Here is a 1,053,588-nt window from a genome sequence, read left to right on the forward strand (position 1 = left end):
CTAAAATTGTTAAAGTGTTGTAGTCATGTATATCTTGATGGGCTACGAAAGGCTGATAATATTTTTAATATAAGGAATGGTCTCCAGGATGTATGGCATAATTAGAACATTAAGCCGCCAAAAGCAGCCCTACAATACTTCAGCCCAGCCAAGACTCTAATAACTTTCCTTTGAAGTGCAAAGATTCTTTTGGCATCGGCTGCATGGCCCCATGCTAATATTGCATAGGTTGCATGTGAATGGAAAACATAGAAATAGGCAGCCTTAAGAATTGATGAAAAGACCATATTATTACGGGTACAAAGGAGATATAGCCTCTTGATGAGTTTAGAGAACGGCTGGTCAATGTGTGAGGCCCATTGCAAGCGTTGACCCATATGGACCCCGAGGAACCTAATGATCTTCGCCGACTCAATGTGGCTGAGCCTCTCATAGTGAACACTATCCTAACGGTTTTATTTGCATTCATAATAAGCCCATTGCTGAAGAACCACTGTGGCGCCTTCTCCTGTGCCGTCCAAAGAAGCAAGCAGAGAGTCTGCACGAAACGACGCTGTCGTATTGGGACGAGAAACAAGCTTCCTTAATACATAAGCTTGCTTATTAGGCTGGTCAGTGAAGAAGTGATTTCATTTTTCATAGACTTTAAAATTTTGACATTTAGCCCAAAAATGTCCTCGCTATTTTTATTTTTTAAATTGGAAATCAGGAATCAGGAAAAAACTCGATCAGTATTTGACTTTAGCAACTGTGAAACAATTCTATATGACCCACCGTTAATAAAAAACTATTGAAGTCATTAGCAGTTAAAGTACATTCTGAATTTTGTTTTAATTTTTTTGCACGACAGTTTTTATTACCACATAGCCCTGTTAGTATTTTCCGCGGACTAAATGAAATGGTCATTATTTTGGATTTTAGCAAAATAATTGCGTTATTGTAGTGATAAGTCAACACGCAAGTTACTTTGTAAAAACTTCCTACTCTGTAAGTGGACATATGTCTGTAGAATGTGTAAATAAATAAATAAATCAATAATAACTATTTAAATTAATTAATCTCAGCATTCCCGTGGTAATATTGTTAAATAAAATCGATGTGATTTTAAATAACGAACGAGAAAATATGGTAGCGACCTCTATTATCTATTCTTTGCTATTCTGTAGTTATTTGTCGCGTGTAGCAACCGAAAGCTGTGACTAACTTCAGAGCAATCGTCTATTTTCCTTTTCTTTTCGTGCGTCAACGCTTTTCAAAAAGGCAGGTTAGATTTAACTCTCTCTAATTTTCCCTGATTTTCTCCTAAAATAGCAGGTATTTTATGCAAAAACATATTAATTTTGGTAAACTGGGTTGGTAATTAGGCTAGGACTGCATAAAATCTCTCACAATTACCTCAATATTAATTTATACCTATTTTATGATCAACTAACCACAGCGTGCATGCTGTCCGCCATTTGTTGAATTGTACCCACAAATCTAATATAGCTGTTGTTTCAGAAAATGCCTTCCGTAACCCTCAAGGACGTGGACCAACACAAGTTTGTCAAAGCATTCTCCCAGTTTTTAAAAAAGTAAGCATATCTAATAAATAAACTTCAAGGACTTTCATCTTAACCTTATGATCAGGAAACAAGTGATTTCCCCCACATGTTATTCATTGCAAGACTAATTCATATTCGTTTTCAGAACTGGTAAGCTCCGTGTGCCAGAATGGGTAGATCTGGTAAAGACATCCAGAGCTAAGGAATTGGCTCCTTACGATGCTGACTGGTACTATGTACGTTGTGCTGCAGTTCTCAGACACATCTACATCCGGTCTCCAATTGGTGTCGGCTCTGTGACCAAAATCTTTGGTACCCGTAAACGCAATGGAACTAAACCTTCCCACTTCTGCAGGTCAGCTGGAAATATTGCCCGCAAAACTTTACAGAGTTTAGAAGGTATGTGAGTTCATTTTGTGTTCTTGCACCATTTAAGTCCCAATTATTTTTGAAAATTCCTTTTTCTTATAAAGGGTATATATGGATCTTGTTGACTTAACTGAGTGTATTTCTCATTTTGCAATATCTTAAAATTTTAGCAGGAGTACTTTGAAGAGAAGTGATTAAAAGAAAAAAATAAGGATTATTCATATAGGACACTAAAAAAGATTTAATTTTTTTTTTAAATAGGCTTAAATATGAGTCTAATTTAATTTAGGTTTTTTGTGATATCATTGTCTCTATGATTTAATTTCATTAAATATAATTACTATGCTAAAGCCCAATGTAAATATATAAGAGAAAACAGAAAAATATAAATTTATGAATTGCCTTCATTAATTGTACACAAGCCAATACAAGGTTTGTAGACTCCACATTATAATTCTATAAATTTTTTATACCACTAGGTATAAAAAGTGTATAGAGATCTCATAAATGTCACACACATGTCCCAACTCTCACAATGCATCCCAATCAAATCCAACCCAACCTCTAGTAACAGTATAATAGGCTTAGGTATAAGAAAATGTAAAAACAGATTTTTTGAATATTATATAACCAAATTAATGGCCTTATTCTAGTCCTTTTTAGAGCATTCTTATTCACCACATTTTTATGCATAATTTTATTAAAATGAAGACATTTGAAAACTACAAAATATCTACTAAATTGCAAAAAAATAAAATAGATCTTGTTGAAAACTGAACTCTGGCTCCCCAGCTCATAATTTACTTTCAACACCAAGTCCTTATGATACATTTTCAAAAGTATGTTTATATCATACAAATGTATAGATTTTCAGATTTTTTTCTTTTTATTATTTTTTTAAAGAAAAAATTATTTCAAAGAAAGAGTTGGCTTACTATTTCATATTACAAAATGTTAAAAATCAAAGAAACCTTAAGTTGACTAGAACCAGAATATTTTGAAATATTTACAATTTTTTTTACTAAATAATGAAAAACCTATTAAAGGACATAATTTTCAAAATATTGCAATGTGAAAATCCTTGAATTTGTCAATTCTCTACAAGGATGCAGCCAGGTTGCAATACTTGATCAAATTACATAAGATTTAGGTAAAAGTCGGTAGTTATTAACATAAATCAATGATAGATTCTGGTCTGCTCTAGAATTAGTTTTTAATTTGTTAATTTGCTCTAGTCCGCTATAAAACTTGAAAATAAAATAGATGCTTTAACCTGAAACTTTCATTTGTCAAAATTAGATATTATTTTAGGAATGAAACCTAGGCAAATGTTATGTTGATAAAATTTGACAGTAAATTATAAATATCAATGTTTCAAATTTAAACAAGAGAATTTCATAAACAATTTTAAAAATGTGTTTTTATTTTATTTTAAAACTTAACAAATTTGAGTCACACCAAGTTTTACTTTGTGAACACCAGCAGTTATTTTTTTGCTTAATTGGGATTGATCTGCATCATGCCACAAGATACAAATATTGTCTGCAAATACACTGAATTTCTCTTTAATTAAAATTTTGGGAGAGGTCATTGACATAAAAGAAACAATAGTGTCCTCAAAACTGTATATTGGAGAACAGCACCTTAAATTGCTCATTCCCCAAATAAACATTTCATGGTTTATATAAAATCTCACAAATCAATAGTTAAATGAATATAAAAATTCAAATATAAATTTTTTTTTCAATAATTAGTAAAGTGTATATAGTATAATTATTATTGTGTTTATTTTGTCTATTTAATCTTGCTTGTCTTTGATTTTGAATTCATTTATGTTAATGGTTTGTAGGTATGTGGTTTGTATTTTTTTGTTATTGAACTGTACTCTTTAGTATTCTACATATAATGTTCAAACTTAATTTGAATTTTATGATTTGTATAAAACTGTTACTAGCACCTATAAAGTAGGAGAGTAATCCCAGAAGCACCTGACCCAACAAACAGAATACAAAAATTTTGGGACAAAATGTTTTTATTTTTTAACATAATCTCATTTCAGCTCTATATGTTTTTCCCATTGGTGTTTACTAAGTTCAATACCCTTTTTATAATAAGAACCTTCTTAATAAGAATCTTATAACATTGACTGCTGACATCACTTCTTCATCATTGAAAAATGTTTGACCACTAACAGAAAATAATCTGAAGAAACTAAATCAGGTGAATAGGCCGAATGAGGTAGCAATTAAAGGTTTATTAATTTTGGCTGGTGCATTGGGTTAATGAAACAACATTTTCTTATATAAAAGGTAAATAAAAAACAGAAAATCTACAGCATTACAGAAACATTTAATAAAATGACAAAGTTTACATGTTTTGCTCAACTAGAGCATCATCAGACCTATAATAATTAAGATGATGTAACCCGAAAAAAGGAAAATTCAACAAAAACTTACACAAAACACCTAACATATAAATAAACAAAGCTTACAATAAAGTGGCACTATCTATGTACAAAGAACGTAACTAAACGATCAAATCACCTTATACATTTCAGAAATCTAACCATCATTTGAGAGTCTAGAATTATTCAGGATTACTAAAAACTAGGTGGCCATCAAATTCAAACCTTTAATTAACACAGGACAGATCTGGGCTTTTAAAAGCTTTACTAATTTCCATTGTCTCCAGCAAGTCTAGTTTTTTACTTTTATTGCACTTATGAAATATTTTTATATTTTGGCTGTCAGGAAAATTATGTTTGGAGTCGAGGAGGTGATTAGCAAAAGTCGATCTGGTGACTGTGATATCGGTATTTTTAAATTTATTATATTGGGCCTTGTATTCACTAATCCTAGTAGAAATCTTCCTACCAGACTGGCCGACGTACACTGCAGGGCACTCTTTACACCTAATCTCATAAACTCCCAGAGAAGATAGCGGGGGTAGTTTATCTTTAGTTTTAATTAGATGTGTTTTTAATGTATTATTGGTTTTATAAGCTGGGGTTATGCCAAAGGGAGAAAAAAAGCGGGATAGTTATGACGAGATTTATCCAGAATAAGTAAACGAGCTAAAAGTTTTGATATAGTTTGTTTGCTGTTTGATAGAATTAAATGATAATTTATACTTGTTCACATACTGAAAATACATTTTATATATCGGTTTAAGAGGCTAAAGATTGCTAATTGTTTAATGGTAAGGAATTATTTTTTAAAAGCTTCATGAGAAAGTGGGATGTTAAAAAGTCTGTAAAACAAGGAATGGAGAGCAACAAATTTATGTGAGGATGGTAATGTTGAATTATATTGTATAATATTATCTGTTGTTGCTTGTTTACGAAATATTTTCAAGGATATCTTATTTCTTTCCCTCTTAGGTAATAAATCTAAGAATGGTAAGATGTTGTTCTGTTCCCGTTCGGTTGTGATCTCAATTTTAGAGTGAAGAGGGTTTTTATTGAATTATGGAAATTTGTAAGCTCTACCTCACTTCCATTCCAAATCATACATATATCATCCGCATACCGTTTATAAAAGATGATGTTATTTTTAAAATTACTGCTCTGCTCATTATTTTTGTTTCTAAGTTACTAAGAAATACTTCACTAAGAAATGGCGATAAACAAGAGCCCATTGCTAGTCCCTCTTTTTGTTTAAAAAAACGGTTGTTAAATTGGAAAATAAATTGATCTAACACAGTAGAAAGAAGCAAAAGTAGATTTTCCAACAAGAGTGAATCAAGTTTCTCCCTGAGAAGCTCTTTGACTAAGACCAGACAATCAGCGGGTGGAATGCTTGGAAATAAGTTTTTCACGTCTAGCGATATAAGCTGGGCTGTATCTGGAACGTGAACATTCTGAATACTCTTGGCAAAAATCACTGAATTTGTTACAGAATATGGCGCTTTGAAGTTTGAGACATTTCTAAAAACATTAAGCCAAGATGATAACTGGTAACAAGGGGAGTCAACAAAGGCCCTAATTGGCATGCATTGGACTTTTGGTAACCCATATAATAGAAGTGTTTTATGGTTCATGGGATATATTTTTTGTTTTGTTGAATTAAAATATTCTAAGGTTACCAAGGTCATGTCTAAGACTGTGGGATCTCTGTCAACCCTTTCAAAGTCATCTGTGTTTAGAAAATCCATTACTTTATTTATGTAATCGTCCCTTTTCAAGGCAAGTAAGCATGACCCCTTATTGGCTTTTGTGAAAACTATATCATTGTCCATTAAAAAGACATCTGATTAAAACTAAAGATAAACTACCTCCGCTATCTTCTCCGGGAGTTTATGAGATTAGGTGTAAAGAGTGCCCTGCAGTGTATGTTGGCCAGTCTGGTAGAAAGATTTCTACTAGAATTAGTGAACACAAGGCCCAATATAATAAATTTAAAAATACTGCTATCACAGTCACCAGATCCGCTTTTGCTAATCACCTCCTTGACTCCAAACATAATTTTCCTTACAGCCAAAATATAAAAATACTTCATTAGTGCAATAAATGTAAAAAATTAGACTTGCTGGAGACAATGGAAATTAGTAAAGCTTTTAATAACCCTAAATAATTCTAGACTCTCAAATAATAATGTTAAGATTTCTGAAATGTATAAGGTGATTTGATTGTTTAGTTGAGTTCTTTGTACATAGATAGAGCCACTTTATTGTAAGCTTTGTTTATTTATATGTTAGGTGTTTTGCGTATGTTATGGTAAGTTTTTGTTGAATTTTCCTTTTTTCAGGTTACATCATCTTAATTAGTATAGGTCTGATGATGCTCTAGTCAAGCAAAACATGTAACCTTTGTCATTTTATTGAATGTTTCTGTGATGCTGTAGATTTTATGTTTTTTATTTTTTTATAAAAGTATATGTCCAGCATCTTTGGGATATATAGATACTTGCCATTGATACTTTTCTCTTTTGGAAGATAGTCAATGAAAATTATCTTATGTGCATCCCAAAAAGCCGACGCCATGGTTTTGGCTGCAGATAAAACAGTCTTCGCCTTCTTTGGAACCACAAAAAGGAGAGCCCTTTTGAAGCCATTGAGGAGGTTAAGTTTTGATTGTTCTTTTGTTTTGGGTGTGAAGTAATGGTTTCCACGTTTCATGCATGGTTATGAAATAACGCAAAAATTCTGCTTTGTTATTGTGAAACTTCGTTAAACACTCAATTAAAACATTCTTCACGGCACTGTTTTTGCTCTATTGTGAGCAATGGCGGCACTTACGCACACACCTTTCTCATGTCCAAACTCTCATGTTTTTGAACTTTTGCCTCTTGGCAGCTCATATGGCCCGTTTAAGCCCTGCTACCCAATATTTTACTGTTGTTAACGACGAAGCAGACTCACTGAGAATCGAATTCTGTTCAGCTTTTATATTGGTTGGGCCAAAGCCTTTGTAGGTTGTAGTAAAAATATTGTATCACATAACAATGAGCAATTTTCACAAATTCACTGAAAATTATTGATGACACAAACAAATACTAAGCAATGTCTTTAAACATGAAACGTATTGTGCTTTATGGATTGTATCCTATCTAATACAGTGACTTTTTCTCTAACTACCACTACCTCTAGGTCAGGCCGAATGGACCATTTTTCCTACTTATCTATATACATTTTTTGTTTGAAAAGAATTGCAAACTTATTGTATAAGAACAGCATTATAACAGGATGTTGATTTGGATAATTGGCAAGAAAAGGTTAAAAGTCCTTATTTTTTTGAAATGTTTCCTTGATAGAGTTATAAGCCTCTAAAGGATATCTCTGAAAATTAATGTTTTTTTTTAAATATTTTGTTTAATTTCGTTAAGTACAGTGATCAATAGAATCAGGCATCATATGGATTTCACAAATTAAGAAAATTTTACCAATATGCCTAACTGTACAGGAAATAATAAAAAGTCTACCCTTAAGAAAAGGTGATTCAAATCTAAGAATTGCATCAATTATTTTTCATAAAGTTATCACACATAAAGGTTTGTTGTTATAACTTTATAAACTTTGTTATTAGCCTCTTTATATTCGAAATGCCCAGTTATAAATCTGATAAATTAAGATGGTCTTGGGTTATTTGACCACATGCAGGAGTTTTTATGAAGACTCATATTTCTTTTCATAAATCCATAAATCAAAAAGTTTTCCCTGTTTGGAAGGCAGTCTGTGGACACACTGTATATTTGATAAAAAAAAAAGCATACTGGATTAAAAAATCATCTTTTAAACCCTTAAGGTTCAGTAGAGTAGCTATTTAAAAGCTTGACTGCACCAGATGGAAGTGCTGAGCATTAAAATAAAATTATCTATCAATGTATTAAAAAATACTTTATAATCCTTTTTATTTCTTCCTATACTACTTTTTTTTAATGCTATACTTCATTGAAATCAATATATTTTTTTAGCTCTTAAGTTGATTGAAAAGTCAGCTGATGGTGGAAGAAAACTCACCCAGCAAGGCAGGAGGGATGTTGACAGAATTGCTGCCCAAGTTAAGGCTAAAGAAAGAAAAGCACTAAGAGCTAGTGCAGTTTTGACTTTGTAATAAGATTATTTTTATGTTTTAATTTAATAAAATATTCAAAAATCTATATTAAATGTGTTTTGTTTATTAGACTAATAATACCGTCTACTAAAATATGCGACAGTAAAATTTTCACCCATATTTTGAATAACAAGAAACATCTTTAAAAAATATTAGATAGTATGTTAGAACACATACTGGGAGGTCAATATATTTTAACACCCTTATACAGGGTGATTTTTAAGTTAATACTTTTTTTAACTGTGTATAGAACTCTGTAAAATATACATTTTTTCAAATAACTTCGATACACTCAAAAACAAGGGACATACAGAATAAAAAAAGTGAATATGGGTTTGTTTTTCATCGTCTGTTTATGTTTAGTTTTTTGCTCGAATTTTTGTATTATCGATCACGCATTATACCGATCAGTTAGTCGTAGACACTTTTGGTTTATTGTTGTTAATTTTAAATTTGCAAATCCTAAAAATGGCACATCGTTATGAAAACAATGAACTTGTGGATATGTTGCTTATTTATGGAGAGTGTCTTCAAAGTGCTGCTGCTGCTGCTTCGGTACTATACGCAGACCGCTTTCCTTTGCGGAATCATCCTACACCTACAGAAGTTTCATAAATCTTATTCAACGGGCTAGGGATACTGGCGATTTACGGGAACATCGTGGAGGGCATGCAGGAAAAGGAAGAAGACCTGAAAATATTCATAGGGAAGAACAAATTTTAAATCTCATCGAAGAAGATCCAACAACAAGTACTCGAGTTGTTGCAGGGCAGGTCGGATTAAGTCAAACAAAAGTATGAACATTGCGCGAGAATCAATTTAATCCCTTTCACGTTCAACGTGTCCAAGCGCTACTGCCTGAAGACTTCCCCCGCAGAGTTCAGTTTTGTGAATGGTTCCTACAACATGAAAATGATTAACATTTTTCGAACAAAATTTTAGCCATGGACGAGGCAACATTCACCCGAAAGAGAATTAACAATTTTCGAAATACGCATGTTTGGTCTGTTGATAATCCCCATGCAATTCGCAGAACCAATTTTCAACACCGCTTTTCTGCTAATGTGTGGACAGGAATTGTGAATGGGATACTTGTTGGACCATTTATCTTACCAGACCGTTTGACGGGCGATGTTTATTTGGACTTTTTGCAAAATAATCTGCCTGTTCTGTTAGAAGACGTGCCACTGAATATAAGGCAAACTATGTGGCCCCTGCAGGATGGAGCACCTGCCCATTTTAGACGAGAAGTGAGCGAATTTTTAAATATAAGTTACCCAAATCGGTGGATTGGCCGAAATGGACCAGTTGCATGGCCACCAAGGTCGCCAGACCTAAATCCATGTGACTTTTTTTTGTAGGGTTATATGAAAAGTTTAGTTTTCAAGACGCCCATCGACACACAAGAAGAACTAATAGCACGTATTGAGCAGGCTGCGGCAACAGTTAGACAAAAACCGATTTCTCCATTGCGTGCCGTTACGGAACAGTGGTTACATCGAGCAAATCGTTGTGTTGAAGTTAATGGTGACAACTTTGAACAATTTATTTAAATTAAAGAGGACCGTATTGGACTCATTTTATAACATTTTGGCAATGCAATTTTTTTATTTTTCGGTTTTTTGAATAAAGTTATTTGAAAAAAATGTTTATAGATTTATAAAAATCACCAGGCATTTTAATAAGGTAAATTTGCAGCAAGTTACTATGAAAAAATAATTTTGTCTTGTGGTAAGTAAATTACCACTCATGTTTACACCATACCACGTACAGGGTCTTTCTCCATATACAGGGTGTTTCAAATTTGACCCTCAACATGAGGTTCTTGGAATCTAAAAAAAGATATGAAAATGGTTAAATTAGAACAAAGTTGAGAATTTTTGAGGTTAGAAATGTGCCGTTTAAAAAAATTAAAAGTTACGAATGGTCCCGAAGATATTCAAAAAAATACCAAATTTTTAGAAATCAATTTTATTTTTTTCTTATTTCTTGTCCTATTTTAAAATAATTTGCACTTTTGCTTTGCCATTTTTTTCGTGCTACATGATGGTCTTTTTAAATTTTTCACACGACGTTTCGATTTTGCCAACGATCATTAACTCTATTTTCTTTTATAGGCACGATATTGGATTTTTACACTTTTAAAATGTCTGCGAAATTACCTTTTTAATGATGTATCACGAAAAATATATTTTTTTTTGTAAAAACCCGAATTTCCGGAAAAAAACTAGATTTGCCTCAGTAGGCTGTAACTGGGGGGTAGGACGATATTGCGAAGCGATAGTAATAGGATGCGTCCTAAAATGCAAATCTTTTTATGGGTTGTGGCTTGTTTCTACTCTAGGACTGTATTAAGAAAATTGAAATTGAATCTATTTATGGGTGATTTTATAGGGGTTGAAAGATTTTTGATAAGGTAGATATAAATTTATGTAATTTTTAAAATTACTTGATTGCACAATATTGAAAGATGTCCAGCAGAAAGTTAGAAGTTTAGTTCTGATTAATTCTCGAACATTGTTACTATCACTTTTCGGCAAATGAACTTTAGCATTATTAATAAAATAATTAATTCTGGTGATGTATCTTAATTTACTTTTAGTCAATTTTTGCAAAAGCGGTCAAATTTAGAAATTTATGCGGATGGCACGTTCTTTATGCAAAAGTCATAGGAGTATCATAATCTGATATTCAAATGCCTAATGGGCAGAAATTGAAGACTTGAAATTAAAGAACAAAGATTATCTTAATATAACAAGTGATTATATAGACTAAATAATGCAAATGAAGCATGAAATACAATATAACTAAGTAAGCATGTATATAAGCAAAATATTATATATAAAGTGGCATAATTGTGTACAGAACTATCCTTTGACATTATTTTTATAGCTAAACTAACGAAAACTAATGGAAGTCCATTATAATATATAAATAAGCATTTTCTGACATATCTACTTATTTATCAGGGGCTTGTGATTAAACCGAAGATTATATGACCTATCTTATCTTAAATTTCATAAGTCTTTGATTGAGTTTTTTTGAAAGAATCGAGGAGACATAAGAAAAGATGAAAAATATTATATATTTAAGTTAAGTTTAATAGATTTGGTGGTTTGTCGATTCCCCGCTTGAATGTTTAGGGTATATTTAATTAATTGTGATACACATCAGGACGTTTTGTCTGATGTATAACAGTTTAAAATAACTGAGTTTCATACTTTTCTTAATCAAAAGTGTCACATATTAAGTTTTGCCTAAATAAACATTGATAAATTACCCGAAGTAGACACTAGTGTTCTAAGCCTTAATAGTTTATTCAACCCTTTTTGCCATCATTATTGTGTCTGACGTTCCTCCAAGTATTCCATTGGTTCGTTCGTCGTGTCTTATGCAAATCTATACGAGTTTTCTTTGTTAAATTATTTCAAGTAAATCAATGAAATTTTGGATTACTTATTTATTGTAAGAAGAGAAAATAGTTTATGCTTATGAAATTTAAGTATTTTGAAAAAAAATAACACTTAGGACGTTTTAACTATGTAACACTGGAAAAAAATAATACAAATGGGTGTTTTTATCATGACCGCACTGAAAATATTTTACATAAAAAATCTTTAGATCAACATCAGCACAATTTACAATAAAAATAAAAAAAGATAAAAGCGACCAATTCTTATTTTGAGCCGCACAATTGTCAAGCCAAATTGTTATATATGGTGTGTCCCTGTTATTTAATAAAAAGGCATAAAACGTTGAGATTAAATCTTCTTTTTTTCGGCCGCTTATGGCTTCGTGCCAAATAACTGCCATTGCTTTCAAAGCTTTGGAATATGCACCAACTGGAACAAATGACTCATTAAAAGCAATCAACCTTGGAGTGAATATCATTTCCTTAAACATTTCGGCCCGTGGTAGCATTATCACCTAAAAAAGTTTAAACACATTGAATAAGAGGCTGTAGATAGGTAACAAAAAAAAATTACGTTTTGCAAGTCAGCTGAAATAATTAATTTCTCGGGTTCTCTTTCCTTCTTATCTTTTTCATATTCCTCTCTGGCAGCGACATAGTTTTCTTTGTGCCCTTTCCATACCCCACATTCTTTACAGTCAATACTTGAATCTTCTTTCTTGTGTAGCGAACTTTTTAAATGTAAGTTAAATTTCTCACACTCAAAGCATTCCTCGTTTCCTAAATTAGCAAATGAAATATTCATGCTGGCGACCGCCTGCCTATACAACTCATAAGACGCTTTAACCATTGGATTCTTTTCTACGAAATCCTTATACATCAAAGTAACTGAAATGTCACTTGACAAATAGAGCCGGTTAGGGGCATGCTCTCTTCTATAATGCGAAACAACTGGTTGAAATGTTTTAATGTGGTCTACAAGCAAATTTCTGTCAACTTTTGCAGAGTTAGGATGGCGACCACGCATATCCTTTCTTGGCAAAGCAGCTGTAGGTTCAGTGTCCCTAACAGATTTTAAAAACCTATCATTTGCTGGGTGGAACCCCAAAGTTGCGAGCAGGAAAGTTTTGCAAACATAATTTTCTGTGCCATTCAAATCTTTTAGAACATACTTGAAACTATTTTCTTTCCTTGAGTTATTAGCCACCATTTTACTTTCTTTTGCAAATCGTTTTATACAACTAAATACAAAAGTTCTTTGTTCATTATTATTCATTTGCCAAAATTCTTTATTAATTTATTTTTGCTTTTCAACATTGAAAGTTTTTGGACATTTTAACCTACACTTTTCATTATAAAAAGATCTCTCAGAAGTATTTGATCCAATGTCACAATATATTTTAAGTTTAAAAACTGATCAATTACACTGACATTAGCCTTGATGCAGTTTTTAATTACCTATTTATATACAGGGTGTCCCATTAATAATAACAAAAAACAACTGCTAAAGTTATAGACAAAATTCAAAAAAAATACTTAATGTTTATCACCCTGTATCTTGGTTGCATTTCATTTTCGGACTAGGAAAATTTAACTTAACCTCATCATTTTTGTGAGAGGAATCTGCTATTAAAATATTTACCATTATTAATGGAACACCCTGTATATCCTATATAAAATCTCCGCGATTAGGGAATATTTGTCAATATTACTCGTAAATTATTTATTATACTGTTCTATAAAAGTTTCATTTCCTACTAAATTCATTTAAAAAAAAATTATCTGTTGCGATATCAGGGTTTTGACTGCTTCCAGAAAATCGTATTTTCATATGATTAACAATACTGTCAAGCATGTGATAATATCTATGGATTAGCCAGAATTGTTTCATTTCAATAAGACTTGTGGATGTACAAGGTGTTCCTAAGACGTACTAATATTTAAGGGAGTGATTCCTGGACTCATTAAAAAAGTTCTAATGAACAGATGTTCTAAACGTCTTAACTTTTGAGATACAGTTGGTGTTGAAGTTTTCAAAAAAAATCAGTTTTTTAATAATAACTTAAACAATATTGTAGACATTTTCATGAAATTTGTTACATGTATTCTATGCATTAAGATGCATTTTTTGATGTGCAAAAAAATATATTTTCTCTGCTAAAGTACAAAAAAGAAGAAAAAAGTAAGAAAAGTAAAAAGTTTAAATAAATGAATATTTATAACGTTCCATTTGTTATTTTTGAGGATGCTCCTAACGTATTTTAATAACGCTTAAAATATGGACAATTGTCAATCAAAATTTCTGTTAGTAAAAACAGATTTACTAAAAACTTGATAAGAAACCAAGCGCCTCTACAATTTTTCTATTTGAATTTTTTTCAATGTCAGATTATCTTGGGTTCTAATTAACTAATAACCTAATTCATGTTCTTTTCTATCCAACTTTGCCAACATCGAAATATTATTAGGTGCCTATATATTTCTCAATTTTTTTTGGGGTGCATTTATATTTTCGGGGTGCTAAGCACCCCCAAGCCCGCTCCCAATTTCGCCACTGGATCTTGATGCCATACTTTTTGCTTGTATTTCCTTACGCGTAGATTTTCAAGTCTCGTTTTAATTGGGTAAGTAAGCAGCTCTATAGTGAATTTCTTATCCGATAACTTTCCGTTATAAAAGATACGTCCTTTGACTTGATCATTTAAAATGCTACTCCATACATGTAAAGAATGCCGCCCTTGAAACTTAATTTGTCTTGTTATTCAAGGGTTGATCCTTAACCAAAAGCAAACATTCTTCCAATTATAAATGTCTACGGTGGTAAAGGTGCATTCATCGGTCCACAAATTTAAAAAAAAACGCTATTATCGTTACCTTTTAGTTCTAATATCTCTTGACAAAATGCCACCCGATCATTTCTTTGCGTTACACTTAAAGTTTGAACAGGTAATATTTTATAAGAATAATACTTAAACTTTTTTAAAGTTGAATGAATTTGTTTGGCCGACCGACCAAAGTAACTTTTGGCATCTTCTATGAAATGATTTGAGTGTTGTCTAAAAAGAAATTAAACATTTTTCATAGGCTATCTAACAGAGGCAAAGGCCTGAATACGATAGTGTAAATTTAAATGTGTTCAAAATTAGTTAAAATTTACCTACCTTCGAAACATAGCAAAATATATAATTCTCCTTCTTGATCGACGAGAACTGTCCGACGTTTTCTTCGCAAAGTTTTTCATATGCGAAATGCTCGTTCTACATTTTTCCCGGAATGGCACGGAAAGAAAACGTTCGACGAATGCTTTCACGGAATTTGCTTATTAATTGTAAAATATACTGTCAAATTTGACATTTCGTCAGATTTTTATGACAGGAAAAAAAATTTAACATCAGATTCAAAAAATTAAAGTACTAACTAACTACTATAACTCCAAAAGTCATATTTTTTTTAAAGTTTTCACCTAACCTCTGCAGAGGAGGGGTCAATATATCCTGCATGTACTAAATATTTAAGACGCGATTTAAATGACGGCATGCTTTTTTTTACACTCATGGGTCAATTTTTTACCAAAAAGTCCATCACCAATCCAATGAGTTATCAAAGATAATATAAAAAAGTAGACAAGAATGATAAATTGTACTTAGTTTTTGGAAATAAAAGAATTAATATAATACATAGACAATAAAACAAGTACTTCATCACAGTAATCTATAATCTTTATAAAATTCATAAATTAAAGCTATAATAAGCTGTATAAAAATGTTAACTAATTTACTAAACCGCTTATTGCTACAAATATTCTCATATTCTAAAGGCACGTGATTGTAAATTTTGATGCCCTCATAAAATGATTGATTTTTTTATAAGGGCACTCTTGAGGGTGCATTAGTTATTAGAATTAAATCTTGTTGTATGTTCATTTGTGTGAGAGTTATTAACCCCTCTGTATTTAATAAAAAATGGCTTACAGTGGTCCCTAAAACCTGCCCCATATAAAAATCTTATAGCCGGCTTGTGCAATACAAAAAAACGACCTCAAGAGAGACGACTTGCAAAACCCCAAAACTAGTTACCATACCTCAGACCCAACTAGTGTAAAATAATTTTTTTTCCGAATCTGTCTAGTTCATTGCGAACCAATTTGAAGGTATAACAGGCAGAGGCCAACCTCTTTTTTAGCGTCGCAACATGGAAATAAAACTTGAAGGCAACATCAATAGAAATACCTAAAAATTTGGTGCAATCTTTATTTGCGATTGGTTCCCCATATAATAAAGGACCTGCAATATCTCCTCTTCCGATGTTAAATGTAAGCCTATTTGCATCATACCATCTTTTAATATTACTTATATCATTTTGAACTGCCTCAATACGATAGAAAATATTTCAATTCTCTTATATAGTCAACTGATGTATAACTGCACATTTTTTCACATCATCTGGCTACCTACGAGAGCAGAAGAACTATAGAGCACATGCCAAGGGTCTAAAAGGAACAAAAAAAACTTGATTTATGATTTTTATATGTTCATGCCTAAGCAAAACACTCTTCACAAGTGGACCGGCTAATTCTAAGAACCAATAAATAAGAGTCTGTTTGTTTGTAGATATCATAATACAGTGATATCCCGTTGAGTCTTTTAAATAGGCATAGTATAGGTAGTTTTTTAGGCAGTTATTTTTTAATCAACCTACCGGGTGTTTTTCTTACAGAACCATTCATGCTGATAAAAGCTAGGTCCTTTACGTAAATAGTAATCCCGGAATCAATGCTGTGCATGAAACCCCGTGTCGCCCACTAACTACTTGTTTTCTTATCAATAGATATGATTCAAGCCATTCAATAGCACATCCTCTAAATCCATAATAAGAAAACTTCTACAACAGTATTCCGCGATCTACATAGTCAAATGCCTTAGAAAAATCGCAAAACACTGCCGCAGCCATCTGTCTCTAATTAAGACCCAAGTAGAGTCTTTCCAAAAGATTAAAAATGGCATCATTAGTACTGCTCTTATCCCTAAAGCCAGTTTATTTAAAAGATTATGTTTTTCTTTTTAAAAATTTTAACAATTTTTCCGACAATTTATGAGAGTGTTAGCAATATTGAGATGGGTCGAAAACGATCTGTAGAGTTTCCCTCTTTAAAAATTGGTTAATATAAAAATTGATCACTTTCTCTACTGTTTAAAGGCTACCACATCAAACTTGAGAGTGGCGTCCGAGATAATCTTTAAATAATCAACTACAAACTTTATAAACAACCTAAATGATCGAAAGAGGTTCAAAAAAATAGTAAGTGCCAATAATAATAATAATAATAATAATAATGTATATTTATTAAGCAAAAAAATGTGCTACATATATGAATAAAATATGATATTTTCTACAAAGACATTATACAATTAAATTGTTATTCGTTGCGCTCCATTTCATTTTTGAAATATCAACAATCGATGTTATTGCTGATGTTGCATCACAAGGTCGGCTCGTATTTATTTTTCGAGCATGTCACGACCCATGCTAAACAGGGCATCTCGGCATCATAAGACCAGTTATTGTCCCTTACAAAAACAGGCGCCCGAGCAGAGACGGATTTTAATAAATTTGTGTGAAACGAGAAACAATTGCCAAGATAACTTCAAGGACAAATCAAGTTGAGTTAACGCGCCTGGAGACTGGACCGTTTTTCCGTCAACATAACCGTTTATATTGTTGAAGATTTTGTTATTTTCACCCGGTTTGGCATGTAACCTGAATGACCATTTTTTAATTTTGAGGCCGTAACAAAGTTTCAGGCAGTATGCTCCTGGAATACCGCTTCTACACAGATAGCATATGTTGAGGGTTCAAAAAAAAACTCCAATTATAGGAAACATACTGTTTGGATCACCGTGCTTAGTGTCTGCGCAAATTACACACCTTATTTTCTGCAAAAGCAATATTAGTTACCCGGTAGTTAAGTGCGAGTCAATAATAGAGATGAGAGGAACATGCGCAAAAGGAAATACTCTTCTTTTATTCCGTTGAAGAGAGCAGAGTGGGGCAGTGTAATACCGACCTCAGTACCATTCACATCGATTGCAATATACTACCAACCTCAAGGACATTCACATCGGGGATAGTCCAATACCGACTTCGAGACCATTTACATCGAGAGCCGTCTAAAACCGATCTCAGTACTATTAACATCGACATTCTAATACCCACGTCGAGACCATTCATATCGAGGGCAGTGCACTACCGACGTCAAGATCGTTTGCATAAAAAAAGACAGTCAAATACCGAGATCAGTATCATTTACACTGGAAGGAGTCGACTACCGACCTCAATATTGTTCGCATCGACAGGTTTTTACTACCGAACGCATGGAAGAGATTTTAATACTGACTTGCAGACGGATCAACACAAGGTAGTAAATTACATCCGGAGACAGCACGTCAAAAGCTACGGATGTAGGCGTTGGCTGAATATATCTCCTAAAGGAGGAAAAATTAGTTGATGAGCTAGAAGAGTTTGGACGTCTGGCACCATAGACCTATTAAGAAAACGACTGACTAACTACATACAATCTGGAAAGCTCTGAACCACCAGACTTTTATATTGCCGACCGTATATTCACCAACCTCCGTATCACTACCAACGGTTAGCTCTTACTTCTCAGTCAACTATGCCGCCGACCTAGAAATTGAAATTAGTCGCCGCTTATAGCGCCGTGATAAACGAAGTTATCAATATATCTTAGAACTACGAACGCTGATCCGAAGGAATAGAAATTTTACCGCCGATCAAGAAGTATAATGGCTATATGGATACTTCTTTCAGAATATATGCGAGCAACTGAAGATTTGTTACCAGAATTACCAACTGAATTCAGTTTTACGAACCTAGCACAGACCGGCGCTGCTGTAACCAATGAATCCAAATATCTTGACCTATAATCATAGGCTACCAAGGATCAATGGCATCAATACTTTTCACAATCGCCATGCCATCCAAATTTCAACCGTACAGCCCTTATAATCATTTACTCAAAAAGGGAATCGGTTGAGCCAGGACCGAAGCCGAACAAACGGCGTTTATTGGATTAAAAAATCACCAAAAGTGAACAACCTAACCAAAGCCTCCATTTTAGCATGTTCAGGTTTTTCAAGGCCCTTTGTACTTCCGAAACCGACGCATCTGACCATGAGTTGGGAGCAGCCTTGATCTAGCATAGCTTTGATAGTGACCACGTTATTGCCTACGCCAGTCGCAGTCTCACTGCAGCCGAAAAGAAGTACTCTCTCACAGAGAACGAATGGTTGCCAATAGTATGTGGAGTTGAAAAATTACAACAACAGTTTGACTTTGAGATCAAATACCGTAACGGGGTGCTCAACAAAGTTGCCGATGCTCTATCAAGGGGCCGTTTGAAAGTGCCATAGATAACCCTGAACCGATGTCAATTCTGAGTGACTTTAATCCCCGTTCCTGGTCCAAAGTCAAAAAGGTAGCATTAGAAAGTAATCGCAGAAAGTAGAGAACTATCATTCTTCTGTTGCAGAACACTGAAGTATTGTCAAGACTACAGCCCGAATATGTAATAAATATTATTGGCCGATGATGATGCGAGACATCGCCCGTTATGTCAAGACATGTCAAAGGTATAAGTCGTTACAGCAGAAAACAACAGGACTAATGCAACCATTTTGAAACCAATAACCGTAAGAGATCGTCCCGACTGACTTGGGGGGCCATTACCGAGATCTTCCAAAGATTACAATTACCTGCTCGTATTTTAAGACGTATCACGAAATGGTATAGTGCCGACCGATCATCAATGGGGCGTATACTTACCAGAGTTAGTAATTGCCTTGAACAGCTCCCGACAAGATGCTCTCGGGTTTCCCTCAGCATTTCTAAATTTTGGTAGATTAAATGGTTCTCCGAAGACTCTATACCGACAGTCTGAAGAGACACCTAACTATCACACAGACCGTTTAAAAAGGCTGAAGGAAACTTTTGAGCTGGTGACAACTTATCTTAGTGAAGCCATTACCGCCAGCCGTTGTCACAGGCGACAAAGTAATGAAAAAAGCAAAACTCTTGTCTTCCGCAGTAATTAATATTAGTTAGCACCGAAATATTCCGAATCATATACGGTAACTAGTTATTTCTTCGGTAGTTTATGATTTAAAGAGTAGTGCCGGTAAAATTCTTCATCGCGTTCATATCAAAGACGTTAAGCCTGCTGCCTGGGGTTGGGGAGGTGGTCTGGGCTCTAAGACTGAACGGTCCCTAGCACACCTCTCGGGTAGTTTGTTGGCCCTGCACGAAGACCATTTTGTTTTTTTTTGGCTAGCACCTCCATAGTCATCAAATCTCCAAGACTACAGTATACTCTCGTCATTGATCGGGAGTATGCAGGCCTAACCTGCATCCTACACGCGGTAACCCTGTTGAAACTAAATTCTGTGGATCTAGACTGGGCGTCGATAAATTCCCCGGCAATAACACTTGGGATTGTTGGACTAAAGTCACACCTTTCTTCCGCTATTCTTGGGTGTGCCTCTGCTTTCTCTTCTTTCTGCTTACCCTCAGCCGCCCTCGACCTGCTGTTCTTCTTTCTTAGTGTTCGTCTTTTCCTGCGTGTCTTCTTCTCTTCTTTCGCCCAATCCAAGGTCTGTAGGCAACGTGCCGAGGGATGAATGACCGTGGGGCAAAACACGGTCGCTGACGTTGTCTCTGGAATACTGGGCGACCTTCCAGAGTATCCAGCCTTACCCAGGCAAACGGCTCTCCGTGGGTGTACCGCTATTTCCGATATACTCGTAGCACCAACATAGACCATCAAACAGAAAAAACAAAAAAAACTCTCCCTCCCTTCCGTGCTCCCTCCACTATAGCGGACTCGGAAAACATAAGAGCTCACCTTTCCTTCAGCTCCTGTAGCGGGCCCTTCCTCTGATAGGCCCACACATTCTCCCACCCCCGAGGGCTCTGCCTCAGCAGGACCCGGTAATCCCCGACATCAACATCGACGATCTAGCTGGAACTATCAACATGGCACAGCTGAAAATAAAGAACCCCTGCAGTTCGGAGAAAAGAAGGAGAAGAAAGGCTAGGGCTGCAGAAAAGGCCAAGGGCTCCCTGGGCTCGGCTTCAGCGACGGCCTTGGGACCTAATCTCACAGAGGTTTGCAAGCCTGGGGCTTCTACTAAGGAGGGACCAGGCACCAAAAAGTAGTAATAAGTAAAAGTAATAAAGGTGCTTGTGTGCCAAAGCCGCATTGTATAAGTTTCGTAATATTTTGTACCGGTATCTTTTTCTTAGTTTTTGAAAAAAACGTAATTCAATTTTTTTTTACCGAAGAGAAGGAGATGTATAACAAAGTTACTAAATTATTTAAAGAAAAAAAAAATTAAAATAGAAATTATGCCTACGGTGTTAATGGCTGCTGCAAGTATGGAACCTATCGCCGCTCTGCCTTTTTCCACCCTCTCTAATGCCTCTGGATTTATTAGTATCTCAGGATACTGCTGCTGATTCTGCAACAGTAACACCCATCGTTTTCCGGTGGTGACCTAATTAATCATTAAGAATTGCCTTCTGCCTTTCAGTTCTCTCTCTTCCTTTTTTCCTCTCTCTCACTCTTTTTCTTATCTTCTTCTTTTTTGCACATAAAATTAAGATCAATCACTGGTATTTTGCTTAATGCGTTAGCTTCAGGCTCCCAAAATCAACCTTTCAAGTCTCAAACCCAACTTTTTAAGTCACAACACCTAAATCATTAACTTCCAAACTCTCATCTCCAATTTCCATGTTCTAGCCCAGCTTCCTCTTCTACTATTAATAACTAATAACTTTCACTATTACTTTTATTTTGCCCCTCTTGTAATAGAATGTTAACCCCTATTGTATGTGTAAATGTAAAATAGTTCTTATAAAATTTTTAATTGACATATGGATAAAAATTTAATTAAAAAAAACATCATACAAAGTTGCAAGTAATTTAATGTGCAGCTAAAATATATAAATATCTGGAAAAAAAATTAAAAATAAGAAAGTAAATCACAATGTAAGGATGCAGATCAGTTTTATTAAATTAATACTAAATTAAAGTTATACCCTCTACCCTAATTTTTACGTAAACATAATACACATGAGGATAAAAGAAACTTAAAATTAATTAAACAGTTACAATTGAATAAAAACGTGCGCACTAACAATTAAAAAGTGCGGTAAAATTTTTGACAAAAATTTTCACGAAACCGTTTAAAAATATTTCACGGAAACTCAACTACAAGCTTGTCAAAAATATATACAGTAGTGGCTATAATTGTATCATCAGTTTCTCAAAAAAAAAACTCGATGAAAAAATCAGAGAAAAAATATTGAAAATAACAATGTTTTTCAGTTGCTTTTACAATAGCCAGACATTGTTCCCGTCGATAACCTGCAACGTCGATTACAAAATAAGTAGACAATTATAAAGTTAAATTATATTTTAATTTTTTGTAGAATATCCTCTTTTACAGGGATTTGGGCAGATTCGACTTAATGAAATTAAACAGTTGTTATTGATGTTTTGTATAGGAATGGATTAAACATTCGTATACGGCAATCTCAGAGGTCCAAAAAGGTTTGGGTCTGGGGATTAGTTCAACTTCAATTATATGTTTTTATACTATATTGACACATGTTTCGGATCATTTTTCTGTTGAAATATCTTTCGCAATGGCATATCATCTTCTGCAAATGGTAGCATTATATTTTTAAATGCCTCTTTGTATCAAAATCGATCTATTTTACTCTCTACTTAAACTCCATGTTTCACAGTGTCAATTTGTCACTTTGTTTTGAACCGAGTACCAATGAGTCTTCTGAAATATTTACTGTTATTAGAAATAATTAATGCCAATTGTTTTTCACTACTCCACAGAATAGTATTCCAGATTTTTTGAGACCAACAAAAGTGTTATAGTAAACCATGCCCTTATATTCTTTAAGAGAGCATTGGTTTATTGAATAAATAGTGAATACTTTAGAATCAAGAATATAAATAAGTCATTTACATACTTATCAAAAAAACAAACATTTCTTTTTAAGTTGTCAAGCACGATTATTAAATATTCCGATTTTTTTATATTTCCTAAACTTTTGCCACTACTGTATGATATTTTTAACAAGAAGTAGTCAAAAGAAAAAAGTAATACATTTTCATGTATTACTTTAATTGTACTTACGGGTGTTTCTTTAAGAATAAAAGTTCGACAAAAAAATCACTAAAAAATTATGTTATTGTATTTTATGCAGTTGGGATATTTATCTATACAACTAGCTAAATATATTGGCACCAATGTACTTCAATTAGAAAGGAAAGTTAGGTAAAATTAGAGATCATAATGTAAATAGAATCTTTTTCAAGGTAGTTTTCGAAAAAACTGATGGCTAGGGCTAGTTTTAAATTACTTACCAATGCTTTTCACAATGATTCTAACAACTATATTTCATGCACGTAGATTATACATGCATAATGGTTAGACACCAATGTTATTATTAATATAGTATTTAATTAATAATAATTGTAACTCTTAGCACTAGAAGTTAAGATTTTTGATTATATTCCTGTTTAGTATATATTTGCCAAAAATCTCTTTGTTCTGCCAAGAAATGATTGTTCATATTAACATACATACAAGATACATAGTAAAATCTATAACATTAAATATTTTAATGTAGATTGTAATGAAATAACCATTCTTAGACCATAAGTGAATGTAAACAATATGAAGATTGACGTTTGCAAAAATTTTATCCAAATATTCGATCAACGATATTACTATAAGTACAGTCTGTCTCAGGCATAATGTATAAAATAAAACCTTCAGCTGATTTTATATTATTAACAATTGAAAACTTCTGTTACCCTACTAATTATACTCACTGAAAATAAAACTTCAACACAGACATTAATGTGTTTATAATTAAGGTTGTTATTTAATTGTTAAGTTTGTTAATGTTTGCAGATTAAATTGCAGGGCTAAATTTTGCACAATCGGACAAACTTATTAAACAGATTTGCCGACATCAGCAGAGCTTTAAAATTATGAGTGTTCGTATCTGATACAAGTTTTCCAATATTCAGTTTGGCATCTAAGTTACAAGTTTGTGCCGCAATAATTAACATTCGTAGAAATTTTTAAATGTGGAAGTTATTCAATCCTCATAGAATGAGACCGCTGAGAGCTGCCAATAAAAAAGTAAACACATCTCCAAAAGTCTTGGGTCCCCAGCACATTAAAAAAAAAATAGGAAATTAACTTTGTGAAATATATTTTATTTTATTCTTTATTCGAATATCATAAGATAAAAAATGTTTTCCAAAAAATAATCTTTTAATTTGTTGTTTGAAAATAAAAATTTGGTAGGCACGAAAAACATAACTTTGGTAGCCTGTCTTATTGTGTCTTCTCTCAATAAATAAACCAACACGTCTCGCTATTTCAAGAGTCAAATTATTGATGAACTTCTCTGGCATATTGCTCCACTCTTCTTAAGCAGGTTCCCTTAAGTTCTCAAGCGTCAAAGGAGGATTGTCTCGATTGGATATTGTTATATCAACAGAATCCCATACATGCTCAATGGGATTCATGTCTGGTGAGTTCGCTGGCAATTTCATTCTCTTGATATTGCCTTCCCATAAAAAGTTCCCAACAACCCTTTGCGTTGCGATGTGGTCTGGCATTGTCCTCTTGAAAAATGAAATTATTCTCAAATTCGTTACGCAAAGGTTCAATGATTGCTTCAATAATGTTATCAACGTATATGGTACCTGTCAATGGTACGGTGACCATACATTGTAGCCCCCCCCAAATATCAGTGATCCGCCTGGATAAGGAACAACTTCCATTGCAAAAGAAGGTCGCTTCAATCTACCTGAATCGCCTTTATACTCTTTTCCATTAACTAGCACTGTATCGGCCAAATCGTGGCTCGTCCGAGAATAACGCGATCCGAAAATAACAACTTAAAGGCATTATCACAGATGTAAATAGCTCCGCACGGAGCTATTTACCGTTTATCCGTGTGGAGCTATTTACACCTGTGGCATTATATTTCAGCCTTGTCTCGTAAATAAGTAGAACAGGTAGTATCTCCGATGGCATCGAGACTCACACAAATTCAAAGCAAATAAAAAACCCTCCCGGTCCTGCACACCAAATCTATTGCATACCTTCAGGCTTCGTTTGTGTGTCGAGTCGACCATATCATAGTATGCCATAACAACATTGTTATATAGTTGTTATAGTATAATATGTTATGTATATTAGTATATTATGTTATATAATAATATAATGTTATATTATGTTATAGTATATTATGTTATATAACATTGTTGTTATAGTATACTGTGACCATATTATGTACCGCTCCGCTTTTCGAAATTATCGATTTTATTTTGTACCGTGTTACCATGATACTATTACTGGAGTATTAGTATCTAGTATCTTGAGTATTAGTATCATGCCGTGTTACCGTGTTGTTCATTGTTCATTAAATAAATAGTTTAATATGCCTAAGCACAGCCGTAAACGACAACATTCTCGTAGTCGATCTAGAGAACGGAAAAATCGGCGTTTAGAAAAACGATTGGCCGAAATGCAACGACAATTAGATGAAATTAATAGTCGGGAAAAAAGGCGACGTTTGGAGAGTATGGGGAGCTCTAGAAACGGTGATGCCGGAGAACCCAGTGCATATTCTTCACCGTATGATAGTGATTTGTCGCCTCGCCACTCTGTTCGTGAAACAGTTAGGGTGGATGTCCACCAGTTAAACAGTAAGTACCAAATTGTACGTTTTTGGTGACGTACATTTTAAATTGTATGGTTTTGGCAACATACATACTTGTTGTTTTTGGTGACAACATAATATTTTGAGTGTTTTTGGTAACATACTTACCTATATTAATTTGTTGTTTTTGGTGACAACATAATTTAATGTTTAAAGTACCTATGTTTTTGGTAACATAAGTACATAATGTATGTATATATATTTGTTGTTTTTGGTGGCAACAGAATATTTTTAGTGTGTTTTTGGGGACATGCCTGTACCTTTGATTATCTTTAGTGAAAAAATAAACTTAATTTTAAAATTATGTTTTTGGCAACATATTTTTTGTACAACCTACATGTATTTGTTGTTCGAGACATGATATTATGTGTTTTTGATAACACTTTAATATGCTTATTGTTCTGATTCTGTTTCAATACAAATTAGAAATTAACATGTCTCTTTTATTGCTTCAGGTGATTCTGAACAGCAAGAAAATAATCCTCAGCCCCCGATCGTGCAATCAGAGGAAGCAAAAGAAAAATCTTTGAGTTCTGAGGTTTTGCAGATACTTGGCGATGAGCCAATAAATAAGATCGTCTTAGGACCTCCAATTTATGAGGCAGTAGTCCCTCGCTCGAGTAATATTTTACAGAATGGTTTAAGTGAGAAGAATATTTAAGTTCTTCTCCAAAAACATATAATACCCGAAAATTTTAAGTCTCTGGAAGTACCTCAGTTAAATCCCGAGGTTAAGGCAGCCTTAACTGCTCAAATACTCCGCAGAGATGAGCGCCTAGTACGAAAACAGCAGTTTGTGGCTACAAGCATATCAGCAATTTCCCAAACCTTAACTTTGATGCTAGCTGAAGAAGGGGGGGGAGCAACAACGTATATATGCAATACCTAAGTAATGCTGGCCGCCTATTGTGTCATCTACACCATCTTGACACCATGACACGAAAAGATCTTATAAATTATTTAGAGCTAAAAGCTGTTTATTTGGTTTTAAAACATTTTGCTGAAAATGCTTCAGATTGCAATATATTATTCCGAGTTGACAATACAACTGCCATGGCTTATATTAATAAGATGGGAAGTGTACAGCACCAATCCCTAAATAAATTATCTCGTATTATTTGGCAATGGTGCGAGGGTAAAAATATCTATTTATATGCCAGTTATATAAAGTCTAAAGACAATTTTGAATCAGATGCACAATCCAGATTTAAATTATCCAAAGAAACCGAATAGGAAATAAGCAACTTGGTGTTTAAAGATATAATATCCACTTTTGGGAAACCAGAAGTTGATCTCTTTGCTTCAAAAATGAACGCTAAATGTAAAAAGCTTGTATCATGGTTGGGAGGTTCAAAATGCATAGCAGTGGACGCCTTTACGATAAAATGGAACAAGTTTTTCTTTTATGCTTTTCCACCATTTTCTGTTATTCTTCCTGCTTTGCACAAAAAAAGAGGAAAAAGCTAGAGGAATTGTCGTTGTGCCCTTCTGGACATCCCAGCCACGGTACCCACTTTTTACATCATTATTAGAATCAACATCTTTAGTTTTCGAGGCTGACGAACGTTTACTTTCTTTTAGGAACGTGCCTCATCCACTTTGGCGGAAAATTTCCCTGGTGACAGGAGTGTTATCCTCCAAGCCCTGAGAGCTGGTTTAGTACCTGAAGAAGCTTTAGAAATTTGCTTGGCCTCCATTACTACCTCTACAATTCAACAATATAATTCAGGTCCTAAACTGCGGTGGCAATTTAGAAAATCTCGAAACATGAATGTTTATTCAGCCTCTGTCCCAGATATTTTAAAATTTTTTACTACTCAATTTAAAAATGGAGCTACTTATACGTCTTTAAATTCATTTAGAGCAGCTCTTACTTAAATTTTGGGGCCAGAATTAACTTCGGATTTTAGAATTAAGAGGTTTTTTAAAGAGGTCCATAGTTTAAGACCTACTGCTCCCAGATACAATTACACAGGGGACCCCTGTATTGTTTTGACATATGTTAAATCTATGTCTAATGAAACATTAAGCCTTCAAGACCTCACATATAAATTAGCAATCCTTATTGCCTTGGCTACTGGTTAAAGAGTACAGCCTTTAGCCAACATAGAAGTTGAAAATATTATTATAGATGAAAACGGAGTTGAGGTTAAAATACCTAAAAAACTAAAACTTCAGCCAAAGGTCGCATTCGACCTACTCTTCTTTTGCCTTTCTTTAATCAAGATAAGAAAATTTGTCCAGCTAGAACTACATACCTTAATTGAGTATTTAAATAAAACCAAGAATTTAAGACAGACGTCAAAAATCTTTTTATTACCGTTAAGAAACCTCAAAGAGATGTCACTTCTCAAACAATTTCTAGATGATTAAAGGTGATTCTAAAGAAGAGTGGGTTGGACACGAACCAATTCACAGCTCATAGTACTCGCCATGCTGCGACGTCTGCAGCTGCGTGAAAGGGAGTATCTTATGACTCTATTCGGCTTGCAGCTGGCTGGTCGGAGAAATCCTCTGTTTTTGCCAATCATTATAACAGACCTTTGCTTCAAAAAGACAATTTTGCAACGACTGTTCTTAGTTGTTGGTATTATGATGAGTTTTTATCTTTAAGTTTCTTGTTTCTAATGTTAGTATAGGAAAATATTTTCCAGATTTGTTATTTGTCATATTAAGTAGGTAGATTTTTATTAAGATATAAGTTATCTTGAAAAATAAATGTATAACCATATTAGGTTGTTGCCATCCTTAGAATTAATGTTTTATGTACATACCAATTCTAAGTGTGTGCCTAATATTATTAATGTGACATGTTTCCAATGAAAATTGTTGCAACTTGCTTTAAATAGCTACCTGTTCTACTTATTTACGAGACAAGGCTGAAATATAATTAACAGATCAAACGAACTTACCTAAGTGAAGTTCGATCTGGATTATATGAAGCCTTGTCGAAGTAAATAAGTCCCTTCCCTACCCTATTATTTATTTCCCTTGGTTGCAACAATGTAGCTTTGAAGAAGACTGAAGGTATGCAATGGATTTAGGTATGCAGGACCGGGGGGGTTTTTTATTTGCTTTGAATTTGTGTGAGACTCGATGCCATCGGAGTTACTACCTGTTCTACTTATTTACTTCGACAATGCTTCATATAATCCAGATCGAACTTCACTTAGGTAAGTTCGTTTGATCTGTTAATTTTTGATTGACACCTTTAGATTTGAAGAATGCAACCTTTTTCTTATGGTACATAGTTGTCGAAACAATCCTTCGGTATGTACGCAAAAATTACTTCGAAGAGCTGTTACCGTTATCGTTCGGTTTCTCCGGGTGAAATTAGCCACATAATGATCATTCCTCTCTGATATCTAGGTCAACCAGTGACCGGGCTTTGAACAACGCTATCAGTTTGCCGGAAAAGGACTACTATGCGCCTTATCGAAGTCGTGGAATGTTCAAACGACCTTGAATTAGATGCCCGCATATCGTCGACCCAAAACAATGTTTTTCCAAATATTGTTTCTATGCTAAGATAAAAAGTATATATATACAAAACATTAAATTAAATACGGCATAATTAGGCAAGGGGAGCCTGACTTTTGGAGATGTGTTTAGTTAGTAATTAAAAAAACCAATACTTGTGCTACATGCCATACATAATTTTAAAGCTAAAAGACAAAGCATTTAAAACGTATAAACAACTCGATCGCAGTATTCCTATTTTTGTAAAAAAAATATTTGCGCCAAAATTTAACTTTTTTTTATTTACGAAAAATTGATAAAAAAGGGCGTTTGCTACATAAAGCTCTTTCAAGAAATACATGTGTGGTGTGCAATATAGTGAAAAATAAAAACAGGTCCATTTTCCTTTCACTATACCAGACAAGTTCATAACAAATATCTCTTTTTAATTAGTTTCAGTATTAATGAATTTATTTTCGAATCTATTAAGTCCAGATTCTCTTGACGAAGAAGTGCTATGGTTCAACCATCTATACAACTTGAGAGCTAACAGTGCCTGTCATAACCCTAAAAAAGTCAGTTTCAGTAAAAAAAGGCGTTTTCAATGCAATATAGATTTAAGCTTCCCTGTCTTATTAATGAATTAGCACTAAAAACTGCATTAAAAATACAAAATGACAGCTCCAGATTAACTCAATTTCGGAACGCACTTTCCAAACGTAAGGACTCCTTTGAAAATACAAAAAAATGAATTCGCCAAACTAAAGTTACAAAAAATTAGACAGGCTGCCCCAAAAAAAAAAAACGTAAAAAGGAAGATTTGTCGAAAAAGTATTATTTATATAGCAATTATAAAATATATACTGGTAACCATTGATATAAAAAATTTGGAACAGTTGGATATTTAGATACCCCAGAGTACACAACTTCATGGTAACCAAAATAGCTTGGAAAGGATGAGTCATCTTACGATAAGCTTAAGTAAAGAGATCTTTTTAAAATACAAGTAAACAATTTCTTTTTTATAAGTAAAGACAAGGTTTAGGCGATAGATAAATTCAAGTCACGAAGAAAAAATTAAAACGCAAAGAATTTCAACTTGAATGCGTACAGAATATCGCGAATAAATTTAACGTAATTATGCCAGTAAAAAAGTCCTCAATAAGGCAGCAGGAAAAGTATCTTTTGACATCAAAATATCCGTTCCTAGTTTCAAAATAGCGGATATGTGCGACTAAAAGTAAGCTTCAGTTATACGAGTATTATTTCTACCTAAAAGTTCTTTCTTTCTCGTCGTTTATCATAGTTGAGGCAACAAAAAAACATAAACTTGAGGTTGTCCAACGTCGAAAAAAACACCCAGAAATAGACGGGTCAACTTAAATTTGACCTTGCGAAAGGGTTAATTTTTAAGGTAATTTGAAAGTCACGGTATTTTTTTCGAAACTCCCTATTTTTGGTGCCGGATTCAGAAAGAGAGAAAAATTTTTATGTTTTTTAGTGACTTGGACACTAGGTCAATTGCTTACACTTTAATGTTGTTTTTGGTGAAATAACTGTTGAGTGAATATACTTTTGCTAGGAATCATTTTTTTTGAGTGAATTTTCAAGGTCATTCTTCAGTCATTGGCCATATTTCAAATCCACCATCCAAATAACTCTGTACAAACGGGTGGTATCAACAAATGTTAGAAGGTACGACGGGCGGTAGCTAACGGTAACCTTGAAATTAGTAGTTCAACAAGTTCATAACATTTTGCGTTTTCGTTTCTAAAAAATATTTTTTAAGTAAACTTAAAGGCCATATTTCTATTAAAGTAAGGCAAAATTAATATTGATGCCCAAAGAATGGGCAGCAGAAAATAGGGTCAGAGCCGTGGAGGCAGTGAGGACTAAGAAAATGGATTAAGAATACGGGATATTAAGAGAATGGCTTTTAAACTGGCAATTAGAAATAATATACCACACCCATTTAATGTGGGAAAAAATGTTGCTGGAAAAAATATGGTTAAAACTGTTCTTAAAACGACACCCAAAACTTTCCACGAGAAAACCGCAGGGAGTATCAGCAACCAGAGTCCAGTTTTTTTACACGCAAAAAAGTTTAATCTTTTTTCATATTTATCAACCCCAATATGAGAAAATTAGAAAGCCGTTTTATAGAATTTTTAATTTTATATGGATTTTTTATATTTTGCTGTTTATCCTGCTCTGTATTCTTTTTAGTGGGTAGAAAAAAGCACCGTGGAGCTAAAAGAAGAGCACTTATTGTGCAGCTCAAAAATGATGGACTCACAGTTTCAAAATTGCCCAAAATCTAAAATGTTATAGAAAGCTAGTATATAATGTTCTTAAGCTATATGATTCTTCACAAAGCACACAAAATAAGAAAAGAGCTCCTAGAAAGAGAAAAACTTCCCAACATTTTGATAAACTCATAGTGAGAATATCTAAAGCTAATCCTTTTTTCAACGCATCTCAAATAATAAGGGAAATCTTGGATCGTTATGACATACAACTATCAGTGAGAACTGTTATGGATCAGTTTTTACACAAGATGATCCTAGAAAATATAATGGAGCCATATCCTGACGAATTTCTTCCAGTAAACTATAAGTTTATGCATGATAATGACCCAAAACATTCATCCAGGCTGGTAAAAAACTGGCTTAAAGATAATGTGGTGGATGTTTTGGAGTAGCCACCTCAAAGTCCCGACCTGAATCCTATCGAGAATCTGTGGGACCGAGTAAAACGGGATCTTCAAAAAAGGTCGAAACCTTTCAAACAGAAAAATTGTGGGTGAATGTAAAAGAAGTTTGGTCCTGTAACCCAAATAGCTATTGCCAAGCGGAGATACTTAGAGGAATTTAGATATTTAGAGAAAAATACCTTAGAGGATTGTTATGTTTATAAATTTTCTATATTTTCAGTTTTTTTTTTAATAAAGTGGTATTTATACGCCCTGCAGTTTAAAAATATTTGTCTATTAGTTTATTATACTTATTTAAGGATCATTAATTTTTAGTTAAAATAAACTATTATTATAAACTGTATAGTAAAAAATATAATTCTAAAAAATGTCTTGTTTTGTTTAAAAAAAAAATTAAATAATAAAAATGTGCTACTTATATAACCGCGAATGAATATGAAACAACATTACAGTTGTCCAACAGAAGCACAGTAAACTACTTGCCTTTAAAGCGAAAAAACAGATTTTAGCATTGACATCTGCGGAAAGGGGGAAACTAATGACAGTTATACCTTGCATGGCTTCTTCAAGTGTGTATATATCCCTCCTGATTTTTCCGAGAAAAAATATGAGATCCAAATTAATGTTGGGAGCATCTGAGGGATCTATTGGAGGAAGTTATACCTCCGGTTGCGTACAAGCGGATATTTTACCAGATGGCTTCCACATTTTATAAAATATACAAGGCAAATGCGGAGGATCCAGTTCTTCTGCTGTTAGATGGCCACTATTTTCACACCAGAAATATTTCACTTATAGACTTGGCCAAAGAAGTTCATGCCATTATAGTTTGCCCTACTCCATATTGCACTAATAAGATGCAACCGTTGGATGTTGCGTTCATGTCTCCTTTAGAAAAGACGTAAAAAATTGGCTCAAAGAGAATGAATTAAGTAAACTACACTTAATTGATTCTTCTTGAGGAACTCCTTACGCTGTGGCTTCTATTTGTTGTAAGCGTAATAATGAAAGTTGCTAAATTTGAAAAGGCTTTCAAAAAACTGGTTTGGTGCCTCTTAATCGTCAATTTTGTCAAGACTATACTGTTCAGAATAAAGTAAATATTGATATCAATAAGCAGAATTAGAATAAAGATAAATAACACAAAAATGACGGAGATATTCAAAAATGAAGCAACCCAAGTAGTGGCAGAGAATAAAAATGCTATAAATATTTTAAATAAATATTTAAGTATAGAAAGAGAAAGACCACCAAGCTTAGTGAACCATAATGAGAGAGCACCCTGCCCACTGGTTATGTTACATAGAGAAAATGAAAGAACACCCAGCCAACCTACTTTAACAAATATTTATCATCTTCCGATAATCAACTAAAAATCGTAAAAATATTAGAGCTGAAAAAGCAGCAGTAGTCACTTCCACACTATACAAGAAAGACCGTGAAGAAAGTGTATCGAAAAAGCAAAAAAAAAACAAAAAAAAGATGCAAGTAAAAGAAAAAGATCAGCAAATGAGAAAAAAAGTTAACTCAAAAAAAGGTAAACAAGCCCAAGGCATCCAGTCTTAAGAAATAATAAAAGAAAATTAGAATAGTCAAAATCGTAAGAAAGTGAATAAGCAAGAAGACATAAGAAAGTGATGACAGTGAAGCCGAATCTCTTTTTTGTAGGGACAAATTTTCTGAGGATTGACAGGGCGAAAAGTGGGCCAAATGCGTAGAATGTACTAGATGGGCCCATCAAGATTGTGGAGAACTTACATCTGGCATGTTTTTGTGTTCTTTTTGTGAAGGAAAGTTTTTTTTAATAAACTTAAGTGCTGTCTCAAATTAGAATCCTATCTCTTAATAGGATACTATAGTGACTCAAATAAGGACCCTTATTTTAAAATATCGAATTTGATAATTCGCAAAACCTTTAATTTTTGCTCATTACTTTTGAGATGTTTAGTTTCTTTTACATGTATTTTCTTACTGTAGCTAATATTCGTTAAACTTTAATAAAAATATGTTTTTTTTCTCTAATAATAGTATTTTATTGTTGATTATAAACAAAAGCATCTCAAATGCGTCTCAAATGGCGACGAAAAATAAAGGGTCAAGTTGATATATAAAGTTATCGTTATTTATCCTCCATCGGATTTAAAAATGTTTGAGATTACTCGTTTTAACAGTGTTATTTTTGTCATTCCTGCAAAGGCATCTTCATTCAAGGTTTCCAACAAGGTTCCAATTAACAAGGAATAAAAACACAGATATTTTGCAGTATTTTAATGTTTTGACCTTGGGACGGCCAACACATTTTTCTAAATACCATTTTGAAGCTAACATTTTTTGCTTTTTCTGAATGTAGCAAAAAGTAAGAGGTTCCATTTAAGAATATGAGCTCAGGTCAAATAGAAGGTCACCGTTATTTTTACCCCATCGTACCCTTAACTTGTAAAGGCCATTTTTTTGATCACTTATTTAAACAGTTATTCTTGTGGGGGATTAAAATGAAATATGAGATATGAACAAGTGATAGGTTTTGCTTTTTAAATTTGTGTCACAAATATAAAAATTACACATCTTAAAAGGTAAAAGAATGGCTATTTCCGGTAAAGTTATTTGAAAGACTAACACTAAATTTTTTCAAGTTTTAACAATTAATAAATATCTTTTTTCCACCCTTAAGTTGGAAAAATAATGAGAAATTATCGAACACATTTTACTTATATGAAAGAAAATCACAATAAGGCGGTATATAGTATAGTAAATATCTAATTTATAAATATAAATCTAAAAATCAGAGACTCAGATCTATCACATAATACATAATCAGTCTGGGGAGATGACACACTAAAAAATTTAATTAATAAGGGATGTTTTATATATAACAGGATATATGCAAGGTGGCCTAAATAAAATATCATTAATTTTGATAGGTAACAGAACAAAAAAAATATGCTTATAAAAAAACTTTGATAAAAATTTTTTCCAACCAACAAAAAGACTAGTGTAAAAGTTGTAAGACAACAACCGGTTTTCTTAGGGGATAGTCGAGGTTGTCATCTGGATAGTTTTTTAAACAATTATATTACTGCAAAAATACGTTCTAGAAACAAAACGGGAAAATTTTAGCTGTCATAAAATAAAAAATAGGAAAAATCCGCGAGCGCGGACAATAATTGTATACCTCTATAATATTCAGCAAAAAAATAAATTTAAATATGCAATTTCTGACATAGGATCATCTAAAAATTATAAATAAAAATATACTATCACTTTGGCACAACTTTTCGGTTAAATCTATACAGGTATTTTGCAAAATTATTCTAAAATTATCTAAATAGTGTATTTAAATTAACCGCCATAGAAATGACATAGTTATCTTTTAATTATTCTCTACATCCACTTAAAAGCAATTTAACTATGTAGTCTGGATCAGTTCAAGTGAAATTAAATCAGATGAAATCTTTATTAGGTAATAAATAAAAAAAATATATATAAGGAACAATTGTATACAGCGATCTCGATTTCGTTCCGGTAGAAAATCAAAACACCTCAGTAGTTTAAACTCCTCCGAAAATCGCTCTTAAAACAGGTATAAAAATAATTTTCCTATTGGTAACCGAAGGAGTAGAATTATTTCATCTTTGTCCTCAACTGAAGAAGACATATTTGAGTCACAATCTGTCAGAGTTAGCGAAATAGACCGAAACCGGCACATGTCGCTGGTGAAGAGTTACAACTCCATTACCTTACTTCTACTCAATAAATAATAAGAAATTATTATTATTGCTGAAAATACTTTTCAGATACCCAGTATATCCGAAGATATTTTAGACATTTTTGGTGAATCCACATTACAAAAATTCTAAATCCTTCAATTTACACAATATTATGACTATGCCGCATAAAAATAAGAATATGAGCCTGGTAAATTTCTAAAAACAGATTACACTAGCTCTATCATCCTTAGGACAGGGTCTTGGAGAGCTTATTAATACTCAAAATATCAATAGCAAAATAGTTAAACCCCTCTATATGGGGTTCGACTCGGGTGTAACAGTTTATTTTGCCATTGGTTAATTATAACATAAAGAAGTCCTGGGCAGAAAGTACAAATGCACTTTTATTTGGAAAAAATTTGGCTAACAAAATCAAAGCTGCCAGATCCATAGAGAATCTACGACTAAAAACTGAAAGACCTTTAGTATTAAGAGATTTACCCCACATATTCCTCGAAAAGAGAAAAACGAAGGCGCTATCGAACATGGCACCGTCGCATGGTACCAGTGACTGCAAAAAACAAGTCTAATGCAAACCCAGTCTTCGAAAGAGCATTATCGACGTAGGTATTAGAAGATGACTTGGATGATTTGCAACATGCAGGTGGACTTAAAATGTTTTTGGAAAACGGTATTTTTAAAAAACATTGTTCACAAGAAAAAGAAGAATTTCAAGCTTATATATCAGAGCTTCTAAAAATAAATAGCACAAAAAAAATTACCAACAACTATATAATAACTTTCACCAATATTCTTTTTCTTCTTCCTCAAATACAATGGACTCACGTCGTATTTCGACGGCCGCCCAATCTTGTTGTTTATGGACCTACAGTTTAACGTGGGTTCCGAACCACGTGTGTTTTGTTTTTGTAAGACAAACACAAACAACCATGCCTATGCCAGGATTCGAACCTGAGACCACACGATCGCATCGTGAACACTTTGCCCACGGTGCTACCGGGTTCCAATATTGTTAACTCCAAAACCTAAAAGCTCTAAAAAATGTATATAAAAAAAATACGAATTTATAATTGCGCCTCACTTAAAGTTGGAAGATATCAGAACCGTGTTAAGATTAATTTAGAATGACTGGTTTATCCAAGCAAATTACAGAACATTTTAAAGATTTTCTTTATCAATTTTCTGTATGAATTTACATGGCTTTGCTTCGGTTTAGCATCTGCGCCATATGTATGTTTTGACAAAAATTTAAAAACTTTTTACTGCAATATTTTAGAAAAAAAATGAAAATTAAAAAAAATGCACCTTTCATTGGGTCATTGGTTTCCTAATGTCCTGCCGTAAAATACGGTTGGTTATATCCAAAAAAAATTAGAACGGAAAAAATGAAAAAATTTAAACGATTAACTACAAAAACAATCAAGGTACCATGATAATTTATAAGGACATCATGCTCGATGTTTCCTGGTGTGGTGGTTAAAAAATATTGACTACACATATAATGATATAAAATATGATATTTATGATCTAGAAATATTTACGGCTGGCTCTAAAACAGGCTATAGTGCCTGTGCTCAGGATAAACGAAGTCACGAGTGGTGAACGGAAAGAGAGACCAAAATCATATTTTACTCTTAGAGTTTAAAACAGAGAGAGAGTAGAGCAATTTTTAGGGTTTAAAACATTTAAATCATATGGCAAAGGTCTGGTAAAGCATATGTGTCTAAATGGAAAGACAGAAGAGAAGTATTAATAGAGAAGCTTATAACCGTAAAAAATAGATACGAGAAAGAAAAAATTAAGCCAGAAGTAATATCAGAAGTTGATAAGGATCAGATGATAAGCTATTACTCTCCTCCAAGAAAAAGCATGAAATGATATAAAAAAGTAATGTTCCACCTACTGGACATCACTCTATGGAATTCCTTTTATTAAAATTTTTTTCTTATAAAAGAGTATTTCCGTATTGACAAAAATATGAAGGCAGAGCTATTGCATGGGAGTAAAAGAAGTAGGATTGTAAGAGATTGTAAGAGAGATATTCATCAGCAACAAGAAATGCATTTTCTCGATAATATTTGAAATCCAAACGATTCAAAGAAAAGCCACCTAAGGTACAAAAATTGTGCTTCCAAATCCATTCGGAAAGAAACCCAGTTTCTATGCAAGACTTGTCTAGACAAGCCTGCTAGCTGTGTGGTACCTTGCTTTGAGGAGTGCCATTATGTATATTGCATTTTTTAATTATGACGGCATAAGTCGTCGTTGTCCCAGAGGACAATAAATTATTGGTTTGGGACGTCATTTGCATTCTTAGTATACCGTCATGCGTATAGTAACAGACTGGCTATGGCAGTCATTTTGAAATTTGCTGGACGGCTATAGCCGGCCTAAATTACATGTTATTCTTATGGCGGTGAGTCAACTGTGTCCCAGTAAACAGAGAAAATTAACATTCGTTAGTTAGTTGATACGATATTTACGGTAATTCTGCAGTTTAGCGGCTTTTATCAAAATTAACGAAAAATAGTCGGGTTTTTTGCAAAATGGGTATATATTATGAGTATATATATGGGATTTGGATATATATTTTTCACTAAGAGTGGCGGAAAACCAAATGTTATCAAGACGAGGGTGTTATCACGCTCTAAGTCACTCACTATGGGACGTGATAAATCATTAGAATAACCGTATATTCGATTAGTTTTGTCAACAATTAGGTGACAACCTGAGGTGAGGTTCGGTGTGGTGGCTTCGGTGTTAGCGTTGTAGCCTCTCAGTGTGATGTAGGAAGCGTCTTCGAAAGCAAAATTCGGCAAGATAACCCGGGAAAAGTTCTTCTCTTCTTCCGTAGTTCGGGATCTTTTCTTTCATCTCTCACTATGTTCGTTCTATATTTTGTGTATGAGCTCCAGTTGCAGAGTCCACGAAATTGCATATAGTCTGGTGTTTGTAATATTCTGCATTAAGTTCCGTGTAAGCTTTCCAACAGTCAGACATTATGGTGGTGCCAGGAAACATTTTTTCTTTAATGATTTCGAATAGCGTTTCTTTGGTCGGGTTTTCAACGGGAACTACAAACATTCTCTTGCTACCACGTTCAAAACCGCCAAGAAGCCATTGACCCTTGATTATTCTCCCACAATTGTACTTGCGTTTGCCTATTTTCGTCTCGTCAATCTCAACAACTACCCCCTCTCCGCCCAATTTTCCATCATTAATTACAAGAGACCAATCAATCAAAACTTCTCTACAAAAACTCTTCCAATCAACTACACTATGGTCCGATAAATCAAATTCATGCATTAAAAAATCATGCTTTGGAGGATTAATGTTAAGCGTGTAGGCTGCAAATTGAGTGATATCATAAATGGACAAATGCGATTTATCCAAAAATATTCCTGCTCTGAAACTTTTTTTGAAATTACATTTAACAATTTTTATTTTTTTATTCCTTTTGATAACGCTTGGCATCTCCAAAATAAATTTTTACTGAAAGTACATTGTTGCAAGCATTTCGGGCATTTTTTTGATTATAGAAGTACACCGTAATTGTACAAATACTCAAAAGTTTGATCTTCAGACATACTCAAAAATGTACGCAATTTCACCGTGCATTTCGAACAACTTTCTGGTAATTCGGCGATTTGGGACATGGCAAAGTACCGAAATTCGCAAAAATTATTTTTCAAACAGTGGATTCAAAATAAGGAAAGTATTAAAGAAATTGTATTGTTTAAATAAAATCAGTGTATATGTAGCTTTCAAATTCTGATAATTACTAAACATTTGAAAACAATTAAGCGAAAAGGTAAAAAATTCGCTCCGACTTTTCCTCGCAAAATAAAGTAACCTTGACAAAAGGTTAGGGTGGCTTCTTTAGTGATGCACAGGACATGAGCTGCCCTCTGCCGCTTCTGTGCGCAGCGCCTTATGTTCCCCGCGCAGTGATAGAGGAACGGAACGAACCGAAATACTGCACACACACTCTTAGAGTCTACAACCCATTTGACAGATAGGGACTGTCGTTCAATTTATGCCGAAAAAAACAGCAAAAATATTAAAGAAATCAGTTTACCTCCATTTGTGAGTACTTCACATTGTTTATAAAGAAACTATTTGCAAAATGCACTTTCCGCCACTTTAATAATTTTTTTCAGGTAAAATTAAGCCATTAAAAAACAAAAACGGTGAAAATATGCTAAATCTGACGAAAGCGGCTAAACTGCAGAATCATATTATTTTTAATTCGGACCAAAATCTAAAATATAATATACAATACCAACTACTATACTATATAATATACAATACCAAAATAATAATACATTATGGGTGTCTTTGGTATGTTTGTTGCACGAAAATAATAGATTTAGTTGCAAGAAAAGGTAAAAACAGTTTTTGTGAAATTAAATTACTTTATTTTACGCATAATACCTAACATTTCACGTGACTAAAAAAATACAGAGTGAATTCTCCACTTTAGAGAAGGCACTCATGAGTCAGCCATACTGGCGATAAGGCTTCAGCTGCAGAGTGACAAAACGCAGTTGATGACAGAACTGGCAACACCACATCCAACCTCACCTCAGTTGTCATCTATTTGTTGACAAAACTAATCGAATATAGGGTTATTCTAACGATTAATCACGTCCCATAGTGAGTGATTTAGTGCGTGATAACACCCTCGTCGTGAGAAAAATTTGGCGTTTCGCCACTCTTTGTGAAAAATATATATCCGAATCTACCCATTGTGCAAAAAATCACACCATTTTTCGTTAGTTTAAACAAAAGCCGCTAAACTGCAGAATTACCGTTTTTACGTTTTAGTCGCTTTTGTAAAAACGGTTGCTATATTTACTTTTTGTTTGCTATATTTAGTTTTTGTGTGGCACATTTGTATTTGTTGTGTGTGTTCCAAGAGTGGCATTCTCTAGGTATGTATAGGTTTTGTTCTATTATAAATCTTGTTTCAATTATTGCGATTATTTAGGACTGGTGGTAAATACGGAATCCAGGAAACAGTCGCGGTTGTTAAAGCTGTTTAATGAAGTGTTGACCGGTAAGGAATCGTGCCCATTCGGCTCTGGAAGTAGTAGCTATAATCCTAAAAATGAGATGACCGACTCCTCAGATTCTGAACAACAAGTAAATGTGTCTCCTCAGACTAGTAGATTATTATCCCCTCTGTTTCTGAACCACTTGTTTCTCCCACGACTAGAAGTTCACAACAACATTTTCAATCCGATTCAGATGACCAAATGGATCCATTGCCAGTCCAAAATGATTCGGACGACTCTGACAGGTGTAATAACACGACTGGAATCGATGACTTTACCATAAATGGAAATGGAATAGCAGAAGAAATCTGTCTTAGTTTAGATTCATTTGATACGCCATTAGATGTATTTCTTCAATTAGGGGATGAAAGGATTATGTCCTTGTTAGTCGATTCGAGTAACATTTATGAATACCACTTGACTCGCTGCGCTCGTCCTAAGACCCGCCACTCCCGAATTATGAATATTAAGCTTCTCCCAAAAGATGAGGTAAGCAAGTTTATGGGACTGTCTTTACTTCAGGCCCAAATAAAAAGCCTATAAGCCAACAAAAGAGTTATCTTTTGATGAATCAATGCTGTTGTTTAGAGGACGTCTTTCCTTTAGAACTTACATGAAAAACAAGAAGACCAAGTATAGTATTAAATTCTATGAACTTTGCAGTCCCGAAGATTACGTTTTGAACATGGAAATTTACAAAGGGCAAGGAACTGAATCACCATGCATTGCAGCCATATCTCAATTGCCGGCATTGAGATATGGCTGCAATGCATGGTGATTCATCATGTCTTCATGGACAATTATTACAACAGTTTTTTTTTGGCCAAAAAACTTCGGGAAACCCATGTCAAACTATGAGGTAGCAACAGAAAAGGAAATTCTGTTTTGATCACAAACAAAACAATATTCTGGAGAGGCGTTTGGTTGCGAAAAGAAAAAGTCTATGTGACGAAGTGAAAGGACAAGCGCGAGGTGCTTACTCTTACTACTGCGCATCATCATGCCCTAATGAATACTGTTAACAGAAAAGGTAAAAGGATATCGTATTATTCTTCTAATCCCAGTTCCTGATAATATTATGTGAAGAAGCAATATTTCTTACAATACAGGAATGTTCAACATTTATAAAGAGAAATGAATTCAAATATGAAGGCTGCCCTGAAAGACCAGCATTGTGTGTTAAGTGCTTTGCACCTTGGCACAGTACTTAAGGGTTCCTTTTTTTCTAATGTTTTCTGGTATACTTTACCAAAGAATTTTGTGCTTTAGTTTCATTTATCAAAGAATTTTGTAATGTTTTTTTTATTTATATCTGTTTTTAATTAGATAAAAAAACGTGTTTATGTTCAACAATGTGTTAAAAGAAATTTTTTCCTCCTTTTTTATTGTGACAGTATGTCATACCCGTCTTCGATTTTTAGAGAAAAAATATACCAAAAAATCACTCTTAGATTATTTTTTTTAACTTGTTTACGTGTCTATTGGAATTAATACTTAACATTCTTATTTTATTGCTCTGCTTAAACCAACAAGTTTGGAGAGCTGAATTTATTTGAGTTTTAATGGTAATCTACAAGTCAACGTGTTCTCAGATTTGGAGATTTTTTGGGAATGTGCCAAATTGTTATTTTGCTCTATATCATGGCTTGCGGAAGGTGTGGTGCAAGCCTAACAGATAAGGAGATAAAATATAGGAGTTTTTGTGATTTTTGTAATGTCATGCATTACTTAGCCTGTTCAAAATTTATTAGATCAGAGGCTCAAATCACTCAAATGAAGAGTAGAGTTATGTGTTTTGTATGTTCTGTGTGCAAACCTAGCTTACGGATAACTAGTAAGGAAAACAACTCCCCAACAAGTGCTGCTATTCTTCTAGAAGCCCAAATAAAGGAGGCTCTCCAATCCTTTCAGAACACAATTACCAACTAAATATCTTGTGGTTTTCATGGACATGATTGCATTCCAGGAGGGATTTAAGAGATTAGTCGAGAATGGTGTCGGAGAAAATGGCGTTTCCGCTATAGGGATTAACAGCGATTCTGAACTAATAAAGCTACTAAAAGCAAAAAGCATAACACTAAGGCCAGGTTGATAATACTGTAAATGAATTTAAACTTGCTCAAGGACCTTATCCCAACAACGACATCCAGCCTCCCAACTAACAAAACCTCTCAAACACCTCCAGATAATACTGTTTCTTTGCATATAGAAACAGAAATAGTAGCCCATACCTATGCAAAAAGAGTTGACCCAATTAGATCCAGGCCTAGTAGTTTTTCAATGGCTGAGGCCAATTATGAAGCAAAATCACAGGCCAGCACCACATTCTATTTATCGAGCTAACCCTAGCAGGCACACTGTCATCATTGGGACTTCTTCTGAAGCTTCTTCACTATCTGCAGCTGTCTGGACCCGGCAGTCAACGACAATGAATTCCTTAGTTCCAACTACTACGTGTATAGAAGGGACCGCAACACTAGCAACAGCTCGATAAAGAAAAACCTTATTAAAACTTAAAAACCTTATGTAACACATTCACTTTTTTAGGTTTAATGCAGCTCAATGCAGTGGTTAATGATCATGGAACAATTCTTGACCTTTATTTTACAACCTACCCCCCATGATTTTCGAAAGAATTAATAAGTCTCGAATTCAGAAAAAAAATAGCACACAGAAGGTACAGACAATCGGCATCAAATACTGATTACTCAAATTTTAGTGCTTTACGCTCTGAGTGCTGTAGATTATCTAGTGAATGCTACAGACATTACATTGAGAAAGCCGAAAATGCAATAGAAAACGACAGCAAAACTTTTTGGAAATTTGTAAAGCTTCATTCCAACCAAGGCGCTTCTACTGTTCCAAATGATATGTTCCTTCATAAACTTAGGGCTGATACCGGTATTTCTATTGCAAACCTCTTTGCCACCCACTTTTCATCTGTATTTAACAAGGTACCTTGCCGACGGTAATGAAAACATTGAGATGCTCATGTGTGGAAATGCTGATGGTGACGAGTTACTACATCTTAGAGTGTTTAAGGGCAAGAACATTTGGGAACAATGGATTCCACCCAAAAATCAAGTGTTCCACAACATGAGAGTTGTTTCATCAGGACTGGTCCTGTATCTATTTCGGTGACCATTTTTTATGAAACTGTGTTCCACAGCGTCCCATTCTGTTGATTTTTGATAAAAATACTACTTATTGTGACATGAAATTTGTTGAATCTGCCATAGCGAACAAAGTAGCTCTTCTTAAGCTTCCACCCACAGCAGCTATTTAATCTGAATGGGACAGGAAGCTTGTTAAATGGCAAAGGAATCACATAGGTCAAAAGCTTCCCAAGAAGGATTTTTTCATTTTTATTTCGATCATTTAGACAGAGGGCCAGGAGGAAAATTTAAAAAGTGGTTTCCAAAAGCTGCTATTGTTCAGAGTGCTTACGAGATGCAAGCAGGGTAAAATCTAAATGCAGAAATAAATCCTACTGAAAATATGAATTTCGAGATAAATCCTATTGAATATAATTATGGATGCTGATGTCGGTTCTATTGAACATATTAGTCAGATTTCTCAAAATTCAATTAAATGCTTCATAAGAAGCATTAAATTCAAAAAACATCGTCAACTCAGTCTTTTAAAAAGATCACTCTCATTCAAACTCATTTCTCAACTCATTAAGCAAGACTGAATATAAAAAGTCCATCTCTTGTGCTTTTTGCAAAGAGCTTCACTTTATTTACTATTGCAATAAATTAAAAAAAATATCGATCAAAACGAATTTTGGAGGTTAAAAGAATGGCTTTGTGTTCTAATTATTTAACATTTCATCAGAGGCTATAGAGTTGTCCTATTCCAGTGGATGTAAGATATGTCAAAATAAACACTCAAGTTTACTTCACAATGAGGTGCCTCAGCGAAATGAGAGAAAAACTGAAAACGCAAATCAGAGTAATGAGACAAAAAACAATGGTAACGACAACTTTCAGTCGCATCATACAGTACTCTCAAGTAATTGTGGTAATTCTCCTAATAATTTTATTTTATATTAATATTAATTTACAGCGAATCGTTTTGAGAAATTCTCCTAAAAAGGAACTCAAATATTTTCAATACTTGAACACAGACTTGTGTTTCAGAATTCCTTGAAAAGGAAATAGAAAAACATAAGGCTAATTCGGTGGTTATTATAAGCAGTGTTTGTACATATCAAAACAGAAATACTGTTTTAGGAAACACACTGCTTAAATTTGCGATCGAGAAAAAAATCACAATTACTAAGCATTATCTGGAAAAAGGCGGCCATACCCAAATGGAGGTCGACAGTGTACAAAACACTATTGGGGATAAATTGAGAAATAGAGGAATTTACCTTCCATCTGGTTACGCCAGAATTTGTAAAGAAGTTAGATCAAAGCAATCTTACGGCGCAAACTACCTGGATTACATCTTTTTTAAGGACTTTTCGGCTATCCACTATGTCTCATCAGTCTAATCCCAGGAAAATCCTCGACAAAATTCAAGGCATATTAGAAAACGAAAACCCTAACAATCCAACATGATCTTTCAAAATTACTACAGGAAAATCATTTTGGCGGCCAAAATAGTCAAAGAATTCAGCGAAAAAGAAAACGCATCCATATAGAACCGGGAAAAAGTGTTGCTTCTATTGATAGCAGCAGTTCAGGAGAACCCAAGGAAGCTTTTCACATGCTGGAGCCAGAAAATATTTCTACCAATGGCGATGGTTCAGTTATAAATCTGGGTAAAATTCAAGAATACTTTTCAGAAACTGAATATACAGTCGTTAGCTTTAAGTCGACAAACAAAAAAAACAACTTTTAAGCTTGTGCCAAAAGATATACGTTTGTGCATTTTGTTGATGGAGCCTCTGAGATAAAATTTGAGAAAAAATTGATGTGCAAAAAATTAAAAAAAAATTGAATTTTTAAATAGGTTTTAGTTCTATTTTTAAGTATTTGTTTTTATTCTTGTAGGGCGGTATGTCTTTTGTAAACGTGGTTTTGTGTGTATTTTATAATTCGGTGTGTTATTTTTATTAATAAAAATGCTAAAAAGTAAAATGTAGTAGTGAAGTCATATGGCCACCAAAACAAAATATCCTATATCAAAAAAACTATAACGCCGATTTTAAAACATCACTTAATACATGTTAAGTTCATTTTAAACGTATTTCCAGAGGATATCAAAGACGCCCTTTATTTTTATTTTTATTTTTTTATATTTAATTTTTTTTAATTTTTATTTTTTAAGAAAAAGTTCATACTTTTTGAATTTAAAATGCATAAAAAAACAAACCCGGTATTGACAATATTTTTTAAAATGATCAAAGCCGCCCCATTTTGCAGCAAAAAATTGTATTTTATATTGTTTTACACTATATTGCTTAATAGGACAATTGCGACAAATTCATTGTTATAATATAAGAGGCCATTGACACCTTCAAGCCATACCAAATTATAATACTCCAAAATTGCAATAATAACATATTAGGAAATAAGTAGATCTATACGTGTATGCATTACTTATCGGTTCAATGTACTTAAATTATTGATGACCATGACGGTGTATTATTACGCCGAAGTATAATATTTCGGCGACTGTACTTTTGATGAACGTTAATTGAATATATACAGGGTGATTCAAAAGTAAGCGGCATCCTTTCAGGGGCGTAATCCTTGTATGAAAATAAGGCAAAAAGTTCATATTAATATGGGTTCGAAATTGCTTCCTAAGGGAGCTACGCCCCTTTGAATAGGACCCTTTGAAGACAATTTTTTCTCTATAACTTTAAAACCCTTTAGAAATAAATTTTGAAAATTGGTGTACTGCATAAACATTTCGTTGTGAATAAGATTCTAAATTCAAATTTTTTAAATTTTATTCAGGTGCGTCACATGCGGGGGTTGGTAAGGGTAAAACATCCCTTTTTCTTTTACTCTTTTGGTTATTGTGATTTTGTTTGAAAATTATAAAATTTTAGAGTCTTATACGTAGAAAAGGTACTCTTAGTTCAATTCGATAGAGCGTCCCATTTACGAGAAAATCGACTTTGAAAATTTTCTGATTGCGTATGTTTAATACATAATAAAATTACTGGATACGCATTTAAAACGAAGTTGGCGGTTGTTTTTTGGTTTTCGGCATTTAAATGACTGATAAATGTTATTGTAAAATACAATTTACTTTGTCAAAGTAAAATTAGTTTCATAGAGTGTTTTACAAATTACTATTTATTATTAATAAGAAGGGCATTGCCTTTATTGAGTTTGATACTTTGTGTTTCTAAGTTTAAAAAGCAAACATGGATTTTACGTATCAAGAAAAAGCTGATATTCACATTATGTTTGGAAGAGCATTTGGTAATTGTGTTGAAGCAAGACGATTGCATCATGAGGCATTTCCTAATCGACGAGTGCCACACCGTACGGTTTTCGCAAGAGTAGATCGTAATTTAAGGGAAACAGGTAAATTCAAAAATGTGCAAATTTTGCTTAAGGAACATTTCAAAGACAGGAAGTTGTTGGGCAACCAAGAAATGCCAGAACCCTAGCATTAGAAGAACGCGTACTAGATCGTATTGAAGAAGATCCATCTTTGAGCACTCGCATCATCGCAAATCAAGAAGGGTCCTCTCAGTCAACCGTATGGAGAATTTTGCACGATATTTTACTCTACCCTTATCATATTCAACGGGTTCAGGCTTTGGAAGAGCGAGATTTCCTTCCTCGTGTACACTTCTGTAATTGGCTAGAAGAAAACCGCGTTGCCTTTGAAAATGTTGAGAAGACAATTTTATTTACTGACGAGGCCGGCTTCACAAGAAACGGAATTTTCAATTTCCACAACAACCACCTATGCACGGATGAGAATTCCCATGCTACGGTACAGAAGGCACATCAGCAGCAGTTTAGTTTAAATGTGTGGGCGGGAATAATCGATGGGCATTTTAGAGGACCTGTATTTATGCCGCAACGACTTAATGAATAAATTGACACAATTTTTTTACAGAATGAATTACCACAAATATTAGAAAATCTACCACTTCAATTACGAGGACAAATGTGGTTTATGCACGATGGTGCTCCCCCACATTTTAGCATTCTCGCTAGAGAACATTTAAATAATGCTTATCAAAACCGCTGGGTAGGTCGTGGGGGTCCAGTGTTATGGCCACCACGGTCTCCTGACCTAAACCCCCTTGATTTTTATTTATGGGGACACCTAAAACAACTAGTTTATTTTCGCCCTATACCCAATATTGATGTTCTCGGACAAAGAATAGAGGAAGGATTTCAGATAATTAAAAACAATCCAAGAATTCTACCACGTGTGCACCATAATCTAATAAAAAGATTAAGAGCTTGCCGTGACGCGAATGGTAATAATTTTGAACACTTTCTATAAATTGTTAAATAAAATGTGAGTAAAAAGTGTCTTTTTTGTCGATCGTAATGCGAATTAATTTTCATCAATAAACATACGCAATCAGAACATTTTCAAAGTCGCTTTTCTCGTAAATGGTACGCTCTATCGAATTGAACTAAGAGTACCTTTTTTACGTATAAGACTCTAAAATTTTATAATTTTTAAACAAAATCACAATAACCTAAAGAGTAAAAGAAAAAGGGATGTTTTACCCTTACCAACCCCCGCATGTGACGCACCTGAATAAAATTTAAAAAATTTGAATTTAGAATCTTATTCACAACGAAATGTTTATGCAGTACACCAATTTTCAAAATTTAATTCTAAAGGGTTTTAAAGAGTTAAAGTTATAGAGAAAAAATTGTCTTCTTCAAGGGGTCCTATTCAAAGGGGCGTAGCTCCCTTAGGAAGCAATTTCGGACCCATATTAATATGAACTTTTTGCCTTATTTTCATACAAGGATTACGTCAATGAAAGGATGCCGCTTACTTTTGAATCACCCTGTATATTCCGAGCTATGAACAGAACAAGCTGTGTCTAATTAATAAGGGCACGTAGTGCTACCCCCGAACCTGTTCTGATGGGAATAACCCAACATTACAACAATTTTTGTTTTTAAAATCATACTAGAAATGTAAAAAAATTAATATCAGTGGTGCCGAAGATTGGCACACATAAGAAAGTTGGTCATTGCAAATTTTTTTTAAATAATAATCTTTACTTTTTTTGTTTGTCACCTATTAAAATTAATATTGTTTTACCTGGGCCACCCTGTATACTTATTTATATGAGCTAAATTGTTAAAATGTCATTTTAATACTTTCAAGTTTAAGCCATATCAAAAAATATAATTAACGCGATGTTAAAGTTACTGGTTATAATATAACTTTATACGAATAAGAATCTTAAAAAGTGCAAATCCTACTTTGTTAATTAGACTGATAGTTGAGTTGCATTACCTAATTTTCTTAGCTTCATATAACATAATAAATTTTCATTGGCTCGTATCAACTGCACCAAGCTCATATTTAATTCTCAATATTTGTTGGTAGCCTTAACTTAAAACATATAAAGAAACATTTCAAAGATTTGTCTGCGAAGGATTTCCTTCAACACTAGGCTCAGTACCGTTTTGCCTAAGCCAATGCCTTAGATTTCTGGTTCGTTCAATTAGAGTTGTTGTCGCTCCCTAAAAAAAGTAACACTTAAAGAAATATAGGGTATAATCACAAGTACAAATATGGGCTTCATAAGGTAATTATTTAGAATAAGGCATATCGTCAAAACAGTTAATTTTCTGAAATCTGAATAGCGTGAATTAATAAGTCTATACTTTTTTTTAGCCGAGTTTTAAAAAGAAATCAGGTTCTAATTTGACAATTTTTTAAGAGCACTCCGAAGCGTATTGCGTTTACAGCTTTTGTGATATTGACTTTGCGACTATCTCGAGGCCTGCGGACGATGCCTGTGCAGTAGAAGAAGCAATGTAATTACATTAATTACAATTAGTAATAGTAAATATTTAACATAAATTGTGAATAACTTTTGAAGGAATGATTTTATGTAAAAACGTTAAGAGACATTTTTTAGACTATTAAATTCTCTTTAAGAATGTACAGGGTGTCCGTGCCAAAACAGTCTACCCTGAAAATATTAAGGAGGACATTTATTGACAAAAATTGCGTTTCTCTGACTCAACCCCCAGAGGTCAATTTTTTTAAATGGGAATAGGGGTCGAGTGATACCTTAAATTAAAGGTAATTTCATTATTTACATAGCCCTATTTTTATTTTTTTATTCTTATCAACGCAGTATGCATATCATAGAGGTTCAAGAAGGGGGAAGGGTTAAAGGAAACTTTCAAAAACACTTACCGAAGTCGTAGTTCTCTCTCGTGAAATTAAAAGAACACATATCATAGGGATAAAAACGTAGATAACATTAGAAGGCGTTTACGTAGAGGGGGGATTACAATTAAAATCTGATAAAATATATAAAATGGAACAGACCGGTAGACCAGAGAAATTCACTATTAGGGTAAAAACTACAGGAGAGAAATGTGTGTTTATGTACGTATACATAATATGTATATAAAAAAATGATAATAGTTATGGTTTAATACTTTAGGAATAGAGTGTTGTTGCTTGAATGCAGTATTTAAGTAGGTAATTTATAAATTAAATTTGAGTATGCAGAACTTCAGTTTTCAGGGTCGCGTCTAAAGTTGACAGTATTATGTTTTTTAATATGTAGCATTTCACTTATGTTGCGTTTAATTAAGAATTTTTGTAGATCCAGAATATGTATGTTATTAAAATCAAAAGAATGTTTTTGTTTAGCACATTTCTTTTGTGTTCTTTAAGATATCTACCAGTTTGTCCTACATAGCTCTTGCCACAGTTGTTACAAGGAATTTTGTATATAACACCTGACTGCAATTGTATAGGAGTTTTACCTTTTTTTTTACTAAGTACTCTGTATCCTATAGTGTTGATATTACTGAAAGCGATTTTTATTTTTTCGCAGTTAGGAGGATGAGCTAACCGTTCCGATAAACCTTTGACATACGAAATCTTAAAGTACGCTTGGTTTGCGGCTCTAGTAATGGTTGACGGATGTGTAGTAGGGTCACTATATAGTATCTTTTTAATAAGGGAAACTGGGTAATTATTTTAAATTCAAAATTGAAATTGTTGGCTTGAGCGAGATTTTTTGTTTGAGTTGATGGTTCGAAAGATAGTTTATTAATCTGTCTGATAATATGGGTTTCTGATACCAATCTACGAGGAGTCTATTGTTGTTATTTATGACTCTAGTATCTAAAAATGAGATAGAGTGATTGTCTTCAAGTTCTATAGTAAACTGTACTCTTGGATGAAACGAATTAAAAACTTAAAGAATCTCGCCCTCACACCCTGTAGGTATGAAGATCAGAATATCATCGACATAGCTCTTAAAAATGGCACATAAAAAGATAGTTTACTGAGGCAAGTATTTTGTAATTCTGACATCACTATATCTGAGCAAATGGGTGACATACAATTACTGATACCAAGTCCAAAAGTTTGTTGATACAAATTTCTGTTGAATTCGAAATAGCTACTCTCAATACAAAAATCAAACAAGCTCAAAAAGTCACTTAAGTTTAGTGTGGTTTTGGGTGAAATTACTGACCATCGTTTGAAAATAATATCACTAGTTAGATCAATTGACAAGGGATATTTGTAAATAGAGATACCACGTTCAAAGATATCAATATATAATTTTTAGGGAGAGTTATGGACTGGATGAAATTAGAAAATTCAAAAGAGTTGCGCACACAATAATGGTCTCTTTGGAAAGCATCGTCCAAAATCTCAGAAATCCATTTGAAGATATGATAAATAGGAGAACCGATAAAACTTACTATAGGTCTAAGGAGGTTTCCTAGATATTATATATATAGGTATTATATAGGTCTAAGTCATTTTTATTTTATCAATTCGTTCTCAAGAAATATGAATAAATGTGAGTAAATAAATAAACCTTATTTTAAATAAAAAAGAAGTATCTAACATATATTTTATTAAATGTTGAAAATGATTTCCGCTGACCTCCATACAAAAATACAATTGTTGTTCAAAACGTCTGCGCACATTAGTGAACATTTCGAGCGTTATTTACTGACATTCGTTAACAATTCTATTTTGAAGATCTTCAAGGGAGTCCGGCCTTGTGGCAAAGACTTTGGTTTTTAGGTGACCCCATCAAACAAAATCCAAAGAGGTAAAATCGGGGGATCAAGCAGGAGATTCTACAGTACCTCTGCGGCCAATCCATTGTCCAGAAAATACGTCTTTCAAAAAATGACGAACGGCAGCAGTATAATGTGTTGATGCCCCATCTTAGTGAAACATAAGTTCCTTTTCCAGTAGGTTATCATCTTGTTCAAGTAACTCAGTTATTCTAGGATTGATGGCGTCTTGCAATAGTTTAAAGTAATTTTCAGTCCTAAGATTTGTATTAATAAAAAAAATTCAACAATATGATCTCCCAAGATATTAGCCTATACATTAAGTTTTTGAGTCGCTGCGTATGTGTTTCTCGCAATAAATGAGGATTTTCGCTCCAGTATCGGCAGTTGTGTCTATTGATTTCTCCATGTAAATAAAAAGAGCATTCGTCCGAGAAATAGACAACAAAACTCTCTCACGATTTAACCTATCACTAAAGTACTCACAAAATTGTACACGACAATCAAAATCATTTTTATTTAGCTCATATACTAGTTTCATTTTGTAGGCATGGTATTCCTATAATTTTAACATTTTGTAAGCAGTACTTTTAGACACGCCAGATGCGGAAGACATTTTTTTAAGCAGATGTATTAGGTTCCATCTCAACATGACTCAACACTGCAATTTCTACAACTTCATTTCTCACCAGATGCTAAAATCCATTACATAAGGATCATTTACCCTTTTATCCGGATGATTACCAATAAAAGCACGTGCTGTTGCTCTAGCATACTTATTTTGTTGATAATAAAAACCCACCAACTCAATTATTTCTTGCGGCTAGCCATTGTTATCAATATTATCAATATCACCAGGACTAGATTAAACAAATACTTCGTGCTACTGTTGTTATTGCTCACTTCAACACACAACACCGATAAAAACAACTAAATTATTAAAAGTATGTACATAGTATTTCCTGCAAAATAACTGGAATTTTCGGAATGTATTTTTTTTTTTATCAGAGAGTACAACTGGATAATACAAAAAAAAAAGAAAATTTATGCAGGCAACAAAATTGCAACAAGATTTAAACTTTTGAAGGTGAAAAATTTTGAACATCTACGTTTACGAACTTCTACGTTAGCTACGTTTATTCGTATTTCTTCAAAACGAATTTATAAAATAAAAATAGTGCTATGTAGAGAATAAAATTACCTTTAATTAAGGTATCAACAACAAGATACATTCTTATAAATACGGTGATCCGTGATCGGAGCGAATACTGCAATCAGCGAATTGGCGTCAACAACAGAATTCAATGACCACCGAAAATATAATATAATATCATTATTTAAAAATATATGATGAAAAATGGTGATTTATGCTGATAAAGTATTAATATACATAATACATATAATAAACCTCGTTTGTAGGTTTCGACCCCATACCGATTGAGGACAAACGTGCCGCTTTTCTTTGATAATTTTATTGTTTTTTTGAATTAAGAATATTTCAATAAATTTGGTCAACGCAGATAAGTAAAACGGCTTTTAATTTTAGATTTTAACAAATAAGGTAAACAAATAAGGGAGCATGTATTTTTTCTATTTCTAGTATTTTTTTGTGTGAATTCTAGCAATTTTAGTTAATTCAGCGCTAGTTGTGACATTTTAATTGTACATTCTCTAATCGGGAAATTAAATTTTTTAATATTTTAAATATTTAAATAAATACATATGAATGAATTGATAAATTGGCATGACAAAGTAAATATGTCTTTTTAAAAAAACCAGGGGATGATGGGAAAAAAATCGGTTTTATGAGTCAATTTGTCCAGTTTTATTTTAAAAAAGTTAAAATAACGGTTTGTCTATTTAGACCATGTGTATATATAATAGTTATTTATACAGGGTGTTCCGTTGATCATGTTACAAACTTTTAGGGCAGATAGAAAACGTCAAAAGAAAAACAAAAGTTCATATAAACATGGGTCCGGAAAAGCTTCCTCAGGGAGCTAGAGCTCTTTGAAAATAACCTTTAAAAACTAGTTTTTTTTAATAGTTCCGGAACTACTTTAGCTACCGCAACCAATTTTGGGAGGTAAATTATTGTTAGTACGTTTCTTCTTTTGAACCTACTAAATAAAAAAAATATTTACCAGGGGCTTCAGAATCAGGGGGGTATTTGGTAAATTTAGGCCCATTTCTTGAAGACTTTAATTTCTGCCCGTTTGGGCATTAGATTATGATGTTCCTATGCTTTTTATATAAAAAAGGTGCTCTTAGTAAAAGTAGGTAAATGGTAAATATCACCGTTTTTGTGAAAATTGACGAAAAGCAAGTTATGAGATACAAAAATTAATTACCTATTATTATTAATAAACAATTAAAAAAAAAATCTGGCGTAAATAAAAAATAAATGTTTAAAAAAAGTTAAGGTAGCCACTTTATTAAATTGGTACTCAAATTAATTAACTGTCACTTTAATTACCTTGAGGCATAAAATGTTTAAATGATTTTAAGTGTAATAAAAAACCAACAAATTAACAATTTTAGAAACGTAAACAAATTTTATTAAAGATTGGTATTACAAAAATAAACTTAAAATATGAATTGCTCAAAATGCCGGCCGCCACGATCGATACATTTATCATATCTACGCACCATATTAAGGTTGATGTGGTTAAAAATATCAGGGTGGTTTGGATTACTTCAGCAGCTGCGGAAATTCTGGCCACCAGGTCTTCTTCTGACTTGACTGGAGTTTCATATACGAGACTTTTCATCCCCCAAGAGAAAAAAATCTAAGGGTGTCAAATCTGGTGAGCGCACTGGCCAGGTGACAGGGCCTTCGCGGCCAATCCAGCGCCTTCCAAAATTTTCATTTATAAACTTGCGGCCAATAAGTGAAAAATGAGCTGGCGCTCCATCGTGTTGTAGCCATAAGTTCTGTCGTATATTTAGGGACAGATCATATTATAGTTCTGGCAGTACATTTCTTAAAAAATTTAAATAAATATTTCCCGTTAAACGAGGAGGCAACATAATTGGACCAATTAAGCGTTCTCCAACAATGCCGGCCCACATATTGACCGAAAACTTATGTTGATAACTCCTAAAATGAATCCCATAAGGGTTTTCCTCACTCCACACATGATTATTCTTAGAATTTAAAAATGCCTTCTTTTGTAAATAAAGCCTCGTCCGTAAAAAGGACATATTTTGGAAATTGAGGTTCTTCTGTACACCGGTCAAGAAACCACTGGCAAAAATTCACGCGGGGCATAAAATCATTGGGTCCTAATGATTGCACCTTTTGCAGGTGGTAGGGCCGAAGAAGCTGTTCATTAACAACATTCCATACCCTAACATGATTTACATGCATCGCATCAGCTACTGCTCGAGTACTTACTGATGGGTTATCTTCAAATCGCTGAAGCACTTCTTCCTCAAAATCCGGGATTCGGATGTTCCTTCGCGTGCCATTATCTTGGCGTTTTATTTTAACGGAGCCAGTCTCCCTGAGCCGTTGATTGACCCTTTCAAAAAGTGTGTGAGCTGGGATTCGCCTTTCGGGAAACCGCTCTTCATATAGTCGAGAAGCAGCTCTACCATTACATCGAACTTCTCATTCATTCCCATAAATTAAAAGCATATCGGCGTATTCAGTAAAAGTATAAAAGTATAATATATAAAGCATTACTTAACCGTAATAAAAAGGGAATTAATATCATGTAAAAAATACTGACAGTGACAAATTTAAAAAATACTGACAGTGGCAATGAATTAGCATTATTATTATTATTAAAATAATTAATTCAGGTGCTGTATTTTAGTTTGGTTTTAGTCAATTTCCACAAAAACGGTGATATTTACCGACTTTTACTAAGAGCACCTTTTTTATGTAAAAAGCATAGGAACATCATAATCTAATGCCCAAACGGGCAGAAATTAAAGTCTTAAAGGAATGGGCCTAAATTTACCAAATACCCCCCTGATTCTGAAGCGCCTGGTAAAATTTTTTTTTATTTAGTAGGTTCAAAAGAATAAACGTACTAACAATAATTTACCTCCCAAAATTGGTTGCGGTAGCTATTAAAAAAAACTAGTTTTTAAAGGTTATTTTCAAAGAGCTCTAGCTCCCTGAGGAAGCTTTTCCGGAGCCATGTTTATATGAACTTTTGTTTATCGTTTGACGTTTTCTATCTGCCCTAGAAGTTTGTAACATGATCAACGAAACACCCTGTATAACAAATATGTAAAAGATCCTTTTTTATGAATGGGAAATTTGAAATTTTTTAGCAAATTATAAATTAAATGTCAACTAAACGTCAAATTACTTACACATACACACAAATTACTTACGCACTAGTGCGTAAAAAGATTTTTAATTTTTTTTTAATTTTCATTTTAGAACATGTCTAAAAAAGAGGTTATATGTAATTATTATGTGCAATAAAAGACTTTCCTATAAAACGATTAACTCAAATCTAACACAACATATTACCTCTAAATATCCCTCAGTGTCTTTATCTACATTAAATCACCGCCAAATAGCGAAGTAAAAAATCCTATCAGCATTACATATGAAAATATGGGTAGTACTAGTACCAACATACCATCACCATTTGTCGTTGCAAAAAAGCCAAACTTTAGTTGCAACAATAAACCAAATTATATCAGATTGGAATCTGTTACAAACTTACTGTAAATAATTTTGGTAATTTCTGATATCGCTTTCAAGATTAAAAACGCTATCATCAAAGAATTAGGGTGGAAACATTTTGGATGTTTTGCCCACACTTTACAACTTCAAAACTTTGTTAATATTAAGTGACCATAGGAACAAATTAAGTTCAAACAAATCTGAACTAGCTTTGCTTAATGCTAATTCTTTATTGGGAAGAAAGTTCTACTTTAAGTAAGTCACTAGAGAGACTTACTTAAAGTAAACTAGCGTAAACTAGAAAAGTTTATATTTTTATTTTTTTTAAATAAATATCCGATAAGAGCTGCATAAATAATGTGTTTCCTATTAATACTCAGTCACTAAGTAACACAAATCACTGTTATAATTAACACCGGTGACCGAAAAATCACCGTACCTATGTAACACTAATAAATATATGTGCACATACATTTTTTTCCTTCATAGTTTGCAACTAATGATTAGTTACATCATTAGTATATACAGAGATTTGTATGTAGTTTTAGTTTAGATTCAATCCTCTCCCGAAGATGCTAACATTGTTAGCGAAACACGCGTCGAGAGTAAAAGTAAAGAGTTTTGGTTAGTGGTAAAACTGTTTCGTAATTTGAGCGTCACACCAAAGGTTCTAACCATAGGGCCTTCATGATATATTTTTTTGTCATCTTGAACAATATTTTCGAAAAAAAAGTCAATTTTTTTGGCCCAGTAATGAATATACATGATGTCCATGGGGATATTGGATACCGTGGAAGATACAGGGTAAGTAGAAAAGATACAGGGTATGCAATGTTATAACTAAATGAAGAAAAAATTGCACAATGAAGTGCCTCTAAATAATCTGTCATCCACATCCTTGCACTCGGAATAGCAACGGATATACAGGGAAAAAAAAGAAAAAAGTGACTAGCAGAACCTAAAAACTAGCACAATCTCCCACATTTGGAAACCTGATAAAATCTGTTTACACCCTTACCAACAACTTTATTTTATTTTAAATACGGATCCAATAACAAAAACCATTAGTGCGGGTATACACGATCCGGTTTCAACGGCAACGGATGACGGGATGGTCATAATGAGTTACTTATACAGGGTGTTCATTTGAAAACTTCCCACCACGCATTTATCGAAAAACACTGTTAAAAAAAAACGCCGAAATACGTCAAAAGGTTTGTCAAGGGGGACAACTTTCTAACTTAAAATTACTTCACCCCCTTTCACCCATTGCCCCCCCAGGATCATCACCTAAAAAATTTTAAATGGCAAGGGGTATCGAGTAATAGCTTGTTTAAAAGGTCTTTCGAAGTCTTTTATTTTGTCGCTTAATTTTTTAAATCGGTCGATTCGTTTTCGAGAAAATTAGAAAAATCTTTGTTTATCTTAATTTGTTCAGATAGAAAACAAAAACATGAAAATATTCGTTTTTATTTCAATAACTGTTCAAAATGTTGCCCGTTTTTGGCCAAACAATGATATAGGCGATGTTCAAATTCCTGACGGACATTTTCAAAAACATGTTGTGGGATATCATGGCAGCTGTCGATGATGCGTTGATGAAGTTCATCCAAAGTTTCAGGTTGGGGAGTAAACACAATAGATTTCAAATGACCCCATAGAAAAAAGTCTAACGGCGTTATATCAGGAGATCTAGCAGGCCATTCTATAGGCCCTCTTCGCCCTATCCATTTATCTGGAAACTCGTCGTCTAGCCATTGCCGAACGGGAAGAACATAGTGAGGAGGAGCGCCGTCTTGCTGGAAATATATTTCAGCCTCATCAAGTATAGGATTTCCATCATCATCGATTTGGTTTTCAATGGATTTAGTGATAAGCGGATTGATGGTATTTTCCAACATATCCAAATAAATGTCTCAATTTAAATTTCCGTTAATAAATAATGGCCCAATCACTTTATTTCCTAAAATGCCTGCCCATACAATAGTTTTTTGAGGGTACTGGGTATGCCCTTCTACAAATGCATGAGGATTTCCATTGCTCCAATATCTACTTATGTTATCTAGTTACTCTAGTTACTCTACGTACTCCCTTATCTAGTTATACTTATTAACAAATTCATTTAGATAAAATGTGCATTCATCGCTGAAGCAGATATTCTTTACATGAATAGTATTATCATTAATCGCTTCAGTCATTTTTTCACAAAACTCAACTCGCCTATCGAAATCATCTTCGGTTAACTCTTGCAATATTTTCATTTTGAATGGATGAAATTTGGTAACTGTATGAACAGAGCCTAATGAAATACCAGTGGCAGCAACAATTTTGCGTAATGAAGTATTAGGATTTATTCCAAAATGACCCAAAACTTCAACTTGAGCGGCTTCATCCAAAATTCGCCGATGATCACGTTTTTTATTTGCAACAGATCCAGTTTTAGTAAACTTAGTAACAAGGTCCAAAACATACCTATGACGGCAGTTTACCGAGCACATTGATTTTGGGCACCATAAATTAGAATAATTTCCACTCTTTCGGCTAGCGTGTAAACCATTTTGGAAGTAAAATATTCAATTCAACAACTATATTTTCACTATTCCAAGACTGTCACAAATGTAACTGGCGGCAAAATAAATTTTTTATTTTCCTTAGCAACTATAAATAACTAAGCAGATATAACAATAAATACAGTTCGCCCAGGACATCTGTGTTGATGAAAAGAATGCGGAAAAAAATTCAAGTTCTTATTTAGTTTTTTCCACGTCTAATTTTCGGAATTGCTGTTTATGTTGGTAGTTTCCGTTTTAAAATATAAACGAATTGTAGATTTGGCAAACCCTAACGGGCAACATTTCGAACACTTATTGAAATAAAAACTGATATTTTCATGTTTTTGTTTTCTATCTGAACAAATTAAGATAAACAAAGATTTTTCTAATTTTCTCGAAAACGAATCGACCGATTTAAAAAAATCAAACGTCAAAATAAAAGACCTTTTAAACAAGCTATTACTCGATACCCCTTGCCATTTAAAATTTTTAAGGGGATGACACTGGGTGGCAGAGGGTGAAAGGAAGTGAAGTAATTTTAGGTTAGAAAGTTGCCCAACCTTGACAAACCTTTTGACATATTTCGGCGTTTTTTTTTAAATAGTGGTTTTCGATAAATCCGTGCTGGGGAGTTTTCAAATGAACACCCTTGATTGAAATGATTGAAATCATTTTGTTTAACTAAATTAAAGAAGTTATTTTTTTAATTCTTGTATTTCATTATTTAAATTAATTTTATTATATCTATGAAATTGAATTCTAATTCGTCACAGCAATAAGGATAGTCATAGCCAATACACGTACTCAAATATATTGCGAGACACGTTCCGGTTGTAACGCGCGTTTTTAGTAATTTTCACCTAAATTATTACATTAAATATCTTATTTTAGCACAGTTAACAATTTGCCCAATGATTTTTTAGACATTCTGTAATATATTGAAAAACTTATCATTATACTGCCGAATATTTGTATAAAATTTGTCGATTTTTTTTTCTACACCACTTTCAAAATATGGATGCCTTCAATGTTTACGTTATACTGACTCTCGAAAAAAATCTTATGCTTCAAGACCTACAAATAATTCTTAGCAATAAAGACATTATTTCTCGATTAAAGTCTCAAAGAAATTAAATTTTGGAATTTTTCTTAGTGCATATCCGTTTACACTGCGTTAGTCTGTATCGCGTATACACTACCGCTCAAAAGTATTTGCCCATCATGTATTCTTTTTAATATTTTAAATTAGATACAAAAATCTTATCTTTATACCTATATTTAGATTGTATGTTTAAACATATATTAAATACATATATTATTGTATGCTTAAACAGCATATCTATCAACTATGGTTCGTTGAAAAACACTGAGTATTTGAAAATAGTCTTGCAAATAATAAACGATGTAGTGAAAATATGCACTTCTTCTAAAAAACTAATCTGTTTACAGCTCGTTTCCGATGAAATTTGAAACATTTAAAGGTGCTTAGTCTTCAAGAATTGATTTTGTGTAACATTGGTAAATAATTTCGTTTGCTTATTGACGATTGTCACGGTTTCTTTGCTGGTTTTTCAACATTCTTTAAAATGGCTAAAACAAAAGAGTTATCGGTAGAAACAAAAGGTATTATCATTGGACTTCATAAGGCTAGAAAGACTAACCGTCAAATTTCAACGGATTTGGGAATTCCAAGGCGGACTGTCGATTATAATGTTAGGAAATTCCCCAGAGAAGGGACTATTAGCAACAAACCTCGATCGGAAAGGCCAAAGGCAATAAGTTCAAAGGAGGATTTAAATATTATAATTACAATTAAATGCAATAAACGCCTTACCGCCCCTGAAATCACAGCAAAAATCAACAAGGAGCGTAAAAAAGCGGTCAGTGTTAAAGGACGTTTAGCTGTATCAAAACCGTTACTGAAGGATGTTAATAAGAAGAAAAGACTTGAAAGGGCTCAATCACACAAAGAATGGACCATTGATGACTGGAAGAAAGTTCTCTGGAGTGACGAGTCGAAATTCGAGGTTTTTGGAACGAAGAGGCGAGTTTTTGTTCGCCGTTATGCCAATGAAAGGGTGGCTGAGAACTGTACGGTGGCCTCAGTTAAATACGGCGGTGGTTCGGTGATGGTGTGCGGTTGCTTCGGAGGATCTGCAGTGGGCGATCTAATTAGAATAGAGGAAATTCTTCGAAAAGAGGGTTACAAAACAATTTTAAGTGACAATGTACTTCCTTCTGGTACTCGAATAATTGGGGAAAACTTCATCTTTCAACATGACAATGACCCCAAGCACACGTCGAAATTGTGCAAACAATATTTAGGTTAATTACAAAGGCAACATCTTCTGAAAGTTATGGTATGGACCCCACAATCACCGGACCTCAATCCTGTCGAATTACTGTGGGATGAACTGGATAGACAAGTGCGTAAATCATACCCCACATCAAAAGAAGACTTGTGGAGGATCATCCAAGAGTGGCACAACATACCTCAGGAAACTTTGGACAAATTAATTAGAAGACAACCGAAACTCTGTGAAGCTCTTATTAAAAATCGAGACGGACATGTAGATGAATCCAAAATTTGATTTTCTTAAATTTAATTAATTGAAAAATGAATTGTTTATATTCATTTTGTTATAAATAAACCGTTTTATAAGAATAACTGATCGGTTTATTATTTTTAGTTATAACTTTAAAACAGTCATATGTGGGCAAATACTTTTGTGCGGTAGTGTATCTCATGCGGTAGAAACGCATCCGTTTCTACTGCATCCTTTAAAACCGGATCGTGTATACCCGCACTAAGGCCCGAAGGTTTTCTCACCATTTTAATCCGTCAGAAAGTCAACATCACGAAAGCTGTAAACGTGGGTCGGTCCGGGGTCCTCTTAAAAATAGAATTATAGCACTTTTATAATTTTAACTAATTTTACTATTTAAAAGATAACCTTTAACAAACTTACATTTATTTTTAAAGTACGAAAAAATTATAAAAACTATAAGAATTAGTTTTGGCAATTTTTTCAATTATATTTTTTACACCTCTTTTTTAATCACTCTGTATTACTACGTAATAAGTAAAATATTTCAAGAATAAGACATTGAGAAAACACGATGTAAGAACTTTTTCTTTTTTGTAGGAACGAAATTTTCCTAGGTTTTGTCACATTTAGGATAACCATGAATCTGTGATATACAGGGTGACAATTTCAAGAGTAGCTATGGCTTATAATTTTTAAACCGTAAAAGATATAAAAAAATGCTTAAAACCGTTTCTATAGTAACAAGGGGGAACCAAAATGATGAATTTTTTAGGGATATACTATCATCCCCCTAACCCCCAGAGCCACCCCCTTAAAAATTTTAAATTGGAAGGGTAGTCGAGTGATACCTTGTTTGAAAGGTCTATTAATTCCCTATATTATGCGATCCTACTTATAATAATCAATGCATTTATTTTAGAGTTATGCCAATTTTATTATTTTATTAAAGGTTATTTAAGTGTTTTTTAATTTCTTATAAAATTAACATATTTTGAAAATGTCATAAAATATTTAACATTTGAACATTAGTACAAATGGTTAAGAACTAGGAAAACACTCTGCAATATTGCGTTTATTCTATTTTTAAAACAATAAAAATCTGCATTGAACTTTAATTATTTTATTAAATGCTCAAAGTGGCTTCCATTATTTTGCAAGCAAAAGTACAATCTGTTTTCAAACTCTTGACGAACATTTCTAAAAACTTCAGTTGTTAATAATCGGCACTCTTGTGTAATTCTTTGTTTTAGCTCCTCAATGGTGGCAGGCTGCGTTTTGAAAACGACCGATTTTAGGTTACCCCAAAGAAAAAAATCGAGAGGGGTGAGATCTGGCGATCTTGGCGGCCACTCAATAGGTCCTCTTCTACCAATCCATTGGTCTGGATAATGATTATCTAGCCACTCTCTAACAGGCAATACATAATGTGGTGGGGCCCCATCTTGTTGAAAATGCAATAAATTTTCATCAAGAACAAGACCTCCATTTTCATCCCTTTGGTTTTCCAATTCCGTTATTACTAAAGGCTCAACAGTTGTTTCTAACATTTCAGCATAAATTTCTCCATTTAGATTATCATCAATAAACAATGGCCCAATTATATTATTCCCTAAAATTCCGGCCCACACATTTATTTTTTGGGGATATTGGGTGTGCCCTTCCCTAAAAATATGGGGAATCTCATCACTCCAGTAACGGCAGTTTTGCTTATTAACGTTACCGTTTAAATAAAAAGTGCACTCGTCACTGAAACAAATGTTTTTTATAAAACGTGGCTCATTTATTATTTTTTGGGTCATTACTTCACAAAATTCGATCCGCCTGTCTGGATCGTCATCACCAATTTCTTGAACAATCTGTAGCTTGTAAGGGTGTAATTTATTAATTTTTAATATCTTTCGTACTGATTCACGAGACACTCCTGTGGCAGCTGCTGCTTGACGAGTCGACATACCAGGATCCATAGCAAAATGCCCAAGAACCTCAATCTGAGTTGCTTCATCCAGTATTCTTGGCTGATTTTTCTTTATATCACCTACAAACCCAGTTTCTTCAAATTTTCTTACCAAGTTCTGGATGTAATAATGCCCAACCTGCTTATCTGGGTGCCTCTCATTAAATATTGTGGCACTTCTACGAAAACAGCGATTTTGAGAACCATAAATAAATATCATTTCAACTCTTTCGGCGATCGTATAAACCATTGTAAAAATAAAACTAGAGCAGTGAGAGAACTTTAAATCACAAAAAGAACCACGATATTACTAACCAAACCAAAAATTGAACATTTTAAGGCAAAATTTAAATAAACAAAAAACAACAAATATTTCGAGAATGGCAGGCATCGAAAATTTTCCTTTTTTTTACATCGCCAAATACCATTCCGACAATTCAATAATTTCAGTACAAGTGTAGTATTTATTGGAGTTTTGTTTTGGCTTTTAACAATTCATTTTAGTATCAGAATAAATATTTTTATTCTGATAGTAAAATGAATTGACTAACATTTAAATAGACATACATATCTCGGAAATGGTTGCATTGATTTTAATGAGTAAGACGGCAAAATATAGGGAATTAATAGACCTTTCAAACAAGGTATCACTCGACTACCCTTCCAATTTAAAATTTTTAAGGGGGTGGCTCTGGGGGTTAGGGGGATGATAGTATATCCCTAAAAAATTCATCATTTTGGTTCCCCCTTGTTACTATAGAAACGGTTTTAAGCATTTTTTTATATCTTTTACGGTTTAAAAATTATAAGCCATGGCTACTCTTGAAATTGTCACCCTGTATATTCTTTTACAGGCTACTTAGGTTTTAGAGGAGATGCTTCTGGATTTTTTCTGCTTTGGATCACTACGAAAGGGACGATAGTGATTCAGAACAAGAAATACCCCCTGGCATGTTCTCTACAACAGTCAAGGTGATAATCATACCTGAGAGGCGTGTGTAACAACGGTACTCTGTGCATTGGCCAGGGCAACATGCTGTCTATAGTTGTGCAGTCTGTCAGCCAAAGTGGGGATGGAAGGGGGCGCCGGAACGCTGGCTGTTCCTGCCAAAACCGGCCACCCCAGATCGGGGTAAACCAAGGGAGGAATTACTGTAAGGAGAATTGTTGTACAGGATGTAAATTAAAAAAAACACACTTTTTTATATCTATAATACAAAGTAACTAAATTTAAAAAAGTGTACTCTACTAGTAAAAAAAAAGAAGCTAGGATAGAATGCGTAAGGTAAAACCCAAGAAATAAAGTAAATTCTACAAAATAAAATATACAGGGTATCAACTTAAAATCTTCCCACCTTTAGTGTAGGCTTGAAAGAAACTAAAGTTAAATTTTACAACTTAAATCTATACAGGGAGCCTGCGAAAGGTTCGAGAGAAGAAGAAATCTCGAAATTGGAGATACTATAGACCAAAATATGTGAATTTACTTAAACATACCTTAGTCAAAAAGTTGATAGTTGGCAAGATGCAGGGTGTCAAAGTTACCATTTTATTTTCTATTTTTCGATTTTGGCATAAAACTCGGTACAGGAAGATTTTCTATATTGTATGGGAAGCAACGCTCTGTTACTTTTTATGGCCAAACTTCTGGAGGGCGCCACTTACAGAACTCTTTCGGCAAATACTAATTAACCAAACTGTCTTGGCCTCTGAGAGTTGGGTGCGCGGTGGTAAGACCGATAGGAGCTCATTTAAAGCGTTGCTTTCGTGGTCTTCACATTGTTTACATCGCAATTTTATAATAGGTCGATAGATTAAGGGATTGATATATCGTGCGTTTTTTCTTATAGAGTTTTCTATTTTAAAATGTCGTTTGAAACTAAATTAACAAATAAAGTATTAGGCGCCCAAAGTCGTCGTAACTAATTCTAGCGATTTAGTTAATTTTGTGGTTATTTACATACATTTGAAAAATTGCTTTAATGCAACTGCTATCTTAACTAATATAATAAAACTTATAAAGTTTGACAGATTTATAAAAACCCTTATTCCTTAGGTTCAAGAACGTGTTGCAGCAGCAACAGGTGTATCGCTTAGAAGTATTCGGCGAGTTAAAAAGGAAGCAAAACGAGTTAAAACATGCCCAATCAACATCATTTTCAACCCCCACAAGAACAAAGGAAAACACAAAACTTAAAATTCGCCTTGACGACGCAGATCGAAGAATTTTGCGAAGAACGATCATTAATTACCATTTTACAGAAAAGACGGTTCCGACATTAAAAGCAGTACATAAAAAAATCGTACAAGATACTGGATATCAAGGATGTAGAGAGACTTTGCGAAAGGTCCAAGTCCGAAAAAGTCCATAAAATTGGTTTTTGTTGGAAGAAATTTAGCACCAATAAAAAAATATTAATGGAACGTCAACCTATAAGACTGTTGAGAATTGAGTTTCTTAGAAGGATGCGTCAATATAGGGAAGAAGAGCGTGATATTAATATACATGGACGAGACATACATTCACTCATCACATACTCATTTAAAAGGATAGAGCGGTGACTCTTTTAAAAAAACCAACAGGCAAGGGACCACGCCTTATTATAGTGCATGCAGGTGGCAAAAATGGGTTTGTTCCTAATCCCTATATTAGATGGAAATCGAACAGCACAAGTGGCGACTACCATCATGACATGAATTATGAGAACTACAAAAAGTGGGTTTCTTAGAATCTCATTCCCAATTTAAAACCAAGGTCTGTTGTGGTAATTGATAACCCACCGTACCATAATAAACAACTCGAAAAATCACCCACATCGTTAACAAAGAAAGCGGAAATGCAACAATGGTTACGGGGAAGAGGTATATCTTATGATGATAAGTTATTAAAGCCACAACTTTATAATATAATAAAGGTTCATAAACCAAAATTCAAAAGGTATGAAATAGACGAACTTTTTAATGCAAAAGGTCATGGCGTACTACGGCTACCTCCATATCACCCAGATCTCAATCCCATTGAGTTAGTTCGGGCCGAGTTAAAAGAATATGTTGCCAAGAAGAATGTTAATTTTAATTTGAATGAGGTCATTACATTTTGTGATAATTTCTTTAAAGAATTCTCTGCTGAGAAATGGAAATCTTGGTGTTTACGAGCTGGGCGGTTTGAAAAAGAATTCATTTTAACACTGATGAGTCCGAGGATGAGTCAGATGTACAAGAGAGTGACTTATATGGAATAGAGGAATTAGACGAGGATGTTGGAGCACAAACTGTTGAAAGTCATAACATTACTGTTGAAGATAATAAAGCGTATGTTAAATTGTATTTTTTTTAAAATAGATTTATTTTAAATATTATATTGTGTCTTGTTTATCATTTCTTCATTCTAAAATTTAATAAGTAGGATATGTATCTATATATAAAATAATAATTGTGTATAAATGTTTTCTATAAAAATTCTATTGCGTCTTATTTACAGTTACGTTCATTCGTAAATTTTATTATGTAGCAAAAAGTGTGCAATAATAATTATATTATAATATATTTTAGAATAATTATTAATCTCTTACCGTTTCTTAGATCCAAAAAATAAAATAATGAGCTTTTTACAAAGGCTCTCCTAAAGATGGTATTATAATAAATCACTTTTTAATAATATTTCGGTTCGTTTTATTCAAAACAGTTATCTTTTATCGGTGCTAAGCCATGAATTAAGCAACTTTCACATGTAAAAAAAATTATCGTGGTAATAGTTTTGAAAATTCTGAGACCAATTGTGCGAAAAAAGTTAATATTAAAATGGAAAAAAACAACAATTTCAACTTTATTACATTTTTTAAATTCAGCAAAAATTTTTAAGTAATTAGACTAAATTAGTTATCGTAATTAGATGTTAGATATCAACTTTTATTTATATTTTTAGTCCTGGAATGAAACGGCTAATAGTATAATATTGGGACTTAATTTTTGGGACATCCTGTATACTGGTAAATATAATATTTCTTCGTTAGCGTTGCTCAGAGGCCAAGACAGTTTGGTTGACTAGTAAGCTATCATAACTTTTTTGTGCTACCCTGTATACAAGAAATCTTAACGAACGAACTATCTTATTTTCTCGTATTTAAGCAACAAAAAAGGTCCACTTGTTAGAAGTTCCAATACATTATTTGTACAATAAAATAATAATAATAATTAATAACATTAATAAATTCATTCATTTTGATAATTGTGTATTTGGGATGAGTGAATATTCCCTTCTGAAGGACTGCGAGCCATTTTGGCTGAAAATAATAATAATAATAACGTTTATTAATTCCCAATACAATTAATTTAATATTTACATTGCTGTAAAAGAAATAATAATAATATAATTATGCGGGATTAAATTGCCTATTTTTCGGCATCCTAACAATTAAGTAGGGGCTGTCGAAGCCAAGAAGTACGCTGTTTATTAATTATTATTTATTTTTGAATCATATATAAGAATCTATGTACGAAATTAAGAGGGAAAAAGCGAAATAGATATCGCGAGAAAAGGGCGTAAAGAAGAGAAAGAGAAGGGTTGACACTATAAATGCAGGGTTACGTCACATATTGTGTAGTTAAATAGGTCACATGTTAAAGAAACATTTTTTTTTACATAATACTAAAAATATGATGGCGCTAAGAATTCAAAACTACTGGATACTGGTAACTTTATCATAGAATAAAAATATAAAAAAATATTAGTAGTAAATTTTAAAATTAGTAGTAACTTAATGTGTATTATTAGTAGTAACTTAAAAGTAAGGTGTCTCTTAGATTGACGCCACTGTTGTGTGGCCAAATTATATTTTGTATGATATATTTAAAATCAATAAAATAATTTTTTTTTATTTCTTGGAGTCCAAGACATAGACTAAAAATTTCTTTTTTTAGATCACGATTATAAAAAACTGACTACTGAGCAGCAGCTGACAACAAAATATTCTGGATTAATGGATTAAAAGTTAAAAACTGCACCCAGGCATTTAGTATTACTATAAGATCTTATTTTTTTTTGAATGATTTTCAAAAAACTATTACTTTAACATATGCTTTCTATTTTTAGACATCGTCTTCCAAAATAAATTACCAATTTATAGCAATTAACAATTAAATTAAAATTTATTACAAATAAATTAGCAATTTAGGATCCTATACAAATCTTGTCTGAACTCCTGTAAATTTTACTTTTAACACATTTACTTATTGCCTTTTTCATTACTAATTTGGTGGTAGTTATTTAATTTATAATATTTACTAAGAAACACTAGTGAATTGAGTAGGGGGTAATTCCTTGGCGATTTTATAAAAAATGTATTATCTTTATACATTTACTGTAACCTTTTGCCACACCCTGTATGAATTCTATTTTGCTCTTCATACAACAAAGGTTCTCATTTTGAAGAATTTTGAAGAATTTTTATATTTTATCTAATATTTTAACAAGCATGTATAACTGTTAATTTTGATTGTATGTTTTTATCTTTTATTCCTGCTGCTATAATGTTTACTCGCTGCCTCTTTCATTGCTAATTTGTTAATAGTTATTTAGTTTACAATATCTACTAGGAAACATTACTGGTGAATAGAGTATGTAGTAGTTTCTTGGTAATTTTATTAAATCTTTATTGACCTTTATACATTTACTATAACTTTTTGTAATACCCTGAATAAATCCTAACTTACAAAGTTTATTCTCCATATAACAAAGTTCCTTATTAAATTAAGGGTATTATTCACCTACAAATTCCTGTTTCCTGGATAACTTTGTTATTTTATAATATTTTTTAATGCGGTTTTCACTAATAAAATGTACAAATTTTTTTTAAGAGTTGATAGGTGCTAGTTTTTTCAATTTCTCAAATTTTGATTTTTTATTTAAAAACAAAAAAGATAAATAAAAAAAGGCTTCCATACGTCTCTAGATACGTCGATTTTAGAAACATTATATCGAAAAACCATTTCAAAAAAATTAATAATAAACCTTTGAGAATGGAAATACAAAATTCAGGCATTTTTTTACAATTTCTTGAACCGCTGATACGTTTAGTATCATTTGGCAACAACGTACGGCCGAACTAGCATGAATCAAATCAAGAAACGCGCGACGCTTGTTCAGCCCGATTTGCGCCCGATCTCGACGGTATTGGCTACTGGTCAACATGAATTCAATATTATGTAAAATTGAAATGTTTAATTTTGATTTTTATATTGAGAGTAATTGATCGGGAGTTCACTAAGAAATATTTTATTGCGAAGGTGTTCCAATTTTGTGCGCGTCGTTCTTTATACTATTGATTTTTTTACGTTTATTTTTACGTATACGTTTATGGGAAAAAGAAGAGACGGAAAGTCAAAAGTTTATTTATTCTAAATGAAAAAAAAAGGAAACCAAAAAAGGATCGGTTTTACTATTTATATATAAATAAAAATAAATGATTTATTTTGAAAAGAAAAAATTATAAAAAAGTTAAAGATTTTTTATTTTAAATGTCTACTGCCTGAAATCATAGATCCTAGGCATAAAAGATGTATGGAGATTCGAAACCCATCTAGAACTTAAGCTATAAATGACAATTTTTGCATTACATTTGTTTGGTTTTCACCACTTAATTTTCATTTTTGTATACTTACTTACATAACTGTGTAATATTGTCTTATATATTATACAGCTTGTTCGAAAACATGTACCTACATCATTATAAGTAGGTAAGTCCATAAACACAAAACAAAACTAAGTAATCTAATGTAACGAGTGATTTTGCATCCCCACATTCTAAAAAAACATGTGTCTCTGAGACATGTTATTTTGTTTATTTTCTCTTTACACATCAATTTTCAAGCTATAGCATGTTAAATTTAAAAGTGAGACACACATTTTTTAAAAATTAATTGAACTTCGGGGTTTAATATACTTTGTTTTGTCCTCTTTATTAGATTTTTATTAGGCTGTACATTCTAAATTAATTTGTAATATTGATGTAGTATTATTGTAATTAAAGTACATTACTATTATATTTTTTTTTGCATTTTGATTGCAAACTGTGTTAGGCATATTTAAAAGTGAGACAAATTATAAAAAAAATTATATTTCATTCCTTCACTCCCTAAATTTGTGATAGTAATACCCTCCTATATAAAAGCTTTTTTATAAATAAATTAAATCCGTCAATTTGAATAGTGAATAAACTATAAAGTTACCATAAGAACATGAGGATATTTTGATCTAATACAAAAATATAATTTTTACTGAATCAAACCTCGTGAAAATTTAAATTTAATTAAACACGCGTATTTTGGTAACGCGTGCGACTTGTATGTAAACGCAAAAAAGTCCAACCACTTGCAAACTAAAAAATGCACGAATCGGTTCCTTCCGACGAATCTCGGGTGTCATTGACCCGTCTGCTATGAGACGAACAGACTTCTGCTGCGTTGTTGCCAAATGCTCACGTTCTCGATAAAGCGCGTTAAATCCATTTTGGGCAGTCACGTGCTGATGATTGCTCTAGTTTAAATATTATAGAATTAGGAAGAATTTTTATATTCCATTTAATGTTTTTTAACCATGTATAACTGTTAATTTTTATTGTATAATTTATGAATTTTTGCGATAATCTGTTCTTATGATAAAGTAATACATTTTGTGAATATTTATTGTTTAATTTCTGAAATGCAGACCTATGTATCTAGTAGGAAATGTACGGGTCTTTCAGAAATTATAGTACGCAAATAGAAAAACTGACAAATCGAGGACTTTATTTAATATGGGTCAAAGAAAATGCCAATTTAACATTTTTTTAATCTGGCTACTATAATTTCCGAAAGAACCACATATTTCTCACTAATTTCATAATCAAATTTTAAATTACCCGCTATTATGACGTTACAAACCCATTTTCACTTCCGGTTAGTACTACTCGTCGACATTCCGAGGCCGCAACAGTCAATCGGCATTCAGTAAATTTATTTTATTGGCTCTTATGGGAGTTTCCTATCTAATAAGTAATAATTTATGAATATGCTCACTCGAGAAATCACGCGACCTCACGTCCTGTAAAACTTGAATGCTTAGGTGGGTTTCTTCCTGTGGCGTTACATATGTATAACATAATAATTAACTTGCTTTGGATAATATTTAAGTAGTGTTGCTATGATTTCTAACAATAACAAATAAAGTCGTCATGCACAAACTACATATTCATGCGTGTTTGTCATGGAAGATCTTCCAGCAGAAAAGGCAATTGTTCTTTAAGAAATTGTAAATACCTTTGGCCATTTAGGTTGTTACTCAACGGGTCCTATTTATTTGTCCAATTATTCCTGCCCATAAGTTAATTTGAAATTGTATTTGATGGCGGGTTTGTCTTATTGATGTCTATTTATGCAGACGAAAATCCTCATTCGTACTCTTTTGCACGTGGTATGGATGGAGCTCTTAAAAAACTGTATTTCTTGAAAAATTCTCTAAAAACTTGAAATTCTCGAGCTACATTCCTAACCACAACATTAAATGCATATCAGAATATTCAACAAACGTATAGTCCATGATGGTAATATTAATACCTATGATATTATTCTAAATTATGACAAACATTGGAAACCATAGCATTACAATTCAGATATTCTACAGTGTGTCCCAGGATGAGCGAATTTATACGTAAAAATGACAAACAAATTTGTAGTTGAAATTTGACCGTTTGGCATCCAGCCCTGCTTGGTTAAAAAATAAAATTAAGCATATTTTTATTTTTTTTTAAATCAAACATGCCTTGATAGGAGCATTTTTAAAATTTTATAAGTAGTATTTCTAAGCAAGATAGAAGAGAAAAAAAGTTTATAAGAAAAAGTTATTTAGAATGCAAAATTATGCCCGACTACCGAATTTCATAATCATAGGCCTACTTTGATTTTTACGTTTAAATTATTAATTAACAAAAACCAAATAAATATTTTACCTTTTACGATCAGTAGGAATTTATTGCTCGTGGAATGCATGCCGCTTAGTATATTGAGTTATTTTTTTGCTGCATTTACGAGTTTTTGTCGAACTTTTTAAAATGTAAACATTTTCCATTAAATGTGGCAGCTACTTTAAAATATTGTCACTGTCAAAATTATGCACAAAAAAACGTACTCATGTCATTATCTTATTGTAAAGTTTATAAAAGGTATTAATAATATTATCAGAATTTAAAGAAAAATGTTAAATTTGGGGCAGAAAATTTTCATTGTGCAATTGTATGGTAGTGGAAATAGTATGTCGTTAAAGTACGCTTTGAATCTTTTCGTGAAAAATATCCGCAAGTCGAAGTAACAGTATCTTCTGCGAGACGACTAATTAAACTTTTTGAGGCCACGGATAGTGTTGAGATGAAAAAACAAAGCAGAAAAAAAGAAAAAGAGATACAATGACAACGATGCTGCTACAATCCTTGCTTTGGAGTCAATTGCTGAGAACCCTCGGATAATTTCATCTCAAAATTGTCGGTTTTGGTCCAATCCAATGAAACGCCAAACTTTGTAATCCATGGCAAGAGGCAATATTTGCAAAAAGTCAACGTATGGTGCCCCATATCTTATCATTTAGGTATTATTGGACCATACTTTATTGAAGGATCTTTTAATCAAGAAACGTATCTTCAAATTTTGGAAAGATTTTTTGAAGAATACTTAGAACCTTTACTAGTGGATCAAAGAATAAATCTTTATTTTCAACACGACGGCTGTCCAGCACCACTATTCGAGTAGCAAAATGGTTAAATACAACTTTTCCAAATCAATGGATTGGAAGACGCGGCTCAATTGAGTGGCCGCCAAGGTCACCTGATTTAACCATTTCTGATTCCTATTTATGGGGCCATCTAAAGCAAATTGTTTATTCTGAGCCATTACCAAATGACAGGAAATTACTAAAACAAAGAATTAGAGATGCTTGTAATTCAATTTCCATTAAAAAAATTAGAAATTCTTTTAAAATGTTTAGGAAAGATATTGAAAAATGTTTCGATAATGGAGGTAGGTACATTGAATACATTTAAAATAAGTAAATAAAATACATTTTCTTGTTAAATTAGACGTACTATATACATTTTATTACAAACATATTTTTAAGGATAGTTTGTAATTCTTAGATTAAAGTCTGCCCGACCAATCTGTAGCTAAGCGGTATCGGTGCGGGGAACGTGGTTGTAGACTAGACCCGCCTCATTTCATTCATAAAATGGCCAGTGACGTGCGAAATTTTATAAACCGATTACACAGATTTGAATGTATTAAATATTAAAAAATATGGTTTGGTTTTAATTTTAAAATAGGTATTTGTAGGTAAGATATTATCAAATTATATATCTTATTTGTAGTAAGATATATAATTTGGAAATTAAGGTCTTCTAAAATATTTTATTTGTAAATATGTAATAAAAAAATGACAGACAAGATTAGGGAAGTTTGAGATAAAAGTAAAGTAAAGAAAACACAAAATTTGTAATACACCTACTTAGTTTATTCACTTAAAATAAGAGTGCCGTACTCGATGCCTGGATATCGCGAGGGAAAGAGCACGGCAGATAATCCGAATTATGCTGTTTAAACATTGAATTTACTACATAATATGTATAATTTAAATTATTATTTAAATAAGTATACTCAATTTGTACGTGTTGAAGAATATATTGCTAACCACTCCAGTAACAGTCTCACTCTGCCAGTATTTTTTAAACATTAGGTCATTGTCTATCCAAGTTTCATCTAAATAGACAATATTGCGACCTTCGGCTCGGTGTTTTTTTATTTCTCTTAGGTATGTATACCTTAAAGATGTTACTTTTGGAAAATTTTTTTCTTCTGGCAATTTTTGCAACAGCTTTCTGCTAGTAGGCACAACTTTAAACCCATATAAATTCGATTTATTAGGTGTTTAACTATTTGAAAATGAAAGTTGTCGTCTTGTTCCACCTTCATCATTCGCGGTCTTTTTTTGCCGGGACTAGAAAGCATTTTGTTGGGGTCCGTCCGCATTCTTTCTTCATCTTCTTTGTGAATTTTTTTCACCATTGAAATGCTTACGCCAGTATATTGAGATACTCTTTCAAGTTTGCGCTTTACCGGCTAGATTAACGAAGTTATTAGTAGCTTCTTCATTGCAAACCCTAAGAATTTGTACAAGAAGTATATAATCCTGATATTCGATTTTTTTTAGTCGTCGTTCCAATTCATATTACTTATATTTATACATTTTATATTCAAAATAACCAACATTAACTTTAAATCTTTTTTGTTTGTAAAGCAATCGAGCTTGGTTTTATTTCATTGAATATGATTTTTATTTATTACAACATTAGGTACATAATTTTTGAAATTTAGTGTCGCATAAATTATGATTTTATTTTAATGTTTTTTTTTCATAACTGTGCTTAGGCTTTATAATTCTCTTATTATCATTTTACTTACCTATAAACATTCGCAATCACTTCCCTTGCCTGGCTATGAATAAAGTTATTCATTTTAACGCAAATAACACAAAAACTGTTAAAAATTATGAACTTTAACAACAAAGAAACAAATAACACAAAACAAGAACAAAACAGCAACAACAATAATAGCAAATAAACTAAACTATACTACACTACTCAAAAGTCATAGGTCAGAAATTAAGTAGGTACCTAAAAATACAGCAATAAAAACAGTTTAATAGCTCAAAAGTATTAAGATACGCCGCCGCCACTGAATCCGCAAGAAATCGATATTATTCCGAAAATTACACAAAACCTGGTAGGATGCGATCCAATAAGATAGAGAAAGACAGAGAGCTGCATAAAAATAATAAATTAATGGCCGCGATGTCATCAACCAATCACCTGTCCCCAAACAGCGAGATGCTTCCGCGAAAGCACGACGTTGCCGGCTTTGTAAGTTTTATTAGGAATTTCGGATAAATGTTAGTCAATATTGGATTTTATAATATGCAAAACATTAGCAAATAGAACTAGAAAATATGGTTTAAACTGCATTACATTATTTATTATCTTTTTTATGTTTAAATAGCTTAATTTTATCATTATATTTACTTTTTATTCAATACTATTTCATTTTTGCAGTAAGACGTGACAACGCTTCAAAATTTCGCCCGCATTTTTTTCGTAGACACAGATCCGATGGTCAAACTGTAGTAATTTAACTATTAGATAAATAAATTAGTTAGTTTTTCTCTAATAATTAATTATAAATAAAAAAATTATTTGGTACACAAAACGTAAAAATCAAAATAGGACTATGGTTATGAAATTCGGTATTCGGGCATAATTTTGCATGACCAAAGGAGGGAAAAAAGTAAACTCAAAGTCCAAGTCTCATAAATCAGCATCTATTAAAGGTTACGCGTTTCGCCGCATTAGGGCATCATCAGACCTAAATAAAATTATTATAATTAAATGATACGGAACAGAACGCTAATTAACAGAAAAGACATACCTATCTAAATACAAAAACCACACACTGACTCACACTAACATAATAAAAGTCTTTTCTGTTAATTAGCCTTCTGTTCCGTATCATTTAATTTTGATAATTTTATTTAGGTCTGATGATGCCCTAATGCGGCGAAACGCATAACCTTTAATAGACGCTGATTTATGGGACTTGAACTTTGAGTTTACTTTTTTCCCTCCTTTGGTCATATACTTAAGTCTCTTTGAGAGTAATGGATGATTATTTTAAATAATTTTGCATTCTAAGCAACTTTTTCTTATAAACTTTTTTTATATCTTGCCTAGAAATACTATTATAGCTTCATTTAAAAAAAATAAAAATATGCTAATTTTATTTTTTAATCAAGCAAGGCTGGATGCCAAACGGTCAAATTTCAACTACAAACTTTGTTGTAATTTTTATGTATAAATTCGCTCATCCTGGGACACACTGTATATCCAAGGCAAATGATTAGTATGCGATAAAAATGTTTTGAAAAATGTATTGGAAATTTTAAAAACAAATATATCTCTAAAACTATTTACTTTAGGCACTTCTAACAAGTGAACCTTTTTTGTTGCGGAAATACGAGAAAAGAAATATTTTCGGTTGTTTTATATGGGGAACCACTTGTTGTATATAGGGCAGAAAAGCACAAAAAAGTTATATACCGAAACAGTGCTGTAAGTGGCGCCCTCTACAAGTTTGGCCATAAAAAATAACAAACTCTTGTTTTTCATACTAGAAAACTTTCTTATGCCAAATTTTTTCTTGTCAAAATCTGAAATAATTCTAAAGTAACTTATTTAGAAGTATAGAAAATAAAATTGTAACTTTGACACCCTTTATCGTAAAGCTCAACTTTTGGACTAATGTATGTTTGGGTCAATCCACATATTTTAGCCTGTGGTCGCTCCAGTTTCAATATTTCTCAGATCTTTCGCAGGCGCCCTGTATAAAGCAAAGCCAAAGTTAATAAAATATAAAATATAAATAAAACAAAGAATAAAATATAAGTTGCTTCACTCGGCTCCACGCGCCGAATTACCTATTCACCGCCCCTCACTTCATTTGCCGGGCGACGCTCCTACAATCGAATCTGTTGGGTTACACAGTGAGTAGAGTTTAAATCGTTTTGATGTGCAAGCGTTTTATTACTAGTTGTACCGGGTGGACTCAGTGGACTGCCAAATTATTATAATCTATTATATTAAAATGTCGACTTATTGTCCGGTAGACAGTTGTTTTACAAAGCGTGGAAGTGGTTTTATTTTTTTTTTAGATGTCCGAAAATTGAAAATATATATATAAAATATATATTTATATATATATAATAAAATAATAATAAAATAACAAATAAGAAATAAGGGTAACCAATTACATGCCAGGTTATAGTACCTCTCTGTCTTGAGAGGGTGTGTTGTGACCAAAATAACGTGCGCAGTTTCGTTTTCACATAAAATAAAATATGAATGTTGGATTTTGGTCAACTTCTTATTTTATTCTTATATTATTTTGCTATATAAATGCGTTATGGAACTTTTGTACATTTAACTCTTATTTTATTTTTATTTTACTTTATTTGACTGTATAAATCCAGCTTAAGAGACTACATTGTTTACATTTTAAAATGGCAAAATATATTTTCCTCTCCATCTTTTGTCCTTCTTTTACAATATTGCACTTTTGCCAGAGTTATTTATCCGCTTTTTAGGTATTAAAAAATGTAATACCTTTTAAAGGTTATTTGAGTCGGAAACATAACTGAGCTTATAATGGAAAAAAAAAATCGAAAATTAATAAAATTTATAGAAAAATCGACTTAATTTAAAAGCAAAAATATTAATAAAGGCAGCAGTCAAAACAAAAATATCTTGGAGCATTAAAAAATTTAGTCACTTCGGCAACGTTGCGCTACAGTATTACGCACGTTTTACTATTTTTCGAGTTCTGTCAAAAATTATTAATGAATGAATCCCGAGCGATGTTGCCAAGGAATTAAAACAAATAAACGCTTTAAATTATTGAGTCTAAGGGCGTATTTTGTGTTTAGAGTGTGTTTTATCAGTTTTTTGTTGTTTTCGTACTTTTTTGGAGAAAATTAATGCCAAAATAAACGATCATGGTGCATTCTTGTGTAGTAAAGAGAGTAGAGCATTAAAATCCAAATTTAACGTTTCATCGGTAAGTTTATTTGTTTACGTTTAAACAGCAAAAGACTTTTGTATTTTTACCACCAGCATCGTCACATCTTTTACCAGAATTCCCCTTTACATTTTTTGCTAGTTCCCAGTCGGCGAGGAGCTCGGCGGCCTGCCTTTGAGATCGAAAGATAAAAGGTTTTTCGCCGAGTGAAGCAACTTGTATTTTATTCAGTAAACTTTGACAAAGCCAAGGAAGTTATTGCTACTTGTTAAACGGATTGATAAGATACATGTGAGTCTTAAACGATGATCATACTAAAAAACCGGCCCGACGACCGTCGTCTTCTCTCTCACATAACCCACGAGGTGCGACGAAGAGAAAGTATAATCGTACACTGTATATCAATATGTCTAAAAACAGTTGCATAATATAAATTAAATTATATCATTGGAAAATAATACAAAACTTAACACTTAATATCTTTCTTGCAGTTAAAAATATCAAAAATTGGAATGGCATGTCAATTTCTTTGTAAGGGAGACGTTTTAAATGCATATTTTTATCCTTCTTGTTTCAACCGCCTAGCAGCGGTAGATATTAACCTGAGAATCTTAAATGGGATTGGGGGTCAAGTCAAGTGGCCGCAGTATCCTACTTTGTTGCTTTTTGTCTAGAGGCTTCCTAGTAATCGCGTTTTAAAGTCGCAGAAATAATTAAACTTGTCAGCATTGAGACATTGGTTTCAGGTTAAGTAATGTACAACATCATAAGTTTTTTTCTCAAATTCCAATATGCGGCACTTGTACAACAAAAAGTAACATAATGACATTGGATCGATGGTACTTCGACTACCTAGTTTGCTTTCATTCGATGTCTTATTACTTAAATTCTAGCCTGGCTATTTTATCAAAAACTTCTAAAAATACGTTTTCTTTAACCAAAACAGGAATATTATTGTTAAATTGCTTTTGCTTGTTGACCTGTTCAGATAAGTTTTATTAAGTGCATAAAGTTTGAGAATGGTTTATATTTTCTTCAAGTAAAAACTGAAATTATTTTCATTTATGGAGAGGTTGGAAGGTGCGCACGACGGAAGGCATTAATTTTTAATGAAAGAAATCGAAATCCTGAAGTAAGTTACACGTATGTGTTGGATCTGATGGCTTGGAAGTTCACCGAAACTGGCTCAGTGAGTAATAATAAATAAAATAACCCACGAGTGATAAATGAAGGAGCTTAAATTTAGGTTTTGGGAATATTTGCTGCAGAGCCCAGCTCTTTGCGGATAGTAGCAGAACGCATAGGAATATCATACGAGACAGAGCACTCACAAAGCATAAACCCCATTAACATATTGTAGCGCTTCATTTTTTCAGACTAGTTTTTCTAAATTTATTCATTTATTTTTAGATTTAAATATTTTACAGCCTTACTACTATGTCAACATCCAAACTCTCACTCTAACCCGTACTGCTGACCCAGTTTTGCGTCTCTTCCACTTAATGAAAATCAATTGTGATATACTTGCAAAGCAAATAGGTTGTGACATACTTTTTACTGATTATCGTCATGATCACTGACTGTAGCCACTATCCCTTATAGGCACACATGCCTTGTCATTTGTCATTCGGCTGAACGACGTTTTAACTTGAATGGCTTTGGTTCGTTTTCACTTCAGGGCGCAGGTGAAAGGCACGTCTTGGGTGACCCTTTTGGGTGTTTTCTCTGAAATGGTTCAATTTTGGCGCTATTTTAAATTAATTGCGTCTTAAACAAGTATCATCAACATTTATTAACACCGCCGAGTGATTGTTTCTTAAAAATCTTTGAAATGCAGTTATAAAAAGTAAAATTGTATAATTACGTGTCACGTGTTCTCTGTTGTAACTTCTTTTGTACAAAGACCTTGTGGTTGAGCTTGTGGAAGTTTTTTTAAATCTATTTTTGTTTAAAAACCTCTTTTGTACACCCAGTGTAGTAATACTGGTGATTATAAGAAGGCTTTTAGCTTTCCAGGGTTTTTTTTCATTGCAAGAATTTTGAGACTGGAATGTTAACCTAAACTCAACTGATTTTTCTTTAACTTCAACTTTTGCTACTCCCTAAATTACGCGTTGACTGGATATTGTCCTGGATTACTGACCGCTGATAACTGTAACCCGGTTTAGCTCATGTAACGTACTAGAACTCAGCTACAGCTTTTAAAGCGGCCACATGATAATCACCTGGTTCCAGTCAATAGATTTTGGAGGCCAGCTATCATTTTTTATAGTAATGATAGAAGTTAACATTTTGTTTAAAACCAATATTCACCCATTTATAACTTTTCTATTAATCCATTCATTTTTTGAATATATAATAACTGTTTAGTAATAGCATTAGCATTACTTGCAGTAATTATTTAAATACTTATATTAATCTCACTTCTCTAAGTAAATTTTAAATGACCCCTATATCTAAAAATATGTCTGCTCGCTAACACCAAAATTCCTCATTTCCCTCCTAAAAATGAACAAGGAACCAGACGTGAGAGGAGTGGACAAGCACTTAAAAGGGAACCATTTTCATGTATTCGAGGCATTTGAATGTATACTTCGCTAGTACTCAAATTAAGTAACTAATCCCGTAAAACCTTGCCGATTATCGAAAATACCGGCCGGGAGTGACGGGCAGCTCAAGTATATAGAAGAAAGGAATCAACAGCCTATGGTAAGTTCATTTTTATTATCCTTTTTCTTTCATAAATTTATTGCTCTCACCCCCACAATACCTAACCTTCTATGATTTTATTACCTGTCTTCTATTTAAACTTTGGCCAAAGATAATTAATAAAATAAAATAAAAAAACGTTTTCCAATGCGTATTTAATTTGGTTCTTATTACGGTTAATTATAGCTAACTTATTATAATACTTCTTATTTTGGTTAATTGTCGCTATTCAACGATTTTAATAATGCAACCTACGCATCTAATCATTTGTATACTGCAAGAAGACGCAATGCAATAGTTTTTGTTTAAGCACTAACCTGAAAACCATTGCAATCAAGTTTAATCGTTTCTGCAACTTTGAAACGAGATTATTCGGAAACCTCTAGACTTTTGCAATAAAGTAAAATACCACTGAAAAATCAAATTGAATGCCCTTTAATACGGTGTGCCCCTTGACCCCCATTCCCATTTAAGATCCTAAGGATGATGATCTATCCTTATAAACAAAATTGGTGTGTCTTTTCGATTTTTCATATTTTTAACTGCAAAAAAGGTATTAAGGGTGCGAAGTTTTCAAATTGACTCCAAATTAAAATCATTCTATAAAGAAAAAGAAAAAAAAATACATTAAAGCTAAGCTTAGGATCTAATCATTTACAACAGTAGTAAATGATTAGATCCATTACATTAAAATGTTACAAACAAATAACAAATTCATACAGGTATCTACAGGTCAATGATTTGATGAGATCACAGTAAAGTAAGTCTGACGTATCCCGTGTAGGACCTTGGAGCGCAACATGATTTTTAAAGATAAGGGATTATATCTTCGACATAAAAGGGAAATAAGAGTTAGTATTAACTGAGTCACAAAATGTGGCGTACAGGGTTCCCTTTAAAATATGTTGGAAATGAAGCGAACTGCTTTTTTTTTCGAAGACGGAAATTACATTTAGTAGGTACTGAATAGCAACACCCCCAATTGGTATTTTCTAACTAAAATGCTAATTAACACACAGCAAAACATGATAAAAGTTTTCTAGCTAATGTTAATATAATATTGTAACGATCTTGAAAACGCTGTGAATCAGCTGTTTTTCGTCATTGCGAAATCATCGTGGTGGCGCAAGCGGCACACCGCACGACATCTTTGGAGAAAGTTAGCGAATCTTTCTGAACCATGGTCTAATGAGTATATAAGGAGCGCACGCCGACGACGCGCCGCGCCGCCAGGAGTTGGGTTAAGTCTGTATATTGCCACAATCTTTCAATAAAATTCTTCACTGGAGAAGCGGATTCGTTCCTTGGTTTTCGTGTAGAACAGCATCCAAGATGTTCAAAACAAAATCGCAACACTGTATATCAACACTATCGATGAGCTGCAGCAGTGAGTATAGAACTTCAGCAGTGGGTAAGACGCAATTTATACCAATAACAAATCTGTTGGGCTGATGCACCTCAAATCGCCTTAATTTAATGGTACTACTCCTGAATATTTATCCTGAATATTTATTAGTATCAGTTTAAAGCGGCCGCAAAAGGTTGGTCATTCAGGGAAAAGGCAACTGCCCTTAGGTTGAGTTTGACTGAAGATGCTGCTACCATCCTACAAAGAGTAAAAAGTCTACGACCACCTGGTGAGGCATTATGGCCAGTCACACCTGGAACATGTCTACCACACGCAGTTGAAAAATTGGTGCCAAAAGTAAGAAGAGTTCTTGCAAGAAATTGAGAGCGAGTTGGGAAGGGCGGCAATTCTGCACAATTTCCACACATTCCATTTGTGGAGAAAAGTCTTCCCGCCCTTTTCAAACCCGCAATATTATTGCCACCCCACTTCAAGAATGGACTTCTACTTACAAAGAATTTGATGCTGATTGCACGTTTGTAATAAGACACAACTGTCATATCCAGATGTCCAGTAAAGGATCATGGAACACTTGGCAGTTCAAGCATATCTCGATGGACTCAGAGATAATAAAATAAAGCAGGCCTTAATACTAGTACATTCACCTAAGCTAGTAGATGCAATAAGGGCCCGTGCCTTGAATTCGAGGCTGCCAAGCTCCAATAAGGGCCAGACTTGTGTCTGGCAAGCTATTCCAAGAGAGAACGAGTTAAAAAAATTGCTCAAGCGGATAGTTAGGGAGGAAATCAACAGACGTAGCCGGATTTCTAGGACCGGAAATTGGAGTGTTGAAAATGTGACAAAGCAGGAAGTTATATAAAAAGACCTACACTCCATAAGGCGCTAGGAGTTCAACTCTCGCCAAACTAAAGAAGGTCGTTGGGAAGAGGAAATTCTCTCCTCAACCTCTATTCAGCAAGCCGTAGCAAGAAGGCCCTGTCTGTAGGTAAAACCCTGGGAAAAGTAAAGAAAATATTTTGCTGGGTCAATAGCAAGGCACACGTAAGAAACCGGTGCAGGAAATGCATTGTATTTGCGGCAAGTAATGGGCCGCAAAGGCAGCAGGAGGCTTTGATGCGTCAGTACAACGTAAGAAGTCCCTTTGAAAAGATTGCTATTGACGTTGCCGGTCCGTTTCTCAAATCAGAACCACGGAATAAGTATACATCGTGGTCCTGATGATATGGACTATTTCAGCAAATGGTTGAGGTTTACCCTCTACCAAACCAGGAAGCCTCTACTGTTACCGACGCTTTAATTAAATAATGCTAGAACGCTACATCCACACCAAGGAGGAGTTGTTGAATCCAACTTGTTCCAGAACATTTGTATAATGCTTGAAATCAACAAAACGAAGGCTACTGCATTACACTCGCAGTCAGATGACATGGTAGAACACATGAATAGAACCATTAATTGGTATTTGGCCAAAGTAGTCTCTAGTAACCAAAGAGACTTGGATACATTTCTTCATTGGTTCCTGCTGGCTATCGATCGGCCATCTATGAAAACACAAAAGAGTATTCGGCTTGAATAGCGATCGGAAGAAAATTTCGCCTTCCATACGATCTGAAGTTGGGTTGCCAGCCAGGAACCGATGTTGCCGGGGAAGACTACGTCAGTGAACTGGATAGTAAAATGGATGACACATTCAAGTATGTATTTCGATTTAGGATGCCAGTGATCGGAGGAAGGACGCATATGATGTCAATGCCAAAGACCAGAGGTACAACAACGGTGACTTGGTTTGGCTTTACGACCCTAAGTTTGTCACCGAAACTTCAAATATGCTGACATGGCCCATCCTAAGTTCTGAAAGTCATCAATGACTTTCTTTAAAAAATACAAAAGTCGTCGCGGGGTAAAGCTGGAGTTATTCACTTTAACCGACTAGCTCCTTATTATGAAAACTGTGAAAATGCTGTGTTTACTGCTCCAGGTGAGTATGCTCTGACACATTTGGCCAACCTTGCGACGTTTAAGATATTTTGTGACTCTAAAGGAGGAGTTGCTTTTCGAAGATCTGAAAAGGCTAACAATTCTCAATATGTATAGTATGCGGGTGGGGGAGGGGGGACTCGATATTTTGGACTGGAGGATGTTTCATAGTATGTAAGAGATGGTCTTTAGGTTGACAGGTGTTCAAATTCTGGTGTGCTCATACAAAAATCATCGCGGTGATGCATCGCGCATATTGGCGTGACTTTTAAATCATATAACATAAATAGTAGTGAATAAATACAGTGTAAATAAATATTTCTAGTAGTCTCAAGTGATCGTGTGTAATTGTCATGTTTAAAATAAATCAGTTGACTATTTCTATTTGGAACCATGGTCTAATGATTCTTTCCTCTTTGCCGTCGTGATTCACTATTTTCTGTCAGCGGTGCCGATTCATAACATATAATTATCTTTTTCCTGTCCGCTGACAAGGTTTCCAGTTCTCTGGTCAAAGTCTTCTTGATAGGGCACCTGACTTTCTATAGATTGACCCTAGTCGGTATTTAGTATCAAAGTTAAACTCCTGTAGCCTCTCGATCCACCTTGCCACTTGACCCTACGGATTTTTAAACTGAAAGCGGTATTAAAACGCTCTGCATGGTTAGTTCGTAGCACGAACCATAAAGGCACTTGTTTCTCGCATAGAGCACGTCTAGCTCCATCGCTTTGACAACAGCTAGTAACTTTCGACTGGTGACGCAATAGTTACGCTAGTTGGCTCGTACAGTCTTAATACGTAGTACGTCTTAATAAAATAGCCAATAACTTTTTCTTCTTCTGTCACATTGCTAGTGTCGGTGTACAGTAAATGGTCCTTCAGATAAGAGATAGCCCAGAATAGGTGCACGTCAGAGCCTTTTTTAGGTGATCAAAACATTCTGACAGTCTTGGGACGATTGGAATTTTCGTTCTTATTCTATCAGCCTGGACAAGGGTTTTAAGATGTTTGTAAGTCCTTATACATTGTCTTTGGGAACCGGCCAATTTTTGACAGTCTGAACCATTGCCTTGTCCGCAATTTCTTGACTCAAAACGGCGTGACCCAGATACTGCACGGGCCTTTGAGACCAATGATATTTTTTTGGACTCAACTTTAGTCCAGAACTCATAGTCTCAGGAACACTTCCTCTAGGTTTCTGATGTGGTCTTTCATTTTTCTATTACAATAATGTAATCAAGGTAAAAAATGCCAAGTAAAAGCCTGATCTTGTCAAAGCATTGCTGACATGCAGAGTCGATTCATTTTTGTTCAGTAAAAAAATACATTAAATATTATAAAAAGTCCTATTTAAAAAACACCTGTATCTCGATAAAGCATCTGTCGACTTGAAAAAAATATTAGACCAAGGAAAGTTGAGGGAAATTATTTTCTGTTTTTTAGTCCTTTTCTTAATAATTATCCTACAAAAAACTAAAAATGTATAAATCCGCACAAAAACCTATATTCCCGAAAAATTCAAGTAAACAATTAAAAAAAAAATTAACTGTACCAACAACGCACAAACCTTGAGCAATACTGGTTTGGTGATGCTGAGTCCTTAAAACATCCCAAATCTCCCGAATTTCCAAATTTAGGTTTTCCAAACTTTGAATAATTTCTGAAGGTTCCTGAAAGTCAGTCTTCGATATCGCCTTGTACGCACCACCCTCAGCTGCGGCAAATTCGGTTGAGCTGATACCAGAACTTGCGCTATAAAAAAAACATTATTTGAAAGAAATAAGAAATAAATTTATAATTTTGTAACTATTATAAAACAAAAATACCTATGAGAAGATATGTCGCTTAGGGTAGCATCATCAAGTTTACTCTGGTCGTTTTGAGCATTTGCCCTGTGAAGCGATTGTTCTAAATGACGCAGTCTTATAACTTTTTCCCCTAAAAGACTTCTAGTGCGGTGTAAGTTTACTTCCATATCAGTCAACTCCTTTTCTTCCTAAAATAACGAAAGCATATTTTTCTCATAAAAAAAAATAAAGAGGTGGGAATTTTTCATTAAAAAAATTATTATAAAAACCACTACTTGACAAAGTTGCTGTAAAGTGTGTCTAGCCATCGAACCATGTTTTAATTTAAGTTCTTTTTGCCTCTGTTGAAAAAGCGCTTTCTGGCTTCTTAGGCTTTCTTTTGCCCTTTTAATCGAATCTCTTTCTAGATGAATCCTGTGGCGAAAAAACTCTAATTCGGAACTACCTTCGAACTTTTGGCCGTCAGAAAATGGGTATCTATAAAATATTAGTTTTAAAAGTTACATAGATACGTACAAAGTGTCTCACTAAGAATAGCTCTCGGAAGGCATTAGTCGTATGACCTGCGGAGAAAAATGTTTATTTTCGATAATAGAAGGCGCTAAGATAAATGGCATGTTTTCAATTAATAAAATATGAGAAAGAAACGATTCATTTACTTTTATCTCCATAAATCCTCAGAACAATGTTTAATAACCAATAATTAAAATATCAGCACAGTAATTGACGAACTACTATTATATACTAAGTAATTTATTTTTCCTAAGGAGGCAGTTTAAGTATCACATAAGCAGATTTATTACAATTATTTACCCTTCCCTCTTCCCTTATCCGCAAAAGTAAGCAAAGCTCTTACCCCTCTTCCCATGCTTACGTAAACATTGATACATAATATGCATTTTTCGTTTAATATTTTCTGTTTTTCTTATTGATCATGACCAGTAGTTAGAAAATAGGCTTAAGATAGAGGACTTAAACGCACATATTTTTTATTTAAACAAACTTTATTGACACAGTATTCAACATAGAGTAAGGTAAAAGTATTATAATCTTATTAAGTAATATTGCGAACAAAACAAACTTCTTTTCAAGTTTTTATATACAGTGCGGCTCTTAATTGTCCCCCTCTCCCTCTTATCTTTTGAATGCGTTTATATAAAAATTTGAAACTTTTGGCACACATCATTAACAACCTAAATACTACCTTTTTTTTCAAGTAGCCCCATAAAAAAAGTCCAGAGCTGTAAGATAGGATGAACTGGCCGACGACCAATCCACCTATTAAAGTAAGTATTAGTTAAATATTCTCTAAAATTTCTGCTTAAATGAGGCGGTGCCCCATCTTATTGAAAACATGTTTCCAACTCAAATTCATGAGGATTGTCTTCAATATTTTCAAGGATTAGTGGTTCTACTACATTTTCCAATAAGTTTAAGTAAAGGTCTCTTCAAATTTTGCCCACACATTTATTTTTTCTGGGTATTGTGTGTGTGTTTCACGAAATATGTCGGGATTTACGTCGTTCCAATAACGGACATTTTGTCTATGAACATTACCATTAAAAAAAAACCTAAATTCACCACTGAAACAAATGTCCTTCACATAACCAGGCGGGCGTCCTATTTTCTCGGTGATTATTTCGCAGAATTCCATACAGCGATCAGGATCAACTTTTGTCAATTGATGAACCATTTGAATTTTATACGGACAAAATGTATGTTTTTTAAGTACCCTTTTCACAGTAGCAGAAGATTTATCACACGTGTCACCAACTGTGGAAGTAGACTATAGCTGCTCTTAGATCTCTTACTATAGCTGCTATAATATCCTGTTTTTCTTCTGGATAGCTGGGATGCCCTGGATTCTTCCTACTGGCAACACTGCCCGTCTCGTGTAAATTTCTGAATTAGTTCGCGAATATACTTTTGACAGACTGGACGGTCAGGAAAGCAAACATTAAAAATTCTTTCCGGGGTCTTGTCGACTTTAAGTATCTCCGATTTTGCAATATTTTAAAATTTGAGCATAAAGAGTACTTTCAAAAGAATAGATTAACTTAAACTTAGAAACTACTTAAATTAAGAAAACTACAAAATTCTTAGTCGCAAAAAAATAAAAAAAGTAAAACTGGCACAGTTGAAATCTGAACCCAGGCCGACTGGCTCATAGTTCACTCTCATTATCATTAAACCATGAAGCGCTTGCGGCAAATGTTCGAATACGAGTTTATATCGTACATAGGTACACATGGTCATGATTTTTTTGTTTTTATTATTTTATTAAAGAAAATGTTATTCATCCTCCAATTTTTTTTGCTTAAAATAGTCCAAAGAAGATTAGCTTACTATTTCATATTCAAAAATGTTAAAATTCGGAGATACCTAAAGTCGACTAGAACCTTCTTTCCGTCTCATGTACATTACGATTTCCACCGTAAATGAAAATAATTTTAATTTTTTCAGCAAGGGGACGTGGATCAAGCATTCTCGTTTAAATCAAAGTACAAATTAAATTGCACTGAACGAAATAGCAAAAATATTCGCTGCTTTCGGTATTATTCGCTTATAAAGGTATTGATAAACCAAATAAGTTTTTGTGTGGAGCAGTAACTTTTATGATAATAATGTGACATGACAAAAAATACAAACTAGGACTATAAAGCATTCAGTGGGAGCTTCCTGCCGCCATTTTGAAGTTTTACAAAATGACGCATTCAAAAGATACGTCATTGCAGAGGGGGGAGGGCAATTAGGAGCCGCACTGTATCTATATATTCTTTCCAATTAGCAGTCTTCAGTCCGCATCCATGATTGATTGAAATGTCTACCTCGTTCTCATCGAGCTATTCAACATCTTGGTTTTTTAACTTTTCAATAATGCACATCGGTTCATAAGCACGACGAGGATCGCCTTAAAGGGCTAACGTTCATATAAGTGTGCGTGATTACTGTTTTATGGATCTTCTCGATGTGAATATTTAATGACTTGACGAAGACCACAGGTTTTGCATGTTCGACAAAAATAATCGTAGGGCATTTGCAGGAAATCTTTAAGTCAAAAATTTAAGCGTATAGCTAAATTGACTGTAGGATTGAGAAACTTCCCTCCATTATCCAAAATCAAGTCATCAACTGTTTTTTTTTACTTTTACTGGTGGCGGAAGAAACCTGTTGTCTAGCAATTTAAATAGGCCATTCCTTGATTGACAGCATTCAGTTATTCTACACTTTACAATTTAAAGCAAGTATTGGTTTTTACGCACATGTTCTGGATCCCATTTAATGTGTCGAAAATCAGGAAGAATTTGTTCGCCCGGTCCAACATATTTTGCAGTAACACGATGGCCATCAATTTCCACTAAACTCCATATCTCAGCTAACACATTTCCTGAAAACTGAAAACTCGGAATTGGATCTTTCTAAATATTCATTAATTGTAACAATATTAAAAAGTTCAATTCAAAAAGTTAAAATGAGACCCAAAATGCTTACGGGCAATATCGAACCAGTCAGTTCCCGACTAAGAGGAGCCATTCTGCGCATTTCTGCCACGACCATTAGTAGCTAAAAACAATGCATCGAGATCATGTCGCTTAAAGTGTTATATAGCAAACCCTATAAGTTTTTTATAACGCGGATTTTTATCTGGCCCTCCATCAACCGTCATGATTACCACGGGTTTTACTAATCCATGGTTAGTTTTAGCTAATGCTTGAAACCTTTTAGAAACGTCTGCAAATACTGAGCATGAGTTTTAGCAGTAGATGAACTATGCCTTCCACTTCGGATAGCGATGTACATATTTTGGTCCAGATTATCTAACGGCTTGCGGTTGTTGCGGAAGTGATTTTGATACTGATGTTATTAACGTATGCCGCTCAGCGATTATGCAATGGTGTCAGGCATTTGATTCTATATTCCAGGTGCATTAAAAGAGGCCCTTGCTTATTTGCCACAGTTATATCAATAAAGACCCGAGCTTTATTTTAAGATATGAAAAATCAGGTCCAAGTGTAAATGCTGTAGTCTCCAAATAATGAATTCATGTTTTAGCCAAATTGCTATCTAAATGAGTTTTGTGGTGATCAGTCTAACTGACTGAGCTTAACAAGGACTGTCGGTACATGTCTTTGTCCTTCTGCACAATCAGATTTTCTGGGATTCAAACAAAGATATGTCCCACTTCGACTAATGTCAACTCCTGTTTTACGTAATTCTTGTGTAAGTTCAAGACTGAGGTCCTACTGAATCCCTTAGGGATAGTTTTTCACGACAGATATCTTTTAACTTTCTTTTAATATTATGTCTATGTTTCTCCTAGGCAACTGCGTTTTAAATCTTCCTGTTTAAAGACTGTTTAGCTGTTTTTAATTCTTCGCGTAACTTAATGATTTGTTCTTTAGAATTTGAATCTAGCTGTATAATTTGGGTTTTTCTACAGGTTTATAGGCTGCCTAAAAATTAAAATATTCTATAGACTGCTAATGATTTTCTTCTGAACCTTCGTAAACCAGCGTCAAATAATGTAACACGTATACCCGAGCATGGTGTGTAAGACCAAGATTCCTAGGTCCATTTTAGAATGGTTTAGATAACATATTACACAATTATGTTTATTTATAGTTGAAAATGTGTTAAAACATATCAAGCAGAGTTTAAAAGAAAATATATATTTCCATTCTGAGGTTACTTATTTATTTATACACTTCATTACGAAAACACAATTACTAACAACTACTAGAGATATTTATTTTTACTGTATTTATTTACAATTTTAAATCTCGCGCCAATATTCGATATGCGATATCTACGATACGACGAGTATACGATTCTCGCTAACCTTTGAGCCTAAATCCACATTGGTACGTAATTACGGATACGTGAGGCTTAAGTCAAGCCTATCGGTGACTTTTATTCCATCCACTAGAGACAAGCGTTTCCGTAAAATGACGCTATATTTTTACTCGAGTTTTTGGTGTTCACAGCTTTGACCTTCCACAATTGCTTCAACCTATTTTTATGCCTTGATTGTAAAGGGGTTCTCAAATCCCATAGAGACCATTAAAGTTAAAAGCTAAAGTTAAAATATTGTCCTCATTGGCGCAAAGCTCGAAGCTAAAATCCTGGTTCTCCTCCATATATAATAGAAAATCTTGGTGTTCCAAATAATTTTGGCACTGACTATAGTCAAGTGACGCAATAGTCACGTTTAAAACATGTGAAACCCGAGGTCGAACCTAAACTCATACATAGACATTCTATTAAGAATGGTACAAAATAAGTAGTAAAAACAAAATTGATAAAAATTCAAAAATAACAATAACAAACAAATAGTACAACGGACCAAAAATACGGAATGAAGTTTGAATTAACCAACTTCTATCCGTGTTTTCCTTCACGTAGCTACGTGAAACCTTTTGGGTCTCTTATTGGCTGATAGCAATCACATGGTCCCAACAGATCCGTAATTACGTATCAATGTGGATTCAGGCTGAGACGTCGTGCGATGTGTCACTTATCATTCCGGTATGACGGAGAATCAGCTGATTTCTCGGTGTTTACAATATCGTTACAATATACGTTGAAAACTAAATAACAAAAAAAAATAAAAGCTACCTATAGATTGTACATATAAATTGCTTAGCGAAAGTTGTGACTCCTATAGTGGCGTCAGACTAAAGGCCGGTCTACACGTAACCATTTACTTGATCAATTTAAACGGATCAGGCAAAACGTTGCATGTAGACAACAAAACGTACATTTTACCTAAACTGAATACGGATCTGTTGAACTGATCGGCAGAAGCATTGTTTCCAGTAAAACGTCAGGCAAGACTGAACGTATATACGTTAAACTGTCCGTGTTGGCTGCATTTTTTTCTGTTATCATATAGAATTTGTTCCTTTTTCTTGAGTGCTTTTGTGCTGAAGTACAAAAAATTCAGAAGTCTTGCCGTTCTGGAGCGGGCGAAGATGATGATGTTTATAAACCAACTCTGTGGTACTTTAATCTTTTAGGGTTTCTGGACGATCAGGGAACATCAAGAGAAACACTTAGTAATGTCGATGATGAGATGAAGAGGTAAAAAATTTATACTGGCTGCAACATATGAACGATGTTATGGCAACATAAAAATACTTTTCTGGGCCTTTACATTTGAAAATGTAATTAGTTAGGTTAGCTAGAATGGAGTTTGTAAATTGATACTAGGCTCTTCATTTTTTCGGTGCCAGTATCGCTATCCCTGCATTTACATGCTGCCGTAATTTTATCTATAGTTCAAAAAATATCAAATTGGGCAGCTATTCTTCTTTTGCGTTTTTTTATATGTAAATAGGACACTAAATGATTTTTTGTTATTGTTGTATTTCCTTAAATATTCTTTTACATTATTACTAACTGATCCAATTAAAAATTGTTATAAGTAATTGCTTTGTCTTGCCAGGAAATAGCCTTCTGTTACAAAATATGATTTGAATGTATTTCGTATTGCTTTTGCATCTTGATTTACAAGTCTACGAGATCCGTGTTATGCAGAGTAGATGGATCGCATCTTCCTGCATGTTCTACAGAGCCATCCTCTAGGTTTTTTATAATCTAAATCCTCCAGATGTGTATGCAGTATGGAACAGGTTCTTCTTATAGTGGGCTGGGAAGGGCGAGAAGACTTTTCTCCACAAATGAAAATGCCAATCTTTTTGTCAATTATTTCAGTTATGCATTTCGATGAGTTTACCCATCATCATCAGACTCTTACACTACATAGCTGTGATTTTTAGTAAACATGTTTAATAAGTATTCTTATTAATTGTGATTTCAATCTTAAGTATGATGTTTATTTTTATGATTTTGTTGCCATTAATAATTACCTTGCTAGCATGAATTGGGATACTGCTTTTAATCAGAAAGATATTATTATAACGCTTTCCAGGAAATTAATACCATTAACGATATAAACTATGGTAATCCTTACAAAAAAAATTAATGTGAATATATCCCACTTTCTTAATTAATTATCTTATTAAACTCTCACCTTCAAATAATCCTTGTGTAAAGTTTTGTATATTGCCCAGTAGGTTTCTGGAATAATGATGCTCAAAGATGGCTTTGCTATTATGGTGGTAAATTCGAGGTCCTTGTAACTGCCTGTAGTAAGAAATCTAAGCGTTGCAGTTAAACGCTCATGCGGTGAAATTGCCTTTACATGATAGTCTCTTTTTTTGGTATGTATGGAGTTACTAATTTCAATAAATTTTCAAAACTAGGCATGTCTATGCGCAAATAATTTCGTCAGTCTTTAGCCTTAGAAGCTAATGGACGTAACAAATTTACATGTGAAAATTTTCCTGGTTTGAGAAGCCATCTTCTGAACCACCGTTCTCGTGATCGAAATATTTTTTTTATGTTTTTTTGATATTTATACACAAAGTGTGAGTACTTCGGCCATATTTGCTTAAAGAACTGAAGAGCGAGTGGCAAAAATTCGACGATCGTGTAGACACCGATTCGCCATCAGTTTTACCTGACAGGTAAAACGTCGGGTAAAATGTTACGTGTAGAATCTTCTTAGGCGCGATTCTCACTATACGTACCGTCACCGCCACGTTAACCGACACACCGTTAACGACACGTAAAAACGATGTCGGAACAGAACACAGTCACGGTGGCGTGGCTGTGTTCTGAAACTATAATGAATAGTTAGTTAGTAGTAACAATAGAGTAGAACCGCTGGTTTCACACCGAAATAAAGTGAACTGAAATGAGTCATATAGTTAGCAGTGATCCCGAAGCGCTGACGACTTTTTTTTTAAATAATAAGCCAAACGCAATTCGTTCGTCTTAGAGGCCAATGCGCGAGTATTGGAAGGTTGAGCTACAAAAATATAAAGGATGCAAAAGGGTCGTTACACACACACACCATAATGAGTACATTTTCAATGTTAAATTTACTTTAACTTAACACCACTCACCTTTGAAAAAAAAAATTAGTAGATATGATTTGTTCTTAGCCGCTGCTTGCAATTCGTCTTCAATTTTATTAGAGACAATAATATATTGCTTGTTGGACTTTGCTTGTAACTTATAATTACGCCATACTTCGTTAACTAACTTCTGTACATTTTGTACTTTGATCTTAAACCATTAAAAGGCTATAATTAGCATTGCCGTGGAACTATGGGCAGTTTGCTTGCTTGCAATATCTCTGATTCAATGATGTTAAATGCTGCTCAGATAGAAATAGACAAAAAAACACACATTCATTTTGACAGGTGCAAAAATAAAATATGATAAGAGACTCTAAAGAAGTCAACATTCAAAGTTAAATGAATGTAGATAACGTCCCTATATTAGACAAAAATGCAACAATATAGCAACGCCGCTCGATCGCATTGTTGATTCCACCGACACAAGTAATCTTTACCAGTGACGTCGTAAAAAAATATTTACATGATAAATATTTATAATTAATAGATTATGTTATAAATTATAAAGAATTATACTGTTTATGAACTCTTTATGCATTTTTTTAACGTACTTCATTAGAGTAAAAGAACTTATCTAATAAAAAGCATTTTTAAGGAAATATTTTATAATTATTATAGATTTCTTACTATTCTACGTTTATGACGATAGTTGTCCCTTGATATGATGTTGATTGATATGAGAATATCAGTATTTACTTGTGAAAAGATCGGCATAAATCGCGTTTTTTCCATGGTGCGGCACAAACGCAAGTTTTTACTATCCTAACACTTCACAAAAACACTGATATGACAACCTTTTTCCTTTTTTAACCAAAAACTAAAGAAAAAATACTGAACTTCACCTTAGAACATTGAAAGACTTTCAATGTTCTAAGAACTTCACAAATGCCAAATGTAAACACAAAGCCGTTTGTCAAGATGACATTTCGCAAGATGACATCAGCTTTTGCCTGCGGTGTTACCATTTCAAATTTTATAGAAGCGGTTTCAGGAATAAGAATGTAAATAATTTTGTTTTTGCTTTGAAGATGTAATTTTTTCCCTTTGAATCACATATATCTATTTCTACTTTATATTTTTGATCCAAAATCTTACATCAATACGTTAAATTAGCGTTATTATATGAGTTGATATATAGCTGAAAATTTCCTCTTTTGAAAATGCGTGTAAACTTGACATCAGAGTATCGATGAATATGTTTGTAAACAAAAGAACCACCATGTGCACATGTTGAGCTTAAACAAAGTTGTTGTTTACTAATTTTAGCCTTTCAATGTTCTAAGACTTTGATAGGATATGTATGAGATTTTCTTAAACTTTCGAAGAATTTTTGGTATAACTTGGATTAATCTATTTGAAACGACATCTTATATTATTTATATATTACAAATAATTCAACTTGGGAAAAATAGGATCAACGATAACACAAGCATTAACTTGGTTTGCTTACAACACGTCAAATCGTCGATCGTACCGAAACGAAACAATACATTGACGGAAGAAATTTAGACGAATAGCGCAAGGTAATTCCCAGACTCGCTTCTAGGTGAGTAGTTTAATGTATTCATTAATTGTGGGAATGCTTGAATGTGTATTTTGTGTTCAACCCTATACCAAGTTTGTACGGGCAATTAAACCAGTTTAGCGGCTAAACCGGTTTAGAGATAATTTAGTTTGGCTAGTGTTTACATAAAAAAGATTATTAAGCGATTCCCCATAAGATTAAACATATAACAAAATGATTTAGCAAAAAAATTAACATTTAACCTTAAAATATCTGTTTATTTTTTTAAAACATGTGCACATTTACGTTGCACTGGGAGTTAAATAGGTTGAGTGATGACAGGTGTTAACACGGTAATTTAAAGCGGTTTCAAACAGGATCATCCACTTATTTAAATCGATTTAAGCTAAACTGGTTTACGATAGCTAAAGCGGTTTATGGGTATTTATACATGCGAATTATGTTAAACCGATTTCCACTAAACCACTTTAAGGTGCTGGCACAGATGTAAATAGCTCCGCACTGTGCGGAGCTATTTACATCTGTGGTGCTGGTATAAACTTGGTAATTGATAATGTGTGGGTTGCCATATGTGTAAAAAAGTAGATAACTACTGCTGAAGTAATCACCATTTTGATCCCTTCGCCCTCCTATAGTGCTTACGTAATATTTGAACAGCCCCTAATATAACTTAACCTAATATAACTAGCGTCGTTTCTCCTTCGTAGTCCAAGCAATCATATTTGACATACTTTCGAAAATTATCCATATAACAGTAAATTAATCGTTTCTTTTATCTACATATATAAAAGAGTTTGTCCTGACTGACTGACTTATCATCGCAGAGCCCAAACTACAATAGCTAGAAACGTGAAATTTTGCCAACGGGTTCCTTTTATAATGTAAGCACCGGATAAGAACGGATTTTTCGAAATTCCACCGATAAGGGGTGTTAGCGATATGATAAATATCGCATAGCGGCATAAAACTTATTAATAAATACGATTGAAAAAGTGCTTCTGTATTATTTATATTTTGGTAGATGTAACAACAAGGCGGGTCTATGCGAGACTGATACCCGAGAGGTATCAGTCAGAGAGGTGACTCGACTCAGTCTTACCGCTCGCTCTGCATCTAACGAATCATTTTTAAGATTATTTGTCTTGGTTTTATAATAATTATATTATATTAATCGCGCCCCTTGACCTCAAGAAAAACTGCGTGGCAATTGTGGGTTGCATGTACTATCAATGAGGCGAGGCTTCGGATTTTATTTTTGTGTATTGTGGGTTGCATTTACTATTATTGCAGGCCTTCTTCGACTTTTCTTTTATTTTCACGCGAGCATTCAGCTAGTTTCTCATATTTTATTAATATGGTCATGTTCAAGAGCGCTACTGATGCCGTATTTTAAAAATGATGTTAAATTGTAATACGGGAGTCTAGTGTCAATAGTATATTCTTTATCAGATAGAATATCCAGTAAAAAACAGTTTTAAATGAGACTTATCTCATTTCATTTCGATCACCTTCCGATTGATTTAACCTTTCCCCACCACTATATTTTGAAGATAAAGCAAAATGATTCAAACGAAAAAAGTAATTTATTGTGATGTGTTGTTATTGTTTGAGATCAAATGGGTATTTCTTGGGGATTGTTAATGTAAAACTATCTCAATTATCATGGAAAATGTATTTTGTTGTACTTTCTAAATTAACAAATTAATTAAAGAAAAATACTAGAGATTATGGCGCCATAATTTGCAATAGCTCTTATCTAGGAACATTTTTTAGAAATTCCATTTTTTTATCCGATATAAAAATTCCGCTATCTAGCGCCAGTTCTAAGAACTTTCGGCAATATTTTGTGTCCTTTTTAATCGCAAATTTTTCCACATACCTAATATACGACTATATATATAAATATATTCCCGAGATACAACCGACAGCCATTCTTAGTGGGACTCCCGGTATATTAAATTTTCTAGATTACCTCAAGTGATATGTATCACACTGTGAGTTTTGAGGAAACTGATCCTCCAAGTCTTCAAGTTTTTGTAATTGTTTTCGCAAATTTTCGACCGGAGAACACGATCTTTGCTGATTCTTTCTTGACTTTGAGTTTAAGTTGATTCTTGAAGTTGAGGAGCTTTTAAGCCTAAAAACAATTTAAACATATAGTTATTTTTATGTTTTTAGTGAAGTACTCTTTCATCTTAGTTTCAAATTTAATTCATAAGTCTGTATTGATTGCGGTTTAGACACGAGCAACAGAGGTAAGTACTGCGGTCAGACAGCTGTACACTCAGCCCAAAAAAATAAATTCGATATCTCTCTAATAGCAAAAGACTGGACGAATATTTCTTTAGAAGCTACTATAAATACAAGTCTTAAAATTTTCTGACTACCTTTAATTATCATTTTTACCATGATATATCCTAAAAAAAAACAACAATACAAAAAGACAAAAAAGTCAGTACACGACTAATGAAAATGTGAATGTTGTAACGAAGTTACTAAATTTTCTGTAATTCTCTTATTTATCTATAGAATTACTCGGTTCTTTTTCCAACTTAAATTAATAATTTTCAAGATTCATATTGGCAACTAAGCTTTGCCCACTAAAGTTAGGAAAGTTTCTATTTTGTTAATAAACGCGCGACCGCGATAATTATTAATTTATCACCGCGTTAATACCTCAACACCGTTCGTGTCCGTACCTCTACTACTGTTACCGCGTTTACTAAGTACCGCGCATGCCCGTGCTCTATATAACGCGACGCACTGACCGACAATGGTCAAACTACTAAAATCCCTATCCCAAACACCCATTTCCTGGTTTTCCCAATGAGAATAAAAAATTTAATTAAAACAAGAAATAGATTAAACAAACAGGCAAGGTTATATAAAGACCCAGAAACAAAAAGAATAGCAAACAGTCTAACTAAAAGAATAAAAAATGAAATATTTGATTTTAGTAATGAAAGGTGGAACGATTTTTTAGAAGAATTAAACAATGATGATGAAAATCACAAAAAATACTGGAGAGTCTCTAAGATACTGAGAGGGAAGACAAAAACAAACTACCCGCCCATACAAATAGAAGATGGAAGTCTAGTGTACTCGGACTTAGAAAAAGTCGAGGCATTTAATGACTCACTAGAAAAACAATTTAACATTAATGCAGGTCCTGAAAATCAAATATTAGAAGAAGAAATAAAAAATGTAAACAAAGCAATAGAAGAAATACCACCACAAAACATCAGAGCCCCTAAAAAAATCAAATTGCAAGAAATAAGAGACCTCATAACATTACAATTAAATAGAAAAGCACCAGGTTATGATAACATAAATAATAAAATGCTAAAAATGCTACCAGATAACATTTTAATGGATCTATTGATAATTTACAACCAATGTCTAAACCTGTGCTACTTCCCTGAAGCATGGAAAAGGACAATAGTGGTATTGATACCGAAACAGGGGAAAAATTTTGCAAAGCCAGAGAGCTACAGACCTATCAGCCTGTTACCAACAATAGGCAAAATATTTGAAAAAGCGGTACTAAACAGGTTGATAGAGGAAATAGAAGAACTCAAAATTATCCCTAAAGAACAATACGGCTTTGTAAGGGGTCTCTCCACAGAAATGCAGCTGGCAAGAATTCAACAAAATTTAATTGATTCTTTTAATTCGAGAAATTCAACCGCCATGATCACGCTCGATATCGAGAAAGCTTTCGATCGAGTGTGGCATGGCGGCTTAATATTTAAAATGTCAAAATTTGGTATGTCCACTGGTATGATAAAATTAATACAAAACTTCATAAAGGGCAGATCCTTCACAGCAAGGATAGAAAACAAAACCCTACCATACAGGGAAATAAAAGCGGGAGTCCCGCAGGGATCCCCACTTTCACCCACGCTTTTTAATATCTACCAGGCGGATGTACCAAAGAATGACCATTATTCTCAACTGGCGCTATTCGCAGATGATACCTGCGTCTTCGCCAGCTGCAGATACCTGGATTAGTTAAAAGCCTATCTACAAAGCCATTTAGAAAAAATCTGTGCATGGGCACTAAAATGGAAAATAAAGATCAATGAAAACAAGACGGAGGAAATTTTAATTACCAAAAAAGTAGACCGCGACATTCCAAACCTGGTGATGTTGGGCACTGAAATCCCCTGGAAGAGCGAGGTACGCTACCTGGGAGTCTTTTTTGACGAAAAAAATAACTTTAATTATCATATTAAAAGGCAGCTCAATCAGTGCAATGGCCTCATACAGGGATTGTATTCATTCTTGGGCCCAAAAAATAAAATGTCAATAGAAAATAAACTGCTTCTATATAAACAAATAATCAGACCTAAACTAAATATAACAAAAACAAATTTAATAAAACTGGAACGTTTTCAAAATAAAACATTAAGATTAATTACGAACTCGCCCAGATATGTAAGAAATATAGATATCAGGGACAATTGTCGTATAGAGACCATAGAGGAGTTTATGAAACGAAAACACACGAAATTCAAAGAGCGCGTCAGGGCCCTCGAGAATAATGATCTCAAAAAGTTCCTACTTAAATGGAGGGAAAACCGCCCATGGAAGGGCGTTTTTTCTTAATAAAAAACCCAAAAAATTATGAAAAATCCTACTCTCTTCCACACACAAACATTCAAAAATAAGTTTATTTAAATAATTAAAACATAGCCTTTATTTAAACATATTTTAAAATAAATCAAAACTCAAGTTCACTCCGAAAAAGATCCATGGTCAACGGATCAATCTCTCGCTTTTGGGGGCGTGTCTACCACGCCGCCAACTGACCAATCTCAGAAACACCGAAACCTATAAATATAACCAACCTTTCCACGTCCCGGCAGTCAATCCTATGCTCCGAGCCTCAACAGCCAAAGCACTCCGATGCGACCAGAAGAAAAAAAGATAGGCGCCTAGACCCAACAAACGAGTCAGAAAACCGGCAAGAGCGATCAGCTAGACCGGAAACAACCAGTGCAAGACATCACATCACAATGGTCAGTCAGGCGCCAAAAACGTAAACAAATAGCATCAAGAAACCGGCAAGAGTCATCGATGCTACGCCGGAGTACTCAGTGTATAACAACAATGGTCAGTCCGTTGAGTAGCAGTCCGACCGAAGCGCCAACAGTAACCGACCGAGGTAAGCCCCACAGTACCGTACATCGCTCCGCCGCCGCCAGCTCCTTCACTCCGCCGCTGTTGTCAGCATGTAAGTATAATAGGTAAGAAGGTAGGCAAATTCCTTTTTCCTATTCCTAGTGTCTACAGGATACACGGGGTTGCGTGCCGGACCGTTACGGGGTAACACTGTGTATTCCTTAAAAAGTGCTAGGGGGCTACGTGTCGGACCGTTACGAGGTATCACCCTGCATTATTAAAACCGCGTCTACCGACATTTTAAACAGAGTTGGCCAAAGTTACGAGCGACCACATTTATTTTCCATATTAGACCAGTTAATTATCCTGTGGGTGACTTACCGTTTACCATTCCGATTAATACCGACCGTTTCATGCTTTATTTTCTCTGGGCTGTATCTGATCTGTTTATTCACTGCCATAAATTACCGTACCGCTTCTACATTTTGCTTACCGATGTGCGTTCTCTTTATTGCGCCCCTCCTCTTCCCGCACCGTACCGTATTGAATTTGGCCGTACGTAAGGCTTATTGAGAAGTGTTAGCAAAGAGATGACATGTTGGGTTTGGGGATGAATAAATATGATTTTGTTACAATGTTGCCTATTGTTTTACTCACACAGAAGAACTGGATTACTTTCTCCACTGTTTAAAGGCTACCCGATAGGCCGTGGTCCCTCATCCACATTAAACTTGAGGGTGGCGACCGAGATAATGGTTGGACAACCAACTACAAACTTTATAAATAACTCAGAAGATCGAGAGGGAATTAAAAAAATTAGTAAGCGCCAGTAAATACCATTACAATGTTTCAAATCGAATTAAATAGATTCATTAGCTATCATATGTTACTGAAGATCCTAACACTAAATTTTAATATAAACTTCTAGAAAACCAAAGAAAAACAAAGAATATCTCAGAGGTAAAAAATATAACATTATACAAAAAATAAATCAACTGGTAGCGATAAAATCCCATACTTCATTCTCAATTATGTGGTCTGTCTATTATCGCACCTTTCGAAAAGATAATAAATGCTTCCTTTAATAAGGATATTTTTCCGTTTATATTAAAAATGAACAAAGTAACTCTTTTACACAAACCAAAGTGAACGAAGCATCATAACTAAATACCCGCCTCTCTCAAATCTTTCGCCGTTTTTGAATATTTTTGAGAGACTCTTTTATAACAGATTTGTGAAAAAACTTAGAAACTCTTTTCACCTTATCAACATGATTTACTTCGATGTTTTAAATGTTGGAGCTATGGACATAAGGCGTCCGGTAGACCTCCGGTTGTAGCTAGGAATCATAAGAGAGAGGACTGTAAAAACTGTATTTGTTATCACAGGGCGCAAAAAAAATTAAAAGCTGGCATACAATACACATAGCAATTTAGAATTTTTAGAAACGACAGTAATAGGGGAGACCGGTGTGATATTGTACGGGAATATACAAGGCCTAACATCACATAATTGAACTAAGGTAAGTAATCTTCGAAAAAAAGCGCTTAGTTGATTGTATTAGTGAAACATATGTGACATCTGATATAAATGAGATTGAAGTAAATATTCCCGGATACAACACAGTTATATGTTTTTTAAATAGTAGACATCTGAGTGGAACCATTATGTAAATACAGTTTTGTCTAAAGTATAATGTGTTGAGTAGAGATTTGATGGATTATAATTGTTAGCACCTATTTTTGTAAACAAAGAAATGCAAAATGCGATTCATTTTTGGAATATTGGGAAAATAAATTAAATGATGCTATCTGTAAATAAATAAGCATAGAATAGTCTTATTTGGGGACATAAATATTGATCTATTTAAAAATGAATCAAATGCGAAAAACTTATAGAGGCAGCAAGGCATCGTCAGATCGTCATGGTTAACTGGTTTTTTAATTTCTTATTGGGAACATAAGATAGGGGTCATCAGAAGGGTAAGCTGCCCTGAATTCTTCCCTAAAATTGAAAAATGAAGAGCACAGAAAAATACAGTCACCGTTCAAAATTATCGATTTTCTTCCAGCAATTTACCTGGGCTATAGCTCTACAAGCCTAAAGATGGTAAATTCACACTTTTCTCAGATAATCCTACTATATTATAGAATCATAAAAGTGATAACTAAAGCTCTGTATTATAAATAAAAACATACAGTATCGACAAAAGTAGACAACACTTTGATAAAATTTACAATCCCGATTTTATATTACTAAATGTAAGATATCCCTTTAAAATAGACTGTGTTTTAAAGTACCAAAGAAGGCTGCTGTCATCGGCGGCAACAGCGCTTTCGATGATCAAGCCATATCATGAGATTTTGTTACAATGTTTTAAATTCACATTAGCAAAGCGTCAAAATTTAAGCAACATTTTAATTCATTAGTCAAATGATGAAAAGTTTTTGGTAAAAGTAAAGGAAAAAAAATGTATGATTTTTTTTTTAATTTTGAATATTTTTGTGACGAATTAATTATGACATGAGGTATTCCATTTCAAATGACATAAAGCAGAAAATTGAGTGCATTTAGGGAAGGTAAATAACAAGCCGACATATCAAGAAAATTTAAGTTGTCCAAATACAATGCATCGAAGATAGTTTCATCTTATAATGTAAGGAGACATTTAGAGAATCTACCAAAATCGAGAAAACCAAGAAAAACAGCAATATGGTCCCACAGACGCTTTAAAAGAGTTTCTTAAAAAGACGCCCCGCTAAAAAGCTCATAGTTTTGGAAAGAAATAGAGCAGCAAGACATGCATTTTTACATCGGCCTTTAAATTAGAAAGGAGACCATTGCAAAAAAGTGACAACATTCATGTTAGGAACAAAAGGCGATGTAAAAGAAATTTAATGCCGATGGAATAAAACGAATGCATTGACCAATAAATGGCAGGTTTAACCTTAAATACGTTACAACAACAAGGTCAAGGCAGTGTTTTTTATGGGGTTCTTTCTGATGGCAAGATGAATAGGAAGAAGAGCAATAGAAATATAATGGAAAATGTCATGCTTCCTTATGCAGAGTGGGATATGCCACTGCGTTTGACGTTCCAACAGGATAACGATCCAAAACACTCTTCGTGAATTGCTCGAGAGTGGATTCAAGAAAAAAACGCTAGAGTTTTAGAGTGGCCGCCACAAACCCCCGACCTGAACCTAATTGAGAACTTTTAAGAAGAAGCAGAACATCGTACGAACACAAATGTTTGTGAAAAAAAATCATTGATAGATAAAATCAGTCCAGTTTGGACAAATCTTCCGGAAAAACATCATTCAAAATTTGATTGCCTTAATGCCGCGACGTTACTAGCAAGTAATAAATAATAAATAGTATAAATATTCAATTAACTACTAATAAATTAAACTTCAACTCAGTAATTGTTATAAACAAATGTGTCAAATGTTCTTTGTTGTCATATCTACTAATCTCAAATTTCATCTAAAGTTTATCATAAAGTTGTAAAATATTGCTTTAATCTTACGAATAATACTTATTCATTAACCGTATCCAGAAATCACCTAACACTTGATTGTTGCTCTACTTATGTCCTATTGTGTATGCAAGGTAAAAAAATGGATTGACTATGAATCTGCTAACCCTAAATAATAATAAGTCTTGAATCATAACCTTTAAAAGTTCTATTAAAATGGTTTATCATAACTTAAAATGACAATCTTTTTAAGAATTTCAAGAATATACATTCCTAGTCGTTTCATTAAATTAGTTGTTCTAATAATAGTTGTATGTTCTAATAATTACTTACAATACAGTCAAAAATTGTACCTGAATGCTATAAATTGCAATTTTTACGAACTGGAATTGGTATTTTGTGAAAATACCAATTCCATTGGAATCTGTCAACGCCCCAGAGCTGCTGACGAGGAAAAGCGAAGAACATTTTGTGGATGGTATATCAGGAAGTGTCAGAAAGATGAAACATTTTCCCATAGGATTATCTCGTCAGACGAAAGTATGGTTGCAAATAATGAAACTTTTAACTGAAGAAATACCCATTATTGGGTATCCCCGGAGGGACAATCCCCGAGTACGCCGAAGGGCTAGTCATCAGCACCGTTTTGGTTTTAATATGTAAGTTGTGATTTTAGGCCCATATAATAGGCTCTTTTTTTCATTTCCTTACCTCGGAGCATTATCGCAACTTATTGGAACGCGATTTGGAAGAATCCTTAGACAACTTACCGGTTGCAAAGGTTAGAAACTGTTGGTTTCAGCAGGATGGTGCGCTCGCACAATGAGACAAAATGCCCTATTCGTGCGCGAGTATCTATTGAACAGATTTCTGGGAAAATAAATAGGTACCTACACATTAAACAGTTCCGTGGCCCCTTCGTTCGCCATGGTGATATGAATAAATATGAATATAGTTTTTAAATTCTCAATAACAAGATTTTAATTTGATATTTCAAAACATGAGTAATAATAGCCTTCTACACCATACTCAGCGCCATCATATCACCGTAGATAATGAATAACATAATATAATGAATTTCCAAATAATGAATAACGTCAGAAAAAAATAAAAACGAAATTGGCAAATTTCGGCTTTTTAGGTATATCTCCGACTATGCAAAATTTTAAATCTTTCCGAACAGCGTATTGTTATGGTGGAAGATGCGCAACTTTTGTCAATTCAACTTTTTTCTCTAATTTGACTATCTTCGGATCTCTTTTGTTTTCCAAGATCCTTATGATAAAAATCCTTATCGCGCAAGTGTTATTTATTAAATTATTGTTTTTTTAGACCTTTCAGTCAACAACCTTTGGATTATAACCATTATTATTCGCAAATTGTTTAATAGTGTTGATTCTTCGTTATAGTTAAAAGGGGTTAAAGGAATATTGAGAGCTTGTAAACTTCACAATTAAGAGCTGATATTTTTTGAGAGTAAGGATAATTTGCGTTAGATGGAATAATGTGGTTAGTTTGAGTCGGTTTTCGATTTTTCGATAAATTTTAAATTTCAAAAGTACCAGTTTCAGTTTTTGAAATATTTAAGTCAAGAAAATTAATGCAATTATTTACTTCTATTTCGATAGGGAATTTAATATTAGGGTGTAAGTTAAGGGTAAGTTAAGAAGATCTAATAAAATATTTGGTTGGAAATTTTTATTATTAATTATGGCTAGGCAATCATCCACGTATCAGACCCAGTACATTTTTTACCGTATTTTCAGCTAATAAGGGAGGTACCAAGATGATCTTGCTAAGCCCATTGTTTGGGAATAAAATATCTTATTGAAAATAAAGAAATGTTGAGAAAGGCAAAATCATTTTAACTAAGTTTGCCCTTGCCTGTATGTGAAAGTAAATAAGACAGTATGACCATTTTTTTCTTGCTGAGGAACTGATGTAAATAGGTTTGTGACATCGAATAAAACTAGAAAGTCATTTTTGTGTTAATATTTTTAAGAGGTTTCTAAAAAATAAAAAAACATAAATACAAACCTAACTTTAAACTGAATAAAAGGGTTTTTATCTAAGTTAAAAAAAATAGTAATCTGGTAATTTCCAAAGCAAACAAAGGTAATTGTCACAGTAATATTAAATCAGAAGGCATACAATAACATAGCTATTAGATTTCAAATAAAATTCAAATAAATTTAATAAGATTAACAAAAACCAATAGTATTGGTATAGTACAATATTATTAGTATATTGCTTCTTACGCTAAATACGTGTTTTTTTGTTTCATTTGACTTTCTCGTTAGTCAATTACAGCGTACAACTGACGAAATCTATTATGGTAATGCAACTTATATTGGCAAGTGAAAATCTTAACTCTGGGTTCAGGAAAGGTGACATCGCAACTTTTCGTCAGCTCTGTATGACACTTGTACACACTAATACATTTATTATAACAATGACAATTAGCTTTCAACATCTAAAAATATAGTGCATATTACCTGGAAAATAATTTTTTTCTACTCCTTCCCGGATTAACGCTATCGGACGAGTCATTCTGGTTGGCCTTTTCATCGCTCTGATAACAATTATCACTAACAGACGTGTCCAAGTCTTGAATTTTCGCCAGCTTTGATTCAATTTTACCCGACTGACCAGGAGTCGGTGGCTTTTCAGCAAATTTTCTCGATGGCGAATTTAAAGGGGTCCTATAAAGGAAAATGTTTGTTAACGAAATTTGTAGTATTTTCTGTACAGGATGTTTCATTAAGTGTGGTGAGGTACCATATCTCAGCGAGTAATAAAAATATTTTGTTGAAGTACTAATTCTACCGTAGGGGGGCGTAATAGCTATCGTCAAAATATAAAGGCGATTTTTTGCCTATAGTGAACGAGTACAGAGCCACTGCACCGGGAGCCGGCGCCCTAAAGATCATGTGGAAAGCGTCCACCTCTAATAAAGACATGGTGCTTAATATCACCCCTCTGGTAATGGTCTAGAATATCAGTTCTACACATTACCGCACCACCACAATACTTACGACAGAGGCAGCTATACCACATGTAAATACTACACAGCAGGGCGATTTCGGTAACATTATTTTAATTATTCGTTTTATTTAGACAACTCCACAGAAAAACTTACTGGCGCATATCGTGCAACTTTAGAGTGGAGCCCCTTAAGGCTTGCGAATTCCCAAATTTTTTTTTTAAATTTTCTGCCGAGAAGTTTTAAGAAAGGACAAAATGGCATAAAAAGTATAATAAATTTGCAATAATAATAAAATTTATAAGATTTATTAAAATATCTTTATACAGGGTAATTTTCAACCTATGCGCATAAACTTGGGAAATGGTAGATGAAGATCAAAAATGAGTAATAATGAGAAAAAAATGTAGTAAAATATTTTTGGTTTCCGAAATAAAGTTAAACAAATGTCAACAGAACGTGTATCAGACGAACTTGTTTTGTTTATTAATAACTGATAGTAAACAAGTCATAATATTTGGAATTTGTTGTTTGGAATCTTTAGCAGTACTTAGTTTGTTGGTGGCTGTGATCGTTTTCGTTATTTTCACACGAACAAAATAAAAGCGTCAAATGTAATGGCGCACATTTTTACAAACGAAGATCTTGTCGACATGATTTTGGTTTACGGAGAAACGCATCAGAATGCAGTGGCAGCAGCTGATCTGTATGCCCAAAGATTTCCCCGAAGATATCACCCGAGACGTGGGGCTTTCTTACGTGTTATTCAGCGGGGTAGAGAAACTGGCAATTCGCGGCCGCGGCCTGGACAAGATGGAGGAGCTATTAGACCTAGGCACATTCTAAATTTGAAGAACAACCTGGAATTAGCACTAGGACAATTGCAGCGCGATTTGGAATATCGCAATCTACAAGTTGGCAAATTTTAAGGCACGAGTTGCTGTACCCCTTTTCATGTGCAGAGGGTACAAGCCCTACTTCCAAGAGATTTGCCGCTTCGAGTACACTTTTGTGAGTGGTTGTTATACATCACCAGCAGTTAAGCCCAAACTTTACCATGAACATTTTAGTTACGGATGAGGCAAATTTTACGCGCAATGGAATTTTCAACTTTCATAACACTCATTACTGGGCTTTGGAAAATCCGCATATTACACGGAGAACATACTTTCAACAACGTTTTTCTGTAAATGTATGGGCTGGAATTCTGAACAGGATGCTCATCGGACCTTTTATTCTGGAAAATTGTTTGAGAGATTATATCTAAATAATAATATGATAATCTATCTATTATCTAAATACCGAGCACCAGGCTCGGTATTTAGAATTTTTGCGCAACAATTTACCAGTGCTCCTTGAAAATGTGAATCTCAACGTTAGGCAGAACATGTGGTTTCTTCATGATGGTGCTCCACCACATTTTTCACGACCAGTGATACAACATTTAGATCGTGTGTTTCCCCGACGATGGATAGGCCGTGATGGTCCAGTTGGGTGGCTTCTTCGCTCGCCTGACCTTAATCCATTAGACTTTTATTTGTGGGGTCATATGAAAACAATGGTGTATGTAAATGAAGTTGATACTGAGCAAGAGCTACGGCATCGCATAAACGCTGCCAGTAATGCAATTCGCCTACAGCCTGGTTTGGCCCGTGCATGTACGTCTTCATGGACTCGACGAGCTCAAGTCTGTATCGAAAATAATGGAAACAACTTCGAACAGTTGCTTTAAATTAGTTTAAATTAAACACGTTAAAAAATGCACGTTTTTTATTTAAAAAAATATGGATATCTCCAACTAAAAATATTTTACTACATTTTTTTTCATTATTACTCATCAGCTATCATTTCCTAAGTTTATGCGCGTAGGTTAATATTCAGCCTGTAAGTAAACAATTATTAACTATCGTAAGCAATTGTTCTAAAAGATCCGCAACTAAGCAGAAATTAAATATATTTAAACTTTTTTAAGCGCTTTAAATTTTACATCATTTGGGCCAGTTGCAAGTCTGAATAAAGTTTAAAAGAAAGTATACGAAAACAATACAATAACTTCCAAAGAATTTTTTTCACTATAACTCCAAAAAAAAATAAAGAAAAAAGTCCTCTAGAATGTAGTCATTATTTCCTTTTAACCACCAAACCTTCTGTTCTTGAAGTTGGGGTGTCCAGTTAGGGTGTCCCATTAGTGCGATAATGGACGATAGCTCCTTATACAGTGATACAAAAAAAAATTTTATACAAAGTTACTTTACTGTCTAAGGTGCATAACATACACAACTTTTTTAATTTAAGTGGAACACGCTATATTTTATTGCATTTTTGGATTGCTTTAAAAATTCTGCATACCTTTTATCAAGCATCGTCTATACCAAAACTTACCCGTTTGTGAGATATTTAATATTTTATCAAAAAATCGACGTTTGCACGTCTCCACAAAAATAAAAATAATTCAGTCATTTGGGATCCTACAAGCCAAATCTTTTGTAAGTTGTTAGTGCATACTTACACTTACTTTATGGTCCTATGAGAATTTGATAATATTCTACAGGGTGTTTGCAATACTCTATCCAAAACCAAAAAATGTAAACAACCATATCTTATTTTTTTCAAACGGAACCCATATTTTGTATCTTAAAATGTTCACAATGTGATAAGCATTCTTTTTTGTTAAGCATGTCCTATACCTATCTGTAATAGTTATCGAGTTTTTTATACTTTTTCCTAATTTCGCCCTTAAAATCCACAATAGTCGCGTTTTAAATTAAAAGAAGTTTGCTTAGTTGGCCATGGAAATAACAATTGCACAAAAATCAAGCAATTACTTTGACAGAAGATTTAGTGTTGTCAGTTTATCACTAAAGCGAAACATTTTTGCATTAAAAATGAATTTTTCGAAAAAGGATATGGTGAAAATGATTTACTGTTTCAACTGTTTGGATGCAATTGAGGTAACTTTACTGTTTATTGGCAAGCACAGTTAGATAATTCAAAAATCCACTGTTAACAGAATCACATGTTTTTATGTAGGTACCTACAGATTATGCAAGAATTATCTGATAAAGATTTTGCTAAACGTTTAAAGACGTTTGAAAAAAACAATTTATTAAACCTTAAACTTTAAAAATAGTAAACGGAACGGATTGAAAAGCATTTTTAAATTTGGCATTTTATTAAATTACAACAAATTTAATGATACCAAAATGTACAGAAAAGAAATTTTCTTTAAAATTTACCAAATAATAAAATCTTAAAACTAATCGAAAAATCAACAAAAAAATATTCCTTAAATAAAAAAAATTAAAAATTGTGAACAATAACAACAACAAATGACTAAACCAAAAAGGTATGTACATTAAACTATAAGTAATGTTCTACATGTCCACCCTGGTGTTGATCACACAAACGAATTCGTTTAGCGAAAGAACTGCTTACTTTCTGTAACATTTCTCTAGTTACTTCTTGAAAATGCTTCATGTCGTTTTTGGTGGTAACAGGCCTTTGATAAACCCGATTTTTCACAAACCCCCACAAGAAAAAATCGAGTTTTGTGAGGTCAGGAGATCTGGCTGGCCAAGCAACTGGTCCTCTCCTGCCAATCCATTTATTTCGAAAATGGTCATTTAGATGGGTCCTCACAACACGGCTAAAATGAGGAGGCGCTCCATCTAATTGTAGCCACATTCGTCTTACTGTTTGTAACGGTAAATCATCCAGCTCTTCTTCGAATTCATTTTGCAAAAAATGTAGAAAGTTCTGACCGTTCACTGCCCCATCAAAGAAATATGGTCCAAGAAGCTTTGTCCCAATGATACCAGCCCATACATTAAGTGACCATCTATGTTGATGATGCAGTGGTATCACATGCCTTGGATTTATATCGTTGTAATAATGGAAGTTGTGTCGGTTTACAAATTCATTTTTATGGAATGTCGCTTCATCAGTGAACAACACAAAGTCAAAAAAGTCATGTTGCAGTTGGATTTGATGCAAAGCCCAGCGGCAAAAGTTTCGGCGATTAGCAAAATCTTGATCGCTTAATTCTTGTACAAGCTGTACGTGATATAGATGAAATTTATGTTTCCGGGTGATTTTTTAATGTCCAACTGCCTTTCAATTTGCCTACAAGAGACATGCGGATTTTCTACTAGGGCTTGCATAACAAGCATTTCATTTTGTGGATTTGCCCCTGTTATTTGTCTTTGTGACACTTCATAATTTAAATTTCCAGTTCTTTCAAATCTCTCCTTTAGTCTTTCAAATGCCAATCGATTTGGATGTCGTTCCGCATCCGGATATCTCTGTGCATAAACTCTGCTTGCCAGTAAACAATTTTTCTAACTTGCACCCAAACAGTAAATCATTTTCACCATATCCTTTTTCGAAAAATTAATTTTTAATGCAAAAATGTTTCGCTTTAGTGATAAACTGACAACACTAAATCTTCTGTCAAAGTAATTGCTTGATTTTTGTGCAATTGTTATTTCCATGGCCAACTAAGCAAACTTCTTTTAAATTAAAACGCGACTATTGTGGATTTTAAGGGCGAAATTAGGAAAGAGTGTAAAAAACTCGATAACTATTACAGATAGGTATAGGACATGCTTAACAAAAAAGAAAGCTTATCACATTGTGAACATTTTAAGATAAAAAAATATGGATTATTTCATTTGAAAAAAATAAGATATGGTTGTTTACATTTTTTGGTTTTGGATAGAGTATTGCGAACACCCTGTAGAATATTATCAAATTCTCATAGAACCATAAAGTAAGTGTAAGTATGCACTAACAACTTACAAAAGATTTGGCTTGTAGGATCCCAAATGAGTAAATTATTTTTATTTTTGTGGAGACGTGCAAACGTCGATTTTTTGATAAAATATTAAATATCTCACAAACGGTTAAGTTTTGGTATAGACGATGCTTGATAAAAGGTATACAGAATTTTTAAAGCAATCCAAAAATGCAATAAAATATAGGGTGTTCCATTTAAATTAAAAAAGTTGTGTATCATATCACATTTATGAATCACCCTGTATATCCAAAAATATTTTTATGTTATGCACCTTGGACAGTAAAGTAACTTTATATAAATTTTTTTTTGTATCACTGTATAAGGAGCTATCGTCCGTTATCGCACTAATGGGACACCCTGTATATGCTTTTATTAATGAGAATTTCCTTCTCCATAATTTGACAGTTTATAGCAAAAAGTGTTAAACCAAAAGGATGTAGAATTAGAGTGAAATTATTGACGTATGTTTTTTGCTAAGGTTATGGGGATGTTTAAAAAAAACGCTTTTAGTACTTGATATGATCAAGAACTAGCAATTATGCTACGAATGTAACTCTGCCTCAGAAGCAGAGTTAGGAAATAAGTGTAATACAATTTTTTCAGAAATTTCTTTTGACTACTTTCATCATCCAATTTTGTTTCGCAAAGCTCCTGGATTATTCATTGCTGAGATATGGTACCTCACCACCCTTATTGAAAACATCCTGCATAAACCAGTTAATTTTTCGTTAAGGGTGTCCCATAACTTATTAGACATAACAATATAACTAACATATAAACATAACTAATAATTAAACATACACACAAAAAATAAGCGAAATGTCATCTTGTCAAAGTCAAATGGCTTTGTGTTTACAGTCGGCATTTGTGAGGTTCTTTGTTTTTTATTTAGTTTCTGGCGTCACATTTGAGGGTTTTTGTGAACTGTTACGATGGTAAAAACTTGTACCGTTTGTGCCACACCATTAAAAAAAGGTAATTAAAACCGACATTTTCACAAGTAAATATCGATAGTTTTATAACTTCACATCATGGGGAAATCGTCTCCATAAACGTAGAACAGGGGATCTTAGAAATATGCCTAAATAAAAACTTGAATATGAATGTGTGTGTGAAATACGAGTATAAGTGAAATAAAAAAATATTTTTTTTTTTATATTTATTGACCTTGTGCTGAGCACATTTAGTCACGAAAAACCTCTATATAATTTTTTAGTACTTAAACTAAATCGGACATCACAAACGACCATGCCAAGTCTGGGACCCACGACTGCTAGGCAGGTATATACCCACCGCGCTGCCGGGGCCGGCTCAAATTTTCAAAAAGGTGTCATTTAGTAAAATTGGCTCTGTAAAAAAAAATAATAGATTCAAGACAATTTATAAATTTTCGGAAAGGGGATTTAACAGGTTTCCATGTGAAATTAACAAGTACAGGGTGATGAAATTGAAAATCATCAATTTTTTTTCCTTCTATTTCAGGTAAATTTTGAAACTTGGCAACACTGTCAAAAAAAACTTTAAAAGTATTGATGAAGTTCTGTGAAAACCGCACATTGTTGTCATTTTCCGTTCTCGACTTATAAGCAGTTAAAATGTGTCAGGTTATAGATGGAAACCCTGTATAGGGATTTATACATGTTATCTGGTACCAACTATTTATTTTATTTTTTGTGAGTTTGATGAAGTGTTATTTCAATTTGGGATTAACTTTAACTGGGTAATTTAATAATAGTACCTAATCGCATTTCATTTGTATTTACCACACACCTTTTTAGTAATTTTAAATAATATTTCACTGAAATTAATTATCTCTGATTTTTATTTTTAAGTTCAGAATGCCGTTCGCTAATGGCACAGCGAAGGTCTCTAGGAAAAGAGAAGGTTTAGGGATGTATAGTGATGTATTAGCAGTTTTTATGCAACAACTTAATTGAAACAATGAGTGATGAAATATCACAGCAATAATGTTAAATTAATAGTGTCCATCTATTTGGATAACGGGTTAATCAATAAAGAGAGGTAAAACGAGACAAAAATGTTTGATTTCTAGTTTACGAAAGTACCGAAATGTCGCTAACACTCTTTAGGATGTACATAAAAATTACCATTGAATTCGAATTTCTCGCCCCCAAAAACTCCCTACAAAATTCTACTCACTATAAAATTTTATGCTGATATGGTACTCTTTGAAGAACTTATTAAAAAATAATGAAAATAGAATAAAAACTTAAACAATGTTGCTGTTAATCTGTATCTTGGTTATTATCAGTTTTCGGACTAAAATTTGTTCAAATCGTAATATTTTTGAGCGAAGAATATGCTGTTGCTCTATGTCCACTAAGTTATAGAATACCATGATAAAAAACTTATAATTCTTTAGGAAATACCAGCTAGATTTAGTTTCAAGCACCTACCAATCTTAATAAACTAATCTTATCGACCAAAATTACATTGTAATACAAACTCAAACTTCAACCAAAAAATTATTAATGATACAGACCAAACTTTTTTTTGCAATTTTTAACAACCTTTATCATGAAAAAAAAAGAGTGTGAAAAAACCGATAAATTGCCTCCTTAAAAGACAATAATTTACCTTTCTTTATTATTCGAATTGGTCTGCTCAGTGGAGTCCGTTGTTGTAGTATTGGTCGTATTGGTACTCGTTTGATCCTTTTTCCCTCGTCTCTTTTCTAATGACAATTTAACTTCGGTCTTTAATCTATAATAAATTAACACTCTTTCTAATAAACAATACATATTATTAATCCATATACCTTATATATTTCTCCTTAAGGCACCTATACTTGTCTTCCAGCAAACGCTTCTCGCATCGCAATTTTTCAAATTGCTTCTCGTCACACGGTTGTTTGCCCTTCATTTGCTCCAAATCCTCTTCCAATTTCTGCCTTAGTTCAGTCATTGTTTTTTGATGTTCTTGTTTAAGTATTTGCTCCTGCAGAAAAATTATTAAATAAAAGTATTTAATATAGCTAGACTAACTTTACCTCAACTTTGAACTCTCTTTTAAGTTCCTCGATCAAAATTAGATGGTTTTGTTTCAGCTGTTCGACATCTGCGTTATGATTAAAAATGAGCTCGTCCTTTTGCTTTTCAACTTTTTCTGCTAAATCCTTTTCGATTTCCACAAGTTTATCCTCGTAATATTTTTCTAACTCTTCTTTCTTAGCCTAAAATAATGCACAATTAGAAATTAAATAAATAATTATTTCCCAGATTTACCTCAAAATGGTTAATTATGGTGTGCTTCTCATCTTTGAGCTTCTCTTCTATGTCTTCTGTTAACTTCTTAACTTCCTTATCAATATTCAGTCTTTCCTCTTTGGTCCTATTTTCCAGTTCGGCTTTAAGGTTATCTAATTCAGTCTTTGTAGTTTTTTCATGCCTTGATTTTTCATCCTTTAAAAAACAAATCAGACTAACAGTTTCGACCAGAAACACAGGTTTTACCTCCAAGATCCTATCTAACTCGGTTCTATGTGATTCGTCTAGTTTAGTTTTAAAATTGATCAGCTCTTCATTTTTTTCTTCCCATAACCTCTGTTTAATATCGGCAATTTTTTTGTCAGCTCTCCTTTCCAGTTTCGCCTTGGCGTTTACATCTGGCCTATCGTCACTATCACTATCGAACATATCTTCCAATGTTTTTAGTTCTAATTTTTCTAAACTCTTTGTGTCTTCATCAGAGTCAGATCCTGTAGAAAATGACAGTACGGTAATATATACCGCCTCTTCCTATCAATCTTGTCAACCGCTTTTTACATCGATAAAATAAATTTAGAAATAGGCATCTTTCATAAATGCAATTGATGACTGGATTTTCATAGTTTTGACCATTAATTTTCTTTTTCAAATTTTACTTAATTATTAAATTTTTAGAAATTAAATAGAAAGAAAGAAAGAAATAAAATGTGCTATATGACGTAAGAATAATCTTGTGTACAAGCATCCTACAAGCTAAAAAAAAAACAAAACAAAAATACAATTTCAAAAACTGACAAAACAATGAACAAAATTAAACACAAGACAAAACTTTTTGAACATACTTGAATTAAAGATAACTAAATAAAACAATGAATTACTAAATAAAGGTAAACTTGTTGACAAAACTAGAGAAGAAAAAAGGAAAAAAAAACTTTCCAACATGTCCAAGGTTAAAACCTATGATTAAAATCAAATCAGTCAAATGGCCAGTGTCATAGGGTAGTTTGGGAATTTTGTGAATAAGAGCAGCTGTTTCTAAGATAAAGGGTGAAAAAAAAGTTAGGATTTTTTCAGAAATGAAGAGGGGTTTGCAAGAATCTCTTAACTTAACAGAACACAGGTATCTAACTGCTTTTTTTTGAATAACAAAGACAATGTTAAGTAGCCCCTTATTGGTTAAACCCCAAAAAGGCAAGCAATACCGAATATGAGATTCAATAAGTGAAAAGTACACTGAACGTGCAACCACCCCTCCCAGCTCTTGTTTTGTCATTCTTACTGCAAAACATCCAGAAGATAATTTCCCAGCTAAATGTAAAATATGATCTTCAAACCGAAGGCGACCATCAATGGTAATTCCTAGGAACTTGCAGCACTCTTTATTCTGCAAGAGGGAATTTTCGTCAAACATCAGACCCTGAACATCGCACTTAAACCCTATAATAGACGTCTTTCTTACATTAAACACGAGCCTGTTGGAAGCACACCACCCTGATAAAATCTGAAGGTCTTCAAGGATACAAGTCTTAAAATAGTCAGAATTTTTATGGCTCCATAGTATGGTGGTATCATTAGCAAACTGAACCACCTTGCCCTGCAGTTTCTATGAGCTCAAGTCATCCACATACAGTAAAAATAACAGTGGTCCCAACACTGTTAGATAAAGCTAGTAAAGTAATAAGTAAGTGAGTGAGCAATTATGAAATGGACTTTCTGGAATAGCTGATCCATGCTTCCGAATTAACAAACGGATGTTTGCATCCGTTTGAATTTATGAATGTTTGAATTTTTGAATTTATGAATAAGGAAGAAAGAGCTAATCTAGGATACTAAGGATAAGGCAGGTTCCTTATCCTAACTTTAATAGTAACTGAAATACAAGGTGTCAAAGTATTATTTGTTTTATCGTTTTTTTTCTCATAGGTCCTGAACCAAATGACATGAATTAGAACATACGAGTCTTTTAAAAAGAAAAATAAAATTTCGTATACAGTTTTCTTGTTTTCTGTAGAGGGCGCTCGTTGCGTTAGTTTTTACTTTTTTAAATCTCCCACAAACCAACAAACTTTTTTGCAGCTCCGTATATTGGTTTAAAAAGTAACAAAATAATTTCCTTTTTTAATTTTACATAAAAAATGTATACCTTATTAAAGACGCTAGGAGCAACCATTTTCGAAATAATCGCACTTTTAGGTTTTCATAATATGTGAATGACTTAAATTTACTAGATTTTTAGCAACGCAATCCTGAATCAGATAAAATTAATACTTAAGATTATTGATATTTATGTCAAAATAGAATTGTTACTAAATAAAAAAAAATATTACGACTTTTTTGTTAATTCTTACATCATAACCAATGTAAATGATATTTATTTATTTTTTTATATTTTATTTTCAAACAAATATACCAAAAACAATAATAAACAAAGAAACACACATACAAATAACGCTACTATAACAACTGTTCAAAATGCCGTCCATTAACTTCAATGCATTTTGAAATACGTTTAACAAATGACTGCCGTATTTTAAAAAGGATATCCTCATTATTTTTTAACATATTTACAGAATCTACAATTTTTACATTTAGTTCATTTGGATTAAAAAATATCCCCAAATACAGAAGTCCATGGGATTTAAGTCTGGACTACTCCCAGGCCAAAACAAAGGTCCTCCACGGCCAATCCAGCGTTCGGGATATTGTTCGTCAAGGTAATTGCCTACCTATCGAGAAAAATGCGCTGGTGCCCCTTCTTGCATAAAATACATGTTCTGTCTAACATTTAATGGTATATCTTCTAAAGAACCTCCAAGTTCATATCGTAAGAAATTTAAGTACGAGTGTCCGTTCAAGGTGGTAGTTCATGGGGGCCTATTATACAGGGTGTTTCCTAACTACGGTACAAAACTATACAGGGTGAATCGTTAGGTCGTTTTATGAAAAAAAGTTCCTATGGACGTATGTCGGGAGTTGCTTTGTTTCTGAGATACAGGGCGATGAAGGTTCAAAAAAATAACGGTATTTTAAAAATACTATAACTATCCTTAACCCGATTTGGTTGAAATTTGGTGCAGTTATTTGAAGTTATAAGACGCTTATTTAGCTGCAACTAGATTGAAATTATTACGTCCAGTGGCGTGTCAGTGGGCACCACATGCTTATTGTTGAGAAAAAACAAGGCCAATAATTATTTTGCAGCTTTTTATTTATTTTTGTATTTAAGCAACTAAAAATACAACTTTTTCGTATCTTATCTTATTATCTTCATATCTGGCTTTGTTCGGCTCTGTCGAAAAAAAAAATTTCTCTCTCAAAAACTCATTCTAAAAATTATCCATGGACGACAACATGAAATAACAACCAATTAATTCGATAAACAATTTCGACCTTAAAGTAAATGAGCAAAGTGCCCACCTTCTGATAAAATACACGACTGCAAACGATTTGTCATTGAGTGTCTGACACGCTCAAAAATACCTGGAGTATCCCTCATGATATTGCAATTGACAATTATCCGATTCCTCAAGTCATTCACATCTAGAACAGGAGTTTTATAAACAAGAGCCTTCAGTAATCCAGGGGAATAGTAATCCAGGGGATTCATATCAGGACTGCGAGCCGGCCAATTTTGAGGTCCTGCACGTCCAATCCAGCAATTAGCGTAGATGACGTCGAGATGCTGACGACCAAGAACACTGAAATGAGCTGGAGCCCCGTCGTGCATAAACCACATGTTGACTCTTACTTGTACTAATACTTCTAAAGTACTTCTTCTAATAAAGTGGGTAAATGGTGTTGCAAGAAATCCGTGTAGGATTCACCTGTTAATCATGCCGGTAAAAAAAATGGGCCAATTAGGTAGTCACCAATAATTCCTATCCAAACGTTCAACGAAAATTGTTGCCGAAAATGAGTTTCTCTAATAACGTGGGGATTTTCGTCGGCCCAAAAATGTTCATGTAAATCATTGTGGAAGTTCATAATAGCATCTCTTGAAAAATTTGCCTCGTCCGTAAATAAAATATTTGGTAGGAAATTATTATTGTGTGCCATCGTATGAATCAACCACCTACAAAACATTAATCTTGGATGAAAATCCCGAGGCAATAGAGCTTGTACACGCTGTATGTGATATGGATGCAGGAGGTTTCTTTTTAGAACTTTCCAAACGGTTTTTGAACTGACTTCAAGCTGCAGTGCAATCTTCCTGATATTATTGGAAGGATCTTCTTCTATCGCATCAAGTATAGCTTCTTCCAGTTCAGGGATGGTTATAGTTTCTGGTCTTCCACCACCCATATTTTTATTAAAACTCCCAGTTTCACATAATCTTGCATGTAGTTTTCTAAATGTTTTTGCACATGGAATTACTCTGTTAGGATATCTGTCCTGATAAATTATTCGTGCTTCTTCCGCATTTCCATTTGCTAATCCATAAATAAAGTGCATGTCGGTCATTTCATGGTTAGTAAAATTATTCATGATGGAGTAATGAATCACTGCTAATTGACAGCTGAATTTTACTTATAGCAATTCTATCACTGTCAGCTGGTCTCCAAAGCAGGTAGGTACAAAGGAGGTACTTGAATGGACTTGGCCAATTATTTGTCATAAGAAGCAATGTATTTGCTATTTTGTTGTATTTCAAAAATCTGATAATAAAAATCGTAGAAGTTGTCACCAAACCAAAAAGTCGTGCATTGGAGGGTGGACATTTTGCTCATGTACTTTAAGGTCGAAATTGTTTATCGAATTAATTGGTTTTTATTTCATGTTGTCGTCCATGGATAATTTTTAGAATGAGTTAAAGATACTTTAAATTTTTTTTCTCGAAAACAAAGCGAGATATGAAGATAATAAGATAAGATACGAAAAAGTTGTATTTTTAGTTGCTTAAATACAAAAATAAATAAAAAGCTGCAAAACAATTAATTATTGGCCTTGTTTTTTTTCTCAACAATAAGCATGTGGTGGACACTGACACGCACTGGACCTAATAATTTCAATCTAGTTACAGCTAAATAAGCGTCTATTAACTTCAAATAACTGCACCAAATTTCAACCAAATCGGTTTAAGGATAGTTATAGTATTTTTAAAATACCGGTATTTTTTTGAACCTTCATCGCCCTACGTATCTCAGAAACAAACTCCCGACATACGTTCATAGGATCTTTTTTTCATAAAACGACCTAACGATTCACCCTGTATAGTTTCGTACCGTAGTTAGGAAACACCCTGTATAGTTCCCAATTATACCACACCAAATGTTAATTTTAAATTCATGCTGGAAATGACGACTGACAACTAAATGGGGGTTTTCAGTATCCGACATATGAGCCTTTCTAAAGTTAAATACGCCGCGTCTAGTAAAGTAGCCTCGTCTGTAAATAACCTTCTTTCTGAAGTACTTTACCAACACATGATTTTCTTGCACCCGTAGCTGCCGCTATTCGCCTAGTACTTAACCCGAGATTTTCTGCTATGCGGACTAAAATTTCTTCTTCCTGTTCTTGGGAAATATTTTTTGGGCGGCCCAAAACAGGCATTTTTGGCCTAAATGATCCAGTTTTTCCTAGTCGGCTATAAATTCTTTGAAATAATTAATGGTTTGGCTATTGTCTATCTGGAAATATTCCCTGACACCTGCGTCTTGCAAGTTTGACATAAATAATACAAAAACTTGTCTCCAACTGCCAAACGCCAACTGCCTAAGACGCGATTTAAATAAAGTAATAAATATTATTACAATTTTTTTTAAAATATTGTGATTATGTCGAAACTAGTTGCTCCTAACGACTTTAACAAGGTATACATTTTTTATGTAAAATTAAAAAAGGAATTTATTTTGATACTTTTTAAACCGATAAAAAAGTTAGGGGTTTTAAAAAAGTAAAAACTAACGCAACGAGCGCCCTCTACCGAAAACTGTATATGAAATTTTATTTTTCATTTTAAAAGCCTCGTATGTTTTAAACTTCATGTCATTATGTCAATCAAAAACCAATAAATCAAATAATACTTTGACATAATATTAATAGTATAATAGTAGGTAAATAATAGTAACTGAAATACCCTGTATTTCAGTTACTATTAAAGTTAGGATAAGGCAAGTTGACCTCAATCACATTATTTTGAAGTAAGGAATCTACTGTTGTTCTATGTCTCATTACTTTCGGGACACCCACTGTAGAATTCTCGACAGGAAGTCCTACTACTTATTTTCAGCGAATGACGAACAGTTCTCTTTTGAGGTATTGTAAAAGTATGCTCAAATTGACTCTTACAACATGCACCTAAGCTTTTTCTTAGACGTTTCACCATTTATCGCCAAGTGAAACTTTTCTGTTGTTTATTTAGTGTTCTTTGAATGTAAACCTGCTAAATTTATTGAAAAAGTTCCATTACAATAATATGTATACTAACAGCTAGAAGGAAATTCAAAAATGAAGTCCGACGCAGTAAAAGAGACTGCTGGCGCCAATTCTGTGGAGAGATGGCATGTCTCTCAGACACAGCTCGTCTTCTGAAGCTATTAGGCTCTGACAGGAAAACCGAAATAGGATGCGTGAAGAAAGGTGAAGTATGAACCTCAAACAAAGAAGAGACCATCGAGCTTCTCCTTAAAACTCACTGCTGCACCTGGTGGCGAGGAACCAGACCCGCAGCCAAACTGGAGTCTCGCCAAAAATATAGTAACAAACGAAGCCATAGCTTGGGCAGTGGGTGAGTTTAGTCCCTATAAGGCTGCGGGACCTGATGGAATCATACCCATCATTTTGCAGGTCTCGAAATTACACACTCTTACTTAAAGAGAGTTTTTGAGGGCAGCATTGCAATGGAGCATGTTCCACTAAGGAAGATCCTGGGGCGGCAGATGTGGTCTTTATCCCAAAACCGGACAAGAAAGACTACCGCCAATCAAAGTCCTTTATAGCAATACGCCTGACTTAATTCCTAATGAAGACTATAGAAAGGCTTATAGACAGGTATATAACACAGGAGATTCTAACAGAATCGCCACTACATAGAAATCAGCATGCCTACATGAAAGGGAAGTCGACGCAAACGGCACTTCACTCTATACTAAGCAAGGCTGAAAAACTGAAAATGCTATAGAGAACAAGGACTTAGCACTTGCTCTTTTCTTTGACGTAGAAGGATCATTTGATATGGATAAAACACATACTATCTGCCAAGCCTTTTTCACCAGAGGTACTTCGGTTCACCTGGTCAAAACGGCGCTGGAAGACTGGAATATTAGTGCTACACTAGGAGACTGTCGTGTCAAGGCCAGGGTGAAGGACTGCCCGCAAGGGAGTTGCCTTTCGCCACACATTTGGTGTCTGGTGATGGACAGTCTTCTCAGGAAGTTAGAACTTAAAGGATTCTATGCACAGGCACACGCGTAAGCGGATGCAAGCCGCATGCGGGATGGTGGAATAGTGGTATCAGGAGACAGGGCTGTCGGTCAACCCAGAAAAGACCGAGCTCATTCTCTTTACTAAGAGGCGGAATTTGACAGGCGCAAGGTTCGCCTAACTTTGGGGTAGCAGGTCAACTACTTGGGAGTGCGTATTGGACAGCAAGCTCACGTTTAAAATTCACGTAGGGCAGGTAGTAAATAAGGCAACAGCTCACATATGGCAATTACGGCGAACAATAGGTACAAAATTTAGGGTTAATCGTTGATAGCAGCTTAAGCTTCTTAGCCAATATAAATAAAAAATTAAGCATTGCTTATATGCGTCTAAGGAATCTGCATAATCTAAAGCGTCACATTCCAGCCAAAATATTTCTTATATATACTTATATATAAATATATATTTATATACAGGGTGTCCGGAAAGTCAACGATAATACTGAGGGGCTGATGGAGCAACTCATAAGTACCCAGAAAAACATAAAATGACCTTAGTAAAAAATCGATGGTTTTCGAGATATTGGCACTTTAGTGGAAGTCACCAAAATCCTACTCTTGGATCAGATTTTCGATTGTCACGCCTTAAAAATAGATATTTTTTAGAATCTCTTTTTAGCTATGCAACACTGAATAGCCATTTTACTGATCAAAGATAAACATTAAACTAAGCGGCCAAAAAATTTAATAAGAAATCTATTCTAAAATAAAGTATTACTTATTTTTATTTTTTAAACTTTGAATTTGACCGCTCATACTGGACCAAAAAAATTGTACGGCAACCTGGCTAATACCTTAAAACCTTTGCTCATTTAATCTACTTTTTAAAATTACCTAAATGTTTTTTTTATCAGTTTACTATTATTATGTTATAGTAAAAAATAACCCTAATTCACCTTATGATATCATTGTAAAAAAATTAAACAAATTTTTAAGTTTCAGTGTTCTTTGAGCTGTTTGTTTTATTGGTTAATCATTTATTATGCCCTTGCCGTATACCGCCCAAGAATATGCAAATATGCATCTCATTTATGGTGAATGCAGAGGAAATGCTCTAGCAGCATCTAATCTTTATCAAGAAAGATATCCGAATTTGGCCCGATATCCTGACTATCGTGTATTTATTAATGTTCACCGCTCACATTCCGAAGGCAGAATGCCTCATGCTCCTGTTCGAGAGGGAAGACCTCGTATTGATTATGTTAATCAAGTTTTAGAAGAAATTGAAAATGATCCGACTACTTCGGCACGAGCAATCGAAAGAAGAACAGGGATACCGAAATCGGTAGTAAACGACATCACTAGGCGATTTCAATACCACCCTTATCATGTTCAACGAATGCAAAGCCTACTGCCTCGAGACTACGAACCACGCCTACAATTTTGCCGCAGAATGTTGCAAAAAAATCAAGAGGATCCGAATTTTTTAAATAATATACTGTTGTCCGATGAAAGTACATTCAAAAAGGATGGCTTTATGAACATGCACAATTTGCACACTTATGCGTTGGAAAATCCCCACTATATTTGAGAAAAAAGGTCACAGTACCGATTTAAAGTAAACTTGTGGACCGGTATCTTGAACGAACGTGTAATTGGCCCATTCGAATTACCAAAAAGTTTGAATTGGCAGGGTTATTTAGATTTTTGTCGAAACAATCTACCAATTCTTTTAGAAAATGTTCCTTTGGCCAGTCGACGAATAATGTGGTTCCAAAGTGATGGTTGCTCGGCACATTATGCCCATGAAGTTCATCGGTCTTTAAACCAAACATACCCCAACAAATGGATCGGCCGACTTGGTCCAATTTTATGGCCTCCCAGGTCTCCAGACCTAAACCCCCTCGATTTGTTTTACTGGGGCTGCATAAAAGAAAAGGTTTATGCAAGACCAATAAATAATATTGCTGAATTACGGCAGCGAATAAATGATGCAGCCCAAGATCTTAACGCTGCCAGGAATGCAAGATGGATCAATAGGTCATTTATTAAAAGATGCCATGCCTGCATTCGCGTTGGTGGTAGACAGTTCGAACATATTATTTGATTTTTTTTTTTTAACTTAAATAAAAATATTTTTTAACATAACATAATTATAAATTTGTTTTATTTTTTTCATAAGGTAGTTTAGCTATATCTTTCACGTTATTGATATCTCTGTTTTGTCGATGTAAGTGGGAAATTTAATTTAATTTAACTTGAATTGTATATCCTGAAATAGTATTAAATATATTAGTTTTGTTTGCTTCTAGGAAGAAGCAAACAAAACTAAACAACAAGAGGCAGGAGCCCCTTGTTCTTCTGTTCGTCGCCCGCCCTTGCCTTTAGCTCAAATTAAAACATATTATCTAAGGGTGCCTTACAAAGTCCTTTTTAAGTTTTATGTATAGGTTCTTTTAAAATCGAGATGCATACCTATTTGCTAGGAAATTAACATTTTTTTTTCTTTGGCAAATAAATGTTTTTTGAATTTGAAAATGGGGTCTAAAACCCCATATTCTCCAATGGTTTTATACTGTACTCATACGACCGAGGATCTCATACTGATCCGTTGCATGATGGCCAGCGTCATTGAAGGTCATCAACACCCAAAAACTGACTAGGCTGCAAAGACTAGTGTATTTGGGAATCACTGGAGCCATGAGAACAACACCGTGCCGCAGGTGTTGTTCTAAATATTGTTCTTGGGCTACCGGAGTTCTCAGTCTGGATTGAGAAGGAGGTCATGGAGGCGCATAAGAGAATAAAAGATAGCGGAGAGTGGCGAAATGTTCGCGTAGGATAAGGCCACATGACGATTGCTCTCAGGATGTGTAAGAACATACCAATTCTGACATACAGATGCACTACGGCGAGTGGCAAACTAAGGTTAAAGAAGGTCGAAATCCCGACAAAGGAAGAATGGTCGACGAACCAAATTAAACAGCCAAATAGCTTTCAAGCCTGGTACACAGATGGGTCATGGATGAAAAGCACCGATTGTACAGGATGGAAACGAACACAGGGGAATCCTTTCCGCTAGAGGAATACACCACAGTTTTCCAAGCGGAGGTGTTTGCTATACCTAAAGTAGCAAACAAACGAGAAGCATTGGAAGTTAACGAGGGGATTTGCACCTACTCTAATAATCAAGCTGCCCTCAAGACGATTCAGAAACCCAGGGCCAGCTCAGCACTGGTCCAGGAAAGCAGAGACGCATTGGAAAGACTTACAGCACACAGGGAAGTGAGACTGAGATGGGTCGCAAGACAGGTCCCAAAGTGTCGAGGGCAATGAGCGAGCCGACGAACTGGCAAGACAAGGTTCCGTTCGTAAGCCTCGTGTCTCGGTCGCAGTAAAAAATAAATATCCCAGGCAATTAATAATTGAGCCTGGGAAAAAAACGAGGATCAATTGGAGAAGGACAGAAGGATGTAGACAGGCCAAGGAGATGATGCCAGATCATGACCGCTCTAAAGCAAGGTGACTGCTAGTAAAGACCCGATAGGGTCGCAAAGACTTGGTGGAAATCCTGACTGGGCATAACTGTCTAAACAGGCATCTACACCTTTTTGGTATAAGAGAAAGCCCGCTCTGTCCGAATCGCAGTATGGGGGAGGAAACTCCATACCACATCTAGGTGTCTATGATAGGTGAAGTCGCCTGAGAAGTAAAACTTTTGGAGCAACGACACTCCAACAGAAAGATCTTAAAGATCTGGACTGGGGTTGGCGAAAAGGGACTCTTTAGGCCTACTTGCCGAGCTCTAGCTTTCCCATCCTTACTACTACTACTATTACAAAAGTTATGTTAGTGTTATTAAAATATGTCCACAAGATCCAATAAAATATTCAAAATGTTATGCTTGCAAATTAACAAACGGATCAAATATGAATACGGAAGAAAGAGTTAATATTTTATATAGAATTTTTGACAGGAAGTCCTACTACTTATTTTCATCGAATAACGAACAGTTCTCTTATGTTGTAGTTTAAAAGTATAATCAAATTGAGTCTTATGCATCCCTGAATGGCAGGGCGTATCGGAGATGAGACTCAAAAAGGGCGTAATAGACTGAACTACGTTACCTATTTTAACTCCGATAAGACATCGATGTGCCCATTTTGAAAACTTGTCTACAATAAGTCCCAAAAAATTTACAGATTCAACGACGGCTAAACTGGTGTTATGAAGTACAAAAGGTTATAACGTATTTTTGTGTGACAAGACATTCGTTTTAGAAACGTTAACGCACAGAGGATTTAAATCGCACCAAGATTTAATGGTGACTAGGTCATTTCATACGGTTCTCTGTAGTTGCTTAATATCCAGGTTGCTCCAAGTAAGACTTTGATAGTCTGCAAAGAGACAGGGTCTAGATTAGCGATGTTATTTATTAAAAAAAAGAAACAAAATAGACTAGAGAACTAAACATTGAGGTATCCCACATTCTATCGGCCTAAAAGAAGATGTCATCATTAACCCTTACAAAGTGACTTCTGTTATTAATATATGACTTAAACCATTCGAAAGGCGGTCCTCTGAACCCGTAGTACTGCAACTTATTAATTAAGATATTATGACTTACACAGTCAAAAGCTTTAAAGCACTCCAGAAAATTGTTAATGTCCAGTGATCCTTGTTTAGAGAGTAGTACACTCTAAAAGAGGAACACAGCATTGTTGGTACATTTGTTACTCAAGAATCCAAAAAGTTTCAACGTTTATCCAAGTGAAACTTTTCTGTTGTTTATTTAGTGTTCTTTGAATACAGACATGCTAAAATTATTGAAAAGGTTTTATTACAATAGTTGTGTTAGTGTTATGAAAGTTATTAAAACATGTCCACAAGATCCAATTCAATATTTAAAATGTTAAATGTTGAAGTGCCACTAACTATTTCGACTAAATAGTAAAAAATATAGGTCGCTAATTTGAAATATGAAAATTTAATTTTTAACTTAAATTTCATTTACAAATTTCACAGGTTACATAAAAGACAAATAATTATGTAAATTATTTTATTGTTATAGATAATCATGAGGTAGGTAGAAAATGTTGAAACAAAAAACAATTTTTAGATCAGGAAATAATTTTTATACATAATAATTAATTATTTTAAGCAGCCAATAATTTACCTTTTAAAAGCTCGTCACAGGGAATAGCATAAGTATTTGTGCTTTTATTTACAGTGTGCCTTTCTTTAGTCAGTTTATGCAAGAAATTGTGTAAAAATGTTTACAAAACTTCAGAGTTAGATTGATATTTCAAAATATTGATCTTAAATGTGGCATACTGTACTCTCATGTGGCATTAAAAAAGCACTGATTTCTAGATATTTTAGAAAAATTACTTTTATTTTGCAAAAATCATTTTACGTTGCAAGAAATGGGTAACTGGATTTGCGAAGCAGCGTCAATTTTAGAAAAAATAAATCTCAGTACAAACTTTGATATTATCATAACTGAATTTGACTAGATTTGTCCAAATACGTCAGAAAAATTTCATCCTTATTATTTCTTAGATCATGGAGCAAATATTCTTATATTAGAATCTTTAGAGGGTTCAGATAATCCTTTTAAAGATCTCAACGTTGAATTTGATAATGCACAGAGGTGGTGTGTCCACTGAAGAAAATGAATATGCAGAAAATGAAGAAGGGAACAACAATGATGAACCAAATGAAAGGCGCAAAAAAAGAAAAAAAAAAAAATCCCGATACTTATAAAAAAGACGGTTCGAGAAACCAATCGACCACTTTCTGAAGAGTATAGGGATACTCCAGGTCAACTTCAGGTTAAAAAAATTCTTCAAGTTAGGAAAGTTGCAGCTGTATTTTAAAATTCATGAGAGACTTAATGACTTAGTTAGAAATACTATTTGTTCAAATTTCTGGAGTTTAGGAAATCTAGAGAGGCAATACGATTTTCATCAGATCAGTAATAAAAAATAGCCGCTGCATGCTCAAGAACAGAATGTTCTAGACGAAAATTTACTTTAAAATACACACTTCCATTCGAAGCATCTTTGCAAAATAATGAGTTTGAATAAATTAAATATTTCAGGAAAAAAAGTTGCTCTGATGAAAAGCAGTAGCTCAATTATTAGAGTACAGTCCGGTTGAAAGAGGTCCAGATGAACGAGGTCGACATGTTCCTTCCAATAAGCTTCCAAATGATGACATTGTGGCTATGAATAATCACATTGACTCGTTTCCCAGGGTACCTTCTCTCTGGTGTGGACGAGATATTAATAAAGAATACTAGGAATTAAATAAAGAGATAATGTATAAATTATACCTAGAACATTGTCAAGAAAGGCAGAATAAATCCGTTCTAAAAACAACATACAAGGAAAACAGCATAAAGAAAAATATTGATTTCTATGATCCAAAAAAGGCCCAGTGCTGGTGCTATAATTTTAAGATAGGCGACACGGACGAAAGTAATGATACAGGAAACACAAAAGAAGAGTATGAACTTCACACTAAAAGAAAGAATGCAGCAAATTAACACCGGTCAGATTCCATGCATCCGAGACGTTTTGCTGGAGACGTATGCTCAGAATTCCTTCGAGAGCTCGCAGAACAAATGTGTTAATATACGAACAATTGAATATTAAGAAAAGACTGAGACAACAGGCAGCAGACCAAATAATAGGCTATTTTGGACATGTCTTTCGAAGAAACGGTCTTGAGAAGCTTACGATACAGGAGGCGTGAAAGAAGTCTCCCACAAGATACACCGATCACATTGTTGCAACAATTGGCATTCCACTATCAGAGTGTGCAAGATTGACGCAAGACCAAAGAAAATAGAGAAGCATCGGGCAAAATGAATTCATGATTTCACGATACCTGTCAGGTAAGCGACTAAGTAAAGAAAAATAATACAATACATATACTTAAAGTGTATTTTTAATGTAAACTACACAATAATCCTTATTTATATTTTTTGACAAGTTCATACATTACATTACTTGATTTCCGTTAATGAAAAGAACCATAATATCACAGTTGTGGACGACAGTCAAATATGTTATGGGTTGATCGCACTAGATTCAAATCAATCCTTTTTTAGAATTTTTTAATAGAACTTTTAGATTATCAACCTAAGAATGCGTAATTTATTTTCGTTTTCGTATATCATGTACACTAGTTAGTCAAAACTAGTGTACATGATTATTGCTAGATACCTAGTCCTATTATTATGAAAGATTATTTAAATAGCCGATTCTAACTTTAACTTGTGTTCGTATTCTTACATGTTATTATATGTATTATTAGGACAAGAACAAAAAATCAATGGTCTTCATCTATTAATTTGTTGATGATTTGTTGATGATGAGAGAAGCGAAAAAAAATGAAATCAACTTGAAAATTAGATAAATCAAATCAGACTTCAACTTAAATGCTGTATCCAAGACCATTTATTACAGTTTTCTAAGGAAATAGGTTGTTGCTTTTTTACTAATTTATAAGAAAAATCTCAATAAATCAGGGCCGGATTCAGACAAAAATTTTGATGGGAATTCAGTAATAAAAAATATATACTGATTAAATAAGAAAAAAAGAATTATTGTTGCCTTAAATGATATTTTATATTGTTACCACTTCTATAAACGGAATAAAAATACATAAGTGTTTTACCTGTATTAATGGTCAGCTTAGGCTTAACAAATTCAGGCGGTAACTTAATTAGCTTCAAGGTTGGCGTAGGTTTTTCTATTACTGCTGTCACAGAAAATCTATTCTTGGTGGGTGTGCTCTTTGCAAATGTCATTTCATCTTTTGGCTGTTTATCACTAATATTTAGATCTTCATCACTAGAGCTTTTGTCAGAAAAGGTGATTCCTACGTCGGTAGTGTTATTATCCAGATTAAAACGAACACTTTTTTTGTCTTCGTCATCTTTGTCAGATTTATCATTCAGAGAAACCTAAACAGCGAATATAAAAAAGTAGCTGAAGTAATAATACTCGTGTAATATAATAGTACCTTATCAAAGTCCATACTTTTTGAATGCTCAATGCTACGGTCTCGTAAAATACTTTTAGGCAAATCTAGCCCTTCGCTTCTTTGGCCCGGACTAGAAATAGGTTCGACTTTTCTAGTGTTTGATTTAAGAAACATTGCACCACCACCTGTGACCTAAAATATTATGAGGTAAAATAAAATATTACATAAACCATATTTTTTAATTGTGTATCAATTCGCAAAGGACTTTCTTACCTTAAGTTCCATTTTTTCCAATGCCCTTGGGTGTTTATCGAACATGCCAATATCTTTACTATTGTCTTCATCAAAACTGCTAAACTTGTGAAGAAATTTGTTACTTCCAATAAGGATATCCTCAGAGCGCTGTTTGAGTAATTTAGATTCATGTTTTGGACTATGGGCGGGACTTAGTTTTAAAGGAGAAAGTCTAACATCTTTTTTCTTTGTACCTAGAGGAATAAAATTATACAACTTATAAGTACTCGCTTATCATAATATACCTAAAGATAATGGCTGCAATTTTTGAGGAATAGTCACGTGTATACTCTCTTCATAACTTTTCAACTCATCTTCTTTGGCATATGTTGCGTCTTCTGCCTGGTCATTTAGCGATAAAGACTGACTTTCTGCTCTAACTTTTTTAACTATACCTCGGTACACATCATCTAAGGGATGTTCCCATTGCGTCTTTTTGATTACTTGATTGTAGTAATAGTATGATTTCGTTTTATCGTCATAGCTAAAAATACAAGTATAAATTTTTATTTTCAATAAAATATACGAGTATTTACTATTTATTAAATAACAAAATTTGTTTATATCATCAATTTAAGAGTAGTTTAATCAGTCAATAGTAGAGATTAATATTAATATATATACAAATATAAAAAACTATTTACACAAGATGCCGTGACGCAGCTCGTGAGTTAGAAATATGAAAGGTCTGCACAACAGCACAAAATTTTTATTAAGCAAACCCTACGGATTTATCTTCACTAAAAAATAGAGAAGGAATACAGAACAACTATTATTTTTCTTATTTCGTCTACATATCCTTTAGTTTTGTACAAGTACTCTTTGAGATTACATTGTCCTTTATATTCTTTTCACGATTTGCACCACATAGGTGTAACTAGACATTGGACCCGACGCACATTGGGGCAGAATCATCAATTTTCATACAAGAAGTTAAAATAAAAAATATTTTAACCTAATTCTGCAAAGACTAGTGCCAGTTTGTTGGACAAATACGGCTAAATAAAAATCCGATAAGTAGACGCTGAATCGCCAATCGTTTCTTGGTAACAGAGTTTCTTTTTGCGCGTGTCAGTATAATTCTTAATTTATTCGAGTTATGTTGCTTTATTTTTCAACTTCTTATAATAGATTGTGTGATATCAGTTGTTTATATTTAATGAAGTGACTTTGCTGTTTTAACGCGTAAGTAAGTATTAATATTTCTATTATTTTGGAACATATTAAGCAATTATTCAAGAATGAAATATTATTTTAAAGCTGCATGTCAAAAATTTGCAATTACTCTATAATATTTTTAGAACATCCAGTTAATTTTATTACATTTTATTTTTCATTAATTAATACTCTAATACAATTTTTTCCGATTGCCCCCATTTTTAAATATGTGACCTTTGGTGAAACTATGAACTGGTCAAAACCACTATACTAATTAAATGTATTGCAAAAATGATGATAATTAAAAAAGGCGCTTATTTTTTGACGCGTCACATTCTTGAGAATTGTTACTAAAAAAATAGAAAAGGTTTTCTAAGCATTTTATTGTTTTTAAATTTGTTACATGGTGTTTCACTAACTAACTTTATTGAAAATCTAATCAATAAATATTAAATGTTTTATTTAAAAATAAAGTTAATTTCTTGCCTGGATGATAAAGGAAGTAATATAGATTTTTTACGAATAATAGAGTAAGGGCGACAAATATGGAATATTTTTTAAAACTGCAAAATTATAAGAACTTTTTTTATTTTTTTAACACAAAAATATTAAAAGTAATTAATAAACATGTTATATTAAGCTATAATAACTTGTATTTGTAAAAAATAAAAACGTTTCAAAAATCGTAATAAAAAAACTAAAATATTAATATTTCCCTTTTTTAAAAATAGGGTCACAAATATGGAATACTTAGAAAACTAAACTTAAAACTAAATCTATTGGCAGAAATCGCAAATATAAATGCCAGATACATATGAGGTACATTGCAAATGACACCATGAGTTGCAGGATTTGCACTACATCCACTGTTTCTCGGATTTTTTGCCTTCCAAAAACTTTCCACCACAAAACAAGCACTCTGGATTATCAGAAACATCCTGAACTTTTTCACCATTTTCGCCAGTGCATAATGAATCATCTGAGTCATCATCTGCCACAAAGTCTTCAAAAGAGCTACTTGATTTTTCTGAACTGTATCCCAAATTTTTTGTCTTACGCTTAGCTTGACTTCTTGATGAGATGGCTGTTGACGTGCTGGGAGTATCGGAATCAGTCAAGCTTGTTTTACTCTGCCCAATTTGTTTTTTAACTTGAAGTTTTGATGTAGTTGAAAGAGATGCTTTTGCGGATGATGCCAATTCAGACCATCTCAGGAGTTACAATATTTGTTGGTGGCGTCGAATTTTCACTATCTTGAGGTACTGGAAGAGGGACAACAGCATCAACTTCATCTTTTTCGATAGTTTCGGAGGCAAGAAAGTCAGATTCACGAAAGACATTTGGATTAAGGGGAAAAATTCCTGTGGCTTTAAAACCAGTAACAGCAATCTCACCACGCTGAACTCTTAAATAAGCCTTGCCGAAAATTTCCATCACATCAAATGCAGTTACTGGTCTGGCATTTTATCGTACCCACGTTCTTATCTCCTCACTGTAGTGAGCTTTGAATGGTCTCATAAAAGATTTGTCAAGGGGCTGAAATTTATGTGTTGAATGTAGCGGTAAGCACAGAATCGTAACATTATTTTCTCTGGCTATATTAATGACATCAATATTGCGAGTATGCGAGTTATGACCTTCTAATACGAGCATAACTGGAGATTTAGGTGTAGGCCTTACTGTCGCTACAAAGTGTTCAAGCCATTTTGTAAAAATGTTATTTTGTATCCACCCTGATGGATGACATTCGAACTTTGTTCCAGGTGGAGCCCTCTTTGTAAGCTGCGGGCTTAATTTTTTTCTGAGGAATATAACTAAGGGTGGAACAAAATTGCCCCCTGCACTCATACAAAATACTACTGTAATTAGTGAGCCTCGTTCTGCGGAAGTCATGCTACCAATTTGTCGTTTACCTTTATGCGCAATTACTTCTGGTATCTTTAAAGGCACTATAGAGAGACCGCTCTCGTCAACGTTGAAAACGCGGTCTGCTGAATAGTTATGTTTTTCATATTCATTCGTTAAGATAGTAAAAAATAACTGAACGTTTTCTTTGGAAAAGCCCTTGGCTCTAGCAAAAGATGTGCCTGTAGGTCTTCTAAATGACAAAGTATCTGAGTGCCGTCTCATAAACAGCCTAAGCCAGCCTTTTCCAGTTGTTTCTTTTCCCAAAGGGATTTGGCAGATTATTTTTAACAGCAAGCTGATATGCCATATTCCTTATGTCGTTTCTAGTTATACTCTATTTCAGAAGTGTATAGAGCAATAAACTGGGGAATTCCGTTCTGTTTGGCTACATTTCGTGGTAGTTCATAGGCGCAGGTACTTATAATATTTATGAATTTAATTTTCACGGATTAAATGCCTTTATTTTGAAAGAGATTAAATACTAAATAAATACTTTTAATCCTTTTGTATAGGTACCTATTTTTTAACGCTTTGTAACATGCAAAAATGGGATCAGGTAATATATACAGACTATAAATACTTTTAAATCATATTTTAAACGTTAGTAGTCACTGCTACGCTGTAGTGTAATCACAATATTATTATCCCAATATTTAAAAACTGGAGGTATTCAGTCCAACAAAAAGATGTACTAAAAATTCTCCACTATCGCTGAGTGAAAAAGTTATTATTTTAAATGTACATGATTGCATAAAACACGATTACCCTAGTTTTACTGTGCAAGAAATTGTTGAAAAATATTCTCGAATGAGTGGAATTGGAAAGTCCACCATTTTCAAATTGTTGCGGGAAAGAAAAGTAGCAGGTCAAGTGGAATCTCCCAAGCAAAAGCCAGGACGACCTACAAAAGTCCTTGATGAAAATGCTAAATGTATAATTCGAAGAAAAGTTCACTCTTTTTATTTTAAAAAGGAAATACCCACCCTAGACAAAATTTTAATGGAGCTTGGCCGAGATGACAGTATTCCGTTGATAAGTAGAAAACTTTTATGGAAAACTTTAAAAAATATGGATTTTGCCTGGGAAAAGCATAACCGCAAAGCACTTTTACTAGAGAGCGACAAACTTGTTTGTTGGAGACGACAATACTTGAGAAGTATCAAGCAGTACCGCAGGGAGCAAAAAAAAGTTTTTTATCTTGATGAGACGTGGATTAACGAAGGTTATATAGTCCAAAAAATGTGGCAAGACAAAAATATAACCAGTGCTCGCCAAGCTTTCATAGAAGGCCTGTCTACGGGTATTAAAGTACCTTCGGGAAAAGGAAAAAGACTTATCACACATATTGGAAGCGAAGAGGGATTTTTAAAAGAAGGTCTGCTAACCTTTGAGTCGACTCGCACAGGAGATTACCATGAAGACATGAACTCAGACGTTTTCGAGGACTATTTTGGTGAAATGATAAAATTTCTTCCGGCTAATTCGGTGGTGGTTATGGATAACGCAAGCTATCATTCACGGCGAATAGAGAAGACGCTATCTTCAAGTTGGAGAAAGCAAGAAATTATCGATTGGCTGACTGCAAAAGGTATTGCGTTTGAAGCAAATTTGATAAAAAAAGAACTGCTGGCAATAGCAAACTTACACAAAACTCGTTTCATGAAATACGCCGTGGAAGATATAGCCGAAAAATATAATATAACTGTACTGCGCTTACCGCCATATCATTGCGAACTAAATCCTATAGAACTGATATGGGCGCAGGTAAAAGGATTTGTAGCAAGACAAAACACGACTTTTAAAATGAAAGATGTTAAGCTACTGTTTGATCAAGCCATTACGGAAGCGACACCAGAGAATTGGCGAAAAGCAGTCCAGCATGTAATTAAGCAAGAGGACAAAATGTGGGATCTTGACAACCTCATCGATCAGACAGTCGATCCTTTAATTATAATGTCAAGAGGTGATGACAGTTCGTCAGATGACGAAGAAGACTACAATCTATTATAATTTAAAATTGTTATACACTGTTCAAAAAGTGCCAGATCCAAAAGTGACATTTTCAACTGTTTTACTCTACATATTATGTTCAATAAATTTGTGAAAAAAGTATATTATTCCATTTAAACAAAAGTAACTTTCTAAAATAAAATAGCATTTAAGTACATTAATTATAAGGTAAAAAACAAGTCCCAGTTGCACGCCTTTGGCGAACCGTTTTCAATGTTTATCAGTGGGTAGATTAGATTAGATTAAAATAAGGGTGAAGTTTCACTGCGACCTAAAAGATCTATTGTGTGCCCCTTTCTAATTACTGCTTGATGTTATTCTCAAGTCAAATTACTTCGTACAATCCTATGGCTTTAATAAAGGCTAATAGTTGTGACGGTTCCAGTAATGAGATATTTCCTTCTGGAATTTCATAATTACCGAGGTGCATGGCACGACTTTCGGCAACTGTTTCGCATGCAGTTACTAGGTGTTCTGGGGTCTCTTCCTCTTCCCCACAGAATCTGCATTCACCTGTCTGTTCTAGTTTTAGTTTCCTGCGGTGTTCTCGAAGGTGACAGTGCCCTGTTAGGAATCCTGTTACAATCCGTAGTTTAGTTTTAGTTAAACTTACTAGAGCTTTAGATTTTTTTGGGTCGAGGGTTCCAAGGAACATCTTGGAGTGTCTCAACCCTGGATGATCATCCCAGAGGCTTTCTCTGAGTTGATCCTCCATTTTTGTAAGCTCATATAGGTAAGTATTCTTTCCTATGCCGCAGAAAGGTTCCGGTCCTACAAATTGAGAACCAGATCCCTTTTTTGCCAGAATATTGGCTTCTTCGTTACCTTGCACGCCTGTATGTCCAGGTACCCACAATATTGTGACTTTGTTTCTCTTTCCTACCTCATTAAGTTTGCCCAAACAGTCTCTTACCATTTTAGAACTGATGACATGTGAACTCAGTGCTGCTATGGCTGCTTGACTGTCGGTGAAGATTGCGATGTCCTGCTTGAGGTAGTCTTTGTTCAGGATTAATTGAGCGCATCTTTCTATAGCGTGTATTTCCGCTTGAAAGACACTGGTGTATTTTCCCAGTGGCTCTGAGTATTTGGTGCCAGGCCCAAATACTCCAGCTCCTGTTCCTTTTTCGGTTTTAGAACCATCTGTGTACCATTTGATAGTATTCTGCTTAAGTGAGCGGGCGACAGATCCATTTTCCCAGTCACTTTTGCTGTCAATTTTTGTACTGAAATTCCTAACAAAGTGATATTCCCGAGTTATATCGTCCTTGGGAAGATCGAACAGGGGAATGGATCTTGTTTGAGATACCCAGGCTCTCTGATCAATGTCCCTACTGTTCGTTCTATCCCTTGCTAATCTGAACATGGCCCTTTTAGCAGCTCCCTCTACTGCCAGGTGAAGAGGTGCCAGGTCAACTATGACCTCCAGTGCTGCTGTGGGGCATGTTTTCATAGCTCCTGTAATGCATACGCATGCAAGTCTTTGAACCTTGTCAAGTTTACGCCTTACTGTACTTAACTTTGTAGTGTCATGCCACACCACTGCCCCATATGTGATTATGGGTTTAACCATCATGGTGTACATCCATCGCAGTATTTTTGGGGAGCATCCCCAGTTTTTACCCGCTAGGTTCCTACAGATCATAATGGCTTTAGTGGCCTTGTTTACTGTGAATTCTAGATGCTTGTTCCAACTAAGCTTACTATCCAGTATCACTCCTAGATATTTTACTTCATCCGATGTATGTACAACTTGTCCGCCCAGGTGGATGTCCCTGGTGGGTTGCATTTTCCTTTTACGAGTGAATGGTACGATAGTAGTTTTCGCTGAATTTATGCTCAGCCCCACTGATGTGCACCATTCTTCCGTGATGCTTAGGCTTCTTTGTATGAGGTCGTATAAAGTGCCCTTATACCTGCCTTTGACTATAATAACGATATCATCAGCATATCCTATGCAGGTGAAACCGAGATTTGTCAATATCTCAAGTAGTTCATCGACTACTAGACTCCATAGTAAGGGTGAAGTTACCCCTCCTTGAGGCGTGCCACGAGTAGTTTTGATGCCTGTGGTCTGTTCGCCCACAGTAGTCTCAGCCGTACGCGTGGCAAGCATTTGACAAATCCATCGGATTATGGTTTTGTTCAAATTTCTTTTTTCCAGGGCATTTTTTACCGCTACATGTGACGTGTTATCAAATGCCCCAGATATATCTAGAAAGGCGCAGATGGCTGTTTCTTTCTCATTCAGGCTTTTCTGGATGATTTGTGTCAGTTGATATAGTGCGGTTTCTGTGGATCTGCCCGCTCTATAAGCATGTTGACACTGATGTAGAGGTGCTCTCTCCAGAATGTCATTCCTGATATGGTTGTCTACAATTTTTTCTATTGTTTTCAGAATGAAAGACGTAAGGCTGATAGGTCTGAAAGATTTGGGGTCAGTCCCATCTTTTTTTCCTATTTTCGGTATGAAGGTGACTTTTGCCCTTCGCCAGCTACTGGGAATGTATCCCGACGCTAAGCTCGTCCTTGCTATTCTACTCAGGTGAGGAAGGATTTTCTCTTGTCCGTTTTGTAGGAGAGCAGGAAAAATTCCATCCACTCCCGGTGACTTGTACGGTCGAAAGGTGTTTATTGCCCATTTCAACCTTTCTGTCGTAAAGACGGTCCTTGCAACTTCCCAGTCCTCTTTTTTAGGATTGGTGTACTTTATTGGGACCGTTTCTATAGGTTCGCACCCTGGAAAGTGTGTTTGAAGTAATAGGATGGCTTGCTCCTCTTCTCCCTTCGTGTAGGTGCCATCTGGCTTTTTGAGGGCCATTATTGGGTATGTGCCTCCCTTAGCCATTGCTTTGTGCAGTCTAGCCGCAGTCGGAGTGTTAGCGATTTCCGCACAGAAAGTTCTGAAGTGCTGTCTTTTGGTTTTTCTTATCTCTTTGTTATAAAGAGTAAGCACTTCGGCATATACCTGCCAGTTACCGTCTCTTTTCGCTCTATTGAAAAGATGACGCACTTTTGACCTTAGTTTTGACAGGTGTGTATTCCACCACGGGGCGTCTTTAACGGGTCTCTCACTGGTCACTGGGCAACTTGAGTCGAACGCCTCATTTATTGCACGTGTGACAGCTTGTGAGTCCTGCTCTAAGTCTAGATGGTGCGGTTTCCCATTTAAGCTTAGATAATTTAAGTTGTTTTCCAGATTGGTGTTGTATAATTCCCAGTCTGTTTTTCCTGGGACCCTCCTTTCGGGTCGATTGTATTTAATGCTGTCCAGCTTGAATTCGATAATCCTGTGGTCGGACAGTGATGGTTCAGCTGATACTCTCCATTCCTTGATGTGGTCTCTGAGACTGGAGCTGACTAAAGTAATATCTAATACTTCCGATCTCGATTTAGTTACGAATGTTGGTGTAGTTCCCACATTCAGAACCTCGAGATCGGTTGTCGTTAGATATTCAAGCAGACACTCACCTCTAAAGTTAATATCTGTGCTTCCCCATGTGATATGGTGAGCATTTGCGTCGCAGCCTAGGAGGAGTGGTAGACGCAATCTGCTACAGTATTGAATCAGCTCTTGCACTTCTGCTGGTGGTGTCATAGGCCCATCTCCAGCAAAATATGCTGACGCAATTACTATGGTCCTGTTTGTGTCCCCAATGTCGAGATTTACGACAATAGGTGTTAGGTCCCGTGTCATGAGTTCTGAAATACATATGTAATTGATGTTATTTCTTATAAGAATGCAGGCTCTGGGTGATTCCTGCCTGGTATCATATATTACTTTTGACGTTTTGCTTGACAGACCCTTGATCTGCCCCCGATTGATCCAGGGTTCTTGGATCAAGACTAGTCCCAGATCTTGCTTGACAAACATCCGTGCAATCACATCGGAGGATGCTCGTTTGTGTTGCAGGTTTATTTGTGCTAATTTGCTGAATTTAAAGGCTTCCGGTTTGGCAGAGTGAAGTCCTCTTATGATTTGTCAGGGCCATCCGGTCCGTCCCCCTGATGGTCTACATTAGGTCCCAGAAGCCTATCTTCTTCTTCGCTGCTGATGACATTCTCCTCAGCGGAAGTGGTCGGGTTGACATTGAGATCGAGGTCCATGCCCTCGGTCTCTTGTGTTTCAGTCGCCGTAGAGGTGTTCTCATTGGCGACTGGCTCGGAGGAGGTAGAGGCTGAAGTGGATGGATCAAGCTCCATCTTTTCGTTCTTTGCCTTCTCCTGCTTTCTGAGGCCAGATACGGGGATTTGCCCAAACCTGTAGTGGATAGTGTATCCCTTTGCCTGGATGCTATCCGCAGATTTGGTGTCGATTCCAACAGAAAGCACTTGACCGTGGCCATTTCCTTTGGCGCTTATTACTTTCCAGGTCTCGGTGGAGATCTCTGGATTCTGTACTCCAATGAGTTTCAAGAGAGCTGTGGTGTCTTGCCCTTTGCTCCGTGGAAGAAAAAGGCTGATGGTATGCGCTTTTGGGATGTCCTCTCCTCTTTTCGCTACCAGCGCTGGCCCTTTCCATTCCTTCAACCTAGGTGCCATCTGAGCCAGCCATTCTGCTGTCTGCTCCGACTCGCAGTCCACAAGTATCATTCCCGAGCGAAAATGAATACCTGAGAACTGCAGGCCCTTTGTTGTGCTGTTGATCATTTCTGATACGATTGCTTCCTCCACATCTGTGAGTTGTTCGGAGGTTAGAGTTGCCTCAGGGTAGTCCTCCGGCAATACTCCGATTCTGATGAGCTTTGCCGCTTTTGCATAGCAGTGGGTAACAATGGGCAAAACTCATAAATTGACCCAAAACCGGGTGGCACTACCTGCAATCAACGAAAAGAAAGAATTTTACATTGAAACTAATACCCAACTAAGGTAGTGGCATAAAATATTGGTGGATCACCAGGTACCACTTTTGCATACCTAATGAGGTTTTATTGCTCTACACACTTCTGAAATAGAGTATAGGAACGGGAATTTTTATGTTTTTTTTTATGCGAAATCTTCACTCTTTTTGGTATTTCCGAAAAAATAAGGTAATTTGAGAAAAATATAAGGTAAATAACTTACCTAATTTTTCGTTTACTGTTATTTATGTTAATGTTTTTTTTAAGTCTCACACAAACATGCAATTGTCAAATAAAGTAAATAATAAAACGTTTGATTTTAAAAATACCCGCAGCGCAGAGGGAAGCGCACAGAGGGATCCCTTGCCCCCCTCTCCAACCCCCGCTGGGTTTGCCCCCCGGCGTGGTGTGGAGACTGAGGATGAGGGCCCCTCAACTTCTTTCCCCCCCGGGACTGAAGTCAACCACCCACCCCAAAATCCCACCCCTATTTTTCACCCCCAAAACCCACCCCCAACACAAATGGAGACAGACTTTCCCCCTCTAAAACAACCACCAAAAACCCTCCCCTTAAATCCACCCCCCTCACAAAGCCACCCCTCTACTTCTCGTCCTCAACCCTCCAAACCCACCCGTCCAGACACCCGTTCAATCCCACCCGTAATCCTACACACCACCACCAACTGGGTGCGAACGCATTCTTGGTTAATGCAAGAAAAAATCACTTTTGATAAGATCACTAACCACCGTCTCGGACTGGCCCTGTACCCTCGTACCTCCCTGGACCACCGCAAAACCACCAGGACCCTTAGGGACCACAACCTAGAATATCACTCTTATTTCCTAGAAGAAGATAGGAAACTGATTGTGGTTGCTAAGGGTTTGGACAATAGAATGACCCTTGAAGAGATCACGGAAGACCTGAGGGCAAAAGGGTTCGATCCGGAAGAGGTGGGATGGCTCAGGGCCGGGCCCAGAAGAAACATCATCACCAACATCCTAAGATTCCTCGTCCCAAACTCCCAATCCCACATCTATACAGTCCAAGAAATAAACTGTATCAGAGTCAAAATTGAACAGTTGGACACTTCCAAAAACAAACAAATTTCGCAGTGCCAGAGATGTCTCGAATGGGGGCATTCCCTGCAGAATTGTGCTGCAAAGCCAAAATGCAGGAAGTGCGGGGGAGAGCACATCTCCAGCACATGCGAAAATCCTATCCCAGAATCCCAAGAACGCCCTAAATGTTGTAATTGCGGTGGAGAGCACTCACCCAAGTACTTCCGATGTCCCAAAAATCCCAACTTTATCAATTATCAAAAACAGTCCTACGCTCAAGCGATAAATTCTCGCCAAAATCCCATCCCTCCAGCTCATCCCAACTCTATCCAAAATCCCCAAGTCACCCAAAAAACTGCACCCCAAACACAACCTAGAACCCTCAATCCTTTATTGCAATTAATCCCTTTAACTGAAAATCCTGAAATCCTAAACCAAAAAATAGACATAATCCTAAACACCCTTATTAATAAAATTTCTGCCAACCCTCTCCTAAAAACCCTTTTTACCTAAACCCTTTCCCTAACTCAAAAGATGCAGGACCAAAACTCGGACACAAACATCCACCAACTGTCTATTCTGTCATGGAACGCCAACTCGGTCTTTCCTAAAAGATTTGAGTTGGCTGATTTCATGACAGAAAATGACATTGACATAGTTCTTCTGCAAGAAACTATGCTCAGACCCCACACAAACTGGACTATAACTAACTATAACATTTACAGAACAGACAGACCCTCGGACAGACAAGGGGGCGGCACAGCCATCCTAATTAAATCCAAAATTCCTCACCAAATCGCACAAAATCCTGATACCTTCCCCTATATTGAAAACACCTCCATTTCAATCAAATTTGCCAACAAAACACTAAAAATCATTTCCGTTTATAGACCACCCAAACAACCTTTCTCCGCAGAAATCCTTGATTCTCTCCTTCATCATCCCTCTAATCCTATCCTACTGGCCGGTGATTTCAATGCAAAATCCACATCGTGGGGTTGCAGAAGAAATAACCAGGCCGGTAAAACCCTCCTCGAATACTCCCAGTCCAATCTTATAACTATCCATGCACCTCCAGAACCCACCCATGACCATTATAACGGTCAAGATATCCTTGATCTAGCCATTACCAAAAACCTTCCCCACAATATTCAAATCAAAAACTGTGATGACCTATCTACCTCCGATCATTCCCCCATAATTATTACCCTTTCCAACCTGCTTATTCCCATTTCTCTCCCCACAAAAAGAATCACTAATTGGACCCGTTTTAATAATATTCTTAAAGAAATCCCCCCCATAAACAACCCTCTGAGCCCCTCCCAGATAAACAAAAGTATCCTTTCTTTGTCAAATAACATCCTTTCTGCACTAGAAAGCTCATCCTCAATAATCCCCATCCCACAAAAAAATCCCCACGCCCTCCCCCACAACATCAAGTCCCTCATTAAAAAAAGAAACCGTTTAATGAAAATGTACCGAGAATTCCTAGACCCATCCAAAAAAACAGAAGCCAAACTCCTATCTAAAACTATCCTTTCCCTTATCCTGGAGCATAGAAATCAAAACTGGACCCAATTCCTCTCTGAAGTCGATGTTGAAAAATCCCATTCCCAATACTGGCGCCTCACAAAGTCCCTCCGGGGTAAAACAAAAACCCTCATCCCCCCCATTCACAGTCCCCATCATGGAATTGTGTACACGACGGAAGAAAAGGCACTAGCCTTTGCAGACTCCCTCGAGTCACAATTCCAGCTAAACCCCATCCCCCCATCCCTTTATGATCATGAACTGACCATAGAGAAAACACACCGTCAAATTTCCCGTACACCAATAGATCCCAACTGCCCCATAAACCCAGCTACCTTAGAAGACCTAAAAAACATCATTCACAACCTAAAACCTAAAAAATCCCCCGGCATCGACTCCATTTCCAATAAAATGATTAAAAACCTTCCCGATAACATCCTTCTCTCCCTCCTAAATATTTATAACAACTCCCTAAAACACTGTTATTTCCCATCTCCCTGGAAATCGGCATCGGTAATTGTTATTCCCAAACCCGGCAAAAACCTAACTTTTCCTCAAAACTGGCGCCCCATAAGCCTTCTGCCCACAATGGGCAAAATCCTTGAAAAAATAATCCTATCCCATATTGAATCCTTTTTAACTTCCCATCCAATTATCCCGGTAGAGCAATGTGGCTTTGTAAAAGGGCTCTCCACGGTTCACCAACTGTGCAGAGTCCAGCAAAGCCTCATTGACTCCCTAAATCGGACCCATTCCACCCTCATGCTAGCGCTGGACGTTGAAAAAGCGTTCGACCGTGTCTGGCATGAGGGCCTAATCCACAAAATGCACTCCTTTAAATTCCCTTTAAACATCACCAAAATTATCCTCTCCTTCCTAAAAAATCGGTCCTTTCAGGTTAAAATAAACAATATTCACTCCCCCACCCGCAATATTAATGCAGGGGTTCCTCAAGGTTCACCACTGTCCCCTATCCTATATAACATTTACCAAGCCGATTTACCAAAAACTCCCCAAACACAATTAGCCCTATACGCCGATGACACCTTGATCTATGCATCCTCAAAAAATCTTAAAACAATCCACTCCTATATCCAATCCCATATGAATCTTATCGCTGAGTGGTCTTGCCGATGGAGGATCAAAGTCAACGCAGATAAAACTGAAGCGATTTTGGTCTCCCGGAGGCGAGACCGCTCAATCCCTCCTATAAAAATCCATAACTCCCCGGTCCCATATAAAAATCAAATCAAATATTTGGGCTTCTACCTCGACCACAAAATATCCCTAAAACCCCATATAACAAAAACCCTCTCCATCGTTAACAGTTCCTTTAATGAACTTTATCCCCTATTAAACAAAAAAAGCCCCTTCTCCCTTAAAAATAAATTACTCCTTTATACCCAAATTATAAGACCTAAACTCCTTTACGCCGCCCCATTGTTCATAAACTGCCCCAAGACCCACCTACAAAGCTTCAAGTTTTTCAAAACAAAATATTAAGAATAATTACTGACGCCCCATGGTTCATTAGAACCGCCGACCTACACGTAGACCTAAACTTAGACACGATAAAACAACACCTAATAAAGACCCATACGAAATTCAAAGACAAACTCACAATCAACAGTGATAGTTCTATAACGAACTTCCTAATAAAACCCAGACCAGACAAAGCATCTTTTGAGAATCTTTTTCAATACCAATGCCCACTACAAGCTCCTCCCATCCATCTTCCATCCTAAACTCCGCCCCTCACCATCAGCACCTCAGTCCCGGATACAATCGACGCGCTAATTTACCTACCGCGCTTAACGGTCCGAACAGCCATCGCACCGCATAAAACAAATGCACAGTTTGCCGCGGATATGAATTGAGCTCTCTCAACGTAAACACCACAGACGCATGAATCTTTTTGCTTATTCTAATAAAAGCCGTTAATAAATAGTATTGTTAACTAAATAAATATAATAGATCATAAATTAATATAAAATAATATAAAATAAAAATAAAATAAAATAATATAAAATAAAATTTTTAAAATAAAACAAAATAAAATAAAAAGTATTGCTCTCTTGCCCTTAAACAGCTGCGAAGGCAGTAACCCGGCCTTCGCACCCCAATCCTTCCACACACACACCTCTCCCGCCCTCTCCATTGTCATTCCTGTCTCTCCCCCTATCCCCCTTTGCTCAGGAAGCAGAGCCATAAACAAAAAGATGCCTGCCTAAAGTCCATTAGCTGACATGTGACAGCAAGCCACGAAAAGGGCAACACCCATGCCAGGGTACGCCCGGTTGCAATGCCATGAAGAAGAAGAAGTCTCACACACTTCACTTAAACATGTTTTTATTTTCACTGGTGAAATAAGCGAGCTCGTTTTCTTTACCTTCAGCCTCGTCTTCACTACTACTGCCATTATTGTCACTGTCCTCATTTCCTATTGTGATGACAAGGGGCTCGATTTCTTCCATGATGTAACTTATACACACTGTTTTGTATTGTATGCTTACCCGTTGAACTAATATTTTTTAAAACACCAGTAACCGTATCGCTCTGCCAACATTTCTTGAATGTCAACTCGTTATCCACCCAAGTTTCGTCCAAGTAAATAATGTTTCGGCCTTCTTCACGATATTTTCGTATTTCGCGAAGATATTTGTATCTCCAGGAAAGAATATTGGGCCTCTCCATTAAGATTTTCCTCTTATTTTGACACTTACGCCAAAAAAAGCCATTTGACTTTAATAAAAGACGAAGCGTTTCCCTGGAATAAGAAAAATTTGCCTCTTCTTTTAATTTTCTTCTTTCTAGTTGTAACAACTTTCTAGTTGTCGGAACCACTTTATATTACAGGTAAAATCTGGTGATACAATGTCTAACTATTTGAAAATGAAAACTGTCATCTTTTTCGACGACAGTTTTCCGTGGCCGTTTTTTCCCTGGACTGACTAACATTTCATCAGGGTTATTTTGTTGCCTTTCTTCATCTTCCTTGTGAATTTTTCTCACAGATGATACGGAGACTCCGGTATAAAGGGAAACGCAATCAAGCTTACGCTTAAGAGGCAATTTCATCGAATTATTTGCAGCTTCTTCATCGCAAATCCTAATAACAACATTTTGAATGCATAGTTGGTATACAAAAAGCAATAAAATATAATATAAACTACTGTTTTTTTAAGAGGCACAATGTATTTCACTTTTTTTAAATAAATTATTATAACTTACCTGTACGTTTGCTATCACTTCCCTCGTTTGACTATGAAGGACCTTACCCTCAGTGAATTTATTCATTACAATAAATGCTATTTTTCGTATATATGTAGACAAAACAAACTAAAAAATTAAATATTAGGTATTTCATGTAAGTAATAAAACAGTGAAACTCCAAACCTAAGAAAATTACACTACCTACTTAGGTATACACAACACTAATATTAGTTTTTTTAATTAATAGCCACAAATAAAACAAAATAATAAATAACATATAAAATAAACGGAATCCAAAAATCAACGATAAAACCTACGCCACTGTCCCTTCAATAGTAATCAATGTTTTGAAACGGCAGCAAGCATTGTAAACAGGTGACAAAGACCCTGTCCAATGAACTGTAGAAATAATTCATAACAAAAACACGTGCGGCGAGGGAAACCAATCACAAGCGTTCAGGTTCATAATGGCTGACCCCTATTATACAAGAAGTAGAGGAGTAGACGTAGGAATGTAGAGATGTAACGTAATGTTGCCAGATTTACTAAACATGATCCATTTTTTGGACAAACATTTAATTGTATCATATTTAATGGTAAAACAATTGCGTATTAAAGCCAAAATGGAATAACTATTTAGATTATAATTCTTAACATTTTACCCTCTATATCTTGTTATTGTAAAAAATCTTATATTGCATATTATTAGAAAGTAAGTCCCGCACAATTTCGTTTTGAGGTTAAACGTGGCAACGTCGAATATTTTGGCCCACATTCCTGCCGCTGTTTCAGATCCAGTTGCCAGACTATACTTAAAGGGTCGATACCAAATGCTTTCGATGGAATGGGTTATCCTAAAATATTTATTACAGATGACAGTGACACGGAAAGAAAAGCATTAAAAAATGTTTGGCCAGTATCACAAACACTTTTATGCCGTTTTCATATATGCCAATCTATTTGGCGCTGGCTCTGTGAAAAAAAGAATGGAATACTCCAAGACGAACGACAATTTTTATTTAAGACATTCCAAACTATATTATTAGCATCGACTATTGAGAAAGCCACAGAATCATTTAAGATTATGCTTGAAAACCAACGATTTCCGCAATGGAAAAAATATATAACTAGTGAAATAACATTAAGGCCTTTTAAGGACATAGTTCTACTTAGACGTCAGCTGTACTACCTTAGAGGAATATTATAGAAGACAACTTCAAAATTTTGTAAACAGTAGATATGCAGCTCCAAGATTACTCTTTAAAAGGCAATTAGAAAAAATGAAATATTTAAAAAGGGAAGATATAATAAAATTATCAGAAAATGTATACAAAGTCCCTAGTGAGCGAAATTGTTATGTGCTTTACGAAGTCGACATAGCCACTGGATTTTGCAGCTGTGAAATTGGGAGATTGGGTGCATTTTGCAAGCACCAAGCTGCGATTCCACACATTTTTAATATATCTGTCAGCAACGTTCCAGCTACTAATCCTGAAGATCGATACGAAATAGCTAAATTAGCTTTTGGCGAAAAAGTTCAACCTTTCTCATTTTATAGCGGGCTTATAGGATCCAGTGTATGTATTACAGAAAAGTATACTAATAACAACTTTAATAACATGGATGAAAATAATGTTAGAGAAGATATTTCTATAAATAACAATGAAATAGCTAAATAACAACAAATCTCATTTGCAGATTTTATTAATACAAGATAAAAATGTTACATTTGAAACTGATTCATCAACGTTAAAAATATTGAATGAGAGATTAACCCATATTAAAACCAAAACGGCTTGGGAAAGTTTTTTAAAGACTGCAGGAAGCTCCTCGGCAAGACGATTTGGACACAAGGCCAGTATAAGAGTACAACCAACTTCAATCAGCCGAAGAAAGTTAGGAGTTACTATAGAGGGTCAAAAAGTTTTCCATTTGGGCGACCACCTAAGGATGAACCTTCTAAAAAAAGATTAAAAAGGCGCCACAATCTTTCTGCCAACATCGCAGAAAATCAAAGAAATGCAACTAAACATGGCGAAGGACATGAATTTCGCATAATTATTAATTATTCTGGTTTAAAAGATTTATTTTTTTTTTAATATTAATTTGAATAAATGTTGTTTACTTCCTAATATTATTGTTTTAGTTTTCTTTAATAATGCATTAATAAATATTTTAAAATCAGTCTCCTTGTAACTGATTTGCTTACGTCCGCGCCCGCATAATATTATGTAACATTCCGCTTATGAATTTTGCACTGAATCACATTCCATATACGTGTTTGGCACCTCGCTGTCTATTGGTTGAATCATGACCGCGTGCAGCAAAGAATCAATGGTAAAGCCCTAGATGCCAAATACATATACCGAATGTTTAGATGCTTCCGGGACCCGGGAGTGAATAGGCGTGCTGGGTGCCCGTGGGTGGGTTAAATTAAATATAAAATAGTGTGTAACAGCAACTGTACTACATACCTAAATATAAAAAGCAGCTACAGGGTGTTTTTGAACAAAATAAAGATCAAGAAACCCTAAAAAAACAAAATCTTCTGCACTTTTTTCAAATACATACAATGCAAAAACTCCACAACAAATTAAACGTGTTTTCTGCTTATTCACTGCCTTAAGGCGATGTTGCCATATTGACATACAAATAAGGAAAAAAATTGAGAATAATTATTTTTATATGGAAAAAAGGGTTGAAATATACTTACAAGGGCTTTTAGTTAAATCCCACTTTTGGCACAATCGGATTATTGGACGCATTGAACAATATCATATAATATTTTACAAATTTTCGTTTAACTTTTATATATATTTTTTTGAACTGAATAGAGACCTGGAGAGTCTTATCGACTTTAAGTATCTCCGATTTATTTATTTAACATATGCTAAGATAGAGGTCTAATCTAGATTATTTGATGATGATTTGATGTTGCCATTGATAATTACATTGTCGAACTTGGGGGGCCTAAGCCCTCCGATGTGCTCGACGTTCCAAACCAACCCAATACACCCCATTACGTTGCCCCGAACGTTTGTTCAGGTGTTACAGTTGGTAGATCCTCTCAACACTCCATGGTTCAGTAAAAAATCCACCAGTTTTCGGCGGTGAATAGAATTATTTAGCCATGTAATCTAGGACATACGTAATTAGATCTTTATAAGAAAAGAGATAGATAGAAACAGAACGAACGTTTTTCAAATTTTGCCGATTTTATTGACACTATTGGTATTTTTCTACATTTTTTTAGAATATTTGTAAAAGTAGTACCTAACATTTTAGGAAAAACCGTGAAAATATGTCGTAATTTAGTGAATTAGTGCCCAAAAATGTTATTTTAAGCCACCCAACAGTGCCATCTGCTTTAAATGTCGTATAAGTTTGTTTTTTGCATTAAAAAAAAAATAGGATTTCATTTACAAAAAGGCAAATTCGTGTTTCCGTCAGCTCATCTATCAACTTTATAATCAACACAAAGTGCCTAAACAAGAAATACCTCGTTTATTGGTAAAAAAGCTGAAAACCGTTTTGTAAATAATTACCCACATTTAAATAAAAATGCCATTAGAACGTAAAATAATGCTCGTTTTTTTGGATTTAAAAAAAATGGTCCATAACAAAATAATCGGCCAATTATGTTCACAAAAACATGTGACCGCGTTCATAAGATTTCCGTATCCAACTTTTAGTTGAACTGGAGCCACTCCCCAGCATTTGGAAAAATGGCGGATGACAAGAAAGTAAGTAGGGTTAGCGAGTCCGGCTCGCCACCACATAACCTCAACCGAGGAACGTTTTTAACTTTAAAACATTTAGAGAATTCATTTGAATTTGTTTATTGAGTAAAACATTACTTTCTTTAATAATAATACATGAAAATGTTATATTGTCGTATTAAAACCATAGGGACGGAATAATTTGCTAAATAAAGTTTTTGCAAACAGCTGGGCAATGTTAGTGTAAATAAAGGTCTTGTACAGATGAAGTTTTTTATTCAAAACTTAGTAAAACGAACTTCTAGAATATTTTTAGATCTTATACCACCTATCAGGGCTACAACCTTAATAGTACACAATACAATGAGTGAAGTAAAAGTGACCCGTAAACCTAAATATGATGGTAGAACTAAAAAAAGGCAATGGGAGGATCGAAGGTCAGATAAAGGGGCTGGACTTGACCCAACTCTGCCCAAACTTGTTAAAATTGATGAGATGACAACTGCTCCAGTCTCAGCTGACAAAATCAAAAGAAGAAAATTTGCACTTTTGATGGGTTATTCAGGTGCCCACTACTATGGCATGCAGAGAAACCCAAATACAAAAACTATAGAAGAGGACTTATTTAAGGCACTTTTTGATGCTGGATTTATTAATGAAGATTGCTATACTATGGTACAAAATATGCAATTTCAGAGAGCAGCAAGGACAGATAAAGGTGTAAGTGCTGCTCGACAAGTTGTTTCATTAAAACTAGGTGAGAATTTTAATTTGGCTAAAGTTAATGAACTACTATGTGATGAAATTAGAATATTTGGTTTCAAAAGGGTCACAAAAGGCTTTAATTCAAAATCTCAGTGTGATGGTAGAACATATGTTTATATCCTTCCAACAGTGTCCTTTGTGAACAATAATGATTTACAACAAAAGGGCTTTAGACTACCCGAGGAGATACATAAAAAAGTCAATGAAATATTACAGATGTATGTGGGAACAAAAAATTTTCACAATTTTACTGTTAAAAAAAAACCAAATGACCCTAGTGCCAAAAGATTTATAAAGTCTTTTGAATGTGAAACTCCATTTGTTAAAGATGATGTTGAATTTTGTGTTCTTAAAATTTATGGACAAAGTTTTATGATGCATCAAATTAGGAAAATGATTGGATTAGTATTAGCAGTAATGAGGGGTCTTACTGGTCCAGAAACAATTGAAAAAGCTCTTAGCTCTGATGAAAAAGTGAATGTGCCAAGAGCCCCAGGTAAATAAATAATTGTACTTATGACATTATTATACTTATATTATTAAATACAAAACCTCCCATTTACCAAATACTTTAAATTCATTTTATGTCATTCTTAATTTATTTTCTGGAAAAGCAAATTGTTGATAGACGTATTCAATTGGTTATTTAATTTTTATTGCTATCCAACTATTAATTAATTTGGAATAAACATGTTCTTCAATATGTCACTAAAACTAACATTCTCTAAAAAATAAATGAATACAATAATTTCTAGGCCAGAATTCTTAATTCAGGGTGCATACACAGACTTTGGTTCATTGTGGTCCAGAACTGTACTATAAGATGTTAATTGATTTGTACTTTTTGGGAAATAAATATTTTCTGTTTTGATTTGATTTGGTCAATCAGCAAGTTTCACCTAAAAACCCAAGAGAACAGCTCTTTAACAAATTTATAAGAACATATCTTGTGGCAATAAGTTTTTATTAGTAAATATTGTGGACTAACCTAGCTAGTTTTTATCTTATACTTTTTCATTATCAGTGGAAGAGTTTAAACTTTTAATAAAATTTAGCCTGCTTTCTTAATAAAATTGGGGAATAAATAAGTTGTCCTAAGAAATGAATACTTGAAGATATTATGCAAAATCAGACATTGATAACGTTAAAAGAAGTAAAAACCAAACTAGTTATTTTTATAACTTAGGTTATTTTATTAATATACACTGTTATGTTTTGTGAAAAATAAACAAAAAACTTTTATACAAAACTCGATTTTACTTGAAATTTTTGAATCTGATGTTAAGAAATTTTTTTCTCTTTTAGAAATTTCAAATTTTGACATGGTCAGTTTTTTTTTATGGAACCCCTCTATATCACTTTATAGTTAGATTTCAAATATCTATGATTTAACTACTTTTTATTGAACTGATTTAGAAATATTGGCCTCCAAACTTTAAAAAAATTAAATATTGAAGATCTTAATAGGCGTTGCATTATTGTTTGACGTATAATAGGAAACAAATAATTCTATTATAAATGATATTTACCAAAATCATAGACAATTGTTGCCAAAAAAAAAGTAAATATTGCTTAATAAATAATAGATCTTAAGGTTTTATTGTTTCTACTTAATTCATTTATCTTACAAAACAGGAAAAACTAAAAATGAACAAACCTACCAAGATCTTTAATATGTTATTTTTTTAAAGTTTGCAAGCCTATATTTCTAAAACGGTTTAATCAAAAGTAGTTAAACCATATATATTTGAAATCAGAAAATTCCTCTCTTTTTATCTATGAAGTCATGTACAGGGTGTTCCATAAGAAAATACTAGCCATTCGTCAAAATTTCACATTTCTAAAAGAAAAAAAAATTGACACCAGATTCAAAAATTAAAAGTCAAACCCCAAAAGTTTTGTATACATTTTTTTTTTTTAGTTTAGTTAGGGAGAGTCAATATATTACGAAAGACCCTGTACACTAAGTTCATTATATTATTTAGCCTTTATTAGGAAGTGTTTTGAAGCCATGGTTTAAAATTAATTTTAAATATAATACAGCTCGAGTTTCATTTTCATTCAATTGAATTTATGTAATAAAATTATTTACAGAAAAATAGTAAATCCAATTACAAAGTAAACTTTTTAAAAATTCATGAAGTTTTATTTATTTAGTACCTACCAGTACCTACCTCTCTTAAAGAGACACAGTAAAAGTTTCCTTTTGGCCGCAGAAAATTTACCACTTTTGTATTAAATTATTGCCAATTTTTAAACTGAAATTAAATTTATACAATCATACTTTAAATGAAAGATTAAAAATCCCACTATTTACGTCCACCGAAAAAAAACACTAAAAACATCCATTTTTTCTTCTAACAAAAACAATGTTTTTTTGTGAAAATCACAAAAATAAAAATTACTTGAAGGCCATATGAACTTTTTTATCAAAAAATACCTTCTCGATCACATCCTTTAGTTTGACCGTTAATGACACCTTTGATACCCAATGTAGATTTTAACTGTGGTTGAAATGATAAGCCCAAATGTATTTTTAGGTCTAGGATTACTTTTAGATTATGTTCATTATGTAAGATATAACCACAGGTATGGAACAGATGGAATGCATGACAAATTGACATGGGAAGATGTTGAGAAGGATGTTGAGGAATTCAAAGAAAAAATGATTTTACCTATCATTATAAATACAGAGATCAATGAAACATCTATGGTAATATTGAAATTATTACATTAAGGTTTTTTCTTACATAAATTTTTTATTTAGTTGAATTGGTTGGAAAATAAACTATCTAGACACTCTTATGATGATGAGGAAAAAGATGAAAGTGATGATGAGGGAGGAGCAGCAGATGATGATGAGGATGATCAAGTTGTTACTTCCAATCAGGACATTACTAAGGACATAAAAAATAATATCTCAAAAGAAAAAATTGACAAAGAAAAAGCTACTGAATGAATATTATGTCTTTTTAGAACATTAGAATAAATGCTAGTATTTTAGAACTGTTTGTTTTTAATATATGTTTTAAGACTTTGCCATTTAAAGTAAATACTACCACATTATACAAGGTATTAATTAGCATTAACTAATAACACGTTATTGGACATTTCATTGAATCAACTACAATTTCATCTTTCAGGACTTTTTTTGGAGCACTCTGTGTGAATTCAGGCGTGAAATTTGAACTATCTAATCCTTTCATTAGAATTCTGTTATCTTGCATTATTCTCGTATCTGTCACCATTTTTTATTTATTAGTAAAAATATCTATGATTATTAAGTATAGGCAAAATACCAAAATAATAAATATAAGAAAAAAATAGTGGGCTGGAGCAGGCAACTGTTAATTCTATCTTGTCATTTAGACTTTTGTCACAAATATTTTTTTTGTTCGACGTTGAATTCACAAATCAAGAATATGCATAGGTAGCCAGACGATGGTATGCACAAAGGTATCCAATCCGAATACTGCCTGACCTTGACGGATGCTCGCAAAGGTACCTAATGTATTTCAGTTACTATTAAAGTCAGGATAAGGCAAGTTGACAATCACATTATTTTGATGTAAGGAATCTACTGTTGTTCTATGTCCCATTACTTTCGGGACACCCTGTATTACTTATCTTGAAATATTTATAACGAAAACTTAAAAAATCTTTGTTTTGTTTACATTATCTAAACACCTTAAAAATTAAAGCCTAGAACTAAAATATTATTCATTATTGTTACTTACGCACCAACAGGTACATATTCCTCAACAACAAATAAACCAAATACATTCATGAAACCACTATGCTCTACTTATCCCAATTAAACGAAGAGCTTTGATGTTTCTGTTGTAAGTATATCTAAATGTTCCCATTTAAGTTTTTTAATTTTAATATACTTATTTAATTTGTTTTTAATGTATTGTAATTGTTCATAATTATTTTTTTGACCACTGTATAACATACCGTTTTGACTTGTCTATAAATGTTTTTACTATTTTTTTTAAATTTTGTAGTGCCCTGAAGAAGGGCTAATATAGGCCGAAACGTTGGAAATTAAAGAAAAATTTGAAAATCTTGGATCCTTTTTTGACCATTTATTCAACTAAACCCTTAAAAATTAAAAAAAAATTGGACTGGGTCACTAAAACAACACACAAAATAAAATATAAATGTTGGGAATATATAATGTTTCATTCGTGCCGGGGTTCAAAATGGGTTTCTAATAAAATTTTGATCAAGAAAATTGTTCAGGAAGAACACTAAATGTCATTAAAATTGCTAGTTCAGACATACAAATAAAAACTGTTTCACCAGTAGTTGTGAAACGTTGAATTGCGTTTTACACAACTTGGAATCAAAAATGGAATCTCATCGTTTTTCCACTGGACCCCTTCAAATGAGGGAAACTTAAGGCTTGTGACTGCGGTCTGTAAGCAATACAATAGGGCAAATTATTGTCTGTATTATAATGATCTTAAATAAAAAAACAGTATAAAATTGTTATAAAAGAGGCAAAGAAAGTTTCAAATGATAAGATTAATGTGGAATATTATTAATTAAAAAGTACAATAAGCTGTGAGACGTTTAATTTTTTTTTCACAGGTATTGCAGAGAACCTACTTAAGAGATCTCCCTGTGAATGATCATGATCCACTTTTTAATCTTTCTAGATCAGGTATCAACCGTAATAATTTTAATGAAGTTTTAATGTTATGTTATATGATAGTGATATAGTAAATAATCTTAAAAGGAAAAAAGAGCTGTGATATTTATGGCTTCATTGTAAACACCAATCAATCAATCATGAACTTAAAATTATAATTCCATTAACGAAATTTAAAAAAATGTGCATACATGAACAAGTTTTTCCCACAAGCCTTAAAAAGCCCCAATTTCTCCAATTTTTTAAAAAGGACATATTCTGCTAATAACTACAGGCCCATCTCTGTGTTCCCGAATATTTCCAACATCTTTGAAAAAGTATTAGCCCCCCAAATAGTGCACTCTCTGAAACAAATAATCTCTTTTCAGACTGTCAATTTGGATTTAGGCAGAACAGAAGCACCATACATGCTATGCTCGAGCTCTTGTGTAGCATCATGGAAGGACCCACTCTATCTTTTGGCCTTGTTCTGTGATCTTAGCAAGGCTTTTGATTGTATGTCTCATAAGCTACTACTTCAGCTGAAATATAGATTTCATAAAAACAGCATAAGATATATTTCAAGTTATTTGATGGATCTGCTCCTTGTCTTCTGCTCCAGTACATATGTGTGTTGTATCTAGTTAGGATTATCAGAAAGAGGATGATTAATGATCTGCCTCTTGGAAATCAATCGGGAAAATTGGTACTTTTTGCTGATGACACTACAGTCTTTTCGACTGGAGAGTCAACAAGTTGAGGACTGGTTTATTTTAAACAGACTTTTGTTGAGCCAGGAAAAGACGCAGAAGCTAAAATTTACCCTAAGAAATACATTAGTCACTATTAACATCTACATTGGATGAAATATTAAAGTGGGATGCCCATGTTTAAAGTGTTCGCGGAAGGATAGTAGAGTATCTGCCTTACGTAACCTGCATGAATGTGTATCAACTTTGCAATTTTAAAATATAAGTAGTATTTTACTATTTGCGTTGCACTTCATTACCGTATATATTGTTTTAAATGTTTTATTTTGTAATTTTAGATGTTTCAGACTTATATTATAGCTTAAGGATATTTTGGTTTTAAGTTAGTGTTTTAGGTTGGATTTTAGAAATTGCTGATAATTGTGGTAAGTTTTTTGCTTTTAGAATTAACCAGTTTTTTGTATTTGGCGGGTATAAACTACATCTTACGTATGTAAAACAATAAACTATTTGTATTTGTAATATTGCTTTTTATATCTTTTTTGCTGAAAAATAATATTTGTTAAAGTACTTCTTTCTTCTAAATTCTTCCATTTTTATTGTTTATACGTTTAAAAAAAAAATTAAAATTTTAAAAATTAATAAACTATCAATTGTGTGATATAGTAACCATCAATTTTAGACCTTGAAAAGATGAGGAGGACTGTTAGAAAAGAATTTAACAAAGACAAATACAGTGGAAGATGGGAAACCAATAGGACATCTCTAACTGACTACAATAAGCCGCTAAGGCAGGCAAAAAAGGACTCTTGCAAGGCTGCACGATTAGCTCCCTACGCAATGGCAATCATTCCAGCAATGATGCAAGAAGGACCAGATGTATTAATAAATAAACAGATTGAGAAATTAAAGGCCAGTCTAGCTTATGGATATATCCCTTTGAGATGGCGGCCGGTACTGGTTGCTTTTATAGCCAAGCCCAGAAAAACTATCCTCAAGCCAAATCTTTCAAACCAAGAAGTCTTATGTCTTTTCTTCTAAAGACACTAGAAAAACTGTTTGACTGACACCTAAGGGACAGAGCATTGATTGGATACTTCACTGCAAGACTAATGTGCCTACACCGCAGGCTAATCTACAGAGACGGCGCTGCAGACGCGAGAGCTGTAGGTCATTAGACTTCATGCTCAGAAGCAGACAGTAAGATGCGAACTGCTGAATGAAACTCTGGAAGCCTCTGTAACTGCGGGATGTCCACAGGGAGATGTTCTGTCGCCTATCCTGTGGTGCATGGTGATGAACGGGCAGCTATTAATACTAAGGGAAAAATGCTTTAGAACTTTACGATATGCAGATGACTTGGTGATGCTAGTCCAAGGAAAATTGAATACAACGGTAAGAGATGATACAGAATGCAAACTACTCTGAAGATTATGAACAACTGGACAGACAGGGAAGGTCTTAAGATCAGTTCCCTTAAATCCGCAATTGTATCATTTATCAAAAGACGAAAGCTTGAGGACCTTGGGCCACTATTCTTGCATGGTAAAGAAATTCCTATGTTGGGAGAGATAAAATATCTGCGGGTTATCGTGGACTCCAAATTAAGCTGGAACCAACATCTCAACAAAGTAACCAATCGATCGGAATCAATTTTATTGATCATCACACACACAACACCCAAAATGGCACACTGGATCTATACCAGACTAGTAGTGCACCCTATAATTTATGTTGCACTAATGTGGTAGCCAAAAACCCTGCAAGTAGTAGTAAGGTTTAGCAAGTTAAACAAAATACAAAGGCTGGCATGTCTAGGCATAACAGAAGCCTATGAAATCTACACCAACCTACCACCATTACACCTGGGGATTCAAACAGAAGCAAAGCTGGGACTGGAGCGAATAGAAAATAATAACAGTCAAGCTAACTTGACAAAACCCCAAACAATATCAAGAATCTGTGAGGCAATCAAATCAGAAATGGTTTCGGATTACATGATTCCAATGTATTGCTTCTGCACACCATTTAAAGTAGACCAACAAGAAAAGAATAGATATGACAGCAACCGCAGACCAGACGGAGATCTTAGTTGATACACAGATGGATCCAAGACCGACAAGGGAACGGGAGCTGGAATATTTGGAGAAAAACCTAAGCATAAAACGTCCCATCCGCTTGAAAGAAATACCACAGTTTTTCGGACAGAAATATTTGCGATACTAGAATGTGCTAGAAAAAATATTAGGAGAGCATACACTAATAAGCAGATCGTAATACTAACAGATAACCCAGCCGCCTTAAGGCCCTTTGCGAACCCTAGGGTTACATCAAAGCTGCTTTGGGAATGCCTCAAAGAACTGAAAACATTAGGAGACCGCAACTCAGTTAGGCTTATATGGGTTCCGGGACATATAGGTATTCCAGGAAATGAAAAAGCCGATAAACTTGCAAGAAAAGGCTATACGGCGCCTTACTTCGTACCGGAACCTGCACTGGGAGACCTCCTTACATTTCGGAGGAACAAACTCAGAACACTTATTAGGTATCAGAAAGGAAAATATGGCCGTTAAAAAATACTGAACAGAATTGGAGTATATAATAGTGACCTTAATTGCTGATTATGCGAAAAGGAACCAGAAACAGTCCAACATGTAATTTGCAATTGCAAGGCCTTGTGCCGCAAAAGGCAACAAATATTTGGGAGAGACATACTGGACCCAAAAGCACTAGGTACCACAGTAGCAAAAGACCTGTACAGAGCAGCGAGGTGCTAGGCTGGGTAGTAAAGAGGTGTATCGGGGTGGGCACAATAAGCGTTTAGGCTGAGGTGAATTAGGGCACAATGGACGTAATCTAAAAGAGGAAAAAAACAATCAATATTGAGATTTTCCCAATCATTGCAATTATTATTGGGTAAGTATTTGTCCTCTGAGTTGTACACTGAGTACCTGATGCCTTGCGATGCTTTTACAACATTTTCGTTTTTGATTCGGCATGTTAATCACGGTTGTATTTCAAAATATTAGCCTTAAGTCATAAGTTGAAAATAAAAACTTGAACTTTAGAAATGTATAAACATCTATCTATCTAAACTCTATCTCCACATTTGATGGTATCATTGGTGTCACGGAGACAAGTATTGCATATTTTTTCATACATTCTCGCCAGTCTGATCTCTACATTCAATGTGGGTTGAACTCTAGTTAGTAGAAAACGAAGTAGGAGAAACGCTATCGTTCTCTTTTTGTATGTGACTGAGACATGTTGTTTCAAGGTATTATGATTTTAGCACCACAGACCTCCGCTTGCCGAGCCGGTATAAGAAAGACATATAAGACAGTTTAAAATAGACTTAAACAATATTAATAGTATTTTGTGTATTTGTTTTTCTTCTCTATAAGAAGCCTTTTTTTCTGTTTTTTAAGTTAATATACTTCAAACACGATCGTAGTTATACCAAAATTACAAGTAGTTATACCAAAAGTACACCAAAATTGTGGATAGGTATAGTTCGCTCTTATCGTGCGGGTTCAAAGGTCACCACGTAATATGAATCAAATTGAAAAATCAGTGGCTGCCAAAATGTTATTTCCTTGAGAGTTTGACAATACATTGAACGCCGTCATGTGACATATTAAAGCCGCGTATACACCTTAGATCATAATTATTAACTGACGTGATGCCTTTAACGCCGTAAAAATGTCTGCGGAATACTACGTATCCGAGATTCGACATGTAAAACATACGTTGGTTATTTCATTTCATGACGTGAAAAAGCCCATAAGTATAAAGCTTATTATGAGAAGCATGTGGGTGCTGAGATCTGACCAGGTTGAAGCTGTTTGGAATGAGTCATTGAATCACATCACAAAGGAGTATTGGCGGAAATCAGTGGATCACACAGAAAACATTATTAGAATCTGGTGGAAGAGAGAAAAAGTACTCGATATCCAAGTTGAACCATTGATCATTGCTCCATTTGAAGAAGATTCGGAAAATGACGAAGAGTTTTCCGACTCTGTTAGTGATAATGATAGTTATAATTAGTTTCTTTTTTTAGTCAAATTTGTCACTTCATTTTTACACATTCACTTAAATCTTCAGTCTTCGGCTTCTTCCTTTTACACTTTTTTTCCTTCTTGGGAATAAGATTGTTCTTGTTTTCATATACAACCTTTTGCACCATTCTTAAACTAATTCCAAGCGCTTTAGCTACTTCTTCTTGTACATTCTTAGGCAATCCTTTATTTTCTTTTTCGTTCTCGAAGTAATTAATAACATTAAGTACCATTTTTTTGGCTTGAGAATTTAGAAATCCACAAAAAGGCTTTTTCTTTTCCATAATTTGAAATTTAAATTATCTTGTGACAAATAATGTCATCCGTCAATGTTGTTTGTTATGAAAGTAATTGTTTTAGAACCACTGACATTTATCATTTTATCTTCTTTTGATACATTCACGCTGCATATATCTGTTTCGTTTATCTGACGCGTTGTAGTTAAAAAACGTTGTTACGCAAATTCAAATGAAACGTAACTACAAAAGTTTGTCGTTGATAATCCGATACACCCGCACGATAAGAGCGATTTTGACTATATTTAAGGTACATATAGGCTTGATCTATTTAAAATACCTATTTCAGAATAAATTTTTACATTAGAATAAAAACATTAAATGCAAATAATGAAAACAGCTTCATATTTTAAGTTAATTTAAGAAAAACATAAAAATAGTTCATATTTGTTGGAGTTGCCAACAGTTTAGTCAGTTATACGCTTTAATTAATTATACTAAGAAACGCATAAGATACGTGTTTTATTATGTTTTGACTTTCCCGATAAAAATATTTTAGAATAAAAACAACCTTAACCACTTTTAAAACTTTGTTTACAAAATCCCATTAGTCTCAAGTTGTTTAGTATACAAGCCCATCAGGTCGTTATTTAACAACTAGGATAACGAAATACAAAAGAAGCGTTAGACCTGTAAAATTATTACGGTCAAAAAACAAAACAGCTCTGGTAGAACATGCTGACTCAGAACTAGACCTAGTAATTTAATTTTGAGGAGGTTAAAATCATTGATATCCAAAATAATTATAAGGAAAGACACTTAACACTAGACACTTAATGGAATCATCAAAAGATACACCAATGTTCTACTTTATACTCTCAAACGAAAAGCCTTGATTTTTTTCTGTTGTAAGTAAATTTGAATGTTCCCATTTAATCTTAATTTTAGATATAACTTTCAACTTTTATTGTTAATTTTCATCTCTATATTTCAAATATGTTTTTAAATAATTTAATTGGTTATTTAAATATCAGAATAGTTTTTAATCAATATTTTAAAGAAAAGAAAAAAATTGTATACCATGAATGCTTTTAACTATGTTTTTTTTAATTTATAGCGCCCTGACGAAGGCCTCATATAGGCCGAAATGTTGGCAATAAAGCAATAAAGAAAAAAGGATTTAAACGGCTTGGATTTTACTTGACGCCACATCCAACTTAACCCTTAAAACTAAAAAAAGAAACTCTAATTATCCTACATAAAAAAAATTACTTTATGTATACCACCCTTCATTTGGCACTTTAAAATACACTGGAAAATAAAACGAAAATCTATAAATGAACAAAAAATATACTTTTTAGCAAAAATATTAGGGCTATATCTGCCACATAATACAGTTTATGGGGCACTTGGCTTATCCATTTAATAATAATTAAGTAATAATTGTTATTGACTGATTTTATCTAACTACATGTTAATCTCTACAAAAAAATATTATTTACCAAGGTTTCCATCCTGCAGGCAATGCTTTCATTAAACCCTCAGTAGCAAGTGGAAGAAGCTGTGGCTCAGAATCAGGATCAATACCAATTTTAATCGCATAGTCCCTAATTTCTGAAAGAAAAAACAACAACATTTATTTACTATCATAATTATTGAAGTATTCATTATTGTCACTATGCAAGTACAATTTGCTTATGTTGGAAGTATAGTACAGCTATTGGGTTTTATCTCGTTTTGGTCAAGAGGAACAGGATTGTGCACACGATGTTTAAAATCCAAAAAATCAAATTATAGTGACGGCCAATTAATTAGAATTTGAAAAAATGGATCAAAAATTATAATATTTATTATTTCACCGAACTAAATTTAAATTTTTACTTTTAATAACTCATAAAATCTCTGACAAATCGGGTAGCGGAGACTGTATAAACAACTTAAAAAATAGATATCGGTTGGGGAGAACAAGGATCCCCTGTCACTGTTGAAGGAATATACATTTTAGCACCATTGATTTCTCGCGTATTTAACCTATTTTGCACTGAAAATTCTCCCAGATACCCTGAAAAGGAAAACTGTCGATGTTAAAACGAAAATGTTTCAAAAACTGAAATGGAAAAAATATAGGCCAATATCACTCAATTAAAAAAAAAGACCAAAAAGTCTACAATTGGAGCAATTTATCAGGCGCCTTTCAAGGGTTCAATTCATTTAACAATAATTTTACTTTTTATACGACGTTTTTATTGTAAACAAAATAATGTGATATTTACGTATATAACAGCGACTGCAATTTTGATAAAACACAGCAATGAAGCTACGGGTAAATATGACTTAATTCAGATGGACATTATATATAGTATTCTTCTATTCACTGAAATTTACATAATATCATATTGCAGATTTACAATGCTTTGCCTCAGAACGTACTATATTTGTCTAATCAAATATTTAATCACACAATTTTACGTGTGCTCTAACATCATTTTCATATTTTGCAATACCTTTTGTTTTGTTCTATTATTGTTTATTTTACCTCCTCTAACTTCTGTTTTTGGCAGCAGTTTTACTTATTTTTAAGCCTGTTTTGTTATTTTTTGATAATATGTTTTTGAAAAAAGTTGTTTTTGTAGTTTAGAAATAGGTGTTGGTTCTTCCTTGAAGTTGTAGGATATTTTCTTTCAATACTTTCTGCTGCACTGCTGTTATGTATTGGCAAATCTTAGCAATTTTTCAAACCTCTGGAAAAGGAGTTCTTATAGAAATATAAAACATGAGAAGCAGGGAAGTTGTAGAATATTGTGAACAATCCTGATGAATAAAAGGAGTCATAATCATCCTGTGTTTGTTTTTCATATTCAAATGTTTATTGGTAAAAAAATATGCAAAGCATGCATTTTTACACGTCAAAAGTAAAAGTCATAACAAGAGAAAACTTAAAATTATAATTAAAATTGGATACTACACAATTAAATTACTGTTTAACTTTTTCTGTTAAATGAACATTTAAAACATAATAACCAAAAGAGATAAAAGATGTTACTATCCTTATAACTATTATTACTACTATTTTTTAATTCTTTCTTTGAAACTGCTATACCTGAGATTCTTAACACTTGGAGTGTTAAAAAATTTGGTTCAATTCCTAGCTTCGGAAAGTCTCACGAACTGTGGAGCCAAGTTAGCACTCTTGCGGGTCAGGTATTAATGAATAGATCCATGGGTAGAAAAAAGATTAGGGTTTATCCTTACATGGAATAGACACCTTAGCATGAAAAAACAGGTAATGTCAGTAACCTCAGATGTACAAAAATCTGACAGCAATCATCCCTGTAGCACATACTTCCTAGAATTTTGACACATTTCCTGGGTAAGCCAAAGATCTTGTGCATGGGTCATTTTCAAGGAGAAATAACTATGATAGGCTATAAATAGGGACCTTAAGGAAACACAGTTGACAAATCCCAAATAAGATAAATTGATTTTGATAACTTTTTTACTTAGCTCTGATCAAACTTTTAATGGCCAGAAGATCCACCTTCACCAACCATCTTTCACAGTTGGTGTAGTTTAGAGCTCTGGAATTTGATTGTTATGAAGAAAAAAAATATTTAAGAATTGCAATAATCAGATGGACTATATCTATTTTTCAAACTTGACAAAGCAATGCGGGCCTTGCAAAAAACTTGCCATAAACATAATGTTTGGGTCATACATTAATAGCAAAACGAATGGTTATGGAATTGCTCAAAGATTCTTTTACAATCAGAAGACTTCTAAGACTGGAGGATGTCACTGATTTATTTTAAGAATTTTTTCTCTGTATATTCTGATGAACAGGTGGATAAAGCTACCTTCGTTTTAGTTAATGGACTCAGTGAGTATCAGCAAATTTAGTTTTCTTCTGTGTAAATGTATTATTTCATAAAGTACTGGAAAAATAGGTTGAGTGCAGAACCCAATGAAATACGAGTTTTTTTTTCAAAAGAATGCATTTGTGTGGTGATCCTGAATAGTTTTGTTATATCAAGGGTAGATGATGCAAAGTGTCTTTAATAGTAAATAGAGATAAGTGGTGAATGCGATTTGCCTTCATGATAAGATTTGATTTACAAGGAATATAGAATCCTATTGACTTTATATAGACAATTGACAATATACCTCTCAACTTTCGCCAGTCACACCTATGCTATGTGGCAATGCCGTATTGTGCATTTATCAAAGTATTTAACATCTTCTTTGCCGTTTGTTAACTCATTTACAATTTTGGTTGAAAGACTGAGAATGGTCAAGATACAATTTAATGCGACCGTGATCAGGCAAACCTCGGCCCCTCCGTGGTAGACTCTTTAACCAAAATCACTATATTATTAACTATAGAAAACAGCCAAGTATACTCTCAAGAACGAGATGGGACCCAAAATTCTAAATAAAACATGACTGATAACATTCATGAAAAGCTCATAGACAAATGCAATTTTATATACAGTGTATAGGTATTTCTTTAATTTTACATTTTATCATCATTTTTTCGTTCAAAATTGCTTACGTAACCACTATTCATTTGTACCATATCTTTTGGAAAAAAATGCGTTCTTTTTGATTCTACATTAAAAAAAGGTGGTTTCCATTTAAAAAACTTATTGATGACGTCATATCTTTTTTTTAGCTACCCTGTATATTTAATTTCCATGAAGAAAAACCCTAAACCCAATATTAAAATCGACGGGTTGGGACATTTTTTTCAGAAACGGTTCATTTCATTTTTATTGAATTTATTCGCTACTTGCTGGATGCACTTTATGCAGGATCATAGAACACTAAATATACAAAATTAAAAGAACAATAAACAAAACGGAAACTCGCGCCACTAAATACTTGTATGTACTTCATCTGGATCAAAAAGTGTTAACAGAAAGTTTTCAGGATTCCCATGTCGTCATATTTAGATACCTTAAGAGGTTATAGATAGATATTTATATATCTCGAAAAATTAATAGCCTTAAGGAATAAGAATATAATAAAATACATAATACTTATAAACATATGTGTCAATAATACGAAAGTAAATAATTTGTTTCTACATAGAGAAATTATTTTTTAACTTAATTTATAAAAAGGCTTCATAATAAAGATAATCCCTAAGAGTTCTGTAAAAATGCTTTGCATATTTTTTAGCAATAAACATTTGAATATTAAAAACAAATACAGGGCTGGATGTGATATGATTCCCTGTTTTATTCATAAGGATTGTTCACAATATTCTACAGCTTCCCTGCTTCTCATGCTTTAAATTTCTGTAAGAACTTCTCCTTTCCAGAGATTTGAAAAATTGCCAACACATAAGAGCAGTGCAGCAGAAAATATTGAAAGAAAGAAAATGTGCTCGATTACGTAAGACAAAATCTTGTATAAAACATCCTACAACTTCAAAGAAGAATCAATACATATTTCTAAACTATAAAAACAACGTTTTTCAAAAACATATTATCAAGAAACAACAAAACAGGCTTAAAAATAAGGAATAATGCTACCAAAAACAGAAGTTAGAGGAGGTAAATTAAACAATAATAGAACAAAACAAAAGCCATTGCAAAATATGAAAATTATGTTAGAGCACACGTAAAATTGTGTGCAAATATTTCAAATCCAGGGGGCGCCTTTCTTGATCTTTGTTTTCCTAACATAAAAACTGCCTCATCTGATATTGCAAATGATGATTTATTGCCAGCAAATATATAAATCTGATATAAATATTACCATGAACAAGTTTTATAACATATTATATTAAGGCATTAACTTCAGAGGTTGCTTGTATTGTTTTTCAGGGAATAGTTATTAGCAAAAAAAATGCTGATGAAGAGTTTAGGAAATCTAATCCATATAGTGACTTCCTTGCATTCTCACCTTAGAGATAAATGTAAAAAATTGAGTGAGCAGTGTTACTGGGAATACATTAGATTCAATGAAAGTAATTTATTAGTTAACCCCAAGTTATTGTGGAAACACATTAGTAATATCAGAAAGAGTAGTGTCATTCTTAAAGGTATGTACCATCGTGCCGAAAAAAAACTGGGACAATAAAATTTAGGTAGGGAATTGTCTCCTAGTCTATTATAGTAAATCGCATTCCTTGGGTATGGTATGCATATTTACGCATTATGAATTTTTGAAGTCTTAATCTTATATATATCCTGACTGATAATCAACGTGCAGCCCAAACGGTAAAACTTACAAATATGAAATTTGGGGACAACATTCCTATGGTTATGTAGACGTCCACTAAGAAAGGATTTCTTGAAATTCCATTTATGTATCATAGCTTCAAAACTAAGTACTTTTTTGAAAAACAGTGAAACACGTCATTTTTACTTTATTTTTTTACTCAATTTCTACTTTTTTATTTTTTTTAGGGGGTTAAAACCACCCTTTAAGATTTTAACATCTTTTTTTATCATTAAATTGATTGCTTTTCGGAAAAAAACTGCAAAACACTTAACTGCACACAATTTAATTTCATTTTAATGAAAACAAACAACAGATTCTCCAAAATTCCGCCATCCTGAAGGGGTGAAAACTTCTACGAAAATTCTTTCTTTTTAAACTTATAGCGCTAAAAATTGATATTTTTACATATTAGTAAGTATACCTAGGTAGTATTGTTATTTAAATTTTGTTTATGCCAGGGGTGTATTAAGGTAAACGGGGTTAAAATATACAATTATTTAAAAAATATTTGATTTTAAAATTACCCATAAAATAAAACCAACATAAAAAAAAAATTATGTTGGCCAGAAAGAGGCAAGGTGAAAAAAAAAGGGGAAAAATTATAAGGAAACTTTATATATTTTAACTTTAAAAAGCGGTATTTTGGATTGATTTAAGACAGGATTGCTTTACGCATGGACAATTCTAGGTAGCCTGTTCTACAAAAAAAAAAAAATAATTCTGGCACAAGAAGGCAAAACATAAAATGTTGTTTACAAAGAAGTTCTACAGTAGAACTTTTCTTTTATTTTCAAATTCCACGCGGGCGAGCAACGCCGCGGGCATTCGGCTAGTAATTACATATTTAAATAATAAATATTTAAATAATATTGATACAAAACATTTTTATTTTTCGATATTTATTTTTATTTGGAACACATTTTATAATTAAACCAAAACTAACTAATATCTTTTTTAATAATATGGAATAAAAAGTTATTAATACTTAGTAATTATATTATATTATATTAGACAATATATATTATATATATATATATATTATATTAACAATTACAGCTTGCAAACGTCGTGGCATACTTAAAATTAAGTTTGTGGTATATTCTGCGGTTATTTGGTCCCATGCGTCAACTATCTTTAGGCGTAATTCATTCTGATTTCTAGGCCTTAAGTTATCTTTATACATATATTTTGCCATTTTACCCAAACGTTTTCAATTGGGTTGATATCAGGGCTTTTCGAGGGCCACGGTAAAGCTTAAATTCGTGTTTCCTCTAGATGGTTTTGAACTATACGGGCTGCATGTATAGGAGCATTATCATGTTGGAAGATAAAATCTTGCCCATAGACTACAGCAACAAATGGCATCATAAGATCGTTCAGGATATTGCAATATTCTAAGGCATCAAGCCTTCCCTGCACTATTTGACAAACATCTGGTCCTCTAAAACTAATCCAGGCCCAAACATTTATACTAAAACGTCCACACTAAAAGGCCTGTAAACGCGGATTTTGCCATTATTGCACGATTGAAAGGTTTTTTTCATCCGAAAATATTACCGTTCCCCATATGTTGTTTTGGTGTGCATATTGATTTTCAAATTCTAATCTCTCTTCTTTGTTTGCTTCAGTCAACAATATTTTATTTGTTGCACAATAACTTGTAATTTCCGAATTTCTTATCCTACTACGAGCTGTATTAGCAGAACCAGGAAATTGAAATGAATTTCTTACAATAGCTCCATATTCTGGAATTTTTGCCTTAGCTAAGAAAACGGTATTTTTACTAATGCCCAATTCTTCTGCGTTTCTTCCTACAGGAACTCCATCCATGAGACGAGTGTATATTATCCCTTTTTGTTGAGAAGATAATGGAGGCATTTTAAAAGAATGATTTTGTTGACGCGGCTGTCACAAAATTAAATGAAGTTTGACAACATCAAAACATATTATTCTAATAGACCAAGAGATTTAGGAGATTTTGCTGTCCCAGTTTTTTTTCGGCACGATAGTACCTGGGTGATGAAACTAGTGACGATGGGGGTGATACAGTTAATGTGCTTGCTAAATATCTTTCTAGTGTCTACTCTAACAAGTCATACAAAATTCTTCAATAATATGCCAATCTTAAAGAACAAGAATAACATAAATTTTTAATGAAATTCTTAATTTTAAAGTCAACACCTCCGTTGGCCCTCATGGCATACCTGCATTACTATTTAATAAGTGCGTTTGTACCTTGGTAGAACCTGTGTTCAATTTACTTAATTTGTCTTTGAAAACGGGTACTTTTCCTACTTTTTGAAAAAACTCGTATGTAACGCCCATATATAAAGCTGGCGATACAAGCGATGTCAGCAATTATCGGGGAGTCTGTCTTCAGCCAAGTCTGCCTAAACTTTTAAATAAAATGGTTACAAAAGAATTGTTTTGGTAGTGTAAAGGCCAAGTTATTGATAACCAACACAGCTTTCAACCGGGTCATCCGACTGTTACCAAACTTATTTCACACGGCATATGCGGACTTCTCGAAGGCCTTTGACTGAATAACTTTGCTCTTATGTTTGCTAAATTAGCACGGTTGGGTTTTGGCTTAGGAATAATTGCTAGCTGGAGAGCTATTTGCTTGAGGGATTTCAGTAAAGAATTTTTTGTCTGAATCTTTCCTGGGCCCTCTGGCCTCCATCAGGGATCCAATTTGGGTCCGTTACTCTTTAACCTTTTGTAATAATGCATTTTGGTGTCCATCTTTTCTCGCAGTCAGTATAATCATGGTGGAACACTGATAATGTGCAGAAATGACTTTTATAATGACTTGCGTTTTGTTAATGTTGATACATTTAATTCTTTTTTGGATGAAAAGGTTGGCGAATTTTCGATTGTATACTGCAAGAAAATTAACTTGTACATCCTAAGCTTCTACAGGTCTCCTTCTGCAAATGTTAGGGTATTTATTGACAAGTTAGAATGTATTTTGAGTGAAATATCAATCAACGCCTCAATAGTTCTCACTGGTGATCTAAATGTGGACTCTGGTTTTTCTGAGACTAGTTTAGCTTTGAGTGGAATTTTTAAATCTTCTAATCTCACTATGCACGTGAATCGGCCTACCCGTGTAACAGCTCAGTCAGAAACAGTTTTAGCAAACACTTTTGTTTGCTTAACTTATGGTAACACAAAGATTTTTTGTAATGTGGCAAATCCTGGGCTGTCCGACTACTATGCTGTGTTGTGCTCCTTTCTGCAAAACACCAATCATTCTGTGGTTACAGATAGGGTAGGAAGATTGTACAATAGAAAAAAACTTTCATAAATTTAAAGAACTTTGTAATGCAGCAAACAGGTAATAAGAAAAAAAAAAGAAAACCCTGGTACACTAAAGGGCTGCTAACTTCAGCTAAAAATCTCAGATCATTGCATTACATTACAACAGTTGCAATTGGTAATGCAGATTTTTGGTCTTATGTTAATAAGCGATGCGAACGGTACGCATAAGTATTGTTAACAACATTAGGTTGGCGTACAATGTGATCCTGTTTCTGAACACTTATTATCAGAATATTTCCTTGTATCTCTCTGAGAGTTTGCCCCAGTGTAATGTCGATCATTTAAGTCCCTGAGACATTTTTCCTTGGACCTACAGATCCGAATGACATTGAAGCTGTCCTACATGATATAAAGAGTAAGAATTCTGGTGGATGGGATGGAGTTTCGGTGAGAGTACTTGCTGCATTGCCACAAACCTCACTTTCTGCACTGTCTAAAGTAATCAATATTTCTTTTTCATCTGGATCTTTTCCTTATTCTCTTAAAGAGGCTTTGGTGATTCTACTGTACAAGGGAGGTGACCACAACAGTCATGCAAATTTTAGGCCAATAGCTCTGCTTCCCACTCTTGGCAGACTGATTGAGAGACTGGTTAAAACTCGTGTGATGGACTTTCTTAAAAGGCATGGACTTCTTAGAGTCTCATCAGTTTGGTTTTCGGGAGAGAGTCGGCACGGGCGATGCTATTTTCAAACTTTTGGAGAGCCTCTACTTGAAGTTGAATTCTGGTGGATGTGCGGCAGCGGTTTTCTGTGACTTATCCAAGGCTTTTGTTTGTGTGAGTCACAGAATTCTGCTTAGGAAACTCGAGATCTATGGTTTGAGGGGAGTTGCTCTTAACTGGTTTTGGTCCTATCTTTCGGGTAGGACTCAAAGAGTGCTCTTTGGTGTTCCCCAGGGCTCTGTCCTCGGTCCCATTTTGTTCTTGTTATACGTCAATGATCTGCCTTTGATCCCTGTTTCTGGAAACTTAACACATTTTGCCGACGATACCACTATACTTTGGCATGATACAGATCCTGAAAGAATGAGAGTTGCCATTGACAGGTAAGCTGTGGTGTGATGCTAACAAGTTAGCTTTTAACATCTCTAAAACTAAAATTCTATCCTTTAGATGTGATCTAGAGGCAGTTACTTTGCATAATAATTCATTCAGTCCATTTGCCGCAAGCAAATTTTTGGGTGTGACGATCGATAAGCTTTTAAAATTTAAAGACCACATCTCTTACTTGCAAAAAAAATTGTCATCTAACTGTTATGCTATTAGAGTAATTGCTAATTCCCTTAACTTTGTTGTAGCCAAAAATGCTTACCATGCTTTCATTGAATCCCATCTTAGGTATGGAATTGTCTTCTGGGGGGTTTCTTCCCAGTATCTGTTTTACTTGTTATGCAGAAGAAGGCAATTTGCTATATGTGCCGTGTCCCTTTTCGCACTTCTTGTCAGGATCTTTTTCTGAGGCATTCCATCCTAACCTTGCCCTCCTTATTTATAATGGAAACAGCTTGTATTGTTCATAAGAAATACAAATATGAACTTAATTCTCCATCTGAGTACAATCTTCGCATATTTCTTACTTAACATATTTCTCTCTGCCTCTTCCTATTCCAAGAACTGAGAGGGTAAGGGCCTCGTTTGTATATGGCGGCAGGAAGCTTTTTAATCATTTACCTCTTAATTTGAGGAATACTGAATGCCACCTTAAATTTAGGAAAAAATTACAGACATTTTTACGAAGTGAAGCTTTTTACTCATTGGATGAATTTTACGCCAGACACTTTTAGTCATATTGCTTGTTATTATTACTATTTGCTATGTTATTTTTATTATTGTTATTTACTGACTAGTTTTGATACATGTATTTTATAAGTGTTAAAACCTTGACCTGTAATGTTTCCTTATTTTGTTTTATAAATATTTCCACTATTTTCTCTTTTTTACAGCTTTGTTAACAACTTTTAAGTTTATAACAATAAGGGATTTTTGATTTTTTTTAAATTTTGAATGATATACCAATGTTCATAAATAACTGTAATTTTTTGTTGTTGTGAATGGTCTAATCTAAATAGTTAAGTAAATAAATAGAAGTGTAATTCAATTTTGTTTTCTAGGTCACACAACCAATTTTAGTTGATTATGTCATTGATTCTATGGTGTTAAAGAGAGTAACAGAAGTAAAAGATCTCGGGATTATTTTAGACAACAAGCATCACATTGTGAACATTTTAAGATAAAAAAATATGGGTCATTTCATTTGAAAAAAATAAGATATTGTTGTTTACATTTTTTGGTTTTGGATAGAGTATTGCGAACACCCTGTAGAATATTATCAAATTCTTATAGGACCATAAAGTAAGTGTAAGTATGCACTAACGACCTACAAAAGATTTGGCTTGTAGGATCCCAAATGAGTGAATTATTCTTGTTTTTGTGGAGACGTGCAAACGTCGATTTTTTGATAAAATATTAAATATCTCACAAACGGGTAAGTTTTGGTATAGACGATGCTTGATAAAAGGTATGCAGAATTTTTAAAGCAATCCAAAATGCAATAAAATATAGGGTGTTCCATTTAAATTAAAAAAGTTGTGTATCATATCACATTTATGAATCACCCTGTATACCCAAAAATATTTTTATGTTATGCACCTTAGACAGTAAAGTAACTTTGTTTAAAAAATTTTTTTTTTGTATCACTGTATAAGGAGCTATCGTCCGTTATGGCACTAATGGGACACCCTGTATAAAGGGGTAGATGGTTAAAAAGCCTTCTGCTCCCGTACACAATAGAGGACTTAATCTGCTTACTTTTTGGGATAGGCAGAGGTAAAGAGAAAGTTGTTCAGAGATTGTAACCCGAGGAGGGGGGACCAAGATGATGGTGATATATTTTGTGGATAAGACAAACAGTCTCTAAAATAAAAAGGCATGGTAATGTCATGATAGAGTTTTCTAAAAATAATGGCCTACAGGGGCTACTAAAGGGAGCTACACACATGTAGCACATGGCTCTTTTTTGCAAGATAAATAGAGAGCTGAACAAATACTGAGAGCACACACTCCAAAACACAACACCATATCTCAGATAAGACTCTAAAGAGCATGGTAGGCAATTTTAGTCACATCAAGTCCCAGAGAATGTGCAATTACTCTAATACCATAACAGTTGGATGATAGCTTTCCTATTAAAAAGGAGATATGATTTTCAAATTTTAATTGCTTATCAATTGTCAGACCTAAAAATTTGCATGTCTCAGAAGGACTTATTGTTTCATTTTGCAAAGTGACAGTTCCGAAGTTACATTTAAAAGATAAAATATTAGTTTTAGAAATATTAAAAATTAATCTATTAGATTCACACCATGACTTTACAAGAAGTAAATTTTCATCAACAATATTCTTTAACCTTTTGGGGTCAGTGTCATGCCAAAGTATTGTTGTATCATCCGCAAAGATAGTAAATTACATAATTTACTTCTACCCAGATTTAATTTTCTATCTTTAAGGCATTGCCCTATTCTAAGTAGCAAATTTTTGTTATCTAAACAATGCAATTTATAAAATTGATTTATTATCATCTTTAAGGGGACTTTTTTGTACCCCTCATGCACATTAAAAAACACCTTTATATTAAGCTTATTTATGATTTAATATTTTAGCCAGCAATAATATTGACCTGTTTAATGGCACTATAGCTACTTTTAAAAGGTTTAAATTACTCCAATGATTATGACCTTATAATCATCAAATCTCTCTTTCTATAAAACCCATCATTTAATTTTATTTTTCCTGTAGTATACTCTGGAGTTATGAGATTGGGATTTTGGATGTTTTTGAATAATTTCCAAATGTTTTAGACTGTTAAGTTTTTGAATTCTGTTCACTTAAGCTACTAAAAGCATTTGGTTTTAGTTTATTTGTTTTGTAATCTGTTTTATACAATTGAATATAGTTGTTTCATAAGCTTCTTGACCTGGCAAGCAATACTTATTATTAGGAATTTTCTGTCAGACAATGTTTAGGAAATAAATAAATGTACAGTATCTTTTACATTCACAATTCCAAGACATAAAAAAGAAATATTTAAGTGGTCCTTTTCACATAGTCAAGTCAAAGTCAAAATATACTTTATTTGCTAAGTTTACAAACTTGTGCTAAAAGCTTCCTAATCCTAGAATTTATAATACAAGTAATTATTTGGTTATACAGGATACAGGACAAAAACAGAATACAGAATCGATTTTGATTGTACATAGAAGCATATTTTATATAATCAAAGAAAAAACCATAAAAGAAGAAAAGAAAGGGCGAGAACCAACATAAAACAAGAATAATAAAAAACAAAATAAATAAAATAAATCTGATCAACAGATATATAATTAATTTTAAATATTAAAATGGGTCGTTAAAATACTCTTCAATGCTTTAGTAAGCTTTTGGTAAGATTAATTTCTTTAGTTCTTTCCTAAACTTTTTAAGGTCTGTAACAGTCCTAATAGAAAAAGGAACATGATTAAATATTTTACGACTAATAAATATAAGAGAGTTTCTCATAAGTGAGGAGGTGGGGATTGGAAGAGATAATTTGCCCACTTGACGAGTATTATGAATGGTGCAGGATGGTGGACTTACGGACTTATGTATGAGTGTTGCAGTTTCCAATATAAAGAGTGAGAAAACTGTTAAAATTCTTTCAGCTACAAAAAGAGGTTTACAAGAGACTCTCAGACCAACATACACAGATACCTTAATGCTTTTTTCTAAATAGTAAAAATTATGTTAAGGAGTCCCTTTGAGCACAAACCCCAAAATGGAAACCCATAACGGATATGAGAGTCTATTAAGGCGAAATAAACTGAACGAGCAAATAACCCCCCCAACTCATGCCTGGCAACCCTGACTGCAAAACAACCAGAAGAAAGTTTAGCAGCGAGGCCCAAAACGTGGTTGTCAAACCTTAAACTCTCATCAATGAAGAGGCCGAGAAATCAACAATAATCCCTACCTGTAGTGGGCTCTGCTCATCAAACAAAAAACCCTCTACATTACACTTAAAACACAGAACAAAAGTCTTATCAACATTGAATACAAGCTGATTGCAGATGCACCACTCTTTAATTTTGTGAAGGTCCTCTACATGAGAGATCTGACTACTTTTTGATCAGGTATCATTCGAATTAAGAGAGGAACACATCCTTTTTTTAAAAACATATTCAGTGCTGCTAAAGATGTCGACATCTATAGCATTCATCTGATTATACCATGTACAAGCACGGCACAGTGGAGCTTTACTGGACAGATTTGTTAAGTTAAGAGAGGGATAAAATATATGGTGCCTCCTTGTATTGGCAGGAGGAACAAATAGAGGTAGCCTCTCTAAGAGCTCAGAACAATCAATTTTATTATTGCAAAGTTTATATAAAAATATCTGACTAGAGAGAATAGTATTTTGCTTTAGTGACAAATAGTTGAATCTATTCAGCAGGTACTCCTGTTCCACACCTCTTACTGGATATACTCCATCCAACTTAACAGAAAGTAACTTTAAGAATCTGCGCTGTACATACTCCAGTCTGTTAACATGAACATCATAGATGGGGAACCACAACATAAAGCCATACATTAATTTATACTTTACTAATGAATTGTATAATACAGTCAAGCTGGATATATTCTTAAATTGAGAAGTGGACCTTACTATAAACCCGAGGGATTTTAAGGCTGAACCAGTGACCTGTGCTACATGCTGGTTGAATGTGAGCCTCTTATCTACTTCAATGCCCAAATCCTTCACTGAAGAACAGTCTAGCAACTGAGAACCACTCAATATATATGGATATAAAATCTCTTCATGAAGAATGGAAATTGTCCATTGTGTAAGATACTGCAATGGATCGCCGTCACTGGAAACTGCTTCCAGTAACTTCTCAGCAATATTAGAAAAATAGTCATTGAAATAATCGGGCCCCAAGTCCGATTCAACCAACCGCCGACGAAAAGACTTCCTACATTCATTAATGATTAACCAACTTTCCTTGTGTATGTTACCGGACGAATCTAAGCGCTCATTGTAATACAGTTCCTTTCTTACTTTTATCAGATGCCTATAAATTTTCCGATAGTCCTGAAAATAAGACCTGATGAATTGATTGTCAATAGATTTGCGAAGTCTTGCTAAGCATCGCAAATGTTGGGCAGATCCCGCGGTGATCCATGGTTTTTCGTCTCTTGGATTTAAGTCTAACCAAGGGAAAGCAGATATTTATTTTATCACGTAATGTATAACAAAAGGAAGAAAATGGTTGTGGAGCAGCCCAAATTGCATTCCAGTTAACAGACGAAATGGATTGAGAAAATAAATTCAAATTGTTTCCACTAAACACTCTCCCAATAAGGCAGCCAGATTTGTTTTTAAAGTCACCAGGGAATTGGACATACACCCCCTCGTGATCCAATATACCCACTGAGTGCACTGAACAGGTGACACCGTCCAAATTACTGCAGAAATAATCAATAGTAGTCAATGAAGAGGACGAAATACGAGTGGCTGCGTTAACATGCATGGTGAGTGCAAATGATTTGAAGATTCCATCAAGAGAAATTCTTTGCGGTAAGGAAACCTCTGAATAATTAATATTAAAATCCTGTCAAGAAACACACTGATATCCCCAGAGGGCAGGCGGTATATACAAATAATGTACATATTAAACAATTTACAAAAACACACCGAACACTCAAAAACCCGTTCAACTGAGACATCACCAAACTTATCAACAGTACAGAAAAAGTTTTGAAAATGTCTCCTAATTAGAACAGCAGTCCCTCCATGCAGAGGTTTTGTCTATAATAAACTGACAGTGGTACATACTCATCAATACAAAAACATTCATTAGGTCTAAGCCAATGTTCTGTTAATATAACAATGTCAGTTTGTGTGTATTGCGTGAATCAAAACTACTCGTGGCACGCCTCAAGGAGGGGTAACTTCACCCTTACTATGGAGTCTAGTAGTCGATGAACTACTTGAGATATTGACAAATCTCGGTTTCACCTGCATAGGATATGCTGATGATATCGTTATTATAGTCAAAGGCAGGTATAAGGGCACTTTATACTACCTCATACAAAGAAGCCTAAGCATCACGGAAGAATGGTGCACATCAGTGGGGCTGAGCATAAATTCAGCGAAAACTACTATCGTACCATTCACTCGTAAAAGGAAAATGCAACCCACCAGGGACATCCACCTGGGCGGACAAGTTGTACATACATCGGATGAAGTAAAATATCTAGGAGTGACACTGGATAGTAAGCTTTGTTGGAACAAGCATCTAGAACTCACAGTAAACAAGGCCACTAAAGCCATTATGATCTGTAGGAACCTAGCGGGTAAAAACTGGGGATGCTCCTCAAAAATACTGCGATGGATGTACACCATGATGGTTAAACCCATAATCACATATGGGGCAGTGGTGTGGCATGACACTACAAAGTTAAGTACAGTAAGGCGTAAACTTGACAAGGTTCAAAGACTTGCATGCGTATGCATCACAGGAGCTATGAAAACATGCCCCACAGCAGCACTGGAGGTCATAGTTGACCTGGCATCTCTTCACCTGGCAGTAGAGGGAGCTGCTAAAAGGGCCATGTTCAGATTAGCAAGGGATAAAACGAACAGTAGGGACATTGATCAGAGAGCCTGGGTATCTCAAACAAGATCCATTCCCCTGTTCGATCTTCCCAAGGACGATATAACTCGGGAATATCACTTTGTTAGGAATTTCAGTACAAAAATTGACAGCAAAAGTGACTGGGAAAATGGATCTGTCGCCCGCTCACTTAAACAGAATACTATCAAATGGTACACAGATGGTTCTAAAACCGAAAAAGGAACAGGAGCTGGAGTATTTGGGCCTGGCACCAAATACTCAGAGCCACTGGGAAAATACACCAGTGTCTTTCAAGCGGAAATACACGCTATAGAAAGATGCGCTCAATTAATCCTGAACAAAGACTACCTCAAGCAGGACATCGCAATCTTCACCGACAGTCAAGCAGCCATAGCAGCACTGAGTTCACATGTCATCAGTTCTAAAATGGTAAGAGACTGTTTGGGCAAACTTAATGAGGTAGGAAAGAGAAATAAAGTCACAATATTGTGGGTACCTGGACATACAGGCGTGCAAGGTAACGAAGAAGCCAATATTCTGGCAAAAAAGGGATCTGGTTCTCAATTTGTAGGACCGGAACCTTTCTGCGGCATAGGAAAGAATACTTACCTATATGAGCTTACAAAAATGGAGGATCAACTCAGAGAAAGCCTCTGGGATGATCATCCAGGGTTGAGACACTCCAAGATGTTCCTTGGAACCCTCGACCCAAAAAAATCTAAAGCTCTAGTAAGTTTAACTAAAACTAAACTACGGATTGTAACAGGATTCCTAACAGGGCACTGTCACTTTCGAGAACACCGCAAAAAACTAAAACTAGAACAGACAGGTGAATGCAGATTCTGTGGGGAAGAGGAAGAGACCCCAGAACACCTAGTAACTCATGCGAAACAGTTGCCGAAAGTCGTGCCATGCACCTCGGTAATTATGAAATTCCAGAAGGAAATATCTCATTACTGGAACCGTCACAACTACTAGCCTTTATTAAAGCCATAGGATTGTACGAAGTAATTTGACTTGAGAATAACATCAAGCAGTAATTAGAAAGGGGCACACAATAGATCTTTTAGGTCGCAGTGAAACTTCACCCTTATTTTAATCTAATCTAATCTAATCTAATGCTAATACAGGTGGTATGAGAACTAAAATAAAAGATTTTCAGCAGGCACTTAGTTGCTGCTGCTATGATATTGTTATGATTGCAGAGACTTGGTTAACATCTGAATATTCAGATGCTGAAATTGGTGTATCAAACTATGATTTATATAGATATGATCGTCAAATGGGTACAAATACTACCAAGGCTCGTGGAGGTGGTGTATTGATTGCGGCTAAAAAGAGTTTATGTACACATAGAATTGGTATCCCACTTGTTGATGTGGATATTTATCAGATCTATTTGACTTTTACAATAGACAATCAAAGCTTTGTTGTTGGTTGCATTTATATACCATCTCCATCTCCACTTCAAGCCTATTTAAGCCATTGTGAATCCGTTGAATATGTATATAGTAGATATTCAAGTAGTTTGTTTGTCTTGGCAGGTGACTACAATTTACCACATGCTAGATGGGAGAATGATGATCTTGGTTTGGTGGTTGGTGGTTGTCTGGAGAGTGACAGAGAGTCTGTGCTTTCTCTGGCCAACTGCTTTAGCTTCTATAACTTTTTCCAGGTAAATGGGGTTCTAAATACCAACGGGGTTGCTTTGGATCTCGTATTTAGTAGCTCAGATTTAATTAGTGTTGAACGTGCAATAGACAAAATTTTTGAGAATAGCTTACACCATACAGCAATTAGTTTCGACCTTTGTTGTGCAGAAAATTCTGATGACATGATATATGAGGAATATTTTTATGATTTTGGTAAGGGAGATTACATAGCAATTAACGATTGTCTTGCTGGGATAGACTGGAATCAATTGTTTTTGGGAGAGACATCTATTGATGTCATAGTTTCAATTTTCTATAATGTGATCTACTCCTCAATGGAAAGGTTTATTCCTCTAAAGAGGTACAAAAGTTCTTCTTTTCCATCTTGGTTTTCTTCAGAGCTTCGCAGTTTGATCATAAGAAAGAAACAAATTCACAAAAAGTTTAAAATTAGTGGTCAACAGCAGGATTATGATGAATTTGTATTGTTGAGACAACAATGTGAGTACTTAAGAGAGTTGTGCTATCAACAATACATTAATAAGGTGGAAATGAATCTCGCTGGCAATCCAAGGTACTTCTGGTCATATATTCAAAATAAAAGAACTGGTTTTAGTCTTCCCTCCAGAATGACATACAATAACAGGATTAGTATGAATATCTCGGATACTGCGGATATGTTTGCAGAATACTTTTCATCCGTCTATTCGGATGAGCAAGTCAATGACATACCATCTTTTGATTTTAATAAATCAATTTGTCTGACCACTTTAACTCTGTCAACACAGGATGTTTATGAGGTTATTACTTCCTCTAAGAATAAGCTCTGCTCTGGACCAGATGGGATTCCGGCATTCTTCCTAAAGAAATGTGTTTGTGTTCTTACGAAACCAATACTGTTCATTTTTAACAAATCTCTAGGTACTGGTTCTTATCCCACTCTCTGGAAGAGAAGTTTTCTAAAACCCATTTTTAAATCTGGTAGTAGAAATGAAATTTCCAATTATCGGGCTGTGTGTAACCAATCTGAGTTGCCAAAGCTGCTTGACTGCCTGGTCAGTCATAGGATTGCCTGGAGTTTTAAATCTTTATTTAATCCTGAGCAATTTGGATTTATAAAAGGCAGATCTACTGATGCTAATTTGTCTGTATGATGCTGTATGTCAACTACCTCTACCTCTGCTTGGAGAAGGGACTTCAGGTTGACTCAATATATACAGATTTTTCCAAGGCTTTTGATCGAGTTAACCATGGGGTACTCTTGCAGAAGCTTAGGGCTTTAGGTATTGTGGGGCCTCTTCTTCAGTGGATCTCGGGATTCATCAGAGGTAGAACCCAGATTATTAATCTTGGAGGTACATGTTCCTCTGAAATTTTGGTACCATCTGGGGTGCCACAGGGCTCTCACTCGGGCCGTGTTTTGTTTTGCCTCTTTTTGATTGATTTAGTTTGGAAACTTGAAAATTGTTGTGTGCTAATGTTTGCTGATGATGTGAAGCTATTTAGGCTTATCACATCCCTTTCTGATGCTGTGCTCCTGCAAAAAGACCTCAATTTATTCTTTGATTGGTGCCACTTGAATAGAATGTCCCTTAATATCAATAAGTGCCATAAGATTACTTTTTCTAAGCAAAGAAACCCTATTGCTTTTCTTTATAAAATAAATAATGTAGCAATTGGTGTCAAAACAGAGGTTTCTGACTTAGGAATATTTATTGACTCCAGGTTGTCTTTTAAAAGTCACATCAATCAGGTGACTGGTAGGGCAATGAAACTGCTGGGTTTTATCCAACGGTCTACAACTGATTTGTCTTTGTTTACTTCTAGATTACTTTATTGCTCTCTTGTTAGGCCCATCTTGGAGTATGGCTCAATTGTGTGGTCCCCGTCATATAACTGCTACATTGAGCAGATTGAAAAAACTGAAAATAAATTTTTAAGGGTGGCGGCTTTTAGATGTGGTTACAGGAGACAGGAGTATTACTATCAGTGGGTCAGGGATAACCTGAACTTACCCACATTGGAGTCACGAAGAACATTACTCAACTTATGTTTTATGCATAAGGTTTTAAATGCTACTATAGATTGTCCCGAGTTATTGTCTCTTTTTAAACTTAGGGTGCCTTCCAGATTGAATAGACAATCAGAAATATTTTCAGTCGCATTCCACCATACCAATTATGGCATTAATGAGCCAATTACACGAATGGCTCGAAGTGCTAATAATCTGTCAGGACAGATAAACTTTTTTGACTCTAGGATAACATCTTTTAAGGGGCAGTTAAAGAATATTATTTCATAGGGGCTTTAATTAATTAACTCATCTACACCTTACACTGATTTATAGATAGTTTTGTATATAATGTTTCTGAATATATATGTTTGTATGGGTATGCTATGTAATACTTTTGTAAATGGATTCCATTAATAAATAAATAAAATTAAAATTAGCAAGCAGAAGTTGACGCTTTCAACAAAATTAGGTGATATTGCTGCTATATGGTATCAATGAAAATGATTTATCTTATTAGCAACATATATAAACTTTAAATATAATATAAACTGGAAAATAAACTGTAAATTATTTTTTTGATTTAGGGAACAGGTAAAATTGAGAATAAAATAGAATATCCTGTCAAGATATTTTCTATCTATCTATTTTTATCCAGATAAATGTTTGTTACCCAAAATATATAGTAAAATATATCAAAAACCTATTACAGCCCTAATGTTTTGCTTAGAAGTTAAATAAACTATGAATAAAATAAATTAGATGTAATTTTATGTTTAATATAAATAAACTCAAAAACATAAATAAAAATAGTGTAAACAAACAGAGAATTACCTTCTAAAGAAGGGTGACTAGTCTCATCAAAAATCTCCTCACAAATTATAGACATGATTCTTTTTATTAGGCCGGCTCAGTGTTGAATGCTGATTGAGCTTAACCCTTAGCCATGAAGCGGTTTTTAATAAAATGCAGCCAAGATCACTTCACTACGTTTTCTTTGCAAATTTCCAATTTTTTTTTGTTATTTTATTTTGATTTGATCCAATCGAACATTGGGGGTTAACGGGGGTGGTGACATCTACCTGCGGTAACCTTAACTGGATTGAGGGTGGTTAATGTCTAATGTTCGTATCACGGAACTTTACTTATTACTAGACTGTGTGGCGGCTAACGTTATGCGGTTATAGCAACCAAAAAAATTAATTTTTAGCTGAAAACTATTTACGGTCAAAAAAACAATGTTTTTAAATTTCTTAAAAATAATTTTATGTCATTTGAAAAAAAATATGTCAACTTGAGTTTTATATATACAGGGTGTCTCACGACGAATAGACGCGATCGATATTTCGGAAACTAATTTTTCAAAAATTTTGAAAATTTGGCAACATGGCACAGTCGATGGGGGCTACACAACTAAAATATTTTGACAGTTGTGACGTTTCCGGTTATACCGGAAGTAGGTGTCAACTTCGTTATTTTAAATGGAACATCCTGTATATTTTTACTTTTTTGGCTTTTACGTGAAATTCTAAGTATATTTTGTGTATAATGTCCTATACCTAAGTGTAACCGTTTTTGACATATTTTTAATTTCATGTGAAAAACTATGTTTATAAGCCCTAACATAATTACCGATTACTCCCTTTTAGTAGCTTTTATTTATTGGTTAGTTTTGGTTTTATTTTAGAGGAAGGACCACTTTAAAAGACTATTTTAAAATTTGGCTAAAAAAAAGATACAGGGTGGTCAAAAACTAGCATTAAAAATTAAAATGAAAAAATCATTAAAAGTCAATTTTTTTAAATGGAAACCCCCTATTTTTATAATTTTTTCATAAAGATAATTAAAAATAAGGTTAACTTTGTATAAGGTTATCTAGTCCAAAAATTGATAGTTTCCGAAATATTGGCAGTTTAAATTTGGCCTAATATTAAAAGCCGTATAATAACACGGCTCAAGGATTGTTGATTAGTTGGGCATGACGGTTGTCATAGTAACCGCTAGAAGCGGCAGTAAGATAATGGATTATAACAGAAATGTACACTTTTTAATTAAATTACACTTTTACGAAGAAAACTTAAATAGCAAGTAACTTATAAATTTAATGCATATAATCCATTGTCTTACTGCCGCTTCTAGCGGTTACTATGACAACCGTCATGCCCAACTAATCAACAATCCTTGAGCCGTGTTATTATACGGCTTTTAATATTAGGCCAAATTTAAACTGCCAATATTTCGGAAACTATCAATTTTTGGACTAGATAACCTTATACAAAGTTAACCTTATTTTTAATTATCTTTATGAAAAAATTATAAAAATAGGGGGTTTCCATTTAAAAAAATTGACTTTTAATGATTTTTTCATTTTAATTTTTAATGCTAGTTTTTGACCACCCTGTATCTTTTTTTTAGCCAAATTTTAAAATAGTCTTTTAAAGTGGTCCTTCCTCTAAAATAAAACCAAAACTAACCAATAAATAAAGGCTACTAAAAGGGAGTAATCGGTAATTATGTTAGAGCTTATAAACATAGTTTTTCACATGAAATTAAAAATATGTCAAAAACGGTTACACTTAGGTATAGGACATTATACACAAAATATACTTAGAATTTCACGTAAAAGCCAAAAAAGTAAAAATATACAGGGTGTTCTATTTAAAATAACGAAGTTGACACCTACTTCCGGTATAACCGGAAACGTCACAACTGTCAAAATATTTTAGTTGTGTAGCCCCCCTCGACAGTGCCATGTGGCCAAATTTTCAAAATTTTTGAAAAATTAGTTTCCGAAATATCGATCGCGTCTATTCGTCGTGAGACACCCTGTATATTTTATAACAAAAATTCCAACTAATATGAAACGAAAATAATAGAGTAAAAATGTTTTAATATAAATTTTAAACTGAGTTGCAATTGTGTGCATTATAATCTTTTTTAAAAATTAGATAAAAACAAAAAGTTAACCAATAGGAACTAGTTTGTTGTTCTGTTCAATTGATGGCTCTGCTACTTTGCGTGATTGTGTCCTTTCGATGTTGGCCACTCTGATAAATTTCAATTGAACTACTTGATTCGATGATTTACTTTTTTACACCAAACTCTGCTATGGCCTTATAATAGCCGGGGGGAACGTCTGTTTTGACAATTCTTAGATCTAAGATATTATTTCCAAAACATTGAAAGTTTATGTCATTTTTATTTAAAAAATCTTCAATAAGCTCCCTAAGATCATCACTTAAATCTTGTTTGCAATTAGAACATGGAGAATGGCTGAATATAAAATTGTTGGTAACATAACTGCTTTAAATGATGTTTGGAAATGTGAAACACCAGGCATATCTAAAGGATCTTGTTGAAAAGCCCTTGGTATTATATATTTATTTTCCTTAGAGCCTATGTTAAAGGTGTCAAACACAAAAAGTCACAATGAGTTTCGGCCAATAAATACAGTACCCATTTATGAATGATACTGTGAATGATTATACCTACCATTAATAATGAATTATACCCATTTATGCTAGAATTGTGTGTAGCAGCTTCTTGATTATTGCACTAAGAATCAATTGATAATACGGGTTTTCCGAAATCTCACTTCTGTGAGTTAGTTATTGTTAGTTTGAGTGATGATTTTCTCGGAGCGATTGATACTGGTGAAATGGTTTTGGAGATATTTCTAGATTTCAAAAGAGTCTTTGAACCTATAGATAAGAACCGTAGAATGGGGCTATTTGAGATTTTTTTTGAGGTTTTTGAGCGATATCTATAAGACAAAAGTAAGCTTGATCAATTTTGTAATGGCGTTGGAAAGACCTATGATAGAGATATCTATTTCTTATATTTGACTAACGGCTTCCTCTTCTGGGAGCCATAAAAAAAAATGTTTAGGGCCTTCTCAAATTGCCCCATAGGGTGAGGCTTTTTGAGAATATGGCTTAAAATTGCATAAATCATCATTTATCCACTGAAGGGGATATTTGGAAAACAAAAAAACATTTTTAAAAAAATAAAAAACATGTGAACATATAAAAAAATATACAAAACAAAAAATATTTCTTGCAACATTGCAAATTACAATTAAAATATGTAAACAAAAAAACATAAAGTAGATAACTCTAAAAAATGATCAAACAAAAAAAAACAACTTAAAAATTACTCTGGTTTGAAGGTAACAAAGGTTTCTTGAAGGTTACAAACAGTGGTGGTTACGAAAAGGTAAAAAATTGCCTGGTCCCTGAACCTTCAATCTTAGGAGGGCTAAGTATCTTGATAATCATTTCGGTTGTTACCTCGTCTTCATCTAACTTAGGAGGAGATAAACATCTTTCCGTTTTGGAGGATTTTTTTAAAAACGATGTTTTGAAAACCCGTTCCCCAGATTAGCAGGGTAACGGATTTTATTTGTCCTATATAACATTGGCTTGAAATTGTTGCCGTGTATCGAACAACTACCCAATCATTGACCTTAAGATTACTAAAGTTTATAAGAGGATGGTCATCTTCGTCACTTATTTCTTGCTGATTTTCATCATCATGTTCTTCTGGTTGGATTTCTTTATCAGGTTTTCAAATTAAAAGAGGAAAGGTCTTCATCATCAATATTTTGTAGCTGGTCTTCTTCATCATCTGATGATTCGCATGAACTTATTTCAGAAACATTTCTAATAGTAGACGAGTACAAATCAGATGTAGAAACACTTTTTCCTGCTTCTACAGTAAGCTTCTTGCGATGCGGTGCTTTACACTGCTCACAACTACCCATACGCATTTCTTTTAGGACATCCAAAACTGAGCTTGAAATGCTTGAATCTAAAATATTAGAATCTGTACCTATGGTGGACGATGCAGGTAATCTTTCCTTTGGTTGCGCAGGATTTAGAGGGCGCAATCCAGTTTTGGCAAATCCGGAGATTAAATTTTGTCTTCCTTTGCCATTCTCTTCAATGTTGTTATGGAGCTGTGCAAGCAATCTAGGGAATACATCTTTTGAGAGTGTAGTCATTTTCCGCCCTTGGCCTTTCTTCCACGTTGTCAGAATTTCGCGCCAATATTTCTTAAGTGGAGAATAAAATGCGACGTCTAATGGCTGCATGACATGGGTCGCATTGCTGGGCAAACAAATAAATGCAATATCCATTTTCTCGCACGTTTTAAGGACGTCTTCGGAAAAGTGAGAAGATAAGTTGTCCCCAATGAGAGCCTAAAATGAAAATTAAATATGGGTAAAATGACTTAAACCTCTCTGTTATACCTACTCACCTTTTTTCCAGGTTTATTTTTAAAAAATGGAACTACCACAGTAAAAAACCAATTTCGAAAACAAGCGGAATCGAACCACCCGCTTTTAGACCTATTATATCTGGCACCTTTAGGGCCTCCCTTAGTCCATGAGTCCCAAAGATGCTCACCTTTATACACTACATAAACTGGTTACTTCTTTATCTGGCCATCAGCAGTACCAGCATACATTAAGCTTATGGCTGTTTTTGTCGAATTTATCACTCTTTCTGGGTACCTTGATCCTCTTTTATAAATATATTTCTTAGTGCCTGGGTTGTCGGTAAGGTTTGTTTCATCATAATTTATCATTAAACTAGGATTTACCGCTAATAGTATCTCGGGCATTATCAAAAAAATTATCGATAACTCCTGGTGAAAGTGAAGCTCTTTTAGTTGAAATATTGGATGATAGACGATTTGATATGAGCTTTTCGTGTCGTTTAAGAAAAGCTAATGCCCAACCTCTACCAGGAAAGTTATCCTTCAAACGAACCTCCTGTACACCTTTTTTATCCAGGTAATTCTTCGCAAAAAGTCTTAGATCCAATATGTCAAAGGGAAATCCCCAAGCTGCCACAATATTTAGGTATTTCACAAACTGTTCCTCTTCTTCCTTGGAAAATATTGAAGGTCTTCCCGGTTTTTCAAATATATTGGTCCCCTTAGCACGTCTGCTTATGGTGGCGATGGGCACTTTGAAATGCTCGGAGGCCTTAGCCAAAGTTAACCGCCCTTTTTTTACTTCTTCTATTGCTCTGGCTAAGGCTTTCTCTGAGTAATGCCTATATGGCACGTAATTTTTGCCATTTCTGACATGGCTAAATGTTTTTTTATAAGTGCGCACCATTATCTCATAGCATTCTAAAAAAGCCAATTTCATTTGAAAGCAATTTCTAACAATTTTCAAATAGCCCCCAGTCACTTCTCAAATTACCCCACTCCAGAAAATACTGAATAAAAAAAAACAAAAGTCCTAAAATGTTTATGTTACCAATACACCTTCCTAAAACCCCATACTTTTATTTGGATTAAGTGCCAATATCATACAATTAATCGGTTTAGATTTACAGAGTAAAGTTAACCACTTACCGTTCTTTCACCAAAAAACACGTGTTTTTCCTAATATTTTTACGCGCCAAAATAAAACAGCTACCTTTCGTCGATCTGCGCTCGAGTACGCGGTTGCATGTGTACTAATGGCCTTGCGCGGCGTTTGCGTATTGTTATTAACTCTGTGGGCGTTGTTGCCGCTTTTAACATTTTTCGGATGAATTCTCAAATTACCCCTGATTTCCAGAATAGCCCCATTCTACGGAATATTTTTATTAACAACCTGAAACAATTAGGAATTAAGTGTTTTAAAGTGGTAAAACTAATATTTGTCTAATAGAATCCAACGAGTAAAATATAAAAATGTTATGTCAGAAATTCTTAATGTTATATATGGTGCTCCTCAGGGAACGGTCTTAGGTCCGTTATTGCTTCTTCTTTTTATCAACGATATGGTACATGAAAATTTTTTTTAAATAAGTGTATTTGCAGATGTTGTTTATAATAGGAAGGAATTTATATGAAATGCAGGCATATATGAACGGCAATCTTCGAAATTTATTCGAATGGCTCTGTATAAATAAATTAAGCTTAAATACAAACAACTTTAAATTTTGCGTGTTTGCAAAAAAAATCAAAAACTTGTCAAGCAAACATCATTATTAATGTCAAATGCAGATTATTGTGAATGAGGAAAAAATTTTATATGAAAAAGACATTAAATATTTAGAAGGAATTTTAGATGCTAACCTGAATTTCCACACTCATGCAGACTGTATTGTAAAAAAATCCAAAAAAAATAGGATTTCTGACACGAATCTGTAAAAAAATCTGTCTACGTAAACAGCTTTACAACGTTTGCACTTCTCCATTTACAATTCTGTTCGGCGCTGCTGTTTGGTTTGCCCCAATATAAAATAGACAAAAGAGAAATAATACAAAACAGAGCAATTAGATTAGTTATGAAATGTGATCGCTATACTCCTGTTACGTCTATGTTAAATATCCTAAATATAAATATTACCTGTAAAACAGAGAATTATGTTTAATATGTACTTGTTTATTTTTAAAACAAAAAAACGTCTACTACCTACATATATTTGTCACAAATTAAGACTGTTTGTAGATGTACATAAATACAAAACAAGAAATCGTACAGATTTTATTTGGGTAGATAGATGTCAAACTAGTCAAATGCTCAAATGCTCAATGACACTGTCTCCCATCCAGTATTCCTTTAAATTTTGGAACAGTATGGGTTCAGGGGGATAGTGTTGGATGTCTTTAGAATTATTTACTGAACCGTACACAGCGTGTCAGGATAGAAAACACATTAAGTTATCCTCTTGTCGTGCAGTATGGGGTTTTGCAGGGAACTGTGATAGGCCCTCTGCTTTTTAATATCTATGCATAATTATTTGTTTGATGCTGAAATTGATGGACCAATTATTGTCCATGCAGACGACACGGTGGCTACTTTTTCTGGAGAGTCGTGGGACGCTGTAAAAGAAAAAGTTAAGTTGAGTTTTATAAAGATAAAAAACATTTTGGATAGTCTTAAACTTACAGTTAATATGAAAAAATCAATGTATGTTCCGCTTTCAATTATTAAAGCCAACAAGCCAGAGTGTCATGAAATAGTTTTTAATGAAGGTGGAGAAATTTTAAAACAAACAATGTCAATAAAATATTTGGGGGTAATAATTGACTCACATCTTAAATGGGATCTTCATGTGCAATATATAACCAAAAAAATGCGACATCTAATTTATAAATTTTACATCTTGAAAGAGATATTAAATAAAAAAAATTTGATAATGGTTTATAAAACTCTGGTTGAGTCCATCTTAAGTTATGGTATTTTGATATGGGATGTATAGAAGTAACCTTCAGCCACTTCAAATAGTTCAAAATATATAGTTAAAATACTCTAAATAAACCTAGACTATATTCGGCTTCCCTACTCTACTCACCAGAGATTTGTGATATAAGATCTTTGTAAACAGGGTGTTCATTTGAAAACTTCCAACCACGGATTTATCGAAAACCACTGTTTTAAAAAATAAACGCCGAAATACGTCAAAAGGTTTGTCAAGGGGGACAACTTTATAACCTAAATTACTTCACCCCCTTTGACCCTCGGCCCCCCAGGGACATCCCCTTAAAAATTTTAAATGGCAAGGGGTATCGAGTAATAGCGAGCTTGTTTAAAAGGTCTTTCGAAGTCTTTTATTTTGACGTTTGATTTTTTTTAAATCGGTAGATTCGTTTTCGAGAAAATTAGAAAAATCTTTGTTTATCTTAATTTGTTCAGATAAAAAACAAAAACATGAAAATAGCAGTTTTTATTTCAATAAGTGTTCAAAATGTCGCCCGTTAGGGTTTGCCAAATCTACAATTCGTTTATAATTTAAAATGAAAACTACCAACATAAACAGCAATTCCGAAGATTAGACGTGGAAAAAACTAAATAGCAACCTGAATTTTTTTCCGCATTCTTTTCATTAACACAGATATCCTGGGCGAACTGTATTTATTGTTATACCTGCTTAGTTATTTATAGTTGCTAAGGAAAATAAAGAATTTATTTTGCTGTCAGTTACATTTGTAACAGTCTTGGAATAGTGAAAATTAATTTGTTGAATTGAAGATTTTACTTCCAAAATGGTTTACACACTAGCCGAAAGAGTGGAAATTATTCTAATTTATGGTGCCCAAAATCAATGTGCTCGGCAAACTGCCATCACGTTTAACGCCAAACATCCGGAGAAGATAATTTCGCATAGGTATGTTTTGGACCTTGTTACTAAGTTTACTGAAACTGGATCTGTTGCAAATAAAAAACGTGGTCATCGGCGAATTTTGGATAAAGCCGCTCAAGTTGAAGTTTTGAGTCATTTTGGAATAAATTCTAATACTTCATTACGCAAAATTGTTGGTGCCACTGGTATTTTATTAGGATCTGTTTACACAGTTACCAAACTTCATAAATTTTATCCATTCAAAATGAAAATATTGCAAGAGTTAACCGAAGACGATTTCGATAGGCTAGTTGGGATTTGTGAAAAAATTACTGAAGCGATTAATGATAATACTATTCATGTAAAGAATATCTGCTTTAGCCATGAATGCACATTTTATCTAAATGGATTTGTTAATAAGCATAACTGTAGATATTGGAGCAATGAAAATCCTCATGCATTTGTAGGAGGTCATACCCAGTACCCTCAAAAAATTAATATATGGGCAAGCATTTTAGGAAATAAAGTGATTGGGTCATTATTTATTAAGGGAAATTTATTTGGATATGTTGGAAAATACCATCAATCCGCTTATCACTGAATCCATTGAAAACCATATCGATGATGATGGAAAGCCTATACTTCATGCGGCTGAAATATATTTCCAGCAAGACGGCGCTCCTCCTTCCTATGTTCTTCCCGTTCGGCAATGGCTAGGCGACGAGTTTCCAGATAAATGGATAGGGCGAAAGGGGCTTATAGAATGGCCTGCTAAATCTCCTGATATAACGCCGTTAGACTTTTTTCTATGGGGGTCATTTGAAATCTATTGTGTTTACTCCCCAACCTAAAAGTTTGGATGAACTTCGTCAATGCATCATCGACAGCTGCCATGATATCCCACAACATGTTTTTTAAAATTTCCGTCAGGAATTTGAACATCGCCTATATCATTGTTTGGCCAAAAACGGCCAACATTTTGAACACTGATTGAAATAAAAACTGATATTTTCATGTTTTTATTTTCTATCTGAACAAATTAAGATAAACAAAGATTTTTGTAATTTTCTCGAAAACGAATCGATCGATTTAAAAAAATCAAACGTCAAAATAAAAGACTTTGAAAGACCTTTTAAACAAGCTATTACTCGATACCCCTTGCCATTTAAAATTTGTAAGGGGATGACCCTGGTGGGCAATGGGTAAAAGGGGGTGAAGTAATTTTTGGGCTAGAAAGTTGTCCCCCTTGAAAAACCTTTTGACGTATTTCGGCGTTTTTTTCTTAAACAGTGGTTTTCGATAAATCCGTGGTGGGAAGTTTTCAAATGAACACCCTGTATAATGGAGGTATGCATCTTTATATTCTCAACTCCAAAAATAAAAAGTAATATTGTAAGACATAACTACCAGACCAGAATGTTAACGAGCCAAATGCTGAACATACCTCCGTTAAAGCCCTAGCGGGGGTGACAAGGGGCCCCAAAATTTTAAATGGAACGGGGGGTCGAGTGATACCTTATTTTGAAGGTATTTTTATGTGGATTATAACTCTTAAGTTTTAAATCGTTACTATTTGCCTAGTCGATACAGGGGCTAATAAAAGTTACAAAAACAAGTCAACATTTTTTATGAAAAAAAAATGCTTGTAAATTTAGCAGTTAAATAAATATAAAAAATTTTGTTCTCCTACATTGTGAACCGTACTTTCTGTTGTTTTTTTTTTTAATACCCGTAGGTATCTATGCCAATTCTGCAAGGGAACTCTTGGTTATTGTTGAGACTGTTATTATAGCAACATTTTGAAGTTTAATAATCAATTACTGCTAACAGATCATAGTGTGTCAAGCAACTAGCTCTTTATTCACTTGCTGAAAGAGTTGAAATAATTTCTCTTTTCTTTGCGAACAATGAAAATGCTAATAGAACTGCCCAGCTCTTTAACACACTACAACACCCTAATCGACAGGTCCATCGGAAGTACATTTTGGAATTGGTTCAAAAATTTAGGGAAACTGGATCTGTGGCTAATAAAAAGAGCGAAATGGATAATCCAGTGGTGAATGAAGCTTCAGAAGTAGCTATTTTAAGCCATATTGTGCAAGATCCTACACTGAGCACAAGGAAGTTCTGCTTCTCTTAATATCAACCGTGTCTGGTATTAAGAGAAGCAGCATTCAGAAGATATTAAAAAAACAAGTTTTATCCGTACAAAATGCATCCCGTACAAAAACTAAACGAAGACGATTTTGATAGGCGAGTACAATTTTGTGAAACAATATCTGAACAAGCCGCCAATGATCCACACTTTCTATTTAATGTATGTTTTTCTGACGAATGCTCCTTTTTCCTAAACGGTACTGTGAATCGTCACAACTGTCGCTATTGGGGTGATTCAAATCCCAGAATATTTCGTGAGGTGCATACACAACATCCTGAAAAATTAAATGTTTGGGCTGGCATTTTTGGTAAACATATCGTAAGCCCCTTTTTTTACCTGGCAATTTAACAGGAGAGATGTACCTGGAGTTATTAGAAAATACAATTCATCCAGCATTAGTGGAGATACTAGAAAATAACAACGAGTACTTGGAAAATCGTCTAGTATTTCCGCAAGATGAGGCGCCACCCCACTATGCTGCAAGGGTTCGTCAATATTTGAACCAAACGTTTCCAGAACAATGGATTGGAAGAAGAGGAGCTATTGAATGGCCTCCTCGTTCCCCGGACTTAAGCCCGTTAGATTTTTTTTATGGAGCCATTTAAAAACTAAAATTTATGCTAGTCAGCCAACATCGCTAGACCATTTGCGACAAAGAATAATTGATGAATGTCGTCAAATCACCCCAGAAATTTTGCAAAATGTACGGGAAAGGTTTGAACAAAACCTGTATTATTGTATGGAAGTCGAAGGCCAACATTTTGAACATTTACTTGATTGATTTTATCTTTAAGCCCTTTATTTAAAATTATACTTTTTAACATTTTTTTGTAACTTTTATTAGCCCCTGTATCGACTAGGCAAATAGTAACGATTTAAAACTTATAATCCTTATAAAAATACCTTCTTTAGAATTTAGGGTTATAATCCACATATAAATACCTTCAAAATAAGGTATCACTCGACCCCCCGTTCCATTTAAAATTTTGGGGGCCTTCCTTGTCACCCCCGCCCGGGGGGCGAAACTAGCAAAAAAATGTTTCCCCCTTGAATCAAAAATTGACGGGTCGGAGGATTTTTTCGCAAATATTCTGAGGGACCCAAAATAGGCTATGTTTCGTTTTCAAATTGCCACCCTGTATGGTGTGGGTATGATAAAAAATATTATAACTTGTGTTATGTGTTATGTAGAGGCATTATCAATTATGTGTTTTTTTTTTGCAAAGAGCTATAGAATGGCTCCATTGTCTTAAAAATAAGTATATTTATTTTTTTTTAGAGTAAAAAGAATTAAAATATAGGTACTACATTTATTTGAGTAGATAAGGATTTATTTGCATAAACATGCATAATACAGGTGCGTTGTACCTAAGTGCATGTACAGTTAAAATTGTAGGGATAGTGTTAAAATATTTATATTATATTTTGTTATTATGTACATATATCTATACTTGTTGAATAACTTGAAATTGAAATTATTTTATAAAATGGCGAAAAGTCCATTTTTTTATATGGAAACCTCTATATTATATTTTATTTTAATAGACAGTTAGTTAAAATAACTTTAATTTAATATAAAAAATTCCTATATCTCAGTAGCCACATTTTAGAAGTAAATACTTAGTTTCCTGAAATCTGATAATTTTAAACATTTTTATTTTGTGAATTACTTAATTTTCATAGCTAACTAGGTAACTAAAATGTCACCATGCTTTAATAAATGAGAATAAAAGCTTTAGTTACTATTATGATTTATAATACACTTAATTTAAGAAAACGGAACAATATTATTAACTACTCAAATGACACTATGTTTTGATGGGACTCTTTATTTTCCCCGGACAATTTCCTCAAATAATAGCAAGAACATGTAGAACATTAAACACATTGTATCTAGATTTACAACTAATGGATAAAAAAAAACTTATTTATACTACTAAATACTTTGTTAGTTATACGCAAAAGTAACTAAAGAGAAAAGTATTATATAGAGGTTTTTGAAATGACTACCAGTATGCTCTAAACATTTTTTATAAAATCGTTTTCTGGTGAATATTCGTCTTCTAGTTTCGCTTTCATCCAGCTCCTGAAAACAGGTAATAAATAACTCGATGACATAGCTATTCTTCATCTTGTTTACTGGTGTTGCGTACACCCTTTCCCTTATATTACTTCACAAATAAAAATCAAAGGGTGTCAGATCTGGTGATCCGGCCAATCCCATGGTCCCATGCTTAAATCACGTATCACCCAATGACGTGCAGTACTCTTGTTGCACTGTCTCCACAGTGAGGCTTTCATGTTAAAACCAACAAGTAGGAAAATCTTGCATTGGCAGATTTTCCAGAAAATTACTTACTTCACTTAAATTAGTTAACACGTCTTAAAATTTGGCGGAATTTAGTGGTTTATCATAAATTAAAAATTTGACTTGATTATCTTTTAAAAGGCAAAATACATTAAAACCTAATTTTTCTTGAAAACTAATTTTTTTTGTCGCGTGTGGATTTAAATCAGTTCAAAAATATTTTTTCTATTGAAAATTCCCTCCCTGGGAAATTTTGCTTTGTCGGTCCAAATTATTTTTCTCAAAAAGTCAGCATCTTCATCAATATTAAATATTTTCACAGAATTCTACCCGTTTCAAAGCCTGCACTTTGGTGAACATTTTAGGATTGGCGAATATTTTTTTACCCATTTAGATACCCTAGTTTATCTAATTGAAGCTTGTGGATATGCAGTAAAATATGCCATTACATTTATAATACAGTCGTAATAAGCAAAATTATTTTGTAACCTTGCAAACTTCCGTCGATTTATTGATGGTAGATTATTTGATAACAATATCCATGGAAAATAAATAGCATCAAAACCTGATTTGAAAGGTTTTTAATTAAGTTAATCATAAAACATAATGTTAAAATTTTAATTTAATATGTCACTGTTATTTATTAAACCATTGTGCCATTTTCATGGCTATGTATTTTTATGACTTAGGTATAGGTAGTATTATGTACATTAAATTAAAGGTATTTTAACTGTCCATTGGAATATCAAATAAAAGATAAGGTATTCCATTTAAAAACAATAAACCTTTCGCCATTTTCGTAAATAAAAGATTAGTTATGTCTTGGTTTTTAACAAAAAACACGCAAAATAATTTTATTTCTCGAAAAGCGCTAGAGATAGGTATATAGGAAGTATGATTAAAGAAGACTCAAAACTCTTGAGTTTGTCGATAAACATTTTTCACACTATAAATTTATTTTAATGTGAATTAGAAACATCATCCATGCGTTTTTAAAAATTATTTCTTTTTTACACCAAACGGCGTCCAAAGCCAAAACAGTAATATGCTCTTTCAGTTACTAATAACTGACTTGTACTTGGTAAAATCATTCATGGTTTTGATTAATTTCATCGTTTTCTTTCCTTTCTTAGGAGTGAGGTTTCTGGCACTAAATGCACCTTTTATTCCCACTTTTCTCCAATAAGGCATCTGCTGTCAAATGGGTCATTCTTGTCAAAACCAAAACATTTTACTTTTTTTTTCATAATACATACATGTATCTTTTTTACATATATTTTTATAGTATTAGATAGAGTAATATGTCGTTTAATAATTTTGATATGTTTACCAGCTTCCAAATAACAATTTCATACAAAAACAGAAAATTTTAATTTTTGGACTTAACGGAGTGGAGGTTCGATGTAACGGAGTAGAGAATTAAGGTAACGGAGGTAAGAAGGATGGTAACGGAGGAAACTGTGAAAGAAATTACACATTTTTTTATGTATGTTATAAATGTATTAAAACAAAACAAACTTTATTTTTCATGAACACAAGATTCAGTTCCTAAAGAAAATGTTAAGAACAAAAATTTTAAAAAATTAATGGAAATTAAGCCCTCTATAACTTAATATAAATTATCAAAACCTTTTATAATATCATTTTAAAAAGAGTAAGTATCTTTAAATTAATTAATATTCCACTTAGTTAAAATTCTCATAATGTCATTTTAATCGATTGTAGAAATGTCAGGTTTATCAGGAAATTCAAAAAGATTTTTACCGACTTTTTTCATAAACGAGACTGTGTATTCGTTATCTTGATCCACTAAAATTATTTTACCTACATAATGCCTAATTATTTTTTTCCACAAAGTTTCACCACAACAAAAGTCTTGCCTAATGAGTTCTACAAGCATTTTATTTTTGTAATACTGTTGCAGAGGTATATCTTCATCGCTTGAACCATCGTAGTCTTCTTTTGCTGCAGGAACTTCCTCATCAGAAGATGAGTAGATGGCTTCATATCTTAGCTGATCTCTGTACCTGTACCTAAAAATGAAAGTCATAAATAATATGACTTAATTTTATTATGATTATCATGTCCTTACCATCGCTAGATGAAAGTAGAATTTGACCAAGATTGTAGTGTGAGCAGGTTTCGTCTGGGCTACATATCAAACAGGACACGAATCTCGCAGAAATGACGTTTGGAGATGATTGACACCAACATATTTCGTGACATTTTATTGTTCCTTTAAATGTAGGAAGAGTTATAGGCAGAAGAGTTTCGGTTTTCAATATAGCATTCTTGTCCAGTCCCAACACTTTTACTTTTGAAGATCCATTAAAAACCTCTACCATTGCCGTGAAATTTAAAATATCTTGCCCTTGGGCAACTAGTCGATCAGCGTGTCTTTTTAGATAACCCCCAATTCCATCGGGCGCCCCTTTTCCATGTCCACTTTCGCTGTAATGCCATCTCAAGATATCTACGTTCACAATCACACATGTGCAAGTGTTACGATCTTTAACGTTGGGTTGCAGTACCCAAAAGGGTCGAAATTTACAAAACGTTGCATATAAAATTTTATTTGCAGGATAATTTCGCTTGAACTTCAAATATAGGTTTTTCAGGGTATCACTAAGGTATCTTTTTTGTTTTTTTATTATTTTTTTTTTAAGGTAATTGTGTCTCGTTTTCCGGGACAAAGTCGGCTATTATCATCTTGCGTCAAAAAGTCACTCACAAGTCTTTTAACACGTAGAACTTTGTCAATAATGGATTTATTTTTTATTTTCTGTTTGCTATACAATATATTGGTAGAAGCAATTTTACAAAGGTATCTGGTGTATCCATATTGACGTATTATATCACCAGAAATATTAAGTAAAAATTTCCTTTTGTCTTTTGTTTTACCTTGTTGCTTAAAGTTTTCTTTAAGCTGGGAAGTAAGTATTTCTCCAAATAAAAGCCTTTTTTTTATTTTTTTGTCAACTTTTAATGAATCGACCAACTTCATGACTCGTTTTTTTTTTCAGAACTTCCGTTTTCACTTTTATTTTTAGACTTTAATCTATAATAACGCTTTCTATATTTCCTAGCATGCTTTTCAGACTCTTCTAGTTTTTACCACAAAATTAGCTACTCCCGCCTTTTATTATTAAATAATTAAATTTTAAAACCACAATCGAAAAAAGCGACAACTTATTTCAGAGATTACTATACTTCGCAGAACCCAGACCTATAAAAAATGTAAAAAATAAAAGGTAGGTATTTTATTAACTCAATTGCCTTATTTGCTAACAGACATCTATTATTAAAATCGTAAAGTGGAATATGAATGCGAAATTACGAGTTAAAGCATCGCCACCAACGGTAATTAAAATCGCCCATGCCGAGCCCTAGTTTCCTACTTGTACAGCTCCGCATTACTGCCTATGACAAGCGATAAAATTTAGCCGCCAATTATTTCAAAACAACAATTATTTGGCGGTGCAGTATAAAAACAATTGGCGGTATAAATTGGTGATGTTAGAAAGTTTAGAATTATAGGTTTACTTTAAAATTACAGTAAGTTTGGTGTTTAGTTTAATCGGTGATATTATTCGGATAAGGGTTTTTAAATGATTTAACGGCAATTAAATACGGTAAGTTATGATTTTAGTTGTTTTTTTTTCTTAATATCAAAAAAAAAAAAAGTATAGAAATGCATTCAAATGTATTTATTTGTAGATGCAAAAACAGACGATTGGACCGAATTTAAGGATCCAGCACTTTGGAAGGATGGTCAAAATTTTGTGCAAATTCTTTTGGATAACTGGACCGAATAAATTCTTAATAAAATTGACTTTTCAATGTCTAAAAGAAAACATGGGGACCAAAATAGGTATGCTACCAAGCAAATTTCTTATAAGAAGCTAGTTAACGGTGAAGTAGTTCGAAGAGATTGGGCAATTTATTCAGAAAGTACTGGAAATGTGTTTTGTTTATATTGTTGTTTATTTGGTAACAAACAAAACCAATTTAAAACCGGATTTTCCTCGTGGAATAAATGCATTGAGAGATTCGACGAACATGAGAGTTTCATTGGTCATCTAGATAGTTTAAATGTTTACACAAGCCGCCAATTAAAGCGAGGAAAAATTAACGATGAGTTGGAAAAACAAATAAGTTGCAAAAAGGATTATTGGGTCGAAGTATTAAGAAGAATTATAAGCGTGATTAAGTTTTTGGCCTCTAGAGAATTGGCATTTAGAGGAACTGATGAACGTTTTGGTGAAAAGCGCAATGGGAATTATTTGGGTTTATTGGAACTATTAGCAGAATATGATCCGTTTTTAAAAGACCATATAAATCGAATGGCAAATTTGGGCAAGGGTAAAACGTCATACCTATCCAAGGATATCTGTAATGAAGTCCTCACTATCATGGCGAATCGGGTTATTGAGGAAATTGCTAAACAAATTAAGGCGAATAAATATTTTTTAGTCAGTGTGGACTCAACACCCGATATATCACATCAGGATCAGCTAACAATAATTTTAAGGTATTGCAATAGTAAAGGGCTTCCATTTGAAAGGTTTATAGGATTCTATGATAACATCGGGCATGGGGCACAAGAGCTTGAGCAGTGCGTTATGGATATGCTAAAGACATTTAATTTGGACCTTCAAAATTGCAGGGGTCAGTCATATGACAACGCAAGCAATATGAGTGGTCGATTTTCTGGATTGTAAGCGGGTATTAAGGCACATAATGAGTTAGCAATCTATGTTCCGTGTGCCGGACATTCTCTCAATTTAGTTGTTCAAAATGCTGCGTATTGCTGCTTCGAAGCAACATCTTTTTTTATGCTAGTTCAAGCTTTTTATACATTTTTTTCGGCTTCTACACATAGATGGAACTTGTTGTCTAGTACAATAAGAGATTCATCAGGCTCTGAGAAATCGCTCATGCCAAAAAGGGTCAATACAACTCGTTGGTCTTCTTGCTTTGATGCCATAAAGGCGCTACAAAGTAGTTACAATTCAATAAAGACTTGTTTAAATAATATAGCAACAGATGTTAATGAGAAAAATATTGTAAGAGTCGAAGCAAGTTCGTTATGCGAAAAACTTAATTTCTTGGAAAATGGGATAATCTTATCGTTTTGGTTGGATATTTTGCAAAGGGTTAACGATGTTAATAAAACTGTACAAAGAGAGAATTTGGACTTGTGTACAACTTCCCAACTTTTCTCGTCTTTAGTAGAATATTTTGATTTCTTACGTGATCGCTTTGACCATTATGAGAGCTTAGGAATGTTGTTAACAGAAAACGAAAATTATATTGAAAGGCGAAATATCAAACGAAAATTGCAATTAGGAGAAAAAAGTTCCGACGTAAATTTGAGCCAGAGAGATAAATCCGCACGCGGTGTTTTTTTATTAAGCGATAATCTGAAATCTGAAATTATTCGTCTGTCAGAAATATATCAAACATGTTCAAATACATTTGAATTTCTTTTTAAGCTAAAATTAATAGATAAAAATATTATCACTGTAGCAACCAAACTAAAGGAAAAATACAGCTCCGATTTAGATGAATATTTTCCTCAAGAATGTGTTCATCTAAATAAACTATTAAATTCTATATCAGAAATTAAATTAGAAACTCCATTAGATTTAGTTCATGCATTATATGAGAATAAACTAATATCTACATTTCCCAATATCAATATTTGTTTACGCATTTTTTTTTCTATCACAAATGCAAGCGGTGAACGATCGTTTTCTACTCTAAAGAGAGTTTAAACCTATTTACGAAACTCAATAGCGCAAGAAAATTTAAAATCTTTGGCAATTAATAAAGATATTCTTGATGAAATAGATACATCTTCTATAATCGAAAAATTTGCGTCACTAAAAGCAAGAAAACAATCGTTTAAGTAATTTATATGCATTATTATATAAGTATATTTATGTGTAATTTATTTTTTACGTTCCTTTAAAACCAAAGAATCTGTTTTACTTTTTGTAGAAAGCTTAAGAGTTGAGTTTGTTTTTTTTAGGAGTTTTAGTTGTAAGAGAGTTTATGCTATAGAATCGTTTATTTTTATTTGTATACTGGCGTTGACCTGATGTATTTTTTATTTTGTTTTTTTGTAAAATTTGTCTGAACATTTTTTGAAATAAAAGTTTTTTTCAAAAAAAATTTTTTTTTTTGAACGAGTGGGGAGGGGGGGGCGCTGTATTTTTGTAGCACCGGGCGGCAAACTACCTTAAACCGGCATTGTTCATATCGCGCCTTGAATTTACTACGCCATATTTTCCTAACTCGTCGTTGATCCCTTGGGTTCAGATCGTTAATGCTTTTAATTTTTCCTGCTGCTTTTCGAGCATGGTATCTTTCTCTGTTTTTCCTTTTTGATTCCTCATACTTATTTGGATCACTTTTTATCTGTTCGCGAAGCCGACGTATTGATTCTTTGCTCTTCTCTCTCTTTTTTTTAATGTCCGAATCGCTTTTGAATTTTTTGTTTTTACCATTCTGCAACAGCAAAGGTATAAGAAATGTTAAAATGGTAAAATGACAACATAATAATCAACTTATCAGCAATTATCTCCACTCCGTTACAGTGACTCCCCTCCGTTACTAATAAAAGTAACGGAGGAGTGACTAACGGAGGAGAGAAATTTTAAATGTCCCGCCATTTCTACAAAAATGGATGAGGTTATGTGTATTCTAGAATAACATTACAACGGTTGTTTATGATTGGAATTCTTACTAATTATTAAATACTCTAAAATTATATTTAATAATTTACTACATAGGGTAACGGAGGGGCGTTCCATGCATGACAAAAACACTTTTACTTACTTTTTTGCAATAAAAATCCTCAAATTTGCACTAATTACTCGAACTGAACGACTTTGTTTATTTACAAACACACAATGGCGTTGTACTAAAGCGGATTGACAATTTGCAGCATACTCCATCTAGTACAGTCAATCTGTAATTTTTTTTTTTTTAAACTATCCAAGTCGCTAATTTTTTGCGGGTCGATTCTATTTCTGAAGAAAAGCTTAAGTCCTCGGAATTGAGAGTCTCACCCCCCCCCCCCCCCTTTTTTAAGAAACTCAAAAAGTTTTTCAAATCGATTTTCCAGCTAAACAGCGAGTCATACAGAAAAACTTATTGAACATAAAATGTAGAGCTTTTTTTTCTACAATTCATCTCATGGGCCCGAAGCTGTAGAACTAAAATTCGAAAAGTTAGAGGGCGCCAAAGTCACCAAAAATGACTTGCAGGTGCAGTCGTGGTTGGGCCGCACTATGGATCCACTGGAATGGGGGTGGGAGAAGACAAATCAAGGACTGAAACCGGCAGCGAATTCGAAAGATCCAGCGCCAGAATCGATACTGAAAGCAATTTCTTGTGGATGCAAGACGAATGACTGCGGGGCAGCCTGCGGATGTCGCAAAGCAGGTCTTATATGCTCTGTTGCTTGTAAGTACTGTGCAGGAGAAAACTGCCCCAATATATTTGGAAGAGAACGACGTTAATGATTTACCTTCACAAGTTTTCAAATTGCCAAAATACCCAAGCCCCTCAGATAACCGAAATGCAATGGACGAAGAAGGAACATCAATGTCGGATACATCTTCCAACTGCTCTTTAGAATTAGATGAAGTTGAAGAACCACCAAAAAAGAAATAAAAAAAAAGAGGAAGACCGAAAAAAAATTGAAACAAATTTTGTATGCTTTTGAACTATTTATTGTATAATAAATTTTTCGTAAACTACCTTATCCCACTGTATTCTCGTTATGCTTTAAAATTTAAAAGATCAATGCGTGGACGAAATGTCGTGTCGAGTGGTCGCAGGCGACCATAAACGATGTTTCAAGATAAATATTCACATTCAGGTAAGTGTTCAAATAAATATATAGTAATATGTTAATGATGGAATAGCAGTAAAAAAATGGGGAATGGAATTTTGCAAAAGTAGTGCTATCAACATGTACTATGCAATTATTCAGTAATCAATTATCATTACATGCATTACGCAACCATAATTATTGAGGCACGTCACTTTCACAACTGCAACGCCCTCTGCTTTTGTTGTAATTGGTGCTCCGTAAACCATGTATCACATTTAATCTATGCAAATTTAATTTTCGTGGACTTACAGCGCCATCTGCATGGCGTTTTTCAATTTGTCAAGAAGGGTAAAAGAAATTTTGTTCAGGTTCTACTTTAATTTCATGATGCGCAAACGTTAGGCGACGAAAAACAGCTTTCGCCAAACATCTGAGGCAGGCTACATACACGAAAGTAAACATTTCGGTATTAAATGCATTATATCTCAAAAACGGTAAATCGAAAAAAAAAGTAAGACATGCATTTTGTAAGTATTTTTGTCCTGTACATTTTTGCAATCCTTGCGATGGTAATATAAGAGTATTAAATTACTTTTAATAAATGTGATTTATAAAAATATTATCATAAAAATCTTGAAGAGACCTAAATGTTTTGAATTTTTTGAGAATGACCCAAATATGGAAAGCTTTAGTTAATATACAGGCTACAAAGTGATGCGTTTTTACCTATAATTTTTCTAATGTATTAATTGCGCATTTCGCAATTTCGCATGCTGTTTAATTAACGCTATTTGAATTAAATATTTTCGGTAGTTGCTTGACAAGCTTCTCGGTATCTCTATTATTCCCAGTGCTAAACTTTGTGCAAATTACTTTAGAATTAGATGCAGTAAAGCGCTTTCGGGATTCTAGGAACCATAAATCTGAGTTATTTTGTTGCCTAATATATTTTTCTATTATTTTAATTTCTTCTCTATTTTTTACCTCTAGTCAAAGTCGGGTCCCTCTTTCAAAAATTTTTCACTCTCTCTTTTAAGCTCACCCGGTGACAAATCAGCATTCTGACATTGATCGCCACAGCTTGAGTCAAGTGCTATATTTTCTTTTCCGCTATAAAGGTATAAGTATTTTGCACTATACATAGAGTTTGATGATCGATGATACGTGAGCATTTATTTCACCTAAGTTTTCATTAAACAAAATTCACAAGTTATTTTTTCTGAAAAACAACTACAGATACAGAGCCATGATTAAAAAAAAATTATAAAAAAAGTGATTTTTTTTTTTTATGATAAACACAAGCACAAGAGGAAAGTCCTATGTCACTCTTGGAGTGGTGCTTGCGCGAAGATATGTGTGGCATTTATCTTGAATCGCTGCAGATTGTATGCGTCGGGAAATATGTAAGGTGGAAGCCCGTTCCACAAAGAAGATGTTCTCCAGATGAATGAGTCCCGACACAGCGACGTCCTTGGGGTAGGCAGGTGGACTCGATGTTGATGAGCCGCAACTGCTAGACGCGTTCTTCTTGCCAGAACAGCCCTGGGTGGAATCAGGCCTGCCAGCTCAGAGGAGCACTTACCGTGATAATAACGGTAGAATAAACAGAGATCAGCCACCTTTCTCCTGTGCTCCAGACTATCCAGACTCTTTGTCAGTTCTGGATTGTCGATAAGACGAATAGCTCTCTTCTGTATAGAATCTAGCAGCTTTAAACTATGCTTGGGTGCAGAGCTCCAGACATGCGAGCAATACTCGAGGGAAGGGCGTATTTGAGCCTTATAAAAAGTCAGCAGCTGTTCTGGTGTATACAGTTTTTTCGTTTTGAAAAGCACTCCGAGTTTTTTGGAAGCTGCCCTGGCGATTTCGGCAACGTGGTCATGCCAGGATACACTGTTGGTGACTTCGACTCCTAGAAGATGTAAAGATGATTTCATTGGCAATGTTTTGCCTGCCATAACCAGCTCCGGGCCACCAAGGTGAGTCTTCATCGTAAATACTGCAGCCTGCGTTTTTTTAGCTTTAAAATTGACCAGATTGTTACCGCCCCACTCCAAGATTGCTCTAATATCGTTGTTGGTTGAAGCTACTTGTTGCTGCCTAAGATTCTGAGAAGTTGCGGCTGTCGTTGGTTTGGCGGACTTAAATGTGGAAATAAGTGTGCTATCGTCCGCAAAGCTGTAGATTGGATTGACAGTGGTTCCTAGCAAATCGTTGATATATATCAAGAAAAGGGTGGGGGATAGAATGCATCCTTGAGGGACTCCAGCGTTAATGTTAAATTTGTCGGAGAGGTGTCCATCGACGGCTACTTGGATTGTTCGTTGTTTAAGAAAACTTTTGATCCATAATGAGTTTTGTATGCCGATTGAGGAGAGCTTGGTTAGTGGTCCCTCATGCCACACTCTGTCAAATGCCTTGGAAATGTCAAGAGCGACTGAGCGGGACTCGCCGTGCTTCTCCATGGCCTCCGTCCACAAGTGTGTGACGTAAGGCAGAAGATCGCCGGTGGATCTAAGCTTTCGGAAGCCGTATTGATGATCGCTGATTAGTCCAGATGATTCCAGATATCTTAACAGTTGTTGGTTGACTGCTTTCTCCATAATCTTCGATATTACTGGAACTAGTGCAATCGGGCGGTAATTGGAGGGCATCGTCTTCTTCCCCTTTTTGGGTACAACTTGCACTCGAGCAGTTTTCCAGCAGAGGAGTCAATTCGTCTGCACAACGTTTTAGTACTAGGGCTAAAATTCCATCGGGTCCAGAAGCTTTGTTGGTGTCTACGCTTTTAAGAATTTTATTTATAATTCGTTGGGGAAACGAAATTTCTCCCATCGATGAATTCACCCTTGGCAAATATGGCGGTGTTTTGCCTTGCGAGTGCAGAGTAGAATTGGACGCGAAGAGTTTACCCAGTAAGTTGGCTTTTTCCCTTGCTGTTACCGCGATAGAACCATCATCTGCTGTTAGGGGTGGCAAGGCCGACTTAGCAAATCCTTGTCTAACGGCTTTCGATACCGACCAGAAAGATCTTGTTCCATTTGGGCAGTTTAGCAGTTTGTTTTTGATCCTGTTATTGTGACTCTCTTTGCATTCATCAATAATTCGCTTGCAGCTATTTCTGGAGGTTAAAAAGTTCCGATTTTCGGTGGAAAGATGTTGACGCCATTTGCGATATGCTGCGTTTTTAGTGTTTACTGCCTTTTTGCAATTCAGGTTAAACCATTGCTTGTTGTTTGATCTGCATTTAGTAGAAAAAGGGATATAAGCTTCCATTCCTGCCAAGATCGTCTCTGTAATTTGGTTTGCACATTCTGAGATGTTATTGGTTCTAAAGCAGACTTCTTTCCAAGGGAATGAGCGATAAAATTCCCGAAGATGGTTCCACTCTGCTGATTTATAGTGCCCCACCTTCCGCGGCATCGGTCGTTCCTGCGTTTTAACATCCAACTGGCAAGAAACTGCTATCAATTTGTGGTCCGATGTTCCTAGGGGGGCCTGTACTGATACAGTGTACGAGTCAGGGTCTGAAGCCAAGACCAGATCTAGGAGACTCGCGAACTCGCCGTCTCGATCGGGGATTCTGGTAGGTTCCTCCACAAGCTGCGTAAGCCCGCATATGGTGGTAAATAGCTCAGCTTCTCGTCCTTCATCGTCGTTCTTGTTGCAGAAGCGCAGCCAGTTGATATTGTGAACGTTAAAATCACCCATGACGATGATTTCTGCGCTTGGGTAGTCAATTTGCAGTTGGTTAATGCAATCAACCAAGTTCAAAAAGAGCCGCCTATATTAGGTGTCGCTTGGTGGTCGGTAGATACAGCAGATAAAATCGTGGCACCACTGGCTATTATTTTAAACCACATGAAGTCGAAGTCCGCACGTTCAAGCGTTTCTTCCCGCTGGCAACTTAAATCGCTCCTGACAAATACTGCCAATCCAAAGTCTAGTCGAAATCGGGTGTGTAGATCGTATCCAGGATAAGTGAGGTGAACATTTGTTGTTGAAGGTTTCACCTTTGTTTCTGCCAATGCCAGAATGTGAGGCTTATTTGACTGCAGGTGTTGGTATACTGTATTAATATTGGTGTTTAGGCCTCTGATGTTACAGAAATTGATTTTTAGGCTTTTAAATCCGCCTGATGGACCCCCCCGACCACCCTCCGCCCGGAGATCCGAATGGGAGGCGAGTTTACCTCCGGAAAGTTTTGGTCGTGAGGGCGCCATCATGCATTTATTTTTATTTTCCATTTCCCCTTTGGAAACCGGCCACGTCGACATGCCGGCGAAACGTGAGTTCCATGGAACCACTTCACGCCGCCTAAGTCCTATGTGGTGGTATTGAACCGGCCGATGCAAGTAAACAACATCTACCACCAAAGAGGTTGCTCTTTTAGTCGCCTTTTACGACAGGCAGAGCATACCGGAGGGCTATTCTACCCCGGCCCTCCCCGGGTAATATACAGGACATTCGGGAAACGTCGCAATTCTAAAAATATTTTAAATAAAAAAGCGTGGATTTCTTCTAGTCGTTCTTGCTCTGTACCGGTTTCTGCACTTCAGTGTGGCATTTATAACAATCTTGAAGATAAAAGAATATCTCAAAATTCGAAATCACATTTATCAATTTAATCACATTTTTTGCAAGGAATCGATCTATTTTCAAATGTGATTGGAAACAAATCGCTATAATATACTGCTAAATTGCCTTTATAAAATCATTTAATAATTTGAACTCTTTCGAACGGAGCATAAATAGCCATAAAAGGTTGAGGAAAAAAGAATAGCGCTTAAAAATTTAAGAAAAATTACATTATATAATAAAATACCAGATAAGTGCAAAAAAACCAAAAAACGTAAAATTTGTCATAATTATATTAAAAATTACCTCGGTTGATAACAAAGTTACCTCACTTTTTCGGAAAACAATTATACATTGGAATTTTTAAGAAAAATTAAATGTTTATTCCACCATTCCTAATCTTATAGTTATTTTTCTTCTTTTCACTTTAAAATGTTTTAATTTTTTTTCTCCGTCTATAAAAAGTTAATAAATTTTACTTTAAATTTTAATTTTAATCTTAGATTTGAATGCTTCTCATTGTGGTTTATAACTGAGACAATATTTTTATGATCAATTTGCAATTCAAACATGTTAAACGGATATGACTACATATGAGAAAAAGTTCTATGATTTTTATCAGAATTTAACTTAAAGTTTTATTTATGTAAATATTGATAAGAAAAACACATTTTTCATTGTTTTCGACATTATTCACAAAACGTTTTGAATGAAAACAACCTTAGAACATTGAAAGGCTTTTCAATGTTCTAAGAAAACAACCCATAAAAACATTCAACGCTAAGTATAAAGAATATCTGCAAAAAATTTTGCATTATATATTCTTTTAAACGATATATTAGGGACCAAGGTATTAATTACTAGAGAGTATGAAATAAAATTTCTATTTTCTTATAAAGAAAGAACTGCGCAATTAGCCAGAAACTAGAACTTCAGAAGTTTTAAATACGAAGAAATACTTAAAAAGATATATTAAAAACATGTTCATATAAAAACTTCAAATATAGTTCAGTTCAGAGATCTATTAGAATCTTTGATGTACCGCAAATAGTCCGTGTGCCGGTGTTGCTTGTATTGTCTCATGACATGCATCTTTAAACCGCAAAATTTTATGTGGAAAGAGTCATAAAGTATTATTCTAAGCGATATTTAATCATTTCATTAAATAAATAAATGTTTTAAGCATTTTTTTAAGAATTTATACATTTGATTCGTAAAATGTGACTGCATGTGCCCACGTACTATTTTGTTAATCGCCTGACCTTAGTCACAGCCACTCAAGCGTGAAAAGTTGCACAGGTCCGGCCTTAAAATTCATTTGTATTTAAAACTTTATTATTCGGGATTTTTGGGTTTAGTTTTATTAAGTTAGAAATTCAGGATAGTTGATAGCAAGATAATATTTAATTTAAATATAAGATTTAAGTACGTTAAATGAGTTTAAGCAAAATTTTTATTTTCATAAGTTTAGTTTTTAGCGCCATCAGTCCCTTATGTCAAGTCTCTTTACTTTGCAATATGTCAAGTTGGAATAATGTATTGACTACTGTTAACCCACTGCATAGCTTTCATCAAATAGTATTAAACAATTTTAACACTCCTTTTCCTGTTGTCAATATTAAGAAACGAAATAGAAAACCTCGATATACTAAGGGTTTACGAGTATCTGGGAAAAATATGCGCTTCCTTTTTTACATTAGGAAATACGCTATGAACAATGCAACATTTTTAAATTATTATAACAGATACCGCAAGATTCTATCTCAGGAGCTATCTCAGCAATGTGGTAGTAGCCGAATCTTTCTTTTTTGCCCCCACAAGTGTAGAAGAGCTTAAACAGTTAATGGTTAATATTAAGAATAAGAGTTCATGCCACAACTGCAGGTAACTGGTGTGCCGATGATACCACCATCCTCTGGCATGACTCTGATGTTTCTCAAATGGAGGCCAATATACGTGCAGATTTGTTAAAAATAAAAGACTGGTGTGATGCAAATTTTTTGACATTTAATGTTTCCAAAACAAATATCCTTAAATGTAATACAAATAATATATATTTAAATAATGAAGCCATCAACATGCCACCGTTCAGTAAGTTTTTGGGTCTTTCCATAGACAAGTTCCTTAAATTTGAAGACCATATTGTGAATGTATGTAGAAAAGTCTCATCAGGCTGCTACGCCCTAAGGGTTATTGCCACCAGTCTTAATTTCTCCATCGCCAGATCTGCATACTTCGCGATTATTGAGTCGCACCTTCGATATGGAATTTGCTTTTGGGGTTCATGTTCAAATTCACTTTTTAGTTCAGTGTTTGTACTCCAGAAAGGGGCAGCAATTAGATATCTATGTGGGGCCAAGCCTCGCGATTCATGTCGCCCGCTTTTTGTAAGTCATAATATTTTAACCCTGTGTTGTATTTTTATTTTGGAAACAGTTTGCTTAGTTTTTAGAAAATATAAACAGGAACTCCACTTAGGAAGCCACTATAATACGCGACAAAACTATTTGTTGAGGCTACCCATTCCTCATTTTGAACTTGTCCGTAGCTCTATCATATATGGAGGTAGAAAGCTGTTTAATAAACTTCCACTAGAAATAAGACAACTTAAGACTGAAAAAAGCCTACGTACAAGGAAGAAAATATTTCTTGCTAGTAAAGCGTACTAAACTATGTAGCACCTAAACTATGATGAATTTTTAATGATTAGCATTTAGGTATTTTTCAAAGTTTTACTATATAATTTTATTTTATTTTAAATTAGTTTTTCGTTTTTATTCCTTTAATGTACAGTCTATTGGCTTTGTCTACAACTTCTATGTTTATATTGACAATAAAGCATTTTTGAGTTTAATGAGAGAGTAGGTGACAAATTACTTAGGCCCATTTATTCTGTGGATTAAGGCATTAAATAGTTACTTTTTGACACAAAAGTGTAAAATGTTTTGGTTTGTCTTCAAATTTTATATATTTCCTTTTTTTGGGAATTGAGATTTATTTTTACATGGTGGTGATTATTAATGGGGATTGTGGCTGCCATATTCAATGTCCTTTATTATAGTTTTTTTTAATTAATACATATTATGATATATTATTATAATAATATACTCATGAAAACCCCCAATCTCTATATTTAGTACCAACTTCTTTTGATAAAAAGTAATTATGTAGTCAGAAAATTGGAAGTATATTTTTTTAAATAAACTTTTACATTAAAAATCATCTGGCTGTCTATACTTTATGCCTTTAAAAGACACAAGTTTAAGTTTTACTTATAAAAAAAAAACACACTTTACATCCTGAACGTATTTATTAATTTGTTTGCCTCGTATTTAGTTATTATGCATATTAGGAGAGATTAGATAAAAATTAACAAAAATAAATGCTTATACTAAAAACTAAAAATCTTATACAAAACGCTACATTTTAAGTATACTGGATCCTAAAACTACAGTGAGGATACTAAATACTTTTATAAATTTAACCACTCTTTTGAATCTGGCCCAAAAAGTTAATACAAATTTTGTAAATTCTGTTTTTTTGCCATTGTTCTTTAGCAGTTTCTTCCATTAAGGAAGGAAACAGTTTCTCTGTTGCCGCCATGGATTCCAACTTCATCTCGCACATCAGCATATGGATTCTAAAGCATTACATTATATATACTTTATTGTGTCGGTGAAGGACAAACAGGGGCAGTAAGCTGAAAAAAACAAAACTTTAAACTTGTTTAATTAATAAAAATAGGATTTTCTTACTATGGCAAAAAAGGGACTTTTTTCCAGAGAATGGAGGAAGAAGCAGTCTTCATTGTGTTGCTGAAGGACAACAGGGGTAGTAAGCTGTAAAAAACAAAATTTTAGATTTGTTTTCTTATTAAAAACAGTGTTTTTCTTACCATAGCAAAACAGGGTTTTTCCCAGATAATGGTGGAAGAAGCAGTCTTTATTGTATCACTGAAGGACAACAGGGGCAGTAAGCTGTAAAAAACAAAATTTTAAACTTGTTTTATTAATAAAAATATGGTTTTCTTACTATGGCAAAAAAGGGACTTTTTTCCCAGAGAATGGAAATCATACATCAATCATAAATGTATCATATCATGTTTTGGCTAAATAATATATGGATCTTTCTTCCTCCCAAATTTTTTTAATTTTCCTCAAATATTCTATACACCACCTGACAATTCCATTACAGCAGCTCTTTTGTTAACCATCTTAAGCTTAAATCCAAGTTTTATCAGGTATCTCCGCAAGGTTGAGACTGAGAAATGTTTGTCCCTTGCCGATAAGGTGTCTATATGGTCAGAACCTCATTGTTTTTGTATTTAGAATACACACCTTGCCTTAGCAATTTGGCAATATCCATGTCAAGTCCCTTTGATTGTCCTGCATCTTTCCTTTTTATTCTGTCTTTAATCATTTTTTTTACAGGCATATTGTACTATAGGGAACCCCTATTAAAAACGCAATTTTTTGCAAAGCACTACAATCATTTGTGAACTGAGTATCATTCCTTAGATTGTTATAGATGTTTAGATAAATTTGTTCTTTTAAAACTGCTTGATTTCCTCTGTAGCTTCTACTTCCCTTGCTTCTTTTTGCTTCCTCAGTACTAGAAAATGAACTATCAGAACTGTGTAAGTCTAAATCACTGCCCAGATCACTCTTATTGTTTTTATCACAAATGTTATTGTCTTTCTTGTACACCCACGGTCTCCATAAGCCCGCACAAACACTTTCCTCTTCATTTGCCAAATTTTCCTGCCTATTTTTCCAGGGTCGAAACATTTTAAGGTCTTTAGGTATAATACCAAAACAAATCCACAAACAAAAAAAACACTGTTCCTCACAGTAAAAACTGCAAAAAATTTACAGGAATACAGGCCAAATTCTAAATTCCTTACTTTCATAAACGTGTAAAAACCATAACCGGCAAAACACATCAAATAATAACCTCACATGGCCCCCCTCCCAACTATTAAAGCTGATAGACCCATCCAACAACTATTTTAAAGGCGATAGATCCATCCGTAAAGATCTCTTTAAAAACACAACGAAAATAATACAAAAACGATCCAAAAATTTATTTGGGTACGGCCCCGTAATTCTTAAATTCAGTGGGATAGAGAGAGATACACAATCACTTGCACAGCCTAAAGTAGGAATTGTCAGAACGCAGGTGTTTTATCTTTGTTTAATAGACTGGCTAAAAAGAGGTGACAAGTCTGTGAGTGCTGGAAGTGTTTAAAATATTTTGTAAGATGCTTGGATTTTAGTCCGCGGTCAATTTTTTGATATTATTTTCTTGTGATATTATTTTCTTTCTAAAAATTGACATTTTCGAAAGAAAAATAAAAATAGTATAAAACATGGAGTTTTACGTATATTTAAAATGATTTCATAGATAGACAATATAAAATTTTGCCATTTAAACATATATATCATGCAACAATAAATATGACATAGGCGCACGGACTAGTTAGTGCGGCATCTGCGACACATCAAAGATTCTAATAGATCTCTGAACTGGACTTTACCTATATAAAATGAGGACAAATAATAATGAATTGCTGTGGCGGTAAAGTCTATATAAGATCTATTAGAATCTTTCATGTATCGCAGATGCGGCGCTAAATAGTCCGTGCCCCTATGTTGTATTTATTGTCGCATGATATACATGTTTAAATGGCAAAATGTTATATACTTTATATATTTCTTTCGAAAATTTCCACCTTTAAAACGAAAACAATATCAAAAATTGACCGCGGACTAAAATCCAGGCATTTTCAAAAACATTTTAAACATTCCCAGCACTCACAAACTTCTTACCTCTTTTTAGCCAGTCTATTAAACAAAGATAAAACACCTACGTTCTGGCGATTCCTACTTTAGGCTGTATAAGTGATTGTGTATCTCTCTCTATCCCACTGATTTTGAGGATTACGGGGCCGTACCCAGATAAATTTTTGGGCTGTTTTTGTATTACTTTCATCGTGTTTTTAAAGAGATCTTTAAGGATCACCTTTAAAATAGTTCTTTAAGGATGGATCTATCACCTTTCATAGTTGGGAGAGGGGTCATGTGAGGTTATTATTATTTGATGGGTTTTGCCGGTTTTGCTTTTTACACGTTTATGAAAGTGAAGAATTTAGAATTTGGCTTGTATTCGTCTAAATTTGTTGCAGTTTTTACTGTCAGGAAGTGTGTTTTTTTATTTTGTGTTTGTGTGTGGATTTGTTTTGGTATTATACCTAAAGATCTTAAAATGTTTGAATCATCCTCAGTTCACGAATGATTATAGTGCTTTGCAAAACAATTTTGAGACTTTTGCAAATTTGCCAATTGCCAAATTGCTAAGAGAAGTTGTGTATATTAAATACAATAACAATGAGGTTCCAACCATAGAGATGGTTAAGGACACCTTATCGGCAAGGGACAAACTTCTCAACCTTGTGGAGATACCTGATAAAACTTAAATTTAAGATGGTTAACAAAAGGGCTGCTGTAATGGAAAGTACTCGAATTGTTAGGTGGCGTATAAAATATTGGGAAAAAATTAAAAAAGTTCGGGAGGAAGAAAGATTTACATATTATTTAGACAAAACATGGAATAATACACATAAACGGCAAAAAAAGGTTGAACTGATAGGTCTAACAAATGTATCCTAAAAGATGTCCCCCACCAAACAGGGGATCTCGGATGATCATTGCTCATTGTGGTTCAAAAGAAGGTTGGGTGAAAGATGGACTGAAATTGTGTGGCAAAAAAATAGAAGAGTGCAATGTGGACTATCATAAAGACATGCATGCAGATATATTTAAAACCTTGTTTGAGAAAACATTAATTCCAAATTTAAAAGAAAACAATGCGATAGTGCGATGGATCATACGATTCAAGGCTTTCTAAAAAAATCCCAAACACATCTTCACATAAATTGGAAATTGAGAGATATTTTTATTAAAACATGATCTCTATTTTCACGAATTTTATACAACGAAATGGACGTTGTAAATACCAAATCATGGTAAAAGCAGTATGTAGTAGATAACAGCTAGAAACTGTGGTCATACTGTCTTCAGACTTCCTCCGTATTATTGCATATAGTCTGAGGAAAAATTTATAAGATATGAAGAGGAATATCGTAATTTGGATCAGATTATTTTGAATGGAGAGGACCGTTTTATTATAAATTTAGATAATGATGAATCTGATGCAGAAATTGAAGATCTGTGGCTAAACTAGTTATTGTTCCGTAAGAAAACCCTATTCTTATTAATTAAATAAGTTTAAAATTTGGTTTTTTACAGCTTACTGCCCCTGTTATCCCTCAGCGACACAATAAAGACTGCTTCTTCCTCCATTCTCTGGGAAAAAAAACCCTTTTTTGCTATGGTAAAAAAAATACTGTTTTTATTAAGACAACAAGTTAAAAATGTTGTTTTTTACAGTTTTTTGTCCATGATTTGTCTTACAGAGACACTATAAAACCAGTTTCATTATTTTTTTACAGTTACTGCCACACTTGTTCTGTCCCAGAGAAACTACTTCTTTCATAATTCACTGGAAGAAAAAAGGCTGTTTTTACATCTGAGTTGTAATTATTAAAATATTAAAAAAAAATTGTTTGGAAATTTCTTATTATTAATTAAATTTAAAAATTATTTCTGCTACTCGTGTACACTTTTTAAATCTATTTTAGTATCCATATGCTTCAGTGCGAGATGAAGTTGGAATCCATAGCGGCAATAGAGAAACTGTTTTCTTCCTTAATGGAAGAAACTGCTAAAGAAAAAAGGCAAAAAAACAGAATTTAGAAAATTGTTTTAACTCTCGGGCCAGATTCAAATGAGTGGTTAAATTTATAAAAGTATTTAGTATTTTCACTGTAATTTTAGGATCCAGTATACTGGTACATTAAAATGTAGGTAGTGTTTTCTATAAGATTTTTACTTTTTAGGATAAGCATTTATTTTTGTTCATTCTCATCTAATTTCTCCTATTATGCATAATAACTAAATATGAGACAAACAAATTAATAAATATTACATTCAGGATGCAAAGTGTGTTTTTTTAATAAGTAAAACTTGTGTTTTTTACACGCGTAAGATATAGACAGCTAGATGGTGTTTATTGTAAAAGTTTATTTTAAAATGGTAGTAAATATAGAGATGGGGTTTTCATGAGTAAGTTATTATAAACATATATTATAATATGTATAAAGTAAGAAAAAACAATAATAAAGGATATTGAATGTAGCTGCCAAAATCCCCGTTAATAATAACCAACAAATAAAAATAAATCTCAATATCCAAAAAAAGGAAATATATAAAATTTGAAGACAAACCAAAACATTTTACCCTTTTGTGTCAAAAAGTAAATCTTTAATGCTGTAATCCACAGAATAAATCGGGCTAAGTAATTTGTACCACCTATTCTTTCATGACTTATTATAAACACCCTACTGATGGCACTAAAAACTAAACCTATTAAATTAACATTTTTACTACTATTTTAACTATCCTGAATTTCTAACATTATAAAACTAAACCCAAAAATCCCGAATAATAAATAATTTTAAATACAAATAAATTTTAAGGCCGAACCTGTGCAACTTTTCACGCTTGAGTGGCTGTGGCTGAGGTCAGACGTCTAACAAAATAGTACGTGGGCGTATGTAGTCAAATTTTACAAATTAAATGTATACATTTTTTTAAGAATGTTTAAAACATGTATTTATTTAATGGAATGATTAAATATCGCTTAGAATATTACTTTATGACACTTTCCACATAAAATTTTGCTATTTAAATATGCAGACCATGTGACAATACAAGCAACACCGGTACACGGACTATTTGCGGTACATCAAAAATTCTAATAGATCTCTGAACTGGACTTAAGATGAATTCTAGTCATAGGGATTTAAATGTTAAACAGAATATGGTGAAGCTTTAAAAACATGGTGCCGAACATCGAATTTTTAAATTCAATGTCTCTTAAATAAGATCTACTGGTGTAAAATAACGATGATTGGATTCAACAAAGTGCTTAAGAAACCTTATTTAAAGTTTGCACCAAAATCGCTGTTTACCAATCTTATTAGCGATAAATAAAGTCGACACTGCGTTTTAAATTACCTCTCGTAATTTTTACAACATTCTTCTATGAATAGAGACTGAATGAATAGTCTTAATACATTATTATTAAATACCTTTTATATTGTCAGATATTGTTTATTAATCAAAAAAGATGGAAAAAAATCAAATCACTGAAAAAAAGTAGCATCTGTAATTTTACATCAATATTCAAAAATTAGAAGAAATTTGTGTTAATACATTAATAATCAATCTATTCTTTTTAACTACATGATAAAAATGTCCACACGTCAAAAGGTAATACACTAATAAAAAGTATCCAAAATTCAATAAAATACCTATGAATGTTGTGGAAAATAAAATAAAAATTACTACTAGCTAGACTTATATATCTTAATAAAGGTAAAATGACGTAAATAGATAGACTAATAGAAAAATAGTTTGTAGACTACGAGGTTCGAGTGAACGATTTTTCCTGATTTTTGATAATATTGTACATTGTTAGCCTTTAAATTCGCTATTACATTATGCTCTATCATTTTCGATGCCAAGAAAATGACAGAGGAACAAAAAGCCATTATTTGGGTCATTGGATCCTCCTACCACGTGAGGCGGCCTTATTTAAAGTTGACGGCTATCTGTAATCAATATATCGCAGCAAAAATCATATCATTCTGTAATTTATGCCACTATTGGACGATCTCGACTTGCGTGCGTCTCAAAAAAGAAAATATGACAATGATGTAAAGAAAAAAATTAAAATGTAATAAATAGGATATAATAAATAGTCCTACTGTATAGGTTGATTTAACGATTGCCGTTGGTAATCTTAAGTGCTAGTAATGAATACGTGTAAATATAACATATACTTACCCATACAGAGTGACTGCAATTAAGTCGGCACTATTGTTAATATTAAATATACAGAGTTGGTAAATTTAGCAAACTATTAAAATTTTTTCTGCTAACTAAAATAGTTGAAACAGAAAAAAAAACTCATCGCATTTTCGAGAAAATGTGAAAAATGTAATTTTGTTAAATGAAATCCCCTGTATATTTTTATATAAATCAAAAGATAATTTTCTTTATAAAAAGTGTATTTATACTAAGCCTAAATCTAAAAATAAAGATGCTATAGCGATATTAATAATTTTACCAAGAGGCAATTTGGCTTTGAAATACTACGTCACTTTTATAGAAAAATTAACTTAGAAAATACTATCTCACACGTTCAACTATTGAAAAGAAGAAGAAAATAGCCTTAAGCGTGTGATATTATTTTTTTAATTGATAGTATTTTTTAAATTGATTTTTTCTATAAAAGTGACGTAGTATTTCAAAGCCAAATTGTCTTTTGGTAAAATTATTAATATCGCTGATTATGAATTCGTCACAGCAATACAGATTTTACTTATATGAAAATAACATGTACACCTACTTAATTTACAATAAAAGAGCAAAAATGTGGCCATCTTGTTCAATACATTTCTGAGCACACTTAAGTATGCGTCTTGTAGTTTTTCGAATTGGTCTTCCTTCTATTGATATAACTATAATAAAATATAAACAATGTTTGTATTAGTCGATACTTATATGGCATGAATTTGTGTTTCTTTGAGATCCGCGGTATTGTTACTAAGCTCACACCGTAAGCTCTTGCTAATATGCCAAAACAGAAATTTCAACATCCTCGCTTACTATAAATTGGTTCCTTCTTCTAGTTCTTTTAAACTTGTTTTCGTTACTTTTAAATTTTCTGTAGGGAATTAAAAAGTATCTTCGGTTTGGCAAGTTACGAGTTTGGAATCTCTGGCGGTACTCTTCTAGCGATCTGTCAGAATTTTTCCGGTATAAAAAGTAACATTCTAACATATCACATTTTTCAATATATATCGGGTGTCCAGGAACTCTACCGACAAACTTTACAAGGTGATTCAATAAGAAAAAATAAGCAAACAATATTATATCAATATATGTACAATATGTGTATAAATTCATAATAAATTAAAAATTTCTGGGCACTAAATTCTAGTGTTTAAATAACTTTATTTCTTATAAACGTTAGGCTAAACAGAAAATCGTTATTTAAAAAAAAAATACAATAACACTGTCATTTTGTATTATTGCTGTCAATAATAATCCACTCCTTCTTCTATCCATTTATTTTCGAACGTCTGATTTAAATACTGCTGAACGTTTACACCAAAGTGTGCGGGACAGCCATCAACCAATAATTTAGGCGGATATTAAAAGGCACTTCATCCAGCAGTTGTACTGTTTGTTAAAAAAAATAAATATTCATTAGCGTTTAAGCGACCAGGCAGTTCGATGGCCCCTAACAAAATATAACCAATTACTCCTATCCAAACATTTTATTCTGTTAATTTTAATTAATTTTAAATCTGTGTTGATAATGGGCAGAGAAAATCTCATTCCAAAAGCGCCTAAACTTATTGAAAATTAAATGGATAGAAATTTTCTCTATGTCATTGTATAATAGTCTACACTGATTTTGACAACCGCAGCAAGGGACATCTTACACTAATTTGAAGATTTTGAGAATAACTGACCCTCTCCCTCTCAGCCACTGATGAAGTGCAGTAAACGTAGAGCGTACTAAATTCTTCTGCTAGGACATTTCTCAGCACACCTGCGTTGAGCTAGCTTAGCATTACACTGCGATTAGCTAAATGCATATAAGTATATTCTTCGTTATTAAAATAAACCATTATTGAAGTTAACATTTTATTTTCTTTATGCATTGACATAAACATCTGCAAATTGAAAAAAAATGGTTGGTTTGTCCTAAAATTGAAATTGTCAAAACAGTGGGCTGCCAGAGGCAGTTGTGCATATAGGTCTCTTGATGTACCCGTCATGCCCCACCGGGGGTTACCAGTGGCCTTAGAAAAACCGATAAGGTTCTCTGGTCTGAAGAACTTAAAGTCACTCGGTGCACTGACGGTGTTACCCAAGTATTTGAACCTAAGGTGCGTGAGTGCTATACGTGGTCAACGGTTTCATCCTCCTCCCAGCACCACCAGCATTTCGGATTTTCCGCAATACCGATGGTATGGAGATGGCTTCTTAAGTGCTAGTGCCCGGTTAAAAGACCTGTCACTAGCCGAATTTCGCGTCTTTTTAGGCGTAGTAGATTTTTGGTGAGACAGGCTCAGGCAGAGAGCCTACCTATGTGCGCTTTGGCCTGTCTCATACCAGGGAACTCAGTCCATCTTCGGTGGGTCCACTTGTCCAGCAGACCCTTTATTGACGCGACCGCTACGCATTTGGCGATACCAATTATGAGTTGGGTTGGGTTGGGTTGGTCCGACCCCATCAGCACATTTGCGGATCCCAGTCTGGCAAGAGAGTCCGCTTTCTCGTTACCTGCATGGCCTGCGTGGCCAGGTACCCAGACGAGCTGAACTCTGCAGCCAACCTGCACCAGTTTTTTTAGGACTTTTATGCAATCTAGTACAAGCTTGGAGCTTATCTTTACGGCTTGATAGCCTTAATGGCAGCTCTGCTGTCCGAGCATATTGATACGACTGTATTGCGGTGTCCGCAGCTTAGGATTTTCTATCCGCATTTTAATACAGTGAATACTTCGGCATTGAAGACAGTGGCATGCTCCCCTAGCGAGTATACCCTACTGATATGTGGGATCCCACTACAAAGCCCTGATACCGCTCTGTTATTCATTCTGGAGCCATCTGTGTACCAGACGGTCCCCCTATTTAGAAATGCAGGTGTCACTGGAGCCATGCAGTCACTGCCCATCAGAAGGAGAGGACATTCCTGTATGGCGCCGCTCGCATGGAATCCGTTATGCTGAGACATGCAAGGCGTTGCACTCTGTCCAGTTAAGCACGAATTCGCTTTCTCCGTACATGGCCACCAAACGATAGCTCCGTATGTGAGATGGGGTCTCACAATGCGCGAGTAGCTCCAGTAGAGGATCTTAGGAGACAGACCCAAGGTATTGCCGAAAGCCCGCCTGCAGGCCCATAGCGAGCAGGTGCCTTCTTGATTTTGGTGTCTGCGTGACGTGATGATAGTAAAGGCCGAAACAGACTATCATCACGTCACGTGAGCTCATGGCAGACGCGAAATATCTGCAGTCAATTTTTGCATATTTAATAATAGGTTAAAGACAGACTATTGTCACCTCACGCAGGTCACGACAAGTTATACGTTATAGCACGGAATCATATCTGCAAATTTACATTTTCGGAAAGCATGAGGTCGCGTATTTAAAGGTTTGTGGGAGTGTTTTTCGGATAAAGTGTAAAATATGGAAGAAATATTAACTGAAGAAGTGTAACAACATGATTGTTTATATAATCACTCATCGCGCGAATATAGGGATCAGCGACTACGACAGGAATCCTGGGAAGAAATAGACAGACAATTAAAAATAACAGGTAATCTCAGATTTTCATTTATTTATTTTAGTTATGAATAAGTAGTTGTAATAGGTACTTAATTAATGATTTTCGTTGTAAATTCTTCCTCTACGAACCATACCAATTTGCCAAGGCACAGAACCAGTAGATGAATTGAAATATTCTTTAAAAGCCTCTCGAGTTCTGAATGCAGCATTAGCGTGCTTTCTCCGTATTCCTTGAATATTTAGGAGGGCTGCTTTTGGAGAACGTAAAGTAGCAAGGTCGAGCTTCTACTGATTCTGTACTCAACATATTATGGAGACAGCATGCGGCTAGTACAACTTTATCCACGAAGTCTGGTTGTATTTCAAAGTGTCTACGAAACACTCTCCAACGAGAGACCAAAATTCCGAAGGCGTTTTCTACAATGCGCCTAGCCCGTGATAACCTATAATTGTATATCTTATTAGGTTCATTTTCCCCCAAATAAAATCTGCTGTACGGACGAAGCAAATAAGTTTTAAGTGGAAATGCTTCATCGCCAAGAATAACATGGGGCTGTGGTAATGCCAGGAATCGGAGACTTGCAACCAAAAGTGGTCAGGCTACTAAGAATATTACCCCCTGGAAGTTTGAACAACAAATGGCATTTCTTTTGCCTTACCTTGAAGGTCGAAGGTAAAATTCAAGTTTCTTATAATAATAATAATAATAATAATAATAATAATAATAATAATAATAATAATAATAATACCTTGAGTAAATATGATTCTTTATTATCATACTGACGGCAACTATTCTTCTTTCAAGGACGTGCGGCAATCTGGAAACGATGTTAATGATGCGGATAATATCCTGGCGCAAAATGATCCTACAATTAACCATGATAATGGAGAATCAGATGTCGAACAATATCAAGAACAAGTCTCGGAACAAATACATATGAATGAAAATACGGACGCGTTACAAAAACCTAAACAAAAAAGACAACAACATAAACAGGTTAGCAAAAAAAATGCTGCGGCAGAAGTAGTTCAAATTATGCAGGAGAATAGCAATCTTAGAAAAAGAAAATACGAAGATAGAGAAAAAAAGGTAGAAGCCAGGAAAGAACAAAATAAATATTCTTTGGAAAATATGGACGAGATCTATTTATTTTTTTTTTGAGTATGGTAAAAATGACAAAAAATATATCTAAACCTGAACAAACGTTTGTTAAAATACAGGTTAGCAATGCGGTACTTCAAGCTGAACAAAGAACCTGCGAAAGGCAATCATATCACCCTGTACCCAGAGTCATTCCTACACCTTTGAGTTCTACACAGTCATCGTCTACAGTGCAATCAACTTTTTCACCAGAAAATTATCTGGAACACGATGATGGGCATTTATCAAACTCAAGAAACACAGACTGCTTGGAAACAGGACAAGAGCGACAACCGACGCTTTTAGAAATGACCTCATTTGAGACAAACTATACTATGCTTCAATAAATAATTGTTTCGAAATGATGAAACTGCATTTATTTACTTGAACTCACCTTAAACACACCGCTAATCTCTCTTCAGTACTTATCGCCCTTCGGAATTGGGTATTTTTCTTTTTGATATCTTCTTTAACAAGTCCGTGCAAAAAATCAAATTCTTCTTTGGTAACCCGAAAATACATATGATATCGATCTGGGTGCTCATTCAGCTCTTTAACTAATCTGTGATATTCTCCTAATTCTTCCCTCTGTTTATTTATTTCGTGCACCCACTTCCTTTTTATTCCATCATCAACTATTAAAAATGCAGCCACGTTTTCTAAGTCTTCTTCAAAATCTGAGGAACTGGTTGAGGTCTCACTTTCCATTTTGCAAGACACACAAAAAATATAAACAGCGAATTGTATAGTTACAAGTGATATGACATGTTAAATAGTGTGATTATAGGCGTGACAGCATGTGAGGTTTCGTCTAATGTGACAACACGTGAGCTCACGTGACGTGATGATAGTCTGTTTCCGCCTTAAGGCCTGGTTTCCTCGAACATTCGGTCGCGGAAAGCGGACAGTCCGTCGATCGCCGCGATTTGACGATTTTATTCAACCATGCATTTCAATTGGGATTGGTTTCCTCGGTTCCGCTCATCTGAACGGACGCATTCCTCTCCGCCGACCTGTGACGACTGGTCGGTTCATATCTGTCCAGTCTGATTACAGCGGAATCGCTCAGCTGCACTTAACAGTAATATTATAATAAAATATAAATATTAATAGTACCTAATATTATAATTATAATTAGCATAATGAGTGAAAAATTTTCACCTGAGGATGATGAAGTCCTAATAGACTTGGTGAGGCAGCATCCACCATTATATAGTGTTGCCGGCAAAAGTTATAAGGATTTGGTCGTAAAAAACAACATTTGGAAGGAAATAGGTGCGAAAATGAATAAAAAGGGTAAGAATATAATATTATGTCATTTATTAAAAAAATATATAATAATATACAGGGTTTAACATAATTTTATTCCGCTACTTTACTTTTAATAACGTGAAATAATATTTTCTTCTACGATTATTCCTCGAATTATTCCATTCTCTGCATCTTTGCGTTTTGCCATGGCACTGATCCATGTGGTCCAAAAAAATAAGTTTTGAAAGTATCTCTTACCGAAGCAGCATCTGTGGATGATCTTCTTGCACATGTGGGTGCTAATGGAATTAGATTTTCTTTTGGCAATAGAGGGATGAAATCTACATTTTCATCAGGAATTGGTATTTTTGCATTTCGTAGCATATTATGTAAGATACATGCCGAAATGATTAAGTCATCAGCAGCAGTAGGGTTAATAGCAATTGGAGTAAAGAATACTCTAAAATACTGACATAATATGCCGAAAGCATTTTCGGAAGTTCGCCTCCCCCGACTGAGTCTGTAATTGAACACAGCCTTTAATTGGTCATGAATAGAATCTTTTTGTGAATAAGGTTTCATTATATTAGTTGTTAACGAAAATGCGCTGTCTGCCAAAATAATGCAAGGTTGTAAAATTTCTGTTCCTGGAAGATGCATTGAAGGTGGTATGTTGAAATTACCATTATTAATATACTTTCCCATCATCGATTTTTCGAAAATACTTGCATCTCCTTCTCGCCCGTAGGAACCGACATCAATTGCGATGAACCTATATCTTGCATCTATTATAGCCAGCAATACAATAGAATGAAACTGCTTGTAGTTATAAAAAAGTGACCCTGCTGCCTTCGGACACTGTATTTGGACATGCTTTCCATCAATGGATCCGCAACAATTAGGAAAGTTCCACAATTCATTGTAATCTTGGGCATTTGCTCTCATGCGTTCTTCTGAGAGTTTTGGCATAAAAATTGGAAGCATGCGTTCCCTGCGTAGCACTTGTGCGTAGCACAAGTACTACGCAGTGTGCATGCGTAGCACTTCTCTAACAGAAACGCTAATCCAGCTGTGATGCTGGCGATATTGAAACGCTAGCGATCTGAAGGTCTCCCCTGTAGCTAGATACCTGAAAATAACAAATTAAGTATTGGTAAAAAAAATCGATGTACATTTCATATGTTTCGTGAGTAGATGTAGATGTTTGCGCTTGATTAAAAATTTACTGGTATTGATACCCTGTATATTATTTCATCCCCTATAACGTTTGTCAGCTATAGCTGTAACACGCTTTTATTTTTTAAAAGCTCTCTTCACACAGAAACGGCCATTTATATTTATAGCAACTTAAATTTTGCCAATAAAAATCGTGGTGCACTTCATTTTATCAATAGTTTAAATGAATTTTTAGAAAAAGTGTGCCAAATAAGGTGGAAAAATATCCGCGATTATTACCAAAAGAAGAAACGCGAGGTAATAAAAGCACAGAAAACTGGTTCAGCCAGGAACACAAATGTGGAAAACTTTGGTGCCAAGTACAAACATTTAAGCTTCCTGGACAATACCTCAATCGTAGAGAGAAAGTACGTATTAAATATACATTTTTGCACAATATTTTAGGGTCGTTTATTTTCAGGTCAATTAGTAATATCAATGAAGAAAGTACCTCACAAAATCAGCAATCAGATAATATTTCCACTGAATCACAAGACGTATTGGATGAATCACAAGCAGCTGTAAGTGATATAGAGGATTCTCAAGAGATGGTTGACTCCCAAGTCTCTCCGGTTACTGAGGTCTTTCCCAATACGCAAGAATCTCACGAGAACCAACCTACAGCAGTGAAAGAATCTTTCATATCCCCAACTACTACATCCCAACGCAAAAGAAAGTCTATACCAAAAGAACGATGTGCTGCAGTAGTGGAAGAAATTAAGAAAGGCCGAATTGAAAGAACCAAGTTGATGAAAGAGTTGCTAGACTTAAGTAATAACAAAACAAAAGAGGATGACACCGCACTTTCAACGTTCTTTCGCAGTATTGCTTTAACAGTTGAACAACTTCCTCCAGACTTACAAACAACAGCAAAAATTAAGGTAATGCAAGTCATTTCGGAACTGAGTTTCAACACCAGCAAAGAAGCATGATAAACCATGATTTCCGATCTGCTTCAACTAGTAGCCAATCAGGAACCTCAAGTGCAGCTTCCTACTTCCAAGCCTTTTCTCCCCAAAACAGTCCAATGGCAATGTTTCCACCGAATAAATCTGGTGACCTATATCAACATTTATGAATACTTTAAATAAATTCGTATATTATTAATATAATTACTTTTTTTTTATAATTTAAAAAAAATAGCTTTTTAGATAGAGAATCTTAATACTCCTGAGTATATTATTTTACCTTTTAAGTAATTAAAATAAATAAAAAATATATAATAAGAAATTAGTAACAAAATATTCACGTTGTCGATCCAGCGCGTTAAAACAAAAACTTACCTCAATGTAATGCAAAGCTTCTCTTCAGCAGAAATAGGGCATTTGATTCTATTGGTAGGTTTCTTGGAAATTTCGTCTTTAACAAAACTCAACACAAGCTCGAAAAGTTCTGTGGAAAGTCTAAAATACTCCCTAAATTTGGATTCATTTCCAAAAAGCGTTCTCTGCACGGTGATATTAAAGGCGCCTTCCGTATTCCAAAACAAAAACAACTTATCCACTGGCCTATTGGAACCTTTGAGTGTTGCTAGTACCAGCTCCTCTTCCTCTTCTTCTTCTAGCAATAACAGCGCAATCAATTTATTTGAGTTCATTTTTGTGGGTACGTATTTTTTTATTTGTTTTTGCTTTAAATACACACAGGACAGCGGGTTGCAGACACGAGGGAAATTCTCATTTTCTAAATTCTAGCAAACCACCTCGGGCAGAAATCGCTATCCTCGGCGATCGACGGACTGTCCGCTTTCCGCGACCGAATGTTCGAGGAAACCAGGCCTTTAATGTTAGCAACGGAATACCAGCGACGGCTCACGAGTCGCGCGCGATTTCGAAGCGGCGCCTATGATAATTGATAGTTTACTCAACACATGCAAAACTTTAGATGCATTATAACTTCCATTAGATGCGTTTTCTCAACGCAAAAAATTCCTCTTTACTAAATTTGTTATGTCGGCACAATGTAAAATTTAATCGGAAAAAAATTATTTAAAACTCGATATAAGTCGTTTAAAAAGCAAAAAAAACACCGTTGTTATGGTCGCAATTTTAAGATTTTTTTAGGGATGACAACTCAATATCTCTATTAACTTACTGGATATATCGTTTATTATACCGTTTGAGAAAGTCAACTAATTTTAAAAAACAATAATTTTTTACTATGATAAAAAATAGACCAAATTCGGGATTTTCGACATTTGAAAGGTAAAAAAACACCGTTTGCTAGGGGTGAAAAAATATGATTTTTTAAGGGATTATGTCCGTATATACTATATTATAACTATAGATGCCTTTTAAAAAAGCCGACGTATTTTAAAAAACTATAATAATTTCACTATGATAAAAGAAGAGTCCAAACTCGGTATATTCGACAATTGAAGGGTAAAAAAACACCATTGCTAGGGGTAAAAAATTATGATTTTTTTAAGAATGATAATACGGTATCTGTAGATACTTATAATATATGTCGTTTGAAAAAGCCGGCGTATTTTAAAAAACTAGAATTTTTTTAGTATGATAAAAGAATAGACCAAATTCGATTTTTTCGACATTTAAAGAGTAAAAAAACACCGTTGCTAGGGGTAAAAAATTATGATTTTTTTAAGAATGATAGTACGGTATCTGTAGATACTCATTATATATGTCGTTTGAAAAAGCCGACGTATTTTAAAAAAACTAGAATTTTTTTAAGTATGATAAAAGAATAGACCAAATTCGGTTTTTTCGACATTTAAAGGGTAAAAAAACACCGTTGGTAAAAAATTATGATTTTTTTTAAGAATGATAATACGGTATCTGTAGATACTTCCTATGTATGTCTTTTAAAAAAGCCGACGTATTTTAAAAAACTAGAATTTTTAACTATGATAAAAGAATAGACCAAATTCGAATTTTTCGACATTTAAAGGGTAAAAAAACACCGTTGCTAGGGGTAAAAAATTATGATTTTTTTAAGAATGATAATACGGTATCTGTAGATACTCATTATATATGTCGTTTGAAAAAGCCGACGTATTTTAAAAAAACTAGAATTTTTTTAGTATGAAAGAATAGACCAAGTTCGGTATTTTCGCCATTTAAAGGGTAAAAAAACACCGTTGCTACGGGTAAAAAATTAAGATTTTTTAAGAATGATAATATAGTATCTGTAGATACTCATTATATATGTCGTTTGAAAAAGCCGACGTATTTTAAAAAAACTAGAATTTTTTTAATTATGATAAAAGAATAGACCAAATTCGGTTTTTTCGACATTTAAAGGGTAAAAAAACACCGTTGCTACGGGTAAAAAATTAAGATTTTTTTAAGAATGATAATATCGTATCTATAGATACTTACTATGTATGTCTTTTGAAAAAGCCGACGTATTTTAAAAAACTAGAATTTTTTTAGTATGATCATAGGCTAACGAAAGAATAGACGCGTAATCTTACCAAGGGACGTGGCGCACGCCGCACTTGGCGCTGTCGTCGGCCGGCCTTATTAAATTGGAAATTTTTAAAATCGCGCCGGTTTGGTTCGACGGAGCGATGAAGCGGGTTGCCGGATTGTGCTAAATTTAACAAAATTAAACTACTGCTACAGATGAATGATCAGAAATTCGCCCAGTAAGATATTTTTATTTGTATTAGCACGTATTTTTTTGTAGAGTAGATTATTTGATTAGTTTTATTTTTTATTTACATACGTTTATAGTGGAAATCATATAATTTAGGTATTAAGGTTTTTTAAAGATTTTTAGATACTAAATTTTATTAAATAAAATCTAAATTGTGGAGGCGAATTCATGTTTTACAGAAAATTATTTTATTGCGTAGTATTGCGCCTTCTAAAAAATGGTTAATAAAAAATTATCAAATTCCTACAAATATCTCAGAGTTTCAAAAAATGTTTAGAAAGAAGAAAGATGGAATAAGGAAGTTGCATCAATTTTTTTTATTTTTGATTTTGATAGGGAATGAAAAATGAATAAACACGTGTTTTTTCTTTTTTTCATAGTTCCAAAATTGACAGAGTTACAGCGGTTTGAAATGTGCCTGTGACGTCATAGGACGATAGTTTAATGTCGTCACTCCATGCTTTGTATATCTATATATACAAAACTAAAAACTCGAATATCTTTTGAAATAATCGGATTTAAGCAAAATAAAAAAATAAGTATTGATTATTTTACTTTATTTTTCGGTTTTTAATACTAAAAATTTTTTGAAAAAACATTTTGTTTTTCATGCAACTTCCTCATTGCACACTTATTCAAATATATGGACATATGTTTAGCAAACTTAAAACCTAAATGGTTTAAACCTTTCATTTTAGTAATTTTGCTATTATTATTGATACTTTTTATTGGCCATTAGGTAATTCTTTGCTTTATGGGTAGAACATATAAATATAAAAAGATAGGGTAAATTTTGAGCGGTTTTATATTGAAAAAAAAAAACTATTTTATTCGGTGAGGAACATTCAAAATTTTTACTTTTTATTTTTTTACATAAAAAATAAGAATAACATAATAGAACAGTTTAACCAATCGAATAATGTTTTATTAGGCATAGGTATGTGTCTACTATAAAAAACAAATAGACGCCAGTGGATAAACAATAATATTAAAGTCTGATTAACCATTCTGGAGGATTTAATCTTTAATAATGAAACCAAGATTATAAAATTGTTTGGTGCCCTCATTATGACGTGTTTTAATCCTTCAGGGTGGTTGATCAGAGTCATGAAATTCTACCTCTGTTTTTAGAATTTTAGTATACTCTTTTCCACACCACCCCTGAGGTAGAGTTCACGGCGCGTTTTTTTTTTAGGTGGTTTCCCCTAGAGGCCTAGTCCACAAATTAAGTTCGATTAATTAAAAATTTAAAATAAATGAAATTTTCTATTTAATAATAATTTCTAAGCGACTCTCTTTAAATTCTGAGGCACTGCTATAATAAAAATTGGTTTATGAAATTGCTTCATTCAACCAATTCGAACATAAACTCATTTGTTAAAAATAATAAATATCAAGATCAATAAAATAAAACCACACTGCAAAAATGCCGATGGGATAATTATAATACTAGTGCGTATTTAATGCCCCAACTGTGATGAAATAATCCGAAATTAATTTAAACAAAGCAAATTTTCATTCTATAATAAAATTATTCTATTTAGAAAATATAAAGAATTCTATAAAAAAAAATCTAAAGAAATAGAAACTAAAAGTAATAAAATTCCTCTAGTAATTTACTAGAAACTCAAAATTCACTTTTTCTAGGTATTTTACATAAAAACATTAACATCAAGAAATAGTTTTAATTTACATAATAAATAAATGGCTAAAATGGCCCCCTAACCTCTTTATAATTAATATTTTGGTTCTTTACAAATTTTGTAAATTTGCAATTTTTTGCTTGCTATTTTTCGATCTTGACCATTTGCAAAATTTAAATAGGCTTATCTGAACCAATTTATTAATTAAAAATAGCTTATGAGGATAGCACTCATCGTTGTTAAGACCCAACCAAATCAAGTTTTTCAAAATTACTTTATTTTTAACTTTTGTAGCTACTAGTTCTTGATGCTTATATTTATTGTAATAAATGTTAAATGTGGCCATTGATCTGATAATAACTTGCTCGAGTTCGGGGCTTGGAATAATGAGTGATGTCATTTCTTGCCCAGTAAAGCTCTTATTAAGGAGAAATTATTGTGAAGGCTCTGACAAATTTATATTAGTCTGAAAGTTAAATTTGCATTTTGAACACTTAAATTGTCCTATAACACGTTTTACTAAATATCCAGCATAATAATGATTTGCAGATTGTTCTAAACTAATTTTTGATGTTACAGTTTCTCCTATTTTAGCAACCTCCATTGATTCATTGGACATAATTATCATCATTGGAATTATCCTCATCCATGTGTATGTTAGTCTCGTTAGGGTTAGAGGTGTCAATATTGGTGTTTTTAGACAAATTTGTGGTTCTTGTCAACTCCGTTAATAAAAGGTCTATGCCTGTGTCTTCTTCGCAATTGGATAAAGTAGAGGGTGCTAATAAACCTGTTAAATTTTTGATTCTAAAAAATAATCTAAAAGATTTAGCAGTTGCGTTTAAATTCCACCCTCCCGTTGTCTACCCATGGAAAATAAATTTTCTAAAAAGTCTTGATGTAGTCTATTCGTGAGTATAAACTGGATCTTATTCCGCTTTTCGCTATTAAAAAGTTGTTCTATCGCATTAATAGTCTGTACCATACCATTGAAACATAGAGGCCTTGTTTCAAAAATACCGGACTTACCCTTTTTACGGCCCAATTTAGATAAAGAGCCAAAAACAGATTTCCCTTGTTATAAAATAAGGTTTACATATGTGCTATGCTCATTTAGGGCGCAACTGTAAGGATTCTTTGTAAAAGGGCGCTTGCTGTTCAATGCATCAAATAAATTGTTCATTAAATCTACAAACTCCGCTGTATGAAGGCCTACTTTTTTAGGTATCAATCCCTTATCCACGCAAGTTTTTATGGCAGCCGCCATAGTTTTCGAAAATAGTTGTAGAGCCAATGAGCAAGACATTTTCTCGAAAGCATTGGGGTTTATATGCCTGTCCGTAATTTTGGGAAGTGTTCTAGCAGTCAGGGAACATTTGTCGATTTCGTACGTTTTTCTAATTACGTTAAAAGCTATGCTTTTTTGTGATGGCAATTTAAAAGTCCCTGATAACAAATACTTAGGCTTTTAAAAAGATGTGGGGCATCAAACAAAGCAAAAATTTTAGAATCATTAAAATGGAAATAGGGTTGTTCTTTCGTAACCTTCAATAATTTATATGCTGCCCTGTTCGGAGTTCCTTGGTCACAGACTAACGCTTTTGGTATAAATCCTATTTCAGTTAATGTTTTAAGAATATACAAAATTAAACGCTGTAGATTTTTGCCAGTTGTCGCTGAATGAGAGAAAAAGTAGGCCAGGGGATACTTCCAAGATGAATATATACCTCGAATTGAAAAAACTAAAACATGTGAACCCTCTTTTGGCTGACGACCCAAAGGACCTAAGTCTTCGAAACCTTCAACAACGTCAAGTTTTTTATTATATTCGAGGCATTTATTTTAATTGACATTTCATCAAAAGCCACCAGACATTTTTTTTCTTTTTTATCCATGCCATCGCATTTTAGTTTAAGACAGGTTTTTATATTGTCATCAACTCCAGTCTTGAATGTATTTGGTTCAATACATTTTTGAATGGTTGACTTAGATGGTAATATGACGCCTTTTTTTCTCAAAAATTTATAACAAGATGGCGATTTATAGTATAGAGATATTGCCAACTGTTTTTTGGATTAAGAATATAAAATGCGTCGTTTAGAGTCCATAAAATGAGAGAATATGCCGGTGACGTCAGACTTCGCACATCTAAGCTGGCTATCGTTAAGCGTAAAAGCGTAGAATTCTAGCAGATGTGAAAGAGAGAGATGCATGTATTCACGGTCAAGTAAACCTAATCAGGGAAATATGGGGCCTCCCCTTTATTGATTTTTTGGTTTAAATTTAAGTTTGTGCGCATTTTACGTCACCGGCATATTCTCTCATTTTATGGACTCTATCTCTTATTTGCATAGCTACAAATGTTTTGGCAGTAACAGATAAAAATGATAAAAAAGGTAAAATAGTAAAAACTGTGAATTTTGACTGGCGTACTTTTTCTTGTGAACGTCTCAATTTTCGCCGCATATTATAAATTTCTCTCTTTTGACATGATATTTTTTTTAAGCTTCAAGGTAATGGGAGAAGTTTTACTAGATGGAAGGTCGATATTTTCATCTATAAAATCAGATTCCTCATGTTCAAATATTGGGGGAGTTGCACGGAGTAGCGCATTGACTATTTGATGTTATTGTCGGTCCATCATAATTCCTTGCGTTAGCATAAGTCTTTTTAGGAGTCAAAACGTGTAAAGTGCCATCATTATTTAATAAAGACTTATAATGGACAGGGACCGCATTATCTTTTAACCTATGTTTTTTTAAAGTTTTAAAGTCATGGTCAGTAAAATGATTTGCGCAAATATGCTTGTTTTTTAATAAGTCTTCGGTTAGACCGACTAGTTGTGAATTTCCTAAAAAAAAAATAGATCTAAACAAAGCAAGAAGTATGATCTTTCAAATAAAACTGCAAATAAAAAGTTTCTCTACATCACTTCAGATATTTTTTAACTGTTAGCAAAATTGATAAAATAAAGTATGTATGTACCTACATATCGTTGCATTTAGAAGAATACCAGGTTACTTCATTCTAAAATTCTTAAGAGTCATCACATAAAAAAAAAGTTGAAAATTTTAGGTTAATTACCATAATATTTTTGCAGGCTATTTTCGACACTTACTGCCACTTGTAACACGTAACACCTTCTGTAACCTCGTCAAAAAAAAAATTGTTGGTGTATCTTTTTTTGACATCTGCCAAGTACGTCAGAATTTTGCTTCAAATTGATTTAATTTTTTTTTGAAAGAAAGAGTTTGATGTTTAATTAATCAATTTATATTAGTTTTGTCTCTAACTAAACTTTTATTTAAAATTATTTGTAATAAACCACTTTCATTATTAAAAGGAAGGCAACCCTAAAATAAAATTATCAATCGACCAAAAACTATATTTTAAAAAGATTAAAAATTATAAAAAATGCTTGTTTAAGGAGCAGTTTAATTAACCATTAGTTACATGGTACAGATTTATTTTTTTATATTTATTTATCTGATTTAACTTTTTTGGACCACCTTGTATAAAAAAAATTGTAAAATAAAATTTGTACCTAACCTATAATAAGAATATAATACAAGGCTGTCCAATTTAAATATTTTTTTTCTTTTTTTTTTAACTTTTTATAATACTTTGTATACAGTGTGGCCCAAATTGGGTGTACATGTATGGGTATCTTGGAAACTATAAGACATAGAAAATTGGTTAAATGGGGAAAGTTGTAGGGCATTTAGTTACCAATTAAGTGCCGCTTTCAGAACGATTTTATCTTTTTCCAATTTTGAAATATTTGCAAAAAATCAAAAAGTTGCATTTTTGAAAAAGTGCTGTATTTTTTTTATTTCAACGTATTTTTAAAATCTGCAAAAACGTTATTAGGACAACTTTTTAAGGACAACGCATACCTGAATTCAGTTTTTGTTTTCGACGTTTCGAGATTCCATCCTCAACTTCTTTTTTTCTTATGGCGGTCATTTTGTTTTTTTGCTAAATTAAAAAGATCTTTTTTGTCCCTTTAAAATGATGTATAGCACTTTATGAAAATATTTTATGTTTACGTCAAAAAATTAAATAGTTTATTTTTCGCTGAGTTGGCCATGGTTTTTATTGGCATTTTGTCGTACACACAATTATTATTAACTTACTAATTTGCTAACTTATACTTTTACGTAATTTCTAAATAAAATAATGAACTACATGTAAAGTCCAGTGCAACGATATATTAGAATGGTGGTCACCCGTCGAAACACCAGCATTTTACTTCTCAAACAATGTAAATAGAAAGTGGATGACATTGTTTCATTGTTTGGCAGGTGGAATGCTGGTGTTTTGACGGGTGACCATTCCAATAATATATCGTTGCACTGGACTTTAACAATAATATTAAATGAAACTATTTAAAATGACGGCCATTTTTGTTTAAACATTTTTCACATTTATTTAAAACACTTCTAATTACCTTGCGCAGGGTGTTTTTATTTATATTATTTAAGACATTCTGAATCCTGTCCTCTAGTTGTTCGCGAGTCGCAAGAGGTTTAAACTCGTAAACTTTATTTGTAACATATCCCCAAAGATAAAAATCCAGGGGTGTAATATCTGGAGTCTTAGCCAATTTACAGCACCGCGGTTCGCGATAAGTTTATTGTTAAATGCTTGCGTTAACAAGTTTTGAACGTCCCGAGTATTATATGCGGGACACCCGAGCCTGTTGAAACCACACATCACTTCGTATTTGTTCTACAGTTATTATAGCTCTCACGGTAGAAGGTTCTAGGTAATATCTGCTCTTCCAAAAGATTTAAATATCTTTGACTTGTCAGTGTTTGGTTATAAATAAAGGGCCCAATAAGGTGATTATCTAAAAACATAACAGTTTACTTGAAATATATAGCAGTTTACTTGAAAATAATTTTGTGGAGTGGGTAATTAAGTTACCGTACATGCCACACCATACATTAAATCCAAATCTTACTTGTAGCCTACGTTCAGCCACTTCATGAGGATTCTCAGCAGCCCAAAAATGACGATTATGTTTGTTGAATACTCCGCATTTGCTAAAAAACGTCTCGTCGGTCCAAACAATTTTCCTGCTGAAATTAGGTATTTCTTGACATTGCCTTAAAAACCAATTTAAAAATTCTAATCGTCTTGGATAGTCGGTATCCTTGAACAAAACTAGGCTTTTATGAACGATATTTTTTTAAGGACTATTTGAATGGTAGTCCTTGGTATATTCATATCAGTTGGAGCTTTTCAAATCGATGTTTTCGGGTTCGCATTAAAATGGTCTAAAATGTTTTCATCGCGAGCTTCATTGTCCCTTTGATAATTTTTTGGCGTTGATATTTCAAAACTTCCATGAGTTCTAAGGTTTATGACAAGCCCTTAGAACATTGAAAGGCTAGAAGTAGCATGCCGTGGAACTATGGGCAGGTTTGTTTGCTTGCAACATCTCTGATACAATGATGCCAAATGCTTATAGAGAAATGGCAAAAATCACTTTATAATATCATAAAAATTTTCAGTTGTTTCCGAAGGCTCAAAACAATACTATTGCTCTCCTTTAATAAAATATCAAGCATTTTTTTTAAATAAATTTGATAAGATACTCTATATCGAAGTCAATATACGATAAATAAATGAAAATAAAGTACGAAGAAACGAGAAAACGGTAATGCCATCGCAACGCCGCTCGAACCCATTGTTTATGCCACCGATACAAGCACTCTCTACCAGTGACGTCGTCAACAAATATTTACCTGTTAAATTTTTATTAATTATTATAGAGTTTGAGTATAAGTAATATTACCATTTATGAGCTATTTATGTATTTTTTTAACGGACTTCGTTAGAAGAAAGTCCTAATAAAAGGCAGTATTTTTGTCAAAGCATTTTTATGGAAATTAATTAATATAATATTATAGATTTCTTAATAAATCATGTTTTAAGACATACATTTTTAACATTTTGCAAAATTTCATTGTTATTGTTATATTGAACAAAACTCAGTTATACATCACTTACTTTATATCACATAATATATACTTCTATGGTGCTGACTTTTTCAAAGGGACAGTATTGCTCCAGCGGAAAGAGTTAAAACTACAAGGATGTTCAAATTGTGAAGGAGTTGCAGGTTCTTTATAGGTTATAAGATTTTTATTATGAGTATTTAGCCTGTACAATGGTTTTGAGACATTTAACAGTGACCTATATAATACCTAATACCAATTATTATATCATATTAATTTATATTAAAAAACAAAGCTTACCTAAGAATAAAGACTATGTACAATAGATTAGATTTGATAGTTTATTAGTAGTAATATACAAACAAGTACTTTTACAAGTCAAATAAAATATGTAGTATGTTGGGCTTTTTCGAAAATCATGTTATTATTTCTTAAGTATTTTAATAATGACTTGAGACATCTAATTCAATTTCTTTGGCGCAAATTTGTTGCAATCGTCGAATTTTAATTTTTTGTTCTTTTTTTTCCATAATTTGGTGACAAGTGATTTAGCTTTTGAAACGGTGGAATCATCAGTGCTTAGGTCCATCATTTTAATTTTACCCTGGAATAATATACATAAAAATATAGTATTACCAAAATTAAAAAGAAAAAAATTAAAAAATGTATTATGATAATCCAATTGATCAATAAAATGTATGTTATTATAAAGAATCTTTGTAATATCATACATTTGATTAATTCCATTTAATTAAACAAATATAACACAATAAAATACTATATCACTTTTAAATAAGATATATAGAATAGGATGATACATGGCATAAAACTAGTAGTCTATTTTGAGTGTATTTTTACCTTTTCCTTGGCAGAGTCAGGGAATGTGTAGCAGTTAAACAAAAACGGCTTGGATGAGAAATAGTAATTGTTGACCTAGACCTAGACAGTAACAATTAATCTCAGATGCAGTTATTGTTGATGAATGATCAGATCTGTAATTATACAAAATTTGGTGTATCAAGAATATTAATCTATTTTAATTATCCATACTTGTGTATATTAGCTTCACTATTTGTACTATATACCATTTTGGAATCTAAAGAAGTTTTTGCACTCTTCAAGAAAACTACCCCTGCAGCTTTGAAGGGTAAATCACTTGGTAAATTAACTGAATTATCGGCTGCTGTGTTTTTAACCAGTGCATCAGAAATCCTAGTAAAAAAATATAAAATATAAAAATTTTACACACATACCTAATTTAATAAGTATTATGTATAAATAAAGCTTATATGAGTAACACTAATACTTTTTGTGACGATTTTTTTATACTAGGAAAATATATTAAAAAAAAAATTACCTTTAAGGTAGAGCTGATTTTTTTAATAAAGTCTGGCTACTGATAATATTATCTCCCTTATATAAGAAATCACTTCTAAGGATGTGATCTGAACAAACAAATATGTTCTTTTTAATTGTGTTGATTTCCATTAATGAAATCCATTGTTCCCTTTGGGCATATATTAGGCAATCTATAATAAGTATTTGATATTTAATCAAAAAGCAAAAAAATTACAGTAATAAATTAGTATGCGGTGCCAATTACTATATATATTATTGTAAGTTGCAATATGGTAAAACAAAAAAAAAAATTATCGACCAAATTTTAGGTAAAGACAAAATTAACTTTATACATAGATATCAATATCTAAATAAATTTCAAAATTCTTTAAAGGCAATAAAAATTAGTAATTTCATCTATTTACCTAATGTCTATATTAAAAAAACATAACTATATATAGATAGGTACATGGGTATTATGCCTTCTTTCTGCCAAAACAACAAAAAAAACATAAAATCCTGTAATAAAACCAGGGACAAAATTCTAGTTTTATATTTTTTATAGCCTATTGATAGATGAATATGTTCAAAAAAATATTTAGATTTAAAAATATAAATATTTTGGTATTTTACGCACACTTTCACATTCAAGTTTTTATTAGGTTTATATCTATAAGATCCCCTATTCTACGTTTATGATGATGGTTACCCCATGATGTGATGTTATGAAAGTATCGGTTCTTACTTGTGAGAGGATCGGCTTGAATTACCTTTTTATCATGATGCGGCACAAACGACACAAGTTTTTGCCATCCTAGCAATTTAAAAAAACACTAAAATGTGGCCTTTTTCCTTTTGAAACCAAAAAATTAAAGAAAATACACGAATCCCCAAAATAAACAAAAAGCCGTTTGACAGATGACACTACGCGTATGGCTCAGGCGCTAAAGCTCCGGTGTTGTCGCTTCAAATTTTTTAGAAGCAGTTTTAGGGATAAGAATGTTAATAATTTTGTTTATTTTTTGCTTAAGGATATTATATTTATTGCTAAAATAGGTTAATTGTAGTATTTATACTTTTTATTTTAAATTTTCCTATAAAATACAACACAAATAAGTTAAATTAACGTTATAATGGTTGTTAAAATATAGCTAAAAATTTCCTCCGTTGGAAATTTGCGTCGACTTGACAACAGAGAATCGGCAAATATGTTTGTAAACAAAACACCTCTCTTGCCCCTGTGCACATGTTGGACTCAAACAAAGTTGTTGTTTACTAATTCTAGCCTTTCAATGTTCTAAGGACAAGCCTAGCGAATAGTCTTGGACCTGGCAGTTGTCTCTCAGGATACAGTTCCAAATATGTGGCGATTGCAAGTTTTCCATTCCTATTACATGTAATATAACATTCCAATATGTCAAATTTTTCTTCACTGGTATATCGCATGACGATTTTTAGAAATTACAATTTTAAACAAAACTGACTAAATACAAACGAAAACAACTAGATACGAAAAAACTATTTAACACTAACAAGAACAAGAAATGAACAAGATCAGAACTACTAAACAAGATAAAAAGTTAAATCAAATAAATAAAATTTTGCAGAATTGTCAGTAAATGACCCTTAATCATTTAACAATAATAATTGTTTATACGACAAATTGCCTCCGTAGTAATGGCCTCCGCATTCACGACCAACTCCGCGAAAAATGAACTTTGTAACTTTTTGACATAAGAATGAAATATTTTCATGAAGTGTTATACATCATTTTAAAGGGACAAAAATATCTTTTTAATTTAGCAAAAAAACAAAATGGCCGCCATAAGAAAAAAAGAAGTTGAGGATGGAATCTCAGAACCGAAACGTCGAAAACAAAAACTGAATTCAGGTATGCGTTGTCCTTAAAAAGTTGTCCTAATAATGTTTTTACAGATTTTAAAAATACGTTGAAATAAAAAAAATACAGCCCTTTTTCAAAAATGCAACTTTTTGATTTTTTCCAAATATTTCAGTATCGAAAAAAGATAAAATCGTTCTGAAAGCTACACATAATTGGTAACTAAACGCCCTACAACTTTCCCCATTTAACCAACTTTTCATCTCTTATAGTTTCCAAGATACCCATACATGTACACCCAATTTGGGCCACACTGTATATCTAAAACTATATGTAATAAAGACTATAAAAGAAATATGTCACTCCCTACATCTTTTACCTTTACATTTTTTTTACACGGTGGCCAAAAATACGAATATTTTAAAAGCTGAAGATTTTTTAAAAAATCGTTAAGACACGTCTAATTAGTTATTGAAGAGTACAACTTTTTAATGAAAATTATGCCGTTTTTTCTTTAACCCCCTGCCATTGGGGTGGTACCCGACCTTATGGAAGTTCTTAAAAATAATAATAATTCCTAATGATAAAAAATAAATTATATAGGGGATTAACCCTAAATAAAATATCTACAAAAAGCAACCACTTTTTTTTCACTAACCAGTAACCAATTACAATAACATTTAACTTATTGGGTCATTTGGGCCAGGTGTAAAAACTTTTTTTAATTAGTAAAAACCTTTTTTTTGGGAAAAAAATGTAAACGGCAACATAAAGACATACCTATGTATATTATAAGGGCCTTTCAATTAAAGTATAGCCTGATAAATAATATAAATTAGTTCCAAATAGTGTGCTGTTGTTCCCCCCCCCCCCCCCCCCCCCAATTACTTTAACACATATTTAACCAGAGAATTCTCTGGTTAAATCTGTGACCATAATTATTGAACACGTCCCTGGATTGCCTAATTAACATTTTCTAACCTCAAAAACAATTTACCATCAGTTAAAAAAATATCAATATTAGCGAATTTATAAAAGCAAAAAACGAAAACAAAAATCTATAAAAAGTTATAATATAATCTATAAACTTAAATATTTATAGGAAACTAATAAGTTTGTTTTGATGAACTTACCACAGTTAAAAACCCAATCGTGACAAATATTTGGTCTTTTAATGGGAAACTTAAACATTTTCAAACTGCATTTCCGCCTAAGGTTGTCGCAATTTAAATAATAACATTTATCGCCACCCGTAAAACGCGTAAGACTAGACCATAGATAAACAGTTTATAGGGGTTTAGACTAGACATTTTTGTTTTAGACTAGACATTTTTGTTTTGTTTCAAAAATTAACAACGCTAAAAAAAGTAAACTACTCCCCTTAGGCCAATGTTTACGAAAAAAATTGCGGGCTTTATCACATGACAATATTATGATATGTAAGTCATGCTAAAAACAAAATAATCACACAAGGCCGGCCGGTGAGCCGTCGAGCCGCCCAACTCAATATCATCATAGAATAACCAGACAAATCAAGATCGACACTCAGCAGCTTTGTCTATTAGTTTAAAAGCAACTATACTCTATTTCAGAAGTGTGTAGAGCAATAAAACCTCATTAGGTATGCAAAAGTGGTACCTGGTGATCCACCAATATTTTATGCTACTACCTTAGTTGGGTATTAGTTTCAATGTAAAATTCTTTCTTTTCGTTGATTGCAGGTAGTGCCACCCGGTTTTGGGTCAATTTATGAGTTTTGCCCATTGTTACCCACTGATAAACATTGAAAACGGTTCGCCAAAGGCGTGCAACTGGGACTTGTTTTTTACCTTATAATTAATGTACTTAAATGCTATTTTATTTTAGAAAGTTACTTTTGTTTAAATGGAATAATATATTTTTTTCACAAATTTATTGAACATAATATGTAGAGTAAAACAGTTGAAAATGTCACTTTTGGATCTGGCACTTTTTGAACAGTGTATAACAATTTTAAATTATAATAGATTATACTCTTCTTCGTCATCTGACGAACTGTCATCACCTCTTGACATTATAATTAAAGGATCGACTGTCTAATCGATGAGGTTGTCAAGATCCCACATTTTGTCCTCTTGCTTAATTACATGCTGGACTGCTTTTCGCCAATTCTCTGGTGTCGCTTCCGTAATGGCTTGATCAAACAGTAGCTTAACATCTTTCATTTTAAAAGTCGTGTTTTGTCTTGCTACAAATCCTTTTACCTGCGCCCATATCAGTTCTATAGGATTTAGTTCGCAATGATATGGCGGTAAGCGCAGTACAGTTATATTATATTTTTCGGCTATATCTTCCACGGCGTATTTCATGAAACGAGTTTTGTGTAAGTTTGCTATTGCCAGCAGTTCTTTTTTTATCAAATTTGCTTCAAACGCAATACCTTTTGCAGTCAGCCAATCGATAATTTCTTGCATTCTCCAACTTGAAGTTGGCGTCTTCTCTATTCGCCGTGAATGATAGCTTGCGTTATCCATAACCACCACCGAATTAGCCGGAAGAAATTTTATCATTTCACCAAAATAGTCCTCGAAAACGTCTGAGTTCATGTCTTCATGGTAATCTCCTGTGCGAGTCGACTCAAAGGTTAGCAGACCTTCTTTTAAAAATCCCTCTTCGCTTCCAATATGTGTGATTATAAGTCTTTTTCCTTTTCCCGAAGGTACTTTAATACCCGTAGACAGGCCTTCTATGAAAGCTTGGCGAGCACTGGTTATATTTTTGTCTTGCTACATTTTTTGGACTATATAACCTTCGTTAATCCACGTCTCATCAAGATAAAAAACTTTCTTTTGCTCCCTGCGGTACTGCTTGATACTTCTCAAGTATTGTCGTCTCCAACAAACAATTTCGTCGCTCTCCAGTAAAAGTGCTTTGCGGTTATGCTTTTCCCAGGCAAAATCCATATTTTTTAAAGTTTTCCATAAAAGTTTTCTACTTATCAACGGAATACTGTCATCTCGGCCAAGCTCCATTAAAATTTTGTCTAGGGTGGGTATTTCCTTTTTAAAATAAAAAGAGTGAACTTTTCTTCGAATTATACATTTAGCATTTTCATCAAGGACTTTTGTAGGTCGTCCTGGCTTTTGCTTGGGAGATTCCACTTGACCTGCTACTTTTCTTTCCCGCAACAATTTGAAAATGGTGGACTTTCCAATTCCACTCATTCGAGAACATTTTTCAACAATTTCTTGCACAGTAAAACTAGGGTAATCGTGTTTTATGCAATCATGTACATTTAAAATAATAACTTTTTCACTCAGCGATAGTGGAGAATTTTTAGTACATCTTTTCGTTGGACTGAATACCTCCATTTTTTAAATATTGGGATAATAATATTGTGATTACACTACAGCGTAGCAGTGACTACTAACGTTTAAAATATGATTTAAAAGTATTTATAGTCTGTATATATTACCTGACCCCATTTTTGCATGTTACAAAGCGTTAAAAGATAGGTACCTATACAAAAGGATTAAAAGTATTTATTTAGTATTTAATCTCTTTCAAAATAAAGGCATTTAATCCGTGAAAATTAAATTCATAAATATAAGTACCTGCGCCTATGAACTACCACGAAATGTAGCCAAACAGAACGGAATTCCCCAGTTTATTGCTCTATACACTTCTGAAATAGAGTATAATTCATTAAGGACTTTTGGAGGATTGCTGAAGAAGTCACTTTTAAGCAAACCTTATTATAACTTGGAAGAGTTCTACCGAAACGTCCTGATGGATGATATTGTGTAGTTTTTTGGGTTCCTTTCTTGTTTTGAATAAGGCTAAAGTTTTATTTATATGTTTTCTAATTCGGTTTATAGTTTATGATATACCTATTACTTTTAGTACTTTTTATTTTTTATACCTTAAGTTTTACCAGATTTTGATATTTTATTTTGTTTTACTATTTCATAATTGGCTTTATAACTTAAATCATATGTTTTACCATTAGTTTGTATATTTTATAATTTATATTTTACTACTTTATTGAGGTATAATTATTTTCAGTCGTCTTGTTCAGCTATATTGTGAGTATCAGTGCATATGTATATCATGCTTTGTTAACAAAAATGTGTATTTTTTTTAAGCAATAAAGCACTTTTTGACTTTGACTTAATTTTACCTTTGTTTTTAGATAGTCAATATTTTTTTTAAAGATTTAACTTTTGATTTACGACTTGCACTTTCTGACATCCTACCCACTGCGCCCGCTGATTCGCACGCCTCGTAACGAAAACCGGGATGCTGTGCGAATGGACCGCATGAGCAGCGCCGTCTATCGATCCCTCTCTCACACCGCTGGTATCGTCGGCCCTTTTCTCATTTGCATCCACGCCCGCGATCCTGATGTCGCCGAGACTTAGTTACGTCGCGAAGTGGCCCTCACGACGCACTGATGGGACCATTATGGATCATTTCATCTGGGCCATCAGGCACTGACCATCGACTTTATAGGTCATGGGGCGCGCAAAAATCTGGTCGTCCAGATGACCCCGACGTGCAACTTGGATCACGATCGCCGTCACAGCATTATGCCTAACGCGAAGGAACCCCATCAGAACCACCCCAATTAATTTTTATTGGGAACTATATACAGTCGCGTTTTCCGGTTTTCTCAGGACTCTGTTTTCAATATTACTGCCTAAATATCTGTTTCGCATAAAATATCATATATAAATTTAATATCTACGGGTTATGGTGTGATTTTTATGTTGAAAAAAACTTATCATTTGTGCGAAAACATGTTTGAAATTGTTGGTATGTTGCATGCTCGTTTTTTGGCTGGATAACGAGTTCTATCTTCAAAGTAAGTAGCCTAACCTTAGTCAGGAGCACTAAATATATTAAGGTTTCTGTTGATACACAATCTTTACTGGTTATGTAATGTTTTAAAAACCGCGTTATATAGGTTTCGCAAACTCACTTGTATAGAGGAGGCGAGAAATTCTTCTTTAAAATATTTAGATCAATATTACATATGTGAAATAACTTAAAAAAGTGCCTCTAAATGGTAATAAAACATATACGCATATATTTGCTTCTGCACCTCTTAATCTTCCTTTTCTACTTTATTTAAATTCCCTAATGTAATATTTAACCAGCCATTAATGTTTAGTATTCTTCTAAACGTGGATGATGTCAATATCTTTGCTTCAGCTGACTGCCCTTTTGACCTACATTCTGTTAGTATTTGTACCCTTACTACTTTGGTAATTATCAAGTTTCTGATATATTTTTGATCCAATTTACCAGATAGTAGAATCAGCATACGTATATATTTTTATAATTGTCAAATACTATACACACCTATAATTAACCTGTGTCAATAATTATTTATGTTTGATTGCTAGCGACAGCAGTAGCTGACTAAAATATTGTTTTTGAATAACGCATAATTTGTTTGGCTTTTGATATAACAACTCCATCTAAAATTGTATTTATTGAATTAAATATGCCGAGTTTTTGGTTCAAACGCGTATATCTGGTATCTGATGTAGGTATAGAGTAAGGGCGTGATAGGTTACGGTTAAAGTTTTTTTATCCATATTAACTATTAGAAAAAGTCATGAGTTATCATTTTTCTGAAATAAAAAAGTTAGAAAAAAATTGATAACTAAAAATGCTTAGCAGTATATAATAGTATACAGTTAAATATGTTCAACGTAATCGAAGCGATCATCCCTTTTCTTTTTTTTATTATTTTGTATATTATAATCTGTTATTTACTCTAAACCGTTCTTCTTAATACTCCAATGACACCAAACCTGAAAAAAATTAAAAGAAGATGAAAAGTAATTTTAGAAAACACAAAACATTAGACGATGACACACGCTTCACACCATAGGGCTTTATTTGGATGGCTTTTATTTATTTATTTAATAGGCCTAGTTCATAGTTACAAATACATGATGTCAAATACATGTAATTTCCATAACTTATTTTAACTTAACTTATACCTAATCTCAGACAGACGCCTTCTCGATTTGGTGTTGACACAAGACCCCTCAACAGATGTTAAACAAGCAGACTCTTCTTTGTTTCTCCAGTTGTTAAATAGTTACCTCGTGGAGGTCGAAGAGGGTGTCGGATTTAATGGATTCTACAGGGATTTTAAATTTGCCAATTTTTAAGAGATTGCAATGTTTTGGGATCAGTTTGACTAGGATTTTTTTCTTTTGAATAAGCCTCTCCGCAATGCTAAATATTTTTTATGAAATTATCTTTATGGCAATTGATAAATTTGTACCTCTAAAGAAATACTCGGCTAGAAAATTCTTAGTGTGGTTTTCAATTGAACTTGTTGAAAAATTGTATTACCGAAAAGAAAAAAATGCACAAAAAATATAAACAAAGACGATCAACTACAGACTATCAAGAGTGTTCTAGATTTACACAGCTATGCAAGGACACACTCTGACACACAAATGTTACACACAGTATAATTACTGCACTGAAGCAGCTATTGGCTCTAACATAAAGAAATTTTGGTAATTTGTTAATCATAAAAGGAAAAATAGCTCTTTTCCAAATACCCTAAGATATTTGGACAAGACAAGTTGTGCTGGAGAGGAGATTGCTAATATGTTTGCTGATTATTTCTCTACAGTGTAGTCACACCATAGTGTTAACGTCCCCACTCATGAATTATCTGCATCTGATACCCATATGCCTCACCGTTACATTAGAATATCAGATATATTTACTAAACTCTCGTTCTTAAATATTAACAAGGGTCCTGGACCAGACGGTATGCCTACTTTATTCCTAAAAAAAATTAGCATTAATCTCTCCAGACATTTATACCACATCTTCAATCTCTCGCTTCGAACTGGACGGACTGAAATGTTCCCAGACTACTGGAAAGAGAGTTTCCTAAAACCTGTTCATAAGTCAGGCGACAAAACCAGTGCTACCAACTATCGTCCCGTCATACTCAGTGCAGTTCGCAAAGTATTTTAAAGCTTAGCATGTGACATTATCACCCCTTCTTGAACCTCTACTAACTGATCAGCAGTTCGGATTTAGACTACGCAAATCTATGGAGCTGAACCTTCTTACTTAGGTGGACTTTTTGTTGGATGCCTTGGAGAAGGGATATCAAGTGGATACAATATACACAGATTTATCCAAGGCGTTCGACCAGATACTTCACAATATTTTGTTGTATAAACTAAAAATGATTGGTATTGATGAACCTTTATTCTCCTGGATCAATAGCCCTCTATCTGATTGTAGACTAATTGTTTAAATTGGCAATTTTCTTTCTAGAACTATTCAGGTCCCATCTAGAGTGCCTCAAGGCTCTCATCTCTGGCCACTTCTTTTTCATATTTTTATCAATGATATAGATAAATGCTTCACTAGCTGCCTATTTTTGTTGTTTGTCGATGATCTGAAATTGAGCTGTATAATACAATCCCCTGATGATTGTGACATATCACAATATGATCTAAATAATTTGGTAGTTTGGTGTGAAGGAAATGGTATGAAAATAAATCTAGCTAAATGTAAAATAATTACCTTTTCTCGTTCTAAAAATACTATTAATTTCGACTACAAGATCGGTCACTATGCCCTTGAAGGAGCTCCTCTTTTTAAAGATTTGAGTTTTACTTTCGATTCAAGCTTACAGTTTCATCACTTAGATAGTGTTATCAATAAAGCTTTCTGGATGCTTGGTTTTGTTGGGAGATGTACTCAAGTCTTCACAAGTATTGCCGCTTTGAAAACACTCTACTGTGCCCTGGTCCATCCTAATCTGGAGTATGTTTCCTATGTTTGGTCTCCTTCCTACGTACATATTGATGCTCTTCAACTAGTTGAATACAAATTTTTAAAACAAATTGCATATAAATTGAATATATTTGATAATTACAATGATGTAGATATACTTGATATGCTACATATGGTTCCCATCAATATCCGCCATAAGAGCCATCTTCATGATTTTCTGTATTTCTCTTTATTACCTATATTATGTATTACAGTTGTGAATTTAAAAGTTTAACAGAATTGTAATTGGACTTTGCCCGTTTATAAATAACGATGGACAACAGAATGGGATAAGGAGACAAACATTTAGATCAAAATTAACATATTTCAAATAAATAAAAATTTTATTTCTTAATGGTACCAAAACATGTACATCATTTTATAATTGTTTCGGCACCCCTTAATTTTTCCGTTCTATTTCACTTTAATTCTATATCGTACTGCTAATGTAATGTTTTACCAGTCATTAATGTTTAGGATTCTAGTAAACGTAGATGATGTCAGTATCTTTGCTTCAGCTGACTGCTCTTTTGATCTAGATCCTGTTAGTATTAGTATCCCTTCTACTATGATAATTACCAACTTTTTCGTATATTTTTGACCCAATTTGCCAGGCAGTAGGATGCACATATACAATATATAGTTTTATAATTGTCAAATATTATATACATCTATAATTGTTTCAAGTACTTTATATTATGTTCAATAGTTAGAAACAGTAGTAGCTAACTAACATATTATTTTCAAATAACATATAATTTGTTTGGCTTTAAATATAACAACTCCATGTAAAATTTTTACAGTGTGTATCAGCCAAATGGAATAAATTCTGTAATAAACAAATAGTAAGAAGTAACCATTGAAGAAATTTCTATTTAAAAATAGGATGTTACGAAAACGTTCCTACCGAGCATATTTAAGTCTAGAGATTGATCAAGACAAGTAAAGTCCAGTTCAGAGATCTATTAGAATCTTTGATGTGTCGCAGATGCCGCACTAACAACTAGTCCGTGCGCCTATGTCATATTTATTGTCGCATGATATACATGTTTAAATGGCAAAATTTTATATTGTTTATCTATGAAATCTTTTTAAATATACGTAAAACCCCATGTTTTATACTATTTTTTGTTTTTCTTTCGAAAACGTCAATTTTTAGAAAGAAAATAAAACTAACAAAAAATTGACCGCGGACTAAAATTCAAGCATCTTACAAAATATTTTAAACACTCCAGCACTCACAGACTTGTCACCTCTTTTTAGCCAGTCTATTAAACAAAGATAAAACACCTGCGTTCTGGCGATTCCTACTTTAGGCTGTGCAAGTGATTGTGTATCTCTCTCTATCCCACTGATTTTGAGAATTACGGGGCCATACCGAAATAAATGTTTGGGCTGTTTTTGTATTACTTTCGACGTGTTTTTAAAGAGATCTTTAAGGATGGGTTTACCACCTTTAATAGTTGGGAGGGGAGTCATGTGAGGTTACTATTTGATGTGTTTTGCCGGTTATGCTTTTTACACGTTTATGAAAGTAAAGAATTTAGAATTTGGCCTGTATTCGGCTAAATTTTTTGCAGTTTTTACTGTGAGAAAGTGTGTTTTTTTTATTTGTGTTTGTGGATTTGTTTTGGTATTATACCTAAAGACCTTAAAATGTTTCGACCCTGGGAAAATAGGCAGAAAAATTTGGCAAATGAAGAGGAAAGTATTTGTGCGGGCTTATGGAGACCGTGGGTGCACAAGAAAGACAATAAAATTTGTGATGAAAACAATAACAGTGATCTAGACAGTGATTTAGACTTACGTAGTTCTGATAGTTCATTTTCTAGTGTTGAGGAAGCAAAAAGAAGCAAGGGAAGTAGAAGCTACAGAGGAAAATCAAGCAGTTTTAAAACGTAATTGTTTAAGTAAAGACGCCAAATAAATTTATCAAAATATCTATAACAATCTAAGGAATGATCCTCAGTTCACAAATGATTGTAGTGCTTTGCAAGAAACAACGCTTTTTACAGGGGTTCCCTATAGTATAATATGCCTGTAAAAAAAAGGATTAAAGGCAGAATAAAAAGGAAAGATGCAGGACAATCAAAGGGACTTGACTCGGATATTGCCAAATTGCTAAGGAAAGGTGTGCACTGTGCATTCTAAATACAAAAACATTGAGGTTCTGACCATAAAGACACCTTATCGGTAAGGGACAAACATTTTTCAGTCTCAACCTTGCGGAGATACCTGAGGAAGAATTTGGGAGGAAGAAAGATCCATATATTATTTACCCGAAATTTGGTATAATACATTTATTATTGATGTATGATTTCCATTCTCTGGGAAAAAGTCCCTTTTTTGCCATAGTAAGAAAACCATATTTTTATTAATTAAACAAGTTTAAAGTTTTGTTTTTTTCAGCTTACTGCGCCTGTTTGTCCTTCAACGACACAATAAAGTATATACAGTGTGGTGACTTTAACTGGAATAAATTCAGTTACAACTAATCAAATTTTACCTCGCAAAATTCCTGAGACCCGTCGATTTTTGTTTATTTTTTTCACATATCAAGATAGTTTTTGTATTTTTTCACCTACAGGGGGGGTCCAAATTAACCCAATTTTTTTTTTTTAATGGAAAGCCACTTTTTTTAAACTCTCATTGAAAAGAGCTTTTTCCTGATTAAATTGCCCTATTTACTTTTGTGATTATCTAAAGGAGAAATACGAAAAAAAAAAAAACCATTAAAGTGAATTTCAACCAGTTGTTAAAAGGTAATATGGTAATATGTTAAATAAGTTAACTTATATTGAAAAAATGCCTTATTTATTTGAATCCCACAAGATTGACATCTTAATGATGATTGGTTATGGGGACAGAAGTCGTACTCAGCTAGAGGTTGTTCACTTATTCAGGCAGAAATATCCAGATTTGCCACCTATTAACCAAGGTACGGTTAGTAAAATCGAAAGCAGATTTCGAGAAGTTGGGCACGTGAGGGATGTTTCAAGACAAAGGTCTTCTAAAATCGGTGAAAACACCCAATTAAATGTATTGTTAGCGATGGAAGAAAATCCGGTAACTGCAGCCAGAAGAGTAGCTCGCGAAAACTCTATTCATCATAAATCTGTGCTAAAAATTTTAAAAAGTTCAAACAAACGACCTTATAAAATGCAACCCGTTCAAGAGTTATTGGAAGACGATCCAGATCGCAGAGTTCAGTTCTGTGAATTAATGATGAACGCCATTGACGAAAATCGCATATCTTCGGAGTGGATCCTTTTTTCTGATGAGGCTACGTTCACCCTAAATGGCCATGTTAATAAGCAGAACTGTCGGTACTGGTCTGACGAGAACCCACACTGGGTAAGGGAAACTAATACACAATATCCCCAGAAAACTAATGTTTGGGCTGGCATAATTGGCAGGCAAGTTATAGGGCCCATATTCTTCAATGATACTTCAACTGGGGAAAGATATCTAGAATTTCTTGAATATGAACTAATTCCAGTCTTACGTGCCTCTTATCCGAGTCAGTTCGATCCAGATTTGTATGATGAAAGAATCTGGATGCAACAAGATAGTGCTCCCCCACATTATGCCCGTATTTAGATGACAATTTTTCAAACAGATGGATTGGTAGAAGGGGTGCAATCGAGTGGCCGGCACGTTCTCCCGATCTCACCCTACTTGATTTTTTCTGTGGGGACATTTGAAAAGTCAAATTTATATGAGCAAACCAGGAAACCTAGACGAACTCAAAGAACGTATTAGGCAAGAAATCCGACAAATATCTCCAGAAGTGTTAGAAAATGTCGGAAACGAATTTTATTATCGTCTTGGGCTTTGCCAACAAGTAAATGGTGCTCATTTTGAACATCTTATACATTAAACGCAACTTTTAATAATTTAATGGTTTTTATTTTTTTTTCGTATTTCTCCTTTCGATAATCACAAAAGTAAATAGGGCAATTTAATCAAGAAAAAGGGCTCTTTTCAATGAGAGTTTAAAAAAAGTGGCTTTCCATTTAAAAAAAAAAAGTTGGGGTTAATTTGGACTCCCCCCCTGTAGGTGAAAAAATACAAAAACAATCTTGAAATGTGAAAAAAAAATAAACAAAAATCGACGGGTCTCAGGAATTTTGCGAGATAAATTTTGATTAGTTTTAATTGAATTTATTCCAGTTAAAGTCACCACACTGTATAATGTAATACTTAAGTATCCTGATGTGCGAGATAAAGTTGGAATCCATAGCGGCAACGGAGAAACTGTTTCCTTCCTTAATAGAAGAAAGCTAAAGAACAATGGCAAAAAAACAGAATTTAGAAAATTGTATTAACTTTTTGGGCTAGATTCAAAAGAGTGGCTAAATTTATAAAAGTATTTAGGATCCTCACTGTAGTTTTAGGATCTAGTATACTTAAAATGTAGTGTTTTGTATAAGATTTTCAGTTTTTAGTATAAGCATTTATTTTTGTTAATTTTTATCTAATCTGCATAATAACTAAATACGAGGCAAACAAATTAATAAATATTACATTCAGGATATAAAGTGTGTTTTTTTTATAAGTAAAACTTGTGTCTTTTAAACGCATAAAATATAGTTAGCTAGATGATTTTTAATGTAAAAGTTTATTTTAAAAAATATACTTCCACTTTTCTGACTACATAATTACTTTTTATCAAAAGAAGTTTTCATGAGTATATTATTATAATATTATATCATAATATGTATTAATAAAAAAAAAACAATAATAAAGGACATTGAATATGGCAGCCAAAATCTTCATTAATAATCACCACCAAGTAAAAATAAATCTCAATACCCAAAAAAAAGGAAATATATAAAATTTGAAGACAAACCAAAACATTTTACCCTTTTGTGTCAAAAACTAAATATTTAATGCCTTAATCCACAGAGTAAATGGGCCTAAGTAAGTCGTACCACCTATTCTCTCATCACTTGTTATAAACACCCCACTGATGGCGCTAAAAACTAAACTTATTAAATTAAAATTTTTGGTTAAACTCACTTATTTTAGTATACGTACTGAAATCTTATATTTAAATTAAATATTATCTTGCTATCAACTATCCTGAATTTTTAACTTAATAAAACTAAACCCAAAAATCCCGAATAATAAAGTCTTAAATACAAATAAATTTTAAGGCCGGACCTGTGCAACTTTTCACGCTTAAGTGGCTGTGACTGAGGTCAGGCATCTAACAAAATAGTACGTGGGCGCATGTAGTCAAATTTTACGAATCAAATGTATAAATTCTTAAAAAAATGCTTAAAACATTTATTTATTTAATGAAATGATTAAATATCGCTTAGAATATTACTTTATGACTCCACGTAAAATTTTGCGATTTAAACATGCATGTCATGTGACAATACAAGCAACACCGGCATACGGACTATTCGCGGCACATCAAAGATTCTAATTGATTGCTGAAGTGAACTATAGCTTGAATTTTTTTTAAAGACTTGGCTTGATTTGAAAACTCAAGTTTTTAAAAATTTGATATTTGACTTGACTTGATTTTTGGACTGAACTACTTAACTTGATATCAAGTAAAGTTAAACTACTTGATATCGAGAGCTACAATTATCGAGTAAAATCAAACTACTTGATATTACTTGATAGTGATCTGTGAAATGCACATCGAAGCGTTAAAATAGGGGATTCACCGAGATTAAAAAGGGGATTCACACAGCAAGCAGGCACTCGATGACGATGTGCTCGTGCTATTAGTAGAGCAGCGTCGTACAAGCCTACAAGGATAAACAGCGACCGCAAATGAATTATTATGTCTGATTTAAGAAATGATTTGTCAGAAATAGAGTCTAAACCTTTTTAAACCAGTGGCTCAGAATATATCGTAAATGAAAAAGTGTCAGAATCTGATGACACCGAACCTACGAAACGAGTTAACGCTAATAAAAGTGTATCTAATAAAACGAATAAAATTAAGGATTATTTCATAATCGAGCAGGATCCTAAGAGTAATAAAAATACTGACAAACAAGGCAAATGTACCGTGTCGTAAAAAATACAGTTTTAAAAATGGAAAACTGAGGAACTTCTTCACTAAGGAGGCATTTACAAGCTAAACACACTAGAGTCTACGAAAATATTTTTGGTAGATCCAGCCCAGCTAATTCTGAGGCAGAAGCCTCTGCCAGTTCGAATAGGCGTAGCACAATTACAAATTGGCTTAAGAAGGTAAAAAATTATTAATAATTAGATTTGAGCTAAAACTAAATAGTAAATAATTGTACAGGGTGGGCATTTTATAAGGGGCGTATGCATACCTCTTCCTCAGAAACTATAGGGTGTAGAAAAAAATAATTATACAAAAGATTCTTGGCATTAAAAAAAAATAAATTACCTATTAGAATTTTATTTATACAGGGTGTCCGAAAAGTGCTGCACCAGAACCCTTCGATTGTTTTTTTACAACTTCATCCTTTTTTGAAAAATCTTAAAAAAAAACACAAAGGAATCATGCTAGAAAAAAAAACAAACTCTCAACAATTGATAACTCAACAACTCATAAATAATTGCTCAGTTCAATCAGTTCCTTTTAATTGAACAAAAAGTATCAATTTTAATCTGAATGATCATATTTAATCATAAAAACTCGAGTTTGTTATCGTTTTATATGATTTCGGGATCATGAATCTTTCTTTTGTTTTTCTCTAACTTTATCCCTTAATTAACTTTATCCCAAAATTAATCTTAAAAAAACAAATTAAGAATAATATGCTAGAAAAAAATGCTTAATTTGGATTCCTTGATCCCCAAAAACACCTTAAAAAGCTTTTTTTTTCAAAATCCGAATCAATTCATTTTAAGCCACCCTTATAGTTTTAAAATGTTTATTATTATTATTATTATTATTATTATTATTATTATTATTATTATTATTATTATTATTATTATTATTATTATTATTATTATTATTATTATTATTATTATTATTATTATTATTATTATTATTATTATTATTATTATTATTATTATTATTATTATTATTATTATTATTAATATAGGTTTCTTGATTTTAAAAGTTATTCTATATTAAAAAGGTTTAATAAATTATTAATAAATACCGACATAGGCGAGATCTCAAAATATTAAATAAAAAACGGCTCTTGAACGGAAAAAATTACAACTTTCTAATAACAATTCTAAAACTTTTTTAAATATAAGAACTACTGTCGAATTCTGCTTTAGAACCGCTTTTTTATTATATAACATAATTTTTGTTTGATGATATAATTGTGTAATGAGTATATTTACAAAAATCTATATTCACATTAAGACATTCTATTCAAAATTATGAGACATGCTATACATTTTTATACAAGGCATTTCAAAAACATTACTTACTTTTTCATTTAAAAGTGGGATATTACAACGTAAACATTCTTGCACCTTGCGCTGTATTTTACTAACTCGAGTTTTGTTTATTTTGCAGACCACTAGTTGTTCAGAAAACTTCCAACAAGACAAATTTCAAAAACTACTTGTGGAATATATAGCACAGAAGTATCTTCCTTTCAACTTTTTTAAAGATGCTATAAGTGGCCTGGTCGGAATCAAATGAAATCTTTGACATTAAAAACATTTGCAGTAGCGCAGCAAACAATTAACTCATTCTTGAAAACGTGCAATTTTAAAATCTCGTTCACCATCGATTGATGGTCTTCTTTTAATATAAAAGGGTACTATGATATTACCGTCCATTTTATTAATAAAAATTGTATCCTTCTAGATTTTGTGCCAGCATATAGGCAACATACTGGTAATGCAATTGCAAAGCTATTTTTCGAAGTATTACAATTCTACGATGTTACAAAATGCGTAAGGGAGAGTTGGGTAATGGTGCGCGGTGGGTAATCGTGCGCACCATGATATTTTGTATTTCGCGGGCTATCCGAAACGCTAAAACAGTGCTGCTCTCTGCAACGGAGTGCCTAAAATCTGTGCGCGACCGTTGGCGCCATTAGTGTGTTTACGATCGCCGAGAGGTTAACCGATTAAATTTTTCTTTGTTTTTTATAAGTTTTCGGGATCAGAAAATAAAACGGCAAGTCCATAATTTTTGTCCAATCGTTTTACATTACTTATATTTGTAAAATCTAGAGTATTGTGAATATTTAGGCACCTTTAAATCATACATTGTTTATATGTTTTTGGCCACATCATGTTTTTATAAAAGACAATAACAAAGGGGTAATTGTGCGCAGAAGTGCACGATTCCCCTTCACGTAATTAAATGCTAACATAGTACTATTTAATATTTTCAGATGCCTAGAAATTACACACGAAAGACTGATATCCTTTTTTATACGACGGAAACCCTGCAAAAAGCCCTAAATGCTATAAGGACCGACGGAAGAAAAATTAGGGAAGTAGGAAGATCCTTTAAAATACCAGAGTCTACCCTTAGAAAAAAGTTGTTGGAAGATGATCTTAAACTACCTACCTTGATTGGGCCGTAAAACTGATACTAGATAAAACTGCGACAGCCTGAGGGCACAAGTTTTAATCGGATTTCATCTTTTAATAAAGAATCTGTAGAACTATTTTATTCTAATCTTAAGATTCTTATGCAAAAGTTTAAATTTCAACCAAGCAGAATATTTAACATGGACGAAACAGGCATTACAACGGTTCAAGCTAAATGTCCGAAAGTTTATGGTGCCAGAGGAGTAAAAAAAGTGGGTTCTGCTATTAAAGGGGAAGGGCAATAACTGGAGTTTTTTGTATGAGCGCTGCAGGGAATTACATCCCCTCCATGCTCATATATCCCCGAGTAAGAATGCCAACAACTCTGCAAAAAAATGGACCCTTAGGTGCGTTGTACAGATGTTCAAAGAACGGTTGGATTAACTCTGAGCTATTTGTTAAGTCGTTGTCTCATTTTGCAAAACATGCAAAGCCTACTGCATTTGATCCTGTCCTATTGGTTTTAGACAACCATTCAAGCCATATTTCGATCTCGGCTTATAATTTTTGTAAAGGAAATAATATTAATATGGTTTCTCTTCCTCCCCACACCTCAGATCGTCTTCAGCCATTGGATCTAACTTTTTTTAGTCCATTTAAAAATGCTCTCTATTGGACATCAAAAAATAACAGAATATGATGAATCTGAATTATTAAACAGAGCATTCATGAAAGTCGCCACCATGGAGAAAGCTGTCTCAGGAACGCACTTCAGGAATTTATCCACTAAATCCAGACAGATTTAGTGAGGATGATTTTACCCTTTCTAGGCAAAACACAAATTGCACTGTTGTTAGCAGCGATGAAAATCACCCACTCTTATACAGACCAAAAGCTAATGTTTCATTGCCAAATAGTTCTGAACCAGAAGAAAAAGATTCTTTGCCAGAGGCTAGACAAACATCTTTAATTGACTATAACAATCCTCAGCCAGGTAGATCGAAAGAGAACTCTTTCCTTTCTATGGCTCCTATACCAACAAAAATAGTTATTAAAAGAGTTAAAAAAATGCTAAAAAAAGCAATGTTCAAAAATCCTCACAAGCACTCCGGTTAGGGAAGAACTAGAAATCGCTGACGAAAGATTAAGAAAAGAAAACTTAAAGAAAAAGGAAAAAGGAAAATCACTCCAAAAGAAAACTATAAGAAAATGTTTTGAAGAAGAAACACAAGATACAAAAACACTTAAAGAAAAACAAAAAAGAAAGAGATAGGCCACACATGAGACATCCGATGATTCATTGGAAAATGAATTGTCTGAGATATGCGACGATGATGAGTTAGACGATATTGATGAATTTAACTTCATACCGCCTTCTCCAAAAACTCCCTTAAAACCCAACGAGATATGTTGTATTTGTGGAGAAGTTGGCAAAAATCGAGAACTATGGTACCGCTGTGTTATGTGTGCTTCTTGGAACCACGCAGCCTGCACGTCTGCTGATACTCCAGAAAATTACATCTGCCACTACTGTTTAAATTAAGGCTTTATACTGCTGTTTAAATATTACTACTAAAAAATTAACTACTTTAAATGTTAATATTTAAAAATAAATAATTTTTTAAAACAGATATTTCCTGCGCACGATTACCTAACCCTTGCGCATCATTGCTCGTCGGGACGTGTAATTATGGGCAAATGGTTTTTTTATTTTTGTTTAATTTTATACTTGCGTAGTAGATTTTTTTTAAATAACATTTTACGTATATATACATTAATAAGTAATACATCTCATACCATTTTTAAAACTAATTTATATGTTATAGGCTCGCCACAAATACAATTTTTGCTTAACTGCGCACCATTCCCCAACTCTCCCTTACAAGGTATTACTACCGTAAATACAAATAGTGATTTTACGTTAATCAGAGAACTTGAAACGCATATTTTTGAAATCGATACCAAAAATATCCACTTTGTATGTTTTGCACACATCTTAAACTTGGCAGCTACAGATTTTATGAAAATCATTGATTTTGAGGTTAAAGAAACCACCGACATTTTGACAAATATATCAGATGATGATGATGATGATGACTGCCAAGTTCCGCCCTCTTCTGTAAGACAAATCTTAAAACCTAAAAAATTAAAAAACTGAACATTTCAAAAACTGAAATCTTCACGTAAGATTTCGACAAATTTTGCACCACTTTAAACCTAAGATTTACTATGCCAAAAGTTGATGTCATAACAAAGTGGAACTCCACATTCGACATGTTGAGATGGAGTCTGAATATGAGAAACGCACTTAACATCCTTTGTGATAATGTGGAAAATTTAAAAACTTTAAAGCCAACCGACACAGAATGGTCGTTAATTGAACGAATTTGCCAGTACCTTAATGTTTTTAAGAGTATTTCCATTATTTTAGAAGGTGAATCATGTGCTACCTTACCCATGGTAATCATCGGTATTAATATGTTGCTGGATAGGGTAGAATCGTGGGCTATGGAACTTGACAATTAACCTGATCGAGATGAAATCGATGAAAAGATTATAAATAGTATTCAAGCGGCAAGGGACAAAATCATTTAACATTACTAACGAACTAACTGGATGTAGTGTGGTATGTTTTGATTTTAGACCCCTAACATAAAGTAGAAACATTCTCCAATATAAGTTGGGGAAAAGAGTTGCAGATAGAAGCAATTAAACATTTTGAAGATATTTGTAAAACACAATATTTCTGCAAATTTCTGAAGCATCACTTCAAGTAGCAGCATCTTCAAACCCTAGTAAAAATAGTAGTGTGGAAAAGTTTGAAATAGATCTACTAAGTTTGTTTAATAGAACACCTGCTCATAATGCAGACGACGATATGGCCTAGCGTTACGAAATCGACAAATATATTTCTGACCCAAGAGCTGACCGTACTGAAGATATTTTAGAATGGTCGAAAAGACACGAATGCATTTTTCCAAACCTTGCCGCAATGGCCAAATGCTTTTTGGCAACGCAAGCTTGTTCAGCTCCAGTTAAAAAGCAGTTTTGGCGATAACTCCGTTAGAAGCCTTAGGTGTCTCAAATCATGGATGGCAAATGAGGATATTAAATATTTATTTTAGATATTCATTTTCATGTTTGCTGTTTTTTTATTATTTTACTGTCAGAATTCAGAATATTTCGTTTTTTTATTTGATATTATTTTATTTATTATTTAACAAAGTTTGTTAAAGTTTTCGTTTTTAAATGTTTCTTAAATAAAAAATTAAATCTATATATACATAGATTTTTATTGTTATTCCGTTTTGGCAGTTATAATATCAAAAAAGTACTATTTCTTCAAGAAAAATCAAGTAGTTAGCTTGAAAAACTTGGTTTTCAAGTTACTTGATGTGTAAACACTTGACTTAAGTTTCAAAAACAAATACTTGACTTGATATTAAGTCAAGTCATGTCAAATAGCTTGAAAATCAAGTCAAGTCGTGAATCTCTACATTTAACATTTCCTACATTGATATAAATATTTTTTTGTTGTTTAGTTAAGAGATAAACAGTATAACTTATTAGTTTTTGAGTGTATTTTAACGAATTTCTGTAACTTATAATAATTTTCTTTGTTTTTAATGTTAATTTTTGCAATAAGTTGGAAAACACTCAATATCTCCGAAACAATTGAAAATTGCTATAGGACATTATACATATGTCGAGAATATTCCAAAGAATCCAAAAATTGAGTAATATATAGGGTGACACGTTTAAAATAAGAAGGTTGATATTTGCCACTGCTACATGACACACCCTGTATCATTTCTTTTGTTGAAAAAATAGGCAAATAAAAATACCTATCGATGTGTCTGAGGAGCGTTTTTTTTTTGAGAATACTCCCATTTATTTATTCTGGAATTTATTCCATTTGGCTTATACACACTGTTTAACGAATTTAATAGTCTTTGGTTCAACTTCGTATACCGGATGCCTCGAATAAAGTCAGTACTATTGGTATCTTTGTTAATATTTAAGATACAGGGTTGGGTCAATTAGCAAACTTTTTTCTGTCGGTTAAAATGGCGAAAACAGAATAAAAATTAAAAATTGAACATCGTGTTTTCGAGGAAATGTGAAAAATGTACTTTTGTTAAATGGAATGCCTTAGATATTTTTACACAAATCAAGAGAAAATATTTTTTTTAATAAAAAAGTTTATTTACACTAACAACCCAAATGTAGAAATATCGGAGTTATAGCGATATTAATAGTTTTGTCAAATTTATGCATTTTCAATTCTTGAGAAGCTAGAAAGTTATTAAGTGTTTCCTTTTTCCTGTGTCACCCGGTATATATGCGCATCCTACTGCCTGACAAATTGGGTCGAAAATATATGAAAAAGTTGACAATTTCCATAGTAGTAGAGATACAAATACTAATAAAATGTATGTCAAAAGGGCAGTCAGCTGAAGCAAAGATATTGACATCATCTACGTTTAGGAGAATACTAAACATTACTCGCTGGTTAAACATTACATTAGCAGTAAGATATAGAATTTAAGTGAAATAGGAGATGAAGAGAAATTTTCAACTTTTTGAGACCAAAAAAATAAATCATTGTTTGAATATTAAAATGACAGTAGTCATAGAGATTTAATAAAATAAATAAATATTAACAGTTACGTGTTAGCAGAGTTTGTAATTTTAGTAAAATCTAAATAAGTTAAATGTTTTTTACGCATATTGAACAATGTGATTTGTTAGAATGCTGCCTTGTATATGGCGAAAAAATAGTGACAGAGCTCTAGAAGCGTCTCGCCAGAGATTCTAGACTTGTAACTTGCCAAACCGAAGATAATTCTTAATTCTAGAGGAAGGAACCAACTTATAGTAAGCGAAGATACTGAAATTTCTATTTTGGCTCATATTTCCCATATGACTCAACTAGAGATTTAGGAAGAGTTTACGGTGTGAGCTTAGTAGCAATATGGTGGGTATTAAAGGAACACAAATTTATACCATATAAGTTGTAGCATATGAAGCAAATGATAATGTTTTAAACTGTATCATTTGGAGCGAGTAAGCTAAGTTTTTAAACAAAGGAATGTTTAACCGTAAAAATGTACACTATTGGTCCCATGAAAAATTTCATTTCAAATTAATTTACAAATAATAGGACAAACAAATAAATATAATGAATTTACAAATTATGTTTGGGGTTACATAAAAAATGAAATGTATAAAAAAAATAAAACGGTTGATTACATACATATTAGGCAAAAATTTAGATCAATAGATGGAAGATCAATCTTAAAATCTACGAGACGAAAAAGAGATATAGGAAAACAAATTAATAAAAAAATAAATAAAGGGTTTTTTGACATATACTTAAACCCTGGTGTGTAAAGCTCATACCAATTTTAAACTTTTGTAAGTGTGCCGAATGGTTTTTATATCAAAAGTTGTCCCCCTGACAAACATACTTGACATATTTTTGGATTTTGCCCAAAAGTTTTTTCCCACCCCTGTAATGCCTTGCTGTACGTTTTCGATGGGCCACCCTGTATAATAGTACTTAGTTAAATATGTTTAAAATTATCTAAGCCATTATCCCTTTTTTTTTTTTTTGGCTTTGCAGTTCTCCATTCGTCTACTAAAAATCATTTAATATATGACTTTAATTTAATATGTAAATAAATGTACTTGTGTTATACTCTGTTAATTATGCACTTACATCTTAATCCTTCAGACACTCCAATGACACCAAACCTGAAAAAAATTAAAAGAAGATCAAATGTGATTCAAAAATAATTTTAGAAAACAAAATATTGGTCGAGGACACACGCTTCACACCAGAGGGCTTTATCAGGACGACTTTTATTTATTTATTTAATAATCTTAGTTCCTAGTTAAAAAGCTAATTAATAAGTGGTTAAAATCATTCTTAGAAAGATTTTTAAACTATAATTCCAATCACTCTATGAAACAAATATTAATATTATAAAAAATTTGAACACTTATTGTCTCATGTCGACTCTCACAAAAAAATCTTTTTAAAATTAAAAACTTTCTTTTAAATAGTGACTATGATGCATAAATTAATTAATAAAATATTGTCAAAACTAATGAAACATCTCAAAAACAACAAACAGTACAAAACCACATGTATTTATGCAAAGTAATTAAAAAACCTGAACATCAAAATTATAAAAAAATACTCTTGAATTAAATGATTGAAATTAAAAAACACCCAAGTAACATAGAAAAAAAAGCAGGGCGTTGACAATCCAAGTAACGCCTATTTCAACTTAATTAGCACCATAAAGAATAAAACGAAAAAATAAGAAAACTTGTTCATATCACAAGATTCTACACTATGTGAGTCCCCAGGTATATTTATTATATTAATTAATTTATTACAACATACAACTTATCAATGTTTTGTTTTTTTTCTCTATGAAGAATTAATGAGAATATTAGCTGCTTTAAAGATAATTGTCTCACAACTAATGTCCAAATTCATCTCCCAAGGCAGATGGTTTTAAAAAAAAAATTAACTCAAAAAAATCTCTTCAAAAAAAGTTCTTCAAAAAAATTAATTTTATGCATAATCTTAGTTAGACTGAAAAAAACTACGAGTGCGAAAATTTAACCTTTGTTACTATGCCAGAATATATGATTTTATTAGTGTTTTTGTGTATCTTTTAGAGTCTCAAGAATAATCTCATAAAGATCGAAACGTCGACAAAAATATATAGATTGATCGTCTAATGTAGTTTTTTTGACCTATATTGAACAAAAAATAAAGCAATCTTATAAACTGAGGTCACGAGAAATAATTCAACAGGACACACGCTTCACACCACAGGGCTCTATGTGGACAACTTTTATTTATTCAACCGAATTCATAATTACAAAGCTAATTAACAAATGTGTAAGTAAGTACATAAATATAATATATGTTTACATTATGTAACTCACAAATAAAAGATCTCCACTATACAAAAAAAAGATTTCCACAAGAAATATAAGAATAGTGATAGACCAACGGAATGATATAAGGTTGAGACATAAAGGATAACTATATTTCAAGCCCTAAATCTTTTTCTCACACATTTTTATAAATTGAATAAAATAAGAAAAAATCTTGAATTTTTCTTCCTAATTATAAAAAGAGTGTAAGCCTTAGTTGAAAGAAGGTAAACAAAATAAAATATGATAAACAGGCCAATTATTGGTTTAACAAATTAGATGTTCGTAGATTACAATTCAAGGTAAAATAAATATCAAGACTAGTATTACTGTAATATGAATTATTTGCTAAATTTATTTTGTGCAATAAGACACCAAAATGTCCATGATCAGTTAACTATCTCATAATATATGAATTCTGCTCTATTTTACAATCTTATTTTAATAGTAAGGGTTTTCAGAAAAAAAAAATTCTCGATGGTAATTATTTGGATTCGTAATAGTGCCTAAGTCATGTTCGTTTTGTCATTTTTATTTAATATTCTAGATGTAGATATTTATTACGTTGTCAATAGATTAATAGATTTAAGGACAGACATAGAATCAATTAAAATTATGTAATTTACCAGTATTATAAAACTGGTAAATTACATACCAAAGTATTATACCTATATATATACAGGGTGTCCGGAAAGTCAATAATAATACTGAAGGGGCTGATGTAGCAACTCATAAGCACCCAGAAAAACATAAAATGACCTTAGTAAAAAATCGATGGTTTTCGAGATATTGGCACTTTAGTGAAAGTCACCAAAATCCTACTCTTGGATCAGATTTTCGATTGTCACGCCTTAAAAATAGATATTTTTTAGAATCTCTTTTTAGCTATGCAACACTGAATAGCCATTTTACTGATCAAAGACAAACATTAAACTAAACGGCCAACAAATTTAATAAGAAATCTATTCTAAAATAAAGTATTACTTATTTTTATTTTTTAAACTTTGAATTTGACCGCTCATACTGAACCGAAAAATTGTACGGCAACCCGGCTAATACCTTAAAAAGTTTGCTCATTTAATTTAATTTTAAAATTACCCAATATGTTTTAAAAAAAGCTTTACTGTTATTGTGATAGAGTGAAAGATAAACCTAATCTACCTTATGAAAAAAATAAAACAAATTTATAATTATGTTATGTTCAAAAAATATTTTTATTTAACTTAAAAAAAAAATTAAAAATCAAATAATATGTTCGAACTGTCTACCACCAACGCGAATGCAGGCGTGGCATCTTTTAATAAATGATTTATTGATCCATCTTGCATTCCTGGCAGCGTTAAGATCTTGGACTGCATCATTTATTCGCTGCCGTAATTCAGCAATATTATTTATTGGTCTTGCATAAACATTTTCTTTTATGCAACTCCAGTAAAAAAAATCGAGGGGGTTTAGGTCTGGAGATCTGGGAGGCCATAAACTTGGACCAAGTCGGCCGATCCATCTGTTGGGGTATGTTTGGTTTAAATACCGATGAACTTCATGGGCATAATGTGCCGGGCAACCATCATTTTGGAACCACATTATTCGGTGACTGGCCAAAGGAACATCTTTTAAAAGAATTGGTAGATTGTTTCGACAAAAATCTAAATAAGCCTGCCAGTTCAAATTTTCTGGTAATTCGAATGGGCCAATTACACTTCCGTTCAAGATACCGGTCCACAAGTTTACTCTAAATTAGTACTGTGACCTTTCTTCTCGAATAGAGTGGGGATTTTCCAACGCATAAGTGTGCAAATTGTGCATGTTCATAAAGCCATCCTTTTTGAATGTACTCTCATCCGACCACAATATATTATTTAAAAAATTCGGATCCTCTTGATTTTTTTGCAACATTCTGCGGCAAAATTGTAGGCGCGGTTCGTAGTCTCGAGGCAGTAGGCTTTGCACTCGTTGAACATGATTAGGGTGATATTGAAATCGCCTGGTGATGTCGTTTACTACCGATTTCGGTATCCCTGTTCTTCTTTCGATTGCTCGTGCCGAAGTAGTCGGATCATTTTAATTTCTTCTAAAACTTGATCAACATAATCAATACGAGGTCTTTTCTCTCAAACAGGAGCATGAGGCATTCTGCCTTCAGAATATGAGCGGTGAACATTAATAAATACACGATAGTCAGGATATCGGCCAAATTCGGATATCTTTCTTGATAAAGATTAGATGCTGCTACAGCATTTCCTCTGCATTTACCATAAATGAGATGCATGTTTGCATATTCTTGGGCAGTATACGGCAAGGGCATAATAAATGATTAACCAATAAAACAAACAGCTCAAAGAACACAGTCTACAGGAAAAAGGTAACAGAAACGTTAGGATACAAGCAACAAAGTAGTTAGTTCACGGAATACTGTAAACAAACTAAATTCCAAAAATGTTTGTTGTTTATTGCTATGGTGATAACAATTACCTTCGATAATTTGTACAGTATTTTTGTTTTATTATGTACCTATTAACTTTGTGTGTATTTTGTCTGAGTATTTTTTTTTGTATGTTTATGTGTTTATATTTGTATTTTTTTCCTTTAGCTTTGTCGATAAAATATAAATTTTCTGACAATAAAGCATTTTTTGATTTGATTTGATTTTGATTAGATTCGCTCTTGATTTCTTTAATTTTTAAGTTAAATAAAAACATTTTAAACATAACTTAAAAATTTGTTTAATTTTTTCACAATGATATCATAAGGTGAATTAGGGTTATTTTTTACTATAACACAATAATAGTAAACTGTTAAAAAAACATTTAGGTAATTTTAAAAAGTAGATTAAATGAGCAAAGTTTTTAAGGTATTAGCCAGGTTGCCGTACAATTTTTTTGGTCCAGTATGAGCGGTCAAATTCAAAGTTAAAAAAATGAAAATAAGTAATACTTTATTTTAGAATAGATTTCTTATTAAATTTTTTGGCCGTTTAGTTTAATGTTTGTCTTTGATCAGTAAAATGGCTATTCAGTGTTGCATAGCTAAAAAGAGATTCTAAAAAATATCAATTTTTAAGGCGTGACAATCGAAAATCTGATCCAAGAGTAGGATTTTGGTGACTTCCACTAAAGTGCCAATATCTCGAAAACCATCGATTTTTTACTAAGGTTATTTTACGTTTTTTTGGGTGCTTATGAGTTGCTCCATCAGCCCCTTCAGTATTATCGCTGACTTTTCGGACACCCTGTATATATATATATATATATATATATATATATATATATATATATATATATATAATTATATATATATATTTCCCCTTCCTCCGCACAGTGCGGAGCTAATTACATCTGTGATATGGGTGATATGGTTTTAACAAGACGTCCTTACTTATATATATATATATAATTATATATATATATTTCCCCTTCCTCCGCACAGTGCGGAGCTAATTACATCTGTGATATGGGTGATATGGTTTTAACAAGACGTCCTTACTTTGCCATGGCCTTTCGACAATTTCTTGATGCTACTTTTCGTAACAGATGGATTGGACAAAGAGAACGGATTGAGTGGCCACCAAGGTCGCCGGATATAATCCCATCAGACTTTTTCTTATTGGGCTATTTGAAGTCCAAAATTTATGTGAATAGACAAAATAATGTTGATGATTTAAAGTAATCAATTCGACAAGAAATTAAACTCATCGATCCGTAAGTTGAAAATGTGCAATTGGAATTTATTTAGCGACTTCAAAAATGCATTGAAGTAAATGGACAACTAATTGAACATCAGTTGCAAGCAATATTGTATAATTTTTTTTAATGTCGTTGTTTCATTAGTCTATTACGTCAAATTTGACAAATTGTTAACTTTGAGCATATGGTATGCTATACAAAAAGTATTATATATATCGTAGAATTAAAAATGTCATAATATACAGGGTGTTCCATTTAAAAAAATTAATGTTGACGCCATAGATTCTACTTGAGATACCCTGTATAGAAAATTTTCATTGCAAAAAATGCGCGCTAATCGATGTGACAGAAAAATAAAGAAAAGCTAAAATAACACCTGCATTTTAAATGAATTTGTTTTTTTCATCATTAATGCACTGTATATTAAAAAAAACTAAGTTTATTTACAAACTTATAATAAAAAGAGATCATACAAAAAATAATAATAAAACTAACCACAAAGTAAAATATCTTGTTAGTGATAAAATCTAAACTTTCAACTGAATATATAAAAAGATGTCTTACCATTGGCATATAAAAAACTTTTCAGTTCCTTTGTTAATTAAGTTTACAGTTTTTAATATGGTTCTTTACATAAATTATTTGATTTATGTTGTATGCTGTTTTATTTAGTATCAAGATTTTAGTTTTGGCTTTAATAATCTTAAGCTGTTTATTCTCGAAAGTTCGCAGTTTAATTCTGCATGTAATTTTGAACTTATGTACAAAAGATATCGTTGAGCTAGTAGGGTTTTTACTTTAGGCAAACGACCAGATTGCTTTTTAAGCCGTGTATGAGAATGTTCCATTTCTCTTAGGATATCTCTCTTTTTGGAGCGTAATACTTTTGGTATATATTCCCTTATATCAAAAATCTCAGCTTTATTAAATAATAATAATAACTGTCCTTTTATTTGTCTTCAATATAAATACAATAAAAGCATTTATCAAAGTCTCTGAAAACTCTACAAAGACTGAGAAATGTTTGTCCCTTGTCGATAAGGTGTCCTTAACCATCTCTATGGTCAGAACCTCATTCTTTTTGTATTTAGAATACACAGCTTTCCTTAGCAATTTGGCAATATCCGTGTCAAGTCCCTTTGATTGTCCGGCATCTTTCCTTTTTTTTCTGTCATTAATCCCTTTTTTACAGGCATATTGTACTATAGGGTACCCCTGTTAAAAACGCTGTTTTTTGCAAAGCACTACAATCATTTGTGAACTGAGGATCATTCCTTAGATCATTCCTTAATTTCGTTTTAAAATTGCTTGATTTTCCCCTGTAGCTTCTACTTCCCTTGCCTCTTTTTGCTTTCTCAACACTAGAAAATGAACTATCAAAACTATGTGAGTCTAAATCACTATCCAGATCACTCTTATTGTTTCATCACAAATGTTATTGTCTTTCTTGTGCACCCACGGTCTCCATAAGCCCGCGCAAACACTTTCCTCTTCATTTGCCCAATTTTCCTGCCTATTTTCCCAGAATGGAAACATTTAAGGTCTTTAGGTATAATACCAAAACAAATCCACAAACACAAATAAAAAAAACACACTTCCTCATAGTAAAAACTGCAAATAAATTAGACGAATATAGGCTAGATTCTAAATTCTCCACTTTCATAAACGTGTAAAAAGCAAAACCGGCAAAACCCATCAAATAATAATAACCTCACATGGCTCTCCTCCCAACTATTTTAAAGGCGATAGACCCTTAAAGATCTCTTTAAAAACACGTCGAAAGTAATACAAAAACAGCCCAAAAATGTATTTGGGTACGGCCCCGTAATTCTCAAAATCAGTGGGATAGAGAGAGATACACAATCACTTGCACAGCCTAAAGTAGGAATCGCCAGAGCGCAGGTGTTTTATCTTTGTTTTAGACTGGCTAAAAAGAGATGACAAGTCTGTGAGTGCTGGTAGTGTTTAAAATAATTTGTAAGATGCTTGAATTTTAGTCCGCGGTCATCTTTTTGATATTATTTTTTTGTGATATTATTTTCTTTCTAAAAATGGACATTTTCGAAAGAAAAATAAAAAATAGTATAAAACATGGGGTTTTACGTATATTTAAAATGATTTCATAGATAAGCAATATAAAATTTTGCCATTTAAACATGTATATCATGCGACAATAAATACAACGTAGGCGCACGGACTAGTTAGTGTGGCATCTGCGACACATCAATGATTCTAATAGATCTCTGAACTGGACTTTAGCTTATTGCGTAGGTATACCGGCTAGCCAGAAAGTACTAGTTTATGTACAAGTTTAGCCAACTGTAGTATAAACCGTTCATCCGAAGACAGCAATTTTGACCTATCTAGGAGCGGAGTTACGTGATCACGTTTTTTCCTATTAAAACAAATTTTGAAGCTTGCATTTTGAATTTTTTTGTAGATTATTTATTTCACGTTGATATAGTGCTGGCCAGACGAGTATATTTGCATAACTGATAAGAGATAATATGAGACTGCAGCTTTGCGACTCAAAGCTGCAGTCTCACATCTGTTATAAGATAATCTTTATTCATATACATAATTTTTAGTTTATAAAAACATACTTGCATCACCTAGACACATGCTCTTTAAATCTAAGATCAATGTCTAAAACAAATCCTAGATCTTTTTTAAAATTAGTAGAAGACAGGCATAAACCATTATAGCTATTTTCGCCGTATCAGGGAGTGGTTCTCCAAATACTAGCGGCTTGGATTTAGCGGAGTTTAAAACTAATTATGACTTACACATAGATTAGATATAATAGAGAGATCTAAATTTATAGCTTGCACAGACTCGTCGGTATTAATTCGATGAAAACAATGATAGACTTGGGTATCGTCAGCGAACTAATGTGAACGACAAATACGAAGATGCTTATGAAAATCACATGTATACAAGGAAAAAAGTAAGGGCACAAGAATACTAGCCTGTGGAAGTGTGGAACTCCTTGTGACCATTTTCAATAGTCAGAACAAGCAGAACTTACTCTTACCCTTTGATGCCTTTTTAATAAATAATGCTCCAATACGTTGCTGTTAGGTGTATGGAGCTTAAATAATTTAAGTTTCCCAATAAAACGAAGTGTTCCAGGGTATCAAATGCATTGCTAAAGGCTAACAGTACCAATACAGTTGTCTTTCTTTGATCAAAGCCTGTCAAATTATCGACACAAACTTCAATGAGAGCTGTACTGATACTGTGATTTGTACAAAAACCTGATTGTGTTGATGGTAGCAATCCCCTGTTTAAGCTAAATTCATTAAGTTGAACATAAATTAATTTCCCAAAAATTTTGGACATGGTTGGGAGTATACTTATTAGGCGATAATGCGGCAATGCGGTTGAGGTGTTAATCTTGGGAACAGGAACTATATCACCTCGTTTCCAACCTTCTGGAAAAACGGTGAACCTAATACAAAAATTTTTGCTATAAATGTAATGTATAGAGTAATAAAGGGAGTTAAAAGATTAATCATTTTTATAACTATGGAATCAGAACCTGAAGCATTACTTTTATTTTGAAAAATTATTTTAATTACCTGATCCTCACATACTTGTTTAAATCATTAAATAATGCATCCGATGACTAGGTTCTTTGTTTTCCTAAGAATCCATTCCTGCATGAGACTAAGTGTTTGTAAGTGAGTCTAAAACAACTCCCTTAAATCAAATACCATAGGTAAGATGTAGTTGTATAGTCCTGAGTAGAAGATAAAAAGTATCAAAGTACTTTTTTAGTTCTTAAAATTTGTTCATGAAAGTTCTAAGTTCATTGGTGACACGTTAAAAATGTTTAACACGCTAAATATGTTTAACAAGTAGCTCTGGGAGTTGCTTTCATAAATAAGAACAAAGTCATGAAAAAAACAAATAAAATATGAATATTTACATTTACATAGGTACTTACTACATGTCTAAAAAAAAGTCATTTTAGTCAACAAGTTAAAATCGAAATACAATCGTTCTTCGAAAAAAAAGATCTTTAAATATAAATAATGTTTCAATCTTCATATCAATAACAGGAATGCTTCCTAATAATCTAATATAGAACAATAAGCGACTACAATTAAATGGAAATATCTACAAATTGCTGTAAAAATCAGCACGGCTGGCTACATCACGCATCATCCGAAAGTTTATTAGAAGCTCTGATGTATTCTAGGTCCTGAGCCAATTACAACATCCAGTCCATATGTGAGCCATTTCGCTTTAGGTCTATTAGTAAACGGAATTAGTAGTAAACACTATTAGCAAATATATTATATTAAGTTAAATTAGCACATGGCCTGATCCCTCTGATATCTTGGATACATAAGATCAGTGCACAGTGCACTTCAATTTAGGCAAGAGTGGATATCGTTTCCAAATATATGCTGAAAAAAAAAGTGCATTATGTTGTATCTATTTATTACATAAACCATTTAATGCGGAAATGACTTATTAAGTGTCTTCACTGTGTGTTCAGTTTTCCTATGGTAAACCTCGCAGCCTTAGGTATACTTCTTCTAAGTTTCTTATGTGGTTATGTGGTCCTCAAACAAATTATTTACCACAATAATGTCATTAAGGTAAACCAGATATGTCTCCCGGGATGGAAGAAAGACACAGTCCTCTTAAAAGTATTTGCATCAGCATTCAAAAGTAGCAGGAGCATTGCACAGCCTAAATAGCATCCCACTATAATCTAGCCGAAATTGCTATAATCTAGTACCCACCCATAATAGAATGTAAATAAATAAAATTAAAAATACTAATACTAAATAAAGAGTTTTTTTGATATGGACTGAAACCCTGGTGTGTATAACTTATACTAATTTTAAACTTTTGTAAGTGTGTCATGCTATTGCGAAATAATCATATTTTTTGTTAGAGGAAAAAATCAAAAACTTTACAGAAATTACAAATAATAAATATAGGCCTATAATTAATTATATCGAATTGATCTCTTTTTTTAAATGCCGGGCATACGTTGGAGACTTTCCATAAAGCAGGGAGGGAACATATGTAAGTTAAACACAAGAATAAAAAGCTTACCGAAAATATATCTGCAATCTTTAATAATAAATGCAGAGTTAGGGAGGTTACTTTCTAAAATTAGGTTAGTTGATACAGTGTGTCCCAAAAAAGTGTGGTACATAATTTGATTTTTTTTTTAAATGGAACTACCTATATATTTTTTCCGAAATGGGAGTCTCATTTGATTCATTCTTTAACCCTAAATCAGTTTTTCCCTAAAATGCGACGTTGCCTAGTTATTAACAATTGAAAGAAATTTTCACGAAAATCTGTAAAGTATGGTAATATAACTTCTTGATCAATAATTTTTTGTAAAAAGTAACCCATTTTGTCATGTGATCAGTGTCTGAAAAATTGTGCAGCGTAGTGAGATCTGTAAAGTATGGGGTTTTGAGTGAGAATGTTATTAACACTCGAGATAAAATATGAAAAATAGGGCATATTTTAAGTTTTAAGCGACACAGGCAAATTCTCAATTACAACTGACATACAACTATGCTTAAAAGTATAAAAAAATAGTAACAATAAAAAAAAACAAAAATTTTGTTTAAAGACTCGGCATCACGGTTATACAGGACGTCAATATAGGTGGTATAATTGGCGGAAAGTTGAGCAATATAGTCTCTTTTTATATTATATGATGACACCTTTAAATTTAAAATACGACGTTCTGTCTTTAGAGAGCCTGTCTTTTCATCAACTTTGTTTTTCCTTGTCGTCGCTATATTGACCATTTGCAGTTTTGAATAGCCCTTTTGATTACCTTTTCAATGAGGTATCTTGTATTTCGAATGATGATTTAGGGTCACCCCTATTATATTAAATACCTATCTCTCTATCGTTCACAGAGCTATTACCAAAATTACGTGTTGGAAATGCAAGTGTGATACACTGTCAAAAAAATTAAAAGAGCTGTTTAAAATTTTAAAATTCCAATACGGCGCCCAAAAGAAAAACCAACCATTATAATGGAAAGTTTATACAGGGTGACCCCTTTGGACAGGCTGAGATAATCCTGATAACCCTAAAATCTTAAATAGAAAGATACATAGTCAAATGATACATCATCTTGAAGCTTTTGAATACTATAGAAAATCAAATTTTAGAAAATTCTTCTCTGTTTATCAAGGAAACCACATTTTTTATTATTATTTAATTAAATATTCAGAAGGAATCAAATATTCAAATATGCTGGCATGAATAAATCAGAAAGGTATTTAAATTTTATAACTTATATCTCTATAAACTATAAATACTGCAAGAAGTTAAAATTAGTTCAAGTAATGAATTTATATAGGTAACGAAAAGAATAGGTCTCATTATATTCCCTTAAGGAATGCCGACTTTATATAAATTTCTGGACAAAATTATCGCACCACTGATTATTTTGTCAAGAAAATTTAAATGAAGGTAAATATCAGTTAAAACAGTTATATATCTTTTCTAATACAAAAATTAGAACTGGACAAAAACTATGTTTATGCTCTATAATGGAACATGATGCTCGTGAGAACTGGGAAAATATTGCGCAGGAAAGTTTTCAAAATTTGATACGAGGAATGCCGCGAAGACTAAGCGGTCATTGCAACTAGATGTGGAAATACACGATATTAAGAATTCGTTATTGTTTTTCTTGAGTCTATTGTTTTATTTTTGTATCAAAATTGAAGTTAGTGAAAATCGATGTTTTTTCCTTGTATTGAATTTACTTACTTCAATCTCGTTTTGTAACATTTTTTTTGTTAATAAATAATGCATAGTTAATAATGCTTATTATTAATTTTTTTTATCAATTTATTAAAAAAAAAATCTCTAAAAATCAAGTGCGATAATTTTGTCCAGAAGTTTATTTCTGGGGAACTTAAGTTGTTATTTACTTTAGTGTATTGCTTTCTTGAGGATAAATAACTTTCAACGACTTCCAACACCATACCTCTCATTCCATAATGTTCAAGAACATCAAAGAGGTTTTGGTGAGACACTGTATCGTAAGCCTGCAGTCCATGGAAACCACTCTCACCTTTTCATGATCGTCAAGCAAGTAAAAAATAAACACATCACAATAATTCAATTTTGCTTGTTCAAATAAAAGTAATAATGTATCAAAATTTTCTTGATGAATCCTGACTAGTTATCACTTAAAGACCATAAAGTTAATAAGTTGATTTAAGATTTCCATAAATAGGTAAAAGAAAGAAAAACAGAATGTGGAAAATTAATAATTTTTGGTGAGGGTTATAATTAGATTTTATTTTGAGATTTGCTAATAAGTTTTTGAGTTTCACATTTTCGGTTATTATAAATCAGAATCTTAATTAATAACTGTAAATATTTATCAATTTGCCATGGACATAGGTTAATTATATTTACTTTTATTTTATCTAATTATATTTTATAAGTTGTATTATAAATCTTACAAATTATGAATTCATTAAATAATTTTTATTGTTTTGACATAAATTTAAAAAATGGTTTGATGATTTTATTAGAGAAAATACATTATTTGATTTAGTAATTTTTATGCATTTGAAATATTTCTTTCTTATCGCTTATTTATGATTTATCTTTTTTCAAAAAATATTGTTTGTAAAAATATTGTTATAATTGTTTTCACATTTCGTTTTCTCTATTTGGCGAAATATCCAGAAATATTACATTAGAACACGTTGCCAAACTTACGGTTTTATTTGAATTATTCGATATTTTTAGATTGGAAGAAGTAAAACTACTTATATTGCTTGTAGATGCAATTACGGAATAACAATAAGTTAAATTTTTATTGGTTTCAATATTTGAAATTAAAGCTTCATTCTGTCATCAACTTGTGAAAAGTTTTGGACATCTCATTTTTTTTACAGAAAATAATTTCTCTAGGAGATATTGATTAAGGTGACTATTAACATATTAATAACATATTTAAATGTTTTAAACATATTGACAATGAAAGGCGTTTGTCAAATATTCAAGTAAAACAATGACTCAATTAAAGATTAAAATAAATCCTTAAATGTAGTGAATATTTTTTAACAATTTTTGAATACTCCAGTTGAGCTAAAATAATTAAAACCAAAGTTACAAAAAATTAGAACTTAAATCTGAATTACTTTAAACGATCCATGCACGATCAATAAATCTTTAACTACCTTAATTGACTGGAATAAGTATAATTCATTCTTTATAAAACTACGCCTGAGGTGCCGATCAATGACTGACTCAATTACATAGTTTTAAATTTGCTTTTATAAACCTATATTTTTTATATTTTTTAAAATCAAATTAGATCAGAAATAAGTTACCTAAAAAATAATACCTAATTGATGGTATTACGATTTTCGAAAATCCTTTTTTTAAAACTAATTAAACGAACGGTACTGCTCTGTAAAGGCTAAAGTATCTAAAAGAAAAATTGAAACAAAATAGCTTGTATTAATTGGTTAATTTGAATTCAATATTTATAATATATATGGTGAAAATTCTATAATAAATAAACCTCTCTATTTAGTAAGAAAATAATAAATTATAATATATAAACCTTTTTAAGATACCACATTTTCGTACATTTCTTCTTAGTAGTTTTGTTTGGTATGTTCTTACCTAACTATAATTCTTCAAAACATTATTTTCGCTTATCCATAATTTTTTAGCAGTGTATTCCCCATCAAAAAGAATATCCATATTTCCACGGATTTGAATCCACTCAAACGGTATTTGATTTAGAACTTAAGATATAAAGTAACTTACATTATTGTTTTTGTTTATTATGAAGTCCTTTATAACAACACTTAACTGTGTATATTATGTAAAAGTAGCATCTTTTAACTACGCTACTCAAGAAAATAAATTAATGTTTATCACCAAAAAGGTCCACAAAAAAATTAAATAAGCTTTCGAAGAAGACCTGTCGAAAACATTAATAGATATCAGCTCAAAGCGCTCAAGTTTTCAGGGCCGATGATGCAAAGCAGGCAGACAGTGACTGTCGGCACACGCGTTTGGCATAATTCTCGGGTTGACTTCGACCGACGCGACGGTGTCGCCATCCCATTGTCGGGTACATTTGAAGGTACATTTTCGTCCATAAGGTTGCGCATCTTCTCAAATATTCAATCAATGGTTATAGGTTGTAAATAAATAAACAAATAACTGTATGTTAAATATGTTAATAAGTCAAATCAAATCAAATGTTAGTGTTACTGTTAGGACCTAAGGAATTAAAGAAAGTGTTGCTCTCAAAATGAGTATGCTCATTAATGTAAGTGTATCCAAAAGATCCAACCTTAACCCCTTCTGACAAATGTGGAGCAACTCGGTATCCGCCCCAGGCTCGAAATCATGTCCGGTCTCAATAATATGATTGGCGAAAGGAGAAGAGGTATTGGTTATAAATCGGTTTATATTCTTTTCAATGAGTTTACTATGTTCTTTGACTCTCGTCTCGATTCTCCCTCGGCTTTGTCCGATGTAGCACACATTGCACTCAGGATGAGAACATCTTAGTCTGTAAACACCAAGTTACAAGAGGAAAATGATGGCACTTTCATCCAAAGTTGAATAAAATGATTTTTGTACCATGCAGTTCTTATTATTATTAATATTTAATTATTATGTATTTTTTGAATTTGAGGAGAGAGAACTACGGCTTCGGTAAGTGTTTTTGAATATTTTCCTTTTCCCCCTCCCCTTTTTTGAATCTCTATGATATGCATACTGTCATTGTATGTTAACTTATGTTTTTTATAATTTTTTAACAAGTATTTAGAGAAAGTAGAGGGAAAAAAAGCAAAAAAACATTCAACACCATTTCTTTCTATCTATTTTAGAGCCCTGAAGATGAATTAAATATAATTCGAAACGTTAGCGAGAAACAAACAGTTTTCTTTAATAATTGATGCATCCACTTTAATATTTAATGCACCCACAAAATACCACTTCCAATACAAAATTTCTGGTCATAAATTCACAAGAATTAATAATAAGATCAAGTTCTATTGTTACAATGCGTTCATTTCCAAACGCACCACCCTTAATAACTGTTTAAAAAAACACGTCAATTTAGATATACAGGGGGACGTTTAATTTTATATTTGAAGTATGATGTGACACATCATTGTAAACATCATTAAAATGTGTATTCAACAGTGCCAAAAAAAATTAAATCGGTTGATGTACCAGCGAATAGTGACCAAAAATGTCTGGGAATAATGGATATTTTATCGACATAAAACTTTTGTATTTTAAATGGTTACCTTAAGTGGCATACACCATTTTAAAGGACATACGATCTGCTATGTAACCAAACTGAAGAAAAATATATAATTGGTTGACGTATAAGCGAATAGTAAGCAAAAGTGTGTGGTATAGTAGTGGTATGTAGGCTCTCGAAATATTTATGTAATTACTAGTACTATTATAGTTCTAATAGCATTTGTATTTTTCAGATTTTTCGTCGTACAAATCATGGTGGATTTAGGAGGTTATGTAATAATTCTCGTCGAAACTAAAGACAAAAAGATAAAGCTTTATGGTAAGTTTTTAAATTTTTATTTCATGTTATGTTACTTTATGAATTGTTATGAATTGAATAAATCCTTTAATACAAAACCTTAATTATGGTTAATTAATCTTCAATTAAATAAAACTCCTAAAGATATAATTAAAGAAACTTTTTTACTTTGAAACTTTCGATTCTTAACGAGAGCAAATTTTCTTACCTTTTTTATAGAGATTCACTATTTAATTCAAAAACTTCATCCATTATTCTCAAAAATACTTCAAAAATACTTCAATCAAAATCTCACAAATGTCGCATCTATTAGTTAGGTTTATGCGTTTCGCCCTACGGCATTATCAGATCTTATTTTATCTACAATACAATTTTAAGTACAGACAATAAAGAACACTTATAATACGATATAACTCCGTTAATACTCAACCACTTTCTACTAATTACATATCTGAAGATGTGTAAGCCAAAAATTGCAGTATATCAATAATTTCTTATCTAAAAAAACTTTCTTTCTTCTTTTTGGTTTGAATATTCTTACTGTTGGAATTGTTAAAAGCGGACTGTATGTTGGATTTGTTCTGATACTGCTAACGTTAACTAATAAAAAAACGGCAACTACACGTTAAAATGACTGGTTTATATTAATAAACCTTCTTAATATTAGGTAAAATAGATTAATATGTTTCGTTTTACGAGAGATAAAAAAGGAAGAAAAAAAACAGAAGCATAAGACGATTGTTTCTCTCGCAATACTGCCTCGTACTCCTCGTAGTTTTTGACAAAGCTCAAGATGTGCTTCCCAGAAATTGTCTATGACGGAGCGCGGTTGCCGCTTACACTGTTGTCAAGTCTTTTTAATCGAAGTGTTTTCAACCGAACATTGCCCCCCACCTTGAAAGTATCACTTTCAAAATAAACATGTAAACTGTTCTTAAGAACTAAATGTGAGTGATAAAGAACGCACTGTCATACACTAAAGTCTCTGTAACGGCAATGGACAGATCTTGGCAAACAAACGTTTGATAAGTCCTTTTCTTGTTTTGATGGTGGCAACCCTTGAAGTTCCATCCCTATCTGGATAAAGCATGTCGATTCTTCCCAACGACTTACATGGAAGTAGATTATCTTGCTTTATGATAACTAGGTCACCAGTCTTTAAAGAGTCATAGGTATTACGCCACTTGATGTTGCTGCAACTCTGAGACATATTCAAACGACCATCTTCTCCAAAAATGCTGCTGCAGCTTCTGGATTTGTTGAAAATGTGACAAGCGATTTTCAGGTATCTCGACATAGTCTGGATCAGGTATGTTATTAATGGCCGTCCAATCAAAAAATTGGATGGAGTTAAGGGTGTATAGTCTGAAGGATCACTAGAGAAGGACGTTAGGGGTCGCGAGTTCAGGACTGCCTCCATTTGCACTAACAAAGTATAAAATTTTTCGAATGTTAATATAAAGCATTATCTGCAACACGCTTAAGATGAGATTGGATCGCCTTTACACCGGCTTCACACAGATCACCAAAGTGTGGGGAATGAAAGACCATAAAATGCCCTCATTGTTAAGAGATTCACTCAAAGTTTTACTATTTTCTTGTAGAAATATCCTAAGTTGTTTTAATTCTTGATTAGCTCCGAGAAAATTGCTTCCGTTGTCCAAAACATTTGATATGGTTTACCGCGTAAACGTTTAATAAATCGTTTAAAAGAAGCAAGGAATGCTTCCGTAGTCAGATCTAAAAGTAACTCAAGGTGTATAGCCTTCGTAACAAAACAAATATACAAATAGATATAAGATTTTGTAACCTTAAAACCGCGACCTAGTCTATCTTTGATCGAAAAGGGTCCAGCGTAATCTACACCTGTAGTAAAAAATGGTGGCGTTAAATTTATTCGTGTTTTTGGTAGGTTGCCCATTATTGGTAAAATAGGCGTACGGTTACTTTTAAAGCAACAGACACAGTTATGATAAATTTTTCTAGCCAAATTACGCCCTGGTATAGGCCAAAATGATTCACAAATGCTAGGAAGTAAAAATTGAGGCCCCGGATGAAGCAGTATTTTATGCCACTTAAGAAATAATAATTTGGTAAATGCATGTTTTGATAGGGTATTATATGATAACTAAAATTCGAATTTGTCAATCTTCCGCTGACTCCAATTAACCCAAAATGATCTAAAAATTGATGTAGTTTTGATAATTTACTACTTTTGGATACAAATTCACCTGTACTTAATAAACGAATCTCATCAGAGAAACAACTACGTTGAGAAAGTTTTATGAGAATACGAGATGAGTGTTTTATTTCTGCTGCTTCAAGCGGGGCGAATTTTCGTTTTACGTTCAATTCCTTGGCAATAGTACGTTCTAAGTTGCTTAAACTTGAATATTTTGAAAATTCAATAATAGATTCAAAAGAGACAATGGTATTTGCTTGAACTACATTATGCATTTCGGGAAGATTTTCTAAAGAAATACTAAATTTAGGCCATACATGTTCATCTAGTTTTAACCAAGCGGGGCCTGACCAATAAAGATCAAATGATAACAACACATTTGGACTGACACCACGAGAAACACAATCCGCTGCGTTGTTTTGAGTTGGAACACGTCGCCACTGTGTAATGTCTGAAAGTTGTTGAATCGCAACAATACGATTAGCCATAAATACCTGTAGGGGATCTGGAGTCATACCTAACCATCCACTAACATCTACTAATGAAAACATTTAATGATAATTTACTTTGTTTACTAATCTTACGAGTAACAAGGCAGCTGTGAGGTTTAACCTAGGAATAGTTTGTGTCTTAAGCAGGGCTACCTTTGATTTGGTACAAATAAGCCTGACTAAGGTATCACTATCTTTCTTAGTTGATTTAATATACACATATGCACCATAGGCATTAGAAGATGCGTCTGAGAAACTGTGTATTTAAATACGACGGGGATTTTGACAGATTACTTGAGGGCTTATTTCAAGATTATTTAATGAATTTAATTGATCGCGAAATATTATCCATCTTTAATGCAAACTGTATGATAAAAAGTTGTCGCATCCTATCTTTTCTAACCACATATCTCGTAGAATTATCTTAGCTAAGATTATGGTTGCACTTAATAAGCCTAAAGGATTGAATACTTGCGATATTTCGGATATAACTAAGCGTTTAGTAATATTATTTCGTGACCCATTACTAATTTTATAAAAGAGAATATCTTTTTTGCATTCCAAATAAGTTTTTGTGTTTTCCTTTATGCCTATATCAAACAAATCAGCCTTATCGGTAGTGTTTATCCCTTCTAAAATTTTACTGCTATTAGAATCCCATTTTCTTAAATGAAATCCCGCTTTTTTAAGTATCGAAGCAATATTATTTCTAATTTCCTCAATTTTTCCTGCTCAGAACTGGTAAGAAGATCATCGACGTAAAAATCTTCTAATATATTACGTGATATTAGAGGAAATTCTGCTTCGCAATCAATTACTAGCTGATAAAGGCATCTTATTGCTAAAAATGTTGCCGATTTGGTACCGTAGGTAACCGTAAGTAACTCGTTGGTATCTATTTTTTCAGTTATATTGTCACGCCTCAGTATACGTTGCAAATAATTTTGTCTTTTGTGAACTTGAGACATGCTGGATAGTCGGGCCAGTCATCTGAATGTCATTAAATGATATTCCGGACCTACTAGGATACAACGCGTCAAAAACAACACGGAGCTTGGTCGTCAAACTACTGTCTTTAAAAACACCATGATGAGGCATATAATAACAATTTTCGTTGTTACGTTCATTACTTTTGACATTACGCATGTGCCCTAAAGCTTCGTATTCTTAATATTTTATATAAATTTATGATATTCGGTTTTAAAAGCTTCATTGTGTTCAAATTTGCGTAAAGAATTAAAAATCGTTTTTCAGCATTATCATAAGAATTTCGTAACTTTTCTGGACTTTCTTTTAGCGGAATCGTAACGATATAATGACCATTTTCATCGCGTCTAAATGTGTTAAAGGTGCTCCACACAAGCCTTTTCCTCATTCGATAACAATTTTAAATGTGGAAGATTCTTCGATTTCCCAAAAACGCGTAAGTTGTTTGTCAATATCAATATTTTTTATGAGGTTACACTGTCGTTCTTGATTCGATTCGCTAGCTACACGTTCAGATACAATCCAACCGAATTTTGTTTTTTGGGCAAAAAGTCCATTTACGCCTAATTTAATTCGACCTACACAAATTAAGTCCCAAAAATAATTAGCTCAGATTAGCATATCTATATCGTACGGGACATCAAAATTAGGGTCAGCTAAAGTTATGTTGTTAGGAATACTAAAATTGCTAAATTTGTTAAACTTAAAGTTTGGCAAACTATTCGTTATGTGAGGTAGTACTAAACAAGAAATGTCTACAAAAACCATTAACTTTGGACTAAACGCGAGCGATACATTTGCTTTTGCAATCCGATTGAGTTTTATTAAACCCGCAAATTTTAATCTAAACAGATGTTTTTGATAACTGAAGTTTATTTAGAAAACATTCAGTAAGAAATCTGCTTTGAGAACCGACATCAAGGAGGGCTCGTGCTACAAAAGGCTAATTGTTTTTATCAAAAATGTCAACTAATACAGTCGATAGCAATACTTGTTCGGTCAATAAGTTTACAGACGACAAATTGAAACATTCTTGCTGAATGTCCCTAATGTTTTCACCTCGGTTGATATCAAAATTGTTTACGTTTGATTTGAGACCAAATGTAGAAGTGTGTTGTTCTTAGCTTTGCATGTTTTACAGTACCGTGAGTAACCATAATTTTTAACCATTTGTCCCACTCTTAGACAATGTAAGCATAAATGTCTTTTCTTAACTTCCTCTATACATTGTTTTATATCTAATTTCAAAAGGTCTGGACAATTTTAAATAAAATGATCTTGTTTTCAAAATAAACAACTATATTTTATAAGTGGCTTTTCTACTTAAAAGGAGTTAATCTTTCTATATCGCTTATGTGTATTTTCAAGCACTTTGTTTTGTTCCAATGATTCAAGAAGATATGCCTGTTTTTTCAAAAAAGACCTTAAATTATCTAAGGTGGGTGTTGTGTATGATGTTATATCATATATCATCGAAGTGTTATATCATCTAATTTGCTGCTTATCATGTAAATAATTAACGTATCCCAAGAATCGACAGGTTCACTTAGAATTTTCAAGGCTCGAAGGTGTCTGGTTACAGTGTCAACCAATTTTCGCAAACAAGTAAAAGACTCTTTGTGCAGTTTCTGAATATTAAACAACGCTTTTACATGGTCTTGAATTAAAATCTTATTATTGTTAAATCACAAATTAATGCCCAAGCAATTTTATAATTCGCGCCTGAAAGCTCCAAACTCGCTAGAACTAACATACGATTTAAGATAATGAAACTTTTGAATGGCTAAAGTTATGTTTTTATGTATTAAGGAATCATAAGTATCGTGAAATTCAAGCCATTTGTCATAGTCTCCATTGTAGGTGAAAATTTCGATAACCGGTAGTTTAACTCTGCTCATACTTTTTGACTCCTCACTAGGATTAATAGAAGGCAGAACATTAACTGGATCGCTTGGTATGCTTTTCACTAAAAATTATTTGGCCTTAGCCTCAATGCTGTAAAAGGGAGTTTCAAAATTTTCGCGTTCACTATATTGATAATCAGGATCGTCACCAATTACCTCGATTTGCCCCTGTATATTATCGTATTCAAGAAAAACAACTTCATCATCCAAATTAAACTGTGGAAATAGTGCTTTAAGATTATTTACATATTTTTGAAAGTTTGTTAATTTTGCTTTGACTAAACCTCGTTTTTTAATTAATCTGCCATAATCAATTTTGCTTTTTATTTGCAACAATGCTTAAGATAAACTTAAATCAAATGTGCCTTAAAGTAAGCTTAAAGTGATTATTATATCGATAATAGCAAATAAAATAGCAAATTCAAATGAGTCACAAAAATACGCTTGATAGGAAGTGAAAAAAGGAAAATACTATGGAAAGGACCCACCTTGATTGTAGTCACACGGCTCAACGATAATTCTTCGTTGTCACACTCAAAATGTTATTTTACACTTCCATCCGGACGAAGGATCAAAATGTTGGAATTGTTAAAAGTGGACTGTCTATTGGGTTTGTTCTGACAGTGCTAACGTTAACTAATAAAATAAAGACAAGAACACTTTAAAATGACTGGTTTATATTAATAAGCCTTCTTAATATTAGGTACAATAGATTAATATGTTTACGAGAGATAAAAAAGGAACAGAAAAAACAGAAGCGTAACAACACGATGATTTCTTTTGCAATACTACTTCGTAGTTATTGACAAAGCTCAAAGAGATGGGCCGGGGTGCTTCCCAGAAATTGTCTATGATGTAGCGCGGTTGCCGCTTATACTGTTGTCAAGTCTTATGAATCGAAGTGTTTTCAACCCAACACCTACTTAAAGAAAAATAAGAAAACAGAACAAAAAAACAAACAGCATTATTTCACAATACCACAGAATTATTATGATATTCAATAAAAATAACTATTCAAGTATATCTAGTACCAAAACTAAATAATACAATTGTTTACATGCAGCGATATGTTGAGAGGAAGGTCGCCAGGCTCACTAGCTGTCTTAATGTCTTCAAAATCTCTGCAAAGTATTTTTCTGGACTTATCACACTGCAAACCTTGCAAATATGCAGCTTTTTCTCGTTTTATAGAAGCCAGTGCAACATTACCGTATTCCCTGTAATGTGCTCTACAGCAAGCCCTACTACAGTATGAGCATTTTACTAATTTATATGATCTTGTACGGTGTATAAAGATCAAATACCAGAGCATAGTCACCAACAATTTATTCCTGCTTTTAAAATCCGGGTAGATATCATATTTTAAATTTTATTATATATACCTGAAATTTCTAAAATTTGAAGAATTTATATTGTAAATTTTACATGCTGTATAATATCCAGACTCGCATTACATGTTGAGGCTTGTTTAGCGACCTTTTTGAGCCAGATTATTTACTTTATTTTTTCCGTACGATAAAAAGGAAAAGGTTTATCGGGATAATATTAAAAGGGAGAACATTCGTCCTATTAGCAGTGAAGAGTTTCAGAAAATTATAAAAAGTATGGTAACGTGGGCGTCATAGCACGATTAAACCATTTAAGTTCGGTGTTTGAGTGGGATTGGATTCGGTATTGACTATAGATTTAATATTTTTTTGTAATGTTGTTTTCAATATTTTGATGAAAAGTGTTATAAACTTATAATGCACAAATAATAATTATCTATTAAAAAAATATCAATGTCCGATAACAACAAAAAAGAAAGATATCTTTAAAAGAATTAAGTTTAGTTTTTAGGTTTCTAAGTGCTTATTTACAAGAGAAAAATTGTGTGATGCTTACTTATATAATTATTATTGAAACCCACATTTTATACTGAAATCACATATTTATACATACAGCTTACTCCTAATATAATTTGCCACAAATTAATAAATAAACAAATAAATTAATATAATAATAATAATATTATTATTATTATAGTATATTAAATTATATTATAGTCCGGCTATCATTACAAGGCAGGTGAGAGTCGGGCAATACTCTACTTACACCTAGACTGACAAATATGGCACTGGTATACCCTATTCCAACAAAGATGGAGCGAAGTCTTTCCGATGTATAATAATAACATACTATCAGACTCCCAAACAGAGAATAATGATCCATCTGCTAATGAAACCCAGAATACGGGATCAATTTCTAGAGAAACAACTCTTCACGCCAAACACAATCTAGTCAATTAGAAGTTAGTAATCGTGCATTTAGTCAAGAATCTAAAAATAATAACCAAATGCACCATACACCAGCTGTAGAAATAGAAAAAAATATACAAAGAATATTAAAACTGTGTGAATTGTTAAGCATAACATTGCAAAAATATGGTGGCATGGATTCTATCAAGAGACCTGGATTCCGAGACAGAAAACATCAAGGGAACTTGATGCAACGATTGTAGACACATTAAACATTAAAATATTACGTTAAGGTAGATGTTGAGAACTTTATAGAGCTCTATGAACTGATTTATTGTGCAGCCTTTACAGCAGCAGTTGCTAACGGAGCAAAGATCGACGAGCAAGAAAGGACGAGATTAAGAAGATAATTAAGAAGATTGAAATAAAAAGAGCTAGAAGGAAACACTAGTAATAAATTGAGGAGAAAGGTACAAGAAATATTAGGAAAATACAGAAATCACACCTCCAGAGATCGACCTAAGATCGTACCTCAAAACAGACCTTAGATACTCTGCCATACAAATTAGCAGTATTAAGTGCCAGGCTGCGGCAAGGGAATTCACTCAGCACGCTGTGGTTCTGCTTGGCATTAAACTCACTCTTCAGACAGTTTAACAGGACAGGAAATGGATACACGCTAAAAAAAGGCCATGTGAAGCACACCGTATTACACGCGATCTTAAGCTCTACGCACCTGCTCATGACAAACTTAAAGAACTGATCATGTCAGTATGACAATTCTCCAACGATATCAGTATGAAATTTGGCCTGAACAAATGTAACGTAATCAATATAGATAAAGGAAAATGCAAAATAGGAGAAGTGCAACTGACAGACGCTAGCTAGAAGCCATGCTAGAAGAAAATGCCTAGGTTTCAACAAGAGAGTAGAGCCGATCACACGAGTATTAAAGATAACCTCTTGAAGGAATATCTTTCCAGAATGAAAAAATTTTGCAATAGACTAAACTCAGTAGTAGACATCTTTTCAAAGCAATAAAAACTTTGGCGATATCGGTATTAACATACTCATTCGGACTAATCGCGTGAAGCAACAGGAATCTGGACAAAGTCATGACGAAAACAAGAACAACTCTGTCTAATCATAGGAAGCACCACTCTAAGGCAAGTACGGATGACAATACGAAGAGGCAAAGGAGGAAGAGGCCTTACTCCTACCAAAAATCTACACAACGGGCAAGTTAAACTGCTAAAAGGGTACCTCCACCAAAGAAAACCAACCTTGCCTTACATAGAAGTGTGTCTAACCGACCGCACATACATACGCTTTTAAACTTTGTCAATGATTCTCATCAAAACAACGAGTTGATTGTAAGTATGGAGAAGACACAGAAAATAGCGAAGCAAAACCCTCTATGGAAGGCACCCTTATGACCTTGACCAACCATAAATCGACAAGATAGGGTCAAAAGCAGGGTTGAGGAGTAGGGAACTCATCCCAGAAACGGAGGGCTTCACGATAGCTATCCAGGATTTGGTGGTAACCCCTACGAACTTTTTGAAACACATCGTCAAAAATCCCCAGATAAGAATGAGCTGGTCATTATAGACGTTGCAGTATCAAACACCCATAACCTGCTGAACATCATTGCAGAGAAGAAGAGGAAATCCTAGAATATTGAAAGACTAGACTTAGTAAAAAACAACTTTGTTTGAGTTCAACATGTGCATAGGGGCAAGGAGGATGTTTTGTTGTACAATCAATTCTCTGTGTAAACTTGACTTACACACATTTTCAAAAGAGGAAATTCTCGTAGAATAATAAAAGCTGATTAAGAAATCTATAAGAATTATAAAATATTTAATTTCTATAAAAATGCTTTTTATGAAATAAGTAATTATACTTAGCATACTCTAATTAAGTGCATAAAAAAGCGCATAAAGTGTTCATAACCGGTAATATTCTTTATAATTTAAAACATAATCTATTAATAATAAATATTTATCATGTAAATATATTTTGACGACATCACTGTGCCGGTGGAATCAACAATGCGATTTAGCGGCGTTGCGATGTTGTTCCCTTTTCTCTGATATACGTTATCTGCATTCATTTAACTTTGAATATTGACTTTTTTTATAGAGTATCTTATCACATTTTGTTGTTACAAGCAAACAAACTGCCCATAGTTCCACGGAAATGCTAATTCTAGCCTTTCAATGGTCTAAGGAGGAAATACACCGATCTGGCAGATGAAGTCAAGAAACTGTGGGGACTTGAAAAAGTAACAATTTTGCCCATTGTGTTATCAGCCATGGGAATCGTACCCAAATACCTGCACAAAAGCCTTGATATCCTTGGGCTACATAGTAACCTCTTTTAGCTGCTACAGAAAGTCATTATTTTAAGCATCAGACGAATAGTCAGAAAATTCTTGATTCAAGAATAGGCGAGAGTGCCTGGTATTGCACTTGTACCTAGCTCTAAACACCAGGAAAACCTGAGAATAACTGGAATTAATCATTTTAATAATAAAGGTCTTTTATTTGGTACAAAACATTTGGCATTTTTAATTCAATAATTTTAAGGCCGGATTTGGCGCAACATGATAGCATCTCGCTGCCTGTTCTTCCATCTAACACAACAATCGTATTGTGAAGATATGGTACAAAAAATATAAAAAATTAATACACACTTAAGTCTATCAGACAAGTCCAGCTTTTACCCCTGCCTTCTACATTCAACTACCTGCATATCTACATTAAAAATAATAGAAAATTCAGGAACCAGATAACCACTTACTTCAGCTATTGACTTTTTGTATATGCACACTTTAAATGAATTTAAGGAACTGATGTTCTTAAATTCACTTTAAAGCCTGTTTATAATTTAGCTATTTGGTATGAATAAGAACGTTTAAATATGTTGGTGTTATGTTGGAGAGGTGTTTCTGTATTCCGGGTGTTGATATTATGAATATATGTAGGGTATCTAATTTTATTGTATTAATAAGGCGGAGATTTAGACTAGATTATAATAAAAAATAATGAAGAGACACGATATAGTATTCGGTCGTACATATTTAGACAGCTTGCTGCCTTGAGTTCGTGCCTTATAGGGTTTCGTTTTCGTATACTTAAGTCAGATTTACGATGCACTATACCATTATTGAATGACATGGCATTACTGCATGACTTTTGGCATTTTCTGATCTGTATCAATTTAATAATATTCGTAATGAATAGGTAACATTCTTGATCTGATACTTGCTTGCCATCATGCACTGTTGCTTGCCATCCTTCTATTGCTTTATCATTTAGAGCAGAAACCAATAGGAATTATAACTTTAAACCAAACCCTCAAAGACACAACTATAAATTTAAAAAGGCTAACTTTACCATGGTACATCAGCTTATCTCTAAGGTTCAGTGGAATTTTGTTCATGAATAGAATGGTGTCTTTTCTTTGATAGAGCAGTTCCTCGTTATATGCGTCGAAAAAAGAAATATATCTACAAAACTAAACTGCCCCAAATGACATACTGCCCAAATTGTGGCAGCTCTTAAGGAGAAGTATACATATACGGTGCTTTTCTTTAATCCCCTCTCTTCATTTTTTGAATGCATTAATGCAAAATATTGAGATTTCAGGTAATGCAATTGACGAATGAATACTATGTTTTAAAGCAAAATTGACAGATGAAAATTTCAAACTGGCTGCTGGGCGCCATCTTGAAAAAAAAAATTAAATGGAAAGGGTGGTCTTGTGGCACATAATTTTAAAGCTCCTGACGTACTTTATAACCCTAGAATATAAATTCAATATCTTCACCTACTATAAAATGGTGGTACATTTCATATTTACCTGAATATATTAACATTTAACTTGGTATATCGAATAAACCGGAGTAATGTTAGCAACGGAATAACAGCAACGGCGGTTGCCGACTCACGAGGTCGCGCGCGATGTCGAAGCGGTGCTTATGAAAATTGATAGTTTACTCAACACATGCAAAACTTTAGATGCATTGTAACTTCTATTAGATGCATTTTCCCAACGCGAAAAATTCTACATTACTAATTTTGTTATGTGGGCACAATTGAAAAAATTATGTAAAATTTCATCCGAAAATTTTTTTTTTAAATCGATATAAGTCGTGTAAAGCAAAAAAAAACACCGTTGTTATGGTCGAAATTTTAAGATTCTTCTTAGGGATGATAACTCAATATCTGTACTGGATATACGGTTTGAGAAGGTCGACCAATTTTAAAAAACACCATTGCTAGGGGTGAAAAATATAATTTTTTAAGAGATGATACTACAAAGTTTTTAGATACTTACTATATATACCTTTTAAAAAAGCCGACGTATTTTAAAAAAGTTGAATTTTTTTATTATGATGAAAGAATAGACCTAATTCGGTATTTTCGACATTTGAAGGGTAAGAAAATACCGTTGCTACCGGTAAAAAATTAAGATTAGAAGAATGATAAAACAGTATCTATAGATACTGTTTTATCATTATTCGTTTATTCATACTATCGTTTGAAAAAGCCGACGTATTTTAAATAACTAGAATTTGTTTACTATGTTAGAAGAAGAGACCAAATTCGGTATTTTCGACAATTGAAGAATTCATGTGTGTATACCAGAACTGTTTAAGACTTAGTATTTTCCTACTTCCTAATGCTTTATAGTATGGATCTTCCCTTCGAACTCGTTTGCACCATTTTTTATCAGGTATTTCAATTGTTATTTTATTTACAACGCAGGATTTTGTATTTATTCCTAATATTATAGTCTTATGGCAAGACAATACATATTCTCTAACATTTCTACAGAATCTACTTGTTTTTTTTCGAAGCTCTTTATGCATGATATAATTTTTTATGTAGTTTAAATTCTAGTTTTTTAAAATTAGTCGGCTTTTTCAAAAGGCATATACAAGGTGTCCCAGAAGTCGACGATCAAACTTAAGGAGGGGAAGGAGGAGGTCATTTAGAATCTAAATATCTATATATGTGGTTAACAAAATATTGATGGGTAAAAAGTTATTCACCTTTTTGTATATTTTATTAAAATTGAATACTGCGAACAATAAAAGAGTTATGCAAAATAAACGCGGTAAACTACTATTTTATTTTTGATTATGTTTAATTTTTAGGGATGTCCTTTTAATTTTAAAATAGTTTCAAAAACTCTAACGTCTTCTAGTCCAAAAAAAATGTTTAAAAACAAGTTTTGATTTCAAAAAAAAAATAAAAAGAAATTACCCTTGAAAAAACTGACCCGCCCTTAGAAAATCTTGAGAAATTATTGTAGATTCTTAACATAATAATAAATAATAAAAACAGATTTGTTTTACCCAATTTCTAATGGAAAATACCTTACTTGTACCACTGCCAATTCTTTTAAAAATCACAAAAACTTTTAAAGGTTTTTATTTATTACCAATATTATTAAGGTAGATATTTACCATTTACCTATTCTTAAATTTAAGGTGAACGTTAAAGTTCAGTTTAAAAATATTTTGAATATTTTGCATTGTCCTTTTTTGTTGAGATAAAAATAACAAACAATTTGGTATTTTTCAAATCAGTCTTAGGTACGCTTTCCTCCATACTGGGCTATTACATACGAGTGTTTCAAAATGTTCATAGAATATACGTGAATGATCAAATTCCTGGCCAGCATTTGCCCAGAGAAGGAAGGCCTAGAGTTGATATGGGTGAAGATGAGATAATAAATATGGTAGCAGAAAATCCGACCATTAGTATTCGTCGTATAGCAAGGCGTTTGGGATTATCATCTTCATCGGTGCATCGTATTTTGAGAAGATCTCTGTTACATCCATATCATGTGCAACGGGTGCAAGCATTGTTACCCGGAGACTACGCCACAAGAGTACGATCTTGCAAGGATATGTTACGTCGCAACAGAACCGACCCTCAGTTTTTCTAAAGAATTTTGTGGAGCGACGAATCATTGTTTCAAAGGATAGGAATATTTAATATTCACAATTTACATCATTGGGAATATGTTAACCCTAGAATTGTGCGCGCTTCCCGTTTCCAACATCAATTTGAAATAAGCATGTCGGCTGGAATAATTGAGGCTAAGTTAATTGGCCCTTTTGAATTACCAAGACGACTCAATGGCGAAAGCTACCTCAATTTTTTACAAAATCATTTAAATGGCTTATTAGAAGACGTATCCTTAGAAACACGTCGAAACATGTGGTTGCAGCATGATAAAGCTTCTCCACACTACGCTCGAGTAGTGAGAGTTTATATCAACCAACAGTTTCCAAATCGTTGGATCGGAAGGGGTGGGACTATCCGCTGGCCACCGCGGTCTCCCGACCTTAACCCATTGGACTTCTTTTTGTGGGGTTATTTTAAAGAATTAGTTTACGCTACAAAAAGTCGCACTGAACAGGAATTGCGTCAAAAAATAGAAGAAGCGATCAGAGTGATCAATAACAACCAGCGGGGATTCCAACGGTTAAAAAGAAATTTTATTCGACGATGTAGATTATGTGTAAGGGTAGGCGGCAGACATTTTGAACATTTAATGTAGTTAATACCTTATTAATAATTAAATAAAAAAATATTATTACAATTTCTTGTATTTTTGAAAAAATCTGGCAATGGTACAAATAAGTATTTTCTATTTGAAATTGGGTAAGACAAATCTGTATTCAAGTCTTTAATTATGTTATGAAACTACAGCTCGGAAATATCGAAATGGCCAGTGAAATTTGGGTGCGCATTGGCAAAATCCTCGAAAGCCCATGTTACGCCGTTGGTTTATCATTTTCTGTCTTCATCGCACACTGACTCTCTCACTCTTTCTTCCTACATCTCAAAGGCCATTTCGATATGGGCGAGTTGTATTTTTTCATTAATTTCTCAAGATTTTCTAAGGACGGGTCAGTTTTTTGAAAGGTTAATTTCATTGAATCCATTATTCTTTTATTTCTATTTCATTGAATTAATTATTCATATTTCTTGAAAACAAAACTTGTTTTTAAGATCATATTTTTCTTGACTAGAAGAGAGCAGAGTTTTTGAAACTATTTTAAAATTAAAAAAACACTCCTAAGAATTAAAGAAAAATAAAAAGTACGAAAGAATTAATAAAAAGTATAAAATATTAAATAATTTTTTAACTGTCAACAATTGGATAACAACATATATAGTTATTTTAATTCAAAATGACCTCCCCCTTCTCCCCTTTAAGTTTGATCGTAGACTTTTGGGACACCCTGTATAGTAAACATTTTAGTATCATCCCTTAAAAAATCATATTTTTTCACCTCTAGCAACGGTGTTTTTTTACTCTCCAATCGTCTAATATACCGAATTTGGTCTCTTCTTCTAACATAGTAAAAAAATTCTAGTTTTTTAAAATACGTCGGCTTTTTCAAACGACATACATAGTAAGTATCTATAGATACTATATTATCATTCTTAAAAAAAATCTTAATTTTTTACCCGTAGCAACGGTGTTTTTTTACCCTTGTGTCGAAATGTCGAATTACCCAAATGTCGAAAATATTGAATTTGGTCTTTTCTTTCATCATAGTAAAAAAATTGTAGTTCTTTAAAATACGTCGGCTTTTTCAAACGATATACATAATAAGAATCTATAGATATTGTATTATCATCTCTTAAGAAATTAAAATTTTTCACCACTAACATCAATGTTTTTTTACCCTCCGATTGTCGAATACACCGAATTTGGTTTCTTCTTTTATCATAGTATAATTACTTAAGATTTTTAAAATACGTCGCCTTTTTTAAACGGAATATATAGTAAGGAAGTATAGATATTAAGTTATCATCCCTAAAAGTACTTAAAATTTCAACCATAATAACGGTGTTTTTGTTAATCTTTAAATATTGAACGTCTTATATCGATTTTAAAATAATTTTATTCGGATTCAATTTCACATAAATTTAATAATTGTGCCAACATACGAGGGTGGTCCCAGAAGTATCCGACCCAAGAAAGAAAATACGAAAATTTTGGAAAAAATTTATTTATTTTTCAACATAATCTCCTTTCAGCTCTATAAACTTTTCCCAGCGATGTTTTATAAGTTCGATACCCTTTTTATAATAAGAACTGTCTTGCGCCTCGAAATAGCCATTAACTGCAGACATCACTTCTTCATCGTTGGAAAATCATAACCACTGAGCCAGTTTTTTAAGTTTGGAAAGCATGAGGTAGCAATTCAAACTTTAATTCGTTAATTTTGGCCATTGCAATAACGGATTTGTGAGCTGGTGCATTGTCTTAATGAAACAACACTTTCGTCTTAACCAAATGCGGCAGTTTTTGCTTGATTTCTTCGCTCAAACATTGCAATAAGTTCGCATAATACTCGCATTTGATAGTTTTACCTTTTTCAAAATAGCCAATGAAAATTATCCCTCGCGCATCCCAAAAAACCGACGCCATGACCATGACCTGCAGATGAAACGGTTTTCGCCTTCTTTGGAGCCGGTTCCCCCTTTTGAATCCATTGTTTTGATTGTTCTTTTGTCTTAGGTGTGAAGTGATGGACCCATGTTTCATCCATGGTTAAAACGACGCAAAAAGTCTGCTTTGTTGCGATTAAATTTCGCTAAACACTCAATTGAAACATCTTCACGACACTGTTTTTGCTCGAGTGTGAGCAAACGCGGCACCCATCTTGCACACAGCTTTCTCATGTCAAAATTTTCAGTTAATATGCGATGTACCGTAATTTTTGAAATGCCTACGATGTCTGCTAGCTCGCGCACTTTCAGTCGACGATCATCCAGTACCACTTTGTGAATTTTCTTTAAAATTTCTGGAGTCGTCAGCTCATTTGGTCGACCATTGCGATGCTCGTCTTGGCAGCTCGTACGGCATCGTTTAAACTCTGCTACCCAATATTTTACTGTAGTTAACGAAGGAGCAGACTCACCCAGAGTCGAATCCAGTTCAACTTTTATATTGGTTGGGCTGAGGCCTTTCAAATAAAAGTATTGTATCACATAACGATGACCAATTTTCTCCATTTTCATAAATTCACTGAAAACGTTCACTATTGATGGCTGCCAAACAAATACTAAACAACGTGGCGTCTTCAAACTTGAAACATATACTTTATAGATTGTATACTTTTTAATACACTGATATTTTTCAAACTACTACCGACATCTCTAGGTCAGGCCGGGTACTTCTGGGACCACCCTCGTAAAATCAGTTAAAAGGAATTTTTTGCATTGAGAAAATGCATCTAATGGAAGTTATAATGCACTTAATTTTTTGCATGATTGTGTTTAGGAACTATCAATTTTCATAAGCACCGCTCCGACATCGCGCGCGTCTTCGTGGGTTCGTGGGCCGGCAGTGCCGTTGCTCGTATTCCGTTGCTAACTTACTCGGGTTGTGACAACCCAGACTGATGCCAAAAGGGAAAGTGATGAAATTGCAAGCATAATATTAAAGTACCTCTGATCCAGAGAAACAAATGAAGAATCTGAACTTGTCGTCTTTACGGATAACTGTGGAGGCCAGAATAAAAACTGGCTAACTATATCACTTTGGATTCAGCTTGTCAGAGAACATAAATTGAAAAGTACTGAACATCGATTTTTGGTATCAGGACATACATACATTGCGACAAGGATTTTGCCCAAAAAAATTTTTCAAACAAAATATTGTCCAGAGGGGTGGTATGAGGCTGTAAGGAAAAATAAAAGAATCAATCCATTCGAAGTTATTGTTATGGATCACAGAGATTTCCTATCATTCGCAAAAGGTAAAAAAGAATTTAACTACAGATAAAGAACCTTTTAGCTTTACCCATGCACACTGCTTCCGATTTGAAATGAATGATTTAAACACGATGTTTACCAAAGTAAATGGGTACTTTAAAAAAGTTAATGTTGGAAAATGTGGAAATAAGTTAGGTCTTGAATCAAATAATATTCTTAGCAGCTTAGACGGTAAGTACAATGAGTGTTTAAAATAAATATTAAGAAAGTTGAAGACAAAAAAACTCATGCGATATATACTACCTATCAATCACAACATTTATCTGACCATTTTAGAGCAGTATGGTGGGGATTCCATTAATGAAACTGAAGAAGATGATAATATAGAGAATGTAGATAGAGAAGAAAAAGACGTTATTTTAAAATAAAAAAAAAAAAGATTAAGTGAACTTAACACTAACTTAGATGTGCTAAATAATATTTTGAGTTGACTCTTGATTGTATAAAATATAGTTTTATTTTGACCCAAGAAAGACATAAGCCATATTTAAAAAAAAGCAAATAAGTTCGAAAAAAATACTTTTTTAATTTCTTTTACTCTTTAAGGGAAGAACTCAACCCATAAAGGCCCTACACAAAGAAGAAACACATTTACACATATAATCAACCTGATTTGCAGATTTAACGAAAATCTTTAAAGACTTTTTTCTCAAAAAATACTAAATGTGGCTTATGTACATACCTTTTTGCCCCGAGCGCTTCAAATCATGTTCGAATATTATCGAATATATTTATAAAATTGTAGCCAAATTTCAGATCCTGTTGAAGAACATCAAATATGAAAACAACATATAATGACGAAATCAGATACACTATTTTATAAATCTTGTGCGATACCACTTGATCTTAATTCTAATGAAGTAAAAACCATTTTTGGACGCATATGTAGTAAAGAAACTTGCATTGTCTACAATAACTTGTTAATTAAACATAAGTACTATTAAATATTATTTCTATTACTTTCTATTTTTGATTTTTTAACTGTTTTTTTCGGTAGTAGAAAAAATGTATGTTACACGTGTATAAAATCTCCTATTTTTATTCATGAGAATTGACAAATTTCCTATTTAAAAATGAAGGATGATTTTACACATTTTTTACATAAATAATTATATTATTTTATCCCAAAGGGGAATTTTAATATTCCTTTATTATGTCAAAAATAATAGTTAAGCCAAAAAAAAAGATTTTCCTTTTGATTAACATTTAGCTTATTTTTTTCATTGTATAGGTTCGCCTGCTGATAACGACAACCTTGAAATTGGAGATGAAATTTTGGAAGTTAATGGTAAAACACTAGAAGATGCTAATCATACGGAAGTAATCAACCATATTCATCAGGTAAGCTTCATTTGTCTTATTTTTAGTTTTTGAGAAAATCATAGTTAAAGAAACTTTAAATATTAATATTTGTACTTAAATTAAAATCACTGCTTATTTAATTTTGAACCCATTCATTCAAGTACTTGGAAGTTTGTTCCAAGTAGGTCAAAGATAAAAAAATATATATATTTTTTGGAGATAACGTTGACTTTTTTATGTGGAATTAATTAAAGGCCTTAAGAGGACTCCGAGCGTCCGAGAAAAGATTTTTCTTTTATAAGTTTTATGAATGAATTAAAAACATGGGGTAATTTATAAAAGTTTTTTCAAAATGTTTAAATAATTAAAAGTAGAAATTTTTAAAAAATATCCTATTTAAATTAATTTAATATTTATTTTAAAAGCAAATCAAAGACTTTCCCCATTATTAAAATAAATTTGAAGTAGACTTTATTTTATATCGTTCGTCAGTCGACTTTGTTTCCTATCCGCTTGAAAGCCGTGGTGAGCGACCAAATTTATATACTGTTACCGAGCATCTTGAAATCTAGCCAACTATGATGCTTTTTCTAGGGTAGTTTTATAAATGTTAAAAAAACAAGAACAAAAACTATGTAGTTGGGAGCATGTGTGCTCACTATGTCATGCATAAATAGAGCAAAGTGAAGCTCAACACGTAAATTAATTTTTATATGATTATTAATAACATATGCTCCATAGACATAACGTATACATAAATTTTCGGCCAATTGAATTTTTCTTTGGTGTTCTAAATTTAGAAAATTATAATATAGAGTGCTTTATTCATTTCAAAACGATCCACCCTTAATAAATTTCTTAAAAAAAAAAAAAAAAAACACGTCAAATTAGATATACAGGGCGACGTTTAATTATGCATTTACTGAAGTTCTGTCCTCACCTCACCTCCAGCTAACCTCACTTTAATATGTCAAATGGGAACCCCCATCGTGTGATACATCATAGTAAGCAGCGTAAAATTCTCTATTCAACGGTACCAAAAAAAAAATAAAATCGGTAAATGTGTAAGCAAATAGTTAGCGAAAATGTCTAAAAATAATGAATATTTTATTTACGCCAAACTTTGGTATGTCAAATGGCTACCCCATGGTGTGATACATTATTTTAAAGGGCATTTATTATGCTATCAATGGTTGTAAAAAAAATAAAATTGATTGACCAAGAAGCAATTAAAGTGTAAATCGGTAGGGTAGAAAAACAAATTTAATTATTTTAACAAATTTATTTTATTAAATGTTCAAAATACGCGCCGTTATTAGCAAGACAATAAAAAAGCCTATTTTCAAGCTCCTTACGAACATTGGCAAGGGTCTGCCCGCTAATTTCTCTGCATTCTTGAAATATTCTATTTTTTAAATTCTCAATACTCTCAGGTGGGCTTTTATAAACTTTGCTTTTTAAGTAGCCCCAAAGAAAAAAGTCTAGTGGGGTTAGGTTCGGAGACCGCGCAGGCCATTCGATTGCACCACATCTGCCAATCCACTTTTCTCGACAATTTTCATCAAGCCACTCTCGAACTACCAAAGTGTAGTGCGCGGGAGCTCCATCCTGCTGAAAATGTATATTATTTTCATTCAATAATATAGCACCATGTTGATCTACTTGATTTTCCATACATTGGATGATGGAAGGGTATATTGCATTTTCTAAAAGGTTTAAATAAATTTCGCCAGTCAAATTTTCTTCCAAAAATAATGGCCCGATTATTTTATTCCCATAAATTCCTGCCCAAACATTAATTTCTTGGTGATATTGGATATGGCCTTCCCGAAAAACATGCGGATTTTCATTATCCCAGTATCTACAGTTATGTCTGTTCACCAGACCATTTAAAAAAAAGGTCGATTCGTCACTGAAGCAAATATTCTTCAATAAATAGTGATCGTCGTCAATTCGCTGGCCCATCACTTCACAAAATTGAATTCTCCTATCAAAATCATCTTCTCCGAGTTTATGAAGAATATTAATTTTATAAGGAAAAAACTTTTTTTTTTTAAACTTTATGTATCGAACCAGTGGAAATATTTGTTAGTTTTGCGGCCTTTGGTATAGACAAAGTTGGATCCATAGCAAATTGTCCTAGATTGCTTGTATTTTTTTTGGATGATCTATTATAAAAAATGTAAGAATTTTAAAATGATGTAGGTACCACACTAAAAGTATTCATTTAAAATACCAAAGTTTGGCGTAAATAAAATATTCATTATTTCTAGACATTTTCGCTAACTATTTGCTTACACATTTACCGATTTCATTTTTTTTGGTACCGTTGAATAGAGAATTTTACGCTGCTTACTATGATGTATCACACGATGAGGGTTCCCATTTGACATATTAAAGCGAGGTTAGCTGGAGGAGAGGAGGTGATTGACAGAACTTCAGTAAATGCATAATTAAACGTCCCCCTGTATATCTAATTTGACGTGTTTTTTTTTATTATTTTTTTTTTTAAGAAAGTTATTAAGGGTGAATCGTTTTGAAATGAAAGCACTGTATAAGATCGCTGCATATAACTGAGAGAAAACTAAAGATTCAACTATTAAAAATGAGGCTCAAATTTCTCACCTGCTTGACATCAGGAACAACAACATTATAATATGCAGACTGACAAAATTAAATGAGTAAAACTTTTCTCTAGCACAATCTGATCCAATGATCAACTATGCAATTTTATTGCATTTACCAATAAACTATGTTTTCCAGACGAAACAGAAATTCTCCCCAAATCAGCATTAATAAGGCTGAGAGCCACACAGCTGTCTTGAAGTCTGAAGGATGATAGAAATTGAGTATCATTGAGTGAAAGGTCAGAGGTATATAATAAAAATAAAAGGATTCAAGATGATTTCCCTAGAGTACACCATCTAGAAAATTACAAGGATGGGCTCTAGTTCCATCCATTTCCCCAATCTGCATTTTTCCTGCCATATATCCATGAAACCAACTATTTACTTACAAATAAAAACCCACATTAGTGCAATTTGGAAATCAGCATATCATGGTTTACTAGATCAAAAGCTTTACTTACTTAGGAGAATAAGAGAGAAATTCCATGTCTCTACTGATGTCTGAACTGACCCTGCTGAGAGCTGTTGCAGTGCCATGGCCTCCTCTAAAGCCTGACGGAATATCTGAAAGGACATGTTTACGGCCAAAGAACAAGCACTGTAGGTTTTGTGACAAAGCCAAATGTTAAAATTCCAAAGCATGTCTCTTTTAAAAATTGGCCAGTCAACTTCGATACTGTTATTATTGTAGGTTTTAAAATAAGCATTCTTATGCATACTTTAAGAGATCCCAATGTGGTTTTTGAATTGAACTTAAAAATCGTATTATCGAAAAGAAAAAAATTTTAACAAAGACGATCACCTACCGACTATCGGGACTTTTCTAGATTGAGACAAGGCAAGGATCTGACACAGAAATGTTATATACAGTATATTTACTGCACTGAAGCAGCTATTGGCTCTAACATAAAGAAATTTTGATCTTCTGTTAATCATAAAAGAAAAAATAGCCAAATATACTATACTACTCGCCAAATACACTAAGATATTTAGACAAGACAAGTTGTGCTGGAGAGGAGATTTGCTAACTTGTTTGCTGATTATTTTTCTACAGTAGTGTTAATGTCCCCACTCATGAATTATCTGCATCGGATACCCATAAATCTCACCTTCACATTAGAATATCAGATATATTTACTAAACTCTCATCCTTGAATATTAACAAGGGTCCTGGACCAGATGGTGTGCCTACTTTATTCCTAAAAAATAGGAATAAAGTAGCTTTAATCTCTTATACCCTTATACCACATCTTTAATCTCTCCCTTCGAACTGGAATGTGCCCAGACTACTGGAATGAGAATTTCCTAAAACCTATTCATAAGTCAGGCGACAAAACCAGTGCTATCAACTATTGTCCCATCAGTATACTTAATGATGTTCCAAAAGTATTTGAAAGCTTAGTATGTGACATTATTACCCCCTTTCTTGAACCTTTACTAACCGACCAGCAGTTTGAATTTAGACCACACAAATCTATGGAGCTGAACCTTCTTACTTAGGTGAACTTTTTGTTCGATGCCTTGGAGAAGGGATATCAAGTGGATACAATATACACAGATTTCTCCAAAGCGTTCGACAAGGTACCTCACAATTATTTGTTGCGTAAACTAAAAATTATTGGTATTTAATGAACCTTTATTGTCCTGGTTCAAGAGTTACTTATCTGATCATAAACTGATTGTTAAAATTAGAAATTTTCTTTCCAAAACGAATCAGGTTTCATCTGGAGTGCCTCAAAACTTTAATCACGGGCTACTTCTTATTAATATTTTTATCAATAATATTGATAAATGCTTCACCAGCTTCCTATTTTTGTTGTTTGCTGATGATCTGAAACTGAGCTGTATTATCGAATCCCCTGATGATTGTGACAAATTACAATATGATCTAAATAATTTGGTAGTTTGGTGTGAAGGAAATGGTATGGATCTTAATCCAGCTAAATGTAAAATAATTACCTTTTCTCGACCGAGAAATACTATTAATTCTGATCGGTTTGACAAGTTTGACAAGGAGCTCTTTTTAAAGATGAAGATGTGGTATCTTCTCTTTTTAAAGATGTAGGTGTCATTTTCGAAACAAGCCTAGAGTTTTTTGATCACTTGGGTAGTGTTGTCAATAAAACTTTCCAAATGCTTGGTGTTGGGGGATGTATTCAAGACTTCATAAGTATTGCCGCTACTACTATAAAATACTCTACTGTGTCCTGGTCGGTCCTAATCTGGAGTATGCCTCCTGTGTGTGGTCTCCTTTCTATGGAGTACATATTGATGCTCTTTAACTAGTGGAACACACATTTTTAAAACAAGTTGCATATAAATTGAATAATTTGGATAATTATAATGATGCAGATATACTTAATATGCTACATCTGGCTTCCATTACTATCCGACATAAAAGAAGGGATCTTATTACTTTTTATAACATCCTACATGAGAAATTGGAACTTCAGAGCTACTTCAAAAAATCAATTTTCATGCTCCCTAAGAACAACTAGAGCCTTACCTTAAGAACTGATAGCTTTCATTACGCAATCCACCTTACTAACTATGGTCTTAATAAATTCGTCACTAGAACAGCAAACCAACACCATGATATTGACCTTTTAGAAACTTATAACAAATTCCTGGGTTAAGTTTTAGTAAGCTTAGGTTAGATATTATTAATTTTTATTACTTAATGATTATCTATATTTCTGTATATGACCTATATTATGTATTACTGTTGTGAATTTAAAAGTTTAACAGAATTGTAATTGGTCTTTGCCCCCGTTTATAAGCAAATAAATAAAATTATTGGTGGCGCTTTATAATGGCTTATCAAAAATTGTCGTACAATTATAGTAATATTTACTAAACAAAAAATAAAAGACAAATTTCAGACATCAATAATACTTTTTTCTTATCAACTTACTAAAATGCTAATTGGAAGCAACTACAGGCAACTTGGTAACCACAAGTGAAAAAGAAAAACGTTCACGTTAAAGCGTTAAAGTGCGTCCAACGTTCGGTCGAAAATAATGTTCCTAATTTATCTACTTTCAAACGAATCATCGAAAAATTCTAAAGTACTAGTTTGGTTAGTCATGTAAAACACACGGTACGAGCTCATACAGGTCACTCAGAGTATAACATCACGGCAGTTCGCGAGAGTGTGACAGAAAGACCAGAGCCATCAATTCGTCATCGGGCACAAGAATTGGCATTGTTCACATAGTTCACAAAGACACTCTTCAGCGAGTTCTCATTAAAGATTTACAGCTGCATCCCTACCAGATCTAACTGATTTTTTTTCAAAAACGAAGAACCGTATCGTGCTATGTTAACACAGTGTCTTGTTACTCATCTTGACGACATGTGGTTTTAGGAGGACGGTGCCATATGTCATACCGAAACATTGACGATCTTGCACGAGTTTTCTCCTGGTCTTTTCTCGGTTTGGTGACGAGAATTGGCAGGTTTATGCCAATAAGCCTGCAACCGTCGAAGCATTGAAAGCCGAAATTGGTCGCTGTATCAATGAGATACCACATATATACAATTACGTTATTAAAAATTCGGCAAAAGGGGTACGCATATACCAGCGAAGCCCCGGCTTTTTACAAGATATTTTGTACATAATTCCCAAATGTAAATTTCCTAAATCAATAAATATTTCAAGACATACTACAGAAAACCATGTTTTATTGAACACTCTTTTATTGAAATCTTGCACTCTTAAAAATAGGTGAATAAAAATTCAACAATTGTATAGATTTTACATACAATTTGATTCTGGAAATGGTACAGAATCAATTTGTGTAGAATTTCTCTATGGTATTGTGGTTAAACAACTGTGGTTCTATAATCAACAAATTGTGTATCAATTTGATTTATTTTATTGTATTTATAGTACACTATTTGTGTACTTAAATTCGACAATATTTTATATTTATTTAATATAATTGTTCAGTAAAAAAGCAAACTCTTAGTGTTTTTTTAACATGGTATATACAGGAAAAAAACACAATTTGTGCATTTTAAATACACACGTTAGTGTAGGTTGTTTTAACAATATATTTTATTTTCTTTCATTTCAACTATTAAATTTTATTACAAATTGTGTATAATAATACTATATATTGTTTTATAAATTTAAATATAGTGTAGGTTACTTATTTTAGGTTTGTATATCCAATTAACATAAGAACTGGAGTTTTTTATTACAATGTTTTGTATTTATATTCATAAAAATTTAAAATACATTTTAGAGAATTTCGTCATAAATCTGTGTAATAATAAATTCTAGTGAGCCTGGGAAAAACAGGATAAAAAAAGCTGTTTTTTTATTTTAACAATTTATTTAATTGTATCAAATATTTTCGACCTTTTCTTCAATCGTTTCAAACCTAAGTTTTTTCCATAGATATTTTACACTGTCTCCTTTATAGCTCCATGTAAGTTTAGGGGATCTTGGTGGACACGATATATCTACAGGAGCCTTCCTTCCTATCCAATAAAAAAAATCTTAATTATTTGTTTTAATAGTAATAGCCTAGGTAATTTTTAAGAAATTTTTTAAATTTAATTTTAAAAGGTTTTTAGTTTGTTGATAATAGTTTAATTACCATAGTAACATATCCAAACATTATTTATTTTCTTGTTTTTATAGCAACTAGACTAAACCAAAATAAACAGCAAAAAAAATGAACAATGGTTATAAAAGCTTATTTTTTAAAAACAACCCTATCATGTGATACATCATTAGAATCAGATTCCGAGATCCCTGTACTAAACATCGAAAAAAGCTCACCCTGTATATATCGTATTTTTCCCCCTCTCTAAGGTTTTAATAATTTAGTAGGAACTTTAGTAGGTATATATCTACCGACCTATAGTTGTGAAAGTTATACTTGCTAGATTTAGTATCTGTGGACTGCGGTTCACTTTAATGAAAAGTTTGATTTAAGTTTAAACAAACCACATTTATAAAGACTTACATAAAGCATTTCAATGCAATGACAATATTTGGTTTTTCTAAACCAAGTTAACCAAAGGACGAGAGTGTGAGAGCTAGTGGCTGCCCACAGCGAGTAGGTATATGTAGGTATAGGAGTTCAAATTTCCTTATAATACTACTACAGGACTTGAAAAGGACGGTACAGGACTGTCAGACAGTGCTATGATTAAGTAGATACCATTTTGTAATACAAATTGAAATACAAATGCAATAAAGGTTACAAATTTAACCGACCTCTACATTAAAATTGGATAGGTACAAAGATAAAAAAGATGTAAAAAAAGTAAGTATACCTACTTATCTATTCTACTGTAAAGTTATCAGTTATCACTGAAAAACTAAATAGGTACCAGCTACCTGTATAAACATCAAAATATCCAGTAAATTCCAAAGTATACAATAAATGCAAAAAAAAATATGGTGCTTACCTAATTACCTACCTACAAACTGCTCCTGGAGTTGGTCCAATAAACCCCACTCGTTAAGTTTATCTTCAACGAATATATCCATTTTTTTCTTATGCAATTTTAACACTTAACGAAACGAAAAAACTTTAAAACAAATTAATGCCGGCCGATTGATTGAAGGACTGAAGAATAAACAGTTGAACACCTGTGGCACTGGGAATTATAGCAATGCTGCCATCAAATGTATCTTAAAGATTACACCGCCAATTAAAAAAGTTACGTTTCCTTTTTCCTTACGCGTGTTATTATCACGATATTATTTAAATAAATAAAATTAGAACTTATGCTGATTGGGCTTATTTTTAAATATCCTATTAAATCATTTTCAATTAACAACTTTAAATCGACTGCAAATTTTGATGCATACCTTTACAACTGTTTAATATTGAATCTGGCAACATTGACGCTAACAACGAAGTTCTAGCGGCAAAGGCAAGGGCGTCGGGCGCGTCCTCCTTTATACACAATTGTGTATTATAACTACACAATACATAGTTTAAAATTCTATAATTGTGAAGGGCTATTAGCAAGAATCTTTTTTATTCTACACAATTGTAAATAAAATCAACACAAGCCAGAATAAAAAAATAATTAAAAATTGTAGTAAAAATATACGTGGTTATTAGATTTTTTTACCAAACTGCATTGGATTTAAAAAAAAAGATGTGGAATATTTATACACATTATCTTAATAATTAATATCCACTTATGGTGTATTAATTTAATATGCAATAATTGTATAAAATATACACATTAAAACATATACAAAATGCCTGAGAATTTTTATACAGGACTGTGAGATATTATCTAACAATTGTGTATTAAAATTAAACATTTTTTTTTACACAACAAAATGTGAAAAAATCCATCGGGATCTTTCTGTGTGTGCGCTCTTATTGCGCGCAAGGACAGCAGTTGTTCTTTGGGTTCCTTTTAGGTTCTTTGTATGGTGCGTTACTGACCATATAATTAGTAACCTACGAAGCCGGCCTGATAAGTTTCATTTTTAATCATTTGATTTAACAGAGATTCTGTAACCTATTAGATCTAGGGAGTTGTTGTTTAAAACTTTAAAATCAAGACTTCCTAACAAACTCAACTCCTTAGAAATATCCCCTGTAAACCCGTTAGTCTTGCCGGACTATTTATAATATATGATATCTATATATGATACAAGATGACCAAAAATGCACCATCTCATTCCATTTATTAATACGAATTCCATGATGTATCACAAGTAATTTCTGTTTTATTACTTAAAATGGAAAATGCTCTTTTTATATATATTTTTTTTAAGTAGGCATTGCAAGCAAATATCAATTACTTAAACGCATGTAAATAGCTATCACCGCTCCGGTAACATATTACCCATGTTATCGAATAATTATGATTCTAGTTATCTAGTCACTAGTGTGTCTCGTATACCGAATTTATGTGGATACGTTTAATATTATCAGTCCTTCTAGTTGGTGGTCATGCCCTACTTCTGTATGCGTCCTATCTAGACCTCCACTCATCATCTTGGTTTATCTGTTGTCGCATTCTTGCAATGTGTCCCGCCCAATTCTACTTTAGAATTACTATTCTTTCTACTGGTTCAGTCACTCAGCTTCTTCTAGACAGCTCAGCTTTTGTGATGTGATATCTGAAAGTCAGTCCCAGCATTGACCTTTCCATAGTACGCTGTGCCACTTTGATTTCTGTATAACCTTTTTTGTTAATATTAAAGTCTCAGCGCCATAAGTTAGGACCAATGGAACATATTGGTTCAAAACTTTTCTCTTTGGACAAATTGGTAAATCTGGCTTTAGTATGAGCCTTCCAGTTTTTAAAAGTTCCCAAATGCGGTCCAAGTTAATCATATTTGCTTAAACAATTCACAAGCTTCATTATTTTTGTTTATACGGATTTCGTGGCCATGTTACTTGTATGAGGTAGATTCTTCTACTTAGATGCCATCTATGTATACTCCTTTACCGACTACAAGGTTAGTCATTAGTTGTTTTTTTTTTCACAATAATTTTAAATCCGACCTTATGGGAAGCAGATTATATCAAATCAAGGCGATCTGATATTAGTACTGTGTCATAAAAATCTTAACTGTGTTAGATTTTTACCGTAATATAAAGGGAGTTTGATTGAACAATATCCCACATAGCAAGACCCTTATTATTCTTTGGAGAGACTCGCCCCATGTATAATCATAATGGACGTTCTTCTAGGTCAAGGACATTTGATTTGTATATTTCGTTTTATAGTTTTTAAGTATATCTTTTGTTACAATGGATTGCTTCTATTAATGGAATAAAGTGTGATGAGCCTCTCGCACATTGCGTTAAGACAATTATGAAACTAGTTAACATAGGGTTTTCTGTGACTCTTAACCATTTGCCCTTTAACCATTTTACTTTTGTTCGGAAAATATCTATCAATCGCATTTGAGAAATTCTTAATAAGAATTTAAAGAATTTGAAGTTAAAGTTGCTATCGATATCCTCATTTGATTCACTGGCAGTTTGTCATTACCCACCGTCCAGCTGCTGGAAACTAATGAAAGGAAACTTCTTCAGTTTTTAGCCCATAAATAGTCCTAGTATGTATATTGTGCTCTAGCCCTTCCGTCCTTCTTTTGTCCGTGACATCTTTAAATAAGGTTGCGATCACATTGGCAAGCGTTCTAAGCCATGGGTTTTAGAAGTTAGAATGCTGGGAGACAGCCTCTGATGTTTTGCATCCAGGTCAGCCGCTTTCTTCCCAATCCCCTTTTCCTTTCCAACTTTCCCTCCATTATTAGTTCGAGTAACTCGTCCTTTCCATACCTGGAAAGGTGGCCTAAGTATGTTATTTCCTTACTTTTATGATATTTAGTACTTCTCGCTCACCACCTATTCTCTAAATATAGCTGAGCGAATACTTTATGTACTACATTATTCGTAATTTGTTCCGTCCAAGGAATTCTCAGCGCTAGAATTCAAACGCATCCAGTCAATACAACAGTCTCAGACGCAGGTTCAGGTCCAAATATGAGCCAGAGAGGAGTCGCTTATTTCGCATAAATTCTTGGCGTGTTTGGTCAATTCTGTTCCTTATTTCGTTATCGAGGTTTGTGTCTCTTTCAACCCAGGAACTCAAATATTTAAAACGATTTACTTACTATTCCTAGGACTTCGCCGTCGATTTGCAATGAAATCAGGATATTCTAATTTTTACTAATTACCATTGTCTTCGTTTTCTTAATGTCGATCTTTATTCCATAGGGCGAACAGGCTCTTTGAATGCTACGTCTGTGTTGGCCATTAGTACCGTATCATCAGCATATCTTATTCTGTTGAAGATTTCCCCATTTACTTTGATTTCATCTGAAATATTCTCTAGTGCGGATTTAAAAAGCTACAGAAAACATTAAAAAGGACCGGTGACAGTATGCATCCCTGTCGGACGTTTTTAGAAAGTTAGTATTCTTTGTTCTAATTTTTGGTATTTGATGCCTACAAAGAGTCCTTATTAATTAAATATTCCTTCCATTAATTCCCACGTTGACAAGGTAGTTTAGGAAGCCTGTATGTGGAACTCTATCGAATGCCTTTCATCGAAGTCCACGAAGGCTCATATATAGGGTCTTTTGCTGGTCCATGCATTTCTGAGCTAGAATATATAGTTTAAACAGTGCTTTAAGAGTGTCCTTACCTCTCTTACCTCTCTAACTATTCTCTCGAGATCACTTGTTCGCATCTCTCCTGGATTTGATTGTGGACAATTTTGAGAAGGATCTTTTAGGTGTCGCTCATCAGATTAATCAAACTAAAGTCATTGCATTGATGAGGATTCAGCTTTTTAGGAGTAAGCATGAATGTAGACTCTAGCCATTCTTTTGGAATTTTGCCAGAGTTATATATTTGGCTTAGTAGCTTTAGGAAACGATCCAAGTTTTCTTCATCAATTAACTTAAAACTTCTGGATAAATATTGTCTGGTCTGAGCTTTTATTGTTCTTCAGTTGGTTAGTAATCTCGCTCATGTTCACATTTAATTATGGTAGGAGGATCTTGGTTATTATTGCTAGTAGATGGCACTTCTCGTAAGTAGGTCAATTAATCTCGGATGTAATTTGTCCATACGACTATTTCCTTGTAGATGTCTTTTGCGTGTTGAAAGTTATTATCAACAATATATACAATGTTTTCATTTCAAAACGATCCACCCTTAATAACTTTCTTAAAAAAAAAAAAAAACACGTTAAATTAGATATACAGGGGGACGTTTAATTATGCATTTACTGAAGTTCTGTCAATCACCTCCTCACCTCCAGCTAACCTCACTTTAATATGTCAAATGGGCACCCCCATCGTGTGATACATCATAGTAAGGAGCGTAAAATTCTCTATTCAACGGTATCAAAAAAAATGAAATCAGTAAATATGTAAGCAAATAGTTAGCGAAAATGTATAGAAATAATGAATATTTTATTTACGCCAAAGTTTGGTATGTCAAATGGCTACCCCATGGTGTGATACATTATTTTAAAGAGCCTTCATTATGCTATCAATGGTTGTAAAAAAAAATAAAGTTGATTGACCAAGAAGCAATTAAAGTGTAAATCGGTAGGGTAGAAAAATAAATTTAATTAGTTTAACAAATTTATTTTATTAAATGTTCAAAATGCGCGCCGTTATTAGCAAGACAATAGAAAAGCCTATTTTCAAACTCCTTACGAACATTGGCAAGGGTCTGCCCGCTAATTTCTCTGCATTCTTGAAATATTCTATTTTTTAAATTCTCAATACTCTCAGGTGGGGTTTTATAAACTTTGCTTTTTAAGTAGCCCCAAAGAAAAAAGTCTAGTGGGGTTAGGTCCAGAGACCGCGCAGACAATTCTAATACGTATTTATGGCTCACGTTTTTATGTTGATACCTTTCATTAAATGCTCTCGCGGTTCTGCGAGCACACCGATCTTGAGCTCCATAAAGGAAAATTATTTCTATTCTTTCGGCTAGCGTATACACCATTTTATTAACTCACTGTTTTAACTAAAATTGAAAAATTGCACGCGTCAAACTGACAGTTTTAACAATAATAAATCGCCTGCTTTTTAAACGCCTTAAAAATGTAAGGTATTGCAGTGTTTTTTTGTACCTATTAGGTAGGTTTCGCAAAAAATATAAGTGAAATAAATACACATACAAAGTTACAAGACTGCAAAGATTTTTGTAAAAAATTTGAAGATACTCTTTTTTCTCGCAAATAACGGTACACATTCTTTACTTAAAAAAATAAATAATTTGCTTGAACTAAATGTACTGTTTGTTACCACACATTTGAACTTCTAAATTGCTTGTATTTTTTTGATAATCTATTATAAAAAATGTAAGAATTTTAAAATGATGTAGGTACCGCACTAAAAGTATTCATTTAAAATACCAAAGTTTGGCGTAAATTAAATATTCATTATTTCTAGACATTTTCGCAAACTATTTCCTTACACATTTAACGATTTCATTTTTTTTGGTACCGTTGAATAGAGAATTTTACGCTGCTTACTATGATGTATCACACGATGGGGGTTCCCATTTGTGTTTTTTTTTTTAAGAATCTTATTAAGGGTGGATCGTTTTGAAATGAAAGCACTGTATAGTGCTTGTTTGCTCCAGATATTTCCTTTTTTTCTGAATTGAAATCATCAATTTTTTTGGCTGTAAGTCTTCCAGTTTTTTACACCTTTTCCTCAACCAGTTCTCTTTTGCTTTTCTAGCCATCCATTGTCTTTTTTTCTCAATCTCTGATTTTAGGTGTTTAGTTGTGAGCTCCATTAACATATTAGATATTTCAGTCTGGGTCGCGTAAGCGTTGTCTCTTTCAGTTTGCTACGATTTACTTGCTGAAGGTTGGCGTTAAGCTCGATTTGCAGGGAGTTTTTCCTTGCCGCTATTTTAATTGTTGCACGTCAAGTTGTTTTCCTCTCTTTGTGTACTTAAATCAATATTGGTGAAAATTAATTATCACAGGATAATGATTAGATCCCATGTCTGCGTAGGGGGAAGGCTTTTGCATTTTTGACTCAGCTGCAGAATCTCTGATTTACCATGATATAATCAATTTGGTTTTGTACTTCGTTTTCATTATTGCGTTGAGGAGATGTCCAGGTGTAGAGCCGTCGCGGGTGTTGCTTGAACTAAGTATTTAGTAATATAAAATTGTTTGATAGAACTCTATTAGCCTATCCCCTCTCTCATTTCTTTAGCCCAATCCAAAGCATCTTCAATCCCAACCTTCTCTAACGAGTTTCCCTTTCCGACCTTCGCATTTACGTCACCCATAACAAAGGTAACTTCTTCCTTTCTTGTATAATTTAGTAATTCCTTGAGGTCTTGTGATATGTTGCAAGGATGTGCATACCAAGACTATTTATCTCATAGCAGGCATTTGCCAGCTTGCCTTTCTCGAACAGTTTTCGGACATTCTATGTAGCTATTCTGTCAGTGTGGTTATAGTTTTGAACCCGAGTTTTCTTCGCAAACTCTGACCATTGAAGATCTGCCGGGGACTGAGGGCCATTCTTAGAGAATTTCTTGCCATTGTGATATGCGCGGGAGAGTAAATGGACCACCGCAGTAGGAAAATCATCCAATATTATGACAATCGAACGCTTCACTGTCCTCACTTGAACTAGTCCAAGATCATTCTTTTTGTGCTTGAACTCGGTACTGAAAATGCTGCTGCCCATCTCCAGGCTGGATTTTCATTTGCCTCGAGTATCTAATCACATTACACTTTAATATCTTGGAAGGCGCCTGATGGGAGACCCAGCAAACCCCACACGGCATATAGAGATTTTGGATATACAGTGCATCCCAAAAGTTATGTCTAAATTCATTTAAATTTTAGGGGTGTGTTCGAAAAAAAACGCTCGGGCCCGTCGATTTTTATTTCAACCATTTTTGTACGTGAAGTTTGTATATACAGGGTTGCTCAAAAATAAATTACGACCATCAACTTAATTTTTCCAAATAAAAACACCTTTTTTTATTTCATTTTTGAATTTCGCGTGCATCATGTCCTATACCGAAAGTCAACAGTTATCGAGAAAAAGACGACCAAACAATATTATTGAAGTTCACCTTACGAGTCACCGTATCTTTGAGAATTTTTATACAGAGCAAAACTCCATTCATTCGTGTTTTTTATTCTTGGCTGATGACCGTGTATTTTCATAGAAACTGTATGACAGTTGTACGCCAAACAGATATTGTCAAGTGTGAAGTGTACCAGTAAAGTTGCGGTTTTCACAATGGTAAAGTTAACGGAACGAGAAAAATAGAAATTCTGTGCATGGTTGGATTTGGTGATAGAACAGGTATTCAAAGAGAAGCTGCTCAATTATTCAACAAAAACCATCCTGATCGTCCTCCGATATGTCAAAAGGTGGTCAGTAGAATAGAGGCTAAATTTAGAGAATTCGGTCATGTTAGAGATCTGCCGAAATCTGGTCGTCCTGCTCGAGATGAAAATGAACAACATGACGTTTTGCTTTCTTTGGAAGAAAATCCATGTACTCCTTTGACGCAGATTGGGGCAAATTTACACATGGCGAAATCTATAGTTCACAGAATAGTTAAAAAGCAAAAGTATGACCCCTACAAAGTTATTCCTGTGCAAGAGTTATTTGATGACGATTTCGATAGGCGAAATAAGTTTTGTGACTGCTTACAAAACATGTGCAAACAAGTGTATCTCGATTTTCTCCAATTTGAATTAGTTCCAGCATTACTAGCTTTATTTCCAAATCCATTGGACCCAGACTATCCTGACGAAGAACTAATTTTCCAGCAAGATGGCGCTCCTCCGCACTATGCTGCCACTGTGTGTACATTTTTGGATTTACCTTTCGGTAAATAGAAAGGAGAGGACCCATCGAATGGCCTGTTAGATCGCCTGACCTAACACCAATGGACTTTTTTTTGTGGGGATACCTCAAGTCGATGGTATTTGTTAATAGGCCAAATAATCTAGACGACTTGAAAGAGAGAATTTCCAGAAAAGTGCGCGCCATAACTCCGAATTAAAAATGTGCAACGAGACTTTATTGATCGCCTTGGATAATGTCAAGCCGTGAATGGCAACCATTTTGAACATTTAACTTAATTTTTGTTCTTTTTTTATTTGTTACATTAATCGTCTTTTTTTCGATAACTGTTGACTTTAGGTATAGGACATGATGCATGAAACATACGTAGAATTCCACGTGAAATTCAAAGATGAAATAAAGAAAAGGTGCTTTCATTTGAAAAAATGAAATTGATGGTTGTAATTTATTTTTGAGCAACCCTGTATATACAAACTTCCGTACAAAAATGCGCAATTTAAAATAAAAATCGACGCGTCCGAGCGTTGTTTTTCGAACACACCCCTGAATTTTAAATGAATTTAGACATACCTTTTGGGATGCACTATATGTCTAAATGTAAGTGGCTAAGCAAACGCACATACAAATACAAATGCTTATAAATAATTACACCACTGTTCTCGGCTAGCGGACAAGCAGCGACAGAAATCTCATGTCCGCAGTCCTTGAGACCATTGGAAATTCAACATTAAGAAAACTGTAAACGCTGGTTGCTCTAAGTTGCTCTAAGTTCTCTTAAGGTATAAAGTTGATACGTTACATTTTGGATTTTTTATAGTTTTCAATATTTTTCTTATATTATAGAAACATCTCTATAAAATTTACAGTTGATTTTTTTTAAATTTACAGTGCATTAGGTCAAGGACAATATGCCTTCGTGTCAAGAGAAAAAGTGGTGCGCGTTTGGGTAAGTCAAGAAAATTAAAAATATTTTATAATTTTGTTACGAAAACGACTCGTATATGATTTACATTTAGATAAGTACCTATTTATTATTTATTATAAAATATATGTTTTATTATAAAAGTTTTAGAAGGAGCTTCTGCCCTTTGGCTTTAATTATTGGTATATGAAAACAACTTACCATATACAGGGTGTCCATTTAATATCGCGGTGCTCCATTGCGGCTTAACCATGAAACGGAACAAACATTAAAAAGGGGGAATATTAATTATGTTAAAGGGGCTACTTTTTAAAATTAGTTTTGTTTATACAGGGTGTCCCAAAAAATCGTGGTACATCATTTGATTTTTTTTTAACGGAACAACCTATTTTTTTTCCGAAATAAGAGTCTTATTTGACTTTCTCTTTAACTCTAAATTGTTTTGCTCTAAAATGCGACGTTGCTTTGTTATTAACAATTTAAAGAAATTTTCACGAAAATCAGTGTTTTACTTAAATTTTAATATTTACCACCGACGTTTTTATCTTTCTAAAAAATCTATGTAGAGTCCTTGACTAAGTTCATTTTATCATTCGAAATTCCAAAATTAATTTTTTTTATACAGGGTGATCAAAATCGTTACTCAAATATGATATTTTTAATTAAATTTTGCGCTATTTTTTTCAATGGAATACCCTATATCTTGTAATGCGTTTGAATAAAGCATTCTTTTATCTTCAATTTGATACTAACAAGTATACCTTTATCTCTAAGAGTTTTCCCAAAATTTGTTCTTAAAGGAAAACTTCTTAGAGTGGCAAGGACTTTGTCCCTCTGTTCAATTCTATTTCGAACCCTTTTTAGTAAGAAAAAAAGTCAATAGTTATAATAACCATAATAAAATAATAGTAGGAAAGACAAGTAATATTAATCCCTGATGCTTATTTCATTTAAAAATAAGAAATTTTTTGTTACAGGTAAAAAGTTGACCATGATTCATTTATTCTTTGTTGTGTGACGTATGCCAATTAGATTGTTTACTTATCATTCATGTTTAGTAAATTAACCATCATGCTTAAGTAAATTTGTTTCAAAATGAATTACCCTCAGTGAGAATTAGTAAATGTTATTTACATTATCGGTAAATGTCTGGGAACTATTTTTGGGCTTCAAGAGGTTATTAGGAAAAAAATAACCGACATTCTAACCTAATGATAGAGTGTTGAAAAAATTTAAAAAACGATTCGAGCGTACTGGAAGCATAGCGTAGAAAGAGCAAACTAGAACGAAAACAGTTTTAAATGAAGAAAACCAATTGGCGAATAGCATATCGGTTGTAGAAACACCGCAAATTAGTGTAAGAAAAATAAGTAACAACTTAGAAATATCGAAATCGTCCGTAAAAATGATAAAAAAAAACAAATATCATCTCTACCATACTTAAAGACATCAAGAACTTACGAAAAATAATTTTGAAAAAAAGAATAGCCTTTTTTCAAAGGGCACACAATCAAGCAGCAGAAAACGAGAATTTTTTTAAACTTGTGCTATTTACTGATGAATGTAGGTTTCACATAAATGATTTTGTGAACCGACATAACTTTCATTTTTGCGATACAGAAAATCCCCATCGAGTTTTTATCAATAATTTTCAACACAGATAGAGCATCAATGTTTGAGGTGGAATAGTACGTGATTTTGTTATTGGTCCATACTTTTTTTTAAAGATCATGTAACAGAAGAAGTTTTTATAATTTTTTTAAGAGAGGATTTTCCATGATTTCCGACTTTGTAAGGCATCAGATGTGGCTAAAGTTAAACGGTACACCAGCTCACTTCAGTGCATATGTCAGGGAACATATCACATACCAATTTGGTAATATATGGATTGGATTCTAGGTTATTTATTAAAATTAACTTTTGTATACAAATTTATTAAGCTTTATACCGGATAGGTCCCACTGGGTCGCCGGAATTAATGCCTCTAGACTTCTTCTTGTGGGGAGATGTTAAATCCGAAGTTTATTGTATTGCACCCACAACTAGGGAACATATGGTGGAGTACATACAAGAGTCTTTTAGACGTATTACGTCTGCTACGCTTCGTGCAGTTAGAAGATCTTTCGCACGCAGGGCTGATTTGTGTTTGGAGCAAAACGGTGACATTTTAAGCAATTTTCGTGGTAGAACTTTCTTTATAAAGTTTTTAATTAGTGTTGTTAATGTTTTTGGTGAAGTCTTGATGTAACTGAACTTGACGGGACTGATATTGATTTTTCTTGTAGCATTTTCCTACCGGCCTTTTTTGTATTTGTAAATCCTTATTTGTCTTACTCTAATTTTTGGATTTTTTACAACCGACTTGGTAAATGCTAATTTGATTTCTTCATTTAAAACTATTTCTGTTCTAGTTTGTTTTTTGTACTCTATGCTTCCAGTATGCTCTAATCATTCTCGAGTAAAAATAAACGTTGTAATTAAAAAAATGTCATTCTTCCTATAAAAACAAATTTTGAGAAAACGGTTAGAGATAAAGGCAAACTTGTTTTGGAAGGTGGTAGACAATGGTAAAGTGAAAATATCTTGTCGGACTTGCATTGTCTTATTTATTTAATGTAACACGACGTTTCGGTTAGTATCTCCACGCGTGCTCTGCTATTCCGGATTTGGAAACCTCTCCTCTTTGGGTCCAGCTGCGATGTTCCTTCGCTCTGATTTCTAGGGGGCGCTTCGTTTCACCTATGTATGAGTCACCGCACTCACATGGGATCCGGTAGACGCAATTTTTGGTATCCAACATGCCATCTGGTTTGGTCTTTGATACCACGCTTCTGATAGTGGTGCTAGATCTAGAGGCAGTTCTAATATTGTACTTGCTGGCAATGCGTCGGATTTGTTCCGATGTACCCCTAATGTAAGGTATGGGTAGAAGTCTGGTTGTCGTGGTGGCCTCGTCTCTGATTTGATTTGGACGCGTCCTTTGGATGGTCCTACTTATTAGCTTCTTTGGATATCCATTCTGTTGTAGGTCTTTGTAGATGGTATCCACTTCAGTCTTGAGATCCTCGTCGTTTCTACAGATGGTTCGAGCTCTATTGTAGAGGGATCTTATGATGCCTACTTTGGTGGTTGCAGGATGGTTGGACTCATAGTGAAGATACTGGCCCGTGTGTGTTGGCTTTCTATAAACTGAAGTTCGTAGATTTCCACCGACCTTTTTAACGAGGACATCTAGGAAAGGTAGAGCTGAGTCCTTCTCTGTCTCCATCGTGAACTTGATTGTTGGTCTGAAGCTGTTGAGGTGAAGCAGAAACTCTTGAAGTGCTTTTTCCTCTTTGTCCCAGATGATGAAGGTGTCGTCCACATATCGAAGCCAGAGCTTGGGTTTGCAATGGGAGGCATCTATTGCATGTTCCTCGAACCATTCCACAAATATGTTTGCTACTACTAGGGAAAGAGATGAACCCATTGGAAGTCCTTCGTCTTGGGCGTAGAATCTATCCTTGACCTGAAAGTAAGAATTACGAAGACAGATCTCCAAAAGTTCCATCACCCCGTCCAGAGGCAGTGTGGTCCGAGTTGAGAAAGCTGCATCCTTGCTTAGTTTGTCTCGGATGATGTTAAGAGACTCTCCTATGGGTACATTGGTGTAGAGACTTTCGACATCAAAAAAAACCTACGAAAACAAGGTTGAGGAAGTTTTGAACACTGGCGGAAGAGGAAGTTTATAGAGGCAGCTTTCATTTCACATAATCAGGGGATCTTCAGCCAGCCAAGCGTCGATATACCCAACATCTGGAAGCCTCTACTCTCAGGACAGTGTAGGATCTAGAGAGAGGCGTGTCCTTCCCCCCAACTCTTCTCACGGATGACTTTCCTTTCCACATCGCTGCACACATCTAGTATATAAGCCTATAGAATAGTAGTTTGCTGTCAGTTTACACTTGATAACGGTTGGAGATACTTACCAACCGAAACGCCGTGTTACATTAAATAAATAAGACAATGCAAGTCCGACAAGATGTTTTTTTCAAATGCAAACTTGTTGGTATCAAATTGAAGATAAAAGAATGCTCTATTAAAACGAGTTACTAGACGTAGAGTGTTTCATTAAAAAAAAATAGCGCAAACTTGAATTGAAAATATCATTATTTGAGTAACGATTTTGATAACTGCATAAAAAATATAATTTTTGTAATTTCGAAAGATAACATGAACTTAGCCAAGGACTCTACATAGATTAAAAAAAAAAAAAAACGTCGGTGGTAAATATTAAAATTTAAGTGAAACGCTGATTTTCGTGAAAATTTCTTTAAATTGTTAATAACAAGGCAACGTCGCATTTTTGGGCAAAACACTTTTAGAGTTAAAGAGAGAGTCAAATGAGACTTCTATTTCGGAAAAAAAATATCAAATTATGTACCACGCTTTTGTGGGACACCCTGTATCAATTAAACTAATTTAAAAAAATAGCCCCTCTAACTTAATTAACATTTCCTCTATTAAAGTTGTTTTCCGTTTCAAGATTTAGCCGCAATCCAGCACCGCGATATTAAATGGACACCCGGTATAATGTTGTACCATCAAATTGAGGTGGTTTAAGGCGCATGAGCCCAACAGATTCCGTATCGTTGGGCTCACAGATTCGTATAACACAAGCTTCGTTTTTATTGTTCGCCGCTGAAGGTGGAGGGTAGAGTGGTTCGACAGTAACGTCTAATGTTGCAATTTTGTTTTAAACTTGCTGGACAGTAACGTCTAATGTTGCAATTTTGTTTTAAACTTGCTGGATTGCCTTTACCTGCAAGAATCCGCTTTTTCAGTGATGAAGATTTTTCCAGAATTTCTTTCTTGTTCTCCAAAATCTTTTCTTCCAAGCTGTCATAATTCTCTCTTAGCTTTTCCCCAAGTTAAAATATTTTCTAGCTAATTTAGCCTCCAGGTTGGCGGAATTTTCATGCAAATCATTTTTTAAACTTTACAAAAATTGACTGATATTTCACCAGGAAAATCAAAGTTGTCCGGGTCACTTTTTTCAAGTAATGCGTTACGAACCTGCTTCTGCAAGGCCGCTATTATTTATTTTCCCCAATGTCCAGTTGACTGACATCCAATTCACAACCCACACCTGACACCAATGTAGTAGCGTTTTTTCTGTTATGTATGAATTAAAACAATCGAAAATAGTCAACTAATTTATTTACACACTTTATTACGAAAATACGATTACTTACGAGTACTAGAGATATTTATTTATACTGTATTTATTTACAACTATTTAAATTTCGCGCCAATATTTTGAACTTTATTTCTCTGAACTGACAACCACTATTCCCGCTAACCTTTGAGACCTCGCCTCGTGCGATCTAGATAAGTTAAAATGAAAAACTCTTTTTATCTCGTCTAAGGGTGTACCACTTGTGTCATTCTGGAATGACGGAGAACCGTTACAATATCGTTACAATACAATCATATGGCTTCTACGTAGTGTCCGAAAGCGCTTGCCAACGTAACGTAAATATGTATCTGTTCATCAAAGGGATGCGGGATTTTTAATTCCCAAAACACGCCTAATCAGTACTTTTATCCGTGGTCCTCCTGCTTAAAATTTCAAAATATTAGGGTTAGAAGCCGACTTAGCACCAAATGTTTATGAAATAGTCGAAATTAAGTAAGAATATTACCAAAAAGGCCAAGTTTGACTTTGGGGAGTCCATTTCCGAACCCATAGTAATAGGAAGTATTTGTTTTGTTATTATGGAAGGAATATATATACTCCTTAAAGGTTTACGCTTACTTTTGAAACACCATATATCAATTAATGAAAAATATCCATCGTTATAAATATAAAATATTAATTAATAAATATAAAATTTAAGAAACGCAACCCTGTATCCATATGCCATGACACTACCCGCCAGGTTATCCAATTAGTTTTGGGTAATAATTTTATTGATTAGCTTCCTATTCCTTTTGAGTAGCATACATTACGATATAGTTCATTCGCTTTTATTATGCGAATCAGTAGGCTCAACTTTGTAATAAGTGAACATGCGCCTTAAAGTTTTTTTTAAATGCTGGAGGAAAAAGAGCTTTTAAAGGATGAAAAATGCTTGGATTAAACAAACATTGTCGTAAAATTTGTCAGACTTCATATCACCTTGGACATGAAAATGTATCTCATCTCTACATTTTTACATTGATAATTATTGTTACAAAAGATGAGACAGACAAAAATAACATTTTTATATACTTCCGCTCATGGGATGAAAGTAACAAACTATCAACCAATTATTATTCCTCCATTTTCATACCTTTTAAGGGCTATTTATCAATAGACAGCTGAATGCTATTTCAATTTCCCCTAGCGAATCGGACCGTTTTAGGAGTGTGATAAGCCGGTGTTTTTGATATCTTTTTCTTTAAGATATATTTTTATGAAAAACTATTTTGTTTAAAGAATCTATAATACTAATAATATTTTTAAGCAGCATGATATTTTTACATAAGGTCTATCCAAATCACCTTTTTTGTTTTATGATAGAACCTAATAAAGTTATTAGAGCAAAATCAGGTTCAGATTTACACAGACTTCTCGGAGGCTTTGAAGTATTGTTGCAAGAAAATGTTTAAATTTTGGTTTCCAGATAATATTTGATTTTTTTACAATTTACTGGTAAAATACAGTTTATTCAATGCAATTGCTATCAATCAAAAGAATACTTTGCACTCAGTGGTGCTTTGTGGAGCTATATCCATTAATGATCTAATATTATCACTAAATGCATACTTTTTGCAAGTGATATGAAGATCTTCAGAATAATTAAATCTGATGATGACTGCATGCTTCTGCAGAATAATTTACTAACTATTTTAAACTGCTGTGCGGAAAATAAATTTGATCCCAATATTTTAAAATATAAAAAAAATACTATCTGAAATTTATGTTAGGAATGATCCTATGACTCTTAAATGCCTTTCTTCTTTCTAACTGCACCTCCCTTACCGATCTTGGTGTAATTGCTGACAAAAAACTTTTAATAAACACCTAAATTATGTTATAAAATCTACTGAATCGTAAACCATTGAATTTGTATTCATTGTTGTGGTGTCTATACTCACAAGACTACAGCATAAAACATACTGCTCTGAACAAGCAGTATGCCAGTTAGATAGGTTTACATAAGTTAGTAAATAAACCGGTGAACTTTGTAGAGTCGCTCTGTTAAATAAAGTTCTGTGTTCTCCCTTTTATCACTCGTAGATACTATTAATTTTATCTTGAAGAATGCAATCAACACCTTCTAAAGTACAAGGCCTCACTGCTTACGCGTGACGTCATCCAATCTAGGCCAAAATATCTTAGAAGTATATGATAATTTTCACGAAAAAAATGGTATGCGACATGAATTTTTACAACATTTTTAAGGGTTTCCGGTTTAAACAGGGCTGCCAGAACATGAACTGAACCCTTAGTCGCGCCCCATTCGATTTTTTTTTAGGAAAAACGAAATTTCAAACTTAAAACCCAAGAGGTTTATTATAAAAGCTTACAACACCTCTGAAATAATTAGGTAGATTGGCTCTTACTGCATTATCTTTTAGACACATACATATACAGGGTGTTTTTTCTATTTGATTGAGTATTGAAGTTGAGTAATAAAATATGATTCTAAAACATAAAAAAAATACAAAATTTTTTAAGAGGTACTGGTTAGCCATTTCACATATCAAAATCCAAATAAATTGCTGTGTAAAATTGTGTGTATTATAAAAATAAACAATTTAAGTAAATAATGGGCAAATATTGTTAACCAAGTAAAAATAATTTAGGTATTGACGAAGGGTAATTTTTTGGGCTTTAAAAAGTTAATTTAAATTTTTCACCATAACATTGTATTGGTTGATATGTCTATTACTTCGGCTATTACTGTATAGTGCAGTATCGCCCAAAAAGCAACAACTTAAAGCAACCCAAAGTCACCCTGTATAGGTACTCGACTTATATCAGTCACCATCGGGAATGTCACCTTCAGGAATATTATTAGGGATAGGTCATTGTTATTGTTATTGGGATTAATCTTGATATTAGATATTGTGCTACATAATTGGCTTAAATACAAATTTTACTTATTTATTAAGAGTCTCTAGTTTCCTTTTCTTTTTTTACCTAGCCGATTATTATTATTTTTGGCACAATTATTGTTCAAAAATGTATTTGATATGCTGCTAAGAAAAATTTTAGAAACATTGGATTTAATGTGTATTTCGCAGTTCTCAAAGGGAGTTAAAAGCTGGTTTTTAGTCAAATACCTTAAAAATAACTCACAAAGAAACGACTTTTTGTTGTAAATGTCCAAAAAAGTGTCAAAGTATTTTTTTTTTAAATTATGTAAACTTTAGAAACAATGTCTACTACTTGCTCACAAGGATATAAAAGAGCACCACGACTTAATGAATTTATTAAATTGTAAGAATCTTCTACAACAAAAGGTTCATTAAGTGTTAAATTCATTTTTCAAATTTCACAGTTTATTTTTTTTTAAACAATATAGCAACAATATCCACTTAAATAGGTTATTACTGGGAAATCAGTTTTTATAGCCTCATTATCGGGTGTATTAATTATAATCTTTGATAATCGATTATCAACTTCCTCAGAGTTGAATGAGGTACCTGCCAATGAATGTTCGCATTCAGGGAGGTCAAAGAACTGATTTATATGAATATCTCCATAATTTCGAGACCTTAATGACAATATAGACTGAATTCTTAGTCTCTTCTCCGATTCATATAGTTGGCGAACTGAGATGTTATAATGACCGCCAGCTAATTGTCTATATTTTCCAAAGCGCCCTTCCAGGGGGTCAGTTTGGGATTTGCCAAGTAAGACATAATTCATATCAAGTTCTGTCAAACTTTTAATTTAGCTATTTCAAGAAGTCCATGTATGGTATGACTTAGTGCAGTATGTGTTTGACGAGTCAGGGTATGCGAGTCCCAAGTGTCTAACCAACCTTGCATTTTTGTAAAAAAATATATTTAGGATCATCATTTAATGGGTTTAGTATTTTTTTGGTGAAAGGTTCTTGGTATATGTCCAATAAAAATTTTCCTTTTAGAGGAGTTTTTACATTGACAATTTTCCACCATGTCCAAATAATACTAATAAAGTGTGCTGTGTCGTGTGAAAAAGGTTCATGATGAACAAAATTTTGAGAGCTAACTTAACATTTTGCCTTTCAATAGATGATGGAAACAAAGCTTTTAAACTAAGTGAGTAACCATGTTTTATTAATTTGTCAGTTTCTAATTCATGTAGTCTCTTTACTACAGAAAATGAGGCACATTTTGCTTGACCTGTTTCAAAATCGGGATAAGAAAATTTTTGGTCGGGTTTTGAGTTAAGCCAGTTGTTAAAAATACATTTAAGTAAATGGACAGTATCAAAAAGATAAAATAAAGGTCTTACTGGATCAATGGAATGTGGGTAAACAATATTAAGATTGTTTGGGGGTGAAAAATTACTCATTGCCTTGTTATTTAATGCATTTATTGTCACTAACTGTGCAAAATACAAAATTCCCTATTTCCTCTAAATTTTCAATAATGGTCTTAACAAAATTATATAACATATCAGAGTTTAGTGTCGAGACTGGTGATATATCTATGACTTCTTTAAATGCTGAGCAAGGACTGGTTAACATAAAGGCAACTGCAGAGGATGCTAAGTTCTTATTATTTACTGCTGTTCCTACAGTATTTCCAGCTTTGTAATCTAAATAGAGGTCAATGTGAATTTTGTACTTTGGTACTTTAGAAGGTGTTGGGTCGAAGCAGGTCCCGAAAACCAGTCGGACAGTACAGTAGAGAATCATACGATCGTAATGGGATATCTAATACTACGCAGAGCGACTATTCAATGCTTTTCTTATGGCGGCCTAGAAGGTATGACGTCACGACTATTTTATGTGTGAAAAGGTGTTGATGCAATACAAATCTTTATAAAAAGGTTTGTCTTTATCCATCGTGTAATTGGCTTAAAGAAATAATTGAAAATATCAAATATCAAAAGAAAACATAAATCAAAATAAAATCTTATTTCTTCTTTCAATTTAAATTCCGTATCGTGCAGTAGTGTGGTAACTGAATTGCCATAATTTTTTGCGACGATATTATTGTGAAATTTTTAGAAGGTATGTCATTTTTTGTCACGCCGTTATTAGTAATTAAAATTAAATTATTTTTGTCTTATTCTGGGATATTTTTTTTGGATGATAAATAGCAAAAAATCAAATTTCTACATAAACAAACAAGTAGTAAAAATAAGGTATGTAGCCAATTATAAGAAAAATAGTAAAAATTTAAAACTTAGTGTCTTACGTGTATACATACACAACAGATCCAAAATACATACAGAAAATAAAAAAACATAAATTACCCACAAACAACAATTTTATCCTGATTAAAAAAACAATATACTATTGGCAAAATAAAACCCAGGCAACTTCAATATAAATATAAAAGCAAGAAAATACAAGCCAAAGGGTAAGAAAAAGAAAACAAATACATTTGAATAGTGAAGTCATCAAAAAGTTCTTCAATACTATAGTAACATTTTGAAAAGAGCACGCCTTTTACTCCATGCCTGAATAGGGATCTATCAAACATTTTTTTTTATCTCTGTGGGTAAATGACTAAATAGTCCTATGGTTGGAATCTTTCGTGTGACACTAGAATTACAAAAAAGTTTTATCACTTACCAAAACTACTTACAAGTAGCTTTATATACTAAAGATGTAACTACTAGGGCGAAAAATCCAATGAAGCATGGCTGAACAAAAATTATACAGAAACTAAACTATACACTAGAAGGGTTTGGACATTTGTCCCTCTTAGGAATGTTTGTCTAATTTTTGAATATTTCTAAACTTTCGTATGCATCTAATTTTCTATTGTTATTAACTGTTTTAAATAATCTCTACAAAGTGTAATATATAATAACTCCATATTTCACATGAGCTACAAGTTCTTTAAATCTGACATTAAATGATCTTCTCGTTTGCCCTATGTACTTATCACAATCGTTATATTAATCTTATATCGTGGATATGTCATTGCTGTTTATTTTATCTTTTGAGTTTCCCAAAAGATTTCTTAACTTGACTGAATTTTGATGTGATGTGAACTTTAAATTTATGTGTTAATATGCTTTTCAATAATCCTATCATCATTGACTCTGGTTGATTTTTTGCATTAACTCAAAACGGTTAATGAAGAGCTGTACTAGAAAGGGAGAGAGGTAATTATTAGATTACACCTTCATGTTGTTCATAGTACGAGTTGTATCTTCTATGTATTTCTTGATATTATCGAAACCATTACATTCCAAAAGTTCAACCAGTTATTCCCAAGTTTCTAGTATAGGAATGCAACAAAGAAAGATGTTGCTACATGTTGATACATTGGAAACGAAGAAGATATATATAAGCCACCAAAATAAGAATTTTATCTTTACTTAGAATTAAATTATTGTCTTTTAAAATAAACTATTGACTGTTTCTGACTGAAAAACATTTATAAGGTAATTTTAATTCTCAAATTGCTTGACCAAAACTTTGAACTGTTGTTAACGATCCTATAATGGACAATTAATGTCATTTTTTTGCCAGGTTTATGGATTTTTGGTAAACAATATAATTTTTCGAATTGTTGGGTTCGAAAGTTGTAACTTAAATTTATCTGTAGAGGAAACAAAGTCTTTGCAATTATTTAATACTGTCCTAACCTACGAGATAATTTTTGATTAAAAGTTCTTGGAAATCTTTTTATATGGGCAATTTCCAATGAGATCATTCCAACTCCTTTGAAATATTCTGCTTTGCCTAAAATAACAACCTTGTTAGAATTTGGTGTGTTTTTCGATTTGGTAAGATTTCTTGAAATTTGGTTGCGTAATCTCCCGGTTGTTTTTGCGAGTTTGAAACTGGTGCAAAGAATTAAGAATTTTAAGAATAATAAGTTCTTTCTCATTTAAAGAATGATTTAATTTTTGTTTAGTGAAGTTGAGTTTGAGAATTTTCTAGTTTGAAACGATTAAATAGTTGACTACCATTGAAGACAATAGAGTTACAAACTTGGAAAGATCCAAGGTAATATAGGACAGGTTATAGGTTTGTCTTGTATTATGAGTATTCATAACTTGTATAGTTTGTCTCATATTTAAGTTTCAAACGAAGGTTGCTCTATATTTTTTGTGGATCGATAGTACAATTTCCGACATAAATAATGAAGGCAGAGTTAAGATACTGTTGACAAAAGGATAGGCCGACATGAACATTTGGATTTAGCCTTACTCATATATACAGGGTGATTTTTAAGTTGACACTTTTTTTTAACTGTGTATACAACTCGGTAAAATATACATTTTTTTCAAATAACTTTTTTCGATACACTCAAAAACAAGGGACATACAGAATAAAAAAAGTGAATATGGGTTTGTTTTTCATCGTCTGTTTATGTTTAGTTTTTGCTCAAATTTTTGTATTTTCGATCACGCATTGTACCGGTCAGTTAGTCTTAGACACTTTTGATTTATTGTTGTTAATTTTAAATTTGCATATCCTAAAAATGGCATATCGATATGAAAACAATGAACTTGTGGATATGTTGCTTATTTATGGAGAGTGTCTTCAAAGTGCTGCCGCTGCTTCGATATTATACGCAGACCGCTTTCCTTTGCGGAATCATCCTACACCCAGAAGTTTCATAATACTTATTCAACGGGCTAGGGATACTGGCGATTTACGGGAACATCGTGGAGGGCATGCAGGAAGAGGAAGGAGACCTGAAAATGTTCATAGGGAAGAACAAATTTTAAATCTCATCGAAGAAGATCCAACAACAAGTTGTTGCAGAGCAGGTCGGATTAAGTCAAACAAAAGTATGGACAACATTGCGCGAGAATCAATTTAATCCCTTTCACGTTCAACGTGTCTAGGGCTACTGCCTGAAGACTTCCCCCGCAGAGTTCAGTTTTGTGAATGGTTCCTACAACAACATGAAAATGATCAACATTTTTCATCGAAGGCGTTTTACATCGAGGCAACATTCACCCGAAACGGAATTTACAATTTTCGAAATACGCATGTTTAGTCTGTTGATAATCCCCATGCAATTCGCAGAACCAATTTTCAACACCGCTTTTCTGATAATGTGTGGGCAGGAATTGTGAATGGGATACTTGTTGGACCCTTTATCTTACCAGACCGTTTGACGGGCGATGTTTATTTGGACTTTTTGCAAAATAATCTGCCTGTTCTGTTAGAAGACGTGCCACTGAATATCAGGCAAGCTATGTGGCTCCTGCAGGATGGAACACCTGCCCATTTTAGACGCGAAGTGTGCGAATTTTTGGATGTAATTTACCCAAATCGGTGGATTGGCCGAAATAGACCAGTTGCATGGCCACCAAGGTCGCCAGACCTAAAACCATGTGACTTTTTTTTGTGGGGGTATATGAAAAGTTTAGTTTTCAAGACGTCTCGACACACAAGAAGAACTAATAGCACGTATTGAGCAGGCTGCGGCAACAGTTAGACAAAAACCGATTTCTTTATTGCGTGCCGTTACGGAACAGTGGTTACGTCGAAGCATACGCCACGTATTCTTTCTAAGCCCCTCTAATATTGTGGGTAATGTTGGTAACAATGCAACCAGTCTATGGTTTAAGGCGCCATATCGATATATGGCCCCACTCTAATATAAATGCAATTTTTTAATTGTGAAAGCTGCCCCAGGAAGTTTCTGCAAAACTCTTTTAGAAATACCATTCCATCCAGTTTTTTATTACTTTTTAACTTATCTCTAAGTTTAATTTTTTTACTTCAAATAAATCAATTGGCAGAAAAAATTACTCTGCGACATATACATTTTTAAGTTTTTAAAGTTTCCTCTGAATTGTATATTATTGAAGATGGTATGCGCTATACTACAGTAAAAGCTGCTAAGCTCATTAGCCGTTAAATTACTATCAGCCCCTAAATTGACATTTCTATAAACTCATTTACATTTTTCCATACTTATGCCTATGAGAGGAGAAACCCATTCTTTTTCGATAGTATAATTGCTTTGCAGTTCTAATAACTCTGGGGAAAATGGATCTATATGCAGAAAAATTATAATATTTTCAAAAAAGTTATCAATAATATTAAATATTCTTATATAATGTAAGCATCTTAAATTCTTTGCTGATTTCCTTATACCAACTGTGATGCAAGGCCTTTTAACTTTCTGTTTTAGGAATCTTAAAGGGAAGCAAAAATTACACATTCATACTAAAAGGCAATGAAACTCCGACAGTGGATCTTCAGCGTTCAATAAAGAACTCCAATGGCCGCACTTTGTGAAAACTTCTTTCAATCATATACAAAACACATAATTTAAGTAACCTTTATTCACAAATACTATATTTGTGATGCTGTAGATTTTGTGTGTTTACTTTTTATAAAAGTGTATGACCAGCATCTTTGGGATAATGGATGAATTTTTCAAGTTAATCCTCGGCTGTCAAAAGAGGCAAATGTCTTGAACAACTATTTGTAAAAAAAATTCGTGATTTATACTTAATTAGGTAAAACTAGTTGCTCATGGAGTTTTAGTCAATTTTCACAAATTAATATTAAAGACGGTTAATTATCACTATCAATTAAAACATTAAAATCATCTAAATTATTTCTTCTTTAATCGATTGTATATTAATTAAAACTATATGTTATTGTGACTGGCTCTAAGAAAAAAATATACTGGTCAACAAAGAAGACACGGTCCTGATAATCTATAAAAACAGGATTGTCTGAGACAGTGTGTTAGAAACCTGGAAAAACCTAGAACATTATCTAAATTAACGATTTTCCTTACTATTGTAGGTCTGAAAATCAGATTTTTAATAGAGTTTCTCTATTAAAAATCTCTAAATAATTCATTTTGAAATATAGCCTATTTACCTGACCTGATGCTGCAATTTAATTATGAAATGTTTCCTATAAACTGATTAACCTTATATAGAAGCAAACTAAACCTATTATATCTATTAATTTCGTTGGTATTAAATCTGAACTTATTTGTCGCTTAGTTCAGTTCATTATTTTATTTCACCTAAAACTTTGAGCTACAGACCCATGTGGTGGCAGGTACGTATTAATATTTTGGAACAGATGTCCAAGGGAATCGTAAAATATGGCAGTAATATTGTTAAACCGTTCAATCGACTCAAACTCCTTTCAGAATGACGCCCATCGTCTCTCTTTGATGACCGTTCGGAGTTTCTTTTCTGCAATTGCTTTTGGCTAAAGGGCTAGTAGGTCTTTCTGACTCCTGAGCACTTTCGGGAATAGATCAAGGAAAACGACTTAATTTGGTTAATACATGTATTGGATACCAGGTTCTTATCTAAGTGTAGAAAGGACCTTACCACAAGAGCGAGGGTAGTACAAGGTTTAACTTCATTTATTCCTTTCCATTCCTTTCATCCCAATTCCCATGAATAAAAAAAGGGGATTTTACACACTGTGTAACATAAAAAATGTTTTCTACTACCGAAGAAAACATTAAAAAACATCAAATTACTTTATGCACTTAAACGATGTAAATTGGTTTAAAACACGTCAATATATTTGTTGACAAACTATAAATTAAATGTCAAATAAACGTCAAATTACTTTTTACGCACTAGAGCGTAAAAAGTTATTTGTTCTATACTGAGTGACATTATATACAGAAGAAAAACTTAAGAAATTCCAACCGAGCCAGGAGAATTAAAGGATTAAAATAATATTTGAGCTCGTTCCCAGTTTTGGTCTCACAACTGATCCCTAACCCTATCATTCTTTTATATATTATAATATCTAGGCGTATCATGTAAGTTGAATAACTAGCCCAATAAACATTTTTGGTTTTATAATATTTGTCGCAACTGTTATATCACCTTCCTTATATACCCTACAGCTATATAAATAGTAACCGAAATATTTCCGTTACTCCTATAAACCTGTTAAAGAGCTTAAATGGGGAGTTTATAAGGGTATCGGCAACCCATACTTGGTAACGTTATAAACGTTTAACTTGTGAGTCAACAGTAACCAAACTATTTCCGTAACCGTTATAAAACTTACCAGAAGAACCTTTAAAAAACTTAAGCGATATAAGCTACTGTTGAAAATATTGTGGTTACTTTTATATACTTTGCCTATAAGAGTGTTCAAAATAGTTCTATCACTATTTTCTGTCATATGTCACTTGTCACTTTTCACGTCTTGTCAGATGTTTCTAAATATAAATATGTTTTTTTCTCTGTTATACACATTGGCATACCGTTGTGGTTCTTTTCTGCCTCTCAAAAACAATAATACAATGACTTGTCACTTTGGTGACATGAGAATCATGAGATACTAGGTATAACAAATTAAAAATGGAGGAGACAGAAAATAGACATAAAATGGAATTAAGAGTAATTTGTATCTAAAAATGTATGTGCGAATGATTTTTTACTGTAAATGTAACTAATTCACTTCGAAAAAATATAGGGGCCATCAAAATACTTAGTATTTTTTATATTGCATTTAGATATTAATGAAATCATAACCTTTAATTTTTTTAATATTACACAATTTATTGTCGGGTGCCTTTGTTTCGTGAAATAGTTGAACCATAAATAGTAAAATCGTGATGAATTTCTACAAAATAAGTGAAATATATTGATTTTTCGGTACTTCTTTTTTCATGTTTATGTTTATTTTTCAAAACAATCATGGCGGAAGTCTAAGTAACGTTATATACCATTTCGAAAGCATTATGTCACTCAAAGAGCTGTTAAATAACTATTAGTGATGGTATATAACTTAACGACCTATAAGACACCTTTATATAACCCTATGACTACAGGCATGCAAGACGTGCCGCGAATAGAAAAATTAAAGACACTCACTTTACTTCAAATAATTAAGTTTTGACCAAATTTGATTTTTTCCTAATAAATACGAGACCTCAGCTAACTAAAGTAATGTTTAACATAATTAAGTATATTTTCTCTTCTCAAATATGTTCTCTTCCAAAATATGTTTTATTTCCTCAACAAAAGGCATCAAAAACCTTTCAACATCGGGTGGTTTGCTTTTTCCACTATAAATACCAATTGCCATTGGCTTTAATTGAGGTACTTCAAAAATATTAAACAGTATTGGCCAGAATTCGTCCTTAGAGCTTTTATACTTATCTAATATATTTGGCAACCCGTCTATGTTAATATTCAAAGAAATATTTGATATCTTCTGAAGGCTCTCTTGACATTGATTTAAACAAAATCCAAGGCCTTGATGCCAATAGTATCCATTTTCTCTCATTAGTTGAATTGAAATTATTGTAGGAGTTCCTAACAGTGTTTTTGGATCTGTTGGTAATATATTTGGTAAACGTTTGTTAATAATTCTCATTATTAACAAACGTTTTTCTTTTAACGCTCTCTGTGTAATATTAAAAGTACATGCCCATTTTTGAAGATCATGCTTAAATTGTTCATTTTTTTCTCGTTCCAATACCTCCTGCTCTTCATGGCCTGAAACATCGTCATCGCCAAGTTCAACTAACCATTTATCAATATTCTCGTTGTTACTAGCTCTTTCTGCACAATCTTCCAGAGATTTGTCATAAGGTACTGTTGGAGATTTTGGAACTTCTATTGTAGGCCCTTGTGGATGCTTCGCTAAACTGATAGGGTTTACATATTCTTTCTCGGATAAAAACTTTTTTTCATCACCAGTCAGAATTTTGCTAAAATTTTTTGCAACTTTGCGACGAAAAGAAGTGCTAAACTTAATTTTGTTCCAATTATAACTCATATTTAATAGCAACAACTATAAACTAATTTTTGCTTGTTAAGTAGGTACCTAGTTACCTTATTATTATTTACATCATAATAAAGTAAAAAAATAAATTGGTTATTTGATTTTTGTAAGGTTATGCCATTAAGGGTATATAAGGGTAAAATGTGTTACCAAAGCTTATTAAGTTTTATAAAGGCGACAACCATCACTAAGAGTGATATAATTTAATTTGAAAAACACTAACTTTTATAAGAGTAAACAAGAACACTCCTATATAACTAAGGTAACCGAGTTATATAAATAGGGTTACGGCAAACCTTATATAAACTTTTTAAAATTACCATAAGTAACGGTTACTAAAAGTTTTATAAATTAGTGATGGAAAACGCTATATCACCCCATTATATATCTGTAGGTTATAGTAACACTATAAATATAAAATATTACTAGAGTAATTTTATAAAACCCCAAAACTTGCTTATATATCTTTGTTACCTTTATACAACCCTTATATATCTTGTATGTTACTATAAGTTGCGGCAAATGTTTATTGGGAGATGTACACTGTCATCATGAAATCAAACTACAGGTTTGAATCTTTTGTATACGTTTGCGGTTTTCCGAAATATACCCACAATTAAATAACATTTGACACTGCAGAACTTTTGCTGGAATCTTGTGTGTAAAATTTGCGTTATAAAAATAAGAGTTGCGCCTTTGTCAGAATAGCATATATAATAGATCTGATTTCCTAAATCTTAATCTTAAAAAAAAAATTAAAAGGGTACGTACTTAAGGTGAGTGCTCCTGCAACTTGTCTAGTATTAACCACTTTTACGCATGTTCTAGTGATTTTTAAATATAATGTGTGGTAGCACATTGTGAAGAAAACATTTCTCGATAATACATGCGGGAAAAAATCACGATTTAATCAGTGAGTCTCCAGTTATTAATTGAAATCAATCGTTGTTCAATGAAAGGCTTTATTTACGCTGGTGAAAGAATTTCTTAAATCCGCAGTCAAAAGCATCGGATGCCATTCGCTTTTGTTTCCCTTGCAATAATAGTACTCGTTTTCCTTTTGCACTATTCAATTAGTAGTCCCGTAGTATTCGGAATCCATTGCTGGACCTACAAAATTATGTCTCAATCGGAGCAGTTAAGATGTTATATTTGCGAGAAAACATGCATTTTTAAAGAGGATAGAAATATCGCTTTTGGATGCTACTGTGATTCATGTAATAAGCCCGTTTGCAAGGCTTGTAGTGGCATAAAAGCAGCGACAGAAAGTAGAACTATCCTTTTGGCTAAAAACAGAAGAACATACTTGGTATACATATTTGGTGTCCCGATTGTAAGGAAAAGCACTTGGCTCTATTGCAAAGAGCAGCTGGTCCAGATATTGGTTCAGTGGGACATAACACCTTAAGCTTCATAACTTCCGATGCTGTTACTCTTAATAAGGCTAACGACGTTGAGATAACATATTTAAGATTAAGGTAAGATGAAAATCCTCCAGTCTCCCTCCACTTATTTATTAAACATTTAGTTAGCTTAAAATTCCCTACATGTTTCGGACACAGTGGTGTCCATCATCAGGGGCTGCTAAAAGGAAATAGTTACGAACAAAAGACAAACAGACACAGAAAAAAATTAATATAAGGTACAGGTAAATACTTACGTTAAGGTTTAAAATTGGTAACAGGCACACGCCCCAGGGTTTGATTACATACCAAAAACCCTGTATTTATTACTATTGTTTTTAATTTTTATTTTTTATTTTTATTTGTTTACATTCTGTTGTTGACAAGCACTGTAGGTGACATCTATGGGAGAAGTTCTAAAAGTGCCATGGTACCTGATGATGTGTTACTACAATTTTTTTTTTGGTAAAAGCAAAAGGAGAGCAGAAGGTTCAAAGAGAACATATTAGATGGCACGGCTAACATAATGATTCGTACGCTGTGGAGAAGGAAAGCAACGGATAAGTACTACATAAAAGAAATTGTAAAAAGTAAGAACGATGTATTAAGAGACTATGAAGAGTTAAGACACAGTGAGTTGAAAAAGTGAGTACAAGAATGATGTACTTGATCATTAACACAGTAATGGTCGTTGTTTTGTGTAGCTTTCTTTATTTCGAGTATTTCACAGATATAACAGATTAAGCTTGTTGCTTTTCCGGCAGAAATGTAAAAGCTTTAAATCAGTAGCTGGATTAAAACTGAGGTTGCTAGTATAAACATGTCTTGCAAAATTAGATTTGATGCCGCAAAACTTTGTTATATTCAATTGTCCCTCAGAAACCACAAATAATCCTAAAGAGGTAGTCCAGGTCATCGAGCACTGTGCTTAAGTCAGCGATCCAGATATACAGGTTTTTTGTTTAAGAAAGCGGACTGAGAATAAAAATAGATCTATTAAGGTCATATGCAAATCCACTGAGCTCACTAACGCTATAATACGCAATGCTAAAGAACCTAAAGAACTCAGAAACAACAAATTTAAAACACCTTTCGATTAGTCAGGATAGAACACATAAACAGCCCCAGGATTATAAGCAAGTTAAACAAGCAATGACCGATAAATTAAATACTGGAGAAACTAATCTAAGGATTGTTTATCGCAATAGTAAACCTATAATTGTATTGAATCATAATTTAAACTAGAAAGGTTGTCTAACATGTATATAAGTATCGCCTTCCAAAATGTCAGAGGTTTGAACACTGAAACTGGGGAATTGTATATAAGTCTGTGTCTCTCAGTAATAACCATTTGGTGGCAGTTACAGAGACCTGGATCCAGGATGGTGTCTTGAATGGCGAACTAGTTAACCAAAACTACATTGTATTTAGAAGGAATCGGAATTTGTATGTGATGAATGCAGTGAGAGGAGGAGGAGAAGTTCTGCTTGGTGTTAGGAGTAATATACCAGCCACGGCAATTAATCTTCGGGACATTTAAAATTTGATACCTCGGTTAGATATATTGGGATGTAAGCTGCTAATCTCTTATAAACCTGTATATATTTTTGTTATTTATATTCCACCATAAACGTGGCTGTCTCAATATCAACTTTTTTTTGATTATTTTTCTGTGTATGAGCCCATAAAAAACAATAAGGTCATCTTCATTGGAGACTTTAATATTACATCTTATTCCCCAACTTAATAAGTTAAATGATTTTATAATATTTTGCAGTTTCAAACAATTTAATACATGTGAAAATCCCTAAAATAATATATTGGCTCTTGTGATAAGTAATTTTGAAAGTGAGGTTGTTAAAGAAAATTAAACACTTGTTCCTGAAGATAAATCGCATCCCAGCATCAATATCTCCCTGGTCTTGGAGAATAAATTATCATGTGGCTCTTTTCAAACTAATAGCAAATTCTACAACTTTAAAAAGACTAATAACCCTCTGCTTTATAGATTCCTCTCGGAGTCCAATCGGCAGTTTTTAACTACTGCGTCTGATGTCAATCTGGTAGTATCACTCTTCTATAAGCATCTATATGACATACTCGACCAAACAGTGCCTCTCTTTAAATACAACAAATACAAAATAAAGTACCCTGTATGGTATACAAATGAAATTATCAAAAATTTGCATTTTATCAATTTTTTGCAAAATTATCAAGAAGGAAAAACTTCATAAAATATACAAGAAAAATAAATTTTATTTTAACTATATTACATTCTCTAATATTAGAAGACTAACAAAAATTAAAATAGATGATGCTTATAAATCCTATATTAAAAGAACTGAGTCATTTGTAAAAAATGAGCAATTTTGGAAATACGTTAATCAAAGGAAAAACATTTCTCAAATTCCTGCATCGGTGGTTCTGGGTCAGTCTTTATTGTTTTGCTGAGTTCTTTAAGGGTGTTTAGGTGGACTCGTCATATCCAGTGCCCACACACCTTGGCCCGGATTCCTGCGCCCATAACATATTAATAAACCAAATAAATAATTAATGAAATGAAGACTAAATTGCAAAAAAATGAAAAAAAAACAAACACACATCTGGACATTATATCTTTTTTTATTCTTCGACATTGTGCATAATGACTATAAAAACTTCCACTTTTCCAGATGCTTGGAAGATTTCTAAACTTACGCCAATACATAAGGGCGGTGACAATATTGAAAATTATAGTAACTATATATATACTTATATTAACTATCTCCCTATCCAACTTATCGAAGGCCTTTGAAATGTGTATCTATAACAGCTTATTTCATCAACTAAAAAATCATATTGCTTTAAAACAACATGGTTTCTTCAGTAGAAGGACGACCGTCACGAATCTCATGTGTTTTCTACAAAAAGCATACAAAGCTATGTGGCAGAGGAGACTATTGGACGTTGTGTATTCAGATTTTTCGAAGGCCTTATCATTGTAAAAATGATATATATGGGTTTCCATCATGGCCTTGTAAAACTTTTTGTCTCTTATCTGAAAGATCGTTTCCAGTTTATTGAATTTAAGGGCTTTAAGTCAAATTATTATCCCACACTGAGTGGTGCCCCTCAAGGAAGCAATCTTGCCCCATTAATTTTTTCTATATTTGTCTATATCACTAGTACCGCTATGCCTGAGTGTCCTTTATTTGCAGATGACTTAAAAATGTTTCGCATAAAATAATGTAAAGAGGATTGTGATCTATTGCAAAGAGACATTGATGCTTTAGCACACTGGTGTACAATAAATAAACTACCCCTGAATATTAAAAAGTGCAAGTGTATGTCAACCTCAAATATTCACAATGAAATTAAGCACAGTTTTAGGTTAGGTCCCTAGAAAATGTCAACTCTATGAGGGATGTAGGAGTCATAGTTGATAACAAACTTACATTCAACAAACACATCGATAAAGTTCTCAAATTTTCGTTGAAAACTCTTGGTTTCATAATCAAATCAACAAGAGAATTTAAAAGGTTGGACAGTTGTTAAATTTGTATAATAGTCTAATTAAGTCTAAATTACTTTATGCAGCAATAGTGTGGTTCCCCAACTTTAATGTTCATATAGACAGACTAGAATATGTGCAGCGTAGGTTTTTGAAGTATCTATGCTTCAAAATTAATAGAATATACCCTCCAAGGGGCTATGATCATAAATTACTTCTACAAAGATTTAAATTTTTATATCTGAGGCACTGCGCTATTCTGAGCAGCCAGCTTATTTTTATTTAAACTATGCAACTATAAAATTGATTCACCTGATCTTTTATATTTAATATTTTACACAGCAATAATGGTATTGATCTGTTTGATGGCACTATAGTTACATTGAAACGCAAAATTGCTCCAATGATCATGACCTTATAACCATTAAATATTTCGGTATAAACTCTCTATTTAATTCTCTCTAAGTTGTGAGCTTGAAATTTCTTCTGTTAAGGCTTCTAAGTTTTATATGCAGGTTACCTAAGCTATCTAAGTTTTAAGTTTCAATTTTTTTCAGTTTATTGGTTTTGTATAATTACTTTTCAACTGTTGAGCATATGTTGTCTTATTATTAGGAACTTCCTATTAGACAATATTTGGTAAAATAAATAAAAATAAAATAAATAAAAGACGGTGAAAGAACTTTTCTTGTTTTTTAAGAGACCATTATCTTATATCTTCTTAAGCAGGAAATGTATACACTAAGCTTTTATCTTAACAGTGGTAGTATTTTGTGCACTGTCCTGTGCATCTGTTCTATTTCTAGACATAATTTCTCCTATCGAGTCTCATTTTTTAGTTCTCTTCAATTATTGGTAGGATCTTCAAATACCTAAACATATAAAAAATAATTAAGAATAATAATTAAAGTAATGTCTTTATCAAATATGATAATACTATATTTATTTTAATATAACATTATTGAAACTCAAAAGGTGAAATATGACTTGTTTAGTTCAAGTAAACCATTATTGTAAATTACCCATTAAGTAAAAACCCGCATTTATAAATGTCCATGAAACAAAAATTTCACTGATACCGTTGATTGAATATTATCCCATATTATCAATCAACGCTGATACATAACATCGACTAAACATTCAATTAATTTTGTAACTGTTTATTATTCAATTTTTTTCTTGTTCCTTTTCTTGTGTTGTAATTCTATTTTAGGGCTACTAATAGGAGGCTTTTAATCAGAATAGGGGGATTTAAAGGCACGAAAGATTAACCAAATAATTAATTCCATAATTATCTTGACGGTGACAGGATTTCATTTAGTGTTTGATGATTTCCATATTCATAAGTAAGAAATTTGAAATAGTAATAGTACATTTTCTAGTTGTGAGTTTATTATATAAGGGGTTTTAACAGATTGTATAATATGCAATATAACGATTTTTAAATTTTGCAAAATGGTTCTGCTTGCAGACTCTGCTTTTATTGGTGGTTTAATTTAGAATTGTTTTGCTCTTTCACCAAAATATACAGATAACTAAATTCTCTTTCGTCATTCTGGATTGAAGAGGGTTTCATATTGAATACTGTTTTTGGAAGGACCAAAGCCTTTTTCTCTTATGTTGCAAGTGTATAAAGGTTTTCACCATTTTTATTGGAATTTATATATAAATATTTTGATATATATATATATATCTATACAAGTATATATTTATAGAAATTGCTAGCTACGTATCCATAGCATTTTTTTCTAAACACAATTTAAATTTTTATATTCGCTATTGACGTTAATGCGGGCTTTGAACTGAATATTTTAAAAAGGGTACGCCACTGTTTTTATCAGTTTCTTGTAATAAAAAATATTAAATGAAACGTCCTCCTGTATATCTAATTTGACCGATCTGAACAGCTTTTCAGAGTTTTTTAAGTGTAGCCCTTCAATCTTTTAGTACTGTCAAAGGGCCTTCTAGCCATGAAATATACTTTTTGTAAAAAAAATGTATTACGTCCTGATGACATTTACTACTGAGGCAAACCGTAACATTTTTAAAGAGTTACAGGTCAGTTTTTCACAATAACGTGATAGCTATGATACGCTAAGACTTTTCTGTAAGACTTGTTAGGGACATTTTAAAAAATTAGGTGATTTTTTAACACAGCTACTTATTTCTTTATAACTACAATTACATTTTTTTTTAAATATTATGAGATAAAATATGTTGGAATAGAAAGATTGGTAAGCATTTACGATATATCATATACACATTATACATATTAGATATAAATATGTAACAAAAAAAAAATTTGGCAAAAAAATTACCCATGTATTTTGGCCAAAATTTTAAAGGAAACACATAAGTGTGCGCCCGCCTCCTCGAATTATGGTAGGGCCACCAGAGCCAGCTTTTGTTCTAGCTGTATTTTTTCTCATTATATTTTTTTAAATTTACTTTAGTATAATATTTTCATTTAGTTATAGGTATTTTGGAATTAAAGATTTTTTTGTGGAAGTGGTTTGTATAGTGTCGTATGTAGATATAATTTTAATATGAATTAATTTTCATTTATTTATGCCTTAAAGCATGTAACACTAAGCAAAAAATCGCTGTATGCCTATTTGCCTAATACAAATAACGCTTTTATGCCGTGAGCTGCAAATTCAATTGTAGGATAACTTTAGCTCAACCCTGAGGTTGTGGAGAAGTTTTCGCATACTTATTTGTTGCATAAAACCCTACCTAATTTTGAAATACATTTGTTTACATTTTACATTTGTGATAAAGGGTTAAGTTACGGGTGCTACTGGTAAAAAGCAATAATCTATGAATAATTTGTTATAAACATCTACTTTTACGAAAATACAATAAAGTTCTAGAATTTATAAGTTTATCGATGAATAGTCAAATAGGTAATAATAATCACAAAACGTGATGAGATATACAGGTTGGGGAATCGATCGAATCGGTGCTTGAAGGCGAAATATAGCAATGAGCAAGCATGCATTTCGTGCGCTCTGCTACTCGCTTACGCCACTGCTACTTGCACTACGACCAACAGATAGATCATTGTTTTTCAGTACGACGTTACTAAGCATCTTACTTTGATAGAAATAACTGTACTACTTGCAATAACATTTCGCAAAATATTAAGTTCAGGCATTTCTAAAATATTTTTCTGACGCAGGCTTTATATACATCAGTGTACAACCCACATAAAATCGTAACCTCAAAATGTTTATTACGCTGTGTATTGCAAAATTAAAAGCGTTATTCTAATAAAAATAAAATATAAACTGCGATAAAATAAAAAAAAAAATAAACATTTTACAAAAAAAAAATAAAATAAACTTAACAAAAATTAATTCTTAAAATGAAATGGTCAAATAGACCTTCTTCATTGGCTAAACAATAAGTTAACCTATCATAAAAACGATTCGTACTTCCAAAAAGTTGAATGGAATTGGCACATTCAAAAATGTTCACTCTTTAATTTTAAATTCTTCTAAATTTGTTGACCTACTAAATTCGTGTTTATAAATAGTTTCCTTAATATAACTACAAAAATAAAAGCCATTTGGGGCTGATCTGAAGATTTAGGAGGGCATTTAATATCGTTAGTTTCACTAATAATTATAATAATTTTTAAATCCCACTATAATAATATCTATTTTAATTTGTTTTTTATATCATGGTTTCACACAATTTCAGTTTTCGCCACTGGTCTTCGAGAAATATCTCACTAATTTTGGAATAGTTGAAACATATTTGTACTCATATTTTTTCCAAATACTGGTAACGGTTTTATGGTCCATACCCAGTTCCTCTTCAACACTTCTACCTGATCGTGTTGACTCCACTTCTAGAGTACTACAAATAATTTTTTCCAGTCGTTCTGGCTCCTGAACCCTTTCTAAAGAAGGTTCTTCCACTTTAATGTGGCATTTATGACAATTTTGAAACAAATGAAAACTTAAAATTAGCATAAAAAAATATAAACACACCAGGGGCTTAACTAAAATAAACCAAATATCACGTGAAATGGGAGTATGAGCTTGATGCAAGAGGAGATTGTGTCTTACCACCTTAAACAGGTAGCGAAAAAATCATCGACTGTAGCATTTGTCAGTAAGTCATTACAAATGCTGAACATGTGAGAAAGAAGTGAGGCACTGGTTCTATCAACAAAGAATAAATCCTGTGATCACACCCTTAAGTTGATTTTAGGAACTCAAGTTAAATAAAATTACAACAATTTCTATACTTCATATTATTTAATACATTATATATAAATATCACAGCTTGTGTTTTTCTCTTGCTATTAGGAGACGAAATATGAAATATCTCTAAGATAGACCTCTAGAATATCATGAATTTCCGTTCACATATATATACCGCATTAAAAGTCTGTGTAATTTTTCCGATTTTGTTGCTGTGACTATAGCAAGTTGGTGACCAAATACCTGCAGCATACTCAATAAGCGGTCTTACAAAAGTGGTGTAAAGTCATATAGTTGTTCCTATACTAAAGTCATTACTGTTTCGTATCATAAAGCCAAGTACTTTATATGCCTTAATAATTATGTAATTGTGGTGACCATAAATCAAAAGTTTTTTTTTTAAATAGCACCCCTAAATCTTTGAGGGTCTTCATCACATCTTTGAATTTCCAAATTGTTAACATAATAATCCCTATAAATAACATCGACCTTTTGAGAAAAAGACATGACACAACTGCCCGCCATTAATAACCATTTTATTGCTCTTGAATTAATTCAGGGCCAAATTGAAGTCATCCTGAAGCAAAGCTACATCATTGTTGGAACTCTTAAACATTTTAGGGTCATATGACATTTTTAAAAATTAACCTAATAGAGTGTCTTACACTCTCAGACAAAGCATTGGTAAAACTTACGAAAATTAGTGGTTCCAAGTTACTACTCTAAGGTACTTCCGATGTAGCAATATACACGTCGGGCAAGGTATTGCCAACTTCCACTCTTTGGCTTCGATTTGATAAGTACGAAAGCCATTAACATCAATGATCTACCATAAAAGCCTGATATTTCCAGTTCTTATCTTATGGCATTTATCTAATAAAACATCATAAAATACATTTAAAAAGTTGCTCAGGTGATCAATACTAGAGTTACAACTAATATAAACGACACACAAATAAAATACGGTTTTTTTAACTTTAATTTTCAGTAAAATACATTCATTATCACAGAATACGTTCATTACTTCATAAGAAATATATTTTTTGATTGCAAAGAGGACTCCTTCTCCTCTGGTATGTTTCTTGGTTCATCTGTCCTGTCTGATCATCATATGAGTATCGGTTGTCAAAGAGCTCAGCATTATGGAAACCAGCAAATAGCTACATGTCAGTCAAGGCGTATGATGTCATACTCCTCAGTCAAGACAGCAGTATATCGGGTGAAATATTAGTCATTAAGCCTATGAAATTTTGGTAGTAAATCGAGAGTTCGGAGGCCTTCTGTATCTGTAATTGCATAGGGTGGTGCAACCATTACTGCATTTAGGCCTCACTAGGCCCATTGTGCTCCTTTGTTGAAGTAGGCGACTTCTCTCTCAGCTCGTCATCTAGCCCAGGAAATCAACGAGAGCGACAACTTGGCTAAGGGACTTCTGATCTCTTCAATGGGTGGGATATGCCTAAGAAGCTGCTACAGATTAACAAGAGAGCAGGACAGTCGCAAAGTATATGCCCCATTGTCTCGTCTTCATGGTTGCATGCCCTGCACAGTGCACTCCTGTTTAGTTTCTGTTTAAAAAGGTAGCCATTTAATTGACAGCTTCCAGTTTGTCCGGGTAGTTAATAAGCTCCTCATTGCCGTTTAAAAAGCGTGTAAGAGTCAGATCCACCAAGGGCTCCGGCCTTTCTGGCGAGGGAGTAATTTGCAGTAATTTAATCCTTTTGCAGTAATTGTGCTCTTTGATCCAGTTTTTAGAAGAAGCTTTTACGAGGGTGCGCACTAGCTCTGACGTGAGGCGTGGTCTTGACAGCGCAAGAACTGTCTGTCTGCAGTCATCCACACAGACTGCACCGTTTTATCAGTAACTTTGCCTACTGATTATTTGTTCGGTCGCCGTATATTTTAGTTTGAAAGACATGTGGCATATGCAAAGCTAATACTAGCATTGGCATAGTGCCTAATGCTAGTATTAGCATTGTACTTAATTGGAGGTTTTTGGAGTCTATGCCGCAACCCGAATCTGTTTTAGTTTTGGAACTGTCTGAATAGATACCAGTAATAGTCGCCATCTTATTGGTAATATATTAATGCCCTTTATGTTGATTGTGTAGGATTAGTTGAAAGCAGAGGATGGCAAGGCAAGGTCAACTCGAGCCGCTACTATAGAAAGCGAGTTTGTTGCTTTCTGCCAGAGGTGAGCTCTTTGCAGTCCTGTCCCTACACTTATGTTTATTCAAGTAGAGCGGAAGCGCGTCATTATGAGTAAGACGACCTCCTTGGCATAAATGTCTAGGAACGTCTGACACAACATAACTTTCAACGCCCTACTTAGTATAGTTTTCATATCTTCCGTTAGGTTAAGGCAAGCCATTCTTTGAACATGGTCTTGTTTTCGACGAATTGACGAACCTAATCTACTTTATGGCTCGAAACAATAGATCCGTATATTAGCATATAGGTCTTATAATGGCTGTGTAGTTACACATAATCACCCTAGGAGAGAAGCCTCAGGTCTTGCCAATTATGCGTTGATATATGCTTTCTGTACTCTTTTTATAATGGTATACCTAGGTACTTTACTTCCGATGCATATTTAGTTCTGATAGTTTAGGATCCAGAAGAGATGTTATTTTGCTATTTTTAATGAATAGCACCATCTTAATCTTTTTGGGGTTAATGGAAAGGGAATATTCCGCACACCATTTCTCTATGATTTGAAGAGCCGCCTGCATTCGTTCGTAAAGCGAGTATTTCAATTTACCGTTGCAGAATTACCTTTTTTATCCGCGTAGGGTACTGTGTGGTGGTGGTTATTATTCAGGCGGATGATGAGACTGTCCAAAACCATATTCCACAGTAGAGGTGATAGCACCCTTCTCTGTGGACAGTTCCGGGACACCATCCCCCTGATTTGGACATCCTGAACACTGATGTGTATAAATATTTTGGCATGTTGAAAATCACTCGATCAGCCTTTCTTGGATGTTTTTAATTTTGAACGATGCGCTTATTTTACAAAAGGTTGTTTTGTCAAACGCACCATAGATGTCAGTACATTCACCCAGAGTGGACGCTTTGTGATCCATCGACCTCTCCACCCGCCCTATCACGGAGTGTAGGGCAGAGTCTGTCTGTGCATGTCTGTTGCCAGAAAGCGGGTTAGATGTCAGGATTTCATCTTTTATATATTTTTTGCACAACCTTTCCATGGATTCTAAGCAAAAGACATCTGAAGTAATATTTCTAATTTCTTGGCGTATTTGTTCTTTTAAATCTTCTAAGCTCGCTGGTTTAGTGACATACACTTTACTTTTTAAGTATCCCTATAAAAAGTAATCAAGGGGAGTTAAATCTGGCGATCTGGATCGTCATTCAATGAACTCTCGTCTACCTATCCAACGACTTGGAAAAACTTCATCTAGATAATTGCGAACGGGTAGAGCATAGTGTGGCGTTGCCCATTAAAAAAGGTCACGTTGGTGCATGTCGGGTTCTTCCAAATCCAGATAAACAGTTATCAGAGCAAGGATAAGATCATTTTGAAGAAAGTCCTCACACCAGTAAGTGTGTCATCAAAAAAGTAAGGTCCTAAAACTCTTTCTTCCGCTATACCGCAGCACACATTGACTTTTTGAGATTATTATGTATGACATTCAGAGTAACAGTAGATTACGATAAATTGACATTAGAAGCCGTGCCTGTGGCTTTGGAATTATGTTAGACCGTTAAGCTCATCTTCTTCAGTTATTAAACCCCGACCAGCTTTTTGAGTATCCCGTACATGCTCGAATTCACGAAACTTTGCTACAACTCTGCTTACCATGCTTTGGCTAATAGGCGACTGATCAGGATGAGTTTCATTAAACAACTGAAGCACCTCCTTTTGGGTACGCGACATATCTCTGAAACCAATCATGTACAAGATATCCATTCTTTCACGTTCGGTTAATTTTCTCATATTTTATACAATAACAGTAGGTAATAAAGTGTAGTTACTAATAAAACGCAGGATGACACTACTTTCGCCTCTCAAAAAGAATAAACACCACTTGCAAATGTAAAAATACTTCAAATAGTTGCACAAAATACACTCACTTTTTGACACTGACAACGACAACTAAAAAACCAAAATAGCAACATTTAATTTAGATAGGTACTTCTTTAATTTTACATTTTATAATTTTTCGTTCAAAATTGCTTATGTAACCACTATTCATTTGTACCATATGCTTTATAACAAAATGCGTTCTTTCTGAGTCTGCATTGCAAAATTGTGAATTCCATTTAAAGAACATATTGATGACGTCATATCTTTTTTTGAGTCACCCTGTATATTTAATTTCCACGTAGAAAAACCCTAAACCAAATATTAAAATCGACGGGTTCGGACATTTTTTTTAGAAACGGTCTATTTCCTTTTTATTAAATTTATCCGCTACTTTATGGATGCACTGTATGTATAAGTAGGGTGCACAATGTATTTAGGTTGGCAAAGTTCGGAGGTCTTAACAGGATTGGATGTAACATAAGATTCATATAGCACATCTATTGAGGATATAACACCCTGTGTTTCTTAATGACGTGCTAATATTTAAGGGCGTGATTCCTGGATTCATTTTAAGAAAAACAGTTTTTTAATAATAACTTAAACAATATTATAGACATTTTTATGAAATTTGGTACATGTATGCTATGCATCAAGACGCATTTTTTGATGTGCAAAAGAAAATATTTTCTCAGCCAGTGGCGTCCCTATAGGTCTTCTATTGAATATTTTTAGTGAAAAAAATACTAAGCCACTGCTTTTTCTTGAAATAAAAATTATTTTTAAAATCCTCAATCACTTTTTAGTAAATTTGATCTCTTGGGTTTTTTCGTCCGATGCATGGTTTTTGCTTAAAAAAATTAAAACTTTTTTACTTCCCTAAAAATCTGATGCGGTGTGAAAATGTTTGTTCGTCGATTGCAAGAAATTAAGGGATCAGATTTATTACAAGAAGTATGAAAAAGTAAAAAATTTAAATAATTAAAGAAATACTCATGTTTTTAACGCGTTTAAGATGTAAATGGGAGTTATAAAGTGCCGTAACGCGTCTTTATTTAACGCAAATAAAGCCTCGCCGATGGTAACGCAACAGAAGCCAGACGTATTTATCAGGAAAGGTATCCGAATCGTGTCCTACCAGATAGCCGTATCTTTTCAAATATTCATCGTTGATTTAAGGAAACTGGTTGTTTCAAGTAAGGTACTCCGGAATTTGAGAACGCGGTGCTACAAGCAATCGAAGAACACCCTGAGACGAGTATGAGGAAGATTGTTATAACTCTACATATTTGTCATCAAATTATTTAGCGCATATTGGTTGATTTTTTATTATACCGATACCATATTTTAAGAGTACAGGCATTACTTCCCGGAGATTTTCCGCAGCGAGTGAACTTCTGTCAGTGGTATCTCCAGAATATTATACTAAATCCACATTTTAAGTCATAGATTTTGAACATGCACGGTGGTATCTCTGTTTATTTTAGTTTTCCGAAACCATTTAAATACCGTTTATCCGAATCGACGGATCGGTCACGGAGGACCACAACAATGGCCAGCAAGATCTCCCGATCTCAATAGATTAGATTTCTTTTTATGGGGGCACCTTAAAACTCTAGTTAATAAAACTCCCGTAAATACTTTACTAGTAGAAGATTTAGGCCTACCGCACACTGGCAACTTTAGATAGGCAACTTATTAATCATAAAAATAGAACACAATAATATTTATGATCTGCCGCACACAGGTGATTATTTAGTTGCGGCAACTAAAAAATTCCAACCTGTTGGATTCTTTGAGAGACGAAACAGTTGCTGATAAAATAGAACAAGCTTGTTTTAAACGGGATCGCGCTCACTGGTGATTTGCTTTGAAAAAAGTTGCTTTGTAGTTAATATTTGTCGATAAGCCGGCAAATTACAACAAAAATGGCTGCTATAGATGTTGAATTGTTTATTACTGAAGTCGAAAAACGACCAGCATTGTACAATACAAAATAAAAAGAATATTCAGATAAAAATCTAAAGAAAAAATTATGGACTGAATTATGTGAAAAATTCATTGAGAATTGGAATGAACTTGGGGATAAGGAAAAGAATGAAAAAGGTAAGTTTTACCAAATTATTTTATGTTTATCAAGTCACAGATTCAACATACCTACAGAATTATTCAAACATATACAGGGTGTTTTTAAATTTGGGGTTTACATTTTAACACTATATAGAATGTAAGAAAATAAAAACTTTTATAAGAATAAAATTTTGTCTAAAAAGGTCTTGATTCTGAGATACAGGGTGTAAAAATTTTTCATTTTGCTAGGAGACTAAGCAATTTAAGTCATCTGTTTATAGGAACTTTTGTTCTTATTTTGACCTACAAAATGTCGTTTTTAAAGCACAAATTATAAAAGTTTTTTTTAAGACTAAGCAATTTAGGTCATCTGTTTATAGGAACTTTTGTTCTTATTTTTACCTACAAAATGTCGTTTTTAAAGCACAAATTATAAAAGTTTTTTTTAACAATCGATTTCTCGGTTATGAATGAAAAAACATGTTAAATAAAAATGGCCTAAAAAATTACAAGTTTTTGTTCTGTCAAATAATAAAAATATTCATTGCATTTAAATAAAAAATAAAGTTTTTTATAATCACATTAATCACATTTTTTATCATCGAAATTGCTTTCCTCCAAAATACAGTGTGTTTAAGTTAGCAAAATGTAAAACGTGAAGACCCTGTATCTCAGAAACAAGACAATTTAAGACAAAATTTTATTCTTATAAAAGTTCTTATTTTCTTGCGTTCTATATACTTAGTGTTAAAAGAAAAACCTCAACTTAAAAAACACCCTGTATATTCACAAAAGACCAGAACATAAATTTTTAAATCTTATCATATTGCCAAGGAACAGACCCTTGAGGAGAAATAAAGTAATTTGCAATATAATCTCTAACTGTATACCCTTCATTGTTGCTCCTTAGTCCAAGAGCAGGAATCTCTTTTTGAGAGAGCAAAAGCTTCATCTCCCACGAGCACAAACGGCATAGCTTTTCCATTTTCATCATTAGGAAGATTTTTTTCATTCGGAATATTTAATTCCTTCTTGTCAAGCAAATGCGAAAATGCCGATTGTTTAAATATGTTGGAATCACTTGTCGATCCATAAGATCCTACTTCAACATATATAAAATTATAATTGGAATCTGCAATGCCTAGAAGAACAGTAGAAAAGAAAGATTTATAGTTAAAAAATTCGGACCCAGATTTATCAGGTCTTTTTATGTTTCCCGTCTACTGCTCCGATGCAATTGGGAAATTGTGTTTTCTCATTAAACTCATTGGAAACTCTTATCCAGTCATCATGATCCGGTTTTGGCATATAGAGTGGCACCAAACATTCCCAAAGTTTCTCACATGTGTCTTTTACAATTTTTCGTATCGTTGTAATTCCAAGTAAATATTCATAATGTAGTGATGCAAAGCTATTTCCCGTTGCTAAATACCTAAAAAAAAAATTGTCTAATATACATCATGTTTTATACATCATATCATATACATAATGTTTTTTTAGGTAACGAGTTACAAGAAAGATGGAAAAATCTTAGGACATGTTTTAAAAGAGAGTACGATGCTCAAAAGAATATTGCCTCTGGTTCTGGGGCTAAAAAGAGAAGGAAATATCTTTACTTTGAGCAGCTTTTATTTCTGCGGGATTCTATAGAAAGCAGAATTAGTTACAACAGTCTCGAACAAGGTACTGATGATGTGGAAGATAACACAGAAACCAGAGAGGAAGAATCAGAAGCTAGTGAAGCTACGCAACTTCGTACTGGTGCGAAGACTGACCATTCTAGATAGAAAATTTACCAAAAGAAAACTCATCAGAAAACATATGAGGAATCTCTGCTTCAGATTATGAGGGAAAAAAAGGATACAGAGAATGAAATTGACGAAGATAAATATTTTCTTTTGTCTCTACTCCCTTCATTAAAAAAATTTAATGAAGACCAACAATTTATTGCACGAACGGAAATCCTGAATGTGATAAGACGGGTTCGTATGTCGGGAAGCGGCCAAAATCAAATTCCCCATGAAGCAAATGCTTTGCACCACCAAAATACTGCCAAAAGTCTTGCTGTAAATATTCCTTCAACTAGTGCAGAAGGATCACATTATGGAGATGATAGAAATAGTTCTTTGCACTCGCCAACATATTCCTACCACCAAGAAGGTTATAACAATGTTATACAAAGCAGCAATCGCAATCCAAGCTATACTGCAGCACAATATATTTCAGACTTTTCTGCAGGACAGGTACAGGTTTATGCAAATACGTCCCAACAGCAAATTGATGATGAGTCAGAAATGTCGTCTCTGCTTGAATTACATTAAATGCTTATAATACTAATAGATTTCTTCGTAATAAATATTTTTCGATAAAATGAGTTTTCTTCTTACCTTAGAGTTACGGCCAATCTTTCCTGTGGCGGTACAGCCATTCGTAATGTACCTATAAACACCAGAAGCTCATCAAAGCTTCGTATACTCATACGGAAATAATTAAAAAATTTATTTGGATGTTCCCTCAAAGTGCTAAACAATTTATAAAATTGCCCATCTAGAAGTCTTTTACTTATCAGAGCATGGACCTAAAATTTTCGCTTTCCTTTTTGACGACGTTTTTTTAAAATCAAAGCACAAACGCACGCTGTTTCTAGGAAATCCATTTCGACTGAGGTTGCGGAGCAACTATTCAGTCATCATTGGGCGTTGTAAATAGATTTGCAATAATTTTTAGTGACTAAACTATTTAATCGCCGAGATTAAAAAGTTGCCAGTGTGCGGTAGGCCTTAAGAGACCGAATAGTTGCCTCGTGTGAAACTATTCGAAATACGCCGGGAATATTTGAACGTGTGCGTAATTTCATGCGTAGACGAGCGGAAGCATGCCTACTTACTAAAGGTGGCTATTTTCAACAATTTTTGTAATCAGTGTAATTAAGATAAAATATATTTGAGCCGTTCATTTAAGCTTAGTTTAATTTTTTATCACGATACCTTTTTTACGTGGGAATGATACAGACATACTTTTTTTACTTAAATATTTAATTCGAGCAAGCATAAAAACCTTCGACTGTATCTAGGAAACGAAAGGATTTTTCTAATTTTTTTCGCAATATTAATCAAACACCCTGCATAGGTATGGAATAAATAAAAATTGTGCCAACTCTAATCAAACAACAAACTAACGATTTATAGCTACGGCTTATTACATAATGTAGTAACTTTCTGACTGTGCAGGAACTAGCTAGCCAGTTCGATCGTCGCCTGTCGGCTGGCTTCGGTGCGGGTAAATAGAGAAATAAAGAGGTAAAATAAAATACCTGAGAGAACCGCGGCCACGGATCGCCTTCGCGGGTTTGTACTCGTATTATACGCCGTGGTGCACGCGAAATAATATGGTGACCGTTCGCTGGCTGTAGTACCGGACTTGTACCGTGACTTTTACGTCCAGTTAAAAAATATACTGCGCGTCTGTGTTTCGTGGCACGACGAAAGCGGGTCGAATTCGAATATACACATTATTCAAAATTTGAACGGGCCTTATATCCTGTTTATTTTGTTATAATTATTGCTTTATAATTACGCGAACGTGTTATTCTTCCTTGTTCTTGTGCTTGGTTTTACATCATGTGATTGTGTTTTTAAGAAGATATTTTTAAATCATGAATATTTGGAGTTCTTTTTTGAATATCTTGGAAACCGGATTTTAAAAGTGTGTCAAAAGGTTAGTATGTAGTACCATATGCCCTATAAATATTCAAAACTTTTAATTTGCTTAATACATTTTTACATCAATCAAATTTCATATAAAAAATATATAATTTTACTTATAATACTCATGCATTATATTTTAGTTTTTGTCATTGGCTATATAATAAAAAGACAGCCATAACTATCATAAGTTTTGGAAAATAAAATATTTTTTTTTACACCTACCTGTTATTATAATTTAATTTTAGTTAATTGGTTACGGCTAAATTATCAATCTGGTAAGTTAGATATTAAATCGTTAATTTAAACGTCATGGTTAATACCGAGAACATTTTTACAGAAAATGCAATGGATTTTTCGATTTATTTTGGAATATTTGAACTTGTAAATATGATCTAGCGTCTAACGTATTCGATCATACATATGTTGGTGCTTGAACGATTTAAAACCCAACGAGTTTTCGTAAAAAAAATTGTTTAGTAGAAAGGATATGTTCTATAGAATTAAAAAGATTTTTGGATGATCATCAAAAAATCAAAAAAACTGTTTACTAAATGACGTCTATATCAAAACATTGCACTGCGAAAACTCTCCAATGTGTCAATGTTTCCGCCGTCTTACCATACTTGACAAAAGTCCAAGTCAAAGTTGAGGTAAAAGTCGGCAGTTTGGAAAATTCTGACTTAAAAACTCCTTTCTCTTCTAATCCGCAGAGGCCCTCCTAGAAGTACTCTTGACATTGCTTTAGGAGGTTTTGAATAGTTTAGTTCTCTTTTCGTTTTTCTTCCCTTTCTTTTGCTTGCATGATTTTTCCAAGCATTCAAAGATCGCTCTTGCTGAGTACTTTGAAAAGTTTCAACATCATTTGATTTTGAAGAAAACATAAATTCTACGTAGACAACAAAATTATAAAAAGAGACTCTTAAGTAAAATGATTGAAATTAATAAAACGCTTAAGTAGTTTCTAAACCCGAATCGGCTTAAAGTTGCCACTTTAAACCGATTTTCAGCGTGGAATGGTTCTTAGTTGGTATTTACCAATATGTTTCTGCGATTCTGGTTTTAACCAAAATAGGGGAAAACGTGACGTCACGGATCAGCTGTGTGGCGTTTGGTATTTACCAATTATTACCCGGTTTTGGACTTGTGAAAAATTTTCGGTTATACAGTCCAGAAGAAGCCTATGCTTAGATTGTAAAAAATGGATTGAGAATGGCGGTATGATGTGCGCCCTTTATAAATTAAGAAAAATAAATACCAATTAGTTTTAAATTATCAAGGAGAATAAGTAGTAATACGCTACTTAGTAAAAAAAGTTAAATTAAAGGAGGGAAAATTTAAAATTAATTCCGGCAATAAGATGTTTTATTTTTTTTTACCCATGCAAATTTACATGACCATTATACATAATTTATTTTAGATCCAATATAACCATTTTTATTCGAGGAAAAAGAGTGTCTAAGGCTCTGGAAAATCAAAAAAATCGACTTCATTTTTTAATCAAACAGAAAAGAAAAGACATAAACTTTTTAATTCCTAATAACCAATTCATTTCAGCGACTGTTTCAACGCTAAAAATCGGCTTTATTTTCGACAGGTTTGACGCTGATTTTGAAGTTGACAGTAGGATGATTCTAACCTATTATAATGTTGTGTTTCCTGCCTTTTACCACAATTTAAACATAATTATAGAAGGGTATAGGGGTGTAAGGGTATATAGTCGAAATTATACCCATTTGTAGTTACGTCATCCAGGTGAGAAAAAACGTATGGCGTAGATATTTTTGCCAATCAATATTAGGTTAGAAACTTTACCATCGCCTTCAGAAATTAATAGTCTGCTATGTATTTTTATACGTTCAGAAATTAACAAATGATTTATTTCAGCAGCATATTATTATATTTTTATATTCGTGTATATACTTTCATTCCCAAAAAATTTAAAAAAATCTTGTAGTATTTATTGTATTATTAACACACTTAACAATCAACAAATATTATTATAATTAATCATAAATAATGGGACATAAACAACAAGTCCGAAACGGAATTGCACTTCAAATTGAGAATGTTATAGAGCGAGCCGCAGATGCAACAAAATTGAGCACAACAACGATTGCAAATATAAAGAAGAATGGGATAAAATCAGATCAGGATTACGCTGCTCATATATTTTCCAAGCAAAAGACCGCAAAAACCAAATCTACAACATATTTGAAAAGTAGAATTCGGCACGAGCAGTAGACGTAACAAAACCGAGCTTACAAAAATTGTGAATAAGGATATAAAATTATTTTACCTCACTGGGAAAAATTTTAATACTGATAATTTAATTTACTTGTTCATGAAAAAAAAAATGCTGCTTGAAGGAATGTGTTAACACATTAAAATGAAAATACCATTCCAAAAAATAAAACATACAAACTCAAAAAAAACACGCCATATTGCATTCCCAAGTTAATGAAATTGCAACGATATGATTGAATACTTAAACGACGATCATAAAATAAAATTTGCTAGAACAAAAAAAGCTTAATCAATCTCGCCAGTATTGTCATAGTCAGAACTGAAATCAGAGATATTGTCTTCGTCATCGTCGTCTTCGTCAGTCGTAATCACAAGTGGCAGAATGTCATAGGCATCACATACTTGTATTGCCTCCCAAGCGTTTTCAATTACCTTTTCTGTATGAAAAACATATTTTTGCCAATGTTCTATAGAAATTTCGTTTATAACTCTTTTCCATGTAGTCAGAACTTCTAAAGGTGACCCCTTAAAATTGGAAATATATTGATCATATTTTCGTTTACATTCCGACCATACCATTTCAATTGCATTAAACTGGCAATGATATGGTGACAGTCGCAAAATTTTGTGTCCTAAAGGTTTAACATATTCATCAAGGAAGTACTTTTTTTTACTAGGGCAGTTTCTGCGTGCAATACTCTATATTTTATCTTTCATGGCTTTTTCTGGAAAGCCAATATTCTTTTTCTTTAACCATTCGGTCAGTCTCTGCTTTGTACAGGGTGAGTTTTTCAAAGCGCGGAGTAGTATTATGCATTGATGATATTATTTATCGATGACGTGCTCCTGGACTATTATTTGGTTAAGCATTCTTCACATTTTAAAAATATTTTGGACTATACAGAGTGCTCCGAAAAAGCAGGGCACTACAAAAGTTTTTAAATGGAACACCCTGTATTGCAAAACATTTTTGAATTTTTTGCGTAATTACCAATCTTTTTTGATAATGGTTTAATATGCCAAAAACTAATAGTTTAGGAGATAAATCAAATTTTGTTAAAAATTTAGAATTTGCACGCATCTCTTTAACATTAAAATTTAGCACCTAAATTTTGAATACAGACTTAATTTTTATCATCAGAAGTAAAATAAAGTTACTTTGATATGCGTGCTATGTAAAATTATTCATTTTGATATACAGGGTGTTTTTTTTGAAAGGCCAAACTTGCCCAACTTTAAATATAAAAATCTCTCTTATTTTAAATGAAACACCCTGTATATTTTCATGTCATCTAATAGCTTACTTAAGAGCCTATAAATTTTATTAATAATATTCTATCCCTATCTCTAATAGTTTTTGAAATATTCTTATATTTCTTCATTTCGTGTTATTTTTTTCTTATAAAATGAAACAAATTTATGGACGTTTCTTTTTATTAAATTCACTTATTTTTATATAATAAAAGTTAATTTCTGTTCAACAAATGTTCAAAGATATGTCCTCCTTGTTCGATACAAATATTAATTCTTTTAATTATATTTTGTCGAACATGGTATAACATTCCTGGTGTTACGGTTTGACAGGCATCCCTAATTCTAATAATCATATCCTCCCTTGTAGTTGGTTTTGTTGCATAGACTTTATCTTTGAGATAACCCCACAGAAAGAAATCTAGCGGCGTAAGATCGCAAGACCTTGGCGGCCATGCAACAAATCCTCCGCGACCAATCCATCTTTGAGGATATTCTTGATCCAAATATTCCCTTACTGCACGATGAAAATGGGGAGGCGCACCATCTTGTTGAAACCACATACTTTGCCGTTCCTGGAGATTGACTTCTTCTAATAATTCAGGCAATTGCTGCTGTAAAAATACTCGATATGAATGCCCATTCAAAGATTCATTAAAAAAATATGGTCCAATTATACGGTTATTATGGATGCCGCACCATACATTAAGGGACCAATGATTCTGGTGCTGAACCTCACGTACCCAATGAGGGTTCTCTGTTGCATAATAGTGCATATTATGCCTATTGACAGCACCATTGCTTTTAAATGTCGCCTCGTCGGAATACATAATATAGTTAACAAATATTGGATTAATTTCAATTTTGCGAAGTAACCATTCACAAAAAGTTACACGTAGCTGAAAATCTTGATTGTGAAGTTCTTGATGCAACTTAATGTGATATGGGTGGTATTTATATTTCCGTGTTGTCCGGTTTACCGTTGTCTGCGAAACATCAGAAAGTAAGGCTAACCTACGGCTACCAATGTGGGGATCCTCCTCAATTTGCAAAAGAATTTCAAGTTCTTTACCTTCATTTGCCACCTTATTAGCAACATTACGTTTTGGCAGATCCACGCTACCAGTCGTCATAAATCGGTCCATAACAACGCGAAAACTGCGGGAATCGGGTGTGCGCCGTTGAGGATATTTTTCTCTATATAGCATTTGAGCTAGCAGACAATTTTTATTTGCTTCACCCAAAACAAAAATCATATCAATAAATTCATTTCTTGAATAATTCATTTTTAATATTGAAAACAAATATCTAAAAAACACCTTAAAACAAATCTAACTATTAATCTCTAATTAACTAATGTAACTGTCTTTTTGTTATTGAGATTTTTTCTATTTGTTTCCACGGCGCCTTGATGGATACATAAAAAATACGAGGTGCTTCAAAACTTTAAGTCGGCATTGTCAGTTTTTACAGGAGAAAAACAGAAAAATCCATGATATCTCAAAAACTGTTAGATATAGAGATAGGACATTATTAATAAAATTTATAGGCTCTTAAGTAAGCTATTAGATGACATGAAAATATACAGGTGTTTCATTTAAAATAAGAGAGATTTTTATATTTAAAGTTGAGCAAGTTTGGCCTTTCAAAAAAAACACCCTGTATAACAAAATGAATAATTTAAACTTTATTTTACTTCTGATGATAAAAATTAAGTCTGTATTCAAAATTTAGGTGCTAAATTTTAATATTAAAGAGATGCGTGCAAATTCTAAATTTTTAACAAAATTTGATTTATCTCCTAAACTATTAGTTTTTGGCATATTAAACCATTATCAAAAAAGATTGGTAATTACGCAGAGAATTCAAAAATGTTTTGCAAAACAGGGAGTTCCATTTAAAAAAATTAACTTTTGTAGTGCCCTGCTTTTTCGGAACACCCTGTATAGTCCAAAATATTTTTAAAATGTGAAGAATGCTTAACCAAATAATAGTCCAGGAGCACGTCATCGATAAATAATATCATCAATGCATAATACTACTCCGCGCTTTGAAAAACTCACCCTGTACAAAATTTTCTCGGGTTTTCTTCTAATAAACCAGAATGGTAACTTGCATTGTCCATGATTATAAATGACTTTGGGGGAAGATTTGGAATCAGCTGAATTTTAAACCAGTTTTCGAAGTTTTTCCTGTTCATATTGTCATGATAATCTCCCGTCTTTAATCCACTCTTGAATATTAAATTTGCACCCTTGATGAAGCCATCTTTGGTTCCGGCGTGGAGCACGATATAACGATGACCTTAAAAATAAAAGATAATTCAATTCTATTCTTTTAGAAATCATAAACATAATTTTAATATAATTAATAAGTAATGTTCCATGCACATACGAGAAGTGTATGGAGTTAAATTCCCTCATATTATCTTAGAGAGAAATTATATGAAACTATGAAACAGATGAAATTATGAAGTTAGAGGGCCCTTACAAGGGCAATAGTTTTTATTCAAAAAAAAATCTAAAAAGATAACCAGATAATTTTTACCTTCACTGTTTTTTCTTGAATCCGTGTGCTTGGTGTTATCTTGCCAGCTACTACGAAATGATCCCTTGCTAAAAATCCACGTCTCGTCAATGAAAACTGGAGTAAAACCTTCCGGACCTACATTTCTATTTTTGATATACTCCCTTAAAAAATTGATTCTTTTATGAACAATATTTGGCAAGTCTATCAAATATTTTTTGTTATTTAATTTTTTCCACTTGAAGCCTATACTATTGATCCATCTTCTTAAGGAGTCAATGGAAAACTCAAAATATTCAATTTCTTCCCTGAACTTTTCTCTTATTGTTGCCAATATTACATATTCTTTTCTGGCGTACATAGAATAAATTGTGTCCCGAATTCTATGTTTTAAATATGTTGTTATGTTGGTTTTTGCTGTCTTTTGATTGGAAGATATACGGGCTGCGTAATCCTCATCTGACTTTATGTCATTCTTCTTTATATTTGCGATCGTTGTTGTGCTCAATTTTGTTGCATCTGCGGCTCGCTGTATCACATTCTCAATTTGAAGTGCAATTCCGTTTCGGACTTGTTCCTTTTCCAATTGAAAAAAAGCCAATATATTTAAAATCATCAGCTGCGATTGTTCATTCTACCTATTATATCTTTTTTTAGGCATTATCTAACACTTTTCGAAATAACTTTCAAGAACAAGTTGACAAACCAATATTTTTGATTGACAGTGACGGATATTTCACATAACCTAGTATATAAAAGATGAATAATCATCAGACACCAATTTTTTTCAAAAGTTTGTTGTCGCCGCTGTTTGGAATATGCTAAACAAAGATAAACAAAAATGACGTCATTACAAATGGGTATAATTTCGACTTTATGTAAGGATATATAAGGGTTATACTAACGTCCTCTCTTTTTTAAATATTGTAGGTCTTTTTGCACTTAGTGGTGTGTTATATGTAATCCTAAATGTTTCTAAAATTATTTTAATTTGGAACAATGTTTTTCCCCTTTACATGAAACTCTTGTGCGTAACTGACAAGTGAGTACATTTTATCCCTCTATTTTTAATTTTACCTTTATTTTTTCTATAAAAAAAAAGTTAAAAATCCCATTGAACTCAATTTTAGTTAGCGCTGAGGATCGCTCAAACGACGAAAGTGCTCTGCAAAGCCAATAATAAAGATTTAGTAAGTTTAATTTTATTTAGAGGAAAATCTTGTTTAAAAAAGATTAAATAAGATTTTGCTCTGAATGTATCTTATTTGATTATTTCGTCAAATTATATCAAGACTTTTTAATATAAATTAAATATTGATTACTAAATAGCATTGTATAATTCGCAGCATGATATATGAGCCGTTCAGCGGAAAAGTGGACTAACTCCCTTAAAGTAGAAATTTAGAAATGTGATATTTTGCATCTGGATGAACTAAAAAATCACAGTAACATATTCTTTACTTTTTTGTACATATTTTACTATAAATATGTACAAAAAAGTAAAGAATACTGTAAAAGTAAAGACCCTGTACTAAAATTTCATATAGTAAACATTTTTACTGATTTTAAATTACATTTTTGCCGTCCAATGTCATTCTTCCAATAAGTTTTTTTCAAAAACATAGCGGAAAAGTGGTATAACTTGGAGAGTTATATCACTTTTCCTCGTAAAAGTTAACCAAATTTCACAAACTGATGAACCAAAGAAAAATAATAGCTGTAGTATGTTTACTATGATATCTATTACTGATAAAAGTGTTCAAAAAATATAGAGCTTGAAGAGCAAAACATTACTACTACTTATCTTACATACTAAACTTACAGTAAGGAGAGTAAGAACAAGTTATTAAACAAATTAATCTTCATCAGAATCGGATAATGGACCACTGTCAACAGCATCATCTTTTGTCAGTAAGTACAGGAAGAACTGATGCTGAATCGGGGGAATCCACTGAAGAAGTTCTATCATATCTTTTTTCTTAGCTACAGTAACTGATCTACACACTACGTACCATAACACTAAAAAAACCTGACTAAACAAGAAAAAGCGAGTTTAATAGGACCTGGCGCGACATCGGAATAGCGTGGTGCCTTGACTTATACCACTATTCCAGCGAAGGAATCCATTATGTTGAGAGGAATAACGTTAGGAAGCTCTTATCTTAGCTAAGTTAAGATTTTGACTTATACCAGTCTTCGACTGAATATATTAGACCAGTAGAAACATAATTAATGGTATAACTCAAAAATTAAAAAATACTGACATATAGTTTATATATATTTTTCTCAGCAACTATAAATAACTAAGCAGGTATAACAATAAATACAGTTCGCCCAAGATATGAAAAGAATGCGGAAAAAAAATTCAGGTTGTTATTTGGTTTTTTCCACGTCTAATCTTTGGAATTACTGTTTATGTTGGTAGTTTTCGTTTTAAATTATAAACGCATTGTATATTTGGCAAACCCTAACGGACAACATTTTGAACACTTATTGAAATAAAAACTGATATTTTCATGTTTTTATTTTCTATCTGAACAAATTAAGATAAACAAAGATTTTTCTAATTTTCTCGAAAACGAATCGACCGATTTAAAAAAATCAAACGTCAAAATAAAAGACTTTGAAAGACCTTTTAAACAAGTTATTACTTGATACCACTTGCCATTTAAAATTTTTAAGGGGATGACCCTGGGAGGCAGAGGGTGAAAGGGGGTAAAGTAATTTTAGGTTAGAAAGTTGTCCCCCTTGAAAAACCTTTTGACGTATTTTTTGACGAACAATGGTTTTTGATAAATCCATGGTGGGAAGTTTTCAAATGAACATACTGTATAATATAAAGAAGGCTTTAGTAAAAGAAAGAAGGATTTAGTGAAAGAGCACCACTGCAGGTTACTCCTTGAGGTTTCCTGTAAATTTAATGCATATTTATTGTCCTTAAGCACTGTCTTTGTAAATGATTGTGGGAAATAAATTCATGATTATTATTATTGTTTATTCATGGTTATTTCAGCACCCAAGAAAGAAACTTGCGGTAACTCATATACTCATGTGTATTAAATATCCCATATTTTTCAATTAATGGTTATTCGCCATTAATAATGCAATATTGAATTTTTATAATATGGCGCATACAATATCCAGTGTTTCGATTAGCATGACTTATGCAATCCACTAAATATAAATTAAAAGCCAATTCCAACCGGAATATTGTATTATGGTATATCTGTTAGTTCTCCCTGTAGTCTCATTTGAGTTTAAATGGCTCTAATTCTCATTTCCACAAGCAAAGCCCCAAAATTCCATAATAATATTTTAGTGCAACGACAAGGAAATATGAGTTTATAAGTGGATTATAACACTTTGCGGATATGGAGGGTTTGGATTCAGCAGAGAAGTTTAAAACTTTTCAAAAGTTAATTGCTTTCTTGAAGTTTAAGGGGTTTGTAATTGATAAAATCAAATAAAATGCGAAAGAAGTACTACTTTCCTGACTACAGTTATGGTCATATAAATAGCACACTTTTCTAAATTGCGATAAAAAATATTAAATACCATTTTCTATTTTTTTTATAATATATTTAGCTTAGATGTTCTACAAAGAGTTGTATTTAATTAAAATTAAAAGAGTATTTTAAATATATAAGAAACATAACAAAAAAACTAAAGAAATGCTGGCCATTTAAATAGCACACTTAAAAAATATTTACTTTCACCAAAACCAATTTAATATTTTGTTGGGTATCCTTTATTTTTTATAACTTCACTTAATCGCTTGGGTATTGACTCCACCAATTTTGCACACACGCTTGCCGGAATACTGTTCCAAGCCTCTTGGAAGTTTTGCCATAGTTCATCCAGATTTGAGGGATTTAATACCTTAATTTTGGTTTTAACGTGATCCCACAATTTTTCCAGAGGGTTCAGGTCTGGGCTTTGTGGCGGCCATTCCAAAACATCTACCACATTTTTAGTAAACCATCGTTTTATTGATTTTGCAGAATGTTTTGGATCATTATCGTGCATGAACTTACATGTAATTGGCATAAAATGCTCCATGTATGGTTCCATAACATTCTGCAAAATCTCCCTATACTTGTATTGGTCCATTATTCCCTCTATACGATGAATAGGTCCAACACCATGCCATGACATTGCTCCCCATATCATAATTGATCCTCCTCCATGCTTAACAGTTTTAATTGTGTACCTAGGGTTTAAGGCACGATTGGGAGGACGTCTAACATAGCATTTTCCATCATTTCCAAATCTATTAATCTTGGTTTCATCGCTCCATAATATGGTTTTCCAAAAATTAATGTCCTTATTTATATGTTGTTTAGCAAATGCCAATCTTTTTTTAATATTTCTTTTTGAAACAAGTGGTTTTTTCCTAGCTACACAACCTTTGAGATCTTTTTCACATAATCTTCTTCTTATTGTTCTTGCAGAAATATTGACGCCATATTGGTCTGCTATTTCACGTTTTATTTGGGCGGAACTTAAAAATTGGTTACCCTTGCTTATTCTAATAATAATTTTATCCATGTTATACGTGGTTTTTCGAGGCCTTGTTAATCTTTTCTTGTTCATTGTGCTTTGAGTGGTCTCATAGAGAGCCAGAGCATTATAAACCATTTTCCTAGAGCAATTTAAATTTTTTGCTATAGCAGAAATAGAAAAGCCTTGATTTTTCTTTTCTATAATAAGAGCTCTCCTCTCTGGTCCACAATGTTTCTTTCTACCCACTAAAAACAAAACTACTCTTGACAATATTCAAAAATTTAAAAGTTAAAATAATACTTACTAATTAACACTCGATATATTTAATAAGAATGAAAGGTGTGCTATTGATGTGTCCAGCCTTAAAACGTTAATATTGGAATGAAATTCTGTATGTGCATATATTTTTAAAATAAACATAAAGTCTTGCATATTAGGAGGATATTAACTGCTTAAATATTTTCTTATCAGTCAGGAATTTGTTTTTTGTAAGTAATATATGAAAAGGCTAAGTGTGCTATTTATGTGACCACAACTGTACTCTGTAGACTACCTCTTCGGAAATCTTGTTGTTTGACTTATATTCTGAATGAATCCAGAATATAATAATTAATTATAGAAATAATTTTCCTAATATGTTATCGAATGTCAGTCAACAAAAAAGTCAATGTGAACGGAAGTGCTTAGGTCACTACGTTCAACATTTTTTTCAATTAGAAGTGGTGTTTTGTAAGTAGGTTGGTCAATGACTGAAAACGAAGCGAACGTTTCGAATCATATTTAACTCATCTTCAGGGCTCGAAGTCGTAGTTCTCTCCCGTAGTCGTAGTTCTCCCGATATGTTTTTTAGAAAACGTAACAAATGCTTTTTACTACAATTTGGCACATGATCAAACCGTTCAAGAAGGCCATTTTTAATATTTAATTAAATAGGTGTTTTGTTTAAATATTTTTTTACTTTCGTTTCTTTTTTTATAGGTTAGGATTTGCATGTTTTATTTATAAGAATTTTTTAAACCACTATTGATTAGAGTATCTTTTCATCTGTTGGAGTTAGGTAGAGCACATGTTACATGAAGTTGTGTTAAAATTTTGTATAGAATATGCATAAAAAATATACCATTCAAAAAAATGCCATTAAAAAAAAAAACTTTGGTCTCTACTACTGTTGTGATGCCCCCTACATATGCAAAATTATCTTCCTAATGTAGATCTGAAATACATCTATAATAAACATTTTTTGATAAAAGTGTGGCAAATAAAAATTGACGCGTTCACGAATTATTAAGGCGGTGGTATTTATTTCACCAAATTTTGAAATAAATATACCGATTTTTAAAATTCTGTAACTAATAGGTGTACACAATAAATATATATGTTACTTTAAAATTTTCCCTGTTTAAAAACCATTATTTTTATATCAATTCAAAATAAATGCTCAGCTACTTCTTCCCACCAGCAAATGTTAAAACAAAATATATTTTCTTTAGTTCATTTTACTGATTTACTGGAAAAGTCATATGAGCTTCATAACTCAATTTGTTTTAAAACAATTTCATTTGCAACTGCGAGTTTAAATTAAATTTAAAGGAAATAGGTATGTTTTCACAAATATTGTATATATTTCACAGTATCTTGCACGAGCGCGTTCAAATAGGCTGTTGTCAAATATTGAACAGTGGTCGATACACCTTTTGTATTATCGCATTTCAACAGACATTATTGTTTTGTAAACTACTAGTTTGGCGTGGGTATTGTATAGGCATGCAATTATTACCATTAATATTGTTAAATTATTTACACGAGTTGACAGCAGGGATGATTTCTAAAATGCGAATAGCTTTATTTAAAATATCTAAAATATAACAAGAATAATTTTTGCAATTTTAAATAGTTCTTACTAGCGAAAACTATTGTTGGTGCTGATAAGAATACTATTGATGTGCATGTCATGGCGGACTGACGGGTATTTCTTAATGACATCGTTGAAAATCAATTAATTAAAATTCTTCGTCACGACGGATTTAAATAAAAATCTTGGAATCTGCGCACTATTTTCCTTTCCTCCCGTATATTTTACTAAGGGAATTTTATTTCAAATTACTTGCACAATTTGCGATTGATCGTAAAAGATCGAAAATAAAGTGTTAATTATTTTAATCACTATTTAAAAGGATTAATCCGCCTTATATTTATAATAATAATAATAATAATAATAATAATAATAATAACATTTGTCAAAAAAATATAATAAATCGTAAAAATACTAAATTTAATACAAAAAAAGAAAAAAATTGAAATTGTTAATGTAACAAAAAAAACAGAAAATTAAACTAGTAAAACTACACTGCAATAGACTCTTGAAAGAACTTCTCTAATGAATAAAAAGTCTTACTTAATAAATAGTCTGTTATACACCTTTTTGCTACTCTAGACATTAAACTGATATTTTCTGGAAAATTGTTAAAAAATTTTAAAACAATATAACCAAAATTTTTTTGTTTATAACTAGAATTACATTTTTTAGACAAAAAACGAGTCTTATGTCTAGTTAAGTATGTATGATCATATCTAAAGTCTTTGAACAGATCATTATTGTTGAAAACAAACAAAACGCTATCCAGTATAAACATGGGAGTTAGGGTTAAAATTCTTTTCTCTTTAAATACGCTTCTACAACAAACTCGCACTTTTTATATTGAAAACATAAGCCTTTTTTAACTTAAATAAGACACTATGTTTTTTTTACGTTGATTTGTAGGTCGTGCAATGCAAAGTATTTGTCTAGCCTCACAAGCCTTCTGTACATTGTTAAGCAAAGTTAAAGTATTGTCCTCGCTAAAAATTATGGTAGTTAGGCAAAGTATTATCATCTCCTAGTGATTTTTATTTTTGAATTTTTTTATGATGTTAGGCATAGATATATACGCAGTCCATTTATTTAATTCCAATTACACCCCATGAAGTGCCTAACATCATAAAAAAATTCAAAAATAAAATTATATATATGTATATTTATATACAATATTATGGTTTGGAGAAGAGATTTAATTATGATCTGATGTAATTATGTTTGAACAAGAATTGATGACATATTTATTAAAAACACTAAATTATAATAAAAAATAATAATTAAACGTTCACGATTTGAAGAGGATTATTGTACTTATTTGAAAAGTTCATCAATATGGTCGAAGTTTTAGAACCCGTTTACGCATGTAACATTTCTTACCGGTAAATATTCTCTTAAAAGTGCTAAGTACTCCTACTTAGTAGGTCATCTAGAAACATGTAACCTGATTGATACATAAAAAGATATTTTGAAACTGAGACTTGGAGTTTTTATTTTTTCTCTAGTTACATAGGTCTTTTTGAGATAACGGACGAGTTCTTTCAATTTGACAATTTTTGCTTAAAAACTACTTACTACGCCATCTCTATTGTTCCCTCTTTATTTAAACTGCTTTTTTTCTTAATATTCTCAAACGCCATAGACTCCTTACAGAACACACATACTCCTTCATACAGCAACTCCGTTCGAGCAAAAACAGAAGCAAGTCTATAACCCTCAATTGTTGCCAGATGAATGTTAATGTCATTCATCCAGTGTTCGCTTGAAAGCAAACCGTCAGGCTTAGATACTAGGGTTTTTAAGAAACATTTAATTTCTAAGGTTTTACTGCTTAAAGATTATATGTTTTGATGTATAAGGCTAATATGTTGACCATAATAATATAAGTAAGGCATTTTATATCAAAAACAATATGGTTTGTTTCGAGCTGTAGTTTAAATTTGCTATTACTTAGTTTACAATTGGTGCATTGTAAATTATCAGCAGTGAAATGTTTTGTATCATGATCATGTTTGCATACTTTCCACATACTTTTTGCATTTTATTTTTCCAAGGAGTAGAGATTAAACTGATTGCAGTTGTAACAGCGAATAATCTGAATGTATTCAAAGCATTTGCACGTTCTGCATCCTAAGAAAACTCTACCTTCCTTCATCATAAGTCTAAAAGTATTTGAGTTTCATTCTAGGATGACAAAAAATGAATCTACCAGTTTTTAAGAATCAGCTTTATTTCAGATTCCGGTGCTACTAATTTTGCACCTTAAGTATTTTAAGTAGCTCTTCCTCGCTGTAAGATTCCTCAATTCCCACAATTTTATTGGGGATTTTTGGATTGATTGGTTTCTTTTTTATAGCTACTGAAGTCAAAAAATGCTGCCTGATCTTGAATTTAAGATTTTCCGTCAGTTTTTTAGCATCCTTTCAATTCCTGCACTTGATTACTAATACACCATCTTTAACATTTCTCATGGCTGTAATTTCGATTTGTAGTTCAGTTGAATTTACTTTACGCTTGACGCTAACAATTTTCCCTGTTCCTTCACTTTCACACGACTTGGTTGGCTTTATGATTATGTGGTAATCGCGGTATGTTGTATTTCCTCGATGGTTTTTATTGCCATGTTTATTTTTTCTTCAATCTTATTGATTTTCTTTATATTTGTGATATTGTGTTTTAGTATCTGTTTACATTTGTCATAGAACCATAACAGATTCTCAATGTTAGACACATTGTAAGAACGACTTTTACAAAAACAACAAATTATAGTCCTTGTATTGACAATAAAATTATCTTCGCAAATGGGACAATCCTGTTATAATCCTTACAATATTTTTCGGCTTCACCTAAATCAGGTTCATAACACTTTGATTAAACAGTTATACACTGCTACATTCTTTCGAGTCAACTACCAACAAAAAACAGCTTTTATCAGAGTAATAACAAATCGAGTACAGATTAGATCCACACGCAACGATATGATATAACAATATGGCTCTCTGAATTTTCAATAAAGTAAAGAGCAATAATTCTACTGGCATGTAAACCACACTAAGCAATAACTTTTATCTGGTAGAATGGCCTTCCAACTAGTTACTAGGAATGGTTCTCTTACCAGAAAAGACAATTGTGTGTATTGATACAGCCATTAACCTTAAAATGTGCATAATCTGAAAAGTTATTACGTTTACCAAAATCGGCATTTTGTTGCAACTGCAACACGGTCACTGCAACAGTGTAAAATTCCCGCGCAAAACAGGCTTCAGTTCATGTGTAAGAAGTTATAGGGTGTTTCAATAAGGGCACAAGATTTCAGTGTTCAATAAATACTTGGTTTTTTGCAGCAAGGTATCATTATTAATTTCGTTATTATGTATATGTGGTGGTATTTCATTGATACAGCGTTTAATTTTGGCTTTCAGTGCTGCAATGGTTGCAGGTTTATTGGCATAAACCTCTGACTTCAAACAACCCTACAGCCAGTTGGAATTTGAAGGCATGCAGTTGTTAACCTTTAGTGAGAATTCGCTAAAGAGACCTGTTGAAACGTCCAATTCTGTGTTTGATTACGAAATAGCATCTCTGGACTTTCTGTCACACTCTCGCGAACTGCCGTGATGTATTGTTCTGAATGATCTCTAAGAGCTGGTATCGTGTGTTTCACATCACTAACCGATCAGTACTTTCAAATTTTATGATTATTCTTTTTACAGTAGATGAATAAGGAACATTATTTCGACCGAATATTGGACGCACTTTAAAAATAGTGGCAACTAAGCTTTCACCGTTTTGATTATAAATCTCCCATCTGTCAACCTTCGTTCTGTCACAACATAGTCATTTGACATTATTACTGTAAAACATGTCGCGCAATTCAAATCTTGCGTTTTTATTGAAACCTTTATTACCCTATAAAACGATGAGGGTACACTCCCCGATTTATGTCAAGGTTAATTATTTGGATTAAAGTACTTGAATTGAATTACGAAATTTTCGTACGAAAATCGTAGTTTTAAGATCATTAATCCCTAGAAGGTTTCAGAGATCCTAAAGTAATCAATCTCAAACGGTAAATTTTTAAACGCTAATACCACCACTATAATCCATAAATTCCTATATAACTTTCACGTTCTTAGGCCCCACACCCTTTTATTCACATCTTTTTTTGATGAAGTAAGCAGTTAATAAACAATTTTATACCTTCTAAGCAGAAAAAAAATGGCGCAAGGTCAAACTCTCAAAGTTTAGTTTACACAGTCGATCTTAGTTGCTCTCATAGTCCAGAGTGTAAGTCAAGTCGCGAGTTGTAGTCACGAGTTACCCTTATTGCTTAAACCCTAATATGTGTCTCTTTCTAGATTTTTCTTTTGGTGACCAATTACAGCTCCAAAAGTTGCACTACATAGTCGAGTTGAGTCATTATCGGAGAAAGTGTGTGTGAGTCGAGTTGCGAGTCGTAGTGGCGGTCACAATGAAAAGTTTCTCACAGAGTTTTTTTTCTCTCTTTTTACACCTTTAGGAATCAAGTTTAGATCCATAATCCCTAATAACCCAAAAACGGGTCTCTATGTCTATACTCTTAGTGACCTAGTGAAGATCCGTAAAGGCCTTATAATTAGTTAAAAAGTACCTTTATGAATATAAATGTTAATATTTATGACTTCAACCGTCGTATTTTGATACAATAGGTTAAAGTACTTAACCCATTGTGATTAGAGTAAGAAATAAATGAAGTTGCCTGCTAAGAAGCAAAAGTGAGTGTAAGTAAGATAGTGTAAGTAACTAAGTGATCATTTACGAATACGTAAAGAGAGCAAAGACATAGTTTGTGGCATAGTTGAGACTTATAGGCATATTAGCCATACTGAATAACTATTTCATTTTCTTATTTTTGGGACTTCTAAATGGGTATATTTTGTATTATACAAGTAGGTTTCACTTATGTGCCAGTGGCACAATTAAACAATTGCATCAAAACATCTGTTCTGGAAGGAGCCAGGCAGCAGATCTCCCATGAATATTTAGTAATTATAAATTAAATATTAATTGAAAAGCCTTATAATAAAAAAGTGTGAAAAGCCTTATATTCTGTGAAGGGGTAAGGTCTTCCTGAATCCCCAACGTCTAAGGGGAGTGCAACACTTAATGTTACACCACGTAGAACCGCGTAACTAATTCTACTATTGTCTTCGAAGGACCACAACCATAGGTTGAATTTTATCCCAGCAGAGGCGAAAGTTACATTAAAACACCCATAAGAGTTACTTCTTTACATCCCTTTAATATTGTAAAAAAAATCCGATGTTTCCACAGAAGTACTTCAAATGCATAATACTTCACACTTATTTACCCAACACTTACATTTTACGGTACAGCAAACTTCTAATACTAAAATCACTTCCACTTTTAACAACACTTGGAGTAGAAACAAACCAGAGATAAACTGCTAGTAAAAAAGCCAATATTTAAACTTATTACTATTTTTAGAAATTCCGGGAATCGTTATGCACGATTCGTACTTATTAGTGAATAGCGTATTTGGTGCAAATATTTAATTGTAAGTTTGACAGTGTTGTGGTTTTCACAACATTCTATATTGCTGAAGAGATAAGCAAGAAAAACTTTTTAAACAAATTTTTCACTCGACAAACTTTTTTTAATCTTTTTCTTTTTCACCACCGCTTGGATCTTATTTGCACTACCAGACAAATGAGGGCCATTTTATACTGTCGCAACTTATATTAATTCGAAAAGCTTTTTCATTGAATCGGCGAAATGTAATGAACCAGATAGAAGCGGGAATCGGGATCTGCGTGGGCGCGAAACGTGGCAGCCAGTTGCTGCTATTGCTTCTGGAAAAGCTCAGGAATTATTGAAGTAATTTGAAAAATAATTCAGACAAATGACGGTCGTATTGAGCTTAAGAATAAACAAACTGAAAAAAGAATTCAGCCAGATTAACAAATAAAATCTGAAAATTTTAATATAGGGCGAAAAACCGAACAGAGTTGGGAAACGTTGTTGTATAGTATATAAACCTGCAATAAAAACTGAAACTTTAAAGAGCAACTAAGCTCATAAAACATTCGTTCTTCAAAAGCATTTATTATTTCGAATTTACTTTTTTTGTGTACTTTTCTCTATTTCTTGTCTTTTTCTTATGAACTGTTTTATTCATCTTGTTTTTCTCTGTTTCTTGTCTCATTCCATTTTCTCTTCTCTCTCGTTTATTTGTTTACGGTTTCATTCCACTTGGTTTTCTTTCTTTCTTGTGTCGTTATTTTTGTTTACAGTTTCTTCTTGTTTTTTGCTTTTTTTTGTCTTGTTCTTCTTGTTTCTTATCTTGTGCTTTAAACTTGTTTAGTAGCAATTCAATTTGCTGACTGTCCTTTTTAAAACTTTTTTTAAGGTTAACAACAAAAAGGATAATGTCACGAAACCTGGTCCATTTACAAGATCCATAGAACAGTTTAAAAACTCTTGGAATATTCTAAATTGTTTTTGATAATGCATAGTCTAAAATCTTCAAGCTACAGGATTTAAAAATAAAATAGACCTTAAAAATGCCATATCTTTTATTTTTTACCTTTACAACGAGAATCACATATTAAAAATGAATCACGAAAACAATAATACTTTAATTATTAGTACAGAGAGATGCAAATGTGTTCCCTCCATTGTATGCGTGAAGGTTTTGTTTTAATTACTACTTGCTTGACGTTAATTTATTGGTGAAAGCCAAATAAATAATATTTCGTAACAATGATGTATAATGTAGAGAGTGAATATGAAATAGTATTCGTATAAACATATTTTACGTACTGCATGTCAATATTTTATACCGGAAAATTTTATAATAAAGAAATGAAATTAAATTATATGATATATGTTTTTTGGCAAGATATTTATAAAAAAAAATTAAATAAACAAGAAAATCTTATTTTCAGTTTCGTGTTTGTGACCCAATATCTTCAATATTGCGGAGGGTTGTTGGGTGGGGTCAGAAATAAAACAGAAACCTGTTTACTTAAGTGTCGACGTTTCGACTTTAAGTAAACAGGTCGACTAAGTCATCCTTAGGACAATGAAATGGATAATATTTTTTTCTTTTAACAAAAAAAAAACATTCAAGTAATCACAGAGACGAAACAAAAAAAAAATCAACTACATAAAAAACATTATTAAAATAATCGTTTCCTACGCGTACAAAAATTAAAACAACAAAAAAAAAACAACAAAAACCATGACACAATTAAAATTACATTCAGGTGCAATCCGTTAAAAAAAATGTTTTTAATAAAAAGATTATAAAGAAGATAAGATTTATTTTTTATACATTACATTTCTTACCTAAGTCTAGGTTTCTTTAGTTATAATTAAAATACATTTATAATAGGAGCGTAGAATTATTTTAAACATGGGTTAAATTGTAGGTGTTATTGTGGGCAAACTAGAATCAACAATAATCCAAGAAACAAATGTTTTTATTCTTCCGAGCGTTTATTTATTTAATTTTTATGATTCGATGTTATGTTGATAAGCTAAGGATTAGTAGATAAGGAAGATATATGTAAAGTCCAGTTCAGAGATCTATTAGAATCTTTGATGTGTCGCAGATGCCGCAGTAACTAGTCCATGCGCCTATGTCGTACTTATTGTCGCATGATATACATGTTTAAATGGCAAAATTTTATATTGTTTATCTATGAAATCATTTTAAATATATGTAAAACCCCATGTTTTATAGTATTTTTTATTTTTCTTTCGAAAATTTTAGCCATTCCATTTTTAGAAAGAAAATAATATCAAAAAAATTGACCGCGGACTAAAATCCAAGCATCTTACAAAATATTTTACACACCTCCAGCACTCACAGACTTGTCACCTCTTTTTAGCCAGTCTATTAAACAAAGATAAAACACCTGCGTTCTGGCGATTCCTACTTCAGGCTGTGCAAGTGATTTTGTATCTCTCTTTATCCCACTGATTTTGAAGATTACGGGGCCGTACCCAAATAAAATTTTCGTCTGTTTTTGTATTACCTTCATCGTGTTTTCAAAGATATCTTTAAGGATGAGTCTATCGCCTTTAAAATAGTTGCTGGATGGGTCTATCACCTTTAATAGTTGGTATTATTATTTGATGAGTTTTGCCGGTTTTGCTTTTTACACGTTTCTGAATGTGGAGAATTTAGAATTTGGCCTGTATTCGTTTAAATTTTTTGCAGTTTTTACTGTGAGGAAGTGTGCGTTTTTTTTATTTGGGTTTGTGGATTTTGTTTTGGTATTAAACAAAAAGACCTTAAAATGTTTTGAACCTGGGAAAATAGGCAGGAAAATTTGGCAAATGAAGAGGAAAGTGTTTGTTGGGCTTATGGAGACCGTGGGTGCACAAGAAAGACAATAACATTTGTGATGAAAACAATAAGAGTGATCTGGAAAGTGATTTAGACTTACATAGTCCTGATAGTTCATTTTCTAGTGTTAAGGAAGCAAAAAGAAGCAAGGGAAGTAGAAGCAGGGGAAACAGGGAAAAATCAAGCAGTAAGAAAGTACAGACACCAAACAAATTTATCTACATGTCAATAACAATATAAGGAATAATCTTCAGTTTACAAATGATTATAGTGCTTTGCAAAAAACGTTTTTAACAGGGGTTCCCTTCAGTACAATATGCCTGTAAAAAAGGGATTAAAGATAGACTAAAAAGGAAAGATGCAGGAAAATCAAAGGGACTTGACATGGATATTGCCACATTGCTAAGGAAAGGTGTGTATTCTACTTACAAAAAAAAAAATTAGGTTACCATAGAGATGATTAAGGACTTCTTATCGGCACGGGACAAACATTTCTCAGTCTCAACCTTGCGGAGATACCTGATAAAACTTGGATTTAGGCTTAAGATGGTTAACAAAAGAGCTGCTGTAATGAAATTGTCAGCTGGTGTATAGAATATGTGAAGAAAATTTAAAAAATTTGGGAGGAAGAAAGATCCATATATTATTTAGCCGAAACATGGTATGATACATTTATGATTGATGTATGATTTCCATTCTCTAGGAAAAAGTCGTTTTTGCCATAGTAAGAAAACCCTATTTTTATTAATTAAACAAGTTTAAAGTTTTGTTTTTTTCAGCTTACTGCCCCTGTTTGTCAGCGACACAATAAAATATATATAATGTAATGCTTTAGTATCCATATGTTGATGTGCGATATGAAGTTGGAATCCATAGCGGCAACAGAGAAGCTGTTTCCTTCCTTAATGGAAGAAACTGCTAAAGAACAAAGGCAAAAAAACAGAATTTAGATAATTGTATTAACTATTTGGGCCAGATTCAAATGAGTGGTTAAATTTATAAAAGTATTTAGGATCCTTACTGTAGTTTTAGGATCCAGTATACTTGTAAATGTAGTGTTTTGTATACGATTGCTAGTTTAAGCATTATTTTTTGTTAATTTTCATCTAATCTCTCCGTGTGTTTTTTTTATAAGTAAAACTTATGTCTTTTACACGCATAAGATATAGATAGCTAGATGATTTTTAATGTAAAAGTTTATTTTAAAAAATATACTTCCTTTTTTCTGACTACATAATTACTTTTTATCAAAAGAAGTTGGTACTAAATATAGAGATGGGGGTTTTCATATCGCTTAGAATATCGCTTAGAATATTACTTTTTGACTCTTTTCACATAAAATTTTGCGATTTAAACATGCATTTCATGTGACAATATAAACAACACCGGCACACGGACTATTCGCGGCACATCAAAGATTCTAATAGATCTCTGAACTGAACTATACCTATAGGTTCAAAACCAGAAACTTAATTTTTTAATACACTGTGATATCTAAATCTGGGACATACACCCTTTGACTTTCTTTATACTTTTTTATATTAACCATTTCTAGTAAAATTGTTTTTTTTGTAATTTGATTCTCTGCCAATGATCTGAATGCTGTTAAAATGAAATTGGTGTTGTTGATTGAAGAAGTGTTCTGCTAGGGCAGTCTTCTTAGATGCTGCGTAGTTCGTTAGTTTTACGCTTCTTTCGTGTTCGCTAATTCTGGTTTTTAAGTACCTGCCCGTTTGACCCACATACAGACCTTGACAATCAGAACAGGGTATTTTATAAACCACGCCACTTTGTAACTCATTTAGTGTTTTATCCTTGAGTTTTGATAAGTATTTGTTGATGCTATTTTCATTTTTGAACGCTATTTTGACTTCATCATCAGAAACCACTCCTGCTAGCCTTTCAGACAAACCTTTGACATGAGGAATTTTTGCAAATTTATGGTTTTGGTTTTCTTTGACTTTAATAGGTTGTTAGTTGTGGTAGAGTTGTTGTTAACGATTTTTTTAATATGTTATGAGGAAAATTCTTTTTTAGAAAAATATCTTTAATTTTGTTTGATGTAAACTGGAATGAGATAAGGTTCTTGCGCGGGATTGTAGGTTGCTAATTATGTTTAATTTTTGTTTAAATGAGTTATTTGATTGGTAGTTAAGAAATCTATCAGAGAAAGTGGGTTTGTGATACCAATCAATGATGATTGTATTATCTTCTGTTCTGTTTAATAACATTTCTAGAAATGAAAGTTTGTTATTTGTTTTACACTCTATAGTGAAGTGTAATTTAGGGTGAAAGCTTTTAAATGTACTTTTTATATTTTCTATTTCAGTTTTTGGAATACACTTGGCAATGTCGTCGACGAATCTTTTAAAAAATGGTAACCTAAATTTTAGTTTCCCCATGCAATATTTCTGTAATTCTAATATAACTAGATCAGAACATATATGTGATAGACAGTTACCGATTCCAAGACCATAAATTTGTTTTTAATATACATTATTGAAAGTAAAATAACTATTTTTATATAAATCTAATAAAACTCTTTTATATAAATGATATTAGAATAAAGTCATTTGGAATTTTAAAATTTTGTAATTGCATGACTACTTCAAAGGAGTCTTTTGTGTAGAATTGATCTTTTTCAAATGCTAAGCTAAATAAATTTGCTAAATATTTACTGAGATCATATATTGGGGAACCTATTAAACTTGCAATTGGTCTTAAAAGAGTATTTTCTTTGTTTATTTTTAGTAAACAATACATTTTTGGATGCACTCCGTTATTGCATTTTAGTTTTTTAATTTGATTTTTTGAAAAGAAATTTGATTTGCACAAGTTTTCTAATAGTTTATTAAGTTTGTTTTGAATAAAACTAGTGGGGTCTTTGTTGATGAAAAAATTTTTTTTCATCTTGGGTCTTGAAAATTTGATAGGTATCTGTATTTGAGAGAAGAAAGTTTGATTTTTGTAGGTATTCTTCCTTATCTAACGCGACGGTGACATTGCCTTTATCAGACCTACTTATTAAAATATTATTATGTTTCTTTAAAAATTCTTTCGTTTCGTTACTGTATTTTAGTAAGTTAAATTTTAGTAAGTTTTTTGATCGAAATTTTCATAACAATCACTTATGGGCTGAGGAGAATCCACATGGAATCTTTGAGGCTTGGATTAATTGACGATGATTTTATCGGCCCATATATCACACTACGTCTAATAGGAGAATCTTACCGTCATTTCCTACAGGACAGGGAGAGTTACCTGTTCTTTTTGAAGAAATTCTTGATAATGTATTAAAGATATGAAAAATATGCGTCAAGATTTTGTCGCAAACTGAACGAGGAATTCAAAAATTATTTTTAATTTAAAATATCTCAGTGACGTAACATTTTTCTTCTTTAAAAAATTAGATCATTACCCGTATGCGCGCCAATGGTAAACATAAAATTCTTAGTTGAATGCCAAAAAATGCGCGATAAATACCTCTTAAAACCCTCCAAATTTCATTTGCATATCTCGACCGGCTTCAGAGCAATAAATAAATCGTCATTTTTTAAGAAAAACATTAACACCCTATATCTCGGAAAACTAAGCATTTGCAGACATACGTTTATATAGCAAATTGTCATTATTTTTCCATGGCGAATCACCCCCTGAAGTTTGTCGCACTTATTTACTAACACCCTGTATATTAAGGAATTTTTGAATTTTGCATTAGAATCTAAATACTTTTTCTACTATCGTACGTAAAGTACTTACTCTACGCACTTCCCAGGGTGTGCAAAGTTTCAGTTTGATTCACTAGTGCCTAAAAAAGTAGATTCTAAGATTAGAGTGGATTTAAGATTAGGTCGCTAGAAATTTGACGTTTACTTGGCATTTAATTTCTAATTTGTCAAAATTTTTTTGAATTTTTTTACGCACTAGTGCGTAAAGAAATTTGGTATTTTTGATTTTTTTAATGTTTTTTCGGTAGTAGAATAGAAAAAACGTGTGTTAAAAATTGTCCATTTTCAAATTGCCCATTCATAAAAAAAGGATCATTTTACTCATTTGTTACATAAATAACTATTTTGTGTATAATGTCTTATATCTAAGTCTAACCGTTTTTGACGTATTTAAATTTTTGTGTCAAAAATGTCGCCTGCCTTTGCAATAATTATGAATATTTCCTATAAGAAAACCTTTATCATTATGTTTTTGTTAGGGTTCCTTGTAAGTATCTCTAATAAACTCCTCTAATAAAATACCCACCATGTATGTATGTATATTGTTCAGGGTTTTTCCCCATATATTGGCTCCCTCTCTACAGGAGTTGGGTGAAAAGTAAAAAAAATTACAAAACTTTTGGGGTGTGACCTTAATTTTTTGAATTCGATGCAATTTTTTTTCTTTTAGAAATGTCAAATTTAGACAGATGGTCAGTTTTTTCTTATGAAACACCCTATACTATATAAGCTCATAGTTAAAAAGAACCGAATTTTCTGATTTCAAATAATATATATACTTTAGCTACTTTTACTTAAACTGTTTTGGAAATATCGGGATCTAAACTTTAAAAAATAACATATTGAAGATCTTGGTAGGCTGTCCATTGTAGTGTTTCACGTTTATTAGAAAACAAATGATTCAGAAGACATTATCATTTTGCAGTTTTGTAAGATGAATAAATTAAGTAGAAACAATAAAACTTTAAGATTTAATATTCATTACGCGATTTTTGACAAAAATACATTATTTTAATAATTATTTAACTTTAAATTAAATCCAAATAATTATAACTGCTCTACATGACCACCACTATTATTAATACAATTTATATAATCTTGTTCAATTTTTTTGGAAGTAAGGCATTAATTATAAATTATCTATGATTTCGGTTAATGTAATTTCAAGAAGAATTGTTTGTTTCCTAGTAAATGTCAAGCAATAAAAATGCACCGCCTACCAAGATCTTCAATATAACTTTTTTTTTAAAATTTGAAGCCCGATATTTCCAAAACGGTTTAATTAAAAGTCGTTAAATCATATATATTTGAAATCAGAAAATTCCTCCCTTTTTAACTATAAAGTCGTAGATAGGGTGTTTCATAAGAAAAAACTAACCATCTGTCAAAATTTGACATTTCTAAAAGACATAAAAAAAATGTTGATATCGAATTCAAAAATTTTAAGTAAAACCTCAAAAGGTTTGTATCGTTTTTTTTCTAAGTTTTCTCAAGTTTTCACCTAACCCCTGTAGAGGGAGGTCGATATATGGCGGAAGATCCTGTACAAGTTATCCTAGTTAAAATTAAAAACTGGAATGTAGAAAAGTTTAGTAGAGGAAGTCTTTCCTTCACTTCACTTCTCTTAGCAAACTTTTCTATTTTAATTTAATTCAACTTCAGAATGGACTTTTGCATTCACTAATTATCAATAATTCTATAGAGACCACTGCTCAAATTTTGTGGTGCAGAATGTAAAAGTCTGTGAATTTTGTAAATTGTATATGTATAGTGTACAATTAAATTAGTTATAGTACTGGTTTATTCTTTGGAGTGGAATTTATTATATGGGCTCGACATAAGAATGGTTTTCCGGCTTATACAATTTAACATCTAGTTTAAACTAAAACATGCAACTTCCACTACCATAGTACCTGCAACATTCAAGATGACAATATCGCGTCATGTCATAGGGTTGCCAGATATGCTAAGGGTACAAATATTTCAACCCAACCCAAAAGCATAGTGATCAAATTCTCATCCGTAGCTAAAAGAAACGAATTTATTAGTGCCGCTAAATTGAAAAGAAATCATGGGTTAAAGGCAACAGACTTAGAATTTGAGCATGGGCCAAAAATAATTTTCACCGAACACCTGTCACCCTACTATAAGCAACTTCACAAGAAAGCTAAGGAATTTTGTAAAAATTCGAACTTCAAATATTGCTAGGTGAAAAAAATTAAAGTTTTCATAAAGAGGGACGAGAATAGTGAAGCTATTAATATTATTAATGAGCACATTCTGTCTTCCGCGCTAGCATAAATATAAACCATATCTTTTTATTTGTACTTTTGTAATTTCTTGTGGCACTTACAGAGACGTTTATTGCTGAGACTTCGTCTACAGCAATTTGTTGTTTACTACCAAAATACCAGAGGCCTTAGGACAAAGACAGTAGACTTTTATCAGTCTTCCTGCACCTGTCTATACGACTGTATTTCAATAACGGAGTCTTGGTTAAATCCCAACGTTTTGGACTCGGAGCTGTTTCCTGACAACTATAAAGTTTTTAGACTAGATAGGAACGCTAACATTAGTGGTAAACGTAATGGTGGTGGTGTTTTATTGGCGATTCGTGACGTATACCACACGGAACTTGTCTCTGTGATGTAATTCTAACACAATTATCGAAGACATATGAGTGAGTGTTACTTTAGTGTGGGGCAGAAAATTATTTCTATGCACTGTTTATATTCCACCTATTTCTCACCGTAAATAACTATCTAAACTTTTTATCTAAACGAGAAAATATTATAAGCCCTAATATTAATAGGTATTTTTTAATAATGGGTGACTTTAATCTACCTAATTTAATATGATTATTGGGACAAATTATTTTCATCTAAAGATGTAAATATTAACCTTGCATGTTTTTATACACTTTTAGATAACATTGTTATTAACCACATCCCTAGAATTAAGATCAATAAGGGACAATACACTATGGTTTTCTAAACACACAATCAACCTAATTAAAAGTAAATTAAAGGCATATAAAATGTGAAAACTGTACCGAAGATAATCTGATTACAACTTTTCATTATATTTATTAACAGATTATATTTATAAAACAGAAATAAACATTGTCAAAGACGGTAAATATGTCTGGTCATTTTTTTACAAGAAAAAAAACACTAAAAGCTTACCAATAAAAATGAAATTTAATGATAAGCTTCGAATTGTCTTGACATTGGTGAAGTGAAAAGTATTTTGGAGGAGTATTTGAACCTTCTGATACACCAACTTTAATTAAGCCTACTCAATGTCAAGAAGGTTTTGTAGTTAACATAACAAAAATTACATTAAATCCGCACTTATATCTATGGATCCTAAAAAGGGACCTGGCCCAGACGGATTTCCTTCATTTTTTTTGAAGTCCTGTCCTGGCTTGTGCGAGCCTTTGCATATTTTGTATAATCAATGTTTTTCCAGCGGCATTTTTCCCAATATTTGGAAAACAGCTCAAATTGTACTAGTATTTAAGTCTGGAGAAAAAACTTCTGTACTTCTGTATGTCCCTACTTAGTCACTTTGGTAAACTATTTGAATCTTTGCTGTTAAAACAATTATTCTTTAAGGTCAAAGAAGCTATTGATGTTAACCAACATGCCTTTTTCCAAAAAAGATCGGTAATAACCAACTTAATACCATTTATTCAGAGTATAAGCAAAGGTATGGAAAGGGGTCTGGAACTTGTGCCGTGTACACCGACTTTTCTAAGGCTTTTGATAAGGTACATCATCCTACACTTTTCGTAAAGTTGGAAAATTTCGGTGTGCACAGGGCCCTACTCAAACTCATTAAAATTTATCTAACAAACCGCTCTCAGTACGTTGTCGTAAATGGAGTAAAGTCTTCTTGTACAACGGTAACTTTAGGAGTTCCGTAAAGTTCTTATTTGGGCCCGATTTTGTTCCTAATCTTTTTAAACGACATTGGTCAATGTTTCCTTATCTGTAAATATCTTGCATATGCAGATGTCCTAAAAATTTTTACAACAATTAAGAGGGTATCAGATTTTCGTGCCTTGCAATCTGATCTTGCAAATTTTGAAAGGTACTATACCTTAAACAAATTATTAATTAATCCAGAAAAATGTCATTCCATAGTTTTTAGCAGAAAACGATCTCAGACACAAAAAAATGTGATGTCTATCTCGGAGGCACTATCTTGAAGTATGTAGAGTTTATTAAGGATTTAGGTGTGAAGTTGGATTGCAGACTGCTCTTCGACGTTTATATAGAAAACATTGTTCAGAAAGCTCTAAAAAATCTCGGTTTTATATCTCGAATTACAAAGGGTTTTAGTAATCAAACATCATTAATATTATTATACAATGCATTCGTTAAACCTACTATAGAATATGCGACAATAGCTTAGAATCTGAAAGGGTACTTGAAAGGGTACAATGCAAGTTTGTAAATATAGTAAATTTCCGCTTTAATAGACAAATATATTTTTTTACTTACTTAAAATTTTATGGTATGAAGCCCTTAGAGAGTCGTAGAAACAATTTTGATTTATAAAATTATTAATAATTTAGTAGACTGCTCTTTCTGTCTGGAAAATTTATATATCAACGTTAATTATATTTTGCGTAATAGATCGACCTTTAGCATCTCAAGATATTCTTCAAACTACTTGTTTAACTCTCCATTGTTCAAATGCGTCCGTAGTTTTAATAATTTTCAAGAAATTGACTTGAATATTGATATATTTTTCTCCAGTATGGCTTCATTTAAGCGATACTTAAGAACTTCCACCTAATTTGATGAAACAATTGTCCTATTTTTCTTATTGTCATTATTCATATGTATAAATACTTTTTTATTGTTTATAAGAGATATTATTAAATAAGGTAGTTAGGTTTATGTTACTTGGTACATTTGTTAGGTTTGGTGAAAATGTAATATTCGGAAAATATATTTTGTGCTTTCCTGTTATTGGATTGCTTTGTCTATCTGAAGGAGAGCCTAGTACTTAAATAAATTAATAAATTCTGTTGCATCATTTAATCGAAATACGATTTTTCAGTTTAGCATCCACATATTATAATTACAATACTACAATTCTAGCTTGATTCTGATTAACGAATCGAGTACTAAAGTGCATACAAGTATTGTTCTTTTAAAAACACTATTTAATCTTTATTGGCTCACAGGAAATGGAAAAAAACATATTTATCTTGAATCGTTAACATTTATCAGAAATATTTTTTAAAGGAGTAATGCGGTTCGACTAATAACCTGTTGATTGTGCTATACAAATTACAAATTATTGTTTTTTCGACAATAATCTATGCTATTTTTATGATTTAAAAAGTTTGGAATTTTATTGTTTCCTAAAAATATTTAAACTACTTAGTCACACCAAACAAACAATGAAATGAGTTTAATTTAATAACTCATTGTATTCCAGACTAATTGTACTTTTGAAAAAAAAAACTTGTTATTTAACCGATAATGATTTGTAATGTAAACATTCCATAATAATTTATGTGTACATGTTACATTTAACTTAAGTTTTTTGAAAATGCTTTATTTTTACTGCTACAATGTAAAATTTTCGAAAATCAATCTCCAGAAACCTCATCGATCATCTGAGGGAACACTAAAATTAGCAAAATTCAAAAAATTTGATAGTATACCAAAGTCGTCACTTCCGGTTATATCGGCAGAATATGTCAACTTCGTTATTTTAAATCGAACACCCTATATTTAAGTATTATCGTTGTTGGCATATTTAAATTTTATGTCAGAAATGCCACTTGCAGACATACAATAATTATAAATATTTCCTTAAACGAAACCTTTATCATTACATTAATAAACCGTCTAAAGTTGCTTTTTTCAAATGGCGAACTCCTATTTTTATAATTTCATCGTGTTAAGCATTAAAAATAAGGGTTATTTTGTATAAAGATACCTATTCTGAAAATTTGTAGTTTTTGAAATATTTGCAATTTAATCTTTTCTATGGCAAGTAATAGTATACGGTTTCTAAGTTGTCTTAGGTTATGACGGCGCGGCATTAGAAAACAATTAAGTGATACAATGTCACTAATTGTTATTTGTCATAAAAATTACTAGAAAATTTAAATAAAGAAAATATTCAAAGAGAATGAAGAGTTACTTTAATAAAAGTTATTTTAATAAATGTTCAAACTGATTCCCTTAAACTTCTAGACATTTCTCGCACATAAGTAGTAGGGGAAGTCCTAAAATGACATAGCGGTATTTATTCTCCAACTGCTGGCACCATCTAGTCAATAGTTTGCTTGCATGTCACAAACCAAGGCCAGATATCATGTGCGCACTCTATTTGTTTTACGTTTATGATATGTAGAAGATAACCTCAAAAAATTATTTTTAGCGGTGTAGAAATTTTGCATGTGCTGTTTTGAAAGTCTTTTTTTATTACGAAATTGTGCTGATTTTAAAGTAAAACCAGGGTTAGTATACTTCAGATTCACGTGCGCGGAAATGTCGTTTAATATGAAATAAGATTATTCCGCATTAACAAAGGACTATCTGTTACTGCGGGTAAAACGACACAGATAGGCATGAAGGTAAAATGGCATACTATGTCATTTTACAAACAAACATCAAATTAATTTAAATTTAAGGAATATTGTATTTTTTGTTTATTTTTAGCTACATTATGGTGGGAAAACGTGTAAAAGGTGGCCAAATGGGGTGGCTGAAAGCATCGAAATTGTTCAATGTCCCCCAAGCCACATTAAGGCGAAGAGCAAATGATACAAACAAAAGAGCTAAGGGCTGTCAGAAAGTTTTGGGTCGGTTTCCAACCACAGTTAATGAAGACGAAGAAAGAGAGATAGTTGAGCATATACTATTACTTGAGTCTAGATTGTTCGGGATAACAACAACAGATATAAAGAAACTTGCGTATGAGTTTGCCACTAAAAATGGCATTCCAAATAGATTTAAAGATCGTAGCGCTGGACGAGAGTGGCTGAGAGGATTTCGTATACGACATCCTGAAATATCTCTAAGGCAGCCTGAAGCTGTTTCTGCGGCTAGAGCCATGGCATTTAATAGGCCACAAGTGCAAATTTTTTTTAATACGTTGGAAGATACCCTAAAAAAGAAAAAATTGATGTGCATCGGATTTACAATATGGATGAAAGTGGTTTGTCCACAGTGCAAAGGCCTTCAAAAATTTTTGCCAAAACTGGAAGAAAACCAGTAGGATCATTAACCAGTGCTTAAAGAGGTCAGCATGTAACATGTGTTTGCTGCATGAATAGTGTAGCTAATTTTGTGCCACCTGCTTTGATTTTCCCTAGGAAAAAATAGAAAGGAGGAACTTTTAGATGCTTTACCTCCAGGTTCTTTGGGATTATTTAACGAGACTGGATGGATGACATCTGATTCCTTTGCTTTGTGGTTAAAGCATTTTCAGACTTTTGTTAAAGCTTCTCCCGACTCAAAAGTTTTATTACTTCTGAATGGGCACACTAGCCACAAATCATTAAATGCCTTGACGTTTGCCAGAAGAAATGGAATAATCCCTTTATGCTTTCTTGCCCACTGTACCTATCGTATGCAGCCCCTGGATGTCAGCTTCTATGGTCCACTAAAGTCATTTTATAACCAGGAATGTGCACTTTGGTTGAAAAACCATCCAGTAATAACACTACATCAAATTGGTGAACTGTTTACGTCCGCTTACGGGAAAGCAGCTACAATTAAAAATGCCATAAGCGCATTTTTAAATACGGGAATTTATCCATTTAATCCACATATTTTCCCAGACGAATTTTTTGAGCAGGCTGAGACAACAAATAGATTATTAGAACCGACCATCCACCGACCAAGAGGGAGCATCCCATCGCCCAGAACAACCATCAACAACCAATGAAATAACAGTAATTGGTGTTACAGAAGAAGCAATGCGACAAAAACAAGGCAAAAGTGTCGATAAAGAAAATAAACCGAGAGGTGATCAGACAGAAAGCAATATAAAACAAAATCAACCATTAAGGAAAAGGTTTTCTCTACAGGAAATTTCGCCAGTGCCTGTAGCAAGAGGAACCAAAAAAAGGAAGACCAGACAAACTATAACCGGAGTCTTAACAACTACTCCCAATTTAGAAGAGTCAAAGCTAAAGGAAAAAAAGAAATTGCAAAAAAATGTGTGTCAATTTAAAAAGAACCTTTCAGGTGAGACAAGTTTTGTTGCACGAAGCGAAAGTGAAGAAGATCCTTTTGCAGCCGAGGATTATGAGGATGAAGTGGCATGCCTGTATTGCAACGATCTATTCAAAAACTCTCGATCTAGGGAGTCTTGGATTAGTTGTATGAAGTGCCACAATTGGGCACATTGCGAATGTGCTGGAGTTTCTCCAAAAGTCAAAAAGTTTATTTGCGAGATTTGCCAAGACTAATTCCTTATTAGCTTACTTTCTTTAACTATATTTTATAAGTTCTATTTGTGTTATCACTTGTTTTAAGTATATGTCATTTTATACCCCACGACTGTGTCATTTTACAATATACATGTTTGTAAAACGACATAGTGTAACGTTTTTTAAAATGCATTTTCTTACAAGTTTTAAATAGAGTTGAAATATTTTTGTTTATGTTTGTCAATAAAGTTTATTTAAAGCAACGTGGTGTATATAATTTTGAGTTAATTATCTTAAATAGTTTTTGCATAAACAAGATTTAAATAAAAAGTATGTCATTTTAGGACACCTTCCCCTAATTCTTCATGCTTTCCTTACTGACTAAGAGTTTAATTCTTCAAATGCAATCTTCTTTGGTGGGTACTGTGGTGTAATAGTCACACTGACATAATAGAATGGACGGCCCCCCCACACATTACGCGCTGTGTGATCATTTAGCTCCGAGGTTCGAGAAAGAGTAGGAGCTAATTTGGGCACAAGCAGGTTGTAATAATAATAATAAATAATAATAATAATAATTTCTTTCTTTGACTACTTCGTAAAAAATTTACAATAGTAGCCGGTCAAAAATGCGCAAATCACAGTGCTTATCGGTAAACATACATGACGGACTTGTATTTTATTTACATTATACTTACACTATTTGACACATTAAACTTACCAAGATACATTTTTTAGAATGCAATACGAAGGTATACTAAAATAGATCTGATCTACATGATAAAAAAAATATATACATATTTAAGGTATCATAGTTCGAACACTTTTTCTCTCCTATTGAGCGCCCCCATGTTCCCGAGTAGAGTAGAAGGCATTTTCTGTCAGATAAAGCTTGACAGTCCTTTTAATTTTTTTTGTAGGTAAGTTTTTTACATTCGCTGGTAAAGTGTTATATAATTCAGTATCTGGTGAATTCTTTCTTGACAATTCAAGTCTATACCTATGTGGCCGCAGAACCGATGCAGAGCTTGTTGGATACTGATGATACTCCGAGTTGGCTTTCTACTTAATTTTATTTTTATCTATAAAGCTTAATTATTGGAGATAAATATACAAGCAGGGTAGAGTTAAAATCCCTAAATCTATAAAAAGTGGCCTGCAATGGTCTCAGTAGCCCACCCCGCTCATTATTCTCACCACCTTTTTTTGCAATATAAAGATATCTAATGCTTTAGCTGAGTTACCCCAAAGTTCCAGTCCATATCACATGTGAGAATCAAAAATAGGATAATATGCACCGACTAACGTTATTCTGTCCGAAATATTTTTTAAATTTCTTACTACAAAGATACCTCTGGACAGTTTATTTTTAATATTTTTAAAAAGTAATATTTAATCGCTTCAGATTTCACAGAATTTCACAGGTTCTTGTTTTCCTTTTTAAGTGTAATATCGTCTGCATATTGCATGCATTTATCTGGAAAGATGAAACTATACAAATCATTCACATATTATGATGAACAACAACGGCCCCAATATTGAGCCTTGAGGCACGCCGCTAGTAATGCTACTGTAGTCAGATTGTTTTCCAACAAAGTCTACATATTGCTTCCGACCTGACATATAAGATGCGAACAAATTCCAAGGACAACCCCTTATACCGTAATGGTTCAATTTTTTCAAAAGTAAGTCATGGGAGTTGCAGTGGACGCCTTACTGAGTTCACACAAAGTTATTTCAACAATTTTTCCCTCCTCGAGGCCGTCGACCACATCTGCCACAATATTTAGGACTGCTTTAATAGTAGATTGGCCAGTTCTAAAGCCAAATTGTCCCTCATACAGCATTTTATTGTTTTCAAAAAAAAAAGATCGTCTGAGGGAAAACTAAAATAAGTAAAAATCTGAAAATTTGACAGTATACCAAAGTCGTCAGTTCATCTTACCAAAGTCTTACCGTTGTTGATATATTTAAGTTTTTATGTCAGAAATGCCCCTTGCAGACCATACAATAATCATAAATATTTTCTATAACGAAACCTTTATCATTACATTAATAAATCGTCTAAAGTTGCTTTTTTCAAATGGCAATCTCCTATTTTTATAATTTAATCGTTTTAATCATTAAAAATAAGGGTTATTTTGTATAAAGACACCTACTATGAAAATTTGTAGTTTTTGAAATATTTGCACTTTAATCTTTTCGATAGCAAGTAATAGTATACGGTTTCTAAATTGTCTCAGTTGGCTATGACGGTGCGGCATTAGAAAACAATTAAGTGATACGATGTCATTAATTGTTATTTGTCATAAAAACTCATACAAAAGTTATTTTATTAAATGTTCAAACTGATGCCCTTAAACTTCTAGACATTTCTCGCACATACGTAGTAATTCTTCATGCTCTCCTTACTGTCTGACACAGAACACAAATATATAGGGAAGTGGTGGTTGCATACAAATTGATTTTTCTGACAAATCAGCTAGCGTCCTCTCACTTGGCAACGGACACTGTTATAACTAACTTGATAGGTCTGACGTGCCTAATTGGACCAATCAAAATGGTAGAAAGGCGTGGCCAAATAAAGGCGGGAAATTAAAATTCAGTTTGACAATCTTATTATTTATTCGTAATGTGTAAAGCAAACGCCTAATCAAAAAGGTTACTCATAGAGAAAAGGACCTTTTTGATTAGTTGTTAGCATCAGATATTGATCTGAACAAAAATAACATTTTTCAGCTTTATTTTACATATCTAAATGAGTTAATTTACTGCAATAATCTACGACAGTGTACTAATAATAGTGTACGACATGTCACCAATTCGACAAATGGAAATAAAACAATGTTTTTCTTTAATACATTTATTATTTAATTTTCCTGAAAAAAATAATTAAAATGATATACATAATATACAATAATTTATGATAACAGACATTATGTAAATTAGAATTATTCTAAAAATGTTTAAAAGTATTTTGTTAGCACTGAACAGCCCTAATTTTAAACAGATTAGAAAAGGTTGTCAACATTGTTGTGCTATTTTGTTATCATACATCTAAAGGCATTCCCATTAGGTTAATAATATCCTCATTTTATTAACACATAGATTCAATTGAGGATGAATTATCTTTATTTAATATGCATTTGTTTCCTAAAGAAATTGTCTCCCAAAGAAAAATTAAATAGATTTTAAAATTATTTAAATCTACAAAACAAATTAAACTCTTTGAAAATGAAAACAACTTTTTAGTATAAAGCCAGCAGTATCAGCATTATTCAGATTTATGGAGACAACTGATCAAAAGAAATTGTATAGCTCAAAGTCTTAATAAAATTTACATTGCATATCGCTCTCCATGTTTTTCTTGTAATGAGAACTGAAGAAAATTAAAAAAATCTTTTATTACTATGTTTCTCAGAACCATTTAAAATATACATACTCTTACATCAAGGAAATTGTCAAGAAAATTTTAAATTATTGAATAGAAAATGAGAGGCCAGACATTTTGTAATATGTATTTATAATAATCAAGTTAAAAATTAAATACTTGAAAAGTGAAACTTCTTCTTGAAATCAACTGAATTTGATTTTATTAAAGACTAAAGATTGACAATACAAAAACATAATAGTAATAAATAAAATCAGATTTTCTTACCAGAAACCTGGAATTGCTTGCTGCAAATCAATTAAAACATTACTCCCAATATTGAAAGAGAACTTTTTAGAAAAAAAAGTCATGAATTTAAAATAACATCCTTAAAACAAATAGCAAACTCATTCCACGCTTGCATTCATTGAAATGAAAATTAAACTCAAATGGTATGACAGTGACCAATGATGTTCTATCAGTCAATGTCAACAACTGTCTGTCAGCTCCCTGTCAATTTTGCAAAGCAAGATGGCTGACATACGATTCCGATTTTCACCATACAAGCTTCATACATCTGCTGACTGAAAGTTTAGTTCTTCAAATGCAATCTTCTTGGTGGGTACTGTGGTGTTATAGACACACTGACATAATAAAATGGACGGCCTCCCCACTCGTTACGCGCCCTGTGGTCATTTGCTCCGACATATGAGAGAGAGGTCCGAGAAAGAGTAGGAGCTAATTTAGGCAAAAGCAAGTTGCGAGATAAGAGAGACTTATATCGTTCGTTCCTTGTTAGTATCTCGCTATTTTTTAAAGTGGAAAATTATTTGTTTTTAACGCTTCATTTGAGCATAAAGACATTTTTTATTTTTAGCAATTCTTGAGGATGGATATGGCATGACGGAACGTCCTTCTGGGTTAAAAATTTTCCGAGCTAAGGCTCTTGTCCTAAAAATTTCCCTGGGGTGTTTCCTGCACATTTAAATGTAAATTAAAAAAATTGATTTGCTTTTAAATTTATATTTTTGGTTCAGAAAAGTATTTTTACAGTATTCTAAGCTATTTTTGAATCATTGGATATGCAGCTTTTTTTGGGGTAGAGTGAATGTTTGAGTTTTATTTTAAGAAAATAAATCTTAAATAAATTGTTTTTGTGCAAAAAAAAAGTTCAAAAATTTTCAAATTTTCAAAAAATGTAAAGTTAGAATAAAGTGTTATATACCTTTTTTAATCCTATTTTAATGTTCCGATAAGCTGCAAGATTTAATGTTCCGATAAGCACTGTGATTTGCGCATTTTTTACCTGCCACAATTGTAATTTTTTACGAAGTAGTCAAATAAATAATTTATTTATTAGAGATAAGAATTATTAGTTCTACCCCGTGGTAATTTTGATTTTTTGAAAAATTGAATCTTTAGAAATTTTTGGGCTCAAAATTTGGGCTCTTTTGAAATAATCGCCCATAGCTCTTTTCATCCACAATTTAGGGCAAAAAAAAATTTAAGCTTTTTTTCAGACATTTTGGCAAAGAACTGAAAGTTATAGTAAAAACGCCAATTTTTCTTATAGTTCCAGAGAAAATTGGGTAATAATAAAAATCTGTTTTCATTAGTTTTCTCGAAAATGGTCATAGATAAAATTATAGTATATTTTGGAAATTATAAATTCTCTTAGGCCCAACAACTTTTCTATCAGCCTTAAAGATTTTGCAAAAAAAAATTAAAACCATTTTTTAGAGAATTTTCCTGGTCTATTATTTAAAAATCCTTTGTAGATCCCTTAATATAGAATTTAAGGTAAAAAGATTCTAGCTTTTTTTTGCACTCTTGCATAGAACTTAACGCAAAAATAAAAACACTAAAATTTCTCATATTTCCAGAGAAAATTGGAAAATAATGAAAATTTGTTGTAGAGAAATTTTCTCGAAAATGGTCATAGATAAAATTATGAAGTATATTGCAAACTGGAGCCCCTCTTAGGGGCTCAACTTTTATTAAAACTGTTTTTTTCTCATCCTCATAGATTAATAATTAAAATATTAAAACCACTTTTTTAAAGAATTTCCCTGGGGGGTATACCCTGGAAATTTCGACCCAAAAAAACTTATTTATAGCAATTTTAACTCATTTTTCCCCCTCAGACCATTTTGTCCAAGAAAAATTTTTGAGTTATAGCCATTTTTTGACGCATTTTTGAGTAATTTTAATTTTCAAAAATTTTTTGTGCCATTATTACGAATCTTAAAAAAATATTATAAAGGTTTTTTGATGATAATTTAATGCTCTACCTCTTGGTAATTTTGTTCTCATTTTTTGAAAATTTCGATTTTTCTTTTGAACTTTTGAGCTTCAAATGTGGGCTGTTTTCAAAGAATCGCCCATAGCTAATATGCAATTTGGGATAAAAAGGGATTCTAGCTTTTTTTTAGGCATCCAACGCATTAGTAAAAATACCAACTTTCCTCATAGTTTTAGAGAAAATTAGTAATGACAGTCAGTTTTCGTGAATTTTCTCGAAAATGGTCAAAGATAAAATTGTAAAATATTTTGCAAATTGTAGCTCCTCAAAGGTCCAAAATTTTAATTAAACGATTTTTCTCTTAGCCTCATAGGTTTTCAAAAAAAAATTGAAACGATCTTTTAAAGAATTTTCCTGTATTATCCCCTGTAAATTTTGGGCCAAAAATAGATTTTTTTGATTTTGCATTTTTAGTTCTGAAAACAATTTTACAGCAAATTTAACAAATTTTCCTCTCCTAAGGGATATTCTAGTTAATAATTTTTTAAGTTGAAGCCAATTTTTGAATGTTTTTTCCTGCCTACTGCAGATTCTAGGTGCTTTCTGACCCGAGTGATGGAATTATATATGAATACTAACTTTTAAAAAAATTAAATTTATTCAAATAATTCTGCACAAAAAAAAGGGATTGTCCGGTCATAGGGGTTATTGGCCTGGTTGCATCACATAACTCCCGAAAAGCTGGTGCCTGTTTAGGGTCCCTTGTCGAGGGTTACAGATAAAGAAGATGAAAGAAGAGCCACAGATGAGAAACAGCTTCTGGATGATTCAGTCTTTGTCCTGTGTAAGTTTGGTATCCTTTTTCCTACATTCTTGTTAAGATACAAAAATAATAATGTATCTTTATTTAGCATAAAAGCTACAAAGAAAGTAGTAAAAATTTATAATGTAATTGCATACATAAACATTTAAATGGATAATATGATATAAGTATGAAAACAAAAAAAAATACATATAACAAAACAATATTCATTATAAAGAAATTAGAACTTGTTTAATGCTTCTTTTAATGATTAAAATTTAACAAAACTTTTATTCCCAATAGTATTTAACATCTGTATTTCATCAATCAGGATGAAATCATTACGGTTTCTAATATAATAGGTGGTCTAAAAACAATAATTAGACTGAAAACAATAAATTTATACAATCCTAACTAACAACAGCAATTTCTTCTACTTGATAGTAAAATTTCTTCATTTCTTCAAAAATTGGTGCCCTGTAATAGAGTAAAACTTAATTTATTATATCCTTCTTTGGCCTTTTAAGTTTTTTTTTTTTTTTTTTTTTTTAGAGGTTTAGGAAATCTGCAAACAGACACCCTGGACGTTGGATAGGGGTTATTCCTAGGAACGTCCAGGGTAGTGTGGGGTTGGAGTTGGCCATGCCCCGACCCACTAAAACCCATTCCTCTGGTCAAGTTTAGTGTTAAAACACACTGGTTACGTGATTAGTCAATATTTTAGGAGGTTTAGGCACATTGTATACATGCTTAGTCAAATTTTCAAGGGAAAGGTGCACTGGCTAAGTGCTTTGTCAATATTGCAGGGGTATATACAGTATCAATATTTATGAAAAATTGTACATACAAATACAGTTGAGCATAATACAGTCATATATATAATGCTTAATAATACTTCTTCGAGGCTTATAATATATACTCTTCCTAATTATCTTATGCTTATAAAAAATAGCATTCCTCCATTTTAAATTACTAAGAATAAGAACAAACAGCTTACAGTAAATCAGCTCAATAACATACACTTAAAAGCGAATAAGAAACAAGAAATAACATGTTATAGAAACATATAAAGTAAGTGGTCAATATTGTATAAGATATAAATAAATAGGTTATTGGCGTAACTTTGGACCATTGGACATATATTCTTAATTTGCTTATTAAATTTCTATATTTGCCCTTTTAAATTCTTAATTTAACCCCCTTAGACTGTTTTGATGTGAATTTAGCGAATAAATCCACTTTAAATGAAACCCAACTAAGAAGGAAGTTTAACGAATAAACTCCCGTAACTGCCAAACCGTTGAAACATAACCTCTTAAAAGAACAAAAGAAGATTCAATATCAGGAGGATCTTTAGGCACCAAGCCCCTTTGTACAGAGCGATTACGGCATGCCCTCCCCCCCATGGTACTAAAACTCTTGAGTTCTCTTTGGTCCACCAGGATATGATGAATATGCCGGTTCACCCTTAGGTTCGGTAAATTCATGGATCGTATGGTGAACAATTGGATGTTATGCCACAAAAGATTGACAATTATTTTTTTAATTAAATGTGAATTTAGCGAATAAATCCACAAAGTACAAGCTTATATGTTTTTACCCCTTTTAAATAATATTTAAGTTTTAAAACCTAATCAAAAGTTTTCAACCCCTTGTAAAGCTTGAATTTACCAAATAAATTCATTAAGTATCAGCTTGTACCTTTTTATTTCTTTAAAGTAATATTTAAATCTTTATAGCTAATCAAAGTTCTTAACTCCTTTTAAGTGTGAATTTAACGAATAAATCCACTAAGAAATGTAACATTTTACCACTTAAATTTAATTTTATTTCAATAAACCCATAAAAGAAAACCACCCTTAAAACCCATTGAAATTAACCCCCTATTTTGAACCTCCAAATTGCAAAATATAGAAATTTAAATTTTTTGAAACTGCATAGCGAAACGTCAAAAGAAAACCTTCTTATTATAATGCCAAATAGTCCAAAAAATAAAAGAGCATGCTCTTAATTAAAAAAATATAAGACTGTACATACCTCAATACCTAAGTATTACAAACTAAATAACAAGAAACACAAAATTTACAACTACGTTTACATTTCCTATCCGCCTCTGGTGAATGTTACCAGGAGAATGACTTCTCCGAGACCATCGAGCGTGGCCTGCTAAACACTTTACCCCCTCTCCTCTCTCCCTTCCCTCACCGAAGCGCTCACGATTCGACGCTCTCGGATACTCGGTACTTTCACTTTTACATCTTCGGATTTGTTCGTATATCTACGTCATTCCGATAACGTGTACATACAACAAAAAAATCACTCTTTTATTTTGGTATAAACACATTTTCCATCTAAAAGTATTTCCAACTTAACCATTTTTTAAGTTAGAGCCAATTTCTGAGTCATTTTTAAAGAATCAGATTTTTAGGATTTTTTTGTGCCATTATTATGATATTTTTTTGATGATAATTTAATACTTTACCTCGTGGTAATTTTGTTTTTTAATTTTTTAAATATTTCGATTTTTCAAAATTTTTGGGCTTAAAACTTGGGCCGTTTTCAAAGAATCGCCTATAGGTCTATCAGCTCATATCTGTTTCGAGAAGACGGTCGCGGTCTGGTATATTAAAACAAAAAAACATGAAAATTTACTTTTATTAATTAGTTTGATTGACACAAAACAAAATATTATATACATATACAATAATCACAATATATATATGTATATTAATTTAACAGTAATCTTCTCGGATTTGCCAAAAATTTGTCTATGACAGTCTTTTCAATAAACTCCCTGCTTTCTTTTAAATAATTTCGATATATGCTCATAAACCTGTAGTCGTTTCTTCACCCATGGTGGTTCTAAGCCACGTTTTAACTATTCGCAGCGTACTGGAGGACCGTTCTACGGTCGCCGTGGTGCATAAGATAGTACTTAAAATAATCAATGCCTTTCTGACAGCAGGGTAAAAAATGTTGGCTTCGTTGAACAAATCAACTACTTCTATCTCCCTTAATTGATCATCTGATAAAGCCTTTTTCACCCATAAATTATGCCAACGGTTCAGTTCTTCGGTGATATCCAGTGTAACGAAGTTACAAGATTTTGTCTTTATTTTATAGTAAGTAATAAGGCTAAGCCCAGGCAGTCTTTTATAAGACAACTTAGATAATTTTAACCTCTAATTTTATAATTTACATAAAGAAACTAACTTAAAGAGGTTTCTAGCCTGATAGTATCCTGGAAAGGTTCGATTTCTTATAGGTTATACTTAGTTCTCCGTTGACTATGTTGTAGTCTCTGACCTTCATTGTTTTCAGCCCTGGTTATTCTTAGGATAATAAAGAACCACAAATGCCTAAAACTGAGAGGGTTTTCATCACTATGCTTCCAGTTTTCCGGTTATTTTCATGAAATTTTCCTTTCATGCTGTTGCATTGTTTACATATTCTATTTTGCGAGTTTCAAGGTTTACCTACCTTGGGAAGCCCTGTTAAATGAAGGGGCATGCTCGGTATGGCAAAATAAAATATAAATCATGATTCAGTTTCCCGCGGTTTTCCTGAAAAGCCGGTTTTCTTGTACACATGTGGCCAGCTTTTGTCCCGTTGTTTTCACCTAGAAATACCCGGTTTTGAGAGCTGAAACTAAGTTTGTTTACCATTTAAGGTCATAGCCTATAAATCTGTACCGTTTTCATAAGAAAAACTCTATTTTCATTAAGTTTTCCCAATTGCAATTTTATCCAACGATTGGTTCCGAGGATGTTCTGGGATGGGTATAAAAAGGTTCCAGGTCCACCAAGGTGACACATTCGTCGCAGTAAGGTCGTGCCATACCTTTCGAGCGAAGTACCAGTAATTTTTCCGTATTTCAATACCGTTAAAATTTTCAATATTTGCATTAAAACTTTGTTTTGACGTTGACAGTGTGAATTGGGTTAGGTAAGAGCCACCTGTTGACCGGCCGCTTCCAAGCCCGCGTATTAAGATCTTTATCGAATCCATTGCTATTGATATCATTCCCTTCCGTTCCGTTTTATTTTATTTTTAAACTGTTGTTTGGGCCCATCTTTCTTCGTGTTTTGTGGGGCAAGCAACAGTCGCGACTGATAACTGGTGCCTGGACACTATCTTTCTTCGTGTTTTGTAGGGCAGGCGGCAGCGCGTTTTCTTAAATTACTACCTGGACACTATTTTTCTTCGTCTTTTGTAGGGCAGGTAGTAAGCGGGTTATATTATTCCAATAAGATTCATTTTGTATTAATTTGATAATTTTTATAGTTGACTTTTTATTTTCTGCTCTGTTCGCGGCCGTACCGTTCTTAATTATTTAATTGATGAAAACTACTGCTTGGACACTATCTTTCTTCGTGTTTTGTAGGGCAGGCAGTAGCCGCGTTTATTAATTATTACTTGGCTTCTCAAAGTGGTGAGAGACAAGTAATAACCGAGTCCGTGCGATGTCATAATTATTATCCCTATAGCAACAGAGCAGAGGTAAATGTTGACCGATTGATTAAGATTGCTTCGTTTGATTGGTGTTGAGTTTCCGGCTTTGCTTCACGAATGTCATCCGTAACCACTTGTACAAAACATCATAACCCCATCCCTTAAATCATACTATTTTGCATCATTAATAGAGTGCCGAATTTTCCGGTACATTTTCCCAAATAACTGCCTGCGCTTAATCATAGAAATTGGTAATGGGGGATTGTTAGCTTTTTAGGAGAGTTTTGTTCATTTAGTTTTAAGCAACCAAACCTGTTACTTACTTACTAGTTTTTGTAATAATAAAGATTAAGAGCAATAAGATCTCATTATAATCGGACAGTCTACTTTCAATCTCTACCTGGTTTCTCCACTGTCTAAAGGCTTACCCGAGAGGCTAGAGGGGACTCTAAGCTCCTTTAATTACTTAGAGTGGCGCCCGAGGCATTTTGTCGGCTATTCTCCTATAACTGTACAAAGAAATAGTGAGGAGAGTTGACGGATCCCCTGCGACGTCAAAGGTTAGCGGGTGGACATACGGCAAGTACGTAAGAACCCCCGTTACACCAGGTTATAAAATTCTTGGAATGATTCTGCATTTTTGTGTAAGTCTGGTTTGGGTCTTGGTCATATACAAGGGATGTAGCTTACTTAAAGCAAACGCCATTGCATTTTCTTGTGAGAATCGAATATTCAATGATGAAATGAGTGAATCAATATTATCAGGGAAGACCGCCAATATTCGTTATCATTGTCTGATGGCGGATTTGTTCTATGTGTTTGTGAGCAAGACGTGGAACCGAAATTTCTATGTTCAAATCCATTTAATCCATCCAACAGCTCGCGCTTTTTGAACCATTTTATTACTTATTCTATCAGAAAATTCGCGGTCATTTCTGAGAATGTCCTTGATATTTTTCATGTATTCCCCCACCGAGATGTCGATCGATTTAGCTTTAGGTGCGCTAACTAATCTAAAACTGCTGAATATTTGGCTATTGTTTGTAGAGCAATAATAAACACTGGTTTTGTAACGGCTGAATGCAACTGATATGCAGATTTTCTGGCGGCATAATTTCCCTCTACGGACAACGTTTACAGACCACGTTTCTAGAGATTTCACAAGCCCTGGGAGATTTTGAGAAAACTTTCTGATTGATTTATATTTTTCAGACCATTTCGTCTCACACAATCGTGATAGATTTGGAGCGTAGTTTCAGTTTAATTTCGGTTTAGTACGTGTAGTCGATTCTCTGAAAAACGATATAACGTGCTTTACAGTGGCGACAGTATTTCTAATTTCTGGCACTACATTCGCACCAATCACGATAACGTTGAGTTTGTGACTTAAACAATGAAAATATAAAGCACGAGGATATTTTTTTCTCAAAATGGCTTGTACGTTAACCTCTTTTTCTGCCATTGTAGAACAGCCATCGAATCCAAATCCTACACAATCTTGGGATGTTCTAAAAAGATATTTTGTTTTTAACACTTCATTTTGCGCAGAGTAGGTAACACGTTTTTTATTCCTACTTGCCAGAAAATTAGCATAGCAGGTCGGTGGGAAATTCGGGAATGTATTCCAGTTTTTCTAGTTGGGGGTCTTATTAATTTTTCATATTTTTATTATTTATAAATATTACTTTATTCATATTCCCCTCTAATTTTCAGTCTGATAGGGAAATAAATGAGAATTCAATTTTTTCTTTTATTTTCTATATTATGGTTTCATTTCATTAATAGTGTAACCTTAGAAGAAACACCTGCTAAGACCTTGGATATTTCACTTATAATTTAAAAAAAAAAATGCGAACGGCATTATAAACTGTACGAATAGCATACATACCTTACATCCATAACTAACCGAAAATAAAAAAAATCTAAATTATCCTAGCTTACCTATTAGTTACTAATAGGAGGCAGGAGAGGAGGAAGGAACGAGGGGGATAGATATATTGGCAATATTTCTATTGTAGACTCTTATAGTAGAAAAAAATATACATATAAAAATTTATATTTCCAAACGCGTACCAGTTATAAACACGGAATGCTGACACAAAAGAGAGTAAAACCAGGGCTACAGATTTACCAGAGATGTCAGTATTAACAGGAAATAAATAGATTATTTTTCAATGCACTAAATATTATTTTGTTTAGATGAAATAACAATTTTTATTAATTTTTTAAAATCCGATATAGTTTTAGAAAAATCCAAAATTTTGTATTTATTCATTTTGGACACAATATTGTAAGAAAATGACTTTTTTAAAATGTCTTTCTTATTTAAAGGTATAGACAAAAGGTCATGTCTGCGAATATTTATATTGTGAACGTCAGTACGATATCTGGGCTTATTATAGAGATATGGTGGTACTTTAAATTTTGTTATTTTGTAAAAAAAAACATATGGAGTACAACTCTCGGCGATTTAATAAATTAAATAGATGCTTGTAAAGTTTTTTAAGGATTTGAAATCCTTTCCTAAGACAACTTGTAATATGATCAACAATTATAACAATATAAAAATTCAATCAAACCAAAAATTATAGAACCTATGAAAAGAATCAAAACTCCATTTTATTTATTAATACAAGATTATTCTAAGTTATTATGCAAGAAATGATATTAGCGGACAACTGAAAAACACTAAAAATAAAAAAATGGGTTTCTAAAAAAACATGTCGTTATTAGATATACCTAAACAACATATAGGTGAACAACATATATGTGATGTTATAGTGTGTGATCCGATATAGTCGTGTGACGGCCGGTCTATTCTATTATTATATTAGTGCTTAGACATAATTCCTGACTGTTCCCCTTCACTGCACATTCCTTTCCCCCAAAATCTACACCCCATACACCTTCGATATCCCCAAAACTCCCACTACAAAACTAGCGCAGTTCGCTGATGATACTGCAATATATGCTCAATCCTATTACGCTCCAGCAGCTAAGACCTTAATCCAACGACAATCAATAAACTTATCCCTTATTACAAAAAATAGAAACTCAAAGTAAACACACCTAAAAACTGAACTTACCGTCCTTTCCCGAAAGTTTCCCATAACCGAATAGTCGACCCCGTCCTAATAAATAATACTCCTAAACTTCCCAGCAAAAAAATAAAATACCTTGGTATCTTGTTTGACCCCAGATTATCTTTTACCCTCAACACCACCTGCCTCATCCAGAAAACTTTTTTTATCCAATAACAACTATATCCTCTAAGATCTCCCAGGCCATCCTTAAGCACTGAAAATAAATTAAAACTGTAAAAAACCATAATCCGACCAACCCTTACATATGGAGCACCGGTGTGGGTAAGCGTATCGGATACTCAGAGAAAAAGGCTACAAACAATCCAAAATAAAGTCCTTAGATGTTGCACTTCAACTCCCAGGAACACGAGGATCGGAGACCTGCACCATATTGCGGGGGTATAGCCGCTCAGTGGCTTCATTGAAAATATCTCTGAGAGATTTTACTCCAGCATCTGAAATAACTATACTCTATTTCAGAAGTGTATAGAGCAATAAACTGGGGAATTCCGTTCTGTTTGGCTACATTTCGTGGTAGTTCATAAGCGCAGGTACTTATTATATTTATGAATTTAATTTTCACGGATTAAATGCCTTTATTTTGAAAGAGATTAAATACTAAATAAATACTTTTAGTCATTTTGTATAGGTACCTATCTTTTAACGCTTTGTAACATGCAAAAATGGGGTCAGGTAATTTATACAGACTATAAATACTTTTAAATCATATTTTAAACGTTAGTAGTCACTGCTACGCTGTAGTGTAATCACAATATTATTATCCCAATATTTAAAAAATGGAGGTATTCAGTCCAACAAAAAAATGTACTAAAAATTCTCCACTATCGCTGAGTGAAAAAGTTATTATTTTAAATGTACATGATTGCATAAAACACGATTACCCTAGTTTTACTGTGCAAGAAATTGTTGAAAAATGTTCTCGAATGAGCGGAATTGGAAAGTCCACCATTTTCAAATTGATGCGGGAAAGAAAAGTAGCAGGTCAAGTGGAATCTCTCAAGCAAAAGCCAGGACGACCTACAAAAGTCCTTGATGAAAATGCTAAATGTATAATTCGAAGAAAAGTTCACTTTTTTTTATTTTAAAAAGGAAATACCCACCCTAGACAAAATTTTAATGGAGCTTGGCCGAGATGACAGTATTCCGTTGATAAGTAGAAAACTTTTATGGAAAACTTTAAAAAATATGGATTTTGCCTGGGAAAAGCATAACTGCAAAGCATTTTTACTGGAGAGCGACGAAATTGTTTGTTGGAGACGACAATACTTGAGAAGTATCAAGCAGTACCGCAGGGAGCAAAAGAAAGTTTTTTATCTTGATGAGACGTGGATTAACGAAGGTTATATAGTCCAAAAAATGTGGCAAGACAAAAATATAACCAGTGCTCGCCAAGCTTTCATAGAAGGCCTGTCTACGGGTATTAAAGTACCTTCGGGTAAAGGAAAAAGACTTATAATCACACATATTGGAAGCGAAGAGGGATTTTTAAAAGAAGGTTTGCTAACCTTTGAGTCGACTCGCACAGGAGATTACCATGAAGACATGAACTCAGACGTTTTCGAGGACTATTTTGGTGAAATGATAAAATTTCTTCCGGCTAATTCGGTGGTGGTTATGGATAACGCAAGCTATCATTCACGGCGAATAGAGAAGACGCCAACTTCAAGTTGGAGAAAGCAAGAAATTATCGATTGGCTGACTGCAAAAGGTATTGCGTTTGAAGCAAATTTGATAAAAAAAGAACTGCTGGCAATAGCAAACTTACACAAAACTCGTTTCATGAAATACGCCGTGGAAGATATAGCCGAAAAATATAATATAACTGTACTGCGCTTACCGCCATATCATTGCGAACTAAATCCTATAGAACTGATATGGGCGCAGGTAAAAGGATTTGTAGCAAGACAAAACACGACTTTTAAAATGAAAGATGTTAAGCTACTGTTTGATCAAGCCATTACGGAAGCGACACCAGAGAATTGGTGAAAAGCAGTCCAGCATGTAATTAAGCAAGAGGACAAAATGTGGGATCTTGACAACCTCATCGATCAGACAGTCGATCCTTTAATTATAATGTCAAGAGGTGATGACAGTTCGTCAGATGACGAAGAAGACTACAATCTATTATAATTTAAAATTGTTATACACTGTTCAAAAAGTGCCAGATCCAAAAGTGACATTTTCAACTGTTTTACTCTACATATTATGTTCAATAAATTTGTGAAAAAAATATATTATTCCATTTAAACAAAAGTAACTTTCTAAAATAAAATAGCATTTAAGTACATTAATTATAAGGTAAAAAACAAGTCCCAGTTGCACGCCTTTGGCGAACCGTTTTCAATGTTTATCAGTGGGTAACAATGGGCAAAACTCATAAATTGACCCAAAACCGGGTGGCACTACCTGCAATCAACGAAAAGAAAGAATTTTACATTGAAACTAATACCCAACTAAGGTAGTGGCATAAAATATTGGTGGATCACCAGGTACCACTTTTGCATACCTAATGAGGTTTTATTGCTCTACACACTTCTGAAATAGAGTATAGGAGCCTCACTGATGTCCGATAAAATCCCCACAACCCCTCTATACACGGCCCTATTTATAAACGACTCCCAATTTACTTTCGCCAAAGACCCTAACTTAATCAATAACAACTCTCATTCCTTCCACGACTTTTCATCTGAGACTTTCTTGGCGAGACAGACCAAATTGGCGTGTTCCCCTGGGTGTGTGCGCATTCGGTCTGCCTGTGCAATAAGCTTCCCAGCTGTCATTTATTGAGAGCTCCTAAGGCACACCGTTTTTTGCGCTACGGTACCTAGGAACACTAAAGGGGTTTTTTAAATCAATTTTTCCCCTAGTAATTAAAAGAATTTGTTATACAATCTCGTTAAATCTTCAATTAATTTCATTTTGCTATCGTGGCCACAAAAAAATGAGTCTAGTTTCCGTATAAAGGCCCTTGCCTCAGAGATCAGAATCCCCTCACCCCGCCCCTCGATGCAATTCCTGACATCTCAAAGGCATAACAACGCCTGCCTCTACTGAGAGGTTTTTGCGCTGGCTGGTTCACCAGCATATCAGGAATCCTTGTGTAGTACATTTGTAATGTATATAGTTGTTAAATTGAAAATACTAAACCCTGTGAGAAAACTTTAAATAGATGTATTTTATTCTATTCTGACTGTTCCTCATAAAAAAACCGAATACTATCGGACTTGCATCTTATTATTTACTAAATATCCATTATGTGGAGATGCTGCATCGTGTTAGTAGAATACATTTATATTTAGTTATTTTCAAAATTGTGTGAGAATGTTACGACAAGGCTCACCTGGAAATTATTACACAAACAGTTTTATAGGTAACTAGCAGCATTTAAAACTGTCTTCACTTACTATTTAAATAGTTTTCATAAAATTCTTAGGCTACGACGCTGTTATTTCTAATAGCACAATAAACATTACATTTTGAGGATTTTTGAATATTTAGTTCTGTAAATGGAAGCACATTTGTGTACCCTCTAATGGGAATTTCGCCAACTAAATATCGAAATTTCTCAAACTTCGCTTCATCATGAATAGTTTCTCTTCGCAGAAAGACGGCGCTGAAGGATGTAAAAGACATACGGATGAAGCTTATGTTTTCAGAAAATTCCTGTTATTGATTACTGAAATATTTCCGATTTTAATGTTACTTGCCTGGTAGATATTCTTGGATATGCCGCAAAATATTCTAAAACTGCAATTTCAATATTTTCATTTTTAACTGCTGGTTAGTTTTTGTGCACTCTTGCTCATGTAAAATGTAAAAATATCATGTAAAAATATTGAAACTTTGTGTACTTTTTCTGATATTAATTTTTGCTGGTTTCTATTTTTCCGGAAGTCAGGTCGAAAATGTATCACATGTACTTGAAATAACTTCATCACATTCTCCGGAAATAATAAATAATATCGTTGTTGGTATTTAATTGGTAATTTAGTCATCCTGTCATGACTTATTATTGACAATTTGCAAATGACAAGTAGTGACATGATTTTATTACTTAATTGTTTTCTAATGCTACGCCGTCATGGCCAACTAATACAATTTAGAAACCGTGTAGTATTCCTAGGATAGAAAAATATTAAATTGGAAACATTTAATAAATTACAAATTTTCTGAATAGGTTTCTTCATACAAAGTTAGCCTTTTTTTTAATGCTTAATACTCTTCAATTATAAAAATAGCCAATTTTCAGTTAAAAAAATCATATTAGATGGTTTATTAAATTTAATTTATATTCTTCTTCTTTGACCACCCCGTAGTAATAATTTTTCATATAAAGTCTATTAAAATTGGTTCTCCTCTAGTCCTCTACAAGGAACCATAAGAAGACATAATAATAAAGGTTTTCTTATAGCAAAGATAATTATTGTATGGTCTTACAAACTGCATTTTTTGACATAAAAACATTTTAAACTAGATATAAGACATTATATACAAAAAGGATTTAGACTCTGATGTAGCATTCAAAAATGTAATAATATATAGGATGTTCCATTTAAAATATCGAAGTTGGCACCTACTTCCCGTATAACTGGAAATGCCGTCATCTTGAAAATATTTTAGCCAAGTTGCCGCCATCGGCTAGTATACTGTAACATTTTTTCTAACTATAGTTTTTCAATAATCGGTTGATGCAGTTTCTCGAGACACACCCTGTGTAGGTTATTTCCTTGAACATAATAAAGTTGGTATCCATCGCAAATAGCGTTGTTCCTAATTTTTTTAAAAACTTCTGTAGATCCTGAAAAAAAAAATATGCCTCTAATAAAATGCCCGGCCTGCACATAACAAATGCACTTGTGTTGCATTTACTTGGTTATAGATTAAATGGTTTTTCTATTTTTTTCTTCTTTGATACAAATATGTACACTTAATTAACCTATTTCTTTAGCCTTGGTGTAGAGACTGAGAAGTTATTCTGTCAAATAGCCACTAATTAAATAGACGTTTTGCAAGGCAATACACTATATTGTATAAAAGGGATTAAAACATTGATCATTGATCAGCACGTGAGGGCGATGGAGACACAATCGATTGTCGCTGCTGAACTGTCTGTTCTGAACAAATCGAAAACTTTACACTTTATCGAAATACAGATTTCAATTTTCCTAATGAATCAGTAAAGTTATTGGGAGTGAAGCTGAATTCAAGATTATTATGGAATGCACATAAAGACTACTTATGCCCCAACATTTCTTCTGGAATTTTGGCGCTCCGTAGTTTAACTATATGTTTCACTCAAAGATTTCTTATGGAGGTCTAATATGGAGCCACGTTGTTGATGTGAACCGTGTTTTTTCTATACAAAGGCGAACATGCGAATCCTTATAAGGTTTCATTATAGAGCGGACTATAGAGGGTATTTTTCCCAGCTGAATTTATTGACAATTCGATCTGTATATTTTTTCCTGTTTATTATATGTAAAGATTATCAAACTTTTGAATATTAATTCCCATTTTACTAGGAATAATAATATCTAGACTACCGCTCAAAAGTATTTGCCCGCATATGACTGTTTTAAAGTTATAACTAAAAATAATAAACCCATCAGTTATTCTTATGAAACGATTTATTTATTAAAATTTATTTATAAACTATATATTATTCTTATGAATGAATATAAACAATAAATTTTTCAATTAAATTTTTAATTAAATTTAAGAAAATCAAATTTTGGATTCATCTACATGTCCGCCTCGATTTTTAATAACAGCTTCACAGAGTTTCGGTATAGTCTTCTAGTTAATTTGTCCAAAGTTTCCTGAGGTATCTTGTGCCACTCTTCTTGGATGATCCTCCACAAGTCTTCTTTTGATGTGGGCATGATTTTCGCACTTGTCTATCCAGTTCATCCCACAGTAATTCGATAGGATTGAGGTCCGGTGATTGTGGGGGCCAGAACCATAACTTTCAGAAGATGTTGCCTTTGTAATTGACCTAAATATTGCTCGCACATTTTCGACGTGTGCTTGGGGTCATTGTCATGTTGAAAGATGAAGTTTTCCCCAATTATTCGAGTACCAGAAGGATACATTGAATACACTTATCGAGGTACATTGTCACTTAAAATTGTTTTGTGACCCTCTTTTCGAAGAATTTCCTTTATTCTAGTTAGATCGCCCACTGCAGATCCTCCGAAACAATCCCATACCATCACCAAACCACCACCGTGTTTAACTGAGGCCAGCGTACAGTTCTCAGCGACCCGTTATGCCAATGAAAGCATAACGGCGAACAAAAACTCGCCTCTTCGTTCCAAAAACCTCGAATTTTGACTCGTCACTCCAAAGAACTTTCTTCCAGTTATGGTCCATTCTTTATTAACATCCTTCAGGAGCGGTTTTGATGCAGCTAAACGTCCTTTAAGACCAGCATTATAAAGTCGCCGTTTTAATGTCGAAACACTGACCGCTTTTTTACGCTCCTTGTTGATTTTTGCTGTGATTTCAGGGGCGGTAAGGCGTCTATTGTGTTTGCTTGTAATTATAATATTTAAATCATCTTTTGAACTTGTTGCCTTTGGCTTTCTCGATCGAGGTTTGTTGCTAATAGTCCCTTGTCTGGTAAATTTCCTAACATTATAATCGACAATCCGCCTTGGAATTCCCAAATCCGTCGAAATTTGACGGTTAGTCTTTCCAGCCTTATGAAGTCCAATGATAATATCTTTTATTTCTACCGATAACTCTTTTGTTTTAGCCATTTTAAAGAATGTTGAAAAACCAGCAAAGAAACAGTGACAATCATCAATAAGCTAGCGAAATTATTTACCAATGTTACAAAAAAACAATTCTTGAAGACTAAACACCTTTAAATGTTTCAAATTTCATCGGAAACGAGCTGTAAACAGATTAGTTTTTTAGAAGAAGTGCATATTTTCTCTACATTGTTTCTTATTTACAAGACTATTATTAAATACTCAGTATTTTTCAACGAACCATAGTTGATAGGTATGCTGTTTAAGCATATAAGCAATTTACAAAAGAGATACAATCTAAATATAGGTATAAAGATAAGATTTTTGTATCTAATTTAAAATATTACAAAGAATACATGGTGGGCAAATACTTAAGAACGGTAGTGTACATTGACTTCCATCCCATTAATTGTATGAAAACAGGATCATCTTTCTATGGACCCATATTGTAAAATAAATTGTATACCATATTGTATAAAAAAATGAAGCACTTTAAAGCTAAGATTAAAGAGTATCTCATTTCTAAAAGTTTCTATGGTGTTTTTAAATTCATTGCTCAAATATCCATTTGAGTAATACATTTAATGATATTACCTTAATTATATAAATTACATGTGTACATATATATAAATTTTACAAAATGTTGTATATGATCTATACAACATTTTGTAAAATTTATATGTATGTACACATGTAATTTATATAATTAATTTTATTTTTTCTTTTCTCTTCTGACCTGCGCAAGACTATTGTTATTGTACCAATAAATTTGTTTGTTTCTTTGCTCGGAAATTCTAGAATATCTGTATCCATTTTTAAAAACGTGTGATACGTTTTTTTAAAAGTCGTTTTAATAGAATTTACAGGGATAGTGTAGATGCGATTAAAGAAGTAATTTATGGAAGTGTATGGTTATACGTATTTATAGGTTAAGCTACTATCAGTTTTATAAAAAGATTTGCTAATATCAATATTAATTAAGGTCTCTATTTAGAGCAGAAAAATATTAAGGACGTTTAAAATAATAACAGTTAAGTCAGACAAAGAAATTAGCGTGTGCTGAACAATAATCATTATTAATTTCCTTAATCTTAAGAACCGTTGGAGTAGGCGTTCGCATTATTTGTGTTTCTTAAGACAGTGTTGCCACCATAAAATTCGTTATTTTCATAATAATTTTTAAAAAGCTATATTTTAATTACCCAAAGGATTGCTTTCGTATAATTCGTTTTCTTCGTATAATTTTATAGTATTTTATTTGTTTTGTCGTGTCCATGGAATCCCAATAGCTCCTGCTCTCTCTCAATATCAATTTGCAAGAAAATATATACTCTTTAGATATCAAATATATCAAATACTTACTACCAGTGCCGGATTTACAAATATTCCGCCTTACGCCCTGTGTGAAATGTCGCCCTAAATGAAAAATTATGAAAAAAAAAATAGAAAAAAAATAACGGAAAAAAATTCCGTGCTACGCCCTATTTTAACTCCAAAAACGTCACTGAAAATACCATTATTTGTAGTACAGATCAAGGCTTAACTGAGTCAAAACGGTCTTAGAATACTATACCTAATATACCTAAGTTTAAAAATCGAGATCTGAAGTAATAAATATATCTTGTTTAAATTTGATACCTATTAGTAATTTAAGACTGTTTTTTTTTAACTTTTTGGGTTGATAATTGATTTAACATGGGATATGTGGAAGGGAATCTGCGTGACCCTTTCCCTTGTTTTGGTTTATTCGGGAAATATATAATAAAAAACTAGAGGAATTTGTTATTTATTTGTAATTAAAACTACACTTTACATTATTTTTTGCCTGGATTTAACAGCAGCAAATGAGTTTATAATCCTATTAAAATCTAAACTGTTGGTTAATTCAGATTCTACTGTTAAAATTGTCAAAGCATTCAACCGCTCTTGTTCCATAGTTGATCTTAGGTACGTTTTTAAACGTTTAAGGGTAGAAAATGAGCGTTCTGCTGAACAAACTGTGACCGCCATAGTACCTGCATATTATTTACCTGCATAAGTTTCGATCGTTTCATCCAAATTTTCAGTTGTTGTAGGTAAATTAGTATCGGCACAATCGGCAGTTATCTCAGGAGAGCAAGCAACGGGGTTGGAATTATGCTCACTAGAGGTTGAAGGCTTATTTAAAAAAAGTCTTTAATATTTCTTGTTTTGTCTAAAACAGCCAGAATCTTTCTTCGTTTTTCTTCAGCAATGGCTTTGTACTGCGCCCCACTTAATCGCTTTGGTCCGTCACTCATGATAGTTAAATTTAGCTAACTAAATTTTTGCAAAACTTGCTTCAGACAGCACAAAAATAGGAATTAAAAAACGAGAAACCTACAGAAAATCGGGCACACGGCGACGGCGCGCGCCTAAAAGGCGGCGTATAAAAGGGTTCGCATCTCGATCAAAATATCGATATTGTTCGCATATACAATATCGATATTTTATCGATCGATATTTCATTATGTTATTTTTAAAAGTTTAATTTTTTGTGCGATTTTTTTAAATTTAACAATATATATATATACATATATATTATAATAAAAGTAATATAATAGATATTCTTTAAAATTTGCGGCCTCTCAAGTTTTGCCACCTTACGCCTGAGCGTAATTGGCGTAATGGGAAATACGGCACTGCTCACTACAAATAGTATACTTGAAAAACAAATGATTTAAATAAAACTCATAAAAGACAAATATGTACACCTCAATTACAAACCTGTATTTGTACAAAAACTTGCGTAATTAATTAAAAAAAAATAAAATTCACCATAATTCCCTTAAACTTCAACTTAAAACGGATCAACTTAAAATATTGAAACTTGAGGTTCAATATTTTAAGTTGATGCAATTGATGAATGAATACTATTTTTTAAAGCAAAAATTGACAGAAGAAAATTTCAGGATGGCTGCTGGGCGCTATCTTGAAAAAAAAATTAAATGGAAAGGGTGGTCTTGTAGCACATCATTTTGAATTACTTTGTAACCCTAGAATATAAATGTAATATCTTTACCTACTGCACAACGGTGGTACGTTTAATAATTACCTTAATACATTAACATTTAACTTCATATATCGAATAAATGCATTAAGTTCAATTGAGAAGACGCTGGAAATGGTTGCCTTGAACTTCTTGACACGAGAACAGTTGGTCCGAAATTTCACACCGAACATTTTTAAATACACTAACATCGATATTTCTACAAGTATTCGTTATTGTCTGTCGTAAGTCCAATACTGAAGCAGGTTCAGTTTCGTACACCTTTTGCTTCAAATAGCCCCATCAAAAAAGTCTAGAGGTGTCAAATCTGGCGAGCGATGTACCACAAGACCACCCTTTCCATTTAATTTTTTTGCAATATGACGCCCAGCAGCTATCTTGAAATTTTCACCTGTCAATTTTACTTTAAAACATAGTATTTGTTCATCAATTGCATTACCACAAGTTTCAATATACTTAAATTTCAATATTATAAATACACATAATATTTTAAACCCTTACAAATTATATTTCCAATGTATAGATAATAAAATACCCTGCTGTAAATACAAGTTTTCCCAAAGAAACTTATTAATTTTCTTACTAAACAGATGTTTATTTTAAACTTTTCTTATGCTACTTGGAAGAAGGTTAAAAAGCTTTAAACCGGAGTATGTTAAAAACCTTTGAGAAGTTGGTAATATTAAGAGTACTAGTAAATTCTACTCGATATATGGAAATGCTAATGACGAATTCAGCCTAAGATTTATGTAACATTTGCAAAATATGTATAGGCAGACAGGTTTTTAGATGGTAAAATTTATAAGTTTACGAATTTTTAAATTGATACTTTGTTGAAAAAAATCTTGAAACTTGTTCAAGATTTTTCTTAATATCTACAAAACGTGACAAAACACAAAACTCAAAGCGTTACAAAAACTTAAAACGTTATACTATTCGCTAGTTCAATCTCAATTAAGTTATGGCCTTGTAAGGTATAAGGAGGGGGTTAAGGGACTGTCACCTAAGACAACTAAATGCAGTACAAAAAAAAGGATAATTAAATTTATTTTTGAGAAAAATCGGTTATTTTCAACTCAGTTACTTCACAAGGAAACAAAAAAAATGGATACATGACAGTTATATTCATCTACTCTTTTAGTAAACATAAAAAAAGAATAAAATTTAAATAAGTCCTCTAGCACATCCCTACACCACCAGAAAAAAGAAAAATGAACATTCCAAAATTCCAAAAAACAAACAAGCTATTGGTCAAAGACATTTCAAATATATCGCACCAAAACTCTTCAATATAATACCTAAAACCCTACAAGATAACATGAAACATAAGTGTTTTAAAAATGATCGTAAAAATTGCATATAAAAAACAAAAAGACAAATATTCAATAATTTGGTGAATAACTCCTGAAATGTATTTTATTATTATCTCCATCGGAGTTATTAAAGTTTTAAATAAAATTTTAGGCTTATTTATTATATTAGTGTTACTAGTAAAGAGTCAAAAGGATGTCAAGGAATTGACAAAAAACTTTCAAATGTGACTCCAATATTGAAAAGTGTCTTATTAATGTCACTGTTTTACCGAATGTAACTTTTACTACCGAAATGTGACTTGTCAAGAATTTCACAAACAAGTGACAAATTAGTGCAGCTTATGTGAGTACCCGTTTTATTGCTTTTTTATGTTGATGTAATTTCTAGATATTTTTATATTGGCCAATAAACGTATATTTATTATTTATTGTTATTATTAAACTTAATAAATAAAGTACTTACATTTTTGATTTTCTCAGTTTTGGGCAAGCCTTTACGTTTCTTTTTGGGTATTATTGGTGGTGGCGGCAGAGGTCTAACTGCAGTTTCTAAACGTTAACAAGATTCTAGAGGCTGAACATCAATCGGTATTGCATCGTAAAAAAGTCAGAAAAATAGATTACCTAGTTACACTACCGCTCAAAAGTATTTGCTCACATATGACTGTTTTAAAGTTATAACTAAAAATAATAAACCCATTAGTTATTCTTATGAAACGGTTTATTTAACCAACCCCCAATTATTCGAGTACCAGAAGTAACTACATTGTTTCTTAAAATTGTTTTGTAACCCTCTTTTCGAAGAATTACCTCTATTCTAATTAGATCGCCCATTGCAGATTTTTCGAAACAACCCCACACTATCACCGAACCACCACCGTGTTTAAGTGAGGCCACCGTAGAGTTCTCAGCGACCCTTTCATTGGCATAACGACGAACAAAAACTCGCCTCTTCGTTCCAAAAACCTCGAATTTCGACTCGTCACTCCAGAGAACTTTCTTCCAGTCATTAATGATCCATTCTTTGTATGATTGGGTCCACTCAAATCTTTTCTTCTTATTAACATCCTTCAGTAGCGGTTTTGATACAGCTAAACGTCCTTTAAGACCCGCATTATAAAGTCGCCGTTTTACTGTCGAAACACCGCCGGCGGTAAGGCGTCTATTGCGTTTGCTTGTAACTATAATATTTAAATCCTCCTCTGAACTTGTTGCCTTTGGCCTTCCCGATCGAGGTTTGTTGCTAATAGCCCCTTCTCTGGTGAATTTCCTAACATTATAATCGACAGTCCGCCTTGGAATTCCCAAATCCGTCGAAATTTGACGGTTAGTCTTTCCAGCCTCATGAAGTCCAATGATAATATCTGTTTCTACCGATAACTCTTTTGTTTTAGCCATTTTAAAGAATGTTGAAAAACCAGCAAAGAAACGGTGACAATCTTCAATAAGCAACCGAAATTGTTTACCAATGTTACATAAAATCAATTCTTGAAGACTAAACACCTTTAAATGTTTCAAATTTCATCGGAAACGAGCTGTAAACATCATTAGTTTTTTAGAAGAAGTGCATATTTTCACTACATTGTTTCTTTTTTGCAAGACTATTTTTAAATACTCAGTGTTTTTCAACGTATCATATTTGATAGGTATGCTGTTTAAGCATATATACAATTTACAAAAGAGATACAATCTAAATATAGGTATAAAGATAAGATTTTTGAATCTAATTTAAAATATTAAAAAGAATACATGGTGGGCAAATACTTTTGAGTGGTAGTGTAGGTATTTACATCATATAAACTTTCCAAATCATGATAAAGGTTTTAAAGGTTTACTTACCTGGTATTTTAGTAAACACGCATTTTTTTTCTGCTTCTAAATTGTCTAGAAGTAGTTTTTCCCATGGTTTCATAATGATTTCTTTATTGCCAGTTCTATTTACGTCAATTCTTTTTTACTTCTCCTTTCATGTTGCTAAGGAAAACATTAAATATTTCTTTGTAATTATTTGCTGTAATCATAAATGTCCTTTCTATTTCCTTTCTTATTTCGGGAACTTACTCTATTTTCTTTTAATTTGCTGACGAAAATTAATTGTTTGTCTTCTTGAGTCTCTTCAGAGTCGCTATATTCACAAATATCCGACATTATTATATTTTTTCTACGCCTTTACGACACGGACTTATCCCAGCAAATAAATTAAGATCGCATCACATCACCATAAACAAACAAAATATACGCGTTTTGACGTTAGCAAATGCTTAAGGTTTTGATTTATAGGATCTAAAAGCAATTACTTCTTCTTAAAGATTTTTCTTTTAGTAATTTCTTAATTTTTATTCATAAGGCTCATTATAGCTATCCGCAAATCATTTTTTATGCAAGACCGCGTATCGCGCAAAAAAAAAGATTAAGAGATTTATTTCTATAAAAGAAACTAAATATTCAGAAATATTTTTTGTTTAAGAAAAACCAGTGGCAAACCATTTCCACTTCTTTCAAAATTATTTAAGCCAAAATTTAAATTGTATATCGGAAAATGGCTCTGGATGAAGAAAAAGTTTTTTTTCTTAGACTTTTCCATCCTATACTTTACAAGTTTAGCCATATTGTCTTCCAAATTAATTGCTTAAAATAAATATTAGTAATAAAGGCATAAAATATACATATTAAATACGGCATTTAAATTCAGTTCATTAAAATTATTTTCCTTATTTTCAATGTCGACCTTTAATTTTTAATATAGATTAGGTATTGTTGAGAAATAACCCAACAACACACTTTCTGTCCTCAAGATGTATTTATTCTTCTTAGGTTTATGTTCACAGTTTTAAGAACATCATCGATCCCTTAAGTAACCAATTTTAATTGGTAACTCTTAAATGAAAATATCATAAGTTGAGCCATAATTTCCTTAGAATCTATTAGGCTTAGCTCTTAGGCCTTTTCTCACATCTCTTTTTAAAGAAATATTATGCACTTAATGAGTACTTTTGAACTCGTTAAGTAACCAAACCGGAACAAAGTCACACGGACGAAGTTTAATTGTTACAAACGGTTTTAGTTGGTTTAGTCAAGTCGAGTCGCTTGTCGTAGTCGCAGTTGAAGGAAGTAGTTGCTCCTGAATTAGTCCTATTCCCTAATACTCCTTAAACCCCAATATAAATGTGTCTTGATGACCAATTATATTATAAGCCTAAGAGCTGCCGTATACGAGAAGTCAAGTTGAATTGTCGAAGAGAGAGTGTGAGTCAAGTGAGTCAAGCGAATCATAGTCCCGGTCACAGTGAGAGGTTGCTTACGGGAGAATTTTCTCTATAACCTTTAAAACTCGTACTAAGGAAAAGGTTTCAAGTCGAAATCCCGACAAGGGAAGAATGGTCGGCGAACCAAATTAAAGAGCCAAATGGTTTCCGGGCCTGGTACACAGATGAATCATGGATGAAAAGCACCAATTCGGCCAGCGCCGGAGTGTATAGGATGGAAGCGAACACAGGAGAATCCTTTCCGCTAGGGAAACACACCAGAGTTTTCCAGTGTTTGCAAGTGTTTGCTATACTCAAAGTAGCAAACAAACGAGAGGCATTATGGAAGCTAACGGTGGGATTTGCATCTACTTTGATAGTCAAGCTGCCCTCAAGGCGATTCAGAAATTCAGGGCCAACTCAGCGCTAGTCCAGGAATGCAGAGACGCATTGGAAAGGCTTGCAGCACACAGGGAAGTGAGACTGAGCTGGGTTCCAGGACACCGGGGTGTCGAGGGCAATGAGCGGGCCGACGAAGTGGCAAGACAAGATTCCGTTAACCCCTTCGCAGACCCCAAACCTTGTCTAGGTCTTAGCAAAAAACAAATCTCCCAGGCACTTAATAATTGGGCCTGGGAAAAACAAGGAGGAGTTGGAGAAGGACAGAAGGATGTAGACAGGCCAAGGAAATAATACCAGACCGTGACGGCTCTAAAGCAAGGCGACTGCTAACAAAGACAAGAGATCAGACGTCAGAAAGTATCAGAAAAGACTTGGAAATTCTGACTGAGCACAACAGTCTAAACAGGCATCTACACCTTCTTGGTATAAGAGAAAGCCCACTCTGTCCGAATTGCAGTACAGGGGAGGAAACTTCATACCACATACTAGGTATCTGTGATAGGTGTACTGGCCTGAGAAGAAAACCTTTCGGAGCAACGACACTCCAACGGGAATATCTTAAAGATCTGGACTGGGACAACGTGCAAGCCCTTATTAAAAGGACAGACCGGCTCCTTTACTGAGCATTGGGAGTGGAGGCGTAGGGGTGGGTGATTCTGGGGTTGGTGAAAAGGGACTGTTTAGGCCTACTTGCCGAGCTCTAGGTCCCCCACCCTTACTACTACTACTACTTCTATTACTTTCTCTCTCTTTTTACCTTTAGTGACCAAGTTAGGATCCTGCTCCCTAATAACTCAAAAACGGGTCTGTATCTTTACACTCCTATATAGTGATCTAGTGAAGATGCGTAAGTCCTCTTATATTTTAAACCCAGATAAAATCTAACTTTATGCATATAAAGGTCTCTAGTTATGAGTTCGGTCGTCGCGTGTTGATACAATAGTGAGCGAAACAAAATTATTGTTACTTTTTGACAGTTGGGTTCAGCATAGTCTAGCATTTAATACACGCTTTAAGAACATCTCGTTGTTATTTAAAGGTTTTACGAAAATAATCGATCTCTTCTTCAAATCAGTAATTTCGTCGGTACGTGAACATTTCGGACGTAACAATCTCTCTACTGTGCTTACAATTCGTTAAATCGTAAAAAGTTAATTTACTCTACCCGATAAGAAAATATCACAACGACGACGAATTGCAAGAAATCCAGAAAACATGCGGCTTCATTCTCAAGGATAATAATTAGTAGAAACCACTTTTATTATCAGTGTTTTATATAAGTGTCGTTTGTTTTGCAATTAGGCTCAAGATAAACTTGAAAATGATGAGGCTTTTTGGCTAAATGGTTATGTGAACAAGCAAAACTGTAATTTTTAGAATAAAAATAATTTACCTGAGATTATTCAGAAGCATTTACCTCCAACAAAATCAGTATGGCGTGGTTTTTAACCTATCGGCATCATCGGACCTTATTTTTTCCAAAATGAGGAAGCGAGTAAGGTAACAGTTAACAGTGGGAGATATCGAACGATAATTTCGGATATTTTGTGGCCCCACTTAGAAAAAATGGGTTTGACTGGCATTTTCTTTCATTAGGACGGTGCCACTGGTGAAGCCATTAATTTCTGGAAATAAAACTTTCCTGAAACATAGATTTCACTTAACGCGAGAGATCAAAGAGGATTTGGACAATTTCGACCAAATGCCTTTGGCCTCCAAGGAGCTGGCGATTAATTACCATTAGATTATTTTTTATGGCGTCATTGGTTTACACGAACAATAGAGCGCTGCATTTCTGACATTAATGCAGATTTAATCCCTAAAGTGACCGAAAATTGGTTTCATCGAATTCGCTCCTGAATTTGTAGTTGCGGAGGACATTCGAATAATGTTTTGTTTAAAACCTAAATATAATCGATAAAACTTTAAAATTGAACAAAAAATGTGGATTAACGTTAATTTTTCGATATTTGATTTACTTTTCAAGACATAACATTCTTAAACATATCAAGAAGTGAGTGAACTTACTTGCTAAGAGACAAAACTGAGTGTAAATATGGTGAAATAAAATAAAGGTGAAGATAGCAAAGACAGACCATAGTTTACACCCCTCATACTGTAAAACCATTTTCTTATCTTTGGAGCTATTAAATGGGCATATTCATCTATTACATTAATTGGTTTAGCGTCATATAAGCTGTGCTCCTTCAATCAAGATAAAATAGTTAATTATTACAATCAACTATAATAGTTTCCAGTGGTATAATTACGCAATTGTGTCAAATCTATTTGGGAAAAAATCCAGGTAGCAGCTCTCCCCAGAATAAATATTATGAATAGATGTGTAATGCCTATACGAATGTTACCATAGAATATAAAATATCGCTTAAAATTATTATTTATATAACAAGTGTGTAAAATAAGTCTTTTTTGATGAATGGGAAACTTTCAAATCTTATGAAAAAACTTGACAATTCTCATGAATAAAAAAAGAGATTTAACACACGTGTAACATACAAAATTTTTTCTACTACCGAAGGAAACATAAAAAAATCAAAAATATCAAATTACTTTACGCACTTTAACGACTTTACGGTAAAAAAATTGATATTTTTTATTTTTTTTATATTTTCTTCGGTAGTAGAACGGTAGTAGTTTGGTGTTTACTTCGGAATTAAAAAAGGATCATTTTACACACTTGTTACATAAATAACTATTAATAATACTTCTTTTAGTGAATAAAGATTTTTAATTTATACTAATTTTTATTAAGACACATCAGGGAAACGACTAGAAGCTTGGCAACAATGTTTTGCCTTTGATCCGGTTAGCCTTGACTCGAAGAAGTTGAGATTCTGAAGAGATGACGATGTTGTTTGCGTTTCTTAGAAATGGGTGTCTCTCTGGTTATTGCAGACTTAAGACGAAGGCATGGCATTTTTTTTTTAATTCGTGACATACACCGAGTAATGGCTTTAAAGGTTCTTCGCAGTCAATTCATGACCGATATAGTTTTACAACGGTGGTTTTGTTTTCCAAGGGTTATTTTTAGCAGAGTGGTAATTATGTTAACCGCAGAGTGTGTAAAAAGTGTTTTTGCATTTTAGATGTAAAATTCTTTGAAATCAATAATTATTGGGTCCACAATAAGCTCATTATTAGCCTATATGTTGTGGGCTAGATGTGGAAGATGTATTATTTTACTGTAAGATTAGGTTTAGATGGACAATATAGTATATGATCCTAAGAAAAAGTAATTGTTTCACGTTTCTCATATAGTTTAGAATTTAACTAAAAACAACCTGTTTTTGGTTTATTTAGTTAAAAAAACTTCCGTTCAGGGCTTATTTTCTCTCCAAGAGACTCTTTTAAAAAGAATCTCTTGTGACTCTCCATCGATTTGACCTTTTTCTTAAACTTAGTATGTTTTCCTATCAGGAAACTTTTAATAGTATCGATTTTACAGTCGATGTGCGGTTTAATATTTCTCCAAACTACAGAATCCTCAGTCATCAGACGTATGAATTTGTTTTAAAATACCTGGAGTTTGTTCAGGTTAGTTTTACTGTCTGATTGCTTAAAAATGCTTAAGGCGTATATCTGCTTTGGTCTGATGACTTGTCTGTATAGGACAAGCTCAAGATTATTCAGAGATATATTGCTTTTGTTGTTTAACCCTTAACTGACGTCGTGATATTTTGGGACACAAACCACGTTGTGGGGTCCCGGGGACAGCCAATTATTTCTCCCTGGGACAATTTTTTGACAACAGATTATAATATTTAGCAACACTCTTTGATATTTTTTATTATTTTAGGGTAAAAAGGACTTTCCAAAAAAAGACTTATGAAGAAAATTAACTTTATTTTAACATAAAACAAAAAGGGTATTCTATTAAAAAAAAACAAATAAAAAAACAACATTTTTTCCTAAATGCGTAGGCAACCTTACTCCATGAAAATATTCGGTAACCAACTACTGTAGCTTTTTCTTTGTAGTATATACCTACAAAAAAAATACTTGGTTATTCAAATGATATTTATACAAAAATCTGCAAGGATTATTTACCGTGATTTTTTTTCATTTATCCACTTTCATCGACATCAACGAGGCAGTTTTGGCATATTTTTCTACAACATTACAGGCAGATTGACTTTTTGCATTTTGTACATAAATAAGAAGTCTTCCTTCGTAATCTTGGGTTGCAGCGTGAGCAGTATTTTCTTGCGTTTCTAGGTAAAACTTCTGGCTCTTCGTCGTTCTGTGGTTCAGCTGCAATTCCTAGTATTTTTTTGATACTCTTTCTCAAATGGCTTGATAAACGAGGGTTGGCGGTTCTTTGATTAAGAAGAGGAACATCTAGTTGTTTAGCCAGCAGTTTTAGAAATTCAAGTCTTGATAACACCTGTCTGTTTTTTGAGATTGATGAATTATATATGCATTCAATCCACTCATATTGACAATTCTTTAGAATATCGCCATTGGCCATCGTCTTGTACGTCTGCTGCACGAATACTTGGAACATTTTTCGTCCACGGCATCCACACCTGATTTCGTGTTGTTGTAGGATTAGTAGTAAGGGTGGGGGAGCTAGAGCTCGGCAAGTAGGCCTGAATAGTCCCTTTTCGCCAACCCTAGAATCACGCACCCCTACGCCTCCACTCCCAATGCGCGGTCTTGAGTCGGCCCGTCCTTTTAATAAAGGCTTGCACGTTGTCCCAGTCTAGATCTTTAAGATCTTCCCGTTGGAGTGTCGTTGTTCCGAAAATTTTCCTTCTCAGGCGACTCCACCTATCATAGATATGTGGTATGAAGTTTCCTCCCCTGTACCGCAATCCGGACAGAGTATGCTTTCTCTTATACCAAGAAGGTGTAGATGCCTGTTTAGACTGTTGTTCTGGGTCAGGATTCCCACGAAGTCTTTGATACTTTGTCGGGTCTTTGTTAGCAGTCGCCTTGCTTTAGAGCCGTTATGGTCTGGTATCATTTCCTTGGCCTGTATACATCCTTCTGTCCTTCTCCAATTCTTCCTTGTTTTTTCCCAGGCCCAATTATTAAGTGCCTGGGAGATTTGTTTTTTGGTAAGACCGAGACAAGGTTCGGGGCCTACGAAGGGGTTAACGAAACCTTGTCTTGCTAGTTCGTCGGCCTGCTAATTGCCCTCGATACCTTGGCGTCCTGAGAGCCACCACTCCTCAGTCTCACTTCCCTGTGTAGGGCAGCTTGACTATCGAAGTAGATGCTAATCCCCCCGTTACCTTCCAATGCCTCTCGTTTGTTTGCTACTTCGAGTATAGCAAACACCTCCGCTTGGAAAACTGCGGTGTGTTTCCTAACGGGAAGGATTTCCCTGTATTCGTTTCCATCCTGTACACTCCGGCTCCGGCTGTATTGGTGCTTTTCATCCATGATCCATCTATACAATCATATATATATCAATAATAATCATATATATCAATGTATATCAGGCCTGAAAACCAATTGGCTCTTTAATTTCGTGTTGTTGAAAAATTCATTTATCTCCTGCAATCCTGTATCTGGGTCAACATTTTTAGTGTGGTGCATGAATGAAAGGAGGACAACAGCTTTGCCCTTCTTCGGTACGATCGATAATAAAGTTATTGATTTGGTAAGGTCTCCAAATATATTATACTTCTCTTGTTTTGGAAATAAGAAATTCAGGAGGTACTTCACGCTTATTTTTTTTTAGTGTACCAACGTACGTCTGTTTTTTTTTTAATTAAATTTCCACTAGTTCAATTGAACTGTACCAGTTGTCGCCCGTCACATTCCTGTTGGTCCCAAAGATTGGTTTTCAAAGGCGAACAACAGCTTGCGTAGGAATAGCCAGATTCTTCTCTTCATCAGTCAAGTCCTCTGAAGTGTCGCTATCTTTACCACAATATATATAGGTATTATAAACAGTTCTAGCATCAGCTAAGTATTGCACCTTCACTCCATATTTTTCAACTTTACTGGTTATGTACCATTTTCAAAATGACAGTGACCTCTAAAACCCACAAGTATTTCATCTATTGTAAAATTTCCACCCAAAGTATGAATCCTGTAAATTTTTGTTGAATTTTTTCAACATTTCTGATATTGCAGCCGCTGAATGAACTTTCATTCACTCCTTTCTTTCACTGCGTATATCAAATCGAATACATGTCAGAAGCACTTGAAACCTACGGGCTGAAAAAACCAGTCGGAATATTTTCCTTCCAGTTCCATATGTGGCGATCATAGCTTCTATACTTTCGTTATTTAATATAAATATAGATGTCAAGTGCAAGAGACCAAGGAATCCATTAATCTCTATTTCGTTGGTGTCTCTAAATTTAGTGCGATTTTCATTGGAAGCTTTCTGTCCGTACTCCTGTAATTTTGGGTTAGTGTAATGTACCATAACTTCTAACATGTCTTGGCTAAAAATTTTCTTCCAGGTGTCAATTGGCTTTATGTTATTATCAGCAGCAAATGTGTCACGCATAGAAGGGAGCTTTAGAATGTTGTGCCTGGGAGTGCGGACGTTTCATGTAGGTTCAACCGATAACCATTATAACGATTTTTCCGATAATAATTTTTTCTTACATGTTCATCCCTTTCCTGATCGAAGTTCTTCTCCATCTCCTTTTTCCATTTCGTCCACAACATTCTCGACTCCTGCAGATGTATCGATTTCTTTCTCGGACATTTCACTTCGGATTCATGTGCACTGAAAACATATTCACCATATTCGATACTATCTCGGTTCGCAGGTTCAAGAGTGACTGACAATTTTGTCGCGCTAACATGATGTTGCTGAGGCCATAGTAGGAAGGTACTAAAAAGCGCGCCGCGCTGGGATAATAGGCTAAAGATGAATATATGTCACTAACAGTCACCAACAGTGTGTCCTGGCATGACCACGTTGCCGAGGTCGCCAGGGCGGCTTCCAAAAAACTCGGAGTGCTTTTTAAAACGAAAAAACTGTATACACCAGAACAGCTGCTGACTCTTTATAAGGCTCAAATACGCCCTTCCCTCGAGTATTGCTCGCATGTCTGGAGCTCTGCACCCAAGCATAGTTTAAACCTGCTGGATTCTATACAAAAGAGAGCTATTCGTCTTATCGACAAATCAGAACTGACATGGAGTCTGGATAGTCTGGAGCACAGGAGAAAGGCTGATCTCTGTTTATTCTACCGTTATTATCACGGTAAGTGCTGCTCTGAGCTGGCAGGCCTGATTCCACCCAGGGCTGTTCCGGCAAGAAGGACGCGTCTAGCAGTTGCGGCTCATCAACATCGAGTCCACCTGCCTACCCCAAGGACGTCGCTGTATCGGGACTCATTCATTTGGAGAACATCTTCTTTGTGGAACGGACTTCCACCACACATATTTCCCGACGCATACAACCTACAGCGATTCAATATAAATGCCCACAAATACCTTCGCGCAAGCACCACTCCAAGAGTGACATAGGACTTTCCTCTTGTGCTTGTGTTCACCATAAAAAAAAAATATGTTAATATAGTTCTAAGAGTCCCTGGCACTCCACAACGTCTGTTAAAAATGGATACGGGCCTGAATGACGCCGTTGCAACTATTAATTTATTTTTGAGGTAAAATTTAAACTATTACGTTTCTCAAAGTAGAATGAAGCCGGCGTACACACCAGACCTTTAAATTTTGAAAATAAGATTGTCTTGCAATACCCTATCGAATGCCTTCTTAACATCGAGCGTGATCATGTCCTTGGATCAGGGACTTATTATAGAACGAATTACTCATGCTTTAGTAAATTCTCGCCAGCTGCATTTATGATAATTTCCTCAACAAGCGACACTGCAGTTTAGTAGTTTAGTTATCTCTATAAACGGTAGCTTTATTTTCGTCATTCTTAGCGATATTGGTAGATTTTCTTGTAGCTATTAAGAAATTAACTTGGAATATAATATGCAAAGTAATCTATAAAACTGTAAAACGTAAAACTTAGGGTCTTAAGTACCTACCAGATTATACGAGTATAGTTAGTAGTATATAAAATAATTGTTATACCTTAATCATTTATAGCGGACACTTTTGAAGAAAACACCATTTCACACCAAAGAATTAAAAGCATCAAAAATCAAATATTTCAAGAAAAAAAGGCTGAAGTCTCCTGGTTCCAACTCCCAACGTAAAGGCATAGTTTCCATTGGCACACTATTATCTCTAGACATTTCTCAATTTGCCACACCCGTCTTCATAGAGTTGGAAGATCTATGGATACTTGCAAATATTGTCTACTTTCGTCCTGCCTTCCCAAATTTAATATTCCTTAAATGGACTCGTGAAAACAATGTCCAACAACGACTGAATCGACGATTGAACTGACTAAATCACTATCGGCTTAATGTGTTTTGTTGAACTTCAGCAACACAATCACCTCTGCAACGTCTTCGGTAGGACAGTGTCTCTTAGAGCTTATCTCCATTAGTATTAATAGATAGCTATTTCTCTCAAAAACAAGTTATAGGGAAAATATTAACATACTCCTTTACAGCATGATTACGTGGCCTACTTCACCGTAAGATATCCGAAAATAAATAAGAATGACAACTGTTTTTTGTTATCTTTTTTATGTATTCCTTTTTTTCTTCCGATAATATTAAACATTTGTAGTCATATGTAAATACCCTAAAGTAAATCTATAATCTGGCCAACCAAGTGACTTTCAACGGCAAAACCATGGAATGATTTAGAACAATCGCTTATATATATTCGCAAAATATTTTAGTCACCCTGTATATTTAATTTTCTCGTAGAAAGACCCTAAACCAAATATTGAAATCGATGTGTTCGGACATTTTTTCAGAAACAGTTCATTTCATTTTTATTGAATTTATCCGCTACTTTACGGATGCACTGTATATGTGTATTGTATCTGCAAATAATATGTATGCGCATGTAAAACTGGAGCTTTGTTTTTTTTTCCGGCTTTTGTTGAAGTTATTTACACTTAATCAATAATGCATTTTTGACACTTGGGATGATTCGAACAGAATGTCACTGAGTAGGTTAAAAATAATGTTGTTATGTACGTCATGCTTATTTATCAACAATTTAAAAATTGTCAACGTCAGTGTTTTTGTCAAGAACGTAGGGTGTACGTTCTTCCAAAAAGATATGTACTGCCGCCAAACATTTGATTTGATGCAGTACCCTTTGGAGTGGCTTTCTGCTCTATTTCAAGGATAAATTCTTCGCCAAAACGAGACAATCTTTTAGTGAAATTGGACGTACAAAAAAATTTAATAGTGTTGTTAAAAAAAAAAAAGAATCTACGTTGCTACGGGTTAAGGTGCATTGAAAACATCTTGTCGGACTTGCATTGTCTTATTTATTTATTGTAACACGACGTTTCGGTTGTCAGTTTACACTTGATAACGGTTGGAGATACTTACCAACCGAAACGTCGTGTTACAATAAATAAATAAGACAATGCAAGTCCGACAAGATGTTTTCACTGTACCATTGTCTACCACCTTCAAAAACAGATTAAGGTGCATTCATAATCAATCCGCGAGTCAAGTGTAAATTCGTCATACTAACAGTCGTCCACAATAGATTTATAAATTTAAGGTCTGAACATATAGCACAAGCGCTGCAGTTGTTTTGTCGATGGTTCACCGATTTTGATGTTATTATTATATATTTATATTTATTAATATTTTGTTAATCTATTTGTCGGATGGCGTGTGCTTGTATTTTTATTGTATTTCTACGTTATAAAAAAACTTAATTACGTAATCAGCAGGTAGAATTTATGATAAGGCAGATGTAGGATGTAGGTCCCTTATACCAAAAGAAAAACTGTGGGGCTTCTGTTGCAGGCTCTTTGCATACTACAAGTGAATTTGTACTTACAACTTGATAATACTTTCATAATTTAGATGACGCATTGAAATATGTACCAGGTCTAAGAACAGATACTCAGATCGTCAATCCTCATCAAAAAAGTAATAAAGAGAGAAGCGAAAAACCAAAATTAACTTCCAGAAAAAAAGCAAAAACTGGAAATTTCTTCAAAAGAGTCAATTGAGCAGATTCATGTCTTGCTAGATGTTTCAATTAACATAAAAAACATTAGAGCAAACCCAGATATCCACTATAATAAGTTTGATTATTTTGAATATATATAATACTGTTGTCTTAATGGAGGAACTATAAATAAATGTCATAAATTTAAAAGATTTCTCAAGGAAATGGGCTATTTTATTTTCTTATATTTTATTTTTATTTTTTTTTTATCATCATCTATTCTTCCTTATAAGTATGCTGAGTTTTATTATGTGTTTATGTTATTTTTGCTTAGAAAACTTAATATAATCATGTACCTATATTTATAAATAAGACTGATCAGGGGATTAGGTGGATTTGGCACTTTTACTGCTATTACACTAGGAGTTGTAATGTGATCTGTGTAGGTCTAGGCCTGATGATGCTCCGACAGGAGCGAAACACGTGTAGCTTTTAAGCTTTTTTGAGAAATTATATAGATTGGATGAGACCGTGACTTTGTGTCCTTACTTTTGTTTTTGTTTAATTCTTCTTTTAACAGGAAAAGTGCCAACGTAATATGCAGCAAATATAACATATTTAGTCTTTTTTTCTATAGTTTGTTTTGTTAGCGTCAAACTTAGGTCACTATTCACGAAACAAAACAATAGGATAATTCTCAAAATTAAATCAAAACAAACATAAAATAATAAAAAAGTAATAATTACGCATAAACTCAGCACGACATAAAAAGCTTGCAGCTTGCAAACAATTTCGCCCACTTCAGCACACATGCTAAAGTTGAATTTTATTTTTATTGTGAATGGTCCTATTACTTATAACCTACTTAGCATGCGTGTCCAAGTGTCACTCCACCCGCGAATTGATTATGAATGTACCTTTAGACGTAGTGACTTACAATTTTTACAGTCAAGGCTACTAAAATAAAAGGAAATTTAAAATAAAATATTCTACATAGTAACGTGAAAACTTTCGTTGACATTGACTTTTTTTCGCCTCAATAATAGGTATGCCGTTAATTGTCAGAATATGAAATTTTTTGATGTTTGCTAATAATAGAAACCCTTTTTGACATTCAACAATAGGCAACAATATAAATTTGCGATGCAACTTTAGATTTCGGCAGTATAACTACCGCTGTATTTTTTTGATAATTGCACTCTTCTAATTTGTGCAATATTGTTCACGTCCACTTCAGCAATTTGACCAGGCGCAGTTTTCAAGTTTAAATTAATTAATAATTGAATCTGAAGTTTAGATTAATTAACCGGCAAGTGACGGACGAATCTGATAATTTCATAGACTTCCATAAAAGTTTTTTTTTGCTTATTTTCAGTGGAGATTCCGGTAAGCAATATCTTATTTTATTAGTATTTTATGACTTAATAAAAACCATTATAGGTATACTTACGAAAATCTTTAATTTATTACAGCAAGTTAGTGGCTTCTGAGCTCTCTAGTAAATTAATTTAAATTAAGTTTGTTATGTATTTGTTTGTTATCTAGTTATATATTTAAAGGACTTTTTTCAGTTAAGAAGATGATAATTAACAACAAGCATAAGCAGATTCTGAGAGAAAAAAATTCTGTCATAGGTCATAGAATAGATATTATTCAATTATGATCAGTATTCCTACAAAAATAATATGTAATTTATTTTTACAGTCCTTTATATGAAATTATTTTTAAATGATGTTCTGTCTTTAAAATTAAAATTATTATCTCAGTAAGTAGCGAATTTTAGAGGAGGTTTAAAATTTGGCGTCCAGTCATATTTGTCTTTAATATTTTTGCTTGTAATATTATAATAATGAATACCTATCTATAATATACTATAGAAATATATAAAACAATAAAACCTCAATCATTAAGTACGTAAAAAAACTATAGCCAAAATAGTACAGTAAAAATAAAGACTACCTGAATACTAGAAGTAAAGTTATGACTTAAGTTGAAAAAGTAAAATAAAAATTCTAATGTTTATTTTATTACTTTTTGGTCTTCTTTTATAAGTAGTAACCCAAAATATAGACATTTAATCCATTTTTGTTAAAATTCCCTATCGCAGACGAAAACATCTTTTACGATCGCTGTAAAATAATGATTCTTGTCTGTAGCTTATAACTGACACTAGATGCGGTAGAAACCCAAAATATTAAAAATTTTATGCATTTATTTTCGTTTTTTTTCAATTAACAAGAGCTGAAGAAGATTTTAAATAAATATTTAAGCACTCTGAATATTAGAAGTGGTCTGAGCAATACAAGTCCTTCATGTCTATTGATCAAAAATGTGAATAAAAAAAATCTAACGCTTGTATTTTTTGAATTTTTTCGAGTTGGAGGGAATATCTCCGTTTTACTAGTATTTATATAATACTGTTAATATTATTGCATAACAGCAACATATTTAAATTCCCATCTAAAAGTATTTATAATATGTGTTTTTATTAACTACCTCATTTTAAATTTAGTAATGATCATACATTTTCTTTCGCGTTTGGACATAAACGTTAAATCAGATTTGATTACGCCTATCTTATCATTTCTAATTATTTTTCCATGATATTAAAAAAATGATTCGGTTTTTTAACATCCTTCAAATATTTAAAAAAAAAACAAATTATGCCCTTAAGTGGTTTTTTATGCCCAGTATCCAGCTTCGTTTTGTATCAAATACTACAGTTCTAAGCCGTACTGTGTAAAATAGGCATTATGTAAAATAGCTCTTGAGATGTGTGCTCTTAATAAATCTTATAGCATGCCGTACCTTGCTGTAATATGGCCTGATCTTAAAAGAGGTTCGCTGACCTCCAACGATCATATATTGATAAAGTCTACTAATGAAAAATAATTCAGGTCGGTGGCTTTATCATTATTGCAATTTTATTTTAAACAAAAAATAAAAAAATAAAAAAGAGACAAAAGTTTGAAAATATAAATGCAAAAAAAAATCTCAAAAAATAATTTCCTAAATTAAAACTTTTACTTACATTCAACTTTCGATCTTCAATGCTAGAGACTATATGATATTAATTTTTTTGCAATTTGACTATATAATAAAATTAAAGGGTTATGGAAAATGCTCTTGCACATTTCAAATGTAAAAGAAAAAAACTTCACTCTTGGGTGAAGTCCGATAAAAGTTTGGGAAAAGGTAGTTCAGGAAATTCTGAACAAAAGTACTCTTAGCCCACTGTTTTCAAGTTGTTTTGGAAGGTGATAAGTAAATTATACATTGTTTGAGGGTCAAATAGAAATAGGCATTGGAAATCATGCTAGTCATGTACTAGGTAAGATAGTACACTAAAATACTACCGCACACAAAAAATCATCACCAAAACTCACCCACACCCGACATATTCATAAACCTACATATGATTAGAGCAATATATTGACAACTGCCTCATACTTGTTTCAGTTGTTTTTGAATTGAAACACTTATTTCAGAGAAGCATGGTCAGTCCTTAGGATGAATCGTTGTCCATACAAACATTTATAGAAAAGTTCAATAGCTCCTACTGCTGCCAATAGCACTCGTCTGGTAACACAACAGTTTCTTATTGGCTTTGATAGCGTTTTACTGTAATAAGCTATTACTTGCTCGCCTTATTTCATCTTTATATTTTTGCGAAAGGATGGCTTCAACTACAACATTGCTTGCATCTGTATCCAAAATAGAAGTTTATCGAATCGGATACGTTAAAAATATGCACAGTGCTGTGCTCTCTTTAGCCCTTATTCTCTTATTCACAGGCTGCTGACAAACTAAATACCATTTTGTCCTATGTGAGCTTATGTAGAGGTTTTGCAAGGTTAGCGAAATTTCTTCAAAATCTTCTGTAATATGTACAAAGGCCCAGAAAGTTTCTTAACTGGTAATTGTCAGTAGTTCGTGCCCAATTTTCTAATACTTCTACTTTACCTGTATCAGTCTTGACACCATTTTCTAATGTTACATGGCTGAGTATTGAATTTCATTTTGAAATAAACAACATTTTTAGGACAGGTTTGCGTCTCGGAGCTTAACAAAAACTGAACCTATTGACAATTCTTTAAATGACCTTCAAATGTTTTTTTCGAAGTATAACGACGTCATTCAAATAAACTAAGCATGATTCCTAAGTCATTTCGCGTAACACAGGTTCCATAAGCCTTTCAAAGGTGGCTGGAGCAATATAAAGTCCAAAGGACATTACTGTAAACTGCCAAAGTTTACAGTCCTGTTCCAATCGAGAACGCAGTATTTTCTTTATCTTCTGGATGTATTTTTACCTGCCAGTATAGGTGTTGTCAATTCTTGGTTGGGAATTACTGCCTTTCTTGGTAATATCATTCAGTCGGCGATAGTCTACACAAAATCGGATAGATCCGTCCTTTTTTTTTACTAAAACAACTGACTATTGTATTAGTAATAAAATAAGCAAAAATTGATCCTACTAACTTTAATTTTCCAGTAGTAAATTCTGTCGACATGCGTTTTATCCAGTTCACCCTGTCTGAGGTTTTTGAATCTATATGGTCACTTATGCAGCTACATATTAATATACATTTAGATAGGTACCTATATTGTTAATGTATAGAAAATTTGGATATTTATTACTCAGATTAAGTTCATTATATATCTTATTAATATATTTGTTGATGGCAGAATAATTATATACATTTAGGGTTAGGATTTAATTTATTTTATAATTTTGTTAGAATGGGGACATCTTGTAAATAAATAAATAAATAAACTGGAGATGTTCAAGAACTCTGGGATGGTTTTATAACTCCTTGTGTTTTTATTTCTTGAAGCATTGACAAAACCTTATTTAGCTATCGGTATCCTTCGAGGTGCTTATTTTATAGGAGCATTGTCTCCAGTATCGATTCGATGCTGCACCAAATCAGTGATAACATAGATTCCTTCTGGGTGCATAACGTCTGAAAATAATTCCTAACCATATTCAAGAGGCAATAAATGTGTCTTCTCTAGAATTTAATTCTAATATAAAATCTATTACCAAAATTTAAAGAATATTTAAACTATTGTTGAGTAGCCAATCATATCTTAAGAACTTTTCATTTTATTTTATCCATCCATTTTGTTACAAAATTTATACAGTGCTTTCATTTCAAAACGATACACCCTTAATAACTTCCTTAAAAAAAAAAAAAAAAACCACGTCAAATTAGATATACAGGGGGACGTTTAATTATGCATTTACTGAAGTTCTGTCAATCACCTCCTCACCTCCAGCTAACCTAACTTTAATATGTCAAATGGGAACCCCCATCGTGTAATACATCATAGTAAGCAGCGTAAAATTCTCTATTCAACGGAACCAAAAAAAAAATAAAATTGGTAAATGTGTAAGCAAATAGTTAGCGAAAATATCTAGAAATAATGAATATTTTATTTACGCCAAACTTTGGTATTTTAAATGAATACTTTTAGTATGGTACCTACATCATTTTAAAATTCTTACATTTTTTATAATAGATCAACAAAAAAAATATAAGCAATTTAGAAGTTAAAATGTGTGGTAACAAACAGTACATTAAGTTCAAGCAAATTATTAATTTTTTTAAGTAAAGAATGTGTACCGTTATTTGCGAGAAAAAAGAGTGTCTTCAAATTTTTTGCAAAAATCTTTGCAGTCTTATAACTTTGTATATGTATTTATTTCACTTATATTTTTTGCGAAACCTACCTAATAGGTACAAAAAACACTGCAATACCTTACATTTTTATAGCGTTTAAAAAGCAGGCGATTTATTATTGTTAAAACTGTCAGTTTGACGCGTGCAATTTTTCAATTTTAGTTAAAACCGTGAGTTAATAAAATGGTGTATACGCTAGCCGAAAGAATAGAAATAATTTTCCTTTATGGAGCTCAAGATCGGTGTGCTCCCAGAACCGCGAGAGCATTTAATGAAAGGTATCAAGATAAAAACGTGAGCCATAAATACGTATTAGAATTGATACGAAAATTTGAAGAGACGGGATCGATTTGCAGTAAGAAAAAATATGAAAATAGAGTTGTCGATGAAGCATGCCAAGTTGAAGTACTAGCACAATTTGCTATGGATCCAACTTTGTCTATACCAAAGGCCGCAAAACTAACAAATATTTCCACTGGTTCCGTACATAAAGTTAAAAAAAAAATAAGTTCTTTCCTTATAAGATTCATATTCTTCATGAACTCGGAGAAAGATTTCAATTTTGTGAAGTGATGTGCCAGCGATTTTACGACGATCCCCATTTATTGAAGAACATTTGCTTCAGTGACGAATCGACCTTTTTTTTAATGGCCTGGTGAACAGATATAACTGTAGATACTGGGATAAAGAAAAAAATCCGCATGTTTTTCGGGAAGGCCATACCTAATATCCCCAAAAAAATTAATGTTTGGACAGGAATTTATGGGAATGAAATAATCGGACCATTTTTTTTGGAAGAAAATTTGACTGGCGAAATTTATTTAAACCTTTTAGAAAATGCAATATACCCTTCCATCATCCAATCTATGGAAAATTAAGTAGATCAACATGGTGGTATATTATTGAATGAAAATAATATATATTTTCAGCAGGATGGAGCTCCCGCGCACTACACTTTGGTAGTTCGAGAGTGGCTTGATAAAAATTTTCGAGAAAAGTGGATTAGCAGACGTAGTGCAATCGAATGGCCTGCGCGGTCTCCGGACCTAACCCCACTAGACTTTTTTCTTTGGGGCTACTTAAAAAGCAAAGTTGATAAAACCCCACCTGAGAGTATTGAGAATTAAAAAAATAGAATATTTCAAGAATGCAGAGAAATTAGCGGGCAGACCCTTGCCAATGTTCGTAAGGAGTTTGAAAATAGGCTTTGGTAATAACAAAATTAGGTCTTGCTAATAACGGCGCGCATTTTGAACATTTAATGAAATAAATTTGTTAAACTAATTAAATTTGTTTTTCTATACCCTACCGATTTACACTTTAATTGCTTCTTGGTCAATCAATTTTATTTTTATTTACAACCATTGATAGCATAATGAATGCCCTTTAAAATAATGTATCACACCATGGGGTAGCCATTTGACATACCAAAGTTTGGCGTAAATAAAATATTCATTATTTCTAGACATTTTCGCTAACTATTTGCTTACACATTTACCGATTTCATTTTTTTTAGTACCGTTGAATAGAGAATTTTACGCTCCTTAGTATGATGTATCACACGATGGGGGTTCCCATTTGACATATTAAAGTGAGGTTAGCTGGAGGTGAGGAGGTGATTAACAGAACTTAGTAAATGCATAATTAAACGTCCCTCTGTATATCTAATTTTTTTTTTTTTTTTTTTTTTTTTTTTTAAGAAAGATATTAAGGGTGAATCGTTTTGAAATGAAATCACTGTATAACTAAACCATAATAATATAACAAAAATTACAACAAAAACAACGCAAAAAAAGACACCACATATTAGAAAAATACAAAAACCAAAAAAAGAACTTGTCACTAAACCTCATATGCAAAAACTGACTAAATTTCGGATAAAACCGTTTATTTTCGCCACTTTGGGCGCCAAAGAAAAGCATAGTAGTTCGCAGCGATAATAACAGATGGCAGCAGCGTTATAATGTCACCGCGGTGTGCTAGAAAATTTTGGTCAAAAACTAATTTAGGAGGATTTTTAAGCATACTTACCTGGCGTAGAGGTTACCGTGATCAACAAGGCGGTTCCTCCGGAGTGAGGCCCTTCCATTGCACTACGGTTGGGCTGACCTCTGCGATTATCCCTAATGCGGATAACTCGGGCGCGTAATTTTTGGTAGTCGGGACTGCGTACGCGCTGTCCCGGATTATATAATAGAGAGTAGGCTTGAGATTGAGCTGAGTTGTCAATTTGAGTTCGCACTAATTCACAGGTGTAACTGTTAGCGCGATTTTCTATTCACTGTGAATGTGAATTCACGATTGAGCGCCGGTTGGCGATGGCGAGTTTGCTTATCGTTTAGTTTAATATCATGGCAGTGAATTCGCATATTAACAAGAAAAGTATTAATATTCTGTGTTTATTGTGTTAAGAATTTTAAAGCTAATATCACGATGTCCTAAGAAGAAATAATTGTCTTTAAAAGATGAGATGAAAACAAACACATTTTAATATTCGACCTTCCGCAGAAATAGATAAATGAAAATATTCTATCATAATAAAAATCCAGTAAAAAAAACTAAATAAGCATGACAATATACAATAAAAATAATTTATAAAGAATAATTAATGTTCTCTCGTTTTTTCCCACAAACGAGAGAGACGGATAGACGATGGGAGTCAGATAGTCTGTTTAACGACGGCCGATTGCTGATGAATGAATGAATTACTTCTTTCGGTTTTTCAAAAATCAACGCGTATTCATTTGTCTGAATGTGAACGCGCCTTTTTCATTCACATTTTGAGATTTCACAGTTTATTTTTAAGTTGTCATCAAGTCGTGAATGTGATTTTTTATTCACAGTGAATGATTCGCAGGTAGTGAAATTTTGCTTAACCCTAATTGAAAGTAATTTAGCACTATTCCAGAGAAAGGCAAACCGTTGTTTTTAAATAAGTTAGTGCTGAATTTTCCGGTACATTTTCGTAAATAACTGCCTGTTGTAAATCATAGAAATCGTGGTAACTGGGGATTGTTAGATTGTAAGGAAAGATTTGTGTTTATTTTAACCCTTAACAGATGTTGTGGACTCGGTGGGGAAATAAACTGAAAACATTTCAGATACTGCTCTAAAACTGTTTCCCGCATAATGCCACTTAATTATGGCTATTTTTTCGTCGATTGAATAATTCAATCCATTTTTTCAAATATCAACTGTCACTGATTTATTGACACTTTTCCTCACGTCAGTGACAATATTCATTTTACTGGTGCCCGTTTGGTTTTACCTGAACCGAAAATTTGGTAATTTTGCAATTAAATTTAATTGAATAATTCAAGATTCGCTTATTAAAATTTTTTGAAACTTTGCACGAGGGTTTGCCAGATTGGTCTCTTCAAAAAGTTATCTTACATTTTTTCTGTAAAATGTACAGGGAAGCCAATAATTGACCCCCTTAAAATTTACATGGGGTCCGCCGAGCGGAACATAGGATATGTTCCGCTCGGCGACGCACCACGGTATAGATATAAAGGGATGAACATGTAAGAACAAATTATTACGGGAAAAATCGTTATAAGTGGTCATCGGTTGATCCTTCACGAAACGTCCGCACTCCCAGCCACAACATTCTAAAGCTCCCTTCTATGCGTGGCATATTTGACGCAGATAATAACGTAGAGCCAATTGACGCCTGGAAGAAAATGTTTAGCCCAGTCATGTTAGAAGTTATGGTACATTACACTAACCTAAAATTACAGGAATACAGACAGAAGGCTTCCACTGAGAATCGCACTGAATTTAGAGACACAAACAAAATTGACATTAATGGATTCCTTGGTCTCTTGCACTTGACATCTATATTCAAATCAAATAACGAAAGTAAAGGAGCTATTTTCGCCACAGATGGAAGGGAAATATTCCGACTGGTTTTTTCAGCCCGTAGGTTTCTGGTGCTTCTGACATGTAGTCAATTTGATACACGCAACGAAAGAAAGGAGCGAATGAAAGTTGATTCAGCGGCTGCAATATCAGAAAAAATTCACAGGCTGCTTATACTTTGGGTGGAAATGTTACGGTAGATGAAATGCTTGTGGGTCTTAGAGGTCACTGTCGTTTTAAAATGTACATACCCAGTAAACCTGAAAAATATGGAGTGAAGGTGCAATGCTTAGCTGATGCCAGAACTCATTATGTGTACAACACCTATAGATATTGTGGTAAAGGTAGCGACACTTCAGAGGACTTGACTGATGAAGAGAAGAAGCTGGCTATTCCTACGCAAGCTGTTGTTCACCTTTGCAAACCAATCTTTGGGATCAACAGGAATGTCACGGGTGACAACTGATACAGTTTAATTGAACTAGTGGATATTTCATTAAAACTCACGTACGTTGGTACATTTAAAAAAAAAGCGTGAAATACCTCCTGAATTCCTTCCTTCCAGAACAAGAGAACTAGGGTCATGTCTCTATAACTTTACCAAATCAATAACTTTATTAGCGATCGTACCGAAGAATGGCAAAGCTGTTGTCCTCCTTTCATCCATGCATCACACTAAAAATGTTGACCCAGATACAGGATTGGAGGAGATAAATGAATTTTACAACAACACGAAATCAGGTGTAGATGCCGTGGACGAAAAATGTTCCAAGTATTCATGTAGCAGACGTACAAGACGATGGCCAATGGCGAGATGATGGCAATGGCCAATTCTAAGGAATTGTCCATATGAGTGGATTTAATGCATATATAATTCATCAATCTCATAAAAACAGGCAGCAGGTGTTATCAAGACTTGAATTTCTAGAACTGCTACCTAAACAATTTGTTCCTCTTCTTAATCAAAGAGCCGCCAACCCTCGTCTACCAAGCCATTTGAGAGAGAGTATCAAAAATGTACTAGGAATTGCAGCTGAACCACAGAACGACGAAGAGCCAGAAATTTTACCTAGAAACGCAAGAAAATACTGCTCACGCTGCAACCCAAGATTACGGTGGAAGAGTTCTTATTTATGCACAAAATGCAAAAAGCCAATCTGCCTGCAATATTGTAGGAAAATATGCGTAAAATATGACAAAACTGCCTCGTTGATGTCGATGAAATTGGATAAATGAAAAAAAAAACACGGTAAATAATCCTTGCAGATTTTTGTATAAATATCTTTTGAATAACCAAGTTTTTTTTTTGCAGGTATATACTACAAAGAAAAAGCTACAATAGTTGGTTACCGAATATTTTCATGGCGTGTTGCCTACGCATTTAGAAAAAATGTGGTTTTTTATTTGTTTTTTTTTTAATAGAATACCCTTTTTGTTTAATGTTAAAATAAAGTTAATTTTCTTCATAAGTTTTTTTTATGGAATGCCCTTTTTACCCTAAAATAACAAAAAATATCAAAAAGTGTTGCTAAATGTCATAATCTGTTGTCAAAAAATTGTTGATAGGGAGAAATTGTTGGGAGTCCCAGGAACCCCACAACGTGGTTTGTGTTCCAAAATGTCACCACGTCAGTTAAGGGTTAAGCAACCAAACCTGCTACCGTATTTTTAATAATAAAAATTCATAATAATAATATTTCCTAATAATTGGACAGCTTACTTTTAATACCTACCTGGTTTCTCCACTGTTTAAAGGCTTACCCGAGAGGCTAGAGGGGACTCGAAGCTCCTTTAATTACTTGTGGCGCCCGAGGCATTTTTTTGTCGAATTTTCATCTATAATTGTCCAAAGAAATAACGAGCGAGTTGACGGATACCCTGCGACGTTAAAAGTTAAAGGATGGACGTCAAGTACGTAACGAACCTCACTACAAATAGTAAAAACTTTGAGTCGAATAAAAACATTATTGACATTGCAATTGCAGAAGTAGGCATTGCAATAAACTTTTTTTTTGAAAATGGCAGATGCAAATGTAAAGACAGAAGTGCGAAATGGACTCTGAGAAGAAAAAGCTGCTACATTAAATCTGTGGACAGCAAAAGACACAGATTTCCTGGTTTTATTAACAGTCCTAATATGTTTAATACTTGATTCAAGCTCTCAATGATTTAAGACACGGTCGCTCTTACTACTTGTGCATTAAATCTGCCTGGCAAAATCTCCTAATGTTTAAACTGTCTTTAATTAAATAATGACATTTTGCAAAGATATTCCAAATTAAATTTGTTTAAAATGATTTCAAAAATTTTCGTAATAAATTGTATAACGGTATAACCTTATAAAAAATTGTAAAGCTTTGCAAAATTCGTTTCTTTACTTTGCATAGGAGAAGCATTATTAATACTAGTATTATTTCTCTTAGGGATGCACTTCAATATATAGTGTATCCGTAAAGTAGCGGATAAACTCAATAAAAATTAAATGGACCGTTTCTGAAAAAAATGCCCAAACCCGTCGTTTTTATTTTGTTTAGGATTTTTCTACGTATAAATTAAATATACAGGGGGACTCAAAAAAAAAAATGACGTCATCAATATGTTTTTTAGATGGAAACTACCATTTTTAATGCAGTAATCGAGGGGGTCAAATCTGGCGATCTGGGTAGCCATTCAATGAACCCTCGTCTACCTATTCAACGATTTGGAAAAACTTCATCTAGATAATTGCGAACGAATAAAGCATAGTGTAGCTGGTCTCCATCTTGCTGAAAAAAAATATCACGTTGGTGCATGTCGGGTTCTTCCAAATCTGGATACAAAGTTATCAGAGCGGGGATAAGATCATTTTGAAGAAAGTCCAAATACCTCTCACCAGTGACAGTTTCATCAAAAAAGTAAGTTCCTAAAACTCTTCATTCCACTATACCGCACCATACATTGACTCTTTGAGATTGTTGTGTATGACATTCTGTGAACCATTGAGGGTTTTCGGTCGCCCAGTATCAACAATTCTGTCTGTTCACATGGTCGTTTAGATTAAACGTTGCTTCGTCAGAAAATATGCGTTTTACAAAATTATTGTTAGCATTACATAATTACTGCATTTGCTCACAAAGTTCATTTCGGCGATCAAAATCATCTTCCGATAGCTCTTGCAGTAAAAATATTTTTTTAAGGGTGGAACTTTCCTTTTTTCAATACTTTATGCACAGTAAATCGTGATAAATTAACATTAGAAGCCGTGCCTGTGATTATGGCTTTGGGATTATCTTGGACCGGTAACAGAACGTTAAGCTCATTTTCTTCAGTTATTGAACCCTGACCAGCTTTTTGAGTATCCCGAACATCCCCGAATTCACGAAACTTTGCTTCAACTCTGCTTATCATGCTTTGGCTAAGAGGCGACCGATCATTACAACTGAACCACCTCCTTTTGAGTACGCGACATATCTCCGAAACTAATCATGCACAAGATTTCGACTCTTTCACGTTCGGTTAGTTTTCTCATATTTCATACAATAACAGTAGGTAATAAAGTGTAGTTACTAATAAATGCAGGATGACACTGCTTTCGCCTCTTAAAAAGAATAAACACCAAATGTAAAAATATTTCAAATAGTTGCACCAAAATACATTCACTTTTTGACACTGACAACAACAACAACAACAACTAACAACAAAATACCGACATTTAATTTAGATAAGTATTTCTTTAATTTTATATTTTATCATTATTTTTCATTTAAAATTGCTGAATTACTATTCATTTGTACCATATCCTTTGTAAAAAAAATGCGTTCTTTCTAATTCTGCATTACAAATGGTGATTTCCATTTTAAAAACATATTGATAACGTCATATATTTTTTTAACTCACCCTGTTTATTTAATTTCTACGTAGAAAAACCCTAACCCAATATTAAAATCGACGGGTTCGGGCATTTTTTTAGAAACGGTCCATTTCATTTTTATTGAATGTATATGTTTAACATTTAGAAAACAGAAACTATGATGAAAGATTAAACTTTTGTGATAGGTTAGAACATGAGTTTCGATGAAATTGTCTTTAATAAGATTATTTGGACTGATAAGTCAATTTTTCACACATCAACACTCATCTTTAATAGGAAAAATACGCATTACTGGAGTTGTAAAAATAAAAAAAAGATTTTTGAAAGACGAAAAAAAGTAAAGGTCTGGGGCGAAATTTATTGATCAAAAGTTATAGGACTAATTTTTTTTAAATGAAAATTTTAATTTAGGAACATATTTAGATATGGTAAGGAATGAAATACAATCACTAGTAGAAAATGAAATACCGGCCTACCAACGTGATGAATTAATATGGCAACAAGATGGTGCTCCATATCACAGGAGCCCCAATATAAGTAACTTCCTAAACCACCAGTACAACCGTTGAATAGGGCAAAATGGAACAATCCCTTGGCCAGCTCGAAGTCCAGATCTTACTCTGTTAGATTTCTTCCTGTGGGGAACATAGAGAGGCCGTATGTTACTTAAACAGATTTTATATCAAATGCTATAGAACATTTAAAAGTTGCTTTTACTACATGTATTATTCAAAATGGACGGCATATTAAAAACTTACTTTAGACTTTAGTTAGTGTTATGTTGCTGTTCTTTTAAGGCTGTTATTTTTTACAATTATAATTAATTTATGTCACAGAAGTGGTTTAAATATTATTCTGAAGCTATGGATACGACAAGCGCGGATATTAACTATTGTTATTTCACAACCTACTACCGTGAAATACTAAATTAGCAAAATTTGTTCAAAGAGCGTTATTATTGTAGAGAGTTGAAATTATATCACTCCAATAGAATTCTAAATATTTTCCAAACTATTAGATTTTGGTATAAGACATATAGATATATCGATAAATAGCGTTTTTTGCACTTTTTAAAAATACTATATAAAATACAGGGTATTCCATTAAAAAAAAAAACCTTAAATAATGCGAATTAGAAATTTAAAAATATATCTTATTACCTGAGACACCCTGTATAAATTTAAAATACCCGATCACCGTCGATCAATAGAAGGGGTAGTCTTCTGAAGTCGTGATAGGAATTTTATTAAAAAGTCTTAGTTACCAGCTATACAAAACACTGTATAGCGAGGACATACATTTGCTAACAAAAATACAAAATCCTAACTTCTGTTCAAACTACACAAAATTCGGATAGGTAGCTTTTATGAAAGTTACCTTTATTTCTTCCAAGGAACCTAATATAAAAATATACGATGTTACCTTTAAAATTCTGGTGTTAAAGTCGGTGCACCACTTTTTGAACACCCTGTATTGATAAAACTGAAAAATTTAAAAATGCGCTTAAAACGAAAGTACTTCTCTAAGAATTTTTTTTTTCACACCGTGTAGATTCTGAGAAAAGGTATACGCCTCTAATAAAATGGCCACCTTATACATAATCAACACGATTGTAATGAAAGTATTATAATTTGGCCTTGAGAATTAAAAGATTGTGTTCTGGACCTAAAAGCGTTTTTCTGGCTTAATTGTGTTGCAGATAGGAAAGTGTTGATGAGTTTCATTACAAAATTTTCATTATATTGTATTCTTTTTGATGACTACCAAAAATGTAAGATATAGCTTATAATCTTTAGTTGACTTTTTCCGGGATATTCTTTATTTTTACATAACTTGTGCTCTTTGTGGTACCTAAAAGTCAAATATTTCGATCGAGCCAATTGACTAAAACGACTTTTTTTAAGAATAAAAACTGAAATCTTACCTATATTTCTTAAACCATATACTACGTTGTACGTTCGTCCAGTTATACCGTTACTTAGTTAGAGACCAAACCTTTACTTAAGCAACTCAAGAAACTGTGTTAAAAATGCTATTCAGTTTTCCTAATTATTTTCTTGTAATATATTTACAATTAACCGCTTATTAACTCGACTAGCGGCCATAGACTAGCTCTTTAATTAGCGTGAAGAGTTAAGTTTTCAGTAATCACAAAACAATTATTAGCGAACGTATTATTGAAGTAAAAAATAAGAATTATCTTGTAGACTCAAAGATATCTTAAAAATCGAAAACATTATGTGTATCAGTAATCATAAAATCAAAGTATATAGATTTCAACTTTCAACTTGTTAGACTGTGATAAAACTAACTAATATTATTTATAAAAGAACATGCATACATGCTTGTGTCCTTTATTTTACAGGAAGATAAGATGGGATATAAGAAATAAGGATACATCTCTATCTATGTAATATCTCACTTTGAGTGCAAATGTCAAAAAGAATCTTGCTTTCGATTACTCCGCAGAGCATCTCTGTGTGGTATGTGGTGTAAGAATTAATCATACTGTCGCGCTTGTTTAAAGTTTTAGCTTTTGATTGTTTCGAACAATTTACTGTCAATATTGGATTCCATAGGTACCTTTACAATAGAAAATAAAGTTTCTAGTCTTCGGATTTTTTAGATATTATTAGGTAAGTAATGATAAAAAAGAAATATCAATCTTGATTGTAAAAAATCTAAATTACTTGCTGGTTTTCAGATGCAACGATTGTCAATGTATATTTTACTAGTTTAAATAATATCATCATCTAACGGAATTTTTTTTTCTTTACTGGATCAATCGTCAGTAATTAAAATTTAAAAAAATATTATATTCTAAAACGATAGAGTAGGAGTCAGTATCTTTATGGGATTTACTGATTTCTTTGTCATACTGTATAAAATCATTATTTTTTTTAATTTTTCTTACAGAATACACTGACACAATTCGGGAAAGATGTGCTTTGGGAATTATTTCCAAAGGCTTGCACTTTTCCATAAAAAGAAGTAGTCTGATGTAGTAACGTTCTAGGCGTTTGCAGATATACTCGATATTCATGAGTCGCATCTACCTGTCGAGTAGATCTTGCGTCTATACTTCTAGGTGGAATGATGTGGGCGAATTCGGATAAGCATTTATCGTGATGGTATCAATAAAACACTCCGCTAGCAGGTCAGGTCCGCTACTTTACCTCTATGTGCCAAACTGTCCGAGCTTCCAGTTATCTCTGGTTCTCCTATTTGAGGTACCGCCCTCTTTTGGATGGAATCAAGCAGCTTCAAATTGTATTTAGGTGCCGGGCTCCATATTTTAGAGCAATACTCAAGATAGGGACGAATCTGAGCCTTGTAAAGCGTTAAAAGCTATTGCAGTGTGTATTGCCTTTTTGTTTTAAGGAGAGCCTTAAGTTTTAGAGAAGCCGTTTTTGCTAATCTAGCTACATGATCCTGCCAAGACATATTGCTTCCTACCCCATATACATAATAAGCGAACTGACAAAGACAGCGGCAAAGTAATCGCGGACATAATAAAGCTTGGAGTGGAAGAGGCGCTCCTCTTTATAAATACAGCAGCCTAAGTCTTAGCTGCGTAAAACTCAATTAGATTACACTCACCCCACTACAAAATGGTGTTTAGGTCAGTATTAATAGTTGTTACCTGGCTACGCCTATGATACTGGGTGAGCTGAAGTCATCTGGTTGGGCGAATTGAAGCAAAAACCTTCATTTACTGCCAGCAACAAAGATGTAAATTGGATTAGAAGTCTTGTTGACAAGGTCGTATAACAGGAAATAATAATAATAATAATAATAATAATAATAATAATAATAAATCATCTTTTATTAAACATGCATATACATTAAATAGATATATAAATCTGTTTATATAAGTATATACATAAAGGTTAAAGAATACAAATGGCGTTTAGTTTAGTTTAGCCTTAGGCTATTCTTACACTTAACCATTCCTGTTCTAAACAAAAGAAATTTTACTTAGTATATTCTACTTAGTATTTTGCAAATTAAGTTTTAAACTCGGATTTAAGAACGCTTGAACTGATATTTCTAAAATAAAATCCAAGGCATTATATAAAGATACCGCATAATAGTCAGCTCACGGTTATGAATGGATGTTCGAAAAATTAACTTTTCTCTCAAATATATAGGAATATTTAACATTAACAACCTGATTAGAAAAGTAGCAAAATGATGTCTTACCACACTCGACATATTTAACCACTTTAATTATTTAAATTCTGCTGAAACATGATCATATCTCCTCAGACCAAATATGAAGCGACAACAGTTATTTTGTATAACTTGCAGTCGATTTTTTGTAACTAGATCTAAACAGGGATATAGTACACTATATTACAATAATAAAAAATTGGTAAAACTAGAGATTCACAGAGTTTTTTTCCTAATCTTAAAGTCTATCAAAATAAATCTGTTAGCATAAAGAAACTAAGCAGTTTTCTTCGTTTTTCTGCGCAAACTAGATGTACCTCTGTTTTGTCAGGATTTATCTTCAAGTTATTTTCAGTTGAGTAGTCATTTATAGATTTAAGATCCTGATTAAGAGTTGATTCAGCTGCTGCTGGTTCATTGGGGTCAAAATAATGCGAAACCTGTTTATCATCTGTATAGGACTGTGAATCTGATTTTGTGATTACCTGGAATATGTCAAAAACGTATATAAGAAACAAAATTGGTCCAATTATAGACCCTTGTGGTACACCAGATATTACTGTCTTAGCAGAAGAAAAATTGTTACCAATTTGTACGCGCTGTTGTCTATCTGTCAGGTAACACCTGAAAAAGAAGACAGAAGTTTTATCAAAGCCCAGATATTTTAGTTTAGCACACAGTAAATCATAGTCTAACAGATCAAAAGCCCTAGAGTAGTCCAGGGAGACTAAAAGAACCGCAATGTCTTTGTCTAATGCCCTTATTATGTTGTCAGTTAAGTTGAAAAGAGCAGTAGTAGCACTATGACCAGACCTAAATCCTGACTGATGAACTGGAACTAAATCATTAAGATTTAGGTAATTTAATACTTGTGTGTGCACAGTTCTTTGAGAATTCTAGATAGGATAGGCAAGAGGCTAATAGGACAAAGTTCATTCACAGTAAAGTAACTTTTCTGACCTTTGGAATAGGAAGAATTATGGACTTCTCCCAGTCCTGCGGAAAATATCCAGCTTCACGGCAAGAATTTACTTTATGTGTCAGATGAGATAGGATAGCAGGAAGGCTAAGTTTTGTCATAAAAAGTGTCAAATTATCATGGCCAGAAGCATTACATTAAATTGAATAAATATTTTTTTTGTACTGAACTCGAATCTAGCAGAAGTTTGAATAGCCCTTTTTTTCTCTACGAATAGAAACAAGATAAAAGTTTCGAGCCTGCCTATAAGCTTCGAGATCAGCTAATGATTTAGATTTTTTATAATTTAAGTTAGCCTTGTCACGCTTTTTTAATATTGCCTCCAGAGCTGGTGTAAGTCAAGGTGCTGGCGATTTATTTACGCGAACGGTTTTTATCGGTATATATTTGTCAAGTAATTTTGTTAGGTTCTGTGACAAATTGTACTTTGTTATCTATATTTGGCATGTATTTATATGTTATCCCAAGGTATTTGTAAAAGCTTTGTATTAAACAGGTTTTCATTAAAATTTTTGTGACTGCAGAATGAATGGAATCATATATTTTTTAGGGACTTTTTAAATTTAGTACGCGTATATTACAAAATTCCAACTTATGGTCGCTTATACCGATAGCAGAAATTTTGCCAACATCCACAACAGCATCTGCATCACTAAAAAATATAGGATCTAGAAATGCTGATAACCCTTGTAGCCTCATCAATGATCTGAGTAAAACCAAAAACATCAAAAATGTCGGATATTGGATTACTGGTGTTAAAAAAATTAACATTTAAGCCCCCCAGAAATGTTACATAGTCGGAGGTTGATATTATTTCTGGTAAAATATTGTCAAGTGCATTTCCACAAGCCCCAACGTTATTCATAGTACGATATATGACCCCAGCTATAATAGACACTTTGTTAATAATAATTTTCAGCCAAATATTTTCAAAACCATCTATATCTGTAGCATTAGTAAGATTTAAAATCTCAGTCTTTAAGCGAGATTTAATAAAAAATTCTACCCCTCCACCTTGGCCCGTAGACCTATCTTTTCGATAAAAATTGTAACCAGTTATGGAAACCATATTTGGCGAGACGTTTACACTCAGCTAAGTTTCAGTTACCGCCACAACATCATAATCATTCCCCATTATCAAATATAAAAATTCCTGAAATCTCGTAAATATTGACCCTAAGTTTAAATGTGCCATTTTAAGTATGGCATGTTTATTTCTATTATTAATATTCATATTGAGAGAGATTTATAGACAAGTCTGATAAGTATTCAACCTTTTCATTATATAAGCTAATTAATCTGAGTAAGTAAGGACATTCTCGACTTAAGGATTCATGACTAGCATCCAAGTTTACATTTGACTTTTTTAGATTTTCATACAATTTGTAATTTTTTTTTTCATTCGACTTACATTTTTTATAAAAGTGATTAACCAAATTTGTTGTGATTTACAATCCTTACCATAGTGATTAAAACCCATATAATTAAAACATTGTAAAACACTTATTTGATTAAAAACACGATACCTAGACCACCCAAGTTTTACTCTTTCCTGAGTTAATAATTATTTATTGATTTTTTTAGAACTTTCATGTGAAAATTTTCCACTTAACAATTAAATCTATTATTAGAATCTTCTAAGCCTACATCATCCTTGCTAATATTAATTATTTTTAATTTAGGTTTTTTAAAGTTGGTATCTGCAGTGAAAATGAGTGGGGTTTAATATGCATCCCTGAGGGACATCAGCGTTATATTGAAACCTCTGCGAGGTGTATGCATTAACGACAACCTGAATGGATCGGTTCTTGAGGAAGCTTCTAAGACAAGCAACGAGAATTGGGAGTGGCAAACCATAAGAATATAGTTTGTCTAGCAGGTTTTCATGCTAGACCCAATCGATTTTTTTTGAAATCTCCAATTCTTATGCACGAGAATTAACATATTTCTTTCTACGGTCGCTGAGCTTGTCGACTCCAGCATCTCGGTATTTGCCATTACCTTGGCGAAGTGATCTCTTCTATATTAGAGAGAAAATAGTTTGCACAACGGTGGTGTCAGCATGACTATTGGCAATATTCCATCAGGGCCAGTGGCTTTATTAGTGTTCAAGCCTTGAAGAACTTTTTCAAGATCGCAATGGAACCATCTTTAGAAACCTCGACTAGCTGCTTTTGCTACAATTGAGATGTTTATACTTCACACTCTCATTATATTTTTCTTCGCAGGTATCTATCGTCTACTGGGACGCATTTATCAAGGCAACAAAGTTGACAGGATTTGCAGAGCTTGGCTCTTGGCGCAACCTTTATCGAATCACAGTTTACTCTCTAAAAAGCTTTTTAATATGTTTAGAATAAAATCCAGCATACTTACCAAAATCATCTCTGAAATCTCGCTCGCACTGAAGGATCATTGGTCCTAAAACAGACATCATTCCAAGGAAAGGAAAAGAGGAACTGTTTTAAAACTGTTGTTTTTGATTTTTTAGGCAACTATCTCCAGTTGCCTAATCTATAATGCCAACCTCTTCGCGGCATGGGTGGATCCTGAGCTTTCATTTCTAGTTCTGTTGGTGGTCTGATGTTGCTAGTGGTGCATGTACTGTAATATTGTACGAGTCAGAATCAGCCGCGAAAAAAGCAGATCCAGGTAGCTACCAAAGTTTCTCAGCTTTTCAGGGATCCTGGTTGGCTCCCATAGAAGCTGCGTTAGGCCATGACTAATCACAAAGTTATGCTATTCCCATTTCCTAAAATTTTAGAAAATGGGAAAAAATTCATTACTAAAATTTGTAACTTTGTTAACTCGCACAATATAATTCCGGACAGGAGGAGGAACTTCAGCAACTCTACAAGTTTAGTACATCTTTTCAACGAATGTAGAGTGAATTAAGACAAAGGGAAAATAACTTTAATGTCTTGGACTGCTGGATTTTAGTTAAGCTTTCGACACTCTTGATTCGTAACTATCATTAGTGAAATTACTTTGGTTTTGTGCTCTTAATATTTTTTAATTTTTAATTCACACAGTCATAATACTCAATTGAAAACATTACGAGTATTTTTTGATACAGATAATATTCCTTGATACAGATAAAAATTAAATTTAAAATTTCTATGTTTGCCAAAGAAAATTGTATTCCTTAAAAATATTTACCATCTAAGATTACATTATATTTATGCCTTACTGCAAACCTTTCAGTAACTAAACTGTACAATTGACTATAAGAGACCTTTATCCCTGTTAAAAATGTTTTTTGATTTTTGAATATTGCTTAACGTGACCAGTATTTAAAACAGCCAAACTTGATTTTCCGTATTTCACATGAGCTACACGTTCTTTAAATCTGACATTAATTGATTTTCTTGTTGCCTTTATGTTCTTTTTTTTTCACAATTTTTACAATTAATCTCATAAATCCTGGACTTTTCAGTGGTCTTCATTTTATCTTTTAGGTTTCCTAAAAGATGTTTTAAAATTATGTCTTTTAATCAGCTTATCAATAATACTATCATCATAACCATTGATACTAACAATTATTTTAATTCTTTCTTTTTTTTAATTAAATCTGTTACTACTTATAGGAAATGAGACCAAACGAAGGACCAAGAAATGCATGCTAGCCATTTTATGTTGAAAACATTTGTTAGAATCACTAGTTATGTATATAAAGATATTTGTTTCTTTTCTCTTTTTTTCGTGACAAGATTATCTAAGAATGGAAATTGGTTATTTGTTTTTTCTTCAAAGGTAAATTTAATGAATAGAAAATAGTTATTGAGTTGTTCTACAAAATTATCAATATTGCTTTTGCTGTTGTCGATCACGGCAAACACATTATCAACATATCTTACCCCAAACTCATTAAAAGTATTAGAATGTATTTTTTGCATTTAACTCAAAAAGTCTTCTTTGAAATTTTTTTATATGGGCCGGTTTCAATAAGATCATCAACTCGTTTATAATATTCTGCTGTGTCTAAAACTGCTCTGTATCAGTCGTCTAACGATATTAAAACCTGATGTGTTTCTCGATTTGTTTAGAGTTACTCTGGCAAGTATTAAATTGATGAATTTACACTTACTATAATCTCCTCCAGGTTGTTTTTGCAGTTTGTAACTGGTGCGAAGTTAGGACCCTTATTAAGAACCTTAAGGTTGTTGCTTTTGTCGTTGATCCTTCGAAATCAACAACTTTTTTATTTTGCTTAAAGTGAAAAAGTGAGTGACGAAAACTTGATAATAAATTTGTGATTAATAACCTCAAACGTGTTTTTTTGAAAATCACTCCATGCTTGATACTCTAAATCAGTTTGTCTAAAAGTGAGTTTTTTAAAAAAGTGTATTTTAGAGTTACTTACAGTTGCATAGCAACGGTGTGTAAAGTTTTCTTGGCAACATGAGATGTACTTTTAAAGGATACATGAATAAACTTTGGAAAGATTGAAACGCGTTATTTAAGATTTTACAAACTAAACATCCATACGGGGTTTTCAAAGTCAAAGTCGGCATAACTTCTTGCAGCTAACTTCATGATTATTGGAGCTATAAAGTCGGTTAAATAGGCAAACTAGTAGTATTTTTTCCGTTGATTACTACCGTGAAAAAGAAATAAAAATCGAACAACGCGTTCGTGAGTTATGTCAAAAGCTCTTTAATGGGCACAGTATGCAAAAATTCTCAATTGATAGGAAATTCAATTCTAAACAAAAGTTAATATATCTTTGAAGTAACTTGGGACCATTTACAATATCGCCATAATTAAGGTGAGATAGTAAAAGTTTGCATAGGATCTTACGACATTGTCGATTTAGTAATTTCCTATGGGAATAGATAAGTTTTAGAACAAAAGCTCATTTTGTAATGAGTATAGAATGTGAATTAAATTTTAACTTATCATCGACTAACATACCCAGATTCTTTGATTCCTTCATAAATTTTTTTTCATCCAAATTTATTTGAGAAATTTGTATTTGAGTAATTCAAGAAAAGATAATTGAAATAAGTTCCTATAAAATTGAAAATACCTAGTTAGTCAGTAGCCCCCGAATTTTGCTAATTGATAATATCACAGGAGTAAGATTATGTAATAAATATCAATTTGTGTGAAAGTACATATGAATCATTTAAAAAATATGTATGTCTATCCTGCTGTTGATTATTTGAATTGCCTGTAAAAATATACATTCGTTTGTTACATTACATGTGCAAATTTTATTTGGATAATAGTTTGCAGTTTCACTTTCTTATAAGGAATTTTAATGAGCGTTTTAAATTATGTACGCTGCAAAGATTTTTGTGGTTGGCTAATATTATGTAGTAGTTTTATTTTCAAAGTGATTGCCTAATATTTGAAATTCGTCTGCTGAATATTAATTTTGATTTTAGCAATGAATCAGTTTTCTTTGTTTCATTTGAACACACGTTCACTTGCGGCACATTTTGGAGAAGTTTTTAATTTTTCTAATGATACGTCGTACGGTGTTATCTGTATTACGGAGTCGTGGTATTCGAAAAGACTATTTGATGAATCTATAGCTATTAATAGCTCTAGTTTTGTTCTTAGGTGGCGCCAGGAGTAAGGGTATTGGGATCTACATAAAAATTTCAATGAGTTTTAAAGTTTTGAAGATTCTTGAGAGTATTGAGAATGTGTGGGTAGCGGTGGGGGTATCTTGTAAGATATTTGTCATTGGTTGGGTTCACTGATAAAAAATATATGTAAATTTACACACCAGATCATTGGCCACTTTGATGCCATATCACATAGTGTAAAACTACATTTCATCTGAAATTTTACATTTTCATCTAAATTGTACATTTTAGTTTGACTACTTGTATGTAAAAAGTTTAAATGTATATTTACAACTTACTATTGATTATCACAATAAAAATGTAATTATTTAATGTAAAAGTAGAATTATAGCAAATGTATAATTACACCAATTAATGTAACCAAACTTACATAGATTTAGTGTGTAATTTTACATAAACATTTGTAAAATTACACATTATATTTCCTACGTAATCTATGAATTATTACCCCGAGTTTTTTCAGTTAAATAATTGTATTATAAAGAAAATGCTAGTATTTTTATCTTCAATTAACTTTATTTGTCAAATAATTTCCACAGACACCACCAATTGAATCGTTAGCTTCTTCTATGGAAATTGTTTGACGAATAAAGTCAATTCAAGTCATATCAAATTTCGGATATGAAAATACTGATTTTTATTTATAGTACATTTATTTAGCTGTTATACATATAATTTTTTTTATATTATTGAAAATTTTAAAAAAAAATCCAACCTCTTAATTAAACCAAACGTTGTTTAATTAAACCAAGTTTAATTAAACAAAATCTGTACCTAGTTAAAAGAAAATAATTTTCATACAAATTTATATTTTTTTAGTAATATGTACTAAAATTTAAAGTCGTAGTATGATGTTATTAAAAATGGTCAAATAAAAATTATGTATAACCAGTTTCACCTGCTTATTTAGCAGTCATAAATATAAGTACATAAAAATATGTAGAAAAAATAACAAAAAAAAAGTCATTCTAGACGTAACAACAAAATAAACATTAAATACATATATGTATACGAAAATAGGTATATCTAAAATAACAAGTATATTAAATTAGGAAAATGGTAGATAAATTTAGGTATTATGTTTCTATAGTAGGTATGGTATTAAAAATGGTCAAACTAAAACCAGTTTCATCTGCTTATTATTTAGCAGTCATAAAGTAAAAATAAGATAAACAACAAAAATACAGTCATTCTAGACACTAACCCAGAACAAAAAAAAAACAGTAAATAGAATAATTTAAACAAATTTATGAAAATGCTTTGGTAAGATTTTTCATCAAAGTAAGAACTTTCCCTTTTGAAGTTGATTTAGCTTTTGTGCCCGAATCAGGATGAATTTTTAAATGAAACCTTTGTAACATCTCCAGAGTTATAGCTGCTGTTTTGGGAAAAATCAGATTCATTACAAAATAAAGTCCAAAACACACTAATAGGCTTTCAATAACTGATGTGTCCTCATAGATCTTTTGCTTTTCCATAAAGACTTTGTAATATTTAGTTTCGTCCTTAGCTAAAAAATATAAGATCAAAAAATTGCTTTTAATTACTTATTATACTTACAAGTCACCAAGATTGAAATATATTGAGACAATTGTTCAGGATTTTCCGGCTGATCCTAAAAAAAATGATAAGAATTTAATTTATAATAATTTGATTATTCTTACATGATAAACTAAAATTGATTTTGACATGTCTTCTTTAAAATATTTTCCATAAAATTTTACACATCCTTCTATTTGGTTAATTTTGTCATAGTCAGGATTGCATAATTTTTTTCGACTCCATATTTAATTATTATTTAAGGCATACATTTTAAGGCATTTCCTTTTTTAATGTAATTATAAACATACTTTAAAAATTGACTTTTGTTAGTTTGTACAAACTGACCATTTTCTAAAGAACACTTGTAAATAATTTCATTAAGTTTGCTTCCTGACACGACAGGTTTATAATGACTTCGATTTAAATGACTTTTAAATGCACTATATGTCGAAAATATCAACTTACATTCTTTAGGAAAACACGGAAATCGTTTTCTTTTTTTGTGCCGGTAAAAATAAAGATGTTTTTCATATTTAGAAGAAATCTAAATGTTAACATACATACATATATGGCACTTAAACATTACTTACCTGTTTCTTTTTCTTTTTCTACACAATATTAAACTAACTTTTTTTTAAACCACAGCCCGGAAGGTTATTGTAAAAATATACTCAAAATGTATTTTTGCCATAAGCTATGGAAATATGCACTCACTGATGCGCTTATATACAGTTCTAATCATTTTTATGTAAAAACACTTTGAAATACGTGTAAAAAAAATGTAAAATTACCCTAATTTTTATCAGTGTTGGGTTAAGTATAGACCACCTGAGTATAATTGCATATTTTTTTTCAATAAATTTGAAGAACCTTTATACAATTACTTGCTTAGTCCAGACCATATTTTTTGTACGGGTGATTTTAACATTGATCTTGTAAATCCTGCCAGTGCGTGTTAAGCTCTACTCTAAGAACATTTAAAGACTTGAATTAGTGAACAACTTTGTTTAAGTTCAACATGTGTTCAGGGGCAAGAAGGATGTTTTGTTTACAAATATATTCACCGATTCTCTGTTGTCAAGTTTACACACATTTTCAGTTATACATTAACACATAACAAAATTAATTAAATTTATTGGTGTTAGATTTTGGATTACAAATTAGAAGTAAAAATAGATATATCTTATTTTAAGCGCAAAAATAACATACTCTAAGCAAAAAAAAATTTTAATTCTTATTTTTAACACCACTTCTAAAAAATTTGGAATGGCAACAGCACAAGCAAAAGCAAATGTCATCTTGAAAAAACGACTTTATGTTTAAATTCGGCATTTGCGAAGTTCTGTGTTCTTTTCTTTAGTTTTTAGTTAAAAAAGGAAAAAGGTCTCATTTGAGTGTTTTTGTGAACTGTTACGATGATAAAAACTTGTGCCGTTTATGCCGCACCATAGGAAAAAGGCGATTCAAGCCGATCTTTACACAAGTAAATACCTATACTGTCATAACAAGGGAGAACCGTCATCATAAACGCGGAATCGGGGTTCATAGAAATAAACCTAAATAAAAATAAAATATGTAATTTCCATGAAAATGCTTTTTATTAGATAGGCACCTTTAATCTAACGAAGTACGTTAAAAAAACGCACAAAGAGTTCATAAACGGTAATATTGTTTATAATTTGAAGAATAATCTATTAAATTAATAAATATTTATGATGTAAATATTTTTAACGACGACACTGGTAAAGACTCATTGTGTCGATGGACTCAACAATGTGCATGCAACGTTGTTGCCTTTTTCGCTAATATACGTACTATCTGCATTCATTTAACTTTGAACATTGAGTTTTTATAGAGTACTTATTAACAATAAGTCTGTATTCTTTTGTGCCTGTCAAAATAAGTGATAAATTTTTATGATATTATAAAGTGTTTTTTTTGCCATTTCTACATAAGCATTTGGCGTCATTGCATCACAGAGGTTACAATCAAACAAACTTCCAATGGTTGCATGGTAATGTAATTGTAGCCTTTCAATGTTCTAAGGCTTTACTGGTTTGTTACAAATTATTGATAAGCCAATTCATTTGATCTTTAATGGAGCTAGTTTCATCATACCTTTTCAGATCACGAACTAGTTTCTGTAACTACTTTAATAGCTCAAGCTAAAAATCAGCCAGTATCTCGGACCTTCCACAACTCAAAAAAAAAGCTTTACTTTATGATCATTTACAATCCATTCCTTGAGATAATATATTTTTTATAGATAACATCAATGATAAGCTATGATAAATCAGGTATAGGTAAGTTGGCAGCATTAAGAGGAATAGCCAATTTGTGGGAAGAAGAACTCTAGGAAGAGCTGGTTTTATTGAGGGGTTTATGCCTTCATACTCTGCGATTGCCTTTCTAAACTCTGTCCTATTAAGTTTAGCATGCGCTTCATCATTATATATATTGTTCTGGGCTTTATTGTGGGTTTCTTGATGTATTATCACTTCTGGTAACGGTGTCAGGTCTGGTGGATCTAAGTTTTCTTCCGCTTCTGTTTTATCTTGGTCGGCATTGTCCTGCATATGGTCATTTACTTCGTTTAAGGCCTGTTGATCATTTATTTCTGCTGGAATTTCCTTTTTAATAGAGTTAATTCGGGTTTCTAGGATCAAATTGTTTCTAAGAATAGCGCGATATTGGTCAGCGACTCTTATGTCTCATGACTTATGACTGCTCAGTCATGTTCATGCCAGACATGCCCTGGCAATCCCCAGGCTTCGGTTGTTCTCCATTTTCATAGGTGTGTGCCACCACATTTTAACTCTGATGGCCCAGGTTGCCCCTTTAGTCGTCTTTTTCAACAGGCAGAGCATAACGGGGGACTATTTAGATTTATTTTTTAACCATCAATCTATTTGTAACGTAGTCTAAAATAATCATAAGCTTTTTTTTATTCTGAATGAGGAATATAAATGGATATTGTCATGTCATATGAGTGGATATTGTAGAAGTGTGTTGATAATATATATATAAAATGTGTTTTATTGTTACAGCAGTGGACTTAGATCTGTGCCAGGACAACGTGCAGGATGCGTTCGTCATCGCTGTCGAGCAGCAGGCTCGAGAGCGACTGGAACGACTGTCGGCACTCCGCAAGATTACCCCCATCGACATAACAAAGTTAGGAGAACAGGTACGATATACATTAAAAAAGTTAATACTGACTCCTCATGAAAATTGCTAATCATCTATATATGAAAAGAAGCGAAAACTGTTCAGCTTACTATTGGGTATGCCAACTTTTATTTTTATTTTCCAATGCTCTAAGCAATAAATAAATTGTTTTTTTTTTTAATCAAGTAAATATTTAAGTAAAAAATGCTATTTTTGTGCCGAGAGATTGGTTTTCCGTTTCTGCTGCTTTTGAATATGGTTGATAAGGATACCTCTACTCTAAAGATGTGGTATTACAGATTGTGATTCATGGCCAATGGTAATTTTTCTAAAAAAATGGTTACTGTGGCAAGTCAAAGTCAAAATATGCTTTATTGTATATGTTTTATCGTCCTTGTTGTATAAAAAGCAAGATTACAATTACTAAACTAAAACTAGAAATGCAAAAAAAAGTTAGCATTAAATACGTATTTGAAAAATTATTTTTAATTAGATAGGTATAACAATTTTCGGAATTTTGTATATTAACATCAGACAAACACTAAACATAGAATTAGTAAAATTTAGCAAACATTTAGAAAAGGGTAGATTTGGAGACATACATAGGTTCAACGAATTTGCTGTAAAACACAGAGGGTGAAGAAAAATGCTCACGATACAAAAAATTCTAAAATAGTATAAGAAACTTGTTACATCAAAAACTGTCCCAATCGGCGTCTAAAACGTTTAAGTAATGTTGCTTTTCTAATATTGCTCGGCAGATAGGTAAACACTTTAACAACCTCCTAAGGTTTTGATCCACATGTAGGGATGAAAAGACTTAAATCATTAACCTGTCGGGTCAAATATTTAATGTTTTTTAATTAAATTCTATGTTGTCTCTTGAACAAAAGGCTACTAGCTTCCCTTAGGTAAATTTCTGTGACTTCTCCTTCTTAAGAATATTCTCCTTCCTTAATAATGAGCTACATGAATCGCGAGGCTTAGCCCTGCAAATATATCTAACAGCTCGCTTTTGTAGTACAAATTGAGACTAAACAGGCAGCCCCCGAAAACAGATGCCATAACGTAGTCGGGACAAGGTAGTCTTAACAAGAGCAAAATATTCCGATCTGCCGACAGCTCCACCAAGTTCCTCAGTAGCAACCCTAACGACAGCTGATATTTTGCTATAAACCTAAGTTTATTATCAATTATAATCGTGTTCCTACAGTAATAGAAACATCGCTTAGGTTGCCTTTAAAGCACAGAACCTTCGTCTTACGATTGGAATCAAGCCAAGTCTTCATCCTACGAAAATGTATTTACAAAGTCGAATACAAGGACTGACTTGGGCTATGCCAGAGAACCGTGATGTCATCAGAAAACAATGTTAATTTTTCCTGTATGCCAAGGTCTGCAAGATTATTGACATAAAAATTGAAGAAACTATCTAAAAATTTAAGCTTTTTGAATTGGTTGCAAACGCGTACGATATATTTAAAGCAATTTAGCACCATATTGTCGCTGTAATTAGGGTGAGATAGTAAAAGTTCGCACAGGATCTTACGACATTTTCAATTTAGTAATCGAAAAAACTCCTTATTTATAGATCTTATGAAAATAGGTAAATTTTTTAAATCGTATATAATCGAGTATCTAATTTTATTTATACCATATGGCTTATATATTTATATATATATTTATTTATTATATATATTTATAACACTAGCAAAAAAGCTTTTCTCTTTTGATGGACTCGGTTAACAAATACATTTAGTATCCAATTTACATTGAATCCCCGATTTTTAGGATTGAAATTTGATTTGGGTCGACGATTTCATTCATTATCCATGTTTTGTTTATTATATCAGAATATTTATAAATTGTAAAAAAGAACACACAAAAATCGTCAAAGAACCTGCTACTTTAGATTAGATTTGTTGCACTTTATTTTCCTCCACTGCGACTCTAGGTCTATTGTGGGTCACTCCTAGGTGCTTATACTTCCTTAATCAAGTCCGCCCTCTTTAAGAGTTAGATAATTTAACTGGGAGAAGCATTTTTAATATGTTTCGTCTTACCTAAGGCATTGCCGAAGTTGGCCTGTCTGATTCTCTCTAATGCCGGACATCTGCATAGGATGTGCTCTGCAGTCTCGTCTTCCTCCATGCATCGTCTGCATAGTCTGCACGGTATACATTCCCATTTGGGCTTTTAGTTGTTTCCTGTTGAGTTCCCTTATGGTATCTGCTACCTTCCTTGCTACGTCCGGTATGAAAGCCTTCGCATGGTTGTGTCCTAGTAATCATTCCCAATAGCGCTTTACTTGTTGTGCATAAGGTTTGAGATTATGTATTTTGCGCATTGTAGGCGATGCCTAATACTGGTTCTGGACCTATTAGGTTGGATTCTGCCCATTTTTTTGGCTAGCTTGTCAGCCGCCTCATTTTCTGTAAGCCCAGCATGTTCCGGAATCCACGTTAGAATAATTTTGTTTCCTTCCACAAGCCGTATGAGCTTTTTTGCAGCTCCATATTGATCTAGATGTGCAAGTAGGAGGTTCTAGCGCTTTTAGAACCGCCTGACTGTCACTGTAGATTTTGATAGTTCTGTTTTCAAGTTGCATTTGGTTAAGCATTCTTTTGCACAGATTTCAATGGTATGTGAATTCGCCTGAAAAATTGATGAGTGTTTCCCTAGGCAGATAGATCTTTCTATCCTTGGGTTAGTGCAGTATATTCCAGCTTCTATTCCAAAATTGGTTTTGGAGCCGTCTGACAATACTCGGCTTTCTCTAGTTCCATCCGTTTGTGATACCAGTCTGCTCGGTCTATTATGTTGACCGAGTATGAACTCGTGTTTAGTGTTTTTCTTGGCATTAGATCTGATAGCATACCAAGTATGCTGTGATTGCACACCTTCTCAACCAGTTCAGTTGATTCCATCCAAACTTTATTTGCCGTGATGCCATTTATGACATAGTGCAGCCTGTAAGTAGTTCTAATGGCTTCTCCCTGCAAATATACGTGCAGAGGAATCAGTCCAAATAGTACTTCTATGGCAGCTGTTGGGGTGGTTCTGATCGCCCCCGTAATGATCAAGCCGGCCTGCCTTTGAAGGCTGTTAAGTTTTGTTTTGGCCAGTTGTTGTGTTGCTTTGCTCCACCACACGACAGAGCCATAGTATATCGTCGGTCAGATGACCTGTGTATATAACCACTGCATCTGTTTCGGGTTCATTCCCCATGTTTTGGCACATATTCTGCGATAGTTTCATAAGGACAGTTTTGCTTTCTTGATTGTTTTGTGTCCAATTAAGCGTCCTATCTAAGGTTATCCCAAGATATTTTGCCTCCGTTGCAAATTGGATGGTTTCACCTCACAGGATTGACGGTTTAATTCTCCTATATTCCTTTTTCTGGTTAATGGCACTATTACCATTTTATGCGGATAATTGGACATTTCCTCCCTGTCGCACCATTTTAGAATGAAGTTCAGCACTTCTTGTAGTGCTGTTGAGTTTGCTTTTTCATTTTTTCCCTTTAATAGGATTAACAGATCATCTGCGTAACCTTGGACTTCCACCTTCTACAGTCGAATTATGGCCAACAGGTCGTCAACGAGTAACTATAGGAGGGGAGATAGTACCCCTTTCTGTGGGAAATCTCGCGCGGGCACGAAGTGCACACGTTCGCCCTGTAGAGTGGTCGTTATTTTTCCGATATTTAGCATGCATTTGATCCAGTTGCAGATAAGAGGACTGATTCCTCTTGCTGCTGCCGATTTATAGAGTAAACTTGGAAATGCGTTGTTAAAGACCTCTTCTATGTCTTAGAAGGCTGCCACTGCTACTTTTTGTTTCAGCGAATAACTGATGCTCGTTACAAAATTTTTGAGAGCCAAGTCTGTTAATTTACCTGCCTGGTAGGCATATTGGTGGACATTGAGCGGGTGTTTCTCCAGAGCCACATCTCTGATGTGTCCATTAATGACCTTCTCCAGGGTCTTCAACAGAAAGGATGTCAAGCTCATTAGCCTGAGCGAAGATGCCTCGGCAAATGGTCGCTCAGCCTTTGGTATATATGTTACGTTGGTGGTTTTCCAGCACGTTGGAATATACCCCCATGGTAGACTGGCTCTGAGTAGTGCTAACAGCTAGGGTAAAAGTATGTCCAGCCCAACTTGAGAAGGTTCTGGATAGATTCCGTCTCCTCCTGGCCATTTAAAGGGCTGAATTGATTTAATAGCACCTTTAACCGCACTAGGCGCAATGTTTCTGGTAAAATGGGTTTCCGGTTTTCTTTGGATGGTCGCCAGGGTTTTGGCCCAGCGTTTTCTCGAAAGTGATGAAGCAATTCGGACCCGGAGAAGTGTGTTTATGTTAGGACTTCAAGCGTCTCTCGTCTGGTTTGTGTGAAAGTGCCATCGAGGCGTTTTATCGACCCCAGCTCCTGTTCACGTTCCCTTGAGAGCACTTTGTAGATCCTTGCACTGCGAGGCGTTTCATTGACGTCCTCGCAAAACCTTTTCCATGAATCCATCTTAGCTTTAAGTATTTGGCACAATTGAAGAGTTTGCGCGCTTCAGACCGCATTTTGTTAAGATTGTTGTTCCGCCAAAGTGTGCCGCGATTGTCCCGTTTTCATGATATGCTGTTACAATGGCCATGTAGTTTTTAGCTGATCATGGTTCTTTATAGTTTTGTCACAGGGTAGTAAGTTCTTCTGTAGGATAGATTTATATCCAGCCTAATCAGTACTTCTCACTTTCCTGTATTCAACTATTATCCATACAATACCAAAGCAATACAACATCAAACTGTATGTGCCTGTGATCTGAGCATGGCTCTGATGACATCACTCAGTTCCTGATTTTGCTGCTGATATAGTTTGAACTTTTTTCTGTTATTCCCTCTCCAAATATGTAGTTGAAGAGAAACTCACCCCTATGATTAATGTTTGTGCTTCCCCAGGCTGTGTGGTGAGAGTTTGCATCATATGCCAGGATAACTTGCACTTTTTTCTTTTTGCAGTATGCAATCAGATTTTGCATCATCTGTGGGGGAGGTTGTTCTGCTGCATCGCCCAGGAAATATGCAGAGCATATGATTGCCTCCAAACCACCTGGGAAGAAGACGTGGGTCGCTGTGGTGTCCCAATCGCAGAGATCTGAAAGATAAAATAGTTAATATTATTACTGATAAGCATACACATCCTGGGATTTTTGCCAAGGGGTGGTTCGATTACTTTACCAGTGGTTATACCCAGGCCACAGACTCGACCTATATGTAGTTCTTGAATAAGGGCGATATCGATTTTCGCCTCATCGAAGATATTTGCCACGACAGTGCTTGCAGCTCTAGCATGCTGCAGATTGGCTTGTAGTACTTTACGTTTGTTTACGTTAAAGCGTGGCGCAGCCTAGCTTTAAAGCTTTAAAGCGTGGCGCAGCCTAGCTTTAAAGTACCGGGAGGAGGTTAAGTCCTCCTTGCGTCCCCGGAATGCTCCTTGCTCTTTTTAAGGACGATGGCAAGGGCAGTTTCATAGTCTTTGCCTTCGGCCCTAAGCTTAAATAGGCATTTGCGTTGCGCCCCGTTAGGTTTCTTCCTTAGGTAGGTCGCAGCATCTCTGGGCTTTTTACATTTCCCAGAGGCGCCTTGCTTATCCCCTCTAGATCCCGGCGTTGTGAACTCTCGGAGAGCATCTTGCCACCCTCGCTGGTTCCCAACCTAGAGAGTCGTAGTGGAGGGGTTTTCTCCCCCACTCTCGGCCGTTACCACCAGGTCTACCTCCATCGCAGAGTTCATAACGCCCTGTGCACTCTGCAGGTGTACCTTTGGGTACCGGTAGTGGTGCGAATGGTAATTTATCCGTCACCCGCGAAGATTTTTCTAAACGAGAATCGTAACTATTGCTCGCCACGTTAGGATCTTTAACATTTTTGTGTTTCTTCATAGAACGTCCCACGAGAAGCTAGGGGATGGTTGATTGTGACAAAGCCCCGCATGCCACAAAAAGGCTTGAATACTACGAAACGGCGAGGTACTGCAGAGCGGTTAATAGCGGCCACTTGGTGGCCTGCAAAAATAATCATGAGTTTCCATTAAAAAAAATATTATTTTTGTCATTTCATGTCAAAATACGTCTGATCCAAAAAGACATTGATCCAAGGATTTTTTTTTGTTTTCAAAGAAGTTTTAATTTGCAGATACACATTTAGTACCAAATAATATTAGAACCCCAATTTTGTTGATAAATTAAAAAAAAAATTGGCTTCCCAAGGCTTCAATTATAAAATAAAATGTATTATTAAAAGTACGTATCACCAAAGAAAACTAGATATAAAGAAGGAAAATGTAAGGAAATGTAAGACCTGGATAATAAACATGAAGAAAGTCAGAGAAGTGGCAGATTTATACCATGAAAGTACCCATAATATGCTAGTAGACTGCTAGTATGACTACGCTGACATAAATGGAGGACCAATTTTTAAGAATGAGTTTCTCTTTGCAATAAAATATACAAAATTAAAAAAGCTACGGGACCTGATAACATCTTAACGGAGCGGTTACAATTGATCAAACAAGAAAACATTGGAATATTGGTCAAACTGTTTAATGCGGTGTACATTACTACGATTGCTAAAATCCGTATTAATTCTAATCCCAAAAAAATAACGAGCGAAATGATGCAGTGAGTAAATTTTGATAAGCTTTATCAGCTACACGTTGAAGTTCTTTTTCAAAATTATTTACGGGAGAATAAGATGTTAAGCAGATTTGGATGAAACACAATTTGGATTTAGAAATGTTTGGCAACTAGCGAGGCCCCGTTTGTTCTGAACATTCTAATACAAAAATATCGTGACCAGTGCAAGGACGTTTTTGTGAATTACGAGAAGGCCTTTGACAGACTACAATACAAAAAGCTTTGAGATATCTCAAAGAGCATAAAGGTCGACATTAGGGATGTTAGTTATCAAAAATTTATACTAGACATATAAAAGAGCAGTACGACTAAACATGAAGCTCACAGAAGAAAGCCAAATTCTGCGAGGCGTCAGACAGGGCTGCATACTATCACTACTACTTCTTAATATATATTCAGACAAAATCTTTAAACGGGCTACTCAAGAACAAGAATTGGAAGTACAAATAAATGGAGAATATATAAATATTACGGTTATTTTTTCACATAGATTATCATTTATTTACTGGTCAATATTAGAATGCGTTTAATTAGTCAACAAAAGACATTCCCAGACTGCTGTCTAGTAGGCAGCAGGCAATGTCTTATGTGATGGAAAATATTATAGCTATTTGTCCTCATCCATTCCGTGAATAATTTAGGAAATCAATTTGCTGAATTATCCATTTGTTTTGTTTTCATGCCTTATTCCTTAGTGGTCTAGGAAATATAAGAACTAGTTGTATTAATTTATTTCCCACATTTTATTGAGAGAAAATAAATACAATAAATAATCATTATAGATCTTTCAAAAGTAAACATGTCACTTTCACTTTCTTACAGCCTATGTTTGACATTCAAATTTTAGACATTGATGTTTCGGTCAGAACACGCCAAGTCAGGGTAGCTGCATGTATTGCAACCAATTTAAAATTTGATGTCACTAATGATGTCTCACCAATAAAGCTTTTCTATTGAATTAAGTGATGTGTATGGTGAATCATTGATTTTTTTTCATATTTACTGAGTTTGATTATGGTAATGATGGTTATGCAAGGATGCGCTAGCTTCAGTATGAGCGGAGGCTAATGTAAATAGGATTATTCTGATGGATCGGATCTTCTGTCTATTGATGAATATTGAAAGGGGGATTGATTGACGGTGATAGATTGTCACTTCTTGGACTTTCTTACAGGTGTGGGAAAGCAAAGTGCGAACATTGAAAAATGTCGGATTGAAGGCAAAAATTTTGGATTAAATTTTATCATCCGCTAATGTAGTGGATAAATCCCACTTGATCGACAATGTTTCGAGGTATTATCTAAGTATAATATTTTTGGAAAATTCTCTTCGGGAGCTTTAATTTTCGTAAATCGAAATTTGATGTTCGACTAATGAGTATCATAAAGTGATAAGTTGCATAAGACTTTAATTATCTTTTTGAAGTGTAAAATTATTGTAGTTTAAATCGAAATAAAACGTTCTATATTCATTTCTCTGTAAAGTAAATGTGTTAAGTAATTTGTAAGCTTCCCGCAATTGCGACAAGTAATTGTAAATATAATTTCAGTCAATATTAAATTAATATAAGAATTACATTTCAATCATTCTCAAGTCCTTTAAAAAAAAAAGATCACCCAAGTTAAGGCTGCTTGTTAGTTTGTTAATTATATAAATTCCAAAAAGGCATTTAGAGAAACCCGAACCATAGCTTGGTTGTTTCATTCTTGTAATTTTATTGAATAGAATAATAATATTATAAATTTTGACTAATTAAATGCATTCCAATATTGAGCAGTAACTAAATGATGATCCATGTGAAAAAATAACTAACTGACTATAATGTCATCGTAAGTGACAAACTTGAAGTTCTGCAACATCTACTAAATTGTGTTAAGGCAAAAGGACAAGAAATTGAGCTTATGATAAATATCAACGAGACTATAGGTTGAAACGAAAAATATAGACAGAGTAACCCAGTCTAAGTACCTTGGATGTTATATCACCCAACATAAATCTAGCTAGAGAAATAAGGTATTGAATAGAGACAGCCCGAATAACATTCCAAAAAAGAAACCACTATTCTGCAATGATAATCTCAACTTAAAGTTACAAGGCAGACTTCTTGGCTGAGGAACGTGTGGAAATGAACGGTATTGAACGGTATACGCAGCGTAGAGGAATTATTTCGACTAGCACAAAATCGAGAAAGATTTGCCCAAGTACTTGCCAACGGGGTACCTGATATAGTAATTGAAGAAGAAGAAAAAGATCAAAATTTAAATCAGTTTTATTTAAATTATGGTTCAGTCGGTTAAATTTTCATAACTTTAATTTTATTTGACCTATCCATTTTTTCTTACAAAATAATTATTCAATCAATCAATCAATCAATGCTTTATTATCATAAAACTGCTATCTAACACTTAACCTCATTCTATACCCACTTCCAAAAACTAATTGTGAAGCAGAAACGAAGCTAACCTCCTTTGGCGCTTTAATTACTAAACAGAAAATTACAACTCGTGACGTTTGTCATATCAAATAGAGTGCGCTAAGCGTGGATATGCACAAGCCGATGAAAAAAGAAATACTTTAGCCTACGTATTTCCTTTACTATTTCACAGTCGCATGCTTTGTTTTCATTGCGGCTATTGTTTATGGGGGGGAGGGGGGGGGGGGGGAACAGTGAAGAAATGATAATACATGGATAACATTTTTACTAGAAAAAGCGTGTTCGATCGTTCTATGTTCACGATATCCTGTAGAGCTTATATTGGAAGTTGCAAATTAATAAAACATAGTTATCTAATTTGTTATTATTTCAAAAAACAATAAATGGATCTTATAAATTTATTAGGAGGTTTGGCTTTTTTTAACAAAGTCTAACGAGCCGCCACTGATTTGAAGTATAATCGAGCCCCGTCCAATTTCTTCAGATTTTCGTAATTCGATGCTCAATCATGCCCAGCCTAGCCTCTCTTACGGCTTTTGCTTTTTATCAGTAAAAGCCCGCTGTAAAACTTATAAGGTATCTCGAGTGTGCCACTTACCGACTTGAAACTCTTAATAAGGATTTTTTCTCCTTGAAATTTGATATTTTTCTGACAGTTTTTGCCTGAAATGTTTTCCCAAGATGAAGATTTAAGTTAATTTAAGAGTTCCGTCGTCTGGAGAAATGCTGGGAACGGACTTGTTTGTCAGTAAAAGGACAGAAGTAGAGAGCATAATGGGTAATAGTTTTTTACAACTTTAAATGGTTTTTTTTCAATAGTTTTGTTTTTTTTTCAGCCAATATAGTAGTCAAGGCCCACTTTAACTAGATTAGTGGGCTTTAATTTAATTTACATAAATTTACTTACATTTGACAAAATATATATTATCTACCTCTATACTTCGGTAAACTGTTGTGATTATTCTTTTTTGTTGTAAATATCTGTGACTAATAAATTTTTATCTAAGGTCTTATTTGTATTGGGTAAGATATTCTCGATATTATGTATTTTTGAAAACATAGAAAATACTAATTTGTATATATTTTATATCTTTTATAAATTTATTCACGCTAGATTCCTAGATTCAGCAGATGTTTTGACCTTTGTTATTAGTTTCTTCTTCTTTTATAAAATAATAAAGGTGATTTATATTCAGAGTAGCCCAACGAAAACCTCCTGTTTGTCACTCTTCTGGAATATTTTGGGAAAAAACTAATCAATTTTGTTTGTACTTATCTAATAAAAAGCATTTTTATGGATAACTTATTATTTAAATAATTAAATTAAAATTACATAATTAATAACTATTATAGATTTCTTAATAACTTTTAAAGCCCATTAACTTTATTAACAGTATTATATGTGTTAATATACAGGGTGTTTTAGAACTATGGGATCAAACTTCAAGGGGTTGTTCAGTGCAACTGTAGAATCCATTTAAGTATAGGAACCCATGTCCGGAAATGTGTCACTACGCCACTTAGGGCCGTAAGACGCGTTTAAATTTAGAAAAAATATTAATTACCTAAATAGGATCTGATGCATTTATTTTTACCTTTTGTATATGATACCATCACAACAATTGTTCAAAATGTCTTCCTCCAATCTCAATACACCGATTTAAACGCCGCACATGATTTCGGCGGACTACACTAAAAATTTGATCCTCGTTTTGAATGATTTGAAATGCTGCTGTTATTCGTCCAATTAAGTCTAGCTCTGATTCTACTGGAGTTTCGTAGACTTTATATGTCCCCACAAGAAAAAATCGAGCGACGTTAAATCGGGTGACCTAGGAGGCCAAGAAACTGCTCCACCTCTGGCAATCCAATGGTGCCCAAACCGCTGAGCCAAATACTCGCGTACTTGTACAGCAAAGTGAGCCGGCGCCCCATCATACTGAAACCACATTTGCTGTCTAACGTTTAGTGGAACATTTTTAAGGAGTTCTGGGAGAACTTCCTCCAACAAACGCATATAAATAGGTCCTGTTAACCGTTCCGGTAGAAGGTATGGCCCAATTAAATAATCCTCAACAATGCCTGCCCATACGTTGACAGACCAACTATTCTGATGTCTTCTCGGAAAAATTGCATAAGGATTTTCTTCGCCCCAAACATGGCTATTCCTACTATTAAAAATACCGTCTCTTGTGAAAGAGGCTTCATCGGTCCACAAAACATATCGTAAAAAATTTGGTTGTGCAATGATGCGATCCAGAAGACATCGACAAAATTGAACTCTAGGATGATAATCGGCTGCAGCCATACCTTGAACTTTCTGGAAGTGGTAAGGATGGAGTTGTTGTTCGTGTAGTACCCGCCAGACAGAAGCGTTACTCGTATTCATATTCTTAGCGACGTCACGTGTGCTATTTGCTGGTTCATCGGCAACTTGCTGAAGCACCTCTTCTTCAAATTCGACCGTTCTTACGGTTTGAGCAACAAGTATCATGCATCTTGGTCTTAAACATGACATTGAGAATTGACATTGATAAGCGTTGATTTTAAACAATTGTTGTTATGGTATCATGTACAAAAGGTAAAAATAAATGCAGCAGATCCTATATAGGTAATTAGTGTTTTTTTATAAATTTTAACGCGTCTTAGGGCCGTAGTGGTGTAGTGACGCATTTCTGGATATGGGTTCCTATACTCAAATGGATTCTTCTGTTGTACTGAACAACCCCCAGAAGTTTGATACCATAGTTCTGAAACACCCTGTATAGCTGAAAATTTTCTTTATTAATTAAAAATGCGGGTACACTGGACAACAGAGAATCGGTGAATATGTTTGTAAACAAAACACCCCCCTTGCCTCTGAGCACATGTTGAACTGAAACAAAGTTGTTGTATAGGTTAGGCTTGAAAATGTTACGCTTTGGATAATAAAGTTTATATCTATCTTCATTTGTTGTAAAGCTATTTGAGTTTATAATAAAGTTTCAGAAAAAGTGATAAGAGTTCCCATAGTAACAAGACTTTACTTTAAAATTTAAAATACTTCTTCGAGTTATAAAAAAACGAAAAACATCTTACCGTTTATAGGCGTATTAAAGTAAAAGTAAAAATTAATTTGCTATAAAGAGGTAAGTAATACGTACTGACACTGCTGACCTTTTACCTTCATGCAATAATAAAGATTTTGTTAAATCTATTGCTCACAAGCATGTCTTGTTTCAAGCATATCTGGTTATTTATCTAGAGATCCCACTCAACGAGTCCTCGTCTGCCCATCCACTGACTGAGAAAATGCGTGTCCAAAAACAGTCGTACTGGAGTCATAGAGAGATGCCACCGCATCGGATTTAGACCAAGGTTTATATGTTGTATCGTGGCTACAACATATAAACCATCTCCACACATATAAATAACATATCCATACTCCACACCCGAATTAGGAACAACTTTGGTTTCGCCGCCTTCATTAAAAATGACTTAGCATGCAAGCGGGAAAAAGCTCTGGAACCCGCAGGGTTTGATATTACGAGATTCAAAATAACAACTTTAAGATGCATAAAGTATATCTGTTTCCTCTACAGATCATCCAGCGATACATACTTCACCGACCTTGCTGGTAAAATCGATGATCTGCAAGCAAATCATCCAAGTACAGAAATTGTTATTGCGGAAGACTTTAACAAACTTCCCTTTAATTTTAGTTTGCCACTTTCTGTAGTGCATCTGGATGTCAGAATTAGTATGTTCTTACACATCCTGAGAGCAATCGTCATATGGCCTTGTTCTAAGTGAACATTGCGCCACACTCCGCTATTCTTCATCCGTACGAGATCCTCGGTCGTATGACTGCAGTCATTGAAGAACGTGGGGTTTTAGACCCCATCATGTTAGACCCCATCATGTACCTATTGTTCGCCGTAATTGCCATATTAGGGCTATTGCCTTATTTACTGCCTACTCTACGTGAGTTTTAAACGTGAGCTTGCTGTCTAAAGTAACTTCCAAGTATTTGACCTGCTGCCTCAAAGTTAGGCGAGTCTAATACATAATGGGAGGTTTAAAGCCTGTCAAATTCCACCTCCTAGTAAAAAGAATGAGCTCGATCTTTTTAGGGTTGGCCGACAGCCCTGTCTCCCGATACTACTCTTCCACTATCCTGAACGTGACTTGCATCCGCTCACAGACTGTGTTCACGAATCCTTTAAGTTCTAGCTTCCTGAGGAGACTGTCCATCACCAGGCACCAAAGGTGTAGCTAAAGGCAACTGCCTTTTACCCTGGTCTCGACATGACAGTCTCCTAGTGTAGCACTAATCTTCCGGCCTTCCAGCGCCGTTTTGACCCACCTGACCAGATGAGCCGGAGTGCCCCTAGTCAGGAGGGCTTGGCAGATAGTATCTGTTTTTGCCTTATTAAATGCTCCTTCTACGTCAAAGAAAAGAGCAAGTGTCACTTTCTTGTTCTCTATGGCTTTTCCAGCTTTGCTCACTACAGAGTGAAGTTCCGTTTCCGTCGACTTCCCTTTCATGTCGGCATGCTGATTCCTATGTAGTGGCGATTCTATTGGAATCTCCTCTGTTATATACCTGTCTATAAACCTTTCTGTAGTCTTTAGTAGAAATGAAGTCAGGCTTGTTGCCCTAAAGGACTTTGGTTGACGGTAGTTTTTCTTGCCTGGTTTTGGGATAAAGACAACATTTGCCGCCCTCCATGTTAGTGGAACATACCTTATTGCAATGCTGACCTCAAAAACTCTCTTTAAGTAAGACAGTGTAATTTCGAGGCCTACCTGCAACAACCTGATTCCATCAGGTTCCAGCCTTCTATGCTATTCTAACTAAACTCACCCACTGCCCAAGCTATGGCTTCGCTTGTTACTATGTTTTTGGCGATGTTCCAGTCCGGTTCCGGATCTGGTTCCTCGCCCCAAGGTGCAGCGTTTCCTTCTCCAGGAAAGTAAGTTTTAAGGAGAAGCTCGATGGTCTCTTCTTTGTTTGAGGTCCATAATTCACCTTTCTTCAGGCATCCTATCTCGGTTTTCCTGTCAGAGCCCAGTAGCTTCAGAAGTCCTTTGGATCATCGGACTTCGTTTTTGAATTTCCTTCTAGCTGTTAAGTATAAATCCCAGTTCTCTAGAGTTCCCCCCTTGAGAGCGCGGTGGTGCGACCTTCTTATGTCTTTTTTGAGACGGTCCAAAGTATGATTCCACCAGGGCCTGGTACCTCCTAGGTCTTGGAGGAAAAATACAGTATTTACACAGGAAGCATCAGCTACCTATATGGTACACCCTTAACTCGAGTTAATATAGTTTTAAAGAGGAAAGTTAGCACGGAAAATCAAATGATAAAAGGATTAGCTTGTCGGGATACTCCGTAAGGCTGGGTTCTTTTTACTTATATTCAGTCTGTAAATCCTGAAAAGTACTACGTACTCTAAAACTATACTATTTCTGTGTATTCATTTTTAACTCGTGAATATTTATCCCAACAAGGTAGTTTGTTAACTTTTTTATTTGAAATCAAAGACTAGTTTGTTCTGGAGACTTTTTACTAGTATATATAATATTATTCTCTAAAGAGTTTAACACATTAAAATACATTCCCATTAATAATGGTTTTCTCTTAAATAATATAATACTTACTTAAAAAAAAATAGAAAAAAATTATTAGGGTATATACAAAACCGATATTTTATCTAGTTCGGGGGTGTATGCTCTTAATTGTAATGACTCTCCAGCAATTTATGTTGGTTAATTTGGTAAGAGTAATTGTTTCTACAAGGGTAAAAGAACATTTAGTATAGTATTTTATTATTTATATTTAGAGCTGATGATGCCTTTGGGGCCGAAACTCGTATAACTTATTCTTAATATTAATATAAGCTCGAGACTTTTGAACAAACTTGTACTTTTTAGTATTAAGTTATCAATAGCTTCACAACGATTGAAGAAAGGTATAAACCTCATTTTACGAAAATTACTAAAAACTTCATGAATGAATGAATGAATTTTAAAAAAATGAGTGTCTGTCATATATCATGTTTATCCCAAAACATACCAAAAGAGTCACAAATAGGGATGCGACTTTTTACTCTAGGCACCTTACAATGGAATCAACTTAATCATATCTTGTTTCAGTTAAATCAACAAACTATAGTATCAACACAGGACCTAAATGGATTTATCAACAATTCGCCCATTTACGTTACTTCTTTGACGGCCACAGAAAATTTAAACAACAATTCCACAGGAAGCAAGTGAGTGAATAAAGTATTTTTTAATAGCTGCAAATGGATATAATATTATTGACTTGAAATTTTTAAAACCTAGTTACGACTTGATTTATTTATTAAGTTTAAGAACTTTTGGTTCGTTGTTAAAATAAGTACAAAAGCGAACAATTTATAGCAATAAGGGAACATTTATTTTGTTACAATTTTGTCATGGCTTTGGAAAAAATATGGTTCGAAATATCTTTTTTTTTTTAAATATACAGATAATAAATATGCTTGTAGAACTCATCAAAAGGAGTTAATATACCAAAAATCAACCATATAAAAGTTACATAATGGAAAGATAGTAAAACATAAAAAATTGGAAAAACAAGAATGTTTATAATAACACATTTTTTAATAATCTCGGCGAATGCCGTCTAAATTCTTACCGTTTTTTGTTTACTGCTCTTACCGTTTATCAAAATTTGTATTATTTTATGGTTTTCAGTACGAATCTTCGGTTCGTTGTAGCAGTTATCAGTATAATCAGTAGTATGAGTCTATTAAAAGTACGTATTTGATTGTATGTATAGTGAACTAATGAACATAATACTTACCTATGGAGAGTGCAAACAAAATGCAGCCGCAGCATCCAGATAATATGTCGAAAGATCTCCTTTAAGGAATCATCCGGCCTCACGTATGTTTCGAAATTTAGTTATTAGACTTCGTGATATAGGGATGTTAAGCCCTATATAAAATTTCATTTAAAATTTACTTTTTTTGTACTGCGCGACATTATTGTATCGATGCGAGGAGAGCTTCGGCGAGTGGTAGAGAGAGACGTAGTGACGTACATGATTCTTCTTACAACATGTCTGTGAGTAAGCGAAGTTGTTATAAAGAGTGTTTTTTTTTAGAGGCGGAGAACTTTCATTTGGCAACACTGTTTTTTATGACAGCCGACCTGACAGTTCTGGGTTATTTTTAGATAAGTTTGGTTTGGCAATTCATCATAAATAGACTCACGGCGGAGCAACGTTTCCAAATTGTTCAAATTTATTTTGAAAGACATGGTTCTATTCGAGAAACACATCGGGCATTACGTGAGTTTTATGGTGCTCATAATCGACCTTCAGAGAGATTAATTTGAGAAATTGTTGATCGTTTTCGCAATACTTTTACTCTAGTCGACAATACGCATCCCGTAAGACGCCTTACAGTGCGCACGCAACAAGCGATAGCTGCTGCAGCCTAGTGTTGATAATGATCCAAACGTGTCAAATCGTCGTCGTTCTCAACAAGTGAACTTATGTCCATCCACTTTATGAAAAATTTTGCGCAAACATCTCGGATTGCGAGCATATAAAATTCAACTTGTCCAGGAGTTGAAACCCCAGAATCATCTTTTGCGCCGTACATTAGCTGAATGGGCGGAAGGAAAGATTGCTGTTGATCCACGATTTCATATGAAAATGTTGTTCAGTGATGAAGCACACTAACCAAAATGGCTATGTAAACAAGCAGAATTGCCGAATTTGGGGGAATAAGAATCCACGAGCTATTGGCGAAAAACCGTTACATCCAGAAAAACTAACCGTTTGGTGCGCTTTATGGGCCGGTGGAATCGTTGGTGCTTATGTCTTCAGAAATGCTGATGGTCAGAACGTTACAGTAAAGGGTGAGCGATACAGAAACATGATAACCAACTTTTTTGTGCCTCAATTGGAAGTCGTTGCAGGCGTTGCAGAAATGTGGTTTCAGCAGGACGGTGCCACGTGCCATACAGCGCGCCAAACAATTAATTTACTGCAACGAATAATTTTAAGGAATGGACCTGTAAACTGGCCAGCTCGTTCGTGCGACTTGACGCCATTAGATTATTTTCTTTGGGGCTATGTTAAGTCGCATGTCTACGCTGATAAACCCGAAACACTTGAGCACTTGGAAGTCAACATACGACGCGTGATTGCCGAAATACAGCCTGCAGTACTGGAAAGAGTGTGTGAAAATTAGACCTCTACGCCACGTCGTACGACGTACGCGCCAGCCGTGGGGGTCACATGCCCGAAATCATTTTTAAATATTAATAACAAAAAAAATTCTTTAATATAAAAGCAAATTCGTTCATATCAATAAAATATTTTGTGTATAATTTCAATTTAAAGATCTCCGCCTTTAAAAAAACACCCTTTATAATCGATGAACGTAAACGTTTAGCACCATAATAAAATTATTAGAAACAAATCAATGTATTGTGGCGTTAACTTTACAGTGTTACTATTTTACCAAGAGTTTGCAGTGGTAGCTCAGAATTATTGGAGGCTTGGGATTGTTGGAAGGTTCACTTATGACTGGCTATTAAAAAATCTAAACTTGATTATAACTCTTAAATAAGAGGGCGCCACTTAGTTTTTTTTTTATAAATGAGAGAAAACTAAGAAAAACACTTGGTTTCAATTAACAATTAAATGACCCTGGATAAAGTAGATTTAAAGAGGCAAAAAAAAATATCTTAACAATACAACCAAATTATATTTACATCAAAGATATGTATACACCTCATGTTCTGTAATCTGTTAAATGCTAATAATTTACTATAAATTAAAATATGAATAATGTTGATATGATTAAAATAAGTTTGTCAAAAGTAACATTTAAATTATGATTTCACTATTAGGTAGATTTCAGCACTTGAAAAATAAATTGCAATTATTAAAGTTTTTAGTAAATATTTGTATTACGCAGGGGAAAGTTCATGAACCTTTTTATCTAAGGCATATCGGCCTTAACCGAGTTATATCTACTTAACCACCAAAAAAGGTACTGAAAAATACTGAAAAAAAAATAACTAAAATTATAGATAAGAAATTGACGTATTAAATTATGATATTGATTAAATATTTGTAGCAATAAATTGAAATTAAAAGTATATTAATAAAAATGTAAATAAGTGAGACAAATCTATGGTTAATAATATTTAAATAAATGGAATAAACTGGCCTGTGTATTCCGCCAAAAAATGAACGGCTAGCCTTCAAAACCGAGGCTGTGAATGTATGCCATTTGTAGCTTAGCTATCCGGACTGAGAATATCTAATACTAGCTCTAGTTCTGGCTCCAACTCCACCGCTTTCAGCAATTTCCCGGGGAAATCAAAAGCCTGCAGCCATCAACAATTGAAGAAGAATAAAGAGGAAAACGGAAAAGGAAAACCCTAAAACAACGGTTGCCATTGTATTCTCTGTCGATAAACATGAATGGCGTTCAAAATGTGACACACTTACCTTGCTAAGTTTCATTATCTATCCATCAAAATCTTGGGCATCCTGCACCAGAATTATGAAATAAACAGTTCCCTAAAGGAACAAGATTAAGGACTATAAATTACAAACCATATTGGCTACTTCCTGCTTCACAAACTTCGGAAATAAAAAAAACTGGCCTTTTACGTGTGCTTCTACCTGCAACACGGGAACAAGTCCTCGAAAAATGGATGCAGTACCGACTAAACATAGATAATATCATATTAATAACTAGAAAAAAACTGCGCCTAAATAAGTAACGACCCCACCTCTCGCCTGAGCTGTCAATGTCAATCCAATCAGAGAAAACATTAATTAAGACCAACCAGAAGAGTGACGGACCGTCAACAGAAAGCATGAATAATTAAACCAGGAGAGTGATGCGTTACAGTAGTAATGTGTCATTGACAGTGTGAATTTAAAGAAATATCGATAAAAGAAGTTGACTGAAATTATTAATATAATTATTGAAATATCTATGGAGCGTTAGTGAAAATAGGAGTAGAAAAATAAAACGCTACAGTATATCATTTAACAATCAGCATCATGTGTAAGTTATGTGAGAGGACAGGTGGTCCTTGGGGAAACCCATTGAATCAAAACCCCTTCAACAGGGTATTTAAAAAAAAAACACGAGAAGACGACGCTGAAAGATCTGCTAAAACTAAGATGTTTCAAATTGAGGAAGATATTTTTATTAAGAAGACGACCCAACAATGATTATTAGAGCTACAGCAGCTCAAGTTGAAGTTTCTCATAGTAAAGTGTGGAAAACAATACGACAATAACTATTGTTTTTATCGTTATCAACGGGTACAACCTGAAGATCATCCTGGAAGAGATATATTTTGCTAGTGGCTTTTAGAACAGTTCGGCAGAAATGAAGATTTTATGAAATTCATTTTGTGTACATACAGGGTGGCCAGATAAGAATGCAAAGTGCTGTATTTTGGAAACTATTCGTCGTAGAGACTTGCGGTAAAAAATGACTAAAGTGGCCAAAAGAATACCGTGGAAAATATTTTTAGATTTCCAAGATGGTCGCCAGGGGGCCTTTTATCATTGAACCTTGAAAAAAGACAAATAAATAACAATAAATATCGGTATAATATCGTCTTATTAAAATTATATGATAACTAAATATTCTTTCTTCGATATTTCAGGCTACGAATAAGATATCGAGATACGGTTTTCACTGGCCTATTTAGCTATCATTTCACCAAATTTTTATAAAAAAAGTTATATTATTGCATTTAATTTTTTAGAGAATTTTGCAATTTTCTGTTAATAGATCAAAAAGCGTGCTTTAGCAGCATTACTAAGAACTGGACATATCACAGATAAGATGAATTTGATGGAGCAATAAATGTTTTTTCCAACGAGACCAAGTTTGTTCAAATCTGTTCAGTCGTTTAGGAGTTACAGCTGTTTATTTAAAAAAACATTGAATTATCCCCCACCACTTTATTTTAATAGATTCGTCACAAAGTGTTAAACAAAAATTACTCGAGTAGAGCTCAGCTTTAAAAAGCATAAATTTTTTCGTAACATTTACTGGGTAGATTTCAGTGAAAAATCACTTATAAGGTTTAAGATGGCGGTTACGCCCCCTGGCGACCATCTTGAAATCCTAAAAATATTTTCCACGGTATTTTTTTAGCAACTTTAGTTAATAAATATAATAAAATTTTTTACCGCAAGTCTCTACGACGAATAGTTTCCAAAATACAGCACTTTGCATTCTTATCTGGCCACCCTGTACAGACAAGGCCACATTTACAAGAGATGGAGTGTGGCATGCATATGGACCCTACTTTTTTCCACCTCGACTGACCGGTGAAATTTATTTAGATTTTTTTCGACACAAACGGCTGCAATTATTAGAAGATCTTCCTTTAAATGTGTTTTCGGGTATATTTTCCTGAGACGTCAGTATAAAGCACGTTGAGAGGACTGAGAAGCTGCCAAAAAAGTTATGATATATGGGAAGATCAAATGGGCCATCAACTCATTTGAGCCCTCTAAATCTACTGGCCAGATGGAACCAGCAATGCTGCAAGAACGATCAGATGTATTAATAAATAAACTTACTGAGATATTAAAGCCCAGTCTAGCTTATGGATATATCCCTATGAGATGGAGGCCAATACGGGTTGCTTTTATACTCGGAAAAACTGACTATTCTCAAGCCAAATCTTTTAGACCGATAAAACTTATGTCTTTTTCTTCTGCAGACACTAAAAAAACTTCTTGACAGACACATTAGGGACGGAGCATTGATGAGAACCCTCTGCTGCAAGATCAATCTGCTTACACCTCAGGCAAATCGACAAAGACGGCACTGTATAGGTTCGTAATTTTGCTAGAGAAGACTCCGGATTTTATGAGAGAGGTGTTATTAGCTGCCTTTTTAGAAGTCGAAGGAGCTTTTGATAATACACCTTTTGAATCTATTACAAGGACCGCAGGAGATCTTGGAAGAGACGAGAGATCATGCAGATGCTCAGAAGCAGAAAGGTCTCAAGACCAGTTACCTTAAACTCGAAATTGTATCGTTTACTAAAAGAGGAAAAATTGAGGACCTTGGGCCACTATTCTTTCATGGTAAAGAAATTTCTATGTTGGGAGAGATAAAATACCTAGGGGTTATCTTGGACTCCAAGTTAAGCTGGAACCAACATCTTGATAAAGCAATCAAAATCAATTTTATTGACTACCAAACACCTGCATAGACAAACTTAGAGCTTACAGCCCAAAATGGCAAACTAAATCTATACCAGAGTAGTGGTGCTTGCTATAACTTATGCTGCACTAATGTGGTAGCCAAAAACCCTGCATGTAATAGCAAGGCTTAAGTAAGGCAAAATATAAAGAGTCGCATGTCAAAGTATTGCTTCCGCAGACTTTTCAAAGTTGCATATTCAGCAGAAAAAGAATGGAATCACAGCAACCGCAGATCAGACGGAAATCTTTTTTAATACATAGATGGAACCAAGACCGACGAGGTAACGGAAGCTGGCATTTTTGGAGAAAACCTAAGCATGAAATGTCACATTCATTTGCTTGGAAGACCTGCCACGGTTTTTCAGACAAAAATATTTGCGTTGCTAGAATGTTTTAGGGAAAACATTAGGAGAGCATATACTAATAACTAGATCCTAATAATAACAGATAGCCAAGCCGCCCTAAGAGCCCTATCGAACCCTAGGGTTTTAGCTATTAGCATTAAAGCTACTCAGTTAGAAGATCACCGCAACTCAGTTAGGCTTATTCTAGGGAATGAAAAAGCTGATGAACTAGCAAGAAAAGGCTCTACGGCAAATTACATCGGACCGGAACCTGCACTAGGAGTGCCAAGAAGAACCATCCGCAGTAATATCAGGGATTGGGTGAAATGAAAACAAGCTCAAGCTCACTGGATAAAAATCAGAAAGCCGAAGACAGAAAACACGTTTATGAACTTTAAAATAGACGAGAAAATGACTAGAGACCTGCTTACATTTGGGAGGAACAAACTCAGAATGCTGATAGGTATCAGAACGGGATACATGGCCGTTAAACGACACGTGAATAGAATTGGAGTATATAATAAAAGCCTTAATATCCGATTGTGCAAAAACGAACCAGAAACAGTCCGATACGTTATTTGCAACTGCGAGGCCTTGTTCCGTAAAAGATAACAAATATTTGGAAGAGATACACTGAACTCACTAGGTACCACAGCCGAAAAGTCCTGAACTGGCTGGTAAAGAGCAGCGAGGTCCTAGGCTGGGTAGTGTAGATGTAACATCGGGGTGAGCACCATAAGCCTACAGGCTACATACACCTCAAGTATTCAGGCACAATGGACGAACCCCAAGAGAGGAAAAAAAAAGTGAGACAAAATATTTGGTTTCTGCATGATGGAGCGCCACCATATTTTAGGCAAGAAAGTCATCAACATCTAAATAATGAGTCTCCGAATACGGCGCAATGGACCCATTTCTTAGCCTCCTCGTACCCCAGATCTAACGCCTCTGATTTTTTTCTGTGGGGCTATTTGAAAGAGTTGGTCTATCATGATTGAACAGTAAATGCTCTATAAGAACTTTAAGAGCGCAATAAAAAATCTTGTGATTTAATTCGCTAAATGTGCTAAGCACAAGGCCAAAAAACGAAAAAAAAATCGTGGACACCACGATTTTATTGAAAACTTAAGAAATTATCGAAACTTCTAAAGAATCGTGGATTTGCCGATCATGTGTCGAAGTAACTGTCTTATTACGCAACTTTTATAAAAGTTAATTTTATTATAATAACTTCTTTTGGTAAGTTCTGCATGGTGTTGAAATAAATGACTTAACTTTAAAAACACCCTATATTTTATAAGTGTATAAAGTACTATTCTTCGTCTCTATTATTAGGTCCGGAGGCGCACTCGGATCTTCCACATCTGTGGTGGCCGTGCATCGGAGTGCTGGAGGAGACAAGTGTAAACCATTAGCTCATCAATTAAAAAACGACGTGGGCATTACTGCACAGCCTCCAGAGCAGATTAGCGCAGCTGCTCTGCTCGCTAATCATATCGGAGCTCCTATCAACAGGTTAGTAAGCAATCAATAGTAATCATATTACATATCTCAATTTGTAGATGAGTTGTTCATATGAATATAGGTCCCTAACGTCTTTAATCACGAACACTATCACTAAAGAAATACAAGTAACGTTCTAAGTACGTATAGAATAATGAAACGTATTTATTGAACAGTTGATATAACCTATGATTGTATAAGTTGCTGATGCTGAATGTGAAAGTGGATGAAAATAATAATATCTTGTATTTTTGCAAAGAAGCGACCATCCATGCTTTCCTCAAAAAGTCCTCCATGCTTTGAACAGGAGTCTTGTATACTAATGATTTTAAATATTAAGGAAAAGAAATCGAGAGGATTGATGTCGGACGATCTAGGCAGCCATAACTGTGGTCCTCCTCTTCCAATCCATCGATTTAGATAATTATCATCTAGGAATTCTCGCGCAACGTCACTGTGTCCATATGTACCGTAATGCATATACCATATGCGCCGTCATTCTCTAAGAGGAATTTCCTCCATTAATAGGTAGCTCAAATTCCAAAAATCATTGATACTCTTTGTCGCTAAGTCTGGGGGAAAGGAAAGAGTGGCCAATCAAATCGTCATTAATAATTCCAATCCCAATATTGATCAAAAAGTCGTATTGCATATTATTTTCAACTAAGGCATGGAGACTTTCTTCAGACCATACGTTCTGTTCCCGAAAAACATGCTTTATCCATGAATAGTATTCGACTTAGAAAATGTTGATGTAACGTTACTTTTCACGCAACCAGTTGTAAAAATTAACTCTTATAAGAAAATCGCAATTTTTCATATACTTGTTATGGGGTCCTCATCGATTGCAATAAGCACAGATAGTTGATTTTGGATGGTTTTTACACTTGCTGGTTTTCCTACATGTGTGGATCTCTCGAAACTGCCTGTTTTACATAGTTGAGCGTGAATGTTGTCGAATGTTTGTACATTAGGTAGCGGTGGTTGTGTAAATCGATCACCATTCAACCGTAGTGCTCGTCCAGAGTTATCCAGAGCCATTGTGTAGACGAAATGCATATATGACATTTCTTAATTACTGAACTGGACCATTATGACAATTAGTAATTACCAAAACTTAAAAATATTTGGAGGTTTTGGATAGAAGGATAGAATGGGTAGAAGAAAACCAATATTTGACAGCTGTCGAATTATTTGAGAAAATAAATGAATTGAATTGTTTTCACGTCGGTCATAAGTATCTAGATAAGTACAATGCTTAAATATTAAAAGTATTATAACCAAAACAAATCGCTGTGATGCAATATTTTCAAAAAATGCTGGGTAACATTATCGATGCGCTAGTGGAGGGTTTAAAAGCAATTGTAAATCATGGAATATTCATCACAGTTAAAATTTGTCAACATACTTTATTAACACCCTGTATATGGATAGTAGAAGAACTACAACATACAGGTTGGGGAATCGATCATTACATATAGAAGAGAGGTGCTTAAAGGCGAAATATGGCTGCGGGCACACATGCTAAGTAGTTGTTTTTCAATACGACGTTAGTAAGCGTCTGACTTCGAGGGGAAACAACTGCGTCAATTGCAATAACATTTAGTAAAATAAGACGCAAAAGTTCAGGCAATTCTAAAGTATTTTTTTGATGCAGGATTTACATACATTAGTGTGCAATCGTAATCACAGTCAAGTCTTTATGCTGCGTATTGCATAATCAAAATAAAAGGGTTATTCTATTAAAAAATATATATAAATTCTGATAAAAGTAGAAAAATGTAAAGAGTCTGCAAAAATAAAAATAAACTTCACAAAAATTAATTCCTTGAATAAAAGACGCAAACAGACCTACTTCTTTGGCTAAATAATAAGTTAACTTATCCTAAATTCTATTTCGTACTTCCAAACGTTTTTGTTAAAATGGAATTGGCATATTTAACAAGGCTTCTTTCGCAGCTCTTCTAAATTTGTTGGTCTACTAAATTCATATTTGTAAATAGCCTCCTTTACATAAAAAACAAAAGTCATTTAAAGGCAACTGTGCAAATCTAGAAAGCCATTTAATATTGCCAGTTCCACTAATAAGACGATTAGGAGAAGTGTTTGTTAAACATTTTCTTACCATAATGAAAATTGAGCGATCCCAGGGAAGATTTCAATAACAGGAAGAACTTGGTTTTGCAGCAATTCAAGGTATTTTAGGGCATATAAAGTATTATCAATAAAAAATTGCCCTATAATATGGTTGCCGAAAATTCCAGCCTAAACATTTAATTTTTGAGAATACTGAGTACGGAATTAAAAACCTTTGTGCTTATTTTCTCGAGACCAATACCGAACAACGACAAGATTTTGTTTCCCATGTAATAGAATAGAAGATTCTTCTGAAAATAGAATATTTCGTAAAAAAATTGTTTTTTCATTTTTTTATTTGCTTTTAAAAAATTGGAAATGGAATATTTGAAACATTTGTATTTATGTTTTTTCCAAACACTGGTAACAGTTTTATGGTCCATACCTAGTTCCTCTCCAGCACTTCTACTTAATCGTGTTGAATCCACTGCAAATCATTTGTTCAAAATGTCTCAAAATTCGAAACCATATGTAAAATTGTTGTTTCCCATGGAATCGGTCTATTTTTAAATGTAATTGAAAACAAATTCCTACATTGTTGCGGAATTGGTTCCATGAAATCATTTAATCATTTGAACTGTTTCGGAAGGAGTATAAGCAGACATATTAAGTTGAAAAAAAAATAACAACGCTTTAAAATTCAATAGTGCAGTATGCAGTCACACAGCAAAATGAGGCATGCCGATATTATCCCTTTATAGGGCAGAACTCTGGGGGTTACTTAATACAGACAATTTTGAAAAATACCTTCTAAGTATGTTACTTTTAAGAAATCTTAAGTGTGAAAAGAAAGTTTTTTTGATTTTATTTTGAGTTATGGGGTACATATTTGTACCAGAGAGCCATTCTGTAAACTTACTAACCAATATGTTTAGTGGTACATATGTGTACCACATAATATATTATAAGAAATTATTTATAATAAATAAAACATATTGCATTTGCTTGTATCTGATTTATTTAACAGAACTTAAAATAGCATTTATTATTTATTTAAGGTTAAAACAGTAAACAAAAAAATTAATTCTTAAAGAAATACATATTATTTGGTATATCATCAGACATTTTTCATATCAGGTTATGTTCTAATAATACATAAAATCAATCTCCATCCATATTATAACAAATAAACCCTTATTATTAGGTAGTTATCATAAAACAATATTATTGTTTTATTTTTGTTTCTATTAATTTATTTTTTTTATCAATCTAAAAAAATACTTTATTATGGTATATGTGTATAAATTATATAAAAAAAAGATGTTATACGACAAGATTTTCAATAAAAATAAGCCTAATTTACGACTTTTGTGCCAAAATACGTATCTTCAAAAAAGACCTGGCAAAAACATGTTTATTATTATCATTCATCTAAAAATAACGACAAAAAACAAAAATAAACAAATTTCGTTAAGAGTTTTGTTTAACGCTTAGTGGTACAAATATGTACCACTTTTGTTTCTTGGAAAAAACATCGTAGCGGCACTGATATTTCATCCGTGGTTGGAATAAATTTTTACTATGGTATATACCACACTAGTTTAAAGTAGTAGAAACTCTGTAATAAGCATTTCCTACAAAATATATCAGGTCATTGAAAATGTTTATTATAACCTAAAAACGAACATTTACCAATATTCGTCGTAAACAAGGATTATTTATACAGACATACTAAAACTTTTAAATTAATCTATAACTAACTAGTTAGTACTTACCGTCTATATCAAAATTTCCACTAAAAACTTTTACCACATTTAAAAAAAAAGGCCGAAACTCTAAAAAACTCTCTAAGAGCACTGTAGTTTTTAAAAATATCAGTAGTATATATTTGTACCACTTTAAGACGAATAGTGTACTTATTTTGTACTAGATGGAGCTGAGAGTAAATGTGGTGTGGGGACTTGTATCGCCCTCTCACTCACTCCGAGAGTGGAGGGGAGGCTGTCAATTGTCAGGATGTATTCGATCCATTATGGCGGATTTGGCATTGAGTCGTGATAGAGACTGGTTGTAAAAGTCGTTGACTTCCACGTGTCTAAGCTATATAGCCGTTTACTTGTACGATTGGTACAATAAAGTATTGTTACCCGTTAACGAGTGTATTATTTTGGTGTTTAAGAGTATAGGATCTCTCGTCTGGTGACTACAAAACCTACAGTGGTGTAATACTGTAATTCAGCAGTGAACTAGTACGCTATTTGGTAATTTTACCCTGGAACGGTGATGTGATCGCTCAGTTGTGTTGTTAATGAATTTTATTGAAAAATTGTGCCGTCTTCAGTATTCTTACCACCAATTTTTCCCATCTGCCATCGTGTGCGTCCAGCTTTGTGATTGTTCGTATTGCTAGGCAGAATATTCTGGCACGCAGTTGCTGCCGGTTGAAATTGTGCTGTGTGCAGCCGGCTTTTTGCAGTTCGACTGTTGGCCGCACTTGTTGGTAGTGTTCGTACGGTTGATGTTTGCCGGTTGCTGGATGTTTGGCTGGTTGCTGTACTTTGGGGCGCGACGTTTCGCCACTTGACTCTTGCATCTCGCCGTCTGACAGCAGGATCAGCTGATTTCAAACTTCAAACTTGTGATTGAGGGATCAGCTGATTTGATACTTCAGTACAGTGCGTAAAGGTACAAAAGTTTAAATTTCTTTAGTTTTTTATTATGGATGTGTGATAATCATCCCTTTTGATTAATTATCGTCACTGTTTTTACTGTATTAAATATTGTGTTGGAAACTATTTTTAATTTAAAATTAGATCATATTTTTTTATTTTATTCATTTATTTCACATATATTATTCATTTTGTTGCCATAATGTCGGCTGAAGAGCTACAAGTGCAATTAGATCAAACTAATGCTCAACTACGTGATGTCAGGGACGCCCTGGCTAACGTTATTGCCGGTAATGGCCGTAATGAAGGCCGCATCGACGCTGTTTCTCCTAAAATTCCCAAAATTATAACTTCTGACATTTAGTGCTGGCTTTTTCAGGTCGATGCCGCTTTCCGCCGTGCCAATATAACTGTAGATTCTACAAAATTCGATTATTTAGTTATGGCTATTGACGATGCGGAAGCCTTCAAATGTATCAGCTCAATTATTAAATCGAGTCCACTTCCGGGTGATGCGTTTGAACAAGCAAAAGCCAAGCTTGTTTCACGTTTTTCCTTATCTAAAGAGGACAGCTTAAAAAAGTTATTAAAGGGTCGTGTCGATGTTAATTGCAAACCTTCTATAGTATTGAGTCAACTTCGTGATTTGAATGAAAGTAACCTCTCGGATCAAGTTCTTAAAACAATCTTTCTCGATTGTCTTTCGCAACAACAGCGCGACATTCTAACGATTGTATCAGACAAGGACCTTGAAACTTTAGCCACTATCGCCGACAAGATTTCGTGTCAACCTGGTTCGAACGCTGAATTTCCCCAAGCTTTCGGGGTGTTTAAAGAACCCGTGCCATCATTGCCGGTAGACCGCTCTGAATTTCAAAAGCTCGAGGCAAAATTTGACACCATGATGGAATCATTTAAGCAAATGCAAACGGAATTTAAACGCTTACGCAGTCGCGGTCGGTCACGGTCTGGGTCCAATCAGGGTCGCAGGGGTAATTCTGCAAAATCCGAGTTATGTTATGCGCATCAGAAATACCCGAATAACGCTCTTTCGTGCAAAGAGTGGTATAAAATGTTCGCGGAATTTTCGGCTAAGCCAAAAAACTAAGTTCTACACCTTCCTGTTTGGAGGCGGCAGGTAAAGGTGTGATTGGACCTTCTCGACGTCTTCATATCCGTGACAGGACCACAGGTCAAATTTATCTTGTCGATACCGGTGCGGACATTTCGCTAGTGCCAGTCGATCCTAGGTTTTGCGACAGACCGGCTCGGCTAAAACTTTATGCCGCTAATAATAGCTTCATAAATACTTATGGTGAGGCGCTTCGTACTTTGAATTTGGGGCTGCGGCGTGACATATCCTGGAACTTTTGTATCGCGGAGGTTCCATATGCTATTATTGGCGCCGATTTACTTTTTCAGTATAATTTGGCGGTTGATCTACGCAGGAAATCTTTACTGGACACTTCAACTGAGCTATGCTCTAAAGGAATTCTCAAAGAGGCTCCTGTACACTCCATACATTGTGTGCTGATAGATAGTGAGTGCAAAAAGGTTCTTTCAGAATTCCCAGAAATTACAGGCAGCTCCTGCAATATTCCTCCAAAAATTCCTAGAGTTTTCCATCATATAGTTACCTCAGGACCTCCCTTGTCAGCTCGAGCTCGTCGGCTACCGCCTGATAAGCTTAAGTATGCAAAAATGGAGTTCCAGCATTGGATAAATACTGGTAGGTGTAGACCCTCTTCTAGCTCTTGGGCAAGTCCCATTCATATGGTCAAAAAGGGTGACACCGAGTGGCGGGTGTGTGGTGACTAAAGACCATTGAATGCTGTCACCAAACCGGATAAATATCTCATTCCCCATTTATATGACTGCTCCAGTGAATTACATGGTAAAAAAATCTTCAGCAAGCTTGATCTTATTCGTGCTTATCAGCAGATTCCAGTTCATCCTGAGGACATCGAAAAGACTGCTGTAATAACTCCCTTCGGTTTGTTCGAATTCATGTTCATGACTTTCGGCTTGCGTAATGCTAGCCAGACCTTTCAGAGATATCTCAACCAAGCCTTGAACAATCTTGATTTTACCTTTGCTTATCAGGACGATATTTTGGTATTCTCCAAAACCATTAAAGACCATCACACTCATTTACGAGTAGTCTTCGAAAGACTTAGAGAATTTGGTCTCCGCTTAAATCCCGCCAAATGTGTTCTTGTCGTTAATGAAATTGATTTTCTGGGTTATCGCATTAACCATCGTGGTATATCTCCTATTCCTACTAAGGTTGAAGTCATTTTAAGTTTCCCCAAGCCTTCTACGGTCTCTCAGCTTCGCCGCTTCTTAGGCATGGTAAATTTTTACCATCGCAATATTCCTACCGCGGCCTCCTCTCAAGCTCCTTTAAATGCATATTTCAAGGACTCGCATAAAAATGATCAAAGTCCTATCATCTGGACGGATCAGTCTGAACGAGCTTTTGAAAAAGTTAAACAGGAGCTGGCTAGTGCAGTCTTACTAGTCCATCCCCGCGCTGGTGCGGAACTCCGTGTGGTATCCGACGCCTCTGACATTGCGATTGGTGCTTCCCTCGAACAACTGTCTGAACCGATTGATGGAACGAAGCAGTCTTGGGAGCCTTTGGCATTCTATTCTCAAAAATTGTCCCCTCGGCAGACTCGATACAGTCCTTACGATAGGGAATTGCTAGCCATTTACGAGGCAATTAAATACTTTGAGCATTATCTTGAAGGTCAGGAGTTCAAGGTTGTGACCGACCATAAGCCCTTGATCTACGCTTTTCTTCAGCGTCCAGACAAAGCTTCTCCCCGGCAATCTCGCCAACTTTCATACATTTCCCAATTTACTACGTGCATTGAATACATTAAAGGTTCAGATAATGTGGTGGCTGACTGTTGTGGTGGCTGACACGTATTGAGTCTCTTTCTCTACCCATAGACATCTCTCCAAAACAAATTTCTGATTTGCAAAGCAAAGATGAAGAACTGGCAGAGCTTATTAAGACCCCCATAAAGACTTCTGTTTTAAAACCTTCGACTTTGGTCCTGACAAGACATCTTTATATTGTGATGTCTCTGGCGACTCCATTCGCCCCTTTATCCCTTTGCCATTACGGCGCGTGATCTTTGATCGTATACATAACGCTGCCCATTGTGGAACCAAATCAACTGACAGGCAAATTCGCATGAAGTACATTTGGCCCGGTCTGCACCGTGATGTTGCATTATGGTGCAAAACCTGCTTAGATTGCCAGCATGCCAAGGTTTCTAGGCATGTCAAATTTATTCCTGAACATTTTGTAACCCCTGATGGTCGTTTCGACCACGTACATATCGATCTGGTGGGCCCTCTGCCTCCAAGCAACGGCTTCCATTATATTTTGACAATGATTGATCGGTTCTCCCGTTGGGTAGAGGCCATTCCAATCCCGGATAAATCTGCCCAAACTGTTTCGCGGGCCTTTTATGATACATGGGTCTCTCGTTATGGGTCTCCCAAAGTTATTACCTCTGACCAGGGTCTTGAGTTTGAAGCCACCTTATTTAAAGCCTTACTTAGCCTTATTGGCACTCAACATATCCATACGACTGCTTACCACCCCGCGGCAAACGGAATGATCGAGCGTTGGCATCGTTGCCTTAAAGCCGCTTTGAAGTGTCACAATGACAAGAATTGGACGCGGACCTTATCCACGGTTCTTTTAGGGTTGCGCTCTCATGTTCGTGCTGACACCGAGGCATCGCCTGCCGAATTCTTGTTTGGCACAACACTTCGCATGCCTGGCGAATTCTTTCTTGAAGGAGATTTTACTCCTGATCCTCGCACATTCATTGAGGAGTTTCGTGAGTTTATGCGACTTGTCAGGCCTGTTCCAGTCACACATAACCACAAGAGGCGCGCATTTGTTTTTAAAAATTTATATGAATGCTCCCATATTTTCTTACGCAATGTTGTTGCCAAGGCACTCGAACGAACTTATTCCGGACCTTACAAGGTTGTTAAAAGACCGTCCGATAGGGTGTTTGATATCGATATCAACGGGAAAACGAAAAGCGTCTCGGTTGAGCTACTTAAGCCGGCATATCTCATGTCTGAAGACTTGTTAGCTGATACACTTGATGGCGACCCTCCTTTAACCACCCCTTCGAGTCTAGCTGGAACCCAGGACTCGAATGGTGCTGGCAATTCGCCAGTCACCTCATCCAGTTTGGCTGGAACCCACGACTTGGACGGTCCTGGCGATTTGCCAGTACCAATGGTTAAAAAGGTTTTAAAAACTTACGCTCGTAAAAAGCAAGTGAGATTTTCAAATACATAATTTTATTAATCTTTGCATATTATATTATGTTTGTGACTTTGTTGAATTGTAACGTTCACACTAGGAGGGGAGTGTGTGGGGACTTGTATCGCCCTCTCACTCACTCCGAGAGTGGAGGGGAGGCTGTCAATTGTCAGGATGTATTCGATCCATTATGGCGGATTAGGTTGCACCTCAGTCGTGACAGAGACTGGTTGTAAAAGTCGTTGACTTTCACTTGTCTAAGCTATATAGCCGTTTACTTGTACGATTGGTACAATAAAGTATTGTTACCCGTTAACGAGTGTATTATTTTCGTGTTTAAGAGTATAGGATCTCTCGTCTGGTGACTACAAAACCTACAGTGGTATACAAATAGACCACTGCTCGCTAGTAGATATTATTATGCCTACATTTTAAGAAGCACCATACACCTCTATCTATTATTATTTTGTTGAAACATCAAGTGGTACTTATATGTACCAGAAACCTATAAAGGGTTATTACTTACACAATGCAAATATAATTATAGAGAAGTGGTGGTTGCATACAAACTGATCGAAATTCTTCTGACAAATCTGCTAGCGTCCTCTCGCTTGGCAACGGAAACTATTGTAACTAACTTGACAGTTTGACTTACCTAATTATACCAATCAAAATGGTAGAAAGGCGTGGCCGAACTAAGGCGGGAAAATTCAAATTTAATGTAATAAGAAATCTCATAATTTTATTATTTAATCGCGATATTCAAAGCAAACAGCTAATCAAAAAGGTTACCTTTTTGATTAGGTGTTAGCATCAGATATGGATCAGGATAAAATAAAATTCTTCAGCTTTATTTTACATATTATCTAAATGGGTTAATGTACTGCATTAATCAGTTAACAATAGTGTACACAATAACACCGCTGAATAAACTTCTGAATTCACTGCTGAATAAATTATCTTTGTTTAATATATACTTTTTTCTGTTCTAAAATCTTTCTATCTAAAAAAACAATATATCTATCAGCAATACAGAATAAACTCTTTGAAAATGAAAACAAGATATATATTTGTTGGTCTCTCATAATACTAACAACATAACTTAAAACTATAGTATTGAAAAAAAATTAATTAAAAGACAAATGCCTAAAAATAAATAAAAATGAACTAAAAAAACAAGTTATAACAAAAACATTCACTTTGATCCATTCTGGGTGCTCAACTCTCTTAGCCTCCATACCTATGTCTCGTCACAGTGAACACAGGAAATGGTATGATACGAGCATGGAATAAAATAAAATAATAGGCAGTGCAAACCTTTTAAATAAATTCGCTAAATGATTCATGTGACAAATAATGACAAAACAAATTTGTAAATAAATATGTATTGTAGAGTAAAGCCAGCAGTATCAGCGTTATTAAAATTTGTTGGAGAGGACTGATCAGAACAAATTCTATAGCTCAAAGTCTTAATAAAACTTATATTGCATATCTCTCTCTATGTTTTTCTTGTAATAGGGACTGAAGAAAATTGGAAAATCGTTCAGTCAAAAACAATCTTTTATTACTAAGTTTATCAGAACCATTTAAAATATACATACTCTTACGTGAAGGATATTTACAGGAAAATTGTTATCAATTTTTTCAATTGTGGAAAAGCAAATAAGAAGCCAGGCATTTTGTAATTTCAAGTTAAAAATTAAATATTCAAAAGGTGAAACATTGAAACCAAGTGAATTTGATTTCATTACAGACTAAAAATTGATAATACAAAAAAACAACGTAGTAATAAATAAAATCACATTTTCTTACCGGGCACCTGAAATTGTTGCAAATTAATTAAAACATTACTCCCTATATTGAAAAAGAACTTTTTAGGAAAAAAAGTTATTGATTTAAAAGAGCACCCTTAAAACAACCCCAACCCACATTTTGGGGTTGAGATGACCCACAAACAAATTCAAAGCTATATTTTCGCGAGTAAGCGCCTTACACGGTTGCCTTACGATATCTTAAGCGTTACGTACTTATCATAAGACGCCACTAAAAAGCACCCGATTCCGTTCGTTTGACGTCATTGACGTGAATGACAAGAATAACGACACGAATTTTTCCGCTTTTTTCGCGTTTGTTGGCTGGTTGTTTATATTCGTAAAAAAGCTCCAACTAATTTGATCGATTATTGCGATTATCGCGATTATACTGAACTTTCCTTTGTTTCTTTGTGAAATATTGACCATATTGTTGTTTATTGTGTTTTAAAATAATACCTGAAAAGTTAATTTTTAAACACTATATTACCATAGACAAGTACTATGTTACAGTGAGAGCTGGTAATTAGTGAATACTAATAATAAGTAATGTACTGTAGTTGGGTCGGGTTGAGCCTAGGATTTGTATATATGTATTTTATAAATTACAAATTCTTACATATTTTATTTGTCATTGAATCATTTTCAGCTTTCACGCTGAAACGTTACACATTCTCTGTTTGATCTGTTTCCTAAATTTCCATCGAAATTTGATTATGGACGAATCTAAGGGCTTTAAAGTTGATATTAATATAAATTATAGGTTGATGGATGTAATAATTGAGATTTGATTGATGAAGATTTGGTGGACGCAAAGATGTGGCAGAGAGTTTTGAAGTTGAAAAGAACAGATAACTACCAAGATAAAGTGATATGAAAAGCTCATAAAAGGCCGAAAAAATGGATATGGCAAATATGGTAACTGAAATTGGATTTGGACGGTTTCAGGTAAAAAATGCAAAAGAAGAATTTTATAATATTTGCCTAAATGAAGTCTGCGAGGCTGGTTGCAAAACATTGTTTTGTAAATTATGTAAGATCTGTTTGCATCGCTACACATGTGAGTGTTCACAATATTGCATTAAAACAACAATATGCAAACACATACATTTAATATGTTTATACGAGCAAAGGAAGGGAAGCGATTCTCTTTTAGGTGATGTCGCTGAACTCCTTGAGGAATGTTCTTCCAATAATATTGAAACTAGCCAATAGAAATTGAAACGTTTGTTAGTGATAAGACGACTGAAAATCAACAAGTAGCAGTACAACCATTGAACAAGCAATCAACAAGAGAAATTGAGAGCATATCAAACTTTTTAAGATCTTTAAATGATGAAATTTATGATAAGCAAGTTATCTTTTTATAAAATTATATAAGATTAATATATACCTGTAAATGTCTAGGTACATGAGACAACTGACATCAATAATGGAACAGGTAAATAAGACAAATTAATTCATTTGAATAAACGAAAAATGGACAAACAAGTTTATTTTCCATCAAAGAAGAAGAAAGAGTAGTAAATAAAAATAATAAATTTTATATTTTTTTTCTATTTATCAGTATTTTTTTTATATAATAGTAGGTATATTTTTATAGGTTTAAGTATATGTGTATTATAATTTTTTATGTAAGTTTTAGGCAAATATTTGTAAAAACAATCCCTTACTCATAAGTTTTTTGCAGTTTCTTCTTATGAGTAATAATCGAAACTGCGGATTGTAAATTAATATTTTAGCATAAAAAAATTAAGTTTCTTTTCAAATCAGTCTTATACATGTCTTTGCAGCATTTATAAAATAAAACTTTTAATATATGGTACGTTTATATAACTAATTAAATCCATTGTGTTTTCACTTTCCAAAATTACCTCTCTACCTAGGTATAAAAGTTATTTAAAAAAATACTTATAGGTACTTATTTCAAAAAGATTAATAACATTTATATATTTAAGATTAAAATTAAAGTACAATACTATATATAATATTTTATAAATTTTGTTTTTCATTTATTTATTTTTTCTAAATATACAATACCCTATTGTTTAAGTTGGGCTTTTCCTTTTAATATGTCCACATATAGAGATTTTTTTTAAATAATAGTTATTTGTATAACAAAAGGGAGCAAAGTGCATAATTTCCTTACGTGGATGAAGTTTGATCCAGCAAAAGCATCCACAGTGAGGAAATGACACTGCTCCTATAGTATTCATATAATTTTTTTTACTTCCATTCTTATTAATTAGCACAATTTAATGTAAAAAATTAATTTTATAAAAAATAATAAGCAAGATATAGTCAAATAAAAAATTCAATTAGACAGGGAAATAAAATTAAAAATTTTCTTATAAGGTATATATAGATATATAGATAATTTCTTACAAGAAAATAATAATTTCTTATAATTTTCTTGTTATTAGAAAAATAAATTTTTCAAATAACACTTTCTCAAAAATAAACTATAGTAATTTTAAATAATATCCAAAATCAAATAAATCCATGTCCGTCCAAAGAAATTTTTCAAAATATTTATTAAAAACAAATAATTCAATTTCGATTCCATTGGATCGTTCAACCAAACTGCATTTTTTTGATACTTACTTTAGGGTATTATGTATAAAATTAATAATTCAATTTTCTTGTTTGCATCCTTTATTTATATTTATTATTCCAGAAACGCTATTTTTTATTTTAATTAAATTATTATTCTATTAATTATTATTACATTAATTCTTATTGCCAGAAACCGCTGCTTCTAGCAACAAACATTGCTGTTTTGTTGGTTGCCCGCCAATCCCGCCTTTCTCATAATATTTAAATATCCGATTGGGACAGTCGAATGGTGACGGGAATCGGGTGCTTTTTAGTGGCGTCTCTTATCATATGGTTGCGCTCAAATGACGTCATGTCTAACAGCTGAGTCTAAATATTAGTAAATATTAGCTATATTTTTTATCGGTATTGCATTCGTTTTAAAGACTGATCTAAAGACATTTGCCCAAGAGAAAATAAAATAAACAAAATATCCATGCAACCTCACCTTTACGTTCTTCACTGCATTTTTTGTAAATCTATTCGCTCTTTTGATAATTTATTCTTTTCTGCATTTTTATTTAGTTTGAATGTCTTAACTGTCTCATATATAGTTCAGTTCAGAGATCTATTAGAATCTTTGATGTGCCGCGAATAGTCCGTGTGCCGGTGTTGCTTGTATTGTCACATGACATGCATGTTGAAATCGCAAAATTCTATGTGGAAAGAGTCATAAAGTAATATTTTAAGCTATATTTAATCATTTGATTAAATAAATAAATGTTTTAATCATTTTTTTAAGAATTTATAAATTTGATTCGTAAAATTTGACTGCATGCGCCCACGTACTATTTTGTTAAACGCCTAACCTTAGTCACAGAGGGGCTGTGAAAAGTTGCACAGGTCCGGCCTTAAAATTTATTTGTATTTAAAACTTTATTATTCGGAATTTTTGGGTTTAGTTTTATTAAGTTAGAAATTCAGGATAGTTGATAGCAAGATAATATTTAATTTAAATATAAGATTGTACGTAACATGAGTTTAACCAAAAATTTTAATTTAATAAGCTTAGTTTTTAGCGCCATCAGTCCTTTATAACAAGTGATAAGAGAATACGTGATACAAATTACTTAGGCCCATTTATTCTGTGGATTAGGGCATTAAATATTTACTTTTTAACACAAAAGTGTAAAATGTTTTGGTTTGTCTTCAAATTTTATATATTTTCTTTTTTTGGGAATTGAGATTTATTTTTACTTGGTGGTGATTATTAATGGGGATTTTGGCTGCCATATTCAATGTCCTTTATTATTGTTTTTTTTAAATTAATACATATTATGATATATTATTATAACAATATACTCATGAAAACCCCCCATCTCTATATTTAGTACCAACTTCTTTTGATAAAAAGTAATTATGTAGTCAGAAAAGTGGAAGTATATTTTTTAAAATAAACTTTTACATCTAGCTGTCTAGCTGTTGCTTTGCGTTTAAAAGACACAAGTTTTACTTATAAAAAAAACACACTTTACATCCTGAATGTAATATTTAGTAATTTGTTTGCCTCGTATTTAGTTATTATGCATATTAGGAGAGATTAGATAAAAATTAACAAAAATAAATGCTTATACTAAAAACTAGAAATCTTATACAAAACACTACATTTTAAGTATACTGGATCCTAAAACTACAGTGAGAATACTAAATACTTTTATGAATTTAACCACTCTTTTGAATCTGGCCCAAAAAGTTAATACAATTTTCTAAATTCTGTTTTTTTGCTATTGTTCTTTAGCAGTTTACATCCTGAAAAAAACACACTTTACATCCTGAATGTAATATTTAGTAATTTGTTTGCCTCGTATTTAGTTATTATGCATATTAGGAGAGATTAGATAAAAATTAACAAAAATAAATGCTTATACTAAAAACTAGAAATCTTATACAAAACACTACATTTTAAGTATACTGGATCCTAAAACTACAGTGAGAATACTAAATACTTTTATAAATTTAACCACTCTTTTGAATCTGGCCCAAAAAGTTAATACAATTTTCTAAATTCTGTTTTTTGCTATTATTCTTTAGCAGTTTCTTTCTACCATTAAGGAAGGAAACAGTTTCTCTGTTGCCGCTATGGATTCCAACTTCATCTCGCGCATCAGCATATGGATACTAAAGCATTACATTATAATATATACTTTATTGTGTCGCTGAAGGACAAACAGGGGCAGTAAGCTGAAAAAAAACAAAACTTTAAACTTGTTTAATTAATAAAAATATGGTTTTCTTACTATGGCAAAAAAGGGCCTTTTTCCCAGAGAATGGAAATCTTACATCAATCATAAATGTATCATACCATGTTTCGGCTAAATAATATATGGATCTTTCTTCCTCCGAAAATTTTTAAATTTTCCTCAAATATTCTATACACCACCTGACAATTCCATTACAGCAGCTCTTTTGTTAACCATCTTAAGCCTAAATCCAAGTTATATCAGGTATCTCCGCAAGGTTGAGACTGAGAAATGTTTGTCCCTTGCCGATAAGGTGTTTCTATGGTCAGAACCTCATTGTTTTTGTATTTAGAATACACACCTTTCCTTAGCAATTTGGCAATATCCGTGTCAAGTCCCTTTGATTGTCCTGCATCTTTCCTTTTTATTCTGCCTTTAATCCTTTTTTTACAGGCATTTTGTACTATAGGGAACTCCTGTTAAAAAGTCCTCTGTTTTTTGCAAAGCACTACAATCATTTGTGAACTGAGGATCATTCCTTAGATTATTATAGATACTTAGAAAAATTTGTTTGGCGTCTCTACTTAAACAATTACATTTTAAAACTGCTTGATTTTCTCTGTAGCTTCTACTTCCCTTGCTTCTTTTTGCTTCCTCAACACTAGAAAATGAACTATCAGAACTATGTAAGATTAAATCACTGTCCAGATCACTCTTATTGTTTTTACAAATGTTATTGTCTTTCTTGTACACCCACGGTCTCCATAAGCCCGCACTAACACTTTCCTCTTCATTTGCCAAATTTTCCTAACTATTTTCCTAGGGTCGAAACATTTTAAGGTCTTTAGGTATAATACCAAAACAAATCCACAAACTCAAATAAAAAAACACACTTCCTCACAGTAAAAACTGCAAAAAATTTAGACGAATACAGGCCAAATTCTAAATTCTTTACTTTCATAAACGTGTAAAAAGCATAACCGGCAAGACACATCAAATAATAACCTCACATGACCCCCCTCCCAAAAATTAAAGGCACGAACTTAAAAATATACCTGGACTGCCAATTCAATGAAAAGTAAATGACCACTACTAGGGGCCGCCATTTTGCGTGATTGTGTCCTTTCGATGTTGGTCACTCAAACAAATCAGACAAATTTGTAGGGAAACAAAACAATTAAAGTTTTTGAGAGGTTATGTTTACAAAAATACAAAATAGAAAGTTACATATAGGTAAGAATTTAAGATAGTTGCATTAGATCTGTCATTTTTCTGGTACTTCTTTAAGAATTTCGTTAAAATTTATGAAAGAAAGTAATCCTCACCTAAAATGCGACAAAGTTTCAATCAACTTGGAATAGATGCGTGCACTTTAAAATATTTGTTTTATCATTCTGATAATCTTGAATCTTATAAATATAAATAATAATACCATGATATTCATTTAAATTTTTGCTTGTATTTACTTAACAAATTCAGTTAAAAACACTTATTTTCTTTCTATTTTTACTATTACAAATTTTACTTTCCTTCCATGTACAGTGTTTCCACATTAATAGGTACAACCATATATAAGAATCAAAATATAGATGATTTTATGAGGGTTTGTAATTATAAAGAGTTTATATAGAAAAAATATATTATTCTGTCAACAACTCAATATATTATTCTATTATAAACAACACAGACACAGACGGACAATTCACAATAATTCGGTTTTGAGAAACTGAACCAAATACCTTTAAATAAAGATGGTGATACATTATTTACGTATTAAATAAGGAGAAACATACATCGCCTGTTGCAGACGATATACCCAAGCGTCGTTTACAAATCGTCAAAAACTAGATAATCCGCTATACTCATTTAATATATTTTTTGTTGGCAATACTAAAAATTTTCACCAACATCAAAAGGACACAACCACTATAAAAATGGCGGCCACCATGCAGTGGTCATTTTTGGGTATGGTGATCTCTTTAAAAACACGTCGAAAGTAATACAAAAACAGCCCAAAAATTTATTTGGGTATGGCCCCGTAATTCTCAAAATCAGTGAGATAGAGAGAGATACACAATCACTTGCACAGCCTAAAGTAGGAATCGCCAGAACGCAGGTGTTTAATCTTTGTTTAATAGACTGGCTAAAAAGAGGTGACAAGTCTGTGAGTGCTGGAAGTGTTTAAAATATTTTGTAAGATGCTTGGATCAATTTTTCCGTGGTCAATTTTTTGATATTATTTTCTTGTGATATTATTTTCTTTCTAGAAATTGACATTTTCGAAAGAAAAATAAAAAATAGTATAAAACATGGGGTTTTATGTATATTTAAAATGATTTCATAGATAGACAATATAAAATTTTGCCATTTTAACATGTATATTATGCGACAATAAATATGACATAGGCGCACGGACTAGTTAGTGCGGCATCTGCGACACATCAAAGATTCTAATAGATCTCTGAACTGGACTTTACATTAATATTAAATAAATGAAAACTAATACTAAGAAATATAATGCTTCAAACTAAAACTTATTGTTTATTATTCTTTGTATATAGCTTCCCTTTGACTTTGACAGATCGAGTTTATCATATCGGTCTCGTGAGATCGCTAACAAAGGCTTAAAGCGCTTTATACGGTGACGTTATGACTTGATCGCTCGAATGAGATGTCTTAAAGACGCTAAGAGCCGCTTACTCGCTAAAATATGGCTCAAATGATATGACAAATGATGTTCCATCAGTCAATGTTAACAACGTAATTTCTGTCAGCTCCTGTCAATTTTGCCAAGCAAGATAGCCGACATACGATTCCGATTTTCACCATACAAGCTTCATACATGTGTTATTACTGTTATTCTGTAAAAATTAACAGCAAATACCTATCAGGCAACCAGATGTGGTCGCTTATCGACGGGAGGAAGAGATGTTGCCAATATATTGGACAAGAATCATATAGTTAAATATGATTATATTCATTTAACAAATTTGAGTAAATGATCCTGTTTCATTATTTTTTTTAATTAATTGCGAGGTTTGCATAAATCAGTAATATTTTAAGATTACTTATATTATTATTTAGAAAATGTTAATAAAATTCTTATTTTTAGAGAGGTATCCGAGCTGCAGTCAACAGCGGCTCTTACATACGCACCCATCAACGCAATCGCGACGCGTAGATCATCATCGCCTTATGCTAACGGACATACCGAGTTGCTCATCGGAGAAGACAATAAATTAAAAAACTTATCTTCAGTAGAAAGCAACAACAATAAATTAGGTGTTGATTTTGATAAACAGCAAAGGTAAGTTAGTGAGATAGAAAATACCCGGTTGGAATCTGTTAATATTCCGAAATATTTAAATACAATTCATTTTTATTTATGTTTTTTCTACTTTAGATCGAGAGATTGAAACAAACAATTTTGAACCATTAATTAGCAATGCAAAGACAGATTGTTATTAATTCATTGTAGATACAAAAAAACGAATATTTAAGGCAGTAGTATTGTTTGCATCAAGGTAAATAAGGCCCGGTTAATAAACTCCTACTACATCAAATATAAACAGTTCTAATTCAACTAAGTACAAACTATTTCAATGATAAACTTTAAATAATAATAATATTAAATTAATATTTAGAAGTTATTAAATCTCAACTGTTTTGCAATAGAGTACCGTAGCACATATTCTGTTTCTTGAAATTAAAAAAAAAATACGCGTATAATCTTATAACTTGCCTTGTAAATAACCTTTAGTAATTATTAATCCTTCTAATAGCAGACGGTAATAATCAAGGCTATATATTTTTAAATGGTTGGTTAGTAATATATACCCTTTCATAATAATTAAATAATGATTGTTCATACAATCCGAAATCGAATAATAAATCTATCATAAGTAGATGAAATATTTACGAAATTTACTATTAATTTACTAGAAACAACTAAACCAGTCATTGTAGATATAAAAAATAGAAAATATTTTGTAAACAATTTTTAATAAAACATAATTAAAAGTAAATAATAGCAACAGTATTAATGGTGGGAGGACCAGCGTCCAGACAATACTGGTCACCTTCAGTCACTTTTGCCTCCCCCATGTCAGAATTGGAGCACATCGAACCTTAAGCCACTTCTAAGTGCAGGTGCCACTTGAGTGACCTGTAATAACTCCATTTAGATCCGTTAGAATTCCTCTGTGTATTGTATTCTTATTGAAAGTGGTGAACTTAATAATAAAAAAATATAAAATATATAAAAGTTGAAAATGGTAGTTTTACGTACATTTAAAAGACTTTTCAGTGACTGGGAGATCCTTGATAATTTCTTTAGCAGTGTTTAACAAAAATTATTGAATGTCCGTCATTATTGGTATCGTTGAAAGAAGAGTTATTCTTTATTATATTCCACATTGTGATCTGTGGCCTATCAGAGTTTATTATATAATAATCAGAAGCTCTTTTCTTAGCACTATAAAGGTCTTGCTTACACACATTTTCATAGGTATTAACAGGCTGTTTAATGATTAAATTAGGATATTGCTTATTTAGTGCATCAAGGACATGGAGTCTCTCTCGTCATTGCCGGAACTCATTGTCATACCAGTCAACCCTTATAGCCTGCTTGACCATTGTCCACCATAGATTTTAAGGGAAAGCAGTGTTCTATTAGAGTCGATATCTTAGAACATTAAATACACTAGAATAAACATTGGCTGCTTTGGATTGACCGCAACATCTACACAGGGGGGAGAGGCGATATTTTGTTAATAAACATACTATACTATGTTGCCAGTGATTTACTCGATTTTAATAGAAGAAAATAAAGTGATATAATAAATTATTATAACTAGCAGAAACTGAGTTGCATTCTTTATTATAAAGCAAAAGAAAGAGTGAACCTCGTTTAATAACCAAAAGTATTTTGTACTATATATATTTAGACTTAACACTAATAATAATTAATATTTTTAATTTGGATTCTTTAAATCATTAAGTTTCCACACACAGCGGCAACGCTGTAGATTTTGCCTAGAAATATTCTCGCGATAAAGGTATTTGGCAACTGCGCCCGTTATTTACTTTTGGATGGTGCACCTTTCGTATAATATTAGTATTAAAAAGATGTTTTGAGTGGTTTCAGTGCGTTTTTTAAATTAATATTATGACTAAAAACTCCCTTTTTGTTGAAAAATGATAAAGGAGTCTGAAGTGGGTCACATGTATTGGAAAAAAGGAAATCCAAATCGTTCCTTTCACAGGCGAGTTAGGTGTCAATGGTGGTATCCTTCTGGTAGTTCTGGTAGGTTATAATATTGTAAGAGAAGGCATACTTGTGAAATATCTATTAAGTCAAAGTCATACATTTACATCGTACATTTAATTCTTGATTGCCATTATTCCATTTATTTTCATTGTAAAAATGTAATTTACCTTGTGATATATAATTGCTAATTTGGTTAACACATTAAGAAAAATAATTATTTAGGGCTTCTGGATTAGGGGAGACCGGGGACAATTGAAACAATTTCCAAATATTTATTTTTTTCTCTTAGAGTAAATCATATTTAGAGCTAAAAAATTTTTTACAAGGACATTTATTAATTCCTTGTATATTTTAAATCAGGTTATTTTACTTATTATTTAATGCCTGTAAGATATTAAAGGAAACATATAAGATATCAAAGAGACGGGGACAGTTTAAACACATACCAGGGATAGTTGAAACACTATTAAGAATAAACAAAATATTTATTTTAATACTGAAATAACATTCAATTTAGAAATACGAAGAAAAAAACATTGATACATATAATTTTTACATTTAAATAAAACCAAATTTTGTATTCAAAAGTTTTAAACAACATAATAATTATCCTAATGCTGAAATAAAGATAAATTAGCCAAGTAAAATATTTATTCTGACATGCAGTTATGACAGATATACAAATCTTCTTGACGAGTGCATTCTACATGTGACCATTGGTGGCAATCAATGCATTGCACCTATTTTTCCCCTGAACGGCTATTTCTATACGATTCCAAACATACTAGACAAAAACAGTGTTCATTGTCACTGCTGCTATCGTCCTGACTATTCTGATGACGAGTTTTTTTGGACACTGGTGTTTTTGATGTATTTTTTGGATCACCAATTTTTTTTTCACTTTCTTCTTTTTTTTTTTTGCTTCATGTTCTTGTTGAATAGCGTCTTTTTCTGATGTGTCCGTATAAATTTCTGTTGTAATGTGATCTGTGTAGGTCTAGGCCTGATGATGCTCCGATAGAAGCAAAACACGTGTAGCATTAAAAAAAAAAAAAAAATTGGTCTCTTAGAGAAAAAATGGATGATACGTTTTTATCCGTATAAATGGTGGATTTTCTACTTTTGCGTTTCCCTGTAGTTTTCCGAGGAAGAGCTTTTGGTAACGGCCTTATTAGCTCAGGTGAAAACACATCCAAAGAGAGGTTAGAGACTGACTGGACACTTGTAGATGCAACTGGAGGCGGGGTGCTTGGTGGCTCTAACGAAACAGTTCCGCTCGTTGACGCTCTTGGAGAGTTAGAATTTACTAACTTTGGAAAAGAATTTGAACCTACTGCCTGGACTTCTTGGCAGATATTTAACTGCAAATTTTCGGGAGCAGGTCTGTCAGTTACATATGATGGAGCAAAATCTAAAGACGTAAAAATATCTCGATTAAACGGCCATATATCAGTGCACTGGAATCCAGCAACAATATTAGATTGTGTTAAAACCATAGAGAGACTCTGTTTAACAATGCTGGGGATGTCATAAATTGTCATCGTTTTGCCTTGGTTGTTTCTCATCCAAGAATCGCAACAGCTTTTTTAAATGGACCATAAATCGATCGATCCAAAGGTTGTAGTTTATGTGAACAGTGTGGGGGAAATGAGAGGACAACAAAGCCGTTTTCTTTGCAAAAGTCCAAGCATGGTATGCTTACATGAGATTGATGGTTATCTATTAAAAGCAAAACTTTATTTTCAATTGAACTGTTGGTATGTTTTTGAAAGTGTCTTAAGTATATTAAGAATTCATCTTCTTGCATCCATCCACTAGCATTTCCTGCTCCAATGCACCCAGGTGGACCGTCACGAACGAAATGAACCTGTTATTGCCGGGGTACCACAAGGAAGCATATTGGGTCCTCTCCTTTATACAATTTATACTTGTAATTTTATTGACAGTCTTCAGTTTTGCAATTACCATCTTTACGCTAATGATACTCAGCTCTACTATTCTTTTAATATACGTGAAGTCGACATTGCTAACGAGAATATCAACCTTGACCTTCAGAGAGTTTGTCAAACCTCCGCTGATCATAATTTAAAAATGAATCCTGCCAAATCAAATTTTATTATTTTTGGTAATGAAGTGTCAAAAAAAGTAGCCCAGGAGCGCCTAAGTCTTAAAATTGACAATGTGAATATACCTTGTGTAAAACATGCCAAGAGTTTGGGATTGGAAATAGATAGTGATTTGCGGTTTCGGGAACATATAACTTCAAAATTGAAAAAAGCTTATTTAACTCTCCGTCTTATTTATTCTAGTCGTCATTTTTTACAAAAAGATATTAAATTATTGCTATGTGATTCGTTAGTGCTAAGCCATTTCAATCACTGTGATGTTATTTATGGGCCTTGTCTTGATAGTTTTGAATCTAGAAGGATTCAAAAAGTACAAAATTCATGTTTACGTTTAATTTATGGCGTCTGTAGACACGAACACATTTCACCGTTTTTACGTAAATCAAAATGGCTTAACATGTACAATCATAGAAACTACACATGAATACATTTTGCTTTAAAATTCTTAAAACAAAAAAACCAGGATATCTTTTTGAGAAACTTGAATTTAGAGTTGATGCTTGTAATCGACCTTTGCGTTTTAATGATAAAGGGTCCATACCTAGACATCGAAAAGAAATATTTAAAATATGATTTTCATATTGTGCGGCTAAAACTATAAACCTATTTTCACCGTCATTTTCAAACACTTCGCTGTTGAACTTTAAAAAACGAATTAAACAAATTCTGATTGTTGAACAAATAGGCTCTAACTGAATTATAGGGGTAAGCTTGTCTAACTGGATCGCTTAAATAGCTGTGATTTCTTGAAAAACGATTTTTAAATTACCTGTTGAGTTATTGTATTTCTTTTTTATTTTATTTTTTTATTTCTTGTGTTTTTATTTGCTGTTTTTGCTTTGTGTTTCTATTTTTATCTCTGTATTTCTGTTTTACATTTTAAACTTATTCTAAGTATTTTATGGTTCTATGATTTTAAATTATGTGTTTGCTTTGGCCATTATGTATTTTTGTATTTTGCATTTATTTTTAATTATGTTTATTTCAATTTTGTTACTCTACCTTATTTTGTAATGATTACCTTAGATTCTAAATATTTAAAAATGTAAAAGTTTTAATTTATTTGTGTTTGGGCTTAAGCAGTGCCTTACACTTACTTCTATTGTAAGGTGTCTGAGGAGCCTTTTAGGACATATTGCATTGAAGTTTCTGTATTTTTGGTTAATATTGTTGGTCCTAATAAACGAATTATTATTATTATTATTATTATTATTATTATTATTATATCTTAATCTTGGAAAGATAAAGATTGGTGGGATGCTATTTCCAATTGCATTTACCGCTATTGCCACTGTAACCAAAGTGCCACGTTCTCCTGATGTAAGTGCCCCTACCTGTTTGTGTCCCTTTTCTGCTACGATTTTAGCAGGTTTTTGTACCGTCCTAACACCGGTTTCGTCTATATTATAAATGTCCTTTGCTTGGAATTTATATCTGTCTATTACCGAGGCAAGATTGTTAAAGAAAAGTTGTACATTTGTTGGGTTAAAACTGGTCGCTCTTGAAAGGCTTGTAGCCTGGGGACAACGGATTGATAGTTCAGGATTACGTTTTATAAACCCGGAAAACCAATCTTCTCCTGCCAATGAGTTTTTAGTCCATGTATTCGGCATATTCAATGAATATTTTACGGCTATTTGGTAGGCCAGTTTACGTATTACTTTTGGCGATAGACCAAAAATTCATGTATTTAACAATGGATTTTTCCTGCTCAACGTTAAATACTCGTCGTATGCACCTATATCCCATTGTTATAGTTTCAGTGGACCCTTGTTCAAAAGATTGTTTCTTTTGTTAATAAATCTGCCTAATGTAACATGATTCAGTTCAAACAAATATGCCGCAGACCTTACGGATGCTCCATTTTCAATAACCTCCGTATACGCATTTTCGTAAACCAAGTTGGATTTGGTACCTCTATTTGTTTTCCTGGCCCTTTCACGTGGCATTCTATAACAAAATAATAGCCCTCAGAGAGTTTGTTACAATCAGTTAATCAGTTGACGTAAAAATAATACCAAAAGACTTCTGTAAATTATGTTTCAACCGTCCCCGTAAAATTATTTACATCTTGTTTCAATTATCTCCTTCAGGTTTTTTTTTTGGCAAAATATTATTTTTCTTTAAACTCTTTAATTAAAACTAACAAGTTTAGGCTGCTAAACGTAAGCAAAAACATAAAAAAAATTGATTAAAAACAAAAAAGTGGTGTACTTACACTTAAATTTCTTGTTTCCACACTTTTTAGATGAAACGTAAAAATTACTTTGTTGACATAAAATAAGAGAGCTGAGCGCAAACACACCCAATTTGCTCAACTGCTAGTTTCACACTGTCGAGCAGAAATGTGGAATTAGTCAAACGTTGTGAGGCTGCGTACACGAGTTTTTACCTTCGTGTCTAAAAAAAATGGCGACCGTTTTAACCGTCCCCTGTTTCAATTGTCCCCGGTCTCCCCTACTAAAATTACAAGGCAAATCGGTATTCTTTAATTTAGTTAGATGTAGTTTATTAGCATTTTTTTAATTAATACTAAGTACTGGATAACAAAATATTAATACAAATGTGTAATTAAGTATATTATTAAAATGTAGCAAATTTATTGCTTATCCGAACCCGAAATGTCATAAAAAATGAAGGTACGAGGGCGGGTCAATAAGTCCGTGACATTTTGAATTTCCCGCCCTTTAATGGAAATGGCAACTCTGCTCCTGTCAACAGAGAACTGTCAGTTGTCGCCTGTCAAAATTTGAACAAGCTGCGTCATTTAGTTTGTGTTTGACAGCTGTTGATAGCAGACTACCATTCGTTTTGAGAAGAAAATGGAAAAAAGTGAATTTCGTGTGCTCATTAAGCATTATTTTTTACGGAAAAAACCATCACTCAAACCAAGGCTAAGCTTGATAAATATTATGGAGACTCTGCACCATCCATTTCCATGGTAAAGAAGTGGTTTACTGAATTTCGATGTGGCCGTACAAGCACGGAAGATGCCGAACGTTCTGGATGCCCAATCGAGGTCTCTACATCCAAAACAATCAAAAAAAATTCACGATATGGTTTTAGCCGATCGGAGATTGAAAGTGAGAGAGATTGTGGAAGCCCTAGGCATCTCACATGGTTCAGTAGTTTTAATTTTGAATGATCATTTGGGTATGAGAAAGCTTTCCGCAAGATGGGTGCTGCGTTTGCTCACAATCGACCACAAACGCAACCGTGTGACAATTTCCCAGGAGTGTTTGGCGTTATTCAACCGAAATATGGACGAATTTTTGCGTCGTTTCGTCACCGTGGACGAAACGTGAATCCACCACAACACGCCGTAAACCAAACAGCAGTCAAAACAGTGGATTTCTCGGGGTGAATCAGCGCCCAAGAAGAGAAAGGTGGGTTTTCAGCCATGGCGACCGTTTTTTGGGATGCACGCAGTATAATCCACATTGACTATCTTCAAAAGGGGAAAACAATCAATGGAGAATATTATATCAACTTATTGGATAGATTCAGTGAGGAACTGAAAGAAAAAAGACCACATTTGGCCAAAAAAAAAGTTCTTTTCCACCAGGACAATGCAAGGGTCCACACATGTGCAGTTTCCATTGCAAAAATCCATGAATTAGGTTACGAATTACTTCCTCATCCGCCTTATTCTCCAGATTTAGCCCCCAGTGACTATTTCCTATTCTCAAACTTAAAGAAATGGCTCGGCAGAAAGAGATTTGACTCCAACGACGAAATCATCTCTCAAACAAATGCCTATTTTGATGACCTCGACAAATCATATTTTTCCGAAGGGATAAAAAAATTGGAGAAACGTTGGACTAAGTGTATAGAACTCAAAGGAGACTATGTTGAAAAATAAAATAACTTTTTATATAAAAGCCTGTCCTTTATCCAAAAAGTCACGGACTTATTGAGCCGCCCTCGTAGTGTCTGTGGTCGACGTCCACCAACCAAAATCGAGAAGCAGCATATGTCGTTTGCCAGCGACATATTTATAGTCGGTGCCCATTATTATTTAATCAATATTCCAAATTCCAAGGGAGTTTTCATAATTTTTGTCTAGGTATTAACAATGGATAACTCAATCGGTTTATAGTGGGTATAAACCGCGACCAGCTAAGGATTTTTTGGAAAAATTAATTAAATGGTTAATTTTCAAAGGATTTGAATTCAACTTTTTTCTGTAATATACAATAAATATCTAAACGGATTTGAGATAATTAAAAACCTCTAGAAACGAAAGTTTTTTAATTAAAAATTATTGAGTTAGATGTTAAAATAAAAAAATAACGGCTATAACTGTCAAAGGATATGCATAAAACTTTTCCTTATAGCCATTAGGAGCTACATAGCCCTTTATATTTTTTAACATCTAACAATTCAATAATTTGTTACCAAAAAACTTTGTAGAGGTTTGCGACCATCTCAAATGCGTTTAGATATTTCTTATAGAAAAAAGATTAATTCAAATCCTTTGGGAGCCTTTTTTTATTTCTTTAACATTCGAGTTTTTAAGTAATTTTCTTTTAATGATGAACTTAAATATAGTAAACTAATAAACATTTCACTTACAAAAATTTACACATTCTCGAGTTATTTGCGATATATATTATTGGCGATAATATGAGAGATTAATTATTAAATTAAAATTTGCAAGAATAATAATTACATTAAAGAGACACTTCAAACTCAGTCAGTACTACTTATTTAAAAAAGTATTATTCATTATGACAGAATATACATTTACTAACATATATATACGAGGACGGCTGCCCCACTTTGGCTGTCAATTCAATGTAATATATTTAAATAGCAAAGTCAAATTAATAAAAAACATATGCTCTGCTTTTTTTTATTCTATTAAAATTAATGAGTTTTCCCCTTTTCTAATATTGGTAATGTTATTTATTGTTATATTAAATGCTCAGAACTAAATATTATGATTTCGGAGTAAGTCTCCCGTACGGATCTCCAGGAAGAGTTATGAGAAACCATAGAAAAGAAACTGTATAACCAAAACGTATTAAAATATGCCCTTGGAACGTTAAAACCATAACAAAAGCAGGAAACTTAGATAACGCGATCCAAGAAATGAAGAGAAATGAAATCGAGCTAATTGGAATAAGCGAGATGAGATGGTCAGGAATAGGAAGTATAGATATAGAAGAAGTCATAGTATTTTATTCGGGAACATCTGATGGAAAGCAGGAATATGGAGTTGGAAGGATGATTGCAAGACATATTGGCCGATATGTGTGTAATTTTATCCTAATGTCCGACAGAGCAATGCTTCTCGAGTAAAAGCTCATCCTGTAAATATGAACATAGTTCAAATATATGCATCTACTGCAGACGAAGAAGAGGAGGTCGAAAGTCGAAAGATTCCAAAAATATAAAAGTTACAACGACTCCCAAGGCACGAATAAATGTCGTAATGGAGCATTTTAATGCCACATTAGTAGTGGGGTTGAAAACCGCTTCCATTAAACCGTTTGGACAAACAAATAATAAAGGAGACAGGCTTGAGACAACTGCAGAAAACAATTAATTAGTAGTTAATACATTCTTCAAAAATTGTATTTAACAAAAGGTTCAGACACTGCTTTAATTCAGATGAAGATTTTTTTTTGGAGCGGACATTGAATCAGATTATATACCTCTAGTATGAGTTATAAGAGCGAAACTGAAAAAAATTAAAAAGAAAATGATTCCTTAATATGACATAAAAGCTTTTAAAGAGCCTCTATTGAGACAAAAGGCAAGCAAATACGTTAATGTCAAAGCAAAAAATTTAAATAGGTTAATAACATGCAGGCGGAGATTAACGAATTTACCAAGATATTAGATTCCACAAAGAAAGAATTTTTAAAGCCAGTAGAGGAAGTCAAAAAAAAGTCTTGGATGACCAGTGAAATTTTAAAACTAATGGAACAGAGAAGAACACGTAAAAATAATCAATAAGAGTATAAAAAGATCTAGATATAGATTAAAAAGGAGATTAGAGAAGCCAAAGAAAAGAAGAAGCAGAGAGATGCGGAGAAATAGAAATACTAAAAGACAGACACGAAAGCTTTAATACACACACAAAAATAATGATTAGTAAAGATAAGATCATAAGAAACAAATGAAAAAATTATCGTTGACAAACATGATCTGAAAAACCGTCACTTACCGATATCTTTAATAGAATTTACTACTCTGAAAATATCCCCGAAAATGGGTTATAATCAGAATTATAGATTTGCCCAAAAAACTTGGAGCAAAGAAGTGCAAGGAATATTAGAGCCTCAGTCTGATGAGTCATATGCTAAAATTCTTTCTTCAAATAATATACAGAAGAATTTATAGCAAATGCGAACAACAGATATCCGAAAATCTATTTGGTTTTATAAATGCAGTCGGAACCAGAGAGGCACTCTTTGGGGTTCAATTTCTCATCCAGAGACGCAGAGACGTTAACTGTAATGTATACGCATGTCTAACCATAAAATGATGGACAACATCATAAAATGATCAATATCCTGAAATAGACCGGCTCAGACCATAAAAACATCAGGTTAATTTCAAATTTCTACTGGAATCAGACAACATGCCTGAGATTTGATGGAGATCGAACGAAGCAGGTTAAAATACAATGCGAGGTCAGATAGGGATGTGTTCTTTCGCCTCTGATATTTAATTTATATTTCGAAAAATTTTTTAACAAAGCCTTTAACGTAGTAGAAGATGGTATCCTCTTGACTGGAATCAGACTGAATAATATTCGATATGCGGCGACACCATGGTGATAGCAGATAGGTTGGAAGCACTGCAAATGTTAATGGACCATCACGAAGTTCAATCAATAATATGGTCTTAATGTCAACGAAAAGAGAACAGAACAAATAATCATCAACAAAAGACATATAAATAGAGGTCAGCTATATGTAGACAGAATTCGAATTGAGTGTATTTAACAATATTGCTAGCACGAATTCATTTGTGAAAGTCATCAATTTCACAAATGAGTGCATTCTTCAAAAGTATCTCTTGAAACGAAAGTAAGGCACTTAAGATGTTATGTCTGTTCTCTTTTATTGCATGGCGTAGAATCCTGGAGATTTACAGAAGCCACCACTAAAAATATGGAAGCATTTGAGATGTGGCTATATATAGGAGAGTGCTCAGAACACCATGGACAGCTCAGATTACAAACATAAAAGTGCTAAGAAGAACGAAAAAAGATTTAGAAGTGGTGTAAACCATTAAAAAAAGAAAACTAGAATACATGCAAACTATAATACAAGGAAAGGTATTGGGTAAAAGAGGGCTCGGAAGAAGAAGAAGATCATGGTTACGGAACCGATGCACTTGGTTTAGAAAAAACTCAGTAGAACTGTTTCGAGCTGTTACAAAAAATCTATAGTTGCCAACATCCGAAACGCATAGGTACCTGAAGAAGAAAAAGAATCCTTTCGAATCAAGAATACGAACATTTTCTTACTTTTTAAATAACTTTTTTCGCAGGTCGAATAGTCGCGTAGCAACTTTGTCTTTACTGTTTCTAATGTGCGCACAAAGGATATTGGTTTATAATTTTTATTCCTATAATTATTAGGAGTTCTGCGTAATTTACAACTGAAGATTTATCCAGTAAAAATAACCAAATAATTATATATGACATTTGAAATTCAGTAGTGGCACGATACTGACGCTACCAATTGCGTAAAATACTTTAGATTCATTTATTTTATACAAATAACTCAAACTAGTTAAAATTTTTGAAATTTGGATAGCGACCAGGCGATTTGATTATTGAAAGTCTCGTAAAATGATACTTAGAGGATTTGGTTTACTCTATATTCTGCCACGATAAGTGCATGTCCCTATTAGTCACTTAGCGCTTATAAAATGATCTGGTATGCCTAAGAAAATTTGGGCGAAATCCTCACACTTAAAAAATTTTAAACTAGATATTCTGCATAGACAATGGATAAAAATTATTCAGAGAAGATAAAATGTTATAATACTATTTAATATTAGGTTCACTCTAGCTTAATTTAAATTTAGGAATATTACGCCTTTTGAGTACTAACAGACCGGACTAACATAATTAACAAATATTTAAATAAAGATTAAACAACTAAATTGAGCACCCATATCTGAAATTAATATAATACATATTAATATAAGTATTATATATACATTTTATATACCGTAAAATATGTCGTTTATTATGTGAAATTAATAATAACAACAATGCTTTTAGAAGTAATTCAATACTGCCGTATCTATAAAATAACATGGTTCGAGAGCAGACTCCACACATCTGTAAATTCGTGCACATGGCCATTTACATCATGTTAAAACCATAATCGCTAGTAGGTGGAACAATATATGGCTTTATGGTATTAAGTTTCAAAAGATTTCTAGTCAGGAATTTCAATTGTGTGATAAATACTGATGGAAAGTTAACAGTGGTTCATTTACATTGGCGAAGGCGTGGCACGTATTCAATGTAGATAGTTTTAACGAGGAATAGGAGGGCTTTCAGTCAAAAATAAGATCATCATACATCAGTTAATTGATGAAATTTGATATTAAAAGATTATATGGATATAAATAGAAAAAAGGCGGGTTTTTATTCTATGCGCATATTGAAAGTAAAATCCTATATGCTTTATGTAAGTTTGCTTTTCACGGAAACCATAGGTATGCATTATTATATTAGTTAATAGGTACAGTATCTGTTAAATCGGTAGCAAAATGTTTTTCCATTTATTTTATTTTTACAATTAGGAGGTGGAAAGAAGGATTGAAAGTGTTTTGAATGTCCGTTACTCTAGAAACAGACGATAAACATTCAACATATCGTTCATTCGTCGTTAATAAATCCCTCGGAGGGGTGCGGTGACATCTTGTAGTAAGTCCATCAATCGTTTACCTACAGGATTCTCTATCTTGGGCGTGGTGTATTCCATATTGCAGACTCTCTCCTGTCAGTTTTTTCATTTGGTGTACCCATCGCGACGGTGAACGTCCATTAACTCTTCCTTCTATTTAGTTCGTTCACTTTTCCCTCTATGATCAGCTTCTCCATTGCCTCTGATCTCCTAGCAATGTGTCCAAAGTATTTTAAATACTGCTGGTTGACATAAGTGGTAGTCTGTTTTAGTGATGGTCTACTATTTTTTATTGTCCACATCTCTGCTGCATAAGTCGCTATGGGGAAAATAAGAGTTCGTATAAGCCTTAGTTTGGTGTTAATTGTAATAGAAGTGTGCTTCCAGATACGAGCTTCTTGCTATGGCGATACGTCTACGGATTTCAGTTTCGCAATATTCGAGATTGGTGCCGACAAAGATAAGATATTCAAAGTGATTCACCACTTAATAACTGACTTATTGTTAGTGTGCACTCTTGTTGTTATTAGAATTATTGATTTCCAGTCAGTATCTTTTGCTGTGTTAATTTAGCTTCGGCATTAACTTAATGAATTTATCCGCGTACTGTAGTTTGTTAATTTTTCTGCCACTAACAGCAATGTCACTCTTCCACTCTTCATGAATCGCCCTAATATAGCGTCAACTGATGACAAAACATGATCACTCACGACTACTAGAGATATTTACTTTTACTGTATTTAATTACAACTATTTAAATTTTGCGCCGATATTCCGAATTTTGCTTCACTGAACTGACAATTCATCGGCGATGCGACTCCTTATATACTCGGCAGAATGCTGTTCCGAAAAATTCTCGCCAACCTTCGATACGTCGTGCGGTGTGCCATTTATGTCATTCTGAAATGACGAAGAACTAGCTGGTTTCTGGGTTTTTGCAATATCGTTTCACTAACATTATATTTACTATTTATATTGAAGAGAAGAGGAGATAAAAGCCATCATTGTTTCAACCCAGCAGTAGTCGAGAAGGTATCAGAGAGAATATCATTGACTCGTACCGTCACCGTGTTCGATCTACATATTATAGGTCGTAATATAGTATAGGTAGTAAGAATGTTTTAGAGCTTCGACCATTTTACCTTGTCTTTTTTAAACTTCCTGGTTTTTTCGATGATCTGTCGAACGCTCAAGATACTTACAAACCTAGTCTGTTTGTCTGGTATTTGTTTGAGGTGGAAATTCTTCACTCTCGTTCAATATCCCGAGCATGATTTTGTCAAATTTTTAAATAAATAATTGTCAAAAATTATTATCAAAATGATGAACGTTTGCCACTATTCGTAAAGTGCATCCAATGTTCGGTCGAAATACACGATGTGAAAATCACAAGAATCGAGCTCGCAGAGATCGATCAGATCAAAACATCACGGCAGTTCACGAGAGTGTGACAGAAAGGCCAATCTGTCGCATGTGGAACTTACAGAATATCCATGAATAGTTCATTAGAAAGCAATTTATATACAACGAGTCACTGTATGTGTGCATTATGGTCTGGAGGAATAATTGGACCGTTTTTCTTCGAAAACGAATAAGGTAATGCAGTAACGGTGAATGACGAATGTTATCGTGCTGTTTTTATTATTCGTTTCTTAAGCCTTAAGATTACAAATACTTTCTTAAGATCTGCAAATAATTGTACAAAATAAGAAAATATATAAACACTATTATAAAAAATTTTCTTCGCAAATTCAACCTCCCACATTACAATATAGAAAAGAATAAAAATAAATACATAATATACAGATGATAACATATAATTAAAATGAATCTTCATAAAATTTCAATAAAAAATAATATGCCTTCCCCACTTAGAGTAAACGCAGTCGCTATCTAAATATATATCATTGACGTTTCCTCTTTAATGTTGCGTGGGAATGGATTAAATACCTGTATGCCTTCATACATGATAGATTTCTGCGGCATAGTAGATGTAGGAATAGGCAGATCCAAGTTGTTCACTTGACGTGTCACGTACCTGAGAATTTATGACGATGTTTGTATGAGATGACAGCCACCTCCAGGATATAGATACTCCTGGCGGTAAGAACACTCTCTTTGATGAACAGAGGTCCACAAGACTCTCTGGGTTTTGCCCTAAAAATGTATACCGGAGAGCCTGTTTTTTCAGAATTAGAATTGACTGAATAGGATAATGGCTCCCATTTCCCCAGAAACAAATACCATACACCTAATACGCGACTTAATGAAAGCAAAATAAACAGATCTGCCAACCGCTATGCACCAAGTTCCTCAGTTGTTAACCTTACCGCAAAACTGCCTGAAGATATTGCTTTAGCAAGACCAACAATATGTTCTTCAACAGCAAGATTTTTATCTTTGGTCGATCCAAGGAACCTGCTGGTGCTGTGTTGCTTGATGGCAGTGCCCCCAAGAGATGCTCTCTCCAGAGAGCTTTTAAAGCTCGTAACCTTAGTTTTATCTGCATTGAACGATAGGAGATTTGAATCAAACCAGATTCTTAATTGCTGTAAATCTGTTTGCAGAGAAGAGTGCAGAGACTTGCTGTCTAAAAGCTGTGCCATAAAATCGTGGTGTCGTCAACGAATACAGTAAATTTCCTCTGAATATCAAGGTTTGCTAGATCATTAACATACAGAAGAAAAAGCACTAGACCTAAGACAGATACCTGTGGGACTCACCAATTTACTGAAACAAAACCAATAAACACACACTGATGCCGATCTTTTAAGTAGGAAGCAAACCAAGCTTCTGCTATGCCCCTGAAGCCATAGAGTTCTAGCCTCTGCAACAAAACCTCATGACTAACAGAATCAAATGCTTTTGACAAATCGCAAAAGGCTGGTGCGGAAACTTCACCACCGTTCATTTGGCTATACCGATCGTAAAGGAAGTTATAGATAGCATCACCGGTGTTTACCATTTCTCGGTATCCAAACTGATGATCCTATTGATCTGGACATACCTCGTATGACCTGTGAAATATTGACGATCTTGCACGAATTTACTCGTGATCATGTCGTTTCTCAATTTAATGAAAACTAGCTGAAATGAGACGCTGTATCAATGAAATACCACCACATGTATACGTAACAATAACGTTATTGGAAATTTCGTCAAAAATGTACGCACAGTTTTTTCACTACTTGTTCCACTTCCTCCCTAAACATTGTTGTTCCTGATGATCTGTGTCCTGGGCTTGAACTCGCGTGCCAGGTATTTTACCTTATCAGAGAGTCGCTCCACTGAGGTTTTCTGTTACCTATCTCTCTAGTCCTACACATATTCTGTCTATGTGATTGTTTTTTCTTTTGCAGGAAGATTTTATTTTATTATTCACGATTTTTATTAGGTGTTCTTTTTTTGGGTCTGTCCCTGATGTTCGAATAGCCCGTCGTTTTTCTATTCATGTCAGCGTTTCATCTGATATCCAATGTTAATGTTTTGCTTTATTTGACCTTTTTGGTATGCTGTCAGCTGCTTTCATAATACATTTCTCAACACTCCTCGATATTTGATCAGAACTTTCTTCCAGTTAAGGAAGTCCACGATTCCTGAGGGCTTCTTGAGAAGATTATTGGTTCAAAAGCACTAATCCGTTTGGTTTTTGCTTTAGATATTGGTTTACTCAAATTTGAGCTTAAAGTTTGCCTAGAGTAAATTATGGCAAGATCTGTACTCAGCGTAAGGAGGTTTTCCATATCATGAGATACACATAATAAATACTAATGATAAAAACTAATAAATCATAACTATTTAGTAACTGGTCTTTAAATAGGGTTTTCAAGTTTTCTGAACCCCCTTTTGTCAAGAAGCCGACTATAATTCATAACCCCAGGCAATATAAGTTTTAACAGTATAACAAAGAATAAGTTTATAGATAAAATTATTTTTTAAGAAAGTACTAATGAATGAAAAATTAATAAATAAAAACTAATTAATGAAACAAAAATAAACAATTTAGTAATTGAACTCCAAAGTTAAATTTAAAACCTAGTCTGTGCTATATAATTGGCGAATGAAATGCAATACAATAAGATCTGATACTACAAGTTACAAGTTATTTCTTAAAATCCAAGCTATAACTTAAAATAAGGTTAATAATAATGAAAAGTCTAGAAACAAAAAGTAATTTGAATAATAAAAAATAAAATAACACTTGTATAAAAATATATTTGAAACTAGGGTTATTATAACAAAATGTATAGTAAAAACGTAAAAAAAATAGACATTCAAACACACAATAAAAAAACTCGGTCCTAAATCCACCTAAAATAGATTTAATTAATATACATTTTAAGATCAACGGGTAATTTATTCCCTTGTAAAGTAGAAAATTAAATAACTGACCAGTATTACAACAGAGCTAATTAATATAGTGTGTACGGTTTCTAGTACTGTTACTGTGAACATCTCCGAGCACTCTAAGTCGGATAATACACTTTGCTTTAATTTAAAGGTAAACATATAGACATTAAACATAATTCTTTGTTTCACAAGTAATATATATGGGACACTTAACAAAGACGTAATACGATTACACTTTAAAATCACCATAATTGCTCTATTTTGAATGGTTTCAAACCGGTTTATTTTATATTGCGGTAATAATATTGTTAAGCAAAACTGTAAATGGAGAAAGGCGATGTAACATTTAAGTATTTAATGAAATACTTCTTCCAACTGTAGTTATAAACCAAACTTTTGGAATTTTTTCTCTTGACATGGTCTGCGGGAAATTGAAAATTTAGCTTAGTAGGTATCTAGAATGATATTGAATTATTTAATTTCTCTTATATATTATTTTAATAATTACCGTCAATATCCATTCAATTAGCTTTGTTAATAAACAATGTTTTGATTTACTTAGATTTAAACATAGTTCATTGGGATAGAGCCAATCAAACAGTTTACTAAAATCGCTTTTCATTCCACTATCATTCGACTAAGATTGTTATATTATATAAATAATCGTGTTATTAGCAAGTCACACATACTTTTTGACCACCTTTACCCTATCATTGGAGCGGCAGCATTCCAACAGACCTGCATTGCTAAATAGGGGGACCATCTGGTACACAGATGGCTCCAGAATGAATAACAGAGGTGGATCAGGGCTTTGTGGTGGGATCCCACATACTAGTAGGGGAGCACGCTACTGTCTTCCAGGCCGAAGTACTCGCTGTATTAAATTGCGAACAGAAAATCCTAAGCTGCGGATACCGCAATACAGTCGTATTAATATGCTCGGACAGCAGAGCTGTCATTAAGCTATCACGGCCGCAAAGATAAGCTCCAAACTTGTACTAGAGTGCATAAAAGTCCTGAAAATATAGGTGCAGGTTGGCTGTAGGGTCCAGCTCGTCTGGATACCTGGCCACGCAGGCCATGCAGGTAATGAGAAAGCGAACTCTCTTGCCAGACTGGGATCCGCAAATGCGCCGATGGGGCCGGAACCCATAATTGGTATCACCAAATGCATAGCGGTCGCGTCAATGAAGGGTCTGCTGGACAAGTGGACCCACCGAAGATCGACTGAGTCCCCTGGTATGAGATAGGCCAAAGCGCACATAGGTGGGCCCTCTGCCTGTTCACCAAAAATCTACTACTCCTAAAAGGACGCGAAATTCGGCTAGTGACAGGTCTTTTAACCGGTCACTGGCACTTAATAAGCCATCTCCATACCATCCGTATTGCGGACAACCCGGAATGCCGGTGGTGATGTGAGGAGGATGAAACCGTTGACCATGTGGTCGGGGAGTGCCCAGCACTGCGCGCCAGGTTCAAATACTTGAATAATACTTTGAGTGCACCGAGTGACTTTAAGTCCTTCAGACCAGAGAGCCTTATCGGTTTTTCTAAGACCGTTGGGCTCTGGTAACCCCCGGTGGGGCATGACGGGTCCATCAGGACAGACTTATATGCACAACTGTCTTGGCAGCCCACTGTTTCGACAATTTCAATACCCTATCATTTATTTACAGCGCGGCTCCTAATTGTCCCTCCCCCCTCTTATCTTTTGAATGCGTTTATATAAAAATTTGAAATTTGGCACCCGTCATTAGCAACCTTAATATTACTTTCTCGTCCCTAGCTCATTTTGTCAAACTTCAAAATGGCGGCTATATGCCATGACATAAGATGATTCTGATCGACATATGGAATTGTGGGAAGTAATGACCTAGAGAATAGAACGCCAGCCTGCTTGTGTGAAGAACACTTCCTTCAGTGCTGAGTGTACTTTTTTTACTGGTTATGTTTATAGAGGTTAAATGTCCGTTATTGGAGCGACGTAAATTCTCACATATTCCCTGAAACACACACACACTACTCAGAAAAAAAAAGTGCGTGCTGGCATATTAGAATCACATTGTAGAGCCTCTCTTTTTAGACCAAAATTTAACAGGGGACCTTAAACATGTTGAAAAATGCAGTAGAAGGGCTTATCCTTGAGATTATTAAAGACAATCCTCATGAATTTGAGTTGGAAACAGTTTTCTCACAAGATGGGGCACCGCCTTACTTTAGCAGAAATGTTAAACAATATTTGACTGGTACTTACCCTAATTGGTGGATTTGTCGTCGAGAGCCTATCGAGTGGCCAGCCAGGTCGCCCGATCTTACACCTCTGGACTTTTTTTTATTGAGCTACTTGAAACAAAAAGTCTACGTCACCCAGTCATAATCTATCTTCAATCTACGTCAAAGAATAATTGATGCATATCGTAATAATGATATTGCCACTTTCCAAAATGTTCAAAATAAGATTTTGAAAGGCTGCCATTTTGCCATTGGGAGAAGTAATGACTTAATATTCTAGGACCATAAAGCATTCAGTAGGACCTTTCAAACCATGTATGGACTCCCTCAAGACTCCCCTTTCTATTTTATTTTATTTTAAAAAATGGCGTCCCGCCGCTATTTTAAAGTTTTGCAAAATGTGCTAGGAACCAAAAAGTAATATTTAGGTTGCTAATGATGAGTGCCAAATTTCAAATTTTTATATAAACGCATTCAAAAGATAAGAGGGAGATATAAGGGAGGAGGACAGTTAAGAGTTACACTGTATAATAAAAGCAACAACAAAGGTCCCAGAACAGTTGTTTGCAGAACAAAAAACATACGTTTCTATCAGTAATTCAATAAATGTCTTTTGAAATGTATAATAGACTAAAACATAGTTTATTTTCAATGTCATCAATAATATCGTCAATGGCATTGAGAAAACTATCACAGATATCAACCACAACAGTTTCATATGAGTGACACTCTCGAAAACCAGACTAATTAACAACAATTACTGCATTTTCATTAAAGGTGTGTTGTTTTACACAAACTTTTCAGGACCGGATATGATGAAATATCAATACCCATAACTCTGCAATAATCAAATTTGCCCAATGTTAGCCCATAGACTTAATAACTCTCTCAAATTTGCTATTTTAAAAAAAGGCCTTTTGCCTTCTTTTTAAAAGTTATTTGAAATTTAATAACTACATCCGCCCTGCGATATTTAAATCTGTCTGGTGTAGTAGGCTTTTGTCTTTTTTGAATGACCAACATTTCTTTTCAGAAAATGAATATGGTTATTTAGGCGCAAATCTATAGAAACAGCTGTTTTTTTAATTTACCAAAAATATTCTTAAAGCTTTGGAAGGGAGTCTATGCTTTAAGAGCTTTTTTTTAAGGGTGGTTTTCGGAATGCTTATAGATTTTACCAAGGCAAAACAGAAATTAGATGGAACGGAAAACATATAAATCAGAACTAAGAGAAAATCAAATAGATTTACCCGAAGGATGCATAGACTCTTCTTGACTCTTCCTAATTTTTATTAATTAAAAATGAAAAGAAAAAATCTAATAAAATTTACTAATGAATGAAACCTTCAATTATATGCCAAATCACTACCAAAGCTTTTGGAAAACATGAATGGTTTTTTAAACGAGCAGAAAACTGGTTTACTTTGAACCGACTGGTATTAAATCCAAAAAAGAACTGAAGCGGTAATTTTTAGAACGAAACAAAATTAAAATATTTTTCCTGAAACATTTTATTGCTAACAACAAAGAGTTTAAAGTAGATTAAACCTTAAATTTTGTAGATATTCCAATTAATGAATCACTACATAGGTCTTAACAAATTAGTAACTAGGTACAAAACCAAGTAGTATGCACTATGCCACAACAGTATTGACAAATTTCTTTTGGGGTAATAGCACCTAGTTAGAAGAAATAGTTATTATTCAAAAACGTGTGATAAGAATAGTGTTTAAAATTCAATACCTAGATTATTGCAGAAATGTATTTAGCCGAAATAACACTATGACCGTCTATGATCTTTTATTATTTATTTTGATTTTTCGCATTCATACAATACATGAACATTGAATCTGACATTTATTATTCATAGACTAGCTTTAAAAGAAAAGCATCCATACCATTTTTGCAAACGCCTACATAATAACTTATCTAGGAAATGAAACCGTTCCCTAGAGCAGAGTTTCTAACTAAAGTTAGAAAGCAGTTAAAAAAAATGAATTAATTAAAACCTATATAGGGATCTCAGGAAATGCATCATCATTTTTAATTTTGCACTTTAATACTTCTGGTAGAAGACTACACCATAACTTTCTAATGTATAAAAAGTTACAAAATACCAGGGCCGTATTCACCAGATTTACAAATGGGAGTCTTTTACCGTAAGACATCCTATACATTGAAATTAAATATTTGAGACTTTTTTTCCTAAAATATACATATATTATTGATACAAAATTAGCCAATATCTTCAGTGGCACACTAAAGGTTACCTAAAAACTAGAGGTTACGATTTTTTAATTAAGATGTTTATGCCTTGGTATAAATCATTCGCTGAAATTTCCAAAGAAATCTTCGATGAAAAATTGAATAGCCATAGCTCCAGTAGTAGTAGCCAGTAGTAGGTAGATACCACAAGTTTAATATTTTCGCGTTAAAATAAATATTTTTCTATTTTTTTTACAATCTCCTTCATCAATTAAGTTTCGCGACGTGCTATGTAAAGGGTTTTTTCATTTTTTTATTTACAGTTAAACTTCTTCATAAACTTTAAACTATTAATTTTAATAAATTCTAATGTCTTAAAAATAAATACCAGAAAAAAATTCCTAGACCTAAAGCGTTAAAAACCCGTATTTTCAAATTATTCATTAGATCTTATAAAATTATAAAATAACACCTATCAACCGTTTTCGAAATACATACCGTCGGTCTCTACTTTTGCACGCTTTTGTAACTGTGTATTCGATTTATTTATTTCCCAGTTACTATTAGAGCACTACACACTTTTTATTTAAGATGTCCGCACAAAAAGTAATTGGCTAGATTGGACCTCTGACCGTCACTGATCAGCAAATTATTGATCGAGGATATTTTCAACATCTATCACCATTCCAATAAATAGTCCATCTTTTCTCAAAGAGACCGGCTTACATTAAATAGTAATGAAATAAACTCTAAGTCACAGGTCTCAAATTTATTAAATTAAAGTCAGAGGATTACACGTGTTTCGCACATACTAGGCATCATCAGATCCACTTGTGTAATCACTAATAAAAAGAACGAAAAAAGAAGCAGAGAACAACACTATATGATACAAGTCAAGGGTAGAAATTAAGTTAAAATTGGTAAAATCGGACGCAGACTTGTTACTACATATTAAAATTATATAAACAAACAAATGAGGTTAGGTTTATACTTTACTTTTTACTTTAATTTAATAAATTTGAGACCTGTGACTTAGAGTTTATTTCATTACTATTTAATCTATCACCATAGCGGTTAATCGTTGAGGGGGAAAACATGTGGACCAATACGATAATATATTGGATCGCTAAAAACTATGAAATTTATGAAAGTTTCTAGCAATAAAAACTGACATCCCTGTAAATTGGGCTTTATCAGTAAATAGCGTTGTAAAAAGAGTTCTTCGTGAATTTATTATTCACCAATGCTCGTTATTGGCTAGTTCTTTTCTCTTACGGGGTTGATTATATTCTCTTCTTGAATCACATTATAAGCACTTGCTCTTTTAACATGATTCACGCTTGAGGAAAACTTTCACCCCTCTTCATGCTGGGTTTGCCGTAAGGTTCCGAATAAGAAAATTCGGAGCCTCATATAATCCGGAAAACGTCTTATGTATTGTTCTGCACCAACCCTTCAATTACCATTAGATAATCCGTATGCCAATAAGATATAACGTAATTTTTACAGTTGAAACTTATTTGCAAATATAAATAATAATTCACTTTTAAAATAAATAATAAAAAAGCTGGTTATCTCGCGTATATCATATAGTTTTATAATCTTGTACAAACACAAAAATTAGCGATAAACAGATGCACAGACCGCTTTAAAGGCGGCGTATGTACCATCGAGTTTTTTAAAGTAATGTTTAGTGTGTCACTAAAGATAGTGGCATGCTTTTTATGATTAATGTATGTAGATTTTAGAAAAAAGGCAAATCTGCCAAATTTCGATGTATCTCGGAATTAAATATCCCTATTTGTGAATTTGCAAAATCCGGCCCTGTCATTTTGTTATTATTTATTCTTCTTCTTTAGGTACCTATCCATTTCAGATGTTGGCTATCGTGTTGGCAACTATAACTATTTTTAACAGCTTAAAACAGTTCTACTGAGCTTTTCCCAAACCAAGTGCGTAGGTCCGCAACTACAATTGGAAAACTGATGGAAAGACATGTCACCGAAACTTATCTTCAAGAGTAGCCACTATATAGAAACCAGCATGCCTACCAATCAGCCAGATCTTGCGGAAGTACACTACATCAACTAGTAGCAAAAACAGAAGCCGTAAATGACAAAAAAGAAATTGCCCTTGTAGCATTTTTAGCCATTGAAGGGGCATTTAATTGAACCTCATTTGAATCTGTAAGCGCAGCTTTGCTAAGATATTTCTAAAAGAAATAAGCCGTAGAGGCGTATACACCCAGGGGTACGGTGATACCTAGCTATACTCATTGAAAGATAAAAGCATGTCCATGACACAATGAAACATGTCCAAAAAAATGCAAAAAAGGACTGAAAATCGTAGAATTCTGGGGCAGTCGGGTGAAACTCACCGTTAATCCTGAAAGAACTCTACTAATTCCATTTACGAAAAGAGGAAAGATAGAAGATCTGGCCAATCCAACTCTCTTCTGTAAACGTCTGCAATTTGCTCGGGAAGTTAAATACTTAGGTCTCATTCTTGACGCACAACTAACCTGAAATCCGGATATTGAATACGCAGTAAACAAAAGCGCGCTGATGGCCGTTAAACGAGCAGTAGAAAAGACTAGGGGATTCTCACCTCGCATAGTAAAATGGCGTATACTACTGTGGTAAGACCCGAATTAACCTATGGCGTAACAATTTGGTCGCCAAACGTTGAGCAAACCAGAGCAAGAACAGAACTATCCAAACTCCAAAGACTTGACTGCCTATGCCTTATAGGACCAATGGGTAGCACGCTAACTGCTGCCGTGAAAAACCTGCTAAATTTCCCACCACTCTATATTATTCTTAGGGACGAGGGTTGAATGGAGGCATACATACTTTAATATAATAGTAACTGGTATGAAAAACATAGGTCATACAAGAATAATACACAATCAAAAACTTATTCTTACAGATCAGCAGTGACACTATGATGACCAAAACCAACATACATAAACCATTGAAGTGGGAGGATGAAACGAAACAATCACTAAATTAAAGCAAGTTAGCATGGTATACTGACGGATCAAAGATGAATAGTGGAACAGGAGCATAAATATATGGCCTTAACCCGAGAGTCAACTTCTTTGTACAGTATTCCAAGCAGAAATTCAATCTATAGAGATGTCCTTAAGGGAAAACTTGACAAGAGGCTATGTCAACTGAGACATAATAATCTTTTTAGAGAGTCAAATCTCAAAAAAAGCTCTAACATATTCAAACATCAGCTCCAAATTAGTCTGGAACTGTATACAAGACCTCCTCAGCCTGGCAAACTGAAACAACGTAACCCTTACCTAGACATAAAGGCGAGGACCTGAAAACCCATTTATAGGCCCTGAATCTGTATTTGGCATAACAAAACCACTGAACCAACTACCAGGGCTGAAATATAGCCAAACAATGCTGAAAGATCCATCAGCCACTTCTACCTGCGAGATACTAAAGCTTAGCAGAAATCAACACGGCATAGTGACAGGACTACTCACTGGGCACTGCACACTGAGAACACCTACACACAATAGACATTATCCGTGAAAAACCTTTGTATAGGCTTTGCGAAGAGGACGATGAATCAGCCTCTCATATAATCTTCCAGTGCCCTGCCCTCGATGGCTGGGGGAAACAAGACCCACTGGCTGTATCTACAAGCCTTGTCTTTGTGTCTTTCACAGTTTAAAATGGGTAGAAAAAAAAATTGTGATCCGTCAATGCGTAAAATAATGATAACTTTCTCACTGAAAAAACTAATAAAGAGGCTACTGCAGCTAGCAAAGATAAGTCACCTTTTCAATTCAAAAAACAAGCATTCGGCTGCAGTGTCAGGGTTTTATTAAGATCTTACCCTGTTGGAAGAACAAATCATTCAATCAATCAACTGTGATGTAATTTTTATTCCGGGTACTCTTTTATTCAATACCTTTCCTTGTATTATGGTTTGCAGTAGGGAGTATTGATATTTATATCATAACATATCTCAGCTACTCTAGTTTACTTTCGTTTCAACAGATATGTGGTGACTCTTGAAGATGGCATTCATTTTGCGAAATACCATCATGGCTTTTCCTATACGATATTGTATTTTTCTGCACTATCCCATTGTTCATTAATAATGGTTCCAAGATAGCAATATACATAGCTGAACACGTTAAACTCGAGTTCCATCAACATTTAGGTGATCACCATTTATATTGCTCCATGGTCCATTAACATTTGCAACCCTTCGAAGCTCTCTGCTGTCAACATGGTATCGTCAGTGCATCGAATATTATTTAGTCTGACTCAGTAAAAAATAATAACTTCTTCTACTTCGTTAAAGGCTTCATCGAAATTTTTTTCGGAATTTAAGTTGAATATTAATATTAATATATTAAAGAGTATAATATTAAAGGCGAAAGGACACATCCAGGTCTGACCCAACGTTGTATTTCACCTGTTCCGTTCGATTTCCATCAAGTTTTAAGTTATTGTTTACTAACAGCATTTGTAAACAAAATTTAAAAAAAAATTGTCCACTAAGCTTTTTTTTAAGGGTGAAACAGTTTTTACGAAAATCCTATGTATCTTGCTATTAAATCAGATCAATTTATATATCCATTTTGTTGTACCCTATGGGTACCGTATAAACTACATACGAACTACGTACAGTGGTAGTATCACTTATTTATACTGTACAGAATTATGTGAAAAACATACCTGACATTACTAATTATTTTTAACACAATTTGTTTACCCTTGGACTCCTGTCTCCCACATTTTACACAACAATAAAAAACTTCATTATTAAAATTCTAGCTAGTTTGATGACTAATTGACGTCAAGTTCCCACAATTTAAATTGACTAAAGTCGTCTCCTGTGCTAAGATAACTCGTTAGTTATTTTCTCATCGCGGCAAAACTTTGTGCTGTTAAAACGGATGTTTTACTTTCTAGAATTTATTCTTTATTAATTAATAAAGGCAGTCCCAAAGATATTATTGTTAGATAAATTATTTAATTGTTAAGTTTTGACAAACAAATGTAGCTTCCAAGAAACTAACATCCAGTGTTAAGTAAATAAAATTTAACTCTTAAAGGCAAATGTAGCTTAATTGGGTAAAATTTAAAAAAAAAACAAAATTTTAATTTTAATAATATTTTTATGACAGAAATAAGGCTAATTTAATAATAAAAATAAAAACTTCTAATATGCTAATATAATTAGTATTGTATAATAGTTGCTTAATAAGTTAAAGATCCAGAAAATTTATATATATGTTTTTTAATTAATTTGTTTTAATTTCAGCTTTGAACACTAAACATTGAATGCAGTAGAATAAACATTGGCTGCTTTAGATTGAGCGCAACATCTACACAGGTGGCAAAGGGGATATTTGGTTGATAAACATACTTAGTATTTCATGTTGCCAGTGATTAGTCAATTTTAACAGAAGAAAATAAAGTGATATAATAAATTATTGTAATTAACAGACACTGAATTGCATTTTTTATTATGAAGCAAAAGAAAGAGTGAAATTCGTTTAATAACCAAAACTGTTTTGTACTATATTTACACTAATCACTAATAATAATTAATATTTTAAATTTGGATTTTTTAAATTGCCAAATTTCCACACAGAGCGGCAACGCTGTAAATTTTACCCAGAAATATGCTCGCGATAAAGGTATTTGGCAGCTGCGCTATTTTTTACTTTTGGATGGTGCACCTTTCGTACAGGATTACTATTAAAAGGTTATTTTGAGTGGTTTAATGCGTTTTTTTTAATAATTATTAAAACTAAAAACTCTCTTATCGCTGGAAATGATGAAGTCTGAAGTGGATCACATATATTGGGAAAGGGGATATTCAAATCGTTCCTTCACAGACGTGTTAGGTGTCAAAGGTGTTATCCTTTTAGGTTATAATATTATAAAAGACATCATATTTGTGATGTATCTATTTAGTGTTGTATACCAAAATTAACCTTTTTTCCATCATTTCTTTTAGGAAAATATTAATAAAAATGTGTAATTAAGTATATTATTATAATCTTTCTTAAGTATATTATTATAATCTAACAAATTTTTCGCTTATTCGAGCCGAAATGCCTCAACAATAATGTGTGCAAGAAATTTAGAATCCGGTCGGTAACCAGCGACTAAAGAGAACGCAGCATATGTCATTTGCCAGCAACACATTTATAGTCCGCGCCCGCTGTTACTTAATTATTACTTACAATGCCCGTATCTCCTGAAATTCCAAAGGAGTTTTAATAATTTTTTGTCTAGATATTAACAATGGATAACTAAATCGGCTTACCACTATAAGCCTCGTATAAACCTCGAAAAAGTTTTATTTGTAAAATTCATTAAAATTTCAACTTCCAACGGATGTGAATTAAACTTTTTTCTATAATAAATAATAAATATCTAAACGGATATGAGATGGTTACAAACCTCTACAAACGAAAGTTTTTTAAAATTATTGTTAGATGTGATAAACGGCTATAACTGGCAAAGGATATGGATAAAACTTTTCCTAATAACCGTTAGGAGCTATAGCCTATACATATTTTAACATCCAACAATGCAATAATTGTTTACCAAAAAACTTTCTTAATAAACTTGTGTTCTAAAAGGGTTTTTTTATATCATTGATTTTGTGTTATTTTCAGAATTTTCAAAAAATTATGCCTTTTGACATCTTTAAATTTTTTCAGCATATTTTTCACGTTTTTTTTACATTTGTATTTAGTCTGTAATGTATCCTGAATCTAAAAAAATCAATATCAAGTACAAATAATACCGAAATAATTCATTTTGAGCTCAAAAAGTTAATACAAGTAGCAAAAAAAGTTATGAAAGGTAACTTTAATTTGACGCAAAAAAAACTAAAATCTATCAAGATGTTCAGGTAGTTTTAAAAACATCTCCAGTTAATACTCTTTTCAATGATATACGATGTGTAACACAAAGCCGACTAACTTGCCACAATTCATGACATTAAACGACAATAAAGTAAAAAAAAAATATTTTTTTAATTTTATGTATTTATTTCAAAATTACAAATTTTATTAAAACTGCGCTCCCCTGGCTCTAATACATGCCCTACGTCGCCGTCGCATTTCCACTGTCGTAAGACGAAGCCGCATCTCTTTTCTGATAGTTTGAAAAGTGGCATCGATTCTTCGAGGAGATTGTAGAACATGCTATGGGATTGTTATTGTGATAAAGTCCAGTGCAACGATATATTAGAATGGTCACCCGTCAAAACACCAGCATTTTACTTGTCAAACAATGTAAATAGAAGGTGGATGACATTGTTTGGCAGGTGGAATGCTGGTGTTTTGACGGGTGACCATTCTAATATATTGTTGCACTGGACTTTACAATAATATGTGCTACATATTGTTGTTGTCATTTGACATTTGTCGTGGTGTAACTTTTTAGCTTTCTTACGTACCCAAGTCGTTAATTTAGTATTGTATCGTTTCTGTAGTTGTTATTGTTATTGTTAATACTGTTGTTATTGTTGCTGTTAATTGAGTTTTTATATTGTTTTTGTGACTTTCCTTATTTTCGTATCATTATCGCCACAATGGCTGCATACACTACCGAAGAATACGCCGATATTGTCTTTGCTTATGGAAGAGCCAATGGTAATACGCGAGAAGCACAAAGAATTTATGAGGAGCAATACCCCAATAGGCGTGTGCCCCACCACAACACTTTTGCTAACACTTTTCGTCGATTAAGGGAAACAGGCAATCTACATTTTCAAGAACCGAGAATCAATCGGAGGCAGTATGATGTTGCTGTAGATGAAAACGTAATTCGCGCATTCGATGAGGATCCCACCACTAGTACAAGGAAAGTAGCTACAGATCTGAACATTTCTACATGGAAAGCATGGTCAGTTGTCAAGGCAGAAGGAAGGCATCCTTTCCATTACACCCCAGTGCAAGGTAATTTTATACTACATCAACAACTTAATTCCGCAATTTTTACTGGCATCGTGATACTCTAGGTCTTCTACAAGCCGACTATGAGCGACGAGTACAATTTTGCCGCTTTTTACTTCACGCAGACGTTGAAAATTGACACTTTTTAAAAAGCATCTTATGGACAGATGAATCAACATTTACACGTGCGGGGATATTTAACCAACATAATTTACATTATTGCGAAAACAACAACGTAAATCCGCATTTGACCAGAGCCAAGTCTTTCCAAACAAGATTCAGTGTTAATGTTTGGGCAGGTGTTATTGAGAGACACCTCATCGGTCCACACTACTTGCCGAGAAACCTCAACGGGAACAATTACTTACATTTTTTACAAAATGATCTCCCACAATTATTGGCTGATATACCCATATTTGGGTATGAAGACGATTGGCCCCGTCTTCCAGAATGACGGGTGTCCTGCACACTATCGGGTCGCCGTTAGAGAATTTCTGGACAATACTCTTCCCAATTCGTGGATCGGAAGAGCAGGTCCCATCGCATGGCCTCCACGGTCCCCTGATTTAACCCCTCTCGATTTTTACGTATGGGGACGTGCGAAAGAACTCTTGTACGAGGTGGAAATTGACAATCTAGACCACTTAATTCAAAGAATCAATGCCGCTTTTCTAACCATCAGAGAAGAGATGCGACTTCGCCTTACGACAGTAGAAATGCGACGGCAATGTAGGGCATGTATAAGAGCCAGGGGAGCGCAGTTTCAACAAAATTTGTAAATTTGAAATAAATACATAAAATTTAAGAATATTTTTTTTTTACTTTATTTTCCTTTAAAGTCATGAATTGTGGCATGTTAGTCGTCTTTGTATTACACATCCTATATCATTGAAAAGAGTATTAACTGGAGATGTTTTTAAAACTACATGAACATCTTGATAGATTTTAGTTTTTTTTTTGCGTCAAATTAAAGTTGCCTTTCATAACTTTTTTTGCTACTTGTATTAACTTTTTGAGCTCAAAACGAATTATTTCGGTATTATTTGTACTTGATATTGATTTTTTTAGATTCAGGATACATTACAGACTAAATACAAATGTAAAAAAAACGTGAAAAATATGCTGAAAAAATTTAAAGATGTCAAAAAGCATAATTTTTTGAAAATTCTGAAAATAACACAAAATCAATGAAATAAAAAACCCGAGACTTTTAGAACACGAGTTTATTAAGAAAATATCTTCTATCTGAGCCTATCTATATGCCCACCAAGTTTGGCTAACCCTCCGCCAAACACCCTGTATATTACAGAAAAACTATTAATTCAAATCCTTTGGGCACCTTTTTTACTTCCTTAACATTCGACTTTTTAAATAATTTTCACAAAAAAAGTTTAGTTTGTGGAGGGTTATAACCATAAATCAATTTAGTTAGTAATTATTAATATCTGGACAAAAAATTTTAATTTAAATATTAAAATTCCTTGGGAATTTCAGGAGATACGGGCAGTATATCAAATAAATAAATAACAGCGGGCGCGGACTATAGATAGATTGCTGCCAAACGACATCTAGAAAAATATCTAGAAAAAAACACACAGTGACAACATCGAATACTTGCATTCTAAACATAGAGCTATTCTACGTTGCCAAGTTGCTTTTTTTCATTAACTGTTTTGTTAAGATTCTTTTTATTCTGAAATATTTGTTGATTACTCTCAAAGTATATATTATTAGTTAGCAAATAAACGAAACTTTTAAAGCTTTATATATTGTATGAAAAATTGGAAAGTCGATTTAACATCATTGTCCGCGAGATGAACTCAAATAACCTTGTCTATGGTTTGCAGCTAGGCTTATTCTAGGCATTTAATGTTCTAAGACTAAATCTGTTTTAATATGACTAAAAAATTAAAGATTTTTTAAGAATTACTAGCTCTCAGCTAGTTATTTCTTTCTATAATAATTATTTCTTATTAGCTTTTCTTTAATTTTGAAATTTCAAGCCTATCTATGATAGATACATTCATTATCTTTAACTCGATTTTAGAAAGAAACTTGATTCTATTTCCAGAATGTTAACATTTAGATATGGCAATATGATATATCATTTTAAAGAGATACAGTGAGTTGTGCAGCAATGTAGTTGGTTGGTGTACCTCCACGACCTTAAATATAATTAATGTAAGACAAAAGTATTAGTCCCTCTAAAGAGAGGTCTCCAATGTTAGTGTTAGTGCTAGTTAGTTTTAATTTGTAAACCCACATTGTGAGTCCTGAAGAGTGCAATGATACTCGAAAGCTAGTTGATGTAATAAAGGGCGCCACATAACCTAGGCCTATTTATTTTCTTACTTTGACTGCATCTCGAAAATCAGAATTTTACTTTTTAACTAGTCAGTTGAGTTAACTACCCTTTCTTCTTTTAAACATCGCAACTTTCGTAGCTTGTGGTAAAATCACGAATTTTAAGCAATACTTTATAATTTAAAACAAAACAAATACAAAGAACGTTAAAATGCTACATCTAGAATAACAAGTTTTTTAAACAATGCGAATAAGGTATTAAAAAATGTTTAGTTAGAGGTATAGAATTATTACGAAACCAAAAGTGCTAACATATACAGGGTGTTTTATTTGAAATACAAAAGTTTTTACTGATTTGTGCTATAAGCAGCAACCCCGCATCGCTAAATATATTTTAGACCGTTAGAGCACAAACAATTGCCTTTTGCTTAATTTTCAAAAAAATTTAATTTCTAATTTTTCTATATGCATATATCGGTAAAATATAGGTCGTAAATTGACGGTACTAACTTTGGTCGAAAAATTAACAGGGTTCCTTTTGCTTACAACGGTCTTTTTGCTTCTTGAGGTAAATAAAGCATCGTGAGAACTCACATTTCTAAAATACCAACATGCACCTTGTGTGCTCTTCAAAAGAAATCCTAAAATCGTTGTCCCTTCAGGTACAAAAGACTTCCACCTGTATTAAGAAAAAATATTCATCTCAGGTTCCTAACAGAACAGAGCTAAATCATATATATTTACAATATAGTACGATGCTCGTGTTAAATTATATTTATGAAGTTTCATAATTTTTATCAGATTCAGAAATTATGTCTGTTTACTTACTTTGTAAGCAATACCTGACGTTGTATGTTTCCTGTTTATTGGTATTCAAACTATCATCTTTGATTTACATTTTATTATAAGTATGGAGACATTTATTAGTTTCAATATTAACAATCCAGCCACGTTCGACTGATGTTATAAATGCATTAAATAGAAGTAAAACGAAAAATGTATAAAAACTTTTTAATTAAAATTAAAAGCCATAAATCTAATTGGAATATTGGCTTTGCAAATGTAAAACAATAAACTTGACCTAGATTTATATTGACCTATAAATCTTGTGCATTATGCAAACGAACATAAAAGGAATAAAAACAATCACTTACTATAATATAAATAAACATGTCAAGATTGCTTGCTGTGTACATTTAATTTTATATTTTGCTAAGTAAGCAAATCAAAATAAAAAATATTTTTTCTTCGGATAAATAAGAATATGTATAGTGTGTTCTATTTTAGTGGTAATTGCAGGGTATTTTCCTCTTTGCGGAATTTGTGGCACTTTTTCATCAAACTTTTAATGCTGCAACCAAAAATCAGCTATCTTCTTTCTGAAATACAGGGTGGAAATTAAAATATTTACTTTTAAGTTGATATATTTTAGACTTTGTTAAAGGTAGTAAAAACTATGGTAATTAGATATTTCATGCAGAAATCATTGACCTAATCGAAAATAAAGTACAGTTATAATTCAAACTTGGCTTTTGAAATGGTATTTTTTGGTCGCAAAAAATGTATATTTTTTCTAATTACAATAGCACGTAACAGATTTTATTTATTATTATTTAATAACGTTATCCACCAATTTTACAAAAATAAAATAATACAAAAGATACTATAATATTATAATATTAATATTGCTTAAGCTAGATAATAGTAAGACATAAATCAATGTTACAAATTAATTTAAAGAAACCTGTTAAAGTCACGAGTCACTAATTAATTTGAGAGAAAACTGCTAAAACTGGTAAAATTGCTAAAAAATCGTGCAAGTCAAGACTATACCTATCGAAAGAACGTTGCATTCTATTTATAGGATTGTGTGGTCCATAAGAACTTCTATCAAAATCTGGATAGAAGAGTTTTTTAAGTCTAGTCAATTTTTGCGCCCGAAAATTCAGCTTATTTAAAAGAACACCCAGTAGATAGTCCCTTAGCCAACAAATAACATTTGATCCAAAACCCAAAGCTTGGAACTTTGCCAGTAGAAGCGCATGATTAACTTTGTCGAACGCCTTCGAAAAATCCGTATAAACAGCATCAACTTGTGAACCCTTACCAAAAGCATTAAACAGATAATCTTCATAACATATTAAGTTAGTAACAGTGGAACGACCTTTTTGAAAACCATGTTGATTGTTAATAATAAGGCTTTTACATTGCCATGATAATTGCTTGTTTACAAGTGCATCCAAAGGTTTAGGCAAGGTTGACTGTATACAAACTCCCCGATAATTACTGACATCACTAGTATTACCAGACTTAAATATTGGCGTAATATACGAATTCTTCCAAAAAGAAGGAAATACTCCCGACTTTAAAGACAGATTGAATATGAACAGATTGAGAAATTGAATCTGATTGAATATGAACAGAAAGAACAGATTGAGAAGTACAAATAGGCTTCGATAGAGTACATACGCATTCACGAAGTAGCAAGCTGGGTATGCCATCCGGTCCCGCAGAAGTCTTGGTACCTAACTTATGGTAAAATATCAACAACCGGCATAAAGAAAGCAAAAAAAATTATTTTAATTAACATATTATGATAACTCATAAAAAGCAATGATTTTTTGCATAACCTTGCACTAGTAGTTATTAGTTTTTGCATTACCAAATATAATAAGAATATGTAAATATCAAAATTGCAGTCTTGGTAAGTCTTGAATATAAAACAGTGTTTGAAACTTTTAGAGGGAAATTGAGGCCAGTGTATAATTATTAACAAAAAACCCCAATCTTAGAAAAAAACATAAGCCCTACAATATTAATATTGTCAAAATGTACATACAGGAGATGCCCAGAGATGAGTTTTTTTTGTAGTTAATACTTATCGATTTTGTTATGCCTTATGATCGAATTTTCGAAGGTAAAGTAATATATAATATGGTTTAACGAAGTCCGTGTAAGTAGCTGCATAATTTATATAACCGATTTTTTTAAATTTTGTTACACTGAAAATCTTTCTATAACTCGAGAGAGATAACATCAAGAGAGGATGGCGAGGATCTTTGGATTTAGTTTTTCATAAGACAGCGTTTATACATTTGAGCTCTCACAAATGTCGACTGCGAGACTGATTCAAAATGAGACCAAATTTTAAAAAGCATGTATCTATTTTTTTAAATAAAATAGCGATTAATGTTGAAAATTGTCTATAAATGAACAGATAAGCCCTTTTAACAATTTTTGTTCAGTCATTCCACAAAAAAAAATGACAACTTAGAGATTAAAGATTAAAGATATTTTGTGCATCATTCAAAGTTGTTGAAAAGTTAAATTTTGAAGAATATTTAACACCTATTTAAAGTGATATTTTTTTAATAAATTTAGAAAACTTATGCAGACACTGAAGTTAATTGCAAACAGCTTTCGAAATTTAATAAAAGTTTGAAAAAAAAATATTTTTTTAGGGAGAACTAAAGTCGAGTTTTTTTATTTGTAGCAACAGAGCTTATTTTTTCTAACATGGTATTGTACCAAAGTTGACTAGTTTTAAAAAATGCAGTCTCAACATTGTATGAAATCTTGAGTGGCTCTCATAGGTTTAATTTTCTTAAATAAATGTATATTAGTATTTGTCTAAAAATCTATTTTATTTTGGCTAATAGTTGATGCCTAAACTTTAAAAAAATATTATTTTCTGCTGCTATTTTATGAACAAAAAATGATTTAGAGTTGCCTGCCTGTTAAGTTATTCCATTAATGAAACAAACATATTTCATTCCATTCAAACAATTTAGGTTTTTACAAGTCACATTACTAAACTCTTGATATAAGAGTTTATTAATATCACCACAAAATATTTGTATTGAATATCTTAAAAATGATATTTAAAATAAAGCATGCAAGTCCTCCAGAAATTTTATAACACTTAATAAGGACAGTCTATAAATACAAATCATACTGACTCGAAGACTGACATACTGACACCATTCACAGTAAAAACAATCTTAAAAATGTAGAATTTCTTACCTGAATATCAGAGCTTGAGTATCATTCAGACTTGATAAATATATACGAGCCATCACATTTATTGAAATTACTAGTATTTAAAATATGTTATATCCATCAAGACACAAGGAATCTATTTAATTCATCTATCAATAGTAGCCAAAATCACGAATCCAGAATTTACAAGGAGATACATCAAGAAATGCAACCAAATTGTCATCGTTTTTCCTAATACTACGTATATTAAAGTGTACAAAATTAATACTTTAGTTGGAATCATTTAAAAAAATAAGATAATCCAAATTGCTACAACCTGTGGTATCAAAAATCTGATAATTATCTAGAATACAATTCAGATCCAGTGGTAAATTTAACTTCGCAATAACAAATCATTAACTCTTATCTTTGGTTTATTAATGTCTATTTAAATTTTTAATATATTCGGAGTGAACGATATTTGGTATCACTCGACCATTCTTTTCGAGTAAAATTTTAGGGGTGAGAATACTTCCTTCAAGAAGTTTCAAGTATGAAAGACAAAAAAGTATCTATAGTGCCTTAAGCTAGAGTTAAATAAAAAGTATGGCCCACAATTGCCCTCTATTTTGACCCCGTGTAAGTATATACAGGTTGGGGAATAGATCATTACGCATAGACAGGTGCTTACAGGCGAAATATCGCAATGCGCACGCATGTATTTCGTGTGTTTTTTTTCAGTACGATGTTAATAAGCGTCTGACTTTGATGGGGGTAACTGTATTACTTGCAATAAAATTGCGCAAAAAATGTTGTCGGCTTCAAACTAGTCAAGATTTAATATCATCTATGCTTGTTAAACGATAACCTTTTAGAGTTCTTATTATTTTTGAAAATTAAAGTGACACGAAGCCATGTCTGACAAATGTGGAGGCTAAGGCAGCGTTGCGGTATTGTTCTTGGCAAAAATTCACAAAAAAGTGTTAGCAGGTGCATTATCGTGGTGCAGAAGCCATAAATTGTTTGGCCACAAATCCGGGCGTTTTTTTTGGATTACTTCACATAAACAGTATGGAACTTATAGGTAGTATTCCTTATTGACAGTTTGACCTCGTAAGGACAGAATTTGTTTTGTGTTTTGAAACCCATGTTTCATCAAGTGTTGTACGCTTCAGTAGTTCTGCATCGTCGTTGACTACATTAAGTCACCCGTAATATACTTCCATTTGCAGTTGCTTTTGTTCAAAATTGAACAATTTTGAAACAAATTTTGCTGCCACGCGTTTTATACCCAAAACATTTGAATAATGCATAGCGTAAGTCAATAGATACTCCAACTTTATCAGCGACTTCTCTGCTTGTGATTCGGCGATTGTTCATAACCATTTCTTTCACTTTTTTTACGTTTTCATTGGTTGCTAATGTGGTGGGGCGTCCGAGATATTCATCATCTTCGACGTCTTTACGGCCATCACTCGTAAATTCTTAGTTTACTCATTATACGCTCACTAGAGAGCCTTGTTAATGTTTCACATAAAATGACATTTGACATGAAATAGCAGCCTATATGTTGGTTCGAATATATAAAAAAACTTTTTTATGATGATTGCCCAGACATAGCACCCAACTTTTCGGAAGAAACTGGTCGACCAATATTTCGGGAAGAAATCCTTTATGCAATAAGACAGACAAAAAGAGGTAGGGCGAACGGCCCAGACGAGCTACCAATAGAACTTCTCAAACTCATAGATGATATGATGATGCTATATAAACATTTTAGTGAACTTTTTTAATGTGATCTGCTCAACAGGTATTATCCCTAAAGAATGGCTATACGAAACTACGAATGTAGACAATTCGTTACCTTGCCTAAGAAACCAAATGTAAAAGAATGTTCTGGTGATCAAACAATTGCCTTTATGTGCCACACACTTAAAGTGTTCTTAAGGATTATACGAGTATAACAGAATTTTTGCCAAAGCGGTCGCTGAAATAAATGACAGTCAAGTGGGCTTTAGAAGAGGCATGAGCACGAGAGATGCTCTATTTGGTGTGAACGTGCTGGCGCAGAGATGGATGGATACAAACCAAGATCTCTATGTATGTTTTATAGATTTCGAGAAAGCATTCGATAAAGTTCAACATCATAAACTTATTGAAATCCTTACTGGAACGCTAGATCAGTTCCCAGAAATTAGATCGCGAATATGAATAGCAAAAATGGCTTTTGTTAAAATCTAGAACTTCGTATATAGTAGGAACATCAATTTAAAACTCAGAAATCTAAATGCGAATCAGAATGCTACGATGCTATGTAATTTCAACACTTCTCTATGGATCGGAGGCTTGGACGCTGAGGAAGGTCGAAATGGATAAGCTTGAGGCATTTGAAAGATGGTTTTATTGACGTTTCCTGAAAATATCATGGATCGATAGAGTTTCTAACATAGAATTACGTGTGAGAATCCAAAAAGAGAAAGAAATAATAAACACCTTAAAAAGAGAAAACTCGAATACTTTGGACCTTGTAACTCTTAAGAGGACCTTGAACTTGTAAGAGGACCTAAATATGTGCAACTACAGAACATCATGGAAGGAAAAATTAAGGGAAAAAGAAGCCAAGGAAGGAGAAGAACATCGTGGCTTAAGAACCTAAGAGACTGGTTTGGATTAATATCATATCAGTTATTTAGAACAGCTGTAAATAAAGAACGAATTGCCTTAGTGATTTCTAGTCTCCGACGAGGAGAGGGAACGTAAAGAAGAAGAATCGCCAAGCTCATAAAAACATGTCAACAGCTGCCAGTGACTAAGTAAATAATGAATCTAGCTAAAAATGTTAAATAAAATTACAAAAAAAAAAAATTTTGACAGTTGGACTCTTCACACCCCCGAAAGTTAAGAATGCCCATTATTTATTATATCGTAATCTAAAAATGTTTATTTCTAATAAAAATAAAATTGCTTCGTATAACTAAAAGAGTTTTTGGTGACATGGAATTGGAATATTCAGCAATTTGCTTCTGCAGGTCCTTTAAATTTATTGGGCTACTAAATTCGAATTAAATGGTCTCCTTAAGATCACTCCCAAAAATAAAATTTTTAAAATAAATCTGAAGATCTAGCAGGCCATTCAATATGGTCAGTCTGACTAATAAGACGGTAAGGAAAAGTATTTGGTAATTTTTTTGCGATAACCGCATTATGAGCAGGACAGCCCTATTGTTCAAAATACACCGATTCCAGGCCTAAATCAGGGAGCATTTGAATGGCAGGAAGAACTTAGTATTGCAGAAAGTCAAGGTATTTATAACATTTAAAGTACCATCAATAAGAAATGGCGCTATAATATAGTCGCCCAAAATACCAGCGCAAACACTCAATTTTTGAGAACTACTGTTCTCATTTTCCCCAAACCATTATTGAACATTAGAAAGATTGTGCTTCCCATGTAGTGGAAAAAAGATTCATCTAAAAATATTATTTTGTAAAAAAAAATATTTTCATTTGCTTTTTCTATCATAGTTTCACAAGATTCTATTCTTCGTCATTGGCCTTCAAAAAGTATCTCCTAAGTTTTGGAATATTTAAATCATTTGTACCTATGTTTTTTCCAAATACAGGTAACAGTTTTATGGTCCACAACCGGTTCCTCTCCAATAGGTCTACTTAATCGTGTCGAATCTACTTTTGGGACAAACCATTTCTTCCAGTCGTTCTTGCTCCTGGACCCTTGCACTTAGGTGTTTTATTATGGCATTTTTGATGCATTTATGACAATCTTGAAGGCAAAAAGATGACTTAAAGTGCGACTCATTGATGAGAAAAAGCGATATTGCTATTATTTTGGACAATGCGTAATTTTCAATTCCCCAACCTGTATATATATACCTATTAAAATGTTAATCTTTACAATTTTTCAAACTCTCATTATTGCCAACTTAATTTATGTGACAAGGAATTTGATGTTAATTTTATTAGTTTTTATTACAATCACAGTAATATTAGTATTTTTTGATACTATGTTATTGCTGTGATTATAAACATGTCCTTTTTGGTTATGAAGTTGCTTTATATTTATTAAGTATGAGTGGATACAGATATATTTCTGTAAAAAAATTAATGAACAATATGGATTTTTGATACCATGAATTTTAATAAAAATTAAACCCAAAAAGATTTAAAAGAAGACTTTGAACCCGTCTTGAATTAAGGTTATGAACAAGAGAATAGATTCTTGGGGATATTCCTTAAGGCGGGAAGCAGAAGAAACAAAGTTGGTCCTGTTGACACGTGTTTCTGCTTTTTGGCTCACTCAAGGATCACGAACAGGAACGAACAACCAATTTGTATTATCAGCGCTAGTGCCGCTTGTTTTCGAAAAAAAATACAGCATATAAAGTATCGTTTTTGACAGTAAATGTCGCGACTTTCAGTAACATAATAACGTTATAATTTGTGTATCTTCTATTTGCGTATTTTTTACTGATTTGATATTCAGTTTGGCAAAGATGGAGTTAAGTGAACTTATTCTTACTTCAGATCATGTTGTAACTGAAATATTAGGAAAAAAGAATAAAATTAATAGCAAGTTACAAAAACAGAAATACTGGATGAGGAATTGAATTCAAAGAAGAGATCTGTAGGGAGTCTATGTCACCATTTTAAGAAAGCTTGCATTAAAGGTTTTTAAATTAATTATGGATCAATGAAAACATGTTTATCCAATTACTGGAAAATGTTAAATATTGCATGTAAAAAAGCATACTGTATTGCGAAATTCTTTAAGGGCCAAATTGGAACTGAAGACTACCCTTAGATATTTAGCAATTGCACAATCCTTAGCTTTTTTAAAATACCTATATAGAATATCAAAATGTACTATAAGCAGTTTTTTACCAGATCTGTTAGATACAATTTACGACTCGTGAAGAAATATATTTAAGTAGGTATATTATAATTAATATTAATTTCGGATATGGGTGTAAGAATTTTTGAATAAATAGGCAATTAAAAGATATAATATATTTTGTATTCATATTGTTTAAAACTGATCCGGAAGTAGCGGAACAACTGAACGAAGAAGCACCAGTAATTTAGTGGAGTTGTAATAATGTATCACTTTAAAGTTTTAAATCTAACTGTAGAGGAAATTAAAAAAAAACTATTACTGTCACGAGCTTGCGAAATTTCCGTTGAGCTTTTACTGTCCGATCTATTTTCAATACTATTTTTGTAAATGTTGATTTTACTTGCCGTTTTGTTAATTTTTTTTCAAATTAGTTAGTATATTGGTAACTTCGTTTCTTGGGGCTTCTGTTCATCCTCTGATTAATTTTCTTCCTAAAAAGGAAAAATTGTTTTATGTACCGAAAGAAGTTAAATGGGCATCGCCAATGGCTATCATGAAAGGTGGAATTATCCAAACTATATAGGCTCTCTAAATGGAAACATGTTGTAATTTAGGTTCATCTATATATTATTTTATATTATATTATAATTATAAAAGGACATTTAGCATCTTTTCATTAGCCTAACTGAACCTTAATTACTCTTTTAAGGAATTGGATATTTAGGGCTACGGAATTCAATCAGGTGGAGATTGAAAATTCTGGTTCGAAAACTGCATTGGAAAGACAGAATCTAAATTTATCCTCTGACTTTGTTCTCGTAGGCGATGATGCTGATGTTATAATATATTAGATATTCAAATATACCTTATAAAGGGAAAATTCACAACTATAGACACCGCCGAGCTAAACGTATTATGGAGAATGCTGGCGGAATACTCGCTACACGTTTGCAATGTCTTTTGACAGCCAATATGTGTTACAGAAATGGATGTTATGCATTGCATTACTGAATTAGAAAAATCAATATTGTAAATAAGGGCTTCACTGCCAATGTTAAAGCGCAAGATAATATGGAAATTATTGTTGGTAATTGGCTCAATTATTTTCAAGTTAATGGATTATTAAATTTAAGTTTATCCAAAGTCACCACTATGTGCGTGAAGCTAACAAAAAAATGTAGTATTTCATTGTTAAGTTATTCATAAAAATAAAATTCTTGCTTAAGGTAGATGTTAATTTACCTCAACGTCCATCACTCTTTTATTATCAACTTACCATATTTGATTTGAAGAATATTTCTGTAGTTGTTCTGTAGTAGTAGCCTGAAAACTCTAACTGCTATGAAAAAATATGAAATTTTCGTTATTCGTTAGCCACTTTTCCTTACTTTTCCTGACTTTTCAGTATTCTAAGTACCCCAAATACTGCAATTGTTTTATCGAAGGGCCTTTATATCAGACATTTGTATTACTTTCGATAATTTGTTCTGATTTATTTCTTTTTAATCTATCTTTGAAGTAAATGTAAACCTTATCCTAAAGGTAAACGTATTTTTCATATTGATACTTGATGACTGTATTTTCTACCCTCAGTTTTTTTACGTGAAAATAAGTCTAAGTAAGGAAGGAGCCTGTGTGACACTACATTACAAGTGTGATAACCTCAACCCGAGTCGATATAATTTAAAAAAAAAAACAATTAGTAGCAAGAGTTGAATGACAAGAAGTTGATTTTTCGAAATACTTTATAAGAGTTTCTGCTTTTTGACGTTTTAAAGACAGGACTACTAGAAGCCGAAAGGAAAAAGGGAAAAAGAAAAAAATATGAATTTTGTTTTGACATCCCTATAAGGCTCAACACTGTGCAGTAAGTGTTCAATACAAGACATTAAGGAATTGCAAGTCAACACAATGCATGAGTTGTTCTTTTTTTTATTCTTATCACAACGGAGTATTGTCCAAGCCTAGTTTTTTTCCATTATGTTCAAAAAACATTTTTCCGTTGTTTTAAATATTCCTGTAATGCAAATTACCCGCATCAGGCCAAATGGATCCATCGTTGTCATGTTATAGGTTAGCAGCTAAAAGTCAATTAAAAATTAAAGCTTTTGGACCAACATTTTTGGTGAAATAATTAAACAATATATATTGGTCCTCTGTTGAATTAGATTTTGAAATTAAAAAATAGGCAATTTTTAAGGAAAATCAAGGAGTTGGTCAGCATTACTTTCACTGTTTTTGTATTGGTTTGATCTCTCCATATTTTTTAGTCTAGGTGTTGCTGATTTGGCCATTGTCAATCTTTATTTATTTCTTCTGAACGGCCTTCATCTTTTGAGCAACGATCACAGATTCAAACCCCAAAACTGAAGGTACTTCTGAAAAATGAGAGAGCTGAAATTACTTAAAGTCCCTTTACAATGATGGAAAATTTCAATTTATAGAGGACAGCCCTAATGAAGTAATTAAGGAATTTATTAATTCACAGTTGTTAACTGCTAATCGTCCTCCTGGAGGTCGCAGATAGTCAATTAAAAGCCGAAGAATATGTTCTCTCTATTTTTAAAAGAAGTCCACCTCTTTACAAATACCTAAGGATTTTTTCCAAATACTCTCTCCAAGGACCCTTCGAGAAATTCTTTCATCCATTTCTTTGGACTGTGGCCAATTAGAACCCATTTTATAACATTAAGGAACACTTGATAGAAGCTCCAAGTAAGCAAATCATGCTCTTGTTTTTATGATACGGGATCTACGGAAATCTTATAAAATGTCAGTATCCTATTTTTTTTACTCAGCATAGATTCAAAACAAAAAATATTAATTATTAACTGTATTAAAGATCTACAGTCAATTGGTCTAAAGATTTTTGCAACAATGTGTGACCAAGTTGGCCCAGTACAATCTATGATCAATTCTTCTACAGGAAGTTGATGGAGTATACTGAGAGCAAGCCTAAGTACTCAATATCAGTTTATTGTATATGAACAGTGCACCTCCACATTGTACTAACCCAAACTTATTGACCACAAGATATCCCATTACTTCTATGTTTTTAGTATTGGATATGTCATTAGATCGATCGATGATCATTACTTGTATTTTGATCATTACTTGTGGTTTGTATTTTATGGCGGCGAGACGCCATTTTAAAAAATAAAATTAAATAGAAAGAGGAGTCATGCGATACATCGTTTGAGAGCTTCCACTGAATGTTTTATAGTCCTAGAATATTAAGTCATTACTTCTTCCCATAGCAAAATGGCAGCCTTTCAAAATCTTATTTTCGCATTTTTTCCTTACTACACCTGTTCAGGTGTAATTTGATTGTAGGTTTGTTGTTGTATTTTTTGTCAATGTCAACGTCATATTATTATCATAAAAATTACTGTTTCACGTATGAAAACGTATTTGGTTTACCAATACCTTTAAAAGCGAATAATACCGAAAGGAGAAAATATTTTTGCTTTCATTCAGTGCATATTTATTTGTACCCTGATTTAATCGAGATTGTCTGACCATGATGTCCTTGCTAAAAAAATTAAAAATATTTTTATTTACGGTAAAAATCCTAATGTACATGAGAGGGAAAGAATTTTTAATGAATTTGAAAGAATCCAGGGTGTCCCAGCTATCCTGAAGAAAAACAGGTGGATATTATAGCAACTATGAGTAAGAGATCCACCACAGCTATATTCTACTACTGTGAAAAGGGTACTTATAAAACATAAATTTCATCCGTATAAAATTCTAATGGTTCATCAATTGACAGAAGCTGATCCGGATCGACGTATAGAATCTTGCGAAGTAATGACCAAAATAATAGGACGCCAGCCTGCTTATGTGAAGAACATTCGTTTTAGTAATGAACGTACTTTTTTTTAAATGGTAATGTTGATAGACAAAATGTCGGTTATTGGACCGACATAAATCCCAACATATTTCATGAGACACACACCCAATACCCAGAGTGTGGACTGGCATATTAGGGAATTACATTGGTGGGGCCTCTCTTTTTAGACCAAAATTTGACAGGAGACCTTTATTATACTTATCCTTATCGGTGGATTGGTCGTCGAGACTCTGCCGAGTGGCCAGCCAGGTCGTCCGATCTTACACCTCTGGACTTTTTTATGGGGCTACTTGAAACAAAAAGTCTAAGTCACCCAGCCAGAATCTATCTTTGGTTTACGTCCAAAAATTAAATAAATAAATAATTGATGCATGTCGCAATATTGATGTTGACACTTTCCAAAATGTTCGTGAAGAGTTCTCCAATAGATTATTTTACTGTATTGAAGGTAATGGTGCACATTTTCAACATCTTCTGTACTTAACTAGTTACATTTCTCGGTTACCTAAAGTTTAATTATTTTAAATGGAATAAATGGAAATAAAAATGCGAAAAGAAGATTTTGAACCGGTGCAATTTTGCTATGGCTAGAAGTATTGACTTAATATACCATAAAGCATTTAATGGGAGCTTTCAAACGATGTATCGCATGACCAATCTTTCTATTTAATTTTATTTTTTAAAATGGCGTCTCGCCGCCATTTTGAAGTTTTGCAAAATGAGCTAGGGACCAAAAAGTAGTATTTAGGTTGCTAATGATGTGTGCCAAATTTTAAATTATTATATAAAGGCATTCAAGAGATAAGAGGGGAGGGGGAACAATTAAAACCTTACTGTATATGTTGTAAAGGAGGGGCAAGATTATGCATCCCTGTTGACACCGGCTTCTGTCTTAAAAGCTCCGGACACTGTCTGTCCTGTTCTGACCTTGGCATTATTGTGTGGGTAGAATCTCCTAATTAAAAATATTATTTGCTTGGGAATACCCATTTCATCCATCATTCTCCATAGAAGAAGCCAGTTTACCGAGTTGGGCGCTTTCGTATAGTCCACGAAGCATAAATATAATTTTAAGTTGCGTTTCCCCTCTTCTTCAATGATCTGTCAGGCATTAAAGAGGTGTTCTCGTATACCTTTACCTGGTCTGAACCCTCTCCGTTCATCCGATATCTGTGGAGGTAGAAATGTTTTCAAAGATTCAATAATGATCTGAAGTAAAACTTTGCTTGCGTGTGAAATGGGAGTTACTGTTCTGTAGTTATTACATTCCGTCGGCGATTCTTTTTTATGAAGGGGGATAAATGTAGATTGACACTATTGCATTGGCCATTCGCCCGTTTCCCATATTTTAGAGCATTACATCTCTTCCGTAGTGCCCCATGGCTCTAAGTATTTCAATATTTCAGCTGTAACGCCATCTGCTCCAGTTGCCTTTTTGTTTCTTAGTATTGCTATGGCTTTTTCTACTTCTGACTTTCAAATCCCAGGTTTTATTTCTTGTAGCGTTGCTTGTTTTGAGGATATTGTCGGGTTAACTGACTTATATAAATATATATAAATCTTCGCAGTATTATCTCCATATTTCCGCTATTATAATTCGATCTACAGCCTTTCAGTCTTTGTCGTTTATAATTTGTGTTCGTAGTTTTAATTCTCTAGCTAGATATCGTACTTTATCTTTATCGCGAGACTCTCCATGCTAGGCGTGGTGTTATAGTTCCATGCATATATTTGTTAAATAGTTGTTTTTGTCTCGCATACATGATTCGTATGTTATTAAGATATTTAATTACTTGTCTTCTTCTTGCAAATTTGAATTGTTAATTTGTCTTCTTTTTTGAAGACTCTTATACCCAGCTAAATATTATAAATTATCAAGTTTTACCCGATTTTTTACTTTTAGCCTTTTTAAATAATAGACGGCAGACAGTACTCCCGCTTATTATGCTTAAGTGGTAAATTAATAATGAACAAGGAAAATTATATTTATGTTTGAATTTTAACAAACTTTCATTTTAGACTTTTAGAAAAATGTATATGTCAATTTCATATTGTCTAATACAACTTTTAGCAAAAATGATGACAAAAGCATGATAACGCTCTTCAACTTGACAATAGCGAATGGTTTATCTACATCCTTCAGTTCTTATTATGGGAACTAAAAATAAACATTTGCCATTGTGTGGAGATCTGAACAGGAAGACAATCATTTGGGTTGGGCTAAAATTCAAATAACTGATTTTTAAATATTTCTTAACGATTTTTTTTAGTTAAATGCATTGTATAGGAAATGTATTTTTTATTTGCGTACTTGTTCATCCAATATCTTATTTGGTTAACCTAAAAACAAATTTAAATGCAATAAATTATTATTGAGAATATTAATTTTTTTGAGATATGTTTATGAAATTAAGAATTTTTATTTGTATAGATTTTGATCAATTGACAACTCAAGTAGTAATTTTTAACTTGTTTTACTTTTAAAGTAAGTTTAAAATCAAGTCATTATATTCATCATAAAAAAATATTCAGCAAAAAGTTTACAATGCAAATAACTACGATTTAGTTTTGGTTTAGGTTATATAATAAATAATTGTGTATTCCATGACCTTACCTGTTCAAAAAAAACAGACGTTTAACTGCTACCGTCTCTATGGTAATATGATATCCGCCCAACAAAAGGTACAAAAGACAGGAAGCCAGGGCCGTATATGGGAATTGTATTATCACAAACACGACCAATAATTGTATTTAAGTAATACCAGCTTACAGAGTTGTCTATTTAATATCTGCCAATTTAATATAAAAATTATTTTGTCAAAAACTAATAAGACAGAAAGTTTAGCTGTGGAAAATGGAACTCAAAGTATGTAAGTAAAACAGCCTGAAGTTTTAAATTAAGAATTAGAGAATACCTGAATCCCAAACGATGTCCAAATGAGATTAGTACCAATTTTAAAATGTTGTATAATCCAATAGTAAGAAATTACATACGCTAAAATATTTAGAAACAACTAAACTTTTTACAACACTCCGAATATCGTTTTCTTAAACTAACCCATTGACAGGATAACTTAAGCTTTCTTGAAATAAAACTGTCGGAGCTTTTAATTATTTTACTTATAGTGCAGTTTAATAGTTTTACCATACTCCTAAATAGGCAAAAATCCGAAAAATCCTAATGTTACGTTTATTTTTTGCGGTACATAAAAGAAACTAAACTTAGTCTAATAACCGACCTTGCTATCAATAAGGACTCCACTCTAGTGATAAAAATATCCAAGGTCAACACGTAAAAACTTTATTTTGGTAGGAATGTTAAATATCCTATTAGACACCAAAGATTACATATCCAAAAATCTTATCCAATATCACACAGACATAACTAATTTTTTGCTCAAAATCATAAAATTTTGCAAACCTCAAAAGAATTGCATTAGGAATAATCCTCATAGTTAGAAAGTTTATATCCTTTTTAAGGAGGAAGAGCTTCTCAAGCGAAACCCGAGGGCTACCGACTGGACCAAATTTAAAGAGGGCCTTCGCCAGTCCATGGGTACCCTAGGTGGAGCCTCTAGGAAGTAGTATGGCAAAACAGTATAATTATCAATTCTTACGAAGCAGCCTAATGCAATGATACTGTTGACTGTCTTAAAAACGTAACTTGACGTAAGAAGGTCGCACCACCGCGCTCTCAAGGGAAAAACTCAAGAGAGCTGTAGTGAGCAAAGTTGAAAAAGCCATAGAGAACAAGGAAGTGACACTTGCTCTTTTCTTGAAGTGGGAGGAGTATTTGATAAGGCGACAACAGTTACTATCTGCCACGCCCTCCTGACCAGGGGCAGTCCGGCTCATCTGGTCTGGTGAGTCAAAACGGCGCTGGAAGACCGGAAGATCAGTGCTACACTATAGGAGACTGTCGTGTCGAGACCAGGGTGAAGGGCGGCTGTCCGCAAGGCAATTGCCTTTTGCCGCACCTCTAGTGTCTAGTGATGGACAGTCTCCTCAGGAAGCTAGAACTCGAAGGGTTAAATTCGTGAACACAGTCTGTGAGCGGATGCAAGCCGCGTGCGCGATAGTGGAACAGTGGTGTCAGGAGATTGGGCTGTCCAACCCAGAAAAGACCGAACTCATTCCCTTCATTAAGAGGCGCAATTTGACAGGCTTTAAATTTCCCACTAGGTATTCGACTCGCATAACTTTGAGGCAGTAGATCAAATACTTGGGAGTTACTTTAGACAGCAAGCTCATGTTTAAAACTCACGTAGAGCAGGAAGTAAATAAGGTAACAGCCCTAATATGGCAATTACGACAAACAATAGGTACAAGATGGGGTCTAAAACCCCATGTTCTCTAGTATCTTTAAACTGCAGTCATACAAACGAGGATTTCATACGGATTCGTGGTATGGTAGCCAGCCATATTGAAAGTTACTATCGCTCAAAAGCTGACCAGACTGCAAAGACTGGACTGTTTGAGAATTACTGGAGTCATGAGAACAATACTTGCGGCACTACTAAACATTCTTCTTGGGCTGCCGGACCTCCCAGTCTGGATTGGGTGGGAGGCCATGACGGCGCATAAAAGAATAAATGATAACGAAGAGGGATGCAATGTTTACTTAGGACAAGGTCATATGACGATTGCTCTCAGGATGTGTAAGAGCATACCAATTTTAACATCCAGATGCACTACGGTAAATAGCAAACTAAGGTTAAAGAAGGAACTTGAAATCCCGACAGGGAATGGTTTTCATGCAGATCATGGATGAAAAGCACCAATTCGGCCGGAGCCGGAGTGTACAGGATGGAAACGAACACAGGGAAATCCTTTCCGCTAGAGAAATACACCACAGTTTTCCAATGGAAGTGTTTGCTATACTTGAAGTCGCAAACAAACGAGAAGCATTAAAATATAACGGGGGGATTTGCATCTACTCTGATAGTTAAGCTGTCCTCAAAACGATCCGAAATCTAGGGCCAGCTCAGCGCTAGTCCAGGAATGCAGAAACGCATTGGAAAGACTTGCAGGACACAGGGAAGTGAGACTGAGGGGGGTCCCAGGACACCAGGTTGTCGAGTGCAATGAGCGGGCCGACGAACTGACTAGACAATGTTCCATTAGCCCCTTCGTAGATCTTGAACCTTGTCTCGGTCTCAGTAAAAAACAAATCTCCCAGGAACTTAATAATTGGGCCTGGGAAAAAACAAGGAAGAATTGGAGAAGGATAGAAGGATGTAGACAGGCCAAGGAAATGATACCTGACCATGACGGCCCTAAAGCAAGGCGACTGCTACCAAAGACCCGACAGAGTATCAAAGACTTGGTGGGAATCCTGACTGAGCACAACTGTCTAAACAGGTATCTACACCTTCTTGGTATAAGAGAAAGCCCGCTCTGTCCGAATTGCGGTACAGGGGAAGAAACTTCATACCACATACTAGGTATCTGATAGGTTGAGTCGCCTAAGAAGGAAAACTTTCGAAGCAACGACACTCCAACGAGAAGATCTTTAAGATTTGGTCTACTAGGACAACGTGCAAGCCTTTATTAAAAGGACGGGCCGTCTCAGTGAAGACCGCGCATTGGGAGTGGAGGCGTAGGGGTGGATGACTCTGGGATTAAATTGATTGGAAAGGGACTATTTAGGTCTACTTGCCGAGCTCTAGCTCCCTCACCCTTAAAAATACTACTACTAGAATCTATCAAATTGTCAGTGGCGTTCATAGGTGTATAGAGTCACACGCGCTTATTTTTGGCTACAATTTTGTTTTTGAAAAATTTGGCACCTAATATGTAGAAAGCAAAATTTGTATACTAAATGTGTGTTTGTATCCAAATTGAACGAAAACCATTTTCAGAAAGTTGCCAACATCGACGCTGTTGGTCAGAAAGGTACCTCACTCTGATTGGCTGAACCCTTTTGATAATGATATTAATAATTACACCTGAAAATTAGGCAGCTGAAAATAATTGTAAATATAAAATTAGGCAATGTTTTGTTTACCTTAAAGATTATTTATTACATTAAAAAAAGTAAAGTAACGTTGGGGAAAAATGCACAATATATATATTTTTTTTTATTTTTATATTTTTGGTATGATATTCCATAAAAATGATAATGTGAATGAAAATTAATATTGTTATTCCTGAGCGTCAACGAGAAATTTAACCAAAGGTTTAAGTAATCTTGAAGAATTAGAATTAAGATCTGCAAAACAATAACTGTATAAATAAATAAATAAATAAAATAGGTAATCCTGTCATATATGAAAAAATTTATAAAAAACAAAATAAGATATATGAAATGATTTATTTTGTAGGTCTGGTATAACATATTAGAAGATGATTCAATATTGTAAATTTCCTTAAATAATTATTATCGTTCCACAGAGAATATTGAATGTAGAAAGCGTCTAAAATAAATTATATAAAAGGAATACCTTAAATTACTTTAAATAATGACAAATACACAAGTATTTTACTCAAAAACTAATTTTGGTTTAACCCTTATTTAAACTATTACATTACAAGAAATGTTTTTGTTCATGAACATACGCGTTTACCTGAATATCTAAAATAAATTGTTTTTTTTTTAATCTTTGTTTATTGCGCCGATTGAAAGATTGAGCCACAACAATTAAACTTCATCTTTAAAAAAAAATGATTTTAATAACACTAAAATAAATATCTTATTAAATATTTTATTTCCAATTGCATTGTATTATCTTCTTGGGCACTGGGACTTTCTTTGGACAAAAAATCGCAGATAACATTACCTGAGACTTAAAGCTCTGCATTAGAATTGCCTCATCATCATTTTGTAAATACTCTTTGCTCAATAAGATTTCAAGATCATCCTACATTAGAGCCCAAACAATCATCATCGCACAATATAAACAATAATTGTTGCAGTTACAAGAAATTATTTTAGTAAACTGTGAAATTTAGCAGTAAAAAGAAACTTAATTAACACAAAAAAAAGTTTCTTTAGAAGAAATAGCTATTAATTGAAACCAATGTGAAAATAGTTCAGTATATTCTTAAACAGTTATCTCCATAATCCTGATTATTAACCAATATTAAAAAAACACTAAACCATTCTCAAAACGCTTATGTATATATTTTTTTGCAATATCAATAAAAAAATAAGAGTTACAACGATTATTTACCATTTCCTGGTTCATTGAACGACGATTTTCAAGTAATGGACATGCCATTCTGCGGAAAGTTGCCTTCGTGTCTGGCAAGTATTTTATACTCCTATCAGGATCGATTACTTTACGACATATCGTGACAAAATTTTTTTTAGGAAAGTGCAATTCGCATACATAAACCTTCTTTAATGTAATCATACACTTCTCACCACTTTCGAAATTTATTTTGATCCTGCACAAACGAAATTGATGCGAAAGAGGTTTTGATATATAAAATCCGAAACATATAAATATGATGATTACAAAAAATTAGTTTATAGTTATATAATACTATACTGACTTGTGGAGGCTTAAAAAGGGTTAAAACTTTTGTTTTACAATGTTACAATGCCTTATTTTTATTGAACATTAATTTAAAACGATTGTTATTAACTATGCTCTTTTTAAAAACGTCAAATTGACGCGAGTGAAAATAAAAAAACCGCTAGGCGCGTGCGTGATTCATAACCTGTTTGGATTATTATTCACAACAGTAAATATTTAAAGCGGAGAAATGGCTAAGAAATACTGTAATTTTAATGCAGTTATTTTTTTCGTTCATTTCAAAATATCCAATATTTTTGGGAATTTCTGTAACTTCTAAGAGGTTCTCCAAGTCCTCATCACTGGAACATAAATGATCAGACATGGTAATTTTATTATGGACAACTAATCTAAAACAAAATCGATTTAATTAAAACAGGAATTGCTATTTAAGTAACAAACTACTCATAAAACTAATAAAAAACAGTAGGACAGTAACTATTATTGGTTTTAAATTTGAAATTAAATAAAATAAAATAAAATAATCCCAAAAAAAGTAAATAGTCGACATACATGTCATTAAAAATCTACTGCGCAAGTTTAGAACTTAAAATTCTAATGAAAGTCCAAGGATCGATTGAACTAGTTACAGATTGATCCTGAACAAATAACAAAACATCCGCAAACCCAGGATTTCGGACTAGAAGTTCAGGACTAGTAACCACAAACGCTCTTTTTAACAATGCGCATGCGAAGTAATTCTGAACTTCTCTAGGCCTAAAGTGATCTTTATACATATATTTTGCCATTTTACCCTAAACGTTTTCAATTGGGTTGATATCAGGGCTTTTTGAGGACCACGGTACAACTTGAATTCGCCTTTTGTCTAGATAGTTTTTAACTGTACGGGCTTTATGTATAGCAGCATTATCATGTTGGAAGATAAAATCTTGCCCATAGACTACATCAACCTATGGCATCATAACATTTTTTAGGATATTGCAATATCCTAAGGCATTAAGCCTTCCCTGCACTTTTGACAAACGCCTGGTCCTCTTTGATTAGTCTTATGTATAGCATTCATTATATCTGCTATTAGAAGACCTTTAACGCGGATTTTATCATTATTGCACGATTGAAAGGTTTTTTCCGCACTGTGTGCGGAGCTATTTACATCTGTGGTTTTTTTATCCAAAAATATTATCGTTTCCCATATGTTATTTTAGTGTGCATATTGATGGGCAAATTTTAATCTTCTCTATTTGTTTGCTTCAGTCAAAAATATTTTATTTGTTGCACAGCAACTTTTAATTTCTGAATTTCTTATCCTACTACGAGCTCTATTACCAGAACCAGGGAAATGCGGGTCTTCTTTCGCCTTTATTGCTGTTTCAAACGAATTGTTTCTTAGAAGGCCAACTAACTCTCTTAATGTCGTTTGAAATTTTTAGTCGACCAGAGCCTGGATTTCTTACAACAGATTAGATTCTGCGATTCTTCTTATAGGAACTCCATCCATAAGACAAGTGTATAATATTATCGCTTTTTGTTGAGGAGATAATGCGGGCATTTTGAAAGAACGATTTTGTTGATGCGGCTTTCACAAAATTAAATTAACTTTGACAACATCAAAATATATTATAATAGACTAAGAGATTTAGGAAATTTTGCTGTCCCCAGTTTTTTTTGTCGGCACGATCGTACACCTCTTACCAACAACGCCGGGGTGACTACCCCATTTATCGTTCAATTTTGCTTACACGTTACCTCATTTGTGAAGTGCGGAGATCAGTCTCCTTATATCCAGTCTCCTTGGTAGAAAGCAACAATTTTTCCTAATAAGAGATATTCTTTCAAAATTTCCTTAAACTTACGGGTTTTGGAGTAAAAAGCGTTTAAAAAAAATTTTCATGCGAATGAAATTTTATTAGTTGATTAGAAAAAATAACTTGGCCTTGGAAACTGAATTTAAGTTTATAAGAGTCTGTGGGATTTGTTACTTGATGGGTGTCATGTTGTTTTAGTTAAATAGTATTAGTGTTTTGTCGATTTAAAACTTTGTAAACATGGATTACTCAAATCAATAAATGGCTAATATGCCTTTGATGTAGGAGGACGCAAACATAGTAGTAGAAAAATTATTTCAGAAAATGCATTTTTGATTGTAGGAATTAGGATGTTTTAATTCACAAGACGTGGGTGTTGGACGACCAACTGTGGATTAGGATGATGATTTAGAGGAGCGTGTGCTTCAGTGTGTTGAACAATGATCTGGTATTAGTACTAGACAAATTAAAATCTGGCGAGTTTTAAAAGTATATCAGTTTTATCTCTACTAAAGATTTCAAGGTTTGCTTCCTGTGGATAACGAATTCCAAGAATAGAATTTTGCAATTGGCTACTGCAGAAGTGGGTAGAAAATCAAAACTTTCCATCATTCATCTGATCACCTGTAAATCGGCATTTATAGGAAATAGTATTTCACAACTTGAATCGGTGGCAAGTTGACAATCCTCATGCTATTTGATAAGTCGAAAACGGTTTTTTTTAAATATTTGAAGGATTATTGGGATTATAAGGGTACCTTATAATAGGCCCGTTTTTTCACCTCAAAGGTTGACAAGATAAGCATATAGACATTGGTAGAAACTTAGAACATTGAATGCCTAGAATAAGCCTAGCTGCAAACCATAGACGAGATTGTTTGAGTTCACCATCTCTCAGACAATGATGTCAAATTGACTTTCTAATTTTTCTTCTAATATATATTTTTCTTAATCCACTGCAACAGATTTTCAATATTTTCAAGTTTTTCTAGATATTTTTTCATTGTGTGAACGCAGCACATGTGATTTGCCAGTAATTTATTTATAATCCGCGCCCGCTGTTATTTAATCGACATAATGCCCGTATCTCATGAAATAAAAAGGAATTTTAATAATTTTTTATCCAGATATTAACAATCAATAACTAAATCAATTTATATTAGTTATAAATCTCTACAAACTAAAGTTTTTATGTGAAAAGTACTTAAAAAGTCGAATATTAAGGAAATGAAAAATACTTTCAAAGGATTTGAATGTTAATTTTAACAGTGTTAAAAAAACGGGGACAGGGACGACTATCTTTAAATACTAAAGACTGATAAATTCATTCTGCATAACTTTCCTAACAAAATGGTGATGGACATCGATATGGTTTGTCCTTTTATGGAATACTGGATTTGACGATAGCTTTAAGCTATCGCTAAACACCATCATAGGCTCAAAAGAATTGTTAATTCCCCTAACAAATTCCTTAGATTAATTGCTTCCATTGAAGCCTCAGAAAGCGTTATATATTCGGCCTCTGTGCTAGATAAAGCAACAGTCTTTTGTGCTCTTCCAAGAAACAGCACAACCAGCATAAACAAAATAGATCCCAGTATATGACCTTCTGTCAACCCCACTATTTGCCCAATCAACATCTACATATCCTAACAACGGTTTACAATCTTTTTGATACTTCAAACAATAATGCTTAGTTTTTTGAAGATACTTTAAAAGTCTCTTAACACTTTACCAATGAGTCTCATTAAAACAGTTATTGAATTGGCTTAAATAGCGAACACTGTATGAAATGTTTGGTCTAGTCATTACGGCTAAATACATAAGTCCACCTATCACTTGACGATAAGGCACTGATAACACACTAATATCTCCTTTTACTAAATTCACATTCTTTTTCCATCATCCTTCATACCAAACTTATCTAACAAAGATTCTATTAAAAATAGCCTGGTCTAAAGTAACTACATTCTTGGACTTATTTACAGTAACATTCATACCTAAGATCTGCCTAGCTTGACCTAGATCTTTCAACTTGATTCTTGATGCTAAGTCAGATTTAATTCTGTGAGATTCAACTTAATCATTTGAAAAAACTAAGAAATCATCCACGTAAAGTTCTATAACTGCGATTAAACTACCACTACCTGACTTTATAAATATACAAGGTTCAAATTTAGACTTACTGTAACCTAATTTAATCAAAACAGACTCAACCTTTTGGTACCACACTTGTGATGATTGCTTCAGACCATAAATGGCACGCTTTGGCACCTAAGAACCCTGTTTTCACAATTTTGTTTAATAAAACACTCTGGCTGCTTCATGAAAACTGTCTCACTTAGCTCACCATGCAAAAAGGCTGTTGTAACATACAGGGGTACAATGTTTAAGTTTGAATTTACACTTAAGCCTATTAAAAACCTAAGAGTAGAGTGCTTAACAGGCGAGGAGGTCTCTGAGTACTCTACTCCCTCTTTCTGTGTATAACTTGGTCACTTCTGAATATTTTAATTTTACGACCAACTTGGTTCTCGACCATAGTCTTAAAACTTTAAAATTATTAAATACTTGGCTCTTAGCTTTTAAAAAATAGACAAATGACATTCTACTATAGCCATCAATAAGTAACAGAAAATACCTGGCTCCTCCAATAGAATTTACTTCCATTAGTCCACAGACGTCTCCATGGATAATCTCCAACAAGGCCTTACTTCTTAACTCACTTCTTAACAATACAGTTACTTTTGTCAATGCTGCATGCATTCTTAAGTGTTGTGCGCAACACACATTTTGCAATATTTTGTTCAGATCTTAGCTGTTAATGTGACCTAATCTCCTGTGCCACACCTCCGGATCACTGCATTTATCAGTCAATAATACTACTTCCTGGGTTAATACTCAAATTTAATTTGTACAAACCATCACATTAATCAGCAGTTACTAACAATTTATTATTTCTACTAAAAATAAAACGGCCACTCTTATAAAATGATACATGGTTACCTTTTTGATATCAACTCACTTACCGATACCAGATTAGTTGTCAAGCATGGTACACAAAGCACATCTTGTGTGGTAATGTTGCAACTGTCTTCAACATTGGTCACAACCTCAATGTCGCCGACACATCTGACACTAAGTTTTTCCTTATTTGCAACTACAATCTCCCTTAACTTAGCATCTGAAGTCCTGGCTCGTAAAATCCAACATATATTAGGGGTACTGTATTTACTTGCACCTGAATCTACGTAAAAATCATCCTTGCAATATTTGCCATTTACTGGTGCATACCTGCCTGGTAATCCAGCCAATAATAACGATCCGACCGATTCTTCGTCGGTGCTTACCCATTATTCTGGGCAGTTTCAATAACCTGGTTTATGTAGCTTTCCATGGATCTGCATGTTTCCAGCCTTCAAAGGAAAAAAGGTGCCTTAACAAGCCAATTTTGCTAGTAAATGCTGCGTCTGTATAAAGTTTCGTTAACGTTTACCAAACTTCTTGGCATGTAGTAGCGCTTTTTATGTGTAAATACAATGAAGAGTCAATAGTAAAAATTAGTTCGGCTGTGGCTTTCGCAACGACTACAGAATCTGTTTCTGTGCCCTCTAAACAATTAAGTAATCCTTCCAACACAAAATAATTTTCCAGCGCAAAACACCACTCTTCAAAGTTTTCGCGCCCGACAAGCTTTTGCACGTTGCTGCGGTAATTCATCGCTATTTTTACGAACACTGTGCTTTCGCCCGACTACTACTCGAATTTCACGAGAAAAAAAATCAACACGGCGTAGACTATCGAAGTCCTAAACTCTAGTATACTCAGCCTTAGTTATCTAGGTTAATCGAGGGCAAGCTGGGCTCATACACACGCTCGTATGAACACACTCGTATGAACACTGATAATCGACGTAGAGCGAATATCATTTAAATTAACCAAGGTTGCAAAATTGACTGTTGCTACAAAAAATGTCTACAGTGTTACATATTTTGAACTTATCTTAACATTAAATTCCAGATATTGATTAAATAATAATGGGCGCGGACTATAAATATGTTGCTGGCAAGCCACATATGCCGCGTTCTCGAATTGGTTGCTGGATATCGACCAGACACTACCTTTATTTTTGTGGCATTTCGGGTTCTAATAAGCAATCAATTTGCTAGATTATAATAATATACTTAATTACACATTTTTATTAATATTTTCCTAAAAGAAATAAAGAAAAAAAGCTTATTTTAGGTATGCAATGCTCAATAGATAGTTTCGCAAATATGTCGTCTTTAATTATATTAAAACCTAGAAGGATCACACCATTGACACGTGTGAAAGGAACTATTTGAATTTCCTTTTTCTTAATATATGTCACCCACGTCAGACTTCTTTATCATTTTTCAGCAAAAAGGAAGTTTTTAGTTTTAATATTAATTAAAAAAACGCACTGAAACCACTAAAAACATCCTTTTAATACTAATCACAGAAGACAAATACTAATACTAATACTCTAGAAAAGGTAATCCAAAAGTAAACAACGAGCGCAGTTGCCAAATACCTTTATCGTGAGAATATCTCTGGGTGAAATCTACAGCATGGCCGCTGTGTGTGGAAAAATGTGATTTAAAGAGTTCAAATTAAAAATATTTATTATTAGTGTTTAGTGTAAATATAGTACAAAATAGTTTTGATTATTAAACGAATTTCATTCTTTCTTTTGCTTTATAATAAAGAATATGCAATTCAATTTTTGCTAATTATAATAATTTACTATATTAGTTTATTTTCTAGATCTCCCGCCCTCAATCCGTTGGACTTTTATTTGTGGGGTCAATTAAAACAACTATGTAATTTACTCTACACCTGTTGATGATATAAATGATCTTCGTGGGTGAATTTAAAATGGGTTCAATCAGATTCGCAACATACCAGATATTTGCGAAAAAGTAAGAAGGTCCCTTAGAAGACGTGTTGATAAGTGTATTGACGCAGGTGACAGTTACTTTTAGCATTTGCTTATTTAATAATGTACACGCTCAATATTCTGTTTTTGAATAATTACCAGTAAATTAAAAATTTATAAGAGAAAGTTATTGTAAATTAATACTTTTATTAAAATAAGTTGGCAATTTCAACTAAAGTAACGGTAAGTTTAGAATTAAATCACTTTAACAATACTGTCTTTTAATGGTCGATACTTCCGGAAGAAGACAGTTTAGAAAAAATTTATATTTAAACTTCGTAGTAGCCTAGGCCTTTGTAATATTCTGTATATACGACTCATTAAAAACATTTTATTTCTTAATTAACACCTACTGCCTAATAAATGTCAAATATCATTCTTTAAAACACATATTGAGAGAAGCTTAAAATTCGTAGAAGTATATGGAGGTGGTTAAAATACACATGTTTGTTAAAATATCAAAAAAATATTTTGATTGCGGCATTATTTACATTTTTTCTTGATAACGACTTCCTTTAATTCCTAAACGCATATTTTACATTTCCAGATTATTTACTGCATTTCCCTCTTAGAATATTGATTGAATACAGTCAACCGGATCAAACCAATTTATTTTTAATTACATTTAGATCACGGGTTATTCCATCTGGTCACTGTATTTATTACAATTCATACAAGAGTTCAAATCTTTTTTTACATCTCTTTTATTTTCGTGGCCATTAATTTTCTTGCTGATTAGTTATTTAATACCATTATTGTCATTTTAATTCCAAATTTCTAATTCCCGTTTCTTGCTCGCCATTTTATCTTATATAGCTCGCCATTATATCTTAACTTAAACTCAGTCTAAATCTCTTCATAAAAGTCTAGGTAAGTTGACAAATCAATTCAAACGAAAAATTCAATTTGGTTGTCGTTATTTTATTCAATTGATTAAAATATAAAAGTAAGTTTATTATTTAATATTTTTAGGATATACATTAAAAAAAAACAAAATAATAGTTTTTCCAGAACTAAATGTTTTTTAGCAGTATTACGACTTTTTTCCGTGTTTTAGTGAAGTTATTGATTTTACATTTTTCCTTCCTTTACATTTTATGTATAATTTACTAACATATTGTAACGAAATTCGGGAACATACTTTTATTGTCAACGTCAAAAACAATAACCTAACTCGCCTTGACTGTCGTTTATTTGTTTCCAAGGTAAAAACTGACTAAACAATTAAAACTGAATGAATTATCACGAAGCGCGTCCTTTTTAAAACCCGATGGAACAGTTTCGAAATATTTAGAATTATCTTCATTGTTTTTGCTGAAAGAGACCAATAATATTAGGAGAATACTGACAGTCAAAGCAAGCAAGTATACAAATTCTAGAAAATTAGAACTACATGGATTTACAATAACATAACCTAAATAACCTAAATTGGGGCTCTTGAACAAGATGAACTACTTAAAAACAAAACAATATAGATAAAAATAATAAGGTAGAGATAATAAGGGAAATCTTTGAGGTGCTTGTTTAATCGGAGCATTGTCTCCAGTGTTAATTCGATGCTGCACCAAATCGGTTCTACCCAGGTCATTATCGTGCAAGGAAAACACATCTTGATTTTGTTCAAGAAGACGTCGCAATTTACTACACTGGTCCATGGTTAAATTGGCAGAAGATTCTTCAAATAGGTTTTGTAAACATACAGGAAAAGGTCTGTTTGAATAACGACTTCTATCAGCATTTTTCCTGACTGCCACTACTTCAGAGCATACGCCAATGTTCTCTCCTTGTTTCAGGTGTTGATCATATCCTTTTAAATTTACCATTCGAACCAAAATAGTAGATTTCTTCTGCGTAGATAACATCTTGGCTGAAAAAATTCCTTGACCATATAGTTTGCAGTTTTCCATGGGCTCAATCAAAACAGTTTCTCCCTCTTTTCCTCCAGTTGTAGCATTAACCATCACCTCTGAATTTGATGGTATAGTAATATCCTTGAATAACTTAACGACTCTGGTATTTACTTTATCTTAGGTGGTGCATAAAAATCTCTTCATTTCCCGTCGTCAATATCCGGTTATATACATCCATTTTAAACTGCTGAGCCTTCATAACATCTAATCCTAATATGACATCATCCATGATTTCTGCCACTAGTACTGGCTATTGGAATGTTGTTAAGCCAGTGGTGACTGTAGCTTCATGCAATCCAAGAATCGGGATCCTTTTTCCATTTGCAGACTCCAGAATTAAATTGGGTGGTACTAAAAGCCTACAGTGTGCTACGATATTCGGCTTCACGATTGTATGACTTGATCCTGTATCCACTACCATCTCACATTCACGGCCGCATATTTTTCCCGGTACTACCAAGCTCTCTCCATGATGTGGCAGCCGGTTTAGTCTAATACGTGGGGCTTGGTAGCACCCAGCCAGCTTGCGCCCCATAAAGCTGACTAGTTGAAGTTTTCCTGGTTCCTTGGATCTCTTAAAGGCTTGGGGCAATGACGTTTAAGGTGCCCCTCCTCATTGTAATTCCAGCATTGCAATGGTCTTTTAGGTTTCCCCGCTAATAATGATTCAATCTTCTTTAGGCGGTCTTCGAGAACACTTTCCGAAGTTCTGATTTGTCTTATTCGTGTCTGCCTTCTAGTTGCTTAAAAAGCTGCCTCATACTCTAGTTCATGGGCCAAAGCTTCTTAAATACTTTTATGATGAGCCATCCTTAGAGCGTGGTTAGTATCTGGATCTCGAACTCCGTCAATAAAACAATTTATAGAAATTTGTTCTCGGAACTCTGTTGGGGCTGAAGGGTAAGCCAGATTTACTAATCAAGCAACATCGGCCTCAAACTGTTGGAGTCCTTCCTCGGGTTGTTGTCTTCTAGATTGAACTAAAATGAACTACTTAAAAACTAAACATTATAGATAAAAATAATAAACCAAACGTAAGTAGAACCGTAAGGAAACCCTACGAATCAACTTTAACTACAGAATACTAATAAAGTAGTACAAAAACTAGGAGAATAATTAACGTATTTACATTTTCATAATAATATGAAACATTTTTATGTGTATATTATACAAAGTATAATTAAATATCATTGATCAATTTTTGTTTAATAAAAAACACTGTAGAAAACACACAAGAAATCATAGAAACCCTCATGTGCATTGGTCAATTAATATTAACGAGCTTCACTCTAATTATAAATCTTTAATCGCCTTTCAGTTTCACTTGTTGTGTAATATACAATTATATTTATAAAATTGCATCATTTCTATAAGACGAATTTTTTACTTAAATTATATAATAATAAACAAACATTTTAGAACATAACAAAAAGATCAACCTATATTATTTAGATCTTAGAATAATAATGCTAGAATCAGCATTGCCGTGGAACTATGGGCGGTTTGTTTGCTTGCAACATCTCTGTTGCAATGATGCTAAATGCTTATATAGAAATGCCAAAAAAAAACTTTATATTCCCATAAAAATTTGACATTTATTACAGGCACAAAATAATACTATTCCTCTTTAATAAATTATAAAACATTTTTTTTCCATAAAATATGATAGGGTACTCTTTACAGAAGTCACTATTTAAAGTTAAATGAATTAAAATGACGTATATTAGAGAAAAAGGCAACAACATCACAACGCCGCTCGATTGCATTGTTGATTCTACCGACACAAAGAATCTTTACCAGTGACGTCGTCAAAAAATATTTACATGATATATATTTATTATAAATGGATCATGTTTTAAATTATAAACAATATCGCCGTTTATGAACACTTAAAACGTTTTTTCAACGTACTTCAATAGAGTAAAGGTAGTCATCTAATAAAAAGCATTTTTATGAAAATTAAATTTTTTATAATTATTACAGATTTGTTAATAAGTTTTTATTATTGTACGCTTATGATGACGGTTGTCCCTTGATATGATGTTATGGCAACATCGATATTTACTTGTGAAAAGATCGACTTCAATCTCCTTTTGCCTAAGGTACGGCACAAGTTTTTACTATCGTAGCTGTTCAGAAAAACACTCCAATGACTTAACCTTTTTCTTTTTTTAACCAAAAACTAAAGAAAAGATACAGAATTTCATAAATGCCGAATGTAAGCTCGAAGCCATTTGACAAAATGACATTTTGCAAGATGTCATCAGCTTTTGCTTGTGCTGTTGCCATTCCAGTTTTCTTAGAAGCGGTTTTAGGAATAATAATAATTTTTTTGCTTTGAAGATGTTATTTTTGCGCTTAGAATAGGTTATATCTATTTCTACTTTTTATTTTTAATTCAAAGTCTAAGATCAATAAGTTAAATTAACATTATTTTATGAGATATATGTATAGTTGAAAATTGCCTGTTTTGAAAATAAGTGTAAGCTTAACATCAGAGAATCGATGAATATGTTTGTAAACACATGATGAACTCAAACAAAGTTGTTTACTAATTATAGTTTTTCAATGTTCTAAGGTTTAGATAGTTTTTGTTTTTTTTCTTTAAATTTTAAAAATTTGAAGCTTTTTACGTAAAAAAGTACCTCTTGGTCAATAACTCTACGAGTTACCATTTTCGAGAAAAACGCATTTAAAAATAACGCTGCATAGTACTATTTTCACTACCAATTTTTTTGAAAACTTAGTAGCAGGCTTTGGAAAAAATTGACACACTGCATAATGACATTAACATTTGTTGTAATTGATTAGTTGTCATTTTGCATTCAAATTGTTAATATCTTTTTAACTATGGAAGACTTTTCGACCCGTGAAAAAGTACAAGGAAGACCAATTGCAAATGATGGTTATGGGGAAGTACTGAATTTAATTGAAGAAAACCCTCAAATATCATTGAGAACCTTAGAAGAGATTACCAATATCCCAAAGTCAAATGTAAGTAAAATTAAATATGATAAATAAATAATTAAGTACCTAATTTGTTATCCAAAAAATTAAACTTAAAGTACTTATAACTGAAAATGGAGATTGGTATAAATAGTGTTGTTATTAATTATTATCGTCGGATCACATTAAATTCATTTCAAAATACTCTAATTACTATTATTATTATTATTTACTTTATTTACTTGGATAAGTCTTATTACAAACATCAAATACCCCAAAACAAATCCTTTTGACGACTAACTGGAATGTTTAGTGGCTTACTAAGGTTTAGGCTAATTTCCTATGCAATTTAAAATATTTAAAAATAATTTCAGATTGGAAGAATGACTAAGATCTTAGGATACCATCCTTTCCATTATAAAAGGGTTCAGGAGTTAGAAGAAGAAGATTTTCCAGCTCGAGTAGACTTTTGTCATTGGATTTTAAATCACCCAAATCTTCGTCAAAAAATTTTGTGGTCAGATGAGGCAACTTTTTCTAGGAGTAAGGGCTTTAACAGCCGTAATACTCATTTTTAGAGCATCGAGAATCCGAGAGTAGTTCGACGAACTAACTTTCAGCATAGATTTTCCTTTAACGTATGGGCGGATTTGATAGGAAATAAATTGATAGGCCCAATTATTTTGCCACACAGGTTAACTGGTCGTCATTATTTAAATTTTCTTCAAAACAATCTCAGAGATTTACTGGACGATGTTCCCATAGAAACTCGGCTGGAAATGATTTTTCAGCACGATGGGGCACCAGCTCACTACAGCCGACAGGTGAGAAACTGGCTGGACAATAATTTTACAGGCAAATGGATAGGCCGAGGTGGTCCAATAAACTGGCCTGCACGATCGCCCGACCTCTGGATTATTATCTTTGGGGTAATATGTGCAATATTATTTATGCCACCGAAATTGATACTCCAGAAGAGCTTCAGAGGCGAATTCTCGCAGCTGCAGGTCAAATAAGAGAAAACCGATTTGAAATTCTTAGATCGACCCAAAACATTCAACAAAGATCCAGGTTATGCATTCAGGAAAACGGAAACTTGTTTGAACATTTACCTCAGATAAATTAGTATTTTTATCTGTTTGCAATTTTATTTGTCAATTTACTTTTGACGCGTGCTATTGAGTTTTAATAAAATTGTTATTAATAATACTATGCAGCGTTATTTTTAAATGCGTTTTTCTCGAAAATGGTAATTCCTAGCATTATTGACCAAGAGGTACTTTTTTACGTAAAAAGCTTTAGATTTTTAAAATTTAAAGTAAAAAAAAAACAAAAACTTTGCAAACAATTTTTTTTAAGTATTTTTTTAGGCTCACCCCCTAAATGATACGCACCTGACTAAATAATGAAAATTATGAAATGACAACTAAATTCAGCATATCAAAATTGGGAGAATACCAAAATTTAAAATTTTTATATTTACCCGTTTCGAAAATAAATGGAAAAAGCCATCTTCAGGTGCCCCCTTTAAAAGGGGCGTAGCTCCCTTGGGGGGCGTTTGCCGATATATGTTTATAGGAAAAAGTGAGGTTATTTTTGACCAAAGAATACAGGGTTCGCGTTTCGTCCACTAATTTTGGGACACCCTGTATATTACACTAACCAACCTCCGAATTTAGAATTATAAAACAGAATGTTAAAGAAGTGTAACATTCTTGCAGTGGTGGTACATTGAGGGAAACTTATATTTTGTTTATTATATCTTGTTTATTGTAAAAGATACAATAACAAATTTGTCAGGGTGGGGGTAAGAAATAAGCGTGAATTTGAACATAAGGTATTAAATAATATAGGCCAATAATAAAATTAAGATTTTATGGTAATAGGCTTTGAGATATGCCTTCAATTTCCCCATAGCGATGTATGCTGTTTATTTTAATTACCAAGGTAAATATCAATAAAATTTATTGTGAGTTTTAAATGTGTGTAATTAATTGTGAGTTTCAAAATTAATAACTTTTCCAATTATGTAAAATACGATATATTGGAGTATTTTATTCTGTGTCATCGGAATGACATAAAGGCTGAAGAAATTTATTTACATAAATATCTAGAAATGACAACAACCTGGTAAAGCTATGTTTAGGCGTTGAAAGGGCCTTGTAGCTTACGGTAGTTTTGCTATGATAAAGAAAAATAAACTTCTTGACGAAAATAAATAATGCCTAGCATAATGCAAAGCCTAGTTAAGACACAAGAGTCAAAATCAAAATCAAGTTTATTGTGCAATTATTATAGCATATACAGTGCGGCTCTTAATTGTCCCCTTTCTTCTCTAGTGGATATTATAGCCGCTATGGTAAGAGATCCACAACAGTCTACTTCCATAATTGGTGACACGTGTTATGTATCTTCTGCTACTGCGACAACATACATTTCATCTGTATAAAATTCAATGGTTCATCAATTGACAAAAGATGATCCTGATCCACGTATGGAATTCTACGAATGGCCGAGAGATTAGGGCGCCAGCCTGCTTTTGTGAAGTACACTTGTTCTAGTGATGAATGTACTTTTTTTTAAACGGTAATATTCATAGACAAATTGTCTATGAATGTGTGTGCTGGCATATTAAAAAATCTCATTTTTGGGCCTCTCTTTTTACACCAAAATTTGACAATATGAAAATTTGACTTAAACATGTTGGAGAAGGCATTAGACCCTCTGATTCTTGAAATTATTGAAGACAATACTCAGGAATTTGAGTTGGAAACAATTTTTCAACAAGATCAATCTCATAACAGTTCTGAAATCCTCCAATTTAAACTGACGTGGTTTTATGTGTTTATTAACTGTTTAATATTTAAAACAACCGTCACTGTTGGTGGTTAAGAAGAATGGCGGGATCAATTGACCTCTTGTAGGCTGCCATCTCTTAATGATACTATTACTTGACATCTCCTGTAAGAGAGACTCTAACTTGTCCTCATCAGATAAATTTAAGAGGATCTTAGGAATCGGTGCATTCGGTGAAAGATCTTGCATGGGGTTTAAAAAAAATGAATTTTTAAGCCTTGAAACCAGGGCAATACTGTACTGTTGTGAATTATTTTAATCCATTAGTAAAATCATCTAGGGAAACATGATATACGACCAGCAATGACAGTTATTTTGACTTTTGCCTCCCATCCCTTTTTTTTTCTTCCCTACCAAATTTGTACATCAGGAGCATTTGAAGCAATGGCTTTGATATTTTTTCTAAAAATAGGAGTAATCTAACCCCTCCTAGTCACTGACAGACCATGGTGTAGGTCAGTTAATAATCTGGTACAATCGCTTAAGGGAATCAATATTTTTGAACTTTCTTCCGCCCCCTTCTCTGATAAGATTGAGGTAAAAGGCACCCCTAAAGGTGAAATTCCACTAAGCTAGTTTTAGTCTTGTGAAAAGAACTTATATTTTTTTAAGGTTGGAGGGGGCATTATTGGTTGGATTTCACTGTTAAAAATCAGAGATTTTAGATTTGGGAGATTTTCTGATGGCGGATATTTTTGGCATAAATTCTTTTTCCTCTTTACCCATGCCTTTTGATAAAAGTTATCCCAACGCCGTTCCCGAGCAGGGTGTATTTTTGGTCCAAATGTAGCTTTTTCGAGAAAATCTTTTTTAATGCAAGCCAAGATATCTACATCCATACCCCCTCAGTCATAGTGAGTCGAGCCTCCAGGGCTGCGTAACTCATTATTTTTATAATTTGACTGAGTGCACTCTCAATCGCAAGGCTTCGACCATCTGATTGAGATCAATATCTGATATCTATTGACCTTGATCTTAACCCAGAACTAGAGCGCTTGAACCGATTTGGATCTTAATAGGCACTCCCTATACATGTAGAATTCTTACCCATATTCAACTGAAAATATCTTAAAAAAAAAGAAATTAGTATACCTATTAAAGAAAAATTAATGAAGAGGAAGACATTGAATGAAAATTATCAAATATAATTTGTCTTTTACTTTCGGGAATATTTATGAGACATTTATGTTTGTTTAAACAAGCAGAAGGTTTTAAATGTTTAGTAGGAATATTTTTGCCACTTTTGGTAACGCATGCTTCACCTTTTAGACGAAGCTTTTTATTTTCATTTCGCTTCCAAGTGTTAGGATCTACAGCGTTTTTTAGGTGGTTCCAATAAACAGTCACGAGTACTAGTGGATGCGCTACTTACATCTTGCACGTTAGTACTGTTTGTCAAGTTTTTATTTGTTTGTAGGTGTTGATTTTCAATATCCTCTTCATCACTAGAGCTGATTACTCTGTCCCTTTTATTATCTTTCTTCCGTTTAGGGTATTCATAATTTTTAACTAAAATTAAAATTATTAGACAAAAAAATATATTACAAAGAAAAAAATACCTTGTCTTTCAGATTCATTATCAGACTCCTCGCAATTTACTTGCTCAGGCAAAAAAGTAGGGTCAGAGTCTGAAATATCTAAATCAGAATTCTTTCCGGGACTTAGGTATAAACCATAAAAAAAAGTAATAAAGATGTTTTCAAAAATATATTAATCAATTATTTTTTTTTATATTTAATATTATCTTCCTTAAGAAGATTTTTACTAGAGCGCGTATTAGTTAATTGATCGCAATCATTATCTTGCACTTCATTTATGTTATCAGTAACTTAAAAAAATAAAATTGGTATATTATAGAAATAGGATGGATGGATCTAAAAAATTAAAAAAGCAGATAATAAAAATACCTTTTTTATTAATATTAACAGGTTCGCTCATAATGATGTGCTCTGAAAAAGGAATACGATCCAAAAAATCATCGACTACAGAGGTTAGGCATAAATATTCTAAAAAGGTTATTTATATTTTCTCAAAAATACTCGTATTAATAAAATGATTATTTATTAATTACCTTCTGCGGGGTGACTTATGTTATCATAGGAAAAAACATCCCTAGTATGATCAACATCATTATTCTCACAAGACTGGTCGTGACAGACATCAGTCTCTATGTAATTTGGTTTATTAATAACTAAAAACATCAATATTAAATTTAAAAAATGTACAAAAATGTACATACCTTTATTTATGTCGCCGACCGGTACGTTTTCTCTTTCTCCTCACAAGAAGTAAATGAAGGACCACTAACAGGGTAGTATATATAGCCACTACTAGGCCTACACAGGAATCTTTCAATCCTTATGAATGAGCCACATTCGATATTATGCTTTGTATTAATTGCAAACCCAACATAATTTTTCCCAAATTCAACTATCGAATATGGCACATTCAATACTATGATATTCAAGGTTTTGAAGATTTTTTGATATTTGAAGTGTCTAACTAACAAATGTGTCATATTCGACAGTGTGTAGATTTACAAATAATATAACAAGTTTTATATAATCTCGGTACAAAAAAACGAATGTGAATATTCGATACTTTGATTCTGTAAAATATAGAAATACATATACCGGGTGGCGCATCGAAAACGAAACAAAGCCAATTACGGGCAGTCCATTAACTTTAAAAAAAAACGCTCGGACCCGTCGATTTTATTTTCGAGGGGGACACTTAATAATCATAAAATCACTTTCCCACCTACAACCCCCTAAGCGGGAGTGGCACTACCCCTAAAATCTTAAACGGGAAGGGAGGGTCGAGTGATACCTCATTGGAAAGGTCTTTTAATTCTCTTTATAAGGGTACTTGGTTTGACGCAATTTAAGTAAGTACTTTTTAAAAGTTTCGCATTTAAACCTTAAAAGGTAATTATCAATATTTTTACTTTATCATAGACTACTAAAGGTATATCATAGACTACTATAGGCATTGTTTTTCTTAAAAGGAAAAACAATGCCAGGCAGTAGGACAAAACCATCAAGTATTATGAAATTATGAGACAAAAAATGAGATAGCTCTATCATATTACAGAATATTTTGACTTTAAGTCTAGTCATTCAAAAAATTATCGCAAAAATAGATTTAAAAAGAATTTGCTTAAGTGTTAGCTTATAATAAATGTTCAAAATGGCCACCTCCATTCTCCATACAATAAAAAAGATTTTGCTCAAAGCGTTGTCGCACGTTCTGCAATACTTCAGGCGTGATTTGAAGACACTCATTTACAATTCTGCCTTGTAAATCTTCTAACGAAGAACCCACACGCAGTCTCATAAACTTTGCTTTTTAAGTGACCCCAAAGAAAAAAGTCTAGAGGTGATAAATCCGGCGATCGTGGAGGCCATTCAATAGCACCTCTTCTTCCAAACCATCGTCCTGGAAACGTCCGATCCAAATATTCTCGCACGAATAACGTATAATGTGGTGGGGCACCATCCTGCTGAAACATCAATCTATCCTCATCGTATCTGTCATTTTGAGTTTCAATTATAGCTGTCAATGCTTGATCAATGGCCTGTTGTAATAGCTCTAAGTACATTTCACCTGTTAGATTTCCAGGTAAAAAAAATGGACCAACTAAATTATCACCAAAGATACCAGCCCAGACATTTAACTTTTGTGGGTATTGGGTGTATACCTCACGATACACTCTAGGATTATTGTCGGACCAATATCGGCAGTTGTGACGATTGACCAAGCCATTCAGGAAAAAAGAGCTTTCATCAGAGAAACACGTATTAAACAAAAAATTGGGGTCATTAATAATTCATTCACTCATAATTTCACTAAAATGTGATCGCCGATCGAAATCATCTTCAATCAGCTCTTGCACAAGATGTATTTTGTACGGATGAAACTTATGAGCTTTTAGAGTTCTTTGGATACTACGTCGACTAGTACCTGTGACAGTTTCCAATTGACGGGTACTTAATGTAGTATCTAGGTTAATATGCCCTAGTACAGCCACTTCCATACCTTCATTCCTTACGGGATTTTCAATATTGCGTTTGCGATTCGCCACTTCAGTGTTCCGAATCCAGTTTCTCGAAATTTGGAAACAAGCTCCAATACATACTTTCGCTGCACCTTGCTGTTTTCATGTCGCTCATTAAATAATTCTGCCGTTCAATTAGCACATTGATTATTTCCAAAAAATAATTCAATTATTTCAACTCTTTCTGCCGTTGTATGAACCATTTTTATTTTTAAAAATAGCTATTACCTAAAAAAAAACAAAGTCCCGCACTATAAATCACCTTTTTAACAGCGTACTACATTTAGAATAAATTGAGAATAATTCAATTTTTAGTTTTGGTCAACAAGAAAATTTTACAAATATTTGTAAAATTTTTTGGCTGACCCGTTCTCTAGTTCATCCGTATTATTCTAATAATATTTATTACCTGTCGTAAATAAATTAATATTAATACCAACGTGGTCTGTGATTGAGATAGTGAACTAAAGCAAATTCTTTTTAAATGTATTTTTGCGATAATTTTTTAAATGTCTAGACTTAAGGTCAAAATATTCTGTAATATGATGGAGCTATCTCATTTTTTGGCTCATAATTTCATAATACTTGATAGTTTTGTCCTACTGCCTGGCATTGTTTTTCTTGAAAGTACGTACTAAAGGTCTATGATAAAGTAAAAATATTGAAAATTACCTTTTAAGGTTTAAATGCGAAAATTTTAAAAAGTACTTACTTAAATGCATCAAACCAAGTACCTTTGTAAAGAGAATTAAAAGACCTTTCCAATGAGGTATCACTCGACCCCCCTTCCCATTTAAGATTTTAGGGGTAGTGCCACTCCCGCTTAGGGGGTTGTAGGTGGGAAAGTGATTTTGTGATTATTAAGAGTCCCCCTCGAAAATAAAATCGACGGGTCCGAGCGTTTTTTTTAAAGTTAATGGACTGCCCGTAATTGGCTCTGTTTCGTTTTCGATGCGCCACCCGGTATATTCGCTACTTCTAAAACGCGTTCTAAAGGAGCTACGGATTCAATAATTTGCCACAAGACGTATTACGTCTAGTATAACAGCAATGTATCGAATTTGAAAAATCCTTTTTTTCACATTCGATAGTTGGACATTTTAGGGACGATATAATATGATTTTTGCATGCAACTATTAACAAAATGAGTTATGAGCTACAAAGGCTTTAGATTTAATATTAAGAATAATTTAGTAAATTAGTTCTTCATTAATTTCATTAAAAGAAAAATTGTCATTTTTTAATAAATTATTTCTATAAAAAATTAATTAAACTCCTTATTAGTAGTAAGTTTAATTAAAATTAAACTCCTGTTTGGCACTGTTATTATTTTGGACAGTTTGAGTAAAATATGCAGGTAATTTTTCAACATTTCTCAAATTGTTGGAAATATTTTTTCTTTTGGTATTAATAATATTTAGTTTTCTTAATTCAGTCGATTTTTCTTCAGCACTGTAGTTAGAGAACTTTTGATATAAATAAGTATTTTTTTCTGCTCTGATGCAAGTTGTTATTAGATTTCTTAAATCATTATAATAGTTTCAATGAATTCGATTTTGAGTGCTTTTAAAACGCCTGAGTGCCTGATTACAAAGGTTTTTCATAAGTCGAATATTGTTCGTGATCCATGAGCTATATGCTATATTTTTGTTTTGTTTTTTTTCTGTAACGGAACAGACATGTCAAAAATGTTTAATATAGTTTTTATTTAAAAAAAGCACCCTCTTATCAATATCGTTAATACCATTAATTAATTCCCAACGGACAATCTCAAGATCAATCTGAAACTCAGCTATTTATGGATAAAATATCATCCCACGGGAATGTATGTTTTTCTTGTAAAAACTCATTATAGTTAAGCGTTGTAGCTAAGGTTATATCACAAAAAAGTATATGATGCTTAAAAATAGTAACAGCCGAAACAACCCCTGCTTTTGTACAATGTAGCATCAAAGAGTCAACACTGTCTGTTACCCGAGTTGGTTCCTCAGTGACTTGAAAAAGATAATAAAAAAAAAAGTGAGTTAATTATCTACATTAAATAAATTTTTATTGTAATCGCCCAAGTAAAAATCCTTTTAATTTACAAATTTTGTGTTCTTTACAAATCTGCCAACGATTTTATTAACAAAATCATACTCATTAATTTTTTACTTATCGTTTTCTTATCTCTTGCATCGCTCATATTACCTTATAAAAAAAACTTAAACCCCGTAACGAAACGCATTGCTCATATTATAATGTCAAAATAATGATTACAATCATAAGTTTGTACAATCATAAGTAATTAAACAATTTATCATCAAAAATACGTTATATTTTTTCGTGAACTCCGGTTCTGTATTCAGCCACGCTCCGGCAACCAGAAGAATCGTAAAAATGCCTTTTCATACCTTTACCTGGTCGCGTAGACCAAACAAACCAATGAACCTGTGCCAGAGGAATGCTTTAAGAAACGCACTGACCGATCGGAGTAAAGATTTGATGGAGCAGCGTAAGTACCATGCGCGTTCACCTACCAGTCGTATCGATATTGTTTTCCTTAGTACCTGTCCGTTACACCCACTTGTCTTGGGTTCTGAAAAGTGCGCTTTGGGCCTTAGTTTTCAGACTCGGTTCTCAGATACGAGAGAAGTACCAGTATAAGACCAAACGTGTGTTTACCTAATATCTTTGGAATGTGGTCATTTTTTTGTTGTGCGGCTTACTTTCGGAAGCGATAAACTCATATTGGATTTTTAAATTTATTTACGTTTGTTTTCGCGAAGTGACGTTTCAAGTTCTGTTGTGAATTTCATAGTTTTGTTTAAGAATGGTACTTGAGGTGTCCTTCGGAAGTAAAATGAGGATTTTAAAATTTTACTGGTATGTTTAGTATAGGTTTTCATATACTTAAGTATCTGCTGAAATCCCTTTCAATAATATTATTTCTATTTTCTTATAACGACTTTAGCCTAAGACTATTTGAAATTGGTAAACGCCTAAAGTAAAACTTTAAAGCTTAAAAAAAATTATTTAGATGTCGAGTAATCTTGATAAAATAAATTGGTTTTCTAAGAATGTTACAAATTTGTCATAGGGTGGCTTAGCCAATTGCCGACTAATTAATGATTTTTTTACTCTAAAGGCGAATTTAAAAAACTTTTTGACCATCTTATGCAGATAAAAAACATCAATCGATGGTATATAGATTCTCGTTTTTGAAAAATCACTTTGAAAATTTTAAGAAAATAAAGTTTTTAAATTAAAAAATAACATTGTTTTAAATTAAACAAAACATCGTTTTTACCGGGAAGTCCCCAGGCCGACCAGCTATTATCGAAAGCTGGGAGGTCAAAAGATCTCTATTTCTCGACTATCAATAAAAGATGCTAAGAAGTTTTAAATCTTTTAAACAATAATTTTTCAGACTTTTTAAAACTAAAAAATACTAATTAGGTTAATTAACAAATAAAAATAAAATCTAACGATAGCAGCAAGTTAAAATAAGCAGAGTCTTAAGAACACTTATAACAAATGTAATGTTTAAGACGCGCTTCTTTATTTGGGATACCAAAAAAATTCTGTACATTTCATGTAGAACCAAAGTGTACCACTATTCTTTTCATCATCATCTTCTACGTTACTAATTCAGTCTTTCTTATATGTATCACATTTAATTTTTTCTTTAAGATTTTCTTTTGTTTCAAGAGGCCTAAGATGAGAGGTTTCGTTTGTGGATCCAGACTTTTTTATTGGTCTCTTTTTAGCACCTTTTTTATTTTCAATATCTTGTTTTTTTTCCTGTTCTTTGATTTATTTCATCTTGTTTTTTCTATCATATATTTCTTTTTATAATAACTTGAGTTGTATCTATATATGTATGTAACGGAATCTTTGAGCTTAATTTTCACTGGTTTCTAAACGGCTGATCAACTTGAAAATTTGATAACAGTTTCCTATTATCCTTATTAGGACTGCCAGGATTAATAAATAATAGTTTATAAAAACTAAAAGAAAACGCTTTTATTGCTAATCGAATTAACAAGTAGAAAATAGTTTTTAAATACAAAGAGTTTTTATTACAGCAATAGAAGGTCGGACAATCAATCAATTACCTCAAATAAAAATCATAATAAAATTTATTAAAACATAATTCAAATCAGAGTAAAAAGCGTGGGATGCATTTGACTTCATTTTCATAACTCCTCTCTCATAGATAGTTGCCAGTAGATTAACTCCCTCTACTTAGATGAAGACATCGCCCTTGGCATTTTTTCATTGGTATTCCCCTTTTCTGATTTTTCAATTGATTTATCCATCTTATATGCCGCTTAAGATCTTCTGAAAAAACTATGTCGTTAAAATCTTGAGTTTTCTTTGGCATTTTTGTAGCCACACACTCGAGTTTTCTCTAAATATTTCTTTTGTCATATCTTTTACATTTTGAACTATTTCTTCTTCTCTCTATAAATGTTCAAATGCATTTCTTTTTCGCTTTCTTTAACCTTTATCATGTGCTTCAGTTTTATTACTTTTAATTTTTTTATTAAAATTTGAGTTTTCAAAGTTTTTCTTAATTACCCATTTCAGGCTTGTTACTGTTTTTACTGCTAATTTTTTCCGCCTCTAGAACATCAGTGACTATCATCTCGTTTATATTAATGAAGAGTCATTTAGTCATGGAAGCAAATCAATATCTTTATCGAACATTTCTAGCAGCTCACCAATAATTTTATTGTGGTTAGTGACGAAACTATTTTCAGTGGTAATATTTTTTTCACTTATAGACTCATATTAATTAGTTGATCCTCCTTCACTCTCGGTTTTTGAAATGAGCTTAAATTATTTAATTTAGCGGCTTTTACTTTAATTTTGCATGGTAATATTTCCGCTTTATTAAGGGAAATAATTTTCCGTATTCTAAGAGAACTATTATTGTCTCCAGATTCAAAATTTTTATTCATAACAGGTTGTTCGTTTTTTTCTTGGCACTCTTTAAGTTTAGTTATTTCTATATTAATCAGATCAAAATCGATGCCTCTTAAGCTGCATTGAATTATGATTTCAGAAATTTTTCTTGGGCTTTGTTATTTAGATTTTTCAAAGTATTTTTAATACAATAAATCCACATTTTAGTGGTAGTGATGGTATAACGGCCACTATGTATATTTTATTGACCTTACAAACATTATAAATTCTTGTATTAAACAACATTGTTTTCCAGATACTTGGAAAATTAGTATAGGCAAACCGATACCTAAAACAAAGTTACCTGAGTCATTGAATGATCTGCGAATACTATAATACTTATAATATCTACCAGCTATGTCAAAAATCTTGGAAAAAATATTATATAAACAAATGAATGAATATTTTAATGTAAATGCTATTTTCAAAATAGATTTTGAAAAGCGCATTCGCCAACTAGTTCTTTAACAGTGGTTACAAATGATATTATTCAAGCATATGATGAGGGTTTGGAAAGCATCCTCATACTCCTCAATTACTCAAAAGCCTTCGACACAATAAATCACGAACTTCTAGCAAAGGTCAAATATTATAGATTTGAGTTAGATTTGTTACAACTAATTACTTCATATATTGTAGACAGAACTCAAAGAATAAAATTAGGTAAAAAGTATTTCAGTGAGAGCAGGGTGCGCTTTGGTGTCCCACAGAGGTCTATATTAGGAGCTTATGCTTTTTATCATTTTTACTGCTGATGTACTCAAATTACCATATTTTTGTAAGCATTTGCGGATGACACACAGCTGTTCTGTCATTTTACCATTATTAAAGTAGATTTAACGATTGATAGCATAAACAGAGGTCTTCAAAATATAACAAATATTTCACAAGAGCAAGCACTAAAACTTAACTCTACCAAATCAAAGCTTATCTTTTTCAATGATCACAAAAATAAAAATATATTTTCAAATGATAATAAAATAAATATACAAGGCGAAATGCTGGAAATTTGTCAATCTGCTCGTAATTTAGGACTTTCAATTCACTTGTGAGCTAAATTTTGAGGGGCATGTTAGGAATCTAATACAAAAAGCTTATGTATCTCGAAAACAACTATACAATAGCCGAGATATTTTAAATATTAATTTAAAAAAAATTATCCGAGTTTACTCTCCCACTTTAATAACGCAGACTTTGTTTTTGGTCCGTGCCTTATACAATATCAAAGTTATAGAATTCAAAAAATTTAAAACATGTGTTGCCGTTTTATATTTAACTCAAGAAAATATGATAGGATTTTACATAAAATCAATTAAATTCAGTGGCTAAGTATGTCAAATAGAAGGCTCCTTCACCTGCGTACATCTTTTAATAAAATTAGGAATTGTGAAAACAATATTGCTTCGTCTTAAAATAAAGGTTACAACCAACTCAAATATCCATTCTATAAATACCAGAAATAAGGATAAGTTTATCATCCCTAAGTACAGGACCGCATTTTTCAAAAAAAGCTCTATATATAATGCTATAGACCTATGCAATTCTCTGTCTTCTAATATCCTACAATTTAAAACAAGCAAATTTATGTATGCATTAAAGTCTCAAATTTTTAAAAAACAAGTAGAGAATTATGATTTGGGTCATCACTAGCTCTTTTGCTGATTCCCAAGGATTGAAATATCTAAGGAAGTTTATAAGGAATAATTAATGCCTTAATAAATATTTTTATTTTAATGTAGCTTTTAACATGGAACTGCTAAGTTATAGTGTTATTATTTATTCTACATGCGGTTTTTAGCGCAATATAGTTATTTTCTTTTATAATTTAGATTAAAATAATCCACTTGAAGTTAAGTTTGAGTAGCCATAAGCTAGATTTTGCCTTCTTGGAATATTATTGTAATCACGGATTTCTAAATCCGTTTTTAATATTATTCTCCACATCATGATCTTCTAGTGATTGAAAGAGTAGATAAAATAATTCTTTAGTCACACATCTATTTTCATTTCCCCTAATAATGGCAGGTTGAAGTAGGTGTGTTGTATTGGGGGCGAGGGGGTTGGGTTGAGTTAAGGCCAATGTTAGATGGGACTTGTACCCATCCATAAAAAAGAGTGTCTTTATATTTTCTCCTTGAAGCAGATCCGCAAAATTATTTACAATTTATTCATAAAATATATCTGATTTCATCCAGCCCTATTCTGATTTTCCGAAAACCCATGTTTCCGGCCTACTTTCTTCTATATTTCTTGGTGGCCTTATATAAAGAAATATAACCAAAGGCGGACCTATTTTATCATTCGCAGAGGTAACAATTAAAACTGTTAATTTAAACAGTTGTAAATTAACAGTTTACAACTGTTAATTTACTGGGGGTGGGAGCTGAAATGCTTTATGAATGCCCTAAAGGTAAGAAGCTTGACCTTCTGGAGAAATTGGAAATTACAAAAGCTAAAAAGAGTCCTGTTCTCGTGTGTGTGAATGACGTGTTTACTTTTGAACCTAACTTAATTTTAACCAATTTAATTTAGCTAAGTATCGTTTAACATTTTTCTTGTAGTGTAGTCACTTTCTTCAATTTACATTGGCTAACGTGTTAAGTTGTTTTAGCATTAGGTCCGTATAGCCGATAGGTTTTACCCTTGTACTTTTAACCTTGTTGTACCGGGTTCGATTCTCGTTGAGTCTATGTTGTTGCGTTCCACTTTTTAATTTTTTGTTTTTTTGCTTTGTACAATTATAACCATAAAATTATTGTTTATTTATGTACTGTGAAGTGTGTGTATGGCTTCTAAAGTTTTTTTTATTGTTTTATGTAAGTTTTTAGTTTTGTTTAAGTATTATTTTTATTTAAGGCCTGATGATGCTCTAAACTAGAGCGAAATACGTGTAGCTCGTTTAATTACATGTTGTGAGACCGTGACTTTGTGTTTTTCTTTGTTTTTTTCGTCAATTAAAACTGTATTAAACATATTAATCGGGAAAAAGTTTCCGAAACCCTCCAGGTCCCAAAACTTTTTTTTTGGTCACAAAGCAAATCCGCCTTCGTCAGCATTGAAGATTCTTGATAAGTCTTGTATAATATCTTGAAAATTATTTGCTTTCAAAAAGTCTTCAAATTCTCTGAACCATGATCTAATGTACAATTCTGTTACAATTAATAGCCCTAGCCTTACTCACTCCTTTAGCTTCCCTTGTCACAATATCCGGACTCCTTTTTAGGCCACAAAAGCTGTGGCCGAACAATACTCCCTTTTTCGACTAGAAATTGATGACATTTAATATTCAATTATAATAAAAATAATAATAATAATAATAATAATGACTTTTATTTCCAACAAATACATAGATATTAAAATAGTAATAAATTTGTCATAGATTACCTAAATGTGGCACAGTCTAGCTAGTAGCTACTCTACTGAACCATACATAGGAATCCTAAATATTAATTAATTATTAACTAATGTACAGTAAATACGTTATAATATATACATATCACATATTATAATATATACTTAGCCACATAATATATTATTCTACAGAGTCTCCACTGTTATATTACATCCATCAAAATTACTGGCAATCATTAACTCAGTCAGTAGGTAACTATACCATCTAATTATTCTATATAATACAATAGCCGCTGTAATTATACAAACAGATTAATATGTCCCTTAATGCGTTTTTTTTAAAATGAACTGATGGCAAAAATTTAGGTGTCGCGGAATTTTGTTATAAAGATTAGCTATGTTATAACTAAAAGATCTTTTAAAAGTAGTTGTCGTGTAAAATGTAATTGTAATGACACTTGTATTACGAAGATCTAAGCTATGTATTTCAGAGCAAAACTTTATTTTTCGATATAAATAATCAGGACATTTTCTCGCAATTATCTTCTGAAATAAAACGACTGAGTGGAAAATACGTCTCTCATCCATTCTAAGCCATTGTAACTCCCTCAATTTAGCCGATACCCCTCGCTTCCCACCACGTAAACCTCCAATCAACCTCACACAGTGATTTTGAATCAGTTGGATTCGGTATATATCTCTTGCTAACAAACATGGTGCATAAATTACATCTGCAAAATTGAAATGGGATAGTACCAAAGAATCGCAAAGCAGTTTTTTCAAGGGAACTGTAAGTAGGTGTCTGTTTTTAAAAATCAGTTTTAAGTTTGAAAAAGCCTTCCTTATGCACATACTTACATGTTCACTAAAGCTTAAACTCGAATCCACCATTAAACCTAAGTTCTTAGTGCAGTCCGTAAAGTTAAGTCTATTATTATTTAAAGTTAGTTGAATATCATGCAAATGTAAATTTTTTAACCGAGCTCTACCAAAAAGCATAACCTGGGACTTCAAGGGATTTAGTTCCAAACAATGTTTATTAAAAACTGTAAGGAGTGTCTCTAGATCTTGATTCAATTGATTAACCGCTTCTACAATTTGATCTGGTCCAAAGGATTTATATACCTGTGTGTGTCATCAGCGTATAAATGCACGGTAGAATATTGCAAATGCTTTACCATCTGAGAAGTATATAATTTAAAAAGCAAGGGCCCTAAAATGGATTCTTGTGGAACACCAAATAGCAACTGTTCAGAATCTGAGACTTTGCCATTGACCTTCACTTTTTGGCTTCTACCCTGTAGATAACTTTTAATTAGTTTAATCGGCAAATCAGTGAAACCTAAATATTTTAAGATTGCTAGTAGAAGATCGTGATTTATTTTATCAAACGCCTTTGAATCGTCTAACAGGATTAAGACAGTTAAATTATTGTTCTCGATACCATGAATTATATCGTCCGTAACTTTCAAAAGCACTGTTGAACAACTGTAGCCTGGTCTAAATCCGGACTGTATTGTGGGCAATATGCTATTTTGTTGGACATAATCACGGATTTGATCGTTAAGGACCCATTCTAAAATTTTTGATAGAGTAGGAAGAATACTTACAGGGCGCAAATCTTTTAATTCCATAGGTTTATTTATCTTAGGCAGAGGAATAACAAGCGAGCACTTCCAATCATCTGGAAAGGAAGATGTCTCTATCGCATAGTTTACTAAGTGCACAATTACAGGATAAATTCTGGGACAACAAAGCAACAACATGTCAATACCAATTGGTATTGACATAGTGGCCTTGGAATTTATTTGAAATAAAGCATCTTTCACTTCTTCGGTAGTGGCCATCCTAAAACTGAAAACACACGAGTTCGATAAAATATTGTTCTGATAATAATTTAATAGCTGAGGGTCTGGGTTAATTTGTGGTATATTAACAAAATAATTATTAATGTCATTTACTAACCAACGGTCGATGGGAACTACTTTTTTAGATTTATCATAAACATTAAGATCCCTCATAAGTTTCCAGTTTTCTTTAGACCATTTCATCTAATCTGACTATTAAGGAAAGCCTTTTGTTCCCGTTTATTTGTATCAGAAACGTAATTCCTCAGTTGCCTATAAGCTTCCCAATTTTCGGCAGGTTTATTTTTTTTATATTTGGTTAAACATTTATCTCGAAGTGACATTAAAAATTTTAGATTAGGGGTAATCCATGGGCTTTTCTTTTTTGTAATACGAGCCGTCCTTTTTGGAGCATAAACATCAAAAATTTCAATTAAAATCGTGGTAAATGCGTGGACTTTCGAGTTAATATCCGGTAAATAATAAATTGTATCAAACGGAATAGTATGTAATTTATCAAGAAACTTTGGCTTATTAAAATTTTTAAAATCTCTGTACGTATAAAAAAATGGCTTAGATTTTTTAATATCAACATCTAATTCACATTTTACAAAAAAATAATCGGAAAATAGTCAGAAAATAATCTCTAACTTTTCAGTAGCGAAAAACAGTTCAGTACAAATTTCGTTAAAAAAGCGAACCTATTGACACCTCCTTAGAAAGTTGTGTATTATTCTCATTTTTGCGGCAATTTTGGCATTCTGGTAGGGGGAAAATGTCAGAATAAGAAGAATCACAGACCATTATTAAATAGGGACATCTAGTGGTTGTTTTCTTATTTTGAAAAAAATCTGTGAAAATTGTCGGCAACCAGCTATAGTCGTGTAACCGGCAAACCTACCCTATATTGCCAAATTCTTGATATTTGCATATATTTGCATTTATAATTATAAATTCAAGAATACAAATCTGAGAATGTAAAATGTCTATCCTAATTACAAGACCTATATTATTAAATATCTTAAGCTAACCTGTCCTTGATACGTTTCAAAAGGGATTCTTTAAAATCAACCTTTATACAGGGCATTACAAAAGTAGGGGCCACTACTTCAGGGTTTTTTACACGTTTTTTTTAGACAAAAGCTTAAATATATTTATTTCCTGAACCGCCTCATAAGGAAGAGTTGACAATTTAAGAATGGCGCTGGTAAAGTGACTTTTGGCTCATAATTCTTCAACTATCCGTCACAAAATCATAAAATTTGACAAAACCAACTAGAGTCCTGATTTAATTCCGGTATTCTTGATTGCCATTTTGTTCTTGTAAAGTCACTTAAAATACTATTTAACCTATGCCTTAAATCTGGAAAACTACTTCAAAAAATTGTTATATATATTTAACATAGTTTTTAATTATATGCTATATATTTAAAAACGACGATAAATCAGAAATTGAAAACTATAGATCAATCTCAATTATTTGTAATTTTGCGAATATTTTCGAACTTCCCGACATAATATTTTCTAAAGTTGAAAATAAATTATAGTGATGAATCAACATGGGTTTTTTATGGAAAAGCGTTTGATAGACTTGATCAAAATTAAATTTGATCAGATTGACAAAATTAATGTTGATCTAAATTATCTAATTTTGTGTTTGTTTGAATGACTTTTGAATCTTTTTAAATACTACTTTTTAGACCGTTGTCAATATGTTGCAACGAATGGTTTTCATTTTAGAAAATATTAAGCAACCTCAGAATGTGCGCTAAGGCAGGTATCATCCTTTGTTTTTCAATATTTTAAAAATGACATTGGAGCCTCGAATTTTCTTAAATTAATAACTTATACGGATGAAGTAAAATTATATACTCAAATAAAATCTACCTGAGTATGTACTAACGTGGTGTTATAGTGTTAAAAAAACATAACGTTTAATACATTTTATTACCTTAGAAAAAAATATTTTATAGCCTAAATTATAAGCTGTTGCTTTTTGCTCTATTGCTTTTTTACAAAGATCCTATAAAATATATTCATATATAAAGTAGTATATATTATAGTATAAAGCTATATTCAAAGCTTTCGTTTTACTAATTATGGCACTATAAATATAAATATGTATATACCGGGTGACACAGGAAAAAAGTAACACTTAATAATTATTTTACTCTTCAAGATAAACAAATGAAATTTGGTATATTGATGGTATTGTTATAAGAGCATTTTTTGACATATTTAGTAGTTTTCCGTCATTTCCTGTTTAACCGGAAGTGGCACTAACTTTCTTATTTTAAATGAGACACTGGTATATTATTACGTATTTCGATAGAAAATAATATTCCCATAACAATGATACTGCATTTGCTACTTTGTGTTTTATACTTATAGAAAAAATTAATTTTTTTAAAATAGGGTATCATGCATGTGCTGAAAGTATTAATTTCTAATCAAGTAATCACGGAAAAATAGTCTTCATTGCATTTTATGACCTAAATCTTTTACACGCCTATTTAAAATGTCTAAACCGCAAAACGAAGAAACTTGCAGACCTCTGAACACCCGCATTGAGGAACATTTAGAAAACATGAATAGGTCGCCCTTTAGGCATCATTTAAACACACCAAAGCATGAATTTGACCCTGATAAGGATTCAAAATTATTAATTAATGTTTCTAGTAGAAATTTTATGAAGTTGGATTTTTTAGAGGAGATCGAAATCAATAAAGAGATGAGAAATAATGACAAATGATTAAACAGACAAATAGAATTAAGAAGGAATTCCATACCTTTACACCGTAGGTTCAATAGACTGAAGTCTATTGAACATGAGTCTCAAGTCTCAAGTCTATTGATCTGAAATATAATAAATAAATTTAAAAAAAATTATGTTGACACAACCATGCTATAGACGCTTTGCAAAGTAATCAAACTTAAAAGACTATGTTATAAGAAGGAAAAAAAAATGTACCAGTAAAATATAATAACATTGTTATCAGTAAGATAGAAATAGTGGAGAGGATTAAATGTAAATACGTATGTAAGGCAACTCGTTTTAATTCATTTTTTTTAATACGATCTCGTCTCAATATGTTGTTTGAAAAAAATATTTTAAAATTGTGGCGTCCAGCCTCTTTAAAAGAGTTTTTTGTAAATGTTTGACATGTAAGTTATTTTTTTAGGAAAAGAAAAAAAAGGAAATTTTTTTAATTGCATCCCTTTTAGGTAGCACCGATGATGGCTTAGTACCCGAATGCGCTTTGCTATAAGATTTTTTAAAAATATATACGTTATGCATCTTAGTCCTTTACATATGTTTATAAAATAAATAAAGTTATTATTTTTTACTAATAAATTGATCATGCACAAAAATATTTTTATTTTTTTCCGCGGCATGTCGGACGAAAAAAAGTCAAGAGATCAAATTTGCCCTAAAATGAATGGGGATTACAAAAATAGTTTTTATTTTACGGAAAAGCAATAGGAAAGCGGTTTAGGACATACTTTTATTTAAACTTTTCTTCTTAAAATCACCCAAGGATTAACACCCTTAAGAATCAACATCTTATTCTGTAACACCTTGTATACCAAGAAATATTTACTTTTATATGTAATAATCACATCCCATCATTATTAAATTATAAATAGAAGGTCAAACTCGATTTTATTAAGCAAAAAAAATGCTCGTGTATATGATCTGAGGAGAATTTTTATTTTAAATTTAAAATTTTAATTGCTATTATATCGAAACCTGAATCGCAAGCTGTCGAAGTCATGTCCGTGGAAATCGACTGTATTGTGAATATTTCAATAGCTCTATTTGGTATATTACATAGGTTTGTGCAATATCGGTATACGGTTAACTTAGGTAAAACGCTTTATTACATTTTGTATCTATTTTTTACCATGTATTTTGTTCCATTATAAAACACGGTTTTATACAGTAATTTTACAAAAAGTTTTAAAAGCATTTTTCACAGTTTCACTGGTGTATCAACAAAATTGATTTAATTAAGGAAATTGTTTATTTTTTGCGTTAATTAAAACGGTCAAAAAATGAAAAACAATTTTATTACGTTCTCTCATAATATTCACACAAATTTTAATAAAAAAGCTATTGATATATTGATACATAAGTATGACAGAAATATGCAATTTAGCAGTGTGCGTCAGGGGAAGTGAGTAATGTTGTAATTGCGCCAGTATCGCAACTGTGTATCGTATTGATAAGCTATGTAAGTTAAATTGTTTAATCCACTTTTGCAATCTTAACAAATATGGTATGAATGTTCAAAGAGTTCAACATCAAATGAGCCTACATTAGCATATAATATAATGTAAAAGAGCCAGTTTTCCAAGAATCTAAAATGGACATTTTTTTCATAGACTTTCTTTGTTATTTTAAAGATATAATTTACAAATATCAAAGAAAACTTAATTTGCATAAAATTATCATTGTCGTAATTACAGATTATTGAATTCTGCATTATTTATTTTAAACCTAGGCATTTGTATATATTTATCGTTTTCTAGCTGCTAACTAACGGTTTTTCTGATTCTAAAGAAGCTTTTAACAGAGATTCCTTTAACAAGAAAATTTTGCATTTTGGGACCTCCTCGTATCTCCGTTATTTTTAAAGTTTTTGTAAAAATAAAAACTCATTCTTATAAATTTTTTTCCGTAGAATCCACTGGTGTAGTATAATATGTATATATATTTTTTAATATTGGCCTTTTTTTACCTTTTCAAAAATACGCAAATAATTAAAAATTTTCTAAATTAAATAAACACTATAAGAAAACAACCATATAACGAAACAACATTTTTACAAGAGATGTTCAAAATAACCACCATCTTCTCTGATATAAAATTGGCACATCTTTGTAACTCTTTGAATAGCATTCAAAATAATAATTTGTCTTCTTCGCAGATTTTGAAATGCTAAATAAATTGCGTCTTGAAGTTCTATTAGATTGTTGTGTTGTCTTTTATACACTTGATCTTGTATATACCCACATAAAAAAATCTAAAATCGAGAGATCGGGGGACCGTGGAGGCCATCTAACAAGTCAGTTGGTACCTATCCATGTTTGAGCAAAGTTATTTTCAAGAAATGCCCTTAATAGCCTAGAGTTATGACCTTGGGGCATCATCTTGTTGTAGGTAAACAGCAATATATTGGGCTAGAGGGATATTTTCAGGAAGTTCTGGAATAACTTCCTCAAGTATGTCTAGATACCTACCTACATGCTTTAAGACCCTCTTCAAAAATTTGCTATACTATTTGTTTTCCCAAAATGCAACAAGGCACTCCAACTCCAAAGCGTCCTTGTGTGCCCTTTCAAATATTAAATGTCTATTTTCTGCATGCCAGTTTCAAGTATTATGTCGGTTAAAAATGCCCGCACTTAAAAAACAATCATCAGGCGAGATTTTTATAAGATCCGTTGTGCGTGAATTTTTGGCCATCCAATTTCTTTTTCGGTTTTTCTGGATGAGCTCGAGGGTGTTGCTTCTATATAACCTGAAACATCTATTTCTTTTTCTTCCCTCTTTTCTTTATTGTATGTTTGAGGACACGGCTGAACAAAAGATCCGTGCTGAAGTAAATTGTCTTTTAAACGAGCAAATATACCAAAAATGGTTGCCTTCTCTTTGGATATCTAACAAGCATAAAATTACAACATTGAAACTGAATATAACGGCTTCTAACTTACGTATGGAAATATAGTTCTGAAGCTCATCCAGCATTTTCATTGCTTTGTATAAAATATACAAGGATATAATCATATTTTTCGTTATTTTCAAAAGCTGCCATTTTTTTGGCAAAATTCACAAACAACGAAAATAAATGGGTTTTGGAGCATAAACTCAATCAAAAAGAGAGAAATGTCAATCAAAACCCGATAAGTTGACATTTATTTATTTGTAATTTCGTTGTTTCTCGTTATAAATAGCTATGGCCTTCTATTAAATTATGAATTTTATCATTTAAATTTAGAAAAGTCCTAAAAAATATCTTAATGTATTTTTTAGGCCTGATGATGCTCCGATAGTAGCGATACACGTGTAGCTTTTAAAAAAATTATATGGATTTGATGAAACCGTGACTTTGTGTTCTTACCTTTGTTATAGTCCATACTGTTATATATTTTTGAAAAGGTAAAAAAAAGGCCAATATTAATCAAATAAAATAGTACCATACACCACTGGATTCTACGGAAAAAATCTATAAGAATGAGTTTTTACTTTTACAAAAACTTTAAAGATAACAAAGATACGAGGGAAGTCTCAAAATGCAAAACTTTCAAAAATGCCCTGTATCTTAAAAACTAAAAGTGCTATGAAAATGTTGTTGACCGTATCTTTAGTTAGTAGCAGTCTCGCGAAACCGCAACTCTTTATCTCTAAAAATAATGGAGATATCCCGCAAAAGTACCCAAAATGGGACACCGTGTACATAAAAATGCATGTAAGTTCGCCTATTGGTTTCAATAATATTTGTTCTAATATATCAAGTAATACAACAGAGTGTGCAGTAAAGAATTTAGCTCTTTTTAATCCTGATACCATGGTTTCGACCATGTCAAACTCTATTAAGTCCTTTAGGTCAAAGCCTAAATATGGTCATATTTTCAGTATAACATTTTTCAACAATTTTCACAATAAGGCTATATCATCTTCCTAGAATCATGTGCCGAACTTGCTTGATCTAATCTCATATTTTCGTGTAGAGATGATAGAGCTCTTTAATATTTTATTTTCTATCATAATGATTAAAAGTATACCAAAAGATTGTATAATTGGGGCACTAAGGGTTCTAAAAATTCCAAAAACTTACGATCTCTCCATTGGATAAGTAAACATATTACCAGTCCTTCTTTTTCTTCTTCATATACCTATCGGTTTCGGATGTTAGGAATCATGTTGGCAAGTGTAATGTTTGTTACATTTAACATTAGCTTTTCTCAATCCAAGGACGTGGGATATGCAACCACGATGTTCTTCTTCCGGGCTCTCTTTTACATGGGTAAAACAGAGTATGGACCTTTCCTTTTATTATGGTTTGCAGTAGAGTATCGACCTTTATTTCTCATAACATGCTTCAGATATTCTAGTTTTCTTTTTTTAATGATATATATGGCCTCTACTTCTTTTTTCATTCTTCTTAGCACTTCTATGCTGTTCCTGGTATTCTGAACATTCTCCTATATACCTGGATCTGAAATACTTCCAGATTTTTAGTGGTGGCTTCTGTGAGTATCCAGAATTTTACGTCATACAATAAAACAGGCATAGTATCTTAAGTGACGTACTTAGGTTTTAAGAGATACGTTGTGACTTGAAGATTGCAGTCTTTTTTTGAAATACTCTCCTTGCTTATATACGATATTTCATTTCTTGTGCATTATCCTATTGTTCCTTTATTATGGTTTCAAGGTTGCAATATTGTTGAACTCGTTCAATTCGAGTTCTATCGCCATATAGGTGATCTCATTTGTTTTCTTTACGTTGATATTAACACTATATTGTTGACTATACTGCGTGATATACTCCAATAACCTTTGCAGAACTTCCAAGCTATCTGCTATTACCATGGTATCGTCGGCTTATATAAATATAATACCTTCTTTTATTGGAATATAAGTTGAATATCAAAGGCGGGAGGACATATCTCTGTCTGATCCCACGTTCTATTTTCACCTGTTCCGTTCGATGTCCATCAAGGCGTAAGCATGCTGTCTGATTTCAATAGAGATTTGAAATTTATCTGATATCTTTATCATCTAAGCTGGCCTCTTCCAGGATATTGGTCATTTTATGATGTAGAACTCGATCAAATACTTTTTCATAATCGATTGGATATGCGGATATATCACAGTTGACGTCTCTGCATCTAGATTAGGATTTGAACTCCAAAGTGTGCCTCTCTGGAATCGGCCCTTATTTCCATTAATATTTTTCGCTGACGTTTCATATATCGTCTCCTGATTAGGGGATAAGAGTTTTAGAATAGGTGTATTGTATCTGACGCATGAATGATTCCTCGAATAAACCCAAATCTCAAAAGAAACAACTACCTTCCAAATCCGAAAATCCCTTCTAATGGTCTAATTTTTTTCTATTTGCAATATCGCCGAAACTCTTCAACGTTATTTAAACGTGTCAGTTGAACCCATAAGTCTTTTATGTAACCCCTCAGTTAAAACTGAAAACGTTTTTTTTTTCTACCAACAAATGTACAAATACCTCTTGGACAATGGTTACTTTTCCATTCTAAGGGTCAGTCCTATATATTAAGTTGAAAGTTTTTATCTTAGACTCATATCTCTGCTTTCACCCTTATTGACAAATTGATAGCAATTACGCTATCACCTTTTCTTTCCTCAGTTTGGGTTGAGAATAAATTTAAATACCAATGGTTTTATTCGTATTTAAATTTTTTAGTGGTGGAGCTTCCGCAACCGTTTTTTGTCACCTCACGAAAGCTTTTGACTAGGTTATCCATGCCATTTAATATTCCCTCAGCATTGTGATATGGTATGAGAGTAATATTATAGTGATTCTGCTCTTACTTGACAATGTGTGTTTGTGGTCTCTGCTTGCTCGGATTGCGGAGATATATTAGGGGGTATTCCTGAAGGGTGTATCCTTGGATTTTTACTGCTCTTTTTTCCTATAATTGATCTGGAAAACCTAGGCCTATAGGTTAAATTTTTCTTGTTTGGTGATGACGCCACAACTTTTCGGAAATGTCAAGAGAATGAGTCTCTTCTTACAAATTTAACTACTGACGTCTTGCATATGAAAAAATGGTTTGACTCAAATCTTCTTTTCCTTAATGTTCAAAAGACTAAAGTTTTTTAAAGACTGAAAGATGTTTTTCTTTCAGTCTTTCAGATGATGTCCAATTTTTTAGAATGATCATTGACTGCAATCTAAAATTTAATTCTTACATTACAAAGCTCATGTGGATGTTACGCGGTTAAGATCTGTGGAGAATATTGGTGTGAGGCAGGGAAGTCAAATTCATTCATTTACCTTATATGTTTTGTCGAGCTCGAAAATTGATTAATGATTGCCAAGGGACATGGAATAAATCTTCTATGATTTTTATTTGAGATCATTTTTTGGTATTATGCTCTCTAAATACATCTACTTCCTTATGTCTGCCTTCTTAAGTATCTTTCGATAACTATCCAATCGAAGGGAGAGAAATACTAAGAAATTCTTGATAATAGCAGTGGAATTAAGTAAAATTTTATGAAGCTTGAAATTTTTGCCGTTTTTAAATTATAGGTTTCAAACCATTCTAAGTCTATTTGAAAATCAGAATTTAAAAGTCGCAATAAAACGCTAAACACCCGTTATGTTGCTTCACAAGTCGAGATCTTGGAAAAATCTGCGGGCCGTGTTGCCATCATTCGAAGAACCAAATTCTTGTTTTAGAATATCTACCACAAGACAGTTCTTTTTTCGAAACTTTTTATGATTTTTTTTCTATATTTTCTGGTAAAAGTTTGAATTCTTTGGTAGTTCTCCACGTTGCAAGATCTAAGCTGTTAGCAATTGCAATAAATATACCATTTAAGTGCTCTGATGTAAGCGTGAAGTTGAGATAAAACATCCCTAAAACAACAAGCTTACAGATAAAACATTATTTCAGTCTTTTCTGTGTTTTACATTCATATTGCTGGTCGCAGTGGAGGGACACAAGGTGCCTACTCACACTAACCTAAACCTATATTCATATTATATTAAATTCCATTATATTACTGTTTGCATTTTTTAAATGAACACATTTAGGTGGTTATGCATCTTGTTCTTATTTAAGAGGTTTCATCAAGTTTATAATGAAAATATGTCCTGGACACTGTACGTGTTTCCCGTCTGTAAAATGTAAATTACAACAATCAAAAATAGTCAACTAATTTATTTACATGCTTACATTACGAAAATACAATCACTCACGAGTACTAGAGATATCTATTTTTACCGTATTTATTTACAACTATTTAAATCTCGCGCCAATATTCCGAACTTTACTTCACTGAACTGACAACTGACAACTCTCGGCCATGCGGCTCCTTATATACTCCGCAGAACGCTGTTCCGGAAGATTCCTGCTAACCTTCGAGACATCATGCTGTGCACCACCTGTGTCATTTCGAAATGACCGAGAATCAGCTGGTTTTTCGGTGTTTACAATATCGTTGAAATACTAACCGGCAAATGTAATTGTTATTAAACTTATTGCTTGCCTGATAAATTGCCTGATATACTTCTATAGTTTAATCCCTATATGATTTTTATTTAGTTTTTTTCTGTCTGTATTTATTAACTATATAATTATTAAATTCAATAAAGTATATTTTGATAAAATTTATTGAAACTCAAATAATGACTTTAAATAATCAGGACTGGATATTCTTCTATTCTTCTTTCTAAATTCTTTAAATAAATATACTAATTGTAGCTGCTTTAAAAATTATTTTGCTCTGAGCTTACAATTTACATTTCAAAACAAAGTTTTGTAAAAGAGATATCATGCAACGTATGTTTAGTTAAATAAAGTGTAAGCAAAATTCATTAAGGGTATTAAAATAACATCTAATAAAATCCCTTTGTTAAAAAGGTTAAAATATTCCTGGGGTAGACAGGTAGACCGGAAATATCTAATCTATAATCTACCTGTTTTCAGGTACAAACTTTCTTTGTAGTTTAAATTTGGTTCCTTTTAAATTTGTTTGAGGAAAATATGAGTAAAAGTATTGAAATTTTATATAAACTGCGTATAAATAAATTATGTGGTTTTCATAACGGGAATATGCTCTTCCCTATATCAAAAGCATAAAAATCTTTAATAGATTGTTTTGGATTTGTTTAAGTTATTGATTTTAATATTTTGTCATATAATAATTTATTTTCCTAGGTTTCTTGCTTGAAAAAACGTTATAATTAACTGGTTTAAGACTAGGACATAATAACTACATATTAATAAACATCAATATAAGGTGTGATATTCATCTTTTCAACTATTTTATATTCATATTTATGTCGTGTTGATTTTATATCCGGTCATTTTAAGTGCATACAATTAGAACCATCCTTTTAATGGTCTAGACGAGAATTTTATGTGGAGCCATGTCGCATTTAGATACTGTACAGGCACGACCAAACTGCCACAATAAGTACCTGTCTGCCCTTTTCTCCGACTTGTAAAAGTTGTTTTACGTTCTTAACTTACAGATTTATGGGATTACCGAGCCACTTTCGTTAGAAAGCTGAAGGATGTTTTGTTGGATTTTAAGTTTAATATCTTGGTAAAAATAATATTTTTAACCTCTCAAATACCAAAATAAGAAAACTTCACATATTATTAAACACCATTCTTAGTTTAATTCCAAATGTATTAAAAATCGAAATATGGATACAACATAAGTAATGAATTATTTATAACCTATTAATTACGTCTCACTTATTAAAAACATAAATTTGTGACTTTTGAAATTTCTAAATTACCTGAAATTTAAAAATTATTTAGTTGCATGTGTCCAATGAAACTCGACGGTTTTTGTTTTATTTGTTTTGTATATTCTTATCTATAATCTATAGTTTAAGTCATCAACTAATCGAGCAGTAATTATTAACTAACTACGACATTTCCGGTATATACAGCTTAACTAAATTTTTATGGAGTGGATTTTAACACTAAAAAACATTTGTAAAAGGCTTCTTTTTTCCTTTATATTTTAATATCTAAGAATCAATACTTTTTTGTAATTAATAATAGAAAGTATACATATAGTCTATCTAATTTCAAAAAAGTACAATGTAAAACATCAGATTAAAGTATATTCTAATTTTAAAATTTTCTAATCTGATTTTTTATGGAAATTTATTAAAATAGGTCAAAACCATATATATAATTAAGATAAAACGAATATGCTTTCTTTTCTGACTATTTTAGTTGTAGAACATTTCATAATTTGATCGCAGAGAATTTAAGACAACCTTATTCGAAGATAAAGAAAATTCCTTGAATATATTCTAATTCATATGAGTACTTCTTTAAATAACTAATTTCGTCAAAAAGTGGCTGTCTACATATCAAATGTAATAAAAACAACGCAACTTCAAGGTAAAAGAAGTAACATTATTGTGTCAATTAGTTAATGAACCACAAGATAGTATCTCATTTGTATACGAAAAATATAATTTCTAAGAGAAAAATCACATAATCTAGGGAAAGTAAAACTTTACCAACCCACACAAAAAAAAATTTAATCAGTGTATTTTGTTACAAAGTATATGAGAGGCAGGCTACTGTACGATTTCGTAGATTTAATAGAACTTTGTAATAAAATTAAGGATTTTTAATAAACAGTATCGGACAAAAATAGAGCGACGATATAGTTTTTTTCTTTTATTAAAAAAGCAAAAACGCAAGAAGAATTAAAACTCAATAAAACAAATACACTCATTAATAATCATATATTTATTACATAACATACCAAAATTCTTCCGTATAAACAAGATCATAAAAAGAAAAATAAAAATTAAATATTTCTATACGACAAAAATTAAGCGACGCTTACAATAAAAATAAAAGAAAACATTATCAGATTGCGCCCTTAATATTTAGTCCAGAAGCCTTTATTTGCGATTACCTGGCGGCACCTTCGAAGCATGGAAGAAATTAAATTATCAATTATATCTTGATCAATAGTTTTCTTACTCTTTGTTTTTATAGGTTTTACTTCTAAGTTGCCTATCCACAATTTCCCACAGGTTTTCGATCGGGTTAAGATCGGGCGATTGGGCTGGCCATTTAAGAATGGCTATTTTATTTTCATTAAACCATTCTTTTATACATTTTGCTGTATGTTTTGGATCATTGTCGTGTTGGAAAACAAAACGTAGTGGCATATTCCATTTCGCATAAGGTAGCATTGTGAGAGTGACATTTTCAAGGTAAATTGGTCCCATTTCATAGCCAGAGAAACAACCCCACACTAACACGTTGCCACCTCCATGTTTTACAGTACCTTGGACATACTTTGGGTCAAGTCTTTTACCTACAATACGACGAACATATTGAACACCATCACTTTTATACAAATTAAACTTTGACTCATCACTAAAAAGTACTTTTTTCCATTGCTCTGGTGTCCAGTGAGCATGTTGTTTTGCAAACAGAAGACGTGCTTTAATATTCTTCTTACTAAGAAGCGGTTTTTTGGCAGGTTTGCATACTTTTAAGCCTGCTTCAACTAGTCTGCGCTGTATCGTTCGAGAGGAAACATTAGAGCCCCCAACTTCAGCCAGAATTTGCTTTGCTGACAGAAAAGGATTTGCCTGGGAGATCCTTTTAATTTTTCTATCCAGTTTCTTTGAAGTTTTTCTCGGTCTTCCCGTCTGTTTTCGGTTAACTACTTTTCCTCTAATTCGATAGTTCTGAATGGTCCTCGACACAACAGATTTTGAAACCCTTAGTTCTTGTTTTATTACGTATTGTGGTGTTCCCATCTTATACGATGCAATAATTCTTTAAGATCAATAGAAAAACTTTTACCACGAGACATTTTTAAACAAAATATAGATTTGATACCGACCAAAACCGATGTTTATCTACCAATGGTATGAACAATATCGATCAAGTCGCTTTATTTTTGTCCATGAAAAAATGCATAAAAACATACAACAATTTACTAATCTCTTGCTATTCATCACAAGAGGCAATGAATGGTTAAATACGATTAACAAAGGTATGTACTGATACTACAAAATTGTTCCTAATTATACGAGGTACAGTCACAAAGTTTTTTAGGAATATTATAGCGTCGCTTAATTTTTGTTCGATACTGTAGGTTGCACCGTCAAATCGGCAAATTATCAATAAAAAAAGATCTTTGAAATATGGTAGGAAATGTATCACCTTATAGACATTTTAATTACTCTTTTATAATTTATTGTCATCCTTACTACATCTTTACGCCTTACTCTGCGGTCCAAAGCATAAAAATGGTTAACTGATATTTTTATGAAAGTTGAGTTTTTTACATCAATGGATTCATTATGGAATTCTACATGTCAGCATTATTTTACAAAAACAAGTATTGATTGGTAATAATATTCATACATGCATCAAATAATCAATACAAAATGAAATAGTAAAACTTTTCAGTTAGTCACTTTTATGCTTTGTACGACATTACTAGAATTATTAACAAAAATGTATCTTATAATACACATATCTATAGTACATATATTTAATTACATTAGTTACAGAGGTTTACTTGGATATAGTAACATTTTGTGTTGAACATTGTATTTCTTTTTCATAGATTTTGGTATTTTTTATAGGGTTTTTGTGTGGGTTGACTTTTCTAGAAACATCTTAATTAACCAAAAATCTAACAACGTTCTCTTACAACGAGCTTATCGCATATACATTAACGACAAATTCATAATTAAAAAATAACACCAAAATACTATAGCGGTGTTTCCGTTTGTTAGGTGTGGATTAAAACAATTAAAAATAGTCAACTAATTTATTTACACACTCACAATACGAAATATGTTCACTTACAACAACTAGAAATATTTAATTTTACTGTATTTTTATTTATTTACAACCATTTATGTCTGGTTTAAGCCCCGCGTCAATATTCCTACTTTATTTCACTGAACTGTCAACTGATTCCTAGCGGTGATGCGGCACTCGGATGACTATTCCGGAAGATTCGAGACGTCGTGCGGCGTACCACTTGTATCCCGTTCCTAAACTCATTTCGTCCCAAAATTATTCCCAAGATGGTGGCCGTCGATATCGGCAAAAGGTAGAAAAACCAATCAACGGTTTGCTCGAGAGAACGATGTTGGGGAGTATAACAGCACTCTAGAACTTGCATGCTTGGAAACCTGAAAACCTTTTCTAACATGCTGCGAATTATCCTCCAGTCCATCCAGAGCTAGCCGGTTTATGTGAATGAATCGAGCTTTACCCCTCGGCAGCTTTTGTATTCTGTAAAAAAAATAATTGATGGCTTTCAACACTCTCATTTTAAAATGTTCGGTGACAGATCTTTTTGTCTCTTCCTTTCCAGGATCATGGAGTCAAAACAAGTCACCATTGTTGTACCTCTGGTACAACAATTTGGCAATAACATCATATGCGTCTTTCATCCTATCGCTGGAATCTTGAGTGGAAATGCACACTGATTATAAATGAGATCCATTCTCCCACGTGGCTCACTAACGTAGTTCTCCCCGGCAACACCGGTTCCTGGCGAGCAACCAAACTTTAGACCGCATGGGAGACGAACTTCTCTTCCCATCACTATTCGTGTGCTGAAGTTGTCGATGTACTTAACGATGTACTTATTCCCTCCTTCTGATGTGGGAAACGAACCAGCAACCTAAATAACAATCCTTTCAAAGGGACTTCCTACGTTGTACTGATACATCAAAGCCTTTTGCTTTCTCTGCACCGCGCCGTATATATAACGCATTTCGTGCATCAGTCCCCTACGCCTGTTTTGGTATTGACCCAGTAAAATAATTCCCTCACTTTTCTCAGGGTCTTTGTTACTCCAAGGTGCCCTCTTGACACACCGGCATGGATTTCACTTAGCAACTCCGAAATCTGACGTTTATGCACAACAATTTGCGTTCTTTCCTATTTTTCCAACTATTTTTCGCCTCAGGAGTCTATATTCTCAAATTCAAAACACTTGTGCCTAATATAACTTCACACTTCGAAACACATTTTATTCACAACTATTTATGTTGGATTTAAATCTTGCGCCAATATTCCGAACTTTACATTACTGAACTGTCAACCGATCCAACGGCAATGCGGCTGATCATAATTCCAGAAGATTCGCTGACCTTCCACACGTCTTCAAAGATGTCGTGCGGTATCTTATTTATGTTACATGTTATGAAACATTTATTTACACTTAATTTATTCCCTATTACTTATTTTCATTTAAGAGTCGCGCCAATATTCAGACTTAAAGTGACCTCGTATAGACATGGTGAGAGCTCCTCATTTATTAGGTAGACTACTCTTCCGAAACATTGGCCAACTTACGTGTGTTCCGAGATGTCGCGAGGTGTGCTCGCTGGTCGCTCCATCTTTGTCGCACCTTCTGGTCTAAACGACGGACGACGTGGTTCTCGAATACAAAGTGCATGCACCTAAGTGTAAAAATATATATGTACATACGAAAATACTGAATCAAATAATGTTTAATTGACATAAACGCATAAAGTGAATGTCAGTGTCCAGACTGATATGTTTTAATGTAATACAATAGTGTACTACTTTTTGATGCTTTGCTGAATGCTCGAACGTTTGCTGCTTTTTTACTTTTTCCTATAAATACTTTTCAAGTTCCATTTCAACAGCAAAAAAATGTTGAATACACAACCAACCAAAGACCAAATATAATATTAATTATTACAATACTAATAAAGTTAATTAGGATTTAATTGTTTAGTATTTTTATCCAGTAGTTTCATCCACTAAGATTTATTTTTTATTTTGTTTCTAGGTCGCGTCGAAGATCAGGGAGCAGTCTAGCCGTAATCGATACGGAGCTGCAGGAACCAATAAAAAAGCCGCCGGACGATCTGGACTCCTTGGACATGGTGATGGTTGTACCCCATGGAAACGAGGATGGCCAGCCCCATCGAGAGATGGCGGTGGATGTACCAGACAGTTTTGTAGCCCGAAATAAAACTCCGCCGAGGTATCCGCCACCCAAGCCCATTGGAACGGTACGTTTTATGTTGGGAAATACTGCTTATAACAAAACGAATACTTATTGCTCATACTAGAAACAACTTAAGTACCTACAAGATAAAGGCGACTTTAACAAGCTTGAATTTGAAAAATTTTATGTAGTACTCTTAAGGGAACGTTTTGTGTCTTAGTGCCGCAACTCAGTTTTTTGTAGCTCAGTCATAGTGAAATCAATATTGAGAAGAATAACGTTCTCTACCATAAAATGTTCTTTATCATAAAACTTCCGAAAAAAAGGCATTACTTAATCTTCATAATACAAGATGACATTACTATATGTTGGCAATACTTAATTTTGTCTACTTTATAGCGAGTATGTATATTACATACTAGTAGTAGAATATCAAGCAGCTAGTATAACCGTAACTAGTATAACAGCGGATTAACGTAGCTATACAGAAAGAAAAATGTTTCTGAATCCTTATTAAATTATCGCAAATATCCATTGCGATAAAAAATTAAGAAATTTTTTTTTGGGACCAACATTTTTGCGTTAAGAGACTTAGCCTAATAAATCTTCGTATCTCGCCGTCTCCTCACAAAGGTTGGCAACAATATGGTTAACATTATCCTGGATACAGCAGCTCTAAACATCTCAGTCGAATTGCACTGGAACCATCTTTCGTTTCTTTGTCTAATGTCATTCAACCAGGAGTTCTGATGTCTTCCAACAGATCTTCTCCCCTGAATCTTTCCTCCAATTATTCTCAGTAATTCGCATAAAGTACGCTTAATTTTAAGTAAAAAAAAAACGCAAAACTTGTAGGTCCCTTTTTATTTGTTTCAAAGTTACAGGCCCATGTATGTTATTAGAAGATAATACTAAAAAATAATTTGTAAAGTAAATAAAAAAATGATTTTACTAAAAAAAAGTTATTTGATAATATTTGCAGGCTTGTGCCCGTAAGCCAACAGATGACGTAGTTATCCGTATTTAGCCCCTGTTTTGTCTTATTTGCTTAGCAGTTTGCTGAATACGGTTCCATAACTCTTCCCTTGTATTTGAAACTTGCGCATAGACCAACTCTTTTATGTACTCCCATAAATAAAAATCAAGGGAATTGTGATCGGGTGATGTAGGTGGCCAGGCAACAGGACCACCTCGACCAATCCATCTTGGATATTTGGCCGTAACCTAGTTTCGGACAATAATTCCAAAATGCGGTGGAGCCCCATCCATACGTCTACAACATGTGTAGACGAATATTCAGTGGGACACCCTCCAAAAGTTCTTGCAGTTCTTCCATAAAAAATTGAAGGTAACTGTTCGCATTCAACCTTGCAGAAAGAAGAACAGAACCAATCAACAAGTCATTGACTAAAGCAGCCCAAATGTTCGAAGAAAATTCATGTTAAAAATTACAAGGACGTAGCTTTTGGATTTTCTGACTCCCATTTATGCAGGTTTCTCAGATTTGTAATACCACGCCTTGTAAATGTCGCTTCATCTGACCACAGGAGTGTTCTGCAGAAATGAAAATTAAGACGGGACTGTCTTAATATCGACGAGGATAGTAATCTCCCTCAAGCAAACCTTGTACCTTACGATAATGATACGCATGTAAGCCTTTACGTTTTAAAATTCGTCAGTCATTCGGGGTACTCCGACTTGTGTAGAGATTTGACGTACACTGATAGTTGGATCTCTTGCAACAGTATCTAATACTCGTTGATCCAAGCCTGCTGGCAAGTGCATTCCCCGATCGAAATAATAATCACGCAGGCCGTATTCCCGAAATTGTCTGTGTGTGTGTGTGCTCATATTCGATAACTGCTTGACGAGCACTGCCATTACAGTAGCCACACACTAAATGCATTTCTGCGTACTTTTGAAGAAAATCGGTAGGGCATTTTGATAAAGATACCGTCACTCACTAAGAAACCAGGAATAACTGCCTTGTTTATCATAAAACAATTTCATTGGTATTTGCGAAAAAAAATGTAGTAGTTTTTATTTACTTTAGAAATTTATTTTTAGTATTACCCCCTAATAACATTCATGGGCGAGTAACTTTGAAACAAATAAAAATTAACCGACAAGTTTTGCATTTTTTACTTAAAATGAAGCGTACTTTATTCCCCTATAATTTGAACATAACGATACGGGACTCCCTGTATAGTACCGGACCATACGTATTCTGAGCTCCAAGCTCAAATCAAGACTGGTGAAGAACTGTTTCATTCTGCTGAAAAATTTCCTGGTTTGGTCTATTTTAGAACGTATATCCCGCTTCGTGTCGCACAGTAAGTTGATTATTGTCCACCTGTTCGATATTTCTACTATTGATCAAAAGTATTTCGGTGATAGATACCTTGGAGAAAACGGTTAATTTGGTGTTGGAAGTGTTTATGAGTAGTCCGAATCGTTTACTGTGTTGTGTAACCTGGTCCACCTTTTTTTGCAAGTCTGATTTGTTATCTGCTAGGATCATGGTGTCGCCTACGTATCTTATATTAGTGATGCAGATTATATTCACTTTAACACTCTCCTTGTTTATTATTAATAAAACATAATAAGCCACTCAAAAGTAATAGTAAAAGTTAAAGTATAAAATTTTAAAAAACCAATCTGATGACCATTACCCTGCTTTTAGATTTTATTCAAAACCGTACACAGCGTTAAGAGAAAATAAATATGTATTTAAATAGCATATTTACACATCAAAATGGTAGAAGACATGGAAAAAAGAGCCGTTTTATTTTTAGATGAAAAAATTTGTTTCCAAGGTAAATTGGATTTATTATTTATTTTTTATACCGCAGCGCATTCATCATATTAAGTTATTCTTATTGATATTAAATGAATAGTTTAAATTCTTCAAAACGCATTTGGTAAATTGAAAAATGTATTCAGTATAATTTTTGCCACCACTGTAGTGAGAATTTGCTTTAATTGTGCGTGCAATATAGTCAGTATACATATAAGGCAATATCTCGAACGTGAAATACAGTTATAATCTGTTGGTATGATACAGGGTGGTATGAACATCCGCGACGTCGCAGAAGCTGTAAATTCTACCAAGAGTACTAGGGAAAGGTTGTGACAAGAGAAAGACATATTGGTCTAATAAGAGCAACAGAACATATTCATGATAAGTTTGTTTGCCTTGAGACATTACGAAACCCCAATATTACTGCAAACCAGCTAAGAAGTGAGTTCCAAAATATTCATGGCATTATTGACACTGCTTAAACAATAAAGAAAATGTTACATTAAAACATTCTTTACGCAAGACTTCCCGTTAGAGCTCCATTAGTACTATCTAGTAAAAATCTCGAATGGAGATTAGGATGGGCCAAAGAACCGAAAAGCATAAATAGGCATGCATTCTTTTTACCGATGAATCGAGACTTATGGCCTGATTAAAGAAGGCTGAGAATGTGAGAAACACCTGGCAAGGCGTCTCGCTTGCAAACCATTCAAGAAGTTTACAGGTACCAAGGTGGAACTTTGATGGATTCGGACTGATCTGATCTCATTGAAGGGTTTTTAATAGCAAACTAATATAGGGATCAAATTGTAGATTCCATTGCTCATCGATCCAAACCTGTAGCATAGATTTTAATGAAAATGTTGTACTTAACACGCAACAAACACGACAATACACGTCTGCGTATTGCAAGAACCCCCAAAAACTTTTTGGAGCAGCGCATTATTTAGGTATTACCATGGTCTGCGCAATCCCCTGATTTATTTCCTATCGAGCACGATTGGGATATGTTGGCGTATTTTAAATCAAGGTATAATGTTCCAGACCAGGATTTGCTGAACTGTATATAGGAGTCATGGCTAGAAATTGAGCAAAACGACATTGACAAGTTAATTATGAGATTATATAGATGTCGAGTTAATATTAACATCATTTGTGATCATATATTCTATTAACAAGAACTTTTGTTATTAACTTTTCTTACAATTTTATTTCTGTAGTTTTCGGTATTTTACTTGTTGTCAGACATTATTAATCATTCGGTATTACGAAATTTTTTTGTGCTTTTGATAAATTAATACTCAGCAGTGTTTCCAAAATTAATTCAGATATGTTTTTTATGAAATACACTGGCACAAAAGGGTAAACCCCATGGTACTCGAGTACCACCAGTAGCGCCAGTGCTACAAAGGTGTTTGTGGATATTTTTCTTCAGGTTATGCAATTTGTATAGTTTGGAAAAGACCTGGTTTGGGAGCTGATTCCACAGACTTGCACTTCTGCATGAAACGGAGTTCCAATATAGCAATGTTCTAGGCGTCTACAGATGCACTCGGTATTTATCTGCATCTTTCGTATTGAGTCACATCTGCCCGTCAAGTACTTCTTTGAGTCATTCCAATCCAATGTTATAAACTTGACACTCTCCGATCACTCAGGTAAAACCATACATCTTGATGCTAGATTTAATAATACCAAGAGAACTAAATCAAAACACGTAACTTTTCGACCAGCCAATCAGCAATGATTCGTATCTTTCTATAGAAATGTCGAAGGATGATCCTGGTCTTTTCTTGATAGAAATGATTTAGTGGAGACTTACTTGAGGCTTGCAGACTTAATTACGGTCATCTCATCTAATGATTTTAATGATTCTTTTTGTTAATATTGCCCATAAAATTATCAATGATATTTTACCAACCATGACTTCTCCTAATCTGCTTAAGGGAAGTTTCCTTTAACACGTTAGAGATATAATTAACAACTTAAAAAACAAAAATAGTAAAGATTGCTACAACGTCTCAGTAAACCTTATAAAATCTGTTAAATATATTATAATATACCCATCAACAAAATTAATTAACCTATGTATTAAGCAATGTATATTTCCCAAGGCGTTTAAGAAAGCATTAGTCACACCAATTTTTAAGAAAGGTGATACTAACGAAGGCGCAAACTACAGACCGATATATTTTTTGTCTGTTTTTTTTTAATAAAGTCTTGGAGAAGTGTATATCTCAGATGATTTTACACTACTATAATCTTTTCACGAGTGGCCAGTTTGATTTTAAGGAGGGAAGGAGTATCGGAAGGAGTATCACAGGAGTTCTCAGCCTGCTCTCCAAGGTCATGAATTCCTTCGAGGACGGCAGTCATCTAATGATCTTGTTCTTTAACAGGGCTCAATCTTGGGGCCATTACTTTTCTTGATCTGTAAATGATTTACCTTCTAGTATGAGACTGGCTACGACAAAGAGGGTGACTTTGCAAATGACACCACTCTTTCATTAACAGGGAAAATTTTGGAAGATCTTATAGAGAGGCCAGGAGCGGCTCAGTTTGAAGCTTAAGACTGATTTAATTCTAATAAACTTTGATTAAACCTAGACAAGACTCAAAAAAATATTTTTTTTTCTTCTTGACGCCCAAGAGTTCATAAACTCAGTTATGAACTCTCCTGAAGTGAGGTTCACACACATTGATAAGGCGTCGAATAAGCTGAGAACTTTCGTATACATGCTTCGCAGCCTTTGTCCTATTGTATCAGAATGTGTAGCGCTTACTTCCTACTATGTTTTTTTCCATTCTATCATAACATATGGTATTATCATTTGAGGTCGTGCATCACTGGCAGCCAGAATTTTTGGGTTACAGCGAAGGGCTATTAGAGTACTGACCAGCCTCTCCTACGGAGACGATTGACAATAGGCATTTAAAAGTAAAGAAATGTTAACTTTTCGATCAGTATATATTCTGGAATGCATTCTTTTTGCAAAGAGGAATATTCCTAAATTTCCATGACACTGACTTACATGAGCACCAAACTAGAAATAGAGGTGACTTGGTTCTGCCTTTCTATAGATTGGAAAAGAGCCGAAAGGACCCAGAGTTTTTTATTAAGATTCCAAATAATGTTCGTTCTTTGCCACTATAAGTAATTAAATAATAATCTAAGAGATTGCTAATCAAAAATGCTTTCTATAGCATTGGCTCCCTTAAATGTGAAAAAAAAGCCAAAAATCTTACGTAGTAAATGTAAACTTTTATCTGTAATGTTGTGTATTTTTAAATTATATTAGTTTTATGATTAAATTTTTTAGGGATTTGATATGTTAGTGCAAATATTTCAATTGTACTGAATTATGTATGTTTTTAATATTTTATTGTGTCCTTTTTATGACATGTGTAATTGCATTTATGATATTGACATGAATAAATGATGATGATGATCTTGCGGTATACAGTTCTAAGTGGAATGATATGGACCAGTTCGGACGAGCATTTAGTAAATATTTTTGTTCTGCAAGTTGTAATGTTCGAAAAATATACTCTTTGAGAGTTGATGTTGATCTGTCTGTCGAGTAGATCTTGCATGTCTAGCTTTAGGTGGGATAATATGGGACAATTCGGAAGACCATTTACCGTGATGATCTCATATGGCCCTCTTCTGGATAGATCAAGCAGCTTACTGACCTTACCATACTGACGGTCGCAGTATGGTACGACCATACCACCATACGACGTATTGGTGAACTCCAAGTATTTCAAAATTTGCTGGTTAAAATTTCTCCATTTCCTTGGCGATTCCGGGACTAAAGCAATCAAACAGCAATCAATTGATGGGCACCGTCTTTTTTCCTATTTTGGATATCAGTTAAATCAGCGCAAGTTTGCAGTCTCCAGGGAAGAGACCTCTTCTGTATGAAAGAGAAAACGGTGTGCACAACGGTGGTATCGATACTTTTTTAATACTATTGGCGGTATTCCATCAGGACCAATGGCCTTGTTAGTATTTAACCCTTTGAGAATTTTTCTCAATATCTCATTGACGGAAGACTATCTCTGGCATCAAAAAAACGTTTTCTGGCAAAGTCGGTAGTGTCTTGCCTTGTGGGTCTATGGTAGAGGTTGACGCGAACATCTGACCCAGCAAATCTGCCTTTTCCAGTGCGGTTAATGCAATGGAAGCATCTTCCCTAATCAATGGTGGAATTTTTGACCTACAGAAACCTTGACCAACTATGATCAAAACAATCTTGATTCATTTGGGCAATTGAGAACTTTGTTCATTACTCTGTTTATTATATATTTCTTTTCAAGTATCAATCGTCTGCTTGTACGCATTTCTCAAGGTAACAAACGTGACACGGTTTGCAGGGCTTGTGTTTTGGCGCCATTTGCGATCAATAGCATTTTTGTAGTTAATGGCTTGGAGCAACAACGATTTGCTATCTGGGGATCTGTTCAAGGTCTTCGGAATTTAAATTTTCGTACCGGTCAAAGTCACATCTCCAATCTCGCACACGCTGAAGGATCATTGGTTCTGAAACAAATATCATTCCAAGGAAACGAAAAGAGGGCCTGTTTTAAATGTCTCCAGTTGGCTGCTCTATAATGGCAAACTCTGATATAATGGCACTCTCTGAGTGCCTTTTTATTTAGTTCACATGTTGCAGTTATTAATTTGATGTTCCTAGCGGTACATGTACAGTGATATTGTACGAGTCAGGATCAGTCGCGAGAAACAGAGGCTGGCAAACTCTCTGTCTATCAGGAATTCGGGTTGGGTCTCGTATAAGGTGTGTTAGGCCGTGACTAATCGCAACGGCCTCTGCTCGGTACCCCTCATTATTAGTCCTATTAGAATATGTCAACCAACTAATCTTGTGGACTTTGAAGTATCTCGCAATAACAATTTGTGCACTTGGATAGTTTGCTTGTAGATCATTGATTTCATCAGCAAGGTCGGTGAAAAGCCTTCAACAGTGTGCATCGCTAGGTAGGTTGTAAAGAAAGCAGAAATACTTTGTGGATCTTTCAGTTGTTATTTTGAATCAAACATTAAACCCAGCCAGGAGTTCCAGAGCTTCTTCCCACTAGCAAGATATGTCGCTTCTAATGAAGACGGTGAGTCGAAGTTGTATCTAAATCGGGTGTGGACGTCATATCCAGGATACAACATATGAACCTTAGTTGTTACCGAGTTCACTTTCGTATCTGCTAGAGCTAAAATTAAAGGTCTGTTTGTTTGCAGATGGTGGGGCACTGCGTTTATGTTCGTGTTTAAACCTTTTATATTACATATGTCTACTATTAAATGTTTCACGCCTGATGGATCCCCTAGATCAGTCTCCACCCGGAGATCCAAATTAAATTAATTTCAATAGTTTCCAAATTTTTATTTAATTGTTTTTAAATACTATTTTGATGTGTACATATAACAGGAATTCCAATGTTCAATAATCATGCTGGTCATTAAATTATATAAAGATCTATAAGATATATTATTTAGTTGTTCATATATCCGCGTAAATCATATTCTCATATTGATAAAAGGTAACTTTCTATTAGTTTTGATTTTTGTTCTCATATGTTTAAACAGTTTATTTTCTAATTTTTTTACATACATCTTAAAAAATTGTAAACCTTAATAAAAATTACGTCTTCCAATAATAATAAATCTCAGTGTTTGTTTTTTGTTATGTATTTGTATGGTCTAAGAAGTTTTTAATAATTATTTATTTAAAATTCTTCATTACAAAGGTTCAACAGTGAACATAACATGCGTCAATTTCAAGCCTTACCTAAATGTATGTACTAAAGTCATTAGTAATTAAAAGTTAAATAGAGACATACATATACTAACAATACTTATTAAAACGAACTTACAAAAGAAGACTTAAATGCGAAAGCACTATAGACTAGAGACTAAACTTGCAGAGATTTTCCATTTTTTAGGTTCAAACAGTAATAGTCATTATGACAGTATAAAGGATTATCTAAAAGGAGTTGCTTTATTTCTTATTTGAACTGGTTTATACCGTAAATTGTTTTTATGCAGTTTGGTAATTTATTAAACGCTTTAGGTTTTACGAAAATCGCCCTCTTTTCAAATAGAGCCGTATTATGGTGCAAAATGTTGAGATCTTGGTGATATCTTGTAGGCATACCTATATTAAAGTCTACGTTCCTTGTAAAGTAATGATTGTGTATTTTTGCAAAAACCAAGTTTATAGATGTATAACGAATATACTGTCATTATACGGTGTTTTTTAAACAAAGGGGCAGCATGGTCTAAAAATCCAGCTCCATCTAGCGTTCTGATCATGCGTTTTTGTAGGACAAGAAAACGCTCCACCACATGAAGCCCCCCAGTTGATGATACCATAAGAAAGTCGACTTTGAACGTGGGCATGAATAAAGATTAAAGAGTCAAACAACATTCGTGCTTACTATACGTGTTAGGTTATTTACAACAAAGCACGACGTTGCCAAGCTTTTCGCTATGTGATCGATGTGGGTGTCCCAAGTTAGCCTGCTATCGATATGTAAACCTAGAAATTTAGTGAAGTTTTCATTTTTTATTGATTGGCTATCAGTTTTTACGAGTGCACTCTGAGGGTTTTTAATAGTTGAATGGTTATTTTTAAAGTGCATAACAACAGACATCTCGCCGTTTAATAGTAAACCATTTTGCTTGCACCAGTTTGAGAAGTTCATAGAAACCTCTTTGCAGCTTGCAACTGCATCGATGTATGTCTGGTTGCGGACTATGATTGAGGTGACAAATATGCGAATCCTGGTTACTTATGTTATTAGAAAGATCGTTACAAAATATAAGAAAAAGAAGTGGGGACAGAATTCCCCCCTGGGGAACTCCAGATTTAACATCAAGTGTTGAGGACTTAAAAGGATGGTTTTTCATTTCATTTAGTTTGTTAGTGATTTGAACGTATTGTTTTCTGTCAGAAATATAAGAAATTAGCCAGTCTAAAGGTGGCCCATAAATGCCGTAGTCTTCCAGCTTTTGTTATAGTATTTCTCCATCAGATACATCGAACGCTTTGCTTAAGTCGTAGAAAATTCCAAAGGTTTCCAGACCCGAGTCTAGACTTTTATTTATGTAGGTGAGTGCTTCAAAAAGGGCCGTTTCTGTAGACTTATTTTGAAGAAAACCATGCTGATTTGGTGAAAAGAGTTTGTTAAATTCAAAGTATTTTATTAATCTGGTCTGATCCTTTCAAAAATCTTTGAAAACACGGAGAGATTGGAGATAGACCGTTAATTAGCCCTAAAGACCTAAAAATAAACACCGAAACGTCGGTTATCCAGTAAATTCAAGATTTATTACCTAATCCAGTTCTGACCAACTTCAATAGCTGTAAGATTTACAAGAAATTGAATTTAAAAAAATTTATACATTTTAGTATTTAGGTTTTTACATGGACCGTAATATGTATTAATTTTAATGTTTAAATTAGAAAAGTAAATATTTACTCACGTATAACCGATTTTCCTTACAAACAACCGATTTGATTTCCATGAAACCCCGCTGTTTATATACGCCTATTGTGTATATACACACCTACTGCGATCAATTATTTGAGAGTAATTTCCTAAGGGTGAAAAAAAAAAGATTCTTGCCTTTTTATTTAAAGAAAATTTATTGGTACATTTTATGTAGGTGGGATACAACAGATTTTCCGGAGTAAATTTTGGCGGAGACGTGCAAGAAAGAGCAATTGATGTACCTGAAAATTACATAGATAGAAAAAGTACCCCACCAAATTATCTTCAGACGACAAGTAAAAATAAAATCGAGGTAAATTGAGCCCAAATTTTTTAACAAAACGGGTTTTGAAGTAGTTAGAACATGCACGTTTACTAACAAACTATCAAAATATAAATCTAACAAATAATTAACTTAAAAATATTTATATTAAATTAGAATTATTAAGAATATATTTTTTTAAATTATTTTCCCACAAAAGTGTAGAAAGTTGAAAATGATATTCTGCATATTTTTCTCATAGTTAATTATATACCTTTTAATATAATTAATGGGCAAATAATATGTTTAAATTGTAATACATAACCCAGATACGTTTGCCATTATATATTTGTTATTTGATATACGTGAGACATGATTCATGTAGTGCCAGACCTTTTCCCATGTATATCGATAACATTCGGTGCCAATTAATCTCGTGCAGGGTAGCTTTGCTAATTTCACTCTTTAGCTATTTCGTAGATGCAGTATGGTTGTATAATATGGGAACTAATAATTTAAAAGTATAAAAGTACTACTCTTGCAATTCATTTTATTCAGTGTTTCTGAATTTTTTTTTATTACCTCTTTATGAAGCACATTCAAAATATTAGATTTAGCAATGAAGAGTAGTTCTTTTATTACGGGTTACAGTTAATAATTCTCTATTCTGTTTTTAGAATTTGTTCAAATTTATAGTTATAAGCAATTCATTAATTGCTCCTTTTTGCAAATTTTATAAAATTATTATTATGTGCACTATAGAGAATTTCATTCCTTTAAACATTGAACAAAAAAACAATTTCTTTTCTTAATGGTATTTTATGAGCAGTGAGCACTATCTTTAGAAAGAACCTTTCATACCTGGGAAATGCAATGAAATTTCCTAGTTTTTTTCGATCGTTCGAGATTCTGTTTACATAAAATATAGATCCTAAACTACACAAAAAGAACTAAGGACCACTTTTGTAATTAATTATTTTGCATATTTATTTTTATTTCTATAAACTGTCAAAACTATAACATAACAACAAAGCAATAACCTCAACAAAAAAATACAATTATCAATTTTTAAAGAACCTAAAAAAAGTCTACTAAGAAAAACAACAAAAATCTATTTCTTGATAACAATTAAAACAAAAAAAATTAGATTATTCTAAAAAAATATTACTAATGTGAATTACCTCCTCGATTTCGTACGACTTCTGCACACTGACGGGGTATAGAGTCAATTAAATTTGCAATTGTCTCCCTTCTGATACTATGCCACTTTTCCTGAATTATGTTTTGAAGTTGGTCCAAATTTTGGGGGAGCTGGCGATTCTTTATCCTTCTTTTAAGGTGATCCCAAAGATGTTCAAAAGGGTTAAGGTCGGGAGAATTTGCTGGCCACGTCAAAACCTCAATATTTTGCTCTTGAAGGAATTCGGTTATTAGCCTGGCAATGTGGGGTCTTGCATGATCTTGCTTTAAAATCTGGATCTTCCTCGTGGGCAAAAGGCAATTTGTAAGGTTGTATAATGTCTTCTAAATATTGGCGAGTGTTTACATGGCCTTCACGAAACACATGTAAATTGGTTCGCCCGATTAAAGAAATACCGCCTTAGACCATAAGAAAAGCCACCTCTAAAATGAACGGTTACCCTTACAATTTGATCCAGATATCGTTCACCCACAGAAAATCCCCCTTTAGAAAAGAAAGTTAAATGAAAGAAGCGTGTCGGGTTGTTTTGAGGTTATCGGATCGATCGAAAGATGGCGCGGAACGTTGCGATTTGTTGCAGAAGCTGTTTTGTTTCATTTATTCTCCAATGAGAATAAATAAAACTGAGATTCGCTCTGTATTTTTTAACTTGGCCTGTTCCCGATTGGCCTTCTGTTCTGGCTGCAATTGCCATTGCCATCCTTACGTCATACGTCATTTCGATTTTAATATTTTCTCTAAAAAGATTGCATTGAGATACTAAAGTAATAAACAATATAAACTTATTATCCCCATTAATATGAACTGAACAGGCACTGAACACTAACAGTGCCTGTCAAACGAGATTAGTGCTCTTCACAAAATAGGAATTAGCTCCCTATTTATAAATCCAATAATCATCTCGGGTACTCCGGTGGTGTACTTTCTCGTGTGTTGTATTGTATTACCACCTAAAACTTTACTTTTTACTTTGGTTGTTAACTTTTTATTATTACCATTGGATTGTTAAAATAAATAGTGGAATAGGAAGACCTGCGAAAATAAAACACGCTTGTCATAGCTTCTGATGATTAACAACGACTGTTTATTCAACCAAATAGTAGAGACTACAAAACTCGCTAAGCCGACGTTGTCACGTTGCTTTAGAAATATATATAGGCATTAATAATAGAGAGCGTTATATTTAAATATTTTAAACTTATCTTTACACCCCCACTAGTTAAAAATATTTAACAAACAAAAGTCCGAAAACATTGAGAACTAACTACTAACATAATTTTGGTACTAAACCTAACAAAACTAAAAACTTATAGTGCTTGCTAGAACCCAAAGCCTTCGTCAAAACATCCGCGGGCATATCGTCCGTTTTAATATACTCAAGACTCGCCAATCCATTCTGAATTACTTTCCTGACAAAATGGTGACGGACGTCAATATGTATACAATAAAACAAATTTCTCAAATTAATTGCCTCTTTTGAAGCCTCCGAGAGCGCTCCGATGCTTTCGCATGAAATTACAGAATTTGCATACACAAAACAAAAACCGGTATAGGACCTTTTGTCTACTATATTACTACCCCAATCGGCGTCTACATAGCCTACTAACTCTTTACAATCTTTCTGATATTTCAAACAATAATACTTTGTTTTCCTAAGATATCTAAGAAGTCTTTTAACACTTTGCCAATGAGTCTCATTAAAGCAATTATTGAACTGGCTTAAATAGCTAACACTATAGGAAATATCTGGCCTAGTCATTATAGCTAAATACATAAGTCCACCAATAACTTGACGGTATGGCACTGATAAAACACTATTATCACCCTTAATTAAATTTAAATTCTTCTCCATTGGAGTTTCAACCGTTTTACAGTCTTTCATTTGAAACTTTTCTAATAAAGAATCTATATAATTGATCTAGTCTAATGTTATGACATTCTTTGAATTATCTATAGAGATATTCATACCTAAAATTTGTTTAGCTTGTCCTAGATCTTTCAACATAAATCTTGAAGCCAATTCTGCTTTTAATCCACTCATTTCAACATCATTATTCGAGAAAATAAAAAAATCATCCACGTAAGGTGCAATGACAGTCATAGAACCACTCTCTGACTTAATAAAAACACGAGGCTCAAATTTAGACTTACTGTAACCCAACTCGATAAGAACAATCTCAATCTTTTGGTACCAAACACGGGAGGATTGTTTAAGACCATATATCGCCTTATTTAACTTCAGAACTTTGTTTTCATGACCTGGCTCTACAAAACACTCTGGCTGCCTCATGAAAACTGTTTCACTTAGCTCACCATGTAAAAAGGCTATTGTTATATCTAGGTGTACAATATCTAGACCTAAATTTATACTTAAACCTATTAACAATCTGAGGGTAGAGTGCCTGACTACAGGCGAAAAAGTATCTGAGTAATCTACTCCTTCTCTCTGTGTATACCCTTTGGCTACTAGACGTGCACGATATGTTTTTTTATTGTCACTATCAGATTTTAACTTAAAAACCTACTTACATTCGACAACTGGAAACTCACTTTACCGTGCCACCAACTCCCATGTCTCGTTTTCCTCCAAACATTTGATATCCTCTTGCATCGCCGCTCTCCACTGATTACCATCAGGTCTACCAGCATCTGCGACACTTCTGGTGTACAGACTGGGTATCCAGTTGTTGGACAGAAAAATACAACATAATCATCGTACTTCTTAGCTGACCTTTCTCTAGTTGATTTCCTTGGAGCTGTTGCCTCTAAGCTTCCATTATTGTCAAAACTTGTATCTGATAATTCAGGTACATAGTCTGCATCACTTGGGTTATCCTGAAAAACATCATTTTCAATACCGTACTCTACTGAACCATATTCACTACTGATGGAATCACTCTCATCATTCTGCTCTGGAATGCTGTTCCTCCTGTCCCCCACTGAAACTATAGTTTCCTTTGAGAACACTGGCTCCATGGATTTCATGAATTTGAACATCCCTGCTAGTTGTGACGTCATCTATTTTTGGATCATAAATTCTATACCCTTTAATATTCTCTGCATATTCAACCATGATACACATATTAGACTTTTTATCCAGCTTAAGTCTCTTTGCTTTCGGAACATGTACCATAACGCTGCTTCCAAAGATCTTAAAATGTGACAAATCTGGCTTAGAACCATGCCACACTTCATAGGGTGTCTTTCCATCCAAACCACTTGAAATACATCGGTTCCTGATGTAGCTAGCAGTATTTACCGCCTCTGCCCAAAACTTCTTACCTAAACCAGCGTCAAACATAAGGCACTTTGCCTTCTCCACTAAATACCTGTCTAGCCTTTCTGCAAGACCGTTTTGTTCTGGTGTGTAAGCATTGGTAGTTTGGTGAATTATGCCCTCTGACTTAAAGAAAGCATCAAAATTATTACCACAGAATTCACCACCCTGGTCACTTCGAAAGATTTTTATCTTTTGGGCTAGCTGGTTCTCTACCATAGTCTTAAAAGTTTTAAAATTATTGAATACTTGACTCTTAGCCTTTAGAAAATAAGCAAAGGACATTCTACTATAATCATCGACAAGCAACAAAAAATACCTTGCACCTCCAATTGAATTTACCTCCATTGGCCCGCACACGTCTCCATGGATAACTTCCAATAGGCCACTGCTCCTCGAACCCTTATTTGGAAAAGGCAACCTTGTTTGTTTTCCCTCACAACAAACAATGCAGTTACACTTGTCAATGGTACATACATTCCTTAGTGTTATACCCAACACACAGTTTCTCATCTTGTTTAAATCTTGACTATTAATGTGGCCTAGCCTTCGGTGCGACACTTCTGGAACACTACAGGCAGTCAACAGTGTTAAATTACTTTCTGAGCTAAAACTTAGATTTAATTTATAAAGACCATCACATAAATCAGCTGTAGCTAACAACTTATTATTAATACTAAAAATAGAATAGCCACTATTACTAAAGGATACTCTTTGATACCTTTTGAAATCAACTGACTTACTGATATGAGGTTGGTTGTCAAACCAGGAACACAAAGAACATCTTCAATGGTCACCTTACAAATCTCCCCCTTAACCTTGGTCTCAATATCTATATTCCCAATGCACTTGACCTTAAGTTTCTCTTCATTTGCAACCACAATGTCACTTAATTTGGTTTCTGCAATCCTGCATTTCTTAATCTATTTTTCATTCGGATGTAGTGCAAGTTAGTTATCTAAATCTGAATCACTCTATATATTCTATAAATGACTATTAGGTAACTGATTAATGTGTATCAATTATTAATACTGCATTGTAAGCAATATTCTTTTGTAACACCAATTGAACTGTCTATCACTAGGCTGCCTAGTGATAGACAGTCGAGGTACAATATACGTAAGCAAAACATGAGGTTGTTTCTTTTCACACCTTTTGAACCTTACGTGATTGTACCATTACACGGAGACATATGTTTACTTGCTCCTGAGTCCAAGTAAAAATCATCCTTGCTGTATTTCCCATTTAAAAATACCGCACTAAACGCATATCTTGACGAATTTGCTGAGGAAACATTTGAATTTGGACACTTCGACATGAAATGACCGGGTTGTTTACATTTAAAACAAATAAGTTTGTTTTTATACCTTCTGCCAAAATCATCTGGTCTGCCTGACGTTGATGCACCTGCGTTGACATTTGAGAATTTTCGACCGAAACTGCTGCCACCTTTTGGCCGCTTCACAAAGCTTCCGCCACTGTTGCCGCCATTAACATTGGTGCATACCTTTCTGGTAATCCGGCCAATAATAACGATCCGACCCATTCGTCGTCGATGCTAAACCCCGTCTTTCTGAGTTTCTGAGAAGTTTCAATCACCTGGTTGACGTAACTTTCCATTGAATTACAACTTTCTAACCTCAATGATATTAGATGCCTAAGCAAACTGATTTTTGTTGTAAAACCTGCATCAGCATAAAGTTTTCCTAACTTTTCCCAAAATTCCTGGCATGTTGTCGCACTCTTTATGTGCAAATATAAAGAAGGGTCTATAGTTAAAATCAATTTGGCTTTTGCTTTCGCAATGGTGACAGAATCCGTTTCTGTGCCATCCAAACATTTACCTAAACCTTCGAGTACAAAATAATTCTCCAGGGCAAAAGAACACTCTTTAAAGTTCTCGCGCCCGACAAGTTTTTGCACACTGCTAAGATAATTTATCGCCATCTTGGAACAAACACTGTGTTTTCGTTTTCGACTGACTGCTCGGTTTTCGCGACACGTTAAACTGACACTGAATAGACTAACTGAGTTTTAAGGCTCTAATCTATCCTAGGCACATGCCTGGGTTCATAACCTGTTAAAATAAATAGTGGAATAGGAAGACCGGCGAAAATAAAACACGCTTGTCATAGCTTCTGATGATTAACAACGACTGTTTATTCAACCAAATAGTAGAGACTACAAAACTCGCTAAGCCGACGTTGTCACGTTGCTTTAGAAATATATATAGGCCTTAATAATAGAGGGCGTTATATTTAAATATTTTGAACTTATCTTTACATGGATTGGTATTAAGACCACAAAATGTCTGTTTATGGGTGACGTAAAAGCAAAACATAAATACTATGTCCCAGACTGCACAGACCTATATTCTAGCCGCTTTCTTTTTCCAAGAGGAATGCCAAATATAGACAGCAATAAATAATTAATATCAAAAATCCTTGCTTAAAAACCACTGGTGAAATAATTCACAGAACACTTTATCTGTGTCAATGATTTTGCAGAATTCATTCTATCCACAATCGTCAGACCAAAACACTAAGTATCAAAGCACTAAGAGAGGCTAGGTTGCCCCAGGTGATTCATTAAGGGTGTGACGGGGTAGCATATTTCAGAATTTGTAAAATATATACTATAAATGTACATGGGTGTAGCCATATTTTCTAATTATTTTTCATTTGTAGTACTACACATAATTAATTTTATGTCTAAAAGGAATATTGATGTTTTTTCTAAATATATTATTAAATGAAAATGCCCTTGAATTACCACACCTACGATACCTTTGAAGTTTCATTAAGATAATAAAAAAAATTATTCACATTTTTTTTATTGGTTTAATAAAACTGCAGCTAGAACCGAAAGCAAATCGGGAATACCCATAATAAAATATACAGTGCCTCTATCTATCGGAGAATGAATGAAACAAAACAACTTCTGTAATGTATGGCAAATCGATGACATGCCGCGCCATCTTTCTATGAAGCGGACAACTTAAAACAACCCGACACATTCGTTGCATTTACTTTCATTTCTAAAGGGGGATGTTCTGTGCATTCACCTCTTCGTCTCCAAACTCTCACACGTGCATCTTTATGGCTTAGTCTAAATCTGGACTCATCCGTAAACAGAAAGTGGCTTCATTATTCCATGTTCCAATTTAAATGATTGCGGCAAAAATTCAGCCGGGCTCTTCAGTGTGATCTGGTTAATTGTGGTCTAACAGCTCTAACTCTTTTCATGAAGTCTATTTCTTAAAGTTTGTGTTGATTACTAATGGAAATACCTTCTTGATGTAAAACAACTCTTTTCAATAAAAAAAGTATTTCCAATACATCAACATTCATTTTTAATTAAAAAAGTTGCAAATAAAAACAAAGTGAAACTGATTCGCTCGAGGTAAATTACCAATGAATAAATTTCTTAAAGATTGTGTTTTTTTAAACAAAAGGAATTTATCTGCTAAATCTATTTAAAAAAAACAATGTTTAATACGAAATATTTGTGTGTCGGTTTTATAAATAATAGCAAAAATTTATAATAGTTATTATTTAAAATGTATGTACATGATTGCATAAAATACGATTACTCTAGTTTTACTGTGCAAGAAATTGTTGAAAGATATGACCAGAATGACTGGAATTGGAAAGTCCACCATTTTCAAATTGTTGCGAGAGAGAAAAGTAGCAGGTCAAGTGGAATCTCCCAAGCAAAAGCCAACAAAAGTCCTTGATGAAAATACTAAATGTATAATTCGAAGAAAAGTTCACTCTTTTTATTTTAAAAAGGAAATACCCACCCTAGGCAAAATTTTGATGTAGCTTGGCCGAGATGACAGGATTCCGTTGATAAGTAGAAAACTTTTATGGAAAACTTTAAAGAATATGGATTTTGCCTCCAATATATAGTCTAGTCCAAAAAACGTGGCAAAAATATAACCAGTGCTCGCTAAGCTTTCATAGAAGGCCTGTCCTCAGGTATTAAAGTGCCTTCGGGAAAAGGAAAAAGACTAATAATCACACATATTGGAAGCGAAGGGGGATTTTTAAAAGAAGGTCTGCTAACCTTTGAGTTGACGCACAGGAGATTACCAAGAAGACATAAACTCAGACGTTTTAGAAGACTATTTTGGTAATCATATTTGGAAATCATTTTCTTCCAGCTATTTCGGTGGTGGTTATGGATAACGCAAGCTATCATTCACGGCGAATAGAGAAAACGCCAACTTCATGTTGAAGAAAGCAAGAAATTATCGATTGGCTGACTGCAAAAGGTATTGCATTTAAAGCAAATTTGAGAAAAAAAGATGAAAAAACTGCTGGCCATAGAAAACTTACACAAAACTCGTTTCATGAAATACGCCGTGGAAGATACAGCCGAAAAATATAATATAACTATGGCAAACTAAATCCTATAGAACTGATATGGGCGCAGGTATTTGTAGCAGGACAAAACACGACTTTTAAAGTGAAAGATATTAAACTACTGTTTGATCAAGTCATATGCGATACCAGAGAATTGGCGAAAAGCAGTCCAGCATGTAATTAAGCAAAAGGACAAAATGTCGGATCTTGAGAACCTGGTCAGACAGTCGACCCTTTAATTATGTCAAGAGGTGATGACAGTTCGTCTGATGACGAAGGCTACAATCTATCATAATTTAATTGTTATACACTCTATCTGGGTGTCCCAGATTCGTCGGCCAACATGGGGCAGGCATTTTGTTATGCATGATGTTGTGCAACTTTTTACTAATTTAACCAACTCAACCAACCCTGTATCTCTAAAAGTTACCCAGTTCCCGATGTTTACCCAAGAATTTGGGATACGCTGTGCATACGTATAATATTAAATTTTTACAATTTTTTTAAAAATCATAAGGTAACATATAATATTAAGTGTCATGAAAAAACAAGTCCCAGTTGCACGCCTTTGGCGAACCGTTTTCAATATTGTTTGTCAGTGGATAACAATGGGCAAAACTCATAAATTGACCCAAAACCGGGTGGCACTACTAGTACCTGCACTCGACGAAAAGAAAGAATTTGACATTGAAAATAATACCCAACTAAGGTAGTGGCATAAAATATTGGTGGGTCACCGGGTACCTTTGCATGAGGTTTTATTGCTCTATACATTTCTGAAATAGAGTATAGTTGATAATTAGTATAGATGCATATAATAGATGCATATGTAAAATAGTCTAGGGGATAAGGAAAAAAAAGCCGTTTTATTTTTAAACAAAAAAAATTATTTTCAAGATAAATTATCTGCATTTGTTATACATTCCTTTTAATATACCTTATCACATTCATCAAGTTATTTTTGTTGATATTAAATTCTTCTTCTTCAGGTATGTCTCCGTTTCGGATGTTGGCAATCATGTTAGCAATTATAACTTTTTTTTGTAACAGTGTAAAACAGTTCTACTGAACCTTTCCCAAACTAAGTCTTTAAGTTCCGTAACTATGATGTTCTTCATCTTCCGAGCCCTCTTTTACCCAATACCTTTTCTTGTATTTGGGTTTGCAGTAGGGAGTTTCGATCTTTATTTCTCATAATATGCCCCAAGTATTTAAGTTTTCTCTTTTTAATGTATATATGACTTATTTCACTCCTCAAGATCTTTTTTCATTTTTCTTAGCACTTCTATGTTTCTAACGTGAGCTGTCTATGGTGTAATTTTGTAATTACACCAATAATTTATTTATTTATGGTGTAATTCAATTTTTTTTTTTTTTAATAATGAGTAAATTTCAAACATTTCAAAAAATGCGCTCTTTAGGAATAAGGCACTTCCGGTCAATAGCGGACATGCCGCTTTTATGTTATCAGTAGCAGTAATGATTTTCGGATTTAGTCCTAAGAAGTTATTCGTGTTTATTTCCAATAAAATATTTATTACGCACTGACTAGTCTGGGATGTCATAAGGATAGTGAATTAAGACCTACAAATACATAGTTAATTTAAAACTTATTGAGAGAATTATTAAGATTTTTTTAAGAATTTTCAGTGTACATATCTGAAGAATAAAACGATACATTACGCATATTTTTGCAATTCATTTTTGAATATATAGTGCAAAATCGAAGGAGAATTATGCCTGAATTATGTATAAAATAGTTTCTTACCCTCTATCCAATTGAAGGAATATATGTGGCAAAATAATCATTTGGATCATTATCAATGAGCACTTCCAAGCCACTTTGAAAACCACAAGATGACGTCTTACTCGGATAGCTAAATGCTGTCCTAAAAAAAGAAACAATAACCTAAAAACCAAATTACTTACTTACAATACTTTCTACGGGACATATTCCTTAACCCGAAGTAGTTGAAGGCACAACAATACCCAATCCCTATTAGGTATTGTTGTGCCTGTTGTGTGGTCTTCATTTTCTTAAACATATCTTCGCATTTTTTACGTTCTCTTTTCCAGAAGCATTTTTTGATTAGTTTATGACAAGAAGGAGAAATTGCTTTAAACACCTGCAACCGTATCAACAATGAACAACCATTTAGAGGTAAAATTGTTAAATTTGTACCTGCTCCTCACTTATACCTCTGGACCTTAAAACTTGATGCAGCTTATCATATTCACTTTGAGGGATATTTTGATTGTTATAATTTACCAGATGATATAATAGTTTAAAGCTTTGCGCTTGCGGAGGGAAGATTCTATGCTGGACGAGTGTTCGTTCCTAAAAACAATTAAAGATTTCAAATATGTAAGTAAAATTAATTACTCCTATACAGCCACATCTCAAATGCTTCCAGATTTTTAGTCGTGGCTCCTGAGAGTGTCCACAATTCTATGCCATACAATAAAACATAAAAAAATAGCATCTTAAGTGCCTTACTTAGTGATATCACTTATTTTGTGAAATACCGTCTTTATTTTTCCTATACGACATTTTATTTCTTGTGCACTGTCCCATTGTTCATTTATGACGGTTTCAAGGTAGCAGTGAATTGTTGAATACGTTTAATTCGGGTTTCGTGGACATATAAGTGATCCCCATTTATATTCTTCTGCTGATGATCATTTGTTTCGTTTTCATTACATTAATATTAAGATCATATTGTTGACAATGTTTCCAAGTTATCTGCTATCACCCCGGTATCGTCGGCGTATCAAATATTATTTAGTCTGACTCCCTTCAAATAGGTACTTTCTTCTACTCCATTAAGGACTTACTTCATTAAGGAAATGATTTTGTTTTCTGAATAGAAGTTGAATATCAAGGGCGAGAGGACACATCCCTCTCTTACATCACGTTATATTTTCACCTGTTTCTTTCGATCTCCATCAATTTCTAAGCATGCTATCTGATTCCAGTAGATATTTGAAATTAATCTAATATCTTTATTGTCCAAGCCGGTCTCTTCCAGGATAATGAATTTGAGTAAATATTTTTTATCCATCAGCTTCAGAAATTTAGTCTATCTTGTCTGGGCCCACTGCTTTTTTGTTTTTCATTTATTTTATTGCTATTTTTACCTCATGGATTAGTATGGGTTATACCCTTATTCAACTGAACCTAAAAAACTAAAAATCCCTATTTAAATTCATGATAAACTTCTCTTTTTTCTATTTTTGGTTTAACCTCTGATTTTCTTTTTTGTACCTGATGTCTTCTCGACAGACTTTGACCACTAATTGAACCTCATTGTTTTTGTATTTATTGCATACAATACCCCTAACAATTGTAGCAGTACCTGTACTAAGTGCATTTAGTTTTCTTACTATCTGCTCTGGTTTGCATCTCCAATCGCCGTTTATTTTTTGACCTCTCATAATTTTTGTGAACTTTTCATTCTAAATTGGATATTAATTGTTAGTTTTGGTTTTGTGATGTGTGTTCTCGTCCTCTACAAGGACTGCTATTTCTTGTTCTATTTGAAAGTTAAAACTGTTTTTTTGAAACTAACCTCAAAATAAGTGGTATATGCACCAGATGTCTTGATTCATGTATTTTTAAGGAACCAGCTATCAGTTTCACCGATATATTTGTGCAAAAATATCTTGTGTAAATCTTCCTCTGGAATAAGATAAGAACACTTCCACGGAAATGAGAATACTTATCCTCCCCACTCGAGTTATGCTTTATGTGTGTAAGGATTGCTCTCCTAAGCTCATTGACTTGGTGAATCGTGTTTCTAACTTGGAAACTGAAGTTCAGTATTTCAAAAACAAAACAAATAAGTGTTTAGAATTTGGCTCCATAATCAATGAAATTAAAGAAGAGGTAAAACTCTTAAATGTTGCTCTCTTATCATCCTTGAATGACATCAGGAACAATAACAAATTATTACAACAGCCTCAACCAACCAGCTTGCCTACTACTTCATCGGTAAGTGATAATCTCATACAGCAAATGTTCGAATGACAGAAAAAGCAAACAAACATCATGCTTTTTAATTTTTCGGAAGATAATGATGATAGTACCCACGCCAAAAACTTACTGGATAGTATCACTAGATGTCCAACACAGATTCGTACTGTGACCAGAGTTGGCCAGAAAAATAAGAATAGGCATAGGTCTATTAGAGTCGAATTAACTAGCAACGAGGAAGTAGTAAGGGTTTTGAGAAGTAAAAGAAATCTGAACAGAACTACACTGGTCTACATTGAAGCTGATCTTACACTTCAACAGAGAAAGGATCTAAATGCGTTAAAGGGCAACTTGAAAGAAAGTCAAAGAAAAGGTGAAAAAGACCTATTTTTTAAGTATTTTGCGGATAGGCTCAGGAAGGTATCAGCTATTAGTGGCTACTTCATATTTTCCGCTCAGAAGCCACTCTAACAAGTATGCTATTTTTGTGGACGATTTGGAGGGACTGGTGGACGGATTCCCTCCTTGTCAATTATTAGTGGTGGGCGATTTTAATCAACCTTGCTGCCGTTGGTTGAACAAGGAGCTCGAATCAACTGCTGTTTCTCTGACCTCAGCATCACCTGGTAAAGTCGAGTCTGTCCAGACAGTGTCTGGCCTTTGTGCCCTATATAATTTATTTCAGGTCAACCATATTTTACATATTGGTATTTGCACCTTCCTCAGATGTATAACTGTTTATATTTTATTATTCTTTTATTATAACTGTTTCCATGGCAGATTTTGCATTACTTCCAACAGATAATCATCACCCTCCATGTACTGTTGTGTGGAGTGTAGTCTTAACAGAAATTCAAGTGAACCGACGGGCTGTGCTTCCTATAGGGACTTTCATTCGGTCGGCTGGGATGCCATTTTGGATTTCCTATCGCAGTTTTACTTAGATACACTGTTAACGAATTTAGCTTTAAACGATATGTTAAGTGTTCTATGAAATTATGTTTTTATGTATTGAATGCTTTGTTCCTTTAAAGAAATATTCCGCACTGCACACAACCATGTTGGTTTTCATCAGAGTTGAAAGAGTTAATAGTTGCAAAGAAGCGGGCCCACTAGAGATTTTTGAACTCTTAATTGGATGCCGATTATCGTGCTTTTTCGGTTCTACGGTCATGATGTAAATTTAATTAACACTGCTATGATGAATATGTGTTTTTACAGAGCAATCTCTTAGGAATAATCTGCGAAATTTTTGGAAACTTGTAAACAATAAAAAAGGCAACAGTGCAGTCCATCAAGAGATATTTTACGAGTATCTCTAAGTATTTTTCTGAAATGTATAGCAGTGCACCACCTAACTGTAACGATTCAGTATCTGTAAATCAAGTTACAAATAATTTGAATGTTTCTAAGTTTAGCATAACAATCTCTGAAATTTGTTCTGAGCTGAGTACATTGGATGCTTGCAAGGGTCCTGGCCCTGATGGGTTGCCTCCTATCTTCTTAAAGCATTGCAGGTTTATTATCTCAAGACCTTTGTTTATATTATTTAATTTATCCCTAAAGACAGGTGTTTTCCCTGATTTTTGCAAATCAAGCTTTGTGACGCCCATCTTAGAGTCTGGTGACAGCACAGAGGTCAAGAATTATAGACCAATAAGTATCCTCAGTTCTATCCCAAAGCTTTTTGACAGGATTGTTTATGGTTTTATGTCAGGGCGGTCTATTGAGCTGAATGTTCTCACGTTTACTGAATCAGTTATCCAGTCTTTTGAGGAGGGATGTCATGTACATGCAGTGTATATGGACTCAAAGTTTTTGATCGCGTGACTCATGAAATTTTGTTAAGCAAATTAAGCAAATACCGCCTTACCGGTTCCCTATATATGTGACTGAAAGGCTACTTATCTACTACTAGCTACTTATTATGGAAGTTGTTTCATGAATAGCTATTATCTGAAATTTGCGGATGACCTTAAAGTTTACCGTCGACTCTTAAATTTGGATGATTGCCTTAAACTTTAGCTTGGCTTAAATAGGCTTGCTGGTTGGTGCACCGCTAATAATATGGTCTTGAATACCAGTAAATGTCATTCCATACTTTTCACTAGAGGTACAGGCCAGCTTAATCATGTTCTGAACTTAATATCCATACTCTCCAAACCCATCGTAAACATCGTGACCTATCAGTCTCCTATAACATTCTCCATTCTGGATATTGCTACGCAGATATACTCGGTAAAATTGGTCTACATGTTCCTTATAGGCAGACCCGTCAGACACCCTCATTCCATATTCCGTCCCACCGAACCAATTATGGAAATAATTCCTTTGTTATATAGGAGCGTCAGCGACTATATTATGCACGCCACCTAGAGCTCGCGCGACCGTGTTTTTTGGGATATAAAAATTCATAACTTTGGCTGTATGGCTAGTGAAATGATGAAATTTGGCATGTGGCCTCTCAATACGTTGGGAATGATGGATCCGTAAACAGTTTTTTTTTTTCGGTACCCACAAAGAGAGCGGTACCGAGTTGAAGTCAAAAATTCGTAAAAAAATGGGTACAAATCGAGTTGCTCACGAGATCTCAAGTTTAAAGCTTTCAATCGAGCTGAAATTTTCAGGATATAGGGGTTCTTGGGGGTTACGGGTCTGTATACTTTTTGGGCCAGATCCGTATACAGGGTGATTTACTATAAGCGATCAAAGTTGAGTAAAAAAAAAATTCAAAATGGTCCAGAGGCTAAAAGATAATTTTTATAAAAAAAGTTTTTCGGCGAAAAGACTTAGTTTTATGAGAGAAATAACATATTTAGAGCTTTTTTTTCAAAAAAATTTTTTTAACGAGTTCTGGCATTTTTAGTTTTTTCGAATTTACTACCAAACGGAACTTATTTCCGAAAAAAAAAAAATTTCAAAAAATAGGTTCATCTTTTATCTTTCAAATGCCATGTAAACAAAATTTTTGTGAACCATACAGGGCGAGCAATAATAAATTTTCTCCATGAAGGTCCGAAAAATTGACAAAAAAAAATCACATTTTATTTAATAACTTTTTAAGGGTGGCACTTGGAAATTTCAAACTTTCAACATTTATAATACTTTTTAAGGGCTTTTTTCTGATGTAATCTACAGTCATCTACGTAGAGTAGTTTTTGCTCTACACCTTTTTTTAACTTTGACGCTTAATACTGGCATACCTATGTATCGTACGAAGACCATTTTTGCCTTCACACACGCGGAATTTATCTGGCTATAATCCACTAAATACCGTTTTGTTTCAAATATCACCATTTTTCAAGAAAATGCAATTTTCCATAAAAAGTCCAAAAAATCGGTCAGCTGAATATTGGTACCCCCCCCGGTACGGGCTCTCAAGGTACAATAATTCGGGTGGTCTAGCACCCAACAAGCACGTCACCCAGGCAATGAAACCTGCGCTGTTCGCCCGTGTCCGCTTAAAATAAGACCCTTTTTATAATCGAAATTTAACTACTAAAACCGATTGGAATCGGTCCAGAATTGATGTTAAACTGTTCCTAAGGCTTTATACTATTTTTCCATGTACAAATCATAAGGGAAAAACCTTTTTTTATACCCTAAAACATCATCTGAAAATGGTCGATTTTGACGTCTACGGGCGATTTTAATGCCGACCTTTACCGCAGTTTTGATGACATCAGTGACATGACGTCAACGTGATTGAATCGGCTCGGTCTTCCTTCTTATTTTCACTGATAAAATACTTAAATTAGCTCAGAATTTCCCGAAATCGGTATGGAATAATTCTAGAGACTCTGGAGAATCCGATTATGTGCATATCTTTTACCAAGTCGCCTTCCTTTAGCTGTGATCATTCGACAAAGTTGTAAAGTTTTAGAATTTACCGTGTTTTCATGCGACGGAAGGACTCATACATGGCATTTTGGGTGCGGGAGTGAAAGTTTAATTGCTATTTATTTATTTTAACACAAAATCTAACTGTGGACTGTGGATCATTGTTATTATTTGAATTGTGAAGAAAACGCAAGCGTTAAAGGTAGGCCTTAATGTAATGTAACCTTTAATGCAATGACAACCTAACCTCTACATGTATTATGTAAATAAATAAGACCAAAAAGGAGAAAATATTGAACTTATTAGTTAGAATAAGGCCCATAATGTGAAAGATTGGCAAATTTCCGCTTAACTAAACGCTGTAAATGTTATATTACACCTTGCATATAATCAGTTTTCACACAAGAGGTGTGTAACCTCAAAAGAGTAAGGAAATTCAACTACAGTTATGTGTCCCTAGTCAAATATGAATAACAAATGGATATCTGTATGGTCTAACAATTAGCGTCTATGCAAGGGTATCTTAATGGTTTTGCTCATGACTGGCAGCAGGCCACTTAGTCTGAATGCTCAGGTCAGCGAGATGCCAGGCTTTAAAACATCTAAGAGGATAATCGAAGCAGTAGATAGCATCCAGTTGTGGCACTATCGAAGGGGAGGAATGCAGATTCTGGCAGCTAGATGTTTCAAGTGTTGAGTTGATGATAAGGTGGAAGATGGTGGTGAAAAGAAGCAGAAAAAGCCAGTCCAAAACTGGAGAGACTTTTTTTTATCTTATTGTTGTTGTTCTATATTCTATATTATTTAGATACCAAAGATAGTTTCCTTACAGAGAAGTATTTATATATCATATAGTTTAGTACATATTAAACATCATATTAGTGAATACTCCACACACAAAATTGTACAATTTTCATTTTACGTACATACACATTTTATTTACATACACAAGGTTAAGTGTTGGGTTTCCTTCTATGGTCCCAAACTCTATAATGCTCTCCTTGCTACCATTAAACTGTTACCTGCCAAGTTTTTTACTGCAATATAAATTTACTATAAAACAATATCTATTGAAAAAATGTTTTTTCTCAATACAAGAATTTCTAAATGATGATTTCTCATATATGTAATTATAATCTAAAACTTTTAGGCTTTAAATCCTTTGATTAATAATAATATTAAGAAGTGTAAAGATTTTCTCTGCGACATATGTGAGCACCTTTGTGTATATGGCATTAACAAATTATGTTTATGTTTAAATTAGGTGTAAGAACAGCTGTTTTTGTAAAATCTCTCTTTTCTATCACATAAAGTGATATGTAAGTGTAACATAAGTTCATGAAATAAAGATGATTTTACTTAATTATTTAACTGTGTTCATTATTTATTTTTCCTACCTAAAAGATTGAAATAATATAGCGGGTTGGGTTGGGTTAGAAGGGCAGAAACACCTATAAACTTACTGGGTTTTCATGTAAACATTACAGCTGTGTGGTGTTAGAGTCTGAGAATGATGAGTGAATTCATCGAAACACATAAACTTGGAATATTTAAGAGAATTGGGTAAGTATTCATGTTCTTTTTCTACTGAAAAATAAAATTGTAAAATAGCTAATCTAACAAAAATATTATAAATGATTTAACATATTTATTTGACCGAGAGCATTATGAGAAACTATATGATAATTGTGAGTGTGCTTCAAGGGTTAGTCCTCGGATTTTTGTTGTCCTCTTTTTCAGCTAACATACCAATTTGACAACCAGATATGTTTGCTGTTCTGCAAGACATTGTAACTTTTTAATGACCTAAGTAAATATCTTAAAAGACTTTCTGAATAAATTAAAAACATTGATTTAACAAGATGTATTATAATTAAGCAAAAGAATAAACCAGTTCTTAAGTTAAGTATGTAAGAATATTTAGGTATAAATACTGTCTATGAAATATTTCAGATTAAGTGTATGTAAAAATTTAAACTGATTGCCACATATAAACAGTAGCCCTTAGAAAACTGTCCCAATATCTGCTTTATATGAGAGTAAAGATTGTTTGCCTAAAAAATGTAAATTTTAATTGTGTTTTAAAATGTAAACTATTTATTATAAACATTTTGATGAAAATTAAAGATATGTATAAAATGGATAATAACTGTATGCTAATGACTGTAGAGAAATATAGAGCAAATATTGTTTATGCCTTAAGGAATGGTATCTTGAATAAAACTCAACCTTTATTATAGATCATTTTTCTCTTTAATTATTAAAAGTAAATAACTGTATGACAAAAGTTAATAAAACAATAAACAGGTTATGGAATATAAACATGAAATAAGTTTTATTTTCTACCCAACAATAGGGTTTTTAGCTCCAATTGAAAGATTCTCGTGCCTTTTTGCCTATTCAAGATTTGAAACAAATAAAGTATATATAATTACATATGTATATTTCATTCAAGTAACATTAAGTATATAAATTATAAATGCATCCAACTTCTGGTGAAAAAATCCAGTATTAAGTGAAACTTCATTGAAATATTGCTCCGTTCCACAACAAAAAAGTTGATTGTCTACAATTTGTGTCACAGTTCAGTTGTTACATTCCTGTTTACTTCTAATTTTTATTTCCTTCCTCATATGATTGCACCTACTCCATCACACATTTCATGATATCTGGGGAATCCTAACATACTTCATGTATTTATTCCTGGTTGTGTAGTCTAATCAACAGTATAGACAGGCAGTTCTTCCTGGTTTCCCAATTGCATCAATATGGTAGAATCTCAATGATTTCTTGATGGATGTCCTTAAGTACATGGTTTGAGCCCCATCAAACACATTTCATGATCTCTGCGGAATCCTAACATACTTCAATTAGCTTATTTATTCCTGGTTGTGTGGTATACTAATCAGCAGTTAAAACATGCAATTCCTCCTGGTTTACAACTAATGGGTCCCACAGCCCTTGAATTGTTGACTAGGATGAAAACAAATCACACTGTGTAATCATTCTAGGTACACAAAAGTTCACACAGGCAAGATATATGTAAACTTGAATGAAGTTATGAGATTTTTATCAGTCTTATTTAGCAAAGTTATGGTTTTTTTCATACTTATTTCCACAATACAAGCTGAGTATACATATTTATATAAAACTTCTAAAATACATATAGGTTTGCATCTTCATACACATAAGCTACGTTCGATCGTGATGAGCGACTGAATCCAGAACGCAGCATATGCCGGTTGTCAACAACAACATTATAGTCCGCGCTCCATGTTATTTAATCAAAATAATGCCTGTTTCACACGCCTTTACTCAAGCTGCGTATCGGATGCGTTTTGGTAGATCCGTTTACGCTTTGAAAGGGCGACTCTGCCGAGATGTTCTATTTTGATTTTGCTTTATTTACAAATAAGAATATTTTATTTATGTGATTGATTTATTGTTTAAAATATGTATAGACGCCATTAATAATTATATAAATGCATTATTAGACTTTTCCCCCTATATTGTAGTTTTTTACATATATAAATTTAATCAATTAATAAATTTCAAGACAACTTTCTCTGTCGGTGCCAAAGAAGTGGATACAATGTTTAAATAATTAGTGGTGTCGTTAGTTTTATTTAAGTCAGAATTTGGTGACACTTCAAAGCTAGAAGAAAGATACTGTAGGTATATCTTGAAGGGTAGATTAAAATAATCTTTAAACAATTCATATGCGCAAGGTGATATAATATATAATATAAAAGTCATTATTATAGTTGATGGGTAATAACGTTTTTGCTTTAAAATAAGTAAAGTTATTTGATCTATTAATAGTATTACTCGATTACAAATGTTACTATCTTTTTCATCCTCCAAGTTGTGTGAAATCTGAATTTTGCTGAATGATAAAACTTTTCTAGAGATGAAGATTATGGTTTTTTAAGCTCACAATAATCAGAAGATATATAATTATACCTAGTTAATAGATTTTTGAGTGGAGACCCACCTACTTAATTTCAATTCGAAAGGTAAAATCCATTTTAGATCATTTTGGGACAACTCCATTTTTTTTAAAAAGACTTTAACATATAGGTCGCTATCTATTGATATTTGATTAATAATATTTTTACGAGCATCATTCAAGGTTAAAGTATAGAAATATAGTTTTGTATCTCAAAAAAGTTTACATTCCACAGGTCAGATATTAGAATTTTGTGGGAATAATTACTCATAAGATCTTAAAAATTTCTTATGAAATTAAGTTGCCCAAAGGCTTCATTGGCAAGTTCATTACTTTTTTGTTCACTATTTCTTTCGTCTGGACTTTCTCTAGGAAGAGGCACTGTTTTTGTTAAATATGCAGGTAAATTTGGAAAAATTTGAGGCACTGCAGAGCAAACTAATTTTGCTTTAACTCTAATCTTAGTGAGTGTGCCATCAGGTAAAAGATAATCATCTTTACGGATAATATCATTCCGGTCAAGATACTTGGGACAAACCACAGAATATTGAGTAGGAGCCCAATTATCTCTAGGTATGGCTTTTAAACATTTAATTTTAAGTTGTTCATCTTTGGGGAAGCCAAAAACAGAAATACTTCCGCCCCTGCTTTTAAACCACTTTTGTAATTAGATTTACATCCAGGAACAGAGCAGGGACTTGGCATGTTCAAAGGATTCGAATGAAATTTTTTTATGTAATTAACAACTTTTTTGCTATTGATCCGATTGGGATGAAATTTGGTATTTAGAGTTTATTTAGGATGCAAATATTAAATTTTGACAGAAAATTGAAATTTGAGGTTCAGGTCACGTGACACCGTAACTCTTTTGCTATTAATCCGATTGCGTTGAAATTTGCTATTTAGAGTTTATTAAGGATGCAATTAATATACTTTGACAGATATTTGACATATAATAACACATTATATTGACACACAACGCGACTATATAACACATTATGGTTCTTTGAAGCATGATACCCCAACAACTGGTCCTCTCTTTCCTTGGCATAGAAACGTTGGCACTTTCGACTGACCAGACTTAAGTACACCTGACAATTTGTAATTTTTTTTAAGAAATCCTCTAAGGCCCATCACTGACAGGACCTAAAGGTTCCAAACTGGTCCCCACGGACCAAAAGTATAGGAGCGAAGCGACTATACTTGTTATATAGTCGCAGACTATATTATGCACGCGAGGTCGGGCCCGAAAAATCGTGTTTTTTTGGAAATAAAAATTCATATCTTTGGCTGTATGGCTAGCGAAACGATGAAATTTGGCATAGAGTCTCTCAATACATTGGGAATGATGAATCCGTAAACAATTTTTTTTTCCGTACCACCAAACGAAGCTGTACTGTCTCAAAGTCAAAAATTCGTAAAAAAACGGGTCAAAATTCATTTTTGCACGAGATCTCAATTTTAACGCTGTCAAAAAAATTGAAATTTTTAGGCATAAAAGACTTTATAGTAATTCATGTCTGTATACTTTTTGGGCCCGATCGATGTACAGGGTGAGTTGTTATAAGCGAACAAAAGTGACTAAAAAAAAATTCAAACTTCTCCAGAGGCTAAAAAAAAATTTTTATAAAAAAAGTGTTTCGGCGAAAAGACTTTATTTTATAAGAGATTTGACATACTTGGAGCTTTTTTTTGTAAAAAAATTATTTTAAGAGTTCTGGCATTTTCAGTTTTTTGGGATTTTCCGCCAAACGATACTTATTTTGGGAAAATTTTTTCTTTCAAAAAATAACTTCATCTTTTACCTTTCATATGCCATATAACCGAAATTTTTGGGAACCATACAGGGCGAGCAATAATGAACTTTACCCATGAAGGTCCGACCCGAAAATCACATTTTATTTAATAACTTTTTAGTGGTGGCACCTGGATCATTTATATTCTCAGGGATTAAATACTTTAATAACCCCATTATTTGTGTAAAATTACAATCTTCCAACTTTAATAGGTTCTGAGCAATTTGAATTTTCGCGTTTAATTCATTTGCCGCGTCCCTGTACATGGTGAAAAGATCAGACATCATCTAAAAGATCCGAAATTTTGTTTTACAACACATACTAAAATTTCAGGGTTCCAGCGTTAGTACAAGTACCCGAAAAATGCGATTTTATGAAAAAAGTCCATTTTTTTGCGTTTTTGCAGGTAATTGGAGGTGTCAACCTAAACTCTGATGAAATGGCTAGTGGGAACAATACTTTGACGCATTGTGGTTACAAATTTTTTGCTCGTAACAGGTGGCCGGGACTTGGTTGGGTTTTTTGTAAAATTATGAATGAAAATGAACCGGAAACGATCAGGGAAAGGAAGCACCGAATCAGAAAATGAATGGGCTTTCCGAATCTGTGCATATCAATTGGGGAAATTGTGTATTGCGGCCAGGAAAATTCGGCAAACATTTTGACGTCTTCGAAAAATGCCGTTTTTTTGAAAAGTCAGTGGTTTTATACCGGGGTGAGACGAAATGAAATTTGCCCGATTATTTTATTAAAATTATTCGAATATATACACGGGTCAGTCGTAATGATCTATTTAATTTAAAATAAAAATTTAGATATTTGGTGAGTTTTTACTATTTAGTTTATTATTAATAAATGTTAACAATTCTTAAACATTGCTTTTGGGATATAAATAAAAATTTTTTGAAATTATTGATTTTTAAGGTTAGTCGAGTATCATAACTTTTTTGGTATTGGTGCGATTTGGTTGAAATTTGGTACCTAGTACCTATTTCGGATAAGATTAATACATTTTTACAGATATTTGACATGACTATGTTTTAAGGTCACGTGACTACCTTAACTTTCTTCCTATTTATCCGATTTGATTGAAATTTGGTATTTGGGGTTTATTTAGGATGCAATTATTAATTTTTGACAGATATTTGACATTTGACTTCCGGGTCACGTGACTATTGGTACTTTTTTGCTATTGGTCTGATTGGGTTCAAATTTGGTATTTGGGGTTTATTTAGAATGCAATTATTAATTTTTGACAGATATTTGACATTTGACTTCCGGGTCACGTGACTATTGTAACTTTTTTGCTATGAGTCCGATTGGATTCAAATTTGGTATTTATGCTTTATTTAGGACACAATTAATAAATTTTGACAGATAATTAACAAATTATATTTTAAAGTCACGTGACTATCAAAATTTCCTATTTGATTAAAATTTGCTATTAGATGATATGTATATATTTGTAGATAATATTTTGTATTACCCTATTCCTTTTATCTTAATTAGTTAAATTATTTCTTAAATTTGCCATTCAAAAAAAAAATTAAAAAATCATCTGTTCGAATACATAGGCTTTAAAGGGAACTTATCTTCTTTCATAATATTGTAGCATTATTATAGATTTTGAAAAATTTTGTCATAAAGCTTTTTCATTACTTTTTGAATGGTCTTTAGCCAGAAAAAAGAAATTTTGAATTTGGAGCATGTTTTGAAAAAATTTTCATTTTGGGCCGGATTTTGTTCGAAAATCGAAAAATGCAAAGAAATAGGTTTTCTGTTCATTTTAGAGTCAAATCGATAATAACCTTTTTGAAAGGTATCCTGAAGTAGTACAAGATAGAAAAATAAAAAGTTGAAATTTTTCCATAGGGCTCTTGATAATTCGATATTTATGATTAATAGTTTTTTACAATTTTTTCCGAATCTGTGATAGCTATAATCAATTAGTTTTAACATTTAAATACCTCGTAATATTCCCTAGAACTTTTGTTTAGGACAAAAAGTTGTCAGAGTTATAGTTTATTTATAAAAAAATAAAAACCATTTTTTCACAATTTTTCATGGCTATACCCCTTTCGATTTTGGAGCAAAAAAAAATTTTTTTTTTTTGGGGTTTTTTTACTGGAAATTGCCAACTTAGGGCTTACATTATAATTTGTCAGTTATCATTTTAAGAAAAAAAATGCTACCGTGGGAAAAAACGAGTCCCTATACATAGACTCTTATGGGACCTAATTTTTCCCTTTATATTATGGCACTCGTATAAATCGTGGAAAATTTTGTCATAAAGCTTTTTTATTAGTTTTTGAATGGTTTTTAACCAGAAAAAAGAAAATTTGAAATCGAAGCATTTTTTGAAAAAATACTGATTTTGAGCCCGGATTTTGCTTCAAAATCGAAAAATGCAAAGAAATAGGTTTTCCGTTCATTTTAGAGTCAAATTGGTAATAATCTTTTTTAAAGATACTCTGATTTAGTACAGGATAGAAAAATAAAAAATTGAAATTTTTCCATAGGGCTCTTGATAATTCGATATTTATGTTTAATAGTTTTTTCCAATTTTCTCCGATTGTATAATAGCTAGAACCGATTCGTTTTAACGCACGGATACCTCGTAATATTCCCGAAAACTTTTGTTTAAGACAAAAAGTTGTCAGAGTTATATTTTATTTAAAAAAAAATAAAAACCATTTTTTCGCAATTTTTCATGGCTATACCCCTTTCGATTTTCGACCAAAAAAAAAATTTTTTTTCTTGGGTTTTTTTACTTGAATTTGCCAACTTAGGGCTTACATTATAATTTGTCAATAATTATTTTAAGAAAAAAAAATGATACCGTGGGAAAAAACCAGTTTTCTTTTGTTTTTTCCCACATTTTTACTAATATCTCGGCTTCTATAGCTTCGATTCAATTCGTTGATGGTTTCTTTTATTTCTTATTCTCCTCCTGCCAATTCTTTTGATATTTTATTACTATTACATTTCAAAATAAAAAGAAAAATTTAAACAAATCGACGTAAAATCCCTATTTGTTCTATTTAAATAAATAGACCCTTATGGGAACTTTTCTCTGAATTTGGTATTTATGGTTTATTTAGGATACAACTAATAAATTATAACAGATAACTGACATTTAAGTTTCAGCCTAGGTCACGTGACTACCGTAACTTTTTTGCTATTGGTCCGATTCTGTTCGAATTTGGTATTCAGGCTTTATTTAGAATACTATTAATATACTTTCACAGATATTTGAAATATAAGACAGTATATTGACACACAACGCGACTATATAACAAATTATGGTTCTTTGAAGCATGATACCCCAACAACTGGTCCTCTCTTTCCTTGGCAGATAAACGTTAGCCTCACCTAAGTACACCTGATAATTTGCGATTTTTTTTAAGAAATCCTCTAAGGCTCATCACTGACAAGACCTAAAGGTTCCAAACTGGTCCCCACGGACCAAAAGTATAGGAGCGAAGCGACTATACTTGTTACCAGGGCAGGCTAACTTACTAACCAGTACTCGGATTAGTTGGATTGTTTTACTAATAGTCTCGAATTTTTAAGAAAAATTTAAAGTCATATATTTGTACCCTATCTATTATTAAGGTTTTTATCAGGTATCATTATGATTGTTGTGCAATGTGTAGTGTAGGTTAGATTTTTCTTCTCTTGTAAAATGTGTTATATTGTTGTAAATTGGGCAATTGCTCGTTGGAAGAGAAATAAATAATATAGAACAATAGAATAAAGAACACAGGTTAAAAAAGCTCCTTCGTATCTAACTTAACCCAAACAACTTTACATTTAAACTAGATTCATCTAACCATAAAACGTAGACAAAATCAAAAACAGTAGCTGAATATATTAGAGAAACTTCTAATAAACACAGATTGTGTGCGTGCGAGAGAGAAAACGAATATAGAACTTTAAGCATGAAATAAGAACTGTCACGCATTGATCTTTTATGTCTGTCTTATAAATCCGCTAAAAAGAGATGAAAAGTCAATGGCGGTCTATTCCTAATAAAAATGTTTGAAACATCATGATTTCCTTTCCTTAGTATGGAGCCTATATGTTGGCTTTATTTCTACGTGTCGACTATAGTTATTAAAATTTCCTAAAAGTTCTATTTGTTTAAAGAAAAGAGGATTTCCAATTTTTAAAATTGGTTTTTCGGATATGTTTTACTGTGTTTGATAGAAAATTTTGCCATACTGAAAACACAAGATTCCTTCAATCAAATTTTTGTTGCGATTGTAGAGGTTTTCGGACGTTCTGCATACTGTATGAACAGTTGCACGGCACGACGAGACAAATAATCCATCATAAAGTGATGTGAAATAAAAGAAAGGCTAGTTTCCGCTAAAACAACTAACGGGAACGGAGGTCGGAAATGCATAGAAAGTAATTATTATTTATTAATGGGAATCTATTTTACAGTCAAAAAAAATTATCGATGTTAATCTCCAGGATATTTGATAAAAAATATCGATACAAAAAGCAAACCTTGCAAATATGAAAAATAAAACATTATGTGTATATCCGGAGTAAATAAGGTGTAACGTATTAAATATACAGTGCTTTCATTTCAAAACGATCCACCCTTAATAACTTGCTTAAAAAAAAAACACGTCAAATTAGATATACAGGGGGACGTTTAATTATGCATTTACTGAAGTTCTGTCAATCACCTCCTCACTTCCAGCTAACCTCACTTTAATATGTCAAATGAGAACCCCCATCATGTGATACATCATAGTATATGTATAGTAATAGTAATAAGATAGTAAGCAGCGTAAAATTCTCTATTCAACGGTACAAAAAAAATTAAATCGGTAAATGTGTAAGCAAATAGTTAGCGAAAATGTCTAGAAATAATGAATATTTTATTTACGCCAAACTTTGGTATGTCAAATGGCTACCCCATGGCGTGATACATTATTTTAAAGGGCATTCATTATGCTATCAATGGTTGTAAAAAAAATAAAATTGATTGACCAAGTAATTAAAGTGTAAATCGGTAGGGTAGAAAAACAAATTTAATTAGTTTTTTAAATTATTTTATTAAATGTTCAAAATGCGCGCCGTTATTAGCAAGACAATATTGAATTTTGAATTGAATTGACGAAACAGTGGGCTGCCAAGGCAGTTGTGCATATAGGTCTTCTGATGGACCCGTCATGCCCCACCGTAGGTTACCAGAGCCCAACGGCCTTAGAGAAACCGATAAGGCTCTCTGGTCTGAAGACTGTCTGCGCTTTGGCCTGTCTCATACCAGGGGACTCAGTCCATCTTCGGTGGTTCCATTTGTCCAGCAGACCCTTCATTGACGCGACCGCAACGCATTTGGCGATACCAACTATGGGTTCCGGCCCCATCGGCACATTCGCGAATCCCAGTCTGGCAAGAGAGTCCGCTTCCTCATTACCTGCATGGCCTGCGTGGCCAGATATCCAGACGAGCTGGACCCTGCATCCAACCTGTACCAGTTTTTTCAGGACTTTTATGCACTCTAGTACAAGCTTGGAGCTTACCTTTGCGGCCGTGATAGCCTTAATGGCAGCTCTGCTGTCCGAGCATATTGATACGACTGTATTGCGGTGTCCGCAGCTTAGGATTTTCTGTCCGCATTTTAATACAGCGAATACTTCGGCCTGGAAGACAGTGGCGTGCTCCCCCAGCGAGTATGTTCTACTGGTATGTGGGATCCCACCAAAGAGCCCTGATCCAGCTCTGTTATTCATTCTGGAGCTATCTGTGTCACAGATGGTCCCCCTATTTAGCAATGCAGGTCTGTTGGAATGCTGCCACTCCTCTCTGCCTGCAATGTGCGTCACGAATCACTCGCCGTCCAGAGGTAACTGGAGCCATGTAGTCACTGCCCATCAGAAGGAGAGGACATTCCTGTATGGCCCGTGACCAAATTTTTGTGTGACCGGTCTCGCCAGCACGTAGTTCGCCGAGGACGTATAGCCTGTACGCAGTGCTCCTTACCTCGATTTGCACAACGAGGTCCAGAGGCGGAAGGCTCAGCAGAGTCTCAAGCGCTCTAGTTGGCGCCGTCCGCATGAAACCCGTTATGCTGAAACATACAAGACGTTGGACTCTGTCCAGTTGAGCACGAATTTTCGCTTTCTCCGTACATGGCCACCAAACAATAGTGTGATGTGAGAAGAGGTCTCACAATGCGCGAGTAGATCCAGTGGAGGAGACAGACCCCAGGTATTGCCGAAAGCTCGCCTGCAGGCCCATAGCGCGCAGGTGGCCTTCTTCATTCTGATGTCTGCATGATCGTGCCAGGAGAGTTTGGGATCCAACTTGATTCCCAGAAATCGAACTGTCCTGGAGTAATGCAGCTGCAGGCCACCTAGAGATATAACAGGGGGCGTGCCAAAGGGCGTGCTCCTACTATTCACAAGGAGACGTAACTTTGGCACGCCCCCTGTTATATCTCTAGGTGGCGTGCCAAAGTTACGTCTCCTCGTGAATAGTAGGAGCTCTGCTTTTTTGGGGTTAATCCTGAGACCCCCCGAGAGGCACCCTATGTCCACCATACGCAGGGCTCTCATCATAGGGCCCCGCATTGAGACGGCGTCTTTCCCTGGGCAAAGGATTACCAGATTATCAGCGTAGGCCTGTGTGTATAGACCAGCATTGTTTAAAAGATTTATCAGGCTGTCGACCACAAGGTAGGGGGAAGGGGGTAGTTCGAGAGTGGCTTGATGAAAATTTTCGAGAAAAGTGGATTGGCAGACGTGGTGGAATCGAATGGTCTGCGCGGTCTCCGGACCTAACCCCACTAAACTTTTTTCTTTGGGGCTACTTAAAAAGCAAAGTTTATAAAATCCCACCTGAGAGTATTGAAAATTAAAAAAATAGAATATTTCAAGAATGCAGAGAAATTAGCGGGCAGCCCCTTGCCAATGTTCGTAAGGAGTTTGAAAATATGCTTTTTTATTGTCTTGCTAATAACGGTGGCGTGCATTTTAAACATTTAATAAAATAAATTTGTTAAACTAATTAAATTTGTTTTTCTACCCTACCGATTTACACTTTAATTGCTTCTTGGTCAATCAATTTTATTTTTTTTTACAACCATTGATAGCATAATGAATGCCCTTTAAAATAATGTATCACACCATGGGGTAGCCATTTGACATACCAAAGTTTGGCGTAAATAAAATATTCATTATTTCTAGACATTTTCGCTAACTATTTGCTTACACATATACCGATTTAATTTTTTTTGGTACTGTTGAATTTTACGCTGCTTACTATGATGTATCACACGATGGGGGTTCCCATTTGACATATTAAAGTGAGGTTAGCTGGAGGTGAGGAGGTGATTGACAGAACTTCAGTAAATGCATAATTAAACGTCCCCCTGTATATCTAATTTGACGTGTTTTTTTTTTTTTTTTAAGAAAGTTATTAAGGGTGGATCGTTTTGAAATGAAAGCACTGTATTTTCTCTTTATGGAAAGAACTAAAGGGTGAGATAAGATAACATTAAGCATTAAAAACAACAAACTTGCGACTGTTCTTTTTCTCCCGGCAAAGAGAAAATATTATATCTTATAACCACAGAAGAAAATTAAGCATACTTGTTTATCATCCTCGGCTTCAAATTGATTTGTTTAAATTAAATGAAACTAATTTAAAAAAAACAGTATTTCATCACTTTAAATTTAGATCAAAGATCTATTTCTACCATACTAAATTTCCAAGTAATAAGATGTTAGATCCTAACTTAGAATATTGAAAGACTAGAATTAGAAAACAACAACTTTGTTTGAGTTCAACATGTGCACAAGAGCAAAAGGGGTCTTTTGTTTACAAACATATTCATCGATTCTCTGTTGTCAAGTTTACACGCACTTTCAAAAGAGGAAATTTTCAGCTCTATAGCAACTCATATAATAATGTTAATTTAACTTGTTGATGTTAGGCTTTGCATTAAAAATAAAAAGTAGAAATCAATATATCTTATTCTAAGCGCAAAAATAACATCTTCAAAGCAAAAAAAACTTCTTATTCCTAAAACCGTTTCTAAAATGTTTGAAATGGCAACACCGCAGGCAAAAGCTGATGTCATGTTGGCAAACGGCTTTGTGTTTACATTCGGCATTTGTGAAATTCTATGTTTTTTATTTAGTTTTTGGTTGAAAAAGGTTGACTTATTTCAGTGTCTTTGTGAAATGTTACGATAAGAAAAACTTGTGTTGCACCATGGAAAAAAGGCGATTTAAGCCGATCTTTTCACAAGTAAATACCGATATTGTTTTCGATACAACTTTTTATTAGATAAGTACCTTTACTCTAATGAAGTAGGTTAAAAAACGCATAAAAAGTTCATAAACGCTTATATTGTTTATAATTTAAAGCATAATCTATTAATAATAAATATATCATGTAAATATTTTTAGACGACGCGACGTCACTGGTAAAGATTACTTGTCTTAGTGGAATCAACAATGCGGTCGAGCAGGGTTGCGATGTTGTTTCAGTTTTCTCCAATATACGTTATCTATATTCATTTAACTTTGAGTGTTAACTTCTTTATAGAGTATCTTATGATATTTTATTAAAAAAAATGCTTCATATTTTATTAAAGAGGAATAGTATTGTTTTGCGCCTGTCAAAATGACAAATTTTTATATTTATACATTTAAGGAGCTCAGAAAATAATTAGCCAATTAATGTAACTCGCTAAAAATAGAAAATTTGGATTTTTTAACAAAAAAAATAATGATAAACTTTAAAGCAATACAGTATAATATAAAGAAAAAAGCTTTTACTTTTTTTTTATTTAGAAGAGAAAAGAAATACTTATGTAAAATTTGCACTGAGTGTAACCAAAAAAAATATCAGTCTTTGAAATTATCAGAATCGTCAGTAGCCGATATCAACCTTCGAAGTTTCACTTGGAAAATACGTCTGCAATCTGAATAGAAGCTCCCGAACAATTGCATAAATTGTGTTGCCTTCCTTTTCGCAACGTCTTTGCAAAATTAATTTCATTAAAAGGAAAATCATGTTGTAAGTTTTTTATTAAAAAAAAAATATTTTATGTGTATTCAATTAAATGTTCCAACAACATTTTTATCGAGATAACATCTTTCTGTTTCATGTTTATTAGTTGGAATGGATTCGTTTTTTTAACATTGGGGACTAAATTATTTCGATCTTTAGGGCCATAAATTAGACGCCTTGGATTACACTCCGAAATACTCATCATTCGGACTATGGCCTGTTACAACAAAATTATAAATATACTATCTGAAGGACTCGCACTCTCCATTATTATAAATAAATGCTTTACTAGTGGAAGTTTCCTAAGTATGCTAAAAACTAGTAGGGTAATTCCAATCTTCAAAAAAGGTGACAAAAATGACCCAAGTAATAAGATGAGATAGAAGAAAGATATGAAACACCACATCACCCAATTAACAAAAAGCTTCTCTTCCATTCTTTTACTTTTCCGGAGAATCTCACATACCACGCCAATGGAAGTCTATCGCACCGCATATATGGGTCTTTCCAGTCCAAACTGTCATATGGCTTAATACTCTGGGGAAATTCAACAGACTGGCAAAAAATTTTCATTATGCAAAAAAAAGCCATTAGAATAATGCCTTTCTCAAGATTTTTTCCTTTTCAATAATACGTTTTACCAACAGCCAGATAGCCTGGCTATGGGCAATTGCTTATCTCCATTTTTGGCGGAGGTCTTTATGGATCACTTGGAATCAAATTTTATAATGACTGATAACAATAAAGAAATTTTCAATTGGTACACATATGTTGACGATTGTTTCTGTTTCTTGAATTGTGACACAGTAGAAGCTCAGTTACTCTTAATAAGCTAAACCAAATACATCCTAAGATTTCTTTCATATCTCTACTGTCCATTAATTCTCATGTAAATAAGAAAATTAACAATAGCTTCATTAAACACCAATCAGAATTACAAATTTCTTATAAAACTAAAAACAACTTGGGTTCGATTTTGATCAATACCAAGGATAAAATTGACACATTATCAAAGAGTGGTATTTACAGATTACAGTGTGATTCTTGTGATTGTTCATATGTGGGACGAACTTGTAGACCCTTAAAAACACGCATAGCCGAGCACTTAAGTAGACCCTCTTCTGCATTTGGTGAACATATAAAATCTAATAAACATAATTTCAGTCCAAAGTCCAATTCTAAAATTCTCCAATAGGTTACCTCTAAAAACTACAACCGACTAGATTTTCTTGAGGACATATCACCAACGAGCTCATCAAAAATTTCTCTTGTTTAAATATACAAGTAAACCTTAATAGACCTTACGTTTCTATACATAGAAGACTCCACAATTAAAAATTTTATAAGCATTGGCAAATTTTCTAATTTAAAAGTTTGCTTTTACATCGTTAAAGGATAACAATTTCCTTATCTGAACAAAAATTCACTGTTGTAGTCTAATTTGTGCCACCAATTTATAACCAACTTACACTACCGCACATCATTTACGATAATGACATCTAGACCGATCTGTCGCTACTACCACTCTGATAGGTCCGCATAATATTACTCTTAAAGTGAAGTTTTTTTTTTTATGGTTAACACAAGCACAAGAGGAAAGTCCTGTGTCACTCTTGGAGTGGTGCTTGCGCAAAGATATTTGTGGGCGTTTCTCTTGAATCGCTGTAGGTTATATGCGTCGGGAAATATGTGAGGTGGAAGCCCGTTCCACAAAGAAGATGTTCTCCAGATGAATGAGTCCCGATACAGCGACGTCCTTGAGGTAGGCAGGTAGACTAGATGTTGATGAGCCGCAATTGCTAGACGCGTCCTTCTTGCCGGAACAGCCATGGGTGGAATCAGGCCTGCCAGCTCAGAGGAGCACTTACCGTGATAATAACGGTAGAATAAACAGAGATCAGCCACCTTTCTCCTGTGCTCCAGATTATCCAGACTCTTTGTTAGTTCTGGTTTGTCGATAAGACGAATGGCTCTCTTCTGTATAGAATCCAGCAGGTTTAAACTATGCTTGGGTGCAGAGCTCCAGACATGTGAGCAATACTTGAAGGAAGGGCGTATTCGAGCCTTATAAAGAGTCAGCAGCTGTTCTAATGTATACAGTTTTTTCGTTTTGAAAAGCACTCCAAGTTTTTTGGAAGCCGCCCTGGCGACCTCGGCAACGTGGTCATGCCAGGACACACTGTTGGTGACCTCGACTCCTAGAAGATGTAAAGATGATTTCATTGGCAATGTTTTCCCTGCCATAATCAGCTCCGGGCCACCAAGGTTAGCCTTCATCGTAAATACTGCTGCCTGCATTTTTTTAGCGTTAAAATTGACCAGATTGTTACCGCCCCACTCCAAGACTGCTCTAATATCGTTGTTGATTGAAGCTACTTGTTGCTGCCTAAGATTCTGAGAACTTGCGAACTGCTGTCGTTGGTTTGGCGGACTTAAATGTGGAAATAAGTGTGCTATCGTCCGCAAAGCTGTAGATTGGATTGACTTGATCCTAGCAAATCGTTGATATATATCAAGAAAAGGGTGGGGGATAGAATGCATCCTTGAGGGACTCCAGCGTTAATGTTACATTTGTCGGAGAGGTATCCATCGACGGCTACTTGGACTGTTCGTTGTTCAAGAAAACTTTTGGTTCAATTCAATAATGAGTTTTGTATGCCGATTGATTGGTTTGTAGTCCCTCATGCCACACTCTGTCAAATGCCTTGGAAATGTTAAGAGAGACTGAGCGGGACTCGCCGTGCTTCTCCATGGTCTCGGTCCACAAGTGTGTGACGTAAGCCAGAAGATCGCCGGTGGATCTAAGCTTTCGGAAGCCGTATTGGTGATCGCTGATTAGTTCAGATGATTCCATATATCTTAACAGTTGTTGGTGGACTGCTTTCTCCATAATCTTCGATATTACTGGAACTAGTGCAATCGGGCGGTAATTGGAGGGCATCGTCTTCTTACCCTTTTTGGATACAGCTTGCACTCGAGCAGTTTTCCAGCTTGTTGGAAATTGGCCCTGTTTATACGATGCCGTGAACAGTCTACATAAGAGAGGAGTCAATTCGTCTGCACAACGTTTTAGTATTAGGGCTGGAATTCCATCGGGTCCAGAAGCTTTGTTGGTGTCTACGCTTTTAAGAATTTTTTTTATAATTCGTTGGGAAACGAAATTTCTCCCATCGATAAATTCACCCTTGGCAAATATGGCGGTGTTTTGCCTTGCAAGTGCAGAGTAGAATTGGACGCGAAGAGTTTACCCAGTAAGTTGGCTTTTTCCCTTGCTGTTAGGGGTGGCAAGGCCGATTTAGCAAATCCTTGACTAACGGCTTTTGATACCGACCAGAAAGATCTTGTTCCATTTGGGCAGTTTAGCAGTTGTTTTTGATCATGTTGTTGCATTCATCAATAATTCGCTTGCAGCTATTTCTGGAGGCTAACAAGTTCCTCCGATTTTCGATGGAAGGATGTTGACGCCATTTGCGAACTGTAGGTTAACCTAATTTGACATAGTATTTCCCGCCATCTAACAAACCACAATAAAATATAAACAAAACACAAAGGAGACTAACGTGCTCCCCTTTTTAAATACTGTTCGTCCTGTTTAGTGTTCTGTATAGTCTTAAGTGTGTCTAAATGTTATGTATAATTTTCATACTATCAAATGTATTCCCACTATGGAAAACTTCTGGGCTTAACTGACAAGTGAGTACATTCCATTCGTTCATCTTTAACTATAATGTTTTTTACGCATATAACACCCAACTCATTTTCAGTTTGCACTGATGACGGCTCATACGCCGAAAGCGCTCTGCTAAAAAATAAATTGCCCTGAATAGTAATAATGTAGTCTGATTAATTTGTATTAGAATAATCAGCAAACTAAGTCCCTTAGACAGCTGCAGAATCCCTTTTCGAGAACTTCGAATAATAACCTTGCCAGACCTGTATATATATATATCAATGTTTGACATATATAAGGGCTTAAATTAAAGAATTCACAACTGTCAGCAGCAGCCATAATTACATCACCCGACTTGATGAAAACGTAGTAACACAGACTCTCCCTAACTCACAAGAGCTATATAATTAATAGCATTAAACTGTATAATTCTTTATCTGCAGTCCTGAAATCTCTGCCCTATGTTATATTTAAAAGAAAAATAAAAAGTCTGCTGTTAGAACTATGTTCTTATAAATTTGATGAATTTTACCATAGCAATAGTTAAGTATATTGTTGTAATAGGTAGCTATGTTATGTACACTATGTTATGTATGTTATGTTATGTTTTATGACGATGCTAAAAAATTTTTTTTCTTGTATTTTAGCAAATAAAGAATTTATTATTTTTAATAATATTAAATTGAAGAAGTAGTCATTACATCTTAAACGAGTTTTAACAGTTATAGACTTAGTTTAATTTCTTATTTTTCACTTTTGCAAGTCAAGTACTGCCACCTATTAGCTTTGCCGTTTTATTTACTGAAAATCTTAACTTCTAAAACAAACCTGTAATACCAAACTCAAGTTTCACAGAAAAGTGACATACCCTAATTGGCTTGTAGGCCCTCTATTTGGTATATATATTTATTTTATCCTTATTATCTTTTCCTTGTTTAGCATTCACCACTTTCAAAAACTCATGTAAATATACAGTAACTGAAAGTTTACCACATTTTGGAAATGAAAACCACCACATTTTGGGATTGGAAGTAAAATTTGTGTGACTATTGCTATTTCCAAAACTATAGGAGATACAAGGGCAGTTAAATAAGAAAAAAGTTGAAAATGATAAAAATTTTGATGCTTATTCTAAATCCTTTTACAGCGTTGCAAACTGTTTATTAGTTTGTGAGTTACATTATCTTGAAAGCATTTTTTATTCTCTTTAAAATGATGTACCTTATTCATGTTTCTCAGCGTTTCAACGTATTAATAACCATCATTAGGAATTTTTCCTTAGTGCGGATCTGACTTTTTAAAATTGCTAAAAACTTAAGTACTTTTAAATGTTTATTCTTTGGCTCATAATTTAAAATTTAATTGATTAAAAGCTTAAGCTTCTTAAACTAGTGGTTATTTGTGTTAAACCCGATGAACCCTAATCTAAATGTTAAAAAATATAGTTTTAAATTATGATACTTATTGATATTATCGGTTCAATTTAATTAACTGTGACAGTAGTTAAAGTCTGCTTTGTCATGGTTACCAAACAAAAATTATATTTTTGACAGACCTCATTAAGTTTTTGCTCCAGTATTTATTCATGTTAATATTTGTTGGATTGATAATAACGGTCCTATAAATTGGTCCGCAAAATCAGCATGGATTTTTCCATATGGGGTTTCATTAAGAACCAGGTTTATCAAACCACGACTCAAAATTTAGAGAACCTAAGTTTAAAAATAAGAGAACAGTGCAATAAAATTTCAATTCATTCAACAACATTCAAAGTCAAATTGTAACCAATTCGCGCAAATGCTTTAAAAATAACGGTGGTCATGTCAAACATTTAGATTAATAACAATTTATTTAATAATTATGTACATATTATTTAATAGCCTTTATTTATTTTGAATAAGTTCTGGATTTATTTTTGTTTATTATGTTATGTTATTGTTTATTATAAAGTTAGTCAGATCATTGTTTTAATATTGATGTTTAACATTTAGAAGCAATAATGTTATTTAGCATATGATTATTGAATAAATAAATTGATGACAGCTTAACAAATTGTACAGTCTTTAAAGGTTATTTAAAAAACCATTTGTCATTTTGTGTCTAAAATGGACTTATTATAAATATTACCACTTTTATATTATTTTAGCGTTTATACATATTTCTAAATAAGAATAAAAAAGATAAATTTTTTACTGTATTACTAAGAAATTAAATTAGAATTTAAAAAAAAAATCAGGACCGCATTATTTTTTGTAATTAAAAGTAAATTTCTAAAATCAATATTTTTAGAAATAATAATTAAAATAAAATTTGGTATCTTTTATAAATTTCCCTGTAACTCATGAACTAAAGAACATTTTGCAATGCTGTAAAAGAATTTAGAATAAGCATCAAAATTGGCAACTTTTTTCTAATTTAACCACCCTCGTATCTCCTATAGTTTCGGAAATAGCGAGTCACACATAACAAATAGGACACGCAAATAAAATAGTTCACGTTTTAAGCTATCGGATTACTCTGTTATATATTATTGTTTAAATTGTATTATTGATTGTTTTTCTTTATTTTTAATTTAATTTTTGTTATGTTTACGTTTTGTTTTAATTTTCTCCAGCCGACGACCAACGGTTCAGTTCCCACATACCAAAACCACCATCTCCCCTCACAAGCAACTCCCCAAGTTCCCCCAAAACCCGTGCCGCCCCCAAGGGATCACCTGAAAATAGAACCGGATGGCAGATTGGTAAATAAGGCTCCCGCACCTCAGTTACCCGCTAGAATAGTCAACAATAATAACCTTAATGCCACTCCGATAGCCAATAAAACTTCCATCGTTACCGAACCTACCCGGGAGCAGCTGGACAGTATTAAGAAATATCAGGTTAGTTTTTTTTAATTTTATTATTATTTTTTTGTTATTAAGCACCATTTAGAGTATGGAGCAAAATAGTAACGTATATTAATATTTATATACAGGATGTCCCGCGAGGTAAGGGATAAAATTTCACTACATGAATTTCATACAATGTATTGGTTCCAATAGGGGGAGTATGGGGAATATCGACCACTTAAGAAAAAATAATTTCTATTAATAATATATTAGGTATTGAGTCCTATTTTTTTCAAAAAAATATTTGTTTTGGGAATAGGAAAATAATGCATAAGTAGCAAAACATGTTTTAAAAAAGTTTAAGTTTTATTGAAAAAAATATTGTTACCATATCTGGTCGATATTAACCATATGCGTTGAGTAATATCGCCACCTGGTCGGGTAATATCGACCGTGCAATATAAAACGAGAAAAACAGTATAAACGCCTTTGTTTGCTTATAACGTTTAATAGGTATAAAATAAATATAATTCTGGAAAACAAATTACCTTACAAACTAAATAAACTTAAATATAATATACTCAAATAAACACTGAAAAATTACCACTTTAGGGTTGGCAAAAATGACATATATACACCTGTGTAATTTCCACCCCGGCACATTCAGCGTGCGAAGATTTTCCACAAGGATAGGTCACCCACCATTCCTTATCTTTTCCAAATTCCGTACATATGATGCATGGTTCAGTCGCTTCTTCCAGTTTTTGTACTTTCTTTGTATTCTTTTTTTCTTCGTTCTGATTACCACTGCTTATTATTTTTCTTTTTGTTCCTTTAGCTTCTTCTTCTTTCTTTCTGGGTTTCATTTTGTCCTTAACTTCCAATTCTTCTTTGTTGGGAGTTGAAGTAAAGAATTGAGAGTGCGCTTTCTTTCGGTTATTTTCTACTGATCTTAAAAAGCGTGGCGTTGGTTGAATATCTTCAAATAAGATAGTTGTACCAATGGTCCTGTCTGGTTCATTATCGGTGTCCTCAGCGGTGAAAGAGATTAGACTTGCTTCCGAATCGCTGGAATCACTATCACTTTTATTTTGCTGTGGCTTCTTGAACTGACACAATCCAGATGGCCCTGGTTGAGGTTCGTTCATATCAGTAGTTGATGGACATATGTTTTTTTTTCTTTGTCGATATTGTTATGTTTCTTGCCTAATGTTATGTTTTTTTACTTTTTCTTGTGTTTCGTTTCCTTCCTCTTCTTCAATGACAACAAATTCTTCTTCAATTATTACCTCTCAATTCATTTGGAATATTCCTGTGGTCTCAAATCCTTTTACACCTTTTTCTATTGTAGCTGTTTTATTGTATGCTTTTTAAAATAACTCAGCAATATCTGTCTAATCAATTTTTTGATAATTTCGAGCCTTTAAAAAATAATCACACTCACGATTATACGCGGTTTTTAAGGGCCCAAAAAAGCAAACATCTAATGGCTGCAACCTGTATGGTTACTATGTCTATTCCATTTTCTCTACAAAAGTTGTAGACATTTAATGTGCAATGGCTGCAATGGTTGTCGATAATAAGTAAGACCCTATCATTAATTCAGTACTTAGTGTGTGTAGCAAAATGTTGATGCCATTCTAAAAAGAGATCTTCCTTGATCCACCCATTTTTAGAATTTTTGTAGATTGCATTTACTGGGCCATTTTTCGTAAGCTCATACTTCATTCTTGCTCTGCCAAATATAAACATAGGGGGAATCATGGCACAAAGCACAGTAACTATGCCACGCTCCCCACTCGTAATGGCGCCAACTTGAGATTGTCCTTTGACAGCTAGAATTTTGGGAGGAATATGAACAGGAGTTATTGCAGATTGATCTGTATTGTAAATGCGGTTAACTCTGAATTTATGCTTTTCATACGCTTAAGAGAGATTCGTAAAAAATAAATAAACTTCTTTCTTATTAAATCCCTTAACTCGATTTAGCGATGTACTTTCAGGTCTTCTAAGGGAGATCTGAGGATGACGTTTCAATAATACCTAATCATTGCCACATACTCCTTTTTCCTTATTGAAGTTATTAATATATTGAAGTTAATAATATACCTTTATTAGATTGTGCAAATTGAAACGCAATTTTCTTGACTTGAAACCTAGACAACCCATAAAACATTTTAGACATTTTAATTATATAGTTTGCTAGGTCTTCCTCTTGAACAGGACTTAATAATGTCTGCCTTCCAAGGCGCTTTTTTACATTATCAATTTTTCCTCTAAGACGGTCTTGTAAAGTTCCATAGGGCACATTATAGGGTCTGGCGTCCTTCCTTATGCCTAAAGTATTTAAAGCTCGATTAGTTTTCCTGTGGTATTTAAAAGGCATGTTGAAACAAATCTATTAAGAGAAAAAAAACCTTGTTAATAATCGGGTAAAACCAATCAACGTCGGGTAAAACCGATCAGTATGGTCGATTTTACCTGACATTATAGTCTGATTATATTAACCTAACCTACAAAAAATCAAAAAGATTTACATGGAAAAATTCATAAAATCTATACTTCAAAAGGTGTTATCTAAAATATAGTATCAAAAAAATACCCTATTTTACAATGATTTTAACATATTTACCTATTTTGTGGGACAAAAATAATACATCAACACGCTGGAAAAACAACTTTAATTTACCACAGACCCTAAACATTAGATAAAGTGGTGGCCACAATACTGGCTTCTAGATTACGCAAGCGGTCATAGGTGTTTTAAAGGTTTTTTTAAATCAAAAATGGCCTGGCCGGTATTGGCCGGTATTTCCCCATATTACCCCTACACGTTTGTTACTTCTAATTCGGTATTAAGTAAATTCGAATCGAAAATGTTCTATGAACATAGGTTCGCAAATGCTTCTTTACCAAGATATTATTTTTTTTAAATTTAGTAGTGTTATTGTGCCGAAAGCTACAATGAATCCGAAAACATAAAAATTATTACCACTTTGAAAACAACTGTTAATTGTTTAGTTTCCACCTTTACATGGTAAGCATAATCTAGCCCTTTTAATGATGTGGCTGATAGTGTGATAATGATATGGCTTTCTCAATTACATGGTGATGGTTCTTACTTAAATCGTTAGCGATATTGTTAATTTTACTAAGCAGTTCAGGCCTGGTATGTGGTTTCTATACCGACACTCTATACTAACTTCTTCATGGGGACATCATAAGTAATAGCAACCACTAATAAAGAGGCTTAGTAAATGTGAAGTTTGGAAAACGGTAACTACAACATTCGGCGGGAAATTTGAATTGCTTATTTGCTTGCATTGTAGCTATGGTCGTTTTAACCTCACTTAATCAATGTACGATGAAATAACCTCACCGATTTATTTTATCAATATATCTTTTGACATAATACTCTTTGCTGATGTCAAAAGACACGTCGATTGAATAAACCGGTGAGTTTTAAAAACACTTTCTAATATGAAAAATAAAAGCTTTATTCGATAAAATCTAAAACTGTCAGAGGTTCATATATGTATTGATAAAATGTGCATATATCTTGTTGATTTCACACTTTTTTGGAACAGAGCTCTTGCATAATGGTAGGTATAGCTTGAAGAAAAATATAAGGATTAAAAATAATTAAATACATTTCTTCATATACGTCTGTTTGTATAGTTACTATACAAGGAAGACCTAACCTTAAGCCTTTACCTTGTCCTTGTCTGGTATTTGTTACAGGTATAACAAATACCTGTAAGTTAAGATTGCCTTATATAAGTCTTAAACCACCTTAAATATGTTAGTGCATACGGCAATTAATATAACAAAAAGACCTGCCAAATTACTAAAAATACATATTTACAAGAGTGATGCTATGAAAAGAGTTAGGAGTGGGATTCTTGGTATTTTAAAAATAGTAAGTATAACAAAACACAGTCCTTACATTTGTGCGGTCCGACGCACCGTTTTGGCGCAAACAAATAAAATATACCAGGGTTCTTTATTTTATTATTTTTATTTTATTAGTTTTTTTTTAATTTCCTGAAAATGTTAGCCAATTTGTCATGGTAATCTCCATAAAATAAATAATAACAAAGTGTGTACAGGGTGTCCCATTTTGGGTACTTTTGCGGAATATCTCCGTTATTTTTAGAGATAGAGAGTTGCGCTTTTCACGACACAGTGCTACTTTTTCGTAAAACTAAAGATGCTGCTAACAAAATTTGCATAGCTCTTTTATTTTGTTAAATACAGGCCATTTTTGAAAATTTTGCATTTTGGGACCTCCATCGTATCTCCGTTATCTTTAAAGTATTGTAAAAGTAAAAACTCATCCTTATAGATTTTTTTCCGTAGAATCCAATGGTGTGGATATATATTTTTTTTTGATTAATAATTTTTGAGTTATAACCCACACTTCTGTTTTTTTTAATGAAACACACCAACTTCATAAAATTCGGCTTTTTTTACCTTTTCAAAAATATATAACAGTATGGACTTATTTTCAAAAATACGGAAAGAAATAACAATTTTATAAATTAAATGTATAATTTTATAATTTAGTGGCCATGAATAACAATAATAGACAAATAAAAAGTTACAAATTAATAACGACGAATGAGGAATTGCATAATTTTTATTTTTTTACAATGTAACAAAACGACATTTTACAAGAGATTTTCAAAATGACCACCATCTTCTCTGATGTAAAATTGGCACATGAATACCCTTTGAATAATATTCAAAACAATAATTTGTCTCCTACTTAGATTTTGATTTCTATTAGATTATTGCATTGTCTTCTATACACTTGATCTTGTATACAGGGTTACTGGTAATTCGATACATTCCTTTGGAGATGTGATAGGGGAGGGGGTAAGAAGTAAATTGAACCCTAATATGTATTATGCAAAAGTTGATAGTTTTCGACATATTTAATTTTTTCTGTTTTTCTTCAAAATGTAGACGTTAGTGGTTTAAAAGGCAGTTTCCAGAAAATCCGCTGTATATTTTTTTAACTTTTTAGGCAAAATACATGCTCAACACAATAGTGTTACGTTTGTAATGGCAAAACTCCCGCAAATAGTTGTAACCATAGGTAAATTCTCGATGCAAAGTGTAATTTTTTTTTCTTAAATAAAATACTACACTTTCTAGTGGATATTTAAAAAAAAAAAATTATGCTACATTTTTCAGAATTTCCTTAAAACTTCCTTATTACCTAAGCTAGCTCACAGGATACAAATGCTTAAAAGTTAGGTGACATGGTTTTGTATTTTTATTATAAATTGTAAAGTAACGCATTTATCAGTATTTACCTTCACAAATCTTGTTCAAAATGAGAGCCTCTATTGCGAATACAGGCTCGGCAGCGCCTTCTCATTTCAGTCTTTGTTGTTCTAGTTGTTATGGTATTCCTGATCTGTTAATCGTTGGTTATTCTTTGGATAAGATCTTCCCGGGTAATTATTGGGGTTGCATAAACCAGTGCTTTCATTTGACCCCATATGCTATAATCAAGGGGGGTTAAGTCAGGGCTTCGTGCTGGCCAAGCTATTGGACCTAACCTACCAATCCAACGATTCGGGAAACGTTCATCCAGGAACTGCCGAACTGACCGCCGAAAATGAGCTGGACAGCTGTCATGTTGAAATATCATTCGTCCTCAACGGCGAGAGGAATATCGTCAAAAAGATCTTGTAGGTCATGTCATAAAAAATTTTCATAAATATCCCCGTTTAAATGGTCTGGGAAAAAATGTGGTCCTATTACATCCCGGCCAATAAGTCCCATCCACACATTTACAGAAAACTTTCTTTGAAAACTGGTTTCTCTTGTTAAACGGGGATTTTCTTCGGCCCAAAAATGAAGGTTATGAAAATTTGTAATGCCCTCATGACTAAACTTTGACTCGTCCGTCCACAAAATGTCGGTTAAAAAGGTTCTATTGTCTGCATCAGAATTTATAATAAATATGCAGAATTCTACCCTTCTTATCGGGTCCCCTTCTTCCAATCCTTGGACAGGCGTATAATGGTAAGGATGGCTTCCCATTTGCCGAATCGTGGACCAAACTTTCCATTGCGATGATCCTGTTTGCTGCGCTACGGCATTAGTGGATGTGGTTGGATCGTCTTCAAAATGTCTTAATATTTCCTCCTCATCTTCTGCTCGATATACGCGAGGAGCGCCAGCGTCACCTCTTCTTGGTTTTACGGATCCAGTTTCAGCGATAGCTCGGTAGGTCGAAGCGAAAACACGGACATTTGGAATGCGGCGGTTCGGAAAGCGACGTTGATATTCTCGGCGAGACTCTGCGGCATTACCATTGCAAAACCCATAAACAAACATAATATCTGCATATTCAGCGTTAGTAAACGTGGCCATAGCGCAGAAACCAATAGAATACCTTCTTTGAAAACACGAGAAAAATAAACTCGAAACTCGTAATTTAACTACTTTCCACAACAATTATTGCTGTCAGACTATCTACACATCAAATTTTTAACAATAAAATTAAAAAAACAAATTGTTGCTATAGTACTTAAATACCATAGAAGTAAATACCACTTGACATTTTTCAAGTGCGTTCTTACTATTAATAATAAAAATACAAAATTCTGTTAAAATTTTTGGTAGCATTTATAGCATGAGTTAGCTTAGATAATAAAAAAGTTTTACGTAAATTTTGAAGAATGTAGCATAATTTTTTTTCTAAAAATATCCACTAGAAAGTGTAGTATTTTATTTAAGAAAAAAAAATTACACTTTGCGTCGAGAATTTACCTATGGTTACAACTATTTGCGGGACTTTTGCCATTACAAACGTAACACTATTGTGTTGAGCATATATTTTCCCTAAAGTTAAAAAAATATACAGCAGATTTTCTGGAAACTGCCTTTTAAACCACTAACGTCTACATTTTGAAGAAAAACAGAAAAAATTAAATATGTCGAAAACTATCAACTTTTGCATAATACATATTAGGGATCAATTTACTTCTTACCCCCTCCCCTATCACATATCCAAAGGAATGTATCGAATTACCAGTAACCCTGTATACCCCCATAAAAAAATATCTAAGATCGAGAGATCGGGGGACCGTAGAGGCCACCTATCAGGTCCGTTGGTACCTATCCATCTTTGAGAAAACTTATTCTCAAGAAATGCCCTTAGTAGCCCAGAGTTATGACTTGGGTCACCATCTTGTTGTAGGTAGACAGTGTTATATTGGGCTAGAGGGATATTTTTCAGAAGTTGTGGAATAACTTCCTTAAGTATGTCTAGGTACCTACATATGTGCTGTAAGACCCCCTTTAGAAATTCGCTATACTATTTGTTTTCCCAAAATACAACAAGACACTCCAACTCCAAAGCGTCCTTGTTGTGCCCTTTCAAATATTAAATGTCTATTTTTCTGCATGCTAGTTTCGAGTATTATGTCTTCAAAGCATTCATCAGACCAGACAACCAATCTGCCAAATAAGTTGTTACTTTAGCATGTAGCATCAATTATTTGCTGCAAATACTATTGGCAAAATAGCGTCCGGCGCTCGGCATTTTTTAAATGCTGCCATTTTTTTGGCAAAATTCACAAATAACGAAAATAAATGAATTTTGAAGCATAAACTCAATCAAAAACCGAAGATAGTTGACATTTATTTATTTATTTTTAATTTTTTTGTTTCTTGTTATAAATAGCCATGGCCTCCCATTAAATTATGAATTTGATCATTTAAATTTAGAAAATTGTTATTTATTTGCGTATTTTTGAAAATTAGTCCATACTGTTATATATTTTTAAAAAGGTAAAAATAAGACCAATATTATAAACTATAATTATACAGGGTGTTCCATTTAAAAACATAAGTTTGGGTTATAACTCAAAAACTATTAATCAAAAAAAAATAGATATCTACACCAATGGATTCTACGGAAAAAAATCTATAAGAATGAGTTTTTACTTTTACAATACTGTAAAGATAACGGAGATACGATGGGAGTCCCAAAATGTAAAATTTTCAAAAATGGCCTGTATCTTAAAAACTAAAAGGGCTATAAAAATTTTATTGACGGCATCTTTAGTTTTTAGTACCCAAAATGGGACACCCTGTATATGTTTTGTTGTTTAGTGTCGGTGCATACCTACTATCGTATTTTTACGATCACTTTTATCCGGAGATCGGTTCGAAAATCAATTTTTGCAAAAGATTGAGATACCATACCCAATTGCAAATAATGTTGTCAAGGCGATAACATGAACAAGTGAAAAATGAATGACAGTAATCAAACAAAAGTAAAAAATTAATTAATGAATTCATTAAATTAATTAATTAATTATTAATTAGCTGTCTCTAACTATTTTAAAAGAAAACCGGTAAAAATCAATCGCCTTACATTGGATGAGCTTGCAGATATGCATCTTCTGTAAGGAGAAGTGCGAGGAAATGCTTTGTTTGCGCAACTATTGTACAGGCAGCGTTTTCAGGGTTGCCAGTCTATTACAATTGTAATAGATCTATTACTTTTTCAAAACTTTTATTACCTTGTTACCATTTGCTAAAATCTATTACCTATTACCTTTTAAAAAGAAAATAAAAGCGCTCTACCTACATAATGAATTGAGTTCATATTTCGACTCCTAAGTATAAATTCGCACGCGAGCCAAAGATCGTGGCGACGCGCCGCCACGCTTTGCGTTACTCATAAAATATACTAATAAAATAAAAAAGCAACTTTAGGACCAAAGTAAATATTAGTTTGACTGATTTCATATTTAGTGCTAATCAACAAATATATTTCTAAAACGAATTCTATGATTAAAGCTAAGTTTATTAGTTTCCTTGATTGAGTAATAGATTAGTTATAGGAGTTGTTTGTTAGTTCTTAGAAACATTTTAAAAAAATTTGAATCCTTGTTAGTGTTAGTTAATTAATATGGTTATAAACCAAAAATCAATATTTTGTTTAAGTTTTTTTTGTTGTTAATACATTTTTTGTTTTTCATATCTTGTTTTGTTGTAGTTTTTGTTAAGTTCTTTTTTTTTAAGATTAACATAATATGTATGTGAATTACCAACGAGCCTTATTTAATCTTGTTTTTTTGTACTGGGTGTAAAAATGGCTTACTACCTAACACATACTCCCTACTAATACTACTAATTTTTTTTTCAAACATTTGACTTATAAAAGAAAAAAAAAACATTAAATTCGGCCCTTTTCATATTTGGTCGACACCTGAACTTCTAAAAAGCTGATTTTATTTCTATCTTTGTCTAATAACGTGAGAGATAAAAGATAAATACATCAGATTAATGTCATAAAATATTTTTATCTAATAAAATCTCTAAAATATTTATCTAAATATTGAGACTTTTATATATATTACTTTTACAATATTTTAATTCAGTATCTAGTTGGTAAATTTTTGAGACGTTAGAAGAATTTGAATTTGAAAATGTAGATAACCTCGGATTAAACAAACACCAAGTCATGAAGTAGGGATAAAGAAACATATTACACTACTCCTCGAACCAAACAATTTGATATATGTGATACTTAACTGCAAAAACTGAATGGTAGTACACTTCATAATAGATATCTTTTTCTTCGTGCATGATGGTTTAATGTTTCCGTTTCAGATCAGCATCCGTTAAACAGTCAAAATTTATTTATTTTTTAAACTAAATATAGATTCGAGCCCAGAATATGCCTAACCCAACAATCACAACTTTTTTGAAAATGTATTACCTTTTTTTCAAATCTGTTACCTTTTCATTGGACATTCTATTACCCCTTGCAAAATCAAACTGGCAATACTGAGCGTTTTCCAGATCGCGAATTTCTCGAACGCAAAACGTTCTTAAAAATTGATCAAAAGTTACGGGAGACCGGCTCAATGATGGTAAGTGTTATTAGAACTTTTAAATGATCACTGGTAAAACTTTGTTTTTTCCTTATCACGTTTTTGTGTAATTAATGTTTTAAAATCCGATGGAATTTCTTTACAGAATGATCGAATAGTTGTAAGGCGGTGCCCGGTAAGAGATGCTTTGTTGTGCCAAAAATATAGTGCACTGAGTACTACAAAGCCATAATCTTCATCCATTTAAACTGGAAAAGGTGCAGCAACTTATTCCCGGAGATTCTCCTCTTTGTCTTGAGTTCTGCAAATGGTTTCTATGTCAAACAGAATAAAACTTCAATTGTCCATGTTTAATCCTTACAAATGACGAAAAAGGATTTCCGCGCGAGAAGTCATTTAATCCCCGCAATAACCACGAGTGAAGCGATCAAAACCCCCCTGAACACATCAGAGGGTATCAGCAGAAATTTCACATTAATGTTTGGGCAGGTATTCTTGGCGACCAATTGAGCCATACATTCTACCAGATTACCTTGCCGGTAATAGAGGTGGTAAAAAAGTTTTGAAGGATCCTTGTATGGATTTTATTTTTTTGCACAAAAACGGTGCGTCGAAGCGCAAAAATGCAATGGATGTGTTTTATTGAAAGTAAACAAAATAATTCGAAAAATAAAAAAAAACAGTTACAGTCTTTTTTTTTATAAAATTTAACATACAATTGCTGCAAATCCATTCCTGGATTTTCTCAAAACGTGCCTCACCACTTATCATTTAAAACCTAAATATTTCATTCAAATCGCTTTAAGCGTTTTTATTATAGAGAAAAAAATCAATGTTTTTTTTAAATTTCAACACCCTGTATTTTGGAACGGACGCACTTCCGACCATCGATGTCCTATTTCAAACTAGTTCTTTGGCTCCTGTATACCGGGTGGTGCGTCGCGTCGCCGAGCGAAACATGGAAAACCCATGTAAATTTTAAGGGGGTCAATTATTGGCTACCCTGTACATTTTATAGAAAAAATTTAAGATCGTGCAAAGTTTCCAAAAATGTTATCAAGCGAATCTTGAATTATTTAATTAAATGTAATTGCAAAATTAGCAAATTTTCGGTTCAGGTAAAACCAAACGGGCACCAGTAAAATGAATATTGTCACTGACGTGAGGAAAAGTGTCAATAAATCAGTGACAGTCGATATTTGAAAAAAAGGGAGCCAAGAAAATGAACATCGCTTTGTTCATACTCGGACACAATATCCCCAAAAAACAAATGTATTCGTGGGAATTATCGAACACCATATCATTGGACCCTTTTTTATGGACTATAACCTAACAGCTGAAACCTATTTGGACTTATTTCAAAATCAAATTAGACCTGCCTTGGAAGAAGTTGTTCATGCCCATATGGTTAGAGAGTGCTTGGAAAATGCTTTTAACGGCAATATTATTGGTCCACGGTACCGGATACTTTGGCCAGCCAGATCACTTGATCTTTCACCGAATGACTTCTTTTTGTGGGGTCATTTAAAAAGTGTCATTTATAAAAGTGTATTGTTTAGCTGTTAATGGGGGGTTGTTTGAACATTTGATTAATTGATGTTTTTATGTAATTCTCTATTATTTTTAAAAAAGTTATTGTATTTTATTTTATTTTTCCACACTCTCTTTTTTCGGATCTATTTTCGATCTTCTGAGTTGAACATTTACAATTATTTATTGCAATGTCTTTGGACTCGAATTTACTAACAATAGGTTTAATGGTTGAAATGGACCAGATAGGCTTTATGGGAAAATACATTGAAAATATTTCAGATGCTATTGGTTTAATTAAATTTTAAGTATGATAAAATTATTTTTTTAATAATCGATAATAATAATTGTTATTGGCTTAACTTCATCGTTATATTAAATAAAAGTTTAGATAAAAAAGTGTGTTAACGTGTCTTACTTTGAATTTATGGTTGTGAGATTGATAGAACGAAAAAAAAAAACATTTCTTGTATTCGGCTGTACGTCAGATTTGACAAAGCCTTATAACAAATTGTTTGCTGGTGGTTGGTGTCTGGTTTTACCTGATCCGAAAATTTGGTAATTTTGCAATTACATTTAATTAAATAACTCAAGATTCGCTTATTAGAATTATTTGAAACTTTGCACGAGGGTTTGCCAGATTGGTCTCTTCAAAAAGTTATCTTACATTTTTTCTGTAAAATATACAGGGAAGCCAATAATTGACCCCCTTAAAATTTACATGGGATTTCCTATGTTCTGTTGTTTGTTGTATTTTCTGTTGTTTGAAATTGTATCGAAATGAAAATCAAATATAATTATTTTAAAAACAGTAACGTTTCACCTAAAGTAAGGTACGAATAAAGAACAATAGTAGACGTAAAGTATTTTTTATTTAATAAGCAAAATAACGAGTACCGAATATCGAATGTAGCTTTCGGGTCAGGTATCACAGATAGGGGGTTGCCATTTAATATTGTAAAATTGGGATGGCTGCAGGGTGAATGAGTTGAGAGAGAAAAAAAAGTTAGGTATTACAATATTTAGTTCCTTCCCCGCTCCCCATTATTATAGAAGTTGTTTTCAGCTAGTTTTTTTGGTTACTCAGATATAGCCATTATAAGTTTTTCAACTGCCACCCTGTATATGCCTTAAATATATTTGACCTAAATAAGCTTTACTTCAAGGCGACCAATCTGACAAGTTTCAGAATACACCTTTTATCTTAATGTAAGAATGCTGTTAAGCTAACATACACAATGATATACCGTTGTTTTAAGTTTCGTTTAAACGTTTCTTCAAGTACGAGGAATTTATAGATTAAGTAAGTAGACGAAATAAGTTTTATATTAAGGCTTTTCTAAGCTTGTTTGAATTGGATATTTAAAATAAATGGCTTTATTATTCCAATTTTTCTTCTATAGGACTCTAACGTCAATCTTTACACCGCAAGTAGAAGAGAAAAAATTTACATATTATTAAGCAATAAAATGCATAAATTCCACCAACCGATTTAGACACCTATAAAAGTTTAAAAAGAGTTTTAGTAATGATGAAAAGATGTTTGGATTAGTAATAATTCAAATTAAGTAGTGGATAAAATAATAATTACAAAATATATTTTAAACAAATATACATGGTGTCCCAGAAAAGAGTGTCAAGGGGTGGCGCAGAGGTAGAGCACTTCTCGGGGAATCCGAATTACACCGTATCTTTTTTGTTTTGTTTAGGAGTTATGATTTTGTTGTGATTTTTCAGTATTTTCACCTTCTTAGCTAATTTTCTATAATCATGGTAAATAATGCCTGATTTTTTATTTAAATATTTAGTTAAAACTTGGGCCTAACTAACATGAAAACGACTAAATCCATCAATCAAAATCATGCGCTCAAAAATAAAAATAAATTGCTTTAAAAAACAAGAGGGAAAAAAGTCCAATAAATTTAAAGGCATTTTTCATTAAAAAAAAGGATAATATACAGGGGATGATTCGGATTCCCGAGGGATGCTGTACCTCTGCGCCACTTCTTGACACTCTTTTCTGGGACACCCTGTATATAAGACTGCAAGTATATCTTATAATTACATTTTATTCAAATATTTGGCTTAGTAGCCCTTTTGTTTAATTACCTTTATTCGATGAACATCTGATTTGGATATTAAAAATCAATTTGAAAGAATTAGTTAATGTGCCTTTGTTATAGTCATTTTTGTACGCGTATTGAAAGTAGAAATAAAAGTACTGTACAATTAAGGCAAAATTATTTATTAATGGCACATGCAGATGTTAGGTCATTTAGGTGCCTATTCACATATACCTTTAGGTATTATAACCTAAACTTTCACTTATGACCAAATTATATTTCGTAATATAATACATTTATTTTGAAGCTTATAATACATTTCCTTACATGTTAGACTTTTGGTTAAATAAATCTATCTTTGATTGATATTTTTTTATTACTAATTTTTAAAGACGTATGAATTACTTTAAATTACTATCGAAATTTTGGTTTGCATCCTTCTTTAGTAGCAGTTACCTAATCTAAATATAAATATTCAACAAATTTAGACATATGAGTACCATTTTTAAGTTTTACTTTTTGGTTCGATTTATCTTTTCTGAGTCAAAAAATGTAGTTCAACTAATATAAGTCTAATATCATTTTATCTATAGGAATTGACAATTGGTTTAGTATTGACATTGTTTCTAAAAATTCTATTATTTATATATTTATTGTATTATTCCTGACGCTTTAGATCCGGACAATCTGGCTTTAGATCCAGACATAGTTGTGTTACTGCATTATTGAATTTGTAAGTAGAAGTCCATTCTTGATTGTCCATTGATTCATTTCATTTGTGGAGAAAAGTCTTCCTGCCTTTCCCAATCCGCTGCATTACTGAATATCAAAGACCGTATTTTTCAATCGCCTGATATCGAGCAATGTACAGTCTTAGTTATGTTCGATTACTGAAAAGCTTTCGACACATTAAAACACGATTCTCTACAGACAATTTTGCGGCTTACATCCGGATGTATGTATGTTCTTTAAGAGTTACTTGTTAAACTAAAAACAAGCTATAACACTTAACAATATAATATCTGAATATGTAAATCTAAATAAGGACTAAGTATAATATGAATAACTAAATAAGTTTGGAGGCCAGTTTTGTTTACTATATTCAGCGAGTCCACCTTCATTACGGCTGTATTTTTGAAGCAGAAAAAAAAATTTTTTTGTAGGCAGGGAGTAAATAAAGTTATATTTTAAAATTATTTTGACATATACAGGGTGTTCACACAAGGTGTGGTAGAAGAATCTTATGTTTTTTTAAATGGATTATCCTATATAAGATTTGATTTTCTGATTCTGCGTCAAAATTTAAACGATTTGATGTATTATATGTTATACTTTAATCAAATAGTTTTTGAATTAGAGACAGTTGCAAATCGACTTTTTTTAACTTTAATAGACTATAGATCCATAACTACTCGTTATAGGATAAAATGATTTTCGCATTCATATCTTAACCTTTTAAGATCAATCTAATGACATACGTTTTTAGCTGCGTTAACCATGATTTTTTTTTACATTTTAAGAAAGAACAAAGACAAGTGACAGTAGCATTTTTTCTTTTATTAAACACATCTTAAAAAGTTAAGATAGGAATGTTAAAATCATTTTATCCTATGACAAGTAGTTATAGCGCTGTAGCCTCTTGAAGTTAAAAAAAAACAAATTTCAACTGTCTCCAATTCAAAAGCTACTTGATTCAAATATGACATGCATGACATCAAATTTCTTACAATTTTACGAAAAATCTAAAAATCAAATAATATATCAGGTCTTTAAAAATTATAACTTAAATTAAAAAGTACTAAGTATTAAATAGGGTGTACTAAATGGACACGCTGTATACCTCCCTTCTACCTTCCCTAATTAAAAATTGTAGAGGTCAAACGTAAGCTGATGAGATGCTAATTTTTCATTCTTTTTCCCCCAAATTTTGAAAAGTTGATGCCACGTTGATCAGTAATCTAAAAGTGTTTTCCGAAGTGTCCAGAAGTATAGTTTGAAACGAAATCCGAATAAATGCATTGCTCCTTTGTTTGGGGCTCAATTGTAGGAGACAATTTCAAGATAAAAGCTCTTTATTAAAGGGAAAGACACTATTTAACTATCTTGTCTTCAACCTTTTATTTTATGGTTCTTGCCTTACAGGAGCTTTAGCACAACATATCCAGAGAATACAAAATTGTTGTCTCAGATTTACTTATGGTTTTTTTTTTATCCGCGAAAAAATTCTTTATGAACACCGTTCTTGAATCCCAGGTAGTATGGGACTCCGCGCCCGGTTACCCATTAAAACTTCTCCGCTGGATGGTACTAGTTGGTTTCCTGCACTGCCTGTTACAGTTTTATTGTGCCCCATAGATTTACTCCCTTGTTCAGTTATTGCTTCTAGGAAGTCCAGTATTTTGGCCAGTGGTATAGCTCTTATAATCTCTGGTAAGGGCTTGGCTTCACCTAAGGCTGTCGCCCTTGTCTGGTTGAATGCTCCGCAGAAGCATAAAATGTGAAGAGTGGTTCCTTTCTCTTCCTCACAACCTCTACATAGCAGTGTATCTATTTTCCCGAGTCTGTATAGGTGTTTCTTGCAGGATGCATGGCCTATAAGTAGCCCTGCTACGTTTCGAGGTTGTTGCCGGGAGTGGTTTATGTTCTGCCCCTTCCTAAAGGGAAAGCTGCCCAAAATTTGTTTGGAGAATTCCAATTTTAGCAGTTCTTCCTAGTAGTTTTTATGCTCAAGTTCCAACCAGTGTCTGTTATCCGTTTTCCAGGCTTTATTGCTGACACTGCATGTTGGTTCTGGGCCTATGAGTTTGTTGCGGCCCTCTTTATTGTAAGTTGGATTGCCCCTCTTGCAGCACTATGGTTGCCGCATATTCTGTGATACGATCAACTCGTTCGGCATCTTAACGCCCCTTCTCTCATCAGTTGGACACAGGTCTGGATTCCTATTATGTTTGCCTGCAAGTCTCTTGCTTCCAGGCCCAGGTTGCGCGTGAGTTGCCTGCCTTGTTGCTTAGAATAAAGCTATATTCTAAACCCCGCAACTTTTGAGCTACAGAGTGTTAAAATTTAAAAAAAAAATCGTTTCTACAACATAACTTTCTAGATATGTTTACGAAATTCTGCACATACCGTCTAAGTATCAACAGCCATTTTTTGGTGTAGGAGATTTTTTTAAGAAGTTTAACCAGTGGAGTTCGTACGGGAACGAAGACTAAATATTTTTTTAAATGTGATGTACGCCACTGCTTTTCCACAAAATGAAAACTTTTTTTATAATCCTCATTCAATTTAGGCCAAATTTAATTTCCGACATCCAATTACCGCGGAAAAAAAATTAAAACATATTTATGCATGGTCAATTTATTAGTAAAAAAAATATTTAATTTATAAACATATGTACTTTATTTTACCACTACAGTATAGCAACACTAATTCTAGAAGTCTAGCGGTACTTTAATATTAAAATATTTTTTCAAAATTTCATACAGGGTGTCCTAAATTTGGTTCTAAGGATGACAACTTTTAATACATTGTAGCTCAAAAGTTAAGGAGTTTTGGACGTATCTTTATTTGATTTTTTCTCTTAAAATTATCGAAGGATTAGGATCAGCATCTTAATTTGTAACACCCTGAATTTGATAACAATTATAAAATTATCCTTCTCAATAATTTCATATAAATTATACAACGCTTAACGCCTTTTGCATTTTTTTTCCTTCTTTTTACAGTTTTTCATGTGATATTGCTATTAACGAGTGTATTCTTATATAGATTTTATTCTAATATTGACTTGGTCTCGTTTATGGATTCTTTTTTTAATTCGTTGTTTTAATTTCTCCTATTATATTTTTCAAGTGTCTTTTTTTTCTTTCTGGTATAAAATTTTTTTACCAGCTCTAGTAATACGTAGTAGTTACTTCTATTAATTTACAATATGTCATTTAATTTAACGGAAGAACCCTTTAGTGAAAAGTATTATTATTATTTTTTTTTAATCCACAACACTAGTGTCTACGCGTTTCATTGTGAATATAGATTTAAGGCGCCTATTGTGAAATCCAGCCCATTGTTATTGAGACACGCCTTTACCAATATTGCTCAAAATTCATTTTATTTAAAATAAATAAATCATTATAATAATACAATTTTCTGCTTGGATATTATATTTTTAATATTTTGCTCTGGGTCTTACATTTTTAGATAATTCATTTATAATAATTTATCAACTATAGTTGTTTTAATAAATTTTAAAATGTCTCAGAGTTTGAGCAAAGTTCAGCTTAATTATATGTAACATTTCAATAAAATAAGAATAAGTTGTATCTTAGAAAATGTTATTTTGCAAATAGATATAAAATTCTGATAACTGCATACAAAATATTAATTTCGCTATATCCAGAAACTCACCAAATATTATTAATATTGAGCGTTTTGTACTAGTTGGTATTTAAAGTTTGATAGGAAAACGGCTAAACTATCGACTTTCAAAATACACTCACCGGTACGAAAAACGGAGCACTGAACATTTTATATATAATTTCTTCTTCAATTTTTTTTAATGTTTAGTGATGGATTGTCCTAATAACTTACGCACAAATAAAAAAAATTGCTTTAACTAATTTCTAACAATAATCAACCATTTATTTAAAAAAAAAACTTTTTTTTACAACACTACAAAAACACAATTGGATAGTTTGCTAAAGAGACCTTAAATTATTGAAAAATCAAAATATATGTTTTAAAGCTAGCAAAAACTGCGCAGAGGCATTTTTAATATCGAACGTTACCTCCACGTATTCAAATGATTGCTTGCATTCTTCTTGACATACCTTAAATCAATTGATGAATATTTTCTTGAGGGATAAGTTGTCATTCCTCTAAAATAGCGTATTGTAATTCATTTTATTCAAGATGAAAGATGCAAAACCACAACTTTGTAATTTTTGCCCAAGCATGTCTATTTTATTTAATTTTTTTAATCATAGTAAAATTCTCGCGGTATGAAGGCTGGCTTTATCATGCATCAGAATAAAATTATTTCCAATAAAACCAAACATAAAAAACAACAAAATTTTGCAGAATTCGATAAATGTACCTGACACTAGTTAAAGGGCCTCTTGGAATAACGTACAACTGTATGAGAGAAAAATTGCAGGCTACACTATAAGTGAACCGCCTCTTAGCCGACCTTAGGACTAGAGGTACATTTTGCAAAACGTTCTTGTAATCTTCGCCATATGCTTTCACCATCCGGAGACCGTAGGTTAAATCTCAACTCATCAGTAAACCAAAATCGCACCTATTTATTTTCACCTCAGTGTTCATGATTCCTGGGCAAGTGTTATTATAAAAATTATTAAGTGAAGTCGCGTAACAGGATGACAAGAACCTTAGGACCTGTTGCCGGTCTATAAGTAGCAAGATTCACTATACACTATAGGGTGGGGGAGCTATAGCTCAGCAAGTAGGCCTAAAAAGCCCCTTTCAGCAAATCACCTATCTTTACGCCTCCATTCCCAATGCACGGTCTTCACTGAGTCGGCCTTTATAAAGGCTTGCACGTTGTGCTAGTCTAGATCTTTAAGATCTTCCCGTTGTAGTGTCGTTGCTTCAACAATTTTCTTTGTCTACTCCACCTATCGCAAATTCCTAATATGTGCTGTGAAGTTTCCTTCCTTGTACCGCAATATGGACAGAGCGGACTTTCTCCTATAATAGATGCTTGTTTAGGCAGTTATGCGCCAAGTTCGGATTCCCAAGTCTTTGATCTCCTGTCGGCCTCTTTATTAGCAATCGCCTTACTTTAGAGCCGTCATGATCTGGTATCATCTCCTTGGCTTGTCTACATCCTTCTGTCCTCCAATTTTTTCTTTTTTTTTTTTCTCAGGCCCAATTATTAAGTTTCTGGGAGATTTGTTTTTTAGTGAGGTTGAGACACGGCTTGGGATCTACGAAGGGGTAATGGAACTTTGCCTTAGTAATTCGTCAGCTCGTTTATTACCCTCGACACCCTGGTGTCCTGCAACCCATCTTAGTTTCACTTCCTTGTGTGCTGCCAGTCTATCAAATGCATCACTGCACTCCTGGACTACCGCTGCGCTGGCCCTAGATCTTTTGATCGCCTTAAGGGCTACTTGACTATCAGAGTAGATACAAATCCCCTCTTTACCTTCCAATACTTTTCGTTTGTTTACTACTTTAAGTATACAGCCAATACCTTTGCTTAGAAAACTGTGGTGTGTCTTTCTGTGTTTTTACGATTCCCCTGTGTTCGTTTCCATTTTGTACACTCCAGCTCTGGCTGACTTGGTACTTTATATCCATGACCCAGAAATGCTTAAAAGTGTTGTTAACATGGCTCCAGTAATTTCTAAACAGACCAGTCTTTGCAGTGTAGCGAGTTTTTGGGCATTGGTGATCTTTTTATGCCGCTGGGCACCATACCACATATCCGTATGAGACCCTCGGTCGAATGCAGTATAAAGCCACTGAAGAAGATGGAACTTTAGACCCCATCTTGTACCTTTTGTTTGCCGTAATTGCCATATTAGGGCAGTTGTCCTATTTATATCTGCTCTACGTGAGTTTTAAACATGCCTTTAGTGTCTAAAATAACTCCCAAGTATTTCACCTGTTGCCCCAATGAGACTGGAACTAAGACTGATCTTCGGGTTTCTTAAATGAAATGACGCGTACGCAAAATTGAACGATAACTGGGTTTGAAAAGTAGCCACCTCAACGCTATTAGTCAGAAGTGTACCTCGCTCTAATTGGCTACTCGGCACATAGCAGTATTCTATCTTTGTAATTGATATTACTGTTTGGCAAACAACAATACTATCAACTGACGAAAGGTGGCTTCAGCCAATCAGACTGAGGTACAGTTCTGATCAACAGCGCCGACGTAGCTACATTCTAAAACTAGTTATTGTTCATTATATTGAGGAAAGATGTTGCTCATGGTCATATAAAGTTGTTCCAATCGTATAGACAATAGTGTTTGTAAGCAATCGCCTATAAATTATTGTCAGTTGGTACTTAAAAAGTGCGTGTTTCAATAAAAACGCAAAATTTGAATCACGCACCATGTGTGACAATCATAATGTTACATGATTATGACGTGACAGATCAAAAGTTGACAAATAGGAGTTAGTAATTATGGAGCGTTACACAATAGAACAACGCGTCTTGATTGTCAAAAATTATTATCAAAATGGTGAAAGTTTAATTGCCACCAGCTTTCTTAAAGTGCGTCCAATGTTCGGTCGAAATAATTTTCATAATATTCCTCATTCATCTACTATCAAAAAAAAAAAAAAAACAATAAAAAAAATCGAAAGTACTGGTCGGTCAGTGATGTGAAATACCCGATACGAGCTCCTAGAGGTCGTTCAGAACAACATCACAGCAGTTCGCAAGAGTGTGACAGAAATGTCAAAGACGTGATTTCGTCATCGGGCACACTAATTGGACATTTCAACAGTCACTTTTCAGCAAATTCTCGCTAAAGATTTACAGCTGCATTACGATAAAATCCAACTGACTTAACAATTTGCTGATTTTGCAAACAAAATAATTTTCAGTAATAAGCCCTATTTGCACCTCGATGGCTTCGTTAATAGATAAAACTGTCACATTTGGGGCTTGTAAAATCCATGAATGATTCATCAGAGAGCAATGCATCTATAACGTGTCACTGTATGATGTGCAATATGGTCTTGAGGATTAATTAGACCGTTTTTCTTAAGAAACGAAGAATGTAATGCAGTAACGGTGACTGGTAAACGTTATCGTGCAGTTTCTTGGACCTTATTTAAAAGCTATTTATCTTGACTACATGTGGTATCAGCAGGACAGACATCAGCAAAATATTGACGATCTTGGACGAGTTTACTCCTGGTGTGTTATCACGACTTGGTCACCAAAATTGGTGACCAAGCCACCTCCATGCTCTCGCAATTTAACACCTTTGGACTTCTGGCTATGAGGTTATGTGAAGTCACAAATTTATGCCAATAAGTATTGAAAGCCAATATTAGACGCTACATCAATGAAATATCATAACATGTATACAATAATGTTATTGGAAATTTCGTTAAAAGGATATGCATATGCGAGCAAAGCATATGCATACAGCCTTAGAACATTGAATACACTAGAATAAACATTGGCTGCTTTCGATTGAACGCAACATCTATACTTTGTTGATAAACATGCTTAGTATTCCACGTTGCCAGTGATTACTCAATTTTAACAGAAGAAAATAATGTGATATAATAATTTATTATAATTAGCAGAAACTGAATTGAATTCTTTATTATAAAGCAAAAGAAAGAGTGAAATCGTTTAATAACCAAAATTATTTTATACTATATTTACACTCAACACTAATAATAATTTTTTTAATTTGGATTCTTTAAATCACCAAATTTCCACACACAGCGACAACGCTGTAAATTTCGCCCAGAAATATTCTCGCGATTAAGGTATTTGGCGACTGAGCTCGATGTTTACTTTTGGATGGGCACCTTTTGTACAGTTTTAGGATTAAAAAAATATTTTCAGTGGTTTCCGTGCGTTTTTTAAATTAATATTAAAATTAAAAATTCATATTGACATATATTGGGAAAAAGGAAGTTCAAATCGTTCCTTTCACAGGCGAGTTAAATGCCAATGGTGTCATCCTTCTAGGTTATAATATTATAAAAGACGACATATTTAAGAAGTATCTATTGAGTATTGGATATCAAAATTAAGCTTTTTCCCTTCTTTTCTTTTAGGAAAATATTAACAAAAATGTGTAATTAAGTATATTATTATAATCTAGCAAATTTTTTTTGCTTATTTGAACATGAAATGCCGCAAAAATAGTGTGCGTAAAAACGCAGGTAGTCTGGTAGAAATCCAGCAAAATCGAAAACGCAGCATATGTCGTTTGCCAGCAACATATTTATAGTCCGCGCCCACTGTTATTTAATCAATATAATGCCCGTATCTCTGGAATTCCAAAACAGTTTTATCAATTGTTTGTCTAGATATTACCAATGGATAACTAGATCGGTTTATAATGGCCATAAACCTCGACAAACTAAGGTTTTTTTGTGAAAATTAAATTAATTTCCAACGTTAATTTCCAACGGATTTGAATTAAACCTTTTTGTATAATATAAAAAAAAATATCTAAACGGATTTGAGATAGTACCGGCAAACGACAGATGTTGCGTTATAGATTTTGGTTGCTGGATATCGATCGGACGCTAGCTTCACACAGTGCAAAAATATCTAGAAAAAAAACACAAACATCAGTGGCAACATCGGATACTTGCATTGTAAACATAGAGGTATTCTACGTTGCCAAATTGCTTTTTTTTCATTAACTTCTATGTTAAAAATCTTTTTTTATTCTGGTAACTTTGTTGATTACTCTTAAAACCCAATTGTGTACAGATACAGGAAAAATATTTATTGCACAAAAATCTACAACTCTTAAATTATTTTTCCACATAACTGCCGAATTTTGCAGGCATTTATCATAGCGTGGCACAAGTTTTTTTATGCCTTCTTCATAGAAGGTTGGCGCCTGTGTCTTCAACCAGACGAAAACATTTTCTTTCAGCTCCTCGTCACTGTTTAAGTGTTGACCTCCAAGAAAAGACATTGGGCATATGATTTTTCGAGGTGTCAAGATTTGTTTCGGCCTAACCTTTGCTGGGGATGAAGTATGTCTCCATTCCATTGATTGCCGCTTAATTTCAGGAGTATCATAAGAAACCCAAGTTTCATCTCCTGTCTGTCTGTGACAAAATCATCGCCGCCTTCATCATAACGGATTAAAAACTGTGTGAGTGCACTACCCATCCGTTTTGTTGTGTATTACTTAGTAAGAATTATTGATACCCAACGCGAGCAAAGTTTAGGAAATTTCAGTTTTTCGGTAACAATTTCATGAATTATTGATCGTGAGACTTAGGGAAATTCCATAACGAGAGCACTAATTGTAAACTTAAACCCTTAAGCTTTTCATCAATCGCTCGAACCAGTTCTTCTGTAATCAGAGATCGACACCCACTTCGTTCTTCATCGTGCACCTCACTACGTCCTTCATTGAACTGTCGGACCCATCTTCTCACCATTGAATCACTTATCACGTTTTGTCCGTAAACTTCGCAAATTTGCCGATAAATTTTGAATTGGTTTCACTTTCTTGGCATTCAGAAAACGAATCACAGATCTCATTTCACAAGCGGCGGGATTTTCAATTAACACCGACATTGTAAACAAGCACAACAAAGCATACGTGGCTGACAGCGATCTCAAACTGACGCACATTTCTTCTCCTTGAGCGTCTTTCGCGCATGCGCGGAACTGCTATCGCAGCGCTACAGCGGATATAAATAGAAACGGAACTTTGGACGTACCTCGTATATATTATTTGTTAGCAAATAAACTATACTTTGAAAGAATACATTTTTTACCTGTTTAAAAATACAACACAAAAAAAATATTCAGTGGATTAAGAAAAATATATATTGTATGAAAAATTGAAAAGTCGATTTGACATCATTGTCTGAGAGATTGTGAATTCAAACAACCTTGCCTATGGTTTGCAGCTACGCTTATTCTAGGTATTCAAGTTCTAAGCATACAGCAAATGTATATTTTCTAAATCAATAAATATTTCAATACTTGCCACAGAAATCCATGTTTTATTGAACACTGAACTCTTCGATCTTATTGAAACGTTCTTTATTATTGGCATTAAGACCTTAATGTTAGCAGTCGATTTATAATATAATTAGAAAGAAATTTGAATATGCGAGTTATCCAGCTCATCTAAATAAGATAAAAGTATTACCACTGGATTAATGCTTAACCTGCAATATTATAGGCGATCTTAAATACAATTTTTTTTAATGGGAAAAATATATCTCGGTAATCCAGGTGTTGTTTTTGAATCTTATAAATAACTGCAAAGTAGAATTATCATTTTAACATCATGCTTTTACTTTCTCTTAATAAGGTAAACATTTTTACATGTTTAATTAATTATTTAAAAAATATAAACCTTAGTATTTAGTTTTAAGTTCAATTATACTTTAAACTAGAATAACTTTACTTTTACCTCATCTATGTTATCCTTTAAATGTATCAGTGGTCTACTTCCTTGTCTTGTGTTATTCAAAAGTCTCTCTGATGGACCCCAGTGGCCCTTAATATCCAAGAATGCAACTAGCTGCATGGTTAAACTGGCCTTATGCCACATAAAAAATTGTTTTATTTGTGGGTACTTGATCAAAACAATTCAAAACATTTAAAAAAATTAGGAAATTATATGTAAAATGTTTAGTACTCTGTTTTTCGTGCCGATTAGTGTATATTGAAAGTCGATATTTAAAGCTGTTTCCCTATAAGCTTTCAATATAAACTGATACAAGCGAAGTAATACAGGGTGCGGCATAACTGTCTCCCTATTTTTAACCTTCCCTCGTAATGCCGTGCGGCGTCGCAGAATAGTGTGGGTACCGCCACTAAGAGCCGTATGGGAAACAGTTTTGTTTAAACATGTTTTAGTCTGAAGCATCAGGTGGACCACCGCACAGCGCGCATTCGCCGTGGAAGTATAAACTTTGTCTAGCTAAGGAAAGGTACAGCACATGTTGTTCGGCTCGGTTGCGCAGTAAATTTGTTTACGCCGCCGCCAAAGCAACGGTATCGATCGCCCCGATTTGCATATAAACAGTGCCGTTGCGTTAATTCTTATATTTGTGTTCTGTGCCTTTTAGTTTTCTAAAATTAAAATTAAAAAAAGGCGCGCTACTGTCGCTAATCGCGCGTTATTAGGGGACAAAACTTGGCGCAGAACAGAGAAATCTTTGAAACAGATGGACCTTTCCTTAGCTAGACAAACTCTACCTCCGCGAAAATCGTTCAGTTATTTCTGCGCAACGAGCGTTCCGGATAAGGTTTCAAATTCCGCGAAATGAAGGAGTCCCGGACCGAAAATCAATTGTGTTGTGGGTCAATAACTTCAGAGAAACTGGATCTGTTATCAAAAAAGGAGGTGGACGGCCACGGACAGCTCAGCCACCCGAAAACATCGAGACTGTGAGACGCTCGTTTTTACGGTTACCTAGACGTTCCGCACGGAGACACGCAGCTGCCCTTCGTTTATCTGACCACTGTGCGCAGAATTCTTCACAAGAATCTTCGTTTTCATCTATACAAGATGGTTCTGGCACAGGAATTATCAGAACGTGATTGGAACAATCGACGTGCTGCATGTGAAATTATGCTTCAAAATTTACCTCAGGGCGCAGTTTTTTTTAGTGACGAGGCACATTTTTACTTGTCTGGCTGGGTAAACAAGCAAAACTTTCGGTATTGGGCCGCTGATAATCCGAGAGAGATACACGAGAAGCCTCTACATAGTGAGAAAGTGACAGTTTGGTGCGCCGTGTCTGAAATGGGGATAATCGGCCCTTACTTCTTTGAAGAAGAAAATCACGCTGTTACTGTCAATTCCGAACGCTATATAGCGATGATTCACAATTTTTTCGCTCCAGCCTTTGCAGGACTCAATGTGCAACAAGATGCCTGGTTTCAGCAAGATGGGGCACACACATCTCGAGCTTCAATGCAAGTTTTGAGAGAAATGTTCCCCAGACGTTTGCTCTCCCTGAGAGGCGATATTTCTTGGCCTGCACGCTCGCCCGACCTAACGCCCTGCGACTTCTTTCTGTGGGGTTACCTAAAAGCTGAAGTCTTCAAACATCGTCCAACGACTATTAGACAACTAAAGGATGCAATCCGCCTGGAAATTCGCAGAATACCCCAAGAAATGCTTGCAAGAGTTATGCGAAACTTCAGAAGTCGCTTGCACCAGTGCTTCGATAATGGTGGATGGCAAATGTTTTAGTTGTACTTTTAAAATAAAAAAATAAAATCTTTGTATTTCAAATAACATTTCTTTTATTAAGCCTTAAAAACAGGGAGACAATTATGCCGCACCCTGTATAAATAATATCCTGTTAATTATAAATGGTTTTCATTAAAAAATGTTTCTTCTATTTTGAATGCTTTTTGAGATATTTGCCATTAAGCAAATCAGGCAAAAGTCTAACGTCACGCTCGGAGGTTCCCATGGTATCGCCGCACCGCAGTGGCGCGTGACCGGAAGTGGTATTCAATTGTTTGATATATTAAAATATAGCCCTTTTAAACATAAAACGTCACCGAATAATAAAATTATACACATTTTTTAACGGAGTGATCGCTTGGCTAGTAATATACATATTTAGCACGCCACTTCATAAATGCGACTTAAAAATTACACTTTAAGTTGAGTCTGATTTGATTTTTTGTGATAAAAACGCTTTTTTTAATGAAATGTTTTACAAATAATAAGTGTCAACGCCTATGACTAAATCTAACGCAAAGACTAAATCAAATTTTGCGCTTTTTCTTAGCCTAAATTGGTTAGATCGCCGTAGGCTCTTTGAAATTTAAATTCAAAGCTTTTTTATTTGTTCTTAAAATACAATGTTATAATTACAATAACAATGGAAAAAAGATAAATAATAAGGACTACCTCGCGATTATATAACTGATTCACAAGACTTGTTTCAATAGAAGCTTGTATGAAGCATCTCTACTTTTACAAAAGTAATATAGAGGTATAGTCCAAATAAAAGTATTAGAACCGCGTTAAATAAAAATTAAATGAAATTCTGACATATATATTTTTATTACTCTGTATATAAATACTAAAAAAAGTCGAGGGGTGGTGGTACTCCTAAAAATAGTAAAAAAAGTTCCTATAGATTTAAGGCGGAAAATGCATATTAAGAAAGTTAAGGGCACTAAAAGGATGAATTTAAAAAAAACATTTTTTCTATAATTGTAGGCTTACAAAAATTAGATAAAATGCACACATGATCTTTTGTAAATGTTCCCTGCCCATTTCCACATGAAAACTCAAAATAATTTATTTCTAATATTTTTATGCTCTTTTCAGACTGAAAGATGCCATATTTTTTAAAACCTATCAAAGCTTGCCACTCTTTACTCTTTTCAAACTACACTCTAGTCAAATTCTATACAACGATGTGTCATCACATATCGTATTAAAAATTGCCACTTCCATACTCGACATGGTATCGAACCTACTTAATAAATTAATGTAAACACAGACAGGTGGGAGTACACAGTTCTTGCGTTACCTTCCTACCTGTCCACGCTGTGTTGTAGTGTTTGTATACGCGAGTATGCAAACAAAAAATAGCGGGGTACCCTCGCGCCTCTCTCGTTCTAGCTCAGTAAGTGCATATGTTCCCGTCTCTTTTCGACACATTACTTTCTGCGTCACGTAATTTGAATATGCTGCTAATTTGGATTGGTGATAATGCGACTACGTGAAATAGTTTTTCCTTCGGTGGCGCGTGATATACCATTGATTTTTTGTTTGTGGTAAAATATTTAAAATGCCAGTATAATAGGATTGAAAAAACTCAAAATTAAAAGTGCATGTTTTTTCCAGTGGAACTTACAGTTGAATAGTGATTATAGATTTTTGTGCAATATGGTCGTTAGTAGTAACAATAAGAGGAATACTTTAAACAATAACGCTTATTATTATCAGGTTCGTAAGATTTAGAATTATTATGAATTTGCAATCCTGCTTTTGTAGTTTTAGCAATTGGTTTTGTTTTTGTTGTATCAAAATATTTCAAAAATTATACAGGGTATCCAGAAGGTAGGTGCAATCCTTTAAGGGGATGACGGCTGACCTATTTTCCTAACATTTTAAGCCAAACATGAATAGGTCGAAAATAAATACTCACATTTTACACCTAATATAACTACAGTACAAGTGATATTTAAGTTTCAGAGCTTGCTCAAAATCTAGAAGTATTCAATTATTTTAATTACAAAGTGGTTTTAAATTTTAAAATTAAATATTTTTTGTAACCATTATAAGTGGAAATAACCCAATAACAGATAAATTATGACGTGATATCAAAATACTGATTCTCGCGAGAAAAATTGAAATTTATTTACAATATATGCAAAACAACAAAAAATTCGTAATCAAAATTTTACAAAAATATAGAAAAGAAAAAAATAATATATAATGTGTGCTACTCGTGCATTGATTTGGGCTCTACAACATCTTTCCGTGCTAAGGATTAAGTTATCCAGATCTTCTTGAGGAGTTGCTATCCAATACTGTTGAAGAGGTGGAAACAACTGATTTCGGTTTTGAAACTGAATCTGGTCCTGAAGAAGGCTTCGCTCAAGCATATCTATTCGTGGTAGAACTGCTGCCTGGCTTCTTCCCCAAATAAAGGGGGGCACAATTGTTTAATTGTGCCACTGTAGAGCACTAGTGGACTGTACTTGTTTATTTTGTTTATTTATCGAAGGACCACAGCTTATATGGCGCTGAACCAATTAACTTAATAAATAAAAACAAATTTTTACAATACAAAATATGCTCATTTATAAGATCCGAAGGCAGGAAAATGGAACAGTTATTTATTAAAGCAGTTGTAAACTATGAATTGTCTTTCCTGTCTTGTTATATACTTAATTTTACCTTATTTACACTCACTTTGCTTTTTAGCAGGTAACTTCACTCACTTCTTACTAACTACTAAATCAACACACGATGACTGAACTCATAACTAGCGACAATAATACAAGTAATTTTAATTGGGTTTAAAGTATAAGGGTGCTTATGGACCTTTTCACTAAAGGTGTAAAGAGAGAGAGGGAGAGAAAGAGAAAAAGCCGTCTTGGGTATTACGAGTAATGGGGATAATAGGGAAAACTTCTGTGAGCAACTTCTCACTCCGATCACACACTACTTCTCGACGACAGTACCTCAACTTGACTGTGACAGTAACTCAATTCGACTCTATACTGCAACTCTTGGACTAGTATTTAGCCACCAACAGTCTGGAGAGAGAGAAACCCGTATGAGGGTTTATAGAGTAAAGGGTATACGGGTAACTGATATGACGGGTAAAAACCGGCTTAAGACCTAAAAGCCTGACTGTTTTATGGAAATTTATGGGTTATATTTGTTTTCCTTAAAAGTTTTAAACGTTTAAAAGTCACCACTTCAAATTGATTATTTTCTGACCTGTGGCAACCTTCTAGGAATCGACGAGGTCCTTCAAATTATGAACATTTAAAAACACAGAGCAATTAAAAAATAAATACATCTCGATGAAAGAAAAGGGCGTTGTTGGGTTATTTCCCAATAACATCCAAGCATGCGCTATAGGATTGAGATCAGGTGATTGAGCTGGCCAGTCTAAAACACGAATGTTCTGCTCTTCCAAAAAATTTCGTGTGATTCTAGCTGTGTGTGGAATGGCATTATCATGCATTAAAATAAAATTTGCACCAATATTTTGTGCTTATGGAACAAGAGTTTCTAGAATATTTCCAACGTAGCGGTCTGCTGATAAGAAGCTATGTAGAAGAACAGCTCATTCGACTCCCAAGAGAAATTCCTTCCCAAATGTGCTTCCTCTATAACTGTGAACCTCCTGTGTATGACGGATTCGATTTCTTGTGCCATGTGTCCATACCCGTACTCTTCGAGAATCTGGATATAAGCCAAAGCGAGATTAATAAAACATTTTGCCATTGATTTTACTCCCAAGTGAGATGTTTCGCGATTCCCTCGATTTAAGGGTTGGCATCTCCAAGGCCTTCGGCTTACTAGATTACCTTTTCTCAACCTTCTGTAGATGGTATGTCTTGAAACAGTCACATTATGAGCTCCACGTAAGTGACTTATTAATTGTGATGCTGGTACTGTGTCATTTCTTTGAGCTTCCAACTGTTCTAACTAATGCTTCTAACTATCGATCCACATGAGGAGTCACCCTTGGTCGACCCAAATGCCTTATGCGGGTTCTTGCAGTCTCCCGATAACGGCTCAGAGGCGAGATATAACGCTTTGTGCGGTGCCTATAGCATTGGCTAAATTAAGCTTTCTGTTTATTTTGGTGGTATTTTCCTAATGATATCTTGTAACCAGTTCAATAAATTATAAAAACGGTTAAGCCGTCCATGAAACAGCAGCTTGAATATACCCTGTGCCGGGGAAGAATGATCTGAGTCCCTGAGCGTGTTTGGAAAAACGGCATCGGTCCATATCCAAAGACGATACATTCGTTATTGCATGAGCCATTAGTTTATTATTAGCATCCACGTATTTTATATACGGAGATTATTGACTTTATTAGCTAATTTAGTAGTTTATCTGTTGTATCATACGGGTTTTGTACTTATAAGCAGTATAATGGATAGTGACTTTTCACTGTCAAGTGAAAAAAAACTGGCCCATCAAGCAGAAAAACAAGAAAAACAGAAAAAAACAGGTAAGGAGAGTGACGTAATGAAAACTTTGCGTGCAACTACTTACGAACGTGGATCTGATTGCTTTTGTCAAAATTTTTTGCTGTTTGACTATTGATTCTGAACCTGAAGTGCATAAATCCTATTGGAATTTAATGAACTAGGAAACACTAATACACAAAACGCTTATCTTAGTGGTCTTACCACTGCTTTTCCTGTCATGCGTAGTCGTCCTTGAAAAAATGAAATGAAAAATCTTTAATAATGCCTCATTTAGTTATCGTGTCTGATTGGTTGAGAATGGAATTACACGTGATGTTCCAGTTTTCTTAAGGCTTTTTTGTCTTTACACGGAATTACAGTTCGTCGAGTTCGATACGTAACAGACTCATTATTGGTTTTCACCGGGAAATTGCCCATTGACATACGGGGAAAACACAACAGCAAGTAACAATTTGGCAAAAAATACCTGGGAAGACACTACATCAAAATCTGTCTTTCATATGCAAAGAAAGGAGCTGACGATGTCTATCCTATGCTGTATTACTTTTTTTAATAATATTCGTCTCATGGAAGTAAAAGAACTTTTTGTAACTCCTGCGCAGGGCACATTAAAAACTTTACGGTTTTTTTTATTTTTGCATTACTTCGTAACCAAGTAAAATAATTTTACTATTGTGAAAGTAATATTTCCGATCAGGGAGCATTCATATCTCGAGTCTGATCAAAATATGAGTCTGGTGAATCAAAAAGCATATACTAAGGGTACCGGATAATTGGAGAGATGAACAGAGTCCCCGCTTAGTTTTTCTCAAAGCTAGCTCCAAATTTGATAAGTTAATTCGAAAGAATTTAAGAAAGAAGAACATCAACAGAAAAGAGAGGAGAGAACATTGAGAAAACTATAACAGGGCCCAATCTCCATCAAAAGAACTAAATTGAAAGATAAATAATAAACACACTGTGAAGCCAAAATATTATTTAGACTAATTATTTTCAAAACTTTATTTTCTAACAAATAGATAAACCTTAATTATTGATTTTCTCAAAATTTTTCCGGATGGACTATTTAAAAAACATTACAATTAATTTAAAACCTTTAACACCTTTGCAGTACTAAACTTGACAAAGAATTAATATTTTTGTACATTCGATATTGTGTATTTTAGACATACAAGCAAGAAAAAAATTATAGAGTTGAAATAAAATACTTTGTTTGATGCTTGAATAAAATTAAATAAAATTGCTTTCATTGTTCAAACCTTTTTAAAAATTTGGCTAGTTACTGCCCTTTTTTAAGATATCATTTATGTCTATACCTCGCCAATTCTCAGAATTAGAGCCTCTATTGTGTGACAGTTCAGGTAAACAGAAGTGACTGTAATGTAATCAACATGTAAACTAAAGTTTACCTAAGCTGGTAGCATTTTGTACCTGACCTGCACCCTGATAATAAAATCCACCACACAAATCTAGTTGCTTAGGACCTGCTCTCGTGACTGATTATTGCGTATGGTTATCACGAGCTTCGTGCTGAGTGCATCTATCATTTTTTATATCGAGTTCCTTCACGTTTTATGGGACACTATTGTGAAATGGCATTTACCAATACGCCAACATTGTCTTCACGTATGAACAGGCTGACGGTAATTTGGCGCGGTATTTGTATCAGGAGCATTATCTAGATTGGGAATTACTAAACTTCAGGGTGTTTCAAAACTTTTCGTCATAATAAAAATAAATTTTCGAGCAAAAGCTCGAGCTAGCTAAAGCTCAAGCTAAAAGCTCTTAGCGCAAGCGTCAGAAAAGTAGGTTAGTCTTTCTAGATGGAAGGTATAGCACAAAAATAAAAAGTATCTCTTTTATGATACACGGGTGCAGGACTTATAAGAAGAAGACCCTGCAAGAAGAATTTAGTTTTGCCGCGTTTCGTTAAGCATGGACATCAAAGACCCGTTGGTTTTTGAAAATAATTCTGTTAACAGACTAGTCTTAAGTTTCGAGGAAGGGTATTACCAACTAACTATTTACGGGTCCTAAATGATAATGATATCCCTTATCATCTAGAGGAAGCTGGACTCTTGGAACGAGAAAGGTCAATAATCTTCCAACAAGGCCATGATTTTGGCTTTCAGGAATTGGATTTACATATTGTGGAATACTAATATCTCTTTAAAATTTTACCAGATCGTCAATCGTGATTTAGAGAGAGAATGATGATGGAAAAACTACTACTTTGGTCCTTTTAGAGTATTCCAAGGCTTTCGATACTATCAGTCATAAGCCTTTAGTAACAATTTTTTCCTACACAGGATTCTTCCAAAAATTAGTACGTGTGATAGGAAATTATTTACATGGAATGTCTCAGTTTATTGCAACATCATTAGGGAAATCTGAATACAGTAATTAATCTGTAATTAAAAGTGGGGTTCCACAGGAACCCATTTTATCTCCTATTCTTTTCTCAATTTATACAGAGATCAGTACGCGGATGATACGCAAATCAGATATTCTTTTGTTCCCCTAAAAATTAAAATTGACAAGTGTTTTTGTCGAAAATATACCAGGAGAGATACAAATAGTGGTACGACCTGTTCGTTGGGCCACCCTGTATGTTGCAAATACAGTAATATAACTCATATTTTTAAAAATTCATCTACAACTCTATCAACAACTTGATCTTTGTTTTATTAATCTTACAATTCATTTTGGTATGATAAACACATTATCTAACATACTGTGCAGTGTTTTGAGTGAGGCTTTATTTATGTATTATAATTATATACCCTAATATTATAATAGATTATTATTTATTTATGTAAATTTCTAGAAACTTAGCATAATCTATTACGTTAAAAACCTCATTATGTGATAGTCTTGGATTGCTTTGTTCTAACCAAAATAAAGTTTTTAAAATGTTGTTTTTTTCCTATTTACAATTAGATAATTTGACCAAAACTAATCAATAACCCCATCAAAAAAATTTTTGCTATTATTTGTAATCTTCGATATTTTTACCTCCAATAATAAAGTTTTGATCATAGTTCTTAATTAGGAGACTCTAATAACAGACAGATCATCATACTGAGCAAGGTTGGGCCTAATATGCTTCCCAGTGCAATGATACCGATGTCATTAAGTAAAATTTCCAAATGTGCAGTTTTCACATTTTTATAGTCACCATTTGATTTATGTATTATTTAAAATACATTCCAATACTTTCCATGAGTTTGGTTAAAATATGTTGATGATGTGTTTGTCGTGTTCGACAAAAACAAATGCAATATTGATAATTTTGTAGAACAATTCAATAACTGTTTTTCAGCCATTAAATTTATCAGTCATCAAAAATGATAATCAGTTAGAATTTGATATTAAATATATTTAGAGAACATGTAACTCATCTGAAATATGAAAAAGTCGAAAAGTCAAATTTGGCTGAATATGTTGTAAATACTGGTAACTTTGTGGTGATAGACAACTTAAAATTACTTAAACTAGTTAATAGCAATAGAAAATTAGATGCATTAGCAATTATCAAAAATCAAAAAATCATTCTTAACAGGGATAAAGCTCTATTAGTTACATCTTTAATATATAAGACCACTTGTAAGTAGTTTATTTTAGTTTTAATCTTCTCCCGAAGATGTTAACATCGTTAAAGAAACACGTGTCGAGATTAAAATAAACGGTTTTAGTTAGTGATAAAAGTGCAAGCAGGTTTCTGTCTTTTATATGCTCTTGTCAATTCATAAGCATACTTTAAGCAAGTTCAGTTTTTTATAGATGCTTAAGGAAGTTTTATAGGAACGCAAAATAAATTACAGTTTTTGCGGTCACCGAGGGTTTCCAGGGACCAATAGCCTTGGAAAAACCAATAAGGCACTCTGGTCTGAAAGGTTTAATTTCGCTGGGTAAACTGTAGGTGTTACCCAGATATTTGAAGCTAGCGTGCGTGAGCTGGGTCTTCTCCGATAACGTGGTCTGCAAATTCATTTTCCTCCTATCGTCATTCCAGGTTGTCCGCAATACCTATGACGTCTTAAGTGCCAGTGTCAGTTAAAAGTCGTGTCACTAGCGAAATTTTGTAAAAGAAGTAGCTATCCTGTGAGACAGGCAGAGAACCCATCTAGATGTGGCCTCTTAAGGCTCTACTTGTCCAGCCAACTCTTCATTAACGTAACAGCTACACATTTGGCTATACCGATTGTAGATCCCAATCTAGAAAGGGAATCCGCTTTCTCGTTTTTAGCATAGCCTAAATGGCCAGGCACTCAAACAACCCGAGCTCTGCAGCCCACCTTCATCAGTTTCTCCGGGACCATGCACTCGAGTACGAGCTTGGAACACACCTTTTCGACCATAACCGTTTTAATATCAGCGCTGCTGTCCGAGCAAATTAATGCAACTTTATTGCGGTGTCTGAAATTTAGAATTTTCTGTCCGCATTTCAACATAGCAAAGACTTAAAAGGAATATTTGATTTGAACTATTTGCTATTTGCTTTCATAAATTCATACATATCACATTACATATACCTACCTAACAGGAATAACAGGATGATTAATTATAATTGAACATAGAAATCATAGACATAGAATTTAGAATGTAAAATTTTTGTTAATAATAATAATACCTAACTCATGTGAATATTATTTAAAAATCTTTTATTTTTATTAATTTTAACTATAACACTAAAAGGTGGGAACGGTAAATAGGAGAGGGTCATAAAAATAAAAAGCATAGTTCGAATCTTGGTTCAGCCCGGTGCACCTGCACCTGATTAACGGAGCTAGGTTCACAGCCGGAACTGGAGCAGGTGCACCTAATCCCAAAAAGGAACTGATCTTACCACCCCTAGTGTCCAGCAAGTATGCCCTTCTGATATATGGGGGTCCCACCACTAAACCTCTCTTATTATTATTTAATTAATTAGCTCTCTTGTTCATTCTGGAGCTATCTGTATACCGGATGGTGATTCTGTTTAGCAATGTAGGCCCATCAAAGTCCTGCCACTTATCTCTGCCTGCGATAGGAATCGCAAAAGCCTTGCAATCCATTGTCTTAGGTGCCATATAATCACTGCCCATCTCGCTGAGAGGAAATTCCTGTATTGCCTGTGGCCAAATTGTTGCATGGCCTATGAGCAGTCCTCCTTACCTTACCTTAGGCACCGCAAGGTCCAGAAAGCTCAATAAAGTCTCAAGCGTTCTAGTTGGGGACCTTCGTATAAGCATTTGAAAGAGTTATTTATGATATAAAAAGAGTTATTTTAATGCAACTCCTGGGTTTTTTTATAAGGCTTGTTAATAATAAATATAGGGTAATATAATTAACATAAATTACCTTAAATTTATTATTTGTTTTTAATAATCTAAAGAACAAAAAAAACTAGTCCATTATTGCATGGCATAATTTTAAAAGAAAACTTTCATTGAATGGCGTTTTATAATTTCTTATGTGTAGTCACGAAGCTACTGTAGGTTATTTTATGTGTGTCATATACTGTATGATAATCAAAACGCTATTCATATTTAATAGCTTTATATATTACCTAGACCCACGAGTTTTTCAAGGATTTTAATTATGTATACTGTTAAGTTGCGTAGTGGATTCCACTTATTTTCCTAATAGGCAATATGCATCGTAAATGATGTGAGGAATACAAACTATTTTATTATTTAATTATTGAACATATTTTTTATGTTAAATTAAAAAATTATGTCTTGATTCTATTTATAGAACGGCCTGCATGGTGTAAAAATAATGGAATCTTATCTGGGACAGTGAATATACTTAGACGCAACATTAATAAAGAGAAAATTATTTATAACTTCTTATTAAATTAAAAGATTAAAAGGACTAAAGATTAACATAAGTGCAGTATGCATAAAATATTTGGAAATTCAAGTTTTGACTAGCATCAATAATTTTGGTAACTAATGGAAATGAAGAATACCTAGATTGCATTTAATGGAAATAAAGACAAAGCTGCTGGTTTCATTTCTACAATGGGTTCACAAACTAATATTTCTTGAAGGTATTTCGCCGAAGGTTTACCACAATTCAGATGTAAATGCAAAATGTTCCTATAAATTTCCTGCGAATAATCTACCAATAAAATAAATAATGAAACGAATACAAAAATTTTAAATTAAAAGTCTTTAATAAATGAAATATGTCTTTTCAGGACCAACTTAGAAAAAGAAAAGAGGATGAAGATCGGATTGCGGCTCAAAATGAGTTCCTCAATCGATCTTTGCGTGGATCTAGGAAACTTCAAGCGTTGGAGAATAAGGCTCAAGGAGCGATCAACGATGCCTTTGAAGATGAAGCCGCTGATTCGGCACGGTCCGAAAGTCCCATGGAGGAAAAGGAGCGAGTCCATGTTCCTTACGGTTAGTATATTATATTGCTTTTTTCCTGAGTGATATTAAAACTCACATTTAGGTGTCAAATAATGTTTAAAAAGATATCTATGAATTACATACGCAATTCAATATAACTTATATATTATCCCAATAGATCGACAATATTGTGACATTTTTAGAGTTCGTTATATCCGCATATGTCAATTAAAATACACGATCACTTAAGACTGCTAGAAATATTTATTTACACTTTATTTATTTACTACTATTTAAGTCCGATTTAATTTTTTTTTCGCGCTATAATTTCGACTGAAACTGGCTTCCTGACGGCGACGGCTCCTTATATACTCGCCAGACCATGATTCCGGAAGATTCACTAACTTTCCACGCATCTCCAGAGATGTCGTCCGGGGTGATCGCTTTAATTACCTCGATAATTCTCCCTTAGCTCATTTCGTCCCGAAATGATCCCAAAGATGCTCGATATCGCCATAAGATTCCTCTCTTGCAACATGATCTCTCGTAGAAATAAAAATCTATGCTTTTCTTCCGATAACGACGTTGAGAAGTACACCCGAATTTGGACGTCTGTAAACCTGAAGAACACCTCTCACATACTGCAAATTATCTTTCAGCTTAAGTTATTAAGTCCGTATGCAAGTTTGGGACTTACTAGACTTTTTAGATCCCCAGATAGCAACTCCTTCTTTAGAAAACACAATGTGTTACAAACGTCCTTATACGTTGGCTTCTAAGGTGACGCATCTTTGGTAACCAGGTAGAACTCTTTCTACCGGTCCCCGTACCAGTTATCTCGAGTGTTTGCTCGACTCTAGGGTTAGACCGATGCATCTCTTAAATTTTTTCCAAATGTTTTTGATGAAAACCTCAGCTATTTCTTTAGATATTTGTAAATCCTTAGCCACACAATATGCCAGAGCATACTCAGCAGAGGCAGTAGGTCTTGCTGCACGTCACAGGTCATATTGTACCGACTTTTTGGGCCATTAGAATGATGGACTATCAGCTCAGCGCCTTCATGGTTTCCATAATAAGGAGCCACTCGGTTGAAGTGAATGACTCGAGCTTTGTCCCTCGGCAGATTTTGTATTCTGTGAAGAACAAGTCGCAGCATAAAAAGTCTCTGATAAATTAGCATATATAAGCAGCTTATTTAAATTACGTGATTTAGAAAGTAATGTGTCAAAAAGAGATAAAAGTTGATGGAAGCCGTCAACGATTTTTTTGAACCGATATATTGATGAATTTTTTTACCCAACCCAGGATGTTGGAACTTTCGGTGAGAAATCCTTCCGTCTCTTCGGGTCATAAAGCCAAACCATACACAGCTCACTGACGTAGTCGTCTCTGGCCACATCTGGTTCCTGGCGAGCAATTAAATTTCAGATCGCATGGTAGACGGAGTTCTCTTTCCATCACTATTCGAGCCGTCCCCACTATACTTTCATAAATGGTCTATCGGTCAGTCAGCAGAAACAAATGAAGAAACCTATCCCAGTCTCGTTGGTGGCTAGAGACTACTTTGGTCAAATACGATCAATGGTCCTATTTATTCGTTCCACCATGCCATCCGACTGCCGGTGTAATGCAGTAGTTTTTGTTTTTTTGATTCCAAGCGTCTTACAGATAGAACCAGCTGGTTTCAAAATTTCGTCCTTGGTCTGAATATAGCTTCAAAGGTAAACGAAATTGGCAGATCCCTTATACATTTATCTAATAATACTAAATCTCTAACTTTATCTAATACGTCGACGATAGTAGACTTCTTGGTTTGGTATAGAGTATGCCTCAACCCATTTGCTAACTACGATGTACTTATTCCCTGCTTCTGATTCGAGAAATTGACCAGTAACGTCAAAAGCAATCCTTTTAAAAGGACTTTCTACGTTGTACTGACGCATCAAAGCCTTCTGTTTTCTCTAGAGCCCATTACTTGCCACACATACAACGCATTTTCTGCATCAGTTGCTTACGTCTGCCTTGTTATTGAGCCATTAAAATCTTTCAGTTACTTTTCCCAAGGTCTTTTTTAACTCCAAGATGTCCTCTTGAAACACCGGCATGGATTTCCTCTAACAACTCCGAAATCCGACATTTAGGTGAAATATTGCTTTCGTGGTCTATTATTTTACACTGCAAGAGTCCATTTTCCAAAATTAGGGAGTTCCATTGTGCTCAATATTGACTTGAAATGCGAGAATACTTGGCAACTTTCTGCCAAGTTAGCTTTTGGATTCCGATTTCGTCAAGTATTATTGACGATGGTATTTCTTAGCAGCTTAGCATCTTTCTCCCCTGCCCGCTGACGATGCTTGCAGTCCCTCTGGACAGGATCGTCTTGCTATGGCTTGCTAAATACAGGTCGACGATCACTTCATCGCATCGACCATCTTTAATTTGGCGAGAGTGAAACTAGCGTCTTCTGGAGTGTGTATTTTTATGTGATTAGCTCTGTCACATTTCCAACCGTCCAACTTTCGGTCCTGACGGCTACGTCTTCCAATCGCCTCCCTAATCACTACTTTAACCGATTACTCACTCTTCCTCTTCTTGAATCATTTCGTAACTGGCCATAACGCATTTGGACATTTGGAGTCTCAGTAGGTGGTTATAGTTTTCTTTTTCGTCGAGGGACATTCTTTGCAGGATGGTAGCAACATCTCCTCTCAAGGCCATTGTAGGGACAGTGGTCTTCTCCCTGGATGACCAACCATTTGATTTTGCAGCCGCTTCAAACTGGCGCTGATAAATATTTCATGATTTGGTACAAACAAATAGAGGCTGTTTGAGGCGAATCAACCCAACAGACTTCGTATTGCCAGAAGATTCATTCTTGTTGCAATTATGTTTTGAACATCCTGAACTCTGTTCTGAAAAATTTTTTCTTTAAGTTATTTTTGTTTTCCAAAATCTTTGCTTCAAACCTGGCATAATTTTGTCGTAGTGTGGTAGTGGTTAAGTTTTGCAGTATCTTCCAGCAATTTAGCTTCCACGTTGACAAAACTTTCCAACTTTCAGGTTGGCGGAATTTTCCAGCAAACCTTGCAACAATTGACCGATATCAATTGCACCGGGAAAACAAAGTTGTCCGGGTCATCGCCTTCCTCAAGTAATGCAATAGAAAGCCGCTCCTGCAAGGCCGCTTTATTTCCCGTCGTATCGCCGCCCGTTTCTCCAGCTGTCTTTTCAACAGCAACTTTTAAATTCACCATTTTCACATACTTTAGACGGATTTATTTCAATTCACTACTATTTATTTTTCATCAACGTCCCTACACCCCACACCTGAATTCACACGCCACCCCTGACACCAATGTAGTGTTTTTTTCCGTTCCTTAAGGTATGAATTAAATACTCGATTGTACAAAAATAGTTAACTAATTTTATTTACACAATTACACTACTAAACACGACCACTAGAAATGTTTATGTTCATGGTATTTATTTACTCCTATTTATGTCACTGAACTGTCATCTGGCTCCCAGCAGTGACGCATCTCCATTTATACTCGGCTGACCATGTTTCCGGAAGATTCGCTGACCTTCTATGCATCTCCAGAGATGTCGTGCGGTGTGCCACTTGTGTCGTTTCGGAATGACGGAGAATCAGCTGGTATTTCAGCCGGTAGTTAAAACGCGTCAATAATATAATTCAATCATCTAACTTATTTCTACTAGATTTTGTAATTATTAAAACTATGGAGAAGTTGCTATCACAAGTCAGGATTGGGACTAAAAAATACGGTCATCTTGTTCTGTGGTATGCGGAGCTGCTATGACCATTTTTTTCAATAATCTGAATCGTATTTAGCTGTTGTGCTTGTATTTGCAAAATGAATAAATTCTTCTCCCCCTATAATGGGTATAAGCTATGAGTATATAAGTTATGATTTTCATAACTTCCTCATGTGATTTTAATTTTGATATTACTAGATCAGTTATATATCCTAACCTAGTACCTACTCTGTTTTCTTCGCTTGATGAAGTAATATAGAGTTATTACTAATCCTTCTGAACACTGATTTACTTTATTAATAAATACATTAAATTTTTAAAGGAAATTATGAATTCTGTTTAAAATATTAATTCTTTCAATAGCAGGGTGACGGAAAAAGTATTGGAAACTTTACCCTTTTCCAAATGGACCGAGTTTTTGGAATTTTACCATGTTTAAAATCACTCGTGCCTTTTAGTTAATTACACAGTTGTTGTTCTGAAGACGTTAACAAGCTGTTTTAAATCAGTAGTCATCTATATAGGATACAATGGAATCCACAATGAAATTCATTTTTATCATTCTCAGCAAACCATTTGCCAAAAAAAAAATTACAACTTCATCACAAAGAACTAAAAATATAATGCTCCTTCTATGGTCTTCCATTTGAAAGCTCAATGAGAGATGCAACATTTTATGATGGTGAATTAGTGTTTTATGTACCATGAGAATAATCACCTATTTCTCCAGAGCTCCAATTTATTTAGTATATGGGCAATATTTCCCTTTTCATTCTCCAAAACCTTGATGGATGTTAATTTGCTCTTGGTCCTTGTTTGGAAATCCAAATTGATTTGATTTTAAATATGCTGATGCAGTATATCAAAATCCTTTCAATATGTGTTATAATGTTTAAGGACAGCTTTCATAGGGTATTACTTTAAACTAATATTTAGCTTTATAGCATGATTATTCTATAAAATAGCTATAAAATGTTTGAATATGGAGACACAAGTATAACGAGCCCAGGAATTTTAAGAGAGTCGGAAACTATGGATTCTAAAACAGTGAAAGACTATCTCGCAAGGGAAATCCCAAATAACTAAGCTAATTATAAATCAAACAACTAAGCTCATTTTTTTAATATGTATTTTATTTAGTTTTGCAATCGAATTATCAATTTTTTAAAGAAACGAGAGTTTCACTTTGTTAACCGATATTAAATTAGTTAGATTAAACATGTTATTAACATATTCACCCGGTGTAATTATTATTTGATTTTGATAATAAGTCCGATTTCTAGAAAAAAACTAAATATTGTAATATTTCAGCTTATGGTGACTTAGTAGCGGCTGTACAACGTCTGCAAATGCAGCTGAAGAAAACGTCAGCCGGTTCTGGCATTTCGGGCCTAGAAGGCAGAATAGCGGCCGTCCAGTCGTTGTTACTTTCGCCCCAGTTCGGTAGGGCTTTGGCTATTCATAATAAAATACAGGCCGTCCGTCAGAAGATTAGTGTACGACCGCAACCTTCGGCGCAGAATGCCCTTAGAGAGGTGCTCGACTCTTTAAATAGCTCACAAAGTACTTATGCTGTTGAGTTAGCAACAATTTTAACAGGTAATCAATCACTCTTACTCCTATACTGATAATACACATAGAATAAAAAATTTTGCATCATTATACATTTTCAAAAGTTGATTAGTTTTATTTAATAAAACAACTAAATTGCTTGTAAAAAACTTTATTACTCTTAAGATTTTTTTTTTAATATAGGGTTATTTTTTAATACAAATTACAATTAAGTAATTGATGGTTTATTTGTATAAAGGTACTGGAAAACTTTTTAATACTGTGTATTTCCATCTCTAGCGTTTATGCATGCAAGCTTATAGAAATCTGCCCATACTATCTATGAGATTGAAGATATGCTGTTAACGAATATTGTGCCACTCTTTTCGAACAGCATGAAAAAGCTTGTATAGTCCTAGGTGTGTTTCTGCTTGCTGCCATTGCCCTGGAAATCATGTCTTAAGCATGTTTTATGAGATTCATGTTTAGAGGTAGTGCGGGACAGTCCAAACGATGCCTTCCGATTCCAGATACTTATTTATAGTTCTGGTACAGTGAGGTCGGGCGTTATCATGCCTAAAAACCTAAAAGCCTCACCAACAACTCCTCGCCATAGTCTGACGTAAGGATTTAGGATCTCCCTCATCTATCTTGGTCATGGTGCCTTGAATATAAATTAATTCTGTGCGACCGTAGGATATGATACTAGCCCAGAACATGGCAATTCCTCCTGTAAAGGGTGGTACGGAGTGTGCATGAAAATGCTGGACAGCTCTTGTTGGCTTCCTAAATACCCGCATCTGATGACTATTCTGCACCAAATAAATTCTTGTTTCGTCATAAAAAAAACACCAAGTTCCAACATTTTGCGAGTCATGTGCTCTTGTGCCCTCTGTAGTCAACGAACTTTGTGCTCAGGTTGTAGTACTCATAATGGTCGGCGATACCTCAAACCTGTTGCCAGTATTCACCTTCGCAATGTAGAGACTGATACTTGTAATACTCTTTAAAGGGCTGGTATTGCCATAATTGGGTTTGTTGGGATGGTTACGTGAATATAACGGTTCTATTGTTGATCGGCCTTCTGCCCCTTCTCAATCTATCATGAAGAGAATTATTCTGGAGATAACAATTGGATTCAATACAATAAAGGTCCCTTCGAAAAACTCGCGCCTTCTGCTCTGGACCGTCTGAACATCGAGGGTATAAGATTACCCATTTTTTTTATCTGGACGACCCTAAACTATATTCTTCCAGCCAAAGAGACATAAAACAAGTAGAAGTGGTCTACGAATAGTCTAGAATATGTAGTTTATTTTTGATAAATGTGTGGCGTTAACCCTAGAAAACGTCCAATATAGAAGCGATCTAGGAAATAAGCAAATCGCCGACGGGGCCATTTTAAATCACCTGGAAAAAGGGATACATACAAATATCTCAGTGTCGATAAAAACCAAGCACAGGATAGCGAAAATGTCAAAACAACGCTCCAAAGCAGTTATGCGCCTGCGTAAAATATCGGGATCAGAGTTTTCCGGTATAAATAAGTTGGCTGCTACAAATATGCTCGCAGTGCCTGTACTTCTCTACTCCTTTCGTGGGCTGAAGTGAAGGTGGAACGAGTTTCGTGAACTGGATGTGAGCACACGTAATATGATGCATTTCAAACGCAGCATTCATCCACGCTCGTATCAGATTCGGATTGGATGCGGATGATACACTGTCGCTTGCTCAAGTGGAATCAAGAGATGTTCTAAAACCTGTTATTAAAAGAGCAGAATAACGAAAACTCTTTAAGGAGCACCGCAACAAGCCGCAGCACGAAGTGTTTTATAGAAACCTCTAAAAACTGGGTCTATCCAGAAGACTTACGTTTCCTGTTTCCTTTTTTTAAATCTGTTGGTTTGAAGTCTGAGTCTTTCTACTTGCTTGCCAAAATATAGTTATTAATACTAGAGTTATTAACCTAATCTACCGTAGTCAATTTTCTAACGTCGCCTACACTAGCTGCAGAATATCTCGTCTGCATCCTGAAACGCGTATGCATCTACTGTTAGCTTTCTCAGTGCACTGCACTATTTAGTTACATACCCCAATGTAATTAGGTCAATGCGATACAGTTCGGATGCTCTATTATCATCTGCATCATTTCTGTGGTATCGACAATACACCAATACTCCCGGCGACAGTGAAACAGTAGTGGAGAATTTATTAGGGATATGCTTTTCGTACAACAACCCGTCTCTAGTCTCTAGTAGACCAGTAAACCTAACATTATTCTGCTGGATAAGTCGAACAGCTCAATGTATATCATAGAATTTTTTGCCCCGGCAGAAGCAAATAACAAGTAAATAGATAATAGCAACTTGGGTCCTATTAATATAATTAATAACAAAGGCCATACCGGATACTCCGCCCTAAACCTGATAGCACATCCTCCTAAAATAGAAAACTACCACGAAACGATTAAAGCAAAATGAAATTGGAAAGCTATGCATAGACGGTATTTTGCAAGATTTTACAAGTTTGCATAAAGACATCTTCGATGTAAATGCATGTACCAAACTTACTGTAAGTGCAACTAACCTGACTAGTGGATATATTTGTCCTGAAATGGAGGACGCAGTGAGTGATGGCGATCCAGGACCAAGTGGTACCCACAAGGTACTTAGGATCTAACAACAAACGCATTCTGAGGCAAGCCATACTATGTCGTTTGTGCAATCGTGAACAAGAATCCATCCAACATTTTATCTGAACTTGCACTACTCTAGCAACCATAGCATACAACAACATGGGAAAAGTATTGCACCAACACAATTCTCAGAAGGTAAACCTGGTATGCAATGAAACCCCGACAAAGTACAAACCACAATCATTTCTGGAAAACACCGAAGCAACAAACACTACACACCGATCGGGAGGTACCTCACAACAGACCTGATATGATAAGTAGCCGAAATATATTACTCCTGACATTGGAATTTGCATTTTATTTGTGGAGAAATTACTTCACCTACAAAACTTTTGTGTGTTCCATTAATTCCACTTCAGAATGGACTGTTTCCTTAATATCCGAGTAATACCTACAGTTTCTTTCCAACCAGAGTTCATCATTGGTTTTTCAAGGCTATTGTTTCCAAGGCTGCTAACCCTCGGTGAGGCACGACCTATGTGCATAATAGCCCTTTTGCCTGCCCCCGTGTTAGAATTATAGAATTAAAGGGGTAAAGAGAATCAAAAGACGGTCTTGAAGTCATGAGCCGGAAAAAAGTTGTCTTTACAGTTACATATAAAAAACTTTTATAAAACTTATTTTTTAACATAAGTTTTACGGCTTTTGGTTGGGCCTTTATATCACGTATTTGATTTACTTTGGATCTTATTTTATTTAGTAACAAATATTTAGGTGTTGACTTAATAATGTTAAGTTCTTTATTCTCAAAAGTTCGTAGTTTATTTTAGCTTGTAATTAAGGACTTATGTGCAAAAAAGATTGTTGAGCCAGTGTAGTTCTTACTTTTCTTCACCACTTTATACTTTTGACAAGTGACTGGATTAGTGTTTTAGCCATCTTTGTAGAGAATGTTCTATCTCTCTTAAGGTATCCCTCTTATTAATTTATCTTAGGACAATACTTTAAGCATATATTTGCCTTATATCAAAATTGTCAGCTTTATTAAATAATCCATGTGATTAATAGGTTCTCAGAAACTTGAGACTCCTTTAAAATGAAATGGTTGTATGCACCACAACAGCTTTTTACGTTTAACAAGGTTCAGATTCATCCATTTCTTAGTTATTGCTCTCACATATGTTGCTCTATATCCAAACACACTTTAATGTTGCTTGATTCCACCTACAAGAGGGTCACACGTCTTATAGGAGATCCAGAGATAACTAATAACTTGGATAGTTTGGCACATAGAAAATAGGTGGCAGACCTGACTTTATTTTATCGAGACCATCACGGTAAATGCTTTTTCGAAGTGACTCATATCATTCCACCTAGAGCTATACACGCAAGATTTACTCAATAGGCAGATGCGACTCATGAATAGCGAGTGCAATCGAATGTCGATATATCGAGACTCCTTTTTATGGAGGTATGCAAGTCTGTGGAATCAACTTCCTTTACACATACCTTTGTAGCACTGGCACTACTCATGATATTCAAGTACTATAGCGTTTGCCCTTTTGTGTCAGTATATTCCACAAAAAAAAATTGCTTTTAGTTTGTCCGGGTAGCTGAGAAGCTCCTTACACAAATTGCAGCCTTGAGTATCATCCCAATGCTTTTTGAATAATGTGTGACAGTATGATTTTATTAGTTCTTTGATGCTGACCATGGTCAGAACTACAAAGGGCTCCGGTCGTAGTGGTTCAAGAGGACCGACACTCTTGGCAAGGGAGTCCACGAGGAAGAAGAAGCTTTCACGTGCGATGGCATTTTCTTTGGTATCTCAAGAGCACAGTTCATATAAATCATTAAAATACTATTGCAGGGCTGAAACAGGAAATTAGACGTGAAATTACGGGCATAATATCCTATCACATCTTTTATCTGAGGACATAAGGACATTCACATATAATTGAAATGAATAACCCTCAAAGGCTTTTTTGTAATTTTCAATTTTTCCTTATTTTCCGTTCGTGCGTTAAGGAACCTTAACATTTATTATTACAGTCTTTAACATTTAATTATAATTAAAATATATTTTTAGGGTACGAGTTTGAAGCATTAATGTTAGCTCACGATGGACTGGCTTCCATTCTTCCTCCAGACTCAACGTCTCCACCTCCCCAAGATGCCGTGGCACCTCCACCAACAAACTCCCGTTACATCAACGAGGATAATATTAAAATAATCCGAATTGATAAAACTACAGAACCATTAGGAGCTACTGTTAAAAATGATGGCGAAGCTGTGGTAATCGGTAAGTCTATTTGGCATTTATAAATCAACGATGAAATTATATAGCATTATTTATTTAGGGAGGGTTGTGAGAGGTGGAGCGGCAGAGAAAAGCGGTCTACTACAAGAGGGCGACGAGCTCCTCGAAGTAAATGGAATTGAAATGCGCGGCAAAAGCGTCAACGCTGTCTGTGATATTCTTAAGGACATGGAAGGGTCGCTAACCATTATTGTTAGTCGTGCTTCTCAATCAAGGTAGGTTAATAATCTGATAAACCTCTTAATAATAATTGCTCAATCTAATAATCAATTTTTTCAGAAATCACATGTCTCGAGAAATGTTTCTTCATGTGAGAGCCTTATTTGATTATGATCCTGAAGAAGATATGTACATACCTTGTCGAGAACTCGGAATTAGTTTTAGGAAAGGAGACGTACTTCACGTGATTAGTCAAGAAGATCCTAATTGGTAAGGATTTTGAACATTAATTAGTAATTATTATATCTAAAAGGGATTAACCTTACTGAACGTTTTATGAAAATAAGTGTAATTATACACTGGTGGCTGTGGACCATGTAATAGCTTCTTATCTGTCAGTACGTTTTAAATATGCATACATTAATGATTAATCACATGTTCTTAGGTGGCAAGCATATCGGGAAGGAGAAGAAGATCAAACGTTGGCCGGTTTAGTGCCTTCTTTGACTTTCCAGCATCAAAGAGAAACAATGCGGCTGGCAGCCGAAGAGAGAGTATCAAAACCTAACAAAAAAATTGCCACGTCTACGCTTTTATGTGGTACGACGAAGAAGAAGAAGAAAAAGGGTGCTTACGATGAAGGTATGTGTTATTTTTAAGTTATTGTTGTTATTACAACATAAAACTCACGTATATGCTTTTCTAATAATTAGAATCAACTATAAATCTTATTATCAATACAAACCATTTCCTTATTTCTCCGTTTCATTAGGTAAATATTCTTTGTTCTTGCAATGCAAAACAAACACAATTATTACAAGCAACTTCCCTCATGACAAATATTAGAAAAACTCTGTTTTTATATTATTTTATATTGTCAATTTTTATACCGGTAATTCTACCAGAATAGCCTATATAATGGGCCGAAATAAAGATATTTTATTTTATTAGATAATATTATGAATATTGTGGCGGATAGCTGAAGGTACTTCTCCATGATCCTGATGAAGACCTCTTGCAAGCTCTTAATCTCTCCGACACTCGTTCCTGGAAAGATTAGGCCCTGCACCCTTTATCATATTCAAACCAGTTATTCCTTCTCACAACCCAAACCCTAGAGAAAACCCAGAGGACGAGTCTCCTCTACTAACTGCCCAAGAGAATACTCTCTTCCGATCGAATCTCCGAGGGCGAATACAACAAAGTTATCATTACGCAAAAACATATCAATTACCACTTGGAATGTCCAGAGTCACGTTTCACGCCCCGATAAATTAGATATTATTGAACGTGAAACATCAAATATCATAATAGTTGGTCTGTGCGAAACGCATTCGGCAGGTCAAGGATATTTAACACCAAAAATAATAACACCATATAGTTCTCTGGCCACCAAACAGATTCAATACATCGAACGAAGGGTGATAGTCGTCAAACGATTTTCTTACCATAATAATGTCATCAAGGTAAACCAGACAAGTCTTTCAAGACATTCGTCTTAAAATCGTTTCCATCAGGCGTTCAAAAGTAGCAGGGGCATTGCACAGTCTAAACGGCATCACGCTAAAATTCCATAGTCCCTCCTACCATACCTACTGTAAAAGCCCATCTTTTCCGCATCTTCAGGGGCCAACTCAACTTGCCAGTATCCACTTTTTAGTCCTAACGTGGAAGCGATCTTTATGCCAGGAAGAATGTCCAAAGTATTATCAATGCGAGGAAAGGGCAGCTATCATGCCCCGTGGTTTTAGTCACATTAATAAGCTGCCGGTAATGTAGGCAAAATCGTTCGACCTGACTAAGCCGTCTTTCTTCTTTACCAGTACCACCGGTGAAGACCATGGACTACTTGATGGTTCTATGACGCCTTTCTTGACCGTATAATTTATGACGATATCTGGACGTTTGGATCTCAGCCTTCTTCTTGGGTCTGGCCTTAGACCGGTACCTTTAGAACGGCTTCCCGGTTGATGCCCACAGCCGCAACTTGTCGATTTGCTGAAATTGCAGAGCAGTGTCCTAACTCCGTGCCCTTTAACGGGACAGGATAATGATTACCCTCATACATTCATTACCCTCACAGGAAAACTCATTTCAGCGCGTACAAGAACAGACTCTCGTAATGCAATGCAAGTTCGAACCGCACTATTTCATTATCCTCGAATATTAACCTTCCAGGACGATCTCGCTCCGTTGTGATATCAATGTTTCCTCGGGAAGTAGGACTCGAATACTGTAATTCCTCTCACGATGCAAGACAACTTTCTCGTCGTCCATCTTCAGGACTCCCTACTTAAAGCTTAACTCGAAGCCTCTGGTGTCTTTTACGTTCGTCCCGATGATCACTTTATTCTCAATCTCAGCCACTATCACAGGATGTTTAAATGTGGCTTTTCCTGAATGTGTTACAAATGCAGCGAGGAAACCTGAACGACAAGTTTGCTGAATACAGGTCCACGATCCCCCTTTCGCATTGACCTTATTTAGTTTTCTTTATTGTTCACCGATGAAGGTCTACAGAACAGCTCATCGATGGTTGACGTCGAATGTTGCAATTTTATTTTGAACATCTTAAATCCTGTTCTCCTATGAAAGAATCCGCTTCTCTAATAAAAAATATTTCCAAAATCTTTTCTTGTAATGAGAAAATACTCTCTTACCTTTTCCCCAGGTTTAGGTTTTAAATTGGTGATTGGTGAGTTTTCTTCTAATTTTGCAGCATTTTCGAGTAATTTAGCCTCCAGGTTGGCGGAATTTTCTATATCGCCTCCCGTCGTATCGCAGTCCCTGTCCTCCAGCTCCTTTTTCAGCTTAGCAACTTTTAACTCCACCAGCTTTGGCATTTTTTACACACTTTAGTCCGATTTATTTAATTTCTTTAATATTTACTTATCACCCATGTTCAGTTGACTGACGTCTAATTCAAATCAAATACACCACATTAGCTACACCAATTTATGTGGCATTTTTACCGTTGGTTAGGTGTGAATTAAAATAATCAAAAATAGTCAACTAATTTATTTACACACTTACACTACTAAACACGATCACTTACGACTACTAGAAATATTTATTTACAACTATTTGTGTCTAATTTAAATCTCGCGCCAATATTCCGAATTTTACTAGACTGAACTGACAACTGACTTCCACCAGTGATGTGGTTTCTGATATATTCGGCTGATCATAATTCTGGAAAATTCGCTGATCTTCTACGCATCTCCCGAGACGTCGTGCGGTGTGCCATTTGTGTCATTCCGGATTGACGGAGAATCAGCTGGTTATTCTCTGCGTTTCCAATATTCTTATGTTATATACTTTTCGATAACTGATGATCTTCTCCACAGTGTTTGTCCACTGATTGAACCACAAATATACTGTGCTTACCACTGTACCTGTGCTTTACTTCGTTTTTTTTTGTATCTATATTTGTGACCCTCTTTATAATCCCTTTTCGGACCATGTTACGCATTGTCGAATATTAAATAACGTCTATAAAACTTTACTTCAGGGACCATCATTAAATTTTTTGAAAAATTTTAATAAATTTCTTCTGTATTTGTTCTGTATATTTCTAAACCCTATTAAAGCATCTTGACTTGTGTGAAGCGCCCGCACCATAAACCTAAGAAAGAAAACACATCATTACAAATGGAATGAACCCGTCTAAATGAAAAGAAATGAAAATGATGAATGAAATGAGTCCAAATCTGTAAAACCTTGTTGATTATTTTCCAAAAATATGTTTACTACGAACAAAACTTAAGAGGCGTGTGCGCTGCAAGTATACGTGCTAATTGAAGCCCTTCTAGATTAAAATTATTTGCATACTTTGGTTTTTGTTGCGAAACGACGAACTTTCGTTGTGCTATCATTAAACCGTAAGAAAAGCACATTAAAAAATGTTTTGATTTCTACCTCTTCTGATAAGAGGTGAAGAAAGTATATTGGTTATATTGCTGATGCTTACGCATTACCAACAGTGCCTCATGGTATTATTTATACATCCATATGTATTTTTTTTTTTAATTTTAAATAGCACGTATCGCGATGGGCTACGCATAACATTTTGAAATTATCTCGTTATGCAGGTGTATAGATTGGAAATGTTTTTTCTAAAATATTTTCCCGTAGTATTTTAAAGGATTTTATCGCAAACCATAAAGTCAAAAAACAGCATTAGTTTTAGACTCGACATCGCGAAGATTTCACATTTTGCTCCTAAAGTACCTCACCATGCGTAATTGTTTATATTTAAGATTAAAAGGCCAAATTCTGTAGTGAATCTTAAAAATTTTTGATTGTGTAAAAGCTTTTTTGATACTGACTGAACGAAAGACTTTTTATGTTATAAAAAAATTAAAGGGTTTCCAAAATAAATTAATTTTTTATTTGTTTTAGGACTACAATTATCATCGCTCATCAATATTGTCGCTTGTAACAATTTTTTTTTTCTTTCAGGTGGTTATCCGATGTACTCAAACGATGACTATGATCCAGAAGAAATTTTAACGTACGAAGAAGTCTCGTTATTTTACCCTCGGGCAGACAAGAAGAGGCCAATCGTATTAATAGGTCCTCCAGATATTGGAAGGCATGAGCTAAGACAAAGACTGATGGAAAATTCGGAAAGATTCGCCGCAGCTATACCACGTAATTATTTATATTTTGCTACGACTTGTCTCATCGGACAATCTAATCTGTACCAACTGTAAAGGGGACGCAGTTTTAAATATTATAATTGATGCAGTTATAACATGGCTGATTTCATTCATAAAATTTTATCGCATCGAGATATCTCTTTCAAATGACATTGAATTTGATAAGATCTTTGAAAAAAAAATTATCTTTAAATTCATCCAGCCATAAGAAAATAGAATTATTAAATACAAAAATAACTTTAGGTTCTAACTAAGATCATATTACAATCCTCTTTTTTTTCTTTTTTTTATAATTATACAGGGGACGGCATTAGAATGTGACACATGTTAACACGCCACTGTATGACACATGAAAGGATGAGGGAGTTGTGTTTGTTATTGTATGCAGATTGTGCATCTATTATCTTTCCAAATCCACCTAACAGACTGGCATTTTGCAGAAAATTTAGAAGATTGTTGGGCAAAAGAGCAGATTATGATGAATATTTAGTTATGTTGTATAAAGCTTATTTCCATTTATCTGGTTTTGTTAATAAACAAATCTTTAGCATTGCAATCCTTGGGATTATTGGACCGTATTTTTTTGAAGAGAACGATCGAACTGTAACCGTTACCTCAGAGCGATATTTTTAAATGCTGCAAACATTTCTTACTGCCAAATTATAATACGTAGATTGACAGTTGATGATTATGAAATAGGGTTTTAACAGAATGGGGCAACTAGTCATACCTCTAGAATAGTTATGCAATTTTTAAGAAATAAGTTTCTCTAGAGATCAATTTCCCGAAATGGAGACCTTGCCTGGCGAGCACGTTCTCGTAACTTAAAGACTCCAAATTGTTTCTTATGGGCGTACTTAAAGTGTCAAGTGTATCTAAACAAGCACCGCATACTGAGCTAAAGAACTAAAGAACAACATAACTATGAAGCTAAGAATTGGTGGAAGACTTTGAGGCACAGTTATGATCCACGTCCGAGAAAATATTGAAAGATGTATAGAATTTAATAATGGACATTTCAAATGTGTAATTCTTAAAAAACAATAAACTATTAAAAATTGCATTAAATAAGTATTATTTTTTAAATTTATACTTCTTTTTACACCAAAGTGTCTAATCACTACAGTGTAGAAAAAAACATCACATTCCACTGCCGTACCCTGTACAACGTTTAATTTTAAACTAAAAAACCTCTGCTTAGCCTAATTCCTCTTTTGCAATTAAGCTTCTGTAGACGTCTTAAATTTTTATCCGAATTCCTTTCGTTGCCGCAGATTAGCCGCGGATAGAAATACAAAACTAGCAAACCAACAATATCCATAAACGATTATGTCATATTTTAGATACGTCAAGAGCGAGAAAAGATACCGAAATCGATGGCCAGGATTACCACTTTATAACGCGTGCACAATTCGAAGCCGATATCTTATCGAGAAAATTCGTCGAACATGGTGAATATGAGAAGGCATACTACGGAACTTCTTTAGATGCTATCCGGTCCGTGGTCAATTCCGGAAAGATATGTGTTCTTAATTTGCACCCTCAAAGTTTAAAAATATTGAGGACGTCGGACCTGAAGCCTTACGTCGTATTTGTAGCGCCTCCTAATCTAGAAAATTTAAAAATTAAGAAGGACCGTTTGGGCGAATCGTATAAGGTAAATATAAATTTAAGTACTTTAAAAAATTACAGTCAATATAATTGAAAAAATCAAATTTGTACTTACTTTTTTAAAAATCTTTTGTCGCATTTGTCGCGAAAGTCACATTTCGCGACTTCCTATTTGAGCTTTTTTGAATATTTTTTTTCAGTTTACTTGATTTATTTTTTGGGGTTTTTGAATTGTCCAAATTATCCTTGTATGGATTGAGTTTAAAAAATCTGCTGATTCAACATTAACTAGTGACTGACAGGTGATAGGGAAGACCGAGGATACATGGGACAAATTTGATTAAATGATCTCTAACTTTTTTTCGAAGAAATCTCTATCCATAAGGTTTTATTAATGTAATAAACAAACTTTTGTCATAATATATTACTACATAGCATTATCCGAATAAATTTAAAAATATTTTTAAACCGTGATCAAAAATTTTTGGTCATTTGTCCAATGTATCCCCTGCTCTGGGGTAATAATGGACATGATATGGGGATATTTTGGACATTCATTTACTAATAAAGACAAAAAGTCTTAGAGTAAATATTTATTTAGGAAGCAACACATTTTCAACTTTTATTTAAGTTAAACTAAATTCTGTCAAATCTGCGTTGAAATAAATCGAATCTTTGAAACGAGGACGCCTGTCTTCAATACCTTTTGGAAGCACAGCTATTACTTCTCCGAATGTTACAAAAGAAGATTCTTCTTCTGTAATTTTGAAGCGATTTGATGGAATCATTCTTTTAAAAAATCGAACCTGAAATCCGTCGAAAAGTTTTCGTTCTACCCGAGCAACATAATTTCTTCCAGATTACAAGAACTTTGACAACAATTAAACCGCCTTTTTCTACATTGTGGGTATCCTGAACTGTCTCTTCTTCTTCCTCCCACTCTGAGGAGGAATCTTTTGTTAGTTCTTCATTTATCTCTTCATCACTAGAGTCACTTTCTACTAGAACTTTTCTCTTAATCTCCTTAACCTTTTTTGAAGGAGGCTTCTTTCTTGCCAATAATTCTTCTTTTTCTGGAGTGTCAGTAACTATCATACATTTTCCTCGTTTTCTTCCTTTTCTCATAGGTTTTTTCTCTCGTGTTCTTGAAATATGTCCCGATCAAAAGGAAAAATTCCACTTTTACGAAAGCCAGACTTTATATTTTCTGGTGTAGCAGCACGATCCCAGGCCTTTGAGCATAGCTCCGCAAGTGAGTAAATAGAAAGAGTTTCATTTGGATGAGTCATCATCCAAGAATTGGCAGCTTCGGAAAAATATCTCTTGAAAGGTCCAAAAACAGATCGGTCAAGAGGTTGTAATTTATTTGATGTATGCGGAGGTAAGGTCAATACTTCAATACAATTTTCTTTGCAAAATGTTATGCCATCATCACTTAAATGGGATTCATGGTTATCCAATATCAGTAACACAGGGTTATTTTTACTACATCTGATATTTCGTTGGAAAAACTGAAGAACTTTAATAAAATTATCTGTTGTCATCCAGCCAAATTTATTCACAAGACCCATAGATCCTTGTATAGCTCCAGACATCATTCGGTGCTCGTCAAAACGTATTCTGGGAAAAAAACATACTGGTGGCAATGCATTTCCATTTGCACAAATTATTCCAACTTGGGTTACTAGCTCACCGCGTTCTCTAGATGTTATTTGCCCTATTTGCTTTTCTCCCTTTTTCCTATAATTTTTTCAACAGGCGGTACTGTAGTAACCCATGTTTCGTCTAAATTAAAAATTTGGCTTGCCTCATAGTTATGCCGGCTGTAAACAGTTTTGAGCTTGCCAAAGAATTCCCCAACAACTGTTTTGTTAAACGCCGTCATACGAGCAAGAGATGTTGCTTCCGGTTTTCGAATTGAGAGTTCTGGATTTCTCCTCAAAAAACCGGCAAACCACTCCTCGCCAGCCATTGCTTGTGTTGCCCAAGAATCCGGGATTAAAAGCTTATTTCGAGACGCAAACTGAAATACTAGTTGTCTAGTTTTTTTTGGAGTTAATCCATAGAACATAGATGAACATTTGAGTAAATATTCAGCTAATGCTTGTTCCATTTCTGGAGAAAAAATTTGACGATGTTTAAAATTTGGTTTTAAAGATATATTTTCTATCCCCTGTTCTCTAGCCCTTTTCACATAAATAGCTAAACGAGACTTAGTAACATTATACCTCTCCGAAACTTTTCGCAAGCTACCAATATTATTTAAGACATCCTCTACAGCTCTTCTTAGATCTCCTTCAGGGAATTCCCTGTCGGTTTTCTTTTTATACTCTCTCACCATCTGAAATAAATAAAAAAATAAAAACATTCTGGGGATACAATGGACAATAGGGGATACTATGGACATCCGTTTATTGTATCCCCCATTGACCCTATATTAAAATTATTCTTTTTCCTAGAAAACTAAACAAGGAATTTCAATTATTTGTTTCTTATAACCATATTCTATAATGCACATCACCACTAAAATAATTAGATATTAAAAAGTGTTGCATAGAAAATAATAAATGGTTACATTACTTACCGTAAAAGTTACAGACTGGCTGAAACAGGAAAATATCGATAAAAATAACCACACTCAATACTTGCTACCTTACGAATGCCAAACGATTGTTGGGTAGTTATTGCATTAATTTACCATATGAGGGCGCTTCAAATACATATTAAGCGGGAGTTTTAAACATGTCCATTCTATCCTGGTGTCTATTGTATCCTCGGTCTCCCCTACTATTAATAGAGATCATTTAGGTATTAAAATTTACGTTAAATAAGTGATTTCAGTTTCTAAGTGAACAAAATTATGGCTGTAAGCTGTAAAGCAAAATAAAACTTCATGGACTGAAGAAAAACGCGAAATGTGAATTCATTTTGTGTTCATCAAGTTGTGAAAAAGTGATCTTAGTACATTAACTTTCTCATAAATATAAATAATCTTCGGTGTAGGCGCATTATTCTATGCTAAAAATGCACGCTGGTATTAAATGATAATATTCAGGTTAAAAGTTAATCGAAACTCATCGCATTTTTGAACAGAAAGCCGGAGAGATATTGTGCAAAAAAAGCAAAAACCTTACTTTGGAAGAAATTAATAAATTTATCAACGAGACATCAGATAAGAATCATCTAGCAACCATAGGAAGGATTGAAAAAAAACACATGCCTTTAAGTACTGATTAATTATTTTTTTTTTTTAATTTAAAATATTTAATATAAATTTTATAGTAACTGCTGGCGCATGCCGTAGTACTAAGTTGCGACAGATGCAAATAACTCATATTAAGGATCCAAGATCAGGATATAGATAAGACAAAAACTTCCAGAACATTTACTGATATGTTCTATAAAATATGTAAAATCTATATTGATGTTAGACACAAAAATCCGTCCTGCTGCACCAGACTATTGACATAAACAAATTTGCTTCAATAGAGTAGAAGATTGCCAATTTTGTGAACAACCCCCATCTTGAGCTATATATAGGAGACACATTAAGATCATCAGCTATTCTTCTTGTAGACGGAGGTAGGGATATATCGGTCTTAAAAAGACATGGGGGGGGGGGGGTGGAAATCCTCCTCCGTCGCATACATTTTCACATAAAATAAAATGGAACTGCAAATTACATTTTTCATTCAGTTAATATAAGTACGAGTACCAGTACATTATTGACTGTTGTACACCAGATGACAAAAACTGTGATGTGTAGAAACAAGGACGAATTCAGAAGTATTTTATCAAAAATGTGTACACTGTTTTGATTGGATTTTTAATAATAAAGTATAGTTCAATAAGAAGGCAAGATTTGAATTGCGCGCCTTGCTTGCCAGTCATAATGTCACATAGTTATAACGTGACAGATCGAAAGCTGTCAGATGGGAGTTAGTAAACATAAAGTAACACGGTAGAACAACGTCCTGATTGTCAAGAATTATTATCAAAATGGTGAAAATTTATTTGCCACTATTCGCACATTGCACATTGAGTACTGCAAAGGCTGGGGCAAAAAAATTGTAAATCATCGCTATATAGCGTTCCGAATTGACAGTAACAGCGTGATTTTCTTCTTCAAAGAAGTAAGGGACGATTATCCCCATTTCAGACACGGCGCACCAAACTGTCACTTTCTCACTATGTAGAGGCTTCTCGTGTATCTTTCTCGAATTATCGGCGGCCCAATACCGAAAGTTTTGCTTGTTTACCCAGCCAGACAAGTAAAAATGTGCCTCGTCACTAAAAAAAGCTGCGCCCTGAGGTAAATTTTGAAGCATAATTTCACATGCCCGTCCATTGTTCCAATCACGTTTTTATCATTCCTGTGCCAGAATCAACTTGTATGGATGAAAATGAAGATCCTTGTGAAGAATTCTTCGCACAGTGAGGTCAGATAAACGAAGGGCAGCTGCGTGTCTCCGTGCAGAACGTCTAGGTGACCGTAAAAATGAGCGTCTCACAGTCTCGATGTTTTCGGGTTTCCGAGCTGTCCGTGGCCGTCCACCTCCTTTTTTGATAACAGATTCTCTGAAGTTCTTGACCCACAACACAATTGATTTTCGGTCCGGGATTCCTTCATTTCGCGGAATTTGGAACCTTATCCGGAACGCTCGTTGCGCAGCAATAACTGACCGATTTTCGCGGAGGTACACTTCCACGACGAATGCGCGCTGTGCGTTGGTCCACATGATGCTTCAGACTAAAACATGTTTAAACAAAACTGTTTCCCATACGGCTCTTAGTGGCGGTTCTCCACTATTCTGCGACGCCGCACGGCATTACGAGGGAAGGTTAAAAATAGGGAGACAGTTATGCCGCACCCTGTACATAACTATAAAAGTGTCCCAAAGAAAGTTTATAGATATCTTTTAGATCTATATTATAAAAATATTTTTAGGTATACAGGGAGCCTTACAACGGAATCGTGAATAAAAGTTACTTTTGTTTAAATAGAATAATATATTTTTTTTACAAATTTATTGAACATAATATGTAGAGCAAAACGGTTGAAAATTACACTTTTGGATTTGGAACTTTTTGCACAGAGTATATAACAATTAAATTATGATGGATTATAGTCTTCGTCATCTGACGAACTACGTCATCACCTCTTGACATTATAATTAAAGGGTCGACTGTCTGATCGATCAGGTTGTTAAGATCCCACATTTTGTCCTCTTGCTTAATTACATTTTCAACTGCTTTTCGCCAATTCTCTGGTGTCGCTTCCGAAATGGCTTGATCAAACAGTAGCTTTACATCTTTTATTTAAAAAGTCGTGTTTTGTCTTGCTACAAATTATTTTTTCAAAACAATTTGTAGCAAACATTTTCTTTTTTTAAAAACGCCCATATCAGTTCTATAGGATTTAGTTCGCAACGATATGGTGGTAAGCGTAGTATAGTTATATTATATTTTTTGGCTATATCTTCCATGGCGTATTCACGAGTAAACGAATTTTGTGTAAGTTTGCTATGGCCAGCAGTTCTTTTTTATCAAATTTGCGTTAAACGCAAAACCTTTTGCAGTCAGCCAATCGATAATTTCTTGCTTTTTCCAACAAGAAGTTGGCGTCTTCTCCATTCGCCGTGTATGATAGCTTGCGTTATCCATAACCACCACAGAATTAGCCGGAAGAAATTTTATCATTTCACCAAAATAATCTTCGAAAACGTCTGAGTTTATGTCTTCATGGTAGTCTCCTGTGCGAGTCGACTCAAAGGTTAACAGACCTTCTTTTAAAAATCCCTCTTCGCTTTCAATATGTGTGATTATTAGTCTTTTTCCTTTTTTCGAAGGCACTTTAATACTCGTAGACAGGCCTTCTATAAAAGCTTGGCGAGCACTGGTTATATTTTTGTCTTGTCATATTTTTTGAACTATATAACCTTCGTTAATCCATGTCTCATCAAGATAGAAAAACTTTCTTTTGCTGCCTGCGGTACTGCTTGATACTTCTCAAGTATTTTCGTCTCCAGAAAACAATTTCGTCGCTCTCCAGTAAAAGTGCTTTCGGTTATGCTTTTCCCAAGCAAAATCCATATTCTTTAAACTTTTCTATAAAATTTTGCCTAGGGTGGGTATTTCCTTTTTAAAATAAAAAGAGTGAACTTTTCTTTGAATTATACATTATTATTAATTATACATACATAAGTATTTTCATCAAAGACTTTTGTTGGTCGTCCTGGCTTTTGCTTGAGAGATTCCACTTGACCTGCTACTTTTCTTTCTTGCAACAATTTGAAAATGGTGGACTTTCCAATTTCAGTCATTCGAGAACATCTTTCAACAATTTTTTGCACAGTTTAAATTATGATTTAAAAGTATTTATATTCTGTATATATTACCTGTCCCCATTTTTGCATTCTACAAAGCGTTAAGGTACCTATACAAAAGTATTTAATCTCTTTCAAAATAAAGGCATTTAATCCATTAAAATTAAATTACTAAATATTATAAGTCTCTACGTCTATGAACGACCACGAAATTTAGCCAAACACAACGGAATTCCCTAGTTTATTACTCTATACATTTCTGAAATAGAGTATAGTAACAATAACAGTAGTATACGATAAAAATTTCGAAAAATAACGACCAGGCCTTTTGAAAATATTAACAAAAAACCATCTTCAAAATAGTAATTATAAAACACTCGGTAATGCGGCTGGTAAAATATTGCGATGAAATTTCGTTACACCATGTATACAAGAGGTTCCATTTAAGAAAAAAATATTTTTCTGTCATACTTTTTTGCGATACCTTGTACATTTACATTTGATGTCAACATTATGCCCTATCCAAATAAAAATCGAGGATTTAAAAAAAAACTATTTCATTGAATATATCCGTTATTAAATCACAAGCCTGTATGTTTTTATCCGACAGACTGGATGTGTTACGAAAGCCGAAAATATTTAAAATTTTATGTCATACACTTTCCGTGATTAGTAAAAAATGCCAACATGTTAACCAACAAATTTAATTAATTAATTAATGAAATTATTTGTTTTGCCAACAGGAAGAAGACTTGGTGGACATAATAGACAAAGCTCGCGAAATGGAAAACAAATACGGCCACTACTTCGACATGATAATTATTAACAATGATACCGAGAGAGCGTACCACGATCTGCTCTGTGAAATCAACAGCCTTGAAAGGGAACCGCAATGGGTGCCGGCGGCTTGGGTTAAGTCCACGTAGGGAATACTAAAGCGGTAGAATCGTGACAGATTCTAACCGAAGGTCACTATCAAAATTAAATTCAGAAGTCTAATTTCTTCCGATATTATAATTGTTACTTTTTTGCAAGTCATTACTGCAAGTCGATTTAATACTAAATCGTTTGAATGAGGTCAGATTTATTTCTAGTCGCAACATTCCTGTTTTAGGATGAAAAATACAGGAATTCACTTTAAAACCTTTGTTGGATATTTACTAAGCATCACAAACGTATATTGCGGTCGATTATAATTTAACAAAATTTACAGAAAACCTATTAAATGAAAAAAATAAGTAATATAATTTTATAAACGGCTTAGGTATTTAGAAAATTATATTAAATTGGTCATACATTTAGTCTGCTCATATTAAAAGAATAAATAAGGACAATATAAAATTTCAAAAGAATGTAAAAAAAATTGATTTGCTCACAATTTAGTTTTTTCTTGTCTATCAATAAAATGTCGAACAAAGGAGTCACTTTAAAAAAAAGTTAATTAATTTCGTAAAATTCATAAGTAGGTTACTTGTAGCTAATAAATTTATATTTCTTATTTCGAGAAACTTTATACATGCCATTCAATCTAAGTTTAATGCATACATTTCTTGGTACAATCAGCCTCTAGTTTCCAGAATAGAGTATTAATTTATCGTTATTTTATGTTGTCATCTTACTTAGTTGATTTTTTTTTTCAAATATGCTGGTAGCTTTTTATTTTTGTTAGATCTATAATAATATGTGATATCTCTTTCTAGTTATTATCCCTACAATGAAAATATAGGGATAAATGATCCGTTTCTCGCATTCTAGTTTTCAACACTTTCTTTCCAGTTATGTAAACCTCTGTTGTGTTGTGTGTTGTAGACCTCTGTTTTCCATTTCACAGTATAATTCTTCTCTCCTTGATCTTCTTGGTCTGCCCCTTTTTCTGTGGTGGGTGGAAACCCACTGTAGTATTCGCTTTGGCCATCGTAGGTCCATCCTTTGTCGAAAGGATATATAATATGAAGAAATGGTATGGCCATGTCGATGGCAATCAGACAAAGGTAACCAAAGGACTTCGCCAAGGCTGCTGCATTACACCTACACTCCTTACGAATTAATTGGAGGGAGTTTTGGAAACCTAAAAAAAAATTTGAACCTTTGGGTATTCCAATTGGAGATCAGTAGAGCTTAAATTTTGCGAATGACCAAATAATACTTGCAGAAGAGCAGGATGATATCCACTACATGTTACAAAAAATAGACGAAGAATACACCAACTGAGTTTATCAATTAACCCATCAAAAACGTATGTAGTGGTGAGAGGTGAAGGTAGGTATTTAGAATTATGAGACGTAAATCGAAAATACTGACAGCTATAAATATTCCGCTATTCCGGTGTAAGCATTTCAAATGATCGGAACAAAAAAAAAATAGAAATAGGAACTGGAAAAGGTAATTCAGCTATACGACAACTAAATAGTATACTCTGACATAATCGCATCAATACAAAAATTTCAATCTACAAAAGGATCGTAGAAAGAATTGTTACATATAGCTCAGAGCTTTGGATGATAAATAAAAAAGATGCATTTAAAATAAGAATAATGGAAATGAACTGCTGGCGCAGATGATGCTAACTAACCAAAAAAGGCAGAATATGTAATATTGAAATCAGAGAGCATATGGACATAGACATCAATATCCTGGAAACTATAGAATGCAAAATGATGAAGAACTGTGGTGAGTAAAAAAGCAGTCCTTAGGATGCAAAGCCACTTTACATTTATGGCAAATGAAAAAAGAATTTTTGTGGCAAAATCCACAGCGGGTTTGCTTTCCTTAGTGAATAACCAAATGGTCTAGCCTGGTGGCATACTGGAACGGGGAATGGTATACCTGAAATGTTGATGTAAATTTTTCCTGGTTCTAAGGACTTCTTTTTGTGGTTTGTTTCCAAAATACCTGTACCCAAACTTTTTCTGGATTCCATCTGAGCGATTTTTCCACCAGAAAGTCTATGCAGTTGCCAAGCAGTTTGAACAGACACATCCACCACATCCCACTTGCATACTATAATGTTTTCATCAGCTAAGCTGTAAAAATACATTCCCCGTTCTTTTTTCTTGATATCTTTTGACGTTATTAGAGGACACTTAGAAAGTCTATTTTCTCGCACAGCTCCTGTTCCTTGAATATTTTTTTGTATCAGTTCTTGTACTAGAGGAATTGAATAAAAAGAGGAAGAATATATGATTGACGATCATTTAACTGTCTTAGAATATCGACATACTGCAGAACTACGCTGACCCCTAATCCCAAATCTTTATATTTTTTCGGCAAAGTCGTGACACTTCCTGGTAAGGATCAAACCAACAAATGTACCCCGACCTTGTAGCCCCGGTTCAAATATTATAGACCCATCTGATGGGTTTTGCACGGATAAACTGCTTACAGGTGTGTCGCCCATAATAAGGTACCATAGCTTCATCAACACTATGATGCTCTGCAAAAGGAGAGTATTCTTGAAATTTTTTGTTCATTGCCTCATTGGTCCTTCATCATGTTAGGCTCAAATAAAATAACAATTTTTACGTGCGCAGTATACAAGCTACGACAATGATTCAGACGTTACTTCCATACTGTCAAAAAGAAGAATTGTATCAGCAAGCTAGCTAAATGTTCATATTCATGATATAATGGCGACATCTGTTATTGCATGACGTAATATTTACATGTCCCGATTACGGAACAGTAGGTTCATATGTGTTAATGGACTTAACATTTTATTTATTTTTATTAGCAAATAGTACTTAGTACTAATTCGTTTTTATAAGGTAACGAGGTAATTACCGCTGCTTGCGATGCTTTTCTACTCCTGTTTGTTTTCTACCCCAGTTGTTTTCTTTTAAATGTCGGGACTGGTAAAACATCATAGGGTGACAAAATTTTTTCCATTCTAGATGGAGCAGGTTCTGCGTTGTTTCTATTAGGAGATTTTGTTTGCACTCCAGATGAACCGGGCTCCGCATGGTCTGAACTGGGTGGCTCAACATTCAACTGAGACTTTGTCTTTAACGATATTGTTGTCCGGAACAGAAAAGTTATTCGTGTTAAGTTATTATATCACCTACTAAACTAAGCCAAGGGGTAAAAGCCATCCTCTATGTTCCTGTATCCAATGAAGTCGTGCACCTATGTTCAACACATAGATGTATTATAGGTGTTCCTAGACACGTAAAACTCTTCTAGATCTTAAATTGGCAGCATGAAGCCTCCTTCTTCTAGTGGTAGCTGATATTGGTCTTCGGTACGTCCTTAAAAAGTTGTCACGTAACGCTGTAACCGAAACTGAACGGTTTCGACGAACGAAATTTGTTACATAGCGATCTTCTCTTTCAGTTATTACTCTCAGGCTACCAGTTCCACGTCTTCGATTAGCGCTTCCAGTTTCTTTGTATAAATTTATAATACGAACTACTGAACTTCTAGGAATACTCAGACGATTTGAAATTGCGTGATTTGAATAATGTTCTTGGTGCAAAGCCACTATTCTTGCTCTATCAAACAGTGAAATTATCTTTCCCGGCATTTTCAAACAAAACATACACCAAATGTGAATAGCAAGCCATAAATATGAAGACTCATATTATCAAAATTGCCTCTGGTCGAGATCAAACAGTATCTTAGAAACATTTTTTGTTCAGTGAAATGCTAAAACAATATACTTTACATGCCCAGAAACTGAACGTCAGCTAAATACTCTTATACAAAATTTTCAAGGGGTCCAAGACTTTTGGCGATGTGTGTACTATAATGTCCATCTAAAATCAGAAGAACAGGCGAAGATGCAGACGGTTTTACTATATCGATGAAATGTCTGAACAACTGGGTGAACCTGACGTAGTCTGAATCCATCTGCTGGGATGAACTGCCGCTATTGAGCATGAAGGGGCGCCTTTCATATGTTGACTATTTTTCATATTTTTTTCGAGAAAAAATGAGCATTAGTGGTACGAAGTCTTCCGCTGCACTCATGCAGGCTTCAAAGGCATCAAAGTTATTACAGAACCTCTTTCTAGTTACGTCAATGATGCAATATTTCTTTTACCCTTACGACCTAATACATCAGCACAATAGTCAGATCAGTTTCATCCACGTTGAATACATTATTAGCAAGGAACCTATACTTCTCGTACGCGTTCCAGAAGCGTAAAAAAATATTAACGTAACTCTCTTCGTTAAATTCTGTGACACGAGTGTCACAGAATTTAAGAAGTGGGTTAGAGAATATTTTTGAAGTGGGTTTTTTAACCGACAGGGAATTCTGATACTTTTTTAAAAATACACTGACCAACATTTTCCTGCTCTTTATGTGTTTTCAATAGGATAACTTATACCGTATTGCTCTGCTAACTAGAACGCCATTAGTCGTCGTTGCGGGTTAAGCCATAAAACTTCTTCCAAGTCAAGAATGTAGATTTCTTTCAACTTTGTATCCAAAACTGTCTTTCGTCTCTTTTAATTTCAACAGCCTGCTCTACACTATTTGGGCTAATTGCTGCACCGTTGCCCTTGGAACACCAAAGGTTTTTTATGCCTTTAGGGTGCCCATACTTTTTTTCCTGCTTGAACAGCTCTTTTGAGATTCTCTTTATCCCATGTCCTTCGTTCTTTGGAGGTCAAATTGGTGGTTATCATAAGTTTGTGTCATGTGTTAGGCATTTTAAAACAAAACGTAACAATATAATTATACAGAGTGTGTACTAAACATGCGGAAAAATCTAAGGTTTTATTCCTATTCTAAGGATATTTTCTTCTTTTATGATTTTTAATAGGATACTTTGTTTGGAAGATACGAAGCGAAAAAGGAATTTCACAATAACAATTATTTATTACCAAAAATTACATGTAATGTTTCTTAATCTACATGAACTGTTGAAAATGACTACCCTCCGCTCGGATGCAAGAATCCAAAGTGTTTTTGAAAGAATTCGACTCCTGAACTGTTACATCTAGCAATTATTCGATTTCTCAAATATTCTACATCTTCCACTGGTGTAGTATAAACTAATGAATTTATGTGTTAGGTTTAGAGTAGGCCATACGTGAAATCCACCTCGATCAATCCAGCGATCTTGTCGAGCCAAAATGCTAAAATGCGCTGGTGCACCATAGTGCATAAACCACATTGTATTTCTTGTAACCAATGACACATCCTGCAGAAACTGAGGTAGCGTTTGTTCCAAAAAATTGCAGTATACCTCGCCGATAAGTCTTGAGTGGCAGAAATACTGGTCTAATTAGGAAGTCACCTATAATTCGTATCCAAACGTTTATCGAGAACTGATGTTGAGAGCGATCTTTAAGCACCTTATGTGGATTTTCTTCTGCCCAAACATGGTTATTGTGAAAATTCCTTATTGAATTTCTTGAGAAACTTCATCGGTTAAAAGAATAAGAGTCAGTAGTTGAGGGATTTGAACCAATGTGTGCAAAATCCATTGACAGATTTCAATACATGGAAGAAAATCTGCAGGAAGAAGTGCTTGAACGCCTTGTACATATTATGTGGTATGGGTACAACAAATTTTCTCTAAGAATCTTCGAAATTGTCCCGTTACTTAAATTTAAAGTATTTGCAATTTTTCGAGTAGAGGTACCTGGATCTTCTTCCTACCATGGCCAGCACATTCTTTTCTAGTTCTACATTTCCTACTGTCATGTGCCTTCCTTCAATATTCATTTCACTTCAATGCTCCTGTTTCACAAAGTCCCTAATGTATATTTTGAAAGGTTTTTCTGTTAGGCACATTACAATTGGGAAATCGTTCACGGTATAACCGACTAGCTGCTAATGAACTGCCATCAGCAAGTCCATAAATGTATTGCATGTCAGCCATCTCGGCGTTCGTATAGCCAGTGATAGACGACTTCACTAAGAAGACTTCAAGTATTAAACACAAAAAATACACGTCTACATTTTTCTAAAATTTTGAAACTAATTGACAAACTAAAGTTTATTGAGCTACGTTAATCGGAATTTAGTTACATTTTTTATTACTTAATAGGTCCAGTGTAGTACGCTATACTTTTATTTTGGCAACATTAATAATTTTAAAACTACCAAAATTGGATGGTTGAAATTCTTTTCCGCCCAAAATATCCTTAGAATAGTCCAAGGAATAATCCTTTAAATTTTGCCGCATATTTAGTTATATGGGCTAGCGCATATTACAAACCTAAAACCAGCCCTTATTACAGAATAACCTCAAAAATCGGAGATAACCCCCTAGCCCATATTCAAAGTCTAGCCCATAATTGTACCTTCTCCTCTACATTTAATATATATTTATGAGACAATTTTTTAAAATCAAAAAGTGCTGATACGGCATTGCCGACCACTTTGATATTGAATGTATTTTTTTGGTGTAAATTATTTCCTTGTTATTAAAATAAGAATTGCCGCCACAAGCAATATGCACTTAAATCAAAATATAGGGTAGTTTCACTTTCTTTACATTTTTTTCAGCTGCGATAAACCTACAATTTTTTTTACTACATTACCGGTCCTATACATTATTTTCTTCCTAAACTTACTCAAGACTCTTGCATATACACAAACACTAAATCTTCGGGTTCATAAACGTGAAAAATATATGTATAGTTTTCTGAAAGACAACAAATATAAAAATGTAAAATGTTCCTAAGGCTAAATTGTGAGCTAATCAGTGTCAACAAAACTATCAGTCTCATAGCTATATAATATATTAACAAAATTAAACTGAGAACAAATCACGAAGGTTACTATAGGGTTAAAAAAATTATAATTATAGTTTTACCCTTATAGCCTCCACTGCCGGTCTGCACATATTTTATTAATTATTATATGATAAAATAGTTTTGTGAATTATACGATGTGTTAGAAAAAAATAGAAAATAGTTTTATTATTAGACTGAATTATATACGAGTAAATGTTAGCGGAGGAAGAAATTTGTCTAAATGAAATTAAATTAGAAGTGCCAAATTGACACGATTATTTATTTTAGCAGAAAAGAGTTTTATAGCGTAGTCTGCAGGCCGGTTTTAATGTAATAATGAAAACGGTTGTCGGTTAGTTTTTTTTTATTGAGCAGGAATTGAAGTAAATAATATTAAAGAAAAACTACTACATGTTGTTTTGGTCCAATGTGATAAAAAAATTATTTTTCTTTTGCTCGTTCTTTAAGAATTAATCGACAGTCATTTTTTATATATGAATTAATTATATGTTGGGTAATTAATTTATCTCTTAGATTGTACAGAATAATTTTAAAATCGTTTTATATTTTTAAGTGCAAAATTGACGTAGAAACGAGCCAATTTAAGCAATGTGGTGGTTTCTATATTACTACGTCTATTTGAATAATGGCGTGAAAACTTTAAATTTTTGCAATATCAGTCTAAAGTTTTATCGAGAAAGTTCAGTTTAAAATGTACCTTTCCGAGCAAATTTTTAAATTTGCACATTTTCTAATATGTAGGTTTCTATTTTTACTCCAAAGTCATAGTTTGTTTATTTATTGTTATTTTACGTGTATATAAGGTATAATATTAGAGGTGTATATAATGTATAAGCCAGACCCCATGGCGTTTGGCGTAATAAATTGTTTAATTATGAACCCGCGTATAAATTACGTGAATTCGGGTTCTTTTTTTGTATTATTTAAACCATTTTATTATATATATGTAATGCATTTAAATAATTGTTTCGAATTTCAAAAATAAAAGTTTCTCACTAGTAATTTTGTTTTAATATTTAATTATAACAAGTGGATTAGTGTGTCTGTCATAGCTGACGAGATCGGAGATATCTAATAGGCATTTCACTTAACAATTAAAAAATTATCGCAATAATGCCAACTTAACCTACTCAAGACCCACAGAACTAGGGTTGAGCAAAATTTCACTACCTGTGAATCATTCACTGTGAATAAAAAATCACATTCACGACTTGATGACAACTTAAAAATAAACTGTGAAATGTCAAACTGTGAATGAGAAAGGCGCGTTCACATTGAGACAAACCAATACGCGTCAAAATTAGCCGAAAGAAGTAAGAACCTATTCCACATTCAATCGTATTCGTCCGCGCCCGATCTCGCATCAGCGATTGGCCGTCGTTAAACAGACTATCCGATTCCCATCGTCTATCCGTCTCTCTCGTTTGTGGGGAGAAACGAGAGAGACGGATGAGCGATAGATTTATGTCAATTGGAGACATCGTTTTGATCGTAGCTTATAGCAGAAATTTTGGCGGGAATAGATGTTAACTTATGATTCGATTGATATTGATAGCCATTTAGTGCCTATGTATCTGTGTATATTTTAAATTCTTACATTAATATATTTTAATCGGTTTCATTATCTGTATCTTTCTTATTAACAGTTTGATAGTAAGTACAAAGTGAATAGCAAAATTGTGAACGAGGCGTTTTCACATAAATAATAAATTATTTGTGGTAACTAGCTACCCAAGTAGGTAAGCTTGATTCTTTGACCAAATGCATTTTTTCTTATTAATAATTCAGTTTTAGCTTGTGAGAGACTGAATATTAGTTTTATAATTGAAATATGCCATTACCTTCGAAACGAAGAAAAATAAGTTATTTATGGAACTTTTTTACTCAATTGGACGAAAGTTATGCAAAATGTAATTTGTGTAGTGCAAAATTATCCTACAAGACTAGTACATCAAATTATGGAAATCAAGCATCCCACAGTCTCCTTAGGTTTTACAAACGAAGAGTGTTCATCGGACTTAGAAAATAAGGTAGGAAAATTATGTCATATTTTTTGTGCAATTTTCCACTTTTATTCTAGGTTTTTGGAGGTGATGATCCTACTTATATTAATTTAAATTTATTCTTTATAAGGTAGAGAATATTTCAGAAATGGACGCTCATAAATGTCTGATGCGTTTTATTTATTATCATTTTCGTTTATACGTGATGTTATTTATCAATATTTAAATTTTTTTTAGAACTCCCAATTGTCGCAGTTGACTACTGGTGAAAGTGTTGCAGTATCAAGTACTTCCAAAGCTGCAAGAAATCCAAAAAGCAAAGATGAAAGCAGTGATCAACCCGATGTTCCTAGTTCTTTAAAGCCATTGCATTCTAATTCGGGCCGTATTATAGGACCTCGTCAAACTGCTATCTCTGCATACATTCCTAAAAGAGTAACACCAAAATGCAAACAAAATATAGATGATAAGCTGCTGGCTCTTTTTACAGTTTTTACAGAGAGTTTTCAACCATTTAGAATTGTAGAGGAACCTGCCTTTCGTGAATTTGTAGCAGCTTTAAATCCGTCTTATGAATTACCATCAAGACACACAATATCAAGAACACTCATACCTGCAATGTACGAAAAATGTTTAAACGAAACTCGTCTTCTTTTGAGAAGTTCCAAGAAACTGTGTGTTACTACAGACTGTTGGACGTCGATAAATATGGAGAGTTTCATGGCTATCACAGTGCATTTTCTGAACGAGAATTTTGTACCAATCTCGCTTCTTTTAGAGTGCTCAAATTTATCGGTTCAACATACTTCCATAAATCTTGCTGCTGAATTAAAAAGGGTGCTTAAAGAATGGAACGTAGAAAATAAAATTCTGATGGTCGTTTCTGATAATGCAGCCAATATTAAAGCTGCAATTCAGAACGAATTAGGTTGGAAACATTTTGGTTGTTTTGCCCATACCCTAAACCTTGTCGTGAATGATGGCTTAAAAGAAGAAAAAATAACTGAAATAATTACCAAGGTAAAGGGTATCGTAGGGCATTTTAAAAGGAGTCATACGGCTACATCTAAATTACTAGCATATCAGAGATCGCAGGGAAGTGGAAATCCATTAAAATTATTACAGGACGTGTCCACGCGGTGGAATTCCACATTTTTTATGTTGGAAAGATTTTTATTACTAGAAGAGGCAGTAAAAACCACAATATATTTAGATATTTTGCGGCAACTTTGTCAAATTTTAAAACCGTTTGAAAAAGTGACGTGAACAGTGTCTAGTGAAAAATATTTAACCGCATCACTTGTCATTCCACTTACCAATGGATTAATTTCAATTTATAATAATTTTGCAAAGCAACAGTTTCTAAAATGTATAAAAAATATTGTAAAAAAAATTAGTAAATCACTTGATGAGAGGTTTGGAAAGTTAGAAAACAGCAATACTCTATCTATAGCGTTATTTCTTGATCCACGGTTTAAACAAATTGCCTTTAAGGATAAAAATAATGCAGAGATTGCAAGAAAAAATGTTATAAGCCTAGTTGCAGAAAAGTTTTCAGTTCAACAATGCATCGACAAAGATAAAGATATAAACGGGATATCTAAAATACCTTCTGATCCTATGGATAGCGATGACGAAATATGGGCCGAATTTGACGAAATTGCTGCAAAAGACCAACCAATAATAGGTACATCCACTAGCAAAGCAATCGTTGAAATTCAGAGATTTTTAGACTATGAAAGACCACAGAGAAAAGAGGGTCCATTAAAATGGTGGAGAGAAAATAAGCACATGTTTCCCCATGTTGCTTTAGTTGCCCAAGAACGCCTTAGTGCCATTGCGACTTCCGTGCCCTGTGAAAGGCTTTTTTCAAAAGCTGGACTATTTGTGTCGGAGAGACGAAGTCGACTTAGTACCAGAAAAACTCAAATTTTACTTTTTTGAATAGTAATACCAAATTTTTACGATAATTACTATATATTTTATAAAAAGTTTTTAATGCTATTAATATTTTTTTATTATATAAAAGGAGAAGTTATTTTAGGTTTGTTATAATTTAAAGATCTATATTTTGTTTTAGATTTATTAATTACTTTACGTAGCGATCTAGTGAATATAGTACAAAATATGGTCAAAAACTAAGAATGCAAAAAAAAACTAAGAGATGCAAAATAAATTATTTTTATTGTACATATATCATATTTTATATTGTTATGCTTATTTAGTTTTTTTTTACTGGATTTTTATTATGATAGAATATTTTAATTTATCCATTTCTGAGAAAGGTCGAATATTAAAATATGTTTGTTTTTATCATTATTTTAAACTTTTAAGACAATTATTTCTTATTAGGACATTGTGATATAAGTTTTGAAAATGTCTATGAAAATATATATTTTTTCAAATATGACAACAATGAATCATTGTCGTCATTGTCAATGATATTGTCTCCAATTTTTATTTACTTTTATCCCCCTTAATATTTGTATCTGGGTATAAACAATCACGATACAGTAAACACAGAATAGTAATGCTTTTCTTATTATTATGCGACTTCACTGCCATGATATTACACTACACGATAAGCAATCTCGCCAACCGGCACTCAATCGTGAATTCACGTTCACAGGTTATATTCACAGTGAAAAGAAAATCCCGTTAACAGTTATACCTGTGAATTCAAATTCACGACTTAGCTCAAGCCTACACAGAACATTCCCCTTCAGAAATAAAAGCATAGAGAAATGAATATTAAAAGAGTGTTTGAAAGGTTTGATCATCTAATTTGATCATCAAGTTTTAAAACTTAACCTAAGAAATTTAGTTCGGTTAGATGGCATCGAGGGCGAACTTCTGTCATAATTGTCATTAGATTATCGATTTTCTTTCGTTCCTTGCCATCACCCACCTTCGCATCATCGATCGTCAGGGTTGCCAGGTGTGGCGCATTTGCGCCAAAGTGGCGCACTACCAAAAGGGATCGTCTGCCATTCGCCTTTGAATGAGCGTGAACGTAAACTGGACTTTAGCACTACAGATGCTTATTTATTTATTTATTTATTTATTTATGCAATCTACAGACACAAAGTCCATTAAATGATTACAATTGGTCCTTAATGACTAATAAGCACAGTAAGCACTACATATTACAAAATTAAAAAAAAAAATAGATTCTTTGCCCCCCAGATAACACATTAGGTAACTCAAAAAAAAAAACTAAAAAGAAAAAAAACTTAAAAGTATTCTACATCAGATATATTTTTTTTAAATTTCCCAAATGGTTCGTAAAATATGTCAATATGAAATAGTAGGTTGGCGGCACTACTACTGTTACTGCTTGTTTTTTTTATATAAAAAGTTCCTAAATCTCTATTTTTATGAATGTTTACCGTTAAAAGCAATTTTTCGAGAAGAAATGAACAATCTATATTATTATGAAGGATCTTATGCGTAAACAACAAGCAGGCCACAGTTCTTCTGGAAGTAAATTTTTTTAAATTAAATTCTGTCAAAAGATTTTCATAAGATATATCCATCAGATACACACCATGTTTTTTATAGTACAAATACCGCAAAAACCTTTTTTGAACTTTTTCCAACATTTGTTCGTAAACCGAATAGAATGGACACCAAACAATCGAGGCATATTCCAATATGCTGCGAATATAGACATTATAGAGAGTAGTAATGGTCTTTAAGTTAGTAAAGTTACAGGCATTACGAATTATAAAACCCAAAATCTTAAATGCCTTATTAACAACCGTGTTAATATGAGCATCGAAATGCAACTTATTGTCGAAAACTACTCCCAAGTCTTTTATTTCTGTTTTACATTTTAAGACATTAGTACCCATTTTATAATTGTAATTAATTGGCACTTTTTTTCTAGTAAAATTTACTGAAATACACTTTTCATTAAACTAACATTAAAAGATAATCCGTTTTGTTTTGCCCAAAGTATTACTCTATTCAGGTCATGCTGAAGGAGTTCGCAGTCCTTAATACTATTAATTGCTCTATAAAATTTAAAATCATCGGCAAACATTTCACCATCACAATATTTTAAGCACAATGGTAGATCGTTGATAAGACATAAAAAAAAGCAATGGCCCCAGGTTAGACCCCTGAGGCACCCCTGACAAAGCGACAAAACTTCGAGATGTACACCCTCTATATACTACATACTGTATCCTTGATTGCAAGAATGAAGCAAGCAACTGCAGAAGATCGTGCGATAAGCCAAACCAATCTAGCTTTCTTAACAAAATGTCGTGGTTGACTCTATCGAACGCTTTAGAAAAATCGGTATATATAACATCTACCTGTCCGTTAGAGTCAACCACGCCATTCAGCTTCTGCAAAAATGTGGTTAAATTTGTGGCTGTTGACCTCTTATTTATAAAACCGTGCTGTTTTTCAGTGACAACACCGATTATATGATTATAAATTTTGTTATATAATATTGATTCAAAAATTTTGCTTGGACAACAAATTAATGCTACAGGTCTATAATTTGAAATATCAGCCTTGTCACCACTTTTAAATATAGGAGCTATTTTTGAGGTTTTCCATAAATCTGGATACATTTTTTTTTCAATATTAGGTTAAATATTATTAATAAGGGCTCAATTAGAAGATGAATACATGCTTTAAAGATATAGGGTGGTATCTTATCTGGCCCGATCGATTTTTTAGGTTTTAATTTTTTTACAGCGACTCTAATATCTTCCACAATAATACCCTTTACAAACAAAGTCGCATTTGTCAGAGAACCGCCGGAGTAAAATCCAGGGTGTAGCCAGAGGGATCTGATTGAACAATACTAGAAAAATGCGAGGCAAAAGCGTCAGCGATATCCCTGTTCTCGATTATTTCCTGGTCTCTGTATAACATTGGTGTATTGGATGAACAAGTACCTGACTTTGTTGAACTTGTGTACCTCCAGAAGTTACTAGGGTCGCTAGCTATTTTTGTTTCTACCTCCTCTATGTATTTTTTATATGCAATTTTAATGTCACTTTTTACTTTACTTCTGATAAATGAAATTTGCTCTATCTGCGAGACTATTAGATTTTTTGTATTTTTTTCTCAATCTTTCCTTTCTTTTTAAATTTAAAATTATTTCTTTACTAAACCACGGTAGGTAATGCTCTTTACATTCACGTGCCATTGGTACACATTTATCCAAAATATCATATATTTTTTTGTAAAAAATATTTGTTACTTGGTTCACATCAGAACTGCTTTTTAGATCATCCCAGTTAACATTGGGTATGTACCGTTTTCAACTGTCAGTACAGGATTGTACTGTGCTGATTTTACTGTAATTTGTCGTTCCGATTTTATACAGCGTGCTGTTTTGCTCCAAAAAAGGAACAGTTTTCAGCACTGTTTTCACAACCACAACATAACCTATAAAACCAAATTACCTGTTTCTGTTTTGTTTTCCCGTACGGTGTTTTGCTTTATTAAAACCAGACCACATTTGTTAATAAAATAAATGTCGAAAAAAGCAAGATGGTAAGAATAATAGACGCAGAAAATAATTTTTTACGTAAACAAGAAGATTCAAGAAATCAACATCAACAACACTTCTGACAGTTTTGACATTCCCCCACTATTTTACTGTCCCTACAGTAGCTTTTATCCTCAGTCAATCCAGTAAAGATTAATGACGTCACTGACGCTTTTATGACGTCATTCAGTACTGAATCAGTAAACTGAAACAAATATCGGAACGACGTCCAGTAAATTCAGTACTGACAGTTGATAACGGTACATACCCATTTTCTTGCTTATGACAACTTTGCTCGTCAACCGTCAAACCGTGACAGTTGTCATGTTAACAGTTGACATGGCGGCAACATTATTGTTTGTGGTTTGTGTTTTGAATTGAAATTGATTGATTTTGCTTTATATATAGGATGTTTTTTTTGTTAAATATTTTAGAATATTTAATTTAGAAATATGTAATATTTTTGTTGTCATTATTTTTATGAAAAAAGTTATTTTGTAGAATTCCCATTTATTTTATTCCTATTTTTTTTTAAAATAAAGTATATAAGTATTTAAACACATTTGTTTCTGATTACAAAAAAAAAACATATTAAAATTAGGTAATTACAATTATATTTAATAAAATAATAAATATGTATATCTATACCGGATGCTGCATCTTATTACGCACCATAGGAATTACAATGCAAAAATAAAGAAATAGAAATTCCTGTCTCCCTAATTGCTTTAGCTAAAAAGTTTATAGGACCTTTTTGGTAGCAAATTAATTTTGTTATAAGAAGGTATTTTTATAAAACAAGATATTTGAATCGTTGAGGCAAAATTGTCGAAAATGTTCTTTCCCTTTTCTCTTTCCATCACCTGTTTGCTAATTAAGAAACAATTAATTTTTTAGAGTTTGTGATCGAGATTCACAGCCTTTACGCTGTTAAAAATGGATTTAATGGGTCAATAATTTTAAATTTCGCGCCATTCTAAAATTTTGAATAGCATGCCTTTCATTTTTATGACGGATCGGTATTACAGTAGACTATTTTACCGACTGTGACAAATGTCAATTATTTTAGTTCGGTTAGACCGCAACCGTTGATTGAATATTTGGGAAGATACGCAATCCTGTGTTAAAAAGTCTACCCGGTCGACTATCGGATTGCTTTCAGTTTCGTGCACCGTGTGGTGCTGCCGCGAAGCGTCAAATTTAGGAACGATTTATTTTAGCTGCGTGGATTTGGCTTTTGGCTTCTTTGAGTCAGGTTTTCAACGACGCTGGAATCTCCGGTTACGCGGCCGTGTTGGATATTTTTTTAAGATATGGGATGATGCTGCCAACTATGTTTTTATTATTTTTTTTTGAACATACAACACGGTGTCATTTATGTGGTGGTCAAGTAATAAGTGATATACTTATAAGTGATATACTTAATATAGTAGTTAAATTTTATAAACAAATAATTACTTACCAAAATATGTTTTTGAGACAAAAATTTATACAAAAATATATATAAAAAGCTATTTTTACAAAATTACCAACAAAGTTTAATACAAGTTATAATTTCAACAAACATTATGTTTCCTCCATTTTGTGTTCAAGAGGGTCAAGTTTTTAAATAAAAAGCCCGTTGCACTTAATTAACTAAAAACTAATATACTAAAAATATGTCGAACTAATTTTAAGATATAAGTAGGTTTCACGTAAATATTTAAAAAAATAATTGAAATAATTCATAAGACTTAATACCGATGGTAATATAAGTTCTTGATCAATAATTTTTTGTAAAAAGTAATCCATTTTGTCATGTGATTCAATATCTGAAAAATTGTGCAGCGTAGTGAGATTTGTAAAGTAAGGGGTTGTGAGTGAGGATGTTAATAGAAATAGAAAATAGGCCACATTTTAAGTTTTAAGCGACACAGGAAAATTCTCAATTACCAGTTGTTACAACTATACTTAAAACTATAAAAAAATACCTAGTAACAAAAAAAAAACATTTTGTTTAAAGACCCCGCATCACGGTTATACAGGACGTCAATAAAGGTGGTATAATTAGAGGAAAGTTGAGCAATATAGTGTCCTTTTATAATAAAATCTAAATACTTCCTAAATTTTGCAAAAAACTGAAATTTGGCAAAATCATTTTATTTATTTTCTGGCGTTATTTCAAAATATACGACAAAAGTATTTATTAAATGAATAAATTATTGTGACTACTTTTTCTCGCCTATACGATGACACCTTTAAATTTAAAATACGACGTTCTGTCTGTAAAGAGCCATCATCAACTTTGTTTTTCTTTGTCGGCGCTATATAGACCATTTGCAGTTTAACGACGCGGGAATTTTAGGGCGCCCGGCCGTTTTGTTATTTTTTTAAGACAAGGGCGATAATGATAACAGCGCTTTTATTTATTTCGTTATTGCCGATATTTAAATGCGCTGTGATCTCGCATAAATAACTAGATAAATGTGGTGGTCAAGTAATGTATTGGAAGGTGCTATCTCTTACAACTTGAATTTTATTAACAAATAATAAATTACTTACCAAAATCCTTTTTTGAGACAAAAATAAACAAATAAAAACAAAACAAAAATTCAATAAGCTTTTATTTATTAATTAGAAAATTAACAAAAATATTAAATAAAGGTGATGATATAGGTAGGTTTCACGTAAATATAAAGAGTAAATTAAATAATTAAAGATTTAATATCTATATACGGTACTATAGTTTTTTAGAGTCAATAATTTTTTGCAAAAAGTAGCCCGTAATGTGATTTTTGACAATACGGGTTTGTGAAACCAGCCAATATCTCAATAACTGTGTAGGGTAGTGAGATCTGTGAAGTACACTTTTTTTGGACAAAAGTATTGAAAAATAGATACCTTTAACTGAAATTAATATAAAAATAAAATCGCAAAATTTAAAAGGTTTTGAATAAGGGTGTAACAACACTATAAAATATAGAAAATAGGCCACATTTTAATTTGCAATACAGGCAAACACTTAATTACTAATTCTTAAAACTAGAAAAAGTTAATAAGAAAAAAAAACAAATATTTTGTTTAACAGTATGAAGGGTCTCATCGCGATTATACGGGATGTCCAAAATAAGGATGAGCAGTAAATGGTATAATTAGGCGAAAGTTGCGCAATATAAATGCAATGATTGAATAAATGCAATCTAAACATTGGAAAAATGCCAAATACTTCCTAATATTCAGGAAAAAGGTGAAATTTGGCAAAATGGTTTTTTATTTTTTTCTGGCGTTATTTGAAAATATAAAATAAAATCATTCATACATTGTTGTAAACACTTTCTCTCATTTACAAGTTAACATCTTTAACTTTTAAATACGACGTTCCTTCTTTAGAGAGTCATAATCAACTTTGTTTCTTCTTGTCGACGCCATGTTGGCCACTTGCAGTTTTGAATAACCCTTTTAATTAAGTTTAACTTTTTCATGTTGGTCACCGACAATCTCATCTTCGTGAAGCCTCTTACGAGAATAAGTTTTTAATTGTTTATCTGAAATATAAAACAATTAATCCATCTTCTAAAACATTAAGGGGTCATTTAAAAAAGTTAGCTATACAGTGCTTTCATTTCAAAATGAACCATCCTTAATAACTTCTCAAAAAAAAACTTCCTAAAAAAAACACGGGAATTTAGATATACAGGAGGACGTTTAATTTTATATTTTAACTAGGAATAAATTTCTTAAATGGAAAAAAAGTTTATTAAGTTGTATCATTATATTACAACCAGCCAGTTAAAGCTAAATTTGTTCTATATCACTAAAAATAACAGGTGTAGAATTATTTTTGGGCAATTGCTATAGAATATTCAAATTCTTTAAAAACACTAAAGTTTAAAAGAAAATGTTAACTTTTTTTATTTAGAAACATATGGTTTATGGTTGATCATTCTCACATATGCTTACTCGTTGACATATGCTTGATCTATTCGAAGACTAGAATAGATCAAGTGTAAAAGGCTAAAGTATCTAACAGAAAGTTGAAAAATAATCACCCAAAAGTAGTGTTCACTGTATTTTATTACTTAGATCTGTTATAAGTTACTTATTTTATTGGGTATTACGTCACTTATAGCAAAAATCAATTTAGAAAATACCATTAAAAATATATTACTTCTAATAATCAATATTTAACAACTGAAAAAGATTTTATTAAAGATATCTTAATACAAAATGATTATTTTAGTTTGTTAGTTTAATTAGAGTTTGATAATGCACGTATAAAATTGAATCAACCAATTTTTACGAAAAATCTTATTTTACTATTTATTCCAGTTTTTTCTTATAAGATAAAAAGCATTGCTAAAAAATTTAACATAAGAATTATTTTTAAATAACAAAAACATTACGATATTTATTAAGAAAAACTTAACCTTTCAATTAAAATGAACTTAATAAAAATCTAATATATAAAATTCTTTGTACTTGTGGTAAATTTTACATAGGTGAAACCTGTAGACCATTACCAATAAGAATTAAAGAACATAAATCTTACATAAATAAATATATACCTATAGATATAAATATAGACCCTATAAATAAAAAGTAATATTCTATAAAAAGCTTCTTTATCCTGCCCAAAAATGTTTGTGATACTTCTTTAACATCTTTTAGTTAGCAAATTAAGTGGCCTGTTAAATTTAAAATATTTGTTTGCTGTAGAACTTTTTTTGAAAAGCGAAGCTTTCTTAAAATAAATAAGCATTTCCAAATTTTGCTAAAAAACAAACAAACTTCTTATCCTAAAATGATGAGATCTATCGTCCATTTACATTTGTGCACTAAAAGAATTATCCTGTCTATATGTAAGTAATATATAATAATAATTATAGTTATAATAATATTATTATACTTATTGTCGTAATAGGTAAGGTTTGTCACCAACTTGTAAAAGGGTTTGAAAATATGCAAAAGGGCAAATAGGAATATGTTTAGTAATGCGACCACGAGAATGAGCATTAAAAGTATACCCACTCATGTACTTTTAATACAACAGTTAAAAAAATCTGTCTGTAAAAAATAAAGTGTCTAGTTTAAGTAATATTATAACATTCTTTACTTACCATTTTCCCAATTTATTGATGAAACTTTTACATCTAAACTCTCAAGGCTTTGAGCGTTACATGAGGTATCAGGCAAAGAAATTGTGTTTCTAGAGGCCGGTTCTATAATTTAGAGTAAATTTATAACACTAGTTTGGAAGGAAACAGTAAAATATCAAAAATAATACCTTTTCATAAAATTGGTATAGCTGATTTTAAAAGTACAAAAATACTCTTTCGCTTATTACTTACTGCAATATATATTTTGTCAAAATGTTTCTCGCAAACCACTTTGTTTTTTAATAAGTTTTCATCCATAACATATGTTTCCGCATTGCCTATATTTTCTATCCACTGGTTAAGCAACACTGGTCTTAAAATCGGAAATTTGAAAAAACTGAGAACATTGTTTTTACATTTTCTTACATTATTGCACCCACGATACGCACACTGATTAATTTTGCCTAAAGGAGCCATTGTCTCACAAACTAAACACATTTACATATATCTATCTATTTGTGATTAAAATTTTTACTACTACGGTATTTTAACTACCAAATTGCAAGACGGCAAACACGAACCTGTGCAAAAACTCTCCCACACGACTCAGGGTTGATCGGCCGATTACAAATGAGAAACAGACGGACGAAATTATTTTCGCGCATATTGGAGAGAATCGCCATCTATTTTTCACGCATATTTGCGGTTACGCTTTAGCCCATAAGGTTGCGTATCTTCCCAAATATTCAATCAACGCCGCAACCGTACGCTGCAATCGAGTTTAGGGTAAAGATGGTGCCCACTTGTCACTATGGGATTGAACCCTCTCATACTTTTAATTACTCTATGAATAAAAGTGAATGGAACAAATATGTCGGGTTGTTTTAACTTGTCCGCTTGATCGAAAGATGGCGTGGCATGTCATCGATTTGCCGTTCATTACAGAAGTTGTTTTTTGATTCATTCTCCGATAGATAGAGGCACTGTATGTTCTATTATGGGTTTTCCCGATTTGCTTTCGGTTCTGGCTGCAGTTTTATTAATCCAATAAAAAAAAATTGAATATTTTTTTATATTGGATTAATGAAACTTCCTAAGATATCATAGGTTTGGTAATTTAAAAGCATTTTAATTTAATATTATATTCAGAAAGAACACCAATATTCTTTTTAGACATAAAATTAATTATGTTCAGTACTACAAATGAATACTAATTATAAAATATGGCTATATCTATGTACATTTATGGTACATATTTTACAGATTCTAAAATATGCCTTCTCGTCACACCCTTAATGAATCACCTGGGACAACCTAGCCTCTTTTACTGCTTTGATACTTAAAACTGATAGTGTTTTAGTCTGACGGTTGTGGGTAGAATCAAATCTGGGGCAAAATCATTGACACAAAGTTTTCTGTTGTGAATTATTTCACCAGTGGTTTTTAAGCAAGGATTTTTAATATTAACTATCCATTGCTGTCTATATTTGGCATTCCTCTTGGAAAAAGGAAGCGGCTAGAATATAGGTCTGTGCAGTCTGGGACATAGTATTTATGTTTTGCCTTTACGTCACCCATTTGTGAAATGGTCTTAATACTAATCCAATGTTAATAATAAAAAGTTAACAACCAAAGTAAAAAGTAAAGTTTTAGGTAACACATCACACGAGAAAGTACACCACTGGAGTACCGGAGATGATTATTGGATTTATAAATACATAGCTAATTACTATTTTGTGAAGAGTATTAATCTCGTTTGACAGGCACTGAACACTAAATATTAATGGGTATAATAAGTTTATATTGTTTATTACTTTAGTCTCTCAATTGTCTCAAAAATGTCTAGGGAAAATATTGAAATCGAAATGACGTATGACCTAAGGATGGCGATGGCAATGGCAGCCAAAAAAAAAGAAGTCTAATCGGGAAAAATCCAAGTTAAAAAATATACAGTGCCTCATCTATCGGAGAATAAATTAAACAAAACAGCTTTTGCAACAAATCACAAAATACGTTCCGCGCCATCTTTCGATCGATCGGACAACCTCAAAACAACCCCGCACGCTCCTTCCAATTAACTTTCTTTTCTAAAGAAGGATTTTCTGTGTCCAGACCTACATACTATCACAGATTTAACTAGCTACGCTTGCGTTAGCTAGTTAAATCTGTGCTTGTATTGTCACATGGTATGCATGTTTAAAACGCAAACTTTTATGTGGAAAGTCATAAAGTAATATTCTAAGCGATATTTAATCATTCCATTATATAAATAAATGTTTTAAACATTTTTAAAAAAATTTATACATTTGATTCGTACAATTTGAGTACATACGCCAACGTACTATTTTGTTACTGACCTGAGTCACAGCCACTCAAGCGTGAAAAATTAAACAGGTCCGGCCTTAAAACTTATTTGTATTTAAAATTTTACTTTTGGGTTTAGTTTTATAAAGTTAAAAATTCAGGATAGTTGATAGCAAGATAATATTTAATTTAAAGATAAGATTTAAGTACGTAAAATCATTTTAACCAGAAATTTTAATTTAATAACTTTAGCTTTTAGCGCCATCAGCGAGGTGTTTATAGTAAGTGATAAGAGAATAGGTGGTGCAAATTACTTAGGCCAATTTATTCTGTGGTTTAAGGCCTTAAAAATTTATTTTTTGACACAAAAGGGTAAAATGTTTTGATTTGTCTTCAAATTTTATATATTTCCTTTTTTTGGGTATTGAGATTTATTTTTATTTGGTGGTTATTATTAACGGGGATTTTGGTTGCCACATTCAATGTCCTTTATTGTTTTTTTTAAATTAATACATATTATAAAATATTATAATAACTTACTCATGAAAACTCCATCTCTATATTAATATATAACATCTTTTGATAAAAAGTAATTATGTAGTCAGAAAAGTGGAATATATATTTTAAAATAATACATTAAAAACTATCTAGCTGTCTATATCTTATGCCTGTAAAAGACAAGTATTACTTATAAAAAAACACACTTTGCATCCTGAATGTAATATTTATTAATTTGTTTGCCTCATATTTAGTTATTGTGCATATTAGGAAAGATTAGATGAAAATTAACAAAAATAAATGATTATACTAAAAACTAAAAATCTTATACAAAATAGTATAATGGATCCCAAAATTACAGTAAGAATACTAAATACTTTTATAAATTTAACTACTTTTGAATCTGGCCCAAAGAGTTAATACAATTTTCTAAACTCTGTTTTTACCCTTTTTTCTTTAGCAGTTTCTTCCATTAAGGAAATAGTTTCTCTGTTGCCGCTATGGATTTCAACTTCATCTCGCAGAAATAATTTTTAAATTTTATTAATAATAATAAATTTACAATAATTTTTCTTTAATAATTACAACTAAGATGTGAAATAGCCTTTTTTCTTCCAGTGAACTATGAAAGTAGTATTGCCTCTCTGGGATAGAACAAGTGTAACAGTAACTGTAAAAAAATAAAAAATAATTAAACTGGTTTTATAGTCTCTCTGTTCAGAATACTCAGACTCAAAAAAAACTCAGGAATCTCCAAAACACGTCTGTTTAATTTAATGATGGCCACACGGTAAAATAAATATTAGCCATCTAGCGGCGCAGCGCCAAGGCATGATTCACCAAAATATGTACGAAGGTGGTAAATACTACATATTAAAGAAATATGGATTTATATAGATTATAAATATTTAAATCTAATAAAGAAGACAAAAGGAATGTAAACACTCTCTGTAAGACGAATCATGGACAAAAAAACTGTAAATCCCCCTGAAAACAAAATTTTAAACTTGTTTTCTTAATAAAAACAGTGTTTTTCTTACCATAGCAAAAAAAGGTTTTTTTCCCCCAGAGAATTGAGGAAGAAACGGTCTTTATTGTGTCGCTGAAGGACAAACAGGGGCAGTGAGCTGTAAAAAACAAAATTTTAAACTTGTTTAATTAATAAAAATAGGGTTTTCTTACCATATGGAACAATAACTAGTTTAGCCACAGATCTTCAATTTCTGCATCATTATCCAAATTTATAATGAAACGGTCCCCTCCATTCAAAATAATCTAATGCAAATTACGATAGTCCTCTTCATATCTTATAATTTTTTCCCCAGACTTTCTCCACTCTTCCTCTCCGAAATTCATAACTTCCTCCTTAATCAAATTTATAACTTTTTCATCAAATTTTGGATACTTATTTTTCCTGCGAATTCTCCTTTTTATAGTTGTCCCCAAATCAACTCGATAGGATTAAATATACAATAATACGGAGAAAGTCTGAGGACAGTATGACCATACTTTTTAGCTATATTATCTACTACATACTGTTTTTTCCCATGATTTGGTATTTACAACTTCCAATAATTGTTTCTTTATATATAATTCGTAAAAATAGAGATCATGTTTTAATAAAAATGTCTTAATTTGCAATTTATGTGAAGATGTGTTTGGGATTTTTTCAGAAAGCCTTGAATGGTATGATGCTTTATCCATAACAGTCGCATTTGGAATTTGGAATGTTTTCTCAAACCAGGTTTCAGATATATCTGCATGCATATTTTCATATTGCACTCTTCTATTTTTTGCCACACAATTTCAGTCCATCTTTCACCCAACCTTCTTTTGAACCACAATGAATAATGATCATCCGAGATCCCCTGTTTGGTGGACATCTTTTAGGACACATTTGTTAGAACTATCAGTCCAACCTTTTTTTGCCGTGTCCTGTGTATCACACCATGTTTCGTCTAAATAATTCTTCCTCTAGAACATCTTCTCCCTTTAGGACAATCTGAACTACTATATCAGAACGTAAGAGTTAAAGCTCATCTTAAATATGCTAAAAATATGCATGTTTTCAGAAACTCACATATAGACAGAGATGTCCTAAACATAAAATTTTATCACATCCATCCCACTTCAGTTGGCCAGATTAGCAAAAAATTAATTTAATAGCCTTTATTCCACAGTACCAAAAAGTAACTGATATTAATATGCTAAACATTACACCTTAGACTTAATATTGTGGCAAAAACCTCTTGTTGATAATAAAATTCATTACGTATATTCAAAATAGGACTCAAATCCACTAACAATAAAGTAGGCCTTGCAAAATCATGCGATAGCATTGTAAAGAAAGCACAGCAGAAGTTTTTTCTCGGGACAAACATGGAAGGCTAGCTAATGTTTCGGAACAAGGGTCGATTTAGGATATAAGAAGAAGGTAGGAGGCAAGATCAAGTCGAATATTGGCGCCAGTTTTAAATCGAAATAAATAGTAGGAAATAAAAACAGTACAAATAAATATTTCAAGTTGTCTTAACTGACTGTGTTTAATATGTACATATGTGTGTAAATTAGTTCACTATTTTTGGGCGTCGAATATTTAAGTTCAGACCTAAACGAAGAGTAAAAACGCTAGATTGTCTTTATTTTTAATCTTAAGTATAATAAAATTATCTAAATAAACTTCTATTTAAGTAAAATTACATAGCATTTTTGTAATCGCTCTGTATTACTACGTCAAAATTATGCTACTAAACCCAATCTCCAATTATTCTATTAATTTTAAGTTCTGACAAAAGCGATTGAAAACCCCAAAATGTTGATCATTTGCACCTTATTTATTCAAATAAAAGGTACTGTAAAATGTTGAATTAATACGTTAACCAAAAAATGAACGTATCTGTCAGAGGTTTTGGCAAGGAAATTTTCAAAATTATAAAGTATTTAATTCGGTTTGGAGCAAATATTCAGAAGTTTCATGTAATGGACGTTCACGTAAAGGTATTTAATTTTTTCTGTTAAAGCTAAATTAATATTAAATCAAAATATGATAATACCAATTTTAGATTTTTCGCATGCAAGAACCTATACCCGAAGGAATTCTTAATAAAAAGCTCGAGTTGCAAAACGAAACTGAGAAAACTCTATCAAATATTAAAGCAATCGACATCGTCCCCGCATACGAAGAGTTTTATTCTAAAATAGTTATTCAAAGCCAGGATTTAATAAAGGAAAAAAATGAGCTGGAGGATAAGCTTAAGGAAATCTACAGTTTTTGCCATGATCTTATGGAAAGATATAGCAAAGCCAAAGTCATAATTAACCAATATCAACAAATGCAAACTGAATTGAAAAACCAAACTATGAGGCAAGAAGATATTATAAAAACATTAAAAGCAGAGAATATTAAATTTAAGCAGTGCATAGACAATACACTTGAATACAATGAAGGAAAGTTTAATACACCGCAATACCAACTTGAGATTTTGGCAAAAATCCAGAAAGAAAATAAGAACCCCAGCAAAACTATATTTAAACCTTTAAAGGCGCTAGGAGATTCATAACAGAAATTCTTAAAAATATTTTGGTATTTCAAATATTTTTTTTAGTTTTTTTTAATTTTTTAGTTTATTTTTATTTTTTTTAAATATTTTATTTTTTTTATACAATAATATATAATAGAATTTATTCACAATAACAATGTAGGTTGATGCTTTTTTTTTTAAATGAATTATAGAGGAATGCGCCAATTCTCATCAACGATACAAAAAATCCACACATATGTAACATGTGTGAATTTTCTTTACTATTGCAGAAAACACAAAATAGCAAAAATACTAAATAACTCTACCCCAAACAGCACAGATACATACTAAAGAAATATTTTGTACGTACTCCACGACATAATGTACGTACTCAGTACGTACCCCAAAACACGTATTACGTACTATGGACGTATATAGGACGTCTACTTTCCGCAGGATTCTACATCATATGTAAGTACAACGTTCTTTTAGGACATTTTACGTCATGTATTGGACTTAATATGACGTATCTAGGATGTTGACATGACTTCTTTTTTTGTGTGGTAAAATGTATTTGGGAGAAAAAATAACTGATTTATAAAAACTGCAAATATATTGATTATAAAAAAAAAGTATAAAAATATAAAACATACGTTTAAAAAATTAAAAAATAAACGTAAAAAAAATAAGTAAGAAAATATAAAGAAAAAACATTTGTTCTTCGCAACTATTGTGAAATATTGTCTTCCATTTTCTTTGTACTTCCAATCTCTGCTTGTAGAGCTGCACCTTAAAATTATATTTTAAAATAAGCAAATTATCAAATATGTAATTAAATTCGTAAGTAGTAACTATACCGTAGTAGTACTATATTTGTGTTCTGTGAGTAGTAAGAAAATATTATAAGCGGAATTTTGATAAATCCTAAATTCACAGGTGTGGAAACTTTTGGGTGTTAGTTCTCGCATCTGTCATTTATCTTAAACACTGTCAACAGTGTCAACTTCCTCATGTTGCCAATTACTTATTTGACAGTCAGTGGGTGCAACAAAAACACTGGGTTGCTTTTGCGACCAATTTTGATAATTTTGATATATTATTATGCCAAATATTCGATTATCTATACTTTTTAGATGTTTTGAAAATCCTATACCTAATTACTTTTTAACCAGATCAAAATTAACAATACATGTAATTTTCCTGATATTGTACTTCTGACTGAGCACTGGTTGAGGCCTAGTGAATGTTTTTTAATATCTAATTATCTTCCTATATCAAATTTTTGTCGTCAACAATCTATACATGGAGGAACCATGATCTTGGCTAGGCAAACAATTGAAACGATTTTTTGTAATATTGATAAGTATGATAATCTTCTGTTAGAGAATGTTTTTGAATTCTCTCTTTCTTTTTGTAAGCGTTTTAATTTATATATTCTTTGTGTTTATAGGCCACCTACAAGAGATATTGCTATGTTTCTGGACAAACTTGATTCTATTTTATCCCAGTTGTCCCTACACTCTAGGGTTATATTGGCTGGTGACTTTAATATCAACTACACTGATGAAACCTTGCCACGTACTTCTCTTTTAAGTATTTTAAATTCTTACGACTTAAAAATGCACGTTCTTTCTCCCACACGAATAACTTCTTCATCTGCAACTACAATTGACTATTTCTGTACAAATTTTGATGACGTTTTATGCACAGTACTCCCATCTGGTATTTCCGACCATGAAGCTATTCTTGCTAAAATGCCATATAATACTGTATCATCTTCATCTCATTATATGGGAAGAATTTTCAGCAGGAGAAATTTCAATGCTTTTTCTGCTGCTACAGCTTTGGTAAATTGGAATGCACTTGAAACGGCTTCTGACCCACTTACTTTATTTTTCAAGTTCTGTGTGATAAGATCAATCAGTGCTTTCCTAAAATGAGACTTAAAACTATTAACGAAAACCATGGGTTACAAGAGGCCTTAGAATTTCTGCTAAAAACCTCCGTTTTTTGACTAAATTGTGCAAATATACCACAAATTAAAATACCGTAGTCTGTACAGAAAGACAATTAAAGCAGCAAAATCTAATTATTATAGGGATCGCTTAAATATGTCATCAAATAGGCAAAGAGAGTGTTGGTCGATTATTAATGATTTTAGACATTGCCATAGAAAAGTATCGGAACCGGAGTTAAGACCTGACATTTTAAACGACTATTATTGTGATATACCTAATATCTTGCTCAAGGGCATTCGTAGTAACATTGATCCCTTACACTATCTTCAACAAGTGTCGGTTGAGCATTCATTTTTCTTTCATCCTGTCGAACTTACCGAAGTAAAAAATGAAATCAAACGCCTAAAAAACCATAAATCATCTGGAGCTGATGGGATATCTTCGAGGTTGTTACTCTTTTTGCCTGATTCAGCCTTAAATGCTTTAGTTTCTGCCATAAACAATTCTTTACATATTGGCATTTTTCCTTCATGTTTAAAAGAGGCAGTGGTTATCCCTCTTCATAAGGGTGGAGATTTGGATCAGCCTTGTAATTTCCGTCCCATTTCTATTTTGGTCACCCTCTCTAAGATAGTTGAAAAACTTGCAAAAAGCAGAATTTTGTCCTTTTTACATCATAATGGCATTTTGTCTGCAAATCAGTTCGGATTTCAAGCCGGTAAAGGGACTCATGATGCTGTTTTTAGATTGTTTTTGAACGTTGCGATGGCTTGAGTCCTATCTATCAAATCGTACTCAGAAGGTTACAGTGTCTGGGCGTTTGTCTGCTTCTGGATCCCTAAAATGCGGCGTTCCCCAGGGTTCAGTGTTGGGACCACTGTTATTTTTACTGTATGTGGATGACTTGAGTTCATTGAAACTGCAGGGCAAGGTGGTTCAGTTTGCTGATAATACCACCATACTATGGAGCCATATAAATTCTAATTATATTAAGACTTGTATCCTTGAAGACCTTCAGATTTTATCAGGGTGGTGTGCTTCCAACAGGCTCGTGTTTAATGTAAGAAAGACGTCTATTATGGGGTTTAAGTGCGATGTTCAGGGTCTGATGTTTGACGAAAATTCCCTCTTGCAGAATAAAGAGTGCTGCAAGTTCCTAGGAATTACCATTGATGGTCGCCTTCGGTTTGAAGATCATATTTTACATTTAGCTGGAAAATTATCTTCTGGATGTTTCGCAGTAAGAATGGCAAAACAAGAGCTGGGAGGGGTGGTTGCACGTTCAGTGTACTTTTCACTTATTGAATCTCATATTCGGTATGGCTTGCCTTTTTGGGGTTTAACCAATAAGGAGCTACTTAACATTATCTTTGTTATTCAAAAAAAAGCAGTTAGATACCTGTGCTCTGCTAAGTTAAGAGATTCTTGCAAACCCCTCTTCATTTCTGAAAAAATCCTAACTCTTTTTTCACTCTTTATCTTAGAAACAGCTGCTCTTATTCACAAAATTCCCAAACTACCCTCTGACACTGGCCATTTGACTCGTCGTGTAAATGATGTTCCCCTACCTATTCCTACGTCTTCCCTTACCAAAAACTCATTAATTTACATAAGTAAAAAAATTTACAATCATGTTCCTCTGTGTGTTAGACATATATCGGATGTTAAGAAATTTAAAAGAGAATTAAAGTCGCTTTTATTGGCTAAGGCATATTATAACCTGGATGACTTTTTTAATGATAGGTTTTAACCTTGGACATGTTGGAAAGTTTTCTTTTTTTCCTTTTTTCTTCTCTAGTTTTGTCAACAAGTTTACCTTTATTTAGTAATTGATTGTTTTATTTAGTTATCTTTAATTTAAGTATGTTCAAAAAGTTTTGTCTTCTTGTGTTTAATTTTGTTCATTGTTTTGTCAATTTTTGAAATTGTATTTGTGTTTTGTTTTTTTAGCTTGTAGGATGCTTGTACACAAGATTATTCTTACGTAATATAGCACATTTTCTTTCTTTCTTTCTTTCTTTCTTTCATTTAAATTAACTAAATTTATAGGGTGTGTTAGTCCTTTCGAAAGAGGGAGTCTCGATTTAACAGTTGTCTAATTTATACCGAATTCGTTGACTTTTTCTTATCAAAGTAAAGAAACATGCAAATGTTTTTTTTTTCTGTTTACGCTACAAAAATGAAAAATATTGACAATAAAACTTAGAATGTATTTAAAAATACGTATATTTGAAAAAAAATTCTGTCCTGACATATAGTTTTGTGTGTTAACAAAAATTTATATGTTTTTTTTTATTCTTGTATCCATAGGAGTTAAGACATTTTCGAAGTATTTATATGTACGTCCGCGAGACGTAACTAATGTACGTATGAACTACGTATCCAAAAGTACGTACTAAATACGTCATTTTTAAAAGAATGGACGTATGGACGTAAATATGACATAAAAATTACGTACCCAGAACGTACAATGCTGTTTGGGACGTACTTGTGCCAAATCAAAAAGGTCAAGAAATAAAAATTCTATTAAAATATGCAACAGCACTTTGCTACGGCTAAAAATAAAGGGCTTTTTAAAAATACTTGTTAGATTTTTAAAAAATATCTTTTATTTTTGATACATAAAAAGCATTTTTTTTAAAATAAAACAATATTGCTGCCATTTCTTCTAAATTATTTATTTTATAACGATATACAGGGTGTAAATAAATAGATGCAAAAAATTCAGGGGCTGGTTCTTGGGTAAATTTTAAGAAAAAAACTTTATATGAACGTATGTCCTAAAAGTCCTAACTTTTGAGACACCGGGTGGTGAAGATTAAAGAAAAATATGTTTTTTTACAATGTCTGTGAAACCCCTGTAGATATTTTAGTAATATTTAGTATGCATTTTCTATGCATCAAAAGGTATTTTCTGAGGCTCACTAATTTTTTTTATTTGTATCTATGACGTTCGTGCAATGTTTAAAGTATATATTTTTGATGAAAAATATGGCAAACCATTGTTAACACACAGTTAACCTTTTTTGTTATTTACTTAACCTATCAAATAATGTATTAACCTATTAATCTGTATTAACCTGTTAAATGTCTGCTGATGATTGTTGGTTGAATGACAGTTTTTGCCTCCTTTAGAGTAGAAACTTTTTTGTACAATTTTGATCCATTTAATCAAAATGGCAAATTATTCAAATGCCAGAAATGACCGATATGAATTTTGTTTATGGTCTTGCTAACGGACATTCATTGCAAGCATCTAGAATGTATGCTAAAATGTACCCTCAACGAATGGCACCTCATCATACATTATTTGCACGCCTTCATTAAAGACTACGAGAAACTGGAACTTTTCAACCAAGAAAGCATGATTGTGGTCGCCAACGCGATATTAGAATACCGGAATTGGAAGAAGCAGTTCTTAATTAAATTGATGAACAACCTAACACCAGTACTAGAAAAATTGGTCTCCAGTTACATGTCAATCATATGGCGGTATGGACTATTTTAAAGGATCAGCTATTATATCCATATCACGTACTTCTCTCAAGATTTTCGTAGGCGTCTTAAATTTTCTCGTTGAATGTTAGAAGTCATTGCGAAAAACCTCTTAGTTTTTAAGGCAGATTCTGTTTACCGACGAAGCTAATTTTTCCAGGGAGGCAATCATTAACTACCATAATAACCACATTTGGGTAGATGAATATCCCCATGCCATAGTTGAAGCTCATCACCAACTGAGAATTGGTGATGAGCAACCGGAATCATTGTAGACCACCTTATTGGCGCACATTTTCTACCACAGAGATTGAATCGGGAAACATACACTCGTTTTCTTCAAAACATACTTCCCGGACTTATTGAGGCGGTACCTCTAGATGTTAGAAGAGTAATGTGTTTATGCACGATGGGGCTCCTGCCTATTTTAGTTTATTAGCACGTCGTTATTTAGACGAAACATATCCAAATTATTGGATAGACCGAGGCGGTCCTCAGTTTTGGCCACCTCGGTCACCAGATATGAATCCTGGGGATTTCGGTACTGGATATTGATGACTTGAAAAATCGAATCATTAATTCATGTTCCGTAGGTAATTCAAAATTCTCTCGGAATTTTTTATCGGATTCGTCGACAAATGCGGCGACGTATAGACTCTTGCATAAGGCCAGAGGGTTGTAATTTTCAACATTTTTTATAATTATTTAGTTTATTTTTCTTTCATTTAGTTTAAAACAAAAATTAGAATTACATCTAAACATTAATAATAAGGACGTAATACATTTAGGTAGATGAATTTAATTTTTTTAATCAGATACGCAACCTCGGACAAAAGAAAATCAAGAGATCACAATTACTCAGAAATAAATGAGAATTACAAAAACAAAAAAATTTTTTTTCAAAAATATTTAGTGTAAACCTTACACGATGTTATACACTGTCCATCCGGGCTAGCTTTTACTGCTCTTGCCGGTCTTTTAAGTAGATCCTTTGTCGAGATTAGGCGCCTTCTTTTTATAATTCTGGGTCGCATCTAGGTGCTTGGACTTGTGACTCACTCGGAGAATAGGAACCGACTGGTCGCCCTTGTCGGGTTAACCGTTAAGGTTTAGTTGCTTGTATTTATGAGGTCTGGGTGTGATGTTATGGGACGCGAGCCTGCGGAGCAGACCACGCCCCCTCAGACCACGGAGTTTTTGGCTGGTGAGAAAAGGTCGGGCGGAGGTGTGAACGTATCAGTCTTTAGCGGTGTTTTGGATGATGATATTTGGGTTTTTGACGTTAGGTTTGGGTTTTATGTGGGGTTTTGTGATTAGTACGGATGGGATTTAGGATTTGAGCACTCAAGAAGGATAAGAACGGATACTGCGGGGACTTCTCGGCTCCTAACAATAGTTTAAACGCCTGGTTTGAGTTTAATTTTTCGAGTTTTGCCAACAGGGTATCGATTTTTTTTCCAACATCCCTTCAGGCAAACTTAGAAGATTTAAGAGGCTCGTATTGATTGAATTCTCGGGACGTTTAATGTGCGATTTGATAGTGCCATCCTTTGGCTCCGCCTTCCTGTTATTAGACTCCGTGTTGGTCTTTCTCAAGGTCTCGGCGAAGCTTTTTTGTTTGTTTATGTTTGTGTTTTTTATGTTTGGATTTTTTGGGCAGAGCCAATAGCTCGCTGGATGGTCGCCACCGCAATTGCAACACTCTGCCGGTGTTGCTCTGTCCTTTTCACAGTCTGAATAGTGGTGTTCGCCCTTGCATTTGTGGCAACGCGGCTTTGCGTTGCAATTCCTCATGACGTGTCCGTATTCTTAGCAGCGATGACACTGCCCAATTTGCTTCCTGTTGTCGATTGTGTGAGTCCTTGGGCGCTCAACACGAACTCTAATATGTTTACGATCTCAAACACGGCCTCTTGCTCTTTGGAGACGAGGAACCTGATGAGATCCGTGGGCCTTCGGCGACCTGGGCCGGTTTTAAACCAACCCAGTTCCTCAGGCTTGAACCCCATCATTCTCAATTCCTCCTCCACTTCTTCTAGTTTGAAGTTTTGATCCAGTCCCCTCAGTATCACGTTTAGTTTTCTGTCCTCTTCCAGGAAGAAGGAATGGAATTCCATCCCTCTTCCTTGAGTAGTTCTGTGAGTGCTATGTGGTATTTTGTGGTTTTGGGGAAGAGCGCTAATCCCAATCTATTTTTCTGAACTTTTGTTATGTTGATTCTATTTTCACAAAATAATTTATATTTTGTGGCCCAGTTTTTAGTGTCTCTTAACACTACCTTGGGTACTTTGATAATGTTAGGATCAGCACTCTTTCCTTTTCCCGCTAAGGAAAGGTTATTTAAGGGCATGTATAATGGGTCTCTTTTGAGAGTGGGATTTTCAATGGGGATTTGGATAGGTTTTGGGTCTGCCGATGTTGAGGGGACTGGCTTCCTGTTTGTTTTTTTCCCAGGGTTAACCGGTTCCGAGGCCGGCATGTCACAGTCTTGTAAAGGCGGAGACATGCCCACGTCTTCCCTGGTTCTTTTCTTTTTCTGATCGCTTTTTTCGCTAGCCAGCACCTCCTGCGCCGTCTGGCGCTCTTCGAGGTTGGTGTTTTGGTTAGTTAGGTCTCTGATATCATTCACCTCTCCCCCGAGTTTACGATTCAGGTCCGAGATCAGCTTGTTAAGAGAATGGTTTTCTGAGATCAACTTATTTATTTTATAGCCAGATAGTTGTAATCTCTCAGTTAGCTGAGAGTTTTTAAGTTTAACCTCTTGTATCTATTGTACATTTCTCTCAATTAGCAAATCTCTTTCCCGAATTATTTCCTCGAGTTTGCGTATTCTTTCCTCACATTGCCTCAGCTCCGTAATCTGGGGCGGCGCTTTGCCAGCTCCCAGGTCGAGGTTTGGAGTGGTTTTCAAGGTTTTGGACAATCTGGGGTCAATTCGGGATTTTGTTTGGGGTTTTAGGAACTTTGAGGAGTCGTCCGAAGTCTTACCCCGCTCTCTCTCTTGTCTGCTTCTTGATCTGTAGTAGTCCTCGCTTTTCGTGGATCTGTCCGTCTGGTATCCATCAGACAGGTCCATTTTGTTCTCTTCCTCTTTTTTATTCCGGTGTGGGTTTTGCCCCCCACTGATGATGGGGGCGAGAAGACGTTTTTCTCCGCCGTTTGTTCTTGGGGGGTTTGTGGGTTGATAGGTGAATCGCGCTGTGTGTGTATCAATGTATGTACTAATCTTTCTGTGCGAACTGCTTTTCTCTTTTGACAACTGCCAACTAACTGCAATTAACTGCCGCCTTACACGAACGTCACTGGTACAAATGAAAAAAAAAAGTCAGCCTTTTGATGCATAGAAAATGCATACCAAATTCTATTTAAATATCTACAGAGGTGTTACAGGTATTATAAAAAAAACATATATTTTTCTTCAATCTTTATCACCCTGTATCTCAAAAGTTACGCCTTTTAGGTCATACGTTCAAATAAGGTTTTCACAAATTTTCCCAAGAATCAGCCTCCGAATTTTTTCGCATCTATTTATTTACACCTTGTATATGTTACGGTTAATGTCGTAAATTGGACGAAAATGATATTTACCGGATATTATCGTTAATAGCTACAATATCATTATTAACGAGAAAATATCGAAAATGCTCAACGCTCTCGGACAATATTGAAAATATATATATTTAATTTCATCAATCATTTTTCATTTTTGTCCGGCCAATGTCGTTACCAAGATGGGCAATATTGACATAAAAGATGGGCTGGGATTCTAAAATCACGACTCGATCTCGATACGATCACGACTCGATCGATCGCGCCTCAGTCGTGACGAGAAAGGTGATTCTAAATTTCAATCGTCGGCTAAGCTCCTTCTTCTATTCGATTTGATTTAGGTTTCTTGATATATATTTGTTATTTTCCCTAATATTTGACAGATGGAAACGTCAATTTTCATTTATTTTGTTAATTTTTTTCGCCTTCGTGTTTTTTTATTTAAATATATGCATATATTATTTCTTTAAAATAAAAAAATGTCGTTTAAAACCACCACTATCTATTGGAAAATAATAAATAAGTTCATGGAAAATCACAAAAACCTGTCGTGTTCATCCACTTTTCGTTTTAATATGGCAACATGGGTGCAATCAATAGGACCTATAACACCAGGGAAATTGGATCTCGCTATAAATATTAATTTATTAATTTCTTTCATTTCTTATATTTGAAAAATTAATCGGTCAGCAAAGTGATTGTCAACAATTTCAGTAATTTTATGGATTCAACGACTTGCAATAGTTTCGCTAATTCCAAATTTAAAATCTTGTCCAATGCTTCTTTGGTAATAATCTGTGGCTTAAAATCTTGACATACTAAAACTGCCCATTCAATGATAACTCTACTTCCTCTGTCTCTATTATTAACAAAAGGTTGTGGAAAATAAGGTCGAATTAAATCTATTAATTGTTGTGTTTAAGAAAGCTTCTTGATATACTATGACTATTGATAAACAATAAATGAAACAAATACGTTTAAAAAAGGATGCTGTCACATTATGCACGTTGTTATGTTGCCTTTGGAGAAAACTACCCGTTAAAACCTACTAACAACGGTTCGTTAAATAAAAGGCCAAAAAAAACTGAATTTAACCCTTTATTCTAAAAATGGTAGCAGATTATTCTATTATCACGAAAGATTACACTAGGTACGGTTACAAAGAAATAAATTACTCAGAATCTTATTACATAAAAACAAAACGAACGCCCGCGGCAAACCGATCATAAAAGTAATAAAAATACCGTTCTCCAACTTAAAACTCGACTTGAACTGCTTTTTTAAAACCGATCCTAATACACTATTATGCCTAATAAGAGCCCCCCCCCCCCCATCGCACGCCCACGCCTTGTTTTGACCATTCCGCGGAAATACAAATCTATATTTGTGTTCTGTGATATAAATACTGAGAAACCTTATGAGAAGGATCGCGCGAGGACCCAAATTACAATAACACAAACAAAAGATATTGCGGCGGCTTTGACACACGTATTAAAAAAGGAAGAGGCTATATCGTCTGGTGGATACGATATACCCAAGCGTGTCGTCGACAGATCGTTAAAAACTAGGCAATCCGCAAGACACTCACGACTGAAAATTTTATTTAGAATCAGTCATATCGAGTAATCGTGTCGAATCGTGATTTTAGAATCCCAGCCCTGGTTAAATATTTATTTATAATGGATAGCGAAATTTAAAAATTTGAAATAAAATATGGTTAATACAAAAAGTGTAACAAAATATTGGAAGAGGACATTATTAATCACTTTTATGGCAATTAGAATTGCATATCTTTTTATTAGAGCGACGAGCACATTTATTGTTTTTTGACCCGCCCTTACAATGGCACCGCTTATATACCTGTCCTCCAAATATACTGTTTTCTGATGCAGCTGATCTAAGAGATATTTCTTTTTCTTTTATAGTCTCACTGAGATTTTTTAATAATATAAACTTCTCTAAATATAGATTAAATTCAGATCTTGAGGGTCCCACTGTTTGTAACTTGAATAATTTCTTTTATTATTTCAGTGTTCTCACAAGAAAGTATAGTTACAAAGTTTATAATGACCGTTTATTACAGAGCTAACTACTGCTAACATATTGCGAAAAGAGGCACGAGCTCTATCGATATCAGGTATAGGTACTCTAATAGTTGTTCCAACCTTAACTTCAGAAAATTTGTCTTTGATAGTTTTAACATTTTCTTGGCTTGCTTCTCCAAAGATTCTCTAGCTCTCTTACGTGAATTAGAAATATTTTCTTGTCGCTGACAATTTAGGTAAGTCCCATTATTTAATTTTTCGTTTAAATGTACTGTGGAACATTTATTGCAAATAACCCTTTCTTCATATGCAACAAAAAGAAATTAAAGAAATAGATTAAAACTTAAATAATAAAATAAAACTTACTTTGCAGAACCTCTATTTCATTGCCTATTTCGTTGCTTTGATGGTCTAGTACAAAATCTTACGTTTATTTAAGTACGTTTAATTCTGGGTTTTCTATGTCCTCTTTAGTTTCTAAGTGTGTACTTGATCTACAGACCTTCCTTCCATTTCTTTTATTATGTCTTCTCTTTTCTTACGTAATCTCTTTCTATGAATATATAATGTATTATATAAAAAAAAGGGTAGCTGATATGCTTGGAAAATATTTTGTGCTAAATTGTAGATACCGTGAAACCTCTCTTGAGCGGACACTCATGGGACCTTCAAAAAGTGTCCGCTCAACGGAGGTGTCCGTCCAAGGGAAAAAGGCCACACAGAAGCAAAATTTTAATTTAAATAACATGCTGTTTACAGCATGTTATTTTTTTAAACGAGTTTAATATTAATTATTTAATGACAATAGGTATATAATTAGGGTTACAAAATAATTATAATTATGCAAAAAAAATAAACTTAAAAAACAAACAAAAACTTATGAAATAACAAACCGGAAATAAACTAAACTAGTACATACTTACATACATATAAAGATTTTTGTAAGAAATAATATGTAAATATTTTGGAACACATGTACAAATTAAGATCATTGTTTATGTTTAAAATATTCTAATAAAGACGTTTTTCGATTTTTTTATTGAGCAAAGTATCTTGGAAATGAAGATCAAGCTTAGATAGTAAATCTAGAGCAGATAGGTCACCCCTAGCCTGAGTGAAGCGTTTTAACTGTTGCGTCATATTAAAAGCCTTTTGATAGGTAGTCAATTCCTCTTCTTCCTTAACGTGTTCCTCTTCTAACTCATCGGATGATACCACTACTTCCTCTTGATTCGAAACCTCCAGAGGAAGGTCATCAATTTGCTCCAATATTAAATCATTGTCTACATTAAAAAATTCGTTGATATCATTATTGTTTATCATTCCAAAATTATCCTTATTCCTCAACATTTGAGCTAAAAGTGACAATGAAATGTCGTCTTCATTTTCCCAGATTTCCAGGTTTTCTGCTCTATTTTCTGAACTATTAGATGCCAGACTTAATAAAGCAATTTTGAACCGTTTTCTTTGTCACTTGGTCCCATGCAATGTTTATAAAGTAAATTGCATCTAGGACGTGTATTTTTCTGGCTAATTCTTGGGCTGATTCAGCAGTATTTATGGCTAATAAAAGTTTTTTAATAATGATTGTCCTGTAAAATGTTTTAAAACTCTTAATAATGCCCTGATCTAAAAGCTGTATAATAGAAGTGCAGTTTGGAGGCAAAAAAATCAATTTAATATTTTTCAATCTTATATCCTTTGGGTGACAACATGCATTGTCGAGAAATAATAAAATTTCTCGTTTTTCACGCATCATATTTTTATCGAATTGATTTAACCATTCGGCCATTAGTTCACCGGTCATCCAAGCTTTTTTATTCCTCCTATAAGTAACTGGCAATTCTTTCACATTAGTATTTTTAAATGCTCTTGGTTTGGCCGTTTTTCCGATCACTAGAGGTTTTTCTTTTTGTCCCTCCATATTTACACAAAAAAGTATAGTCTCTCTTTTGAAATTTTACCTATAATACATCTTTCTCGCTTCAAATGTAGTGTCCTGTTTGGCACTGCTCGGAAAAATAGCCCAGTCTCATCAGCATTATAGATATATTTGGGAGCATATTTCTTAATTATAGATGGTACTTTCTCCCAAAATGTCGTGACATCAGCAGAGTTCACATTGCGGCCTCCCCACTGATAGTTCTAAAAGAAATGTTGTGCCGGGTACGAAACTTTTGCAGCCAACCTTCTGATGCACTGAAAGTACTATACCCCAAACCATCAGCGATTTATTTGGCTTTCTTTTTAACAATTGTACCTAAAAAGATAATAGGCACTTGTAAAATATACAGTAATATGTGTAATAATTTAAGTATGTTTCCTGATAATGGAATATTTTTGCATCGAGCTCTAATGAACCACTCATAGCACTGTCTGTCAATATTTCTGCCCTCTTCTCTTAGGAAGCTTCTTTTTTCATTCACATTTATATTTGAGTGGAACTTACTTAATAAAACATCCTTATTTTGAATAATCGCAGCTGCCTGTGTTTTTCCTATTCCAAACCGTTTTGCTAAGTCGCGTACGCTTAGTTTGTCTTTATTAAAAATCTCAATTACGTCAACTTTTTCTTTAAGAGTTAGCACTTTACGTTTCGACGACATATCGGTTGTTACGCTAATAACGCTAGAAGATACGACAATAAACTAAAGCCAAATGCAATAACAAAACAGTCAAAACATAAAAACATCCCGACAAACCGGCGCCATGTGAGTAGTACCGTCGTATCGGGGAAAACCCAGGCTCTGGCACCAATGCAACCCCCGATTTCGTGTTTAAATTTTTTCTCTGTCCGCTCAAGAGAAGGTTTAGCGGTCCTTCGGACCATTCTTAGGTGTCCGCGTCCGCCCGAGAGAGTGTCCGTTAAAGCATATGGGAATTTAGTGTATTTTCAATGGGACCAAAAAAAATGTCCGCTCAAGGGGGTTGTCCGTCTATTGGAGGTGTCTGTATCGGGAGGTTTCACTGTATATTTTCAATGCTACAATTTCTCAAATTTGGAAAACACCTTTTTAAAAATACAACTTTGCTTGGTCGTCAACTTATTCGAATAGATTTCAAAAAAATTCTACAACTTTTGCCTTTAGCATTTTTCGGTACCTAGCTATATTATATACATCAGACTTTTTTTTAAAATTTACTTAAATGTAAAGCACGGTTTTTCTTAAATTAATAAAAGAATTTCAAACCTGAATATTGTTTCATCCATCCAGGCACTTAACATTCCCTCAATGTCTCTGTTAGCTCTTTCAACGGAACCTTAACTTTGATTATGTCTGGGCTCTCCATGAACTATTTTAACTTCAGGCCACATTGTGTGTAACTCCTCCAGAACTGAGTTGACAAATTCTCTGCCATTATCCGAGTGCAAAATAGGGGTGCTCCAAATGTTGTATACATTTCCAACAAATTAAAAGCGACTTCTTCAGCCCTTTTTATTTCAGGGCCTTTAGCAAAACAAATTTTGTGACATGGTCTTGATCTACCATCATAAATCGATAGTCATAATACTAGGATTGCATATCATTTAAGTCCACTTGAGCCCGTGAATTAATTTTTACGAAACACCGCGAAAGGTTTAGAGATTGTATGGAGTGTTACTTTTTTTTTAATTTTGGTTTTATAATAAATTTTCAAAATAATTATATTTATTTTCAAAATAATATAATTTTATTTAATGTGATTTTAATTGTATAAAATTGGTTCAATGATTTTTAACTTAATGATTTTATTTGCTTTTTATGTATCTTTTAGAGCCCTGAGGATGATCTCATAAAGATTGAAACGTCGACAAAATATATAATTGATCGTCTGACTTAGTTTTTTTTTAGCTATATCCAACAGAAATAAAAATTAAGCAAACTTATAGCATACTAACTACTTACTATTCATTTTGTTTAATTTTGTTTTAAACAAATGAAGGATTAAACGCTACTGAGTGCAAGAGTACTAGTAACTAAAGTAACTAAAGTAACTGATAACGTATCCAAAGTAACGAGTCCTGGTATCTAAAGTAACTAATCGTTACAAGTCTTTGACAGTAACTAAACTTTACATCACTAAGTCATATTGCTGTTTGTCGCCGCATTACACCCATCGGATGCAATCACTTCAAGTGTCATTTTTTGGATCACTACAACTGAGAGATGAGCACCTGGCCAAAAGGTGACCCTGGTAGAACTCTAGGGCTTTACCAAATTAGCATTTTTGAGAAAGCATATGGAAGTGCTGCCACAGTTGGAAATGTGAAGAGTGAATTTGAAAAAACCGGAATTTATAACCCACATGTTTTTCCAGATCATTTGTTTCTGCCCAGCGAAGTAACTGATTGAGATGGAAGAAGCAAAATGATGAAGATATTCCTGGAACTTCTGTTTCAAGCCCAGCACAGCATACGATGAATTCAATACCGGTTCAGCGTGATTGTCACGTCACACTAGATCGTCTACCATCCAGGAGATGCTCAATTATATTTCTTTACTTCCGAAGCAAGGGGCGAGCAAGAAGTACGCAGAGAAAAATAACTGGCTTCTAAGATTCTGACAAGTTAAAGCCCAAGTTAAAGAAAAGGAGTTCGAAATCGGGTGAAGCGAGTGTGCAGGATGATTCCGATATCTAGGGCAGTTTTTACGCAGGACGCTGATGATGATTCAGATGCTGCATTCTTTTATTGCAATGAATTATATAATAAATCGAAACCGAAAATGTCAGGAGAACACTGGGTATGTTGCCAATATGTAAGCGATGGTGCCATTCTCTCTGGGCTGGCGTTTCACGAAAAGCTAAAATGTTCAACTGTAAATTGTGCACCGATAATTAGATATGTCAACTTAGAATGTTTGTTATTAATGAAACGGTTAATAATGAACGGGTAATAAACTATTTTATTGTCAATGGGGTGAACAGGAATGGAAAAGGAAGGTAAGCAGGAATGGGGAATTAAGGAAACGGAAAGGAAGAAGGAAATTAAAAACAGGTGCTAAAGGGATTAACTTTAAAGGAAAACCGACTAGCACAATCACTCAAAAGGTAGAGTGGCGGGGGTAAAAGTAAAAACAGAACTAAAATAAGGGAGCGCCACCTGTTTTATCCCTTATGGAAAAGAAGATCCCTATGTACTTACCCAAAACAGGAAATCTCTAACTATAGACAACGTTTAAAACCTGAAATGAAATCTCTCAAGAAAACTACTAGGCATAGGGAAAACACAAAAAAAATATTAGCCGCAACCTCTGTCGTACACCTTAATTACAATAAACATCTTTATAACTTTATAATTATGCTCAATTTGCTTTTATTTTACCCTCTTACCCCTATCAAAAGTATCTAATTCCAAACGCAGGTATTAATACACCCTCTGACCTTTCTTTACGACCGGCAACTGATAAAACAATCGAAAGGTACTTTTAATAACTTATAAAAGATGAAAAAAGATGAAATGGCAAAAATGGGTTATTTCGTGATTATAAAGCCGTTTCACTTATAAATTAATAATGATAATCAATATTTAGTGCAAGATTACCTTCGAAATAGGCCTATTTTACCCAGTTAAAGGCCTGAAAAGTGACTCCAGTGAGTGGTGACTCCTCAGAAATATGCGAAGGTATGGAGCTTTTATGTTCACCTTTTATCAACAAACAAACATATTTTTTCACCATAAAACATATCCAAATTTTGTCAAATTAATTAAACCAAACCATTATAAATAAATGGTGGGAAAATCTTGGGACTTACCAATGTAAATTGGCCTTTTTTTGAGACACTGACACAAAACTTAAATGGTGGTTAAAAACACCTTTTAAATCTGCAGTAAGGCAAGATGGTACTTAATTTAAAAAAACACACAGGGTTAAGCTCCGAAGTCATCTTAACTTTTGACTTCATTTTTGGAGTTCAAATTGGTAAAAAAACCAAGAAGTAGACCTTCTCTAAAGAAAGCTTCTGTTAAACTCCTAGAATTTTAAGACTTTTGCGCCAGTCATCAGCATAGTGACGGAATTGGATGGGAAATAATTATGGTAAGTTATTAAAAGTTATGATCTTGATTATTAAAGGTCAGAACTTGACTTTTGACAACTATGAAATCAAAACATAATAAGAGAAATAATTATTTTGATTTAAAATTAGGGATCGTCATTAATTGTTTATTAAAGACAAATAAAAATTAATAATATACCTTTTTTATTTTATTAAAAGGATTTCAGATTTCTCCAGAAATTTAACATAATACAGGGTGCGGCAAAACAATCAGTGCAGTTTTGAAGGGGTATTAAAAAAAATTACATAACTTATGAAAAAGTGATTTATTCTACTTGAGTCAGTACTACACCCCATTTTTTCCCTTAAGTTTTAAAGATCACATCAGCAAGATGATGTCCTCCAGAAGCGATGCATTGATGTAGGCGATTTCTGAAGTTTTCAGCTGCGTTTTGACACAATATATCGATCGGAATGGCGGCGATTTCCTCTCTAATACGGATCTTCAGTTCTTCCAAATTGCGAGGACGATGTCTAAAAACCTTTTCCTTGAGGTAGCCCCATAGAAAGAAATCGCAAATGCTCAAATCCGGTGATCTCGCCGGCCACCCCAGGTCGCCCCTCAGAGAGACGAGGTGCCCAGGGAACAACTGCCGCAATTTTGCCATTGATATCTGCGCTGTGTGGGCCGTAGCCCCATCCTGCTGGAACCAAATATCCCCAAGGTCTTGCTGTTCAGCCAACCGTTCCAATTCTGGCTCAAAAAATTGTTCCAGCATCGAAACATAACGCCGAGCGGTGACGGTTGTTGTACGCCCATCCTCCTCAAAAAAGTAGGGTCCAATCACCCCAAATTTGGAAATTGCACACCATACAGTCAATTTCGGGGAATGGAGTGGTCTCTCGTGAACTTGTCGTGGGTTATTGGCCGACCAATAGCGGAAATTTTGCTTGTTTACGGCCCCAGACAGATGGAAGTGGGCTTCATCACTACTGAAAAATGTTGACCTTGGTGGAATACGGTCTAACATTTCTTGGGCGCGATTCACCCGGTTTTCAAAGTCTGGAGGCATCAACTCTTGAACTATCATAATCTTATAAGGATGGAAGAATAAGTCTTTATGCAAAATCCTCCTTACAGAGCGGTCGGACATGTTTAATGCAGTTGCATGTTTCCGGGCAGAGCGTGTTGGTGATTGTTCGACAGCTGCTCTTACTAGAGCGACATTTTTAGGAGTTCTTACTTGTTTGGGTCTTCCCATACCCCTAGGCCTTTTCGTTGAACCAGTTTCTTCCAACGCACGAATCCAACTCGCCATAACATTGCGGTGCGGAACGGGATCACGACGTGGAATGTTAAAGTGCCGTCGGAAGGCTCGTTGAGTGGTGATGAACGAACGACCGCTTTCAAAAAACGTGCGAATAACGAAGCCGCGATGCTCTCCGCTCCAAACCATTGCTACGACTGAAAACGGGGTGAGTGTCCGGACCGAATGAGGCCACTCCCAGGTTCCCATCCCCACCACAGCGGATCTAGTCACTCATTGCAACTGCACTGTTTGTTTTGCCGCACCCTGTATATAGTTTTATAAAGTTTTTGGCTCAATTTTGAAATAAGATTAATTTAAATCGTCCTAAAGCTTAAATATCAATTGAAAACTGCCTAATTAGCTTAACCAAATCCCTATGTTTAGCATGTTTAATACTTTAAATAAATTAAAGAGTATTTTTTGGAATTTGAAAGTTTATGGTGCGAGGGAAATTTACACAACTATAATTTAAATTTGTAAAGGCAACTTTAAATGAACCTGATAAAAAAATAAACCGTAACATGTGTCTCATCTTACCCACTATGGACATTATGATGTTTCCGTTTTTTTTTCAAATAATGAATTTTCTTTAGGATCAGGATTCACTTTGTAAATAAAGGTTTTCAATACGTAACATTAGATTTATTTTATATTTTATATTATCTTTAGATTTTTCAATATTTGCTTTAAAACAAAAAGTATGTCAACCTAAGAACAATTTCCCTATACATTTTTTCTTGAAAGTTAAGGTTAACAATTTTTTTTAAATATTAATTTAAGCTTATTTTAACTTAACAAAAAGTTTATTTTTATGTGAGCTTGTCTTCATAAGCTGTCTATTTTATTTTAAATATAACCTGCTATGGCATTTATTATACCGGGTGGCGCATCGAAAACGAAACAGAGCCAATTACGGGCAGTCCATTAACTTTTTAAAAAAACGCTCGGACCCGCCGATTTTATTTTCGAGGGGGACACTTAATAATCATAAAATCACTTTCCCACCTACAACCATCTAAGCGGGGGTGGCACTACCCCTAAAATCTTAAATGGGAAGGGGGGTCGAGTGATACCTCATTGGAAAGGTCTTTTAATTCTCTTTACAAGGGTACTTGATTTGACGCAATTTAAGTAAGTACTTTTTAAAATTTTCGCATTTAAACCTTAAAACGTAATTTTCAATATTTTTACTTTATCATAGACTACTAAAGGTACTTTTAAGAAAAACAATGCCAGGCAGTAAGACAAAACCATCGAGTATTATTAAATTATGAGACAAAAAATGAGATAGCTCTATCATATTACAGAATATTTTGACTTTAAGTCTAGTCATTCAAAAAATGATCGCTAAAATAGATTTAAAAAAAATTTGCTTAAGTGTTAGCTTATAATAAATGTTCAAAATGGCCACCTCCATTCTCCATACAATAAAAAAGATTCTGCTCAAAGCGTTGTCGCACGTTCTGCAATACTTCAGGCGTGATTTGAAGACAGTCATTTACAATTCTGCCTTGTAAATCTTCTAACGAAGTGGGTTCAGTCTCATAAACTTTGCTTTTTAAGTGACCTCAAAGAAAAAAGTCTAGAGGTGATAAATCCGGCGATCGTGGAGGCCATTCAATAGCACCTCTTCTTCCAATCCATCGTCCTGGAAACGTCCGATCCAAATATTCTCGCACGAATAACGTATAATGTGGTGGGGCACCATCCTCCTGAAACATCAATCTATCCTCATCGTATCTGTCATTTTGAGTTTCAATTATAGCTGTCAATGCTGGATCAATGGCCTGTGGTAATAGCTCTAAGTACATTTCACCTGTCAGATTTCCAGGTAAAAAAAATGGACCAACTAAATTATCACCAAAGATACCAGCCCAGACATTTAACTTTTGTGGGTATTGGGTGTGTACCTCACGATACACTCTAGGATTATTGTCGGACCAATATCGGCAGGTATGACGATTGACCAAGCCATTCAGGAAAAAAGAGCTTTCATCAGAGAAACACGTATTAAACAAAAAATTTGGGTCATTAATAATTCGTTCACTCATAATTTTACTAAATTGTGATCGCCGATCGAAATCATCTTCATACAGCTCTTGCACAAGATGTATTTTGCACGGATGAAACTTATGAGCTTTTAGAGTTCTTTGGATACTACGTCGACTAATACCTGTGACAGTTTCCAATTGATTGGTACTTAATGTAGGATCTACATTATTATGCCCTAGTACAGCCACTTCCATACCTTCATTCCTTACGGGATTTTCAATATTGAGTTTGCGATTCGTCACTGATCCAGTTTCTTGAAATTTGGAAACAAGCTCCAAAACATACTTTCGCTGCACCTTGCTGTTTTCATGTCGCTCATTAAATAATTCCGCCGTTCTATTAGCACATTGATTATTTCCAAAAAAAAATTCAATTATTTCAAGTCTTTCTGCCGTTGTATGCACCATTTTTATTTTTAAAAATAGGTATTACCTAAAAAAAACAAAGTCCCGCACTATAAATTACCTTTTTAACAGCGTACTACATTTAGAATAATTCAATTTTTAGTTTTAGTCAACAAGAAAATTTTACAAATATTTGTAAAATTTTTTGGCTGACCCGTTCTCTAGTTCATCCGTATTATTCTAATGATATTTATTACCTGTCTTAAATAAATTAATATTAATACCAACGTGATCTGTGATTGAGATAGTGAACTAAAGCAAATTCTTTTTAAATGTATTTTTGCGAGAATTTTTTAAATGTCTAGACTTAAGGTCAAAATATTCTGTAATATGTTAGAGCTATCTAATTTTTTGTCTCATAATTTCATAATACTTGATGGTTTTGTCCTACTGCCTGGCATTGTTTTTCTTAAAAGTACCTTTAGTAGTCTATGATAAAGTAAAGATATTGAAAATTACCTTTCAAGGTTTAAATGCGAAAATTTTAAAAAGTACTTACTTAAATTGCGTATAACCAAGTACCCTTGTAAAGAGAATTAAAAGACCTTTCCAATGAGATATCCCTCGACCCCCCTTCCCATTTAAGATGTTAAGGGTAGTGCCACCCTCGCTTAGGGTGTTGTAGGTGGGAAAGTGATTTTGTGATTATTAAGTGTCCCCCTCGAAAATAAAATCGACGGGTCCGAGCGTTTTTTTTAAAAGTTAATGGACTGGCCGTAATTGGCTCTGTTTCGTTTTCGATACGCCACCCGGTATATTTTTACGGTACATTTCAATAGCGTAAAAATATCGCCCATAAATGTGTCTTGTTCAGCTGACAAAATAGTAGTAAATATCAAAGCGAAAACCTAATTTACATTTTAAAAAAGCACAGCGTATTAGCGCCGTTATCCGAAACACGTATATCCGGCAGATATTCCCTTTTAATTTTGATGCCTTTGATGTATATAAATCGCCGATGATACGACCATAATCCACTATCCATTGTATGTCTCTTTCCGGTTTCGTCTATGGAAAAGTCTAGGCCCCAAAAATTGTTTTTCAATCGTCATGCGTCAACATTCAGTTCTCCACCCATGCAATCGGCCAGAATATACAAGATGTCGAGTATGAGTGCTTTATCAAGCATTTTAAATCTCGGCTGTTTTACCACCTAAAAAAGATAATAAAAAATATTTAAATACTAACTTAAACTAATATTACAATATACAATTATAGGCTCCAGAACTAGTAAACATTAGCTTAAATTTTTCCGTTATTTGAATAATGGGCATAAATCTAGTAATTAGAAAATGGTCGTAGTGCGATATCCGATCTCGGAGCCTTTAGTCGGGGAGTCCGTGACACATAATATAACCTCGTCATGTGTAAAGAGTGAGTAATAAAAAACGACAGGTTTTTGCTCGTTGAATACGAAACCCGTTTTCTGAAAACCCAAATATTTTAATATAATTTTTGAAGTCGCAAAAGAATCGTTCAAATTTCAGCATTTTTGCAGTAATTTAGATTAATAAACACATTGTCTAAAAATCGTTTGTGATAATCGATGACTTGCCGATTGATTTGCTATGTTGATTGTAGGTGGGATTGTTTTTTTGAAATTGATAAACAATTATTTTTTAAATCATTAAATTTTAATATTCGATATACTATAAATGTCGAATAACAACAAATGAATAATCTTAGAATATTGAAAGGCTAGAATTAGCATTGTTGTGGAACTATGGGCAGTTTGTCTGCTTGCAACATCTCTGATGCAATGATGCCAAATGCTTATATGGCCAAAAAACACTTTATAATATCATAAAAATTTGTCACTTATTTCGACAGGGACAAAACAATACTACTGTTCCCCTTTTAATAAAATATGGAGCATTTTTTTAAAATAAGATAATATGATAAAATACTCTATAAAGAAGTCAACATTTAAAGGTAAATAAATGGAGATAACGTATATTAGAGAAAGTGCAACAACATCACAACACCGCTCATTCGCATTGTTCATGCTACCGATACAAGGAATCTTTACCAGTGACGTCGTCAAAAAAATATGCACATAAATATTTATAAATAATAGATTATGCTTTAAGTATAAACAGTATTACCGTTTATGAACTCTTTATGTATGTGTTTTTTAACATACTTCATTAGAGTAAAGGTACCTACCTATACCGCGTGTCTTAGAAAAGTGATTCGCCCGTATAACTTTTTAAATTTTGAAGTTAAAAGAATGAAATTTGGTACGTGGGTGTGGCACCCAAATTGGGACTGGCTGACGTATTCAGTTGTTTTCTGTCATTTTCATTCGTCGATGTACGTTCTCGTATTCCTGTATTCACCCAGTTTTTTGCAGCTGACGAAATCGGCAGAATTTGAAAGGACCTTTAGCAGTTTTTTATTATTTAAATACTGTTCTACAGGTAAAAAACACATGCAAAAAGACCCAGACAAAAAATTGACTGAAGAAAAAGGTCAAAGTTTGACAAACTATAGCTAAAAATGATCAAATAGGAAATCACAGAACGTCGTTAATTGAAGTCATATAATTTTGTGGTTGCATTTATCGAATATTACAGTACCATGAATTGTATTCTAAATTAATTTTACAGAGGTTATATCATTTAATGTGACGCTATGTCCAAAGGGTAGGGTAGCGGGTAAAAACTTTATAAGAATTTTTTGAGAATAGTCCTATCAAGGGAATTGAATCAATCTCTGCCCTCCGTAGTTTCCAGGAGCTTCCTGGCCTCGGAAGCTAGCACGTGACTAGGGCCCCTTGTCTGGGGTCACAGAAAAAGACCACAACGTCTTCAAAAACGGAGCAGAATAACTGCGGTACGGCAGCGCTGACAGAGGTGGCAACTCAAATCTCTAAGGATGGTGTAAGGATGCTTTCGCCCAGGAAATGCAAACTTCAATTACAGTGGTGACCGACCAGGCCCTGGACGGAAAATGGGATGCTGATAGGTCTAAGACGGACCAACTTCGCAATGGTAGATATATGGGAACATGGATTGTGAGGGTACTACTTCAGATTGGGAAACTGCATATAATAGGAAGAGAATTGATACGTCTCAATATCAGGAATCTCAAGGAAGAGGGAATGGAATTCTATTCCTTCTTCCTCGAAGATGATAGGAAACTGAATGTGATACTGAGAGGACTAGATCAAAACTTTAACCGACATGGGTTCTCTTCATTCCACCCCTCTTCTTCCCGCACCGTCCTGTATTGAATTTGGCTGTATGTAAGGCTTATTAAGAAGTGTTAGCAAAGAGATGACATGTTAGTCTTGATGATGAATAAATGTGATTTTGTTACAATGTTGCCTATTGTTTTACTCGCACAGAAGACCTGGATTACTTTATGCACTGTCTAAAGGCTACCCGATAGGCCGTGGTCCCTCATCCACATTAAACTTGAGGGTAGCGCCCGAGATAATGGTTGGATAACTAACTACAACCTTTATGAATAACCCAGAAGATTGAGGGCATTAAAAAAATTAGTAAGCGCCAGTAGTACCATAACAACATAGTGGGTCGCTATGTGAGCCTGGGAGAACGAGACGAACGAGGCAACAGATTAACACAATTTGCTACTGATAATAAACACCATGTTCAAACACCGCCACGACGTTTATACACGTGGACATCTCCCAATGAAACATATAAAAGCGAATTCGATTATATGCTCACCGACAAAAGATGGAGAACCTCCTTCCACAAGGTCAAAACAGAGGCAAGCGCTGAGTGCGGATCCGACCATAAATTACTCTGGGAAAATTTTAAGATCAAATTAAGCAAAACAAGATCTAAAGCAAAGACCAAACCAATTAGTGCTCTTAAACCAATATTCTTGCAAGAAGGCCTGAGAAATAGTGAATTTCCCCCACTAAAAGAATGGATTTAAACGTGGAGGAGCGATAGCATACCAAAAGCTGAAATAAAGCAAAACCTCAACATTGGATATCAGATGGAACACTGGCATTAATAGAAAAACGACATGCTATTTGAACATCAGGGACAGATGCAGAAAAAGAACATGTAATAAAAGCCATGAATAATGAAATAAAATCTTCCTGCAGGAGAGACAAAAACAATCACATAGACAGTATATGTGTAGCAATAGAGAGAGATGCAACAGAAAACCGCTCCACTGAGAGCTCTATGGTACTAATGTAAAACACTTGGCACGCGAGTTCAAACCCAGCACACAAATCATCAAGAACAACGAGGACAATGTAATCACGCGTGCAAAAGACATTGCTAGTATGTGGAGGAATCTATTGTATAGTGCACTTCCGAGATGATACGCAATGCGACCCTGAAGACCTAAGCGAAGAACTCAAACCAACAATATCTAGGAAGGAAGGAGAACAAGCAGTGAAAAACGGCGAAATCAAAAAGCACTAGGTTGTGATAGAATTACCGCTGAAATACTGAAAAACACGGGCAAATTGGGGATAGCAATCATACACAACATATGTCAGAAGATTTGGACGACTGGGAGCTGGCCAGAACAACAACTGGGTGCCATTCCATTTTCCCCCTCTATATAAGAAAGGTTATTTTCTCTGTTTATTTTCTCTCTTCTTGACTGTAGAAATTATTGTACGATCGCCCTAATTCCGCCTGCTAGCAAAATCATACTCGAAATACTGAATGAGACTTTAAAGATTTTTCTCTTCAGACAAATACCAGACGAACAGAGTAGATTTGTTCCAGGGAAAGGAACTCGGGAACAGATCTTGAACGTTAGATAGTTCATCGAAAAACCAGGCAGTTTAATATTAAAATGCCCATGTTTTTCGAGGATGCTTCTTGTAGAAGCATCTAATACTCCTAATAGAAGTACTATATAGACCGAACACGGCGACGGCACAAGTCAAAGATTGACTCTTTGTGATGCCTTTTCGACTGCTGCTGAGCTGAGATAAGGCTGCATTTTATCTCCGCTTTTCCATATACACAGGGTGTTCCACTTAAGATGAATATAAGCCAAGATCTTGGGTGTTTGTTAAGCGATCTTTTTCATTTTTGGTAGGAGGCTGTATTGCCATATGCATGGCCATACGCCACATGCGCATATTTTGCCCAGGGTAACAAATGCGATACCTTATAGACTTATGTTTTAATGGGGTTTGATATTTTTCGATTTTAGAGTAAACTACTTTTAGGACACTATTTATTTCAAATCTGTTAAATTATATTGAATCCTCCTTACTCAAGATACCTAAGTTTTAACTTTGATAAATATTGATACAGGGTGTGTCATTTAAATAAGACATTTTAATTTTTATTAATATTATTTTAAATACATACATACTTATGACGCCACTGGACAAAAAACAAGTAAAGTCAACATCTTTGACCAGACCACCATAATCTATAATGCATTTTTTATAAAGTCTCATAAGCAAACTTTTCGCAATTCTTGTCTGGAAATTTGTTGACATGCTTGCCTTAATCGAGTTTATAATTCTCCTAATGTTTATAGACGGGTTTCATAAAGGTTGTTTTTTCATAGCACCCACAGAAAGAAATCTGGAGGTGTGAGGTCTGGCGACCTAGAAGTCCATTAACGGAAAATCATCAACAGCATCCCAAAATTCATTTTGTAAGAAAATCAAAAAATAATTAAAGCTAAGGCTACATTTTCTACCAACGGGACATTATCACCTCAGACTAGTAGATATTGGAGTAATGAGAATCCTCACTGGGTAATTAATTGCAGAAATCAATATTCTGAAAAAGTAAATGTGTGGTGTGGTATTTTAAAAGACCGTATTATTGGACCCTTCTTTTTCAATACGACTTTAAACGATGTTAGCGAGATTTTTGGTTTTCTTGCAAAATGAATGATCTGCTGTTGTTGTTTATCCAGTGGCGTTCGAAGTATGCATTTAAAACAATTATAATAAGAAAAAAATGTCTGTATCAATATTTATCAAAATTAGAACTTAGTAAGTTAATTAAGTATCTTGGGGAAGGAAGATTCAATATAATTTAACAGATTTGAAATAAAGGTAGTTTACTTTTAAATCGAAAAATATAAAACCCCATTAAAACGTACATCTATGAGGTATCGTATGAGGTATCTATCGTATTTTTTATCCCAGGCAAAATGTGCACCTTATAGCTATACCAAAAATGAAAAAGATTGCTCAACAAACAACCAAAATATTGGCTTGAATCCAGCTTAAGTGGGACAGCCTGTATATAGTGAATACATTATTAGGGAGATTTTTAAAGAGTGGAAGGATGGCATTGCTGTTGGCGGCATAAAAATTGACAACCTACGGTACGCGGGTGATATCCTAATAATAGGAAAACAGGAGCATGAACTCAATAATATAATGCAAAAGCTAGATCAACACAGCTGCAGGTACGGCCTGGAAATCAATAATTCAAAGCCTAAAGTAATGATTAAGTATTTACTTATTTTATTGAGTATTACGTCACTATTTCAGTAAAAATCAGTCCGCCTAATTATTAAAAAGAAAAAATATATTTAATCACGGTTTTAGAAGAAATATGAACTTAAATCTTTAACGACACATTTCGTCATATTTAATCTAATCTAGGTCCAATAAATCTTATATTTAACAGCTTACTCGAGTTATAATACATTTTTTTAAATAACCAGAAGCTAAGGTTTTACTTATCGACCTCTGAGCTCGTTTCTTCTTTTTAATATCTTACCTAACTTTCATTTTTTTAATTGAAATTGAAAAGGACAAAGCACCTATTTATTGAAAAACGTTGTGCTATAGAAGAATTCTCCATATTCTATGCACAGCTTACCGTGCACACAAAAAACTACCCTTCTTTTTAGCCTTCGACTTGGTTACAAGAGGAAAGAAAACTAAACTAATAATCTTTTCTACTCTTTACCGATGTTAGTCGTGATTCAAACAACAAATAACACTATACTAGTAATCCCGAACAAAAAAGGTAAAATTCTCGTTTAGAACAGTTCTTCATAAAATATAACCTCAAAACAAACTATTTCACAAGTGGTTGCTTGAGATAACGTCATGCGCAATCAAATCAATTGGCTTCCTTAACTCTAATAGTACTATACTAACTAACATACAAGACTTAAATACTGCATACGAACCGATACATAAATCAAAGATCTTAGAAGAAATTACATTCACGATATTGACTTTTGGTACTCGGATAGACACTCCCGCACTAGTGCTGCCAACTTGAGAACCCTCGTTAATCTCGGTACTGGAACTGGATGGATTGTTAGCATCGTCCAGCATTACGTCTTGTATATCGCATTCTGGATAACGTTGGTCGTTATTCTCTGGTTTGGGATGGTGATCATCAACATCGCCTCGCTGGTCTTTAGATAATTCTGGCATCCGGCAACACTCCAAAGGGTACAATCTTTATACAGGCCTAAACATTTGTCCTCGATTAGTCAACTCGAACCAAACGAACCTTACCGTCTTTCCCAAGTAAAGTCTCCACGACCCGAGCAACTATCTCTTGGTATTATCATTACCAACTATGACCAAATCTCCAATTTTCATCATCCTGATCGTTTTGGTAGACTTCGAAAAATATTCTAAGTTTTAAAATCGGGTATAATCTACATTGATTAATATGGTCACCGACATCCTTTTACGCTCAGCGTACACCTCTTCTTCATCACAGGGTGCATTTTCCGTTGGCCAATTTTCTTCTGACGCATTCAACCATGATGGTTCCTCCCACCATTTCAAGTCCAGAAGCTGCCTGGGAGAACATCCTCTGGATGGTAAATCCACAGGGTTTAGAATGCCAGGTAAATAGTGCCAATCTTCACTGGAAGTCAAACTTTGAATCCCGGCTACTCGATTCCATACGAACACCCCTCACTCCTCTCTTCTTTGGATCCAGGAGATAACAGTGGAAGAATCACTCCAGAAAAAACATCTATATTTCTTGTTTAAATTCTCGGCTACAGTGGTATAAAGTCTGCCCCAATTGTTGCAACTAACAACTCTCTATCTTTGAGTCAGATTTCTTCAAAGGAGCCTAGATTTTACAGCAAGTAGGAAAACAGACACATTTTCATACCTTATAATCAGTACAAATACTGCGCAGCCATCTTGGCAAGCATCCAAAATGTATGCAAACTAACTTTAACAACAGCATCGCTATCAATCATTATCCCGACTGAAATCTTGATGTCTAAAACACAAGGTAATGCTTTAACCAATAATTTAAATGATCTGACCACTCCTTCATCAACGGGTTGATCCCAGATAAGGTTTTCTTTCCATAAGCTTCGTAACATTATCTTAGGTATCAAAACAACCGGGCACAAAAATCCAATAGGGTCGAAAACTTGCTGAGTTAATGAGAGGATCACTCGCTTTGTAATTACCTTGTCTTGAAGATTCATACGACATACAAAATTTACATTAATAACAATAACGTCTTTCTGTGGCATCCAATTAAGACCAAGAACAAGACAGGGTATCTCATTTTCATCACAAGATTCACCGGAATGGGAACGCTTCCACCCTCTAAGGTCAAACTGACCTTTAGCCATGATCACTGAGGACTCTTTGATAAATTTAGTAGCGGTCTTGTCATCTGGCAAGCTTGTCACACAGTTGTCTATATAAAAAGTGCGTTTGAGGCGCTCTATGGTATCTTTAGAATAAGTAGCATTGGATTTGGAAAGCTCTAGAAGACATAAGTGATAGTCCAGAGTAGCAGCAAGAAGAAAAGAACTACTATTAAGACCAAAAACCACATGTTTGTGTTTAAAAACAACCTACTGAACTTGAGCGCCAAGCCACAAGAATTTAAGGTATTCTTGATCTCTTTCATGTACAGATATCTGTAATAAGGCTTTCCTAATCTCAGAAATTACTCCCAGAAGAAATAAGTTCAATTAAATTTGGCCTCTTTTTCAAGCAGTGATTCAGGGATGGCCCATTCTTATCCCGAGCCGAGGCGTCGAATACAGGTCTAATTTTGGTGGTGCTCTCAGTCTTTATCACAGGTCTGTGAGGTAGAAAATGGCCTCTTTCTCGCGGAGCATGATCTTTATCAGTTACTCTTTCTATATTGCCCTCATTCTGCTACTCTTCAAAAGCTTTAAAATATTCCTTAAAATTACCATCATTTTTCAATTTACGTACAGTGGCGGTTAACCTCTTTTCAGCTAAAATATAATTTGACGGTAATAGCGGGTGACCTTCATGCCAGGAGAGTCAAACTTTGTAGCGATAGTTCTCATCAATGTCAACGTTTTCCAGAAAAAACTCCTTCCCTGCTACTGCTATTTCCTCTTTACTCTGTCTATCAGTAGGCTCTTTTATTCCTATCAAGACATTCAACATTGTTACAGCACTATTATGGTGATTCATCTTATAAGCTGAAATCTTTCCCATTAGTCTCCATCCAATAGTAGTTTCTAATGCAAATAATCCGCATGCCAGCTCACGGCGTCCTCCTGTCAATAATCTCCCAGATACATCAGCTCCTAACAAAAGCTGAATAGGGCCCTCATCCCCATTATCTGAAATCTGAATATTTGGAGCTTGTAACTCACTGATCCAGGGTCCTTTAACATCGGAGATACATCTGCCCATATCTTTGGCTGATCAACTGCTTCAACAGTATGAAACCTAAATAAATGAAACCTACTAATGCTGATGGTGACGTCATAACAATAATGAACCTTTACGGTCTCGATACCTCCAAATAAACAATATATAATTCTTTCTTGACGTTTTGGTAACAAAACTAATTCCATTGCAGTGTGACCCTAAATGTAAGTTCTCTGTGAGCCTGTATCAATCAGTGGCCACTGCCCACTGCTGGCTTGTCTATGTCTTGCTGCTTTGGTTCAGCCATATTTACAGCCAAGTCTGGACACATCAACGCCACATGCAATTTACTTTACACAACGTATCCGACCTTTACAACGAGTCATATGGTGGCCTATCTTTAAACATCTGAAACAGGCTCTCTTCTTCGACAAGATATCTTTCTTCTGTAACATGGACATTTTCTGCGCCTTAAAACAGGCATTATTTTCATGTGATCCTTCACAAAAAACACACCTTAATGTTTCCCAGTTGATAAGACCTGCAGCTGTTGGGCCCTGTGGTGCCCTTTTTCCAAATATCCTACCCTTACTCATAGTTTTACTCTCATCAGTTTCATAACACTGGTATTTTTTTTTCACACCCTCAATGCCAAAACCTTCAGCTGCTAAATTAATACGTTGCTCATGTTCGGCTTCCTGCTTAAGAAAACTCATGATGTTTCTAAGCTTATCTTCAAAGATCCACTATTAAAAAAAGAACGCTGCCACATCCTCAACAATTCATTGAGTAACCATGACTCAATAAGTGGGAATAATATCGTAGCATATCTGTCAGAAGTAATATAATCCTGAACAAAGAAAGGTAAAATTCTCGTTTAGAACAGTTCTTCATAAAATATAACCTCAAAACCAACCATTTCACGAGTGCTTGCTTAAGATAACATAGGCGCAATCTCCGACGACTCGACTACGACTCTCGTGTCATACTGTCATACTAATACGGGCGGCAGCCGTCCCAAAATAGATTGATTATATCCCCGCTTCTTAAACAAACACTGGTTGACAAGGTTTCTCCCGTAAAAAGTTAAATATAAAATTATTGAATAACCAACCGGTGTCTCTGACAGAATCAATTCTGACACAACTGCGAATCAAAAGCAGACTATCCACTTATGACAACCAGCAGAATTTAGAATACTTGACAGATTGCCAGGAGATCAGAGGCAATTTCAATGACATATGAGCCATATAGATTTTCTTAGTTATTTATCCGTAAATACAAAATATTTTTGTACAAAATTCTGTAAGGATAATTACAAGTCCTTACAAAAACACTAGGGGGAGTAGTTATGACGGTATATATGACAAGAATATTCCTAATCAGCCGATAATAAAAAAGAAATATTCCTATTCAATTAGTAACGCAGCTCAACTAACATCAATATTTACTTAAATATTTGATAATAAGAATCATTACCATATTATTTATTACTATTTTTAATAATAATTACTTATTGTAAAACTCACCTTGGTAAAGTTTAAGGCGATCAAGTCCAAAGCGTATTTTTTCATATCGGTAGCCTGTATTCTATCAGCGGCCTCTAAGACTTCTAATACCGTTTCATGAGTAACGTTTCTTTCGAGATTTTGCTTGCAAAAGGTTTGCAATCGTATATTCGAGAAATTGAAAAAGGACGCCGACGCAAAAAGGTACAGCGAATCTTCGGGAGGCATCTTTGTATCTCCATAATAAATGTACCGAAGTAATGTCTCAAATGATTTCTTTGAGGGTGTTAGCTCTCCAATTTTTATCTAAAAATGATATATATCTGTTATTGTAGATATTTCTTAAATAAATATTTTGAATAATTTGTAAGTAATTAGGTTTTTTTTTAATGTAAATAAAAGTTATATCACACTTTAACTGAATAACCCCTAGAAGTTTGATCCCATAGTTCTGAAACGCCCTGACATCCGCATCTTTTATTATTTTATCACTTTCGTTTCACATTCGAATTTTGTTTTTTCTCTATAATTAATGTTTAAATTAATATTTACAGGTGTATAAGTAAATACTTAAAATATCTTAATGTGCTTTGTTAATATAGTTACGTTAAGTTCAGTTTAGTGGATTAGGTGGAATCTTAGAACATTGAATGCCTAGAATAAGCCTAGCTGCAAACCATAGGCAAGGTTGTTTGAGTTCACCATCTCTCAGACAATGATGTCAAATCGACTTTCCAATTTTTCATTCATTCAATATATAATTTTCTTAATCCACTACATATTTTTTTAATGTGTTGTATTTTGTAGCAGGTAAAAAGTGTACTCTTTAAAACTTTTGTTTATTTGCTGACTAATAATATATACTTTCAGAGTAATCAAAAAATTTTTCAGAATAAAAAGAAAGATTCCTGACCAAAAAGCTAATGAAAAAAAAGCAACTTGGCAACGTAGAATACCTCTAGGTTAATTATGCAAGTATCCGAAGTTTCCACTTTGTGTTGTTTTTCTAGATATTTTTTCATATCTGTGAAGCTAGCGCTCGATCGAAAAACAGCAACCAAATATCTAGAACGCAGTATATGTCGTTTGCCAGCAACCTATTTATAGTCCGCGCCCGCTGTTATTTAATCGATATAATGCCCGTAATCTGCGGAAATTCCCAAGAAATTTTAATAATTTTTTCTCCAGATATTAACAATCAATAACTAGATCGATTTATAGTGGTTATAAACCTCTACAAACTAGAGCTTTTTTGTAAAAATTACTTAAAAAGTCGAATGCTAACGAAATGAAAAAGGCTCCCAAAGGATTTGAATTAATCTTTTTTCTATAATAAATATCTAAACGCATTTGAGATGGTTGCAAACCTCTACAAACAAAAGTTTTTTGGTAAAACAATATTGAATTATTAGATGTTATAAAAAATAAGAGGTGTGTAACTCCTAACGGCTATAAGGAAAAGTTTTATCTGTTAGAATCAGCAGGTCTAGTCCGCGAGACTACTACATTAAACAAAATATACTTTTTAAAGGCGACACATATTTGCTTAATAACCACTATTGGTAGAAGGCCACTAACTAGAGATTAGAAATACAGAATCCTAAGCTAAGCAAAAAATATTACAGTAACGAAATGAAAACACGTTGAGCCCGACAAATACTATTTATATTATTTTGACCTTACACATTGAAATAACAACATCTTCCCTCAATATAAAAGGTCTTATAAACATAAACAAAGACTCTTATGTAAAACATATTTGATTTTTATCATTTTTTTATATTAAATATTTTTTTATTTTATATTTTAATATATGTATTCTCATTTAAAACAAAACTCTTTTAATGATTTATAATAATTCTATCTCAATTTAATTAATTCCATAATCAATTAATAACTTGATATATTTAAAATAACGTATATTGCTAAAGATCTCTAATATTCATTGAGTTAAGGGGACACCCAAAAATATTAATTGGGAGTCAGTCAGAAAGCAACGTTTGAGAGAAATGTGTGTAAGGTGGTGTGTTGGAAAAAGAGTTGTGTTTACTGGTTAAACCAGGCTGCTAAATTTAATAGTGGTGAATATGTGAGAAATAGTTGATCTTGAGTAGATATGTGGCCATTATGAGAAGTTTGTACAGATCTGTTTGCGCATCTTGAAGATGCCCGCACAAGTAGGTGTGAAAGCCTCTGTTCAATTAGGAACGAATGCGCAATTCCTCGAGTGCTGTCTGGTAAGACTGGGGGCCTTACCTGGGGCTCGATTGACACGAATAAACAGAAGGATATAGTAGAAATATCCTTTGTCTAATTCGTTGAGATGCTTACTGTTTAGCGGCAGTGGAGCGTCTGGGGAAGCCCTTACTATTTTAGGTGACAGTAGCTAGTCGTCAAATAAAGGAAGATAACATGTTTGACATATACATATATATTGAAATGTGACATTGTGTAAATTGATGTTGACTAAGATGATGCAAGGGAACGGAAGTTCCCCGGTGAGTATATTTATTATTGCCAAAAGTTGACAGAACAGTAAATATTGTTTTTTTTTAATTATTTTTATGTGATGTTCGAGTTTATGTCTAACAATATAAGAAGGATGACTGTTGAGTGAATTTGCATTGTAGAGACCCATTGGCTAAGAACAACTCTGACAGGTAATAAACCACATATAAAAGCGTATTTTACACTTAAACTTAACTTCGTTAAAAAAATATATTAAGTAAGATGGTTGCAAAAAAAAATTTCTTTTAAATTAAATTTAGTTTATTACAAATAAACATATGTTTCTTGCTGTCTAAGGATTTAGTCAACATATCGGCAACCATTTCTGAAGTAGGCATATAAAGAAGCTCAATATCTTTTGTTTGTATTTTTTCACGAATGAAATGATATTTGATATGTATATGTTAAGTGCGTTTATGAAAGGTTTGATTTTCTGATAATTTTATCGCACTTTGATTGTCGTTATAGATAACAATAGGCATATTTGTCTTCAAAAATTTACATGAATCATTAATGGCAAAAAATTCAAAGCATAATGACTTGATATACAATGATTCTTTAGATGCCTCACATATACTAATATATTCAGCTTCTGTCGAACCTAATGCAACTGTTTTTTGTTTCTGACATTCCCAAGACAGGCCCCCCAGCTAATGTAAAAATATAACCATAAAAAGATTTCCTATCAATATTATTTGCCCAGTCGGAATCTAGAAAACCAGTCAAAGAATTATTTGACTTTTTATAAACAATTCCCAGAGTTTTAGTCCCCTTTAAATATTTAAGAACCCTCTTAGCACCCAACCAATGTCTTTTGAATGATTATTGTTAAGGTGGCTAAGGAAAGAGACCGAAAAAGCAATATCTGGTCTTGTACATACGGCAAGATACATTATTGATCCTATTAACTGCTGATATGGGGCATCATAAAATACTGCGTCACTAAGAAAATTTTTACTTAACTCTAATGGAGTAGTAACAGTATTGCAGTTAGTCATTTCAAACCTATCTAATATTTTTTTGTATATAGTTTTCTTGATAAATTTTTAATTCACCTTTGGAACGATTTCTCTCTATTTTCATACCTAGCACATAAGAAATCGGTCCTAAGTCTTTGATATGGAAATTTTTATTTAATTCGTGTTTTAGAAGTTTAGCCTCTTCATGGTTATTATAGAAAAGAAAAAAATCATCAACGTAAAGTGCTACAACAACTAGGGAACTCTGCGTAACTTTGAAGAAAATACAAGGCTCAATATTTGATTGTTCATATTTTAAATTACAAAGTACTTTATGAGTTTTTTCATACAAAAGTCTATATGATTGCTTAAGGCCATAAATTCCTTTTTTTAATAAGCATACTTTATTTTCCAAACTTTTAACTTCAAATAGAGACATAAAAATTTCCTCATCAATGCCACCGTTTAGGAAAGCAGTTTCTACGTTTAAATGATCGGCTTCTAAATTTAATTCTACCGCCATAGCTAACAATAACCTCAGATTACTAAATCTAATGACAGGTGAAAATGTTTCAAGGTAATCAACACCATATTTCTGGGTGAAGCCCTTAGCTACTAGTCTAGCAAATTTCAAAATCAGAAAAATCAGTTATACAATCACCGTACCTTTCAGGCTGACGTCTTATTCTAGAAGCATATCTAGCTTCCTCAGGTTTTTCACAGATTATTGCTTGGGTTTCACTTTCACTCACTGACACGTCACTATTAATTTCATCTGCCGATTCTGTACGTTCTGACGATGTTTCAAAATCATCACTGCTGGTGTTGTCAGAATTAAGAGTATTACTCTTTATAATCTTGTCAAAAGTCTCTACAGGTGTTATGACTTTTAGAGTATCATACAAAGTGTGAGCATCAAACTATTACGATCCACTGTGACTGAGTCTTCTAAAAATACAACATCTCTGGCTATCTTTAAATTATGGTTACTTGGATCCAAAAGTCGATATCCAACACTATTTTCACAGTAACCCACAAAGATGTATTCCTTGCTTTTAGCATCCAATTTCCTTCGTTTCACGTCTGGTATGTGAACATAAGCCCGACAGCCAAATATCCTCAGATGGCTTATATCAACCTTTTTGCCAGTCCATTTTTCTTCTGGCGTAAATCCAGGTATTTTCTTTGTTGGAGAACGATTTAACAAATATACCGCTGTGTTGGCTGCTTCCGCCCACATTTCCTTTGGACTATTAAAATCAATCAGCAAAGAAAGAACTTTTTCAAGTATGGAGCGATTGCATCGTTCCGCTACTCCATTTTGTTTTTGTAATTTTTCGTTACAGTATTCACCGCCATTATCCGTTCTTAATACTTTAATTTTTCGTTCTTGATATTCCACCATACAGCAAAACTCCTTAAATTTTTCAGGAACCTCATCTTTTGTCCTTAGAAAATAACAAAATATTTTTCTGCTGTTATCATCTATTAAGGCAAATATATATTTTTTACCACCAAAAGATTTAACTATCATAGTTCCCATAAGATCTGAGTGAATAAGGTCCAATTTATATGACACAACCCCTTTGTCTTTTTTATAGGGAAACGGTTTTCTTGCTTGTTTACCTTTAAGACAACTTTCACAGTATTCCGGAACTAGCAGGTATTTCTTTTTCTGAATAAGAAATACCTGCTGCCAACCCATTTTATAGCAGTTTCATGCTATAATGGTTAAGATGGCCTAATCTTCTATGCATCACAGCATCTATGTATTTGAGATACTTGCCACGTTGACATAATCTGGAATTACATCCAGTTTATATATGCCATCAACATTTGTTGCCGTAGCCACCGGTTCTTCACTTTCCTGATCAACAATTTTGCACCCCTTGAGGTCATAAACACAGTATCCTTTTGAAACAATAGATTTGACAGATAAAACATTAACAGAAAGATCTGGAGCATACTTTACTTCTACAATGTACATTTCCCTGCCATCTACCCCAAGTTTTCCAACACTGTTGCCGTTTTCATGGACACAAAGCTTAGAGTAATTTGCAACTATAATTTCCTGTCCTGAGTGCAAATCAGTAATGTCCTTCAGCAAACTACGATTTCTTGTCATATAAGAGGACGCACCACTGTTAACATACCATGCCGATCCTTTCATATTAACACCCAGAGCAGCAGCAAATAAAACACTTTTTCCTCCCCGATTATCCCTATTTTTGCTAGGATTTGAGGATTTGTCATGGACTGAATCCTTTTTATTTTGAGCAGGACATTGATTTTTATAATGTCCCTTTTGTTTGCAGCTCCAGCATTATGGAGGTTTTTTGTATTTCCTGGCAGCTAAAGCATTATCACCGCTTAATTTGCAATTCTGCCACTTTTTGTCTTGAAGTAATTTTCTCTTGACAGAGTCCGATTTATATCAACACCCGAATTTTCAAGGGCCATAACCATCGGCTCATATTCTTCAGTGAGTCCCTGCAACATTATATATACAACTCCTAAAAATTCATCATCTAGAGGTTTACCAATAGATATAAGTTGTTGAGAAAGGGCCATAACTTCATTGACATACTCTTCCATCGTACTAAAGTTTTCAAATTTTTTTGAACACAAACTTCTTAGTAGTCTTAATCTTTTACGCAAGCCTTTATCTTCAAACGCTTTTTCAAGTGCACTCCATACATCTTTAGCATTTTCAGCTTGCATTACATGCGGAAACGTTGACTTGTAAAGGGAAAGAACTATTTTGGACAAAGCTTTCTCCTCACGTCGAATTTTTGTCGCACTATCAACATCTGCAGCCCATTGTCCGGTAATACAATCCCAAAGTCCGTCTAACTTTAATAACGCACTCATTTGAAACTTCCATACTGAATAACTTTCACGCCCTTTAAGTTTATCAGTCGACGAACCGATTATCATGCTTTCGTTACTCACCATTATATATTTTTTTACGATGACGACACGACTAAACAAACTCAAAACGTAAAAAAATAAAGTGTCTTTCGCTTCTGGGCCCATAACCTGTTAGAATCAGCAGGATTCAGAATGCAATGACAAGACAAAAAATAGTTTAATAAAGTTATTTATTTAAGAAAATATTAAATTAGAAAATATAATGATGATTATACAATGAGCTCCGCGAGACTACTACATTAAACAAAATATAATTTTTAAAGGCGACACATATTTGCTTAATAACCACTATTGGTAGAAGGCCACTAACCAGAGATTAAAAATACAGAATCCTAAGCTCAGCAAAAAATATTACAGTAACGAAATGAAAACACGTTGAGCCCGATAGATACTATTTATATTATTTTGACCTTACATATTGAAATAACAACATTATCCATATTCTTTGGCAGTTATAACCATTTATAGCATCTTATTCAATAATTTTAAATAAAAAAACTTTCGTTTGTAGAGGTTTGCAACCATCTCAGATCGATTTAGATATTTAATATATATGACAGAAAAAAGTTTAAATAAAATCCTTTTCCCTGGAAGTTAACCCTTTAATTAATTTCCTTAGTTTGTCGCGGTTTAAACCCACTATAAACCGATTTAGTTATCCATTGTTAATATCTAGACAAAAAATTATTAAAACTCTTTTGGAATTATATTGATTAAATAATGGGCGCCGACTATAAATACGCCGCTGGCAAACGACATAAGCTGCGTTCTCGATTTTGGTTGCTGGATATCGACCAGACATTTCGAGTTCGAATAAGCAATAAAAGCAATTATTTTCTTTTAAATTTTTTTTTAAAGAGTTTCAAGATATTAAAGACGATTCGTAAAAGTAAATTATACGTACATTTACCCTCTTGTCGGTATCGTTAGGCATCGATGACCTAAATCTGGCTTCAAAATAACCCGATCTAGCAACCAAAATAGCTTTATGGGCCGGGATAATATGGTCTTCCAATATAAGATCCACATCGCAAAATTCCTTGCCTGTGTTCATAAGGAAGTTTCTCATGTCATTTTCTAAAGAACTTATGGAGAGATCAAATGTGGTCTCATGAGCAGCCTAAAAAGAATCATTCAAAGTGCCAATATTTATATATTTTATATTTATGATACCTTGGGTGGAGGCAATTGCTTTCTTCTAATAATTTGAACCATCAACCTGCTATCTAGAGTTTCAAACTCGGGGCTCATGATAATATGATTAAAATTGGTCTCTTTTACTATAAATCGAAGACACTGCTCCTTAATGAACTCCAAATTTAATTTATCTGCATTTTTTAAAGCCTCAACAATATTATTCAGGCAGATTGTTGTATTTAAGAATTGCACGCACAGAAATTCTAATCTGGTCATCTCAAACTCTTCAGCCAGTTGATAAACGTCCATGATTCTAAAAATAAAGGCTTAGCAATAAAAAACGGTTTTATATATATCCTTTCTATTTAGATTATAGGATATAATTTCCCTCACACTTATCATAAGTAGATATAAATGAAAAGCGGCGGGGCAATTAACTATTTTTTTCAACAAGCATCAATTTTTGTGTACAGGCCCCGTCAGTTTCGGGCCTTTTTGTGAGAATGGATTCATGTGCCAACACCGGCAACGCCGCGCCGAGATGCACGCCTTACTTTTGAGGCTCACTTGTCCTCACCAAACGGCCGTATCTCTGTTAGAATAAATTAATTTTTGTGGTAGGCGTTTAAGCGAATTTTAACGTCAAAAATATCGCTCTATTTTTTAAATAGAGTTTTCAAAATTTAATAGTGCAACTTATAAATCATTGCTATTATTTTTTTATGTCAATAATAATGGAAAATTTTGTATCTTTGTGAAATAGGTAATACATAAATTAAATCAGTTGAACAGCTCAAAATGATATATTATACTGGGTGACAATAAAACTACTGACCTCCGAGTAAATCCAAATGATTTGTGATAGAAAAATTAAACTTGTGAGAATTAAAGAGTGGGATTTGACCGGAAGCGCTATTTTCCTTATTTTAAATTTAATACATTTGTTTTATGTTAATAACACCTATATTTTTACGACATAAAATTACTTTAGAATCCGATACCTACAATTATATACTGAAAGTTTTTGACATTTGTTTATTGTCTTTACCTAGATTAACAAAATAAGCCAACTTATTCACCTTACCTCACTTCTTAAGGTAAAAAAACATTTTTAGAAAAAAAAATATGTAAGATCTGAATATTTAATAAATGTTTTGATATTTTAAAAGCAGACTGGCAAAAGTTATACTTTATTTAAAAAATTGTTAATTTTTTAGTTTTAATTCAAATTCAAAAAATACTAATGGATATGAAAAATATAAAAAAAGCAAAATGGATATGACATAAAATATCTAGTAGTTTGTCCAGTTGCATCTGCATATTTTCTTGTCGCCCAATCCATTCTCTGATAACACGTGAGGTGACTTGTCATAAATTATTTTAAACCCATTGGACAGAAGACGTCAACGGACGGCAGCAACATATTTTCGAGAATGGTCCTGTACTGATCTCCTGTCAGATTGCCCTCTATTTGCCAAATTACTCAAGGACTATTCAAAGACATCCAATCACAAGCATCTGAGAATCGTCAACTTCGGAGTCTCTGACAAACATATTTAGGATCGTATCGGACGATAAACTTTTACTCAGCCCAAAATTGTCGATTGTCAAGTCTTTTCGTCCATAAAAATAATGTCGCAACATCGTTCGAGAATTTTCAGGTATAAAAAAAGGTCAGAAATATCGAATAATCTATTAAAAACTCACGTGTCGAATATATAGGGTGGCACATCAAAAACTTCCCGCAAGGCATTACAGGGAGGGAAAGAATTTTTCTTCAAAATCAAAACATTCATCAAGTTTGTGGGGGTTGGGGACAATTTTTTATGTCAAAAGTTTAACACAATCTTTAATTCATTAAAAGGGGGCGTCATCCCCAAATTTGTTCCCTGAAAATAGGGTCCGTATCTCATTAGAAAGGGTTTTAATTTCATATGCATCGCTGCTTAATTTTTGAAAACCGAAGTTTTAAAGAAAATGACGTCTAAAAACTAACGTTTTTAATATTTTGAAGCGTGTAACCTCAAAACGGTTCAAGTTAAAACAAAACGGCATTTACATTCCTTAAAATAATTATTAGGCTTATCCACTACTACTATGTATAATTCTTAGCTCAAGGACCACACTGTTAGCTAAGTTAACCATCAATTAAGGTGTGCGACTTAGGATAGGTCTTGATATTCTAAGGTAAAAATATAAAAGTCGTTTTGCTTTAACTTGAACCATTTTAAGGTCATAGGACTTCATGTTAGAAATTTAAATTTTTATACCTCGTTTTCTCGACACTTATAAAATTTAATTTTCCTATTTCAGGCCAAAATATTTATTAAGTAGGCGATGCTTGACAAGATGAATTATTATAAATGTCATTGTCACTGTTAGGGCTTCTGTTCTTGTCAGTTACCTTGATGAGTAGTTATGAAAAATCAAAAACAAACACTTAGTAATGTGATCTATTACCTTTTATTGCATTCTTATTGTTAGTTCTGTCGGTCATTGTTATTTATTATTACTTATTGCGTATCACGTGGAAGTCGAATATCTTGGCCCGCATGAAGTAAAGACTTTAATCCATTGGATTTTTGAATATGGGGATACACGAAATTAATGGTAAAAATTTTAACTGCTGCTGACTCATTTCGAAATGAGCAATTATTTCCTAAGATTCGACGATCTTTCAGTAAAAGAATTTTAAATGTATGGAGATCATATCGATCATTTACTGGACAATATTTGTATTATTCAGTCGTGTGTCAAGTGTCATAATTTGTAATTGTATTATTCAATCGCGTGTCAAGTGTAATAAAGCAATTTAAATAGTTTATGAATGCCGTTTTTATTGAGTGAATTGGAAACTTAAATGTGAATATCTCGAAAAGAGTTATTCGTAGTGAGATTTTTGGGGGAACCGGTTTTAAGCAAAACTGGTTACACAATACATATTTTAAATAATAAATTAAATTATGCCAAGCCTAAAACAGTTACGTAATTAAAAAAAAAATCAAAATGTTGCTGATGGCGCCCTCTAGGACATTATTTAAAAAAAAATAAATTTAAGATTTGCCATATAAAGACAAAACCCTTTTTCAAATTTTGTTATAAAAACGAACAATATTAAAAAAATTCTAAAAAAAATGTATTAAGTTTATCACCCTGTTTCTTGCTTGTATTTGACTTTTGGGCTAGGAAAATTTAACTTAACCTCACTTTTTTTTCAAAAGGAATCTGCTATTAAGATATTTACCATTATTTATGTGACACCCTGTATCGAGTTACTAAATGATATGCTCGTCAGGTTATTTTATAAACAAAAGTTCGTATGAACATGTTCGCAACGGCTTCATTCTTTTGCTACAAGGCGTTTAAGTTTAAATGAAAAAACTTTAGTCATTATTAGCATATGTACAGGGTGGTGCGATTTCGACTGTTTTAACAGAAAACTCGTATTAATTGAACAGATAGAAAAAAATTGAATTAGATGTCATGAGCTCAAATTTTGTAAAAAAAAATTTAAAGTTATCAAAGTTATGTCAAACTGTTTGGCCGCTAGGGAGCGTTTCTTAAATTTGGTCGATTTCGGTAATTAGCCATAACTTTTTTGCTAGTAAAAATAATTGACTTCTGAAAACACTTTAAGTACTTTTTAATGATAAATATTTTTATGTTATATATTTTTATACAGGGTGTTTCATAAAGTTGATATTCCAAAAAAAAATTTTTTTCTTATAGAACACATATTATTTTTTTATAAATTCTTAAAGCCCTTGAAATCCTCTTTTCAAAAATATGAGATATAACACCATATATCTCATTTTAGCTGTTCCCGATATTTTCGATATTACATTGTCATTTTTCCATTTTCCAAGTCTTTTAATTTTTATAGAAGTAGGCTATGGAAAAATTTACTTTACTTATATTATTAACTTAATATTTTTCGACATATTATAAAAAAAATTAAGTTATTAACAATAATTTCTAGGCATATTTACAGAGTTTAATAATAATGATAAACTAATATTACAAACTAGAACCATATTTTGTTCAAACTGAACACCTCCTTCTCGAGTACAGAATAAACACCTTTTTCTAACTGATTTACAAGCGTTTATAAGCTCAAGAGGTCTAATAGCACAAAAAGCTTGCCTAGTCGCTACTTGCAAGTCTTCCCGTGTTTCGATAGTTCTTCCTTTAAAAACTAAATCCTTCAATCTCCCCCATAAAAAAAAATCTAACGGCGTTAGGTCGCAAGACCTAGCAGGCCACAATATAGGTCCCCTCGTACCAATCCAATGATCCCGAAATTCATGATTTAAAAAATCAGTAATTAAATATCGTGGTAAAATATCGTAATTCGTGCGTTGTGCGAAGGACAACCATCTTGCTGATAATATGTGTTTCGAACTCTCGCTAATGGTAAATTTTCCAAAAATGGTGCAACATATATTTGTAAAATATTTACATAATCTTGGGCAGTCAAAATTTCATTAAAAAAATGAGGACCCAAAAATCTACCTCGAAAAATTGCAACCCAAATATTGAAGCCCAGCCGTCCCTGTCTATTCGCACGTACTACAACATGTGGGTTTTCTGTAGTCCAGTAATAGGAATTATACCTGAAGTGTCTATTCGGCTTTCATCTGTCCAAATAATGTTATTATAGAAGTTCTCGTCCAATCTGCACTTATTGACATACCAATCACAAAATGCAATTCTTCTCCGAAAGTCACCATCCTGAAGGTAATAAACTTTCCTAACCCTGTAGGGTTTAAATCTGTGCTTTTTAAGCGTTTTTAAAACTCTGGTTTTCTCAACACCTATTTCCTCTGCTACTGCTCGATGAGGCTTGTTAGGATGATCTAAAACCTCACCTATTTTATTAAGTTCCTGAATTTCAGCTTCAACATCAACAGCATAAGTTTTGGGCCTTGGCTTTTTAAAACTTCCGTGCTTCACAAGATTTAATTTTAACACTGGAAATATTCTTTTATCTGGTTGACGACGTTCAGGAAAGGTATTTAAATATAATTCACTGGCTGCCTCGGAATTTTCATTAGACAGAAAATAGCACTTTAACATGTCAACTTTTTCGTAATTTTCATAATTTTTTTTAAAATGTCTTTATAGTGCTCTAAATATTTGAGCAGTATATAGCTCTTAATACAGCAAATGCAAATATGTTACTGACAGGAGAAATAAACAATTTTCTATCTGGCTGTCACATATGACATGTTCCGTTTTTTACCAAAGCCTACTTCTATAAAACTTAAAAGACTTGGAAAATGGAAAAGTGACAATGTAATATCGGAAACAGCTAAAATGAGATATATGGTGTTATATATTTTTGAAAAGAGGATCTCAAGGGCTTTAAGAATTTATAAAAAAATAATATGTGTTCCATAAGAAAAAATTTTTTTTTTGGAATATCAACTTTATGAAACATCCTGTATAAAAATATAATAAAATAAAAATATTTACGATTAAAAATTACTTTGAGAAAGTGTTTTCAGGAGTCGATTATCTTTAATAGCAAAAAAGTTATGGCTAATTACCGAAATCGACCAAATTCAAGAAACGCCCCCTAGCGGCCAAACAGTTTGACATAGTAAAATTTTGATAACCTTAATTTTTTTTTACAAAATTTGAGCTCATGACATATAAGTCAATTTTTTTCTATCTGTTCGGAAAATACGAGTTTTCTGTTAAAACAGTCGAAATCGCACCACCCTGTACATAATCCTAATTCTCACTTAATTAGATTCATTTTAAGTGGCGTCTCAGAGGGATACTTAATATTTGTGATAAAAACCATTGGACGGTGCTGATTTTCGCTAAGTAAAAAGTTTATCAAATCAAATACGAGTAGTTATAATTTTTTTAATAGGATTGAAGGAGAATATTTTTCCTACAAACTGATTAAAAAAACATCAAGCGAATAAGAGGTTTTGCAATCAAAATAGAAAAATCTAAATGCAAATTTGGCATAATGTCAGTTTTTTTTATTATTAAAAAAAATATTCAAAATAGTTTCGATTTTTTTTTGGATAGGGTTAAAAGAGCCTAATTTTTCTAAAAACAAAACTTTAATTCCATTCTACTATACTATTACCGCTCCCTATAAGAATCTACTTCTTAAAATAATATCCATAACAAGAAAAGAAACTGTTGTCTGGTGGGGTGGGAATATGCGTTTCAAACAGAGTTTCGAGCACGCGGCGTTGCCGTATTGTACGCTAGGTACTTGTATCTCAGATCTTCGTGAAACTTTTCACTGTCGGGAGTTGTACATACGAGCCTTTAATTCCAAAAGCTGATAATAACCTAAATACTTCCAAAAAGTTTTTTATGCCACTTTCAATTTACGTTTAACCTTAAAATGAGATAATTTAACAAAAAATATTACTGAAATAAGCCGATTTTAACCAAACCTGCCAAACTACGGAATTACCGATATTTGACTGGTATAATTTAATAATAAGAATATGGGTGTGTATTACTATTCCATAGTAACATAACGTCTTCTTGATAACTGAATATTTATGAATAGTGTTGAATTACCACATAATTAAGATAACTGTAAATTTTCAAAATCAAAAATCAAAAACTATAAGCATACCTTATGAGAATAGTTTTTTCTTGATCAGGGCCACCCTTAGTCACATACTTCGAGGGATCAATGCGATCAGTATAAATATAGTCTAGTACCATTTTAAAAGCATCGCTGTTAGCATGAGGTAGAAAAACTTCCATATAGTGACTTACATTAACATGATTAACTAAAAATAAAATAGTAAAAATTAAACTTAAAATAATACAATACTTATTTTAAAAGATAATTTTTAATTAAAAGTTACAAAAAAATATCAAATTCAAAGACACATCTATTTTACACAGAACGAATATTATGTTAATTATTTTTATCATTATTTCTACAATACATAATACCTCCTACATAAGACTTTACATCCTTAAAGAGCAACAAGTCCACACCATATAGCAAGATTAGAACAAGCGAACTGGTTAGTTCAGAAAATATAGTTCGATCGTTTATTTTGTAGACTGGAAGCACATTTCCGTTATGCAAAACAAAAAAAAATACGTATACTTTATAGTATACGAGTACATTCAGAGGCGGATCCACAGGAAAATGTTGGTGGGGGAACTAGAAAAATAATGCATTTCTTGTCTCAACTGATTAACGCAAGAAAGCCTATCATGAGCAGACCTGAGGGCGCCCGGCAAATGAGGGCAACAGCTCAGCAAATCCAAGAAGACTAATCTGTATACTAAACGTGCGTACCCAAAAATGAACGATAGCTATTTTTAAAAAGTAGCCACATCAGCGCTGTTGATCAGAAGTGTACCTCACTCTGATTGGCTCGATCCAATTTTTGACAGTTAATAGTGCTATTGTTTGCAAATCTGTAATATTAATTACGAGGTTAGAATACTGCTATGAAACAGCACCGAAATGCCTACTTTGCGAACCCAGTGGTTAAATTTGCGTACATGTCACTTCATTTGGAAAGCGCGGAAAGGAGTCTTCCTTACCTCCACTCTCATTGAACAAACCCTATACAACCACACACGATACAACCCTTTCAACGTACTTTAGGGACAGCTTAGATACACCGCTTTCGTGTAAGCACATTCTCAGCCATCACATTATGCATTCTCGTACGAATGTATGAAGTTTGGAGCCCCTTTTTAAAAAATTTTTACAAAATGCTCGGGCTCGTCGATTATTGATTTTAGGAGAACAAGTTTTTTTAATACTTTCAATCCCTTAACATCAACCCTTTGGCGAGGGTTGTAACCACCCTCAAAATCTTAAATAGGACTTGACCCCCACGGTCAAGTGATTCTTCTAACTTGAGTTTTCGCAGTATGACAGCTTGTCAAAGATTTTGAAATAATACCATTGTTTAATACTTTTAGCGCTAGTTCTTGATTTACAAAATAAATTTTGTTTTTTGTTAAATTTTTAACCCCTTAGCGGGGGCGACATTCACCCTTATTTTTTAAAAGGGTCGGGGTATGTTGTGATACATCTTTTGAAAGGGTATTCAATTTTCTTTACAATAACGCTTTGATTTTTTAAATTTGAGTTGCGGGTTCCAGGGAAATCTAATTTAATTTTATTCATTAGTACTTACGCATTATCTCATAAAATATCAAAAATAACCGCCGTTTACCTCCATACAATAGTACACTAACTGTTCAAAGTGTTCCCGGACATTGTGAAGAATATTGGGTGTTATTTGTTGGCATTCATGAATGATGCGGTTCCGTAAATCTGATAACGATTCAGGTTGGGTGCCATACATTTTCGATTTCATATGCCCCACAAAAAAAATCAAGAGGAGATAAATCGGGTGAGGCAATAAATCTCGCGGGCCATTCGATAGCATCCCTTCTCTCCATCCATTTACCAGGAAACGTTTCATCCAGAAACTGTTGTACTGGTAATAAATGCATAATGGGAAGGAGCCCCGTCTTGCTGAAATCTCGCATTTTCTTCATGGTAGCGTTGGTCGTTTTTCATAATTTCAATCAATGCTGGGTTAACGGTCTTCTCCAAAAGGTTAAAGTACATATCTCCATTTAAATTTCCTGGCAAGAAAAATTGTCTAATTATGTGATCACCAAAAATACCAACCCAAACGTTTAATTTTTAAGGGTGTTGAGTGTGAACCTCATGGTAGATCCTTGGATTCGAATTGTAACAGACCGACAATTATGACGATTGACAGTGCCATTGAGAAAAAATAAACATTGGTCTGAGAACCAAACATTTAAAAGAAAGTTGGGATTATTTGAAATTAGTTCGGATATTATTTCACAAAACTGTAAACGGCGGTCGTTATATTGTAAAAAAATGTTTCATTAAAAAATTTGTTTTTTTAATCTCAAATAGTAATATAACGTATAAAAAAATATGACGTGTTGTTTGAAAAAAAAAATAGACATGCGTGTCATTACAAAGCTCCCTGTTATTGAATAAATCAAAGCCATCTGTGATATTTTTATTGACTTAGTTATGACTAATTATTAAATGCGTTCATTTTTGTGATTTAGTTTTCTTCTACCAATGCGTTTATTTATAAACCGATTTAAAAGATAATCAGATAAAATTATTGGGAAAAACTGCATTTTAAAAGTGATTTTTTCCCAATAACGTGCTATAAATAAATAAATAAAATAAATGCCAAAAATACTGGTTCGGAAATTTTAAATAGGCGTGTAAAATTCATTATATATAGTGTAGTAAGTATTAAAATACAATGAATAATATTTATCCGTGATTACTTGATTAAAAATTACATTCTTCAACGCATTCATGGTAGGGTGCCATTTAAAATTTAAAAAGTTAATTTGTTCTATGATTATAAGACAGAAAGTAGCAAATCCGGTATCATTATTCTTAGAATATTATTTTCTATCAAAATACGTAATAATATACTAAGTGTCCTATTTAAAATAAACAAGTTAGTGTCACTTTCTAATAAACCAGAAATGACGTAAAACAACTGAATATGTCAAAATATGCTTTTATAACTATTCTATCGATATACCAAATTTAGTGTTTTTATCTTAAAAAATAAAAAAGTTATTAAGTGTTCCCTTTTTCCTGCGTCACCCGGTAAATGATATTTTTGTTTATTTTAAGCCTAACTTGCTTTTACTACTTACTTTTATTATTATCTCTAAACAATTTAGCTATCCTTTCTTCCATAGCTACCTTAGCCTCTCTCACTTTCTCTCTCAAATAAGCTGATCTAGCTGCCACCATTGGAACGTGGGCAAATATCATTTCTTCATTTTCCCCCACACAAAACCGAATGTCATAATATCGATGACATTCAGTTTTCGTTAATAAATTGCCATAGTCCTCGTGCAGAGTGCATTTTGGATAGCTTGCAAATTGAAATCTACAAATAAGTAATATAATTACATATAGTGTGAGTCTATAACTTGGAATAAATTCAGTAGTTCATATTTATACTAGTAATCTCACCAGTTGTTTAAAATATTGCAGTGCTCATTTATATGCTGATGACACGCAATTCTACTTTTCTTTTTTTCCTGAAAGTAAAGAAATAGCTGCCAAGAAAATAAACGATGATCTAAAAGCCTTAATAGATTTTTCAGAAAAACACAATCTGCAAATAAACTCATCTAAATCTACCTTCTTGATTTTCGGCAAAAATCGCGAAGTATTGCATCAGAGTATGGCTTTGGAGGCTTCCTCAAACAAGCTTTTGCATTCTACTTGTTCCCGCAATTTGGGACTTCACATTGACACCAATATGAGGTATAAACAGCATATAAGTAAGTGCATTCAATCTGCTTATTGTAATTTAAAACAACTGTTTCCGCATAGACACCTGCTTTCAATATCTCAAAAAATTACCTTATGGGACGCTCTGGTTTTGAGTCATTTTAATTTTGCCGACGTCGTATATGGTCCATGCTTAGACTCTATCGACAAAGGTCGAATTCAGCGAGTGCAAAAGTCATGCTTGCGATTAATTTACGGCATTCGTCGTGGAGATCCTGTAAGTTACATGCTACGACAAACCAAATGGGTTTCTATGGAGGATCGTAGAAATTTGCATGCTGCTACCGTATTTCACCAAGTAATAACTTTAAATCGCCCATCGTATCTATTAAATAAAATACGCTATAGAACTGACGTACATTCTTTGAATCTCCGGCATAGAGGTCTCATTTCTCCGCCTTTGCATACCACTATATTTTATCAGCGGTCATTTTCTTATAATATTTATTTAATTTACAACCAGATTCCGGAGGACTTTAAAAATGTATCAACAAGCATATTTAAACATAAATACAAAAAATATTTATTGCAGTAGAATGGGTATATCTGGCGATCGTCGCGTTTATTAAATATGTATGTATTGGGTATGTTAAAGCTTATTGGATGTTTGGCACTTGTTGGGGGATACCTAGTCATATATTTTGGATGCAACAAAAGAAACAAAAAGGAAATTATAACTTATTTAATGAGGGAGTTTAAACACGAATCTTTTTTAAATTGCCTTTAGCCTCCTTTTTGCCTATATAATATTTTATTGTAAATTGGGCAAATAAACGATGTATTATTATTATTATTATATACTTTTTTTTTCTCAAAAAAATCCTCGGACCTCGATTAATATTTTTAGTTGCGCTCTTTTTTGTTGAAAACAAAGTTATACAGTGTGTCCCAAGATATCAGGTAATCGACTTTTTTTTTTAAATATCAGCCCTAATTTTTTATTGAGTATTTTGAAAGAATTTATCAAATTATACATAGCTGCAAAATGTCAAGTTTATGTGATTAACCGTTTTCAAGATAATTAAAGTAATAAAAAAAAAATTATAAATTATAAAATCTGTTTTGATTAAAAAGTTTTTAAACAAATGTTTAAAATTTCCATTTACTATTTAATATTAAACTAAACTTACACAATATAAGACAGTGGCGAAGCGTGAACTTTTTTTTCGGGTAGACAAACAATAAAAATCATTAATTAGAAAAAAATGTGTATTCAATATTATTCACTTTAATGAAATAGGGAATGAAAGCACATGAAATATTAACTCAGAGAGAAAAATTATGCAGTAATATAAAACAGAAAAAAATAATAATAGATAGCATAAAAATAATTACTACTTACAAAATACACAACTAAAATACAATTGCTAATATCGAAGAGTCGTTCATAAATAACCACTAAAATATCCACTAAAAAAACTTTTCTAAATTTCTATACACCCAAAAATAAAAATACTACTAATTATTAAATTACTATAGTACGCGCCCGCACTAAATGCCAAATGCAATTCATCAAAATTCAGTTTCATCAAAATTTTTCATTTCAGATTCATCAAAACAAAACAAAACTGAGGATCTATTGTAGCCGACCAGATCAAGCGTGTCCGTAAACAATAACCTTAAATAGCATAATAAAATAGCTGGTCGACTTCGATAGACAAAAGCTCGAATGTCTTTCCCGCGAGTAAATTTCGCATACGTAATAGGCTGAATTCTGATGCGGCCGGAGCTCTGTCGCCTGCGTTTTTGGTTCGATTAGATGCTCCGAATTTAGGAAATTCGGAGACAAATATCAATGTGTCTTCCGGGGCTCGTATACATTAATTGAGTGTCAGCCCTGCATTTTTACTTTCATCGGGGCGCCTTCGGATTAATCATGTTTAGATACTGTATCATAATAGTAAGGAGAGCGACTACGTCCTGTTTTAATTTTTTTTAAATTTTAATTCAGCAGTTACTTGAAATAATTACGTGATAAATTAATGACAAATAACTGGATAATTTTGGGTAGACAGTGTCTACCTTGTCTACTCGTACGCTTCGCCACTGTATAAAGATATAATTTTTTTAAAAATAACTTTTTATTGCGTGCCGATATGTCTAAAGAACATATCGACTTATACAAAACAGAAAAATTTCAGTTTTTTTATGACGATTTCCAAGATAATTGCAACATCTGGTTTTCAAGAAAAACAAGTTTTTTTTCTTTTATAAGTATTCAAAATGTATCCCATTTACTATTTGGCAATACACTAAACGTACTTGAGATTCGTTTTGAAGGTTTCTTAAAACTTCCGGAGAAATTAATCTACACTCGTGACTTATTCTGGTTTTCAACTCCTTAATGTTTACGGGCTTGGTTACATAAACTTTGGACTTGAAATTTCCCCATAGCAAAAAAATCTAAAGGTGTTAGATCGGGAGATCTTGCTGGCCAATCAAAAAGTCCTCTTCTACCAATCCATATGTCTGGAAATATAGTATCCAGATAGTTTCGAACAGGACGTGCAAAATGGGGAGGCGCACCATCTTATTGAAACACAACAGATGTTCCTGTTTGGTTTTGTTAATGATTAAACTACGAAATAAAGCTTTAAATAGGTTTCGACAGACAAAAAATAATGATCACTGGTCGTATTACAAACAAATTAGAAATTATACTACTTCTGCTATTCATGCTGAAAAAAAGGCTTTTCTTAACCATGAGCTAAAACATAGTAATACCAAGGAAAAGTCCAAAACTCTACATTACCTGCGAATTTATCAAAAAACTTGAATGACGCAAATTCACATTTTCCAATATTTCTGTCAAGCCACTTAACATCGACACAGGGCTTCTTAATGATTACCGTACCAATAGTCTAACGCACAATTCATTTAAGTTTAATGTTCAGTCACAAAATACCGTTATGAAAATTTTAGGAAAACTTAAGTCAAAAGCAATTGGTCGTGATAATTTAAACTTGGAGCTTATATTGCTCTGTTGTATATTTATAATACCGCATATTACTCATTTCATAAATTCATGCATACACTACCGCTCAAAAGTATTTGCCCACATGTATTCTTTTTAATATTTTAAATTAGATACAAAAATCTTATCTTTATACCTATATTTAGATTGTATCTCTTTTGTAAATTGCATATATGCTTAAACAGCATACCTATCAACTATGGTTCGTTGAAAAACACTGAGTATTTAAAAATAGTCTTGCAAATAACAAACAATGTAGTGAAAATATGCACTTCTTCTAAAAAACTAATCTGTTTAGAGCTCGTTTCTGATGAAATTTGAAACCTTTAAAGGTGTTTAGTCTTCAAGAATTGATTTTGTGTAACATCGGTAAATAATTTCGCTTGCTTATTGACGATTGTCACCGTTTCTTTGCTGGTTTTTCAATATTCTTTAAAATGGCTAAAACAAAAGAGTTATCGGTAGAAACAAAAGATATTATCACTGGACTTCATAAGGCTTGCAAGACTAACCGTCAAATTTCGACGGATTTGGGAATTCCAGGGCGGACTGTCTATTATAATGTTAGGAAATTCAGCAGAGAAGGGACTATTAGCAAAAAACCTCGATCGGGAAGGCCAAAGGCAACAAGTTCAAAGGAGGATTTAAATATTATAATTACAAGCAAACGCAATAGACGCAACTGAAATCACAGCAAAAATCAACAAGGAGCGTAAAAAAGCGGTCAGTGTTTCGACACTAAAACGGCGACATTATAATGCTGGTCTTAAAGGACGTTTAGCTGTATCAAAACCGCTACTGAAGGATGTTAATAAGAAAAAAAGACTTGAGTGGGCCCAATCACACAAAGAATGGACCGTTGATGACCGGAAGAAAGTTCTCTGGAGTGACGAGTCGAAATTCGAGGTTTTTGGAACAAAGGCGAGTTTTTGTTCGCCGTTATGCCGATGAAAGGGTCGCTGAGAACTGTACGGTGGCCTCAGTTAAACACGGTGGTGGTTCGGTGATGGTGTGGGGTTGTTTCGGGGATCTGCAGTGGGCGATCTAATTAGAATAGAGGGAATTCTTCGAAAAGAGGGTTACAAAACAATTTTAAGTGACAATGTACTTCGTCATGTACTACTGATAGATAAGATACTATTTATGCTTAGAAAATGAAGGAATTCTTTTTGACCATCTACTACCGACGTAGACTTTTTTATTAGCTTTTTTTGGTTATTTATTGTTATTGTTTATACTCATGTTGTGTATTGTTATTGTTTGTTAACGTTGCTAAATTGATTGATTAGCCAGCAATAAATTAGTTGCGTTGAGTAGGCCTTAGATTGATTTTTTTAACATTATTATTATTCTAAATATTTTAGGTACGAAAACATGAAAAACCATGTCTCTATGACGATCATTTTGTTTCTAAAGTGTACTTTCTTCTGAGGCATCGAAGATATTTAATAATGCTTAAACAAGGTCTAAGACATGATTGAGCCACAACTTGTGATGAACACCGTTAAATTCCGAATTAAAAGCACTTTAAATATTTAATACTGAAAATCCAGGTCCGTATTTGAAAAAAAAAGTTGATGACGGTGGACCGAAAGCGAAACGTCAGATCTAAAATGAAATAACGACATCTTAAAGAGGGAAAAAAGAGGCTATGAGAAACTATCATTTATTTTCAAAAATCTTTTGTAATAAGCTCGGCAGACAATATATTTTTTTTTCGGATAATTCCGGAACTATTCGGAATTGTTTAGTTTTCAAAGCGGCCTGTTATTAAGCACTCAACGCCGCTAAATTCTTCCCACTTAACGAACTTTCTATCTCTCATGGTTACGGAGATCCCTGTACTGGCCCTCCTTATCTGGGACACGTTGTATAAATCAAGTATTTGAAACCAGTTCGTGTATACTTAACAATATTTTCGAAAGCATATGTTTAAAGTTAATACCGTCAGCTGTTTGACAGAAAGTTAATCTGTCATAAAAATAAGTTACTGATCGTTTCAGCATCAATATGTTTGAGTTTTTATAAATATTTTATTTAAGTTTTGTACATTCTTTCTTTTAAGTAACCCCATAAAAAAGAATCAAGCGGAGCTAAATCAGGTGAACGTGGAGACCATTCAATCGATCCTCTTTGGCCGATCCATTGATTAAGACAGGTTTCATTTAACAACCTTATTACGTCTCTTCCGTAGTGCGTTGGAGCACCGTCTTGCTGAAACCAAGTTTTATTAAAGTTTCTACCTGTTATGCGTCTAATTTTTGATATTATTGCATCTCTTAAAAGTGTTTCATAGCTACCAGCGATTACATTTTCTTAAGCGAAAAATTAGTCATAATCAATATTTATCATCATCACATCAGATAATTCCATATGGCGATCAGGATCATCCTCATTTAGAGGTTGCACTAGATTAAATTTTGTAAAGGTAGAAATGGATACTTCTTAATTTTCGCTAAACAGACATATGACTTATTATAATCAAACTCGTCGGGTACTAGTATGATAAAAGATCATCTGATTGCTTTTCGTCGCTGGTGGTTCTTCAGGGTCTACCTGACTTAGGCAAATATTTAAAATTATTTCTGATATTATTAAAATGCTCAATTGTTATTTTAACTGCATTTTCCCAAATTGGTGTAACGTTTGCATGAAGAATTTCATTAAAAAGCTGTCTTAGACCCGTTTCGCACCGGGCCACTTTTCGCCGCCACCGGTGTCTGACACTGGTGGCCGCCACGTCGCGCCACAGCCGCTGCGACAGAAACTGAGCAGATTTCTCTGAATATAAATAGTTCCAAAATGGATATAGAGGAAGCAGTTTTGATGTCGGCTGCATTATTAATAATTCGACGGCGGCGTAGGCAAAGAAGAAATAATCCTAAAAAGCTATGGATACATCCATTGTTAAGTGACAGACATCAAAAAGGGCTATTTAATACTTTGTTGCCAGAGCAAGATGAAAAAACTTTTTTTCAATATTTCCGAATGTCCACGGGTTCTTTTAATGAACATTTAAATTTATTACAAGAAAACCTTCAAAAACAAGACACTATTTTCAAAAAAGCTATTTCTCCAAACGAAAAACTTATGGTTACATTACATTAAGGTAAGTGAAAAAGAGACATTCATGTTTACCTTTAATAAAATTATTTATAATTAATTATAACTACAAATTACGAAAGATAATACATTATTGATTAAAATCAATAAAGGAATTATCACTGTAATGTCAGCTCTGTGAATCTGTAGGAGATGTCAAGCACAAGGTAGTAATCAGGGTTTGATGGAGAGTTGGAAGTGTAGTCTGTGGTGGATGGGAACCTGGGAGATTATGATGATGTGACTAGTTCGGTGGATACGCTGGATATTGCGAGGTAGCAGGAAATAGAGAACCCTGTTGAAACCCGTAATTTGCTCTCTTAAAAACATTCATGAGTTCCATTTTTACATCCAATTTAAAATTATTTGGAATTTTTCTTAATTCTGGAATCAATGATAACAAAAACGTTGTATCCTCGTCATAATTAATTTGTGGACGGCTACTTTCGTTATTGTTTCGGATAATTTATTTTTTATTACATTAAAAAGAGCATTTTCTTCTTTAACTTCTTTTAAAGTTTTACGCCGTTTGGGTATATGTTTTAATCCAGTTGCTTCTTTTTGTGTATCTTCATTATCACCGCTAGTGATTTCTTCTTCTACTTCGGTTTCCTCAAGACTTGACATTGTGGCTTTAGCCACAGTTTGTAAAAAACTTAATTGATTAAAAAAAACATATTATTTTCTGTTTTTTGCACCTGATCCCGATTTTATGTTTTTTTGTTTAAGGAGCTCTCTGCTATAGCTATCTCTTATGCTTTTCCATTTCCGCTGAGCGATAGTGGCTGAAATCATAAAATAAAAATGTTAAAAAATGAAAATCCTTTTTTAGGTATCTAGCTACTGGATGTTCAATGATGGAACTGCATTTTAATTATAGACTTCGTGTTTTAACTGTTAGTGAAATTATAAGAGAAGTTTGTCATGTAATTTGGGAAAATATAAAGACAAAATGCATCCCAAATCCAACGAAGGAAGGCTGGCTAAAAGTTGTTCAAGGATTTTATAAACATGCCAATTTTCCAAATTGTGTAGGTGCGATACATGGTAAACTCATCAGAGTTATAGAGCCAAATAATAGCGGATCCATGTTTTATAATTATAAGCATTTCTTCTCTATTTTGTTACTGGCAGTATGTGATGCTAATTACCGATTTTCGTACGTGGATGTTGGAGCATATGGAAAATCTTCTGATTCTACTGTGTTTAAAAGTTCAACTCTCTATAAAAGACTAATGGAAAATAAATAAAATATTCCGGCTTATGCTAAACTAGAGGGTTCTAACATTGAATTACCATACGTCATTATAGGTGATAAAGGATTTGGAATCACACAATTTTTGCTACGACCTTATGGCGAAAATTTCTTGCCTATCAAGAAAAAAGTTTATAACTATCGACTATGCCGAGCTAGACGTTATATTGAATGTACCTTCGGTATATTGGCTAATAAATGCCGAATTTTTCACAGACCTTTAAATGTTGCTGTTCCACTTGCGGAAGATATAATAAAAGCCTGTTGCGTACTTCACAATTTTGTGAGAGAGCGAGATTGATAGAACTTTGATGATACTTTAAGCATCGAGGGTGAAAGCTTAAAAGATATGACTGTCAATTCAGCACAAGGAGGTAGAACAGCCAATGGAATTCGAGACAATTTTTCAAATTACTTCATGAATGAAGGTCAAGTGCCATGGCAAATCAACAAAATTTTAAAAAATATATGGTTTTTAATACCCAATTATTATTATTTATCTTTAACTCAATCATAATAAATTAAAGATATACATACCTATATTATTTTTTTCTATAGTTTCCTTGGTATCAAAATCTTCCACGAAAACTTTTATCACTCGCTCTCACGCATTTTTTTTAGCAATTTTATTGCTATACTCATTTAATTTATGGTCCCAAATAACGGGTTCCCCTTCGATGGCGCTTATAAAGTCCTCTGTATTGCACTCAAAATTCATTATTTCGATTTTTTCAATTTTTCTTCTTTAAAAAAAAATCGCGCCACAAATAGTCGCCCGGTGTGAACGTCTCAATTCATACTAGTGTTCTGCTAACCAAATAAAACGTGTCGAGTAGAGATGGGTTGCTAAATAGCAGCCTGCTATTTTTTAACTGCTATTTGATTTCTAATAATGTTAGCTGCTAGGGCTTCAAAAATAGCTGCTATTTTTGTAGCAACTAAAGTTGCATACGGAGCTATGACGGGGCTATTGACGCGAGTGTCACGAATGTCACGATAGCTGGGAAATGGAATAGCAATAGCACGATACGACTGCGACGCGAAGTGCAATTCGATGAGTGTAACAGAAACGGGAAACGGAGTATTCAGGATTCGGACTCTAAGGATCTCTCGGTGTGCTTTAAGGTTCGTTACAGACGTCTTATATAAAAAAACTGACTTACATATATTACACTTGGCTTTGCTTTTATCTTCATCTGATACTGAGAAGCAGTTCCAAATATCTGATTTCTTATTCATGTTGTTAGTTGAATAAAAGAACCTAAATAAATATACAAATAAATAACATCTTCAAAACATATTCAATGCAATTTACCTTTTTAAATTCTAATCTTCGAACAAGCAAACACAGCACACTAACTTTGAATTAATATTTTGAAATATTTCACACCTTTCTATTGTATTTTATCTTATTATGATACTACATTATATATGCTACTTTTTCCACAATACCTAACACATAGGACTGGATGTGGCCAATCGCCCACCAAAAAAGGCAAATAACCCCCATTCCCATTGGTTTACCGACGGTGAATCCCAGGCGCCGGCCAATCGAGACAGAAAAACAATAACAAATCGAGAATAAAGCCCTGTCTGTGAATCCCAGGCGTTTGCGCCTACTACCAATCACAGTATTTTGTTTCATACCTCTCCTTGAACGCTTGAAGAGTTTCAGGACTTCTAGGGATCACTACCACCTGCCATGTATGCTGATCTAACAATTTTGTTGTATTATTTGCGGTGAAATTTCTTATTTCGATAATTAACATTTGAGAGTTTGAGGTTTGAGTTGTAATTTATTAAACAAAAAGTGAAGACAACGAGCACCTACACTAAAAGTTTCAACAAAATATTGCTTAAAACAAAAAAACACCGAATGACAAACATTTTCAAAATGAAAATTCAAAATTTAGTTAATAAATTAAAAAAAAAGCAAATATTCTTTATAAAGTTATTTGTCATTGTCTTCAACGCTACTCGCTACTTATAAAGTAACACTGTAGCAACTGCTATTTAAATAGCAGCTTTAATTAACTGCTATTTTTGTGTAGCAGTAGCAAAAGCAACTGCTATTAAAAAATAGCTGGGTCGACACATCTCTAGTGTCGAGTGGTCGGCCGGTGGCGGGAGCCTGTGTCGCGGCGTTCAGTGACGTGGCGAGCGAAACGCTCCGTCTGAAAACGCGCATTTAAAACAATGCATTGCTAAAAGTGGACACTGGTAGCTGACACCGGTGGCGGACACCGGTGTCTCGGTGCGAACGGGGTCTTACATCGCTGTAAGATCTTTGATGATCAGCCATAAGAATGGATATTCTGTCTCGTTCAATAAGACGCACAAAGGCCGTTTTAATGTAAAAAATAAAATTTCAATTAGAATGTACAAAATCCCCAGTCAAAAAAAAAACAAAACGGAAGATGTTTCGCCTTTTATGGTTCCGGAATAAAAAATGCCAATTCTCGTTGCAAAAACCGTTTAACCTTAAAGAGTTACTTCGATCCCAAGGTTAAATATATATCTGAAAGTAAAATTTTCCGCTATTTCTGATTCCGAAATAAAAAATAGGGGTTTCCATTTAAAAAAGAAAAGTTGACTTTCGAATGACTTTGGGGTCAAGAACAAGGTCACCACTAAATTTTTAAGTGCAATCTGAACAACTTTTTTCTGAAACGTTTTATTGAAAAATCCGATCCTAGAAACTTACAGGGGGTACCCTTATACCGTTATACCCTCTATATTTCCACTTAAAAATATCGGAACTAAAAGTGCAATAAAATATTTTGGTCTCTAAACTATTGGTTTTGACTATTTAACATATAGGAAGTTAGTTAATAAATATATTCAATTGGTAACAAACCTGAACATTTCTCCGCTTCGAACATTGTTATCCACAGTTCCTCCAAAGATAAACATCGCATCGTTAACGACGGCAGACGCATGAAAAAGCCTGCCTGATGGAGCAAAAGAATCAGGATCTGGCAAAACGACCTAAAATATTTTAGTAATTATTTAAAAAATAATAAACAAGAATTATCTCACTATAAGACAGTTGAGAGATGAATATACAGATTGGCAAATGGATCACTACACATATAAAGTCCCTAACAGGCGAGATGTTGCAACGTCTCCGCCTCGACAGTACGCTGGTGTTCGAGATTCGAACTCGATTATTTTAAATTTTATTTCAGCAAGCGTCTGTCGTTGGTGGGGGGGGGGAGCTGTATCTTTTGCATCAAAATTTAAAAAAAATATTACGAGGCATTGGTATCTTTTTCTAATTCTTTCTTCTAAATCTATTTCTTAATTCTATCTTTTTCTAAGGAAATAATAAAATTAATAATTATAAATCAGTTTATTTACAATAATGAAAAAAAAATATTACAAAATGATTAATTTCAATTTACCAGTAAATAAACAATAATCATAGAAGTAGTAGTATACTACTTGTACGTAATAACTTATTGCACCTATACATAATAATAACAATAATAAAACGTAAATAAAAATAAAGAATAATAATAACAACATTCCCGGACTGAGGTCGGAGCTACAGGTAATTTAGAGTTCAGTATTAAATGTCTTTTTTTAGGATTTGGGTCATATCTGTATACAGTGCTTTCATTTCAAAACGATTTTCCAGCTCAAGTAGACTTTTGTCATTGGATTTTAAATCACCCAAATCTTCGTCAAAAAATTTTGTGGTCAGATGAGGCAACTTTTTCTAGGAGTAAGGGCTTTAACAGCCGTAATACTCATTTTTGGAGCATCGAGAATCCGAGAGTAGTTCGACGAACTAACTTTCAGCATAGATTTTCCTTTAACGTATGAGCGGGTTTCATAGGAGATAAATTGATAGGCCCAATTATTTTGCCACACAGGTTAACTGCTCGTCATTATTTAAATTTTCTTCAAAACAATCTCAGAGATTTACTGGACTATGTTCCCATAGAAACTCGGCTGGAAATGATTTTTCAGCATGATGGGGCACCAGCTCACTACAGCCGACAGGTGCACACATAAAACACTATCGTTTTTTCAAAAGTAATATTATTAAGCCAATGACACGCTATATTCCGTAATCCTCGAGTATATCAGTGTTTGGTTTACAACAGCAGCATGGTTGATTGATTACTGAATATACACTATCTTAGTCTCAACTATAAGCACTCATTGATTTTCAATGAAGCCATTAACAATAGTTGGCATTGGATTTTAATTATAAGGTTCTTTGGTGGCAAACATAAGGTAAAATAAAATTAACATAGGTTTTCTTGAAACAATTTTAACTACTTTTTGGATTGAAAGCATTTCGTGTTACAGATAATGAAAGTATATTTACGTTAAAGGAAGAATATTGTTGATTTATTGATATCCTTTATTTCAATGAAACTATTCTATACTTAAATAAATTTAAAGTAATTTTTAAATTAATATACGTCTATATTTGTTTCAAATATATATTTTTTTAATTGAAATAACGGTTCTTTTTGATTTGATACTTGAGTACGTTTAAATGAATGATTGAAGTTTATTTGAAATTAAGAGCGGATTCCTTAGCTAACTTTAAATAAAAAAATGTTATGAATATAAATCCGAAAATGCTTTGATTCAAGATATGGGGTGTGCAGAGTAACAAAGGGTTAAAATTTCTTTTAACATTTTATACACCCTTTATCTTGAATATAAAGCATTTTCGGACGTATATTCATAACATTATTTATTTAAAGTTAGCCTATGCGAGTAGATAAGCTCGAAAATGTTATAAAATATATTAACTATAATACCTACACTATATTATGCAAAAAAATTTTAGGTAACCATAGAGATATAATAAATATACAGGTATGTAGGTAGATGTATATTTTCACAAATAAAAAAGTAGGTAGGTATGTACCGGGTGGCCAACTAAGAATGGACGTCGGCGATATCTCAGGCCCTAATAGTCGTAGCGCCTTGAAAAAAAAAAATTGTAATAAAAGTGGTCAAAAAAAAATGCTGGAAATTATTTTGAAGTTCATTGGTCAACCGCTAGAGGGCGCCACAGCTTCTTTAAATCTTAAAATTGCATTTTTGCCAAAAAACCTCCAATAACGTACACCTCAAAATATTATATTAATATTCTAGGAAGATTTCCTCACAAAAAAGTTTCTACAAAAATTTCTGTCAGTTGTCACATAAAGTGGTGGGGGGCGTTTTTAGCTTGAATAAAGAAAACAGCTGAAAATCAGCTGTGACTAGACCGATTTTTTTTAAACATTTTTTTTTTTAAGTCTATTGTTGCCTTATTTTTTCAACCAAAAAAAAAATTCAAATTACTTTTCCTAAAATCCGCTAGAGGGCGTTGACTTGTGACTAACCCTTTCTGACGGATTATTTAAAAAAACTCAAATGCAATTATATATATTTTTTTACGTCATTAAAAGCGGGGAAGAAAACCAAAGAAACTGGTGAAAACGGCACTTCGATATCATTTCTTAAACAAAAGTTATAAAAAAAAAGTGTCCATTCGAAAATAAAAATGACAAAAATGGCGATAAACTCCTATTTGCTTAGACAAACTGAATAAACTCCTTTTATACAAGTATTTTTTAAAGAAACAAACTCACAGTACTCTTTTAGAAAATCCGACATACATGATTGATTGTTATACGTTTATTTATACAGGGTGTTAACTAAACCAAGTTGACCAAATGGGCCTATTTTGGGAAAACTGTGCATAGGAAAGTTGAGTTAGTAGGCTATGGAAACAAAAGTGGCAGGTAACCATGGAAGCAAAATATGTAAATATTTCAGTTAAATGTCATTTTAGCGTCTCTTCTTGCGATTGTTAAAGCGTTTTTAAGTCTCGCTAATAACATCCAATAGTTTTCTTGTTAGTTCGCCGTATTGTGAACTTTGTTTTTCCAGTTTTCCGTGTTGTTCCAGTTTTTCGTGTTGTGCCAGTTGTTCGTATTGTTCCAGTTTTTCCTGTTTTGTTCCAGTTTTTTGTGTTTTGTTCAAGGTTTTTGTTCCTTAACTTTTTATCTCTGTTTTTCGTATTGCTTTGTTTAACAATGCTTTACACAAACGAAGAGGCGTTTGACATAATAGGTACTTATTTTTAATGTATGAGAAATGCCACAGTTGCTGCAAGGGTGTATGCGCATCAGTTTCCTGATAGACGCCATCCTACTGCAAAAGTTTTTCTTCGGATCATACATCGTTTGCGAACGACTGGAAACGTTCGGCTGCCCGTGTTTCGGAGATAACGCAGGGGACGCACCGAAGACAACATAATAAATGTTTTAGCCTACGTCGAGTTTAATCCTCACTTAAGTACTAGAACAATAGCGCACGACCTGGGAGTAAATCGAACTACTGTTCAGAATATTCTTAAGGAGTACAGGTAAGCGATCTTTTGGATATTAATCTTCACTATACGCGATGAGACTTAATTTTCCTATGGAGAGTTCATTTTTTGATGATGATGCTTTAAATGTAAAATTAATTAATTTTTACACGAAAAGCACCAGATTGGTCTATTCTGTTGAATCAGCAGTCATCATCTTGTTCCAGGTTTCATCCATATCATTTAGTCCTGCATCAAGAATTAAGTGCACAAGATTTTGACCGAAGGCTAGACCATTGTCACTGGCTTTTGGGTATGATTGTAGAGGATCCTCAGGTGCTTTCAAACATATTATGGACAGATGAGGCTACATTTCACAGCAATGGAGGCGTGAATCTCCACAATATTCATTACTGGTCACCAACGAATCCGCACTGTATGCGAGAAGTCCAGCATCAAGGCCGTTGGTCTTAAATTGTTGGGCAGGAAAATTAGGAGGTCGAATTATCGGCCCATTTTTTTTAACAACGCACTAAATGGTGCAAATTATTTGCAGTTTTTAAGGGAGGAATTGCCAATTTTATTAGAGAATGTGCCACTTGAAATTCGCCACCGTGCTGGAACATCACTCGTTGGCGAATTTCAAGTGGCACATTCTCTAATAAAATTGGCAATTCCTCCCTTAAAAACTGCAAATAATTTGCACCATTTAGTGCGTTGTTAAAAAAAATGGGCCGATAATTCGACCTCCTAATTTTCCTGCCCAACAATTTAAGACCAACGGCCTTGATGCTGGACTTCTCGCATACAGTGCGGATTCGTTGGTGACCAGTAATGAATATTGTGGAGATTCACGCCTCCATTGCTGTGAAATGTAGCCTCATCTGTCCATAATATGTTTGAAAGCACCTGAGGATCCTCTACAATCATACCCAAAAGCCAGTGACAATGGTCTAGCCTTCGGTCAAAATCTTGTGCACTTAATTCTTGATGCAGGACTAAATGATATGGATGAAACCTGGAACAAGATGATGACTGCTGATTCAACAGAATAGACCAATCTGGTGCTTTTCGTGTAAAAATTAATTAATTTTACATTTAAAGCATCATCATCAAAAAATGAACTCTCCATAGGAAAATTAAGTCTCATCGCGTATAGTGAAGATTAATATCCAAAAGATCGCTTACCTGTACTCCTTAAGAATATTCTGAACAGTAGTTCGATTTACTCCCAGGTCGTGCGCTATTGTTCTAGTACTTAAGTGAGGATTAAACTCGACGTAGGCTAAAACATTTATTATGTTGTCTTCGGTGCGTCCCCTGCGTTATCTCCGAAACACGGGCAGCCGAACGTTTCCAGTCGTTCGCAAACGATGTATGATCCGAAGAAAAACTTTTGCAGTAGGATGGCGTCTATCAGGAAACTGATGCGCATACACCCTTGCAGCAACTGTGGCATTTCTCATACATTAAAAATAAGTACCTATTATGTCAAACGCCTCTTCGTTTGTGTAAAGCATTGTTAAACAAAGCAATACGAAAAACAGAGATAAAAAGTTAAGGAACAAAAACCTTGAACAAAACACAAAAAACTGGAACAAAACAGGAAAAACTGGAACAATACGAACAACTGGCACAACACGAAAAACTGGAACAACACGGAAAACTGGAAAAACAAAGTTCACAATACGGCGAACTAACAAGAAAACTATTGGATGTTATTAGCGAGACTTAAAAACGCTTTAACAATCGCAAGAAGAGACGCTAAAATGACATTTAACTGAAATATTTACATATTTTGCTTCCATGGTTACCTGCCACTTTTGTTTCCATAGCCTACTAACTCAACTTTCCTATGCACAGTTTTCCCAAAATAGGCCCATTTGGTCAACTTGGTTTAGTTAACACCCTGTATAAATAAACGTATAACAATCAATCCTGTATGTCGGATTTTCTAAAAGAGTACTGTGAGTTTGTTTCTTTAAAAAATACTTGTATAAAAGGAGTTTATTCAGTTTGTCTAAGCAAATAGGAGTTTATCGCCATTTTTGTCATTTTTATTTTCGAATGGACACTTTTTTTTTATAACTTTTGTTTAAGAAATGATATCGAAGTGCCGTTTTCACCAGTTTCTTTGGTTTTCTTCCCCGCTTTTAATGACGTAAAAAAATATATATAGTTGCATTTGAGTTTTTTGAAATAATCCGACAGAAAGGGTTAGTTACAAGTCAACGCCCTCTAGCGGATTTTAGGAAAAGTAATTTGAAATTTTTTTTTGGTTGAAAAAATAAGCCAACAATAGACATAAAAAAAATATGTTTAAAAAAAATCGGTCCAATCATAGCTGATTTTCAGCTGTTTTCTTTATTCAAGCTAAAAACGCCCCCCACCACTTTATTTGACAACTGACAGAAATTTTTGTAGAAACTTTTTTGTGAGGAAATCTTCCTAGAATATTAATATAATATTTTGAGGTGTACGTTATTGGAGGTTTTTTGGCAAAAATGCAATTTTAAGATTTAAAGAAGCTGTCGCGCCCTCTAGCGGTTGACCAATGAACTTCAAAATAATTTCCAGCATTTTTTTTTGGCCACTTTTATTACAAAATTTTTTTTTTCAAGGGGCTACGACTATTAGGGCCTGAGATATCGCCGACGTCCATTCTTAGTTGGCCACCCGGTACATAACACATACAATTATATAATATATGCATGCATAATAATTATAATAATACATACTTACCCTTAGTACAAAATACAATAAAAAACTATAAAAAATTTAAAAGAGCTTTAATAAAGAAACAAAAATTTAAAAAAATTAACAAATATTTTCCAATTTGGTATGTGAACTTCTACAAAAAAAAAACATATTTCTTGCTTATGTTTTGGTTATTAATCTAAGCATATTATACTTAATTGCTTACAACCAAGAGATTACTTAACATATAATATTAAAAAAGAACATATAATATTAATATATAAATATACATAACATATAATATTAAAACAGAAATTCAGAGGATTGAAATGCAATTCCTATAGATAACCACTATGTTTATGGTGTGTATTATCAATAAAATAAATACTAATAAACGTTTAACTACATGAATAAATCCAAGGTACATGATAAAAGTATCTTATTACGTACCTTTAAAGACAGGAATTAAGTCCTTCATGCCCCAGGAATCTAACGGTCCATCTATTGTAAAAATTATTGCCTCCATTACCCAGAAAAAATCACCTGATTACCATGAACCAAAAAACAACCCACAAACACAAAAGCCAGAAAGCGAATGCGACACGGGATCAAGGGATCGGTCGATTGCGTCTTTAAAATACATAATAATGTCGAATGGATAGTATAACTGTTGAGCCAACAATAGTGTATCATTGAAAACATTGCGCCGAATTTCATCCAATGGAATTTTTTATTGTTTCCGATCTCTTATAATTGGCATAAATAAGGCTAATAATTCAGCTGAATATAAAGCAAGATTTACACAATAATATATCTAATAGCTACAATACATGTAACATTTTGATTTAAACAGAACTATCGTTCCTTTAGCTATAGTTTTTAATTGATTTAATTAGATGCTTCATTTTATTTTAAGTACAAGAGCTTATTAGGTGAATATTCTTTATATATAATTTAACAGTAGGGCAATATAATTTTAACAATATAATTATATTTAAATGAATGTGAGTCTAATGCTTGGTGTAATCACATTTTATTTGCACCAATGAGTGTGCTCACAATAATAGTACTATTGTTTAAAATACTTTAGTGTTTTTTCTGTGTGAGAAACTGGCTGGACAATAATTTTACAGGCAGATGGATAGGCCGAGGTGGTCCAATAAACTGGCCTGCACGATCGCCCGACCTTAATCCTCTGGATTATTATCTTTGAGGTAATATGTGCAATATTATTTATGCCACCGAAATTTATACTCCAGAAGTGCTTCAGAGGCGAATTCTCGCAGCTGCAGGCCAAATAAGAGAAAATCGATTTGAAATTCTTAGATCGACCCAAAACATTCAAAAAAGATCCAGGTTATGCATTCAGGAAAACGGAAACTTGTTTGAACATATGCCTCAAATAAATTAGTATTTTTATCTGTTTGCAATTTTATTTGTCAATTTACTTTTGAAGCGTGCTATTGAGTTTTAATAAAAATTGTTAATAATAATACTATGCAGCGTTATTTTTAAATGCGTTTTTCTCGAAAATGGTAATTCCTAGCGTTATTGACCAAGAGGTACTATTTTACGTAAAAAGCTTTAAATTTTTAAAATTTAAAGAAAAAAAAACAAAAACTTTGCAAACTATTTCTTTTAGGCTCACCCTCTAAATGATACGCACCTGACTAAATAATGAAAATTATGAAATGACAACTAAATTCAGCATATCAAAATTGGGAGAATACCAAAATTTAAAATTTTGATATGTACCCGTTTCGAAAATAAGTGGAAAAAACAGGGGCGTAGCTCCCTTGGGGGGCGTTTGCCGATATATGTTTGTAGGAAAAAGTGAGGTTATTTTTGATCTGAATACAGGGTTCGCGTTTCGTCCACTAATTTTGGGACATCCCGTATAGAATGAACTCTACCTATCAAAAAATAGGAATAATCTATACTTAAAAGCAACCTGAATTAATTTTAAATCCGTTCTAAGCGGAGATAGAGTCAATGTTTTTACGTTGTTGTCGTACAATTATATGGCCACTTATAAGTTTATTTTAAGATAATAATTATTACAGCTTATTCAGCATTTAGAAGTATATATAAAGAGGATGTGAAAGAGGAGTAGTTATTAGTCATCTTAGCGCAGTCATAAGTAAGCTTTGCAACATTGTAACCTAAATTATATTCTTGTGTTTAATAAATTAATTTTTTAAAAACACGAGTTGCGATTTATTAAATAAAATTGTACGATAACGATGTAAACACTTAAATATAATTACAATACGTAAAATTCTTAAAATCTTTCACTTTTCCCGACACCACTGTATAGTAGATAATTTGATTTAATAGTTTTACATTACTGTAAAAGAATATTATATTGCACTATTTTTTTTTAGTAGCTTATCTCAAATTTCAATAAAATCGCTATGACTAATCAGTGTAGTAAAATTTAGCAATGTTGTTTTTAGTCCTAAACCATAATCCCTTAAATGAAATTCGGCTACAACTCGGCGAAGAAACTGGGTAAATACTGTTAAAATGAATTTCGCTGGTATCATTTATTTAAAATATCATCACATTATGAAAATATCGCTTTAGTAAATTTCATGTCATCATTATTTAATATAATAGCATCTCTAACAGAATACAAAAACCTAAACAAATACTTACACTCCATGTTTGAGAATCCAAATCAAAACAGTGAAGATCGTTTGATAGCGTAGCATCAGCTGCACCGCCGAAAACATACAAATGCCTATCAAAAGATACCATGGTATGTCCATATCTTCTGGCAGGTGGCTGAGGAGCACCTCTCAGAATTCGCTCAGTAGAAATTCTTGTCCAACTACAAATAATCTTAGGCTTTTACCAAATAAATATATAAATAAGGTTTTTATTTATGAAATACAATAATAAAGAAAGAAAATGTATTCAATTGTTCTAAATCGGCAAGGCTGGTGAAGTCTAGCAAATGAATGCTATTCTACTTAAATAGAAGTCGAAAAAGAGAACACTTAATGACGTTTTTCTTTTCAAAATAAACAAATAAAATTTGATATATCTTTTTTTTTGGTGGCATGTGGCATTTACCCATGCAGCCAGTTTTACAATTTTTATATTTTATTTCATTTGCTATTATTACGTATCGCATATTTCTAACCACTTTGATAATTGATTTAAAAATATTCGTTATCCTTTATGCAAATTATGTTTTTTTTTATGTTATCTTATTTTTAATATCTAGATAAAGTCGAATTTATACCCATTTGTAATGACGTCATTTTTGTTTATCTTTGTTTAGCATATTCCAAAGCGGCGACAACAAACTTTTAAAAAATATGTGGTGATGATTATTCATCTTTTATATACTAGGTTATGTGAAATATCCGTCACTGTCAATCAAAAATATTGGTTTGTCAACTTGTTCTTGAAAGTTATTTCGAAAAGTGTTATTGGCTTTTTTTCAACTGGAAAAGGAACAAGTCCGAAACGGAAGTGCACTTCAAATTGAGAATGTGATACAGCGAGCCGCAGATGCAACAAAATTGAGCACAACAACGATCGCAAATATAATGAAGAATGGGATAAAATCAGATCAGGATTACGCAGCCCGTATATCTTCCAAGCAAAAGACAGCAAAAACCAAAATTACAACATATTTGAAACATAAAATTCGGGACACAATTTATTCTATGTACGCCAGAAAAGAATATGTAATATTGGCAACAATAAGAGAAAAGTTCAGGGAAGAAATTGAATATTTTGAGTTTTCCATTGAGTCCTTAAGAAGATGGATCAAAAGTATAGGCTTCAAGTGGAAAAAATCAAATAACAGAAAATATTTAATGGACTTGCCAAATATTGTTCATAAAAGAATCAATTTTTTAAGGGAGTATATCAAAAATAGAAATGTAGGTCCGGAAGGTTTTACTCGAGTTTTTATTGACGAGACGTGGATTTTTAGCAAGGGATCATTTCGTAGTAGCTGGCAAGATAACACCAAGCACACGGATTCAAGAAAAAACAGTGAAGGTAAAAATTATCTGGTTATCTTTTTAGTTTTTTTTTTGTATAAAAACTATTGCCCTTGTAAGGGCCCTCTAACTTCATAATTTCATCTGTTTCATAGTTTCATATAATTTCTCTCAAGACAATATGAGGGAATTTAACTTCATACACTACTCGTATGTGCATGGAACATTACTTATTAATTATATTAAATTTATGTTCTGGAAGAATGATTTCTGAAAGAAGAGAATTGAATTATCTTTTATTTTTAAGGGCATCGTTATATCGTGGTCCATTATTATTAAAGACGGGAGATTATCATGACAATATGAACAGGAAAAACTTCGAAAACTGGTTTAAAACTCAGCTGGTTCCAAATCTTCCCCCAAAGTCATTTATAATCATGGACAATGCAAGTTACCATTCTGGTTTATTAGAAGAAATCCCGAGAAAATCTTGGACAAACCAGAGACTGACCGAATGGTTGAAGAAAAAGAATATTGGCTTTCCAGAAAAAGCCATGAAAGATAAAATATGGAGTATTGCACGCAGAAACTGCCCTAGTGAAAAAAAGTACTTCCTTAATGAATATGTTAAACCTTTAGGACACAAAAATTTACGACTGCCACCATATCATTGCCAGTTTAATGCAATTGAAATGGTATGGTCGGAATGTAAACGAAAATATGATCAATATATTTCCAATTTTAAGGGGTCACCTTCAGAAGTTCTGACTACATGGGAAAGGGTAATAAGCGAAATTTCTATAGATCATTGGCAAGAATATGTTTTTCATACAGAAAAGGTAATTGAAAAGGCTTGGGAGGCAATACAAGTGTGTGATGCCTATGACATTCTGCCACTTGTGATTACGACTGACGAAGACGACGATGACGAAGACAATATCTCTGATTTCAGTTCTGACTCTGACAATACTGGCGAGATTGATTAAGCTTTTTTTGTTCTAGCAAATTGTATTTTATGATCGTCGTTTAAGTATTTAATCATATCGTTGCAATTTCATTAACTTGGTAATGCAATATGGCGTGTTTTTTTTTGAGTTTGTATGTTTTATTTTTTGGAATGATATTTTCATTTTAATGTGTTAACATATTCCTTCAAGCAGCATTTTTTTTCTAGTGCTAATAAATGCATAATATTAAATGGACTAGCCACTTTACATTCTACGCGTAAATTAACCACTAGTATCTCGATTTCTTCAGTATATTTTTTACATTCAAAAAATATGTGATTTAGGTCACCTGTAACATTACAATTTGTGCACAGATCAGTAGGTAATACTTTAATTTTGTTAAGGTGTGCTGGGTAGCAAGCATGTCCTAATTTTATACGAATTATAGTTGTTTTAAAACGCCTTGGCACGTTTAGTTCACTATGCCAGTATGCAGAAGGTATTTTTGGAAAACAGTGAAGGTAAAAATTATCTGGTTATCTTTTTAGATTTTTTTTTTGAATAAAAACTATTGCCCTTGTAAGGGCCCTCTAACTTCATAATTTCATCTGTTTCATAGTTTCATATAATTTCTCTCAAGACAATATGAGGGAATTTAACTTCATACACTACTCGTATGTGCATGGAACATTACTTATTAATTATATTAAATTTATGTTCTGGAAGAATGATTTCTAAAAGAAGAGAATTGAATTATTTTTTATTTTTAAGGTCATCGTTATATCGTGGTCCATTATTATTAAAGACGGGAGATTATCATGACAATATGAACAGGAAAAACTTCGAAAACTGGTTTAAAACTCAGCTGGTTCCAAATCTTCCCCCAAAGTCATTTATAATCATGGACAATGCAAGTTACCATTCTGGTTTATTAGAAGAAATCCCGAAAAAATCTTGGACAAACCAGAGACTGACCGAATGGTTGAAGAAAAAGAATATTGGCTTTCCAGAAAAAGCCATGAAAGATAAAATATGGAGTATTGCACGCAGAAACTGCCCTAGTGAAAAAAAGTACTTCCTTAATGAATATGTTAAACCTTTAGGACACAAAAATTTACGACTGCCACCATATCATTGCCAGTTTAATGCAATTGAAATGGTATGGTCGGAATGTAAACGAAAATATGATCAATATATTTCCAATTTTAAGGAGTCACCTTCAGAAGTTCTGACTACATGGGAAAGGGTAATAAGCGAAATTTCTATAGATCATTGGCAAGAATATGTTTTTCATACAGAAAAGGTAATTGAAAAGGCTTGGGAGGCAATACAAGTGTGTGATGCCTATGACATTCTGCCACTTGTGATTACGACTGACGAAGACGACGATGACAAAGACAATATCTCTGATTTCAGTTCTGACTCTGACAATACTGGCGAGATTGATTAAGCTTTTTTTGTTCTAGCAAATTGTATTTTATGATCGTCGTTTAATAGTACAGTCAATCTGTAATTTTTTTTTTTAAAAACTATCCAAGTCGCTAATTTTTTGAGGGTCGATTCTATTTCCGAAGAAAAGCTTAAGTCCTCGGAATTGAGAGTCTCACCCCCCCCCCCTTTTTTGGGAAACTCAAAAAGTTTTTCAAATCGATTTTCCAGCTAAACAGCGAGTCATACAGAAAAACTTATTCAACATAAAATGTAGAGCTTTTTGTGCTCTACAATTCATCTCATGGGCCCGAAGCTGTAGAACCAAAATTCGAAAAGTTAGAGGGCGCCAAAGTCACCAAAAATGACCTGTTTCATTTTTTCACTGAGAAACAATTTTTTTTTTACTATCGCAAGGATTGCAAAAATGTAGAGGACAAAAATACCTACAAAATGCATGTCTTACTTTTTTTACTCTTACCGAGCTCATGAGAAGGGTTACGCAATGTTGAAAAGCATGGTTGGAAACGCAAACATGGACAGCTTTGGTTCTTTGAATTTTAAACGAAACAATGCCGTTAAGCCAATATCCAACATGTTTTCATCTATCAGAACGAAGGACAGAGTCATGATGATCGATCCACTCACTCTTTTCTCGAGAATGTTGATTACACAACCGGATAGAGAGAAATTGGAAATGTATCGCCAGTACGAACTCGCTCCATACCCTATGTCGCTTTTCGACAAAGTTGGAATGCTGAAAGGTGTGAAATCGTATATGTACCTTTGTTTCGAATCATTGGAAAAACAACTGATACAGGAGAAAACAAATTCATTTTATGCTATTGATGGCGGATTTCTTCTGCATAAGGTTAAGTGGGATACAAACCAAACCGTGGCAGCTATCTGCGAGAAGTACGTGCAGTACGCTCAGCACAGAACTTCAATCGTCTTTGATGGATATCCGCAGGGTAGTGAAGGCTTCAGCTTGAAATCATACAAAAGACAACGTTGTTCTACTAAGCACATCGCAGCCAAAATTGATTTTCATGAGAGCACTAAGATATCAGTGTCACAAGAAACCTTTCTGTCAAACGACCGAAACAAGGACCGGTTTATTCTCATGTTATTGGATAAACTAAATGAATCAGGGTTCGAATCAATGCAGGCTTTAGAGGATGCGGACTGTTCGATTGTTCAAAGCGCTCTTGATCATTCTGCTACGCATGAGTGCGCAATTATCGTTGGCGAGGACATTGACTTGCTGGTTTTGCTCACTGCTAACGCTACAGTCGACCAACAAACTTTTTTGTTGAAGCCTAGTAAAGGAAAAGTCCCGGAGCGGTTGTATGGACCCAGCAGTTTCAAGTACAACGCGGCTAGGCCACACGTGCTTTTAGCTCATGCATTCAGTGGATGCGATACTACGTCAGCTCCATTCACGATCGGAAAAGCGAAACTCGTGAATTTACTTGAGAGTAATGATGAAGTGCAAGAACATGCAGAAATTTTTAAGAAACGAAAAGTTCATCCGAAAGACATAGAAAATGCAGGACAAATAATTTTTGTGGGTCTGTATCTTGGGAATACTCAAAAAGATAAGCTGTCAGAGTTACGCTACAAGAAATTTGTGCAGGCAAAAACTAAGAGCAAGGTAAATCTATGTGCGCTACCACCATCCGTCGAAGCGGCAAACCTCCACAGTCGCAGAGCCTACTTGCAGGTGCAGTCGTGGTTGAGCCACACTATGGATCCACTGGAATGGGGGTGGGAGAAGACAAATCAAGGACTGAAACCGGCAGCGAATTCGAAAGATCCAGCGCCAGAATCGATACTGAAAGCAATTTCTTGTGGATGCAAGATGAATGACTGCGGGGCAGCCTGCGGATGTCGCAAAGCAGGTCTTATATGCTCTGTTGCTTGTAAGTACTGTGCAGGAGAAAACTGCAGCAACATTGCCCCAGTATATTTGGAAGAGAATGACGTTGATGATTTACCTTCACAAGTTTTCAAATTGCCAAAATACCGAAGCCCCTCAGAGAACCGAAATGCAATGGACGAAGAAGGAACATCAATGTCGGATACATCTTCCAACTGCTCTTTAGAATTAGATGAAGTTGAAGAACCACCAAAAAGAAATCAAAAAGAAGAGGAAGACCGAAAAAAAATTGAAACAAATTTTGTATGCTTTCGAACTATTTATTGTATAATAAATTTTTCGTAAACTACCTTGTCCCACTGTATTCTCGTTATGCTTTAAAATTTAAAAATTCAATGCGTGGACGAAATGTCGTGTCGAGTGGTCGCAGGCGACCATAAACGATGTTTCAAGATAAATATTCACATTCAGGTAAGTGTTCAAATAAATATATAGTAATATGTTAATGATGGAATAGCAGTAAAAAAGTGGGGAATGGAATTTTGCAAAAGTAATGCTATCAACATGTACTATGCAATTATTCAGTAATCAATTATCATTACATGCATTACGCAACCATAATTATTGAGGCAGGTCACTTTCACAACTGCAACGCCCTCTGCTTTTGTTGTAATTGGTGCTCCGTAAACCATGTACCAATTTCTCTTATCCCTTTCTACTAAATCACTTCAATTATTCATTTTGTGCAAGTGAAATAACATTTAATCTATGCAAATTTCATTTTCGTGGACTTACAGCGCCATCTGCATGGCTTTTTTCAATTTGTCAAGAAGGGTAAAAGAAATTTTGTTCAGGTTCTACTTTAATTTCATGATGCGCAAACGTTAGGCGACGAAAAACAGCTTTCGCCAAACATCTGAGGCAGGCTACATACACGAAAGTAAACATTTCGGTATTAAATGCATTATATCTCAAAAACGGTAAATCGAAAGAAAAAAGTAAGACATGCATTTTGTAGGTATTTTTGTCCTCTACATTTTTGCAATCCTTGCGTTGGTAAAAAAAAATTGTTTCTCAGTGAAAAAATGAAAAAAGTCATTTTTGGTGACTTTGGCGCCCCCTAACTTTTTGAATTTTGGTTCTACAGCTTTGGGCCCATGAGATGAATTGTAGAGCACAAAAAGCTCTACATTTTATGTTCAATAAGTTTTTCTGCTTGACTCACTGTTTAGCCGCAAAATCGATTTGAAAAACTTTTTGAGTTTCCCAAAAAATGGGGGGGGGGGGGGTTTGACTCTCAATTCCGAGGACTTAAGCTTTTCTTCGAGAATACAATCGACCCTCAAAAAATTAGCGACTTGGATAGTTTTTAAAAGTTCTGGCCTTTTTTAATTACATACTGTACTATAAGTATTTAATCATATCGTTGCAATTTCATTAACTTGGTAATGCAATATGGCGTGTTTTTTTTGAGTTTGTATGTTTTATTTTTTGGAATGGTATTTTCATTTTAATGTGTTAACATATTCCTTCAAGCAGCATTTTTTTCATGAACAAGTAAATTAAATTGTCAGTATTTAAATTTTTCCCAGTGAGTTAAAATAATTTTATACCATTATTCACAATTTTTGTAAGCTCGGTTTTGTTACGTCTACTGCTCGTGCCGAATTCTACTTTTAAAATATGTTGTAGATTTGGTTTTTGCGGTCTTTGTCATTCTTCTTTATATTTGCGATGGTTGTTGTGCTCAATTTTGTTGCATCTGCGGCTCGCTCTATCACATTCTCAATTTGAAGTGCAATTCCGTTTCGGACTTGCTGTTTATGTCCCATTATTGATGATTAATTATAATAATATTTGTTAATTGTTAAGTTTGTTAATAATACAATAAATACTACAAGATTTTTTTAAATTTTTTTTTAGGAATGAAAGTATATACACGAATATAAAAATATAATAATATGCTGCTAAAAACTAATTTCTGAAGGCGATGGTAAGGTAAAGTTTCTAACCTAATATTGATTGGCAAAAATATCGTATGGATGACGTAACTACAAATGGGTATAATTTCGACTTTATATCTAACTTATAGGACGGTTCTTAGCTACATTATGCTATCCTAAGACATTTAAGACAGTGAGACACACTTCACACCGCTGGGATCTGTCAGGGCTACTTAATACAATACAAGGGATATTGACCACGGAAGCATAAGGGAATGAGACTTGGAACTAGGATAACTATTCTAATTAAAAATCTAAACTAAATACTAAGTCTTTCATTTCTAAGGAAGGTAACTAGATAATTAAATATTTTAGCATTTTCTAGTGCTAATAAATGCATAATATTAAATGGACTAGCCACTTTACATTTCACGCGTAAATTAACCACTAGTATCTCGATTTCTTGAGTATATTTTTTACATTCAAAAAATATGTGATTTAGGTCACCTGTAACATTACAATTTGTGCACAGATCAGTAGGTAATACTTTAATTTTGTTAAGGTGTGCTGGGTAGCAAGCATGTCCTAATTTCATACGAATTATAGTTGTTTTAAAACGCCTTGGCACGTTTAGTTCACTATGCCAGTACGCAGAAAGTATTTTTGGAACTAATTTGCAATAACTTGTTGGAGATTCTTTACAAATATTTTCCCAAATATCATTCCACTTAACATTTGTATTTTTCCTAATTATTTCGTTTATATCAATGAGACAAGGAAGATCAGGTATGTAGTTGCCGACGGCAATACTATTTTTGGCTAACAAATCTACCAGCTCATTTATCTTTAATACCAGTATGAGCCTTAACCCATAGAAATGTTACTTTTTTGTTAAAAAGGGATAAACGACGTATAAGTTTTTTGTTTTTCCATATTATGGGGTTAACTTTATAAGACCAAGCATACCTCCTTTCAATGCCTTGAAGAACAGACGTGGAGTCCGATAGTATAACATAGTTTTTGTTACAGTCTTGTAAGGCAAGTTTAGTTGAATGTCTAAGTCAGGGATGTATATTGCTGCTCCATTGCCTTCTTCACTCCTTGATGCATCTGTGTATATATGTATACTCTTATCATGCTGTGATAATTCTAATTTAAGTATGTTTTTATTTAATATGGAGCTCATCAGTAAACGAATATTTAACCACACATGTTTCAGCGGCGCTGAAAAAATCTCCCGAAAAACCTCACAAAATGGAGGGGAGCTTTTATGTAGCCAATACTTATTTGTTAAATCTTGAATGTTTAATTTGTTTACCTCATATAGAAGATATGTATTTAAGAATTTGTGTTCAATAAGGAACTTAGCACTAAGCATGCTTCGGCGCAAATAAAGAGGAGGCTCCAATGCTTCAACTAAGTGCCTCTGTAAGTAGTGGTAGAACGCACAGTACCTAAACTAATGAGCATAGCTTTATATTGTATGATATCTACTTTCTATAACAAACTATTGGAAGCAGAACCATAAAGACAGGATATATAATTGATCTTATGTAACTCTTATAGAAAACTAAGGCTGTTGATACATCACAGCCCCACCAAATGTTAGTGACATATCTTAGAAAATTTAATCCTCGTTCACATTTAGAAATGATGCTGTTGATTTATTCTCTCCAATTAAGTTTTTTGTCTAAAATTACGTCTAGATATTTTACTGCTTTTACGTAAGGTAATCTAATATCATTCGTGAAGTAAAGTCCAGTTCAGAGATCTATTAGAATCTTTGATGTGTCGCAGATGCCGCAATTGACCGCGGACTAAAATCCAAGCATTTTACAAATCATTTTAAACACTTGCAGCACTCCCAGACTGTCACCTCTTTTTAGCTAGTCTATTAAACAAAGATAAAACACCTACGATCTGGCGATTCCTATTTTAAGTTGTGCAAGTGATTGTGTATCTCTCTCTATCCCACTGATTTTGAGGATTACGCGGCCGTACGCAGATACATTTTTGGACCGTTTTTGTATTATTTTCGTCGTGTTTTTAAAGAGATCTTTACGGATGGGTCTATCGCCTTTAAAATAGTTGTTGGATGGTTCATCACCTTTAATAGTTGGGGGGGGGGAGTCATGTGAGGTTATTATTTGATGTGTTTTGCCGGTTTTGCTTTTTTACACGTTTATTAAAGTGGAGAACTTAGAATTTGGCCTGTATTCGTCTAAATTTTTTGCAGTTTTTAATGTGAGGAAGTGTATTTTTTTATTTTTGTTTGTGGATTTGTTTTAATATTATACTTAAAGACCTTAAAATGTTTCGACCCTGGGAAAATAGGCAGGAAAATTTGGCAAATGAAGAGGACAGTGTTTGTGCCGGCTTATGGAGACCGTGGGTGCACAAAAAAGACAATAATATTTGTGGTGAAAACAGTAAGAGTGATCTGGACAGTGATTTAGACTCATATAGTTCTGATGGTTCATTTTCTTGTGTTGAGGAAGCAGAGGAAGAAGCCAGGGAAGTAAAAGCTATAGGGGAAAATCAAGGGGTTTTAAAACGTAATTGTTTAAGTACAGACGCCAAACAAATTTGTTTAAATGTCTATAACAATCTAAGGAATGATCCTCAGATCACAAATGATTGTAGTGCTTTGCAAAAAACAGCGTTTTTAACAGGGGTTCCATATAGCACAATATGCTATTTTGTAAAAAAAGGGATTAAAGACAGAAAAAAAAGGAAAGATGCAGGACAATCAAAGGGACTTGACATGGACATTGCCAAACTGCTAAGAGAAGTTGTGTATTCTAAATACAAAAACAACGAGGTTCCAACTATAGAGATGGTTAAGGACACCTTATCGGCAAGGGACAAACATTTCACAGTCTCAACCTTGCGGAGATACCTAATAAAACTTGGATTCAAATTTAAGATGGTTAACAAAAGGGCTGCTGTAATGGAAAGTACTCGAATTATCAGGTGGCGTATAAAATATTTGGAAAATATTAAAAAATTTCGGGAGGAAGAAAGATCCATATATTATTTAGATGAAACCTGGTATGATACACGTGACATGGCAAAAAAGGGTTGGACTGATAGTTCTAACAAATGTGTCCTAAAAGATGTTCCACCGAACAGAGGATCTCGGATGATCATTATTCATTGTGGTTCAAAAGAAGGTTGGGTGAAAGATGGACTGAAATTGTGTGGCAAAAAAATAGAAGAGTGCAATGTGGACTATCATAGAAACATGTATGCAGATATATTTGAAACCTGGTTTGAGAAAACATTAATTCCAAATTTAAAGGAAAACAGTGTCATTGTTATGGATAATGCATCATACCATTCAAGGCTTTCTGAGAAAATCCCAAACACATCTTCACATAAATTGGAAATTGAGACATTTTTATTAAAACATGATCTCTATTTTAATGAATCTTATACAAAGAAACAATTATTGGAAGTTGTGAATACCAAATCATGGGAAAAGCAGTATGTAGTAGATAACATAGCTAAAAAGTATTGTCATACTGTCCTCAGACTTCCTCCATATTATTGTGTATTTAATCCTATCGAGTTGATTTGGGGACAACTAAAAAGGAGAATTCGCAGGAAAAATAAGTATCCAAATTTTGATAAAAAAGTTGTAAATTTGATTAAGGAAGTTATGAATTTAGGAGAGGAAGAGTGGAGAAAGTCTGAGGAAAAATTATAAGATATGAAGAGGAATATCGTAATTTGCATCAGATTATTTTGAATGGAGGCGACCGTTTCATAATAAATTGGGATAATGATGAATCTGATGCAGAAATTGAAGATCTGTGGCTAAACTAGTTATTGTTGCATATGGTAAGAAAACCCTTTTTTTATTAATTAAACAAGTTACATTTTTTTTTTACAGTTTACTGCCTCTGTTTGTCCTTCAGCGATACAATAAAGACTGCTTCTGCCTGCATTTTCTGGGAAAGTAACTTTTTTGCCATAGTAAGAAAACCCTTTTTTTACTAATTAAACCAGTTAACATATTTTTTTACAGTTTACTGCCTCTGTTTGTCCTTCAGCGATACAATAAATACTGCTTCTTCCTGCATTCTCTGGGAAAAAGTCCCTTTTTTGCCATAGTAAGAAAACCCTTTTTTTATTAATTAAACAAATTACATTTTTTTTTACAGTTTACTGCCTCTGTTTGTCCTTCAGCGATACAATAAAGACTGCTTCTGCCTGCATTTTCTGGGAAAGTCACTTATTTGCCATAGTAAGAAAACCCTTTTTTTACTAATTAAACCAGTTAACATATTTTTCTTACAGTTTACTGCCTCTGTTTGTCCTTCAGCGATACAATAAAAACTGCTTCTTCCTGCATTCTCTGGGAAAAAGTACCTTTTTTGCCATAGTAAGAAAACCCTTTTTTTATTAATTAAACAAATTACAATTTTTTTTTACAGTTTACTGCCTCTGTTTGTCCTTCAGCGATACAATAAAGACTGCTTCTTCCTGCATTCTCTGGGAAAAAGTCCCTTTTTTGCCGTAGTAAGAAAACCCTTTTTTTATTAATTAAACAAATTACATTTTTTTTTTACAGTTTACTGCCTCTGTTTGTCCTTCAGCGATACAATAAAGACTGCTTCTGCCTGCATTTTCTGGGAAAGTCACTTATTTGCCATAGTAAGAAAACCCTTTTTTTACTAATTAAACCAGTTAACATATTTTTTTACAGTTTACTGCCTCTGTTTGTCCTTCAGCGATACAATAAAGACTGCTTCTTCCTGCATTCTCTGGGAAAAAGTCCCTTTTTTGCCATAGTAAGAAAACCCTTTTTTTATTAATTAAACAAATTACAATTTTTTTTTACAGTTTACTGCCTCTGTTTGTCCTTCAGCGATACAATAAAGACTGCTTCTTCCTGCATTCTCTGGGAAAAAGTCCCTTTTTTGCCATAGTAAGAAAACCCTTTTTTTATTAATTAAACAAGTTTAAATTTTTGATTTTTTTTTAAATTTTTGATTTAATGATTTTTTGTCCATGATTTATCTTATAGAGACATAAAACCAGTTTAATTTTCTTTTTACAGTTACTGCCACCCTTGTTCTGTCTCAGAGAGGCAAGACTACTTCTTTCATAATTCACCGGAAGAAAAAGCCTATTTTACATCTGAGTTGTAATTATTTAAACAAAAATTGTAAATTCATTATTAATTTAATTTAAAAAATTATTTCTGCTACTCGTGTACACTTTTTAAATCTGTTTTAGTATCTAAATGCTTTATTGCGACTGTGCGAGATAAAGTTGAAATCCATAGCAGCAACAAAAAAACTGGTTCCTTCCTTAATGGAAGAAACTGCTAAAGAAAACAAGGAAAAATTGAGTTTAGAAAATTGTATTAACTCTTTGGGTCAGATTCAAATGAGTAATTTTAAGATTTTGTATAGGAATTTTAGTTTTTAGTATAAGCATTTATTTTTGTTAATTTTCATCTAATCTCTTCTATTATGCACAATAACTATATATGAGGCAAACAAATTAATAAATATTACATTCAGGATGCAAAGTGTGTTTTTTTTATAAGTAAAACGTGTGTCTTTTACACACATAAGATATAGACAGCTAGATGATTTTCAATGTAAAAGTTTACTTTAAAAAATATACTTCCACTTTTCTGACTACATAATTACTTTTTATAAAAAGAAGTTGGTACTAAATATATAGAGATGAGGGTTTTCATGAGTATATGATTATAATAATATATCATAATAGGTATTAATTTAAAAAAACCAATAATAAAGGACATTGAATGTGGTAGCCAAAATGCCCGTTAATAATAACCACCAAATAAAAATAAATCTCAATACCCAAAAAAAGGAAATTATAAAATTTGAAGATAAACCAAAACATTTGTCCCTTTTGTGTCAAAAAGTAAATCTTTAATCCTTAATCTACAGAATAAATAGGTCTAAGTAATTCGTACCACCTATTTTCTCATCACTTGTTATAAACATCCCACTGATGCTAAAAACTAAATTTATTAAATTAAAATTTTTGGTTACTCATTTTACGTGCTTAAATCTTATATTTAAATAAAATATTATCTTGCTATCAACTATCCTGAATTTCTAACTAAATAAAACTAAACCGAAAGATCACCAATAATAAAGATTTAAATACAAATAAATTTTAAGGCCGGACCTGTGCAACTTTTCACGCTTGAGTGACTGTGATTGAGGTCAGACGTCTAACAAAATAGTACGTGGGCGCATGTAGTCAAATTTTAGGAATCAAATGTATAAATTCTTAAAAAAATGCTTAAAACATTTATTTATTTTATGGAATGATTAAATATCGCTTAGAATATTATTTTATGACTCTTTCTACATAAAATTTTGCGATTTAAACATGCATGTGACAATTCAAGCAACACCAGCACACGTACTATTCGCGGAACATCAAAGATTCTAATAGATCTCTGAACTGAACTATAAATATAATTTATGTTAGGAGTATTGTGACGTGTAAAGATACATACACCTGATTTTTTAATAGAGATTTCAAAACCATATATGACTGACCAGTTCCTAATAATATTAAACATGTCACACAAACTGTTCAAACATTGATCATATTTTTTATCAATACTGTATATACAAAAATCATCAGCATAGTGCACCAAATTATATTTACATAATAAGGTGTGTAAGTCGCTAGTGTACAGGGTCTTTCCCCATATATTGACTCCTACAGGGATAATGCGAAAAGCTAAGAAAAAAAATTTAATACAAAACTTTTGGGGTTTTACTTTGAATTTTTGAATCCGATGTCAATTTTTTTTTTGTTTCATTTAGAAACGTCAAATTTTGACAGATGATCAGTTTTTTCTTATGGAACACCCTGTATATGACTTCATAGTTAAAAAGAGCCGAATTTTCTGATTTCAAATATATATAGTTTAACTATGTTTTATTAAACCGTTTCGGAAATATCGGGCTCCAAACTTTAAAAAAATAATATATTGAAGATTTTGGTAAGCGCTGCTTTGTTATTGTTAGGCGTTTTTTTTAAGATAAATGAATTGAGTAGAAACAATAAAAACAGAAGATTTATTATTACTAAGGTGATATTTAGCATATTTTTGTTGACAAGGATACATTATTTTAACAATTGTTAAACTTTAATTTAGACGTAATTATAACTATAACTGCTCTATATGACCACCACCATTATCAATACAATTTATATAATCCTGCTCAATTTTGTGTATTGTATTTCTTATAAATTGTCTATGATTTTGATTGATATCATCTATCGCGGTAATAATATTTCTGCGGAGCTCCTCGACATTTTCAGTTCTCTGTTCGTAAACTTTATTTTGAAGGTAACCTCACAGAAATGAATCAAGAGGTCTCAGGTCTGGACTGTTTGGTGGCCAACGAATTGGCCCAGTTCGTCCAATCCACAGGTTATATCTTTCATTTAAAAATTTCAAAACAGGTAACACATTATGCGGTGGGGCACCATCTTGATGCCAAACTATTTGATCGTATTGCCTTATGGGTAAATCTTCAAGTTTAGCTTCAATTTGAAAAGTAAGCATCTCTAGGTATCTCTCTCCCGTCAAGTTGCCGTTATAAAAAATAGGTCCTATGACCTGGTAATTTAAAATTTCACACCAAACATGTAGAGATTGCCGCTCTTGAAACTTAATTTCCCTTGTTATTCGGGGGTTCGGCGAACATTTTTTCGATTGTAAATGCCCGCGGTTGTAAAGGTGCACTCAAAATTTTTTTTAAAAAGTTATTATCTTCTTCTTTTAGCACTAGCATCTCTTGACAAAATTCCACCCGTTTATTTCTTTGCTCTACACTTAAAAGTTTGAACAGGTAATATTCGATAAGCAAAATATTTATACTTTTTTAAAGTTGAATAAATTTTTTTGGCCGATTGATCAAAGTAAATTCTGGCATCTTCTATGGAATGATTTGGGAGTTCTAAAAATAAATTCAACATTTTTGATGGGCAATTTAAGGGAGACAAAGGCCCGAACATGATAGCGTAGATCTAAATGTATTCAAAAATTAGTAAAAACTTACCTACCTTCGAAATATAGCAAAATATGTAATTCTTCTTCTGGATCGACAAGAACTGTCCGACGTTTTCTTCCTAGAGTTTTCCTGATGCAAAATGCTCGTTCTATATTTTTAAACGTATTTTTTGCCGGATTGGCACCTAAAGGAAAGGTTCGACGATATTCCTCTCTGGCTGCATTTGCGTTATTATTATTTTTATAAAATATACGGACGATGTCACATTTTTCTTCATCACTGTACGGCATTTTTTAACATTTATGGGTCAACAAATAAGAAATGACAATGTCATCTGAATGATTTGTTTTTTAATAAATGTTAAACAATAACAATGCAGCGCCTACCAAGATCTTCAATATATTATTTTTTTAAAGTTTGGAGCCCGATATTTCCGAAACGGTTTAATAAAACATAGTTCAACTATATATATTTGAAATCAGAAAATTCGGCTCTTTTTAACTATGAAGTCATATACAGGGTGTTCCATAAGAAAAAACTGATCATCTGTCAAAATTTTACGTTTCTAAACGAAAAAAAAAATGTTGACATCGGATTCAAAAATTTTAAGTAAAACCCCAAAAGTTTTGTATTAAATAATTTTTTTTAACTTTTCGCATTATCCCTGTAGGTCAATATATGGGGAAAGACCCTGTACATGTTAAAGAGAAGAGGGCTCAAAACTGAGCCTTGGGGTAAACCCATATGTACAAATCTAGAGACAACTATTTCGTTCTAAGCATTTCATATGAAAACTTCTCTTACGCAATATAATAAAATAATAGATTGTGCAATATTTTCTGGTATAAGAAATAATGTTATTAATTTGTGTTTTAGTATATTTCAGTCAACAGAGTCATATGCACCCTCTATATCCAAAAACAAGAAAGTTAGATTTTCATTTGTTAAGAAACAATTTTGAATATCAGTGAGTATATGTGCTACCGCATCTAAAGAACCAAATCCTTTTTTATATGCATACTGATTATTAGGTAAGAGTTGTCTATTTTTTAACCAATATTCTAACCGATTTTTAATAAGTCTTTCTAATGTCTTTAAGATACAAGAGAGAAGGGATATTGGCCTAGAGCTGCCAACATTAGGGTCCTTGCCTTGCTTTTGGATAGGAACAACAATTACCTTTTGAAAATCGTCGATTTCATAGCTATTTAAATAAATATCATTAAGTATGTCTAACATTCTAATTTGTTTTGCATTCTTAGGTAGGTATAAGAGCATTATTAAATGTTGTCAGTTCCGGGAGCTGTGTTTCGAGTGTTTTTTTATCGAACTTTCAAGTTCATTAATGCTAAAAGGTTTGCACAGGAAATGGTTTTTTGGGTACTCAAAATAGGTTTTTTGCACCTCTCGGCTGACTGTTGGGAGGGTCACTTTGTCAAAAAATTCTTCAAACCATTGGTGGGTTTTAAACAAGTTGTTTTTCTAGTCATTTTTTTTGCTTGTAGCCATAACTGCTTTGAGTTTGTATTTTTATTCAAATCAGGATTTTCTTGCTATTTGTTTCAAAAATTTTTTTGTTTCTGTCTCAATCCTAGAACATAAAATATAATTTTCCAGGGTTGGATTTCGTTTATACGGAGGAGGTTTTTTATATGTGTGAGATTTATTTATAGGAATATATAATTTTGCCGCTTCATTTATGCAACTTATTAAAAACCTATACTTATCCTTGGTTATAGATTATCAGGTACTACGCTATTAGCTATTAGAAATACGGTTATCTATAAACAAGTAATAAACTTGCCATTGGGCTCTTTTTGTATTCCATTTAACTTTAGAGTTTATTTTTAATGGAATAGTACGATTGCATTCAAATTTTATAAGGATAGGGTAGTGATTTAGGAGTCATCTATTGTCCAGTGTATATACATGTCTTGTATATACATCAGTGTACATAGCTGCCAATTCAATGGTGGTAAGACTTAAATCAACAGCAGAATCTAGTTCATTGGGGCGAGTTTTAGGCGACATATCATTTAATACAACAATATTACTAATCGTAGAATTTGTTCTCCGACTAAGTAATTTTTTTGAGAGCCCCATACATTACTATGTGCATTAAAATCACCGATGATAAAATATGGCGAAGGTATTTGTTTTACTTTATTAAACCGATCATTATAGCTTGTCTTAATATTAAGTGGTTTGTAGATTGAAGCAAATGTCACTTTTTCATTATTAAAAAATATTGTTGCAGCAGATATCATTATACCAGAATTGTAGTTAAGAACAAATTCTAAAGGTAAATAAGCAAGATTTTTGGCTATGAAAATTGCAACTCCTGCCTTACCATCTACCCTATATTGTCTCAAAATAATATAACCTAAAAAAATAATATTTTCACCTGGCTGAAACCAGGTTTCATTAACGAGAGCTATATGTATATTATTTTGGTATAGATACAACTCTAAACTCCTTTTCTTAGATATAGCAGATTGAGAATTCCATTGTAAAATATTTATTCTATTATAATTATTATTATGAATGGCGATTATATTGTGTTCTATTTTTGATTAACTCTATTAATTTGTAATAACTTACTTTTTATATTGTCAGAATCAATGCATCTTATATCCTCTAGTGAATTACAATGTTTAATAACATAAATAAGGAAGTCAGCAAAAATATTAATTAATTGGTGTTTTACTTCATTCATTTCACTTGCATTTTCATTAGTGTTCGTATAATGAGGTGGAAGAGTGGTGGAGGGGCCAAACACAAATGGGAACATGGGCTTAGGAGGAGGTGCAGAATAAGGTTTTTTTCTTTTAACACCTTGATCAGCATTACTTGCTGGGGAATTTGGTATATCGTTACAATGCCAATAATAGTTTGGATCTATTTTCCAGCGTCTTACAACCATTCAAATCAAAAATTAATAATCTTAGACTTTAACCTGCGTTCCTTGGATAGTGTTAAGTTTTTAGCCGGTTGATTATTGATTGTACAGAGGTTTTATCTTGATATATTTTATAATTTTGTCTGGTATTATATTTACATTTATATTGTATCTATTATAGTATCTAGTATTTTGTATTATCAATTATTGTTTTTGTAAACTGACTCTGCCGTATATAGAAATAAATAAATAAATAATAAAATACAATGCTTATAAGAGCATGTTTTGACCTATGCAGTTGTTTTCGGCCGATTAAACCAGAAGTGACACTATTTTAACTGCTTTGTATAAAAAAAAGAAAAAATCCAAGTTTAAACTTAAATTATATAATAATATTCAATCAATAAAGACTATAATATCCAATCGAAATTTATCCCAAAGCGAGTTGAGTAAGGACCTAGTATGTAAGTTGTACGACAAGCAGGCAAGCAAATATGCAATAACTTTCTGTTTTATGTCTAATATTTACAGAATGCATGGAACGACGTGTTTTCAATAAATTTTGCAGAAATGTATTCTTCGAAATGTAAATCAAAGTAAAATTGCGATCATGATTAGCTAAAAGTTATACGTGAAATTGTATAAATAATATTTCCATCTATTGTCCATAGTCTGATCGGACACACAGAGTAAAAATTGATAGATCTTACTCAAATTCATAACATTTGGAATTCTGCAGGGAAGTAATGTGGGTCCCCTTTTCTTTATAGTCTCTGTTGTGGTTTTTTCAGAATAATATACGCTTAAATACTGACAATTGTGTTACTGTTACATATACCAGAAAACATAATCCAGTAACATTCAACTCTTCTATCTTCAACTATTCATATGTTGCTATTTATTTTGTTTATCGACCATTTGGTTAGCTCACTCAACTCCCATAGATTGGCTTTTGACGAAAACTTAAAGTTACTCTTTAACATAGACCGTATTAATGACTGTTTATTTCTTCAGAGTTGTCTGGATTTCTTGGAGACTTAATGTGCTAATAACAGGTTAGGGCTTAATGCGGCGAAGTATAGTGTGGTCAGTTATTCAAGATCAAAAATTCATATTACTTACACCTACTCTAGCAACAATGCCATTTCAAGTCGGCTCAGTCAGATTACTCATCTTCATATCACCTTCGATTCCGAATTTACCCTAAGACCATATTTTACTAATGTTGTGATGTTAGCCATGAAGAAATGGCTGACGAGTCTGTTCAGCGCAGGTTTGGACTGCTATTGGACTGCTTTAATCCATATCCATTGCGTCTGAGAAGTATCTTTTTTGTTCAGTTTCTATATGGGTTAATTAACGGTTTAATGGACAGCCCTTTCTTGTATTTTTTTGGGCCCTAGACTTAATACTAGACACCCACAGACCTTCTTCTTACCAAGGACTCACTTAAACAAGCTGTTAAAATCACATTTATACGTAATGTGTTCCTCATTTGTGCGACATAAAAGTTTCTCCAATAAATGTGATTATTGGTGCTATAATCGATATATATTATCGAGACTTTAATCAGTCTGATTCTTGATACTTTTGATTTAAAACAGTATATTTCTAAACCAACGAGAATCTCTAATGGTTTGTTAACTCTCCTCGATCTTATATGCTATAATTCGGATAATTTAGTTGACTCTGGTATTATGAATATACATACAGGGTGTCTCCTTTTTCATAGGAACAGTATTGCTATCTCCTATACTATAAAATATACGAGGGCGGTTAAATTAGAAAAAAGTTGCGGCATTTTATTCTGATTAAAAAAGTGTATTTAGATTTTTTATGCGACGTTTCGTTTTTTAGATATCATCATCAACTTTTTTTTTAAATACGGACCTGGATTTTTTATTTTATATTTAAAAAGAATTTTTATTTTCCTTTTCAACAATGTATAACTTAAATGTCTGTCTCGACGTTTCGGTATAAAAATAGCAATTTTCAAGCTTTTTTCTTTAATACGGACCTGATTAGTATTTACAAAATTAAAATACGGCAGATTTGGGTTGAGTTGGGTTAGCTGCTAATATTATTCACTAACATCAATTGCGGCTGATATTTTTTTATGTGGTTAGGAAAAAATTTACGATATGTGATTTGTTCGATATTAATATTCGATAACGAAAATCTATTTTCAAAGCTGCATGGAGAGCCACCTTTAATGAAAATAGAACCGTGCTTGCCGAACGGTTCAAACTTTATAACAATGTCACATTTATTACGGCTGTGACTTATTTAGGTAGGCCATGAAAATAAAAATATGTCGTAGCTATGACAACAATTATTATTATTAATTGCAACAAAATTATTAAAATATTACTTTGATATTTTAACGTTTTGCCGCAAGTTAGTTTCTTAAATTAGTTTAAAAGCTTTGGTTGTTTCCTTAGCAATTTCCTAGTTCAATATCAACAAAATAAATACAAGTTGTAAAATGGTACGGTATAGTGAAAAAAAGGACATGTACGATGTTTTTATAAGATGTTATCGAAAGGTTGATGATGCAGTAAGGGAGCATGCTAGATTATATACAAACAGAACTGCTCCAGCGCGAAAAACTTTTTATTTGGTTTCAAGAAACCTCACCGAATTTGGATGTGTATTAAAAAAACGCGGAAAATACCGTGCCAAGAATACACACAACGATGTTAATGTTTTAGCTCAAATTCATCTTTATCCGGAGTCTTCATTAAGAATTATAGGTTCTGATTGTGGGATACATCCTTCAATGGTCGGATAAATTTTAAAGAAACATAGGTATCATGACTACAAGTTCCAACCGGTTCAGAAACTGCATCCAGGTGATTCAGAACGCAGACTCGTTTTCTGCCGTTGGTATTAAGAGATGTTAACTGCAGACCCGATGTTCTCTACGACCATTTTATGGACCGACGAAACTACTTCTTCACTAATAATGGCATGTTCAACCGAAAAAATAAGCATTTCTATGCGCAAAACAACCCACATTTAATAGAAGAAACTAAGCCTCAAAATCGATTTAGTCTTAATATGTGGTGCGGAATCATCGGTAATAGGCTAATAGGTCCCAAAATTATTGATGGAAATTTAAATGGTGAAAGGTACATTAACCTATTGACGGAAGTTATGGATGAAATTCCATTGGAAACATTAAGAAGTATTCGGTGGTTTATGCAGGATGGCTGTGCCGCTTACAATTCCGCTGTTGCCCAAGATTTTCTCGACACAAATTTTCCTAATTGCTGAGTAGGAACAAACGGTCCTGTAAGGTGGCCTCCTCGTTCCCCATGCCTTAATCCTCTGGATTACTTCTTATGGGGATTTTTAAAAAATAAAGTCAATAACAGTGAAATAAATAATATGGAGGTGTTAACACATCGGGTCACTGCTGCGTTTAGAGATTTAAGGCCCGAATACTTAACCCGCTCAATAGAGAATTTAGAATTAAGGACCGTAAAATGCATGGGGGTCACTTCGAAATTTTTTTGTAAATAGTGTAAATGTTATTTATAAAAAACTGCTTAATTTCTTCTCAGAACTAAAAAACTGCTTTATAAGCAAGAAAAACAGCAACTTTTCTTGCCTAATGTATGTAAAGAGAATGTTGTTTCTTTAGTTAAATCGTATTGTTTTGTTATTTTTTTGGTTAATACACGTTTGTTATTTGTTTGTAAAGTAAATAAAAAATTTCTTATTAAAAGTGTAAAATTCTATTTTATTTACACATTTATTGTTCCCCTTCTAAATCTAAAGCAAGTACTCGTAAATTAAAAGAACCATACCAAATTTTCGAATTTCTTTTTCTTACCCACAAAAAAAAGGGCACTGTAGTTTTAAAATTTTATGTTTGATATTGAAGATAAATAGGTAATACGCATTCAAAAGGTATTTTTATCCTGAAACGTCGAGACAGACATTTAAGTTATACGTTGTTGAAAAGGAAAATAAAAATTCTTTTTAAATATAAAATAAAAAATCCAGGTCCGTATTTAAAAAAAAAAGTTGATGATGATATCTAAAAAACGAAACGTCGCATAAAAAATCTAAATACACTTTTTTAATCAGAATAAAATGCCGCAACTTTTTTCTAATTTAACCGCCCTCGTATCTTTTATAGTATAGGAGATAGCAATACTGTCCCTATGAAAAAGGAGACACCCTATATATCGTATCATTTTTTAACATACTGTAATCTTTCTCTGACGATATTGAACGATACATTTACACCATACATTTATAGGCCAAGCAGCGTAGATGAGTGAAAGTGAGAAAATGACTGTTAGTCCACGCGAAATATGTGAGCGAGTTTTCCCAAATTTGAGGTTCAGAATCGAAGAATGCTTACGTCGAGATGTCGCACATCTAGATGACGTCATTTATTAAAAAATTATTTCACATCTATGTATTTTAATTTAAATATACATTCGTAATGAAACGAGCTTTTTCAAATCTGCTCAACTTTATGGCCCACCTTGTATGTTATTTTAACATTTTTTATATTAGTTTAATTATTATTTAAGTTAACATGTAACCAATTTCCTATTGCCACACTTACAGCTGAGACAACTGTAGTTGAACAAAGCACAAGCATCAGAACTACTCGTGGCACGCCTCAAGGAGGGGTAACCTCACCCCTACTATAGAATCTAGTAGTCGATGAACTTCTTTAAATATTGACAAACCATGGAATGACCTGCATAGGATATGCTGATGACATCGTCATTATAGTCAAAGGCAAGTACGAGGGCATATTGTACGACCTCATACGAAGAAGCTTAAGGATTACGGAAGAATGGTGTACATCAGTAGGGCTGAACATCAATTTGGCAAAAACTACCATTGTACCATTCACTCGTAAAAGGAAAATGCAATCAATTAGGGATATCTACCTGGGTGGACAACTAGTACATACATCAAATGAAGTAAAATATCTGGGAGTGGCACTGGATAGCAAACTTAGTTGGAATAAACAATCACAATAAATAAAGCCACTAAAGCCATTATGATCTGTAAAAATCTAGCGGGAAAAAACTGGGGATGTTCTCCAAAAATACTGCGATGGATGTACACCATGATGGTAAAACCCATAATAACCTACGGGGCACTGGTGTGGCAAGACTCAACGGAGTTAAGCACAGTAAGGCGTAAACTTGATAAAGTGCAAAGACTCGCATGCGTGTGGATTACAGGAGCTATGAAAACATGCCCAACAGCAGTACTGGAGGCTACAGTTGACCCAGAACCTCTTCATCTGGCGGTAGAGGGCGCTGCTAAAAGGGCCATGCTAAAAAGGAATATCAGTTTGTAAGGAATTTCTCTACAAAAATTGATAGCAAAAGTGACTGGAAATATAGATTAGCCACCCAGTCACTTAAATCGAACACATGAGTTGAGTCTATGAGTGCAATATCGGACTAACCCACAAAAATTCAAAATCGGCTTTATTGTAGAATATTATCCGTCAAGTTGAAATCTATTTACTGCACAGTGGACCAAACGACTTATTCCTTTTCCTTACGAGATAGAGGCAGCACTAAGAAGTTGAGAAGGAACTTCACCAAAGGAAGGCTCAATGTTCTAGAGACACCCTAAGAAAAGACACTGAACTGGCATAAAGTGGAAACGCAGCAGTCATATTATGTTTTAATCTAATGAAGACTCTTCCTACATCTGTACTTACCACAGGCATTTCAAGTTATGGACTTACTGCTTTAATATACATGAAATGGCAACCAATAATTCGTTCATGTTTCTATGGGATGAAAGTATTACTTCCAGGGAGCTGCAAGAGGTGGGATCTTGTTATATTACATAAAAAACTTTGTTACATCGAAGGGACTTATTATGTATTCTGACCAATGTGGTGGTCAGAATGGTAATACAAAAATGTCATTGATATGTAACTATATTACTGCATCTCCATTATTTATGTCATTCCTATTTACCATGCGACCAAGATTTCGGAATCTTAGAAAAAGAAAAGGAATTCCATCCACATATATTTATACCTTAAGACTGGCATACAGTCATAAGACATGCTAGAAAGTCAAGATTTTTTCTACTAAGTAACTTGAAAGTAACATAACAAACAGAAAAGTATCTTAAACAAAAACAAAGGTGGAGTGGCTCGAAATCCAATGGTTAAGGTTTAGAAAAGATTTTCCCAATACTATTCAGTATAAGTACTCAAATAATAAAGAGGTTTATTTTAACACAGTAGATCTTAATAAAAGGAAATCTGTGTCCAAGGAAATTAAGGATCTGCCCATTTCATACCCAAATAGTAATGCCATTAATGAAGGTAAAAAAAAATATCTCCTTGAGTTAATGGAATTCATCCCTCCTATATACCGAGATTTTAATAAAAATCTGAGGTCATCCGCTCAAGCAACTGGAGGTGAAGTAATTGGCCCAATTGAGGAAGAAGAAACTTTACTTATTTAATAACTACCTACTAATTTTTGACGTAAAACTTATTATAGCTTAAGTTATAGTAACCCATTAAAAAACCCAATCTATTTTAAATGCAAAGTGGACTAACCCACATAGAAAAATCGAATATTAGCCATATCCAAAAATTTAAAACAAATTCCGCAAATTTAAGTAACACTCTTAAGAACATTGAATTAATTCGAACTACAAAAATGTCCTTTTAAAAGGGTTTTGCGCACTTACATTTTCGTATTTTTTTAAGCCTATTATTTAGCACTTAATAATATTAGGGTTAGTCCGTTTTTGCACTCATAGCCTCAGTTATGTGATGCAACCAGGCCAAGAAGTTCAGTTGACCCCATACATAATTATTATTATTATAAATATTCCTGAATTAACAAAATAAGCATTTTAATATTATTAGGCTCCATAAAAATTGCATTATATAAAATCACTCATCTATTAATTTTCGACGAATAAAGTTGTAGTTAATCGATGGTCAAATTTGTGTAGAATTTATTTTGAATAAAATTTATTCCTTTTTTAAAAAGTAGATGTTCAATAATAATTCCATCACTGGCGCAGTCGTTCATGTAGGTGTCTTAAAGATTCCTGGTTGTGCAAGCAGTCCAAGAAAACGTTGCTAAAGCCAAGAAATCGTCAGTTTTAACTGTTTGTTGAGGCATTGAAACCAACCCAAGGCAAGAAGACCACAGTTGCGAGAAGTAAAATCGTAAGTGAGTTTTCCTTTCGACTCCCATTTAATTTTATGATAATTGTTGTGTGTATATTTTGAATTTATTTTTTTAATTTTTGCAATTTATTATTAAGTATACTTTAAATTTACTAAAAGTGCGATAATTCGTTTACATTAGTTAAATTTTAATGTCAAATAGTGAAATTGATAATCTTACACAAAACCTTTCAAATATTTTTTTAAGAAACGTAAATTTAACAAATTTAACGTTAGAACCGAATTCATCAAATATGACTACCCTTACAGCAGCAAAAGAGATTGCTCATACTCTTAAAACATTTACAGGAAATAGTGATCATCTAGAATTTTTTATTTCAAGTGTAGACAAATTTTATAATAGATATTATATAGGCACTATAGATGAATCTCTCAAAGAATTTGTTTCTGCTTCAATATGTTCTAAATTAACCGAAGAAGCAGGCGATTTTTTACTTTGTAGACCGGATCTAACGACCTGGCTCAAAATAAAAGACGCTTTAAGACAAAAATTTGGCGATAGAATAAAACGTCAAATACTTTCTCAACAGTTAAATTTTTTAACTCGATCTAGAAAAGAGCCCATTTTAGATTTTATAGAAAGATTAAAAATTTTAAAATCTCGTATTTCCTTAAAAATCGCTGCTGATGATTCCCTAACTCAAGGTACAAAAGACGCTTTTATGGAGCAAACTGAATTAACAGCTGTTACTGTTTTAATGTCTAACTCTCCTAGCGAGCTTCGAACAATTTTAATGTTACACAATCCCCAAAATATTGATGACGCAAGTTCAATTGTTGTAAACCATTCACTTATTGAACAGCAAATAAATGCTCGTAGTTTCATTCCACGACAAGAAATTTATAATACACCCCAAAATAGAACATCTCCCCAAAGAAATAATCGCCAAAATTTCAGCCATATGCCCCCACCAATTCAACAATCTTTTGTTCCTCCACAAAATCAATATTCTTTTCAAAATCCCTTTCCAATGCCAAATAACAACATTCAACCCCAGTTTTCAAATAATACAGGCGCAATATCTAAACAACCATTTCCAAGCCAACCTATAAATATTCAACCCCAACCCGTACGTCAATATTTCCCCACTAACGAACAAGTTTTTGAAAATTCCACGTACCCGTGGATCGCTCCAATCTCATCCATTGCCGCCCTCATATGCGGAATCCTGCTGTATATTGGATGGAAGAAATGGAAAAAGCCTGTTTTATCCCATAGAAGCCACCACTACGAGAACGACCCCTTCGACGGCCCTTCACAAGAGAGTCGAAAAAACGAGCAGCCATTGCAGCCCTTATTTTCCGAACTTAAGGAGGGAGGAGTTATGTGATGCAACCAGGCCAAGAACCTTAGTTGATCCCATAGATAATTATTATTATTATAAATATTCCTGAATTAACAAAATAAGCATTTTAATATTATTAGGCTCCATAAAAATTGCATTATATAAAATCACTCATCTATTAATTTTCGACGAATAAAGTTGTAGTTAATCGATGGTCAAATTTGTGTAGAATTTATTTTAAATTAAATTTATTCCTTTTTTAAAAAGTAGATGTTCAATAATAATTCCATCACTCATGTCATCAGTTCTCAAATGGTAAGAGATTGTTTAGAGAAACTCAATCAGCTAGGAAAGAAAAATAAAGTCACAATATTTGGGGTACCTGGTCACACAGGCGCGCGCAGGATAACAAGGAAAGCAACATGTTGCGTTTTCATACATTTATTTTTGCCATTAACTAAAATTACAAGAATTTTAAACTCATGCGCATTAAAAAAAAATCCTACGGCATCGAGGCTGAAGCGTGAGTGCGCGGAGTATGGCATTCGTACTGAATCAATCGCCGGGTCAAGTCAATTGTGGCCGCAACAAAGTTTTCTCGTTGATTGACACGTACTTTGGCATGTCGCCGCAGAGCTCTTTTGGGCATTTATGTTACCGAACAAACAGTGCAAGGCCTTGCAGGACATCCCTTCGAGCCAGAGTCAGGTAAGCCCTTTGTTCTAGGACTTTTTCCGCAAAATTTATTTTTCTTTACCCGCAAAATTTAAGTAAAAATTATATTCGCTTTTTTGAACCAGCTTAAAGCTAAAAATCACAACATTTTGGCAAAAAAGGGTTCCGGCTCTCAGTTTGTGAGACCGGAACCTTTCTGTGGCATAGGCAAGACTACTTACCTATATGAGCTTTCAAAAATGGAGAAACAACTCAGAGAAGACCTCTGGGATGATCATCCGGGGTTGGTGCAATCCTAAATGTTCCTTGGAACCATCAACCCAAATCTAAAGCTCTAATAAGTTTAACTAAAACTAAACTACGTATTCTTACAGGTTTTTTAACGGGGCATTGTCACCTTCGAGAACACCGTAGGAAATTAAAACTAGAACAGACTAGTGAATGCAGATTCTGCGGGGAAGAGGAGGAGACCCCAGAACACCTAGTAACTGCATGCGAAATCGTTGGCGAAAATCGTGCTATACATTTTAAGGCTCGGAATCAAACTCGGTTTATTCAAATATTCAAATATCGAGTTTTTGCAAAAAAATTTATTCATTTCAACAAATATTCGAATATTTGAATACTCGAATATTTGCATATTCGATAATTTGAATATTCAAGTTTTCAAATATTTGAGTATTTAAATACTCGAATATTTAAATATTCGAATATTTGAATAGTCAAATTTAATTTCGAATACCTACTCAAATATATTTATTATTTTTTGATTGAGATTTCGATTATCGTTCTTGGGAACATTTAATATTTCCACTTTCCAGATTTCCACGTGGCACGGATGGCGTAGTTGTACTAGTTGTATTTGAATCTGGTTGTGTATAAAAGCGAACGATTAAGTGCTGTATAAGGGTTAATTTTAAATTAATTGACTTAATTAACAGGAAGTCTAGTAGTAAGTCAATATGAGTTCGAGAAGCAAAATTTGGCAATATTTTAATAGAACGGATGATCGCGTTGAATGCAAATTTTGTTTGTATAATGTCGAGAACAAGACAGGAACAAGCAATTTATGGAATCACTTAAAAAATAAGCATCATTCACAAATCATTATGTAAGTATCTCTTGCTCGATTTGAGTGGTTTGACCACTAAAATGTATTAGTAATTAGTATTACTGTAATTAGTATATTAAAAAAGCTGGACGGAAGGCGACTGGAAAAAAATCGATTCGCGCCGCACTAAAAACTATAAAATTGTAAAATTCAGTACGGCTTAATATTCTATTTATTGCATTAATAAATATTTTAATAAAATAATAAGTCAAAAAAGTGTAAGCCGTTCCTTCAATATTTGTAATGACAAAAATTCGGCAGGCTTTTTTTCGCTGTCTATTTATAAAAAAAATATTAATGGTAATGAGTAATGACTACAAAATATTTATCTAACTATATGCCTAAAAATTATTTTATACTTTTTAGTTTTAGTGCAATGAAGCGTGTTTTTGAAATTTTTGTTGTTCAGCTTTAAGATGTTTTTTCGATATTTAAATTTTTATTAAACAAATTACCTTTGTTAACCATAATAAATTCGTAATTTTCCCATTAAGAATGTCTATTGAAGTAAAGTTTGAATTTTTATGAAGAAAAAGTAACTTTAGTATAGTAACATTTTTGTACTCATACAAAAATTTTATATAAAATTATTATTTTGCATAATTAAATAATAAAAATAGGGTGCTGCTGCTGCCATTTAAAAAATTTACTTTTGGCAATTTTGTGAAATTAATTTTTGTAGGTCTTTCGCAAACACCCTGTAGAATTCAGTCAGATAGGTACTATAAAAATTCAAATAAGGATAATCTTTCTTTATATAATTAAGGCTACCTTAGAGAAAAAAATACGATTTTATTATGATTGTAAAACATAATTTTTAAGCAAAAAACTAATCGTTGCAGATTCCGGTGATACCCACATCCTGTATATATTTTTATAATTATTAATTTCCAAAGTTCATTAAGTACACAGCATATTCTAACTACATAATATGTACATTTAAAATGCCTTTGCTTTTTACTTATTTAAGATGCTAATTAACCTATTTACATCCTGTATACAGGGTGTTTCACGATGAGTTTACGCGGTTGCAATTTGGGGTAGGTAATGTACCTTATCCTGTGTTATTACTTTTTTAAAAATTTCTATAAAGGGTTTTTAAGGATGCTCTCTCCATCTAAAAAATTTTTAAGGTGGGCGCCGCGCCACTGTCGCTTATATCAGAAGTAGAGCTCTATCTAACTATTTGCTTATTTTAAATGGCACACCCTGTTTTTTTGCCATTTTTGCGTGAAAAATATATTTTTGGATTTTTATATAAAATGCCCTATACATTAGTATACATACATATATAAATGCAACTGTTTTTAAGATATTTGATTTTTTAGTTCTATAGATATTTGTCTAATACTATAAAAATTCTATTAAAGTCAACCTTTGTCTATCAAAAATCAAATAATTAATAAAGGAATAAAGAATCATATAGGAAAAAATTATTAAACGAATTTTTTATGGTTGACAAACGTCATTTTGTAATTATAGTATTAAAATATCTTAAAAACAATTAAACTTAGGTACAGCTAGTAGACTAAATAAAATAATAGCATATAATAAATACATTTTATTTATAAATTACGTTTAGATTTACACGTAGAATTTAAAAATGTTACACAGGGTGTTCCATATAAAATAAGCAAGTAGAGGTCTACTACTTCTAATATAAGCGACAGTGGCGATCTTGAAAATATTTTAGATAAAAAGAGCCCCCTTGAAATTTCCCTAGACACATATATTTTTTAAAAAATAGTAATACAGGGTGTCCCAATTATGGTAGGCGTAAACTCATAGCGAAACACCCTGTATACCTAAGTAAGACATAACATTTCCTTATAGCGAGACATCATCTACAACACATTCAAGCCTGCGAGATGAAAATTTAACTGTTTTGGATTTGGATGTAGATAGAAGTGATCTATCTGAAGGAAACACAGAGCCATTCGATTCTCAGCAGAGTTCTAGTTCCTACTCTTCAAACTCAATCCAGCCTAAGATTAATGAAGTGTTTTCCTCTATACATGAAACAAAGCAAAAAGAAGAAAGAATTACTCAACTTATAACAAAAATGATTAGTGTGGACACTTTACCAATATCATTTGTAGAAAACGATGGGTTTAAAAATCTACTGTCCTACATTATCCCAACATATAAAGTACCAGTAGCAAAAACCATTCAACTTCGGGTTAATGCTCTTTATGACATAGAAAAACAAAAACTTATTACAAAATTAGCAGACGCTTGCTATATTGCTGTAACTACTGACAACTGGAGTTCCAGAGCGAACGAATCTTACATCTCTCTAACTGCTCATTATATTAACAATATTTGGGAACATATGTCTTCCAATCTAACAACAGAGGTTATGGAAGAGCGACACACAGGAATAAATTTATATAATAAGCTAGAAAGTCTTTTAGATAATTGGGGTATAAAACATAAATGTATTGCAATTGTGCATGATAACGCGGCAAACATCATTTCCGCAACAAAAGAATTTCCGTTTGACTCAGTATGCTATTATGCCCATTCACTGCAGTTAGCTTTAAATAAGGTTTTGAAGGATTCTGTCATTAAGCCTACAATAATAAAATGTAGCAATATTTCATTAGCTCATTTTAAGCATTCAAACTTAGCGTCAAGTGCATTAACTAATATGCAATCTCAGTTACATTTGCCTGTTCATTTTGGAATTCGACGTATTTTATGATAAAGCGAATTTTGGAACAACGAGCTGCATTAGTGAATGTAATTTCTGACCGGGCTGTAACACCAAAAAATCAAGCCATCTCGTTGATTTTAAATGAAGATGAATGGGACATATTGGAAAATTTAGCTTCTGTATTGGAACCTTTTGAGTTGGTTACCACATTACTTTCAGCTGAATCCCAACCGACCCTTTCTATTCTTATGCCAGTTTTAAAATCACTTCTAGAAAACTTTATTTCAAAGATAGGGGTAGATGATTCTGCGTTTTTAAGAAATATTAAAAAAATGCTAAAAAGGGAGTTTGAAAACAGATTTAAGGAAATTTGCGTAAATGTTTCCGTTGCTAAAAATGCGTTGCCTTAAAAATTTATTGGAATCAGGTAATGAACCATTTAATAACCAAGATTACCAACCTACTCCAAAAAAGACTGCCTTGGATATTTTGTTTCCCAATGAACCATCAATCAGCTTTGATGAGGTAGATTCATATTTTGCTGAACCTATTTTACCTAAAAATATGTGTCCACTTCAGTGGTGGAAAAATAATGAAAACAAATATCGAAGGCTAGCCAAATACGCAAAAAAATACCTTTGTATTCCGGCTACTTCAGTACCTTCGGAAAGGTGTTTTTCAAGTGCTGGAAACATAGTCACTGATCGTGAAGATTAAAAAGATCGTGCTTAAAGGGTGATAATGTCAAAAAATTATGTTTTCTTAGCGCTAATTTGTAAAAATATATTTCTTTCATTTTATTATTTTGAATTTTGAATCCTCTTCTTTAGTTAGTAAGTAAGAGTCATTTTTTTTCAAGTTTAACAGAAGTTTTTTTTTTTTTTTTGTAAGTAACTATTGTATACAGGGTGATTCATTAATATTGCACGAAAATGAAATGCCGTTTTTTTTGGGTTAAATTATGACGAGAAGTTCCTATAAACATATGTCCGAAAGTGCTTCGTTTCCGAGATACAGGGTGTTCAAATTTTCTTAAAAAATCGATTTTTTATTAATATCTAAGAAATGCCTTTGCTGTTTGCAATGTCATTCACACCATTTCTGGATATCTTAATGATGTATCTTTTTGACATATGACAGTTGATTTGTTATTCCAGGGACGTGCCCACGGGGTAAGCGGGTTAGGTTTTTTGTACAAAAAATAGCACCTAGTAGATTTTTTGAACCTCCTGTACATTTTTTGGATGACGCAACTAAAGATGGAATTGTTTCAACTCTTGGGTGTTTTTCGTATCTCCCTCCGTTTTCGATAAAAAAATTAGTTTAATGCAAACGTTTGAAAAAACTTGAATAAACATAATAAAATGCCTACTTATCGATTTACAGGGTGAAGAATAGTAAATACGGTAATTTGGAATTTTGACATGACATTAACTGTACTACCTGTTGAAAAATAGTTTTAATTAAACTTAGGTACATTAATTAAATTCTTAGAATAAACATTAGTAAATTGATGAAGGTAATGAAAAGCTATGGACTAAGAAACGTACGCTATAAGAGTTGTTCAAAATGAGTTCCTCCAACTGCAATGCATGCGTCTGTCCTGCGACGCATTGACTGGCGAACACGTTCAAAGATCCCTGGCGTGTTTCGAATAATATCGCAATTTGCAATAATACGTTTTCTTAATTCTTCAACATTTTCGATGGGGGTGGTATAAACTAATTGCTTGAGGTGGCCCCAGAGGAAAAAGTCTATTGGATTTAGATCGGGAGATCGCGCAGGGCAGGGTTGTATACCTCCACGACCTATCCAACGATTGGGATATAATCTATCTAAATACTGTCGAGCAATTAAGCTGAAATGCGCCGGAGCGCCATCATGCATGAAAAACATTTGGTACCTTAAGTCAAGCGGGACGTTTTCTAATAGTGTTGGCAACTCCTCTTGAAGAAAACGCCGATACACTTCTCCACTTAACCTTTGTTGCAAAAAGAAAGGACCAATTAAGTGGTCTTCAATGATTCCAACCCAAACATTCAGTGAAAATTGGTGTTGATGGCGACTTTCACTTATTCCATGTGGATTTTCATCTGCCCAAATGTGATTATTATGGAAATTCATTATCGAATTCCTGGAGAAATTAGCTTCGTCCGTGAAAAGTATTTTTGATAAAAAAGGAGGATTTTCTACAATGTTTTGTTGTAACCATCGACAGAAAGCCACTCTATGAGGATAGTCGTCTGGCAAAAGTGCTTGTACCCGCTGGATGTGATACGGGTATAAAAGCTGATTTTTCAGTATTCTAAACACTGTTGGCTGACTAATGTTTAAAGTGGCAGCAATCTGTCTTGTACTCGTTGAAGGATTATCCTCGATTTCGTGGAGCACTGCTTCTTCAGCTTCTGCGGTTGCAACTGTGCGGGGTCGTCCATTGTCGACTGTAAGTTTTTTAAAACTTCCACTTTCTCTGAGACGTTGATGGAGGCGAGTAAACATTTGACTATGAGGAAGTACTCGGTTAGGGTATTTGTCCGCGTAAATACGCCTCGCTGCTTGTGAATTACCATTAGCAAGACCATACACAAAGTGCATATCGCACATTTCACTATAAGTGTACTCCATTTTAGACAAAAATGAGGAAATTGTCTACTTGACAGGAAAAAAACAACACCTTATCACTGAGCCACACCTAGTAATGTTAAATGAACTGGTATTTTATTTATTGCATTTTCAAAGCAACGAAAAGAATGCGACAAAAACTAAAACGATAATAGTATTTACTAAATTTTGTTTAATACGTATTTACAATTTCAACATTCCGCAGTATTTTTTAGATCAGCAGTTGTTAATGCTGTACTTGATATTCGACACTATGAATAGGTAAGTATTACATTTTAGGAAGAAAATTATTTCTTTGCTTTCGCGTGATTTAAAAGCATTTACTTGTATTTTTACAGAGGGATGCAAAAAAGCAATTCTTAATTTTTTTATCGAAAACGGAGGGAGATACGAAAAACACCCAAGAGTTGAAACAATTCCATCTTTAGTTGCGTCATCCAAAAAATGTACAGGAGGTTCAAAAAATCTACTAGGTGCTATTTTTTGTACAAAAAACCTAACCCGCTTACCCCGTGGGCACGTCCCTGGAATAACAAATCAACTGTCATATGTCAAAAAGATACATCATTAAGATATCCAGAAATGGTGTGAATGACATTGCAAACAGCAAAGGCATTTCTTAGATATTAATAAAAAATCGATTTTTTAAGAAAATTTGAACACCCTGTATCTCGGAAACGAAGCACTTTCGGACATATGTTTATAGGAACTTTTCGTCATAATTTAACCCAAAAAAACCGGCATTTCATTTTCGTGCAATATTAATGAATCACCCTGTATAAGTATATAAGTACCTTACTTGTTTCGGTTTCTATGTTATGAATAAAAAAAAGTTTTTTAATGTAGTTTTTGTTTTTTTGTACCTCGTAAATTTTAGTAAAAAGTTAACTATTCTTATATTTTATAAAATACCTTAGCATCCTTTATACATAATAACTGGAACTGAACTGAAAACTGGACACGAGGTTGAGAAATTATTATAAGAAGTTTAGTGTATTTTCAAAGAATCTAAATATAAATGGTTTTAAACTCTTAGAATCAAACTCGGTTTATTCGAATATTTAAATATTCGAATATTCAAATATCGAGTTTTTGCAAAAAAATTTATTTATTTCAACAAATATTCGAATATTTGAATACTCGAATATTCGCATATTCGATAATTTGAATACTCAAGTATTCAAATATTTGAGTATTTAAATACTCGAATATTCGAATATTTGTATGAATATTCGAATAGTGAATAATTCAAATATTCAAAAAAAAAAACGAAGTGAGTAATCGAATACATAATTTTCCAAAATTCCGAGCCTTAATACATTTGGCTATACTTGGCAGCTATGAAGTTTTAGAAGGAATCATCCCCTAAAGCCTAACTAATTACTAGCCTTTATCAAAGCAATAGGATTGTACGAAATACTTTGACTTGAAGCTAACATCAAGCAGCAATTAGAAAAGGGCACACAATAGATCTTATAGGTCGCAGTGTAACTTCACCCTTTTTCCTATAGGGTCAATTGGGGTAAATGTAAACTGGGGTAATTGTAGACACATCTAAAATAAGAAACACAACAACATTTAGATTTCAAATTTGGCGCGAAGCTCACTATTCGAGTCGTGCCGACGTCGGGCGAACTCGGTTTCCCTCAAAATTTTACTCCTATTTGTGCTCTTCTTGCATTAGTTGGCTGATACAATTTGATGTGTTTGGTGGTTTTATGTTGAATTTCGGCACTGAAGTTTTCGAATGCAAATCATCGAGGTAAGTTAGATATTTCATTTGGACATTGTTTGTTATACTATTGTGTCTATTTTACGCCTAAATGTCTGTCGACAAATTTTATAATCACTAAAATAATTCAGTGTTTACATTTCCCCCTAATAAATTTGTTCTTGGGGGAAATGTATACACACTTTTGGGGTAATTGTAAACATAATAAAATTAGTGTCTCGCCGATAATTTATGTAAAATGAGTAATTTCTTTGTCTTGTTGCAGTGTAAAGATGCCTCGTACTTATGTAAGGAAAAAAAAAGCACCTTCTTATACAACTGAAGATGTTGCAAATGCCGTTACAGATGTCCAAAATAAAAATAAAACGTATCGTCAAGCAGAAACGTTCTATGGTGTTCCCAGATCAGTTATTTACCAAAGGATAGGAGGAAGAAAGACTCCATTAAATGTGTCAAAGGGTGGACGTTCCCAAGTTTTATCCTCAGATATCGAAAATAAAATAGTGAAATGTTTATTGGCACGTTGACCCATCTCAGATGGGTCTACCATGTGACAAAGCAGAACTTAGACAACTGGTTGAAGAGTATGTTAATGCAAAAGGTTTAAGAACACCATTTAAAAATGGAGTACCGGGAGAAGACTGGTACTACTCATTCATGAGAAGACATCCTGAACTGTCTCTTAAGAAATCGGAACATTTGCAAAAACTGCGGAAGGATGCTAGAAAACCTGAGATCGTCTACCATTTTTTTGACCTGAAAAGAATCATTGATGAAAATAATTTAGATGATAAAGGAAGCTTTATTTTTAATGCTGACGAGTTAGGTTTTAATAATGATCCCTATCGTATTAGGGCAATTGGAGAGAAAGGAAAGACCCTGTGCCGGATATCTGGAGGCTCTGGAAGAGAGTCGACGACAGTCTTAGGATGTGTTTCTGCCGATGGAAAAGTACTTCCACCGCTCATCGTATTCAAGGGAGTTCAGGCTCATTGGACTTCTAATAGCGCCTATCCAGGAACTCTATATGCGGCCTCCACTAATGGATGGATGGAGGAGCCGCAATTTTTCCAGTGGTTTACGACAGGGTTTATACCTCACATTAAAGATTTAAGAACTTCCCAAAACCTTCTAGATCAAGCAGCTCTACTGTTGTACTAACTACAGCTCTACTGTAACTAAGAAAAAATTTACCGAATTACTTGGCATTACTTGGCAAGAGTCTATGGTTTCTTGCAATATTATATCTGGATTTAAAAATACTGGCGTATACCCAGTTGATCGAAACAAATTCCCACAAAATGAATTTACACCAGAAGACTTGGCCAAATACGAAGCTGCCCTCAAAGCTCCGAAATCTGTAACATCCGATGCTATTATTATCCAACCAGTATCCTCCAAATCAACTGTTGTTGCAATTTCTGAACCAAACCCACTTCTACCCACGGTCGACGATCAAATGCCTTCAACTTCATCATGTTGTAGTCAACATCATTCAGTGTCATCTGCTGAAAGCCGACAGCAGCCTTCTACACCGTCAACTGATTACCAAAAATTATTAGTGGCATTTACCCATAGTCCACAACCATCGACGTGATCGTCTATCAGTAAATCGACAGAAATTACCAACATTTTCTTGCCACTCAGCCGCCGTGAAGATATTGTTGAAGAGAAAAAACATGTCATACCGAAATTAAAGCAACAAAGATATGGAGAGGTATTAACAACCAACCAAGTCTTGGAAAGACTAAGAGAAGCAGAAGAGAAGAAAAATAAAGGAAAAAAAGGCTAATCTGAACACGGACAACAAAAAATTAGAGCCGAAATTGAAAAAAATGAGAAGTGAACCAGTTGCAGAGTCGGAAAGTTCTGATGGAGAAATAAGTCTAGGTGATACTGATGATGAAATAGATTGGGCAGAACCGGAAAAACAAGATATAGAGCTTAAAACAGTCGAGAGTTCAGACTTGTCCACAGGGAAATTTATTCTTGTGCAGTTCAAAGGTGGAAAGAGAAAGACTACTCTTTTTAAATATATGTGTTTAATTGAAGCTGTGGATGAAAAATTAACGGGAATCGAAGTGACTGGTCTTAAATCCTGGGATGCATCAAAAATGCTTTTCAACATTGTTGAAACTGATGTCAGTTATATAACCTTGAATCAAATCATTGGTGTGCTTCCCGATCCTGGCATTCAAATGAAGGGAGAGAGAATACTATACAACTTTCCAGCAATAGTTCCTGTTTATGAGCAAAACTAATTTTTTATACCTATAATATTATAATTATTATAATTACATACTTAGAATAAATTTCTTTTATTAGCGTTCTCAAAAATAGTTTAGTTTTAGTTAAAATAAACAGAACTGTTGGAAAATATTTACTTTTATCTCGATTTTTCATTTATATTGCAAGCAAAACCTTTAAGGTCACATTATTTTGGGGTAAATGTAAATACGACTTAAATTATATCAAAAAATATTTTGCTACCCAGCGACTTTATATAGTTCGTTTACATTTGCCCCAGATTTTTTTCTGGTAGAGTAAATGTGTCAAGAGATGCTTGTTTACAATTACCCCTAAAGAGTAGGGGCAAATGTAAACGGACAAGCATGTTGAATATATTTTTTTTATCTTAATGTGACTTGTAATTACAGAAAACCACTAGTAATTATCAAAGCTATGTGACTGCTAATTTACATATATAACATAATGCGTGATGTGCACAAAAATCGTTTAGCAAGTCAAAACATTAAATATTGTCCACAATTACCCCAATTGACGCTAATTAACCAAGTTGCTTATTGAAAATAAAGCCTTGAATAAAATAAATAAAAATTAGTGACCATGTTTGATGCATTTTTAGGAACCAATAAAATTTAAATAAATTTGCTTCTCTTTTCTAATTATATTAACTGTAACGTTTCTAAGGTATTTATAATTATTTTGATAATGAAATTTTATAAAACATCGATAGTATGCTACGCTAAGATATATTGCGTTAACATAAAAAAAAATAAAACGTACTTACGATCTATCAAAAAAATTGAACTGAAACAAAGAGTTCGTCATTCGGGCACCGCTTTGTCCACTAAAAACAAACATTGAATCTCTAGCTACGGCTACTGGAAAATTGCAACAAGTTGGTGGGCACTCTCCTTTCTGGTTGACTTCCTCCCAAACACGATCAATCTACAATTTATATAGCATTATTTACCGAAGCAAACATTATTTTTTAAGTAAATAATTTTTTTGCAATTTATTCAAAAGCTAAATAAGGCAAAAGTACCAATTATCGGCCAGTTAATAGCGAAGTCGAACTTAATAAAACTTTATTAAAGCCCAGAAAACATTTCAGGGTATCTAAGTAAAATTTAGACTAAAAATAATCTGTGAACAAATATCACATTGAAGAAATCTAATAAAAAAATACAAGCAATCTTTACATCTAAAAAGAAGACAAATAACTCCAGAGCACACCGCCCATACTAAACATGCACATATTTACTTTTTATCGTTTAGTGATTTAATTCGGCTTGGGAATTTGTATTGAGTGGATGACCACTCCATTAAAATAAATTGTCTTGAACCTTGGTGTGAGCAAACTTGAGGTTTTGCTATGTCATGAGAAACCCTTGTGATGTGTTAATGCTTTTTAACGATTATATATTAAAGTTATTATACAGATCTGAAGTGTTATATCTAAATGGCAAGTATAGGTTTTTAATTTATTTTGTAGGTATTGAATTGGCTTAAGAAATGTTTTTTATGTCTCACACCGTATGCCAGGAAGATAATGAAGGTACGACAACTGTCGCAAAATACACAGATCTTAGGAGAGATTTGGGAACTGTATGAGACAGTCGACCAAAAATACCAACTGGGCCATCTATCTTTTTTCTGACACCATCAATACGCTCATCCCAATTCATTTGCTCGTCTAATATAAGCCCAAGAAATTTTATATTACGTCAATATTCTAAAATTTTTGAAATATATTTTATTCATATGAGTTTGTGCTCTTTTTATTACCTATATACATAAAAGATTTGTTTGTGTTCACAGTTGGATATTATGTTTACGTTATGACAAATGTATTTTAGGATTTGTTTATATGATTTGTCAAAGTAGACAAGAGTTGTGCCATCTGCATATAGCTTATTAGATCCTTTTAAATGAAGCTTAATTATTGAATTGATCTTCAATAAAAAGAGAGGTATAATAGGATAATAGGAAGGTCCCAAAATAGAACCTTGAGGAAACCCGCAGACGGCATTTCTCGTGTCAATGTCCATATTGTTGATGCTTTCAAGCTGTTGCCTTTCTTTTAAGTAATTTGAACCAATCCAAACGTAAGTTCCGTATACCCAAAAAATCTAATTTCTTTAGGTTTATATAAAGAAATTATAAAAATGTAATGTATGTAAATATAGGTTTATAGAAATATTTTGTAATTCAGTGCCAAACACCTTACACAAGTCAAGTGACACCAATGCACACTTTTGCTTCCCATCCATTTTCATTTGTGACGCAAGATGCGGAAGTCCTATAGTTCAAGAAGAGTCGGAGTCGGATTTTGACACACGATTCGTTCATTAATTATCAGTTAAAAATTGTTAACAAAGCAATAAACTTAGAACATTGAAAGGCTAGAAGTAGCATGCCGTGGAACTATGGACAGGTTTGTTTGCTTGCAACATCTCTGATGCAATGATGCCAAATGCTTATAGATAAATGGCAAAAATCACTTTATAATATCATAAAAATTTTCAGTTGTTTCCGAAGGCTCAAAACAATACTACTGCTCGCCTTTAATAAAATATCAAGCATTTTTTTAAAATAAATTTGATAAAATACTCTATATTGAAGTCAATATTAACTTTAAATAAATGAAAATAAAGTACGAAAAAACGAGAAAACGGTAATGGCATCGCAACGCCGCTCGATCGCATTGTTTTTGCCACTGATACAAGCACTCTCTACTAGTGACGTCGTCAACAAATATTTACCTGATAAATTTTTATTAATTATTATAGAGTTTGAGTATAAGTAATATTACCATTTATGAGCTATTTATGTGTTTTTTTAACGAACTTCGTTAGAGGAAGGTCCTAATAAAAGGCACCATTTTTGTCAAAGCATTTTTATGAAAATTAAATATTTTATTAATATTATAGATTTCTTAATAAATCATGTTTTAAGACACAAATTATTAACATTTTGCAAAATTTTATTATTATTATATTGGACAAAACTCAGTTTTACATCACTTACTTTATATCACATAATATATACTTCTATGGTGCTGACTTTTTCAAAGGGACAGTATTGATTCAGCGGAAGAGTTAAAACTACAAGGATGTTCAAATTGTGAAGGAGTTGCAGGTTTTTTATAGGTTATAAGATTTTTATTATGAGTATTTAGCCTGTACAATGGTTTTGAGACATTTAACAGTGACCTATATAATACCTAATACCAAATATTATATCATATTAATTTATACTAAAAAACAAAGCTTACCTAAGAATAAAGACTATGTACAATAGATTAGATTAGTTTATTAGTAGTAATATACAAACAAGTACTTTTACAAGTCAAATAAAATATGTAGTATGTTGGACTTTTTCGAAAATCATGTTATTATTTCTTAAGTATTTAAATAATGAATTGAGACATCTAATTCAATTTCTTTGGGGCAAATTTGTTTATTGCAATCTTCGAATTTTAATTTTTTGTTCTTTATTTTTTTTCCATAATTTGGTAACAAGTGATTTAGCTTTTGAAACGGTGGAATCATCAGTGCTTAGGTCCTCAGGATATCATTTTGATTTTACCCTAGAATAATATACATAAAAATATAGTATTACCAAAATTAAAAAGAAAAAATTAAAAAAAATTATTATAATAGTCCAATTGATGAATAAAATGTATGTTATTATAAAGAATCTTTGTAATATCAGACATTTAATTAATTGCATTTAATTAAACAAATATAACACAATAAAATACTATATCACTTTTAAATAAGATATATAGAATAGGATGATACATGGCATAAAACTAGTAGTCTATTTTGAGTGTATTTTTACCTTTTCCTTGGCAGAGTCAGGGAATGTGTAGCAGTTAAACAAAAACGGCTTGGATGAGAAATAGTAATTGTTGACCTAGACCCCACGGTTACTGTAGAACTATTAATCTCAGATGCAGTTATTGTTGATGATGAATGATCAGATCTGTAATTATACAAAATTTGGTGTATCAAGAATATTAATCTATTTTAATTATCCATACTTGTCTATATTAGCTTCACTGTTTGTACTATATACCATTTTGGAAGCTAAAGAAGTTTTTGCACTCTTTAGGAAAGCTACCCCTGCAGCTTTGAAGGATAAATCACTTGGTAAATTAACTGAATTATCGGCTGCTGTGTTTTTAACCAGTGCATCAGAAATCCTAGTAAAAAAATAGTTTTACATACATACCTAATTTAATAAGTATTAGGTATAAATAAAGCTTATATGAGTAACACTAATCCTTTTTTTGACGATTTTTTTATACTAGAAAAATATATTTAAAAAAAATTACCTTTGAGGTAGAGCTCATTTTTTTAATAAAGTCTGGCTACTGATAATATTATCTTCCTTATATAAGAAATCACTTCTAAGGATGTGATCTGAACAAACAAATATGTTCTGTTTAATTGTGTTGATTTCCATTAATAAAATCCATTGTTCCCTTTGGGCATATATTAGGCAATCTATGAGATAAGTATTTGATATTTAATCAAAAAACAAAAAAAATTACAGTAATGAATTAATATGTGGTGAAAATTACTATATATATTATTGTAAGTTGCAATGTGATAAAACAAAAAAAAATTATCGACCAAATTTTAGGGAAAGACAAAATTAACTTTATACATAGATATCAATATCTAAATAAATTTCAAAATTCTTTAAAGGCAATAAAAAATTAATAATTTCATCTATTTACCTAATGTCTATATTAAAAAAACATAACTATACATAGATAGGTACATGGGTATTAGGTATGCCTTCTTTCTACCAAAACAACAAAAAAAAACATAAAATCCTGTAATAAAACCAGGGACAAAATTCTAGTTTTATATTTTTTATAGCCTATTGATAGATGAATATGTTCAAAAAAATATTTAGATTTAAAAATATAAATATTTTGGTATTTTACGCACACTTTCACATTCAAGTTTTTATTAGGTTTATCTATAAGATCCCCTATTCTACGTTTATGATGATGGTTACCCCATGATGTGATGTTATGATGTGTTGTGAAGTATCGGTACTTACTTGTGAAAAGATCGGCTTGAATCACCTTTTTATCATGATGCGGCACAAACGACACAAGTTTTCCCATCCTAGCAATTTAAAAAAACACTAAAATGTGGCCTTTTTCCTTTTGAAACCGAAAATTAAAGAAAATACACGAATCCCGAAAATAAACAAAAAGCCGTTTGACAGATGACACTACGCGTATGGCTCAGGCGCTTAAGCTTCGGTGTTGTCGCTTCAAATTTTTTAGAAGCAGTTTTAGGGATAATAATGTTAATAATTTTGTTTTTTTTGGCTTAAGGATATTATATTTATTCTTAAAATAGGTTAATTGTAGTATTTATACTTTTTATTTTAAATTTTCCTATAAAATACAACACAAATAAGTTAAATTAACGTTATAATGGTTGTTAAAATATAGCTAAAAATTTCCTCCGTTGGAAATTTGCGTCGACTTGACAACAGAGAATCGGCAAATATGTTTGTAAACAAAACACCCCTCTTGCCCCTGTGCACATGTTGGACTCAAACAAAGTTGTTGTTTACTAATTCTAGCCTTTCAATGTTCTAAGGCAATAAAATATCAAGTCAATAGCATCTGTAGTAATCATCGGACTTCCTAGACATGTTGTAACTACTTTTTATTAGATTTTTGCTTTTTAAAAAAATTGACTGATGTTGCACGTCTTTAATAAAGTGGTATAACATATGGCTAATGCCAGCTTATCAGTCAGGAGAATACTAATTGGTGGTGGGTTGGCATGAATTATTTTAGACATGCTTACCTTTTAAATTATGGTCGCCATCCAGTTTGGTGTGATTATTTAAAGTGCAGTGTTAAAATAATACAAATTTGTTTTTTCTAAGAAATAAACCTATTTAAATCTTTACTTTTTTCGGAGAAGCGCCCACCGTCAAAGCACCATCACCAGGCGGCGTCAGTCGCAATTTCGGTTATTTTGCGTCTTTGTTTTTCCTTTTTTAGTCATCGCGGCGCTTCACTCGTATACTGTTATTTTCAATAAATATCAATTTTTACGGATTCCACGTTTTTTTATTATTCAACAGATTATGGGCCCAGACCACCTGTGTCTGTAGGTCACTGGGTTTAAAAATAGTATGCGAAAATTATACACATTCGAGTCGTGTTTTCGTGCAAAATATTGCTGTTTCAATTACGTTCGAGTCGTATAAAACACAAAAACAGTACAGTAGTGAGTGATGGCTAATGCAGTTAAATTGGACAGTGGGAGCATCCCAAAATTTGATGGAACAAATTTTCAACCATGGAAATTTAGTGTGAAAATCTTGTTTAAGAGAGAGTATTAAGCTGAGAATATTCTTTCAATCGTGGATGGATCAAGAGCTGAACCCACTGATAACCTGGGATGCCGGCAATTCAAAGGCCCAAGTAATTTTGTTATGTACGATTACACAAGAACACATTCAGCACCTAATTAATTGTGAAAATGCTGCTGAAATGTGGTCCAGGCTCGTGTAATACATGAACAAAAGACTAAAATATCGAAAGAGCTTTTGTGGCAGCGGTTTTATGATTGTAAAATGGCCGAAAATGAGAAAAATTGCTGACTACCTTTCCGCAATTGACTTAATAGTAAGGCAGATAAAAGACAGCTTAAGGAGACAATCACCTCAAGTGAAATTTGTTCAAAAGTTATAAGCACCCTAACACCCAAATACAATGCTTTTAGGACAGCATGGGACTCTGTAAGTACGAATGAAGAAACTTTTAAAAATCTGGTTGCAAGATTGTTAAAAGAGGAAACTAGAATGTCAAGTGATGACTCAGAAATCTCACGTTTAACTCTAGAAGTCCAGGCTTTGCAAAGTAAGCTAGAATCTCGTAAATTTAAGAAAACGAGTGTTCAAGGCCCCAAGAAAAAGACTACTTGCAATTATTGTAAGAAGTTAGGGCATTGAGAACGTAAATGTAGACAAAGAGTGGCTGACAACAAAAATAAAGGGCAGGGCTCGAGTCAAGGGTCCGATAATGCAAGTGCTTATGTTTGTGACATTTCTTCAATGTATTCTGCGAGCTCAGGTATTGGAAATTTGGAATAGATTTATGACTCAGGAGCGAGTTTGCATATGACAAGTCAAAAGAGCTGGTTTTTAAGTTTGCAAGCCATAGACGAGCCTATGTCTGTCAGAATTGCAAATGACAAACTAATAAAAACCTCTGAAATAGGAATCATTGACATACAAGTATGCATTAACGGTCAGTGGTTTGACAGAACCATAAACAATGTATTGTTTATTCCAGAGCTCAGTATGAGTTTGTTTTCAGTGGGAGCTATGGCAGATAGGGGCTTTACGTTTCATTCAAGCAAGAGTCAGTGTGAATTTCGAGACAGCAATGGTACAATATCTTGTGTTGGGCATAGGAAAAACAATTTGTGGATTATGGATTTTCGAGTATCACTTAACCTTAAGCACTAGTGACAACTCCCTGAAGCTATGGCATGATCGGTTGGGTCATGTAAACCTTAATACAGTTAAAAAGAAATCAAAAATTGTGAGTGATTTGAAAATTGATGATGGCAGTGAGTTTTTCGGTGAAATGTGTCAATTTGGGAAGCAAGCAAAAAAATCACATAAAAGGAAATCCGAAAGTTCACCTAAGAGCCAAGGCGAGGAGATCCATAGTGACGTATGTGGACCCATGAGTGTACCATCGCTCAGTGGTTCAAGGTATTTTGTTTTATTTAAAGATGGCTGTAGTGGGTATAGATCTGTTTATTTTTGCAAACAAAATCAGACTTTTATGAGAAGTTTATAGAGTTTAAAGCTCTTGTAGAAACTCAAACCAAAAATAAAATCAAGGTTTTTAGATCAGATCAAGGCATGGGTTGGGTTGAATAAATGGGTGAATACATGAATAATAAATTCCAAGGTCTCTTGAAAAAAGAAGGAATTTATCATGAACGATATGCCCCTTATACACCACAACAAAATGGTAGGTCTGAGAGGGAGCTCAGGACTATTGGCGAGAGTGCCAGGACCATGATAATAAATAAAAATGTACCTCAGGAATTTTAGCCTGAAGCAGTTAATACTGCTGTGTATATTTTAAATAGAGTAGCATCAGATCAGATTGAAAACAACTGCTTTTGAAAAATGGTTTCATAGAAAACAAGAGACCAAACACTTAAAAATGTTTGGGTTTCCGGCCTATATGTCAGTTCCTCCTTTATTTCATAAGAAATGAAACCCAAAAGCCAGAAAACTGATGTTTGTCGGGAATGGTGGCTACTCAACAAACTATAAGTTGTGGGATGCCCAGAAGAGTAGAATCGAAACTTGAACAATTCAAATATTTTGATTGACCCGCCCTTTAATAGCAGTGAAGCTGACTGAGTCTGCAAGCAGCTCAGAATTTTATTCAGAATATGAGGAGCAATTCCAGGATGTTCAGGCGGAGCCAGAGGATCATGGCAGACAGCTGCGAGATAGGGCCAAAATTGGCAGGTCAGAATTTTATGGGGTTATGGCCAAGAAGGAGTCACCTATAGAACCTTTGTGTTACGATAAAGCCAGAGATTTAGTGACAAACAGCAGTGGCTTCACACAATGCGCAAAGAAATGGACGCACTGAAGGAAAACAACACTTGGGAACTTGTTAAGATGCCATAAGTAATATCGAGGCTATTGACAATAAATGGGTGTTTCGGATAAAAGAAAATCAAAACAGTGACATGGTGCGGTATAAAGCTCAACTTGTGGCGTGCGGATTTACTCAGGAAAAAGGAGTGGACTATCAAGAAACGTTTGATCCTGTGGTTCGTTACGACTCCATAAGGATACTACTTGCATTAGTAGATGAGAATAACTTACAAATTGCAAAGTAAAGATTTGCAATTGTAGATTAAAGATTAAAATAAGTGGGAGTGTTAAAATAATACACATTTGTTTTTGCTAAAAAATAAATCTATTTAAATCTTTACTATTCTCGAAGAAGCGCCCACCGTCACCAGGCGGCGTCAGTCGCATTTTCGGTTATTTTGCGTCTTTGTTTTTCTTTTTTTAGTTATCGCGGCGCTTCACTCGTGTACTGTTGTTTTCAATAAATATCGATTTTTACGGATTCCACGTTTTTTTATTATTCAACATGCAGTTGTAAGAACCTTTAATTGGCAAATTGGTTCTCACATAAACAAAAAGGATGTTAAGAAATATAACACGTAGTAAAACACAAAATAGGCTTCAATTATTAACAACACTATATTATAAAAATATGCAATTTCTGGTCAATGTTCATTGTTTAACCTTTTACCTAAATAAATCATTGTTGTAAAAATTATAAGACAGTTTCTTGTTAAAAGTACAACCCCTGAAATCAAAAATCGATGCAGCAAAGTTCTAAAACATTTAAAAAAAATCAATAAACCGCTAGTATATCACTACTCTTTGGCCAAAGTCAGTAACCTACCCAACAGTACACTATGCAACATGTATGTAGAAAATAACCTAAAATAAATATACCTTTCAGTGCGGTTGCTTACATATAATAATGTATGAAAATCAGGATAGTGAAATTAAAATAAATTACCAAAATCGAAATAACAATAACAAATCACGAATCTAACATTGCTTGCATATGCCTCTTATCTTCTTCGACCTAGTAACCCATTGTGCAAATTTAAGGACAGCAGCTGAAATTACCTAAAATTAACACATGAAACTTCAAAAGTCGCGGCCTTAAAAACCATGAGAAAACGTTTTAGAAAGAATAGGAATCAAGCTTACCTCAAGATGTTGGAGGGTCTTTTATAATTTTGTATTAAAGTAATTCTTCACATTACATGGCTAGTGTCGCCATGAGATCGAATTCAAACCTCGAGCAATTGAACTTGTTAACCTGAAGACTACACCAGAAAGATTGGAAAGAAAGCAGGGGCGTACCCAGGTAGGGGCAGGGGGGGCAGCTGCCCCTTAGAAGATAAAATAAACGTTAATTTTCCTGACAAGTGGGATTTAAAAACGTGTTACCTACTCTGCGCAAAATGAAGCAAGTGTTAAAAACAAAATATCTTTTCAGTCAGATATTTTATTACAGATAAACAGATACATTTATACAGATATTTTTATTAGTTTCCGCTCCCGACGAGACAATCAGAGCCATTAGGATTAAAGCCAAATACAATTGGGAGAAAACAATATCTGCCACTATCTAGTTACGGACGACAGTACTTTTTCCAGTAAAGAAAATAAGAGAAATCTGAAATAGCATCAATGTATTGTAGGTTTTGTAGTCACCAAACGAGAGATCCTATACTCTTAAACACCAAAATAATACACTCGTTAACGGGTAACAATAATTTATTGTACCAATCGTACAAGAAAACGGCTATATTTTTTTTTTTACAAATTTCTTTATTTTCAAACATATTACAATCATATCTTTACAAAACCAAAATCCTTAAAACAGTGCCAATGCACTGGTACCAAGGATATGTAACGTTCAGAGTGTACAACAACCTTAACCATATATACAGATATATTAAATATACTATAAACCTTTCAAAAAAAAAGAAAACAAAACAAATCAAAATCCCTGACGATGTCAATTACATCACTACCCTTATAAATCCAATTAAATCCAATTAAATACCTACAATAAGTGTAATTTTAGATATTTTTCTTTAAGTATATTTATAGCAACCAAGCAAAACGAAAAAAAAAAAAAAGAAAAACTATTCTAATATATGACTTAAAAGTTTCGCTGTGAATTTTTCAACCGAGTCCATGTTCTTAATGACTACTGGAAGACTATTATATACTATTATAGCCTGATAAACTGGATTACGTAAACCTACATTAGTCCTGATATTATTGTCCCAATAGATGTCACGTTGAGCCCTGGTATAATGATCGTGAATATTTTCAGTAGAGACCATTCTCACATTAGTCTTTTGGATGTTATTAGTTACTTTAAACATATATTTGCCCTGTTCAAATATAAGTAACTCTCTCAGCATTAAGACACCCAACCCCCTATGTAGGTCCACAGTGCTTGTACGCCAATCAATTTTAAATAATCCCTTTAATATTTTATTTTGCAATACCAGCATTTTATTAAAATCCACCTGACCACAAGAGCCCCACAAAGGGAGAAGGTATCTAAAATGCGACAAGAAAAAGGAATTGTAAATATACATCTTGCTTTTAAACGTTAAATAGGATAATTAGTTTTAAGAATATTAATTTTTAATTTATTGCACAGTAACCATTTGGAATATTTTTCAAGATCTGTGTTAACAACACGCTCCAGGCTCTCAAGATCACTATCACTGTACAACATAGCTGTGTCATCCGCAAACGTAAAATATCGACCAGTCAAGCCAGCACTCCTAAGACTGAGTACGTAAAGAGCGTAGAGTAGTGGCCCAAGAACAGAGCCCTGTGGAACCCCACATTCACTTAGTTCAATTTCGCTAACTATTTGATTAATATTCACAGCTTGTTGTCGATTATATAGATAGGATTTTAAAATGTTATAAACGGTCCCTCTAAATCCCATATTATGTAATTTAGCTAAAAGCACATCCCAGCTAACGACGTCAAAAGCCTTTTTCAGGTCGATAAAGACACCCACTACCATTTTTTTACTTTCTAGTTGAGTAATTATTTCATTTAAGAAATCCATCGTAGCACTTAGCGTGTTAGAATTTTTTAAAAAGCCATACTGAAACTTGTCCATGTGCAAATATTTATTTATAAAGTCCAACAGTCGGCATTTTAAAACCCGTTCTATTATTTTCGAAAAAGTACTTATTAAACTAATTGGTCTGTAATTACCCATAGAATCTTGAGATCCCGACTTGAAGATCGGCGTAATTTTAGCGAATTTGAGTTCGTCAGGAAAAAGACCAGAAGCAAAAATATCGTTAACCAGTTTTGTAAGAATTTTGATTAGACTGGGACCCAATACGCAAAGATTATTAACTGTAACTTGATCATCTCCAGGAGCAGAGTTACGTTTCAAACTATTAACTGTGTCTAATATTTCTTTATCAGTGACTTCTTCTAAATAAAAACTATTTGCATAAATGATTTCATTGAAACCAAAGGTGTCACGAATATTAAAAGGAATGCCTAGTATTTCAGCACAGCATAAAGAAACCAGCAGTCTCACTCCGCTCGAAAATGTAAGCGAACTAATAGCATCCTTAGCCATGCCGCAGCCATGTTCTCCGGATGCCGAGCTCACTGTTTATCGAACTGTGTTCATAGGTGTATCGCCTAGTTCAGCGCCGTACTTAGTGACTATTTTGATAGCGTTTTTACAAAGCGTAGCGTTTTTTATAAAAACTTTTGTATTAAAAGAGGGGTATGTCAAAAATTATTAATGAAGCAAAATAATTGACTTTGCCAAAGTTTTTAATAGCTGCAAATTTGGCTGTATGGCTTAAATAACATAATTAAGCATCAGTTAAAGTTGCAGCAATGTAATATTTTTTTTTTTTTTGGATTTTTAAGGACATTATTTATATTTCTGCCATTTTAACAGTATTGCTATATTTAAAAGAGTTGCAAAATTGTATACTTTTACTTTAGTTGGTACTTAATAATATAACAAAAATTCGCAGATGTTAGAATTGTTTAGAATTGTTGCCAACTATTTGTCTTTATTTATTGGCCTAAGAGTTTCTATTTGTTTTGAAATATTACTTTATTTGTATAATTAGTTATCCTTAAACTACTATGTAGTCAGATGTTAATCTAAAAGCGTTACTATACAGGGTGTTAATTAAGTATGTACCATAAATTATTTAACAGGCTAATTTACCCCTAACATGATTAAATTTATTAGGTTCAGTGTAATCTCGTACGGGACTTGAAGAAATATTTGTGGCAAAAAAATTGGGGCACCTGAATTTTGTGCCATTTTTAATATCTTATTTGATTTACTCAAATACAAATACAACTTTTTCGTATCTCGCTTATTTTTCGAGAAAAAAAAGTCCACTTAATTGCATATCCCTGGATCACACAAGGAATTTGGGGAAAAGTTTCATTTGGAATTTATTATTAACTAAGCAAGATACGAAAAAAATTCAAGAGACAGAAAAGTTTTATTTGTATAATCCACAGAACATAATAAAAATTGCACAACAGTCAGTGGCATATATTTTAGTTGTTGTTAAATTTTAACACCCTGTATATTGAGAACGAAGAATTTCTGGACATATGTTTATATGAACCTTTTGTTTTAAAATTACTCAAAGAATGGTCTCTTAAAGTTATGGTCCATACCTAATTAACTTCCTGCACGTATTCTTCTATATCGTCGTTGTTAGATGTAGAAATGCGATGTTTATTTTTGTTTAAATATTTTGTTAATGTATGAACTTTATTTATATTAAAAAATCAATATTTGTACTATGTAGGTATTTTTATTTTACAAGATAATAACATCTAAAAAAATGTTTAAGTCCGGCTCTAGCCAAGGCAAAAGCCGCGTGGACCGTAGCGAGTGTCAGCGGCATCCCTACTATAAGCAAAAATGCCTCGCCTGCGTTAGTACACATGCACCGAACTCGCTTATTCAAGCCAATGTATTTTTATTGAAGTGCGACTGCTGGTTTCTTTATGCTGTGATTTCAGTTTGAACCTCTTCAGTAATTTGTTTACCTATTCTAGCAAAGTGGCGATTCAAGCAGTTTGCAATTTCGTAAGTGTCCGAGACTATACTATTATTTACATTTATCTCCTTAATTTTATTTAAATTAAGGTTTTTTCTGCTTAATAAATTATTTATCACTGACCACTGTTTTTTGGTATCGGAACCTGCTTCTGCCCATATTTTTCTAAAATGAGTATTTTTAAGTGTTCTAATTTTATTCGTAATTATATTTTTTATGTTACGAAATTGGTTTTTTATTTCTCTGTTATTATCTTTATTACGCATGTCTTCAAATAGTCGATCTCGCTCTCTTATTAAGTTTACAAGCTCCTCTTATGCATTTTATTTTTCGCTCGTATTCAGCTGCAGCCTTGCTAGATTGTATTATATTAATAAGATACTGGAATGAGGTAATTTCTGTCTCTTTTATTTGTTGTTCAAATAATCTTTTAAACTTTCCATTGTTAATCCCTTTCAAAGTATGTGTCGTTTTTACGTTAGCCGGCCTAACTATCTCATCCAAATGTATAGTTAGTTTTTCATGATCTGATAGCGCATTAGATTCGACTTTTACTGAACATTTTTCCTTACATTTAAAATCAGTTAATACATGATCTAAAAGTTTATTGGTGTTTTGCGTAATTCTTGTAGCATTTAAAATATTTATTTTATTTTTAATATGAAAGTTATTAAGGGCTAGCGTGTTTTTAATTAATTATTTCTCTATTACTAATATCTAATAAATCTAAATTAATATCACCAACAATAATATGATTAATTGGATAGGAACTCATAATACTTTCTAACATATTTAAGGTTTCACCATATGAATAAGATGGTGGTCTATACACTAAACTAACAATTAAATTTTTATGACCTATCTGAATACATGCCCAACTAAAATTATATTTTTTTTCTGATATTTGTAGTATCTTAAAATTTAAGCCACTCTTTAAATAAATAGAAGCTTCACCCCCTCTTTTTTCTCTACAAGAATGGATTGATTGATACCCGTCCAACTCAAATAGATGCGTTTCCTCAGAAGATAGCCAAGTTTCAACAAACATAAAAATATCTACATTACGGTCCTTTGCATAACATTCAATCTCATCGAATTTATTTCTAATACTCTGTATATTTAAATAAACAATATTTAGATTTTTTTTATCTTTAGTTTTTTAAATCAGATTCTGTACTAATCACTAAAACCCTGCTATTTTCATGTTTCTTTAATAAAATAGACCCATTACTAAACCAAAGTATTTATAATTATTCTCCTTTCTAAATGTTTGTGTCTTTTTAAATAAATAAGTCTAGGTTATGTTTATTTAGATCATGATTTAGATACACATTATGATTTTCAGTAAACCCTAACACCAAAGTATTTAAATTATACCTTTTAGGAGATTTCATAAGTTTTTTCTTAATGTCCTCAGTTTTTATGTTAATCTTGATGGGTGTCTTCTTTCCTTCTTCTTTGCCTCCTACTCTAAGGGCTGTAAAATTACTCTCTAGATCTACTTGAAGCTCCTTTTCAATGTTACAAACCAGCTGCTGCAGATTTTCTGTGGTTTTATAAGGGACCCCATAAACAATAACATTATTCGTGAGCTCCCTTTGTTCCTTCTTATTTAACTGGTTTTTTATACCACTAAGTTCCAGTTTCAGCTCTTCATTTATTTTGACCTGCTCTTCATATTTCTGGAAAAGAACATCGTACTTCTTTTCCATGTTTTTTAAGGCATTCATGACATCATTAATTGTGTAATTAGAAGTCTGAGACTCCGGTTTCTTAGTTCTTTTCACACACTTGCTACAAATCCATTTTTCTGTTGATTTGCTTAGCTTCTGGAAATGTTTTTGATTCATAGAGAGGCACAGCCTATGTTTCCAAACAAGACATTTATCACATAGTAAACTTTCTTCATTATCAGCCACATTTTTGTCACATACATATATCACAAACTTCTATTTCAGGCATAACGTTAGAAATTTAGCACGACGTTTGGCAACCTCGCAGGAACAGAACAATCGCAGAATGTAAACAAACACACGTTGGCTATCACAAAAATCACGTTATAAAGGATCTTTTATATCTAAACTCACACATGTATGCTGTAACGATATTGCCTATAAGTTTTCTAGATTTAATTCGCCGTAAAAACTTGATAAAGTAACAATTATTATGCACGCTGAAAGCAAGCAGTTGCACACCGTTGCCACTTTTTCTTAATCCTAGCTTATAGCTTAGACACGTAGAAGTCAACAACTTTTACAACCAGTATCTGTCACGACTCAGGTGCAACCAAATCCGCCATAATGGATCGAATACATCCTGACAATTGACAGCCTCCCCTCCACTCTCGGAGTGAGTGAGAGGGCGATACAAGTCCCCACAGTATACAGTCAACAGCGACATCTTCTATTGAATAGCAATACCACGAAGAACGTTCTAGCTGGAAAGGAAAGGCAGTGATAGCAAGTATGAGACAAGGGCGGAAATAGAGTCGGGAGTCGAGTATTTTCTACGTATTTCGGGTGCAGGAATATTTGAATAGATAAGCGGTATCGTGAGGAAGAGCAAGGCAATTCAGTTCGACGAGACGACGAGGCAACGAATACAATTCAATTCCGTTTGGAGTTTAATACGAGCGAATATTTCATGCGCCATAGTGTCTTATAGTTTAGTTGCGGCGACATGAGATTTAATTTACGTTTACTGCGCAACAATTGGAGACTGGAAATATTACTCTGTCAAATGGATATCAGGAAATTCTTTGAAACAGGTGAGTCAAAACAAAACAAAACCTAATATGATTATTTGATTTCTTTGCTTAAATCACAAAGTTAACGAATATAGATATCGCAATTTTACTTTTACTGATACTGAAGTAAATGATATTTGAATGTGATGTTATTATAGGTATCTTGATCTTTATTTTCCGTATTTTCGTCCTATGCCTAAACACCGTAAGAGTAATTTTGTGTATCCATTTTTAGGGACAACACGCGAAAAAAGACAAAAAGGTCGGGAAAGTAGCAGTGGAAGCGGAAGCGATGAAAATGACAACCATGATAAAACTACTTATGTAATGCCAAGATCATTGCATGCTAACATTGGAGAAACGTTACAGAACCTGTAAATATATCTTTTGCCAACTATTCTTCTCCATCGATGTCCCAACAAACTTATGACATCAACGTCGAATCTGAAATTAGAGTGGACAATCGTTATGTTGGGTTGGCTACCCAGCTATCGACGGAAAAGAAGAGGGAGTACAAAATCCTTGGATCCCGCCCAGATATTACGATTTTGAAAGTGATGCAAGCTATTTGAAAAGAAAATTTAATCATGCTTGGTTGGATCAATATGCACCACGGCTAGTATATTCCAAGCCACTAAAAGGTGCTCTTTGTAAGCATTGTGTTTTGTTCCCTCCGCCCATCAGCTTTGTAAGTGGAATTTTGGGATCATTTATGGTCAGGCCATATATAAAGTTCAAAAATATGCACGAAGACTGCCGAAAGCATGCAACGACCAACCTTCACCTAAGAGCGACAAATGCTGCAAAAAATTTTCTTGAAAATGTTCCTGTAAACATCCAACTGCAAAGTGGACACCAAAAAGCAATCGATAAAAACAGACAAATATTGTCATCAATTATTTCAGATGAGGGTGTTTTATTAGATTTACTGAAGTTAAGAATCAATTCAGAGGACGACAAATTAAAGAGTTACCTGGAAAAGTGCCGTCGCGATGCAGTTTACACATCGCCAAAAATACAAAACGAATTGATAAATGTATGTGGCGAAGTTATTAAGGAGAATATAATAAGTGAGGTTCAGAAGACCATGGCTTACGCAGTCTTAGCTGATGAAACAGCAGACTTAGCTGGGAAAAAACAGCTGTCAATAGGCGTACGATTCTACGACAAAAGCAAAAGGAAAATCAGAGAAGAATTTGTAGGGTTTGTTGAACTAAAAGCACAAAATGCTTCAGCAATTGCCGAAGCAATTGACAATTTCTTGATAAGTTCTAACCTCCCAACCGAAGATTGCGGTTTGGATTCAATAGCTGTGGCTACAATGACAGGGAAAGAGGGTGGCGTACAAGCCATTTTGAGAAAAAAATATGCTCGTGGTTTATATTTTCATTGTTCAAGTCTCAAACTCAACCTCGTTGTGAATGATGCGCAGTGCCAGAAATTAGAAATACTGTCGCCACTGTAAAGAATGTTATAACGTTTTTTAGAGAATCTACGCTCTAAACCTATCACGATTGTGTGAGACGAGGTGCTCCGAAAAATATAAATCAATCAAAATTTTCCAGAGCTTGTGAAATCTCTAGAAATGTTATCCGTAGAGGGAAATTATGCCACCAGAAAATCTGCACATCAGTTGCATTCAGCTGTTACAATACCAGTGTTTATTATTGCTCTACAAACAATAGCCAAATATTCAGCAGTTTTAGAACCAGTAGTTAGCGCACTGCAAGCTAAATCGATTGACATGATCTCGGTGGGGAAATACATCAAAAATATCAAGGACATTCTCAGAAATGACCGCGAGTTTCCTGATAAAATAATTAATGAAATCGACGTGTTCAAGGCAGAACGGCACAAGCGCCAAAAATTCAAAAATCGGTTATTTACACCAAATTAAAGCGGCTTTTATTCCGCATCTAATAACGTTTGAGACTTATGCCACAAAAAATCCGTTTGGTTGTGAAATGCTTTTAAAATTTGCACAAACGCCAAAAGTTCCCCCCACCCACTTTTGTTTGGCATAAGCGCCAGACGGTCATAAGCTTTACACAGGTGCCTGCGTGCGTGTTTATCGGCAGTTTTTGTGAGCTAAAGGTAGATTTAAATTGTTTTTTAAACAAAAGGATTTGACAGACTAGTAGATAAATCTAATTGTAATAACAATTATATCTGCCTAATCACTCAAATCTGATTTTAAAAATGTGGCGTTTATGCCAATTTGCATGCAGGACTTTTTGTTTAGCATAAGTGACATTACACCTATGCTATTCAATGCAAATGATTTAATGCTTTTTTTCGCCTTAAAAGGTTTTGTTCTAGAAGTTTTCGGTATTTAATGTATATAAATTACCAAAAAGATTAATTTTTAACTAATGGTGTATTAGTTTCTTGCTACAATCATGTAATATTGTGTGTTTTATAAATGGCGCTTATGCCTTTTATGCTATACTATCGATTTTTTTTGTTAATTTTTAGAAATGTATCATTCAAGAACACAAAAGCTTTTAAAACTTGCAAAAAACAATAAAGAAGATGATCCTGATGCTAGTTGCCAAATATCGTCAAATGTTGAATTGGATAATAGCATGCTGGTAGAGGTCCTCGATGAAGTTTGTCCCCTCGACGCAGCTTTGAAAGAGAATGTGATAATTTTGGAAAACACCAATGAAATTATAAATAGTTTGGGACCAAGCCCAAAAGTTATTGTGGAAAAAAATGCCAGTGCGGAAACTAGTTATCAAATTCCTTCTGAAATGATATTTCATAACGAGTTAGATATCTTGGACTTTCTATTAGACTTTCTTACTGTTGATAAAAGTTTAAGTGATACTATACCTAGTATAAACAGTTTAAGCAATATTAATGCCACAACCAGTGCCAGAATTGAGACTGATTTTACTACAGATTCTGATGAAGACTATGAAATTGAGAAAAATACGAGCAGTTCCGAAAATGAAGAAGAAGACTTTGAAAAACCTAATAAGAAAAGAAAAGTCCAATATTTTCCAGACGAAAATGATAAAGAAAATAGCAGTGACTTTCAGAAAGAAATAAATGAAGGCGATCCAGCTATTTCAATAAAGATTAAGAAGGACTCAGTCAGCAAACGAGAGGAACGCAAAAAACAAAAAGATTTGGGATTCAAATACTTAAGCACTTCAAGAAAATTATTTTGTAAAAAAAAAATGAAGGAAAACCCGTGCAGAAATAAAAATAGCTGCAAAAATTATTGTAATTTATTTTCTGAAGAAGAAAGAATATCTATATTTGATTTGGGGCTTGGCAAGTAGTGACAAGCAGAAACGATTTATTAGTGATTGTACTTCGGTTTGTTCAATTAAGAGACGGCGTAAATCAAAAAATTTAATAAATAGAAAAATGACACTGGAATATAGTATACTAAAAAATAGTATACCAACACGCGTTTGCAGGCAGTTTTTACTTGCAACTTTATCTGTGACCGTGCGATTATTGAGAACCGTTTTAAATAATAAGGAGTATGAAAAATTTTCACAGCCTGATCAGCGAGGAATCCATGTTCCGTCTAACAAGACTAAAACCGAACTTGTTCAACACTTTAAGGTATTTGTTAATTCTTTGCCAGCGGTGCCCTCGCATTATTGCCGAAGTTCATCTTCAAAAACATATCTTCTTGCTGATATAAAAAGCTATAATAACCTTTACAAAATGTATGTTTTTACTGAACAAAAAAATAATCGCCAGTTTTTAAAAAAGGGAAAATTTTTGAATTTTTTAAAAGAAAATTACAACATTGGAATTCACGTCCCAAAAAAAGATAAATACCTAAAATGCGAGAGATTTAAGAATCTAAGCGAGGAGTTAAAGACTGAAGCAGAGACCAAAAATTATAAGGAGCATATCGAGGAAAAGGATACAATTAAGCAAACTTTCCTAGAGGAACAAAAAATGTCAGGAGAAGAAAACTCATATTTAGTAGTAAGTTTTGATCTCCAGAAGGTATTAGCTACTCCTCATGGGGATAATATGCTGTTAGGTTTTTCCCCAAAAAAAATGCAGTTTATAACTTTTCTGTTTATGAAACGACTACAAAAAAAGGCTATTGTTACTTATGGGAAGAAAAAAATGAAAAAAGGGGTAGTAACGAAATTTGCTCAAACATGTTACACTATTTAAAATACGTAGATAGCACTGCTAAATATAAAAAAATATCAATGTACTGCGACAATTGCTCAGGGCAAAATAAAAATAAGTTTTTATTTTTAATGATTAGATATTTTTTAAATAATTCTATTACCGTCAAAGAAGTGTCTGTTACTTATTTCATTGCAGGCCACACCTACATGCCTGTAAATTCAATACATGCAGTCATTGAAAAGAATATAAATTATAAAATAGTACAAGCGCCATCTGAATGGCCCACTATTATTCGTAATGCCAGAAATAATCCCGAACCTTATATAATTATCAAGCAAAAATTCTCAGATTTTCTGGACTTTAAAAGCATTAATTTTGAAAAAGCAAGTAAACTAAAAATATCGGAAATTAAAAAAGCAGTTTTTTCTAAAAATGATTATAATGCTAGGGTTTTTTACTCTTTTAAAGGAAACAAAGAAGAACTAGTCTTTTTGAAATTAAAATCAGGTATTCTTAAGGCCTATAAGGAGGAAATACCAATTAATTTAAAAAAATATAATGATTTTAAAAAACTCTGCACTGAGTTAGTTATAAGGCCTGAGTATCACTCAGAGTATTTAACCTTAAAATGTTCTGGATCAGTACCTGATGTACTTAATGAGACTGACATTGATGATGAATAAGATTAAATATTCATCTTATTGATCATCAATGTCATCTATTCATTTAATATTAACGTACATAATATCTAATAGCTAATCAATTTTTCTACTTAATGTATAGGAAAAAAAATTTGTTTTTATATTTTAAGAATTTGTTTTTTTTTTTAACTAGTCCGTTGTAAAATACGAGTATTATTATTATTAAACTATGTATGTATATAAACCAAATTATTTTCTAAAAAAATTGCTTTTTTTTTTAATTTTTTATAAGAAATGCTTGTAATTATGTTACAATTTTTTGAAATAAATATGTATTTTATGATACAACAATGTTCTTTTATAAATTATATTCAAAAGTAATTTGTGTTTTTAATTGGCATAAAAACCAAAAAAAAAAAATTGTGTTAAAAAAGTGATTTGGCACATCTCCAGATAAGCGCCAATTTACACGCCCATTAACAGACATGTTTTGGCACAAGCGACTATTTCATTTTGGCATAAACACCATAAGTCAATAACGTTTGGCATAAACGCCAAAAAATCCTAATTTTTAAGATTACAGCTTTACTTATCAACTTAAGACAAAAAAAAATTATAAAAAAAATTAAGAACAAAAAATACTTTTTTTGTAGTAACAAATATAATGCTTTAAAAAAATAAATACGAATGTTACACGGTTTTTTGTGTCTCCTGAAAAATTTGTAATTTGGCGTTTGTGTCGTTCTGCCTTAAACACGTCGAAATGCTTTAAAAAGCGCGAGCTTTTGCAATGGATTTGAACATAAAATTTTCGGTTCCACGTCTTGCTCACAAGCAAACACATAGAAGTAATCCGCCATCAGACAATGACAACTAGAAGACCGGACCGAGCCACGTAACATAATGTTGATTTGATTTGATTTATGAGGAAACGAAAGTATATTCCTTAGTGTATAGTGTGTATAGTAAAAGTGTATCCTTCTGCCTTAAAAAATCCATTACTGAGCAGTAATAGATATTTAGTTGGAATAATCCGGATAGTTAGTTAGGCTATTTGGGACAAAATTTGAATTTTTTGCATAACTAAATGTTATTTTTGTGACGCTACCTAAAGCAAAAGGTATTCATTGTAAAACCAAGAACCATTTAGGAGCTAATTATTGAAAAAATTGCTAATATTCTCGTCGATAATAGATTTGGTTGATTTTATTGTTTTTTCCATTTTGTACATACGTCAACATTTTTTTACAACTTTATACAACAATAAAGCATACAAGCTTATAAAAATCTTATTACTAAGAAAGATTTAGTATAGTGGCCGATAGCTGAAACATGTACTTTACGTCTAGTCTAAATACTTACAAATCCCAGAGGTACCGTCCACATATCATTCAATCTAGCATTTCCATCGTACCCAGCAAAAATCCATAATTTATCATTAAATACAGCTGCCCCATGAGCAGACCTTGGAACTGGCATTTTTCCGGTAAACTTCCACTCTAACCATTGCGCAGTTTTGAACTTGTATTCAAAAAGATCATTTTTATTGGTCAAGTTTGAATTGGAATGAATGTCGCCCGTGTAACCACCAAAAACAAACATGGAGTCATTGTATACTACAGCCGAATGATGATACCTATTTTAAAATAAGTCTACCTTTATTATTTTATTATGTTAGAAATTATATTTCTTACAAATTTTAAGATGAAAAAATTTTACCTGGGAGCAGGAGCAAGTCCCGTAGCAAAAGCTCTACCCCAGCTTTTTTCTTTCACATCAAATCGAAGTAAGTCATTTAGCATACTTTTGCCGTTATCTCCACCAAATACATATATTGCATCATTGTATGCCACCATAGTATGTTTACTTCTCCTGGAATAACTTAAACTTTACACAATATCTAATTAAAGTTGATGCTAAGGCTACGGTTACAGTGTAAGAGACTTCGCGCGACTACGCACGAGTTTGCGCGAAGGGAACAACCACACAGAAACAACTGCAGGTGGTTACAGTAGAAGCGAATTAGCCGCACAAGTCGCTGGTTATTGCTGAAAGTTCAAACGGGTTTATTTTTTTTTGAGCGAATACGGCCGAACGAAAAAGCATTCGGGCCTATTTTTCTTTGTATTTGACATAAAATATTTAATATGGATTTTGAAAAAAATTTTTTTTTTGGTGTTTTATAGAAAAATATTGTGGGACCAAAAATGTAAGGGATATCATAATCGTGATAAATCACGAAAACTATGGGAAGAAGTAGCAGTTGAATTGGGCATCAGCAGTAAGTATATATATCTGTTTTTAAACAGATTTTATGTTCGATATAGACAATAGAATTGACAATAGACAATAGAATTTTATTGCTTCTAAAGTAATACAATATATACTTACAGCAATAGAGTACAGGCATTACAAGAAAAAATATCTTTAAACAATAGAAATTACACCCTGACGAAGAGGGGCGCACTCAAAAAATATGTGCTGAAAGGTTTGCTTTACATTTGTGTTACATATATTCATCATATCGACAAGATCTATAGAGTAAGAAAATCCATTACAAATAGCCTTAAAAAAACGGCAATTGGCAGTCCGGACTTGGCAAAGAAACATTAAAGACTTAAAAGAAATTCTCTTAAATTGTAAATAGTTTTTTGGCTTTTGGACGTTTGAAAAACAGCTATAAAAGAGAGAAAATGCTGAAGCATATGCAAATGCAAGGTCTTTTTGAACACAAACCTGTTTAAATTTATCCAACAACAAGAGTTTATTCTTCTTTAGGTAGGTACTTGTTAATGATATAAAAAACATGCCAAAATCAATTTTTGAAAAAAATAAATTCTTTACTTGCTGAATCCAATTATAGGAAGGGTCAGGGTTTTCAAATTCCAGCTGTCTCTTATAACAGATTTGTGGGTATCTGGAGGGTTTCATAGATAAAAGTTTGATTAGCCAATTTAAAAATAGTTAAAGAAAGGTGTGTTACGCCAAATTATAGGTGCACAATGCTGTCAGGTGTATTAGCAGGCAGATAAAACAACTTTTTGACAAAAGTGACCTGTACACGTTCCAAAACCTCAATGTAACGCAAACTCCAAATTGCAGCATTATTTAGTAAGACACTCAGATCAAATGAATTATAGTGTCATCTTTGCTGACCAACTGGTATGGGTGGACTTGGGCATAATACCGCGAACAACTCCATTAGCTTGTTTACCTTTAAGTGCGGTGTCCTCCTCCATAACGTTAAACAATGATGAAGAGGTAAAAGATGCCCCCAGGTAAATATACTTCTTTGTTATCTTCACTTTTTCGCCCTCATATTTAAAATCTTGATTAGCTCAAAGGCCACCTCCCCTAGCAAAGATCATAATTCTGGTTTTATTTAAATTGAAGTAAGTCCGTTTTGATGTGTGTAATCTTCAAGAGCCAGCAATTTTCGCCCGTCATCCATCGAGTCCCCGACCCCGAAAAATAGTTCAAAGTCACTTAAAAATAGTGAAAACAAAAAGGGGCTCAAAGATTCTTCCTGTAGAACTCCTCCCGACACCGGAAACTCCCTGGTAAGCTCGTTGCTACTTTTTACCCTAAAACTAGCACAATCTGCCACAAAAGGTCGTGAGTCAAAGGCTCTTTTAAAATCAATAAAAAGTGCATACACTTTTCGCCCTATAAGGCGCAAATGCAATTGAGCAGACAACATTAGTGTAAAAATGTTGTCTGCGCACCCTCTGGACTTTCGAAAGCCACTTTGACACTCAGGGATACAATTGTTCTTGTCTGACCATACCTCCAGTCTCCTTAAAATTATCGTTGTGACAAGTTTCAGAATACAACTGACAAGAGCTATACCGCGATAATTGTTAGGATCATTAGTGGGACCATTTTTATGGAGGATTGTCAAGATAATGCCACCCCAATTATGCAGAACGGCGCGGTATTCCATTATTTTGTTAAAAAAGGAAATTAAGAATTTTTATTATCCAGATGGGTAGTAAAGGTAGAGCTTTAAAAAATTCGTCTTCGCCCGGACTTTTGCCATTCTTGCAACGGTTTAAAGCTTCGTGTACTTCAAAAACTGAAATTTCGTGGTCTAAAAGTGGATGTCTAGTATCAAAAAAGTTATACTATAATTTAATTTTGGGACCATTAACTGATAAGTAGAAGATTTCCCATATGCTAGTTGGTATGTCGCAAATTTTTTTATTTTGTTTGAACTGCCTGACTGCGCGCCAAAATTCATTGGAGAATTATGTACTCTGGACGCTGTACGCCATTTGCAATACAACAATTAAAATCGCCTGCACAAGTTAGAAAACTATCAGGATATAATTCTAATAAATTCTAATAATAAAAGCATTGCATAATTGAGATATAAAAAATATTTAAGGTATGCGCAATGTCATGTTTTTTGTTAAAATATATACCTAAAAATATGAATTCAATATACTGAGATCTTACATGTGAAATTATCCACCATGGCGAAGCATCTAGAATCTTAAAACATAGACTTTTTTTCAAAAACATGGCTGTATATAAAATGGTGGCGCCTATACATCTCCATTTGGTGGGTATCTTTAATATTCGCGCCACGATTTTGTACTTAAAAATATATAATATGCCATTAACTCTAATGTCAAATCTAGACTGTAGTAAACAGAAATCTGATTGTAATATATTAGATTGGCAGATACCTTCCCTGTCTATAATAATATTATGTAATAAGCAAATGGTTTTCACTATTAAATCGACTTTATCAGGATGACATTCTATTGGTTTGTTTAGTAGTCTTCATTTTAATGTCATTATTCCGAATCAGCATTCTATAACTCTGCGGCACCGTGACAGTGTGTAATTAAATATTTCTTCTTTATGAGATAGGTTTAGCAGCTTGAAAAATGGTTTCATTAAATATGACTTCAACGGGTACGCATCATCTCCTAATAAAACGCAGGGTAGCATCACATCAAAATTTGAAAGTTTCTTATCTTCTGGTAATAAAAATCCGGTCTCTAACTGCTGCCCTAATATTGAAGATGCGAAAGTTTCACCATCGCTTTGCTTTCCATAACCGCCCACATCAATGCAGACAAATTTATAATTTGCATCGGCTACCCCTTTGTTAAGTTTAAGTATCTAAATGTCACCACGGCAACAGCGCTTGAGGTTTATCTTTTTACATAGTGGCGGCAGCACCATGTACCCACATCTGTTTGTCACACGTTTTTTATTACTATAATAAGATGTGTCTCGTTTTTGGCTTAAAATGGTAGCCATGTTGGTTTGGCCATTCATATTTAAATTAAAGTTTACCGTGCAAGTACAAAAAATAATAAAGTGTTATCATATTATGTATTGGTTTTAATTAACGAAAAAGAGTGAACCAAAACAGCGGGTTAAATACTCCAACACCCTTGTAGCACTATAGAAAAGTATTGCTTATAAATTATAACATTGTACCTGACTTTTTCGGACACTTAATACGAATGTGTTTTCCGTCAATGCATCCTATGCAATTTGGAAAATTCCACTTACCATAAAATGCTTTGGAATTTTTAGAAAACGATTCCTTTGTAGGAAGTGGCAAGTGCAAGTGGTGTTGTTGTAACTTATTCCATATAGCTATACAGGTTTCGTATATGATTTTTCTTATTGTACTATGGGACATTCGAAAAGAATAAGCTAGAGAACGAAATCTCCAGAGTCCAGTTAAGAGAAATCTGACACAAATTAAAAGACTTATAAGTTATACTAAACAAAACAAAGGTAAAATCACAAAGTCACGGTCTCATCAAATCCATATAATTTTTAAGCCATATCCATTTAATAAGCTACACGTGTTTCGTTCCTATCGGAGCATCATCAGGCTTAAAAAATACATTAAGATATTTTTCAAAAAAGAACGCTTATAAAACTCATTACCTAGACCTACACAGATCACATTGCAACTAACAACAAAAGAAAAGCTAGGTTTAATTAACAATTTCCACCATAGATAAAAATATATGCTTAAAAAAATAAAAAAGTAAAAACGTAAAATGTCACCAGTGGGGAACGATCCAGCAACCTTTAGATTCACAGGCGCGCGTCTAACCCATAGGCCACCAAGTAACATGATCAAAAATTGGAAACAATCCGAACTATACTAATATGTGTGAATATAAGTAAACAATCTTAACAATAAAAACTAAAAATATCTAAAATCGAAAAAGAAAAAAAGAAGAAAAGACTTTTTAAGAGAGGTTGTTATAAATGAGGTGAGGTTCAAACGTGAAAATACCGTTCACACACACAAGGACAGGGCTCTTCTTAGCTTTAGTTATTTCCATTTTTTCTAACAAGTCCAGTTTTTTGCCTTTTGAGCACTCATGCAAAATATCCGCTTCCTGAGTTAAAGAAAAACCATGTGAGGAGGCCAATAAATGATTTGCAAACGCCGATTTAGTTTCGATCATGTCAGTATCCCTATACCTGTCCACCAAACTTGTATGTTCCTTTATTCTAGTGGAAATTTTTCTCTCCGATTGCCCTATGTAAATAGCATTAGAGTCATTACATCTTAATGAATATACCCCTGATTTTGAAAAGAAATCTGCCTTATCTATTGTACTAACTAACTGACTTTTTAAACTGTTTGCAGTTTTAAAAGCAATTGTAAGATTTGTAGACTTGAAAAACTTTGCAAGCTGAAAAGAAATATTACCAAAAAATGACATTGATCTAAAAAGATGACTATTTTCATTATTAAGATGGATTAAGTTGTAAGTAAGTTTGTATTTATTATAGAATTTAGAATAAAGGCGATTAATTATATCAAGTGGAAAACCATTATTAAAAGCAATATGTTTAATTAAATTTAGTTCATCAAGGAAAGCTTCTCTAGAAAGGAGGATGTTAAAAAGGCGATAGAAAAGAGAATTAAAAGAGGCAAATTTGTAGGAATAAGGGGAGTTTGAGGAGTATTGGATAACATTGTCCGTAGTGGTGAGTTTGCGGTAGATCTCAAATTCAAGTTTGTTGGTATTTTTTGAAATAAGAACATCAAGAAAAGGTAACTTTCCATCTCTTTCTTCTTCAATGGTAAACGACATATTTGCGTGAAGAGAGTTTATAGAAATGAGGAAATCCACCAATTCCAGATCATTTCCATTCCATACCACAAAAATATCATCCACGTATCTCCTATATACAGTGAGAAAAGCACCAAACTTCCCATTGACAATCCTTTTCTCCAAATGGTGCATAAAAATCTCACTGAGAAGAGGAGAGAGGTAAGACCCCTATTTATTACAAGACAATAATAATACTAATTATTATTTATTAAGCAAGACAAGCAATATAGATGCTCGAATTAGTCTACCCCATATTATACTGCCCAGATAATGTAATTTTTAAATACATCATAGTACCCATTATAGTGTTTTTTTACTTTTAGGTGAAGTGGTAAAGTCAAAATAGAAAGGACTTCCGAGACACATTTCGGCGAAAACATCAGAAAGTTGTGAAACAAAAACAATCCGGTGCTGCAGGGGGCGAAAAAACCGGTTCCTGTTGGCCTTATTTTGAAAGTTTATATTTTTTTGCTGACCAAATAACCCCCACACAATCTTCAGAAAATATTCTATTGCCTATTGAGAGTCAAGAAAATTCTTTATTGGAAGACAGTGAGGAAGAACCATTTTTTTGCCAGTTTCGCTCCCCTGAGGGCAAAGCCCTAGTGGGTGTGACAAGGGCCCCCCACCTTATTTTGAGTGATACCTTATTTTGAAGGTATTTTTATGTGGATTATAACTCTAAAGTTTTAAATCGTTACTATTAGCCTAGTCGATGCAGGGGCTAATAAAAGTTACAAAAAAATGCTAATAAGTATAATTTTAAATAAAGGGCTTAAAGATAAAATCAATCAAGTAAATGTTCAAAATGTTGGCCTTCGACTTCCATACAATAATACAGGTTTTGTTCAAACCTTTCTCGTACATTTTGCAAAATTTCTGGGGTGATTTGACGACATTCATCAATTATTCTTTGTCGCAAATGGTCTAGCGATGTTGGCTATTTAGCATAAATTTTAAAAACTAAAATTTATGCTAGACAGCCAACATCGCTCGTCCCATAAAAACAAATCTAACGGGCTTAAGTCCGGGGAACGAGGAGGCCATTCAATAGCTCCTCTTCTTCCAATCCATTGTCCTGGAAACGTTTGGTCCAAATATTGACGAACCCTTGCAGCATAGTGGGGTGGCGCCCCATCTTGCTGAAATAATAGACGATTTTCCAAGTATTCGTTGTTATTTTCTAGTATCTCCACTAATGCTGGATGAATTGTATTTTCTAATAACTCCAGGTACATCTCTCCTGTTAAATTGCCAGGTAAAAAAAGGGGCCTACGTTATGTTTACCAAAAATGCCAGCCCAAACATTTAATTTTTCAGGATGTTGTGACGATTCACAGTACCGTTTAGGAAATGAAGCATTCGTCAGAAAAACATACATTAAATAGAAAGTGTAGATCATTGGCTGCTTGTTCAGATATAGTTTCACAAAATTGTACTCGCCTATCAAAATCGTCTTCGTTTAGTTCTTGTACGAGATGCATTTTGTACGAATGAAACTTGTTTTTTTTTTAATATCTTCTGAATGCTGCTTCTCTTAATACCAGACACGGTTGATAACTTCCTTGTGCTCAGTGTAGGATCTTGCACAATATGGCCTAAAATAGCTACTTCTAAAGCTTCATTCACCACTGGATTATCCATTTCGCGCTTTTTATTAGCCACAGACCCAGTTTCCCTAAATTTTTGAACCAATTCCAAAATGTACTTGCGATGGACCTGTCGATTAGGGTGTTGTAGTGTGTTAAAGAGCTGGGCAGTTCTATTAGCATTTTCATTCTTCGCAAAGAAAAGAGAAATTATTTCAACTCTTTCAGCAAGTGAAGAAACCATTATAACACTCAATGTTGTAACTAATTAACTTTAAATAGCTATTTGTTTGACACACTATGATCTGACAGCACTAATTGACAACCACTATTAAACTTCAAAATGTTGCTATAATAACAGTCTCAACAATAACCAAGAGTTCCCTTGCAGAATTGGCATAGATACCTACGGGTATTAAAAAAAAAACAACAGAAAGTACGGTTCACAATGTAGGAGAACAAATTTTTTTGTATTTATTTAACTGCTAAATTTACAAGCATTTTTTTTCATAAAAAATGTTGACATGTTTTTGTAACTTTTATTAGCCCCTGTATTGACAAGGCAAATAGTAACGATTTAAAACTTTAGGGTTATAATCCACATAAAAATACCTTCAAAATAAGGTATCACTCGACCCCCCGTTCCATTTAAAATTTTGGGGGCCCTTGTCACCCCCGAAGTTTGGGGGCGAAACTGGCAAAAAAATTGTTCCCCCTTGAATCAAAAATTGACGGGTCCGAGGATTCAAAAAAATGTTGAGGCTGGTTCTTCAATTGTTCAAAAAGTTGAAAATATTCGCTTAAGTGGTGGTTATCTGCCTCTTTCTCGGTTCAGAAAGGGACAGCTTCCAAAACGGGCCTTCACTTAAATAGAACTCTTCCTCAGTATGCATGTTAGTTTTTTACCCGACTGTAACCGTATTCGCATACGATGCCCGACTGTACCGTCGAGTCAAATAAATTCGCTTTAAATCGCGCAAAAATAGATGAAATAGAAACCACTTACAGTTCGCGCGAAGGATAGTTCGCGCAAAGCCGCTTGTACTGTAACCGTAGCTTAAGTTAAGATTTTATCGTACCTCAAACGTACTCATCGAATTCATCAATATTGTACTTACCGTGCACCAACAAATTCGTCACACTCAGGGAGAGACTTCCAGCGATGGACGGCCTCAAAAGGGCCAATTTCAAGAGTAAGGGCTTCGGACAGTGTTGTTATAGAGTCCCCTACGGTGGGTCCCGCCCCACTCATATTCAAAAAGTTTTTCTGCTTTTTTATGAACGTGTTGATGATTATTGTTTAGCCGTCCCACCAAAAATGATCTGCCAAGGCTATGAACTAAAACAAAAATTAAATTTAATTTCAAATTTTGCTTATCAAATGCAGGTAGGCTCTCCAAGAGAGCCTCATGGAGACTCATCAATTGCTGAATCAATAGATTCTTCCACCACAGAGGGTTTCTTTATGTGATCAGCTGCTTACTACTGCATCTCAAAATGCTTCACATTCCAGAACAGGACTGGCTAACAATGATAAAAAAAGGAATTATTTGTGATGATTTCAGTGGTAGATACCTTTCTAAGCTTCTATCTAACAATTTACTTTCGAACTATGTCATATTAGGTTATATGTGTATAGTAACTGTTCATTTGTTATAGTATTATTAAATCTGTCTCTTTCTTCCTAAGGACAAAAAATAGTGGCACAAAAAAGATAATATCTGATATTAGACAAAATTTTAGATATCGTCATTCTGGTCTTTCTATGTCACGACTGGAATGATGTGTATAATTCCTGTGATGTTGCCGAATCTATGACGACATTTTATGACATTTTTAATGATTTTTTTGTGCAGTGTGTCCCCATGTCCGCCCAAATTGGGAAGAAATTTCCAGTTTGGTATAATGGTGAAATTATTAACTTGCTCAAAGAAAAAGAAACATGTCTAAATCAGTTTAAAAGAACAAACGTAACTTTTTGGTTGAATAAATATAAAGATCTTAGTAAAAAGTTAAAATTAAAATAAAATTGGTATATGGTACCTATCCAGGTAATGTAGAACTTGTAGCATAAATACAGATCCTAAGTGTTTCTGGTCCTATGTTCGTAACCAGAAGAATAATTTAGATATACCTGCTCAAATTTGTTATAATATCTCTGTATCTGGAACTGAAAATATTGCAAGCATGTTTGCGAAGTATTTTAGTTCTGTATTTGTTTCTGATTTGACCATTAACCAGATAAAGTCTCCACTTAAAAATTATTTTTGCAATAATTTATTTGATTAAAAATGTCAGATACCATTAAAAAACTTAAGGGAAATAAATCTATAGGACCTGATGGACTCCCTGACTATGTTCTTAAGAGCTGCAATGATATGTTGGTAAAACATCTTATTCATATTTTTAATCTTAGTCTACAATCTTCAATATGTCCAAAAGTTTGGCATTTAAGCAAAGTGATACCATTATTTAAAAAAGGTGCCAAGAATGATGCAACAAATTATCATCCAGTTACGATTCTCAATGCAATCTCGAAAGTTTTTGAATTGGCCTTATTTAATAGATTGTATGATGAAGTCAAGTTCAACATATCTGAGCACCAACACGGATTTATACCTATGAAGTTTACATTAACTGATTATTGTACTGATTGTTGAACTGTTTATTTATACTGATATGGAGAAGCCATTTGATGACATAAAGCACAGCAAAATTATTAAATATCTCTATAAAAACAACGTCACTATTAACTTTATCTATTTATTTCAATTATATTTGTCAAATAGGCAACAATCTGTTGAAGTCAGGGGTGCCAAATCTGATATCTACGGTAGTAAATCTGGAGTCCCCCAGGGCTCCAATTTGGGACCTTTATTATTTTTGATTGGCAATAATAATCTATGCACTGCAAGGGGTAACTCTGAAGCTTTGTTCTTTGCTGATGATTTTAAGTTATGCATGAGGATTGTTAACGTTTTGTGACCATATATCAGCATTGAGGCAAAAACTGGCTAGACAATGTTATTCTGTAACAGTGATTTCAAATGAAGTGGGATTGGAATCTACAAAATCAATCTAATTGTCTTTGATTGAGTCATCTACACGGTACGGAATAGCATTTTGAGGCTGCTGTAGTCAAGGGCTTTTTAACTCCGTGTTTTGCAAAAAAGAGCCAATATATATATTATAAAAAAAACTGTTTTATTGTCATTTTTTTATATATATAACTTTCTTTAAATGCCATGTTTAGATAAGGTTTAAAATATTACTATAGATGTTACTTAGTTGGTTTGTGTCAGTTTAAAGAGTGTTTTGTTTTATTTATGTAATATATTTCCAAAAAAAAGCGGCTTTAAAATTTTAACTTGATCATAATTGAATTGATGTCCTGTTTTTTGAGAATGTTAAATGAAGCAACCAAGCACGTGTTTTTTCCGAATTTGCTTTGTCACTCTTGTGTGATTCTCTGTTTTAACCATTGAGATGTCTGACCAACCTAACAACCTTGACATTCCAAACAGGAGATTTTATATATCACATTGCTATTAAAAAAAATAGGAGTCTTATCTTTAGTTTTTGAGAAGAGGTTTCAATTAGTTAAGGTATTATTTTTTGCTATTTTATATCTAATCTTTCTCTATCTATTTTTGCTTTAGTGGTTTGGTGCGATAAATCTTTAATATAAGGTAGTTTTTTATATTTTAACTGAATATTTTGAGGTTCAGTTGGTCCGTCAAATATATTTGAGTTATAGATTAGTTTATTTAAAATATATTTGGGATAACCATTGTTAATGAAAATATTGAAAAGTTTCTTAAGATTGTTCTGTAAGAATTGTTCATCACTAATATGCGGTACCCTATTTTTCATAGCGATTACTGTGTTGTATTTCTGGTTCTTAGAATGATATGACCAATAATTAATAAATCTGCCTGAAGCTGTATTTTTTCGATACCAGTCCAAAATAATTATATTATCATCAGTCCAGATAACTTTGCTTGTGTCAAGAAAAGGTAAGATACAATCTTTTTCTATTTCTATTGTAAATTGTAATTTTCGATTAAAAGAATTAAACAAATTCAATGTGGATTCAATTTGATCAGGGGGAACAGCACAAATTAAATCATCTACGTATTTATAAATAAAAGATATGGAAAAGTTGAGGATAGTATTGTCTAATAGATAGTCCAAAACAATGGTGGCTAAAATAGGACTTATGGGTGAACCCATTGGGGCACCAAAAATTTGTTTATAAAAGTTGTTGTTAAAACTAAAGCAAGTATTATGAAAAGTAAAGTTCATTAGTCTTAGAAAATTATTTTTCAATAATGAAGTGTGAGGTGCCACAATATCCCATTTTTCATCTAATATTTCTGTGATAAGGTCCAGCGGAATGTTTGTAAAAAATGAAACCATGTCAAGGAAGATTAAAATGTGATCATTGGGTAACTGAAAACCGTTAATAGCATTTATAAATGTGAAAGTATCTGTTATATTATAATTATTTATGTCTTCAAAAGCTATTTTTAAAATTTTTTGGATAGAAATTTTGATAGGTTGTATGTGATACTATTAATGGAGCTGACAATAGGACGTAGTGGAATATTAGGTTTGTGTACTTTCAGAAGACAATACAATTTAGGACAAGATGCGTTATAAATTGTTAAGATTTTGCTTTTTGCTTCGATATCAGTGATTTCTTTCTTTGTTTTGAATGATTTTATTAAATTATTGTGTGTTATCTGAATGGAGGTGGTAGGGTCCCTCGGTAGTTGATTGTCAACCTGTCAAACTGTCTTGTAGTAGTTCTTATGTTTTTTGGATGTAATTCTCCTTATTCATTGCTACAGTGTATCCACCTTTGTCAGATTGCAAAATATATAGTTGTGGATTTGATATTAAAAAAGTTGCAGTTTTTTTGAATATCGCGTTAAAAGGTGATGGGGATGGATGGATGATAATAATTCGTTACAATATTAGTTGCTCTAGCTCTTAAGACATCCTTTAAATTACTTGGAGTTTCCTCAATAATGTTTTCTATATCTGCCAAAATTGTTTCAAATTTTATCTCTTTTTTAGTAGCAGGGATGCTAAATTTTGGACCTAAAGATAAAAAAATTGATATGTCCCTGGGGATGTCGATGTTACTTATATTTAAAAATAATTTTTCATTGTATAAAATTAAAGGTTGTTGTTTAGAGTTTGACTCTTTAAGTTTATTGAATTTAAGTATTTTTTTTTTACTTTTTTAAGTTTATTGAAAATCCTATTAAAACTTTGTCTCATTCTTTTATCAAATAGGTCTCATAAGTCCTAATGAGACCCATGAGTTTGACTGGGGTACACTCCCATTAACTATCATTTCTTGCCTGGTGTAGCTAAAAGTTTAAAAACTGGATTTTATCTTTTTAAAACATTGTATAGTTTTTAATTGTGAAATATAGGTTTTATGGCGAGTTTTATAGTATAGATTTTATAAGTTGAATGTTTTTAAGATGTGTATTTTTTTTTTAAATCTAATAATGTTATTTTTTATTTTTGGTGATAACAATTTTCTTTTTATCATTGACAATGCTTAAACTAAATTGTATGATTTTGTCAACTATATTGTACAATTGTGGTTGTATTTTTTACAGAATAAAGTTCATTCATTCATTCAAAGCAAGTTAATATAAGTATTTCCTACAATATGATTTTTTGAGTATTTAAACACAATTTTCTCAATATTACTAAAAAATATTAAATTGCTATAAGATACTACTGATTTTTTTTTTGAACTGCCATTGCATTGAATATTTAAAGAATATACCAAATTAGTATTTATGTCATTTATAATGTGATTAATTATGCTAATACTATGAATGGTTGTCTTGTCGAATGATTATCTGACATACAATTGCAAATTTTAAAGATATATTATGTAAGCCTAGATTATTTTTATTGTTTGTCATTTGTTTAGAATTATTTTGAAGTAAGTTAATAGTAGTATCTCCTACAATAATATGATTTTTTGGGTATTTAACACTAAAAAATGTCACCTTGCTATAAGATACTACTGCTTTTCCTTTTTTATGAGTTATCTGAATCTGAGAGATTTGCTATATACAGTATTGTGCAATCCATCAATCATACAGCAATTATTCCATGGCAGTCCCTGAATGTTCTGCTAATCATATAAATGACTTTTTTATTGGAATTGGTGATAAAATCCATAAAGATTTGGGTTTCCCAACAACAGATCCACTTGCTTATTTATTAAGCACCAGTATTCAAGGATCATTTTTCTTTATACCTACAGACTTGGTTGAGCGTAAGGAGGTATTAACTTCTATAAAAAACAAAAACTGAGCCGGGGAGGATGGCCTATCTGCCAAAATACTCCTGAACATGCCGGACATCTCTCTGACTGTTCTTGTTGAAGCTATAAATGCATCATGGGTTATGGGCAACTTTCCCTTAAATCCAGAGAAGACCAAACTAATTTGTTTTACAAATAACCATAGTCTTAATAATATTCTTATTGCTAACTGCCCTGTCCCGCCTTATTCTAACAATAAGTTTTTGGGTCTGGTGATTGACAAGGAACTTAAGTTTAAGGACCATATACGGAGTCTCAGCAATAGGGTTTCTGCGGGTTGTTTTGCTGTTAGGGTGGCCTGTCGGGAGCTTGGCATGGGGATTGAGAGAGCCGTGTACTTTTCCCTGATTGAGTCCCATCTCAGGTATGGTGTCTGCTTTTGGGGTAGTGCAAGCAACTATCTTCTACAGATGTTGTTTGTTCTACAGAAACGTGCTGTGCGTTATATATGCGGGATATCACCTAGAGAATCATGCCGACCATATTTTATCAGGGAGGGCATTCTTACAATCTACTGCCTATACATACAGGTGGCATGCCTTATTTTCTCCCATCAATACAGGTTTGTCCTACAGAATCCACGATATGTCACCCGCCAGCGGAATAATTTGCGGCTTCCCATTCCAACATCTGCCTTGGTGAAGAGATCAATTTTTTATGAAGGTATAAAAATCTTTAACCACCTACCAGAGGACATTAGAGGGGCAAAATCTCTCATCAAATTTAAGTTTCTCTTGAGGAGATTTCTGAGTGGTCGAGCTTATTACTCTGAGGCTGAATATTTGAATGACAATCAGATTTTAATTAATTAAGGGAGACCTAGCTCTTTTCCTAAACTGTTTGTTTTAAATGTTTTTCTTTTTTTTATCCCTAAATGTTGAACTGTACTTAGTTAAGAAAAGTTAGATATAGTTGATTTAATTAATTCAAAAAAAAAAAAATGTAAATTTTAACTGTTTAACTTTGTTTCGTCATTGTAACTTGTATTTTTAAATTTAATTTTAACCTTGTAACTCTGTCTCTTTCGGATTAGGTGAAGCTTTGTTTATAACAATATTTTGTTCAAACAATAAAACATATTTGAATTTGAATAAATATAGCAACAAGCGATGTTTTCAAAAATATTATTTGCTCCTTTATTTTCCATAATATTTCTTTACTTTTAAGTACACTCCTCTGTATTATTTATAAATATACTGAAATATCATAAGAATGCCAATGCAGAGTAAGGAACTTCATGTTTGTTTATTTAGACAATGTGCATAAATACAGCAACATTCTTGTTTCGCATTTATTTTATCAGTTAAATATCAATTTACCTGCTGTAAAGTTGTTATTTTTGAATCTCAGAATTAACTTAAAATGGGTCGCTCAAAAACCGTCTCTGGTGATGTAAGAAAAATTATTGTGGAGCATTACGAAAATGGTGTTAGGCAGAGTGACATTGCAAGAAGCTTACGGCTTTACAAGTCAATCGTATCCAGAGTTTGCAAAAAATTTCGCCTTACTGGAACAGCTGCACCGTCGTCCATTCCGGGTAGACCCGGAAAAACAAATTTGAGGATGGATAGGCAGCTGCTATGAATTTCCAAGTAAAATCCTTTTTTGTCTTCTTCCCAAATTTTGGCAAAATTAAAAGAGGGTGGAGGAGTAAACCTCAGTTCCAGTATCGTACGGACAAGATTATTTGATGCCAACTTACCTGCTCGTCGCCCCGTCAAAAAACCGTTACTCTCAAAGAAGAACGTCAAGGCTCGTTTAGGTTACAGTGTCTGGGCGTTTGTCTGCTTCTAGATCCCTAAAATGCGGCGTTCCCCAGGGTTCAGTGTTGGGACCACTGTTATTTTTACTGTATGTGGATGACTTGAGTTCATTGAAACAGCTGGGCAGGGTGGTTCAGTTTGCTGATGATACCACCATACTATGGAGCCATAAAAATTCTGATTATATTGTTCTGATTCCTGAATTCTGATTAATTATACTGAAGACTTGTATCCTTGAAGACCTTTAGATTTTATCAGGGTGGTGTGCTTCCAACAGGCTCATGTTTAATGTAAGAAAGACGTCTATTATGGGGTTTAAGTGCGATGTTCAGGGTCTGATGTTTGACGAAAATTCCTTCTTGCAGAATAAAGAGTGCTGCAAGTTCCTAGGAATTACCATTGATGGTCGCCTTCGGTTTGAAGATCATATTTTACATCTAGCTGGGAAATTATCTTCTGGATGTTTCGCAGTAAGAATGGCAAAACAAGAGCTGGGAGGGGTGGTTGCACGTTCAGTGTACTTTTCACTTATTGAATCTCATATTCGGTATGGCTCGCCTTTTTGGGGTTTAACCAATAAGGGGCTACTTAACATTATCTTTGTTATTCAAAAAAAAGCAGTTAGATACCTGTGTTCTGCTAAGTTAAGAGATTCTTGCAAACCCCTCTTCATTTCTGAAAAAATCCTAACTCTTTTTTCACTCTTTATCTTAGAAACAGCTGCTCTTATTCACAAAATGCCCAAACTACCCTCTGATACTGGCCATTTGACTCGTCGTGTAAATGATGTTCCCCTACCTATTCCTACGCCTTCCCTTACCAAAAACTCATTAATTTACATAAGTAAAAAAATTTACAATCATGTTCCTCTGTGTGTTAGACATATATTGGATGTTAAGAAATTTAAAAGAGAATTAAAGTCGCTTTTATTGGCTAAGGCATATTATAACCTGGATGACTTTTTTAATGATAGGTTTTAACCTTGGACATGTTGGAAAGTTTTCTTTTTTTCCTTTTTTCTTCTCTAATTTTGTCAACAAGTTTACCTTTATTTAGTAATTGAGTGTTTTATTTAGTTATCTTTAATTTAAGTATGTTCAAAAAGTTTTGTCTTCTTGTGTTTAATTTTGATCATTGTTTTGTCAATTTTTGAAATTGTATTTGTGTTTTGTTTTTTTAGCTTGTAGGATGCTTGTACACAAGATTATTCTTACATAATATCGCACATTTTCTTTCTTTCTTTCTTTTCACTTTGCCCAATCTCATGTCCACTGGTCTGTAGCTGATTGGAAGAAAGTCGTATTTAGTGATTAATCTAAATATAATTTATTCAGGACTAATGGAGCGATGTACGTCCCAGTGAACAAAGATTAAACAAAAAGAACACTTGCCCCACAGTTAAACATGGAGGCGGAAATATTCTTGTATGGGGATGTTTCTCCGCTCGTGGCATCGGACCCATAGTAAGAATAGTGGGCAAAATGGATCGTTTCATATACAAAGACATTCTGCAAACACATTTAGTGCCATATATGGATGAAGTCATGCCAGTAACAGCCATATTTCAGCATGACAACAATCCAAAACATGTTTCTCAATTTGTTAAGAGGTGGTATCCGATGAAAAAATAAATGTAATGGTCTGGCCATCTCAATCGCCAGACCTAAACCCTATAGAGAATTTATGGCATTACATTGACACCAAAATCAGGCACCTAACATGCTCTAATACAAATATTCTCTTTGAAATAGTGGAAAAGGCTTGGAAAGAAGTGAACAATGACTATATTATGAAATTAATTGAGTCCATGCCAAGACAATGTGCAGATGTTATAAAGGAGAAGGGGTACTACATGAAATATTGAATTGATTTTAATTTAGTTGGGTTATATTTTTTTTAGAATCAAAACTATTTTTTGTTGCTATATTTTTGAATAATAAATTTGCATAAAACAATTTGGTGTTTTATTTATTATCATACAAAAAATATGATAATATGAAAATATAAACAGGCTCTAAATTCTTGTAAATAATATATAAACCTTACTTATAAAATAGATACTAAAAGATATATAACAGGAAAGTTCAATGTTGCTATCTTTTTGCACAATACTGTATATGGGCCACGCTATATAAACCTTTTTAATTTTTTTTGTAAAGATAATAATACTATTTGGTAAAAATGTAGAATAGCAGCTTCTATGAAAATCCACTAAAAATGGTTGGGTTTTTTTGCAATATGGGTAGATTTGGATATATACTTTTCAGTAAGAGTGGTGGAAAGCCAAATTTTATCACACTGAGGGTGTAATCATGCACTTAATCCCTCATGGTGACATGCAGTGTCTGCTTGTCCAATTTTAACACTAAATTTTTCTTATTTCTTAATTAACATTGTTTTGTTTTGTCAAATATTTTGTTATAGTACATCTTGTATGATTATTTGCTTGTAAGCAAAAGCTTTAATTATTTAATTAGAAAATGTATGCTTTCATATTAATACAATATAATATAAAATTAAAAGAAAGAATATAATATGTTCAATTTTACTATTTAACACTTTTTGTCCAGTTATAGAATGTAAGAAGATCAAACAATCATTTAATATTTAATAGGATATCCTAAAAATATAAACAAACAGCAAGAGTACTTACTATATGTGGTAATGGCAAGGAAAATAATCTGCAAAAAACTTCCTAATACTATGGAAATACGATATTACCTTTTTAAGAATACAGCTGGATTGATTTTCCACCCACACAATATTCGCCAAAGGGGTGAGGACAAGCCCCTGATAAATCTGTCCAGAAATTTGCCATATATTATATTAACAGAAATTTAAAAACCATTTAAATTGACAAAAATTGAGCCACATCTCATAATATATTAGTAATAATATATTAATTTTCGTTTTTCCTTATTCTTCCGTATCCTCTTTGCTTTGTTTTTATCAAAAAATACATTTGAAGCTTTTTCTTTATTTACAAAACAAATAAAAATTTAAAGTTGACACATTCACGGTTTCACACATAGAAAACATACTTATTGAGGGATGCGACAAGCAGCCTGCTTTGCGCGGCGAAATTCTTGCGGTGAAGCGCCCTCTAATAGATCTCGAACTAATTTTGACATTTTTGCCGATGGAGACTAATAAGCACAGAACACAAATATATAGAGAAGTGGTGGTTGCATACAAACTGATAGAAATTCATAGAGTAATTAAAAGTATGGTTCATTGTATTATTTATTATTATGGTATTATTCATAGAGTAATTAAAAAGTTTAATATTCATTTCTCTATGTAGAAATTCTTCTGACAAATCAGCTAGCGTCCTCTGGCTTCGCAACTGTTTCTAAATTGACAGTTCGACGTGCCTAATGGGACCAATCAAAATGGTAGAAAGGCGTGGCCTAATTAAGGTGGGAAATTAAATTTTATTTAATCTGACAATCTTATCATTTATGTCGGGTGCGTATTAATGTAAAACTACCCGTCGTATACAATACGCGGTTCGGTTCAATAATAAAAGCCAAAAACTTTAGACAAAAAAAAAACACTTATATTATCAAACAAAAATCAGGCAGTTTTAAGATGGTTAAAGACTATGTAATATATGAAAATTAAATAAAAATCAGAAAAAGCAAAAAACCTATTAACCCGGCCCCGAGAATATAAAACCGACCGAAAAATAAAAATAAAAACTGATAGCTCTGACAGACGTCGTTCAGGATGACGTGACATTCTCCCACCTGAGGCATGTTTTTAAAACAAAAGAAACATGACTCACCTAACTAAAACAGAGACAACATGTAAACAATGTAAATAAGTAGGTTCAATAATAACAATGTAATAAGCCTTAAAAATGTCAACTACCTACCTACCCTACACAAATAAAACAATTAACTCTATGTAAAAGTAATCCTAATCATTGTCCCTATACCTGACCGGTACGCGAACCGTACGACCGCTCCGCGAAACATATGCCGTATTATCTACGTTCGGTTCGGGTACTCTGCTTTTAGACACTCCCGGATTCGCGGTCTCGATATCGCCCGCAGATTCACTTGAGTCCTCACAGGGTACATTTGTCTCGGCCAACCGCGATTTAGGGCTAGTCAATGCCTTGCTATCCATTAAGCCCTCTTCTGCACATTCTAAGGGGTAGAGACGTTGTACAGGTCTCAAAAGTTGGCCCCTTTCGGTACTGACCCGCACCACTCGAACCTCACCATCTTTGCCAGGTAGCAGCTCAATAACCCTCCCTAACGGCCAATTAACCCGCTTATCTAGGTTATTGCCAATAAAAACCACATCCCCCATCTTAACTTGATAACTGGAACTTCCCTTGGACCATAGCTGCAACTGCCCTAGGTATTCATTACGAAACCTTCGACGAAGATCCTCTGCCAATTTCTGTCTATGCTGTACCTTCCTAGACAGAGAGTGACGGTCAACAGCATCACAATCTGGAACACCACTCACCAACTGATCCCTAAGAAACATTATGGGGGTTAAAGGTACCAACTCATTAGGGTGAGTTGACGAACAAGTGAGTGGCCGCGAATTGATGATGGCCTCACAATCACAGATTATCGTTAACAAGCTTTCGTAATCCACCAAAGCTCGTCCCAATACTTTACGCAACAATTGTTTCAACACTCCGACAAGTCTTTCCCGGAATCCTCCCCACCACGCCGCCGTTGGAGGATTAAAACGCCATTGGATCCGCTCGGTACTACTAGTTTCGGCAAATTTTTTAAAGTCTACTCGCGAAAACGCGTTGTCCGTCACGAAATTTGTCCCGTTATCACTGTATATAGTCCGAGGGCGACCCCGCCTGGCAATAAACCAACGCAATGCTTGCATGAAACACACAACCGATAAAGATGAACAAAGTTCCAAATGAACGGCCCGATATACCGCACATGTAAAAAGGCATATCCATACCTTTTCTCCCGATTTGACAAATAACGGACCAGCAAAGTCAACACCGGTTATCTCAAATGCTATAGCATCGCGAACCCGATAAGGGTGGCGATCTTACAGTAACCGGCTTCGATGTGTGTCTCTTGCATACTACGCACTTTGATATCGCATGTCGAATGGCTCGACGACCACCCAAAATCCAAAAATGTTGCCGTAAAATACACATTAAACTTTGTGCGCCAATATGCCCTAACTTTAAGTGTTCTCCAAAAATAAGTCTGTTTACTAAAAAATGTTTACCAGGTAATATCACAGGAAGAAGGAAGTTGTCACAATCACTCCTATTACTTATACGGGATTTTAATCTAATGACGCCATCCATATCTTCGAAAACTTCCATATTGTCTTTAAAGAATTCTTGTTGCACTTGTCTTAATACAAATATCTCGGCTTGATTAATTTCTTCGGTACTTAAGGGCCCTGTGTGCCGCTCCTTATTTCTCGTATTATAAATAAATCGAGATATCCATGCACACATCCGTATAATTTTCAAATACTGAGAAAAGTAGTCCAAGTGCCAATCCATAAGAGACATTTTCTGACGCTCATTATTTATTAAGACAGTAACCAACTTTTTCCTCCTCTCCCTATTAATTTCTTCCTCATCGAAGCTAAGGCTTTCCAGGGGGGTGTTAAAAGGATTTTGATAAAGCCATTGTGGACCCTCTCACCATCTTGATTGAACCAATTGCTTAATAGAGCAGCCTCGAGATGGTAAGTCGGCAGGATTTAACAACCCAGGTACATGCCTCCAGGTGCCAGAAGCTGAGAGTTTTCTTATTTCTGAAATGCGATTCCAAACAAAAGTAGACCACTTCTCGGGTCTTTCTATCCAGGAAAGGACTGTTGTTGAATCGCTCCAGAAAAAGGCTTCCAGTTTATTGTCAAAATTCTCCACGATGTTACTGTATAACCTTACAGCAATCAGAGCTCCCATTAATTCAAGCCTTGGTATAGATAAAACTTTCTTTGGAGCTACCCTTGACTTAGCTCCCAACAGACGAACAAATACTCTGCCATTCTCGACCCCTCTCAAAAACACTACAGCAGAGAAGGCCTCCTTACTTGCATCACAAAAAATATGCAGGGACCATTGTTCAGCCTCTTGAGGTCCAGCATTTATCCATCTGGCAATTTTAATAGTCGACAAATATGGTACTTCTTTAAGCCAATTCTTAAACAACGACTCAATTTCCCCATTAACTGGCACATCCCAACCTACTTGCTTTTCCCAGGTTTTTTGTAATAAAAGCTTAGGTATTAAAACTGCCGGGCAACTGAATCCTATCGGATCGAATATCCGTTGTGCTAGTGATAACATCAATCTTTTGGTTACTGGCTGACGAAGAAGTTCTTCAATATTTCCGATGTCCTGATTTAAAAATAAAGTATCATCCACCCTGTTCCACTTGATACCCAGCACAGATGTTGTAGGGTCTCGGGAGTTACCCTGGACTTGACCTGTATACTCCCACCCTCTAAGGTCAAATCTGCCTTCAGCCATTATAATGATAGATCCTTTGACGAATGATTCCAAATCTTCCTCATTGGCGACACTAGTAACGCAATTGTCAACATAGAAAGCCCTTGACAATTTAACTACAATGTCCTTGGATACTGCCATCGATTCACATTTTTCGGACATTTTTGACAAATGGTACTCCAACGAAGCTCCCAACAAAAAAGGGCTACTATTAATTCCAAACACCACTCTACGATGACGAAATATTATTTCTTGGCCATTTTTATCTCGCCATAGGAACCGAAGAAAATCCCTGTCATCTGGGTGTATGCTAAGCTGTAGAAACGCTTTCCGAATGTCTGATACTACCCCAATTGTTTGCTGCCGAAACCTCAGTAAAATATTTGAAATCATTTCGATCAAATTAACCCCCTTTTCAAGGCACTGGTTTAATGATGGACTGTCCTTTTCTCTGGCCGAAGCATCGAATACCGGTCTTATCTTTGTGGATGAGTTTAATTTGATTACGGACCTATGAGGTAGGTAATAAGCCTTTGAACTTGTTTGATCTTCGCAAACCTCCTCAATGATGTTCTCACTTTGCCAGTCCTTGATCATAGACCTGATCATAGAGTTCGTAATAACCATCCTTGGTGACTTTAGTGATGGTATTATCCAGTCTTTTCTTAGCAATGCCATAATTACTGGGCAATGCTGGATGTCCTTCCAGCCATGGAAGTCTAACCTCGTATCGTCCTTCGGCGTCGGTTTTAACAGTCTCTAGAAACAATGCTTTTGCTGCCAATGCCGTCTCCTCCCGAGTTTTTCTTTCCACTGGATCGCTTATGCCTAGTACGTCAAGTTCCCAGAGGTTTGAAATAGACGCGTTATTAACAAAAAGCGAAATGGCGGACATAGACAAAGTGTCCTTTTGTTCAACTGGTATTTTTCCCATCAAAACCCAACCTAACAGAGTTTCTACAGCTACCAGTCCACATCTCAAAATGTGTCTCTTGCCTGTGTATAATTTACCCGCTATATCATTTCCTATTAACAGTTCAATAGGGCCAGAATTATGTGAATCTGATATCTTGATGTTCAGTGTCCGTAACTCTTCCATCCAAGGACCATTGAATACAGAATCCACTCCACTGCATATGACGGGTTGATCCAGTGCCTCGAAATTACAGCTGTAGTTGTTGTGACTAAGAGTGACGTCATAAAAGCAATGGACTTGCGGTAACTCAGTGCCTCCAAACAAACCATGAATAACGTTAATTTGCCTCTTCGATTGGTAACCCAAAAAATCAGCCGTCGATTTTAAAAGATAAGTTTTTTGGGAACCGGTATCGATCAGCGCACGCACGTACTTTGATTTATTCGCGCCCTTAACTTTTACCTGCAAAGCTTGCAAAAATACGTGTGTATTAGAACTATTTGCCAGAGTCTGATTTACGTTTTGTACTACACTTTCCATAACGTCCTTTTTCTCAGAGCTGTTCCGACCAGAGCTGTACTGACCCGAGCTACAAGATGGAAGTTCAGGACACATTAAAGTGACATGGGATTTGCTGCAAACTATACAATTTAAGCGTGCTCGACACTTTCTAGAAAAATGACCCAGTTTTAGACATCGAAAGCACGCACCATTTTTTGACAAAATATCCTTTTTCTCCTCACGACCTAATTTCTGCGCCTTAAAACAATTGCTGCTCTCATGAGGATTTTGACAAAAAATACATTTTGTGGTTCCATCTGAATTGATTAAGCCCATCGCGGTTTAAAATTTAGGCTCAAAATCCTGGCCTGCTTTATTTGTTTGGTAACCACCCCGTTTAACATCCTTATGAACAGTGCTTCGCAAATTAAAACCTTCTGTTGCTAAAGAAACATGTTGCTCATTATCGACTTCCAATTTTAGAAAATTCATGAGGCTTTTAAGTCGATTTTCGATTGTAGTAAGACCTGTATTATCCAGTGAAACCTGCAAATTTATACTAGTGTCTCCGATATCCGGTGTCCGTTGCCAAATTCTTAACAACTCTGGGGGTAAGCAAGACTCGACCAACGGAAATAGCATCGCCGCGTATTTATCGGACGTAATACCGAGGGTTTCTAAGGCCCGTAGCTGAGTTTCCAGTTTATCATACAAACGAGTTATGTCTAATCTATTGCCAGACGAGGTATTGTGTATAACTAATTTAAGTAACTCGCGCACATAAACTTCTACCTGGAGGTCTTCCCGACCGAACCGCGCTTGAAGACACTCCACCATTTTACTATAGTTACTTCCGGTAGCGGGAAAACTTTCGACTAGTTGCCTTGCCCTACTGCCTTGAACCGTCGCCTGAATTAAATATTCGACCTTGTCGTTGTCGTCTATTTCCAAATCATTGTGAACCTTTTGAAACTGAGACCAAAAAGGCAACCAGTCTTTGATATTTCCATCAAATTTTTTCAACTCGAGAATAGGTAACTTAAATTTACGCCTACCTTGTCTGATGCTGTGGCTAACACTACGCTCCGAATTTACCTCTTCATCTGGATCTGCCTTTACCCTAGGCTGTAAACATTCCTCACATTGAAGACTCAGATCTGTATACCTTTTAACATATCCATCTGCACCCTCCATTTCTGCTAGTAAGTCTGTCTCTGCCGTGTCATCCTTTTCTAACATAAGAGCATAAATATCCCCGTCAAGTCTCTTTAGATCCTCAATTTTCTGTTTTACCAATTCTAAAGAGACCGTAATCAAACGCTCTTTTCCTTCCGGTGATGACAAAAGACCCTCTAACTCACCAGCGGTCTTGGTAAAGCTGGTGCGGAGTACTCTCCGACTTTTCTTTTTCTGATCCATTGCTATGCACTGTATACTCACTGTTAATCACCTAAACCGCGTTCACCAGTCCAGGGCGACAACGCGTCGGACCGATTGCCCGGTGATCAAGTAGGGTAGCCAAAATATGTCCGTATACACTACAAGATTAAACACAACCCGTAAAACTGCCAGTCCTGTCACGGTCGCCAAAATGTCGGGTGCGTATTAATGTAAAACTACCCGTCGTACACAATACGCGGTTCGGTTCAATGATAAAAGCCAAAAACTTTAGACAAAAAAAAACACTTATATTATCAAACAAAAATCAGGCAGTTTTAAGATGGTTAAAGACTATGTAATATATGAAAATTAAATAAAAATCAGAAAAAGCAAAAAACCTATTAACCCGGCCCCGAGAATATAAAACCGACCGAAAAATAAAAATAAAAACTGATAGCTCTGACAGACGTCGTTCAGGATGACGTGACATTTTAATCGTAATATCTAAAGCAAACGCCTAATCAAAAAGATTACTCATAGAGAAAATAAAATAAAAATAAAACTTTTCAGCTTTATTTTACATATCTAAATAAGCATTTACTGCAATAATCTACGACAGGGTACTAACAATAGTGTACGACAAATCACCAATTGGACAAATGGAAATAAAACAATGTTTTTCTTTAATACATTTATTATTTAATTTTCCTGAAAAAAAAATATTTAAAATGATATTCATAATATACAATAATTTATTATAACAGACATTATATAAATTAGAATGAATCTAAAAATGTTTAAAAGTATTTTGTTAGCACTGAACTACCCTCATTTTAAACAGATTAGAAAAGGTTGTCAGAATTTTTGTGCTATTTTCTCAAAGTGACTCAAAGGCATTCCCATTAGGTTAATAATATCCTCATTTTATTAACACATAGATATAGAGGAATAGAGGATGAATTATCCTTATTTAATATGTACAGGGTGGCCAAATAGGCGAGGTAAGCAGCTGTATCTCAGGACCTCTACATCTGGCGACAATGGAAATTTTTTTATTATTATAAAAGTGGCCATAAGACAAATCTGGAAATTATCTTTAAGTTCCGTATTTCACCGCAAGAGGGCGCAACTAAAAATTAAATAAGAGAAACCTCTTTTTCTCCGAAAACTTAAATATTAACTTATAATTTTATTATTATTTTTAGTAAGCCCAGTGCCGGTTTAAGGTAGTTTGCCGCCCGGTGCTACAAAAATACAGCGCCCCCACCCCCCTCCCCGCTCGTTCAAAAAAAAATTTTTTTTTTTGAAAAAACTTTTATTTCAAAAAATATTCAGACAAATTTAAAAAAAAAAAACAAAATAAAAAATACATCAGGTCAACGCCAGTATACAAATAAAAATCAACGATTCTATAGCATAAACTCTCTTACAACTAAAACTCCCAAAAAAAACAAACTCAACTCTTAAGCTTTCTACAAAAAGTAAAACAAATTCTTTGGTTTTAAAGGAACGTAAAAAATAAATTACACATAAATATACTTATATAATAATGCATATAAATTACTTAAACGATTGTTTTCTTGCTTTTAGTGACGCAAATTTTTCGATTATAGAAGATGTATCTATTTCATCAAGAATATCTTTATTAATTAAAATAATTGCCAAAGAGTTTAAATTTTCTTGCGCTATTGAGTTTCGTAAATAGGTTTTAACTCTCTTTAGAGTAAAAAACGATCGACGCATGTGTGACCATTATAGAAAAAAAAATGCGTAAACAAATATTGATATTGGGAAATGTAGATATTAGTTTATTCTCATATAATGCATGAACTAAATCTAATGGAGTTTCTAATTTAATTTCTGATATAGTTTATTTCTGATATAATTTAATAGTTTTTTTAGATGAACACATTCTTGAGGAAAATATTCCTAAATCGGAGCTGTATTTTTCCTTTAGTTTGGTTGCTACAGTGATAATATTTTCATCTTCTATTAATTTTAGCTTAAAAAGAAATTCAAATGTATTTGAACATGTTTGATATATTTCTGACCGACGAATAATTTCAGATTTTAGATTATCGATTATTAAAAAAAAACACTGCGTGCGGATTTTATCTCTCTGGCTCAAATTTACGTCGGAACTTTTTTCTCCTAATTGCAATTTTCGTTTGATATTTCGCCTTTCAATATAATTTTCGTTTTCTGTTAATAACATTCCTAAGCTCTCATAATGGTCAAAGCGATCACGTAAGAAATCAAAATATTCTACTAAAGACGAGAAAAGTTGAAAAGTTGTACACAAGTCCAAATTCTCTCTTTGTACAGTTTTATTAACATCGTTAACCCTTTGCAAAATATCCAACCAAAACGATAAGATTATCCCATTTTCCAAGAAATTAAGTTTTTCGCATAACGAACTTGCTTCGACTCTTACAATATTTTTCTCATTAACAGCTGTTGCTATATTATTTAAACAAGTCTTTATTAAATTGTAACTAGTTTGTAGCGCCTTTATGGCATCAAATCGAGAAGACCAACGAGTTATATTGACCCTTTTTGAAATGAGCGATTTCTCAGAGCCTGATGAATCTCTTATTGTACTAGACAACAAGTTCCATGTATGTGTAGAAGCCGAAAAAAATGTATAAAAAGCTTGAACTAGCATAAAAAAAGATGTTGCTTCGAAGCAGCAATCCGCAGCATTTTGAACAACTAAATTGAGAAAATGTCCGGCACACGGAACATAGATTGCTAACTCATTATGTGCCTTAATACGCGCTTGCAATCCAGAAAGTCGACCACTCATATTGCTTGCGTTGTCATATGACTGACCCCTGCAATTTTGAATGTCCAAATTAAATGTCTTTAGCATATCCATGATGCACTGCTCAAGCTCTTGTATCCCATGCCCAATGTTATCATAGAATCCTATAAACCTTTCAAATGGAAGCCCTTTACTATTGCAATACCTTAAAATTATTGTTAGCTGATCCTGATGTGATATATCGGGTGTTGAGTCCACACTGACTGAAAAATATTTATTCGCCTTAATTTGTTTAGCAATTTCCTCAATAACCCGATTCGCCATGATAGTGAGGACTTCATTACAGATATCCTTGAATAGGTATGACGTTTTACCCTTGCCCAAATTTGCCATTCAATTTATATGGTCTTTTAAAAACGGATCATATTCTGCTAATAGTTCCAATAAACCCAAATAATTCCCATTGCGCTTTTCATCAAAACGTTCATCAGTTCCTCTAAATGCCAATTCTCTAGAGGCCAAAAACTTAATCACGCTTATAATTCTTCTTAATACTTCGACCCAATAATCCTTTTTGCAACTTATTTGTTTTTCCAACTCATCGTTAATTTTTTCTCGCTTTAATTGGCGGCTTGTGTAAACATTTAAACTATCTAGATGACCAATGGAACGCTCGTGTTCGTCGAATCTCTCAATGCATTTATTCCACGAGGAAAATCCGGTTTTAAATTGGTTTTGTTAGTTACTAAATAAACAACAATATAAACAAAACACATTTCCAGTACTTTCTGAATAAATTGCCCAATCTCTTCGAACTACTTCAACGTTAACTAGCTTCTTATAAAAAATTTGCTTGGTAGCATACCTATTTTGGTCCCCATGTTTTCTTTTAGACATTGAAAAGTCAATTTTATCAAGAATTTGTTCGGTCCAGTTATCCAAAAGAATTTGCACAAAATTTTGACCATTTTTGGGCATTGGCGATTTTAATTACCGTTGGTGGCGGTGCTTTAACTCGTAATTTCGCATTCATATTCCACTTTACGATTTTAATAATAGATGTCTGTTAGCAAATAAGGCAATTGAGTTAATAAAATACCTACCCTTTTATTTTTTACATTTTTTATAGGTCTGGGTTCTGCGAAGTATAGTAATCTCTGAAATAAGTTGTCGCTTTTTTCGATTGTGGTTTTAAAATTGAATTTTTTAAATGCGCTTCACGCGCCGCCCTTCTAAGATTTACCGCCCGGTGCTATAGCACCCAAAAGACCCCTGGTTAAACCGGCACTGAGTAAGCCTAGATAATTTGCTATTATTTTGGTTTATGAATTATTGACGTACGAACGAAAGTAGGGGTGGGGGAAGCTATTGACAGTGGAATCACAACCTTCTTTATCTCGTAATACCTTTCCAAAATTTGGGAACAGCCGCCTTATGCAGCACCGTTCGTCTGCCACTTATACAAATGTAGTCTTTATTAAAATGTTTTTCACAAATAAGTCTATTTTTTAGTAAAACCTCATCCATAACATATATTTCTTGGTTTCCACAATTATTTATCCACTCAGCGAGTATTTCTGGCTTTTTTAAAGGGAACTTAAAAAAACTTATAATATTCTTTGTCCTTTTCTTCACGTTACTGCATCCACGATAAACGCAAATATTCATTTTAAGTGACGACCTATTAACAAGTTTTATTTAAAAACAAGCAAAATAAATCTGCTCAATTAAAAGTATTAAGAAATAATAAAGGAAATTCAAATTTAATAATCTAGGTGTGTGCGAAAACTCCTAAGCCTGTTCGTTCGCTCTCCAGACAATGAAATGATACACACAGAACACAAATAATATATAGTGTTAGAATTTCACAGATAAGGGAATTCCATATCTCAAAAATCCCTTATACAGGCAAAAAAAAAAAAAAAAAAACAGCACTCCGATCGCCGAATACGGTCGGCACGTGAGGAATCGAGTTGATTCATTCTACGTGTTCCGCTCGAACAATAAAGAGCCGTCGAGTTGCTGTGGTAAGACTTCGTTTGTCGTGTGCACAATAATTACTATTGTTTTTGTGTATTTGTTTATATCAGAAGTTGGACTGACACGCCTACATTGTAAGTACAGATACTGTTGATTTTATTGCTCAGCATAGCGGGAAGTACTTTAAAAATATCTTAAGAAAAATTGTTATTATGAGCGAATAGGATTTGATTATTGGAAAGGAAATGGGTATTTTAAAAAAGGAAAACTTTTTTTTTTTTTTTTTTTTAGTTTGATGATGTAAAGGTATACATGAGGTTTTATTTTATTTAAAGATTTATTTTACAAAATATGTAAGGTAAACAGTATATGTTAGCCAAAACGATCCGCGGAAAAGATTAGGGAACGCAACATAAGCAATTATTTTTATACGGCGCGGCGGAGATGCTTCAGTTTTGTTTATAGTTTCTTATCTTTCAATTTACGGTTTCGCTTTAATCAAAAAAGTGCTGATTGTATACAATATTAGATTCTTATTTTGCAGTAGATAACTTTAATATTTTTGAAATGTGATGCTCTTAAAAAAAAAAGTAAGTAACAAAGTAACATAAAATGATCCCTTTTCTATTAAAATTTATTGGTTTACAACAAAACGTAATGTGGTTAGGACATTTTTTTATTTATTTTTCCGTTAACGTTATTTAACCATTATGTGTCTAAATTTTAATAAAACTTTAATTTTATTTAAATTATTGTGTGCGTTATTAGGTACCGGTTGGTAATATTATGGTGTTTGCATTGTAGCACTCTATTATGATGGAAGGAGCCAGCAGTGAGGTGCTTCTGGAATTGCTTAAGGCAATAAAATCTTCTAGAACAGCTCCCAAGCATGTTGATTTGCCGATTTTTCGCCCAGATTTTACGGATACAAAATAATGGCTGGCCGAAATCGAAAGTATAAAAAATGAATTTCAATGGTCAGATCAGCAACTCATTGTTAGAGTAGGAAGATTTTTAACAGGAGTATCCAAGACCTGGTTTGATAATTGGTCCCCGGATGTTAAAAGTTGGGAAGTTTTTTTTAGAGATTTTTCCGAGGCTTTTCCCCCCAAGAAAATTTTGGGAGAACTTCTTTCAAAAGCAGCTGACTTTAACAGCAATCGGTGTAATACATATGAGGCGTATGTTTTTGAAAAGGTTAATCTTCTTCGAAATTTACGTGTACACTGGGAAGAACCTGATCTTGTCGAGATTGTCGTGCATGGAATTATGAAGAGCGATGTAAGGGTAACCGCCAGCAATCAAAATCATAAAAAAGTTTCAGAGCTAATTACCTACTTAGGATCTGTACCTAAACGTCAACCAGACAAAGCCAGATTGGAGAACAACATTTCCGATACAACTTCATTTAAACCAACTGAATCTTCCCGTAAACGCTTTTATGCAGGTGCTGAAAATGAGACATTTAAAAGAAAAAGAACTAGTACGTGTTTTACATGTGGTAAGGAGGGACATTTTAAAAGATTTTGTCCTCAAAATAATGAGGCAAGAAGTTCGTCCTATACAGGTCAATCCCAGTCCAGTACTACCCCCTTAACTTGCTCTTTTTGTGCTAAAAGGGGACACAAAGCTGAGGATTGCTTTTTAAAGAAAAGTATTGAAAAACGCCGAAGTGTAAATGTTTGTAAATCTGGCAATAGAAACTCGTTATGTGAAATGAAAATTGATGGTATAAAGATGAATGGAATTTTGGATACCGGCTCAGATATTTCGTTAATGGCTAAGAAACATTTTAATAAATTTATTAATAAAATTGAAACCTGTTGTACCTGCATTAGTGGATTATTGCCCGGACACTATATCTCAAATCAGTCTTTTACAGCTAATTTTGAAATGTCTAACGTTATGACAGAGTTAAAGTTTAATACCGTTCCGGATGACTTTCTGGAATATGATGTATTAGTGGGGTGCAATTTATACAACGATCCCAACATAATATCCGTTACTAGTCATGCTGGTACTAAAATTGAAAAAAATAAAGTGGCGAAAGTTTTAACTATACTACCATCAACGTCAACGGATTTGGAAGTGGATGTCCCTGAAGCCTACAAGGATAATTTAGCTAAGCTTCTTCAACGTTTTGGAAGCATCGTAGCCGCCAGTGGAAATGCTGTCGCTTGTGTAAATAATACTTCAATGCATATAAGACTTCATGATCTAAGTGAAAGGCAGATAGTCCGAGAGATTGTGGATGATTTACTAGCCAACAACATTATTCGGGAAAGTCGATCACCATACGCAAGTCCTATAATCCTTGTCAAAAAGAAAGAGGGATCTTATAGGATGTGTGTCAATTTTCGAGAGCTCAATCAACATACGATTAAGGACCGATACCCGTTGCCCCTCATCGATGACCAATTGGACCGGTTAGGAAAAGGAAAAGTGTTTACATCTTTGGACATGTCCTCCGGATTTCATCAAATTCCCATTGATGCTGAATACATTCCCAAAACTGCATTCATCACCCCTGACGGGCATTTTTAATAATTGCGAATACCCTTTGGCTTGGCTAATGCTCCGGCGATTTTTCAGAGGGCAATAAATAAAGCTCTTGGAGAGCTTCGAAACACAGTTGCACTAGTTTATCTCGATGATGTTCTAATTCCGTCTGAGACTGTTGAACAAAACTTTGCTTCACTAGAATTGGTTTAAAAATGCCGGTTTTAGCCTAAACTTAAAAAAATGTCATTTTTTTAAAGATAAGTTAGAGTATTTGGGTCGGGAAATATCTGGAGAAGGCATTCGCCCGGGCATGCAAAAAGTTGAGGCTTTGTTAAAATCCCCTATACCTACCAATGTAAAACAAGTTCGGCAACTTATGGGATTAGCCGGGTATTTTAGGAAATTTATCCCCGAGTTTTCTACCCGTACAGCAGCCATCACAAGATTGACAAAAACTGACGAACCATTTTCTTGGAGTGAAGAGCAAGAAAGGGCAAGGAAATACATTATAGAACATCTTACGTCGAGACCGCTTCTAAAAATATTTGATCCACAACTTCCCACTGAGTTACATACAGATGCGAGCAGTATTGGTTATGGAGGTGTACTACTTCAAAAGTGTGATGGAAGCCCAAGAGTAATTGGATACTTTAGCAAAAAAACAAGTAAATATGAAGAAAAATACCACTCATATGAACTTGAGACCCTAGCTGCCGTGAATTCAATGATACATTTTCGTGTATCATTGAATTCACAATTGAATACAGCCGCAAAGAAAGATATTTTACCAAGAATAGCGCGCTGGTGGGTGTATATGCAAGATTTCAGCTTGGATATTGTGTACAAAAAGGGGTGTTCATTGCCACATGTGGACTTTCTAAGCCGAAACCCAGTAGTAGTTCGCTGCGTAACTACACATAAAAATTGGTTATATATAGAGCAACGTGGTAATAATGAAGTAAAAAAACTTTTGAATGATTGGCAAGATGGACGCTTAGATAAATCTCGTTATACTGTAAAAAACAATATTTTACACTATCTCGTAACTACACCTAATGGAATAATTCCTAAGCCGTTTGTACCTCGACAAAGTAGGCTTGGTATATTACGAATATTTCATGACGAGCAGTGCCATGTTGGTATTGATAAGACACTGGAATCAATCCAGAGACATTTTTGGTTCCCACGAATGCGACAATTTGTTGCAAAGTATATTAAACACTGCCTTGTGTGTGCTGTAAAGAAGACCATCGGAGCCAATGAATACAATTCATGCCAATTGTTTAGGACCCTTAGAAACTACGGCGGAAGGTTTTAAATACGTTCTGGTATTGATTGACGCATTTAGCAAATATTGCGTACTTGTTCCACTTAAATCGGTTAAAGCAGAAGAAACAAAACGAGCCTTTCAACTTTTTATTTCATTGTTTGGCACACCAAAACAGATAACTATGGATGCTGGTAAAAACTTTAAAAACCTAAACCTCCCAGAATTCTTAGACTCATTAAATATTAGCTACCATTATACGACACCTGATATCCACAGGGCTAATGGTCAAGTGGAAAGGTATATGAGAACAATTATGAATCTTCTTCGAGTAGAAACAAAAGTTCGGTCAGAATGGGCGAGCAGTCTATGGAAAATTCAATTAGTATTAAATACTACCGTTCAAAAAACGACTAAAGAAACTCCACTTAGGGCCTTAATTGGAATTGAAAGCTCAACACCTCTTATTCAAAGCTTACTATCCGATATAAGTTGTGACCTGCAACCCTTAAGAAATTTGCAGTTGGGTCGTAATAGGATTAAGGAACATTTGGATAAATCGACAAAAGCTGAAATTAAAGAAAATGAGAAACGACGAAATACAAAGCACTTTAATATAGGAGAATTTGTTCTTATGCATCGTGATGATCAAATGCATCAAGGCAAACTAAAATACGAGTTTCAAGGACCCTTTGAAATAGTTGGACTTACTCCTGAAGGGCGCTATGAAATTAGAAGAGTTGGTAAATCTCTTGTTACAAAGGCAGCAAAAAGAACAACTAAGGATCTGGCCCAGCGACTGGTCAATGATGGTAGAAATGGAAGATCTTCTCGGAGATTTAGAAAACGAGTAAGTGACAGATTTATGGACCAGTGTTAGAATTATTTGGTGTTGTAGTGTTATCATGTTTTAAAGCTTGCTACGCTTTGCATGTGTATGTTTTCATGTTTTAAAGCTTGCTACGCTTTGCATGAGGCATGTTTGAAAAGCTTGTTACGCTTTGCATGTGTATGTTTTCATGTTTTAAAGCTTGCTACGCTTTGCATGGTGCGTGTTTAAAGCTTGTTACGCTTTGCATGCGAGGGTTTCATGTTTTAAAGCTTGTTACGCATGGCATGTGTATGTTTTCATGTTTTAAAGCTTGCTACGCTTTGCATGGTACATAGTTAGTTTTTACGATTTGCCTGTCTGTTGTTTAAAGCTTGTTACGCTTTGCATGGGTATGTTTTGATACCTAAATGTTACAATTTGCATGATTATGTATTCATGTTTATAGCTCTTTGTTATTTTTGTGCATTACTCAGCACAAGATAACAAGTGACCTAAAGTGGCAATTGTATTATTGCAGTGTAGAAGACTCTAACGGAATCGGAGAAAACCCTATAGAGACCACGAACATAGAACAGGAAAATCAAGATAAGAATCTTTAAGGCTTCACTACTCGAGTTCCTATTCACAATATACCCAAAGTTATCATGATGGTTGGAAAATATTTGTATCGTTATATACGCATTTTTCTTTTGTATTCTCTTTGTACTTTGCTTGTTAATATTCTATTGATTTATTTTTGTTATTAATTGATCATGATTATACTAGATCGATTTTTGAAATACCAGTGAAATCAATATAATTATTATTAGGATTAGGCGATGTTTCTTCAGATTATAATTTTGTTTGTTGTATTAAATAATAAGTCAAATTTTGAAGTCTGCTGATTATGTTAATTAATAAGTTTTGATCTCTGTTAATTTTTTTTTAAATAAATTAAGTTGTGCTCTTAACCGTCTATTTTTTTGTTTGTCTATATGCCTTTTATTATCACTAACGTCAAAGATAATACTACTACGATGGTTCATTTAAATGAGGCATTGTGAATCGGTCCGGAGATATCAATGCTCCCTTAACTGCGAATGTAATAAGACGGTAACCCTCGCAGAATCCGCTGCGAGAGCGAAACGAGCCACTTAACTGTGCGTAACGTTGCCAATTCTTACAAATAGGTAAGTTACGAAATAATTAATTTTAGTTTTAAAATGTAATCAAACAAAATAGTAACACTCGGGTTTTTACTTATGAGGTAGGATTGATAGAAAGATTTTACAAAGAAAAATTAGTATAAACATACATAAATTTTGATATTTTGAAATGAATAGGCTTAGTAGTTACCTATAAATATTTAACAAAAAAAAGTGTCATATATTATTTTCTAATGGAGGTATGAATTTTATAATTTTTATTAAGTAAAACTAACGGCTAAATTTATAGGCAGGTAAGTTATTTTATCTGATTAAATTATATTAGTTTATTTTAATATTAATCGCCAAAAAAAGAAATGTAGAATAAAGTTTTTGGTTAAAAAATAATTATTAAAAATAGTTTTAGTTAATTTTTTTTTGTTAAAAATTAAAACCAAAAATAAAAACACCAGGGAAGAAATATTATTGATACGAATGTAATATATACCCTTTTAATGATGAATACTCCTGTGCAAAACCTACTTGAATTATTATTTAACAACTTAACTGCACTTTTATAGGACACTAGTTGAACCATAAAAAATAAACATGTTACAAGTTAATACAAGTTATAAGTTAATACAAAAAAGTAAATATTTGTACAAAAAAAAAAGATGACTAACTTAATAATAAAATTAAAAACTAATAATATAATGCTAATAAAACGTTTCTAGAGTTTTTATGTTTCTATGCTTTTAGAAAGATATTAAATAGTTTTATGCAAATACTCAAAACTAGATGCCTCGGTGGACATTTCTAAAAAGTCTAAGAAAATACGAATTACTAGCCCAAAAGGTGTCTGGACGTCGCCGTCGGGAGCTCTCCTAAAGTTATTAATTTTAAACAACAAAAAAAAATTACAAAAACTATTTGGAAAACTGTATTGACATCTAAGATTTTAGTCACATGATACTTATTTATTCTCTAAGTTTTTAAGTTTTTGAGTGTGTGTTTTTTTGGACATTGTACCACTTGCAAAATTTAAAAATGTTTGTGATAACTAAATGTTCAATTAGAAATGTCTTGTGTTTATAACATGGATCATCTTTATTGCCCAACCAGTTATTGTTTAAAATCAGTAGTTTCTCTTTAATTTTTTGACATACGAATTCTGCGGACTTAAAAGTTTCGAAATGTTACTTAAACGCTAAAAATGAGCTGTGAACTAATTTAGTAATTTCATCAGAGGGCACTATCAAAGATATTTCATTTTTTCCGCCAAAATTTTTATTCAATAAAAAAAGTTGTCTGGAATCCGACAATTCTGAAACAAACTCAGTGGACTTTTGAAAGGCTGTCAAGCACTTTTTACAATTAAACTTATCACCAACTTTCTTAACAAGATACCCGGCATAATAAGTAATGGCACACTCTTCCAATGAACCCATTGGATTAACTTCATCGCTAAATAAGCTCTGTGATCTTGAAGAAGGCAATGGGGATTCGGCAATGTCAGAATTATTATGATCTGTATTAATACTATTTGAATGGTCCAAATTTGAGTCTGATAAGTTAGTATCTTCATATTGCGTATTAGATGAAGACAACAGTAATAATTGTTGGTCTAAATCTTCTTCACAATTTGAAGACTCTGATGGTTTGATTAAATCGGTAATGGTTTGAATACGAAATGAAAGCCTAAAAGATTTAGCAGATGGATTTAAATTCCAACCCCCCCTGCTCCCTGACTACCGAAAAAAAGTTTTCTAGAAAATCTTGGTTAAGTCTGTTTGTTAAAATAAATGTATTGTTATGTTTTTTTTCTTCTTCAAATAAGTTTAAAATGCCATTTATGGTTTGAATAAGTCCATTTAAACAGGGGGTCTAGATTCTTTAAATTTAAAAGTTTGTGTTTTTACATCGAATTTTTTTGTTAATTTTTTTAGTACCGTAAATATATCTTTTGCTTTATTCAGAATCTCGATTATATGAATATTTTTATTATAAAGACCACAATCCCTCTTTGCAATTATTAATTTGTTTATTTTCAACGCATGTTTTAATAGCAGCTGCCATTGTTTTAGAAAATAATTGGAGTGCCAATTTGCATGACATTTTTTCGAAAGAGTTGGGATTAATGTGTTTTTCGGTTATCTTTGTAAGAGCCCTAGCAGAACCTGAAGATTTATCGATTTCAAATGTCCTTTTAACAACAATTAGTTAAGTATTATTATTAAGTTAATTATTTTGTCGTTTTGTTTAAATACGGCTGTCAAAAAATTATTTCTTATACTTTTAAATAAATGTGGAGTGTCGAAAAGTCCAAAAATTTGGGTATTGTTAAGTTTAAAATATGGTATCTCATTTGTGATTCCCAGAAGTTTATATGCGCCGCGGTTGTTACTTCCCTGGTCACAAACTAAGGCCCTAAGTACAAAACCAATATCAATTAAGTTTTCCAAATTGCTGATGATAAGTTTTTTAAGCTGTTCTGGCTAATAGAACCATGTGAAAAATAATAGGAAACTGGAATCTTCCAGTTTTTAAATAAACTCCGGATAGAAAAAACAACTGCATGAGTGGATGTTCTTGTAGTTCTTCCTAAAGGACCCAAGTCCGCAAAGCCTTCTATTAAGTCCAGTTTCTTATTATATTCCACTAGTTCTTTTATACTTATTTCATCGAATGCCAAAATGCATTTTTTTTCATTATCAGTCATTGTCTGACATTTAACTTTTAAATGGTTTTTTATCGCTTCATCCAGGCCCGTTTTAAACAAATTTCCACCTATCCATCTTCGAATGGTGGCAACCGAGGGCAATATAACGCCTTTTTTGCGTAAAAATAGATAGGCTGTTGGAGATTTATAATAAAAGGATATAGCTAATTGCTTTTGTTTAAGGTTCCAAGTATTTTTAAGTCCTCTTTTTAATTGCATAAGAACAAATGTTCTGGCAAAATTTGACAAAAACGTCAATGAAGGCATTATTTGGAGCATTACGTTGTTATTATTTTTAATGTTTTGTTTTAAATTCATAATTTTTTTTTATACCTAACAAGCTTTGAATTTTGCATGCAAATACGCTTTTTTAATTTAGCTTTTCGTAGAGTCATTTGTCCAAATGGAAGGTCCATGATTTCTTCGAGTCATTGTGATTTTGATGTTCCAGCTGCTCATTAAAGGCGCGCTTTTTCGAAGCTATAGGACTTTCAAAAGGAATGGTGCGCTTTTTCATGGAATAGGGGTCTTGGTGGGAGTTTGAACCTTTAATTTGCTTTGATCTTCATTTTGGTCAAAATACTTTTTGGGAACAGCGTTCAAAATCATCGTCGGAAAAATGTTTCTCACATAAAAGTTTTGTCTTCAGGACATCTGGAGTTAAGCCCAAAAGTATGGAGTTTCCTAAGGAATAAAACAATATTGCTTATGCTTGACAGAATACTAAATTATAAAATAACCGTCTTCAAATATGTCAAAAAAATTGGGGGGTCCTATTTAAAATAATAAAGTTAGGGCCATTTCCGATTAAACCGGAAGTGACAGAAAACAACTGAATACTTCAGCCAATCCCAATTTGAATGCTACACTCACTTACCGAATTTCATTTTTTTTACTTAAAAATTAAAAAAGTTATAGGGGCGAACCACTTTCCTAAGACACCCGGTATACTTATGTACATACATATTCTAGGATGCCTTAATTCCTACATTTAAAGCGTTGACTTTTAAAGATAATTTTATTTTTGTAGGTACCTAGGTTTTCTAGATAAAAATTATAGGTATGTGTATATAAATCTGGTTTTGTTTCTCTTATAAATATGTATTTATATTTATCATTTTAAAAAAAGTTAAAATCTATCTATGTCGTAAAAATGTTTGTTTTTTTTACTTACCAGAGTTGATAATCTAACGTTCTCATAATTCAGAGTTTTTATAGGAAAATGTAAATTACTTTATTTTATCTCGTCTTTTGCTCTACAATTAAAGTATTGGCATACCTTGCCTGACATCGTATACTTGCTTACTTTAAAACACAATGGAACACCAATTTTTAAAAAATAAACCCATAAAGCAGTAACCCCATAAAACCGAAGCAAGAAAAACAATAAAATTCTATTCATCGAAGTAGTTATGGCACACGCATAGTAGGGCACCGATATGCGATGATAGGGCGACGGCGACGCACGGGCAAGAATTATATTCGACGAACATGTGTCGCGGCAACGCTGTTTAATGCTCTCTCGATGGACATCGGCTCGCGGGAGCCAAAGTCCATCGAGGGTATCAAAATTTTAACATTGTATGGTTCATCTTCCCGTAGTAGTATTATCTTTGCTAACGTCGAGAACGACTTATTTCGCGGGTTGGCCGTGTTAGAATTTCACAGATAAGGGAATTCCATATCTCAAAAATCCCTTATACAGGCAAAAAAAAAAAAACAGCACTCCGATCGCCTACGGTCGGCACGTGATGTATCGAGTTGATTCATTCTACGTGTTCCGCTCAAAAAATAAAGAGCCGTCGAGTTGCTGTGGTAAGACTTCGTTTGTCGTGTGCACAATAATTACTATTGTTTTTGTGTATTTGTTTATAATAGATAAAACACAGAACACAAATACAAATATATAGATGATACACGAGATTTTTATACGAGACCGGAGCGCACTTCTTGTTGCGCCATCTATCCGCCAGCTTTTTGCCCGTAAGGTTGCGCATCTTCCCATATTCTCAATCAATCCCATATTCTCAATCAACGCTAATATTCAGATTCTGACAGCTCTTAGACATGACGTCATTCGAGCGCAACCATGTGATGACGTAACGCTTAAGATATCGTAAGGCAACCGAGTAAGGCGCTTACTCGCTAAAATATGGCTCAATGCAACACTGAAAATCGGCTTTAAAATACAGGGTGTCCATCTATAACCTGACACATTTTAACTGCTTATAAGTCAAGAACGGAAAATGACAATAATGTGCGGTTTTCACAGAACTTCATCAATATTTTTAAAGTTTTTTTTGACAGTGTTGCCAAGTTTCGAAATTTACCTGAAATAGGAGGAAAAAAATTGATGATTTTCAAAGGCCGATTTCTTAAAAATTTTAAATGTAACACCCTGTACTTTTTAATTTCACGTGAAAGCCTGTTAAATTCCCTTTCCGAAAATGTATAAATTGTCTTAAATTCATTATTTTTTTTTACAGAGCCAATTTTAGTAAATGACACCTTTTTGAAAATTTTCCTACAATAAATACCTATTAAATAACATTCTCGGTATCAAGTGACAACAATAACAATTGTAGCTTGTCAAGGAGACTGTGAGTTGCACAATTTATTTTGTGGGCTTTAACTACTGTCAAATCTTTTTAACGTCATTCGTTGGGCAGTCCCAATAATTTGATTTCTATATGTATTTTTGCATTTTTTAGAGATTTTCAAAGGTTTAAATATGTTTACCACCCGGGAAAGGGCACGTTGCGTGTTATTATTTAGTGAATGCAAATCAGTTACGCAGACGAGAAGAATATTTAGGCTGAATTTTGAAAGGGCTTTACCATCACGCAATTCTATACTTTATTGGGTACGCCAATTTTCCCAGGAGGGTACAGTTAAAAGAAAAGTTAGAACAAACCTAAATGCACAAGATAATCTGTTGGATGATATTTTGCTGGTAAAATAAGTGTTGTCCTTAAACAATAACCAAATATCTATTAGGAAGATAGCTCAAACAACAAATATGTCAAAAAGTAAAGTACATAAAATTCTAAAAATAATTAAGTTTAAACCCTACAAAATTAAAAGTTTCCAAAAAATAGAAAATCGCGCCTTTGAAAAAAGATATTTAATGTGCGAAACACTACTAGATCTTTTTAGAAATAAGCCGGATACCAATTTAATAATGTCTGATGAGGCAACATTTCACATCAGTGGTCGAGTAAATAAGCATAACTGCCGAATTTGGGGAGATGAAAATCCTCGAGTGTATAACGAATTCGAAAGAGATTTTCCCAAGCTGAACGTTTGGTGTGCAATATCGAAATCTAAAATTTATGGGCATTTGTTTTTCAAGAAGCAAAAGTGAATGGAAACAATTACACCGATATGTTGGAAACATTTTTTTATCCTCAACTTCAGCAGGATGGAATTTTTGACACGGTCTACTTCCAGCAAGACGGTGCACCACCACACTTCTCCAGAGTCGCAAGGGATTCCTTAGATATTACTTTTGGAAACAGATGGATAGGGCGAGCAGGTCCAATCGAGTGGGCACCTTACTCTCCCGATCTAACCATTCCAGATTTTTGTATATGGGGATATGTAAAAGACCGTTGTTACAATCCAACCCCAAGAAATTTGGATGAACTGCGCAACAACATAGTAAACGTTTTCAACCAAATTACACCGCGAATGCTACAAAACGCCTTCGGCAACTTATTTCTCCGTCTACAATTGTGTTCCGAGCAAAATGGGAGTCATATTCAGCAGCTAATTTATTAGTTGTAAATTAAAATTAATTTCTTCAATTGTTTGTTGTTAAAATTGTTGTAAATAGTTGTAATTTATTACATAGAATAAATACTTTTTATAGACATGGCAATAGCGCAAATTATGCAATAGCGCAAATTATTTAATTATGATCATGCTAAAGCGATACATAGGCAATTACCAGAAAATGTTCATCAATCACCGAATATGTATTCTAGGAAAATTTTCAAAAAGGTATTATTTACTAAAATTGGCTCTGTAAAAATTATGAATTTAAGACATTTTATGCATTTTCGGAAAGGGGATTTAACAGGCTTTCATGTGAAATTAAAAAGTACAGGGTGTTACATTTAAAATTTTTGAGAAATCGGCCTTTGAAAATCATGAATTTTTTTCCTCCTATTTCAGGTAACTTTCGAAACTTGGCAATATTGTCAAAAAAAACTTTAAAAATATTGATGAAGTTCTGTGAAAATCGCACATTGTTGTCATTTTCCGTTCTCGACTTATAAGCAGTTGAAATGTGTCAGGTTATAAGATGGACACCCTGTATAAGGAATTTAAACTTGGCGGGCGATCTAAGCGCCGCTGCACGGCGTGGTCCATATCCTGCGATACGGTTTCCCAGCTGTTTGTCTCCTTATCCTTATGTTTGTGAAGAGTACATAATATACAATTTATAAATGTCAGACAGAAAAAAAATCACCTCAATTCAGGCAACAATTATTCTAAAAAAAGTTAATAAATAATTGTAAGATTAATATTCTTTGCATTAGTTTCTTTATATAACCAAAAAAATCACATTAAATTCTATTTGAAAAATTCCTAATAAAATTCAATTTAAATGGTAGCAAAACAATGAAGAACTCGACATTCAGAAACTCTCTACAGGTAGGTAAGTGTTCATAAAGATATTTTCAATTACATACTAGGTAGGAATATACCTCCTGACATATATACATACCTGTATAATAATATATATTATTTATTTATTTACGGAATCCATCCAGAAAAGTGTTACATAGCATATCCATAAATACACACATATACACTACTGCTCAAAAGTATTTGCCCACATATGACTGTTTTAAAGTTATAACTAAAAATAATAAACCCATCAGTTATTCTTATGAATTATAACAAAATGAAAGTAAACAATACATTTTTCAATTAATTAAATTTAAGAAAATCAAATTTTGGATTCATCTACATGTCCGCCTTGATTTTTAGTAACAGCTTCACTGCCACTCTTCTTGGATGATCCTCCACAAGTCAAAATAGTTCAATTTCATCTGTAAACACGCGCATTCTTACGCTCCGCGAATTTGCTTTATTTTACACGATTAGAAAGAGGTAGACTTCAGATTCTTACATATTTTCTGCTTCTTGGCATTGTCTTTGCAATATTATCTGGTACTGCTGGCGATTGGTGGTTCGTGAGTAATTGTGATTTTCAGTGGAAACAATAGAAATTCTCAGATAACAATATGTTTTTTTTTTTATTTTTGTGGGTCTATGAGAATCAATACCTGAACATTCTTGGTATTTATTTTGCCCTCTGCTTAAGCCAACGAGTTTGAAGAATTGGTTTTGTTGATTTTTAATAATAATTTCCAAGTCACCGTGTTTTCGGATTTGGAGTTTTTGGGAGCCTGTTAAATTGCTATTTTGATCTATATCATGGCTTGTGGAAGGTGTGGTGCAAGTCTAACAGATAGAGAGGTAAAATATAAGATTGTTTGCGACTTCTGTAGTGTCATGCATTGCTTATCATGTTCAAAATTTACTACATCAGAGGCTCAGGTCACTCAAATGAAGACTAGATTCATGTGTTTTGTGTGTTAACCCAGTTTGCGATAACCAGCATGGATAACAGCTCCCCAACAAATGCTGCTATTTTTCTGGAAGCTCAAATGAAATCCTTTCAAAACACAATCACCAACCAAATTTCTTGTGGTTTTCATGATGCTAATATTGCATTCCAGGAGGGACTTATGAGATTGGTCGAGAAAGGTATCGGAGGAAAGGGCGTTTCTGCCTCAAACAGTGATTCTGAATTGTTAAAACTACTACAAGCAAAAAATGAAGCGCTAGAGGCCAGGTTGACAACACTGGAAGAGGATTTAAACATGCTCAAGGATCTTATTCCATCAAAGTCATCCTGCCCCCCAACTAATATAACTAATATAACTTCTCTAACATCTTTGTCTCCGGACAATACTGTGTCTTTGCCGATAGAAACAGAAACAGTAGCCCATACCTACGCAAAAAGGGTTGATCCAATCAGATCAAGGCCTAGTAGCTCTTCAATGGCTGGCGCCAATTCTGAAGCAAAATCACAGAATAGGTCGACACCACAATCAATCCATCGAACTAACCCTGGCAGACAAACAGTCATCATTGGGACTTCTTCTGAAGCTTCTTCACTATCTGCAGCTGATAGACGTCAGTGGTTGTATTTGGGCAGATGCAATCCGGACACTACTGAGCAGCAGATTCTAAAATACCTTGAGAAGCAACTAAACATCTCAGATGTTAAATGTGCCATATTGGATAAGAATGAGGATGTTGTATCCTTTAGGATAGGGGTAAAAGAGTCCCTACTGAAGGGACTACTTGACCCGAACCTCTGGTCAGCCGGTATAGCGGTCAAGGAATTTCGTCCCAGGCGCACTCAGGGCTGAGGGGCGAATTTTCAGTTAGACCCAACACTATCTCAGCGCCCACAGTAGATGATGTATCGTTCTTTTATCAGAACGTGAGGGGCTTAAAAACTAAACTAAAGGGATTTCTCTGTGCGGCACTTTAAATTTCAAACAAACATAACTTCTAAAACACTTTACCATAAAATTTACACACATTACCAAAATTAATCATAACAAAACAGATTGAGAAAAAAAAGCATCTTTTTGATAAATTTCATTAAAAAATAAGTAAAGCTGTCAATAAAACAGAATTTAGAAGAAGTAAATTACATTATTTAACAGGAAACAAAACTAAAACACTAAAATGATGTCCGAGCACAGGTTAAAAGGTATCATTAAAAAAATCGTCAAGGCTATAATATGCCCTGGATAATAAAAGTGATTTTAATTCCTTTTTGAATCTCTTAACTTCTAAAATTTGTCTGATACATAGAGGAACATGGTTGTAAATCTTTTTGCTAAGGTATATAAGTGAGTTCTTGGTGAGGGAGGATGTAGGGATTGGTAAGGGAAAATCGTTAACCTGGCGAGTCATATGACCAGTAGAGGCGGGGGTGGGCTCCTAGCAGTGAGCAACACCCTAAAATCCCATCGTTTGCCAACTACTGACAATTCACTTCAAGAAATCTGGATCTCTGTGCGTCTTGGTGATGGCGAGGATTAATGCATTGGCTGCATTTATGTTCCTCCATCCATGGATCTATCTGTCTATGCAGCGCATTGTGCCTCTGTTACCAAAGCTTGCGAGAGCTTTAATAATGTTCTTATTGTTGGTGACTATTTAACCTTTCTAATATTTCATGGTTACCTAGTGATGATCATTATGGCTTAACCCCTAATAATGTTACATCTGATAAAGAAAATCTTTTATGTGACACATTCACTTTTCTAGGTTTAATGCAGCTCAATGCAGTGGTTAATGATCATGGAACAATTCTTGACCTTTGCTTTACAACTTTTCATTCCACTTTAACAACTAAATGTAATGGTTTAGTCGGGTCAGATCCTTACCATCCTGCTCTTGAGCTGCAACTACCCAATAGTAAGTCCAATTACCTGGAACTACCCATAACATATTTTTACAACTTTAATCAAGCAGATTTTGTGTCTATAAATAACTACTTTTCGACATACAACTGGATGTCTATAATTGTTAACGATAACTTAAATACCACTGTTGCAAACTTCTATTCTGTTGTTTATGATTGTTTGAATCTGTTTGTGCCAATAAAAAAACACTATCCCAAGAAACATTATCCACCATGGTTTTGTAGAGAACTAAAAAGTCTAGTTATTCAGAAAAAAATAGCACATAGAAGGTACAGACAGTCAGGATCAAATACTGATTACTTAAGTTTTAGTGTTCTGCGCTCAGAATGCCGTTCATTATCTAGTGAATGCTACAGACATTACATTGAAAGAGCCGAAAATGCAATAGAGAACGATAGCAAGACCTTTTGGAAATTTGTAAGACTTCAGTCCAATCAAAGCGATTCTACCGTTCCAGATGAGATGTTCCTTCATGATCTCAGGGCCGATACTGGTATTTCTATTGCAAATCTCTTTGCCACCCACTTTTTATCTGTATTTAACAAGAATACTAACCCTTCTAATGCCTCTGACGGTCTCGATACCTCACGTAAATTTAACCATATCAACCACGTGTTCCTTAGTGCTACTACAATTGAAACAGCATTAGCTAAACTGGACAGCAGAAAGGGAGCGGGTCCCGATGGAATTCCAAACAAGCTTTTGAAAGAATGCAGCCATTCCCTTTTCCTTCCACTTTTTCATATTTTCAATTTGTCCCTAACTTCTGGAACTTTTCCAGAGAACTGGAAGCTATCTCATGTATGTCCTATTTATAAATCTGGGAATAAGAGTGACATAACTAACTATCGTCCCATTAGTATCCTCTCTGCAATTCCTAAGCTGTTCGAGCACTGTGTAGAGGTGGTTCTATCTGGCACATTTCAGGAAATAATTGGAGATCAACAGCATGGATTCACCAGAGGTCGTTCTGTGGATACAAACTTGTTTGTTTTTAGCAACTATATCTTCAAATCTTTTGCCGACGGTAATGAAACACATGCGATATACACGGACTTTAGGAAAGCCTTCGATAGGGTCAACCATAATATTCTTATCTCTCATATTTCAGATCTCGGCATCAGCGGATCTCTTTTACTTTGGATCAAGTCTTATCTGATGGATAGAGAGCAGCGTGTTAAAATTGGTAGTTTTTTGTCCAACCCATTTTTGACAACTTCAGGGGTCCCTCAGGGCTCCCATTTGGGACCATTGTTATTCAGTCTCTTTATCAATCACCTCGGCTCCCTACTGGAGTCTGAGTTTTTGCTCTTCGCTGATGATTTGAAAATTTTTCGGCGGATTTCCTCCTCTCAGGATCAGATGGTGCTTCAGAGAGATATAAACAGAGTGCTTTCCTGGTGTAAGTCGAATGAAATGTCATTGAATGTTAAGAAATTTGGGTTTATGAGGTTTACTCGTTTAAGGGTCTCCCCTCCTTGTCAATATGTTATTGATGGTATCCCCTTGAAGGAGCTTGACTCAGTCAAGGATTTGGGTGTCTTTCTGGACCCGAGTCTTACTTTCTCCCACCACTTCGAAAATACTGTAAATAGAGCTAATAAACTGCTTGGTTTTATCAAAAGATCTTGCAAAGACTTTACTAATGTGTCAGCATTGAAGACACTATATATTTGCCTGGTGATATCTCTTCTCGAATTCTCCAATATTGTTTGGTCACCTCATTTTCTGATTCACATTGAGAGGCTTGAAAATATCCAGCACAAGTTTATCAGGTTTGCCAGATATACTCTTATGAAGTCAGGCCTGGATCTTACCTGTTCAGAGACCATGTCCTACCTGAGCATAAACTCCTTATCAAGTAGAAGGCAGTTCTTTGATGTTTGCTTTGCGTTTAAGGTTCTGAATGGTATTGTTAGAAGTCCGGAATGTCTGTGCCTTTTCTCTTTGCATGTATCTTCTTACACAACACGAAGTCAGGCACTTCTCCACATTCCCTTTTGCAGAACATCCTATCTACTAAACCGTCCTATAAATAGAATAGCTTCTACAGTGAATAGATTTGCAAAAGATCTTGATTTTTTCAGTACATCTTTAAATAAATTTAAGTCGTCAGCTAGGGCAACTATCTTGGCATAGTGCCCTACTCCCACTCTTTGGATTAGGTTTAGCACAGTATTGTTTATTAGTATTATAGTTTTTACTTAAGACTACTGTTAATTATTAATAAGTACTTGAAATGTTATATACGTTGATGAATAAATAAATAAATAAAAAAGTCTTCTTTAGATGTGGGGCATGATTTTTGCACTTGTCTATCCAGTTCATCTCACAGTAATTCGATCGGATTGAGGTCCAGTGATTGTGGGGGCCATACCATAACTTTCAGAAGATGCTGCCTTTGTAATTTTGACATGTGCTTGGAGTCATTGTCATGTTGAAAGTTGAAGTTTTCCCCAATTATTCGAGTATCAGAAGGAAGTACATTGTCACTTAAAATTATTTTGTAACCCCTCTTTTCGAAGAATTCCCTCTATTCTAATTAGATTGCCCACTGCAGATCCTCCGAAACAACCCCACACCATCACCGAACCATGTTTAACCGAGGCCACTGTACAGCGACCCTTTCATTGGCATAACGGCGAACAAAAACTCGCCTCTTCATTCCAAAAACCTCGAATTTCGACTCGTCACTCCAGAGAACTTTCTTCCAGTCATCAACCGTTCTTTGTGTGATTGGGCCCACTCAAGTTTTTTCTTCTCTTAACATCCTTCAGTAGCGATTTGATACAGCTAAACGTCCTTTAACACCATCATTATAAAGTCGCCGTTTTACTGTCGAAACACTGACCGCTTTTTTACGCTCCTTATTGATTTTTTCTGTGATTCCCAAATCTGTCGAAATTTGATGGTTAGTCTTTCCAGCCTTATGAAGTCCAATGATAATACCTTTTGTTTCCACCGATAACTCTTTTGTTTTAGCCATTTTAAAGAATGTTGAAAAACCAGCAAAGAAACGGTGACAATCGTCAATAAGCAAGAGAAATTATTTACCAATGTTACACACAATCAATTTTTGAAGACTAAACACCTTTAAACGTTTCAAATTTTATCGGAAACAAGCTGTTAACAGGTTAGTTTTTTAGAAGAAGTGCATATTTTAACTACATTGTTTGTTATTTGAAAGACTATTTTTAAATCAGTGTTTTTCAACGAACCATAGTTGATAGGTATGCTGTTTAAGCATATATGCAATTTACAAAAGAGATACAATCTAAATATAGGTATAAAGATAAGATTTTTGTATCTAATTTAAAATATTAAAAAGAATACATGGTGGGCAAATACTTTTGAGCGGTAGTGTATTTATACAGATACAAAACTATCTATAAATCAATGAAAGGTGTAGATCAATTAATTAATTAAAGACCCTATGAAATAATATTTTTTAACTGCCCCTTAAAAGATGTAATCCTAGAGTCAAAAAAGCTTATCTATCTTGACAGGCCATTAGCACTTTCATGTAATTGGCTCATTAATACCATAATTGGTATGGTGGAATGGGACTGAAAATATTTCTGATTGTCTATTCAATCTGGAAGGCACCTTAAGTTTAAAAAGAGACAATATCTCTGGAGAATCTATAGTAGCATTTAAAACCTTATGCATGAGTATTATCAAATCAAATCAAAATATGCTTTATTGTCATAAGAGATAATCTTGTCGACAAAGCTGTATGGGAAGAATGGTATTACCATACATAGGTACAAACAAAAAAAAAACATACAATACACAAATCATACATAAGTATAAAATAGCAACTAAAATAATGCTCAAAAAAGAAAATCTCTTACAGCAAAACTTAAGTACTACATACACATTTCTGACAGGGCACAGACATATATTTGTCAGAAAATATAAAACATATAATGACATATCTTAAAATCTATCTAAAAAGAAGTAATTTACTTCATAATAGCCTCTTGCAACCAACAATTTTTTAACCCTTTTCCTAAAGACTCTATTACTTTGCACTTAACACTTTACTTTGCACTTAACACACCTTAATATCCGCTGGAAGATGATTAAACATTTTTTTACCATCAAATATAAATGACCTTTTTATTAATGAGTTTGAGGGTATAGGCAAAATCACATCATTAGCCCTTCTGCTGCTGCTATAATGGTGCCTATCTCCAACATTGAGATCTCTGTACTTTTTGTGAATTAAGCACACCATTTCCAGTATAAATAAAGAAGGCAACGTAAGGATTTTGTGAGTAATAAAAAGTTCTCTACATGAATCTCTTATACCTACTTTGCAAATATATTTGATAGCCCTCTTTTGCAAGATAAAAACACTCATAAATAATTGATTGGTACACATACCCCAAAAAACACAAATCATACCTCAGATGTGACTCAATCAGTGCAAAAAAGGCATTCCTGGCCATACCAAACCCTACTTCTCTTGTCATGATTTTAAAGGCATAACAATTGGACGCCAACTTGTTGCACAATAATCTGATATGACTTTCAAACTTCAATTTGTTGTCAAGACTTATTCCCAAGAGCTTATTCTCATTTAAATTATTTAAATCAATGTTTCCAAGGCAAACTCTGCTCAAACTTCATTTAAAGTTCTTGACATTTGTTTTAAGAACATTTAAAGTTAGCTTGTTGCAGTCACACCATTTTTTAATTTTGGCTAAATTCCTATTTACTGTATTATTTAGGTTTTCAACACTAACATCATGCCAAAGTACAGTTGCATCATCTGCAAATTGAATAAATATACCTTGTTTATCAAGGTTTGCCATATCATTTATATATATCAGAAACAAAATGGGACCCAACACTGATCCCTGTGGGACACCATGTGAAATAGGCTGCTGTTTTGAGGAGGAACTAGTACTTATGATAGTGTTATATATAGTACTATAGATATGTGTTATATGCATATCTCAATACTCAATAATACATTCATGCTATCACATACAGTTTACATACATCAAACAACATAAAATAATATTAATTAAAAAGAAATTGCTTAAAAGGGTTTGTTAAAACAATATTTTTCAGGTAAGGTACATACTAAAATAAAAGGATTAAGAACAAAAGAAACAAAAGATTAAAAATAATGGTGCTTACAACATGTTAAAATCGGAATTAAGATACTTGTTAAAAGAATAGGAAGCATTTTCTTATTAGATAATGCTTCACCCTTTGCCTAAAATCTTACTTTCTCTAGTCTCTTACTATCTTGGTACAACCTTTAACATATTTGGTAATACATTAAAAAACTTAATAGCCCATTACCCTGGACCATCCTTACAACTTCTCAGGTGCCAATAGGCATGTACCAAATTGATCCTTGCATGAGTTTCGTCATCATGGACATCCTGGTGTGCTTGAAACTGACCCTCACACTGTTTAATATACAGTAGACACTCAAGCATATATAAACAAGGCACAGTTAAGAGACCAAGACTAACATAAATATTTTTGCAATCATCCCTGTAATTTAAACCAGATATCCAATTTTAAGTACTACTATTGCATTATAGTTAGGTAGAGTTCCTCAGTGCCCGAAATAATTTGATATGGATTTTATGTGCAATTTTATAACCTTATATCCTGTACTATACATTGATAAACTAGGAATAACTTGTTGTCAACTATGAATAACATTGATATTACTAATTATTGATAAAAGCCAGTATATTTTTACTTTTTGTATATTTAACTTTAGCTATAAAAAGATTTTTTTTTACAAAATTGGGTATTAAATTATTATTAAAGAGATTATAACATTACTGTTAAAGTGTTACATTCTGTTCTGTAACTGAAGACCAGATACTTCACAAGAACTCTTCATCTAATATAATGGGCTTCTTATTGCTATGCTGTAAAAGTTATTAATGTAACTATAAGAGATTTTTTTAAATTTATATCTTACAACTAATTGAATTGTCATTCTTCACACCTCAGATCCAATTGGCAGAGAATTAGACTTATAAGCACAAAAAGTCTTGGCTCACTGATGGTTTTAAAAGTTCAGATAGAAACTTAAGACTACCAACTAGAGAGAAATACTCAAATTGTCAATCTATAATTCTATAGATATTGCGCTATATCAGGTGTGAATGAAATTAGTAGTACTCACTTTTAATGTTCTACCTGAAACTTAGGACTAGCAAATAAAAAAAGCTTTGGTAAAATTTATATATTTGAAATTCTAAAATGTGATTTTATTAGCAAATTATGTACTTAATTTCCTAATCAACAATCTAATGGTTATTTTTTACATAAAACTTTCATAAGACCTGTAGGTTTCAGTTATAGATTGTCATAATTTCTAAGACATCTCATCCTTCTAATTTCATTTCAAAATTAGGCTTTGGAATTAAATTAGCTGCTTTGAATGTCTTTTGTTTTAATTTGCACAATAACGGTCATTATTATTACAACTGACATTATTTATTAAGTTAACATTAGTGTATTAGTGTGTATCAAGATTCCCAGCTGACATTTCATTTTCAATATGAAAGTATTATTTTGAGAGCCAACCGAATGTTAGGCTATATCAAACAATCATGCAAAGATTTTAAGAATGCATTTGCTTTAAAACAATAATTGTATATTGCATATGTGAGGTCTTTACTTGAATTTTCTAACATTATTTGGTGTCCCTATTTTCAAATTCATATTGACAGAATTGACACTATTCAAAATAAATTTCTAAGATATGCTAGCTATACACTCTCTAAGTCTGGGATAATATTAAACAGTGAACTTACTCTGTCATACCCAAACCAAAGTCAAAGTCAAAATGTACTTTATTTGCTAAGTTTACAAACTTGTTCTAAAAGCTTCCTAATCCTAGAATTTATAATACAAGTATTTATTTGGTTATACAGGATACAGGACAAAAACAGAATACAGAATCGATTTTGATAGTACATAGAAACATATTTTATATAATCAAAGAAAAAACCAAAAAAGAAGAAGAAAATAAAAGGCGAGAACCAACATAAATAATATAAAAAAAATATAAAAAAGGTGTAAAAACAAGAATAATATAAAAAAAATATAAAATAAATCTGATCAACAGATATATAATTAATTTTAAATATTAAAATGAGTCGTTAAAATACTCTTCAATTCTGTAGTAAGCTTTTGGTAAACTTAATTTCTTTAGTTCTGTCCTAAACTTTTTAAGGTCGGTAACAGTCCTAATAGAAAAAGGAACATGATTAAATATTTTACGACTAATAATAATAAGCTTTATTTCCAACAGGTTACATATACCCAGTTACAGGAAAATCAATTAAATATATAAATGTACGAATGCATGAATTGTATTAGATTCATGCAACTAAACTATAAAAGAACTATAAAAGAATTGCTATATAATAAAAAAAAAAGTAGTGAACTTGAGAAAATAAATAATAAAAAATCAACACTAAATTAGGATAAGAATCAAGAATTAATTTAAATCAAAAGACCAAAAAAAAAAAAAAATTAGTAAATAAATGTATTCAAGCTAAAAACTAAATAACCAAAAACTAAATAACCTAGCCTCCCCCACCGACCATACGCAGGTGATTCAAGATAAGTGCCAAATCATCATGGTGAATATCACAAGAATCAGCAATAGTGTTAAAGTTTTGACACATAAAGTGAATAGGACTCTGGTACAGAATGTTGGACCTGGCTGTGTCCAAGTTAAAAGCTGGACACTGTCTGGATCCTAGGCGTGGTATATGAAAGCAAATCCTTTGCAAAAGGGATGGGCAGTCAATTTTATGGTTAAGTAAATGAAACAAGAATTTCTCTCTTCGCAAGTGACCGCAGGTTATGGTCAAAACCCCTTGGAGGATAGACTCCATCATCCTTAAATGCCAAACATTTAAGGAATCGCCGTTGGACTGATTCTAATAGGTGAATGTGCTGGTTGTAAATGGGAGACCAAATGAGGGAGCAGTAGTCCAGCCTGGATCTAACAAATGCATAGTAGAGCGTTTTGGCAGTGGCAGTGTTCAAAAAAAGTTTGCAATTTCTAATAATAAAGCCTAGCATGCGAGTAGCTCTAGAAACAGTATCTTCGATGTGAGGGATAAAAGAAAATTTTTGGTCAAAGGTGACTCCAAGATCCTTGAAACAGGTAGACCTTGCCAGAGACTCTCCATTAACTGAGTAATTAAAGGCAATTGGACTTTTGATATGAAAGTAGCTGGCCACATTACACTTGGAAACATTAAGGTTAAGCCGGTTCAAAGTGCACCAATGGTGTACAGCATTCATGTTCTCTTGCAGTAGACCACAATCTGCTATAGAGTCAATCCTATGGAAAAGCTTTAGGTCATCAGCATATGCTAACCGAGAGCAATTGAGGGTGGAGATCAAGTCATTAGCGAAAACGTTAAAGAGAAGGGGGCCCAAGTTAGAGCCCTGAGGAACTCCAGAGGCGGGTGAAAAACAAGCAGATCTAAAGCCTTCGACCACTACAAACTGAGAGCGGTCAACTAAATAGGAGTTAAAGAGCTTTATCAAGCGATCGGAGAATCCAAACTGGCGTTCAAGCTTATTTAATAGGATGAAGTGGTCAATCTGGTCAAAAGCCTTTTGAAAGTCTGTGTAGATAACATCGATTTGACTTCTATCATTAAGTGCTTCGCACACAAACTGAGAGAAGAATGCTAGGTTTGTAGTACATGAGCGGCCAGAAACAAAGCCATGTTGATCGTTGGCCAGCATGGACTTAACCTTGGGAAAAATTAATTTATAGAGAGCCAACTCAAATAACTTTGAGAAATTGCACAGAATGGATATAGGGCGGTAATTCTCTATTGTTCCAGCATCGCCCTTTTTAAAGATAGGGCAAACTTTAGCTTGCTTCCAGATATTGGGAAAAATACCTGTGTTAAGGATCAGATTAAAAATGTGGAGCAGAGGGTCTGTAAGTGCAACAGAGCAGTCCTTAGCTAAAAAACTAGGAATTAGATCTGGGCCAGAGGTCATTTTGCTTTTGAGACACTTGCTCGCCATTATAATGTCGGTAGCCGCGAGCGCGACGACGTCTATGCAAGTTAAGGGAGGTTCAGAGACGACAGGATGATCGCTAGGAAGTGAGTTCGTGTATACACTCCTGAAATAATCTCCAAAAGCGGACACAATGCTGTCAGGCGTATTGTATGATTGGTTAGAAAGCTTCATTGAGCCGGGGATTTGAGACTGATTACGTTTGCTTCGAATAAAAGACCAAAATTCACTCGGATCGGAGGTTATTTTGTTCTCAATACTATGGATGTACATTTTGTAGGCTTGTGCAGTTAGAGCTTTAATTGTCTTGCGCAGAGATCTAAATATCTCTAGATGATGTTTAGACTTGGAAATCTTAAAATCACGAAATGCTCTTTCCTTTTTATATATATTACGAATTATGTCCGCCGAAAACCAGGGAGGGAAGCGTCTTTTACGTTTTACCTTGAAGGGTACCGCTCTAGCGAAAGTGTTGTTCAGTATATCATAAAAAACATCACATGCGGAGTTGACGTCCTGCTGCACCATGATAGGCGACCAATCAGTATCTAGTAGCAGCTGATACAAAAGCGGAAAGTTAGCCTTTCTAAAATTAAATTCCTTTATTTCAGATTTATTAAGGGGTAGGTTATTGAGAGAGATAAGGCCTGCATGGAATTCAAATGACAAAGAAGGATGGTAGGTATCCTCCGGGACAAGAGATGCACCGCTGTTAAGTACAGAGATATTAAAGCTTGCAAAGATTAAATCCAAACAGCGAAGATTGTTATTTACCACGTTATTGAATTGCTTATAGTTTAGGAAATTAAAAAAATTACTTAGAAGTTGACGTTTACTATTGGGAGATACCGAGTGTTCAATATAAGTGGGGACATTAAAGTCTCCCAGGATAATCACATGTTCAGAATAGATTACATTAACCATGGAAAAGGCTTCTGGAAAACTAATAAATATAAGAGAGTTTCTCGTAAGTGAGGAGGTAAGGATTGGAAGAGATAAGTTGCCCACTTGAGTTGCCGCTTTAGATCATGTCCCAAACATTCTCAATTAGATTAAGATCAGGACTATTTGCTGACCAATCCATAGTTTTAATTCCAACATAATTAAAATAATTTTGAACAATCTGAGCAACATGTGGTCTAGCATTGTCCTGCTAAAACAAAAAATTCTCACCAATGTAAGGGCCAAATGGTATCACATGTTCTTGCAGGATCTGTCTTATTTACCTATCAGCTGTTAAACTGCCATTATAAATAGCCACCAAGTCAGTACGAGCAATTAAAGAGATTCCTCCCCAAAACATAACTGACCCTCCACCAAATAATCTGGTGTTCTGAAAGTTACATTGGGCATATCTTTCATTTGGTATCGATAAACTCTTATACATCTATCTGAGTTGTAGAGACAATTTCTGGTTTCATCTGACCAAAGAACTCTTTCCCAATCTTCATTAACCCGATCGATGTGTTCCCTAGCAAAAGTTAATTTGCTCTACGATGCTCTGGGGTCAAAGCTGCTCCTCGCGCTTGCATTTTTGGTCTCAGATTAGATTCAGCTAGGCGTCGACGAACAGTATCGGTTAAAATTCTGAGTCCATCTGCTTCCTGTAGCTGTGTCTACAGCAATCTTCTTGTCACAAATCTTTGTTTTAAAGCAGAGAGTCTTATGAAACGGTCTTGAACTTGTGTAGGTATGCGATGTCTGCCTTGACTAGGTTTTCTTCAGTCTGTCTCTCTATAACGCTTAATCATACGGGAAATGGATGTATGCGATACACCAAATCTCTCTCCAATTCTTCAAAAGCTCCATCCGTCTTCCAGTAAAATGATTGCCTGCGCACATTCTTCGGCCGTCAAATTTCTTGATTGACGTTCCATAATAAACACTATACTTCAGTGTACCTCACAAATGTAAATTTTCAGTACAAATGATAAATTTTACCAATAAAACTTACAAGCAAAAAAAGGTATGTTAATTCAAATTTTATCTGGAAATCCAACAAAATAAATAAGACAAGCATACTTCGAGTAAATTAAACACCTGTATAAATTTAGAATGTCCGTAATATGGCAGTTTAAAATAAAAATAAATATTCCAATTTTTTTGGAAATTTCAAAAATAGTTCAAAATAATATAGTGGCGGGTTAATTTTGGTGGCCAGTGTACAGGGTGTCCAAAATTCGAGGGTGACCATTGGGATCTCGGAAACCGTAAGAGTTACGGGAGGTTAAATGGAGGCAAAGTTGCGCAATTTGGAGCTTAATAAAATGACGTTTAAAAAATTTGTGCAAGAGAGAAAGATATATCAATGGGATTTCCAAATAAATTGATTTTATATAAACTGCTGCTATAAAATACTCTGTATTTGATATAGTTTTTTTTAAACCAATTCAATGAAAATGTATCAATTGAATACAGGGTATTTCATAACTTTGGTTCATAAAACAGAGTTGATGATAATTTTCCAGATAAACTTGTTAACAAATCCCATTGAGTTCTTATGGGAAGTACTAGAAGGAGTAATCGGACATGCAAGTGCGATAACTCATTTTAAAGGCAATTAAAAATACTTTTTAAAAATGAGAAAATCCAACATGGCGCCCATAAGAAAAAAAAACGAAACGTCGGATTAATTTTTTTTTGCTTCATGTTGTAGGACATAAAAAGTGGCAATGAGAAACTGTTTTTAGTTTTCCGATGTCTCTTTAAGTAAAGACGGTATAAGGTAAAAACGATTTTGGCAATTTTCGATTTTTTTTGGATAACTCCGGAAGTATTCGGAATTTTAAAATTTTTTAAACGTCATTTTATTAAGCTCCAAATTACGCAACTTTGCCTCTATTTAACCGACCGTTGTTCACAAGTTATAGGTGAATTAAAAAAAATCCATTTTTACATAAATTATGGGTTTTTTGGAACCTCCTGTATAAGTTCTATTTGCATTCAATATATACCTCTTTTGCAATGAAACACCCTGTATATTGTGTCAGAATATGTTTTTTAAATAGTAATCTGTTATTGTTGGTATTAATAATTAATAACTGGCATATACGACCTATTTACTTAAAATTATAATAATCTAACTAACTAACTATATTACGTGTGACTTTTATTATAAATAAAAGATAACACAATTCCACTAATTTGCCTAATGAAATAAAATGTTTATAAATATAAGTGAGATAGACTCTAGACATTTTATAGTTACACTAAATCATTCTTTGATAAGACTAAGTGAAATTGAAGCTGAACATGTTTAATTTTGGTATAGTTGTTACTAGCGCAGTGATATATGAATTCTTTAAACATATTTAAATCATACTGTTATTATTTGCTAGTACAAATTTGTACATGGTTATAGCGTAAAACTCAAAGATATAATATTAAGGTATGTACTACACAGTAAGGACTTGTGGGTTTTGAATATACTGTGAGGAATTAATCTGGAATAAATTCGATAAAAAATAAATGGAGGCGTGTTCAAACAAACGTTGAAACACGTCAATTGTTTTTTTTGTATAGGGTATATTATATGGCAGTAGCTAATAGCAACTTTCTTATTTTCAATGAAACATCTCGTATATTAATCCATTTTTAGATATTAGATAAAATTCCAAAAAGTTTGATTTATCACCTTTATTCACGTGTACGAAAATAAATAATGGTTTCTTAATAAATAGTACAAACGCAAATGAGCTTGTTTGTACTTTTATTGTTTAAGGATCAGTTAATCAAATTAGTAAGTCATCACTGCGCGATATCGAGCAGGCTACTGCCTTTCCTTCGTCTCATTTTATAATTATAATTTTGTTTAGTAGACCTCCAGCATTCGCGAGGTGCGTATGAGTTTCCAAGATTTTGAAGAAATATTGGGAAAAGTAGAGATATGTTTAAAACATTTTCCTTGTAGGTTTTACATACATGATCGTAAAATCCGTATGATCGAGTTTTCTTAAAACAAAAAAAAGTAGTTGGAGACAAATCAGGAGATCTAGGCAGTCACCTAATATCACCGGTCACACTAGTAAGGCGGTTAGGAGGAGAACTTATTAAAAATTCTTTTACCCTAACTGAATTATGACCAGGAGTGGCCTCTTGCTGAAAGTGTAGCTATTCCAAATCTACATCGGGGGTAATTTGAACAGCTGAAAGAATTGTGTTTGTCTTATATAATGGGAAATTTGATTCATCTGTAAAGAGAATGTTTTTGAAAAAAAGAATTAGATCTTTATTAGATAACAATTTCGCAAAATTCCATTGATTATCATAATATATCACCCGATTCATCCCACCCTTCTTCTTTCTAAACATCATGTTTCCATGGCAAATGGAAATGCTCCCATGTAATCCCTTTTCCGGAGATAAATAATCCACTTGAGCCGAAAGACTTACGACCAGTTAGTGTTCTCCCAACGTTATCGAAAATTTTAGAACGAATCCTCAATAATCAAATAATAGAACATGTTCGACTGTATAATTTATTATCGAGAGTACAATCCGGGTTTCGACCAGAATATAGTTGTTCAACTGCGCTTTCAAAATTAACAGATGATATATTCAATTCTATAGAAAATTATGAATTAACTATTTAATCTTCCTTGACTACTCAAAAGCACACGCTTCTTCTGGCAATTTTTTAATATTTGGGTTTTATTGGTCAGTCTTGTAATCTTGTGGCAAGTTATCTACATGGGTAGAAGTCAAAAGGTTAAAGTTAATGGTAAGGTTTCTGATTCTAAGCAACTATCTTTTGGGGTTCCGCAGAGATCAATTTTATGGCCCTTGCTTTTCACACTTTACACATATAAAAAGACAAAACACATACAATACAACTCTTATTTGGACATAGGCATTTTACGCGATCTTTGAAAAAATGGTACTCTCTCATTTCAATTTTGCGGATATGGTTTACACTCTATGTTTGTTAGAAAGGGATAAGTACTGCATTCAACTACTACAGAACCACTGTGTAAGATTGATTAAGGATCTACGCGGTAGAGAGCAGGGAGTATTAGCTAAGTTAAGAGACTTGCACTGGCTTAGAATGGGTGAGAGGCGTATCCTTCACTTAGTTGTTTTGTTTAATAAAATAATTGCAAGAAAGTGCCCTGATTATTTATACAGAAAAGTAAAGTTTTGCTCTGAAATGCATAATCTAGATCTTCGCGATACAGATTCAATAACAATCCCATTTCACAGAATTTCTATTTTTGAAATATCTTTTAGTTACAACTTAGGTAAACTTTGTAATAAAATATCTCTGCATATAAAATCTTTGTTATTATTATTATTATTATTATTATTATTATTATTATTATTATTAATTATTATTATTTTATTATATTAAATTATTATTTGCACAAGTAATGGGTCTATCGTCAAAGGTAACTGCAAATAAATCCCTACACTCTGTGGCTGAATCGCCTCCGTAATTATCATCATACATCTCCAGATGTCCCCTGCTGAACGTAGGCCTCTCGCATGTCTGTCCGAACGGCCCTGTTTTGCGCCACCTCTATCCAGTTAGTTACTATGATTTTTATGTCATCGGTCTATCTTGTTAGAGGCCGTCCCCTGTTTCTGTGTGCTTGTATTCGGGGTCTCTACTCCAAAATTCTCTTTGTCCATCGGTCATCGTTTGTTCTCGCTACATGGCCAGCGCTGTTCCACTTTAGGCTGATTATCTTTACAGCATCTTTATTTGCACAATATTTTTCTTCAGTCTACTCTCCTGATGATTTTGATGTTGAAGAATTTATGCAGCCTGATATTGCATGTTCTTTTGATATTAATGAAATACATGTACAAATATCTGAAGTCTTTGAAAAGTTAACCAATGTTAATAAGGGCCCTGGGCCTGACTATTCCAGCTGTTTTCATAAAACACTGTGCTTTAACTTTGGCACGTCCGCTATGGCTGATTTATAATTTGTCTTTCAAGATAGGTAGTTTTCCAACCTCATGGAAGTTAAATTATTTGACTTCTATATTTAAGAATACTGGTCAGAGGGATGATGTGAAAAACTATCGTCCCGTTTCTCTGGCTTGTCACTTTCCAAACGTTCTGGAAAGTTTTGTCACAGATTTTTTATTAGAAAAATTTAAAAACATAATTTTAACTAAGCAGCATGGGTTTGTCAGGGGTAGATCCATTACCACTAATTTGTTGCTTTACCAAACAGCTTTGTCGGGGGCTTTGGAGAATGGTGTGTCGGTTAGTTCCATATATACTGACTTTTCCAAGGCCTTTGACGGGCTTAATCATTCTCTCCTGGTTACGAAATTGTCAGTCTATGGCATCGGGGGTTGTCTTTTGGCTTGGTTGAAGTCTGTATCTGTCTGAAAGAACAGATTGGAAAGATAAATAAACTTTTATTATAGTCCTTTTCCAGTGACTTCTGGGGTTCCTTAGAGTGCCCATCTTGCCCCCTTTTTTATTTAACCTTTTTATTAATGATGTTGTTCATTGTTTTGATTATTGTAATGTGTTACTTTTTGCTGATGTTAAGATTTTTAGAATTATCGACAGTAACTTGGTACATCATGAACTTTGTTCTGATCTTCACAAATTTGAATTATGGTGCAAGAACAATAGAATGGTCCTAAATGCTAAAAAATGCAAATATATTCAATTTATCAGGAGTTTTAGTCCACCATTCCATCAGTACCATCTAATAGGTTCACTTATTGAGAATTGCAGATTGCAGACTAACTTTTTCAAAGAATATTGAAATACAAATAAGAGCTAATACCCATGTATTCACTCAAATCATTGGTGAAAAATTCGTCAAAAGTATAGTAAGCTTTGGGATCTTTTTTTAAAACCTAACATCACGATGTATTTTCCTAACTTCAAAAGGAAGATACCATATTGATATATGTAAGATGTATATAGAGAAGAGAGTGTTAGAATCTTATTATACAGGGTGTTTCGGGAGGGAAAGGAAATATTTTGGGAACCTATTCAGAACCTATTGGTTCGAAGTAAGACAAATCAACCCATATATTTTAATCCGATTCTTAACCGTTTCTGAAATAAGCGGCTCTAAAGTTTCTTTTGTAAATTTTTGGAATAATTACGTTCTCTGTATTTCGAACTTATGTTGCAGGTATATCATCATTGTTTGTTAATACCTATTTTAATTGACTGTTTTGACAAGCATGGTTGTCTTCAATGTTGCTGTATTGGTAGCGCATTACGTGCTGTTGATGAATACCGACGTCGTTTTCTAAATCGAAGAATTTCTAATCGAAAAGTTTTTCAGACAATTTTGCAAATGCTCAGGAAACAGGAATGTTTCCAAGCGTAAGAATTAATTCTGAATGAGAGGCGGGACTAAATGTGGAAAATACGGAACATCGGTGGTCAGATGAAAATCCTCATGCCACGTTTGAACGAAACTTTCAACATCGATTCAGTGTTAACGTGTGGTGTGGAATGCTGAACGACCAGTTCTTTGGTCCTTTTGTATTAGATCAGCGTCTTACTGGAGAAGGATATTTAGGCTTTTTGGAATACACATGTTGGATGATGTTCCGCTAATTGTGCGACACCAAATGTATTTTCAACACGATGGAGCCCCGCCTCATTTTAGTCACCGAGGGCGTAATTTTTTAGACAATCGTTTTCTTGATCGTTGGATTGACAGAGGAGGACCTCAAGTTTGGCCACCGAGGCCACCAGACTTAAATCCACTGGATTATTGTCTCTGGGGGTGGATGAAAGCTCTAGTGTACGAAACTCCAGTAGAAATCGTAGAAGGACTCCACAATCAAATTTTGAATGCTTCAAATATTATTAAATACAATCCCCAAGCAATTAAACGTGCAACACGAGCGCTTAACAAACGTGCTGCAGCTTGCCTTGAAATTGGTGGGAGTATTTTCGAAAACATTTTAAATTAGTGGAATTTTTTTTTACTAATATTTGTTTGTGTTGCTTTTAAAATAAAAAATCTTACAAAAAACTTTAGAACCGATTATTTCGGTTGAGAATCTGATTAAAACCTATGGGTTAATTTATCTTATTTTGACCTTCTGAACATGTTCCCAACATATTTCCCTTTCCTCATGAAACACCCTGTATATAAACTATGGACAACATGCGCTGATGCATTTTACAAAAAAGTTTTATTGCTCGTTTTTGCGAAATGAATAAGAGGTGAAAAAGTTCTAGCATATGGGCCCAAAAGCAAATATCTTAGCTATAGTGAGATATCCTATTCTGAAGAAGTCTTATTTTTAAAATGTTTCATAACGTCTCTCTTTAGTCGGACTAAAAAATAATACTTTTGTTCTTTCCCTTCACTGAAAATATTTTTGGATTCGACGTGTTAAAATTTTAATGCGCAAAATATCCGATCTTTTTTAATATATCGAGATCAATTTAAAAACCTCAACGTTCTGCTCTTGAAGATGATAGCAAAAACTGGGAAGATATAATAATGAAACTAATTGGTTAATTGATAATTCAGTTCTACAATGAAAATTTCCCTATTTCAATAATAATATTGATTATGTCAAAGAACATTCTTTAGAAAGCAAAAAGCAAACCTATATTTCCAGGAACTCGTAGGCATAAATTCCGATAGCCAACATTGTAGAATAGCTAAAGAGCCACGGCCTCTCCTAAATTATTGATGGGGAGAGGCTAAAACCCTTCAAAGAAAACATACCACGAGAGCAGAACTCGGCGATTCTATATAATTCCAGTCCATGCGATAAAATTTAACTTAGCAGTATGCACACGCTATTCGTAGAAAGTATGTCATATTAGTTGGAATCATTTATCCATAGCCCCTAGTGCGCTATATATTCGATTTTGAACTCTCGCTTACATTAAGATTCAGTCAGCAATGTATTAGAGTAGTACAGGCTGTCCAAATTTCGATACCTTTCTAGGTTATCTTGGTTTCAAAAATTTGACAGCTGTTGCAGTTTTTAATCTATAGAGTGATTTTGAAAATTTTGGATTTTGGGACCCTCCTTGTATCTTCGCTGTTATTATTTAATATATTGGAAAAGTAAAATGAAAATAGTTTTAATGGGGTGCTTTCTGTAGAACATGATTATATAAAGAAGTTTACCCATAAAAAATAATGTAGTATCTCAAATTTCGAGATTTCCAAACTTTTCGCAGACATACATCCCTGTATATACATTTTTTCCTTCATGTATAATACTTTGTGGTAAAAGGTATTACCATGCGATTATAAATAACCATTGCGTCTATGTAAACATCTACTTATACGTGTAACCTATCATCATACGAAACAGCTATCAATCACCCTGTATAAATAAAGATATAGAGTAAGTCAAATATACACAATGTCCTAAGAAAATTGATCCTAAGAAAATTGACGTACATATATTCCATATTGTTTTATTATACAAATTTGTCCAAGGTAAATAGATTTAGTAAAGTGCATAATAAAATCAGCTTAAAAATATATGCCTGAAATATATTTGTCAATGTAACGTCTTACAAATATTATCCAAATTACTATTAAAGTAGATTTTACTAAACCACTTAGATCAATATTAGAGCTGAGTTTTAGAGATAACAGACATACAAGATTTGTTTAATTTTTTGGGTCGTTATTAGGGAGACTATTATTGTTTTATTTTGATTTGCTTTAGGCTTCATAAAATTTTACAATAATATATAGTTAATCTTTATTAATTACTTATTAATTTTTTTAGATAATATGTGTCTACGATAGATATTATATTATGCTTTTAGTTTAACCACTACATCAAACTCTAGTCTTTGTACATATTATTAATTAGTGCATATACCTAATCCAAGATGCGCGTAGTAGCGTTAGTTAGCGGCGGAAAAGATAGCACTTATAATATGATGCAGTGTATAGCAGCGGGTCACGAGATAGTTGCTTTAGCAAATTTAGTACCTCATAACAAAACCGAGATCGATAGTTATATGTACCAAAGTGTGGGTAAGTATTTCCGTGCAGAATATAAAAAAGTTTCTAACCGTTCAAATCACACATTTTTTAATATGTGGTTAAACATATACTTACCTTTTTAGGTCATGAAGCAATTGATTTAATAGCTGAAGCAATAGATTTGCCACTTTTTAGAAAAGAAACGCTTGGAATTTCAAAAAAAAGGGGCAAAACTTACGACCCTTGTGAAGATGATGAAGTTGAAGATCTCTTTATACTGCTCCAGGAGATTCAACAAAAAATTGAGTTTAATGCGGTGTCCGTTGGTGCAATTTTAAGTGATTATCAAAGAGTACGAGTTGAGAACGTGTAAGTAATACTATGATATAAATATACTTATAGAAACACTAACAAGATTTAAATCCTCTCTGGTAATGTTTTAAGACATTAAAATAGAGTAATGGCTCAAATCTCCGTGACATCTAGACACCAAAGATTAGTATTAATATCCATGGACTCTCTCATAAAGCAAAGAAAAAGCTAAGGATTTTGTAATTAATGATGAGGGGCAGTAGTTTATTTATTTATTTATTTATCTATTTATTTGAAATAGTGTTTTAACAGCCCGGAAAAAAAAACGTTTTTTTTCCTGTTTTATTCTGGTGTTAAAAAAAACAAAAAAAGGAAAAATTCAATTTTTTTTTATTAAACTCTTTACAAAACAAAAGCAACTAAACGACAAAATACAAAAAACAAAAACTTAAAATGCACTCTAGAGAGAATCACAACAGGAACTACAACCAAAAATAAGAAATAAGTAAATTAATTAAATTATGAAGATTCATCAGAATCAGAACATTCAAAACTAGATTCTAGTTCTGAATCAAATGAATCCTTAAGATTAGGGGACTCTTTTGAGGTATATTGACAGAGTAATTGGTCATCATCATCATAATCGATGACCAAAGAAGCGGCCTCCATTTGTAAGTAATACAGGCAATCTTCGCTGGAACATTTTTTTTTCGATGTTATCGAGTAGGTACAGGTTGCTTCTAACGGCTACTAATTTTTCCACTCGTTTACCTAAGAATCGATTTCTTTTTTTTGAGTGCATAAGTTGATATGTTGATCAGTTTCTTTCAGAGGCTGCCGATGATGGGATTAATTATAATAACCGAGTTGCTATTGGTTGATGTAGTTAGTTTGCACAGAGACCTTTCCACCATGATACTGGATCACAATCGTTTTGACTTGCAACTTCCCACAAAATTGGTCTTCCGTAAAAACCTGATTTTGATTTATACATAGCCGCGTTGGCAATCACCTTATCAGCTCATGGTAGATCAATATGATTTGAAATATGTTTAATAACTTCAAGGCAGTCCAGGCAATCCTCGTCTGAAAGACCCTCTCCTCTAAATCGAGGATCTACAAAATAAGCAGCCTTGTGTCAGTAGCGGCTCGTTAGGGGACGCGGGTGAAGCGCCGCTTCACCACAAATTTAAAAAAAAATTAAGAGTTTTAAAATCGACATCTTTACGTTTACAATTTAGTTTGTTATATATTTTATAACAAATTAATTCTTTATTTTATCTGATTTATCAAAATTAGTGTAATCCTATAAAGAATATATTTGTAAAATTATTCAGAAACCCGAGCGCGCTAAACATATTCTCATAAGAGCAGCGGCGACCGCCACCGCATGTGTCAATGCAGCACAATTAGCAGAAACAATAATCCGATGCAACACCTCCCCCCGCGCTTACGACGGTTGCTATGGTAACGGACGGACAAACGCTCGGGGTAATTTACAGAACGGCGCTGCGTATGCATGCCGCTGCCAGCCAAAGGTTCTTATTCTATTGACTTAGTTCTTGTTTATCGGAAGTAAATTCCATCGCGTTCGGAATTTTTTTTTATAAAATGTTGCCTTTATATGACCCAATTTGCATCTTGATAGAAACACCGTTTTCTAGGTGGAAAAACGATGATAAAAAGGACTTTTTAAATTCAGAGGGACCTAAGCCTTTTCTCGATATAGAAAAGCAGGGAAGATCAAAAGATAGAACCTTCGTTCGTAGGTTTAGAAATCAGTGGTACTCTGACTATAAGTGGATGTGCGGTGGTGTTTATTTAAAAAAACTATTTTGTCTGCCCTGTCTGATTATTGGTGTGAAATCGAGTGTATGGAATAAAGAGGGATTTAATAATTTTGGAAATGTGACAAGAGGTTGTAGTAGACATGAAGCATCTTCAGAGCACATTCAATCTGCCTTGTCCTTTGTGAATTAAAAAAAAAACCTTACAACTATAGAAGACGCTCTGAAGGAAAATTCCAGGTTATGTATAAAACAATTTAACGATAAAGTACTATTAAATAGAAGGTTTATGCAGTTACCCATTCGTGCTACTGTGGATTTAGCCAAGCAAGAGCTAGCATTTCGGAGGCATGATGAAACTTATTCTTCGGACAATGGTGGTAATTTTAAAGAACTTTTGCACTCGTACATATCGATTAGTAACATAGATATTCAAGAGCATTATAAAAAGGTATCATCTATTTTCTCTGCCAATTAAAAAACTATTTAAAATGAACTAATAGACTGCATTTCCGATTATCTCGATGAACATATAGACCGCGAAATAAAAGAATGTATTTTTTTTTCTATTCAAGTGGACGATTCAACGGACATTCTTCAAAAGTCCCAATGCAGCATAATAATTAGATTTCTTAATAGTGCAGGGAAAGTGGTCGAAAGATTTTTAGGATTCTTCGATTCTAACCGAAGTTCGGACTGAACAGATGATGCTCTTTTTAACTTAGTTACCAAAAGAATAGAAAAATATGATTATCGTTCGAAATTAGTGGGGCAGTGTTTTGACGGTGCTAGTGTTATGTCTGGACATGTAAATGGTCTGCAATCAAAAATTAAAGTTGAAGCTCCACAAGCCGTTTTTGTACACTGTGCAGCCCACCGTTTAATTTAGTACTCCAACAGAGCAGTACTATACCACAATGTCATATTTTTTTTGCAAATATAAATAGTTTTCCCTCATTTTTTCATCATTCTTCAACTCAACTCTTCAAAGAACTTATGTAGCTGCTCAGATCATTAATAGAAGAATACCTACGTCAGCAATAACGCGATCGACATCTAACTCTAAGATTGTAAATGTTATTCATAATGAATGGGATGGTTTAAAACAAGTATTTGCTGAAATTAGAGACGACAAAACTTCGGATCAAACTTTAATAACTCAAAGCGTTGGTTTCTTGAACCACCTCCATGATTTTGAGTTTGGTCTTATCATCAGCATTTTTAGTGACATTTTCGAAATTACTAATATTCTTTTTGACACGTTAGAGAAACGTTCACCAAATATTAGCCTTTGCATGTCACAAATTCAGAACACCCAGCAACTTATTAAAGAAAAGAGAAATGAAAACAGTTTCCAATCATTATTTGATTTCGTGAGTTTGAGAGTGTCAGTGCCATCGAATTATCGTCATGGACGAAAAACTTTGACGACCAAAGAACTTTTTCAAAAGTACAAAGTTCTATATTATGAACTTTAAGATACAATATTAGGACAAATTGATACGAGGTTTCAAGATTTGGAAAAAATTGCTTTTGTTACGTTGATAGATACAACTAAGTTTGAAGAGTATTCTAGGGATTTTCCCATTGAATCATTAAATAATTTAAAAGACTCTTTCTCTAATATATTTACTGATTTGCCACGGCTAAAAAATGAATTAAACTTCATCTATAATGACGAAAATAGCCGCAATATTCAGTTAGAGAAACTGTTGGAACAGTTACACGAAAATAGTGACATTTTTAAAGAAGCTGCAAAATTAATTCGTCTAATTGTGACCATTCCCTCTACAAGTGTTTCAGTTGAACGTAGTTTTTCTTGCTTAAAAAGAATTAAAACATACCTACGGAATTCAATGACAGAAAATAGGCTTACTAATACTAACTTAGCAAAGATTTCTATTGAAAACGAACTTTTAAATGAACATATAAGTGTAGAACCATTTTATGACGATATCATCGATAAATTTGCAGCTTTAAAAGACCGAAGAATAGACCTTATCTTTAAAAAGTAAATAAATACTGCCTCGGATGTAACAATAAGCGTGGGTAAGTGTCTGTCTAATATTAATTTTTTATTATGTGTTTTAAAATGTTGTTTTTGCTGCTTATGGTATATTTTGAGTTTTGCGCTTCACCTCTTCCTTAAGTCACGAGCCGCCACTGCCTTGTGTAGATTCTTACAGCAAAAGTCAATTCTTTTTGCTACTTGTTTCAGTATAGTATTTGAAGTACTGCTATTTATTAATGATGAATGCCTTTTTAGGCTATTGATTGTTTGAACTTTTATGTCTATTAACACTCTTGGAACAAGTGATAAATAAGGAGAATCTCCCTCTAAAACTTTTATACCCCTGGCAATAGGCTTCAGAAGTTCTCCTGCTATAGTAATATCTTGCCAGAACGTATCGCCAAGGATTTCTCTTCGTACTGAATCTTCTATTTTGACGTCTTCCGAAATTACAGTTTCTTGTAAGGCAGCTTTGTTAAGTTTTAAGGAGCTGAAAAGAATCTCGTCTCCTGCAAATCTGGTTGGATTTGGCATTTTTAAAGCAACGGCTTTATTTCCATACTTTTCCTTTTGTTTTTTGCAAAATACTGCAAGGGAGACTCGCTTGTTTTTAATGTTTTTTACAACCGTTTTAGCCTTATTTCTTAAATCGGATAGCCGAGGAATCCTCATAATGTCTTTTGCTAATAAACTGAGCCCGTGAGCAACACATCCGATCGTAAAGATGTGAGGAAACTCAGATCTGACCATATTCCATGCAACTCTCATATTGCTAGCATCATCTGTGACTATTAACAAAACATTTGCGCTTCCAACATCATTAATAACATTAACGAATTGTTGCCCAATATATTGTCCAGTTTCTTTATTTTCTCCGGGCTCAATGGAATTGTAAAATACAACGTCGGGGGTGGCTAAAAGAAAATTTACTACTCCATCTCCACGAATATTAGTCCAACCATCTGATATGAGAGTTAAACATTGAGAGTTCTAAACCTTCTCTTCAGCTAATTTCATAATACGAGCATATTCTGCTTCTAGTAATGGTTTCTGTAAAATATGTAAGACAAGACCCACGATTGAGCTTACCTAAAATGAAGTAAATATGATGCAAAGAATGCGCATTAAAACTCAAGTACAGTCATTACCCTGTGCAGACATTGAGCCTAGTGATTCCTTAATTTTCTCTGGACACTTCAAACATTTTAATAAGTGGTTGCTCATTCGCGTACCATTTGGAAACGAATAGGTGTCTGAGCAAAACTTGTAAATTACTTTATTTTTGTTTTCACCACTTTTAGTAGTCTTATAATATTTCCAAACGTCTCTATCTCCAATCGTAACTTTTGCCTAGGCATCTTGTGGCTAAAATTTAAAAAAAAATGAAAATAATGCCATATTCTGTTACTATTCCATTAAAAAAAATATTAAGATTCTATAATTTAATCTACACATCCAAATCCAATATTTAAAATAATAATAATTTTAATATTAGTTTTCTTAGGAAACAAAAAAATGCTCTCCTCTTAAACTGTGTAGAAACGTAAACATAACCTTACATAAAATTTAGTGTACTTTTGGGTTTATTTTACAGTTTCAGTAATATTCTTTAGCAGTACAGTTTAAAAATATGAAAAACTTGCCTACAATAACCGTCACAACACTTTTAACACAATAATAACAAATTGATTGTCAATCAATCAATTTTTATTTTATTTATCAATTTTATACTGTACTATACGTTTTGTATAATTAATATAGGCATCTAGTGGTCAAAATGACAACTTTGGAGGTCAAGATTTTATTTATAGCTAGCTATAAAAAAAAATGAAAAAAGCAATTGTTCCAATTAAAACGGGTTTTTTTTCGGAAAACAACAGTTTTTTTCCAATTTAAAAAAAAAAACGGTTTTTTTAAATCACTAATTTGAAATGTGCCGGGTGTACAACTAAGAGAGGTCACCGGCCATATCTCAGTAACTAGAAATCGCACACCGTAGGGAAAAAATATTTCTTATAAAAGCGACGAAGATAAATTGCTGGAAATTATTTACAAGTTCGTACGGTAACCGCTAGGGGGCGTAATACAAGATTGGAATAGTAAAAATTGGTTTTATTGAAAATATGCAAAGTGAATCCTAGAGAAAAATGATGCCATTTTAAAGTATTATAAATTCTAAACATTTTTTATTTCAACTTTTTTTTCTAATCTGTCAAATAATAGGTGGGGGAAGGGTTGAATATTTATATCTAAAATTGTTGATAACTTTTGATTGGCCTAACGAATTTTAACGCGCTTACTTTTATTTTAAAGGGTAATTATTAGGTTTTATGCGGTATAATTACTTACCCGAGTTAGTCGTTTTGTTGAGCGCTAGAGGGCGGTTTGTGTTAATTTGAACTTTCTCAGCGATTTTCTGGCAAATATTAAATACAACAATGTAATTTTTTTTCATTTAGGCTAAAAGAGCATGAAAAAGCATAAAAACTGGCGCAAATCTCAACTCGATATGTTATTTTATTCCGAAATTAGAAATTAAAATATTTTTGAACAATGAAATTCGTCGCCGCCCTGGCATTATTGCGTCACGGGTTAGTAGTAAGCACGATAAAACGTTTATGATCGTTGTCAAATGTAACGTCGGAGACAGTTTTTAAAATAATATAAGGTTTCCAAATGTCAAACGTAATTCCAAACGACATAGGTTTTGATATGCTATCAGTGTATTTTGAGTTAATGCAAAATGCACCCATTGCTGACCGTATACCAACCCAAAGACATCCTGACTGAAGGCACTATAATCATAGAATCTTATAATATTCATCGAAGGCGAGGGCGCATATAGAGCCACACGTTATAAATGTTTTGGCCTATATTGAAATAAACCCTCACATAAGCATCCGAAATATTTCTAGAGAGTTGGGAATATCCCACGGTACAGTACAAAATATTCTGAAAGAGCACAGGTACCTATTTTTTACTTAGTCTTCATCCATATCACGTGGCTCTGGTCCAGGCGCTTCTCGAAAAAGACTTTGATAACAAACTCAATTTCTGTTATTGGCTGTTGAACATGGTTAGAGCAGATACCCGATTTACCTTGAAGATATTACGGAGGGAGGCATCATTTAGCAGCGATGGTGGTGTAAACCTGCATAATCTGCATTATTGGGCAGAACAAAATCCCAGTTGAATCCGCGAGACTCAGCACCAAGGGAGATGTCGATTTGGAAACAAGAGAGCAAATAATTTTCAAATATGATGGTTGCTCTGCACATTTTGCACTTCAAGTTCATCAATACTTAACCAGGCAGTATCGTTTGTGGATAGGAAGAGGAAGTATATTTCCTTGGCCTGCTCGAGCCTCAGTTATGATTGTCCTAGATTTTTATCCGTGAGGAAGGGTTAAAGATTTATTTTTGCCACCCCAACCACAACACAGAACGACATGCAGGACCAAATACACAATGCAATAAATTCCTTACCCACAGCAGGAATCCAGGCAGCGGTTCTGTCAACGGCACAACTACTTCGACTGTGAATTGAAAATGAAGGAAAAGAGTTTGAGCATCTAGAACACCAATACAAATATAAAACAATTTTTTTTATTACAATAATTTGAGCTCTTGAGTTTTATTTTTATTGTTCAAAAAGATTTTAATTAATAATTTCGAAATAAAATGAGATATCGAGTTGAGGTTTACCCCAGTTTTTATGATTTTTATGCTCTTTTAGACTAAATGAAAAAAATTAGATCGTTGTATTTAATATTTGAAAGGAAGTTGCTAAAAAAGTTCAGATTAACACAAACCGCCCTCTAGCGCTCAACAAAACAACTAAGTCAGCTAAGTGAGTATACCACGTCAAAGCCTAATAATTACCCTTTAAAACAAAAGCAAGCTCGTTAGAATTCGTTAGGCCAATCAAAAGTTATTAACAATTTTAGATATAAATATTTAACCCTTCCCCCACCTATTATTTGACAGATTAGAAAAAAAGTTTGATATAAAAAACTTTTAGAATTTATCATACTTCAAAATGGCTTCAAAGAGAAGAATGATTTCTCTAGAATTCACTTTGAATATTTTCAATAAAACCAATTTTTTTTATTTCAATGTTGTATTACGCCCCCTAGCGGCCATCGTTAATCATCTTGTAAATAATTTCCATCGATTTCTCTTTGCCGCTTTTATGAGAAATATTTTTTTTCCTTAGCTGTGGGATGACTACTTACTGAGATATGGCCATCGACTTCTCTTAGTTGTACACCCGGTACACTACAGTTAAACCATATCGATGATCTGTTTCCATATGTAGCTATGTACGAAATTTTAATTGTTCAGAAAACATAAAATGAGGTTTAATAGACTAGCAAATCAAGCGTATAAAAAAAATATTACAAAAAAATACCTTTTTTAATTCACATACTTTTTAATTGAATAAAGCAAATAACATGATGTAAAGGGGTCAGATTTTTGTAAAAAGAAAAAATATCCAACTTAAACGAGAAAAAGGCAGATAGCTACGTTTGACACACCATGCTTTGTCAAAATGGCAGTGGTTCAGCCTAACGAAAAAAACTTAATCCTAAAGAGAATATCCTAATCAAAATAATGAAAGATTAAAATTATTGTAAGAAAAAGTCCTTATCTTCGGAGTCATTTATATCTGTAACTACAGTTTCATCCTCAACGCTTCCATCAGTTAGCAAACATCTAAAAAAGAGCCGACAGTCATCTGGGACACTTCTAGAATTGCAAATTTCTTTGCAGTGTCTTAGATTTAATGCTCAAATTTTCCTCTACGATCACGAAACGATCACGAAAATCTTCATCAAAACTCGTTTTTATTTTCATTATAAACAGGAATGCCTTCTCATACCTGATTCCTGCCGTGGGTATAAAAAGGCTCCAGGTCCACCATTCCGGCACATTCGTCGCAGTAAGGTCATACCATACCTTTCGAGCGAAGTACCAGTAATTTTTCCGTATTTCAATACCGTTACATTTTCAATATTTACGGTAAATTTGTCTTGACGTTGATAGTGTGAATTGGGTTAGGTAAGAGCCATCTTTTGACAGGTGACCGGCTGCTTCCAAGCTTGCGTATTAAGATTACCATCGTATCCATTGCTATTAATATCGTTGGTAATTCTGCAGTTTAGCGGCTTTTGTCAAAACTAACGAAAAATGGTCGGGTTTTTTGCAAAATGGGTAGATTTCGATATATATTTTTCACTAAGAGTGGCGGAAAGCCAAATATTATCACGAAGAGGGTGTTATCACGCACTAAATCACTCACTATAGAACGCGATTAATCATTAGAATAACCTTGTATACCATTAGTTTTGTCAACAAATAGACTCATGAGTGCTTTCTCTAAAGTGGAGAATTCGCTCTGTATTTTTTTAGTCAATCATTATTATAACATATAAAAAATGATGAATGAAACTAGTGTATAAGCATAACATTATACACTAGTTTCATTACATATCACTTAAAGTGTCAATTACTACACTACACTTACTACGACACTAAAGTGTCAGTTACATGTAATAAACACAAATTTGTTTGAATTGAATTTATTTTTAGGAGTACATCATTTTTAAAATTTGTTTTTTTTTAAGTTCTATCAAAATTCACATGCTCGCGGCGAATTATATCGTATCAATCCGCCACTTTTTTTTTTTGGGTAAAATTAGGCCATTTAAAAAAAATTGTAAAAATACGCAAAATCTGATGAGGGGTGCTTGAGCAATTTAAGAGCAATTCCGTCGAGATGTCGCAAGTCCGTCGAGATGTCGGCGAGTGCAGATGTGTGTGCTCGTTGCTCCGATAATTTTATAGTTAATTCAAAGTTAGTTACTTGTAAATTCTGTGAATCGCGTTTTCATTCTCAATGTTTGAAAATAAAAGGTTTGTTGTTTAAAGCAATCTCTGATTGTCAAAATATATTATGGTACTGTGATGACTGTGTAACATTAGTTCAGGAAAAGTTGGATTTAGTGAAACGTTATGTTTTGGAGCGGCAAGTTGCCGAAAACAATATTCAGTCGTCTGAAATCCTAAGAAAACTGGATAGTGAAAAAAGGTATAATAAAAACGATGAGGTGCCGTGGACCGAAGTTGTTAAAAAGAAAAAAACATTCCCACCACTAATTATAAAACCAAAAAATGCCAGTCAGGACAGCGCCGTCACTAAGAACGCCGTTTGTGAGAAAATTAAACCATCGGATTTAGCTGTTGAAATTAAAAAAGTAAAGGCTGTCGGCCATGGTAGTGTTGTTATCGAATGTAATAATTCAGATTCTTTAAAAAAACTGCAAAACAAAGTCGAGGCAGAACTATCTGAAAACTATTCGGTGCAGATTCCACAAATGTCAAACCCAAAGATCGTTATTGGAATTAATGTAAAATACTTAGATAATGAAGTAAATAAAATTAAAAACCAGAGCTGTTTGCCTACTACCGTAGATACTAAAATAAAATTAATTGGAAAATACATTCCGAATGGCAAACGGCTGTATAATGCTGTGTTGGAGGTATCGCCGGAAATCTTTAAATGTCTTATTACCAATAAGAGAATTTTTATAGAATGGGATAGCTATGCAGTATATGAATATATAAGTGTTATACGATGTTATAACTGTTGGAAATATGGTCACAAAGCAGTAAACTGTAGACAAACTGGTGTCACATGTCCTCTGTGTAACAAAAATCATAAGAGCACAGAATGTAGTTCTAATGAGCAAGAGTGTACAAACTGTAAATATGCACATGAGATTTTGAAAATTGCTAATATTAATTTCAAACACACTGTTTTTGACAAAAACTGTCCTTGCTATTTGAAGGCTCAAGAAAGAGTGAAATCTAAAACAAGGTATATATAGCAACTAAAGCAGCCACTTTCTAATCATAATATAAATGACCTAATTGTCCATATTAATGCTCAAAGCCTTTTTTCGCACTTTCAAGAAATAAAAGATCTATTATATAACAGCAGCCCTCTAGTAGTATGCATTAGTGAGACACATCTTACATCTGACATATAACAGAAAGAAGTAGACATACCAGGGTATACTGCAACAATATGCTATTCGAATAGTCGACGAACCGGTGGTACTATAATTTATATTAAGAATGTTGCAACCCATTCTGTTATATGGAACGATGCAATGGACTATGAATATTGGGCTCTCTGGATCGTTTTACATGTGGGAAAAGAGACATTGTTGATAGGATCGATTTATAGGTCACCTAATTCAAATTGCAGACAGTTCTTAAACTACTTTGAACAAAAAGTAAATGAGGATCTAATACATCAGCAGAAAACATTTATTTTGGGTGACCTTAATATAGACCTCTTAAAAGAAAACAATGAAGCAAAGCGATTGAAAAGTATTGCAGAAACTGGTGGCCTTAAGCAGATTGTTAAAGCCCCTACAAGAATCACAAACACATCATCTACGCTCATTGATCATATCTATACAAATGAGTTTAAAGCCATAGAAATACAGAGAAATTTTCCTGTAATAACTGACCATGAAATTATTGGAGTACAAAATTGCAGTGATTCTTTCAGGCATAATAAGCTGTATACTTCGAAAAGAACTATAAATCGTGAGATTATTAACCAAATAAATGAGGAACTGGTGGGCGCGAATTGGAATTACACCTCGACAGATGTAAATATTGTATATAATGATTTTATAAGCATAATCCAAACAGCTTTAGATAAGTTTGCGCCTGAAAACAGATATTCTGTAAAAAAATATCCATGGATTAATGCGGCGGTTCAAGAGGTTCAACGGGAAAGAAACTTGGCTTATAGAAGATTTTGCTTTTCAAAAACCGATTGTGACTGGAAAAGCTATCAAAAACTCAGAAACAAAGTAACCTCGGTAATGCGTACTGAAAAAACCAAATATTATGATAATAAAATTGATCAATGTAAAGGTGATAGTCGCAATATGTGGAGGACCTTAAAAGGTTTACTGGGAAATAACAAACAATCTGTTGATTATATGGATGTTGATTTTGGGACATATACAGGTAGTATAGAGGAAAACTTTAATCAATTTTATTCAGATAGCTTACAAGATATTGCTGCAAGTATTGAAACAATAGAATGGACTTGTAATACAACTAATTCTCCGAATATACAAATTTCACATTTTAAAAATGTCAATCTGTCACAATTGAAAAAGACAGTTTTTGGATTAAAAAATAAAAAAACTAGTGATAATGTGCTTAGTGTGAAATTGGTAAAAGATTTATTTAGTGTCATTGGATACCCTTTATTGCATTTAGTTAATTCATGCCTATCAACGAGCATAATTCCAAATGATTTAAAAACTAGTGTAATGATTCCAATACCAAAGGTAACCACTCCAAAGATGCCAGCAGTTGAGACAATACTTTAAACAACATAAACTGTTATATATTGGACAGTCAGGGTTTAGGAATAATCACTCTTGTGAATCTGCTCTTCAGTATGTGTGTGGGACATGGCGAAAAGACATTAACGAAGACAAATTAGTTATTAGTGCATTTGTGGATCTGCATCGTGCTTTTGAGACATTAGACCGTAATATTCTTCTTAAAAAACTGTTATATTATGGTGTATGTAACAGAGCTTTGGACTGGATTAAAAATTACCTGGATAAGAGGTATAATAGAGTATCTATAGGACAAAAGTTTTCAAATAAAATAGAAAGTATCGTAGGTGTACCACAGGGTAGTGTTCTTGGACCGCTGTTGTTCGTTATATATATAAACGATATCTATACTGTTTTACAAAACTCTTTCGTAAATTTATTTGCAGATGATACAGTAATTTGTGTGTCAGGTAAAAATTACAAGGAAGCTACAAATATTTTAAATTCAGAATTGAATATTTTGTATCAATGGCTTTGTAAAAATAAACTAAAACTAAACGAATCAAAAACAAAGTGTATGCTAATAGGTACCAAAGCAAATTGTAAAAAATTTTTAGATCAAGGTTTAAATATTGAAATTAATAAGTCAAAAATTCAATTTGTCAGTGAAATAAAATATTTAGGAGTACTCTTAGATCAACAATTAAATTTTCATGGTCATGTAAATTATATTTCTAAAAAGATTGCCAAGAAAGTTGGGTTTTTTAGGAGAATTTCTAATTGCTTGTCTCAATGGACTAAAATGTTAGTATGCAATACAATTATTTTGCCGCACTTTAATTACTGTTCCTCGTTACTTATATCATGCTCTCAGGAACATATAAATCAGTTACAACTTCAACAAAATAAAGTAATGCGAATTATTCTTAACGGTAATAAATATACACCTATCAATCAGATGCTTCAAATATTAAAATGGCTTCCTGTGAAGCAAAATATTCTTAAGGCAAATTTAATTTTAATTTATAAAATAGAGCATGGATTTATGCCATCATATCTGCAACATTTCTTAGAGAAAAGATCCAACTTTCAACAATATAATATAAGGTCAAGAAATGATTATCATATATCAAGAGTTAGATCAACTTTATTGCAAAAATCATTGTTTTTTGAAGGGTTGCAAGCTTTTAACTCTCTTCCATTAGAAATCAAGAACGCAAGTAATTTAAGGTTATTTAATAAGAATGTTAAAAAACATTTATTTAGAAATAGCGTTATGTGATGTACAGTTTATGTATTACTATAGGTTTTACTTATTTTTTATACTACTAAATTTAGCAAATTGAATGTATTAGCCAAGTGCTAAATAAAGAATATTATTATTATTATTATTATTAAGATACAACCCAACTCAACCCAACCCAACCCAACCCATCCTATCCCATCCCATCCCATCCCATCCCATCCCATCCCATCCCAACCCAACCCAACTCAACCCATCTCACCCCATCCCATCCCAACCCATTCCATCAACACCCACCCAAGCTTACGAGCTTACGCTCCCCGTTGGGTGGAGAAGATTGAAGTTTTTATAATTATTATAGATTTCTTAAAAGTTTTTTGAAAAACACAAAACTCTACAAATGCCGAAAGTAAACACACAACCGTTTGTCAAATTGACATTTCGCAAGATGACATCAGCTTGTGCTTACTGTGTTGCGATTTTTTAGAAGCGGTTATAGGAATAAGAAGGTTAATTTTTTTCCTTTGAAGATGTTATTTTTGCGCTTAGAATAACATATATTTTTATAACATATACACATATACTTTTTATTTTTAATCCAAAATCTAACATCGACAAGTTACATTAACATTATTATATGTGTTGGTATATAGCTGAAAATTTCCTCTTTGGAAAATGCGTGTAAACTTGCCAACAGAGAATCGATGAATATGTTTGTAAACAAAACAACCCCCTTGCCACTGTGCACATGCTGAACTCAAACAAAGTTGTTGTTTACTAACTCTAAGCCTTTCAATGTTCTAAGATTAAAATTTATATACGTAAATAAACTTAACGTCTCCAATTTTAATATTGAAATTGCTTTAAGAAGTTTAGGTCTGCTATCTTTTAATATAAAAGATTAAAAACCAAATATTTTCAGTTGTGGAAGATTGAATCTAACCCCTTTGGCCTATCTCTGGCAACGAAACCAGAGAGAATTGCTTGATGAAATGATAAAATGTGAAGTTGATGCCATAATAATAAAGACGGCATCTTTGGGTCTGGAACCTAAACATCTGGGGCGCAGCTTAAGTTTATTGCAACCCCACTTATTTGCTATGAACGAGAAATATGGCCTTAATGTGTGTGGAGAAGGAGGAGAATATGAGACCATGACTTTAGATTGTCCACTCTTTAGCAGTAGGCTTGTTGTGTAAGTATCACGAGAGTTCATAAGTAAGTAGTTAGTTGATATAAAGGCTGTCTGAATTTAGTCGATTACAATGTTGCAGTTTTTGTCCTTCGGTTCTATATTACAAATTATAAGAAATGTAGTACGTCTAATTATAATGAGACCAAGGTAAAAATAGTAAAATCAACCCATTATTAAAACTAGTGTTTTAACAGCCCGGTGTTGAAAAAAAACAAAAAAAGAAAAAATTCATTTTTTTTTATTAAACTCTTTACAAAACAAAAGCAACTAAACGACAAAATACAAAAAACAAAAACTTAAAATGCACTGTAGAGAGAATCACAACAGGAACTACAACCAAAAATAAGAAAATCTTCAAGATTAGGGGCCTCATTTGAGGTATATTGACAGAGTAATTGGTCATCATCATCATAATCGATGACCAAAGAAGCGGCCTCCATTTGTAAGTAATACAGGCAATCTTCGCTGGAACATTTTTCTTTTCGATGTTCTCATCGAGTAGGTGCAGGTTGCTTCTAACGGCTACTAATTTTTCCAGTCGTTTACCTAACAATCGATTTTTTTTTTGAGTGAATAAGTTGATATGTTGACTAGTTTCTTTCAGAGGCTGCCGATGATGGGATTAATTGTAGTAACCGAGTTGCTATTGGTTGCAGTATTTGGTTTGCACAGAGACCTTTCCACCATGATACTGGATCACAATCGTTTTGACTTGCAGCTTCCCACAAAATTGGTCTTCCCTAAAAACCTGATTTTGATTTATACATAGCCGCGTTGGCAATCACCTTATCAGCTGGTAGATCAATATGATTTGAAATATGTTTAATAACTTCAAGGCAGTCCAGGCAATCAACGTCTGAAAGACCCTCTCCTCTAAATCGATTATCTACAAAATAAACGGCCTTGTGTAGATTCTTACAGCAAAAGTCAATTCTTGCTACTTGTTTCAGTATAGTATTTGAAGTACTGCTATTTATTAACGATGAGTGCCTTTTTAGGCTATTGATTGTTTGAACTTTTATGTCCATTAACACTCTTGGAACAAGTGATAAACTAGAAGAATCTTCCTCTAAAACTTTTATACCCCTGGCAATAGGCTTCAGAAGTTCTCCTGCTATAGTAATATCTTGCCAGAACGTATCGCCAAGGATTTCTCTTCGTACTGAATCTTCTATTTTGACGTCTTCCGAAATTACAGTTTCCTGTAAGGCAGCTTTGTTAAATTTTAAAAGAAGCTGAAAAGAATCTCGTCTCCTGCAAATCTGGTTGGATTTGGCATTTTTAAAGCAACGGCTTTATTTCCATACTTTTCCTTTATTTTTTGCGAAATACTGCAAGGGAGACTCGTTTGTTTTTAATGTTTTTTACAACCGTTTTAGCCTTATTTCTTAAATCGGATAGCCGAGGAATCCTCATAATGTCTTTTGCTAATAAACTGAGCCCGTGAGCAACACATCCGATCGTAAAGATGTGAGGAAACTCAGATCTGACCATATTGCTAGCATTATCTGTGACTATTAACAAAACATTTGCGCTTCCAACATTATTAATAACATTAACGAATTGTTGCCCAATGTATTGTCCAGTTTCTCTATTTTCTCCGGGCTGAATGGATTTGTAAAAACAACGTCGGGGGTGGCTAAAAGAAAATGTACTACTCCATCTCCAACCAATATTAGTCCAACCATCTGATATGAGAGTTAAACATTGAGAGTTCTGAACCTTCTCTTCGGCTAATTTCATAATACGAGCATATTCTGCTTCTAGTAATGGTTTCCGTAAACTATGTAAGGTGGTTTATAGGATGGCCGCAAAATATTAAATGCGACATTCTACAAAGGGTTTTCAGAAAAAATGGAAAGCGGTAAGGCCCCAGCATAAATAGCTCTTGCAAAGGCGGCATCTGCTGATATTTGCTCCTTCTTTGAGATTCGATCTGTGAATGATATTATGCTCGATTGTTCCATACGTGAGTGTTTAATGATCTTCCTGCCGCTCATAACATTAATGTCCTTAACGTTTCCAGTGCTGCCTCTAGCATCAACATCAACACCACTTAAAGTACTAAATGAACTTGTCGATGGCGATGTAAGGCTCGTATCAATATCAGTATCCACAACTTCCATGTCAATGTTTGTATCATCATGACCTAAATTATTGTTGTCGCCGCCTCCAGCATTTTCCTTATCAGCATCTTCATAAACATCAACATTACTACAAGACCCACGATTGAGCTTACCTAAAATGAAGTAAATATGATGCAAAGAATGTGCATTAAAACTGAAGTACAGTCATTACCCTGTGCAGACATTGAGCCTAGTGATTCCTTAATTTTCTCTGGACACTTCAAACACTTTAATAAGTGGTTGCTGATTCGCGTACCATTTGGATACGAATAGGTCTGTGAGCAAAACTTGCAAATTACTTTATTTTTGTTTTCACCACTTTTAGTAGTCTTATAATATTTCCAAACGTCTAACTTTTGCCTAGGCATCTTTTGGCTAAAATTTAAAAAAATATATATTCTGTTACAATTCCAATAAAAAAAATAAAATTATTAAGATTCTATAATTTAATCTACACATCCAAATCCAATATTTAAAATAATAATAATTTTAATATTAGATTTATTAGGAAACAAAAAAATGCTCTCCTCTTAAACTGTGTAGAAACGTAAACATAACCTTACATAAAATTTAGTGTACTTTTGGGTTTATTTTACAGTTTCAGTAATATTCTTTAGCAGTACAATTTAAAGATATGAAAAACTTACCTACAATAACCGTCACAACACTTTTAACACAATAATAACAAATTGATTGTCAGATTATTTTTGCAATTCTCTTAAAGTTCATCAACCTCCTTCAGTAAATAAATCAAAGGGGCAACTAAGGAGCAGGACTACGTTATTGAAATAAATATGCTGTCGATACTCGATGCCAATAATAGTAAAAAATAAACTGATTTGTTATTGTTTCTCTTCTACACATTAATAAATTGTGATTTTGAGTTTGAGTAAACAGCAGTTTAAGTTTTTTGCATATTTTATTTGCTATAAAAAAAAAACGAAAAAAGCAGTTTTTCCAATTAAAACGGTTTTTTCACGGTTTTTTTCCGATTTTTAAAAAAACCGGTTTTTTTAAGACACTTATTAAAACAAGGTGAATTTAAAAATATTAGTGTAGTAAATTTCGCCTCCTTAAATTAATTTCTTTGTAAAACGTTAGCGTTCGTCGGAACTTACGAGTAGAAATGGAACGTTGTAATTACGTTTAACGCCGGTTTAATTCCACCTTCCTTACTGAAATATAGACATGGCCATTACATAACAAAATAGGTAATTAAGTATAATAAGAATAGAAGTGTTTTCTTAAAAAAAATAAACAAACATTAAATCTTTTTAAATATAGATATATAAAAGGCAACATTATTACATTTTTTTTTTCGTAAAAAAAGATTATGTAATTCTAATTACATTTAGGTTATATCATAGAAAATCTCATAATATACACATACAGGGTGATAAAATGAATGCATTTTTTTTGAATTTTGGTCATAAATTTAGTATGTATTCTTCGCTTTAATCAAAATTTGGAGTATAGTCTTTTTTATATGACGAATCTTAAAATTAACCTTTGTTTAAATTATGCCATAGACGGCACTACCAACAACATTTTTTGATTTATTTTTAAATTACGTAAATTTTTTAGGCTTGGCATAATTTAAATTCTTATTTAAAATATGCAATGTGCAAACAGCTTTTTGCTTAAAAAAAGTATACTTTAAAAATTAAGCCACGATTCACCCTTTTCAAGATATTCACATTTAAAGTCTTTAATGCATTTAAAAAATTGACTTTCATAGACTATTTATATTGCTTTATTACACTTCGAATGAATAATAAAATACAAAAGATATTTTTAAATTTTGCCAGTAAATGTTCGACATGAGATCTATTTGTCTCAATATATTTTAAAATTCTTAATCTTAAAAGATTGCTCAATTTGACATAGCTCAGTAGCAATTAATATCTTTTCTATTGGTTGGTTGCTCTTTGGGTTTCTAGTATTTTTGTAAACAATGCATTTAATATATTTTCATATGCTTATAGGTTAAAGTGTGTACTTGCGGGCTGCTGTTATCAATATAAGAATCAGTCTGTAGGCCAGTTTGCGTGTCTATCTCTCTGCGCTTTTTCGTTTTTTTATGATCTGTTTTGTTTCTGACCTTGTACTTTTTATATGCTTCGTTCTTCTTTTCTTTTAGGTATTTAAGGGAGTGATCTATTTTCAGTTTGGAGGTCTGAGCTTGTATGCGTTTTTCGAGGGTGGATCTCCTCTTTACAGTTTGTCGTTTTATTATCTTCTTGTATACTTCTGTTTTGTATTGCTTTGGCAATTGTGTAGGCCAAGTTGTTTAAATATGATTTTTTTTTGTACTACCCTGAAGTTGCTTGAATGAAATGTTTCACCAAAGTATATAGATTTCAACAAGTAGAATCACTTCTTTGATCGCCTCAAAATGCCGCCTTTTTTTATAGGCGGTCGTAAATCACTTGTAAACTACGCCGGCACCCCTCGCATGACAGGATACAAGTCCGTCCACAAAGTTCACATTAGAAATGCGTTTACGGGGGGCAATAAGAAAAGTATTAAGTTTAATAATATTATTGGGTAAAATCAAGGTTTTTTTATTTTAAAATATTTTGATGAGTTTTGATGCTTATTCATTGTGACACATTAAATAAACAACAACTAGGTAATAGGTAATATATTTATGTATGCATCCAGTCGCCATTTTTTCTTTGCTTTTATTTCTTTTTATAATACTAATAAAACACTTAAATTTGAGTCAGAACCTTAGGAATGTGAAAACTAGAATCCCCTAAAAACCCTTTAATCTTAATAAAGGTGTACCTAATATAAAGGGTTTAAACCTAAATGTATACCTTAATTGCCGACTAGTTAAGCTGAATTTATACAGACAAATAGAGTAAAATAAGACCTTATTTGACATTTATGCATTTAAACAGCAAAATAAAATAAAATGAGAAATAAGGAATTACCAATCGCATGCCAGGTATATTTCAAGAAATTGACCAAAACGCCGTGCGTACTTCAAATAAAAATAAAATATTAGTTGCATTTTGGTCAACTTCTTATTTTATTTTGCTGTATAAATACTTTGTGGGAGTTTGTGTAAATTGAACTCTTATTTTAGTCTTATTTTATTCAATCCAGCATTATTATTCTCAATAATAAAAACGTAGGGTTGTACTGATTATCTTTATTTTTTTGATTGACCTGGTTACTTAAGAGGAATCATTTGGTTCAGACACTTAATTTAGACACCCTTTATTTAATCCTTTACTTGTTTGGGCATTTTCCCAAAATCCACTTTACCTACTATGTGGGTATGTAGAAACCTGGACGTTTATTAGAATGACGTTTATTTCTACCTGGATGTTTACTATCGTTTATTATTAAATGGAATATTAATTTGTTGAATCACAGTTGGCTGATCAAAACACATGTAATTAGTGGGAAACTGCAAAAAGGAAAATAATTAAACAAAAAACACTTGATTTATATATAGGTATATGCATATATTTCTTATTTGTTAATAATCGTAATTGCATTACAATGCACACTTACTATTTTATTACACAGTAAAAAATATTAAATTATAAACAATACATATTTATTTAGAGGAACTATGTACGAGTATAATTTTAAGTCTTATTCTAATCCAAAAAACATTTGTACAATAATTATAAATTTTGCAGTATTTTCAGCTTCGGGTTTTCCTTCTTATTTCCTGTTCTAGTTTCTTCTTTGGGTGTAAGTTTTTCATATTTATGCTCCCCAATAAATCCCAAATTGTCCTTCCATTGCTGACACCTTAAAATAATTTTAATTATATTTAAGAACTAATTTATTATAATTTTTTATAAAATTATTAATGCTTTATTGTCAAAAAATTTATAAAAATTGTAGACAAAGCGCAAAACATTCAAAAAAAGACAAAAAATATAATACAAAAACATACATAAAAAAACAGAAATATATACAAAGATTAGAAAAAATAAATATAGGGACAAAACATACAAAAAAATGAAAAATCTTAACAATTGAAAAATTGTTATAAAAATTGTTATAGTGGTCAGGATTACATTAAAATTAAAATAAATAATATACACCCAAATGTGTACACTGTGTCCCAAATTGGTTGTAATTGCATGGTATCTCGGTTACTATTAAAGATAGAACCTTCCGGTTTTCACGAACCTGTGTCACTTTTGACATAAACATGGTGTTTTTTTAATGGAACACCCTGTATCTCAATAAATTTTCCTATTTTTTCTCTTTAAAATGATATACAACAGTAGGTATTTAAAACATTAACAATAGTCAGAAATTAAGAAAAACATATTTAAGACAAAAAATCGTGGCAGGCCATGAAAATCAAAACTTAAGTCGAAAAATTTTTGGTTCCCATAGAGTTTGTTTGTATTATTTATTAATGCTAGTTCATTTTTTATTATTATTTAAAGACTATCGTAATTTAAAAATCATAATTTCGATTTATTGTAATGAATACCATTAAAAATTTCAAAAAATCTGTTTGGTCCCCAGGCCTTTTAATTTCAGATTTTTTAGATTTTAACTAGTTTGTAGATGTAGATTTTAAATTGCTGGAACTTTTATTAATAAAATAATCATGTATTTATGGTCGTTTTTCATGACCTATACTATGGGTTTTTATAATAAAATATTATGTTTTTCGTTATTCTTGACTATTATTATTATTTTAATTACCTACTGTTCCATATCATTTTAAAGAGAAAAAATAAAAATATTGATTGAGATAAAAAATACAGGGTGTTCCATTTAAAAAACACCAAAGTTTGGGTCATATCTCCGAGAAAAAAACTGAAATATTTTTTTTCACTACGCCACTGAACTCACTTACATTTTCACGTAAAATATCTAATAATAGCAGTTTTTACTTTTTTTCTAACTTATACAGGGCCTGAGATATAATAAGGCCCCTAAAAGTGAAAATTTTCAAGTTCACCCTGTATCTCCAAAAAGAAGATAGGTCATTTTTGTTTTCGGAATTATAAGTTTGACAAAAAAGTGACACAGATTCGTGAAAACCGGAAGGTTCTATCTTTAATAGTAACCGAGGTACCATGCAACTACAACCAATTTGGGACACATTGTACAATTAAAATTATTATTATGATAAAATGTACTTCTAATATTATTGCTTACCTTATGTCATCATTGGGAATACAAAAAAAAAGAAACACTTGGGTCGTTTAAATGTTTTTTGCAAGATTCAACACAGTAGTATTGTCCGTGAGAAGCCATTACCAAACAACTACTATTAATATAAATTATATTAAAGTAAAAGTCCGTAAAACTAAATGACAGAATATTAAATTCACAAAAACAAAAAATATTGGCACACTCGGTAAACGTCGAAAATAAACTGAACCGAGTCAACCCTATAACCACATTTCGTCGAGGAACCGGTAAAAATCCCCGGGGATCGATAAACTCCGATAGGCGAGAGGGGCGGCGTCGGCAGGTGCGGATGGTTAGTCAAAAAGGGTGGAGTGACTTGACTGTATTAGACTGTGGTTTCACTGGCTTATTTACCGACTTGATCAGTTGTTTTTCTTGATTTTCTTTAGAGATTATCTATTTACCTTTAAGCCCGCGAAAACAGTACGATAGCATGTATTGGTGTGCAATCATGTAGCATGTGGTGAAAAAATTTCCTGTTTTTTGGTTGAGAATTCGATATGTTGTTGCCTAATGAAGTTTTGTTTTTGATATAAACCCACATTGGTAAGTTCTGTGTGTGTGGCCAACTAATTAGAAACGATTTAAAAAAAATACTTTATTCAATGATTCAGTTCTTTAAAATAAATTAAAAACAACTTGTTGTAAAATTTTGATTGTTCATCACAACAGCAATATATAATTCATTTATAGACATTCCACTAAGAAATTTGTAAGGAATGCAGAATATAAACAAAATTTATAGATAACACAGTTGGCCATCTACTTAGAAACGACGAAAATAAACGCGCGTATAGTTCATTTCAAACCTTTGTACTGGTAACAATTTGTGTTTTTTGTATCTACAAGCCTTGTCTTTGTGTCTTCCACAGTTTAAAATGGGTAGAAGAAAAATTGTGATCCGTCAATGCGTAAAATAAGTTTTACGCTAAGGGAAAGAGGTTGGACTTATAGTAAAATAGCTGACCACCTAAAATGTTTAAAAAAAATGGTTTTCTATGCACTCAAACACATAAAAGAACATAAAACGTACGAAAATATTCCACGCAAGAGAAGATCTAAAAAAACCAGCCAACGAACTGATGAAACTATTGTTCGAATGGCTAAAATGGATCCATTTTTAACCTCCAACCAGATTAAAGAAGAACTTTCTCCAGCTATCGCGATATCATCACGAACTATAAGACGACGACTTAATGAGGCCAACCTATTTGGACGAGTATCCCGCAAGAAACCACTGCTAAAGAAGAAAAATCGCCAGCAGTGGCGGCTCGTGACATTTGACTATGGAGGGGCGCGCAAATACTTACTAATAAATAAAAAATATAACTGGACGTACCTAAGTATATGTTATAATATCTGAGACATGACGGTTTGCAGTCATCATGGTACAATCACAAAAAGTTTGCACATAAATGTCTTAATTTGGCAATCAAAAATAAAGAACATTGTTACAAAACAATCGCATTTACACATCACGGAACCTCGCACGAAAATATTTTTGCCACCTCTCTACGGTTTTAAAAACAATAACAAGTAACTTTAAAACGTGAAGAAAAATTATACTTATTAATAAATGTTCAATAGGTACTTAAGCTACTTCTTAAAAGTAAAATCTGCTCGACGGTCTTTCATATTTATAAACCTTTCCATTACTTTTTCATCAAAATTGTTTATTTCCATCGCTAAATTTCTATTGATGGACATCATGGCTAAAGCATTAAGTCTTTCATTAAGCATAGTACTTCGCAGGAAGCTTTTTATTCGCTTAAGGGTGGAAAAATTGCGCTCGGCCTCTGCAGTTGTCATTGGGGTCGTCACAATGATATTTAATAATTTTATTGTTTCGGCAAATGTTTCGCCAAGATTATTTTCTAAAATAAATGAAAGCAAGTTCATAGCTCCAATATTTTGTGAGAAATCTGGTCTTGAGTAAATGACTTCTAGTTCAGTTCTTAATCTAATTTTACATAACATTGGATAAAAAGTAACTACATTATCTAAAATATCCACTGGAAAGGTCTTGTTATATTTTGGATATGCTTCTTTATCGAACAAGTTAGCTGCTTGAAGATGACCTCGATAGGAAAATCTGTCCTTCGCTTGGGTAACAACTGTATCACATACCTCTTTTGCAATAATACTTCTCAAGTTATCGTCAGTTCTTCTTCTTTTGACACTTTCAAAGTTTAATTCTACATTAGCCTTAATATTATCGGTGTCGTTTCTTATTTTGGCAATGCTTGATTCAAATATCGACAGATCCTTTTGCAATGACACACTATCCTTACTTTTTGACTGGAGCTGATTATAAAGTATGTCCACGTGCGGCATAATTTTGTGAAAAAGGGTAAGCCAGAATAAGAATTATGGATCCTCTAATGCTCTCCTTAAACCGGACGCTTCATTTGACGTCACACTTTTCTCACATTTCTGCTCAATTTCTTGAAAAACCTCAATTAATTCTTCGCGATCTTCATAAACAGTATTCACGGTGCGAATATTATAATTCCATCTGGTTGTTGCCACTCTAGGCAATTTTCTATGTACTATTTCTTGTAGTACATCACATCGGTGGGAGGGATTTGAGAAAAAAGCTGGTATTGCAGACAGATTGTTAAAAAAAACGCGTACTTTCGGATTTTGAGATACCGATTTTTGCATAATAAGGTGGTGAGCATAACAGTGAACGAAATGCGCGTTTGGATATTTTAATTTAATCTGAGCTTGAACACCGTTGATTGAACCATTCATTACATTTGCCCCGTCGTAGGTTTGAGCTATTAATTTTTGAGGTGTCTTTAAAATTAGCGGATCAATTTCATTTTCGATACACGTTTTTAATCCTGTTGCAGTTTTATCCTTAACCTTTATAAAGCCCCAGAAATGTTCATGAATGGATCTATCAAAAAAGATCTTAATATTATTACCATTTGGCAGTTATTTGATACATCCGTAGTCTCATCGCATTGTATTGATACAAATTCCGATTTTTCAATATGGTTGGAAATTTCTTGTCTACAAACATAAAGCATACACTCCAAAATATCGTTCTGAATCATTTTAGATGTTCCTTTAAAGACTGTTGAATTCTGTAAGTGTTCCTTAAGTGTGACATCTAATTCTGCGGTAAAATTAATTAATTCCTTGAACAAACCCTTATTTGAAGAATCCTTAGTTTCATTGTCATGGCCTCGAAGTGCCAATTCAAAGGCCCCACAAAATTTTACGCAGCTAATAATTCTCATTAAAATGTGCCTATTTTTTCTTATTTCATCATTATGCTTAATTAAATTTTCTCTATATGCAGAAATCAACTGTGTTAAAATATTAGTCTTACCCAGTAGAGCAAACGTAGCGCAAGAATTTATATGTCCTCGTGAAATGTCATGCTTTTTTATTTTAGCCGCAAGATGTTGTAAATCTCTTACCCCTTTTCTTGCCCAACTTGGATCGACACTACTAGAGCCAGCGACAAAAAATAACACACACGGAAAACAGTATAATAAGTTTGTTTCTTCACAACCACATATCCAATTATTTCTCAGATAAATGTCCCTCGAAAAACGGCGAGTGAAACTTCTTTGTTGTGTTTTCCTTTCACTCACTTGAGTAATATTTAAATCCGGCAAAGGTCTGCCTCAAGTCTTAATGTTTACTTTTTCTTCTAGTGAAAGATTTGAAAAATTACAGTTAATTAAAAAGCTTACACGATTCATTAATATTTCAATTTCAATAATAATTATTGTATTGTTCACTCTTGAAATACTCACACACACACAAACCACCGATCACGGAACCGATTAAAAACAAAATTTTGCCGAATAAACAACAAAAAACGTCTTCCTGCCGCCTGCGGTCCGATTTACAAAACATTAAAACAAAAGCCGAATCCACCATAAAACTGGGGCGCTAAATTTTTGCGCGCCTCGCTATCGGCACAGCATAAAGAAACCAGCAGTCTCACTCCGCTCGAAAATGTAAGCGAACTAATAGCATCCTTAGCTATGCCGCAGCCATGTTCTCCGGATGCCGAGCTCACTGTTTATCGAACTGTGTTCATAGGTGTATCGCCTAGTTCAGCGCCGTACTTAGTGACTATTTTAATAGCATTTTTACAAAGCGTAGCGTTTTTTATAAAAACTTTTGTATTAAAAGAGGGGTATATCAAAAATTATTAATGAAGCAAAATAATTGACTTTGCCAAAGTTTTTAATAGCTGCAAATTTGGCTGTATGGCTTAAATAACATAATTAAGCATCAATTAGTTGCAGCAATGTAATTTTTTTTTTTTTTTTTGATTTTTAAGGACATTATTTATATTTCTGCCATTTTAACAGTGTTGCCATATTTAAAAGAGTTGCAAAATTGTATACTTTTACTTTAGTTGGTACTTAATAATATAACAAAAATTCGCAGATGTTAGAATTGTTTTGAATTTTTGCCAACTATTTGTCTTTATTTATTGGCCTAAGAGTTTCTATTTGAAATATTACTTTATTTGTATAATTAGTTATCCTTAAACTACTATGTAGTCAGATGTTAATCTAAAAGCGTTACTATACAGGGTGTTAATTAAGTATGTACCATAAATTATTTAACAGGCGATCGTTTGAGTAATTTTAAGACAAAAAGTTCATATGAACATAGGTCCGCAAGTTCTCTGGCGGTGTTATTTATAACATTAAGGAGCTAATTTACCCCTAATATGATTAAATTTATTAGGTTCAGTGTAATCTCGAACGGGACCTGAAGAAATATTTGTGGCAAAAAAATTGGGGCACCAGAATTTTGTGCCATTTTTAATATGTTATTTGATTTACTCAAATACAAATACAACTTTTTCGTATCTCGCTTATTTTTCGAGAAAAAAAAAGTCCACTTAATTGCATATCCCTGGATCACACAAGGAATTTGGGGAAAAGTTTCATTTGGAATTTATTATTAACTAAGCAAGATACGAAAAAAATTCAAGAGACAGAAAAGTTTTATTTGTATAATCCACAGAACATAATAAAAATTGCACAAAAGTCAGTGGCATATATTTTAGTTGTTGTTAAATTTTAACACCCTGTATATTCAGAACGAAGAATTTCTGGACATATGTTTATATGAACTTTTTGTTTTAAAATTACTCAAAGAATGGTCTCTTAAATTTATGGTACATACCTAATTAACTTCCTGCACGTATTCTTCTATATCGTCGTTGTTAGATGAAGAAATGCGATGTTTATTTTTGTTTAAATATTTTGTTAATGTATGAACTTTATTTATATTAAAAAATCAATATTTGTACTATGTAGGTATTTTTATTTTACAAGATAATAACATCTAAAAAAATGTTTAAGTCCGGCTCTAGCCAAGGCAAAAGCCGCGTGGACCGTAGCGAGTGTCAGCGGCATCCCTACTATAAGCAAAAATGCCTCGCCTGCGTTAGTACACATGCACCGAACTCGCTTATTCAAGCCAATGTATTTTTATTGAAGTGCGACTGCTGGTTTCTTTATGCTGTGCTATCGGTAACGAGCGTGATAAAAGCCGAGAAGATGGGTCGTCGAGAGTAGCTTTTCGGCCAAATTATGGACGCGGATGTGAGCGCGCCCCACGACAAATAGAGGAAGATAGATGAGCTGTAACTTGCGCGAGACAGAGAGCGGTATACGTAGGATGCCAGGAGCACTTTGGTTGTTGATTTGAATATCGCATTATCTCCTATAGTACGGGCGCTTGTGTTATACGTTTAAACGCGGGTTGATAAAAAATATATCTAATATAATTAATAATTACTGCACACGAGTTTGAAATTTAAAATAAGTAATTTTTAATGAAATTACTGAGGGGGCGCGCGCCCTTGCGCCCCTATTAGCAAGCCGCCACTGCGCTAGATTAAAATTCGCTATAGACCATATTAATTGGACCGTAAAAGAGTGGAAAAAAGTATTATGGTCTGCTAAGACAAAAATAAATCGCATTGGTAGTGACGGTAAAATATTTGTGAGAAGACCAAGGGATGCGGAAAATAATCTGAAGTATACAACCAGCACAGTCAAACATGGAGGTGAAAATATAAAATTATGGGGATGTTTTTCGTGGCGTGGTGTTGGTCCATTAGTGAAAATTGACGGTATTCTTGACCAAGAAAAATATAAAGATATTATGGAGAACCACATGTTGCCGTTTGCTGATGAAACTTTGCCGGTGTCTTGGGTTTTGCAACAAGACAATGATCCCAAGCACACGGCTAAGTCTGTAAAAAAATGGTTTGACGATAACCATGTTGATGTACTTGATTGGCCCTCATGTAGTCCGGATCTCAATCCCATTGAGAATCTTTGGAGAGACCTGAAAAAACTTTTAGAACATAAAAATATTAAAAACCTTAAAGATCTGGCGGAAGAAGCAGAGCAGGCGTGGAAATCGATACCACTAGCGAGATGTCAACATCTGGTGGAGTCAATGCCTAGAAGATGTAGAGCTGTCATTGAAAATGACAGGGATTTGCTACAAAATATTGATTTATTTAGGGTTTAGAGTTCTTATTTTGTTTTTTTAAATTGATAATTCTTTCGTTTCTAATTAGTTGTCCAATTCAATATTTGTATAAAAAATTAACTTTTTTTTTAAAGTATATATGTGAAGACAAATCCACTAAATTTATGGTAATATTAAAGGTAAATCTTAGTTACGACAATGAGCGAGAAATTTAAGAATAAACAATTTTATTTACAAAAGATTTATGATTTTTTCTGTATTTTTTGTTACGCAAAGCGCGCAAAATAGCGCCTAAACTATACCGAGTAGAAAAAAACTTAAGTTACATGGTTAAAAGGTTGACAAAAATCTACAAACCAAAAATAATTTTACATATATAGGAAGCGTTAAAAATAAGTTACGGAAAAATATGTAGTTTTTTTCGAATGGAACACCCTGTATTTAATGGCGTTATGCTTTTGGGGACAACAAGATTTTTACACTGATATCTAATTTTTTAAATTTCATTATGGCGTTGCCACATAATTAGTGTTTTTAAGATATTTTTAGTGTTTTAAGGTATTTATTAAAATTCTTACAGCAAACGTGTTCAATCTAGATTTTTAACGAAATTTTTAATTTATATAGTTTACAGTATCAGCTGTATCTTTCAGTAAAAGTCTGAATTTTTTTTTCATACAGTATCTAATATAAATTTTCCAATTTACTTAAATAAAATATGCCTCGATTTTTTTTAATGGAACACCCTGTATTTTTCTCTTTCATAAAGTTTGCTTATTTATTGTCTACATTTCTTATAAAGTATGTCCTATATCTAACTCGCTTTTTTGGAGATATTTTACATTCTTTAAAACACGATGCCAATGAAAGCGCATAACTATGTATTTAAAAAAAATCTATCAAGATTGCCTAGAAAAATTTGTTTCTATTGTTGACAGACTATCGGCAAAAATACTGATCAAACATTTAGATAGTTACATTTGGTTTACTGTTTATTAGAGCTGAAATAAGTTTTAAAGATTAAAATTATTGTATTACTTGATATATTCTATTATATGATATATGCTTAGGGGCTGCTGAACGAAATACACTTTTGGCATCCAGAATTTATGCGCAACGTTACCCCGAAAGAAGGCACCCTTAACCACAAATATTTGAGAAACTTAAAGAAAGATTCAAAAGGACAGTGTGTTACAGTTTTTTTTTGTGAGCATAACACTGAGTTAAAGTGTATGTATTCAAATTTGAAATATTTTGATATAATTTAATAAAGCTTCTTTTATTTATCAAAGTCTTAGATTAGTAGTTATAAAAGTCGAAAGCAAACAGGGTTTGGGCTTATAGGAAAGGGTAATCTCCATAGAAAAATCAACCATAATTAAAAAGGTTTCAATAATTACAAAATTTTGATTAGTTTAGGAAATAACCAATTTATTGCAAATGTATTTAAATGGCAAATATATGTATAAATATATCAGAACAGAATGTAGACATTGATGGACAGATATGTGTTTTGTTTTGTAGCAGGGACTACTTATTAGAAATCAAGTTCATATTAAAGCATAATCTTGACTAGGTTGATATTGTTGGTACCTTGATCTTGCATTGTCAGGTTGTACAGGTGTCTGATTTCTTTTGGTTGCCTTGGCCAATGTCGATCTGAAAATTAGAATGAGACTTTATTATGTGTGAGGCCTTCAATAGTCAATTGAGCAGAATTTGCTGCTCTTTCTTTTCACATGGTTTATTGTAGGAAAAGTGTAGTGAATCTTCATTTCAATAAAATAGTAAACAAAGTAACTGTCAAACCCAAATTTTGATCTTCTTCTCAAGACCTCTTTAAGTTTTATTGTGGCTGGTACATACTTACAGTACTACTTATTTCATGCAGGAATTGTCTATATTTTCAGTAAGATTCCAAGGTTGACAGATGAGTTAAACATGGTAAAATCTGGAGGGGATCTATTTTCGACAGGTTTGGGTTAATGGGTCATTTTTCAGCTGAGAGTTGAAGACTTCAGCTGGTTTCGCTTTGAGCGGATTTACAAAGGAAATACCTTATCTAGGTCTGATTTTGTTTTGTGAGTTAAATTAAAGTTTTGCCGAGTGCAGTTTTAAAGAAACAGACTAGAGAGTTTTTAAGGTTTCCTGTGTTATTTTGTCATAAAAATTCCAAAGAAAGGCCACATTCCAACCTAGGTAAGTTGCACATGGCACATGGTCAACTTATTCTTATAATTTCTCTTATAACCCATTTCTTAGTTCAGTTTCTCACATGTAGTTTTGTTTTCAGACCTTTTTCTCTTCTTTTTCTCTTTTTGTTCTCTTTCTTCTTCTTTTCCGATGGTCTGAGCCCCATCAAACACACTTGAGGTTCTTCTGGATATCCTGAAATCCATCACAGAGTGTAGTACTGGCTGAATAACTTTGTCCAACTACCACAGAAGACAATGTCCTGCCTGAGACACACCAGATGAGCCCCATGGCCGTCTAATCATCAACAAGGCGAGAACAAGGACCACAGGTATCACAGAATAATATAACCATTTAGAAGTGTAAAACAAAGGCCACACACATTACTTTTGCCATAGTTAGTACTATTTGAGTAATTTATCGCATATATTTTTTTGAGGCACCTTGTTGCTATAATCTTTGTTGGGAACTGAGAATAGGATGCGAGGTATAGTATAAGTTGTACCATATTTATTTATCCATAAACCGCCGGTTGTTATTGTTTGATTTGTGTTTTATAAATTGCTTTTATAAACTCTAGACCAAAGTCCAATCAACATTTATTAGCTTTACTGTAGTATATTATACTAAATACTAACCTAACTAAAGCTTTTCTTTTATGTTTATTTTGATTTTTGAAAGATAACCTAACTTTCTAAGTTAGACAAGAGACTTTTGATGTGAGTCCATGAGTTTTAAGGTGCTTTCACTCTAAAGCTGTAATTTAATAGTATATAATTTAATAGCCAAAGTAAAGGGTTAATATTTATTTTATTGTTGATTTATTAAGTACATCATAACACTTGTACACTCCCTGTCTCTTCTTCCTTGTGAGATTTTCTTTCAGGTTTATAGGTATAGTGCTTTTAGTAATTTCCTGTTTTCTTGGTCATCGGGATTTTCTTATCCATCTGGGATAAAACAGGGGGCGCTTATATTTTATTGAACTCTTGTGGAATCCACGCCGCTCTACCAAGGTGGTTAGTGCTAGTCGGCTCCCCTTTGAGAAGATCCCCTGAGCTGTCTCTATAGTCTATAGTAAGTCTCCCTCCTTCCATTAGTTCCCTTGTACCCATTTTCTAACCCTCACTTCCCATATCTTTACTCTCCCTTTTTCCTTCCTGTTATTACTCATCCGTCCATTCAAATTTCATTTAATCCAGGTAAATGGGATAAAGTGTTGAAGTGAAATTGAAGTATTGGATAAAGGAATAAATTGTTATTAATAATAATTATTAATTATTATTATTATTTTTTTTCTATTTAACAAGTGTTACGACGAGTGAAGTGTTTCGTATGAAAAACATGAACGAGTAAAACTAGCTACAAACGAAAAAAAATAAAATGATTGTAGCTTTAAGTGTAGTTGAGACGCCCCAAAGAAGTACTAGACAACTTGCAGAATTATCAACTTGCAGGTTGGTATTAGTGCAAGTTCCATTACATGAATGCTTCAAAGTGAACATTTTCATCCTTACCATGTTCAACTGTTGCATGAATTACAGCCGCAATATTATGAAAGACGACTTACTTTTGGTCAATGGGCACAAAATATCATCATATTTTGTTTTTTTGCCGCAACCTGTTTTTTTTTTAATTTGGTTTTTTTTTCGGATGAGTCAATTTTTCATAATAATGCCAGCATTAACAAGCACAATTTGAAATATTATGATACCAGCAAACCTTTCTTTATACGTGAAATAGATGGTCTATTAATGTTTGGGCAGGGATTATTGGGAATTACGTCATTGGACCGCATTTTTTTCATGCACATCTCGCAGGACCAAATGAAATGTTGGAAACGTTGCCTGCACATTATGTTTAGGACAGGATTTGGTTTCAGCAAGATGGAGCTCCAGCTCATCACAGTCAGCGTCAATCCACATTGATACATAATTACGGATCCGTTGGGACCACGTGATTGCTATCAGCCAATAAGAGACCCGAAAGGTTTCACGTACCTACGTGAAGGAAAACACGGATAGAAGTTGGTTAATCCGAAATTTATTCTGTATTTTTGATCCGTTGAACTATTTGTTTTTTATTGTTCCTTTTGAATTTTTACCAAATTTTTTTTACCATTTGTTATTTTGTATCATTCTTTTGAAAATGTCGAATTTGGGTTCGACCCCGGGTTCCACATATTTTAAATGTGACTATCGCGGCTTTTTAATTAATAGTCAGTGCCAAAATTATTTGGAACACGAAGGTTTCCTAGTATATATGGAGGAGAACCAGGGTTTTACCTACGAGCTTTGCGCCAATGAGGACAATATTTTAAATGTAATGGCCTCTATGGGATCCGAGAACTCCTTTACAATCAAGGCATAAAAATAGGTTAGGCAAATAGACAATTGTGGGAGGTCAAAACTGTAAACACCAAAAACTCGAGTAAAAATATAACGTCATTTTACGGATACGCTTGTCTCTAGTCGATGGGATAAAAGTCACGCTTGAGGCTGATAGGCTTGACAGCCTCACTTATCCGTAATTACGTACCAATGTGGATTTGGGCTCAAGCTGTAAGGCACTATTTAGATGACCGGTTTTTAAGTAGATGGATAGGTAGTGGTACAATGGCCTCCCAGGTCCCCGGATTTGACTAAGATGGATTTCTTCTTTTGGGGATATGTAAAGGAGAAAGTATACCAAGTGACTCCAACCACAAGTGAAAATATGCAGTTAAAAATTAGAGAGGTTATCCGAACAATAACACCTAATATGTTAGAAAGAGTGAATGATTCATTTTTAAAAAAATAATTAATGCTTGCGTACGAAACTTAGGAGGCCATATTGAGAATAGTTTGTAGTGTAGTTATAATTTAATTTTAGGACAAGTTTAAACTTTTATTAGTTAGTTTTAATACATAATTGTTAGTATAAATAAATTACATAAATAATTTACATACATAGTTAATACAGACGATTTTATCGGCATCGTTTTTTTAAAGAATGTAAAACATCGTAAAAGCGAGTTCGTTATCGTTCGTTTATCTAGATTTAACACAGCGGTTGCTATAAGAGAGTTTTAATTAATAAAATACTAAAAATATCCTAAAAATACGAATTAATGACAATGCCGTAATGAAATTTAAAAAATTAGGTCTCCGTATAAAGATCTTGTTGTCCTCAAAAGCATAACGCCATTTGAAAGAACTACATATTTTTCCGTAACCTATTTTTAAGGCACCCTGTATATGTAAAATTATATTTAGTTTAACCACGTCACATAAGTTTTTTTGTACTCGGTATAGTTTAGGCGCTATTTTATATACATCCTTATAAAAATTTATATTTTCAAACACGCGTCAGACATAAACACAGAATTCTGACACCAAAGAGATTTATACAAATTTACCAAGGATGTCAATATTAACAGAAATAATATAAATTGTTTTTCAATTCACTAAATATTGTTTTGTTTAGAAGAAAGAACCATTTTTATAGATTTTTTAAAAGCCGATATAGATTTAAAAAATCCCAAATTTTGTTTTTTTGTTTTTAAAAATTTCTTCCTGATGTAAAGGCATACACAAAAGGTCATGTCTGCGAATATTTCTATTGTGAACGTCATCTATTATACAGGGTGTTTCTTAACCTATACGCATAAACTTGGGAAATTATTGCTGACGGCAAATAATGACTAAGAGTGAAAAAAAAATTAGTAAAATAGTTTTAGTTACGGAGATAAACGACTTATTAATTAAAATTTAAAAAAAAACGTAAATTCTCCAAAATAAATGTTTATTTAACTATTATAGTAACTGTTCGAAGTTATTTCCATGACTTTCAATACATAATTGAGCACGCCTAATCCAAGAGTTGCAGACAGCAGCTAATCCAGGTTGTAGTCGAATTTCCTCGGCGGCAGCAAATATCCGATTTCTTAATTCTTGTTCATTGTCAACTTCGGTTACATACACCAGAGATTTTAGGTGGCCCCAAAAATAAAAGTCAAGCGGATTAAGGTCGGGTGATCGAGGAGGCCATCCAATTGGACCACCTCGGCCTATCCATCGTTCGGGGCACATTCGATCCAAATGCCGTCGCACTGGTCGCGCAAAATGTGGTGGAGCACCATCGTGAAGAAACCACAAATTCTGCCTAATGTGAAGAGGGACTTCTTCAAGGCGTACCGGCAAATTTTGTCGTAAGAATTGTAAATAAAGAGCACCAGTTAGACGATTATCCAAAATGAAAGGGCCAATAAGTATTCCGTTTACAATTCCAGCCCACACATTTACTGAAAATCGTTGTTGAAAGTTTGTTCGCCGAATGGCATGCGGATTTTCAACTGCTCAAAAATGCGTGTTGCGAAAATTGTGAATACCATTGCGTGTGAAAATTGCTTCATCCGTAGCTAAAATGTTCCTGGTAAAGTTTGGGTTTAACTGCTGCTGATGTAACAACCACTCGCAAAAGTTTACTCGAGGCGCATGATCCCTTGGAAGTAAAGCTTGTACCGTTTGGACGTGAAACGGATACAGTAATTCATGCCTTAAAATTCGCCAAACTGTGACTGGTGATAATCAAAATTGCGTTGCAATTGTTTTAGTGCTTATGACAGGATGCTCTTCGATGATATCTAAAATCAAATTCTCCAGGTTTAAAATGCGCCTAGGTCTAATGGCTCCACCATAATAAAAAATGAAATACGAACACAACTTTATCAACTGATAGCAAAGTAGGTACTACTAAAAATAATAAACATCATCCGGACTTGTTTACTTCTTAATTTGAAAACAAAGTTCCACCTAATAAAGTTATGACATTTTTGTGAAAAAAAAAGAATTATCTCAGAAACTAAAAATATTTCACTTAATTTTTTTCACTATTAGTCATTATTTATCATTAGCAATAATTTCCCAAGTTTATGCGTATAGGTTAAGAAACACTCTGCAGAGATATGGTGGTGCTTTAAATTTCATTATTTTGTAAAAAAAACATATGCAGTGCAACTCTCGGAGATTTAACATATTAAGTCACTTAAGGTCAACTAATTTATGTGATACCCTTTCCTTACGTCTAATTCCACAAATAAACATATGCACGAGTTATGTAATTTTTGAATTCTTCTAGAGTTAGCGCAGTCTAAAAATGGTCAATATACTGTATCTTGATAATTAAAATAGGATAGAATTAATGAGTCGCATAATATTTTTTTTTGTTTCTTTTGACAAATAATGTGATCTGTGAACTTGCTTGGCGTCTATCATTAGGCCTAGATATTTAGTTGAGTCATTAAAAGAATAAGTTCTTCAATAAGAATTAGTTGGACATGATCCAAGACCGCCCTTCTGTTATTATCACTACAAAATAACATTGCCACTTGGATTTAATTTAAAATAATGATATATTGAGACTATTTACTAAAGCAAGATCAGCATTCAAATAAAAACAAGCTCTTTTAACATTACTAGCATTAAATGATAGATATAATTGTGTATTGTCCGCGTAAAGGTGGTAATTACAGAATCGCAATTTATCCATGAAAGCCGAAAAATGCTATACAACAAAGGATCCAGAACTACACCTTGAGGGACACCAGACCTTACTATTGTCACCCTAGACTTATCTTCTCCAATTAAAACTCGTTGTGTTCTATCACTTGAAAAAGATAAAATTAATTTAGTAGCTATAGTATTAAAACCAAAATAATATAAAATAGTAATCAAAAGTTTGTGATTTAGCATATCAGATGCTTTAGAATAATCAAGAATTATTTAAATCATTGCATCAACCTTGTCCAAACTGGCGACAACCTCAGCGGTGACCGTCTTTTGATGCTCCGAGATATGGTTTTTATGCAAGATGGTGCTTCTGTGCATCTTAATGTATCGTTTAATAGGACGCGGAAGTCAAAGACCTTGGCCCGCACAAAGTCCAGACTTTAACCCATTAGATTTTTGCATATGATGATACATGAACTCAATTGTTTATGAAAATACAAGAAACACGAGAGCCATAAATGATAAATATATAATTGATGCTGAGTCATTTCGAAATGGGCAATTATTTTTTAAGATTCGGCTATTTTTTTAGTAAAAGAATTTAAAAATAAATTGAGACAAATAAAGGGCTTGTCGAACATTTACTAGCATAATTTTTATTTTTAATTCATCTTTAAATATAGCTATAATAAAACAATTTAAATAGTCTATGAACGTAATTGTTTTTGAATGCATTAAAAACTTTAAATATAAATATCTTGAATAGGGTGAGTCCTAGCGAAATTTTTGAAGAATTTTTTAAATAAAAAATTTAATTATAAAAATGTAAAAAGGTTACGGAATAAAAAAAAATGCTGTATAATATTTATCACCCAGTATCTTAGTTGTCTTTGACTTTCGAATTAGTAAAAATTAACTTAACCTGCTTGTAAATATTTATGGGACTCCCTGTATGTATACAGTGCGAACGTAAAGGTTGGAATAAATTCATTTAAAATTCAGGGGTATGTTCAAAAAAAAAACGCTCGGACACGTCGATTTTTATTTTTAACTGCGGGTTTTCTTACTATAATTTTATGTATACAGGGTGGTCCAAAAATAAGTTACGGTCATCAACGTAATTTCTTTAAATGTAAACACCTATTTTTTATTTTAGATTTAGGTTCTACATCAAATTCTAAGTACATTTCATGTACCATGTCCTATACCTAAACTCGACCGTTGACGATTGAACACAATAAAAGGCTATTTTTGGAAGAGTTATTTATATCAAGCAACCTATCAGTTATTGTTTGGTTATTTACATTTGTGGTTGGTGTTTTTGATTGTTAACTTGTCACAATTTGTTGACATCAAATAATTTTGAGTGAATTTAGTTTGATTTAGATGCCTAAGCAAAGTTTTGCTTGAGTTAAGTTTATCAAAAGATAAAATTAAAATTTCAAAAAATGGTACGTCTTAGTGAGCGAGAGCGAATAGAGATTTTGATGATAATTGGTTATGGAAACAGGATGCGCACTCAGATGGAAGTCTGTGAAATTTATCATGCCAAGTATCCTGATAGGCCACGTATATCTCAAAGTACTGTCAGTAAAATAGAACAGAAATATCGGGATTTGGGTCATGTCAGGGATAATTATACGAAAGGTCGGTCAAGTATATCAGAAGAGAAGCAACTAAATGTTTTGCTGGCAGTTGAAGAAAATTGCCATAAAACGACTCGCAATATTGCGTTAGAAAATCAGATATCCCAGACATCCGTCGTTAAGTATTTAGGTATAAATAAATGGCACCCTTACAAAGTTCAATTGGTTCATGAACTAAATGAAGATGACCCAGATAGGCGTTTAGAATTTTGTGAGAGACTTATGGACTTGTGCCATGCTAATCCACAATTTTCAAAAAAAAAATTGTATTTTCTGATGAGGCAACGTTTTGTCTTCATGGTAGTGTAAACCGGCAAAACTGCCGATATTGGGCTACTGAAAATCCGCACTGGATGATGGAGTTCCACAGCCAAGTCCCTCAAAAAGTAAATGTTTGGACGGGGGTGATTGAAAATAGGGTTATAGGGCCCTTTTTCTTTGAAGGATACTTGAATGGTGAGAGGTATTTAGAGTTTTTAGAAAATGACTTGGTTCCATGCCTTGCCACTTTATACCGCGATCCAGAAGACCCGGATATATTAGATAATTCCTTATGGTATCAGCAAGATGGAGCTCCAGCCCATTACACTCGTCCCGTGCGCCAGTACCTGGATACCGTTTTCCCTGGACGTTGGATTGGTCGGAGGGGTGCAATTGAATGGCCGGCCAGATCGCCGGATCTGACTCCTTTAGATTTTTTTTGTGGGGGTATCTTAAGTCCAAAGTTTATGTTAATCGGCCAAACAACATTGAAGACTTAAAAATTAGAATAACGGAAGAGATAAGATTGATAGAACCTTCTGTTATCGATAACGTTTTACAAGAATTTCAGCATCGACTGGGATATTGCCAAGAGGTTCGTGGTAGCCATTTTCAACACTTAATAAATTAATTAAAATATTTTTATGTATTCTTGCTTGATATAAATAACTCTTCCAAAAATAGCCTTTTATTGTGTTCAATCGTCAACGGTCGAGTTTAGGTATAGGACATGGTACATGTAATGTACTTAGAATTTGATGTAGAACCTAAATCTAAAATAAAAATAGGTGTTTACATTTAAAAAAATTACGTTGATGACCGTAACTTATTTTTGGGCCACCCTGTATACATAAAATTATAGTAAGAAAACCCGCAGTTAAAAATAAAAATCGACATGTCCGAGCGTTTTTTTTTTGAACATACCCCTGAATTTTAAATGAATTTATTCCAACCTTTACGTTCGCACTATATATATATATATATATATGTATATACATAAAAATTTTACTATTTAATTTAGATACTTTATACTGATTACGTTATTCATTTTAAAATTATTTTTAAATACATTAATCTTGTTATTTATGCCTTATTCTGAATTCTAATCATTTATCTATTAGTTTGTGTTTCTTTGATGACATTTCCTCATCGTTAGATTCGACAAACCTCCCAGTTTTTAGTAAATCTTCAAAATCTTTAAGAACATCCAATATTATTTCCATTATTTTTTTATTCACAATTTTATTCAAATCATTTCCTCTTAGTTTTTCTTAGCAAAATTTGCCATAGTAATGTTTATTTAAAAAAAAAAACTAGGTATTTTGACAGGAGAATTTTCGATTGAAAATTAGAATGTTTTTTCGATATTAAGTCTAAACAAGGCGAAAAAATTGATATTTTAAGTTACAAAATTACAGTGTGTTTAAAACAAAAGTGTGTTTAAATTTGCCATTTAAGTTTTCTCCATAGGATTTGTAGTTTTGTCGGAAATTGAGATAAACCGTTCGTAAATCATTTTTTCTTTCATTTTTGTTATATTGGGTGACACAGGAAAAAGGGAACACTTTATAGCTTTTATACTCATATCAAATTATTGGGAAAATAAATCGCATTTCAAAAGTGGTTGTTCCCAATAACATGCTATTTAAAAAAATTAAGTTTATGCCAAAATTACTGGTTTGGACATTTTAAATAGGCATGTAAAAGAATTAAGTCGTAGAATTCAATGAAAACTATTTTCCCGTAAATACTTGATTAAAAATTAAAAATTCAACGCATTCATAGCACTCTATATGTATAAAAATTTAAAAATTGATTTTTTTCTATGAGTGTAAAACAAAGAGTAGCAAATGCAGTATCATTGTTCTCAGAATCTTCTTTTTTATCGAAAAACGACATACAATACCAAGTGTCCCATTTAAAATAAAAAAGTTAGCCTCACTTCCGGTTAAAATTTCATATGTTTATCTTGAAGAGTAAAATAGTTATTAAGTATTTCTTTTTTCCTGTCACCCGGTATTCTTTCTTTTAGGAGTAGGATGAAACCCATGAACCCCCGATTTCTTTTTCACTTTTTACCATGTTCAGCCCTGATCTATAAGTTGTGTAAAAACATTGTTACATTATTTTAATTCCTTATTGTGAAGACTGCAAAATTATCCACTGTAGATCATCTGGTATTTAAAATATTAAACATTTCAAAATGTAATAAAAACTTTTTTGTAACTTTGCAGAACATTCGCAGAATCCACTATTGCATTTTAGGGGCGATTTTGAGACTGTGATGCACCATAATGATCCTATAGCTCCTGTTGGATTTCTCAAATTGAATTCACTGAGTTTGGAGTTTAAGTTGCCCGCCCTAGATTTAAAAGACCGTTTAGACGGATTACCACTAAAGGATAGTTATGGATACGTTACTGAAAGCAATGAAGACGAAACGTTTGAAATAACCGATGATGATCCAGGTAATGTATCGACAATATTGTGTCTTTATTGGAGAATCATTAATTGTTTATTCTTTATTCATTGAAATAATACATCTTAAACCAAATATATATTATACACAATGGAGCATAGCTCTGTGTGTGTATAAGGGTATTTAATTACTTTAATATATGTAGGAATTTATCGATGTCTAGGGTATTATAATAATTAAAACCTGTGAGCGTCATTTAAATAATTGTATAATTTTTAATACGTTAAATAAATTCAAAATAGTCCAAAATAATCAAAATAAATCATAAAAATAGAATAAACACCTTGTAAAACAACTGGACGCTTGGGCGACTCCAAAGTAGAAATGGTGACGTGTAGACCTGAAATAATAAAAGTAACCTGAGCACACTTATTCCCGTAAAATTAATTAATAATAAAAATATTAAGCAAAACTCATTAATATGAAAAATATGAATTAATATGTTTTAAACTTGCTCAGTGATTTTACTTTTACGATAACCATTTAATTCATGTTTACCAACATTTAACCACTTAACTTAAATATCCCAAAATTCATTATTCACCAATTTATTATTTTTATCCGATTGTTAAATGTCCCAGTAACGACAACGTACTGATATTGAATGATATACAATCGTTCAATATGCCAAAACGTGAGCACTACATTACTCACAAACCGTAGCCAAAATGCTACCAAAAACATTATCATAAAACATGAGATTGAGACAGCAATCTCCGATCTAGACCACTTGACGATAACACACTTTGTACTGAGGGGTGCAATGGACACCAAAACGCGAGGGTCCTCTCCAAATACCAAGCCTTGTTAAATACAACGAGCTGTGCAATGGTCCCAGACCAGCTCAGTATCTTAACAAGAAATAATAAACAATCGTCACAACAACACAAGCAAGACAAACAACAATCGGTCATTAAAATATTTCATTAATCACATTTTTAATTAAAAGGGTAAAATATCGGTGTAATCAATAAGATAGAAATAAGCATACTCTGTGATAACACTCACCCTTTCTTGTAGTAAAACACTACACCAAACCAACACAGTTTATTTCACGTCGCAACACCCTTTATTGTTTTTATTAAATAACTTCACTCTTTAGTGACCAAAACTCAAATGAATTTTATAAACCAAATATTTATCTCAGACTCTTTTATCGAAACCCATAAAAATAATTCCCGAGGGGAAACGCTAAGTGTAAACCGTATTTGGTTACTTACGGTACCGCTGAGCTAGCTTTAGTTTTCGTAAATATCCTGGACCTCTTTTCGGTCAGACCGATAAGTTTCATCTTAATGACTAAGAAAAATATCTCAATTCTGTAGAAAATAAACATGGTCTTACAAGGGTTATGATAATAAAAGTTCCTGGTATCAATTAAATAAGGTTTAATAATAAAGTCAAAAGTCATACGGATTTTACACACAGCACAAACAGTCTAACAAAGATTCGACACAGCGGTAACACAGCCAAACCAACACGAACAACGGATGATTATTTTAAATAAACATCTAAGAAAGAATACTACTGTACTCACGTCTTGAGTAAAACCTCTTAAATTTATTCGTCTTACATCTTAAATAAATCATAACACCAAAACCCCGTCTAGATTGTGATGTCAAGACAGATAAAAGCACTCCCGATAATAAATCAAGCGTCTCTTGATCTTCCGTCTTTTCGGGAAAAGCTTTTAATTATTAAACGTCGTTATCATCGTAATGTTTTTTTTAATGTCCCGCCGCGCAACTTTCGCTACTCAAATCTAAACAGAGACTAAGAACCCCCGATTTTGACAAGAGTCTTCGTACACACCCATTTACTGAAATCGGCGATTAATTATGATTATGAAAAGCTTTGCGTTTGGTTTATATGCAACCAGCCTTACATTTTAGAAGCATACGATTTTTCCAAGGCTGTGGTGTTTTTTTTTTGTAAAATTATTATTTAAATCGAGATTCAATCGCATTAGATTATATTCATTTCAGGCTTCAACAGCGATTTATTTACTGCTAACCATTTTGTTATTTATTATTAATTTTAGGCCATTAGATCTTTAATATGGAAATGGAAAACTAAATTTATTGTTTTAATTTTACGATATGTTTACCTTTATCAATCTTGTGTTATTTATAGGCTGAAGTAGTAAGTATATATATTGAAAGGTTCATATACGTACAATTTCATTATTTTGTTAGTGGAATGTAACCTTTATGTTATTAATTTGATTAAATATTAAGGCATGATACCGAGTGTAATTTTTCAGCCTCTAATTTTTTTTTTGAAATTTCTAATTTGATTATCGGCCATAGAGCTCAATTTGAGCGAAAACATTTTTTTTCAGATTCCGGTTTTACCGGAAGTAATTTTAGTAGTAGTCAACTTTTGTTATTTTTTCTGGAACCCAGTATATTTTTTTACATCATTCGTTGCGCAATACAAAAACCTTTTCAACAATACGTTTGGATTTTACAAGGCTTATTATACAACAAAAAATTCAGATTTTTAATTTTTTAGGACTAAGTAAGATTTTTTTAAAGTTAGGATTTACAAAATATCAATTTAAATTTTTATTAAAATATTAGAATATAGGCCTATTGTATCTAATTTATTAAATATTTGGAAAGGGATTTGAAACAAAAATGCAAATAATAATGTTATATAGTTAATCATTTTATTATATACTTATAGCACATATTCTGTTACAATAGTACACAGTATTATATTATATTAAGCATCTATATTAAAGCTGATCTTAGGAGTCAACAATATATTTTATCACAGAAGATGTAAAAATATTCCGATGTAATCAAGTTAAAAAAGAATCAGATAAAGAGAAAAGGTACATTTTTAGTTCTCAATTCGTCACGAAAGTAACTATACCTCATCTCGATGTTTACTTTTTTTTACTAACTTTTCAGTAGAGCGAAATAATGAAATTAGGTAAAAAAGGAGTGATTTAAAAAAAATACAATCTGCAAGGACATTCATCTAATTTATCATCTAATTGCTAAAGTCTTTATTAATCATTTGTAAAGCTAAATTGCCACATGTTTTTTGAGAGTTTTGACATTATTTCTTTAATCTTTTTTTGTTGCGAACAAACGCATTTGAGGCTCTATATTTTTATTAATTGATATATTCTTTGCTGAGGGCACTAAAGGCATTCCTATAAATTTTTGATTCTTGATAGCTTCAAGGGTTGGTTTTATTGGTGCTATTATTTTTTTAATGCAGTCAATTTCTTCAGGTGAATCAATATTTGCAAGGGTTTCTTGAATGAATTGTAAAATTTTCTGTTCTTCCTCAATTAAATTACTTTCATCAGTGTGCTGCATGGAACTAGGAGTACTAAGTGACGATATCAGATTTAATGCCTCTTGATCCTTTTCATTGATGTCAATAATGAGATTACCTACAAAAAAATTTTAAATTTTGTAATAATCAGTTTCAAAATGTAGACAAAAACACCAAACAAAAAACTAAACTACAATTATGAAACACCACCTACCATCAAAAATATTACCATGAATCAAATACATCTGCCATCAAATAACAATTAAATATTTTTTTGATTATTAATTAAATAATTTTTGATGAAGATTAATAGTAATTGTAACCACCCTGACAACGAACAATAATGCAATGTAAAGTATATAATATGGTATTAAAAATGTTTGCGCTCTACTATAGTAGACTGCAAACATTTTACAAAAAGTATTAACCATTGTCATGTATCAGCTAGGGTACAATATATCATTAAGGCACTTACTACATACCAACACCTAAATTCTAAATTTAAACAAATGTTATATATATTTATAATCTATTTACACCTACCAGATAATGCATTGGCGTTCATGGTAAATGTAAATATGGTCTAATATTGACTCCATTAGTTTCAGTAAAAAGTTATCTACATTTTATTTAAGATATATTCAATTAATTAATTTTTTTTTATTTAAGCTGTGGTTGAAGTTTTAATTACATATATACATAATATATTTTCAACTGTTAAAGTATTTCCCCAAAAAATTTTATTTTGATGGTTACCTCAAAATAAAAACCTTTTGCCAAAAATCCATTATAATTTAAAGTTAATACATACCTGAACCTGCCAATATATCTTCTGCTTCTTTATCAATAAGATACGTGGTTGATCGTTGACGTATCAATAAGATACGTGGTGTCGTATACAATGGTGGATACTGCTGCACAAATTTTCATACTAAATGAATGTGCTTGCACATATTCCATTTAATACTACAGTCTAAACATATTTATACATGGAGTATACATATATAACAGTATTTATGGATGCAAGCTGAGCATTCATTGCATAACAAATTGCAGGTACATAAAGATTTTACTTCCTCTACACTGTAAATTTCCTTGCTAGAGGATGATGGTACTAACCAACTTCCATTAGATTGAACAATTTTTTTCAAATCCATAGTTAAACTTTCTTTATGCCTGTGACATAGATCTGTTAATTTAGTACAAACTTTTCCTTTATAAACAACGATCAACCTCTCAAATATTCTATCCCTGACAAATTTCATAATGGCACTAATGGCCTTATCAAGACGTTTGATAAATTTTCCATTTAAATATAAATGTTTTAAGGTCCTATGCACGCGTTCTATATGCATGTTGGTGTTTAATCCACAATGTAGCCTGTAGCAATAGGCCCATTGTTTAACTTTGCTTATATAGAAATCACTAAAGTATTTTCCAAACTCAACAATCTCTGGATTTTCTGAACAATATTGTAGAAAATTTTGCAAAAGTTTGTTAAAAGTAAATTCATCTAGCTCTTGGAGTAGTATTCGCAGCATTCGGTAAACAAGGACCTAATTTACATTTTTTAGAAAATTAAAATAAACAGAAGTAAAATACACATACCTTTTTCTGTTTATCTGCAATTTTTTCTAAATTCTTCCTCCAAGCCCTGTCAACATGCCACATACAAAAAAGTCTAAAAATAGTTATAATTTATTAACCAACCTTAACATAACAACACTACTTTTTTTTAACAAACTTACCTATATTCTGCCGGGCACATAACTTCCACCCAGGCATTATAGTAGGCCTCAGCCATGTCAGACATAAATATTCTCGGTTTTACTGTCCCATTATTACTTTCTTTGACACATAAAAAAAAAAATTTGAAAGCTTCAGTATCATTTCTATTGGAAATAAAAAAAGCACATGGATATCCTTCTCGTAGTTTATCCAATATGAGTATAGTATGAAGCTCGAAACCATACCCATTTAAAATCAAAAATATCACATCTACATATTGTAGCTCGATTACATCCCAGAGATTAATTTTTAGGCATACCTGGATGTTTTCGCTTAATGTGAGCTCTCATATTGTACACATTTGAAAAAGTTTCTTTACACTCCAAACATAAAGAAGTTTTAGAACTACCATTCCTTATGGGAGCTAATACATCTATTTTATCTAAAAATTGATGAAACAATAATCAAACAAATATCTATATCCAACCAATACATTTAAGTACATGCATAAAAAAATATTTAAATTCATACCTGGGTGTTTTTTCTTAACATGAGCTCTCAAATTAGCTTTTTTTGAATAACTTTGTTGGCATTCGCCACAAATCACATTAATTTTAATAAAATTCAATTAAACACAGAATTTGCAAAAAAACACAACAGAAACATAACCTACAAAATTTCGTTTCATATGTGACATATGACAGCCGCCACACGTCACGCGAAGCTCTTCATAATCAAAATTTAATCAGTGATTTCAGTAAATGGGTGTGTACGAAGACTCTTGTCCGATTTTGCTCTTACATCAACATTTCGCCTTCGAACTCGAATACCTGGAACTACCGCAAAGAAGTCATGTCGGCCGTTTCTTAAAAACGCGTCGATTACTTTCCATGTTATTGCCTTTAGCGGCTTGCCGCAACGATTATTATTAGAAATGCTTCGCCGTTTGTTTTTATTTGTTACTTTTAGCGGTCTCGTTTGTAAATAATGTAAGAGATATTTATTGCATTAAGGAGATAAGGCATGATATAGTGTCCCATAATGTCAAATAAATAAGGCTAATGGCTCGGGTGACGATTTCATGAAGAGGGCCCTATTGAGTTTCGAATCTAGGTATTCTGGCACGGAATATATCCTCAAACGGCCAATCCTGACACTCAATTCGTTCTCGAATTAAAACAAAAATCCAATGTTAACCTTGAACAACAAAACAAACGCCAGCCAAATTTTGCCAAAGTTATTTTGGTTAAAACTATTTAGTGTGGAAGCATATTATATGACACAAAAATACAAGAACTTCGTCTTCGTCGTCTTTTTAACATTCTTTTTCAGATTTATTTTTAATAAAAATTTCTTTTTAGCAAACCGTGAAAGCTTTCAATGTTATAGCAACATCAGTGTAAAGCATAAGCTCTCAACGTAATTCCAACATTGTTGTAAAGCGTATAGGCTTTCAACATAATTCGCAAAGCGTAAAAGCTTTCAACACAAAATAAAATAAAGCAAATACTGAAATATGAACTTGTCAAACCAATTTGCTTCCACATATCAAAAATAAAAAAAAATAAATATTTTCAAATTACCTAAAATAAACAAGCAGAAAAAGTAATAATATATCTCAACATTCTGAAAGTTCGCCTGGCCAAAAGATCATGTCTCTAGCAACAACTCTTTTCCGATTAGTTGACAGATTTTTTAACTCAAACCTGTCATTCGGCAAAATAGAAATAACTTCAAATGGACCTTCGTATTTCTTGTCCAACTTTGCTAAATGACTGTCACCCGACGGTTGTAAGACAAGATCGCCGATTGAGATTTCTTTATTGAGCCTTTTTGTTTTGTCAAATAAACTTTTTGCATAATCCGCCTGTTTTCTTATACGTTCGTATGCCAGTTGCCGATCTTTCTCCAAACTCGCCGGTGCATTAATTAAAGGGAGAGACTCAGTTCGGGTTCGTATATGGCCATTACTACCTTCTAGCCCAGTTAGTAAATAAATTTGTGAAAATCCCGTAGTTTTTTGTACCATCGTGTGGTGGTGCAAAGTGGTTTGCAACTTTATAACATGATTTGACCATTCGGACTTAATTTCAATTTCTGTGCGTAATAAATTCAAAACAGTGCCCACATACCTTTCTACCTGGCCATTACCCCGAGGTGTACTACCCTTAGCAATTAAGTGTTGACGTAGGCCCAATTCTAACAACATCTGTTTTACAAACTTGTCCGTAAAATTAGTGCCTCAATCACAAATCAAAGTTTTTGTGACACTGAACATACTTAAATACAATTTAAGAGCGGCACTTGTCTCGGGGCCAGAAAGGGATTTAAGCGGCACTAAGAAAATATATTTTGCAAAGGAATCAATGATGAGTAATAAATGTTTAAACCCCTCGATAGATACAGGAAACGGACCCACACAATCAGCATGCACTGTCTGAAAAGAAAAACTTCTTTTTTGGCCTCTTTTATCAGAAAAATTACCCGGGCTAGATTTATTATAACCACTAGTAATTCACTAACTGAGTCTAGGTTGCTATTAAAAGCAGCGGTTCTGACATGAATGTCTTTGATATAACTAATGACAATTTCTAATAACTGACTATCAGTTAGATTAAACTCTAGAGAATTTAAAAGAATTTTTTTTTCTGGCATACTCACAGTACGAGGTAGTGTCATTGCTGGTGTACAAACAGGCTCTTCGCAACTTTTCGCTTAGATTTTTCTTGCATAACTGCATAACTCAGTCCTAAAGTCCTCCCAGGTTCGCTGTAACGGCTTCCAAGTCGACAAGTAGTCCCTTGTTTCTTTAGCCAATCCACTCGAACCTCTTTACTGGCAAGTAACTCATGATTAGACCACTTAAAAGTTTCACCCAATTTTTCCAATTCGTTACACCACCTTACCGCACCATCATCGTCATTTCCCGGATTAAACGTCTGAATGTTCACTAACGTCGACACAGCACTTTTGTTTTCATCTCTAAGCGCTTTTAGAGAGTCGGTTAAAATTTTCGCGAATTCTTCCATAATTCTTGTATCCACAAGAGGCGATTAAGTTGTTCTTTTATTTTACTGATTTAAAGCCGTCCATGAAAACAATATCGAACAATAAGTGGTACTTTTAGTAAGCCTATCCCACTTCTGATGTAAGAAAACACCGAGTTTTAATTAAATTATGATTTAATAAAACGAAAAATCTTAAAATAAAACAGAACCAATTTCTCTTCAAAAATAATGCGTCGCAGACGCTGTCTAAAATTCAAATGTCCCAATCTAGTTATTCTGGCACGGAATATATTCTCACATTTTTATATTAAATACAATATTATTAACAGTCAACCAATTGTTTATTTTATTTTTTTTATAAGGAGCAATTTTTAGTTTATTTGATAATATATTAAAAATCTTTGGCACTGTATATAAAAGGCTTCTTTGACATTTTGAAGTCTTGCATTTGGGACTACTGCCATGTTTACCTGCGGTGTTGAGAATTCATGATTTATAAAGTTTAGATGTATTTTTGTTTTTGAGATAAACCTAACTATAGACTTAATATAAGTCTGTTAAGTATAGACTCAACAATAGCAGAATACACAATTTTTAGAATTTTTAACTTCATAAACTTGCGCAACTGTGCTGCAATAAAACTTGTAAATTACTTTCCTGATTTTGTTTGATGTATACTAAACATGTGCCTGCCATTTAAGGTTAGAGTCCAGTATCACTCCAAGGTACAAATCATATATCAATATCAACAGAAATAATTTGAAGTTGGCATTGGCACTGAGCAGTATCTTGGCATTCATATTGATGAACTTTTAACTTTGTGACTTAGGATGAACTAGTCTTGCCAGCTGAAAAGTTCAGCAAAACTGACTTTCTGGAATTCAGTGTTGGACAGTGCTGATCAAACCAGACTTTTATATTAAATTAAATTACGAGACAGTTTTGCCACTAACCAAAACTCTTTATTTTTAATCTCGACACGTGTTTCGCTAACGATGTTAGCATCTTCGGGAGAAGATTAAAACTAAACTAAAACTACTTACAGATCTCTTTATATACTAATGATGTAACTAATAGAGCGGAAAAAGCAATGAAGCATGGCCAAACAAATTTTAAACACTAACTAAACTATATAATTGACTATAAGGGATTCGACCTTTATCCCTGTTAAGAATGTTTTTTTGATTTTTAAATATTGCTAAACTTTCGTATGCATCTAATTTTCTATTATTTTTAACTGGTTTAAGTAATTTTAAGTTGTCTATCCCTACAAAGTGACCAGTATTTAAAACATGTTCATCCACACTTGACTTTTCAACTTTTCCATATTTCACATGAGCTACATGTTCTTTAAGTCTGACATTAATTGATCTTCTGGTTTGTCCTATGTACTTTTTATCACAATCGAACTTTGATAGACCATTCTAGGACCTAAGTCTTTGAAAACTCTATCAAAGCCTCTCGTCAAGATAGGATCGTATGGTATTACAACAAAAGTTTGCTTATTTTCATCTTTTTGAAATGAGGTAGAGTTTTTAAGATTAACTTTAATCCTATGTCTTCTAATCAGTTTATCAATCATTTTCTCGTCATAATCATTGACCCTAGCAATTGTTTTAATTGTTGCTTTTTCTTTATTAAATCTGCTATTACTTAGAGGAAAAGAGACGAAACGATGTACCAAGAAATGCATGCTAGCCATTTTATGTTGAAAACAACGGTTAGAGTCACTAGTTATGTATCTAAAAGTATTTGTTTCTTTTCTATAATTATCAAATTCTAACTTATTATTATTTTTGATGACAAGAGTATCTAAGAATGGAAGCTGGTTATTTGTTTCTTGTTTGAAGGTAAATTTAATAGATGGAAAACAGTTATTGAGTTGTTCTACAAAATTATCAATATTGCATTAGCTTTTGTCGAACACAGCAAACACATCATCAACATATCTTAACCAAACTCGTGGGAAGTAATGTATTTTTTGCATTTAACTCAAAACGGTTCATAAAGAGCTCTGCTAGGAGAGCAGAGAGGCAATTAATTACCCATGGCTGTACTTTGTTATACTTTTTTTTCCTAATTGAAATGAAATGGTGAACCAATGAATGCCAAGTTAATCAAAAGAAAAGAAAGAAAAGTAAAAGGTTTATAGCCTTAAGAGGGTCTCCAAAAGTTGTTTGATGCCCGGAGGAACTTAACCCCTCTTACCTGAAACGCCCAGAGAAGGAATCCTTCACAATGCTGCTAGCTCAAGCCGATGTGGGTTCTAGCTTCTTTCTCAACCAAATGAACCAAAATTTCTTAGGTAGTAACTACCCAAGATTTACCCAATTAAATGTCCAAATCAGTATGGCGCCACCAAGTTTTGGATTTTATATAATCCCAAGGGACGCCCAATATTTATCAAAATTTATTTAGGCAAGTTCAAAACGAAACTTGGAATACAAAATCAAAGTCAAGTCAGTATACAATATTGTTTCCAAATTACCTATGATATTCTAACCTACTCAACTCAAGTGAAAAACAAAATAACAGAAAATAACAATTTATTTAAGTCTTGATTATCACAGAGAATTATGTTATGTTATTTTATTTATCTTTAAGAGGAATAATTATTTAAGTTGGTAATAAGGAACCACACCATTTAACTTTCTAATTACAAGAAAACAAAGTTGTCAAGAGATAACGTGCCATAAAATTAAATTTTCCAGAATGGTGCACTGATGACATATATCTAGAAAAAAAAAACACACTCTAAGTGTGGTTGTCAAAATAAAATAAATTTGTTACACCCAAACCTTTTGGGGAGTAAAGCTTCAATTCGAATTAAACTAATAATTTACATGGCCCGGTATATCCCGCCACGGACATTGACCTAAGCAAAAAAAATTGTCAACCCTAACTGTTGAAGCTTCCCCAATCAAAATTACCCTTTATATTAGTTTACTCTAATATTTACTAGCTAATCTGAGAAAATTTGACATCTTAGGAGTAGTTTGAAAATAAATAATATAACCCAAGTATATACTCGTAGTACTACGAAGCCGGCTGCGTCTTACCTCACAGGAGTCACTTGTCATATATATATGTACTCGTATCAGTAATATTCAATAATAAAATAGCATCGATTAAATAATGTCAATTAAATTTTAAATAAACTTTTGAGACAAAGTACAGTCGAACCTGGTGGGTCTTTGGATTATCAGAATAATATAAATATATCCAGTCTTTGAATGAGAAAAATAATTACATCCCCTAACCACCACAATTCGGCTTCACCCCGCTCAGATTGTAAAGTCATATATGTATGTATCTCACCTCAAAAGATAAAAGTTGTGATAATAAAAATAACATAAGTGAATAAAAAAATGTTATGTTGTGTCACTTAGCTCCACACACAGCAGACTACTTCAGATTCGAGATTCTCCCAGATATCCAATTCCCAGTCAAGAAAAACTGCAGGCTTCCAAGCTTCACCTCTTCCACTTCACAATACGCCAAGCCAAGCTCTGGTAGTGTTCTAGGTTAGACGTTAGCTCACAGTTGTTTAAAATCTCCTCTAGATTAGAGCCAGTAGAGTACATAACCCCAAAACAAAAGTACCATGTGGCATGAAGAAATCAGGTCCGTACAAAAAAAAAATCCGTCCAAAATCCATGTTATGTAGCTCTAGTAGCCAAAAGAAAAAAAAACAACCCTATACTATCAGTATAACGATAAATTCAAGAATACCTACTTGCTAATTAAATTGTCCCCTGCCAATGCCAATCAGGACCGCCATTTTGCCGATGTTCGAGGGCACGTGAAAAATTATTAGGTTTTAAATCGCCATAAAGGCCAGTAAATTCAACAAAACAACAAATTATAGCATTATGCCCAAAAAGTTGATTTACTATCACCACATTTAGTCAATTATATCCCCGTATGGGTAAAATTCACACGAATTTCAAAAAGAACTAAAGCACTCTTCACTTCATGACGGCGGTCTGGAAAAAGGAACGACCGCAGAGGTCAAACCCGTATTTAAGCAATCACGCACAGAGTGTATTGCCAATCGAAAATAACTTAACTTTTTTTTATAAGTACCATAAAACCTTTTATAAAAAAATAAATAACTAAATTTATGGCCCAAGGAAGTTGGCAATGAAAATATGTGTCACTATGACAATCAATTTCGATTTTCTCTAGACCAGTAACTTCTTGCTATCTTCCAAGAAAACTAATATTTACATAAGATAAAAAGAGACAAAAATTAGATAGGTCAGTCCGAGTAAAATCAACCAGCATATCTGGTATGGTCAAGCCAAAATCAGATATTGTACTATGAACAGTACAACATACACAATAATTGTAAATGCCCAATTAATCATTATTCGTTATAAAATAATTAAATAAAGTATGGAATAATCAATATGGGATATAATTTAAAGTCTAAAATATTTCTTTAGTCCAGAACCGGGTTTTATAAGAGTATAAATAAAATTTCATTAACAACCAGTACAATATGAAGCTGAAATGTACAAGACTAAATGTGTCATTAAAAAAAAAAGAATACTGTAATTTGAAATGGCTAGAGAACAGAACTATGGGTACTTGGGAGGCTATTACAGAGAGGGCATTACTAGTATCAATCATTAATATTTGTAAAATATCTATTTTGAAAATATAACTGTGATCAGTGCTTTTAATAAAGAGTATAAAATGCCAATTTTAACCTGTAACAGCTTTCCAGTTGTTCATAGTATGAGTTGTTATATTGAAAAATATTTTGTGACATACAAAGTTCATCTATTCATCATTCGACTATCAGACTTTTATATGTTTAAGTGCAGTTTCGGCTTTTACTTTTGCTTCAAGCCAAGCCTTGGCTATAACAATCAGTGCTGTGCCATCAGCAAAACACACTAACCGTCGCTGCTCCTCTTTAATTATCCCAAATAACCCATTTACATAAATTATAAATAGTACAGGGCCCAGCACCGTCCCCTATGGCACACCATATTTGACCGACTTGTATGTGCTCATTGAATTGTTGACTTTACCGCTTTGAGTTCTATTTTCTAGGTAAGACTGATAAAGTTTTAGTACCATTCCACGTACACCAATTTGACGTAATTTGGCAAGAAGAAAATAGTGTGTTACAGTGTTAAGATCAAGAAAAGCTCCAATACAGGGGAGTAACCTGAACAAAACTTTGGTTTATATAATTTGTTAAACAGCAATAACGGCAACCGCATCCACAGTGGTAAAATTCTGTTTAACCCTTATATGGTACCCTCCATCTACTAATTTATACTTATCTGTATTAAAACTTCCTGGTTTGCCAGAACAACTTGCCCCTCCACCTACCTCACGGCTAAGATATTGTCTCTCGCCTACGAAAGGGTGGTTAGAAAATTCCGTGATTAGTACGACTTTATTACTTGATAAAGCGGTCGCCTGTAACGTAACGGTTTTTGTGCTATTATTTGTTTTTTGATTTGTGAATTAATCCGTTTAGAAAGGTAAGGTAACTGGGTTTTAGCTTTATTTTTTTATTATATATTGGGTTTTTTATATTAGAAAAAATCATGGATGAGCGTCCAGGCCCTTGAAGAGTATGTACCGATGATCAAAACTTTTCGGAAACGCTTATGAAATGGTTGGAAGATTGCGAGAGCGACTGCCATAATGATAGTGACTGTGAAACTAAAAGCAAACACGATATAGACTCGGAACTATCGGCAGATGAGAATGAGGAAGAAGAAATAATAATCATCGACGAGGAAAGGGAACAACATGGAGTGGAAAGAGTAGTGAACAGCCTCCTCAAAATGTTCATACAAGAAAATACGATATTATAATGCATTTGCCCGGTTTACGAAATCCTACGAAGCAGCTTGGTAATAACCCTCAAATTGAATTGATTTGGAACTTGATTTTTTCTAAGGACGTGGTACAATGGGCAAATGAATAAAATGAAACCAAATTATTCCGAACCTAATGCGTCATTTCTAACCCCGACAAATCTTATCGAGATAAAAGCCTTTTTAGGTCTTCTTATTTATCCAGAAGTCTTAAGTCAAATTGTGAAAACGTTGAAAGTTTATTTGCAGCTGATGGAACTGGCAGGGATATATTTAGAGCTTGTATGAGCCAGAAGAGATTCCTTTTTTTATTACCATCCTTGCGATTTGACAATCCGAATGACAGAGAAGAAAGAAAACAAAGCGATCCTGTAGCAGCTATTTTCAAAATGTTTAATAAGTTGATAGAGAAATCCCAAAAAAATCAGGCCATCAGTTTGTATAGACGAGATGCCTGTAGCTTTTAGAGGACGTTGTAAGTTTCGAATGTATATGCCGCTAAAACCTGCCAAATACAAAATAAAAATGATGTGTATGACAGATGCAAGGAATCATTATTTTTATGACGGTTATATTTATTCTGGTAAAGAATCTGATGGTATAACATTGTCCGATGAGGAAAAAATGCTCTATTCCTTCCCAAGCAATTCTTAGGCTTACAAAATCTATTACCAAATCTATTAGAAACGTCATTGCCGATAATTGGTTTAGTTCGGTAGAGCTTGTAAAGAAGCAGAGGACTTACTTATGTAGGGACAATAAAAAAAATTAACCTGAGCTGCCTCTTGAATTTCTTCCACACAGATCTCGACCAGTGACGTCATCTCTTTATGGGTTTACAGATGATATAACTCTTGTATCATATGTGCCAAAAACATCAAAGTCCGTTTTATTAGTATCTTCTATGCACCACGGAATAGCAACAGATGAAGCTACAGGCAAGCCAGAAATTATTATTTTGTACAATTCTACAAAACGAGGTCTAGATCAGAAGTGCGTTAACTATTCTTCTAGCCCACGAACTAGGCGTTGGCCTATGGCTGTATTTTTTGGAATACTAAATATTAGTACTGTGAATACATATACAGGGTGTTTCAGTAGAAAAAGGAAGTATTTTGGGAACATTCAGAAGGTCAAAATTAGATAAATTAACCGATATGTTTTAATCCGATTCTTAACCGTTTCTGAAATAATCGGCTCTAAAGTTTTTTTTTTAATTTTTGGAATAATTACGTTCTCTGTATTTCCTCAACTCACGTTGCAGGTATTTCATCATTATTTGTTAATACCTATTTAAATTGACTGGTAGTTTTGACAAGCATGGTTGTCAGATTGATTGATTTTGAGCGTGGATGGATCCAACAACATCGAGGCCTACATAAATACATTTTATTTAGCGATGAAGCTCATTTTACTCGCTTTCATGGAATTAATAACCGACACAATGAACATCGGTGGTCAGATCAAAATCCTCATGCCACGTTTGAACGAAACTTTCAACATCGATTCACTGTTGACGTGTGGTGTGGAACGCTGAACGACTAGTTATTTGGTCCTTTTGTATTAGATGAACGTCTTACTGAACATTTAATACACATGTTGGATGATTTCGCTAATTGTTCGACAGTGAATGTATTTTTAACACCATGGAGCCCCGCCTCATTTTAGTCGCCGAGTTCGCAATTTCTTAGACAATCGTTTTCCTGATCGTTGGATTGGCAGAAAAGGACCTCAAGTTTGGCCACCAAGGTCACCAGACTTAAATCTACCGGATTATTGCCTCTGGGGGTGGATGAAAGCTATAGTGTACGAAACACCAGTAGAAACCCTAGAAGGACTCCACAATCAAATATTATTAATTGATTGTGGATATTAATTGAATGCTTCAAATATTATTAAAAACAATCCTCAAGCAATTAAACGTGCACCACGAGGGTGAAGCACATTTAATGAACTTGATGAAATTAATGAATTTAAGAACCCTGAAGTTGGTGGGGGTATTTTCGAAAACATTTTAAATTAGTGGGATTTTGCTTTTTACTAATATTTGTTTGTGTTGCTTTTAAAATAAAAAATCTTACAAAAAAAACTTTAGAATCGATTATTTCAGAAACGGTTGAGAATCGGATTAAAACATATGGGTTACTTCATCTTATTTTGACCTTGTGAACATGTTCCCAAAATATTTTCTTTACCTCCTGAAACACTCTGTATACTATATAAAAGTTTTAGCGATATACCAACTAAGGCAAGGCTAGGTTTCCTTAAATTATTAGCCATATCGCACCCACATATGAAAGCAAGATTGACTAGAAAATTCTTACAAAAGGACCTACGCATGACAATTAGTAGAATAGCAGGAATAAATCAAACCGTCAAAATCGAAGGAGATGCAGACGATATTCTCGAAAAACGAGGAACATGCTACCTTTGCGACTGGAAACTTAAAAGAAGAACTAAGTATTTGTGTTGTTGTTGTAAAAAACCCATTTGTTTGACATGCAGTAAAAAAAATTGCAAAGAGTGTGTCAAAAAATAATATGATACCACCACGTTTTTCGTTGAATAATATTTTTATTTTTGGTGTTATACAGCGACATGTATAGATAATAAATATTTTTCTATTCTGTAGAATGAGTTTAATTTAAAATAATAAATATCACTCAAAAAAAATTATCAGTGTAAATAAAATTGAATTTTGTTAACCCGTTTATCAGTCCGAGGAATACCAGATACGTAACAAAATATAGGTATACCAGTTAAGGTATGGTGGTAATAAGGTAAGGTTTTGGTGGTAGATGTTGTCCACTTGCATCGCCCGGTTCAATACCACCACATAGGACTTGGGCGGCGTGAAGTGGTTCCATGGAACTCACGTTTCGCCGCCATGTCGATGTGTCCGGTTTCCAAAGGGGAAATGGAGAAGAAAAATAAATGCATGATGGCGCCCTCACGACCAAAACTTTCTGGAGGCACAGTATAAAGAACATACGTATAACGTAAATCATTATTTAGTTTTGACGGCAATCCTTTACGATACGGGGGGTGTTTGAAACATTTTTAATAAGGAATATTTTCGTACATCGCGGCGGGCAGCGTGTAATATATGGAATTTTTTGAAATTAAAGGCACTTTGTATTATTGTTAAAATGAAATTGAAAGAATATTATTAAGTATCTCTTTTGAACAAATAACTGTAAGAAAAACACTTGGTAGATAGCTTTAAAATTAAGTTTATTAGAATGTACACAATTAAATCTTAGCTTTACGTTCCTTTCATGCTCTTTTCTTAACTGACCAAGAAACTACCTACCTAATATTACATACACTTAATTAATAATAACTTCGTTAATATACCCATTTTTTAAATATTTAATAAAATTTACATAATAATGTGATAACAACACTCAGCATATGGAACTCGGTAACAGTGAAATATAAAAAGGCAGTTAAATAAAAAAAACTTATTAAATGCCTAATTATTTGCTTTTTAAATAGGGGATGAAAGAACAAACCACTAAAATTCAAATAAAACGAAAATAGGTGTTTTACAACCTAGAATTCATATAAATATGCAAAATAAATATAGTTTTACATTGGGGATTATAGTACACATCAATATTTTGAAACTTAAACCCTTAAAAACCACCCTTAATGACGAAAAAATGCAGTTTTAAGTATGGTTAGACGGTATAAGTGGCTAAAATTTATATCATTCAAAAGATTGCAATGCAACTAATAATAAATCGGATAGCTTTCACTATTAAAAACCACCACTAATAACAGAATATTACCAAAAATTTTGCATTTTTTTAGATTAAAATCACGATTTAAAAAAAAGATGTACTCTAAATCGCTGACACTTTTTGAATTTTTTTGTAGGATCTCAATTTTCCGAGATATTTAAGAAATACTGAAGAAAAGCGTGTATTTTTTTCTGTAAACTAATCCATTTTTATTTAAAAAAAAATGTATATCCCCTTTTACTCCTGCAGCCATCTACGCTACATATCGCCGGCATTTTTAAAGTACAAAATTTCCGCACAACGCTATTATAGTTCTAATATTGAAGACGCCCCTGTATAACGCAGTCGCCACCGGGCAGCAAAAAAGAGTAGCATCAGAAAGCGAGTGAGAAAGGCAACATTTTGGGCGGCGCTTAGAGTGATCCTTCTATTCTAGTTTATGTTCGGTGCTAGAGGTAAACTCGCCTCCCATTCGGATCTCCGGGCGGAGGCTGGTCGGGGGGGTCCATCAGGCGGATAAAAAAGCCTAAAAATCAATTTCTGCAACATCAAAGGCCTAAACACCAATATTAATGCAGTACACCAACATCTGCAATCAAATAAGCCTCACATTCTGGTATTGGCAGAAACAAAGGTGAAACCTTCAACAACAAATGTTCACCTCATTTATCCTGGATACGATCTATACACCCGATTTCGACTAAATTATATATTTATTTATGACTAAATTATAAATTATATATTATATTATTCGATAAATTTGGATTGGCAGTATTTGTCAAGAACGATTTGAGTTGCCAGCGGGAGGAAACGCTTGAACCTGCGGACTTCGACGTCATGTGGTTCAAAATAATAGCCAGTGGTGCCACGAAATTTATCTGCTGTATCTACAGACCACCAAGCGACACCCAATATAGACGGCTCTTTTTGAACCTTTTTGAACCCCATTAACCATCTGCAAATTGACTACCCAAGCGCAGAAATCATCGTCATGGGTGATTTTAACGTTCACAATATCAACTGGCTGCGCTTCTGCAACAAGAACGACGATGAAGGACGAGAAGCTGAGCTATTTGCCACCATATTCGGGCTTACGCAGCTTGTGGAAGAACCTACCAGAATCCCCAGATCGAGACGGCGAGTTCGCGAGTCTCCTAGATCTGGTCTTGGCTTCAGACCCTGACTCGTACACTGTATCAGTACATGCCCCCCTAGAAACATCGGACCACAAATTGATAACAGTCTCTTGCCAGTTGGAGGTTAAAACGCAGGATCTTCCGATGCCGCGGAAGGTATGGCACTATAAATCAGCAGAGTGGAACCATCTTCGGGAATTTTATCGCTCATTCCCTTAGAAAGAAGTCTGCTTTAGAACCAATAACATCTCAGAATGTGCAAACCAAATTACGGAGACGATCTTGGCAGGAATGGAAGCTTATATCCCTTTTTCTACTAAATGCGGATCAAACAACAAGCAATGGTTCAACCTGAATTGCAAAAAGGCAGTAAACACTAAAAACGCAGCATATCGCAAATGGCGTCAACATCCTTCCATCGAAAATCGGAGGAACTTTTTAGCCTCCAGAAATAGCTGCAAGCGAATAATTGATGAATGCAAAGAGAGTCACAACAACAGGATCAAAAACAAACTGCTAAACTGCCCAAATGGAACAAGATCTTTCTGGTGGGTATCGAAAGCCGTTAGTCAAGGATTTGCTAAGTCGGCTTTGCCACCCCTAACAGCAGATGATGGTTCTATCGCGGTAACAGCAAGGGAAAAAGCCAACTTACTGGGTAAACTCTTCGCGTCCAATTCTACTCTGCACTCGCAAGGCAAAACACCGGCATATTTGCCAAAGGTGAATTCATCGATGGGAGAAATTTCATTTCCCCAACGAATTATAAATAAAATTCTTAAAAGCGTAGACACCAACAAAGCTTCTGGACCCGATGGAATTCCAGCCCTAATACTAAAACGTTGTGCAGACGAATTGACTCCTCCCTTATGTAGACTGTTCACGGCATCGTATAAGCAGGGCCAATTTCCAACAAGCTGGAAAACTGCTCGAGTGCAAGCTGTACCCAAAAAGGGTAAGAAGACAATGCCCTCCAATTACCGCCCGATTGCACTAGTTCCAGTAATATCGAAGATTATGGAGAAAGCAGTCAACCAACAACTGTTAAGTTATCTGGAATCATCTGGACTAATCAGCGATCATCAATACGGCTTGCGAAAGCTTAGATCCACCGGCGATCTTCTGGCCTACGTCACACACTTGTGGACGGAGGCCATAGAGAAGCACGGCGAGTCCCGCTCAGTCGCTCTTGACATTTCCAAGGCATTTGACAGAGTGTGGCATGAGGGACTACTAACCAAGCTCTCCTCAATCGGCATACAAAACTCATTATTAAATTGGATCAAAAGTTTTCTTGAATAACGAACAATCCAAGTAGCCGTCGATGGATACCTCTCCGACAAATTTAACATTAACGCTGGAGTCCCTCAAGGATGCATTCTATCCCCCACCCTTTTCTTGATATATATCAACGATTTGCTAGGAACCACTGTCAATCCAATCTACAGCTTTGCGGACGATAGCACTCTTATTTCCACATTTAAGTCCGCCAAACCAACGACAGCCGCAACTTCTCAGAATCTTAGGCAGCAACAAGTAGCTTCAACCAACAACGATATTAGAGCAATCTTGGAGTGGGGCGGTAACAATTTGGTAAATTTTAACGCTAAAAAAACGCAGACTGCAGTATTTACGATGAAGACTAACCTTGGTGGTCCGGAGCTGGTTATGGCAGGGAAAACATTGCCAATGAAATCATCTTTACATTTTCTAGGAGTCGAGGTCACCAACAGTGTGTCCTGGCATGACCACGTTGCCGAGGTCGCCAGGGCGGCTTCCAAAAAACTCGGAGTGCTTTTCAAAACGAAAAAACTGTATACGCCAGAACAGCTGCTGACTCTTTATAAGGCTCAATACGCCCTTCCCTCGAGTATTGCTCTGCACCCAAGCATAGTTTAAACCTGCTGGATTCTATACAGAAGAGAGCTATTCGTCTTATCGACAAACCAGAACTGACAAAGAGTCTGGATAGTCTGGAACACAGGAGAAAGGTGGCTGATCTCTGTTTATTCTACCGTTATTATCACGGTAAGTGCTCCTCTGAGCTGGCAGGCCTGATTCCACCCAGGGCTGTTCCGGCAAGAAGGACGCGTCTAGCAGTTGCGGCTCATCAACATCGAGTCCACCTGTCTACCTTAAGGACGTCGCTGTATCGGGACTCATTCATCTGGAGAACATCTTCTTTGTGGAACGGGCTTCCACCTCACATATTTCCCGACGCATACAACCTACAGCGATTCAAGATAAATGGCCACAAATATCTTCGCGCAAGCACCACTCCAAGAGTGACATAGGACTTTCGTCTTGAGCTTGTTTACCATAAAAAAAAGGGTTTAACCCAAATTGTTTCTCTGATATTATTTTATTTACTATATATTATAGTAATAAAAAGACAATATATACGAAATTATTATGTTTTTTAGATTCGGAGCATAGCGAATCCGCTTTGGAAAGCGATCTTCCCGATAACCGCAAATGCCTTATTAAACAAAGTGCAAAATTCGGTTTTAGTAATGGAGGATGGTTGTGGTTAGGAGGAATTCAAGGAGACTCGGACAGCCCCGCTGACGCCTTGGAACAAGCCATAAGTAAACTAAAGTGTAGGTATGCATTTTAGTACTTGTTTTATTATTCCTATATTTTTTAATAGGCCCTAATTAGTTACTACATTCAATTGATAGTAGTTCTAACCAGTAGTGGCTCGTAGACATTTTTTTGTCATCACTCAATTCTCTTATTAACTGATTTTATTTAAAAAAACAAAAACATTCAGTGCCATAGGTGCGACAGCACCTTAGAACATTGAAAGGCTAGAAGTAGCATGCCCTGGAACTATGAGCAGGTTTGTTTGCTTGCAACATCTCTGATGCAATGATGCCAAATGCTTATAAAGAAATGGCAAAAATCACTTTATAATATCATACAAATTTTCAGTTGTTTCCGAAGGCTCAAAACAATACTACTGCTTCCCTTTAATAAAATATCAGAAATTTTTTTAAAATAAATTTGATAAGATACTCTATATCGAAGTCAATATACGTTAAATAAATGAAAATAAAGTACGAAGAAACGAGAAAACGGTAATGGCGTCGCAACGCCGCTCGATCGCATTGTTGATGCCACCGATACAAGCACTCTCTACCAGTGACGTCGTCAACAAATATTTCCCTGATAAATTTTTATTAATTATTATAGAGTTTGAGTATAAGTAATATTACCGTTTATGAGCTATTTATGTGTTTTTTTAACGGACTTCGTTAGAGGAAGGTCCTAATAAAAGGCAGTATTTTTATGGAAATTAAATATTTTATTAATATAATATTATAGATTTCTTAATAAGTTATGTTTTAAGACACAAATTTTTAACATTTTGCAAAATTTTATTGTTATATTGGACAAAACTCAGTTTTACATCACTTTATATTACATAATATATACATACTTCTATGGTGCTGACTTTTTTAAAGGGACAGTATTGCTTCAGCGGAAAGAGTTAAAACTACAAAGATGTTCAAATTGTGTAGGAGTTGCAGGTTTTTTATAAGATTTTTATTATGAGTATTTAGCCTGTACCATGGTTTTGAGACATTTAACAGTGACCTATATAATACCTAATACCGATTATTATATCATATTAATTTATACTAAAAAACAAAGCTTAAGAATAAAGACTATGTACAATAAATTAGATTAAATAGTTTAATACTAGTAATATACAAACAAGTACTTTTACAAGTGAAATAAAATATGTAGTATGTTGGGCTTTTTCGAAAATCATGTTATTATTTCTTAAGTATTTTAATAATGACTTGAGACATTTAATTCAATTTCTTTGGAGCGAATTTGTTTGTTGCAATCTTCGAATTTTAATTTTTTGTTCCTTTTTTTTCCATAATTTGGTGACAAGTGATTTAGCTTTTGAAACGGTTGAATCATCAGTGCTTAGGTCCTCAGGATATTATTTTGATTTTACCCTAGAATAATATACATAAAAATATGGTATTACCAAAATTAAAATCCAATTGATCAATAAAATGTATGGTATTATAAAGAATATTTGTAATATCGTACATTTGATTAATTGCATTTAATTAAACAAATATAACACAATAAAATACTATATCACTTTTAAATAAGATATATAGAATAGGATGATACATGGCATAAAACTAGTAGTCTATTTTGAGTGTATTTTTACCTTTTCCTTGGCAGAGTCGGGGAACGTGTAGCAGTTAAACAAAAACGGCTTGGATGAGAAATAGTAATTGTTGACCTAGACCCCAAGGTAACTATTAATCTCAGATGCAGTTATTGTTGATGATGAATGATCAGATCTGTAATTATACAAAGTTTGGTGTATCAAGAATATTAATCTATTTTAATTATCCATACTTGTCTATATTAGCTTCACTGTTTGTACTATATACCATTTTGGAAGCTAAAGAAGTTTTTGCACTCTTCAGAAAAACTACCCTTGCAGCTTTGAAGGGTAAATCACTTGGTAAATTAACTGAATTATCGGCTGCTGTGTTTTTAACCAGTGCATCAGAAATCCTAGTAAATGAATAGTTTTACACACATAACTAATTTAATAAGTATTAGGTATAAATAAAGCTTATATGAGTAACACTAATACTTTTTGTGACGATTTTTTTATACTAGAAAAATATATTTAAAAAAGATTTAAAAAAAAATAGCTTTGAAAAGAGCTGATTTTTTTAATAAAGTCTGGCTACTGATAATATTATCTTCCTTATATAAGAAATCACTTCTAAGGATGTGATCTGAACAAACAAATATGTTCTTTTTAATTGTATTGATTTCCATTAATGAAATCCATTGTTCCCTTTGGGCATATATTAGGCAATCTATAATAAGTATTTGATATTTAATCAAAAAGCAAAAAAATTACAGTAATAAATTAATATGTGGTGCCAATTACTATACGAGCCCTAACAATTATATATTAGAACAAGTAGTCATTTTACGAATAAAATTCCAGTTTATCGTAATTCTTTTAATTAATTTTTTTTTTATTTAAAAATAATAAATTAATAACATTTTTTATGTTTTAGAGAATTATTTTTAAGGTTTAATAAAATTTTGATGTTAAATAATATTTATTTAATTGTTTGATAATCAAAAAATGTTGACAACTAAATGTTGGAACATGGGTTTCCTTTTCTCAAATTTTTCCAGTTTTATTAGCATGATGCGAAGATGGCTTTGAATAAACAAAAGTAAGTAGTGCGTTGTCAACAATCAAAATTTTGATGCGTTACTTGATCATTAATAATCAATTACTGTCATTTTTATTACGAGTAAAATACAATAATGGCTCGTGGAAAACCTACAAATCTAAAAGTGCGAGAAATTATTATCCGGCAGTACCATAAAGGGAAAACAATGCGAGAAATCTCCAGTGAATTAAATGTTGCAAAAACTACTATATTTAATATAATTAAAAAATATGGTGAAACTGCCAGTATTGGTGTTCGCAGCAAAAGTTCAGGACGTCCAAAAGTTGTTTCTCAAAGAAATGTAAGGAACTTAATTAAAATTTGTAAGTCGGGAAGAAGAAATACTCTACGAGAAGTAACTGCAAGGTGGAATAGAGAGAGTGGGATTAATGTTTCCAGAGAATGCTGCCGCAAATATATCCACAAGAGCGGTCTTAGTTTTTATAAGGTATGTTTAATAGGCTGTTCTGTGCTATATTATTTTCATTTTTCTCATTTTTTCGCCTAGGCCAAAGAAAAGCCATTGTTAACGGAGACTCAAAAAAGAAATCGCTACATTTGGGCCAAATCAAAACTCTCGTGGACCAAAGAAAATTGGAGCAAAGTTATTTATAGCGACGAAAGTAAATTTGATGTCTGTGTCGGAGATTATCGAAAGCGTGTGATTCGGGACAAAACAGAAGCATTCCATAAGGATTGTCTTAAAAGGACTGTAAAGTTTCCACAGGGTATCATGGTGTGGGGTTATATGTCAGCTAAAGGGTTGGGAACGTTACACTTTATTGATGGCATAGTAAATGCAGAAAAATATCAAGACATTCTCGAACATTCGCTTACCAAGTGCAGCAAATTTATATCCATCTGGAGATTTTATCTTTCAACATGTCATATTCAAGGTGCCTCATGTCATACTGCTAAATCTACCAAAAAATGGATGGGGGAACATAATATTAAAGTTTTGTCACACCCCTCTAGCAGCCCGGATCATAATCCAATCGAAACACTTGGCACAAAATGAAGCAACGCCTAAGAAATAGTCTACAGCGTACTTTGCCACAACTACGTGCTAAACTACAGGAAATATGGGATAGTTTCACCCCTGAATTTTGTGAAGGTCTAGTTGGTACAATGCCTCATAGAGTTCAGGCTGTTATTCAAGCTAAGGGCGACGTTACGCCTTACTAATTTGTATTTTCCTTTTTTAAAACTCACTTGTTCCAATATTTAGTTGTCAGCATTTTTCAATTATTTACCAAGTAATTAAATACTAAATAACTTAAAATATTTAAATAAATTGTAAAAACAATATTAAACATTATAAAAAAGCTTGTTCATTTTATATTTATGATTAAAAAAAATTTTAATAAAATATTTTCGCTAAATGGGCATTTTATTTCAAAATAACTGCTTGTTCCAACATATAGTTGTTAGGGCTCGTATATATTATTGTAAGTTGCAATATGGTAAAACAAAGAAAAATTATCGACCAAATTTTAGGGAAAGACAAAATTAACTTTATACATAGATATCAATATCTAAATAAATTTCAAAATTCTTTAAAGGCAATAAAAAATTAGTAATTTCATCTATCTACCCAATGTCTATATTAAAAAAACATAAAATCCTGTAATAAAACCAGGGACAAAATTCTAGTTTTATATTTTTTATAGCCTATTGATAGATGAATATGTTCAAAAAAATATTAAAATTTAAAAATATAAATATTTCGGTATTTTACGCACACTTTCACATTCAAGTTTTTATTAGGTTTATATCTATAAGATCCCCTATTCTACGTGTATGATGATGGTAAGCCCATGATGTGATGTTATGAAAGTATCGGTACTTACTTGTGAAAAGATCGACTTGAATCACCTTTTTATCATGATGCGGCACAAACGACACAAGTTTTTGCCATCCTATCAATTTAAAAAAAACACTAAAATGTGGCCTTTTTCCTTTTTAAACCAAAAATGAAAGAAAATACACGAATCCTGAAAATAAACAAAAAGCCGTTTGACAGATGACACTACGCGTATGGCCAACACCACCGAAATAAAGATCTTTATTTCGGTGGTGTATGGCTCAGGCGCTTAAGCTCCGGTGTTGTCGCTTCAAATTTTTTAGAAGCAGTTTTAGGGATAAGAATGTTAATAATTTTGTTTTTTTTTGCTTAAGGATATTATATTTATTCTTAAAATAGGTTAATTGTAGTATTTATACTTTTTATTTTAAATTTTCCTATAAAATACAACACAAATAAGTTAAATTAACGTTATAATGGTTGTTAAAATATAGCTAAAAATTTCCTCCGTTGGAAATTTGCGTCGACTTGACAACAGAGAATCGGCAAATATGCTTGTAAACAAAACACCCCTCTTGCCCCTGTGCACATGTTGGACTCAAACAAAGTTGTTGTTTACTAATTCTAGCCTTTCAATGTTCTAAGGAAAGCACACATTTTAATAAATTTTATAGTTTATTCATATTTTTTTCAAAAATAACGATTTAATTTTTTATCCTTTAAGCTCGAACAAAAGTCAGTCTTTTATCTTTCATCATCATAAAAATTTATCACTTTTTTGATAGGCGCAAAACTATACTATTCCTCTTTAAAGTATGAAGCATTATTTTTTCATATAATATGATAAGATACTTTATAAAGAAGTCAACATTCAAAGTTAAGTGAATGTAGAACGTATATTAGAGAAAAAGGCAACAACATCACAACGCCGCTTGATCGCCTTGTTGATTCTACCGACACAAGTAATCTTTACCAGTGATGTCGTCAAAAAATATTTACACTATCGGACAAAAGTAGAGAAACTTTTTAAATTTGCGTTTTATTTGAATACTTCAAAACTAATGCAGTTCTACACATAATGAAAATCAACAATAATTGTTAAGACTTAATTTGTATAAAGTAAAATAAATTGTAGAAGAAAATCCTAAGATTTAATTTAATTAAACAAAATATTTATGAGACAAAAGTAGAGAAACTAAATTTTATTCCAAAAGTACAAGTTATTTCTTATTTCTATCTTAGAAAAATTAATAGTAAGTAGAGTATCCCTTATTGGCAATCACCTCGCGGCATCGATTTGGCATGGATTCCAACAGTTTCATAATGGTTTCCTCTCCAATAGAATTCCAGGAATCTTGTAAAACTTTTATAAGATCATTTTTATTACTGATCTGATGTTGCCTTACACGCCGGTCTAGTTCCTCCCAGAGGTTTTCAATCGGGTTAAGATCGGGACTTTGCGCAGGAAAGTCCATAACCCTAATATTTTCCGATAAAAACCAATCTTTGACAACCTTTGATTTATGTTTGGGGTCGTTATCTTGTAGGAATATCCAAGTCAAAGGTAAATTATCCTCAGCAAAGGGTAGCATTACATTTTGTAGGATGTCTAAATACACAAATCGATCCATGATACCCTCAATGATGTGTAATGGTCCTGTACCGAACCCAGAGAAGCAACCCCATACCATGCAGGAGCCACCACCATGCTTTACCGTAGGCTGTGTATATCTTGGATCGAATCTTTTGCCTTGTGGTCGATGTACCCATGAGATTCCATCGGACCCAAACAAATTGAACTTACTTTCATCAGTAAAAAGAACTTTTTTCCAGTCGTTGGTTGTCCAATGCAAATATTTTTGTGCAAAGTTGAGTCGGGCCTTCTGATTCTTCTTGCTAATAAACGGCTTTTTAGCGGCTCTTCTACTAAATAATCCTCCTTCCCTCAGTCGTCTTTGTATGGTCTTGGAACTAACATTAACACCAGGTAATTCACTTAAAATTTTATTTGCTGATTTGTGAGGATCAGACTGGGCAATTCTTTTTATCATCATTTCCATGTGTTTGGTTGTTTTTCTTGGGCGGCCACTTTTTTTAATGCTTTTTGTTGAATTTCGTGTTTTAAAATTAGAAATTGTCTTGCTAACAACGGACTTATGCAAATTAAGCGTTTTACTAATGTCCACTTGTCGTATACAACTCTTGTGTGCATCAACTATTTTTCTACGAAGGTCTTCAGACAAATATCTTCCGCGAGGCATGTTGATTAAAAAAACTATGCAAAACTATCAACAGAACTCACGTAAAGCGAACTAAATACTAAATTTGGACGATTGATATTTAGGTTTCTCTACTTATGTCCATCCGAAAATATTTGAATTCTTTTATTGTAAATAAACAACTGATAAGAGGCATGTAAAATGCGGTAAAAAAACGCAGTTGTTGAGAACTACAATATTTGTAGTAAATATTTAATTTAAATACATGGTTTCCGTAAATCAAAGAATTTTTAGAAGTTTCTCTACTTTTGTCCGATAGTGTATATGATAAATATTTATTATTAATAGATTATGCTTTAAATTATAAACAACATTACCGTATATGGAGTTTTTTTCAACATACTTTATTAGAGTTAAAGGTACTTATCTAATGAAAAGCTTTTTTATGGAAATTAAATAATTTGTAATTCTTATAGATTTCTAAATAAGTTTTTATTATACTACGTTTATGACGACGGTTGGCCCTTGATATGACAATATCGATATTTACTTGTAAAAAGATCGACTTAAATTGCCTTTTTCTCATGGTGTGGCACAAACGGCACAATTTTTACTATCGTAATAGTTTACAAAAACACTAAAATGATTCAGCCTTTTTCAACCAAAAACTAAAAAAAAAAACACAGAACTTCTCAAATGCTGAATGTAAACACAAAGCCGTTTGTCAAGATGACATTTCGCAAGATTTTGACATCAGCTTATGCTTGCGGTGTTGCCATTTGAAATTTTTTTAAAGCGGATTTAGGAATGAAAATTATAATATTTTTTTTGCTTTGAGGATGTTATTTTTGGGTTTAGCATCTATCTATTTCTAGTTTTTATTTTTAATCTAAAATCTAACATCAATAAGTTAAATTAACATAATTATGTATTGATATATATATTAAAAATGCGTGTAAACTTGACAACAGAGATTAATATGATTGTAAACAAAACACTCCCCTTGCCCCTGTGCACATGTTGAATTCAAACAAAAATGTTGTTTACTAATTCTGAGGAAAATGGGAACTAATTGCTTGGAATATGGTTTAGCTGGTTATCCACTGCACGCAAAATTAACCGGACAACGAAAATTTGGTCTAAATTCAATCCTTAATAACTTTTTTCTACTACTGTGCATAAAGTACTCAGTTTACACACTTCAAAAGACTTTTTTAGGCGCTAGTGCGTAAATAATTATTTGACGTTTATGCGCTACATATGTCAAGTTCATCTGGTAGTCTGGATGAGAAGTTATGGTTATACAGTGAGGGATAAAAGTATTGGCACACCATAATTTTATAAAGTAATTTATTAACGTTTACTATATTTATGTAACCCAATAATAAGTATCTAACTAAAAACATATAAAAGATTTAGTACAATAATAATAATGAAAAATAAAACAGATTTCCTTAAGCATAACGAGAGCATAACAAAAAAATAAAAATTACATTCTATTTAAAATGGACATAACTATTGGCACACCAAATAAAAATAAAATTTAATCCCAGTTCTAATATTTGGAGGACCTCCTTTTCTTTTTATAATATGAGTGAGCCTCCTTTTCATTGAATGGACCAGCTTTTGCGTATAGGAAGGCTCAAAACTATTCCATTCTTGCAGAAAAACACGTTTAAGCTCTTCCTTACTGGAAATATGGTGTTTCCTTATTCGTTTTCCTAGCTCACTTCAAAGATTTTCGATCCGGTTGACATCGGGAGATTGAGGAGGTGTATTTAAAGTATGAGGGACATTAAATGCAATCCACTGCTTAACTATATAGGCTGTATGTTTCGGATCGTTGTCCTGTTGAAAGTAATAATCATTTGCCAAATTAAGTTTTTCCGCACTAGCTCTTAAGTTTTTTTTTAGAATATTTAAATATACATTTTTGTCCATAATACCATCTATAAAAACCAGATTTCCGACCCCTCCCGATGACATACAGCCCCACACTAGTACACTACCACCACCATGTTTCACAGTCTTATGCAGATTTTGTGCATCTAGTTCACAATTGGGCTTCCTCCACACAGTCACTTTCCCATCTGAATGAAAAATGTTGAATTTACTTTCATCAGAGAATATTACTTTGTCCCAAAATATTATTATGAAAATGTAAATACGTTAATTATTCTCCTAGTTTTTGTACAATTTTTTTTAGTATTCTGTAGTTAAAGTTGATTCGTAGGGTTTCTTTAGGGTTCTACTTACGTTTGGTTTATTATTTTTATCTATAGTGTTTAGTTTTTAAGTAGTTCATCTTGTTCGAGAGCCCCATTTTGGCCCCAATTTAGGTTATTTAGGTTATATTATTGTAAATCCCTGTAGTTCTAATTTTCTAGAATTTGTATACATGCTTGCTTTGACTGTCAGTATTCTCCTAAAATTATTGGTCTCTTTGGGCAAAAACAATGAGGATAATTCTTAATATTTCGAAACTGTTCCATCGGGTTTTAAAAAGGACGCGCTTCGTGACAATTCATTCAGTTTTAATTGTTAAGTCAGTTTTTACCTTGGAAACAATTAAACAACAGTCAAGGCGAGTTAGGTTAGTGTTTTTGACGTTGACAATAAAAGTGTGTTCCCGAATTTCGTTACAATTGGTGTCAGAAGTAAAGGATATTTGGAAGCTCATTTTAGTGGATGCCTTTAACAAGAAGTCATGCCAAGATGGAGACCGAGAAATTGATGGAGCTGCTATTAAGGAAATTTGACGAACAAAAAGTAGAACAAGAAGAACGAGACCGTAAACAGAAGGAAGAACAAGAAAAACGAGACCGTAAACAGAAGGAAGAACAAGAAGAACGAGACGGCAAACAGAGGGAAAAACAAGAAGAGCGAGACAAGAAACAGGAATATTTACTAAAATCAATTAAATCGGACCTGAAGAAGGAAAATGAAGACCTGATAAGAACCATGAAAGATGACTTACTTAACTTAAAAGATAATCTTAAAAAGGAGCAGGAGGAACGAGACAGAAAACAAGAGGAACGAGTTTTACAACTTAAAGAAGATCTGGAGAAGAATCAGAAACAATTAATGACTAACTTTGAAGCAACGGCAGAAGAAGAATTGGGGCCAGTACAAAAAAAGATCCAAGAACTAGAGATGGCAGTTAAACGGACTCCTCTTCATCCGATCCTGGAATGCAAACAATGATGAAAGTAAAGTCACCAAAATTCGACGGCAAAGAAGCATGGAGTACCTATTTGAATCAATTTGAGGCCGCTGCTAGGGGTAATCGCTGGGATAAGGAAGAAAAGGCAATCAATCTTAAGCTAAGCCTTAGAGGAGAAGCTACAGAAATATTAAGAATGGTGCCATCTGAGGATCAGCTCAATTTTGACGTACTGGTGCGTACCCAGTATACGGTGAAGCCCATCTACAACAAGTATACCAGGCTCAATTGAAATCTAGAAAACAACAACCCGAGGAAGGACTCCAACAGTTTGAGGCCGATGTTGCTCGATTAGTAAATCTGGCTTACCCTTCAGCCCCAACAGAGTTCCGAGAACAAATTTCTATAAATTGTTTTATTGACGGAGTTCGAGATCCAGATACTAACCACGCTCTAAGGATCGCTCATCATAAAAGTATTTCAGAAGCTTTGGCCCATGGACTTAGAGTATGAGGCAGCTTTTCAAGCAACTAGAAGGCAGACACGAATAAGACAAATCAGAACTTCGGAAAGTGATCTCGAAGACCGCCTAAAGAAGATTGAATCATTATTAGCGAGGAAACCTAAAAGACCATTGCAATGCTGGAATTGCAGTGAGGAGGGGCATCTTAAACGTCAATGCCCCAAGCCTTTAAGAGATCCAAGGAACCAGGAAAACTTCAACTTCAAGCTGGCTGGGTGCTACCAAGCACCACGTATAAGACTAAACCGGCTGCCACATCCTGGAGAGAGCTTGGTAGTACCGGGAAAAATATGCGGCCGTGAATGTGAGATGGTAGTGGATACAGGATCAAGTCATACTATCGTAAAGCCGAACATCGTAGCACACTGTAGGCTTTCAGCACCACCCAACTTAATTCTGGAGCCTGCAAATGGAAAAAGGATCCCGATTCTTGGATTGCATGAAGCTACAGTCACCATTGGCTTAACAACATTCCAACAGCCAGTACTAGTGGCGGAAATCATGGACGATGTCATATTAGGATTAGATGTTATGAATGCTCAGCAGTTTAAAATGGATGTATATAACCGGATATTGACGACGAGAAATGAAGAGATTTTTATGCACCACCTATATGAAGATAAAATAAATACCAGAGTCGTTAAGTTATTCAAGGATATTACCATACCAGCAAATTCAGAAGTGGTGGTTAATGCTACAACTGGAGGAAAAGAGGGAGAAACTGTTTTGATTGAGCCCATGGAAAACTGCAAACTATATAGTCAAGGAATATTTCCAGCCAAGACGTTATTTACGCAGAAGAAATCTACTGTTTTGGTTCGATCATGGTAAATTTAAAAGGATATGATCAACACCTAAAACAAGGAGAGAACATTGGCGTATGCTCTGAAGTGGCAGTCATGAAAAATGCTGCTAGAAGTCGTTATTCAAACAGACCTTTTCCTGTATGTTTACAAAAGCTATTTGAAGAATCTTCTGCCAATTTAACCATGGACCAGTGTAGTAAATTGCGACGTCTTCTTGAAGAAAATCAAGATGTGTTTTCCTTGCACGATAATGACCTGGAAAGAACTGATTTAGTGCAGCATCGAATTAACAGTGGCGACAATGCTCCGATTAAACAAGCATCTCGAAGAATTCCGATAGCTAAACAAAGAGAAGTTTCCTTAATGCTTCAGGAAATGAGGACACAAGGAGTGATAGAACCTTCTCAGAGTCCTTGGACATCTCCAGTTGTGCTAGTGAAGAAAAAGGATGGATCCACTAGATTTTGTGTAGACTATCGGCGACTGAATGACATTACCAAGAAAGACAGTTATCCCCTACCAAGAATTGATGACACCCTGGACACGCTATCAGGTTCACAATGGTTCTCAACACTCGATCTAGAGTGGATACTGGCAGGTAAAGATGCACCCAGAAGATAAGGAAAATACCGCATTCTCGACTGGAACAGGACTTTGGCAGTTTACAGTAATGCTCTTTGGACTCTGCAATGCTCCAGCTACCTTTGATAGACTTATGGAAACAGTTTTACGTGGAATGACTTGGGAATCATGTTTAGTTTATCTGGATGACGTCATCATACTGGGAAAAACATTTGAAGATCATTTAAAGAATATTCAAAAGGAATTTGTTAAACTGCGAGAGGCCAACCTGAAGCTAAGTCCTAAAAAATGTTGCTTATTTCAAAAAGAAGTTCGATACCTTGGCCATGTAATATCAGAAAAAGGTGTCAAGACTGATCCAGATAAAGTAGAGGCAATCGAAAATTGGCCACGACCCACTGACAAACACCAGTTAAGAAGCTTTCTGGGCCTTTGTACCTATTACAGAAGATTTGTAAGAAATTTTGCTAATCTTGCAAAGCCTCTACATAAGCTCACGGAGGACAAAATGGTATTTAGTTGGTCAACAGACTGTGAAGAAGCATTTCAACGGTTAAAAAGAGCACTATGCTCATCTCCAATTTTAACATATCCGATTCCTGGACAAACTTTTATTTTGGATACCGATGCGAGTAATGTTGGAATTGGGGCCGTTCTATCACAAAAATATGAAGATGGCGAGCAAGTGATATCTTATTTCAGTAAAACGTTATCAAAACCAGAAAGAAACTATTGTGTCACCAGACGAGAGCTATTGGCAGCAGTAAAAGCTATTGAACATTTCCATAAATATTTGTATGGTCAACGATTTATCCTTAGAACTGACCATGCTTCGTTGAAATGGCTGTTTCAGTTTAAAAACCCCGATGGACAAATAGCAAGGTGGCTTCAACGATTACAAGAGTATGACTTTACAATAGAACATAGGAAAGGCGAATATCACCAAAATGCCGATGCTTTATCGATAAGACCCTGTATTGAAACATGTCAACATTGTTTTAAAAAGGAATCAAAACAGCATCCAGAGATATTTACTTGTAATCGTATTGGCCTTCACAGTTCTAAAGAGTGGGATGTAGCTAGTTTAATCCAAGATCATTGTGATGACCCAGTATTTGATCTTATTTACGAACTGAAATCTCGAAAAATTTCAAAACCAGAATGGAAAGACATTTCTGACAAATCTCCAGAACTTAAAGCTTATTGGTCTCAATGGAATTCATTGGTTATAAAAGATGGATTGTTAAAAAGAGTCTGGGAAAGCGTAGATGGAAAAGAAAAGACATATCTGACAGTCCTTCCTCGAAAACGGATTCCGGAAGTTCTTGAAGCTGTTCATGGCGGTGTCGGCGGAGGACATTTTGGAGTTAGTAAGACCTTGGCAAAACTGAGAGAACGGTTTTACTGGCTGAATAGTCATCAAGATGTTGAACGCTGGTGCCGACAGTGTGAGCAGTGTTCGTCAAGCAAGGGCCCAAGAACCCGGACAAGAGGAAAGATGATGCAGTATCTTGTTGGTGCACCCTTTGAACGAATTGCCATAGACGTAGCAGGACCCTTTCCTACTAGTAGCTCCGGAAACCGATATACTCTTGTTGCTATGGATTACTTTAGTAAGTGGCCCGAGGTTTATCCGATTCCAAACCAAGAAGCAACGACAGTAGCTGAAGTGCTGTTCCAGAACTGGATTTGTCGATTTGGTGTACCCAGAGAGATACATTCAGACCAAGGAAGGAACTTTGAGTCACAAATATTCCAACAAGTATGCCAGTTGCTGGGAATCAATAAGACCCGTACAACCCCACTACACCCTCAGTCTGATAGAATGGTTGAAAGATTTAACCGCACATTTGAAACCTATTTGAGGATGGTGGTAAACTCTAAGCAAACCGACTGGGATACCTGTATACAACCATTCCTATTGGCATATCGTTCTTCTATCCACAAGTCAACTGGAAAAAGCCCGGCAAAAGTTGTCTATGGTGATGAACTTCGTTTACCTTTGGACATTATTACTGGAAGACCCCATAAGTCTGAAACCCTTGAGGAGTACGTCGATCATTTACAAGAGCGTTTACAAATTGTTCACGAACAAGCACGGGATAAACTTCATCTAGAAAGTAACAGAATGAATCACGTTATGACATAAGGGCAAATTCTACCGGTTTTAATCCTGGGGATAAAGTCTGGTTATACAATCCACGGAGGACGAAGGGCAAGTCACCAAAGCTCCAGAAGGATTGGGAAGGTCCATTCAATGTGGTCACCAGAATCAACGACGTGGTGTACCGTATTCAGCGACATCCGACAACGAAGATGAAAATTGTAAACATCGTCCGGCTAGTGCCCTATCATGAGTCAGATGGTCCCATGTTTGATCGGGACGACCAAACTTGAGAGGGGAGCAGTATTATGAAAATGTAAATACGTTAATTATTCTCCTAGTTTTTGTACAATTTTTTTTAGTATTCTGTAGTTAAAGTTGATGCGTAGGGTTTCTTTAGAGTTCTTACTTTGTTCTAACTTACGTTTGGTTTATTATTTTTATCTATAGTGTTTAGTTTTTAAGTAGTTCATCTTGTTCGAGAGCCCCATTTTGGCCCCAATTTAGGTTATTTAGGTTATATTATTGTAAATTCCTGTAGTTCTAATTTTCTAGAATTTGTATACTTGCTTGCTTTGAGTGTCAGTATTCTCCTAAAATTATTGGTCTCTTTGGGCAAAAACAATGAAGATAATTCTTTAATATTTCGAAACTGTTCCATCGGGTTTTAAAAAGGACGCGCTTCGTGACAATTCATTCAGTTTTAATTGTTTAGTCAGTTTTTACCTTGAAAACAATTAAACGACAGTCAAGGCGAGTTAGGTTAGTGTTTTTGACGTTGACAATAAAAGTGTGTTCCCGAGTTTCGTTACAATATATTATCTTGATGAAAGTGTGCATTCGCAAATTCAAGACGCTTTTTTTGGTTAACCTTATTAATAAATGCTTTTATAAAAGGTAAAAAACACGAAATCTACAGCATCACAAATAAATATATTTGTGATGCTGTAGATTTCGTGTTTTTTACCTTTTATAAAAGTGTATGACCAGCATCTTTGGGATAATGGATGAGTTTTTCGAGTTATTAATAAATGGTTTATTCCGAGCTACTCTGGCACTATATCCAGCCCTATGAAGAACTCTTCGTACTGTTTTTGAGCTCACGTTGATGCTATCTTCTTCTGTCAATATAGCCGCAATTTCAGAAGCGCTAGTTCGAGGATTTTGCTTAATTTTATTCACAATTTTTTTTTCTTGCCTCTCCGTTAACTTTGGCGGACGTCCAGTTCTAGGCTTATTTTTGAAATTTTCTGCAGTTTCAAACCTTTTTAAGACACTACGCATAGTAAATCGACTTTTCTTCACAATTTGGGCAATCGCTGAATACGATTTACCCTCTTTTCGCTGCTGTACAATTATTTTTCGCTCGGATTCCATCGTTTCTTGGCCTTTGCGACCCATATTTGCAATGTATGCACTTAAAATAAGCACTAAACCTAAAGAAATATTTTACTTCATATAAATATTATGTTAAAGAATGTAAAAAAACTGCTTCAAAATTCTCACATACAAGGCACCTATTTTTAAACACTTTGTAAACATGTGTGCCAATATTTTTGTCCATGGGATTTTTGATAGAATTTTAATATGGGTTCTTTTGTAAAACCTTTATTTATTAAATTTGTATTAAATATTAAGAAACGAATGCTCTTGGGTATACACATTAAATTAGAAAATATTTAAATGTAATAGGTCTAGTAGCCTAAGAGGACAGATACGAATTTTAATAAAAATCAATATGTGCCAATACTTTTGTCCCTCACTGAATTTCTCACAATGTATACCAAATCCTGTTTTTCCATTTTTTTTCGACCCATCCGTGTATATGATTGTGTATTCGTTCTGCAATTCTTCTGTGATGTCATCAAACCATCAAATATTTTCCTTGTATTTGTCTCCTTTCTGTAAGTTTTGCTGTACTATTGGTATAGGTTCAATTTGTGATTCCATGTCTATCGTAAAGCAGGGTAATATGTCGTGCCACATACCTTTATCGAAAGAAGATTTTTGGGTGAAATTTACAGCGTTGCCGTTCGTTGTTCAGAAATTTGGCGATTTAAAGAATCCAAATTGAAAATATTAATTTTTTTTAGTGATTAGTATAAATATAGTACAAAATAGTTTTGGTTATTAAACGAATTCTACTCTTTCTTTTGCTTTATAATAAAGAATGCAATTCAGTTTCTGCTAATTAGCAATAATTAATAATAATTATTATTATATCACTTTATTTGCTTCTGTTAAAATTGAGTAATCACTGGTAACATGGAATAGTAAGCCCCCCTTGCCCCTATGTAGATATTGCGCTCAATCCAAAACAGTCAATATTTATGACACTAGAATAAACATTGGCTGTTTTGGATCAATTCAATCAAAATCAAATTCAGTGTTCTAAGTATATTATTCTTATTAAAAAACGCTTTTTTCTTTTTAGTTATGCTAAAAACCCACAGCCATACACTGGAAGACGTATGTGCAGTAACTTTATACATCAGCGACATGTCCCAGTTTCTACATTTAAATGAGATTTACGTAAAAAACTTTAACTTCGTTAACCCTCCAACAAGAGCGTGTGTCCAAGTTCCTATCAATTGCCCGGTTATTATGGAAGCTTTATCCTGGAAGAATATAGAAATCGGTGGTGACCCAGACATAGAAAGGTAATTCGCGTATTTAATTTAAATTGTGGATATTTTCAAACGACTTTTAAAGTGTATTAATAAAACAGATATTTTTACGCCATTTCCAACATGCCGTCAACGACAAAAATCCTTTCCTTATGAGTTTTCCCAAAAATTAGATTTTACAAGTAAAATTTGACAAATTCATCAATATCCTGTTATTATACAATACAGGGTGGGGACTCTTAACTGGAATAAATTCGCTATACTTGGGTTACCGAACAGATGGAGTGGTCACGTGATCGTTCTGCGCCGGAGGTGTGGCCTAGAGCCTCGATAGGGTTCATGACTTGGGGTTTTATTTAATTTTATTAGTCGAGCAGCTTTAGATCGTTTTGGTTGAATTTTCTGCTATTCGAATATTTAAATCTTCGCAATATTGAAAAGTTGAGATTGTGTTGATTTTTTGTTAATTTGTTAATTTATTTGTTAACAAGTAATGGTTGACGCGCCACGTACACCCCCATTGTCACCCCCCAAGAAAAGAGTACGAAAACATTTGACCATTGCTGAAAAGGAAGTGATTATGAACATACAGTATTGTGAAAAAAGATAGCAACATTGAACTTTCCTGTTGTATATCTTTTAGTATCTATTTTATAATTAAGGTTTATATATTATTTACAAGAATAGTTAGAGCCTGTTTATATTTTCATATTATCATATTTTTTGTATCATAATAAATAAAACATCAAATTGTTTTATGCAAATTTATTATTCAAAAATATAGCAACAAAAAATAATTCAAAATAATCATCCACCATTCCCAAAGAGACTTAAGTATATGAATAAAGGGGAGGAGAAAGTAAACTCAAAGTCCAAGTCTCATAATCAAGCGTCTATTTAAAGGTTACGCGACCTAAACGTGCGACCTAACAAAAAATAGTTTTGATTCTAAAAAAATATAACCCAACTAAATTAAAATCAATTTAATATTTCGTGTAGTACTCCTTCTCCTTTATCATTATCATTAACATCTGCACATCGTCTTGGCATGAACTCAATTAATTTCATAATATAGTCATTGTTCACTTCTTTCCAAGCCTTTTCCACTATTTCAAAGAGAATATTTGTATTAGAGCATGTTAGGTGCCTGATTGGAACCGTATAGAGGTTTAGGTCTGGCGATTGAGATGGACATTTATTTTTTCATCGGATAGCCACCTCTTAACAAATGAGAAGCATGTTTTGGATCGTTGTCATGCTGAAATATGCCTGTTACTGGCATGACTTCATCCATATATGGCACTAAATGTGTTTGCAGAATGTCTTTGTACATGAAACGATCCATTTTGCGCACTATTCTTACTATGGGTCCCATGCCACGAGCCGAGAAACATTCACAAAATGTTCTGCGCCTTTCTTCGTCACCAGGTCTGAGGCCTTGACAGATTCTGAATTTAAACGGGAGGTATTTATGTTTTTTCAATATGAAATAGCCAGTAGATTTTGGTATTCCAGTGGTATTTTCAATTTTTCTAACAGATATTTCCGGATTTTCGGTTACAGCTAATACCACATTATTTTCTTTTTCTTCATTGCAGTGCTTATTTCTTGACAATACTGGCTTCTTAAACGCACCATAGTACTTAACATTGAAAACCAATCGTCCGAAAATGTTTGTACTTTTGTTATTTTTTTTTGTAATTTTTTTCCTGTCTGGATAGTTATTTAAATATATACGGCCAGCTTCAACGGCGTTGCTGTAGCATAGGATATAACATTTCAACATATCAAACGTTTCCTCGGGTAAAAAAACGTCTTCCATTTTGTAACAAAAAAAACTAGCAACAAAACGCAAAAACAGAGTTCAAAAACACAATGTTAACTAAATTTATCAAATAATTAAAACTATTTACGTCACTTAAAATAAAAAGATTAAAAATTAATGGGTATAATAAAAACTACTTTGACATTTAATTTTTATTTAATTTTGACATTTTCTCAACGTCACTATTTCACCACCTACTACATCAAAACTATCAGAATTTAATAAAAAATCATTTTTAACAATTTAAATATTGTAGAAACATATTGTGTCATATATTCAAATTCAAATTCAAATTCAAAAGCTTTTTATTTATCCCAAAATAAATTACACTTCATTTTTAAATATAACAATAATCTCGGTTGATGATAAATAAAGGACTACCCTGCGATTAATAAACCGATTCACAAGTCTGGAACTTATTTTCAGAAATGTGTAGAGCGCCCCAAAAACTAAAACCTATAAAAAACTAAAACCTAAAGAAAAAAAAATCACTATTTATACTTAACAATAAAGTTAATAATTTTCAGTTTATGACAATAATTTTGGTATCCGGTCAAGCACAAGAACCCCCCATAGGTCACTAGGAGAATAGCACTAATAATTCATTATTATTTATAAATTGGACTGACAGAGAACGCACAGATCTAGCCACAAATAGTCAGATAATTTCAACATTTTCTCACATTTTCATTAAATTGTACGTTGCTCTTGCAAAAGTTTATTTTTAATGTGTTTTGAAAATGTAGATATTGCTAAAGTTTTTTTTTCAATTGGAATATTGTTCCATATTTGAGGTGCAACAAAAGCAAAGGATTTTTGGAAATTTGCAGAACGGTGTTGCGGTACAAGAAAATTGCCAGTATAGCGGGTTTGGTGATAGTGATCTCTAGATATGAAAAGTTGATATAAATATGGCGGTTGCTTGGATTTTAAAACTCTATAAATAAAATTGGTTAAATGTAGCGTACGTCGATTAGCCATAGATAATATTGAGTGTTTATTTAAGTGTGGAGTAATATGATCTCTATACAAAATATTATATGAAAATCGCAAACACGCATTTTGCAACTTCTGAATAGATTTAGAAATTCTGTTAGTCAAAGAGCTGTGATAAATGATGTCACCATAATCCAACAAAGATAAAACAAGAGAGTTACATAAATAGTATTTTGTTGTTGAGGGCAAAAATCTGTTTACTTGATATATTTTCTTCAATCTTAAATAGGCAATGCAAAGTTTCTTTTTTATATGCGTTTCGAAAGTTAATCTTGTGTCAAGGTAAACACCTAAATTCTTGACTTCTGTGACAACAGGCAACCTTTCATTATCTATCATAATATTTAAATGTTGATTAATATTTGCTATTCTGGCTTTGTTCTCTCCCAACAATATTACACATGATTTTGCAGCATTTAGCTTAAGATTATGATTATTTGCAAAACTTCGAATTTTTTTTAGGTCATCATTAAGATTTTTCTGAAAATGCTGCAATAGATCTTGATTAAATGATATGTACAGTTGGGAATCATCAGAAAACTGTTGCATTTTGGAATTTATAACCTCTTTGTTCATATCTGCAACGTATAATGAAAACAATAATGGCCCTAATATCGACCCCTGTGGGACGCCCGTTGTCACCGGTATGTAATCAGATTTAATTTTGTTGGGCCCATTATAAAGAAGTGTACTCTGAACACGCCCGACTAGATAAGATTCAAAGAATTTTACAGCTTCCTGAGAAAAACCAAAATGGTGAAGCTTAGCCAACAACATCCGGTGACACAGTGTGTCAAAGGCCTTACTGAAGTCTAATAGGCAGAGGCACGTGATTTCTTTCCGATCCTGATCAAGCCTTACATCATTCACCAAGTTAATTAGGCAGGTACTAGTGCTAAAATTTTTTCTAAATCCAGATTGGCTAGGCGGAATTATTTTTTTAGATTCGACAAATGAAACAATCTGTTGATAAATGTGCTTCTCCAAAATTTTTGATATAGCCGGCAAAATACTTATGGGTCGAAGATCTTTAAAGTCTCCTGGATTTGAAACTTTTGGTAATGGTAAAATAATAGACTTTTTCCATAAGTCCGGATAACTATTTTCTAGAATACAAGTATTAATAATATTTATTAAAGCATATTTACAATAAGGAAAGCATAATTTAATATCTCTTATTGATATCTCGTCTTCGCCTGTGGCATTAGTGCTAATAGAATTTAAAATTTGGATTAATGCTTCTTCGTCTATCAGACCAAACCTTAACTCCTCGGTAAATGATTGATGCCTATTTTGTTTATAAAAATTAACCTTTTCATCTGAGGTAGTATATGTACTTGAATTAGAATTTACAAAATAATTATTTATTGCAGATGGATCTGGAAATAGCTGAAAAATGTCATTGGTGTTTTTAGTTTTGGTCAGATTTAACTTTTCAGCAGATTTCCAAAAATCCCTTCCAGACTTTGTAGAAAGAGATTGAAAGTAAGCTATTTTCTCACGGGCTATGGCATGTTTAGTCGTATTTCGAAGTTCCCTATAGTATTGCAGTTTGGCGTCGGTTCCATGCTGTAGATATTTCTTGTGGGCCTTATCTCTTAATTTCATTAGCAACTTAATGTTATTCGTAATCCATGGTGTATATGGCCTATCCTGGATTCTTTTTTGTTTCAAGGGAGCATGCTTGTTAAGTAAAAACATGATAAACGAATTAAAAATGTTTAATTTATTATTAATATTAGGTATATAGTAAATAATATCCCAATTTAGTGCTCGAGCGTCCCTCTCAAAGTCACCCACTGTAATATCGTTATAATTTCTAAAAGAAACAAATTTTTGAAATGGCTTGTTTGAAATCAAATTAAAGCATGCAAAAGTTAAACAGTGATCAGATACACTTTCTGAAATAGGTACCACCTCACAACTTTCAGGGATGAATGTTTTACTTGTTATAATTAGATCTAATAAACTCGAGTTATCTCCAGTGTGACTAAACCGAGTAGGGTTTTTAACATATTGCTCCAAATCATAATTTTGAAGCAATTTGACAAAATCATTTTTTGGTGTAGTTTGGTTTAGAAAATTAATGTTATAGTCTCCGACAAAAATTGGATAGTCACAAAAGGGTACGGTAAGACTTAAAATGTCCTCAAAGCTGTCTAAAAAGTTATTAATGTTTGCAGATGGTGGTTTGTATATTGTGGTGAAAATAACAGATTTTTGACCTATGTTAATTTTTATGCTTAAATATTCCCAAGATTCTGAATTAACTTGAAATTGAAGTATTTCATATTTTAAATGACTTTTTAGGTAAACACCTACTCCTCCACCCCGGCCAACTCTATCCTTTCTAACAAATTTGTAGCCATTAAGTTTAAATGAAGTTTCGTCATGGGAAGGTGTCAGCCAAGTCTCAGTTATTCCTAATATCTCAAACTTATGTTGATGTACATAGTGTGAGAATTCATCGAATCCTGTATTAAGAGAGCGTACATTCAAATGTGAAATTTTAAATAGATTTTGACCAGAACTAGCGCGCGACCCCATGTCATCCATTATCATTTAAAATATAATTCTCCCAATAACCACCAGCCGGAGCCCCTATACTGGACCAAAATAGATGCCTTTTATTATTTATACTTAACATTAAAATACAAACTAAAAACCCACAATCAAAATTTAAAGGTGATTTTTTTATCACAGTTATAAAATGATGTATATCATGCATTTATACTAATATGCCCTTAAAGAAGTTGATCCACTAATTAAAAAAAAAAATGATATGCTGAATAAAAAGCTCATTATAGTATTATCTCAAAATATAGTTTAATATAAAAAAAAAAAATAAATTTACCCACAGAAAGGGAATATGTGGCATTAGCGCAAAATCATAAGACATAGGTACAGTCTTATTAAAAAAATAATAATAAAAAAATACATGTTAGATACACAATACGTAATACCCACTTCCCAAAGCCAGCCACAAATCATACACTAAATATATGTACATATTACTTACACTTAATTTTCTAAATTTCTAGATTTCTTAAATTTCTAAAAACTTACTTTAATAGATTTTATTAAAAAAAAAATATATACATATATATGCATATGTAGGTTTATATACTGTGTACATACGCCAGATATGCTGTGTAGAAATGAAGGGCTACTTAATTTTTCTTCCCTTCCAAATAAGTCTTCAAGTTTTTTCTTAGCCAATACAAAAGGAAGGAACCCATTCATTTATACGTAAATCTAGGCAGCAATTTTGATTCTTTAGCTAAATAATAATTATTATTCGGAGTCACTAACCTGTCTGTCAGTTTGTGTATTGGAGGGCAGCTTACCGATTACGTCATTTAGTTTATCCATTGATGTAATAACCAACTTAGCACCCTCATTTAACACATACACTCGACCCCCCATAGTGTAACACGAACTTGGGAAGTATTTTTTGCACTCTTTAAAAATTTGTAAATTATCGACGGTAAGTAATTCAGACAGAAAAACTCCCGAACCTTTTAAGCGTCTTTTATTATTAAAAATGTTATCGCGTAGCCACCGACAACATACTGAGACTACTACAGGTCGAGGTTTTGTTGACACGGATGGTTTTTTTACGCCTAAGCGGTGACAATAGTTTAAATCACTTTTACGAATATTTACTCCAATTTTTTGGCTGATAGTGCTGCCAACCTCCTGATATATGTCCTGGTTTGCTTTCTCGGGAATACCGTGAAGCAATATAACATTTTGATTAGCCGCCATATCAGCTTTTAGCGTAGCAGATGTTATTTTGGAGATATTATACTTTATATCCTCGATTGATTTTTTTACAGAAGTCTCAAATTCTAGGAAACGTTCAGAGAGCTCTTCTAGGCCATTATTTGACTTACTTGTAGATGTAATCGCTCTGTTGTCAAGATCTTTTCTAAATTTATTAATATCTTCGGCGAACTTGGCAGCCATTTCTTCCACCTTGTCATTAAGCTTCTGTACCTCACTAAGGTTTTGAGGTAAATCTGCCCTTTTTTTGGATTCTTCTGATCGGTTTCCAGAACGAGTCATTTTCATTATACACCTAACTAGAGCTACACACACTTTCTATGAAATAAATTACATTAAATGAGCTTAAAATAGTTAAAAACTGTGGATCAACAATAACAATGATCCTATTCGCCACACATGCGCATCAACTTCAACAAATATATCGTTGTAATCGTAAAAAGATAAAATATTTTATGCAGGCTGTACTTTTTTTACGGGCCATATAAAAGAATTAAGTTGATGATGGTTTCTTCGAAACGAAACGTCTGCGAAAAATCTCGCAATGTTATTTTTTAGAGCTTAGTGAGTGTCTTTTGTTTTTCCATATCTCTTTAAATAACGCCAGAAAAAAATAAAAACGAAATCGGCAAATTTCGGTTTTTCTCGAATGTCTATTGTATGTCCGAATGTCCGGAACTACTCAAAATTTTAAAACTTTCTAAACGGCGTATTGTTAGGCTCTAAAATGCGCAACTTTTCTCTAATTTAATCAGCCTCGTATCTCCTATAGTTGCCGAGACTCCATGATAGACATCCTTATCTTGGACACACTGTATATACTGACAAAAAAAAAGAATTTATGAGATCATTCAACTAAGCAATATCACAGATCAAAACGTACTTGAGGATATTTCTATAATATGCCTATTATTTTAACCTAAAAACTCTTTACTTTTAGGTATACGTTGCATGTTCAAAGCATATCACATTGGGCACCTTGTAACATAGGCCCATACAGCCAAGCTACCAAAGTAGGAGATTTTATCAATTTGGCTGGCCAGATCGCTCTGGTGCCCGGTAATTTACAGATGGTATCTGGTGGAATTAAAGCGCAGTGCAAATTGGTGGTTAGACACATTGATCGGATTTTAAAGGCGGTTGAGAGCGGGGTTAATGTGAGAGATGTTGTTCAGGTATGTATAACTATTTTAGCTCAAATCAAATCGCCAATAATTAAGAATTTTTTTACATTAATTAGCAAAATGCTTATTTATTTCTTGAGATGCATTATTTTGAAAAATATGTTTAAAATATTAAATCGCACCAAATCATCAATCTTCCTGATTTTTTTACTACCTGATATTTACAGCATATTACATTAGGTGATATCGTTTTTGCTTTACACTCAAGAGCAAAACATTTTTGGGAAATAGGACAGCAAAAAAAAGACGTTATTATTTATTGAGCGATGTTTTGATCCTTTATTGGACCTTCTTCAGGCTTTCAAATATAATAACATCAATTGCTTGAAAATTACCTACGCCAAATGATAAAGTAAAATAGACATCTACAAGTTTGTACAGTAACAGTACAAAGCATTGGATATCCCAGTCGAAATATTCAACTAAAAATTTGTTAAATGTAATATATCACATTAGTTTAAACCGTGTTCAAACTTATAAATGTCTTATTTTATTTTATAAGAGGTTTTTCAATGAGAAAACTTTCCTCTCTAATCAGTATTGAATAGTTGAAAGTGACCTCAGATCATTGAAAGACTAAAAATTTATTGTGTTCGATCTTGGATTAAAAATAAAAAGTTGAAATAGATATAACCTATTCTAAGAGCAAAACTAACATCTTCAAACAAAAAAAAAGATTTATCAATATGGTTATGCCTAAAACCGGTTCTAAAAATTATGAACGGCAACGCCACAAGTCAGAGCTCAGTAATGCGCGAAATGGCATCATGTGAAATTTGTGAAGTTCTGTGTTTTTTCTTTCGTTTTTGGTTGAAAAAGGTTTAATTTCAGTGTTTTTGTGAACTGTTACGATGGTAAAAACTTGTACCGCTCCATGGAAAAAAGGCGATTCAATCCGATCTTTTGCAAGTAAATACCTATACTGTCATAACATTATATCAAGGGAGAACCGCCATCATAAGCGTAGAATAGGTGATCATAGAAATCAACCTTGTGAAAGGTGAAAGTGTGTGTGAAATACAAGAATCTTTATATTTTTAAATTCAAATTCTTCAAAAAAATTCTTCATATTTTATAAAATATTTTTATATATTATATTATATTTTTATTTATAAACTACATTGTTTAAATTATCGCTTTTTATATTCATAAATCCCTGACAAGGTTAACCTTTGTGAGTCTTTTATTTATTTAGACATTTTAATTTTAATGTACTGTATTTTGTTGAATTTATTATTATTATAGATTTCATGCCAAGCCCCTCCCCTATGGGGGGGAGGGGCGAATTCACTTATTCCAGATATCAGAAGGATGAAGCTCTGATGGAATCCTCTCCATGTTATTGGACTCTGTTTTATACCTTTAATAATACACTTAAATAGTATTAATACACTTAAACTAAAATTATATATGTTTCTTAAACTAGTTGACATTATCTTGTTTGGTTTGTCTTGTTTGGCTGCTTAAAAAAAATACGTGTTTTGTTGCTTTCTTTTTTCTGTAACTTATATATTAGGTATATTTTTGTTAGAATATTTAAGATTTAATTTTTTTTTCTTAAAGATTACAAATTTTTTGGAATTTAGTGATGAGGTTGAGGAGGGTAGCAGGTTGGATGTAGTGTTGGCGGATGACATGGGACGGGCTGGCGAAGTTTTTGGTGATAGTGGTGGGCTTAATATTATACATTTTAATATCAGAAGCTTACAAAAGAATTTTGATGAATTGATAATTTATTTGAATGAATTGGATATCACAAAAATCGATATTGTAGTGTTGTCAGAAACATTTACAATTAGCAATGTTGACACATTCAGGCTTGCTGGTTTTAATATTTTTTATAATAACTCTTTCTTTAATAAAAATTACGGTGTTGTAATGTATATAAAAAATAATTTGCATGCAATATCTCAAATAATAAAACTAACTGAAACTAATCTCTTGCATTGTACTATGAAAATAAACGATATTTCTTTGGGTATTACCGGTGTATACAGACCACCTTCTACAAATTTAAACTTATTTTTAAACGATCTGGAAACACAAGGATTTATAGGAAAGCAAAATATGTGCAATATATTTATTGGGGATATTAACATTAATATTTTGGAGGAAACTGATATGAATGTAACTAAGAATGTATTTAAGTGTTATGTCGCAAAATGGATATATGTCGTGCATAAATCAAGCAACAAGAGAAACCCACAATTCTAAAACAGCACTCGATCATATATTTTTAAAAATAGATCAGTTTGATTTAAGAAAAAACTCTATCTTACCATTAATCTTTAAAACTAATCTAACTGACCATTATCCTATTGGGCTATCTATTAAAAATGTAACAAAAAATATTGCCCAGTTTAATAGCATGCAACGGAAAGCAAATATAAATTACACAAATTTAGAAAATGATCTGGCATATGGGAAGAAATATGGGAAGAAGTGTTTACAAACAACAATATAGAAGAGTCATATACCTGTTTTAAAAATAACATTTTATATTTTCTAAGGAAACACACGTATATTATAACACTAAATAGCAAAACAAGAAAACGTAAGCCTTGGGTAACCCAGGGTATTATTAATTCTATAAAACAGAGAGATAGCATGAAAAAATCTTTAAACATGAACCATAATATTGCCGATGAAATAAAATATAAAAAATTTAGGAATAATTTAACTAAGGTAATGAAATTGGCAAAAAATAATTATTATAAGCTAAAAATAGATGAATCCAAAAATGACTACAAAAAAACATGGAAATTTATTAATGAGATTACCAACCATCAAAAAAAAGCGCCTCAAAATAATTTTAAAATAAAAGTAAATAATGACATAATAACAGATGAAGTAACAATTAGTAATACCTTTAATGAGTTTTTTACAAATGTAGGTTCAAAAATTCAAAAAAATATCAATAAAAATTCATCGAGTTTTAAAGAAAAAATTAAAATTAATCCTAACTCCATGTTTCTTTTTCCAGTTAATACAAATGAACTTATAATACACATTAAAACATTAAAAAATAACTCAGCACCAGGGGAAGATAAAATTTCAACTAATTTAATTAAAAGAATACATGTTCATATTTTAAAACCTTTAGTTTACTTAATAAATTTGTCATTTTCAACGTTTAACTTACCCTCTGATTGGAAAGTCTCTCTGGTATCTCCTATATTTAAATCAGATAATCGTGATGAAACTACTAATTATAGACCCATTTCTCTCATAAATAACTTTGCTAAGATATTTGAAAAATGTTTAAAGTCAAGAATAATGAATTTCCTGGAAAAGAATAATCTTTTATATCAAAAGCAATATGGTTTTCGAGATTAAAAAAAATACGGAGAAAGCCGTATTTGATTTAGTTAATAATATTAACATTAATCTACAAAACAGAAAAAAAAGTTTAGCAGTTTTTATGGATCTTTCGAAAGCCTTCGATACCGTTTCACATGAAATTCTCTTTAACCGTTTAGAAAAAATTGGTATTCGAAACGGGCCTCTTAACTTATTAAAAATTTATTTATCAGATAGAAAACAATTTGCTAAGATTAATAACACAATGAGCTCTCCTAAATACATTAAAACCGGAGTTCCACAAGGGACAGTGCTGGGACCAGTACTCTTCCTTGTGTATATTAATAGTATAGGAAGCTTATTGGACGACTGCGAAGTTATTTCGTACGCAGATGATACTGCATTATTGTTTTCTGATAATTCTTGGAAGAGAGTCTTTAAAAAAGCCGAAATTGGCCTTAGTAAAATGTATGAGTGGCTCAACAATAGTCTTTTAAGTTTAAACTTTAATAAAACTTATTATATGAGTTTTTCCGCAACGTCAGTAAATCAACCACCGCCCACAGAGATTGTTATTCATAATAATGACTGCTTATCGCATAATGATGCATGTAATTGTATCAAAATAAAAAAAGTTGAAAAAATCAAATATCTGGGGGTTATACTGGATCAGTATCTTAAATGGGAGGAACATATTGCATTCGTTAATAAAAAAATTAGGAATATTTTCTATAAATTGTATCAGGTACGTGAAATCCTAAATGTAAAAATGTTAAAAACTTTATATAACGCACTAATAGAATCCAATTTAAGGTACTGTATTATTATATGGGGTTGCGCGTATAACAATACTATAAAGAAGTTGTTAATCACTCAGAATTCTGCACTAAAAATAATATTTAAAAGACCATATAGATTTTCAACTGGTGAACTATATAATAATCTAAATTTACTAAGTGTCAGAAATATTTATATCCATTCCACTTTAAACTATGTCCATACTACATTATCACCAATTAATAGTGATTCTATCAACTATCTCACAAGAGCAACAAAAGAGATAAATATGTTTATTCCATTTAAACGTACAAATGTGACCCAAAGATTTGTAACCTATTATGGACCAGTTCTTTTTAACACACTGCCTGCTGAATTGAAAAAATATTATAATTATCCAAAAATTTTCAAAGCCAAAACCAAACAATTTTTATTGAAAAATCAAACATTTTTTGAAACGTTGTTCTGAGTTTGTGGATATTGGGTTATTTTAGTGCATGTTAGTCGTAATTTTTACTACCTTTTTGTTCTCTCGCCTGTTTTCCGCCTGCATAGCGGCCGGGCTGTTGCCGTTCTTAACCTCTTAATATCTGTGCCATTTTTGGAAGAGGAAATCTGCACACAAGGTACGTCATTAGATGGCCTTAGGCCGATTCCTCTTCTTGGATTTTTACATTAGGTATGTAGGTATTTAACGTTATTTTTCTTCTCTCATGAAATAGGGTTGTTATCTATTTTTATTTGTACCTATTTACCTATGTAACAATAACACTTTTGTATATAACTTTACGTAATATATTTGAATTTGAATTTGAATTTGAATCTTCTGCATTAGCTTATAGCTTAGCTTTCCTTAAGGTTGAGCAGTTTTATTTTTTTGATCAAGTTCTTTGGTATTACTGTGGAACTGTCCGCACTTCTCTCATTTTCCATTGTTTTTGGATCTGGTGTTCTAGATTCCTGTACTTAATAATCTTTTCATTATGTTTTGCACTTAGGTTGTTATTATTAGGAATAGCTACATCAATAAGGGTTGTCTTCCCAACAATTTTATCAATTAGTATTAGGTCAGGCCTATTGTTACTTACTTGTTGGTCTGTAAATACAGTGCGGTCCCAACAGAATTTGTGTTGCTCATTTTGAAGAACTGGTTCCGGCTTATAGTTATAATATGGTACCTTGGCTGCTAATAAGAGGTTTATTTTTTCTGCGAGCTCTTGATGCAGTATTTTTGTGCAACTAGATCATGCCCTTCTTTATATTTCGTTGTCTCACATTCATACCTACATCTGTCATTTGTCTATTCTTGTTGTTATGAGTTGCTCTAGGATAGCCATAAGAAACCCTTCAGTTTCGGGGAAAAGCTGTCGCGAAGTTAACCAGTAGTTCAACGTCGCAATGTCGACATACTCCTGTCTTTGATAGGTCTTCGTTGTCTAAAAACCTATCGAAACTCCATCTCAAACCATCAAAGTTCCGCCTTGGTATCTGTTAGTTTCTTGAATGGTCTGCAATTAGACGCTTTGCTAGGAGTTCGCTATACGCTAACCAAACCAAACCTTGATTCGTCGGAAAAAAAATGCATGTCTATTCACGCCATTACCAATGTTCTTCGGCCCTAATTTCCTTGGCCGATTTCCACGGGATAGTACTGGAGCTCTAACGGGACGGGATTTTTATGTAACCTACTTCTCATTATTTGAGCAGTAACACTAACGCTATAAACATTTTGAGGATTACTCCATAGCTGGTTGGCATTAATATTGGTTTTGTAAATCCTGAAGGTGAATAAACCAATTTAGTATAGGTTCTGTTGCTCTTGTTGGGTCAGTATGTATTTTTCTCACATCACTAGTGAAATCTCTGCCACACTTTACTACAGTACTGTGGGTAGAATTTACAGCTCCTGCGACCTCGCGTATATGTTCGTACTACCCTGTATCATATCAACAACTCGTAACTGTATTTCACGATCGAGATGTTGCCTTTGAATATTTACTACGTTGCACGCACAATTAAAATAAATTCCCACTACACTGACGGCAAAAAGTAGAGGACAAACGCCCCTGAAACCCTTAAACCGAAAAAATACATCTGTCCATTTTCAAGGGCGATAAATAACATACAGCATAACTGTTAAAAGCCTCCCGTGCAATAACCAGGAGTGGGAGGTTGTCTCGGATCTGGTAAACTACACTACACTGTTATATTTCTATAACTATTTATCTTTATTTTTTTCAACAGGCCAGAGCCTAATTGCAAGAAAATCAAAATTAGCAATAGTAGAATATAACGTATAAAGTACTAAAAACTAACAAAAAAAAAACTAAATGCTGGATTAAATTATTTAACAAAGCCAGAGTTCAAATTAAAATACAAAATGTAATACAAAATAAAATAAAATTAAAAAAAGGGGTACATCCAAAACAGAAAAAGATAAAGTCAACCCATCCTCCAGCGACTGCTCAACTCACTGTGTAACAATCCTCACGATCATTGAAAGATATTACAGGTGGAAGCAAATTTGTTGAAGCTTATACATATGATAAAAATAGGATTTTGATATTTAATGTTAGTTCTGGCACAATCAAGAGCAAAAGTAACATTTGTTATGGAGGAAGGGCGCGACACCTGCAAAGAAATGTGACCAAAAAGAGTTGAAGAATGTATGTGACCATTGACCAGTTTCTACAAGAATGCCACTGAGTGAGTCTCTCTCCTCAAAACAAGAGCTTCTAAGTTAAACCGGAATAACAGATGATTGTGATTATAACCTCTAACTGGATAGGCACTATCCTCTCTAAAAATAAGATATTTTAAAAAGCGTGTTTGGATGTATTTAAAAAGAATTCATATGACATTCATAAGATATGGATACCAAATCAGAGACCCATATGCGAGCTTGGATCGAACCAAAGAAAAATAGAGCATTACCAAAGAAAATGAATTGATAAAAAGCCTGCCGCTCCGATTAATAAATCCTAATAGTCTTACAGAAGCAGCTACTATATAATCAATATGAGGGACGAATGTAAGCCGATCGTCAAAAATAATTCCTAGGTCCTTAAACAATTTCGTTCTGCATAAAGTGAAATTGGCAATGGTATAGTTAAATATTATTGGGGTTTTGATTTAGAAACGTTTAGATGATTGCAATCACACCAACTCTTAACAAGGTTGATATTGCTTTACAACAATAAGCAATCCACCTCGTCCGTGACATGCCAGAAGATTTTTAGATCGTCCGCATAGGCTAGTTTGCAGCAAGTGATACTTGAAATCAGGTCGTTGACATACAGGTTGAATATTAGTGGACCTAGCTTGGACCCCCGTGGAACTCCAGAGGTAGCCATAAAGGATTTTGATTTGTAGCCTTTAATTTCGACAAATTATTGACGACCATTGAGATAAGATGATAATAACGCAGTAAGCTTTTGAAAAAAATTAAACAGTTTCCTCAACTTTTCCAGTAAAATGTAATGATCTATTTGGTCAAAGGCTTTGCTGAAGTCAGTACATCAACTTGGCTGTTTTCATCAAAGGCAGAGGAGAGAAATCGGGACAAGGTACAAAGATTGGTTGGTTACATATAATCTTTTGGAAAACTTACCTAGAATGGACATGGGACGATAATATTCAATATTCTGTAGGTCATCTTACGTGTGTATGGGAAGTAGTTTGGCAGTTTTCCAAATAAAGGGAAACTGGCTGGTTTTGAGGATTAGGTTACAAAGATGACATAAGGGGTTACACAGTATAAATGCACAATCTTCGGCTCTGAAACTGCGAATTCCGTCTGGACCAACGGACCAACCGTTTTATTTTTTAATGTTTTACCTGCAGCTGCAGTTTTATCAGCAAAAATTGATGGGAAATTTTAAACATAATCCGAGGAACAAGAGTAAAGCTAGCATTCCACCAAGTACAGCGCCTTACGACTGATGAACGTAACGACCATCTAGCAAATTATGCGCAGCAACGTACCGGACGTTGTCACTTCCATTGACTGCTTTTGATGTCAGTACGTCGCGAGCCGCAAAACGGTTAATACCAAATAGGTATTCAAGATGCCATTGTCGCGGGCGGCCAAATGAGCTTTAGCTTTGTTACTGCTAAAAAGAAAAAGAAAGCGTTCTTCAAAATAATGGATTCATCCAATAAATATGAAAAGGAACACATTAGAGAAATATCACCGATTATGCCACGAACTGTTCGAATTTCTAGATAAATATTACCAATACTTTAGAATGGCTAAAGAAAGTTTCCACAAGCTGCACGAGTTGATCAAAAAGGACATCACAAAGGAGAATACAAATTATAGAGCAGCCATCAGTAGCAGAGAACGTCTCGTTGTAACTTTGAGGTAAATCAAATACTAACAATGTTTTCATTTTTAATTATTTACGAAAGGTATATAATATAAACGGCAACAACAAACTAGAAACCAAAAAACTAACCCTATATCGTATGGATATATATCTAAGAATGATTATCAGTAGTCTTGTTATTTGACTACGTACGATTAGATGAGGAACTTAAGGAAAGTATTTCATAGTCACTATGTGCGAAGTATAAGGTGATGGAACACAACTGGATGTCCGCGTGGGTGGTATATTGTTGATTTGTTCCCTAGACACTATATCATATGGATTTTGTATATCTGGTGAAGAATAAGGGGACTGCACTGTACTAATGGATGCCCGAGTTGATGGTCTGCCGTTCACTTGTTTATCGTTTTCACATTCTATATCAAACAGCAACTGCTGAATTTTTATACGCGCCAACATATTTTTCTTTGGTGTTAACCTTTTCAGTACAGGAAGGCAGCTAAGCAGGAAGTGTTCATCAGGGTCGTCTTGTTTTGTCACAATTTCTAACAGCTTTTCATCAGTAATGTTAGATTTAGTCATTTTATTTTTGAAATATGGCTGCTTTGGTTTACCCAACTTTGTATTGACCTGCTTTAAAAACGATGTAGATGGACCGATAGAGCCTAACATGCTTTGAGGACGTGGAGAGATTTCTTTGATATCTGTCTCAGTATGCTCAATTTCAGTTTGAGATTGTCCATCGCTTTCTTTGGAGGCTCATCCAACTGTGAACTCTCATCATCTTCATAGTTCCCAACAGTTTGTTTGAATTCAATGTACGGGACAAGGAAAAGCATTAGATCATAATAAACCCATTTCTTTTTCTTTCCGCCTGGATCGCCGTATTTAAAATTTTTTGCAAGGCGATAGTGTTTTATTAAAGCATCACGCAAAGTACGCCATCTTTTTTTCAAATTGTCGATACCTGCAATTAAAATAATTGTTTTTGTAAATTTACCAAGGGAAGTTAAACTTTAGAAAGTAGCTAAAAGACTAGTATACCTAGCATATTATTTTCTTGCAAAATGTGTAAGTCCCTCTAAAACGTATTAGAAAATAAATGTCATACTATTACTCCCTAAATATGTAATTTAATATCATAATAATTTATAATAATAAATTAATATAATAATTAATAACACCATAAATTCATTTCAGATTTCTAGCAACAGGAATGTCGTTTCGAACAATAGCTTTCAGTTTCCGCAATATTATTAAGGACACTTATGTGGCTATATGCCAGAATATCATGCCAATTTATATGCCAAAAATTACTACTGAAAAGTGGGAAAATATATCCAAAAGCTTTTATCAAAAATGGAATATATTTATCAAAAAAAGCCTAACTGCGTAGGAGCACTAGATGGCAAACATGTCAATATATTTGCACCCAAACATTCCGGATCAGCTTTTTTGAATTATACAGCAAGTTTTGTAGCTTTTTATTTTTCTATTCCTTATGTTCACTAACGCTCCATTGACATTTCATTAATTTTAATAATTACATTAATAATTTCAGTCAACTTCTTTTATTCATATTTCTTTAAATTCACACTGTCAACAACACATTACTACTGTAACGCATCACTCTCCTGGTTTAATTATCCATGCTATCTGTTGACGGTCCGTCACTTCTCCGATTGGTCATAATTAATATTTCCTCTTATTAGCTGATATTGACAGCTCAGGCGACAGGTGGGGTCGTTCTCGATTTAGTCGGTACTGCGTCCATTTTTCGACGACTTGTTCCCGTGTTGCAGGTAGGAGCGCACGTAAAAGGCCAGTTTTTTTATTTCCGAAGTTTGTGAAGCAGGAAGTGGCCAATATGGTTTATAATTTATGGTCCTTAATCTTGTTCCTTTAGGGAACCGTTTATTTCATAATTCTGGTGCAGGATGCCCAAGATTTTAATGGATAGATAATGAAAGCAAGGTGAGTGTGTCACATTTTTAACGCCATTCATTTTTTATCGACAGTGAATACAATGGCAACCGTTGTTTTAGGGTTTTACTTTTCCGTTTTCCTCTTTATTCTTCTTTAATTGTTGATGGCTGCAGGCTTTTGATTTCTCCGGGAAATTGCTGAAAGCGGTGGAGCTGGAGCTAGAGTTAGAGCTAGTATTAGAGATTCCCAGTCCAGATAGCTGAGTTACAAATGGCACACATTTACAGCCTCGGTTTTGAAAGCTAGCCGTTCATTTCTTGGAGGAATATACAGGCCAGTTTATTCCATTTATTTAAATATTGCTAACCATAGATTTGTCTCACTTATTTAAATTTTTATTAATATATCTACCTTTTATTTCAATTTAACGTTACAAATATTTAATCAATGTCATAATTTAATACGTCAATTTCTTATCTATTAGTTATTTTTTGTTCAGTATTTTTCATTCATATTATTCAGTACCCTTTTTGATAGTTAAGTAGATATAACAGGGTTAAGGCTGATATGCCTTAGGTAAAAAGGTTCATGAACTTTCCCCTGCGTAATACAAATATATACTAAAAATTTTAATAATTGCAATTTATTTTTCAAGTGCTGAAATCTACCTAGTAGTGAAATCATACTTTTGTCAAATTTATTTTAATCATATCAATATTATTCATATTTTAATTCATAGCAAATTATTAACATTTATCAGATTAGAACATGAGGTGTGTACATATGTTTGATGTAAATATAATTTGATTGTATTGTTTTTTGCCTCTTTAAACCTACCTTATCCAGGGTCATTTAATTGTTAATTGAAACCTACATACCAAGTATTTTTCTTAGTTTTCTTTCATTTATAAAAAAAAAAACTAAGTGGCGCCCTCTTATTTAATAGTTATAATGAAATTTAGATTCTTTAATAGCCAGTCATAAGTGATCCTTCGAACAATCCCAAGCCTTCATTAATTCTGAGGTACCGTCTGCAAACTCTTGGCAAAATAGTAACACTGTAAAGTTAACGCCACAGTTTTTCAATAGTTTTAATGACTGTTGTGAATGCCAACTACCAATATACTAGGATAGATGTTGGGTCATAGGGCTCTAATAGTGATGGTGGAATTTTTGCAAATTGTGCTTTTGGAAAAGCTTGGCTAAATCGTGATCAAAAATTAGAAGTGCCAGTCAACAAAGCTTTACCACATTCAGATGTTTCGGTGCCTCTGGTTTTGGTTGCAGATGAAGCATTTCCGTTAAAGGAAAATATATTAAGACCCTTTCCAGGAAAAAACTTGTTTGAGCGTAAACGAATTTTTAACTACAGATTATCACGAGCCAGACGTATAGTGGAAAATACGTTTGGAATTACTGCTCATAATAGAATTTGATGTAGATTATGTAACTATAATAACTGTAGGATGTTGCATCCTTCATAATTTTGTTCTCTCTGAAAGTAACAACAATGACGCTTATTTTCGCCCGAGGGACCAAAATAATGCAACTGAATACACATTCAAAATCAAAATAATGCAAGAAAATCGGCTGTCATGCAAGGCCGACCAGAAATGCAATGGATATTCGTAACCAATTTGCCGATTGGTTTGTTTCTCCAGCTGGAGAAATTCCTTGGCAGTACGAAGCTTGTCAGTAATAATATTAACGCGTAGATTGTGCAACATTTTTAATAGAAAAAATATATAATCAGAATCATACAGTGCATTTTTTAAGAGTCACTTTTAAAGAAAAATTATCGCTAAATAAGGAATAATCTCAAGTATCATTTAAAAATATTTTTTTCCCTAAAACAATTGTATTTTTGTTGCACCTCATACTATTATCTAGTATTCCTTCACGTATATTGTATCCCGAATTTCATGTTAATATCTTAAAGAAGTTTACAACAATAAAGGTTTGTGTCAAAAATTACTCACTGTCTGTTTTAACTTCTTCTTGCGCGTTTTTTCAGGTGCTCTCTCTGGCATTATTGTTTTTGTATTTAGATAATGTTTTATCATAAAGTAAAGGATTCTTTTCAACTGCACAAATTAGGCGTTCTTCCATCCCCATTATCCAGACCTATATTTGACGTAGCGGCAGACCGGATCCAACTGATACATATTTTATTTTGTACGGCGTTGAACCGCATCGCGCTGCTTGAACTCTGCTGCGCCGTATTTGGTGGGGGAACCTGCATACCGCTGCTCCGTTGATCCGTCGTACGGCGCCGTATTTGGTGAAATGTTCCCTTTAGAATAGGTTTCATCTGCTCGATTAGAATCTTTATATGCAGTCTGAAAAAAATATGCAAATGCTGAAACAATATTAGCAGTACCGTCAAAAGTCCTGCCAAAAGCAGACTGCTTCTCTCCTTGCCCTAATAAAGGACCAAAAAGAGGGAGGGTTCTCAAAGATTGCTTTCTCTGTTTTAATAACATAAATTTTGAAGGCCTCCCGGGCTTGATATTTTATTGTTTGGCATAAAGAGTTAAATTTGTGACAATAGCTATCAGTACGATAACATTTAAAATCTCTTTAAAATATTGTTCATTATGTTTTTGGAAAACCATGCACCAACTGGAGTTGATGCAGCAAAGATGTTGTTAAGGATTTTATAAAATTCACACAGCATGCATCAACATTATTACAACATAAAACCGTGGACCAGTCAGCATCCAGTATTAGATAATATATAAGTGGAAAGTTGGTCTTCCTAAAGTTAAATTGAGGCAGATTATTTTTTTGTATTGTGGAATTGGAAATGTAAGGTAGAGCAACTTGTACACAAACCATCAAGGCAGGATGCTGCAGGTCCTCACTCAATAGTGCTGGACTCATTCTTGCTGATTTTAATGTTAACATTTGCAAAAACCAAATCAAGAAACCTGTCATTTATGTTGGGAAGATGGTTGTACTGTCTGAGTGGAAGAATTTCAGAGAAGTTATTTAATAGTTTTACTATTAAATGTATGTGCCAATGTATTATCGTGTTTAAGATTATTATATTCTTTTATTGTTTTTTTTGTAAATTGGCTCTGTCGTTAAAGTAAATGAAATTAAACAGAAAGTAATAGAAAATAATTGAATGCCTAACAAAATGTAGGTTTGCGTAAGATGGCCAAACATACCAAATTTTGTTTGTTTTACTCTAAAAGCAAAGAAATTTTAGTGCTCCTCCTTAAAATTTAGACAATAAATAATAAAGCAAACGAGTAAAAAAATTGTGTACTTGCTCTATGCCTGTTAGATATTTATAAATTAATAATAATTTATTAATTTTCCATTATCGTTAACCACTATTTTCTTGTTGCAGGGCATCTGTTACGTCGCCCATAGTTCTTTTATTGAGCCAGCTAGAAAACACTGGGAGGCCAAGACAAACAATGCTATAGTAGAATATGTAGTGGTCACGGGTTTACCAAGAGGAGCCTTAATTGAATGGCATGTTTGGGCACACAAACACAACAATCAATTTGAGTGTAAGTATATCATTTAAACAAAGTATATTATTTTTTATTATTATTTAAAATCTTTTAAAGTACTAAAATAAAATAATAAACAAATATAAAATAGTTTGGAGAATAATTAATGATACCCTAGTGGAGTGTAAGCTTAGTGGTAACTAAATTTTTCTAGTTTGTTTTTTATGTCGGTTCTAGAGTTTGATGCTTCTGAAGTACTTTTTTTGCTTGCCAAAATCTAATTTTTCTGGTCCGTATAGGAGAGTTTTATCCTTGGAATTTTATTATTTTTAATATTTGCTAATGGCGTGTTTATTGTTGGCTACTAAAAATTTTACCAACTCTGCAGACGATAACTCTTGCATTTGTTATGATTCTTCTGTTGATGGATCGACCCGAAAAGTACAAGATATGTTAAATATATTTCATTGGTTGTTCAGTCTGAATAGGAACTGTTCAAACCCAAGGTGTGGATTCGATATGTCACTGACACATTTATTATTTGTGATAAAAGCGATGCAGAGTTACCTTTCTAGAGCATCTTAATAACATTAAGCCAACCATCAAGTACAGGATAAAGACGCAAACTGACTCGTCATTGGTCTTCTTAGATGTTCTTATAAAGAACAATAGTGTACTACTAAGTACATCGCCAGTCTATCATAAACCAACACACATAGGATAATACCTACACTAAAACTCCAATTATCCTGATACAACAAAGGTGGGAAACAGGGAAAGAAAACAGCACCAAAGACTTACATCAGAATGAGTATACAAGCAATCTAATAAGGAGAATTCTTAGAAAGCAAAAGAGATAATAAGGCAAGAACCACAGCAACTGGAGGATCCTACATGAATTTTAATGATTCCGTACATCAACGGATTTGTAGTTATTACAAAAAAATATCATCGACCTTAATTTCAGAAAGTAGGTAAAAAAGAACGAGTAAATCAATAATCAGCATTTCAAATTAATAAGAATATTTCCTTTTTTACTTCTTGTAAACACAAAATTTCCACAAATATTTGAAACACAACGTATTTTTTATTAATTATATTTTTTAACTTATTTGGTGTTACATTCGACAGCCTTCAATTATATTAATGAAGGCCTAAAGGAAATGCATGATTTAATAAAATTAGTCCTTCCAATACTTTTTCGCTACTTCCTGGTAATTTTCTTCTTAAAAGAACGAATAATAATTTGTAATAAAGTATTATATTTTAAATTACCTTTTAAAATTTAAATACAAAAATTTAAATAGTCCTAACCTAAACTACATCTTACTAAGAAGGTATATATACCAACGGTTATACGGGAAAATTCCAACGGTTTTGTCTTAGTTTCGTCGTTCTGAATCCAACGAGACTATCCGCAAAGTCGTAGCTTTTACGATAGCCGAGATATGGCATTTTGATGCCCATTTTTTGCCTCAAAAACGGACGTCGAAAACGACTTTTTTAGGATTTTCAAAGTGCTCTCATTCCCTTAGTTCTGCTCGGATCCTGTTATAACCCAGTGTTTTCGTAATCTAGGTGACCCAAATAAGACGCTGGTATACTTAGTTTGATTTCGAAAAAAATCAATTTTTGGTGAAAAAATTCGATACGGATACCCGAAAAATGAAAAATTCCAAACTTTGAAGGTCGATATCTCGGCTTCTATGGGAGCTATCGGGAAAATCCAACGGTTTTGTCTTAGTTTCGTCGTTCTGAATCCAACGAGACCATCCGCAAGGTTGTAGCTCTTCTAATAGCTGAGATATGGCATTTTAGATGCCAATTTTTGGCCTCAAAAACGGACGTCGAAAACGTCTTTTTCAGGATTTTCAAAGTGCTCTCATTTCCTTAGTTCTGCTCGGATCCTTTTATAACCCGGTGTTCTCGTAATCTAGGTGACCCAAATAAGACGCTGGTATACTTACGAGGGTGGGTCAATAAGTCCGTGACTTTTTGGATAAAAGACAGGTTTTTATATAAAAAGTTATTTTATTTTTCAACATAGTCTCCTTTGAGTTCTATACACTTAGTCCAACGTTTCTCCAATTTTTTTATCCCTTCGGAAAAATATGATTTGTCGAGGTCATCAAAATAGGCATTTGTTTGAGAGATGATTTCGTCGTTGGAGTCAAATCTCTTTCCGCCGAGCCATTTCTTTAAGTTTGGGAATAGGAAATAGTCACTGGGGGCTAAATCTGGAGAATAGGGTGGATGAGGTAGTAATTCGTAACTCAATTCATGGATTTTTGCCATGGAAACTGCACGTGTGTGGACCCTTGCATTGTCCTGGTGGAAAAGAACTTTTTTTTTGGCCAAATGTGGTCTTTTTTCTTTCAGTTCCTCATTGAATCTATCCAATAAGTTGGTATAATACTCTCCATTGATTGTTTTCCCCTTTGGTAGTCGATGTGGATTATACCGCGTGCATCCCAAAAAACAGTCGCCACGACTTTATTGGTTGACAAACATACCTTTGCCTTCTTGGGCGCCGATTCACTCCGAGAAATCCACTGTTTTGACTGCTGTTTGGTCTCCGGCGTGTTGTGGTGGATTCACGTTTCGTCCACGGTGACGAAACAACGCAAAAATTCGTCCATATTGCGGTTGAATAACGCCAAACACTCCTGGGAAATTGTCATCCGGTTGCGTTTGTGGTCGATTGTGAGCAAACGCGGCACCCATCTTGCGGAAAGCTTTCTCATACCCAAATGATCATTCAAAATTGAAACTACTGAACCATGTGAGATACCTATGGCTTCCACAATCTCTCTCACTTTCAATCTCCAATCGGCTAAAACCATATCGTGAATTTTTTCGATTGTTTTGGATGTAGAGACCTCGTCTGGGCGTCCAGAACATTCGGCATCTTCCGTGCTTGTACGGCCACATCGAAATTCAGTAAACCACTTCTTTACCATGGAAATGGATGGTGCAGAGTCCCCATAATATTTATCAAGCTTAGCCTTGGTTTGAGTGATGGTTTTTTTCCGTAAAAAATAATGCTTAATGAGCACACGAAATTCACTTTTTTCCATTTTCTTCTGAAAAAGAGTGGTAGTCTGCTATCAACAGCTGTCAAACACAAACTAAATGACGCAGCTTGCTCAAATTTTGACAGGCGTCAACTGACAGTTCTCTGTTGACAGGAGCAGAGTTGCCATTTCCATTAAAGGGCGGGAAATTCAAAAAGTCACGGACTTATTGACCTGTAGTTTGATTTCGAAAAAAAGCAATTTTTGGTGAAAAAATTCGATAAGGGGGGGTATACCCGAAAAATGAAAAATTCCAAAACTTGAAGGTCGATATCTCGGCTTCTATGTGAGCTATGGGGAAAATTTCAATGGTTTTGTCTTAGTTTCGTCGTTATGAATCCAACGAGACTATCCGCAAAGTCGTAGCTTTTACGATAGCCGAGATATGGCATTTTTAATGCCCATTTTTGGCCTCAAAAACGGACGTCAAAAACGACTTTTTCAGGAAGTGCTCTCATTCCCTTAGTTCTGCTCGGATCCTGTTATAACCCAGTGTTTTCGTAATCTAGGTGACCCAATTAAGACGCTGGTATACTTAGTTTGATTTCGAAAAAAATCAATTTCTGGTGAAAAAGTTCGATACGGGAGGTATACCCAAAAAATGAAAAATTCCAAACTTTCAAGGCCGATATCTCGGCTTCTATGGGAGCTATGGGGAAAATTCCAACGGTTTTGTCTTAGTTTCTTCGTTCTGAATCCATTGAGACTATCCGCAAAGTCGTAGCACTTCTAATAGCTGAGATATGGCATTTTTGATGCCCATTTTTGGCCTCAAAAACGGACGTCGAAAACGACTTTTTCAGGATTTTCAAAGTGCTCTCATTCCCTTAGTTCTGCTCGGATCCTGTTATAACCCGGTGTTTTCGTAATCTAGGTGACCCAAATAAGACGCTGGTATACTTAGTTTGATTTCGAAAAAAATCAATTTCTGGTGAAAAAATTCGATACGGGGGGGTATACCCGAAAAATGAAAAATTCCAAACTTTGAAGGTCGATATCTCGGCTTCTATGGGAGCTATCGGGAAAATTCCAACGGTTTTGTCTTAGTTTCGTCGTGCTCATTTTTGGCCTCAAAAATGGACGTCAAAAACGACTTTTTGAGGATTGTCAAAGAATTTAGGGGACCACAAGCCAGAACTAAGCAATCGGACCAACTGGATTGCCCTTTTTTAATAATAACTTTATTTAATTTTTTACAGATACGATTATAATTCCTTTTTTTTTTCAGATGAAGAAAGAGGAAAATGTATTGACGATTTCTCCATTTCTCTTTATCGACGTGTTAATTATGACCGAAATGTGGCAGCTGTTGTGTGCCGTGTAGAAAGCATAAAAACAGAATTAGACCTTACAGTTTTTGAAGAGGCTTTGAAATATTCCATAGAGAAACTGAAACAAAATGATGATAACCAGTCAGCATGCGCTTATAACCTAAAAATTTTCTTTTCGGTACTTAAAGTGGAGGATGTTTGTCCATTAATTAATGTAGTGCAAAAAACTGTTTGTGAACCGGAATTAGTGTACACGTTTATACCAGTAGTTAAACTGAAAAACACCAGCACCTTCTTATCAATCGTTGGAATAAAAATCCAATGAGATTGGTTTTATTAATTTTGCAGAAAAAAGACAGAAATATGTATATTTGTTATATTATTTTGTTAATAAATTCATTGTATTTCAGATTTGTATTTGTTTCCATTAATTTTTTGATCACTTCCAATAAAAGATGCTAGATTATTTTTAATATGTTGATTTTAAAAGTCGAAACGTTTTGTTAACGTTAGTATAAACACATGTAAATTTTAAAATTCAAGTATGTTTATGAGTTGCAGATGCCCAGCCTGATTAAATAAAAAATGGATATCAACATGATGGATTGCCCTCACTTTCCCAAAGAGTTCCTGTTTGTGTATGTTTGACAAGTTTTCAATGGTTTCAATAATAATTTTATTGTGTTTTCTGTCTTTGTTGTTATTTTGGGCGTTTGGCTTTTAAATGCGCTTCAGAGCTTTTGCCTTATATGTCCTCAACCAAAATAAAGTTTAAATAAATGTACATGAAATAAAAATCAAACATTTGATGTATCATGATTGTTTATTTCACAATCATTATTGTGGAATAAAAATTTTACACATTTTTTTATAAAAGTATGCTTTTATTGTCCATGTCCTGCCTTTTTAATATTTTGTAATTTGTTAATTTTTTTTCCGATATAATTAAACGATTAAACGAACTTACCTGAAGTTCGATCGTAATTATATCGATCGTCCATTCCGAAGATATATTTAACTAGGTAGTAGTACGCCGCTGGTGTACTTCATGCCACACAAGTTTAAAGAAGCTAGAAAATTCCCCATCCCCACTACATCCCAGGGTCATCCGTCTATGCCGCTCATTTATTTAAAGTATAAAATATTGTATCTGAAAAGAAGGGCATAAAAATTGATGGACAGTTCTTTAGTATGTATATAAGGTTTCCTGGAAGTCGATTTTTGGGTAGGGTGGGTTTGTATATCTTCGGAATGGACGATCGATATAATTACGATCGAACTTCAGGTAAGTTCGTTTAATCGTTTAATTATATCTCACGTCCATTCCGAAGATATATTTAACTAGGTAGATGTTTAAAGAATGTCGGTTTTCAGATACAATCCAATTAAGGAAAAGAACCAAACATATACTTCAGTCCTATATATTAAATGAATATTAAAGATCGTTTCATTAACTAAAATACAGTTTTTGTTTTGTATATAGGTAATTTAACAAAGAAAGATTATTTCCCTTTAGAATAATTATTCAGCACTTTAACAGCGAATTCCTCCGAGTTTATTATCGGCCTGTTATAGAATTTTGCAAAAGTTGAAGTTGCAGTAGACCATCCTGCTGTTTTGCAAATCGATTCCATTGAAATACCTGCCCTAAAGGCTGCCGAAGTAGCAGAGTGCCTAGTTGAATGAGGTTTAAAAATGTTGGTGTCTATACCTGAGTCCGTAAGGGCTTGTTTTACCCATCTAGAGATTGATTGCTTAGTGGCCCTCTTATGTGGTTTTTTATGAGTAATAAAGAGGAAGTCCTCTGGGTTTCGTAAAGGTTTTGTCATTTCTATATATTTTATTAAAGTTGTTGCAGGACAAATTTTAGTATTATCTCTATAAAACGGTATGTTTAATAGGGGTTGATTTTTTAGAGACAAAGAAGTTTTTATAAAATCTGAAATGAAGATTTGAATCTTCTCTTCTTTAATTTGTATATTTGACAATCGAATTAAAGATAGAGTTTGAAGGCGTCCTCCCGTTATAAGGGCTAAAAGCGTCGCTAGTTTTTTGCTTACATTTTTAAGACTATTTTCTTCTAAATTCCCAAGGTATTTCAAAACTGGTTGTGGATCCCATGTGTAGTTATAGCGTGGGGCTTGAGGTCGTTTTCTGGAAATACCTTTCAAAAATCTTTTAAGTAAAGGGTTTGTACCTATACTATCCAAGGAAATTAAGGAAATAGCCGAGCGATGGGTGTTAAAACTACTGTAGTTACAGTCTGAATTGTCTATGAGAGTTTGTAAAAAATTCATTATTTGAAAAACTGATGCATTGTATAAAGAAACGTGCTTCTCCTGACAATACTTCCACCATTTTTGGTATGTGCCACCATATTGCTTTATAGTGGCGTCAGAGAGAGAAAACATTATTGTCTCAGCTGCAGATTCTGACAGTCCTTTGGCAATAAATGCTCTCCTGATAGTTTCATGGCTACCAATGAAAGATTGTTGGCTAGAGGGTGAACCAGGCTGAAAGGAGAAGAAAGCAGGTTTAAGTCTGGTTTAAAAATAATAGGTTCTGTGATTTTTAGTTTTTGTAATAATGGAAACCAGGGCTGTGCTGGCCAGTCTGGGACCACCACTATACCTGTAGCCCTATCTTGGATTACTTTTTGAAGTACTTTAAGGATTAAGCAGAATGGCGGAAAGGCATAAAAATAAAAGGTAGACCAGTTAATAGTAAAAGCATCCACCGCCATGGCCTCAGGATCTCTTTTATAGGAACAAAATTTTTTGCACTTTTTATTAATGTTAGAGGCAAACAAGTCTATATCGGGGGTGCCAAAAGATTTAGCCAAGATTTTAAACGCTGATATAGATAAAGACCACTTTGTTTCCGTAGATATAACTCTAGACTCTGCATCAGCCTGCCGATTATCTTTAGAGTTGATGTATGATGCGAAAATAATGATATTGCGCTGTTCGCACCATTGCCATATGGCCCTTGTTAAATTACACAATTTTTCTGACTGTATACTACCCATACGATTTATACAAGAAATTGCAGTGGTATTATCTGATCTAATTAACACCGGACAATGATGTAAGTTGAGAGCAAAACATCTTAAGCCATAAAAAATTGCTTTCAGCTCAAGAAAATTTATGTGATTTAATTTTTCTAGGTCACTCCAAAAACCATGAGTCTTTTTATGCGCGCAGCATGCCCCCCAACCTGTGAGAGAAGCGTCTGTATAAATTTCCATGGCAAAACACCTTTTTGAAATTTCATTATTGGCCTCTAATACAGGGTGTCTCACGACGAATAGACGCGATCGATATTTCGGAAACTAATTTTTCAAAAATTTTGAAAATTTGGCAACATGGCACTGTCGAGGGGGGCTACACAACTAAAATATTTTGACAGTTGTGACGTTTCCGGTTATACCGGAAGTAGGTGTCAACTTCGTTATTTTAAATGGAACACCCTGTATATTTTTACTTTTTTGGCTTTTACGTGAAATTCTAAGTATATTTTGTGTATAATGTCCTATACCTAAGTGTAACCGTTTTTGACATATTTTTAATTTCATGTGAAAAACTATGTTTATAAGCCCTAACATAGTTATCGATTACTCCCTTTTAGTAGCTTTTATTTATTGGTTAGTTTTGGTTTTATTTTAGAGGAAGGACCACTTTAAAAGACTATTTTAAAATTTGGCTAAAAAAAAGATACAGGGTGGTCAAAAACTAGCATTAAAAATTAAAATGAAAAAATCATTAAAAGTCAATTTTTTTAAATGGAAACCCCCTATTTTTATAATTTTTTCATAAAGATAATTAAAAATAAGGTTAACTTTGTATAAGGTTATCTAGTCCAAAAATTGATAGTTTCCGAAATATTGGCAGTTTAAATTTGGCCTAATATTAAAAGCCGTATAATAACACGGCTCAAGGATTGTTGATTAGTTGGGCATGACGGTTGTCATAGTAACCGCTAGAAGCGGCAGTAAGATAATGGATTATAACAGAAATGTACACTTTTTAATTAAATTACACTTTTACGAAGAAAACTTAAATAGCAAGTAACTTCTAGCGGTTACTATGACAACCGTCATGCACAACTAATTAACAATCCTTGAGCCGTGTTACTATACGGCTTTTAATATTAGGCCAAATTTAAACTGCCAATATTTCGGAAACTATCGATTTTTGGACTAGATAACCTTATACAAAGTTAACCTTATTTTTAATTATCTTTATGAAAAAATTATAAAAATAGGGGGTTTCCATTTAAAAAAATTGACTTTTAATGATTTTTTCATTTTAATTTTTAATGCTAGTTTTTGACCACCCTGTATCTTTTTTTTAGCCAAATTTTAAAATAGTCTTTTAAAGTGGTCCTTCCTCTAAAATAAAACCAAAACTAACCAATAAATAAAAGCTACTAAAAGGGAGTAATCGATAATTATGTTAGGGCTTATAAACATAGTTTTTCACATGAAATTAAAAATATGTCAAAAACGGTTACACTTAGGTATAGGACATTATACACAAAATATACTTAGAATTTCACGTAAAAGCCAAAAAAGTAAAAATATACAGGATGTTCCATTTAAAATAACGAAGTTGACACCTACTTCCGGTATAACCGGAAACGTCACAACTGTCAAAATATTTTAGTTGTGTAGCCCCCATCGACTGTGCCATGTTGCCAAATTTTCAAAATTTTTGAAAAATTAGTTTCCGAAATATCGATCGCGTCTATTCGTCGTGAGACACCCTGTATGTTTTGTTCCCACCAACACAAGTCTTCCGTTAAATCAGAATTTCTTAATTTTATCAAAACATCATAGTTGAAATTGTTTCTTGATAAAGCCAAGCATTTAAATTTTTCTAGGCGTTTAGTATACAGCCAGCCATATTTTACTGCAGGGCAAGCCGACGTTAAAATTCCTATAAATTTGGCAAGATAGCGAATAGTACAAAAATCTTTGCTTTTAACATTTTTGGCTAGTTCTTTTATGATTTTCTTTTTCTCCAAAGGAAGTTCAATTGTCATATTACTCGTGTTATAAATAAAACCTAAATATTTCTTAAAAATCTTAAAAATTTTTTACAGGAACTATCAATTGAAATACAAAAGTATGCATCTTTCAAGTCAACTGTAGAAATCCAAAAATTTTTCTGCACCAGTTTAAGCGCTGTTCTAAAATCCTCCATCTTAAAGTGAGGACAAACTACATAATTGTTTAGTTCCTTTAAATTTAGGATAAAACGTTGCTTGCCATTGGATTTCTCTGCTAAGAAGATTGGTGAAATAAACTGTTGATTGTCCTTGTAACAAGGTGTGATGGCCCCAAGATTTAAAAGCTCCTTGACTGCATGCTTCATTAATAAAAGATCTTTATGTGACATTTGCCTGGAATATATTTGGTTATTGACAGATCCTTGATAAAGCTTGCTTACAAGTGGAATCTGGTAACCTTTAATCCAGGATAGGATTGTTTTATTCCTTGTAATTTTTGACCAGGAACTAATAAAATAAGAGAGCCTCCCAGCCAATTTTTCTCTACTTACCTCTATTGAAATTTCGGGCGATAGTCCCGTCGAGCAGAAGGCTGTCCCCTTTTCGATCTCATGTCCCTTCTTGTCACATGAGAGGGGCGTACTCGGTTTTCCGGCTTACGAGTGTTCGGAAAACTCTGTGAACGCTGATACCCAGCAGAATGTTGAAATCTGTTTGGTCGCCGCATTGACTGCCCCCCTTCCCTTTTTATACCTGAAGCAGTTGATTTGTTGTTAGAGAAGGCAAATTCTCTCATTTCATTCCCAGATTTTTCGAAATTTTTTAACGCTTTAATTTTCTCGCCTAGATCCGGACCAAAGAGATATTCGCCCGGAACTGTGTCTTTTACCGCCTCTTTAACGGTTTTTGACAAAATTTGAGAAATATAGCTACGACGTGTAGAAGTAGCTTCGTGAAATATCTCTGTGAAAAAATTTCCGGCATCTACTAGATCTGGGAGAAGAATAGAGCTTAATGGCGATTCAGGATTTTTCTTAATCTCATCCAAGACGTAAGTTAAACATTTTCCCAGCGCTGATGCTCCTTTGCTCGCTAAATTTTGATAGTTAGTGTGACATTCGTCACGTTTTGTATACGGCTGTGATAGAATAGGATTTATTTCAGGATTTTTTTGGAGGGGATAGAATAGAACAGTTCTTAGGAATTTTATGACGTTCCAAAAGTTGATCACGAGATTCTTTAGACAGGCCTTGTAATAAATTTTTAATCCAAACAGATTTAATAGCCTCGTGTAATTCATAAGACTCATTTTTAGAACTATTCAAATCCACCCCTAAAACCTTTCTGACAGTCTCCGGCAACTCATCAAACACATTTGAGGCATCATTGTCAGACTCCTTGACACTAGTAACGATGGATCTGTCGTGCAGACTAATCGCATCATCATCCCATTGAGATCCGGGCGGTGGCGAGACATCAGGAGCCGTGTTTAACGGTACCTCAATGCTCGAATGTAAATCGCTAGTCGAGCCGTTCAAGACTCGCTGAGCGCGTCCGTTAGTATATTCATTTGTTGCGCGGGTCGAGCTGTCCAAGCTTCGACGCCGCCTCTGGTTTCGCCGCATAACTTTTCCCCGCCGTTCCGCCGAACGCCCGGGATCGGAGCGAGCTGAGGACGAGGAAGAAGAATAAGAGCGAGACCGAGAATCGTAGATGTGAGAGTTTCGATTGTGGGAGCGAGAAACGTGACTATGCGAGGGGGAGGGACGACGATGACGAGAATGTACATGCGCGGCTCGCCTTTCCTCGTGGCGAGACGAGCGACGTTCAGTTGCGTCATCGTTTTTCTTATGTTTACGAGATTTACGATCCCTAGATCTACTTTTAGACCTTTTGTGCTTTCCCATCTGCAATAAATATTAAAACAAGTAGATGGAAATGATACTTACGTGCGCTAATAAAGCTTACAAACCTTTGGATAAAGGTAACAGCAGAATAAAACGCAAATTTCAACGATCTTTTAAGAACGCGTGTAGCACACCGCACACACAAAACAACGAATGAGCGGCATAGACGGATGACCCTGGGATGTAGTGGGGATGGGGAATTTTCTAGCTTCTTTAAACTTGTGTGGCATGAAGTACACCAGCGGCGTACTACTACCTAGTTAAATATATCTTCGGAATGGACGTGAGATATAATTCCAAAGCTATGAAGATATCGAATTAAATCACTCATAGTTTTTATTGCAATTTCATTCTATTTCAGAGGGCAAAAAGATACAAAGTCAACGGTCTCAGTGGTCAGAGTCACTAAGAGGTCTCTTTGAGGAAATCGACTACTTTTTTATTAAAGTTCATTTTGGAAGTGGAGTGAATGATTACTAGTAAATTTCTTTGTAAAGACACTAAGAAGTCGAACACCGAAATATCACATTTTATGACCCAATATTAAATAAGGTGGCTAAAAGTTTTCAAAGAAATAGTAGAGATAGTGAAAATTATATGTTTGTTTCCAGAGTCGGACTGGCCCGCCGGGCAACCGGGCATTTGTTCAAAAATAATTTGTAGGTGTTAATCGTTAATGTCATAATGTTTTTAGGATAGAAAATAATTTCTAGCAAGAATGATGAACTGTCCGAAGCCGAACCACCCCTAAAAAAGCAAAAGTAGTTTTTGTCCGGTTCACAAAAAATAAAAGAAAAAAGGCTATGGAGACTGCATCAGCATCCTTCATGAAAATCACGTCATTTTTTAATCTAAAAGAGCGTTTACCTACTGGTAGCCAAAATGTCATCATTCATAGCAGTGTAGTGGCAGACAAAGTTATTATAACTGTCCACTCCAAGGAACTACAGTTATTACAACTGTAGTTCCTTGGAGCCTGATGTTCAGGATTACATCTTATTTGTAATCCTCCTCTTGCTAGTTTTTCTTCAAACTTCGGCACATCCTTGCGACTCCTCATGCAAGTTCTCACTGCAGCAAATTTGATTGACGTAAAATATCGGTCAAAACATAAAACAAAATTGGCTTTTGGACCAATTGAAGAAGCCAGCTTTTTTACTACTCGTTCACCGAGAGTTCCTACAGTAAGTTCCTTGCCACTGTAAATGTTTAGGTCATAAACATAGACTGTCAACGAGTCACATCTTGCCCAAATTTTGATTCCACGTTTTACTGGTTTTAGTGGCATATATTGTTTCATAACTGACATATCTTTAAATTTTACCTTTGACTCGTCGATATTCTGAAAAGTTGAATAACTTTTTGCCTTAGAAAAAGTTATTTTGAAACAAGATAGAAGTTCATCCATGTGGTAATTTTTTGGTGGATTATTGGGCTTTTTAGGTTCGTTAAAATATAGCTTTAATAAAAGTAGTTGACATCTATCCCTTGATAAGGCATTTTTATAATTACTTCGTTACCAAGCGTTGGATTATTTGACCAATACAGAGGAAATTTTGGTACTCTTTTATAATGCATAATCAAAAACACACCAGTTATTATAATTTCCTTAGCACAGGTTTTCTCAGCATTTCTCTTTGAAGCTTTGTTGTGAATATCTAGTGTTTGATTTGTACAATGTGCTATATAAAGAAAAAAACTTTTTGGAAAGACCTTTAGGAAGGTATCGACCTCATTACTTCCACGATATAGATCACACTGAATAATAGATTTTACTTCAGTGGGGATAGTTTTTCTAGGAACAAAATTTAGGTTAATAGTTGACCACAAGATATTTTGTTCACCTAGCGGATCTTCTGTATCAGTGTTTTCATCTTCTTCATGGATCATCCATGTTTTCATCCTAGATATAATATATATAAATAGATATATAATTTAGGTATAATTAGGTATCTAGATATATAAATTCAAAATAATAAATAAATTGTGCTTTATTTACGTAAATATACTTACTTTGCACCAAACAATAATAAGGCATTCAAAACAGGCCACTGAAAAACGAAAACGTGCAAACACTAAAACGTGCGCATTCTAGATGAAAACAAGGTCAGGTCGCATGAGAAGCTATTTGATCTATGTATGTTGCCACATTTTTTTTCCATTGTTGGCAATTTTTTCTCCCAAAGCTATAAAGTACTGATGTGTCCCTGTTAAGGACTAATCATTCCACGTATGTATGTGAACAGTGAACATATCGCCGGCGTCGGTAGCATCGCGCATCTCTCCGCGCTTGCGTTCGTGCTTCATAGGAATATAAGTAAAACGACGAGTCGACGGTCGAGTCAGTCCCCGTACGATCGATGAAAGGCGAGGTTCTCGCGCGTCACCAAGATCAAACATGTGACGTCATTTTGTACTTCACTTAATTAATAACGTTTTTTGTACGTTTTGTTAAAATATCATGTTTCTTTCGATGTGTAATAAAAATACAGTCCATATCTTTAAATTGTGTTATTAAATAAAGTCCACTATTATCGAAGGTGATAACATATTCTGGTCCCTCGAGTCGAATGTGTGAAAATAGCCAGTTTTTTATCGGACTTTAAAACTTGGACCTTATTTGAACGTTTTTTGTGACTACTCTAGGACAATTTGGTGGCAATAGTTTTGTGCCTATCGCGGACTATCAAGGACCTTTGTTAAATTGTACTGTTTTATTGAAAGCTTTAGGCTTTTTTATGAGCAATTTTGTGAACCACAGTGATTTTTTGATTTTTTTTGGACCTTAAAGTGATTCTTAGAGTGCCTATAAGCTCTAAATACATATGAACCGTAATTAATAAGAATTTTGTGTTGTGGAAAGGCTGATGTCAAAAGTGGGTAAGTCCTATTTTGCCTAAATCCCTTCTTGAATAGCAGTTTATTTGGCGTTAATAGGGTTGTTATTTTGATTTGTTTGACACTTATAAATATAACTCAATATGGCTGAGGAAGCATTTAAAAAGTTAAATATTAGTCGTGGCGCTTGTAAAGCTCAAAAAACACATTTTGAAAAAAAATTAGAGGAGTTTGAAATGCAAACCGCTTTAGGTGATGTTGAGATGTGTGAGCTTACGAATCGGGTAGAAAAAATAGAGGAAATTTATAACAAATTCCAGGGTATTCAAGAAGAAATCGAATACATCTCCGATAACTTGGAGAAAGAGTTAGAAGAGAGAGCTTTATTTGAAAACTCTTTCTTTAGCTTATTAGCTAGGGCACGCGCTCTGTTGAAAAAACATAGTGTGGTAAATGATGACGTTCGTAGTAATGTTAGCAGCGATAAAATAAGTCAAAATGGTGGAGATTTGAGTGGAATTAGGTTACCTCAAATTCCTTTACCTAAATTTTCTGGGGACTATAGATCTTGGTTAGAGTTTAGGGATTTATTTTTAAGTTTAATACACACGAGTAGTAGCTTAGTGCCAATTCAAAAGTTTCACTACCTCCGCGGTTGTTTAGAAGGCTCAGCTGCAGAAGTTATAAAATCTTTAGATTTTTGCGCTGCAAATTATGAAAATGCTTGGACGACTTTATGCGAAAGATACAATAATAATCGTCTGTTGGTACATATGCATTTAAAATCGTTATTTGAATTAGAAACTGTAGACCGTGAGGCGGCAGATAAAATTAGAAGTTTAGTTGATAGTGTGTCCAAGGGTTTAAATGCATTAAAAACTTTAAATCAGAACACTGATCATTGGGGTGTTTTGATTGCATATTTGGTTAGCACTAAACTCGATAGAAATACAGAGCGTGAGTGGGAAAAATTTAAAGGTACTCGTTTGACAATATTGGAATGGAACGATTTAAAGGAGTTTTTAAAATCCAGAGCTGACTTTTTAGAGACAGTTGAACGGAAAAATACTGTACCAAACTCGGTGCAAAAGGAAAGGTTTTACTCTCAAAGTCGCTATGACAAAAATAAACAGAAATCTAGCAGAAGTTTTGTATCAAATGAAATAAAGTGTATTATTTGTCAAAAGGATCATGTCATATCTACTTGTGAGTCATTTTTAAAATTATCAGTCAATGATCGCGTCGAAAAGGCTAAATCATTGAGGCTTTGTTTGTCATGTTTAAGACCAGGTCATTTTAGCAAATTTTGTAGGTTTGGTGGTTGTACAAAGCCAGCATGTAAGGGTAAACATAATGTTTTATTGCATCTTGATTATGGTATTAAAAACAGGGAATCTAGCCCGCAGAACACCGAACCTCAACCGCCGAAGCAGAATAGTCAAGACTCCACTGAAGAAATTGTATCTTGTGTTTCTTCTAACACAGAAAATATTGTATTCTTATCGACGGCTGTAGTAAAGGTGCAAGACAAGAATGGTGCTTGGCACGCTGCGCGCGCTTTACTAGATTCTGGGAGTCAGTCATCTTATATAACTTCTGAGTTATGTAATAAGCTTAATTTAGACATGCAGCAATGTAGGCTTCTAATTAGTGGCATAGGTCAAAATGCTTCTGAAGTAAAGTTTAAATGTGAATTAAATATTAGATCTTTACATGGTACTTTCAAGACTACTTTGAATTGTTTAGTTATGCCACATATCACTAGTAGCATTCCAGCTGTTTATGTAAACACAAACAGACTTGTGATTCCTAATAATGTAACTTTGGCTGACCCTTCCTTTAATAAGCCAAATAAAATCGACTTAATGATTGGCAATGATTTATTCTATTCACTTTTGTGTATAGGTCAGATACGTTTGGGACCTCAAAATCCTATTTTGCAAAAAACTAAGGTTGGATGGGTAGTTTGTGGACCTATGGCAGTTCCACCTTCTATAGGTACTTACGTTTGCAATCTTAGCGTAAATGAATCAAAAGGTATTGAATTTGATCTAAGAAAGTTTTGGGAAGTAGAGCAAGAATTTTCTTGTAATAATAAAATATTCTCTAGTGAGGAGAATGACTGTGAGGCTCATTTTCAGAGAACTTTTCGTAGAGATGCAGACGGCAGATTTATTGTGTCTATGCCGCTTAAGGAACCGCTAGAAAGTTTAGGTGAATCAAAAGATAAGGCTTTTAAGAGATTTTTGAACCTAGAGAGAAAGTTTGAATCTAATCCATCTTTTAGGAAAAAATATGTCCAGTTTATGAAAGAGTATGAGTTACTTCAACATATGACTGAAGCTAGTGAAAAAGAGTGTGATTTCGCGTATTATATGCCACATCATGGGGTAATAAAAGAAGAGAGTATCACTACGAATCTTAGAGTCGTGTTCGATTGTAGTATGCCAACAACATCTGGTAAGTCGCTTAATGATCTACAAATGGTAGGGCCTGTGTTGCAACCTGATTTATTGAGTATTTTGTTCAGATTTCGTGAATATCAGTTTGTGGTATCTTCTGATGTTGCTAAGATGTATAGGGCCGTACTTATTGAGCCAACACAGCGACCATTGCAACGAATCTTCTGGCGCGAATCACCCCATGAGAAGATTAAGATTTTTGATTTAAATACCGTGACATACGGTCAGTCTGCTGCTAGCTTCTTAGCAGTCAGATGTTTAGTGCAATTAGCCCAAGATTGTAAGGACAGTTTTCCTGATATTTCTAAAATCATTGAGACATCCTTTTACGTGGATGATTTTTTGTGCTCAGTTGACTCTATAGAACACGGGCAATATGTGTGTCAGAAAGTGTCTGACGTTTTAAAAACTGGTTGCTTTGTATTAAGAAAGTGGCTTTCAAATGAGCCTGAAATTTTGAGATCTGTGAGTAATGTGGACGAAAGTTTTGGAATTTTGGAATTTGGTCAAGGCGAAAATACCAAAACTCTGGGGTTGACGTGGTCGTGTAAATCTGATTATTTGACATACAGGATAAAGATACAAGAAAGGTCAAGTAGAAGTACAAAACGTGGTGTTTTGAGTGAAATAGCTTCGATATTTGATCCTTTGGGACTTCTCGCACCATGTGTTGTTGTTGCTAAAGTTTTGCTACAAAAATTGTGGCTTCAGAAATTATCCTGGGATGACAGTTTGCCAGGTGAAATCCACAGCACCTGGACTAAGTTTCGTGAAGAGTTACCTTACATAAATGACCTTAAAATTCCACGTCATGTTACTTGTGTAAAGCCTGAAAAAATCGAGTTGCATGGGTTTTCAGATGCGTGCGATTATAGTTATGGTGCTTGTATATACCTAAGATCAATTGATGCACAGGGTATTATTACAGTTAGATTGTTGTGTGCTAAATCAAAGGTTAGTCCTTTAAAGCCTTTGACTACCCCTAGATTAGAGTTGTGTGCAGCATTGGTTTTAGCTCGCTTAGCTGAGAAGGTTCTTAGGTCTTTAACATGTAATATTGAGAGATGTATCTTTTGGACGGATTCGTCAATAGTGCTGGGATGGTTAAAGACTGCTCCTAATTTGCTCAAAACTTTCGTGAGTAGCAGGGTGAATGAAATTCAAACTTTAACCGAAAATCATGAATGGAGACATGTTACTTCTGAAAACAACATAGCTGATGTTTTATCAAGAGGCGTATTTCCTCATCAGATTTTAAAATTAGATACATGGTGGAATGGTCCATCGTTTTTATGCCAACCTGAGGAAAATTGGCCCACTTCCATTGTAACCATTCAAAATCTTTCTGAGCTACGTCCAAATAGAAAAATTTTTAGCTTTGTTTCAGTTAATTTTCAAGAGCAGGTATTTAGTCAGTTTTCCGAGTTTTGGAAACTGGTAAAGTTTTTTGCTATTTGGTTAAGATATTTCCACAACTTGCGTTGTAAAGTTTCAAAGAAACCAAATGAACATAGAAAGGGTCGTATTAATTTCTTTGAGCTGATTGAGTCTAGGAATACTTTAGTTAAAATTTCTCAACAAACTAGTTTTCCCAATGAGTATTTTTCATTGTTGACTGAAAAAGAACTGCATCCTAAAAGTAAAATATTAAGCTTAAATCCATTCATGGATAAGGATGGGATAATGCGTGTAGGAGGCAGATTAAATCAATCTAATTATGATTTTAATAAGAAGCATCCTATGTTAATTTCATCAAAGCATCGTTTGGCTAGGCTTATTTTTGAGTTCGAACATAAACGTTTAATGCATGCAGGACCACAGTTGTTACTCTCATCTGTGAGAGAAGTATATTGGCCCATTGCTGGCAGAAATTTAGCCAAGGCTGTCGTAAGAAAATGCTTGACATGTTTTCGTTTTAAGCCGCAGCAGACTAAGCCTATTATGGGTGATCTACCAAGAAACAGATTGATTCCTGGTAAAGTTTTTGATGTAGTTGGTGTTGACTACATGGGACCACTAAATTTTAAAGATAAAAGGGGACGCGGAGCAAGGTTGCTAAAATGTTATGTGAGTGTTTTCGTGTGTTTCATAACGAAAGCTATTCACCTTGAAATCGTGTCTGATTTGAGTAGTGAAGCTTTTATTTTGGCACTTCGCAGACTTGTTTCGCGTCGTGGAAAACCTAGTCATATTTATAGCGATAATGGCACTAATTTTAAGGGAGCTAACCGGGAACTAAATGCTCTTGGTGAATATTTAATAAATGAGAAATGTCATCTTGAACAGTTGTATTTAAACGAACAGATCCAGTGGCACTTCATTCCAGTCAATTCTCCACATTTCGGTGGGTTATGGGAAGCGGGTGTCAAATCTTCAAAACATCACCTAAAGAGGGTAGCAGGTAACGCACATTTTACTTTTGAAGAGCTGACAACTCTATTGGCCCAAATAGAGGCTATTTTAAACTCCCGGCCACTTACTCCCCTTTCAACTGATCCCAATGATTATAATCCCCTTACTCCGGCCCACTTTTTAATTGGGAAAAGCCTGACCGGAATACCCGATCCTAATGTGACACTAATATCCGAAAATAGACTTTCCACATATCAGCGCATTCAGCAAGTTAAGCAAAATTTTTGGAAGCGCTGGAATAAAGAGTACGTAAGTGAACTCCAGCAAAGAACGAAATGGAAACAAACACAATCAGATATTAAGGTAAATAGTTTAGTCATCATCAAGGAGGATAACGTACCGCCAATGAATTGGAAGTTGGGTAGAATTTTGTCGGTTTATCCCGGTAAAGACAAGATTAATCGTGTTGCTGATATTAAGACTTCAAGTGGTGTGATCAAACGCGCTTTTTCTAAAATATGTCCTTTGCCAATTGACTGTTAAGGTTGAAGCTGATAAAGTGTGGTGCTTCAAGGCGGGGGGCATGTTAAGGACTAATCATTCCACGTATGTATGTGAACAGTGAACATATCGCCGGCGTCGGTAGCATCGCGCATCTCTCCGCGCTTGCGTTCGTGCTTCATAGGAATATAAGTAAAACGACGAGTCGACGGTCGAGTCAGTCCCCGTACGATCGATGAAAGGCGAGGTTCTCGCGCGTCACCAAGATCAAACATGTGACGTCATTTTGTACTTCACTTAATTAATAACGTTTTTTGTACGTTTTGTTAAAATATCATGTTTCTTTCGATGTGTAATAAAAATACAGTCCATATCTTTAAATTGTGTTATTAAATAAAGTCCACTATTATCGAAGGTGATAACAGTCCCAGTAAGAAGTTTTTTAAATACATGTAGCCTATTTTAGGAATTTCTTCTAATGTTCATGGACGAATAAATATGGGATTAGTCTGCTTACTATAATTTCTGAAAAAAATCACACATTTCCCACTGATTTTAAATGCACGGTATAGTAGAGCGAAATTCAAACTTGGTGCCATAACCAAATTTTAAATTACGCGCTATTATGACGTCATAAAGCCATTTTCGCTTCCGGTTAGTACTACTCGTTTACATTCAGAGGGCATAACAGTCAATCGGCGTTCAGTGTTCTATTGGCTCTTATGAGAGTTTCCTATCTAAGAACTATTAACCTATGCTATTAATGACTCATGCCGATGCATGCAGCATCGGTCGGTCTCTCTTTGCAAATCTGCCGCGGCATTGTATGCTGCCGGTGTACCGCGATCTTATCGCTAACCCTTGATAGGTGTAATCTGACTTTTTTCATACTAGGAAAGAAAAATTATACCCTGAATTTTATGAATCCCAGAACTCCTCTCCTCTACGGCCTTCCTAAAATCCATAAGCACAATCTCCCTATTAGGCCAGTAGTATCGTTTGTAAACTCATCTTGTTACAACTTGTCAGCCTGGTTAAATACCACAATCAGAGATGTAACTGGTTTCAGAAGTACCTACTTATTCCACAAAAAATTCGGTAGAGTTGACAATTTTTTTTAAAAATATCTGCATACCAGAGGCTTCAAAACTAATTTCTCTAGACGTTAAGAATTGAAAATTGCTTTGATCTAGTCAGGTCCCTTTTGCTTAAGTCACCGCTTGACAGATTTATTGTTGATGATCTTTTAACACTCCTCAAGATAGTACTTGATCAGATTTTTTTCGTTTTCAACAACAGGTTTTTTAGACAAGTTACTGGACTAGCAATGGGCTCTTGCCTCTCTCCTCTTCTGAGTGAGATTTTTATGCACCATTTGGAGAAAAGGATTGTCAATGGGAAGTTTGGTGCTTTTCCAAAATCCCTGGGAACGAGTTTGGAAGTTCTTTAAAAGAACAAAAAAGGAGCCTACGACCAACATAAAAAAGGACGACGGGACGTATACAAAATCGGAGGAAGAAACACACAATTACTTAATAAATAAATACTTCCCTACAGATACGCCACAAACAGACTCCCAAGAACAAACAGACATCAGAAACAGACAAAAAATATACAAAGACAGACAGGAGAGAGTAATAGGGGAACATGAAATATACAACGCACTAAGAAACATGAAACCTAACAAAGCGACAGGAGACGACAAAATGCCCAGTGAGGCAGTTAGGCACATGTGGAAAGAGCTAAAGGAACCTATAATAAAAATCTTCAATGGATGCCTAGATAATAACGTTTTCCCAAGATGCTGGAAAGTAGCTAGGGTGTGCTGGCTCCCAAAAAAGGACGGGGGCGCCCGACCCATTAGTCTGCTGCCGGTGCTGGGAAAACTTTTAGACAGGACAATTAACAAAAGACTACAAGCACATTTAGAATACAATAACGCACTCAATGACAGACAGTTCGGTTTCAGAGAGGGAATCGGAACGATAAACGCACTAGACAGACTAATGACAGAAATAAAAAGGAACAAGGAAGACAAAGCACACCAGCTGGTGGTCGCCCTGGACCTCAGTAATGCATTCAACAGTGCATGGAGGCCAAACGTCAGCCTAGAATTGGAGAACGCTGGGGTCTGCGGGGACCTACAGAGGCTGTGCGAAGACTTCATGACAGACAGACAAATAAAAAGTGGAAACATAACGAGACAAATAAACAGAGGATGACCGCAAGGATCCAGCCTCGGACCGACCCTATGGCTAGTAGTCATGGAGGGATGGTTCAGAGAACTGGAACAAGCGGAAATCCGATACAGGACCGAGCAGCTCAAAGAGCAAGATGTAGATATAACACAAACAGACAAACTGGCGTACTCGCAGGCGTACGCGGATGACCAACTGATTGTCATAACTGGCAAATCAGCGAAAACAATCGAAAGAAAGTGGAAGGTCATCTGGGACGCCTGCAAAAGATGGGAGACGCAGGCAAACCTGAATTAAAATGGACAGAAGACAGAAACAATGTTCATCCCCATACGAAACAACATACGCGAACCGACAATAAGAATAGAGAATGACAGACTAGAGCATAAGGAACATATCAAATACTTGGGACTAACCATAGATAGACGGCTGAACTTTTATGAACATATAAAAACAATCAGAACAAAGATCAATAGAATTACCATGAGACTCACGGGCCTGATTACACAGAAATATGGGTTCAGGAAAGACATTGTGAGAGACATCGCACTAAAAGTGATAATGCCGGCGATTCTGTACGCCTCCGAAATGTGGGGGCACAGGGCAGAGACGGTGTTGGGGAGGCGTCACCTAGACGCCGCAACACGCCCAATTCTACTGCTGTGCACCGGAGCGTACAGAACAACATCTAATGCGGCGATCCAAGTCTTAGCGGGGTTTCCTCCGGCTTGGATCGAAGCAAGACAAAGACATAACACTTACACACAACATAAAGAAGACATACTAAAAACACAGACGCGAACGACAGACAGACCACACCCAAGTTTAGTGGACGTACAAGTACCTACGGACACACAAGACAGTGTAGAAATATGGGTGGACGCTTGCAACGGACAAAGAAACAGCGGTCTGGGCCTGGTAGTGTACCGAAACGGGCACAAAATCAGTGAAACCGGAGTAACGCTGGCAAGACTAAATAATAGTAAAAAGGCAGAAATGCTGGCAATACTAAAAGGCATAACAATCGGAAAGCAGCAAGGGCAACACATTATGATACACACAGACTGTAAAAGTGTGACGGAGACGAATCTGAATAACAGACCTAGAGACAAACTCACCGCACATTTAGTGAAAGTAATACTTGAACTAAGAAAAGATGGCAGGTGTGCACAAATAAAATGGTCAAGAAGAACAAACCAGAAAATAAAGGAAGCGCATAACATAGCAAGAAGATACGCGGCAAGAAACATTATAAACGACCCGTACGAGCAGTACAATTACAAAACCCGAGAGGAAAGACGGATACAAAGAACTGATCAAGTAATAGCGTCTTGGCAAACATATTGGAACGATACCGACAAAGGCAGAACAACATACAATCTATGCAAGACAGTAGGCTACGAACAGATCAGCCTGTCCAGCAAAGCCATACAGTTAGTAACTGGACATGGAAACTTTAAAGAATATCTGGCCAGATTTAAACTAAAAGATACAGAGGGTCACTGCGACTGCGATGTTAACGCAATAGAAACGAGCGAACATATAATGTACACCTGCCAAAACGAACAAAACATACAAACAAGGCAAACGATAACAGAGAACTACGGGGACCTAAGAATACAAATAAGACAAGACAACGGTAAAACAAACTTGACAGACAGACAAAAGATCGAGTTCTATGCGGATAGCGTAGTTAGGGACAGCGATCCCAGCACGCAGTAACATAAAAAACAACAATGTAAGTAGAATTAGGCTTGATATTGTTATTAAATTAAACTCTTTAGAACATAAGTATTTAGTAAGTAAGAAACAAGAATTATAGTGAGCTTCGAGCAAAATAAAAAATGTAAATCTATAGGAAAAGTGGAAATAAAGAAAAAGAAAAAAAAAATGGGCCTTCTTTCCTCGCTAATTTTTAGGGAGGCGTGAACGGTGACAGCGTCTTCTCGCTGGAACCGGTCACGCTTCAGGCGGAGGTTGGTGGGTTGCCTTGGTGGTGTTTTCGACAGCATAGTGGGTGGCTATTTACAGCCACAAAGGATTCTTAATACTTCATACTGAAAGGTAGCTAAGTAAAAATCCAAGAATGTATATAGGAGATACGTGGATGATATTTTTGTGGTATGGAATGGAAATGATCTAGAATTGGCGGATCGGGGAAAAAAATTTCCACCAGAATAAAGGAACATACAAGTTTGGTGGACAGGTACAGGGATACTGACATGATTGAAACTAAATCGGCGTTTGCAAATCATTTATTGGCCTCTTCACATGGTTTTTCATTAAGTCAGGGAGCGGTTTGGCCAAAAACGGGCAACATTTTGAACACTTATTAAAATAAAAACTGATATTTTCATGTTTTTGTTTTCTATCTGAACAAATTAAGATAAACAAAGATTTGTCTAATTTTCTCGAAACCGAATCGACCAATTTAAAAAATCAAACGTCAAAATAAAAGATTTCGAAAGACTTTTTAAACAAGCTATTACTCGATACCCCTGGCTATTTAAAAAGCCAGTTCAAAAGGGATGACCCAGGGGGGCAGAGTGTGAAGTAATTTTAGGTTAGAAAGTTGTCCCCCTCGTCAAACCTTTTAACGTATTTCGGCGTTTTTTTTTTAAACAGTTGTTTTATCGAAAACCACTGTTTAAAAAAAAAATCCGTGGTGGGAAGTTTTCAAATGAATGTTTTCATGTATATCATTTTTTAAGTAATTTTTTTTCAGAAAAATTAAATAATAAATGTATTAAAGAAAAACATTGTTTTATTTCCATTTGTCCAATTGGTGATATGTCGTACACCGTCGTAGATTATTGCAGTAAATTAACTGATTTAGATATGTAAAATAAAGCTGAAAAGTTTTATTTTTGTTCAGATCAATATCTGATGCTAACACTTAATCAAAAAGGCCCTTTTCTCTATGAGTAACCTTTTTGATTAGGCGTTTGCTTTAGATATTACGATTAAATGCTAAGATTGTCAGATTAAATGAAATTTGATTTTTCGCTTTAATTTGGCCACGCCTTAAACCACTTTGATTGGTCTAATTAGGCACGTCAAACTGTCAAGTTAGTTACAACAGTTTCTGTTGCCAAGCAAGAGGACGCTAGCTGATTTGTCAAAATTGTCATCAGTTTGTATGCAACCACCACTGCTCTATATATTTGTGTTCTGTGTCTTAGACGTTGACACCTGTTAGCAGTCCTATTATATGCATCGTGGGCGCACCAACTCCCAGTCACAGAAAACAAAGGGAGGATCCTCCCTTTGTTTTCTGTGTTTTCTGTGTGAAAACAAAGGGAGGATCCTCCCTTTGTTTTCTGTGTTCCCAGTCTTGTTTAAACGTTTTGAGAGAACATTGTGTCGTTAATATAATATTTTTCAATTTATCGTAGTAAAAAGTAATTTCTTTAGTGCTCCATTAAACGTTAACAACTCAGTGATTATGAAATTTAGTGACGTGATAATTGCTTTTGAGAACTTTCCTAAATATATATCTTAAAATTAATAGGGTGCAGGTTGTTATAATTCAGACTTGTTACTGTATAAACCTGTCCCCTGATCGACTATAATGCAATTAATTTAAACACAAAATGTTTAATTATAGGTTTTAGGTTTATACACCATGAGGAACTATAAGAAAAAAGCAAACCGTAGTGAAACTCCAAAAGAAGTTATTTTATCTGCTGTGAAACAAGTTTCCGAAAAAAAATATCTCTTAGACCAGCGGCTGAAAAATATAACATTAACTTTATCTCTAGACTCTTCAGAGATATATAAAAAAGTATAAGAAAACCGACTTAAACGGTATGTTTGTCTATAATAATTTTGAAAAAAATACCCGATTTTAAATATCCCTTTTTTCATTGTAGAACGGAACAACATTCCTACTGGATACCAAAAAAATAAACAGATACTCACAACATTTCAGGAGAATGAGTTAGCTGCCTATGTATTGGAATGTTCCAGAATTTTGGCCTCTCACCTAAAGACCTAAAGCAACTTGCATTTGAGTTTTCAAAAAAGATTAATGTAGCCGTACCATATAATTGGAATAAATTTGAAACTGCATCATCTGATTGGCTTACGGGTTTTCTAAGGCGATATAAGTAATTATCAATATGCACACTACATGCCACTAGTTTGGAACGTGCTACGACTTTTAACAAACACAATGTAAGCATGTCTTTTGACAAGCTTTCTAATGTTTGGATAGATACAACTTTGGTGTCAACGATATTTTTTATTTGGACGAGATAGGTGTAAAAATCGTTCAACGACCAAGAAAAATTTCAGCTTCTAAAGGAACAAAGCAAGGGAAAAGGGAATTTGGTGAGAATGTGCGTAGCGATAAACGCAGGCGGAAACTCAGTTCCACCCATGTTTATATTCCCACAAAAAAATTATAGAGATTATTTTGTTTCCGATGGACCACCAGGATGCATTAACAAGTAACAAGATGGAACAAGTAATCCATCAGGATGGATGACCAAAAATTAGTTTTTAGTGTATATGAAGCACTTCGTAAAGTACGTGACATGTTCAAAAGAGAAGCCAGTGTTGCTTGTATTCATAGACATATAAATAAGGAGAGACGCAACTGTTTACATTTTCGGCCGCACATACATCTTTTTAGCAACCAAGCAACGTTGCCCGCCTTCTAAAAACGTCCTAGTATCCATTTACGCGGTACTCTAAAACGTCGATCAATATTTCGTTTACAGATAACGACTTGACAACATAGCGCGGTTGTCACTCCTCCCCTTCGTAACAAAATTTAGGGTTTCATTCATGTTTGGCGTTGCAGTGTTGCGTTGTGTTTTGTTTCCCTTTTAGTGTTTTTTCGTGATATTTGACATTTTTATATTAAAAAAACTATTGAAAAACAATTTGTGATGGTTCGGCAGTGTGTAGTTTGCAAAAAAATGGACTATTCTGATCCAGAACTTATATTTCGGAGGTAAGTGAAATCCCGTTCGTCCCCATTATCTTTTTTTCTCAATGCCGTAACAGTGACGTGCCTACCAACTGATCTTTATTTATTGAATTTTAAAAATGAGAAATTTACATGAAATTTAACACTTTAGTATTGCCAATTATAAGCTATATAATTTATAATGATTAAAAAAAAACATATTTCAAGGGTATATACTTAGTAAATAGCTCTTTATGTAAATAATGAATATTTTTTATGATTCATGACTTTTTAAGTTAACATCAACCTTTATTTAATTTCATTGATATTCCTACTTATATTACCCTAATTCTTGGTAAAATATTAATTATTGTTATTAAGTAATTCCATATTGCACTGGATTGTCAAAATTGTTTATACTTGGTATACATGACATTTTATATTTTATTTTATATAAATATTTTAATTTTTAGTGCTGATTGGGAAACTTTTTCCAATGCTGTCGAAGATAATACTAACCCAAGTAGTCTTCCAAATATTGAATCTTTTAATTCGTAAGTATAGCTTCGGTTATTACTATGTTATAAATACAGGGTGGGGACTTTAAATGGAAAGATGCCTATTATGGCTCTGAAATTTAGTTTTTTTAAAATATGATTTTAAACGTTTTTGGTAAGCCAATGGGCCATATTAGGCACCATTCCATTTAAAGCCCCTGCCTGTACATAAGTATACTAACATAAGCAAGTTTGTTTATTTCTTTTTGTTTTAGTAAGTTGCCTACATTTATATTTTCGTTTTTACGTGCTTCATAATTTGTATATTTTAAGTAGAAAATAAAATGTTACAGTACAAATTGTATTTTATTTTTTTATATTCCGGTTTGGATCTTAAAGATATTCTGACCTATAATAATAAAATCTTATTAGTAATAACTTTTAGACGCCTTTAAACGAATAGCTTTAAATATGTTATATCGCATGTCACGTGATGAGATATGTAAATATGTATGTAATTGAACGTCTAATTTTCTTAACAAAGCATCTATTAAGATTCTGTCTTTATAGCAATCAAATATATTTGCTGTAGCTATTTTTTTTGTAATCGTAAAAATCTATCATATAATGACAGATTTTTAACAAAAAATCCATTAAACTAAAAATACAACAAATAACAAAATGGTAATGGCAAGTGGCATGTTTTTGTTAATAAATATCCAAAATATTAAAGATACAAAAAGGCTTCAATAAACTAAACATTTTTAAGAATATAATAATTATGTACCTATGTATTATAACCAACCGGGTAATATACGTAAATTTTTTTAATGTTTCGTATGTAATTAAATAAGAAAAAGATATCTACAATCTTTACCATCGCTAATTAATTTCATAAAATATTTTAATATAAATATTTTTGATTACACCAATTTTTAATTTTTTTAACGGTTACGCCACTGGGCGACGCCGACGAAATATAGCCGACTGATATGAAATATTTTTGGACTGCCAGATGATGTCATTACGTCTTTCTCCTTTTATTAGTGACAGACGGAGAAGCCAATATCGCCGGCTCATATGGCGGGCGCATCTGATTGCACTCGTAGATACGTGAATCGTTTGATGCGATGTTGACGGTTTTCTGGCGGTCTCTCTCTTCTCTGTCTCTGTTCCGCTTACGTTAAAGCATAAAGACATGCTTGATCGTCAACAAACCGAATTTATGAATGAAACGTGTTGTCTCCCCTTATTTATATGTCTATGCTTGTATTAGATAATCAGAGTCACACCTATTTTTTAATGTTGTATACTTTTGTAAAGACAATGAAGTTGTGCTTTTAACGTTGTCTCCCTATTGCTCCCATTGTTTGCAACGTTTAGATAGGAGCGTATTTGGGCCCCTCAAAAAATTCGTAAGTAGTCAGATGGATTTCTGGATAAAATCACACCCTGGAGTGCCTATGATGATTTACAATATCCCATCAGTAGAAACATCTTGTCGGACTTGCATTGTCTTATTTATTTAATGTAACACGACGTTTCGGTTGGTAAGTATCTCCAACCGTTATCAAGTGTAAACTGACAGCAAAATACTATTCTATAGGCTTATATACTAGATGTGTGCAGCGATGTGGAAGGGGGGGAAAGTCATCCGTAAAAAGAGTTGGGGGGGGGGGGAGGACGCGCGTCTCTCTAGATCCTACACTGTCCTGAGAGTAGAGGCTTCCAAATGTTGGGTATATCGACGCTTGGCTGGCTGAAAATCCTCTGATTCTGTGAAATGAAAGCTGCCTCTACGAACTTCCTCTTCCGCCAGTGCTGTTCCTTGTGCAGAATCTTGGCTTCTGACCAATGGATATTGTGTCCATTATGCCACGCGTGCTCTGCTATTCCGGATTTGGAAACCTCTCCTCTTTGGGTCCAGCTGCGATGTTCCTTCGCTCTGATTTCTAGGGGGCGCTTCGTTTCACCTATGTATGAGTCACCGCACTCATATGGGATCCGGTAGACGCAATTTTTGGTATCCACCATGCCATCTGGTTTGGTCTTTGATACCATGCTTCTGATAGTGGTGCTAGATCTAAAGGCAGTTCTAATATTGTACTTGCTGGCAATGCGTCGGATTTGTTCCGATGTACCCCTGATGTAAGGTATGGGTAGAAGTCTGGTTGTCGTGGTGGCCTCGTCTCTGATTTGATTTGGACGCGTCCTTTGGATGGTCCTACTTATTAGCTTCTTTGGATATCCATTCTGTTGTAGGTCTTTGTAGATGGTATCCACTTCAGTCTTGAGATCCTCGTCGTTTCTACAGATGGTTCGAGCTCTATTGTAGAGGGATCTTATGATGCCTACTTTGGTGGTTGCGGGATGGTTGGACTCATAGTGCAGATACTGGCCCGTGTGTGTTGGTTTTCTATAAACTGAAGTTCGTAGATTTCCGCCGACCTTTTTAACGAGGACATCTAGGAAAGGTAGAGCTAAGTCCTTTTCTGTCTCTATCGTGAACTTGATTGTTGGTCTGAAACTGTTGAGGTGAAGCAGAAACTCCTGAAGTGCTTCTTCCTCTTTGTTCCAAATGATGAAGGTGTCGTCCACATATCGAAGCCAGAGCTTGGGTTTGCAACGGGAGGCATCTATTGCATGTTCCTCGAACCATTCCATGAATGGAACATGCCCTCCACTCACATCGCTTCCCCTTCCACATCGCTGCACACATCTAGTATATAAGCCTATAGAATAGTATTTTGCTGTCAGTTTACACTTGATAACGGTTGGAGATACTTACCAACCGAAACGTCGTGTTACATTAAATAAATAAGACAATGCAAGTCCGACAAGATGTTTCCACTGTACCATTGTCTACCACCTTCAAAAACAGATCCCATCAGTAGTCAGGAAAGCACTTTCGTTAGCTATAAGAAAGAAAGAAAGAAAGAAAGAAAATGTGCTATATTACGTAAGAGTAATCTTGTGTACAAGCATCCTACAAGATAAAAAAAAACAAAAATACAATTTCAAAAATTGACAAAACAATGAACAAAATTAAACACAAGAAGACAAAACTTTTTGAACATACTTGAATTAAAGATAACTAAATAAAACAATCAATTACTAAATGAAGGTAAACTTATTGACAAAACTAGAGAAGAAAAAAGGAAAAAGAAAAAAAAACTTTCCAACATGTCCAAGGTTAAAACCTATCATTAAAAAAGTCATCCAGGTTATAATATGCCTTAGCCAATAAAAGCGTCTTTAATTCTCTTTTAAATTTCTTAACATCCGATATATGTCTAACACATAGGGAAACATGATTGTAAATTTTTTTACTTATGTAAATTAATGAGTTTTTGGTAAGGGAAGACGTAGGAATAGGTAGGGGAACATCATTTACACGACGAGTCAAATGGCCAGTGTCAGAGGGTAGTTTGGGAATTTTGTGAATAAGAGCAGCTGTTTCTAAGATAAAGAGTGAAAAAAGAGTTAGGATGTTTTCAGAAATGAAGAGGGGTTTGCAAGAATCTCTTAACTTAGCAGAACACAGGTATCTAACTGCTTTTTTTTGAATAACAAAGACAATGTTAAGTAGCCCCTTATTGGTTAAACCCCAAAAAGGCAAGCCATACCGAATATGAGATTCAATAAGTGAAAAGTACACTGAACGTGCAACCACCCCTCCTAGCTCTTGTTTTGCCATTCTTACTGCAAAACATCCAGAAGATAATTTCCCAGCTAAATGTAAAATATGATCTTCAAACCGAAGGCGACCATCAATGGTAATTCCTAGGAACTTGCAGCACTCTTTATTCTGCAAGAGGGAATTTTCGTCAAACATCAGACCCTGAACATCGCACTTAAACCCCATAATAGACATCTTTCTTACATTAAACACGAGCCTATTGGAAGCACACCACCCTGATAAAATCTGAAGGTCTTCAAGAATACAAGTCTTAATATAATCAGAATTTTTATGCTTCCATAGTATGGTGGTATCTTCAGCAAACTGAACCACCTTGCCCTGCAGTTTCAATGAACTCAAGTCATCCACATACAGTAAAAATAACAGTGGTCCCAACACTGAACCCTGGGGAATGCCGCATTTTAGGAAGCTAGAAACAGACAAACGCCCAGACACTGTAACCTTCTGAGTACGATTTGATAGATGGGACTCAAGCCATCGGAACGCTATGCCCAACCATATTTATCGAGCTTATACGAGCCCTGTCTCAGTGAAGTTGGCCCAACGCCCTAAAACATGATTTTTTAGAATTTATTTAAGGGATAACTAAAATTTTATTTCAAATATAATATTTTTGGTTTCTTGAAATGTTTATGGAAAGATAACAAAACCGACGCAGCTATTTTTAAAGCATTTTAATTTCGATATTTTTTCTTTGCAAAATGATTTTTCGATCGCAAAATACGTGATGGAAATAACTTAGTTGAATGGTCTGTTTATGCGCTTCGATAAAATAAAAGTAGGCTGTATAAAACAAATTGCGTTGCTAAGAACAATATTTTGCGTTGCTAAGAAGCCGATTTTGACGTTTAAATCAACTTTCAATGCATTAGTGTTGTTGTTAACAATTAAAAATGGCTCGTGGTAAGGCTGTCTCTGACGAAATAAGAAAAGTGATCATTCACTTGCATTTAAAAGGTCAAAATGCTTCCCAAATCGCTGACAGTATTAACAAATCGAGGTATACAGTTCGAAATATTATTAAATTGTACAAAACAACGGGACCTGTTGCTCAAAAACCCAGAATTGGAAGTCGACCGCGTTATTCCAACACCAACTTAAGAGCCTTAAAACGGATTATCAAGGGAAATCGGCGTGCTAATTACAACGAATTGAAATTATTGTGGAATCAGGCAACAACAAAAAAGTTTTCAAGAGCAACCTGTCACAGAGCCGCCCAAAAACTGGGATTTAAAACTTACAAGGTAGGCTTAAATAATTTTTTTTATTATTCGTTTTCAAGTTTCAGTATTTTTTGGCAAAAGAGAAACCCCTACTGACAAAAATTCAGAAGAAAAACAGGCTAGCGTGGGCTAAAGAACACAAATTATGGTCTTCGAACCAATGGAACTCGATTATTTGGAGTGATGAAGCCAGATTTGTATCCGTTGGTGATAGTAGAAGTCGTGTCATAAGAACTAAAGAAGAAGTGTTTCAGAATGACTGTCTTAAAAAAAAAGTTAAGTTTCCGGCTTCTGTTATGATCTGGGGATCGATGTCAGCAAGTGGAGTGGGAAACTTACACTTTGTGGAAGGTATTATGAATGCTGATAAGTACATTAATGTGCTTGAAAATAACCCAATACCCCAAATTGAACAAATGCGTTTAAACAATATCGAATGTATCTTCCAACAAGATGGTGCCGCTTGCCATACGGCTTAAAAAGTAAAAGATTGGATGTTAGAAAACATAATTCCAGTTTTAAAGTGGACGTCGAGTAGTCCAGATCTATCGCCGATTGAAACCTTGTGGCATATCATGAAGAAGAAGCTCAGATCGAATCCCGCAAGAACTGTTCCAGAATTGCGAACCCGTCTCCAAGAAATTTGGAACAGTTTTACACCAGATGACTGTCAAACATTAGTTGACACTATGTTAAGACGTATCAAAGCAGTAATCAGTCGAAAAGGCGATGTAACGCAGTGGTAATTTGCTGCTATTTGGTTTTGTTGATTTTTATTAATCGACAGATTTTTTGAATTTTTGTAAGATATTTTTCCTCAGTTATAAAACATGTAGTATTTTAAGCTAATATTAAATAAAAAGATCATATGTTATCAGAAATACCTTTTAGTTTTTAATACGTTTTCGCTAATATGTCAAATTTAATAAAAAATCCTAGTTTTGACAGTTGGGCCAACTTTACTGAGACAGGGCTCGTATAACAGTACTCCATGATCCACACAGTCAAATGCTTTGGATAGATCACAAAACACTGCCGCCGATGACTCTCCAGAATTTAAGGACACATAGACGCTCTCCAAAAAGCTAAAAACAGCATCATGATGCTGTTTTTAGCTCATGAGTCCCTTTACCGGCTTGAAATCCAAACTGATTTGCAGACAAAATACCATTATGATGTAAAAAGGACAAAATTCTGCTTTTTGTAAGTTTTTCAACTATCTTAGAGAAGGTAGACAAAATAGAAATGGGACGGAAATTACAAGGCTGATCCAAATCTCCACCCTTATGAAGAGAGATAACCACTGCCTCTTTTAAACATGAAGGAAAAATGCCAATATGTAAAGAATTGTTTATGGCAGAAACTAAAGCATTTAAGGCTGAATCAGGCAAAAAGAGTAACAACCTCGAAGATATCCCATCAGCTCCAGATGATTTATGGTTTTTTAGGCGTCTGATTTCATTTTTTACTTCGGTAAGATCGACAGGATGAAAGAAAAATGAATGCTCAACCGACACTTGTTGAAGATAGTGAAAGGAATCAATGTTACTACGAATGCCCTTGAGCAAGATATTAGGTATATCACAATAATAGTCGTTTAAAATGTCAGGTCTTAACTCCGGTTCAGATATCTATGGCAATGTCTAAAATCATTAATAATCGACCAACACTCTCTTTGCCTATTTGATGACATATTTAAGCGATCCCTATAATAATTAGATTTTGCTGCTTTAATTGTCTTTCTGTACAGACTTCGGTATTTCTGATGATATACAAGGATATTTTCATTTGTGGTATATTTGCACAATTTAGTCAAAAAACGGAGGTTATTTGCTGAAATTCTAAGGCCTCTTGTAACCCATGGTTTTCGTTTCTTAGTTTTAAGCCTCATTTTAGGAAAGCACTGATTGATCTTATCACACAGAACTTAAAAAAATAAAGTAAGTGGGTCAGAAGCCATTTCAAGTGCATTCCAATTTACCGAAGCTGTAGCAGCAGAAAAAGCATTGAAATTTCTCTTGCTGAAAATTCTTCCCATATAATGAGATGAAGATAATACAGTATTATATTACAAATCAATCAAACCACATGTATTCAGAGCCATTTTTATTTTAAAAGCTTAGCAGAGCGTTTTCGGCGTATGAGCCATCATCAGTGCTAATTGTCAGTTAAGCCCCACAGTATTATATGGCATTTTAGCAAGAATAGCTTCATGTTCGGAAATACCAGATGGCAGTACTGTGCATAAAACGTCATCAAAATTTGTACAGAAATAGTCAATTGTAGTTGCAGATGAAGAAGTTATTCGTGTGGGAGAAAGAACGTGCATTTTCAAGTCGTAAGAATTTAAAATACTTAAAAGAGAAGTACCTGGCAAGGTTTCATCAGTGTAGTTGATATTAAAGTCACCAGCCAATATAACCTTAGAGTGTATAATAAAAATATAAAAATATAATATCTGGATTTAGGGTTGCGGGAATAGTTCCATTTAACCGGAACATTTTTGCAGATGAGAATTTTCTACCATCATCAGTGACCGACAGAAAAGAACGACACAGAACAAGAATCTGCATAAGATAGACCTTTAACAAACCAACTAGAAGTGCAAGACTCCATAAAAACCTCTACTACTAACTCTCAAAAGATACCTAGCTTGAGAATTATTAAGAACGTGGATGATTAGCAGCCATCTACATCAAGCGGCATTTCTAATCCAATCACCTCTAAGCAGGGAGTCCAAAAGAAATACGACCATTCCCAAAAGCTGAACCACAAAAAAAGACTCAACAAAATAGAAAAAGAAGACAGCAATCTTGACAGATACACCAGAGAAACGGGAGTTAGAAAAGCAAGAAAAACTGCGACAACAATGAATTTACAAAAAGGGAAAAAAGAAAACTTAACGGCAAGTATTTAAAGATAATGATGAGGAAAATGAAGACTGTTTTTGTCTTACTTGCTGTGAGGCATTCAGTAATTCAACATCTCGAGAAAGATGGGTACAGTGCATTCAATGTAAAGGGTGGGCACATGAGCTCTGTAGCCATGGATCTTCGTTGT

The 1,053,588-nt window shown here is 33.5% G+C and overlaps 9 protein-coding genes, 8 long non-coding RNA genes and 1 other non-coding gene across 30 annotated transcripts; 6 read left to right on the top strand and 12 right to left on the bottom strand.

Annotated features, from left to right (window-relative positions):
• Positions 1 to 1,182: 1,182 nt before the first annotated feature.
• On the top strand, positions 1,183 to 8,516 carry LOC126744611 (40S ribosomal protein S19). 3 transcript variants are annotated; one of them, XM_050452104.1, is made up of 4 exons: positions 1,183 to 1,260; positions 1,501 to 1,574; positions 1,690 to 1,943; positions 8,324 to 8,516. In XM_050452104.1, exons 2-4 carry the CDS (start codon positions 1,504 to 1,506, stop codon positions 8,461 to 8,463), a joined length of 465 nt encoding a protein of 154 aa, XP_050308061.1. In that variant the 5' UTR covers positions 1,183 to 1,260; positions 1,501 to 1,503; the 3' UTR covers positions 8,464 to 8,516. The 3 variants fall into 3 exon arrangements, with proteins under 3 accessions (XP_050308061.1, XP_050308060.1, XP_050308059.1); XM_050452103.1 differs by having other exon boundaries at positions 1,193 to 1,264; XM_050452102.1 differs by having other exon boundaries at positions 1,207 to 1,314.
• A 3,414-nt stretch (positions 8,517 to 11,930) lies between these two features.
• On the bottom strand, positions 11,931 to 14,096 carry LOC126744555 (uncharacterized). Its single transcript, XM_050452012.1, has 2 exons — positions 12,450 to 14,096; positions 11,931 to 12,390 (listed from the first exon to the last, which is right to left on the bottom strand). The coding sequence occupies exons 1-2, from the start codon at positions 13,149 to 13,151 to the stop codon at positions 11,998 to 12,000; spliced, it is 1,095 nt and encodes a 364-aa protein (XP_050307969.1). The 5' UTR covers positions 13,152 to 14,096; the 3' UTR covers positions 11,931 to 11,997.
• A 65-nt stretch (positions 14,097 to 14,161) lies between these two features.
• On the bottom strand, positions 14,162 to 15,515 carry LOC126744556 (uncharacterized). Of its 2 annotated transcripts, XR_007663232.1 has the most exons (3): positions 15,037 to 15,515; positions 14,750 to 14,931; positions 14,162 to 14,687 (listed from the first exon to the last, which is right to left on the bottom strand). It is a non-coding gene; the product is annotated as an uncharacterized LOC126744556 (long non-coding RNA). The 2 variants fall into 2 exon arrangements; XR_007663231.1 differs by having other exon boundaries at positions 14,162 to 14,931.
• A 33,619-nt stretch (positions 15,516 to 49,134) lies between these two features.
• On the bottom strand, positions 49,135 to 182,787 carry LOC126744778 (myosin-11). Its single transcript, XM_050452326.1, has 18 exons — positions 182,404 to 182,787; positions 162,186 to 162,297; positions 131,083 to 131,321; positions 130,817 to 131,031; positions 130,583 to 130,735; positions 130,235 to 130,523; positions 115,434 to 115,678; positions 115,206 to 115,382; positions 114,971 to 115,153; positions 114,740 to 114,918; positions 114,559 to 114,684; positions 106,678 to 106,884; positions 97,553 to 97,717; positions 86,346 to 86,547; positions 86,089 to 86,258; positions 85,830 to 86,014; positions 64,552 to 64,718; positions 49,135 to 49,316 (listed from the first exon to the last, which is right to left on the bottom strand). The coding sequence occupies exons 1-18, from the start codon at positions 182,456 to 182,458 to the stop codon at positions 49,209 to 49,211; spliced, it is 3,177 nt and encodes a 1,058-aa protein (XP_050308283.1). The 5' UTR covers positions 182,459 to 182,787; the 3' UTR covers positions 49,135 to 49,208.
• LOC126744779 (pseudouridylate synthase 1 homolog) lies at positions 150,298 to 154,046 on the top strand. Of its 2 annotated transcripts, XM_050452328.1 has the most exons (4): positions 150,298 to 150,528; positions 150,592 to 151,536; positions 153,581 to 153,753; positions 153,808 to 154,046. In XM_050452328.1, exons 2-4 carry the CDS (start codon positions 150,639 to 150,641, stop codon positions 153,997 to 153,999), a joined length of 1,263 nt encoding a protein of 420 aa, XP_050308285.1. In that variant the 5' UTR covers positions 150,298 to 150,528; positions 150,592 to 150,638; the 3' UTR covers positions 154,000 to 154,046. The 2 variants fall into 2 exon arrangements, with proteins under 2 accessions (XP_050308285.1, XP_050308284.1); XM_050452327.1 differs by having other exon boundaries at positions 150,298 to 151,536.
• A 28,081-nt stretch (positions 182,788 to 210,868) lies between the features above and the next one.
• Positions 210,869 to 213,047, bottom strand: LOC126744398 (uncharacterized). Its single transcript, XR_007663147.1, has 4 exons — positions 211,563 to 213,047; positions 211,426 to 211,507; positions 211,286 to 211,369; positions 210,869 to 211,230 (listed from the first exon to the last, which is right to left on the bottom strand). It is a non-coding gene; the product is annotated as an uncharacterized LOC126744398 (long non-coding RNA).
• An 8,008-nt stretch (positions 213,048 to 221,055) lies between these two features.
• LOC126744392 (uncharacterized) lies at positions 221,056 to 223,020 on the bottom strand. Of its 3 annotated transcripts, none has more exons than XM_050451779.1 (3): positions 222,554 to 223,020; positions 221,768 to 221,836; positions 221,056 to 221,461 (listed from the first exon to the last, which is right to left on the bottom strand). In XM_050451779.1, the coding sequence occupies exons 1-3, from the start codon at positions 222,865 to 222,867 to the stop codon at positions 221,227 to 221,229; spliced, it is 618 nt and encodes a 205-aa protein (XP_050307736.1). In that variant the 5' UTR covers positions 222,868 to 223,020; the 3' UTR covers positions 221,056 to 221,226. The 3 variants fall into 3 exon arrangements, with proteins under 3 accessions (XP_050307736.1, XP_050307735.1, XP_050307737.1); XM_050451778.1 differs by having other exon boundaries at positions 221,768 to 221,884; XM_050451780.1 differs by lacking the exon at positions 221,768 to 221,836.
• Positions 223,021 to 236,467: 13,447 nt separating this feature from the next.
• Positions 236,468 to 238,278, bottom strand: LOC126744396 (uncharacterized). Its single transcript, XR_007663145.1, has 3 exons — positions 237,936 to 238,278; positions 237,210 to 237,381; positions 236,468 to 237,064 (listed from the first exon to the last, which is right to left on the bottom strand). It is a non-coding gene; the product is annotated as an uncharacterized LOC126744396 (long non-coding RNA).
• Positions 238,279 to 243,467: 5,189 nt separating this feature from the next.
• Positions 243,468 to 706,751, top strand: LOC126744387 (protein PALS1). The gene is made up of 20 exons (XM_050451770.1): positions 243,468 to 243,873; positions 276,430 to 276,515; positions 295,345 to 295,454; positions 312,258 to 312,315; positions 449,445 to 449,584; positions 464,823 to 464,941; positions 472,608 to 472,787; positions 491,522 to 491,716; positions 589,144 to 589,369; positions 599,790 to 599,927; positions 637,606 to 637,872; positions 674,844 to 675,051; positions 680,092 to 680,379; positions 685,056 to 685,268; positions 685,327 to 685,501; positions 685,566 to 685,715; positions 685,891 to 686,087; positions 689,907 to 690,098; positions 691,450 to 691,763; positions 698,787 to 706,751. Exons 2-20 carry the CDS (start codon positions 276,449 to 276,451, stop codon positions 698,967 to 698,969), a joined length of 3,420 nt encoding a protein of 1,139 aa, XP_050307727.1. The 5' UTR covers positions 243,468 to 243,873; positions 276,430 to 276,448; the 3' UTR covers positions 698,970 to 706,751.
• LOC126744823 (U1 spliceosomal RNA) lies at positions 428,419 to 428,580 on the top strand. Its single transcript, XR_007663319.1, has one exon. It is a non-coding gene; the product is annotated as a U1 spliceosomal RNA (small nuclear RNA).
• Positions 445,881 to 446,740, bottom strand: LOC126744400 (uncharacterized). Its single transcript, XR_007663150.1, has 3 exons — positions 446,520 to 446,740; positions 446,416 to 446,470; positions 445,881 to 446,365 (listed from the first exon to the last, which is right to left on the bottom strand). It is a non-coding gene; the product is annotated as an uncharacterized LOC126744400 (long non-coding RNA).
• LOC126744391 (uncharacterized) lies at positions 561,399 to 745,464 on the bottom strand. Of its 2 annotated transcripts, none has more exons than XM_050451777.1 (2): positions 744,633 to 745,464; positions 561,399 to 561,792 (listed from the first exon to the last, which is right to left on the bottom strand). In XM_050451777.1, exons 1-2 carry the CDS (start codon positions 745,462 to 745,464, stop codon positions 561,656 to 561,658), a joined length of 969 nt encoding a protein of 322 aa, XP_050307734.1. In that variant the 3' UTR covers positions 561,399 to 561,655. The 2 variants fall into 2 exon arrangements, with proteins under 2 accessions (XP_050307734.1, XP_050307733.1); XM_050451776.1 differs by having other exon boundaries at positions 561,399 to 561,753; positions 744,594 to 745,464.
• LOC126744399 (uncharacterized) lies at positions 609,586 to 610,816 on the bottom strand. Of its 2 annotated transcripts, XR_007663149.1 has the most exons (3): positions 610,660 to 610,816; positions 610,490 to 610,610; positions 609,586 to 610,305 (listed from the first exon to the last, which is right to left on the bottom strand). It is a non-coding gene; the product is annotated as an uncharacterized LOC126744399 (long non-coding RNA). The 2 variants fall into 2 exon arrangements; XR_007663148.1 differs by having other exon boundaries at positions 610,490 to 610,816.
• Positions 745,465 to 745,861: 397 nt separating the features above from the next.
• On the bottom strand, positions 745,862 to 872,480 carry LOC126744388 (leucine-zipper-like transcriptional regulator 1). The gene is made up of 13 exons (XM_050451771.1): positions 872,162 to 872,480; positions 862,435 to 862,655; positions 854,338 to 854,490; positions 853,981 to 854,254; positions 832,173 to 832,333; positions 793,417 to 793,591; positions 784,591 to 784,721; positions 773,754 to 773,992; positions 770,677 to 770,836; positions 764,100 to 764,376; positions 763,831 to 764,046; positions 756,550 to 756,834; positions 745,862 to 746,614 (listed from the first exon to the last, which is right to left on the bottom strand). The coding sequence occupies exons 2-13, from the start codon at positions 862,566 to 862,568 to the stop codon at positions 746,510 to 746,512; spliced, it is 2,310 nt and encodes a 769-aa protein (XP_050307728.1). The 5' UTR covers positions 862,569 to 862,655; positions 872,162 to 872,480; the 3' UTR covers positions 745,862 to 746,509.
• Positions 804,985 to 806,446, top strand: LOC126744395 (uncharacterized). 2 transcript variants are annotated; one of them, XR_007663144.1, is made up of 6 exons: positions 804,985 to 805,032; positions 805,220 to 805,304; positions 805,357 to 805,441; positions 805,629 to 805,713; positions 805,766 to 806,090; positions 806,162 to 806,446. It is a non-coding gene; the product is annotated as an uncharacterized LOC126744395 (long non-coding RNA). The 2 variants fall into 2 exon arrangements; XR_007663143.1 differs by having other exon boundaries at positions 805,766 to 806,446.
• On the bottom strand, positions 834,614 to 835,845 carry LOC126744394 (uncharacterized). Its single transcript, XR_007663142.1, has 3 exons — positions 835,434 to 835,845; positions 835,232 to 835,375; positions 834,614 to 834,977 (listed from the first exon to the last, which is right to left on the bottom strand). It is a non-coding gene; the product is annotated as an uncharacterized LOC126744394 (long non-coding RNA).
• A 23,833-nt stretch (positions 872,481 to 896,313) lies between the features above and the next one.
• On the top strand, positions 896,314 to 1,023,336 carry LOC126744389 (uncharacterized). 4 transcript variants are annotated; one of them, XM_050451772.1, is made up of 10 exons: positions 896,315 to 896,557; positions 918,205 to 918,418; positions 918,511 to 918,736; positions 933,020 to 933,292; positions 958,952 to 959,154; positions 980,347 to 980,523; positions 996,799 to 997,024; positions 1,004,539 to 1,004,773; positions 1,018,472 to 1,018,637; positions 1,022,883 to 1,023,336. In XM_050451772.1, the coding sequence occupies exons 2-10, from the start codon at positions 918,271 to 918,273 to the stop codon at positions 1,023,248 to 1,023,250; spliced, it is 2,022 nt and encodes a 673-aa protein (XP_050307729.1). In that variant the 5' UTR covers positions 896,315 to 896,557; positions 918,205 to 918,270; the 3' UTR covers positions 1,023,251 to 1,023,336. The 4 variants fall into 4 exon arrangements, with proteins under 4 accessions (XP_050307732.1, XP_050307729.1, XP_050307730.1 ...); XM_050451773.1 differs by having other exon boundaries at positions 896,315 to 896,553; XM_050451774.1 differs by lacking the exon at positions 896,315 to 896,557 and adding an exon at positions 911,685 to 911,850.
• LOC126744397 (uncharacterized) lies at positions 961,956 to 964,342 on the bottom strand. Its single transcript, XR_007663146.1, has 4 exons — positions 964,208 to 964,342; positions 964,068 to 964,140; positions 963,271 to 964,015; positions 961,956 to 962,577 (listed from the first exon to the last, which is right to left on the bottom strand). It is a non-coding gene; the product is annotated as an uncharacterized LOC126744397 (long non-coding RNA).
• Positions 1,023,337 to 1,053,588: the final 30,252 nt, after the last annotated feature.

The sequence above is a fragment of the Anthonomus grandis genome, chromosome 14, assembly GCF_022605725.1.
Source record: "Anthonomus grandis grandis chromosome 14, icAntGran1.3, whole genome shotgun sequence".
Taxonomy (NCBI): Eukaryota; Metazoa; Arthropoda; class Insecta; order Coleoptera; family Curculionidae; genus Anthonomus; species Anthonomus grandis.

Bases quoted from the DNA above. Each gene is read 5' to 3' on its own strand.
- LOC126744611 (XM_050452104.1), top strand. From the start codon at position 1,504: ATGCCTTCCGTAACCCTCAAGGACGTGGACCAACACAAGTTTGTCAAA. The intron at 1,575-1,689 runs GTAAGCATATCT...ATTCGTTTTCAG, and splicing joins TTCTCCCAGTTTTTAAAAAA to AACTGGTAAGCTCCGTGTGC. The intron at 1,944-8,323 runs GTATGTGAGTTC...ATATTTTTTTAG, and splicing joins AACTTTACAGAGTTTAGAAG to CTCTTAAGTTGATTGAAAAG.
- LOC126744555 (XM_050452012.1), bottom strand. From the start codon at position 13,151: ATGAATAATAATGAACAAAGAACTTTTGTATTTAGTTGTATAAAACGA. The intron at 12,391-12,449 runs GTAATTTTTTTT...AAACTTTTTTAG, and splicing joins TTTCAGCTGACTTGCAAAAC to GTGATAATGCTACCACGGGC.
- LOC126744779 (XM_050452327.1), top strand. From the start codon at position 150,540: ATGAAGTTTTTTATTCAAAACTTAGTAAAACGAACTTCTAGAATATTT. The intron at 151,537-153,580 runs GTAAATAAATAA...ATGTATTTTTAG, and splicing joins GAATGTGCCAAGAGCCCCAG to GTCTAGGATTACTTTTAGAT. The intron at 153,754-153,807 runs GTAATATTGAAA...TTTTTTATTTAG, and splicing joins AGATCAATGAAACATCTATG to TTGAATTGGTTGGAAAATAA.
- LOC126744778 (XM_050452326.1), bottom strand. From the start codon at position 182,458: ATGTCTATAATTTGTGAGGAGATTTTTGATGAGACTAGTCACCCTTCT. The intron at 114,919-114,970 runs GTAAAGTTAGTC...ATTTTTCTGCAG, and splicing joins AAAGAGAGTTCAAAGTTGAG to GAGCAAATACTTAAACAAGA. The intron at 49,317-64,551 runs GTATGATTATCA...TACTTTTTTTAG, and splicing joins TTGTTACACACGCCTCTCAG to GGAGCGACAACAACTCTAAT.
- LOC126744392 (XM_050451778.1), bottom strand. From the start codon at position 222,867: ATGGAAAGTGAGACCTCAACCAGTTCCTCAGATTTTGAAGAAGACTTA. The intron at 221,885-222,553 runs GTGAGTTCAAGT...GGTTAATTGTAG, and splicing joins AGATTAGCGGTGTGTTTAAG to GATCATTTTGCGCCAGGATA. The intron at 221,462-221,767 runs GTATTATTATTA...ATACAATTATAG, and splicing joins AAGAATCATATTTACTCAAG to GTTATCACGGGCTAGGCGCA.
- LOC126744387 (XM_050451770.1), top strand. From the start codon at position 276,449: ATGGTGGATTTAGGAGGTTATGTAATAATTCTCGTCGAAACTAAAGAC. The intron at 675,052-680,091 runs GTTAGTATATTA...GTAATATTTCAG, and splicing joins GCGAGTCCATGTTCCTTACG to CTTATGGTGACTTAGTAGCG. The intron at 691,764-698,786 runs GTAAATATAAAT...TTTTGCCAACAG, and splicing joins GTTTGGGCGAATCGTATAAG to GAAGAAGACTTGGTGGACAT.
- LOC126744391 (XM_050451777.1), bottom strand. From the start codon at position 745,464: ATGGTGCATACAACGGCAGAAAGACTTGAAATAATTGAATTTTTTTTT. The intron at 561,793-744,632 runs GTGCTATTGAAT...TTGGAAGAAGAG, and splicing joins ACGATGGATTGGAAGAAGAG to GTGCTATTGAATGGCCTCCA.
- LOC126744388 (XM_050451771.1), bottom strand. From the start codon at position 862,568: ATGAGTGGGGCGGGACCCACCGTAGGGGACTCTATAACAACACTGTCC. The intron at 854,255-854,337 runs GTAAAATTTTTT...ATTTTAAAATAG, and splicing joins GGACTTGCTCCTGCTCCCAG to GTATCATCATTCGGCTGTAG. The intron at 764,377-770,676 runs GTATGCTTATAG...CTTTATTTTTAG, and splicing joins GAAAAAACTATTCTCATAAG to AATCATGGACGTTTATCAAC.
- LOC126744389 (XM_050451772.1), top strand. From the start codon at position 918,271: ATGCGCGTAGTAGCGTTAGTTAGCGGCGGAAAAGATAGCACTTATAAT. The intron at 933,293-958,951 runs GTAAGTATCACG...ATTGCATTTTAG, and splicing joins TTTAGCAGTAGGCTTGTTGT to GGGCGATTTTGAGACTGTGA. The intron at 1,018,638-1,022,882 runs GTAAGTATATCA...TTTTTTTTTCAG, and splicing joins ACACAACAATCAATTTGAGT to ATGAAGAAAGAGGAAAATGT.